The sequence below is a fragment of the Canis aureus genome, chromosome X, assembly GCF_053574225.1.
Source record: "Canis aureus isolate CA01 chromosome X, VMU_Caureus_v.1.0, whole genome shotgun sequence".
NCBI classification, from domain to species: domain Eukaryota; kingdom Metazoa; phylum Chordata; class Mammalia; order Carnivora; family Canidae; genus Canis; species Canis aureus.
In genome coordinates, this window is record NC_135649.1 from 54,786,634 (window position 1) to 55,912,533 (window position 1,125,900).

The following is a 1,125,900-nucleotide window of genomic DNA, read 5'->3' on the forward strand; positions in this document are numbered from 1 at the left end:
CCCCTTTGTATCCTCAGGCCCCTACCTCTCTCCTTAACTCATGGTACAAGCTTCATGTTACCTCATTATCTGTTGAATTTCACATCAATGTGGATTCTTCATAGATATGCCTATTAAATTGGTTTATCTCCTGTTAATTATATCGTGTCAGTTTGATTCTAAGTCTAGCTAGAAGGACCATAGGACAGAAGAAATTCTTCCTTCCCAACAAAGAAAACTTGGTAAAAAGATACTGAACTTTGGGCCTCTCCAGAAGTGAAAGTTGATGCTTATTTAACTAGACATAGATTAATCTTCCAAACTAAGAGAAGATGAAGACTGTCTCAGTGGTCAAAAGATATGCTTTAATGGCTGTCTTCAAATGCCATACCCATATTAGGCCTACTTTAGCACTAATACATTCACTGATGACTCTTGAAGTTTTTCCAGACAGACTCTATATTTTGGTTATTACCCTTTCCGTTAAAGTTTGAAAATAGGCAGAATATTTGACTTTTTTTTCTCCAAACAATCAATACTAGGTAACCCAGAATGTTTCCTGTTGTGCCATAGCTGCTAGAAAACAGAAAATTTCAGTCCTAAACCGTAGTAACTGGCATATTTCAGATACCTAAGAACATTTAGTTTCTCTATATCTCTTTAATGATCTCTATTTTCTTTTAGCTTTAATTATCATGAATTAAATCCTAGCTAGTCTTAGCTTAGGGTTGCCATAACAAAATACTATAGACTAGGTGGCTTAAATGATAGAAATATATTCATTACAGTTCTGGAGGCTGAGTAGTTCAAGATCAAGGTGCCAGCAAGGTAGATTTCATTTTGAGGTTTTTGACTTGTATGGGGCCACCACTCACTATGTACTCATATGAACTTTTCTTTGCCATAGTCACAGCATATGTGGTCATATGAACTTTTGTCTAGTCATAGCATGAGGGTGCCACTCTCATGACCTCATCAATCCTAGTAACTTCCCAAAGATCCTGTCTTCAAATATCATCACAGTGAGGGTTAGGACTTCAACATATGAATTTTGGAGAGACACATTCAGTCCATAACAAATAGTTCCTTCAAATCCTTTAGGAAAGAAATGGGCTTAACTATAAAATTATAAATATAACATGTATAAGACACTCCATTAAACATTGGAATGGGTAGAAATGTATTTAACAAAGTAAAATGTTCTACCTAATTCTACCTTTAAAGAGTTTTTGTTATTAAAGCAAATGCATATAAATATATTTCAATTTGCTTTGTGAATTAAATGTACTTTCCAAAATTAACATTTATAAATCATGTATCTATAATATTAAAATCAATGAAACATATTCAAACAAATTTTTTGTCTTCTGCTTACATAAAATGTGTTCAATTTAACATATTTAGATGTAGGGGATCCCTGGGTGGCGCAATGGTTTAGTGCCTGCCTTTGGCCCAGGGCGTGATCCTGGAGACCTGGGATCGAGTCCCACGTCTGGCTCCCTGCATGGAGCCTGCTTCTTCCTCTGCGTGTGTCTCTGCCTCTTTCTCTCTCTATGTGTATCATGAATAAATAAATAAATAAAATCTTTAAAAAACATATTTAGATGTAGAAAAGTTAATATTGTTACAGAAAACAATAAATTTAATTTTCTTTTGTACTTTGAAAATGATGCAAACTAGTTCCATTCATTATATTAATGTAGTTGTAACATATTGTTATATTTGATATACTTTGTGTGTAGACATAATGTGCTATATGATATGTCAAAGATAATGAATTTTTAGTCCTCTGGGAATGTACAAAATGATGGAAATTAGAAAGATTAAACTTATACTTCTCTTCAACTCATATATTTAATTAAATATAATAGTCCAAAGGAAACTGTCAGGGTTGAGAAAAAATATTTGAATTGTTTTTTTCTTAAATTTCTTGAAAATTCTTGTAATTTTTTCTGTTTACTTACTGAGTAGCCTACTTCAAAGCCTTTGTAAAAGTCTCTTTTACTGCTTACTAATGTATCATAAACAAAGAGAATGTCTCTCCTCCAAATAGGCTGGGATCCTAGGAGATATCACTGGTGAACCAAAAAAAAAAAAAATCAAGATCAAATCACATCCGGTAGTGAAGAACATGTGGCAAAGGCATATCATAGGCCAACATATGGATATATTTTGCCTGATTGAGTCCTCTCAGGTTTCAAAGAAAAAAATGATGTACCAGCAGAAACCAAATTTCCTTTTGCTTTTATCATATTTCTTCTTCTTGAGCTATCTCTTTTGCCACCTTTGAATAGAGATTTGTTGAGCCATAAAATACCTGCTTGGTATTGTTTCATTAGATGGATTCAGTACATTGTCAGTGACATACAAGATCCTCCTAACTCTAAACTAACTCCCACAACTGGCTTGGTCAAGCACCTGACTATAAAAAACCCTCTCTCTTTTTAAAGACTCTCTTTATTGAAATAGACTTAGCTGACCAATGAAAAATAAAATATAATTTTCTTCAATAGCCATTAATGCATTGAATTTTTCACACCTTCTATGCTTAATATTTTAAAAACACTTAGGTAATACAGTAAAAAATAGAGAACTGGAGAGAAAACTTTTACTAGTAAAGGATGACTACTTGATTCATAAAGGCTACATCTAGGAGGGTATTCTATTATAGAATTTCTTTTAGAAGTCAGGGTATGTTTGTGGGCCTAAGCTGTAGGTTAAGTGGCAAAGAAGGGAAGAGGCAGTTTTGAAAAATATCAACTAAACCTTTAAATTTTGCTTAAAGTCAGATCTGTTTTATAACTAATCAGTAAATCATTACAAAAGAACTAACTCCTGGAAAAATATAAGCAGAAAGGGAATAGCAGGGGATCAGGTATTATGGGAGTCCAGGACTACATTCTCAAATGGCTTGAAAGTTTTCAGATATATTCCCTTGCAGAGAATACTACCATGTGTGTGCTGAATTTGTCTAACCAATTATTTCTTCAAATATGCATATTTATGAGGTACAAATTACACTATGCTCTTTTGTTTTAAATTTTATTTTGGGGGGCATCTGGTGGCTCATTTGGTTAAGCATCTAACTCTTGGTTTTGGCACAGGTTATGATCTCAGGGTCATGAGATCGAACTCTATTTCCCTATGTCAGGCTCCACACTCAGCAGAGAATCTGAGATTCTTTTTCTCTGCCCATCTTCCTGCTTTCTCACTCAAATAAATAAATTTTAAAAAATTGTTTAAATTGTATTTTTCTTTGGTATTAATTAATGAACATGACAAGCACTATACTAATCAAAAAGTTATGTAGTGACAAATGAATCTCCCATACCTCTATCTCCATGCCTTCAGTCCCCTTCTCCCCAGTGAAAATCTATAATACTAATTTCTTCCAGAGATATTCTATAAATATACAATCATATCTGTGTATATCTTCATTTGTTTTAACAATAATGAAAGCATACTCTATAATCTGTCCTATATCTTCCTTATTTAATTAAAAATATATATTGACTATCATTGTATTTGTATATAAAGAGAGCTTTCTATTCCTTTTAGTAGTTACATGTTATTTCATCTTATGGATGTACCACAATTTATGTAATCTATCACCTATTAAAGAACATAAAGGTTGTTTTCAATCTTTCTGTACTATAGACGAATTTGCAATGAATATTCTTGCATGATCATCTTTGTGTACATATGCAAGCATATCTCTAGATAAATTCATAAATGGTTTTGCTGTTTCAAAGGGCATATGCATTTTAATTCAATAAATATAAATCACAATTAGGTTCTAATATTGTAAGTATCAGATAATATGGTGGGCATCTGGCACTGAAAGATGACTGAAAAAAACCTGTTGATGTGAGCTAAAATTTTTTTCATATTTATTAAGCAAACATTTGCAGAGCATCTACTATATGCCAGACACTAATCTAGGCACTAGAAAAACAGAAAAATCCTCCTCAATTATATTCTAGTAGACAGCTTGCATGGATGATATAGAGGGAGGTTTGAAGAGTTGCCCTTATTTATTCAGTCATAGTCCCTAGTAAAAGATAAATCAGGCCTACTGTATTGCTTCTATTTTGCATTTCCTTTTTCCTCAGTGTTACTATTATTGTAGGAATTAGTCTTGAAGCTAGAAAAGAATATCCAGAAAATCTTTTGTGATATCATCATAAATATCCCATTTTTTTCCAGCAAGCTAGACCCCCAGAGCAGTGGCAATAAAAATCAATTATAAACTATACCTTCCTATATAATTAAACATTTTTAAACTGAGCACTTTTTGCCAGTAGTTGACCTCCAAAAGTATTCATCCACCTTCCAAATTTTTCAGTTCTTGATATTTACTTCAATATCACAGATTCACATTTTGCGAGTAAGCTAACATGTTGTCCACACTGAATTCTCAGGGAGCATGGCTGCACCAGCCTGTGTACTCAGTAAATTGTTCGTTGGCTGTTGGCTCTATTCAGAAGTCGAGAATGGTAATTATGGCAGTAGCATATTTCAGCTAGTGATATAACAGGCAAGATGAGTACGGCATTTGTTTCAAGCAGCTAGTTCTTTGAATGGACAGAAACCCAGATGGAGTAGTTCTAAGTGACTGAGCATTAGTAAGGTTATGTTGTGTTCTGGCATATAGTCATCACTGCTTTGGCAAGATTTCAGTCAAGCCTTTTCAGTTAAGAATGTGGAACAAGAAGCTAGAACATAATGAAGATACATCGAGTGAAAAAAAAGTGATTTAAAAAATGAATGAAGATTCCATTTATAACTATCATGTCTTAACATTATTTTGGCACACTCTAGTCTTTAGAAAGTATAAGCAAAATTGTAAATTATGTTTACAGTGAAATTTATGAAATTAAAATACATTTCATTTTACTCTGCTATAAATGATAGAATACATTGAGTTTTAATTTTAATGAAATAAGGTGAAGACCAAATTGGAATTTATACAATATCTTAAATATGGAAATAGATTTGGGAAAAAAAAAAAGGAAGAGAGAGAATTGGCATAGCCTAGTGGTCTCGCTATCTGGTTTCTAGATATTCTTTTGCAAGAGTTTCTCTGAGGTGCCTAGAGGAGTCAGAAAACTTTTGTGTGTCAAGGGCTAGAGGTCACTAAAGATTTCACATAAAATAGGTTCTTTTTAATTTTTTTTTAAGGAGAGAGAATTGAAAAATTTTCCAGAAAATATATATTCCTACAAGGAGAAATCAATGGATATCATAATCTTGGATTCTCTTTGTGAAATATCATTTCCTGAATATGTTGAGGATTTTAATATATTTTTTTTTGTTTTATTTAGGTTTGTTGATGACTCAACTGTTTACCAACTAAGTGCTCTTAATATGGTTTCAGTAGCCAGAATAATTATGTTTCAGTTGTTTCCTTTTTTTTAAAGATTTTAATTTTTTATTCATGAGACACACCAAGAGAGAGACAGATACATAGGCAGAGGGAGAAGCAGGCTCCATGCAAGGAGCCCGACAGGAATCAATCTCGGGACTCCAGGATCACACCCCAGGCCGAAGGCAGGCACTAAACCACTGAGCCACCCAGGGGATTCCCTCTGTTATTTCTTAACAAGTAAATTTGAGCAACTATTTGACTATGCAGTCTAATCCTTGGTCCTGAATCCTTTCAATAGTTGAAACAATGTGCTTGAAATTCATTATCATGCATTCTGCATTCTACCCATGCGATCTCTTAAAAGATCAGGTATTTGCAAATGTCTATGTAAAGAAGCAATGTAAAAAGTGAATCCTTCATTTAATAAGCAGTTTACTTAGTTTGTGCTGCGAGATTGTATAAACAAAAGTATGAGATAAATTTGATTAGACTAAAAGGACAAAGGTTAAAATAAAATTCTTTCATAAGCACAAATTGTTGTTAACTTTTTCTTTTCCCTTTTTCATTATATTATACCTAGGTAAATCTAGAAATGCCACACTTATTCAAATATTTTCCTTTCTCTTATATATGCCCACTTTTGTATTTTTTTTCCACATAGCATCTATATTAAAGACAGTTTTGGTGACCATTATCATCTTTTCACAATTTCATAAATTCTTTATTTCTGGGGACCTTGGTGGCTTAGTGGGTGAAACATCTGCCTTCAGCTCAGGTCATGATCCCGAGCTCCTGAGTTTGAGCCCCATATGGGGCTCCCTGATCAGTGGGGAGGTCTGCTTCTATCTCTCCCTCTGCCCCCTCCCCCCCTTGTGCTCTCTCTCTGTGAAATAAATAAATAAATAAATAAATAAATAAATAAATAAATTTTAAAAAACATTCTGTATTTCTGAAGAATCTGGTAAAATACTATTTGATGTTTTTCTCTGCTCCATTTTTGAAGAGAGATGGTCTGCCTCTCCCAGGTTCCACACATAGTGTATTCACAACAATCAACACAGTACTACTCCTGTTCTGCTGGCTTTCTTGGCAATAGTTGTAATTTGTGTAATTGTTTTCTCCTATATTTCTCTAATGTTTTGGGAGGGAGTTTAAGATGTGGACAAATGGAGTGGTATGTGTGTGCATGCATATGCATGTACTTCTCGTGCTTTCTGTAAAGAACCAGGGAATAACTAACATTTGGACAGTTCTCCAAATTTCTGATTTTTCAGAGGACTTCTGACTCAGCAGCTTCTACTTCTCCTAAAGATATATCTGAAACTGACATAGCATCAGTTCCACTCTACTTTATTGGCCAAAGAAAACCTATTACACCCAGATTCAAGAGGAGAGGAAAATATGAGGAAATAGATCCCACATCTCAATGGGAAAAGTGCTAAAGAATTTGAAACAAAATTTAGTGTTATACAAATTGTCTCTAAAATTTTAATGTATAGGGTTTTATTATTGTTTAACCTAATATATTTTTAAAATTTTACCTATATTTTTTTCTTTGACCTAAAAGTTACTTAGAAGTATGTTTCTAAATTTTCTAAGGAATATTTTCTAGTATATTTTTATGTCACTGATATTTTCTAGTATATTTTTATGTCACTTATTTATAATTTAAATTGAGCAAATTTGCTGAAAATAATAGTGTATAGTATATATTATATAGTGCCAATATATATTATGTTTATTAATACATGGACTTTTACTGAGAATGTAATTTTTTTCTAAGGGTGATTTAAATGATTGGTACTCTACATGTTCTATACCTATCTGTTAGATCAGTTTTGCTAACTAAATTGTTCAAATAATTTATAGCCTTGCTCTTTGCCTTTTTACTTGTCCGAATAATGACAAAGACGTTAGATAAAAAAAAAAACAAAAACAAAAACAAAAACAAAAAACAAAAAAAACAAACTCCAACTATAATTGTGGACTTTAAATTTTCTATTGTAAGGCTATCAGGTTTTGCTTTATATAAATTGAGACTATGTTAGTGGGGCCTACATATTTAGAATTGTAATATTTTCTTGGTAAAATGCAATTTTATCATCATTTAGTTTCTTCTTTATTAGTTTACCATAAAGTATATTTTATTTGATATCAATGTAGGTAAACTAGTTTTATTAAAAATAGTACATACTACAATTTTTTCTCATAATTTTACTTTCACTCTTTTTCCCTTATGTTTTAATTTGTATCTTTTATGAACAGCAAATATATCTGTATATAAAAATTTCTGATGATCTTGTCTTTTTTAATTTTTCTCTTCAATTTAAAAAAATCCAGTTAGTTAACACACAGTGTAATATTAGTTTCAGGTGTAAAAGTTAGAGATTCATCACTTATATACAACACCCAGTGCTCATCACAAGTGTCTTCCTTAATAACAATCACCCATTTAACCAATCCCCTCATTGAACTCACCTCTAATAACCATCAGTTTGTTCTCTATTAATTAAGACTGTTTCTTGGTTTGCCTCTCATCCACCCTCCATGTTTGTTTTCTTTTTTAAATTCCATATATGAATGAAATCATATGGTATTTATTTTTCTGATCCCTTAACCTACTACTCTCCAGGTCCATCCGATTCACAGAAAAAGACAGAATATATATATATATATATATATATATATGCCACTTCTTCATTCATTCGTCCATTGATGGACATTTGGGAGCCTTCCATAATTTGACTATTGTTGATAATGCTGCTATAAACATCAAGGAGCATGTATCCCTTCAGATTAGTATTTCTGTATCCTTTGGATAAATAAATAGTAATGCAATTGCTGGATCATAAAGTGGTTCTATTTTTGTAATTTTAAGTTACCTCCATACTGTTTTCCAGAGTGGCCAAACCAGTTTGCACTTCACCAACAGTGTAAGAGGATTCTCCTTTCTTTGCATCCATGCCAGTACCTTTGGTGTCCTATGTTGTTAATTTCATTCATTCTGACTGGAGTGAGATGATATCTCATTGTAGTTTTGATTTGTATTTCCCTGATTATGACTGACATTGAGCATCTTTTCATGTGTCTGTTAGCCATCTTTACGTCTTCTTTGGAAAAATATCTACTCATGTCTTCTGCCCATTTTTTAAATGGGTTATATGTTTTTTTGGGTGTTAAGATTAAGTTATTTATATTTTTTGGATACTGACCCTTTATCAGATATTTGACTTGAAAATATCTTCTCCAATTCCAAAGTTTGCCTTTCAGTTTTGCTGTTTCCTTCGCTGTGCAGAAGCTTTTTATTTCAATGAAGTACCAATAGTTTGTTTTTGTTTCCTTTGCTTCAGGAGACATATATAGTAAGAAGTTGCTAAGGCCAAAGTCAAAGACGCCTGTGCTCTCCTTTAGGATTTTGATGATTTTCTTTTTCTTTTCTTTTTTTTTTTAAGATTTTATTTATTTATTTGTGAGAGACACAGAGAAAGAAGCAGAGACATAGGCAGAGGGACTCCATCCCAGGACCCTGGGATCACGATCTGAGCCAAAGGCAGCCACTCAACCACTGAGCCACCCAGGCATCTCAGATTTTGATGACTTTCAGTCTCACATTTAGATTTTACATCCATTTTGATTTATTTTTGTATTTTATGTGAGGAAGTGGTCTAATTTCATTCTTTGGCATGTGGCTGTCCAGTTTTCCCAATTCCATTCATTGAAGAGACTGTCTTTTTTTCCATTGAATATTCTTTCCTGCATTGTTGAAGATTAATTGACCTTAGTGTTGTGACTTCACTTCTCGGTTTTCTATTCTGCTGTATTGATCAATATGTCTGTCTTTGTGCCATTACCATACTATCTGGATCACTACAGCTTTATCATATAACATGAAGTCCAGAATTGTGTTTTCTCCAGATTTCCTTTTCATTTTCAAGAGTACGTTGACTATTTGCGGTCTTTTGTGGTTTCATACAAAATTTAGGATTGAAAAAAAAAACTAAACAAAATTTAGGATTGTTTGTTCTAGCTTCATGAAAAATGCTGTTGATATTTTGATAGGGATTGCATTATATGTGTAGATTGTTTTGGGTAATGTTGGCATTTTAACAGTATTTCAGTCTATGACCATAGAATGTATTTCCATTTCTTTGTGTCCTCTTTAAATTTCTTTCATCAGTGTTTTGTAGTTTTCAGAGTAGAGACCTTTTACAACTATGTTTAGGTTTATTCTTATGTATCTTATGGTTTTGGGTGCAATTAAAATGGGACTGATTCCTTGATTTCTCTTTCTGTTGCTTCATTATTGATGTATAGATACAAAACAGATTTCTGTCCATTGATTTTATATTCTGTGACATTACTGAATTCATGTATCAGTTCTAGCAATTTTTTTTTTGTGGATTCATTAGGGTTTCTATATGAAGCATCATGTCATCTGCAAATAGTGAAAGTTTTCTTCTCCCTTGCTAATTTGGATGCCTTTTTATTTCTATTTGTTGTTTAATTTTTGAGGCTAGGACTTCCAGTACTAGGTTAAACAACAGTGGTGAGAATGGGCATCCTTCTTTTGTTCCTGACCCTAAAGGAAAAGCTCTCAGTTTTCCCCCACTGATGATATTAGCTGTGGGTTTTTAATATATGGCCTTTCTTATTTTGAGGTATGTTCCATGTATTCCTATTTTGTTGAGGGATTTTATCTTGAAAGGAGTTTTTATTTTGTCAAGCCCTTTTTCTGCATCTACTGAAAGGATCATATGTTTCTTTTCCTTTCTTTTATTAAGGTGGCATATCATGTTGATTGTTTTGCAAATATTGAACCACCCCTGCATACCAGGAATAAATTCCACTTGATCATGGTGAATGAGTCTTTTAAATGTACTGTTGGATTCAATTTGCTAGTGTTTTGTTTAAAATTTTTGCATGTATGTTCATCAGAGATACTGGCCTATAGTTCTCTTTTATAGTAGAATTTTTGTCTGATTTTGGAATCAGCATAAGCTGGTCTTATAGAATGAATTTGGAAGTTTTCCCTCCAATTCTATTTTTTTTTGGAATAGTTTAAGAAGAATAGGTATTCATTCTTCTTTACATGTTTGATAGAATTCCCCTGGAAAGCCATCTGGCCCTGTACTTTTATTTATTGGGATATTTTTGATTTCTGATTATATCTTTTTGCTGGTTCTTGGTCTGTAAACGTTTTCTGTTTCTTCTTGTTTCAATTTTGGTAGTTTATTTGTTTCTAGGAATTTATCCATGTCTTTCAGGTTTTCCAATTTGTTGGCATATAATTTTCATAACAGTCTTTTCTAATTGTTTCCATTACTGTGGTGTTGGTTGCTATATCTCCTCTCTCATTTGTGATTTTATATACTTATACTTTCTCTTTTCATTTAGATAAGTCTGGCTAGGGGTTTATCCATTTTATGAATTTTTTTGAAGAACCATCTCCTGGTTTCATTAATATGTTCTTTTTTTTTTCAGTTTCTATATCATTGATCTGCTCCAAACTTTATTATTTTCCGGGACTCCTGGGTAGCTCAGCAGTTGAACTTCTACCTTCGGCTCAGGGTCTGATCCCAGAATGCTTACATCAAGTCCCACATTGGTTTCCCTGCAGGGAGTCCGCTTATCCCTCTGCCTACGTCTCTGCCTGTCTCTCTCTGTGTCTCTCATGAATGAATGAATACAATCTTTAAAAAAACAAAAATAAACTTTATTATTTCCCTCTTTCTGCAAATTTTAGGCTTTATTTGTTGTTCCTCTTCTATCTAATTTAAATGTAAGATTAGGTTCTTTATTTGGGATTTTTATTTTTTATGTAGTTCTGTATTGTTATATACTTGTCTTTTAGGGCCATTTCTGCTGTGTCTCAGAGGTTTTGGACTATTGCGTTTTCATTGTTCTTGTTTCCTTGTACTTTCTTATTCCTTTTTTGATTTCTTGTTAACCCATTTATTATTTAGCAGCATGTTCTTTAACCTCCATATATTTGTGGTCTTTCCAAATTTTTTCTTGTGAATGACTTGAAGTTTCATAGTGTTGTGGTTGGAAAAATATGTGTGGTATGATTTCAAACATTTTGTACTTGTTGAGGCCTGAATGGTGACCTAGTATGTGATATATTCTGGAGAATATCCCATGTGCACTTGAAAAGAACGGGTATTCTACTGCCTTAGGCTGGTATGTTCTGAATATATCTGTTAACCCCGTCTGGCCCAGAGTGTCATTCAAAGACATAATTTCCTTACTAACTTTCTATTTGATGATTTGTCCATTAATGTAAGTGGGGTGTTAAAATCACCTACTATTATTGTATTATTATCAATGTATTCCTTTATGTTTGTTTCTAGTTGTTCTCTATATTTGGGTGCTCCCATGTTGGTGCCATTAATATATACAATTGTTTGATCTTCTTATTGAATAGACCTCTTTCTAATGATATAGTGCCCTTCTCCATCTCTTATTGCAGTCTTTCTTTTAAAATCTAGTTTGTCTGATGTAAGTGGCTTTCTTTTGATCTCTACTTGCATCATAAATATTTTTCCATCACCTCACTTTCAATCTGAAGGTGTCTTTAGGTGCAAAATGAGTCTCTTTTAGGCTGTATATAAATGGGTATTTTTATTTTATCCATTCTGACATCCTATGTCTTTTGATTGGAGGGTTTAGTCCATTTATATGAGAAAAATTATTGACAGTTATATAGTTAGTGTCATTTTATTAGTTGTTTTGTCCTTGTTTCTAGAGATTTTCTTTGTTCCTTTGTAGTCTTTGTGACTTTTTCTTTCCTTCCTACTCAAAGAGTCCCCTTTAATATTTCTTTTTTTTTTAAGATTTTGTTTATTTATTGATGAGACACACACACACACACACACACAGAGAGAGAGAGAGAGAGAGAGAGGCAGAGACACAGGCAGAGGGAGAAGCTGGCTCCATGCAGGGAGCCCGATGTGGGACTCAATCCCGGGTCTCCAGGATCACACCCCGGGCTGCAGGTGGCGCTAAACTGCTGCGCCACCAGGGCTGCCTCCCTTTAGTATTTCTTGCTGGGTACATTTAGTGGTCACAAACTCCATTGGTTTTTGTTTGTCTGGGAAACTATTTCTTGTATTCAGAATGATAGCCTTGCTGGATATTCTTGGGTGCAGATTTTTCCTATTCAGCACTTGGATTATATTATGCCACTTTTTTCTGGCTTGCCAAGTTTCTGTGGAGAGATCAACTACCAGCCTATGGGTCTTGTAAGTTAGGGACTGCTTTTGTCTTGTTGCTTTTAAAATATTTTTCTTTATTACTGTGTTTTGCAAATTTAATTATAATATGTCTTGATGTTGGCCTGCTTTGATTTTGATGGAAGTTCACTCTGTGCCTCCTGAATTTGGATGTCTGTTTCCTTACCCAGATTGGGAAAGTTTTCAGCTATGATTTCTTCAAAGAAACTGTCTGATCCCCTTTCTCTCTCTTTTCCTGGGACTCCTATAATATGAATGCTATTATCTTTGATGGAGTCACTGATTCCCTAAGTCTATTTTCCTAATACATTATTCTTCCTCTCTTTTGTTCAGCATCATTATTTTCCATTATTCTATCTTCTACTATCACTTCTTTGTTCCTCTGCTTCTTCTGTTCTTGTTGTCATTAATCCAGTCTGTTTCAAGTCTCAGTTATTACATTTTACATTTATGACGGATAGTTTTTTTTTTAACTCTTTTATCTCTGCAGTAAGGGTTTCCCTAAAGTCTTATATTCTTTTCTCAAGCCCAGTGAGTATCCTTATGTTTGTTGCTTTAAATTCATCAACAGGGGGGGCAGCCCCAGTGGCGCAGCGGTTTAGCGCCGCCTGCAGCCCAGGGCATGATCCTGGAGACCCGGGATTGAGTCCCACATCGGGCTCCCTGCATGGAGCCTGCTTCTCCCTCTGCCTGTGTCTCTGCCTCTCTCTCTCTCTCTCTCTCTCTCTCTCTCTCTCTCTCTGTCTCTATGAATAAATAAATAAAATCTTAAAAAAATAAATTCATCAACAGGAATATTACTTATATCTGTTTCAGTAGGATCTCTTGCCATGACCTTTTCTTGCTCTGTCATTTGGTATGAATTCCTCCATCTTGGCGTTTTGTCTAAGTCTCTGTCTTCTTTTGTATGTTAGAAAATCCTGTTATATTTCCTGCTCCTGAGAGTAATGACTTTTTGAGAAAAAGGTCATATAGTGTCCAGAGCCTGGTGCTTCAGGGAATGTCTGTGTTGTGTGCTATGTGTACTCTGCTGGTGTTTTGGCTTCTCTAACCTTCAGGCCAGTCATCTTCAGAGGGTCTCCTTGCCTACAGTGGATAGTGTTTGTTCTTTGGCCCCTGTGTGGTGAGTTTTAACTAGGTGTTCTCAGATTAACATTTTAAATGAGACCTGATGCTACTTACATTAGAACTGAAACCTTGGGATAGCCTGGTGGCTCAGCAGTTTAGCGCTGCCTTTAGCCCAGGGCATGATCCTGGAGACCCAGGATTGGGTCCCATGTCGGGGTCCCTGCATGGAACCTGCTTCTCCCTCTGCCTCTCTCTCTGTCTTTCTCTCTCTGTCTCAAATAAATAAATAAATAAATAAATAAATAAATAAATAAATCTAAAAAAAAAAGAACTGAAACCTTGCAGAACTTTCTATTTGGGAGAAGTGGTGTGTGCAAAGGTTTATGCTGGTCTTCTGGGGAAGGGGCCTGCTGCACTAGGACTTAGGCATACTTACCCTAGAAATAAATAGTACTAGCAGAGTGCAGAGGGGAAGGACTTGATGTAAGCAGGTTAGGCAGCCAGTATTGGCACTCTGCTGTTTATTAAATGTTATGTTGATGGGTGGTGGAGAGACATGGTACCAACCAGCTCCTTTGTCCCCAGAGAGTGGTCTCTGTGTTTGTTGCTGTCATGGAAACACTCGCAGAAAAGCAAATAATTTCTTCTCCTGTGTCCCAGGCATTTTTCGGATTACTGTTTTTATGCTGTCTCTGGGTTGCTTGCCTTCCTGGAGCAGCACAGTGCACTTTGGACTCTATCCCAGTCAATTCTGCTGACTTTTAAACATCTAAACTTGAGGGATCTGCTGTGGTGAGACCCTTCACTGACCTTCTGGGGAAGACTCTCAGTGTGCCAGGATGGATGCATGTTTGACAGAGAAGGGCAGTTGCACCAAGGTACAGGGTGTGGGTTTTGGGGCAAGCAAACTAAACAGCCAGTGATGGGATTAAGAAGGCCTCAACAGATGTCTCTGTACCTATGCTGAGGGGCAACGGAGGGAAATTGTATCCACAGGCTCTTTTGTTCCCAGAGAGATGTTTCTATGAATGCCACCTTTCACAGTTGAGCTTCCAGAAGAGGAAACAGTTTTTTCTCCATGTGCCTTGGGTGATCCTCAGATTATGCAATCCGCCCCAGGTCTGTTTGTCTGCCTTCTCTTTAGGAGTAGGTCAGTCCCCCTAGAGCTCTAGCCCAGTCAAGCATGCTAACCTTTAAAACTCTAATCCTTGAACCCTGCTGTTTTCAAAAATTCATGAAAATCAGCTCCCTCTCTTTTACCTACCTATCCACTGGGTTTAGGAAAGTATTCCCTTTGTGTGTTTTCCTGTGCACTTCTATTTCTCTCTCCTTTTCTGCAACCAGAGCCCCCTCCCTTCACAGGGTGTGCTACCCATTTCTCCCTCAAACCAAATCTGCCCTTCCTACCTTCCTTGATGTGACTTATTTTCTCCCTCTAGTTTTACAGTTTGTTCTGACAGTCCTCAGATCAATTTCTTGGGTATTCAAAATGATTTGATAGTTATCTAGTGTGTTTGAGGGAGGGGACAGGCCCAGGGTACTCCTTCTACACTGCCATCATACCTTCCTCACCCCAGCATGTGATTGTCATCTTTTAATAGGACTATTTAGTCTATTTAAATTTATTATAAATATTGGTATATTTGCTTATTTCTCTAATATTTTATATTTTGACTTCTATTTGCCCCGATTTCCCTATATTTGTTTTTCTCTCCTTTATATTTATATTTGTTTTCCTTTCCTGGCTGCTTTTAATTTTTTTACATTACTCTTTTTTTCTTTACTATTTTAGAAGTATTTACTCTGCACCTATTTCTTAAATGAGAATCCCAAGAAATGAAGTATGACTACTTAATTTTTTAGTGCCTAAATGAATCAATATCTTTGAATTCTTCCAATAAATTTAAGGATCTTAAACTACATTGAGGACAGTCTTCCCTTCCTACTCAAATGTTATTGTTTTGTATTTTATTTTTATATTATAACTTCTTGAGATATTATTATATTAGTAGAGTCAATATTTACCACTGTTTTTGTTACTCGTCTTGCATTGCAGTCTTTCTATGTGAGATAATTTTTCTTCTGCCTGAAGTACTTCCTTTTATATTTGTTTTGCTGATAATATGTAGTATAAACCTTAATATATTTGGTTAGACTTAAATTGTCTTTATTTCATTCTTCTAAACCTCTGTCAATGTCTTCTTTTCCAAATTATATTAGCTGAGATATGACTTTGAGTGGTGTTCTGTAGAATATTATTTCCTTAAGATTTTAATATGTGTAGTATAAGAGAGGGATACATAATTCAGCAATTTTAGGAATATTTGGCTAGGCAAATAGAAACAGGATTATTTATTAATTTTCTCATTTATTTATCCAAAGAATATTTGTGCTCCAGGTACTGTTTAATCAATGTTGAACAAAGCAGAACAAGGCCTTGCCATCATGATGCTTAGACTTTAGGGAAGGACATAGATAAGCAGCAAATATTTAATGTTAATATGAGGTAGATGAAACTGCTATGAAGTATATTAAAGCAGGATAAGTGATGAAGAATGATAGGGGTGCAGTTTATTTTAGACAAGAGATAAAAGCAGACCTCTCAGAGAAGGTGTTATTTGAGCAGAGAACTGTAATGAAGGATATTATACTTCAATCTTAATTAAAATTAAGATGTAATCTCTCAATATTAGAGTTGTGAACCCTGAAACACAGTTTGAGGAATATTGGGCTAGTTGTTTATGAACCACTGTTTTAAATAGAATACATGAATTAGTATGATTGAATAAAGTTCAAAGTACAAAGGACTCAATTGAAATTTATATTTATATTCTACATTTCAGCATTAGTACGAGTTCCATTTCAGTCCACTTTTCAAACTTAATTCACTTTAAATTTTCTTTGAAACAAATAAGCCAATTCATTTTAATGAGTTTTTGGAGAAGAGAGACTTTGGGAAAGTAATCTGTTTAAATATTGAAAACTTGCTATTTTTATTGAAAGGTATTTTTCCAGGGCACTTGGGTGGCTTAGTCAGTTAAGCATCTGCCTTCAGCTTGGGTCATGATCACTGCACTTTGAATGAAGACTTTGCTGACATTAGGTTTGCCTTTGTGTTATAATATAAAGTACTCTTCTACCTCCTGGTGATTAAAGACCCAGTGGAATATAAAAAATAGTGTCCTGCACCAGGCTCCCTGATCAATGGAAAGCCCATTTCTCCCTCTCCTACTCCTCCTGCTTGTGCGCGCTCTCTCTCTCAAATAAATAAATAAAAATCTTTTAAAAAATGAAATGCATTTTTCCTTGCTGTTCCATAGGCATTTTAGGTTAAAGAACCTAAAATGTAATGTAATGTCCTGTTTTTGTTTCTAAGATTTTATTTATTTATTTATTCATGAAAGACACACATAGAAAAGGCAGAGACATAGGCAGAGGGAGAAACAGGCTCCCTTTAGGGACCCCAATGCAAGACTCAATCCCAGACCAGGGATCACACACTGAGCTAAAGGCAGAATTTCAGCTGCTGAGCCACCCAGGCATCCCATGTCCTGCTATTTTTGTATCTAAAAACTAAGGAGTCTCTTCAGGTTCTCTAGAACAACTTATATATCTTCTTACAAGTTCTTGTAAAGTACTTGTAATCATGGGAGAAATGAGATTTACACATTAAATTAATTATCTCCTTTAATCTTCCATATCTCTGAGCCACCTGTGCCTAAAGTCATGATTTGATATATTTATCTAGTCCTTTTAGTATGTGGTGCCGTATAAAACATTATAGAGTACTACTCAAAAAGTCATAGGTCCTTTATTTATGAATTTCTTGTTGAAGACAGGTTACAGTGAATATGAGCATGCATCATTTATTAATATGTGAAAGGCAGTCTCTTTTTCTGTATATTTTTATTGGGGTTCAATTTCTCAACATATAGCATAACACCCAGTGCTCATCCTGTCAAGTGCCCCCTCAGTGGCTGTCACCCAGTCACCCCATCGCCCTGTCCACCACCCTTTCCACCACCCTTTGTTCCTTTCCCAGAGTTAGGTGTCTCATGTTCTATCACCCTCACTGATATTTCCCACTCATTTTCTCTCCTTTCCCCTTTATTCCCTTTCACTATTTTTTTTATATTCCCTGAATGAATGAGACCATATAAAGTTTGTCCTTCTCCATTGACTTACTTCACTCAGCATAATACCCTCCAGTTCTATCCATGTTGAAGCAAATGGTGGGGGTATTTGTTGTTTATAATGACTGAGTAATATTCCATTGTGTGTGTATGTATATATATATATATCACATCTTCTTTATCCATCCATCTTATAGAAATATATTGTTATAGGAAAGAAATGCCAAAAGAAGTAAAGAGATTTTGGTACCTATATATTAGTTGTTTTTGATGAAAGATGTTAGCCTCCTCCATAGCTATATAAAAAAAAACTATCTATCTAGCTTTGGTAAAGCTAGTAGGGAGGTCAATTAATCAGTCTTACTTAAATCTATGTTCCCAGGACCCCCATAGAAACCAAGAATTCAAAGGATAAAGCCTATTACAGTTATTCTAGAAGTTTAGTCATTTAATATCAGTCATGTAAAGTCTGAGCACTGTAGGAAAAGCTGCAGTATTTGTGTTCTGGCCTGAGGCAGCCACCATTTCTGCATGAAATAAATGAAAACTGGTCTCCCTACTAGAAAAGGAAGTGGAAGAGTTCATCCAGGTGGTGATCTTGACCTCTTAGCTACACATGCATATACTGAGTTGAATGCTTAACATTGCCACTTGAATTGCTCAAAAACAGTGCCTCAAATTCAACATGCCCAAAATATAATACACAGAATCTCCTAAAAATGTCCAAAATATGGTCTTCATCACATTTTCCTAATTCTCTGCATAATGCCACCATACATAAACCAAAAAGATACTGCTACCCTTGATCCCATTATCACCTTTACCTCTACATCCAGTCCATCACCAAATCCTATTTACCTCTTCCTAAATATTTCTTGAAACTACTCATTTACTTCCTTATCTAGTTAAATAAACTGGATTAAAACTATTATAAAATTTCCCTCTTACTGAAAACAGTAACAACCTTCTAAAAGGATCCACCTTGAATTTCATGTTCTTCACTCAATAATCTAATCAACGTGAGAATGGATAAATAAATTGATTTGTACAACAACAGAGATGACATATAACAGAAATATGTTATTTTGAATGTGTTAACACACATGCACACACACAGAGAAAGCCTAACACAAATATGTTATGCTGAGTCAAATAAGTTAATTTGAAGCTGGCATATTGCATGATTCCACTTTTATGAAGTGCTAGAGTAGGTAAAACTAACCTAAGGTGATAGAAATCAGATCAATAGTTACGTCTGGGAGTTAGGGGTTGATTGGGAAGGGAAACAAGGGGATTTTCAGCATATGAAAATGTTCTGTGACTTGAAGCTTTCATCAGACCACTTAATATATGAGCATTTAATTATATGTAAATTATACTTCAATAAAAATAATGCATATCTGATCATTTAGCATCTTGGCCTCCACCCTCAAATTCGACGGTCTCTTATGTTATTAAGATATAACTAAAATCTTTAATATTCCTTAAAATCTTTGGCTCTTGCTTTCTTCTTCAAGCTCAATTCCACTATACTTCCTGTACTCCAGTCATTCTAATCTTTTTTTTTAGGATGTCAGAATGTATTTTTTTATTGGAGTTCAATTTGCCAACATATAGCATAACACTCAGTGCTCATCCCATCATCTAATCTTTTTTCAATTTACAAAATGTCTTTGTGTTTCCTGGCTCCGGGTCCTTGCATATCCTTTTATCTCTGCTTAGAATTTTCTCCTCCTTCTAGGCTTTGCTTAGTTAATTGATATTCATTCTTCATATTTCAGCTTAAGTATCACTTCTTCAGAGAAGACTTCCCTGACCTTCCCAACTTGGACAATCTCTTCTATGAAATGTTACCCAATGCTACTCAACCTCATAACATTAGTATTCTTAGCATTGCAGATTTTTGTCTAAATATTAACTTTTCTACAAATTCAGTACTGATAACAATATTGTAATCTTCATTCTAACAGAGTCTATGTCTATTTTTGTATACCATTCTGTCTTCACAGTCCAACATAGTGCCTGGAGCATGAGAGGCTCTCTATCTTTGTTTGGATGGATGGATTAACAAGCTTGAAGATTGAGTTCCTAATCTCTGATGTATTTGATAGGATAAATAAGCCCTATAGTGAATGAAATAATAATAAAGAAATAAATGATGAAAATTATCCTAAGGAGGTGGGAGCTGAAATTGGTATCAAGATATTGTAGTGAGTTAGGTATGACACAAAGGAGAAAGTGGAGCAAAAATTCAACAGCACTAGAACGATGCCACTGATCTGTGATTCAAAGTTTTGATGAAGCAGCAGTGTTCCCCATGACAGAAACAATAGCTAAAAAAGAGAAAACTTGGGAAACATAGACAACCAATTAGCAAAATAAGACTATGTAGAATTCATGGAGAAATCTGTTTTGTCTTACTAGCTGGAAGAACTTTTCCATCATTAAACTTTTCTGTCCGTTGGATAGACTGTCTCATAAGGCAAGATACTCTCTACAGATATTATTTAAGCATTGTCTAGATTGCTGTCTATAAATAATATGACAGGACAGCTGCCTAAATTAGATTGGAAATAGTACAAGGTGGGTTTTCTTCTATATAAAAAATTCTATGATTTTAAGACATAATGTTTTATCCTTCAGGCACTTATTATCTAGTGAGCACATAAAGTGAAAATATAGATATGTGTATGATGACCTAAAGAGATGAATGAAATACTCCTGGCCTGTGAAAAGCAAAGATCTCTTCTGGCTGGGGAGACCAAAGTATTTCTATTGGAGAAGGTAACATTTGAGCAAGGCCTTGAAAGTGGATAGTGTTCAATAGGCAGAAAAAGAGAGCTATGTATCTTAAAGTCTATAGTCATGACAAAGATATGGTAGCCAGAACACAAATTCAAGAAATAGTAATAGTTTAGAATGGTTGAAGTTCATGGTATATACTATGAGTTTCCTGAGAGATAAGCTTGGAAAACAGAACCACAGTGATACAGATTTAAAATTTGGAAGAATCTTTAGAAGTCTTCTAGCTCAAAATCATTCATTTTGTGTAAATAAACTGAGATCCCAAATCATTAATTTACTTGGTTAATACTATCTTGCTATTATGAGTATAGCTTTGAACCGAAGTCTCTTACACCAATAGTTTTCATTATACTCTATTCTCCACTATACTTCACTGCCAGACTTGGGATGATTGTAAGAATCAAAGATAGTTGACCTTTTATCTGACACATATGGGAAATTATGGAAAGATTTTGAGCAAGGAGTAAATAATATTACCTGTCTTTTAAAAATACGTATTTAATAGTTGGAGGAGAAAATAAAGACCAAATAAAGACCAAATCAAACTTAGATTAGGAAGGGAAGCTATGTTCACCATGACCTGCTATCAAAAATATATATTGTTAGAATTATAGAGTAGGCAATATGAAATGTGAGACTAGAGATCAGGAGAGTTCTTAGGTCTAGAGAAAGATACCTGACTCATCCAAATAAAAGTGATAAAAAGTTCAAGACATCTAGTAAATTGCCTTTAACTAGAAAGGTAAGATAAATAAAAAGTAAAAAAGCCAGGGCACTGGATGCCTGTGATTCTTTTTTTAATAATAAATTTACTTTTATTGGTGTTCAATTTGCCAACATACAGAATAACACCCAGTGCTCATCCCGTCAAGTGCCCCCCTCAGTGCCCGTCACCCATTCACCCCCACCCCCCGCCCTCCTCCCCTTCCACCACCCCTAGTTCGTTTCCCAGAGTTAGGAGTCTTTATGTTCTGTCTCCCTTTCTGATATTTCCTACCGATTTCTTCTCCCTTCCCTTATATTCCCTTTCACTATTATTTATATTCCCCAAATGAATGAGAACATATAATGTTTGTCCTTCTCCGATTGACTTCTTTCACTCAGCATAATACCCTCCAGTTCCATCCACATCGAAGCAAATGGTGGGTATTTGTCATTTCTAATGGCTGAGTAATATTCCATTGTATACATAAACCACATCTTCTTTATACATGCATCTTTCGATGGTGCCTGTGATTCTTGATCTCAGCTCAGGACTTGATCTCAGGGTCGTGAGATTAGGCCCCACTTTGGGCTCCATCCTGGGCATGGAGCATATTTTTAAAAAGAAGTTGAAAAGCCATAGAATAGAACCCTAAGTAGTTTTCACACTTTTGTGTGGGAGTAAGAAACCAGTGTTGGAGACAGAGAAAGTGTGGTTAAAGGAGAGAAAAGAGGAAGGAAAATAATTTGTCACACAAAACCAAGTTTTAAGAAAAATGGACCTGCAGGAATATGATCTATGGTGCAAAGAGTTGAAGGGAGATGAATGTTAGGTAAGGGCTGTTGATGAAATATTCACAAACACTTTTAAAAACACTTCTGTATTCACAGGTAATACTCTCACACAGGTAAAGAGAGAAACCCTTTTCTCTTTTCTGCACCAATGGGACTTAAGTGTTTAAGCAGAGAATTGCTCAGCTGTCATGAGGAGCGACCAGCTAACACGGGGTTCTAAGTATATCCAAAAGCTGTTTAGGGAACTGTCGTATCTGAAGCTTAGTGGCAGCTGCTGGATGTTTCACAAGGGAAAGTGTATGCTTCATTTTATTTCATTGCCTATACCAATCCCTATGTAGATTGCATTTGAATGATATGCTGCTGTGAGATACTATGACTTTCTGGATTGGATTTCTCTGACAACTATCTTACTTTTCGCTCAATTGTTTGAATTGTCAGGGTATAATCTGCAAAGGCCTCTTCTGCTATTTTCCTCTTTCATATATATATAGATAAAGGCAGAACTGGCATTTACACTGTAACTCACAGTATGATTAAGACTTAATATGATCATGACTGATCCTTTTATTTTATTTGGTTACCATTAAGCTTTCTTCCCACCCTCTGAATCATTATATTTTATATACCCCTCAGGAAAAATTTACACTTATTTAAGCTACATAATTATTATGATAGAAATAAAATATCTTCCTTTTATACTATAGTGGACCCACTTCTAGGTTTCTCCTTTAATTATCTTGTCTAGGTGAATCAAAATTCAACTTCTACAGGTTGTACACCTTGATTTTTTTTCAGATTAGGTTATATGTTTATAAATTTCCACCAAATCATCTATGAAATTGTATTTGTAAAACAGCTCTCCAGAATTTAAGAGTGTGGTGAATAGAGAAAAAAATAAAGTTGGGTGGCTTAGAATTACCACTATTTTTTTTAAGAATTAGGGGTTAATTTTCCAATTAAAAAGACACTTTATTACATTAACTATACTATTTAAAAATAATTTTGGAGTCATTAAATCATATGCACTCATAGGTATATGATTTAGTCCACTTGGTTAATCAATGGCATTCATTAGGTTGAAGTCTCTACCCCTATATTAGTTTAAGGCAGTAGCTTTAATTAAGGAGGTTTTTGCCCTGCAAGGGACATTTACCAGTGTCTGGAAACAATCTTGGTTGTCACATCTTGGGGGTAAATGGGTGATACTACTGGTGTCTAGTGGGTAGAGGCCAGAGATGCTGCAAACATCGTCCACAATGAAATTATCCACTCTAAAATGTCAATAGTACTAAGGGTCAAAAATCTTGGACAAAGCCCTGAGCTTCATATAGAACCTTCATTCTTTCACTGCAGTCAATCTTTTCACAGAAATACGGTATAAATTACTAAGAGGCCTGAAGATGTAAGTGCAAATATCTCCTTGTAAATCTTTCCCCATAAAGGATGGAGTGGGTTTGTGGAAGAGCAGTATTAGAAAACTTGGCACTTATATTGAGCTCCTACTCTATACCAGATGCTCTATTAGGTGTTTTGCATATATTATTTAACTTAATCCTTACACAGAAACCTAATAAGATAGACCATTTTTACAGATGCTCAAAGTGAGGCTCAGAGAAGTAAGAATAACTTTCCAAGGTCATACTGTGCATCAATAGAATTGCAATTTGCCACACCACAGTGAATGTTCTTTCATTAACTAGAAAAGCCATGGGAAATAGTTAATATAGATAGTGCAGCAGTGGCATAATATTTCTATATGAATGCCCTATCATTATTATTCAGCAAAAACAGTGAAACGCTGAGAATATTTTGCTTGCAAAAACTGATTCAGGAACATATCAAATTCTGTCCCATCTTTGGCAAAGAATAGAGGCTGACACTCTTGCCTTTATAATCGAAAATTCATTGTCCAGTGAAAATGAAGATTTTTCAAAGCATAATATGCTTCATCTTACTAGATGTTAACAAATTGGATGATTTCTATGGGTCTTTTCCTGTCTTAAGAGGATACTGTCACTAAAATTTTCTTTATTCTCTGTTTCTATTACTTAAATCCTATATTGATATTTCATAAATAAGCCAATATTCAGGAATAGGTACTAGAAGAGACACAGAGGGAGAAACACGGAGACAAAAAGAAAAAAATATGTATGTGTCTAAGAGAGTGCCTTTAGGATACTTTAGTACCAAGATATGGTTGTATCAGACATGTTATAGTGAAAATTAACTTACTTTTTAATGTTTTTGAAATAATGTTCAGAACCAATCTATATGATGAGGTCAGCTTAATTAAAATTTCTATATCCTACTATCTTGGAGACTGGTAACAAGAACAACAAAAACCTAGTAGGTAAAATAGTTTTTGTTATAATATGTCTAGATACCTAGCATTTAACAGCCATGCACATGACAACAGAAATATATCCCATATTTAATATGAACAATTTATTCTGAAAATGTATAAATACTGTTCTTATGATAAATATTTCACTAAATTGATTTGCTAACTATTGTGTGGGAGAATGGGCTTATTCATAACTGCTCTGAGCTGACATGAGGACACATTTTCTCTGCCTCTCTCAAGGATTCTACTCATATCTGTAAGATTAGTGACTAGTGACTGGTATGATGAATAGAAGTATTTTACCAGATTTATTATATACTGACCTTAATTTTTAAAACAAATTGTACACCCCTTACAGCATAATTAAAAATACTTAAATGGAAGCCTCTGACTGAAAAGTAAAGGGATTGAGGTGAGGGTATGCATACAATAGAACATTGTTTTCTCTATATATAGTTGCAGAGAACAAAAGACAGATGTAAGGTGGTAGTTTTTCTCTAATTCTTTATTGGAGACATTTGCAAGGAAGACATTGGAGGCAGAATTTTCTTATATTACAAATTTAAGTACACCGTAGATTCACATATAAAAAGTTTTAATCCCTAGAATGCTTTTAACTAAAATTCTCTAGGAAGCAAAGCACCCTTCATTGAAGAATGTTAGTAAGTCCAAAGAAAGGAATACTTGTATAATGCTGGCACTCTGGTTCTTGAAGTGATTTTTAAAAATCTAGCTCTAAATTCATGCTTTGATAAAAGAAAAATAAAAACAGTATTGGAATTGGAATGTAAGAGATTGCATACAGACTATGTTTATATTTTAATATTAATTAGACTCAGAAAAAGGAAAAGCAACTCTTTATCACTGAAATACTCTAAAGTCAAACAGAAAGTCAAATATTTTAATTCAATTTTTTAACAGAGACAGAGTCTGTAGATTAAAGAATAATAGTATTTCTCTATCTTGTGGGAAGCACTGCACAAATGCTTCTTTATAACCATAAGGTTGGCTATTTTAATGTGTAAGTGCAGGGCCTGTCAGGATCTTGTTTAAATCCTTTATGGTCTCTTTTCAATTTGCCCCCAGTTTTAGTTTTAAATTCACCAAATATATTGGTGAATTGAATTTGAAATGCAATAGAAGTACTCTAAATTTTATTTGAATGAGACTTCATTAAAAGTAGGCATTAGAATTTTGGTATTCTTCACATTTACATCTAAAATCTAGGTAAGTTTAAGTGAAGGAAAGATGTGAAAAAATTGACTAATCACAAATATTTGCAAGATGAAAAAAATTGTCATGAAATTTGCTGATACAAAATACAGAAATATCTTTGCACTTTGTATTAATTTTATTTCCTTCTACTTTCCAGTGTGTCTCTATTGCTCTCAAGAGACTCATCTTTAAGTAAGGCTACACCGTGTCTGCAGAGTGATCTATAGCAGACTGACAACCTATTGAGGATTTCCTACACAGTGAATGTTTATGACACCTCTGATTATTTAAAAATGTATTAAATTTTATTATGATCTATGAAATACAGGCTATGTGTGTGCATATGGATGGTATGGACATATACATGTTCTTGTATATCATGTCACTTGACTTGTTATAGAAAGAGAAAGTCTCATCTTTATTAGGAACAATGTAGTAGCTTATTTCTTGAAGCTCACCAGCAGTGTTTTTATGGAATGGAAATTATCCAAATGACTAAAACTGCCACAGAGATAATGTAAGCCATTTGTTACGCAGTTGACAGTTTAATTATAAAGATGGAGGATGACAATGGCCACTCAATTTGTCAATTTAAAACACATATATTAAACAAATAGCATATAATTAAAATTTGAAAAAAAAAGGCAGTTACTGACCACTAACTAATCAGAAAAGGTAGAAAGTTAAATGTTATGTCTAAAAAATTAGATTGATTTTTGAATGCCTTTTCTGATACTCAGTGTTCAATAACCTGCTCAAGCAAAAACAGGCACAAAGAGAATTCCTAAGGTCAAAATGCATAATATGCATACAGAACACTTGGCTAATAAAACTGAGCTTGCAAAGGACTTGAACATAAGAATTAAAATGGACTTTGAACAAATGCCTTAGCACATAATTATATGAGACCATGAGAAAAATTTGAGTTGTTCATGTTAACCATAAAAATATTAGAATATAGATATTTGAAAGTGTTCTTTTTTCCAGATGAGACTACTCTCAAAAGTCTGAATTCCCACACATCAAATTCACATCAAAGTAAATAAAGGTGTTTAAAGAAGTAGGTCTGCAGCCCCACTGGTGGAATAATTGTATGACAGAGAGTACAGCAATTCCAGCAGCAGCCGGACAACTGCAGAGTCCCAGTCTGCCTAATGATCCTAATGGTCTGCCAGTTCCCAGTGCTGCAAAGCTATGACATATTTTGGCATACAGCTTAGAAAGGCTCATCCAGGCTGGCTGTGTGACCACCAGGTCAATTCTGTGCTTTTTGGACCAAGGGAAATGAAATCTAAAACTGTAAAGAATATGTGCCTTATTTAAAAAGAAAGATTTTAAACTCATTCTGTTTTTGACTAGTTTGAGAATTTATCACAAGATTGCCTCTGAGCAGAGCACTTCAGCATTCTTGTAAGAAGGCTGAATATTAAAATATTCAGTGCTTCTCTCTTTATGGTTGTAAGTGCACTGGGGCACAATTCTCCATGGTTTGACATAGATGTGTATTTTGTAATGATAATTGTCAATCTTTGCTAAGGTAGAGAATATTGCCTTAAATACTGATGAACCACTTTAACTGATTCTGTGGTAGATTGTGGAATAAGTTGTGGAGTGTAGGAAGGAGGAGGAAAGAAGCCACAAAATATAAATCTAAATACTGAAAATGAAATATTCATTTTTGAAAACATGATATGTTTGTTACCATTACAGCATCAAGAAAACCTTAATGCTGAAGGTACTTGGCTAAAATGGGTAAGATTGACAGAAATGTTTTATCAATAGATTTGTGTTCAGTGGTTGTTTTATCCATAGTAACCAGGAAATGGACATAGTATGTCAATTTCAATAATAATCTATGTCCTTCCTAGGTTCAGGAAGCACCAGAATATATAAGACCTAAATCCATGCTACTAAGCCCCCCCAAAACATGAATGAACTACTCTAATAATTTAGCCCTTTGATCTGCTTTTATCTGAATAATCTATAAATTGACCTCCTCTTCCTTCAAACTTTGGCAGAAAAACTTGCAATAGGGAATATATATATAACCATGCCTGCTATAAGTGGCCAGCACTTGCAGCTGGCCCTTAGAAAATATGGAGATCTTTCCACTTCTAGATAAGGAGAGTTTCAAATAAAAATTGTATTTCCTGCAGTTAGGTAGGATTCTCTTAGTATTATAGCTATAACCATTCATTCTCTTTTCCATTTTCTAGTTGTAAGCTGCCTTCCTGGATTAGATACTGAATATGTTCTCAAGTGTTTTATATCCATGCCTCATTAAAGATGTCAATTTAGAAAATAAGTGCTTGCGGTATGGGAACCATGTTTACCCCTCTTTGAGTCTTTCTACAATTTTATATTTTATATTATTGAGTGCTTAATATTTGTAGATAGAGTCAATAACATGTATTGAATATTGATGAGCCCCTGCTAAAAGTCAGATACTATGCTAGAAACTGGGAAGAGATTGGTAAACACATAAGATCCCAGCTTTAAGATTTATATTACAGGATGGGGCGAGAAGACAATAAACTAGTAACACTTTGTGATAAGTGAAGTGAAGAAGGCAAAATAGGGCGATATAATCAAGAATGGCTGTGCCAGGACGTGGGAAGTCATTTTAGAAAGGTTTCCTTAATTAGGTGATGTTTGAACTAAGACCAATTTTTCTAACATGTTGCATTTTTCTGACTTGTATTTTTTAAAGATTTTATTTATTTATTCATGAGACACACACACACACACACAGAGGCAGAGACACAGGCAGAGAGGATCACACCCTGGGTCAAAGGCAGGCTGTAAACCGCTGAGCCACCCAGGGATCCCCCTGACTTGCATTTTGATAGTGTCCTTAAAACTAGATTTTTAAAGCAAAAACACATTTGCCTCTTTTGTTTCTTTGGCTGGAACATTAACCAAGGTCTGTAATTTTTTCTTTAGGTTGAATAGGAAATATGGAAATATGCTCTTTCTGGTGATTTGGAGAAGTTGCAAAAAATACAAAAGGAAAAATGATCACATTATTAAGGTAAGCAAACTTATATGAAGTACTTCTTATTGGGATCCCTGGGTGGCTCAGCGGTTTAGCGCCTGCCTTCAGCTCAGGGCATGATCCTGGACTCCCGGGATCGACTCCCACATCAGGCTTCCTGCATAGAACCTGCTTCTCCCTCTGCCTGTGTCTATGCCTCTCTGTCTCTGTGTGTCTCTCATAAATAAATAAATAAATAAATAAATAAATAAATAAAATATTTTTAAAAAGAAGTACTTCTTATTTATGAATAATAGTACTAAATTTCTGTAAGTTTATTAATTCTTGTTATTAAAGAATAGATTTGATACACTTAAAAAAAAGCCAACAGTGGAGATACCTTGAGAGATGTATAGGACATCATCAAAAGGTGCCAATATATCTATTACAGGATTCCCAGAAGAAAAGAGGAGGAGAAAGAAATAGAAAGTATCAAATCACAATGGAAGAGAGCAAGAAAAAAATAAAGGAACAGATGAATTATAAAATAGCTAGAAAACAGGGTAACCCCGGTGGCTTAGCAGTTTAGTGCTGCCTTCATCCCAGGGCATGATCCTGGAGACCCGGGATTGAGTCCCACGTCAGGCTCCCTGTATAGAGTCTGCTTCTCCCTCTGCCTGTGTCTCTGCCTCTCTCTCTCTCTCTCTAATAAATAAATAAAAAATATTTAAAAAATAGCTAGAAAACAATTTTTAAAATGACAATAAGTCTTAAAGGAAAAGCTGTCAGTTTTTCTCCATGGAGTATGATGTTAGCTGTGGGTTTTTCATATAACCTTTATTATGCTGAGGTGTGTTCTTCCTAAAATTACTTTGTTGAGAGTTTTAAACTACATTTCAAAAAATGCTTGGTTCAAGGCATGAATGAAGGTTCATGACAGGTATTTTATTTGAATAAGATTTCCACCTTTAATCACATCCCTACAATACTTGATGCATGCCAACAAAATATATTTAATAATCTTTCTGAAGGTTCTATAACCAGAGAGTACTATTTATCCCTTTCTGAAAAACCTTTTTTTTTTTTTTACCTAGAATGTGTAGCCAGCTTGGATTTGTTTCAAGAGTTTGCTAAATTTTACATTAAAATTGTATCTTCTAATGATCTTGAAAATTCTAAGTTCTAAAATAGTAATATGACTTTTCTAATTAAAATCCATCAATGAGGGCAGCCCGGGTGGCTCGGTGGTTTAGCGTTGCCTTCAGCCCAGGGCCTAATCCTGGAGACCTGGGATCGAGTCCCATGTTGGGCTTCCTGCATGGAGCCTACTTCTCCCTCTGCCTATGTCTCTCTCTCTCTCTCTCTCTCTCTCTCAATCTCATGAATAAATAAATAAAATATTTTTAAAAAATAAAATAAAATCCATCAATGAAGGGGCGCCTGGGTGGCTCAGTTGGTTCAGTGGCCAACTCTTGATTTTGGCTCAAGTTGTGATCTCAGAGTCCTGGGGTGGAGCTCCATGTTGGGCTTTGCACTCAGCAGGGAGTCTGCTCAAGGATTCTCTCTTCCTATCCCTCTGCCCCTCACTCCACTCACATGCTCTCTCTCTTTCTAAAATAAATAAATAAATATTTTTTTTAAAAAAAATCCATCAATGAATTCTCATTGTCATTAAAATTAAATCCTTACTGTGGTTATAAGATTTAAAAGTTGTGGTGCCTTTCTTCCTCATGTTCTTCATCTTTTATACTCATTTACTTTGTTAGAGCCACCATGGCATGTTTTCTGCTCCTTAAAAAGCTAAGCTTTTCCTTGCTTCATTGTATTTGCACATGCTACTTTTCAGTGTCAATGCAAATGTCATCTACTACCCTTCTATAAAGTTGTGTAGCCACAGTCACCTTCTATCAAATTGAAATATTTTAATTTCTTGTTAATATCTACCAGCATATGACATTATATATCTGTTTGCATACTGGTATTGAATTCTTCCAGATATAAGTATCACGAGGTAAGAACTTTGTCTTTCTTATTGACATGGTATCCTTTATACCCAGAACAGCGTCTTGCATATAGTAAGCAATCAACAAATGTTTCTTGAATGAATGCAAAGGTGAACAAATTTGTTGCTTTGGATCAGTGCATTGCTGCACCACCAAATTTCATTTGTCCTTGTTTTCAAAATGATAAAACCTATACAGTTGTTTTTTCTCCTTGAATTTCATGAAAATCTGCCATGAGAAATCAACTGTGGGAGCCAACAGATCTGTAAACCTCCTTTATAATGCCAGAATTATATTGAAAAATAGGTTTTAAGATAGATCATTATAGCAATTCAGATGGTCTTAAGTTTTCTCTTTATCAGTTTTTTATTTAAATTCTAGTTAGTTAATATATAGTGTAATATTAGTTTCAGAAATAGAATTTAATGATTTTTCACTTATGTATAACACCCAGTGTTCAACCCAAGTGCCTGCCTTAAATATCCCTCACCTATTTAGACCATCCCCTGCCTACTTCCCCTCCATCAACACTCAATTTATTCTTTATAGCCAAGAGACTCTAATTATTTCCTTCAGTCTCTTTTTTCCCTTCCCCTATGTTCATCTATTTAATTTCTCTTGATTTACTTCCTTATGAAAATGGCATTTTCAACATTGCATTTGCTTATTATTTGGTTGACTCAATGGCATTAATTCACCAGTACTTATGTGTCAAATATCTTCTTAGATCTGTGATTCAAAGATAATAAATATTTTTTACTCTTGAAGATCTGACAGTCTAGGTTAATAAGATTAGTGAAAAATAACATTTTGTTACCATAGTATTATATGGCACTTTCCTAATTAAAATCTTCAAATAACATGAAATTATTTTACTAGTAGTGAGAAACTGGTACTGTGTTGTCTCTGAAAAATCACTGCTGATATTTAAAATTTACCTCTGCTACTTGCTAGCTGTGACCTTGGGCACATTGCTGAACTTCCATGTGTTGTATTTTTCTCCTTTATAAAATTGGGGACAAAGAAAATGTTAGTTGAAAAAAATTGGGGATGATGATGAAGAAGAAGGAGGAGGAGGAGGAGGAGGAGGAGAAGAAGAAGAAGAAGAAGAAGAAGAAGAAGAAGAAGAAGAAGAAAATGGTTGCTATTTTTAAAAAGATTTTATCTATTTATTCATGAGAGACACAAAAAGAGGCAGAGACAGAGGGAGAAGCAGGCTCCTCACAGGGAGCCCTATGTGGGACTCCATCCCTGGACCTGGGATCAAGCCCTGAGCCAAAGGCAGATGCTCAACCACTAAGCCACCCAGGTTTCCTGAAAGTGGCTGCTATTTTAGAAGTTTTTTTTTTTTTATTTTTATTTTTATTTTAGAAGTTCTGTTACCTAGGCAGCATGATTCATTTGAAAGGAAAAGAAAAAGTTTTAAGAGTTAGGTTAGGTCCAACGGCAATATGGCGGAGGAGTAGGGTCCCCAAGTCACCTGTCCCCTCCAACTTACCCAGATAACTTTGAAATCATCCTGAAAACCTATGATTTCAAACTGAGATTTAAAGAGAGAACAGCTGGAATGCTACAGAGAGAAGGGTTTTTGCTCTTAACAAGGTAGGAAGGTGGAAAAAAAATTTAAAAAATCAAGTGGGGGAGGGGCCACGCAAGAAGCCGGGCTAAGGGGCGGCAGCGAGAGCCTCCTGGGACAGGAAAACCTAGTCCCGGAGAAGCAGGAACTTTAAAAATCCACACCGGATTCTTCCCAGATGGAAAGGCACTTAGCGGGGAACTCAGGCAGAACCCCAGGAGGGGAAGTGGAGCCCCCAGTCTCCAGGAGTCACTAACAGAGGAAGTGCACCCTGAGGGAGAGCACGGTGCAGACTGTGGGCTAATCTCAGTAAAGGGCTGCAGTGCGTGCTCAGCAGGGCCTTGGGAGAAGCTGAGGTGGTGGCTCTGGATGGAGCATCTGCACCCTGCTGCCTTAGGGAGCCACTGCCCTGGGAGTGCGATTCCAGCAGCACAGGCTCCAGATCCCAGAGTGCGAAGTGGACACAGCCCAGGATCCTGTGCTCACCCCGGGGACAGGCCGAGGCAGAGAGGGCACAGAACAGCAAGGACTCTCCTGCCACCGAGTGCCCCCACTGTGCAGGGGGTGATCTGTGATCTGTGAAGATCAGCACCCCCCGCCCCGGAGCGTCCAGGCCAGTGTGGACAGGGAGACTGCGGTAGTTACTGCAGGAGCTGACTCCAGAGATGGAGACTGGACTGCTGCCAGGGTTGTTGTTCCTACTAGTGTCACCATGTTCCTGGGATGGAGCGAGGCCCCAGGGAACAGGGGCCTCATGGGGTAAACAGCTCCCAATGAGCCCAGCACCTGATGGGGTGGGGAAGATTCTCCAGGTGCACACACCTGAGAATCAGCACAGCAGGCCCTTCCCCCAGGAGACCAGCTGAAAGGACAGGAGAAGAGCAAGTTCTTGACCCAGCAGCACTGGAAGGCTCCAGGAACCATCCAGGGTGAAATTTACGTAGGTCATGGTTGATAATCTTGAGGCATCCCATTCATACAGCCACTCTACACTGAGCAAAATGACTAGAAAGAAGAACTCACCACAAAAGAAAGAATAAGAAACAGTACTCTCTGCCACAGAGTTACAGAATTTGGATTACAATTGGATGTCAAACGGCCAATTCAGAAGCATGATTACAAAGCTACTGGTGGCTCTGGAAAAAAGCATAAAGGATTCAAGAGACGTCATGACTGCAGAATTTAGATCCAATCAGGCCAAAATAAAAATCAATTAAATGACATGCAATCCAGACTGAGGGTCTTAATGATGAGAGTTAATGAGGTAGAAGAACAAGTGAGTGACATAGGAGACAAGTTGATGGCAAGGAAGGAAGCTGAGGAAAAAAGAGAAACACAATTAAAAGACCATGAGGAAAGCTTAAGGGAAATAAATGACAGCCTCAGAAGGAAAATTCTACATTTAATTGGGGTTCCAGAGGGCGCTGAGAGGGACAGAGGACCAGGAAGCAGATTTGAACAAATCATAGCTGAGAACTTCCCTAATTTGGGGAGGAAAACAGGCCTACAGATCCAGGAGATAGAAAGGTCCACCCTAAAATTAATAAAAACCATTCAACAGCTCCACATTTAATACTGAAACTTGAAATTCCAAAGATAAAGAGAAAATCCTTAAAGCAGCAAGAGACAAGACATCCCTAAATTATATGGGGAAGAATATTAGATTAACAACAGACCTCTCCACAGAGAACTGGCAGGCCAGAAAGGGCTGGCAGGATATATTCAGGGTCCTCAGTGAGAAGAACATGCAGCCAAGAATACTTTATCCAGCAAGGCTCTCATTCAGAATAGGAGAAGAGATAAAGAGCTTCCAAGAAAGGCAGAAACTGGAAGAATATGTGATCACCAAACCACCTCTGCAAGAAATATTAAGGGGGACTCTGTAAAAGAGAGAGGAAGCCCAATGAAATAGTCGAAAAAAACAGGGATTGAATAGGTATTATGATGACACTAAATTCATATATTTCAATAATAACTCTGAACGTGAATGGGCTTAATGATCCCATCAAAAGGCACATGGTTTCAGACTGGATAAAAAAGCAAGACCCATCTATCTGCTGTCTAAAAGAGACTCATTTGAAACCTAAGACACCTCCAGCCTGAAAGTGAAAGGGTGGAGTACTGTTTGTCATTCAAAAGGTCCTCTGAAGAAAGCAGGGGTAGCAATCCTCATATCAGATAAATTAAAGCTTATCCCAAAGATTTTAGTAAGAGATAAAGAGGGACACTATATCATACTTAAAGCAACTATCCAACAGGAGGATCTAACAATCATGAATATTTATGCCCCGAATGTGGGAGCTGCCAAGTATATCAATCAATTAATAACCAAACGAAAGACATACTTAGATAATAATACATTAATACTGGGAGACTTTCGGCAAATGAGGATATTCTAAGCACAACATGTCCAAAGAAACAAGAGCTTAAATGATACACTGGACCAGATGGATTTCACAGATATTTACAGAACTTTATACCAAATGCAACTGAATACACTTTCTTTTCAAGTGCACATGAAACTTTCTCCAGAAGAGACCACATATTGGGTCACAAATCAGGTCTCAACCAACACCAAAAGATTGGGATTGACCCTTGCATATTTTCAGACTATACTGCTTTGAAACTTGAACTCAATCACAAGAAGAAATTTGGAAGATACTCAAACACATGGAGGTTAAAGACCATCCTGCTAAAAGATGAAAGGGTCTACCAGGAAAATAGAGAATTAAATAGATTGATAGAAAGATCTCTCAAAAAATTGGAAAAAAAACTCAAATAAACTAAATGAACTGGAGGAAGAACAGCAAATAAAACCTACACTAAGCAGAAGACAGTTAATAAAGATTCAAGCAGAATTTAATGAAATAGAGATGAAAAGAAGTGTAGAAAGATCAACAAAACCAGGAGTTGGTTTATCTATGAACCATTAGCTAGCCTTATTACAAAAAAATAGAAAAGACTCAAATTAATAAAACCATGAATGAAAAAGGAGATATCACCACCAATACCAAGGTATTGGAAATACAAGGAAATATAATTTTAAAAACATAATATGAGTAGCTATATGCCAATAAATTAGGCAATCTAGAATAAATGGATGCATTTCTGGAAAACCACAAACTACCAAAACTGGATCAAGAAGAAATAGAAAACCTGAACAGGCCAATGACCAGGGAAGACATTGAAGCAGTCATCAAAACCTTCCCAAGACACAAAAGTCCAGGGCCTGATGGCTTCCCAGGGGAATTCTATCAAACGTTCAAGAAGAAACAATACCTATTCTACTAAAGCTGTTCCAAAAAAATAGAAAAGATGGAATACTTTCAAACTCGTTCTATCAGGCCAGCATCACCTTAATACCAAAACCAGACAAAGACCCCACCAAAAGGGGAGAATTATAGGACAATATGCCTGATGAACACAGCTGCTAAAAATCTCACCAAGATACTAGATAATAGGATCCAACAGTACATTAAAACGATTATTCACCATGACCAATTGGGTTTTATCCCTGGGATGTAAGGCTGGTTCAACACTTGTAAAGCCATCTACATGATAGATCATATCAATAAGAGAAAAAAAAAAGAACCATATAATCCTCTGAATAGATGCAGAGAAAGCATTTGACAAAACACAGCATCCATTCCTGATCAAAACTGTTCAGAGAGTAGGGATAGAGGGGACATTCCTCAGCATCTTAAGAGCCATCTATGAAAAGCCCACAGCAAATATCATTCTCAATGGGGAAACACTGGGAGCCTTTCCCCTAAGATCAGGAACATGAAAGAAATGTCCACTCTCACCACTGCTATTCAACTTAGTACTAGAAGTCCTAGCCTTATCAATCAGAGAAAAAAAGAAATAAAGGCTTTCAAATTGGCATAGAAGAAGTTAAACTCTCCCTCTTTGCAGATGACATGATACTGTACATCGGAAACCCAAAAGACTCCTCCGCAAGATTGCTAGAACTCATACAGCAATTTGGTAGCGTGGCAAGATACAAAATCAATGCCCAGAAGTCAGTGGCACTTCTCTACACTAAGAGTGAGACTGAAGAAAGAGAAATTAAGGAGTCAATCTCATTGCCAGTCGCACCCAAAATCATAAGATATCTAGGAATAAGCCTAACCAAAGAGGTAAACAATCTATTCTCTGAAAACTACAGAACACTTCTGAAAGAAATTGAGGAAGACACAGAGATGGAAACATATTCCATGCTCATGGATTGGAAGAATTAATATTGTGAAAATGTCAATGCTACCCACGGCAATGTACACATTTAATGCAATCCCTATTAAAATACCATGGACTTTCTTCAGAGAGTTGGAACAAAGAACAAATCATCTTAAGATTTGTGTGCAATCAGAAAAGACCCCAAATATCCAGGGGGAACATTGAGAAGAAAACCAGAGCTGGGGGCATCAAAATGCTGGATTTCAAGTTGTACTGCAAAGCTGTGATCATCAGTATGGTACTGGCAGAAAAACAGACACATAGATCAACGGAACAGAATAGAGCATCCAGAAATGGGCCCTCAACTCTATGGTCAACTAATATTGTACAAGGCAGGAAAGACTATCCACTGGAAAAGGACAGTCTCTTCAATAAGTGGTGCTGGGAAAATTGGATAGCCACATGCAGAAGAATGAAACTAGACCATTCTTTAATAACACCATACACAAATAGAAATTCAAAATGGATGAAATATTGAAATGTGAGACAAGAATCCTTCAAAATCCTAGAGGAGAACACAGGCAACACCCTTTTGGAACTTGGCCACAGCAACTTCTTGCAAGATACATCTATGAAGGCAAGGGAAACAAAAGCAAAAATGAACTACTGAGACTTAATCTAGATAAAAAGCTTCTGCACAGCAAAAGAAACAGTCAACAAAACTAAAAGACCACCTATAGAATGGGGGAATATATTTGCAAATTACCTATCAGATAAAGGGCTAGTATCCAAGATCTATAAAGAACTTATGAAACTCAACAGCAAAGAAACAATCCAATCATGAAATGGTCAAAAGACATGAACAGAAATTTCACCAAAGAAGACTTAGACATGGCCAACAAGCACATGTGAAAATGCTCTGCATCACTTGCCATCAGGGAAATACAAATCAAAACCACAATGAGATACCCCATCACACCAGTGAGAATGGGGAAAATTAACAAGACAGGAAACAACGTTAGAGAGAATGTGTAGAAAGGGGAACCCTCTTGTACTGTTGGTGGCAATGTGAACTGGTACAGTCACTCTGGAAAACTGTGTGGAGGTTCTTCAGAGAATTAAAAATAGAATTACCCTATGACCCACCAATTGAACTTTTGGGGATTTACCGCAAACCTACAGATGTAGTGAAACTGCAGGACACCTGCACCCCGATGTTTCTAGCAGCAATGTCCAGAATAGCCAAACTGTGGAAGGAGCCTCAGTGTTCATAGAAGTATGTATGGATAAAGAGATTTGGTGTATATATATAATGGAATATACTCAGGCATTAGAAACGACAAATACCCACCATTTGCTTCCATGTGGAAGGTATTATGCTGAGCGAAATAAGTCAATCAGAGAAAGGCTAACACTATATTGTCTCATTAATTTGGGGAATATAAAAAATAGTGAAAGGGATTAAAGGGGAAAGTAGAGTAAATGAGTGGTAAATATCAGTGAGGGTTACAGAACATGAGTGACTCCTAACTCTGGGAACAAACAAGGGGTAGTGGAAAGGGAGGTTGGTGGGGGATGGGGTGAATGGGTGAATGGGTGACAGGCAATGAGGGGGACCCCTGATGGAATGAGCACTGGGTGTTATGGTGTATGTTGACAAATCAAACTCCAATTAAAAATATACCAAAAAAAAGAGTTAGGTTAAAACTTTTCAGTGTGTTAATTCAGCTTAGAAACTACTAAGCTGCTATAGGTGCACAGTTGAATTCCATCTTATTTAACTCTTAAAATTTTGTCATCTAAGTGTTACTGTGCCTACATTACACTTGATTAAATTGAGCTCAAGGTGACGATAGAGCTTAACTAAACTCACATTTAGTTAAGTTTTGGAATCTGAATTTCAACGTAGATATGTGTAAGTCTTAACAGAGTGTTTTTTCCATTATTAGCAGCTGGCATAATAGCAGAGAATATGAAAACAGAATATTTGCATAACACAGAAGAAAATATTATATGTATCATTAAGATGTATAAATAAAGTATTATGAGGATTCAGGTGAGGGCAAGGTAAAGAAAGATGGTGACCATAGTTTGGGTCATTTATTAATTTCACCTATATTTGTTGTACACTATTTCCTAAGCAATATGCTAGGGACAAAAGCAAAACCAATATACTATGCTCTAGATTTTAATATTGAGTATTTAGTTTTGAATTGTTAAAAACATTTTAATGTGGTGGTGTTGGTGTGTGTGTGTTAAGCTTGATTAGAAGGAAATGGGATCTAGTTTGAAGAATAAGTACCTGAGATTATGTATGATTACATATATGTAGATATATATGATTATATACGTAGGATTATGTATATAATGCGCTCACCTTTTAAACAAAACATACCAAGAAAGAAAATTTGCTCATCCTGAAGACTATTGACTATCGGCTGTGATCAGGAAAGGAAAATATTAGATGTAGGGGAGAACCAGCTAGACATCTATTGGAAGTGTTTATCCTGGAAATAAAAAGCCATGAAAAGAGAAATGGCCATCTTATATAAGAAATATTTTAAAAGTCTCTACGTTTGCCTTAAGCAAAGAGGACAATCATGAGTGGTATAGAGAATTTTGTAAGCTACGATAGAGACTTCTGTATGACAAAATAGTGCAAAAGTGGCTTATTATTTTTCAAAAATACAAATCTATGAACCTTACCAAAATCAAATATATTTATTGACTATTTAACATTCTTAAATGGTTGCTTAATCTTTCTGTAACACATACTCGAAACCATAGCCCTGTTCTTTCTGACACATCACTCAGTCAATATAATTTATAGGACAAGAGCAGCAACTGGCAGCTACTGTAGTGAGAGTGCTGTAGTGAGAGACATATTTTAGATGGAAATCTTTAAGAAAAGGGACTTTTAAAACTTGATCTCAAATTTGACTTGGGTTGAAACTTACAAATCTTATTAAACAAAATAAAAAATGATGAAGTCTTTCACTTAGCTACAGAGCATTTTAAGGACCATGCTGAATTTCTCTTTATTGATTTCTTAGCTACAGGCATTTTAATTTTATTTCTAATGAAAAATATAACCCTTTCTTGTTTACTTTTGCATTTTAACTCCTTGTCGATTCGTGAATATATATGAAGAGAAGACTATTTTCATATCAAAACTCCCCTTTGCCAGCAATCTTTTCATCATTGGAGAGAATTCTATGAGGTTTTTAATCACATTTTCCAGAAATAAAGCTACACCAGGAAATGTGAATTCCCAAAATTTATTAGGAAAACAATGTTATTTCATTTTTTAAAATCTTTTTTTTTGTTTTAGATTTTATTTATTTATTTATTCATGAGAGAGAGAGAGAGAGGCAGAGACATAGGCAGGGGGAGAAGCAGGCTCCCAGTGAAGAGTCTGATATGGGACCAGACCCTGGGATCGTGCTCTGAGCCAAAGCAGATAGATGCTCAACTGCTGAGCCACCCTGGCATCCCATATTTTTAATCTTTTGATGTAAACAGTAGTATATTTGATACCAATAATAATTTTACTATGATGACCTCTCTACTAACAGAACATATGTCATTAATAAAACTCCATGGACTATGATTTTTAGTGAGAATTATTAGTGAAGGCCTATTCTGTAATATCTAATTTTTGTATAATAATCTGTCATTTATAAAATGAGCATAATGAGGTTTTTTTTAGGATGGAATTAATTTATTTTTTTAAATAATAAATTTATTTTTTATTGGTGTTCAATTTGCCAACATACAGAATAACACCCAGTGCTCATCCTGTCAAGTGCCCCCCTCAGTGCCCGTCACCCATTCACCCCCAACCCCACCCTCCTCCCCTTCCACCACCCCTAGTTCGTTTCCCAGAGTTAGGAGTCTTTATGTTCTGTCTCCCTTTCTGATATTTCCTACCCATTTCTTCTCCCTTCCCTTATATTCGCTTTCACTATTATTTATATTCCCCAAATGAATGAGAACATATAATGTTTGTCCTTCTCCGATTGACTTCTTTCACTCAGCATAATACCCTCCAGTTCCATCCACGTTGAAGCAAATGGTGGGTATTTGTCGTTTCTAATGGCTGAGTAATATTCCATTCTATACAGAAACCACATCTTCTTTATCCATTCATCTTTCGATGGACACCAAGGCTCCTTCCACAGTTTGGCTATCGTGGCCATTGCTGCTAGAAACATCGGGGTGCAGGTGTCCTGGCATTTCATTGCATCTGCATCTTTGGGGTAAATCCCCAACAGTGCAATTGCTGGGTCCTAGGGCAGGTCTATTTTTTAACTTTTTGAGAAACCTCCACACAGTTTTCCAGAGTGGCTGCACCAGTTCACATTCCCACCAACAGTGTAAGAGGGTTCCCTTTTCTCCACATCCTCTCCAACATTTGTGGTTTCCTGCATTGTTAATGTTCCCCATTCTCACTGGTGTGAGGTGGTATCTCATTGTGGTTTTGATTTGTATTTCCCTGATGGCCAGTGATGCAGAGCATTTTCTCATGTGCATGTTGGCCATGTCTATGTCTTCCTCTGTGAGATTTCTGTTCATGTCTTTTGCCCATTTCATGATTGGATTGTTTGTTTCTTTGGTGTTGAGTTTAAGAAGTTCTTTATAGATCTTGGAAACTAGTCCTTTATCTGATAGGTCATTTGCAAATATCTTCTCCCATTCTGTGGGTTGTCTTTTAGTTTTGTTGACTGTATCCTTTGCTGTGCAAAGGCTTCTTATCTTGATGAAGTCCCAATAGTTCATTTTTGCTTTTGTTTCTTTTGCCTTCGTGGATGTATCTTGCAAGAAGTTACTGTGGCCAAGTTCAAAAAGGGTGTTGCCTGTGTTACCCTCTAGGATTTTGATGCAATCTTGTCTCAAGTTTAGATCTTTCATCCATTTTGAGTTTATCTTTGTGTATGGTGCAAGAGAGTGGTCTGGTTTCATTCTTCTGCATGTGGATGTCCAATTTTCCCAGCACCGTTTATTGAAGAGACTGTCTTTCTTCCAATGGATAGTCTTTCCTCCTTTATCGAATATTAGTTCACCATAAAGTTGAGGGTCCACTTCTGGATTCTCTATTCTGTTCCACTGATCTATGTGTCTGTTTTTGTGCCAGTACCACACTGTCTTGATGACCACAGCTTTGTAGTACAACCTGAAATCTGGCATTGTGATGCTCCCGGATATGGTTTTCTTTTTAAAATTCCCCTGGCTATTCGGGGTCTTTTCTGATTCCACACAAATCTTAAAATAATTTGTTCCAACTCTCTGAACAAAGTCCATGGTATTTTGATAGGGATTGCATTAAACGTGTAAATTGCCCTGGGTAACATTGACATTTTCACAATATTAATTCTGCCAATCCATGGGCATGGAATATTTTTCCATCTCTTTGTGTCTTCCTCAATTTCTTTCAGAAGTGTTCTATAGCTTTATTATATATTTCAAACTTGTTAATAATCACTAGTTTTTGTTGAAAATATAGTATATTAACCAAATATTTTAAATTTACATATGTTATCTTAAATAATAATTTCATTATTGTACATTTTACAATTATATGTGTTTTCTACATAGCTGCAATTATACTAAATATATCATTGCTTGTTTTCCTTTCCACTTTAAATATCATACCATGAATACCATGAATAGTGTTCAATATTTCCACAGTTTTTCAAAATTATTTTAATTTTAATGCATGCTTAGTTGTTTATAATGTTCCTATGCAATAATTTTTAAGCTGTTTTCTTAAATTTAGTAATATAGGTTGTATCATAATTTTTATTAATTTAAATACACTACAAAGGATTTTGATGTCTCTTTTTTGCTTTTAATAATATTTTATCTTTTGAGAAGAAACAATAGTGACTTGATAAGCTTTTCATCTGTAGGAAACTATGTTTAAATACATAAAAAATCTACAAAACATCTAATCAACAAAATAACAGACAATACCACTTAATAGTTTAAATTTTATAAAATGTGTCTCACTTTTTCCTTTTGCCAGCTTTTTTCCTTTTCCACTTTCCTGGAAGTGTCTGAAGTTAGACTACATCATCTTATACAAATATTTTCTATTTAAAAAGTTCAAAATTATTTTTTTTGTTTTTTAAAGCATAGTTTGTGTATAAACACAATGCATAGTACAGAATTTTATGGCAGCAGTAAAATTCCCCCTCCCCCCCAAATAATTCATCAGCACATCTAGTGCTACAAAAATTTACTTCCTTTGCATTCTGTACCAGTTAACTTGATTCCTTTTGGTTGACTCTTCTCTCTGACTCCAAGTCCTCTTCTGCTTCTTATAGCTCACATTCATATGCTTGTGTGTTCTCTTAAAAAAATGCACTATAGTTGTCTAAATTATCTTCACTTATTCTAACCAACAGGTTATTCAGGGGAGATATCATCATTTATGAAGGATTTGCTTTCTTTTTCATTTTCATTTGTGTCATCAATTCAGTTAACATCCCCTGATGTGTTTGGACACACTGGGCTCAAACTTTCAGGTCCTTTCTCTTTCTTCCTTTTTGTAATTCCATTATTTCCATCTTGAATGCCTCCTGATTGATTTTACATATATTTTAGAGCAAGACAGTTATCATGGCATTAGTCCATGATGAACTGTCTAATATTAAGCTCCCTGAAATCATTTTGGATAGTATCTTCTTTTTAATCATGGGGTCAAAAATCAGTAATTCTCATAACCAATCACTGCTAGAAATGCATTTCTTAAAGTTTGCTGGGATGTTCCATGTTTACTGCAGTATTATTCACAATACCCCAAATATGAAAACAACCCAAATGCCTATCAACAAATGAATGGATAAAAAAAGATGTGGTACTATACACAATGAAGTATTATTCAGCTATGAGAAAGGATGATATCCTTCCATTTGCAACAACATAGATGGACCTTAAGCATATTATAAGGTAGATAAGTCAGACAGAGAAAGACAAGTAGCATATGATATCGCATATGATATCATTTATATGTGAAATCTAACAAGTCAACCCTTAAAAAAACAAGAGTGAAATGGTGACTATCAGAGGATGGAGGACCAGACAAGACTGAATGGGTTTAAGGGTATAGACTTATAATGATAATAAATAAACCAAAGAGATTTAATGTACATTACAGTGAATGTGGATAATAGCATTATAATTATGTAATGTGATAAATATCACTACAATGGAAATCACATTGCAATATATAAATGTATCAAAGTAATATGGTCTATGCCTTAAATTTATACAATGTTGCATGTCAAGTTTTTAAAAGATTTTATTTGTTTATTTATGAGAGACACAAGAATGGCAGAGACATAGGCAGAGGGAGAGGCAGGCTCCCTGTGGGGAGCCCAATGTGGGTCTTGATCCCAGGACCCCAGGATCACGACCTGGGCCAAAGGCAGAGGCTCAACCACTGAGCTACCCAGGTGCCTCACATGTCAATTTTTTAAAAAGACACCTCATGTACAGTGAATTCCTATAACATGATTTTGCATGCTTTATCTGTTCATCAGAAAGTTATCCTTCAATATGCTCAGCGTACTGATTATTCTTGGAAAGCTCCATGTTCAGGTCATAGATCTATTAGTTCACTTCAAAGGTTCACAGCAAATTTGTCAGTGCTTTATAAAATAAGTCCGTTCAGTGCCCATAGATGCACAGAGATTTTCTTCTTGGTTTTCTTTCAGGCGTTCTTCATTAGGAATTCCAATTTACATGATTTGTAAGTAAAATGAGATCCCAAGGAGGATCTTTATACCATTTTCCCCCTGAGGCAAATTTCTTGAGGAAGTTCGTGTTGCTATGGGATACAGAGAAGTCCAGTTTTGCAGCCTTCTAGCAGTGCCTGGAATCCTGTTCAGGGTCCCCATTAGCATTATGAGTAGATGCTCACATGGTCACCTAGCATGCCACTTACTTGCTGCCATCTCCATGCCACGTGGACTAGGGCAGGAGTGCTAGAGATGTTTGTGGGAATGTGAGGCAGGTTGCAGGTGAGATGCACACAGATGCAGAGTAAATGAAACATAGGCAGAATTATTTCTTGAGAGTAGTCCTAGAAGTGGAATTATTAAGTCAATTTTAACATAATTATGGCACTCATTACAAAGATTTTACCAATAAAATTAGCCAACAGAAATAAATTGCTACATCAGTTTAATTTCATTCTTTCAAAATTGGGCATTGTAACTTTTTTAGCTGTTCCCACTTGAGTTTTTGTAATTCTCTGAATATAAATTGACTGAGCTTCTTTTATATGCCAGACACTATGCTAGGTGCTGGTAATAGAAATATGAATAAAACTGGATGTCTGCTCTGTACTAATTTATGGTCTTCTAAAAAAGACAGTTGTGAAAATGAAAATAGACTTACAAAAATTACTGTTATGAAACTATGAAGAAAGTACTATGTGACCACCATAGATAAAGCATTTTACTTCATTTATGGGAGTAGAGAGTATTTCATACTAAAGAAACATTCTTTGATTTGGGTCTTGAAAGTAGAATGATGCCAGCAAAGAAAAAGAACTTTCTAAAATAACCATTAGAAGAAATACTAAATCAAAGGCATACAATTGAAAGAAATAATATAACAGCAGTATAGGGTGCATATGGGAGAGTAGCAGTAGATTATTGAGCCTGTAGAAATTGTTTGAAGACAGATGGTGAAGGCCTCTGATAAATTAAAGAGATTTACTTCAATCTATTAAAATGGAGGAATTACAAAGTTTTTTTTTTATCAGGGATGTACAGATGATATTATTTTATTAGAAAGATGTAATGTTTTCAATGTAAAGGATGAGCTTTAGTGGGAAAAGACTGGTTTAAGGAAGATGATAAGTACTTCCAAACAAATAAAAATGAGGATTGAGAAGAAAGACCAGACTAGAGATATTGCTCATGTGAAATCAAAAAGATTTTGTGATAAAAATAAAAGATTTTTTGATCATTTGTATTTGGAAGTGGAAACCTATGGTAGTCTAGTTTCTGGCTTGGAAACCTGAGTGAATAGGGATGTCATTAACTGAGATCAACAGTAAAGTAGGCAGGAGACCTATAATTCTAAATATGATGGAGTACTCATAGCAGACTAATATTCTTGGTATGAAAAAAATAGAAAACTGGAATTTTTTTTTTTCTGGGAGAAAAAATATCACATTTAATGTCTTGGATAAAAAAAAACAAAACATAAACAAAACCAGGTGTGACCTCCATGGAGTACCTAAAGTGCCTTCAGAATTGGTGCAGTTAAAACAAAAATTGGTTATTCGGCTACCATTAGCGAACGCATACAGATAAGACATCAAACAGATCTCAGGTTTCCACAGTTTCAAATCAAGCAGTGCCAAGGTTCATTCATACCACAAACAGCAAAGAAGAAAAAAGTGATAAAAGAAGGACTGTACAGCATCAAGGAGGGGGAAGTCATATCTCTTCTGAGAGTCCAATCCTGTCTCAGATGTGCTCTGGCACACGAAGTTACTTCTAAGGAGTAATGGTGTGATTCCTTCAGGTCAATGCCAAATTTGTCATGCTATTGTTACAATTCTCTCGGCCTGCAGCTAGTATGCTAAATTTGTACAAAACAATGTAATATCCAGTTTGTATTCTGAGTATGGAGAAAATTATCATTATGCCTAATGGTTATATTTTAAATGCTTTCAAAGTCCTTATCTGTAGAAGGTTTTTGGACAAAAAATCAGTCTTCCAATGCTAATCAAGTAGGGAGTAGAGCGGGGGGCGGGGAGTGAAAGTATTTCAAAAATAAAAAAAGCCATATAAAACCATTAATTTAAAAGCATAACAGGCTTGCTGAGACAAATTCAGGAGAGAAAGAGAAACTCAGAGAGGTAAGCAAACAGTCTGAGAGTCACTTTTTCCTCAGGCTATTTTTCAAATCACACTGTAAAAAGAAAGACTGAAAATTTGAATAGGAGGATATAGCTAAGAAGTAGAGAAGCTAAATAGTTTCAGGCAATCTAACAAAGCTGGAGAGAAGTGTATTAGCATTCAGGGATGTCAAGTCAGTTTTAACTGAGGAGCCCAGCATCATGAGAGAAAAGTAAGACAAAAACAGTGAGTTTGACACTTTAGGATTTCTCTTGGAGGCATTTGTTGAATTCTTAAACTATGCAAGTTCAGAAGCTAAGAAACTAAATAGAAAGCCTCTGAAAAGCAGAGTGAAGTTTCTGGTATTCCTAGGGAACTAAAGTAACAAAAGTAGCTCAGGACTTGCCAAGGACAGAAGATCCTAGTTAACACTCCATACTTTCTCTTGGGACCCCCAGAGAACTATTCCCTAGGAAAGGAAGAAAACAGAGGTATTCTAAACTTAAAAACTGACACTCAATTTCAGGCCAACTTGGCCTTTAATTGATCGGCATGATTTACTGCCCTGTTATCTGCCTTCCAGTGTGTAACAATATATAATGTAAATTTTCTCCAGAAAAATAGAACAGGATCCAGGGCCTCTATACTTTTCCAGTCACAATATCTGGCATTTGACCCAAAAGTACTAGATTTGGGAAGAAACAAAATGAAGAGAAAAAAATAATAGAAACAGGTTCACAAAAGTCCCCATTTTTGGAGTTATCAGACATGGACATGAAAATAATGGTGGTTAATATTTAAGAATACAGATTACAAGCTGGAGATTTTTATCAGACAGGAGAATTATAAGAATAATAGAATGCTAATTATTGATCTGAAAATGTGACAATTAAAGTAAATAACTAAAAAGACAGGTTCAACAGACTAAAGACTTGATGAAATAGAGAGTGATATGATGTATCCAGCTAAAGCACAGAGAGAGAGAGAAAAAAGAAACATATAGGAATGAGTACAAAAGATGTATGGGACATGGTGAAAATGACAGATTCTTGGAGTTGGAATTCTAAAAGAAAGAACAGATCAGAAATAATATTTAAGGAAACAATGGCTAAGAATTTTCCAAAATCAGAAGACATCAAGATACAGATTTAATAGGCTCTACAAACCCCAAGCAGATGAATTAGAAATAAAACCACACATAGCCTTATATCACACTGAAATTGCTAAAAATAAAAGCAAAGAGGAAAGCATTAAAACACCTAGGAAGAAATTACTTTCAAATGAGAAATCATAACACTGACAAGTGACTTAAAAGAAATAATGGAAAACAGAATATAGTAAAATGACATAAGGTGTTACAATAATGGCCAAACTAGAATTTTATATTCAGCAAACATATCCTTAAAATATGAAAAAAAAAAAAACACATTTTTAGAAAAAAAAAACAGGTCAGATCATTCATTATCAAGGGGCTCTTACTAAAAGAAGTGTCAAAGAGACTTCTTCAGGTAAAATGAAATTGATCCCAGATTAAAATATGGAATGCAGTTTTTTTTTAAAAAAAGCATAACAGATATATAGGTAGGTGGGTAAAAATATAAATGAATTTTGGTTGTAGACAATAATAATAAGGTCTTAAAAATAATTCTCCATGCTTGCAGGGAACTAAAAACTGCTACTCAAGAAAAAGCAGAAATTGTACCTCATACATTTGACAAAAATAGATGTTCATGAGCCCGGTAAGGAGGAGAACTGGTGGACAGGTCAGTCAAAGCCCTCCCAGTCTTCCCCAGATACCAGGGCAGTACCTGATATGTTATGCTAGACATGCTATTGTTGACTTTATTGATGCCTTCATATCAATTTAAAGTTTGGAGATAAATAAGATTTTGGATTATAGGGTGTCTTCCTAAGTTAAGTAAGCACTCAATTAGGAAAGAAAGAGCCACAGTGTAATGGTGGTCATCAAAAAATGAACTTATGTTCAATAAAAGCAATTGAGGACCATGTGTGTGGCATTGGTATGAAGGAGTGCATTTCCCAAGTTCTGTAATTTTAGCTAATCAATAATGACACCCAACTTGGGGGTCCAAGTGAAACTTTGTAACTTTAATAGGAGTGCTATGAGGAGCCAGGTATGCCTTTCAATTAAACTAGCTGCTGGAGCCTATAGAAGATGTAGAATTTCCATTGGATGCCCTTTTTTTAAAGACCATAGCATTGTGTGCTCTGAGAATTGAAATAAGTGCCTTATTCTTTACAAGTACTCCCTGGAACTTTTTAGGGAATAAAGATTATCCTGGTGAGACCTTGTATTATGATTTTAGTATTTTAATGGCATCCAATTTTTATTTGAATGTGTTTAAGGCAAAAAAGTTTCAAGAGTTCTTTAGTCCAAACAGAATGTATCAGTTTCCTAGGGGTACTGTAACAAAGTATCACAAACTGGATGGCTTAAAACAGCAGGAATTTATTCACACTGCAGCTCTGGAGGACAGAAGTATGAAATTGAGGTGTTGGCCAGGATGGGCTCTCTCTGAAGCCTCCAAGTGAAGATCCATTTGTGCCTTCCAACTCGGGTAGCTCCAGATATTCCTTGGCTTGTGGCAACATAACTCCAGTCTCTGCCTCTATCTTCTCATGAAATTCTCCCTAGATCCTTGTATCTTTACTTATATGTATTCTTATAATGACATATTGGATAGAAACCCACTCTAATCTACTAGTATCTCACATTAATTTTATCTATAATGATTTTATTTCCAAATAAAATCACAGTCTGAAGGACTAAGACTTAGGATATCAAGATAGCTTTTCTAGGGGACACAATTCAACACAATTCAACTAATAACCCATAACTTCCTGAAGTTCAATCAAGTGAGGTAACCCTTGGGTCCCAACCTTTATCAGAAAACTACTGGTTAAAGAAATGAAAGCCAGTGATTTTACATTGAGCTCAATCATGTATAATGATGGTCATGCCATCTGTAAAGTATATTGATATTCACTCAGTTGATCACAGTTGATTCTCAGGTAGCCAAGGAGTCTGGAAGAGGAATTAGCTTCTCCAGCACCATAGCAAGAGAAAGAGGACAGGAGAAGCTACCCTCTCCTGCATTTGGGATATTCCAGAGGGCTCAAGTTTCCCTCCATCCTGTAGCAGAGGCCTCAAGAGCCATGCCAAACCTACAGGATGCTGTTTCCATGACCTAAGGAATAATGAATAGTGAAATATGGAGGGTCAAAGGAGCAGGGTCTATGAAATCCTCTATTTCCAGGAGAGCCAAGTATACAGCAAGTTATTGCTGCTGTAATAGAATATAGTGTAGGGCTGAGGGGAGCAGTTTCTTGAATCAGAAGCCCAGGGGCAACTCATGAAGACAGGAGAGGAGGTTGCTGAAGCCTCTGCACTGTCCCTTGAGGGCACAGATGGGAATGCCTATTACAAACATGCACCCCTATGTTTATAGCAGCATTATGTACAATTGCCAAATTATGGAAACAGACCAAGTGTCCATCAACTGATGAATGGCTAGTTTATACATACAATAGAATATTATTCAGCCAAAAAAGAAGGAAACCTGGCTATTTGCAAATGTAAGGATGGATGAAACTAGAGAGTATTATGTTAAGCATAATTAACATAATTACATATTATGTAAGTCATTCAGAGAAAGACAAATACAGTATGCTTTCTTTTTTTTTCTTTTTCTTTTTTTTTCAGTATGCTTTCAAACATATGCAGCATTTAAGAAAGAAAACAATTGAGCAAAGGGAAAGAAAGAGAGAGAAAGAGAGGAAGAAAGAGACTCTTAACGATAGAAAACAAACTGATGGTTACTGGAGGGGAGTTGGATGAGAGGGTGGATGAAATAGGTGATAGAGATAAAGGAATGCACTTGTGATGAGCACTGGGTGATGTACAGAATTGTTGAGTCACTCAATTTTACACTTGAAATTGATAGCTAGTACAATACTGTATGTTAACTGTATTGGAATTAAAATAAAATTTTAAAAAATATGTGTGTAAGCAAAAAAAAAAAAAAAGATGAGGCATACCTATCTGTTCTCTAGTTTATATACAGTTACTACAGATACTCCCCTAAGATTATGGGAGATACTGTGTTTAAATTTAGTGGAATCCCCAGGTATAATGTAGTTCAAGCCCAGGATTAATTAAAGATATATACTAAAGTTTCTAATTAGTACATTTCAGTGGATGTTAAAGTTAATTTGGAACCTATTTTGTGGAGACACAAAAGACATTTTGTGCCCTCATATCTTTTTTATTAATAAATTATTCTAGTAAATTTTACATTGACATTTGAGAAAAACCATGGATCTTTGTTTTAGGCTTTTTGTTACTTTCTCCCGTATCCAGGTTTCTTTATTTTCTTTTTTCGTCTTATGATACAATAAAAAATATATATTTGGTCTTTGTTCCTGGTTCCTAGTGCACAGCTTCTAAAATCCTTTGAATCTCCAGTTATAAGATGGTCTTTTGTATGCTAATAGACGACTGGTGGTTAGGGGCCCCTAGATAGCTTCAGGATAAGGGCTGGTTGCCAAAAAGACCAAAGCATTATTAGAGGGTTGAAATTTTGAGCCCCATCCCATGACTTCCAAGTCTAATAGGAGAGAGGTTGTAGGTTGACCTAATGACCAGTAATTTAATCAACCATACCTACTTAATAAAACTGCCACAAAAACCTCAAAATGATAGAGTTTAGAGAGTTTCTAGCTTGGTAAACATATGAAGGTGCTCAGAAGATGATGTGCCTAGTAAGGGTATGGAAGTTCTATGCCCTTTCTTTTCATACCTTGCCCTATGTATCTCATCCATTTTGCTGTTCTTCAGTTGTATTCTTTATTATAAAGTAATTATAAGAAGTAAAATATTTTCCTGTCTTGCCCACCATTCTAGAATATTATCTAACCTGAGGATGGGATCATGGGAACTCCAATGCACATCTGGTTGTTCAAAAGTACACGTTTTAGCCTAGGAATTGTGGCTGGCATCTGAAATAGAAGTCTTCTGGAAGTGAGACCTTAACCTGTGGTTTTGCACTAATTCTGGTTAGTTAATATCAGAGTTGAATTGTGAGACACCTAGTTCTCAAAATTGTTTAGTGTGTGGGTTAAAACTCACTCATTTGGTGTCAGAAGTGTTGTGAAGTAAAGACAGTTCCTTTTGCTCCCTCCCTTCCTCCATTCCTTCCTTCCTTCCTTTTTTTTCTTTCCCTTCCTCCTCTACCTTTCTTCCTTCCCTCCTCTCTCCCTCCCAGTTGTGGGAGTCCAATGGACTGCCTTGTAGATGGCTATTTCTTTCTCCAGGGAGTGCCAGTCAATCTCTCTAGAGTTGGGGTCCATATACAGTAAATTAATTTTGGCTATCAATGGAACCATTAAGCTCCATGATTGCAAGATTAGCCCTTTAGACTGCATGCAAATAGTAATGCTAAGCAAAGCTCAGCACATTGTCTAAGAGGTTACATAGGGAGAGTAATTAAGTGCCATATGTCCTTCTGCTCTTCTTTTCTCATCAGTGCCTGGACCATGGGCCACTATGGATGTGTATCTTGATACACTTGGGGATCAAAATGAATATGACAGCAGTAAGGGAAGCAGCGCCATAAGAAAAATTCTCAAAAGTCAACCAGGGTGTCATGCTTATTTCTCTCCAGGATGGTGTTCTCCTTTCTGGAAAACTCACAAAAGGCCTTTTCCAGGCCCATCCCAGAGATGTATAATCACAAATAATGTCTGTATAGCTTATGCAAACTGCCAGTGATGGTCACTAGGCTTAACAGTGACCAGAAAGCTGGATTATAGCAAAACCCTTGGTAAGGAAGATGCAAGCATTAACCAATCATGGCATTGTATTGTCATTAATTCTGTAGGCAGGAGTCTCAGAGACCACCTACTAAACACAGGCTAAAACTGACAGCATGACACATTGGTTTATAGCCAATTAAGAACCATTCTTGTTTTGGGAACAAGAGCATTTTAGAGTGGGAAGAGATGGAAACATCTGGAAAAGATAACATAATGCCACGTAGGCCCAAGCACAGACCCACTAGAAATCTGTGGTTCCACCCTAGGCAGCCTTCAGTATATCATGGCAGCATTTAGTTAGCCAAAAACAATTAGTTAAAGCTGACCAGGTGTCCTCAGTCATGGTTGGGCCACCTTGTTCCTAATGTCACTTGTTTGAATCATTTCTGATTCACCTTATTACTGCCCTAGGATTATGGGGATGATCAAATATATGACACTTATCATTGGAAAAGTGAGATTAATAATGGTCTATCAGTGACATATATTCACAGTCTGGGGGAAGAACACACCATACACATATAAGGCCAAAAGAGAGTTGCACTTAGGAAGTGAATGAACAAGAAAGGATGGTGGGAGACAGGCTTTGTAGTAACCACAAGGTGGGGTACCTTCTGGTCCTGTAGGAAAATGTAATTGGCTTGGTTGAATAATTCTGTAGGCTGGCAGGGAACTAAAATCCACTACTCAGGAATAAGTAAGAACTGTACCTGGTCTGTTTCATAGGGAACATTTTTTTGGTTTGGGGATTTTATCTGCAGGAACCTAGTAGAGAGAAGAACTTGCTTTTAGGCCACTTAAAGCTATACCAGTTTCCCACAGATGTCAAGGCAGGAAATGATATTGAGCTTTATTTTATTTTATTTATTTTTTTTTAAATTTATTTTTTATTGGTGTTCAATTTACTAACATACCGAATAATCCCCAGTGCCCGTCACCAATTCACTCCCACCCCCCGCCCTCCTCCCCTTCTACCACCCCTAGTTCGTTTCCCAGAGTTAGCAGTCTTTACGTTCTGTCTCCCTTTCTGATATTCCCCACACATTTCTTCTCCCTTCCCTTATATTCCCTTTCACTATTATTTATATTCCCCAAATGAATGAGAACATATAATGTTTGTCCTTCTCCGACTGACTTACTTCACTCAGCATAATACCCTCCAGTTCCATCCACGTTGAAGCAAATGGTGGGTATTTGTCATTTCTAATAGCTGAGTAATATTCCATTGTATACATAAACCACATCTTCTTTATCCATTCATCTTTCGTTGGACACCGAGGCTCCTTCCACAGTTTGGCTATCGTGGCCATTGCCGCTATAAACATCGGGGTGCAGGTGTCCCGGCATTTCATTGCATTTGTATCTTTGGGGTAAATCCCCAACAGTGCAATTGCTGGGTCATAGGGCAGGTCTATTTTTAACTCTTTGAGGAACCCCCACACAGTTTTCCAGAGTGGCTGCACCAGTTCACATTCCCACCAACAGTGTAAGAGGGTTCCCTTTTCTCCGCATCCTATAAGTCTTACCCTACATTGGACAGCATAGGACAACATAGCATAAGCTAGTTAATGTAGAATACTATAACTAACAACCAAATACAGTTTCCCCAATTATGTATAGAATAGTTGTCAAATTGATTGTATAATGAGTCATAAAGTGAATTTTGGCAAATTACAAACTATTAAATTACAAAGGTCTCTGCAATGGAATTAAAACTAAAAAAAAAACTAGAAAATTTTCCAAATGTTTGGAAATTAATCAGCGTGTTTAATACTCAATAGCTTTAATAAAAAATTATAAATGGCATATTTTGAACTGAATAATACAGAAAATAAACGTTTAAAACTGAGTTTAGATGGAAATTAGTGGAATTAAATTCCTAGTGTACAACAACAAAAAAATGATGAAATGTGAGTGTGCATCTCAAGAAGGTGGGAAAAAGCAAGTATTTCCAGATCACCGTGGCAGTGTAGGAGTATTCTGAATTTACCTTCTTTTGCAAACACATGGAGTCTACAGCTGCATATTGAAATTTTCCTCTTAAAAAACCTAAAGGTTGGGGGGCGGGGCAAGATGGCAGAGGAGTAGGATCCCCAAGGCTCCTCTCCCCACCAACTTATTTCAAATCATTCTAAAAACCTATGAATTAGGCCTGAGATTTATGGAGAGAAAAGCCAGAATGCTACAGAGAAAAGAGTTTGCGCTTCTAACAAGGTAGGAAGGCGGAAAAAAAATAAAATAAAAAGAATCCAGTGGGGGCAGGGAACCCGGGAGGAGCCGGGCTAAGGCCAGACAGCAAGAGCCTAGACGACAGGAAAGCCCAGTCCCAGAGAAGCAAGAACTTTGGAAATCTTCCCGGACAGAAAGGCGCTTGCAGGGAACTCGGGCGGGATCCCAGGAGGGTAGTGGAGCCGCCAGGTTTCCAGGGTCACTAACAGAGGAATTGCGCCCCAGGGGAGAGCACGCCACACACCACGGGACAAATAGAGTAAAGGGCTGAAGCCCGCGCCTGGCTTGGCTTTGGGAGAAACTCAGGCGGTGGCTCTGGGGGAGGGGGCTTCCCCCTGCTGCCTTCAGGAGCCGCAGCCCTGGGAGCGCGATTCCAGCAACCCAGGCCCGGGATCCCAGGGCGCGGGGACACAGCCCAGGATACTGCGCTCTCCCCAAGACAGGCAGAGGCGGGAGGGCACAGGACGGTGAAGACCCTCCTGCCGCTGGGTGCCCAGAGCTATGCAGATCAGTGCCCCCACCCAAGGGAGCCTCCAGGCCCATGGAGACTGGGAGCTGTGGTGGTTACTGACAGAGCTGACTCCAGACCTGGAAAGCTGGCTGACACTAGTATTGTTGTTCCTCCTGTATCACCCTGTTCCTGGGATGGAGTGAGCTGCCAGGGAACAGGGACCTCACAGGATAAACAGCTCCCCATGGACCCTACACCTGGCAGGGTGCGGGGCAGCTCTCCCAGGTGCACACACCTAAGAATCAGCACAACAGGCCCCTCCCCCAGAAGACCAGCTGGAAGGACAGGGGAGGAGCAAGTTCTTGACCAAGCAACGCTGGAAAGCTCCAGGGAAAGTCCAGGGATTTACAGTATATAGAACAAGAAGATAGCCTTCCTTGTTTTTTTTTTTTTTTTTGTTTCTGTTTTTGTTTTTATTTTTTGTTATTGCTTTTTTTGTTTGTTTTTTCCCCATTTTTCCTCTATTTTTATTCTTCCTTTTTCCAGTACAAGTTGTTTTTAGCCTCTCTGCACTGAGCAAAATGCCTAGGAAGAAGAACTCACAACAACAAAAAAAAAGGAATCAGAAATTGCACTCTCTCCTACAGACTTACAGAATTTCAATTACAATTCAATGTGAAAAAGCCAAAAGCACAATTATAAAGCTAATAGTGGCTCTGGAAAAAAGCATAAAGGATTCAAGGGACTTCATGACTGCAGAATTTAGATCTAATCAGGCCAAAATTAAAAATCAATTAAATGAGATGCCATCCAAACTGGAGGCCCTAACAACAAAGGTTAATGAGGTAGAAGAACAAGTGAATGACACAGAAGACATACTGATGGCAAGGAAGGAAGCTGAGGAAAAAAAGGAAAAAAAATTAAAAGATCATGATGAAAGGATAAGGGAAATAAATGACAGCCTCAGAAGGAAAATATACATATTTAATTGGGGTTCCAAAGGGCGCTGAGAGGGACAGAGGACCAGGAAGCATATTTGAACAAATCATAGCTGAGAACTTCCCTAACTTGGGAAGAGAAACAGACATTCAGATCCAGGAAATAGAAAAATCTGCCCCCACCCCCCGAAATCAATAAAAACCATTCAACACCTCGACATGTAACAGTGAAACTTGGAAATTCCAAAGATAAAGAGAAGATCCTTAAAGCAGCAAGAGACAAGACATCCCTAACTCATATGGGGAGAAATATCAGATTAAGAGCAGACCTCTTCACAGAGACCTGGCAGGCCAGAAAAGGCTGGCAGGTTATATTCAGGGTCCTAAATGAGAAGAAAATGCAGCCAAAAATACTCTATCCAGCAAAGCTCTCATTCAGAATAGAAGGAGAGATAAAGAGCTTCCAATAGAGCTTCAGCAGAACCTGAAAGAATATATGACCACCAAACCAGCTCTGCAAAAAATATTAAGGGGGACTCTGTAAAAGAAAGAGGAAGTCCAAAGAAACAATCCAAAAAACAGGGACTGGGCAGCCTGGGTGGCTCAGCAGTTAGCCCAGGGCCTGATCCTGGAGATTCGGGATCGAGTCCAACATGGGCTCCCTGGATGGAGCCTGTTTCTCTCTCCACCTGTGTCTCTTCCTCCCACTCTCTCTCTCTGGTCTCTAATGAATAAATAAATAAATAAAAATCTTTTAAAAAACAATCAAAACAAAAAAACAAAACCAAAACAAAACGGGGACTGAATAGGTATTATGAGGACACTAAATTCATATCTTTCAAAAGGAACTCTGAATGTGAATGGACTTAATGATCCCATCAAAAGACACATGGTTTCAGACTGGATAAAAAAGCAAGACCCATCTATTTGCTGTCTACATGAGATTTATTTTAGACCTAAGGACACCTCCAGCCTGAAAATTAAAGGATGGAGAACCATTTACCATTCAAATGGTCCTCAAAAGAAAGCAGGGATACCAATCCTCATATCAGATAAATTAAAGTTCATCTCAAAGATTGTAATAAGAGATGAAGAGCGACACTCTATCATACTTAAAGGATCTATCCAACAAGAGGACCTAACAATTATGAATATTTATGGCCCTCACGTGGGAGCTGCCAAGTATATCAATCAAGTAATAACCAAAGTTAAGACATACTTAGATAATAATACACATACTGGGAGACTTCAACATAACACTTTCTACAAATGACAGATATCTAAGCACAACATCACTAATAAAACAAGAGCATTAAATGATACACAGGACCAGAAGGATTTCACAGACATTTACAGAACTTTACGTCCAAACGCAACTGAATACACATTCTTCTCAAGTGCACATGGGACTTTCTCCAGAATAGACCACATACTGTGTCACAAATCAGGTCTCAACTGATACCAAAAGATTGGAATTGTTCCCTGCATATTTTCAGACCATAATGCTTTGAAACCTGAACTAAATCACAATAAAAAATTTGGAAGAAATTCAAACACGTCGAGGTTAAAGACCATCATGCTAAAAGATGAAAGAGTCAACCAGGAAATTAGAGAAGAATTAAAAAGATTCATGGAAGCTAATGGGAATGAAGATACAACCATTCAAAGTCTTTGGAATACAGCAAAAGCAGTCCTGAGAGGAAAATCCATTGCAATATAAACCTCCCTCAAAAAATTGGAAAAAGTGAAAACAAAAGCTAACATTGCTCCTAAAGGAACTAGAGAAACAACAGCAAATAAAACTTACACCCAGGAATCCCTGGGTGGCGCAGCGGTTTGCCGCCTGCCTTTGGCCCAGGGCGGGATCCTGGAGACCCGGGATCGAGTCCCGCCTTGGGCTCCCAGTGCATGGAGCCTGCTTCTCCCTCTGCCGGTGTCTCTGCCCCTCTCTCTCTCTTTGTGTCTCTCACGAATAAATAATAAAATCTTTGGGATCCCTGGGTGGGGCATCAGTTTGGCGCCTGCCTTTGGCCCAGGGCACGATCCTGGAGACCTGGGATAGAATCCCACGTCGGGCTCCTGGTGCATGGAGCCTGCTTCTCCCTCTGCATATGTCTCTGCCCCCCTCTCTCTCTCTCTGTGACTATCATAAATAAATAAAAATTAAAAAAAAACCTACACCCACCAGAAGAAGAGAGTTAAATAAAGATTCTAGCAGAACTCAATCAAATAAAGACCAGAAGAACTGTGGAACAGATCAACAAAATCAGGAGTTGGTTCTTTGAAAGAATTAATAAGATAGATAAACCATTAGCCAGCCTTATTAAATAGAAGAGAGAAAAGACTCAAAATAATAAAATCACGAATGAAAAAGGAGATATCACCTCCAATGCCAACGAAATACAAACAATTTTAAAAACATATTATGAACAGCTATACGCCAATAAATTAGGCAATGTAGAAGAAATTGATGCATTTCTGGAAAACCACAAACTACCAAAACTGGATCAAGAAGAAATAGAAAACCTGAACAGGGCAATAACCAGGGAGGAAATTGAAATAGTCATAAAAAACATCCCAAGACACAAAAGTCCAGTGCCAGATGGCTTCCCTGGGGAATTCTATCCAATGTTTAAAGAAGAAACAATACCTATTCTACTAAAGCTGTTCCGAAAGATAGAAAGAGGTGGAACACTTCCAAACTAATTCTATGAGGCCAGCATCACCTTAATTCCCAAACCAAAGACCCCACCACAAAGGAGAATTATAGACCAATCTCTGATGAACACAGATGCAAACTTTCTCAAAAAGATACTATCAGTAGGATCCACAGTACATAAAGAAGATTATTCACCATGACCAAGTGGGATTTATCCCTGGGATGCAAGGCTGGTTCAACACTCATAAAGCAATCAACATGATAGATCATATCAACAAGAGAAAAAGAAGAACCATATGATCCTCCGAATAGATGCAGAGAGAGCATTTGACAAAATAGAGCATCCATTCCTGATCAAAACTCTTTGGATCAGAGGGAACACTCCTCAGCATCTTAAAAGCCATCTACAAAAAGACCAGAGCAAATATCATTCTCAATCGAGAAACACTTGGAGCCTGTCCCCTAAGATTTGGAACATGACAGGGATGTCCACTCTCATCACTGCTATTCAACATAGTACAAGGAGTCCTAGCCTCAGCCATCAGGAAACAAAAAGAAAGAAAAGGCATTCAAATTGTCAAAGAAGAAGTCAAACTCTCCCTCTTCACAGATGACATTATACTCTACATAGAAAACCCAAAAGACTCCATCCAAAGATTGCTAGAACTCATACAGCAATTCAGCAATGTGGCAGGATACAAAATCAATGCCCAGAAATCAGTGGCATTTCTCTACACTGAGACTGAAGAAAGAGAAATTAAGGAGTCAATCCCATTTACAATTGCACCTAAAAGCAGAAGATACCTTGGAATAAACCTAATGAATGTGGTAAAGGATCTATACCCTAAAAACTACAGAACACCTCTGAAAGAAACTGAAGAAGACACAAAGAGATGGAAAAATGTTCCATGCTCATGGATTGGAGGCATTAATATTGTGGAAATGTCAATGCTATCCAGGGCAATGTACGCATTTAATGCAATCCCTATCAAAACACCATGGACTTTCTTCAGAGAGTTGGAACAAATCATCTTAAGATTTGTGTGGAATCAGAAAAGACCCCGAATAGCCAGGGGAATATTGAAAAAAAAAAAGAGCTGGGGTATCACTATGCCAGATTTCATGTCTGTAGTACAAATCTGTGATCATCAAGACAGTGTGGTACTGGCACAAAAACAGACACATAGATCAATGGAACAGAATAGAGAATCAAGAAATGGTCCCTCAACTCTATGTTCAACTAATATTCAACAAAGCAGGAATGACTATCCACTGGAAAAAGACAGTCTCTTCAATAATTGGTCCTGGGAAAATTGGAGAGCCATGTGCAGAAGAATGTACCTAGACCATTCTCTTACTGCATACACAAAGAGAAATTAAAATGGATAAAAGATCTAAATGTGAGACAAGAATCCATCAAAATCTTAGAGAAGAACACAGGCAGCACCGTTTTTGAACTTGGCCACAGCAACTTCTTGCAAGATATATCTATGAAGGCAAGGGAAACACAAACAAAAATGAACTATTGGGATTTCTTCAAGATAAAAAGCTTCTGCACAGCAAGAGAAACAGTCAACAAAACTAAAAGACAACCTATAGAATGGGAGAAGATATTTGCAAATGTCATATCAGATAAAGGGCTAGTTTCCAAGATCTATAAAGAACTTCTTAAATTCAACAGCAAAGAAACAAACAATCCAATCATGAAGTGGGCAAAAGACATGAAGAGAAATCTCACAGAGGAAGACATAGACATGGCCAACATGCACATGAGAAAATGCTCCACATCACTGGCCATCAGGGAAATACAAATCAAAACCACAATGAGATACCACCTCACACCAGTGAGAATGGGGAAAATTAGCAAAGCAGGAAACCACAAATGTTGGAGAGGATGCGGAGGAAAGGGAACCCTCTTACACTGTTGGTGGGAATGTGAACTGGTGCAGCCGCTCTGGAAAACTGTGTGGAGGTTCCTCAAAGAGTTAAAAATAGATATTCCCTACAACCCAGCAATTGCACTGCTGGGGATTTACCCCAAAGATTCAGATGCAGTGACATGCCAGGACACCTGCACCCGGATGTTTCTAGCAGCAATGACCACAATAGCTAAACTGTGGAAGGAGCCTCGGTGTCCATCAAAAGATGAATGGATAAAGAAGATGTGGTTTATGTATACAATGGAATATTTCTCAGCCATTAGAAATGGCAGATACCCACCATTTGCTTCGACCCGAATGGAACTGGAGGGTATTATGCTGAAGTGAAGTAAGCCAATCAGAAAAGGGCAAACATTTTATGTTCTCATTTGTTTGGGGAATATAAAGAATAGTGAAAGTGAATAAAGGGGAAAGGAGAGAAAATGAGTGGGAAATATGTGTGAGGATGACAACATGAGAGACTCCTAACTCTGGGAAAAATTTAAAAAATTAAAAATATGAATTCTGTGCCATTGTATTGCTTATAACATCTCCATTCCTCTGTATTCTTTGTTGCCTTTGGTCTCTAATTCTCACTCAAAGGGTCCCCTTTAATGTTTCTTGCAGAGCTGGTTTAGTGATCATGAACTCTTTTAGTTTTGGTTGTCTTGGAAACTCTTTATCTCCCCTTCTATTCTGATTAACAGTTTTGCTGGATATATTCTGACTGCATATTTTTCCCATTTAGCATGTTGCGTATATTATGCCAGTACTTTCTGGTCCTCCAGATTTCTATGGACAAGTCTGCTGCTAACCTTATGTGTGAACCCTTGTAGGTTAAGGACCTTTTGTCTCTAGGTGCTTTCAGAAGTATCTCTTTTTCTTCGTATTTTGCAATTTTCACTATTGATATATCATCATGTTGACCTGGTTTTGTTTATTTTGGTAGGAATTCTCTGTGCCTCTTGGACTTGAATTCCTTATTTATTCCCCAGATTAGGGAAATTCTCAGCTTTGTTCAGATAAACTTGCCCCTTTTTACTGCTCTTTTTCTGGGACTGATATGATATGGATATTATTGCATTTTATTGAATAGCTGGGTTCTCTAAGTCTATATTGGTGATCTAATAGTTTCCTTCCCTCTGCTTTTCAGCTTCATTATTTTCTATATTTTTAACTTCTATATCACCTGTTCATTCCCCTGGTTCTTCCACCCTTGGTGTAATCACACCCAATGAGTTATGCATATAAGTTTTAGCATTTTTTAATTTCAACCTTGACTGTTTTTTTGGTCTTTTATCTCTGCAACCAGGGTTTCTCTGTTGTCTTCTCTGTTTCTTTCAAACTCTAATGTATGACTGTTGTTCTAAATTATTTTTCAGATATATTGCTTTTATCTCTTTTGAGAAATCACTGGATATGATTTCTTCTTGATCTTTCTTTTGGGGAGAATTCTTCAGTCTTGTCTTGCCTAAATTTCTGCATTTTGTGTATTATGAAAGCTTCTTATGTTTCCCACTCCTGACCGTAGTACTTTATTAAGCAGTGGTCATACCCTGTTCAGAGCCTAATGATTCAGGGAGCATTCTGATGTATTCTATGTGCACTGTGTTGTGTTTTGGCTGCTCTTTCCCCACAGATAAGTCCTCTGCAGATTTCCTCTTTTCTTACAGCAGTGAATGTTTGGACCTTTAACTAGGTGTGCTTTGATCTGATTAAGATAAGCCTGATAAAAAGCCCAATCCAAGAAAATAGAAAAGGAAAATGAAAAAACAAAAAGCAAAGAGACAAGCAAACAAAAAAAAAAACTGTAAGTTTCATCCTAAAGGAAAAGAAAGAAGGAAAAAAGAAGAGTTTGCCAAAACCTGAGAAAAGCAAACAAATAGAACAACAAATGAACAAAAATCTGTAAATCTCATTCCAAAGTAAATGAAAAAATTAAAATAATTAAAATAAATAGAATAAAAATAAAATGAATTAAAATAATAAAAAGGAACTCATGGTCCTATTTCCACCAGAACTGAAGCTGATGCTTTGGAGCACTCTATGATTAGCAGACTTGGTATGTGTTGGGGGCTTGTGTTATGCTTCTCAGGGAGAGGCCGACTGCACTGGCTCACACTGACCCCTGCTGTAGTAAAGATGACCCTGCCATGAGTAGGGGTATGGGATTTGCTGTAAGAGACTCCAGCCTCTTCTTGAGGCACTGTGTTTCTCTCTGAAGTCTGACTGTGTTGTTGGACTGGGAGAGTGGGGAGAATGGTATCACCCCACCCTCTCGTCCCTGGGTACAGGAACTCATGACTCTGCTATTCAGGAGGCCCTCACAGAAAAGCAAACAATCTCCCCTCCAGTGTCCTACTCTTTTGTCAGATCCTTGTCCTCATCCTGTCTATGCTCAGGTTGTTGGCACACATCGTGCCAAAGTTATTCTGTTTTATCTCTTGGCAACAGCTAGGATTAAAAACTCCACATCATAAAGCACCAAGCAAGGCTTAGTCCCACTCCTCAACCCTGGAAGAGAGCTTCACAGTACTTTGCCTGGTACCATTCTGTCTCAGAAAAACATTCCATGCCTGCATGAGTGCCTAGAGGCTATGGTGAAGCACAGCAACTGCATTTAGGTTATCTGCCCTCTACCTGTCTTTCTGTTCCCTGCTGTTGAATGGCTACTAAATGGCACCCTGTGGGCCTTTTGTCCTTGGAATGGCAATATATCCTCTCCCAGAAGTTCTCTAAGAAGTACTCTAAGCACATTCTTTCACAGCCAGAGGATCCCCACACCATGGCATCTTGCACAAACCCTATGTGCTGCTCTCTCTCCTGCTGTCTGTCTCTCTTCCTGACTTCTCTCTACAAAAAGGGCTCCCTTCCTACACAGTACCATGACTTTTCTCTCCCCCAATCTTACCTCTAAGCCTTGCATCTATCACATTCTCTCCCTCCATTTGTGCAGATTGTTTTCTTAATCCTCAGATTGACTTCCTAGATGTCAAAAGGATTTGATGTTGATCTAGCTGTGTTCAAGTGATAAGGCAATCACAGGCTCGCCTTATTACTCTACTGCCTTAACTCCTCTCCCAAGATTAATATTTTTTTTATATATGTATATAATTTATTTAAGAGGGGGATTGAGTGAGAGAAAAGGGGCAGGAGGAGGGTCAGGAGAAGAGGGAGAGGCAGTCTCCCCACCCCGCAGGGAACACAATGTGGGGCATAATCCAAGACTCTGAGATCCTGACCTGAGCTGAAGGCAGATAGTTAACCAGCTAAGCCACCTAGGCACCCTGAGAAGTCTTAATTTTAATGAAGCTCAATTTATCTATTTTGTATACATCATTATCATATCTACAAAATGTTTACAAAATTCAATGACACATAGTTTCTCTATGCTTTTTCTATAAGTACTATAGTTTTAGGTTTTACATTTAGGTCTATGATATATTTTCGAGTTTATTTTGACATTTTGTTTGAGTTGCAAAGTGAAGGCTTTTTGTCTTGTTTTGCTTTTTCATGTGGATATCAAATCATTTCAGTTGTATTTGTTGAAACAACCATTTTCTCTCCATTATATTGTCTTTGAATTTTTGTCAAAAATCAGTTTTTAATGTGTTTATATGTCTACCGATGAAATTATTATTATGTTCAATTGATGTATTTTTTGTTGTTCCATCAATACCACATGGGTTTAATTAATATTCATAATAAGTCTTCAATACAAGCATATGTTACACCTCCTATGCTGTTCTCCGTTTTCAAAACTTTTGGCTATTCCAGATCCAGTGCATTTACATGTAAATTTGAAACCAGATTGCCAATTACACACACATACACATACACATACCCCAAAATCCTGCTGGGATTTTTATTGGGATTGTGTTGAACACATACATCAGTTTCAGGAGATTTTACATTCTGTATATATATTTTTTTAATTTTTTAATTTTTATTTATTTATGATAGTCACACACACAGAGAGAGAGAGAGGCAGAGACATAGGCAGAGGGATAAGCAGGCTCCATTCACTGGGAGCCCGATGTGGTATTCAATCCCGGGTCTCCAGGATCGCGCCCTGAGCCAAAGGCAGGCGCTAAACCGCTGCGCCACCCAGGGATCCCCATTCTGTATATATTTACTCCTCTTACTATGAACAAAATACAAAGCTCCCAGAAATGTTTCAAATTTTTCAATATAGAAGGTTTACAAATATTTATCATATTTATCCCTATTTCATTTTTTGATGCTATTAGAAATAATGTGAATTTAATTCTGATTATGTGTTGCTAATATATAGAAATACAACTGTGTTTTTTTTTAATTTATTTTTTATTGGTGTTCAATTTACTAACATACAGAATAACCCCCAGTGCCCGTCACCCATTCACCCCCACCCCCCGCCCTCCTCCCCTTCTACCACCCCTAGTTCGTTTCCCAGAGTTGGCAGTCTTTACGTTCTGTCTCCCTTTCTGATATTTCCCACACATTTCTTCTCCATTCCCTTATATTCCCTTTCACTATTATTTATATTCCCCAAATGAATGAGAACATATAATGTTTGTCCTTCTCCGACTGACTTACTTCACTCAGCATAATACCCTCCAGTTCCATCCACGTTGAAGCAAATGGTGGGTATTTGTCATTTCTAATAGCTGAGTAATATTCCATTGTATACATAAACCACATCTTCTTTATCCATTCATCTTTCGTTGGACACCGAGGCTCCTTCCACAGTTTGGCTATCGTGGACATTGCTGCTATAAACATCGGGGTGCAGGTGTCCCAGCGTTTCACTGCATCTGTATCTTTGGGGTAAATCCCCAACAGTGTAATTGCTGGGTCGTAGGGCAGGTCTATTTTTAACTCTTTGAGGAACCTCCACACAGTTTTCCAGAGTGGCTGCACCAGTTCACATTCCCACCAACAGTGTAAGAGGGTTCCCTTTTCTCCGCATCCTCTCCAACATTTGTTGTTTCCTGCCTTGTTAATTTGCCCCATTCTCACCGGTGTGAGGTGGTATCTCATTGTGGTTTTGATTTGTATTTCCCTGATGGCAAGCGATGCAGAGCATTTTCTCATATGCATGTTGGCCATGTCTATGTCTTCCTCTATGAGATTTCTGTTCATGTCTTTTGCCCATTTCATGATTGGATTGTTTGTTTCTTTGGTGTTGAGTTTAATAAGTTCTTTATAAATCTTGGAAACTAGCCCTTTATCTGATATGTCATTTGCAAATATCTTCTCCCATTCTGTAGGTTGTCTTTGAGTTTTGTTGACTGTATCCTTTGCTGTGCAAAAGCTTCTTATCTTGATGAAGTCCCAATAGTTCATTTTTGCTTTTGTTTCTTTTGCCTTCGTGGATGTATCTTGCAAGAAGTTACTGTGGCTAAGTTCAAAAAGGGTGTTGCCTGTGTTCTTCTCTAGGATTTTGATGGAATCTTGTCTCACATTTAGATCTTTCATCCATTTTGAGTTTATCTTTGTGTATGGTGAAAGAGAGTGGTCTAGTTTCATTCTTCTGCATGTGGATGTCCAATTTTCCCAGCACCATTTATTGAAGAGACTGTCTTTCTTCCAATGGATAGTCTTTCCTCCTTTATCGAATATTAGTTCACCATAAAGTTGAGGGTCCACTTCTGGGTTCTCTATTCTGTTCCACTGATCTATGTGTCTGTTTTTGTGCCAGTACCACACTGTCTTGATGACCACAGCTTTGTAGTACAACCTGAAATCTGGCATTGTGATGCCCCCAGATATGGTTTTCTTTTTTAAAATTCCCCTGGCTATTCGGGGTCTTTTCTGATTCCACACAAATCTTAAAATAATTTGTTCTAACTCTCTGAAGAAAGTCCATGGTATTTTGATACGGATTGCATTAAACGTGTATATTGCCCTGGGTAACATTGACATTTTCACAATATTAATTCTGCCAATCCAGGAGCATGGAATATTTTTCCATCTCTTTGTGTCTTCCTCAATTTCTTTCAAAAGTGTTCTATAGTTTTGAGGGTATAGATCCTTTACCTCTTTGGTTAGGTTTATTCCTAGGTATCTTATGCTTTTGGGTGCAATTATAAATGGGATTGACTCCTTAACTTCTCTTTCTTCAGTCTCATTGTTAGTGTATAGAAATGCCACTGATTTCTGGGCTTTGATTTTGTATCCTGCCAGGCTACCGAATTGCTGTATGAGTTCTAGCAATCTTGGGGTGGAGACTTTTGGGTTTTCTATGTAGAGTATCATGTCATCGGCGAAGAGGGAGAGTTTGACTTCTTCTTGGCCAATTTGAATGCCTTTAATATCTTTTTGTTGTCTGACTGCTGAGGCTAGGACTTCCAGTACTATGTTGAATAGCAGTGGTGAGAGTGGACATCCCTGTCTTGTTCCTGATCTTAGGGGAAAGGCTCCCAGTGCTTCCCCATTGAGAATGATATTTGCTGTGGGCTTTTCATAGATGGCTTTTAAGATGTCGAGGAATGTTCCCTCTATCCCTACACTCTGAAGAGTTTTGATCAGAAATGGATGCTGTATTTTGTCAAATGCTTTCTCTGCATCTAATGAGAGGATCATATGGTTCTTGGTTTTTCTCTTGCTGATATGATGAATCACATTGATTGTTTTACGGGTGTTGAACCAGCCTTGTGTCCCAGGGATAAATCCTACTTGGTCATGGTGAATAATTTTCTTAATGTACCGTTGGATCCTATTGGCCAGTATCTTGTTGAGAATTTTTGTATCCATGTTCATCAGGGATATTGGTCTGTAATTCTCCTTTTTGGTGGGGTCTTTGTCTGGTTTTGGAATTAAGGTGATGCTGTCCTCATAGAACGAATTTGGAAGTACTCATCTCTTTCTATCTTTCCAAACAGCTTTAGGAGAATAGGTGGTTTCTTCTTTAAACGTTTGATAAAATTCCCCTGGGAAGCCATCTGGCCCTGGACTCTTGTGTCTTGGGAGGTTTTTGATGACTGCTTCAATTTCCTCCCTGGTTATTGGCCTGTTCAGGTTTTCTATTTCTTCCTGTTCCAGTTTTGGTAGTTTGTGGCTTTCCAGGAATGCGTCCATTTCTCCTAGATTGCCTAATTTATTGGCGTATAGCTGTTCATAATATGTTTTTAAAATCGTTTGTATTTCCTTGGTGTTGGTAGTGATCTCTCCTTTCTCATTCATGATTTTATTAATTTGAGTCTTCTCTCTCTTCTTTTGAATAAGGCTGGCTAATGGTTTATCTATCTTATTAATTCTTTCAAAGAACCAACTCCTGGTTCTGTTGATCGGTTCCACAGTTCTTCTGGTCTCGATTTCGTTGAGTTCTGCTCGAATCTTTATTAACTCCCTTCTTCTCTTGGGTGTAGGATCTATTTGCTGTTTTTTCTCTAGCTCCTTTATGTGTAAGGTTAGCTTTTGTGTTTGAGTTCTTTCCAGTTTTTGGATGGATGCTTGTATTGTGATGTATTTCCCCCTTAGGACTGCTTTTGCTGCATCCCAAAGATGTTGAAGGGTTGTATCTTCATTCTCATTAGTTTCCATGAATCTTTTTAATTCTTCCTTAATTTCCTGGTTGACCCTTTTATCTTTTAGCAGGATGGTCCTTAACCTCCACGTGTTTGAGGTCCTTCCAAACTTCTTGTTGTGATTTAGTTCTAATTTCAAGGCATTATGGTCTGAGAATATGCAGGGGACAATCCCTATCTTTTGGTATCAGTTCAGACCCGATTTGTGACCCAATATGTGGTCTATTCTGGAGAAAGTTCCATGTGCGCTTGAGAAGAATGTGTATTCAGTTGAGTTTGGATGTAAAGTTCTGTAGATATCTGTGAAATCCATCTGGTCCAGTGTATCATTTAAAGCTCTCGTTTCTTTGGAGATGTTGTGCTTAGAAGACCTATTGAGTATAGAAAGAGCTAGATTGAAGTCACCAAGTATAAGTGTATTATTATCTAAGTATTTCTTCACTTTGGTTAATAATTGATTTATATATTTGGCAGCTCCCACATTCGGGGCATATCTATTGAGGATTGTTAAGTCCTCTTGTTGAATAGATCCTTTAAGTATGAGATAGTGTCCCTCTTCATCTCTCACTACAGTCTTTGGGGTAAATTTTAGTTTATCTGATATAAGGATGGCTACCACTGCTTTCTTTTGAGGACCATTCGAATGGTAAATGGTTCTCCAACCTTTTATTTTCAGGCTGTAGGTGTCCTTCTGTCTAAAATGAGTCTCTTGTAGACAGCAAATAGATGGGTCCTGCTTTTTTATCCAGTCTGAAACCCTGCGCCTTTTGATGGGGTCATTAAGCCCGTTCACATTCAGAGTTACTATTGAGAGATATGAGTTTAGTGTCATCATGATATCTATTCAGTCCTTGTTTTTGTGGAATGTTCCACTGAACTTCTTCTTAAAGGGGAATTTTAAGAGTCCCCCTTAAAATTTCTTGCAGAGCTGGTTTGGAGGTCACATATTCTTTTAGTTGCTGCCTGTCTTGGAAGCTCTTTATCTCTCCTTCCATTTTGAATGAGAGCCTTGCTGGATAAAGTATTCTTGGTTGCATGTTCTTCTCATTTAGGACCCTGAATATATCCTGCCAGCCCTTTCTGGCCTGCCAGGTCTCTGTGGAGAGGTCTGCTGTTACTCTAATACTCCTCCCCATAAAAGTCAGGGATTTCTTGTCTCTTGCTGCTTTAAGGATCTTCTCTTTATCTTTGGAATTTGCAAGCTTAACTATTAAATGTCGAGGTGTTGAACGGTTTTTATTGATTTTAGGGGGGGATCTCTCTATTTCCTGGATCTGAATGCCTCTTTCCCTTCCCAGATTAGGAAAGTTTTCAGCTAGAATTTGTTCAAATACATATTCTGGACATTGTCCCTTTCAGCGCCCTCAGGAACCCCAATTAAACGTAGGTTTTTCTTCCTCAGGCTGTCGTTTATTTCCCTTAATCTATCTTCATGGTCTTTTAATTGTTTGTCTCTTTTTTCCTCAGTTTCCCTCTTTGCTATCAACTTGTCTTCTATGTCACTCACTCGTTCTTCCACCTTTTTAACCCTCATCGTTAGGACTTCTAGTTTGGATTGCATCTCATTCAATTGATTTTTAATTTCTGCCTGATTAGCTCTAAATTCTGTACTCATGAAGTCTCTTGAGTCCTTTATGCTTTTTTCTAGAGCCACCAGGAGCTGTATAATAGTGCTTCTGAATTGGCTTTCTGACATTGAATTGTAATCCAGATTTTGTAACTCTGTGGGAGAGAGGACTGTTTCTGATTCTTTCTTTTGAGGTGAGGTTTTCCTTCTAGTCATTTTGCTCCCTGCAGAGTGGCCAAAAGCAAGTTGTATTGGGAAAAGGAGAAAAAGAGAGGAGGGAAAGAAGGAAAGAAAAGAGAAAGAAAAAAAAAGAAGAAAAAAAACGAAGAAAAAAAAGAAGAAAAAGAGAAAGGAAAGGAAAGGAGAAAGAAAGGGAGTTGGGGAAGGAAACAAATCAAAAAGCAAAACAAAACAAAACAAAACAAAACAAAACAAAACAAAAAAAAAAAAGAACCACGCGGGAGTATCTTCTGATTCTGTGTACTTTAAGTCCCTTGGCTTCTCCTGGAAGTTGTCAGTGAGTCTAGCTGGTCTTCTGGGGGAGGGGCCTACAGTGCTTATTTTCAGGTGTTAGCAGTTGGGGGAGCTGCTGTGCCCCTGCGTGGTGCAGGGCTCAGTGGGGGTTGTTTACCCCGTGAGGCCGCAGGAGGAACAACCCCAGTGGCGGGGCAGCTCTGGAAACCTGGATTCAGCTCCGGCAGGAACTCCGGAGCTCTCCTTCTGCGGGGCCTGGAGGCTCCGGGGCGGGGCCGCTGATCTGCTCAGCTGGGGCAGGAGCGTCCTCGCTGTCCTGGGCCCTCCCGGCCTCTGCCTGTCCCGGGGGAGGCCGGATCCTGGGCTGTGTCCCCGCGCCCTGTGCTCCGGAGCCTGCGCTGTTGGATTCGCGCTCCCGGGCCGCGCAGCCCCCTCCGCGGAGCCGCCGCCCGAGCCCCTCCGAGCTGCTCCGGGTCCCGCCGTGCGCGCTGCAGCCCTTAGGGAGCTCGGTGCACTCTCCCGGGGCGCAGGTGTCTGTTAGTGTCCCAGGGAACCCGAGGACATCCCCGCCCTCCTGGGTCCTGCTCCACCTCCCCGCGAGCCCCTTTCCGCCCGGGAAGGTCGGTGCAGCTCCTGCGTCTCCGGGACGGGGCTCTCCTGTCCTGGGGACACTCGCCCCGGCCTCAGCCCGGCTCTTCGCGGGGCCCCTCCCCCTCGGATGCCTTTTGTTTCTTTATTTCTTTTTTCCCGTCTTCCTACCTTGATAGAAGCGCAAACTCTTCTCACTGGAGCATTCCAGGTGTTCTCTCTTTAATTCTCAGGCCGAATTAATAGATTTTCAGGATAATTTAAAGGTTTTCTAGGTAATTTGGTCGAGACAGGTGATTTGGAGACCCTACTCTTCTGCCATCTTGCCCCTCCTCTACAAATATAGTAGATTAAAGCAGTACAAATTTATTAGCTCATAGTTCTATAGGCCAAAGGTCTGGGAAATCTCAATTATCTTCTCAGGGTCTTATGGGACTGATATCCAGGTGTCTTCTGGGTTGAGTTCTTATCTGGAGGTTCTGGGAAACCTGCTTCATTCAGATTGGTGGTCATATTCATTTCTTTGTGATTTTAAGACTGAGGTACCATTCTCTTTGTGGTTGTTTGTTAAGATCTTATTTTAGTTCTTGAATGCATCTTGTATTCCTTCTCCATAGTCCCCACCATCTTGAAGCTGACAACGGCCAAGGCCTTCTTGTGATTTGAATCTCTCATTTGCTTTACTCTTACTTTCCTGATATCAGTTGGAGAAAGTTTTTGGCTTTTAAGAATTCCTGTGATTACAATAGGCCTACCCAGATAATCTCAACTTTATAAAAAGTAAGGCCTTTATTAAGAGAACATATTGTTCTCTATGTTTTGAAGAGAATAGGAACTATTAAAATTCATGGGATATGAGTTGGTTCTCATACAGGGATGATGCTGAGGGATAGAGACTATTAAAAGGATAAAGTGTGGTTGTCAGGGAGAGGGAATGAAAGGTAGGGGAAGCATTTTGGAAGGTGTATAGGTGAGAACACATAAAAACTTTCCACTTTCTACTTCCTTATTTTGCCTTGAACTGGTCCAAAGGACAACATAAACCTGCCTCAAAACTACAGAGTATCTGATATAGGTGCTCTCTTCTTGAGACATGCAATTCAATTGCTGTGGAAAGAGTGGTACTAATTTTTCATATAGTATCTTACACTTCCTGATAACTACTGATAGGAAAAGGTGAAATAAATGTTTATTCTTCCAGCCTTATATAACAGTAGAGATATGTGCAGTGAAAATAATAATAGCAAATAAAAATTTGCTTATTAGGACACAGTCCCATTAGGCAAAAATTCATGTGACCTATAGAGGGCAGCAAAGATCACAAAGCAGTTTTGCTATAGAGAGCTTAGGGTAACAATGAGTACAGCAAAAAAAAAAAAAAAGTTTAAACATTAATTTATTTATTTTAGAGAGAGAGAGAGTGCATGAGCATGGGGATGGGCAGAGGGAAAGCAAGAGGAAGATAAAAAGAATCTCAAGCAGACTCTGTGCTGAACCTGGAGTTACATCTCATAATCCATGAAATCACAAACTAAACAGAAACCAAGCATATGACACTCAACTGACTGAGCCACCCAGGTGCCCCCAAAACTTCTTACCTATAAGTTCAAACTATTAGGGATATTTTCAGACATCAGGGAATCAACACTGGGCTGGTTGGCTTAGTAAACTTTAATCAAGGATGGGGAAGCCATCTTTAAAACAGAATTAGGATCCCCAAAATAGAGGCTTCAACTAGAAATCAAATAGCAAATTTATATGTATCTTCCAAAACGGACTGGGCATAATGCATTGGTTTCCTCAGCTCTATAAATTAATAGGAAGTAATGAAATTGCCTTTGAATTATAAAAGTTAATTTAAACAGTCAAGGAAAAAAGATTTTTTGTTTTGTCTTTTTTATTTTTATTTTTTAGTGGAAAGGGGTTATATTGTCCAAGATTAAATTGGACTGAGTCTGTGACTCTAGTATCCTCAATCTTCTCATTTACTAAATTCCTTCAGAGTTGTTAGAATCTATTGATGTACCTTCATTTGTTAAAGACATTGAAAGGACCCATCCACTATGCCACAAACAAAATCATTTAATCATAGTCCATATGTATGGTTTAAATTTATGCTTTTTCACTTTCTGTTTTTGGTTTTTGTTTTCCTCCAAATAACATCATTCGAGTGAATGTTAAGTTGTTTGTTTTTAGCAGCATTCTATTCTATTTTCTGTGGAGTTTCATTGCCTGTGGATATGAATAAATAATGTGTATAATAACTATCACAATGAAAATATCTTTCTGTGAATAAAGCAGAAATATAAATTTGAACTCTGGCCTTCAGATTTTTTTAAAAGATTTTATTTATTAATTCATTGAGAGACAGACAGAGAGAAAGAGAGAGAGAGGCAGAGACACAGGCAGAGGGAGAAGCAGGCTCCATGCAGGGAGCCTAACGTGGGACTCGATCCCGGGACCCTAGGATCACACCCTGGGCTGAAAGCGGCGCTACACCACTGAACCACCCGGGCTGCCCTGGCCTTCAGATTTTTAAACTTTTCTCTGATACCTTGCCAGATGAATTTTTGCTCTTAAAATAAGAAGGAAGGGGTTTAAGTTATCATAAAATGTTTTGCTATTTATACCATATTGAAGTGCATTTTATGATTTTTGGGAGTAGCAGTAAACCACATTTCACTGATCTTGTTTTATCAGTCACAATGCATTTTTAAATATGAGTCACCAATTCATTATGCTACATATAGTTGGTTCTACAGATGATAAATATCACATAGGAGAGAATAGGTTCTCTAACTATAAAACTGTTTTCACCTTGTTTCAGGAGAATTAAAGAATAAATAACTAATGGAAAAGAAGAACTAAAGGTGTGTATGTTTGTCTTCTGCATGAGAGTAAAGGCATCCAGCATCAGCTATAATATTGAAGTACCAAGCAATTTACTTATTACCTATTTTTCCATGGGCTCAAAATAAATTCCCTAAAATGTGCTCCCATTTCTGTATGCTTTATTTCTTTTTACTTTCTATATGACTAAGACTTCTTTGCTATAACTGCACAATGATTAAATAGTATATGAGCATATTTTATGGACAAGAAATGTGCCATATGACCCCTGGAGGAGGTCCAAATATCATTTAATCACTGTCAAGTAGAGCTTCAAAATATTATCTAAGCAATTATCCTGTTATCATGATGATCTTCTCCTATAATTTCTCAGACACATGATTGTCACCTTGATTTAAAATTTCCACCAGCAGGATGCCTGGGTAGGTCAGTGGTTGAGCATCTGGGCTCAGGGAATGATCCTGGAGTTCCGGGATCGTGTCCCATATCAGGCTCCCTGTGTGGAGCCTGCTTCTCCCTCTGCCTATGTCTCTTCCTCTCTGTGTGTCTCTCATGAATAAATAAAAATTAAAAAGTCTTTAAAATTATCTCCATCAAATCCTAGTCTTCTAAATTCCACACACAAAATCTTAATTGTGACAATTGAAATGCAACACCATTTGTCCATTTTACACACACTGGGCTTGATCCTTTATTCTGTCTTAATTAAGGGGAAGATGCCCTTAAATTTAGGCAGCTGAGCTTTCAGGACAGACAAGCTGTAGTTAATTGCATTTAACAACTGACAATAATGTTCAGGCTTGGCATATGTAAATTGTGTACAAATGTGCTTATTGAAAGTGTAGAGCTTGTTCATCCTTTTTCCCTAATCATATGAGGGCACCAAGCTGTCGGAACACACTTATATAACAACTTGTATTTATGTTATTAAGGATAAGATATTTATTTCCTTAAGGGAAGATTCCAGATGGAGATACCCTTTTTGATATACTACTTATATCACTAGCTCATGTTAAAATAAGTACTCATTTGGAACAGAGATGCAGTTTCTAACCCCATTAGAGTATGGGAAGACCCTCAAACTCTATCTTATAGGATGTAAGGAAGGTAAATATTACTAACATCAGAAGATTTGCCTTGCCAGTACACTAATTCCAATGTGCAAGAAAACAAAAATAATAATGTTAAATCACATAAGGGAATTATTTTTTTCACATAAGGGAATTAGCTGAAGTAAGGCATAGAGTTTTGTTTTACTGCCATCACATCAAATTTTCATAGATGGTTTTCAGAGAAACAGTGAAAATGAAGCCTGCCCATTTTAACATCTGTACATAAAAGGCATTAAAGTATTACATTTAGACAAACTAGGACTACAAATTAAGTTTGGGTAAAAAGCAACAAAATAGTTATGCATATACTGAGACTAATTTTTAGCCAATATAAACTAAGGTAAACAGAATGCAGTAGTAATTGGAAGTATGACAAGACTTCCATTAAACATAAGAAAAAAGGTAGAATATATATTTCTCATGGGCTATGCCATGTTTACTGATGGAGAATTTGCATGATAGATACTCATACTTCACAAATCTTAGATCTTACTTAATGTGTCATCTACTTTCCCCAGTGGTAACTGTCAGGAATCATCTCCAGGAAGTTACAAAGAACGTTGGATCCAGACTAGGACAGAGATAGTGTTTGACCTTAAACAAGTTAGTCATATCAAGTGTGGAATTAGAATGTTGCTATAAAGCAAACACGGCAGTTCAAGTGCAGGAGACTAGACTAGAATAAAAAGCTAAAGAAATTTATGAAACTTACAAAGCCTTGCCTCAATTACAGTAAGGAGTTAGTTTGCTTAGGTGAGTTTTTTTTTTTTTCAAGCAAAGATTAGGAACAAATTATTTGAAAACAGTGACAGGCATGATTGACACTTTAGCAGCAGCAAACTGTAATGAAAAGATTGGGAATTTGAGGACAAGCTATGCAGCTATGTGGAGTACATACCTAACCAGTTACTTAAATGTCAGTTTCCTTTTGGCCTAGTGCAATTAGTAGTTGCAGATCATGAGAATAAGTAAAAATATGAAAAAAAGAGAATAAAATGAGTCCTGTTATTTAGAAGTAAACTTTTTAGGAGAAAGAAAGGCATGATACACCAGGTAAAGTTTAATTTAAAATAAAATTTAAAAAAGAAAAAAACATCGAATATTATATACAATTTTATATTTACATAGATTTTATTTTTTACAAATTTACTTTTATTGGTGTTCAATTTGCCAACATATAGAATAACACCCAGTGCTCATCCCATCAAGTGTCCCCCTCAGTGACCCAGTATGTGGTCTATTCTGGAGAAAGTTCCATGTGCGCTTGAGAAGAATGTGTATTCAGTTGCGTTTGGACGTAAAGTTCTGTAATATCTGTGAAATCCATCTGGTCCAGTGTATCGCTTAAAGCTCTTGTTTCTTTGGAGATGTTGTGTTTAGAAGACCTATCGAGTGTAGAAAGCGCTAGATTGAAGTCACCAACTATAAGTGTATTATTATCTAAGTATGTCTTAACTTTGGTTATTAATTGATATATTTCGCAGCTCCCACATTCGGGGCATATATATTGAGGATTGTTAAGTCCTCTTGTTGGATACATCCTTTAAGTATGATAGAGTGTCCCTCTTCATCTCTCACTACAGTCTTCGGGGTAAATTTTAGTTTATCTGATATAAGGATGGCTACCCCTGCTTTCTTTTGAGAACCATTTGAATGGTACATGGCTCTCCAACCTTTTATTTTAAGGCTGTAGGTGTCCTTCTGTCTCAAATGAGTCTCTTGTAGACAGCAAATAGATGGGTCCTGCTTTTTTATCCAGTCTGACACCCTGTGCCTTTTGATGGGGTCATTAAGCCCGTTCACGTTCAGAGTTACTTTTGAAAGATACGAGTTTAGTGTCATCATGATATCTATTCAGTCCCTGTTTTGTGGATTGTTCCATTGGACTTCTTAAAGGGGAATTTTGAGAGTCCCCCTTAAAATTTCTTGCAGAGCTGGTTTGGAGGTCACATATTCTTTCAGTTCCTACCTGTCTTGGAAGCTCTTTATCTCTCCTTCCATTTTGAATGAGAGCCTTGCTGGATAAAGTATTCTTGGTTGCATGTTCTTCTCATTTAGGACCCTGAATATATCCTGCCAGCCCTTTCTGGCCTGCCAGGTCTCTGTGGAGAGGTCTGCTGTTACCCTAATACTCCTCCCCATAAAAGTCAGGGATTTCTTGTCTCTTGCTGCTTTACGGATCTTCTCTTTATCTTTGGAATTTGCAAGCTTAAGTATTAAATGTCGAGGTGTTGAATGGTTTTTATTTAATTGTTTGTCTCTTTTTTCCTTGGTTTCCTTCTTTGCCATTAACTTGCCTTCTATGTCACTCACTCGTTCTTCCACCTCGTTAACCCTCGTCATTAGGGCTTCTAGTTTGGATTGCATCTCATTCAATTGATTTTTAATTTCTGCCTGATTAGATCTAAATTCTGTAGTCATGAAGTCTCTTGAGTCCTTTATGTTTTTTTCTAGAGCCACCAGTAGTTTATAATAGTGCTTCTGAATTGGCTTTCTGACATTGAATTTTAATCCAAATTTTGTAACTCTGTGGGAGAGAGGACTGTTCCTGATTCTTTCTTTTGAGGTGAGGTTTTCCTTCTAGTCATTTTGCTCAGTGCAGAGTGGCCAAAAACACGTTGTATTAGGAAAAGGAGAAAAAGAAAGAAGAGGAAGAAGGAAAGAAAAAAAAAACAGAAGAAAAAAAGAGAAAAAAAGAAAAAAGAAGAGAAAAAAAGAGAAAATAAAAGAAAAAGAAAAAGAAAAAAAGGGGGGGGAAGCAAACGGAAATCAAAAAGCAAAAAAAAAAAAAAAGGGTGGGGGAGTATCCTCTGATTCTGTATACTGTAAATCCCTTGACTTCCCTTGGAACTTTCCAGTGCTGCTTGGTCAATAATTTGTTTTTCCCCTGTCCCTCTAGCTGGGCTTCTGGGGGAGGGGCCTGCTGTGCTGATTTTCAGGTGTTAGCACTTGGGGTTGCTGCTCAGCGAAAGATATTTAAGCTGTTTATCCTGTGAGGCCACTGTGAGGCTCAGTGGGGGTTGTTTACCCTGTGAGGCCCGAGGAGGAACAACCACAGTGGTGGCGGCCAGCTCTGGATCCCTGGATTCAGCTCCCGCAGTAACTATGGAGCTCTCAGTCTGCAGGGGCCTGGATGGTCTGGGGGCGGGGCCGCTGATCTGCTCAGCTTGGGGAGGAGCGTCCTTGCTGTCCTGTGCCCTCCTGGCCTCTGCCTGTCCCAGGGGGAGGTCGGATCCTGGGCTGTGTCCCCGGTGCCCTGTGCTACCGCACCTGCGCTGTTGGATTCGCGCTCCCTTAGCGGCTCAGCCCCCTCTCCGCGGAGCCGCCGCCTGAGCCCCTCCGAACTGCTCCAGGTCCAGCCGTGTGCGTGCTGCAGCCCTTTAGGGAGCTCAGACGCGGGGTGTGGCGCACTCTCCCCGGGGCGCAGGTGTCTGTTAGTGTCCCAGGGAACCTGAGGGCATCCCCGCCCTCCTGGGGTCCTGCTCTAACTCCCTGGGAGCGCCTTTCCACCCAGGAAGATTGGTGCAGCTCCTGCTTCTCCGGGACAGAGCTCTCCTGTCCTGGGGGCTCTCACTGCGGCCTTAGCCCGACTCCTCGTGGGGCTCCTCCCCCTCGGATGCCTTTTGTTTCTTTATTTCTTTTTTCCCCGTCTTCCTACCTTGATAGAAGCGTGAACTCTTCTCACTGTAGCATTCCAGCTGTTCTCTCTTTAAATCTCAGGCTAAATTCGTAGATTTTCAGGATGATTTGAAGGTTATCTAGGTAATTTGGTGGGGACAGGTGACTTGGGACCCTACTCTTCTGCCATCTTGCCCCTCCTTCAAGACCATTTATAAACATTGGGAATTTTTCTACCTGTCTTCCTGTTGTTTAAGAAAAGGTTTTTAGACATGAGATTTCACTAATTTAAAAAATGAGTTTCTTAGAAGTGAGAATTAAGTGACTGCATTAGTTTTCTATCACTGCTTAACAAATTACTACAAATCTAGTGGCTTAAAAACAGCATGTATTTATTCTTTCACAGTTTTAATTATCCAGGAATCTTGATATGGCCCTAACTGAGTCAGGAATACTCTGATCTTAGTCAAAGGTTCAGAGATCTCAAGATCTCTCACTGTAGATGTTGCCCAGGCTGTGTTCATTCCTGGAGGAATAAAAGCTGTGATGTGATTTATAATAAGAAATATCGGTGCACCTGGGTGGCTCAGGTGGTTAAGTGTCTGCCTTCAGCTCAGGCCATGATTCCGGGGTCATGGGATCAAGTCCTGCATCAGGGAATATATGCTAAATATATATATGTGTGTATATATATATATATATATATATATATATATATATATATATATACCATATAATACATATATATATATAAAACATGTAAAATGTTTACAGCTTTAAAGAATGCATTAAAAATAATAATGCTCTTCATTTGGGTTTGTCTCTTGTTTTCTGTCGATTAGAGTTAAGTTTTGCAACCTGGGATGGAATGCTACATAATGATGGAGACACACAATGTATATCTGTACCTTGTGGTGATGTAAATTTTATAATTTATACATGCTGTTGCTAATTTCTCAATGGCATACTTACTGTTTTTCTCTTGTAGGTATGAAGTAATTTGTGGGAAGACCATGAGAAATCATTCATTTTAAGACCATGAAAATATACTCCTGCCTGATCAAACTGGACATTCTAGAATTAGTGTCTGTTGATAATTTTTGCCTCTATTAATTTTAATTCTGATGGCTTCAGATGATGATTTTTATAACTGCAGGAATCTCTACAACTTTATCAGAGATTATCCTACTCTTCAACTGTTTTTATGTATTTATTTATGTATTTATTAATAGTATAATGGATATTTATATCTTCAATGTTTTGTAAACCAACAATGAATTCATTTTGGACATATTTTTGGGATGCCTGTGTGGTTGTGTTTTCTCTGCAGCTAAGCTGTAATCTTCCCAACAGTGGGAGCTGTACCGTGCTTCTGTTTTATTCCTATTAAATTTCTTTCTTCCTTCTCTCTCTCTCTCTCTCTCTCTCTCTCTCTCCCCCCTCTCTCTCCTAATCCAGAGCTCTGTTTATCACTTACTAAAGACTGAATAAATGACCAAAGGTCTTGAGGATGCTGACAATGACATTTGTAGCTTCAAGCCATAGATATCATGTGGTTGCCCTCTGTGGATCACTGTAGTCACTACCAAATAAAATATTGGAAGTTTAATATGGATCTTTGTGATAATTGTTTAAGATACTGTTAATAAAGTATACTTCAAAGGCTATCTTCATTAGGCACCCAAACTATAGTATGTAATTAATCATGCACATTTCACTAAAATCTCAAGCACTAATTTTGTTTATATTGTATATAAAAAGTCACATAGCTAAGTTTGGTTTCAATTTCTTTTACTACTCTATTGAGTCTGATGCTCCTTCTATTGCAATATCGTTTCTTTAATACAAAACACGTTCTGATTCTCATTTCCCATTTGAATTTCCTTGGCTTGTTTCTCCCATGATAGTCTAAGGCAACAGAAACAGATAATTATTTTCTTATAACTTCAAAAATCTATACAGGATATTGACTTTGGATATAGTGCATTATTAGTGGATTAAAAGTAAATTACCCTTTGCAGTTAATTTCGAAGAATATGAGTTTTTTATATCATACAAATTACTTGCAGGCTCTTAAGATTTCAGAATTTCTTTAGGAAAATTTGTGTTTGTATAACATATATATATATATAAACATATATCTTTCTATCCTCTGCCATATATCATTTCATGTAGGATACACACAAATATGTTGTTTTTCCTCTATATACTTCATTCATTATTTCCAAGGTGACTCAGTGGCAGGAATTTCAACTTCAACAAATTCCTTTTTTTCTTCAAGGACTTCCTCCCTTCTATCTTAGCACATTTTGTAGGCGAAGGTATTCTCTAAAGACATTAGATGTTGGTAGTTGATGTCTTAAGAGACTTCTGAGTCCCCGTTCAGGGATTTTAATGTACTGTCTCAAGCTTCTAAAACTAGCCTCTCCTGACATTTCTGTGTGTTCTGTATTTCACTGAAGAAACTTCATCTTAATCCAGTTTTTGCTGCAATCTTCAGGTTTGGACTAAAGCTTTTTATACACACATACACACATAGATGCCCATGCCCACAGGCACAAATGAAGGATTATTTTAAAGGAAATCATTGGCGAAAAAATTAATAATCCTAGTTTTGAGTCCATCTTAATATTAATACAGACTGGTGTGGCATTAGGGTCATTTCTTTATAAATAGATGAGGATATCTGTTAGGAGTAACAAGCTGGTATAGTTGGTGATAGCATTGTACTAGACATTTTTTAACAGCATTATTTAAAGTATATCCCCAAATTAAAGATAATTCAACAAAGAGGCTAACATATTAGAATTAGAAATGTTTCCTGAATGACATATTAGGGAAATTTATTTGCTTTCTATCTCCAGCTTTTCACAAATTTACTCCTCCATTTTTTATTTATATTCTGGGAATTTTAGAAAATGATATTTGAGAAAGCTTAAAGATAAAGCTCTTATCACAGGACAAAACAATTATTTTAGACCTTTTAAGGCTAATTTTGATATAATATCCGTTTTTTTGGTAGCAACACATTTTTCTATAGTATATTTTTATCAGTTGAATAATCAGAATCAAACATTAAAAGTATTGTATCATCTTTTTCTTGGAACCTAATTTTTTTCATAAAAAACTGAATGAAAAATATATCATTTATCTACATTTCAAAGTAGAGTCTTTTGTTCTCTGATTTATTTTTACTGTTTTTATTACATTTCTAGGTATTTTGAGTTCAATCTATATGTTTCTGAATTTTATTCTTATCTTTACTTGAATTTTTTCAGAAGATTGTGAAAATGTTAGTCTTCTTTTGCACATATGTTATGCCAAGAGTGACACTGTAATATAGTAAAAGCATGCAGGCCCCAGATGATTACAGCTGCATTCACAGCCTGAGTGTGCCACTGAGTAGCTGCTTTTTTTTTTTTTTTTTTTGAGAGAGAGAGAGAGGGAGGGAGGGAGAGAGTGGAGGGAAGGGCAAAGTGGAGAGAGAACCTTAAGAGGGCTCCATACCCAGCGTGGAGCCCAAAGCAGGGCTAGATCTCACAACCCTAAAATTATGACCTAAGCCAAACTCGAGAGTCTGATGCTTAACCAACTGAGCCACCCAGGTGACCCTGATAGTGTGATTTTATAGAAAAATAACTATGGCTTCCTTATTTATATGATATAAGCAATTGCCAATTTCTTCAAATAGTCATTATGAGGGTTAAATTATTTATTTATTTATTTATTTATTTATTTATTTATTTATTTATTTATTTATTTATTTTATTGGAGTTCAATTTGCCAACGTATGGCATAACACCCAGTGCTCATCCCATCAAGTGCCCCCCTCAGTGCCCATCACCCAGTCACCCCCACCCCCCGCCCACTTCCCTTTCTACCACCCTTTGTTTATTTCCCAGAGTTAGGAGTCTCTCATGTTCTGTCTCCCTTTCTGTTATTTCCCACTCATTTTTTCTCCTTTCTCCTTTATTCCCTTTCACTATTTTTTATATTCCCCAAATGAGTGAGACCATATAATGTTTGTCCTTCTCCGATTGACTTTTTTCACTCAGCATAATACCCTCCAGTTCCATCCACGTCGAAGCAAATGGTGGGTATTTGTCGTTTCTAATGGCTGAGTAATATTCCATTGTATACATAAACCATATCTTCTTTATCCATTTATCTTTCGATGGACACTAAGGCTTCTTCCACAGCTTGGCTATTGTGGACATTGCTGCTATAGACATTGGGGTGCAGGTGTCCTGGCGTTTTACTGCATCTGTATCTTTGGGGTAAATCCCCAGCAGTGCAATTGCTGGGTCATAGGGCAAATCTATTTTTAACTCTTTGAGGAACCTCCATACGGTTTTCCAGAGTGGCTGCACCAGTTCACATTCCCACCAACAGTGCAAGAGGGTTTGAGGGTTAAATTAAATAACATGTGTAAACATTTAGTTCAGGTCTGGCAAATAGGCAGTACTTGAAATATGGTGGCAGATAATGCTATTTGAGTGCACATGTCCCTTTGAATTATTTTTGTATCCTTTGGGTAAATACCTAGTAGAGCAATTGCTGGATCATAGGGTAGTTCTATTTTTAACTTCCTTATGAATCATATAAAGCAAGTCACTAATAACTCAAGTGCTTTTCACATAAGGGATAAATTATTTTGTTTTCAATCTGGAGCCTACATGTTAAATGTTCACCTAAATCTATTTAATCTATTGTCCTCTACATAGTTCCATATCACTTTATCATATCATCTATACTTATATGTAAGAAAAAAAGAATTCCTCTTCCTTATCAAATCCCCAAGAATGCTTTTAAAATTTCCTTCCTGAACTCTTTACTGGAATATTATTTTGGCTATAATCAGAGGAATAATGAAATAGTTTTACTTTCCAGATAGTCAGCATTGCTGATAAACATAAAATGTTATCCTAGACCACCCACTTCCTCAGTCATTACATAAAAGCTAGTGCAAATAAAATGACACTTCCTTCTACTATGGCAAAAATGATCACCTCTGAAACAATCTGAAGAAATATATGATAGAAGACACATGAATTATTTTATGTAAATAACAAAACAGACATTCTATAATGTTATGATATTAGATTAGGTTAAGTGATGCTGTGGTAATAAAAAAAGACCCAAAATCTCAGTGGATTAACATATAACAGTTTATTTCTTACTCTCAAAACGTACACTGCAAGTCCATAAGCTCTCCAGGGCAGGTCCCTTATAAACAGTAACTTAGAGATACAGGCTGCATCCATCTTATAAGTACGTCATTTAGAATACATTGCTTTCAGGTCACCATGGTAGGTAAAGAGAGAGCTTCATGGTCATGCAGGATATTTTGCTGCTCCAGTATTGAAATGACACCTCATTTCTGTTTACAACTTCTCTAAAAAATCTCTCTGCTAGAAGTATTAAAATGGCATTGCCTAACTAGAAAGGGCTAGGAAGTGAATAGGAGCACACAGATATTTGGTAAACTGTTAATGTCATTGCTATATTGTACAAATAATATACGATTATTTTTATATTTTAATGAAAAACAATTTTGGAAAACTATATGGATATAAAATATCCCTTAAATACAATATTTTTATCAGCATATATAGTTTTTTTGTTTTGTTTTGTTTTTTTTAGAAAACAACTTTATGAAGTTTTAAGGTGATCTAACAAGACATTACATTTATAATGTTTCAAGAGCCTTACTGAGAGATTCTGATATTTCAAATGCAAAAATTTGGGGAGCCAATATTTATTAACTTGATGTTTTCTATCTTTGTAACGACTTTACCTGTAATTCAACAGAGCTGATATGAAATCAGCTATTAAAAATAGCTATCAATTCTCCCATCATGCCAAAATACTCTGTAAATATGACATTACTATAGCACATCCTCTGTAACAGGTGGGTTTTTTTTTTGAGACATCAATTGATAACTTGTATTACTCCAATATATATATATAAAATAAAAATAATTCTCAACTTATTTCAGCATTACTGGTAAACATGAACCAGCAACAAACACGAGGCACCAAAACTTAGTAAAATATGACACAGGAAGATCAAAGATGTCATTATCTCCTAAATTGAACTCCTATTTTAATTCAATACTAATGTTTAACACATGGAACTTTTAAACAGCATACTTACTAAGATTTTGGCAGTAGTTTTATGTAACAAGACACATAGCATACTAGAGGTCTGGCATTTAACTTGCTTACAGTGAACAAGCTTCAATATGAAGGCATTAATTTTTTTAAAAAACCTTCTTTTTACATGCTATTTTATCAAGTGTGCAATTAAAACTAGTAATGAAATATAGTTAGATTAAGAAATTACAAACTTGTATCCTAAGCACAAATCATATAAAAAGGATTACTGGTTGTATAGAATATCCTTGTATAATCAAAAATCAATAGTATAAAACATGCAAAATATTTCAGAATCTTTATTAATCAAAAAATACCAGGGTTTATTTAAAATGATTCCCCTCAAAGGGTATCAAAGTTAATTCAAATAATGTAACACTCTAATGCTAAACATTATTCAGTACTGTTGAAGTGGAGGTAAATTTCATAGAACTGGGGGCTTACTTACACTTCCTGTCTTCTTGTTCACTTGAAACAGCATACAACATCCCAGAATTTCACTCAATAAGAAAAGAATGGTTGCTGCACTGGCAAAAATAGGATGTGTAAAGATCAAAGGCACACTATTCAGCTAGCCAGAGTGATATCAAACTTTCCCCCCCACAAGCCCTTTCCCCATGTAAACTAAAATTTATTAAGAAGTAAAATAATCTTCAAGAGTAAGGATTCTGATATTAATACATGTTTCAAAAATGTCAACTATAGTCATCTAGATATTTCTGATTATATTTTAAAGATTTATCTGAATTATATACTTTTAAATTAGATATATTTTGGGGGTCAAAATTATCTAAAACATTTAAGTCAATTCCAAATGTTTTAACCACTAATATGAACAACAGGATTTTAGCTCTCAGAAGAATCAACAATTGGAAGGAAAAACACAAAAACAAACAAAATTATATATTTATGCTGCAGGCAACGATTATGGCCCTTTCTGGCACAGTGGCATATGACTGGCACTCAGTCCAGGTATAATTCTACTAGCACAGGGAAATACATGCATTTTGGTAAATATGACTTAACATTCACAGTTGAAGTTTTTCTTAAATCCTTGCTTTTTAAAATAGGAAAATCTTAACTTTTTTCTTGTTATCCTGACTTGTGACTTGAACCCGACTTCTTTTTCTTCTTCTTACTATGTTTCTTGTGCTGTTTCTTCTTCCTCTTCTTCTTCTTCTTTGCTTTTTCTGTTGCTTTTTCTCGCTCTTCATGTCTTCTCTTCTTTTTTGCTTGCACTTCCTCTTCATAATCTGATTCTGATGAGGATTCTGAAGACAAAGGTTTATCTTCAGGATAAGTCTTCTTTCTTTTTTTGCTGAGACTTCTAATATACTTTTCTTTCTCTGTTTCATCTTTTGACTTCTTTTTCTTTTTTACAGATTCCTTGCTCTCTGATCCAGATTCATATGTAGAACTTTCTGATGATTTGTATGAATGGTTCTTCTTTTTCTTTCTCTTTTTTCCTTGTTTCTTTTCCTCATTCTCAGAATCTGAACTGCTTGAAGAATCAGAGCTTGATGAAGACGATGAAGATCGACAAGATTTCTTCTTTTTCTTTTTCTTTTTTCCCCTTTTCTTAGAAGACCTCTCATTTCCACTCAATAATTTCTCTCTGCTTTTTTCTAATTCTTTTTTCCAATTCTCATTCATTTTTTCTTCAAATTCAGCTAATGCCTTGGAGCCTTTCTTTTTATTTTCTAATTGTTTCTTCACTTCTTCCCAGGTAGGCCTTGGCCGATTCAGATAATCTTGTATTGTTGGGCCTGTAGACTGAGTTGGGCCCCTCCATCTGGCCATTGCTATAGGATTCATATAGGCCACTCGATTATCCCGCTTCCCCATTGTGCCTACTGGTTCCAAGAGAAGACTCTCAATGCTAAGAAGAATAAAGATAAACCCTTCTTTGGTTCTTCACCTGCTGATATATCAAGCAGGCCCCATTCTGTTAGGGAAGCAGAAGGAAATGGTTATAAAACACCTTTAATATATATACAGCAAAACACATTGGTTTAATTGTTCACTATCATATAGTACAGTAGAAATTTTTAAAATTTTAGACCTTGGGAACAAAGAATATAGACATTTAAGACTTTTGCATACTTTAGATATTGTGGTATGAATATAACAATGGATTTTATATACCCCATATAAGGTTCTGACTTATCTAAATTTTAAATAAATACTTCCTTTTATATTATATGATATTTTTCTTTCCTTCATTTGGCCTTATACAGTATAAAAAGATAAATTTCTATAGCTAAATTCTATGTGAGGCAGATCTCCTCCAATTTAAAAAAGTCCGCTCTGACAGAAACCTAGGAATCATACCTGAAAAATTCTCTCCCTCAATCTCACATCTAATCCATTAGTATAACTGCTTTTTAAGACTTCACAATAGGTTCCATACACATTCACTTCTCTCCAAATATATTGTCATCAATTTAGTCCAGGTACTATCATCTCTCACTTGGATTATTAATCTCTAGTATTGATTAAATGTTATTATCTGCCAGGGACTGCTTAGTGTTTTGCAGTGGATTATCTTATTCAATCTCTAGACTAATCCTATGAGGTTGATTCTATTATTATTTCTATTTCACAGTTGAATAAACTGGTCTTAGAGAATTTGACTAATTTGCATAAAGTAGCAGTTAATAAATGTCCAAATTAGGATTTAAACCAAAGCAGCCGGACTCCAAGCCCTGAACACCTAACATAACACTCTATTATCTCTTTACATCAGCCTCTTAATTGATAACCTTCTTTTTAAAAATTTTTTTTATTAATAATAAATTTACTTTTTATTGGTGTTCAATTTGCCAACATACAGAATAACACCCAGTGCTCATCCCGTCAAGTGCCCCCTCTCAGTGCCCATCACCGACTCACCCCCACTCCCCGCCCTCCTCCCCTTCCACCACCCCTAGGTCGTTTCCCAGAGTTAGGAGTCTTTATGTTCTGTCTCCCTTTCTGATATTTCCTACCCATTTCTTCTCCCTTCCCTTCTATTCCCTTTCACTATTATTTATATTCCCCAAACGAATGAGAACATATAATGTTTCTCCTTCTCCGATTGACTTATTTCACTTAGCATAATACCCTCCAGTTCCATCCACATTGAAGCAAATGGCGGGTATTTGTCATTTCTAATGATAACCTTGTTTCTACCCTTACTCTCTTTCATTCCAGCCCCACACTACCATCAGTAGGTCTTAAAACACTACAGTGGCCTTATATTTTAATGAAAATCAAATTCAAACTCCTATAAAAGTCCTATAAGATCTGTCCTGCTTCTCTCTCTTACTTTAATCACTCCTTTTCTCAATTCTATGTTCTCATATATTTCCTTGGTTTATGGAATATGAGAAGCTCCAAGCTTAGTCATCATGTCTAGTGCTACCCCATACTTCAGGTCTCAATTTATTTATATATTTATTTTTATTTATATATTTATTATTAGAAAGGGGGGAAGGTCAGAGGAAGAGAGAGAGGGAGAATCTTAAGCAGGCTCCATGCCAGCAGAGTCCAACGTGGGGCTTGAGGTCCCAACACTGAGATCATGACTTAACTAAAATTAAGAGTTGGATACTTAACCAACTGAGCCACCCAGGTGCCCAGGTCTTAGCTTAATGGTCAATTCCTCTGAAAGGAAACTATTAGTTTAGACGACATAAAATTGCCAATTATATGGACAGACACAGTCATATACCAGCAACTTCATATGTATCCACCTTATATTAAAGTATGTTGCCTTTGAATCTACCCTTCATATATATTATTCTGTATCACAGAGCCTTGTGTCTTTTATTCACATCACTTAGAAAACTGGTGATTATTTTATTTGATTGTGTGTGTGTGTGTGTGTGTATCCATTACTAATGACAAGGCTGAGAAAAATAAAGGTCATGTTTAATCTGTCTTATTCACCATGGTGTTTCTAGTATCTAGCATGCCCTGCGGCTCATATTAAATAGTCAATAAGTATTGGTTCAGTAGTAACAAACAAATGAATGGATAGATGGGTGTATGGCTCTGAGAGAAAGGAGGATTCAGGGCAGCTTCCTAGAGATGGTGATGTCTGCACAGGATTTTATTTTATTTTTTTAAATTTTTTATTGGAGTTCAATTTGCCAGCAGATAGCATAATCTCATCCCGCCAAGTGCTCATCCTGTGAAGTGCTGCCCTCAGTGTCCATCACCCAGTCACCAAAACCCCCAACGCACCTGCTCTTCCACTACCCCTTGTTCATTTCAGAGTTAGCTGTCTCTCATGTTTTGTCACCCTCACTGATATTTTCACTCGTTTGCTCTCCTTTCCCTTTATTCCCTTTCACGAACTTTTATATTTCCCAAATGAATGAGACCATATAATGTTTGTCTTTCTCCGACTGACTTACTTCACTCAGCATAATACTCTCCAGTTCCATCCACATCGAAGCAAATGGTGGGTATTTGTTGTTCCTAAAGGCTGAGTAATATTCCATTGTGTGTGTGTGTGTGTGTGTGTGTGTATATATATATATATACACACACACACATCTTCTTTACCCATTCATCTTTCGATGGACACATGGACACCAAGGCTCCTTCCACAGTTTGGCTATTGTGGACATTTTTGCTATAAACATTGGGATGCAGGTGTCCTGGCGTTTCACTGCATCTGTAACTTGGGGTAGGTAAATCCTCAGAAGTGCAATTAGTGGGTCATAGGGCAGTTCTATTTTTAACTCTTTGAGGAACCTCCACAAAGTTTTCCAGCATGGCTGTAACCAACTCACATTCCCACCAACAGTGCAAGAGGGTTCCCCTTTCTCCACATCCTCTCCAACATTTGTGGTTTCCTGCCTTGTTAATTTTCCCCATTCTCACTGGTGTGAGGTGGTATATCTCATTGTGGTTTTGATTTGTATTTCCCTGATGGCAAGTGATACGGAGCATTTTCTCATGTGCTTCTGGGCCATGTCTATGTCTTCCTCTGTGCAATTTCTGTTCATGTCTTTTTCCCATTTCATGATTGGATTGTTTTTTTCTTTGCTGTTGAATTTAAGAAGTTCTTTATAGATCTTGGATACTAGCCCTTTATCTGATATGATATTTGCAAATATCTTTCCCATTCTGAAGGTTGTCTTTTAGTCTTGTTGACTGTTTCTTTTGCTGTGCAAAAGCTTCTTATCTTGATGAAGTCCCAATAGTTCATTTTTGCTTTTGTTTCTCTTGCCTTCATGGATATACCTTGCAAGAAGTTGCTGTGGCCAAGTTCAAAAAGGGTGTTGCCTGTGTTCTCCTCTAGTATTTTGATGGAATTTTGTCTCACATTTAGATCTTTCATACATTTTGAGTTGATCTTTGTGTATGATGTAAGAGAATGGTCTAATTTCATTCTTCTGCACACAGATGTCCAATTTTCCCGGCACCATTTATTGAAATGGTTTTGGGGGATCCCTGGGTGGCGCAGTGGTTTAGCGCCTGCCTTTGGCCCAGGGCGCGATCCTGGAGACCCGGGATCGAGTCCCATGTCGGGCTCCCGGTGCATGGGGCCTGCTTCTCCCTCTGTCTGTGTCTCTGCCTCTCTCTCTCTCTCTCTCTATCATAAATAAATAAAAATTAAAAAAAAAAGAAATGGTTTTGGTGACTGTCTTTTTTCCAGTGGATAGTCTTTCTTGCTTTGTTGAATATTAGTTGATCATAAAGTTGAGGGTCCATGTCTGGATTCTCTGTTCAGTTCCATTGATATATCTGTCTTTGTGCCAGTACAACACTGTCTTGATGACCACAGCTTTGTAGTACAACCTGAAATCTAGCATTGTAATGCTCCCAGCTATGGTTTTCTTTTTTAATATTCACCTGGCTATTTGGGGTCTTTTCTGATTACACACAAATCTTAAGATAATTTGTTCCAACGCTCTGAAGAAAGTCCATGTTATTTTGATAGGGATTGCATTAAACGTGTATATTGCCCTAGGTAGCATTGACATTTTCACAATATTAATTCTGCCAATCCATGAGCATGGAATATTTTCCATCTCTTTGTGTCTTCCTCAATTTCTTTCAGAAGTGTTCTGTAGTTTTCAGGGTATAGATCCTTTACCTCTTTGGTTAGGTTTATTCCTAGGTATCTTCTGCTTTTGGGTGCAATTGTAAGTGGGATTGACTCTTTCTCTTTCTTCAGTCTCATTGTTAGCATGTAGAAATGCCACTGATTTGTGGGCATTGATTTTGTATCCTGCCACACTGCCGAATTGCCATATGAGTTGTAGCAATCTTGGGGTGGAGTCTTTTGGATTTTCTATATACAGTATGATGTCATCTGCAAAGAGGGAGAGTTTGATTTCTTCTTATCCCATTTGAATGCCTTGTATTTCTTTTTGTTGCCTGATTGCCGAGGCTAGGACTTCCAGTACTATGTTGAATAGCAGTGGTGAGAGTGGACATCCATGTCTTGTTCCTGATCTTAGGGGAAAGGCTCCCAGTGTTTCCCCATTGAGAATGATATTTGCTGTGGGCTTTTCATAGATGGCTTTTAAGATGCTGATGAATGTTCCCTCTATCCCTGCACTCTGAAGAGTTTTGATCAGGAATGGATGCTGTATTTTGTCAAATCCTTTCTCTACATCTAATGATAGGATCATATGGTTCTTGTTTTTTCTCTTGTTGATATGATCTATCACATTTATGGCTTACAAGTGTTGAGCCAACCTTGCATCTCAGGGATAAATCTCACTTGGTCGTGGTGAATAATCTCCTTTATTTATTTATTTATTCATAGACACAGAGAGAGAGAGAGAGAGAGAGAGAGAGAGAGAGAGAGGCAGAGTGAGAGGGAGAAGCAGGCTCCATGCAGGGAGCCCAATGCCGGACTCGATCCCAGGTCTCCTGGATCACTCCCCAGGCTGCAGGTGTCGCCAAATCGTTGCGCCACCAGGGCTGCCCGAATAATCTTCTTAATGTACTGTTAGATCCTATGGGCTAGTATCTTATTGAGAATTTTTGCATCTGTGTTCATCAGGGATATTGGCCTATAATTCTTCTTTTTGGTGGAGTAGTTGTCTGGTTTTGGAATTAAGGTGATGCTGGCCTCTTATAACGAGTTTGGAAACACTCCATCTCTTTCTATCTTTCCGAACAGCTTTAGTAGAATAGGTATGGTTTCTTCTTTAAACGTTTGATAGAATTCCCCAGGGAAGCCTTCTGGCCCTAGACTTTTGTGTCTTGGGAGGTTTTGGATGACTGCTTCAATTTCCTCCCTGGTTTTTGGCCTGTTCAGGTTTTCTATTTCTTCTTGTTACAGTTTTGGTAGTTTGTGGTTTTCCAGAAATGCCCCCATTTCTTCCAGATTGCTTAATTTATTGGCATATAGCTGCTCATAATAAGTTGTTAAAATCACTTTTATCTCCTTGGTATTGGTAGCGATCTGTCCATTCTCATTCATGATTTTATTAATTTGAGTCTTCTCTCTCTTCTTTTTAATAAGGTTGGCTAATGGTTTATCTATCTTATTCATTGTTTCAAAGAACCAACTCCTGGTTTTGTTGATCTGTTCCACAGTTCTTCTGGTCTCGATTTCATGGAGTTCTGCTAGAATCTTTATTAATTATCTTCTTCTGCTGGGTGTAGGATCTCTTTGCTGTTTTTCTCCAGTTCCTTTTGGTGCAAGGTTAGCTTTTGTATTTGAGTTCTTTCCAGTTTTTGGATGGATGCTTGTATTGCGATGTATTTCCCCCTCAGGAATGCTTTTGCTGTATCTCAAAGATTTTGAACAGTTTTGTCTTCATTCTCACTGGCTTACATGAATCTTTCTAAGTCTTCTCTAATTTCCTGGTTGACCCTTTCATCTTTTATCAGGATCCTCTTTAACCTCCACATATTTGAAATCCTTCCAAACTTCTTCTTGTGATTTAGTTCTAGTTTCAAAGCATTATGGTCTGAAAATATGCAGGGGATGATCCCAATTTTTGGTATCAGTTAAGACCTGATTTGTGACCCAGTATGTGGTCTATTCTGGAGAAAGTTCCATGTGCTTTAGAATGTGTATTCAGTGTGTTTGGATGTAAAGTTCTGTAAATATCTGTGAAATCCATGTGGTTCAGTGTATCATTAAAGCTCTTGTTTCTTTGGAGATGTTGTGCTTAGAAGATGTGTCGATTATAGAAAACCCTGTGTTCAAGTCACCAAGTATAAGTGTATTATTATCTAAGTATATCTTAGCTTTGGTTATTAATTGATTGATATATTTGGCAGCTCCCACATTCGGGGCATAAATATTCATGATTATTAGGTCCTCTTATTGGATAGATCCCTGAAGTATGATATAGTGTCCCTCTTCATCTCTCACTACAGACTTTGGGATAAACTTTAATTTATCTAATATAAGGATAGCTACCCTGCTTTCTTTTGAGGACCATTGAATGGTAAATGGTTCTCCAACCTTTCATTTTCAGGCCCAACGTGTCCTTAGGTCTCAAATGAGTCTCTTGTAGACAGCAAATAGATGGTCTTGCTTTTTTAATCAGTCTGAAACCCTGCACCCTTTGATGGGGTAATTAAGCCCATTCACCTTCAGAGTTACTATTGAAAGATACGAAATTAGTGTCATCATGATACCTATTCAGTCCCTGTTTTTGTGGATTGTTTCCTTGGACTTCCCCTTTCTTTTACAGAGTCCCTCTTAATATTTCTTGCAGAGCTGGTTTGGTGGTCACAGATTCTTTCAGTTCCTGCCTATCTTGGAAGCTCTTTATCTCTATTATTCTGAATGAGAGCCTTGCTGGGAAAAGTATTCTTGGTTGCAGGTTCTTGTCATTTAGGACCCTGAATATATCCTGCTAACCCTTTCTGGCCTGCCAGGTCTCTGTGGAGAGGTCTCCTATTACCCTAATACTTCTCTCCATAAAAGATAGGGATCTCTTGTCTCTTGCTGCTTTAAGGATCTTCTCTTTATCTTTGGAATTTTACGTTTCACTCTTAAATGTTAAGGTGTTGAGCTTTTTTTATTGATTTTAGGAGGGGGGATCTCTCTATCTTCTGGATCTGAATGCCTGTTTCCCTTACCAACTTAGGGAAGTTCTCAGCCATGATTTGTTCAAATACACTTTCTGGTCCTTTGTTTTTCGGCACCCTCTGGAACTCCAATTAAATGTAGATTTTTTCCTTCTGAGGCTGTCATTTATTTCCCTTAATCTTTCCTCATGATCTTTTAATTGTTTTTCCCTTTTTTCTTAGGCTTCCTTCCTTGCCATCAACTTGTCTTCTATGTTACTCCCTTGGTCTTCTACCTCATTAACCCTGGTCATTAAGACCTTCAGTTTGGATTGCATCTCATTTAATTGATTTTGAATTTCGGCCTGATGAGGTCTAAATTCTGCAGTCATGAAGTCTCTTGAATCTTTTATGCTTTTTTCTAGAGCCACCAGTAGCTTTATAATTGTGCTTTTGAATTGGTTTTCTGACATTGAGTTGTAATCCAAATTTTGTACCTCTGTGGGAGAAAGTACTGTTTCTGATTCTTTCTTTTGTGGTGAGTTTTTCCTTCCAGTCTTTTGCTCAGTGCAGTGTGGCCAAAAACAAGTTGTACTGGAAAAAATGAGAAAAGGAGAGGAAAAAAGAGGGGGAACAAACAGAAAACAAAAAACAAGGGGGAGTATCCTCTGATTCTATATACTGTAAATCCCTCGACTTCCCCTGGAACTTTTCAGCTCTGCTTGGTCAATAACTTGCTTTTCCCCTGTCCTTCGAGCTGGTCTTCTGGTGGAGGGGGACTCTGTGCTGATTCTCAGGTGTGTGCACCTTGGCGAGCTGCCCAGTCCCCTGCCAGGTGCGCGGCTCAGTGGGAACTATTTATCCTGTGAGGCCCCTGCTCAGTCCCAGGTACAAGGTGACACCAGGAGGAAGATCAACAGTGGTGGCGGCCAGCTCTCCAGCTCTGGAGTCAGCTCCCGTAGTTACTACCGCAGCTTCCAGTCCGCAGGGGCCTGGATGCTCCTGGGGTGTGGGGATACCGATCTGCACAGCTCGGGGCCTCCCAGCGGCAGGAGCTTCCTCACTGTATTGGGCCCTCCTGGCCTCTGCCTGTCCCAGGGGGAGTGCCGGATCTTGGGCTGTGTCCCCTGGCGCCCTTGCCTCCAGGGCCTGCGCCACTGGGACTGCGTTCCCAGGACTGCGCAGCCCCCTCCGCGTGGAGCCGCTGCCTGAGCCGCAGCTGGAGCTGCTCCTGGGGCCCAGCTGGGTGTGAGCTCCAGCCCCCTTTTTTTTTAACATATTTTTTTAAATTTTTTAAAATTTATTTATGATAGTCACAGAGAGAGAGAGAGAGGCAGAGACACAGGCAGAGGGAGAAGCAGGCTCCATGCACCGGGAGCCCGACGTGGGATTCGATCCCGGGTCTCCAGGATCGCGCCCTGGACCAAAGGCAGGCGCCAAACCGCTGCGCCACCCAGGGATCCCGAGCTCCAGCCCCTTAAGGGAGCTCGGGCCCTGCTGTGTGGCATGCTCTCCTCCAGGGTGGAGTTCTTCTATTAGTGCCCCTGGGAGCCTGAGGGCATCCCTGCCCCTCCTGGGATCCTGCCTGAATTCCCTGGGAGTGTCTTTCTGTCTGGGAAGCTTGGTATAGTTTCTGCTTCTCCAGGACTGGGCTTTCCTGTCCTGGGGGCACTTGCCACTCAGCCTTAGCCTGGCTCCTCGTGCGGGCCCTTCCCTCTTGGATGCTTTATTTATTTATTGTTTTCCATCTTCCTACCTTGATAGAAGCGCGAACTCTTCTCACTGTAGCATTCCATCTGTTCTCTCTTTAAATCTCAGGTCAAATTTGTAAGTTTTCAGGATGATTTGAAAGTTATCTAGGTAAGTTGGTGGGGACAGGTGACTTGGGGACCCTACTCTTCCACCACCTTTTTGTCGGTCCTGTACAGGATTTTAAAGAATAAAAGCACACCCTGGAAATGAAGACATGAAGAACATTCCAGGAAGAGAAAAAAAATGTGAAAATAAACACAAAGATATGAAAGAGCACAATGTGTTTATTTCTGATGGACCCTAAATGTCAAGAATGCAGTGGCTGGAGGTGAGGCTGCAAAGACAGGAAACAGCCTGATCACAGAGCCCCTCTAAAATATATAGTTGTTAGGAAGTTACCAAAGTCCTTTAAAAAAATAAAAAGATGATCAGGTATATCACAGATTTTCCTGTGAGTCTCCATCCTGACTATGACCCATTAAATCAACCTAACATATCTGTTTATCATAAGCTCAATGTCATAGATGTTACAGTGAATCTTGGTGATAGTTTCCTGCATTTTGATTTGTTGTGTTCTTGATTATTATTATCCTACTCTTTTAGATCTATCCAGCTCCTCTTAGGTCTTTCTGTCATTTTCATTCTGACTAATAATCTAAAGATCTATCAGATATTATTGTTTCTTTGACCTTATCATCAAAAGTCCTTAAAAACTTTAGTTCATATTCAACTTGCTGGTTATTTCTGCTACTGGACACTTTAGAATAGCATAATCCATTCTAACTTCAGTTCCTTGAGACCTAGTCCTGACATCATCTAGAGAGATAGGCAATGACCAGTTCATAAAAACTTTGGATGTGATGCTGAGAACGCTGAAATTAATTCTATGAGACTTAAAGTTAATTGGGAGATAATAACTATTTTATACAGGAGAATGATATGCTCATGTTTGAACGTTTAAGAAAAAAATCTTTTACACCATGGAAGTTAGATTACATGCAAGTAAGAATGAAGGCAATGAGATCACTTAAGTATTAATGCAGACAACAAATGAAGGGGTCTAAACTAAAATCAGCAGCATTTTGGATAAAAGAGGGGACTATATGTAAGAAATAGGCAATGCCAATGACTAGATAATATAGGAAATGCCACAGGTTATGGAAATATCTACATTCAGTATTGGGTTCATATAGTTTGAAGTGACTATGAGAATTCTGGATGTAGCTGCACGTATGTAAATTATATGTATGGGTGTTGGTGCTCTGGAATGTAACCTGAGTTAGATATATAGAATTGGCAGTCACTGAGTGAAGGATAAAGCCATGAGAGAAAATTAAACTACCTTGGGGAGGATTTCAAATGAAAAAATGCTTGAGCATTGGATCCAATTTAACAATATTCAAGAGATTGCCAGAGAGAGGGAAACCTATAAATAATACTTCGGAAAATTAGCTAGCATGGTAAGAGTTAGATTGTTATCAGAAAAAAAGTAAGAGTTACAGAAACACAAGAAAGGAGAATAAAGCTTCAGAGTGAGGACAACAATTCTCAAAGGTTTATGTTCATGAATTTAATTTGAGCAATTTTTATATATCGAAAGTTTGCGAAGAAAACTAAATGTCCATCAATAACGAATAAGTTTGGGGAGCTGGGTGGCTCAGTCATTTAAGCATCTAACTCTTGAATTTGGCTGAGGTCATGATCTCAGGATCAAGGGACTGAGTCCCATGTCGAGCTCTACATTGAATGTGGAGTCTGCTTGAGATTCTTTCTCCCTCTCCCTCAGCCCCTCCTTCTGCTCACATGCACTTTTTACATTAAAAACTTATGTAAATGAATACATAAAATCTTTTTAAAAATTCAAAAAACAGGGATGCCTGGGTGGCTCAGGGGTTGAGCACCTGCCTTGGGCTCAGGTCTTGATCCTGGGGTCCGGGATCAAGTCCCATGTCAGGCTCCTTGTGGGGAGCCTGCTTTTCCCTCTGCCTATGTCTCTGCCTCTCTCTCTGTCTCTCATGAATGAATAAAGTCTTTAAAATATAAAAATAAAAATTCAAAAAACATAACAAATAGGTTATATGAATTATACTATACATATATAATGGAATAGATATCCATAACATGTTGTTAAGTGAATAGTTCATCAAATGTAAATATTAGTTTTAGTTAACTCTGCATATTGGGGAGGTATTATTTCCTTTTGTATGTTTTTCTATAATGTTTACATTTTCTACAATGAGTAGGTGTCATCTTTACCTTTAAATAATCCAGAAAAAAAGAAGATATCATGGACAACAATATTAAATACAGCAAATGGGAGGCGCCTGGGTGGCTCAATAGTTGACCATCTGCCTTTGGCTCAGGTCATGATGCTGGGGTCCTGGGATCGAGTTCTGCATCAGGTTCCCTGTAGGGAGCCTGCTTCTCCCTCTACCTATGTCTCTGCCTCTCTCTGTGTGTATCTTATAATAAATAAATAAATGAAATCTTTAAAAAAATACAGCAGATGGATCAAGTAAGATAAAATCTTAAAATATCCATTACATCTGGCTATGAGGAAATCATTAGTAAACTTTGCTAATGCAAGTAACCTTTGCTAATTAAGTAGTGAGGGTAGAGGCCAGACCACCACAAGTTAAAGACTTTAAAAGCTAAATGGGAGGTGAGAAGATAGAGATACAGGGTATATGTGTACAGATTCATTTGAGAAGAAAAGTAAAGGGATAAGATGTTAACTATCATGAAGGATACAGAATTAAAGAAATGATTTTTTTGTTTTTGTTACTGAAGGAATTTAAACATATTCATAGGGAACAAGAAGAATGGAGGATAATGAAAGAGTTTTAAGAAGATATAAAAGAGGGGAATAACTAATGTGACAAAACCATTGAGAAAGCAGAGAGGACTCAAAGTCACAGGTAGGAGATGTCTCTTTTTGCAAGAACAAAAGCAAAGAATAAATAAATGGTATGAGTACAGGGCTTTTTTTGTTGAGGGAGAAATGAAAGAGAAAAAGTTGAAGTAGTTCTCACATACTGGCCTTCATTTTTACTCAGTGGTAGGTGCCAAGGTCATCTGTTAAAAGTAAGGCAGGTCCAGGTAAGTTTTGAGACCAATAGCTAAAGTTTTGAAAACTGCAGAAGGGAATAGGAGAGGGTGCTGACACCAGACAAGTTCAGGAAGCCTTCAAAACTGCACACTGAGTAAAAAGAAGAAGCAACACCAACACAGTCTCTTATGCAATCTTTGCTTTTGAATTTAAAATATTTTGTTTCTATTCCAGGAAAAAACTTGATTCTCTGTATCTCTATGAAAAGTATGCTAATTTTGTATAGAGATTAGATACAAGTTGTGACAGTCCTGCTGATAATCTGAGTTATTATAATAATTAAATGTTCAGTCATCCTCAAAATAATTCCCTTTTGACTTGGATAGGAGTTAAGATGGCAGAGTAGCAGGAGGACCATACACTTGCCTCATCCCTGGAACACAGAGAGACAAAAATCAAATCATTCTGAATACCTAGGGAATCAACCTGGGGGTGAAAGAGCAAAATTCACAACTAGAGGGAGGAAAAAGGCCACATCGTGGAAGATAGGTGGTGTGGAGATGGGATTTGGGGTAGAAAAGAATTGCTGGTGCTATAGAGGGGTGTGAGCCCTGATGAGGAAGAAAGAAGGGGAGGGGGAGTCAGGTGTGCACACAGGGCATTGCACAAGAAAACCATTTCCCCAAAACTACTGATGGGGAAAAAAGGATGAGGTACTGATAATCATAAGTTTTTACAAGCAGCAGAGCTCAAAGTCTGAAGTTTTAGAAGTCCTTGCCATTGCCAGAGTAGAGCCTGGCAGGTATAGAGGTGCTCCAGTGGAGGAGAACAGAAAGCTAGTAGTGGACAGCATGGTCTGAGGACCCCCACTGGGACCCACTGGGACAGACGGTTCCCCTTCTTGGAATGCATTTGGGATAGGTGGCACTGCTTCTCTGGCGACAAAAGCACTGATGGACACCACTGAGCTGCTCTATGTATTAGCATAGGTGCAGAGGCAGCTGATGAGGGCAGGTATTCTAGGCACCAGATTTTTGCTACACTTTAACATAAACTCCAAGGTCCTACATGTTCATGCAACTGCCCTTTTGGGACAAATCAGCACCAGCCACAATGCAGCAGGATCCTTCCCAAAAGGATCAGTACAGGCAGTGACACACAAGGTCCCTAAAGTTTGGAGTTTTGAAACACAGCTAGTATGCATCACATAAAAATACAGGAGTACTGTGGTACCATGTGGACAGATGGCTTGGACACACATAGGGTGAAAGCAGGGATCTGAGGGATGTTGGGACACACAAGGGGAAATTTTTCACTTTTCTGAAAGGGCTTCCTGAACAGTGGCAGGCATGAACTACTCCCCAATCTGGGAATGACAGACATGGCTGATAATATTTTTTCCCCTCCCCATCAGCACAGGACTTCAGTGAACAGAACAGTTCCCACAGTGGAGGCTTGAGCTGCTTACACCAAACTCCACCTCACTGCATTCTTCAGGTTCTTTTTTACTAGGGCAAATGTGCCTGAGAGTCAGAGTAGCAGCAGGATTCTCCCCCAGAAGAACAGCATAAGCCTCTGCACTCATCAAGTCTACTGACCAGAGTGCTGCAAAACTTCAGCTTTAGGGGAAGTATGATCTAGCCAATTTTAACAAGCCGACTAAAACATACCTAGTTAAAACTTGTCACGCAGTGGACAAGGTTCAAACACTGCCCACTGCAAGCAAGGAAAAACTCTGCAGAGGACAAACATGAGGAAAACAGCAGCCAAAACATAAGAGCATAGTGCACACCACATACACATCTGAATCTCCTAATAAATAAAAGTCCAGGGCCAGATGGCTTTCCAGGGGAATTTTACCAAACATTTAAAGAAGAATTAATACCTATTCTTCTGAAACTGCCCCCCCAAAAATAGAAATGGAAGGAAAACTTCCAGACTCCTTCTATGAGTCTAGCATTACCTTGATTCCAAAACCAGGCAAAAACCCCCTAAAAAAGAGAATTACAGGGCAATAACCATGATGAACATGGATACAAAAAGTCTCAACAAGATACTAGCAAATCGAACTCAACAGTACATTATAAGATTTATTCAACAAGATCAAGTGGGATTTACTCCTGGGCTGCAGCATTGGTTCAAGATTCACAAAACAACATGATACACCACATTGATATAAGAAAGGATACGAAACACATGATACTCTCAATAGTTGCAGAAAAAGCATATGACAAAATACAGCTTCCTTTCTGGATAAAAACCTCAACAAAGTAGGGACAGAGTGAACATACCTCAACATCATAAAGGCCATATAAAAAAGACCCACAACTAATACCATCTTCAATAGGGTAAAACTGAGAGCTTTTCCTCTAACATCAGGAACAAAACAAGGATGTTCACTCCCATCATCACTATTTAACATAGTACTAGAAGTCACAATTTCAGTAATCAGACAACAAAAAGAAGCAAAAGACATCCAAATGAGCAAGAAAGAAGTCAACTTTCACAATTTTCAGATGACATGATACTCTATGTGGAAAACTTGAAAGACTTCTCCCAAAAATTGCTAGAGCATACCAATTCAGCAAAGTTGCAGGATACAAAATCAATGTACAGAAATCTGTTGCCTTTCTATATGCCAATAATAAAGCAGCAGAAAGAGAGCTCAAGGAATTGATACCACTTCCAACTGCATGAAAAACATAAGACCACTAATAATAAACCTAACTAAACCAAGGAGATGAAGGATCTGTGTTCTGAAAACTATAGAACACTTATGAAAGAAATTTAAGAGGACACAAAAACTGGAAACATTCCATGCTAATGTATTAGAAGAACAAACATTATTAAAATAACTATACTATCCAAAGAAATCTACATATTTAATGCAATCTCTATCAAAATACCACTAGCATTTTTCACAGACCTAGAACAAACAATCCTAAAAGTTTGTATGGAAGCACAACAGACCCCAAACACCCAAAGCAATCTTGCAAAAGAAAAGCAAAGTTGGAGGCATCAAGAATCCAGATTTCAATCTATATTACAAAGCTGTAGTTATGACAGTACAGTACTGGCAGAAAACCAGACACATAGATAAATATAACTGAACAGAAAACCCATAAATGGACCCACAACTATATGGTCAACTGAACTTCAAAAAGCAGGAAAGAATACCAATGGAGAAAAGACAGTCTCTTCAACAAATGGTGTTGGAAAAACTAGACAGCAACATGAAAAAGAATGAACCTGAAACACTTTCTTACACCATACACTAAAATACATTCAAAATGGATTTTAAGACCTAAATATGAGACAGGAAACAATAAAAATCCTAGAGGAGAATTCAGCCAGCAACATTTTTGACATTGCCCATAGAAATTTCTTACTGGTCAGGTCTCCAGAGGCAAGGGAAAGAAAAGAAAAAAAAAATGAACTATTGGCACTTCATCAAGATAAAAAGCTTCTGCACAGCAAAGAAAAAAAATTGACAAAATTAAAAGGCAGCTTTCAGAATAGGAGAAGATATTTGCACATTACATATCTGATTAAAGGTTAGTAGCCAAAATGTATAAGAACTTATCAAACACAATACCCAAAAATCAAATAATCAAGTTAGGAAATGGGCAGAAGACATGAATAGACGTTTTTCCAAAGAAGACATCCAAATGGCTAACAGACAATGAAAAGATGCTCAACATCACTGATCCTCAGGGAAATAGAAATCAAAACTACAATGAATTACCAACTCACACTTATCAGAACGCTAAAATTAACAACTCAGGGAACCACACATGTTGGCAAGGATACAGAGAAAGGGGAAACCTCTTACACTGTTGGTGGGAATGTAAATTGGTGCAGCCACTCTGGAAAACAGTATGTAGGTTCCTCAAGAAGGTAAAAATAGAACTATCCTACATTCTGATAATTGCACTACTAGGTATTTACCCAAATGATACAAACATGATGATTAGAAAGGGCACATGCACCAGGATGTTTATAGCAGCATTATCAACAATAGTCAAATTATGGAAAGACCCCAAATTTCCATTAACTGAGGAATGAAGTCTGAGGGCAGCCCAGGTGGCTCAGCAGTTTAGCGCCACTTTCAGCCCAGGGCCTGATTCTGGAGACCCAGGATAGAGTCCCACGTCAGGCTCCCTGCATGGAGCCTACTTCTCCCTCTGCCTGTGTCTCTGCCTCTCTCTCTCTCTCTGTGTGTGTCTCTCATGAATAAATAAAATCTTTAAAAAAATGAAATCTGAAATTTACAATGACATGGAAGGAGCTATAGTATATTATGCTAAGTGAAATAGGTAGTTAGAGAAAGGAAATGCCATATAATTTCACTTATGTGGAATTTAAGAAACATAAACACAGGGAAGGGAAAAAGAGAGAGAGAAGCAAATCATAAGAGATTCAACTGTAGAAAACAAACAGGGTTGGTGGAGGGGAGTGAGTCGGGGATGGGTTAAATGGGTGACAGGTATTAAAGAACGCACTTGGGATGAGCAGTGGTATTATATGTAAGGGAAGAATCATTAAATTCTACATCTGAATTCAATTTTGCCATATATAGTAACTAACTAGAGTTTAAATAAAAACTTGAAATAAAAAAATAAAAAGTAAAATAATGAAATAAAAATGACCATCAATCAATTATTTTGCAACATAAACAATTCTCTTTTGATGTTCTATTATGTACCAGACACTATGTTATATGACATGGAGATTACGGTCTAGTAAAGTAATAACCATTACAGAAATATAAAAAAAGAGTATATAATTATAACCATGATTAGAATGATAAAAGAAAAGTACAGGATGCTAATGAAAGCTATAATGAGGGACATAATTCAGAATGGAAGGACAAACATTATATGTTCTCATTCATTTGGGGAATATAAATAATAGTGAAAGGGAGTATAAGGGAAGGGAGAAGAAATGTGTGGGAAATATCAGAAAGGGAGACAGAACGTAAAGACTGCTAACTCTGGGAAACGAACTAGGGGTGGTAGAAGGGGAGGAGGGCGGGGGGTGGGAGTGAATGGGTGACGGGCACTGGGGGTTATTCTGTATGTTAGTAAATTTAACACCAATAAAAAATAAATTAAAAAAAAAGAAAGGTCAATTCTGGAATCCTAACATATAATCTGAGACATGATGGATAAATCAGAGCTAGCCAGATGAAAGAGTTGAACAGGATATGAATAATAAGCCAAACTGACTGAATAGCAGAAGGAACAGCAGATGCTACGGCCCTTAGGTAAAAAGAAAAAGCCAAATACAATGCAAAATATTGGCATTATTACATTATTGAAGATCAGTCATCATATAATTTTCTCCTTCTTAAAAGTGATTGGATCTGTACTATTTTTCACTTAACATATTCTGGTAAAAGTCAGTATGAATTTTAGTTAATTAAAGGCATATTTTAATTTTTCACAATGTAGTCTATATTGTAAATATCACCAATGCTACTTATTTTAGAGACTTACTGTATTTTAAAATTCGTTTCATTGAATTTTCAGTGATATGTCTAACTGCAGAAGAATTCTCACAGACAAATGCACTTCAGTTGAAAAACCTTTTTAAGTTAGTTGGTAATCAATCTGAGACTTAATCTGAAGCAACCAACTCTTCTGCAAAGGTCCGGACATTTGGATGAGGTTTCTATAAAAACAAGCTTATTGTTCTTTGCTCACACTAGTTAAACTGAGTTCAAATAACATGCTTTTTATAAAGCTACCTAAAGGAATTAAGATAGTAATCAATTTACTAAATTATAAAAAAATAGTAAGTCTGCACGTATTTTCTAACAATACCTTAAATTATCACAGTATGTTTTGCCATTTCACACTGAATGATACACAGAACAACCACCCAACAATCTAATTCACAGGCAAATAAGACTCAGAGGGTTTATGGAGCAATTTAATGATGCTTCACAATTTCTTGAAAACATCTAACTCTAGCAAGTGTATGCAACATGATAGTCTTTCTTCTCAATAAAACTCAAGCATGAATGCATTATATTTTAATTATTAATATGACTATTTTGAGAGAGGAATTATTGCCTTATTTTAACTGGGATCAATCTGATAGAAAGCTCTGTTGAAACCATTCTCCTGTTGTGAATTCCCTCTAGCATACTTGTGTCATGAAATATTTTTTATTCTAAAGAAAAGGTGCAGTATTTGAAATACTGCCTCTTTATTCCCTTTATAGAACTGCCAAATAATAAAATATTGGTCTCTACCATGTTAAGGACTATACCAAAAAACTTACAGCAGCAACAAAATATTGCAAGAGATAAAATAGAAAAGAATGGTTATGAGAGGGTAGAATTTCTAAGCATAAATTTTAGCTGTTTAAAAAATGAATTTTACCCTCTTATTTATCTTAATATAGAAACATATTTTGTATTTTATATTTAGAAAAACAAATCATCATTACTGTTTAGCATTTACACCAATGAAGTAAATGCTTTTTAATACTTTAATTTAAAAATTCAATGTAATATAACATACCATAATATAGTTATATACTTTATGAATTCTGGTTTGGAAAGGATTTTTTTTTTAAGATTTTATTTATTTATCCATGAGACACACACACACACACACACAGAGAGAGAGAGAGAGAGAGAGAGAGAGAGAGAGAGAGAGAGGCAGAGATACAGGCAGAGGCAGAGGGAGAAGCAGGCTCCGTGCACCGGGAGCCCGACGTGGGACTCGATCCCGGGTCTCCAGGATCGCGCCCTGAGCCAAAGGCAGGCGCCAAACCGCTGTGCCACCCAGGGATCCCGGAAAGGATTTTTTTATTGAAGTATAGTTGACATACAATATTATATTAGTTTCAGATGATTCAACAATTAGTTTCAGTGATTCAACAATTCTATACATTATGCAATGCTCACCACAATAAGTGTAGATACCATTTATAATTATACAAAGTTATTCCAATTTTATTGACTATTTTCCTATGCTGTACTTTTCATCTCCATGACTTTTCATTTTACAAGTGGAAGTTTGTACCTCTTAGTCCCCCTTTTGCCCATCCCCCTATACTCTCTTCTCTGGCAACCATCAGCTTGTTCTCTGTATTTATGAATCGGTTTGGTTTTTCACTAATTTGTTTCTTTTTTTTTTTTTTTTTTTTGGATTCCACATGTAAGTGAAATCATACAGTATTTGTCTTTCTATGTCTCACTTAATTAACTTAAGATTAATAGCCTCTAAGTCCATCTATGTATGTTGTCATGAATGACAAGGTTTCAGTTTTATGGCTGAGTAATACTTCATTTTACAGATATACACACCTTGTTAATCCATTAATATATCAATGGACTCTTATGTTGCTTTCATATGTTGGTTTTTGTAAATAATGCTACAATAAACAGGGGTGCATGTATCTTTTCAAATTAGTATTTTTGTCTTCTTCTCTGGGTGAAACACCCAACAGTGTAATTATAGGATCATAGGGTATTTTTATTTTTAATTTTTTGTGGAACCTCCATACTGTTTTCCATAGTGGCTGCAATAATCTACATTCCCATCAACAGTGCACAAGGGTTCCTTTTTCTCTACGTCCTTGCCAACACTTGTTATTTCTTTGTTTTTTTAATAGTAGCCATTCTGACTGGTATGAAGTGATATCTTATTATGGCTTTGATTTACATTTTCCTGATGACTAGTGATGCCATGCATCCTTTCATGTGTCATTTGGTCATCTGTACATTTTCTTTGGAAAAAATGTCTATGCAGTTCTGCCTATTTTAAATCAGATTATTTGTTTTTATTTTTGTGTGAGTTGAGTTGTATAAATTCTTTATATATTTTGCAAATAAACCCCTTATTGGATATATCATTTTCAAATGTCTTCTCCCATTCAGTAGGTTGCCTTTTCATTTTGTAGATGGTTTTCTTCACTTTGAAAAATTATTTTTTATATAATTACAATAGTATATTTTTGCTTTTGTTTCCCTTGCCTGAGAAGACATCTTCAGAGAAATGTTGCTAAGGCCAATATTCAAAGGATTACTGCTCATGTTTTCCTTTAGGAGTTTTATGTTTACAGGTCTTACATTTAGGTCTTTAATAATCAATTTTGAGTGAAATGGTTTATTAAAACAAAATTTGTATCTTAGAATACTTTTATATTCACAGAAAAGTTGCAATCCCTGTGTCCTCTGTACCCAGTTTCCCTTATTTAACATCTTACATTAATATGGAACACTTGTCATAATTGATGAGCCAATACTGACATATTCATATCAACTAAAGTCTGTTATTTATTCAAATTTCCTTAGTTTTAAACTAATGTCTTTTTTCTATCCCAGGAATCCAACCAGGATATCATGCTACATTTAGAAATTCATGTCTCCCAGGTGCCACATGATTATGAAAGTTTCTCAGAATTTCCTTGGTTTTGATGACCTTGAATGTTTTGAAGAGTACTGATCAGAAATTTATTGAAATCCACTTCAATTTGTGTTTCTCTGATGTTTTTCTCATGTTGTAGTTAGGTTTAAGTTCTTAGAAGAAAGAACACAGGTAAGGTACCATTCTTATTACATCATATATCAAGGGTACATACATTGATCACCCGACTGAGGTAGTGTTTGTCATATTTCTCCACTTTAAGATTACCCTCCTTTTACACACTGTACTCTTTGGAAGGAAGTCACTTTGTGCAGTCCACACAAAAGGAATAGAGATGCTCTACCTCCTTGATGGAGAAGTATCTATCTACATAAGTTATTTGAAATTTATGTGTGTAGGAGATTTGTCCATTCATAACCACGGGTTTGTTTTTTCACTTATTTGTATCAGTATGGATCAAGAGTATTGATTTTACAGTTTAGGTAGTATTTCAGTGCCACTTTATTTTGTTGCTGAAATAGTTCTAGTTTTGGCCTTTGCGAGCTCTTTTAGTTTTCTCCAGTGTCCTTTTGACATACCCTCATCATTTTGTTTCTTTTTTGTTTGTTTCAAATTTTTATTTAAATTCTAGTTAGTTAATATAGTATAATATTGGTTTTAGGAGTGGTATTTAGTTATTCATCACTTACATATAATATCCAGTGCTCAACACAAGTGTCCTTCTTAATATCCATCATCGATTTGTCCCATCCCCTACTCATCACATTGTTTCTTAAGCAGTCCCTAATTTCTGACTAAGATTCTCAAGAATCATTTTGTATATCCCCTGCATTAGCCCTAGAATCCTATCAAGGTATCACTGCACTAGGCTCTCTTAGTAGACAGGGCTAGGAAATATATGAAGTGGTTAATTTATTCAATCACGTATGAGGTTTGAAATAAATATCTGGCACTTGTACAACGAATACAAGTTATTTATAGATGGTACACAGACCAGTTTGTTGACTATAATGGGGCATTTAGGTGATATGACTGAGTCCTAATCAAGAGTCCATGTTATGATTATTTCTTGATTAATAGGAAGGAGCTCTACTGCATTATTTCTGAAGTTGCTTGAAAAGTCTAATAGTCTAAAGAAAAGAGCAAAGGCCATAAGAAGAACTAGTTCTGCCCCGTTAGCACTTTGCCCTACTGAAGAAGCCATGAACAAAATAATGCTATTGTTTATAGTGCCAGTGTTAATGTTTTGAGAAACCCTATGTAGAAAACCATTATATTCAACTAAGCATTTTCTAGGAAAATACATTTGGTAAGTTTTGGATACTCACTAGCAACTTCCTTGAGTCATCCTTAACAATAAATTTTGCCCTATAATTATGTGATAAGATGTGGCTGTACGTGATGTAACCAAAATGTCCTAGGAGCACTGAAAATTCCAGTTCTTCTATTCAAGGAGTCCTCTTACATAAACCAAAGCTAATTTGGATAATAGTTTATTTCTATCTGTGTGATATGACTCCTATGAAAATATACCCCCAAAATAAGGTTTGTCACATATCTTCTCGCTACAGACCTAGTTTCTCTTTAACAAATGTCTCACAATATGAATTTTGTAGAAACCTTTGACAAGATCTCTTAAGTCAGTGTTTTTCAGCACTAAACATCTAAAATCAATATTGTTCATACCTGACCAGAGTGTAAATGGAATGTCATTCATATATTAGACTTTCAAAGTGAGATTGGACTGCACCTTTCACATATTCCTTATAATTTTAGCTATATTTCAGTGTTAAAGTGATATATTTTATATTAGAGAATCATAAGATGCTTCTTAAAGCAATGCACTGTGTATCCATTTGTAGTCTAAAACGTGTCATCTATCTAACAACTTATAAAAGATAAGGCCCTAAACATAGGAAGCAAAATACCAGCAGGAATTCCTTGTTTTTTTGTTTTTTGTTTTTTGTTTTTTGCCAGAGAACACAGTTAAAAAAACAACATCTATTTATGCATGGCTTTAAATAGCCTTAAATGGTTTTAAATGAATGAATGGTTCAATCACTACCTTCTGTACCCTGTCACCCTAACATAATTTTTAAAATGTATTTCAAAAAAACAGAACAGATAATTCGATGTAATGTGTATGTATGAATATACTGGCTATGAAATAGCTAAAAGCATCACAGTTATTTACTAAAGCTGGGTTCATTTACATGGGTCACATCTCTTTTCACATTAGAAACGACTATATACATATATTTCCTAAAAAATCAAATACCAGAGCATATAGACTTGTTACAATAACTAAATTATGATGCTTATTGCAAACAATAGTAAGCTGTGCTCAGAAGCATCACAGATTAAAAATTTGTATTAGCATTACTTTATTATGCCAGAATCAAAGGGGACTACATTTCCATGACTGGCCTAATTTGAACCACCATGTGAAAAAAATGACTCAGTATTCATCCTCAGGGAAAAACAAAACAGATTCCAATTCCAGGAAGAACACTGAAAAAGATATGGCTTAATGAAGGCAGGTAAAATATCTCAGAAAAATTCAATAGGCAGACTATATTAACTTCATACATGCAGCAAATCATCATTGGAATTCATTATCATTAGAGTTGAAGGCCTGGCCCATCCATTTACTTGCTGAATTCTCTCAACAAATAATATGACATCTCTGTATCTCAGTTCTCATTTCTGAAAGTTGAGTTTATATATGATCATTCTCTTATAATCTCATTCCTTGCCTCCAGGTTCAAATGGAATACTCTGGCTATCATTCACTGTTCATGGTGAGTATTGAACAGTAAATTGAGTATTCACCATAAACAGGTACTGTTCCAAGTAGTTTACATGGTTTATTTCATTTAATTCTCACTACTCCATGAAGTAGATACTACTAATTTCCCCATTTGATAGAAGAAGAAACTCAGTCTCAGGAAGGTTAAGTAAAATATCCAAGGTCTCATAGCTAGTAAGTGCTAGAACCAAGATTAGACTTGTAGCAGCCTGATTTAAAACCTGCATTATTAAAGAATATTATAGCATGAAAAGTGCCTGCAAATTCTCACTTAGAACTCTAATGAAAATATGATGGTTATTTGTAGCTGTACCTCTATCCCTCAAGTTCAGAAGGTCATAGGACAACTACTTACTTGAAAGGGCAGAAGAGAGTCTAATGTTAATAAAATTTAAATTGGTTGATATTATCAGTTTCTCTAAATTGGGACAACTTGAAGCAGGAGTTCCATTAGTTTGTCAAAGCAATCTAAAATTTTCAGATACATGAAACATAAATCTTTCTTGGGGTGGGGGTAGGAGTTTAGCCTAAGCCAGTCAATGTTTCTTTTCTGTATTACCATGTGGCTGGATACAACTAAATTTTGTGATAGCAATGATACCTTGAGAAAACGGGAATGTAAAGAAAACTCAACCATGTAAAAAACTCACCATGTGAGTTATTATTTTAAACTTCTTTCCTTACCCAACCTGATGATTACCAGAACAGTTAAAATGGACTAATTCAAGTTTTCCCTTCTCTTTTCACTTGCAAATGTGGGGATGCTTAAGGAACAGTATTAACTATAAGCAGTAAAAAAAGGAAATGGAAACTATCCAAATGAGCATGGATAATCTGTAAACTACTAAGAGTTTCTTTCTTTATAGTACAGGTTACTTAACACTTATCTCTATTTCTTTGCACATAGGTATACGTTTCTGCCATTTATATTTGTAGATTGTCTTTTCTAATTTCCTTTTCCCTCCCTGAACTGCAGATCCCTAAAGGATAAAGGCATAGCATTGCCTAGACTACCATGCTATATTTACTGCTTTGGCATATATTCTGAGCCACAGGATTTGCTAACTTGACACTTAACATTTCATATCATTTATTTTTACCTATTTATTATATTGTTGCCAGTTGTCATACAGTATTCAGAAACATAGTAAAGTTGATACTAGGAAGTCAGCTGTTTTTACCTAGACTCCCCTAAATCTTTTCACCATTTGACTGACACTGAAATAATATGCCTATATAATTGCCTAAATTAGAAATCTAAAGATTCAAGTAACTGCTTCACTCACTCCAAACTTAATAGTTCCAGATAATTTGTTCTCTATGGAAGAAGTCAATTCTAACCTGAAATTCTTTCAACAGCCTTGAATATAAGAATACAGATTGGGGGCAAGATGGCGAAAGAGTAGGGTCCCCAAGTCACCTGTCCCGACCAAGTTACCTAGATAATTTTCAAATCATCTTGAAAACCTACGAATTTGGCCTGAGATTTAAAGAGAGAACAGCTGGAACGCTACAGAGAGAAGAGTTCGGGCTTCTAACAAGGTAGGAAGATGGGAAAAAAAATTAAAAAGAACCCAGTGGGGGACGGGCCCCCGCAAGGGGCTAGGCTAAGGCCAGGCTGCGAAAGCCTCCAGGACAGGAAAGCCCAGCCCCGGAGAAGCAGGAACTTCAAAAATCTGCACTGGATTCTTCCCGGACTGAAAGGCGCTCACAGGGAACTCGTGCAGGATCCCAGGAGGGGCACTGGAACACCCAGGTTCCAATCTCACCAAGAGAGGAAGTGCGCCTCAGGGGACAGCGCACCACACCCGGTGGGGCGAGCTCCATAAAGGGCTGGGGCGCACACCCGGAAGGGCCTTGGGAACAGCTCAAGAGGCGGCCACAAGCGAAGGGGCCTGTGCGGCCCATGGAGAGCAATTCCAGCAGCACAGGCCCTGGATCCCAGGGCGCTGGAAGACAGAGATTCTGTGCTCCCCTTGGGACAGGCGGAGGCCGGGAGGCCACAAGACAGTGAGGACGCTCCTGCCGCCGGGTGCCCCCAAGCCATGCAGATCAGCACCCCCCGCCCCCCGGAGCATCCAGGCCACAGCGGACTGGAAGCAGCGGTGGTTACTGAGGGAGCTGGACTCCAGGGCTGGAGAGCTGGATGCCGCCAGTGTTGTTGTTCCTCCTGGTGTCACCCTGTCCCTGGGAGGGTCGGGATGCCAGGGAATGGAGGCTTCACCAGGATAAACAGCTCCCACTGAGCCATGCACCCGGCAGGGGGCTGGGCAGCTCCCCCAGGTGCACACACCTGACAATCAGCACAGCAGGCCCCTCCCCCAGAAGACCAGCTAGAAGGACAGGGGAAGATCTTCCCAAGTTCTTGACCAAGCAGAGATGGAAAGCTCCAGGGAAAGTTGAGGAACTTACATTATACAGAACCAGAGGATACCCCTCCTTGTTTTTTTAGCTTGTTTTTGGTTTTGGTTTTCATTCTTTTTGTTTCTTTGTTTTTGTTCTTGTTTTTTTTCCCTGTATTTTCTTTTTTTTCCTTCCTTTTCAAGTACAACTTGTTTTTAACCACTCTGCACTGAGCAAAATAACTAGAAAGAAGAACTAAACACAAAAGAAAGAATCAGAAATAGTACTCTGTCCCACAGAGTTAGAGAATTTGGATTAAAATTCGATGTCAGAAAGCGAATACAGAAGCACAATTATAAATTTATTGGTGGCTCTGGAAAAAAGCATAAAGGATTCAAGAGATGTCATGACTGCAGAATTTAGATCTAATCAGGCCGAAATTAAAAATAAATTAAATGAGATGCAATTCAACCTGGAGGTCCTAATGACGAGGGTTAATGAGGTAGAAGAAAGAGTGAGTGACATAGAAGACCAGTTGATAGCAAGGAAAGAAGCTGAGGACAAAAAGAGAAAAAAAAAATTAAAAAATCATGAGGAAAGGTTAAGAGCAATAAATGACAACCTCAGAAGGAAAAAAATCTACATCTAATTGGGGTTCCAGAGAGCACCAAAAGGGAAAGAGGAACAGAAAGCATATTTGAACAAACCATAGCTGAGAACTTCCCTAAGTTGGGGAGGGAAACAGGCATTCAGATCCAGGAGACAGAGAGATCCCTCCCTAAAATGAAAGAAAGAAAAAGTTCAACACCTTGACATTTAATAGTGAAATTTGCAAATTCCAAAGATAAAGAGAAAACTCTAAAGCAGCAAGAGACAAGAGATCCCTAACTTATACGGAGAGAAATATTAGATTAACAGGAAACCTCTCCACAGAGACCTGGCAGGCCAGAAAGGGCTGGCAGGATATATTCACGGTCCTAGATGAGAAGAACCTGCAGCCAAGAATACTTTATCTGGGAAGGCTCTCATTCAGAATAGGAGAGATAAAGAGCTTCCAAGATAGGCAGAAACTGAAAGAATATGTGACCATCAAACCAGCTCTACAAGAAACATTAAGGGGGACTCTGTAAAAGAAAGAGGAAGTCCAAAGAAACAATCCAAAAAACAGGGACTGAATAGGTATTATGATGACACTAAATTCATATCTTTCTTTCTTTGTTTTAAGATTTTGTTTATTTATTCATGACACACACACAGAGAGAGAGACAGAGAGAGAGAGAGAGAGAGAGAGAGAGGCAGAGACACAGGTAAAGGGACGAGCAGGCTCCATGCAGGGAGCCCGATGTAAGACTTGATCCAGGGACTACAGGATCATACCCTGGGCCAAAGGCAGGCGCTAAACTGCTGAGCTACTCAGGGATCCCCAAAATTCATATCTTTCAATAGTAACTCTGAACGTGAATGGGCTTTATGATCACATCAAGGTTCAGGGGTTAAGACTGGATAAAAAGGCAAGACTTAACTATTTGCTATCTACAAGAGACTCATTTTTGACCTAAGGACACCAACAGCCTGAAAATGAAAGGTTGGAGAACCATTTACCATTCAAATGGTTCTACAAAGAAAGCAGGGGTAGCAATTCTCATATCAGATAAATTAAAGTTGATCCCAAAGACTGTAGTAAGAGATGAAGAGGAACATTCTATCATACTTCAAGGATCTATCCAACAAGAGGACCTAACAATCTTCAATATTTATGCCCCTAATGTGGGAGCTGCCAAATTTATCAATTAATAACCAAAGTTAACACATACTTGGACAATAATACACTTATACTGAGAGACTTCAACACAGCGCTTTCTGTAAAAGACAGATATTCTAAGCACAACATCTCCAAAGAAACAAGAGCTTGAAATGATACACTGGACCAGATGGATTTCACAGATATTTACAGAACTTTACATTGAAATGCAACTGAATACACATTCTTCTCAAGTACATATGGAACTTTCTCCAGAATAGACAACATACTGGGTCAAAAATCAGGTCTCAACTGATACCAAAAGACTGGGGTTGTACCCTGCATATTTTCAGACCATAATGCATAAACTAGAACTCAATCACAAGAATAAATTTGAAAGAATTTCAAAAATGTGGAGGATAAAGAGCATCCTGCTAAAAGATGAAAGGATCAACCAGGAAATTAGAGAATTAAAAATACTCATGGAAACTAAAGAGAATGAAGATAGAACCGTTCAAAATCTTTGGGATCCAGCAAAAGCAGTCCTGAGAAGGAAATACATCACAATACAAGCATCTCTCAAAATAACTAGAAAGAACTCAAAACACAAGCTAACCGGGCACCTAAAGGAATTGGAGAAAGAACAGCAAATAAAACCTACTCCTAGCAGAAGAAGAGAGTTAATAAAGTGTCGAACAGAACTCAATGAAATAGAGACCAGAAGAACTGTGGAACAGATAAACAAAACCAGGATTTGGTTTTTGAAAGAATTAATAACATAGATAAATCATTGGCCAGCATTATTAAAAAAAAAAGAGAGAGAAACCCCAAATTAATAAAATCATGAATGAAAAAGGAGAGATCAACACCAATACCAAGGAAATACAAATGATTTTAAAAACGCATTATGAGCAGGTAGGTATACGCCAATAAATTAGGCAATCTAGAAGAAATGGAAACAGTTCTGGAAAACATCAAACTACCAAAACTGGAACAGGAAGAAACTGAAAACTTGAACAGAGCAATAACCAGGGAGGAAATTGAAGCAGTCGTCAAAAACCTCCCAAGACACAAAAGTCCAGGGCCAGATGGCTTCCCAGGGGAATTCTATCAAAGGTTTAAAGAAGAAACAATACATATTCTATTAAAGCTGTTCCGAAAGATAGGATGAAATACTTTCAAACTCGTTCTATGAGGCCAGCATGATCTTAATTCCAAAACCAGACCAAGATCCCACCAAAAAGGAGAATTATAGGCCAATATCCCTGATGAACACAGATGTAAAAATTCTCAATGAGATACTAGCCCATAGGATCCAACAGTACATTAAGAAGATTATTCACCATGACGAAGTGGGATTTATCCCTGAGATGCAAGGTTGGCTCAACACTCGTAAAGCCATCAACGTGACTGATCCTATCAACAAGAGAAAAAACAAGAACCATATGATCATCTCAATAGATGCAGAGAAAGCGTTTGACAAAATAGAGCAACCATTCCTGATCAAAACTCTTCAGAGTGCAGGGATAGAGGGAACATTCCTCAACATCTTAAAAGCCATCTAACAAAACCCCACAGCAAATATTATTCTCAAAGGGGAAACACTGGGAGCCTTTCCCCTAAGATCAGGAACACGACAGGGATGTCTACTCTCACCAATACTATTTGACATAGTACTAGAAGACCTAGCCTCAGCAATCAAGCAAAAAAAAAAAAAAAAGAAATACAAGGCATTCAAATTGGCAAAGAAGAAGTCAAACTCCCCCTCTCTGCAGGTGACATGATACTGTACATAGAACACCCAAAAGACTCCACCCCAAGATTGCTAGAACTCATACGGCAATTCGGCAGTGTGGCAGGATACAAATACATGCCCAGAAATCAGTGGCATTTCTACATACTAACAATGAAACTGAAGAAAGAAACGAAGGAGTTAATCCCATTTACAATTGCACTGAAAAGCATAAGATACCTAGGAATAAACCTAACCAAAGAGGTAAAGGATCTATACCCTAAAAACTACAGAACACTTCTGAAAGAAACTGAGGAAGACACAAAGAGATGGAAAAATATTCCACGTTCATGGACTGGAAGAATTAATATCGTGAAAATGTCAATGTTACCCAGGGCAATATACACGTTTAATGCAATCCCTATCAAAATAACATGACTTTCTTCACAGAGTTGGAACAAATTATCTTAAGATTTGTATGGAATCAGAAAAGACCCTGAATAGCCAGGGAAATATTGAAAAAGAAAACCATAGCTGGGGGCATCACAATGCCAGATTTCAGGTTGTACTACAAAGCTGTGGTCATCAAGACAGTGTGGTACTGGCACAAAAACAGACACATAGATCAATGGAACAGAATAGATAATCCAGAAGTGGACCCTCAAATTTATGGTCAACTAATTTGCGACAAAGCAGGAAAGACCATCCACTGGAAAAAAAGACAGTCGCTTCAATAAATGTTGCTGGGAAAATTGGACATCTACATGCAGAAGAATGAAACTGAATCATTCTCTTATACCATACACAAAGATAAACTCAAAATGGATGAAAGATCTTAATGTGAGACATTAAGATCCATCAAAATTCTAGAGGAGAACACAGGCAACACCCTTTTTGAACTGGGCCACAGTAACTTCTTGCAAGATACATCCATGAAGGCAAGAAAAACAAAAGCAAAAATGAACTATTGGGACTTCATCAAGATAAGAAGCTTTGCACAGCAAAAGAAACAGTCAACAAAACTAAAAGACGACCTACATAATGGGAGAAGATATTTGCAAATGACCTATCAGAAAAAGGACTAGTATCCAAGATCTATAAAGGACTTATTAAACTCAACAGCAAAGAAACAAACAATCCAAACATGAAATGGGCAAAAGACATGAACAGAAATCTCACAGAGGAAGACATAGACATGCCCAACAAAAACATGAGAAAATGCTCCACATCACTGGCCATCAGGGAAATACAAATCAAAACCACAATGAGATCCCACCTCACACCAGTGAGAATGGGGAAAATTAACAAGACAGGAAACCACAAATGTTGGAGAGGATGTGGAGAAAGGAGAACCTTCTTGTACTGTTGGTGGGAATGTGAACTGGTGCAGCCACTCTGGAAAATTGCGTGGAGGTTCCTCAAGGGGTTAAAAATAGATCTGCCCTATGACCCAGCAATTGCACTGCTGGGGATTTACCCCAAAGATACAGATGCAGTGAAACGCCGGGACACCTGCACCCCAATGTTTATAGTGGCAATGTCCACAATAGCCAAACTGTGGAAGGAGCCTCGGTGCACATCAAAAGATGAATGGATAAAGATGTGGTATATGTATAGAATGGAATATTACTCAGCTTTTAGAAACGACAAATACCCACCATTTGCTTCGATGTGGTGGAACTGGAGGGTATTATGCTGAGTGAAATAAGTCAATGGAGAAGGACAAACATTATATGGTCTCATTCATTTGGGGAATATAAAAAATAGTAAAAAAGAATAAAGGAGAAAGGAGAAAAATGAGTGGGAAATATCAGAAAGGGAGACAGAACATCAGAGACTCCTAACTCTGGGAAACGAACAAGGGGTGGTAGAAAGGGAGGTGGGCGGGGGGTGGAGGTGACTGGGTGACGGGCACTGAGGGGGGCACTTGATGGGATGAGCACTGGGTGTTATTCTATATGTTGGCAAACTGAACACCAATAAAAAATAAATTAATTAATTAAAAAACGTGTGTGGAATCAGAAAGACCCCGAATAGCCAGGGGAATATTAAAAAAGAAAACCTGAGCCAGGGGCATCACATTGCCAGATTGAAGGTTGTACTACAAAGCTGTGGTCATCAAGACCGTGTGGTACTAGCACAGAAACAGACACATAGATCAATGGAACAGAATAGAAAATCCAGAAATTGGCCCTCAACTTTATGATCAAGTAATATTTGACAAAACAATAAAGACTATCCCCTGGAAAAAAGACAGTCTCTTCAATAAATGGTGCATGGAAAATTGGGCAGCCATATACAGAAGAAGGAAACTAGACCATACACATAAACTAGACCATACACAAAGATAAACTCAAAATGTATGAAAGTCTAAACGTGAGACAAGATTCCATCAAAATCCTAGAATAGAACACGCGCAACCCCGTTTTCGAACTTCCTCATAGCAACTTTTTGCAAGATACATCTATGAAGGCCAGGGATTAAAAAAAAAGCAAAAATGAACTATTGGGACATAGTATCTTCATCAAGATAAAAAGCTTCTGCACAGCAAAAGTAACAGTCAACAAAATTCAAAGACAACCTTCAGAATGGGAGAAGATATTTGCAAATGACACATTAGGTAAAGGGCTAGTATCCAAGATTTATAAAGAACTTATTAAACTCAACTGCAAAGAAACAAACAATCCAATCATGAAATGGGCAGAAGACATGAATAGAAATTTCACAGAGGAAGACATACCCATGGCCAACAAGCACACGAGAAAATGCTCCGCATCACTGGCCATCAGGGAAATGCAAATCAAAACCACAATGAGATACCACCTCACACCAGTGAGAATGATAATAATTAACAAGACAGAAAACAACAAATGTTGTAGAGGATGTGGAGAAAGGGGAACCCTCTTGCACTGTTGGTGGGAATATGAACTGGTTCAGCCACTCTGAAAAACTGTGTGGAGGTTCCTCAAAGAGTTAAAAATAGAACTGCCGCATGACCCAGCAATTTCACTGCTGGGGATTTACTCCAAGTTAGAGATGCAGTGAAACACCAGGACACCTGCACCCCAATTTTTATAGCGGCAATGTCCACAATAGCCAAACTGGAAAGAGCCTCGGTGCCCATTGAAAGATGAATGGTTAAAGAAGCTGTGGCATATGTATACACTGGAATATTACTCAGCCATTAGAAATAACAAATACCCACCATTTGCTTCGAAGTGGATGGAACTGGAGGGTATTATGCTGAGTGAAATAAGTCAATTGGAGAAGGACAAACATTATATGGTCTGATACGTTTGGGGAATATAAAAAATAGTGAAAGGGAATAAAGGGTAAAGAAGAGAAAATGAGTGGGAAATATCAGAAATGGTGACAGAACATGAGAGACACCTAAGTCTGGGAAATGAACAAGGGGTGGTGGAAAGGGAGGTGAGCGGGGGGTTGGGGTGACTGGGTGATGGGCACTGAGGGGGGCACTTGGCAGATTGAGCACTGGGTGATATGCTATCTGTTGGCAAATTGAACGCCAATTAAAAAAAGGTGAGAAGATTAAAAAAATAATAAGCATACAGATTTTTTTAAAATTTTTATTTATGATAGGCACACACAGAGAGAGAGAGAGGCAGAGACTCAGGCAGAGGGAGAAACAGGCTCCATGCACTGGGAGCCCGATGCGGGATTCGATCCCGTGTCTCCAGGATCACACCCTGGGCCAAAGGCAGGCGCTAAACCGCTGCGCCACCCAGGGATTCCAGCATACAGATTATTTAATGCAGTCCCTTAAATCTTCTGATAAGCAGTGCTACCAAAACTTTGTAAGTTATGTAGCTTAATCTATTCCAAAATATTTGAGCAAAAGCAGAGAAACATCTAAATCATTTATCACATGCTGAAATGGAAGGAGACTTGCTTTTCATCAGTCTGAATCACTGGCTTAGAACATAAATCATGTTTCTACAACTTTATTCTGATTATACTAAATTTAAAATATCTTAAACTGGGTAGCCCAAGTGGCGCAGCAGTTTAGCGCCACCTGTAGCCTGGGGTGTGATCCTGGAGATCCGGGATGGAGTCCCATGTCAGGCTCCCTGCATGGTGCCTGCTTCTCTCTCTGCCTGCGTCTCTGTCTCTTTCTCTCTCTGTCTCTATGAATAAATAAATAAAATCTTAAAAAAATAATAAAATATCTTAAACTAAGGTTTATTCTCTATGTGGAAATACATAATCTAAATGTAGGTAATACAATTATTCACTTAACAAACATTTACTGAGATGTTACTATGAGACAGGCACTAATGTTAAACAAGACAGGTCAAGTCCATGATTTCATGGGGTATACATTTTAGAAGAGGAAGATAATTAAAAATTTGAACTTTATTCCAAATAAGTCATAAGGTATCTAATCGAGACTAACAGAAAATATTGACAGGTATATGAGAATATAAAGGAGCAAGTTAGGGATCCCTGGGTGGCGCAGTGGTTTGGCGCCTGCCTTTGGCCCAGGGCGTGATCCTGGAGACGCGGGATCGAATCCCACATCGGGCTCCCGGTGCATGGAGCCTGCTTCTCCTTCTGCCTATGTTTCTGCCTCTCTCTGTGACTATCATAAATAAATAAAAATTTATTAAAAAAATAAATAAAGGAGCAAGTTAAATGACATAATGAGGAAACACACAGATAAATCCAAAATGTGGGCCAGTCTATAAAACACACAGCTGGTCTTTTCTAGAAATTACATGGAACAAAATGAAGATATTCTAAAAAAAAAAAAAAAAAAAGATGATTTAAGGAGACACAATTAAATATTTTGTGTGAACTTTGTTATTATCCTGGTTCAATTAGAAAACAGGTATAAGAGGTTTCTTTTTGGAGTGATGGAAATGTTCTAAAATTAGATTGTGATATTAAAGAAATCTGCAGTAAATAATTAACTCTTACACTTAAAATGAATAATTTAATTATTCCCCAGGAAAACAGTTAAAAAAAGATTTTGAGGGGACACTGAAGGATATCTAAAAGTGGTGAATATTAGAAAATATGAGAAAATTATTTTTAGTTATCTTAAATATTATAACATTGATAATATAGAAGAAAATATCCTTATTTTTAGGTGATGCATGCTGAAAAATTTACATCTGAAGCATCATGAGGTCTGTAATTCAAATTGAACAGCAAAACAGAGAAAGCAAATACAACAAAATGACAAAAGTTCTTTACTCTAGGTTGTGGGTACATCGATATTCACTGCAAAAGTCTTTCGAGTTTTCTACATTTTTGAAAATTTCACAATAAGTTTTATATTAATTTTTAAGAGAAAAGAAAAAAGAACAATTGGAATATAATAAATAAGGAATGATATGATCGGTCATTTTGGGCATCTTAACAAATTGGACCTTCTTACTGTATGATTTGATAAGTTAAATAAAAATCCTTCAGTTGCTGAAAACCAAATAAATTGAATATATTGAGATATAACTGATTATGAAACTACAAATAGACTCAGCCTAATGTCCTGTCTATAGCAGTATAAATAGTGAACATGCATTTCACCTTTCTATTTTGCTTCCTATCTCTTCCACCTTTAACTTTTCAATTTTGGCTGGTTCACTTTTGTTGTGGCCAACACATAAAGTCAAGGATCCTTAATACCCTTGGCATAAAAACCAAAGACCTTAAGTAAGAATATAGCCTCCAATCTAAATAACCTCCTCACAGCTTATCTCTTCCTCTTTACCTTCTGTCTCACTCATCTTCTCTCTGTACCTCAAAATCAATGGCCTTTTTAAATATCTCAGATATGCCACATTCCCTCTACCCAGGGCCTTTCCATTTACTATTTCCTCTCCCTAAGTGCAACTTGAATATCATTTATTTAGAGAAGCTTGTCTTGATTTTCTTGAAGAAGCTAGGTCTGGCAATTATACTCTGATAAAACTTTGTACTGTTTCTTTTAATACTAATTGCAATGATAATTATCTAATTATTTATGCAATAATTTAATACCATTTTTCTCCACTAGATTATGAGTTCTATAAGGAAAGGATTCCATGTGTATTGTGATCACTAGTGAAGCTTTCTTTTTTTTTTTTTTTTTTTTACTAGTGAAGCTTTCAAGAAGACATTAGTGTATAACATGCTAAGTGTTCCATTTAAAAACTAACGGAAAAATCACCTTTTTCAACCCCATTTCTCCCATTATCTTGTTTCTTTTCTCTATTGCCTTTTTTTTTTATCAAAACCTCTGGAAAGGACTGTTTATGCATTATTTTCAACTCTTCTACTATTCTCTCTTGAATACACACCAATCTGGGGTTTTACTTCAACCACTCCATGAGGACTTTTGTTGTCCAGGTCACTAATAACCTCCATGTCATGAAATCTAATGATCAATTTTCATTCTTTATCTTAATTTCATCAATCAACATCAATTGACAGTGGATTTCTCCCTTTTCCTTGAAACATTTTAACCTCAATTGGCTTCCAGGATTACACACACTCTTGATTTTCCTCTCACTTTTCCAGCTGCTCCTTTCCAGTTTCCTTTTCAGGTTCTTTCACATTGACCAAAAGGAAATAAGAAATAATATTTGTAAAAGTTCTTGCACCAAACTGGTGGTAAGTTTTAGGTTAAAGAACTAAAACTTAAAAGTAACAAAAAATGTAATAATCTAATTTGAAAATGTATGCTAACCAGAACAAAATGTTCTTTTATTCAGGGAAAGTAATCATCCTCCATAAAAGGTTATTATTAGCACTTTCTCACCATTATAATTATTTAATCAACTGTAAATAACTACTGTAAATAACTATAGATTGCTCCTTGTTATCACACTTTTCCTACTTATAACTGGTCACCTAATGTATTCTTCCCTATTGTTGAAATTTCTCTACCTTCAATGGAATCATTGTTCTGAAACTCAATTTCTTTAAAGAAAATTCTGCTCCAACATCTGGACTCCTAACTTTATATTTCTATAGTGCTTTCAAATTGACAGAGTAAATTAATAAAAGAAATATGAGTAAATTTTATGAAATAATTTAACAAAATTAAAATAATCTTTGGAATACATTAACTTTCTACCTTCCTTGATATTTCTCAACATTTATAACCAAAATGGACTGCCCAACATAAACCTTCCTGACAGCAACAAACAGATATTACTCTAAAATTGTAACTCAAAATGTGGTGTCAGGACCCATGGGGTTCTCCAACATGCTCTCAGGGTGTCTGCAAGGTTCTCATTTTTCCAACTATGTTATTTATATGAGGCCTTTAATATACTTCAACCAAAACATCATGTCACAATAGATTAAATGTAGAAACATATATGAGAATTATTAAGTCAGCATTAAAGAGATTTAAAAATATAAAATAATACACTCTGTTCATTACATATTTTTAATTTGGAAGATATAATTACTTTTCCTAAAATGTTATCCAGTTAAAATGCAATGGTCTTATTAACTGGTATTTTCAATGAGTTAATAAATATTTTAAACACTTCTCAGTTTTCATTTTTAATACCATAAGTATCAATAGCTATTATTTATCCGATATTATTTACTGTTTACCACATAAGCAAATGCTCTTTGGGGTCCTCAGTAATTTGTAATGAAGTAAAGGAATCCTGAAACTAAAAGCTTCAAGAACCATTGCTCTGAGAAAATGTTTCTCAGAGTGTACACTGACCATTTGTATCACAGCCATCTAGGATACTTGTTAACAATATAGATTTCTGGACTTCAGAATTCCAGGGGTCATGGACTTATATTTTTAACACAAACTTCAGGTGACTCTTATGCATAATAATATTAGAAAATTCTAATAAAGAGGTAAAATGACTTTGGAATCTGATGGATTTAAACCCTAGTTGTGTTGCTTCCTTGTTACAACACTAGCCTATACCACTCTTCACTGATTACCTAAGTAAGAACTTTCCCCTCCCTCCATCTCCTGAATCATTTTTCCAACTGCACATCTTCAATTAAATAGTTCCTCATTTCCAGAGGGAACTCAAAAATTTCTACCTAATAGGAGTTTAGAAGCAGCAATCATCTGGATCTTAGAGAAAGACACGGGCCTAATGTTGAGTTCCACAGGAACCACGTCGCTTTTACATTGGTTGTTTTACTTGAGGTGACTAATGGAGAGATCTGGTAGTGGGAAAATATCCCCTAGGCTACTCATTGGCATAAACACTTACTTATTTGATTCTGTTCCTGAACAGCAAAGGCCTCCTCAACGGATTTTATTTTCTGTTTTGCACCTTGGAGCATATGGCACCGTGAAGCTGGCAGCCATTTTGTCTTCACGTAGCCCCACCCCAAATCAGTTATCCCCATAAAGCTGTTATCTTCTACTTCCTCAATGCTTGCTGTAATTTGCATACACAGTTCTGACCAATCAGAAGCCTGGAACTAGCTCCGATGTTATTGATTTAGCCAATTAACATAAACCTAATAGAAACCAATGAAATTTTGCCCAGTAGTGAAGAATGCTTTAAGCACCACAGGCTTATTTAGAGAGAGTAAAATTCTCTGTAGAACAGTGGTGCTAAGGTATAGTCCACTAACCTTCAAGATCAGAATCATATAGGATTTTTTTTAATGCAGATTCCTATGTTCCATCCTGGATTACGTGTATCAAAAATCTCTGGCAGTGGATGAAATTTAGGAATTTGTAATTTTAACAATTTCCTTAGGTTATTATGTTATAAATTAAAGTCTAAAAACCATTGCCATAAGGGAAATTTTAATAAAGAGTAGAAATAGGAAAAATAGGCATATTCTGTATCACTACCTAGTTGTTTTATTGATTACAAATGGATGTCACCCATGTGTCCTTCCACACAGACGTAATATTTGCTTCCTTTTGTGTAGATACTATTTAGTACTTGATCAGTGTTCTAGCAGTACTGGATTGGGGAGGTTAATTCAAACTGCAGTTACAAGACAACATATAAAACAGAATGCCCAACTATTAGTTTATAATGGGAAATACTGTAAACACAGGGATATTCAGTTTGATAACCAGCATATTCTGAATTTATCAGATAATACACATATAAAAATTATAATAATAAATTACCACGGTGAGCCAGGAATCATTAGAAAAGTAGTCAGTAGATATTCTCAATGACTACTGCTTCAAGATTTAATTTGATCTGCCTACCCATCTCCACCATTGGGTCAGGGACTAGACTATTCCAATTTGATAATTAGGAAATTTCCTTTCCTAGACATTGCTGGAAACTCACAGCTAGCTCTCCAATTTTTCCTAATATAGTAATTTTTTCTGGTAATTCAGTCTTCTGTTAAATGATTAGATTTTACCTTTCTAATTTATCATCACATTCTATGCATGCTTCCCTGAAACTCAACCAAAGCTTCTGGTGTTTCTGAATCAAATTACCTACTAACAAGCAATCTCACTGGTTAATTCTGCAAGTGGCTTATCTTACTGTGGCTTTTCATTTTTCTTAATGTCACCTGGAAATTCTAACACCACTTTACTGATTTTATAAGACACTTGGGGGATGCCTGGGTGGCTCAGCAGTTGAGTGTCTGTCCTCAGCTCAGGGCATGATCTCGGGTCCAGGGATGGAGTCCCACATCAGGCTCCTGTGGGGAGCATGCTTCTCCCTTTGCCTATATCTCTGCCTCTCTCTCCATGTCTCTCATAAATAAATAAAATCTTTAAAACAATAAGAAACTTGGAATTTTGAAAATATAAACAATAAATTTGTAAAGAATGCTTAAGAATATTCAATATGCTCATGTCTTTTGCCCATTTCAGGACTGGATTGTTTATTTCTTTGCTGTTGAGTTTAATAAGTTCTTTATAGATCTTGGAAACTAGCCCTTTATCTGATACGTCATTTGCAAATATCTTCTCCCATTCTGTAGGTTGTCTTTTAGTTTTGTTGACTGTTTCCTTTGCTGTGCAAAAGCTTCTTATCTCAATGAAGTCCCAATAGTTCATTTTTGCTTTTGTTTCTTTTGCCTTCGTGGATGTATCTTGCAAGAAGTTACTGTGGCCGAGTTCAAAAAGGGTGTTGCCTGTGTTCTCCTCTAGGATTTTGATGGAATCTTGTCTCACATTTAGCTCTTTCTTTTCTTTTTTTTTAATTTTTTTATTTATTTATGATAGTCACACAGAGAAAGAGAGAGAGAGAGAGAGAGGCAGAGACACAGAACTTGTTAAAGAAGTCCTTATAAAAAGCATTAGTTATAAAAAGTAATTACAGTTAAATTAGTGCTGAAATGCATGGATATGTGCTGAATTGAGAATGACCTTGGACTTAGGAAAAAAGATCTAATGCTCCATCTTGCATATACTAGTTATATAAACTTAGGATGGTCTTTTAGCCTCTGTGAGTCCAGTTTTCACTTTGATAAAATGAGAAAAGCTGTCTCTAGTTTATGAGTTTTGGTCAAAATCAAATAAGGTAATATATGTGAACATACTTCAAAAAGGTAAATATGTCAGGCTAATGTAATTTCATATTGTTAGAATTGTTAGTATTAAGAATTATAATATCATGAGGGCATAATGGGAGGACCTACAACCATATTTAACAAAAATTTCAATGAAAAATTTGAAATGAAATAATATGTATCAGAGTGACATTACATACACATAATTGTAACCTTTTAGGAGGGCCCTATGCATAATATAGCTTGTTATGCAAATGCTATGCACCAAGTATGTCCTACTTGTATACATATTCGTACTCTTTTCTATGTCTTGTATATCTTACACACTGCCAATTCTAGTTACCTTCCCTAAAAAATATTCTGATTCAGTCACTCCATATATCACTGAAATCCTTATGCTTTAGTTACAAAAGGTAGCTTACTATTCTTCAAATATTACAAGAACTTTCCTAACTCTTTGGCTTTAAACACACATTTCCTTTAATTCCTGATTTTCCAGATCCTCCTAGATGGAAATAATTTATTTTTCTCTTTTATTCTTGTGGCATGTTTATTCATCCTATATTTATTGAGTGCTTACTATTGCCCAGCATCGTCCTAGATAGTGCTGGTGACCTTACAATATGCCTATGGTCTCTAAACTCATAGATTTTAGAAATGCTCATATTAAATAAATAATCCACAAAGAGCTACATAATTAAAACTGTAATAGTTCTATAAAGAAAATGTATAGAGTTTGATGCATATAACTAATACTTAGTCTACAGGATCAGGGAAGATCTCTCTTTGAAAGTAGGACTTAAAATAAGACCCAAAAGATGAATAGTCTTTAGCCAGGTAAAGTGGATGGGGTCCTGTTCAAGACAGAGAGAAAAATATATATGAAGGTACTGAAATAGGAGTTAGCTTGGCTTCAAGAAACATTAGGACAATATAACTGAAGGATAATGATCAATGATTATGGTGGCATGGAATGATGCTGGAGAAATGGGCAGGAGCATGATCATAAAGGACCTTGTGGTCAATATTAAAGATTTTGAACTTTTTCCAAAAGGCCATGGGAAGAGTTTAGAATAAAGGAGAAAGAGATATATATTCAAATTTGTATTTTAGAAAAATAATTCTATCATATGGATAATAAATAGGAGGTAAGTAAGGTTATATGCAAAAGAAATGTTAATCTAGGTGAGAGAGATGATGTTTACTTGGACTAAGTTGGGGCTAGAGTGCCATAGCTCTTAAATTATACCCTTAATTGAGCACACTGTTTGCCAAGTGGGAAGCCACTGAAAATTTTAAGCAGGGAATTGATGTGATCATACTTTCATCTTTAAAAGATCATTGTGCCCTTGTATAGAGAAATAATATTAGTGGGCTAAGAAGGAATGCAGGGTGCTGAGTTAGGCAGTGTCCAATTATGAGAATTTAGAATACAGTAGTGGCAGTAGATGATAATGGTCTGGGCTAGGCTGCTGGAACTAGAGTAGGAGACAAATGGGAAGATACTATTTTGGAGGTAGAACTAAGAGCACTCAGAGAGTGATTGGAGATGAGGTAAGGGAGGAAAAGAAATCAAAGGTAACTACCAAGTATCTAAAATTTGGCAGAGAGAAGTACCATTTATTAAGATGGGGCTCACTAAAGAAAATAAGTGCAAAGGGTGGGTGAGCAAATTTGTTTTTGAACGTTAATTTTGAGATTTCTGCTAGATATCCAAGTAGAGTTTTCTTTTATTTTATTTTTTATTGGTGTTCAATTTGCCAACATATAGAATAACACCCAGTGCTCATCCCATCAAGTAGAGATTTTGAATAGACAGTTGACTATATGCACCCAGGGCTTAAAAGAGATGCACATTTAGATGTCTGCTTTATACTTCAATTAGTTTAGACCCTGACACTACATAGAGAATTTCAGTAGGGTAGCAATGATTTATTCATCTACTATTTCCTGTGGGATCAAACATATACAGAAGAGCTAAGATAGCAGCATAGTAGGAGGAACCTAGGCTCATCTTATCCCTTGAATACAAGTAGGTAACTATCAAATCACTCTAAATACCCAAGAAATTGACCTGAGGACTAACAGAACAAACTCCACAACTAGAGGGAGAGAAGAGGCCATATCAAAGAAGGCAAGATGTGCAAAGATGTGGTTTGGAGGAGAAATGGAATTGCAGCTGCTGTGGAGGGGAGGGAGCCCTGGTTGCAGAGAAAGGCAAGAGAGAAAGAGAGGAGCACAAAGGAAAACACACAAGGGGAAGGCTTCTCTAAAGCCATTCACTGGGAAAATAAGAGGGTCTGATTTTTCTAAGTTTTTGCAACCAGCAGGGCTCAAATACTGGAGTCTTAAAGGTCTATGGCCTTGGCTGGGAGATAGAACTGAGGGCACTGGAGAGAAGGTAGGCAAAAAATCCTGTGGCACATGGTGTGAAAGGAGGATCCTAAGGTGCACTGGGGAGAGACTGTTCCCTCCACTTGGAGAATGTCTGTGAAAGGTGGTGTTCCCTGAGATGCCTCTCCAGGGACAAAAGAGCCAGGGGGAGTTACTTCATTCCCCTGCCACTCAGCATAGGCAACAGAGACACCTGCTGAAGGCTTCTCACCCTGACACTGGTTGTTTAGTCTGATTGCTTCAAATCCTATGCCCCTGCATTCTGATGAAACTGCCTTTCTCTGTCAAACCCGCATTCATCTCAGTACAGCAAGACCCTCCCCTAGAAGGTCAGTGCAGGCCTCTGCCACAGCATGTCCCTGAAGTTTGGAGTTTTAAACGGCAGCAGCCTTGGCTGGGATAGAGCCCAAAGTACACTGCACTGCTCCAGGCAGACAAGCAACTTGGGAGACAGCTTAAAAACAGATATCTACAAAATGATTGGGTCATATAAGGGCAGATTATTTGCTCCTCTGGAAGTGTGTATCTGAGAGCAGTAGCCACAGAGATCACTCTCTGGGGACAAAGGAGCTTGCTGGCACCATTTTCATCCCCTGCCCCTCAGCATGAACCAGGTTCAGTAAATGGCACAGAGCCTACACTGGCAGCCTAACCTGCTTACATCAAGTCTGCACCCCTACACTTTGCTGATACTGCTGTTTTCAGGCAAGTATGCCTAAGTCTCAGGGCAGTGGGTCCCTTTCCCAGAAGAACAGGAGAAACTGTAGCATGCACTATATCTCCCAGAGAGAGAGTTCTGCGGGACATCAGTTCTAGTGAAAGTAGCATCAGATCTCACTTAACAAGCAGACCAGAGTACACCTAGTTAAAACTTGCCAAACTCTGGCTAAGGTCCAAATACTGCCCACTGCAGGCAAGGAGAAACTCTGCAGACAAATGACCCCAGGAACAGAGTAGCCAAACACAGCAGCAATGTGACCACAAGGATTTAAGAAGCAGAGGAACAAAGTAGTGATACAGAAGATAGAAAATTGGAAAATAATGAAGCTGAACAAAAGAGAGAAAGAAGAATTATGCAACATGAGAATAGATATAGGGAACTCAGTGCTTCAATCAAACACAATAACATTCCTATCATGGGAGTCCTAGAAGAAGAGAAAGAAAAGGGGGCAAAAGATTTATTTGAGGATATAATAGCTAAAAACTTCCCTAATTGGGGGAAGGAAACAGACATCCAAATCCAGGAGGCATATAGACGCCCATCAAAATCAACAAAAAGAGGCCAATGCCAATACATATTGTAGTTATTGGCAACATATAATGATAAAGAAAAAATCCTAAAGATAGGACAAAAGAAGTCCCTAAACTGCAAGGGAAAACCCATAAAAGGCTAGCTACAGATCTCTCCACAGAAACTTGGTATGACAGAAGAGAATGCCATGATATATCAAATCTGCTGAATGGAAAAAATCTGCAGTCAGGAATACTCTATCCAGCAAGGCTATCTTTGATAATACAAAAAGAGAAAAATTTTCCGAGTTAAACAAAAACTAAAGGAGGTTGTGATCACTAAACCAGCTATGCAAGGAATATTAAAGGGGATTCTTTGAGTGGGAAGATGAAAAGTAATAAACACTAGAAAGGAACAAAGAAAACCTCCAGAAACAATGACAAAACAAGCAATGACATGGCACAAGATACATATCCATCAATAATTACTCTGTATGTACATGGACTAAAAACTCCAATCAACAGACATAGGGTGTCAAAATAGATAAAAAACAAAGCCCATCTATATGAAGCCTACAAGACATTCATTTTAGACCCAAATATACCTGCAGCCTGAGAGTGAAAGGAAGGAGAACTATTTACCATGCAAATCGATGTCAAAAGAAAGCTGTAGTAGCAATACTTATATCTGACAAACTAGATTTTCAACCAAAAACTGTAACAAGAGACAAAGAAGGACATTATATAATAATAATAGGGTATATACAACAAGAAGATCTAACAACTGAAAATATTTATGCCTCCAGCTTGGGAGCACCCAAATATATAAACAATAGCAAGCATAAAGGAACTCATTCATAAGAGTACAATAATAGTAGTGGACTACAACATCATATTTATATCAATGGACAGATAATCTAATCAGAAAATCAACAAGGAAAGAATGGCTTTGAATGACACACTGGACCAGATGGATTTCACAGATCTATTCAGAACACTGCATCTTAAAGCAGAAGAATGCATATTTGTTTCAAGTGCACATGGGGCATTTTCCAGAATAGATCACATACTAGGTCACATATCAGGTCTCAACAAGTACAACAATTGAGATCATACCATGCATATTTCCTGACCACATATTTTCTGACCACAATACTATCAAACTTGAATTCAATCCCACGAAAAAAATTTGGAATGACCACAAATACACAGAGGCTAACAACTTGCTACCAAAAATTGAATAGGTCATCCAGGAAAATAAAGAATTAAAAAAATACATGGAAGCAAGTGAAAATTAAAACATGATGGTCCAAGACCTTTGTGATTCAGCAAAAGTGGTCATAAAAGGGAAGTAAATAGCAAAACAGGCACCTTTCAAGAAGTGAGAAAAATCCCATATAAACAACCTAAATTTACATCTGAAGGAGCTAGAAAAAGAACAACAAGTGAAGCCTAAAGCCAGCATAAAAAAAGGGAAATAATAAAATTAGAGGAAGAATAAATGATATAGAAACTAAAACAAAGAGTAACATATTAATGAGACCAGGACCTGGATCTTAAAAATAAAATTAATAAAATTGGGCAGCCCCGGTGGCACAGTGGTTTAGTGCCGCCTGCAGCCCGGGGTGTGATCCTGGAGACCTGGGATCGAGTCCCACATTGGGCTTCCTGCATGGAGCCTGCTTCTCCCTCTGCCTGTGTCTCTGCCTCTCTCTTCACTCTCTCTGAATGAATAAATAAATAAATCTTTAAAAAAATAAATAAAATTAATAAAATTGATAAAACCTGAGGCAGACTTAGCCAAAAGAAAAGAGAAAGGATCAAATTAATAAAAATCACAGATGAGAGAGGAGAAATCACAACCAACACCAAAGAAATACAAACAATTATAAGAGAATATTATGAAAAAATATATGCCAACAAATTGGAGAACCTGGAAGAAATGGATAAGTTCCTAGAAATACATAAACTACCAAAACTGAAAGAGGAAGAAATACAAACTTTGAATAGACTGATAACCAGCAAAGAAATTGAACTAGTAATCAAAAATCTCCCAACGAACAGAAGTCCAGGGCCAGATGGCTTCCTAAGGGAATTCTATCAGACATTTAGAAGGAGGAGGTTCTTCCACGGACTGGAAGAACATTTAGAGGAGAGTTCATACCTATTCTCAAACTGTTGCAAAAATGTAAATTGAAGGAAAACATCCAAACTCATTCTATGAGGCCAGTATTACCTTGATGCCAAAACCAGACAAGGACCCCATTAGAAAGGAGAATTTCAGGCCAATATCCCTGATGAATATGGATGCAAAAAGTCTCAAAAAGATACTAGCAAATCAAATTCAACAGTACATTAGAAGATTTATTCACCACAATCAAGTGGAATTTATGCCTCGGTTGCAGAGATGCTTCAATATTCATAAATCAATCAATGTGATACACCACATTAATGAAACGAACAATTAGAACTGTGTGGAGGTTCCTCAAAGAGTTAAAACTAGATCTTCCCTTTGACCCAGCAATTGCACTGCTGGGGATTTCCCCCAAAGATACAGATGCAATGAAACGCCGGGACACCTGCCCCCCGAATGTTTACAGCAGCAATGTCCACAATAGCCAAACTGTGGAAGGAGCCTCGGTGCCCATCGAAAGATGAATGGATAAAGAAGATGTGGTATATGTATACAATGGAATATTACTTAGTCATTAGAAACGACAAATACCCACCATTTGCTTTGAAGTGGATGGAACTGGAGGGTATTATGCTGAGTGAAATGAAATAAGTCAATCGGAGAAGGACAAACATTATATGGTCTCATTCATTTGGGGAATATAAAAAATAGTGAAAGGGAATAAAGGGGAAAGGAGAAAAAATGAGTGGGAAATATCAGAAAGGGAGACAGAATATGAAATACTCCTAACTCTGGGAAATGAACTGGGGGTGGTGGAAGGGGAGGTGGGCAGGGGGTGGGGGTGACTGGATGACGGGCACTGCGGTGGGCACTTAACGGGATGAGCACTGGGTGTTATTCTATATGTTGGCAAATTGAACACCAATAAAAAATAAATTTATTTAAAAAAGAACCATATGATCTTCTCAATAGATGCAGAAAAACCATTTGACAAAATACAGCATCCATTCATGATCAAAACCCTCAAAAAGATAAGGATAGATGGAACATAACTCAACATCATAAAGTCCATATACAAAAGGACCATAGCTAATATCCTCAAAAAGGAAAAACTGAGAGCCTTTCCCATGAAACCAGGAATAAGACAAGGATGTACACTCTTTCCATTATTATTTTTTAAAGATTTTATTTATTATTCATGAGAGACACAGAGATGAAACATAGACAGAGGGAGAAGCAGGCTCCTTGTAGGGAGCCCGTTGTAGGACTGGATCCCAGGACCCAGGATCACATCCTGAGCTGAAGGCTGATGCTCAACCACTGAGCCACCCAGGTGTCCCTCTTTCCATTATTATTTAACATAGTACTGGAAGTCTTAGCCTCAGCAGACAACAAAAAGAAATAAAATGCATCCAAATCAGCCAGGAAGAGGTCAAATTTTCACTATTTACAATGCTGTGATACTCTATGTAGAAAACCCAAGACTCCACCAAAAAATTGCTTTGCTAGAACTAATATATGAATTCAGCAAAGTTGCAGAATATAAAATCAACATACAGAAATCTGTTGCATTTCCATACACCAATAATGAAGCGGCAGAAAAGGAAATCAATTCCATTTGCACCAAAAACAGTAAGATACCTATAAATAAATCTAACCAAAGAGATAAAAGATCTGTACTCTGAAAACCAAGAAATCTTATGAAAGAAATTGAAGAGGACACAAAGAAATGGGAAAATGTTCCATGCTCACAGACTGGAAGATCAAGCATTGTTAAAACGCCTAGACCTATACTACTCAAAGCAATCTAGACATTTAATATAATCTCTATCAAAATATCACCAGCATTTTCCACAGAGCTATAACAAACAGTACTAAAATTTGTGTGGAACCATAAAAGACTCTTAATAGCCAAAGCCATTCCAAATAAAGAAAATCAAAGGTGGGGGTATCATGATTCCATACTTCAAGCTATAGTCATCAAGGCAGTACAGTACTGGCACAAAAATAGTCAAATAGAGTAATGGAACAGAATAGAAAACCCAGAAATTGACCCACAACAATTTGGCCCACTAATATTCAACAAAGCAGGAAAGAATATCCAATGGAAAAAATAGTCTCTTTAAAAATTGCTGTTGGGAAAACTAGGCAGCAACATGAAAAAGAATGAAACCGGACCACTTTCTTACATCATACACAAAAATACACTGAAAATGGATGAAATACCTAAATGTGAGATAGGAAAACATCAGAATACTAGAGGACAACACAGGCAGCAACCTCTTTGAATTTGGCCATAGCAATTTCTTTCTAGACATGTCTCTAGGCACAAGGGAAACAAAAGCAAAAATGAACTATTGGGACTTCATCAAAATATAAAGCTTCTGCACAGCAAAGGAAACAATAAACAAAACTAAAAGGAAATCTCCAAAATTGGAGAAAATATTTGCAAATGACACATCTGATAAAGGAATTAGTATCCAAAATCCCTAAAGAACATATCAAACTCAATGCCCCAAAAACAAATAATCCAGTTAGGAAATGGGCAGCATACATGAAGAGACATTTTCCCAAAGAAGACATACAGATAGTTAACAGACAAATAAAAAGACGTTCAACATCACTGGTTATCAAGGAGATACAAATCAAAACTACAATGAGATATTACCTCAAACAAGTCTGAAAGGCTAAAATTAACAACACAGGAAACAACAGGTGTTGTTGGGAAGGATGTGGAGAATAGGAACCCTCTTACACTGTTGGTAATGTAAACTGGTGCAGCCACTATGGAAAACAGTATGGAGGTTCCTCAAAAATTTTAAAATAGAACTATCCTACTAGCAATTGCACTAAAGGTATTTACCCAAAGTATACAAAAATACTGATTCTAAGGGATACATGCACCCAAATGTTTATAGCAGCATTATCAACAATAGCCAAATTATGGTAAGACCCCAAATTTCCATTGACTGATGAATGGATGAAAAAGATATGGTATATGGATACAATGGAATATTATTCAGCCATTAAAAGAAAACAATGAAACTATGCCATTTACAACAATGTAGATGGAGCTACGGAGTATTATATTAAGTGAAATAAGTCAGTCAAAGACAAATACCATGTGATTTCACTCATATGCAGAATTTAAGAAACAAAACAAATGAACATAGGGGTGCAATAGAGGCAAACTAAGAAATAGACTCTAATCTACAGAGAAGAAATTGATGGTTGCTGAAGGGGAGGTAGGCAAGGAGATGGGTTAAATAGGTAATGGGTATTAAGTAGGACACCTGTGTGGAGCACTGGGTATTGCATGTAAGTGATGAATCACTAACTTACACAAATTTTTGGAATCTTATATTCAGAAGCATATGGGAACAGATTTGTTTTAAACTCATTGAAAATGCACCATGTATATAAAAAACATACATATATGAATCTGTTCTATATATCTCTTCATTTGAATTAAATTATGTACTTAATCTCAGTCTTTTTATCACAATTTTAAACACACAATGCAATGCAAAAAATATTCACATGTTTTTTCTTTACAAGAGAAGTGGTAGTTTTACATATTTTCTGACTGAATTGGCATTGCTCAATAGATATCCTATCACTGGGCTTTTGGTGTTGAAAATGCTTGGGACACAAATTCTCATGGTACCTGGTACTATGCATGGTTCATGGTACTTGTTACATGATACATGATTCTCAAAGTACATGGTAATACTTTTGGCTATGGCTGGGTAAGGAAATCAGGAAATCATCTTCCCCCAAACCACTATAAATATGGTAAAAGTTAACAAAAGCAAACATTTCAACACTCTGAAAATTGACCAAAATTATATATCCATCTATCTGTGAAGCATTTATTCTTGAAAAATTGCTGACCTTAGTGGACAAAGAGTGGGAATCTGTGGCACTAGGCCCTGGACCTGATCCAATACTCCCAACCCCAGTTCATTCAGGTCAATAGTTCTGCCTATCAAAATACCAGTTCAGTTCTTTGAAGAAATTGATATTGACAAGCTGATCCTAAAATCTATATGGAAATACAAGGTATCAGAGTAACCAAAACATGCTTGAAAAAATGGAACAGAATTGGAGGATTCACACAATTTCAAAACTTAACACAAAGCCACAATTAATCAGATAGTGTGATACTGGTATAAAGATAGGCATTTAGATAAGTGGAACATAATTAGGAGTTCAAAAATAAATCCTTATATTTATAGTCAACTGATTTCCCACAAAGGTACCAAGACAATGGGAAAAAGGACAGTCCTTTCAACATATGGTGCTGGGACAATTAGATACCCACATTGAAAAAGTAGAGAAGAAAATTAGACTGTTCACACTATATATAAAAATTAATTCAAAATGCATCACAGACCCAAATTTAAGAGCTAAAACTACAAAATTTCTAGAAGGACATACAGAAGAAAAACTTTATTACCTTGGGTAGGGCAGAAAATTCTTATATACAATATTGAAAGCATGATCCATAGAAGAAAAAAGCTGATAAATTAATCTTTATCACCTTTTGCTCCTCAAAAGTCACTAGTAAGAAATAAAAATACAAGCCACAGACTAGAAGAAAATATTTGCAAATCACAGATCAGATAAAGGACTTACATACAGAATATCTGAATAACTCTTACAATTAAATAATTATTAGGAAGACAAAAAGCTCAATTTTAAAAATAGGCAAATGATTCAAATACACATTCCATCAAAGAAAATATATGGATGGCTAACATAGGATATAAGAAATATGTAATATCATTAGTCATTAGGGAAATGTAAATCAAAACTATAATAAGAAACTGGTACATATCCACTAAAATAACTATAATCAAAAAGACAAATGATACCAAGTGCTGAGGAGAATAGGAAGAAAGTGGACCACTTGTGTATTGCTGATGGGAATGTTATGGACACTTTGGAAAATATTTTGGCGGTTTCTTAGGAAGTTAAACACAATATTAGCGTATAACAGCAATTTTTCTCCTAGGAACATAACCATGAGAAATGAAAATATATGCCCACAAGGAGATGTATGTAAATATTCATAACATTACCAATAATAGCAAAAAACTTAAAAAAATCAAAATTTTTATCATCTAGTAAATTGATGAATGAAATATGATCTATCCATGCAATGTAATACTATTAATTAAATAGAACAAACTATTGATACATGCTACAACATGGATATACCTTAAGAACAATAAACTAGGGACAATGGACCAATATCATATGATTCCATTTATATGAAATGTACATAAAGCGCAAATGTACAGACAAAAAACAGAACAGTATTTGTTTATGTCTGGGCATGGAAGCAGGGATTAACTGTTAATGGGTCCTATAGAACTTTTGGGGATGAAGGAGAATTTTTAAAACTAAATAGTGGTGATGGTTGCACAACTCTATTAATTTACTAAAATCACTGAATTCAAAACTAATAAGAATGAATTGTATCATATATATATATATATATCACATTTCAATAAATATCTTTTTTTTAACCAATAAATGTCTTCTAAAAATACAGGAATATATTAAATTGAAAAGTTTGGTGAACTTCATTTAAAGCCTCCATTTGGCTTTCTTTAGGCCTACTGTATATACTAATTTTCATAATTTCTCCATGTAGACTAATACTCTTTACAAATCAACAAATCACAATCCAATATCTCCTATATTTAGGCCTTGACCACTAAGCCCTTTTTCAAGTCCTTTTTAAAAAGATTTTATTTATTTATTCATGAGAGAGAGAGGTGGGGTGGGCAGAGACATAGGCAGAGGGAGAAGCAGGCTCCTTGCAGGGAGCCCAATGTAGGACTCCATCCCAGAATCCCAGAATCAAGACCTGAGTCAAAGACAGACACTCAACCACCAAGCCACTCAGGTGCCCCTCTAAGCTCTAATCTCATATGTCCAGTTACCTTACATGCTACTTCCTACAAAAGTTTATGAACACTCTTTCCACCTTCTACCTCGATATTTTCCTTCTCAGTTTTCCCATAACTATTAGTGATACTTACATCTCTTCTGTATTTCTCACAACTTCAGTGCTGTTTTCAGTCTCACTACTTTAACCCCCAAATTAAATTGGAAATGTAGTCAAACTAATTCTCCAAAACATCTCTTAAATTTGCCATTTTCACTATCTAATCAACCGTCTTAGCATGTCTCATTGGTTTTAGATCCTTATATACAGATGCTGAAGCAATCTACCCCAATTACCTTTTTATATTATGTCCTTGAAACTTTTAGTACTTTTAAGTATACATATATTTTTTTTTCTGTCAACCAAATATATCTGCCAGATAATTTTTAAAAAGCAACCACGGAATGCACTGCCTACATCCAAGCATAGTTAATACCTTGTTGATTACGATTCCAGGTATTTTAATGTGTATTTATGCCCTTTATTTAAAAGAATAAATTCATGTACATAATACTTTGTAACCTGCTTTTGTGGCTGAATGCTATATTTGATTATCTTTGTCAGTCAATAAATATTCACCACTGTGGGTAGCAGATTAATGTTCTTTTGTATAAATAAATGAAACTATTGCTGTTCCTTATTATATTAAATCTAAATTTATAAAATTATTTTTCAAAGTCTCCCTCAATCCTGTGTTCTCTAATACCCTCTCTTATTATTTTCTTTCTTTTTTTAAGATTTTATTTATTTATTCATGAGAGACAGAGAGAGAGAGAGAGAGAGAGACAGAGAGAAAGAGCGAGAGAGAGACAGAGACACAAGCAGAGGGAGAAGCCGGCTCCATGCAGGGAGCCTGACGTGGGACTCGATCCTGGGTCTCCAGGATCACACCCTGGGCTGAAGGCGGCGCTAAACCAGAGTCACCCGGGCTGCCCCTCTCTTATTATTTTCTAATATGAACCCTTCAAGGCAATCTGCTTGTACCTCACATATATCTAGTTAATTCCCACTTTTAATATCTTCTTATATTTAGTACGGATATAATATTTTCACATGGTATTTTTTACTTATTAATATATTTGATCCTGGGCAGCTCGGGTATTTACCCTAAAGATACAACATAGAGATCTGAAAGGGCATGTGCTTTCCAATGTTTATAGCAACAATACTCACAATAGCCAAACTACGGAAACAGCCCAACTGCCCATAGACAGATGAATGGATAAAGAAGATGTATGTGTATATACCATTACCATTACCACATTACCTTTAACATATACCATTAACATATATATATATGTGTGTATATATTAATATATATATATATTACAGCATAATACTCAGCCATCAAAAAATGAAATCTTGCCATTTTCAGTTACATGTATGGAACTAGAGGGTATTATGCTAAGTGAAATAAGTCAATAAGAGAAAGAAAATTGCCATATGATTTTACTCATAGGTGGAAATTAAGAAACAAAACAAAGGAGCATAGAGGAAGGGAGGAAAAAATAAAACAAATGAAAACACAATGTTCTGAAAACTGTGGGACATAGCAAAAGTAGTTCTAGGAGGGAAATAATTAGGGATACAGCCATACCTCAATAAGTAAGATAAAGCTCAAATAATCTAAACTTAGGCCCATAGGAACTAGAAACAGAAGAACAAAGTCCAAGGTGAATATAAGAAAAGAAATATGTTAGTAAATTGAACACCAATAAAAAATAAATTAAAAAAAATAAAAAAAGAAAAGAAATAAAAAAAAGAATAAAATTAATGAAACCAAGAACTAGTTCTTTGAAAAGATAAACAAAATTGAAAAATCAATAAACCCTTAGCCAGACTCATCAACAAAAAAGAGAAAGAACCCTAATAAATGAAATCAGAAATGAGAGAAAAGAAGTAACAAATGACATCACAAACATACAAAGGATATAAGGAAATACTACAAAATATTTTATGCCAACAAATTGGAATACCTGGAAGAAATGTATAAATTCCTAGTAACATAAATTATCAAAACTGAAACAGGAAGAAATAGAAAACTTGAACATATTGATAACCAGCAAAGAAATTAAATCACTAATCAAAAATCTCCCAACAAACAAAAGTCCAGGACCATATGGCTTCACAGGTTAATTCTAACAAACATTTAAAGAGTTAATACCTATTCTCCTTAAACTATTCCAGAAAATGGAAAAGGAAGGAAAGCTTCCAAATACATTCTATAAGGCCAGCATTACTCTGATATCAAAAGATATCAAAACCAGGCATATAACACAAAAAAGAAAACTAAAGGTCAATATGTCTGATAAACATACATGCAAAAATCCTCAAAAAATACTAGCAAATCAAATCCAACAATACATCAAAAGGATTGTTCAACATGATTAAGCGAGATTTATTCTGGGAATACCAAGAATGGTTCAATATTCATAAATCAAACAACATGATATACCACCTCAACAAAACGAAGGATAAAATAATATGATCATCTAAATAAAGGGGAAAGGAGAAAAAATAAGTGGGAAATATCAGAAAGGGAGATGGAACATGAAAGACTCCTAACTCTGCGAAACGAACTAGGGGTGGTTGAAGGGGAGGTGGGCAGGGGGTGGGGGTGACTGGGTGACGAGCACTGAGGTGGGCACTTGGCGGGATGAGCACTGGGTGTTGTTCTATATGTTGGCAAATTGAACACCAATAAAAAATAAATTTATAAAAAATTAAAAAATAGATGCAGAAAAAGCATTTAACAAAATATCACAGCCATTCATGATAAAAACTCTCATCAAAGTGCATTCTGAGGGAATATACCTCACCATAATAAAGCTGTATATGAAAAATTCACAGCTAATACTTATGATGAAACTGAGAGCTTTTCCTTTAAGATCGGAACAAGAGAAGGATGTCCACTTTTGCCACTTTAATTCACCCTAGTACTGGAAGTTTTAGTCACAGCAATCATACAAGTTAAAGAAATAAGAAGCATTCATATCAGGAAAGAAGAAATTACGGAAACAATTCCATTTTCAACTGTGCCAAAAATAAAATCCCTAGGAATAAACTTGAGGAGATAAAAGAGCTATACTCTGAAAATTATAAATTATCAATGAAAGACATTAAGTACCATACATACAAAAAAAAGTACCATACAAACAAATGGAAAGATATCCCATGTTCATGGTTTGGAAACATTAATAATGTTAAAATGTTCCTACTACCAAAAGAATCTACAGTCTCAATGCAATTGCTATCAAAATACAAACAACATCTTTCACAAAACCAGAACAAATAACACTAAAATTTGTATGGAACTCCAAAAGACCTAAATTGACAAAGAAATCTTGAGAAATAACAAAGCTTGAGACAACACAATTTCAACTTCAAGAAAAGCTACAAAGCTCTAATAATCAAAACAATATGACATCGGTACAAAACTAGACACATAGATCAATGGAACAGTATGGAGAGCCCAGAAATAAACCCACACTTATATGGCCAATTAATGTATGACAAAGGAGTCAAGAATATACAATGAGGAAAAGACTGTATCTTCCATAAATTGTGTTGGGAAAACTGGACAGCTACATGTGAACGATTGAAACTGGATTACTTTCTTATACCACATACAAAAATAAACTCAACATGGATTAGAGACTTAAATTTGAGACCTGAAACCATAAAACACTGAAGAGAAAACATCAGAAGGAATCTCTTGAATGTCAGCCTTAGCAACATACTTATGGATATGTCTCCTCAGGCAAGGGAAACAAAAGCAAAAATAAACTATTTGGGCTACAACAAAATAAAAAGCTTTTGCACAAGGGCACCTGGGTAGCTCAGTCAGTTAAGTATCTGTCCTTGGCTCAGGTCTTGATCTCAGGTTCCTGGGATCAAGTCCCATGTCAAGCTCCCTGTTCAGCAGGGAGTCTGTTTCTCCCTCTCCATCTACCCCTCCCACTCACTTGTGCGTTCTCTCTCTCTCTCTCTCAAATAAATAATATCTTTAAAAACAAATAAAGCTTTTGCACAGCAAATTAAATCATACCCAAAACGAGAAGTAACCTACTGAATGGAGAACATTTTTTTTCAAATAATATATTTGATATGCAAAATATATAAAGAACTTACACAACTCAAAACCAAAAACATCGAGCAATTCCATTAAAAGAATGGACAGAAAACCTGAATAATTTTTTTCCAAAGAAGACATACATATGGCCGACAGACACATGAAATGATGCTCAACATAACTAATCATCAGGGAAATGAAAATCAAAGCCAAAATGAGATATCACCTCACATCTGTCAGAATTGCTAAAATAAGAAAGACAAGAAATAACAAGTATTGACAAGGCTGTGGAGCAAAAGGAACCTTCATACACTGTTGGTAGGAAAGCAAATTGGTACAGTCATTGTGGAAAACAGTATGGAGGTTCCTCAAAAAACTAAAAAGAGAAATACTATATAATCAAATAATTCTACTACTGGGTATTTACCCAAAGAGTACAAAAGCACTAAATTGAAAAGATATATGAACCCCTATGTTTATGGCAGCATTATTTATAATAGCCAAAATATAGAATCAACCTATATATACGCCCATCAACAGACACATGGATAAGAAAAATGTTATATGTATACAACACACACACACAATGGGATATACAACACAACAGCCATAAAATGATAAAATCCTGCCATTTGTGACAACAGGGATGGACCTGGAGGATAGTATGCTAAGTGAAATTAGACTGAGAATGACAAATAACATATGATTTATTCATTTGTGAAATCTAAAGAAACAAACTAGTAAACAAAAATCAGAATCAGACTTATAGACAACTGATGTTTTTCAGATGGATAAAAGGGAATAGAAGATACATACATGCTTCTAGTTATGTAATGAATTAGTCATGGCAATAAAAAGCATAGTGTAAGGAATACAGTTAATGATATTGTAATAGCATTTTATGGTGACTAATTGTAGCTACACTTGACGTGAGCATAAAATAATACATAAACTAGTTGAATCACTGTTGTACAACTAAAACTAATGTAATATTGTGGGCCAACTATACTTAAGTAAATAAAATACGGTAAAATAAGCTGTTTAGATTTTGAGCATAATGGAGAGGAGGGTAATTCTCTCTCTGATACTGTTATAGTTGTCCTAAAAAATACCATGTTTAGGAAAAAAAACAACTATGTACAAAAGCTTCAAATGCTAATCAGAATGAAGCACGAACTAGCTGACAAATTGTGCATCTTGTAAGGCATCTGCTTATGATGATACTTCAGATCAGGCTTTATAAGTACAAGTGCTGTTCAAGCAACTTTTGCAAAGTTCATACTTTGCAAAAGTGGTAATTAAGACAGTACTAGCTCTCTAAATAAATCCCACTTGAGTAAATAGCAACCCAATTTATTTTCAAAATATGCTAAGCCTTGGGGTGCCTGGGTGCCTCAATCAGTTAAGTGTCTGACTCTTGATTTCAGCTCATGTCATAATTTCAGGGTCGTGAGCTAGAGCCCCAGGTTTGGCTTTGCGCTCAGCGGGGAGTCTACTTGAAATTCTCTTTCCCCCTGCTTTCTGCCCTTCCCCACCTCTAAAATAAATAAATAAACCTTTAAAATTTTGTAAAACCTTGTTGCCTTAAACTTTTCCTTTTTAGTTACAAAAATAATATATTCTCATTGTTTAAAAATTCAAAAAGTGCTTAAAAATAAAAAATAGAAGGTAAAGTTTCCCTCCCACCAAATTGCATTTATTTGTTGTATATATTTTCAGACATTTTTCTATGAATATAAAATCACAGACACATGCACATCCCATATATACATCTTTTTATGTGTACTTTTTATATAGATGAGATCATACTGAAGATGTTGTTTTGCAGTTTGCCTTTTTTGACTCTCTACTGTAGACATCTTTTGTACATATTCAGAAGGAGCTATTTTGGCAGATTTGTTCTCAAGCTCTGGTTTCTGGCATTGTCCCAACCGTTAAATGCCTCAATAACTGTTTTTTTTTTTTCAATAACTGTTTTTTATGTAAAAAAGCCCAAACAAATAAAACAAAAACAAAACAAAGAGAAACCCAAAATAAAACAAAACAAATAAAAAACTTTACTTCCTAAAGAAAAGTGTCTTTCAAATAATAAAGAAATTAAGGAATTTATTTTTTAATATACTACATGAAAGATAAATTCAATGTGACATGTAGATGATACTCATTTCAGATAATAAATACTTGATAACAACAATAACAAAAAACTAATCTAGTTCTCTGAGTAGCCTTTTTAAGAATTCTTTTATTTTACTCTGGTAAAAACTCAACATGAGATATAGCCTTTTAAATTTTAAGTGCACAATACATTATTGTTGACTATAGGTACAACGTACAATGGATTGTTAGAACTTATTCATCTTAATTGAAATTTTTGAATTTTTATGATACTCACTATACAATTTATTGATACTTTGATATATTCACTTTTAAATGCCTATTATTTGTAAAGCAATTTTCAGACAATGATTTTCTAGAAATCTTGTTTTATGAAATAAAATGTTAATTAAAGGGTTAAATAAGCAATTTAATATTAAATATAGATCTTCATTAGCTTCTAGAATTTTTTTTCCTTTTTCAAGATTTTATTTATTTATTCATGAGAGACACACACAGAGAGAGAGGCAGAGACCTAGGCAGAGAGAGAAGCAGGCTCCCCATGGGGAGCCTGATGTGGGACTCAATCCCAGGACTCCAGGATCAAGACCTGAGCCAAAGGCAGACGCTCAACAATTGAGCCATCTAGGTGCCCCTAGAACGTTTCTTCTGAAGATTCGCAGTCTCCTAGCTATTAATAGCATATGTGATATAACTCCTATTTAAAAGTGGATTGCGAAAACAAAAATTCTTCAAATCCTGAAAATTTAGTAAACTAATGTGATTTGCTATATGGCAGTTATGCTAGTATATGAGGCACATTTAGGGGACAATTGTTAAATAAAAAAAGGATGCAATTAAAGGTTAAAAATTATTTTTATTTCAGCAGCAAGTGGAAACAGTTCTACTATTAGGATGCCAATTCATTAGTTCAAAAAACATATGAAATGTAAGGTAGGCTGAGTAAATAGCCCTAAAGGAAATGAAGAGTTAACGAACTATATTCCATTGTGTAAGCACTCCTGGAGAAGATAAGTTTAGTAAGAAAGTTAGAATTCACTGAGACTCACCATGGTCTAGCTGTATTATACTATTTAAAGCTGACCATGGCTCTAGGAGGTCGGTACTATTATCTTTATTTTATAGATGAGGAACCTCAGGCAAATGAAGTTCAGAACTTTGTCCAAGGTCACCAGAAGGGAAAAGATACAGCTTATAATTATATGCATAGTTCTGATTCAAAATACTGAAATATCACTAAAATTTGGATTATAGAAAGGATATGGTAAGTGTTTTCAAGAAGATTTTTCAAAGAACTATGTAAAGCTATATTAGAAGCTGGGAACAGCTTGGAAGTTGCTGCAAGCAGCCTGAGCATTTAGTCTAATAATTTATATAATTCTGTCTTTATGTCATTTTTAACCTTTCTTCCAGGGAAGGCTAGACACATTTTAATGACGTCAGATAAGGAGATTGTGTTAATTAGAGCATTAGGATAACTAAGAGAATGCTCAGTGTTTTAGATAGATAAACACTGGTTATAAAAGAAAACTCACAAACCTGCTCAATATTATGATTTTGAATTTTTGGTTACATCTGTTTTAAGAGAGTCACTAAGACAAAATAATAAATCTGGATAATTTACTCCATTTTTTCCTTACTCTGTATGAAACAGATTTTTGGATGATAACTACAAGCAACAAGAATTTAATTAGATATCCTGTTTGTTTCCTCACTTGTAGTCAGTCATAATGTAATTTTCTTGCTTCTCTTTCATTGCTGAGATAAAGAACAGTGAAGTGTTAGTTATCATCACCTTGAAAGTGAAGCATTAGGCTTTACTACATGCTTAGCATATAATTTTGAAAACTGCCAAAGTGGAAAATAACTAAACTAAGGATATTAATTTTCACCTTAACAATAAAATGAAACTTTATGTCACAAGGCAGATTTAACTTATTTTCTAAGTCGAAAGGAATGGTGTACATATAAAGCACAGCAACTCAAGCTGATAAAATTCATTAGCCTTGTACATGGATCATACTTATTTAACTGGGATAGAAATCCCTATGGGGCTCTGTGAATGGTATAATAGTAATAGAAACACTTACGGAGCCTTTATGCATCCACTAAACAGTTTATATAGATAAATTTCTTAATTCTTATATAACAATCAATGGTACAGTTCCTATCATTATCTTCTTTTTATAGATAATGAAACAGAATTGGAGATTCTGTTTGTCCAGGGTCATACAATCAGTAAGTGGAATTTAAACCTAGACAGTGAGGCCCCAGACCCTGTGCTGTTGCCTGAAACTCACAGGAAAATGGATTGGATCATCATAACACATCATCCTGGGTGTCAATTTTACTCAGGGACAGGAAATCTTATCTCACATAAAACTAATGTCAATAAATTATAGAATACAGATCAAATATTGAAAATAAATTTATACTTAAAATGCATAGATTTCAAGAGAGTTTCCTGCTTAAGGGTAGCTTCAGGTGATACTTTCAGGTCCTCAAAGTACAGGTTCCTTTGCCAAAAGGGATACTAAATGGAAAAATTCCTAGGGTGCTTTTCATTTAATTATAGATTGAATAGATTGGCATTTACTTTAAGCTCTAACCTCTTAGTGTTTAGTTGTTAATCAGTAAAGCTGTTAGGCATGTTAGAATTAATGAAAACCACCTTGTTCGTTAAATTAGCTTATTCTAGCATACTTTGTAAGCTCAAGCCAACAGTCTTGCATAAATCAGAGGAACTTGAGGACTACTGCCCCTAAAGGTATCACATCATAAAAACATAACTACTATCAGAGGAATGGAAGAGTAGCCATAGCTATCACTTAAATAAATCCAGATCCAGCACCTCTGTTCAAGAATTCATTAATTTTTTCTCACTAAAGATGGTAGAATAGAAGGAGAGATAAAGAGCTTCCAAGACAGGCAGCAACTAAAAGAATATGTGACCTCCAAACCAGCTCTGCAAGAAATTTTAAGGGGGACTCTTAAAATTCCCCTTTAAGAAGAAGTTCAGTGGAACATTCCACAAAAACAAGGACTGAATAGATATCATGATGACACTAAACTCATATCTCTCAATAGTAACTCTGAATGTGAACGGGCTTAATGACCCCATCAAAAGGCGCAGGGTTTCAGACTGGATAAAAAAGCAGGACCCATCTATTTGCTGTCTACAAGAGACTCATTTTAGACAGAAGGACACCTACAGCCTGAAAATAAAAGGTTGGAGAAACATTTACCATTCGAATGGTCCTCAAAAGAAAGCAGGGGTAGCCATCCTTATATCAGATAAACTAAAATTTACCCCAAAGACTGTAGTGAGAGATGAAGAGGGACACTATATCATACTTAAAGGATCTATTCAACAAGAGGACTTAACAATCCTCAATATATATGCTCCGAATGTGGGAGCTGCCAAATATATAAATCAATTATTAACCAAAGTGAAGAAATACTTAGATAATAATACACTTATACTTGGTGACTTCAATCTAGCTCTTTCTATACTCGATAGGTCTTCTAAGCAAAACATCTCCAAAGAAACGAGAGCTTTAAATGATACACTGGACCAGATGGATTTCACAGATATCTACAGAACTTTACATCCAAACTCAACTGAATACACATTCTTCTCAAGCGCACATGGAACTTTCTCCAGAATAGACCACATATTGGGTCACAAATCGGGTCTGAACCGATACCAAAAGATTGGGATTGTCCCCTGCATATTCTCAGACCATAATGCCTTGAAATTAGAACTAAATCACAACAAGAAGTTTGGAAGGACCTCAAACACGTGGAGGATAAGGACCATCCTGCTAAAAGATAAAAGGGTCAACCAGGAAATTAAGGAAGAATTAAAAAGATTCATGGAAACTAATGAGAATGAAGATACAACCGTTCAAAATCTTTGGGATGCAGCAAAAGCAGTCCTAAGGGGGAAATACATCGCAATACAAGCATCCATTCAAAAACAGGAAAGAACTCAAATACAAAAGCTCACCTTACACATAAAGGAGCTAGAGAAAAAACAGCAAATAGATCCTACACCCAAGAGAAGAAGGGAGTTAATAAAGATTCGAGCAGAACTCAACGAAATCGAGACCAGAAGAACTGTGGAACAGATCAACAAAACCAGGAGTTGGTTCTTTGAAAGAATTAACAAGATAGATAAACCATTAGCCAGCCTTATTAAAAAGAAGAGAGAGAAGACTCAAATTAATAAAATCATGAATGAGAAAGGAGAGATCACTACCAACACCAAGGAAATACAAACGATTTTAAAAACATATTATGAACAGCTATACGCCAATAAATTAGGCAATCTGGAAGAAATGGACGCATTCCTGGAAAGCCACAAACTACCAAAACTGGAACAGGAAGAAATAGAAAACCTGAACAGACCAATAACCAGGGAAGAAATTGAAGCAGTCATCAAAAACCTCCCAAGACACAAGAGTCCAGGGCCAGATGGCTTCCCAGGGGAATTTTATCAAACGTTTAAAGAAGAAACCATACCTATTCTCCTAAAGCTGTTTGGAAAGATAGAAAGAGATGGAGTACTTCCAAATTCGTTCTGTGAAGCCAGCATCACCTTAATTCCAAAGCCAGACAAAGACCCCGCCAAAAAGGAGAATTACAGACCAATATCCCTGATGAACATGGATGCAAAAATTCTCAACAAGATACTGGCCAATAGGATCCAACAGTACATTAAGAAAATTATTCACCATGACCAAGTAGGATTTATCCCTGGGACACAAGGCTGGTTCAACACCCGTAAAACAATCAATGTGATTCATCATATCAGCAAGAGAAAAACCAAGAACCATATGATCCTCTCATTGGATGCAGAGAAAGCATTTGACAAAATACAGCATCCATTCCTGATCAAAACTCTTCAGAGTGTAGGGATAGAGGGAACATTCCTCGACATCTTAAAAGCCATCTATGAAAAGCCCACAGCAAATATCATTCTCAATGGGGAAGCACTAGGAGCCTTTCCCCTAAGATCAGGAACAAGACAGGGATGTCCACTCTCACCACTGCTGTTCAACATAGTACTGGAAGTCCTAGCCTCAGCAATCAGACAACAAAAAGACATTAAAGGCATTCAAATTGGCCAAGAAGAAGTCAAACTCTCCCTCTTCGCCGATGACATGATACTCTACATAGAAAACCCAAAAGTCTCCACCCCAAGATTGCTAGAACTCATACAGCAATTCGGTAGCGTGGCAGGATACAAAATCAATGCCCAGAAGTCAGTGGCATTTCTATACACTAACAATGAGACTGAAGAAAGAGAAATTAAGGAGTCAATCCCATTTACAATTGCACCCAAAAGCATAAGATACCTAGGAATAAACCTCACCAAAGATGTAAAGGATCTATACCCTCAAAACTATAGAACACTTCTGAAAGAAATTGAGGAAGACACAAAGAGATGGAAAAATATTCCATGCTCATGGATTGGCAGAATTAATATTGTGAAAATGTCAATGTTACCCAGGGCAATATACACGTTTAATGCAATCCCTATCAAAATACCATGGACTTTCTTCAGAGAGTTAGAACAAATTATTTTAAGATTTGTGTGGAATCAGAAAAGACCCCGAATAGCCAGGGGAATTTTAAAAAAGAAAACCATATCTGGGGGCATCACAATGCCAGATTTCAGGTTGTACTACAAAGCTGTGGTCATCAAGACAGTGTGGTACTGGCACAAAAACAGACACATAGATCAGTGGAACAGAATAGAGAATCCAGAAGTGGACCCTGAACTTTTTGGGCAACTAATATTCGATAAAGGAGGAAAGACTATCCATTGGAAGAAAGACAGTCTCTTCAATAAATGGTGCTGGGAAAATTGGACATCCACATGCAGAAGAATGAAACTAGACCACTCTCTTTCACCATACACAAAGATAAACTCAAAATGGATGAAAGATCTAAATGTGAGACAAGAGTCCATCAAAATCCTAGAGAAGAACACAGGCAACACCCTTTTTGAACTCGGCCATAGTAACTTCTTGCAAGATACATCCACGAAGGCAAAAGAAACAAAAGCAAAAATGAACTATTGGGACTTCATCAGGATAAGAAGCTTTTGCACAGCAAAGGATACAGTCAACAAAACTCAAAGACAACCTACAGAATGGGAGAAGATATTTGCAAATGACATATCAGATAAAGGGCTAGTTTCCAAGATCTATAAAGAACTTATTAAACTCAACACCAAAGAAACAAACAATCCAATCATGAAATGGGCAAAAGACATAAACAGAAATCTCACAGAGGAAGACATAGACATGGCCAACATGCATATGAGAAAATGCTCTGCATCACTTGCCATCAGGGAAATACAAATGAAAACTACAATGAGATACCACCTCACACCAGTGAGAATGGGGAAAATTAACAAGGCAGGAAACAACAAATGTTGGAGAGGATGCGGAGAAAAGGGAACCCTCTTACACTGTTGGTGGGACTGTGAACTGGTGCAGCCACTCTGGAAAACTGTGTGGAGGTTCCTCAAACAGTTAAAAATAGACCTGCCCTACGACCCAGCAATTGCACTGTTGGGGATTTACCCCAAAGATACAAATGCAATGAAACGCCGGGACACCTGCACCCCGATGTTTCTAGCAGCAATGGCCACGATAGCCAAACTGTGGAAGGAGCCTCGGTGTCCAACGAAAGATGAATGGATAAAGAAGATGTGGTTTATGTATACAATGGAATATTACTCAGCTATTAGAAATGACAAATACCCACCATTTGCTTCAACGTGGATGGAACTGGAGGGTATTATGCTGAGTGAAGTAAGTCAGTCGGAGAAGGACAAACATTATATGTTCTCATTCATTTGGGGAATATAAATAATAGTGGAAGGGAGAAGAAATGTGTGGGAAATATCAGAAAGGGAGACAGAACGTAAAGACTGCTAACTCTGGGAAACGAACTAGGGGTGGTAGAAGGGGAGGAGGGCGGGGGGTGGGAGTGAATGGGTGACGGGCACTGGGTGTTATTCTGTATGTTAGTAAATTGAACACCAATAAAAAAAAAAAGAAAAAAAAAGATGGTAGAATAAGAATTTAAAACCTGGAATCAAACCATCTGGTTTTACATCTGGGGTCTTCTGATTATAAACTTCGTGACGTTGGGGAAGTTATTCCCTTAAAATCTTAGTGTTCTCATTGAGGACATCCCATTTTCAATTGAACCTAAAAGCATAAGATACCTAGGAATAAACCTAACCAAAGAGGTAAAGCATCTATACCCTAAAAATTATAGAACACTTCTGAAAGAAATTGAGGAAGACACAAAGAGATGGAAAAATATTCCATGCTCATGGATTGGCAGAATTAATATTGTGAAAATGTCAATGTTACCCAGGGCAATTTACACGTTCAATGCAATCCCTATCAAAATACCATGGACTTTCTTCAGAGAGTTGGAACAAATTATTTTAAGATTTGTGTGGAATCAGAAAAGACCCCGAATAGCCAGGGGAAATTTAAAAAAGAAAACCATACCTGGGGGCATCACAATGCCAGATTTCAGGTTGTACTACAAAGCTGTGGTCATCAAGACGGTGTGGTACTGGCACAAAAACAGACACATAGATCAATGGAACAGAATAGAGAACCCAGAAGTGGACCCTCAACTTTATGGTCAACTAATATTCGATAAAGGAGGAAAGACTATCCATTGGAAGAAAGACAGCCTCTTCAATAAATGGTGCTGGGAAAATTGGACATCCACATGCAGAAGAATGAAACTAGACCACTCTCTTTCACCATACACAAAGATAAACTCAAAATGGATGAAAGATCTAAATGTGAGACAAGATTCCATCAAAATCCTAGAGGAGAACACAGGCAACACCCTTTTTGAACTCGGCCACAGTAACTTCTTGCAAGATACATCCATGAAGGCAAAAGAAACGAAAGCAAAAATGAGCTATTGGGACTCCATCAAGATAAGAAGCTTTTGCACAGCAAAGGATACAGTCAACAAAACTAAAAGACAACCTGCAGAATGGGAGAAGATATTTGCAAATGACGTATCAGATAAAGGGCTAGTTTCCAAGATCTATAAAGAACTTCTTAAACTCAACAGCAAAGAAACAAACAATCCAATCATGAAATGGGCAAAAGACATGAAGAGAAATCTCACAGAGGAAGACATAGACATGGACAACACGCACATGAGAAAATGCTCTGCATCACTTGCCATCAGGGAAATCCAAATCAAAACCACAATGAGATACCACCTCACACCAGTCAGAATGGGGAAAATTAACAAGGCAGGCAACCACAAATGTTGGAGAGGATGCGGAGAAAAGGGAACCCTCTTACACTGTTGGTGGGAATGTGAAATGGTGCAGGCACTCTGGAAAACTGTGTGGAGGTTCCTGAAAGAGTTAAAAATAGACCTGCCCTAGGACCCAGCAATTGCTCTGTTGGGGATTTACCCCAAAGACACAGATGCAATGAAACGCCGGGACACCTGCACCCCGATGTTTATAGCAGCAATGTCCACAATAGCCAAACTGTGGAAGGAGCCTCGGTGTCCATCAAAAAATGAATGGATAAAGAAGATGTGGTTTATGTATACAATGGAATATTACTCAGCCATTAGAAATGGCCAATACCCACCATTTGCTTCAACGTAGATGGAAATGGAGGGTATTACCCTGAGTGAAATGAGTCAATCAGAGACGGACAAACATTATATGTTCTCATCATTTGGGGAATATAAATAATAGTGAAAGGGAATAGAAGGGAAGGGAGAAGAAATGGGTAGGAAATATCAGAAAGGGAGACAGAACATAAAGACTCCTAACTCTGGGAAATGAACTAGCGGTGGTGGAATGGGAGGAGGGCAGGGGTTGGGGGTGAATGGGTGATGGGCACTGACGGGGGCACTTGACGGTATGAGCACTGGGTGTTATTCTGTATGTTGGCAAATTGAACATCAATAAAAAATAAATTTAATATTAAAAATAGAAAATCAAATGCTAACACACTTGATAATTATTGGGATTCTCCTCTTTTATACTCTAAGAAAGGGTTTTGTGAATAGTATATATGTTGTTTGATACAAAAATGGCCATCATCTCTGAAGAGCTGTGGAACATGTATTTGTTCCCACCAGGAGGAGTATTTGCAGTACCACAAGATTATTTTTTTCACCAGAGAATGCATAAATCAAATTAATTAAACATACCTGGGTATTGTGGATAAAGTTTTGCAGAGAATGTTAATTTGGGCTTGTTCTGTATTGTCCAAATGTAATGCAAAATTTATAAATAGTTATTGCAGTAATATAAAAATGCATGGACATTGCTCACCATTTAAATCCTTCAAAATTTTCCTCCCTTTTTAGGAGAATTAAATAGAATGCTTCCACACTTGCAATATAAAATATTTGCTTTATTTGAGTTTTAATGTAAAAATTCTTCAAATGAGTACTACGGGCAAAAGATTTTTGAATCCTCTCATTAAAGTGTTCCTCTGCAATGTGGATTTACATTTTTGAACATGTATTCTATTTTGAAATTGAAAACTAGCATTAGAACAAATATTCAAATTAGTAACTGATTTTCCCACTCTGCCACTGCATTAATTGTAACTGCCCTTTGAAACTCTATGAAGTAAAGGCTATACTGTCAGAAATATAATTCACAAATATTTCCTTTAAAAATCAAATATTATAGCTACATACTATATTCTATCATTTATGTGTACCCTTATTTTAGGAATGAGCATGGAATGAGATAATTTTTGCTTTGAAACCCATAGTATGGGGATCCCTGGGTGGCGCAGCGGTTTGACGCCTGCCTTTGGCCCAGGGCGCGATCCTGGAAACCCGGGATCTAATCCCACATCGGGCTCCCCGTGCATGGAGCCTGCTTCTCCCTCTGCCTGTGTCTTTGCCTCTCTCTCTCTCTCTCTCTCTGTGTGTGACTATCATAAATAAATAAAAATTAAAAAAAAAGAAACCCATAATATGGGCAGCCCTGGTGGCTCAGTGGTTTAGCGCCGCTTTCCATCCAGGGCCTAATTTTGGAGACCCAGGATCGAGTCCCATGTTGGGCTCCCTGCATGGAGCCTGCTTCTCCCTCTACCTGTGTCTCTGCCTCTCTCTCTCTCTCTCTCTCTCTGTGTGTGTGTCATGAATAAATAAAATCTTTAAAAAATAAAAAAGAAACCCGTAGTATGAAATAATAAATTACTTATAAAAACTATGTATTTTAATAATAATTTATTAGCAGCTTGAAAATACTTTCTATTTAGATTTTAGGAAACTGGTCTCTCTTATCAAAGGTGAGAAAAACAAAAGCATTTTTTTGTGCTCCTGAATAAAGCTAGCTACTGTTCCTGTGGCTGGGCTGTAGACTGCCACACATTGGAAATTCCACAAAATAGAAAAGCATTTGTGTTTCTTGCTTTGATTTGTTTTCTAGGTTACCAGTGCTGTTACTTTGCTTTCCTCTCAGATACTTGAGAGCAGAAATGAAAGGCCAAGGATGAAGATCCAGCTATTGTAACTGTCTCCACTGTAATGAAATTCTGTTTTCCGACAATTTGTTTCTCATTCCTCCCCAAATATATCTAAGAAATGTTTACAAATCAGGCAATTAAAATAAGTACACAATGGAACAGAATAGAGAGGCCAACACACCCACACATATATGGACAACTGATTCTTGATGAAGTTACAAAGGCAATTCAGCAGAGAAAGGATAGTTTTTCAAAAATGATGCTGGGACAATTAGATACCCATATGAAAGAAAGCGAGAGAGAGAGAGAGAGAGAGAGAGAGAGAGAGAGAGAAAGAAAGAAAGAAAAAGAGAAAGAAAGAAAGAAAAGAAAAAAGAAAAAGAAAAAGAAAAAGAAAAAGAGGAAAGGAAAGGAAAGGAAAGGAAAGGAAAGGAAAGGAAAGGAAAGGAAAGGAAAGGAAAGGAAAGGAAAGGAAGAAAGGAAGAAAGAAAGAAAGAAAGAAAAGAAAGAAAAGAAAGAAAGAAAGAAAGAAAGAAAAGAAGAAAGAAAGAAAGAAAGAAAGAAAGAAAGAAAGAAAGAAAGAACTTCAATCTATATTTGGTACCACATACAAAAATTGGTCATATCTAAATGTGAACTCTCAAGGTATAAAACTTCTAAAAAAGCATAGAAGAATATCTTTGTGATCTTGCGCTAGTCAAAGATTTCTTAGAGATGACACCAAAAACATAGTTCATAAAAGGAATAAAGATAATAAATTGGACTGCATCAAAATTACAAATTTCTGTTCTCTGAAAAACTATGAAAGAACTGTGAAGAAGATTAAAAAAAATCCATGGATTTGTGGATGGTAAATCACTACAAAAAAGATGTTTAACATCCTTAGTCATTAGGGAAATGCAAAGTAAAACCACAATGAGATACTACTGCATATCTATCAAATGGCTAAATTTAAAAGAAATGACCCAAGTGTTGGCACTCCTGGTAAGAATGCAAAATTGTACAACTACTTTGGAACAGCTAATTCTGAAAAAGTTAAATATACACATAACATGTGATTCCTCAGTTTATTTATATAACATTCCAGAAAGTGCAAACTAGTCTGTAGAAACAGCACATCAGTAGTTGCCAAGGTAGTAACAAAGAAAAGCATGATGAAACTTTTGGGGGTGATACGAATTTTCATTATCTTGTCTATGGGTGATAACTCTGCAGATATATAGATTTATTAAAACATCATAATGTGTACTTTATGTACAGTTGTATATATTGTACTTTAATAAAATTGTTAAATTGGGGCACTTGGGTGGCTCAGTTGGTTAAGTGTCTGCATTCAGCTCAGGTCATGATCCTGGGATCCTGGAATTGAACCCCAGAGTCCAGAGTCTGGCTTCCTGCTCAGCAGGAAGCCTGCTTCTCCCTCTGCCCCTCCCCCTGCTCATGTGCACTCTCTCTCTCTCAAATAAACAAATTTTTTTTTAAAAAATTATCTTGTGTATTCAGATAAATCCCATCTAGGTGAATAACAACAAAAAAAGAAAAACACCACAAATAAATGAAATTGCAGTGCTTGGCTTAAATATCTACAACAAAGATAATACTGTAGCAATTATTGAGTTTTATGTACATGTGTTTGTGTGACCTGGTGGTAGTTGGGATTGTATATAGGTTCATAACAGGAAAGGTATAAACAGATGTCAAATAGCCATGGTCAGCCAGAATCTATCAATAGATTCTGTGTTTAGCATCATCTCATGTAGAAGTACGAACATTTGACCCCAAAAAAGAATATTATAAAATAATAAAACAGAGAACATATCACTATGCAAGTAATTTGAAGACAGCCTTTGAAGAAAAATAAGCATATTATATGCCAGAAATAATACTTATAAAAATATTCACAGTAGAAAATATAATATAGTGCATACATTAAATTAATTATATAAAGAAAATAATTATTTTCTTTTAGAAAACTGCCATAATAAAATTAAGTTAACTAATAGACCAAGAAAAGCTACAAAAATAAAAGTATGTTACAAGATACCTAAGGTAGTATATACACATCAAAAGTAGAGCACTGTAGTTAGAAGTCACCTATAATCTTTTTTTTAAAGATTTTATTTATTTATTCATGAGAAACACACACACACAGAGAAAGAGAGAGAGGCAGAGACACGGGCAGAGAGAGAAGCAGGCTCCATGTAAGGAGCCTGATGTGGGACTCGATCGATCCCAAGACCCCAGGATCACACCCTGGGCCCAAGGCAGGTGCTAAACCACTGAGCCATCCAGGGATCCCCCAAAGTCACCTATAATCTTTGGCTGGGAAAAAATATGAATTGAAAAATCAAAATAAGTCATTAATGTCTCTGCATGAGGGTTTGTTTTTTTTTTAAAATCTTCTTTTTATTCTCCCTGTTTCATTTCAAACTTTTTGTATCAGTGTGATTAAGTACTAATCCTTGAAAAGCATTGTTTTGATAACAATTTAAAATGAAATTAGGTAACTTAAAATAAAAGATGTAGTTAAGTTGCCTTTCGCCAGTATTATAAATCACAACAGATGTATTTTTTAAAGGAGTCACAGTTGTCTTAAAGCCAAAATTATTTTACCTGTAGGATTGCAATACCAATTAATTTCTTTCTAATTCAGTGGAAAAGTAAGCAAAAGGTATAAATAGGCAATTCTCAAATGAACAATAAAAATATGAAAAGACATTCACTCTTATTGCTAAGATAAGAAATACAAATATATAATGATAGGAAATTAATTTGGGGATGTTCATTAAAGATGTGAATATTGTGACATTACCTCTCACTGAGTTTTTAGTTATTTTCTTGTTTGGATTTCAATGTATTATCTAACCTTTTTTCAATGCATATCATTTTCACAAAATAAAACGTTATTTAAAAACTGCCATTACCCCATTTGTTGTTTGCAGAAAAATTAAGACCAACTGATCAGAAAACAGAATTCAGAACAGAGGGCAGCCCAGGTGGCTTAGCGGTTTAGCGCTGCCTTCAGCCCAGGGCGTGATCCTGGAGACCCGGAATCGAGTCTCACATCAGGCTCTCTGCATGGAGCCTGCTTCTCCCTCTGCCTGTATCTCTGCCTCTCTCTCTCTCTCTCTCTCTCTCTCTCTCCTCTCTCCCTCTCTCTGTGGGTGTCTCTCATGAATAAATGAATAGAATCTTAAAAAAAAAAGAATTCAGAACAGAACCAAGCAGTTTAATTAATATGATAAAGTGGTATTTCAAATAAGTGTGAGACAGAGAGACTATCAAATAAACAGTACAAAAAGCAGCTAGCTAATAAAAATATATTTTAAAAAATATCTGAATCAGTAAGTCATTGCTTACTTCAAAATACTATTTACTGATGGTACAAAATGAAACCACTATAGTACTATCAAAATATAAGAGCATTCATTACAAAAAAGTTTATCTATAATTTTAAATGAAAATAATAAAGTTGCAGAACAATATTTATGGCATAACCTCACTGATTTAAATTCTTGTTTCCATAGTACGTTTTGATTAAAATTATGAAATGAAAGAATACACACATAGTTAAGTTTTATTCACCATTATATTATCATCCTCTACCACATGTGCCTGGCACAAAAACATAACCAGTTGAATGACTAAATAAATGACTCTTAGGCATTGTTGGTAGGACTGTAAATTGTGATAACTTTTCTGGGGAGAAGTTTGGCAATATGTGTCAAAGAATAAAATGAACACACATTTTTTTCCAACACTCCCATTTCTAGGAATTCATCTTAGGTCTAATTTTCACAAATGCATATAGTAGGTATCCAGGGATAATTTTTTTATAATGGAAAAAAAGTATATGCTAGTGGAGAAATGGTGTGGAAAGGAGCTGCTCTACAACAGAAATCTGGTTAAATAAGTTACGCCAAATATTTCCATGGAATATGTATCTATTTTAAAATTAGATGTTGATCATTTACCATGAAAATATAGCTACAACTGATAAGTGAGCAGATTACAAAACATATGTTTTATTTAGAGAACAGTTTATATAAACAAGCCAGTGTGTAGATGCACAAAGAAATTTCTTGATGGAAATGTATCAAAATGCTAACAATGGTTATCATTTGGTTGTTAAGATTATGTTTTTTACCATCATTGTAATTTTCTATATTTTTTCTTTACAATGCTAATATATCTTGAAAATTAGAAATAAACAATAAAAGTAAATTTATTTACAAAATAGAAAAGTGTTCTCTAACTTTTTAAAAATATATGACTAAATGACAAAGCACAAATTCTATAAGAAGTAACACAAATGTTAATCAAACTTTAATATTTTTCTTCATTTGAAGTGATAATTCATCGTATTTTATATTTTAATTTATTGCTTGTATTCTATGAGTCGGTTTAGACACTGAATGTAATTAATCAGGCTATTTTATACATTAATATATCAAATCATCTCTATGGGTCTTTTTGCTTCCACAGAAATATCAAGATATCTCCTAACTAAATTTTTAAAAGACTGTAATAGAACCTATGAATTTTTATTCAAATAAAGATAGGTAATTCTTGTCATTCATAAAAATGGTCTAAATATGTTTCTTACCTTTAATGAAAAGTAAACACTGGTCTTTTGGGTTGTACCAAGGGAGGTGTTCCGTAGCAGAAAAGAATCCTGTAAATAAAAATAACAGATACCTGTTTTTAAACTTCGTTTTACAAAAGTTTATTGACATATTCCTGGACTTGCAAATCATACTTTAGTGTGGCTGGAATATTACAATGTTAGAAGGAAATTGGTGGCAGATGACATTGTAAAGTATAACCTGACAGAGGGTGCACTTTCATCAGCACAAATACCCCCTCCCAGCCTGCTGTTCATGGAATTGAAAACTGCAGCACAGAAGTATAGAGCAAGCCGTCTGCTTTTAAATAATACTACCTAACTTTTGAATGCCCTTGTACTTCACCTACAAGTTTGTTGCAAGCATTGAGAAAAGCTAGTGGCAAGTCAGCAGCAAGATTTAGGTATATATTATATGCCAGTTTAAAAAGAGAAATATAGCAAAAATGGTGTAACTGACTCACGGAAACATGAGTTCACAACCCCTGTCGATGGATATAAACCAGGCTTGCCAAACACGATAGCTAGTACTTATTAAAACTGACACGTGAATGCATTCTGCCTGCTTTCTAGCACCTTCCCCCTTTGCCAATAAACGACTCCCCTTTTTTCGCTAGTATAAAAATAAAGCTCAAGGATATTTAGATAAAGAGATTTTTTAAAAAATCACCCATAATCTACCCAATGATGCCATTTGGAGTATTTTCATCCAATTTTTTAGAAACAGATTTTTGTCAAGAGGCTCCTGACAAACCAAACGGGAATTCAGGATGAGATGATGGGAGAAAAATACTCCTCTTCCCTTGTTAGAAACCATGACTAATATTTTTACCTCATATTTAAGCTTGTTTTTGATTTATATAACTATAAAGATAGAATTTTCAGGGGAAATAAACGTTTTCCAACGGTGTGTGCCTCAGCTACCAAGGAGCGTCTGGGAAGGTGGGTGGAGCCTGGAGGGCGGCGGGTGCGTTCGGTCATTCATTAGGCTTAGAGCCTGTCAATCAAACTTGCCCAGCAAATGAGGCGCGATCTAAGGGCACACTGGGAACTAAATTAACGGCAGTTCTGACTGCAAGGGTGGGGGCTGGCGATCTAAACGCTGAAGAGATCTTGAAGTCTTACACTGTGCCATTAGGTGCAGCACGCCTCTGTCCGTCGCAGCTGCAGTGAGAGGCCTTGCCACCTCCACTCTCGCCCAGGCCTCTATTGTGGCTTCCACGTCTGCGCGATCACCGCAGCCCAACCCAGCCCCGCCCTGCGCTGTTACCTTCGCTGCTGCAACCTCCTCAGCCCCAGCCTCTGCCGCTACCCAAGCATACGTGAGTCATTTTCTGCCCATCTCTGAGCGCGCGGTCTCAGTGGTAGTCACCACATTAAGGGGTTTGCAGGTTTGCAAAATGGCAGAAGAGGATCTTAACATGGTCTCGGAACCTGCCGCCCAAAGGGTTACTGAAGAGAAGATGGCTAGCTCGTCTAGTGATTCTGGGGAAGAATCGGACAGCAATAGCTCTAGCAGCAGCACTAGTTGCAGCAGCAGCAGCGGCAGTGGCCGCAGCCGCTTATATAGAAAGAAGAGGGTATCTGGGCCTTCCAGAAGAGCACGGGGGGCTCCGCTGGGTAAAAGTTTTGTGGATCGGCTGCCTCAGGCAGTTAGAAATCGTGTGCAGGCTCTCAGAAATATTCAAGATGAATGTGACAAGGTTGACATCCTGTTCTTAAAGGCAATTCACGATCTCGAAAGAAAATATGCCGAACTCAATAAGCCTCTATACGATCGGCGATTTCAAATAATCAATGCAGAATATGAACCTACAGAAGAAGAATATGAATGGAATTCAGAGGATGAGGTGTTCAGCAGTGATGAGGAGGTGCAGGAAGACAGCCCTATTGAAATGCCTGCCTTAGAAAGTGAGCAGGAAGATGATAACCCTAAGGAAAAACCTCAGGTAAAGGCTGAAGAAAACGAGGTTCCAAAAGAAATTCCTGAGGCAAAGACTGAAGAAAACGCAGAATCTAAAGATTTTCTGGGTATAAAGCCTGAAGTGAAAGAAGAGCCTGAAGTAGTCCCCCAGCAAAATGCAGAAGATCAAAAACAGCCTAAAGCAGCAGAGGCTAAGGCAAAGGCTGCTGTAATAGAGGCTCCTAAAAGAATTTCTGAGGTCAGGCCTAAAGAAAGAGTAAATCTTAAAAGAGCTCATAAGGGAAAGCCTAAAAAAGAAGATCCTAAAGGCATTCCTGACTATTGGCTGACTGTTTTAAAGAATGTCGACAAGCTTGGGCCCATGATTCAGAAGTATGATGCCCCCATTTTGAAGTTCTTGTCAGATATTAGCCTAAAGTTCTCAAAACCTGGCCAGCCTATAAGCTACACGTTTGAATTTTATTTTCTACCTAATCCATACTTCAGAAATGAGATGCTGACCAAGACATATATAATAAAGTCAAAACCAGATCACAACGATCCCTTCTTCTCTTGGGGATGGGAAATCCAAGATTGCAAAGGCTGTAAAATCGATTGGAGAAGAGGAAAGGATGTTACCGTGACAACCACCCAGAGCCGTACAACTGCTAGTGGAGAAATTGAAATTCAGCCAAGAGTGGTTGCTAATGCATCATTCTTCAATTTCTTTAGCCCTCCTGAGATTCCTAAGATTGGAAAGCTAGAACCACGAGAAGATGCCATCCTGGATGAAGATTTTGAAATTGGTCAAATTTTACATGATAACGTCATCCTGAAATCAATCTATTACTATACAGGAGAAGTCAAAGGTACCTATGATGATGGTAAAGATTATGGAAACAGGAAGTATCGAAAATAAAAAAAGAGGCAGCCTGAAGAAATTTTCAAGCATCTCAAAACCTCAAGCAGAAGTAAAGCAGGTTTATATAGGCTCATGTGAGATGCGGGGGGGGCGGGGGGGGCCTTGGTGGTGGGAGGGCAGGGTGGCTTCTTTATAAACTCAACACAAGCATTCCTTATAGTCTTGTGTTTTCATATTTTCTTGGTATTCTAAAAAATGTCTTAACAGAGTCTAAGTATCAGTTTAGCTTATTGTAGTGTAATATTCTTCAAATATGTAAATTCTGCCAGTTATCTAAAGCATGCTAGTTTGGTGCTACAGAGTTTTGATTTTTGTGAAGTCCTTTTGTCATGTTCCTATTAGAATGTAGCTGTGAAAACTCATAATTGTCAATAGAGACAAATATTTGCTTGAAAAAAAGTTTCTGAAGTACCAATGCAAGTGGTTTTTCTTTTCCAGCCCAGAAAACTAAAGGTTTAAATTTGCTTGTACTAGCTGTGCCTTCATTACTTTGCCATAGAAATACAGTACTTAGATTAATTAGAACAGCTAAATAGTGAAATATGACTGCTTGAAAAAAGATTAGCATAAATTTAAGAATGTCCATCAAGACCACATATGATATGACTGAACTTATTTATGTGACATAGTGATCTATAAATTAATAATAATGAAATTATTGTTTACCACTGAAGTGTTAATATGACATAGTATTTTTTAAGTTTCCTCATCTTATACTGTGTAATTGTAAACTAAAGTTACTAACCACATTTTCTTTATAATATGTTCTATTTTGTCTTTCACTGAGATGATCACTTTATATCATTTGATATTTTTTCATGTTCTGTTGCATTCTAAAATAAATGTCAAAGTGTATCATGCTATAAAAATCTAACATTTTTTCCTAATTATAAAAAAAGTGGGTCTTCTAGAAAAAGTAAAAAATACTGAGGAAAATGAAAATTTAAAAGGAATTTAGAACTATTATTAACATTCTGATATGTTTCCCAGATCTTTTTCTTTAAAGATTTTATTTATTTATTCATGAGAGACACGAGAGAGAGAGGCAGGCTTCCTGCAAGGAGCCTAATATGGGACTCAATCCCAGATCCCGGATCACACTCTGAGCTGAAGGCAGCCGCTCAACCACTGAGCCACCCAGGTGTCCCTGTTTCCCAGATATTAGTTCTTCTTTGGAGGATACACATTCAAGTGGTTAGAGAGAAATGGAACAGGGCAGGAAGGCAAAGGGAGGAGAGAGAGGGAGGGAAAAGGAGAAGGAAGAGGGAAAGAAGGAGGGTGGGAGGGGGAAGGAAGGGAAAGGTAGGGGAGGAAGGGAAAGGGCAGGAGGGAAAAGGGAGGAGGGTGGGGAGGAGTAGAATGGATGTGGGGAGGAGTGGGGATGGGGCAGAAGGGGTAAGAGAGAAGGAATGCCTTACCAAAAAGGACATCTATATAAGCCGTTGCTTTCACTTCCAAGAGTAGGAGGGGTAAATGACCTAGGATGAGCAAGTGACTCAGGCCCTGACTTGGGAGGAGGTCACACTCCCAGATGTGGCATTTTTTTAATAAGTGGCATCAGACTTTCACCTCTTCAGCACCATGCAACTGGTTACAGGGTGATCCTTAGATTTTTGGGTTGAAATTTGTGTGAAGAGGAGGCCCCTTAAAACTCAGCTTACCAGGGATCCCTGGGTGGCGCAGCGGTTTGGCGCCTGCCTTTGGCCCAGGGCGCGATCCTGGAGACCCGGGATTGAATCCCACGTCGGGCTCTCGGTGCATGGAGCCTGCTTCTCCGTCTGCCTATGTCTCTGCCTCTCTCTCTCTCTCTCTCTGACTATCATAAATAAATAAAAAAATTAAAAAAAAAACTCAGCTTACCAGAGAGCTTTGCACAGGGCGCAGAGGCACAATAAATAGTAAGTAGTATTTTATTTTACATTTGCCATTTCTCCATCCACATATATTTTCCTTCAAAACCTGAAGGAAAAAGGTGTAGCAGGAGGATTTGGGGATTTCTGGGTTTCTAGGCATAAAATTAATCTAATAGTCTTTCCAAATACCATGATACATGGTTTGATATCTTGCTTTTATCCCTGTTTAGTGATAGCCCAGCCCCATATCTATGTGTCAAAATATTACAATCCATGACACTATAACCAATGATGTATGTTTGCATATTTAGGTTGTTAGGATTTATACAAAACCAGGAAGCAAATTACTGCTTTTAGCAACACCACTGCAATTTTGACAGTGCCTTTGTTTTATTCCTGAGATATTTGTATTCATCAAGAAAGGGTATGGGAGCAGATTTAATTATGTAGCAGGACCAAAGTGAAGACTACAGTAAATATGGTGTACATGGATCACTGCTGCAGACATTCCCAAATCAAATATATACTGTGCTTGCCAGACAACACAGCAGAGCCTGTAAAACTTCTACGTGGAGTGCCAAACCTTTATCGCATCTTAGAACACTTAGTGAAGTAATTTACCCCCTTCCCATTCTGTATTTTCCAATATTAAAGGAACGCATCTCAGAATATTTGCAAAAAAGAAGCAGAAATGCAAAATATAAAAATCATTAAGAAGCACACTACAGGAAGATATCCTGTTTGTAGATTGGTTTATTTCCTCCCAGTCGTCTCTTGAATAGGTTTTATCACAACTTCTTGGCTTAAATCTAAAGGTTAATTAGAGCTGGGTGGGTGTAAGAAGCAAAGCGGAAAGACAGTGTTTAGGTATTTTTACCTTTCCTGTTTAAGGCGTAGGTGGGAGGGTGGGAGAAAGGGAGGGGCAAAGAGGGTGTCAAAGATTTTTCCTTCAGTAAAGCAGGAATTCCGGAAATGCAGGCTGTTTGTGGTAGGTGCTTCTACCGCCTTGGCTTGTGAAGGTGGCTAGAGCAGAGAAACCTCTGGCACATTCGTTGGCTGCTGTTTTGTCCATCATACTTAGCCAGCCAATGACTAGTGCCAGAAGGAGGAGCCGACTGGGCTTGGAACTCAGGAGCAGGAGGCTGAGGCAAGAGAAGAGTTTTGCTCAGTCTTCTACTTCTGGCAAGCTCTTTTCCTTTGCTGTAATTCAAGGCTGAAGCCAGCTGCCTCCATTCCTGCTCCTAACCGGACTAAGGAGGACCCGCTCTCCCTCCACTCTCTTTCCTTCTCCTCCTAAGCATTAGCTGGAACCGCGGAAAAGGTAAGGAAGAAGCTCGATCTAAGTGGGCAAAGTGACAATACAGATCGTCAAATGATGCCAATTATCCGTTATGTCGGAGTCTAGAGGTACTGGTGCCCTTGGCCTCAAAAAACTTAAGGGATAATGTGATAAGATAGGAGCCAAATTTGAAAAGGAATTGCAGGTTCTTGAGAAAAAGTGTAAACCCTCCTTTGATGTAGGTGTTTGTGCCCACTAGTGCATGTATTAGGACAACCAGCAGTAAATAATTTCAGTACACTTGTGGATTACTTCACATGTTGTTTTGTGGTTTTTGAAGAGTATTTTTTTAAATTAAAATGAAATATTTAAGTATTAAAATACATAGCATTTAGAAGTATATTTTTCTTCAAGAGATGCAGAACAAAAATTCTCTAAAGCATCTTTGCTTATTGCTATGTAGTTTAGTCCTTATGATTTGTGTGTGTGTGAGAGATAGCTTTTAGAGAGTGGAAAAATTACTAGAACTCTTCACTGAAGCTAATATTTACTTGGGGGAAAAACATCCTTGGAGAACCAATCCAAGTGTGTGTTTTGCCTCCAGCTCAGAAGTAGGAGAGTTTACATCAACTTGTACCAGATGTGCCTTCATTATGGTGCTGTAAAAATGTGATTTGTTGTGGTATGGTACCTTACAAAATTTTATCATTTGAATAAAGTAGCCTAGAGTTAAGAATTTTCAAAAACACATTAATATGAAGTCTCCTGGATTACTTTTTAAAATTTTTGCGTGACACATGGATTTATAAAGAAAAAATTAAACATAATGAAGCTGTTTTTCTCTTGTAGTGCTGATAAAAGTTACTGTTTGCAAGTGGTTTACTCACTTGTGCTCATGAGTTATGTAAGCTAAGGTGATGAAGTATATTTTCTTTGCACTATGCTTCACTGAAAATTGTCACTTTATCACTGTTTTATTATATATTCTGATTATAAAATATATTCATTATAGAAAATTTGGAAAATATACTGAAAAGCCTAAAAATTATTTTAAAACAATTCTGCCTTCAAAGATAACCACACTTTACCTGAAAATGTCTATAGCTTTATTAATGTAACTACTATTCTATCACTATCACTTTTCATTTAGTATACTTTGTTTTAACATATATGAAATGGATATACCATAATTTTTGCATCAGCTTCTTATCATGGGCATTTAGGTTAGGAACATCTTTTTCTAATTGATTAGTAATGATAATCACTGTCTTTGAATTAAAGAAAAATGTTGTGTATGTTGAAACATTTTCTCTTTTGATTTTTTTTCATTTTTTGTCCCTGCAGAATTTTTATGTTAATACAGTCACATTTATCCTTTTTTTCTCCCATAATAGATTTTGGGTATTTGGCTTACAAAGACCTGTCCACATCAAGATCATTTTTGAAAATTGCTCATATTTTCTTACAGGACTCTTATAGTTTCATTTAATGCTTTAACCCTTCTGGAATAATTTTGATGAAAATATTGAGGTAGCTCTACCACTTTTTTTTTCTCTCAACACAACTCACCAGTTGTTTCAACACCATTTATTGAGGGATGTCTGGGTGGCTCAAATCAGTTAAGTGTCTGACTCTTGGTTTCTGCTCAGGTCATGAGCTCATGGGTATTGGGATTAAGCCCAGCCTCAGGCCCTGAGCCCAGGGCCTGGTGTGCTTGAAAGAGGTCTTTCCCTTTGCCCCTCTCCCTGCTTGCTTGTGCACCTCTCTCTCTCTCTCAAATAAATAATTTTTTTAAAAAAAACACCATTAATTGGATATTAAATATCCAATGTAATTATTTGCCACTTTTATTTTTTTTCACTTTTATTATATAATTCATTGCCTCATGTCTTTGGGCCTACTCCTTGCCTGTTTTGTTCAAAATGGTTATTCTTGTGCCAGCATAAATCTTTTCAAACAAATCTCTGATATACATTTTATTATCTGGTAAGAAAAGAACCTTAAAAAATTTATTTTTCAGATTTTTTTGGATATTTTCACCTATTTATTTTTCCAGATGTGCTGCAGTATTTTTTTTTTCAGGCTCCCTCCCCAAAGTCTACGGATATTTTGATTGGAGTTTGTTTGAATTTATAGATAAATTTATAGGGAATCAAGAATTGCATCTTATTCAGTCCTTTTATCTAGTGACAAGATGTGTCTTTCCATTTAATCAAGTCTTCTTATATCCTTCAGTAGAATTTTAAAGTTTCCCTGTTAAAATAGGCTTCTCGAAAATATTCCGAACTTGTTCCTTAGTTTCTCCTTCCTTAGTCTGCCTTTTGCGTATGCTTTTTTGCTTATTTTTAAATCATCTATGCTTAAGTGTTGTCCCTATCTTTAAGCTTTGAATGGAGGCAACTGTTTCCTAAAGTGTGATGTGTGAAAAGGTAAGAAGAAATGAGCTTGAGCATCTCAGAAGCTTCAATTCAGGTTTGTCTCCTATTCTTCTCTAAATTGCTATATCCTCTGCCTGAGGCCATTTTTCTCAATTTATGTTGTTCTGTTCATTGCCAGCTTTGGAATGAATGTAGATCAGTATGACTAAGTGAAATGTCTTGAGTTAGAGGTGTTCTGTGGTGATGTAGTAGTTAATTTCTGCTCAACTTACTGGCCAGCATCTGTATTTATTTGTTGCTTGTCTTTCTCATATTGAAGCAATCTCCAGAATATAAAGATGATACGATGGTATACTTTTCTTCTTTACTTCAGCTCCCCTTTTATTCTGTAGTATGGAGATGTTTCTAAAAAGGGTGTTTTTGCTACTTTCATTATCTGCCACAGGCCTAAATCAAATATTCAGGGCTTGAACTCTTTAAGGAAATCTGTACACTGCCCAAGACCTGTTAAAGCAAGCATTAACTCATAGTCCAGCATTTTTTTTTGTGTTAAAATTTCCTCAAACTAAAAGATATTCTTTCCCGTGTGCGTTGCTTGTGATTGTGACTGTTTCTTTGATCTGAAGATGATTTCTGCCTTTATCTTTTATTCTGATGATTCTGTTGCACATGCAGGATTGAGAACCATAGAGCAATGTAGAAAAGGATCTCTAAGAGGGGCATATATAATGTTCTCTAAATGTATTGACCTCAGAAAACTTTTTCTGCAACACAGCTATTAACAACTCCCCTAATTATTGTTCCTAAAATATCAGTTTGGTGAATTTGGCTTTGGCTAAATATGTAAATTAGCCCATCTTCATTAGTAAAAGCATCCCCTTACATTAAAAAAGAAACTTGTTAAAAAAACTTTTTTAAGACAATTAAAAACTCATAGAAAGTTGCAAATATAGTACAGGAAAGTCTTGTGTACCCTACCCTCAGCTGTCCCAAATGGTAATACCTTATATGACTATAGTACAATACCCAAACCAGGAAATTTTCATTGGTAAAATCTACAGACCTTATTCAGATTCTGCCACATTTTATGTGCATTCCTCTGTGGGCATGCATGGATGTGTGTATGTGTGTAGTTCTATGAAGTTTTACCACATGTACAGATTCATGTACAGATTCATACTACTGCAATCAAGATTCAGAACTGTTCCATGATCACAAACTAACTCCCTCAGACTAACGTCTTCCCTCTTGTCCCTAATGTCTGGCAATCATTAATTTGTTTTCAGTATTGAAATGAAAAAGTTATATAGATGGTTATGTAAATGGAATTTTACAGTATGTAACTTTTTGAGATTGACCTGTTTTCATTCAGCAAAATTATTTTAACATCCATTCAAGTTGTACCTGTATCAATAAATTGTTCTTTTTATTGCTGACTACTATTCCAGTATGTTAACAACTGATCTGTGACTATGCTATAGAAGAATAAAACTGGGAGAAAAGCAAACAGGACTGCCAGTGGACAGAACCTCCCATAGGGATGAAAGAAGGAATTACAAGGTCTTCATAAAATTTGAAAGTTTAATAGTATCAGTAGAAAATGCTTATGTGATGCTTACTATGTACCAGGAATATATAAATTATTATTTATGTAATTCTTGCTACAGTCTTAATTAGGTACAATTATTATCTCTATTTAACAAATGGAGAAACTGAGGTACAGAGAGGTTAAGTAGTTTTTCCAAGCTCACACAAATGGTTAAATGACAATGCCAGGCTTTAAACTTGGCTGTCTTATACCCACCATTTGCTTTGACATGGATGGAACTGGAGGGTATTATGCTGAGTGAAATAAGTCCATCGGAGAAGGACAAACATTATATGGTCTCGTTCATTTGGGGAATATAAAAAATAGTGAAAGGGAATAAAGGGGAAAGGAGAAAAAATGAGTGGGAAATATCAGAAAGGGAGACAGAACATGAGAGACTCCTAACTCTGAGAAACTAACAAGGGGTGGTAGAAAGGAAGGCGGGTGGGGGGTGGGGGTAACTGGGTGATGGGCACTGAGGGGGGCACTTGATGGGATGAGCACTGGGTGTTATGCTATATGTTGGCAAATTGAACTCCAATAAAAAAAATAAAATAAATAAAAATTAAAAAATACAAAAAAAAAAACTTGGCTGTGGCTTGAGTTTATGTTCTTAACTGCTCTACTGTACCACTTTCTACCATGCTATGCCAATTAGGAAAGCATCTTCCTTGTCCATTCTCAGGACTACACAAGGGCCCAAGGAAAGCTGTAAAGAAATAATAAGTACAACCTGGAGGCAAAGGGGTTGTCCATCTATAGAGGAAGACTAAGAATTTCATCTTATCTAACAGTGGTGTGCCCTCAATTCACTTGTAGATCATGTCTGAATAGCTTTTTCAATGTTTCTTGCTTAATTAGACCACTGGATAGGGTTTAGGATCTGGGTGGTATCCATCGTATTCAGGGGTATGATGAAAACTGGCTTAGTAAATGTATATTTTAATTAAATGCAGAATGATCTATTAAAGATTTCTTTTACCTTTCCAACTTCTTATATCTTCATCATTCCCTGTCTGTTTTCCTGTAGTCAACAACAATAAAGATTCTTTTAAGTCAGTAGATGTAAAAAGGGAAAAGAAGGTGTAAAGTGATTTACTCCTCAGCATCCTTGAGCAGAACCCAAAGGGATATTTATAGGATCTGGCATTGTAGAGGATGAAAGTAGGGATTAGAAGTCTGTAATGGGAGGGTGACTGGGTGACGGGCACTGAGGGGGGCACTTGATGGGATGAGCACTGGGTGTTATGCTATATGTTGGCAAATTGAACTCCAATAAAAAAAAAAAAAGGAAGTTTGTATTAGGCCTTGTTTTGACTTCCACATTTTTTTAAAGATTTTATTTATTCATGAGAAACACAGAGATGTGTGAGAGAGAGGCAGAAACACTGACAGAGGGAGAAGCAGGCTCCATGCAGGAAGCCCGATGTGGGACTTGATCCCGGGACTCCAGGATCACGCCCTGGGCCGAAGGCAGGGGCTAAACCGCTGAGCCACCCAGGGATCCCCTTGACTTCCACTTTTATCACTTATTGGCTCTGTGACCTTATATGGATTGCATAACCCCTCTCCTTTTTGTTTTTCATATCTATAAAATGAGGCTGTTATCTTCCTATTTCATGGAATTATTGTAAGGCTTCAATGAGATATTGTTTATCAAATACTTAGCATACCAATTGGCATGTAGTTACTATTTAAATAATATTATTGTTATTGTTATAATTAGGATAAGTGAGTTTTAGTTGGAATTCCAGGTAACGTATCACGATATTAAAGATTTTACAATCGGTATTCACTCTCCAAGTGTGTCCATCTTCAAGGAAAAAAAATCGTTTTTCATGGATATCATGTAACTACTCCTGTTCTTAGATTTTTCCTCCCTAAATAAGTTCCTGGTAAATAATTACCTGCCTGCATCATTACTATGTTTTCAGTCTTTCAAGATCATTTTTAATTTTTATCCATTTCTTTAGAGCCAGTCCTCTACCCAATTGTTTCCTTTTGAAAAGTCTATGACATAAACTCTTTCTTTAGTAATATTGAATGCAAATGGATCATTTCCAGACCCCAGTTGCCTATTTCTATGTAAAATATGGATTTCCAAACTATTTCCAGGTGAGATGCTTTCTATATAATCTCTTCTAGTTTTGCCATGGTTTCTAAAAATGTTCTTTTGGTCAGGAAGTTTATTTTTAAAAATTGCTTGCAAAAGTTTAAGAGAACATAAGAGGTGAGAAGTGAAAGGCAGTGAACATCATATCAGATGGCATCTACTTAAAATATCTGCACCACACCCCATAAAGAATGAAATTTGAGGAAAGTAAATATACTTCATGTAATATTTTCCTTTAACTATAACCACTATTTACAACTTCAGGTAAATATCATGATGTTAGATCCTAAGGCTGAAATTGGTATTAACTTACACCAGCCTATCTTGCTTTAGGGAAAAATGTTTCCTTAAATCCAGTAACAAAGGATTATGGGAATAAGATGCAATGCTTATAATTATTTTAGTAGAATTCAAGTTTTAATAGACTTCTTCAGTTTTGGGGTTGAAAAACAAAACGGAAAAGCACTAGGACAAATGAGTCACTTAAAATTTTTGTTGTTATTTTTGGCTGGGTTCATGGTGCAAGGAAAACATTTCAACAAATGTAGTATACTTTCAAATATTGGAAGAATTGGAGTTTCATAGCCTAATTACCATGTCAGCAGGTTGCCAATTAGTTGTTTGAAATTACTTTATGCAAAGCCTGCAGCTGTATTTAATTAAGCTGAAGGGTTAGAGAAAGAACGTAGCTATTTTTAAAAATCTGTATAGATGATGAGGCTTTAGGAAGATGAATCCTGACTTTTTGTAACTGACTCTATACTAAAGCAAGAATCCCTAAGCAGCACATAGTAATATATTAGAAATTTCTCTAGTTTGGGAAAATCCCTGGTTGATTTCTAGACAATGGTTTTAGAATTAAGTTAGGTCTTTTCAAATGTATTTAGATTTAAGTTGTGTTGTTAAATATTCTCACAATTCTAATAGTGGGGAAAAACAACTTTACAAGACCCAACAAAACAAATGCAATGTCTTAAACAACACTTTCAAAGAAGTATCATCTCAGTAATTTGATTTTCATTTTAAGATAATTTTATGAGGAAGCAAGAGATCACAAATGGTATTGGCATGCCTCAATTACCATAATATTTATATGTGAAAAGAGAATATTTAGTTGTTTTATTTGATGCAGAAATTTATTTGATGTTAAATATGCTTAAAGTTCTGTATTTTCTTAAAATTTTTAGTAAATAAAAGGTGTGTATAGTAAAATGCAGTTGAGTTAAAGTTTTGTTAGAGTAGATTAACAAAATCTCCATCTACCAAAAATGTATTATGTGATATTTTTTAAAATGCCAGAATTTGTTGATGTTTAAGATCCTTTAATTGGCCTGTCTTCTCTGTCCAGCAACCTGTTCTGTGATAGTTGTTTTATGGACACCTTGCATCTAAGAGAAGGTAGAAGAGAGAATACTGGGTGACATTCCTCATCTAATGTTGGGATCTGTCTTGATATTCTCAATTTAAAACCAAACACATTTATAAAACAATATATAAAATAAATGAACAAATTTAGGAGAAAACTACTTGTAAAAGAGTCAATTCAGAAAAATATTTTATACGTATATTAGCCTTTGGGCTAATAAATATGAAAAATCTTACCTGTACTACTAATAAAAAAGATGACAATTAAAATAACAGTGAGACACTGCTATTTGCCTATTTTGTTGACAAAATTTAAAATTTCCCATCGTTGTTCTATAATGTGAAGAAAATTCCTTGTCACATGCTGCAAGCGAAGAAGTTAGTACATATTTTCTGGAGTATCATTTGGCAGTACTTAATCAAAACCTTTAAAATGTACCTACACCTTGACCCAGAAAATCTTCAAGGAATTTATCTTAATTTGAAAATAATCGCAAAACCAATTATAAGAATGTTCAATTCAGTATTGCTTATAATACTGAAATGTCAGAAACAGGTGAAATATCCAAAAAGATGGGATTCAATTTATGTTATTATTTATTTATATAGTTGAATAATATAAAGGTATTTAAGGTAATAATGTAGATCTATACTGACATTGAAAGATAGCCAAGGTAAACTGTTTAATGAAAATGGTCCCAGAAATATGGAAATTTATGCATATATATGTAAATTATATATAGTACAAAAATGTTGATACTAGTTATCTCTAATGGGTTTTTCAGTAATTTCTTTTATAATTTTTTAAAATTTTATTTATTCATGAGAGAGAGAGAGAATGAGAGATCGAGGCAGAGGGAGAAGCAGGCTCCATGCAGGGAGCCCGACGTGGGACTCAGTCCCGGGTCTCCAGGAACACGTCCTGGGCTGAAGGCGGCACTAAACCGCTGAGCCCGGGCTGCCCGTTTTTCAGTAATTTATAGTCATTTTGGGATTCTAAATTTTATATAATGACCGAAACTTAACTGTTGTGATCAGAAAAAGTATAGTGGGGGAAACAGGAATAATTATAGACAATTATGTGCAGCTGTGGAGTCAGAAAACATAAAGAATTATGAAGGTGCTGTATGGGCGCATATTTGAACTACACACTATTGGAGGCTAATCTTTAAAATAATGTATTAATATTAAGATCATTTGTGCAGTGTTTGGCTCTTCACAGTGGTCTCCTTAAGAACAAACCTGAATTCCAGTAATGTTGACACTAGCAAAATATTAAGTCAAGATTAATACTTTCTCATTTCATAGATAAGAAATCTTGGGCTCATTGTATGTAAGCACTATCCAAGGTCACACGATAGGTCATAGTGGAAAGTTCACAAAACCATGCTGCTTTCCCTTTCGATTTTTTGGGTAATTAGCAATTACTATAAAACAGGATTTTCTAACCTCTCTTACCTTCAGTGGTTACCTTTCCCTTTAATACCCAAATAACCTAACCTCAGCCTTCATTCCCTCAAGTAACTTCAGTAGTCTCTGCTAGTTTCCTTTCCTAAGTATTACTGAGAAAACTAAAGAGTGCTCTGTTATTTGTTCCAAAAGTGTGCCTGCTTGTCACTTATCAGTGCTTTCTTAGGGCAAGTGCTTCAGACCTTTCCTCTGGTCATATTGTGCTGTCTCAAAACCACTTCTCTTTGTTGCTGCTACTTACACAAATCCACATTACATTAAAAATTAACATATCACACCAAAAAGTAAGCCCCTAAAACACAGCTAAGATCTGACTCATGCTTAACAAAATTTTACTGATGATTTGGGAATAGGAGAAGGAAATTATCAGATAGAAAAAGGAAATTTTGAAACTAGCTATCAGAGATCCATTGTCTATGTCTCTGCACAGGGATACCTTAATGACAGTCCTTCCTGATGCCACATATGTTGTGTCAACTTATTTCCCATTTGGAGAGTCCCCTTGACTCTTCCCTTCTTTATGGGTGACTAGAGTTTCCCATTTTTCTTGGAGATTAAAGAAAAAAAGAGTATCTTCTCTTCCTGTCAAAGGCCTATTGGAAGTCTCAGAAGGATTATTTTTAATTTTAAATTGGGTAAGATAAGTTTACCAATCAACCTAGTTCTAAAAATCCCTGCTGAGAAATGACTATCCCACAGAGATTACTGTTTTTATAGAGATACAAAATACATTAAGAGTAGCACCCACAGTGGCAGACGATGCCTGAAAAAATTCAAACATACCAAATATAGACATCAGAATAAATTTTATTATTATTTTTTATAAATTTATTTTTTATTGGTGTTCAATTTGCCAACATATAGAATAACACCCAGTGCTCATCCCGTCAAGTGCCCATTTTAATGTTGAACATACTTAATGCCTTTTTTACAATCTTCAAGATTTCAAGTTCTCATGTTAGTAATCAGCAAGATACGTTTTCTGTAGTTGTTAAATCCTTCAGACAAGTCTATAACATTCTATTTTAAATAATACTGAAATAAAAGGAACCCAGCATTTCTCCTGTCTACTCTCTCTCATTGCCCTCCACAAGATCCAATATGTCTTTACAGATTACAGCACACTTGACTATGCAACGACAAAAAAAAAAAAAAGGTAATAGAAAAGGAAAATTTTGTGTGATTTAGATTTCCACTGTTTTTTTTTTAAAGATTTTATTTATTTATTCATGAGACACACAGAGAGAGAGGCAGAGACACAGGCAGAGGGAGAAGCAGGCCCCATGCAGGGAGCCCGAGGTGGGACTGGATCCCGGGTCTCGAGCCAAGCCGAGCCATCAGGCCCTGGGCTGAAGGTGGTGCTAAACTGCTGAGCACTCCCCTCCCCCGCCCCCGCCCCCGCCCCCGCCGGGCTGCCCTGATAACTGTTTAGTCTCTTTAGAAAGTGCCAGATTGTTTTCTAAAGTGGCTGCTGAACCGTTTTATATTCCCACCAGCAAAATAGGAGGGCTCCATTTCTCTATATATTTGTGAGTACTTATTGTCTGTCTTCCTGATTCTAGCCATTCTAGAGATTGTGATTTTATATAATTAAAAGTTGGGTATAATCAAGAGTCTGCACTCAGGACAAGTCAAATAACATTTGTTTTATTTTCCTCTGCACCATGTTCCTTCTCTTTCTTCCTCTACTTTCTACACACCACTGGTGTGCAATAGGTTTTTCTTGCTGTGGTAACAAATCACTATACATTTAGCAGCTTAATATATCACAAATTTATTATCTTACATTTCTGTAGGTCAGAAGTCCAGTATGGGTCTCATTAGGCGTTAGCACAGCTGGGTTCCCTTCTGGAAGTGCTAGGAGAACATTGTTTCCTTGCCCATTGAAGTTGCAGGGTGATGTCTCCATTTCCTTGCCTGGCTGTCAGCTGAGGGCTGTTCCAGCTCCTAGAGCCACTCACATACCTTGGTTCATGAACCCCTTCTTCAAAGCTAGCAATTCTTCTGCCTTCCTTTTTCACTTTTGTTTTTATTTATTTTAAACCTTAGAATAGCCTTTATTTTTTAAAATTGTTTTAAAAAAATAATAATAAAATAAAATTGTTTTTAAATTCAATTTGCCAACATATAGTATAACACCCAGTGCTCATCCCATCAATGCCCTCCTTAGTGCCCATCACCCAGTCACCCCATCTCCCCCTATTCCCTTCCACAACCCTTTGTTTCCCAGAGTTAGGCATCCCTCATGGTTTTTTACTTTTATTTTACTTTTTAGCTTTATTGAAATATAATTGACAAAATATTCAAATGTTTAAAACGTACATCATCGTAACTTGATATATGTATATATTATGAAAGGATTCCCACTTCTAGTAATTTATATATCCATTACCTCACATAATTATTTACTTATTTATTGTTTGGGGAAAATATTTAGGTTCTCTACTCTCTTAGCGAATTTCAATTCTATAATACAGTGTTATCAACACTTTTCATTTTTCTTGAAATTGTTTTTTTCTCTTTTTGTATAGGTCCTCTATTTAAATCTATCTTTTGTTTCTCTACCTTCTATTATTCTGTAGGCTTTATGTCTTATTTAAGGATCTGTATTTTTCCCTTAAAAAGTTAATTGGACACTTACTTCCTCTTGGACAGTGGTAGAGAGGAGAATGGGCTAAGTGTTTGTATTGTGGTTAGCGATAATTCTTTCAATGAGAATTCCCATTTCTATACAGGCCTTTAATTTAGGGGAATCACAGAAATTTCTGACTTCTATGCTGCTTTAGATGACTTTTTTCCCTGTCAGTTGCTTAAGTAGTTCTGGACTATAGTAGAGGGAGGTCAGACACTTACTATTTTTTGGTTAGTATCTTTCTAATATACAGTGTGAGGGTAAGACTCATTCTTAGAAGCAATGTTTAAGAAGTATTTACTCATACAATTCTACTGAGTCTACTACTCAGTTGGTTACTATAAGGAGCTCTGCTTCAGCAGTTCTTTATGGGGAAATATGCAGTGAGGCCTTGCAGCCATTATATTACTGTTCTATCAATTAGCAGTTGCAATTTTTCCACATAACCATTTCCTACCTGGCCTAGGAGTGTTATGTTAGGAGGATTAGTTGTAGCAGCCACCACTTTAATGACTTAAAACCAGTGTGATGGTTAATTTTATGTATCAACTTTACTGGATCATCAAGTGCCCATATATTTGGTCAAACATTATTCTGGCTGTGCCAGTGAGAGTGTTAGGGGATGAGATTCACATTTTAATTGGTAGATTGAGCAAAATAGATTATCTTTTCTAATGTGGGTGGGCCTCACCCAATTAGTTAAAGGATGAAAATAAAACAAAAAGGCCAACTGTGCAAGTAAGAGGGAGCTCTTTCTGTCTTACTGCCTTGAAGCTGGGACATCATTTTTTTCTTGCCTTTGGGCTCAAACTAAAATATTGACTCTACCTAGGTCTCAAGACTGCTGGCCTTTGGACTCTATGATGGTATATATCAGTTCTTCAAGTTCTCAGACCATTGGACTTGGACTGAAACTATGCCATTGGCTCTTCTGGGTCTTCATCTTGCTGACTGTAGGCCTTGGGTCTTGTCAGCCTCTAAATTGTATAAGACAATTCCTTATAATGAATTTTTTGTATATATATGTGTTTATAATACACACATGCACATATACATGCATACACAAATATAAAATCTCCTATTGGTTCTATTTCTCTGGAGAGCACTGACTACTGCAGCCAGTATACTCATTTTTCTCTACAGTAACTCCTCTCCCCACCTCCACCTTGGGAAAAAATTTTTTTTTCCCTTTTATGACTCTTATGCAACCTGTAACCACCCTTCTGATAGAGGCAAATTTCAGTGACTCTTGGAGGTCCAATATCCCCCACCCTTTCTCCTTCTAAGGAAGGTTTTACTCTCTCTATACATAGACAACTAGGGGTGGTGGAAGGGAAGGAGGGCAGGGGGTGGGGGTGAATGGGTGACGGGCACTGAGGGGGGCACTTGACGGGATGAGCACTGGGTGTTATTCTGTATGTTGGCAAATTGAACAAAAATAAAAAATAAATTAATTATTTAAAAAAAATTAAAAAATTCTGTGCTGGGCTCTGTTCTGAATAAAGAGACTTTTCCTCTTCCATTAGAGAAGAACAGTGCAAAATCTTTGATGTAGCTTGGAAAGCCTGCATAAGCAAACAAAACATATGTCACCCTGCCTTACGTAGCCTATGTCATTATTTGTCTTAAAAAATAATACTCCAGTTCTAATATGCCCAGAATGTTTTGTGTTGAGCTAGTTGTTTCTGTCTTTCAATTGACCTGCTCACCTGATCACCAGAGCATTTTCATCTAAGTCCTATAGCTGACTCTCCCCAAAGTCCCTACTATCAGTTGATTAGCCTCTGGGGAGGATGAAAAACATAAATAGTATAAATTCCAGGGAGAGAAATTGGGTTTATCTCATGTACTGAGTAACTACTTTGATAGCTGTTACAACAGAAATATTGTTATGATAAAAGAGGTGGGCGGGGGGTGGGGATGACTGTGTGATGGGCACTGAGGGGAGCACTTGATGGGATGAGCACTGGGTGTTATGCTATATGTTGGCAAATTAAACTCCAATAAAAAGGAAAAAATATGTCCTAGCTAAGAATTTATTCATTTTATTTAATATCCCAGTGTGCCACAGATTTAAGATACATAGAATGCAATTTCTTTTTTTTTTCGTTTTTTTAAAATAATAAATTTATTTTTTACTGGTGTTCAATTTGTCAACACACAGAATAACACCCAGTGCTCATCCCATCAAGTGCCCACCTCGGTGCCCCCCATCCAGTCACCTCAACCCCCCGCCCTCCTCACATTCCACCACACCTAGGTCGTTTCCCAGAGTTACGAGTCTTCCATGTTCTGTCTCCCTTTCTGATATTACCCACTCTTTTTTTCTCCTTTCCCCTTTATGACCTTTCACTATTTTTTATATTCCCCAAATGAATGAGAACATATAATGTTTGTCCTTCTCCGAGTGACTTTTTTCACTCAGCATAACACCCTCCAGTTCCATCCACGTCGAAGCAAAAGGTGGGTATTTGTCATTTCTAATGGCTGACTAATATTCCATTGTATACATAAACCACATCTTCTTTATCCATTCATCTTTCGATGGACACCGAGGCTCCTTCCACAGTTTGGCTATTGTGGACATTGATGCTATAAACAATGGGGCGCACCTGTCTCGGCGATTCATTGCATCTGTATCTTTGGGGTAAATCCCCAGCAGTGCAATTGGTGGGTCTTAGGGCAGATCTATTTTTAACTCTTCAGGAACCTCCACACAGTTTCCCAGAGTGGCTGCACCAGTTCACATTCCCACCAACAGTGCAAGAGGGTTCCCCTTTCTCCACATCCTCTCCAACATTTGTGGTTTCTTGCCTTGTTAATGTCCCCCATTCTCACTGGTGTGAGCTGGTATCTCATTGTGGTTTTGATTTGTATTTCCCTGATGATAAGTGATGCAGAGCATTTTCTCATGTGCTTGTTGGCCATCTCTATGTCTTCCTCTGTGAGATTTCTCTTCATGTCTTTTGCCCATTTCATGATTGGATTGTTTGTTTCTTTGGTGTTGAGTTTAATAAGTTCTTTATAGATCTTGGAAACTAGCCCTTTATCTGATATGTCATTTGCAAATATCTTCTTCCATTCTGTAGGTTGTCTTTTAGTTTTGTTGACTGTATCCTTTGCTATACAAAAGCTTCTTATCTTGATGAAGTCCCAATAGTTCATTTTTGCTTTTGTTTCTTTTGCCTTCGTAGATGTATCTTGCAAGAAGTTACTGTGGCCAAGTTCAAAACGGGTGTTGCCTATGTTCTCCTCTAGAATTTTGATGGAATCTTGTCTCACGTTTAGATCTTTCATCCATTTTCAGTTTATCTTTGTGTATGGTGAAAGAGAGTGGTCTAGTTTCATTCTCCTGCATGTGGATGTCCAATTTTCCCAGCACCATTTATTGAAGAGACTTTCTTCCAGTAGATAGTCTTTCATCCTTTGTCAAATATTAGTTGACCATAAAGTTCAGGGTCCACTTCTGGATTCTCTATTCTGTTCCATTGATCTATGTGTCTGTTTTTGTGCCAGTACCACACTGCCTTGAGGACCACAGCTTTGTAGTACAACCTGAAATCTGGCATTGTGATGCCCCCAGCTATGGTTTTCTTTTTTAAAATTCCCCTGGCTATTCGGGGTCTTTTCTGATGCCACACAAATCTTAAAATAATTTGTTCTAACTCTGAAGAAAGTCCATGGTATTTTGATAGGGATTGCATTAAATGTGTACATTGCCCTGGGTAACGCTGACATTTTCACAATATTAATTCTTCCAATCCATGAGCATAGATTATTTTCCATCTCTTTGTGTCTTCCTCAATTTCTTTCAGAAGTGTTCTATAGTTTTTAGGGTAGAGATCCTTTACCTCTTTGGTTAGGTTTATTCCTAGGTATCTTATGCTTTTGGGTGCAATTGTCAATGGGATTGACTCTTCATTTCCCTTTCTTCAGTTTCATTGTTAGTGTATAGAAATGCCACTGACTTCTGGGCATTGATTTTGTATCCTGCCACACTGCCCACTTGCTGTTTGAATTCTAGCAATCTTGGGGTGGAGGCTTTTGGGTTTTCTATGTAGAGAATCATGTCATTGGCGAAGAGGGAGAGTTTGACTTCTTCTTTGCCAATTTGAATGCCTTTTATTTCTTTTTGCTGTCTGATTGCTGAGGCTAGTACTATGTTGAGGCTAGTACTAGTATTTCTAGTACTATGTTGAATAGCAGTGGTGAGAGTGGACATCTCTGTCTTGTTCCTGTCTTAGGGGAAAGGCTCCCAGTGCTTCCCCATTGAGAATGATATTTGCTGTGGGCTTTTCATAGATGGCTTTTAAGATGTCGAGGAATGTTCCCTCTATCCCTACACTCTGAAGAGTTTTGATCAGGAATGGATGCTGTATTTTCTCAAATGCTTTCTCTGCATCTATTGAAAGGATCATATGGTTCTTGTTTTACTCTTGCTGATATGATGAATCACATTGATTGTTTTACAACTGTTGAACCAGCCTTGCATCCCGGGGATAAATCCTACTTGGTCATGTTGAATAATCTTCTTAATGTACTGTTGGATCCTATTGGGTAGTATCTTGTTGAGACTTTTTGCATCCATGTTCATCAGGGATATTTGTCTATATTTCTCCATTTTGGTGGGGTTTTTGTCTAGTTTTGGAATTACGGTGATGCTGGCCTCGTAGAATGAGATTGGAAGTACTCCATCTCTTTCTATCTTTCCAAAACAGCTTTAGTAGAATACATATGGTTTCTTCTTTAAACATTTGATAGAATTCCCCTGGGAAGCCATCTGGGATGACTGCTACAATTTCCTCTGATGTTATTGGCCTGTTTAGGTTTTCTATTTCTTCCTGTTCCAGTTTTGTAGTTTGTGGTTATCCAGAAATGCGTCCATTTCTTCTAGATTGCCTAATTTACTGGTGTATAGCTGCTCATAATAAGTTTTTAAAATCGTATGTATTTCCTTGGTGTTGGTGGTGATCTCCTGTTTCTCATTCATGATTTTATTAATTTGAATCTTTTCTCTCTTCTTTTTAATAAGGCTGGCTCATGATTTATCTATCTTATTAGTTCTTTCAAAGAACCAACTCCTGGTTTTGTTGATCTGTTCCACAGTTTTTCTGGTCTCGATTTCGTTGAGTTCTGCTCGAATCTTTATTAACTCTCCTCTTCTGCTGGGTGTAGGATCTATTTGCTTTTTTTTCTCTAGCTCCTTTATGTGTAAGATTAGCTTTTGTATTTGAGTTCCTTCCAGTTTTTGGATGGATGCTTGTATTGCGATGTATTTCCCCGTCAGGACTGCTTTTGCTGTATCCCTAAGATTTTGAACGGTTGTATCTTCATTCTCATTAGTTTCCATGAATCTTTTTAATTCTTCCTTAATTTCCTGGTTGACCCTTTCATCTTTTAGCATGATGGTCCTTAACCTCCACGTGTTTGAAGTCCTTCCAAACTTCCTGTTTTGATTTAGTTCTAATTTCAAGGCATTATCGTCTGAGAATACACAGAGGAGGATCCCAATCTTTTGTTATCAGTTCAGACCTCATTTTTGACCCAGTATGTGGTCTTTTCTGGAGAAAGTTCCATGTGCACCTGAGAAGAATGTGCATTCAGTTGAGTTTGGATGTAAAGTTTTGTAGATATCTGTGAAAATATCTGGTCCAGTGTATCATTTAATGCTCTTGTTTCTTTGGAGATGTTGTGCTTAGAAGACCTATCGAGTGTAGAAAGCGCTAGGTTGAAAGCGCTAGGTTGAAGTCACCAAGTATGAGTATATTATTATCTAAGTATGTCTTAACTTTGGTTATTAATTGATGGATATATTTGGCAGCTCCCACATTCGGGGCATATATATTGATGGTTGTTAAGTCCTCTTGTTGGCTAGATCCTTTAAATATGATATAGTGTCCCTCTTCATCTCACTACAGTCTTTGGGGTAAATTTTAGTTTATCTGATAGAAGGATGGCCACCCCTGCTTTCTTTTGAGGACCATTTGAGTGGCAAATGGTTCTCCAACCTCTTATTTTCAGGCTGTAGGTGTCCTTCTGTCTAAAATGAGTCTCTTGTAGACAGCAAATACATGGGTTCTGCTTTTTTATCCAGTCTGACACCCTGCGCCTTTTGATGGGGTCATTAAGCTCATTCACATTCAGAGTTACTAGTGAATGATACGAGTTTAGTGTCATCTTGATACCTATTCAGTCCCTGTTTTTGTGGATTGTTCCATTGGACTTCCTCTTAATGAGGAATTTTAAAAGTCCCCCTTAAAATTTCTTGCAGAGCTGGTTTGGAGGTCACATATTCTTTCAGTTCCTGCCTGTCTTGGAAGCTCTTTATCTCTCCTTCTGTTTTGAATGACAGCCTTGCTGGATAAAGTATTCTTGGCTCCTTGTTCTTCTCATTTAGGACCCTGAATATATCCTGCCAGCCTTTTCTGGCCTGCCTTGTCTCTGTGGAGAGGTCTGCTGTCAATCTGATATTTCTCCCCATATAAGTTTGGAACTCTCGTCTCTTGCTGCTTTAAGGATCTTCTCTTTATCTTTGGAATTTGCAAGCTTCACTATTAAATGTTGGGGTGTTGAATAGTTTTTATTGATTTTAGGGCGGGATCTCTCTATTTCCTGGATCTGAATGCCTGTTTCCCTTCCCAGATTAGGAAAGTTTTCAGGTCTGATTTTTTGAAATGCATATTCTGGACCTCTGTCCCTTTTGGTGCCCTCAGGATCCCCAGTTAAAAGTAGGTTTTTCTTCCTCAGGCTGTCGTTTATTTCCCTTGATCTATCCTCATGGTCTTTTAATTGTTTGTCTCTTTTTTCCTCAGCTTCCCTCTTTGCCATCAACTTGTCTTCTATGTCACTCACTCGTTCTTCCACCTAGTTAACCCTCATCGTTAGGACCTCTAGTTTGGATTGCATCTCATTCAATTGATTTTTAATTTCTGCCTGATTGGATCTAAATTCTGCAGTCATGAAGTCTCTTGAGTCCTTTATGCTTTTTACTAGAGCCACCAGTAGCCTTATAATAGTGATTCTGAATTGGCTTCCTGACATTGAATTGTAATCCAAATTTTGTAACTCTGTGGGAGAGAGGACTGTTTCTGATTATTTCTTTTGAGGTGAGGTTTTCCTTCTAGTTATTTTGCTATGTGCAGAGTGGCCAAAATCAAGTTGTATTCGGAAAAGGAGAAAAAAGGAGGAGAGAAAGAAGAAAAGAAAAAAAAGAAAATAAGAAAATAGAAGAAAAGAAAAAAAGAGAAGAAAAGAAAAAAGAAAAAAAGGGTATGGGAAACAAACAGAAATCAAAAAATAAAAAAAACAAGTGGGAACATCCTCTGATTCTGTATACTGTAAATCCCTCGACTTCCCCTGGAACTTTTCAGTGTTGCTTGGTCAATAATTTGTTTTTCCCCTCATGGTCCAACTGGTCTTCTGGGGGAGGGGCCTGCTGTGCTGATTTTCAGGTGTTAGCACTTGGGGGAGCTGGTCAGCTCCTTGCCTGGTGCAGAGCTCAGTGAAAGTTGTTTAACCTGTTTATCCTGTGAGGCCACTGTGAGGTTCAGTGGGGGTTGTTTATCCTGTGGGGCCCCAGGAGGAACAACAACAGTGGCGGGGCCAGCTCTGGAGCCCTGCATTCAGCTCCTGCAGTAACTAGGGAGCTCTCAGTCTGCAGGGGCCTCGATGCTCCGGGGGCGGGGCCGCTGATCTGCTTGGAGCAGGAGTTCCTTGCTGTCCTGTGCCCTCCTGGCTTCTGCCTGTCCCGGGGGGAGCGCTGGATCTTGGGCTGTGTCCCCGGCGCCCTGTGCTCTCCGGCCTGCGCTGTTGGAGTCGTGCTCCCCGCGAAGCTCCTTCTTTGCGGAGCCTCTGCCGGAGCCCCGGCGGAGCTGCTCTCCGGCTGCGCAGCTCCCTCAGTGCGTAGCCTCCGCCCAAGTCACCGCCGAGCTGCTCCTGGGTCCAGCGGCGCGCACTGCAGCCCTTTAGGAAGCTCGGCCGTGGGGTGTGGCATGCTCTCCCCTGGGCACAGGTGCTCTGTTAGTGTCCCTGGAAGCCTGAGGGCATCCCCGCCCCTCCTGGGATCCTGCTCCAACTCCCTGCGAGTGCCTTTCTGTCCGGGAAGATTGGTGAAACTCCTGCTTCTCCAGGCGGGGCTTTCCTGTCCTGGGGGCACTTGCCCCGGCCTTAGCCCGGGTCCTCACGGGGCTCCTCCCCCTTGGATGCCTTTTGTTTATTTCTTTTTCCCCTGTCTTCCTACCTTGATAGAAGCGTGAACGCTTCTCACTGTAGCATTCCAGCTGTTCTCTCTTTAAATCTCAGGCCGAATTCGTAGATTTTCAGGATTATTTGAAGGTTATCTAGGTAATTTGGTGGGAACAGGTGACTTGGGGACCCTACTCTTCCACGCTCTTGCCCCGCCTCCCTTAAAATATTTTTTTCCAACTTTTGTTATTTGATTACCTCAGACTGTGCTTTTTAATCTCAGGAACTCCCTTAGGGGGAGCTAAGAGGGCAGCATCGTAGGTGGACCATAGGCTTGCCTTGACACTGGAACATAGCTGGATAGCTATCAAATTATTCCGAATACTCAAGGAATCGACCTGATGACTGATAGAACACATTGCCCAACTAGAAGAGAAAAGAGGTCACTTTGAGGAAGGTAGGAAGTACAGAGCCATGTTTTTGGAGAGAAATGGATCTCAGGTACTGCAGAGGAGAGGGAGCTCTGATCACAGAAAAGGATGAGGGAGAGTGGAGCGCACAAGGATAAGCACAAGGAGAGAACATTTTCCCAAAGCCATTGCTGGGAAGATGAGAGGGGCTGAATTTTGTGGTTTTGCAACCAGCAGAGCTCAAAGACTGGAGTTTTAGAGGTCCCAGGGCTTGGCTGTCCCTGAGGACATTGCCCTACTCCTAGAGCAGAGGCAGGCAATCAACCCCAGGACAGACCACGTGATCTGAGGATCACCTAAGGTACATGTGGAGAGACTGTTCATAATTTTGGAGTCCATCTAGAGGTGGCATGCCTCTCTAGGGACAAAAGAACTGGTGGGCACTAACTCCCTCCCCATCCCCACAGCCTAGGCACAGAGACACCTGTTGAGGCTAACTGGGACAGTGGCTGTTTAGCCTACTGGCTCCAAATCCCACACTCCTGCTCTCTGGAATGACTGCCCTTCTGGGTCAAATCTGTATCAGTCCCAGTGTAGTGAGATCATTTCCCAGAGGACTACTGCAGATCTCTGCCACACTAGGTTCCTGAAGATTGAAATTTTAAGTCAGCAGGCCTAGCTATGGTAGAGTCCAAACTGTGCTGTTTCTCCCCAGGCAGGCAAACAACCCAGAAACAATGTGAAATCAGTAACCTGTAAAACACCTGTGACATGCAAGAGGAAAATTTCATTCTTATGTAAGTGCTTCCCTAAGAGCAGCAAGCACAGAATCCCCTCTCCAGGGACAAAAGAGCATACTGACACCATTTCCCTTCCCCACTCCTCAGCATAAGCCAACTTCTGTAAATAGCACACCACCAACACTGGCTGCTTAACCTGCTTACACCAAGTACGAACCCTCTGTGCTCCTCTGGTACTGTTTTTCTCCCTCAAGTGTGACTTAGAGCCAGCAAAGTAGACTTGTCTTCCAGAAGACCAGCACAAACCCTGTACACACCACATATACTAGCCATAGAGTTCTGCAAAGCTTCAGCTATAGTGGAAATATCTTCAGGTTTTTTAACAAATAGGCCAAAGCACACCAAGTTAAAATTTACCACACTCTGGTCAAGGTCCAAGCACTCCCCATGACAGACAAGGAGTAACTCTGAAAGGACAAGGACAACTGATCTGAGGGATAAAGCAGCCAAAACAGCAGCAGAGGGCACACAGCACAAAACAGAGACCCTTCCTGAAGTGCCAGATATGGACATTCTATGACCTCTTCTTCATAATGCCGTTAATCCCAGGAGCAGGAAACAAAAGTCTTTCCTAACATACAAAAGAAGACAGAGACATAGACAAAATGCCAATATGGAAAATTCATCCCAAAAGAAAGCATAAGAAAAAGTTATGACCACAGATCTAATTGGCAGAGTAATAATATGCTTCCTCCAGAATTTAAAACAACAATCATAAAGATACTAGCTGGGCTTTAGAAAAGCACAGAAGACATTAGGGAGACCCTTATTGCAGAGATTAAAGAGCTAAAAACCAATCAGGCCAAAATGAAAAATATAATCACCAAGTTTCAAAATCAAGTGGATGTAATGACAAGGAAAGAAGAAGCAGAGGAACAAATAAGTGATATAGAAGACAGAATTACAGAAAATAATGAAGCTGAATGAAAGAGAGAAAGAAAAATCTTGGATCACAAAGAATAGACTTAGGGAACTTAGTTACTCCACCAAAGATAATAGCATTTGTAGCATAGGAGTCCCAAGAGAAGAAGAGAGGAGAAAAGGGTCAGAAGGTTTATTTGAAGAAATTACAGCTGAAAACCTTAATCTAGGAAAGAAACCAGACTTCCAAATCCAGGAGGCACAAAGAACTCCAATAAAAATCAATAAAATCAGATCAACACCAAGACATATTATACTTAAATTTGCAAAATACATAGAAAAGAAAAAATTCTAATGCCCAAAAGACAAAATAAGTCACTAAAATAAAAAAGATCAATAAGGTTAGCATCATATTTCTTCATAGAAAATTGGAAAGGCAGAAAGGGTGGCATGATATACTCAACATGATGAATGTGAAAAATCTGCAGCCAAGAGTATTCAATTCATCAAGTCTATCATTTAGAATGGAAGGAAAGAATGTTTCCCAGAGAAACATAAAATAAGAAGTTTGTGACCACTATACCAGCCCTGCAAGAAATACTAAAGGGGATTCTTTGAGTGGGAAAGACCAAAACCAACACAGACTAGAAGGGAATAGAGAAAATCTGCAGAAACAACAAAACAAGCAATAAAATGGCAATAAACATATACATGTCAATCATTAGTCTGAATGTAGATGGACTAAATGCTTTAATCAAAAGACATAGGATATCAGAACGCACACACACACACACACACACACACACACACACAGACCTATCTATATGCTGCCTACAAGAGACTCATTTTAGATCTGAAGACATTTGCAGATGCTAATGGACATGAAAACAAAGCCAAAATCCCTATATTTATAGTAGACATACTGAAGATTGTAATAAGAGATGACGAAGGGAATCATATGATAATAAATGGATTATACAAGATCTAATGATTGTAAATATTTATATCCCCAACTAGGAAACACCCAAATATATAATTCAATAATAACAAACATAAAAGAACTAATTGATAATACAATAATAGTAAGGGACATTTACAACCCATTTACATTGATGGACAGATCATCTAAGCAGAAAATCAAGAAGGAAACAGTGGCTTTGAATGGCACACTGGTCCAGATGGCTTAACAGATATGTTTAGAACATCTCATTCTGAGGCAGCCAAATAAACTTTCTTTTCATGTGTACATGGGACATTCTCCAGAATAGAACACATAGTAAGTCACAAACCAGGCCTCAACAAGAACAAAAAGATAGAGATCCTACCACGCATCATTTCTGACCACAAAACTATGAAATTTGAAGTCAACCACAAGAAAACGTTAGGAAAGACCACAAATACATGGAGGTTACCATACATTCTACTAAAGAATGAATGAGTAAACCAGGAAACAAAAGAAGAAATTCAAAAATGCATGGACAAATGAAAATGAAAACAAGAGGGTCTGAAACCTTTGAAATGTAGCAAAAGTGCTCATAAGAGGGGCATTTCTGGCAATATAGGCCTATGTCAAGAAACAAGAAAAATCTCAAATAACCTAACCTCAAGGCAATAGAAAAGTAACAACAAATGAAGCCTAAAGCTAGCAGTAAAACAAAATAATAAAAATTAGAAACAAAAAACCCATAGAACAGATCAATGAAGGCAGGAGCTTGCTTTTTGGAAAAAAAATAATAAAATCAACAAACCCTTGACAGACTTATCAAAAAGAAAAGAGAAAGGAAATAAAGAAATAAAATCACAAATGAGAGAGAAGAAATAGCAACCAACACCACAGAAATGCTATTAGAAGAACATATTATGAAAACCTATATACCAGCATATCAGACAATCTGGAAGAAATGGATAAATTGCTAGAAATATATCAATTACCAAAAATGAATCAGGAAGAAATAGAAAACTTGAACAGACTAATAATGATCAAAGAAATTCAATCAATAATCAAAAATTTCCCAACAAACAAAAGTCCAGGACCAGATGTCTTCCCAGGGGAATTATACCAAACATTTAAAAAAGAATTAATATCTGCTCTTCTCAAAACACACACACACATACACACACACACACACACACACACACACACACAGAGAGAGAGAGAGAGAGAGAGAGAAATGGAAGAAACTTCCCAACTCATTCTAAGAGGGTAGCATTACATTGATACCAAAACCATATAAAGACTTCACTAAAAAGGACTACAAAAAAAGAAGACTACAGGCCAAAATATCACTGATGAACATGGATGAGAATATTGGAAAATATTCTCAACAAAAACTAGCAAATCAAATCCAACAATATATTAAATGAATCATTCAACACAATCAAGTGGGATATATTTCTGGGCTGCAAGAGTGGTTCAATACTTGCAAATCAAACAATGTGATACAGCACATTAATAAAAGAAAGAATAAGAAATATATAATCTTCTCAATAGATGCAAAAGAAGCATTTGACAAGGTACAGCATCCATTCTGTATATAAACCCTCAACAAAGTAGGGATAGAGGGAACACACCTCAACATAGTAAAGGTCAAATATGAAAACCTGACAGCTAATACAATCTTCAATAGGGAAAATCTGAGATATTTTCCTCTAAGTTTAGGAAGAAGACAAGGATGTCCACCTTCACCACTTGCTTGACTAGTACTCCAAGTCCTAGCCTCAGCAATCAAACAACAAAAATAAATAAAAGACCTCCAAATCAGCAAGGAAGAAATCAAACTTTCACTATTTGCAGATGATATGATACTGTATGTAGAAAACCCAGAGGTCTGCACCAAAAATTGCTAGAACTGATACACAAATTCAGTAAAGTTGCAGGGTACTCAATCAACATACAGAAATCTCCTGCATTATTATAAACCAATAATAAAGCAGCAGAAAGAGAAATCAAGGAATCAATTCCATTTACAATTGAAGCAAAAACCATAGGATACCTAGAAATAAACCTAACCAAAAAGGTAAAATATCTGTACTCTGAAAACTGGAACATCTAAGAATGAAATTGAAGATGACACAAAGAAGTGGGAAAGCATTCCATGCTCATGGATTGGAACAACAAATATTGTTAAAATGTCTACACTACCCAAAGGAATCTACATACTTAATAATATGGTTATCAAAATACCACAAGCAGAGGCACCTGGGTGGCTCAGTCAGTTAAGGGTCGCCTTCCAGTCAGTCAGGTCATGGTTTCAGGGTCCTGAGATTGAGCCTCACATTGGGCTCCCTGCTAAGCAGGAAGCATACTTCTCCCTCTGCTCCTCACTCAGCTTGTGCTCACTCTCTTAAATAAATAAATGAATGAAATCCTTTAAAAAAAAAGAATTTGTTACAGATCTAGAACAAATAATCCCAGAATTTGTGTAGAACGACAAAGACCTGGAATAGCCAATGCAATCATTAAAATGAAAAGCCATACTGTAAGAATCACAATGCCAGTCTTCAAGCTATATTACAAAGCTGTAGTCATCAAGATAGTATGAGACTGGCATAAAAATAGTCACATAGATCAATGGAACAGAATAGAACCCTGAAATGGACCCACAACTATATGGTCAACTAATTTTTGACAAGGCAGGAAAGAATATCCAATGGAAAAAAAACTTCTTCAAAATTGGTGTTGGGAAAAATGGACAGCAACACACAGAAGAATAAAGTGGTACCATTTTCTGACAGCATACACAAAAATTAATTCAATACAGATGAAAGACCTAAATTTGATATAGGAAACCATCAAAATCCTGGAGGAGGACACAGGCAGTAACTTCTTTGGCATCAGCCATAGCAACTTCTTACTAGACACGTTGCCAGAGGCAAGGGAAACAAAAGAAAAACTATTCATCGAAATATAAAGCTTCTGCTCAGTGAAGGAGACAATGAATAAAACTAAAAGGCAACCTACAGAATGGGTCAAGATATTGGCAAATGACATATCTGATAAAGGGTTGCTATCCAAAATAAATAAGGAACTTATCAAACTCAACACCCCAAAAGAAATAATCCAGTTAAAAACGAGCAGAAGAAATGAATAGACATTTTTCCAAATAACACATTCAGATGGCTAACAGACAAATGAAAATATGCTCAACATCACTAATTTTCCGTGAGATACAAATCAAGACTACAATGAGATATCACTTCACATCTGTCAGAATGGCTGACATTAACAACATAGAAAATGACACGTGTTTGGCAAGGATGTGGAAAAATGGGAACCATCTTAAACTGTTGATGAGAAAGTAAACTGGTGCAGCCACTCTGGAAAACATTATAGAGGTTCCTCAAAAAGTTAAAAATAGAACTACCTAAAAAAAAAAAATAGAACTACCTTATGACTCAGTAATTGCACTACTAGTTACTTATCCAAAGGATAAAAAAAATTCTCATTCAAATGGGCACATGTACCCCCTTGTTTGTAATAGCACTATTAACAAAGCCAATTTATGGAGAAAGCCCAAATGTCCATTGACCAATGAATGGAAAAAGAAGAGGTGGTATATCTATATATCAATCTAGATATATATATAAAATGATATAGTACTCAGCCATAAAATAGGTCATCTGTGACCAACAAAGAATAACCAGATCCCAAAGAATAAATAAGCCATTAAAGATTTTATCACTAGTCCTTACTCAATAGTGATATCAATAGATATGTTGAAAGATTTAGGTTCCCTGGCTGGCTTTCAATAAAAGACCAACCCTACAAACCCTTGGTGGCAACCCACTCGGGACCCCTCTCACTTCTGAGGGCTTTCTCCTTATCCTCACTTAATAAACTTCTATCCCCCCCTTTTTTAAGCTCTTTATTTTTTTATTATTTTTTTAAATAATAAATTTATTTTTTATTGGTGTTCAATTTGCCAACATACAGAATAACACATAGTGCTCATCCTGTCAAGTGCCCCCCTCAGTGCCCGTCACCCATTCACCCCCACACCCGGCCCTCCTCCCCTTCCACCACCTCTAGTTCGTTTCCCAGAGTTAGGAGTCTTTATGTTCTGTCTCCCTTTCTGATATTTCCCATACATTTCTTCTCCCTTCCCTTCTATTCCCTTTCTCTATTATTTATATTCCCCAAATGAATGAGACCATACAATGTTTGTCCTTCTCCGATTGACTTACTTCACTCAGCGTAATACCCTCCAGTTCCATCCACGTTGAAGCAAATGGTGGGTATTTGTCATTTCTAATGGCTGAGTAATATTCCATTGTATACATAGACGACATCTTCTTTATCCATTCATCTTTCGATGGACACCGAGGCTCCTTCCACAGTTTGGCTATCGTGGACATTGCTGCTAGAAACATCGGGGTGCAGGTGTCCCGGCGTTTCATTGCATTTGTATCTTTGGGGTAAATCCCCAACAGTGCAATTGCTGGGTCGTAGGGCAGGTCTATTTTTAACTCTTTGAGAAACATCCACACAGTTCTCCTTGGCTATTGTGGACAGTGCTACCATAAACAATGCTAATTCTCAAACTCTTCTAAACTAAGTTAATTCTTTATATATTCTTCCCTTTCTCCTAATATAGAGTTGTTTTTGTTTGGCAGTTAGAGAATTATTAATGCTATTGCAGTTTTTTCCTTACCCTCTCCCATATCCACACCAACCCATACCTCCTCCAGGAAAATTTCTGTTTGCCTATATTGCTAAGTTTTGGAACAGCTTGCCCAAACAAGATAATGAGTGAAGTAAACAAATGAGTAAAGCCCACCAAGTACTACAGGTGCCGATAAAATAATAGGCTGAGGTACAATTGAGCAAAAGAGGAGTAGACTGGAATTTAAAAGTCTACTGTAGTTCTTAGAAAAGTTGAGATGATAGTGATCATAGAGTTTGAGAAATAGCATTGTGCAGAGTAAGACTTTGAGATGAGAGATGAGTAATTTTAGCACAATTAGATGTGTGATGCTCATGCATTCCTCTGATGATATATATGATGATTTAAATTGTTTCTCAGAACTTTGCAGTGGTTGACATTGGGTTTCTGTTAAATGTTACATTATAGGGCTGACCCCAGTGACTTAGACATATTTTAATTATAAATATTTTAATTTATTATTATTTTAAAATCTTTTTTCTAAGAATTAAGTCACACCTGAACATTGCACTACATGAAAATAATACGGAATTTAGAAAGTCAAAGTTAAAGGAAGTATATATATACCCATACAATTATGGTAGCAATATAAAATGTTAAAACTATATTAGTAAAACTTCCCAAAATGATGAAAATGGTTACATAAATTGTATTATACAATATTTGAAGTGATTAAATAATGTATTGACATTGATAAATCTATAAAACTTGATAACCAAAATATGTTGCAGAAAAATATGGCTTATAAGAACTATGGTGGCATCAGCCATTGAGATTGCCTCTAATGATTCCCACCTCCTGGTATTTATATCCTTGTATAATCCTCTCCCTATGAGTGTGGAATATACCTCGTAAATTCTTTATAATAAATAGAAAAATGGCAAAATTAATGAATTGTTACTTCTAGAGTAGATTACAAAAAGACCCTGGTTTTGGTCTTTCTTGTCCTCTCTAGCTTTTTCACTTGGCATCTCTGATGTCAGCTTTTATGTTGTGAGCTGCCCTTTGGGAGGCCCATGTGGCAAGAAACCTAGGGAGGTGTGATGGTTAGTTTTATGAGTGGGCTAAAGGAGGTCCTGATAGCTGGTAAAATGTTATTTCCAGTTGTGTTTGTGAGGATGTTTTCAGAAGAGTTAAGCATTTGAATTAGTAGAATCAGTAAATTAGATTGCCCTAACCAATGTAGGTGGGCATTATCTAATTTGTTGAGGGCCTAAATAGAACAAAAAAAGAAGAGGAAAATCCAATTTTCTCTCTTTGCCTCAGCTAGAACATTTTTTTTCTCTGGCCTTCAGACATCTGTACTTCTGGAAATCAGGCCTTTGGACTTGGACTGAAAAACACCACTGGGTTTGCTTGTTCTCTACCTTGTGACAGCAAATCATAGACTTCATGATTCATGATCATGTGAGATATATATCTATCTATATCTATATCTATATCTATATCTATATCTATATCTATATATCTATATCTATATCTATCTATATCTATATATATATCTATATCACATGTGATATCTCTTTGTTTTTCTGTTTTTCTAGATAACCTTAAAACAGTAGGCTTCTGGGCAACCAGCAATGAGGAACTGAAGCCCTTAGTTCAACAACTCACAAGGAATAAGATCCTACTAACAACTATGTGAATGAGCTTAGAAGCGTCTTTTCCCTCTGTTGAGCCTTCAGATGACACTGCAACCATGACCAATATCTTGATTACAGCCATATAAGAAGGCAGAAGCACTGGTCCTTCCATGCCCAGATTCATGACCCACAGAAACCATGAAATGACAAATATTTGTTCTTTTAAGTAACTAGGTTTTGAGGTAACCTGATATACAATAGAAAACTAACATAGCATTTATGTAAAATTTTAAAGCACATTAAATTACATTTGAGAAGCATATACTTATGTGTGATATGTAAAAGCACATGAATAGGAACAATAACACCAACTTATAAATAATGCATATTTCTTGGAATAGAGGAAGGGAAAGTGATGAGGGAGTTGTTAATGACAATATATAGTGAGTTTCAAATCTACCTGTAACTTTTCTTTCTTTTTTGGAAACATTTTATTTTTTTAAGATTTTATTTATTTATTCATGGAGATACACAGAGAGAGAGACAGAGACAGAGACAGAGGGAGAAATAGGCTCCGTGCAAGGAACCCTATGTGGGACTCAATCCCAGATCCTGGGATCACGCCCTGAGCCAAAGGCAGATGCTCAACCACTGAGCCACTCACGTGTCCCATAAACATTTTATTTCTTAGAAAGTGTTTTAGAAGGTAACTTATTAAATCTACATTGCAGGTAACTGGAGTGCTGTCTTTTTATTTAAAAAATTATTTTATTTTTATCTGCATTTTGAAAATATTTCATAGGTTAAATAACATAAATAACAATAATGCAAATATTATAGATATGTTTATAAAGACATACGGTTATTTTTTGTTATTTGATTTTATACTTACAAATATAAACTGGACAAATTATAATGACATTCTGACTTAAAGTTGTAGAGTGGATATTGCATAATTTAGGCATGGAAATTGATAGGCATTTTAAGTGCTTGTAATATTTGATTAAGGTGTTGTTTCTGAATATTTTTCACATTTGTACAAATGCTTTTTCATAAAAATGTTGAGAAATAAAATTAATCGTTTAATGGTTTTTCAGAATTTATATTTTAATAATTCCATTGGTCTTCTGAACATTCACCACAAATTTATGCTTGTAACAACATTATATGAATATGTTCTTGCTAGCACTAGAGTTTTTAATTTTTTATTTAAATTCAATTTGCCAGCATATAGTATAACACCTAATGTTCGTCTCATCATATGCCCTGCTTAATGCCTGACACCCAGTTACCCTATCCTCCCAAACCTCCCCTTTTACAATGATTGTTTCTTTCTCAGAGTTAGGAGTCTCTCATGGTTTGTCTTCCTCTCTAATTTTTTTGTCACTAAGTTTCCCTGCTTCCCTTATGATCCTTTTCACTATTTCTTATATTCCACATATGCATGACTGCTTTCACTCAGCATAATACCCTCCAGTTCAATTCATGTCAATGTAAATGGTACATATTGATCCTTTCTGATGGCTGAGTAATATTCATATATACCTAATATATATATTTTATATATATAAAGATTATATATACGATACATATATCATATATATTTTATATATATAAAGAAGATATATATATGATACATATATATAAGATATATATATATATATGTATATATATAATCTTCTTTATCCATGCATCTGTTATCTGTTGAAGGACACTATGGCTCCTTCCACAATTTGGACATTGCTGCTATGAACACTGGGGTGCAAGTGTCCCAGCATTTCACTACATCTGTATCTTTGGGGTAAATAGCCAGTGTGCAGTTGCTGGGTCAAAAGGTAGCTCTATTTTTCACTTCTTGAGGAATGTCTACACTGTTATCATGAGTGGCTGAAAAAGCATGCATTCCCATCATATTGCAAGAGGGTTCCCCCTTTTCCATATCCTCACCAACATTTGTTGTTTCCTGTCTTGTTAAGTTTAGGTATTCTTATGGGTGTAAAGTGGTATCTCGTTGTGGTTTGATTTTCCCTGATGTTAAGTGATGTGGAGCATTTTTTCATGTGCTTTTTGGCCATATATAGGTCTTCTTTGGGAAAAAATGTCTATTCATGTCTTCTACCCATTTTTTGACTGGATTGTTTGTTTCTTGGGTGTTGAGATTGATAAGTTCTTTATATATCTTGGATACTAACCCTTTCTATGACGTGTCATTTACAAATAATTTCTCCCATTCTGCAGGTTGTCTTTTAGTTTTATTGACTGTTTCATTTACTGTGTAGAAGATTTTTATCTTGATGAAGTCCCAATAGTTCATTTTTGCTTTTGTTTCCCTTGCCTTTAGAGATGTGTCTTGCAAGAAGTTACCATGGCAGAGGTCAAATAACTCTTGACTGTGTCTTCCTCTAGAATTTTAATGGATTCCTGTCTCACATGTAGGTCTTTCATCCATTTTGAGTTTACTTTTTGTATGGTATAAGAAAATGGTCTAATTTCATTAATCTAAATGTGACTATCCAATTTTCCCAATACCAGTTATTGATGAGATTGTCTTTTTTCCAGTGGATATCCTCTCCTGCTTTGTCAAAGAGAAAGTGTCCAGAGTTGAGGGTCAATTTCTGGGTTCTCTATTCTGCTCCATTGATCTATGTATCTGTTTTTGTACTAGTACCATGCTCTCTTGATTATCACAACTTTGTATTATGGCTTGAAGTCAGGCATTGTGATGCTCCCATTTTTGTTTTTATTTTTGTTTTTTTTCAATGTTCTTCTGGCTATTTGGGGCCTTTTCTGGTTCCACAAAAATCTTAGGATTATTTATTCCAAGTCTGTGAAAAATATCCATGTTATTTTATTAGAGATTGCATTGTATGTGGAGCTTGGTCTGGGCAGCATAGACACTTTAACAATACCTTGATAACAGTTCATCTGAAATTATGGCTCTGACACTTTGAGATACATCCTAGTAGTATAACTTTTTATTTTTTTCTCTTTATTTTTTTTTAATTTATTTTTTATTGGTGTTAAATTTACTAACATACAGAATAACCCCCAGTGCCCGTCACCCATTCACTCCCACCCCCCGCCCTCCTCCCCTTCTACCACCCCTAGTTCGTTTCCCAGAGTTAGCAGTCTTTACGTTCTGTCTCCCTTTCTGATATTTCCCACACATTTCTTCTCCCTTCCCTTATATTCCCTTTCACTATTATTTATATTCCCCAAATGAATGCGAACTAACTTTTTAAATATAAAGATAGCTACCATTTTAGTATTCATTAGATGCAAACTTTCCAATTTTTATGGCATTGTTTTCATTTTAATTTATAAAGAAAGTATTTTAAATGTTTCATGTAAGACCCTGACTAGTACTTAGTAAAACTATAGGTTAATATAAAGAATGATCTATTTTTTTTAATTCTGGAAAAAAATATTCAAAATATTTGAGTAAAATTTGTATATTTTCAGATTCTCTGAATAATTCAGGTGCATTAATTTACTCTTGATTATTGTGAATCAAGATCTGAAAAAGAGTATATTTTACTTTATGATATGTGCCATGAATAATTTATTACTTCACTCACCAGTTTTTCTTTTGGGAAATCAATAGGAAACATTCAGAGAAAGTAATTCTCAAAATTATAGATGAACAAATTCCAGGTAGCCTCAGCATGGTATGAAAATCAATCTGTATGTATTTAATAAGAGAATTTAATGTTCTGACAATCACTTTTCCTATGAATTTGGGGTTCAATTCTGGGATTATCTAGGAAACTTTATTTGGGTATAATTATTTTCTAGATTATGCTTTACCCTTATAGTACTCTCAGATTCAATTCAATGTTACTATGCTTTTCTAATAATTTTACACAGTTTTCATTTTATGACTCACCAGGTACACTAAATTAAAAATAAACAGTCAATTTTGTATTGTTAGGCATCTTAGTAAACAACCACAGGACATCTACAATAAACAAATTATGTTGAATTCCACCATGAGGATATGACTCTCAACCAGTCATGTGTAACATAAACCCTTCCTAATGTGTTGCTAAATATTCATCAATGAGGAGCTTTCATTTTTGTTATAATTAACAATATATACTTCATGGTAAACTCTGTCACAAGATATACTGAGCTGACAGTTGTGAGATGTAACATGAAAGGAAAGTGCTATAGCAGAACATCAAATAAATTTGGTGAAATAATTTTTTAATAATAAATTTATTTTTTATTGGTGTTCAATTTGCCAACATACAGAATAACATCCAGTGCTCATCCTGTCAAGTGCCCCCCTCAGTGCTCGTCACCCATTCACCCCCACCCCCGCCCTCCTCCCCTTCCACCACCCCTAGTTCCTTTCCCAGAGTTAGGAGTCTTTATGTTCTGTCTCCCTTTCTGATATTTCCTACCCATTTCTTCTCCCTTCCTTTCTATTCCCTTTCACTATTATTTATTTTCCCCAAATGAATGAGACCATATAATGTTTGTCCTTCTCCTATTGACTTATTTCTCTCAGAGTAATACCCTCCAGCTCCATCCACGTTGAAGCAAATGGTGGGTATTTGTCTTTTCTAATGGCTGAGTAATATTCCATTCCATATAATAAACCACATATTTTTTTAAATAATAAATTTATTTCTTATTGGTGTTCAATTTGCCAACATACAGAATAACACCCAGTGCTCATCCCGTCAAGTGCCCCCCTCAGTGCCCGTCACCCATTCACCCCCCCCTCCGCTCTTCTCCCCTTTCACCACCCCTAGTTCGTTTCCCAGAGTTAGCAGTCTTTACGTTCTGTCTCCCTTTCTGATATTTCCCACACATTTCTTCTCCCTTCCCTTATATTCCCTTTCTTTATCCATTCATCTTTCAATGGACACCGAGGTGAAATAATTTTTTATTCAATGAAACACTAGTGAAATTTGCCTCGTGAGTATATAAGAAAGAAATGTCAAGTAAGTAAGAACTTTAATGATTGAAATGAAGCATACAGAAAAGTAAATAGAGCAATAAATGATACTGTAGACTTAATGAGGTAATATACTCTAGTAATCATTGCCTTAAAACTACTATTAATCTATTCAGTGTTTATTTTGACACTTTGGATTTTTGTAAACATGTCACCCATTTTTAAATGCTTAAATGTATTCTGTAAAATTTCTTAATCAAAATTGAGCACATAAGTTTGAATACTTCTACTCAGCAATTTACAATTGAAGGAAACATAGTTTCCCAAACAAAAGTTAAAGGATTTCATCACTATTAAACCAGCCTAATAAGACATGTTAAAGGGACTTTCTTAAGTGTAAGAGAAAAGGCTATAAATAGAGATAAGAAAATTAAAAAAGGAAAAAATATGCATGTGTAAAGGCTAGTATAATGGTTAAAGATAAAAGTAGTAAAATCAATTACATCTAAAAAATTATGTGATTCTCAAAACAAAATAATATAAATTATCACATCATATACATGAAATATGGAGGGGGGCAAGTAAAAATGTAGAGCTTTGAGAATATATCTCAACTTAAGTCACCATCAATTGAATAAAGACTTCTGTATACTTAGTATGTTATATATGGACTACATGCTAAATGCAAACAAAACACTTATAATAAATACACAAAGAAAAAACAAAAAGAAAAAAAAACAGAAACTAGAAGAAAGCCATCAATCACAACAGAGAATAAGACAGAAAGTAACAGAGTAGAAATAAAAAAGAACAAGAAAATAATGAACAAAATGACAATAAGTATACACCTATTGATATTCCCTTTAAATGTAAATGGTCTAAGTGCTCCAATTAAAAGATATAAAGTGACAGAATGGATGAAAAACAAGACCCATCTATATGTTGCATGCAAGAGAGCCACTTCAGACCTAAAGACATATATACACTGAAAGTGAAGAAATGGGAAAAAACATTCCATGAAAATGAAAGTAAAAAAAAGGCTAGGGTTATAATACTTATATCCAACACAATAGACTTTGTAACAGGAGACAAACTCACATGTATGTGACCAATTAACCTATATTAAAGGAGGCAAAATTGCACAATGGGAAAGACTGTGAAGTAAACAGTGCTGGGAAATCTGGATAGCTACATGCAAAGGCTGAAACTGGACTTTTTTTTTTACACAAAATGCAATAATAAATTTACAGAGAACAAACTTATGGAGACGGGTGGAGGTTGGGCAAAGAGTAAAGGTAATGAAGCTCCTGTGTGGCTCAGTTGGTTAAGCACCTGACTCTTGGTTTCAGCTCAGGTCATGATCTCAGCATCATGGGATCAAGCCCGATGTTGGATTCCACACTCACTGGGGAGTCTGCTCCTCTGCTTCTCCCTCTCTCTCCATTCCTCCCCCAACTTGCACTCTTTCCCTGTCTCTCTCTCATATAAAAGGTAAAGAAAAAAGGTAAAAAGGAGTGGAAAATGCAGGCTTCCATTTATAGAACAAGTCATGAGAACAAAAGACACAGCATTGGAAATGAGTCCTTTTATTGCAATAGCCTTGTATGCTGAGAGATGTTAGCTACACTGGTGGTGAGCATAGAATAATGTATAAAGATGTTGAATCATTCTTGCACATCTAAAACCAATGTAACATTGTTTATCAACTATACTCAAAGAAAATATTTGTTTTTAATTTTAAGGTGAAATTTTAAAATAGTGTATATATCATTTTATTTAATTCTATTTCTTTTTATTTTTTTTTATTTTTTTATTTACTTATTTATTTTTTTTTATTGGTGTTCAATTTACTAACATACAGAATAACACCCAGTGCCCGTCACCCATTCACTCCCACCCCCCGCCCTCCTCCCCTTCTACCACCCCTAGTTCGTTTCCCAGAGTTAGCAGTCTTTATGTTCTGTCTCCCTTTCTGATATTTCTTTTTAAAATTATTATATTCTGGCTATAGCTACTTATAAATAAAAACAAAGATTATAAATTACAGACTAACTTCATTTTACTAGAAGTAGAAAGAAAATTTCAGATATCTATGCAATGAAGTAAAAATTTTAAAAAGGCAAAAAGTAAATTCAAATTGGATTAAAGCCTCCAAAGTAAAAACAACCAAAAATATATGTAGAAAAAAATACAGGCATTATCCTGTAGGATATTATCTTGAGGAATACTTTTCTTTTTTTTGCATTTCTTTTTATTTAAATTCAATTAGCCAACATATAATAACTCATTAGTTTATGATATAAAGTTTAATAATTATTCAGTTGGGTGTAAAACCCAGGGCTCATCACATCACATGCCCTCATTAATGCCCATCATTCAATTATTCCATCCCTTCACCTATCTCCTTCCAAGAACCCTCAGTTTATGACCTATAGTTAAGAGCCTCTTGTGATAGGGATGCTTGGGTGAATCAGTGGTTGGACATCTGCCTTTGGCTCAGGTCGGGATCGAGTCCCACATCAGGCTTCCTTCCAACAGGGATCCTGCTTCTCCCTCTGCCTATGTCTCTGCCTCTCTCTGTGTGTGTCTCTCATGAATAAATAAACAAAATCTTAAAAAAAAAGAACCTCTCATGGTTGTTCTCCCTCTCTGGTGAATTCAAATTCAGTTTTCCCTCCCTTCCCCTATGATCCTCTGTGGTGATTCTTATATTTTATATTCCATATTTTAGTGAAATCATATGATAATTATCTTCCTCTGATTGACTTATTTCCCTTATTCATCTTTTTGATGTCTGAATAATATTCCATGGTGTGTGTGTGTGTGTGTGATATATATATATATTACATATATATATATATATTGCATGTTCTTAATTCATTCATCTGTCATTGGGTCTCTCAGGTCTTTCCACATTTTGGCTCTTGTGGACATTGCTGCTACAAATATTGGGGTGTAGGTATCCCTTCACCCTTCAGTTTACAACATTTGTATCTTTGTGATAAATGCCTAGTAGTGCAATTTCTAGGTCTACTGGGTTATAAGGTAGCTCTATTTTTATCTTCTTGAGAAACCTCCATACTGTTTTCCAGAGTATTTGTACCAGTTTGCATTCCCACCAACAGTGTAAGAGTTCCCCTTTCTCTGCATCCTTGCCAACATTTTTTCCTGACCTGTTAATTTTTTAATTTTTTATTTTTATATTATATTTATTTATTCATGAGAAATAAAGAGAAACAGGCAGAGACAGAGGCAGAGGGAGAAGCAGGCTCCATACAGGGAGCCTGATCCGGGATTTGATCCTGGGCCACAGGACCACGACCAAAGCGGAAGGCAGATGATCAACCGCTGAGCCACATAGGCATTCCTGACCTGTTAATTTTAGTCATTCTGACTGGTGTGATATCCTATATCATTGTGGTTTTGATTTCTATTTTCCTGATGCCAAGTGATGTGGGACATTTTTTCATGTTTCTGTGGCACATTTTTTCAGGCTTTTAATGTTCAAACATTTAATTTCATATGTTCAAATCAATGAATCATTTTTAGATTATGTTTTCTTTACTTATTTTATTTTTTGTATATTTTTATTGGAGTTCAATTTGCCAACATATAGTATAACATCCATTTTAATTGGGGTTCCTGAGGGTGCCAAAAGGGACAGAGTTCCAGAATATGTATTTGAAAAATTCATAGCCGAAAACTTACCCAATGTGGGAAGGGAAACAGGCATTCAGATCCTGATCCCACGCTAAAATCAATAAAAACCGCTCAGCACCTCGACATTTAATAGTGAAGCTTGCAAATTCCAAATATAAAGAGAAGATCCTTAAACAAGCAAGAGACAAGAGATCCCTAACTTATATGGGGAGAAATATCAGATTGACAGCAGACCTCTCCACAGAGACATGGCAGGCCAGAAAGGGCTGGCAGGATATATTCAGGGTCCTAAATGACAAGAACAAGGAGCCAAGAATACTTTATCCAGCAAGGCTCTCATTCAGAATAGAAGGAGAGATAAAGAGCTTCCAAGAAGGGCAGAAACTGAATATGTGACCACGAAGCCAGTTATCCAAGAAATATTAAGGGGGACTCTGTAAAAGAAAGAGGAAGTCCAAGGGAAAAATCCACAAAAACAGGAACTGAATAAGTATCATGATGACACAAAATTCATATGTTTCAAAAGTAACCCTGAACGTGAATGGATTTGATGACCCCATCAAAAAGCGCAGGGTTTCAGATTGCAAAAAAAAAGCAGAACCCATCTTTTTGCTGTCTACAAGAGACACATTTTAGACATAAGGACACCTACAGCCTGAAAATAAAAGGATGGAGAAACATGTACCATTCAAATGGTCCTCAAAAGAAAGCAGGGGTAGCCATCCTTATATCAGATAAAGTACAGTTTATCCTGAAGACTGTAGTGAGAGATGAAGAGGGGCACGATATCATACTTAAAGGATCTATCCAAGAAGAGGAATTAATAATCATCAATATTTATGCTCCGAATGCGGGAGATGCCAAATATGTCAATCAGTTAACCAGAGTTAAGACATACTTAGATAATAATACACTTATACTTGGTGACTTCAATGTAGAGCTTTCTACATTTGGTATGCCTTATAAGCACAACATCTCTAAAAAAACAAGAGCTTTAAATGATACACTGGACCAGATGGATTTCACAGATATCTACAGAACTTTACGTCCAAACTCAAGTGAATACATATTCTTCTCAAGTGCACATGGAACTTTCTCCAGAATAGACCACATACAGGGTCACAAATCAGGTCTTAACTGATACCAAAAGATTGGGATCGTCCCCTGCATATTTTTCAGACCATAAAGCCTTGAAATTAGAACTAAATGACAAGAGGAAGTTTGGAAGGATTTCAAACACATGGAGGTTAAGGACCACCCTCCTGAAAGATGAGAAGGTTAACCCGGAAATTAAGGAAGAATTAAAAAGATTCATAGAAACTGATGAGAATGAAGATACATCTGTTCAAAATCTTTGGAATACAGCAAAACCAGTCCTGAGGGGGAAATACATCGCAATCCAAGAAGTCATCCAAAAACTGGAAAGAACTCAAACACAAAAGCTAACCATGCACTTAAGGAGCTAGAGAAAAAACAGCAAATAGATCCTACAAGCAGAAGAAAGGATTTAATAAAGATTCGAGCAGAACTCAATGAAATAGAGACCACAAGAACTGTGCAACAGATCAACAAAACCAGGAGTTGGTTCTTTGAAAGAATTAATAAGATAGATAAACCATTAGCCAGCCTTATTAAAAAGAAGAGAGAGAAGACTCAAATTAATAAAATCATGAATGAGAAAGGACAAACCACTACCAACACCAAGGAAATAGAAACAATTTTAAAAACATATTTTGAACAGCTATACGCCAATAAACTAGGCAATCTAGAATAAATGGACATATTTCTGGAAAGCCACATACTACCAAAACTGGAACAGGAAGAAATAGAAAACCTGAACAGGCCAATAACAAGGGAAGAAATTGAAGCAGTCATCCAAAACCTCCCAGACACAAAATCCAGGGCCAGATGGCTTCCCTGGGGGATTTTATCACACGTTTAAAGAAGAAACCATACCTATTCTACTGAAGCTGTTCAGAAATATAGAAAGAGATGGAGTACTTCCAAACTCATTCTATGAGGCCAACATCACCTTAATTCCAAAACCAGACAAAGACCGCACCAAAAAGGAGAATTATAATTCTTTTATTTTAAAGATTTATTTATTTATTTATGATAGAGAGAGAGAGAGAGAGAGAGAGGGGCAGAGACTCAGGAGCAGGCTCCATGCAAGGAGCCTGACTTGGGACTCGATACCAGGACTCCAGGATCGCGCCCTGGGCCAAAGGCAGGCGCCAAACTGCTGAGCCACCAAGGGATCCCCAAAAAGGAGAATTATAGACCAATATCCATGATGAACATGGATGCAAAAATTCTCAACAAGATACTATCCAATAGGATCCAACAATACATTTAGAAGATTATTTACCATGGCCAAGTAGGATGTATCCCCGGGATGCAAGGCTGGTTTCAACATTCGTAAAACAATCAATGTGATTGAATATATCAGCAAGAGAGAAAACAAGAACCAAATGATCCTCTCAATAGATGCAGAGAAAGCATTTGACAAAGTACAGCATCCATTTTTGATCAAAACTCTTCGAAGTGTAGGGATAGAGGGAACTTTCCTCAGCATCTTAAAAGCCATCTATGAAAAGCCCACAGCAAATATCATTCTCAATGGGGAAACACTGGGAGCCTTTCCCCTAAGATCAGGAACAATATAGGGATGTCCACTCTCACCACTGCTATTCCACATAGTACTAGAAATCCTAGCCTCAGCAATCAGGCAACAAAAAAGAAATAAAAGGCATTCAAATTGGAAAGAAGAAGTCAAACTCTCCCCCTTCGCTGATGATGTGATACTGTACACGGAAAACAAAAGATTCTACTCCAAGATGGCTAGAACTCATACAGCAATTTGGACTTGTGGCAGGATACAATATCAATGCCCAGAAGTCAGTGGCATTTCTATACACTAACAATGAGACTGAAGAAAGAGAAATGAAGGAGTCAAACCCATTTATAATTGCACCCAAAAGCATAAGATACCTAGGAATAAACCTAACCAAAGAGGTAAAGGATCTATACCTAAGAACTACATAACACTTCTGAAAGAAATTGAGGAAGACACAAAGAGATGGAAAAATATTCCATGCTCATGGGTTGGAAGAATTAATATTGTGAAAATGTCATGATACCCAGGGCAATTTACACATTTAATGCAATCCCTATCAAAATACCATGGACTTTCTTCAGAGAGTTGGAACAAATTATATTAAGATTTGTGTGGAATCAGGGATCCCTGGGTGGCGCAGCGGTTTGGCGCCTGCCTTTGGCCCAGGGCGCGATCCTGGAGACCCAGGATCGAATCCCACATCAGGCTCCCGGTGCATGGAGCCTGCTTCTCCCTCTGCCTGTGTCTCTGCCTCTCTCTCTCTCCCTCTGTGACTGTCATAAATAAAGAAAAAAAAAAAAAGATTTGTGTGGAATCAAAAAAGACCCCAAATATGCAGGGGAATATTTTTTCTTTTTTTTACTCTTATTTTTATTTTATTTATTTTATTTATTTTTTATTGGTGTTCAATTTGCCAACATAGAAGATAACACCCAGTGCTCCTCCCATCAAGTGCCCTCCTCAGTTCCCTTCACCCAGTCACCCCACCCCCCACCAACCTCCTTTTCTACCACCCTTGTTCGTTTCCCAGAGTTAGGAGTCTCTCATGTTCTGTCTCCCTTTCTGATATTTCCCACACATTTTCTCTCCTTTCTTTATTCCCTTTCACTATTTTTTATATTCTGCAAATGAAGGAGACCATATGTTTTTGTTTCTCCGATTGACTTATTTCACTCAGCATAATACCCTCCAGTTCCATCCACGTCAAAGCAAATGGTGGGTATTTGTCGTTTCTAATGCCTGAGTAATATTCCATTGTATGAATAGACCACATCTTCTTATCCATTCATCTTTCGATGGACACCGAAGCTCCTTCCACAGTTTGGCTATCGTGGCCATTGCTGCTATAAACATCGGGGTGCAGGTGTCCCGGCGTTTCATTGCATTTGTATCTTTGGGGTAAATCCCCAACAGTGCAATTGCTGGGTCGTAGGGCAGGTATATTTTTAACTGTTTGAGGAACCTCCACACTGTTCTCCAGAGTGGCTGCACCAGTTCACATTCCCACCAACAGTGCAAGAGGGTTCCCCTTTCTCCACATCCTCTCCAACATTTGTTGTTTCCTGCCTTGTTAATTTTCCCCATTCTCACTGGTGTGAGGTGGTATCTCATTGTGGTTTTGATTTGTATTTCCCTGATGGCAAGTGATGCAGAGCATTTTCTCATATGCATGTTGGCCATGTCTATGTCTTCCTCTGTGAGATTTCTGTTCATGTCTTTTGCCCATTTCACGATTGGATTGTTTGTTTCTTTGGTGTTGAGTTTAAGAAGTTCTTTATAGATCTTGGAAACTAGCCCTTTATCTGATACGTCATTTGCAAATATCTTCTCCCATTCTGTAGGTTGTCTTTTAGTTTTGTTGACTGTTTCTTTTGCTGTGCAAAAGCTTCTTATCTTGATGAAGTCCCAATAGTTCATTTTTGCTTTTGTTTCTTTTGCCTTCGTGGATGTATCTTGCAAGAAGTTACTATGGCCGAGTTCAAAAAGGGTGTTGCCTGTATTCTCCTCTAGGAGCCCGGGTGGCTCAGCGATTTAGCACTGCCTTCAGCTCAGGGCATGATCCTGGAGACCCAGGATTGAGTCCCACGTCGGGCTCCCTGCTTCTCCCTCTGCCTGCTGCTCCCTCTGCCTGCTGCTCCCTCTGACTGTGTCTCTGCCTCTCTCTCTCTCTCTCTCTCTCTCTCTGATGAATAAATGAATAAAATCTTTAAAAAAATGATTACAGGGATCCCTGGGTGGCGCAGCGGTTTGGCGCCTGCCTTTGGCCCAGGGCGCGATCCTGGAGACCCGGGATCGAATCCCACATCAGGCTCCCGGTGCATGGAGCCTGCTTCTCCCTCTGCCTGTGTCTCTGCCTCTCTCTCTCTCTCTGTCTCTCTCTGTGTGACTATCATAAATAAAATAAATAAATAAATAAATAAATAAATAAATAAATAAATAAATCATGTTTATTTCTCTCCTTCATCAGCTAATCCTTCATGAGAACGAGTAAATTAGAGGGAGGGGCAAGATGGCGGAAGAGTAGGGTCCCCAAGCCACCTGTCCCCACCAAATTACCTAGATAACCTTCAAATCATCCTTAAAATCTACGAATTCGGCCTGAGATTTAAAGAGAGAACAGCTGGAATGCTACAGTGAGAAGAGTTCGGGCTTCTATCAGGGTAGGAAGACGGAGAAAAAGAAATAAAGTAACAAAAGGCCTCCAAGGGGGAGGGGCCCCGCGAGGAGCCGGGCTGAGGCCGGGGCGAGTGTCCCCAGGACAGGAGAGCCCCGTCCCAGAGAAGCAGGAGCTGCACCAACCTTCCCAGGCGGAAAGGGGCTCGCAGGGAGGTGGAGCAGGACCACAGGAGGGCGGGGATGCCCTCGGGCTCCCGGGACAGTAACAGCAACTGCGCGCCCAGGAGAGTGCGCCGAGCTCCCTAAGGGCTGCAGCGCACGGCGGGACCCGGAGCAGCTCGGAGGGGCTCGGGCGGCGGCTCCACAGAGAGGGGGCTGCGCGGCTGGGAGCGCGAATTCAACAGCGCAGGCCGGGAGCACAGGGCGCTGGGACACAGCCCAGGATCCGGCCTCTCCTCGGGACAGGCAGAGGCCGGGAGGGCCCAGGACCGCAAGGACGCTCCTGCCCCAGCTGAGCAGATCAGCGGCCCCGCCCCGGAGCCTCCAGGCCCTGCAGACGGAGAGCTCCGGAGTTCCTTCGGGGGCTGTATCCAGGGCCACAGAGCTGGCCCCGCCAGTGCGGTTGTTCCTCCAGGGGCCTCACGGGGTAAACAACCCCCACTGAGCCCTGCACCAGGCAGGGGGCAGAGCAGCTCCCCCAAGTGCTAACACCTGAATATCAGCACAACATGCCCCTCCCCCAGAAGACCAGCTAGACGGACAAGTTCCAGGGGAAGTCAAGGGATTTAAAGTATAGAAAACAGAAGATACTCCCCCGTGGTTTTTTTTTTTTTTTTTGATTTCTGATTGCTTCCCCCACCCTTTTTTTCCCTTTCTTTTTCTTTCTCTTTTTCTTCTCTTTTTTCCTTTTTTTCTTCCTTTTTTCTTTTTCTCTTTTCTTTCCTTCTTTCTCTCCTCTCTTTTTCTCCTTTTCCCAATACAACTTGTTTTTGGCCACTCTGCACTGAGCAAAATAACTAGAAGGAAAACCTCACCTCAAAAGAAATAATCAGAAACAGTCCTCTCTCCCACAGAGTTACAAAATCTGGATTACAATTCAATGTCAGGAAGCCAATTCAGAAGCACTATTATACAGCTACTGGTGGCTCTAGAAAAAAGCATAAAGGACTCAAGAGACTTCATGACTGCAGAATGTAGATCCAATCAGGCAGAAAATAAAAATCAATTGAATGAGATGCAATCCAAACTAGAAGTCCTAACGAAGAGGGTTAACGAGGTGGAAGAAAGAGTGAGTGACACAGAAGACAAGTTGATGGCAAAGAGAGAAACTGAGGAAAAAAGAGACAGACAATTAAAAGACCATGAAGATAGATTAAGGGAAATAAACGACAGCCTGTGGAAGAAAAACTTACGTTTAATTGGGGTTCCCGAGGGCACCAAAAGGACCAGAGGGCCAGAATATGTATTTGAACAAATCATAGCTGAAAACTTTCCTAATCTGGGAAGGGAAACAGGCATTCAGATCCAGGAAACAGAGAGATCTCCCCCTAAAATCAATAAAAACCATTCAACACCTCGACATGTAATAGTGAAGCTTGCAAATTCCAAAGATAAAGAGAAGATCCTTAAAGCAGCAAGAGACAAGAAATCCCTGACTTTTATGGGGAGGAGTATTAGTGTAACAGAAGACCTCTCCACAGAGACCTGGCAGGCCAGAAAGGGCTGGCAAGATATATTCAGGGTCCTAAATGAGAAGAACATGCAACCAAGAATACGTTATCCAGCAAGGCTCTCATTCAAAATGGAAGGAGAGATAAAGAGCTTCCAAGACAGGCAGGAACTGAAAGAATATATGACCTCCATACTAGCTCTGCAAGAAATTTCAAGGGGGACTCTAAAAATTCCCCTTTAAGAAGAAGTTCAGTGGAACAGTCCACAAAAACAAGGACTGAATAGATATCATGATGACACTAAACTCATATCTTTCAACATTAACTCTGAACGTGAACGGGCTTAATGACCCCATTAAAAGGCGCAGGGTTTCAGACTGGATAAAAAAGCAGGACCCATCTATTTGCTGTCTACAGGAGACTCATTTTAGACAGAAGGACACCTACAGGCTGAAAATAAAAGGTTGGAGAACCATTTACCATTCAAATGGTCCTCAAAAGAAAGCAGGGGTAGCCATCAGATAAACTAAAATTTACCCCGAACAATGTAGTGTGAGATGAAGAGGGATACTATCTCATACTTAAAGGATGAATCCAACAAGAGGACTTAACATTCCTTAATATATATGCCCCGAATGTGGGAGCTGCCAAATATTTAAACCAATTAATAACAAAAGTGAAGAAATAGTTAGATAATAATACACTTATACTTGGTGACTTCAATCTAGCTCTTTCTACCCTAGATAGGTCTTCTAAGCACAACATCTCCAAAGAACCGAGAGCTTTAAATGATACACTGGACCAGATGGTTTTCACAGATCTCTAGAAAACTTTACATCCAAACTCAACTGAATATACATTCTTCTCAAGTGCACATGGAACTTTCTCCAGAATAGTCCACATACTGGGTCACAAATCAGGTCTGAACCGATACCAAAAGATTGGGATCGTCCCCTGCATATTCTCAGACCATAATGCCTTGAAATTAGAACTATATCACAACAAGAAATTTGGAAGGACCTCAAACACGTGGAGGTTAAGGACCATCCTGCTAAAAGATTTCCTTCCAGGAAATTAAGGAAGAATTAAAAAGATTCATGGAAACTAATGAGAATGAAGATGCAACCGTTCAAAATCTTTGGGATGCAGCAAAAGCAGTCCTAAGGGGGAAATACATCGCAATACAAGCATCCATTCAAAAACTGGAAAGAACTCAAATACAAAGCTAACCTTATTCATAAAGGAGCTAGAGAAAAAACAGAAGATAGATCCTACACCCAGCAGAAGAAGAGAGTTAATTAAAATTCAAGCAGAACTCAATGAAATCGAGACCAGAAGAACTGTGGAACAGATCAACAGAACCAGGAGTTGGTTCTTTGAAAGAATTAATAAGATAGATAAACCATTAGCCAGCCTTATTCAAAAGAAGAGAGAGAAGACTCAAATTAATAAAATCATGAATGAGAAAGGAGAGATCACTACCAACACCAAGGAAATACAAACGATTTTAAAAACATATTATGAACAGCTATACACCAATCAATTAGGCAATCTAGAAGAAATGGACTTATTTCTGGAAAGCCACAAACTACCAAAACTGGAACAGTAAGAAATACAAAATTTGAACAGGACAATAACCAGGGAGGAAATTGAAGCAGTCATCAAAGACCTCACAAGACACATGAGTCCAGGGCCAGATGGCTTCCCAGGGGAATTCTATCAAACGTTTAAAGAAGAAATCATACCTATTCTACTAAAGCTGTTTGGAAAGATAGAAAGAGATGGAGTACTTCCAAATTCGTTCTATGAGGCCAGAATCACCTTAATTCCAAAACCAGACAAAGACCCCACCAAAAAGGAGAATTACAGACCAATATCTCTGATTAACATGGATGCAAAAATTCTCAACAAGATACTAGCCAATAGGATCCAACAATACATTAAGAGAATTATTCACCATGACCAAGTAGGATTTATCCCCGGGACACAAGGCTGGTTCAACACTCGTAAAACAATCAGTGTGATTCATCATATCAGCAAGAGAAAAACCAAGAATGATATGATCCTCTCATTAGATGCAGAGAAAGCATTTGACAAAATACAGCATCCATTCCTGATCAAAACTCTTCAGAGCGTAGGATTAGAGGGAACATTTCTCAGATTCTTAAAAGCCATCTATAAAAAGCCCACAGCAAATATCATTCTCAATGGGGTAGCACTGGGAGCCTTTCCCCTAAGATCAGGAACAAGACAGGGATGTCCACTCTCACCACTGCTCTTCAACATAGTACTGGAAGTCCTAGCCTCAGTAATCAGACAACAAAAAGACATTAAAGGCATTCAAATTGGCAAAGAAGAAGTCAAACACTCCCTCTTCGCCGATGACATGATACTCTATGTAGAAAACCCAAAAGCCTCCACCCCAAGATTGCTAGAACTCATACAGCAATTTGACAGCGTGGTAGGATACAAAATCAATGACCAGAAGTCAGTGGCATTTCTCTACACTAATAATGAGACTGAAGAAAGAGAAATGAAGGAGTCAATCCCATTGACAATTGCACCCAAAAGCATAAGATACCTAGGAATAAACCTAACCAAAAAGGTAAAGGATCTATACCCTAAAAACTATATAGAACACTTCTGAAAGAAATTGAGGAAGACACAAAGAGATGGAAAAATATTCCATGCTCATGGATTGGCAGAATTAATATTGTGAAAATATCAATGTTACCCAGGGCAATATACACGTTTAATGCAATCCCTATCAAAATACCATGGACTTTCTTCAGAGAGTTAGAACAAATTATTTTAAGATTTGTGTGGAATCAGAAAAGACCCTGAATAGCCAGGGGAATTTTAAAAAAGAAAACCATATCTGGGGGCATCACAATGCCAGATTTCAGGTTGTACTACAAAGCTGTGGTCATCAAGACAGTGTGGTACTAGCACAAAAACAGACACATAGATCAATGGAACAGAATAGAGAACCCAGAAGTGGACCCTGAACTTTATGGTCCACTAATATTCGATAAAGGAGGAAAGACTATCCATTGGAACAAAGACAGTCTGTTCAATAAATGGTGCTGGGAAAATTGGACATCCACATGCAGAAGAATGAAACTAGACCACTCTCTTTCACCATACACAAAGATAAACTCAAAATGGATGAACGATCTAAATGTGAGAGAAAATTCCATCAAAATCCTAGAGGAGAACACAGGCAACACCCTTTTTGAACTTAGCCACAGTAACTTCTTGCAAGATACATCCCGGAAGCCAAAAGAAACAAAAGCAAAAATGAACTATTGGCATTTCATCTAGATAAGAAGCTTTTGCACAGCAAAGGATATAGTCAACAAAACTAAAAGACAACCTGCAGAATGGGAGAAGATATTTGCAAATTACTTATCAGATAAGGACTAGCATCCAAGATCTATAAAGAACTTATTAAATTCAACACCAAAGAAACAAACAATCCAATCATGAAATGGGCAAAAGAGGTGAAGAGAAATCTCACAGAGGAAAACAGACATGACCAACATGCATATGAGAAAATGCTCTGCATCACTTGCCATCAGGGAAATACAAATCAAAACCACAATGAGATACCACCTCACACCGGTGAGAATGGGGAAAATTAACAAGGCAGGAAACCACAAATCGTGGAGAGGATGCAGAGAAAAGGGAACCCTCTTACACTGTTGGTGGGAATGTGAACTGATGCAGCCACTCTGAAAAACTCTGTGGAGGTTCCTCAAAGAGTTAAAAATAGACCTGCCCTACGACCCAGCAATTGCACTGTTGGGGATTTACCCCAAAGATTCAGATGCAATGAAACGCCGGGACACCTGCACCCCGATGTTTTTAGCAGCAATATCCACAATAGCCAAAGTGTGGAAGGAGCCTCGGTGTCCATCGAAAGATGAGTGGATAAAGAAGATGTGGTTTATGTATACAATGGAATATTACTCAGCCATTAGAAACCAGAAATACCCACCATTTGCTTCAATGTGGATGGAACTGGAGGGTATTATGCTGAGTGAAATAAGTCAATCAGAGAAAGACAAACATTATATGTTCTCATTCATTTGGGGAATATAACGAATAGTGAAAGGGAATATAAGGGAAGGGAGAAGAAATGTGTGGGAAATATCAGAAAGGGAGACAGAACATAAAGACTCCTAACTCTGGGAAACGAACTAGTGGTGGTGGAAGGGGAGGAGGGTGGGGTGTGGGGATGAATGGGTGACGGGCACTGAGTGGGGCACTTGACGGGATGAGCACTGGGTGTTATTCTGTATGTTGGTAAATTGAACACCAATAAAAAAAATAAAAATAAAAAAATAAAAATTAACAAAAAAAAGAAAGATTAAATTAATTTTACAATAGTAGAAAGATAAGTGAGAAAAAAAGACAAAAATCACCAGGTTATGTGCTCTATAATTCTTAATCAAACTTCAAGACTAATAAAAATGCCGAATGCAATTACTTTCTGATCCTGTGCAACTTGACAGATTTTAGTGTACTAGGATTTTCTCCATTTAGCTAAGGTAAAAGTGAAGCCAAGAGTGAAGTTATGTTTTTAAATATTTAATTTATTTATTAGAGAGAAGGGCAACAGTGCACAAGGAGGAGGAGAAGAATGAGAATGAGAAGCAGGTTCCCTACTGATCAGGGAGCCTAATATAGGGCCTGATCCCACGACTGTAGGATCATGACCTGAGCTGAAGGTGGACACTTAACTGACTGAGCCAACCAGAGGTCCCAGAAGTGAAGTTATTTAATTACACAAAGATTATTGTCTTTCTCCAGAAATGTATTTCATTTGAATGCTCAAGGCTTGTACAAAAACATTCTTAGGTAGTTTTTTTCCATTAAATGAGACAATAAGCCTATCCAGGAGTAAATAAATATCTCTTATTTATCTTGGAAGATACAAAATAAATGTTCTAAAATATTACAATATCAATCACCAACTCTAAAAGGTGAATAAAGTGATATTTAATTCAAAGAAGTGTATTGTAGTATTAGAATCAACAAAATGTAAGCTAATTCACATAAATATTCCAACAAAAAGTATATTTTACTTTATGTGAATAAAAAGAATAAATGAAATTAAAACATGAATTTTGAATGAACACACACAATAAAATTTCACCTCTATTTCTCATAATTTTATTAATACCTATATCAATGAATAAGGAAACATGCAATACAGAACCTGAAATAGAACAATTAATATACATTTGCTGCTGGATTACATACTACCACCCTGGGCCACACGATATCCAATCTTTTCACTTCCAAAGCAGGGCTAGAGCTGTTTTGGGATACTATTCATGTTCAGATCATGTATGATGTCACATAGGAGAAATCTTCCCAAAATATAAAGATAAAAAACATATTTCATAAAATTCTAAGTATTTTAAGCAAGGGTAGCATAAATTTCACACATTTTATTCTATAAGTATCACATACAATTGCTAAACAATTGACTTCTTTTTTTTATTTTTGCACTTACATTTTTCTGAGTAGGTCTTTCATCACTAATTTTGCTATTATCAATTTACCATGATTTTAAAAATCACATTTATAGAAAGCACATGAATGGTTAGAATAAGAAAGCTACTATGGATAAATATTTTAAGGTTTCTGCTTAAAAATGCTCTATGTGGTAATTGGTATATAATATAAAAAAGGTTCCCATCCAAGTATAGTTCAATTTCTCTAGCTCTCATATTTTCCATGGCAATTTTGCAAGTTGTAAATAGCCAAAACAATGTCTAATGCTTGTGATAAAAATTTATCTGAGATGTGGAGAAAGGGAAGCACTCTTAAACTGTTGGTAGGAATGTAAACTTGTGTGACCACTCTGGAACACAGTATGGAAATTCCTCAAAAGATAAAAATAGAGCTACCCTATGACACAGCAATTGCACTGCCAAGTATTTTTTTTAAATTTTTAAAAATTTATTTATCAGAGACAGAGAGAGAGAGACAGAGACCCAGGCAGAGGGTGAAGCAGGCTCCATGGAGAAAGCCTGACATGGGACTCGATAGTGGGTCTCCAGGATCACGCCCTGGGCTGAAGGCAGGCGCTAAACCGCTGAGCCACACGGGCTGCCCACTACCAAGTATTTATCCAAAGGACACAAATAGTGATTCTAGGGGGCACATGCACCCCAATATTTATGGCAGCAATGTACATAGTAGCCAAAATATGGGAAGGGCCCAGATATCCATCAACAGATGAATAGATAAAGAAGTGGTATGTATATACTCAGCCATCAAAATGTCCATCCACTGATAAATGGATAAAGAAAAAGTGGTATACACATGTAATTCAATATTACTCAGCCGTCAAAATGAATGAAATCTTGCCATTTGAAATGATGTGAATGGAACTAGAGTGTATAATGCTAAGTGAAATAAGTCAGTCAGAGAAAGACAATTACCATATAATTTTATGTATATGTATATTTTAAGAAACAAAACAGATGCGCAAAGGGGAAGAGAAGGAAAAATAAAATAAGGTAAAAACAGAGAGGGAGGCAAACCATAAGATACTCTTAACTTAGAGAATGAACTGAGGGACCATAAGACACTCTTAACTTAGAGAATGAACTGAGGGTTGCTGGAGTGGAGGTGGGTAGGGAAAAGGGATAATTGGGTGATGGGCATTGAGGACACTTAATGTAATGTGCATTGGATGTTATATGTAACTGATAAGTCACTAAATTCTTCCTTTGAAACTAATAAAAAAATGAAAATTAAAAAAAAACATCTCATTAGCTTTAAAAAAAGTTGATCTAAATGTAAGTTTATCCAAATATAACTATAAAATTGGTTTAGAACAAATATAAAAGAAGAAAGACAAAAAATGATAACCATACTGGAAAATGTAAGTCAGAAGAGTGTAAAAGAAGAATATAACCAACTAGATGTTTATAAATGTATATTAAGAGATATATAAACATTCAGTCTAAATATAAACAAAAAAATAATGTTGAAATATACATGTGGAGGGCACCTGGGTAGCTCAGTGAACGTCTGCCTTCAGCTCAGGTTGTGATCCCAGGGTCCTGGAATTGAGTCCCATATCAGGCTTCCCACGGGGAGCCTACCTCTCTCTCTGCCTCTCCCTCTGCCTGTGTCCCTGCCTCTTGGCATCTCTCTGTGTGTCTCTCATGAATGAATGAATGAATGAATGAATAAATAAATAAATAAATAAATAAATAAATAAATAAATATTTGTTTAAAAAAGAAATATACATGTGAATAAAGTGTACTTAGTTTTCCATTGAATGAAAGGGTTTCTTATTTTTACTTTTAAAGATTTTGTTTATTTATTTGTGAGAAAGAGAGAGAGGAAAGAGAAAGAGAGAGAGATGAGACTCAATCTCAGGACCTGAGCTGGAACCAAGAGTCGGATGCTCAACCAACTAAGCCACCCAAGCACTCTGAATAAAAGGATTTTTTCTGGCCAGTGACATGATACATTTTTAGGATGGTACATTTTTAAATACTTTTTAAGTCTTTTTTTTTTATCCATTTACATGAAAGGGTGTGTGACAAATATTAGTGCAGGAAAGCAGAGACTCTTCATGACTGTCACCAGTACACAATAGCACTAGTCATTTAACAACCACATTTTCTAACCTATTTACATTAACAACAAAAAAGTTAAAAAACTAAATAGACTACACAAAATGTCATCTCTAAATTTATTACACTGCATAATATATGTTTGTTTTTAAAATACTGGCACTGTATTAGCTGAAACTTGATAATGTTCAAGAAAATAATATGTATGCACTAGCATATAGGATACATAGTGTTTAAGTACATACTTACAAATGTAGTATATTAACTCTATGGCTATTAAATTAATAATCGCATGTATTTGAACATGACCACAAAATAGAAAAACCAGTCTGGCTGAACATATTATCATACTTGTCATTCAATCTGAAACCATAATTTCAAACTAAAGCACATCTTTCTTTTTCCAAGGGAAATGTTTTTGACTGATGATAAGACTTTTTTGTAGTTCTGAGACTAAACATTTTGCACATGAAAAGAGCCATGCTCTTTGAGCTTTGTCAAGCTATAGCTCTGTCTCTCCATCCAAAGAAAGAATTTGCAATGTGATAAAAAAGATCTCATCAGATCTGAAGGCTTCAAGTTACAGGTTACCAAAGGCAGACCTATTGGAAGCTTAGAAAGAAAATGCATAGGAAAAAATAACTGGGCTCACACCCCTTGACTCTTTGACTACTCTAACCTGCTTCCATTCAAAGCCTCTCTAGTACAAACCCAGAGAAGGGTACCCAGTCATTTAATATTCTAAACAAAATCTAAGTCTGGGGCAGCCCTGGTGGCCCAACGGTTTAACACTGCCTTCGGCCTGGGATGTGATCCTGGAGACCAGGGATCGAGTCCCACGTCAGGCTCCCTGCATGGAGCCTGCTTCTCCCTCTGCCTGCGTCTCTGCCTCTCTCTCTCTCTCTCTCTTTCTCTGTGTCTGCCATTAATAAATAAATAAAATCTTTTAAAAAAATCTAAGTCCAACTATAATCAGAGTTAGAAAAAGAATAAAAGCATATCTGTTCATTCCCATATTTCTAAGAAACATATCATAACTTCATAAGTTTTTAGATATTATAATTTAAGGGCCACCCTTTATAACTCAATAAAACACACTATATAAAAATATCACCAAATATCTAACTTATGTTCTTATTCTGATTTTCATTAACATAGATGATAACCATTCATATTCTTGACATGGTATTTAATGATTTTTTTGTTTCTACAATTTATCTCCTTTTTTATTTATTGGTTTTTCTGTAGGTAGATCTTCCCAAAAATATGGAGAGAAAAATGTGGAAATAACTACAACAGAATACAACATTTTCATTTGTATTATTTTTACAAGTTTTTAGACAAAACTATTGGAAGCATTGATTTTGTCGTTCTGGATTTCTTTATCTTCCTCAAGTTTAAAATTGCCATCATCAATAGCAACAATATCAATAAAAATACACAGTCTTATTTCAATACAGTTTGAAAAATCACCAGTCCTTCAGGATTCACATGCATCTGGAATATATTATGTTCCAAATTCCTTTGAACATTAACAAACACAGAGGGCAAAAAAATCTATAATACTAATCAATATGAAATTTAACTAATTCAACTCTAATAGTTAAAAGTTAAGAAGCTATTCTACACACCAAATCAAGGATTATTTAAGAGCATCACAATGGGAACAATATACCCAAAGTACTACATAACCTGCTGGGCACATGAAAAGAAGCATTCTCAACATTCATTGGAAATCTTCACGAATTAAATTACACATTTACTACAGTTTATGCTACAACATTTAAACACAGTTTAAGCATAAATTAAATATCTTCAAGTTACACATTACAAACTCACCATCTAATTTAACCAAGAAGAAATATTCACTCCCCCAACTGAGCCATTAATTGTTTCTTGGCTTACTGTAATACTGAAATTAAACATTTTCCTGATTTTGCTATGGCAAAAAATTAAACTGGTGTTGTTTCTGTACATTGATGAAATATGCACATCATGGCCAAGTAAGAAGATGAAAATAGAGTACAGAAAATAGAAGCAAACAGATGTTCTCTAGGAATGCTACTATATCTTTCATTTAGAAGGATATATTTTGTTTCACATATGAGATTTTGTTGTGTTTTCTTTTCTTGAGTGTGTTATTGAGGCATTTCTTATCCACCCCAAAAAGCAGTCATGAATCTCATTTCTTCCTCTACACATCTCCTGAAAATTCTATACTGTAAAACATTTGATGTAGATTTATAATTACTTCCCTAACTTTATAGGGAATTTAAAATTCCTTCCTAACTTCCATCTTCTTACAGTGGTTTTCTTCAGTAAGTTGAACTAGAATGAAAAACATCCCTTAGTTTTACAGGCTTAGTATATAGTTTTATCTACAGTTATTATTTTTTTGTTTATTTTTTTTTACTAAAAATATTTCTGTATCAGCTTATGCCTCTGTCAACATTTAAATCTTCCTGATATTCTCTAAGAATAGCAGTTTATGATCATAGCTGTAAAATAATCATGCATTGAATGCATCTATATTCCTTGTGACTTTCTAGGCTGTTATATACAAACTCCAGAAGATAAAGATCCAATTAATAATGGAATCTAGGCTTAAAATGGCAGATATAATATGGTTTGTGATGCACTTTATCCTAAACTACAAAAGCAAATTAAAACTCATACATGGAATATAAGAAATAGTGGGGAAGGAGGGGAAACTGAATGGGGAAAAATCAGAGAGGAAGACAAGCCATGAGAGACTCAACTCTGGTAAACAACCTGAGGGTTGCTAAGGGAGAGATGGGGGAGGATGGGATAACTGGGTGATGGGCATTAAGGAGGGCATGTGATGTGATGAGCACTGGGTGTTATGAACAACTGGTGAATTATTGAAAACTACATCTGAAACTAATGATGTAATATATGTTGGAAATTGAATTTAAATTAAAAAAAGAATAAAAAGAAAAGTAAATTAAAATAAGAGGTCCTTTTTAGTGAATAGTTGCCATTTCAGGCACAGTTATTGCACTTCATTGTCTCGAACTCTACTAAAGAGTAGAGAAGTATGTTATAGACATAAATCTGCATAGTTCATATGTTCCTTATTGAAAATGTATATACATTTTATTAAAATGTACATATTTTCTTAAAGTAGAAAATATAAAAAACAGAAACAAAAATATCTAAGAAATATTTACACTCCCTACTATGAATTTCTGTAAAAACACTGGTAACAACAACAACAACAACAACAACAAAACTGGAGACAAATAACAAATATCAAACAAAAAGACAAGAATTCTACCATGCTAATACTTCCTAATGTTATCTGAATAAAGTTTTTTTTAAAGATTTTACTTATTTATTTGAGAGAGAGAGCAAGAGCAAGAGGGATCACAGAGAGAGGAAGAAGCAGACTCCCCACTAAGCAGAGAGTCCAATGTGGGGCTGGATCCCAGGATCCAGGGATCATGACCTGAGTTGAAGTCAAAGGCAAATGCTCAAACTGAGCCACCCAGGCACCCCTGAACAAAAGTTTAGATAAACTAAGTGTACTCTTGGAAAATAGGATATTTGCTATTTTTCTACTTGCTATGTACTTAGTCCACAAAAATAAAAATGGAAAAAACTCAATAATATTGCACATGGTAAAAATAAAATTTACAGTGCATCAGTAATAATATACACTACATGTTAATATCTGTCATGATAAGCCTTTCTGTGCAAGTGTGTGTGAATTTTTCAATTTCTTTTGTAATACACATTCTAAATGAAGAAAACTATAAATTTATTTTTAACTTCTGACTAAGGGACTAGCTCTAGACTTTATTCTGGTATCTATTTACATAGCTATTTACAAACCTAACAATTTGAAATATTCGTTGAAATTGGATCTTAAACTTTGATTATATACATCCTATTGGAAAATGTGAAGTAGCCATTTAGCTTTACAAAGGATGTTCTTCCATAATGGGACAATCACCCCTAGAGTCTGGCCTATTGGCATGATGTGAATATTGTCAAGGGAATGGGTTTACTTGACTAATCACTAGTATGAAGTCCTTCAGATATGGTGTAAAGCAGATTGTACACTACCTTGCACTCCCTGATCAATAGAAAGCAGTCTATCAGGTCCAGCTCCTTGCCCCCAATCTTGCTGCAAAGTCATTGGAGGCTTCATAGGGCTGTGATGGAAGGCAGCAGCCTGTGGCAAAGGAAGGCTGAAGTGGATTGCAGCAGCCTGTGCTGGGAGAGGGCTGTATTGGAGGACAGGCCTGAACTGGTGGAGGGCTGTGGAACAGTGTAATAACCTGAGTCACTGAAGGGCTTTGGCAGAGAGCAATGGTCTGTGCCACAGGAGGGCTACAGCAGCAAGCAGAGGTCTTTGACAGGGATGGGCTGTGGCATAGAGCAGAGATTTCTGCCTGTGAAGGGCTGGAAAGGATCAGAGAAGCTGGCATCCAGCAGGTATCAGAATGGCCCAAGATGAGACATTCTTGAGTGCAGTTGTCAGAGGCTTCTTCCATAGTTGGTTGAACAGTTATCTCTGTAGCTGTTGGAATGGAAAATAAATGATAAAATTTATATTTCCAAGGCATATTTTTATTGGCTACTTAAATCATATTGTTATAGGATAGTAAATTATATATAAATACATCAAAGACTTTCAATATTCTCAAAGTTGGTACTTGATTTGCCAAGATAATTCCTAGGGAAACATGAATAACCAGAAATGGGGTAGATGGGGTCTCATTTTTATAATTAGAACTATAGACTTTGATCTAGTCTCCCAAATGTAGGTATTTTTCATTGTATTTGAATGAATCCAGGGACATTGATCTATATACAAATCAGTTGAAATGTGGTTCCTAACTAACATGAAGAGACGACATAAAAATAAAATGAATGAGAAAAACAGTCATAGAAATACATAATAAATTAACCAATTATAGTTAACCATTTGGTTAAGAATATAATTAACATGAGAGCAAACCTAAGAATAATTTGAAAACATAGTTTATTTAACTGTAAGATATATATTTTAGTTTCAAGAAGGATATATAGCTATAATTATCTCAAAGATAATTGATTTCTGTATTTCTCATTTTCTGAAATCATGATAAACTACAGATCCATAGTACTTAAACTATACTACTTTCTAAAACTCTTTTATAAGGTTTCTGTAAAGTTTTCAGATACCAATAGGTAAGAAATATCAATAAGCATACCACAGAAAGACTAGCAAAATAAAGCTAGAATAGCTATATAAACATAAAATTTGACTTTGGAGTGAGGAATACCATCAGGTATAATGAAGGAAATTACATCATGACGAAAGGTCAATTTTCTAAGAAATAGAAATCCTAAAAGTTAGAAATAGAAATCCAATCTCCTACGAATCCTCAACAGGATAGAATCCAGATACTGTCATTTTCCCATCACATTTAAAATCAAAGAATATAGCATGAAATAGCAGAATCATTACAATTTACTCCATTAGATAATCACGGACTTTATTTATAGAAACTTAAAAACTGTCACTATCATATTGACATTTAAAATACCTTGTATTTTTGCACAATTATTTTTGAGAAGTAGTTGGAAAGATAGAGTTTTATGTATTTTGGGTGATATTCAATAGTGAAAGCAAGCATAGAGTATTTGAACACACATAACTATATAGTAAAACAAAATTTAAAGTCCTAGTCATCAGAAATCTACTCATCTGGTAGCCTTAAATTTTACAACAGAATAAGACATCATAGTTCCAGTAATATTTGCCTATATACGATTAGGAAATCGATACAAAGTCATTTTCACAGGAAGAAGCTATGATTTATGGACATTCTTTTTTTAAGTTTCAATTTATATTCCAGTTAGTTGACATACAGTGCAATGTTAATTTCAGGTGTATTTTATAGTGTTTTAACACTTTCATTCAACACCTGTTGCACATCACAAGGGCACTCCTTAATTCCCATCACTTATTTAACCGACACCCTACCCACTTCCCCTATGGTAACAGTTTGTAATCTACAATAAAGAGTATCTTTCTTGGTTTGCCTGCCTCTCTCTTTGCTTCACTTTCTTAAATTCCACATATGAGTGAAATCATATGGTATTTTTCTTACTCTGCCTGACTTATTTCATTTAGCATAATACTCTCTATCTCAATACATGTCATTATAAAAGGCAAGATTTCATTCTGTATAATGGCTGAGTAATATTCCATTATATATATATATATATATATATATATATATATATATATATATATCACCTCATTTTTATCCATTCATCAGTCCATGAACATTGGAGCTGTTTCCATAATTTGGCTATTGTAGATAATGCTGCTATAAACATCGGGATGCATGTGTAACTTTGAATTAGTATTTTTGAATTCTTTGGGTAATTACCTAGTATTTCAATTGCTGAATTGTGATGTAACTCAATTTTTAACTTTTTGAGGAACCTTCATACTGTTTTCCACAGTGGCTATGCCAGTTTGAATTCCCACCAAAGGTACAAGAGTGTTCCCCTTTCTCTACATCCTCACCAACACTTGTTTCCTGTATTGTTGATTTTAGCCACTAACAGATGTGAATTGATAGCTTGTAGTTTTGATTTGCATTTTCCTGATGATCAGTGATGTTTAACATCTCATGTGTCTTTTGGCCATTTTTTATCTTCTTAGGAAAAATGTATACTCATGTCTTCTGCCCATTTTTACAATTAGATTATTTGATTTGGGGGTGTTGAATTTTAAGTTTTTTATATATTTTGGTTAACCCTTTATCAGATATGTAATTTGCAAATATCTTCTCCCATTTTGCAGGTTGCCTTTTAGTTTTGATTGTTTACTTCACTGAAGTTTTTTTTTTATCATGATGACGTCCAATACTTTAATGTTGCTTTAGTTTCCCTTGCCTTAAGAGACATATATAGAAAGAAGTTGCTACAGCTGATGTCAAAGAGGTTACTTACTGTCTCTTTCTTCCTTTAGAATTTTATGGTTTCAGATCTCACATTTAGTTCTTTAATCCATTTGTAATTTACTTTTGTATATGGTGTAAAAAACTGGTGCAGTTTCATTGTTTGGAATGTAGCTAACAAGTTTTCCCAACACCATTTGTTGAAGAGGCTGTCTTTCCCCCCTTGGATATTCTTTTCTGATTTGTATATTAATTGATCATACAATTGTGGGTTCATTTCTGGGATTTCTCTCCTGTTCCACTGATCTATGTGTATATTTTTTTGCCATACCATATTATTTTGTTTGTACTACAGCATTGAAATACAACTTAAACTGTAAAATTGGTATGTCTCCAGCTTTGCTTTTCTTTTTCAAGGTTTCTTTGGGTATTACACAGTACTGGAATTCCTAGCCTTAGCAATAAGACAACAAAAAGAAATAAATATCATCCAAATTGGTAAGGAGGTAAAACTATTACTATTTGCAAACGACTTGATCCTCAAATTTCAGGATAGCTTGTTCTAGCTATGTGAAAAATGCTGTTGGTTTTTTGATAGAGATGGCACTACATGTGCAGACTGCTTTGGGTACTATAGGCATTTCAACAATATTTCTTTTTTTTTAATATTTCTTATTCCAATCCATAAACATGGGATTTTTTCCATTTATTTGATTCATCTTCAGTTTCTTTCATCAGTGTTTTATACTTTTCAATGAATAGATCTTTCACATCTTTTGTTAGGTTTATTCCTAGATATCTTATGGTTTTGGTGCAATTGTAAATGAGATTCACTGTTTGATTTCTCTTTCTGATACTTCATTATGGGTGTATAAAATGCACCAGATTTCTGCATGCTGATTTTGTATCCCATGATTTTACTGAATTCCTTTATCAATCTAGCAGCTTCTTGGTGGAGTATATGGGCTTTACTATGTCATGTGCAAATACTGATAGTTTGAATTCCTCCTTGCTAGGACTTCCATGAGTATGTTAACACTGGTAAAAGTAGATATCCCTATCTTTTTTCCTGACCATAGAGGAAAATCTCTCAGGTTTTCCCCACTGGGGATGATATTAGCTGTGAGGTTTTCATATATGGCCTTTATTAGGTTGAGATATGTTCCCTCTAATCTACTTTGTTGAGAGCTTTTTATCATAAATGAATATTGTACTTTGTCAAATTATTTTTCTGAATCTATTGAAACAATCATATGGTTCTTCACTGTTCTTTTATTAATGTCATATATCATGTTGATTGAGTCTGAATATTGAACCAACATGCAACCCAGGAATAAATCTCACTTGATCATGTGAATGATTTTTTCAATGTACAGTTGGATTCCATTTGCTAGTATTTTATTGAGAATTTTTTCATCAATGTCCATTAGATATTATGGCCTCTAGTTCTTTTTCTGGGAGGGTTTTGTCTGATTTTGGATAATATTGACCTCATAGAATGAATTTGAAGGTTTTCCTTAGGTTTGTATTTTTTTAACATTTAAAAAGTATAGATATTCACTTTTCCTTAAATGCTGGGTAGAAACCGCCTGTGAAGCCATCAGACCCTGGAGTTTTGTTTCTTGGGAGATCTTTTTTTTTAATTTATTTTTATTGGTGTTCAATTTGCCAACATATAGAATAACACCTAGTGCTCATCCCATCAAGTACCCCCTCAGTGCCCATCATCCAGTAAACCCCACCTCCCGCCCAACTCCCTTTCTACCACCCCTAGTTCGTTTCCCAGAGTTAGGAGTATCTCATGTTCTGGATAACTTTCTGATATTTCCCACTCATTTTTTCTCCTTTCCCCTTTATTCCCTTTCACTATTTTTTATATTCCCCAAATGAATGAGACCATCTAATGTTTGTCCTTCTCCGATTGACATATTTTACTCAGCATAATACCCTCCAGCTCCATCCACATCGAAGAAAATGGTGGGTATTTGTCATTTCAAATGGCTGAGCAATATTCCATTGTATACATAGACCACATCTTCATTACCCATTCATCTTTCAATGGACACCAGGCTCCTTCCACAGTTTGGCTATTGTGGACATTGCAGCTATAAACATCCGGATGCAGGTGTCCGGCGTATCACTGCATCGGTATCTTGGAGTAAGTCCCCAGCAGTGCCATTGCTGGGTCGTAGGGCAGATCTATTTTTAACTCTTTGAGGAACCCCCACACAGTTTTCCAGAGTGGCTACACCAGTTCACACTCCCACCAACAGTGCAAGAGGGTTCCCTTTTCTCCGTATCTTCTCCAACATTGGTTGCTTCCTGCCTTGTTAATTTTCCCCATTCTCACTGGTGTGAGGTGGTATCTCATTGTGGTTTTGATTTGTATTTCCCTGATGGCCAGTGATGTGGATCATTTTCTCATGTGCTTGCTGGCCAGGTCTATGTCTTCGTCTGTGAGATTTTTGTTCATGACTTTTGCCCATTTCAGGATTGGATTGTTTGTTTCTTTTCTATTGAGTTTAATAAGTTCTTTATAGATCTTGGAAACTAGCCCTTTATCTGATACGTCATTTGCAGATATCTTACCCCATTCTCTGGGTGCTTTTAGTTTTGTTGACTGTTTCTTTTGCTTAGCAGAAGCTTATCTTGATGAAGTCCCAATAGTTCATTTTTGCTTTTGTTTCTCTTGCCTTCCTGGATAGGCGGAGGCTGGGAGGACACAGGGCACAAGGATACTCCTACCACCAGGCGGCCCGAGCTGTGCAGATCGGTGCCCTGCGCCCCCGGAGCATCCAAGCTCCTGCAGACTGGAAGCTGCCATAGTCACTGTGGGAGCTGACTATAGAGCTGGAGAGCTAGCCGCTGCCACTGTTGCTGTTCCTCCTGGTGTCACCTTGTACCTGAGACTGAGGGGGGCCAAAAGGGAGCAGGGGCCTCACAGGATAAAGAGCTCCCACTGAGCCGTACACCTAGCAGGGGTCTGGGAAGCTCCCCCAGGTGCACATGCCTGAGAATCAGCACATCAGGCCCCTCCCCCAGAAGACCAGGTGGAAGGACAGGGGAAAAGCAAGTTCTTGACCAAGCAGTGCTGGAACGTTCTAGGGGAAGTCGAGGGAATTACAGTATATAGAATCAGAGGATACCGCTCTTGTTTTTTGTATTGTTTGTCCCCCCCCTTTTTTTCCTCTATCTTTTTCTCCTTGTTCCAGTACACTTGTTCTTGGCCACTCTGCACCGAACAAAAAGACTGGAAGGAAAAACTCACCACAAAATAAAGAATCAGAAACAGGACTCTCTCCCACAGAGTTACAGAATTTAGATTACAGTTCAATGTCAGAAAGCCAATTCAGATAATGATAAAAATACTGGTGGCTCTAGGAAAAAGCATAAAGGATTCAGGAGACTTCATAACAGCAGAATTTAGATCTAATCAGGCCTAAATTAAAAATCAATTGAATGAGATGCAATCCAAACTGGAGGTCCAAATGACGAGGGATAACAAGGTAGAAGAATGAGTGACTGACATAGAAGACAACTTGATGGCAAGGAAGGAAGCTGAGGAAAAAAAGGGGAAAAAATTAAAAGATCACGAGGAAAGATTAAGGGAAATAAATGACAGCCTCAGAAGGAAAAATCTACTTTTAATTGGGGTTCCAGAGGGTGCTGAAAGGGACAGAGAACTAGAAAGTGTATTTGAACAAATCATAGCTGAGAACTTCCCTAACTTGGGAAGAGAAAAAGGCATTCAGATCCAGGATATACAGAGATCCCCACTAAAATCAATAAGAAACATCAACACCTCAAAATTTAATAGCAAAACTTGCAAATTCCACAGATAAAGAGAAGATCATTAAAGCAGTAAGAGACAACAAATCCCCAACCCTTATGGGGCAAAGTATGAGGTAAACATCAGACATATCCACAGAGACCTGGCAGGCCAAAAAGGGCTGGTGGGATATATTCAGGGTCCTAAATGAGAAGACCCTGTAGCCAAGAATACTTTATCCCGCAAAGCTCCCATTCAGAATAGAAGGAGAGATAAAGAGCTTCCAAGATAGGCAGAAACTGAAAGATTATGTGATCACCAAACCAGCTCTGCAAGAAATATTAAGGGGGACTCTGTAAAAGAAAGAGGAAGTCCAAGTAAACAATCCACAAAGACAGGGACAGAATAGATATCATCATGACACTAAATTCATATCATTCAATAGTAACTCTGAATGTGAATGGGCTTAATGATCCTATCAAAAGGCACAGGGTTTCAGACTGGATAAAAAAGCAAGACCCATATCTTTGCTGTCTACAAGAGACTCATTTTAGACATAAGGACACCTACAGCCTGAAAATAAAAGGTTGGAGAACCATTTACCATTCAAATGGTCCTGAAAAGAAAGCAGGTGTAGCCATCCTCATGTCAGATAAATTAAACTTTATCCCAAAGAATGTATTAAGAGATGAACAGGGACACTATATCATACTTAACATACTAGCCAATAGGATCCAACAGACGTATCCAACAAGAGGACCTAACAATCATGAATATTTATGCCCCAAATGTGGGAGCTGCCAAGTATATCAATCAATTAATAACCAAAGTTAAGACACACTTAGTTAATAATACATTTGTACTCGAAGACTTGAATACGGTGCTTTCTACAATAGACAGATATTCTAAACACAACAACTCCAAAGAAACAAGAGCACTAAATGATACACTGGACCAGATGGATTTCACAGATATTTACAGACCTTTACATCCAAACGCAACTGAATACACATTCTTCTCCAGTGCACATGGAACTTTCTCCAGAATACACCACATACTGGATCACAAATCAGGTCTTAACCGATACCAAAAGATTAGGATCGTCCCTGGCATATTCTCAGACCATAATGCTTCGAAACTAGAACTAAATCAGAAGAAGAAGTTTGGAAGGATTTCAAACACGTGGAAGTTAAGGACCATCCTGCTAAAAGATGCAAGAGTCAACCAGGAAATTAGAGAACAATTAAAAAGATTCATGGAAACTAATTACAATAAAGATGCAACCATTCAAAATCTTTGGGATACATCAAAAGCAGTCTTGATGGGGAAATACATCGTAATACAAGCATCCATCCAAAAACTTGAAATAACTCGAATATAAAAGCTAACCTTGCACCTAAAGAATCTGGAGAAGGAACAGCAAATGAAACCCTCACCCAGAAGGATAAGACAGTTAATAAAGATTTGAGCAAAACTCAATGCAATAGAGACCAGAAGAACTGTGGAACAGATCAACAAAACCAGTTGTTTCTGTGAAAAAAAATAATGAGAGGTAAACCATTAGTTAGTCTTACAAAAAGAAAAAAGACTCAAATTCATAAAATCATGAATGAAAAAGAAGAGATCACCACCCATACCAGGGAAATACAAACGATTTTAAAAAGTCATCATGAGCAGCTATACGCCAATAAATTAGGCAATCTAAAAAAAAATGGACTCATTTCTGGAAAACCACAAACTATCAAAACTGGAAAAGGAAGAAATAGAAAACCTGAACAGGCCTATAACCAGGGGGAAATTGAAGCAGTCATCAAAAAATTCCCAAGACACAAAAGTCCAGGGCCAGATGGCTTCCCAGGGGAATTCTATCAAATGTTTAAAGACGAAACCATACCTATTCTACTAAAGCTATTAGGAAAGATAGAAAGAGATGGAATACTTCCAAACTCATTCTATGAGGCCAGCATCACCTTAATTCCAAAACCAAACACCCCATCAAAAAGGAGAATTATAGACCAATATCCCTGATGAACATGGATGCAAAAATTCTCAACAAGGTAGTAGCCAATAGGATCCAACAGTAGATTAAGATTATTCACCTTGACTAAGTGTGATTTATCCCTGGGATGCAAGGCTGGTTCAACATCAAAAAGCAATGTGATCGATCATATCAGCAAGAGAAAAATCAAGAACCATATGATCCTCTCAATAGATGCAGAGAAAGCATTTGACAAAATACAGCATCCATTCCTGATCAAAACTCTTCAGAGTGTAGGGATAGAGGAAACATTCCTCAGCATCCTAAAAGCCATCTACAAAAATCCCACAGCAAATATCATTCTCAATGGCGAAGCACTGGGAGCCTTTCCCCTAAGATCAGGAACAAGACAGGGATGTCCACTCTCATCATTGCTTTTCATCAAAGTACTAGAAGTCCTAGCTTCAGCATTCAGGCAACAAAAAGTTATAAAAGCCATTCAAATTGGCAAAGAAAAAGTCAAACTCTCCCTCTTCGCTGATGACATGATACTTTACATAGAAAACCCAAAAGACTCCACCCCAAGATTGCTAGAACTCATACAGCAATTCGGCAGTGTGGCAGGATACAAAATCAATGCCCAGAAATCAGTGGCATTTCTATACACTAAGAATGAGACTGAAGAAAGAGAAATTAAGGAGTCAATCCCATTTACAATTGCACCCAAAAGCATAAGATACGTAGGAATAAACCTAACCAAAGAGGTAAAGGATCTATACTCCAAAAACTACAGAACACTTCTGAAAGAAACTGAGGAAGACAAAAGAGATGGAAAAATAGTCCATGCTCATGAATTGGAAGAATTAATATTGTGAAAATGCCAGTGTTACCCAGAGCAATTTACACATTTAATGTAATCCCTATAAAAATACTATGAACTTTTGTCAGAGAATTGGAAGAAATCATCTTAAGATTTGTGTGGAATCAGAAAAGGCCCCAAAAAGCCAGGGGGAATTGAAAAAGAAAACCATAGCTGGGGGCATCACAATGCCAGACTTCAGGTTGTACTACAAAGCCGTGGTCATCAAGACAGTGTGGTACTGGCACAAAAACAGACACATAGATCAGTGGAACAGAATAGAGAATCCAGAAGTGGACCCTCAACTTTATGGTCAACTAATATTCGACAAAGGAGGAAAGACTATCCACTGGAAAAAAGACAGTCTGTTCAATAAATGGTGCTGGGAAAATTGGACATCCACATGCAGAAGAATGAAACTAGACCACTGTCTTTCACCATACACAAAGATAAACTCAAAATGGATGAAAGATCTAAATGTGATACAAGATTCCATCAAAATTCTAGAGAAGAACACAGGCAACACCCTTTTTGAACTTGGCCACAGCATCTTCTTGCAATATACATTCATGAAGGCAAAAGAAAAAAAAGCAAAAATGAATTATTGGGACTTCATCAAGATAAGAAGCTTCTGCTAAGCAAAAGAAATAGTCATCAAATCTGAAAATCAACCTACAGAATGGGAGAAGATATTTGCAAATGATGTATCAGATAAAGGGCTAGTATCCACGATCTATAAAGAACTTATTAAACTCAACAAAATGAAACAAACAATCCAATTCTGAAATGGGCAAAAGACATGAACAGAAATTTCACCGAGGAAGACATAATCATGGCAAGCACATGAGAAAATGCTCTGCATCACTTGCCATCAGGGAAATACAAATCAAAACCACAATGAGATACCACCTCACACCGGTGAGAATGGGGAAAATTAACAAGACAGGAAACCACAAATGTTGGAGAGGATGCGGAGAAAAGGGAACCCTCTTACACTGTTGGTGGGAATGTGAACTGGTGTAGCCACTCTGGAAAATTGTGTGGAGGTTCCTTAAAGAGTTAAAAATAGATCTCCCTATGACCCAGCAATTGCACTGCTGGGGATTTACCCCAAAGATACAGATGCAGTGAATCGCTGGGACACCTGCACCCCGATGTTTATAGCAGCAATGGCCACGATAGCCAAACTGTGGAAGGAGCCTCGGTGTCCCTCGAAAGATGAATGGATAAAGATGTGGTTTATGTATACAAGGGAATATTACTCAGCCATTAGAAATGACAAATGCCCACCATTTGCTTCAATGTGGATGGAACCGGTGGGTATTATCCTAAGTGAAATAAGTCAATCGGAAAAGGATAAATATTATATGGTCTCATTCATTTTGGGAATATAAAAATTAGTGAAAGGGATTACAGGGAAAGAAGAGAGGATGAGTGAACGTTTCAGTGAGGGTAACAAAACATGAGAGACCCCTAACCTTGGGCAACAAAAAAAGATTAGTGGAACGGGATGTGAGTGCGGGATTTGGGTGACTGCGTGATGGGCACTGAGGGAGGCACTTGGTGGGATGAACAATGAGTGTTATGCTAAATGCTGGCAAATTGAACTCCAATATAAAAATTTAAAAAAAATAAATTCAATAAGGAAAAGAAAAACAGTTGAGAGGTCCCTGGGTATTTCAGTGATTGAGCATCTGCCTTTGGCTCAGGTCCTGATCCCAATGTCCTGGGATGGAATCCTGCATCAGGCTCTCCTGCATGGAGCCTGATTCTCCCTCTTGGGTGTCTCTGCCTCTCTCATTAATCAAAAAAATAAAACCTTAAAAAATAGAACTAAAATGTAGTTAGGTCAAAATTAAAAATGCCGTTACCAAGATGCAGTCCCAAGTGAAGGCCATAAGAACAAGGATGAGTTAAGTAGAATAGCAAATCAGTGATATAGAAAATAAAATTATGGAAAACAATGAAGCTAAAAGAAAGGTAAAGAAAACTATTATGTCAGGAAGGTAGACCTAGGGAGTAGAGTGATTCCATAAAATGAAATAATATCCATATTATTGGAGTACCTTAAGAAAAAGAGTGGAAACCAGGGTCAGAAGGTTTATTGGAGCAAATTATTGATAACCTCTCTAATATGGGGAAGAAAACAAGACCAAGAGGCACAGAGAACTCCCCTCAACACCATGACATATTATAATGAAACTGGAATTTAGAAGAATAAAGACAAAAATCCTCAAAGCTGCTCAGGACACGTGGTCCTTAGCTAACAACAGGGGTAGATACACATAGTTATGACAGAAGATCTGTCCACAGAAATATGGCAGTCCAGAAAGGAGTGACATGATATATTCAATGTGCTAAATGGAAAAAATATACAGGCAAGAATACTTTATCCATTAAGACCATCATTCAGAATAGAAGGAGATAAAGAGTTTCAAAAACACAAAAACTATAGTTTATAACACTAAACCAGGCCTACAAAGAATATTAAAGGGGACTCTTTGCATGGAAAGAGGGACCAAAAGTAACAAAGACCAGAAAGGAAAAGAGGCATTCTATAGGAACAGAAAGTTCACAGGTAATACAATGGCACTAAATTCATATCTTTCAATGATCTCTGATTATAAAGGGACTAAAAGCTCCAATCAAAAGACATACAATATCAGAATGGATAAAAAAAATCTCATCGGTATGCTGCTTACAAGAGACTGATTTCAAACCCAAAGACACATTTACATTGAAAGTGAGGAGGTGGACAAACACCTATCATTCTAAAGGACATAGAGAAAGCTGAATCTTATATCAGACAAAGTATATATGAAATCAAAGACTGTAATAAGAGATGAAGGACACTATACCATAATAAAGGAATCTATCCAACAAGAATATTTAACAATGGAAATATTTTTAAAAAGATTTTATTTATTTATTCATGATAGACACACACAGAGAGAGGCAGAGGGAGAAGCAGGCCCCATGCAGGGAGCCTGATGTGGGACTCGATCCCGGGACTCCAGGATCATGCCTGGACTGAAGGCAGGCGCCAAACTGATGAGCCACCTAGGGATCCCCTACAATGGTAAATATTTATGGGAGCAGCCAAATATATAAATCAATTAAAAATAAAATTAAAGAAAATCATTTATAATATTATAATATATTATAATATAATTAATTATTAATATATTATAATATAATTATAAAATATATTATAATATAATATATTAATACTCCACTCACACTAATGTACAGATCATTGAAGCAGAAGATCAACAAGCAAACATGTGCATTGAATGATGCACTAAATCAGATGAACTTCACAGATATATTCAAAGAATTTTATCCTATAGCTGTAGAATACACATGTTTTTTGACTGCTCAAGGAACATTCTCCACAATAGATCACATACAGGGTAACATATCAGGACTCAAAATATACAAGAAAATTGAAATCATACCATGGATATTTTTAGACCACAATGCTATGAAACTTGAAGTCAATCACAAGAAATAAATTTGGAAGGACCACAAATACATGGAGGTTAAATAACATCTTACTAAAGAATGAATGGGTCAACCAGGAAATTAGAGAAGAAATAAAGAAAATACATGGAAGCAAATGAAAATGAAGCGATAACAGTTCAAAATCTTTGGAATGTGGCAATGGCAGTCCTAAGAAGGAAGCTTATAGCAATAGAAGCCTTCCTCAAGAAGAAAAATCTCAAAATACAACTTAAACTTACATCTAAAGGAGTTGGGGAAAGAACAGCAAATAAACCTAAAATCCAGCAGAAGAAAAATAATAAAGATAAAAACAGAAATCAACGATATAGAAATAGAGAAAAAAGTAGAACAGATCAATGAAACTAGGAGCTGGAAAAAAAAAACTAGGAGCTGATTGTCTCAAAAAATTAAAAAGACTGATAAACCCCTAGCTAGACTTATTAAAAAGAAAGGAGAAAGGACCAAATTAATAAAATCATGAATGAAAGAGGAGAGATCACAAGTAACACTAAGGAAATATGAACAATTATAAGAGAATATTATAAACAATTATATGCCAAAAAAATTAGAAGTGGTATTAAGTATATGTGCTCTGGTCTGTTTCTGAAATTAGACCTCATGCCACTTCTACCAGAACTGAGGCCCTACAAAACTCTGGTTGGGAGATGTGACTTGGAGAAGGTTTTGCACTTATCTATTTGGTATGGACCTGCAGTGCTGGGACCGAGGAAAGATTGACTAAGAAGGGCAGTCCTGCCAAAGCATGGGAGGTAGGGCTTGGTGTAAACAAGTTAGGCAGCCAGTGTTCATACGGAGTTACTTCCTGCATGTTCATCTGTATTTATACTGAGATGAGTGCATGTGTGTGTGTTGGGGGGGATGGAAATGGCGTCACCCAGCTCCTCTGTTGCAGGAGAGGTATTTCCTTGGACACTATCTGTCATGGTGAATATATGAGAAGAACAAATAATCTCTGCTTTCTGTGCCCCCCAACACTGTAAAGATTTTTATTTTCATGTTGTGTGAACTGGGGTTGTTTGCTTGCCTTCTCTTCAGGAGAAGGGCAATGCCCTCTGGACTCTATTCCAGCCAAGGCTCCCAAATTTAAGACTTCAACTCCACTTATTGCAAGAACTCAACAAATTCAGGTCCCCTCATTTCCCAAGCCAATGGCTCTGGGGTAGCATTCCTCTTGTATGTTCTACTGTGTGATTCCCTTTTTCTGGTATTTCTCCATGACAATGGCTCCCTACCCTATACAGCACCTATAATCCATTTCTCCCCTAAACCAGGTCTCCACACTTCCAAACCTTCTTTAATGAGAACTTCTCTCCCTTTATTTTTATTATTTTTTAAGATTGTGTTTATTTATTCATGAGAGACACAGAAGGAGAGACAGTCATAGACAGAGGGAGAGCAGACTCCCTGAAGCAGGACTCGATACCTGGGATCACGACCTGAGCTGAAGGCAGATGCTCAACCACTAGGCCACTTGGGCATCATGACCTTCTCTCCCTTTAGTTGTGGAGTTTGTTCTTCCAGTCAATAACTGGAGTATTTAGGATGATTTGCTATTTATCTAGTTGTGTTCAATGGGACGAAATGAGCCTGGGGTCCTCCTACTCCACCATCATCTTCCTCTCTCCTATGTCATTCATTTTATTTTAAATAGCTTTATTTCTTCCATAATTCACATACCCTAAAATTCACCAAAAGTGAACAGTTCAATAGTTTTTAGTATATTCGCAGAATTTTGCAACTATCACCACAGCCAATTTTGAGACATCCTTATCACACTAAATGAAAAACCTGATATATATTAGCAGTCACTGCCCATTTGTCACCCCAAATTTACATTCCTAAGCAACCATTAATCTATGTTTTTCTTCTATAAATTTGCCTATTCTGGACATGTAGTATAAATGGAATTCTTTAAATGAAGTATTTTGTGACTGACATTTTCCATTTAGCATAAGGTTTTTGAGTCTTATCTAGGTGGTAGCATCTATTAATACTTATTTTTTATTGCTAAAGATTATACTTTGTAGGTCTATAACACATTTTATTTCTTTATTCATTCATTGGTCAATGGACATTTGAGTTGTTTCCACATTTTGGTTAAATGCTATTATGAACATCTATGTAAACATTTTTGCCTTATTTGTCTGGGGGCCGTACATACACAATTGGAGTTGCTGGATCATATGACAACTCTATGTTTAACTTCTGAGGAACTGTCAAACTTTTTTAAAAATAGGCTGCACAATTTTCATTACCACCAGCGATATATGAATATTGCAATTTCTCTACTTTCTTCAAAATTTCAGCATGGATTTCAATAGGGATTGTGTCTAATTTGAAAATCAATTTGTGAATTACTGTACTTTAATAATATTAAGTCTTCCAATCTCTGAACATGGGATGTTTTTCAACTTATTTATATTTTAATTTTTAAAGAATTTTATTAATTTTTAAAATTGTCTTAGTATACTTAACATTAGTGTTGTATTCATTTCAGGTGTACAATATAGTGATTCAACGATTCCATACATTACTCAGTGCTCATCATGGTAAGTGTACTCCTATCATCAAATGTAATCAAACGTATCTCCATCACCTACTTCACCCATCCACTCATACACCTCCCCTCTGGTAATCATCAATTTGTTCTCTATAGCTAAGCGTCTGTTTCTTGCTTTGCTTCTCTCTCTTGTTCCTCCTTTGCTCATTTGTTTTGTTTCTTAAATTACACATGAGTGAAATCATATGGTATTTGTCTTCCTCTGACATTTTTCACTTAGCATTTTACTCTCTACCTCTGTCCATGTTGTTGTAAATGACAAGACTTCATTCTTTTTTAGAAAAGATTTATTTATTTGAGAGAGAGAGAGAGAGAACAGAGTGAGGGGCACAGGGAAAGGGAGAAAGAAAGAAGCAGACTCCACATTGAGCATGGAGACTGACACAGGGCTCAATCTCATGGCCCTGAGATCATGACCTGAGCCAAAATCAATAGACATTCAACCAACTAAGCCACCCAGGCACTCCAGGATTTCTTTCTGTATTATGTCTGAATAATATTCCATTATATATATGAAAATCACATTATACATATAAAATCACATCTTCCTTATCCAATGGACACGTGACCTGCTTCCATAGTTTGGCTATTGTAAATAATGCTTCTCTCAAACCCTTCATTAGGGTTTATACAATAAGATCCTATCAAATAAGTGTTTTTGTTTTCTTTGGTTAAATATCCAGTAGTGTGATTACTGGGTCATAGGTAGTTGTATTTTTACTTTTTTGAGGAAACTCCATACTGTTTTCCAATGTGGCTGCAAATGTGCATTTATACCAACAGTGCACAAGTCCACATCCTCACCAACATATGTTGTTTCTTTTGTTTTTTATTTTAGCCATTCTGATGGGTTGGAAGTGGTATTTCACTGTCTTTTTGATTTGCATTTCCCTGATGGTGAGTGATGTTGACCATCTGTATGTCTTCTTTGGAAAAAATGTCTGTTCAGGTCCTCTGCTCGTTTTCAAATCAGATCGTTATTTGCTGTTGATTTGTTTAAGTTCTTTATGTATTTTGGATATTAACCCCTTGTGGGATATACCATTTACAAATACCTTCCCCATTTTAGTAGGTTGCCCTTTGGTTTTGTTGATAGTTTCCTTTGTGGCACAAAAGCTGTGTATTTTACACATAGTCCCAAAAGTTTATTTTTGATTTTCTTTCCTTTGCCTTAGGAGACATATGTAGAAAAAATGTCACTAAGGTTGATGTCAGAGAAATTACTGCCTCTGTCCTTTTCTAGGGTTTTTATGGTTTTAGGTCTTGCATTTAGGTCTTTAACCACTTTTGAATATATTTTTATGTATGGTATTACTAAGTGGTTCTCTTCCATTCTTTCATGTGTAGGTGCCGTTTTCCCAGTACCATTTATTGAAGAGACTATCTTTTCTTCATTGTATATTTGCCCCTTTTTTTCATAGTTTAATTGACCATATAAATGTGGGTTTACTTCTGTGCTCTCTATTATGTTCCATTGATCTATGTTTCTGCTAGTACCATACTATTTTGATTACTACAGATTTGTGGTTTATCCTGAAATTTCAAATTGTGATATCTCTGGCTTTGATTTTCCTTTTTCCAGATTGCTTTGCCTCTTTGGGTTCTTTTGTGGTTCCATACTATTTTTAGGATTCTTTGTTTTAGCTATATGAAAAATGATGTCGTTATTTTGATAAGAGTTACAGTGAATTTGTACATGACTTTGGAGAATATGGACATTTTAACAATATTAATTCTTCTAATTCATGAGCATGGGATATCTTTGTATTTGCATTGCCTTCAGATAATTTCATCGATGTTTTATAGTGTTCAGAGTACATGTCTTCCACCTCTTTGGCTAAGTTTATTCCTAGGTAGGGGCAAATGCGTGGCTCCATTGGTTAAGTGTCTACCTTCAGCTCAGGTCGTGATTTCAGGGTCCTGAGATTTAGCCATGCGTTGGGCTCCCTGTTCAGTGGGGAGCCTGTTTCTCCCTCTACCTCTGTAGCTCCCCTTTCTTGTGCTCTCTCTCAAATAAATAATAAAAGAGTATCTTTAAAAATTATTCCTAGGTATTTCATCTTTTTGGTGTGCTTGTAAATGAAATAGTTTTCTTAATTTCGCTCTCTGCTAATGTCATTAGCATTTAGAAACACTACTGATTTTGTTTCCTGCAAATTTAGTCCATTTATTACTTCTATTAGGTTTTCAGTATGGAGTCTTTAGAAATTTCTATGTATAGTATCATGACATAATCATTTAGATGGACAGATAATATTTCACATAAAATACTTCCCCCAAAATCTGATAAAGCAATGTAATATTGTTACTTTAATGATATTTTACTATAAAATATAGGTAATTCAATACAACTTTAGAGCTTCTCTCAAAAATTCACCTAGACAATAGCCCACAATTTATTTTGCATTTTATCACTTAACTAATTGATTTGTGATGAATAAAAGACAACATTAATACTAATTGAATACAGCCTTTATCAAATTGGTCCAAAGTTTTAACAATAAATAACCAGAAATTCATTAATATTATTTGCCCTAAAATAACTTTTTTAAGTAAGGATTATTGCTATAGTTAGTAACAGTTATGATTTACAAAAACAACAACTACTTACCAGCTACAGTAAGATGAAATCATATATTCAGAGCTACTAAATGTGATTATTTTACCCAATTTGGTAGACAGCAGAGTGTCCACAATATGTGTGTTTGTGTACAATTTATGAATAAACAATGTGTTTAGCTAAATGTTTCTTTTTTATTATTTATTATTTTTTTTAGCTAAATGTTTCTTTTTTAAAAAAGGTTTTATTGGGATGCCTGGGTGGTTCAGCAGTTTAGCACTTTAAAATCTTTTAAAAAAAGGTTTTATTTATTTATTCATGACAGAGAGAGAGAGAGGCAGAGACACGGGCAGAGGAAGAAACAGGCTCCATGCAAGAAGCCTGATGCGGGACTCGTTTCCAGGACTCTGGGATCAGGCCCTGAACCAAAGGCAGACGCTCAACCGCTGAGCCACTTAGGCATCCCTAGCTAAATGTTTCTAAAGTTAGTAATTCAAAATAATTTGGTTAAAATCCTGGTTTTTTAATCCTAGTTTTAATTAAAATAATTTTTTCATAAACTTCATTGTTCTATATCTAGGTACATAAAAATCTACAGACTACTAGTGAATAGTAAATAATTTCACAGGAAACTGAATTGCCATTAATATTCTAAGTGCTTCTATTTAAAAGTTGGTCAAATATTGCTTTAATCATGTTTTCTTTAATGGACTATACAGTATCCCTTAATAGTATCAATGCCATTTAATTAGCTTAAACAACTATTTTCCAAAGAAATAGTATGAAATAAGCAGATTAACTCAGTGAAAGTTCATAATAACGTGTTATGAACTACTGGAGCCCAAATTAATTACAGTTAGATAACGTTCTCTGAAGGCTTCTATAAGGCATTAATGACATTCAACTTTGAAGAAATCAATATTCTTCTTGGGAAGTATATTATTTTTGCATAGCACCAAATAATGTTGTTGACATCACAGTAGTCTACCATAGGAAAAATGTTATGTAGTCATAGTGTTGATTAATTTATCAAGTTAAAAAGCAAATCAAAGTTATTATTTAAATGATGGCCAAAAATGTTGTAAATATGCACCATCAATCAAGTATGCTGGGAAAATGGAATATATAGCAAGGAAATAAAATTACCTACCCACAAATAAAATATTGCTGAGACAATTCCCTCCATATCTTTCTTTGGAAATCACTTACAAGAAAACTGTTGCTATCTGAAGTTGTTGGGGAGTGAGGAAAAACAACAGAATATTGAGACCTATTTTAAGTCAATGAAGTTAGAGTGCAATTTATCTATTTTTTTCTCAGAGAGAAAATGTGCTCTTATGAGGTTAAACGAGTTCATTTAAGCTTCTATTCCTCCATTCCAAATGCTTACAGTTTTTGACCTTTAAGTTGCTTCTAATAACTATTAAACTATTTATTAAATTGACTGATATAGAATATGTGTTTCAAGAAATTAAGGAGCAAATTCCAGTCATTTAAAATTCAGATGTCAAATTCACAGATGTGATTAAGTGTGCTTTGGTGATGCTCCCTATCATTCTTTAACCTTTCTCAATTTGAAGACAAATGCGTATTTCATAGACATTCCCCTTAGTGGCCTCCCAAAGCTGAATTGTTCGTTATACAAAAATCAGCAAACTACTCCTTTTAATATATCTGTTAATCTCTAACAGCAAATTCATATATAGAGATCTTATATAGATTTTTGATTAGTATTTAAAGAGGAACTTTGATGGAAAAAATGAGATATTACTGTCAATTTGTTTCGGTATTTCTTTTTCATTTTTTCTTTTTTTTTTTTTTTTGCCCCTTCAGTAGCTTTCTTTGTTGTTCTTGTTGTTGTTGTTTAATTTTTTTATTGAAGTTCAATTTGCCAAGATATAGCATAACACCCAATGCTCATCCCATCAAGTGCCCCCCTCAGTGCCCATCACCCAGTCACCCCAACCCCCCACCCATCTCCCTTTCCACCACCCCTAGTTCATTTCCCAGAGTTAGATGTCTCTCATGTTCTGTCTCCCTTTCTGATATTTCCCACTCATTTTTTCTCCTTTCCCCTTTATTCCCTTTCACAATTTTTTATATTCCCCAAATGAATGAGACCATATAATTTTTGTCCTTCTTCGATTGACTCACTTCACTCAGCATAATACCCTCCAGTTCCATCCACGTTGAAGCAAATGGTGGGTATTTGTCATTTCTAATGGCTGAGTAATATTCCGTTGTATACATAGATCACGTCTTCTTTATCCATTATCTTTCGATGGACACCGAGGCTCCTTCCACAGTTTGGCTCTTGTGGACATTGCTGCTATAAACATTGGGGCTAATTGCACCATTGAAGATATGCAATGTTTCATTTTAATGGAAATATCAGGTTGTAACTGATGCATTCATTTCAGAAGTTTTATTGTTTTGAATAATTTATCATTTAGTTTCTCCAAGCCAATAACTGAGAAATATACAACTTGCATAATGGGTTGACATTTTAAAGTTTGGTTTAATGTAGTCCAAATGAACAGTAAAATAATTTGAAATGTTTACTCTAGATCTTAACTTTTTATTTAGTGTTTTGTGTGACTTAAAGTTCTACTAATATTGTTAAATCTAATCTGTTGTAAATTGATAGCTTCAATTTAATCACTCTAGGCAATCTAGCTAGGGCAGCAAAACGATATACTAGAAACAGATGTCATGAATGATCCTATTTATAGTCAACATCTCTTCAATTTCTATTGGAAGTTTTTGAGAATAAATTGAGTGAACTAATCATTCCCCAAATATGAATTTGGGGCATAAATGGGTAGGCTAATATCTGGAGTTTGGTGGGGTGGTAGAGCTTACTGTGAAAATATCATTAGAGTTGGCTCTTTTATAGCTACAAATATAGCTGTACTTTTTGTTAATAAATCTTATTTATTCTACACCAGACCTTTAATTCATGGTTCCATAATCATATTTCAGTTTTAATTTTTAGCTTTTCAAAGTTTTGTTCTGCTATATATAGCAAAAATAACTAAATTACTTACCTTGCTTAACAAAAAAACAGGATTCAAATTTGGCAAATTCTTAATATTAACAACCTAGGATTGCATTTAGAATAAAATGATGGGAGAAGCAAGTTCTCATACAATGAAATAAACTTTCCATAGTTTTTCATATTTTAAGACACTGCATATACATGAACACATAGCTCATGATATCAACAAGCATCAAATAATGAAAAGCAACTTTTGTTTACTGTATCATTTCTGATTAATCAATAAGTGTAGCACTTTCTATGTTATCAAGTCTTTAGAACCTCAGGGAACTACAGTGACACAACTTTACACTGGTTCAGTTAACAATCTCCACTAAGAAAAATCTGTCTTTACCCTTTAAAAGTACTATTTATGAAAATAGCAATTCAGGCATGGTAAAAGAAAAAATAATCCTCTGAATTACCTCACAAGCTAAGGATAATGCAATGGATAATATTATCAAATAAATTTTGTTTTATATCTATTTGAAATAATTAAAACTGGTGTGTTAATATGAATTGATATGCTTTAATAAAATGAATTATGATAGCTTTAATTTCAAAATTCCATGACATATTATTCTGCACTGTGTAATTGTAAAATATATTTAAATAACCAAATCTATCCAAAATTAAAGAATGGACATACTTTTACTTATACTATCCTTTTATATTTTATAATTTTATGGGCATGGCTGAGATAAAGGACACACCTTTGATGAAGATATGATGGCAATTTGGTGCAAAACATTATCATGCTAGGAATGCTGGGATAGAAAGTATACTCCAAAAGCATTATTTGTATTTGGCTTTTGAAATTAGAAAGTCAATATTTTGTTGTATATTCGGGGAGCATTTTTTATTACCGTTTGAAAGTTTGAGAGACTGAACTTAGCATTTACCAAAGTTCACAGCAAAACAAGGTCACTGCCTTTAGTCTGACTTTCGACTTTTTTTTAGTTTAATGGAATATCTTTCAGGGTACAGATTCTCCTTTTGCAACATGGATAAAGTGCTTTTTGGTCTATGGCCATAGACACTATGAAAAACAAATAAATGTCACCAATGCTATTCATCTAATGATTTTGGCCCATTTGTGCTAATGAAGTGGGCTTGATAATAACTATAGATAGCTATTATATAAAGCGGGAGACCTGTATTTATTTAAATTAGGAAAACTGGAACATGGATGCCATGTGCTAGAACTCATTTGGCTAAATTTTTAGACATTAATTTTACCATATCCTGCTCTTTTGACTGTACCTCACAAGAAATATAAAAATGTTCTCTCCATTTAAAAATAATGCTACCATTATAAACTTCCCCTTTTATAAGTTCTGAATTTCTTGCCAGCATGTTAGACCCTCCAAATAATAAGTTGTTTTAGAATCCTGAATGATTAATAATTATCAATTTTATTTATTAGTAAAGGCCATTTTAGTTAAATATGTTAACACATGTTATTTCAGAAACATAAACGTGTCAATTGACACAAAATCATTCATGATATTCTAGTGATTCTTTTTGGAAAACATTAGTTCACAAATCACTATCAATTACTTATTGAATAATTGTATTTGGCCCAAACAAGTTATCATTGGTGAATAAAGAGATTTATAATCAATTAAGTATAATGTAATTTTAAAAATATGCTCTTTTAATAAGTCTTACAACACTTTCTACATTGTAGATATCCTTGGCTTTGACATACAGAATACAAAATATAATAATAAAATATATTCAAAGATCCTGAAAAAGGACAATTTCATGCTAATTAAAAAACAAACTTTGGGGCACCTTGTGTGGCTCAGTGGTTGAGATTCTGCCTTTGTAGACAATATTTATTTATTATTCCATGTGTCTTCTTCAATTTCTTTCATAAGTTTTTTATAGTTTTCAGCACACAGATCTTTTGTCTCTTTGGTTAGGTTTATTCCTAGGAATCTAATGGTTTTAGGTGCAGTTGTAAATAGGATCAATTCCTTGATTTCTCTATTTGACACATTGTTTCTGTAGAGAAATGCAAAAGATTTCTGTATCCTGATTCTATAATCTTTGTCTTTGTTGAATTCATGAATCAGTTCTAGCAATATTTTTGGTGGAGTCTTTAAGATTTTCTTGCTTAGAATATCATGTCATCTGTGAAGAGTGAAAGTTTGACTTCTTCCTTGCCAATTTGGTTGACATTTATTTCTTTTTGTTGTCTTTTTTTTTTTATGAGGCTAGGACTTCCAGTACTATATTGAACAACAGTGGTGAGAATGGACATCCCTGTCATGTTCCTGACCTTAGGGGAAAAGCTCTCAGTTTTTCCCCATTAAGGATATTAGCTGGGGGTCTTTCATATATGGCCTTTATGACATTGAGTTCTGTTCCATCTATCCCTACATGGTGGAGCACTTTTATCAAGAAAACATGCTGTATTTATTCAAATGCTTTTTTCTGCATTTTACTAATGTGGTGTATCACATTGATTGTTTTGTGGATAATGAACCATCCCTGAAGCCCAGGAATAAATCCCACTTGGTTTTTATATACTGTTCGTTGGATTCCATTAGCTAATATCTTGTTGAGAATTTTTTCATCTGTGTTCATCAGGGATATTGGTCTTAGTTTTCCTTTTAGTGAGGTCTTTTTCTGCTTTTGGAATTAAGGTAATGTTGAAAGTTTTCCTATTTCTGTTTTTTTTTTCCAATAGCTTCAGCAGAATAGGTATTAATTCTTCTTTAAATATTTGGTAGAATTCCCCTGGGAAGCCATCTGGCCCCAGATTCTTGTTTGCTGGGAGATTTTTGGTTGTTAATTCATTTTCTTTCCTGGTTAGGGGTCTGTTCAGGTTTTGCATTTCTTCCTGTTTCAGTTTTGGTGGTTTATATGTTTCTAGAATTTCATCCATTTCTTCCAGATTGTCCAATTTTCTGACATACAATTGCTCATAAAATTCGCTTATATTTGTATTTCTTCAAAAAACTGTTGCTTGTGATGTATCCTCTTTCATTAATGATTTTATTAATTTGGGTGTTTTTTCTTTTCCTTTTGATAAGTTTGGCTAAGGGATATAAATCTTAATTTTTCCAAAGAACCAGTTCCTAAATTCATTTATCTGTTCCTCCATTTTTAAAAATTTCCCTATCATTTATTTCTTCTTTGATCTTAATTATTTTCCCTCTGCTATATTTAGGCTTTATTTGCTTTTCTTTTTCCAGTTCCTTTAGGTATCAGCTTAAGTTGTTAACTTTAGACTTTTCCTGCTTCTTGAGGAAGCCCTATATTGCTATATACTTCTCTCTTTGGACTGCTTTCGCTGCATCCCAAAGGTTTGGGGCTAACATGTTTTCATTTTCATTAGCTTCCTTGTATTTTTAAATTTCTTCTTTAATTTCCTGGTTAACTCAAATCATTCTTTTGTTGGGTCTTCTTTTGCCTCCCTGTATTTGCAGTCTTTCCAAATTTCTTCTTGTGATTGACTTCTTGTTTCATGTCATTGTGATCTGAAAATATGCATGTTTTGATTTCTGTCTTTTCGTACTGGTTGAGACCTGATTTCTGACCCAGTATGTGATCTACTCTGGAGAATGTTTTATGTGCACTCAAGAAGAATATGTATTCTGCTGCTTTACGATGAAATGTTCTGAATATATCTTTTAAGCCCATCTGATCCCATGTGTCATTCAATGCACATGTTTCCTCATTGATCTTCTGCTTCAATAATCTGTGCACTGCTATGACTGGTGTGTTAAAGTCTCCTACTATTTTTCTACTGTAATTAATGAGTTTCTTTAGGTTTCTTAATTGATTTACATGTTTAGTTGCTCCTGAGTTGGTGGCATAAATATTTACAATGGTAGATTTGAAGAATGTATTATGAGCAACTATATGCCAACAAATTGGGCAATCTGGAAGAAATGGATGCATTCCTGGAAACCTATAAATTACCAAAACTGAAACAGGAATAAATAGAAAACCCGAGTAGACCAATAACCATCAAGGAAATTGAAGCAGCCTACAATTGTTAGATCTTGTTGGAAAACATCTTAATGATGAAAAAGTGCCTTTCTTCATCTCTTATTAGAGTCTTTGGTTTAAAATCTAGTTTTTGTGATACAAGTATGGTCCTCCAGTTTTCTTTTGATGTCCATTAACATGATGGTAGATCATTCTCTACCCCCTCCCTTTCTATCTAGATGTGTCTTTATTTCTAAAATTAGTCTCTTGTGAGCAGCATATCAATAGGTATTTTAAAAATTCATTCTAATACTGTATGTCTTTTGATTGGAGCATTTAGTCCATGTACATTCAGAGTAATTACTGAATAATATGAATTTAGTGCCATTGTATTACCTGTAAAGTTGCTCTTCCTGTATACTGTCTCTTTTCCTTTCTAGTCTTTCTTGCTTTGGTCTCTCTTTCCCATTCAAAGGGTCCCCTTTAATATTTCTTTCAGAGCTGGTTTAGTGTTCAAGAAGTCCTTTAATTTTTGCTTTTCTTTGAAACTCTCTCTCCCTTTCTATTCTGAATGACAGTCTTGCTGGATAAAGTATTCTTGGCTGCATATTTTTCCCTTTTAGCATGTTGAATATATTATAACACTTTTGTCTGACCTGTCTAGTTTCTGTGCACAGGTCTGCTACTAGCTTTTTGTGTCTACCTTTGTAGGTTAAGGACTCCCTCCCCCACAGCTGCCTTCAGAATTCTCTCTTTATCTTTGTATTTTCCAAGTTTCACAATGATATGTCTTGGTATTGACCTGTTTCTGTTGATATTGAAGGGGCTTCTCTGTGCTTCCTGGACTTGAATTCCTGTTTCTGTTCACAGATTAGGGAAGTTCTCAGCTATAATTTATTCAAATAGACCTTCTGCCCTTTTTTCCCCATCTCTTTTTTTTCTTCCAGGATTCCTATGATACAGCTATTACTTTGCCTTATTGAATTGCTGAGTTCCCTAGGTCTATATTCATGATTTAATGTTTTTTCTTCCCTCTTCTTTCAGCTTCATTATTTTCTATAACTTTATCTTATGTATCATCTATTCATTCCTCTGCTTCTTTTATTCTCATTGTGATTACAGTCCTCTCATTCTTCATTTCAATCTGACTAGTTTTTACATGTATTATCTCTCCAGCCAGGGTTTCTCTGCTGTTTCCTTTGCTTCTTTCAAGCCCAGCTAGTATTCTTATGACTATTGTTTTAAATTCTTCTACAGATATGTTACTTATATCTGTTTTGAGCAAATCCCTGGCTATGATTTCTTTTTCACTTTCCTTTATAGGAGAATTACTCCATCTGTCATTATGTCTACATTTCTGTCTTTTGCATGTTATGAAACTTGTTTTCTCCTCCTGAGAGTTATAGTATATGAAGGGGTCCTACACTGTCCAGGGCCTGGTGCTTCAAGAATATTGATGGTGTATTCCATGTGCACTCTGCTGTTGTGTTTTGGCTGCTCTTCACACAGGTTAGTCCTCTTCAGAGTTCCTCCTTCCATGTAGTGGGGAGTGTTTTGACTTTTAACCAGATGTGCTTGGATTTGTTTGCTATGCTAAGTTTTATTTAGAGAAAGAAAGCCTGATCCAAGAAAAGAGAAAATAAAATGAACAAGAAAGTAAACAAACAAAGAAGTATAAGCCTAATCCCAAAGAAAAAGAAAGAGCAAAAGAGAAAGAGGGAAAAAAAGCCTGATCCTAAAATTGAAAATAGGAAATAAGTCAATAAATGAACATAAAACTACTATAAATCTTTTTAAAAGATTTTATTTATTTATTCATGAGAGACACACAGAGAAAGAGAGAGGCAGAGACACAGGGAGAGAGAGAAGCAGGCTCCATGCAGGGAGCCCAATTTGAAACTTGATCCCTGGTCTCCAGGATCACGCCCTGGGCTGAAGGCAGCGCTAAACCGCTGAGCCACCCGGACTGCCCTATAAATCTGATACAAAAAAAAAAAAAAAAAAAACTAAAAACGATTTGAAAATTAAAAGTAAAATAAGGATGCCTGGGTAGCTCAGTGGTTGAGTGTCTGCCTTCGGCTCAGGGCATGATCCTGGGGTCCTGGGATTGAATCCTGCATAGGGCTCCCAGAGGGAGCCTGCTTCTCCCTCTTCCTGTCTCTGCCTCTTTCTCTGTGTGTGTCTCTCATGAAAGAAATGAAATCTTTAAAAATAAGTAAATAAAACGAACAAGGGGTAGTGGAAAGGGAGGTGGGCGGGGTTTGGGGTGACTGGGTGATGGGCACTGAGGGGGGCACTTGACGGGATGAGCACTGGGTGTTATGCTATATCTTGGCAAATTGAACTCCAGTAAAAAAAAAATTAAAAATTAAAAAAAATTAAAAAAAAGTTTAAAGAAATTCTTATTTATTAAATAAAGAGTTTTAACAAAATTAAAAGATAAAATAAAATAAATCTAAAACGGTTTTTTTTTTTTTAAGAAAAAAAGAAAGAAAGAAAGAAAAGAGAAGCCTGGTCTTATTTCCACCAGAACTAATGCTGGTGCTTTGAAGCACTCTATGATCAGTAGTCTTTTTTTTTTATTTTTAAACCTATTTTTCTAAAAGATTTATTTATTTATGCATTCAGAGAGAGCGAAGAGAGAGGCAGAGACACAGGCAGAGGGAGAAGCAGGCTCCCCGCAGGAAGCCCGATGTGGGACTGGATTCCGGGTCTCCAGGATCACACCCCGGGCTGCAGGCGGCGCTAAACCGCTGCGCCACCGGGGCTGCCCTTAAACCTATTTTTTTTAAAGATTTTATTTATTTATTTATGAGAGACACGGGGGAGGGCGGGGCAGAGACACAGGCAGAGGGAGAAGCAAGCTCCATGCAGAGAGCCCCACGAGGGCCTTGATTCCGGGTCTCCAGAATTACACCCTGGGCTGAAGGCAGCGCCAAACCCCTGAGCCACCTGGGCTGCCCTATGATCAGTAGTCTTGATGCATGCAAAGCCTTTGTGTTGGTTTTCTGAGGCTGGCTCACAGTCAGACTTGCCCTAACAAAGAATTCCCTTCCAGGTGCAGTTGGGCAGGGTTTGGTGTGTATAACTCTAGCCTCCCCTGCTGTGTTTCTCTCTGAAGTCTGACTGTGTTGGGGGGTGTAAGGAACAATGGAAGATGGCATCACTCCACCCTCTCATCTCCAGGGAGGGGAGCTCATGGCATCAGCTCTTCAAGAGAACCTCACAGAAAAGTTAACAATATTTTCCCCTGGGTCGCAGTCTTTCATCAGATTCCTGCCCTCAACCTGTCTGTGCTGAGCCTTCAGTACACCCTATGCCACAGTTCTCCTGTGTTTGATCTCTGGCTGGCAATATGGATTCAAAACAACAAATTTCAAAGTACCTGGCAGCACAAGGACCTGCCCCCCTTACCCTGGAGGGGAGCCTCACAGTACTGCATTAGGCATTTTTCTGTTCCGGAAAACCAGTTGCATGCCTGCGCAAGTGCCTGGAGTCTACAGCGAAACACAGCAAAAAGCTGCTACTAGTTTATCTGTCCCCCTGCTCACTCCTCTATCCCCTGCTGTTGAATGGCCTCTCAATACAGCCTGGTGGTTTTTTTGTCCTTGCAGAGACAAAATATGCTCTTGCAAATGCTCTTCAGGAAAGGGAATGTTGTCTTCTCTTGCAACCCAGGAGATCCCCACATGAAAGCACTGTGGTGAACCCTATGCACTGCTGTCTGTCCCACTCTCTCCCTCTATCCCTGACTTTGCTCTGTGAAAAGGGTTCCCACCCTTCTGCAGCACTCCTGCTTCTATATCTCCCAATACCTGTCTCCAAACCTCATATCTGCCAAATTCTTTCCCTCTAATTGTGCAGATTGTTCTGTTAATCCTCAGATCAATTTCCTAGTTGTTCAAAATTATTTGATATTTGGACACCTGAGTGGCTCAGTGGTTGAGCACCTGCCATTGGCTCAGGTCATGGTCACAGTGCCCTGGGATTGAGTCCTATATCAGGCTTCCTGCAGGGATCCTGCTTCTCCCTCTACCTCTGCCTCTCTCTGTGTGTCTCTAGTGAATAAATAAATAAAATTTAAACAATGATTTGATATTGATGTAGCTGTATCCGAAGGATAAGGCAAACCCAGGGTCACCTTACTACTCCACCATCTTGACTCCTCCTCCTTTATGCAATTTTTAAATGACAGCCAATTATTCCACTTAAGAGAAAGATAGTAAATAAAATATGGGATGTGTTAACAAAATAAAAGGTCTTATCTCTCTGTGTGTACATGTAAAGATAGGACGTAATTATAGTAGGCATGATGAAGCAAATACAGCATCCATAGAGGAGTAGGGATGACAGAAACACATAAAATAAATAGGTATGGAGAGATATTCAGTAAGCTAGTGGGAATAGTCCTTTGGGCAGTTAATTGTGACCTTAAGTGCAGAGAAAGTCTTTTTCAAAAAGTAGTACATTATTCAAATGAGGTAAATAAACCAAAAATGTTCCCTGATAAATGAACACTGAAATAGATGCAACAAACAAAAGAAATAAACAAATTTATGAATTGTATGTATGTAGGCTGGCAGATTAAGATAAAATATAAGGAAATATCCCCTAAATTAACTGGAACACTTACCTCAATGCTTTTCCCTTGAAATTATTTTTCCTCACTATTAACATGTATCCTCCTACTCAAAATGGATTTTATTGTATATGCATACGTACATATCTTAAGTGCAATTCAGTACATATGCATGTACTTTCTTTTACTAAGAAAGGGACATAGGAGTAATCTTAACGTTTTATTCTCTCATTAATTCATTAAGTTTCCTAGTGACTCAGTTAAATGTAGGCTATAAGAATGAACTTGCATTTTACAAAATATTGCAACAAAACTTTGGTTTCAAAATAATTATGTAGGAGCCAAGCCCATGACACTGCTTTTACTCTTACCACCATAAGTTAAGTACTATATTTACTATGCTACTTGGGTGAATTACCTGGTCAAATTTCTGAATATTAAACAAACCATAGATTACTGGGATATACCTTATTTCCTAATATATAATCTCACCATTTTAGATTGTTAGATTTGATTTGATAATATTTTAAAAGGGATTTTTGTTTTCATGAGGGATAGTGCCTGTAGGTCTTTTGATTCCTTTTTTTCTTTTATAATATATTTCCTGTTTTTTAGTGTCAAAATAATGCTGGTTCCTTAAATGAGTTGCAAAGCATTCCTCACTCATATTTCTTGAAAAAGTTTATGTAGGATTATTACTATTTATTTATTTATTTATTTATTAAATTATTACCCTTTTTTATTAAAACATTTGTTAACATTTACCTCAATACCATATGGGCTTTATGTTTTCCTTGTGGGAAGATTTGTAACAAAAATGTTAATTTCTATAATAGTTACAAAACTATTCAGATTGTGTATTATCTTCTCGATAGAGCTTTGACAGCTTGTGTCTTTCAAAGAATTTGTATATTTCTTCTAAATTGTCCAATTTGTTGGAAAAAAGTTGTGTATAATTATTCTAATTATTTTTTACTGTCTGTAGGATCTGAGGAAATGGATGCTCTTTTGTTCCTGATACTGATGATTTTTTGTTCCCTATATTTTTCTTGATAGGTCCACCTAAGGGTATATCAATTTTATTAGTGATTTCAAGGAACAAGTTTTGGGCTTGTTCATTTTCTTTATTGTTTGTTTACCAGTTTGTTGAGCTTTATTTCTTTCTTATTTCCTTCTACATGCTTCAGGTGTAATTTGCACTTATTTTATTAGCTTCTTAGAGTAGTATCTTTAAGATCATTAAGTGTAGTCCTCTCTTCTTTTCTAATACAATAATTTAAAGTTACGCCATTTCCTCTGAGTACAGTTTTAGTTAGTTGAATTTTCTTAACTTTGATATATTGTATTTTTACTACAATTCAGTTTAAAATACTTGCTGATTTACTTTTTTAAATTTCCACTTATTTTCTCCATATTGTGATTTTTCTACATCTCTTAATGCTATTTATATTTTAATTCCATTAACATCAGCAAAAATATTCTATGTGCTTTCATTATTTTAATTATATTAATATTTGCTATGGTCCCAAATGGGGAAGATGGTGGCAGTATAGTAGGACCTTAGGCTCAACTACTTCCATGAACACAACTAGATAACTATCTAATTGTTCTAAATATCTCAAAAATCAACCTGAACTCTGATAGTACAAACACCAAAACTAAAGGGAGAGAATAGACCACATCAAAAAAGGTAGGAAATACAGAGATATGGTTTAGGGGAGAAACACATCACAGATGCTGTGGAGGTGAGGGAGCTCTGGTCACAGAAAAAGGCAAGCAAGAGTACAGCAAACAGTGGAATGCATAAAGAGAATATTTCCCCCAAAGCCATTGGCTGGGAAAATAAGAGGGACTGATTTTTGTGAGTGCTTCCAAGAGTGGGCGGCTTACTTCCTGATGTTTTAAATGTAAGTAGTCTTGGCTGGGATAAAGCCCTGAGGCCACTGCCCTGCTCCTGACGGGAAGGCAGGCAAACAACCCAGAGGCATACAGTATGGAAATAGTGATCTGAAAAATGTCTAGGATAAACAGGGAGATTATTCATTCTTCTCGGATTGTTTCCATGAGAAGTAGCATTCATTGACAAAGGAGCCAGCCTGATCCATTTCCCTCCCCTCGCCCCCCGCACATAAACAGAGAACCACCTGCTGGAAACAGCACAGCACTCACACAGCCTACCGAACTTACTTACACTAAGTCCCACAAACTTGCATGCTGGTGGGATTGCCCTTCTCAGTCATGCTTGCCTCAGTCCCAGTGCAACAGATTCCTTCCCTAGAAGACCAACATATACCCATGCCCACACAATATCTCCCAATCAGAGTCTGGCAGGGCTTTCAGTTCCAGTGGAAATAGTACCAGGTAACACACAAGAGCACACCTAGTTAAAACTCCCACATCGTGGCCAAGGACCAAACATTGCCCACTGCAGGCAAGGAGAGTCTCTACACACAACTGACTTGGGAGATAGAGCAGCACAAGCACAATAGTAGAGTTCATGCAGCATATGCCAGAGACACTCCCTGAAGCACCAAGCCCTGGACATTATAAGACCTCTTCTTCATAAAACCATTATTCTCAGGAGCAAGAAGAGTAACTGGCTTTTCTAACACAGAGAAGGCAGAGAATTAGACAAAATGCTAAGACAGAAGAATCTATATTAAATGAAAGAATAAGATAAGTTCATGGCCAGAGACCTGAGCAAAACAGATTTAAGTAACACACCTGATGGAGAATTTAAATTTGAATCATAAAGATACTCACTGGGCTTGAGAAAATAATGGAAAACATCAGGGAGACCCGTACTGTAGACATTAAAGAGTTAAAAAAGTCAGAAATGAAAAATGCAAAAAATAAAAAAAGAACAAAGAACTAAATGAAGAATACAATAAATGAGATCAGAATCAGGCTTCATGAACTGAGCAGAAGGCAGAACGAAGTAGAGGAATGAATAAGTGAAAACAAAATAATGGGGAAAATGAAGCTAAATAAAAGAGAATAATTACAGAATATGAGAATATAATTAGGGAAATCAATGACTCCATCAAATGTAATAAAAAATCATACAGGAATCACAGAAATAAGAAGAGAGAAAAAAGGGAGGCAGAAAATGTATTTGAGGAAATTATAGCTGAAAACGTCCCAAATCTGGAGAAGAAAACAGACATCCAGATCCAGAAGGCACAGAAAACTCCCATGAAAACCAACAAAAGCAGTTCAACAAGAAGACATACTGTAATTAAATTTCCAAAATATAGTGATGAAGAAAAAAATCTTAAAAACAGCAAGACAAAATAAGTCCTTAACTTACAAGGTAAGAACCATAAGGCTGCCTGAAGTTTTCTCAACAGAAACTTGGCAAGCCAGAAGTGAGAATGATATATTCAAAGTGCTGAATGGGAAAAATCTGCAACCAAGAATACTCTATCCAGCAGGGCTTTCACTCAGAATATAAGGAAAGAAAAAGAGACTCCCAGACAAACAAAAACTAAAGGAGTTCATGACCACAAAAGCAACCTGCAAGGAATATTAAAGGGTACACTTTGAGTGGGAAAGAAAGACAGAAAGATACAAGGACTAGAAAGGAAAAGAGAAAATCTCCAGAAACAACAACAAATCAAGTAATAAAATGCTAATAAAGGCATGTTTATCAATGATTACTTTGAAAATGGACTAAACACTGCAGTCAAAAGACATAGGGTGCCACAACAAATTAAAAAAAAAAAACTGAGTCTTCTATATGCTGCCTATAAGAGACTCATTTTACTTCTAAAGACATGTACCAACTGAAAGTGAGAAGATGGAGAAACATCACACAGATTGATTCAAAACAAAGCTTGAGTATAAATATTATGTCAAACAAACCAGACTTTAAAGCAAAGACTGTAATATGAGAAAAAGAAGGGCATCATATCATAATAAAGGGGACAGTTCAACAAAAGGATTTAATAATATAAATAATTATGCACCCAAATTGGGAGCACCAAAACATATAAAACAATTAATAACAACATAAAAGAACTCATTTATAACAATGCAATAATAGTAGAGTATTTCAAGACCCCACTTATATCAATAGGCATATTATCTAAACAGAAAGTCAACAAGGAAACAATGGCTTTGAATGAGACACTGGACAAGATGGACTTGATAGATATATTCAGAACATTTCATTCTAAAGTAGCAGAATACACATTCTTTTTCTAAATAACATGGATCATTCTCTAGAAGAGATCACATAATAGGTCACAAAACAGGGCTCAACAAATACAAAAGAATGAAAATCATACCGTGCATATTTTCTGACAAAATAAAGGAGTAAACCAAAGAAAAAAATCTAGAAAGACTACAATTACATGGAAATTAAGTAACATGCTACAGAACAATGAATGGGTCAACCAGGAAATCAAAGACAAAAATTAAAAAAAATACATGGAGACAAATGAAAATTAAAACACAATGATCCAAAACCTTTGGGATATGACAAATGAGGGAAGTATATTGCAATACAGGCCTAACTCAAGAGGCAAGAAAATCTCAAAATGACTACCTAACATTGCACCCAAAGGAATTAGAAAAAGAGCAACAAACAAAGCTTAAATCCAACAGAATGAAGGAAATAATAAAGATTAGAGCAGAAATAAATTATATAGAAAATAAAAAGAAAAATAGATCACTGAAACCAGGAGCTGGTTCTTTGAAAAAAAAATAATGAAAACTGATAAATCTCTGGCCAAACTTAGCGAAAGAAAAAATAAAGGACCCAAATAAATGAAATCACAAATGAGAGAGGAGAAATAACAACCAACACTATAGAAATACAAACAGTTCTAAGAGAATATATGAATACTATAGGCCAAGAGATTGGATCACCCAGGAGAAATGGATAAATTCCTAGAAACATATAAACTACCAAAACTGAAACAGAAAGAAATAGAAGATTTGAACAGACCAATAACCAGCAAAAAAATTGAATTAGTTATTAAAAAATTCCCATTAAAAATATTCCAGTGGCAGATGGCTGGGCTGCAAGTGTGTTACAATATTTGCAAATCACTCAATGTGATACACTTCATTAATAAAAGAAAGTTTAAGAAGCATATGATCCTTTCAATAGATTCAGAAAAATCATTTGACAAAGTACAACATCCATCCATGATGATGACTCTCAACAATGTAGGGATAGAGGGAAAAAATCTCAACATAATAAAGGCCATATACTAAAAATCCACAGCTCATATAATCCTCCATGGGGGAAAAATGAGAGCTTCTCCCCTATGGTCAGGAACAAGACAGAGATGTCCACTTTCACCACTGTTATTTAACATAGTAGTCACTTAACATAGTCCTAGCCACAGCAATGACAAAACAAAAAGAAATAAAAGTCATACAAATTAAGCAAAGAAGAAGTAAAACTTTCACTGTTTTCAGATAACATGATACTCTATACAGAAAACCTGAAAGATTCCACCAAAATTTTGTAGAACTGATAAAGGAATTCAGTAATGTCACAGGATATAAAATCAACATACAAAAGTTAGTTCAATTTCTTTACACCAATAATGAAGCAGAGGAAAGAGAAATTAAGAAATCAATCTCTATAATTGCAGTCAAAACAATAAAATATTTAGGAATAAACCTGACCAAAGAGGTGAAAAGCCTGTACTCTGAAAGCTATAAAACACTGATGAAAGAAATTGAAGATGACACACAGAAATGGAAAGACATCACATGCTCATGGATTAGAGCATGGATTGGACATTGTAAAAATTTCTATACATTATGTACCAAATCATAATGTACCTAGAAATAAATCTAACCAAATATGTGAAAGGCCAATACTCTGAAAACTATAAAACATTGATGAAAGAAATTGAAGAAGACAAAGAAATGGAAAAGATATTCCATGCTAATGGATTAGAAAAACAAATATTGCTAAAATGTCTATGCAACCCAAAGCAATCTACATATTTAATGAACTATCAAAATACCACCATCATTTTTCACAGACATAGAACAAACAATTCTAAAATTTGTATGGAACCACAAGAGACCCTGAATAACCAAAGCAATCTTGAAAATAAAGTCAAAGCTGGAGGTATCACAATTCTGGGCTTCAAGTTATACTACAAAACTTTAGTATCAGAACAGTATGGTTTTGGCACAAAAACAAACATATATCAATGGAACATAACAGAAACCCTAGAATGGAACCAACAACTACATGGTCAATTAATGCTTGAAATACCAGAAAAGAATGTCCAATATGGGGGTGGGGGACCATCTTTTCAACAAATAGTGTTGGGAAAACTGGAAAACAACATGCAAAAGAATGAAACTGGACCATTTTCCCACAACATACAAAAAAATATATTCCAAATGTATTAAAAACATAAATGTGAGACCTGAAAGAAATAAAATCCTAGACAAGAACACAGGCAGGAATCTCTTTGATATTGGTTTTGGCAACTTCTTTCTAGATATGTCTTTTGAGACAAGGGAAAGCGAAGCAAAATTAAACTATTAGTACTTCATTAAAATAAAAAGCTTCTGCATATCAAAGGAAACAATCAACAAAACTAAAAGGTAACATGCAGAATGGGAGAAGACATTTGCAAATGATATATCTGATAATGGATTGGCATCCAAAATATATTGAAAAACTTATACAACTCAACAACCATAAAACAAATTATCAAATTCCAGACGGGTAGAAGACATGAATAGACATTTTTCCGAAGAAGATATACAAATGGCCAACAGGCACATGACAGCATGCTCACTCTCACTGATCATCAGGGAAATGCGAATCAATACTATAATGCGATATCATCTCACCCTTGCCAGAATGCCCAAATCAACAACACAAGAAACACCAACACAAGCATGGATACGGAGAAAGGGTAACACTCTTACACTGTTGGTAGGAATGGAAACTGTTGCAGCCACTCTGGAAAACAGTATGGAGATTCCTTAAGGTGTTAAAAAATAGAACTACCCTATGATCCAGCAAGTTCACTACTTGTTATTTACACAAAGAATATAAAAATAATACTTCAAAGGGGTACATGCACCTCAGTGTTTATAGTAGCATTATCTACAATAGCCAAGTTATGGAAACAGCCCAAGTATCTATCCACTGATGAATTGATAAAAAAGACATTTTATATATAATATATATAATGATATATATGATAAGTATATATATTATGATATATATGATAAATATATATTTATATATATTATATATATAGGAATATTACCATTAAAAAAGAATGAAATCTTGCCATTTGCAGTGATGTTGATGGGGTTAGTATTATGCTAAATGAAATAAGTCAATCATAGAAGGACAAATGCCATATGATTTCACCCATGTGTGGAATTTAAACTACAAAACCAATCAGCAAAGAGGGAAAAAGAGAGAGAGTGAGAGGCAAACCAAGAAACAGACTGTTAACTATAGAGAACTGATGGTTACCAGAAGACATGTGGGTGGGATTATTGTTTTATGTTATGGGGAATAGGGATGGCACTTGTGTTGAGCACCAACCGAGTGATGTATGGAACTGCTGAATCACTGTATTGTACAGAGGAAACTAATATTACACTATGTGTGAACTACCTGGAATTTAAATAAAAACATTTTTAAAAAGAGAAATAACTATCAACTAAATACTGGATAACACTATAATAATATTATGTACAGAAAATCTACTTATCAGTGTACCTAATATTTAAATACAAATTTCCAAAGTGTAAACTTTTGTAAATGTATAATTAGTCTCTGAAATCCTATAAGCAACTATTTAGTTCAGGAATTAGTAGATGTAATTACTTCATGCCTATGCACCAGGACTGGGGGAAGAACACCTAAGATGATTATTTCTATCAGGTGATGATATTAAAAGATTTCGGTATTTTAATAATTGAAAGCTAACTGCAGGGTTTACTATATTAGTTTAAGAGAATGAATTAATGACCTCCTATCTTCTATATACTCTATTCATGAGTTGAGAAGAATATAAAAGCACCTAAGGGCACCTGGGTGGCTCAGGGGTTGAGCATCTGCCTTTGGCTCAGCTCATGATCCTGGGATTTGGGGATAGAGTCCCTCATCAGGCTCCCAAGAGGAAGCCTGCTTCTCCCTCTGCCTATGTCTCTGCTTTTCTCTCTGTGTCTCTTATGAATAAATAACCTTTAAAAAATAAAATAAAAACATCCTAAAAGCATACTTTGAATTTTGGTTAAGGATTTTCATGAAACCCTATTATGTCCTTAATTATCTCAACATTTGGTTATTATCAGGCTGAGTTAATGCATCATGCTGAAGGCATTTCACACTTATTAGTCTTGATAAATTGTATATAAATCATCATAATGAACAGCTTCTACTCTTTCATAAATAATATGTAACTATTGCTCTCCAAAATAAGTTGGAGGTTAATTATATCACTACTTACTAATTTCATTTAAACTTTCAGTACTGAATTTAAGATAAAACACCCTCTCTATTTTGAGTATAACAGAACAGTTAATAGCATAGAAAATTTTCTTCTAGGAAATGGCAAGAGTGCTTTGCACTCAAAAGTGAACCTTTTTTCCAAAGAGGGGAGCTAACTACCTTAACTCTTCATACTATGATACAAATAATTCAGATGTTTTTCCTGACCTACAAAATTAGTATGATTGTATTTATGCATTCTAAATACTATCATTATTTTGGAAGGAAACAGTCTAAGTCTTAAATGAAACACTCGAATTATACCTACCAGCATTAAAAGCTACCTTACTTTTCATGAACATGGCTTAAATTATAGTTTTTTTCCCCCTTTGGAAATGAAATGCTCGATTTTAACTAAGATAATCTGTATATAAGAAGACTAATTTGTATCCTTGTGACAATTTTAATTATTCTCTTGTTAGCACATATTCATAATCATGGAAAGCCTACCCAGTTTTCTTTGTATTAGAATCATACAAAATTATGCCTTATTCCCTTATTACATCAATTGTTACTATTTTCAGGAAAATGACAAGGGTCCCTGGGTGGCTTAGTTGGTTAAGCACACAGCTCTTGGTTTAAGCTCAGGTCATGATCTCATGGGTCCTGGAGTCAAGCCCATGAGGCTCTACATACAGGAGGGAGCATGCTTGAAAATTCTCTTCTTTTGACCCTCTCTCTACTCACTCTGTCTCTCTAAATTAAATTTTAAAAATCTTTTAAAATAAAAATTGACAAAATTTAAAGATATAATGGATATGAATGGAAAAATATGTTGTATTGTATGTAACTGAACTTATTTAAATGATTTTGATGCAAATATCTTGACTTCTTCACAAACATTAATAAAAACCTCACTTCCATTTCAATTGGATTGTGGTAAAAATTTGTATCACCAGTATATCATAAATGCTGCATGAGATTCAGTGCATGTTGAATTGAATGCCATTACACAGCTCAAGGATAAGCTTGCCATTTTTTAGTAGACCCTAGCCAGGGAGAAAAAACTGAATAATAACTCTTTGTTGGTATTGTTTTATTTTATTATGGATTGTTCAATAAATGCCAGGACAATTCTCTTACTCCAATCCAATTCCCTTAAATGGAAAGGTTGTTTTTTCCCCCTTTTTTGTAAAAGAAGATACCTTGAAAAGAGAAATAGTTAAGAGTTTCTAGAAAAAGAAAGACTAGACAGAGCTTTGGAGACCTAAGTCATTTTAAGCCCCCAGCTATTTTCAGTGATCTATGCCTATCAGCTCTACTTTCCTTAGCACACATTACAAAGAAAGGCAAAAACCTCAGTAATTAAAGATTTCAAGGGAACAAAGGGAATGCAAAAACTAAGTCTCTACCAGGCCAAGAAACAACCTAACCATGCCAAAGAGGATAAATCAATGGTAAAATTCACAGTGCTGTTTCAAAAGTAAAGGTTGACCTAGTGCACATTCTTGAGTTACTTTTGCAAGATTTAAACCACGTTCCATAAGGGTTAATGAGGTCAAAACTAGCAGAAAATGTAAAACTTGTTTTTCAGAGAACTGTTTCTATTCAGTTATTGTTTCTTTTCAGATCCCACTAATAAATACATGGCTTTCTCTCCATAAGTCTCGACTCAGAACAACTAATATGGTTTTAGCCCATGAACAAGTAAGTCTCCGCATTTCCTACCTGACGTAAGGAGCTCAAGACCCCATCTAATTTTTTTTCTTAGTTGTCACTTTATTTAGTTTTTCTTTTTCTTTTTTTTAATAATTTTTTATTGGTATTCAATTTGTCAACAAACAGAATAACACCCAGTGCTCATCCCGTCAAGTGCCCCCCTCAGTGCCCATCACCCAGTCACCCCCACCTCTGCCCCCTCCCCTTCCACCACCCCTAGTTTGTTTCCCAGAGTTAGGAGTCTTTCATGTTCTGTCTCCCTTTCTGATATTTCCCACTTATTTTTTCTCCTTTCCCCTTTATTCCCTTTCACTATTTTTTATATTCTCCAAATGAATGAGACCATATAATGTTTGTCTTTCTCCGATTGACTTATTTCACTCAGCACAGGCAACACCCTTTTTGAACTCAGCCACAGGAACTTCTTGCAAGATACATTCACGAAGGCAAAAGAAACAAAAGCAAAAGTGAACTATTGGGACTTCATCAAGATAAGAAGCTTTTGCACAGCAAAGGATACAGTCAACAAAACTAAAAGACAACATACAGAATGGGAAAAGATATTTGCAAATGACATATAAGATAAAGGGCTAGTATCTACAATCTATAAATAACTTAGTAAATTCAACAGCAAAGAAACAAACAATCCAATCATGAAATGGGCAAAAGACATGAACAGAAATCTCACCGAGGAAGACATAGACATGGCCAACATGCACATGAGAAAATGCTCCGCATCACTGGCCATCAGGGAAATACAAATCAAAACCACAATGAGATACCACCTCACACCAGTGAGAATGGGGAAAATTACCAAGGTAGGAAACCACAAATGTGGAGAAAGGGGAACCCTCTTGCACTGTTGGTGGGAATGTGAACTGGTGGAGCCACTCTGGAGAACAGTGTGGAGGTTCCTCAGAGAGTTAAAAATAGACCTGCCCTAAGATCCAGCAATTGCACTGGGATTTACCCCACAGATACAGATGCAATGAAACGCCGGGACACCTGCACCCCGATGTTTCTAGCAGCAATGTCCACAATAGCCAAACTGTGGAAGGAGCCTCGGTGTCCATCAAAAGATGAATGGATAAAGAAGGTGTGGTATATGTATACAATGGAATATTACTCAGCCATTAGAAACGACAAAGACCCCATCTAATTTATACTGACTCTTGGAGTTTGTCCATAGCCCCTTCCTTCGGTCTGGCCGTTACTGATTGCTTCATTATAATTTTAAAATCTCTGCTGTAAGAGGAGCACAAGCTTTATTAACATAAAATACACATACAGGCATGTTTTCTAAGTAGGCCTGTGCAACTTATGTTCACCTTTCCCTGCAATGACAAAGCTCCACTTTCTGAATATTTGTCCTAAATCTAAAATAATAAGAATCTGCTTACCCCTGCTTGGAGAGTCGTGGCTTTGGAAATTGTACCCCATGATCTCCTTATTTGCTGTAAATAAAGTTTGTTTTGTGTGACAACTCCACCTGGTATAGTCTCTATCTATAACTCACCAACTACCAAACTCATGTTAGCTTGGCAACAATCTTAAAGATCATGTAGTCCTATTGAAGAATAAGAAACCAAGGGAAAAGAATCTAAGTGAAGTGCCCAAAGCCACAGAACTAGTTAGCAAGAGAGGCAAGCCTATAATTCAATTCTTCTTCCTCCCAATCACTTGTTTGTTTTTAATTACTCTTTGCTCTTGTGAGGTAAAGAGCAAAACCTGCAATGTGCTGTGTTCTCCATTCAAAAGCATTAGATTCACATCTGAAAAGATAGAATGATTTTTAGGACTCATATTAGTATACAATGTTACAGAAGTGCATCAAAGTTTGTGTTATGATTCTTCTCATAAATAAGACTCAGTCTTTTAATTCCTTTAGTTATTTTTTTAAAGATATTACATTCTGAGATAGGAGGCAAGATGGCAGAAGAGTAGCGGTCCTTCTTTCATCTGGTCCCCCAAACATACCTAGCTAACTTTCAAAACATCCTGAATACCTATGAATTCAACCTAAGATGTAAAGAGAGAACAACTGGAATGCTACAGAGAGAAATGTGATTATGGATAAGAGGAATGGATGGGACATATCAGAAGAAAAGCAAAAGGGGGAAGGAGACTTGGTAAGTTGCATCAGCAAAGTGGTACAGTGCACAATTAGGGACTTTAGAAATCTGCTCCTGAGAGAGTCTTCCCTGTCTGAAAAGTGCTCATTGGGGAAATAGGGCAGAATCACAAGAGGGACAGTGAAGTCTAAATATTCCCTGAGATTCGGTAAGAATAGGGGCACCCAGGAGAAAGCTCAACTTATGCCATAAACCACAAACCATGGTCGGATTGCAGAACTGATGCCATCCACCCTAGGTCCCAGTTAAGGAGGACTAGAACACAGGTACACTCCGGGGCATCTAGGAGAGGCAGACCAGATTTGCAGTCCAGCGGCTCAGCACTCTCTGTCCCAGGGCCCTGCAGCAGACAGAAGCGGGCTTTCCTTCATTCCCTCTGGAGAGAGGTGGAACCAGGGAGCACACAAGGCAGTGAAAACTCTCCAGTCACTAGGTGCCTTCCAATTTTTAAAAATCAGTGCCCCCTTGTCTGCCCCCAGGAACATCTAAATCATTGTGCACTGAGAGACTGCAGGTCCATACACAAGGGGAGCACTTGGCCCCAAGGCTGGAGATCAGGCCACGACCTTTTTTTTTTTCCCCTCACTTCACCTGGGAGAGGCACAGCCCTAGAGAACAAAGGCCTCACTGGACAAAGAGCTTTACACAGAGCCCCCACCACCTGGCAAGGGGTGGGGCATCTCCATACAGGCACAGACAACTGATAATCAGCATAGCAGGCCCTTCCCCCAGAAGACCAGCTGGAAGAATAGGGGGAAAGCAAGTTTGCTGACCAAGCAGCCCTGGAAAGCTCCAGGAGTGAGGGAAAATAGTATATAGTACTTGAGGTTTTTCCCTTATGATGCGTTTATCTTTCACGTTAAACTTTTCCAATAATTTTTCTTTTTTCCTGCCCTAACTACAATATATTATCAACTTCATTTTTAGTTTTTTTACCTTTGACTTTCATCTTTTTAAAATGACTTGCCATAAATATATTCTTCATTTTTGATTCTTTTCAATGTATACAATTTAAATTTTCTAAATATATAAGTTATGGGGGATTTTTGTCTTATTTTGGTTCATAATTTTGGAGTTTTGTACCTTCTAACATGAGGACCAAAATACATTCAGAACCAGGTGGAGCATCATGTTGGTCCACTCTTTGAAATTATATTCTCTATTCCTTCTCATTCTGCCCCCTCTTTTACCTTGTTTTGGTTTCTGTGGTTGCATTTGTGTGTCTATATAAGTTGTTGATTTATGTAAAACTGAAATTTAGCATCTTCTAACACAGAGAACAAAATACACAAAGAACCCAGGATCACCTTTATGGTCCACTCTGCAAGACTATATTCTGTCTCCCCAGTCATTTCCCCCCCTCCCCTTTAATTTTTTTTTACTTTTTAAAAAATTTGTTTTTCACTTTTTTGTGTTTTTTTTTTTTAATTTTCTGGTCTTTGACCTCTTCAGAATTGTCTAGGGTATATTTTACTTAGGTCATTGTTGACACTTTTGACTCTGCTCACTCATACATCCATTATGCACTGGACAAAATGAATAAGGAAGAATTCTCCACACACAAAAAAGAACCAAAAGTAATACTCTCTGCCACAGATCTAATGGATATGGATTTAAGTAACATGTCAGAGATAAAATTCAGGGGTACAATTATAACATTACTGGTTATAAAAATTACTGGTTGAAAAAATTATAAAGGACTCTAGAGATTCTCTTATGGCAGAATTTAGATCTAATCAGCCCAAAGTTAAAAACACTTTAACTGAGATACAGTCTAAATGGGATGCTCTAACTGCTGGAGTTAATGAGGTCAAAGAGAGAATGACATAGAAGACAAGTTGATGGAAAGGAACGAAGGTGTGGCAAAAAGAGAACACAATTAAGAACCCAAAAGGAGAGGCTCCAGGGAATAAGTGATAGATTGAGAGGGAATAATATTCATCTTATTGGGATTCCAGAAGATGTGTGTGTGTAGAGAGAGAGAGAGAGAGAGAGAGAACCACAAAGTATATTTGAACAAATCCTAGCTGAGAACTTCCCTAATCTGGGGAAGGAAACAGGTATTAATATCCTAGAGATATAGAGGACCCCCACCAAAAAGAACAAAAAGTCGATGAAGACCCTGACATAATAGTGAAAATTTCAAATTTCAGAAATAAAGAGAAAATCCTAAAGGCAGCTCAAGACAAGAGATTCCTAATTCATATGGGGAGATATCAGATTAACAGGAGACCTATTCTCAGAGACCAGGCAGGACAGAAAGGGCTAGCATGGTATATTCAGGGTACTAAATGAGAAAAACATGCAGCCAAGAATACTTTAACTAGCAAGGCTGTCATTCAGAATAGAAGGGGAGATTCAGAGCTTCCAGGATAGACATAACCTGAAAGAATATGTGACCACCAAACCAGCTCTGCAAGAAATATTAATTGGGACCCTATAAGTGAAGGAGGGAGCCCAACGAAACAATTCACAGAAACAGGGAATGTATAGATAATACTATGCCACTAAATTCATATCTTTCAACAGTTACTCTGAGCCTTAATGGGCTAAATGATCCAATCAAAAGACACAGGGTAGGGGGTCCCTGGGTGGCTCAGCGGTTTAGCGCCTGTCTTTGGCCCAGGGCATGATCCTGGAGTCCATGTCAGGCTCCCTGCATGGAGCCTGCTTCTCCCTCTGCCTATGTCTCTGCCTCTCTCTCTCTCTCTCTCTCTGTGTGTGTGTGTATGTGTGTGTATCTCATGAATAAACAAATAAAATATTTTTAAAAAGACGCAGGGTATCAGATTGAATAAAAAAGCAAGACCCATCTATATACTGTCTACAAGAGACTCATTTTAGACCTAGGGACACCATCCGACTGAAAATGGGAGAATGGAGAAACATTTACCATTCAAATGATCCTCAAAAGAAACCTGGGTTTGTAATCCTCATATCAGATCAAAATCTGTACAAGAGATCAAGAGGGACACTATATCATACTTAAAGGGTCTATCCAACAAGAAGGCCTAATAATTATGAATATTTATCCCCTAATGTGGGAGCAGCCAAATATATTAATCAATTAATAACCAAACTAAGAGATAGATATGTAATAATACATTCATAGAAGGAGACTTCAAGATGGGACTCTCAGCAAAAGAAATATATTCTAAGCAGAACATCACCAAAGAAACAAGGGCCTTGAATGACACACTGGACCAAATGAATTTCACAGATATATACAGAACATGCCATCCTAATGCAATTGAATCCACATTTCTCTCAAATCCACATGGAAAATTCCCCAGAACAGACCACATATCAGTTCTCAATGGATACCAAAAGATTAGGATTATCCCCTGTATATTTTCAGACCACAATGCTTTGAAACTGCAACTCAATCACAAGAAGAAATTTGGAAGGAACTCAAACCCTTGGAGGGTAAAATGCATCCTACTAAAAGATGAATTTGCCAACCAGGGAATGAGAGAAGAATTAAAAATTCACAAAAACTAATGAAAATGAAAATTCAACTGTTCAAAATCTTTTCTACCTCATTAACCCTCATTGTTAGGGCCTCCAGTTTGGATTGCATCTCATTTAATTGATTTTCAAATTTGGCCTGATTAGACTTAAAATCTGCAGTCATGAAGTCTCTTGAATCTTTTATGCTTTTTTCCAGAACCACCAGTAGCTTTATAATTGTGTTTCTGAATTGGCTTTCTGACATCGAATTGTAATCCAAATTCTGTAACTCTGTGGCAGAGAGTACTGTTTCTGATTCTTTCTTTTGTGGTGAGTTCTTCTTTCTAGTCAGTTTGCTCAGTGCAGCCTGGCTGTATGAGTGGGCTGAGTCAAGAATATCAATCACAACCCAAATAAATTTCACCCTAGATGATTCTGCTGAGGTCAGTGACCAGAAATTGAAAACAAAGATTAGAACGATATAAACAATGGGACCAATAAAGTGAAAAACAAATTTTAGAACAAAGTAGTAAAAAAATAAAAGGCCAAGAATCCAAAGAAGAGAAAAAAAAATAAAGGGAAAAGAAAAAAAAGGAGAAGAAAAAAAGGGGGATAACTGGGAGATGGTGGTGGTGATGAAGTTGTAGTGGAGGGAGAATGTAGTCTACCCGAGGGGTTCTAGAGGGTGATCCTTTCGGTTCTGAATATATTAAGTTCTGCAGATTAGATGTTCAGTCCCAAATTTATATAAACCAGAAATACTTGTAGAAGGCCCCAATATTGACCACGAAAACATAAATGAGATAAAAGAGGGGGGCAGAATGGGATTGAGGAATCTCACAGAATGAACCGGCACAGTATAACACTTGGTTCTGGGTGCATGCTGGTCATGTTAACTTCCACCATTGTAGAATAAAATGAGGCAGAGAAAACAAAAAGCACAAAATAAAAAAATATATATATCTTGTATATCTCGCAAAATTAAGTTGAGTATGTTGAAGGGAATCTAGAAGTGGAAAATATATCTAGGGCCTGTAATTGTAGAAATATGAAAGTCAACAAGGAGGAACCTTAAAAATGAACAGGTGGTAAAATATTGTAATAAAGGTGGGAAAATTTAAAAAAATGGAAATTTACAGTCTGATGTTAAAACGAGTTGTACTAGAAAAAGGAAAAGAGGAGGGGTGTCCTCTGGTTCTATATACTGTAAATCCCTTGACTTCCCCTGGAGCTTTCCAGCGCTGCTTGATCAAGAACTTGCTCTTCTCCTGTCCTTCTAGCTGGTCTTCTGGGGGAGGGGCCTGCTGTGCTGATTCTTAGGTGTGTGCACCTGGGAGAGCTGCCCCGCCCACTGCCAGGTGCTAGGCTCAGTGGGAGCTGTTTATCCCATCAGGCCCTCCTTCCCTGGCAGCCCACCTCTTCCAGGTACAAAGTGAAACAAGGAGGAACAACATCAATGGCGGTGGCCAGGTCTCCAGCCCTGGAGTCAGCTTCCCGCAGTTACTACTGCGGTCTCCCAGTCTGCACTGGCCTAGATGCTCCCAAGGTGTGTGTGGGGTTGGGGGGTGGCTGCTGATCTGCACAGCTTGGGGACGCCCAGCAGCAGGAGAGTCCTCGCTGTCCTGTGCCCTCCCGGCCTCTGCCTATCCCAGGGGTAGTGCAGGATTGTGGGCTGTATCCACTCAGCACCGTGGCATCTGGGGCCTGTGCTTCTGGAATCGTGCTCCACTGGCACAGCTCCTGAAGGCAACAGGGCGCAGACCCCTCCCTCCGGAGCCCCCACCTAACCGACTGACTTCTCCCCGATCCCCGTGAGGTGCTCCCTTGAGCCCCGTTACCGAGCTGGGCCAACAGTCTGTGGCATGCTCTCCCCGGGGTGCATTTAGTGACTCCGGGAAACTGGAGGCTCCACTGCCCCTCCTGAGATTCTGCTTGATTTCCCTGCTAAGCTCCTTTCCATCCGAGAATAATCTGGTGCGGATTTTTTTTTAAATTTTTATTTATTTACTTATGATAGTCACAGAGAGAGAGAGAGGCAGAGACACAGGCAGAGGGAGAAGCAGGCTCCATGCACTGGGAGCCCGATATGGGATTTGATCCCGGGTCTCCAGGATCGCGCCCTGGGCCAAAGGCAGGCGCCAAACCGCTGCGCCACCCAGGTATCCCTGGTGCGGATTTTTTAAAGCTCCTGCTTCTCTGGGGCTAGGCTTTCCTGTCTCTGAGGCTTTTGCCACCAGCCTTAGCCTGGCTCCTGCAGGCCCCCCCCCCCCACCACATGATTCTTTTTTATTTTTTTCTGCCTTCCTACCTTGTTAGAAGCAAAAACCCTTCTTCCGTAGCGTTCCGGCATTTCTCTCTTTAAATCTCAGGTCAAATTCGTAGGTTTCCAGGATGATTTGAAGGTAATCTAGGTAAGTTGGTGGGGCCAGGTGAGTTGAGGACCCTACTCCTCTGCCATCTTCTCCAGGTTCTCAAAATCTTTTGGATAAAAAATATTATATTCTACTTTCCTAATTGACCTGTCACTCTGATAAGAGATTATGTAATAAGGTACAAATAAAATAGTAATAATATTTAAGCTGCTGAATAAAAGCATTACTATATTTCAGACATAAATTCAGAAAATTTAAGTAGTCTTGAAGTTCGTAATCAGCATTCAAATAGAGAAGTAGTTCATCACTTCTCTTTCTTCTCTTTATAAAATGCAGTGAATTTTCAATTGACCTTGATAGTTCTCTGCTGATCAAATTTACGATATAATAAGTGCCTAGTGAGAACTGCTCTTTTTTTAATAATAAATTTATTTTTTATTGCTGTTCAATTTTCCAACATACAGAATAACACCCAGTGCTCATCCTGTCAAGTGCCCCCCTCAGTGCCCATCACCCATTCACCCCCACCCCCTGCCCTCCTCCCCTTCCACCACCCCTAGTTCATTTCCCAGAGTTAGGAGTCTTTATGTTCTGTCTCCCTTTCTGATATTTCCTACCCATTTCTTCTCCCTTCCCTTCTATTCCCTTTCATTATTATTTATATTCCCCAAATGAATGAGAACATATAATGTTTGTCCTTCTCCGATTGACTCATTTCACTCAGCATAATACCCTCCAGTTCAATCCACCTTGAAGCAAATGGTGGGCATTTGTCATTTCTAATGGCTGAGTAATATTCCATTGTATACATAAACCACATCTTCTTTATCCATTCATCTTTCAATGGACACTGAGGCTCCTTCCACAGTTTGGCTATTGTGGACATTGCTGCTATAAACATCGGGGCGCAGGGGTCCCAGCATTTCATTGCATCTGTATCTTTGGGGTAAATCCCCAACAGTGAAATTGCTGGGTCTAGGGCAGTTCTATTTTTAACTCTTTGAGGAACCTCCACACAGTTTTCCAGAGTGGCTACACCATTTCACATTCCCACCAACATGAGAACTGCTCTTAACCAAAAAAAGCAAACAAAATCTAACTATACTTCTGATTTATAATTTGCAATAGGGCGTTTAATCATGAGTAGAATTCATTTTCACGTTTTGTCTCTGCTACCAATACTCAGTGAATATAATCTACTTATTTCCAAGAGAATGGTGAAGATGACTTTTAAATCAAATTTCAAAGATATATTTATATATCAATTCTAAAATTTATCTACAATTGCATAGTTTTATTTATTTATTTATTTTCATAAAGATTTTATTGATTTATTCATAGAGACACACACACACACACAGAGAGAGAGAGAGAGAGAGAGAGGCAGAGACACAGGCAGAGGGAGAAGCAGGCTCCATGCAGGGAGCCCGACTGGGACCCGATCCCCTGTCCCCGAGATCACACCCTGGACTGAAGGTGGAGCTAAACCACTGAGCCACCTGGGGGGGCTGCAAAAATTGCATAGTTTTAATTTGAAGTTGTAATTTAGTTTATCTTATACAAGATATCAAATTCCATTTAACTGAGGATTTTATTATTTCAGATATTCATTTGGATGATATAGTAGTTTTTAAATATTAACTCAATCAATTAACCTTGATCCCATCCCATATTTTCTCCTTTCTTTCTGCTTAGCCTAGTGATAAAGATTTAAAACATAAAGTAGGTGGTGGTGGTGAATGAAAATTTAAGCCTGCAATGAATACAGATAATCTCTCAGTAGGAATTCTGCTTAAAACTTGCTATATATATATATATATATATATATAGCCATTGTTGTGATCTATCATCACAATTATTCTAGAATAGCCATTGTTGTGATCTATCATCACAATTATTACATCTTGATACTTTTGTAAACAAACAATATTTCTAATGCCAAGTAATAAATTAAGAACACAATTTACTTTATTTACATAAGATTTTGACTTATACTCCAGAGGATTCTAGGCAATTGTATTGCATCTTATTATAATACCAAATATCAGTTCCATGGGTTTCCATCAAATACTTTGCTTTAGCACTAATTTAATATTTAGTGACTACATTTTCCGCTTTTTATTTATTTTTTTGAGCTGTTTTTTTTTTAATTTTTTTATTGGTGTTCAATTTGCCAACATATAGCATAACTCCCAGTGCTCATCCTGCCAAGGGCCCCCCTCAGTGCCCATCACCCAGTCACCCCAACCCCCCGGCAGCCTCCCCTTCCACTACACCTTGTTCATTTCCCAGAGATAGGGGTCTCTAATGTTTTGTCACCCTCACTGATATTCTCACTCATTTTCTCTCCTTTTCCTTTATTCCCTTTCACTAATTTTTATATTCCCCAAATGAATGAGACCATATAAAGTTTCTCCTTCTTCGATTAACTTATTTCACTCAGCATAATACCCTCTAGGTCCCTTCATATCTAAGCAAATAGTGGGTGTTTGTCGTTTCTAATGGTTGAGTATATTCCATTGTATGCATATACATTTTCTTTATCCATTCATCTTTCGATGGACACCAAGGCTGCTTCCTCAGTTTGGCTATTGTGGACATTGCTGCTATAAACATCAGGGAGTAGGTATCCCGGCGTTTCATTGCATCTGTAACTTTGGGGTAAATCCCCAACAGTGCAATTGCTGGGTCGTAGGACAGATCTATTTTTAACTCTTTGAGGAACCCCCACACAATTTTCCAGAGTGCCTGTACCAGTTCACATTCCCACCAACAGTGCAAGAGGGCTCCCCTTTCTCCACATCCTCTCCAAAATATGTTGTTTGCTCTCTTGTTAATTTTCCCCATTCTCACTGGTGTGAAGTGGTATCTCATTGTGGTTTTGATTTGTATTTCCCTGATGGCAAGTGGTGCGGAGCATTTTCTCATGTGCTTGTTGACCATGTCTATGTCTTTCTCTGTGAAATTTCTGTTCATGTCTTTTCCCATTACATGATTGGATTGTTCGTTTCTTTGCTGTTGAGTTTAATAAGTTCTTTATAGATCTTGGATACTAGCCCTTTCTTTGTTAGGTCATTTACAAATATCTAATCCCATTCTGTAGGTTGTGTTTTAGTTTTGTTGACTGTTGAAGCTTCTTATCTTGATGAAGTCCCAATAATTCATTTTTCCTTTTGTTTCTCTTGCCTTCATGGATGAATCTTGCAAGAAGTTGCTGTGGCCAAGTTCAAAAAGGGTGTTGCCTGTGTTCTTCTCTAGGATTTTGATGGAATCTAGTCTCACATTTAGATCTTTCATCCATTTTAAGTTTATCTTTCTGTATGGTGTAAGAGAAGGGTCCCGTTTCATTCTTCTGCATGTGGATGTCCAATTTTCCCAGCACCATTTATTGAAGAGACTGTCTTTTTTCCAGAGGATAGTCTTTCCTGCTTTGTAAATATTAGTTGACCATAAAGTTGAGGGTCTACTTCTGGATTCTCTATTCTGTTCCAATGATCTATGTGTCTGTTGTTGTGCCAGTACCATGCTGTCTTAATGACCACAGCTTTGTAGTACAACGTGAAATCTGGCATTGTGATGCCACTAGCTCTGGTTTTCTTTTTAATATTCCCCTGGCTATTCGGGGTCTTTTCTGATTCCACACAAATCTTCAGGTGATTTCTTCCAAGTCGCTGAAGAAAGTCCATGGTATTTTGATAGGGATTGCATTAAATGTGTAAATTGCCCTGGGTAACATTGACATTTTCACAATATTAATTCTTCAAACCCATGAGCATGGAATATTTTTCCATCTCTTTGTGTCTTCCTCAATTTCTTTCAGAAGTGTTCTGTAGGAATCCCTGGGTGGCGCAGCGGTTTGGCGCCTGCCTTTGGCCCAGGGCGCGATCCTGGAGACCCGGGATCAAATCCCACGTGGGGCTCCCGGTGCATGGAGCCTGCTTCTCCCTCTGCCTGTGTCTCTGCCTCTCTCTCTCTCTCTCTCTCTCTCTGTGTGACTATCATAAATAAATAAAAATTTATATAAAAAAACAAGTGTTCTGTAGTTTTTAGGGTAGAGATCCTTTACCTCTTTGGTGAGGTTTATTTCTAGGTATCTTATTCTTTTAGGTTCAATTGTAAATGGGATGGAGTCCTTAATTTCTCTTTTTTCAGTCTCATTGTTAGTGTATAGAAATGCCAATGATTTCTGGGCATTGATTTTGTATCCTGCCACACTGCTGAATTGCTGTATGAGTTCTAGCAATCTTGGGGTGGAGTCTTTTGGGTTTTCTATGTAGAGTATCATGTCATCTGCGAAGAGGGAGAGTTTGACTTCTTCTTTGCCAATTTGAATGCCTTTTATTTCTTTTTGTTGTCTGATTGCTGAGGCTAGGACTTCCAGTACTATGTTGAATAGCAGTGGGGAGAGTGGACATCCCTGTCTTGTTCTGATCTTAGGGGAAAGGCTCCCAGTACTTCCCCATTGAGAATGATATTTGCTGTGGGCTTTTTGTAGATGGCTCTTAAGATGCTGAGGAATGTTCCCTCTATCCCTGCACTCTGAAGAGTTTTGATCAGGAATGGATGCTGTATTTTGTCAAATGCTTTCTCTTCATCTATTGAGTGAATAATATTGTTCTTGTTTCTTCTCTTGCTGATATATTCAATCACATTGATTGCTTTATGAGTGTTGACCCAGCCTTGCATCAGGAATAAATCCTACTTGGTCATGGTGAATAATCTTAATGTATTGCTGGATCCTATGTATAGTATCTTGTTGAGAATTTTTGCATCCATCTTCATCAGGGATATTGGTCTCTAATTCACCTTTTTGGTGGGGTCTTTGTCTGCTTTTGGAATTAAGGTGATGCTCTCCTCATAGAATGAGTTTGGAAGGATTCCATCTCTTTCTATCTTTCAGAACAGTTTTAGTAGAATAGGTATGGTTTCTTCTTTAAACCTTTCATAGAATTCCCCTGGGAAGCCATCTGGCCCTGGACTTTTGTATCTTGGGAGGTTTTTGATGACTGCTTCAAATTCCTCCCTGGTTATCAGCCTGTTCAGGTTTTCTATTTCTTCCTATTCCAGTTTTGGTAGTTTGTGATTTTCCAGAAATGCATCCATTTCTTCTAGATTGTCTAATTTATTGCCGTATAGCTGCTCATAGTATGTTTTTAAAATCCTTTGTATTTTCCTGATATTGGTTGTGATCTCTCCTTTCTCATTCATGATTTTAGTAATTTGAGCCTTTTCTCTCTTGTTTTTAATAAGGCTGGCTAATGGTTTATCTATCTTATTAATTTTTTTTGAAAGAACCAACTCCTGGTTTTGTTGATCTGTTCCACAGTTCTTCTGGTCTCTATTTCATTGAGTTCTGCTTGAATCTTTATTAACTCTCTTCTTCTGTTGGGTGTAGGATCTATTTGCTGTTTTTTCTCCAGCTCCCTTCTGTGCAAGGTTAGCTTTTGAATTTGAGTTCTTTCCAGTTTTTGGATGCATGCTTGAATTGTCATGTATTTCCCTCTCAGGACTGCTTTTGCTGTATCGCACAGATTTTGAATGGTTGTATCTTCATTCTTATTACTATCCATGAATCTTTTTAATTCTTCCTTAATTTCCTGGGTGACCCTTTCATCTTTTAGCAGGATGGTCCTTAACCTCCACGGGTTTGAAATCCTTTCAAACTTCTTCTGTTCTAGTTTCAAAGCATTATGGTCTTAAAATATGCAGGTGAGGATTCCAATCTTTTGGTATTGGTTAAGACCTGATTTGTGACCAGTATGTGGTCTATTCTGGAGAAAGTTCCATGTGCACTTGATAAGAATGTGTATTCAGTTGCGTTTGGATGTAAAGTTCTGTAAATATCTGTGAAATCTATCTGGTCCAGTGTATCATTTAAAGCTCTTGTTTTTTGGAGATGTTGAGGATTATAGAAAGCACTATGTTCATGTCGCCAAGTATAAGTGTATTATTATCTAAGTATGTCTTAACTTTGGTTATTAATTAATTGCTTTACTTGGCAGCTCCCACATTAGGGGCATAAATATTCATGACTGATATGTCCTCTTGTTGGATAGATTCTTTAAGTATGATATAGTTTCCCTCTTCATCTCTAACTACAGTGTTTGTGATAAACTTTAATTCATCTGATATAAGGATGGCTACCCCTGCTTTCTTTTGAGGACCATTTGAATGGTAAATGGTTCTCCAACCTCTTATTTTCAGGCTGGAGGTGTCCTTAGGTCTAAAATGAGTCTCTTGTAGACAGCAAATAGATGGGTCTTGTTTTTTATCCAGTCTGAAACTCCGCGCCTTTTGATGGGGTCATTAAGCCCATTCACGTTCTGAAGTACTATTGAAAGATATGAATTTAGTGTTATCATGATACCTATTCAGTCCCTGTTTTTGTGGATTGTTTCCTTGGACTTCCTCTTTCTTTTACAGAGTCCCCCTTAATATTTCTTGCAGATCCGATTTGGTGATCACATATTCTCTCAGTTTCTGCCTATCTTGGAAGCTCTTTATCTCTTCTTCTATTCTGAATGTGAACCTTGCTGGATAAAGTATTCTTGGCTGCATGTTATTCTCATTTAGGACCCTGAATATATCTTGCCAGCCCTTTCTGGCCTGTCAGGTCTCTGTGGAGCGGTCTGCTGTTATGTTAATACTTCCCCCCATAAAGTTTAGGGATTTCTTGCCTCTTGCTTCTTTAACGATCTTCTCTTTATCTTTGGAATATGCAAGTTTCACTATTAAATGTCGAGGTGTTGAGCATTTTTTTTAGGGGGGGATCTCTCTATCTCTTCGATCTGAATTCCTATTTCCCTCCCCCAAGTTAGGGAAGTTCTCAGGTATGATTTGTTCAAATACACTTTCTGGACCTCTGTCCCTTTCGGCGCCCTCAGGAACCCCAGTTAAATGTAGATCTTTCCTTCTGAGGCTGTCATTTGTTTCCTTTAACCTTTACTCATGATTTTTTTATTGTTTTTCCCTTTTTTCCTCCATTTCCTCCCTTGCCATCAACTTGTGTTCTATGTCCCTCACTCCTTCTTCTATCTCATTAACCCTTGTAGTTAGGACCTCCATTTTGGATTGCATCCCATTTAATTGATTTTTAATTTCTGCCTGATTAAACCTAAATTCTACAGTCATGAAGTCTCTTGAATCCTTTATGCTTTTTTTCTAGAGCCTTTAGTCACTTTATACTTTTGCTTCTGGATTAGTTTTCTGACATTGAATTGTAATCCAAATTTTGTAACTCTGTGTGAGAAAGGACTGTTTCTGATTCTTTCTTTTGTGGTGAGTTTTTCCTTCTAGTCATTTTGCTCAGTGCAGAGTGGCCAAAAACAAGTTGTACTGGAAAAAGGAGAAAGAGAGAGAAAAAAACGGGGGCGGGGGGACAAACAGAAAGCCAAAAACAAGGGGGAGTATCCTCTGATTCTATATACTATAAATCCCTTCATTTCCCCCTGGATCTTTCCAGCACTGCTTGGTCAATAAATTGCTTTTCCCCTGTCCTTCTAGCTGGTCTTCTGGGGGAGGGTCCTTCTGTGCTGATTCTCAGGTGTGTGCACCTGGGGGAGCTGCCCAGCCCCCTGCCAGGTGCAGGGCTTAGTGGGAGCTGTTTATCCTGTGAGGCCCCTGCTCAGTCCCAGGTACAAGGTGACATCAGGAGGAACAACAACAGTGGCGGTGGCCAGCTCTCCATCTCTAGAGTCAGCTCCCGCAGTAACTACCACAGCTCCTAGTCTGCAGGGGCCTGGTTGTGCCAGGGGTGGGGGCGCTGATCTGCACAGCTCCGGGCCGCCTGTCGGCACTAGCGTCCCTGCTGTTCTATGTCCTCCCGGCCTCTGCCTGTTCCAGGGGAGTGCCGGATCTTGGGCTGTGTCCCCCAGCGCCCTTGACTCCGGGGCCTGAGCCACTGGAATCACTCTCCCGGGCCACGCAGCCCTCTCTGCATGGAACTGCTGCCTGAGTCTCTGCCAGAGCTGCTCCTGGGGCCCGCTGGGTATGGGCTGCAGCCCTTTAGGGAGTTCGGCCAGCAGTGTGTGGCGCGCTCTCCCCAGGGGCGCAGGTCCTCTGTTAGTGCCTCTGGGAGCCTGAGGGCATCCCCGCCCCTCCTGGGATCCTGCTCCAACTCCCTGCCAGAGCCTTTCCATCAGGGAACTTTGGTAAACCTCCTGCTTCTCGGGTTCAGGGCTTTCGTGTCCTGGGGGCACTTGCCAAGCAGCCTTAACCCGGCTCCTCGCATGGCCCCTCCGTCTTGGATGTCTTTTTATTTATTTATTTTTCTGTCTTCCTACCTTGAAAGTGCAAACACTTCTCATTGTAGCATTCCAGCTGTCCTCTCTTTAAATCTCAGACCGAATTCTTATGTTTTTAAGATGATTTGAAAGTTATCTATGTAAGTTGGTTGGGACAGGTGACTTGGGGACACTACTCTTCCACCATCTTGCCGGTTTTCCCCTTTTTCCCATTTTTAAATTTAAATTCAATCATCATTAGTTTCATATGTAAATTTCAATAATTTACCAGTTGCTCATCTTATTTTTTAATTTTCATTTATTTTTAATTCATGAATTGAATTTTAATTTACTAAAATATTAAACAGTAATTAAATATTTAATCAAAAATAATAACTTTTTATATTCTAACCAGAATACTAAACAGACCAGCCACATATTGTTCAATCTTTTCCCAGAAAGATCAATCTCTTCCCAGAAAGAACAGTCATGGGAGTAGTGAAGCTGATGCACTTATTCTGTGTGCCACTCACCATATGTACCTGTGAATAAAGATTAAAGATGAGTTCTGGTTTTACAGAACCTGTATATTAACTCTGATATTAATTTGAAAAAATATATAAAGTCATCTATTTACTTTATGCAAATTTGCCAAAAAATATTATTTACTCTCAACTATTCAGTTGATATATGCAAATTAAGAGGCCTTATACAGAGTGTTAAATATCTACTTGCTTATTATTTGTTCTGTACTCTTGTTTATTTTCTAATCTGCCATCCCAAGAAAATGCCATTTATATTTCTATAGTTAATTTATTATAGCTCATTTCTTTTATTGAAGCTCATGTTAACAGAATATATTCATCAAAAATGATAAGACTCTAAAACAATTTAAATGTAGATTCTGAAAGAAAACCATATATTTTGGCTATGAATAAGCATCTTACCAACTGAGATGTTTGAGAGTTGGGAAAAAGGAATGTAATGTTGGAGGACTCTGTGGTAGGGGTGATTAGAAAATGGGGGGAAAGGAAGTTAAATTATGCAGGTTTCCTAATATTGAATTTGATTACATTTTAAAAATCTCCCCCTTTTCCCTGCTACCACAAGGCTATAATGATCAGTAAGGCCACTGAATTACTTTCACACACAGGGAAGAATTGTAGTTCTTTTTTTCTAAAAATTTTATTTATTTATCCATGAGAGACACAGAGAAAGAGGGAGAGACAGAGAGGCAGAGACACCGGCAGAGGGAGAAGCAGGCTCCATGCAGGGAGCCTGACGTGGAACTCGATCCCTGGTCTCCAGGATCAGGCCCTGGCCTGAAGGCGGTGCTAAACCACTGAGCCACCTGGGCTGCCCGAGAATTGTAGTTTTGTAGTAACATCTCAAAAGATTAGCTTGATTGACAATGAGTCATTTAGGTTTTCAGAAATACATTGATTCACAGAGAATTACAAGCCACTAATCCATAGACTAATGCAGTCAAGTGATTCAAGTTAGACAATACATTTTTACTTTTGATATACTATCTAATTGCATTTCATAAAATATGAATTAATACAGTTCTAAAATATGACAATACTATTACCTAAGATGTTTTAGCAAGGTATGCAGATAAGAATGAACCTGTGCACCTCAATAAAGAAAACATTTTTATTGAATATGGTAAAACTTAAACTGCATTATTTAAGAATAGCAGGTATGTAATACGATTTCACTGTTATACTATAGTTCTTTCAAAACTTAAATGATTACTACTAGGGTTAAATTGATGTTGAACATGTAAAAATAGCATAATATATTGTGATATACTTCAATGAATATATAATTTTAAATGTTAATTAACTCAAAAGTAATAAAATAAAATGCACCACTAAAAATGAAATTTTACACCATAATTAATGACATTGGAAAAGCTTATGGAATAATGCTGCTTAAAAAATGAAAAAAAATGTTTATGATCACAATGTTGTAAAACCAAACCATGAAAGCATATGTTCATTTTTTCTGTTAAGAAAGATAATTTATTTCCATTTTATTTGGTCTCCAAAAATAAAAAATTCAAGAGTCTTACACCAATTATCTCATGTGACACCATGCAAAGCAATTTATAATGTACACAACAATCATTCCCCCTTCAGTTTTGCTGCTTTATACAACTGTGATTGAGAGAAAATTCAATGGCATGTGTCTGGTTGGTAAATTTCACCTGTTTATAAAGACATACATACACACACACACACAACTTCCTAAAAATAAATATGGAGGATAATTCCTGCTTTATGGTCTCAAGTCAATTTATAGCATAATTGTTTCTTTTATTTAGGAAGCACATGGGATTGAAAAATTTAGCTGCCTAGTTTTATCCAAATGCCTCACAGAAAACACAAGTAAGTCCCAACAAAGAAATATTTGAAATAAATCATAGTATTATACCAATATTTTTAACCAATATTTTAACAGTAGTTATGCCTAAGATTTTTCTCTTAATGTTTTAATGTTTTCTACATTTTTAATATTCCTTACAAATTTAAATATACACTAATGCATGGACAAAATAAATATAATTTAAATATACACATATACTTTGTGTGTGTGAGTGTGTGTGCTTTGAGACATGCTACTCAAAATACAGTCTTATCTTTCAGTAAAAGATTAATAATATTTATTAAGAATTTACTACATACCAAACCTCAGTATCTGATATATTTTATGTGATATTTTATTTAATTATTACAGAAATCCTGGAAAGTATGTATTTTTTTCTAATGAAATGGATGAGGAAAATGAAAGTGAAGAGGTTAAATAAATAAATTCTGGGAGAAGCATAAAATCTGAAGCATTATAACTATACAAAATATTTTATAGTAAAAGTGAGGAAGGATAAAAAAATATTCAAAGAAAACTGGCCAGTTTTATGAATTGGTGAATTAAACAGCATTTAAAGCACATTGCTCTTGACTTAAGAGTCTTGCTCTTGACTTAAAGAGCATTGCTCTTGACTTAAGAGTCTTGTACTATTTCTGTTTCAGTACAATGCATCCCCAATAACTACTGAATAAATTGTTTTAGGACTATGTAACATTTCATCACTTCTTTCCTTTAAACTAAAGATCAATAATAAACCAGGAAGAGAACTTTAACTAGTGAATAATCCATAAACAAAAAGTTGAAGAAAGGCTTACACGCTCTATCTTCATTATCTTCTAATATGAGAAAAAGCGTAAGCAAATCACTGAAAATTGAATGCAATTTTAAAACTTTTCAATAATCTTATGTAGTCATTTAAATTGATAAAATGATTTATAAATTTTACTTAGCTTCATATTGGGAATTTAGAAATTGGTAATCAGCCAGCAATATATTTAAAAGACAAGTAAATAACCAGTCTTATAACACTCTAGGCTTCTTTGAATGAATCATTTTTATCCTTTCTCACTTTCATTATAAAATATTTTGTACTGTTATAATGCTTTAGGTTGTATCTCTCTTCCAGAATTCATAATAAAATGGTGCTATCCATGATGAAATTTCATTTTAAGATTCTGACAACAGGTCCTTAAACTACAGGGGTAGACACATAAGACTGGCAGCATATGTGTCCACAGAAACATGGCAGGGCAGAAAGGAGATGCATGATATATTCAACGTGATAAATGGGAAAAAATATGCAGTCAAGCATACTTTATTCAGCAAGGCTATCATTCAGAATAGAAGGAGCCATAAAGAGTTTCCAAGACAAACAAAAACTAAAGGAATTTGTTAACATTAAACCAGCCCTGCAAGAAATATTAAAGAGGACCCTTTGTTTTTTTGTTTTGTTTTGTTTTGTTTTAAAGGGGACCCTCTGAGTGGAGAGAGAGAAAGACCAAAAGAAACAAAGATCAGAAAGAAATAGAGACAATCCACAGGAAGAGTGATTTTACAGGTAATACAATGGCACTAAATTCATATCATTCAATAATTACTCTGAATGTAAATGATGTAAATGTTCTAATAAAAAGATATAAGGTGGGGATCCCTGGGAGGCTCAGTGGTTTAGCACCTGCCTTCAGTCCAGGGCCTGACCCTAGAGACCCGGGATCAAGTCCCATATTGGGCTCCCTGCATGGAGCCTGCTTCTCCCTCTGCCTGTGTCTCTGCCTCTTTCTGTGTGTGTCTCTCATAAATAAATAAATAAATAAATAAATAAATAAATAAATAAATAAATAAATAAAATATTTTTTAAAAAGACATAAGGTATCAGAATGGATAAAAAGCAAAACCCATCAATATGCTGCTTATAAGAGATACATTTTAGACACAAAGTGACCTCCAGATTAAAAGTGATGTAGTAGAGAACCATTTTTCATGTTAATAGACATCAAAAAGAAGCTGGAGTAGCCATTCTTATACCACAAAAACAAGATTTGAAAACAGAAATTATGGTAGAAGGTTAAGAAGGAAACTGTATCATATTAAAGGGGTCTATCCAAAAAGAAGAAGATCTAAAAATTGTAAGTATTTATGCCCCTAACTTGGGAGATGCCAAATATATAAATCAATTAATACAAACTTAAAGAAAGTCTTTGGTAATAATACAATAATAGTAGGGGATATTAGCACCCCACTCACAACAATGCACAGATCATAAAGGCAGATCAACTTTTCATGACCCAAGAATCAGATGAATTTCAGATATGTCCAAAGCATTTCATCCTAAAGCAGCAGAATATATATTCTTCTTGAGTTCACATGAAATATTCTCCAAAATAGACCACATACTAGGTCAAAAATTAAGTCTTACCTAAGTACAAAAAGATTGAGATCACACAATATGTATTTTCAAAACACAATGCTATGAAACTTGAATCACAAGAAGAAATTTGGAAGGACAGCAAATGCTTGGAGGTTAAAGACCATCCTACTAAATAATGAATGGGTCAAAGAGGAAATTACAAAAGGATTTTAAAGAGTACATGGAAGGAAATGAAAATAAAAATACAATGCAAAACCTTTGTGATACAGCAAAGGCAGTCCTAAGAGGGAAGTATAAAGCCATATAGACCTTCTTCAAGAAGCAAGAAAAGTCTCAAATATACAACCTAACCTTACATCTAAAGTAGTTGGAAAAAGAATAGTAAATAAAGCCTAAATACAGCAAGAGAAGAGAAATAATAATGATTACAGCATAAATAAATGATGTAGAAATTTAAAAAACAGTAGAACAGATTGACAAAAGTAGGAGCTGTTTCCCTGAAAGAATTAATAACATTAATAAGTTCTTAGAATTATCAAAAAGAAAAGAGAGAGAACTCAAATTAGTGAAATCATGAATGAAAGTAGATCATGGCCAAAACAAAATAAATACAAACAAATATAAGAGAATATTATAAGCAATCATGAGCCCAAAAATTTAGCAATCTAGAAGAAATGGATAAATTTCTAGAAATATATAACCTATGACAACAGAAACAGAAAGAAGTATAAAACCTAAACAGACCTATAACTAGCAAAGAAATTGAATCAGTAATACAAAATCTCTAGCAAACAAGAGTCCAGGGCCAGATGGCTTCCCAGGGGTATTCTACCAAACATTTAAAGAAGAATTAATACCTATTCTTCTGAAGCTATTGCAAAGAGCAGAAATGGAAGCAGAGCTTACAAACTCATACTATGAGGCCAGCATTACCTTTATTCCAAAAGCAGGCAAAGACCTCTCTAAAAGGAAAATTACAGACCAATATCCCTGATGAACATGGATGCAAAAATTCTCAACAAGATACTAGCTAATTGACTCCAACAGTGCATAAAAACAAAGTGCATTTTTTTCCCTGGGTTTCAGAGGTGGTACAATATCTGCAAAACTATTCATGTGATACATCACATTAGTAAAATAATGTATAAGGACCAAATCATCCTCTCAATAGATGCAGAAAAAAAACATTTGAAAATACATGTTTCCTTGATAAAAAATGCTCCACCATGTAGGGATAGATAGAACATAACTTAACATCATAAAGGCAGTATATTAAAGACACACAGCTAATATCCTCAATGGGTAAAAAAATGAGAGATTTCCCTCTAAGGTCAGGAACATGATAAGGATGTCCATTCTCATCACTGTTGTTTGATATAGTACTAGAAGTTCTGGCCTCATCAATTAGACACAAAAAGAAATAGATGACATTCAAATCCTTAAGCAAGAAGACAAACCTTCACTCTTCACATATGACATGAAAACTCAAAGGGCTACACAAAAAATTTGCCAGAACTGTTTCATGAATTCAGCAAAGTTACAGTTTATAAAATCAGGGTACAAAAATATTTTGCATTTCTCTACATAAATGATGAAGCAGCAGAGAGAAAAATCAAGGAATTGATCCTAAAACCATTTACATTTGCACCTAAAACCATTACATACCTAAGATTAAACCTAAGCAATGAGATAAAAGATCTGTATGCTAAAAATTACAGAAAACTATAAAAGAAATTGAAGAAGACACAAAGAAATGGAAAAATATCCCATGGTCAGGGATTGGAACAACAAATATTGTTATAATGTCCATACTACCCAAAACAATCTACACATTCAATGCCATCTCAATCAAAATAACAGCATTTTTCACAGCAGATGAACAATTTTAAAATTAGTGTGGAACCAGAAAAGACCCAGAATAGCCGAAGGACTGTTGAAAAAGAAGAGTAAAGTTGAATGCATCACAATCCCAAATTTAAAGCTGTATTACAAAGCTGTAATTACTAGACAGTATAGTACCGGTACAAAAACAGATACATATATCAGTGTAACAGAATAGAGAACCCAGAAATTGACCCTCAACTCTATGGTCAACTAATATTTGACAGAGCAGGAAAGAATATCCAATGAAAAAAAGACAGTTTATTCAACAAATGTATTGGGACTATTGGACAGTCACTTGTAGAAGAATGAAACTGGACCATTTTCTTACACCATACACAAAAATAAACTAAAAAATGGATGAAAGACCTAAATGTGAGATAGGAATCCATCAAAATACTAGAGAAGAAATCCAGCAGCAATCTCTTTGACGTCAGCCACAGCTACTTTTTGTAGACACATCTCCAGAGACAGGTGAAACAACAGCAAAAATGAACTATTGGAGCTTCATCAGGATAAAATGATTTTGCACAGCAATGGAAACCAACAAAACTAAAAGGCAACCCTATGCAATACATGAAGGTATTCATAAATGACGTACCAAATAAAGGGTTAGTATCCGAAATATATAAAAAACTTATCAGACTGAACACCCCCCCCAAAAGACCCCAGATAATCCAGTCAATAAATGGGCAGAAGACTTGGAACAGACATTCCTCCAAAGAAGACATACATATAGCCAACAGATACATGAAAAAGTGCTCAATATCACTTGGCATCAGGGAAATACAAATCAAAACCACCTCACACCAGTCAGAATGGCTAAAATTAACAACTCAGGAAACAAAAGTTGTTGGTGAAAATGCAGAGAAAGGGGAACCCTATTACACTGCTGTTGGGAATGCAAACTGGTTCAGCCACTGTGGAAAATAATATGGAGGATCCGCAAAAAGGTAAAAATACCTTCCAAGCCAGCAATTGCACTGCTAGGTATTTATCCAAAGGATACAAAAATAGTGATTTGAAGCATCTCATGAACTCCAATGTTTATAGCAACAGTATCCACAATAGCTCAAATATGAGAAGAACTCAGATGTACATCAATGGATGAATGGATAAGAAGATGTGATATATATTTATATTGGACTATTACTCAACCAACAAAAGAATGAAATCTTGTCATTTGCAATGAAGTGGTTGGAAGTAGTAGGTATCATGCTAAGCAAAATTAGAGAAAAACAAATACCATATGATTTCACTCATATATAGAATATAGGAAACAAAACAGATGAACATAGAGGAACAGAGCATAGCACCTGGCCAAAATGTGTTAGCCATTATAATGATGATGATGATGATGATAATGATGTTAAAGGGAAAATGGGTATAATATGTTTCAAAATATATATAATGTGATTAGATCAGGAATAAATGGTTAGCAGGAAACAACTTTACTTTGAAATAAAGACATTTAAAAAAAAGCCCAGATGTCCATCAACAGATACATGGATAAAGAGGATGTGGTATTTATGCAATGGAGTATTAATCAACCATCAAAAAGTGTGAAATCTTGCCATTTGCAAAGATGTGGATAGAACTAGAGGGTATTATGCTAAGTGAAATAAGTCAGAGAAAAACAAATACCATGATTTCACACATATATGAAATTTAAGAAACAAAACTGATACATAGGGGTAGGGAAGGAAAATTAAAATAAGATAAAAACAGAGAGGGAGGTAAACCATAAGAGACTCTTAACTATAGAGAACAAATTGAGGGTTGCTGGAAACGAGGTGGGAGGCTGGGTGGGGTATTTAGTTGAGGAGTATTAAGGACGGCACTTGATGTAATGAGTACTGGATATTATATGCAACTGATGAAACACTAAATTCTACCTCCAATACTAATAATACAGTATATGTTATCTAAATTGAATTTATTTTATTTATTTTTTAAAGATTTTATTTATTTCTTCATGGAAGGCACACACAGAGAGAGAGAGGAAGAGACATAAACAGAAGGAGAAGCAGGCTCCATCCAGAGAACACGATGTGGGGCTCAATCCCAGGACTTGAGGTTCATGCCCTGAGATGAAGGCAGGCACTCAACTGCTGAGCCACCCAGGCATCCCCCTAAATTGAATTTAAATGTAAAATAAATAAATGAAAGTGAATTCAAAGAAAGAAACAGAGTTGCAGAGATTTAAAAGCATTAATATATCATTGAAGAAAGACACAGTTCTTGGATCTGACCTATGTTTTAATAATACTTGTGGCTATTTCTTGGTTCTGGTTAAGGTTGATTTCTAAGTCTAGCTTAAATATAGAATAATTCGAATAATTTTTGAAACATCATTTAAATATACAAAATACATGCTATTTTGAGAAACACCATGAAACCCAATATCAATGAAGTATAGCAACTCAACAAAAAGTTGAACTCATTTTTAAAATGGTAAAATAAAATAGATGTTTAAAGTAAAATGTATATAATGCTCAGTTACCTAAAAATATGTAACAATAAAGTGAATTTCATTGTTTTAAATTTTTATACAGTTGAAATATAGGTACAGTTTGAAAGAAGTAAATAGGTATCATCAAGGATTAGTGTTACCCCATTCCTCTCAGTAAGAATATATATTTTAAAGTGTAGGGAAATATTCAATCAGATTGTTCTTCAGAGAGATGCCTGGGTGGCTCAGCGGTTAAGAGTCTGCCTTCAGCTCAGGTCATGAAAATGGAGCCCTGGAATCGAATCCCACATTGGGCTCCCTGAACGGAGCCTGCTTCTCCCTCTGCCTATGTCTCTGTCTCGTTGTTTCTGTGTCTCTCATGAATAAATAAATAAAATCATTGAAAAAAAACAAAACACATTGTTCTTTAAAGTCTGTATTTCCAAATTTGGTATTCATTATTCTAAATATGCTTAAACAGATGCATATGTATATGTTTGCTTAATAACAACATTTATTTGTAACTGTATTTCATATTTATTCTTTTATTGGTGTTCAATTTGCCAACATATAGCATAACACCCAGTGCTCATCCCATCAAGTACACCCCTCAGTGCCCATCACCCAGTCACCACCAACCCCCGCCCACGTCTCTTTCTACCACCTCTTATTCATTCCCAGAGTTAGGAGTCTCGCATGTTCTGTCTCCCTCTCTGATATTTCCCCCTCATTTTCTCTCCTTTCCCCTTTATTCCTTTTCACTATTTGTTATATTCCCCAAATAAATGAGATGATATAATGTTTGTCCTTCTCCAATTGACTTACTTCACTCAGCATAATACCCTCCAGGCCCATCCATGTCAAAGCAAATAGTGGGTATTTCTCATTTCTAATGGCTGAGTAATGTTCCATTGTATACATAAACCACATCTTATTCCATTCATTTTTGATGGACACCGACGCTCCTTCCACAATTTAGCTATTGTGGACATTGCTGCTATAAACATCGGGGTGCAGGTGTCCCAGCTTTTCACTGCATCTGTATCTTTGGGGTAAATCCCCAGCAGTGCAACTGATGGGTCGTAGGGCAGATCTATCTTTAACTCTTTGAGGAACCTCCACACAGTTTTCCAGAGTGGCTGCACCACTTCACATTCGCACCAACAGTGCAAGAGTGTTCCCCTTTCTCCACATCCCCTCCAACATTTGTTGTTTCCTGCCTTGTTAATTTTCCCCATTCTCACTGGTGTGAGGTGGTATCTCATTGTGGTTTCGATTTGTATTTTCCTGATGGCAAGTGATGTGGAGCCTTTTCTCATGTGCTTGTTGGCCATGTCTATGACTTCCTCTGTGAGATTTATGTTCATATCTTTTGCTCATTTCATGATTGGATTGTTTGTTTTTTTGCTGTTGAGTTTAATAAGTTCTTTATAGATCTTGGATACTAATCCTTTATCTGATGTGTCATTGGCAAATATCTTCTGCCATTCTGTAGGTTGTCTTTCAGTTTTGTTGACTGTTTCTTTTCCTTTGCAAAAGCTTCTTATCTTGAAGAAGTCCCAATAGTTCATTTTTGCTTTTGTTTCTCTTGCCTTCAAAGATGTATCTAGCAAGAAGTTACTGTGGCCAAGTTCAAAAAGGGTGCTGCCTGTGTTCTCCTCTGGGATTTTGATGGAATCTTGTCTCACATTTAGATCTTTCATACATTTTGAGTTTACCTTTGTGTATGGTGTAGGAGAATGGTCTAGTTATATTGTACTGCATGTGGATGTCCAGTTATCCTTTTTTTTAAATAATAAATTTATTTTTATTGGTGTTCAATTTGCCAACATACAGAATAACACCCAATGCTCATCCCATCAAGTGCCCCCCTCAATGCCCGTCACCCATTCATACCCCCCCCAACCTCCTCCCCTTCTACCATCCATAGTTCGTTTCCCAGAGTTTGGAGTCTTTATGTTCTGTCTCCCTTTCTGATATTTCCTACTCATTTCTTCTCCCTTCCCTTCTATTCCCTTTCACTATTATTTATATTCCCCAACTGAATGAGAACATATAATGTTTGTCCTTCTCCGATTGACTTACTTCACTGAGCATAATACCCTCCAGTTCCATCCACGTTGAAGGAAACCATGGGTATTTGTCATTTCTAATGGCTGAGTAATATTCCATTGTATAGTTAAACCACATCTTCTTTATCCATTCATGTTTTGATGGACACCGAGGCTCCTTCCACAGTTTGGCTATTGTGGACATTGCTGCTATAAACATTGGGGTGCAGGTGTCCCGGCATTTCATTGCATCTGTATCTTTGGGATAAATCACCAACAGTGCAATAGCTGGGTCGTAGGGCAGGTCTATTTTTAACTCTTTGAGGAACCTCCACACAGTTTTCCAGAGTGTTTGCACCAGTGGTTTTGGGATTAAGGTGATGCTGGCCTCATAGAACGAATTTGGAAGTATTCCAACTCTTTCTATCTTTCCAAACAGCTTTAGTAGAATAGGTATGGTTTCTTCTTTAAATGTTTGATAGAATTCCCCAGGGAAGCCTTCTGGTCTGGACTTTTGTGTCTTGGGAGGTTTTGGATGACTGCTTCAATTTCCTCCCTGGTTATTGGCCTGTTCAGGTTTTCTATTTCTTCCTGTTCCAGTTTTGGTAGTTTGTGACTTTCCAGAAATATGTCCATTTCTTCTAGATTGCCTAATTTATTGGCGTATAGCTGTTCATAATATGTTTTTTAAATCATTTGTATTTCCTTGGTGTTGGTGGTGATCTCTCCTTTCTCATTCATGATTTTATTAATTTGAGTCTTCTCTCTCTTCTTTTTAATAAGGCTGGCTAATGGTTTATCTATCTTATTAATTCTTTCAAAGAACCAACTCCTGGTTCTGTTGATCTGTTCCACAGTTCTTCTGGTCTCGATTTCATTGAGTTCTGCTCAAATCTTTATTAACTCTCTTCTTTTGCTGGGTGTAGGATCTATTTGCTGTTTTTTTCTCTAGCTACTTTATGTGTAAGGTTAGCTTTTGTATTTGAGCCCTTTCCAGTTTTTGAATGGATGCTTGTATTGTGATGTATTTCCCCCTCAGGACTGCTTTTGCTACATCCCAAAGATTTGAACGGTTGTATCTTCATTCTCATTAGTGTCTATGAATCTTTTTAATTCTTCCTTAATTTCCTGGTTAACCCTTTCATCTTTTAGTAGGATGGTCCTTAAACTCCACGTTTTTGAAGTCCTTCCAAACTTCTTGTTATGATTTAGTTCTAATTTCAAGGCATTATGGTCTGAGAATATGCAGGGGACAATCCCAATCTTTGGTGTCGGTTCAGACCCGATTTGTCACCCATTATGTGGTCTATTTGGAGAAAGTTCCATGTGCACTTGAGAAGAATGTGTATTCAGTTGAGTTTGGATGTAAAGTTCTGTAGATATCTGTGAAATCCATCTGGTCCAGTGTATCATTTAAAGCTCTCATTTCTTTGGTGATGTTGTGTTTAGAAGACCTATCGAGTGTAGAAAGTGCTAGATTGAAGTCACCAAGTATAAGTGTGTTATTATCTAAGTATGTCTTGACTTTGGTTATCAATTGATTGATATATTTGCCAGCTCCCACATCCAGGCATATATATTGAGGATTGTTAAGTCCTCTTGTTGGATAGATCCTTTAAGTATGATATAGTGTCCCTCTTCATCTCTCACTACAGTCTTTGGGGTAAATTTTAATTTATCTGATATAAGGATGGCTACCCCTGCTTTCTTTCGAGGACCATTTGAATGGTAAATGGTTCTCCAACCTTTTATTTTCAGGCTGTAGGTGTCCTTCTGTCTAAAATGAGTTTCTTGTAGACAGTAAATAGATGGGTCCTGCTTTTTAATCCAGTTTGACACCCTGCGCCTTTTGATGGGGTCATTAAGCCCGTTCACGTTCAGAGTTACTATTGACAGATATGAGTTTAGTGTCACCGTGATATCTATTCAGTCCTTGTTTTTGTGGATTATTCCACTGGACTTCTTCTTAAAAGGGAATTTTAAGAGTCCCCCTTAAAATTTCTTGCAGAGCTGGTTTGGAGGTCACATATTCTTTCAGTTCCTGCCTATTTTGGAAGCTCTTTATCTCTCCTTCCATTCTGAATGAGAGCCTTGCTGGGTAAAGTATTATTGGCTGCATGTTCTTCTCATTTAGGACCCTGAATATATCCTGGCAGCCCTTTCTGGCCTGCCAGGTCTCTGTGGAGAGGTCTGCTGTTACCCTAATACTCCTCCCCATAAAAGTCAGGGATTTCTTGTCTCTTGCTGCTTTAAGGATCTTCTCTTTCTTTATCTTTGGAATTTGCAAGCTTCACTATTAGATGTCGAGGTGTTGAACGGTTTTTATTGATTTTAGGGGGGATCTCTCTATTTCCTGGATCTGAATGCCTGTTTCCCTTCCCCGATTAGGAACGTTTTCAGCTATGATTTGTTCAAATACATATTCTGGCCCTCTGGCCCTTTAGGCACCCTCAGGAACCCCAATTAAACGTAGCTTTTCTTCCTCAGGCTGTTATTTATTTCCCTTAATCTATCCTCATGGTCTTTTAATTGTTTGTCTCTTTTTTCCACAGTTTCCCTCTTTGCCATCAACTTGTTTTCTATGCCATCTCGTTAACCCTGGTTGTTAGGATATCTAGTTTGGATTGCATCTCATTCAGTTGATTTTTAATTTTTAATTTCTGCCTGATTAGATCTAAATTCTGCAGTCATGAAGTCTCTTGAGTCCTTTATACTTTTTTCTAGAGCCACCAGTAGCTTTATAATAGTGCTTCTGAATTGGCTTTCTGACATTAAATAGTAATCAAATTTTGTAACTCTGTGGGAGAGGACTGTTTTTGTTTCTTTCTTTTGAGGTGAGGTGTTCCTTCTAGTCATTTCGCTCAGTGCAGAGTGGCCAAAAACAAGTTGTATTGGGAAAAGGAGAAAAAGAGAGGAGAGAAAGAAGGAAAGAAAAGAGAAAAAGAAAAGGGAAAAAAGGAAGAAAAAAAAGAAAAAAGAGAAAAGGAAAAGAAAGAAAGAAAAAAAAAGGGTGGGGAAGCAAACAAATCAAAAAGCAAAAACAAAAACAAAAACAAAAACAAAAACAAAACACAAAAAAAACCCAAAAAAAACAAAAGAAAACAAACAAACAAACAAAAAACACGGGGGAGTATCTTCTGATTCTGTATACTTTAAGTCCCCTGACTTCCCCTGGAAGTGGTCTGTCTAGCTTGTCTTCTGGGGGAGGGGCCTGTTGTGCTGATTTTCAGGTATTAGCCCCTGGGGGAGCTGCTCTGCCCCCTGCCTGGCGCTGGGCTCACTGGGGGTTGTTTACCTCCTGAGGCCCCAGGAGGAACAACCACAGTGGCAGCGGCCAGCTCTGGAGCCCTGGATTCAGCTCCCGCAGTAACTACAGAGCTGTCTGTCTGCAGTGGTGTCTGCATTTAAATCTCTCTTTAAATGCTCCAGGGGCGGGGGCCGCTGATCTGCACAGCTTGGTGCTCGCTGCGCGGCAGGAGTGTCCTTGCTGTCCTTTGCCGCCCCCCCCCCGGACTCTGCCTGTCCTGTGGGGAGTGCTGGATCCTGGGCTGTGTCCCCCGGCGCCCTGGGGTCTGGGGCCTGCTCTGCTGGATTCGAGCTCCTGGAGCCGCGCAGCCCCCTCTGTGCAGAGTCGCTGCTGGAGCTGTTCCCTGCCCCACCTGGCGGGAGCGGCAGCTCTTTAGGGAGCTTGGCCATGGGATGTGGCGCACTCTCCGCCAGGGTGCGACGGGGTGCAGGTCCTCTGTTAGTGTCCCAGGGAGCCTGAGGGCATCCCCACCTCTCCTGGGATCCTGCTCCAACTCCCTGGGAGCGCCTTTCCGACCGGGAAGATTGGTGCAGATCCTGCTTCTCTGGAACAGAGCTTTCCTGTCCTGGGGGCAGTCCCCGCAGCCTTAGCCCGGCTCCTCGCGGGGCCCCTCACCTTTGGATGCCTTTTGTTCCTTTATTTCTTTTCCCCCCGTCTTTCTACCTTGATAGAGGCTGGAACTCTTCTCACTGTAGCATTCCAGCTGTTCTCTCTTTAAATCTCAGGCTGAATCCATAGATTTTCAGGATGATTTGAAAGTTATCTAGGTAATTTGTTGGGTACAGGTGACTTGGGGACCCTACTCTTCCGCCATCTTGCCCCCTCCGCTCATTTCCACCTGTATTTTACATTTCTTTCTATATCAATTAAAATACTCAAAAAGGTCAAGTTAGGTCACACTTTTTAATGAAATATTCATAGAACAAATTCATTTGTTGTGTTTTAATATTGAATTTTGGCCCTTGCACATTCTCCAATATATTTCACTTCACTCTCTAATGCTTAAATGATATGAAGATACAGTAAATAACTCTATGTTCTACTTTGTTTTATCTCCTAGAGTTTTGAGAATTTTGTGGAAAATTTTTTTAGATTTTATTTATTTATTCATGAGAGACACAGAGCGAGAGAGGCAGAGACAGAGGCAGATGGAGAAGCAGGCTCCATGCAGGGAGCCTGATGTGGGACTTGTTCCCAGGACTCCAGGATAATGCCCTGGGCCCAAAGCAGGCGCCAAACTGCTGAGCCACCCAGGCTGCCCAGAGAATTTTGTCGAATTAATGTGACTTGTTGGATTAGTTTGTATTTTGTATAACTAATTACTTGGTAATACTTAGATCAAAACAACAAAAGCTAACTTATTTTGATTGAATATTTCCTGTTGATATCATTTGACTATAGATGTTGTATACAAAGTCACATTCACCAAAATAACTTTTCCAAAGATTTTTAGTACATCTTAAATGTAAATACATCCTTGGTTAATATGAACTAGCCATATTATTTGTATTTTTAAAAATGGCACATTTAACAAATAGCAATATTGGTTAGCCATAAACATTTAAGAACATATATCATAATGTATTATTTCAATTATTTTTTATTTAATCCTGAAAATGATTCTATTCTTATAGATTTTGCAAACCACTAATAACAAATATGAGTATAATTTTTGGAGGTTTTACTGACATCTCTTTTTTTCATGCAAAACCTCTGAAGTATTTGCAAAATATCCAATATCTTCACACACATCTCTAAGTGCTTGCTGGTTACCTTGGGTTACTGACAAGTAAAATTAACTGCTGCCAACTGGAAAATTCAGAAAGGACTATTCAATGTATGCATTTATTTGTTTGTTTATTGATTGATTGATTCATGAGAGAAACAGAGAAAGAGGCAGAGACACAGGCAGAGGGAGAAGCAATCTCCTTGTGGGGAGCCTGATACAGGACTTGATCCTAGGGCCCTGGGATCATGCCCCGAGCTAAAAGCAGATTATCAACCACTGAGCCACCCAGGCTTCCCAAGGACTATTCAATTTAGATCTTAGTGTTACCAATGACAATGTGTTTACATAGCATATACATATTTTTTTAAAAATATGACTCAATTTCTTAAAAATTTAATGCTAGAAATAAGCTTGTAAACCTAAAAAGGATAAGTATATTTGAACAGTATTTGACATGTCAATTAACTAAAAGTGAAAAGTGTGTCTGGATGACTAAGCATTAATTCATCAAGTTATGATACCACTGACTTTTCCTGAGGCTACCTATACTTTAATCATGAAACAAGTACATTTAAAACAGATCTAGGGGCAGCCCAGGTGTCTCAGCAGTTTAGCGCCACCTTCAGTCCAGGGCCTGATCCTGGAGACCCAGGATCCAGTCCCACATCAGTCTCCCTGCATGGAACCTGCTTCTCCCTCTGCCTGTGTCTTTGCCTCTCTCTCTCTCTCTCTCTCTCTCTCTCTCTCTACTCTCATGAATAAATTTAAAAAATCTTAAAAAAACACAGATCTATAGGATGGTAAACATATTTTGATAGGAAGTTAATTATTTCAAATCAGTTCTCATCTTTTCCACATTGCATTTAAAACAATACTTCATAAGTGTTAGTATGGTTTCTGATAATTTAAACGTGATTTATTTTATTCCCTCAAGTCCAGTAAAGCATGAAAAGTCACGTATAAGTTGAGTGCACTGGTAGATGGCTTTGTTTTCTTATTTCCCTATATTACTCACTTGCTTACTTAGGCTTTGATTCAATTTCTCCGTAACTAGCCCCTTTCCCATGAACTCTCTATTTTCAGATAGTTTAAAAAATATTTAAAAAAATATTGCCATATTCTCTTATGATATTAGTAACAGTGTACCGATTCATCTAAGACTTACTTAAATATTTTTAAAAGATATTTATTAACCTTTTCATTCAGCAAGTTGATTTATTTTCTACAAAATGTCTGAGGAACAGAACACTGAGTTCATGAGAAAATAGGTAAGTAAGAAAAGACAAAATGAATGTTGTGATAGAAATATATGTATAAGGAAAACATGTTCACAAGATCAAAGTGTGATATTTTGAATGGTGTATATTCAAATACTGAGTCACCTGGAAGCCATATAGGTATTTGTCAAAGGGGCTTTCTAGGACCTTTATCATAATAGTTTATGAATTAAGACTCCTTACTAACAATTATTTTAACTGTGACTAGGATAGAACCTTGCTAAAACTGATTAAAAGCTACAGTGATGCAAATGTTATACAAATAGTAAATGGCTATTTTGGAAGTAAAATTATGGCTATGGAAATGCAGTACTGCTATATATCCAAAGTATTAAGCATTCTAGTTAAAGAATTCAGACTTGTCCAAACATCAAGCACTGCCTAGAGTAAATTTTAAAATATTCTGTTGAAGTGTCTAGTCTTCATGATTTACATTCCTTTGGTTATATCAGAATCATAGTACCATCACATGCAAGAAAATATTGGGCATTCCACTGCCAAAATTTCAAGTCAATTTGGAAATAAGTAAGGTTAAAAAAACTCTTTCTCTTCATAATAAACCTAATGTTTTTATCTGAATGCTTAAGGATCATCATGATAGATCCTACATAAATATCTAAAACAGATGCTAATGGTCAAACATTTATTCTACTTTTTTATACTTTATGCATGAATTAAAGAATCCTTTCCACCTCAATGTCTCGTCTCGGCCTTATACATTTCTTTAAAAATGTAGTTGACCATAAAAAAAATGAAATCTTGCTATTTGCAATGACATGGATGGGGCTACAGTGTATCATGCTAAGTGAAATAAGTCAGTTAGAGAAAGCCAAGTAGCATATGATCTCACTCTTATGTGGAATTTAAGAAAGAAAGCAGATCAACATATGGGAATGGGTAAAGAAAAAAAGGGAGAGAGGGAAACAAACCAAAAGAGACTCTTAACCATAGAGAACAAACTGAGGCTTGATGGAGGAAGGTGGATGGGGGGTGGGATTGACGGATGATGGGTATGAAAGAGGGCATATGTTATAATGAGCACTGGGTGTTGTATGTAAGTGATGAGTCACTGAATTCTACTCCAGAAAACAATGTTGCACTGCATGTTCACTAACTAGTTGTAAAACTAGATAGTCTCTAAATTCCTCTCTGACGCTAATAGCATGGCTTTTTAAAAAAATAAGGCTTCTACCTTGTGTCAGGTATTATGCTAAGCATTGCAGAAACAAAGAAAAATGTCACAAGCACCCTGCCATTAAGGCTCTGATATTCAAATGGAGAATACACATATGTAAAAAAATAACTTCTACTAGAATGTGCTAATTCAAGAATAGATGTATTTTTGAGGGCCAAAGAAATGAAAGAAAGTCTTATACAGTATAGGAAGTTTGGTTGAAAGTGGGATATTGACAGTAAGAAGGGCTATCCTACAGAAAAGTGCTAAGGCAGGAAAGTAAGTATCCTTTGCAGGACTATCTGTAGTTTATACTTGGAGACTAAGACACACAAGAATAGAGAGATGACTCTCATAGAATGTATGCAGGGGCATATTATAAGACATATGAAGGTAGTTCTATCATTCTTTGTTGGCATTAAGGAATTATTGAAAAACTAATAACAGAGAAGTGCTTTAGGATAAAGAGTAGCTAGTTTATCTGAAATGGAGGATTATTGAACGGGCGGTAGTTGTATATTCATGTTTGAACTGTGTAACTGATATAGACACTTCTGATTCTAAATTTTATAGTTTTTAAGCTAGACTGAATCCAGATTCTAGAGCATATTGAATGCTAAGCTAAATTTGAGTATTTAGATATAGGTAATGCAAGGACTTTAGCTGATTCTAATTCAAGGGCAGTAACATAAATAAAATCATGACATAAAAATATTTTTATTTTTCTTAATATATACAAAACAGTGAAAAGTTGAATTCAAAATGCCCTTGTTTTTTAATAATTAAAGTGCAATACTTAAAAGTAATACTATATTTTGATGAATTCCCAGGCCATTTAAGTTTAACTAAATTTAATTTCTTTTGCTGCTGGGGGAACTTTGGTTGAAAATGTTGAGAAGAATTAGGATAGCTGATCTCTAAGGTATATTCCACCTTTAAAATAAATTGTTCTGAGGTAGGGAAGCTGAAGGGACTCCATTTTAGAAAAACTCCATTTCTGCTAGGACCCATTTAATCATGTTATATCATTTTGCATCCAAATAAAAACCAAATAATCTATGTTCCCACACCAAGGGGAAACAAGAAAATTAATCTTTCTCTGAGTTTTGTCCTAGGCCCTCCTGATAACATCTAAGAAGAACCAGATCCAAAACATGTCCCAGGACATTAACTTTGAACAAACCTTGGCTGACCCTGACATCAATACTCTTATCTTCAATGATATATAAAGTAAAATCTATTATTCACCTGTCACTTGCCTCTGATCAGACCCTATCCTGGACTTCTGAAGCAACATGTACCTTGGACCATTTTCCAATATAAACCCATAAACCTTTCACTATTATTTATATTCCCCAAATGAATGATAGTGAAAGGGAATATAAGGGAAGGGAGAAGAAATGTGTGGAAAATATCAGAAAGGGAGACAGAACATAAAGACTCCTAACTCTGGGAAACGAACTAGGGGCGGTGGAAGGGGAGGAGGCTGGGGGGTGGGGGTAAATGGGTGATGGGCACTGAGGGGGGCACTTGACGGGATGAGCACTGGGTATTATTCTGTATGTCGGTAAATTGAACACCAATAAAAAATAAATTTATTATAAAAAATAAAAATAAAAAATAAAAATAAATCCATAAACCTAAGCTATGGCAAGACCCATTCTCCTTTCCCTTCTGAGTCTCCCAAACATTCTGTCTGCTATTCAGTACCTATTTCTTACAGTATTCAATAAACTCTACTTTCACTTTCTCCAGCTTGTCTTTATTTTCTATAGTGTATGTAACCAAAAACCTTCTTGGCTGATCCTGCAGCATCCCCCCTCCTCCTCCACCAGGTCCTTTGACCTATTATGCCTGCATCAGTTCTCTGGTTGCAGGACTCTTTCTTGGTTGTCTAACAGTGAGGACCTAGTGCTTGAACACACTGGGATAAAATTGACTCTGGAACAAAAAAGAAATATTTCTAATAATGATAGAGATATTGAATTTATCAAACTCTTATTCTTCATTTTTTGTTACTTCTGCAACTCATACATATTCTCAATTCTGAGTAATGTAAAAGGTGGCTTTGGCTATTAATCTATAAATCTAGATAATTATACTAAATCGATCATACTTTTTAGGTAATGATGTGTTTGAAAAGGAATCTAGATATTTGAAGAAAATATTTAATGTATAACAACAGACAATATGTTAAACCTATACTTAGCACATTTAATTCTTTTAAAAACTATATGCTGCATTGTTAGTGCTATGCTTGCTTCTCTTTTCATTGATATTTTAATGACATGATTTTGTTTCATTTGTTCCAAAGCAAAGATGTTGTAAGGATTCAAAACATATTGTCTGGGGTGCCTGGGGGGCTTGGTCGGTTGAGTGTCTTCCTTTGACTCAGGTCACAAACCCAGAGTACTGGGATCGAGCCCGCATTGGGCTCCCTGCTCAGTAGGGAGCCTGTTCCTCCCCCTGCTCATGCTCTCTCTCTCTCTCTCCCTCTCTCACTCTCTTTCTCTCAAATGAATAAATAAAATCTTAAAAAAATATATTGTCCCAAGATATGCTAGCTTAGCATGCAGATTATTGTGAGCTGAAAACCATGAAGGCCCAGAAACCTCAGGAAGAGACTTTGACCTGTCCCTTAACTGCCAAAAAATTTAGATAGAAGACTGGTTCCAGGAGGGTAGCTATCATCGTAGATAACTACAGTATAATATGAACTAGGTATGGTAGACAGGGAGGAATCTAGCAAAGTCTGTTTATTGAAATCCCTCTTTGTGTCTCATTGTTTCTATATAATCCAGCAGATTTTTTTTTTACCAAATATTTAATTTTATTCATCTTCCTATGAATTTTTTTCCTTCCCTTTGGAGTCCCAGGCCCCTACTCCCTTCTCCTTCAGATGGCATATAAGTCTCAATTACCTGACTGCATGTTGGCCTCATATTTTTATGGGTCCTCCATGCATACATGGTTAAATTAGATTTTCTCCTATTAATTCAACTCATGTCAATTTAATTCTTAACCAGCCAAATGCATCTTGAAGGTAAAGAAAATTTCTTCCTTCCTAATACTGTCTTAGTAAGAAGAAGCAAATTAAATGAAATAAAAATCCACTTCATGCTCAAGATAAAATAAGATAATGCATATGAACATCTATATAAACTATAAATGACCACTCTAAGTAAGGCAATGTCAGTCATCAAACGAAATTTGAATTAGAAAAATAAAGTCAAAAAAAAAAAAAGAAAAATAAAGTCAAATACATGTGTGTATTTGTCTGTGTGTGTATATATGATTTCTGAATTGAATATTACTGTGAGATTTACTAATTACAGCTTTGCATTCCTCATTAAGTACTGAGGGCAGTATTGTGGATGTCTATGTCTTTGTACTTTGTAAGGACACACGAGTATTTTTAAATATTTAGTTCTATTGTCAAATATACGTGGTATGTGTTTTAAAATATTGAGTGGTACATTTTAACATTTTAATTAATTTAATCAATTACATTCTTTCCCTACACATTAAAGATATGGATTATGGAGTTTGGGGAAGATGGCAAAGGAGGATTCAAGCCCCACTTTGTACCATAAACACAACTAGATACCTATCAAATAATCCCAAATACCCAAAAGTAGACCTGAAGACAGACATAACAAATGCCACAATCAGCGGTAGAAAAGATGGCATGTCAAAGAAGGTAGTAAGTGCAGACACATTATTTGGGAGAGAAATGAATCATGGCCACTGAAGTTCGAGGAAGCTGCAGTCACAGAGATGGGTGAGAGACTGACTAACACAGAGGAATGCACAGGGGAAAAAAATCCCCATGATAACTGGCGTGGAAAGTAAAAGGGGCTGAATTTCATGAGTTCTGGCAATCAGCAGGGCTTAAAGTCTGGGGTTTTACAGTCAGCAGACTCGGCAGGGATGGAGCCCAGAGGCATTGTGCTGCTCTTGGAGAGAAGACAGGCAAACAGCCCACAAATATACAGCAAAGAAATAGCAATCTGAAGAGCATCTGGGGCACACAGTGGGGAGGTTATTTGCTTATCTAGGAACCTGTCCCAGAGACATATCATTAATGGAGAGATCCTTTTGGGAACACAGGGACTGACAGATGCCATTTCCCTCCCCAGCACCTCAGCATAGACACAGAGCTACCTGTGGGCATCAGGACAGCACCAACACTCTATACCAAACTTGACTCACCCCCTCATGGTCCACTTAAACTGCCTTTCCAAGTCACACTTGCCTTAGCCCCAGTGCACTAGGCCCTCTCCCCCAGAAGATCAGCCCAAAACCATGCCCACACTTTACCTTCCAAAGGGGAGCTTTGCAGGGCTTTGGTTCCAGTGGTGGCAACAGCACCCATTTCAGAAGTAGACCAGAGCACACATAGTTACCACAGGTCACATTCAGGGACCAACCACTTCCCATGACAGACAAAGAGAGCTTATTCAAGTGATTGCCATAAAGGTTAAAGTAGCCAGGAAAAAACATCATAGCACATACAACACACATTGGAGACACTCTTGGAAGTGCCAGAACCTGGGGAATAGGGAATATTACACACCAGGGCAGTATAGGTCCTCTTCTTCTTAAGACCATTACCCTCAAGAACAGGAAATGTGGGGATCCCTGGGTGGTGCAGCGGTTTAGCGCCTGCCTTTGGCCCAGGGCGCGATCCTGGAGACCCAGGATCTAATCCCACGTCAGGCTCCCGGTGCATGGAGCCTGCTTCTCCCTCTGCCTATGTCTCTGCCTCTCTCTCTCTCTCTCTCTGTGTGTGACTATCATAAATAAATGAAAAAAAAATTAAAAAAAAAAAGAACAGGAAATGTAGCTGACTTAACACACATGAACAGATATAGAAACTTAGAGGAAATGAGAAGAAAAAGGAATTTTCCCCAAATGAATTAACAGAACAAAGCCACAGCCAGAGGTTGAAGTGAAACAACTATAAGTAGATGCCTGATGAAGTATTTAAAGCAGTGATCATAAGGGTATTCACTAGTCTTCAGAAAAGAGAGGAAAACATCAGTGAGATAAAGCATAGAAACAACAAAAAAAATCAGAGATGAAGAGTGAAATAGTGATACAATAAACATCAATAAACATATACATACTGGTACAATAAACATCAGCCTGGAAGATTCAGAGGAATGAACTAACTACCCAGAAGACAGAGTAATGGAAAGTAATCAAGCTGAACAAAAGAGAGACAAGTATGCAAAATCAGAAGAGACATAGTTAAATCAGTGACAACATCATATGTAAAAACATTCATATTATAGGAGTCCCAGAAGGAGAGAGAGAAATGGAGGCAGAAAATTTATTTGATGAGATAATAGTTGAAAACTTCCCTGATCTGGGGAAAGAAACAGATATGCATATCCAGAAGCACAGAGAATCCCCAATAAAATCAACAAAAGCATAGCCACAAAACATATTGTAATTAAATTGGCAAAATACAGTGATAAAGAAAAATTAAAGGCAACAAGACAAAATATGAGAGTAGCATACACGGGAAATCCCATAAAGCTAAAAGGAGATTTTTCAGCACATACTTTGCAAGCCAGAAAGGAGTGGCATTATATAAACCTACTGCCACGAATATCCTACATAGCAAGGCTATCATTCAGAACAAAAGGAGAAATAAAGAATTTCCCAGAAAAACAAAAAAATAAAGTAGTTCATGACACTAAAGCAGCCCATCAAGAAATATTAAGGGCAATGTTTGAGTGGAAAGGAGAGAACAAAAGTGACAGTGTGTAGGTAAGAAAATAAAAACAGTAAAAATGAATGTTTTTGCAAAAAAATCAGCTAAGAAACTCATAAAATAAGGGAATGTAAAATATTACAGCATATATCTAAAGAGTGGGGAAGAGAGGAATGAAGAATAATTTCAAGCTTAAACAACCATCAACTTAATATAATATAGACTACTGTATGTATAATATGTTATATACAAGGCTAACTGTAACCACAAATCACAAACCACCAAAAAAAAGTATACAAAATATAAAGAGAAAGAAATAAAATATATCACTACAGAAAACCAACAAACCATAAGAAAGAGAAAGACGGGGCAGCCCGGGTGGCTCAGCGGTTTAGCACCTGCCTTCAGCCTGGGGCGTGATCCTGGAGTCCCAGGATCGAGTCCCACATCGGGCTCCCTGCATGGAGCCTGCTCCTTCCTCTGCCTGTGTCTCTGCCTCTGTCTCTCTCTGTCTCTATGTCTCAAGAATAAATAAATTAAATCTATAAAAAAAAGAAAGAGAAAGACAAGAAAGGATCAGTGAAAATATTCAGAAGTAACCACAAAACATAATAAAATGGCAATAAATCCATATTTGTCACTAATTACTGTAAATGTAAATGGATTAAATGCTTCCATTAAAAAACATAGAGTGAAAGAATGGATTAAAAACAAGCCCTATGTATATTCTACTTACAAAAGAATCATTTTAGCTCTAAATACACCTGCAGACTGAAAGTGAGAAGATAAATATCTATCATGCAAATGGATGTCAAAAGAAAGCCAAAGTAGCAATACCTATATCAGAAAAAATTGACATTAAAACAAAGATGGTAACAAGAGTCAAAGTAGAACCCTCTATAAATCATACGGGGGTACAAGCTCACAAGAATACATAACAATTGTAAAGATATATGCATCCAACATAGGAGCACCCAAATACATGAAACAGTAAATAAAAAATATAAAGGAACTAATCAATAAAAATACACCAATGGTAGAGGACTTTAACACCACACTTCCATAAGTGAACAAGTCATCTAAGCAGAAAACAAACAGAAGTCACACCATGCATCTTTTCTGACCACAATGCTAGGAAACTAGAAATCAACAAGAAGAAAAATTCTACAAGGACCACAAATACATAGAGGTTAATTAACATGCTATTGCTATTAAACATTGAAAAGATCAAAAGGAAATAAAAGAAGAAATTAAAAAGTACATGGAAACAAATGAAAATGAAAACACAATGTTCAAAATCTTTGAAATGCAGCAAAGGCAATTCTAAGGAAGTTTATACCAATACATCTGTATAACAAGAAGCAAGATGAGGCTCAAATAAACAACCTAAACTTACCCCAAACGTGTTGGAACAAAAACAGCAACAAAAACCTAAAACCAGCAGAAGGAAAGAAATAATAAATATGATAACAGAAATAAATGATATAGAAACTAAAAACAAAACAAAACAAGAAAAAAACCCAACCAACAACCAATAGAATAAATCAATGAAGCCATGAGCTGCTTCTTTGAAAGAATCAATAAGATAAACTTCTAGCCAGATGTCTCAAGAGAAAAAGTGAAAAGACTCAAATAAATAAAATAAAAAATGAAAGAGTGGAAATAACAATCAATATCACAGAAATACAGACGAGTATAAGAGAATAAATAAAATAAAAAAATGAAACCGTGAAAATAACTATCAACACCACAGAAATTGCAAATCAATACTATAATGGAATATCATCTCACACCTGTCAGAAAGGCTAAAATCAACACAATAAACAACGGGTTTTGGCAAGGATGTACAGAAAGCGAAACCCTCTTGCACTGTTGGTGAAAATGCAAACTGGTGCTGCCACTGTGGAAAACAGTATGGAATTTCCTCAAAAAGTTAAAAATAGACCTACCCTACAATCCAATGATTGCACTATTGTACTTACCCAAAGAATACAAAAACACCAATTCAAAGTCATATATACATTCTGACGTTTTAGCAGCATAATCAACAATAGCCAAATTATGGAAATAATCCAAGTAGTCATCAACTGATGAATGGATAAGGAAGATATATATATATATATATATATATATATATATATATATATATATATAAAATGGAAGAATTTAACTCTTAATGTCAGTGAAAGAAATGAAGAAATGCAGTTTTACAAATCTCCTTATCTGTTAGAGTAAATATATCTTATGTGGTAATATATTAGTTATCTTTGTAACCAATAATTGGTTCTGATAAAAGTGAAACAATGTACATATCAATATTCATATCATTATGACTTTTCTTTCCACTCTCTCCCTTGGAGTATATCAGAAGGTTAATGGCCTTTTTATTCTAGGCTACCACAACAAAGCATGCTTTTAGATAACAGAATGGCAAAGTATGCTGATACACACTTTATAGTATGCACTAAACTTTCTATCCACTTCTAGGAGTCATGAAATATGGGTACAGTTAGTAGAAAGAGGTGACAGTATACTCTGTCTGGGCTTTGAGGAGTATGAGTCTGGATATGGACATTATAGTAGTCTGGGCTATCAGTAAAGACACATCATTTAAATTGATTCTAAAAATGTCTTTAATACACATTTTCCTTACTTTTAAAAATTGTTAGCATTATTAACTCACACCAACAAATTTTCCTCATTAAAGGTATTTGTGGAACTTGATATTCAGGAAAGATTTGACTAAGGCCTTTAAAATGAGTTTCTGAAAATCTATTCTTTTTAACTGAATGTACCCAACCCTTTGAAATAAAATAAAATTATATGACTGGATTAAACGTTAAGATTTCTCCAATGGTAACTGTTCACATAAGACAATTGCAAAATGGGGAAGAAAACATAAAACAAAGGAAAAAATCAAAGCAAAATCCACATAGTGCTGAAATTTCAGTGTACTTTTTAGCTAACTAAATACAACATAGCTTAAACAGTTTTTCTAGACCACTATTTAGAGAAAATAAATCTAGGCAAAGTATTTTTCCGTACTTTTTGTTAAACATAGCCAATCATTTTTCTTCTGTTCTCCAAGACCTGTGTTCTTCATAGAACTCATTTTGGAGGAAATATAGTTTTATTTTCTCCAAGAGTAAATTATGCACCTAAAAAAAGCTAATATCTTAAATTAATACACTCCTTTAAGACATTTTGCTATCTTAACTAACCAGTTTATAGGAAAAAATGAAATTTATGGAATCATGCCAAAAAAGGAATTTATACCTGCTTGAAAATCAAGGTTTTATTCCAATTACTTATGGAGGCCATAGTGAAGAAGGTGGCCCTCCAAACCTACTAGCTTTATCCAAGAAATAAATAAAATTATCAGAAGACTGTTTCTTTTTAATTTTCCTTATTTATTTTCCTCTTTTATTCAATTTTCTGTTAACATGAAGACAGTGGGAGTTCTTGGAGGAATGACATACTCTGCCTGTCTCAGTATTTGTTATTAGGCTGCAAGTTGTAAGGAAATTTAATTTTATCTACATTTGTTTTTGCCTTTATTCTGCAGGTCATTCCCTCCTGAACAATTTTGACCCTTAAATCTTTAAGGTTGTTGAGGGTGGAAGTTCTTATCTTGTAATTTCTTCCTGCTGAATAGGGGCATAGAGATGTCTCTCCTTTAGAGGGTCAACATTGGTCAGTTTGGGAACTTATATAGAGGAATTAACAAAGGCAGAGGCAGCTGAATCCAAGATAGGCAATATAAATTAACTTATTTGAGGAGAAAAGATCATCCATCAGTTTGAAGTTATGGCAGGAAAGGAGTCTTGGCACCAGGCAGGGAGATACAAAAAAAAAAAAATCTAAAAGTTATTATTATGAGAAAAATAAGCCCAATAAAAAAGGCCTTTGATGACTAAAATTTTCTTCCAGACCCTTTTTGTCATTTGAAGATAAGTTTGAGGTCTTCCACAGGTTCACAGAAATAGGAAGTCACATTAGCTTCTATAATAGATTCTTGTGGGGAAAGTACAGGTTTAATTCTTGATATATGAATGATGCGCAATGTCCTAATTTTGTGGCAGTGGGAGTACATAATAGAACATGGTACTGGCCCTTCCATTTTGGAGTTGAATCCTCTGCTGTGTTAGACTTCCAATCCTTTAAATAAACCATATCTCCTGGGTTTATGTAAGTTCAGCAAGAATAGTGGTTGATCATACAGATCTTTCAAAATCTACTTTGCTGGAACTTTTTATAAGGAATATCTAGATTGAACTTTTAGTAGCCTCTCTAGGCCAGAAGCTAAGCCAAATACTTTCCATTAGACATTCCTGCAATACCTGTAGATTTTGGTGAATTCCTCTTCTTGAGGTCCCTAAAATATTTTGAGGTTCTTTCACCTTCCAGGAAGTGAAATTCTTCATTCATCTGGTAAGACTGCTGGGAACTCTGTAAGCAAGGCATCAGGCAAATATTTCCAAGGGACTCTATTGGCTTCATGCTTCATAAAGTCAACCTTAGTTCCTTAAAGCTGTCTGGTAATATCAGAGTCTATGCATGTCTGTCAAATATGACAAGTCAAAAGCCTTGGTAAAATAACCAATGTTTTCAATGGTGTCCTGCTACAAGAAAAATAGATTCTTACTAAACTCAAGCAAACAATTGTAATTGACATGGAAGAAAGAACACTGAGTTTTTGAATTTCAGAGGATTCAGGTAGAGAGAAAAAGTAAATGCTTCCATTTGTTCACAAAGGAATATTTTATCATATTTTTGTAAATCATGGATATCTTAAGGGCAAATTTCCTTAATCTAGAAGAGCAAATATTAGAGAAACAGCAATGTTTCAAACATGACTCCCCAAAACTATAATCATCTTCCTTAGTTCACTTAGTTTTATATTACTAATTCTTGTTTAGTTTAAATGCAGATGTTTTTAGTTATTTCTGGAAATTCTTACCAATTTAGTTTTTTTTATTTTAGAGATATCAAAACCCTGTATTTTTCAAAAGCCCTTTTTTATAAATCTCCTTGAAGATGAAATATGTTTTGTAAGACAATAAGAACAATAACTATAAAGGACAAAACACTCAAAAATGGACATGGTTAAAGATTTGATATGAGAGTTCATTATAATATACCTAGCAAGGAAATCTGGTTATTTCTGTGACATGTAATACTTCAATAATCAGAATATCAAGTGATGGCCTTATAACAAAACATAGCATACCAAGTAAACAGGCCTAATAAGTCAAAGAGACTTCATTTATAATTAAAATCTCGGAGAGGCTTGTTAAAAACCTCAAAACACCTTAGAAAGGACATGTCTAAATAGTATTACAGATCATTACAAAACTTAAAAGTTAATAATTTATTTAACCAAGGTGGCAGTAAGAGTTTCCAAAGGTAAACAGGTAGGGTTATACAGTTGTTAGCAAAATTTAGTTCCTTTAAAATTGAGTTTTACCTATCTTAAGTAATCAAAAACCCAATAAAGACAAAACATAAGTTTTGGTTTCCAGGCAGACAAAAGAGAGAAAAAAGATAACTCTGTTTACATTATATTAACAAGAGCAGACGAACAATCCAAGAAAATTTTGTCTTTTTTTTTAACAGAGAGAAAAAGCAGAATTAGCATCTTATACCAGTGTACTTCCAGAATCCATTCATTTCAATATTAGTCCTGACCACATATAGAAAATTCTGTTCCAAAGATCTCCATTTATAAACCTTCTACAACTTTTTCATTTCAGTTATTTCCATCAGTCTTAATTACATCTAACAGATGAATTTTAACTCTTAGAAACCTTAGTCTCCAGTGAAAACTAAGTATTAACCAATTGTGAACTGTTATACCAGAATTCTTTAGATTTGAAATTTATAAATACATTTCATAATTTAAGGAAAAATTTTTTCCTGTAGTACAATCTTGCAATAAAGCACAGAGCATGTTTACCAACAGAGCGAAGTATCCTCAGCTTCTCTGCAATATGAAGCCTAAAGCACAAACCTACATTCAGAAACCAATGTTCCAGTATCTCATCTAATTTAGAAAAGACTTAGATATCCAATCAATTAAACTCAATTTATTATCCAAGCAAAAATTTAAAGTTTCAGGTTACCAAAGTCTTTGAAAGCTATCTTAAAAACTACACATGATAACTTTGAGACATTTTTTTTTGTTTTTTGGGGTTTTTTAATATTTTTATTATTTTTTATTATTTTTTATTGGAGTTCAATTTGCCAACATATAGTGTAACACCCAGTGCTCATCCCATCAAGTGCCCCCCTCAGTGCCCATCACCCAGTCACTCCCACCCCCCGCCCACCTCCCTTTCCACCACCCCTTGTTCATTTCCCAGAGTTAGGAGTCTCTCATGTTCTGTCTCCCTCTCTGATATTTTCCACTCATTTTCTCTCCTTTATTCCCTTCCACTATTTTTTTATATTCTCCAAATGAATGAGACCATATAATGTTTGTCCTTCTCCGATTGACTTATTTCACTCAGCATAATGCCCTCCAGTTTCATATTTTTTTATTGGAGTTCAATGAGACAGACAAAATTAACCATCATTTTAAGTCATTTTGCTATCATATTGTAATAGAGATAACAGGAGCTTATTTGACCATTTAGTAAACCTTGGTAGAATAAAGTTTCATGTTTAATGCTGATAACTCTAAAGACATGTGTATCTAAAAGAAGCCAAAGAACTTATATCAATTTAAATATAGAATATGTTTCACCTGGGTCCACTTAAAAGTCATTCAATTTGTTCCCCATTGTTAATTTTTACCTGGAGAACTGATGGGGAAATCTGAAGTGAGTAGTATAAGTCCAAGGGAGTGCTCGTCACTTCGTGACAGCAAGGGTAGGAGGAGCCAATGGAGGAGCACCCAGGATGGTACAGGAGCCAGTTATGCAGGCCACACCTAAGGTTGTGCAGAAACAAGAGGAGGGGGAGGCAGAAGAGGTGAGGTGCTGCCAGCAAGGCTAGAAGTAGACAAAAGCCTAGAGGGCAGAGAAAGAGGATTCCCAGTCCTAAAGGTTGTCATCTCAGATGAGCAGACACACGTTTGTTTGTTTGTTTGTTTCCCACCAACAAATGAAAATAGGCAGTCCATGTTGAGACAGCGAAGACAGGGAACTTTCTCAAAACAAAAGGAATTTTGACAGCTGCTTGGAAATATTCCCTTAAGTCCCTGCCCCAAGGGAGACTAACCAGGGACAGTTAACTTCAATTATCACAGCTACTAAACATGAGGAATTATATCTATGAGGGAGAAGTCCTCACATACAACAAAAATAACCTGGGTTTATTAGGAGGAGGAGCAGTGAAAGTCAGCATCTCCTTTGTTAGGGATAGTCTGTGTTTCCTCTGGCAACCTAGGTTTATTAGAAGGAGGGCTATTTAGGCTGTTATCATCCAGTATACCAGGAGGGGATTTACTAGCCTGGTTAGCAGGCAAACACATTCTGCAACAAGCACTTAGGTTGGGGCCCTGATTTAGGGCCATGCAGAGCTGGACATGGGGTACTTCTGTCCATTTGTCAAGTTTACTGCAGAAGTGATCTGATATATCATATTGCAATTTAATGTTGCATTAATGAGACATTTCCCCCCATCTTATAAGGATTACTGAGGCCATGCAGTGTTATAGAAGATCAGTTGTCTTTTTAAATCTTGCAATCTGAATTGTTTCCAGTGGGTTAAAAGTCATCTCAAGGGAGAGTCATTAGGAACCAAAGAAGAAGCCTTAGAGAAACTCCATTTCCAAGAAAATCCACCCTCGACCCCACCCAAGCTTTGAAGTGGCATCCCACACAGGATATGCCAGAGGTTCCCGGTGTCAAAGCAACAGGAGGTGTCCCTCAAACAAAATCTCTATGATCATCACCCTTCCCTGTAGGAGGGATGCAAGTCTCCCCCAGCTTCCCCTTTGCATTCTAGACTATGAATGGGTACCAGTGAATGGAACAAAGTACCATGTTGTGCTGTGCTGTGCCATAAAGAACCACTGTTTTAACCCATGGATAACACTAGTAAAGTGTACATGTATAGGTTGTCTTCAAATCATTTCTTTTTTTCTTTTTTAAAAAAATATTTTATTAATTTATTCATGAGAGACACAGAGAGAGAGAGGCAGAGACACAGGCAGAGGTAGAGGCAGGCTCCATGAAGGAGCCTGATGTGGGACTTGATCCTGGGACTCCAAGATCACGCCCTGGGCCAAAGGCAGGCGCTAAACCACTGAGCCACCCAGGGATCCCCCAAAATCATTTCTTATAGATAATTTTTTTAATAAAACGTATGTGGAGACACAATTTTGGCTCTGATGAGTTCTTAAAATATATAAAAACAGTGTCTTTACTGTAATTTTATAATTCATTGGATACTTTCAAACATGCTTAAAATTTCTTTTTATCAAACAATGAAATATAGACTATGGTAGTACAGAATATTTTTAAAGACAAGTACCTTGGGAATCATTTGAATTAAGACTTATTTATAGCAGAATCACAAGCACCACAAAGAGCTTACATATCTCCTCATGAATCATTACTTATCAGGGTTGCCTAATATTAGTGTAAAAATATTTAATGAGTTCATTTCCTTTTGAAGTTTTTATTTAAACTCCAGTTAGTTAATATACAAAGTAATATTACTTTCAGGTGTACAACATAGTAATTCAACAATTATATACAACACGTAATGTTCACCATAAGTGAAATCCTTCATCCTTATTACCTATTTCACCCATCCACTCACCAACCTCTCCTCTGGTAGCCATTAGTTTGTTCTCTGTAGTTAAGTGTCTGTTTCTTAGACTGCCTCTCTCTTTTTTATTCACTTTGCTCATTTGTTTTCTTTATTAAATTCTACATACTGGTGAAAATATATGGTTTTTTACTTTTCTCAAGCTGACTTATTTCACTTAGCATAACACTTTAACTCCATCCACATACTTTCAAAAAGCATGATTTATTTTTTATGACTGAGTACTATTCAATTGTATATATACACCACTGTTTCTTATTCATTCATAAGTTGATTCACATTTGGGCTGTTTTGATCATTTGGGGATTGTAGATAATGCTGCCATAAACATGAGGATGTATGTATCACTTTGAATTAGTGTTTTTGTATTCTTTGGGTAAATACGTAATTGTGAAATTGCTAGATCATAGGGTACTTCTGTACTTACTTTTTAAAGAAACTTCCAAACTGTTTTCCACAATGGATGCACCAGTTTGCATTTTCACCAATAGTGAAAAAGCGTTCCCTTTACTCCACATCCTTGTCAACACCTGTTGTTTCCTGTGTTGTTGATTTTCACCATTCTGACAGGTGTGATGTCATATCTAACTGTAGTTCTGATTTGTATTTATTTGATGATGAATGATGTTGAGCATATTGGCATGTGTCTGTTGGTCATTGGGATGTCTTCTTTGGAAAAATATCTACTTATATCTTCTACCGATTTTGTTTTCTTATTCCATAGATTGCCTTTTAGTTTTGTTGATTTTTTTCCTTTGCTATGCAGAAGTTTTTGATTTGTATTTTATTGTATTTTTTTAAAGATTTATTTATTTATTTTAGGGAGTGAGAGTATGGGGGAGGGTAGAGGTAAAGAATCTCAAGCAGACTCCCCATGATTGTGGAGCCTGATTCAGGACTCTCTATCTCACAACACTGAAATCATGACCTGAGTCAAAATCAAGAGTCAGGCACTTAACCCAATGAGCCACCCAGGCATTCAAGACGTTTTTGTTTTGATGAAGTCCTAATAGTTTGTTTTTGCTTTCATTTCCCTTGCTTCTGAAGACATACCTAAAAGAAGTTGTTATGGCCAATGTCAAAGAGGTTACTTCCTGTGTTCTCCTTTAGGATTTTGATGGCTTCTTGTCTCATTTCCTTTAACCCATTGTGAATTTATTTTTGCATATGGTATAAGAAAGTGGTCCAGTTTTATTTTTTGCATGTTGCTGTTCAGTTTTCTTAACAACATTTGTTGAAAAGACTGTCTTTTTTCCCCATCGTATATTATTTCCTGCATGGTTGAAGATGAATTGATCATGTAATTGTGGGCTCCTTTCAAGGTTTTCTATTCTGTTCCATGGATCTCTGTGTCTATATTTGGGGCAGTACCATAGTCTCTTGATCACTACAGCTTTGTACTATAACTTGAAGTCTGGAATTGTGATGGCTCCAACTATGCTTTTCTTTTTCTTTTTTTTTTTTAATTTTTTTCTTTTTAAATTTATTTATTCATGATAGTCACACGGAGAGAGAGAGAGAGAGGCAGAGACACAGGCGGAGGGAGAAGCAGGCTCCAAGCACCGGGAGCCCGACGTGGGATTCGATCCCGGGTCTCCAGGATCGCGCCCTGGGCCAAAGGCAGGTGCCAAACCGCTGCGCCACCCAGGGATCCCTGCTTTTCTTTTTTCAAGATGGTTTGGCTAAATGGGGACTTTTGTGGTTCCATACAAATCTTAGGATTTTTTTTTTATAGCTCCATGAAAAATTCTGTTGGCATTTTCATAGAGATTGAATTAAATATATAGATTGTGTTGGGTAGCATAGACTTTTAAATTTTGGGTAGTATAGACATTTTAATAATATCTATCCTTCCAATCCATAAGCATGGAATATTTTTTTCCATTTCTTTGTATAATTTTCAAATTCCTTCATCTGAGTTTTATAGTTTTCAGAGTATAGGTTTTTCACCTCTTGGTTAGGTTTATTCTTAGGATATTATTTTTTGATATAATTGTAAATGGGATTGATATTTGCATTCCTCCTTCTCAATTATTGCTGTATAGTAATGCAATGGATTTCTGTACATTGATTTTGTATCCTGCCACATTACTGAAATCGTATATCACTTCTAGCAGTTTTTGGTGGAATCTTTCAGGTTTTCCTCTTTTTTAAAGATTTTATTTATTTGAGAGAGACAGATATAACAACAGAGATAGCAAGAGAATGTGAACAGGGAGGAGAAGGAGAATCAGGCTCCCCATTGAGCAGGGGGCCCAATGCGGGGCTTGATCTCAGGACCCCAGGATCATGACCTGAGCTAAAGCCAGATGTTTAATTGACTGAGACATCCAGGTACTGCAGGTTATTCATATAGAGTAACATGTCATCAGTAAGATGTCATCTGCAAATGGTAAAAATTTGACCTCTTCTTTGCTGATTTGTATGCCTTTTATTTCTTTTTGTTTTCTGATTGCTGAGTCTAGGACTATGTTCAAATAACTGTGGTGAGAGCATACTTCCCTGTCTTGTTCCTTACTGAGGAAAAAATGTCATAGTTTTTCCCCATGGTGGATAAATAATATTAGTTCTGAGTTGTTCATATATGGACTTTATTGAGACATGCATGTTCCTTCTAAAACTACTTGTTGAGGACTTTTATAATGAATGGATGCTATACTTTCTCCAATGCTTTTCTGCATCTATTGAAATGATTACATGGTTCTTATTTATTAATGTGGTGTATCACATTGATCGATTTGCAAATACTGAACCACACTTGCAGCCCAGAAATAAATACCACTTGATGTGGTGAATGGAATTTTTAATGCATTTTTTGAATTCATTTGCTAGTGTTTTTGTTTGTTTTTTTTTTTTTTTGAGAATTTTTCATCCATGCTTATCAGAGATATTGGCCTGTAGTTCACTTTTTTAGTGGAGTCATTATCTGGTTTTTGTGTCAGGGTAATGCTTGTCTCATAGAATGAATTTGGTAGATTTACAACCTCTTCTATGTTTTTGGAATGCCTACTTCCACAGGTAGAATTCACCTGTGAAGCCATATGGCCCGCACTTGTGTTTGTTGTGATTTTTTTGATTACTGATTCCATTTTTTTGCTGGTTATTAGTCTGTTCAAATTTCTATTTCTTTCTGCTTCAATTTTGGTAGTTTATATGTTTCTAGAAATCTATGCACTTCTACATTGTCCAAGTTGTTGGCATATAGTTTTTCATAATTAGTGAATGTATTTTTTTTTTTTTTAATTTATTTTTTTATTGGTGTTCAATTTACTAACATACAGAATAACACCCAGTGCCCGTCACCCATTCACTCCCACCCCCCACCCTCCTCCCCTTCTACCACCCCTAGTTCGTTTCCCAGAGTTAGCAGTCTTTATGTTCTGTCTCCCTTTCTGATATTTCCCACACATTACTTCTCCCGTCCCTTATTTTCCCTTTCACTATTATTTATATTCCCCAAATGAATGAGAACATATAATGTTTGTCCTTCTCTGACTGACTTACTTCACTCAGCATAATACCCTCCAGTTCCATCCACGTTGAAGCAAATGGTGGGTATTTGTCATTTCTAATAGCTGAGTAATATTCCATTGTATACATAAACCACATCTTCTTTATCCATTCATCTTTCGTTGGACACCGAGGCTCCTTCCACAGTTTGGCTATCGTGGCCATTGCTGCTAGAAACATCGGGGTGCAGGTGTCCCGGCGTTTCATTGCATTTGTATCTTTGGGGTAAATCCCCAACAGTGCAATTGCTGGGTCGTAGGGCAGGTATATTTTTAACTGTTTGAGGAACCTCCACACAGTTTTCCAGAGTGGCTGCACCAGTTCACATTCCCACCAACAGTGTAAGAGGGTTCCCTTTTCTCCGCATCCTCTCCAACATTTGTTGTTTCCTGCCTTGTTAATTTTCCCCATTCTCACTGGTGTGAGGTGGTATCTCATTGTAGTTTTCATTTGTATTTCCCTGATGGCAAGTGATGCAGAGCATTTTCTCATATGCATGTTGGCCATGTCTATGTCTTCCTCTGTGAGATTTCTGTTCATGTCTTTTGCCCATTTCATGATTGGATTGTTTGTTTCTTTGGTGTTGAGTTTAATAAGTTCTTTATAGATCTTGGAAACTAGCCCTTTATCTGATATGTCATTTGCAAATATCTTCTCCCATTCTGTAGGTTGTCTTTGAGTTTTGTTGACTGTATCCTTTGCTGTGCAAAAGCTTCTTATCCTGATGAAGTCCCAATAGTTCATTTTTGCTTTTGTTTCTTTTGCCTTCATGGATGTATCTTGCAAGAAGTTACTATGGCCGAGTTCAAAAAGGGTGTTGCCTGTGTTCTTCTCTAGGATTTTGATGGAATCTTGTCTCACATTTAGATCTTTCATCCATTTTGAGTTTATCTTTGTGTATGGTGAAAGAGAGTGGTCTAGTTTCATTCTTCTGCATGTGGATGTCCAATTTTCCCAGCACCATTTATTGAAGAGACTGTCTTTCTTCCAATGGATAGTCTTTCCTCCTTTATCGAATATTAGTTGCCCATAAAGTTCAGGGTCCACTTCTGGATTCTCTATTCTGTTCCACTGATCTATGTGTCTGTTTTTGTGCCAGTACCACACTGTCTTGATGACCACAGCTTTGTAGTACAACCTGAAATCTGGCATTGTGATGCCCCCAGATATGGTTTTCTTTTTTAAAATTCCCCTGGCTATTCGGGGTCTTTTCTGATTCCACACAAATCTTAAAATAATTTGTTCTAACTCTCTGAAGAAAGTCCATGGTATTTTGATAGGGATTGCATTAAACGTGTATATTGCCCTGGGTAACATTGACATTTTCACAATATTAATTCTGCCAATCCATGAGCATGGAATATTTTTCCATCTCTTTGTGTCTTCCTCAATTTCTTTCAGAAGTGTTCTATAGTTTTGAGGGTATAGATCCTTTACATCTTTGGTGAGGTTTATTCCTAGGTATCTTATGCTTTTGGGTGCAATTGTAAATGGGATTGATTCCTTAATTTCTCTTTCTTCAGTCTCATTGTTAGTGTATAGAAATGCCACTGACTTCTGGGCATTGATTTTGTATCCTGCCACGCTACCGAATTGCTGTATGAGTTCTAGCAATCTTGGGGTGGAGACTTTTGGGTTTTCTATGTACAGTATCATGTCATCGGCGAAGAGGGAGAGTTTGACTTCTTCTTTGCCAATTTGAATGCCTTTAATGTCTTTTTGTTGTCTGATTGCTGAGGCTAGGACTTCCAGTACTATGTTGAATAGCAGTGGTGAGAGTGGACATCCCTGTCTTGTTCCTGATCTTAGGGGAAAGGCTCCCAGTGCTTCCCCATTGAGAATGATATTTGCTGTGGGCTTTTCGTAGATGGCTTTTAAGATGTCGAGGAATGTTCCCTCTATCCCTACACTCTGAAGAGTTTTGATCAGGAATGGATGCTGTATTTTGTCAAATGCTTTCTCTGCATCCAATGAGAGGATCATATGGTTCTTGGTTTTTCTCTTGCTGATATGATGAATCACATTGATTGTTTTACGGGTGTTGAACCAGCCTTGTGTCCCAGGGATAAATCCTACTTGGTCATGGTGAATAATTTTCTTAATGTACTGTTGGATCCTATTGGCCAGTATCTTGTTGAGAATTTTTGCATCCATGTTCATCAGGGATATTGGTCTGTAATTCTCCTTTTTGGTGGGGTCTTTGCCTGGCTTTGGAATTAAGGTGATGCTGGCTTCATAGAACGAATTTGGAAGTACTCCATCTCTTTCTATCTTTCCAAACAGCTTTAGGAGAATAGGTATGATTTCTTCTTTAAACGTTTGATAAAATTCTCCTGGGAAGCCATCTGGCCCTGGACTCTTGTGTCTTGGGAGGTTTTTGATGACTGCTTCAATTTCCTCCCTGGTTATTGGCCTGTTCAGGTTTTCTATTTCTTCCTGTTCCAGTTTTGGTAGTTTGTGGCTTTCCAGGAATGCGTCCATTTCTTCTAGATTGCCTAATTTATTGGCGTATAGCTGTTCATAATATGTTTTTAAAATCGTTTGTATTTCCTTGGTGTTGGTAGTGATCTCTCCTTTCTCATTCATGATTTTATTAATTTGAGTCTTCTCTCTCTTCTTTTTAATAAGGCTGGCTAATGGTTTATCTATCTTATTAATTCTTTCAAAGAACCAACTCCTGGTTCTGTTGATCTGTTCCACAGTTCTTCTGGTCTCGATTTCGTTGAGTTCTGCTCGAATCTTTATTAACTCCCTTCTTCTCTTGGGTGTAGGATCTATTTGCTGTTTTTTCTCTAGCTCCTTTATGTGTAAGGTTAGCTTTTGTATTTGAGTTCTTTCCAGTTTTTGAATGGATGCTTGTATTGCGATGTATTTCCCCCTTAGGACTGCTTTTGCTGCATCCCAAAGATTTTGAACGGTTGTATCTTCATTCTCATTAGTTTCCATGAATCTTTTTAATTCTTCCTTAATTTCCTGGTTGACCCTTTTATCTTTTAGCAGGATGGTCCTTAACCTCCATGTGTTTGAGGTCCTTCCAAACTTCTTGTTGTGATTTAGTTCTAATTTCAAGGCATTATGGTCCGAGAATATGCAGGGGACAATCCCAATCTTTTGGTATCGGTTCAGACCCGATTTGTGACCCAATATGTGGTCTATTCTGGAGAAAGTTCCATGTGCGCTTGAGAAGAATGTGTATTCGGTTGAGTTTGGATGTAAAGTTCTGTAGATATCTGTGAAATCCATCTGGTCCAGTGTATCATTTAAAGCTCTCGTTTCTTTGGAGATGTTTTGCTTAGAAGACCTATCGAGTATAGAAAGAGCTAGATTGAAGTCACCAAGTATAAGTGTATTATTATCTAAGTATTTCTTCACTTTGGTTAATAATTGATTTATATATTTGGCAGCTCCCACATTCGGAGCATATATATTGAGGATTGTTAAGTCCTCTTGTTGAATGGATCCTTTAAGTATGATATAGTGTCCCTCTTCATCTCTCACTACAGTCTTTGGGGTAAATTTTAGTTTATCTGATATAAGGATGGCTACCCCTGCTTTCTTTTGAGGACCATTCGAATGGTAAATGGTTCTCCACCCTTTTATTTTCAGGCTGTAGGTGTCCTTCTGTCTAAAATGAGTCTCTTGTAGACAGCAAATAGATGGGTCCTGCTTTTTTATCCAGTCTGAAACCCTGCGCCTTTTGATGGGGTCATTAAGCCCGTTCACATTCAGAGTTACTATTGAGAGATATGAGTTTAGTGTCATCATGATATCTATTAGTCTTTGTTTTTGTGGACTGTTCCACTGAACTTCTTCTTAAAGGGGAATTTTAAGAGTCCCCCTTAAAATTTCTTGCAGAGCTGGTTTGGAGGTCACATATTCTTTTAGTTGCTGCCTGTCTTGGAAGCTCTTTATCTCTCCTTCCATTTTGAATGAGAGCCTTGCTGGATAAAGTATTCTTGGTTGCATGTTCTTCTCATTTAGGACCCTGAATATATCCTGCCAGCCCTTTCTGGCCTGCCAGGTCTCTGTGGAGAGGTCTGCTGTTACCCTAATACTCCTCCCCATAAAAGTCAGGGATTTCTTGTCTCTTGCTGCTTTAAGGATCTTCTCCTTATCTTTGGAATTTGCAAGCTTCACAATTAAATGTCGAGGTGTTGAACGGTTTTTATTGATTTTAGGGGGGGATCTCTCTATTTCCTGGATCTGAATGCCTGTTTCCCTTCCCAGATTAGGAAAGTTTTCAGCTAGAATTTGTTCAAATACATATTCTGGCCCTCTGTCCCTTTCGGCGCCCTCGGGAACCCCAATTAAACGTAGGTTTTTCTTCCTCAGGCTGTCGTTTATTTCCCTTAATCTATCTTCATGGTCTTTTAATTGTTTGTCTCTTTTTTCCTCAGTTTCCCTCTTTGCTATCAACTTGTCTTCTATGTCACTCACTCGTTCTTCCACCTCGTTAACCCTCGTCGTTAGGACTTCTAGTTTGGATTGCATCTCATTCAATTGATTTTTAATTTCTGCCTGATTAGCTCTAAATTCTGCAGTCATGAAGTCTCTTGAGTCCTTTATACTTTTTTCTAGAGCCACCAGTAGCTGTATAATAGTGCTTCTGAATTGGCTTTCTGACATTGAATTGTAATCCAGATTATGTAACTCTGTGGGAGAGAGGACTGTTTCTGATTCTTTCTTTTGAGGTGAGGTTTTCCTTCTAGTCATTTTGCTCAGTGCAGAGTGGCCAAAAGCAAATTGTATTGGGAAAAAGAGAAAAAGAGAGGAGAGAAAGAAGGAAAGAAAGTGAAAGAGAAAAAAAAAGGGAAGAAAAGAAAAAAAAACGAGAAAAAAAAAAAGAAGAAAAAGAGAAAGAAAAAGAAAGGAGAAAAAAAGGGGGTGGGGGAAGGAAACAAATCAAAAAGCCAAACACAACAAAAACAAAAAAAAAAAAAAAAAAAAAAAAGAACCACAGGGGAGTATCTTCTGATTCTGTGTTCTTTAGGTCCCTTGGCTTCTCCTGGAAGTTGTCAGTCTAGCTGATCTTCTGGGGGAGGGGCCTGTTGTGCTGATTTTCAGGTGTTAGCAGTTGGGGGAGCTGCTGTGCCCCTGCCTGGTGCAGGGCTCAGTGGGGGTTGTTTACCCCGTGAGGCCGCAGGAGGAACAGCCCCAGTGGCGGGGCAGCTCTGGAAACCTGGATTCAGCTCCGGAGCTCTCCGTCTGCAGGGCCTGGAGGCTCCGGGGCGGGGCCGCTGATCTGCTCAGCTGGGGCAGGAGCGTCCTCGCTGTCCTGGGCCCTCCCGGTCTCTGCCTGTCCCGGAGGAGGCCGGATCCTGGGCTGTGTCCCGGCGCCCTGTGCTCCGGAGCCTGCGCTGGTGGATTCGCGCTCCCGGGCCGCGCAGCCCCCTCCGCGGAGCCGCCGCCCGAGCCCCTCCGAGCTGCTCCTGGAACCGCGCAGCCCCCTCCGCACGGAGCCTCTTCCTCTGCCCGAGCCCCTCCGAGCTGCTCCCGGGGCCGCGCAACCCCCTCCGCGGAGCCACCGCCCGAGCCCCTCCTGGCTGCTCCGGTCCCGCCGGGTCCCGCCGTGCGCGCTGCAGCCCTTAGGGAGCTCGGCGCACTCTCCTGGGCGCGCAGTTGCTCTGTTACTGTCCCAGGGAGCCCGAGGGCATCCCCGCCCTCCTGGGTCCTGCTCCAACTCCCCGCGAGCCCCTTTCCGCCCGGGAAGGTCGGTGCAGCTCCTGCTCCTCCGGGACGGGGCTCTCCTGTCCTGGGGACACTCGCCCCGGCCTCAGCCCGGCTCCTCGCGGGGCCCCTCCCCCTTGGAGGCCTTTGTTTCTTTACTTCTTTTTCCCCGTCTTCCTACCTTGATAGAAGCGCGAACTCTTCTCACTGTTGCATTCCAGCTGGTCTCTCTTTAAATCTCAGGCCGAATTCATAGATTTTCAGGATAATTTGAAGGTTTTCTAGGTAGTTTGGTGGAGACAGGTGATTTGGGGACCCTACTCTTCCGCCATCTTGCTCCTCCCCCCAGTGAATGTATTTTTTTAAAAAAAGATTTTATTTATTTATTCAGGAGAGACACAGAGAGATAGGCAGAGGGAGAATCAGGCTCCATGCAGGGAACCCGATGTGGGACTCCATCCCAGGACCCCGGGATCATGCCCTGAGCCAAAGGCAGATGCTTTAACTGCTGAGCCACTCAGGCATCCCTGAATGTATTTCTTTTTTTTTCTTTTTTTTAATTTTTTATTTATTTATGATAGGCTGTGACACAGTGAGAGAGAGAGAGAGGCAGAGACACAGGCAGAGGGAGAAGCAGGCTCCATGCACTGGGAGCCCGATGTGGGATTCGATCCTGGGTCTCCAGGATCGCGCCCTGGGCCAAAGGCAGGCACTCAACCGCTGCGCCACCCAGGGATCCCCCTGAATGTATTTCTTGATTGTTATTTCTTTTCTCCCATTTTAAAATTTTATTTACTTGAGTCCTTCCCATTTTCTTTTTTATAGGTCTGGCTAGAGTTATGTTTTCATATTTCAATGCTATCAAATTTATTAGTTTTAAAAAAATCAACTCCTGGTTTCATTTATCTTTTCTAGTGTATTTTGTTTTGTTTCTATATCATTTATTTCTGCTGTACTTTTTATTATTTCCTTCATTCTGCATTTTTGGTTTAGTCTGTCCTTTTTTAAGGCTCTTTTAAGTGTAAGGATAGGATGTTTATTTGAAATCTTTCTTGCTTCTTGAGGACGGCCTATACTGCTATATACTGCCATCTTCGGACTGATCTTGCTACATCCCAAAGGTTTTGCACTGTCATTTGTCCATTTTCATTTAAAAAATATTTATTTATTTATTTAGGAAAATGCCTGGGTGGCTCAGCGGTTGAGCGCCTGCCTTCAGTTTGGGGCATGATCCCGGGGTCCAGGATGGAGTCCCACATCGGGCTCCACGGGAAGCCTGCTTCTCCTTCTGCCTGTGTCTCTGTCTCTCTCTCTTTGTGTCTCTCATGAATAAATAAATAAAATCTTTTAAAAAATTATTTATTTATTTGAGAGAGAGAGTGAGAGAAAGAACACAAGCAGCAGGGAGGGGCAGAGGGAGAGGGAACAGGGAGCCTGATGTGGGGCTCGCTCCCAGAACCCTGAGAAGGTGTATGATACAATTTCAATCTTTTTGTATTTGTTGAAGCTTGTTTTGTGACCTTATATGTGACCCCTTCTGGGGATGTCCCATTTTCAATTGAAAAGAATATGTATTCTTCTGTGTTAGAATTGAATGTTCTGAATATATCTGTTAAGTCCATCTGGTCCAATATGTCATTGAAAGCCATTGTTTCCTTGTTGATTTTCTGTTTAGCTGATTTGTCCCTTGACGTACATAGGTTGTTAAAGCCCACTACTATTATTGTTTTATTATCAATTAATTCCTTTATGTTTTTTATTGTTCCATATATTTAGGTTGTCCAGCGTGAGTTCATAACATTTACAATTGTTGTATCTTTTTCTTGAGTTGTCCCCTTCATGTTTATATAATACCCTTCTTTGTCTCTTTTAAAGTGTTTGTTTTAAAGTGTGGATTTTCTAATATGCAGGATAAAGCAGTGACAGAAAAAAATGCCAAAACAGAGTTATGTATCCTAAATGAAAGAACAGGATAAGAACACAGCCAGTGATGTACAAGAAACAGATATAACTAACATGCCTGGAGAATTCATTTTTAAGTTTTTATTTAAATTCTAGTTAGTTAACATATATTGTAGCATTGGCTTCAGGAATAGGTTTTAGTAATTCAACACTTACATATAATACCCAGTGCTCGGCAAAACAAGTGCCCTCCTTAAAACCCATCACCCATTTAGCTCCACACTTGCCCACCTCCCCTCCAGCAACTCTCAGTTTGTTCTCTATAGTTAAAAGTCTCTTATGGTGTTTCTCTCTTTTTTCTCCCTTCCACTATGTTTATCTGTTTTCTTTCTAAATTTCACACATGAGTGAAATCATATGGTATTTGTCTCTCTCTGACTTACTTATTTCACTTAGCATAATACACTCTAGCTCCATCCAGGTCATTGCAAATCACAAGATTTCACTTTGTGATGGCTGAGTAATATACTCCATTTTACATAATGGAGTGATATGAATATATCACTTCTTTATCCATTCATCTGTCCATGGACATCTCAGCTCTTGTCATAGTATTTCCATAATTTTTCAATTGTAGATAATGCTATTTAAACATCAGGGTACACATGTCCCCTCAAATCACTATTTTTGTATCCTTTGGGTAAGTATCTGGTAGTGCAATTGCTCAGTCATAGGGTATTTCTATTTTTAAATTCTTGAGGAAACTTCATACTATTTTACAAAGGGACTGCACCAGTTTGCATTTCCACCAAAGTGTAAGATGATTCCCCTTTCTCCACATCCTCACCTATACCTGTTGTTTCCTGTGTTGTTAATTTTAGCCATTCTGACAGATGTGAAGTGATATCACATTGTAATTTTGATTTGCATTTCCCTGATGATAAGTAATATTGAGCATCTTTTCCTATGTTGGTGAGACATCTGTAGGTCTTTGGGAAAATGTCTTTTCATATCTTCTGCTCATATCTTTTTTTTAATTTATTTTTTATTGGTGTTCAATTTACTAACATACAGAATAACCCCCAGTGCCCGTCACCCATTCACTCCCACCCCCCGCCCTTCTCCCCTTCCACCACCCCTAGTTCATTTCCCAGAGTTAGCAGTCTTTACGTTCTGTCTCCCTTTCTGATATTTCCCACACATTTCTTCCCCCTTCCCTTATATTCCCTTTCACTATTATTTATATTCCCCAAATGAATGAGAACATATGTTTGTCCTTCACCGACTGACTTACTTCACTCAGCATAATACCCTCCAGTTCCATCCACGTTGAAGCAAATGGTGGGTATTTGTCATTTCTAATTGCTGAGTAATATTCCATTGTATACATAAACCACATCTTCTTTATCCATTCATCTTTCGTTGGACACCGAGGCTCCTTCCACAGTTTGGCTATCGTGGCCATTGCTGCTATAAACATCGGGGTGCAGGTGTCCCGGAGTTTCATTGCATTTGTATCTTTGGGGTAAATCCCCAACAGTGCAATTGCTGGGTCGTAGGGCAGGTATATTTTTAACTGAGGAACCTCCACACAGTTTTCCAGAGTGGCTGCACCAGTTCACATTCCCACCAACAGTGTATGAGGGTTCCCTTTTCTCCGCATCCTCTCCAACATTTGTGGTTTCCTGCCTTGTTAATTTTCCCCATTCTCACTGGTGTGAGGTGGTATCTCATTGTGGTTATATATGCCAATAAATTAGGCAATCTAGGAGAAATGGACGCATTCCTGGAAAGCCACAAACTACCAAAACTGGAACAGGAAGAAATAGTAAACCTTAACAGGCCAATAACCAGGGAGGAAATTGAAGCAGTCATCAAAAACCTCCCAAGACACAAGAGTCCAGGGCCAGATGGCTTCCCTGGGGAATTTTATCAAACGTTTAAAGAAGAAACCATACCTATTCTCCTAAAGCTGTTTGGAAAGATAGAAAGAGATGGAGTACTTCCAAATTCGTTCTATGAGGCCAGCATCACCTTAATTCCAAAACCAGACAAAGACCTCACCAAAAAGGAGAATTACAGACCAATATCCCTGATGAACATGGATGCAAAAATTCTCAACAAGATACTGGCCAATAGGATCTAACAGTACATTAAGAAAATTATTCACCATGACCAAGTAGGATTTATCCCTGGGACACAATGGTGGTTCAACACCCGTAAAACAATCATGTGATTCATCATATCAGCAAGAGAAAAACCAAGAACCATATGATCCTCTCATTAGATGCAGAGAAAGCATTTGACAAAATTCTGCTCATATCTTAACTGGATTATAGGTTTTTAGGTGTTGAGTTTGATGAGTTCTTTATAGATCTTGAATACTAACCCTTTATCAGGTATGCCATTTGAAAATATATTTTCCCATTCCATAGGTTATCTTTTTGTGTTGTTGATTGTTTCCTTCACTGTGCAGAAAGTTTTATCTTGATGAAGTCCCAATAGTGTGTTTCCACTTTTGTTTCTCTTGCCTTAGATGTGTCTAGTAAGAACTTCCATTGGCTGATGTCAGAGAGGTTGCCTGTGTTTTCCTTTAGGATTTTGATGGCTTTGTGTCTTACTTTTCATTCATTTTTAGTTTATTTTGGTGTATAGTGTAAAAAATGTTCCACTTTAGTTCTTTTTCATCTAGCTGTACAGATTTCCCAACACCATTTGTTAAAGAGACTGTCTATTTTCCATTGGATATTCTTTCCTGCTTTTTTGGAGATAATTGACCATAGTTGTGGGTTCATTTCTGGATTTTTCCTTCCATTCCATTGATCTATGTGTCTGTTTTGTGCCAGTACCATCCCATCTTGATTAATAAAGCTTTGTGATATAGCATGAAGTCCAGAATTGTGATATATCCAGCTTTGCTTTTCCTTTTTAAGATTGCTTTTGCTATTCAGGGTCTTTTCTGGTTCCATAAAAATTTCAGGATTGTTTCTTCTAACTATGTGAAACATCCTGTTGGTGTTTTGATATTAATTGCATTATAGTCAATTGCTTTGGGTAGGATACACATTTTAACAATATTTGTTCATCCAATCAATGGCCATGGAATATTTTTCCAATTTTTTTTCATCTTGAATTTCTTTCAAAGTTCTTAAATATATTTCAAAGTACAGATCTTTTATCTCTTTGGTTAGGTTTATTCCTAGATATCTTATGATAATTTTTAGTGCAATTGTAAATGGGATCAATTCCTTGATTTCTTTTTCTGGTGTTTCATTATTGGTGTATAGAAATGCCACAGAATTTACTGAATTCGTATATTAGTTCTAACATTTTTTTTGTGGTAGTCTTTTGAGTTTTCAGCATGCAACATCACATTTCTGAGAATAGAGAAATGTGACTTTTTCCATGCCAATTTCTATGCATTTTATTTCTCTTTGTTGTCTGATTGCTGAGGCTAAGACTTCCAGTGCATTGTTAAATGACAGTGGTGTGAATGGACAACCCTGTCTTGTTTCTGATCTTAGAGGAAAATCTCTCAGTTTTTCCCCACTGAAGATGATATTCTCTGTGGGTCTTTCATCCATGGACTTTTTGATGTTGAGTTATGTTCCCTCTATCCCTACTTTGTTTAGGACATTTATCAAGAATGGATGTTATACTTTGTGAAAAGATTTTGTCTGCATCTATTGACAGGGCCATATAGTTCTTTTCTTTTATTATTGTGGTGTATCACAATGATTGATTTGTGAATACTGCACCAAAATTACAGCCCATAAATAAGTCTCAATTGATCATGTTGAATAATTCATTTAATGTACTGTTGGATTCAATTGGCTAGTATCTTGAAATTTTTTTGTATCCATGTTAACGAGGGATTTTGGCCTGTAATTCTTCTTTTTAGTGGGATTTTTGTAAGGTTTTGGAATCAAGGTAATTCTGACCTCAGATAATAAGTTTGGGAGTTTCCCTTCCATTTCTACTTTTTGGAACAGTTTGAGAATAATAGGCATTAATTTTTCTTTAAATATTTTATAGAATTCCACTGGGAAGCTTACTAGCCCTAGACTTTTTATGTTGTTGGGAGCTGAGATTTCTGATTACTGATTCGATTTCTTTACTGGCTATCAGTCTGTTCAATTTTTCTAATTCTTCCTGTTCTAGTTTTGGTAGATTGTATGTTTCTAGGAATGTATCAATTGCTTCCAGATTGCCCAATTTCTTTGCATATAATTTTTCATAATATTCTCTTATAATTTTTTGTATATCTGTAATATTGATTGTGATTTCTTTCTTTCTCATTTTCTCTCTTATTTCATTTATTTGGGTCCTTTCTGTTTTCCTTTTGATAAGTGTGGGTTAAGGGTTCTTCAGTTTTATTAAATCTTTCAAAGAACCAACTCCTAGTTTGTTTTTTAATCCATCCTACTGTTTGTTGTTGTTTTTTTAATTTATTTTTGCTCTAATATTTATTATTTCCCTTCTTCTGGCTTTACATTTAACTTGCTATTCTTTTTGTAGCTCCTTTAGGTATGGTTAGGGTCTGTATTTGAGACTGCTCTTGGTTCATGCAGCAGTCCTGTATTGCTATATACTTCCTCTTTGATCTCTTTTGCTGCATCCCAAAAGTTTTTGTTTTGTTTTGTTTTGGTTTGGTTTATTTGTTGTTTTTTTACTGCTGTGTGATCATTTTCATTGGCTTACATGCATGTTTTTATTTCTTCTTAAATTTCCTGTTTAACCAATTCATTCTTTAGAAGGATGTACTTTAACCCCCATGTATTTGTGATCTTTCCAAATTTTTGCTTATGATTGAACTCAATTTTCATGGCATTTTGGTCAGAAAATATGCATAGTTTGATCTCAAACTTTTTGTGTTTGTTGAGGCTTGACTTGTGATTCTCTATTCTAGAGAATGTTCAATATGCATTCAAAAAGAATGTTGTTGTTTTTTCTGATTTAGGATGAAATGCTCTGAATATGTATGTTAAGTCTATCTGGTCCACTGTCTCATTCAATGCCTTTGTTTTAAAAAAAAAAAAAAAACGCCTTTGTTTCCTTGTTCTTATTCTGTTTAGATGATTTGTCCCATTGATGTAAGTGGGTGTTAAAGACACTACTATTATTATATTATTATCAGTGAGTTTCATTGTGTTTGTTATTAATTGATTTATGTATCTGGGTGCTCCCAAGTTGGCAGCATAAATACATAAAATATTTAAATCTTCGTGATGGATAGATCACTTTATTATGATATAGTACCCTTCTTCATCTCTCGTTAAAGTCTTTGGTTTAAAATCTAGTTTGTCTGATATAAGTATGGCTACTTTGGCTTTGTTTTGAGGTCCAATAGCATGATTATGTCCACATCTTGTCACTTTCATTCTGCAGGTGACTTAAAGTCTAAAATCAGTCTCTTGGGGGGTGGGGCAAGTTGGCAAAGGAATAGGATCCCCAAGTCACCTGTCCCCACCAACTTACATAGATAACTTTGAAATCATCCTGAAAACTAATGAATTCGAACTGAGATTTAAAGAGGGAACAGCTGGGGAGGAGGGGCAAGATGGCGGAAGAGTAGGGTCCCCAAATCACCTGTCCCCATCAAACTACCTAGATAACCTTCAAATCATCCTGAAAATTTACGAATTTGGCCTGAGATTTAAAGAGAGAACAGCTGGAATGCTACAGTGAGAAGAGTTCGCGCTTCTACCAAGGAAGGAAGACGGGGAAAAAAGAAATAAAGAAACAAAAGGCATCCAAGGGAGACTGGCCCCGCGAGGAGCCGGGCTAAGGCCGGGGTGAGTGACCCCAGGACAGGAAAGCTCCGTCCCGGAGAAGCAGGAGCTTCACCAATCTTCCCGGGCGGAAAGGGGCTCGCAGGGAGTTAGAGCAGGACCCCAGGAGGGCGGGGATGCCCTCGGGCTCCCTGGGACACTAACAGACACCTGTGCGCCCAGGAGAGTGCGCCGAGCTCCCTAAAGGGCTGCAGCGCACACAGGCATTGACCCAGGAGCAGCTCCGAGGGGCTCGGGGGACGGCTCCGTGGAGGGGGCTGGGCGGCGGGAGCACGAATCCAACAGCGCCGGGCGGGGAGTACTGGGCGCCGGGGACACAGCCCAGGATGCGGACCCCTTCGGGACAGGCAAAGGCCAGGAGGGCCCAGGACCGCAAGGACGCTCCTGCCCCAAGCTGAGCAGATCAGCGGCCCCGCCCCTGAGCATCCAGGCCCTGTGGACGGAGAGCTCCTTAGTTTTCTTTTTTTTTTTTTTATGACAGTCACACACACAGAGAGAGAGAGAGAGAGAGAGAGAGAGGCAGAGACACAGGCAGAGGGAGAAGCAGGCTCTATGCACTGGGAGCCCGACGTGGGATTCGATCCGGAGTCCCCATGATCGCGCCCTGGGCCAAAGGCAGGCGCTAAACTGCTGCGCCACCCAGGGATCCCCGAAAGCTCTGTAGTTACTGCAGGGGCTGAATCCAGGGCTCCAGAGCTGACTGCCGCCACTGTGGCTGTTCCTCCTGGGGCCTCACGGGGTAAACAACCCCCACGGAGCCCTGACCCAGGCAGGGGCCAGAGCAGCTCCCCCAAGTGCTAACACCCGAAAATCAGCAACATGCACCTCCCCCAGAGACCAGCTAGACGGACAAGTTCCAGGGGAAGTCAAGGGACTTAAAGTATACAGAATCAGAAGAGACTCCCCTATGTTTTTTTGTTTGTTTGTTTCTTTTGTTTTTGATTTCTGTTTGCTTCCCCCACCCTTTTTTTCATTCTCTTTTTCATCTCTATTTTTTTCTTTTTTTCTTCATTTCTTCTTTTTTCTTTTTCTCTTTTCTTTCCTTCTTTCTCTCCTCTCTTTTTCTCCTTTTCCCAATACAACTTGTTTTTGGCCATTCTGCACTGAGCAAAATGACTAGAAGGAAAACCTCACCTCAAAAGAAAGAATCAGAAACAGTCCTCTCTCCCACAGAGTCACAAAATCTGGATTACAATTCAACGTTAGAAAGCCAATTCAGAAGCTCTATTGTAAAGCTACTGGTGGCTCTAGCAAAAAGCATAAAAGACTCAAGAGACTTCATGACTGCAGAATTTAGATCTAATCAGGCAGAAATAAAAAATCAATTGAATGAGATGCAGTCCAAACTAGAAGTCCTAACGAGGAGGGTTAACGAGGTGGAAGAACGAGTGAGTGACATAGAAGACAAGTTGATGGCAAAGAGGGAAACTGAGGAAAAAAGAGACAAACAATTAACAGACCATGAGGATAGATTAAGAGAAATAAACGACAGCCTGAGGAAGAAAAACCTACATTTAATTGGGGTTCCCGAGGGCGCCGAAAGGGCCAGAGGGCCAGAATATGTATTTGAACAAATCATAGCTGAAAACTTTCCTAATCGGGGAAGGGAAACAGGCATTCAGATCCAGGAAATAGAGAGATTCCCCCCCCCCAAAATCAATAAAAAACCGTTCAACACCTCGACATTTAATAGTGAAGCTTGCAAATTCCAAAGATAAAGAGAAGATCCTTAAAGCAGCAAGAGACACGAAATCCCTGACATTTATGGGGAGGAGTATTAGGGTAACAGCAAACCTCTCCACAGAGACCTGGCAGGCCATAAAGGGCTGGCATGATATATTCAGGGTCCTAAATGAGAAGAACATGCAACCAAGAATACTTTATCCAGCAAGGCTTTCATTCAGAATGGAGGGAGAGATAAAGAGCTTCCAAGACAGGCAGGAACTGAAAGAATATGTGACCTCCAAACCAGCTCTGCAAGACATTTTAAGGGGGACTCTTAAAATTCCCCTTTAAGAAGAAGTCCAGTGGAACAATCCACAAAAACAAGGACTGAATAGATATCATGATGACACTACACTCATATCTTACAATAGTAACTCTGAACGTGAACGGGCTTAATGACCCCATGAAAAGGCGCAGGGTTTCAGACTGGATAAAAAAGCAGGACCCATCTATTTGCTGTCTACAAGAGACTCATTTTAGACAGAAGGACACCTACAACCTGAAAATAAAAGGTTGGAGAACCATTTACCATTCAAATGGTCCTCAAAAGAAAGCAGGGGTAGCCATCCTTATATCAGAAAAACTAAAATTTACCCCGAAGACTGTAGTGAGAGATGAAGAGGGACACTATATCATACTTAAAGGATCTATCCAACAAGAGGACTTAACAATCCTCAATATAAATGCCTGAATGTGAGAGCTGCCAAATATATCAATCAATTAATAACCAAAGTGAAGAAATACTTAGATAATAATAAACTTATACTTGGTGAACTTCAATATAGCGCTTTCTATACTCGATAGGTCTTCTAAACACAACATCTCCAAAGAAACGAGAACTTTAAATGATACACTAGACCAGATGGATTTCACAGATACTTACAGAACTTTACATCCAAACCAAACTGAATACACATTCTTCTCAAGTGTACATGGAACTTTCTCCAGAATAGACCAAATACTGGGTCACAAATCAGGTCTGAATCGATACCAAAAATTGGGATCGTCCCCTACATATTCGCAGACCATAATGCCTTGAAATTAGAGCTAAATCACAACAAGAAGTTGGGAAGGACCTCAAACACGTGGAGGTTAAGGACCATCCTGCTAAAAGATGAATGGTTCAACGAGGAAATTAAGGAAAAATTGAAAAGATTTATGGAAACTAATGAGATTGAAGATACAAGTGTTCAAAACCTTTGGGATACAGCAAAAGCAGGCCTGAGGGGGAAGTACATCATGATGAAAGCATCCATTCAAAAACTGGAAAGAACTCAAATATAAAAGCTAACCTTACACCTAAAGGAGCTAGAGAAAAAACAGCAAATAGATCCTACACCCAGCAGAAGAAGAGAGTTAATAAAGATTTGTGGAGAACTCAACGAAATCGAGACCAGAAGAACTGTGGAATAGATCAATAAAACCAGGAGTTGGTTCTTTGAAAGAATTAATAAGAACATAAAACATTAGCCAGCCTTATTAAAAAGAAGAGAGAGTGAACTCAAATTAATAAAATCATGAATGAGAAAGGAGAGATCACCACCAACACCAAGGAAATACCAACGATTTAAAAAACATATTATGAACAGCTATATGCCAATAAATTAGGCAATCTAGAAGAAATGGACGTATTTCTGGAAAGCCACAAAATACCAAAACTGGAACAGGAAGAAATAGAAAACCTGAACAGGCCAATAACAAGGGAGGAAATTGAAGCAGTCATCAAAAACCTCCCAAGACACAAGAGTCCAGGGCCAGATGGCTTCCCAGGGGAATTTTATCAAACGTTTAAAGAAGAAACCATACCTATTCTACTAAAGCTGTTTGGAATTATAGAAAGAGATGGAGTACTTCCAAATTCGTTCTATGAGGCCAGCAACATCTTAATTCCAAAACCAGACAAAGACCCCACCAAAAAGGAGAATTACAGACCAATATCCCTGATGAACATGGATGCAAAAATTCTCAACAAGATACTAGCCAATAGGATCCAACAATACATTAAGAAGATTATTCACCATGACCAAGTAGGATTTATCCCCGGGACACAAGGCTGGTTTAACACTTGTAAAACAATCAATGTGATTCATCATATCAGCAAGAGAAAAACCAAGAACCATATGATCCTCTCATTAGATGCAGAGAAAGCATTTGACAAACTACAGCATCCATTCCTGATCAAAACTCTTCAGAGTGTGGGGATACAGGGAACATTCCTCAACATCTTAACAGCCATCTACGAAAACCCCACAGCAAATATAATTCTCAATGGGGAAGCACTGGGAGCCTTTCCCCTAAGATCAGGAACAAGACAGGGATGTCCCCTCTCACCACTGCTATTCAACATAGTACTGGAAGTCCTCGCCTCAGCAATCAGACAACAAAAAGACATTAAAGGCATTCAAATTGGCAAAGAAGAATCAAACTCTCCCTCTTTGCCGATGACATGATACTCTACATAGAAAACCCAAAAGCATCCAACCCAAATTGCTAGAACTCATACAGCAATTTGGTAGCGTGGCAAGATACAAAAGCAAGGCAGAGAAATCAGTAGCATTGTTATACACTAACAATGAGACTGAAGAAAGAGAAATTAAGGAATCCATGCTATTTTCAATTACACCCAAAAGCATAAGATACCTAGGAATAAACCTAACCAAACAGGTAAAGGATATATGCCCTAAAAACTAGAGAACACTTCTGAAAGAAATTGAGGAAGACACAAAGAGATGGAAAAATATTCCATGCTCAAGGATTGGCAGAATTAATATTGTGAAAATGTCAATGTTACCCAGGGCAATATACACGTTTAATGCAATCCCTATCAAAATACCATGGACTTTCTTCAGAGAGAACAAATTATTTTAAGATTTGTGTGGAATCAGAAAAGACCCCATATAGCCAGGGGAATTTTATAAATGAAAACCATATCTGGGGACATCACAATGCCAGATTTCAGGTTGTACTACAAAGCTGTGGTCATCAAGACAGTGTGGTGCTGGCACAAAAAAAGATACATAGATCAATGGAACAGAATAGAGAACCCAGAAGTGGACCCTGAACTTTATGGTCAACTAATATTCAATAAACGAGGAAAGACTATCCATTGGAAGAAAGACAGTCTCTTCAATAAATGGTGCTGGGAAAATTGGACATCCACCTGCAGCAGAAGAAAACTAGACCACTCTCTTGCACCATACATAAAGATAAAGTAAAAATGGATGAAAGATCTAAATATGAGACAAGATTCCATCAAAATCCTAGAGGAGAACACAGGCAACATCCTTTTTGAACTCAGACACAGTAACTTCTTGCAAGATGCATCCACGAAGGCAAAAGAAACAAAAGTAAAAATGAACTATTGGGATTTACTCAAGATAAGAAGCTTTTGCACAGCAAAGGAAACAGTCAACAAAACTAAAAGACAACCTACAGAATGGGAGAAGATATTTGCAAATGATATTTCAGATAAAGGGCTAGTTTCCAAGATTTATAAAGAACTTATTAAACTCAACACCAAAGAAACAAACAATCCAGTCATGAAATGGGCAAAAGTAATGAAGAGAAATCTCACAGAGGAAGACACATGGCCAACATGCACATGGGAAAATGCTCTGCATCACTTGCCATCAGGGATATACAAAACCACAATGAGATACCACCTCACACCAGTGAGAATGGGGAAAATTAACAAGGCAGGAAACCACAAATGTTGGAGAGGATGCTGAGAAAAGGGAACCCTCTTACACTGTTGGTGGGAATGTGAACTGGTGCAGCCACTCTGTAAAACTGTGGAGGTTCCTCAAATAGTTAAAAATAGACCTGCCCTATGACCCAGCAATTGCACTGTTGGCGATTTACCCCAAAGATACAGATGCAATGAAACGCCGGGACACCTGCACCCCGATGTTTCTAGCAGTTAAATCCACAATAGCCAAACTGTGGAAGGAGCCTCGGTGTCCATCAAAAGATGAATGGATAAAGAAGATGTGGTTTATGTATACAATGGAATATTACTCAGCGATTAGAAACGACAAATACCCACCATTTGCTTCAACGTGGATGGAACCGGAGGGTCTTATGCTGAGTGAGATAAGTCAATTGGAGAACGAGAAACATTATATGTTCTCATTCATTTGGGGAATATAAATAATAGTGAAAAGGAATATAAGGGAAGGGAGAAAAAGTGTGCGGGAAATATCAGAAAGGGAGACAGAACATAAGGACTCCTAACTCTGGAAAACAAACTAGGGGTGGTGGAAGGGGAGGAGGGCGGGGGGTGGGGGTGAATGGGTGACGGTCACTGAGGGGGGCACTTGACGGGATGAGCACCTGGTGTTATTCTGTATGTTGTCAAATTGAACACCAATAAAAAATAACTTTATTACATAAAAAAAGAGAGAACAGCTGGAAAGCTACAGAGAGAAGGGTTTTCACTTCTAACAAGGTGTAAAGGTGGGAAAAAAAATGAAAAATAACCAAGTAGGGGAGGGGCCCCTGTGAGGAGCCGGGCTAATACCTGGCGGTGAAAGCCTCCCGGGATAGGAAAGCCCAGCCCCAGAGAAGCAGGAGCTTTAAAAATCCGCACTGGATTCTTCCCAGAGACATTAAGGCATTTAGCAGAGAACTCGGGTAGAATGGCAGGAGGGGCAGTGGAGCCTCCAGTTTTCTGGAGTCACTAATAAAGTGCACCCCCGGGGAGAGTGCACCACAGACTTTGGGCCAAGCGTGGTAAAGGGATCAAGCGCGCGCCTGGCAGGACCTCCGAGGAAGCTCAGGGGTGGCTCCAGGAAGAGGGGGCTGCGTCCTGCTGCCTTCTGGAGCCCCCACCATGGGAGCTTGATTCCAGCAGTACAGGCCCTAGATTCCAGAGCGCCGATTGCACACAGCCCAGAATCCTGTGTTCCCCAAACCACCCCCGGACAGGCAGAGGCAGGGAGGGCACAGGACAGCGAAGACTCTCCTGCTGCCAGTCGCCCCAAGCTGAGCAGACAAGCACTCCCTGCCCCGGAGCATCTAGGCCAGTGAGGACTGGGAGCTGCGGTAGTTACAGTGGTTGCTGTCTCCAGAGCTGGGGACATGGCCACTGCCAGTGTTACTCCTCCTTGTGTCATCATGTGCCTGGGATGAGCAGGGTCGCCAGAAACAGGAGCCTCACAGGATAAACAGCTCCCACTGAGCCCAGCACCTGGCAGGGGAAGGGGCAGCTCCCCCAGGTGCACACACCTGAGAATCAGCACAACAGGCCCCTCCCCCAGAAGACCAGCTGGAAAAACAGGGGAAGAGCAAGTTCTTGACCAAGCACTGGTAGAAAGCTCCAGGGGAAGTGGAGGGATTTACACTATATAGATCAAGAGGATATCCCTCCTTTCCCCCCCTTTTTCCAGTACAACTCGTTTTAATATCAGATTGTAAATTTCCATTTTTCTCTTTTCCCTCCTTAATTACAATATTTTGCCACCTCTTCATTTTTAAGATTCTTCCTTTTTACTTTCATATTTCTACAATTAGAGGTCCTAGATATATTTTCCACTTCTAGATTCCCTTCAACATACTCAACTTAATTGGGGGAAATATACAAAATATGTTTTTGTTTGTTTGTTTGTTTTGTGCTTTTAGTTTTCTTTGCCTTGTTTTGTTCTACAATGGCAGAAGTTAATACCTTCTAAAACATAACCAGCATGCATCCAGAACCAAGTGGTATACTGTGCTGGTTCATTTTGTGAGATTCCGCATTCCCATTCTACCCCACTCTTTTATTTCATTTATGTTTTGGTGGTCAATGTTGGGGGATCTCTACTAGTATTTCTGGTTTATATAAATTTGGGACTGAGCATCTTCTAACATACAGAACTTAATACCCTCGGAAACAAGAGTTTCACCCTCTAGAACCCCTCAGGTAGACTACATTCTCCCTCCACTACAACATCTTTCCACAACCATCTCCCAGCACCCTCTTTTTTTCTTCTCCTTTCTTTTCTTTTTTCTTCCATTTTTAAATTCTCTCTTCCTCTTTAGGATTCCTCCACTTTAATTTTTTACTACTTTGTTTTAATGTTTTTCACTTTAGTGGTACTTTTATTTTGTTCTGATTTTGTTTTCGATTTCTGGTCTGTGAATTCGGCAGAATCATCTAAGTTGAAATTTACTTAAGTCCAGGTTGTTATTTTTGATGCAGCCTGCTAATACAGACACTCTACACTGAGCAAAATGACTAGAAAGAAGTCTCCACAAAAGAATGAATCAGATACAGTACTCTCTGCATAGAGTTACAGATTTGGATTAAAATTTGATGTCAAAAATCCAATTCAGAAGCACAATTATAAAGCTACTGGTAGCTCTAGAAAAAAGCATAAAGGATTCAAGAAACTTCATGACTGCAGAATTGAAATCTAATCCGGCTGAAATTAAAAATCAATTAAATGAGATTCAATCCAACCTGCAGGTTCTAATGATGTGGGTTAATGAGGTAGAAGAAAGAGTGAGTGATATAGAACACCAGTTGATGGCAAAGAAGGAAGCTGAGGAAAAAAAGAGAAAAACAATTAAAAGACCACGAGGAAAGGTTAAGGGAAATAAATGACAGGCTTAGAAGGAAAAATCTATGTTTAATTGGGGATCCACAGGGCACGAAGAGTAACAGAGGGCCAGAAAGCATATTTGAACAAATCATAGCTGAGAAATTTCCTAATTTGCGGAGAGAAACAGGCATTCAGATCCAGAAGATAGACAGATCCCCCCCTAAAATCAATAAAAACTGTTCAACACCTCGACATTTAATGGTGAAATTTTCAAATTCCAAGATGAAGAGAAAATCCTTAAAGCAGCAAGAGACAAGAGATCCCTAACTTATATGGGGAGAAATATTAGATTAACAGCAGACTTCTCCACAGACACCTGGCAGGCCAAAAAAGGCTGGCAGGACATATTCAGGGTCCAAAATGAGAAGATCATGCAGCTAAGAATACTTTATCCAGCAAGGCTCTCATTCAGAATAGGAGAGGTAAAGAGCTTCCAAGATAGGCAGAAACTGAAAGAATATGTGACCACCAAACCAGCTCTGCAAGAAATATTAAGGGAGACTCTGTGAAAGAAAGAGGAATCCCAAAGAAATAATCCACAAAAACAGAGGCTGAATAGGTATTATGATGACATTAAATTCATATCTTTCAATAATAAATAACTCTGAACATGAATGGGCTTAATGATCCCATCAAAAGGTGCATGGTTTAGACTGGATAAAAGAGCAAGACCCATCTATTTGCTGTCTACAAGAGGCTCACTTGAGACTTAAGGATACCTCCAGCCTAAAAAGGAAAGGTTGAGGAAACATTAACCATTCAAAGGGTCCTCCAAAGAAAGCAGGGGTAGCAATCCTCATATCAGATAAATTAAAGTTTATCCCAAAGACTTTTGTAAGAGAAGTAGAGAGACACTATATCATACTTCAATGATATATCCAACAAGAGGACCTAACATTCATGAATATTTATGCCCCTAATGTGGGAGCTGCCATGTATATCATACATCAATTAATTAAAAAACAAAATAAAGAAATACTTAGATAATAATACACTAATACCCAGAGACTTCAACACAGCACTTTCTCCAAATTACAGATATGCTAAGCACAACATCTCCAAAGATAAAGAGCTTTATTATTTTTTTTTTTAGATAAAGAGCTTTAAATGATACACTGGACCATATGGATTTCACAGATATTTACAGAACTTTACATCCAAACGCATCTGAATACACATTCTTCTCAAGTGTACATGGAACTTTCTACAGAAGAGACGACATACTGGGTCACAAATCAGGTCTTAACCGATACCAAAAGATTGGGATTGTCCCCTGCATATTTTCAGACCATAATGCTTTGAAATTAGAACTAATTCACAAGAAGAAGTTTGGAAGGATTTCAAACACGTAGAGGTTAAGGACCATCCTCCTAAAATATGAAAGGGTCAACCAGGAAATTAGAGAAAAATTAAAAAGATTCATGGAAACTAATGAGAATGAAGATACAACCATTCAAAATCTTTGGGATACATCAAAAGCAGTCCTGAGGGGGAAATACATTGCAATACAAGCATCCATCCAAAAACTGGAAATAACTCAAATGCAAAAGGTCACCTTGCACCTAAAAGAGCTGGAGAAAGAAAAACAGCAAATAGATCCTATACCCAGTAGAAGAAGAGAGTTAATAAAGATTTTAGCAGAACTCAATGAAATAGAGACCAGAGGAACTGTGGAACAGATTAACAAAACCAGGTTTTGATTCTTTGAAAGAATTAATAAGATAGAAAAACCATTAGCCAGGCTTATTAAAGAGAAGAGAGAAAAGACTCAAATTAATAATATCATGACTTACAAAGGAGAAATCACCAACAATACCAAGGAAATACAAATGATCTTAAAAACTTATTATGAGCTGCTTTACGCCAAAAAAAATTAGGCAATCTAGAAGAAAAGGACAAATTTCTGGAAAACCACAAACAACCAAAACGGGAACAGGAAGAAATAGAAAACCTGAACAGGCCAATAACCAGGGAGGAAATTTAAGCAGTCATCAAAAACTTCCCAAGACACGAAAATCCAGGGCCAGTTGGCCTCACAGGGGAATTCTATCAAACGTTTAAAGAAGCAATACCTATTCTACTAAAACTGTTCTGACGGATAGAAAGGGACAGAATACTTCCAAACTCATTCAATGAAGCCAGCATCACCTTAATTCCTAAAGCAGACAAAGACCCCACCAAAACAGAGAATTATAGACCAATATCCCTGATGAAAACAGATGCAAACCCTCAAAAGATACTAGCCAATAGGATCCAACAATACATTAAGATGATTATTCACCATGACCAAGTGGGATTTATCCCTGGGATACAAGGCTGGTTCAACACTCATAAAGCAATCAATGTGATTGATCATATCAGCAAGAGAAAAAATAAGAACCATATGATCCTCTCAAAAGATGCAGAGCAAGCATTTGACAAAATACAGCATCCATTCCTGATCAAAACTTTTCAAAGTGTAGGGGTTGAGGGACCATTCCTCAGCATCTTAGAAGCCATATACAAAAAGCCTGCTGCAAATATCATTCTCAATGGGGAAACACTGGGAGCCTTTCCCCTAAGATCATGAATGAGACAGGGATGTCCACTCTTACCGCTGCTATTCAACATATTACTGGAAGTCCTAACCTCAGCAATAAGGCAACAAAAAGAAATAAAAGGCATTCAAGTTGGCAAAGAAGCAGTCAAACTCTCCCTCTTCACAGATGACATGATACTGTACATAGAAAGCCTAAAAGAGTCCACCCCATGATTGCTAGAAGTCATACAGCAATTTGGCATTGTGGCAGGATACAAAATCAATGCCCAGAAGTCAGTGGCATTTCTATAAACTAACAATGAGACTGAAGAAAGAGAAATTAAGGAGTCCATCCCATTGACAATTGCACCCAAAAGCATAAGATACCTAGGAATAAACCTAACCAAAGAGTTAAAGGATCTATACCCTAAAAACTACAGAACACTTTTTAAAGAAATTAAGGAAGACACAAAGAGATGGAAAAATATTCCTTGATCATGGATGGGAAGAATTAATATTGTTAAAATGTCAATGCTACCCAGGACAATTTACACATTTAATGCAACCCCTATCAAAATACCATGGACTTTCTTCAGAGAGCTGGAACAAATTATTTTTAAAGATTTATTTATTTATGGTAGACATAGAGAGAGAGAGAGAGGCAGAGACACAGGAGGAGGGAGAAGCAGGCTCCATGCCAGGAGCCCCATGCGGGACTCGATCCCGGGACTCCAGGATCACGCCCTTGGCCAAAGGCAGGCGCTATACCACTGAGCCACCCAGGGATCCCCTGGAACAAATCATTTTAAGATTTGTGTGGAATCAGAAAAGACCCTGAATACCCAGGAGGATAGTGAAAAAGAAAACCTGAGACGGAGTATCTATCACAAGGCCAGATTTCAAGTTGAACTACAAAGCTGTGATCATCCCAACAGTGTGGTACTGGCACAAACATAGACACTTAGATCAATGGAACAGAAAGAGAACCCAGAAATGGGCCTTCAACTCTATGGTCATCTAATCTTCAACAAAGCAGGAAAGACTAGCCACTGGAAAAAGGACAGTCTCTTCAATAACTGTTGCTGGGAAAATTGGACATCCACATGCAGAAGAAGGAAACTAGACCATTACCTTACTCCATACACAAAGATAAACTCAAAATGGATGAAAGATCTAAATGTGAGGCAAGAATCCATCAAAGTCCTAGAGGAGAACCTAGGCAACACCATTTTTGAACTTGGCCACAGCAACTTCTTGCAAAATACAGCTATGAAGCCAAGGGAAACAAAAGCAGAAATGAGCTATTGGGACTTCATCAAGATAAAAAGCTCTGCACAGCAAAAGAAACAGTCAACAAAACTAAAAGACAACCTACAGAATGGAAGAAGGTATTTGCAAATGACATATCAGATAAAGGGCTAGTATCCAAGATCTATAAAGAATTTATTCAACCCAACATCAAAGAAACAAACAATCCAATCCTTAAATGGGCAAAAGACATGAACAGAAATTTCACCAAAGAAGACATAGACATGGACCACAAGCACATGTGAAAATGTTCCGCATCACTGGCCATCAGGGAAATACAAATCAAAACCACAATGAGATACCACCTCACACGAGTGAGAATGGTGAAAACTAACAAGGCAGGAAACAACAAATGTTGGAGAGGATGTGGAGAAAGGGGAACCCTCTTGCACTGTTGGTGGACATGTGAACTGGTACAGCTACTGTGGTAAACTATATGGAGGTTCCTCCAAGAGTTAAATATAGAGCTACCCTATGACCCAGCAATTGCACTGTTGGGGATTTACCCCAAAGATACAGATGTAGTGAAAAACCAAGACACCTCTACCCCCAATGTTTATAGCAGCAATGTCCAGAATACCCAAACTGTGGAAGGAGGCACGGTGTCCATAGAAAGTTGAATGGACAATGAAGATGTGGTCTACATATACAAAGGAATATTACTCAGCTATCAGAAGAGATGAATACCCACCATTTGCTTCAACGTAGATAGAACTGGAGGGTATTATGCTGAGTGAAATAAGTCAATGGGAGAAGGACATACAGTATATGGTTTCATTCATTCAGGGAATATAAAAAATAGTGAAAGGGATTATAGGTGAAAGGAGGGAAAATGAGTGGGAAATATCAGAATGGGTGACAGAACATGAGAGACTCCTAATTCTGGGAAACGAACAAGGGGTAGTGGAAGGGGGAGGTGGGCGGTGGATGGGGTTACTAGGTGACTGGCACTGAGGGGGGCACTCGATGGGATGAGCACTGGGTGTTATAGTTTATGTTGGCAGATCCAACTCCATTAAAAAATATACCAAAAAAATATGATATGCCAGATAGGATGATTTAATTTTCATATTTCTGCATATTTTAAAATATAAACAATATCTTGACGGACATTAATAGATATATGCATATAAATCTATGTTTATAGTTTATCTCATTCGCACATATGCTTCATTAAAATTATAGGGGCATTCTTTTACTCTTTTGTTTTATTGTTAATCTTCAAGTTTTTATGTGTTGGGTACTTATAAATAATCTCAACTTACAGTTAGTTATAAGAAGTGATATCGTTTTAAAAATCAGGCGGCAACATTTGCATTTTAAAATCCATGAGTGTGTTTTATTGTGTCTGAATTAAGTATCTGCTACTAAGTATTAAATATAGCATTTCCTTTCTTATCTCATCCTTTGATAATTTTTGGTGTATGAGATATTTCAAAGAAAGATGTGAAACATTTAAATTTATTATTTTGCCCTAACAATTAGAGTATTTACTAAATATCCAAATTAAGGCATTTATTAAATTCCTTGAAGTCATACACATGTAGCTAATTTCAAACTAAATTCTCTGAGTCTTGTAGGCTTTACATATGACATTATGATAATCCATCTTCTATTCCTTAAAAAGGACAAGGTGAACTCATAAATTAATACAGATGCATGATTATCATAATTTCATAAAGACAAAGAGAATACAATTTTGGCACATGGCTTGTTTGATATTTCCTGAAGCTGAACAATTTATTATATTTTACATAGACAAGTCAGAAGTAATGAATGTTAATGAAAAAATGACATTTCCTCAAAGTTTTGTAGTTTATTCCTCAAAGACACAGTTCCTACAGTGGAGAATGTGACTGTGTTGTCACTTTACCAACAGATTACACATTGGCATAAAAAAATGTCACAGCCCTTTTATAATATGATACAGGTATTGCTTTTTAATGATCAGAATACATATGAACAGTTTTGCATTGAGGGCAGAACGAGAGTACCTAAATAGGATAGTAAAATCATAATAACTTGGATCTACAGTAAGAATATGAAGGCTTAAAACACTAAGGTGCCAATAATGCACTCTGAATAAGCCTTATATTTTTTCAGTTACATAAATTTCCCATTTAATTTATGTAAAATATATTTTAATGTTGTACATTATACAGTTTATTTTATTCATAAGTACATATCCAACATAAAATGATAAAATTTATCATCCCCAATTATAACATACAGTGATATTGTCTCCTTTAGATTCTGTACCTTGATAATGCTACTCATTTAACATGATTATGTTTCATCATGGAAGGGGGAGAAATATAAGAAGAAAGCATTTATGTCATATATAATTTTATTTTAATATCAAGTGTTACATTTTACTATCCATAATTTTGCCACTGAAATCATCATTTTGTATTTGTTTTTGTTTAATTAAATGATTTTTAAATTGGAAGTGCAATAGTTACACATAATACGTATCTAATACTATTGTGAATTTTTATTATTTTGAATTTTTTTATTTAAAGAAAATCTGTGAAGTTAAAACAGAGAATTCCTGTGTCAGTGTCACCAAAGTTACCCTAATGTTAACACTTTACATAACTGGTACATTTATGAAAACTGAGACATCAACACTACTAAAACACAACTATAGATGCTATTCAAATTAAACCAGCTTTTGCAATAATTTTCTTTCTCAAAACCAGAACCCAATTAAGGATACTGCATTGCATTTAGTTGTCATATCTTCTTTGTGTTTTTTAATCTATGGCAATGTCTCATGAATTTGACACTTTTGAAGAGTACTAGTCAGAGGTATTTTCTAGAATGTCCTTTAATTTGTGTTTGTCTGGGTTTGTCTAGTGAATAGACTGTGGTTATTGTTTTTGTGAAAGAGTAATGGAAGGGTGAAGTGCTTTTCTTGTTACATTATATCAGAGGGTACATAATATCCATATGACATCACCAGGGATATTATCCTTGAACACTTCCTTAAGGTAATTTATACCAGGTTTCTTCACTGTAAAATTCCTCTTTTTCTCTTTTCATATTCTATCTTTTAGAGTCTAGTCTCTAAGTCTGATTTATTTGATAGAGATGATAGATAAATAGATAGATGATAGATAGATAGATGATAGATAAATAGACAGATAATAGATTTTATCCACTTTATTGGGACATAATTTACATACCATAAAATATAGCAGTTTAAATTACAATTTGGTAGGTTTCAGTGTATTCATAGAGTTGATGCAACCATCACCACAATACAACTTTGGAATATTTTTGTCACCCTAGAAACCTTATATCCATTAGCAGTCACCTCTGACTACTCCACCTCCCCTTGCTATAGGCAACCTTCAATTGAATATCTGTCCCTACTGGTTTGCCTATTCTGGACAGTTATTATAAATGGAATGATTTATTTAGAGTCTTCTGCAATTGTCACTTTTCACGTAGCATACTTTCAAGGTTTATTCCTATTATAGCATGTGTATCTGTACTTCAGTCTCTGTTTTTTTTCCAGTTGTGATTTAAAAAATGACATAAAACGTACCATCTTAACCGTGTTTAAAGTTACAGTTCAGTTTAGTAGTGTTTTATAGATCATTGTATGGGCAAACCACTTACTGTTTAGCCATTCATTGCTCAATGGCTATTTTTTATATTCCCAACTTTTGGCTATTATGAATAATGCTGTTACACACATTGTTGGAACACATTTTCAATTCTCTTTGGTGTATGCCTAGAATTACAATTGCTAGATTATGTGTTTGACTTCTGAGGAATGGCCAAACTGTTTTCCAAAGTAGCTGCATTATTTTACATTCCCATCAAACAGTAAGAAGTTTCCAGCTGCTCCACATCTGCCCAATACTTGTTATTATCTGTCTTTTTTGTATAGCAGTCAAGCAGGTGTGAGGTGATATTCTGTGTTTTTAATTTGCAGTTTTTAATGACTGATAATGTTGAGAATCTTTCTTTAAAGATTTCATTTATTTGAGGGAGAGAGAGAATGAGCAGGGGGAATGGCAGAGGGAGAGGGATAAGTAGATTCTGCTGAGCGCAGAGCCTGGCATGGGGCTCAATCTCACAACACCGAGGTAATGACCTGTGCTGAAATCGAGAGTCAGATGCTCAACTGGCTGAGCCATTCAGCTGCCTCTGCTGAGCATCCTTTTATCTTTCTATTGGTCATTTGTATATTTTTTTCACTTTATAAATGTCTAATGAAATTCTTTACCCATATTTGTGGGTTGCTTGTTTTTTATTGTTGAGTTGTAGGAGTTTTCTATACCTTATGGGTACATTGCCTTATCATATTTATGATTTGAAAATATTTTTACCCAGTATTTTACTTATTTTTGTCATTCTTTGAATAGAGCTTTACTCAAAGCAAAAAAATTTAAATTTGATAAAACCTAAATTTGTTGTTTGTACTTTTGTTAGCATTTCTATGAAAACATTGCCAAACACCAGATCACAATTTGTTCATTGTTTTAGATTTTGTGGTTTGGTCCCAACTGCAATAAAGTGAATATTACAGCTATAGACACTATTTGAATTTATTTGCTTTCCTACTACATATAAATGTAGTGTGTATACTATATTGTAGTTTATTAACTATTCAATAACATTATGTCTAAAAACAATGTACATACCTGAATTTAAAAATACTTTATTTCTAAAAAAATGTTAAACATTATCTCAGCATTCAGTGAGCTATATAATCTTTTCTGCTGGGTGCTTTTCCTCAATGTTTATGGCTGCTAACTGGTCAGGATAGTAGTTGCTGAAGATTAGGGTGGCTGTGGCAATTTCTTAAAAGCAGACAACAGTGAACTTTGCCACATTGATGGATTTTTTTCCCTTTCATAAGCCATTTATCTGTAACATGCAACGCTTTTTGATAGCATTTTACCCAAAGTAAAACTTCTTTCAAAATGGAAGTCAATCATCTCAAACTCTGCTTTTGCTTTATCAACTTTGTTAATATTAATGTAATATTCTAAATGGTTTGATACCATTTCAACAATATTCACAGCATTTTCACCAGGAGTAAGCTCCAACCCAAGAAGCCATTTGCTTTTCTAATCCATAAAAAGCAAATCCTCATCAATTAAAGTTTTTTTTGTTGGAGTTCAATTTGTCAACATATATCATAACACCCAGTGCTCATCCCGCCAAGGGCCCCCCTCAGTGCCCATCACCCAGTCACCCCAACCCCCCGCCCACCTCCTCTTCCACGACCCCTTGTTCATTTCCCAGAGTTAGGTGTCTCTCATGTTTTGTCACCCTCACTGATAGTTTCACTCATTTTCTCTCCTTTCCTTTTATTCCCTTTCAGGAATTTTTATATTCCCCAAATGAATGAGACCATATAATGTTTGTCCTTCTCCAATTCACTTATTTCACTCAGCAAAATATCCTCCAGTTCCATCCACGTCGAAGCAAATGGTGGGTATTTGTCGTTTCTAATAGCTGAGTAATATTTCATTGTATATATGCCACAGCTTATTTATCCATTCATCTTTCGATGGACACCGAGGCTCCTTCCACAATTTGGCTATTGTGGACATTGCTGCTGTAAACATCAGGGTGCAGGTGTTCTGGTGTTTCACTGCATCTGTATCTTTGGGGTAAATCCCCAACAGTGCAATTGCTGGGTCGTAGGACAGTTCTATTTTTAACTCTTTGAGGAACCTCCACACAGTTTTCCAGAGTGGCTGCACCAGTTCACATTCCCACCAACAGTGCTATTGAAACATATGAATTTAGTGTCATCATGATACCTATTCAGTCCCTGTTTTTGCAGATTGTTCCCTTAGACTTCCACTTTCTATTACAGAATCCCCCTTAGTATTTCTTGCAAAGCTGGCTTGGTGGTCACATATTCTTTCAGTTTCTGCCTATCTTGGAAGCTCTGTATCTCCTCCTATTCTGAATGAGAGCCTTGCTGGATAAAGTATTCTTGGCTGCATGTCCTTCTCATTTAGGACCCTGAATATATCCTGCCAGCCCTTTCTGTCCTGCCAGGTCCCTGTGGAGAGGTCTGCTGTTAACCTAATACTTCTTCACATAAAGTTAGGGGTTTCTTGTCTCTTGCTGCTTTAAGAATCTTCTCTTTATCTTTCGAATTTGCAAATTTCACTATTAAATGTCGAGGTGTTGAGCGGTTTTTATTGATTTGGGGGAGGGGATCTCTCTATCTCCTGGATCTGAATGCCTTTTTCCCTCCCCCAAGTTAGGGAAGTTCTCAGGTGTGATTTGTTCAAATACACTTTCTGGTCTTCTGTTCCTTTCGGCTCCCTCTGGGAGGGAGCCCAAATTAAACGTAGATTTTTTTCCTTCTGAGCCTGTCATTTATTTCCCTTAACCTTTCCTCATGATCTTTTGTTTTTCTCTTTTTTCCTCAGCTTCCTTCCTTGCCATCAACTTGTCTTCTATGTCACTCCCTCATTCTTCTACCTCATTAACCCTCGTCGTTAGGACCTCCAGTTTGGATTGCATCTCATTTAATTGATTTTGAATTTCTGCCTGATTAGATCTAAATTCTGCAGTCATGAAGTCTCTTGAATCCTTCATGCTTTTTTCCAGAGCCACCAGTAGCTTTATAATAGTGCTTCTGAATTAGCTTTCTGACATCGAATTGTAATCCAAATTTTGTAACTCTGTGGGAGAGAGTACTGTTTCTGATTCTTTCTTTTGTGGTGAGTTCTTCAGTTAAGTGATTTTGCTCAGTGCAGAGTGGCTAAAAACAAGTTGTACTGGAAAAAGGAAGGAAAAGGGGGGGAAGGGGGAAAGCAAAGAAACAAAAAACAAAAACAAAAAAAAACAAGGAGGGGTATCCTCTGATTCTATATACTGTAAGTCTCCTGACTTCCCCTGGAGCTATCCAGAACTGCTTGGTTAAGACCTTGCTATTCCTCTGTCCTTCCAGCTGGTCTGGGGAAGGGGCCTGCTATGCTGATTCCCAGGTGTGTGCACCTGGGGGAGCTGCCCCGCCCCCTTCCAGGTGCACAGTTCAGTGGGAGCTGTTCATCCTCTGAGGTCTCTGCTCCCTGGTGGCCCTGCTCAGTCCCAGGTACAAGGTGACACCAGGAGGAACAGCAATAGTGTCAGTGGCCAGCTCTCCAGCCCTGGAGTCAGCTCCAGCAGTAACTACCACAGCTCCCAGTCTGCAGGGGCCTGGATGCTCCAGGGGCTGGGGCGCTGATCTGCACAGCTATGGGCCGCCCAGGGGCAGGAGCATGCTTGCTGTCCTGTCTCCTCCCGGCTTCCGCCTGTCCCAAGGGGAGCGCTGCATCCTGCACTGTGTCCCCAGTGCCTTGGCGTCTGGGGCCTGTGCCACTGGAATCACACTCCCGGGGCTGCGTAGCCCCCTCCCCATAGAGCCACCGCCGGAGCTGCCGCCTGATCTGCTTCCGAGGCCCCACCGGGCGGGTGCTCCAGCCCTTTAGGGAGCTCCGCCCGCGGTGTGTGGTGCGCTCCCCCGCAGGGCGCAGTTCCTCTGTTAGTGACACCGGGAACCTGGGGGCTCCACTGCCCTTCCTGGGATCCTGCCCAAGTTCCCTACTAGTGCCTTTCCATCCAGGAAGATTGGTAAAGTCCTGCTTCTCTGGGACTGGGCTTTCCTGTCCTGGGGACACTCGCCACCCAGCCTTAGGCTGGCTCCTCACAGGGCCCTTCCCCTTTGGATGCTTTTTTATTCATTTATTTTTTTCCATCTTCCTACCTTGTTAGAAGCGTGAACTCTTCTCACTGTAGCATTCAGCTGTTCTCTCTTTAAATCTCAGGACAAATTTGTAGGTTTTCAGGCTGATTTGAAAGTTATCTAGGTAAGTTGGTGGGGACAGGTGACTTGAGGATCCTACTCTTCCTCCATCTTGCTCCCCCCTCTAAAAATTTTTTTAAAAAAATTAAAAAAGAATGCCTGGGGCACATACAGGGGAGTTATTCACTCTTCAAGTGCATCCCTGAAGGGTAGTTTTCACACAGAGGCTTCTTTGGGGACAAAGGGACCTGCTGGTGCCATTTCCACCCCCTGCCCCTCAAAATAAACACAAAACCACTTGCAGTAAGCAGCACAGTGCCAACACTGGCTCTCCAACCTGCTTAAACCAACTCCCACTACACTGCACTCTGGTAGGATTGCCCCTCACAGTCAAACTTGCATTAGTTCTAGTGTGGTTGGCCCCTTCCCCAGAAGAAATAGCAGAAAACCCTGCACAAACCATGTCTTCCAAATAGAGAGTTCTGCAGGGCTTCAGTTCTAATAGAAAGAGTATCAGGTCGCATTTAACAAGCAGGCCAGAACACACCTAGTTAAAACTCACCACATTCTAGTCAAAACCAAACACTGTCCACCTCAGGCAATGAAGACCTCTGCAGAGGCCTGGCTTGAAGAAAAATAAGCCAAAACACAACAGGAAAAAGCATGCAGTACATACTGCAGACACACTCTGAAGAACCAGGCCTTGGGTTCTCTGTGACCTCTTTTTCATAAGGCTATTACTTTCAGGAGCAGAAGGCATAACTGTATTTTCTAACACAGAGAAGGCAGAGAATTAGACAAAATGTAAATACAGAGGAATCCAGCCCACATGGAAGAACAAGAGAAAGCCAGAATTCTAAGAAAAACAGTTAAAAATAATATGCTTGATAGATAAAGTAATAATCATAAGGGACACTTGATGGGCTTGATAAGAATAAGATGGAGACTGCAGAGATATCCTTACTGTAGAGACAAAAGAGTTTGAAAAGTCAGAAATGAAAAATGGAATAGCTGAGATTGAAAACAGGCTTTATGAAATGGACACAAGGTTGGAAGAAGAGGATCAAATAAGTGCTGTAGAAAATAAAGTAATGGAAAAGAATGCAACTGAACAAAAGAGAGAAAGAATTATGGAACACAAGAGTAAATTTAGGGGGGATGCCTGGGTAGCTCAGTGGTAGGGCATCTGCCTATAGTTCAGATCGTGATCCTGGGGTCTTGGGATCAATTTCACATCCGCTTCCCCGCAGGGAGCCTGCTTCTCCCTCCGCCTATGTCTCTGCCTCTCTCTCTTTGTGTCTCTCATGAATCTTGTGTCTCTCACAATCTTAAAAAAAAGAATAAATTTCTGGAACTCAGTGATTCCATCAAATCTAATAACATTCATATTATAAGACTCCCAGAATAAAAGGACAGAGGAAAATGTTAGAAAATACAGATATCTGAGGACATAATAGCTGAAAACTTCCCTAATTTGGGGAAGGAAACAGACATTCAGATCCAGGAGGCATGAAGAACTCCCATCAAAATCAACAAAACCAGGCCAACATCTAGATATATTGTAATTAAATTTATAAAATTCAGTGATGAAGAAAAACGTCTGAAAAACAAGACAAAAGAAGTCCTTAAATTACAAGGGAAGACTCATAAGGCTAACTGCAGATTTCCCAACAGAAACTTGGCGGGCCACAAGAGAGAGGCATGATATATTCAAAATACAGAATGAGAAAATTCTTCAGGAATGAATACTCTATTCAGGAATGCTATCATCCAGAATAGGAGAAATAAAGAATTTCCCAAATACTAAGAGAGTTAGAGGCCAATAAACCAGTCCTGCAAGAATTAATAAAGGGAAGTCTTTGAGTGGAAAGGAAAGACCAAAAAGTGATAAAGATATGGAAGGTAAAGAGAAAATCTCCAGAAACAACAAAAAAACAAGTAATAAAATGGCAAAGAACACATATCTATCAATAATTTTTCTGAATATAAATGGACAAGGTGCTCCAATCAAGACATAGAGTGTCACCATGGATAAAAAACAAACAAACAAAACAAAACAAGAGCCATCTATACGCTGCTTACAGGAGACTCATTTTAGACCTAAAGCCACCAGGAGATTGAAAGTGAAGGGAGGGAGAAACATTTATAAAGTAAATGAATGTCAAAAGAAAGAGAGTGGCAATACTCATATGAGAAAAACTAGACTTTAAATCAAAAATATAATAAAAAATTAGAAAGGGACAATCTAACAAGAAGATCTAGCAATTCTCAATATTTATGCACTCAAAGTGGGAACACCCAAATATACAAAAACAATTAATGACAAATAAACAGTAATTTTTAATGAAAATACAATAATAGTAGGGGACTGACACATGAATTACATCAATGTACAGATCATCTAAAAAGACATTAAAAAGGAAACAATGACTTTGAATGGCACACTGGACCAGATGAACTTAACAGATGTATTCAGAAAAAATACATCTTAGGTATCAGAATACACATTCTTTTCGAGTGTACATGGAACAGTCTTCAGGATAGATACAGTACTAGGCCACAAATCAGGCCTCAACAAGTAAAAAAAGGCTTAAATAATGCTATGAATAAAATATGCATATGAGAAAATATGCATATTTTCTCATCACAAAACTACAAAACTTGAAGTCAACCACAAGAAAAAATTTGGAAAGACTACAAACACATGGTACTAAAAATGAATGGATCAACCAGGAAATCAAAGAAAAAATTTAAAAAAATATGTGGAAGCAACGGAAAATGAAAACACAATGGTACAAAACCTTTGGGATGCAGCAAAAGCAGTCATAAAGGAAGTATATAGCAATACATGCCTACTTTAGGAAGGAAGAAAAATCTCAAATAAACAACTTAAACATACACCTAAAGGAGTTAGAAAAAGAATAAGAAAAATGCCTAAAACAAACATTATATGGTCTCATTCATTTGGCGAATATAAAAAATAGTGAAAGGAAATAAAGGGGAAAGGAGAAAAAATGAGTGGGAAATATCAGAGAGGGAGACAGAACATGAGAGACTCCTAACTCTGGGAAACGAACTAGGGATGTTGTAAGGGGAGGTGGGCGGGGGGTGGGGGTGACTGGGTGACGGGCACTGAGGGGGGCACTTGATGGGATGAGCACTGGGTGTTATTCTATATGTTGGCAAATTGAACACCAATAAAAAATATACATATAAAAAACCCTCAAAAATAAATTGAAAATGGATGAAAGTTCTAAATGTGAGACAGAAAGTCATTAAAGTACTACAGAAGAACACAGGCAGTAAACTCTTTGACATTCGCCATAGCAACTTCTTTCCTGATATGTCTCCTGAAGCAAAGGAAACTGTAGCAAAAATATACTATTGGTAATTCATTAAAATAAAAAGTGTCTGCACATCAAAGGAACCAATCAACAAAAGTAACAGGCAATCTACAGAATGGGAGAAGATATTTGCAAATGACATATCTGATAAAGGGTTACTATTCAAAATCTATAAAGAACTTCTCAAATTCAACAACTTCAGAACACAATAATCCAATTGCAAATGGATGGAAGGCATGAATAGATATTTTTTACAAAAAGACATACAGATGGCCAATAGTGGCAGAAATAGATGTTCAATATCACTCATCATCAGTGAAATACAAATCAAAACAACGAGATATACCCTCACACCTGTCAGAATGGCTACAATTAGCAATACAAGAAACAATAAGTATTGGCAAGGATGTGGAGAAAGAGGAATTCTCTTACACTGTTGGTGGGAATCAAGCCACTCTGGAAAAACAATATGAAGATTTCTCAAAAAGTTAAAATACTACCTTACAATCCAGCAATTGAACTACTAGATGTTTATCCAAGCATACAAAAACACTGATTCAAAGGGATATATTCACCCCAATGTTTATAGCATCATTATGTACAGTAGTCAAATTACAGGAAAGGCCCAAATATTCATTCAACTTATAAATGGATAAAGAAGATGTGACATATGTGTATGTGTTTGTGTGTGTGTGTGTCATGTGTATAGTGTGTATGGCATGGAATATTATTCAATCATAAAAAAGAATGTAATTTCCTCATTTTCAATGACATGGATGAATCTAGAGTCAGAGAAAGTCAAATACCATATGATTTCACTCATATGTGGAATTTAAGAAACAAAAATGATCATAGGGGAAAAAAGAGGGAGGCAAAAAAAGAAACAGACCCTTAACTATGGAGAAGAAACTATTACAGGGGAGGTAGGTGGAAAATGGGTTAGAAAGTGATGGAGATTAAGGAGTACAATTGTGATGAGCACAGGGTGTTGTATATAAGTATTGAGTCACAAAGTTATTCACCTGAGACTAATATAAAACTGGAATTTAAATAAGCACTGGTTGTTGTATGTAAGAGATAATTAACTAAATTCTAAATTCTAAACCTGAAACCATTATTATTCTACATCTTAATAACTAAAATCTAATCTTTATTTTTTATTTTTTAAAGATTTTATTTATTTATTCAGGAGAGACACACAGAGAGAGAGAGAGAGAGAGAGGCAGACACGCAGGCAGAGGGTGAAGCAGGCTCCATGCAGGGAGCCTGACGTGGGACTTGATCCCGGGTCTCCAGGATCCGGGCCTGGGCTGAAGGTAGGGCTAAACCGCTAAGCCACCAGGGCTGCCCACTAACTAGAATTTAAATAAAAACTTGATCTCTTTGTGTCTTCCTCGATTTCTTTCAGAAGTGTTCTATAGTTTTTAGGGTATAGATGCTTTACCTCTTTGGTTAGGTTTATCCCTAGGTATCTTATGCTTTTGGGTGCAATTGTAAATGGGATTGACTCCTTAATTTCTCTTTCTTCAGGCTCATTGTTAGTGTATAGAAATGCCACTGATTTCTGGGCATTGATTTTGTATCCTGCCACACTACCAAATTGCTGTATGAGTTCTAGCAATCTTGGGGTGGAGGCTTTTGGGTTTTCTATGTAGAGTATCATGTCATCCGCGAAGAGGGAGAGTTTGACTTCTTCTTTGCCAATTTGAATGCCTTTAATCTCTTTTTGTTGTCTGATTGCTGAGACTACGACTTCCAGTAATATGTTGAATACCAGTGGTGAGAGGGGACATCCCTGTATTGTTCCGGATGTTAGGGGAAAAACTCCCAGTGCTTCCCCATTGAGAATGATATATTCCATGCTCATGGATTGGCATAATTAATATTGTGAAAATGTCAATGTTACCCAGGGCAATTTACACGTGTTAATGCAATCCCTATCAAAATACCATGGACTTTCTTCAGAGAGTTAGAACAAATTATTTTAAGATTTGTATGGAATCAGAAAAGACCCCGAATAGCCAGGGGAATTTTAAAAAAGAAAACCATAGCTGGGGGCATCACAATGCCAGATTTCAGGTTGTACTACAAAGCTGTGGTCATCAAGACAGTGTGGTCCTGGCACAAAAACAGACACATAGATCAATGGAACAGAATAGAGAACCCAGAAGTAGACCCTGAACTTTATGGTCAACTAATATTCGATAACGGAGGAAAGACTATCCACTGGAAGAAAGACAGTCTCTTCAATAAATGGTGCTGGGAAAATTGGACATCCACATGCAGAAGAATGAAACTAGACCACTCTCTTGCACCATACACAAAGATAAACTCAAAATGGATGAAAGATCTAAATGTGAGACAAGATTCCATCAAAATCCTAGAGGAGAACACAGGCAACACCCTTTTAGAACTCAGACACAGTAACTTCTTGCAAGATACATCCACGAAGGCAAAAGAAACAAAAGCAAAAATGAACTATTAGGATTTCATCAAAATAAGAAGCTTTTGCACAGAAAAGGACACAGTCAACAAAACTAAAAGACAACCTACAGAATGGGAGAAGATATTTGCAAATGATGTATCAGATAAAGGGCTAGTTTCCAAGATCTATAAAGAACTTATTAAACTCAACAGCAATGAAACAAACAATCCAATCATGAAATAGGCAAAAGACATGAAGATAAATCTCACAGAGGAAGACATAGACATGGCCAACATGCACATGAGAAAATGCTCTGCATCACTTGCCATCAGGGAAATACAAATCAAAACCACAATGAGATACCACCTCACACCAGTAAGAATGGGGAACATTAACAAGGCAGGAAACCACAAATGTTGGAGAGGATGTGGAGAAAAGGGAACCCTCTTACACTGTTGGTGGGAATGTGAACTGGTGCAGCCACTCTGGAAAACTGTGTGGAGGTTCCTCAAAGAGTTAAAAATAGACCTGCCCTACGACCCAGCAATTACACTGTTGGGGATTTACCCCAAAGATTCAGATGCAATGAAACGCCGGGACACCTGCACCCCGATGTTTATAGCAGCAATGTCCACAATAGCCAAACTGTGGAAGGAGCCTCATTGTCCATTGAAATATGAGTGGATAAAGAAGATGTGGTTTATATATACAATGGAATATTACTCAGCCATTAGAAACAACAAATACCCACCATTTGCTTCAACGTGAATGGAAATGGAGGGTATTATGCTGAGTGAAGTAAGTCAATCGGAGAAGGACAAACATTGTATGTTCTCATTCATTTGGGGAATATAAATAATAGTGAAAGGGAATATAAGGGAAGGGAGAAAAAATGTGTGGGAAATATCAGAAAGGGAAACATAACATGAAGACTCCTAACTCTGGGAAACGAACTGGGGGTGGTGGAGGGGGAGGGGGCGGGGGTGGGGGTGAGTGGGTGACGGGCACTGAGGGGGGCACTTGTCGGGATGAGCACTGGGTGTTATTCTGTATGTTGGTAAATTGAACACCAATAAAAAATAAACATATTATTTAAAAAATAAATAAATAAATAAATAAATAAATAAATACTTGAAAAACAGAAATACTTCATAAAAGAAATAAAAATATTTTACCATATTGAACACTTTTTCACCAGTGATATTCACTGCAATATTTAGGTACCATTGTTATGCAGCTATCTACAAGGCCTGTTAAAATTTCATTTTCATTAATTTAAAGCTGCATGTATCTAGTGCTTGTTTTCTTCTTTGACATAATTAATAATCTGCGCTGCATAATTATTTGTTTTGTTATGCTGTCCTGTACATTGTAGGATGTTAAGCAGCATCCCCAGGCTATATTCTCTATCAAGTGATGACAGAAGTAACCACTCCCACATCCTTAGTTTTGACAACCAAAAATGTATCTAGATATTAGATAGAGACCCACATGTCTCTTTAGGGGAGAAGTTACTTTCTGTTGAGATCACGGATTAAATGCCCTTTTCATCTTTTAGTTGAGGAAATACAAGTTAGAATGCAAATTTCAATACTTTTATAAAATATTAACTATTTCAATACTCATTTATGCATCATATCAGCATACAGAGAAAAATATTCGGGCAAAGTTAATATTTTCAAATATCTGTAGCTATAACTGGTATTTTAAGATCTTCATTATTAAAGAGTTTGATGTTTTTTCGGTAATAGTTCAGTTAGTAATTCTGAGTATGCTACATCTGCTATCGTGGTAGGAATTTGGGTACACAAAGAAGTATATTGCGCTCTCTGATTAAAGGAGGGATTATTTTTTATTTTTTTATTTTTTATTTTATTTATCAATTTATTTTTTATTGGTGTTCAATTTGACAACACATAGAATAGCACCCACCGCTCATCCCATCATATGCCCACCTCAGTGTCCATCACCCAGTCACCCCCACCCCTGCCCACCTCCCATTCCACCACTCCTAGTTGGTTTCCCAGACTTAGGAGTCTTTCATGCTCTGTCTCACTTTCTGATAGTTCCCAGTCATTTTTCCCCCATTCCCCTTTATTCCCTTCCACTATTTTTTATATTCCCCAAATGAATGAGACCATATCATGTTTGTCCTTCTCTGATTACCTTATTTCACTCAGCATAATACCCCCACTTCCATGCACATCGAAGCAAATGGTGGGTATTTGTCATTTCTAATGGCTGAGTAATATTCCATTGTATACATAGACCACATCTACTTTATCCATTCATCTTTCAATGGACACAGAGGCTCCTTCAACAGTTTGGCTATTGTGGACATTGCTGCTAGAAACATCGGAATGCAGGTACCCGGCATTTCATTGCATCTGCATTTTGGGGTAAATCCCCAGCAGTTAAATTGCTGGGTCACAGGGCAGATCTATTTTTAATTAGTTCAGTAACCTCCACACAGTTTTCCAGAGTGACTGTACCAGTTCACATTCCAACCAACAGTGCAGGAGGGTTCTCCTTTCTCCAATCATCTCCAACATTCATGGTGTCCTGCCTTGTTAATTTTCCCCATTCACTGGTGTGAGGTGGTATCTCATTGTGGTTTTGATTTCTATTTCCCTGATGGCAAGTGATGCAGAGCATTTTCTCATGTGCTTATTGGCCATGTCTATGTCTTCCTCTGTGAGATTTCTGTTCATGTCTTTTGCCCATTTCATGATTGGATTGTTTGTTTCTTTGGTGTTGAGTTTAATAAGTTCTTTATACATCTTGGAAACTAGCCCTTTATCTGATATGTCATTTGCAAATATCTTCTCCCATTCTGTAGTATGTCTTTGAGTTTTGTTGACTGTATCCTTTGCTGTGCAAAAGATTCTTATCTTCATGAAGTCCCAATAGTTCATTTTTGCTTTTGTTTCTCATGCTTTCATGGATGTATCTTGCAAGAAGTTACTGTGTCTGAGTTCAAAAAGGATGTTGCCTGTGTTCTCCTCTAGGATTTTGATGGAATCTTGTTTCACATTTAGATCTTTCACCCATTTTTAGTTTATCTTTGTGTATGGTGAAAGAGAGTGGTCTAGTTTCCTTCTTCTGCATGTGGATGTCCAATTTTCCCAGCAACAGTTATTGAAGAGACTGTCTTTCATCCAATGGATAGTCTTTCCTCCGTTATAGAATATTAGCTGACCATAAAGTTCAGGGTCCACTTCTGGGTCCTCTATTCTGTTCCATTGATCTATGTGTCTGTTTTCGTGCCAGGACCACACTGTCTTGATGACCACAGCTTTGTAGTACAACCTGAAATCTGGCATTGTGATGCCCCCAGGTATGGTTTTCTTTTTTAAATTTCCCCTGGCTATTCGGGGTCTTTTCTGATTCCACACAAATCTTAAAATAATTTATGCTAACTCTCTGAAGAAAGTCCATAGTATTTTGATAGGGATTGCATTAAACGTGTAAATGGCCCTGGGTAACATTGACATTTTCACAATATTAATTCTGCCAATACATGAGCATGGAATATTTTTTCCATCTCTTTGTGTCTTCCTCAATTTCTTTCAGAAGTGTTCTATAGTTTTTAGGGTATACATCCTTTACCTCAATGGTTAGGTTTATTCCTAGGTACCTTATGCGTTTGGGTGCAATTGTAAATGGGTTTGACTCCTTAATTTCTCTTTCTTCAGTCTCATTGTTAGTGTATAGATATGCCACTGACTTTTGGTCATTGATTTCTATCCTGCCACACTACCAAAGTGCTGGATGAGTTCTAGCAATGTTGGGGTGCAGACTTTTCTGTTTTCTATATATAGTATCATGTCGGCAAAGAGGGAGAGTTTGACAATTCTTTGCCAATTTGAATGCCTTTAATCTCATTTGTTATCTGATTGCTAAGGCTAGGACTTCCAGTACTATGTTGAAGAGCAGTGGTGAGAGTGGACATCCCTGTCTACTTCCTGATGTTAAGGGAAAGGCTCCCAGCGCTTCCCCTTTGAGAATTATATTTGCTGTGGGCTATTAGTAGATGGCTGTTAAGATGTTGAGGAATGTTCCCTCTATCCCTACACTCTGAAGAGTTTTGACCAGGAATGGATGCTGTATTTTGTCAAATGCTTTCTCTGCATCTAATGAGAGGGTCATATGGTTCTTGGTTTTTCTCTTGCTGATATGATGAATCACATTGATTGTTTTATGAGTGTTGAACCTGCCTTGTGTCCCAGGGATAAATCCTACTTGGTCATGGTGAATAATTTTCTTAATGCACTGTTGGATCCTATTGGCTAGTATCTTGTTGAGAATTTTTGCATCCATGTTCATCAGGGATATTGGTCTGTAATTCTCCTTTTTGGTGGGGTCTTTGTCTGGTTTTGGAATTAAGGTGAGGCTGGCCTCATAGAATGAATTTGAAGTATTCCATCTCTTTCTATCTTTCCAAACAGCTTTAGTAGAATAGGTATGGTTTGTTCTTTAAACGTTTGATAGGATTCCCCTGGGAAGCCATCTGGCCCTGGACTTTTGTGTCTTGGGAGGTTTTTGATGACTGCTTCAATTTCCTCCCTGGTTATTGGCCTGTTCAGGTTTCCTATTTCTTCCTGTTCCAGTTTTGGTATTTTGTGGCTTTCCAGAAATACGTCCATTTCTTCTAGATTGCCTAATTTATTGGCATATAGCTGTTCATAATATGTTTTTTTTAAATCGTTTGTATTTCCTTGGTGTTGGTGGTGATCTCTCCTTTCTCATTCATGATTTTATTAATTTGAGTCTTCTCTCTCTTCTTCTTAATAAGGCTGTCTAATGGTTATCTATCTTATTAATTCTTTCAAAGAACCGACTCCTGGTTTTGTTGATCTATTCCACAGTTCTTCTGGTCTCGATTTCGTTGAGTTCTGCTTGAAACTTAATTAACTCTCTTCTTCTGCTGGGTGTAGGATCTATCTGCTGTTTTTTCTCTAGCTCCTTTATGTGTAAGGTTATTAATTGATTGATATTTTTGGCAGCTCCCACATTCGGGGCATATATATTGAGGTTTCTTAATCCTCTTGTTGTATAGATCGTTAAGTATGATATAGTGTCCCTCTTCATCTCTCACTACAGTCTTTGGGGTAAATTTTATTTTATCTCATATAAGAATGGCGACCCCTGATTTCTTTTGAGGACGATTTGAGTGGTAAATCGTTCTCCAAACTTTTATTTTCAGGCTGTAGGTGTCCTTCTGTCTAAAATGAGTCTCTTGTAGACAGCAAATAGATGGGTCCTGCTTTTTTATCCTGTCTGAAACCCTGCGCCTTTTGATGGGGTCATTAAGCCTGTTCACATTCAGAGTTACTATTGAAAGATATGAGTTTAGTGACATCATGATTTCTATTCAGTCCTTGTTTTTGTGGATTTTCCACTGGACTTCTTCTTAAAAGGAATTTTAAGAGTCCCCCTTAAAATTTCTTGCAGAGCTGGTTTGGAGGTCACATATTCTTTCAGTTCTTGCCTGTCTTGGAAGCTCTTTATCTCTCCTTCCATTCTGAATGAGAGCCTTGCAGGATAAAGTATTTTTGGCTGCATGTTCCCTCATTTAGGACCCTGAATATATCCTGCCAGCCTTTTCTGGCCTGCCAGGTCTCTGTGGAGAGGTCTGCTGTTACCCTAATACTCCTCCCATAAAAGTCAGGGATTTCTTGTCTCTTGCTGCTTTAAGGATCTTCTCTTTATCTTTGGAATTTGCAAGCTTCACTATTAAATGTCGAGGTGTTGAATGGTTTTTATTGATTTTAGGGGGGGGATCTCTCTATTTCCTGGATCTGAATGCCTGTTTCCCTTCCCAGATTAGGACATTTTTCAGCTATGATTTGTTCAAATACTTATTCTGGCCCTCTGTCTCTTTCGGCGCCCTCGGGAACCCCAATTAAATGTAGGTTTTTCTTCCTCAGGCTGTCGTTTATTTCCCTTAATCTATCCTCATGGTCTTTTTTTGTATGTCTCTTGTTTCCTGAGTTTCCCTCTTTGGCATCAACTTGTCTTCTATGTCACTCACTCGTTCTTCCACCTCGTTAACCCTAGTCATTAGGACTTCTAGATTGGATTCCATCTCATTCAATTGATTTTTCATTTCTGCCTGATTAGATCTAAATTCTGCAGTCATGAAGTCTCTTGAGTCCTTTATGCTTTTTTTCTAGAGCCACCAGTAGCTTTATAACAGAGCTTCTGAATTGGCTTTCTGACACTGAATTGTAACCCACATTTTGTAACTTTGTGGGAGAGAGGACTGTTTCTGATTCTTTCGAGGTAAGGTTTTCCTTCTAGTCATTTTGCTCAGTGCAGAGTGGCCAAAAACAAGTTGTATTGGGAAAAGGAGAAAAAGAGAGGAGTGAAAGAAGGAAAGAAAAAAGAAAATGAAAAAAGAAAAAAGGAAGAAAAAAGAGAAGGAAAAAAAAGGTAAAGAAAGAAAGGAAAAAAGGGTGGGGGAAGAAAAGAGAAATAAAAGAAAAAAACACACGGGGGAGTATCTTTTGATTCTGTATACTTTAAGTCCCTTGACTTCCCCTGGAACTTGTCTATCTAGCTGGTCTTCTGGGGGAGGGCCCTGCTGTGCTGATTTTCAGGTGTTAGCACTTGGAACTGCTCAGCCCCCTGCCTGGTGCAGGGCTCAGTGGGGGTTGGTTAACCTGTGAGGCCCCAGGAAGAACATCCATAGTGGCAGCGGCCAGCTCTGGAGCCCTGGATTCAGCTCCCGCATTAACTACGGAGCTCTCAGGTGCAGGGGCCTGGATGCTCCAGGGGTGGGGCCGCTAATTTGCTCAGCTCCGGGCAGGAGCGCCCTTGCTGTCCTGGGCCCTCCTGGCCTCTGCCTGTCCCAGGGGGAGGCCGGATCCTGGGCTGTGTCCCCCACACCTTGTGCTCCCGGGCCTGCGCTGTTGGATTTGCGATACAGGCTGCGCAGCCCCACAACCGTGAAGCTGCTGTCCGAGCCCCTTTGAGCTGCTCCCGGGTCAATGCCTGCGCACGCTGCAGTCCTTTACAGAGCTCGGTGCACTCTACCCGGTGCGCAGATGCTCTGTTAGTGTCCCAGGGCGCCTGAGGGAATCCCCGCCCTTCCCGGGGTCCTGCTCTAACTCGTGCGAGCGCCTTTCCGCCTGCGAAGATTGGTGAAGCTCCTGTTTCTCTGGGAAGGGGCTTTCCTGTCCTGGGGGCACTTGCCACGGCCTTTGCCCGGCCCCTCGCGGGGCCCTTCCCCCTTGGATGCCTTTTGTTTAATTCTTTTTTCCCCCCCGCTTCCAACCTTGGTAGAAGCGCGAACTCTTCTCACAGTAGCATTCCAGATGTTTTCTCTTTAAATCTCAGGACGAATTCGTAGATTTTTGGGATGATTTGAAGGTTATCTAGGAAATTTGGTGGGGACAGGTGAATGGGGTCCCTACTCTTCCGCCATCTTGCCCCTCCTCAAGAAACTCATTTTAGATAGAAGAACACCTACAGCCTGATAATAAAAGGTTGGAGAACCATTTACCATTCAAATGGTCCTCAAAAGACAGCGGGGCTAGCCACACTTATATCTGATAAACTAAAATTTACCCCAAAGACTGTAGTGAGAGATGAAGAGGGACACTATATCATACTTAAAGGATCTATAAAACAAGAGGACTTAACAATCTTCAATATATATGCCCCGAATGTGGGAGCTGCCAAATATATCAATCAATTAATAACCAAAGTTAAGACATACTTGAATAATAATAAACTTATACTTGGTGACTTCAATCTAGTGCTTTCTACACTCGATAGGTCTTCTAAGCACAACATATCCAAAGAAACAAGAGTATTAAATGATACACTAGACCAGATGGATTTCACAGATATCTACAGAACATAACGTCCAAACTCAAATTAATACACATTCTTCTCAAGTGCACATTGAACTTTCTCCAGAATAGACCACATACTGGGTCACAAATCGGGTCTGAATTGATACCAAAAGATTGGGATCATCCCCTGCATATTCTGAGACCATAATGCCTTGACATTAGAACTAAATCACAACAAGAAGTTTGGAAGGACTTCAAACACGTGGAGGTTAAGGACCATCCTGCTAAAAGATGAAAGGGTCAACAAGGAAATTAAGGAAGAATTAAAAAGATTCATGGAAACTAATGAGAATGAAGATACAACCGTTCAAAATCTTTGGGATGCAGCAAAAGCAATCCTGAGGGGGTAATATATCGCAATACAAGCATCCATTCAAAAACTGGAAAGAACTCAAATACAAAAGCTAACCTTACACCTAAAGGAGCTAGAGAAAAAACAGCAAATAGATCCTACACCCAGCAGAAGAAGAGAGTTAATAAAGATTCGAGGAGAGCTCAACGAAATCGAGACCAGAAGAACTGTGGAACAGATCAACAAAACCAGGAGTTGGTTCTTTGAATTAATAAGATAGATAAACCATTAGCCAGCCTTATTAAAAAGAAGAGAGAGAAGACTCAAATTAATAATTCATGAATGAGAAAGGAGAGATCACCACCAACACCAAGGAAATACAAACGATTTAAAAAACATATTATGAACAGCTATACGCCAATAAATTAGGCAATCTAGAAGAAATGGACGTATTTCTGGAAAGCCACAAAATACCAAAACTGGAACAGGAAGAAATAGAAAACCTGAACAGGCCAATAACCAGGGAGGAAATTGAAGCAGTTATTAAAAATCTCCCAAGACACAAAAGTCCAGGGCCAGATGGCTTCCCAGGGGAATTCTATCAAACGTTTAAAGAACAAACCATACCTATTCTACTAAAGCTGTTTGGAAAGATAGAAAGAGATGGAGTACTTCCTAATTCGTTCTATGAGGCCAGCATCACCTTAATTCCAAAACCAGACAAAGACCCCACCAAAAAGGAGAATTACAGACCAATATCCCTGATGAACATGGATGCAAAAATTCTCAACAAGCTACTAGCCAATAGGATCCAACAATACATTAAGAAAATTATTCACCATGACCAAGTAGGATTTATCCCCGGGACACAAGGCTGGTTCAACACCCGTAAAACAATCAATGTGATTCATCATATCAGCAAGAGAAAAACCAAGAACCATAAGACCCTCTCATTATATGTTGAGAAAGCATTTGACAAAATACAGCATCTATTCCTGGTCAAAACTCTTCAGAGTGTAGGGATAGAGGGATCATTCCACAATATCATAAAAGCCATCTAAAAAAAGCCCACAACAAATATCATTCTCAATGGGAAAGCACTGGGAGCCTTTCCCCTAAAATCAGGAGCAAGACAGCAATGTCCACTCTCACCACTGCTATTCAACATAGTACTAGAAGTCCTAGCTTAAGCAATCAGACAAAAAAAAAGACATAAAAGGCATTCAAATTGGCAAAGAGGAAGTCAAACTCTCCCTCTTCACCGATGACATGATAATCTACTTAGTAAACCCAAAAGCCTCCACTCCAAGATTGCTAGAACTCATACAGCAATTTGTTAGCATGGCAGGATACAAAATCAATGCCCAGAAATCAGTGGCATTTCTATACACTATCAATGAGTCTGAAGAAAGAGAAATTAAGGAGTCAATCCCGTTTACAATTGCATCCAAATGCGTAAGATACCTAGGAATAAACCTAACCAAAGAGGTAAAGGATCTATACCCTAAAAACTATAGAACACTTCTGAAAGAAATTGAGGTAGACACAAAGAGATGGAAAAATATTCCATGCTCATGGAATGGCAGAATTAATATTGTGAAAATGTCAATGTTACCCACGGCAATTTACACGTTTACTGCAATCCCTATCAAAATACCATGGACTTTCTTCAGAGAGTTGGAACAAATTATTTTAAGATTTGTGTGGAATCAGAAGAGACCCCGAATAGCCAGGAGAATATTAGAGAAGAATACCATAGCTGGGGGCATCACAATGCCAGATTTCAGGTTGCACTACAAAGCTGTGGTCAACAAGACAGTGTGGTACTGGCACAAAAACAGACACATAGATCAATGGAACAGAATAGAGAATCCAGAAGTGGACCCTCAACTTTACGGCCAACTAATATTCGATAAAGGAGGAAAGACTATCCACTGGAAGAAAGACAGTCTCTTCAATAAATGGTGCTGGGAAAATTGGACATCCACATGCAGAAGAATGAAACTAGACCACTGTCTTGCACCATACACAAAGATAAATGCAAAATGGATGAAAGATCTAAATTTGAGTCGAGATTACATCAAAATCCTTACACCCTTTTTGAACTTGGCCACAGTAACTTCTTGTAAGATACATCCACGAAGGCAAGAGACACAAAAGCAAAAATGAACTATTGGGACTTAATCAAGATAAGAAGCTTCTGCACAGCAAAAGAAACAGTCAACAAAACTAAAAGACAACCTACAGAATGGGAGAAGATATTTGCAAATGACGTATCAGATAAAGGGCTAGTTTCCAAGATCTGTAAAGAACTTCTTAAACTCAACAGCAAAGAAACAAACAATCCAATCATGCAATGGGCAAAAGACATGAAGATAAATCTCACAGAGGAAGACATATACATGGCCAACACGCACCTGACAAAATGCTCTGCATCACTTGCCATCAGGGAAATAGAAATCAAAACCACAATGAGATACCACCTCACACCAGTGAGAATGGGGAAAATTAAGAAGGCAGGAAACCACAATTTTGGAGAGGATGCAGTGAAAGGGGAACCCTCCTACACTGTTGGTGGGAATGTGAACTGGTGCAAGCCCTCTGGAAAACTGTGTGGAGGTTCCTGAAAGAGTTAAAAATAGACCTGCCTTACGATCCAGCAATTGCACTGCTGGGGATTTATCTGAAAGATACAATGCAATGAAATGCCGGGACACAAGCACCCCCATGTTTCTAGCATCAATGTCCACAATAGCCAAACTTTGGAAGGAGCCTCGGTGTCCATCAAAAGATGAATGGATAAAGAAGATGTGGTTTATGTATACAATGGAATATTCATCATCCATTAGAAATGACAAATACCCACCATTTTCTTGGACGTGGATGGAACTGGGGGTATTATGCTGATAGAAATAAGTCAATCGGAGAAGGACAAACATTATATGGTCTCATTCATTTGGGGAATATAAAATATAGCGAAAGGGAATAAAGGGAAAAGGAAAAAAATAAGTGGGAAATATCAGAAAGGGAGACAGAACATGGAAGACTCCTCTAACTCTGGGAAACGAACTAGGGTTGGTGGAAGGTGAGGAGGGCGGGGGGTGGGGGTGACTGGGTGATGGTCACTGAGGTGGGCACTTTATGGATGAGCGCTGGTGTTTTTCTATATGTTGTCAAATTGAACACCAATAAAAAATAAATTTATTATTAAAAAAAGAAAAGTGAATTTTTAATTCATTAGCCATGGATATTTTGAAAATGCGTGTTAAAACAATATAATTCATATTTTAAAAATAAAATATTTTGTAATATATTTAACAAAAAATGCAGAATTTTTTCACTGAAACTAGAAAAAAAGACTATGTAAATCAAGAAATTCAAGAAAAATCTAAATAAATTTAAAGACATTCATGTTCATGGATTGGAACTGTTATTATCAAGATGACAATACTTTCCAAATTGTTCTACAGTTCAAAGATAGTTGTGATTAAAATCTGAGCTCATTCTTTTAAGAAATTGACTAATTGCTCCTAATATTCTTATGAAAATTTAAGAGATACAGATTAGCCAGAACTATCTTGAAAATGAGACAGAAATTTGGAGGAATCAGGATTTTGGATATCAAAACTTAGAGCAAATTTATAGTAACCAAGACTGTAGTACAATAATGAGGATAGACACAAATTAGTAGACCACAACTGATAGTCCAGAAAAAAACCTGTTCATTTTGCTCAACTTTTGACATGCATACCAAGATAGCTCAATAGATAGTCTTTAAACAAATTCTGTTCAAACAATTTCTTTTTCACATGCAGAAAAGTAGAGTTGTCTCTTCGTGTTACACCCTCTACAAACATTAGCTCAAAATTATTCCAAGACCTAAATCTAAAACTAAAACTATAAAATTTGTACAAGAAGACGTGGATATTGGACCCCTGGGTGGTTCAGCGGTTGAGCATCTGCCTTTGGATTAGCGTCTGATCCTGGAGTCCCAGGATCAAGTCCCACATCGGGCTCCCTGCATGGATCCTGCTTCTTCCTCTGCCTGTGTCTCTGCCTCTCTCTCTCTCTCTGTCTCTCTCTCTGTCTCTCATGAATAAATAAATAAAATCTTAAAAAAAAAAAGAAAATGTGGACGCAAATCCTAAAACCCATGTGTTGGACAGTTATTTCCTGATAAAAGGCATAAAGCATAGACAACAAGATTAAAAATACATAAATAAGACTTCATCAACATTAAAGATTGTATGCTTCAAAGGTTACTATCAAGAACATGAAAAGACAGCCTATGAAATGAAAGGAATTATTTGCAGATCAAACATTTCATATATAACTAGTATCCAGAAAAAAAAACAACCCTTAAAACTCAATAATAAAAAGACAAAAACAACAATGAAAAATGAGCAAAGTATTCAAAATTTTCTCCAAAGAAAATAAAAAATGGCCAATAGACACATGTAAAGCTTTTCAGCATCATTAATCATTAGAGAAATATAAATCAAAGATGCAATTAGATAATGCTTCATGCCCACTATTATGGTTACAATTAAAAAGATATTATCAAATGTCGCTGAAAATTTGAAAAACTGGAACACTCGATCAGAGAGGACCTAAGATGGTGGAGCAGGAGGAAGACCCTAGGCTTGACCCCTCCTTAGAAAACAACTAGATAAATATCAAATAATTCTGAATACCCAAGAAATCGATCTGAAGACAGACAGAACAAACTAATGAGAGAGAAGCCACATTGTGGAAAGCAGGAAGTGCAGAGATATAGTTTGGGGTAGAAACAGATCTCAGTTGCTGCCAGGGGGAGAGAGCCCTGGTCATAGAGAGAGGAAAGACAGAATAAGAGGTGCACAGGGGATCCCATAAGGAAAACACTTCCCTAAAGCTATTGACTGGGAAAATAAGAGGGGCTGAATTTTGTGAGATTTCACAACCAGTGAGGCTCAAAGACTGGAGTTTTAGAGGTCCACGGTGTGAGTGGTGTGGAGCCCTAAAGGTGCTTTCTCCTATAAAGAGGGCAGATAGATTAGGGGCAGTGGGCAAGTGATCTGAGGATCCATTGGGACACAGCGGGGGAGACAGTTCCTGCTTCTTAAAATGTATCTGGGAGAAGTGGCTTTTGCTTTGCTCTCTTGGGGCAAAAGAGCCAGTTGGCACCTTTTCCTTCCCTGATTCCACACGATAGCTTCAGGGATACCTGCTGAGGGTGGCTAACCTGGACACTGGCCTTCTGCTGTGCTTTACTCCGAACGCCACACTCTGATTTTTTTGTGTGACTACCCTTCTGGGACAAACCTGCACCATTCCAGTGTGGCAGGATCCTCACCCAGAAGACCAGAATGCGTACGCTCTACACCAAATCTCTGAAGTTTAGAGTTTTAAAACTCAGACATCCTGCCTGGGATAGAGCCCAAGGTCCATTGCACTGGTATACAGGCAGGTGATCAGAACATGGACAGGAAAGAAAAAAAGAACATGGACAGGGCAACGGCAGCAATCTGAGGGATGCCTGGGATGCAAAAGGGAAGATTTTTCACTCTTCTGGAAGGGCTTCCTGGACAGTGGCAGGCTCAAACTCTCCTATCCAAGGACTAAGGAGCAGGCTGGTGCCATTTCCCTTCCCTGTCCCTCAGTGCAGACTAACCTTTTAGTAAGCAGCACAGCACCAAAACTAGAGGCATAAACCACTTACACAAAGCCCTAACCCCCTGCGTTCTGCTGGTGCTGGTTTCCTCAGGCAAGTGTGCCTGAGAACCAGTACAATGTCCCCCCTACCACAGAAGACCAGCACAAATCTCTGCAGACACCATGTCCACTGACCATAGAGTTCTGCAAAACTTCAGCTTTAATGTAAATAGGATCTGACAAATTTAACAATTAGACTAGAGCACATGTAATTAAAACTCACATCACTTTGGCCACAATCCAAACAACTACCACTACAGGCAAGGAGAAACTCTGGAGACGACTGACCTGAGGAAAAGATCAGGCAAAACACAGCATCAGAGTGCACACAACATAACACGAAACACTTCCTGAAACATGAGATTCTGCATATTATATGATCTCTTCTTCATAAAGCCATTACTCTCAGGATCAGGAAGTATAACAGGGTTTCACAACACAGAGAAGAAAACAGACCTAGACAAAATACCAAGATGGAGTAATTCCTCCAAAAAGAAAGTGTGAGAAAATGCCACATCTAAGGATCTAATTAAAAAAGATTTAAAAAAAGATTTAAGTAATAAGCCTGATCCAGAATTTAAAGCAACAATAATGAGGACACTAGTGGGCTTGCAAAAAAAAAAAATCAGAGAAAACACCAGGAAGTTCCTTGCCACAGAGATAAAAGACTTAAAAACGAATCAGGTCAAAATGAAAAATGCAACAACCAGGATGTGAAACTGACTACATGTAATGACCACAAGGATGGAAGATGGAGAGTAATGAATCAGTGATACAGAAGAGAAAATTATGGAAAATAATGAAGCTGAAAAGAAGAGAGATTACGAATTATGAAGATAGACTTAGGGAACTCAATGATTCCATAAAACATAATAGCATTCATATCATGGAAGTCTCAGAAGAAGAAGAAAGGTGAAAAGGGGTAGAAAGTTTATTTGAGAAAATTATAGCTGAAAACTTCTCTAATCTGGGGAAAGAAACAAACATGAAAATCCAGGAGGCACAGAGAACACCCATCAAACTCAACAAAAGCAGGTCAACACTAAGATATAATACAGTTAAATTTACAAAATGTAGAGATAAAGAAAAAACATCCTTAAAAGACAAAAAGTAAAGAAATCCCTAACTTACAAGGGAAAGCCAATAAGAGAAGCAGCATATTTCTTCACAAAAATTTGGCAGGCAAGATGGCAGTGGCATGTTTATCCAATGTCCTTCATGGGGGAAAATATGATGTCAAGAATATTCAATCTAGCAAGACTATCATTCAGAATATAAGGAGAGATGAAATGTTTCCCAGAAAAACACAAACTAAAGGAGTTCATGATTCCCTAAACCAGCCCTGCAAGAAATATTAAGGGGGACTTATTGCATGAAAAAAAAAAGAACCAAAGCAACAAACACAAGAAAGGAACAGAGAAAGTCTCCAGAAACAACATAAAAACAAATAATAAAATGACAATAAATTCATATCTACCAATAATTATTCTGAATGTAAATGGACTAAATGCCCAATCAAAATATATAGGGTATCAGAATGTTTAAAACAAAACAAAACAAAACCAGACCTATCTATATGCTGTCTACAAGAGACTCATTTTAGACTTCAAGACACCTGCAGATTGAAAGAGAGGGGATGGAAAAACATTTATCATGCAAATGGAGGTCCAAAGAAACCTGGAGTAGCAATACATAAACCAGAGAAACTCGATTTCAAACCAAATATTGTAATACATCATAGTAAATGGGTCTATCCATTAGGAAGATATAACAATTAAAAATATGTCCCCAACATGGGAGCACCCCACTATATAAAACAATTAATATCAAACATAAATAAACTCATTGATAATAATACAATAATAGGAGGATACTTTTTAAAAAAATTTTTGTTTATTTATGATAGTCACACACACAGAGAGAGAGAGAGAGAGAGAGAGAGAGAGAGAGAGGCAGAGACACAGGCAGAGGGAGAAGCAAGCTCCATGCACCAGGAGCCCGACATGGGATTCAATCCCGGGTCTCCAGGATCGCGCCCTGGGCCAAAGGCAGGCGCTAAACTGCTGCACCACCCAGGGATCCCAATAGAAGGATACTTTAACAATCAATTTACATCAATGGAGAGATCATCTAAGCAGAAAATCATCAGGAGGCAAAGACTTTAAATGAAACACTGGGCCAGATAGACTTAACAGATATATTCAGAACATTTCATCCTAAATCAGCAGAATACACATTCTTTTCAAGTGTACATGGGCCATTCTCCAGGATACATAACATAGTAGGTCACAAATCAGGTCCCAAAAGTACAAAATGATGATTATACCATGCATATTTTCTAGTCACAATGCTATGCAATTTTAAGTCAATCCCACGCAAAAAAAGAAAAAAAAATTGCAGAAGACCACAAATAAATAGAGTTTAAAGAAGATCCCACTAGAAGCCCCTGGGTGGCTTTGTTGGTTAAGCATCTTTCTTTGACCCAGAATCCTGAGATCAAGCTCCCTGCTCAGAGGTTAATCTTCTCCCTCTCCCTCTGTGCCTTTTCCCTGCTCATGCTCACTCTCTTTCCCTCTCTCAAATAAATAAATAAATAAAATCTTTAAAAAGCAATTTCTAGTAATGAAAGAATGGTCAAACAGGAGGTCAAAGAAAAACAAAAAAAATACATGGAAACAAATAAAAATGAAAGCCAAATTATTCAAAACCTTTGGGATGCAATAAAAATGATCCTAAGAGAGAAGTATATAGCAATATAAGCCTATCTCAAGAAGCAAAAAAATTCTCAATACATAAACTTACCTTATACCTAAAGAAGCTAAAATAAGTATAACAAATGAAGTCTAAAGCCAGCAGAATAAGGGAAATAATAAGGATTAGAGTAGAAATAAATTATGAACCACAAAGAAACCCCCACTAGAATAGAACAATGAAACAACGAGCTTCTTCTTTGAAAGAACTAAATAAATTAATAAATGCCTAGCCAAACTCATCCAAAAGAGAGAGAGGGCAGCCCGGGTGGCTCAGTGGTTTAGCACTGCCATCAGCCCAGAGTGTGATCCTGGAGACCCAGATGGAGTCCCACATCGGGCTCCCCGCATGGAGCCTGCTTCTCCCTCTGCCTGTGTCTCTGCCTGTGTCTCCACCTCTCTCTCTCTCTCTCTTATCTCTCTCTCTCTCTGTCTCTCATAAATAAATAAATTTAAAAAAAAAAACCTCTATTTAAGAGACAGACAGACAGACAGACAGAGGCCCCAAATAAAATCACGGAGAGAGGAGAAATCACAACCAACACCACAGAAATACAAAAACAGTCACAAGAGATTATGAAAAATTACATGCCAATAAACTGGGCAATCTGGAAGAAATGGACAAATTCCTAGAATCACATAAACTACCAAAAGTGAAAAAGAAATAGGAAACATGGGCAGCCCGGGTGGCTCAGTGGTTTAACGCTGCCTTCAGCCTAGGGCATGATCCTGGAGACCCAGGATGGAGTCCACATCAGGCTCCCTGCATGGAGCCTGCTTCTCCCTCTGCCTGTGTCTCTGCCTCTTTCTCTCTCTCTCTGTGTCTCTCATGAATAAATAAATACAATCTTAAAAAAAAAAGAAAATATGAACAGATCAACAACCAGAAAAGAAATTGCATCAGTCAGTAATCAAAAATTTTCTGAAAAACAAAAGTTCAGATCCAGGTGGCTTCACAGGGGAATTCTGGCAGACATTGAAAAATATATTTTTCTCAATATATTCCAAAAAATCAAAATGGAAGGAAAACCTCCAAACTCATTCCACGGGGCCAACATTACCTTGATTCTAAAACTAGAAAAGGACCCCACCAAAAAAAAAAAAAAAAAAGACTATAGGCCAGTATCCCTGATGAACATGGATGCAAAAATTTTCAGCAAAATATCAGCAAATCAAATAGAACAGTACATTAAAAGAATTATTTACCACAATCAAGTGGGATTTTTTTCTTTGATTCGAATAGTAGTTTAATATTCACAAATCAATCAATGTGACACAACATATTAATTAAACAAAGAATAGGAACTATATGATTCTCTCAATAGATGCAGAGAAAGCATTTGGCAAAGTATAGCATCTATTCTTTTTTTAAGATTTTGTTTATTTATTCATGAGAGACACAGAGAGACAGGCAGAGACATAGGCAGAGGGAGAAGCAGGCTCCATGCAGGGAGCCTGATGTGGGACTCAATCCTGGGACCCCAGGATCATGCCCTGGGCTGAAGGCAGACGCTAAACTGCTGAGCCACCCAGGGATCCCACATCCATTCTTGATAAAAACCCTCAACAAAGTATGGAGAGATGGAATATTCCTCAACATCATAAAGGTCATCTATGAAAGACCCACAGCTAATATCATCCTCAGTGGGGAAAAACAATTGGGAGCTTCTCCTCTATGGTCAGGAACAAGAGAGATTTCCAGTCTCACCATTGTTATTTGACACAGTACTGGAAGTCCTATCCTCAGCAATCAGACAACAAAAAGATATAAAAGACATCCAAATTGGAAAGGAAGAAATCAAACAGTTACTATTTACAGATGACATGAGACTCTATGTACAAAACCTGTGAGAGTACACCAAAAAAATTTCTAGAACTGATCCATGAATGTAGTAAACTTTCAAATTACAAGATCAATGTTCAGTACATTTCTATACTCCAATAATGAAGTACTAGGAAGAGAAATCAAGGGCTTGATCTCATTTACATTTGCAACAAAACCCAGGAGATACTAAGAATAAACTTAACCAAAGAGGTAAAAGTTCTATACTCTGAAAGTTATAGAAGACTGATGAAAGAAATTGAATATAAGATAAGGAAATGGATAAACATGCCATGTTCGTGGGAAGAACAAATATTGTTCAAATTTTTACACTACCTAAAGCAATATACACTTTTAATGCAATGTCTATCAAAATATCACCAGCATTTTTCACAGAGCTGGAACAAACAATCCTAAAATTTCTATGGAACCAAAAAAGACCCTGAATTGCCAAAGCAATTGTGAAAAAGAAAAATAAAGTTGAAGGTCTCACAGTTCTGGATTTCTAGTTATATTACAAAGCTGTAGTGATCAAGACAGCATAATAGTGGCACAAAAATAGACATATAGATCATTACAACAGAATTGAAAAACTAGAAATAGATGCACAACTATATGGTCAACTAATCTTCAACAAAGCAGGAAAGAATATCCAATGGAAAAAAGAAAGTCTCTAACAAATGGTATTGGGAAAAATGAATAGCAACATGAAAACAATGAACCTGGACTAGTTTCTTACACCATACACAAAAATAAATTCAAAATGGATGAAAGAACTAAATATGAGGCAGGAAATAATCAAAATCCTAGAGGAGAATACAGGCAGAAACCTCTGTCCTCAGCCATAATAACTTATTACTAGACATGTCTTTGGAAGTAGGGGAAAACAAAGCAAACAATGAACTATTGGACTCATTAGGATAAAATCCTTCTGCAGAGTGAAGGAAACTATCAACAAAACTATAAGGCAGTCTTCAAAATGGGATACTGTATTTTCAAATGACTTATCTGATAAAGGGTTTATATGCAAAATATATAAAGAATTTATTAACTATAACACCCAAAAACCAAATAACCCAGTTAAAATATGGACAATACAATGAATAGATATTTTTCTGAAGAGGAAATACAGGTGGCTATCAGACCCATGAAAGTTGCTCAACATTACTCATCATCAGAGAAATAGAAATCAAAACTACAATGAAATATCACCTTGCACCGTCAGAATGGCTAAAACTAACAAAGAGCAAACAACAGATGTTGGCAAGGATGCAGAAATAAGGGAACCCTATTACACTGTGGGAGTGAAAGCTGGTGCAGCCACTCTGGAAAACAGTATGGGGGTTCCTCAAAGAGTTAAAAATAGATCTACCCTACAACTCAGCAATTGTACTACTAAATATTTACCTGAAGGATACAAAAGTCCTGATTCAATGGGATACATTTACCCCAATGTTTACAACAGTGTTATCAACAATGGCCAAGTTATGGAATTATCTGATATGTCCATTGGCTAATGCATAGATAAAGAAGAGGTGCTATATATTTACAATGGAATATTATTCAGCCATAAAAAAGAATGAAATCTTGCCATTTGCAATGACATGGATAAAACTAGAGAGTATTTTGCTAAGTGAAATAAGTCATTCAGAGAAAGACAAATACCATATGATTTCACTCATATGTGGAATTACAAATCAAAACAAATAAACATAGTTATTAAAAGAGAGTCAGAGAGGAGGCAAACCACAAAACAGACTCTTAACTGGTTGGCTGGTTGGGAGGCTGGTTGGGAGGAAGGTACAGGGTTGGTTTAAATGGGTAACGGGCATTAAGGAGGTCATTGCTTGTGATTAGCAGTGGGCTTTGTATGTAAATAATGAATCACCAAATTCTACACCTCTAACCAATATTACATTGTACGTTAACTAACTGGAATTTATATGAAACCTTGAAGTTAAAACAAATAAGAAAATGAATGCTACTGTCATCACCAGCACCCTCATATAGCACTGATGGGATTCCTAAATGGTATAGTTACTTAGAAAACAGTGTGACACTTTCTTAAAATATTAAACATATTGTTACCTTATGGACTAGCAATTCTACTCTTGAGTGTACACTCAAGAGAATTGAAAACTTATGGACACACAAAAATATATACACCAATGTTTATTGCAGCATTTTTTATAAGAGCTAAAAGTTGGAAACACCCAATGTCTGTCAACTGATAAACAAAACTTATGTCTATCAACTGATGAACAAAATGTGTCATAACGTACCATGCCATATTATTCAAACATAAAATTGAATGAAGTGTTGATATATTCTATAATATGGATGAATCTTGAAAACATTATGCCATGTAAAAGAAGCCAGATACAAAGGACCACATAGTAAAACTTTATGAAATTTCTTATATAGGCAAATCTATGAAGACAGAAGGGAGAATATTGGTTGACAGAATGGGAATATGGAAGATTAGGGAGTGACTGGTAAGGGATATGTTTGTTTTTGTGGGTGGTTAAAATATTGTGAATTTCAATAGTAATGAAGGTTGTACAAATGTATAAATATAATTAAAACTAGTGAATTTCACTCTAAAATAGTAAATTATATATTTATGTGAATTATATCTCTTTTTTTTATTTTTTATTTTTTATTGGTGTTCAATTTACTAACATACAGAATAACCCCCAGTGCCCGTCACCCATTCACTCCCACCCCCCGCCCTCCTCCCCTTCCAACACCCCTAGTTCATTTCCCAGAGTTAGCAGTCTTTACGTTCTGTCTCCCTTTCTGATATTTCCCACACATTTCTTCCCCCTTCCCTTATATTCCCTTTCACTATTATTTATATTCCCCAAATGAATGAGAACATATAATGTTTGTCCTTCTCCGACTGGCTTACTTCACTCAGCATAATACCCTCCAGTTCCATCCACATTGAAGCAAATGGTGGGTATTTGTCATTTCTAATAGCTGAGTAATATTCCATTGTATACATAAACCACATCTTCTTTATCCATTCATCTTTCGTTGGACACCGAGGCTCCTTCCACAGTTTGGCTATCGTGGCCATTGCTGCTATAAACATCGGGGTGCAGGTGTCCCGGCGTTTCATTGCATTTGTCTCTTTGGGGTAAATCCCCAGCAGTGCAATTGCTGGGTCGTAGGGCAGGTCTATTTTTAACTCTTTGAGGAACCTCCACACAGTTTTCCGGAGTGGCTGCACCAGTTCACATTCCCACCAACAGTGCAAGAGGGTTCCTCCTTTCTCCACATCCTCTCCAACATTTGTTGTTTCCTGCCTTGTTAATTTTCCCCATTCTCACTGGTGTGAGGTGGTATCTCATTGTGGTTTTGATTTGTATTTCCCTGATGGCAAGTGATGCAGAGCATTTTCTCATGTGCATGTTGGCCATGTCTATGTCTTCCTCTGTGAGATTTCTGTTCATGTCTTTTGCCCATTTCATGATTGGATTGTTTGTTTCTTTGGTGTTGAGTTTAATAAATTCTTTATAGATCTTGGAAACTAGCCCTTTATCTGATATGTCATTTGCAAATATCTTCTCCCATTCTGTAGGTTGTCTTTGAGTTTTGTTGACTGTATCCTTTGCTGTGCAAAAGCTTCTTATCTTGATGAAGTCCCAATAGTTCATTTTTGCTTTTGTTTCTTTTGCCTTCGTGGATGTATCTTGCAAGAAGTTACTATGGCCGAGTTCAAAAAGGGTGTTGCCTGTGTTCTTCTCTAGGATTTTGGTGGACTCTTGTCTCACATTTAGATCTTTCATCCATTTTGAGTTTATCTTTGTGTATGGTGAAAGAGAGTGGTCTAGTTTCATTTTTCTGCATGTGGATGTCCAATTTTCCCAGCACCATTTATTGAAGAGACTGTCTTTCTTCCAATGGATAGTCTTTCCTCCTTTATCGAATATTAGTTGCCCATAAAGTTCAGGGTCCACTTCTGGATTCTCTATTCTGTTCCACTGATCTATGTGTCTGTTTTTGTGCCAGTACCACACTGTCTTGATGACCACAGCTTTGTAGTACAACCTGAAATCTGGCATTGTGATGCCCCCAGATATGGTTTTCTTTTTTAAAATTCCCCTGGCTATTCGGGGTCTTTTCTGATTCCATACAAATCTTAAAATAATTTGTTCTAACTCTCTGAAGAAAGTCCATGGTATTTTGATTTGGATTGCATTACACGTGTATATTGCCCTGGGTAACATTGACATTTTCACAATATTAATTCTGCCAATCCATGAGCATGGAATATTTTCCCATCTCTTTGTGTCTTCCTCAATTTCTTTCAGAAGTGTTCTATAGTTTTGAGGGTATAGATCCTTTACATCTTTGGTTAGGTTTATTCCTAGGTATCTTATGCTTTTGGGTGCAATTGTAAATGGGATTGACTCCTTAATTTCTCTTTCTTCAGTCTCATTGTTAGTGTATAGAAATGCCACTGACTTCTGGGCATTGATTTTGTATCCTGCCATGCTACCGAAGTGCTGTATGAGTTCTAGCAATCTTGGGGTGGAGACTTTTGGGTTTTCTATGTAGAGTATCATGTCATCGGCGAAGAGGGAGAGTTTGACTTCTTCTTTGCCAATTTGAATGCCTTTAATGTCTTTTTGTTGTCTGATTGCTGAGGCTAGGACTTCCAGTACTATGTTGAACAGCAGTGGTGAGAGTGGACATCCCTGTCTTGTTCCTGATCTTAGGGGAAAGGCTCCCAGTGCTTCCCCATTGAGAATGATATTTGCTGTGGGCTTTTCATAGATGGCTTTTAAGATGTCGAGGAATGTTCCCTCTATCCCTACACTCTGAAGAGTTTTGATCAGGAATGGATGCTGTATTTTGTCAAATGCTTTCTCTGCATCCAATGAGAGGATCATATGTTTCTTGGTTTTTCTCTTGCTGATATGATGAATCACATTGATTGTTTTACGGGTGTTGAACCAGCCTTGTGTCCCAGGGATAAATCCTACTTGGTCATGGTGAATAATTTTTTTAATGTACTCTTGGATCCTATTGGCCAGTATCTTGTTGAGAATTTTTGCATCCATGTTCATCAGGGATATTGGTCTGTAATTCTCCTTTTTGGTGGGGTCTTTGTCTGGTTTTGGAATTAAGGTGATGCTGGCCTCATAGAACGAATTTGGAAGTACTCCATCTCTTTCTATCTTTCCAAACAGCTTTAGGAGAATAGGTATGATTTCTTCTTTAAACGTTTGATAGAATTCCCCTGGGAAGCCATCTGGCCCTGGACTCTTGTGTCTTGGGAGGTTTTTGATGACTGCTTCAATTTCCTCCCTGGTTATTGGCCTGTTCAGGTTTTCTATTTCTTCCTGTTCCAGTTTTGGTATTTTGTGGCTTTCCAGGAATGCGTCCATTTCTTCTAGATTGCCTAATTTATTGGCGTATAGCTGTTCATAATATGTTTTTAAAATCGTTTGTATTTCCTTGGTGTTGGTAGTGATCTCTCCTTTCTCATTCATGATTTTATTAATTTGAGTCTTCTCTCTCTTCTTTTTAATAAGGCTGGCTAATGGTTTATCTATCTTGTTAATTCTTTCAAAGAACCAACTCCTGGTTTTGTTGATCTGTTCCACAGTTCTTCTGGTCTCGATTTCGTTGAGTTCTGCTCGAATCTTTATTAACTCCCTTCTTCTCTTGGGTGTAGGATCTATTTGCTGTTTTTTCTCTAGCTCCTTTATGTGTAAGGTTAGCTTTTGTATTTGAGTTTTTTTTCCAGTTTTTGAATGGATGCTTGTATTGCGATGTATTTCCCCCTTAGGACTGCTTTTGCTGCATCCCAAAGATTTTGAACGGTTGTATCTTCATTCTCATTAGTTTCCATGAATCTTTTTAATTCTTCCTTAATTTCCTGGTTGACCCTTTTATCTTTTAGCAGGATGGTCCTTAACCTCCATGTGTTTGAGGTCCTTCCAAACTTCTTGTTGTGATTTAGTTCTAATTTCAAGGCATTATGGTCTGAGAATATGCAGGGGACAATCCCAATCTTTTGGTATCGGTTCAGACTCGATTTGTGACCCAATATGTGGTCTATTCTGGAGAAAGTTCCATGTGCGCTTGAGAAGAATGTGTATTCAGTTGAGTTTGGATGTAAAGTTCTGTAGATATTTGTGAAATCCATCTGGTCCAGTGTATCATTTAAAGCTCTCGTTTCTTTGGAGATGTTGTGCTTAGAAGACCTATCGAGGGTAGAAAGAGCTAGATTGAAGTCACCAAGTATAAGTGTATTATTATCTAAGTATTTCTTCACTTTGGTTAATAATTGATTTATATATTTGGCAGCTCCCACATTCGGGGCATATATATTGAGGATTGTTAAGTCCTCTTGTTGAATAGATCCTTTAAGTATGATATAGTGTCCCTCTTCATCTCTCACTACAGTCTTCGGGGTAAATTTTAGTTTATCTGATATAAGGATGGCTACCCCTGCTTTCTTTTGAGGACCATTCGAATGGTAAATGGTTCTCCAACCTTTTATTTTCAGGCTGTAGGTGTCCTTCTGTCTAAAATGAGTCTCTTGTAGACAGCAAATAGATGGGTCCTGCTTTTTTATCCAGTCTGAAACCCTGCGCCTTTTGATGGGGTCATTAAGCCCGTTCACATTCAGAGTTACTATTGAGAGATATGAGTTTAGTGTCATCATGTTATCTATTCAGTCCTTGTTTTTGTGGACTGTTCCACTGAACTTCTTCTTAAAGGGGAATTTTAAGAGTCCCCCTTAAAATTTCTTGCAGAGCTGGTTTGGAGGTCACATATTCTTTTAGTTGCTGTCTGTCTTGGAAGCTCTTTATCTCTCCTTCCATTTTGAATGAGAGCCTTGCTGGATAAAGTATTCTTGGTTGCATGTTCTTTTCATTTAGGACCCTGAATATATCCTGCCAGCCCTTTCTGGCCTGCCAGGTCTCTGTGGAGAGGTCTGCTGTTACCCTAATACTCCTCCCCATAAAAGTCAGGGATTTCTTGTCTCTTGGTGCTTTAAGGATCATCTCTTTATCTTTGGAATTTGCAAGCTTCACTATTACATGTCGAGGTGTTGAACGGTTTTTATTGATTTTAGGGGGGGATCTCTCTATTTCCTGGATCTGAATGCCTCTTTCCCTTCCCAGATTAGGAAAGTTTTCAGCTAGAATTTGTTCAAATACATATTCTGGCCCTCTGTCCCTTTCGGCGCCCTCGGGAACCCCAATTAAACGTAGGTTTTTCTTTCTCAGGCTGTCGTTTATTTCCCTTAATCTATCCTCATGGTCTTTTAATTGCTTGTCTCTTTTTTCCTCAGTTTCCCTCTTTGCTATCAACTTGTCTTCTATGTCACTCACTCGTTCTTCCACCTCGTTAACCCTCGTCGTTAGGACTTCTAGTTTGGATTGCATCTCATTCAATTGATTTTTAATTTCTGCCTGATTAGCTCTAAATTCTGCAGTCATGAAGTCTCTTGAGTCCTTTATACTTTTTTCTAGAGCCACCAGTAGCTGTATAATAGCGCTTCTGAATTGGCTTTCTGACATTGAATTGTAATCCAGATTTTGTAACTCTGTGGGAGAGAGGACTGTTTCTGATTCTTTCTTTTGAGGTGAGGTTTTCCTTCTAGTCATTTTGCTCAGTGCAGAGTGGCCAAAAGCAAGTTGTATTGGGAAAAAGAGAAAAAGAGAGGAGAGAAAGAAGGAAAGAAAAGAGAAAGAGGAAAAAAAAGGGGGAAGAAAAAAAAAACGAAAAGAAAAAAAAGAGAGAAGAAAAAGGGAAAGAAAAAGAAAGGAGAAAAAAAAGGGGGGGGGTGGTGGAAGGAAACAAATCAAAAAGCAAAACAAAACAAAACAAAACAAAACAAAACAAAAAAAAAAAAGAAGAACCACCGGGGAGTATCTTCTGATTCTGTGTACTTTAAGTCCCTTGGCTTCTCCTGGAAGTTGTCAGTCTAGCTGGTGTTCTGGGGGAGGGGCCTGCTGTGCTGATTTTCAGGTGTTAGCAGTTGGGGGAACTGCTGTGCCCCTGCCTGGTGCAGGGCTCAGTGGGGGTTGTTTACCCCGTGAGGCCGCAGGAGGAACAGCCCCAGTGGCGGGGCAGCTCTGGAAACCTGGATTCAGCTCCGGCAGGAACTCCGTCTGCAGGGCCTGGAGACTCCGGGGCGGGGCCGCTGATCTGCTCAGCTGGGGCAGGAGCTTCCTTGCTGTCCTGGGCCCTCCCGGCCTCTGCCTGTCCCGGGGGAGGCCGGATCCTGGGCTGTGTCCCGGCGCCCTGTGCTCCGGAGCCTGCGCTGGTGGATTCGCGCTCCTGCCCCGCAGCCCCCTCCGCGGAGCTGCCGCCCGAGCCCCTCCGAGCTGCTCCGGGTCCCGCCGTGCGCGCTGCAGCCCTTAGGGAGCTCGGCGCACTCTCCTGGCGCGCAGATGCTCTGTTACTGTCCCGGGGAACCCGAGGGCATCCTCGCCCTCCTGGTTCCTGCTCCCGCTCCCCACGAACCCCTTTCCGCCCGGGAAGGTCGGTGCAGCTCCTGCGTCTCCGGGACGGGGCTCTCCTGTCCTGGGGACACTCGCCCCGGCCTCAGCCCGGCTCCTCGCGGGGCCCCTCCCCCTTGGAGGCCTTTGTTCCTTTATTTCTTTTTCCCCGTCTTCCTACCTTGATAGAAGCACGAACTCTTCTCACTGTAGCATTCCAGCTGGTCTCTCTTTAATTCTCAGGCCGAATTCATAGATTTTCAGGATGATTGGAAGGTTTTCTAGGTAATTTGGTGGAGACAGGTGATTTGGGGACCCTACTCTTCCGCCATCTTGCTCCTCCCCCCCGTGAATTATATCTCAATAAAAGCACTAAATCACTAGATCATTTTTCTGCTATATAAGCTTTCAAAGTAAACATTTTACAACAGTTGTATTCAAGGGAAAACAGAAAATTGAAGAAATTGCAATTCACACTATAATTAAATTCCATAACAATGCAACAAATCCTGGAAAAATTGGATTTATAAATTATTTAGTAGAAAATATTTCATAATTTCTAGTAGAGTCTTTTAAAGAAAGTATCACTTAAATCAAATAGATATTTGTTAAGTCCTAAAAGTAAGCAAATATTGTATCATATAATGTTGATTTTGAATTGCCATTAGACTGTAAATAAAAATCATTATTATAATATTATTGTAGGAAAAAAAGGAAATTCAGATTTCAGACTTGAAAACCTAGGAGAACAGATGGAATAAATAAGACCCTACAATTTTTTCCTCATAGAAATGTTGTTTTGTTGAGCATCAAATAATTACAGTAAGATATTAAGTGTAGGTTATACCACTAACCTCAAAAACTAAATTAGATAAATTACTGATAGCCAAAAGAAGTAAATGCTTTTATACTTGTGTGATTAGATTGTCAAACTACATAGTTCTATTATATGACTCAAACAATCCTGATGATTTCAGGGGCTTTAAAAATGTGGAAGAATATGTGAGAGTATATATAATTTAAAAAGTAGTTTTGTTTATACAGTTTTAATTTTTTTATATATTTATCATTTACTTATTTGAGAGAGAGAAAGAGCATGAGTAGGGGGAGGAGAAGAGTAAGAGGGACAAGTAGATTCTAAGCTGAGCACAACACCTGACTTGGGGCTCAATCCCAGGACACAGAGATCATGACCCAAGCTGAGATCAAGAGTCATCTTGATTCTCAACCGACTGAGCCACCTAGGTGCCCATATACAGTTTTAAATGAAATTCCAATATTATTTTTAATTTTTTAAAATTTTTATTTATCTATTTTTAAAGTTTTTATTTAAATGACAGTTAACATACAGTGCACTATTAGTTTCAGGTGTATAAATTTAGTGATTCAACACTTACATACAACACCTGGTATTCATTACAACAGGTGTTGGAGCTCCTCATATACCATTTTGATTTTAAAACTGAAATGCAATCTGGGGCGCCTGGGTGGCATAGTTGGTTGTGTGTCTGACTGTTGGTTTTGGCTCAGGTCATAATCTCAGGGTCCTGAGATCAAGCCCCACATGGGACTCCATGATCAGTGCAGAGTCTGTGATTTTCTCACCCTCTCCCTCTGCCCCTCCCTCTCATGCCATCTCTCTCTCTCTCAAATAAATCAATAAATATTTTTTAAAAACCTGAAATGCAATTTTGTAGCCAGCATGCAAGAATACATTCTCAAGTGATCCACTCAGGCAGACTTCTTGGCTTATATTTTCTACTTCTGATTATTTTGGGAAAATGTTAAAAGTTATTGTAGTTTTTTTCTCCTAGAAATCCCAATTAAGGGATAAACGTACCTCTGTTTTCCTGAAACAAGGTTAGAGTATATCAAATCTTTTTACATAATATATCATGAAACATTAATAGTAAAAATATTATTTTCAGCTATTTATGAATAAATAACTTACTTCTACCTCTATCATATTTCCACCTATAACTATACATATACTACTAATTTTCCTTCCTGCTATCACTTGTTTATTGGACAGCGATTAGAGCATTAAGAAAGAGACCTTAGTATACTGGCTGGCATGTTCCATATAACAAACAAACATTGTTGAATAAAATGAAACTAAAGGTAAGGAGAGTTGTCAAAAGGTCTTTATAAGAAAGTGTTAGGGTCAAAAAGACAGGAAACTACACTCAAGGTATATTAGTTTTAAAGAAACAATAGGGCTACATGAACAAATGCAAGCCTACTTGAACAAATATTATTAGAAGAAATTATGCAACCACTATTTAAAAGTTGCCCATCGAATATAAATAATAGTGAAAGGGAATATAAGGGAAGGGAGAAGAGATGGGTAGGAAATATCAGAAAGGGAGACAGAACATGAAGACTCCTAACTCTGGGAAATGAACTAGGGGTGGTGGAAGGGGAGGAGGGTGGGGGTGTGGGGGTGAATGGGTGATGGGCACTGAGGGGGGCACTTGACGGGATGAGCACTGGGTGTTATTCTGTATGTTGGCAAATTGAACACCAATAAAAAATATATTTATTATTAAAAAAATAAAAATAAAAATTGCCCATCATTTCAAGGTGATTCGCTTCATTTGTTGTTGTTTTGAAATATAAATAATGAGTAATGTTTTACACCTACTCACCAATTATTCATGATTATTGTTATCATTATCATCAATATCAATACTAAAAAATAAAATAACTATTATTTAATTCTATATACTCTGCCTTCTAAAATGATCCTTCCTTTTTTTTTCTTAGATTTTTTTACTTATTCATGAGAGACACACAGAGAAAGAGAGAGAGGGGCAGAGACACAGGCAGAGGGAGAAACAGGCTCCATGCAGGGAGCCTGAGGTGGGACTCGATCTGGGGTCTCCAGGATCATGCCCTATGCTGAAGATGGCGCTAAACTGCTAGGCCACGCGGGCTGCCCTCTTCCTTCATTTCAAGAGCTGTATAAATTAATGACAATAGAACCATTCTAGAATTAAAGCTTTGGGCAAAACTAACTAGAATTAACAATTATTTCCATAGTGTACTATAAAGATTAATTTCAGTAATTCAATCCAAATAAATATTTTTACTAGAACTGTTTGGGGCTAGCTTTGCAACTAATTATACAGATATTTAAGAGTAAAAATGTAAATGAGGCATATTTCTCCAATTGGTTAATATTCACTTGTATCTTCTTCTAAATTGTATGATCTCAGGTTTATAGTCATATATTTGTTCTACTATAATTTTCTTGGATCTGTAGTTTGGAGGAATATCTTTTTCCCAGTACTTTGCAACATTTCCAGCACCATATCTTCATTTCTGGTTTTGATGTTTTTTGAACTATGTATTACCTTCAGATATGCATTATGTTCAGCTTCAATGCTATTTTACTACATTAATCTATCAATTTATACACAACTACCTTATTTTTTATTATTTAAGCTTTACATAGTCTGACATTTGCTGACAAGAATTTCTCTCCTTTCGTTACTTTCCAAAATACTTATTTTTTATATTATAGTTTATTTTTAAAATTTTATTTATTTGAGAGAAAGGGAGAGAGAGAATGGGGGAAGAAGCAGAGGGAGGGAATATCCAAGCAGACTTCTACGGACTGTGGAGATCAACACAGGGCTTGATCTCATGAACAATGAAATCAGACCTAAGCTAAAACCAAGAGTTATATGCTTAACCAACTAAGCTACTCAGGCATCCCCTTTATATTTCAAATACATTAGAAAAAGCTAAAGATGATCCCGGAAAATATATTTTACTGTTTAATGTCGGTTCTCTAAAGTTCCCTAATTTCTTCACTTATCTTTTAAGGATATTATTACTTTTGGGGAATAGCAATAAATAGTCACAGCAAAGAAAATATAACTTTGTTAACCTGGTATAAATTCAAACTAAATAAAGCATCTAATAGTCACTTTCCCCAAGCTGCAAACTGTTAAAATATATTTTCAAAATCTCATTTTGATTCTGAATAATAGCTAACTACTGCATTCCATATATTTACCAGTAACCAATGATATAATTCTATGTGATTTTATTTAAGAATATAAAACACTGGAGGCTGGTCAAGATGGTGGAAGAGTAGGATCCGCAAACCAATTCTCCCCACAAACTTACCTAGATAACCTTCAAATCATCCTGAAAATCTACGAATTTGGCCTGAGATTTAAAGAGAGAACAGCTGGAATGCTACACTGAGAAGAGTTCGCACTTCTATCAAGGTAGGAAGATGGAAAAATTAAATAAATAAGCCTCTAGCGGGGAAGGGACCCCCACGAGGAGTCGGGCTGAGGCCGGGCAACGAGACCCTCCAAGACAGGAAAGCCCAGTCCTGGAGAAGCAGGAACTTTACCAATCCTCCCAGAAGGAAAGACGCTTGCAGGGAACTCCACAGGATACCAGGAGGGGCAGGGGAGCCTCCAGGTTCCTGGGGTCACTAACAGAGGAAGTGCGCCCCAGGGTAGAGTGCTCCACACACCGTGGGATGAGATCCGTAAAAGGCTAGAGGGCACAGCCCGCGGGGGCCCAGGAGCAGCTCAGGCAGCGGCTCCCACGGTGGCTCCAAGCGGAGGGGGCTATGCAGTCCGGGAGCATGATTCCAGGGGCACAGGCCCCGGATCCCAAGGTGCCAGGGGACACAGCCCAGGATCCAGTGCTTCCCTTGGGACAGGCGGATGCCAGGAGGACACAGGACAGCAAGGATGCTCCTGTCGCCGGGTGACACGAGCTGTGCAAATCAGTGCCCCCTGCCCCTGCAGCATCCAGACCCCTGCAGACTGGTAGACTGTGGTAGTTACTGCGGGAGCTGACTCTAGGGCTGGAGAGCTGGCCACGGCCACTGTTGTTCCTCCTGGTGTCACCTTGTGCATAGGACTGAGCAGGGCCTTCAGGGAGCAGGGGCCTCACAGGATAAACAGCTCCCATTGAACTGTGCACCTAGCAGGGGGGTGGGGAAGCACCCCCAGGTGCACACAACTGAGAATCAACACAGCAGGCCCCTCCCCCAGAAAACCAGCTGGAAAGACAGGGAAAGAGCAGGTTCTTAACCAAGCAGCACTGGAAAGTTCCAGGGGAAGTCAAGGGACTTACAGTATACAGAATCAGAGGATATCCCTCCATGTTTTTTGTTTGTAACCCCTGGCCCATTCCTCTCGACCCCTTACCCTTCCTTTTTCCAGGAAAACTCATTTTTAGCACTCTGCACTGAACAAGATGACTAAAAGGAAGAACTCACTAAAAAAGAATCAGAAACAGTACTCTCTCCCACAGAGTTACATAATTTGGATTACAATTCGATGTCAGAAAGCAAATTCAGAAGCACAATTATAAAGCCACTGGTGGCTCTGTCAAAAAGCATAAAGGAGTTAAAAGACTTCCTGAATGCAGAATTTAGGTCTAATCAGGCCGAAATTAAAAATCAATTAAATGAGATGCAATCCAAACTGGAGGTCCTAACGACGAGGGTTAATGAGATAGAAGGAGTGAGGGACATAGAAGACAAGTTGAGAGCAAGGGAGGAAACTGAGGAAAAAAGAGAAAAACAACTAAAAGATCGTGAAGAAAAGTTAAGGGAAATACATGACAGCATCAGAAGGAAAAATCTACATTTAATTGGGGTTCCAGAGGGCGCCAAAAGGGACAGAGGATCAGAAAGTGTATTTGAACAAATCATAGCCAAGAACTTCTCTAACTTGGGGAAGGAAATAAGCATTCAGATCTAGGAGACAGAGAGATTCCCCCTAAAATCAACAAAGGCATTCAATACCTCGACATTCATAGTGAAACTTGCAAATTCCAAAGATAAATAGAAGATCTTTAAAGCAGCAAGAGACCAGAGATCCCTAAACTTTATGGGGAGAAGTAATAGGTTAACAGCAGACCTCCCCACAGAAACCTGGCAGGCCAGAAAGGGCTGGCAGGATATATTCAGGGTCCTAAATGAGAAGAACATGCAGTCAAGAAAATTCTATCTAGCAAAGCTCTCATTCAGAATAGAAGGAGAGATAAAGAGCTTCCAGGAACGGCAGGAACTGAAAGAACATGTGACCACCAAACCAGCTCTCCAAAATATATACACGGGGACTCTGTAAAAGAAAGAAGAAGTCCAAGGAAACAATCCACAAAAACAGGGACTGAATAGGTATCATGATGACACTAAATTCATATCTTTCAATAGTAACTCTGAATGTGAATGGGCTTAATGATCCCATCAAAAGACACAGGTTTTCAGACTGGATATAAAAGGAAGACCCATCTATTTGCTATCTACAAAAGACTCATTTTAGACCTAAGGACACCTACAGCCTGAAAATAAAAGGTTGGAGAAGCATTTACATTCAAATAGTCCTCAAAAGAAAGCAGGGGTAGCCATCCTCATATCAGATAAATAAAAGTTTATCCCAAAGATTGTATTAAGACATGAAGAGGGACACTATATCATACTTCAAGGATCTATCCAACAAGAAGACCTAATAATCATGAATATTTATGCCCCTAATGTGGGAGCTGCCAAGCATATCAATTAATAACCAAAGTTAAGACATACCTAGATAATAATAAATCTATGCTGGGAGACTTGAACACAGCACTTTCTGTAATTGACAGATATTCTAAGCACAACATCTACAAAGAAACAAGAGCTTTAAAAGATATACTGGAGCAGATGGATTTCACAGATATTTACAGAACTTTACATCCAAACGCAACCGAATACACATTCTTCTCAAGTGCACATGGAGCTTTCTCCAGAGTAGACCACATACTGGGTCACATATCAGGTCTCAACCGATACCAAAAGATTGGGATCGTCCCCTGCATATTTTCAGGCCATAATGCTTTGAAACTACAACTAAATCACAATAAGAAGTTTGGAAGAAATTCAAACATGTGGAGGTTAAAGACCATCCTGCTAAAAGATGAAAGGGTAAATCAGGAAATTAGATAAGAACTAAAAAGATTCATGGAAACTAATGAGAATGAAGACACAACAATACAAAAGCCCTGGGATACAGCAAATGCAGTCTTGAGGGGGAATACATTGCAATACAAGCACCCATCAAAACTGGAAAGAACTCAAATACAATACCTAACCTTGCAACTAAAGGAACTGGACAAAAAATGGCAAATAGATCCTACACCGAGGAGAAAAAGAGAGTTATTAAAGATTCGAGCAGAACTCAATGAAATAGAGACCAGAAGAATTGTGGGACAGCTCAACAAAACCATGAGTTGGTTCTTTGAAAGAATTAATGAGATAGATAAAACAATTAGCCATCCTTATAAAAGAGAAGAGAGAAAAGACTCAATAACATCACGAATGAGAAAGGAGAGATCACTACCAATACCAAGGAAATACAAATGATTTTAAAAAGTTATTATGATCAGATATATGCAAATAAATTAGGCAACATGGAAGAAATGGACACATTTCTGGAAAACTACAAACTACCAAAAGTGGAACAGGAAGAAATAGAAAACTTGAAGAGGCCAATAAAAAGGGAGGAATTTGAAGCAGTCATCAAAAACCTCCCAAACACAAAAGTCCAGGGCCAGATGGCTTCCCAGGGGAATTCTATCAAACGTTTAAAGAAGAAGCAATACCTATTCTACTAAAGCTGTTCCGAAGGATAGAAAGGGACAGAATACTTCCAAACTCATTCAATGAGGCCAGCATCACCTTAATTCCAAAACCAGACAAAGACCCCACCAAAAAGGAGAATTATAGACCAATACCCCTGATGAAAACAGATGCAAAATCCTCAACAAGATACTAGCCAATAGGATCCAACAGTACATTACGAAGATTGTTCACCGTGACCAAGTGGGATTTATCCCCGGGCTCCAAGGCTGGTTCATTATTCATAAAGCAATCAACGTGATAGATCATATCAACAAGAGAAAAAAGAAGAACCATATGATCCTCTCAATTGATGCAGAGAAAGCATTTGACAAAATACAGCATCCATTCTTGATCAAAACTCTTCAGATGTAGGAATAGAGGGACCATTCCTCTGCATCTTAAAAGCCATCTATGAAAAGCCCACAGCAAATATAATTCTCAATGGAGAAACACCGGGAGCCTTTCTCCTAAGATCAGGAACATGACAGGGATGTTCACTCTCACCACTTCTTTTTTTTTTTTTCTTTTTTTCTTTCTTTTTTTTTTTTTACTCTCACCACTTCTATTCAACATAGTACTAGAAGTCCTTGCCTCAGCAAGCAGGCAACAAAAAGAAATAAAAGGCATTCAAATTGGCAAATAGAAGTCACACCCTCCCTCTTTGCAGATTACATGATACCGTCCATAGAAAACCCAAAAGACTCCATCCCAAGATGGCTAGAACTCATACAGCAATTTGGAAGTGTGACAGGATACAAAATCAATGCCCAGAAATTAGTGGCATTTCTATACACTAACAATGATACTGAAGAAAGAGAAATAAAAGAGTCAGTCCCATTGACAATTGCACCTAAACACATAAGATACCTAGGAATAAACCTAACCAAAGAGGTAAAGGATCTATACCCTAAGAACTACATAACACTTCTGAAAGAAATTGAGGAAGACACAAACAGATTGAAAAATATTCCATGCTCATGGATTAGAAGAATTAATATTGTGAAAATATCGATGCTACCCAAGGCAATTTACACGTTTAATGAAATCCCTATCAAAATACAGTGGACTTTCTTCAGAGAGTTAGAACAAATTATTTTAAGATTTGTGTCGAATCAGAAAAGACCCCGAATAGCCAGGGGAATATTAAAGAAGAAAACCATAGCTGGGGGCATCACAATGCCAGATTTCAGGTTGTACTACAAAGCTGTGGTCCTCAAGACAGTGTGGTCCTGGCACAAAAACAGACACATAGATCAATGGAACAGAATAGAGAATCCAGAAGTGGACCCTCAACTCTATGGTCAACTAATATTTGACAAAGCAGGAAAGACTATCCACTGGAAAAAAGACAGTCTCTTCAATAAATGGTGCTGGGAATATTGGGCATCCTCATGCAAAAGAATGAAACTAGACCATTCTCTTACACCATACACAAAGATAAACTCAAAATGGATGACAGATCTAAATGTGAGACAAGAATCCCTCAGAATCCGGGAGGAGAACACAGGCAACACCCTTTTTGGACTTGGCCACAGCAACTTCTTGCAAAATACATCCATAAAAGCAAAAATGGATTATTGGGACTTATCAAGTTAAAAAGTTTCTGCACAGCAAATGAATCAATCAACAAAACTAAAAGCAACCTACAGAATGAGAGAAGTTAATTGCAAATGACCTACCAGATAAAGGGCTAGTTTCCAAGATATATAAATAACTTATTAAACTCAACAGCAGAGAAACAAACAATCCAATCATGAAATGGGCAAAAGACATGAAGAGAAGTCTCACAGAGGAAGACATAGACATGGCCAACAAGCACACGAGAGAATGCACCACAACACTGGCCATCAGAGAAATACAAATCAAAACCACAATGAGATACCACCTCACACCAGTGAGAATGGGGAAAATTAACAAGGCAGGAAGCCACAAATGTTGGAGAGGATGTGGAGAAAGGGGAACCCTCTTGCAGTTTTGGTGGGAATGTGAAGTGGTGCAGCCACTCTGGAAAACTGTGTGGAGGTTCCTCAAAGAGTTAGAAATAGATCTGCCTTACGACCCAGCAATTGCTATGCTGAGGATTTACCCCTAAGATATAGATGCAATGATACACCGGGACACCTGCATCCCAATGTTTCTAGCAGCAATGTCCACAATAGCCAAACTGTGGAAGGAGCCTCGGTGTCCATCGAAGGATGAATAAAGAAGATGTGGTCTATGTATACAATGGAATATTACTCAGCAATTAGAAACGACAAATACCCACCATTTGCTTCAACGTGGATGGAACTGGAGGGTATTATGCTGAGTGAAATACGTCTATCAGAGAAATACAAACATTATATGTCTCATTCATTTGAGGAATATAAAAATTAGTGAAAAGGAATAAAGGAGAAAGGAGAGAAAATGAGTGAAAATATCAGTGAGGGTGACAAAATATAGAGACACCTAACTCTAGGAAACAAACATGGGGTAGTGGAAAGGGAGGTCTGTAGTGGGTTGGGTTGCTTGGTGATGGAACCGAGGGGGCCACTTGGCAGGAATGAGCTCTGGGTGTCATGCTATATGTTGGGAAATTGAACTCCAATAAAAAAATATAAAACATTTATCAATTTAGTTGAATGTTGTCCTCTTAAATGAACATTGTACATCACTCTGTAAGATGGTTTCTATTTTTAGTTTGGCAATATTGTGCATCACTAATAAGTGACTATCAGGTGAAGAAATCAATGCTTTGAACTGTCTGTTATACACAATAGTATTTAAAATTATTTGTTATACTTGATAAGTCTAAGAAATACATCTTTTAAGAATTAACACCATGAATACCACATATTCACACCTTTATAAAAATATTTTAGATTCAAGATATTATATGCTTTTGAAAAATCACACTCTTACGTTTACATTAACATAATAAATTGTATTAATAATTTTTAATTGAAGTACTATAGTTTTTCAAAAGGAGGAAAGTACCTTCTGTTTTCTTTTTTTAAGATTTTATTTATTTATTCATGAGAGACACAGAGAGAGAGAGGCAGAGACTCAGGCAGAGGAAGAAGCAGGCTCCATGCAGGGAACCCAACTTGGGACTTGATCCCAAGTCTCCAGGATCACACCCTGAGCTGAAGGTGGTGCTAAACCGCTAAGCCTCCCGGGTTGCGTGAAGTACCATATTTTTTTTTTTCCTGAAGTACTATATTTTATATGAGCTGAAAGACAGGAACTTTTCAGCCTACTGTCTCCAACTCTGATAGTATTACATACTGACTAGAATAAAACACTGTACAATACACTCTCTCAAATAATCTAATTCTATAATAGCCTCTAGATTAACCTGTGTCAGTGAACGTTCTTTATTGGTGGGCACTTTTAAAGCTACTTAAGAATTTCAAAGAGATAAAACTGCAATGAGTTGTGGTTCTTAAAAGCCTCAAATATAGAACACAGTCTTCAATAAAAAATGTTGACTTTGAACTATACAGCCCTTTTCTGTTTCACATTTGACAATTTTCATTGCCAATGGCAGTAAAAATAAACCAGGGAATTTTTCCCAAATGTTTCCTTTTTTCTTTGAAGTTTGACCATCCAGAGAAAAAAAAATATTCTTAGACGAGCAAGTATATAAATTCAAGGGCTTCAGGGGATTTTTGTTCGTTTGTTTTCCTTCAGGGTTATAATATCAAACCAATGTAACACCAAAACTTTTTTTCTGTGAAGCCCAAACCCAGTAGTTAATCCTTCTTTGAGAGGGACCTAAAGCTGTCCTGGTACAATAGCTACTAGCCACACATAGGAATTGAACATATGAAATATGGCTAGTTAGAATTAAGAAGTACAGTAAGTACAGTACCCATAAAATAGACATCAAATTTCAAGGTTTTATATGATAAGAAATGCAAAATATATTACTTAAAATTTTATATTCATTACATGTTGGAATGATGATATTTTGGATACACTGCATAAAATATATCAATAAACTTAATCTCACCTATTCTGTTTTGCATTTTAAATATGTCCATTAGACAACTTATAATCACATATTTTATTATTTTTCCATTTGACAGTGCTGATGAAAATCAATTATAATAAATCACTTGAAATGTAAGACTTCTAGGCTATATTCTCAGATTAAAAATTTACTTAATGAGAAAATTACTGTTTCAATAATCACTTTTTCTGCATATCCTAAAATATTTTCAATAGCATATTTTCAAAGTATATTTCAGCCAAAAATTTTGATGTGGTATCTATAAATGGAAGTAAAGAAATATAATATTTTATTTTTGTCATGTCATTCAAATAGAATCAATTTCAAGACAAATATATTATTAATCATATTAACATACTTATGAAATAAAGATTACTATTCTAATTAATTATAACAGAAATAAGTATTCAGAACTTTTCAATGTCTATGACTCATTTAAACATGTAAGCCATATTTTACCAACAAGCATCTGACTAATATATAACTTAGTAATGCCATTTGTTTCACCTACATGGGTTTTTAAAAAGGCAAGTAGTATAAAACCAGAATATAAACTGAAAAGAACGTTTCCTTTTTAATTCACGGATTTTATGCCGTTTCAAATCTATGCCAATGGTTTTTATCACAATGAGAAAACTGCAGTGCCATAACCATTTTCTAACTTTAATAATACTGCATAGCCTCAGAGGGAAACAGAAAGATTTTTCTTTCCTAATCTAGTTTTATTGTGATAAAAAATATAAAATTTGTTTATTTTTCTCTACATTATGAAGGAAACAATACAATCTGATAATAAAGCACATTTTTCTAGTTCCATGTTTCAGTGTATAATACATAATGAATATTGTGACATGGAATTGTTACATTACCTAAGTAGGCAATTTTCAATGCTAAAATATTCAAATGCTCTAACAAAACTTAATTCGTTTCACAAATATTGTTCTATGTCATTCTAGAGTATACTGTCAGTAATATAAAACAGAAATAACAAAACTGAATTTGATTTTGTCCTTTGTCTTGAGAATTTAAGGAGCTGTTATATTAACATAAAGGGATAAATATTATCACATATATAATGAATTTGTCATTTGGGAAGTTATACGTGTATTTTCATTATCTCCTGCCCATGAAAAAAAAAAGTGCAAAAAGACATTATTTTTCCTACTATTTGACATATGAAAAGCTCCATATCTATCATGCATAAGAATGAATTATGTTTCATGTACACAAACTCTTATTAAATAAGTACTCAGATAAACATAGGTGATGTGATTAATTCTCCTTGAGAGATAATCCGTTTTTCTAGTTTCTCTTAGGAACTTCTACTTCACCCAGCTTCCCCATTCCCACATTCATCCCTAAACAGTTCCTGAATCAAATTCAGCATTTCAAGTCTAAAGTAATGGATTTTTAAGTACAATTGATTATCGAATATTAACAATAGATATGGAAAGCTAGCTGAAGAACAGATCCTTGAGAGTTATATGAGAGCCAGAAAGGCAAGGATTGTGTAATAAAACACTGTAATGGTACATAAAAAATCAGCTTAGATAGCTGAGCATTATTGTGGAAAGCAGACAAATGACTGAAGGTAAACAAACCAGTTTACATTCTATTTCTCAAGCGATAAACCTCAATGAAAATACAAAATGTAATTAATAAATTATATCTGAAACTCTGTCTTTTTTTAAAGATTTTATTTATTTATTCATGAGAGACACAGAGAGAGAGGCAGAGACACAGACAGAGGGAGAAGCATACTTCATGCAGGGAGCCCCATGCAGGACTAGATCCTGGGACTCCAGGAATCACTCCCCGGGCTGAAGGCAGGCATTAAATCACTGAGCCACCCAGGCATCCCTGAAACTCAATCTTGAATTAAAACATGTCCAAGAAAAAGGAAGATACTTGCAAAAAAATATAATAGAACAAATGAAATGACAAGTATATATTTGCAATTTCCTTCTTGAAGACAAGTAAAGCCTTCTCAGGAGTAGAAGGTTTTCTTTTGCTACTAAGAACTTGAATATAGGGATCCCTGGGTGGCGCAGGGGTTTGGTGCTTGCCTTTGGCCCAGGGCATGATCCTGGAGACCTGGGATCGAATCCCACTTCGGGCTCCTGGTGCATGGAGCCTGCTTCTCCCTCTGCCTGTGTCTCTGCCTCTCTCTCTCTGTGACTATCATAAATAAAAATTAAAAAAAAAGAACTTGATATATATATATATGAAAAAATACTTAAATATATATATAATTTACTATGAGGGAAAAAGCCTACATATTTTTTTTATTTAAGGAAATAACTCAATTTCATCTCTGGTAAACAGTCAGCCTACAGTAGACCAGTTGAATGAATAAAATAATCTTAGTCTCATAAATTTATGATTAGAGCCATAGAAGGCTTCTTCCTATTATGTGCTAGCATTTAGTTACACAAAACATGCTTAAGAAATTGTATTAAGTGATATAAATAATATCAAGTCTATTCAAATAAGCTGATAATGGAAAGAAGATATATAAATTATGATATGAAAATTATAAAATAAAACCACAAAAAGTACTATGGTGTTTCAGTGCAGCTTGGAGTAAGAACACAACTGCCTTATGAATATACTAAATAAATACACAATTAGAGCAAAATTTAAAATAAGTTTCTTTGCAATGATCAGGGCTCATTGGTGTACTAATGAAAGTTCACTCTGTGAGGGTTAAGTATAAACATGATTACTACAATTTTTTAAACATGAGAAAAAATAAAATATAGACTCAAGTTTAAGTAACTTGGTCAGATATACATATCTAGTCAGGTAGGACTGTCATTAGAACTCAAGATGATCTGGCTTAAATTCAAATGCTCTTTCCACCATTCCTCTGAATGTTATGATAAAAAACATCTGGACTTGAGAGGAAGGAAGATGACAAACTAAGAGGTTCCTGAGCTCACAGCATCCCAAGGGCACATCAATGAGAAGAGAGAGAAGGGGGCAGAAAATTTATTTCAAAAAATAATAACTGGAGGAGGGGCAAGATGGCGGAAGAGTAGGGTCCCCAAATCACCTGTCCCCACCAAATTACCTAGATAACCTTCAAATCATCCTGAAAAATCTACGAATTCGGCCTGAGATTTAAAGAGAGAACAGCTGAAACGCTACAGTGAGAAGAGTTCGTGCTTCTATCAAGGTAGGAAGACGGGAAAAAAGAAATAAAGAAACAAAAGGCCTCCAAGGGGGAGGGGCCCCCCGAGGAGCCGGGCTGAGGCCGGGGCGAGTGTCTCCAGGACAGGAGAGCCCCGTCCTGGAGAAGCAGGTGCTGCACCGACCTTCCCGGGCGGAAAGGCGCCCGCAGGGAGTTAGAGCAGGACCCCAGGAGGGCGGGGATGCCCTCGGGCTCCCTGGGACACTAACAGACACCTGCGTGCCCGGGAGAGTGCCCCGAGCTCCCTAAGGGCTGCAGCGCGCCTGGCGGGACCCGGAGCAGCTCGGAGGGGCTCGGGCGGCGGCTCCGCGGAGGGGGCTGCGCGGCCGGAGCGCGAATCCAACAGCGCAGCCCCAGAGCACAGGGCGCCTGGACACAGCCCAGGATCCGGCCTCCCCCCGGACAGGTAGAGGCCGGGAGAGCCCAGGACAGTAAGGACGATCCTGCCCTCCAGGCCCTGCAGAGAGCTCCGTAGTTACTGCGGGAGCTGAATCCAGGGCTCCAGAGATCGCCGCCGCCACTGTGGTTGTTCCTCCTGGGGCCTCACGGGGTAAAAAAAAAAAACAAAACCCAACTGAGCCCTGCACAGGCAGGGGGCAGAGCAGCTCCCCCAAGTGCTAACACCTGAAAATCAGCACAACAGGCCCCTCCCCCAGAAGACCAGCTAGAAGGACAAGTTCCAGGGGAAGTCAAGGGACTTAAAGTATACAGAATCAGAAGATACTCCCCCGTGTGTTTTTCTTGTTGTTGTTTTTTCTTTTTGATTTCTGATTGCTTCCCCCACCCTTTTGTTTTCCAATTCTTTCTTTTTCTTTCTCTTTTTCTTCTCTTTTTTTCCTTTTTTTCTTCCTTTTTTCTTTTTTCTTTTTTCTTTTTCTCTTTTCTTTCCTTCTTTCTCTCCTCTCTTTTTCTACTTTGCCCAATACAACTTGTTTTTGGCCACTCTGCACTGAGCAAAATGACTAGAAGGAAAGCCTCAGCTCAAAATAAAGAATCAGAAACAGTCCTCTCTCCCACAGAGTTACAAAATCTGGATTACAATTCAATGTCAGAAAGCCAATTCAGAAGCACTATTATACAGCTACTGGTGGCTCTAGAAAAAAGCATAAAGGACTCAAGAGACTTCATGACTGCAGAATTTAGATCCAAACAGGCAGAAATTAAAAATCAATTGAATGAGATGCAATCCAAACTAGAAGTCCTAACAACCAGGGTTAATGAGGTGGAAGAACGAGTGAGTGACATAGAAGACAAGTTGATAGCAAAGAGGGAAACTGAGGAAAAAAGAGACAAACAATTAAAAGACCATGAAGATAGATTAAGGGAAATAAACGACAGCCTGAGGAAGAAAAACCTACGTTTAATTGGGGTTCCCGAGGTCACCAAAAGGGACAGAGGGCCAGAATATGTATTTGAACAAATTCTAGCTGAAAACATTCCTAATCTGGGAAGGGAAACAGGCATTCATATCCAGGAAATAGAGAGATGCCCCCCTAAAATCAATAAAAAACATTCAACACCTCGACATTTAATACTTAAGCTTGCAAATTCCAAAGATAAAGAGAAGATCCTTAAAGCAGCAAGAGACACAAAATCCCTGACTTTTATGGGGAGGAGTATTAGTGTAACAGCAGACCTCTCCATTCAAAATCTTTGGGATGCAGCAAAAGCAGTCCTGAGGGGGAAATACATTGCAATACAAGCATCCATTCAAAAACTGGAAAGAACTCAAATACAAAAGCTAACCTTACACATAAAGGAGCTAGAGAAAAAACAGCAGATAGACCCTACACCCAGCAGAAGAAGAGAGTTAATTAAAATTCGAGCAGAACTCAACGAAATCGAGACTAGAAGAATTGTGAAACAGATCAACAAAACCAGGAGTTGGTTCTTTGAAGAATTAAGATAGATAAACCATTAGCCAGCCTTATTAAAAAGAAGAGAGAGAAGACTCAAATTAATAAAATCATGAATGAGAAAGGAGAGATCACTACAAAAACCAAGGAAATACAAACGATTTTAAAAACATATTATGAAAGCTATACACCAAAAAATTAGGCAATCTAGAAGAAATGGACTCATTCCTGGAAAGCCACAAACTACAAAAACTAGAACTGGAAGAAATAGAAAACCTGAACAGGCCAATAACCAGGGAGGAAATTGAAGCAGTCATCAAAAACCTCCCAAGACACAACAGTCCAGGGCCAGATGTCTTCCCAGGGGAATTCTATCAAATGTTTAAAGAACAAACCATACCTATTCTACTAAAGCTGTTTGGAAAGATAGAAAGAGATGGAGTACTTCCTAATTCGTTCTATGAGGCCAGCATCACCTTAATTCCAAAACCAGACAAAGACCCCACCAAAAAGGAGAATTACAGACCAATATTCCTGATAAACATGGATGCAAAAATTCTCAACAAGATACTAGCCAATAGGATCCAACAATACATTAAGAAAATTATTCACCATGACCAAGTAGGATTTATCCCCGGGACACAAGGCTGGTTCAACACCCGTAAAACAATCAATGTGATTCATCATATCAGCAAGAGAAAAACCAAGAACCATATGACCCTCTCATTATATGTTGAGAAAGCATTTGACAAAATACAGCATCTATTCCTGGTCAAAACTCTTCAGAGTGTAGGGATAGAGGGATCATTCCACAATATCATAAAAGCCATCTAAAAAAAGCCCACAACAAATATCATTCTCAATGGGAAAGCACTGGGAGCCTTTCCCCTAAGATCAGGAATAAGACAGGGATGTCCCCTCTCACCACTGCTATTCAACATAGTACTGGAAGTCCTAGCCTCAGCAATCAGACAACAAAAAGACATTAAAGGCATTCAAATTGGCAAAGAAAAAGTCAAACTCTCCCTCTTCGCCGATGACATGTTACTCTACATAGAAAACCCAAAAGCATCCACCCCAAGATTGCTAGAACTCATACAGCAATTTGGTAGCGTGGCAGGATACAAAATCAATGCCCAGAAGTCAGTGGCATTTCTATACACCAACAATGAGACTGAAGAAAGAAATTAAGGAGTCAATCCCATTGACAATTGCACCCAAAAGCATAAGATACCTAGGAATAAACCTAACCGAAGAGGTAAAGGATCTATACCCTAAAAACTATGGAACACTTCTGAAAGAAATTGAGAAAGACACAAAGAGATGGAAAAATATTCCATGCTCATGGATTGGCAGAATTAATAGTGTGAAAATGTCAATGTTACCCAGGGCAATATACACGTTTAATGCAATCCCTATCAAAATACCATGGACTTTCTTCAGAGAGTTAGAACAAATTATTTTAAGATTTGTGTGGAATCAGAAAAGACCCCGAATTGCCAGGGGAATTTTAAAAAAGAAAACCATATCTGGGGGCATCACAATGCCAGATTTCAGGTTGTACTACAAAGTTGTGGTCATCAAGACAGTGTGGTCTGGCACAAAAACAGACACATAGATCAAAGGAACAGAATAGAGAACCCAGAAGTGGACCCTCAACTTTATGGGCAACTAATATTCGATAAAGGAGGAAAGACTATCCATTGGAAGAAAGACAGTCTCTTCAATAAATGGTGCTGGGAAAATTGGACAACCACATGCAGAAGCATGAAACTAGACCACTCTCTTTCACCATACACAAAGATAAACTCAAAATGGATGAAAGATCTAAAGGTGAGACAAGATTCCATCAAAATCCTAGAGGAGAACAGAGGCAAAACCCTTTTTGAACTCAGCCACAGTAACTTGCTGCAAGATCCATGAAGGTAAAAGAAACAAAAGCAAAAATGAACTATTGGGACTTCATCAAGATAAGAAGCTTTTGCACAGCAAAGGATACAGTCAGCAAAACTAAAAGACAACCTACAGAATGGGAGAAGATTTTGCAAATGATGTATCAGATAAAGGGCTAGTTTCCAAGATCTATAAAGAACTTATGAAACTCAACAGCAGAGAAACAAACAATCCAATCTTGAAATGGGCAAAAGACATGAACAGAAATCTCACAGAGGAAGACATAGACATGGCCAACATGCACATGAGAAAATGCTCTGCATCACTTGCCATCAGGGAAATACAAATCAAAACCACAATGAGATACCACCTCACACCAGTGAGAATGGGGAACATTAACAAGGCAGGAAACCACAAATGTTGGAGAGGATGCGGAGAAAAGGGAACCCTCTTACACTTTTGGTGGGAATGTGAACTGGTGCAGCCACTCTGGAAAACTGTGTGGAGGTTCCTCAAAGAGTTAAAAATAGACCTGCCCTAGACCCAGCAATTGCACTCTTGGGGATTTACCCCCAAGATTCAGATGCAATGAAACGTCGGGACACCTGCACCCCGATGTTTCTAGCAGCAATGGCCACAATAGCCAAATTATATAGGGAGCCTCAGTGTCCATCGAAAGATGAGTGGATAAAGAAGATGTGGTTTACGTATACAATGGAATATTACTCAGCCATTAGAAACGACAAATACCCACCATTTGCTTCAACGTGGATGGAACTGGAGGGTATTATGCTGAGTGAAGTAAGTCAATCTTAGAAGGACAAACATTGTATGTTCTCATTCATTTGGGGAAAATAAATAATAATGAAAGGGAATATAAGGGAAGGGAAGAAATGTGTGGGAAATATCAGAAAGGGAGGCAGAACATAAAGACTCCTAACTGTGGGAAACAAACTAGGGGTGGTGAAAGGGAAGGAGGGCGGGGAGTGGCGGTGAATGGGTGATGGGCACTGAGGGGGGCACTTGACGGGATGAGCACTGGGTGTTATTCTGTATGTTGGTAAATTGAACACCAATAAAAAATAAATTTATTTTAAAAAATAATAATAATAATAACTGAAAACCTCTTTTTTATGATAGTCAGAGAGAGAGCGAGAGAGAGAGGCAGAGGCACAGGCAGAGGGAGAAGCAGGCTCCATGCACCTGGAGCCCGACGTGGTACTCGATCCTGGGTCTCCAGGATCATGCCCTCGGCCAAAAGCAGGCGCTAAACCGCTGTGCCACCCAGGAATCCCTGAAAATCTCTTTAAATTGAGTAAGAAAACAGACATCCAAGTCTAGGAAGCAAAGATTTACCTTAGCAATATAAACTGAAGGAAGACCACACCAAAACATATAGTAATTCAAATAGCAAAAAGTAAAGACAAGGAGAATTTTAAAAGCAGGAAAAGAAAAAAAAATCTTAAAAGAAAAACCCCATGAGGCTATCAGCTAATTTTTCAGAAGAAACTGCTGGCCAGAATATAGTGGCATGTAAGAAAAAAAAATGCAACCAAGAATGCTCCACCCAGCAATGTTAACATTTAGAATAGAAGAAGCAGAAAAGTTTCCCGAGCAAAAGTTACTTTTCACCTTTAAACAAGCCTCAGAAGAAATTTTAAAGTGGATTCTTTAAGTGTAAAGAAAAGGCCATAACTAGAAATAAGTTATAAAAGGGAAAAAATCAGAGGTAAAAGCAAATATATAGAAAATATAGTAGGTTAATCACTTGTAAAGCCAGTATAGAGGTTAACACAAAAAAGTAGTTAAAATAAATTACATCTACCAAAATTAGGCAAGGGATACATAAACTTTTTTAAAAAATGTAAAATAAGATATCACACACATAAAATATAGAGGGAAATAAAAGTTGAATGCTTTTAGATGGGTTTGAACTTAAGTGAACATACTTAATATGGACTGCTATATGCTTAAGATATTATATATGAACATGATGATAACCACAAATCAAAAACTTTTAATAGAACCAAAATCAATAAAGAAAAAGGAAACCAAGCATAACACTAAAGAAAATCATCAAACCACATCAAAGACAGCAAGAGAGGAAACAACAGAACTATGAAAAACAAATAGAAAACAACAAAATGGCAATGAGTACATACCTATCAATAATTAATTTAAATGTAAACGGACTAAAATCTCTAATCAAGAGACATAAGGTGACCGAATGGATAAAATATTAATTAATGAATTTTTATTAAAAAAAGACTTATCTAAATGTTGCCTACAAAAGACTAACTTCAACCCTAATCCATATATACTGAAAGTGAAGGGATAGAAAAATATGTACCATGCAAATGGAAGCAAAACAAACAAATAAAAACAAGAACAAAGCTGTGGTAGCAATACTTATATTAAACAAAACAGATGTTAAAACCAAGACTATAGCAAGAGATAAAGAAAAGTAGTACATAATAGTAAAAAAAAATCAATCTAGCAAGAGGATACAATTATAAATATCTATACAACCAAAATTGGAGCACCTGAACACATAAAGTAAATATTAGTAGACATAAAGAAGGAAATTGACAGTAATACAATCATAGTAGGAAACTTTAACACCCTACTTACATCAATGGATAGATTATCCAGATACAAAGTCAACAAGTAAATTAGCTTTGAATGACACATTAGACTAGATCAGCCTAATAGATATATATACAGAACATTCTGTGCAAAACCAGCAGACATTCTATTCAAGTTCTTATGGAACATTCTTCAGGATAGGTTACATGTTAGGTCACAAAACAAGTCTTCACACTTAAGATTTTTTTTAAAGATTTCATTTATTTATTAATGAGAGACACAGAGAGAGAGAGAGAGAGAGAGAGAGATGTAGAGACACAGGCAGAGGGAGAAGTGGGCTCCATGCAGGGAGCCCAACGCAGAACTCGATCCTGGGACTCCAGGATCACACCCTGGGCTGAAGGCGTGCTAAACTGCTGAGCCACCCGGGCTGCCCCACATTTAAGATTAAAATTATATCAAGCATTTTTTCTGACCACAACAGTATGAAACTAGAAATGAATTACAAAAAAAAAAAACAAGAAAAAAGTATACACATGAAGGCTAAACAAACAATGGGTCAATGAAAAAATCAGAGGAAATAAAAAAATACATGGACAAGTGAAAAGGGAAGCACAACAGTTCAAGATCTTTGGAATGCAGCAAATACAGTTCTAGGAAGGAAGTTTATAGCAATACATACCTAACTCAAGAAACAGGAAAAAATATCAAATAAACAATTTTACACCTAAAAGTGCTAGAAAAAGAACAAATCCCAAAGCTACTAAAAGTGAGAAAATAATAAAAATTATAGTGAAAATAAATGAAAGAAAGACTAAAAAACAATAGAAAAGATCAATGAAACCAAGAGCTGGCTCTTTGAAAAGATAAATGAACTGATAAATCTTTAGTCAGACTCATCAGGAAAAGGAGAGAAGGCTCAAATAAATCAATCAGAAATCAAGGAGGATAAATAACAAGTGAGATCACAGAAATATGAAGGATATAAGAGAATAAATTGGGCAACCTAGAAGCCATGGATAAATTCCTAGAAACATAAAATCTTCCAAAACTGAATCAGGAAGAAATTGAAAATTTGGACAGACTGATCATGAGTAATGAAATTGAATGATTAATCAAAAAAAACTCCCAACAAATAAGAGTTCAGGATGAGATGGCCTCACAGATAAATTCTACACAACATTTAAAGAAGAGTTAATATTTTTTTTCTTCTCAAACTATTCCAGAAATTAGAAGAGGAAGGAAAACTTCCAAATTATTCTACGAGGCCATTATCTGGATACCAAACGCAGATAAAGACACAATAGAAAAAGAGAACTATGGGCCAATATCTCTGATGAACATAGATGCAAAAAGCTCTTACCAAATATTAGGAAATCACATTTAACATGCATGAAAAGGCCCTTTTACCATAATCAAGTGGAATTGATTCCAGAGATGAAAAGTAATTCAATATTGACACATCAGTTAAGAGGATATATTACATTAAAAGGGGAAAGATAAAAACCATATGATCATCTCAATAATTGTGGAAAACACACATAACAAAATACATTTGTTCAACAAAGTAGATTCAGAGGGAGTACATATGAATATTAAAAAGGTCATATTTTAAAAACCCACAGGTAACATCATGCTCAATGGTGAAATACTGAAAGCTTTTATTCTAAGATCTGGAACAAGACAAAGATGCCACTCTCAGCACTCTATTCAATATAGTACTGGAAGTCATAGCTATAGTGATCAGACAAGAACAAGAAATTAAAAAGCATCCAAATTGGCAAGGAAAAAGTAAAACCACTGCTATTTGCAGATGACATGATACATGATATAGGATTTTATATATATAAGCCCAGATTCCACCAAAAAAAAAAAACTATTCAAACTGATTAATGAATTCAGTAAAGTTATAGGATATAAAATTTACATGCAGAAATATTTTGCATTTCCATACACTAATAATGAAGTAGCACAATGAGAAATTAAGAATATAATCACATTTGAAATTGCACCAAAAAATAGCTAGGAACAAATTTAACCAAGGAAGTTAAAGACTTATGCTCTGAAAACTGTTAAGATATTGATGAAAGTAATTGAAGACAACACAAAGAAATGAAAATTCACACCATACTCATGGGTTAGAAAAATCAGTATTGTCAAAATGGCCATACTACCCAGAGCAATCTACAGATTCATTGTAATCATTATCATATTACCGATAACATTTTTCACAAAACTAGTACAAATAATCCTAAATTTTGGGCAGCCCAGGTGGCTCAGCGGTTTAGCACCACCTTCAGCCCAGGGTGTGGTCCTGGAGACCCAGGATTGAGTCCCATGTTGGGCTCCCTGCATGGAGCCTGCTTCTCTCTCTGCCTGTGTCTCTGCCTCTCTCTCTTCTGTGTCTCTCATGAATAAATAAATAAAATCTTTAAAAAAAAAGATCCCCAACTTACTTTAAAAAAAAATCCTAAAATTTGTATAAAACACCAAAAACAATCTTGACAAAGAACAAGGCTGGAGTTATCACAATCCCATATTTCAAGACACACTTCAAAGCTACAGTAATCAAAACACTAGTACAAAAATAGGCACACAGATCAATAAAATAGGATAGAAATCCTAGAAATAAACCCACATATATATGACCATTCAATCTATGACAAAACAGGGAAGAAGATTCAATGGGGGAAAAGACAGTCTTGTCAATAAATTGCTCTGGGAAAACGGGACAACTACATGCAAAAGAATGAAACTGGAGCACTTATTACACCATATACAAAAAAATGCAAACTAGATTAAAAACCTAAATATGAGACTTGATACCATGAAAGTCCTAAAAGAAAATGTAGGCAACAATCTCTCAGAAATAGACCCCAGCAACATTTTTGTGGAGGTATCTCCTCAGGTTAAGAAAACAAAAGCAAATTAAAGTATTAGCACAACACCAAAACAAAAAGGTCTTGCAGAGTGAAGGAAACTGTCAACCAAATGAAAAGGCAAGCCACTGAATGGGAGAAGATATTTGTAAATGATGTATCTAATAAAGGGTTAACATCCAAAATATATAAAGAATCTATACAATTCAACACCAAAAACAACCAGATTAAAAAATGAGCAGAGGACCTGAATAGATATATTTTCAAAGAAGACATACAGTTTGCCAACAGACACATGAAAAGATGCTCCACATTGCTAATGATCAGGAAAATCCCAATCAAAATCACAATGAGATATTACCTCATGCCAGTCAGAATGACTAGTATTAAAAAGACCAAAAAAAATGATAAATGTTGATGAGGATGCAGGGAAAAGTGAACCCTTGTGCACTGTTGGTGGGAATGAAAATTGGTACACAGTAAGATACCGCTTTGCACCTTGTCACAGTGGATAAAATAAGAAAACACAAGAAACAACTAGTGCAGGTGAGGATGTAGATAAAAAGAAACACTTGTGCACTGTTGGTGAAAATGCAAACTGGTGCAGCCACTGTGGAAAACACTATGTATGTTCTTCAAAAAATTAAATGTAGAAATGCCATATGATCCAGTCATCCCACTACCGGGTATTTAACCAAAGAAAACAAAAACACTAATTTGAAAAGATATATGCACCCCTCTTTATTTTAGCATTATTTATAATAGGCATGATATGTTATCAACCTACGTGTCTCTCAATAAATAAAGAGATAAGGAAGATGTGGTATATGTATACAACCAAATATTACTTAGCCATGAAAAAGAATGAGATGTTGCAATCTGCAACAACATGGATGGACCTAGAAAGTATTATGCCAAGGGAACTAAGTCAGAGAATGAGAAATACTATATGATTTCACTTATATGTTAAATCTAAAAACAAAACAAAAAAAAATCACAAAAACATACTCTTAAATACAGAAGACAAACTGGTAGTTGCCAGAGGGAAGGTGAATGGGAGGATGGGAATAGTAGATAAATGGGATTAAGATATACAAACTTCCATTTGTAAAATTAATATGTCACAGAGATGAAAAGTACAACATAGAGAATATAATCAATAATATTGTAATGCCATTGTATAGGAAAAGGTAGTGACTATACTTACCATGGTAAGCACTGAGTATTATATATAATTATTGAATCACTCTCTTATATGCCTCAAAATAATATAGCATTGTATCCTAATTATACTTTCATACTAATAACACCTTCACTTTTTTCACAACCACAAACAAGTTCCCACAACTATTAGATAGTTATTATTCCTCAATAGCATTTATCAGAAGATTCCTAAAAACTAATGGGAAGGAAAGATACAAAATGAAAACACATGCAATTCATGCACTTTCACCTGAATGACCCTATAAACATTACGTACTCAACCTCACACAAGAAATGTTGACCACAATATAAAAAGGCTAAAGCATTAATAACATTTAAAACACACACACACACACACACACAAAGAGCATGCTGCTAGTATAGATGGTGTGTCAAAATTAAAGATCAGTGGTGAGGTTCTTTACATAACAATTGAGATTTTTCTGACTGATTTAAGGAAAATTTATTTTTTGAATATAATTTCTACTTGGCCAAAATATCAAAGGACTGTAAATTACATTTTGAGATAAAAGCATATGAAGTGAAATAAATTATTGTTTTAAATAACAATAGAACAACATGTCAGGTCCATCCTCAAATATGTAGATAATAAAGATATAGGTGTGTATACACAGACTGCAAATAGTTTTGGAGCATTCAAAATATTCTGGGGCATTTGAAAACTTTATTGGCACAATAAAACAATATGCATTTGAACTAATTGTATAAGCTCCATAATTAAAGAAATTTGTTTTCTGTTAACCTTAACTTATACAGATTCACATGTAATCAGACATTATAATTTGGCAAAGAAAATGCATATTATTTACAAGTTCACAAAGCATGTAAATGGATTATTTTGTTAGGTATGTAAACAATATATGCAATTTATAATCTAATTTGAATAAAAAATATAGAAAAGTAGAATTGTATCTTGAATGCCTCCTCAGACAAAATATTGAATATGCTTAAACTGTAAAAGAATAAAAATGAATAATTAAATCTGGAGGTAATTTAAAAGTAATTACATTAAGTCAAAAATGACTATAAGGTCATGTTAAGTTTTCTATCTAAATATTAATTACATATAACTTGGAAAAAACATCAAGTTTCAGTTATACAAGATACCAAACTGACTGAATACCTTTTTAAAATATCAGTTCATGTTAAACATACTAAAAATGTGTTTGAAACAGTTGAAATCGCAATGTTTATGAGAAATGAAAAGGCTAAGACTTCTTAAAACAAACACAAATCAGCAATTTGTTTTTAAAATGAAATATACATGATTATGGTTTATATTGTTTTATACTGTACCTTTCTTTAGTCCAGGAATGAAAGCTAGAAAAAGAGTTTAATAAAGTTAAAAACAATAAATTTATTTATTTATTTGTCTTATTTATTTATTTGTCTTATTCACAATATGTTATATTAATTTAACTAAACAAATATAAATTGTAATGTATTGCAATGTACTTTCAACTTCACTTGGTAAAGAATGTGACAACTGAGATAGATAAGGTAGAAAACGGATAACTCATAAAATCTGTCTCTTATAATGTTTTCTTTTCCTTAAAATCAGACCAAGCCTATGCTATTTGCTTGCCTCTTCAGTAGTGATTAGTCCATTCTCTAAAGGGAATATATTTTTGAACTCAAAATTTTGTAAGAACTCAGTGGATTTTCTAGTTTTATTGCCAGTGATAGCAAAGTAGAGTTCTCTATTGAAATTTTCTCATGGAACCTCCTACAGGAAATGGAATATAAAGAAGAACATTGGTTTTGACTTAACAGATTACTCTGCCTCCAAATGTGCTCCAATGCAGAAAAAAAAAGTAATAGGAAGAAACAAAAATCAACAGACACTAATATGAGGATGACCCAATAGATGTATTCTTAACTTGATTAAGACACTTTATCTATAATACAGCTATTTTCACAACTACAATTTATTTCTCACAATTAGAGTGCTAGGGATTAGAGATCATTATCATTATTTCCCAGGAAAATAAATTTAGGCTTTGCATTATGGACTTCCTTGAAAACGTTAAGATCATGCTTGATCTGGGGATAATTTTAAAAAGTCGATTTTTATTTTTTTTAATTTTTATCTATTTAAATTTTAAAAGACTTTATTTATTCATGATACACACACACAGAGGCACAAGAAGAGTGAGAAGCAGGCTCTACACAGGAAGCCTGACGTGGGACTCTATCCTGGGTCTCCAGAATCACGCCCTAGGCCAAAGACGCCGCTAAACCGCTGAGCCACCAGAGCTGCCCAAAAGTCAATTTTTATTTTTTATTTATTTATTTATTTATTTATTTATTTATTTATTTATTTATTTATTTCTTAATAAAATAATTTTTATTGGTGTTCAATTTACCAACATAGAGAATAACACCCAGTGCTCATCCCAAGTGTCCCCCTCAGTGCCCGTCACCCATTCACCCCCAACCCCCGCCCTACTCCCCTTCCACCACCCCTAATTCGTTTCCCAGAGTTAGGAGTCTTTATGTTCTGTCTCCCTTTCTGATATTTCCCACACATTTCTTCTCCCTTCCCTTATATTCCCTTCCACTATTATTTATATTCCCCAAATGAATGAGAACATACACTGTTTGTCCTTCTCCGATTCAAAAGTCAATTTTTATTTATTTTTTCTAATTTATTTTTTATTGGTGTTCAATTTACTAACATACAGAATAACCCCCAGTGCCCGTCACCCATTCACTCACACCCCCAACCCTCCTCCCATTCTACCACCCCTAGTTCGTTTCCCAGAGTTAGCAGTCTTTACGTTCTGTCTCCCTTTCTGATATTTCCCACACATTTCTTCCCCCTTCCCTTATATTCCCTTTCACTATTATTTATATTCCCCAAATGAATGAGAACATATAATGTTTGTCCTTCTCCGACTGACTTACTTCACTCAGCATAATACCCTCCAGTTCCATCCACATTGAAGCAAATGGTGGGTATTTGTCATTTCTAATAGCTGAGTAATATTCCATTGTATACATAAACCACATCTTCTTTATCCATTCATCTTTCGTTGGACACCGAGGCTCCTTCCACAGTTTGGCTATCGTGGCCATTACTGCTATAAACATCGGGGTGCAGGTGTCCCAGCGTTTCATTGCATTTGTCTCTTTGGGGTAAATCCCCAACAGTGCAATTGCTGGGTCGTAGGACAGGTATATTTTTAACTGTTTGAGGAACCTCCACACAGTTTTCCAGAGTGGCTGCACCAGTTCACATTCCCACCAACAGTGTATGAGGGTTCCCTTTTCTCCGCATCCTCTCCAACATTGGTTGTTTCCTGTCTTGTTAATTTTCCAAATTCTCACTGGTGTGAGGTGGTATCTCATTGTGGTTTTGATTTGTATTTCCCTGATGGCAAGTGATGCAGAGCATTTTCTCATGTGCATGTTGGCCATGTCTATGTCTTCCTCTGTGAGATTTCTGTTCATGTCTTTTGCCTATTTCATGATTGGATTGTTTGTTTCTTTCCTGTTGAGTTTCATAAGTTCTTTATAGATCTTGGAAACTAGCCCTTTATCTGATATGTCATTTGCGAATATCTTCTCCCATTCTGTAGGTTGTCTTTGAGTTTTGTTGACTGTATCCTTTGCTGTGCAAAAGCTTCTTATCTTGATGAAGTCCCAATAGTTCATTTTTGCTTTTGTTTCTTTTGCCTTCGTGGATGTATCTTGCAAGAAGTTACTATGGCCGAGTTCAAAAAGGGTGTTGCCTGTGTTCTTCTCTAGGATTTTGATGGAATCTTGTCTCACCTTTAGATCTTTCATCCATTTTGAGTTTATCTTTGTGTATGGTGAAAGAGAGTGGTCTAGTTTCATTCTTCTGCATGTGGATGTCCAATTTTCCCAGCACCATTTATTGAAGAGACTGTCTTTCTTCCAATGGATAGTCTTTCCTCCTTTATCGAATATTAGTTGCCCATAAAGTTCAGGGTCCACTTCTGGATTCTCTATTCTGTTCCACTGATCTATGTGTCTGTTTTTGTGCCAGTACCACACTGTCTTGATGACCACAGCTTTGTAGTACAACCTGAAATCTGGCATTGTGATGCCCCCAGATATGGTTTTCTTTTTTAAAATTCCCCTGGCTATTCGAGGTCTTTTCTGATTCCACACAAATCTTAAAATTATTTGTTCTAACTCTCTGAAGAAAGTCCATGGTATTTTGATAGGGATTGCATTAAACGTGTATATTGCCCGGGGTAACATTGACATTTTCACAATATTAATTCTTCCAATCCATGAGCATGGAATATTTTTCCATCTCTTTGTGTCTTCTTCAATTTCTTTCAGAAGTGTTCTATAGTTTTGAGGGTATAGATCCTTTACATCTTTGGTTAGGTTTATTCCTAGGTATCTTATGCTTTTGGGTGCAATTGTAAATGGGATTGACTCCTTAATTTCTCTTTCTTCAGTCTCATTGTTAGTGTATAGAAATGCCACTGACTTCTGGGCATTGATTTTGTATCCTGCCATGCTACCGAAGTGCTGTATGAGTTCCAGCAATCTTGGGGTGGAGACTTTTGGGTTTTCTATGTAGAGTATCATGTCATCGGCGAAGAGGGAGAGTTTGACTTTTTCTTTGCCAATTTGAATGCCTTTAATGTCTTTTTGTTGTTTGATTGCTGAGGCTAGGACTTCCAGTACTATGTTGAACAGCAGTGATGAGAGTGGACATCCCTGTCTTGTTCCTGATCTTAGGGGAAAGGCTCCCAGTGCTTCCCCATTGAGAATGATATTTGCTGTGGGCTTTTCATAGATGGCTTTTAAGATGTCGAGGAATGTTCCCTCTATCCCTACACTCTGAAGAGTTTTGATCAGGAATGGATGCTGTATTTTGTCAAATGCTTTCTCTGCATCCAATGAGAGGATCATATGGTTCTTGGTTTTTCTCTTGCTGATATGATGAATCACATTGATTGTTTTACGGGTGTTGAACCAGCCTTGTGTCCCAGGGATAAATCCTACTTGGTCATGGTAAATAATTTTTTTAATGTACTGTTGGATCCTATTAGCCAGTATCTTGATGAGAATTTTTGCATCCATGTTCATCAGGGATATTGGTCTGTAAATCTCCTTTTTGGTGCGGTCTTTGTCTGGTTTTGGAATTAAGGTGATGCTGGCCTCATAGAACGAATTTGGAAGTACTCCATCTCTTTCTATCTTTCCAAACAGCTTTAGGAGAATAGGTATGGTTTCTTCTTTAAACGTTTGATAAAATTCCCCTGGGAAGCCATCTGGCCCTGGACTCTTGTGTCTTGGGAGGTTTTTGATGACTGCTTCAATTTCCTCCCTGGTTATTGGCCTGTTCAGGTTTTCTATTTTTCCTGTTCCAGTTTTGGTAGTTTGTGGCTTTCCAGGAATGCGTCCATTTCTTCTAGATTGCCTAATTTATTGGCGTATAGCTGTTCATAATATGTTTTTAAAATCGTTTGTATTTCCTTGGTGTTGGTAGTGATCTCTCCTTTCTCATTCATGATTTTATTAATTTGAGTCTTCTCTCTTTTCTTTTTAATAAGGCTGGCTAATGGTTTATCTATCTTGTTAATTCTTTCAAAGAACCAACTCCTGGTTTTGTTGATCTGTTCCACAGTTCTTCTGGTCTCGATTTCGTTGAGTTCTGCTCGAATCTTTATTAACTCCCTTCTTCTCTTGGGTGTAGGATCTATTTGCTGTTTTTTCTCTAGCTCCTTTATGTGTAAGGTTAGCTTTTGTATTTGAGTTCTTTCCAGTTTTTGAATGGATGCTTGTATTGCGATGTATTTCCCCCTCAGGACTGCTTTTGCTGCATCCCAAAGATTTTGAACGGTTGTATCTTCATTCTCATTAGTTTCCAGGAATCTTTTAATTCTTCCTTAATTTCCTGGTTGGCCCTTTTATCTTTTAGCAGGATGGTCCTTAACCTCCACGTGTTTGAGGTCCTTCCAAACTTCTTGTTGTGATTTAGTTCTAAATTCAAGGCATTATGGTCTGAGAATATGCAGGGGACAATCCCAATCTTTTGGTATCGGTTCAGACCCGATTTGTGACCCAATATGTGGTCTATTCTGGAGAAAGTTCCATGTGCACTTGAGAAGAATGTGTATTCAGTTGAGTTTGGATGTAAAGTTCTGTAGATATCTGTGAAATCCATCTGGTCCAGTGTATCATTTAAAGCTCTCGTCTTTGGAGATCTTGTGCTTAGAAGACCTATCGAGTATAGAAAGAGCTAGATTGAAGTCACCAAGTATAAGTGTATTATTATCTAAGTATTTCTTCACTTTGGTTAATAATTGATTAATATATTTGGCAGCTCCCACATTTGGGGCATATATATTGAGGAGTGTTAAGTCCTCTTGTTGACTAGATCCTTTAAGTATGATATAGTGTCCCTCTTCATCTCTCACTACAGTCTTTGGGGTAAATTTTAGTTTATCTGATATAAGGATGGCTACCCCTGCTTTCTTTTGAGGACCATTTGGATGGTAAATGGTTCTCCAACCTTTTATTTTCAGGCTGTAGGTGTCCTTCTGTCTAAAATGAGTCTCTTGTAGACAGCAAATAGATGGGTCCTGCTTTTTTATCCAGTCTGAAACCCTGCGCCTTTTGATGGGGTCATTAAGCCCGTTCACATTCAGTTAGTATTGAGAGATATGAGTTTAGTGTCATCATGTTATCTATTCAGTCCTTGTTTTTGTGGACTGTTCCACTGAACTTCTTCTTAAAGGGGAATTTTAAGAGTCCCCCTTAAAATTTCTTGCAGAGCTGGTTTGGAGGTCACATATTCTTTTAGTTGCTGTCTGTCTTGGAAGCTCTTTATCTCTCCTTCCATTTTGAATGAGAGCCTTGCTGGATAAAGTATTCTTGGTTGCATGTTCTTCTCATTTAGGACCCTGAATATATCCTGTCAGCCCTTTCTGGCCTGCCAGGTCTCTGTGGAGAGGTCTTCTGTTACCCTAATACTCCTCCCCATAAAAGTCAGGGATTTCTTGTCTCTTGCTGCTTTAAGGATCTTCTCTTTATCTTTGGAATTTGCAAGCTTCACTATTAAATGTCGAGGTGTTGAACGGTTTTTATTGATTTTAGGGGGGGATCTCTCTATTTCCTGGATCTGAATGCCTGTTTCCCTTCCCAGGTTAGGAAAGTTTTCATCTATGATTTGTTCAAATACATATTCTGGCCCTCTGTCCCTTTCGGCGCCCTCGGGAACCCCAATTAAACGTAGGTTTTTCTTCCTCAGGCTGTCGTTTATTTCCCTTAATCTATCCTCATGGTCTTTTAATTGTTTATCTCTTTTTTCCTCAGTTTCCCTCTTTGCTATCAACTTGTCTTCTATGTCACTCACTCGTTCTTCCACCTCGTTAACCCTCGTCGTTAGGACTTCTAGTTGGATTGCATCTCATTCAATTGATTTTTAATTTCTGCCTGATTAGCTCTAAATTCTGCAGTCATGAAGTCTCTTGAGTCCTTTATACTTTTTTCTAGAGCCACCAGGAGCTGTATAATAGTGCTTCTGAATTGGCTTTCTGACATTGAATTGTAATCCAGATTTTGTAACTCTGTGGGAGAGAGGACTGTTTCTGATTCTTTCTTTTGAGGTGAGGTTTTCCTTCTAGTCATTTTGCTCAGTGCAGAGTGGCCAAAAGCAAGTTGTATTGGGAAAAAGAGAAAAAGAGAGGAGAGAAAGAAGGAAAGAAAAGAGAAAGAGAAAAAAAAGGGAAGAAAAAAAAAGGAAAAAAAAAAGAAGAAAAAGAGAAAGAAAAGGAAAGGAGAAAAAAAAAGGGGGTGGGGGAAGGAAACAAATCAAAAAGCAAAACAAAAAAAAAAAAGAAAAAAAAGAACCACCGGGGAGTATCTTCTGATTCTGTGTACTTTAAGTCCCTTGGCTTCCCCTGGAAGTTGTCCGTCTAGCTGGTGTTCTGGGGGAGGGGCCTGCTGTGCTGATTTTCAGGTGTTAGCAGTTGGGGGAGCTGCTGTGCCCCCGCCTGGTGCAGGGCTCAGTGGGGGTTGTTTACCCCGTGAGGCCGCAGGAGGAACAGCCCCAGTGGCGGGGCAGCTCTGGAAACCTGGATTCAGCTCCGGCAGGAACTCCGTCTGCAGGGCCTGGAGGCTCTGGGGCGGGGCCGCTGATCTGCTCAGCTGGGGCAGGAGCGTCCTCGCTGTCCTGGGCCCTCCCGGCCTCTGCCTGTCCCGGGGGAGGCCGGATCCTGGGCTGTGTCCCGGCGCCCTGTGCTCCGGAGCCTGCGCTGGTGGATTCGCGCTTCCGGGCCGCGCAGCCCCCTCCGCGGAGCCGCCGCCCGAGCCCCCGAGCTGCTCCTGGAACCGCGCAGCCCCCTCCGCACGGAGCCTCTTCCTCTGCCCGAGCCCCTCCGAGCTGCTCCCGGGGCCCCGCAGCCCCCTCCGCGGAGCCCCCGCCCGAGCCCCTCCGAGCTGCTCCCGCCCCGCAGCCCCCTCCGCGAAGCCGCCCCCGAGCCCCCCAAGCTGCTCCCGCCCCGCAGCCCCCTCCGCGGAGCCGCCGGCTGAGCCCCTCCGAGCTGCTCCGGGTCCCGCCGTGCGCGCTGCAGCCCTTAGGGAGCTCGGCGCACTCTCCTGGCGCGCAGGTGTCTGTTAGTGTCCCCGGGAGCCCGAGGGCATCCCCGCCCTCCTGGGGTCCTGCTCCACCTCCCCGTGAGACCCTTTCCGCCCGGGAAGGTCGGTGCAGCTCCTGCGTCTCCGGGACGGGGCTCTCCTGTCCTGGGGACACTCGCCCCGGCCTCAGCCCGGCTCCTCGCGGGCCCCTCCCCCTTGGAGGCCTTTGTTTCTTTATTTCTTTTTCCCCGTCTTCCTACCTTGATAGAAGCGCGAACTCTTCTCACTGTTGCATTCCAGCTGGTCTCTCTTTAATTCTCAGGCCGAATTCATAGATTTTCAGGATAATTTGAAGGTTTTCTAGGTAGTTTGGTGGAGACAGGTGATTTGGAGACCCTACTCTTCCGCCATCTTGCTCCTCCCCCCAAAAGTCAATTTTTAAATAAAATAATTATATGTTTATAGACACTTGGATATATGTTGACCTGGACAATTATCAAAATTATTCTTGTTAAAATTTTAAGATCAACAGTAAAAATGATTTCTTGATGTATTTAATAATATGTATATAAATATGAAAAACTTTTGGGCAGCCCGGGTGGCTCAGCGGTTTAGCGCCGCCTCTGGGTGATCCTGGAGACCCGGAATTGAGTCCCATGTCAGGCTCCCTGCATGGAGCCTGCTTCTCCCTCTGCCTGTGTCTGTGCCTATCTCTCTCTTTTTTCATGAATAAATAAATAAAATCTTTAAAATAAATAAATAAATATAAAAACTTTAAAGATCAATATTTTGAACCTCTTTAAAAATTGGTTTTGAATAAAATTAGAATATTATTGAGTAAGGAAAAGCTTAGGTTATAGGCAGGGAGAGATAGGAGGCCCCTGACTGTCCTGAATAAGCACAGAGAAGGCTACATGACCAGGTTCACAGAATTCCCTATTGTAGGGAAATGCTGAGGTGTGCAAAACTAGAGTTAAGGGAACAAACCAGATCACCTGGCCCTGAACGTTAAGGAGTATTTTTTTTTTTTGTCAGCTACATTGTAATCACAGAAAATGACCAGACCTCAAAGAAGAAGTAAGCCAATAAGGATATTATCAATAGTCCTATCCAAATCAAGATGGCACAAGAATCTCAAGGTCACAAGCTTCCTAGTCAGTTCTCAACAAAAGACTGCCACTAAAAGCCTACAGTGGCAACCCACTTAGGATCCCTCACTCTAAAGAGCTCTTTTCTCTCCTTTCTGTTCTCACTTTTGCTTAATAAACTTTCACTTCACTTCACTTCACCCTTTGTTGTTCATGAAATTCGTTCTTTGACACCATGAGACAAGATCCCTGCAATTCTGTAATATTATGAAACCCAAGATGAAATGCTTAGAGAGAAGGAATAGGTCAGAGATAGAAAAAGTGAAGGTGAAAGCAATATCTCTATACAAATATAATGATTAATGAAGAGCATTGCCTACTTTAAGTGCCATTGGCATATACATAGCACATTAATTTTTTTAATACAAAACATTTCATCCATAAGAAGTGCAACTGAATGATAACACTAGCTGAAGTATATGTATATTTAAAAAAAACAGTGCTTTCGCAAGACACTTTGGGTAGAATCAGTCTTTGAAATAAAATTCTATAACACTCCGCTCTTCAAAAAATGATTATACTTCAGTGATAATTATCACACAGACACAATATTCTAATTTATTGTTGGAATTAATAATCAACTCTGGTAATACATAAACATAGAATGTTCAAATAAAATAGTGTGAAAAAGAAAGGCAGCTTTAGGCAGAGAGGTAATGTGCTTGCTTTCATTTTTAAGACTGCAATTTTAATGTGGTCTAAATATTAGTTCTCAAAATATTTTCTAATTTGGTAATTAAAAAATCAGAAAAAAAATAAAATGGATCTTGACTTATTTCTAAGGGTCAAGAGGTATGAATGAAGGAAGCAAAACAGATGAGATGACAACAATGAAAAAGAAAACAAACACATTTTAAAAACATATCCTGGGAGTTGTTTAGCTCTTAAGCTGAAAAATAAAAATTGATTTACAAACCATTACAATCAAATATTGATAAAATTTTGTTTAAAATTCAGGGCCATAAGCAGACTCTGCATAAAATTTTCAATACTAATTCTGAAGAGGCACACACTCATGACATGAAATGATGAAAAACTGAAACCATTTCCCTCTCTAATATACAGAGGATGAGTTAAGATGGCAGAGATCTAAGAGGACCTTATGCTTTTGTTTCTCTAGAACATAACTAGATATCTACCAAATCATTCTAAACACCCATGAAATTGACCTGAAGACTGAGAGACCAAACTGCACAACTAAAGGGAGAAAAGAGGCAGCATCATTAAAGGTAGAAGGTGCAGTGATGTGATTTGGGGGAGAAAAGAATCCCACGTGCTGCAGAGGGGAGAGAGCCCTGATCAGGGAGAGAGGAGAGATAGGTAGGGAGAAAGAGAGAGAGAGACAGAGAGACAGAGAGAGACAGAGAGAGATGGGGGGAGATAAAGCATCATACAAGGTATTGCACAAGAAAAATACTTCACCAAAACCACTGACTGGGAAAAGAAGAAAGGATGATTATTGCAAAATTTTACAAACAGCAGAGCTGAAAATCTGAAGCTTTAAAAGTCAGCACCATCACCAGTGTCAAGCCTGACAAGTATAGTATTGCTTCTGTGGAGAAGAAGGGAAGAGGCAGAGGAACATGCTGGGAGAGATACAGTTCCCCTTCTTGAAGTGTATTTGGGAGAGGGAACACTGCCTTTCAGGGACAAAAGAGCCAGCAGGCACTATTAAGCTCCCCCATTCATTATCATACAAGTAGAGACACCTGCTGAGGACAGCTATCCTGGATAATGTTTTTTTCCTGTGCTTTGCCATAAACTCCAAACCCCTGTGCAGTCATGCAATTGCTTTTTTGGGACAAACCAGTATCAGCCACAGCCTGAGGAGGCCCTACCCCAGAGGATCAGTGTAGGTCCATGTCATGCTGGGTCCTTAAAATTTGGAGTTGTAAAACCCAGGCATGAGATACAACACAGGAGCATGGTACCACTGCCAGAAGGTAGATAGTGTTGACACAGAAAGGGTGAAGGCAGGGATCTGACAGAAGCCTGAGACATAAGAGAGGAGGGATTTTGCTCTTTTTTTGAAGGCTTCTTGAATAGCAGTGGGTGAAGACTCCCATCTCCAGGGAAGAGAGGGGGATGAAGCCATTTTCACCCCTCCTATCAGAATGAATGGGCTTTAGTGAGTAGCACAGAACACAGTGGAAGCTCTAGATGCTCGCATGCACTCTGCACGTGCCTTTTTTACTGAGGTAAGTGTGACTGAGAGCCAGATCAGCTGCAGGCCCCTCCATCAGAGAACGAGCACAAACCTTGCACACACAGGTCTACTGATCATAGAGTGCTACAGAGCTTCAGCTTTAGTGCATATAGGACCAGGCACAGGCTTTCTTTTTTTTTTTTTTTAAAGATTTATTTATTTATGATAGACACAGAGAGAGAGAGAGAGGCAGAGACACAGGAGGAGGGAGAAGCAGGCTCCATGCCGGGAGCCCGACGTGGGACTCGATCCCGGGACTCCAGGATCGCGCCCTGGGCCAAAGGCAGTCGCTAAACCGCTGAGCCACCCAGAGATCCCCAGGCACAGGCTTTCTTAACACACAAAAGACAGAAACCAAAATAAAATGACAAGATGGAGGAATTCATCCCAAAAGAGAGAATAAGAAGAGGTCATGGTCAGGGATCAAATCAAAATAGATATAATATGCTTGACTAGAACTTAAAACAAGAATTATAAGGATAATAGCTGGGTTTGAGAAAAGCATAGAAGAATCCAGAGATACTTTTTACTACAGAAATAAAAGACCTAAAACCTAGTAAGGTTGAAATAAAAAAGCTATAAATCAAGATGCAAAACCAAATGGATATAATTTGTACAGTATGGAAGAAGCAGAGAATGAGTAAGTGGTGTAGAAGATAAAATTAGGGAACATAATGAAGCTGAAAAGAAGAGGAAAAGAAAAATATTAGACCATGAATGTAAACATAGGGAACTCAGTGACTCCATAAAATATAATAACGTTAGTATCAAAGAAATCCAAGAAAAGACAGGGAAAAGCAGCAGATGGTTTATAGGATGAAATCATAGCTGAAAACTTCCCTAGTCTGCAGAAGGAAACAAACATCCAAATTCATAAGGCATGGAGTACTCCCATAAAAATTAACAAATGTCACCCAACACCAAGACATATCATAAATTTGCAAAATACAGAGATAATCCTGAAATCAGTAAGGGAAAAAAATCATCAACCTACAAGGGAAAGCAAAGAAAGGTTATAGCAGTTGTCTCCACAGAAATCTGTAAGGGCAGAAGAGATTGGCAATGATATGTTCAACATATTGACTGGGAAATATATGCAAATAAGAACATTTTATCCATCAAGGCTGCCACTCAGAAAAAAAAGGAGAGACAGTTTCCCAGAAAAGGAAAGATAAGGGAATTCATCACCACTAAACTACCTCTAAAAGAAATATTAAAGGGGACTCTTTCAGAGGGAAAAAAGGAGCAAAACAAGACTAAAAACGAAGAGAAAAATCTCCAGAAATGATTTTACAGGTAATACAATGCACTAAATTCATATCTATCAATAACCACTCTGTATGAAAATGGACTAATCAAAAGACATAGGCTATCAGAATTGATAATAAAAAAAAGATCCATCTACATGCTGTCCTCAAGAGACACATTTTAGACCTAAAGACACCTCCAGATTGAAAGTGAGTGGATGGAGAACCTTCTATCATATTAATGGACATGAAAAGAAAGCCAGAGAAGCCATACATATTTCAAACAAATTAGATTTTTAAACCAAAGACTGTAACAAGAGATGAAGAAAGGTACTATATCATAATTAAGGGGTCTATCCAACAACAACAACTAACAATTGTAAATCTTTGTACCCTCAATGCGGGAGCATGGAAAATATGAATTAATTAATTACAAACAGAAACAAACTCATTGCTAATGATAAAATCATGGTAGGGGACTTAACAACTCACAGCAATGGACAGATCATCTAAGTAGAAAATGAACAAGGAAACAATGGCTTTGAATGACACATTGGACCACATGGACTTAACAGGTATGTTCAGAATGTTTCATACTAAATCAGCAGAATACACAATGTTCTGAATGCACATGGAATATTCTCCAGAATAGATCACATGCTGGTTCACAAATCAGGCCTCAACAAGTACAAAAAGTTTGTGATCATACCACGCATACTTTCAGAGCACAATGCTATGATACTTGAATTCAACCACAAGAAAACATTTGGAAAGACCACAAATACATGGAGGTTAAAGAATATCCTAGAGGCATCTGGGTGGCTCAGTGGTTGAGCATCTGCTTTTGGCTCAGGCCATGATCCCAGGGTCCTGGGATCAAATCCCACATCAGCCTCCCTACATGGAGTCTGCTTCTCCCTCTGCCTATGTCTCTGCTTCTCTCCGTGTTTCTCATGAATAAATAAATAAAATCTTTAAAAAGAATATCCTAATGACTACTGAATAGGTTAACCAGGAAATTAAAGAAGAGATTAAAAATATATGGAAGCAAATGAAAATGAAGACATGATAGTCCAGAATTTCTGGGATGTGTCAAAGGCAGTCATTAGAGGGAAATATATAGCTGTAGGACTACCTCAAGAAGCAAGAAAAGTCTCAAATGCACAACCTAAACATACTCCTAAATGACTTAGAAAAGGAACAGCAAATAAAGCCTAAAGCAAGCAGAAGAAAGGAAATGATAAAGATCAGAGCAGAAACAAATTATATAGAAACAAACAAAAAACCCAGTAGAACAGATCAGGGAAACTAAGAGCTGATTCTTTGAAAGAATAAAATTTATAAATTTCTAGCCAGACATATCAAAATGAAAAGACAAAGACTCAAATAATTAAAATCAAGAATGAAAGGAGAGAGATTGCAACTCACAACAAAGAAATACAAATAATTGTAAGAAAATAGTATAAAAAATTATATGCCAACAAATTGGGCTATCTGGAAGAAATGGATAAATTCCTAGAACATACAAACTACCAAAATTGAAACAGGAAAAAATAGAAAATTTGAACAGATGAATAACCAGCAAAGAAATTGAATCAATAATCAAAAATGTCCCCCAAAAAACAAAAGTTCAAGGTCATATGGCCTCCCAGTGGAATTCTACCAGACATTTAAAGAAGAGGTAACACTTCTTCTTCTCAAACTGTTGCAAAAATTAGAAATTGAAGGAAAATTTCCAAACTCATCATATAAGGCCAGTATTGCCTTGATTCCAAACCCATACAAAGACCCCACTAAAAAGAAGAATTACTGGCCAACATCATGGATGAACATGGATGCAAAAATTCTCAACAAGATACAAAGCAAATCAAATCCAGCAGTACATTAAACAAACCATTCAACATGATCAAGTGGGATTTATTCCTGGGCTGCAGGGGTGGTTATATATTTGCAAATCAATCAATATGATATACAACATTAATAAACAAAAGTGTAAGAATTGTATGATCCCCTCAATTGAAGCAGAAAAAGCATTTGATGAAATACAGCAAGCATTCTTGATAAAAACTTCCAACAAAGTAGGAAAGGGATAACATACCTCAACATTATACAGGTCATATATGAAAAACTCACTGCTAACGTTATCCCCAATGGGGGAAAAACTGAGATTTCTTCCTCTACATTCAGGAAAAGATAGGGATGTCCTCCCTCACCGTTATTATTTAACATAGTACTGGAAGACTTAGTCACAGTAACAGAAAACAAATAGAAATAAAAGGCATCCAAATCAGTAAGAAAGAAGTCAAACTGTCAGTATTTACAGGCAACAAGATACTCTATAAAGAAAACTTGAAAGAGTCCACTAAAATATTGCTAAAATTTATAAATGAATTTAGCAGCCACAAGATACAAAATCAATGTACAAAAATCTATTGCATTTCTATACACAAATAATGAAGAAGGAAAGAGAAAACAAGGAATTGATCCCATTTGCAATTGCACCAAAAACCATTAGATACTTAGAAATAAGCCAAACCAAAGAGGTAAAAGATTAGATGATGGAATTCTCATGAAATAAATTGAAGAGGACACAAAGAAATGGAAAAGCATTACATAATCATGGATTGGAAGAACAAATAATGTTAAAATGTGTATACTACCCAAGCAATCTACACGTTTAATGTAATCCCTAAGAAAAGACCATGAAATTTTTTCACAGAGTTAGAACAAACCATCCTAAAATTTGTGTAGCACCACTAGAGACCCCAGATAGCCAAAGCAAACTTGAAACACAAATATGAATCATCACTCTGGACTTGAACCTAAATACAAAGCTGTAGTCTTGAAGATACTATGGTACTGGCACAAAAATAGACACATATATCAATGGGATTGAATAGAGAACCCAGAAATGGACCCACAACTATATGATCAACTAATCTTTGACAAAGCATGAAAGAATACCCAATGGAGAAAAGACAGCCTCTTCAATAAATGTTGTTGGGAAAACTGAAGAATGAAGCAGCCACAAGCAGAAGAATGAAACGACCAGATTCCTACACTATACACAAAAATAAATTCAAAATGGATGAAAGACCTAAATGTCAAACAGAAAACCTCAAAATTGGGGTGCCTGGGTCTCAGTCAGTTAAGCTCTGACTTTGGCTTGGGTCATGATCCCAGGGTCCTGGGATTGAACCTTATGTCAGCCAACCTGCTCAACAGGGGAATCTGCTTCTCCATTTCCCTCTGCCCCTGCTCATGTTTTCTCTCTTGCTCACTGTCTCTCTTTCAAATAAATAAATAAAATCATTTAAAAAAGAAAACTATCAAAATCCTAGAGGAGAACTCAGGCAGCAACCTCTTCATCTTCAGCTATCGCAACTTCTTACTAGAAATGTCTCTGTAGGCAATGGAAACAAAAACAAAAATGAACTATTGTGACTTTTTCAAGATAAAAACCTTCTGCACAGGAAACAACAAAACTAAAAGTCATCCTATGAAGTGGGAGATGATATTTGCAAATGACATATATGATAAAGTGTTAGTATCCAAATTAATAAAGAAATTATTAGGGATACCTTGGTGGCTCAGGGGTTGAGCATCTGCCTTTGGCTCAGGGTGTGATCCCAGGATCCTGGGATCAAGTCCCGTATGGGGCTCCCCATCAGGAGCCTGCTGCTCCCTCTGCCTGTGTTTCTGCTTCTGTCTCTGTGTCTCTATGAGTAAATAAATAAAATCCTTTCTTAAAAAGAAATTATCAAACTCAACACTCACCAAATAATCTGGTCAATAAATTGGCAGAGTGCATAAGTAGGCATTTTTCCTAAGAAGATATCCAGATGGCCACCAGGCACATGACAAGATACTCAAAAGCACTCATCATCAGGGAAATATAAATCCAAAGCACAATAAGATACCACCTCACACTGGTCAGAATGGTTAAAATTAACAACACAGGAAGCAACAAATATTAGTGACGATGTGGAGAAAGGGGAACCCTCTTATGCTGTGTTTGGGAATACAAACTGGTGCAGCTACTCTGGAAAAGAGTGTGGAATTTCCTCAAAAAGTTAAAAATAGAAATACCCTATGACCTATCGATTGCACTACAAGGTATTTACCTAAAGAATACAAAAATATTGACTCAAAGCAATTGCACTACTAGGTATTTACCCAAAGGTTACAAACATACTGATTTGAAGGGGCACATGCACCCCAATGTTTATAGCAGCATTATTAATAATAAACAAATTATGGATAGAGCCCAAACACCCACATACTGATGAATGGATAAAGACGTTGAGATATTTATACAATGGATTATTACTCAGCTATCAAAAAGAATGAAATCTTGCCATTTGCAAGGACATGGACAGAGCTAGTGTATTATACTAAATGAAACAAGTCAGTCAGTAAAAGACAGATGCCATATGATTTCACTCATGTGGAATTTAGAAACAATACAGATGAACATAGAGGAAGGGAAAAAAAGAGGGAAGCAAGTCATAAGAGGATTTTAACCATAGAGAACAAACTGAGGGTTAGTGGAGGGGAGGTGGGTGGGAGGATGGGCTAAATGGGTGATGGATATTAAGGATAGCACTTGTTTTGTTGAGCACTGGATAATATATGTAAGTGATGAATCACTATACTCTCTCCTGAAATCAATATTATATGTTAACTAACTAGAATTTAAATAAATGTTTGAAAAAAATAAAGTATTATATGTACTATTATATACTAATTCTGAATTTAATAGATACATTCATTATAATTACAAAGGTTTTGAGGAGGGCACAAAATAAGGTCCATCTCCAAATATGTCCCTAAATTTCAATTGCTTCTTAAAATTTAAAGGTTTTTATCATTGATATATTTTAAGCATGCACAATGCTTTAGATTTTTGCAATAAGGAGATAAGCCCATTACTTTTCCCTTGAGATCCTATAGTGGATGTTAATCGGTATGATTACTAATACAATCAAATATTGTTTTATAGATGACTACATATATCATTTATATGTAACATAATGTATTTTACTAATATATAACGTGAGTATATAATTAAAATTTGCTTTTACCAAGAAAATTGGCTTCACATTAAATATTCTGACATTAAATGTATTAGTTAATATATTTAAATACAATGATTTAAATGTCATTTGTATTTACACAAATTCAATAATGATATAAAAATCTAAATTTACATAAGTGCTTACTTTGAACTATAATTGAGTATTTAAATATATTTTTTATGTTTATGACCCAAACAAATCTTAATTAGTAATTTAGAACAATAGAAATTACAGGGATTCTTGAGGCACTTGCATGGCTCAGTCAGTTAATCATCTGACTATTGATTTCAGCTCAGGTCATGATCTTAGAGTCATGAGATTGGGCCCACATTGGGCTCTGTGCTGGGTGTAGAGCCTGCTTGGGATTCTCTCCCTCTGTCTATGCCCTTACCCCCTGCTTCACCTGCTCATGCATGCATGCTCTTTCTCTCTCTAAAAATATAAATAAATAAGAAATTACTGTGATTCTTATACTATAAAGTTTAAATTAAGGACATGTATCTTATAGCAAAAAAAGGAACTCCTATTTAAATCACATAAAAATTACTAAAGTTTTCCATAAAAACAATATCAAAATACGCCATATTATTTTATACAGGCACACTTTAATATTTCCTTTGTAATCCTCAACAAATATTCAAGAACTCAACATTCTCTAGAAACATTGGCTACATGTGAAAGAATAAATAGATAGTGTTCAAATAACTTAAATGTCAACAGAGCTCACTACAAAATTGATGGTGTTGGGGTAATGTTTGTTTATCAAGTATCATGCATAGACCTAGAATTGCCATTTACTTCTATAAAGTAGTAAAAATTGCAGTAGTTTTCTCACATAATTTTTATTAAAATTTTTAAAGATTTGATTTATTTGTCAGAGAGAGAGCATAAGCAGGGGGAGCTGTAGAGGGAGAGGGAAAAGCAGGCTCCGTACTGAGCAGGGAGCTCGTGGTGGAGCTAGATTCCAGGACCCTGGGATCATGACTTGAGCCAAAAGCAGATGCTTAACCAACTGAGCCACCCAGGCTCTCCTCATGTATAATTTTTAAATTCACATTAGTTTCTTTAATAAAATTATAAAAGGTCATTATTTGGAGGATAAATAAGATTTGAAAACAGTTTTAAAGATATTACATTGAAAATAAACATCTTTGCCACTAGAGTCAATTGAAGTATAACTCTTTGTATAACATTCATCTATGTCTCCTTCTTAACCCAGTGCATCATAATGTTTATTATGCTTTCTTTTTAAAAAGATTTTATTTATTTATTCATGAGAGACACAGAGAGAGAGGCAGAGACATAGGCAGAGAAGCAGGCTCCCTGGTGTATAGCACAGTGATTTGACAGTTCTATATATTATACTATGCTCATCACAAATGAAGCTACCATCTGTCACCATATATGATTATGATGTCACTGACCATATTTCCTATGTTCCGTCCTTTAATCCTGTGACTTATTCATCCCATAGCTGAAAGCCTTTATGTATGTCTTTTTAAATTTCTGAACTCATTTTTCTTATTCATCACAAAATCTTTCTAATCCATAAGCTATTGGCTACATTCTTTGCTCTTTTATTTGGGTGATATCTTTGGGGCCACTATAACACATAGTACTATGGTACTTCAAATTCACTTTTTTAAAAAAATGTTGACAGTATCTAAGCACTTTAAAGGGCATGAATATACAACTTATTTACCTAGAACAAAATAAATTCACAGGCTAAAAAACAGAGCCCTTAAAAAGTCAGCTGATTCAACATATTCCATATACATATGAGGAAATGAGGTCAAGAGAGATAAAATGACTCAAAAGGTATAGGAATTTGCAACTAGAAGATGGAGATCTGAGGCACAGCATGTGATTAGAGTTAACAATATTGCATTTTGTACTTTAAAACTGCTATGAGGCTAGATCTTATTGTTCTTACCTCAAGAAAGAAATAATTATGTGAGATGATACAGATATTAACTAAAGCTATGGTAGTAATCATATTGCAATATATAAATGTATCAAATCAACACATTGTACACAATAAACTTACATAGTGTTCTATTGTATGTCAGTAATAAATAAAATAAACTTTAAAAAATAAAAGGAAATTACTTCTCTAAGAACCACACAACTAATTAGAAAAACAAGTAGTATTAAAGCTCATGTTTTTTCTCTACCAAAGAACTCACACTATCAAATACTACTGTTTATTGATCATTTCCAATAGATGGAAACTATGTGTATCCAGAATTATTTGCCCAAAGCAAACATTTATTGCAAGGAGTATCAAAACATCAGTGCTTTTAGAATATATATATTTTGGGGGAAATTCCAACTTAGATAAACATAAATTGTAGTTTACATGTATATACCAGTCGACAAAGGCAGAACAAGAGAAAAGTATATCTTAAGAATGAAATGTTTACTTGGAAAATAAAAAAAATAATGTGTATTAAAACAGTAATTTATAATTTAGCTTGTGCCTGAAAAGAAATTAAATGTGATTCCTCCCTTTCCCTAAAGATTTAAGGCAGAAAGTTTTACCTCAAAATCTGATCTTAACGTTTCAAATCCTTCAAAAACATATGGAGTGAATCAAGTAAATCATAAAAACTCATAACTCAGAAGAAACATTATGTATAGGACTGGATACCCTAAAGAAAAAGATCCAATATGAACACATTATGTTTTCACCTATTTTCTCCCAGATTATTTGGCTTCACTAGTCACATTGTAAAAATGTCCTAAACAGCACAAATGTTAATTTTGAATCCTCCCGGTTTCTTTAGTTATTCAAGGTAAAAGAGCCTTCTTTTATTTTTATTTTTTTCTGTTTTATTTTTTCAGTATATATACATCTTCTTTATCCATTCATGCATGTAAGGATACCTGCTCTCTATCCATACTTTGCCTATTGTGGACGTTGCTTCTATAAATACTGGGGTATATGAGCCCCTTTGAATAACTATATTTGCATCATTTGGATAAATACCTAGTAGGACAATTTTTGAGTTGTAAGGTAGTTCTATTTTTAGCTTTTTGAGGAAACTCTATACTGTTTTCCAGAATGGCTGCACCAATTTGCATTCCCATCAACAGTGGAAGAGGAATGTTCTTTCTCCACGTCCTTGCCAACATCTATTGATTCCTGAGTTATTAATTTTAGCCATTCTGACCAGTGTGAGGTGGTATCTCACTCTGGTTTTTGTTTGTATTTCCCTGATGATGAGTGGTTTTGAGCATTTTTTCATGTGTCTACTAGCCATTACTATGTCTTCTTGGAAAAATGTCTGATAATGTCTTTAGCTCATTTCTTGACTGGATTTTTTGGGCTTTAGGGGTGTTGATTTTTTGTAAGTTCTTTTTTTAAGATTTTTTATTTATTTATTCATGAGAGACACAGAGAGTGAGAGAGAGACAGAGAGATTGAGAGAGAGAGGTAGAGACATAGGCAGAGGGAGAAGCAGGCTCCATGCAGGGAGCCTGATGTGGGACTTGATCCCGGGGCCCCAGGATCAAGCCCTGGGCTGAAGGTGGCGCTAAACCACTGAGCCACGTGGACTGCCCAATTTTTGTAAGTTCTTTATATATTTTAGATACCAGCAGTTTATCTGGTAAGTCATTTGCTAATACATTCTCCTATTCTGTAGGCTGACTTTTAGATTTGTTGACTATTTCCTTACCTGTTCAAAAGCTTTTTAATTTGATGAAGTGCCAAAAGTCCATTTTTGCCTTTCCCTTGCTTCTGGAAAAATGTCTAGTTAAGGAGTTGCTACAGCTGACATCAAAGAGGTTGTGAGTGTTCTCCTCTAGCATTTTGATTAATTCCTAACTCCCATTTTGGACTTCCTCCATTTTGAATTTACTTTTGTGTATGGTATAAGAGAGCGGCCCAGTTTCATTCTTCTTTATGTTGCTGTCCAGTTTTCCCAACACTATTTGTTGAAGAGACTGTCTTTTTACATTGGATATTCTTTCCCGCTTTGTTGAAGATTAGTTGACTGTAGATTTCGGGGTCCATTTCTGGGTTCTCTTATATGTTCCATTGATCTATGTGTCTGTTTTTATACCAGTACTATACTGTCTTGATGATTACAGCTTTGTAATACAGCTAGAAAATCTCAATTGTGATGACTCCAGCTTTTGTATTCATTTTCAACATTACTTTGGCCATTTGAGGTCTTTTCTGGTTCCATACAAATTTTAAAATTATTTATTCCAGCTCTGTAAAAATGCTGTTGTTATTTTGATAGGGATTGCATTGAGTGTGTAGCATAGATATTTTCATAAAGTTTATTTTTACAATCTATAAGCATGGAATATTTTTCCATCTCTTTTTATCTGCCTCAATTTCTTTCATAAGTGTTCCTTGGTTTTTAGAGTACAAACCGTCTACTTCTTTCATTAACTAATTCCTAGCTAATTGTAATGTGCAATTGTAATTGATTAATTCCTTTATTTCTCCTTCTGCTGCTTCGTTTTTGGTGTATAGATGTGCAACAGACACCTGTGTGCTTTGCTGAATTCCTGTATCAGTTCTAGTAATATTTTGGAGGGGTCTTTTGGGTTTTCCACATATAGTATCACATCATCTGTGAAGAGTGAGAGTTTGACTTCTTCTTTGCCAATGTGAATGCCTTTTATTTCTTTTTGTTGTCTGATTGCTGAGGCTAGGATTTTCAGTACTACATTGAACAACAGTGGTGAAAGTCTATATTCCTGTCATGTTCCTGATCTTAGCAGGAAAGCTCTGTTTTTCTGGATAATATTAGTTGCGTGCCTTTCATAATTGGCCTTATGATGTTGAGATATGCTTCTTCTATCCCTACATTTTTTAGTGTTTTAACAAGAAAGGATGCTGTATCTTGTTAAATTGTTTTTGCATCTATTTAGAGGATCACATGGTTATTATCCTCTTTTATTAATGCTCTGTATGACATTGATTTATTTGTGGACTTTGAACCATGCTTACAGCCCGGAAATAATTCCCACTTGGTCATGGTGAATAATCCATTTCATGCACTATTGGATCGCATTAGCTAGTATCTTGTTGAGAATTTTTACATCCATGTTCATCAGGGATATTGATCTGTAATTCTCCTTCTTAGTGGACCTTTGTCTGGTTTTGGGATCAAAGTAATGTTGGCTTCAGAGAATGAGTTTGGAAGTTTTTCTTCCATTTCTAGTTTTTGGAACAGTTCAGAATAGGTATTCTTCTTTAAATGATTGGTAGAATTCTCCCTGGGAAGCCATGTGACCCTGGACTCTTGTTTATTGGGAGATTTTGGATTGTGGATTCTGTTTTATTGTTGGTTGTGAGTCTGTCCAGATTTTCTAATTCTCCTGATTCAGTTTTGATAGTTTGCACGTTTCTAGGAACTTTTCCATTTCTTCCAGATAGCCTAATTTGTTTACATATAATTGCTCATACTATTCTCTTATAATTGCATTTCTGTGGTGTAATTGTGATCTATATATAAATTTTATATATATATATATTTACATAAATATAAATATATATATATATTTCTTTTTTGATTTCCTGGTTGACCTATTCATTATTCATTCTTTAGTAGTGTAATCTTCAAACTCCATGTATTTGTGGTCCTTCCAATATTTTCTTGTAGTTGGCTTCAGGCTTCCTAGCATTATAATCTGAAAATATGCATGGTTTGATCTTAATCTTTTTTGTACTTCTTGAGTCTTGATTTGTGACCCAGTATATGATTAATTCTGAAGAATTTTGCATGTGAACTCAAAAATAATTCATATTCTGCTGTTTAAGAATGAAATGCTCTGACTATATGTTAAGTCCATCTGTTCCAGTGTGTCTTTCAAAGCCCTTGTTTCTTTTTATCTTCTATTTAGATGATCTGTTCATTGCTGTAAGTGGGGTGTTAAAGTCCCCTATTATTATATTATTATTACAAATGAATTTCTTTAATTTTTTAATAATTGGTTTTTATATTTGGCTGTTCCCAAGTTAGGGACATAAATATTTACAATTGTTAGATTGTCTTGTTGGATAGACCCCTCTATTATGATAAAGTGTCCTTCTTCATCTCTTATTCTAGTCTTTGGTTTAAAATCTAATTTGTCTGCTATAAGTATGTCTATTCCAGCTTTCTTTTATGTTCATTAGCATGATAAATGGTTCTTTACCCCCTCACTTTCAGTCTGGAGGTGTTTTTAGGTCTAGCATGGCTTTGTGTCTAAAATGAGTCTCTTGTAGGGAACATATCTATGGACCTTGTTTTTATGCATTCAGATACCCTATGTCTTTTGATTGGATCTTTTAGTCTATTTACATTCAGAGTAATTATTGAACGATATTATTTAGTGCCATTTTATTACCAATAAAGTCACTGTTCCTGGAGATGGCCTGTTCTTTTTCTAGTCTTTGCTACTTTTAGTCTCTCCCTCTCAAAAGGTACCCTTCAATATTTTTGTAAGGCTGGTTTAGTGTTCACAAACTCCTTCAGTTTTTGCTAGTCTAGGAAATTCTTTATCTGTCCTTATGATCTGAATGATAGCCTTGCTGGGATAGTATTCCTGGATGCATATTTTTCCCATTTAGCACATTGAATATATCATGCCACTCCTTTCTGGCCTGCCAGGTCTCTGTGGACAGGTCTGCTACTAGCCTTATGTATCTACTCTTGTAGATTTAGGACCTTTTTTTTTTTCCTTTTGTGCCTTCAGAATTCTCTCCTTGTCTTTGTATTTTGTAAGATTCAGTATGAAATATTGTGGCACTTTCATTGATTATGAGGGGATTTCTTCATGCCTCTTGTACTGGAATATCTGTTTCCTTCCTCTGATCAGGGAAATTCTCAGCTATAGTTTATTCAAAAATCCTCTGCCCCCTTATCCTGGTCTTTATTTTCTTCTGAGACTCCTATGATATAAATATTACTTCAATTTTTGGAATCACCGAGTTCCCTATGTCTATTTTCATGATCTAATAGTTTTATTTCCTTCTTTTCAGGTTCACCATTTTCCATAATTTTATCTTCTGTATCACTCCTGATTCATCCCTCTGTTTTGTCCATCCTCATTTTTATAGCTTCCACTTGGGACTGCATGTCAGTTATAACATTTTTAATTTCAGCCTGACAACATTTTAGTTCTTTTATCTCTGAAGCAAGGCATTCTTTAGTCTCTTCTATGCTTTTTTCAAGCCCAGTTAGTATCCTTATAATTGTTGTTTTGAACTCTAGTTCAGACATTTTACTTAAATTTGTATTGATTAAAATCTCTGGCTATGAGTAATACCTCCTGTTCTATTTTAGGGGTGAAATTCCTTGTCTCATCATTTTGTTCAGAAAAGAAAATAAGAAAGGAAAAGAAAAGAAAGTTCAAAATGAAAAACCACAATAACAACAACAAAACAGGAGTAGATCCTGGTTATGCTTTGGTTTGCTTGTTAATAGAAACTAGATCCCAGAATAAGAAAGAATTCCTGTTGTGCTGATTATCATGTGGACTTCTCTAGTGGAAATGTGCCTCCAGGATGTGGAGCTGCAGGGCTCAGTGTAAGTAGCTCTAGCCTCCACGAGGTGGCACTGTTTTACTGCCCGAAGTCTTTCGGAGCTGATAGGTGTGATGAATATGATGGCCCCCAGCGATGTAGTCCCAGAGCTCAAAATTCACAACCCTCCACCCCCCTACCACCCACCAAGCTCTTCAGTGAGCCCTCACAGAAGAGAAATCAAACTCTTGTGGCCCTGATTTCTATCAGAACCATGTGTTCACCCTGCCTGTGTCCAAGCTTTTTATCTCAGATGTGTGACTAGGTTCCAAATTCCAAATTTTGGGGTGCCATTGTGCCAAGTCATGCTGTTCCTCCAAAAGAAGTTTTTTTTTAAGATTTTCTTTATTTATTCATGAGAGACACACAGACAGAGGCAGAGACAAGCAAAGGGAGAAGCTGGTTCTCTGCAGGGAGCCTGATGCCTGATTCAATCCCAGGACTGTGGAATCACTACCTGAGTCAAACAGACACTCAACCACTGAGCCACCCAGGTGCCCTACTCCCTGGGAGGGTTTCACCACACTTCTGCCAGTTGCTGAACCGGTCCCAGGGAAGCAGTTTCATGACCATACAGCAAATTAGTGGTTTATGGCAATACAGAGTAAAAAAGCCACACCTAGATTCACTACTCTCGGCTGGTCTCCACACTCCTATGCTTGGGTACACTGTAGCACTTAGATACCACCTATTCTTTGAACCCACGGGATCTTCAGACCACAGTGTCACACCTGGGATTCTGGCCCACTTCTCCACCTGAAGCACCTGTAAGCCAGGTATATCCCTCATTGTAGCAGACTTCTAAAAGTTCTAATTTTGTGCTCAGCTGCTTATAATACTTGGCAGTAACCCCCATAAGCAGTCCTTCCCCCCACCGTATCCACAGTTATATCACCTAGATTCATGTCTCCTTACTTCCTACCTTCCAAAACGTGGTTGCTTTTCTACTTGTAGACTTGAAGTTTCTGTTCTCTCAGTCTCTGAATTGATTTCTCAGGTGTTCAGAATGATTTGGTAACTATCTAGCTATTTTTGAAGTATGAGACAAATTTAGGTTCCCCCTATTCCTCCAGTATCTTAACTCTTTCTCTAGCATGCAACTTACTTTGTAGAAATTTCCATGTATAGTTGAGAATGTGCATGCAGCTGTTTTAGGATGGAATGTTCTGAATGTATTTGTTAGAACCATCCAATCCAATGTGTTATTAAAAACCATTGTTCCTTTGTTGATTTTCTGTCTGAATGACCTATCCATTGATATAAGTATGGTGATAAACTCCCTTACCATTATCGTATTACTATCAATTAGAGCTCCTTTCTGTTTGTTATTATAGCTTTATGTATCAGGGTGCTCTCTTGTTGGGTACATAAATAATTGCAGTTTTTATATCTTGCTGAATTGCTCTCTTATGATTATATAGTGTCCTGCATTCTTATTACAGTATTTCTTATAGTTTTTTGTCTGATACTTCCTTTTCACTTCTATTTGCATAAAAAATGCTTTTCAATCTCTTCACTTTCAATATGCATGTGTCTTAAGTCTGATATGAGTCACTTATGGGACCTGAGTGGCTCAGCCTTTGAGCACCTGTGTTTGGCTCAGGGCGTGATCATAGAGTTCCAAAATCGAGTCCCACATTGAGATCATTGCATGGAGGGAGCTGCTCCCTCTGCCTATGTCTCTGTCTCTCTCTTTCTGTGTCTCTCATGAATAAATAAATAAATTTTTAAAAAAATAATATTAGTCATTTTTTACACATTCTGTCACCTAATGTCTTTTGATTGAAGTTTTCAGTTCATTTACATTTAATATAATTTTGATAGGTATGTACTTACTGCTACTTTGTTATTTGTTTTATGTTTCTTTTTATTGGAGTTCAATGTGCCAACATATAACATAACACCCAGTGCTCAACCAGCCAAGTGCCCCCCTCAGCGTCCATCACCAAGTCACCCCAACTCCCTGTCCAACTCCCTTTCCACTACCTCTTGTTCGTTTCCCAGAGTTAGGTGTCTCACATGTTTTGTAACCCTCACTGATATTTTCACTCATGTTATCTCCTTTTCCCCTTTATTCCCTTTCACTAATTTTTATATTCCCCAAATGAATGAGATGACATAATGTTTGTCCTTCTCTGACTAACTTATTTCACTCAGCATAATACCCCCCCCAGTTCCCTCCACGTCAAAGCAAAAGATGGGGATTTGTCATTTCTAATGACTGAGTAAAATTCCTTTGTATACATATTCCACATCTTCCTTATCCTTCCTTATCCTTCCTTATTCTTTCGATGGACACTGAGGCTCCTTCAACAGTTTGCCTATTGTAGACATTGCTGCTATAAAAATTGGGGTGCAGGTGTTCCAGTGTTTCACTGCATCTGTATATTTGAGGTAAATCCCCAGCAGTGCAATTGCTGGGTTCAGAGACCAGATCTATTTTTAACTATTTGAGGAACCTCCACACAGTTTTCCAGAGTGGCTGTACCAATTCACATTCCCACCAGCAGTGCAAGAGGGTTCCCCTTTTTCCACATCCTCTCCAACATTTGTTTCCTGCCTTGATAATTTTCTCCATTCTCACTGGTGTGATGTGGTATCTCATTGTGGTTTTGATTTGTATTTCCCTGATATCCAGTGATGCGGACCATTTTCTCATGTGCTTGTTGGCCATGTGTTTGTCTTTATTGGTGAAATTTCTATTCATGTATTTGGCCTGTTGAATGATTGGATTTCCTTGCTGTTGAGTTTAACAACTTCTTTTTAGATCTTGGATACTAGTCCTTTATCTGACAGGTCATTTGCAAATATCCTCTGCCATTCTGTAGGTTGTCTTTGAGTTTTCTTGACTGTTTCTTTTGCTGTGCAGAGCGTTCTTATCTGGATGAAGTCCCAATAATTCATTTTTGCATTTGTTTCCCTTGCCTTCATAGATGTATCTTGCAAGAAGTTGCTGTGGGCAAGTTCAAAAAGGGTGTTGCCTGTGTTCTCCTCTATGATTCTGAGGGACTCTTGTCTCACATTTTGAACTTTCATCCATTTTGAGTTTATCTTTGTGTATGGTGTAAGAGAATGGACTAGTTTCATTCTTCTGCACATGGCTGTCCAATATTCCCACCACCATTTATTGAACAGACTGTCCTTTTTCCCGTGGATAGTCTTTCCCCTTTGCCAAATATTATTAGTTGACCATAGAGCTGAGAGCCCATTTCTGGATTCTGTATTCTGTTCCGTTGATCTAGGTGTCGGTTTTTGTGCCAGTACCACACTGTGTTGATGATCACAGCTTTCTAGTACAACCTGAAAAACGGCGTTGTGATGCCCCTCAGCTCTGGTTTTCTTTTTCACTATCCCCCTGGCTATTCAGGGTCTTTTATGAGTCCACACAAATCTTAAGATGATTTGTTCCAACTCTCTAAAGAAAGTCTATGGTATTTTGATAGGGATTGCATTGAACGTGTAACTTGCCCTGGGTAGCATTGACATTTACACAATATTAATTCTTCCAATCCATGAGCATGGAATATTTTTCCATCTCTTTGTGTCTTCCTCCATTTCTTTCAGAAGTGTTCTATAGTTTTTAAGATATAGATCCTTTACCTCTTTGGTTAGGTTTATTCCTAGGTATCTTATGCTTTTGGGTGCAATTGTAAATGGGATTGACTCCTTCATTTCTCTTTCTCCAGTCTCCTTGTTAGTCTACAGAAATGCCACTGATTTCTGAGCATTGATTTTGTACCCTGGTACACTACCGAATTGCTGTATGAGTTCTAGCAATCTTGGGAAGGAGTCTCCTGAGTTTTCTATGTACAGTATCATATCATCTGCAAACAGGGAGAGTTTGACTTCTTTGCCAATTTGAATGCCTTTAATTTCTTTTTTGTTGTGTGATTGCTGAGGCTAGGCCTCCTAGTACTTTGCAGAATAGCAGTGGTGAGAGTGGACATCCCTGTCGTGTTCCTGATCTTAGGGGAAAGACTCCCAGTACTTCCCCATTGAGAATGATATTTGCTGTGGGCTTTTCATAAATGGCTTTTAAGATGCTGAGGAATGTTCCCTCTATCCCTATACTCTGAAGAGTTTTGATCAGGAATGGGTGCTGTATTTTGTCAAATGCTTTCTCTGCATCTATTTAGCGGATTATATGGTTCTTGTTTTTTCTCTTGTTGATATGTTCTATCACATTGATTGCTTTACAAGTGTTGAACCAGCCTTGCATCCCGGGGATGCCACTTGGTCATGGTGAATAATCTTCTTAATTATTGGATCCTATTGGCTAGTATCTTGTTGAGAATTTTTGCATCTGTGTTCATCAGGGTTATTGGTCTATAATTCTCCTTTTAGGTGAGATCTTTGTCTGGTTCTGGAATTAAGGTGATGCTGGCCTCATAGAATGAGTTTGGAAGTGTTCCATGTCTTCTATCTTTTGGAACAGCTTTTGTAGAATAGGTATTGTTTCTTCCTTAAACGTTTGATAGATTCCCCTGGGAAGCCATCAGGCCCTGGACTTTTGTGTCTTGGGAGGTTTCTGATGACTGCTTCAATTTCCTCCCTGGTTATTGGCCTGTTCAGGTTTTCCATTTCTTCCTGTTCCAATTTTGGTAGTTTGTGGTTTTCCAGAAATGCGTCCATTTCTTCTAGATTGCCTAATTTATTGGCATATAGCTGCTCATAATAAGTTTTTAAAATCGTTTGTATTTCTTTGGTATTAGTGGTGATCTCTCCTTTTTTCATTCATGATTTTATTAATTTGAGTCTTTTCTCTCTTCTTTTTAATAAGGCTGGCTAATGGTTTATCTATCTTATTAATTCTTTCAAAGAACCAACTCCTGGTTTTGTTGATCTGTTCCACAGTTTTTCTGATCTCTATTTCATTGAGTTCTGCTCAAATGTTTATTAACTCTTCTTCTGCTGGGTGTAGGAGCTATTTACTGTTCTTTCTCCAGCTCCTTTAGATGCAAGGTCAGATTTTGTATTAGAATTCTTTTCAGTTTTTTGATGGATGCTGGTATTGTGATGTACCCCCCCCCCCCCAGCTCAGGACTGCTTTTGCTGTATCCCAAAGATTTTGAACGGTTGTATCTTCATTCTCTTTAGTTTCCATGAATCTTTTAATTCTTCCTTAATTTCCTGGTTGACCCTTTCATCTTTTAGCAGGATGGTCATTAACTTCCACGTGTTTGAAAACCTTCCAAATTTCTTCTTGTGATTTAGTTCTATTTTCAAAGCACTATGGTTTGAAAATATGCAGGGGGAAATCCCAATCTTGTGGTATTGGTTGAGACCTGATATGTGACCCAGTATGTGGTGTGTTCTGGAGAATGTTCCATGTGCACTTGAGAAGAATGTGTATTCAGTTGTGTTTGGATGTAAAGTTCTGTAAATATCTGTGAAATCCTCTGGTCCAATGTATCATTTAAAGCTCTGGTTTCTTTGGAGATGTTGTGCTTAAATATCAGTCAGTTACAAAAAGTGTCGTGTTCAAGTCTCCCAGCATAAGCATGTTATTATCTAAGGATGTCTTTACTTTCGTTATAAATTGATTGATATACTTGGCAGCTCCCACATTAGGGATAAAAGTATTCATGTTTGTAAGGTCCTCTTGTTGGATAGATCTTTGAAGCATGATATAGTGTCCCTCTTCATCTCTTACTACAGTCTTTGGGATAAACTTTAATTTATCTCATAAGAGAATTCCTACCCCTGCTTCCTTTTGAGGACCATTTGAATGGTGAATGGTTCTCCAACCTTTTATTTTCAGGGTGGAAGTCCTTAGGTCTAAAATGCATCTCTTGTAGACAGTAAATACATGGGTCTTGCTTTTTCATCCAGTCTGAAACCCTGCGCCTTTTGTTGGGATCATTAAGCCCATTCACCTTCAGAGTTACTATTGAAAGTTATGAATTTAGTGTCATCATAATACCTATTCAGTCCCTGCTTTTGTGGATTGTTTCCTCGGACTTCTTCTTTCTTTTACAGAGTCCCCCTTGATATTTCTTGCAGAGCTGGTTTGGTGGTCACATATTCTTTCAGTTTCTCCCTATCTTGGAAGCGCTTTATCTCTCCTTTTATTCTGACTGAGAGCCCTGCTGGATAGAGTATTCTTGGCTGCAGGTTCTTCTCATTTAGGACCCTGAATATATCCTGCCAGCCCTTTTTGGCCTGCCAGGTCTCTGTGGAGAGGTCTGCTGTTAACCTAATACTTCTCCCCATAATGGTTAGGGATTTCTTGTCTCTTGCTGCTTTAAGGATCTTCTCTTTATCTTTGGAATTTGCAAGTTTCACTATTAAATGTCGAGATGTTGAGTGGTTTTTCTTGATTTTTTTGGGGGGGGGGAATCTCTCTATCTCTTGGATGTGAATGCCTATTTCCCTTCCCAGGTTAGGGAAGTTCTTTTTTTTTTTTTTTTTTTTTTTTTTGGTTAGGGAAGTTCTTAGCTATGATTTGTTCAACTACACTTTCTGGTCCTCTGTCCCTTTCAGCGCTTTCTGGAACCCCAATTAAACGTAGATTTTTCCTTCTGAGGCTGTCATTTATTTCCCTTAACCTTTCCTCATGGTCTTTCAATTGTTTTTTCTTTTTTCCTCAGTTTCCTTCCTTGCCATCAACTTGTCTTCTATGTCATTCACTTGTTCTGCTACCACATTAACCCTCGTCATTAGCACCTCCAGTTTAGATTGCATCTCATTTAATTCATTTTTAATTTTGGCCTGATTAGATCTAAATTCTTCATTCATGAAGTCTTTTGATTCCTTTTATGCTTTTTTGTAGAGCCACCAGTAGCTTTATAATTGTGCTTCTGAATTGGTTTTCTGACATTGAATTGCGATCGAAATTCTGTAACTCTGTGGGAGGGAGTACTGTTTCTGATACTTTCTTTTGTGGTGAGTTCTTTCTTCAAGTCATTTTGCTCAGTGCAGAGTGGTAAAAACAAGTTGTACCATAAAAAGGAAGGAATAGCAGAAAAAAGGGGGGGGGGGAATAAACAAAAACCAAAAAAACAAGGAGAGGTATCCTCTGATTCTATATACTGTAAATCCCCCGACTTCCCCTGGAGCTATCCAGTGCTGCTTGGTTAAGAACTTGCTATTTCCTGTCCTTCCAGCTGGTCTGGGGGAGGGGCCTGCTGTGCTGATTCTCAGGTGTGTACACCTGGTGGCGCTGCCCCGACCCCTGCCTGGTGCATGGTTCAGTGGGAGGTGTTTATCCTGTGAGGCCCCTGCTCCCAGGTGGCCCCGCTCTGTCCCAGGCACAGGGTGACACAAGGAAGGACAACACTGGTGGCGGCCACCTCTCCAGCCCTGGAGTCAGCTCCAGCAGTAACTACCACCGTCTGCCAGTCTGCAGGGGCCTGGATGTTCTGGAAGCGGGTGGTGCTGATCTACACAGCTCGGGGCTGCTCAGTGGCAGGAGAGTCCTCGCTGTCTTGTGTCCTCCCAGCCTCTGCTTGTCCTGGGGGCAGCACCAGATCCTGGGCTGTGTCCCCCGTCGTCCTGGGCTCCGGGGCCTGCGCTGCTGGAATGGAGCTCCTGGAGAGGAGCAGCCCCATCCGAAGGGAGCCGATGCCGCCTAATCAGCTGCCTGAGCTGCTCCAGGGGCCCTGGAGTGCGCTGTAGCCCTTTAGGGAGCTCAGCCTGCAGTCTGTGGGGCGCTCTCCCTCAGGGCGCTGTTCCTCTGTTAGTGCCCCTGGGAGCCTGAGGGCATCCCTGCGGCTCCTGGGATCCTGCCCGAGCTCCCTGCAAGCACCTTTCTATTTGGATGATTGGTAAAGTTCCTGCTTCTCCAGGACGGGGCTTTCCTGTCCTGAGGGCACTCGCCCCGAGGCCTTAGCCTGGCTCCTCACAGGGGCCCCTCCCCCTTGGTTGCTTTTTTATTGATTTATTTTTTTCCGTCTTCCAACCTTGATAGAAGCGTGAACTCTTCTCACTGTAGCATTCCAGCTGTTCTCTCTTTAAATCTCAGGCCAAATTCGTCGGTTTTCAGGATGATTTGAAAGCTATCTAGATAAGTTGGTGGGGACAGGTGACTTGGGGATCCTAGTTTTCTGCCATCTTGCCCCGCCCACCTTTATTTTCTTTTAATTTTTCCAGTTCCTGTCTTCTCTCACTCTCTTCTCTAGTTATTAATTGGCTCTTTTAATGATATACTTGAATTTATTTTTCTTTGATTTTCCATATTTATTATTATTCATATATATTACTGGTTTTTGATTTGGGGTTAACATTAGGTTTATATATGACATCTTATGCATATTGCAGTCTATCTTAAGTTGATGGTTGCTTTAGTTTGAAACCATTCTAAAAGCATGAAATTTTACTCCCCTTAGTTTTAGGTATATCGTGTCATACTTTACGTCCTTTTTTTTGTGTGTGTGAATCCCTTGATTGATTTTTATAGATATACTTAATTTTGCTGCTTTTTTTGTTTCTTATTTTTGTTACTCCTGCTTATGGTCTTTCTTTTCTTTTTTTTTTATGGTCTTTCCTTTCCAGTTACAGAGTCTCCTTTAATATATGCAGAATGGTTTAGTGATCATGAATTCCTTTAACTTTTGTTTATCTGGGAAACTATCTCATCTTCTATTCTGACTTAAAGCATTGCTGTGTAGAGTATATTTGACTTCATGCTTCCCCCTTGCCTTACTGCTCTTTGAATATATCATGCCACTCTTTTCTGGCCTGCAAATTTGTGCTGAACAATCAGCTGATAGCCTTATGGGGTTTCCTTTGTATTTTTTTTTTATTTTGCTGTATTTAAAATTCTCTCTTTATTACTATTTTTGTCATTTTATTATTATGTGCCCTGGTGTGGAGATCCTTGGATTTATTTTTTGGAAATCAATTGTGCTGCCTGGATCTGAATTTCTGTTTTGTTTTCTTTTTTCACCAGATTTAGGAAGTTTTCAGATGTTATGTCTTCAAATACATTTTATCTTCCCTTTCTCTCTCTTCTCCTCCTGAGACCCCTATATTGCAAATGTTACTGTTTGTTAGTATCATTGAGTTCTATTAATAATTTTTCCCATTTTTTAAATTTGTTTTTCTCTCTCTTAGTGAGTTTGATTGCTTTCCATTACTCTGTCCTCCGCGTCTCTGATCCTCCTCCTTCTTCTAGTCTGTTATTTATTTCATCTAGTGTACTTTTAATTTCAGTTATTGAATTCTTCATCTCTGATTGTTTTTTTTTTCATATGCTCTATCTCTTTGTTGAGGGACTCACTGAAGTTCTTCACTCTTTTCTCAAGTCCAGTGACTATCATATGGCCATTACATTAAACTTTCTATCAGGTATATTGCTTATCTCCTTTTCATTTATCTGTCTTGCTGTGATTTTGTCCTGTTCTTTAGTTTGAGATGTATCCCTCTGTCTTTTCATTTTGACGCAATCTCTATGTCTATTTTTTGTGTTAGGAAAGTCAGCTACATCTTCTGCTCTTGAATGTAGTGGCCTTATGAAGAAGATGTTCTATAGTGTCTTGCACTGCCTATGCCCTCTGTTAATCAGAATCTTGTGATTCAGGGATATCTTATTGGTGTGTTCCATGTCCCCTACTGTTATTGTTGAGCCACATTTGCCTTCAGTCCAGTCATCTTCAGTGACTGTCTTTGCCTGTTGTGGGCAGGTTTTGTTCTTTGTGTTGTTAGTGAGACACTCTGGAGCCACCTTGGGCTTAAATCAAGTAATATAAGACATTTACCATAGCTGCAGTAGCACTAAACTTCAGAGTGCTCCTCCTGTGTTTTTCCCTGAAAAGTTTTTGTTGGTGGGTGAGGCCTGTAGTAAAACCAGATGTTTACCTCCAATCCACTGTTGGGGCCACAGTTGGACTGGTATGTATGATTCTTTTACATTTTTCCCAGGGCATAAGTCACTTTGAAGTAGTGTTGTCCCCTGTGGAGGCTTCTTGCACACTGCTATGCTTGTGATTCAACTTTAGATACAATCCTGTCCCCAGGCATGTCAATAGGAGAACATGGTGGGGGGAGGGCTTGCAGTGTTAGCAGTGTATTCCCTGATCTGCTATGGGAGGGGACATGTAGATGCCTTGGAAAATCCCTGCCCAGGCCAGTATGGAGGGAGCGAGTCCACAGAAGAGTGCAGGGGCAAGGCACACTATCAGCAAGCTAAGTAGAGAATGTTTTTGTTTTGCTGGTTCCTGAAGGTGTCTGTGCATCTAAGCAGGTAGGGAAATGGTGGCCACAAGCAATTTTGTTGTTGGAGAAGTGTCCAAAGATCCCTGTTCTTCCAGCACAAGCTATGAGATTACTAAGCACACTTTCCTCTTGTATACCCCAGGAATATCCCCAACAGCTGCTTCTTTGCTATATCTTAATGGGGCTATTTTTGTGCTGTCTCATTAAGGATGGGAACTTAGTTTCCTCTCATCCTTCCAAAGCTAAGCTGGAAGTGATTTTAAAGGTGCAGGTGTTAAGACTCACTAACTGCAAGAACTAGAGAAGTTTGGCCTCTTGGTTTTCAAAGTCAAATGTTATAGAGATTCACTCTCTCACTGTGGGCCCCTGGGGTGCCTAGTGTGGTAATTGCTATTCTCCTTTCTCAATGCTCTTGGTGTCTTTCTGTAGATAATTCGATGGGTTAATTTTGGCTCCTGACCATGTCTCCACCCTCCTACCCACTTGGATGTGGACCCTTTATATTTAGCTATGGAGAGTCTTCTCTGCTAGTCTTAAGGTTACTCTCTAGTTTATTTACACGGATGTAGGAGCTATCCAGCTGTATCTTCAGGACAAGGTAAGCTTAGGATACTCTCCTCCCCCATCTTCCCTGAAAGTCCCATACTCACATTTTAAATGGTGAATATTACTTGATTTAAATAAGATTTAAGGATAATGGGATTTTTCAAAGAATATAGATTATCCCATAAATTGACTAAGTTAAAAATAGAATTTCATATATGGTTTTAAATTAAATATACATAAGTTTCTAAAATTTTTCTTTAAAACTTTAAAATTTCCTATAAATAGCTAATTTAATAACATCAAAAATAGCCAAAGTGAGAGCAGCACTGTATTTTTTTCAACATAAAGCCACATACAAGTATTAAGAAACTTTGAATATCTATCACAAAACCCACTCATTTTGAAAAATGGGCTCTTTCAGAAATGTACACACAACATTCTTTACCTATCACTTTGCTCTTTGTTTCAAATAATTTAAATGAGCTACATTAGAAAGAACATATAATTCATAATTAATTATATAATCCTAATAATTTTGAAGTTATAAAAATATGTAGAATGTAGCACTGATACCAACAAATATTGCCACTAAAGATAATAATATTAATAAGTATGTATGAGTTCTTGACAAAAATCTCTCTAGCAAATCTTTTACACAGGTGAAACTATTATCAGCTCATATATAATAAAAATCCTCAGATCTGGGGAAGAAAATAAACACTACATGCAGGAGTATTTAATAATTTGCTAATATATTATCATAATACTTTTGGTCTAAATTTTTTTAAGGAGAATGTAGTGTGGTGTATTTAGGAAAAGATCACACAAAGAATAAACTGAAATAATCTGGCACTATTTAACATCTTGATGAATAATTATTAAAAGAACAAAAGCATGTTGAATGCTTGTCATTATGCCACAATTACTTTGTGTCTATCATTCCAGCTGTAAAAAAGAACAGAACTAAGAATGAAAGAAAAAAAGTCTTCATTGCTTTTCCATACTTAACCCATTTATCAGTCTTTTTAGGCAAATTTTCTAATCGGTCTTTTTCTTAGACTTTTGAATAACCAATTTCTGTTATAATGAATATCCTTCTGTATCAGTACCTTGGTTTCCCAAGTCATGAATTTTCCACCAATAAGAGCTTCTGAAACCCTGCATTCTTTATGATCTTTAATCTTAAGAAAAAAGGGATCCCTGGGTGGCGCAGCGGTTTGGCGCCTGCCTTTGGCCCAGGGCGCGATCCTGGAGACCCGGGATCGAATCCCACATCGGGCTCCCGGTGCATGGAGCCTGCTTCTCCCTCTGCCTGTGTCTCTGCCTCTCTCTCTCTCTCTGTGACTATCATAAATAAATAAATTAATTAATAAAAAAAAATCTTAAGAAAAAGTACTTTTTGACAACTCTACTTTGTTGGGACAGAATATCTAAATCTAAAATACCAAATAAAACATCTCTGACATTCATTGAACAGCAAAACAAAACAAAATAGAACAAAAAACACATTTATTATGTATTGTATGACACTTTAGGCCTTGCTATGTATTCAGTATACTTTGGAAAATAAAAGAACATGGTCCAAGACCACATGACCACTATATATATATATATATATATATATATATATATATATATATATATTGTGTGTGTGTGTGTGTGTATGGAAGACATGCTAATGTGCAGGCATCTGTTTAACATTTATTATTAGTTTTGTCATTTTGTAATTGCTATGCTAAATTATTTAACCTCAGTGAATCTCTTTAAAATGGGCAGATGAAGTGACATTTCCTACAGGTGATTAATCCAGGTTAGCTTTATATAAATTTAGATACAGATCATAGAACATCAGTTCAGTGGAACTCCCAATGACACTTTAAATTTTAGAACATGATACAATAGCTAATAACTCTCTCTCTTATTCTTTCTCCATGTATATGCTACAAGTGGTAAAATTATTATTAAGAAAGTAATTATTACAGAGGTCAAAGACAATAGTCCGTACAAGTTTCATCTGATACTCAGCTACTTGGAGTCACTTTACAAGCTTTAACTTTAAGACGTAAATATTTTAAACAGTATTTTAAATAAAAGCAATGTCTTTTTTGGTTTTCAAGAAACATTTAAATCATAGATTCCTTCATTAGAAACAATTATTCAAAAATAAGTTACTTAGACAACAGAGAAATGTCTAATGATGTTATATGTAATGCCACAAAATAGAAAAATAAATGTATCCTGTGGACTAAATACATGGGGTCGATTCCATTTTTATGACTTAAAATTGAGAGCATTTTTTAAAGACTTTTTTTGTAATTCATGAGAGACACAGGAAAGCAGCAGAGACATAGGCAGAGGGAGAAGCAGGCTCCCCGTGAGGAGCCTGATGCAGGACTCAATCCCAGGACTCTAGGATCACTACCTGAGCCAAAGGCAGATGCTCAACCACTTAGACACCCAGGTGCCCCTGATAGCAGTTTTTAAGTGTCTAAATTTGACTACTGAGCAGAAATAAAACCCTTTTTTCAAATATCTGCCATTATGTTGCTTACTTGGTATATAACCTCCACTAGCAATGTACTTTACAAGGTCAATACATGTTTATACTTCAAACAATTAATTCTTAATTTCATAGGTATATTGATTAAGATCAAATTCAGAATAAGTATTCATGAATGTAATTTTTACTATCATTTCTCCATACTCTAGCTCCGTGGGATGCAGGTACACAAATGAAATGCTTATCACACAGCAAGAAAACTAAGTCATTTTGCCAGTTTTCATTAAAATAGGAATCAAAGAAGTCAATGGTCTGTATCATTAATGTATAATCCCTAATTAACATTTGATATTGCATAAGATGAATCATTACCAGTCACATTTATAAAATAGTTTTAGGAAAGTAACTTGTGGAGAGGCAGGGCAAGATTGCAGAAGTGTAGGTGTCATCAACTCACCTGGTCCCACCAACTTACCTAGATAAATTTCAAAACATCCTGAACACCTACGAATTTGACCTAAGATTTAAAGAGAGATTGGCCAGAACACTACAGAGAGAAAAGTTTTCGCTTCCAACAAGATAGGAGAATGGGAAAAGAAAGAAAAAGAAAGAAAAAAGAAAGAAAGAAAGAAAGAAAGAAAGAAAGAAAGAAAGAAAGAAAGAAGAAAGAGAAGAAAAAGAAAGAAGAAAGAAAGAAAGAAAGAAAGAAAGAAAGAAAGAAAGAAAGAAAAGAAAGAAAGAAGTGGGGGAGTGGTACCACAAGTAGCCTGGCTAAAGTGAAGCAGCAAAAGCCTCTGGGACAGGAAAGTCCAGCCCTGGAGAAGTGGGAACTTTAAAAATTCGCTCTGGAGTTTTCCAAGATGGAAAAGTGCTTAGCAGGGAAATGGGGCAGAATTGCAGGAGGGGCAGTGAAGCCTCCAGATTCCTGGAGTCACTATAAGAGGAGGGGCGCCTGGGGGAAAGCTGGGCGCCTGGTGAGAGGACCTCGGTCCTCTATCGGTATAGGCCTGGAGCGCCACAACCCTCAGAGCATTTGGAAAAAGCCAGCCAGAGGGACTGGCTCCAGAAAGAAGTGGCTGTGCTCCATTCCCTTCAGGAGTCTCAGCTCTGGGCAGCACAATTCCAGCAACACAGTGCCCTGGATCCCAAGGCACCACAGCAGACAAAGCTGGCAATACTGTGTTCCCCCTGGGACAGGCAGAAGTGGGGAGGGCACAGGAGAGCAAGAACTGTCCTGCTACTAGGTGCCCCTAAGCTGTGCAGATCAGCGCACCAGCCCCAGCCCCCGGGAGAATCTAGGCCAGTGTGGAATGGAGACTGCATTAGTTACTGCAGGGAGCTGACTCCAGAGCTGGAAATCTGGCAGCTGCCAGTGTTGTTTTTCCTCCTTGTTTTACCTTGTGCCTAGGAGAGGCGAGGCCACCAGGGAACAAAGGCCTCATAGAATAAAGAGCTCACACTGAGCTGGGCACCTGGCAGGGGCGGGACATCACTGCCCAGGCACACATACCTGAGGATCAGAACCGCAGGCCCCACCCCCAGAAGACCAGCTGGAAGAACAGGGGAAGAGCAAGTTTTTGAAAAAGCAGCGCTGGAAAGCTCCATGACCAAGGGAAAATCAAAGGAATATAGCACATAGAACTAAGGGTTCTTTTTTAATTTTTTAATTAAATTTTTAATTTAAAAGCCCCCCCTTTTTAATTTTTTTCCTTTTTGCATTACAACTCATTTTTATATCAGACTACAAATTTCCAATATTTTTTCTCTCTTCCCACCTTGAATACAATATTTTACCAGCTCATCATTTTTAAGTTTCTTCCTTTTTGACTTTCATATTTCTATAATTACATGTCTTAGATATATTTTTCACTTCTGGATTCCCTTCAACATATACAGTTTAATTTTGGGAGATATATGATATATGGGTTTTTGTTCTGTTTTTTGCTTTTTTATGTTTTGGTGGTCAGTGATGGGGCTTTCTACAACTATTGCAGGTTTATATAAATTTTGGGTTATCTTCTAACATATAGAACTTAGTACACTAAGAAACAATAGGATCACCCTCTAGGAACCCTCAAGTAGACCACATTCTCTCTCCACTACCACTTCCTTTCCACCACTGTGCCCCAGCTGCCCCTTTTTTTCTTTTTTCTCTTGGTCCACTTTACTTTTTTTTCTTCTTTTTTTCTTTTTCTTCTTTCCTCTTTTTTTTATTGGAGTTCAATTTGCCAACATATAGCAAACCACCCAGTGCTCATCCCACCAAGTGCCCCCCTCAGTGCCCATCACCCAGTCACCCTAACCCCCTACCTACTTCCCCTTCCACTACCCCTTTTCATTTCCCAGAGTTAGGTGTCTCTCATGTTTTGTCACCCTCACAGATATTTTCACTCATTTTCTCTCCTTTCCCTTTGTTCCCTTTCACTAAATTTATATTCCCTTCTTTGGGTTTTTTGGCCTTTTGTTTTTTTAATGCTTTTTTAAAAAAATTGTTTTCCACTTTAGTGGTTCTTTTGTTTTATTTTGTCCTATTTTTTTTTTCATTTTTTGGTCTCTGACCTCATCAGAATCATATAGGGTGGAATTTACTTAGGTCATGGTTGATATTTTTGACTCAGCCCACTCATACAGCCACTCTGTACTGAACAAAATGACTAGAAGGAAGGACTCACCTCAAAAGAACGAATCAGAAACAGTACTCTCTGCAACAGAGTTACAGAATATGGATTTCAATTGCATGTCAGAAAACCAATTCAAAAGCACAATTATAAAGCTATTGATGGCTCTGGAAAAAAGCATAAAGGACTCTAGAGAATTCATTATTGGAGAATTTAGATCTAATCAGGATGAAATTTTAAAATGAATGAAATGGGATGTAATCCAAACTGGATGTCCTGACTGCTAGGGTTAATGAGGTGGAAAAAAAGAGTGAATGACATAGAAGACAAGTAACGAAGGAAGCTGAGGAAAAAGAGAAAAATGATTAAGAGACCATGAGGACAGTCTAAGTGAAATAAAAGATAAGCTGAGAAGGACGAGTCTAGTTATAATTGGGGTTCCAGAAGGCGCCAAAAGGGAGAGGGCCACAAAGACTATAAGAACAAATTATAGCTGAGAACTTCCTGATTTTGAGGAGAGAAGCAGACATTCAGATTCAGGAGGTGGAGAGGTATCCGCCAAAATCAATAAACACCATTCAACACCTGAACATTTAATAGTGAAACTTGCAAATTCCAAACATAACGAGAAAATCCTATTACAGTGAAAGACAAGAGACTCTAAGATTATAAGGGGAGAAATATGAGATTAACAGTAGACCTCTCCACAGAGACACAGCAGTCCAGAAAGGGATGGCAAGATATATTCAGGGTACTCAATGAGAAGAACATGCAGCCAAGAATACTTTATCCAGCAAGGCTCTCATTCAGAACAGAAGGAGAGATAAAGAGTTTCCAAGATAAGCAGAAACTGAAAGATTATGTGACCACCAGACCAGCTCTGCAAGATATTAAGGGGGACCCTGTGAAAGAAAGAGGAAGCTCAAAAAATAATCCACAAAAAAGGGATGAAAAAAGGGGGGCTGAATATGTATTATGATGACACTAAGTTCACACATTTCAGTAGTTACTCTGAACATGAATGGGCTAAAAGTTCCATCAAAAGACGCAGGGTTTTAGACTGGATAAAAAAAAAAAAAGCAACCCCATTTATTTGCTCTCTACAAGAGACACATTTTAGACCTAAGGACACTTCTAGCCTGAGAGTGAAAGTTGGGAGAACCATTTACCATATAAATGGTCCTGCAAAGAAAGCTGGGGAAGCTATCCTCATATCATAAAAATTAAAAGTTATCCAGACACCCGCGCCTCGGGGAGAGTGCGCCGAGCTCCCTAAAGGGCTGCAGCGTGCACACTGCTTGACCCGGGAGCAGCTTGGAGGGGCTCGGGCGGCGGCTAAGCAGAGAGGGGGCTGCCCGGCAGGAGCGCGAATCCAACAGAGCAGGCCCCAGAGCACAGGGCGCTGGGGACACAGCCCAGGATCCCACCGCCCCTGGGACAGGCAGAGGCCGAGGGGCCCAGGACAGCAAGGACGCTCCTGCCCCAAGCTGAGCAGACCAGCGGCCCCGCCCCCGGAGCATCCAGGCCCCTGCAGACGGAGAGCTCCATAGTTACTGCGGGAGCTGAATCCAGGGCTCCAGAGATGGCCACCGCCACTGTGGTTGTTCCTGCTGGGGCCTCACGGAGTGAACAACCCCCACTGAGTCCTGCACCAGGCAGGGGGCAGAGCAGCTACCCCAAATGCTAACACCTGAAAATCAGCAAGACAGGCCACTCTCCCAGAAGACCAGCTAGACAAGTTCCAGGGAACTCAAAGGACTTAAAGTATACAGAATCAGAAGATACTCACCTGTGGTTTTTTTTCTTTTTCCTTTTTTCTTTTTCTTTTTCTTTCTTTTGTTTTGTTGTTGTTGTTTTTTGTTTTTTTTGTTTTTTTTTTGCTTTTTGATTTCTGTTTGCTTCCCCTGCCCTTTTTTTCTTTCTCTTTTTCATCTCTTTTTTTCTATTTTTCATCCTTTTTTCTTTTTTCTTTTTCTCTTTTCTTTCCTTCTTTCTCTCCTCTCCTTTTCTACTTTGCCCAATACAACTTGTTTTTGGCCACTCTGCACTGAGCAAAATGACTAGAAGGAAAGCCTCAGCTCAAAATAAAGAATCAGAAACAGTCCTCTCTCCCACAGAGTTACAAAATCTGGATTACAATTCAATGTCAGAAAGCCAATTCAGAAGCACTATTATACAGCTACTGATGGCTCTAGAAAAAAGCATAAAAGACTCAAGAGACTTCATGACTGCAGAATTTAGATCTAATCAAGCAGAAATTAAAAATCAATTGAATGAGATGCAATCCAAACTAGAAGTCCTAACGACAAGGGTTAACAAGGTGGAAGAATGAGTGAGTGACATAGAAGACAAGTTGATGGCAAAGAGGGAAACTGAGGAAAAAAGAGACAAACAATTAAAAGACCATGAGGATAGATTAAGGGAAAAAAAATGACAGCCTGAGGAAGAAAAACCTATGTTTAATTGGGGTTCCTGAGGGAGCCGAAAGGGACAGAGGGCCAGAATATGTATTTAAACAAATCATAGCTGAAAACCTTCCTAATCTGGGAAGGGAAACAGGCATTCAGATCCAGGAAATAGAGAGATCCCCCCTAAAATCAATAAAAACCCTTCAACACCTCGACATCTAATAGTGAAGCTTGCAAATTCCAAAGATAAAGAGAAGATCCTTAAAGCAGCAAGAGACAAGAAATCCCTGACTTTTATGGGGAGGAGTATTAGGGTAACAGCAGACCTCTCCACAGAGACCTGGCAGGCCATAAAGGGCTGGCAGGATATATTCAGGGTCCTAAATGAGAAGAACATGCAACCAAGAAGACTTTATCCAGCAAGGCTCTCATTCAGAATGGAAGGAGAGATTAAGAGCTTCCAAGACAGGCAAGAACTGAAAGAATATGTGACCTCCAAACCAGCTCTGCAAGAAATTTTAAGGGGGACTCTTAAAATTCCCCTTTAAGAAGTCCAGTGGAACAATCCACAAAAACAAGGACTTAATAGATACCATGATGACACTAAACTCATATCTTTCAATATTAACTCTGAACGTGAACGGGCTTAATGACCCCATCAAAAGGCACAGGGTGTCAGACTGGATAAAAAAGCAAGACCCATCTATTTGCTGTCTACAAGAGACTCATTTTAGACAGAAGGACACCTACAGCCTGAAAATAAAAGGTTGGAGAACCATTTACCATTCAAATGGTCCTCAAAAGAGAGCAGGGGTCGCCATTCTTATATCAGATAAACTAAAATTTACCCCAAAGACTGTAGTGAGAGATGAAGAGGGACACTATATCATACTTAAAGGACCTATCCAACAAGAGGACTTAACAAGCCTCAATATATATGCCCCGAATGTGGGAGCTGCCAAATATATCAATCAATTAATAGCCAAAGTTAAGACATATTTAGCTAATAATACACTTATACTTGGTGACTTCAATCTAGCACTTTCTACACTCGATAGTTCTTTTAAACACAACATCTCCAAAGAAACGAGAGCTTTAAATGATACGCTGGACCAGATGGATTTCACAGATATCTACAGAACTTTACATCCAAACTAAACTGAACACACATTCTTCTCAAGAGCACATGGAACGTTCTCCAGAATAGACCACATACCGGGTCACAAATTGGGTCTGAACCGATACCAAAAGATTGGGATCGTCCCTTGCATATTCTCAGACCATAATGCCTTGAAATTAGAACTGAATCACAACAAGAAGTTTGGAAGGACCTCAAACACGTGGAGGATAAGGACCATCCTGCTAAAAGATGAAAGGGTCAACCAGGAAATTAAGGAAGAATTAAAAAGATTCATGGAAACTAATGAGAATGAAGATACAACCGTTCAAAATCTTTGGGATACAGCAAAAGCAGTCCTGAGGGGGAAATACATCGCAATACAATCATCCATCCAAAAACTGGAAAGTACTCAAATACAAAAGCTAACCTTACACCTAAAGGAGCTAGAGAAAAAACAGCAAATAATTCGTTCACCCAGCAGAAGAAGAGAGTTAATAAAGATTTGAGCAGAACTCAATGAAATCGAGACCAGAAGAACTGTGGAACAGATCAACAGAACCAGGAGTTGGTTCTTTGAAAGAATTAATAAGATAGATAAACCATTTAGCCAGCCTTATTAAAAAGAAAAGAGAGAAGACTCAAATTAATAAAATCATGAATGAGAAAGTTGAGATCACTACCAACACCAAGGAAATACAAACGATTTTATTTTAGTTTTTTTAATACAAATTATTTTAAAAACATATTCTGAACAGCTATATTCCAATAAATTAGGCAATCTAGAAGAAATGGACGCATTTCTGGAAATCCACAAACTACCAAAACTGGAACAGGAAGAAATAGAAAACCTGAACAGGCCAATAACCTGGCCTAGTCAAGGAAATTGAAGCAGTCATCGAAAACCCACCAAGACACAAAAGTCCAGGGCCAGATGGCTTCCCAGGGGAATTCTATCAAACGTTTAAAGAAACCATACCAATTCTACTAAAGCTGTTTGGAAAGATAGAAAGAGATGGAACGCTTCCAAACTCGTTCTATGAGGCCAGCATCACCTCAATTCCAAAACCAGACAAAGACCCCACCAAAAAGGAGAATTATAGACCAATATCCCTGATGAACATGGATGCAAAAATTCTCAACAAGATACTAGCCAATAGGATCCAAGAGTACATTAAGAAAATTATTCACCATGACCAAGTAGGATTTATCCCTGGGACACAAGGCTGGTTCAACACTCGTAAAACAATCAGTGTGCTTCATCATATCAGCAAGAGAAAAATCAAGAGCCATATGATCCTCTCAATAGATGCAGAGAAATCATTTGACAAAATACAGCATCCATTCCTGATCAAAACTCTTCAGAGTGTAGGGATCGAGGGAACATTCCACAACATCTTAAAAGCCATCTACGAAAAGCTCACAGCAAATATAATTCTCAATGGGGAAGCACTGGGAGTCTTTCCCCTAAAATCAGTGACATGACAGGGATGTCTACTCTCACCACTGCCAGTCAACATAGTACTAGAAGTCCTAGCCTCAGCAATCAGACAACAAAAAGAAATAAAAGGCATTCAAATTGGCAAAGAAGCAGCCAAACTCTCCCTCTTCGCCGATGACATGATACTCTACATAGAAAACCCAAAAGACTCCACCCCAAGATTGCTAGAACTCATACAGCAATTTGGCAGTGTGGCAGTATACAAAATCAATGCCCAGACATCAGTGGCATTTCTATACACTAACAATGAGACTGAAAAAGGAGAAATTAGGAGCCAATCCCATTTACAATTGCACCCAAAAGCATTAGATACCTAGGAATAAAACTAACCAAAGACGTAAAGGATCTACACCCTAAAGGTATAGAACTCTTCTGAAAGAAATTGAGGAGGATACAAAGAGATGGAAAAATATTCCATGCTCATGGATTGGCATAATTAATATTGTGAAAATGTCAATGTTACCCAGGGCCATTTACACGTTTAATGCAATCCCTATCCAAATACCATGGAGTTTCTTCAAAGAGTTGGAACAAATTATTTTAAGATGTGTGTGGAATAAGAAAAGACTCCGAATAGCCAGGGGAATTTTAAAAAAGAAAACCATAGCTGGGGTCATCACAATGCCAGACTTCAGTTGTACTACAAAGCTGTGGTCTTCAAAACAGTGTGGTACTGGCACAAAAACAGACACATAGATCAATGGAACAGAATAGAGAATCCATAAGGGGACCCTCAGCTTTATGTTCAACTAAAATTCGATAAAGGAGGAAAGTCTATACACTGGAAGAAAGATAGTCTCCTCAATAAATGGTGCTGGGAAAATTGGACATCCACATGCAGAAGAATGAAACTAGACCACGTTTTTTCAACATACATAAAGATAAACTCAAAATGGATGAAAGATCTAAATGTGCGACAAGATTCCATCAAAATCCTAGAGGAGAACACAGGCAACACCCTTTTTGAACTCGGCCACAGTAACTTCTTGCAAGATACATCCCTGAAGGCAAAAGAAACAAAAGCAAAAATGAACTATTGGGACCTCATCAAGTTAAGAAGCTATTGCACAGCAAAGGATACAGTCAACAAAACTAAAAGACAACCTACAGAATGGGACAAGATATTTGCAAATGATGTATCAGATAAAGGGTTAGTATGCAAGATCTATGTAGAACTTATAAAACTCAACAGCAAAGAAACAAACAATCCAATCATGAAATGGGCAAAAGACATGAAGAGAAATCTCACAGAGGAAGACATAGACATGGCCAACATGCACATGAAAAAATGCTTTGCATCACTTGCCATCAGGGAAATACAAATCAAAACCACAATGAGATACCACCTCACACCAGTGGGAATAGGGAAAACTAACAAGGAAGGAAACCACAAATGTTGGAGAGAATGCGGAGAAAAGGGAACCCTCTTGCAGTGTTGTTGGGAATGTGAACTGGTGCAGCCACTCTGGAAAACTGTGTGGAGGTTCCTCAAAGAGTTAAAAATAGAACTGCCCTATAGCCAGCAATTCCACAATTCCACTCCTGGGGATTTACCCCAAAGATACAGATGCAATGAAACGCCGGGACACCTGCACCCCGATGTTTCTAGCAGCAATGTCCATAATATCCAAACTGTGGAAGGAGACTCAGTGTCCATCGAAAGATGAATGGATAAAGAAGATGTGGTTTATGTATACAACGGAATATTTCTCAGCCTTTAGAAATGACAAATACCCACCATTTGCTTCAATGTGGATGGAACTGGTGGGTATTATGCTGAGTGAAATAAGTCAATCGGAGAAGGACAAACATTATGTGTTCTCATTCATTTGGGGAATATAAAAAATAGTGAAAGGGAATAAAGGGGAAAGGAGAAAATATGAGTGAGAAATATCTGAATGGGAGACAGAACATGAAAGACTCCTAACTCTGGGAAATGAACTAAGGGTGGTGGAAGAGGAGATGGGTGTGGGTGGGGGTGACTGGGTGACGGGCACTGAGGGGGGCACTTGATGAGCACTGGGTATTATGCTATATGTTGGCAAATTGAAATTCAATAAAAAAATTAAAGAAATAAACATGGGTTCATGTACCTCCTTGAATCTGCAATTTTGAAATCTCTCAGTAAATACCTACTAGTGCAATTGCTGGATCATATAGTAGGTCTTTTTTTAATGTTTGGGGAATCCAGATACTGTTTTCCAGAGTTGATGCACCAGTTTGCAGTCCCACCAACAGTGCAAGAGTGTCTGTTTCTCCACATCCTTGCCAACAACTGTTATTTCTTGTGTTGTTAATTTTAGCCATTCTCGTAGGTGTGAGGTGGTATCTCATTATGGTTTTGATTTGTACTTTCCTGATGTTAAGCATCTTTTCATGTGTCTATTAACCATCTGCATGTACTCCTTAGAAAAATGTTTATGGATTATTTGTTCCTTGGGTGTTTAGTTGGATAAGTTTTTTGTTGGTTTTGGACACAGCCCTTATCAGATATGTCATTTTCAAATATCTTCTCCCATCTGTAGGTTGCCTTTTAGTTTTGTTGATTGTTTCCTTTGCTGTACAGAAGCCTTTAACTTGATGAAATCCCAGCAGATCCTTTTTGTTTTTGTTTCCTTCACCCCTGGTGATGTGTCTACTAAGAAGTATCTATGGCTGAGATCAAAGTGGTTGCTGCCTGTGTACTCTAGGATTTTGATGGTTTCCTGAATTCCGAAAGGGATCTTTAGGTTTTTCATACATTTTGAATTCATTTTTATGTATGTTGTAGGAAATTGGTCCAGTTTCATTCTTCTGCATGTTGCTGTCCAGTTTCCCAACACCATTTGTTGAAGAGACTTTTTTCCATTCAATGCTTTTTCTTGCTTTGTCAAAGATTAGTTGACTATAGAGTTGTCAGTCAATTTTTTTTTTGGTCCGGTGAAAGGAATCCAAAAATGAACAGTTTATCTAACATGTAATTGTAAAAATATGAACGTCAAAAAAGAAAATAATACTTAAACATGAAGAGTTGATAAAAATTATTTTTAAGACAGGAATAAAGAAAGAGTATTGGAAATTTTTAACCTGAAAGATAAATTAATCATAAGGGGAAAACCTTGAGTTCTATAAACTATTTTCTTTCAGTCCTGTAGTTTTCCAGTACTGTTTGGTCAGTAAACCTACTGTTCTCATTTTCTTCCAGCTACTGTTCTGGGGGAGAGGACTGCTGCACTGATTCTCAGGTGTCTTTGGTTGGGTGGAGATGTCCCACCCCTTGCCAGGTGGCCAGGCTCAGTGTAAGCTGTTTTCCTTGCAAGGTCTTTGTTTTAGACCTTTTGTTTATAGCTTTGTAAGCTATATCAAGCAATGCTGTCATTCATAATAGAAAGAGGAATAAAGAGCTTCCAGGATAGATAGAAACTGAAATAATATGTGACCACCAAATCAGCCCTTCAAGAAATATAAAGGGGGATCCTGTAAGTGAAGAGGGAGTCCAAAGAAACAATTCGCAGAAACAGGGACTGTACAGGTAATACTATGACACTAAATTCATGTTTTCACTAGTTACTCTGACCATGAATCAGCTAAATGATCAAATCAAAAGACACAGGGTATCAGACTGGATATAAAAGCAAGACCCATCTATATGCTGTCTATTAGAGTCTCATTTTGGACCAAAGGACACCTTCAGACTGAAAATGAGGGGGTGAAGAACTGTTTACCATGCAAATAGACCTCAAAAGAAAGCTGAGGCAGCAATCTTCATATTAGATGAATTTTATTTTACACTAAAGATGGTGGTAAGAGATGAAGTGGAACACTATCTCATATTTAAAGGTTCTATCCAACAAGATCAAACCATTATGAATATTTATGCCTCTAATATAAGAGCAGTCAATTATGTCAACCAATTAATAATCAAAGTAAAGAGACACATAGGTAATAATACAGTAATAGTAGAAGAATTCAACACTCCACTCTCAGTCAAGGACAGATCTAGTAAGAAGAAGATTAGCTAATAAATAAGGGCTTTGAATGACAGACTGAACCCTATGGATTTCACAGTTATACACAGAACATTCCATCCTAATGCAAGTGAATACACATTCTTCTCAAGTGCACGTGGAACTTTCTCCATAGTAGACAATATAACGAGTCACAAATCAGGTCTCAACTGATACCAAAAGATTGGGATTACCCCCTGCATATTTTTAGATCACAATGCTTTGAAACTTGAACTCAAACACAGAAGAAATTTGGAAGGAGCTCAAAAACGTGGAGGTTAAAACTATCCTACTAAATAATTAATAGATCAACCAGGTAATTAGAGAAGAATTAAAGAGTCATGCAAACTAAAAAAAAAAAATGAACATACATCTGATCAAAATATTTGAAATACACCAAAGACAGTCCTAAGAGGGATGTACATTTCAATATAAGCTCTCTCAAAAAATTGGAAAGGGCTCAAATACACAAGCTAACATTACACCTAAAGGAACTGGATAAAGAACAGCAAATAAAGCCTAACCCAAGCAGAGAAGAGAAATAATAAAATTAGAGAATATTTTAATAAATTAGAGACCTGAAGAACTGTAGAACAGATCAACAAAACCAGGAGCTGGTTCTCTGAAAGAATTAAAAAGATAGATAAACCATTAGCCAGCCTTATTAAAAAGAAAAGAGAGAAGATTTAAATTAATAAAATCATGAATGAAAGAGGAGAGATCACAACCAAAACCAAGGAAATACATTACTGGTGTAGAGAGATGCAGCAGATTTTTGTACATTTATATATATATATATATTTTTATAAAGTTGTAACTTTATTGAATTCATGTATTAGCTCTAGAATTTTTTTTGGTGGAGTTTGTTGGGTTTTATATATTGAGTATCATGTCTGCAAATAGTGAACGTTTGACTTATTCTTTGCAGATTTAAATACCTTTTGTGTCTTTTTTATTGTCTGATTGCTTAGGTTAAGACATTCAATACTGGGATCCCTGGGTGGCGCAGCGGTTTGGCGCCTGCCTTTGGCCCAGGGCGCGATCCTGGAGTCCCGCAATCAAATCCCGTGTCGGGCTCCCGGTGCATGGAGCCTGCTTCTCTCTCTGCCTGTGTCTCTGCCTCTCTCTTTCTCTCTCTCTCTCTCTGTGTGACTATCATAAGTAAATAAAAATTTTAAAAAAAATTTAAAAAAAAAGACATTCAATACTACATTAAATAGTAATGGTGAGGGTGGACATCCCTGTTGTTCCTGGTTGTAGAGGAAAATCTGTTTTTTCCCATTGAAGATACTAGCTGTAGGTCTTTCATAAAAGACTTTTATGATTTTAAGGTATACTCCATCTATCTGTTCTTTGTTGAGATTTTTTTTATCAATAATGGATGCGGTACTTGGTCAAATGTTTTTTTCTACATTTTTTGAGAGGATCTTGTATTTCTCATCCTTTCTTTAATGTGGTGTATCACATTGTTTGATTTGCAAATATTAACATCTGCAGTCCAGAAATAAATCTCACTTGTGATGAATAATTCTTTTAGTATACTCTTGGATTCAATTTGCTACTATCCCCTTGAGATTTTCTGCACTCATGTTCAGAGTGGTTTTAGAATCAGGGTAATACTGGCCTCATAGAATGAGTTGTAGAAGTTGTCCTTCCATTTTATTTTTTGGAACAGTTTGAGAAGAATAGGGGTACTAAATCTTCTTTGAATGTTTTGTAGAATTCCCCTGGGAAGCTATATGGCACTAGACTTTTGTTTGTTTGGAGATTTTTGATTACAAATCCTTTTCCTTGCTGGGTATTGTTTTGTTCAAATTATCTATTTTTTCCTGTTTTAGTTTGGATGGTTTGTAGGTTTCTAGGAATTTTTTTATTTCATCCAGATTGCCCAGTGTTTTGGTTTATAATTTTTCATAATATTCTCATATAATTGGTTGTATTTCTGTAATGATGCTTGTGCTCTCTCCTCTTTCATTTCTGATTTTATTTATTTGAGTCCTTTCTCTTTTTTCTTCAATAAGTCTGGCTAGAAGATTATCAATTTTATAAATTCTTTCAAACAACCAGCTCTTTTGTTGACTTTTTTCCTACTGGGTTGTGTGTGTGTGTGTGTGTGTTTGTGTGTGTGTGAGAGAGAGAGAGAGAGAGAGGGTGTGTATCATTTATCTTCTCTAATCTTTATTATTTCCCTTCTGCTGAATTTAGGTTTTATTTTCTCTTCCTTTTCTACCTTCTTTAGCTATAATGTTAAGTTGTATATTTAAAATTTTTCCTGATTCTTTAGGTAGCACTGTATTGCAATATACTTCATTCGTAGAACTGCCTTTGCTGCATCCAAAAGGTTTTGAACTTTCATACTTTCATTTTCACTTGTTTCTGTGTACTTTTTAATTTCTTCTTTAATTTCTTGGTTAACCCAGTCATTATTTAGTAGAATGTTCCTTCTTCTCCATATGTTTGTGGTGTTTCCTAATTTTTTTGTTGTGGGTGACTTCAAGTTTCATAGCATTGTGATCTGAACATATGCATGGTATGATCTCAATCTTTTTACCTGTTGAGGGCTGATTTGTGACACAATATGTGATCTATTTTGAATGTTCAATATGTAATCAAGAAGATTGTGTATTCCATTGCTTTAGGATGAAATTTTCTGAATATGTCTTTTATATCCATCTGCTTCGGTGTGTCATTCAGTCATTTCCTTGTTAACTTTCTGCTTATATTCCCTGTCTGTTGCTGCAATTGGGGTATTAAAGTCCCCTACTATTATTGTATTGTTATCAATGAGTTTCTTATGTTTGTTATTAATTGATTTGTATATGTAGGCTCTCTCATGTTGGGAGAATAAATATTTACAGTTGTTAGATCTTCTTGATGATTAGACCTCTTAAGTATGAATTAATGCCCTTCTTCATCTCTTCTTACAATCTTTGATATAAAATCTACCTTATCTGATATGAATATGGCTACTCTGGCTTTCTTTTGTTGTCCATTAACATAGTAAATTATTCTCCATCCCCTCACTTTCAATCTACAGGTGTCTTTATGTGTAAAATGAGTCTCCTGTAGGCAGTATATAGATGAGTCTTGTTTTTTCTTTATTATTATTATTTATTCTGATACCCTATGGCTTTAGATTGGAGCATTTAGTCTATTTACATTTAGAGTGATTATTGATAGATACAAATTTAGTGCCTTTGTGTTACCTTTAAATTTGGTTTTATATTTGGTGATGTTCTTTCCCTTTCTAGTCTTTCTTGCTTGGTCCTTTTTTCCCCACTCAGAGTTCCCTTTAATAATTCTTGCAGGGCTGGTTTAGTGATCATGAAGTCTTTCAGTTTTTGTTTCTGGGAAACTTTTTATCTCTCCTTCTGTGAAAGACAGTTTTGCTGGATAAATTATTCTTTACTGCATATTTTTTTCCCTATTCAGCACATGAATATATCATACCACATTCTCTCGCCTGTTGAGTTTCTATAGACAGATCTGCTACAAACCTTAACTGTCTTTATTGTAGGTTAAGGGTTTATTTGCTGCTTTCAGGACTCTTTCCTTGTCTGTGTATTTTTTTTGTATATTTTTTATTGGAGTTCCTTGTCTATGTATTTTGTGAATTTTACTATGATATATCTTGGTGATGGCTGCCTTTTGTTGAATTTAATGGGAGCTCTCTGTGCATCAAAACAAGACTCATTTTGATGTCTGTTTCCTTCTGCCATTTAGGGAAGTTTGCATCTATAATTTGCTTAAATAAATAAAACTTAAATAAAATAAATAAATAAATAAAACTTCTGCCACATTTTCTGTCTCTATATTCTGGGACTCCTATGCTACAAATGTTATTATGCTTAAAAAGTCATTGAGTTCCCTAAGTCTGCATTTGTGATCCAATAACTTTCTTTCTCTCTTCTCTGCTTCATTGTTATCCATAATTTTATCTTCTATATCACTGATTCCTTCTTCTGCATCTTCAATCCTCATTGTCATGAGGATTATATATATATATATATATATATATATATATATATATACACACAAACATACACCAACACACACATAATTTTAAAGATTAAAAATTGCTTTTTCTGTGTTTTAAGGAAAAAAAATCTCAAAAGTAACCAGATCCTATTTCCTCTAAAGCTGAAGCTTTGTAGCACTCTATGATCAGTAGACTTGGTGCATGGAAGTGGTTTGTGCTGGTCTTCTGGGAGCGGGACCTGCTGAGCTGATTCTCAGACTGACATACCTTAGTGGAGATTCAACTGCAGGGCACAGGGGGGCACTACTTGGTGTAAGCAGCTCAGTTCCCCACTTGGTGGTGCTCTTTTGCTCATTGAAGTCTGTCAGTGCTAATGGGTGGTGTGGAAATGTTCTCGCCCAGTTCTCTAGTCCCTGGAATAGAGAGTTCATACCTGTTCCTCTTCAGAAAGCCCTCACTGAATTGCAGACTATCACCTCTCCTGTGTCACTGGCTTCTGTCACATCCCCACCTTCCTCCTGCCTGTGTCTCAACTGTGCACCTGCCAGGCAGCACAGCATTCCTTTGTTTTTTTTCTCACGCATGTGGCTGAGTTTCATATCTTCAAATATTAGAAACCCTGAGTGGTGTGCACCCAAACTGATCCTCTGACAGAGGGTCTTACTGCCCTGTGGCCTGTCAGCTTGTCCCAGAAATTGTTTGCATGACTGCACAGTGATTCAGAATTTATGGTAAAACATAGCAGAAAGACAACACCAAGACTTGCTGCTTTCAGCCAGCATCCTTTTTCCTAAGTTAGCCAAACAGGCAGCTTAATGTACCCACCATGCATTTTGCCCCCAGAGAGGTCATGCTACCTGTCCCATATTCACTCCAAAAAGGGGAACTGCTTCTCCCTGTGCAACCCAGGGGATCCTCAGACAACACTGTCTGCTCCTGGGTCTCTTCCCTCCTTCCCCATTAGAACACTGCTAAGTCCATCCACTACAACACTAGTGATGGCACAGATCTCTTAAATTTTAGACTCTGCTCTCCACTGTTTATAAAACTTTGCAGTATTTAGCCCCTTTCCTTTTTGAAGTCATTGGTTTTGGGGAAGAGTTTTCCTTTTGCAACTCCCTGCACTCATTTTCACTCCTTTCTCTCTCACTACTCTCTCCAGTTAGGGCTCCCTTCCCATAAGAGCACCTGCAGCCCTTTTCTCCCTCAAATCAACTCTCCACAGCTTGTACCTTCCACAATGTGACAGTTTTTTTCAACTGTAGTTGTGAGTTTTTTGTTCTCTCAGTCCTCAGAACTTTATTGGGTGTTCAAAATGATTTGATTTTTATCTAGGTATATTCAAGGGATAAGGCAAGCCTAGGGTCTCCTTACTCTGCCACCTTAACTCCTCTCTTCTGTGACATCCTGTGGAAGAGTAATGGCTATTTTGTCTCCTTTATATTTTATTTATTTATTCTTAAGGTTCTTACTTTAACTTGTTAGTTAACATGCAGTGTTATATTAGTTTTAGGTGTCCAATATATTGATTCAACAATTGCATACATTACCCAGTGCTCATCATGACAAGTACACTCCTTAATTCCCATTATCTATTTAATCTATCCACCCACTCCCCTTTGATAGCCATCAGTTTTTTCTGATTATAAAGAGTCTCTTTCTTGATTTATTTCTCTTTTTAATCCTTTTGTTTATTTGCTTTGTTTCTTAAATTCCACATATAAGTGAAATCATATGGTATTTATCTTTCTCCAAATGACTCCTTTACTTAACAATATATTATTCACTAGCACCATCCATATTATTTCAAATGGTAAGGTTTCATTCTTTCTTATGGATGCCTAATATTCCATTATATATATATATTCCATTATATATATGAATATATATATATTCCATTATATATATGAATATATATATATTCAAAGAATTGTGGGTTTTCTTCTAGGTTTTCTATTCTGTTCTATTAATCTATGTATCTTTTTTGTGCCAGTATCATATTATTTTGATTACTATACCTTTGCAATATAACTTGAAATCCAGACTTGTGATGCCTCCAGCTTTGCATTTTTTTTTTTCCAGAGATTGCTTTGGGTATTTCTGGGTCCATTGTGGTACAATACAAATTTAAGGATTTTTTTGTTCTAATTCTGTGAAAAATGTTGTTGGTACTTTGATAGAGATTGCATAAAATGTGTAGATTGCTTTGAATAGTATAGACATTTTAATAATTGTCCTTCCAATCCAAGGGCATGGAATATCTTTCCATTTCTTTGTGTCATCTTCAATTTCTTTCATCAATGTTTTATAGTTTTCAGAGGATAGTTCTTTCACATCTTCAGTTAGGTTTCCTCCTAGATATCTTACTATTTTTGGTGCAATTGGAAATGGGATTGTTTTCTTAATTTCTTTTCTACTGCTTCATTACTAGTATATAGAAATGCATCAACTTTCTGTATGTTGATTTTGTATCCTGCAACTTCACTGAATTTATGAGTTCTAAGCAGTTTTTTAGTGGAATCTCTTGGGTTTTCTATGTATAGCAGTCTATCATCTGCAGTACTCTTTCCTTACCTTTGGATGCCTTTTATTTCTTTGTGTTATCTGATTGCTAAGTCTAGCCCTTCCACTACTATGATGAATAAAAGGTATGAGGGTGGTCATCCTTCTCTTGTCATAACCTTACAGGGAAAACTCTCAGTTTTCCCCATTAAGGATAATGTTAGTTGTGGATTTTTCATATATGACCTTTATTATGTTGAGGTATGTTCACTCTATCACTAATCATGAATAGATGTTGAAATTTGTCACTTTTTTTGTATCTGTTGAAATAATGATATGATTCTCATCCTCTCTCTTAATTATGAGATGTATCATGTTGATTGATTTGTGAATATTGATCTACTCTTGAAAACCAGGAAAAATCCCCACTCAATCATGGTGAATAATTTTTTAAATGTATTTTTGGATTCGGTTTGTTCATCAGAGATATCAGCCTGTAGTTCTCCTTTTAATGGTGTCTTTATTTGCTTTTGGTATCAAGGTAATCCTGGCCTCAAAGAAAGAATTTGATAGTTTTCATTCTTTTTCTATTTTTTGTAATAGTTTGAGAATAATAGTATTAACTTTTGTTTAAATTTTTGGTGGAATTTCCCTGTGAATCCGTCTGGTCCTGTACTTTTGTTTGTTGGGAGTTTTAAAATTATGGATTCAATTTCTTTATGGTTATCAGTCTGTTCAAATTTTCTATTTCTTCCTGTTTCATTTATGGTAGTTTATATGTTTCTAGAAATTTATCAATTTCTTCTAGGTTGTCTAATTTATTGGTATATATTTTTATTAATATTCTTTTGTAATTACATATCTGTGGTGTTGGTTGTTATTTATCCTAATTTGTTATTTGATTTATTTCCATATTTTCTCTTTTTCTCTTGATATTCTATCTAGAGGTTTATCAACTTTATTAATCTTTTCAAAGAACCAGCTCCTTGTTTGATTTTTCTGTTCTATTATTTTTTTAGATTCCATATTATTTATTTTTGCTCGAATCTTTATTATATCCTTCCATCTTCTGGGTTAGGTTTTCTCTGTGGATCTTATTCTAGCTGTTACTTGTAAGGTTAGGTTGTTGATTTGAAACTTTTCTTGCTTATTGATATGAGCCTCTATTGTAAAAAAAAAAAAAAAAAAAAAAAAAAAAACTTCCTCTTAGAATTGCTTTTACTGTATCCCAAAGTTTTCAACTATTGTGTTTTCATTTTTATTTGTTTCTATATACTTTTTAAATTTTTCCTTTTATTTCCTGGTTGAATCAAATATTGTGTATTAGCATGTTATTTAACTTTCATGTATCTGTGGTCTTTCCAGCTTTTTCTTGGGGTCAACTCCTAGTTCCATAACATTGTGGTCACAGAAGATGCATGGTTTAACACTGATCTTCATTAATTTGTTGAGGATAATTTTGTGGCCTAATATGTGATCCATTCTGGAGAATATTCCATGTACAGATGAAAAAGAATGTGTATTTTGCTGTTTTAGGATGGAATGTTCTGAATATATTGGTTAGATACATGTGATCCAAAATGTCATTCAAAATCATTATTTTCTTTTTAAAGAGATTTTAATTTAAATTATAGTTAGTTAACATATACGTGATGGTTTTTCCAGGAGAAAAATTTAGTGATTCATCACTTACATATAATACTCAGTGCTTAACACAAGTGCTCTCCTTAATACCCATCATACATTTAGTCCATCTCCAACCCACCTCTCCTCCATCAACCCTCAGTTTGTTCTCTGTATTTAAGTGTTTGTTATGGTTTGCTTCCCTCTCTTTTTTTCCTTTCCTCTTGTTCATCTGTTTTCCTTCTTAAATTCCACATATGACTGAAGCATATGGTTGGTCTTTCTCTGACTTATTTCACTTAGGATAATACACTTTAATTCCATACACATCATTGCCAATGGCAAGATTTCATTCTTTTTGATGGCTGAGTAATATTCCAGTGTATACATATACCACATCTTCTTTATCCATTCATCAGTTGATGGACATTTGGGTTCTATCCATAATTTGACTATTGTTGATCATGCTGCTATGAACATTGAGGTACATGTATAAATATCTGGGAGTACAATTGCCGGGTTATAAGGTAGTTCTATTTTTAACTTTTTGAGGTTTCTTCATACTGTTTTGCAGAATGGAAAGCCATTATTTTCTTATTAATTTTCTGTTTGGATGATTGGCCAGTTTAGTGGTATAAAGCTCTTTTAACTTTTGTTTATCTGATAAACAATTAATCTCTCCTTGTATTCTGAATGATAGCCATTTTGGATAGAATATTCTTGGCAGGAGATTTTTCTCATTCAGTACTTTGACTATATCATGCCACTTTTCTCTGGCTTAGAAAATTTCTGCTGAAAAATCCTCTGCTAGCTATATGGATTTTCTCTTGTATGTTACCATGTTCTTTTGACAGCTGCTTTAAAAATTGTGTCTTTATCATTGTAGTTTGTTAATTTAATTGCAATATATTTTGGTGTGTGCCTGCTCTTACTGATTTTGTTGGAGGTTCTCTGTTCTTCCTGTGTATACACATTTCCTTCCTCACATTAGGGAAGTTTTCAGCTATTATCTCTTCAAATAAATTCTCTACCTCTTTCTGTCATTTCTTCTGGGACTCCTTTAATGCAATTGTTATTATGTTTGATGGAATCACTGAGTTCCCTAAGTCTATTCTCTTTCTGTATAGTTCTCTTTTTTGTTCAACTTAGTCACTTTGCATTGCTTTGTCTTTTAGGTCACTAATTTGTTCCTCTACTTCTTTTAGCCTATTGTTCAGTCCATCAAACAGATTTTTCATTTAGTTTATTGAGCCCTTTATCTCTGCTACTTTGCTCCTTATGTCTGTTAAAATTCTCACCCATGTCTTCCACTCTTTCCTCAAGTCCAGAAAGTATCCTCATGATTATTGCTTTAGATTCTCTATCAGGCATGTGACTAATATCCGTTTCAGTTATATCTCTGTCAATGCCTTTGTCCTATTCTTTCATTTGGGATATATTTTTTGTATGTCCTCATTTTGTCTTCCTCTCTGTGTCTGTTCCTATATGTTAGGAAAGTCAGCTATGTCTTCTGCTCTTAAAAGCAAGGACATCATGAAGAAGAGGTCCTGGACTTCCCTACAGTACAGTATCCCCTGTCCACCAGAATGGTCCTTTAGGAGAGTTTCCTAAATGTATTGCTTCTGCTCTACTATTTTGCATGAGTCAGTTTTCCTTTCAGTGTATTCATCTGCACTCTCTATCTGCTTATTGTGGGCTGTATTTGCTTTCTGTGCTGTTAGTAGGAATAAGTCAGGCTAGCTCTGAGGGGTTGTGTTCACTGAGGAATTTGGCAGCAGTGCAGCAGTATTAGCTAAATTTGTGCTAAGCCACCAGTCCTATGCTAGATCCCCTGAGGCATTGAGGCAGCTGTGGGCTGTGTGCCAGGGAAGCCAGAGTCACAAGGCTGGATGCAGCAGTTGGCAATGGCTGGACAAGGACAGACACACAATAGTGGCTATGAGCATATGGCTGGGCATAGTGCAGCAGATGGGTGCCTTACAATGGTTGGGTATAGTGCATGGCAGCAGAAGTACACCCGGTAGCTGGGTGTGGCATGTGGCAGCATATTTATTTCTATTTTAAATGTTTAACTTTTTTAGCTCTAAATGCTCTTTGAACTCTATTTTTTCCTTAGTATAACAGAAATGAGTAAAGTAAAAGATAAATTTTAACACTTTAAAATTTGATGAAATTTTAGACAAATTTTGTTATTTTAAGCTCAAATTTAGAAGTATTTATTTATCTTCTTAAATAATCTCTACATCCAATGTGGATCTTGAACTCACAACCTCAGTATCATGAGTTCCATGTTGTACTACTGACTAAGCCAGCCAGGCAACCCCTAAGCTCAAATTTTAGAACCTAAACCAGCTGTAACATTTTCAGATAGATTGACTACATACGTGAAGTGACTATATCCAATAAAGAGGTTTTAAAGAATGCAGAAGACATAACTATTTCAGTTGAATACAATTATAACACTGATTAAACTAAGTTCATTTCCCCCTTTGTTAGAGTTTTCTTTGAAAATGAATTGATTTATGGCTGGTAAACTGAAGATTGATTTGAATCTCTTTAGAAATATTCTATTTCACCATTTCTATTATAAAGAAACATGGATGTTATCTATGATCTGTCGAATTATAATATGCCAGCAGATTGCTGGAGATTTCATAGTTACTCTTTTCTCTCCAGCTTATACATAGTGTAAAAATAGTGATGCTTTCTTCTCTTTAAGGGAAAAAAACACAGAGACTTTCTAACTTTATAAGTTTGAACTATTCATAAATCTCTGAAGTTTAATATGGTAAAACTTTGATAATATTTCCATGTGTTTCAGAACATAGGCTGAATTATAATATCAGAGCAACATTTTACAATAGGAAGTTGAAAATAATTTTAACTCTCCACAAGTTATGTTTTACCTGATGCTACTTGTAAATAAGTAGATATGAACATAGGGTCATATATAGTTTACTGTACTTAGAATAATCCCAAGGGGATCACACACCATCTCCAGACATCTCAGTTAATATTGTATCTTGATATATAAAATACCAAGCAGTATGAAGTCACATTCTGTTCACTACTAGGTCTACATTCTTGTGCATCTCCACAAAATCCTTTGAGAAGTCAAAGATTTACCTGTACATTATCCACAGAAACTCAGCAGCAACGAATATTGCTGTTTATGATTCAGATTTCTGTTTATGCTTTTACTAAATTAGCTAGCTTCAAAGACCAGGGTCCATTGGAAATGGTACACATAATTTGTTGGGGTTATGATTAAGTAAAGCTCTGGGACATAGGCTTTGGCTCTCATACCAAAAGCTAAAGTCAGGAGATTGCAATTGTGAAATTTAAAAATTCAAAATGCTATCAAATGGAATGAGACAAGATGTTTTATTAAACTTCTTTTCTGAAAGAGAAATAAATGGATTCGGTTTGCTTGTTTCTTCTTTAACTTAGAAAAGAAATTTAGTATTCTTGGCAAAATACTCAAGAGTATACATATCGTAATTTTATTCTCCAATCAGCAAATTTTTATCAACCTACGAATTACATTTTAAAGGAGTATTAATAAATACCTCTAATGAATTTTGTGTAATCTTATACATAGATGTTGTATCTCTATCTTTTTTGGTGAACTTACAAGGGATTTTCAGAACTATACTCTTTGGGGCAATTCATTAGCAGAAAAGAAAGCATATTCAGGATGCAATGCATTTCAAAATATGAAATGGGAACTGTGTAAAATAATTTGATTGCTTAAGGAAAGCAGTTATTTCCACTAACTTCTTACATTCCTATTTGTGATGTTATTGACTAAAACTGCATAGTTTATTGGCATCTACTCCATATCATCAAACCCTCTTCAGAGCTGTGAGTTTTTTCTTGAACAATCAATGTGCCTTACCATCTGTGTTAGTCAAAAGAGATTATTTTGCTATAGCAAATTTATATCTACTATTTTTGTTTAGTGAAAGCACACACATGTGCTAGGTTAAAAATGCCATTAGTATGACAATATTAAGGTAATAAAGATTCATTTAAAATAAAAGAATGCAAAAAAATGAAATAGTATGCTTCTTGCACTTTAATAAGTTTCTTTGCTATATAACATAATAAAGGCCATATATGAAAAACCCACAGATATTATCATCCTTAATGGTCAAAAAATTAGTACAATTTTTTAAATGCCTATGATTATTATCTCTGTTAAAAATGAAAAATAAAATCTAGAAAATAATTCATATGAATTACCAAAATAATTTACATGTACTCAAATAAATAAAATAATGTGGCTGGTTATATACACATATATACATATCTATAAGTATATAAAAATCATAAACCCTGTCTATGCCTAAAGAAAATGACTATTTTAAATTTCATAACTTTTAAAGTAGATATGATTACATATTTCGTATATTATAAACTGCTGCATATATGCCTTCCACCTAATTCTTTATTTTTACCTTTTAAAATGTATTACTAGTAATATTAACATTAGATGTCCAGTGTTATTATAGCTAAAATTATTTTACTAACAAACACAATAAGCCCATTTATCCTGCTATACTAGACAGGTATCACTTACAGAATTCAGGATCAGAGTTGCCATCCCCTTCAGTGCGGTTATTAGGTGCAGTATGATCAAAGTGCTGCTCCTGGAAATAGTCAAGGTGCGGGGCATAGGATGTGCTGGGTATCCCCACATCATGGTTTCCCAGTGCACCATCACTGCTACTTTCCTGAGAGCCTTCTGGTAAGTTAAATGTCACATGCCGCTGAGACTGAAATGAAGAAGAAAATTACAGGGTTTCAGTCATGATTTGAATAATTGTCTTATTCATCCAATTTAGAAAATGTATTATTTCCGCTATCTAGTGAAATCACATTAATATGATCCTGAGTTGTGAAAACTGTCAGGCTTTTATGAACAGTCGTCTTTGTGTTCAAACCTGCTTCACCTGGCATTAGAGTTGCTTCTATTATTATTATTTTTAAAAAGAGTACAACTAGATGCAAAATAAAAGTTAACTTGTTATAAAGTAATAAGTTGTCAGGTTTTTTAGACATTTAAGCACATTGGAAATTCTGATCATCATTCAAATATTGACTTATTTAGCTATAATTTGATAGTAATTCATTTTTAAAAAAGAAGTATGGATAAACATAACAAAATTGTATTGCTATATATTATATTGTTATAATAATCTGGTGGTCTGAAACAGTAAATAATACCACAAATGTATTCAATCATGTAAGTTTAGATAACTAAAAATATAAATCATATTTTTCAAAAATTTTAAAGGAAAAATTCTGTATTGGGATAATTAATTTTGAATATTTATTTATTTTATTTCAGAGAGAGAATGAGCATGAACTAGAGGGTCAGAAGGAGAGAGAATCTCAAGCTGACTCAGTACTGATCATGAAGCTCAACATGGGGTACAATTACAGGACCCTGAGATCATTGCCTGAGCCAAAACCAAGAGCAGAGGGATGCCTGGGTGGCTCAGTGGTTGAGTGTCTGCTTTCAGCTCAGAGCATGATCCTGAAGTTCCAGGATCGAGTCCCACATCAGGCTCCCTACAAGAAACCTGCTTCTCCCTCTGCCTATGTCTCTGCCTCTCTCTCTCTCTCTCTCTCATGAATAAATAAATAAATAATCTTTTAAAAAGTTACAAGAGTTGGATGCTTAACTGACTGTGCCACCCATGTACCCCTGTATTGGAATTAATTTAAATATATTCTACACTCTACAAAATAAAATGGTTGTATGGATAACAGTTGATGGAAATTATAAAAGCAAACTGTAAGTATTTTAAATAGTAATTATAGCAGAATACAAAAAATATATATACATGCCAAAATATGAAGATGAAGCATTTGTTTCTAAAACAAGAGATTCATGATATCCAGTGAGGGTGTTAAATCTACCCTACCAGATGTAGTATTTTTGTTTGCAACATTGCTATATGAGGTAGCTACTCTCCAAAGATAGCCATCTTAATGGACCTCATCTCTTATGTATTTCTCTACTACACTGACTATGAGTAGACCCTAGGTAACCAAATCTTGTAGCTTCTACCTTGTTCAATTGGAACACTCACTCTGGAGAAAATATAATGCGTTTGAAAGATGTATGACTACTGGGAGACTCCCATACTGTGAGGAAGCTCAAGCTGGCAATGTGGGAAGACTGTATAGAAAAAATACAACCCATGGAGGCCTAATTGTTCCAACCACTCTAGTTCAGGTGCCAGATATGTATGTGAAGAATTCATTCCAGACACCACAGCTTATGGCCTTATTTGAGCCATCCCAGCCATCTCCAGACATTGAGCCACCCCAGAGGCACCAGTCATTGTGGAGCAGAGATAATCTCTGGTGTGAATGATCCAAATTCCTGACCTAAAAAAAGGTAAAACATAATTGTTTTATGCTCCAAAGATTAGGGGTAGTTTGCTATATAAAAATAGATCAACCCAAATAACTACTACTAGCAGTGTGGAAGATACAATTTAGAGATAATTAGTTAAGAAATGTATACATACCAGGGCACCTGGGTGGCTCAGTCTGTTAATTCTTTGCCTTTGGCTCAGGCCATGATCTCAGGGCCCTGGGATAAAGCCCCACATCAAGATCCCTGCTCAGTGGGGACCCCACTTCTCCCTCTCCTTATGCCCTCCCCCTGCTTGTGCTCTCTGTCAAATAAATAAAGTAAATGTTTTAAAAAATAAATTTCTACATACCAAAAATTACATGTACTTAGATACTAAGAATTTCATTGTAGATGAGTTTACTTTCATAAATTTAGTATTGGCCATCAGTTACTTTTTTCAGATGGAGATATGGAAACATTTGAAAACCATTACTATAGAATGAATGTTTATTGTTTATGTACCTTCAATACTTGTATGTTGAAATCCAATACCCAACACGATGGTATTTGGAAGTTGGGCTTTTAGGAGATGATTAGAACATGAGAGTGGGGCCCTCATAAATGAGGTTAGTGTCCTTAAAAAAGCAGCCCCAGGGGAGTTCAGAGATGGTGGAGTGGTAGGGCAACCCTGAACTTGCCTCTTCCTTTAAATACAACTAGATCAACTTTCAACTTTTTTGAAAAACTAGGAAAAAGATTGGAGAACAGAAACAATCTGCACAGCTAGAATGAGAGAATTTTGCAGAGGTGAGGTTGGGAGCCCTGAACTGGGGGATTGGGAAGCTGCTCAGCAGGGAAGGGAAGGAACCCTGGTTCCCAGAGCAAAGTCAGGAAGAGGGAGAATATTAGAAAGAGTACAGCGGGTTGTGACCACACAATAAGGCATGGTGAGATCTGCTGAGTCACTCAGGGAGAGATTGATCCTCTCCCTAAAGGGCATTTGGAGAAACATATTCATCCTCCTCAAAGACAAAAGGACAGCTGGGGAACTCAGCAGCAGGACCAGAGAGGTCTGCAGAGGACAGAAAACCTCTTAACTTTTCAGTGAGAGCTAGAATAAACTTAGACCTCTGTGTACTTGCTCATCAGCTGCTTTTCTGGAGTTAACTGAGCAGGGCACAGAGACTAGAGAAGAATGCAGATGATCTGTCCACTGCTTTTTGCCATCTGCCACAGTAGATTCAAGCCTCTGTGATGCTTTACTGGGACAAAGGGCAGTAGGGTACAGAGTTGAGTGCAGATGGCTAATAACCTAGCTCCAGTTTTTCACTGAGTGTTACAACAAACTCTAGTCTCTCAGCTAGCAATGCGCAATGGCTTTTTGGGATAGGATGGTTCTTGGCATGCCCCAAGCCTCTCTGCCAGGGGATGGGGTAGGTGCACACATTACCAGGTTCTTTAAAATTTTGGGTTTTGAATCCCAGCCACTGGCCAGAGATAAAATATGGGAGATCTGTGGCTCTTTTTTTTTTTTTTTTTGAGATCTGTGGCTCTTGGCATGTGAATGACCTGGGAACAGACAGGTTGGGGCAGGGAACTGATGAGGTTCTAATTGCTAGGATAAATGAGGCAGTAGAAAGAGTCAGTGTTATAGAAGACAAAATGATGGAAAGTAAGGAAGCTGAGAATAAGAGAAAAACAACTGGCTCATGAAGGAAGGCATCAAGAAATCAGTGATACCGTAAAGTGCCACAATGTTTGAATAATGAGTTTCAGAAGATGAAGAAAATAGAGAGGGGTAGCAGGTAGGTGTATTTGAACAAATTATAGCTGAGAATTTCCCTAATCTGGGGAAGAAAACAAGAATTCAAATCCAGGAAGCACAAAGAAACCCACTAAAAACAATAAACATAGGTCAACAACAGGACATATAATAGTGAAGTTTGCAAACTTCAGAGACAAAGAGTAAATCATGAAAGTAACTCAGGACAAGACGTCATTAACTTACAAGTGTAGAAATATAAGGCTGAAAGCCAACCTGTCCACAGAGACCTGGCAGCTCAGAGAAGAATGGAATGATATATTCAATGTGCTAAATGAGAAAAATATGCAGCCAAGAATACTATATCCAGCAAGACTGTCATTCAGGATACGAAGAGAGATAATGAGTTTCCAAGACAAACAAAAACTAAATTAATTTGTGAACACTAAACCAGCCCTGCAAAAAATATTAAAAGGAATCCTTTGAACAAAAAGAGAGCTGAAAAGTAATAAAGATCAGAAAGGAACAGAAACAATCTACAGAAACATGACTTTATAAGTAATACAAGGGCACTAAATTCATATCTTCAAATAATTACTGTGAATGTAAATGGACTAAATGTTCCAATAAGAGGAAATAGGGTATGAGAAGTTATAGGGAAAAAAGAACCCACCTAAATGCTGTTTATAAGAGGCTCATTTTAGATTCAAAGACATGTCAAGATTGAAGGTGAGGGGGTGGAGAGCCATTTATCATGCTAATTAACATAAAAAAAGGTTGGAGTAGTCATCCTTATCTCAGGTGAATTAAGATTTAAACCAAATACTGTAATAAGAGATGAGAAAAGGCAGTATATCATAAGGGCCTATTCAACAAGAAGATATAACCATTGCAAATATTTACACAACTAACTTAGGAGCAGCCAAATATATAAACCAATTCATTTCAAAGTTAAAGAAATTAATTGATAATAATAAAATAAGAGTAGGGAACTCTAACGCTCCACTCAAATCAATGGACAGATCATCTAAGCAGAAGATCAACAAGGAAGCAAGGGCTTTAAAAGACATACTGGATCACACGGACTTCACAGATGTATTCAGAGCATTTCATCCAAAACAACAGAATACACATTCTTCTTGAGTGCACATTGAACATTCTCCAGAATAGATCATATACTGGGTCACTAACCAGGTCAAAACCAGTACAAAAAGATTGATATTATTTCATGAATATTTTCAGGCCACAATGTTTTTTCTTTAAAGCATTTTATTTATTTGTCAGAGAGAGCACATGAGCACAAGCAGAGGGAGGGGCAGACAGAGGGAGAAGCAGACTCCACGTTGATCAAGGAACCCAATGCAGGACTCAATCCCAAGACCCTCAAATCATGACCTGGACTGAAGGGAGACTCTTATATGACTGAGCCACCCAGGCATTCCCAGACCACAATGCGTTAAAACTTTATAAGAAAAAATTGGGAAGGATCACAAATACATGATGGTTAAAGAACATTCTATTAACGAATGAATAAGTCAACCAGGAAATTAAAGAAGAGTTAAAAAATACATGGAAGTGAATAAAAATAAAAATGTGACAGCTCAGAACATTTGGGATGCAGCAAAGGTAGTCCTAAGAGGGAAGCATATATCAATACAGACCTTTCTCAAGAAACAAGAAATATCTCAAATACACAACCTAACCTAATACTTAAATAAACTGGAGAAAAAACAGCAAATAAAGCCTGAATCAAGTAAAAGACAAATAGTAAAGATGAGAACAAAAATCATTGATATAGAAATTTAAAAAACAACAATAGTAGAGCAGATTGACAAAACTAGCAACTGGTTCTTTGAAAGAATTAATGAGATCTATAAGCCCCTAGCCAGTTATATAAAAAGAAAAAAGAAAGGACCTAAGTAAATAAAATCACTAAAAAATTGGAGAGATCATAAGGAACACCAAAGAAATACAATTATGAGAATATTATTAGCAATTATATACCAACAAATTCAGCAATCTAGAAGAAATAGATGCATCTCTAGAAACATGTAAAATACCAAAACTGAAACAAGAGGAAAGAGAAAATCTTAACAGGCACAGAAGCAGCAAAGAATTGAAGCAGTAATCAAAAATCTCCCAACAAACACAAATCCAGAGCTGGATAGCCTCCCAGTGGAATTCTACCAAACATTACAAGAAGAATTAATATCTGTATTTCTGGAAGTGTTTCAAAATTAGTAATGGAGGGAAAACTTCCAAACCCATTCTATCAGGCCAGCATTACCTTGATCACAGAACCAGATAAAGACCTCGCTGAAAAGGAAAATTATAGGGACACCTGGGTATCTCAGTGGTTTAGTGTCGGTTTTTAGCTCAGAGCATGATCCCAGGGTCCTAGGATCAAGTCCTGCATCAGGTTCCCTACAGGGAGCCTGCTTCTCCCTCTGCCTGTGTCTCTGCCTCTCTCTGTGTGTCTCTCATGAATAAATAAATAAAATCTTTAAAAAGGGGGAAATTACAGACCAATATCCTTGATGGGTGTGAACGCCAAAATTCTTAACAAGATACTAGCTAACAGTATCCAACAGGACATTAAATAAATTATTCACCATGACCAAGTGGGATTTATTCCTGGGCTGCAAGTGGTTCAAACTCTGCAGATCAATCAATGTGATACACTACATTAATAAAAGAAAGGATGAGAACAATATGATCCTCAATTGATGCAGAAAAAAAAATTGACAAAATAAAGCATCCTTTTTTGATAAAACCTCTCCGCCATGTAGGGATAGAGGGAACATACCTCAAATTTATAAAAGGCATTAAAAAACACACAGTGAATATCATCCTCAATGTGCAAAAATAGCTATTCTCCTAAGATCAGGAACATGACATGCAGAATGTCTATTCTTACCACTGCTGTTCAACATATACCTGAAAGTCTTAGATGCAGTATTCAGACAATTTAAAAAAAGGCATTCGAATTAGCAAAGAATTCAAACTCTCACTCTTTGCAGAAGACATGATCCTCTATATAGAAAACCCAAAAGATTCCATCAAAATTTGCTAATACAGGAATTCAGTAAAGTGGAAGGATATAAAATCCGTGCACAGAAGTCAATTGCATTTCTAAACACCAACAGTGAGAAGGAAGAAAAGAAAATTAAGGAATCAATCCTATTTACAATTACACACACAAAAAAACCATAAGATACCTAAAAATAAACCTAACCAAAGAGGCAAATAATCCCTACTGAGAAGACTATAGAAATAAAGAATTGTGGACAATTGGAACAGTAGGGGACCTAAACTCATCTGGTCCCACAAACTTAACTAGATAACTTTCAAAACATCCTGAACACCTACAAATGCAACCTGAGATTTAAAGAGAGAGCAGCTGGAATGCTACAGAGAGAGAAGTTTTCACTTCTAACAAGGTAAGAAGGCAAAAAAAAAGAAAGAAAAAGAAAGAAAGAAAAAAGAAAGAAAAGAAAGAAAGAAAGGAAGGAAGGAAGGAAGGAAGGAAGGAAGGAAGAAAGGAAGAAAGGAAGGAGGAAAGAAAGAAAAAGAAAGAAAGAGAGAGAAAGAAAGAAAGAAAGAAAGAAAGAAAGAAAGAAAGAAAGAAAAGGGAGAGGAGAACTGTGACTAGCAGGGATAAAGAGGATCTGCAACAGCCTCCAGGACAGGACAGCCCTGACCTGGAGAAGCTGGAACTTTAAAACTCCGCCTGAGTTTCCCCTGACAGAAAATGCTTAGCAGGTATATTGGGGAGAATCGCATGAGGAGCAGTGAATCTTCAATTCCTGGGGTCACAATAAGAGGAGAGACACCCAGGGGAAAGCTCAATGAAAACTTTGGTAGGATCTCAGTAAAGGACTGGAGTGCCACAGCCCTTCAGGGCATTTGAGAGAAGCCCACTGGTTATGTGGGCTGGTTCCAGAGCTGCCTTTACCCTAGAGCCTGGCAGCAGATAGAGGTAGCTGTCATCAATTACCTTTGGGAGAGGCAGTTCTCAGGAGTGTGGGTACAGTTGAGCAGGGTCCTAGATCCAAGGGCACCAAAGCAGACAGAGTCAGCTATCCCCCCTTCCCCCTGGACAGGTGGAAGAAGGGAGGGCACAGGAAAGCAAGAACTCTCCTGCCACTGGGGGACCAGCAAGCTGTGAAGATCAGTGCACCCACACCTGTACCCAATATCATCTAGGCCAGGATGGACTGGGAGAATGTGGTTAGTTATTGGCAGGGAGCTTGACTCCAGAGCTGGACATCTGGCTGGTGCCAATTTTTTTCCTCTTTGTTTCAACTTGTGCCTGGGAGAGGTGGGGCCCCTAGGGAGCAAAGGCATCACAGAATAAACATCTTATACTGAGCCCAGCACCTGGAAAGGGGCAGGGCATCTCCAAGAAAGCACAGACCCCTGAGAATCCATACAGCAGACCCCTCACCCAGAAACGCTGGAAGAACAAGGCAAAAGCAAGTTTATAGAACAAGCAGCAGTGGAAAGCTCCAGGATTGAGGGAAAACAGTATATAGAACTAGAGTGTCCTTTTCTTTTTTCATTATGAATCATTTTTATATTTGACTAAAGATTTCCGATATCTTTTATCTTTTCCTACCTTAACTATAATATTTTAACAACTTCTCATTTTAATTTATTTTTTTTTCCTTTTGACTTTCATGTTTCTAAAATTACATGTCTTAGATGTATTTTTCACTTCTGGATTCCCTTCAACATATTCAATTTAATTTTGGTAAATATACAAGATATGGGTTTTTGCATATGTTTTCTGTTTTTTTCTGTCTCATTTTGTTTTACAATGGTGGAAGTTAGTACCTTCTAACACATAACCAAAATACACCAAGAACCAAGGGTAACACCAGGTCGCTTCATTCTGTGAGATTATATTCTCTCTTCCTTCCCATTCTGCCCCCCTCTTTTATCTTGTTTATGTTTTTGTGGTCCATGTAGGGGCTTTCTATAAGTATTGTTGGTTTATATAAATTTAGAATTGGGCATTTTCTAACATACAGAAAAAAAATAACTCAGAACCAACAGGATAACCCTCTAGGATCCCTCAAGGAGACTACATTCTCTCTCCACTACCACTTCCTCACCACCACCATACCTCTCCTTTTTTTTCCTTTCTTTTCTTTTTTCATTCTTCTTTGTTTTTGTTACTAGTTTATTATAAATTTGTTTCTCACTTCAGCAGTCTTTTTGTTTTCTTTTGTTCTGTTCCTTTTCTTTTATTTTCTGGTTTCTGACCTCTTCAGAATCATCTAGGGTATATTTTACTTAGGTAGTGTTGATATTTTTGACTCAGCCCACTGATACAGCCACAAAACAAAATGAACAAAATGACTAGAAGGAAGAATTAATACAAAAGGAAGAACTAGAAGCAATATTCTCTGCCACAGAGTTACAGAATTTGGATTTCAATATAAGGTCAGAAATTCAATTCAGAAGGAGAATTATAAAGCTACTGGTGGCTCTGGAAAAAAAAGTATAAATGACTCTAGAGACTTTGCTACTGCATAATTGAGGTCTAATCAGGACAAAATTAAAAATAGATTAAATAAGATGCAATCCAAACTGGATGCTCTAACTGCTAGAGTTAATGAGGTGAAAGAGAGAGTGAGTGAAATAGAAGACAACTTGATGGTATGGAAGGAAGCTGAGAAAAACAATTAAGAACCAATGAGGAAAGGCTTAGGGAAATAAATGATAGCTTGAGAAGGAAGAATATACAACTATTGGGATCCCAGAAGAGTCAGAGAGAGAGAGAGAGAGAGAGGACCACAAAGTATATTTGAACAAAAAATAGCTGATAGCTTCCTTAACCTGGGGAAGGAAACAGACACTAAGATTCAAGAGATAGAGGGGACTTGCCCAAAAAATTAATAAAATCTGTTCAACCCCTCAACATTTCATAGTAGAAATTGCAAATTTCAAAGATAAAGAGAAAATTCGTAAAGCAGTGTGGCACAAGAGATTCTTAACTTATATGGGGAGAAATATCAGATTAACAGCAGACCCCTCCACAGAGACCTGGCAGGGCAGAAAGGGCTGGCATGATATATTCAGTGTACTAAATGAGAAGAACATGCAGCCAAGAATACTTGATCTAGCAAGACTATCATTCACAATAGATGAAGACATAAAGAACATCCAGGATGGCCAGAAGTTCAAAGAATATGTGACTGCCAAACTGACTCTGCAAGAAATGATCCCATAAAAAGATGCAGAGTTTGGACTAGATAAAAAAAAGAGCAAGATCTGGGCAGCCCGGGTGGCTCAGCGGTTTAGTGCCACCTTTAGCTCAGGGTGCAATCCTGGAGACCCAGGATCAAGTCCCACATTAGGCTCCCTGCATGGAGCCTACTTCTCCTTCTGCCTGTGACTCTGCCTCTCTGTGTGTGTGTCTCTCATGAATAAATAAATAAAATCTTAAAAAAAAATGCAAGACCGATATATATGCTGTCTACAAGAGACTCATTTTATATCTAAGGACACTTCCAGCCTGAAAATGAAAGGGCAGAGAACAATTTATTGTTCAAATGGTCCTCAAAAGAAAGCTGGAGTAGCAATCCTCATATCAGATAAATTAAAGTTTTTTTTTTTATTGAGGAAATGTTAATTTATTTTAACTCCCAAGGGGAATTGGTAGTGGAAACATCTTGTAACAGACATATTCTATGAGGTGCTTTGGTACCCAGCATGCCTTGAAAACAGAACCTCCTAATTCTTCAGGAGGTGCCTATGGGTGTGAGACAGTAGGAAGAAGCGACAGTTTCAAGTTCTGTCTATTACAGGTTTTCCAAAGCAATATATCTCTGGTTATAAAATGTAAATCTATAAGGAAATAAGGATTCTATATACAAAATCTTAGCTTACATACGACTTTATTTTTCAATTTTTTTGGCATGGAAAGCAATATCTCCAGAAGACCGTGTTTCCTACCTTGAAAACTTGGATGAAACTATTGCTCTTCAGACTAAGAACAAGCTAGAAAAAAACGTTACTGACAATAAAAGCAAACTTTTCCCAGGGAAACCGAAGACTATTTGGAAGCCATCAGAAAAAAAATATTGAATGGTTGAAGAAACATAACAAAAAAGGAAATAAAGAAGCTTATGACCTCTCAAAGGTGAGGGACTTCATCAACCAACAAGCTGATGCTTATGTGGAGAAAGGCATCCTTGATAAAGAAGAAGCCAATGCCATCAAGCATATTTACAGCAGCTTGTAAAAATGGCAAAATATCCAGGATTCTTTAGACTGTTTCAGAAAACATAGCTTATAACTCTTCTTCTAATTCTGTGATTGGAGTTATTTTACCCAAGGATTATTACAAAATGATGAAATTGCAGTAGTTAACCTTTTAGAAGTGGTTAAACATAGCTTTCATGCCATAAATTAAAGTTTACAAAAATAAAGTAGTAAGATATGAAGAGGGACACTATATCATATGGAAAGGGTCTAAACAGCAAGAATCATGAATATTTATGTTCCTCATGTGGGAGCTGCCAATTATATCAATCAATTAATAATCAAAGAAAAGAGATGCTTAGATAATAATACAAGAACAATAGAAGACTTCAACATGGCACATTCAGCAAGTGAGAGATCTTCTAAGGTGAAATTCACCAAAGAAACAAGAGCTTTAAATGATACACTGGATGAAATAGATTTCAGAGATATATACAGAAGATTCTATCTGAACACAACTGAATACACATTCGTCTCAAGAGCACATGGAGCTTTCTCCAGAATAGACCACATACTGGGTCACAAATTAGATCTCAACAGATAGTGAAAGATTGGGATTGTCCCCTGCATATTTTCAGACCATAAAACTTTGAAACTAGAAATCAATCACAAGAAGAAATTTGGAAGAAACTCAATAACATGGAGGTTAAAGATCATCCTATTAAAAGATGAATGGGTCAATCAGGAAATTAGAGAAGAATTAAAAAGATTCATGGAAACTAACGAAAATGAAAATACAAATCTTTGGGATATAACAAAAGTGGTCCTAAGAGGGAAATACATTGCAATACAAACATCTCTCAAAAAATTAGAAAAAACTCAAATACACAAGCTAATCTCACACCTAAAGTAATTGGAGAAAGAGCAGCAAATAAAGCTTACACCAAGCAGAAGAAGAGAGATAATAAAGATTCCAATATAACTCAATGAAATAGAGACTAGAAGAACTGTAGAACAGATCAACAAAAACAGGAGCTGGTTCTTTGAAAGATTTAATAAAATAGATAAACTGTTAGCCAGCCTTATCAAAAAGAAAAAAGACTCAAATTAATAAAATCACAAACAAAAGAGAGATCACAACCAATACCAAGGAAATACAAACGATTTTAAAAATGTATTATGAGCTGCTATATGCCAACAAATTAGGCAATCTAGAAGAAATGGATGAACTTCTGGAAAACCACAAATTAACAAAAGTGGAACAGAAAGAAATACAAAGCCTGAATAGGCCAATAACCTGGGAGGAAGTTGAAGCAGGCATCAAAATCTTTCTAAAACACAAAAATCCAGAGCAAGATGGCTTCCCAAGAGAATTCTACCAAACGTTTAAAGAAGAAATAAAATGTATTCTAGTAAACCTATTTCAAAAGATAGAAATGCAGGGAATAATTCCAAACTTGTCTTATGATGTCAACATGACCTTGATTCCAAAACCAGACAAAGACCAAAAAGGAGAATTTTAGACCAAAATCCGTGATGAACATTGTTGCAAAAAATCTCACCAAGATACTAGCCAATACATTAAGAGGATTATTCATCATGACAAAATGAGATTTAGCCCCAGGATGCAAGGGTGATTCAACATTCATTAAAAAATCAACGTGATAGATCACATCACTAAAAGAAAAAACAAGAACCATATGATCCTCTCAATAGATGCAGAGAAAGCTTTTGACGAAATACAGCATCCATTCCTAATTAAAACTCTCCCAAGTGTGGAGATAGAGGGAACATTCCTCATTATCTTAAAACCCATCTATGAAAAGCCCACAACGAATATCATTCTTGATGATGAAAAACTGAGAGCTTTTCCCTATGATTAGGAACATGAAAGAGAAGTTCACTCTGACCACTGTTACTCAACAATGTACTAGAAGTCCTAGCCTCAACAATCAGGCAACAAAAAGAAATAAAGGGCATTCAAATGGGCAAAGAAGAAGTCAAACTCTCTTCGCAGATGACATGATACTGTACATAGAAAACCCAAAAGACACTACCCCAAGATTGCTAGAACTCATGCAGCAATTCAGCAATGTGGCAGGATACAAAATCAATGCCCATAAATCAGCGTCATTTATATCCGCTAACAATGAGACTGAAGAAAGTGAAATTAAGCAATAAATTCCAATTACAATTGGACCCCAAAGCATAAGATACCTAGGGAAAAACCTTACCAATAAGGTAAAGTACCTATACCCTAAAAACTACCGAACACTTCTGAAAGAAATGGAGGAAGACACAAAGAGATGGAAAAATATTCCATGCTCATGGATTGGATGAATTAATAATTTGAAAATGTCTATGCTACCCAGGGCAATTTACTAATTCAGGCAATCCCTATCAAAATATCAATGTTCTTCACAGAGTTGGAACAAATCATCTTAAGATTTGTATGGAATCATAAAAGACCCCAAATAGCCAGGGAAATATTGAAAAAGAAAACCAATGTTGGGGACATAACAATGCCAGATTTCAAGCTGTATTGCAAAGCTGTGATTATCAAGACAAGACAGTACTGGCACAAAAACAGACACATAGATCAATGGAACAGAATAGAGAACCCAGAAATGGGCACTAAACTCTATGGTCAACTAATATTCAACAAAGCAGGAAACAGTATCCACTAGAAAAAGAGAACAGTCTCTTCAATAAATGGTGATGGGAAAATAGGACAGCCACATGCAGAAGAATGAAACTAAACCATTCTCTTACACCACACACAAAGATAAACTCAGAATGCTTGAAAGATCTAAATGTGAGACAAGATTCCATCAAAATCCTAGAGGAGAACACAGGCAACACCCTTTTTGAACTTGGCCACAGCAACTTCTTGCAAGATACATCTATGAAGACAAGGGAAACAAAAGCAAAAATAAGCCATTGGGAATTCATCAAGATAAAGGCTCTGCACAGCAAAAGAAACATTCAACAAAACTAAAATCAACCTACATAATGGGAGAAGATATTTACAAATATCATATCAGATAAAGGGATAGTATCCATGATCTATAAAGAACATGTGAATTTAAACACCCAATAAACCAAAAATCTAATCATGAAATGAGCAGAATACAGGAACAGAAACTTCTCCAAAGAAGATATACAATGGCCAACAAGCATACCGTGAAATGCTCCGCATCACTTGCCATCAGGGAAATACAAATCAAAACCACAATGATATACCACCTCACACCAGTGAGAATGGGGAAAATTAACAATACAGAAAACAACAACTGTTGGAGAGGATGTGAAGACAGGGGAACCCTCTTGCACTGTTGGTGGGAATGAAAACTGGTGGAGCCACACTGGATAATAGCATGGAGGTTCCTCAAGAGGTTAAAAATAGAGCTACCCTACAACTCAGCAATTGCACTACTATGTATTTACCCCACTGATACAGATGCAATAAAAAAACCAGGACACCTGCACCCCACAATGTTCATAACAGCAATGCCCACAATAGCCAAACTGTGGAAGGAGCCACAATGTCCTTCAACAGACGAATGGATAAAGAAGATGTGGTATATATACAAAATGATATATTACTCGGCCATCAGAAGAGACAAATACCCACCATGTGCTTCAATGTGGATGGAACTAGATGGTATTATGCCGAGTGAAATAAATCCATTAGAGAAGGACAATCATGATATAGTTTCACTCATACGTGGAATATAGGAAATGGTGAAAGAGATTATAAGGGAAAGGAGGTGAGATGAGTGGGAAAAATTAGAGAGGGAGACAAACCATGAGAGCCTTCTAACTCTAGGAAACAAACAAAGGGTTGCAGAAGGGGAGTTTGGTGGGGGGGGGGTAATTGGTTGACGGGCACTGAGGAGGGCACTTGATGGGATGAGTACTGGGTGTTATACTATATGTTTGCAAATTAAATTTAATTTAAAAGATGTAAAAATAAAGAAAAGAAAACTATAGAACACTCATAAAAGAAATAGAGAAAGACAAAGTAATGGATAAACTTCCCATGCACATGGATTGGAAGTGAAATATTGTTAAAATGTATATGTTATGCAAAGCCATATACATGTTCAATGTTATCTCTATCAAAACAATCAGCATTTTTCACAGCGTTGGAACAAATAATCATAAAATTTGTATGGAACCAAATACACAATCCTTGAATAGCCAAAGGACTCTTGAAAAAGAATATCAAACATGGAGGCATCACAATTCCAGACTTCAAGCTGTATTACAAAGCAATAATCATCAGGGTTGTATGGTACTGTGACAAGAACAGGCATATAGATCAATGAAACAGAATAGAAAGCCCAGAAATTAACCCTTACCTCTATGGAAACCGAATCCTCAATAAAAGCAGGAAAGAATATTCAATTTAAAAATAACAGTCTCTTCAAGAAATGGTCTGGGACAATGGGATAGTTATATGCAGAAGAATGAAACTGGACTATTTTCTTATACTATACACAAAAATAAACTCAAAATGAAGGAAAGACCTAAATGTTAGAGAAGAATACATCAGAATCATAGAAGAGAAAATAGGCAGCCAACACTCTGACCAAGGTTGCATCAACTTCTTCCTGGACATGTCTTCACAGGCAAGGGAAACAAGTAAAAGTGAACTATTTGGACTTCATCAAGGTAAAACGCTTTTTGCACAGCAAAAGAAACAGTCCACAAAACTAAAAGGCAACCTACAGAATGGATGAAGATATTTTCAAATGACATATCTAATAAAGGGTTGGTATGCAATTTATCTAAAGAACTTATCAAACTCAACACCCAAAAAAGAAACAATCCAGTAAATAAATGGGCAAAAGCCCTGAACAGACATTTTTCCAAAGAAGACATACATGTGACCAACAGACACATGAAAAAATGCTCACAATCACTCAACATCAGGGAAATACAAATCAAAACTATAAAGATAACCACTCACAATTGTCAGAATGGCTAAAATGACCAACTCTAGAAAGAACAGATATTGGTGATGATGCAGAAATTGGGGAATGCCTTCTGCTCTTGGGAATGAAAATGGGTCCAGCCACTCTGGAAACCAGTATGGAGTTTCCTCAAAAAGTTAGAAGTAGACCTAATCTATGACCCAGCAATTACACTACTATGTTTATCGATATAAACATAGTGATTCGAAGGGACACATGCATCCCAATAATTATAGCAGCAATATCCACAATAGTCAAATATACTATGAGCTCAGATGTCCTTTGACAGATGAATGGATAAGGAATAGATATAGATAGATATATGTATTTCTCTATCGATATATCTATATATAGAAATAATAAAGAACATTTCTCCCTATGTATATACATATACTACTCTTTCTATATATATATATATAATAGAGATATATATCTAAATATCGATATATAGACATACTATATACCTATATCTATTTTTATATATAATAGAATATTACTCAGCCATCAAGAGGAATGAAATCTTGCCATTTGCATGGATGTGGATATAGCCTGAAGGTATTATGCTAAGCAAACTAAGTCAGTCAGAGAAAGACAAATATCATAGGATTTTACTGATATGTGGAATTTAAGAAATAAAACAGATTACCATAGGGGAAGGAAGGTAAATAAAATGAGATGAAAATAGAGAGACAGGAAAATCATAAGAGAGTCCTAAATCTAAGAAAACAACTGAGGTTTGATGGATGGGAGGTGAGTGGTAAGATGGGGTAATTGGGTGACTAGCATCAAGGATGGCACTTCAGGGACCCTGAGTAGTTCAGCGGTTGAGCATCTGCCTTTGGTTCTGGGATCAAGTTCCGCATCAGGCTCCCTGCATGGAGATTGCTTCTCCCTCTGCCTGTGTCTCTGCCTCTCTCTGTGTGTGTCTCTCATTAATAAATAAATAAATATTTTTTAAAAAGAATGACACTTTAAGTAATGAGCACTGGGTGTTGCATGTCTCTGATCAATCACTAAATTATATGTCTGAAACTAATAATACAGTCTATGTTAAATGAATTGAATTTAAATTAAAAATAATTTTTTAAACAAATATTCAATTGATGAGAAAAAAGAATTTTTTAGATTGAGAAGCAAAACATTAGTGAGAAAAGTAAAAGGAGCCTAAGTGGCTTGTAATGTACCCTCACACAGATAAATACATGCATTATTGGAGTCACAAAAGGAGAGAAAGAAAAAGGAAGAAAGCTTCATTTAAGAAATAATGGCTTAAAATATCCTAAGTTTGAGAGAAAACATGGGATAAAATATGCAGGAAGCTTACCAAACTACAAGCTGGAAAATCAAAAGTGACCCAGAGAAACCTTATCATCAAACTCTAGAAAGTCAAAGGTAAAGATGAAATATTGAAAACAGCAAAAGTTAGTTCTTACCTACACAGGATCCTTAATAAGATTATAAGCAGATTTTTCAGGAAAAACCTTGGAGGCCAGAAATAAATGAGATGATATATTTTAAGTATGGAAAGAAAAAAAAACTGTCAATTAAGAATTCTCTATCTGGCAAAACTGTCCTTCAAAAATGATGAAGAAATTTAGACATTCCTAGAAAAACAAAAGGTAAGAGGTTAATCATTGATAGATACACCCTGCAAGCCTACTAAATAGAGTGCATCAAATTGGAACAAAAGGATGTTAGAGAGTAACCTGAAGCCATATGAAAATTTAAAGTTCTCAAGTAAAGATAATTAATGGGCAAATATAAAAATCTGCATTATTGTATCTTCAGTTCATGATTCTACTTTTAACTCTTTCATAGAATTTAACAAAGAAAAGTATAAAAATAATTATAAATATAGATCAATGATACACAACATATAATGATGTAGCTTTGACATCAGTGCCATAAAGTAGGAAGTAGAGCTGTAAAGGTGTAGAGCATTTGTATACCCTTAAAGTTAATTTGTTACCAACTTAAAATAAATTGTTATATCATTAGGCTGTTATATGTAATCCCCATGATAATCACAAAGAAAATTTCTATAGAATATATAGAAAAATATTTGAAAAGCAAATAAAGGCATGCCACTACAAAAAAAATATGAAATGAACACAAAGGTAGGTAAGAGAAGAGATAAAATTAATAAGGCAGACAGAAAACTCACAATATAATGGTAATAGTAAGTCCCTATCAGTAATTTTTTTAAATTTAAACATATTAAACTCCCTAATCAAAAGACATATATCATGAGAGTAATGTCAGCATCTTCGGGGCCTGACTGGAGAATTCTACCAAACATTTAAAGAATTAATATCTTCAAATTCTTCCATAATAGTGAAGAAAATGGGACACTTCTAAAGTCATTCTACAAAGGCAGGATTATTTTGAAGCCAAAACCAGGTAACCATACCAAAAGAAAAAAAACTATAGACCAATATCCTTCATGAATATAGATGCAAAAATTCTTTTTTTTTAATTAATTTTTATTTATTTATGATAGTCACAGAGAGAGAGAGAGAGAGAGAGAGAGAGAGAGGCAGAGACATAGACAGAGGGAGAAGCAGGCTCTATGCACCGGGAGCCCGACGTGGGATTCGATCCCGGATCTCCAGGATCGCGCCCTGGGCCAAAGGCAGGCGCCAAACTGCTGCGCTACCCAGGGATCCCTAGATGCAAAAATTCTTAACAAGATATCAGAATATTACATTCAAGAATACATTAAAAGGATTATACACTATGAACAAGTGGGTTTTATAGGTCGGATGTAACAATCATTCAGCATACAAAAATAAGTCAATGTGATATACCACATAAACAAAATGAAAGGAAAACAAATATATGATTATCTCAATTGATTCAAAAAAAGCATTTAGAAAAACTAAACATCAATGTCTGATAAAACTACTCAACAAACTAAGAATGGAAGGAAACAATATCAGTGTTATAAAGACCATATATGAAAATCCAGCAACTGACATCATATTCAATGGTGAATGTCTGTAAGTTCTCCCTTTAAAAACAGGAATAAGACAAGTATGCCTGTTTTCACCACTTCTATTCAATATTATTGGAAAACCCCAATTAGAGCAATTAGGAAAAAAATAAGTGCATCCAAATTAGAAATAAAAGATAAGACTGTCTCTGTAGATGACATGAACTTAGACTGAAAAGCCATAAAAATTTCACACACACACACACACACACACACACACACAAACACACAATGTTAAAATAATAAATTAATCCAGCAAGGTTTCAGGATATAAAACCAACACATGAAAATCAGTTTAGTTTTTATACACTAACAATGAACAATCCAAAAAGGAAATTCAGAAAACAATTCCATTTCCAATAGTATCAAAAACAATAAAATACTTCTATATCAAGTTAACCAAGGAGGTGAAAACGTACACTAAAAACTACATAACTATACGAAACTAAAGACATAAAATAATGAAAAGACCTCCTGTACTCATGGATTAGAAGGTTTAATATCGTTTAGATGTCAATAATAGCAATGTGACCTACAGATTTAATGCAATCCCTATCAAAATCTTCATGGTGTTTTTTGTCAAAATAGGGAAATCCATCCGAAAAGTTATAGGGAATCTCATGACACCACGCAGTCAAAACAATCTCAAAAATGAACAAAGTTGGAAGTTTAGCACTTTCTGATCACAAAACTTATTACAAAACTAGTAATAAAAATGCTATTAAAATAAAGAAAGGTATAAGACCAGGAATCAAATCAATAAGATCAGAAATAAACCTCCAGGGATCCCTGGGTGGCAGAGCGGTTTGGTGTCTGCCTTTGGCCCAGGGCGCGATCCTGGAGACCTGGAACCGAATCCCACGTCGGGCTCCCGGTGCATGGGGCCTGCTTCTCCCTCTGCCTATGTCTCTGCCTCTCTCTCTCTCTGCGTGTGACTATCATAAACAAATAAAAATTTAAAAAAAATTAAAAAAATAAATAAACCTCCACATATATGGGACAAATGATTTTCAACAAGGGCATCAGGACAATTTAATGGGGAATGGACAACTTTTTCAACAAATCATCTTGGATGATATGATACAGTACATAGAAAACCCAAAAGACTCCACCCCAAGATTGCTAGAACTCCTACAGCAATTCAGCAGTGTGGAGGGATACAAAATCAATGCCCTGAAATCAGTGGCATTTCTATGCACTAACAGTGAGACTGAAGAAAGAGAAATTAAGGAGTCAATACCACTTACAATTGCACCCAAAAGAAAAAGATACCTAAGAATAAACCTAACCAAAGAGGTAAAGGATCTATACCCTAAAAACTACAGAACACTTCTTAAAGAAATTGAGGAAGACACAGAGAGATGGAAAAATATTCCATGCTCATGGATTGGCAGAATTAATAGTGAGAAAATATCAATGTTACCCAGGGCAATTTACATGTTTAATGCAATCCCTATCAAAATACCATGGACTTTCTTCAGAGAGTTGGAACAAATCATCTTAAGATTTGTCTGGAATCAGAAAAGACCCTGAATAGCCAGGGTAATATTGAAAAGGAAAACCATATCTGGGAGCATCACAATGCCAGATTTCAGGTTGTACTACAAAGCTGTGGTCATCAAGACAGTGTGGTACTGGCACTAAAACAGACACATAGATCATTGGAACAGAACAGAGAATCCAGAAGTGGACCCTGAACTTTATGGTCAACTAATATTTGACAAAGGAGGAAAGACTATCCATTGGAAGAAAGACAGTCTCTTCAATAAATGGTGCTGGGAAAATTGGACATCCACATGCAGAAGAATGAAACTAGACCACTCTTTTTCACCATACACAAAGATAAACTCAAAATGGATGAAAGATCTAAAGGTGAGTCAAGAGTCCATCAAAATCCTAGAGGAGAACACAGGCAACACCCTTTTTGAACTCAGCCACAGTAACTTCTTGCAAGATACATCCACGAAGACAAAAGAAACAAAAGCAAAAATGCACTATTGGGACTTCATCAAGATAAGAAGCTTTTGCACAGCAAAGGGTACAGTCAACAAAACTAAAAGACAACCTACAGAATGGGAGAAGATAGTTGCAATGACATATCAGATAAAGGGCTAGTTTCCAAGATCTATAAAGAACTTCTTAAACTCAACAGCAATGAAACAAACAATCCAATCATGAAATGGGCAAAAGACATGAAGAGAAATCTCACAGAGGAAGACATAGACATGGCCAACATGCACATGAGAAAATGCTCTGCATCACTTGCCATCAGGGAAATACAAATCAAAACCATAATGAGATACCACCTCACACCAGTGAGAATGGGGAAAATTAACAAGGCAGGAAACAACAAATGTTGGAGAGGATGTGGAGAAAAGGGAACCCTCTTGCACTGTTGGTGGGAATGTGAAACGGTGCAGCCACTTTGGAAAACTGTGTGGAGGTTCCTCAAAGAGTTAAAAATAGACCTGCCCTACGACCCAACAATTGCACTGTGGGGATTTACCCCAAAGATACAGATGCAATGAAACACCGGGACACCTGCACCCCAATGTTTATAGCAGCAATGTCCACAATAGCCAAACTGTGGAAGGAGCCTTGGTGTCCATTGAAAGATGAATGGATAAAGATCTGGTTTAAGTATACAATGGAATATTACTCAGCCATTAGAAATGACAAATACCCACGGTTTCCTTCAATGTGGATGGAACTGGAGGGTATTATGTTGAGTGAAGTAAGTCAATCGGAGAAGGACAAACATTATATGGTCTCATTCATTTGGGTAATATAAATAACAGTGAAAGGGAATAGAAGGGATGGGAGAAGAAATGGGTAGGAAATATCAGAAAGGGAGACAGAACATGAAGACTCCTAACTCTGGGAAACGAACAGGGGTGGTGGAAGGGGAGGAGGGCGGGGGGTGGGGCTGAATGGGTGCTGGACACTGAGGGGGGCACTTGATGGGATGAGCACTGGGTGTTATTCTGTATGTTGGCAAATTGAACACCAATAAAAAATAAATTTATTATTAAAAAAAAGAAATACCTAAAATAGTATTTTGAATTGAATGATGTCCAATTTTTTGTCAGCAATGTTTTTGAATAATTTCTATCTTAGAACTCTATGTGATTTATGAATGTCAAATTTAGATAAATTCAATTTCTAGAAAAAAATCTATTATATTCATTTATCTCATGTGTAATATGCCCCATAAATTGAAAATATTTTGATCATTAAAATGTTCCAGCCTTTCAAATGTTGTAGAAGTAGAAATGATGCTATTGTCTTAATTTCACTTCCACAAAATGATTAAAGCACTGTACAAGCAATTCTAAATACAAGAAACAATTAGAATCAATATATTTTTAATGAGATATATTTTAAGCTTTACAAACTTAAACTATAGATCTTATAAATTCAGGTAATTTGTAAAAAAAAAAAAAAAAAAAAAAAAAAACCCAAATCCTAAAGGAGTGAGAAAAATCAGTGTGCTAGCAATGACTTTTGACTGAGGGTTTTATTTTTCATGCTTAGACACATAGGATTGTTTGCTCTTACAAAAAATTCATTTAAAAAGATGTATTATGGGGATCCCTGGGTGGCTCAGTGGTTTGGTGTCTGCCTTCAGCCCACGTTGTAATCCTGGAGTCCCAGGATCGAGTCCCACATCAGGCTCCCTGCATGGAGCTTGCTTCTCTCTCTGTCTCTCTTTCTCTTTATCTCTGTCTTCAAAAAAAAAAATAAAATATTTTGAAAAAACTTAAAAAATAAAAAATGTATTAAGTGTGTGTTGGGTGCAAGGCACTGAGAAGGGTAACAGTGGCCTTTTTAAATGGATCAATGATGTTTTAAGAAACATTATAAAATGAACAGAAGCTTTAAATGATTCTACAATAGAACAGTCAATCTATAGTATTCTGTCTATTCTAGAATAATTCTGTTTACATGATGTTACTACGTAGTTGTTCTCCTTGGTTTTGCCAGTAAGACATAGTTACCATGCACATAGCCCAAAATGCAATCATGGAGAGATAGATGTTTTATACTTGAGGCCACTGAATTATACATATTCTAGTTCATTTTCTGGCTCTATTTATCCTAAATGACAGAGCCAATCAAATCTATTGTTTCAGAAAATGAATCTGATGTTAAGTTCCTGATCCACTGAACATTATGATAGAGAAATTGTTTCCTTTAAACTAAAGTTTTGCTTCAACTACTTTCCTTTTATTGTATCATATAAGAAATCAAACACAACAATCCACGATTCACTGTGCATATGTACCAAGGGATATATTTATCCTTAACTGTAGCAAGTAATCTATTTAGATATTTTAAGGTAATGTAGTATCTTATAGTATATCTTATATCTTATAGTATCTTATATATCTTAAAGTGCTTTCTTTAAATAAATAGCAAAAGGTTTCCTTTCTTTTTTTAAGTGAGAGAGAGAGAAAGAGAGAGAGAGAGAGAGAGAGAGAGAGAGAGACTGAATCTAGGACAGGCTCCACACTAAGCACATCCAGAAAATGAAATGGGGATCAATCCCATGACCCTGAGATAATGACCTGAACTGAAATCAAGAGTTGGACACTTAACTGACTAAGCTACCCAGGAGCCCCTAATTAGAAAAAGGTTTTATTGCCAGGTAGTTTTGTGATTACATCAAAATAGCAACCACTGTAGGGGGCAAGATAGCAGAAGAGTAGGGAGGGGTCCATAACTCACCTGACCCCACAAACTTACTTAGACAACTTTCAAAACATCCTGAACTCCTACAAATTCGACCTGAGATTTAAAGAGAGAACAGCTTCAATGCTACAGAGAGAAAAGTGTTTTTTTTTTCTAGCAAGGTAGGAAGGTGAAAAAAAATTTAAAAAGAAGAATAAAGTGGGGGAGGAAAGCCACAAATAGCCGGGCTAAAGCAGAGCAGTGAAAGACTTTAGGGCAGGAAAGCTCAGCCATGGAGAAACAGGAACTTTAAACCCACAATACTTTTAGAAAGCCCCAGCATTGACTACCAAATCGTAAACAAGATAAAAGTGGGGGGCAGAATGGGAAGGAAGAGAATATAATATCACAGAATGAACCAACATGGTGTTCTACTTGGTATTAGTTGTATGTTTGCCGTATTTTAGAAAGTACTAATTTCCACAATTGTAGAACAATATGAGGCAGGAAAAAGAAACAAACAAACAAAAAAGAAAATAAAAACCCATATGTCATATATCTACCAAAATTAAGTTGAATATGTTAAAGGGAATCTGGAAGTGGAAAAATATATCTAAGACATGTAGTTGTAGAAATATGAAAGTCAAAAAGAAAATAACTTAAAAATATAGAACTGGTAAAATATGGTAGTTAAGGTGAGAAAAGAGAAAAAAGATTGAAAGTTTTTATTCTGATAGAAAATCCAGTATTAATAGAAATATAAAATGAAAAAGGAAAAAAAAAACAGGACCCTCTAGTTCTATATACTATTTTCCCTGAGTCCTGGAGCTTTCCAGCGTTGCTTGGTCAATAAACTTGCTCTTCCCTTGTTTTTCCAGCAGTTCTTCTTGGGGAAGGGTCTGTTATGTTGATTCTCAGGTGAATGTGCCTGAGCAGAGATGCCCTGCTCTTTGTCAGGTGGAGGGTTCAGTGTAAGCTGTTTATCCTGTGAGGTCTTTTTCCCCTAGAGGCCCTGCTTCTCCCAGGCACAAGGTAAATAAAGAGGAAACACAACAATGGCGGTGGCCAGATTTCTTGCTCTGGAGTCTAGCACCCCATAAGTGAGCAACTGCAGTCTCCTAGTCTGCACTAGCCTAGATGCTCTAGTGGGCTGGCACAGGTGTACTGAGAAGCACATATTGTGGGGTGCCCAGTGGCAGGATAATTCTTGCTTTCTTATGCCCTCCCTGCTTCCACCTGTCCCAGGGGGAATACAGGATCACTGGCTTTTTCTGCTTGTGCACCCTGAGATCTAAGGCCATGTACCTCTGGACTCATGCTCCTTGGGAAAAAACAAGTAAAAGATCACGAGGATAGGTTAAGGGAAATAAATGATAGCCTCTAAAGGAAAAATCTACATTTAATGGGGGTTGCAGAGGGTTACAAAAGGGACAAATGTCCATAAAGTGTATTTGAACAAATCATAGCTGAGAACTTTCCTAACTTGGGAAGGGAAACAGGTGTTCAGATGCAGGAGATAGAGAGATCCCCCCCTAAAATCAATAAAAACCACTCAACACCTCGGCATTTGGTAGTGAAACTTGCAAATTCCAAAGATAAAGAGAAGATCCTTAAATTAGCAAGAGACAAGAAATCCCTAAACTTTATGGGGAGAACTATTACGTTAAGAGCAAACCTCTCCAAAGAGACCTGGCAGGCCAGAAAGTTCTGGCAAGATATATTCACGGTCCTAAATGAGAAGAACATGCAGCCAAGAATAAATTATCCAACAAGGCTCTCATTCGGAATGAAAGGAGAGAGAGAGAGTTTCCAAGATACGCAGAAACTGAAAGAATATGTGACCACCAAACCAGCTCTGCAAGAGATATTAAGGGGGTCGCTGTAAAAGAAAGAAGTCCAAGGAAACAATCCACAAAAACAGGGACTGAATAGGTATCATGATGACACTAAATTCATATCTTTCAATAGTAACTCTGAACGTGACAGGCTTAATGACCTCATCAAAAAGTGCAGGGTTTCAGACTGGATAAAAAAGCAGAACTCATCCATTTGCTGTCTACAAGACACTCATTTTAGACATAAAGACACCTACAGCCTGAAAATAAATGGTTGGAAAAGCATTTACCATTCAAATGGTCCTCATAAGGAAGCAGTAGTAAGTGATGAAGAGGGACACTATATCATATATAAAGGATCTATCCAACAAGAGGACCTAAGAATCATAAATGTTTATGCCCCGAATGTGGGAGCTGCCAAGTATATCAATCAATTAATAACCAAAGTTAAAACATACTTAGATAATAATACACTTATACTTAGTGACTTGAACACAGCACTTTCTATAATCAACAGATCTTCTAAGCAAAACTTCTCCAAAGAAACAATAGCTTTAAATGATACACTAGACCAGATGGATTTCACAGATATTTACAGAGCTTTACACCCAAACACAATAGAATACACATTCTTCTCAAATGTACATGGAACTTTCTCCAGAATACACCACAAACTGGATCACAAATCAGGTCTAAACCGATACCAAAAGATTGGGATCGTCCCCTGCATGTTTTTAGACCATAATGCTTTGAAACTAGAACTAAATTACAAGAAGAAGTTTGGAAGGATTTCAAATACGTAGAGGTTAAGGACGATCCTGCTAAAAGATAAAAGTGTCAACCAGGAAATCAGGGAAGAATTAAAAAGATTCATGGAAACTAATGAGAATGAAGATACAACCGTTCAAAATCTTTGTGATACAGCAAAAGCATTCCTGAGGGGGAAATACATCGCAATACAAGGATGCATCCAAAAACTGGAAAGAATTCAATAGGAAATCTAACTTTGCAGCTAAAGGAGCTGGAGAAAAAAACAGCAAAGAGATCATACACCCAGCAGAAAGGAGGTAATAAAGATTCGAGCAGAACTCAATGAAATAGAGACCAGAAGAACTGTGGAACAGATCAACAAAACCAGGAGTTGGTCCTTTAAAAGAATTAATAAGATAGATAAACCATCAGCCAGCTTTATTAAAAAGAAGAGAGAAAAGACTCTGTTAATAAAATCATGAACGAGGAAGGAGAGATCACCAACAAAACCAAGGAAATACAAACGATTTTAAAAACTTATTCTGAAAGGGAGACAGAACATGAGAGACTCCTAACTCTGGGAAACGAGCTAGGGGTGTTGTAAGGGGAGGTGGGTGAGGGGGTGATGGGGTGATGGGCACTGAGGGGGGCACTTGATGGGATGAGCACTGGGTGTTATTCTATATGTTGGCAAATTGAACACCAATAAAAAATAAATGTATATAAAAACACTTATTGTGAGTAGGTATACGCCAATAAATTAGGCAATCTAGAAGAAATGGACGCATTTCTGGAAAACCACAAACTACCAAAACTAGAACAGGAAGAAATAGAAAACTTGAACAGGCCGATAACCAGGGGGGAAATGGAAGCAGTCATCAAAAACCTCCCAGGACACAAAAGTCCAAGGCCAGATAGCTTCCCAGAGGAATTCTATCAAATGTTTAAAAAAGAAACCATACCTATTCTATTAAAACTGTTAAGAAAGATATAAAGAGATGGAGTACTTCCAACTCGTTCTATGAGGCCAGCCTCACCTTAATTCCGAAACCTGACAAAGACCCCACCAAAAAGGAGAATTGGAGTCTAATATCCCTGATTATCATAGATGCAAAAATTCTCAAAAAGATACTAGCCAATAGGATCCAACAATACATTTAGAAGATTATTCACCATGACCAAGTGGGATTTATCCCTGAGATACAAGGCTGGTTCAACACTCGTAAAGCAATCTATGTGATTGATCATATCAGCAAGAGAAAAACAAGAACCATATGATACTCTCAATAGATGCAGAGAAAGCGTTGGGCAAAATACAGCATCCATTCCTTATAAAAACTCTTCAGAGTGTAGCGATAAAGGGAACATTCCTCAACATCTTAAAAGCCATCTATGAAAAGGCCACAGCAAATATCATTCTAAATGGGGAAACACTGGGAGCCTTTCCCCTAAGACCAGGAACAAGACAGGGATGTCCACTCTCACCACTGCTATTCAACATAGTACTAGAAGTCCTAGCCTCAGCAATCAGACAACAAAAAGACATTAAAGGCATTCAAATTGGCAAAGAAGAAGTCAAACTCTCCCTCTTCACCGATGACATGATACTCTACATAGAAAACCCAAAAGACTACTCAGAGATTGCTAGAACTCATACAGCAATTTGGCAGTGTGGCAGGATACAAAATCAATGCCCAGAAATCAGTGGTATTTCTATACACGAAGAATGAGACTGAAGAAAGATAATTTAAGGAGTCCATCCCATTTACAATTGCACCCAAAAGCATAAGATACCTAGGAATAAACCTAGCCAAAGAGGTTAAAGATCTATACCCTAAAAACTACAGAACACTTCTGAAAGAAATGGAGGAAGACACAGAGAGATGGAAAAATATCCCATGCTCATGGATTGGAAGAATTAATATTGTGAAAATGTCAATGTTATCCAGGGCAATTTAGACGTTTAATGCAATCCCTATCAAAATACCATGGACTTTCTTCAGAGAGTTGGAACAAATCATCTTAAGATTTGTCTGGAATCATATAAAAAAACAAATAGCCAGTGGAATATTGAAAAAGAAGACCATATCTGGGAGCATCAGAATGCCAGATTTCAGGTTGTACTACAAAGCTGTGGTCATCAAGACAGTGTGGTACTGGCACAAAAACAGACATAGATCAGTGGAACAGTATAGAGAATCCAGAAGTGGACCCTCAACTTTATGGTCAACTAATATTCGATATGGAGGAAAGACTATCCACTGGAAAAAAGACAGTCTCTTCAATAAATGGTGCTGGGAAAATTGGACATCCATATGCAGAAGAATGAAACTTGTTCGTTCTCTTACACCGTACACAAAGATAAACTCAAAATGGATGAAAGATCTAAAGGTGAGTCAAGAGTCCATCAAAATCCTAGAGGAGAACACAGGCAACACCCTTTTTGAACTCAGCCACAGTAACATCTTGCAAGATACATCCATGAAGGCAAGAGAAACAAAAGCAAAAATGAATTATTGGGGACTTCATCAAGATAAGAAGCTTTTGCACAGCAAAAGAAACAGTCAACAAAACTAAAAGACAACCTACAGAATGGGAGAAGATATTTGCAAATAACATATCAGATAAAGGGCTAGTTTCCAAGATCTATAAAGAATTTATTCAACTCAACAGCAAGGAAACAGTCTAATGATGAGATGGGCAAAAGACATTAACAGAAATTTCACAGAAAAGACATAGTCATGGCCAACAAGCACATGAGAAAATGCTCTGCATCACCGACCATCAGGGAAATACAAATCAAATGCACAATGAGAAAGCACCTCATATCAGTGAGAATGGGGAAAATTAAGAAGACAGAAAACAACAAATGCTGGAGAGGATGTGAAGTAAAGGGAACCCTCTTGCACTGTTGGTGGGAATGTGGACTGCTACAGCCACTCTGGAAAACAGTGTGGATGTTCCTCAAATGTTAAAAATATATGTGCCCTATGACCCAGCAATTGCACTTCTGCGGATTTACCCCAAATATAAAGTTGCAGTGAAATGCTGGGATACCTGCATCCCGATGTTTCTAGCAGCAATGTCCACAATAGCCAAACTGTGGAAGGAGCCTCGGTGTCCATTGAAAGATGAATGGATAAAGAAAATGTGTTCTATGTATACAATGGAATTTTGCTCAGCCATTAGAAACGACAATTACCCACCATTTGCTTCGACGTGGAGGGACCTGGAGGGTATTATGCTGAGTGAAATAACTCAATCGGAAAAGGACAAACATTATATGGTTTCATTCATTTGGGGAATATAAAAATTAGTAAAAGGGAATAAAGGGAAAGGAGAGAAAATGAATGAAAATATCAGTTAGGGTGACAAAATATGAGAGACACCTAAGTCTGGGAAATGAACAAGGAGTAGTGGAAGGGGTGGTGGGTGGGGCTTGGGGTGACTGGGTGATGGGCATTGAGGGGGGCACTTGGCAGAATGAGTACTGGGTTTTATGCTACATGTTGGCAAATTGAACTCCAATAAAAAATAATTAAAAAACAAAAGAAATTATAAACATATTAGCTCTTATTTCTTAATTCATATTTGTTAAATTCTTCATTTTAAGTTTGACTTATTGCTTTTCTGCCTCCAACTTTTACAATCTAACTCTAATTATTGATTTATATATTCTACATATTTTTTATAATTATATATTTTAGATTTATACTTTGGATGTTTTTTGTGTTTCTTGTTCCATATTAATATTTCTTCATTTTTAAAATATTTTATTTTTTCTTATGTTTTAAAAACTTGATTACCTTTTTTCTGATATTAAAATTATCTAGGCTTTCCTTTAAAAAAAAATAGAAAACCCAAAAGGCTCCAACCCAAGATTGCTAAAATTTATACAGGAATTCGGCAATGTGGGAGGATACAAAATCAGTGCCTAGAAATCAGTGGAATTTTGATACGCTAACAATGATACTGAAGAAAGAAATTAAGTAATCAATCACATTTACAATTGCACCTAAAAGCATAAGATACCTAGGAATAAATCTAACCAAATAGGTAAAGAATCTATACCCTAAAAACTAGTAGCAGAACACTTCTGAAAGAAATTGAGGAAGACATAGAGAGATGGAAAAGCATTCCATGATCATGGATTGGAAGAATAAATATTTGAAAATGTCTGTGCTACTCAGGACAATTTACACCTTCAATGCAATCCCTCTAAAAATACCATGGACTGTCTTCAGAGAGTTGTCACAAATAATCTTAAGATTTGTGTGGATTCTGAAAATACCCCGAATAGCCAGGAGAATATTGTAAGAGAAAACCAGAGCTGTGGGCATCACAATGCCAGATTTCAAGCTGTATTACAAAGCTGTGATCAACAAGACAATATGGTACTAGCACAAAAAGAGACACATAGATCAGTGGAACAGAATAGAGGACCCATAAATGAGACCTCAGCTCTATGCTCAACTAATATTTGACAAAGCAGGAAAGACTATCCATTGGAAAAAGGACAGTCTCTTCAATAAATGGTGCTGAGAAAATTGGACAGCCACATGCAGAAGAATGAAAGTAGGCCATTGTCTTACACCATTCACAAAGATAAACTCAGAATGCTTGAAAGATCTAAATGTGAGACAAGAACCCATCAAAATCATGTAGGAGTACACAAGCAACAACTTTTTTTAACTTGGCCACAGCAACTTCTTTCAAGATACCTCTATGAAGCTAGGGGAAACAAAAGCAAAAATGAACTATTGAGACTAAATCAGGCTAAAGAGCTCTGGACAGCAAATGAAACAGTCAACAAAACTAAAAGGCAATGTAAAGAATGGGAGAAAATATTTGCAAAAGACACATCAGATAAAAGGTTAATATCCAAAATGTATAAAGAACTTAAACACCCACATAACAAAAAATTCAATCATGAAATGGGCAGAAGATATGAACAGATATTTCTCCAAAGAAGACATAGACATGGCCAACAAGCACATGAAAAAATGCTCTGCATCACTTGCCAGCAGGGAAATCCAAATCAAAACCACAATGAGATACCACCTAACACCTTTGAGAATGGCGAAAATTAACAAGACATGAAACAACAAATGTTGGCAAGGATGTGGAGAAGGGGGAACCCTCTTGCATTCTGTTTTTTTTTTATCTATTTATTTATTCATAGAGACAGAGAGAGAGAGAGATGCAGAGACACAGGCAGAGGGAGAAGCAGGCTCCATGCAGAGAGCCTGACGTGGGACTCCATCCAGGGTCTCCAGGATCACACACTGGGCTGCAAGCGGCGCTAAACCGCTGCACCACCGGGGCTGCCCCCCTCTTGCATTCTTGGTGAGAATGTTGCTGGTATAACCACTCTGGAAAACAATGTGGATGTTCCTCAAAGAGTTAAAAATAGATCTGCCCAACAACCCAGCAATTGCACTACTGGGAATTTATCCGAAAGATACAAATGCAGTGAAAAATCAGGACACCTGCACCCCAATGTTCATAGCAGCATGTCCACAATAGCCAAACTGGAATTAGCCATGATTTCTTTTGACAGATGAATAGATAAAGATGTGGTATATTATATACATATATATGAATATATATATATATATATATATATATATATGTATATACACATATATAAGAATATTACTCAGCCATCAGAAAGGATGGTAACTGGGTGCCTGGCACTGAGGAGGGTACTTGATGGGATGAGCACTGGGTGTTACACTATATGTGTCAAATCGAACTTCAATAATATATATATATTTATATTTATATATGTTAACATATGTTAACATATATATGTTATATTTAACATTGCATGCATGATATATATTATATATTCAATAAAATATATAGATATATTTATATATGTTAATATATATATATAAAAGAATAAATACTTTTTCAGGGTACCTGAGTGGCTCAGTTGGTTAAGCCCAGTTTCAGGCTCCCTGCTCAGCCAGGAGCCTGCTTCTCCCTCTCCTCCCCACTCATGATCTCTCTCACTATCTCTGTTGCTATCTCTGTCCCTGTCACTAAAATAAATAAATAAATCTTCTTTTTAAGAGAATAAATTGTTTATTTTTACTACATAATATGATTATTATAAAATATTTAACCAAGGTAATGTTTTATGACATCCTAATTTTATTTTATTTGTTTTCTTCGTAGGTTCAGATGTAGAATTTAGTGACTCATCACTTACATACAAACATCCAATGCTCATCACATGTGACTTCCCTAATACCCATCACCTATTTAACAGAGCTCCCTGCCCACCTCCCATCTAACAATCTTCAGTTGGTTCTCTATATTTAGGCATCTGTTTTATGGTTTGCCTCTCTCCTTTTTCCTCCCCTATATTCATCTGTTTAGTTTTGTAACTTACACATATGAATGAAATCATATGGTATTTATCTTTTTCTGACATATTTTCCATAGCATATTCTTTAGCTCTAAACATGTCATTGCAAGTGGCAATATTTGCTTCCTTTTTTGTCTAAGGAATACTCCATTGTATATACATACCACTTCTTTAACCATTTCTTAGTCGATAGATATTTGGTCTCTTTCCATAAGTTGGCTATTGTTGGTAAAACTGCTTATAAACAGTGGGGTGTATGTATCCCTTTAAATCTGTATTTTTGTATCCTTTGGGTAAATACCTTGTAGTTCAATTCCTGGATAATATGATAGTTCAATTTTTAACTTTTTGAGGAAACTCCATTCTGTTTTCCAGAATGGTTACACCAGTTTGCATTCCCATCCACAGTGTAAGAGTATACCCCTCCCTCCACATCCTCACCAATATCTGCTGTTTCCTGTGTTGTTAATTTTAGCCATTCTGGCAGGAGGGAAGGGATACTTGCTTATAGTTTTGATTTGGATTTCCCTGATAATGAGTGATATTGAGCCCCTTTTCATGTGTCCATTAGTTGTCTGGATGTCTTCTTTGGAAAAAATGTATATTCATGTCTTATCCCATTTCTTAACTGGGTTGTTTTTTGGGTGTGAATTGTGTAAGTTATTTATATATTTTGGATACTAACCCATTATCAGATGTTATTTGCAAATATCTTCTCCCTTTCATTAAGTGGCCTTTTAGTTTTGTTGATTGTTTCCTTAACTGTGCAGGTTTCTATCTTGATGAAATTCCAATAGTTCATTTTTGCTTTTGTTTCCCTTGTATCAGGAGACATATCTATTCAGAAGTTGCTATAGCCAATGTCAGAGAGGTCGTTGCCTGTGTTCTCCTCTAGGATTCTGATGGCTCTTGTCTCACATTTAGGCCTTTTATCTATTTTGAATTTATTTTTATGTGTGGTATAAGAAAGTGGTCCAGTTTCATTGTTTTGAATGTTGCTGTCCAGTTTTCCCAACACCATTTGTTGAAGAGACTATTTCCATTGGATACTCTTCCTCTTTTGTCAAAGATTAGTTAAACATAAAGTTGTGAATCCATTTTTGGGTTTTGTATTCTTTTTAAGGTTTATTTATTTATTCATGAGAGACACAGAGAGAGGCAGAGACAAAGGCAGAGGGAGAAGTAAACTCCCTGTGGGGACCCCGATATGGGACTCGGGCCCAGGACCCCAGGACTATGACCTAAGCCAATGGGAGATGCTCAACCACTGAGCAACCCAGCTATCTCTGGGTTTTCTATTCTATTCCATTGATCTGTGTATTTGTTTTTCTGCCAGTACCATACTGTCTTGATCACTACAGCTTTGTAAAATAACCTGAAACCCAGAATTGTGATGCCTCCAGCTTTCCTTTTCTTTTTCAAGGAAGCTTTGACTACTTGTGATCTTGTGTGGCTTCATACAAATATTAAGATTCTTTGTTCTAGTAAAATGCCTTTGGTATTTTGATATGGATTGCATTAAATGTGCATATTGCTTTGGCAAATATAGACATGTTAATAATATTTGATCTTATAATCCATGAGCATGGAATGTTTTTCCATTTTTCGGTCTCAACTTCAACATCTTCCATCAGTGTTTTACAGTTTTTAGAGTAGAGATCTTTTACCTCTTTGGTTAGGTTTATTTCTAAGTACCTTATTGTTTTGGTACATTTTTAAATGGGGTTGATTTCTTGATTTATCTTTTTGGTGCTTCATTATTGGTATATAGAAATACAACAGATTACTGTATATTGATTTTGTATCCTGAAACTTCATTGAATTTGTCTAACAGTTTTAGTGATTTTTGGTGGACCATTTCAGGTTTGTACAGAGAGTATCATGTCATCTGCAAATAGTGAAAGTTTTACTACTTCCTTGCCAATTTAGGTGCCTTTTAGCTTTGTTGATGTTGTAGTCTGACTGCTGAATCTAGGACTTCTAATACTATGCTAAATAACAGTGGTGAGAATGGACATCCCTGTCTTGGTCCTGACCATAGAGCAAAAGCTCTCAGTTTTTCCCCAAATAGAATGATATTCACTCTGGGTCTTTTGTATATGGCCTGTATGATGTTGAGGTTTATTCCTTCTATCTCTACTTTAGTTGAGGGTTTTAACAAGAATGAATGTTGTACACTGTCAAATACTTTTTCTATATCTATTGAGAAGATCATGTGGTTCATATCATTCTTTTTATTAATGTGCTCTATCATGCTGCTTGATTTGTGAATATTGAACCACCCTTGCAAAACCATGATTAAATATCACTTATCACTGTGAATGATTTTAATGTACCACTGAAGTCAACTTGCTAGAATTTTGTTGAGATTTTTCGTATCCATATTCCTCAGGGATATTGGCCTGTAGTTCTCTTTTTTAGTGGACTCCATGTCTGGTTTCAAAATCAGGGCAATGCTGGCCTAGAAGAATGAATCTGGAAGTCTTTCTTCCATTTCTGTTTTTGGAATAGTTTGAGAAGAATAATTATTAACTCTTCTTTCAATGTTTGTAGAATTCCCCTCAGAAGCCATTTGGCCCTAAACGTTTTCTTGTTGGGAGATTTTGATGACTGTTTCACTTTCTTTGCTGGTTATTATCTGTTTGAGTTTTCTATTTTTTCCAGTTTCAGTTTTGGTGGTTTATATGTTTCTAGGAATTTATCCATTTCTTCCAGATTACTCAAATTCTGGCATATAATTTTAATAATATTCTCATAATTGTTTGTATTTATGTGGCATTGGTTGTGATTTATCTTCTCTCATTTGTGATTTCATTTACTTGGGTCCTTTTTCTCTTCTTTTTGATACATCTGGTTAGGAGGTTATCAACTTTTTAAATTTTGTCAAAGAACCATCTCCTTGTTTCATTGATATTTTTGTTTCTGTTTCATTTACTTGTGCTCTGATCTTTACTATTTCCCTTCTCTGATGGCTTTAGGCTTCATTTGATGTTCTTTTTCTAGCACTTTTAGTTGTAAGGTTAGGTTGCATATTTGAGATTTTTTTACGTCTTGAGGTTGGCCTGTATTGCTATATTCTCCCCTCTGGTAACCATCTTTCCTTCATCCCAATGGTTTTGAACTGTCATGTTATTTTCATTTATTTCCATGAATATTTTCATGTATTTTTAAAATTTCTTCTTTCGTTTCCTAGCTGTCCCATTCATTCTTTATTAGGATGCTAAATAACCTCCATGTATTTGTGATTTTTCCTAATTGTTTCTTGTGGTTGATTTCAAGTTTCATAATGTTGTAGTTAGAAAATATGCATGGTGTGATCTAAGACTTTTTATACCTGTTGAGGCCTAATTTGTGACTTAATACGTGATCTGTTCTGGAGGATGCCCTATGTGCACTTGAGAAGAATGTGTAGTCTGTTACTTTAGGATGAAACATTCTGAATATCTTTTAAGTCCATGTGGCCCAGTATGTCATTCAAAATCATTGTTTCCTTGTGGACTTTCTGCTTCAATGATCTGTCCATTGCTATAAATGTGGTATTAAAGTATACTACAGTTATGTTATTATTATCAACAAGTTGCTTCAAGCTTGTTATAAATTGTTCTATATATTTGGATGCTCCCAAGTTGGAGGTAATTGTTTGCAATTTAGATCTTCTTGTGGGATAGACCCGTTACTTATGTTATAGTGCCTTTTCTATGTCTTGTTACAGTCTTTGTTTTAAAAATCTGGTTTATTTGATATAAGTATTGTTATTTTCTTTTGATGTCCATTTGCATGGTTGATTCTCCACCCCCTTACTCTCTATCTGCAAGTGTCATTAGGTCTAAAATGATTCTCCTATAGGCAGCATGTAGAGAAATCTTATTTGTTTTGTTTTTATCCCTTCTGAAATCCTATGGCTTTTGATTGGCTCATTTAGTCTATTTACATTCACTATAATAATTGATAGATATGGATTCAGTGCCATTATTATCTGGCTGCTGTTTCTGGAGTTCTAGTCTTTGTCACTTTTGTTCTTTCTTTTCCAGTTGAAGAATTCCCTTCAATATTTCTTACAGAGTTGTTTAGTGGTCAGGAACTGCTTTAGTTTTTGTTTGTCTGGGAAACTCTTTATCTCTCCTCTTTTCTGAATTATACCTTGTTGGACAGAGTATTCTTGGCTGCATATTTTTTCAGTTCAGTATGTTGAATATATCATGTCCCTTTCTCCTTGCCTGACAAGATTCTGTGAAGAGATCTGCTACTAACCTTATTTGTCTTCCCTTGTAAGTTAGGGACTTCTTTTGTCTTGCTGATTTTAGGATTTTTCTTTATCTCTCTATATTTTTTAAATTTAACTATATGTTTTGGTGTTGGCTGAATTTTGTTGATTTTTATGAAGTTCTCTGTGACACTTAGATTTGGATACCTTTTTCCTTCCCAAAATTAGGGAATTTTTCAGCTTTCCCAAATTAGGAAAGTTTTCAGCTCAAATAAACTTTCTACCCCCTTTTCTCTTCTCTCTTCTTCTGGAACTCCTATGGTATGGATGTTATTACATTTTATGAATCTACTGGGTTCCGTAAGTTTACTTTAATGAGGACAAATCTTTCTTCCCATCTTTTGATCAGCTTCATTATTTTCCATCATTCTATCTTCTATATCACTTATTCATTCTTCTGTTCCTTCCACCCTTATAGTCATTAAATCCAGCCAGTTTCAAATCTCAGTTATTGCATTTTTTTTTCATTTTAGCCTCACTAGTTTTTAGGTCTCCTATCTCTAAAGTAGTAAGTAACTCTCTAGTGTCTTCTATGCTTTTATGAAGCCCAGCTAGTATCCTTATGATTGTTGTTTTAAATTCTGGATCAGGCATATTATTTATGTCTGTTCTAAATTGTTCCCTGGCCATGACCCTTTCCTGTTCTTTCTTTTGGGATGAATCCCTCCATTTTGGCATTTTCCTCAGTCTCTGCCTGCTTTTGTGTACTAGGAAAGCCTATTATATTTCCTGCTCCTGAAATTAATCGCTTTCTGAAGAAAAAATAGTATAATGTCCAGACCCTGGTTTTTCAGGAAGTGTCTCTAATGTATGTTGTGTGCATTCTGATACTGTGTTATGGCTGCTCTATAATCAGTCCTCTGCAGAATCTCTCCTTGACTGTTGTGAGGTGTGTTTTGACCTTGGCTAATGAGATGAATTTTAACTGGGTGTGCTATGGTCTGCTTGTTCAAAGACACCTGATAGTATTTCCACTAGTACTGAAGCTTTGCAGAACTCTGTGGTCAGTAGACTTGGTGCTTGTCAGGGAGGGGCCCTCTGCACTGGTTCTCATGTACATTTTCCCACAAAAAGCAGTAGCAGCAGAGCTCAGGGGGATAGGGCTTGGTGTAAGTGTTTAGGCAGCCAATGTTGGCACTGTGCTATTTACTGAATTTAGTTTATGTTGAGGGTTAGGGTAGGGAGATTACTCCAGTCAGCTCCTTCATCCCTAGGGAGGCAATGCCACCTCTCAAATGTGCTCCAAGAAGGGGGAACTATCTCTCCCATGAATCTCAGGCTATCCTCAATGGCACTCTCTACTCCAGGGTTACTTTCTCACCTTCTCTGCAGGATCACTGCAGTGCCCTCATGGTTCTATACCAACAATGCCATGGAACTCTAAAATAGTCTTTGAGCCCTGCTGGCTGTAAAAACTCAGAAAATCAGCTCAGTCAGTGGCTTTAGGGAATTGTTTTCCTCATGTGATTTCCTGTTAAAAGGAAATCTTTCTCTCTTGCTTCCCTCAATTACCAGGGCTCTCGCTCTTCCATAGCACACAAGATCCATTTCTCTTCCAAATCATGTCTCTGTACCTCTTATCTTCCACAATGTGGCCTTCTCTCTCCTTCTAGTTGGGCAGTTGTTTGTTTTTTTCTGTCAGTCCTCAGATCAATTTCTTGGGTATTCAGAATTATTTGGTATTTATTTAGCTGTGTTCAAGAGATGAGGCAAGCCTAGGATCCTCATACTACTTTGCCATCTTAGCTCCTCCCCCTCTAGAATTTTAATTATAATTTGTTTTCACAGTATTATTTCTTCTTTGATGATCAACAAGCTTAAATAATGAAATACCAAATTTGACTTTATTTTTGTGATTACAAATACCCAATCCCTTCTGAACAACCCAAAAGGTCAAGATAATTTACACACACACACACACACACACACACACACACACAATGTATGTTTATCATCCTTCATTCCCAAACTAATCAATTGAATATATTTTTTCTTTTTAAAAATATTTTATTTATTTATTCATGAGAGATACAGAGAGAGAGAGAGAGGCAGAAACAGGCAGAAGGAGAAGCAGGCTCCATGCAGGGAGCCCGATGTGGGACTTGATCCCAGGACTCCAGGATCATGCCCTGGGCTGAAGGCAGGTGCTAAATCACTGCACCACCCAAGCATATATAGATAGGTAGATAAATAGATAGATAGATAGATAGATATCAATATATAGAAATATATATATATATTTCTTTTCTAACAAGGGCAGTTAGTATCAAATAATACAAAAGAAATTAAATGAGAAAATAGCTATCCCTGCTCCAGACATGAAGCACCACTACTGAGCAATATGTGACAATTAACTTCCAGGGAAAGTGTATACTTTAGTTATTACCTTCTGATGGTAGCTTTTCATAGGAATCAGACTATAAGGTTGAAAGATTGCAGGTTAGTGAGAATTGATGAAACCATAAATGTTCTTGCTTTTTAAAAGACTCCTTTTAAAGACCATAGAGCATGAAGTAGCAGTGCCTGGGTGGCTTAGTCGATTAAGGGTCCAACTCTTGATTTTGGCTCAGGTCAGGATCTCAGAGTTGTGGATCAAACCCTGTGTCAGGTTCCATGCTGGGTTTGGAGCCTGCTTGGGATGCTCTCTCTGCACTTCCCTTCTCTAAAAAAACAACCAACCAACCAACAATCAAACAAACAAAAACAACTCTACAGACTGAAATAAAAACTTCCTGTAAGAAGTTTTTTATGACTAGAATTTGAAATAAACAAATATAAGAACCTGTAGATCTCATATTCTAGATGCTAAAAGAAAAAAGGAAGAACTAGTGGAGGTGGGATAAAATGTTATTGTTTTCTCAAGATCACACTTTTGCCTCTTATCTGTGAGTGTACTAGATAAAAGATTTTTTCATGTCTGTCAGTCCCTAGATTGTCATTGACAACTTTAGATCTAGGAAGAATACGGAGTTTCTTGAATTCATAATATAAATCATGAATTATTATGGAGAAACCAAGAAATATCCAAATAATTAAATTCTGGTGTTAGTGTTCAGCAAACAAATATATATATATTAATATATAATATATATAAATATAAATATATATATATATATATATATAATTTAACAGAAATGTTTTTTTCATAAAAGCCTGAAAAGTATAAATCTAGGATCTAAAAGTATCTGGCAGGACAGCCCAGGTGGCTCAGCAGCTTAGTGCTGCCTTCAGCCCAGGGCCTGATCCTGGAGATCTGGAATTGAGTCCCATGTCAGGCTCCCTGCATGGAACCTGCTTATCCCCCTGCCTGTGTTTCACAGTGTCATTATTTTTTTGTTGTTTTTAATAAAATGAATTATTTCCTTCTCATCATTTTTTGTGTGGCATATAATAGGCACTTAAACTTATTTGCTGGGATCCCTGGGTGGTGCAGCGGTTTAGCGCCTGCCTTTGGTCGAGGGCGCAATCCTGGAGACCAGGGATGGAATCCCACGTCGGGCTTCCGGTGCATGGAGCCTGCTTCTCCCTCTGCCTGTGTCTCTGCCTCTCTCTCTCTCTCTGTGACTATCATAAATAAATAAAAATTTAAAAAAAATTTAAACTTATTTGCTAAATAAATGAATGAATATGTATACTGAGCCTCTGGTATCCTTTTCCACTGCACAACTTCAGTTATCATCTCTATCCAATAATTTTCAAATATTTAGCCAAGTCAAATGTCTCATCTGAGATTTACAGCTATTTTTTTCAACTACATCCTAAAGATCTCCAACTGACTCTTCATAGACATTTCAAAATCAATATATTCAAAAAAAGAATGTACTAAAAAACAAGCAGAAGACTGAAAAGCTACAAAATAAAATTAAAAGATATCTATAGTTCATGAGATTAATACAGGTAACACCGGTAACAGAAACATGAGAAAAATAAGATTTTTTTCCCCAAATTCGGTAGCTTAGATAAAGAATTACATCCTCAGTTGTAAGAGTTAATGACAAAGGAAAAGATAAGACATCAATAAGCTTTTTTTCAGTACTTCCTGATTTTCAATTTTGGTAATTACATTAGACTGCATTTTTAGAATGAAGGAAACACTAGGAATTCTAATTAATGGCTTACATTTTCTGTTTTTAGAAAAATCTAACAAATGATGCTTTTGGTGATTAATTCAGTAAAAAAAAAAGAGTATTCTTCACTGAGAATCAAAATGAGTTTTTCAAACTCTGCTCCATCCTGAGTCACCTACTTTTGGCACTCAGTACTTACTGCATTTTCACTCTTTCATGCAAAGGGAAGCATTTTCTGTTGTCTCTCACAGTGGCAATCTCCATTATGGTCCCTATATCATCTGGAGTGGGCATCTTTATGTAGACCATCTTTGAATAATAGCTATATCGCTGGAATTCACTTTAAGTAGATAATTAGGGGAACTGGCAAGGGCGACTTCCCCATTCTAAAGATCACAGAAATTCCCTTTTAAGATACCCTTGGCCACATTCTTTAATAGTTTGGCTACATTTATTCTCTTAGGGTTGAAAGATATGTTGCTTAAGCTACTTTTTTTTTCTTCCTCAGTAATTATGAAAACATTACCAAAATGGCAATACAAAAAACAAAACAAATGTAATTACCTAATTTATAAAAGGCAGCCCCCCAAAACAAGCTTGTTTTTTACTTTCATTATCCTATTATATTCTTGCCACATTTGCTGTTTACAATATCAAGAAGTGGGTACATTGATTTTTAATTTTATTATTACAAGGTGATTTTGGCCTAAATTATATTGTAGCTATAGGGAAAAATCTTTGAAGAATGAATCACTTAATAATTGCAAGCCTGGGATAGTTAACTTGGTGGAATACACATAACATAGAACCAAGCATATTAGAGCTAATTTTTAAAATTATTCATATTCTCTAAATAATTATTAGGTAATTACATATCATGTTTTTAGAGACATGAATATTTTAAAAATATTTTATCTATTATTTATTTTGAGAGAGAGTGTGCGTGTGCACAAGTAGGGGAGTGGAGGAGCAAAGGGAGAGGGAGAAGCAGACTCCTCATTGAGCAAGTAGTCCAATGTGGGGCTCAATTCCAGGACCCCAGGATCATGACCTGAGCTGAAGGCAGATGTTTAACCAATTGAGCCACTCAGGCACCCCTAAGACATGAACATTTTTAATGTTGCTAATGGATCTTTTTTTATAAAGCAATATAAATTGTAGCTTCTTGGGATACCTGGGTGGCTCAGCAGTTGAGCACCTGCCTTCAGCCCAGCGTGTGATCCTGGAGTCCTGGGATTGAGTCCCACATCAGGCCCCTTGCATGTAGCCTGCTTTTCCTTCTGCATAAGTCTCTGCCTCTCTCTCTCTCTCTGTCTCTCATGAATAAATAAATAAAATCTTTTAAAAAATTGTAGCTTCTTTGCTGGCAAAGCAAGGCCAGTCTGTGAATAAAGTAAATAAATTCTTAGTGCATCAACAAAGCAGAAAAAAATGCTACAACCTTTACTTTGCTTGCTAAATTATCTCTTAGGGTTTCCTCTGGAGAATAAAAATTGAATCATTTCTCAATGGAACAGAATAGGAAACCCAGGAATAAACGCACAATTATATGGTCAATTAATCTTTAACAAAGCAGGAAAGAATATTCAATGGGAAAAAGTTCCTTGAACAAATATTTTTGGGAAAACCAGACAGCTATCTAAAAAAGAATGAAACTGGACAACTTTATTTCACCATACAAAAAAAATTAAAATTGGATTAAAAACCTAAATGTGAGACCTGAAGCCATAAATATCCTAGAAGAGAGTACAGGAAGTAACTTCTCTGACATCAGTTGTAGCAACAATTTTCTAGATTAGTCTACTGAGGCAAGAGAAACAAAAGTAGAAATAAACTATCAGGACTACATCAGAATAAAAAGTTTCTGAACATCAAAAGAAATAACAAAACTAAAAGACAACCCACTGAATGGAGGGTGATACTTGCAAATGACACATTCAATAAAGGGTTACTGTCCAAAGTATACAAAAAAAAAATACAACTCAACATCCCCAAAAAACAAATAATCCAATTAAAAACTGGACAGAAGACACTAATAGATATTTTATCAAAAAAGACATTTAGATGGCCAGAAAATATATGAAAAAATGGTCAACATCACTCCTCATCAGGTAAATGCAAATCAAACTACAATGAGATATCACCTCACATTTGTCAGAATGGCTAAAATCAAAAACACAAGAAACAAGTGTTGGTGAAGATGTGTAGAAAAAGGAACCCTCTTTCACTGTTGGTGGTAATACAAACTGGTGCAGCCACTCTATAAAACTATATGGAGGTTCCTCAGAAAGTTAAAAATAGAAGTACACTATGATCCAGTAATTGCACTACTGGGTATGTACACCAAAAATACAAAAAGAAAAAAAAACAATTTAAAGGGATACATGCACCCTGATGTTTATTATCAGGGCATTATAATATATAATCTACAAGAGCCATATAATGGAAACAGCTCATGCATCCATCAACTGAAGAGTTGATAAAGAAGATTTGGTATTCATACACAATGGAATATTATTCATCCATAAACAGGAATGAAATCTTGCCATTTGCAATGATGTAGGTGGAGCTAGAATGTATAATACTAAGCAAAATAAGTCAGTCAGAGAAAGAAAAATACCATATGATCTCATTCATATACAGAATTTAACAAAACAAAACAAATGAGCAAAGGAAAGAGAGAGAAAGAGAGATCAAGAAATAGACTCTTAACTATAGAGAAAAATGTGATGGTTACCAGAGGGGAGGTGGGTAGGGGATGGGTGAGATAAGCAATGGGTATAAAGGAGGGTGCCCGGGTGGCGCAGTGGTTTAGCACCTGCCTTTGGCCCAGGGCGCGATCCTAGAGACCCAGGATCGAATCCCACATCGGGCTCCCGGTGCATGGAGCCTGCTTCTCCCTCTGCCTGTGTCTCTGCCTCTCTCTCTCTCTCTCTCTGACTATCATAAATAAATAAAAATTAAATTTTTTTTTAAAAAAGGAGGGTGCTTGTCATGATGTGCAATGGGTGATGTATGGAATTGTTGAATCACTATATTGTACATTTGAAACTAATATTACGCTGTATGTTAAGTATATTGGAAAATTAAAATGAAAAAATTTTTTAAATGTGAATCATTTACCAAAAGCACTGATATAGAAGGACTTCCTGATGGTCTAATCAAGAGACAAAGACAACAGGAGCAAAAAAAAAAAAAAAAAAGAGAGAGAGAGAGACAACAGGAGCTAGTCTTTCTACGTAAAAAATATAGTTGTATTACACTATAAATAACACTGATAACACCTAAGATGAAATTGTGTATAGCAGTTATAGATCTTAGAAATTACTCAAGTAGAATTTTAAAGATAGCAAAAGAAATAGAAGTTACTATTAAATGTACATTTTAGATGAAAGTGAAAGAAATTGTTTTTAATGAAATTGAGTATCATTATTCACATTAAGTTAAATTAGGTCATCCTGGAGTTGAACGTAATCTGAATTTTATTCTTGGGCAACTTTTTCTGAAGACAAGGAAATTTGAAATTATTTGTGCGCTAACATGAAAAAGTTTTGCAGGAGTAGAATTCAGTTGAAAAGATGGTTGAAAGAAAGCGAGTCCTGTAAAATAGAGAAAATTTTCGTTCTTAAAACAGATGTACCTGACTAGGAATTATTGTCTCTTAGGAATGAAAAAGAATGGGCCTGTGATTACAGTACATTACCATCATACTGAACAGAGGCTATTCAGAAGTTTGAAATCTATTTGCAAATTCTTTTTCCCCTTTGAATTGCATATAAGTTTAAACGTTACCAGCAGTGAAATATACCAATTTTTATTGTCTATCAGTACACAAACATTTCATGACAAAAGAGAATAATGAAAATATGAGTAGAATGTATATCTTTTGGAGTACACTAGCATAAAAATAACTAACAACAAAATAAATGTTCACAGGTCTACAATTTTTATGCACATACTTATAAGCTATTCTGCTTCATTTGTATTTAGGTTATAAATGTAGATCTAAAGAAATGTATGAAGTACAATTTTTTATGAATTTAGGAAAAACTATCAAATGTTTTTAAAGATTAACAAAATCATTATATAGACATAAATTATATTTGTCAAGCAAGATAGGTCATTGCTATATAATCTATTTTTGATTGCTATATAATCTATTTTTGAGTCAATTTTCAGATTTCTTTATACAATTAATCAACTAAAATTCTTTTAAAAATAATTCATATACATTCAATAAATATTCAACATCTGTGTGTTAGAAACTTTTGTATATAGTGAGGAGACATCAGTTAAAAGCAAAACAAAACAGGAAATGCTGGGTGGCTCAGAGGTTTAGCACCTGCCTTTGGCCCATGGAGTGATCCTGGAGTCCCGGGATCGAGTCCCGCCTCGGGCTCCCTGCGTGGAGCCTACTTCTCCCTCCGCCTGTGTCTCTGCCTCTCTCTCTATCTCTCTCTGTCTCTCATGAATAAATCAATAAAATCTTTAAAAAAATAGAGCAAGTATTCCTGATCTGATAGAAATAATATTCTGGTGGAGGAAGACAAATAATGAACATGGACATATAACTTCATATCAATATAAGTATCAAAATAGATGTAGATATACAATAGATAGTGGCATGTTCTATGGAAAAACTAGAGGGATGTCTGGGTGGCTCAGTGGTTGAGTGTCTGCCTTTAGCTCAAGGTGTGATCCTGGTGTCCTGGGATACAGTCCCCCCACTGGGAGCCTGCTTCTCACTCTGCCTATGTCTTTTCCTATCTCTCTGTATCTTTCATGAATAAATAAATAAAATCTTAAAAAAGAAAAACTAGAGAGGAGAACCATGTAAGGAACATCAGGAAATAAAAATTTAAAATAGGATCTATAGGATAGATCTTAGTGAAAATGTGTGATATTTTTGAATAAAGACTGGAAAGAGCTAAAGATAATATATCCATTTCCCATGGCTTCTGTAAAAAAGTGACCCCCAAAAAAATGCCTTAAAACAACACAAATGTATTACATTATAGTTCTATAGGTCATAATTTTAACAGGGTGATCAGTGGGCTAAAATCAAGGTATCAGCGGTAGGGCTGTGTTCCTTTCTGGAAGCTCTGTGGGAAAATCCTTTTCCATCTTTTACTTTTTAAAAGTTTTTATTTTAATTCCAGTTTGTTAACATACAGTGATATACTATTATTTTTTATTCAAAATTTCGTCTTTTTAAATAAGTATGGATAAACTAAATGGGCTTTGTATTTTAATCTTTTCTTCTTTCCTTTTTTCCCCAAATTTTAATTTAAATTTAATTTACTTATAGTGTAATATTGGTTTCAGGAGTAGAATTTAGTGATTTATCACTTACATATAACACCCAGTGCTCATCATAACAAATACACTCTTTAATCCCCATCACCTATTTATTTTTTTTCCAAGAGAATATTACATCGTTTATTGATTACACATGATAATGGACAATACACAAGCTTTAATCCCATCTATAATTTTATCTGATACCATAATTCAATTTAGATACATTGCATAGGATGTGCCAACAATCATAATAACTAAATAAACTCCAGAACTCTGCTTGGGTGACCCTTTTAACGGTGAACTCCAGGTCGCAACACATTAACTGTTAGTTCAACCACACCAAGGTTTGTGGAGACAATGGCTTCTGTGACCAAGCAGGTTGCAAATAAATTTCGAATGGAACCTGGCGTCACCCTGAAGGAATTCTAACTTCACACTGTTGGGGTAGTTTACCAAGATGGCTTCAGAGTAGACTAACTTTACACAGCACATTTAAAAAAAAGACACATTTATTCAGCGTCATGATCAGACTATTACATTTAGCAATCAACAGCATGGGTGCAAAAAAAAATCTACTTTAAAACCTTTTGTTGGAATGCTTTACACTTTCCACAGAACGGAAACTAAAATAACCTGTTATACAATTAGTCACAAATACAGTCCTCGTGTTTTTGCCCATACACATGAGTATTGTCTAAATCATGTCTTCTTTGTAGCAGCTAGGCCCTGCCACCACTGTGCTTGGCTGAGTTCACAAATCTGTTGTAACCTGGAACTTCCCTGTCACTTTTCTGGCTCTCCTCTCCTGCTAAGCTTTGTTTCCTGGCAGTAATTAAAACCTTCTGCCACTGCCATAGCTGCTGCTGCTGCTGGAACCACCATAGCCACCTTGGTTTCGTGGTTTGGCAAAGTATTGGCCTCCACCACCATAGGGGCCAGAGTTTCTGCCTCCAAAATTTCCTCCTTTCATGGATCCAAAATTTGAGGATTGATTGTTGTAATTGCCAAAATCGTTATAGCTTCCGCCACCTCCAAAGTTGCTTCCGTCATTACCAAATCCGTTATAACCATCCCCACTGCCACGGTATCCACCACCACCTCGACTGCCACAGAAGCCACCTCGACCACTGAAGTTCCCTCACGACCAAAGTTGTCATTCCCACCAAAACCACCTCCACGACCACCACCAAAGTTTCCAGAACCACTTCGGCCTCTTTGGCTGGATGAAGCACTAGCCATCTCTTGCTTCGATAGGGCTTTCCTTACTTCACAGTTGTGGCCATTCACAGTATGGTGTTTTTGAATGACAATCTTGTCTACAGAGTCATGGTCATCAAAGGTCACAAAAGCAAAACCTCTCTTTTTGCCTCGGTCAGTCATGATCTCAATCACTTCAATTTTCCCATACTGTTCAAAATAATCTTAGATGATGTTCTTCAGTCTTCTTTAATGCCACCAACAAAAATCTTTTTCACAGTTAAGTGGGCACCGGGTCTTTGAGAATCTTCTCGGGAGACAGCCCTCTGGTTCCACGACTCTTCCGTCCACCTTGTGCAACGAGCGTTCATGGCCGCGTCCACCTCCTCCACGGTGGAACCCAAAGCCTCTGGAGCGCTTGGTGTTGGGGTCTCTCATTACCACACAGTCCGTAAGCGTCCCCCATTGCTCAAAATGGCTCCTCAGACTCTCATCGGTTGTTTCGAAGCTCAAACCTCCTATGAAGAGCCTCCGCAGCTGCTCGGGCTCTTTGGGAGACTCTGACTTAGTTAGACATGATGGCAGTGGGACGGGAGACTTTAACGATGCTTACTCGTGGCATCCAGGGGCAGAAAGGCCCCATCACCTATTTAACACATCCCCCCCACACACCATCTTCTGATAATCATCAGTTTGTTCTCTATAATTTAAAAAAAAAAAGAGTGTTTCTTGGTTTATCTCTCTCTCTCTCTCTCTGTTTTTCCTTTGCTTAGAGGCTTCCTGAATTCCTTCGCTCATGGCTTCTCTTCCCATCTTCAAACCCAATAATATTTCTGAACTTTCACCTTTGCATCTCCTGAGGGCAGCAAGAAAAGGCTCTCTGCTTTTAAGAATTCCTGCAATGTTATTGAGCTTGTCCAGTTAATCCAGGGTAATTTCCCATTTTAAGCTTCATTGCCTTATTCACATCTGCAAAGTTCATTTGGCCATGTACAATAATAACATATTTACAGGTTGCAGAGATTAGGACAAAAACATTTTTGGAGTTCTGTTAATTTAACTACCACAGATATAGCTATGCATTTATCTGGTGCAAAACATTCTGGGGAGAGTGAATACAATGAAGAAAAACCCTGAAATTGTGGTGTGCTTATTTTTTTAAAGATTTTATTTATATATTCATGAGAGACACAGAAAGAGAGGCAAAGATATAGGCAGAGGGAGAAGCAGACTCCTTGCAGGGACCCCAATGTGGGACTCAATCCCAGGACCCCAGGATCACTTCCTTAGCCAAAGGCAGGCACTCAACCACTGAGCCACCCAGGTGTCCTGTGGTGTGCTTGTTTTAAGAATAGTAAGTGACTTAGTGTAGCTGGACCTGAAAGAGATCAGTAGAAAGTAGTAGAAAAGCAGGTTAAAAAAAATGGAAAGAGAGAGGGGCAAATTGTAGAGGGCCTTGTAGGTCCTGATCAAATATTCTAACTTTCTTGGAGAAGAATGGGAAACAATTGGTGGTTTGTGAGCAGAAGAGTGATGTAATTTGACTTTGTCTTTATAAGATGGTTTTGGAGGGTTTATTGAGAAATGACTAAAGAGGGCAAGTCTAGAATCCCTGAGATCAGTATATATATATTCCAAAATTTTTTACTTTTAGGTAAATACATGAACTTCAAGCAGGAGGTACATTTTTTTAAATGACCATTTCGAATTTTTTTTTAATTTGCCTTAGATTTCCTATTATATTCCCCAAAGTTAAGCATGACTTGTTAGATATATAAAACAACAAAAAGAATTATATCTTTTATCACAATTTAAAATTTTAAATATACGAACAAGAAACTGTCATTATTTAGGCTATATATTTTAGCTAAAGACTAATACATAAGTACACAATGGCTTTAATCATCTAAATGAATAAAATCTTTAAAAAAAAAAAGGCAGCCCGGGTAGCTCAGCAGTTTAGCGCTGCCTTTGGCCCAGGGCCTGATCCTGGGGACCCAGGATCAAGTCTCGCATTGGGTTCCCTGCATGGAGCCTGCTTCTCCCTCTGCCTGTGTCTCTGCCTCTCTCTCTCTCTCTCTCTCTCATGAATAAATAAATAAAATCTTAAAAAATCATCTAAATGTATATATTAATCTTCATTCCATAAAAGTTTAGGCAAAATGTTACCATATTTAAAATTCTATGAGCTATATCTGTGAGATTTTACCACCTATACCCACATGCACTGACCTGCAATTATGCATTCATTAATCCCCATATGTCAGATGCTTAGAGATCTTTTCAGAATGAATGATTCACTTTAGGAAAGCAACTCTACAGGAAATTTTGAGTATTGTCAAGAAGTCAATAATGCTGTCTATGATTAGTGTCTCATACTTTATTTGTCCATTATCATTTGGTGTACTTGATTTCTCTGAATTAAAACACCTCATAGATGAATAGTCTTAATCCCTAAACTCATATTTTTGAAAGTTACTGAAAAGTAATACAAAATATCGATTGAGTTCCTGGATTTGTGAAGTCAAATAGGTCAGAATTAGAATCATACTTCTGCTATGTACCAGTTTAGCACAAACCTTGGCTCAAAATATTTCATATTTAGTGTTGTATATTGTTTTAGTTTCCTTTTGAATTTGTGAACAAGCCAGAGCTGAATCACTGGTAGCCAACAGCTTTGCCAGCAGAGGTTGTCAGAGGTAAAAAGACAGGACTTTTCCAATTATTTATACAACCTCTTTGAGTTGAGAAATCCAGGTGAGAGTATTGCGCAAATGAACAAATATAAGAATGTGGTGGAAGAGAATGGATGCTATAAATTACCCTAACAAGAAAGCTCATGGCTCTGACTGACCTCAGCCATTGTTCTCTTTTTAAATCTCTCTCTTGCTCAGATGTATAATGTCTTTTTCTGTTTCATGTGATCTCTATGACTACAACCTAGTATAATATTTGGCTTCAAGGATAGCATTAAGCCCCAAAATGATGTCTCTTGAAGAAAATAAGAAAAAATATAATCTTGGATTTGCAAATAGATTAAAGATTCAAGTATTTATGTGAAAACTGCTACACATCTACTACAATATAGATAATGAACATAAATTATAAAGGACTTTACTTATATAAGAATATACACATTGCACAAAAGCAGATTATAAAATAAATAAGGATCTATGAATTCATAAAGGAGGATGTGGATTTGATCTCATGATATCTAGAAGTCCAGCATCCTCAGTTGCAAGCAATAGAAAATATATTGTGACACAAACCAGGTATTATAAACCTGGGTATAAAACATAAATGTAAATGGTTTAAGAGTGTTCCTGAGGGTCAGCTGCTTTCCTTAATACAGATGTACATAGGGAATCCATTTCTAACAAGATGCCTCTCATATTTTAGACTGATTTCAAATGCTCTTTATTTTTTCCATACCATTTTATTTTCACTCTATCAAAATTTTTTATTGCATTAGAAGACTGTAAAGGCATCTGAAGGGGAAAAAGAACCTCTTCTTTATTATTAACTATTTATTAACTATTAATGTCATGTTTAACATGAAACATTTCATTAAGTCAAACTATGTGAATGTATAATGACATCTAATGTTCTACAATTAAATTACTGAATGGATTACTTGTCTATGAATAAGTGATTTATATGATCTTTGATTAATTTGACATTTATCACTAGCAGTAAAAGGGTTGATGGCTGAGCTTGAGCACACACACACACACACACATATAGTCACATATCCAAATAACTAAAAAAAAAAAAAAAAATATATATATATATATATATATATATATATATATCTTTTATAACGCAGTTTGGCTGTAATTCAATATATACTTATATTAAAAATGTAAAAGAGAATTTTTAAAATATCTAAAGATAAAAAAGATTTTAGCACAAAAGACATGTATTAGAAGTAGATATTTCAAGTTAATACTTTCAAAGTGATTTAATAAAACATTCCTTTTTATCCCTCATTAACATAAAACTAGCACGAATCCAATTAGGAAGAATAATATCTTAATGGATGCTATAAAAAACATTTTACAGGGGAAGAATATGCTCTAGATCATCTTCTCTATGGTTTGAATACATATAGAAACAGACATCTTAAAAACGGAAACAACAGTGAATTAAAACCATTGTCTACGCATATAATAACTAAATATCTATGACTGCCACCATAAGGGTGGACTACTAAGGGCTCCTTGACTAAAATGAATTTTTGAACATCAAGTAAGTAAATCCCATTGAATTTGTTTGGATCATTGTTCTTGTTTTGTAAGAAGTCAAGATACATAAGCATTTATTATTAAATGTTGATTGTAGTCTACCATATATGCTTATGTTTTCACTTTAACATATAATTCTATGTGTAAGTCATAAAATTTTTAATTCAAAGTTTTACTTTTTCTGAAGACAGTCAGATAAACTATTGCTTCTTGGATCTTTGAAGATCATATTGACATTATGGGAGGAGGAGGAAGATTGGAAAGTTACATAATGTATCTTTTTTGGAGAATCCATCTAATAAACTATTTTATTATTGCAAATTTTAAAGGGTAATAAACCTTTACATGTAAAATGAGATAGAGATGCTTTGCTCCAACAGATAACCCATGAATCCCCACCTGAGTTGTTCACTGACATTAAACAGACATTTCTGTCTTATATGAAAATATGACTGATAAGATATCTATGACCTTTTCTTTTCCTCTCTCACAACAAAAATGGCCTGCTTCAAAATGTCAATAGAAGGTATAAGAACTTAATCTTGGAGATGCCTGGGTCACTCAGTGTTTGAGCCTCTGCCTTTGGCTCAGGTCATGAACCTTGGGTCCTGGGATCAAGTCCTACATCAGGCTCACTGCAGGGAGCCTGCTTCTCTCTCTGCCTATGTCCCTGCCTCTCTCTGTGTGTCTCTCATGAATAAATAAAATCTTAAAAAAAAGAACTTAATCTTGAATCTGTCATATCAGTTGATAGATTCAGTGCCAATAAAGCACTGGTAGTTTTTAACATACATGGAAGAAGCTCATTAATATTTGCTTTTCAAATATTATTTTATTTTGAAGAAGGGGTTTTTTGTATTTTGTTCTTGAGTTTCATATTTTAGGAATTTTTGACATGTTATTCACACATGATAAGTTAGTCATTTTATCAGGAAAAAAATACAGATACCGAACCTTTGATGTTATTCTGACATATGCTCAGGAATGATTAATTAACTCTCAATACCACATCTACTGTGCCCACTTATTGTGGGAAAAATAATGAATGAATTTATTTTTATGAGTTGCAGAATAACTCCAAAGAACAGATGCAGACGACAGAAATTACTTGTTGAATTTCTATAATGTGAGGAAGAAGATAAATATTTATTGACTATGAACTTATTTTATAAAGCAATTCTATTTTTATATTTCTTCTTCAGAGATTACTATACTTCAAATTAAAAATAATAAACTGACAAAATCCTGAGTTTAATAAAATCTCTTTGAGGCATCAATTAAAACATTTATTTACGATTAAAATTGGTGTTAGGAGGAGGCTGAGGCTGAGAGTATGTGTGTGGTATCCTGCATTTCAAAGACCTCTCCAGAAGGTTATGTTTAGGGTTAGTGTTAGGGTTACGGTTACAGGCTAGGTTTTATGGGTTAGGGGTAAAGCTAGGTTTAGAGTTAGGGTAAAGATATGTGCCTGATACCCTACAGTTCTGAGACCTCTCCTGAAAATGAAATCCCAGACTTCTGCTGGCATAAAAATAGACATGGTAGAAATCCACTGAGCTGAGGCAAAGAGAAGATTTGGGGCTTTAAATATTCTTTAAATAGACATTCAATTGTGTAAAAATATTAAGACATCCAATATTCTGATCGTGTGTATTGAGATATTTGCATTGCATAGTTGGGGATACTGGAAGAAAGGGTATAAAGCTTCATATCCCAAGTGATTTTTTCTGTGTTTTTCTCTTTGTAATCCCTCCAAATCTATTGCTTTCAAGCCGGTAAGAAGTTGTTTGTGAAAGGACTACATAGTTAGTTTCCCTGGATCCAACTCAAAGTGAATTCTGGTATTATGTCCATGTGCTTTGTCCATATGTGATAGTGTCTATAGTTGATTTTGGTCATGTTACTAAAAAGCAAGTAGCTAAATACAATAGGAAAATCATGCACCAAACTGAACAGATTTGTTTATTTCTGTTTTAGGTTTTTTACCAATAAAATTATGTAAGTTTACCTTCATATTTCCTACTGTTTGGTTAATAAGATGTATAAACTCCTTGCCCTTGAAAGAGCTCAAAAATCAAACTAAGTGGAACAGACTACTAAATATGCAGAGACATATGGAAAAATCAAAGGAAAGAGAGTGGAAAAGGAATAACAACATAAAAGAGAAGATAAAGGTCACTCATTTTTATCCCTACATTATATACATTGAGAACAATATGTGGGCAGAATTTGTCCTACTCCTACTTCCTGAAGAGAATAGTAGATAGCACTCTGTTATGTTCCTGGATTCTCTTCCCAGATTTATACCCATTATTTTATTCTTTTATTTCCATTTAACATTATTAATTTCAGTATTCTTTGCCGTTATTACTTCTGTCATTAATGCTCTTTTTCATTTCTTATTCAAAATTGAGTATATTATATAAACTTTGATGTTGAGAGATAATACAAGAGATTCTTAAAATTTCAATGTTCTTGACAAATACATTCATTTTATTTCCACATCAAGTGTCATTAGTTTTCTTTGCCCTGGTGACATATTTATAAAATATATAGAAGTTATGATCAATAACATTACCACAATACAATTATATAGTACAATTGTAGAAAATGTAAAGAATATGATTTTATTTTGTAAGTAGTTAGCACTACAAATAAATTTCTTTTGATATAATCTATACTCCACACATAAGGTGGAAGAGAATGGCAACCTATTATAAGAGAGAACTGAGACTGAGAAAAAAAGATACAAATTATGCTTCTCTATATGCCTTGACATGTTATATGTCCTTGACAAAATAATATAATAGCCATGTTGTTAATTGGTTTATAAAAATAGAAATTATAGTGCTGTCTTGCTTCTTACTGTCTCATCTTTAATTATATAACTTCAATTTGCTTCTTTTCTAATTTTTATTTTTTACTTATTATGTGTTTATTTATTTTAAAGAGAGATCGAGCACAGGGGTGAAAGGGCAGAGGGAGAGAGAGAATCTTAAGTAGACTCCATGCTCAGTGCAGAGACCAACACAAGGCTCAATCTTAGGACCCTGAGAGAGTGACCTAAACCAAAATCAAGAGTTGAATGCTTGACCAACTGAGTCACCCAGGTTCTCCCACCTAAAATTTGTTTCTAAAGTCAGGAGCAAAAGGCCATATGGATATGATCACCAGACATTTCTTAACTTCATTCTGCAACTAAGAAATTATTCATTTACTGAGTATCCTCTATGCACAGAATATTGTGCTAAAATGTGTGGACCCAAACAACTTGTAGGTTAGGGACAAAAAAAAAAAAAACAGTCATGTAACTAGCATTCAAGGAATTTATGATCTGATGTAGAGGTAGAATACACAATGTAAACCTTTCTCATGTAACTAAGTCCTTAAACAGTCAATTATATCTACATTGTTCTGACTCAACAAGATCCAACTTACTTTATGCATAATGCATAATTGAATGTCCGAAAAATAAAACGTATTGAATACTATTTAGTTAGATATTATATTTGGAGGCATTAGTTTCTTCATTAAAAATTCTATCTTAAAAAACATTCATTATTTTTCTTGATTAAAAAAACATTTAAAAATGCAATTGCTGAGAGGGAGAGGCAAAATGGTGGAAGAGTAGGAGTCCTCAACTCACCTGGCCCCACAAACTTACCTAGAAATATTTCAAAACACCCTGAACATCTAAGAATTCAACTTGAGATTTAAAGATAGAGCAGCTGGAATGTTACAGAGAGAAAAGTTTTTGCTTCTAACATGGTAGGAAGGAGAAAAGTAAAAATAAAAAAGAATAAAGTGGAGGAGAACCATGAGTAGCCAGGTTAAAGCAGAGTGGCAAGAGCCTCCTCCCGGGCAGGAAAGCCCAGCCCTGGAGAAACTTGAACTTTAAAAATCCATGCCAACACCGTCTCTCGGCTGATCCGCGGTGGACGTTTTGAGGGCAGCTGACCCGCAGCCTGCGCGCCCCGCACCGCCTCCCGTGGAAGCCTGAGCCGGCCGTGGAGCTTTCTCCCTTTGTCTCATAACCACGTCCGCCAACGAGAATGCTAATTCACCAGCTGCCCGCCTTAACAGATTCAAGAACAAGGGGAAAGACAGTACGGAAATGAGGCGGCGCCGAATAGAAGTTAATGTGGAGCTGAGGAAAGCGAAGAAGGATGACCAGATGCTGAAAAGGAGAAATGTAAGCTCATTTCCTGATGACACTACCTCTCCACTGCAGGAAAACCGGAACAACCAGGGCACTGTAAATTGGTCTGTTGGTGACATTGTCAAAGGCATAAATAGCAACAATTTGGAAAGCCAGCTCCAAGCTACTCAAGCTGCTAGGAAACTACTTTCTAGGGAAAAACAGCCCCGCATGGACAACATAATCCGGGCTGGTTTGATTCCAAAATTTGTGTCCTTCTTGGGCAGAACTGATTGTAGTCCTATTCAGTTTGAATCTGCTTGGGGCCTCACTAACATTGCTTCTGGGACATCAGAACAGACCAAGGCTGTGGTCGATGGAGGTGCTATCCCAGCATTCATTTCTCTGTTGGCATCTTCCCATGTCCACATCAGTGAACAAGCTGTATGGGCTCTAGGAAACATTGCAGGTGATGGTTCAGTGTTTCGAGACTTGGTTATCAAGTATGGTGCAGTTGACCCACTGTTGGCTCTCCTTGCAGTTCCTGATATGTCATCTTTAGCATGTGGTTACTTATGTAACCTTACTTGGACACTCTCAAACCTTTGTCGCGACAAGAATCCAGCACCCCCGTTAGATGCTGTTGAGCAGATTCTTCCTACCTTAGTTCGTCTCCTGCATCATGATGATCCAGAAGTATTAGCAGATACCTGCTGGGCCATTTCCTACCTTACTGATGGTCCAAATGAACGGATTGAAATGGTTGTGAAAACAGGAGTTGTGCCCCAACTTGTGAAGCTTTTAGGAGCTACTGAATTACCCATTGTGACTCCTGCACTAAGAGCCATAGGAAATATTGCCACTGGGACAGATGAACAGACTCAGGTTGTAATAGATGCAGGAACACTTGCTGTCTTTCCCAGCCTGCTAACGAACCCCAAAACTAATATTCAGAAGGAAGCTACATGGACAATGTCAAACATCACAGCTGGTCGCCAGGACCAGATACGGCAAGTTGTGAATCATGGATTAGTCCCATTCCTCGTTGGTGTTCTCTCTAAGGCAGACTTTAAGACACAAAAGGAAGCTGTATGGGCTGTGACCAACTATACAAGTGGTGGAACAGTTGAACAGATTGTATACCTCGTTCATTGTGGCATAATAGAACCATTGATGAACCTCTTAACTGCAAAAGATACTAAAATTATTCTGGTTATTCTAGATGCCATTTCAAACATCTTTCAGGCTGCTGAGAAACTAGGTGAAACTGAGAAACTTAGTATAATGATTGAAGAATGTGGGGGTTTGGACAAAATTGAAGCTCTACAAAACTATGAAAATGAGTCTGTGTACAAAGCTTCATTAAACTTGATTGAGAAGTATTTCTCTGTAGAGGAAGAGGAAGATCAGAATGTTGTGCCCGAAACTACCTCTGAAGGCTATACATTCCAAGTTCAGGATGGCACTCCTGGGACCTTTAACTTTTAGATTGTACAGCTGAGACAGAAAGTTGTTTGTTGTGTACTGTTTGGTAGAAGTTTGTCTTACTGTTTCTCTACTAAGAACTCTTTTTAAATGTGTTTTGTTATTGTAGCACTTTTTACAACGAAACTATACTTGACCAGTTCTGAACTGTACAAACTGTATGAAGCTCCTCCTCTCAGTGGGTTGCTTATTTCTATGTGGAATCTTCCATCTTACAGTGTCCTGTAAATAAAGATTAAATTCCACCTTTTTCTTTAAAAAAAAAAAATCCATGCCAGAGTTTTCACTGACAGAAAAGTGCTTAGCAGGGAAATCAGACAGATTCACATGAGGGTCAGTGAAGCTTCAACATTCCTGGAGTCACTAAAAGAAGAGGGATACCTGGGGGAAAGCCCACCACAAACCGCAGTTCAATCTCAGTAAAGGGCTCCAGAGCCACAGCCCTCCAAGGCATGTGGGAGAAGCCAATCAGTTAGGCGGGTTGGCTCTGGAACTCCCTTTACCCTAGAGCCTGGCTTCAGATAGAGGTGGCTGTGCCCGATTCCCTTCAGGAGAGGTGTTCCCCAGGAGTGCAGGTCCAGTGGCACAGACAAAGGCAATAATCCTCCATGCCCCATGGAACAGGCATAAACAGGGAGGGAACAGAACAGTGAGAACACTCCTGCTGCTGGGCATCCTGCAAACTGTGCAGATCAGCACAGCCTCGCCCACCCCTGGGAGCATCTAGGCCAGTGTAGACCGGGAGACAGTGGTTAGTTACTCACAGAGAGCTGGACTCCACAGCTGGAAATCTGGCCACCGCCATTGTTGTTTTTCCTCTTAGTTTTACCTTGTGTTGGAAGAGGCAGGGACTCTAGGGAACAAAGGCCTCACAAGATAAAAAGCTCACACTGAGCCCTGCACCTGGCAAGGGGTGGGTATCTCCACCCCAGAAAAGAAACCTGAGAATCAGCACAGAAGACTCCTCCCTCAGAAGACCAGCTGGAAGAACAAGGGAAGAGCAAATTTAGTGATCAAGAAGTGCAAGAAAGCTCCAGGACTGAGAGAAAATATAGAACTAGAGGGTCCTTTTTTGTTTTCTTTTGTTTTCATTTTTCTTTTCTTCTCTTTTCTTTTTTTTTCTTTTTCTTTTTCCATTATGACTCATTTTTGTATCAACTAAATATTTTCAATATTTTTTCTTTTTTCCTACCTTAACTACAATATATTACCAGCTCCTCATTATTAAGGGTTTTTTTTTCTACTTTTTGACTTTTATATTTCTACAAATGCATGACTTAGATATATTTTTCACTTATGGATTCCCTTCAGCATATTCAATTTAGTTTTGGTAGATATATGAGGTACAGATTTTTGTTTTTTGTGCCTTGTTTTGTTTTACAATGGTGGAAGTCAGTACCTTCTAAAACATGACCAACATACACCCAGAAGAAAGTAGAACACCATGTTGGTTCATTCTGTGAGATTATATTCTCTCTTCCTTCCCATTCTGTCCCCCTCTTTGGTCTTGTTTATGCTTTCATGGTCAATGTTGTGGCTTCCTATTAAGTATTGCTGGTTTATATAAATTTGGGATTGGGCTTCTTCTAACATACAGAAAAAAAATATACTCAGAACCAAGAAGATCAACCTCTAGGACCCCTCAGGTAGACTACATTCTCTCTCCACTGCCACTTCTTCATCACCTCCATCACCCTCTCCTTGTTTTTCCCTTCTTTCTCCACTTTGTTTTATTTTTTTTTCTCTTTTTCCTTTTCTTCTTTGTCTTTGGTTCTTGGTGTTTTATTTCTACTACTTTGGTTTAAATTTTGTTTTTTACTTTAGTGGTCCTTTTGTTTTATTTTGTTCTGTTCTTCTTTTTCTTTATTTTCTGATTGCTAACCATTTTGAAATCATCTATGGTATATTTTACATAGGTCGTAGTTGGTATTTTTGACTCAGTCCAGTCATATACCCACTCTGCACTGGACAAAATGACTAGAAGAAAGAATTCGCCTCAAAAGAAAGAACCAGAGGGAGTGTACTCTCTGCCACAGAGTTAATTAATCATCAATTAAATGAGATACAATCCAAACTGGATGCTCTAAATGATAGGATAATGAAGTGAAAGAGAAGAGTGAGTGACATAGAAGACATGTTGATGGTAGGGAAGGAAGCTGAGGAAAAAGGACAAAAACAATTAAGAGCCCATGAAGAAAGGTTTAGGGAAATAAATGATAGCTTGAGAAGGAAGAGTATATGTCTAATTGGGATCCCAGAAGAGACTGAAAGAGAGAGGACCACAAAGTATATTTGTACAAAATATAGCTGAGTACTTCCCTAATCTGATCCAAGAGATAGAAAGGGCCACCACCCCAAAATTAAGAAAAACTATTGAACACCTCAGCATTTAATAGAGAAAATTCCAAATTTCAAAGATAAAGAGAAAATTCTTAAAGCTGGGTGAAACAAGAGATGCCTAAACTATATGGGGAGAAATATCAAATTAACAGCAAACCTATTCCCAGAGATCTGGCAGGCCAGAAAGGGCTGCAATGATATATTCAGGGTACAAAATGAGAAGAACATGCAGCCAAGAATACTTTATCCAGCAAGGCTCTTACTCAGAATAGAAGGAGAGATAAGGAGCTTCCAAGATAGGCAGAAACTGAAAGAATATGTGACCACCAAACCAGCTCTGTAAGAAATATTAAGGGGGACTCTGTAAAAGAAAGAGGAAGTCTGAGGAAACAATCCACAAAAACAGGGACTGAATAGGTACAAGGATGACACTAAATTCATACCTTTCAATAGTTACTCTGAACGTGAATGGGCTAAATGATCCAATCAAAAGATGCAGGGTTTTAGACTGGATAAAAAAGCAAGACCCATCTATCTGCTCTCTACAAGAGACTCATTTTAGACCTAAGGAAACCTCCAGCCTGAAAATGAAAGGTTAGAGAACCAGTTACCATTCAAATGGTCCTCAAAAAGAAAACTGTGGTAACAATCCTCACATCATATAAATTAAAATTCATAACAAAGATTGTACTAAGAGATAAAGAGGGACACTATATCATACTTAAAGGCCCTATCCAACAAGACCTAACAATTATGAATGTTATGCCCTCAGTGTGGGAGATGCCAAGTATATCAATCAATTAATAACCAAAGTAAAGACATACTTTGATAATAATACACTAATAGTAGGAGACTTCAACATGGTACTTCCAGCAAATGACAGATCCAGGCAGAATGTCACCAAAGAAACAAGGTCCTTAAATGATACACTGGACCAAATGGATTTCAGAGATATATACAGAAGATTCCATCTGAACACAATTGAATACACATTCTTCTCAAGAGCGCATAGAATTCTTTTTCTAGAATAGACCATATACTGGATCACAAATCAGGTCTCAACCACTACCAAAGATTAGGATTGTCCCCTGCATATTTTCAGACCACAATGCTTTGAAACTAGAACTCAATCACAAGAAGAAATTTGGAAGAAACTCAAACACGTGGGGTTTAAAGAGCATCCTACTAAAAGATGAATGGGTCAACCAGGAAATTAGAGAAGAATTAAACAGATTCATGGAAACTAATGACAATGAAGATACAACCATTCAAAATCTTTGGGATACAGCAAAAGCCGTGCTAAGAAGGAAGTACATCACAATACAAACCTCCCTCAAAAAATTGAGAAAATCTCAAATACACAAGATGACCTTGCACCTAAAGGAATTGGAGAAAGAACAGCAAGTAAAACCTACACCAAATAGAAAAGGAGAGATAAGAGATTCAAGCAGAACTCAATGAAATATGCACTAGAAGAACTGTAGAACAGATCAACAAAACCAGGAGATGGTTCCTTGAAAGAATTAATAAGATAGATAAACCCCTAGCCAGCCTTATGAAAAAGAAAAAGGAATCAAATTAACAAAATAATTAATGAAAGAGGAGAGATCACAAACAATACCAGGGAAATACAAATGATTTTTAAAAATGTATTATGAATAGCTATACGTCAATAGGTTAGGTAATCTAGAAGAAATAGATGCATTTCTGGAAAAACACAAATTACCAAAACTGGAACAGGAAGAAATAGAAAGCCTGAACAGGCCAATAACCAGCAAGGAAATTGAAGCTGTCATCAAACACCTCCCAAAACACAAAAGTCCAGGTCCAAATGGCTTCCCAGTGGAATTCATTCTATCAGACATATAAAGAAGAAATAATACTTATTCTACTAAACTGTTTCAATGGATAGAAAGGGAGGGAATACTTCCAAACTCATTTTATGAGGCCAGCATTACCTTGATTCCAAAACCAAAGACCCCACCAAAAAGGAGAACTATAGACTAATATCCCTGATGAATGCAGATGGAAAAATTCTCAACAAGATACTAGCCAGTGTGATCCAATAATACATTAAGAAGATTATTCACCATGACCAAGTAGGATTTATCTCCAGGTTAAACATGGTCAACTAATAATTGACAAAGCAGGAAAGAATATTCACTGGAAAAAAGACCGTCTCTCTAATAAATGGTGTTGGGAAAAATGGACAACTATATACAGAAGAATGAAACTACATCATTCTCTTACACTATACACAAAATTTTAAAAAATGGTTGAAAGATTTAAATGTGAGACAAGAATCCATCAAAATCCTAGAGAACACAAGCAGCAACCTTTTTGAACTTGGCCACAGTAACTTCTTGTAAGATACATCTATGAAGGCAAGGGAAACAAATCAAAACTGAACTATTGGGACTTCATCAAGATATACAGCTTTTGTACAGCAAAAGAAACAGTCAACAAAACTCAAAGACAACCTACAGAATGGGAGAAGATATTTTAAATGACATATCAGATACAGTGCTAGTATCCAAGATCTATAAAGAACTTATTAAACTCAACACCCAATAAACCAAAAATCCTATCATGAAAGGGGCAGAAGACATGAACAGAAATTTCACCAAAGACATACACATGACCAACAAGTCCATGAAAAAATATTCTGCACCACTTGCCATTAGGGAAATACAAATTAAAACCATAATGAGATGCCACCTCACACCAGTGAGAATGGTGAAAATTAACAAGACAGGAAAAAACAAATGTCACAGAGGATGTGGAGAAAGGGGAACCCTCTTGCACTGTTGGTGGGAATGCAAACTGGTGCAGCCACTATGGAAAACAATGTGGAGGTTTCTCAAGGACTTAAAAAATAGAGCTACCGTATGACCCAGCAATTGCACTGCTGGATATTTACCCCCAAAGATATAGATGTAGTGAAATGGTAGGACACCTGCACCCCAATGTTCATAGCAGCAATGTCCACAATAGCCAAACTGTGGAAGGAGCCATGATGTCCTTCAACAGATGAATGTATAAAGAAGATGTGAGATTATATATATATATATCACGAAATATTACTCAGCCCTCAGAAAGGATGAATACCCACCATTTGCTTTGACGTGGATAGAACTGAAGGGTATTATACTGAGTGAAGTAAGTCATTTGGAGAAGGACAATATCATATGGTTTCACTCATATGGGGACTATAAAAAATGGTAAAAGGGATTATAATAGAAAGGAGGGAAAATGAGTGAGAAAAATTAGAGAGGGGGATAAACCACAAGAGAGTCCTAACTCTAGGAAATGAACAAAGGGTAGTGGAATGGCAGGTGGGCGGGGTGTTGATGTAACTGGGTGACCAGCAATGAGGAGGGTACTTGTTGGGATGAGACTGCATGGTATACTATATTTTTGCAAATTGAACTTCACTAAAAACAAATTTAAAAAATGACAAAATATAAGAGACAATAAAACTGTTTTAAGAGTCAAATAAAATAAAAAATAAAAGTGAGACTGTTAAAGGCATAAACAATGGATTTTTAAAATTATAGATTTACAAGATCCAGCAGATAACTCAAAACTATTTTGATAGCATTAAAAATAGTATTTAATGTGATTCCTTTTTTCCCCTAAAGACAAAGTATATTATTACATGAAGGATTTTACCTAGAGATATAGCCTTATATAAAATATTTCACATATGTTTCATAATTCCAAATTCAATACAAGTGATTCTGAAACAGAATTTAAAGTGTCACCACAGATTTAAAAAATATTTCTTTTTCCCCACTCTTCTCTATAATTTTACCTATGCTCCTAAATAGTGAGGTAGAACTATATTCTTTGGGACACCTGCGTAGCTCAGTCAATTTACCATCTGACTCTTGTTTTTGACTCAGGACATGATCTCAGGTTTCTGAGATCAAGCCCTGTATCAGGCTCTGTGCTGAGGGTGTAGCCTGTTTAATACTCTCTCTCTTCCTCTCTTTCTTTCCCTATCCCTCCCCACACAATCCCTCCACCACTTGCACTCTCTCTCTCTCTCTCTCAAAAAAAAAAAAAAATCTGAAAGGAAGTCTGAATTTTTAAATGCTTTCAGTTGATTTTTAAAGTAGTAGAACATTATAGATTTATATCATTAATGTTCAAGTTATTTGTGTTAAATTCTATTCTACATAGCCTTCAATAAGGCAGAACAAATTTCCAAAATGAATCCAATCTTACATCTTGGTCTTCCAACTGGCTTTGATGCAAAACCATCTCAAAATGGACTGTCTGAACTCTATCTTTTACATATTTATAATGGGACAGTTATTGGATTTCTTTTTTTTTTCAATCAACAACCATTTATTCAGCACATATGTGCCAGGAACATAGAAGACAACTAGGCTTATGAAGATGAATACAGGGTGTTCTCTGTGCCCAAGTTGCTCACAGTCTACCAATCAAGGGTAAGTCAACCATTAAGTCAAAGGCATCCTGGAGAAACTTGGCCAGTTGTCCTTTAGCATGTCCCACTTCATTCAGGAGTTTTCTGATTGCTTCCTTGGTGCCATTTGTTTTATGCCTGCCTTTCTCCCCTCTTCCCTTTTATTGTCTGAAAATTAGTAAGTTTAAGAAAACTTACAAAGTGGGTGGAACTAGAGTGTATCATGCTAAGTGAAATAAGTCAGTCAGAGAAAGACAAATACCCTATGATTTCTACTCATATGTGAAATTTAAGAAAACAGATGAACACTGGGGAAGGGAAGGAAAATCAGGACATACATACTTTTCCATTTGTTCAAGTCTAGAGGTTTTGCTCATTTCTTGTTCATTTTATTCCAAAGAATGTTATATTAATAGCTGCTACTATAAATGGTGTCTTCTAGGAAACTTTCTGATTGGATACTCTTTGCATATAGGAAGGCTGCTGATTTCTTAGGCTACCTTTTCACCCACTTAAAACAAATGGTCTTCTTTAGCCTGCTTGGTGTATTCATCTTTGGCCTTGGTGAGCATTCATAAGATGTCTACTTCCTTGCCCTCTCCTGAATTGAGGATCATTGGGGAGTTTCCTGCTCCAGCTCCCTGATAGGCTTTGAACTGTTCATATTGAGTTAGGTTTTTCATAAGCTCTGCAATTCTTTGGCATTCTTCTTTATCATAAAACCAAATCCCATAAATGGACAATCTGGCATTTCTGTAGAGAAGGAAAGAGTCTTGGAGCTGGAAATCTAGGGCTTTAGTAATGGGTTCTGTCCTGTTTTCCATGCTCAACCTATTCATAATGGTGAATCCATGCTTTGGAGAAGCTGACCTTGTGTAAATAAATAAGGTTCCTTCTACATCAGTCTTTTCCCACTCTTTTGCCCAATGGCCAAAAGTGTACAGAGCCACCTGGCTGGCCAGTACACAATGCGGTTGATATAGGGGTCGTGGCACTGCAGGGCTGCCAGGCTGATGTCATGCCCCTCTCCTACCAGGCCGCCAGCCGCCACGGTCGCCATCTTCCCTCCCTCAGTTATTGGATTTCAAACAAAAGTTTTTAGCTCCAAACCAGCTTCAGTGGAGGTGGGGCAAGATGGCAGAAGAGCAGGATCCCCAAGTCACCTGTCCCCACCAACTTACCTAGATAAATTTCAAATCATCCTGGAAACCTACAAATTTGGCCTGAGATTTAAAGAGAGAACAGCTGGAATGCTACAGTGAGAAGAGTTTGTGCTATCAAGGTAGGAAGCCTGAAAAATAAATAAATAAATAAATAAATAAATAAATAAATAAATAAGCATCCAAGGGGGAGGGGCCCTGGGAAGAACTGGGCTAAGGTGGGGCCGCGAGTGCCCCCAGGACAGGAGAGCCCAGCCCCTGAGAAGCAGTAACTTTACCAATCTTCCTGGATGGAAAGGCGCTCACAGAGAACTGGGGCAGGATCCCAGGAGGGGCAGGGATGCCCTCCGGTTCCCGGGGACACTAACAGAGGAACTGTGCCCCGGGGGAGAGCACACCACACACCGAAGGCCGAGCTCCCTAAAGAGCTGGAACCTCCCGCAGTCCGGGAGAATCTCAGTCGGCGGCTCAGGTGGCGGCTCCATGTGGAGGGGGCTGTGCGGCCTGGAAGCGGGATTTCAGCGGCGCTGGCCCCGGAACCCAGGGTGCCTAGGGACACAGTCCAGGATCCGGCGCTCCCCTTGGGACAGGCGGAGGACAGGAGGACACAGGACAGCAAGGACGCTCCTGCCACCGGGCGGCCCCAAGCTGTGCAGATCAGCATCCCCCGCCCCCGGAGCATCCAGGCCGCTGCAGACTGGGAGCTGCAGTAGTTACTGCTGGAACTGACTCCAGGGATAGAGAGCTGGCCACCCCCACTGTTGTTGTCCCTCCTGGTGTCACCTTGTGCCTGGGACTGAGCAGGGCCACCAGGGAGCAGGGGACTCACAGGATAAACAGCTCCCACTGAACTGTGCACCTGGCAGGGGGCAGCACAGCACCCCCAGGTGCACACACCTGAGAATCAGCACAGCAGGCCTCTCCCCCAGAAGACCAGCTAGAAGGACAGGGGAAGAGCAAGTAGTTGACCAAGCAGTGCTGGAAAGCTCCAGGGGAAGTCAAGGGACTTATAGTATATAGAATCAGAGGATACCTCTCCTTGGTTTTTTTGGTTTTTGTTTGTTCCCCCCCCCCTTTTCCCCCTTTTTCCTTCCTTTTTATGTTACAACTTGTTTTTAGCCACTCTGCATTGAGCAAAATGACTACAAGGAAGTACTCACCACAAAAGAAAGAATCTTTCAAATTTCAAATCATCCTGGAAACCTACAGGTTTCCCTATAGGGAAACCTGTACTCTCTCCCACAGAGTTACAGAATTTGGATTACAATTCAATGTCAGAAAGCCAATTCAGAAGCACAATTATAAAGCTACTGATGGCTCTGGAAAAAAGCATAAAGGAATCAAGAGACTTCATGACTGCAGAATTTAGATCTACTCAGGCCGAAATTCAAAATCAGTTAAATGAGATGTAATCCAAACTGGAGGTCCTAACGACGAGGGTTAACAAGGTAGAAGAACAAGTGAGTGACATAGAAGACAAGATGATGGAAAGGAAGGAAACTTAGGAAAAAAAAGAAAAACAATTAAATGAGGAAAGGTTAAGGGAAATAAATGACAGCCTCAGAAGGAAAAATCTGCATTTAACTGGGGTTCCAGAGGACGCTGAAACGGACAGAGGACCAGCAAGTGTATTTGAATAAATCATAGCTGAGAACTTCCCTAATTTGGGGAGGCAAACCAGCTTTAGCAAACAAAATCTTCATCCTGATTTTTATTAAATGAAACACTGACTCTTACAATTAGCCAGTTTTTTTATCTTGGAAAATGTTTAAGATTAGCTACTAAAGAGTGTGAGATAGAAATAATTCAATAATGAGATAAGATAAAGAGATTAATTGTCTTCAAATATTTTTATTCAGTTTATTTTTAATTTCTTATCAAGATAAAGAAATTCAAATTTGTAGCTTTTATCATCCCACTAGTGATTATGAGTAGAGAGAAGGAAAACCAGACACTAAAAGTCAGCAGTAAAACCTGGGCTACAGGACATCAACCAATATGGCCCAGCCATTTATATTGCAGAGAAACTGGTAGTAATACAAACTTAACAATTTGACCTGATTCACTGTGAGTTATTTATGAGCATTTCACATGCTTTTGTGTTTCTATACTTCTAAACTACTTGAAGACCAGTACAATGGGGTCTTGAACAATAATTCAAGGAAGAAGAATAATAGTATATGTGGTGGTATGCTTCCAATATTTGGTTAAAAAACCTAATTTTATTTATGTGAAATCTCATGAATTTGGTTATGGTAGAGAAAATTAACAACAGATTCTCAACTTGAAAGTGCTTGTAGTTATTTTTTTTAATACACATATTTTTGTTTCCATGCCTAAATTTCCATTTTTTAAAGTAATATTGTGGAAGTACTCCATAGCTTCATATTCCACTCTGTCATCCCAACTTGGTTTAACTATAGAGTCTAAATCCTTTAAAACAGTAGAAGGTAATTTACTAACTTTATCTAATTCAGAAGTGAGAAATTCATATAAGTTTAATTATGATAGTTACTTGAATAAAAAGCTTCAATGTGAAAATATTGGCAACCTGGTTTATTCTTTTATTTGAAAAAGTGATGTAATTTGAATAAAGGTCTGAGAAATTTAAATCATGCCTTCTTTGTGTGAATATAGGCTTTTCAATTAAGAACAGTTTTTATGCAAACTTCATTATACCTACATTCTTTAGTATAGTGCCTAGAACCCAATAAATACCATAAATGATGGATATAGATACATTCATTAATTATTTCCCATAGTAAACTACGCTTTTTACATTTAACCATACTTGATAACTAGCTAACTCTGGGAAACGAACTAGGGGTGGTAGAAGGGGAGGAGGGCGGGGGGTGGGAGTGAATGGGTGACGGGCACTGGGTGTTATTCTGTATGTTAGTAAATTGAACACCAATAAAAAATAAAAAATAAAAAAAACATACTTGACACCTTAAGAAAACTTTAAGATGATCTCTCTGGAATCAAGATCGGTTACATCAATTAATCTCTAGGAATCCAACCACTCAGACAGATTTACTTACTTCTTGCTCTATTATGGGGTAGGCTCTTATAGCAATCAATATCTCTATTACACAATTAACTCACATGGTGTTAGATCTTCAAGTTTTCACGTCTTTCTCACTGGAATGATTACAAACTTCACTCTAACTGGAAATTTGTCTTATTCAGTTCTGTATCTCCAGGACTGAGAACAATGAATGCAAGAAGAACATCCAATAGTTTGTTGAATGAACAACCTATAGATGTCAGTATTTCTTTCAGTGATGTAACAAGAACAAGGTAGTATTTCTCTGAAAATCTAATGACTGAAGCCGTAAGAAGTCTATTAATTTTCCAAAGGGAAAAAGAACTCAAGTTTATATATTATTTACTATGAGCAAGGCACAGGGTAAAGTCCTTCATAAAGAACTTAAGGAATTCATCAGGAGTTCAGAAAATCATATAAGGCATTGGGATCTTGAAGAGCACAGTGAGACCTTCCTGGTGAACAAAGGCAAATTTCTTACCTTAAAAGACAAAATGTAGAAATTGCATCATCCTGCCCACAGATGCAACTTCAGCGTTCCACATATACCTAGCCTTTTTTTTCAGCCATTTAAAGATAATCACAGATGGTTCTATGCACTGCGAAATATGGACAGTTTAAATAAGAGCAAACTCATTATTTGTGCAAGGGCTAAAGAATATCTTCACATCTCATTTATTTTTGGAGAAAACTACAGTCACCTGGGGCAAGATATCAAATATTTTGAGCCCATCAGCCTCCCTTGTAAAAAAAAAAAAAAAAAAAAAAACCTAAAAGATAGCATTGTAAGAAATGAATCCACAAGAGTGAATTATTTGGTAGAGTTGCACTGAGGTCTCAAACTCTCTATTTTCTTAAAACAACTTACAATGAACACTGCCAAAAATGAATTGGCTTGTAATTTTATTAGAAGAGACAGCTGTAAAAAGATAAGTACATTAATGAAATTGTTCATGCATCATGTATCTCGTAAGTATACTAATGTTTGTAAAATTTGAAAAGTTTGAATGAATTTAATATACAGCAGATAGTTTTAACTATAGTACACATGGTAAAAGTCAATGAATTTATAGCTGAACCAAGAAAGATCCTAATGAAAAACATATTGGAAATATATTCCTGAGTTCAAATGAAAAGTTTTCATATATTGTCAACAATTAGGTTTTGATATTTACAAGTTTGAGATAATGTGTACAATTAATCATTTATAAATTAAAGGGATTGGATATATTTTTCTTGTATATAAATAATCTTTTTGGTGCACCTTGGTGGCTCAATCAGTTAAGCGTCTGACTCTTTGTTAGCTCAGGTCATGATCTCAGGATCCTGGAATCAAGGCTCCCATCAGACTCCATGCTGAGTGGGGAATCTACTTGGGATTCTCTATCCTCCCTGCCTGTCCCCCTGCTCTCTCTCTCTTTCTCTAAAATAAATAAATCAATCTTAATAAATAACTTTTTTACATTTTTATTTTAAGAATTATGAGGTACTTATGGTTTGTTTTAATAAATGTTAACTATTTTAGCATTACAACTAAATATTCCAAATATCTCAAGATTCAATCTTAATATGACCTTGAAGACAACTTTGTTTCCAAATAATTTTGTGTGTGCATGTTTTTGACAGATTTAATTAGAAAATGGGCTTTCCTTGCATGTGATAGATAAAATAAGGGTAAATTAAATTATTTTTCTTATAACAATCAATCGTATAATTGTGAAATATTTAGATGACAGTTTCATTATAATTGTAATATAATGAACACAGCAAAATCACTAAGATAAATTCTGTGGTTGTAGTCTTATGACAAGTGTCACCTACAAGCATTTGAAATATAGCTCATTAGTTAATTTCCTAATCACAACATAGCTTTGCTAATATCACCAATATTGGCTTATATGAAGATTCTAGTCTTATTTTTATGCTACTCACTGTACAAGGATAGGTCTATTAAAATGAAACATAATGATATTAAATATAGAAATTAGATATTAACTATCAAATAATAAACATTTATTTGAATGTTTAATAAACACACTCTTACACTCAGTGTTTTATCTATCTACCCATCTAAACATTTATAAGATACTAGTGAGAAATAAATGATCTCATTGTGAAGCTTCAGAATAATCAGCAAAGGTACATTTAAAGAAACTTTTCAACACAATGTCCCTAGTAAATGGTTTCTGTTACTCATTTTTAAGTGTGATTTTCACAGTTTGGAAAACACAAGTTTGGCTTATTTCAATAATAGATGGAATGTTTTTGATCCAATACTTAGAGAGAACCTTATTGTCACTCTTAAGACTTGCTGTCATTTGGTTGCTTCTAGTCCAACAATGGCTTGGAAAAAAAATGCCTATGTAAGCAAAGCCTGTTTAAGATGAATACATTTAAAAAAAGATGAATACATTTTTATTTTCCACAAATGCCTTGATTTTCACTTATTTTGAGACAACGTTTAGGAATTAAAGCCTAGAGCACATTATATTTAGATTACTTATTATAGGTGCAAGTATGATTTAAGTATAAGAGGCTATTTACAAGTGGACCCAATAGAAAAGCAATCTCGTATGTTGTATGAATATTCACTCCAGGTCTAAAATTATGGATTTCAGTGCTCATCTGGAATTGAAAGTAGTTGTTTTTATGTTTTGGACTCTGCAAAATATTCATTTTACAGAGAATCAAAGTGGTTACATATATCCAATGATGGGAAAATAATATTTTGGCTTCAAAATGAAAAATAGGAGGGGGTTATAGGATGCTAGGAATAGACAGTGATTTTTTTTTTCTTCACTGAAATTGACCCTAACCCCTAACCCTGAAAGACAGTACAAAATAGTCTGAAAGCAAATGCTATTTGTAGAATCTGAAATGCTGGGGCAGCCCCAGTGGCCCAGTGGTTTAGCGCCGCCTTCAGCCCAGGGCATGATCCTGGAGACTCAGGATCGAGTCCCATGTTGGGTTCCCTGTGTGAGCCTGCTTCTCCCTCTGCCTGTGTCTCTGCCTCTCTCTCCCTCTCTCTGTGTCTCTCATGAATAAATAAATAAAATCTTAAAAAAAGAATCTGAAATGCTCACTGAAGCTTTACAATGCAATTGACTCTCAAAAGCACAAAGTTAAAATGGATTTCAAATCCAATTTTCAGTAATGATGGTAACTTGAATGTTTATGAAAGCAAATAACTTGGAGGCGGGGCAAGATGGTGGAGGAGTAGGGGGACCTCAACTCACCTGGCCCCACCAACTTAGGTGGATAACATTCAAATTATTCTGAACACTTACTAATCCGACCTGAGATTTAAAGAGAGATAAGGCAGAATGCTAGAGAGAGGGATTTTCACTTCTAGCAAGGTAGGAAGGTGGACAAAAATAAAACAAAAAAGAATCAAGTGGGGGAGAGCACCACAAGGAGCCAGGCTAAACCAGGTGACGCACGCCTCAGAGACAGGAAAGCCTAGCCCAAGAGAAGTGGAAAATTTAAAAATCTGGACAAGATTCTTCCCGGACAAAAAAGTGCTTAGCAAGGAAATCAGGCAGAATCACAGGAGAGCAGTGAAGCCTCCAGTTTCTCGGAGTCACTAACAGTGGAAGTGCACCCAGGGGAAAGCACAACACAAAACGTGAACCGGTCTCGGTGAAGGGCTGGAGCACACCCGGCGGGGAATCTGGGAAAAGCCAGTTGGTTAGGCAGGCGGCTCCAGACAGAAGGGTCTGTGCCCTGTTGCCTTCAGGAGCCGCACACCCCCGGCGTGCCATTCCAGAAACACAGGGCCCCGGATCCCAAGGCGCTGAGCGGAAAAGCCCACAATCCTGCACTCCCCCTGGGACAGGCAAAAGCAGGGAGGGCACAGGACAGCGAGGACTTTCCTGCCACCGGGCGCCCCAAAGCTGTGCAGATCAGCGCACCTACACCGGCCTGGGAGCATTAAGGCCAGTGCGGACTGGAAGACTGTGGTAGTTACTAGTGGGGAACTGACTCCAGGGATGAAAACCTGGCTGCCACCATTGTTCCTCCTTGATTCACCATGTGCCTGGGAGAGGTGGGCCTCCAGGGAACAGAGGCCTAACAGGAGAAACAGCTCCCACTGAGCCTGGCACCCAGCAGGGGGCGGGGCATCTCTGCCAGGTACACACACCTGAGAAACGGCACAACAGACCCCTCCCCCAGAAGACCAGCTGGAAGAACAGGGGAAGAGCAAGTTCTTGACCAAGCAGCGCTGGAAAGCTCCAGGGGAAGTCGAAGGATTTACAGTATATACAACTAGAAGATACCCCTCCTTTTTCCCACTTTTTCCAGTATCAGACTAAAAATTTCCAATATTTCTCTCTTTTCCCTCACTAACTACAATATTTTACTACCTCTTCATTTTTAAGTTTCTTCCTTTTTGACTTTCATTTTCCTACAATTACATGTCTTAGATATATTTTCCATTTCTAGGCTCCCTTCAACATGCTCAACTTAATTTTGGGAGATACACGAGATATGTTTTTTTGTTTGTTTGTTTTCGTTTATTTTTATCTCTCTGCCTCATTTTGTTCTATAACGGCAGAAGTTACTACCATCTAAAAAATAACCAGCATGCACCCAGAACCAAGTGATATACCAGACTGGTTCATTCAGTGAGATAATACTCTTGCTTCAATCCCATTCTGCCCCCCTCTTTTATATCATTTATGTTTTGGTGGCCAAAATTGGGGCACTCTACAAGCATTTTTGGTTTATATAAATTTGGGACTGAGCATCTTCTAACATACAGAACTCAATATACACAGAACCAAGAGGATCACCCTCTAAGACCGCTCAGGTAGACTACATTCTCCTGCCACTACAACTTTGTCACCACCACGATCTGCCAGTACCCCCCTTTTTTTCTATTTTTAAATTTTTTCTTGTTCTTCTTCCCCCCCCCTTTTTTTTTGGTCTTTTTTTTCTGCTTCCTTGGGATTCCTGGCCTTTTATTATTGACTACTTTGTTTTAAAATTTGTTTTGCACTTTAGTGGTCATTTTGTTTTATTTTTTCTGATCTTTATTTTCAATTTCTGGTCTCTGACCTCGTCAGAACCATCTAGGGTGAATTGTACTTAGGTTGTAGTTGATATTCTTGACTCAGCCCACTCATACAGCCACTCTGCACTGAGCAAAATGACTAGAAAGAAGAACTCACCACAAAAGAAAGAAACAGGAACAGTACTCTCTCCCACAGTTACAGAATTTGGATTACAATTTGATGTCTGAAAGCCAATACAGAAGCACAATTATAAAGCTACTGGTGGCTCTGGAAAAAAGCATAAAGGTTTCAAGAGACTTCATGACTGCAGAATTTAGATCTAATCAAGCCAAAGTTAAAAATCAATTAAATGAGATGCAATCCAAACTGGAGGTCCTAAGGACGAGAGTTAATGAGGTGGAAGAATGAGTGACATAGAAGACAGGTTGATGGCAAGGAGGTAGGTGAGGAAAAAGATAAAAACAATTAAAAGACCATGAGGAAAGGTCAAGGGAAATAAATGGCAGCCTCAGAAGGAAAAATCTACATTTAATTGGGGTTCCAGAGAACGCTGAGAGGAACAGAGGGCCAAAAAGCATATTTGAACAAATCATAGCTGAGAACTTCCCTACTTTGGGAAGGGAAACTTTGCATTCAGATCCAGGAGATAGAGAGGTTCTCCTCCAAAATAAATAAAAACCGTTCAACACCTCCACATTTAATAGTGAAATTTGCAAATTCAAAAGATAAAGAGAAAATCCTTAAAGCATTGAGAGACCAGAGATTCCTAACTTATACAGGGAGAAATATTAGATTAACAGCAGACATCTCCACAGACACCTGGCAGGACAAAAAGTGCTGGCAGGATATATTCAGGGTCCTAAATGAGAATAACATGCAGCAAGAATACGTTATCCAGCAAGGCTCTTATTCAGAAGAGAAGGGGATATAAAGAGCTTCCAAGATACCCAAAAACTGAAAGAATATGTGACCACCAAACCAGCTCTGCACTAACAATGAAACTGATAAAATAGAAATTAAGGAGCCGATCCCATTTACAATTCACCCAAAAGCATAAGATACCTAGGAATAAAGGAATAAACCTAACCAAAGAGGTAAAGGATCTATACCCTAAAAAGTTTAAAATGCTTCTGAAATAAATTGAGGAAGACACAAAGACATGGAAAAATATTCCATGCTCATGGGTTGGAAGAATTAATATTGTGAAAATGTCAATGCTACCCAGGGCAATTTACACATTAAATGCAATCCCTATCAAAATACCATGAACTTTCTTCAAAGGGTTGGACAAAATAATCCTAAGATATGTGTGGAATCAGAAAAGACCCTGAATAGCCAGGGGAATACTGAAAAAAAAAAAAAACAGAGCTGGAGGCATCACAATGCCATATTTCAGGTAGTACTACAAAGCTGTGATGATCAAGACAGTGTGGTACTGGCACAAAAACAGACACATAGATCAATGGAACAGAAAAGAGAACCCAGAAATGGGCCCTTAACTCTATGGTCAAATAATATTCGACAAAGCAGGAAAGACTATGCACTGGAAAAAGGACGGTCTCTTCAATAAATGGTGCTGGGAAAATTGGACAGCCAACGTGCAGAAATATAAAACTAGAACATTCTCTTACACCATACACAAAGATAAACTCAAAATGGATGAAAAGTCTAAATGTGAGACAAGAATCCATCAAAATCATAGGGGAGAACACAAAGAACACTCTTTTTGAACTTGGCCACAGCAACTTCTTGTAAGATACATCCATGAAGGCAAGGGAAACAAAAGCAAAACTGAACTATTGGGACTTCATCAAGATAAAAAGCTTCTGCACAGCAAAAGAAATGTCAAAAAAATTAAGACACCCTACAGAATGGGAGAAGATATTTGCAAATGACGTATCAGATAAAGAGCTAGTTTCCAAGATCTATAAAGAACTTATTAAACTCAACAGCAAAGAAACAAACAATCCAATCATGAAATGGGCAAAAGACATGAACAGAAATCTCACAGAGGAAGACATAGACATGGCCAACAAGCACATGAGAAAATGCTCCGCATCTCTGGCCATCAGGAAAATACAAATCAAAACCACAATGAGATACCACCTCACACCAGTGAGAATGGGGAAAATTAACAAGACAGGAAACAAATGTTGGAGAGAATGTGGAGAAAGGGGAACCCTCTTGCACTGTTGGTTGGAATGTGAACAGGTGCAGCCAAACTGGCAAACTGTGTGGAGGTTCCTCAAAGAGTTCAAAATAGAGCTACCCCATGACCCAGCAATTACAGTACTGGGGATTTACCCCAAAGATACAGATGCAGTGAAATGGCAGGACACCTGCACCCCAGTGTTTATAGCATCAATATCCATAATAGCCAAATTGTGGAAGGAGCCTTGGTGTCCATTGAAAGGTGCATGGATAAAGAAGATGTGGTCTATGTATACAATGTAATATTACTCAGCCATCAGAAGAGACTAATACCCACCATTTGCTTCAATGTGAATAGAACTGGATGGTATTATGCTGAGTGAAGTAAGTCAATCGGAGAAAGACAAACATATGGTTTCATTCATTTGGGAACATAAAAAATAGTGAAAGGGATTAAATGGGAGAGGAGAGAAAATGAGTGTGAAATATCAAAGAGGGTGACAGATCATGAGAGACTCCTAACTCTGGGCAATGAATAAGGGGTAGTGGAAGGGGAGGTGAGCGGGGGTATGGGGTGACTGGGTGACAAACACTGAGGGGGTACTTGTACTTGATGGTATGATCACTGGGTGTTATGCTATATGTTGGCAAATCGAACTCTAATAAAAAAGATACAAAAAATAAAAAAGATTAAAAAAATAACTATTTTTTGGGGAACAAAAGTGTTTATATTTGTAGACCCTAGAGTTTAGGCTCTTTAGAGAAATTAGTAGAATTTTAAAGTTATTTGAGGCAAGAATATGGAAATATCCTTTGTAGATTAAAATAGGATGAATAAGGAATCTTTAAAGATACATAAAACTACTTTGGTCTATCAGTATGTCTTCAACCAAATGCTACTCCGAGAGGACAGGGTTGGGGGATAATTTCAGAATAAGTGATAATAACATTTTTTCCAATTAACATTTCCTCACTCTTGTCTCTATCATATTTCCACTCTCCAATTCCAATGTTTAAAACATAGCAGTTTTACATTATATGGTCTCATTCATTTGGGGAATATAAAAAATAGTGAAAGGGAATAAAGGGGAAAGGAGAAAAAATGAGTGGGAAATATCAGAAAGGGAGACAGAACATGAAAGACTCCGAACTCTGGGAAACAAACTAGTGGTGGTGGAAAGGGAGGTGGGCAGGGGGTGGGGGTGACTGGATGACGGGCACCGAGGTGGGCACTTGACGGGATGAGCACTGGGTGTTATTCTATATGTTGGCAAATTGAACACCAATAAAAAAATAAATAAATTTGTAAGAAAAAAAAATAAAAAAATAAATAATAAATAAAATAAAACATAGAGTTTTACAGATGACTTTCTCCTCTTCTGTCCCTGAGTGCCATTTCCTCTGATAGTATATATTTGCTTATCTTTGAAGCTTTAACATTTTAATTCTGTTTTTGCACTGAAGACCTGAATTGAGCTTTTCAATGCAGGAGAACACTGAACAAACATCTATCAGAGTTGGTTCTTTGGTGACTATAGAGACTTTATGAGATTAAAAATTCAGAATGAAGTTTCCATGATTCAGCAGACCCAAAATAAGTTTATAAAATTTATCACTTCTAAATCCCTTAAAACTTGAAGTACAAAGTAAGCTCACTTTTCTCAAAATTCTTTCAGATATTGGTCTCAGAGCATTTTTGAACCCAGTAAATGTTTTGTAAAGTGTCCCAAATTAAACAAACTAATAATATCTGGTCACTAACAGAAAAATCTCTGTTTTCATGATTTCGTAATTTTGTTCTTGGCAATGACAATAAAAACCCTTAATAATGTTTAGCTAAATTTAGAAATTAACTATTGGGTACATAATCACAGATAATTTTTTAAAGATTTTTATTTATTTATTCATAGAGACACAGAGAGAGAGAGAGAGGCAGAGACACAGGCAGAGAGAGAGAGGCAGAGACACAGGCAGAGGGAGAAGCAGGCTCCATGCAGAGAGCCTGAGGTGGGACTCAATCCACAGTCTCCAGGATCACACCCTGGGCTGCAGGTGGCGCTAAACCGCTGCGCCACCGGAGCTGCCCATCACAAATAATTTTTTTTAAACTATTTTTTTTTTTTTTATTTATGATAGTCACAGAGAGAGAGAGAGGCAGAGACACAGGCAGAGGGAGAAGCAGGCTCCATGCACCGGGAGCCCGATGTGGGATTCGATCCCGGGTCTCCAGGATGGCGCCCTGGGCCAAAGGCAGGTGCCAAACCGCTGCGCCAGCCAGGGATCCCCAAAAATAATTTTTTATGTAAATATGTTTCACATGATTTTAGGAAAAATATTACATCATAGTTCAAATTGTTTTGGATATAAAGAAGAAGATAATCTGGAAACTTCTTTTGGAAAATAAGTTTTGACTGACTAATCAAATTCAGCATTTACTATTCTTTTTCAAGAGATGTCTAATTTCTCTGCATCCTAAGCAATTTTCTGATGGGATTATAGAAACTAGTTTCATTCAATGTGTCAGCATAGAAAAAGGATGATATATAATAAACATATCATTTCTTTGATTTATATGATATTTCTTTAAGTTAAAAATCGGAAGACACCGCTAGAAGTGAGTAGAAGTCTTTCAAGATAAGACCTAGGTGGGATCCCTGGGTGGCGCAGCAGTTAAGCGCCTGCCTTTGGCCCAGGGCGCGATCCTGGAGACCCGGGATCAAATCCCACGTCGGGCTCCCGGTGCATGGAGCCTGCTTCTCCCTCTGTCTATGTCTCTGCCTCTCTCTTTCTCTCTGTGTGACTATCATAAATAAATTTTAATAAAAATTTAAAAAAAGATGAGACCTAGGTGCACAATATTCAAATTATAATTCTGTAAAGATGGCATAGAAAAAAAATGTAATAATTAAAGAATAATTCAAAAGATCATTCCTCTGTGTGTGTTTGTATGTGTGTGTGTGTGTGTGTGTGTGTGTTTGTAGGGAGAAAGAGAGAGAGAGGAAGAGGACAGTGACAAAGATTTTGTTTCCATCTATTCTTTCTATTTACCTCAATATGCATCCAATGAGCAAATTGATTCACTTTTATTTAATGATTATTTGGCAAATGTAAAGCATTAACTCTCTTGAAGAGCTTTTAGTACTAGACATAACCTCTATCATCACTGTTCATCAATTGATAACCTATGCTATTCCATATAGTATAATTAAAGATTATTATATATTAATACCTTTATTTTTTTTCTTTCCTCTATCTATTCAAATATCTTTACTTTTACTTACCCTGGTTTCATCTACAATGTCACAAAGAGAGAATATTACCCTGTTCCTTACCTCCCTCATACCCCCTCATGCACATAACTATATTGACCTCAACTGATAACAAGGCAAAATTCTAGTTAATTACAGAGTATGCCATACACTCTTATATCTCTGTTACTTTTGCTTGTAATGTCCTTTCCTCTGCTTCTTTCCCTAGAAAATGCCTAATCGTTCTTCAAACTCAACTCAAATATGCATTCTTCCATGACTTTTTAGTCATTCTCACAGTATTATTTACCTAACATTTTGCAAATTTTATATAAAACATTTAAATATATTATTTTATGATTTATAGTTTGTCTTCCTCCTATACTACTGTGGTTTGTCTAAAGGAAGCCCTATGATCTTCAGCATCTAGCATAGTTCCAGTCACAAAAGATACTCAGAAATTTTGATGATTAAATCATATAGGGTTGGGATGCCTGGGTGGCTCAGTGGTTGAGCATCTACCTTTGGCTCAGGTCATGATCCTTGGGTCTTGGGATGGAGTTCCACATCAGGCTCCTTGCAAGGAGCCTATTTCTCCCTCTACCTATGTCTCTGCCTCTTTGTGTCTCTCATGAATAAATAAATAAAATCTTAAAAAAGATCATACAGGGTTCATGAATTCCATTGGGTACTAATATTTGGCCATTAATACTCCCCAGGATAGTAAAAATGTGTTCGACTAATAAAAGCAAAATTTCCATTACTTTCATTTGCCAAGTACATCTGAATTAAAAAAGTAGAACTGCAATCTTATTCTAGTTGATATACTTTCATTAATTGGGTTGTTTTCTCAACTCTCCATTTGTTTTTGTTTTAGAACATATAACAACAATAAGTGAAAAATAATGCCCCCAAATTAAAGGATTCTATTATATCCAACATGGATATTATGGCTCAAGGTCTCTTCTCTGAGACAAGTTCTATGGAACTAAAATTATTTAGTGACTACAGTCAATAATTAAACAAACAATCTAGCTAGCAAACAAAACAAACCAAAAAACAACTGATAAGAGTCTGAAATACCCAAGATGCTTCTTGTTGATTAAAATTTGTCATACAGATGCCAATCCTGCACTGCACTTCATGCTATATAGATCTGACATGAGTAAACGGTACATGCTGTAGAATATTTATTGCAAAGATTATATGCATAATATCACTGTACATCAATGTGCATATATAAAAGTTCAAAGATTTGAATGTATGCAGCAATTCAATATGCTCAGTGATTTCTGGAAGGTATATATATTGATTGTATCCTTTCTGTGGCATACATTTCCCAAGAGCATGTATAGAAATTCACAAAATTCATGCTGGTACTTGAATGGAAAATAAACTAAACATAAACCCAAATCATGGCATGTTATAAAGCATTCAAATTTAAACATATTGTGGACACCAGGGTGGCTCAGTGGTTGAGTGTCTGCCTTCAGCTCAGGTCGTGATCCTGAGGTCCTGGTATCAAGTCCCACATCAGGTTAACCACAGGGAGCATGCTTCTCCCTCTGCCTATGTCTCTGCCTCTCTCTTTGTGTCTATCATGAATAAATTATTGCAATCTTTAAACATTTTTGAAGGTATTAGAACCTGAACTTACAGAGGTTTGGTTTACATAGAAGGGTTAATTTTCCCTGGTCTCCAAGCACTGTACTTTTCATTTTTCATAGACTAGAAAATGGTCTTGTTCCATATTTATGTAATTAATCTTTATTGTGTATTTCAATGTTTTAGGTATTATAAAAAACAAACAAACAATCAAGTATTGAGTTGTATTTAAAAAGATTGTGCAAAGAACAGAATTGAGCATGTGTGAATCAGTATCATTTAAATGGAACTTATACAATTATAATTTGTTCAAGAAAAAATTACTTAGCAGGTATTCAAATATAAAGACCACAAGAAATTAGTCATATCTTTCTTTAAGGTAAAAGCAGTGTGTACTGATGGGAAACACATAGCTTTTGCCAGATAGATATAAGTGTGTCTTCTCCATCAGTCACTGACTGTGTGACTGATCTTAGCCAAGTTTCTCCATCACTCTGAGGCTCTGTTTCTTCATCTGCAAAGAGAACTAAAAGCACCTAAAACTAGGCAAAGTAGCATAAATCCAGCAGGAGAAGAAAAATAATAATAATGGGAGTAGAAATCAATTATACAGAAAAAAAAAGTAAAGCAGATGAATGAAACTAGGAGCTGGTTCTTTAAGAGAATTAATGATTGATAAGATCCTAGTGAAACTTATCAAAAAGAAAAGAGGAAGGCACCAAATTAATAAAACAATGAATGAAAAAGAGAGATCACAACCAACATTGAAGGAATACATACAATTATAAGAGAAGATGATGAGCAATTATATGCCAACAAATTAGAAATCTAAAAGAAATTAATTAATTCCTAAGAACCTATAAACTACCAAAAATGAAATAGGAAGAAATAGAAAAGCTGGACAGATCCATAACCATCAAAGAAATTGAATCAGTAATCAAAAATCTCCCAGAAGGGATGCCTGGGTGGCTCAGCAGTTCGGCGCCTATCTTTGGCCCAGGGCGTGATCCTGGAGTCCTGGGATCAAGTACCGCATCAGGCTCCCGGCAGTGAGTCTGCTTCTCCCTCTGCCTGTGTCTCTGCCTTTCTCTCTCTCCGTGTCTCTATGAATAAATAAATACAACCTTAAAAAAAATCTCCCAGAGGGGAGGGACAAGACGGCAGAAGAGTAGGGTCCCCAAATCACCTGTCCCCACCAAATTACCTAGATAACCTTCAAATCATCCTGAAAATCTACGAATTCGGCCTGAGATTTACAGAGAGACCAGCTGGAACACTACAGTGAGAAGAGTTTGCGCTTCTATCAAGATAGGAAGGAAGACGGGGGAAAAAAGAAATAAAGAAACAAAAGGCATCCAAGGGGGAGGGGCCACACGAGGAACCAGGCTAAGGCCGGGACGAGTGCCCCCAGGACAGGAAAGCCCTGTCCCAGAGAAGCAGGAGCTTCACCAATCTTCCCGGGCGGAAAGGGGCTCACAGGGATTTGGAGCAGGACCCCAGGAGGGCGGGGATGCCCTCGGGCTCCCAGGGACACTAACAGAGCAACTGCGCCCAAGCAGAGTGCGCTGAGCTCCCTAAAGGTCTACAGCACGCACGGCGGTACCCAGAGCAGCTCGGAGGGGCTCGGCGGAGGCTCCTCGGAGGGGGCTGCGCTGCTCTGGAAGCAGCTCCGAAGCGGCTCCGGCAGAGGAAGAGGCTCCTTGTGGAGGGGGCTGCGCAGCTCCGGGAGCAGCTTGGAGGGGTTCGAGCTCGGAGGGGTTCGAGTGGCAGTTCCGCGGAGGGGGCTGAGCGGCCGGGAGCACGAATCCAACAGTGCAGGCCCCGGAGCACAGGGCGCTGGGGACACAGGCAAGGATCCGGCCAACCCCCCGGGAGACGCAGAGGCCGAGGGGCCCAGGACAGCAAGGACGCTCCTGTCCCAAGCTGAGCAGATCAGCGGTCCCGCATGGAGTCTCCAGGACCTGCAGACGGAGTAGTTCCTGCGAGAGCTGAATCCAGGTTTCCAGAGCTGCAGCAACCACTGGGGTTGTTCCTCCTGGGGCCTCACGGGGTAAACAACGCCCACTGAGCCCTAAACCAGGCAGGGGGCAGAGCAGCTCCCCCAAGTGCTAACACCTGAAAATCAGCAAAACAGGCCCCACCCCCAGAAGACCAGGCAGACGGACAAGATCCAGGGGAAGTCAAGGGACTTAAAGTACAAAGAATCAGAAGATACTCCCCTGTGGTTTTTTGGTTTTTTTTTTTTTGTTTTTTTTGTTTTTTTTTTTTTATTTTTGATTGCTTCCCCCACCTTTTTTTCCCCATTTCTTCCTTTTTCTTTCTCTTTTTCTTCTATTTTTTCATTTTTTTCTTCCTTTTTTTTCTTTTTCTCTTTTCTTTCCTTCTTTCTCTCCTCTCTTTTTCTCCTTTTCCCAGTACAACTTGTTTTTGGCCACTCTGCACTGAGCAAAATGACTAGAAGGAAAACCTCATCTCAAAAGAAAGAATCAGAAACAGCCCTCTCTCCCACAGAGTTACAAAATCTGGATTACAATTCAATGTCAGAAAGGCAATTCAGAAGCACTATTATATAGCTACTGGTGGCTCTAGAAAAAAGCATAAAGGACTCAAGAGACTTCAGGACTGCAGAATTTAGATCGAATCAGGGAGAAATTAAAAATCAATTGAATGAGATGCAATCCAAACTAGAAGTCTTAATGACGAGGGTTAACGAGGCGGAAGAACGAGTGAGTGACATAGAGGACAAGTTGATGGCAAAGAGGGAAACTGCAGAAAAAAGAGGCAATTAAAAGACCATGAAGATAGATTAAGGGAAATAAACCACAGCCTAAGGAAGAAAAACCTACCTTTAATTGGGATTCCCGAGGGCGCCGAAAGGGACAGAGGCCAAGAATATGTATTTGAACAAATCATAGCTGAAAACTTTCCTAATCTGGGAAGGGAAACAGGCATTCAGATCCAGGAAATAGAGAGATACCCCCCTAAAATCAATAAAAACCGTTCAACACCTCGACATCTAATAGTGAAGCTTGCAAATTCCAAAGATAAAGAGAAGATCCTTAAAGCAGCAAGAGACAAGAAATCCCTGACCTTTATGGGGAGGAGTATTAGGGTAACAGCAGACTTCTCCACAGAGACCTGGCAGGCCATAAAGGGCTGGCAGGATATATTCAGGGTCCTAAATGAGAAGAACATGCAACCAAGAAGACTTTATCCAGCAAGGCTCTCATTCAGAATGGAAGGAGAGATAAAGAGCTTCCAAGATAGGCAGGAACTGAAAGAATATGTGACCTCCAATCCAGCTCTGCAAGAAATTTTAAGGGGGACTCTTAAAATTCCAATTTAAGAAGAAGTTCAGTGGAACAATCCACAAAAACAAGGACTGAATAGATATCAGGATGACACTAAACTCATATCTTTCAATAGTAACTCTGAACATGAACGGGCTTAATGACCCCATCAAAAGGCGCAGGGTTTCAGACTGGATAAAAAAGCAAGACCCATCTATTTGCTGTCTACAAGAGACTCGTTTTAGACAGAAGGACACTTACAGCCTGAAAATGAAAGATTGGAGAACCATTTACCATTCAAATGGTCCTCAAAAGAAAGCAGGGGTAGCCATCCTTATATCAGATAAACTAAAATTTACCCCGAAGACTGTAGTGAGAGATGAAGAGGGACACTATCTCATACTTAAAGGATCTATCCAACAAGAGGACTTAACAATCCTCAATATATATGCCCCGAAAGTAGGAGCTCTCAAATATTTAAATCAATTAATAACCAAAGTGAAGAAATAGTTAGATAATAATACACTTATACTTGGTGACTTCAATGACTTCTACCCTAGATAGGTCTTCTAAGCACAACATCTCCAAAGAACCGAGAGCTTTAAATGAACTACCCTGGAGCAGATGGATTTCACAGATATCTACAGAACTTTACATCCAAACTCAACTGAATACACATTCTTCTCAAGTGCACATGGAACTTTCTCCAAAAGAGACCACATACTCGGTCACAAATTGGGTCCGAACCGATACCAAAAGATTGGGATCATCCGCTGCATTTTCTCAGATCATAATGCCTTGAAATTAGAACTAAATCACAACAAGAAGTTTGGAAGGACCTCAAACACGTGGAGGTTAAGGACCATCCTGCTAAAAGATGAAAGGGTCAACCAGGAAATTAGAGAAGAATTGAAGATTAATGGAAACTAAATAGAATGAAGATACAACCATTCAAAATCTTTGGGATGCAGCAAAAGCAGTCCTAAGGGGGAAATACATCGCAATACAAGCATCCATTCAAAAACTGGAAAGAACTCAAATACAAAAGCTAACCTTACACAGAAAGGAGTTAGAGAAAAAACAGCAGATAGACTCTACACCCAGCAGAAGAAGAGAGTTAATTAAAATTTGAGCAGAACTCAACGAAATCGAGACCAGAAGAACTGTGGAACAGATCAACAAAACCAGGAGTTGGTTCTTTGAAAGAATTAATAAGATAGATAAACCATTAGCCAGCCTCATTAAATAGAAGAGAGAGAAGACTCAAATTAATAAAATCATGAATGAGAAAGGAGAGATCACTACCAACACCAAGGAAATACAAACGATTTTAAAAACATATTATGTTTTAACATACGCCAATAAATTAGGCAATCTGGAAGAAATGGACGCATTCCTGGGAAGCCACAAATTACCAAAACTGGATCAGGAAGAAATAGAAAACCTGAACAGGCCAATAACCAGGGAGGAAATTGAAGCAGTCACCAAAAACCTCCCAAGACACAAAAGTCCAGGGCCAGATGGCTTCCCAAGGGAATTCTATCAAACGTTTAAAGGAGAAACCATACTTATTCTCCTAAAGCTGTTTGGAAAGATAGAAAGAGATGGAGTACTTCCAAATTCGTTCTATGAGGCCAGCATCACCATAATTCCAAAACCAGACAAAGACCCCACCAAAAAGGAGAATTACAGACCAATATCCCTGATGAACATGGATGCAAAAATTCTCAACAAGATACTAGTCAATAGGATCCAACAGTATATTAAGAAAATTATTCACCATGACCAAGTAGAATTTATCCCCGGGACACAAGGCTGGTTCAACACTCGTAAAACAATCAATGTGATTCATCATATCAGCAAGAGAAAAACCAAGAACCATATGACCCTCTCATTAGATGCAGAGAAAGCATTTGAGAAAATACAGCATCCATTCCTGATCAAAACTCTTCAGAGTGTAAGGATCCAGGGAACATTCCTCAACATCTTAAAAGCCATCTACGAAAGCCCACAGCAAATATCATGCTCAATGGGGAAGCACTGAGAGCCCTTTCCCTAAGATCAGCAACAAGACAGGGATGTCCACTCTCACCACTGCTATTCAACATAGTTTGGAAGTCCTAACCTCAGCAATCAGGCAACAAAAAGATATTAAAGGCATTCAAATTGGCAAAGAAGAAGTCAAACTCCCCCTCTTCGCTGATGACATGATACTCTACATAGAAAACCCAAAAGCCTCCACCCCAAGATTGCTAGAACTCATACAGCAATTTGGTAGCGTGGCAGGATACAAAATCATTGCCCAGAAATCAGTGGCATTTCTATACAGTAAGAATGAGACTGAAGAAAGAGAAATTAAGAAGTCAATCCCATTTACAATTGCACCCAAAAGCATAAGATACCTAGAAATAAACCTAAGCAAAGAGGTAAAGGATCTATACCCTAATAACTATAGAACAGTACTGAATGAAATTGAGGAAGACACAAAGAGATGGAAAAATATTCCATGCTCACGGATTGGCAGAATTAATATTGTGAAAATGTCAATGTTACCCAGGGCAATATACACGTTTAATGCAATCCCTATCAAAATACCATGGACTTTCAGAGAGTTAGAACAAATTATTTTAAGATTTGTGTGGAATCAGAAAAGACCCCAAATAGTAAGGGGAATTTTAAAAAAGAAAACCATAGCTGGGGGCATCACAATGCCAGATTTCAGGTTGTACTACAAAGCTGTGGTCATCAAGACAGTGTGGTTCTGGCACAAAAACAGACACATAGATCAATGGAACAGAATAGAGAACCCAGAAGTGGACCCTGAACTTTATGGTCAACTAATATTCGATAAAGGAGGAAAGACTCTCCACTGGAAGAAAGACAGTCTCTTAAATAATGGTGCTGGGAAATTGGACATCCACATGCAGAAGAATGAAACTAGACCACTCTCTTTCACCATACACAAAGATAAACTCAAAATGGATGAAAGATCAAAATGAGAGACAAGAGTCCATCAAAATCCTAGAGGGGAACACAGGCAACACCCTTTTTGAACATGGCCACAGTAACTTCTTGCAAGATACATCCACGAAGGCAAAAGAAACAAAAGCAAAAATGAGCTACTGGGACTTCATCAAGATAAGAAGCTTTTTACAGTCAACAAATCTAAAAGGCAACCTACAGAATGGGAGAAGATATTTGCAAATGACGTATCAGATAAAGGACTAGTTTTCAAGATCTATAAAGAACTTATTAAACTCAACACCAAAGAAACAAACAATCCAATCATGAAATGGGCAAAATACATGAAGAGAAATCTCACAGAGGAAGACATAGACATGGCCAACAAGCACATGAGAAAATGCTCTGCATCACTTGCCATCAGGGAAATACAAATCAAAACCACAATGAGATACCACCTCACAGCAGTTCAGAATGGGGAAAATTAACAAGGTAGGAAGCCACAAATGTTGGAGAGGATGCGGAGAAAAGGGAACCCTCTCACACTGTTGGTGGGAATGTGAACTGGTGCAGCCACTCTGGAGAACTGTGTGGAGGTTCCTCAAAGAGTTAAAAATAGACCTGCCCTGTGACCCAGCAATTACACTGTTGGGGATTTACCCCAAAGATACAGATGCAATGAAACGCTGGGACACCTGCACCCCGATGTTTATAGCAGCAATGTCCACAATAGCCAAACTGTGGATGGAGCCTCGGTGTCCATCGAAAGATGAATGGATAAAGAAGATGTGGTTTATGTATACAGTGGAATATTACTCAGCCATTAGAAACGACAAATACCCACCATTTGCTTCAACGTGGATGGAACTGGAGGGTATTATGCTGAGTGAAGTAAGTCAATCGGAGAAGGACAGTGTATGTTCTCATTCATTTGGGGAATATAAATAATAGTGAAAGGGAATATAAGGGAAGGGAGAAGAAATGTGTGGGAAATATCAGGAAGGGAGACAGAACATAAAGACTCCTAACTCTGGGAAACGAACTAGGGGTGGTGGAAGGGAAGGAGGGCGGGGGGTGGGGGTGAATGGGTGACGGGCACTGAGGAGGGCACTTGATGGGATGAGCACTGGGTGTTATTCTGTATGTTGGCAAATTGAACACCAATGAAAAATACATTTATTAAAAAATAATTTTAAAAAATTTGTATGGCACCAGAAAAGACCTCAAATACCCAAAGGAATGCTGAAAATGTAAACCAAACTGGAGGCATCACATTTTGAGACTTCAAGCTGTTTTGCAAAGCTATAATCATCAACACTGTATGTTACTGGCATAAAAACAGACATATAGATCCATGAACAGAATAGAGAACCCAGAAATGCACCCTCAACTGTATTGTCAACTAATTTTTTACAAAACAGGAGAGAATATCCACTGGGAAAAAACACTTCTCTTCAACAAATGGTGTCTGAAAAATTGGACAGCTACATGCAGAAGAATTAACCTGGACCACTTTCTTACACCATACACAAAGATATATTCAAAATGGATGAAATAACTAAATGTGAGAAAGGAATTAATCAAAATCCTAGAGGAGAAACCAGGCAGCAATCTCTTTGATCTTGGCCACAGCAACATCTTTCTAGACATATCTCCAAAGGCAAGGGAAACTAAAGTAAAAATGAACTATTGGGATTTCATCAGGATAAAAAGCTTTTGTGAGGTAAAGGAAGCAGTCAGCAAAACTTAAAGGCAATCTATAGGATGGGAGAAGACATTTGAAAATGTCTTATCAGATAAAGGGCTAGTAGGAAAACCTATAAAGAACTTATCAAACTCAACACCCTCCCCCCAAAATCCAGTTAACAAATGGGCAGAAGACATGAACAGATATTTCTCTAAAGAATTCATGCAAAAAGGGTGCTTGGGTGACTCAGTCGGTTAAGCATCTTTCTTCAGCTCAGGTCATGATCCCAGGGCCCTGGGATTGATCCTATCTTGGCCTCCATGCTCAGTGGGGAGCCTCCTTCTCCCTCTCCTTCTGCTGCTCCTCCTGTTTGTGCTCTCTTTCTCTGTGCCAAATATATAAATACAATCTTTTTTATTTTATTTATTTATTTTTTTAAATACAATCTTTTTTAAAAGAGAATTCATACAAATGGCCAATGGCCACACGAAAATATGCTAAACATCTCTGTTTCAGGGAAATGCAAATCAAACCCATAATGTGATACTACTTCATACCAGTCAGAATGGCTAAAATTAACAAGTCAGGAAATAGGAGATGTTGGCCAGGATGCAGAGAAAGGAGAATACTCTTACACTGTTGGTGGGAATGTAAAGTGGTACAATCATTCTGAAAAGCATTATGGTGGTTCCTCCAAAAGTTAAAAATGGAACTATCCTATGACCCACAATTATACTACTAGATATTTATTCACAGGACACAAACATTGTGATTCCAAGAAGCACCTGCACTCCAATGTTTATAGCAACAATGTCCATAATAGCCACAATATGGGAAGAGATCCATAAATAGATGAGTTGTAAAGAATAGGTGGTAGGTGTGTGTATATATATATGTACATATATACTATACGTATGTATATATATGCACATATGTATACTATATGTAGACATATAAATATATATGTATACTATATTTAAGTATATACATATATACAGACACCTACCACCTATATGTATATACACATATGTATATGCATGCATATACATATATGTGTGTACATACATTATACATATATGTATATATACATAATACATCTGTATGTATATATTTACACATGTGTATGCATACATAATGGAATACTACTGAGTCATCAAAAAGAGTGAAGTCTTGCCATTGGCAATAACTTGAATGGAACTAGATGGTATGCTAAGCAAAATATATCAGAGAAAGAAGAATAGTATATAATTTCACTCATATGTGGTATTTAAGAAACAAAACAGATGAACATAGGGGAAGGGAAGAAAAAATAAAGTAAGTTGAAACAGAGAGAGAGGCAAAACATAAGAGACTCTTAACTCCAAGAAAGAAACTGAAGGGTGCTGGAGGGGAGGGGGGATGAGGTAACTGGGTGATGGGCATTAAGGAGGGCACTTGATGTAATGAGCACTGGGTATTATATGCAACCAATGAATCTCAAAATTCTATCCCTCAATCTAATAATAATATATAACTAAATTGAATTTAAATAAAAAATTTTAAAATAAGTCTCCATTGCATTCAAATCATTTTTGCTTTTAGTTTAGATATGCTTTGCCAGACAAATGTGAAAATCTAGGCTATTATTAGCCTAAAAGTAACATATGTAACACACACACACATCTATTTAGCTAACTATTGAGAAGTATCTAGATAGATAGATAGTTATAGATATAGAGATAGATAAAGATCTACCTGAAATTAATTTGGCCATGTCAAGTCATCTAAATTTGGAATTTGGTATATCTTTTAGAAATTACAGTGTCCTCGGGGAAATGACCCCATCCCTTAGCCTGCCACTTTCCAGATGTCCTTTGTCATGTTCACTGTTACTCTTTGGTCTGCAGAAAATACTCTGTCTTGGGATGCTTTTAGACTAAAGATCTAGGTTGTTTTGTTTTGTATTTTGTTTACATACACTTTGTATTTCCCTGAAAACTAAATAACATTTTCATTCTTTTTCCTGGAAAAAGTATTTTGTTTCCCTTTAATTATGAATTATTTCAGTCTTTTATTGACACATTGTTTGACATGAAATAACATATGAAAACTATAGATTCAATCTATTTAGTATTCTTATGTATAGTGAAATGATATGATAAAATAAACTTAACCAAGAGCACATTAAGCTATAAAAGAAAATGACTGCTTTCTCTCTACTGTGCTGATGAGAAGAAGCTGCACTAAATATTAACTTAAACATGGTTGGTTAGTGGTTGGTATAATGTGTCCCAGGTGAAGTTGAATTTCTGGTGTTTTGTATTAAAATGTCAACAGTGATCTTGAAATAGCAGTAATATTCTCTGTCAGAAAAAGTATTAATAATACAATACTGTAAGAACTCAATTTATAATGAATATATGAAAATATTAAATATTTTACTTAAAAACTAAATATTTTAGGATATTGTTATGTATCATGCAAAGGGGTATTATATATGAAAGTGTATGTGCTAGTCAGATAATGACACTCATTTAAAAAAGTTCTATAAGAAATTTCTTAAATCCTCAAATATACTGCAAAAAAAAACACAGCAAGGATTTCTGAGGTGTTGTTCATATTTAAACAGATTACTTGGTAACAGCCACTTGCATAATGGGTGAAAAGTAAAAGATCAAGGATTCACAGTTCACACTCATTAGTAAGAGCTATATAACCTTGGCTTTTTCCATATTTTGTAAGTGTATCAGAGTACTCACATATATCATCAGTCTATACAGATTTATCTCTTAAATGCCCAGCATTACCTTGAAATCCACTTCCTACATCCTTCTCTTGCTATCATTACCTTTAATTCACCCCCAATATCACTTTTTAGCTGGCTACCTCTTACTCATAGTTTTCCTGTAAACTTTCCTGTCTGACAAAACTTTTATCTAGCAGTACTATAATATAGTCATGGAAAGGATGAAAACTTTATTCAGCTATTATGTGTTTATAAATTTCAAGGTAATATTTTTAATACACTATTACCTTGAACTGAGAGAGTATCATAAAGCAATATTACCTCAATACTTCATTCAATAAAATCAAAATATGGAAAATTTTAGATATGGTTGTTATTTGAATCAATGTGAATGGGCATATTATTATTCTTACTTAATACCTAGACTTGAAATCAAATCTGTCAAAATTATCATAGAATCTTTCAAAGATTTCTGAATTGTAAGATTGGGAAAATAATCTAAATAGGCTATATTAATCAGGAATTGTATAAACATATTTAAAGCGTTTTTGGAAAGTTTTATATCATTCACAGTCACATATGCATATTTTCAATAGGACTGATCAACCTCATTGGCAAATGTGTTACTGATCATTGCTTGCCTTTTCGGGGTCTACTGGTCTTATATTGGCATGTGACCTGTATTTACATCATCACAATAAAATTATGGCATTATCTTAATAAAATTCATAAAAAGACCAACCAATCCATTTTTTCCAATGAAATTTTGGACTTTATATAGAGGCTTTGCCACAGACACAAATAAAATTTACCTTATCTAAATGAAAGCCAGTAAGAATTTAAAAAGTAATTCTCAAAAAAAAAAGTAATTCTCAAATTTGGCTATGAATTTGAAATATTTAGAGAGATTAAAAAGCTACCAATGTCTGGGTTCCATCCCAAAGATGCTGATGTAATTGGTCTGGGATGCATACTGGGTACTGCACGTTTTCAAAGGTCCCTAGGTGATTCTAACATTCAACCAGAGTTGAAATACTCTACAAAAACTTGAGAATCACTGTGCAGTGAACCACATTAACTGACAAGTATAAGGAAACAGGAAATGTGACTGGATGTTTGCCATCTACTTGTTTTCATGAAACCTAACAAAAGCCAGAAAACTTACCTGCTAGGAATTTTTGTTTACTAAATTTCTCGGTTCCTGCCATGAATTATGATTTTTTTCTTATTGCAGGTGGCTTATTTATCTGGTTTTCTAATGGAATTTCCTGTTTTCAATAGCATTGCAATTTTTATGGTTAATCCAAAACATAGTACTTTAAATTAATTTACACCCAGACAACTTTACACAGGCATTACAGAAATGTTATCTTATCATCAATAAAAACGATACACAATTTGTCCCAGAAATACATAACAAATAATTCCTACCAATCACTTTTATCACAGAATATGCAACAGATATCTCAGAGACAGTTCCATTAATACTAGAGATTTACAGCACTGCATTCACAACTGCTTACTATGGAAAAGACTGAAGGTCAGTATTTGAGATTTACTATGCTACATATCTTGCTTTCATGAAAATAAGGATGTCAGTCTGTCATGTTAACAAAGAGATGCACTATTTGAAGCATTATGTACCTCAAGGAGAAAAATCCAACTCTTAAATCAATGTTTGAAATGTTTTTGGATAACAATAGCTCTCGTTCATAAATAACAAAACAAGCTGTTAAAGAGTATCAAATAAATACTTTAGGCCAAGATGAGTCAGATATAATGGGAAGGGAGATGCAATTTGAACAAAATAAAAATAACTTATATCACTGACATAAGCCAAAAGAAGACTAAAATGTAGGTCTTCAAAACTTGAAGATAAGAATTTGTTGTATTTTAAAGAAAGGTGAATTTATTGATGTTCTTACCTGAATAAGCCTGATTGAAAACCTAAATACAGGGGCAGCCTGGGTGGCTCAGTGGTTTAGTGCCACCTTCAGCCCAGGGTATGATCCTGGAGACTCAGGATTGAGTCCCACGTCAGGCTCCATGCATGGAGCCTGCTTCTCCCTCTTCCTGTGTCTCTGCCTCTCTCTCTCTCTCTCTCTCTCTCTGCCTCTCATGAATTAATAAATAAAAATCTTTAAAAAGCTTAAAAAGAAAACCTAAATACATGTCTGTGGTTAGCTGTACTCAAGACAAATATTCCACAATAGGTTATTGTAAAAAAAATAAATAAATTCGATATAATTGAATTTTTGGTCTGCATATCTGTTATTATTATTACATAATGGAGTCCTTGAGACAGCTTCTCTCATTCTTTTAGGTATTTTCGTCAGCAAGCAGAGTCTGATACATATAACAATTCCACATATGAAATTATTATGGAATAGATGACAATTTTTCATTAAATATTTACTAGGTTTCAAGTTATATATTAGTCATAGGCTAAAGCAACTTATAAGACATTTTGAAAGATTAATTCTCCAATCTCAAAATTAGTATGAAAGTATGCCAAAGATAATGAATCTAAGCAAATGGTCACAAGATATGAGACGTTAAAATCTCAACTCTCATTTTTAAATATCTGAGTCAGCATAAATCTCTATTGGAGATTGTGTGTATTCAGAAGAAAACATCTTAACTTTCTAATATAGATGTTGCTTAATAGAAAAGATATGGTAATAATAAGAATATGCAATGGGAAACGACAGACTCTTCAGCAAATGATGTTGGGAAAACTGCACAGTGACATGCAAAAAATAAAGCTGGACTACTTTTTTTAAAGATTTTATTTATTTATTCATGATAGACACAGAGAGAGAGAGAGAGAGAGAGGCAGAGACACAGGCAGAGGGAGAAGCAGGCTCCATGCAGGGAGCCCGACATGGGACTCGATCTCGGGACCCCAGCATCATGCCCTGGGCCGAAGGCAGACACTTAAACCGCTGAGCCGCCCAGGCTGCCCTGGACTACTTCTTAAACTGTACACAAGATTAAACTCAAAATGTATTAAAGACGTAAATATGAGACCTGAAACCATAAAATTCCAAGAAGAAAGCAGGTAGTAATCTTTTTGAATCAGTTGTAGAAACATTTTTGTCTAGATATGTTTCTTAAGGCAAGGGAAACAAAAGCAATATTATATTATTCAGACTACGTCAAAATAAAAAGCTTTTGCATAGCAAAAGAAAATATCAACAAAGAAAAAAAAACCATTAAATGGGAGAAGATATTTGCAAAGGATATATGTAATAAAGGGTTAATACACAAAATACATAAAGAATTTATACAAATCAACACCACAAAAAACAACACAATTTAAAAATGGCAGAAGAGGGCATCTGTGGGTGGCTCAGCCATTTGGTGCCTGCTTTCAGTCCAGGGCATGATACTGAAATCCCAGGATCGAGTCCCACATCAGGGACTCTGATCTGTTACAGAGATCCCCCCCTAAAATCAATAAAAACCGTTCAGCACCTCGACATCTAATAGTGAAGCTTGCAAATTCCAAAGATAAAGAGAAGATCCTTAAAGCAGCAAGAGACAAGAAATCCCTGACTTTTATGGGGAGGAGTATTAGGGTGACAGAAGACGTCTCCACAGAGACCTGGCAGGCCAGAAAGGGCTGGCAGGATATATTCAGGGTCCTAAATGAGAAGAACATGCAACCAAAAATACTTTCCAGCAAGGCTCTCATTCAGAATGGAAGGAGAGATAAAGAGCTTCCAAGATAGGCAGGAACTGAAAGAATATGTGACCTCCAAACCAGCTCTGCAAGAAATTTTAAGGGGGACTCTTAAAATTCCAATTTAAGAAGAAGTACAGGGGAACAATTCACAAAAACAAGGATTGAATAGATATCAGGATGACACTAAACTCCTATCTGTCAATAGTAACTCTGAACGTGAACGGGCTTAATGACCCCATGAAAGGCGCAGGGTTTCAGACTGGATAAAAAAGCAGGACCCATCTATTTGCTGTCTACAAGAGACTCATTTTAGACAGAAGGACACCTACAGCCTGAAAATAAAAGGTTGGAGAACCATTTACCATTCGAATGGTCCTCAAAAGAAAGCAGGGGTAGCCATCCTTATATCAGATAAACTAAAATTTACCCTGAAGACTGTAGTGAGAGAAGAAGAGGGACACTATCTCATACTTAAAGGATCTATCCAACAAGAGGACTTAACAATCCTCAATATATATGCCCCGAATGTGGGAGCTGCCAAATATTTAAACCAATTATTAACCAAAGTGAAGAAATACTTAGATAATAATACACTTATACTTGGTGACTTCAATGACTTCTACCCTCGATAGGTCTTCTAAGCACAACATCTCCAAAGAACCGAGAGCTTTAAATGATACACTGGACCAGATGGATTTCACAGATATCTACAGAACTTTACATCCAAACTCAACTGAATACACATTCTTCTCAAGTGCACATGGAACTTTCTCCAGAATAGAGCACATACTGGGTCACAAATCGGGTCTGAACAGATACCAAAAGATTGGGATCGTCCCCTGCATATTCTCAGACCATAATGCCTTGAAATTAGAACTAAATCACAAGAAGTTTGGAAGGACCTCAAACACGTGGAGGTTAAGGACCATCCTGCTAAAAGATGAAAGGGTCAACCAGGAAATTAAGGAAGAATTAAAAATATTCATGTAAACTAGTGAGAATGAAGATACAACCATTCAAAATCTTTGGGATGCAGAAAAAGCAGTCCTGAGGGGGAGATACATCGCAATACAAGCATCCATTCAAAAACTGGAAAGAACTCAAATACAAAAGCTAACCTTACACATAAAGGAGCTAGTGACAAAAGAGCAGATGGACCCTACACTCAGCAGAAGAAGAGAGTTAATTAAAATTCGAGCAGAACTCAACTAAATCGAGACCAGAAGAACTGTGGAACAGATCAACAGAACCAGGAGTTGGTTCTTTGAAAGAATTAGTAAACCATTAGCCAACCTTATTAAAAAGAAGAGAAAGAAGACTCAAATTAATAAAATCATGAGTGAGAAAGGAAAGATCACTACCAACACCAAGGAAATACAAACGATTTTAAAAACATATTATGAACAGCTCTTCTCCAATAAATTAGGCAATCTAGAAGAAATGGACACATTCCTGGAAAGCCACAAAGTACCAAAACTGGAACAGGAAGAAATAGAACACCTGAACAGGCCAATAACCAGGGAGGAAATTGAAGCAATCATCAAAAACCTCCCAAGACACAAGAGTCCAGGGCCAGATGGCTTCCCAGGGGAATTCTATCAAATGTTTAAAGAAGAAATCTTACGTATTCTACTAAAGCTGTTTGGAAAGATAGAAAGAGATGGAGTACTTCCAAATTCGTTCTATTACGCCAGCATCACCTTAATTCCAAAACCAGACAAAGACCCCACCAAAAAGCAGAACTATAGACCAATATCCCTGATGAACATGGATGCAAAAATTCTCAACAAGATACTAGCCAATAAGATCCAACAGTATATTAAGAAAATTATTCACCAAGACCAAATAGGACTTATCCCCGGGACACAAGGCTGGTTCAACACCCGTAAAACAATCAATGTGATTCATCATATCAGCAAGAGAAAAACCAAGAACCATATTATCCTGTCATTAGATGCAGAGAAAGCATTTGACAAACTACAGCATCCATTCCTGATCAAAACTCTTCAGAGTGTAGGGATAGAGGGAACTTTCCTCGACATCTTAAAAGCCTTCTATGAAAAGCCCACAGAAAATATCATTCTCAATGGGGAAGCACTGGGAGCCTTTCCCCTAAGATCAGGAACAAGACAGGGATATCCACTCTCACCACTGCTATTCAACATAGTATTGGAAGTCCTAGCCTCAGCAATCAGGCAACAAAAAGACATTAAAGGCATTCAAATTGGCAAAGAAGAAGTCAAACTCTCCCTCTTCGCTGATGACATGATACTCTACATAGAAAACCCAAAAGTCGCCACCCCAAGATTGCTAGAACTCATACAGCAATTTGTCAGCGTGGCAGGATACAAAATCAATGCCCAGAAATCAATGGTATTTCTATACACTAACAATGAGACTGAAGAAAGATAAATTAAGGAGTCAATCCCATTAAAATTACACCCAAAAGCATAAGATACCTAGGAATAAACCTAAGCAAAGAGGTAAAGGATCTATACCCTAAAAACTATAGAACACTTCTGAAAGAAATTGAGGAAGACACAAAGAGATGGAAAAATATTCCATGCTCATGGATTGGCAGAATTAATATTGTGAAAATGTCAATGTTACCCAGAGCAATTTAGACGTTTAATGCAATGCCTATCAAAATACCATGGACTTTCTTCAGAGAGTTATAACAAATTATTTTAAGATTTGTGTGGAATCAGAAAAGACCCCGAATAGCCAGGGGAATTTTATAAAAGAAAACCATATCTGGGGGCATCACAATGCCAGATTTCAGGTTGTACTACAAAGCTGTGGTCATCAAGACAGTGTGGTACTGGCACAAAAACAGGCACATAGATCAATGGAACAGAATAGAGAATCCAGAAGTGGACCCTCAACTTTATGATCAACTAATATTCGACAAAGGAGGAAAGACTCTCCACTGGAAGAAAGACAGTCTCCTCAATAAATGGTGCTGGGAAAATTCGACATCCATATGCAGAAGAATGAAACTAGACCACTCTCTTTCACCATACAGAAAGATAAACTCAAAATGGGTGAACGATCTAAATGTGAGACAAGATTCCATCAAAATCCTAGAGGAGAACACAGGCAACACCCTTTTTGAACATGGCCACAGTAACTTCTTGCAAGATACATCCACGAAGGCAAAAGAAACAAAAGCAAAAATGAGCTATTGGGACTTCATCAAGATAAGAAGCTTTTGCACAGCAGGGGATACAGTCAACAAAAGTAAAAGTCAACCTACAGAATGGGAGAAGATATTTGCAAATGACCTATCAGATAAAGGGCTAGTTTCTAAAATCTATAAAGAACTTATTAAACTCACACCAAAGAAACAAACAATCCAATCATGAAATGGGCAAAAGACATGAAGAGAAATCTCACAGAGGAAGACATAAACATGGCCAACAAGCACATGAGAAAATGCTCTGCATCACTTACCATCAGGGAAATACAAATCAAAACCACAATGAGATCCTACCTCACACCAGTCAGAATGGGGAACATTAACAAGGCAGGAAACCACAAATTTTGGAGAGGATGTGGAGAAAAGGGAACCCTCTTACACTGTTGGTGGGAATGTGAACTGGTGCAGCCACTCTGGAAAACTGTGTGGAGGTTCCTCAAAGAGTTAAAAATAGACCTGCCCTACGACCCAGCAATTGCACTGTTGGGGATTTACCCCCAAAGATTCAGATGCAATGAAACGCCGAGACACCTGCACCCCGATGTTTATAACAGCAATGTCCACAATAGCCAAACTGTGGAAGGAGCCTCGGTGTCCAACGAAAGATGAATGGATAAAGAAGATGTGGTTTATGTATACAATGGAATATTACTCAGCCATTAGAAATGACAAATACCCACCATTTGCTTCAACGTGGATGGAACTGGAGGGTATTATGCTGAGTGAAGTAAGTCAATTCGAGAAGGACAAACATTGTATGTTCTCATTCATTTGGGGAAAATAAATAATAGTGAAAGGGAATATAAGGGAAGGGAGAAGAAATGTATGGGAAATATCAGAAAGGGAGACAGAACATAAAGACTCCTAACTCTGGGAAAGGAACTAGGGGTGGTGGGAGGGGAGGAGGGCAGGGGGTGGGGGTGAATGGGTGATGGGCACTGATGGGGAAACTTGACGGGATGAGCACTGGGTGTTATTCTGTATGTTGGCAAATTGAACACCAATAAAAAATTAATTTTTTAAAAAAATAAAAATAAAAAAGTAATAATAAAAAACCAGGTATTAGCAAGGATATAGAGAAAAAGGAACCTTTGTGCCCTGTTGGTGGGAGTAGAACCTGGCGCGGGATTATACGGAACTATTGAATCACTATATTCTATAACTGAAACTAATATACCACTGTATGGTAACTACATTTGAATTAATTACAGTAAATTAACCTAAAGAACGAACGGTGCCTGGGTGGCTCAGTCAGTTAAGTATCTGTCTTTGGGTCAGGTCATGATCCCAGGGTCCTGGGATTGAGTCCCACATCAGGTTGCCCCACTGAATGGGCAGCCTACTTCTCCCTCTCCTACTGCTCCTCCCCATTGCTTGTTCTTTCTCTTTCTCTCTCTAATCAATAAAATCTTTTTTTAAAAAAGAAGGAAGATAAAGAAAAAAACAAACAAAAAATTAAAAATAGAATTTACTATATAATTCAGTAATTATACTAGTATTTACCCAAAGAAAATGAAAACATTAGTTCAAAAAGATATATGTACCCTTATTCAGTGTGGAGCCAATTTCTCCCTCTGCCCTTCCCCCTACTTATGTACATCCTCTCTTACTCTCAAATAAATTTTAAAATCTAAAAAAAAGAATTGTAATAATTACAATTTTTTGGTTGAGATCAGAGATATAAATTCTAATCAGAGCTCTATAGCTTGGAGTATCAATTTCATTGTATCAGTTGTTGAGTTAGTCATAGACAGTACCAGTCAGAGCTTCTAAATTATGTAATAGCTCAAGTGGAATTAAGGGAACTGAAGCAAAAAAAAAAAAGGGGGGGGGGAACTGAAGCAATAACTTTCAACAGTTCCCAGAGGAAAAAAAAAAAGGAATGGAATGGAAAACTACTCAATCTGTGAAAATGCAAAGAGTACATATACAAAAAGTTGATTTTATAACTATACTTAGCACTATTATAAAGACCTAGAAATAGTGGATTTAATACACAAAAGAATGCTTTTCAAATAAAAACTGTAAAAAGGATTTCTTCTTTTAACTGCTTCAAATCAAATATACTTCAAAACCTTTTAAAATGTTGAATTATTTTTGTCACTGTCGTATTGTTTTGCACACATTCGGAATAGGGCATAGAGTTGAAAAGAATATGTATGATTTCATTTCAGAATATCCAATACTATGCTACACACAGCGTGAAAACATTTGTCCCTCAGAGATATAATGGGTGAATTTTGATGCTACAAGGTGAATCAATGGTAAGTATGAAGATTTAGAACATTTTCATGACATGATTCGTTTTTATTAAAGGATAAAAAAATACGCAGTGTGATCACTTAGCTCTCCCCTTCTTTTTATGCATATATGCAGAAAAAAATAACTTTAAGAAATAAGAAGTTGGAATTAGACAGTTCAGTCAATAAAGGCCTTACAAAACTCCTTGAAAAAATATTCAGAACATCAGAGTTTCATTTTTTAAAAGATTTTATTTATTCATTCATGAGAGAAACACAGAGAGAGGCAGAAACATAGGCAGAGGAAGAAGCAAGCTCCCTGCGGGAAGGCTGATGTGGGACACAATCCCAGGACCCCAGGATCTTTACCTGAGTCAAAGGCAGATGCTCAACCACTGAGCCACCCAGGTACCCCCAGAGTTTTAAATAGAAGTTACCTGTCAGCATTACTTTTCCCAGAATACTTCAAGACACATCAATAAAACAGAATTACAACTGACTGAATTAAGACTAAGGAGAGTTTCACCATTCATGACAGATATTTCTGCTTCACATGAAGCCAGAGGATCTTAAATAAAAGATTTTAAAATGCCTGTACAATACTTATATGCTATTAATTTGGTATAATATTTAACATTTTATTCTGGAAAATTAGAAATCGGTTTCCTTTAGATTAATTCAGTTCTGTTAAACTGTTATCAAAATTTGGGGGATCCCTGGGTGGCACAGGGGTTTGGCGCCTGCCTTTGGCCCAGGGCGCGATCCTGGAGACTCGGGATCGAATCCCACGTCGGGCTCCCGGTGCATGGAGCCTGCTTCTCCCTCTGCCTGTGTCTCTGCCTCTCTCTCTCTCTTTCTCTCTCTCTCTCTCTCTGTGACTATCATAAATAAATAAAAATTAAAAAAAAAATGGAAAATAAGGGCAGCCCGGGTGGCGCAGCGGTTTAGCACCGCCTGCAGCTCAGGGCGTGATCCTGGAGACCCTGGATTGAGTCCCACGTCGGGCTCTCTGCATAGAGCCTGCTTCTCCCTCTGCCTGTGTCTCTGCCTCTCATTCTCTCTCTGTGTCTCTATGAATGAATAAATAAATAATCTTTAAAAAAATTTGGAAATTAAAAATAAGAAAAATATACTAAGCATTTATAAAAGATGATATATGATATCCTGCTAGGAATTGAGGAGATACAGAAGAAATATGCACTTGACTAACACGAATTCACAATCCTGGTGTCAACATGCTTATGTGTAGAAATAGATGAAGAGATCACAAAAAGCTTTGTGGAACAAAGTCTTCCAGAAAGACTAAGAGGAGCAATGGTTAACATGTCAAATGTTACAGAAACTTCTGGAGGTGGTAGGTAGAAGATCTTGGACAAATGACAAAAGGGTTCTAGTTTAGTTGGCAGGTACAGATAATAGATTATGGCAAGAAATGTATAGGGAGAAAATGTAGTCAATACAAGGAGATAACTCCCTCAATTTAGAAGTGAATTACAGCAACATCTAAAGAGGATAGCCTACTTAAAAGGAGGGGACTTTTTATTTCATATTTATTCTCTTTGACAAATGGTACTTCTATATTTTTAGAGGAAAAAGGGAAGTTGCATGCAGAAAGAGATTGAAGAGCCAAGTATTTCAATAACTGAAAGGGAATAAACAAAAGACTAGAAAGGAACTGAGAAATATACTGGGGTTACAAAGATGGTTTCTATCTTATCTTCACTAAAGTTGCAAGATATAAAATTAATATACAGAATTCTCTTGTGTTTGTATAGACTAATAATGAAGTGGCAGAAAGAAAAATTAAGAAAACAATCCAATTTACAATTGCATTAAAAGGAATAAAATAACTAGGAATAATTTTAATCAAGGAAGTGAACAAAGAACAAAAAAATAAAAAAAAAAAGGAAGTGAAAGACCTGTGCTCTGAAGTACAAAACATTGATGAAAGAAATTAAAAATGACACAAACAAATGGAAAGATACACCAGGAGCACCTGAGTGGCTCAGTGGTTGAGCAGCTGCCTTTGGCTCAGGTCATGATCCTGGGGTCCTGGGATTGAGTACTGCATCAGGCTCCCTGCAGGGGAAGCCTGCTTCTCCCTCTGCCTATGTCTCTACCTCTCTCTGTGTCTCTCATGAATAAATAATGAAATCTTAAAAAAATAAAATAAAAAGGAAAGTTACACCATGTTCATGGATTGGAAGAATTAATATTTTCAAAATGTCAATAGGGTTCAAAGGAACCTAAAGAGACAGTGCAATTCCTATGAAAATAACAATACTGTTGTTCACAGAACTGGAACAAGTAAGTGATCCTAAACCATAACCATAAAATAGTGATCCTAAACCTGGAACCATAAAAGATCTCAAAGCAAGTTTTAGCTAGGTGTGCTCTTGTCTGCTTGTGAAATAAGAACTGTCACCCCTGCACCCGAGCTGAAGTCTTGCAAAACACTCTGGGTAGAAGAAGGGCTGTGTTTGGTGGTTTGTGCTGGTCTGGGTAAGGGGCCTGCTACACTGGGACAGAGGTAAGCTTGACTGAGAAGGACAATTCCAAGTGAGTGCAGGAGTGAGGGGCTTAGTGTAAACAAGTTCAGCAGCCAGTGTTGGCACTGTGCTGTCTACTGCAGGTGGACCAATGGAAGGGTGGGAAAGGGAAAAATGATGCCATCCAGCTTCTTTGTTCCCAGGGAGACATTCTGTGAATACTGCCTCTTAGGGTCATGCTCCTAAAAGAGCAAATACTGTCTCCACTCTGTGCCCAAGGCACTATTTCAGATTGCTGTTTACACGCTATCTTCCCCCAGGTTCTTTGCCTGCCTTTTCTCCAGGAGCAGCACAATGCCCCCTGGGATATATCTCAGCAAGTCCACTGACCTATAAAACTACAGTCTTCAGAATACCTGGCTGGCTCAGTGGAGCAAGTGACTCTTGATCTCCAGTTCCTGAGTTCAAGCCCCATGTTGGGGATAGAGCTTACTTTAAAAAAGTAATAATAAAGAAAAAAATCAATAAATATAGTTATAAATAAATTAATATAAATAAATAACTCACTCACTCACTCCAGGTGTTAAGCCCTGGATTGCATGAACTCAGAAATGCATCCCTCTCATTTTTAGAACCAATGGCTCTTGGGAGATGTTCTGCATTCCCCTGTGTGTTGCTCTCTCTCCTCTTTCTCTTTCTCTTTCTCTTTCTCTTTCTCTTTCTCTTTCTCTTTCTCTCTCTTTCTCTTTCTCTTTCTCTTTCTTTCTCTTTCTCTTCTCTCTCTCTTATGCTTTCTTTCTCTTTCTCTCTCTCTCTTTCTTTAATTTGTCTTTCTCTGTAAGCAGGGCTCCCTTCTCTCTACAGCAGCCTTGATCTGTTTCTCTCCTAAACCATGTCTTTGTACTACCTACCCTCTTCACTGTGACTTCTTCTCTTCTTTTATTTGTGGAATTTATTCTATCAGACTTCAGGTAAATTTCTGGGGTATTCAGGATAATTTGATAGTTATCTAGTTGAGTTTGAGGGATGAAGCAAAAATAGACTTCGCCTACTCTGCCACCACTTTCCTGGTTCCCCTCAAAAATTTTTAGTGTATTGTTGTACTTGCTTTGTTAATATTATGTTATGGACTTTTGCATCTATATTCATGTGAAATATTGCCCTGTATTTCTTTTTATCTGGTGTCTTTATCATTTTTGTGTTAGAGTGATACTGGTCCCACAGAATAAATTTGGAAATTTTTTCTTCCTCTTCCATTTTTTGGAATATTTTTAGAAGAATGGGTTTTAACTCTTCCTTAAATGTTTGGTAGAATTTGCCTCTACATCTGTAAGGCACTGGACTTATGTTTGTTGGGAGTTTTTATATTACTGATTCATTTTCTTTTTTTTTTTTTGTATATTTTTTATTGGAGTTAGATTTGCCAACATATAGTATAACACCCAGTGCTCATCCCGATAGTGCACACTCAATGCCAGTCACACAGTCACCCATCTGCCCACTTAACTTCCCTTCCACTGCCCTTGTTCATTTCCCAGAGTTAGGAGTCTCTCATGTTCTGTCACCCTCTCTGATTTTTCCCACTGATTTTCTCTCCTTTCCTCTTTATTCCCTTTCACTATTTATTATATTCCCCGCATGAGTGAAACCATATAATGTTTGTCCATCTTGGATTGACCTACTGAACTCAGCATAATACCCTCCAGTTCCATCCACATCAAAGCAAATGGTGGGTCTTCATCATTTCTAATGGCTGAGTAATATTTATATATATACCACATCTTCTTTATCCATTCATCTTTCAATGGACACCGAAGCTCCTTCCACAGTTTGGATATTGTGGACATTGGGGTGTAGGTATCTCGGTTTTTAACTGCATCTGTATCTTTGGAGTAAACCCCCAGCAGTGCAATTGCTGGGTCATAGGGTAGCTCTATTCTTAACTCTTTGAGGAACCTCCACACAGTTTTCCAGGGTGGCTGTACTAGTGCACATTCTGACCAAAAGTGCAATAGGGTTCCCTTTTCTCCACATCCTCTCCAACATTTTTTGTTTCCTGTCTTGTTAATTTTCCCCATTCTCACTGGTGTGAGGTGGTATCTCATTGTGGTTTTGATTTGTATTTCCCTGATGGCAAGTGATGCGAAGCATTTTCTCATGTCCTTGTTGGCCATGCCTATGTCTTCTTTGGTGAAATTTCTGTTCATGTCTTTTTCCCATTTTGTGATTGGATTGTTTGTTTCTTTGCTGTTGAGTTTAATAAGTTTTATAGATCTTAGATACTAGCCCTTTATCTGATAGGTCATTTGCAAATATCATCTCCCAATCTGCAGGGTGTCTTTTAGTTTTGCTGACTCTATCTTTTGCTGTGCAGAAGCTTCTTATCTTGATAAACTCTCAATAGTTTATTTTTGCTTTTGTTTCCCTTGCTTCCATGTATCTTGCAAGAAGTTGCTGTGGCCAAGTTCAAAAAGAGTGTTATTTGTGTTCTCCTCTAGGATTTTGAAGGATTCTTGTCTCACATTTAGATGTTTCATCCATTTTGAGTTTATCTTTGTGTATGGTGTAAGAGAATGGTCTAGTTTCATATTTCTGCACGTGGCCGTCCAGTTTTTCCAGCACCGTTTATTGAAGACACTGTCCTTTTTCCAGTGGATACTTTTCCAGTTTTGTCGAATATGAGTTGACAATAGAGTTGAAGGCCCATTTCTGTATAAATCCATCAAACATTTAAAGAAGAAATAACACCCATTCTGTGAAAGCTATTCCAAAAGATAGGGTTGGAGTACTTCCAAACTCGTTTTAAGAGGCCAGCATTACCTTGATTCCAAAACCAGACAAAGACCCCACCAAAAAGGAGAACTATAGACCAATATCCCCGATGAACACAGATGCAAAAATTCTCAACAAGATACTATCCATAGGATCCAGCAATACATTAAGAAATGTATTCACCATGACCAAGTGGGTTTATCCCCAGGATGCAAGGCTAGTTCAACACTCGTAAAACAATCAATGTGATAGATCATATCAGCAAGAGAAAAACCAAGAACCATATGATCCTCTCAATAGATGCAGAGAAAGCATTTGACAAAATACAGCATCCATTCCTGATCAAAATTCTTCAGAGTGTAGGAATAGAGGGAACTTTCCTCGACATCTTAAAAGCCACTACGATAAGCCCACAGCAAATATCATTCTCAATGCGGAAACACTAGGAGCCTTTCCCCTAAGATCAACAACACAACAGGGATATCCACTCTCCCCACTGCTATTCAACATAGTATTAGAAGTCCTAGCCTCAGCAATCAGGCAACAGGAATAAATAAAAGGCATTCAAATTGGCAAAGAAGAAGCCAAACTTTCCCTCTTTGAAGATGACATGATACTGAACAGAGAGAACCCAAAAGCCTCCACCCCAAGATTGCTAGAACTCATACAGCAACTTGACAATGTGGCAGGACTGATTCATTTTCATTGTTTGTAATCAGTCTGTTATTTTCTATTTCTTCCTGCTTCAGTTTTGGTAGGTTATATATTTCTCAGAATTTATCCATTTATAAATATAAATGTGGTTATCCGCATTTTTGACATATAAATTTTCTTAATATTCTGATACGAGTGTTTGTATTTCTGTGGTGTTGGTCATTTCTCCTATTTATTTAATGATTTTGTTTATGTCCTCTCTATTTCTCTGTCTCTATCTCTTTTGATGAATATGGGTAGAGATTTTTATTATTATTATTATTATTATTATTATTTTCAAGATCCTACTTCTACATTTCTGGATCTATTGTTTGTGGTTTTTTTCTGGTTGGGTTTTTGTTTGTTTTTTTTGTTTCATTTTAATTTTATTTTGTTTATATATCATTTATTTCTATTCAAGTCTATTTCCTTCCTTTTTGTGGGTTTGGGTTTTATTTCTTCTTCTTTTTCTCACTCCTTTATGTGCAAGATTAGTTTGTTTCTTTGAGATTTTTCTTGTTTCTTGAGTTAGGCTTCTATTCTCTAAACTTTCCTCTGAAGTCCTTGTGCTATCCCAAAGATTTTGGACTGCTGTGTCTTCATTTTCATTTATTTCCATGTAATTTTTAATTTTTTTCTTTGATTTCTTGACTGAGTAATGGATTGTTTTTTAGTATGTTATTTAACCTCCATTTAACAATGGTTGTTCCAGATTTTTTCTTTTGATATCTAGTTTATACTGTTATGGTCAGAAAAGATACTTGGTATGACTTCATCTTTTTTTTAAATTTGTTAAGATTTGTTTTATGACCTAATATTTGATCAGTCATGGAGAATGGTCCTGTGCATTTGAAAAAAAATGTATTCTGATGTTTTAAGATAGAAGGTTTGAGGATAGCCTGGTTTAGCGACGCCTTCAGCCCAGGGCATGATCCTGGAGTCCCGGGATCAAGTCCCACATCGGGCTGCCTGCATGGGGCCTGCTTCTCCCTCTGCCTGTGTCTCTGGCTCTCTCTCTCTCTCTCTCTCTCTGTGTGTGTGTGTGTGTCTCTCATGAATAAATAAATAAAATCTTTTTTAAAAAAAAGAATAGAATGTTTGAGTATATCAGATAAATCCACCTGATCCAGTATGTTATTTAAAAACATTATTTCCTTGTTACTTTTTTTGGTTCGATAGTCTACCCATTGATGTAAGTGAGCTGTTAAAGTCCCCTACCATCATTGTATTGCTGTCAATTACATGTTTTATATTTGTTATTAACTGTGTTATGTACTAACGTGTTTCCATATTGGGTGAATAAATACTTATAATTGTTATATTCTGTTCTTGGATTGTCCCCTTTATTATTGTTTAATATCCTTCTTTGTGTCTTGTTACAGTCTTTGTTTAATTTTTTTTATTTTTTTTTCTCCAGACTGCATGGTTTTTTTTATAATACATTTATTTTTTTATTGGTGTTCAATTTACCAACATACAGAATAACAAACAGTGCTCATCCCGTCAAGTGCCCCCCTCAGTGCCTGTCACCCATTCACCCCCACCACCCGCCCTCCTCCCCTTCCACCACCCCTAGTTCGTTTCCCAGAGTTAGGAGTCTTTATGTTCTGTCTCCCTTTCTGATATTTCCCACACATTTCTTCTCCCTTCCCTTATTCCTTTTCACTATTATTTATATTCCCCAAATGAATGAGAACATATAATGTTTGTCCTTCTCCGATTTACTCACTTCACTCAGCATAATACCCTCCAGTTCCATCCACGTTGAAGCAAATGGTGGGTATTTGTTGTTTCTAATGGCTAAGTAATATTCCATTGTATACATAGACCACATCTTCTTTATCCATTCATCTTTCGATGGACACCAGGGCTCCTTCCACAGTTTGGCTATTGTGGACATTGCTGCTATAAACATCGGGGTGCAGGTGTCTTGGCGTTTCATTGCATCTGAATCTTTGGGGTAAATCCCCAACAGTGCAATTGCTGGGTCGTAGGGCAGGTCTATTTTTAACACTTTGAGGAACCTCCACACAGTTTTCCAGAGTGGCTGCACCACTTCACATTCCCACCAACAGTGTAAGAGGGTTCCCTTTTCTCCGCATCCTCTCCAACATTTGTTAATGTTCCCCATTCTCACTGGTGTGAGGTGGTATCTCATTGTGGTTTTGATTTGTATTTCCCTGATGGCAAGTGATGCAGAGCATTTTCTCATGTGCATGTTGGCCATGTCTATGTCTTCCTCTGTGAGATTTCTCTTCATGTCTTTTGCCCATTTCATGATTGGATTGTTTGTTTCTTTGGTGTTGAGTTTAATAAGTTCTTTATAGATCTCGGAAACTAGCCCTTTATCTGATATGTCATTTGCAAATATCTTCTCCCATTCTGTTGGTTGTCTTTTAGTTTTGTTGACTGTATCCTTTGCTGTGCAAAAGCTTCTTATCTTGATGAAGTCCCAATAGCTCATTTTTGCTTTTGTTCCTTTTGCCTTCATGGATGTACCTTGCAAGAAGTTACTGTGGCCAAGTTCTAAAAGGGTGTTGCCTGTGTTCTCCTCTAGGATTTTGATGGAAACTTTTCTCACATTTAGATCTTTCATCCATTTTGAGTTTATCTTTGTGTATGGTGAAAGGGAGTGGTCTAGTTTCATTCTTCTGCATGTGGATGTCCAATTTTCCCAGCACCATTTATTGAAGAGACTGTCTTTCTTCCAATCGGTAGTCTTTCCTCCTTTATCAAATATTAGTTGATCATAAAGTTGAGGGTCCATTTCTGGATTCTCTATTGTGTTCCATTGATCTATGTATCTGTTTTTGTGCCAGTACCACACTGTCTTGAGGACCACAGCTTTGTAGTACAACCTGAAATCTGGCATTGTGATGCCCCCAGATATGGTTTTCTTTTTTAAAATTCCCCTTGCTATTCGGGGTCTTTTCTGATTCCACTCAAATCTTAAAATAATTTGTTCTCACTCTCTGAAGAAAGTCAATGGTATTTTGATAGGGATTGCATTAAACGTCTAAATTGCCCGGGGTAACATTGACATTTTCACAATATTAATTCTTCCAATCCATGAGCATGGAATATTTTTCCATCTCTTTGTGTCTTCCTCAATTTCTTTCAGAAGCATTTTAAACTTTTTAGGGTATGAAATGTTCTATAGTTTTTAAGGTATAGATCCTTTACCTCTTTGGTTAGGTTTATTCCTAGGTATCTTATGCTTTTGGGTGTAATTTTAATGGGATTGACTCTGTAATTTCTCTTTCTTCAGTCTCACTGTCAGTGTATAGAAATGCCACTGATTTCTGGGCATTGATTTTGTATCCTGCCACGCTACCAAATTGCTGTATGAGTTCTAGCAATCTTGGGGTGGAGGCTTTTGGGTTTTCTATGTAGAGTATCATGTCATCAGCGAAGAGGGAGAGTTTGACTTCTTCTTTGCCAATTTGAATGCCTTTAATGTCTTTTTGTTGTCTGATTGCTGAGGCTAGGACTTCCAGTACTATGTTGAATAGCAGTGGTGAGAGTGGACATCCCTGTCTTGTTCCTGATCTTAGGGGAAAGGCTCCCAGTGCTTCCCCATTGAGAATGATATTTGCTGTGGGCTTTTCATAGAAGGCTTTTAAGATGTCGAGGAAAGTTCCCTCTATCCCTACACTCTGAAGAGTTTTGATCAGGAATGGATGCTGTAGTTTGTCAAATGCTTTCTCTCCATCTAATGAGGGGATCATATGGTTCTTGGTTTTTCTCTTGCTGATATGATGAATCACATTGATTGTTTTACGAGTGTTGAACCAGCCTTGTGTCCCAGGAATAAGTCCTACTCGGTCATGGTGAATAATTTTCTTAATGTACTCTTGGATCCTATTGGCTAGTATCTTGTTGAGAATTTTTGCATCCATGTTCATCAAGGATATTGGTCTGTAATTCTCCTTTTTGGTGGGGTCTTTGTCTGGTTTTGGAATCAGTCTTTGTTTTAAAGTCTAATTTGTCCAATATAAGTATTGCTATCCTGGTTGTCTTTTCTCATCGTTACGTATCGTATAGATTTCTCCACCCACCTCACTTTAAATCTGCAGGTGTCTTTAGGTCTGACATGAGTCTTTTGTAGGCAACATATAGATGGGTCTTGTTTTTATTGTTGTTTTGTCTTTTAAGTCCACTCTGCCACTGTCTTTTGACTGTTGTATTTCGCCCATTTACATTCAAAGTTATTATCTCTACTTTCTTAGAATTAACTTTACAACAATATGATAATTAGCTTTGAGTGTTAAACTGCATACATGTGTATGTTGTTTACATGGAAGCATGTTTGTGAATGTGTATGGATGGATGCATATTATGTTTTCTTTGTAGCTACCATAGTTCATTGGTATTGGTAAGGGACTCAATGCAGAAACTGGATTACAGATGCTGTGTGCATATGCCTCAGGGTCTGCTAAAGAACAAGATGGTTGTTGAGATCAGGTGAGGTAAAGTCTATCCAATTGGACCAGGAAACTGACTGTAAGGACTAATGGTAGCCAACTGACAGTGTGATAGGAGCCATGGTGGGCAGTTATCCTTTGGGGTACTCAAAGTCAAAAATAAAAAGTTCCAGGCAAGCAGTCAGGCAGGTAGGCTCTGGAAATGGAAGTAAGACATCACTTCAATCAAAATCCAACTATGGTTTAAAAAGCTACCCTGAAGTAGTTTTAATACATTCAAGGGTCCCTGGAAGTCTCTTATCCTCAAAATTCCAGACATTTAAGGCTGTTTCTTCTAGACAGTAGAACTTCATTTAGCATTGCTGATTCAAACCCTTGTCCAATGCATACATTATCCCTTAGTCTATATAAACACATATCCATAATCTAAAGTTCTGTTGATATCCACCAAAGACAGAATTTTTTTTTCCTGCCCTGAGATGGGCTACTCAGAAATGTCTGACTGAAATGTTTGACAAGATGAGGAGGGGAAAATTTTACTCTCCATAAATACTGATACATTTTTCAAGGCTTCCAAAAAAAAAGAGCTGGATATTTCTGTAATTAAGAGGAAATAAACGGGAGACTATAAAGTAATATGGAAATGTATTGTAGTTGCAAAGATGATTTCTATTTTAGAAAGTAAAACATATGGTAATTTGCTTATAAATCGGAGGCAGGGCAAGATGGCAGAAGAGTAGGGCACCCAAGTCACCTTTCCCCGCAAACGTACCTAGATAACTTTCATATCATCCTGAAAACCTACGATTTCGGCCTGAGATTTAAAGAGAGAACAGCTGGAATGCTACAGGGAGATGAGTCGTGCTTCTATCAAGGTGGGAAGAAGGGAAAAAAAATAAATCAATAAAAAAATCATCCAAGGGGGAAGGACCCCGAAAAGGAGCTGGGCTAAGGCCAGGCAGTGAGAGCTTTCAGGAAAGGAAAGCCAAGTCCCAGAGAAGCAGGAACATTACCAATCTTCCCGAAGAAAAAGGCGCTCACAGGGAACTAGGGCAGGATCCCAGGAGGGACAGTGATGTCCCCAGGCTCCCAGGGTCATTAATAGAGGAAGTGCGCCAAGGGGGAAAGTACACCACACACTGCAGGCCGAGCTCCCTAAAGGGCTGGAGTGCCCGCCCAGTGGGGCCTCGGGAGCAGCTCAGGCAGCGGCTCCATGTGGAGGGGCCTGCACAGCACCAGGAACCCAATTCCAGCAGCGCAGGCCCCGGAGCCCAGGGCACCTGGGGACACAGCCCAGGATCCAGCGCTACCCCAGGACAGATGGAGGCTGGGAGAGCACAGGACAGTGAGGACGCTTCTGCCACTGGGAGGCCCTGAGCTGTACAGATCAGTGCCCCCTACCCCCGGAGATTCCAGGCCCCTGCAGACTGGGAGACTGCAGTAGTTACTGCTAGAGTTGACTCCAGGGCTGGAGAACTAGCTGCTGCCACTGTTGTTGTTCCCCCTGGTGTTACCTTGTGCCTGGGACTCAGCAGGGCCACCAGAGAGCAGGGGCCTCACAGAATAAACATCTCCCACTGAGCCATGCACTAAGGGGCAGGGCAGATGTCCCAGGTGCACACACTTGAGAATCAGCACAAGCAGGCTGCTTCCCCAGAAGACTAGCTGGAAGGACAGGGAAAGACCAAGGTATTGACCAAGCAGCCCTGGAAAGTACCAGGGAAAGACTAGGGACTTACACTATATAGAATCAGAGGATAACTCTCTTTTTTTTTGGATTTAATTTGTTCCCCTCCTTTTTTTCTCTCTCTTTTTCCTTCCTTTTTCCAGAACAACTTGTTTTTAGCCACTTTGCACTGAGCAAAATGACTTGAAGAAAGAACTCACCACAAAAGAAAGAATCAGAAAGAGTACTCTCTCCCACAGAGTTACAGAATTTGGATTACAATTCGATGTCAGAAAGCCAATTCAGAAGCACAATTATAAAGCTGCTGGTGGCTCTAGAAAAAAACAAAAATGATTCAAGAGACATCATGACTGCAGAATTTAGATCTACTGAGGCAGAAATTAAAAATCAATTGAATGAGATGCAATCCAAACTGGAGGTCCTAATGATGAGGGTTAATGAGGTAGAAGAACAAGTGAGTGACATAGAAGACAAGTAGATGGCAAGGAAGGAAGCTGAGATAAAAAGAGAAAAACAATTAAAAGATCCTGAGGAAAGGTTAAGGGAAATAAATGACAGCCTCAGAAGGAAAAAATCTACATTTAAATGGGTTCCAGGGGGCGGTGAAAGAGACAGAAGACCAGAAAATGTATTTGAACAAATCATAGCTGAGACTGTCCTTAACTTGGAAAGGGAAACAGGTATTCTGATCCAGGAGATAGAGAGATCCCCCACTAAAATCAATAAAAGCCGATCAACACCCTGACATTTAAGAGTGAAACTTGCAAATTCCAAAGATAAAGAGAAGATCCTTAAAGCAGCAAGAGACAAGAAATCCCAAAACTTTATGGGGAGAAGTATCAGGTTAATAGGAGACCTCTCCACAGGGACCTAGCAGGCCATAAACGGCTAGGAGGATATATTCAGGGTCGTAAATGAGAAGAACATGCAGCCAAGAATACTTTATCCAGCAAGGCTCTCATTCACAATAGAAGGAGAGATAAAGAGCTTCCAAGATAGGTGGAAACTGAAAGAATATGTGACCACTAAACCAGCTCTGCAAGAAATATTAAGGGGACTCTGTAAAAGAAAGAGGAAGTCGGAGGAAACAATCCACAAAAACGGGGATTGAAAAGGTATAAGGATGACACTAAATTCTTATCTATCAAGAGTAAGTCTGAATGTGAATGGGCTTAATGATCCCATCAAAAGATGCAAGGTTTCAGACTGGATAAAAAAGCAAGACCGATCTATTTGCTGTTTACAAGAGACTCATGTTAGACATAAGGACACCTACAGCCTGAAAATAAAAGGTTGAAGAACCTTTAACCATTCAAATTGTCCTCAAAAGAAAGCAGGGGTAGCAATCCTCATATGAGATAAATTAAAGTTTATCCCAAAGACTGTAGTAAGAGATGAAGAGAGACACTATATCATACTTAAAGGATCTATCCAAAAAGAGGACCTAACAACCACGAATATTTATGCCCTGAATGCGAAAGCTGCCAAGCATATCAATCAATTAACAGGCAAAGTTAAGACATACTTAGATAATAATACACTTATACGTGGAGACGTGAACACAGGGATTTCTGTAATTGATAGATCTTCTAAGCACAACATCTCAAAAGAAACAAGAGCTTTTTTTTAAATAATTTATTTATGATAGTCAGAGAGAGAGAGAGAGAGGCAGAGACACAGGCAGAGGGAGAAGCAGGCTCCATGCACCGGGAGCCCGACGTGGGATTCGATCCCGGGTCTCCAGGATCGCGCCCTGGGCCAAAGGCAGGCGCTAAACCGCTGCGCCACCCAGGGATCCCGACAAGAGCTTTAAATGACACGTTGGACCAGATGGATTTCTCTGATATTTACAGAACTTTACATCCAAACACAACTGAAAACACATTCTTCTCAAGTGGACATGGAACTTTCTCCAGAATAGACCACATACTGGGTCACAAATCAGGTCTCAACTGATACCAAAATACTGGGATTGTCCCCTGCATGTTTTCAGATCATACTGCTCTGAAAATAAAACTAAATCACAAGAAGTATAGAAGTATTTCAAAAACGTGGAGGTTAAAGACCATCCTGCTAAAAGATGAAAGGGTCAACCAGGAAATTAGAGAAGAATTAAAAATGTTCCTGGATACTAATTAGAATGAAGATACAGCTGTGCAAAATTTTGAGGATACAGCAAAAGCAGTCCTGAGGGGAAATACATCGCAATACAATCATCCATCAAAAAACTAGAAAAACGCAAATACAACGTCAACCTTGCACCTAATGGAGCTGCGGAAGGAACAGCAAATAAAGCCTTCACCCAGCAGAGGAAGAGAGTTAATAAAGATTTGAGCAGAACTCAATGAAATAGAGACCAGAAGAATTGTGGAACAGATGAACAAAACCAGAAGTTGGTTCTTTGAAAGAATTAATAAGATAGATAAACCATTAGCCAACCTTATTAAAAAGAAGAGAAAGAAGACTCAAATTAATAAAGTCATGAATGAAAAAGGAGAGATCACCACCAATACCAAGGAAATACAAATGATCTTACAAACTTATGAGCACCTTTACGCCAATAATTTAGGCAACCTAGAAGAAATGAATGCATTTCTGGAAAACCACAAACTACCAAAACTGGAACTGGAAGAAATAGAAAACTGGAACATGCTGATCACCTGGGAGGAAAATGAAGCAGTCATCAAAAACCTCCCAAGACCCAAATGTCCAGGGCCAGATGGCTTCCCAGGGGGAATCTAGGAAACGTTTAAAGAAGAAACCACACTTATTCTACTAAGCTGTTTGGAAAGATAGAAAGAAATGAATAACAACAAACTGATTCTATGAGGCCAGCATCACCTTAACTCCAAAACCAGACAAAGACCCCACCAAAAAGGAGAACTATAGACCAATATCACTGATGAACATGGATGAAAAAATCTCAACAAGATACTAGCCAATAGGATCCAACAATACATTAAGAAGTGTATTCACCATCACCAAGTGGGATGTATCCCCGGGATGCAAAGCTGGTTCAACACTTGTAAAGCAATCAATGTGATTCATCGTATCAGCAAGAGAAAAAACAAGAACCATATGATCCTCTCAATGGATGCAGAGAAAGCATTTGACAAAGTACAGCATCCATTCTTGATCAAAACTCTTCAGAGTATAGGGATAGAGGGAATATTCCTCAGCATCTTAAAAGCCATCTACGAAAAGCCCACAGCAAATATCATTCTCAATGGGGAAACACTGGGAGCCTTTCCCATAAGATAAGGAACAAGACAGGGATGTCCACTCTCCCCACTGCTATTCAACATAGTATTAGAAATCCTAGCCTCAGCAATCAGACAACAGAAATAAATAAAAGGCATTCAAATTGGCAAAGAAGTCAAACTCTCCCTCTTCACAGATGAGATGGTACTGTACGTAGAAAACCCAAAAGACTCCAGCCCAAGATTTCTAGAACTCCTACAGCAATTCGGCAGAGTGACAGGATAGAAAATCAATGTCCATAAATCAGTGGCATGTCTACACTAAGAGTGAGACTGAAGAAAGAGAAATTAAGGAGTCAATCCCATTTACAATTGCACCCAAAAGCATAAGATACCTAGGAAGAAACCTAACCAAAGAGGTAAAGGATCTATACCCTAAAAACTACAGAACACTTCTGAAAGAAATTGAGGAAGACACAAAGAGATGGAATAATGTTCCATGTTCATGGATTGGAAGAATTAATATTGTGAAAATGTCAATGGTACCCAGGGCAATGTACACATTTAATGCAATCCCTATCAAAATACCATGGACTTTCTTCAGAGAGTTGGAATAAATCATCCTAAGATTTGTGTGGAATCAGAAAAGACCCTGAATAGCCAAGGGAATAATAAAAGAAACCATATCTGGGGCATCAATGCCAGATTTCAGAATGTACTACAAAGCTGTGGTCATCAAGACAGTGTGGTACTGGCACAAAAACAGACATATAGATCAATGGAACAGACTAGAGAACCCAGAAGTGGACCCTCAACTTTATGGCCAACTAATATTCCACAAAGCTGGAAAGACTATCCTCTGGATAAAAGACAGTCTCTTCAATAAATGATGCTGGGAAAAGTGGACATCCACATGCAGAAGAACGAAACTAGACCACTCCCTTTCACCATACACAAAGATAAACTCAAAATGGATGAAACATCTAAATGTGAGACAAGATTCCATCAAAATCCTAGAGGAGGACACAGGCAACACCCTTTCTGAACTTGGCCACAGCAACATCTTGCAAGACATATGCATGAAAACAAGAGAAACAAAAGCAAAAATGAACTATTGGGACTTCATCAAGATAAGAAGCTTCTGCACAGCAAAAGAAACAGTCAGCAAAACTAAAAGACAACCGACAGAATGGGAGAAGATATTTGCAAAGGACCTATCAGATAAAAGGCTAGTTTCCAAGATCTATAAAGAACTTATTAAACTCAACAGCAAAGGAACAAAGAATCCAATCGTGAAATGGGCAAAAGACATGAACAGAAATTTCAGAGGAAGACATAGACATGGCCAACTTGCACATGAGAAAATGCTCTGCATCACTTGGCATCAGGGAAATACAAATCAAAACCACAATGAGATCCCACCTCACACCAGTGAGAATGGTGATAATTAACAAGACAAGAAACACAATTGTTGGAGAGGATGTGGAGAAAGGGGAACCCTCTTGCACTGTTGGTGGGATTGTGAACTGGTACAACCACTCTGGAAAACTGTGTGGAGTTTCCTCAAAGAGTTAAAAATAGATCTGCCCTTCGACCCTGCAATTGCACTGCTGGGGATTTACCCCAAAGATACAGATGCACTGAAACGCCGGGACACCTGCACCCCAATGTTTATAGCAGCCATATCAACAGTAGCCAAACTTTGGATGGAGCCTCAGTGTCCATCGAAAGATGAATGGATAAAGAAGATGTGGTTTATGTATACAATGGAATAATACTCAGCCATTAGAAAAAACAAATACCCACCATTTGTTTTGACGTGGATGAAACTGGAGGGTATTATGCTGAGTGAAATAAGTCAATCGGAGAAGGACATACATTATATGGTCTCATTCATTTGGGGAATATACAAATTATCGAAAGGGAATAAAGGGAAAGGAGAGAAAATGAGTGAAAATTAAATAGATGGGGATGTCACTGAGAAATTCTAGGTCCTTAAAAGGTTTAGAATCTAAAAGACATTAAAGCATTCATTTAGCAAAGATGATATTCATTCTTAGTTAAGATAATATTTTATGTATGTTTTTTCTTTTCTTTTTTTTTAGAAATGCAGTATCCTTATATTTTTCACTTACTCTGAATTAAGTTGAATATGAATGCCATATTTTATAATTTGTATTAAAGAAAAACTTAAACAGGTAAGGTTCAGGAGTTCAAGAGGTAAATTTAACTCTTATGTAAACATTTGCAATAAATCCAAAGTTGACAAATATTCTGACACTTAATATATTTAAGGTTTAAATCTTCTTGTATTTTGTATTCAAAATAACCTTCAAACATTTACATAATGCTATGAACCAAAAATAAAGGGCCTCAGAGGACAGACCTAATCTCCATGGTATATGTGAACCATATTATATCGGGCTAGGTATACAATATGTATATATGCTAGTGAAACTGCTTGATGATAGGTCTGAAGCACCATCATATTTGACAGAAGTATTTTTTTATTCTTCTAGACACATCTTATGACATTAAGAATGTTCAATGTAAGTATTAAAATAGAATAAGACAAGTATTTTGAGATAAAATAAGTATTTGTTCTGTGATTTAACATTTATCTTTTCCCTTCTTCTTTTTTCTTTTTTTTGATATCTTTTTTCTTTTTTAAAAGAGGTTTCCTGAACATGGTTGCTTGGGTCAAACCATGGGTCTTCTTCTCATGAGCTATGTAAGCCTAGGCAAGTCATGTAAGCTCTGTACTATGTTTTTTTGTTTTTGTTTTTTAACTGTAAAAGACCTTATAGCATTATTTTTAAGACTAAATATGTGCATAGATATACATATATACATATATATGTGTGTATGTACATATACACACATAATGCATATACACACAAGTGCTTGAAACAGAGTAAGCACAATATTAGTGACTTATTTTTATTGTACTTACCGTGGTATAGAAAGGTAATGTACTTACCGTGGTATAGAAAGAAAATAGAAAGGTAATGGAAAAAATAACCAAGTTTTCATAGTTGTCCCTTTCTTACTTTCTGCTTTGCTTTGACCAAACTTTAGACAGGTATCTCTGTTTCTTACAAGCCCCTGAGTCCTGTTTGCCCCTAAGCTATAAGCAAGCACTAATAAAGTAGAACATGTCTCCTTTTCAAGGTTTCCTGGGAATCATCTGTCTGCAGTGAGACACTTTTTTTTGGACCTCACTGTTCATTTATCTTGCTTGTCCAGTTTCTTAAAATATTCTGTTTTCCCTTAACAACAACAACAAAAACATTCATTTATCTGTTGAGTTTTAAGAACCTTGTAGATTTCTTAGATCAGAGTCTTCTCCCTATTCTGAGTAAAGTCTCTCCCTAAGTCCAGATTTGCTTTCATTTGACATATATATATATATAAAATTTTCATTTGACATTTATATATGTATATATATATATCTTTTAATAGAAATAATACATTCCATTGCTAATTATATTGTGATTATGTTTTTATATCTACTATTGCTGTGTTTTGTTTTAAAATTTAATGACCCAGTGTTTTCTGAACAGGAAAATGAGTTCACCCCCAGAGTTCTGTAAATAGAATCCTATTTTTTTTTAAACCAATACATTTTCCTATTTGTAGGATAGCTACATTAGATAAAAGTTGCCAATATTTCTGTTGTTCAAAATTCTCGGCTTTTAAATAACTGAACAGGCCCACTTCTAAAGTTATAGAATGGTTGAGAATGTTAGAATACTAAAATCTCTAGAACTTCTCTCCCTCTCTCTCCCTCTCTCTTATTCACTTTATATAGCTAGTAATATTTTACTACCCTTTTTTCCCTCCTTTTAATTTGAAATCTCTTTTATGATCTTTTGCTTCCTTGGAGTAGCTGACTCTCAAAAAGACATCACTCAAAAGCCACAGTGATAATTTAGACAGGCATTTGAAAACTGTCAGATATATATATTCATTGAAAATTCTCTAGTACATTATTTTAGTTTATTTCTCAAATATTAATAAGATTTATTTTGACATTCTAGACAGGATTTATTTTCAGGTAGTTCTCACCCTTGATAAAGACATTCAAGACTAACATTTCTGACATAACCGAGACCACCCTTTGGCAAGTTCCTTTTCAAACACAAAATTTGGTCTCTTAAACTAGACTAGGATACATCCATCTTAAAGATTATGCTCCCATTTAACCTAGCATAAAGTTATGGTAACATTATGGTTCTAATATCACAGCTTTTAACACTTGTTGAATTTAGTTTCCAAAATATCTTCCATCAGAAGCTCAAGGGAAAATTTCTTTCAACCCCACAACATGGTGAGGAAACCAATTCATAATTCTAGGAAAGATTAAATGCCAGTGAACAGTTCAAAAACTGTTTATTTTAGTGGTGTTGTAGTTTAACTAATGAGGTAACTAAAATTTAACAATATGTTTGAGATAGTTTATTTTTTAAACTGAGAAAACCAATTTTTTCTAGACAACTAGACTATCCATATATATAAGCAGAACTTAAAATTTTCACCTTGAAACATGACATCCTAAAACTTTGAATATCAATTTACTGATTAACTATGTTTGTTTAGTTTAGTTATCCTACTTTCCTTGTGATCCTATCAGATATCATCATGCTTCATATTCACGGATTTTTGCTGTGAAAGCCAAATTGTGAATTGACAACGAAATGGTCCCTTTTATTGCTAAAATTAATAATAAAATAACTATTCACAGAATATTCACAAAGTAATGCTTTAAGCAGAATGTTGTTTTGGCACAGTGGGAAAAGAAAAGTGTTGGTCAAAAATAAAATTAATTAAATTAAATTAAATTAAATTAGTTTGAAAATTGCATCCAGGACTGTGTAAATGATACAAAATGTGGATACAGTTCAGTTTGAAGATCTTTTAAGGTAGAATCACAACATATATCATCTTAAATACTTATAGTTTTAAGGCCATGGAGTAAATACTGTGGTTTCAAAATATTAAGAAAAAATAGTACAATATATTTTGAAATCAATTTTCTTTTAAATTTATAATCTTACCTTCCCTGCTGTTTTCCCCTCAGACTTCCACTGATTTAGGATAAAATGGAGGCAAAGGAAGCAAAGGAAAACAAAACAAAATTGAAAATCAGCTCTAATTTGTTATTGCAAATATATTTCTTAATGCCAATATTCTATGTCCAATAGTAAAAAATTCTGTTCTTCTGAAACTGTCTTCAACTTCTGCTTTCTTCAGTCATTTCATAAGGGGATATCACGACATTATAAATCTCATGTACCAGTATGAGAGCCATATAAGAAATCTTGGATCAGCATTACAAAACTCAGTTATATATTTAGCCCACATAGGCTTTTGTGAAGAAAAGACATGCCTCCAATTAGATATTCTCTTACTTATATTACTTATTTTTCATTAACTTTTAATGAATAAGCCTTTACCTGAAGCATGAATGCATTTCTTAAAAAAAGAACTAGGTTGGTTGGAATACATGAATTAGGAATAAACATAAGAAACATCTAAAAGACATTAAGTATTATCTCTAAGTGTTAATTTTGGTAGTTCTTAGGAACACCTTAATTAGATTCTGTTCAACTGAATTATGTTCTTTTTTTTTTTTTCTCATTGTAGCTGTGGTGTTTGGTTATTTTGTTCCTTTTTACTTAAAACTTCTTTTTTAAAATTCCCTTTCAACCTCAGGAGACAGGTTAAATTAATTTTCAAGACTCCAAAAACATTTAGGCCATTAGTCCCTTCTTCATTCTTCTTTGTAGACGATGAATATACCATATCATAAATGATCAAATTTCTACATTTCTAGATACTTTTGCTCCCAAAAGTCTTTTCTCCTAAAATTTTATCTCCATTTCTTGTCATTTTAACAGCTACACAAAATGTTCTCTGAGAGCCTCCTTGATTACAATGAATCACAAGAAAAAAAGGGGGGTAGAGCTGGGTTGATTTTGAAATAAGGGTAAATACAAATACAGATACAATTAACATAGCCAGAGATTGCTCTATATTTTTAATAACTTATTCTCAGAAAGTATGCATTTTTTCCTGTCATTTTAGCGTAACTTGTGTTCACAACATGGACATTTAAACAAGTATCTAGACATGGGCAAAAATCATTTATTCAAGAAATCAAAGTGTACTTTTTTTCACCCGTTCCATTTTGGGTATTGATGTTTACCCTAAGATATTCACACTTTTCTTGTGTTGAACAAATTCAGCCTTCAATGGCTCAGTATTAGAATTATATTCAGGAAGGGATACCCTTAGAATGATGACTTCCATAATCTCTTTCAAGAAAATATCCATGGTTTCAGTGCCTTTAAATAATAGATATCTACATCTCTTATCATTATGAATAATAATTCTTAAATAGTAGGTTAAGGGCAGCTGGGTGGCTCAGCAGTTTAGTGCCACCTTCAGCCAAGGGTATGATCCCAGAGACCCGGGATCCAGTCCCACAATGGGTTCCCTGCATGGAGCCTGCTTCTCTCTCTGCCTGTGTGTGTGTGTGTGTGTGTGTGTGTGTCTCATTACTAAATAAATAAAAAAAAACTTAAAAAAATAGGCTAAAATTTTCAACTTTCTAATAGAAATAAAGTCATAAACAAAAAAGTCTTTAAGGATATAATATTAAAATACTATTCTCTATTTTGCAGCAGCACAATAGATCTTTTTATGGTTGTTCCATTAAGATTTACTTGCAATAACAACAGATTTTATTTTTCTCTTTTAATTTTTTTTATTGGAGTTCAATTTGCCAAAATATAGCATAACACTCAGTGCTCCTCCTCACCACAGTAATGAAAAAAGACAAGTTCAGAATGTGTTTGTTTCCCTAAATTTTATATTTTAACTAAAAGCATTTCTTGTGCCGTGCTACTTTTGCTTTTATTTGAAAATTGTTATCGTGAAAAGGTTAAAATAGATCAAGTGTGAAATATCAAAAAGGATCGTCTTTGCATTAATCCACACCACAGATACAACACAATCTGCCACCATAAGTGGGTCCTATTTGGTAACATCTAGATGAGCATTAGAATTAAAAGTAAGCATAGAAATATATTGGCAGGCATGTAAATAGGATGACAAATTGATACCAGTTTTGATGATAGAAATATTAAAAAAATAATAAATGCTGGAAGAAAAAAAAACATGCCAAAAAGCAATTCCTACTTTGACAGAGACATGGATTTTTAATCCCCTTATTTAAAAATTGACCCCAAAATAATCAACACTAAATCAACAAAATCGTTGTCCAAACTAAATTATATATAGTGAGGGAGGGAAAAAAAAATAACAGGTCTGAATGTTATAAGCTCAGAATTTTCCAATAGTATATATTTGTCATGTAGTTTCATATGTTCTTATTAACCTCCTGATGTGAACAAGTTCTTACTACTGTTGTGGAGGGAGACCTTCCTCTGCTTTATGGTCCTTCTAGCTGGACATAAAATCGAATTGACAAGAGACAGATTAATGGAAGAAAATAAAATGTAGTAGGGATAAGGACAACCCACATAGACAATGAAATTCTAAAGACAATGAGGCAACATGAAGTTTATATGAACTAAGGAGAGGGGTAGGGTCTGGATATACAAAGGGGAGAGAGCCATTAGCAGGAAAAGGAAAGGACATATTTCAAAAACACAAATGTTTCCCTATAATGTAGGTACATTTCTTACATAAAAGGGAATCTCTGTTAAAAGTTCTCTTCTTGGTGCAGGCTTTCCTTTCCAAAGTAAATTTAGGCAGCTGAGAGGAGACAGAGAACTTTTCCTGCATCTGATGCATTTTGATTACTTTTAATTCAAAATAATCTTTATGCCAAAGTGGCCCATCTTGAAGCAGCCTGCCCTTGGCCCTTTCCCTACTAATAAATGAATATTTCTCATATTATATCAGATTTTCTAGATTGTTAGAGATGATTGAGTATAACTGATGAAAAGTAGGAAGAAGATATATTATACAAGAGAAGTAACAAAATTTGTTAATGTCAAGAATATGATCCAACTAGGAAAACATTCCATTTTTTTAGTCCATTCTCTTTTATGTAACACAGTATTAGTGGACAAAATGGAAAATGGTGGGAGATAAATTACAATGAAGAGTGATCCATGTATACACTGAGGTGGTAGCAGTATCAGTACAGTTGAAAGAAAGTCAAATTATTTGGGTATTCTTCAAATCTATGTGCTTTTGTGACTAGTGGAAACCAGATATTATAATTGTGTCCCTTTTAGGCATGTGCATTCAGAGTGAACACAATGAGCACAAAGGTTGAGGTTAATACAAGAAGAGATCTATGGCTCAAAAGGGTATTACTACATACAGTCAGTTTCTCTGGAAAATTCTACTTTTTTTTCCCATCTCCAGGTTTACTACTTCTGTTTTCCCTTCCCTTCCCTTCCCTTCCCTTCCCTTCCCTTCCCTTCCCTTCCCTTCTCTTCTCTTTTCTCTTCTTTTTCTTTCTTTCTTTTTCTTTCTTGTGTAAAGTATAGCTGTTATCTTCACTTATTTCATGTAGGGTTTCCTCTGTATTGTTACCACTAACAGAGTAACTGTCCTCTTAAATAAAACCATTAGGAATTTCTCATCACTTAGATTAATAATAAAAGGGAGCAAGACTAGAATCAGAAGTCAAGGAAGTCACATCCTTATGCACAGGTAACAAAGAGGCAGAGGCCTACTAGAGGATCAAACATTAGAGCTTATCCTAAAACACTACCTTGCCTGCTGATTATGAAAGAAATAGAACAAAACATGTATAAGAGACAATGCACTTGGTGAACACAGATTTATTTTAAAAGTTGATCTCAATTCTCACTCAAAACAGCACTAACTACCACTAAATTTTTTTCAGCTGGATTAAGTGCAAAATCAACTTGAGATGTCCAGTAATGGTCAAGATTTAACAAAAAGCACTTATCAGAATGACAGTGGTGGTATTATGATAGTACCTTTTCTAAAGGGCATGGGCAAGGGCAGCCCTGGTGGCGCAGCAGTTTGGCGCCACCCACAGCCTGGGGTGTGATCCTGGAGACCTCGGATCGAGTCCCACATCGGGCTCCCTGCATGGAGCCTGCTTCTTCCTCTACCTGTGGCTCTGCCTCCCTCTCTCTCTGTGTCTATGAATAAATAAATAAAATCTTAAAAAAAAACTGGGGGCAGGGTATGAGCAAAATGAAAATACTTCCCACTATGAACACATATTACATCCTGAATAAATATTTGCCTAAAAGATGAATGAAACTGCAGAAGATTTTTTTTTTATCCTTGTGTATGTGTGTGAGTATATTCATGTGTGTTTATAGCATAACAAACTGAAAGGCTATGGAGACTGTATCTACTAATACTCCACCAGTTGGAATGCCCCCCAATCTGCATTTTAAGAATATTACAACTTTAAGTATAATTTTTACTTGACTAATTCTCCATACAAATATCATGGCCAAGTTGTTTTTTGTCTTTTGTTTTGTTTTGTTTTAGTAAATTGACACATGTGACCTAGAATGCTATTGATTTTAAAGGGAAGACATTAGTGAATGTAATAATAATAATAATAATAATAATAATAAGCTTAAATGTCTTCCTCAACATATTTGTTTACTACTTATCTCCTTTCTAGGATATAAATAACTATTTCAAAAGAACACACTTACGAGAATGTATCTAGGTATTTTTGTGTCCTTATTATGCTCCTAAACTTAAGACTAGCATAAATGTTGTATAGATAATATTGATGCATCAGTAAATAAAACATGAAATTTGAAATGAGAAGACATATGTTTCAGTCTTTGGTCTACAAGTAGCTGAATGATCTTATTCAACCAAAATTTAGAAAACTGTATCTTCCTTCTACACTAACCCCAGGGCATTAACTACATTGATGATAATAATGCTGATAATGATTGTGACAATGACAGGAACACTATTGCTACAACTATCACTGCCACTATTATAATTGCCTATAATTTATTGAGTATGAATCAAATTTAGTAAATGCTTTACAACTATCATTTTATTTTATTCTTACAGAGGCACTTTGATGTGGGAAAATAATCATTCCCATTTTGAAGCTGCTTGATAAAAATATGGCATATCAGTTGAAACTATGTTTCATTTTTAATTGTTTGAATTTTGCATGAAAATATCTTTGCTGCTAAAGACATATGTAACGACTCTAATACAATTTTAAATTACAGATGGTAAGTGATGAATCACTAGATGCTACTCTTGGAACTAATACTACACTATATGTTAACTAACTAGATTTAAATAAAAAACTTGAACATAAAATAAATAAAATAGTTACAGATGATCTTAACATGTCATTCTTGTGAAATGTGAAAACAAATTGTTGCATTGAGTCTATTAAAGCTTATAGATGAAGACTTTTTTTTTTTCAGTGCAATAGCTACCAGACTGCTTAATCTGTGAATACTGGTTTTCATATTAGATGAAGCATAACAAAATAGATCTATCATAAAAATAAGAATTTTAAAGCTCCTTATATACTATCCTTTATATCATACTTACAGATGGACAAAGGGTATTTTAAAATACTGTTACTAGTTATTTGGATGGATCTCAAATGAAAGTTTAATGCTACTATAGTCATTTTACATAAATAGTACTTAAGCATGTAGCTTTCTTTTTTTTTTTTAAGATTTTATTTATTTATTCATGATAGAGAGAGAGAGGCAGAGACACAGGCAAGGGAGAAGCAGGCTCCACGCAGGGAGCCTGATGTGGGACTTGATCTCAGGTCTCCAGGATCACGCCCTGGGCCAAAGGCAGGCGCCAAACTGCTGCACCACCCAGGGATCCCCTAGCATGTAGCTTTCTGATAGAGATTTAAACCTTGGACTTAGTTGCATTTTTTTAATTTATCCTTAAGTTTTAGTTTTAATCTAATAATACCTACTTTACAACAAAGTTATAATAATTATCTGGTATCCGTTGTTATCATTTGCTTGTTTTCTAGGTGGAAAGTGATATTCTTTTCTGGGATTATCATAGTCTTCTTGAGCTCTTACTTGATTACTGATAAAGTGTGAGAACTAGGTTCTTGTCTCACAGAGTCAAAGAATGAATGTCACAGACAAAGGAGAGTGAGTAAAGCAATAGAAATTTATTAAGCAAGGAGACAGAGAAGGTTCTTAGGAGGCAGAGGGATCCTGACAGGGCTGGCTTGTAGTGTTGGTTGAAAGCCAACAAGGGAACCTAAAGCCTTTTAACATCTCTATTGATATCATGATTGAGTAAGGAATAGTGTTAACACCTTCAATGGCTTACTTCCTTTTTAGGGTCTGGTAATTCTTTGCAAGTCACAAGTAGCTGTTATAGACCCCACCTTTGATACCTAAGACAGGATGCCCTGGTTTGTATCTCAGGTTTCCTTTCCTCTCCACATTTTTGGGATTTTTGTGAGTCTGATTCCCTGGCCCCCTACATATCTCTCCCTACCTAGTCCTGCCACTCCCTTATGCATTGATATATAATCTCTATTTCAAACTCCTCTAGTAATTCCAAGCTGAAGTTCTACTTTCACTGCATTTTTTGGGTAGAATTTTCAACTTTATTTCAAATCATTTAAGAAAACTGAAACTGAAACCTCTTTGTTTTTCCCCAGTTGAACTCATTGTTTTTAGGTTTGTGAGGTTTCATTAAGCCTGTCTTGACACTATCAAATCAAATGAAGTATAATGCATATAGTGAGTAGAGAGCATTCTCCAAAAATTTATGTCCATTGGAATCTCAAAATTGTATCTTATTTGGAAGTAATATCTTTGCAGCTATAATTAGTTAAGGATCTTGGAATGAAATCATCCTGGATTTAGGGATTCCTTAAATTCAATGTCCAGTGTGTATATAGGAAAAAGACACGCACAAACAGGAAGAAGGTCATGTGATTATGAAGGCAGAGATTGGAGTGATGGCAGCTACAAGTTAAAGAATGCAGCAGAAGCTGGAAGATGGAAGGAATTAGAATTGCTAAATGCCAGCAGAAGCTGGAAGAAGCTAGGAATTAATCTTCCCTACAGCTTTTAGAGGGAGCATGGCACTAAGGACACTTTGATTTCAGAGTTCTGGACTGCAGAAGGACAAAAGACTAAGTTTCTGTTATTTTAAGCAACTGATGTTTGTGGTAATTTGTTATTGAAGTGCTATTAAAAATCCAATTAATCAAAAGTATATACTTTCATTTCAGGAAAAAAAGCACTAAAATATAAAATGGATTGTTTTATTCTATAATTTCTCAAACCAAAATACTTTCGAAGACTATTAACCACAAATCAATGCATTTTGTATATTTAAGTTTCTGGAGGACTGGAATGATTATAAGTAAATTTAGTACAATGGAAAGATTATCCGATTTTGAATAACCAGATATAGGTTCCAGTCCCAGATTATTCATTCAACTTTAAGACATTTAGCAAAAGCTTATTTGGTACTACATTCAAATTTTCTAAGTGGTAGAAAAATGAATGGAATAAGACCCTTGCCCTACAGGACTTCACAATTTAACAGGGAAGTCAGATGTAGCAAGTGATAATTATAATATTTTAGATGTTATAATGGCCAGATGAATAAAATGCTATCATACCACAAGGGAGCAAAGAACTGTGTGACAATGAGCAAGTCCTTTGACTTCTAAATCTCAGTTTGTTAATTCTTAAAATGGAAATAACAGTAACAAATCATATCCTTTCTATTTGTAGATACTTTTTTGAAAGTCAAATAAAATCTTTTTTCTTGATTATTCTTTTGGACTTTTTTCTCATCTCCCAAGTATTTTTAACAGTTACTATTTGTAAGAGTTCTGTAAATCAGACACCGGGGATCCCTGGGTGGCTCAGTGGTTTAGCGCCTGCCTTTGGTCCAGGGTGTGATCCTGGAGTCCTGGGATCAAGTCCCACATCAGGCTCCTTGCATGGAGCCTGCTTCTCCCTGTCTGTGTCTCTGCCTCTCTCTCTCTCTCTCTCTCTGTCTCTCATGAATAAATAAATAAAATCTTAAAAAATATCAGAAACTTTCAAGTATTTAACATATATTTTCTGAATTAATCCTTGAAATAGTCCATAATTCTAATACAATTATTCTAATTTTACATGTATAGAAATTTAGGTATAAAGACTTATACTATGTTTCAAAATTGTATAAGATTGTAAATCAGGATGTAAATATTCTTTTCACCAGGGATTGCTGTATATCTTAGATATAAATACACAAAAAGTAAATATACTATTATGAATTAATGACTATGTACCCTAATATCTAGCAATAATAAACTAGATAATGAATAATATTTCAATATGCATGAATAATTCTGAATAAATATTATATATCCCTTATAGTACTCATTTCCTAATGATTATCTATGCTGATGGGGGAACAGAGGACTAGCTGAGGACAAAGCACATTGACAAGTTCTTGAAACAGAGAGAGTGACTTTCTTCTACAGACTCAAATGTCTCACTGTTCATACTTTGCTAAGGGCAGAAGGCAATCTTAGCCTGTCCTCCAGGAATCTGTAAGTCTATTTTAACATATAAAAATTCCTTTAAATTTCCTTTATCTCTAAACCCCCAAGGTACATGTTGGTGATCATTTCCCAAGCACATGGCCCACTGATAAACATCTGAAGGGTCTTATGACTCAGGTTCTATTAGACGGTAATAAGTGATCTTTTCCCAACAATAGCTAGCTCCCTCAAGAACCTGGAAACCTTGTTTCTAAAAGTCCTTAGAGAGTATGCTATTCTCAAACCCCTCCCAACTTCCAGGTATATAATCATCCATCACTCACAGGCTCAGGACAGCAGCTCTTCCTGCCCATGGGTCCTGTCCCTGTGTTTTAATAAAACCACCATTTTGCACCAAAGATGTCTCAAGAATTATTTCTTGGTTGTCAGCTCCAGGCCTCACCTATATTCAGAAAACTTCATCATATGCTAGAGAAAAAGCATTCAGTTATGTTTCTACAAAGTAACCATTTGCATCAATTTTACTATTAGGTAATTACATTGATATTTACTAACTAGATCTAAGTTAAGTTTCTTTAAAAAATTTCCAACTACATGTATATTAACTATTAGAATATTCATTGTTTTCACATATGCAAGTAACACGACCAGCTCCAGAATCTGGAGCCTTTAGTATTAGTTTATTAATGTAAGCAACTACATGATTTCTTTAATGTAAGCAACTACTAAATTTAAATATTGAGCAATTTTCCAATTCAACCATTTTAGTTCCTAGCCCAGTTTCCATCTGGTTAATTCAGATGCATTGTATGTAAGGAAAGCATTTTATGTGTGGAGAAAAGACCAAGGATTCACAATCTATCTCCTATTCAGGGTAAGAAGGAGTATTCAATATGAACATTTCTAACTTTACATGAATTAATTCACCAGGCTAGTTACTAAAGATAAATTGATTGCCAAGATAGAAATAGCTATCTTTGCTCTTCATAAAGAACAAGAGTATAGATAATTACAGTACTTTTGATAACAGAATAGTTTGGAAGTTTTTCTTCATTAATAGAAGTAATATGGGCAACAAAAGCAGAAGGGAATGTAAATTAAATTAAATGTCCTCGCAGTCCATTGACAAATACTAGAAATAAGCAGAGTATAAAGTTTCCTCCAGGAAACTTCCAACTATCTTACTGTTAATGCTCTTTGTTAGAGGGAAAAACAACCTTAGCTTGACAATAGCAATGCCTCCAGTATCCTGTGAATCTTTAGCATATGAAAGTCCTTGTGAACCTCTCCCTCAGTCATTCCTCACAACCCCAGTGCAGCAGCTATTTCTGCCCACAGGTCCTGTCCCCATGCTTTAATAAAACCACCTTTTTGCACCAAAGACATCTCAAGAATTCCTTCTTGGCCATCAGCTCTAAACTCTAACAATAACACTGTTCCAAAACTACATCAGAAATATCCCTAGGGGTGCCTGGGTGGCTCACTCAGTTAAGCAACTGCCTTCTGCTCAGGTCATGATCCCAGAGTCCTGGAATTAAGCACTATGTGGGGCTCCCTGCTCAGCTAGGAACCTGCTTCTCCCTCTCACTCTACCTCTTTACCCTGCTTTAGTGCTTCCTAAGAAGTAAAAAACTAAAAAACTAAAAAAATAATAAATAAAAAAAGAAGTATCCTTGTAGAATTTTATCTCTCAGAGAATAATTTCAAATCATTTAGTTAGAGGTATAGCAGATAAATAGTGAACACTAATTAAAAGCACAATTTATTATTTACCATAGTTCAATTCCAATATCTATGATGCTGCTGGGTTTCTATAACAGAAATAAAAACACTCCTCTTGAGTGATCCATGGAGCCTTGAATTATCAAATACTCACATTAAAACTGCATAAGATAGGATGTGAGTTTTATTTTAAAAGGTCTATCATTCCCCAGAGGCTCATTCACCTCAGGAATCTTCCCAGTATTTAGCTCTTAAAGTCTCTAAAATATTTTAAGTGTGTACATTTTTTTTTTTACTACTTTGTGAATCTGGCATGTAGATTTTCATTTTTGCCCCAATTTCCCACATTAATGTTATTTTCAGCTTCTAATTCAACATAAAACAGCAGATGATTCCATTTAACCCCAACTGACTTTATTCTTAGCAGAGCTCTGTATTCATGGCATTTTTATTTTTATTATTGGCTATTTATCATTAGTATTTTTAGAAGAATGAGGGAGTTGTATTTCTTTGGGAGCTTTAACTATGGAATTCTATCCATCAACAAATGCTCATTGAATATCTATTGTGTGGCAGGCATAGTGTTTAAAATCATGGGCTCTGAAAATAGACTGCTTTGAGTTAGGGACAATGGGGCTAGGCAGAGCTAGGTAGGGGGCCAAGGAAGCAGGCTCACAAAAATCCCAAAAATGCTGAGATGTAAGAAAACCAGAGATAAGAGAACAAACCAGACCATCCTGCTCTAGGTGTGGACAGGGAGGGTGTCTTCTTTATATCAGTGATCTGTGACCAACAAATAACCAGATCCCAAAGAAGTAAACTATTAAACATGTTATCACTAGTACTTACTCAATGGTGATACAAGTAGGTAATGTTAAAAGGATTGCTTAACTATTCTAACTATTCTGTCTATTTGTAGAATACTGATTATTAAAACAACAGCTATATGATAAGGTGTCTGTGAGCTAATTGAGTTCATACTAAAGCACTTAATAGATGGTCATATAGTAAGCTGTCAACATACACTATTATTATCATTATTTTAATCACACACTGTGTGAAACATTGAGAACACTACGATAACCAGGAAGAATCTTCCTATCTATTGACAAAGTCAGTTACTAAAAAATATTTAGAGGGATCCCTGGGTGGATCAGGGGTTTAGCACCTGCCTTTGGTTCAGGGCGTGATCCTGGAGACCTGGGATCAAGTCCCACATCGGGCGACCTGCATGGAGCCTGCTTCTCCCTCTGCCTGTGTCTCTGCCTCTCTCTCTCTCTGTCTCTCATGAATAAATAAATAAAATCTTAAAAAAAAATTTAGAGATAATGAATGAATTAATTGCCAGTATATAACAAGAGTGCTTTGAGTGGTAGTAAAAGATTGTGAAAGGGAAAGCTTTTGCTTTGGGGTTCCATGTGAATTACTACCTCATGAAAATGAATTGAGGAGGGGAGGGGCAAGATGGTGGAAGCGTAGGGTCTCCAAATCATCTGTCTCCACCAAATTACCTAGAAAACCTTCAAATTATCCTGAAAATCTATGAAATCGGCCTGAAAATTAAAGAGAGAACACCTGGAATGCTTCAGTGAGAAGAATTCACGCTTCTGTCAAGGTACAAAGACGGGGAAAAAAGAAATAAAGAAACCAAAGGCCTCCGAGGGGGAGGGGCCCCGCGAGGAGCCGGGCTGAGGCCGGGGCGAGTGTCCCCAGGACAGGAGAGCCCTGTCCCAGAGAAGCAGGAGCTGCACCAATCTTCCGGGACGGAAAGGCCTCGCAGGGAGTTGGAGCAGGATCCCAGGAGGGCGGGGATGCCCTCAGGCTTCCAGGGACACTAACAGAGCACCTGTGCCCAGGGGAGAGCATGCCACACCCCACGGCCGAGCTTCCTAAAGGGCTGCAGTGCGCGCCGCTGGACCCAGGAGCAGCTCGGCGGTGACTCGGCGGAAAGGGGTTCCAGGGAGTTGGAGCAGGACCCCAGGAGGGCGAGGATGCCCTTGGGCTCCCTGGGACAGTAACAGCAGCTCGGAGGGGCTCCAGCGGCGGCTCTGTGGAGGGGGCTGCGCGGCCGGAGCGCGAATCCAACAGGGTGCCAGGACACAGCCCAGGATCCGGCCTCCCCCCGGGACAGGCAGAGGCCGGGAGGGCCCAGGACAGCAAGGACGCTCCTGCCCCAGCTGAGCAGATCAGCGGCCCCGCCCCAGAGCCTCCAGGCCCTGCAGACGGAGTTCCTGCCGGAGCTGAATCCAGGTTTCCAGAGCTGCCCCGCCACTGGGGCTGTTGCTCCTGGGGCCTCAAGGGGTAAACCACCCCCACTGAGGCCTGCACCAGGCAGGGGGCAGAGCAGCTCCCCCAAGTGCTAACACCTGAAAATCAACACAACATGCCCCTCCCCCAGAACACCAGCTAGACGGACAAGTTTCAGGGGAAATCAAGGGACTTAAAGTATACAGAATCAGAAGATACTCCCCCGTGGTTCTTTTTTGCTTTTCTTTTTTTTTGTTGTTGTTGTTTTGTTTTGTTTTGTTTTGCTTTTTGATTTGTTTTCTTCCCCCACCCTGTTGGGGCCAGGCGGGAAGGGAAACTCCTCAAGATGGCGGATACGCCAAAATGGCTGAGGTTCCTGTCACCACCTCCACTTGGGACGACAGCTTAAGCAGACCCTTACACCTCTCCTTTGGAATTCCCCAACCGAACCCAATGCCCTTCAAACCCCAGAGGAGGAAGTCACCTTTGACTGGTCGAATTGCAATCCTTCCTTTGCATAGTGAGGGTCACTCTGGTTGGATTGCAATCCTTCCTTTGCATATGAGCCAACCAATAGGAAACCGTTCTGCCTTACAACGTTATGTAAACCCCCTATCACCTTGTCTTGGCGCGACTTCCTCGACTCACTCTCTTTCCCCTGTGAGTCGTGGAACCTCGCCCGAGGGTGCCTGCAATAAAATCTGTTCTTGGACCCTCGCTTGCCTTGGCGGTCTCATTTCCAACTAGTTACTAAAAAACTTAACACACCCCTTTTTTCCCTTTCTTTCTTTTTTCTTTCTCTTTTTCTTCTTTTTTTTCTCTTTTTTTTCTCTTTCTCTATTCTTTCCTTCTCTCCTCTCTTTTTCTCCTTTTCCCAAAACAACTTGCTTTTGGCCACTCTGAACTGAGCAAAATGACTAGAAGGAAAACCTCACCTCAAAAGAATCAGAAACAGTCCTCTCTCCCACAGAGTTATAAAATCTGGATTACAATTCAATGTCAGAAAGCCAATTCAGAAGCACTATTATACAGCTACTGATGGCTCTAGAAAAAAGCATAAAGGACTCAAGAGACTTCATGACTGCAGAATTTAGAGCTAATCAGGCAGAAATTAAAAATCAATTGAATGAGATGCAATCCAAACTAGAAGTCCTAACGACGAGGGTTAACGAGGTGGAAGAACGAGTGAGTGACATAGAAGACAAGTTGATAGCAAAGAGGGAAACTGAGGAAAAAAGAGACAAACAATTAAAAGACCATGAAGATAGATTAAGGGAAATAAAAGACAGCCTGAGGAAGAAAAACCTACGTTTAATTGGGGTTCCCGAGGTCGCCAAAAGGGACAGAGGGCCAGAATATGTATTTGAACAAATTCTAGCTGAAAACATTCCTAATCTGGGAAGGGAAACAGGCATTCAGATCCAGGAAATAGAGAGATCCCACCCCCTAAAATCAATAAAAACCTTTCAACAACTTGATATTTAATAGTGAAGCTTGCAAATTCCAAAGATAAAGAGAAGATCCTTAAAGCAGCAAGAGACAAGAAATCCCTGACTTTTATGGGGAGGAGTATTAGGGTAACAGAAGACCTCTCCACAGAGACCTGGCAGGCCAGAAAGGGCTGGCAGGATATATTCAGGGTCTAAATGAGAAGAACATGCAACCAAGAATACTTTATCCAGCAAGGCTCTCATTCAAAATGGAAGGAGAGATAAAGAGCTTCCAAGACAGGCAGGAACTAAAAGAATATGTGACCTCCAAACCAGCTCTGCAAGAAATTTTAAAGGGGACTCTTAAAATTCCCCTTTAAGAAGAAGTTCAGTGGAACAATCCACAAAAACAAGGACTGAATAGATATCAGGATGACACTAAACTCATATCTGTCAATAGTAACTCTGAATGTGAATGGCCTTAAATGACGCCATCAAAAGGTGCAAGGTTTCAGACTGGATAAAAAAGCAGGACCCATCTATTTGCTGTCTACAAGAGACTCATTTGAGACAGAAGGACACCTACAGCCTGAAAATAAAAGGTTGGAGAACCATTTACCATTCAAATGGTCCTCAAAAGAAAGCAGGGATAGCCAACCTTATATCAGATAAACTAAAATTTACCCCAAAGACTGTAGTGAGAGATAAAGAGGGACACTATATCATACTTAAAGGATCTATCCAACAAGAGGACTTAACAATCCTCAATATATATGCCCCAAATGTGGGAGCTGCCAAATATTTAAATCAATTATTAACCAAAGTGAAGAAATACTTAGATAATAATACACTTATACTTGGTGACTTCAATCTAGCTCTTTCTATACTTGATAGGTCTTCTAAGCACAACATATCCAAAGAAAGAAGAGCTTTAAATGATACACTGGACCAGCTGGATTTCACAGATATCTACAGAACTTTACATCCAAATGCAACTGAATACACATTCTTCTCAAGAATGTGAACATGGAACTTTCTCCAGAATAGACCACATACTGGGTCACAAATCGGGTCTGAACAGATACCAAAAGATTGGGATTGTCCCCTGCATATTCTCAGACCATAATGCCTTGAAATTAGAACTAAATCACAACAAGAAGTTGGGAAGGACCTCAAACACGTGGAGGTTAAGGACCATCCTGCTAAAAGATGAAAGGGTCAACCAGGAAATTAAGGAAGAATTAAAAGGATTCATGGAAACTAATGAGAATGAAGATACAAGCATTCACAATCTTTGGGACACAGCAAAAGCAGTCCTGAGGGGGAAATACATCGCAATACAAGCATCCATTCAAAAACTGGAAAGAACTCAAATACAAAAGCTAACCATACACATAAAGGAGCTAGAGAAAAAAACAGCAGATAAATCCTACATCCAGGAGAAGATGAGAGTTAATAAAGATTCGAGCAGAACTCAACGAATCGAGACCAGAAAAACTGTGGAACAGATCAACAGAACCAGGAGTTGGTTCTTTGAAAGAATTAATAAGATACATAAACCATTAGCCAGCCTTATTCAAAAGAAGAGAGAGAAGACTCAAATTAATAAAATCATGAATGAGAAAGGAGAGATCACTACCAACACCAAGGAAATACAAATGATTTTAAAAACATATTATGTTTTAACATACGCCAATAAATTAGGCAATCTAGAAGAAATGGACGCATTACTGGAAAGCCACAAACTACCAAAACTGGAACAGGAAGAAATAGAAAACCTGAACAGGCCAATAACCAGGGAGGAAATTGAAGCAGTCATCCAAAACCTCCCAAGACACAAGAGTCCAGGGCCAGATGGCTTCCCAGGGGAATTCTATCAAACGTTTAAAGAAGAAATCATACCTATTCTCCTAAAGCTGTTTGGAAAGATAGAAAGAGATGGAGTACTTCCAAATTCATTCTATGAGACCAGCATCCCCTTAATTCCAAAACCAGACAAAGACCCCACCAAAAAGGAGAATTATAGACCAATATCTCTCATTAACACAGATGCAAGAATTCTCAACAAGATACTAGCCAATAGGACCAAACAGTACATTAAGATTATTCACCATGACCAAGTGGAATTTATCCCTGGGATGCAAGGCTGGTTCAACACTGGTAAAACAATCAATGAGATAGATCATATCAGCATGAGAAAAACCAAGAACTGTATGATCCTCTCATTAGATGCAGAGAAAGCATTTTATAAAATACAGCATCCATTCCTGATCAAAACTCTTCAGAGTGTAGGGATAGAGGGAACATTCCTCAACATCTTAAAAGCCATCTACGAAAATCCGACAGCAAATATCATTCTCAATGGGGAAGCACTGGGAGCCTTTCCCCTAAGATCAGGAACAAGACAGGTATGTCCACTCTCACCACTGCTATTCAACATAGTACTGGAAGTCCTAGCCTCAGCAATCAGACAACAAAAAGACATTAAAGACATTCAAAATGGCAAAGAAGAAGTGAAACTCTCCCTCTTTGCTGATGACATGATACTCTACATAGAAAACCCAAAAGTCTCCAACCCAAGATTGCTAGAACTCATACAGCCATTCAGTAGCGTGGCAGGATACAAAATCAATGCCCAGAAATCAGTGGCATTTCTATACACTAACAATGAGACTGAAGAAAGAGAAATTAAGGACTCAATCCCATTTACAATTGCACCCAAAAGCATAAGATACCTAGGAATAAACCTAACCAAAGATGTAAAGGATCCTCAAAACTATAGAACACTTCTGAAAGAAATTGAGGAAGACACAAAGAGATGGAAAAATATTCCATGCTCATGGATTGGCAGAATTAATATTGTGAAGATGTCAATGTTACCCAGGGCAATATACACGTTTAATGCAATCCCTATCAAAATACCATGGACTTTCTTCAGAGAGTTAGCATAAATTATTTTAAGATTTGTGTGGAATCAGAAAAGACCCCAAATAGCCAGGGGAATTTTAAAAAAGAAAACCATATCTGGGGGCATCACAATGCCAGATTTCAGGTTGTACTACAAAGCTGTGGTCATCAAGACAGTGTGGTCTGGCACAAAAACAGACACATAGATCAATGGAACAGAATAGAGAACCCAGAAGTGGACCCTCAACTTTATGGTCAACTAATATTCGATAAAGGAGGAAAGACTATCCTTTGGAAGAAAGACAGTCTCTTCAATAAATGGTGCTGGGAAAACTGGACATCCGCAGGCAGAAGAATGAAACTAGACCACTCTCTTGCACCATACAAAAAGGTAAACTCAAAATGGATGAAAGATCTAAATGTGAGACAAGATTCCATCAAAATCCTAGAGGGGAACACAGGCAACACCCTTTTTGAACTCGGCCACAGTAACTTCTCGCAAGATCCATCCACGAAGACAAAAGAAACAAAAGCAAAAATGCACTATTGGGACTTCATCAAGATAAGAAGCTTTTGCACAGCAAAGGATACAGTCAACAAAACTAAAAGACAACCTACAGAATGGGAGAAGATATTTGCAAATGACATATCAGATAAAGGGCTAGTTTCCAAGATCTATTAAGAACTTATTAAACTCAACACCGAAGAAACAAACCATCCAATCATGAAATGGGCAATAGACATGAACAGAAATCTCACAGAGGAAGACATAGACATGGCCAACATGCATATGAGAAAATGCTCTGCATCATTTGCCATCAGGGAAATACAAATCAAAACCACAATGAGATACCACCTCACGCCAGTGAGAATGGGGCAAATTAACAAGGCAGGAAACCACAGATGTTGGAGAGGATGCGGAGAAAAGGGAACCCTCTTACACTGTTGGTGGGAATGTGAACTGGTGCAGCCACTCTGGAAAACTGTGTGGAAGTTCTTCAAAGAGTTCAAAATAGACCTGCCCTACGACCCAGCAATTGCTCTGCTGGGGATTTACCCCAAAGATACAGATGCAGTGAAACGCCGGGACACCTGCACCCCGATGTTTATAGCAGCAATGGCCACAATAGCCAAACTGTGGAAGGAGCCTCGGTGTCCATTGAAAGATGAATGGATAAAGAAGATGTGGTTTATATATACAATGGAATAGTACTCAGCTATTAGAAATGACAAATACCCACCATTTGCTTCAACATGGATGGAACTGGAGGGTATTATGGTGAGTGAAGTACATCAATCGGAGAAGGACAAACATTATATGTTCTCATTCATCTGGGGAATATAAATAATAGTGAAAGAGAATATAAGGGAAGGGAGAAGAAATGTGTGGGAAATATCAGAAAGGGAGACTGAACGTAAAGACTGCTAACTCTGGGAAACGAACTAGGGGTGGTAGAAGGGGAGGAGGGCAGGGGGTGGGAGTGAATGGGTGACGGGCACTGGGGGTTATTCTGTATGTTGGTAAATTGAACACCTATAAAAAATAAAAAAAATTAAAAATTAAAAAAAATAAATTACTTGCTCTTAAAAAAAAAGAAAATGAATTGAAAGAAACTGTGTAATTCTGATCTAATTTGCCTGAATCATATGAAAATATGATTTTATAAAATAAATCCAACAATTTAATCTGCTAATGAGTAAGGTCCAAAAGTAAAAAGCTTAATTTTATTAAGGGCTTTACACATTTATAAATCTCCAGAGCCACATGATTTAATGTGTGACAATTTATGTTAAATCAGTAGTGAAACAGGTTTGTAACTTGGGCTCATAGGGTCAGAATCTTGGCCTAAATGATGAGCTTTTTATTATTATTATTATCTTTTTAAATGTTGAGCTCTTAATCATATTAATCAGCTTGTGGCTCATCTTAAAAATTATTAGATCTATTGTTAGAATTTATAAGCAATAAGGATGCAGTGATTAATAGAAAATTTGGTATAATTCTTTTAGATCTGTCTAAAGTCTCAATTGGGCCATGGACTCATATTGAGTCATTAAAAAATTGTAATTTCCATCTTTTTATTTTTTTTAAGATTTTATTTATTTATTTATGAAAGACACAGAGAGAGAGAGAGAGGCAGAGACACAGGCAGAGGGAGAAGCAGGCTCCATGCAGGGAGCCTGACATGGGACTCGATCCTGGGTCTCCAGGATCACACCCTGGGCCGAAGGCGGCACTAAACTACTGAGATACCAGGGCTGCCCATAATTGCCATCTTTTATTCACATTCATCATCTAGTTAGGAATTAATAATTAAAAGCAAAGAACAGAAAGTAAAATATTTAAAATATTTTGTAACTAGTATACTGTATAGATAAATAGCAAAATTTAAAGGTGGGCTACAAGAACAAAGCTTGATACAATAAACTGCGACAAAAATAAATCATTAGAAATACTCAAATAAGGGTCACTGGGTGGCTCAGTAGTGGAGTGCCTGCCTTCAGCTCAGGGCATGATCCTAGGATCCTGGGATCAAGTCCCACATCAAGCTCCCCACAGGGAGCCTGCTGCTCCCTCTGCCTATGTCTCTGTTTCTCTCTGTGTGTCTCTCATGAATAAATCTTTTTAAAAATGCTTAAATAAAATCTGTTTTAAATTCACATGAAGGTCAAATTTACCCTTGGAGGCAGCAAGACTCCCTCCCCCCTCCACTGTTATAGTAATTATAGTCATTTCCTTTTACTTCAAGAAAGGGCAAAAAATGAATTTCAGTCAGTCCTCTCTGCTAATCCTAAAAGTTTCATCTTAATGACTTGCTGTTCCTAGGTGAGTCATCATTCTGAGCTTTTTGTTCACCACAAAGATATATTTCCAAGTGGTAACATATCAATATTGAAAGATCAGAGCTATCCCACTGTTTTTTCTAAATAAGGTAATGGCTAAAATAAGCAGAATCTAATGTTTGAATGAGTGAATATATCAAAACAAGAGACAAGAGAAGGGGGAAAGCTCTGGTGGTTGAAAGTTACAGTAAAATTATTAGAATTCTAGAGAATTCTGCCAAACAAATAAGAGTTGGTTTCAATTATATGTCAAGAAAAAGAAGACTGATGCTTCCCAATTTATTTATAAAGTTATTATTAGGGATCCCTGGGTGGCGCAGCGGTTTAGCGCCTGTCTTTGGCCCAGGGCGCGATCCTGGAGACCCGGGATCGAATCCCACATCAGGCTCCCGGTGCATGGAGCCTGCTTCTCCCTCTGCCTATGTCTCTGCCTCTCTCTCTCTCTCTCTGTGTGTGTGTGACTATCATAAAAAAATAAATAAAAAAAATAAACCTTTAAAAAAAAATAAAAAAATAAAGTTATTATTACCCAGATACTAGCACTAGGCAAAGACAATATAAAAAAGAAAAATGGTGACTTTTATCTCCTCTGAATGTAGAAGCAAAAATTGTAAAGAAAATATTAGCAAATTAAATTTAGCAATGTGTAAAAATAATTATAAATCATGACCAAAAGCATTCCATGTATGCGGGACTAGTTCAACATTGGAGAAACAATGTAATCTACCATATAAACAGGCTAAAGAGTGAGATCATGTGGTCCTGTCACATGATACAGAAAAAGCATTTGACAGAAAAATCGACATTCAATCATAATAAAAAAAACTCACAGTAAAGTAAGAATGGGAGAGTACTATCTGTACAAGTTAAAGAGCATCTACCAAAAAAAAAAAAAAACTTAATATATTTCATTATGAAAAACTGAATGCTATTCTCCAATAACAGGGAATAAAATAAAGATGACCACTCTCAGTGTTCTCATTCCATAGTACTGGAAGTTCTAACTCTGTAATAAAGCAAGAATATAAAATAAAAGCATACTGATTAGAAATAAAGGAATAAAATTACCTTATTTGTAGATCATATGATTGTCTACCTAGAAATTCCCAAGGAATATGTTAAAAAAAGTAAACTCCCAGAACAAATAAGTGAATTTAGCAATATTATCAGTTATAAGGTGAGTACAGAAAATCAATTACATTTCTGTATACCCAAATGAACATGTGTAAACCAATATTAAAAATAAAATATCATAGTTCATCCAAAGATAATGAAATAATAATATATACACCAGCCAAAACACAACATCTATATGATTAAAAATACAAATGATTTGTGAAATAAATCAAAGATCTAAGTGGAGATGCATATTCTGCTCATCAATTAGCAGACTCAGCATAGTAAATCTGTGAACTCTCCCCTAAACTGATCTGAAGGTTTAATGAAATTCCCAGAAAGGATTTTGGAGACATAGATAAAATGGAATTAAATGGGAAGAATAATTCTACCTGATATAAGGCTTACCATATAGCTGTGGTAATCAAGATAGTGATGCATTGACAAAGGATTAGAAACAGATCACTGGAACAGAGTAGATAGCATAGAAATAGATTCACACGAATAAGATAAAAAAGTAATTCAATGAAGGCAGAGTAACTTTTTTGATAAATATTCCTGGAGCAGTTGGACATCTATTGTTAAAATAATAAACACTGAGGTGGCTCAGTGAGCCTGGGTGGCTCAGGTGGTTAAGCATCTGCCTTCAACTAAGGTCATGATCCAAGGATATTGGATCCAACCCTGCTTCAGGCTCCCTGCTCAGCAGGGAGTCTTCTTATCCCTCTCCGTCTGCCCCTTCCCCCACTCATACAGCCCCCCCAAATAAATAAATAAAATATTAAAAAATATTTACCTAAATTTCACATCTTATACAAAAGTTAATTCAAAATATATCATGAATATAAATGTCAGATATAAAATTATAAAACTTATACAAAAAATTCCTTTTAAAAATTCAAGATTTAGGGGCAGCCTGGGTGGCTCAGTGGTTTAGCACTGCCTTCAGCCCAGGGCTGATCCTGGAGACCCAGGATCAAGTCCCATGTCGGGGTCGCTGCATGGAGCCTGCTTCTCCCTCTGCCTGTGTCTCTGCCTCTCTTGCTCTCTCTCTCTGTGTCTCTCATAAATAAATAAATAAAATCTTTAAAATTAAAAAAAAATCAAGATTTAAGTATAGGCAAAGTACTCTTAAACTTCACACCAAAAACACAATCCTTAAGGGCAAACTTGAGGAATTGGATGTCATCAAAATTTAAAAACGGGGAGCGGGGCAAGAAGGTAGAGGTGTATGGTCCCCAAGTCACCTGTCCCCACCAATTTACCCACCAACTTACCTAGATAACTTTCAAATCACCCTGAAACCTACAAATTCAACATGAGATTTAAAGAGAGAACAGCTGGAATGCTACAAAGAGAAGAATTTGCACTTCTAACAAGGTAGGAGGGTGGGGGGGGGGAAGGATCAAGTGAGGGAGGGGCCCCTGCGAGGAGCCAGGCTAAGACAGGCAGCAAAAACCTCTAGGACACGAAAGCCCAGTCCCTGAGAAGCAGGAACTTTAAAAAATCCACACCAGATTCTTCCAGGATGGAAAGGTGCTTAGCAGGGAAACAGAGCAGAACCGTAGGAGGGGCACTGGAGCCTCCAGGTTTCCGGGGTCACTAACAGGAAGTGCGCCCTGGGGAGAGCGTGCCACAGAATGTGGGCTGAGTGTGGTAAATGGCTGGAGTGCACACCCAGTGGGGCCTCAGGAAAAGCTCAGGCTGTGGCTCCACGTGGAGGGGGCTGCACCCTGCTGTCTTCAGGAGCCATGGCCCCGGAAGCGCAATTTCAGCAGTGCAGGCACCAGATCCCAGGGCACCGAGCAGACATAGCCCATGATCCTATGCTCCCCCTGGGACAGGCGGAGGCAGGGAGGATCAGGACAGCATGGACTCTCCTGCCCCCCGGGCGCCCCTAAGCTGTTCAGATCAGCACCTCCCACCCCGGTAGCAACCAGGCCAGAACCTCCCACCCCGGTAGCAACCATGGACTAGGAGACTGTGGTAGTTACTGTGGGAGCTGAATCCAGAGCTGGAAGGCTGGCCATCACCAATGTTGTTCCTTCTAGTGTCACCCTGTGCCTAGAACGGAGCAGGGAAGCCAGGGAATGGCGGCTTCACAGGATGAACAGCTCCCATTGAGCCTTGTACACACCTGAGAATCAGCACAGCAGTCCCCTCCTCCAGAAGACTAGCTGGAAGGACAGGGGAAGAGCCAGGTCTTGGCTGAACAGCTCTAGAAAGCTCGAGGGGAAGTCGAGGGATTTACAGTATATAGAACCAAAGGATAAAGAATACTTTATCCAGCAAGGCTCTCATTCAGAATGGAAGGAGAAATAAAGAGCTTCCAAGATAGGCAGAAACTGAAAGAATATGTGACCACCAACCCGGCTCTCCAAGAAATACTAAGGGGGACTCTGTAATACAAAGAGGAAGTCCGGGATCCCCGGGTGGCGCAGCGGTTTGGCGCCTGCCTTTGGCCCAGGGAGCGATACTGCAGACCCGGGATCGAGTCCCACGTTGGGCTCCTGGTGCATGGAGCCTGCTTCTCCCTCTGCCTGTCTCTCTGCCTCTCTCTCTCTCTCTCTCTTTCTCTGTGTGTGACTATCATAAATAAATAAAAATTAAAAAAAAAATGGTCCATCTTTAAAAACAAAAACAAAGAGGAAGTCCAAGGAAACAATCCACAAAAAAAGGTAATGAATAGGTATCATGATGACACTAAATTTGTATCTGTCAATAGTAACTCTGAACGTGAATAGGCTTAATGACCCCATTAAAAGGCGCAGGGTTTCAGAGTAGATAAAAAAGCAAGACTCATCTATTTGCTGTCTGCAATTGAGTCATTTGAGATCTAAGGACACCTACAACCTGAAAATGAAAGGTTTGAGAACCATTTATCATTCAAATGGTCCTCAAATGAAAGCAGGGGAAACAATCTTTATATGAGGTAAAATAGATTTTAAAACAGACTGTAGTAAGAGATGAAGAGGGACACTATATGATACTTTAAGTTTCTATGCAATAAGAAGACCTAATAATCATGAATCTTTATGCCCCCTAATGTGGAAGATTCCAAGTATATCAGTCAATTGATAAACAAAGAGATACTTAATTATACAATAATACTAGGAGACTTCAACATGGCACTTTGTGCAAATGACATATCTTCTAAGCATAGCATCTCCAAAGAAACAAGAGCTTTAAATGACACACTGGACCAGATGGATTTCACGGATATTTACAGAACTTTACATCCAAACTCAACTGAATACACATTCATCTCAAGTGCACAAGGAACTTTCTCCAGAATAGACCACATACTGGGTCACAAATCAGGTCGAAACCGATACCAAAATATTGGGATTGTCCCCTGCATATTTTCAGACCATAATACTTTGAAACTAGAACTAAATCACAAGAAGTAGTTTGGAAGGATTTTGAAACACGTGGAAGTTAAAGACTATCCTGCTAAAAGATGAAAGGGTCAACCAGGAAATTAGAGAAGAATTAAAAATATTCATGGAAACTAATGAGAATGAAGATACAACTGTTCAAAATCTTTGGGATACAGCAAAAGCAGTCCTGAGGGGGAAATACATCACAATACAAGCCTCTCAGAAAATTGGGAAAAAAAATCAAATACACAAGCTAACCTTGCACCTAAAGGAACTGGAGAAAGAACAGCAAATAAAACCTACACCAAGCAGAAGAAGAGAGTTTATAAAGCAGAACTCAATGAAATAGAAACCAGAAGAACTACAGAACAGATAAACAAAAACAGTAGTTGGTTCTTTGAAAGAATTAATAAGATGGACAAGCAATTAGCTTAATCATGATTGTTAGGTCTTCTTGTTGCATAGAAGCTTAAAGTATCATATAGTGTCCTGCTTCATCTCTTACTACAGTCTGTTTTAAAATCTATTTTACCTGATACAAGGATTGCTACCCCAGATTTCTTTTTCTTTTTTTTTTTTTTAAAGGTTTCATTCAAGTTTTACCTACTCCAGATTTCTTTTGAGGACTATATGAAGGTAAATATTTCTCCACCCCCTCATTTTCAAGCTGGAGGTGTCCTCAGGTCTAAAATGAGTCTCTTGTAGACATAGAGGAGTCTTGCTTTTTTATCCAGTCTGATACCCTGCATATTTTGATGGGATCATTGAGCTCATTCATTTCAGAGTAAGTATTGAAAGATACAAATTTACTGTCTTCGTATTACCTATTCAGTCCTGTTTTTGTACATTGTTTCTTTGGGCTCTCTTTCTTTAGAGGATTCCCCTTAATATTTCTTGCTGAACCGGTTTGGTGGTCACATATTCTTTGAGCTGCTATCTGTCCTGGAAGCTCTTTATTGCTCCTTCTTTCTGAATGACAGCCTTGCTGGATAAAGTATTCTTGCTGCATGTTTTTCTCATTTAGTAACCCGTATATATCATGCCAGCCCTTTCTGGCTTGCTGAGTCTCTGTGGAGATGTTTGCTGTTAATCTGATATTTTTCCACATATAGGTTAAGAATATCTTGTCTCGAGCTGCTTTAAGAATTTTCTCTTTATCCTTGAAATTTGCGATTTTTACTACTACATGTTGATGTGATGAACAGTTATTTTTGTTGTTGTTTGTTTGTTTGTTTGTTTGAAGAGGTCCTCTCTATCTCTTGGATCTGAATGCCTGTTTCCTTCCCCTGATTAGGTAAGTTTTCAGCCAGGATTTGTTCAAATATACTTTGTCGTCCTCTGTCTCAGCCTCTTCTGGAATCCCAATAGATGTATAGTCTTCCTTCACAAGCTATCGTTTATTTCCCTAAGCCTGTCCTCATGCATTCTTAATTGTTTTTCTCCTGTATCCTCAGCTTCCTTTCTTAGCATCAATTTGTTTTCTATGTCATTCACTCTTTCTTCCACCTCATTAAACCTAGCAGTTAGGAGATCCAGTTTGGATTGCATCTCAGTTAAAATATTTTTAATTTTGGCCTGATTAGATCTAATTCTGCAGTAACAGGATCTCTAGAGTCCTTTATGCTTTTTTCCAGAGCCACCAGTAACTTTATAATTGTATTTCTGAATTGAATTTCTGACATCATATTTAAATACACATTCAGTATCATTGTGGCAGAGAATATTGCATCAGGTTCTTTCTTTTGTTGTGAATTATTCCTTCTAGTCATTTTGTCAAATGCAGAGTGGTTGTATGAGCGAGTTGAGTCAAAAATATCAACCACGACCTAAGTAAAGACACCCTAGACAATTCTGAAGAGGTCAGAGATCAGAAAATAAATGAAAAAGAAGAACAGATCAATATAAAACCAAAGGATCACTAAAGTGAAAAATAAATTTTAAAACAAAATAGTAAAATAAATAAAATAAAAAAAATAAAAAACAAAATAAAATAAACAAAAATAAAACAAAATAGTAAAATAAATAAAATAGTAAAAATAAAAAACCAAAACCAGAAAACAATGATGAAAAAGTATATAGGAGGGGGCTTGGTGGTGAGGAAGTGGTGGTGGAGAGAGAATATAGTCTCCCTGATGGGACAGAGAGGGTGATCCTCTTGTTTCTGAGTTTATTTTGTCTGTATGTTAGAACATGCTCAATTCCAAATTTGTATTAACAAGCAAAGTTATATAAAGACCCGACATCAACCTCAAAAACATAAACAAGACAGTGGGGGAGAATGGGAACAAAGAGAGTATATAGTCTTATAGAGAGAACCAACACAGTGTTTCCACTTGGATCTGGTTGTATTTTGCTCCATGTGTTAGAAGGTACTAGCTTCCTCCAGTGTAAAACAAAACGAGGAAGAAAAAACAAAAAACAAAAACCTGTATCTCATTTATCTACCAAAATTAAACTGAATACACTGAAGGGAATCCAGAAGTGAAAAATATATCTAAGACATGTAATTGTAGAAATATGAAAGTCAAAAAGGAAAAAGATTAAGAATAAGGAGTTGGTAATATATTGTAGTTATGGCAGTAAAAGAGAAAAAATCTTGGAGATTTTTGACCTGATATAAAAATGAGTCATAATGAAACAAAGCAACCCCTCTAGTTCTATATACTATTTTCCCTCATTCCTGGAGCTTTCTAGTGCTGCTTGTTCAGTATACTTGCTTTTCCCTTTTTCTTACAGCAATTCTTCTGTGGGAGGGGTGTGCTGTGCTGATTCCCCGATATCTGGGCCATGGCAGAGATGCCCCACCCCTTGCCAGGTGCTGGGCTTAGTATGAGCTGTTTATGAGTTCTCTGTTCCCTAGATGCTTCACCTCTGCCAGGTGAAGTGAGAAGAGAAGAGGAAAAAAAAATGGTGGTAGCCATATTTCCAGTTCAGGAGCCAAGAGCTCCTCGGAGTACCGAACAGCAGTCTCCTAGTCCACACTGGCCTTAATTTTGCTGGGAGCAGGCTCAGATGCATTGATCTGCACAGCTTTCAGGGCTCCCAGCAACAGGAGAGTTCTCAATTTCCTGTGTTCTCCCTACTTCTGCCTCCCCAGGGTGAACTGAGGATACCCAGCTTTGTCCACTCCACTGCCCTCAGATTGAGGGCCCTGCACTGCTGGACTCTCACTCCTGGGGGCCGTCCCTCCTGAACTGGATGGAGGACAGCCACCTCTGTACATTGCTGTGTTCTAGGGTCAAGAAAGCTCCAGAGCCGGCTTGCCTAACCAGCTGGCTTCTCTCAAATGCCCTGGAGAGTTGCAACACTCCAGCCCTTTGCTGAGATGAGACCTTGATTTGTGGTGAGCTTTCTCCTGGGTGACCCTCCTCTTAGTGTCTCTGGGAACCTTGATGCTTCACTGCCCCTCCTGCAATTCTGCCGTATTTCCCTGCTAAGCACTTTTCAGTCAGGGAAAACTCAGGTGCAGATTTTTAAAGTTCCCACTTGTCCATGGCTTAGGTTTTCATGCCCCAGAGGCTTTTGCAGCTGTGCTTTTGCCCGGCTTGTTGCAGTTCCTCTCCCACACTTTATTTATGCATTTATTTTCCACTTTCCTACCTTGTTAGAAGCGAAAACTTTTCTCTCTGAGCATTCCAGATCTTCTTTCTTTACCTCTCAGGTCAAATTCTCAGATGTTGAGGATGTTTTTTGAAAGCTATCTAGGTAACTTTGTGGGACCAGATAAGTTGAGGACCCCTACTCTTCCTCCATCTTGTGAGAGGAAAGCTTAACAAACATTCATTTCTCACAGTTCTGGAAGCTGGGGAGTCCAAAATTGAGGCCTGGCTGATTCAGTAAGTGGTGAAGGACTACTCCTTTGTCCACGGAAGGTGCCCTTTTGCTGTGTCCTCACATGATGAAAAGGAAAATTGTGCTTTCTTAGGACTCTTTTATAAGGACACTAATTCCATTTATGAGCACTCTACCCTTGTGACTTCTCACCTCCTGAAGGTCTCACCTTCTAATACCATCACCTTGAGGGGTAAGATTTTAGTATATGATTTTTGGGGGGACACCATTATTCAGATGATAGCAATTAACATTCAGGGAAATAGAAATTTATTTTATTTTTTTAATTCAATTAGCTAAGATAAAGTACATACTTAATTTCAGATGTAGTGTGCAATGATTTATTAGTTGTATATAACACCCAGTACTCATCACATCATGTGCCCTCCTTAAAGCCCATCAGCAAATTGCTCCATCCCCCCACCTCCCCTCCATCAACCCTCAGTTTATTTCCCATAGTTAACAGTCTCTCATAATTTTTCTCTGTATCTGATAACTAGGGAAATACAAATTTAAACCACAATGAGATATCAATATTCATCTGTCAGAATGGTTAAAATTAAAAAAAATAAGCATGACACCAAATATAGGAGAAATTACAGGAAAGCAAATCATTCATTCATTCATCCTGATAAGAATAAAAATAATATAGACACTGTGGAAAACATTATGGCAGTTTTTTCCTAAAACTAAACATGTGAACTTGCACTTGTGGACATTTTTGGATATTTATCTTAGAGAAGTTAAAATTCTTCCATGTCAAAACTTGAACATTAATGTTCATAGAAACTGTAATACCCTCAAACTGGAAATAACTCAGATGCACCTTCAACAGGTGAATAGTTAAAAAAAAAGTGGTATTAAATACAATGGAATACTATTTGGTAATAATAATAATGAATAATCAATTGATACATGTGATAACTTGGGTGAACCTACAGCAAATCCTGCTGAGTGAATAGCCAATTTCTAAAGGTTACAAACTGTAAGACTTGATTTATATATATTCTTAAAAATCACAAAATTATAAAAGTTGAGATAGATTAGTGGTTACCACTCATTAAGCATGGGGAGGAGTGGTGTGAGAGAGATGAGTGTGTTTATTAAAAAGCAAGAGGGTAGATTTTGCTGATGAAACTGTTCGGTATCTTGACTGTTGGTGGTTACATAAACATGCACATGATAAGGTTATACAGACCTAAAAACATGCCCTAATGAGTGTTATTTAAATCTTGTAGAATCTAAATGAAGTTGGGGGATTGTATCAATGTTGATATCCTGGTTTTAATATTATATTATAGTGTTGCAAGATTAGGAGAAAACAATAAAGGATATAAGAAATATCTCTGTATTATTCCTGAGAACTTCATACAAATCTAGAATTATCTCAGTAAAAATTGCAATTGAAAAAGCAAAGCCTTCTTAAGTTTAAAAGAAAGTAACAAAGGAAAAACAAATATTTTGGGAGCCAATGAGTTGCCATGTCTGGGACCAATATATTGGCTATAAACATTTTCCCTGGTGCAACAGACTTTCACCAACAAATATGTCCACTTTTTAGAGTTTTAACAAATTTTTAGTTCTTACTAACAGGATTTTTTTAATGCCTAATTGTTTTAGAGAAGTGATAAAAGAAAATAAGCGGAACATGAAATAAGATCTCACTAAGAAACTAGGAAGATCTCATCGTGGGAAGATGGTAGAAGAATATATTGTCTTTCATAAATCATTGTATGTAATTTCTTTGTTGATGCATTTGTTCTATTCTAATTTTATTTAGTACTTTGTTTAAAATATAATATGACTCTCCAATTGTTTTTTAGAGCTATACTCATTTGTGTTGTGCCTCAGTAAACATCAGAGCCAACACATCTTTATTACTTTTTGCAAAGTGACCCTAATTTATAACTGTTCAAAATATGGAATTTGTTTGACTTAGTATTTTCATTTATATTTAAATGCATACCATTAAAATCAGTGCAAGTTTATCATTAATATTTCAGTATCAGCTCCTGTGTATCATCACATGAATATATACAAAGAACATTCTTCCTACATAGAGAAATCTATATTAAAAATGTACACACAGGGGCACCTGGGTGGCTGTTTGTTGAGTGTCCAACTCTTGATTTAAGCTCAGGTCATGATCTTAGAATGGTGAGATTGAGCCCCATTTCTGGCTCTGTGTTGGCCATGGAGCCTACTTAAGATTGTCTCTCCTCTCTCTCATTGAAAAACAGAATCTTAAAAATATGACAATTTCAATCTAAAAAATGTACACACAAACTTTTTATTCATACTTTCAAGACTTTTTGCTGATATTAATAAAAAATGATAAGCCCTAGTCCAGTATTCAATTGGTTAGCTGACATGGAAACAGTTTTAGTATGCTTCTATTCTAGTCAAATGGCAAACTTTAAGTGAATGAAAAAATTTGACTGTAAAAAACAGTGATTAATTCTATAGCAACTTCTAAAATCAGACTTGTAAAATTTTCCATTAGTAGATTCACATATTATATCAACACTATGATCAGAAAAGTTATTATTAAAAATGTAAAAGTTTAATTTAAAATGTAAACTTTCAATTTAAGATAGAATGGGTGAATTTTATTCACTTCAATGAATTTACTTCAATGAAGCTGTAAAAAATGTTACTTACAGGTGATGGGTTGTAGTAGGCAAAATCTGAAGGTAACCTCCAATGATACTCAACTTTTTATAACTTTTTGTATTTTGTGGGTAGAACCTATGAATATGATGATATATTACACTCATTATTATGTTAAATTATATGACAAAAAAGGGGATTAACCTGGTGGGGTATCCTAATCATATGAGCCCTTTAAAAGCAGATAATTTTTCTCCAGATGGTCAAAGAAAAGAGGTCAGAGAGATACAGAGCAGATGTTCTGGATGAAAACAAGCATTCATATTGTGAACTGCCTATGTTGAAGACCACATATCAAGGAATTTGAGTGATTTCTAGAGTTGTCCCCAGCCAACAGCTAGAGGTAAACAGGAGCCTCAATCCTACAACTGAAAGCAAGGAATTTCGAAAATAACCAGTGTTTGTAGGAGGACTTTGAGCCCTGTATGGAAATTGTAACCCTGGTCGATATGTTTCAACCCGGTGAGAGCTTAAGCAGAAAATCTAGTCATACTGTACCTTGACTAATGACCTAAAGAAACTGTCAGATAATAAATTTGTGTGTTTATTTTTATGCCATTAAATAATGTGTTAGCTAGCAGTAGAAAACTAATAAATACTTACAGAAGTATTCATTGTAAAGTTATTTCAATTTTGTTGTATATATGGGCATTCTATTAATTAAATGTTGAGATAAAAAAATCTAAAAGGGCGGGGGGGGATGGGGTGACTGGGTGACAGGCACTGAGGGGGTCACTTGATAGGATGAGTACTGGGTGTTGGCAAATTGAACTCCAACAAAAAATATCCAAAAAAAATCTAAGGGTGAGCAATACTGGAGAAGTGGGGTCTTAATATTTCCACAATAAGCTTTGGCCTCAGTGAAGAAATAAAGTATACTACTTACTAGTCTTAGGTATAATTCAGTTGGGCATATGCCAGAGGGTGCAGAAATGGGTAATAAGGTATAATAAATAACTACAGTTATGGTACATAATGAAGTAGAAAAAAGTGCTCTGAGTTAAGTTACAATGTTCAATCAGACAGTTGGGTCAGTGAAGATATAAGCTAAAGGGGGGGCACATCAATCTCCCTAGTTTTCTGGAAAGAGAGTAATGTATACTTTCGGTAATTCAGAACTGCATGGGGACACCTGGGTGGCTCAGTCAGTTAAATGTCTGCTTTAAGCTCAGGTCATGATCTTAAGGTCCTTAGATCAAGCCCTTCATTGGGCTCACTACTCCTCAAAGGGTCTGCTTCTCCCTCTCCCTCTGCCTGTCACTCTGTCTACTTGTGTTCTATCAAATAAATTAAATAATCTTTTCAAAAACTTATTAAAATAAAAAGAACTGCATGATTCAGTGAAGATATTTTAAAGTCTCACAGACAGGGGCAATTATTCCTTAGATCTTCTGGTATAACGTACAAATATTATATACAATAATCATAATTTTTAAAATGACTGAAGATTTCTTCCAGTAGTTTATTTTTCAGTTACTAATCAATGAAAAAGATCTTATTTTTAATTCTCTTCTGGTACCTAAAAATGTGAATGTTTTGGAAAAAAATTAAAAACTAAAAGGCAATTTTTTATTAGGACATAATGAAGACAATTAGAATCCTCTTTTTATTTCTACTTGGGATGAAGTTGTCTGTGATACATACACATTCTCTACTAGAAGTATTTTTTGAAAACTGCTAAAAAAAAAGCTATCTTTGCTCTTCATACTTCCAGATGTCCATGAAGAATTGGAGTTATTTTACTGCTTATTCCTTGTTGCCACCTTCTGAACCTCCAAAGTATATTCTATAGTTGTGGCAGATTGAAAATAAATCTCTGAAAAAGTAACTAATGTATTTCAGACCTTTCTACATAGCCATACTCTTTAGTGATAAAACTAACAAAAAAGAATCACATTGGAATGTCCCTGCAGTGTATGGCTTCTCTGGAATATTTGCTGACAGAGGCAGAACATTTCTAAATATCTCAAGTAAATTTTACAGCAATTTCTTGTCTTTTCATTACTGAAAAGCAAAGGAACAAGTTCCTTGGACATGAACTCAATTGGTCACTCTAGCAACATCCATATTTTCCAAATCAAGAGGATTTGAGGGCAGAGAAATGCATTTTCATTACAACATAACATATATATATATATATATATATATATATATATATATATATATATCTCCATATGCATAGAATGAAATTCTTTAGAACAAAATTAAGATATACAAAACAATAATAAGACAATGAGAGAACAACTTGAATTCAAACAGTTTTAAGGTTATGTTTTTACTTCATCTGGTATAAAATTACAAGAAAAAAAGAGCTCATGTTTTCTGCACATAGATAATTTTCTAAAACAGTATCTATCCTTATACTTAAAAGTGGTTTTCAAATATTTTTAGTATATTTCAGAATATGGCCAGGATTTTTGCCATGCAAAGGTGGGATATTGTCTCATTTAAAATTATCCAAAAAATAAAAATAAAATAAAAATAAAAAATAAAATAAAATTATTCAAATCTCTAGTGATTGTCCTGCATTGGCTTTAATTACCCAGTATACTCCACAGTACATTGGTTCAAAGCAATAAAGTCATCAACATTTCTGGAGTTTTCAAAAGTATTTTATTTATTTATTTACTCATGAGAGACACAGAGAGAAAGAGAGGCAGAGACACAGGCAGAGGGAGAAGCAGGCTCCATGCAGGGACCCCGACATGGGACTTGATCCTGGGTCTCTAGGATCATGCTCTGGACTGAAGGCGGCACTAAACCACTGAGCCACCCGGGCTGCCCACATTTCTGGATTTTTAAATTTGAAAGTTGTTGGGTTTTTTTAAATACATATTTTTTTATTTATTTGAGAGAGGGGGCATAGGGGCAGAGAGAGAGAGAGTCTCAAACAGACACCAATGCAGGACTTGAACACATGACCCTGAGATTACAACCTGAGCCAAAACCAAGAGTTTGTTACTTAACCGACTGCACCACCCATGTGGGTGAACTTTAAAGTTGTTTCAGTGCATTTTATAAAGTATGATAAATTGTATCTAATTAGGTATTTTTTTAAAGTGTCCTTAGGGCGGCCAAAAAACTATTTTTCAACAAAGTGAGATTGTAAACCTAAAGCATAATTTCACTCAGTGACTGTATCAGGTCCTAGACTACATAGTAACAGAGGCCATGGTATAAATAAATAAGCTTACTTAAAAATGTCCTTCTTTTTAAATTCCAATTTATTCAGAATAAATATTAAAATTTTATTTTAGACATCAATGACCAGCTTAATAAAATTGGAAAAGTTATGCTATAATTATACCCAGAAAAAACTCATGATAACTCTGCTACTTCTTTGATATTAACAATTGATTTCAGGTTCTGTCACGAAAGTTTCAAGTCTAGAGTTTTTCTCCTTTCTAGGCTGTTAATGCATTCTGACATTATAATGGATCCCTCATGAAATCACACAGTAATTTGAAAACATAACTCTCTAGGCATTAGTATTTATATTTCAGAATCACTTAGCAGAAAAAAAAAAAACAAATTTAATTAACTCTTCTGTGCCAAGCAATCCTATCACTCAGTCATCTTTGGGAATTGTCTGAAAAGAAAAATGAGACCTTACTTACTTCATGAAGTAGCCTCATTTTGCCCTTATTATTTGATTGTTACTTCCATGCCTACAAGTATCATTTTTGTTGCTCCTGCTATGACTGATAACATTATTGACAATTCCTCCAGTTACAGCCTTATAACATATTTTCCTTATTCTTTTTCTTCTATCCAAATTGTACTCATTTCTGAAGGCACAGCTCAAATCTCATCTTTTCTAAAGATTCTAATACTCTAGTAGTTTACTGAGTACTACAGCAAACATCAGTTCCACCATCAGTTGTAGTCTTTAACTCATATAGTAATTAAGTCTGCAAAGCAAACTTCAGCATTTATTTAAAGTAAATTTGTGATTTTTTAAAAAGATTGTATTCATTTTTTTGAGAGAGAAAGAGGGAGGGAGAGAGAGAGATTGAGGATGAGATTGAGGATGAATGAGGGGAAAAGGGACACGCAGACTCCCCACTGAGTGGAGAGCCCAATGAGAGGCCCAATTCCAGGACCCTGAGATCATAACCTGAGCTGAAGTCAGATGTTTAACTGACTGAGCTATCCAGGCTCCCCAGATTTGTTATTTTTAAGTTACTCTTTTCTCCCCATCCAAAACATAGGTTTGTTGGAAGAAAGAATAAGTCACTAAGGTGAAAAATACAGCATGAGGAACATAGTCAATAATATTGTAATAACAATATTGTATATGGTGAAATTGTATATGGTGAAAGATGATGACTATATTTATGATGAGCATTGAATAATGTATAGAATTATTGAATCAATATGTTGTACCACTAAAACTAATATTCTGTCAATTACACTTAAATATTTTTATTTTATTTATTTATTTTTTAAAGATTTTATTCATTCATTCATGAGAGATACAGAGAGAGGCAGAGACACAGGAAGAGGGAGAAGTAAGTTCCCTGCAAGGAACCTGATGCCGGACTTGATCCTGGACCCCAGGATTACGCCCTGAGCCAAAGGCAGACACTCAACTGCTGAGCTACCCAGGCATCTCTATACTTAAATGTTTTTTGAAAGTGGTCTTTGAATATTGATACATGCCTTAACCTATGCAATGCATATCTAAAAATTATATTAATTTCCATGCTTGGGATGTCTATAAGGATTGATAAGGTCTCACATAGTGAAGGAGTTAATCACCATTTAAAAAAAATATTTATTTATTTATTTTAGAAAGACAGCTGAGTGTGAGCATGGATTGGGGAGGAGCAGAAAGAGAGGGAGAAAGAAAATCTGAAGCAAACTCCCTGCTGAGTGCAGACCCCAAAGGGGAGCTCCATCTCACAACCCTGAGATCTGGACCTGAGCCAAAAATCAAGAGTCAGATGTTTAACTGACTGAGCCACCCAAGTGCCCCTGTTTTGTTTGTTTGTCTTTTAGGTAGGCTGTATGCCCAGCATGGAGCCCAACTAAGAACTTGAACTCACAACCTGAGTTCAAGAAAGACCTGGGCTGATATTAAGGGTCAGATGCTTAACTGACTGAGCCACTCAGGCACCTCCATTTTTTCAGTGGGCCAAAAAAATGGGCTCTTGTCAGTTCTCAGAGTGCAAACAAATCCAGATAATGTTCTTCTTACATGTCAAAAAAAAAAAAAAAAAGAAGATTCAAGGAATAATAGTAGGTGCTGTTTTGGAGCTTTGCTAATATCCTAATATTGACCCAATTGTTTGACATACATTATTGAATTTAATCCTTCTAACAGCCATAAGCAGTAGGTACAGTAGTATCTCCATTTTACTCATAAGAAAACCAAAACATAGAGAAATTAAAAAGTTTGTGCATTATTATAGAATAATAAAAAGTGAACTAAGATTCAAACTTGGATGTGCACATTTACAAAGCCCATGTTTTTTAAGCACTGAGCAGGTTTACTGCTTCCTGAAAGTGAAGCTGAATTCAATAGAGAGGGAGCAAATGAAGAATTAATTCTATCAAATACGCATATAGATTGTATTAGATGGCCAAATTTTAGAGATACCCTGTAGTGTGGTCTTCCTGACTCAATCTCAGTTTTTTTTTTTTTTTTGTAGTTCAAAATCAGTCTCTGAATCTCCTAACTGAGTATGACTTAAAACATTGGCTTCTCATTTTGAAATATTTAAAAAGGAGGAAAAAGGAACTGAGGGAAATCCTTTCTGCTAAATCCTTGTCCCATACTTAAAATAATCTTCAAAATTACTTGTTCTCAGGCTTAGTTATGCAAAAGGTTAGCAAACTCTATTGAGGCTGAAGAAGCCCCAAAGAAACAAGTAGGTCCTCATACTTCTTGGGCATTGCGTAAGATGCCAAAGGAATGAAAAGTAGTATCAGTTATGGATGTTTTCATACATGTTCTAGATATAAAAGGTTTGGATTTATGTTATAAATTTTAGATTCTATGTCTACTTCTCTTGTTTTTGTATTGTCCTTTGAAGCTCTGTGCCTCTAGCAGTAAAGTGTGTGTGTGTGTGTGTGTGTGTGTGTGAGTGTGTGTGTGTATGTTACATTCTCAAAAGGTTATTTTGAATTTTGAGCTTGGGGTTCAACTATTTTTGGCACCTGAAAATCGAGAATGGTTCTTGAACTTCCATCCGTGTTTCTTATGTACTTATTCACTCAACTGGAAATTCTCAAGGTAGTCTAGTTCAATATAATTTTTTTTTCTGTTGATATTGAGACAACTCTGTAAAATGGGGCCTTATTAGCTTAGGGAGAGAAAAATGAAGAAAAAAACTGCTATGTAAAACAGGCAATCCAGGTATGCCTGAGTGGCTCAGTAGTTGAGCATCTGCCTTAGGTCCAAGGCATGGTCCCGAAGTCCCAGGTTTGAGTCCCATGTCAGGCTCCCTGTGGGGATCATGCTTCTCCCTCTGCCTGTGTCTCTGCCTCTCTCTGTGTGTCTCTCTTTAATAAATAAATAAATATTTAAAAAAACAGGCAATATGGTTTCCAACTCTACCACCTACTACCTGTATGAGATTAGGAAATAATAACTATTACTGCTGACTGAAGATCTGCTGGATACAAAAGTCTGTGCTATTTTTTATTTTAATTTATTTTATTTTTTTTATTCTTATATACTTAATTTTTTAAATTTTTTATTGGAGTTCAATTTGCCAACGTATAGCTTAATGCCCCATGCTCATCCCATTAAGTGCCCCCCTCAGGGCCCGTCACCCAGTCACCCCACACCCCTGGCCACCTCCCCTTCCACCACCCCTAGTTCGTTCCCAGAGTTAGGAGTCTTTCATGCTCTGTCACCCTTTCTGATATTTCCCATTCATTTTTTCTCCTTTCCCTTGTATTCCCTTTCACTATTTTTTATATTCCCATAATGAATGAGACCATATAATGTTTGTCCTTCTCCGATTGACTTATTTCACTCAGCATAATACCCTCCAGTTCCATCCACGTCGAAGCAAATGGTGGGTATTTGTCGTTTCTAATGGCTGAGTAATATTCCCTTGTATACATAAACCACATCATCTTTATCCATTCATCTTTCTATGGACACTGAGGCTCCTTCCACAGTTTGGCTACTGTGAACATTGCTGCTATAAACATCGGGGTGCAGGTGTCCCAGCATTTCACTGCATCTGTATCTTTGGGGTAAATCCCCAGTAGTGCAAATTGTAGGGTCCTACGGCAGATCTATTTTTAACTCTTTGAGGAACCTCCACACAGATTTCCAGACTAGTTGCACCAGTTCACATCCCACCAACAGTGCAAGAGGGTTCCCCTTTCTCCACATCTTCTCCAACATTTGTGGTTTCCTGCCTTGTTAATTTTCCCCATTCTCACAGGTGTGAGGTGGTATCTCATGGTAGTTTTGATTTGTATTTCTCTGATGGCAAGTGATGCGGAGCATTTACTCATGTGCGTGTTGGCCATGTCTATATCTTCCTCTGTGAGACTTCCGTTCATGGCTTTTGACCATTTCATGTTTGGATTGTTTGTTTCTTTGCTGTTGAGTTTAATAAGTACTTTAGAGATCTTGGATACTAGTCCTTTATCTGATACATCATTTGCAAATATCTTCTCCCATTCTGTAGGTTGTCTTTTAATTTTGTTGATGGTTTCTTTTGCTGTGCAGAAAGTTCTTATCTTGAAGAAGTCCCAATAGTTCATTTTTGCTTTTGTTTCTCTTGCCTTCATGGATGAATCTTGCAAAAAGTTAGTGTGGCCAAGTTCAAAAAGAGTGTTCTTTGTGTTCTCCCCTGGGATTTTGAGGGATTCTTGTCTCACATTTTGATGTTTCATCCATTTTGAGTTTATCTTTGTGTACAGTATAAGAGAATATTCTAATTTTATTATTCTGCATGTGGATTCCCAGTTTTCCCAGCACCATTTATTGAAGAGACTGTCTTTTTTCCAGTAGATAGTCTTTCCTCCTGTGTCGAATATTAGTTGAACATAAAGTTGAGGGTCCACTTCTGGATTCTCTGTTCTGTTCCATTGATCTAAGTGTCTGTTTTTGTGTCAGTACCACACAGTCTTGATGACCATAGCTTTGTAGTACTACCTGAAATCTGGCATTGTGATGCCCCCAGCTATGGTTTTCATTTTTAATATTCCCCTGGCTATTCAAGGTCTTTTCTGATTCCACACAAATCTTAGGATAATTTGTTCCAACTCTATGAAGAAAGTCCATGGTATTTTGATAAGGATTGCATTAAATGTGTACATTGCCCTGGGTAACATTGACATTTTCACAATATTAATTTTTCCAATCCATGAGCCTGTAATATTTTTTCCATCTCTTTGTCTCTCAGTCTCTTTCAGAAGTGTTCTGTAGTAATTAGGGTACAGATTCTTTACCTCCTTTGTTAGGTTTATTCCTAGGTATCTTATGCTTTTGGGTCCAATTGTAAATGGAATTGACTCCTTCATTTCTCTTTCTTTAGTCTCAGTGTAAGTGTATACACATGCTACTGATTTCTGGTCACTGATTTTGTATCCTGCCGCACTGCCAAATTCCTGTAGAAGTTCTAGAAATATTGGGGTTGAGTCCTTTGGGTTTTCTATGAACAATATCATGTCATCAGCAAAGAGGGAGAGTTTGACTTCTTCTTTGCCAATTGAATGCCTTTTATTTCTTTTTGTTACCTGATTGCTGAGGTTAGGACTTCTAGTACTATGTTGAATAGCAATGGTGAGATTGGACATTCCTGTCTTGCTCCTGATCTTAGGGGAAAGGCTCACAGTGCTTCCCCCTTGAGAATGACATTTGCTGTGGGCTTTTCATAGATGGTTTTTAAGATGTTGAGGACTATTCCCTCCATCCCTACACTCTGAAGAGTTTTGATCAGGAATGGATGCTGTATTTTATCAAATGCTTTCTTTGAATCTATTGAGAGGATCCTATGGTTCTCGTTTTTTTCTCTTGCTGATATGATCAATTACATTGATTGCTTTATGAGTGTTGAACCAGCCTTGCATCCCGGGGATAAATCCCACATGGTCATGGTGAATAAGCTTCTTAATGTATTGTTGGATCCTATTGGCTAGTATCTTTTTGAGAGTTTTTGCATCCATGTTCATCAGGGATATTGGTGTATAATTCTCCTTTTTGGTGGGGTCTTTGTCTGGTTTTGGAATTAAGGTGATGCTGGCCTCATGGAACGAGTTTGGAAGTACTCCATCTCTTTCTATCTTTCCAAACAGCTTTAGTAGAGTAGGTATGTTTTCTTCTTTAAACGTTTGATGGAATTCCCCGGGGAAGCCATCTGGCCCTGGACTTTTGTGTCTTGGGAGGTTTTTGATGATTGCTTCGATTTCCTCCCTGGTGATCGCCCTGTTCAGGCTCTCTATTTCTTCTTGTTCCAGTTTTGGTAGTTTGTGGTTTTCCAGAAATATGTCCATTTCTTCTAGATTGCCTAATTTATTGGCGTATAGGTGCTCGTAATAAGTTTTTAAAATCATTTGTATTTTTTTGGTTTTGGTGGTGATCTCTCCTTTCTTATTCATGATTTTATTAATTTGAATCTTCTCTCTCTTGTTTTTAATAAGGCTGGCTAATGGTTTATCTATCTTATTAATTCTTTCAAAGAACGAGCTCCTGATTTTGTTGATCTGTTCCACAGTTCTTCTGGTCTCTATTTCATTGAGTTCTTTTCGAATCTTTATTAATTCTCTTCTACTTCTGGGTGTAGGATCTATTTGCTGTTTTTTCTCCAGCTCCTTTAGGTGCAAGGTTAGCTTTTGTATTTGAGTTCTCTCCAGTTTTTGGATGGATGCTTGCATTGTGATGTATTTCCCCATCAGGACTGCTTTTGCTGCATCCCAAAGATTTTGAATGGTTGTATCTTCATTCTCATTAGTTTCCATGAATCTTTTTAATTCTTCCTTAATTTCCCAGTTGACCCTTTCATCTTTTTATTTTTTTGACCTTTTCATCTTTTATCAGGATGGTCCTTAACCTCCACGTGTTTGAAATCCTTCCATACTTTTTCTTGTGATTTAGTTCTAATTTAAAAGTATTTTGGTCTGAAAATATGCAGGGGTCGATCCCAATCTTTTGGTATGGGTTAAGACCTGATTTATGACCCAGTATGTGTTCTATTCTGGAGAAAGTTCCACGTGCAGTTGAGAAGAATGTGTATTCAGTTGCATTTGGATGTAAAGTTCTGTAAATATCTGTGAAATCTATCTGGTCCAATGTATCATTTAAAGTTCTTGTTTCTTTGGAGATGAAGACATGTCCATTTTAGAATGCGCTACATTCAAGTCAACAAGTATAAGTGTATTATTATCTAAGTGTGTCATAACTTTGGTTATTAATTGATTGATATCCTTGGCAGCTCCCACATTTGGGACAAGAATATTGATGATTGTTAAGTCCTCTTGTTGGATAGATCCTTTAAGTATGATATAGTGTCCCTCTTCATCAATCACTACAGTCTTCGGGATAAACTTTAGTTTATCTGATATAAGGATTGCTACCCCTGCTTTTTGTGAGGACCATTTGAATGGTATACGGTTCTCATACCTTTTATTTTCAGGCTGTAGGTGTCCTTCTGTCTAAAATGAGTCTCTTGTAGACAGGAAATAGATGGGTCTTGCTTTTTTATCCAGTCTGAAACCCTGTGCCTTTTGATGGGGTCATTGAGCCCATTCACGTTCAGAGTCACTATTGAAATATATGAGTTTAGTGTCATCATGATACCTATTCAGTCCCTGGTTTTGTGGATTGTTCCCTTGGAATTCATCTTTCTATTACAGAATCCCCCTTAAAATCTCTTGCCGAGCTGGTTTGGTGTCACTTATTCATCCAGTTTCTGCCTATCTTGGAAGCTCTTTATCTCTCCTTCCATTCTCAATGAGAGCCTTGCTGGATAAAGTATTCCTGGCTGCATGTTCTTCTCATTTAGGTCCCGGAATATATTCTGCCAGCCCTTTCTGGCCTGCCAGGTCTCTGTGGAGAGGTCTGCTGTTAATCTAATATTTCTCCCCATAAAAGTTAGAGATTTCTTGTCTCTTGCTACTTTAGGCATCTTCTATTCATTTTCGGAATTTGCAAGTTTCACTATTAAATGTCGAGGTGTTGAGCGGTTTTTAGTGATTTTAGGGGCAGATCTCTCTATCTCCTGGATCTGAATGCCTATTTCCCTTCCCAGACTAGGAAAGTTCTCAGCTATGATTTGTCCAAATACATATTCTGGCCCTCTGTGCCTTTCAGCCTCCTCGGGAACCCCAATTAAACGTAGATTTTTCCATCTGAGGCTGTCATTTATTTCCCTTAACCTAACCTTATGATCTTTTCATTGTTTTTCCTATTTTTTCCTCAGTTTCCCTCCTTGCCATCAACTTGTCTTCTATGTCACTCACTCGTTCTTCTACCTCATTAACCCTCGTCTCTAGGACCTCCAGTTTGGATTGCATCTCATTTAATTGATTTTTAATTTTGGCTTGATTAGATCTAAATTCTGCAGTCATGAAGTCTCTTGAATCCTTTGTGCTGTTTTGTAGAGACACTCGTAGCTTTATAATTGTGCTTCTAAATTGGCTTTCTGACATTGAATTGTAATCCAAATTTTGTAACTCTGTGGAGAGAAGACTGTTTCTGATTCTTTCTTTTGAAGTGAGTTTTTCCTTCTAGTCATTTTGCTCAGTGCATAGTGGCCAAAACAAGTTGTACTGGAAAAAGGAGGAAAAGAGAGAAGAGAAAAAAGAAAAACAGAAGAAGAAGAAAAAAAAAAGAAGAAAAAAAGGGGTGGGAAGAAAACAGAAAACAAAAAACATGGGGGAGCATCCTTTGATTCTGTGTACTATAAATCCCTCGACTTTCCTTTTCCAGTGGTGCTTGGTCAATACCTTGCTTTTCCCGTCCCTCTAGCTGGTCTTCTGGGGGAGGGGCCTGCTGTGCTGATTCTCAGGTGTGTGCACCTGGGGGAGCTTCTCAGCCCCCTGCCTGGTGATCTGTTCAGTGGGATTTGTTTATCCTGTGAGGCCCTAGGAAGAACAGTGGCAGCAGCCAGCTCTCCAGTTCTGGAGTCAGCTCCCATAGTCACTAGTCAGCTCCCAGTCTCCAGGGGCTTGGTTGCTCCGGGGGCGGGAGTGCTGATCTGCATAGCTCCGGGCACCCTGCGGCAGGAGCATCCTTGCTGTCCTGTGTTCTCCCAGCCTCTGCCTGTACCAGGGGAGCGCTGGATCTTGGTATGTGTCCCCCAGCACCCTGGGCTCCGGGGCCTGCACTGCTGGAATCGTATTCCCGGCGGCTGCGCAGTCCCCTCTGCGGAGCAGCCGCTGGAGGTGCCGCCCAAGCTGCTACTCGGCCCCACTGGGTGCCCGCTCCAGGCCTTTAGGGAGCTTGTCTGGTGTGTGCAGTGCACTCTCCCCCAGGGCACAGGTCCTCTGTTAATGCCCCTGGGAGCCTGGGGGCATCCCTGCTTCTCCTGGGATCCCGCTCCAACTCCCTACAAGGACCTTTCTGTCTGAGAAAATTGATGAAGCTCCTACTTCTCTGGAAGAGGCTTTCCTGTCCTGGTGGCTCTTGCCGCACAGCCTTAGCCCGACTCCTTGCTGGGGCCTCTCCCTCTTGGATGCCGTTTGTTTCTTTATTTCTTTTTTCCCCAGTCTTCTTACCTTGATAGCAGTGCGAACTCGTCTCACTGTAGCATTCCAGCTGTTCTCTCTTTAAATCTCAAGCCGAATTCGTAGGTTTTCAGGATGATTTGAAAGTTATCTAGGTCATTTGGTGGGGACAGGTGACTTGGGGACCCTAGTCTTCCGCCATTTTGCCCCCCTGTGCTTTTTTTTAAAAAAACAATTTTATTTATTTGATAGAGAGAGAGACCATGCACACAAGAAGAGAAGGAGGGTGAAGCTCACTCCTCGCTGAGCAGGGAGCCTGATGGAGGGTTCAATCCCAGGACCCTGAGATCATGACCTGAACTGAAGGCAGCTGCTTAACTGACTGAGCCACACAATCACTCCAAAGCCCTGTGCTTTTCTTTTTTCTTCTTTTTTTTTTTTGATATTTCAATTTTAACAAAGAAACCATTGATCATAACCTCACTCTCTCACTCTCATCATTCTAATATTTGAATTTCACCTCTAATGCCATGACCAACCAGAAATCTTTCCTGATTTCCATTTCCAGGTAAATTAGTGTTTTCCCTCATTTTTAAAATTTACACTTTTTAGTAAAATATTTTTAACTGTGGCAAAAAAAACACACAGCCTGAAGTTTAGTATTTAATTGTTTTAAATGTACAGCTTATAGTAATAAGTATCTTCATATTGCTATGCAACATCACCACAATCCAAACTCTTTATCTTGAAAAAAACAATCTTTTTATCTTACAAATCTCAGCTCTATACTCATTTAAAAAATAAATCTATATTCTTCCCTTTTCCTCAGTGCCTGTCAGGTATCATTCTACTTTCTGTCTCTAAATTTGAGAACTATTAATTATAAAAGTAGAATCATACAATATTTGTCTTTATGTAACTATTCTAATTTACATAAAGTAATATCCTTAAGTTTAATCTGTGTTGTAGCATATGTCAGAATTTTCTCCCATCTCAAAATTGAATAATATCCTATTGAATATGCATATCACATATTGCTGATCTATTTATCCAATGGATATGTGGGTTATTTACATGAGTTACCTATTTTGGATAGTGCTACTATAAACATGAGTATACAAGTAACATTTTGAGTGAATCCTGCTCCCAATTCTTTTGAGTATATACATAAAGTGGAATTGCTGGATGATATGGTGATTTTATTTTATTTTACTTTATCTTATTTTAAATATTTATTTATTTTAGAAGGGGGAAGGATCAAAGGGAGATGAAGAAAGTCTTCAGACTCCCCATTGAGCACAGAGCCTGACACTCTCTTCTGCCTTGTTTATACTCTCTTTTAGAGCCTCCATTTGGGATTGCATCTCAGTAATAGCATTTTTAACTTTAGTTTGGGTAGATTTTAGTTATTTTATTTCTATAGTTAAGGATTCTTTAGTGTCTTCTATAAAAATTTTCCTTATCCCTTCATGTATTTTTTATTTCAATTCAAATTGCCAACATATAACACCCACATGCCCTCCTTAGTACATAACACCCAGTTATCTCATTCCACCCCCTCTTTAGCAGACAATAATGTATATTTATGCCCCGATGTGGGAGCTGCCAAGTATATCAATCAATTAACAACCAAAGTTAACACATACTTAGATAATAATACATTTATACGTGGTGACTTGAATGTAGTGCTTTCTACAATGGACAGGTCTTCTAAGCACAACATCTCCAAAGAAAGAAGAACTTTAAATGATACACTGGACCAGATGGATTTCACAGATATTTACAGAACTTTACATCCAAACACAACTGAATACACATTCTTCTCAAGTGCACATGGAACTTTCTCCAGAATAGACCACATAACGGATCATAAATCAGGTCTTAACCGATACCAAAGACTGGGATCATCCCCTGCATATTTTCAGACCATAATGCTTTGAAATTAGAACCAAATCACAAGAGGAGTTTGGAAGGATTTCAAACACGTGGAGGTAAAGGACATTCCTGCTAAAAGATGAAAGGGTCAAGCAGGAAATTAGGGAAGAATTAAAAAGATTCATGGAAACTAATGAGAATGAAGATACAACCGTTCAAAATCTTTGGAATACAGCAAAAGCAGTCCTGAGGGGGACATACATCACAATACAAGCATCCATCCAAAAACTGGAAAGAACTCAAATACAAAAGCTAAACTTGCACCTAAAGAAGATGGAAAAAAAAAAAAAAACAGCAAATGGATCCGACACCCAGCAGAAGAAGAGAATTAATAAAGATTCGAGGAGAAATCAATTAAATAGAGACCAGAAGAACTGTGGAACAGATTACCAAATTCCGGAATTAGTTGTTTAAAAGAATTAATAAGATAGATAAACCATTAACCAGTCTTATTAAAAAGAAAAGAAAAAAACTCAAATTTATAAAATCATGAATAAGAAAGGAGAGATCACCACCAATACCAAGGAAATACAAATGATCTTAAAAACTTATTATGAGCAGCTTTACGCCAAAAGTTTAGGCAATCTGGAAGAAATGCACGCATTTCTGGAAAACCACGAACTACCAAAACTGGAACAAGAATAAATAGAAAACTGGAACAGGCCGATAACCAGGGAGGAAATTGAGGCAGTTATCAAAAACCTCCTAAGACACAAAAGTCCAGGGCCAGATGGCTTCCCAGGGGAATTCTATCAAAGCTTTAAAGAAGAAACCATACCTATTCTACTAAAGCTGTTAGGAAAGATAGAAAGTGATGGAATACTTCCAAACTCATTCTATGAGGCAGCATCACCTTCATTCCAAAACCAGACAAAGACCCCACTAAAAAGGAGAATTATAGACCAATATCCCCGATGAACATGGATGCAAAAATTCTCAATAAGATACTAGCAAATAGGATACAACAAGAAGATTATTCACCATGACCAAGTGAGATTTATCCCAGGGATGCAAGGCTGGTTCAACACTCATAAAGCAATCAATGTGATTGATCATATCAGCAAGAGAAAAAACAAGAACCATAGGATCCTCTCAATAGATGCAGAGAAAGCATTTGACAAAATACAGCATCCATTCTTGATCAAACCTCTTCAGAATGCAGGGATAGAGGGAACATTTCTCTGCATCTTAAAAGCCATCTACGAAAAGCCCACAGCAAATATCATTCTCAATGGGGAAGCACTGGGAGCCTTTCCCCTAAGATCAGGAACAAGACAGGGATTTCCACTCTCACCACTGGTGTTCAACATAGTACTAGAAGTCCTAGTCTCAGCAATCAGGTAACAGAAATAAATAAAAGGCATTCAAATTGGCAAAGAAGACGTCAAACTCTCCCTCTTGGCAGATGACATGATACTGTCCATAGAAAACCCGAAGACTCCACCCCAAGATTGCTAGAACTCATACAGCAATTTGGCAGTGTGGCAGGATACAAAATCAATGCCCAGAAGTCAGTGGCATTTCTATACACTAACAATGAGACTGAAGAAAGAGAAATTAAGGAGTCCATCCCATTTATAATTGCACACAAAAGCATAAGATACCTAGGAATAAACCTAAGCAAAGAGGTAAAGGATCTATATCCTAAAAACCATAGAACGCTTCTGAAAGAAATTTAGGAAGACAAAAAGAGATGGGAAAATATTCCATGCTCATGGCCTGGAAGAATTAATATTGTGAAAATGTCTATGCCACCTAGGGCAATTTACACATTTCATGCAATCCCTATCAAAATACCATGCACTTTCTTCAGAGAGTTGGAAGAAATCATCTTAATATTTGTGTGGAATCAGAGAAGCCCCGGAATAGCCAGGGAAATATTAAAAAAGAAAACCATAGCTGGGGGCATCACAATGCCAGATTTCAGCTGGTACTACAACGCTGTGGTCATCAAGACAGTGTGGTTCTGGCACAAAAACAGACTCATAGATCAATGGAAGAGAATAGAGAATCCAGAAGTGGACCCTCAACTTTATGGTCAACTAATATTCGACAAAGGAGGAAAGACTATCCACTGGAAAAAAGACAGTCTCTTCAATAAATGGTGCTGGGAAAATTGGTCATCCACATGCAGAAGAATGAAACTAGAACTCTCTTTCACCATACACAAAAATAAACTCAAAATGGATGAAAGATATAAATGTGAGACAAGAGTCCATCAAAATCCTAGAGAAGAACACAGGCAACACCTTCTTTGAACTTGGCCACAGTAGCTTCTTGCCAGATACATGAAGGCAAGAGAAACAAAAGCAAAAATGAATTATTGAGACTTCATCAAGATAAGAAGCTTCTGCACAGCTAAAGAAACCATCAACAAAACTAAAAGTCAACCTACAGAATGGGAGTACATATTTGCAAATGACATATCAGATAAAGGGCTAGTATCCAAGATCTATAAAGATCTTCTTAAACTCAACAGCAAGGAAACAAACAATCTAAACACGAAATGGGCAAAAGACATGAACAGAAATCTCACAGAGGATGACGTAGTCATGTCCAACAAGCACATGAGAAAGTGCTCTGCATCACTTGCCATCAGGGAAATACAAATCAAAACCACAATGAGATACCACCTCACACCAGTGAGAATGGGGAAAATTAACAAGGCAGGAAACCACAAATGTTGGAGAGGATGTAGAGAAAGGGGAACCCTCTTGCACTGTTGGTGGGAAAGTGAACTGGTGCAGCCACTCTGGAAAACTGTGTGGAGGTTCCTCAAAGAGTTAAAAATAGATGTGCCCTACGACCCAACAATAGCACTGCTGGGGATTTACCCCAAATGTACAGATGCAATGAGACCCCGGGACACCTACACCCGAATGTTTCTAGCAGCAATGTCCACAATATCCAAACTGTGGAAGGAGCCTCGGTGTCCATCGAAAGAGAAATGGATAAAGAAGATGTGGTATATGTATACAATGGAATATTACTCGGCCATTAGAAATGACAAATACCCACCATTTGCTTCAATGTGGATGGAACTGGAGGGTATTATGCTGAGTGAAATAAGTCAATCATAGGACAAACATTATATGGTCTCATTCATTTGGGGATATAAAAGATAGTGAAAGGGAATAAAGGGGAAAGGAGAGAACATGAGTGGCAATTATCAGCAGGGAGACAGAACATGAAAGACTCCTAACTGTGGGAAACGAATAAGGGGTGGTGGAAAGGGAGGTGGGCGGGGGTGGGGTTGACTGGGTGACGGGCTTTGAGGGGGCACTTGGTGGGATGAGCACTGGGTGTTATGCTATATGTTGGTAAATTGAACTCCAATAAATAAAAATAAAAAATAAAAAAATGAGTTTTAATGGAAAAAGGAAAAAAACGTGGGACCCTCTAGTTGTATATACTATTTTCCCTTGGTCCTGGATCTTTCCAGCCCTGCTTGGTCAAGAATTTACTCTTCCCCTGTCCTTCCAGCTGGTCTTCTGGGGGAGGGGCCTGCTGTGCTGATTCTGAGGTATGAGTACCTGAGGGAGATGTCCCGCCCCCTGCCGGGTGCTGGGCTCAATGGGAGCTGTTTGCCCTGTGAGGCATTTGCTCTGTAGATTCCCCGCCTTTTTCTGGCACATCGTGAAACAAGGAGGAAAACCATCAATGGTGCAGCCAGTATTCTAGCTCTGGACTCGAGCTCCCCATAAGTAACCAATGCAGTCTCCCTGTCCGCTCTGGCCTAGGTGCTTCAGCGGCTCATACTGGTGAACTAAAGTGCACAGCTTGTACTTCCGGGGGCGCCCAGCGACAGGAGAGTTCTTGCTTTCCTGTTCCCTCCCCACTTCTGCCTGTCCCAGGAGGAACACAGGATCTCCACTTGGACGCCCTGGGCTCTGTACCCCTGGACCCGCACTCCCCAATGCCATCTCTCCAGAAGGGAAAGGGGTACGGCCACCTCTGTCTGGAGCTGGCCCACCTAACTTAGTGGCTTATTCCAAATGCTCTGGAGGGTTGTGGTACTCCAGCCCTTTACCAATATCAGACTGCGGTTTGTGGTGAGCTTTCCCCTGGGCTCCCCTCCTCTAATAGTGACTCTGGGAATCACTGCCCCTTCTGCAATTCTGCCCAATTTCCCTGCTAAGCACTTTTCCACCTAGGAAAATCTGGCACATATTTATAAAGTTCCTGCTTCTCTAGGGCTGGGCTTTCCTGTCCCAGAGGCTTTCTCTGCCCTGCTTTAGCTGGGCTATTTGGGGTGCCCCTCCCCCACTTTATCCTTTTTTATTTATTTTTTTCCTTCCTACCTTGTTAGTAATGAAAACTTTTTTGTCTGTAGCATTCCAGCTGTTCTCTCTTTAAATCTCAGGTCGAATTCGTAGGGTGTTCAAGATTTTCTGAAAGTTACCTAGGTAAGTTGGTGGGACCAGGTGAGTTGAGGACCCCCTACTCTTCTGCCATCTTGCCCCTCCTCCATATAAATATATATACCCCTTCTTCTTTATCATCAGATAAAGATACTCACTTTATCATCAGTAAATGTAAGTATTATACCTTACTTTATCATCAGTAGATGGGTGTTTTGGTTCTTTCTACATCCTTCCCAACTCCTAATGTTTCCTGTGTTGCTAATTTTAGCCATTCTGACAGGTGTGAGATGGTATCTCATCATGGTTTTGATTTGTATTTTCCTGATTATAATTCATGTTGATCATCTTTCCATGTGTTTATTAGACATCTGTATGTTTCCTTTGGAATAATGTCTATTCATATATTCTGCCCATTTTTTAACCACTATTGTTTTCTGTGTCTTGAGTTTGATAAGTTCTTTACAGATTTTGGATACTAATCCTGCATTAGATATGTTATTTGAAAATATACTTTCCCATTCTAAAGGTTGCCTTTTTGTTTTGTTGACTGTTTCATTCACTGTGCAGATAATTTTTATCTTGATGAAGTCCCAATAGTTTAATTTTGCTTTAGGATTTCTTGCCTCAAGAGACATATTTAGTAAGAAGTTGCTAAGTCTGATGTTAAAGAGGTTATTGCCTGTGTTTTCCTCTAAGATTTTGAGGTATTCAGGTCTCCCATTTAGGGATTTCATCCATTTTGAATTTATTTTTTTGTGTATGGTTTAAGAAAGTGGTCTAGTTTCATTCTTTTGCAGGTTGCTGTGCAGTTTTCCCAACAACATTTGTTGAAAAGCCTGTCTTTTTTACCATTAGCTATTTTTCCCTTGACTATTGCTTTTTAAGTCTTGCAAATAAATATCTTGCCAAATGAAATACTTTAGAATGAGTCATAAATGATTATTTATAAAATAACATTCCTTCATATTTTCCAAGGCAAGCACAAAGTTTATAAAAAATAGCGTTGAAAAGTCCCTATCTGTATCAAATGCATAGTAATACTATACATTCTAATCCACCAGTGTATGACATATTTTAATTTTATTATATAAGAGTATAAGGACCCTTTTTTTTTTTTTTTTTTTTAGAGAACCATGTAGGTACGTATATATTTGCCAACGGTAGAGAACAGGAGGTTTCCACATCTTCCGCCACAACCAACAACACACGAATGCCCGTTCTTGGAAAACCACGCTTGTTTGTGTGGTTGGGTTCCCTCTCCAGAGGTTTCCCAAAATGAGAAGGCTGGTTTCAGGGGGAAGTCCTTAAATATGTGTATGTCTTTCTAAAGAAGAGAGAAAAAGGGAAGGGAGGAGGAGAAGCGTATTTTCATGTGGTGCACGGCAGAAAAGATGGGACTGGCTTTGGGCAGGGACGTGATCCCACTGGAAAGGTGTGAAGGGGAACTCCGGAAAGAACAGGGGTTTCGAGGTTGGGACATGAAAACACAACAGCCAGGAAGGTCACGCGTCCACAGTCCACTGAAATCCCTTGTAGCACATTACAATCAGTTAAGGGCAAAACAAATACTTAAAAACCTTACCTAACTTAAACAGCCTCAAGCAAAAAGCATGTACTATATAAAGAATAATTGTGTCTCTAACAAGATTTTAAGTTCCAAATGAAAACATCAGCAATTGGCCAGAAATTAGTACAGTTAGTTACATTGCACTCCATTTAGTAGAATGCAATAAAACATAATTGATTGATAAAAATACATATATATTGCTAACAGAGCATCTTCTTATTCATAGAGAAAGAGTGTTACATAATATCCAATTCCATCTGACTTCTATTCATCCCTGTCATACTCTGTGTCACGCTGGTTATTTAGTTTTTTGAAACTTAAAGTACATTTTTAAAAAATGTTGTCTTTTTCCTCAAAATAGCTATTCTAGGGGCATCTGGGTGGCTCAGTGCTTGAGCATCCGCCTTTGGCTGGGGTCATGATCCCAGAGTCCTGGGATTGAGTCCTGTGTCAGGCTCCCTGCAGGGAGCCTGCTTCTCCCTCTGCCTATGTCTTTGCCTTTTTCTCTGTGTCTCTCATGAATAAATAAATAAAATCTTCAAAAATCTCCAGGTATTCTGAAGACTGTAGTAGATACTTTTTTTTTTACCTTCCTGAAAACACTTTCAAATAAAGCAGAACAATTATATATAGCAAATACCTTCAAAATTTAAGAGACTTCAATAGATTCTTAATTGAGGGTACAAATATAGATCATATTACCTATATTTCACATCCTCATCCATTTTCTTTAGACTTAATCATAGGTACAAGGTTTGAAAATCAGTTTGAAAATTGGGAAAACTTCACTAATTCAGAATTGAGTAATTTAAAACTTACAACAATTTGGACAGCTCCCAGTTGTAATGTTCCTTTATTTCATTAATCATTTTCCCCCACATTTAATATGTTAACTTTGTAAGTCTTCCCCAAGAACATAAATTAACTCTGTAAAATATTGTAGAATGTTATTTTACAGAACACATGATTTTCATATATTTCAGAAACACACATGACATAATAAATAATAAACAAATGTTACTTTCATTTCATTATGATGAGGGGTAGAAGCAGAAAAATGTTCACCTTTAGCCCGGAAGGCTGATCTATAGCTTGCATAGTTTTGATAAGTATCAAATAAGTGCTAGTTGCTATATTCTTAAAGGGTTTCATGATGGCCTGTATATCTCACTGATAGTGAATATTGAACTGAATGATAAGCACCAGAAAAATCTTGGAAAAGTAGTTTTATGTGTAGAAATCTGAAGAGGACATTTATGATCTAATGCTCTTTGTGTGTCCCCTCCCAGTCAAGCACTAAACATACAACCACCAGTTTCGTACAGAATAAGGTCAGCTCTTTTGCCCATGAGACCTGTCCCTGTGTTCCTTGAATAAACTTACTAAGTTGCACTGTAAAAGATCTCAAGAATTCTTTCTTGACTGTCATAGTCAATGGTTCTGCAACAATTCCATTGGTTTTTTTAAACATTGTACTTAAGCATTATTTTTCTACATCTTCTAAATTTATATGCTTTGTAAAAATGAAAACATATGAAAATAACTTGCTAGAGATCAATTTATGGTTATTAATTTGGCACCCAAAGGGTCATATTCAGAATCCTTACTTTATTAAAAGTAGTAAGTTAACCGGTCACAAAATAACAAATAGTGTAAAAATATTTAGATATTGGTCTGCTTACTCCATTTTTGCAGTTCCCTTCAGGGTCTCTACTTAGGAAAAAAGTGTGATTGGATTTGTTAGTCAAATTTTGAGCTGTCATGATCGAAATGAGTAAAAGTGTTTTGTTTTGTTTTGTTTTCAAAGTATTTTATAACTTAATTTTAAAAAATCAAACTGGTTTCCACCTGAACTGATTTTAGTGAGATTTTACTAAAATTTGCTTAATGAGCATAAAAACAAATTTCCCTATATTATATCATATTATAAAACAGTAGTTGTCTTTTTTTTCAATTCATAATTTCAGAAGTAGACTTAACAATGAGTGGAATAGTCATTTAGAAGATACTTTTAAGGAATGCTTATATCTTATTCAACAAATAAACTAACTCCACTAATATTAGCAAACAACACTAGGGAGAAACATGTATTCACTGTCATATTTTTACACTAGAGTCTGGTACAAAACCATTAAAGAAACTTCATAGAACACACATTAAGAAACAGAACTTAAGAATATCTCTTACATTCATAAAACCAATTAAAGGGAATAGAAAGGAAATATGAAGTGTTTTTTTTCATACCTGTGGTTGGGGATGAATCCAGATCTCCACAGTTGTTGATTCTTTCATGGGAATGTGAGATCCTACAGCCTCCTTCATTGCCTTAGAAGGAAAAAATGTATATATATATATATATATATATATATATATGTATTTTTTCATTGGTTTGTTAAAAATGAAAAATGTAGTGGATTGCACACATGCCTGAAATATGGGTAAATAAGATAGTGCCTGTATAAATCTCTCTTTCTACATATCAGAATAATTGAAGAGTTGGAATATGACAGGAAAAACTGTAGGTACTAGGAATAGAAACAGGAAATTTTCTCATGGAGCTTAAATTTCACTGTTACTTAAGTGTTCCATTTAACATATGAATGGAAATGTGGAGGACAATTTATAATATTCAAATAGATGAAATTTAAGGTGGATATATTTTCATTCCAATGCTATTATAACTCATTGACTTCAACAGCTTGTATTTATGAATGATCTGAAATGAAAACCTGTCCTGTATTTGCCAGCATATCACAAATTTGCTGCCTACCATAAAAATATATTTATTAAGTGCCAAGAAATTTCTGAACCAGTACACAGATACTAATCTACCAACCCCACAAAACATGAGAGACTCCTAAATCTGGGAAACGAAGAAGAGGTAGTGGAAGGGGAAGCAGGTGGGGGAGGGGGTGACTGGGTGACAGGTGACTGAGGGGGACACTTGACAGGATGAGCACTGGGTGTTATACTAGGAAAATCAAAGTATTTCTTCACTTTGGTTATTAATTGATTTAAATATTTGGGAGCTCCCACATTTGGGGCATATATATTAAGGATTTTTAAGTCCTCTTGTTGGATAGATCCTTTAAGTATGATATAGTGTCCTTCTTCATCTCTCACTACAGTCTTCGGAGTAAATTTTAGTTTATCTGATATAAGGATGGCTACCCCTGCTTTCTTTTGAGGACCATTTGAATGGTAAATGGTTCTCCAACCTTTTCTTTTCAGGCTGTAGGTGTCCTTCTATCTATAATGAGTCTCTTGTAGACAGCAAATAGATGGGTCATGCTTTTTTATCCAGTCTGAAACCCTGCGCCTTTTGATGGGGTCATTAAGCCCGTTCACGTTCAGAGTTACTATTGACAGATAGGAGTTTAGTGTCATCCTGATATCTATTCAGTCTTTTTTTTTTTTTGTGGATTGTTCCACTGGACTTCTTCTTAAAGGGGTATTTTAAGATTCCCCCTTAAAATTTCTTGCAGAGCTGGTTTGGAGGTCACATATTCTTTCAGTTCCTGCCTATCTTGCAAGCTCTTTATCTCTCCTTCCATTCTGAATGAGAGCCTGCTGGATAAAGTCTTCTTGGTTGCATGTTCTTCTCATTTACAACCCTGAATATATCCTGTCAGCCCTTTCTGGCCTTCCAGGTCTCTGTGGAGAGGTCTCCTGTTACCCTAATACTCCTCCCCCTAAAAGTCAGGGATTTCTTGTCTCTTGCTGCTTTAAGGATCTTCTCTTTATCTTTGGAATTTGCAAGCTTAACTATTAAATCTCGAGGTGTTGAACGGTTTTTATTGATCTTAGGGGGGGATCTTTCTATTTACTGGATCTGAATGGCTGTTTCCCTTCCCAGATTAGGAAAGTTTTCAGCTAGGATTTGTTCAAATACATATTCTGGACCTCTGTCCCTTTTGTCGCCCTTGGGAACCCCAATTAAAAGTAGGTTTTTCTAAAAAAAAAAAAAAAAAAAGTAGGTTTTTCTTACTCTGGCTGTTGTTTATTTCTCTTAATCTAACCTCATGGTCTTTAAATTGTGTCTCTTTTTTCCTCAGTTTCCCTCTTTGCCATCAACTTGTCTTCTATATCACTCACTCATTCTTCCACCTCATTAACCCTGGTCGTTAGCACTTCTAGTTTTGATTGCATCTCATTCAATTGATTTTTAATTTCTGCCTGATTAGATCTAAACTCTGCAGTCATGAAGTCTCTTGAGTCCTTTATGCTTTTTTCTAGAGCCACCAGTAGCTGTATAATAGTGCTTCTGAACTGGCTTTCTGACATTGAATTGTAATCCAGATTTTGTAACTCTGTGGGAGAGAGGACTATTTCTGATTCTTTCTTTTGAGGTGAGGTTTTCCTTCTAGTCATTTTGCTCAGTGCAGAGTGGTGAAAAACAAGTTGTATTGGGAAAAGGAGAAAAAGAGAGGAGAGAAAGAAGGAAAGAAAAGAGAAGAAGAAAAAAGGAAGAAACAAAGAAAAAAGAAGAAAGAAAGAAAAAGAAAGAAAGGGGAAAAAAGGGTGGGTGAAGCAAAGAGAAACAAAAAGCAAAGAAAAAATAAAACACGGGGGAGTATCTTCTGATTCTGTATACTTTAATCTCTTGACTTTCCCTAGAACATGTCTGTCTAGTTGGTCTTCTAGGGGAGGGGTCTGTTGTGGTGATTTTCATGTGTTAGCACTTGGGGGAGCTGCTCTGCCCCCTGCCTGGTGCAGGAATCAATGGGGGTGGTTTACCCTGTGTTGTCCCAGAAGGAACAACTCCAGAGGTGGCAGCCAGCTCTGGAGCCCTGGATTCAGCTCCCGCAGTAACTACTGAGCTCTCCATCTGCAGGGCCTGGATGCTCCGGGGAGGGGCCGCTGATCTGCTCAGCTCCGGGCAGGAGTGTCCTTGCTGTCCTGGGCCCTCCAAGCTTGTGCGTGTCCCGGGGGAAGGCTGGATCCTGGGCTGTGTCCCCGGCGCCCAGTGCTCCCGGGCCTGGCTGTTGGATTTGACCTCCGGGTGGCTCAGCCGCCTCTCCGTGGAGCTGCTGCCCGAGCCCCTCCAGCTGCTCCCAGGTCAATGCCTGCGCGCACTGCAGTCCTTTAGGGAGCTCGGCACACTCTCCCTGGTGCGCAGGTGTCTGTTAGTGTCTCAGGGAGCCTGAGGGCATTCCCGCCCCTCCTGGGGTCCTGCTCTAACTCCCTGCAAGCACCTTTCTGTACGGGAAGATTGGTGAAGCTCTTGCTTCTGCAGGCAGGGCTCTCCTGTCCTGGGGACACTCACCCCGGCCTTAGCCCGGCTCCTCGCGGGGCCCCTCCCCCTTGGATGCCTGTTGATTCTTTAATTATTTTTCCCCCGTCTTCCTACCTTGATAGCAGTGCGAACTCTTCTCACTGTAGTATTCCAGCTGTTCTCTCTTTAAATCTCATGCCGAATTCATAGATTTTCAGGATGATTTGAAGGTTATCTAGGTAATTTGTTGGGGACAGGTGATTTGGGGATCCTACTCTTCTGCCATCTTGCCCCTCCTCCACGAGTTAATTTTTTTTTTAATTTTTATTTATTTATGATAGTCACAGAGAGAGAGAGAGAGAGAGAGAGAGAGGCAGAGACACAGGCAGAGGGAGAAGCAGCCTCCATGCACCAGGAGCCCGACGTGGGATTCGATCCCAGGTCTTCAGGATCGCGCCCTGGGCCAAAGGCAGGTGCTAAACCATTGCGCTACCCAGGGATCCCCTCCACGAGTTAATTTTAAGGAACGAATTATTTAAAGCAACAAATTCGATAATTTAATGCTAGAGAAATAAAATAGATGTGTCACTATTTAGATATGACTCTATAGCTTTATATAACTTCTTGCAAGATACATCCACTAAGGCAAAAGAAACAATACCAAGAATGAACTATTGGGGCTTCATCAAGATAAAAAGCTTTTGCACAGCAAAGGATACAGTCAACAAAACTAAAAGACAAATTACAGAATGGGAGAACATCTTTGCAAATGACATGCCAGATATAGGACTAGTATCCAAGATCTATAAAGAACTTATTCAACTCAACACCAAAGAAACAAACAATCCAATCATGAAGTGGGCAAAAGACATGAACAGAAATCTCACAGAGGAAGACATAGACATGGCCAACATGCACATGAGAAAATGCTCTGCATCACTTTCCATCAGGGAAATACAAATCAAAGCCACAATGAGATACCACCTCACACCAGTGAGAATGGGGAAAATTAACAAGGCAGGAAACCACAAATGATGGAGAGGATGCAGAGAAAAGGGAACCCTCTTACACTGTTGGTAGGAATGTGAACTGGTGCAGCCACTCTGGAAAACTGTGTGGAGGTTCCTCAAAGAGTTAAAAATATATCTGCCCTACACCCAGCAATTGCACTGTTGGGGATTTACCCCAAAGATACAGATGCAATGAAACACCGGGACACCTGCACCCCAATGTTTATAGCAGCAATGTCCACAATAGCCAAACTGTGGAGGGAGCCTCGGTGTCCATCGAAAGATGAATGGATAAAGAAGATGTGATTTATGTATACAGTGGAATATTACTCAGCCATTAGAAACTACAAATACCCACCATTTGCTTCAACGGGATGGAAGTGGAGGATATTATGCTGAGTGAAGTAAGTCAATGGGAGTAGGACAAACATTGTCTTTTCTCATTCATTTGGGGAATATAAATAATAGTGAAAGGGCATATAAGGGAAGAAATGTGTGGGAAATATCAGAAAGGGAGACAGAACATAAAGACTCCTAACTCGGGAAACAAACTAGCAGTGGTGGAAGGGGAGGAGGGCGGGGAGTGGGGGTGAATGGGTGACGGGCACTGAGGGGGGCACTTGACGGGATGAGCATTGGGTGTTATTCTGTATGTTGGTAAATTGAACACCAATAAAAAATAAATTTATTATAAAAAAAATAATTGGAAAAAAAAAGAATTCAGACTGCTCCTTTAAAAAATATAAATAAATAAATCCTTGTTTCTCCTCTCATATGATTCAAGCTATATCAGGGAGTATAAAGAACTTTAAATTCTCCTTTTAATAGATAAAAATAGAAAGAACTTCATTTTCAGTATTTTTAGGATAAGTAAATATGATTACAACAAAAATAATTTTTTAATAATTATGCAGAAGAACATGATTGCCATCTACATAAAAACCAATAAGAACATTTTATATTATCCAACTTTTAAGCATACTGGCAGGTACTTATAATTACTTTCCCAACAATGCCATATTAGTAAATCTTTTCAGAAAAAAAATAACTAAAGTGTTTCTTTGTGGTTGTTCTTTGTTTTTGGTCTTAAAAAAAAAATCTCTTACCCTGGATACCTTTCAGAGGGTAGCTAGGGTACTTCAGCTTCATTTTCAAACTCCCAGAGATGATGTTTAAATTCTTCAGCAATCTGAGATGGCAAGTAATTCTATGCTGGATGATTGATATATTAACTATAAGTTTGTACAAGACGGCATTGCATTATATTGCAATTGTTGGCATTTAGCGTAAGTAAATGGATAAAAAGCATGATGAAACTCTTTTATTACACTGCACTGTTTCTTCCACAAATTATAAATTTTTATGGCAAAATTATAGCTAAAAGAAGCATAAGGTTTATTGCAACATCATTTTTATCGTATTTCTTTGTTTTTGTTTTGTTTTGTTGCTTGCCTTTATAATGGGAAATTCAGGTTACAAAAGCAATGATCTAGGAGGTGGGGCAAGATGGAGGAAGAGTAGGTCCCCAAGTCACATGTTCCCACCAATTTACCTAGATAACTTTCAAATCATCCCGAAAACCTACGAATTCGGTCTGAGATATAAAGAGAGAACAGCTGGAATGCTAAAGTGAGAAGAGTTTGTGCTTCTATCAAGGTAGGTAGACAGAAGAAAATAAAGAAATAAAAACGCAACCAAGGGGGAGGGGCCGTGAGGAGCTGGAAGAAGACCCCACGGAGAGTGCCCCGTGGACAGGAAAGCGCAGTCCCAGAGAAGCAGAAACTTTACCAATCTTCCCCACGGAAAGGCGCTCACAAGGAACTCGGGCAGGAACCCAAGAGGGGCAGGGATGTCCTCAGGCTCCCAGGGACACTAACAGAGGACCTGTGCCCTGGGGTAGAGAGCACCACACACCTGGGTCGAGGTCCCTAAAGGGCTGTAGGGAGCCCCCTTTGGGGCTTCTGGAGCAGCTCAGGCAGCGGCTCGGCCAGTGGCTCCGGGTGGAGGGGGCTAGCGGCACCTGGAGCGTGATTCCAGGCATGCAGGCCCCAGATCCCAGCGCACCGGGGGACACAGCCCAAGATCTGGTGCTTCCCCCTGGACAGAGGGAGGCCAGGAGGACACAGTGAAGCAAGGAGGCTCCTACCGCGGGACCCGAGGTCTTCAGATCAGCACCCCTCCCCCCCAGCATCTAGACCCCTGCAGACTGGGAGCCTCAGTAGTTACTGCAGGGGCTGACTCAAGAGCTGGAGAGCTGGCTGCTACGACTGCTGTTGTTCCTTCTGGTGTCACCTTGTACCTGGGACTGAGCAGGGGCCTCACAGGATAAACAACTCCCACTGAGCCGTGCAACTGGCAGGGGGCTGGGCAACTCCCCCAGGTGCACACACCTGAGAATCAACACAGCAGGCCCCTCCCCTAAAGACCAGCTTGAAGGAGAGGGGAAAAGCAAGTTATTGACCAAGCAGCACTGGAAAGTTCCAGGGGAAGTCAAGGGATTTACAGTATATAGAATCAGAGGACACCCCCCCCCTTTTTTTTGTTTTCTGTTTGTTACCTGGCCCCCCATTTTTTCTCTTTTTCTCCTTTTTCCAGTACTTGTTTTTGGCCACTCTGCACTGAGCAAAATGACTAGAAGGAAAAACTCACGACAAAAGAAAGAATCAGAAACAGTACTCTTTCCCACAGAGTTACAAAATTTGGATTACAATTCTATGTCAGAAAACCAATTCAGAAGCACAATTATGAAGAAAAAATAAAAATAAAGAAAAAGTTAAAAAAATTGTGGCTCTAGAAAAAAGCATAAAGGATTCATGAAACTTCATTACTGCAGAACTTAAATCTAATCAGGACAAACTTAAAAATCAATTAAATGAGATGCAATCCAAACTGGAGGTCCTAACAATGAGGATTAACAAGGTAGAAGAACAAGTGAATGACATAGAAGACAAGTTGATGGCAAGGAAGGAAGCTGAGAAAAAAAAAGAGAAACAATTAAAAGACCATGAGGATAGGTTAAGGGAAATAAATGACAGCCTCAGAAGGAAAAAAATTAGAAAATGATAGCACCTTTATGAATTATTAAATATAAACAAAAACAAAACTTGAGGAAATGTTAGGCAACTATTTTGTTTGTCACTCATCTGAAATCCACCCAGATGGGGCTCACTTGAACTATAGAAGTAAATACTATGTTGTAAACTCATTCGAAGCATAACAGGACTCTGTACAGAGGATAGGGTTCTATTTTTACTGTCTGCAATAGCATAATTAAGGACCTATTGTAACAAAAGTGCACCCACAATAGGAGTAGTATCTTACCTTCACTGTGTGATTAAGAAAGGTTAATGTTTAAATAAGTTTTTTTTTAAATTTTTATTTATTTATGATAGTCACACACACACACAGAGAGAGAGAGAGGCAGAGACACAGGCAGAGGGAGAAGCAGGCTCCATGCACCGGGAGCCAGACGTGGGATTCGATTCCGGGTCTCCAGGATCGCGCCCTGGGCCAAAGGCAGGCGCCAAACCGCTGCACCACCCAGGGATCCCAGAAAGGTTAATGTTATTGTATAAATTAACTATGCATATTCTCAAATGACCTCAATTCTTTTTTTTTTATGACCTCAATTCTTAAAATCATTTCCTAAATTATGGTAAAATTTCATTGTTATTTTGAATTCTGACATACTTCTTTAATATCACTAACTTTGGTGAAAAGATACTCATTTTGACTTTCATATTACAACCATTTTATCAAGCCCAAGTAGGTTTTCTTTTTTTTTTTTTTATTTATTTATGATAGTCACAGAGAGAGAGAGAGAGAGGCAGAGATACAAGCAGAGGGAGAAGCAGGCTCCATGCACTGGGAGCCTGACGTGGGATTCGATCCCGGGTCTCCAGGATCGCGCCCTGCGCCAAAGACAGGCGCCAAACCGCTGCGCCACCCAGGGATCCCCCAAGTAGGTTTTCAAAAGTTTTTATTCACTGAAATTGAGATGAAGACCTTTTTAAAAAGTAACATAGACAAAATAATAAAATCAACATGCAATATGATTTCCAGAGACAAGATGTAGATAAATTTTATTGCCTGATTTTATTTAAGGAGTGATCTTACTTAACTCATTCAATTTACTTACGAATTTCTAGAGAAATTTGTGATAATTTCTCCACAGAATACAGATAAAAATCACTGTATAAGCTCTTCTTTTCATAAGTTTGTTGGGTTTTAAATTATTATACATAGATTTCTTGGGCTTAATATGCCCATAATTTCCTTCAGGCCCATTAAAGAAAATAAACATATTTCATTTTCCAAAACTCATTATCTTTTAAGAATGTCTCCTGGAGGGCTTTCAATACCTTGCACAAATATGCAAATACTTATATGGATGTCCAAAATAGAGATCTCATATATATTTCATGTTCTGGCTTGAAGATGAGAATGAGTAGCATACCTTTATTTTTCTAATCCTTGTTACATTGTGTAAATAAGGATTTTATGAAAAAAGAATAATGGTGGGTTCCTAATCTAAAAATAACATTCTCTTTTCATTGTGGGAGTTTGGGAGCATAGTGGGTAGGGAGGACATACTGATGCTATTTTATTTTGTTGACCAAACATAGATTTTTCCCAAGTGAAACTGGGAATCTCAACACCCTTAAGCATCAGGACCTTCTTTCAGATTCTAAAAAGCTTTACTGTGATGTATCTAGCCCTGACTGTTCTGATCTTCATGCACCTGGTGATACTAAGGACAGTGCCTGGACATTTATTTTAGTGTTTTTCTAGTATATTCTCTAGCAAGAAGTGTCATACTTCCATCTGCAGACAATATTTCCCTTATTATAATCATAACTTTGCACCCAATCTTCCTACCATCAGGAGTTGCCTTACTCTGATTTTCTACCAAACTCAAAATGAAACCATACACCTATTTGGATACTTCTGCAGAATATAATCATTTTGATTGTTGGAGTAAATACAATAGATTCTGTAAATTTCTACTTCAACTGAAAGTAATTTTTAAAAATAAATTAAAGTCACAAAGATTAGTTAGGAACTTGAATTACCTACCAGTCTTGTGTGTACAGACACAGGAGTTTTGAAAGTTGTCACTGAATAGCTGCAGTCAGAAACACTGTAAGGATCAGAACTGCTGGAGGAACACTTGGAGATGGAATCACAGGCCACAAAGGTGTTATCAAGAGGCAGTTCCTGGATGATGTGGTGTTTTGAATTCAGGGGAGTTTCAGGCTGGATCTGGAAGGCAGGCTGTGGAGAGGCTGACTTATAGTGCCTGGCCAAATCAGGGCTGTCAGGCTTGAAGGTAGTAGGTATAGTGCCCCAGTTGTACTTGCACATGGTTTGTTCTTCCAGCTCAATGGGAATGTCTAGTGTGACAGTGTTTCCATCATTGTCAGCATCATTTGCCTTAGTTTCTTCAATAGTGACAAAGTTAAGCAATAAGTTCTTAGGGGTATGCTTTTTCTTCTTCTTCTTTTTCGTCTTCTTTTTCTTCTTCTTCATCACCATCATTATCATCTGCCTGTTTTCTGGGTTTGGAGTAACCCATTCAGAATTTTGCTTGTTTTTCTGAGCAGCCTTAAGGTGCGGTGATTGGTGGCATCTTACTATAGCAGTAATGAAAATAACAAGGATGACAGTTATGGTGCCAGCAATAATAGCAACCATGATCTTGACATAGTCACTGGTTGATGAGGATGCATCAGTTGTCCCAATCTTTGGGGCCACTGGTGCTTCGATGTTTTTGTACACCAATTCATGAATCCATGTAGCATTGGTCACTGACTCATTCACAAATAGATTAACAGTTACAACATTGAAGAGAGATTCAGGTTGTCCTAAGTCCTTAGCTTTAATTATCAGTCTGTGTAATCCAAGGTCTGTAACAACACATTTCTCCTTCAGTGTAATGTTGCCTGTTGTTTGGTCAATTATAAACAGACTTTTTGTGTTTCCCCCTACAATGCTGTAATGAAGCTCTGCATTCATGCCAGTGTCGTTGTCAACAGCAAATACTGTAAAGACCACTGTGCCTGGATTAGTGGATGGTAGAACCAATTCATAGGAGTTGTTGGAAGAAGGGACAATGAAAACTGGTTTGTTGTCATTGACATCAACCACATTTATGGTCACTTTGGCAGTTGAAGAATGTGATATCTTACCACCATCTTCAGCCTTTACATAGAAAGTATAACGTTCTTGTTTTTCTCTGTCAAATGAGATATTTGGTTGGATGACACCAGTCTGTGGATCAATGGTGAATTCATCATTCAAATCTAAAATGGAGAGAGTGACTACAGAATTTTCTCCATAATCTGGATCAGTTACAGTGATTAGTCCTACTGTGCCATGTCTTGGAAGGTTTTCTGGGACATAGAAGTTGTACTCATTGTGAGTAAAAATTGGACTGTTGTCATTCTGATCAAGAATGGTTACTGAGACTGTGGCATTGGTTATTAAGGATGGCATCCCCTTATCTTTTGCCAGAACTGTGAAGGAATACTTTTCCTGTTTCTCTCTATCCAGTTTCTTCACTACAGTCAGAATGCCTGTATGATGATCCAGGTTGAATTCAGATGGAGCATCAACACCTAGCAGATAATTTATCTCCGCATTATGTCCACTGTCTGCATCCATTGCACTTATTTCTGTCAACTTGGTTCCAGGAGAGTTATTCTCAAGAAGAGAAAGACTTATGAGAGGCTGGGTGAAAACAGGAGCATTGTCATTTTCATCTTTCACTTTAACAAGGAGCACGGATGATTGATTCAGAGGAGGTTTGCCAACATCTGCAGCTAGTAATTTAATTGCATATTCTCTTGTGGACTCATAGTCAAGATATGCAGCAGTCTCCAGGAGAAACTGATTACTGAATACTGGCCTTAATCTGAAAGGGACTTCATGATCTGTGAAGCATGTCACCATGCCATTATGGTCAGCATCTTTATCTGTCACGGTTATGAGAGCAATTTTGGTGTTGAGTGGAGCATTTTCTGAAAGAACCACAGTGCCATTGATTGGATTAATGATGTATCTTATGTCAATTGACGGAGCATTATCATTGATATCTGTAACATTTACTAGAACCATTGCTTTTGCTGGTATCAATCCACCATCACTTGCCAAAATCAGTAACTTGTGGTTTGGTGATGCCTCCCTATCCAGTGGTTCTTGGATTGTGATAAGTCCAGTGGTGGTGTTGAGGTGAAATAGCCTCTTAGCGATGTTGGAGACTAGGTTGCTGAAATAGAATTGAATCTTGGCATTTTCACCTATGTCGGCATCTGTGGCATGAAGCTGTGTCACTGAAGTACCTACAGGAGCATTTTCTGGTATATTGACTTCAATCTCATCCTCTTTGAAGACTGGACAGTTGTCATTTGTGTCAGCAACACTTATTTGCAAAATAGCAGTACTGGATCTTTGAGGAAAACCACCATCTTCAACCTTTACTTTCATTACATATGTATCCTTTTCTTCCCTGTCTAACTCCTTTTGAACAATCAGCTGTGGCATCTTGTCTCCTTCTGGTGTTTCAATGACATCAAGCCCAAAAGTACTTTGACCCTAGAAAACATACAATGAAACATATTTTAACCTATGTAATAAGACCAATTTTCAATTTATTGAAGTCATGTAACATAGGATCAGCTCAGAAATAGGTGCCAGAAGACTTAAGTTCTAAGTCTCAATTCTGTCTGTAGTATTGTGACCACAAGCAAGTTGCTTAACATCTCCAAGCATTTGTAAAATTAGAGACTTGTGCTATAAGATGTTCTGAGAGCTTTTCAGTTCATAGCATTTTATGGTAATAAATGTAAGTCAGTTATGTAAAGTATTGAAGTCTACAAAAGGAAAAAGTATAAAAAGTTATTGGTATTTCACATAGTGAATGAAATTATATGTGAATTAACCATGGTTACTCCAAATGAATGGAAATATTTTACTGTAGATTTCAGTTGCCTAGGATGCTTTTTCACCACCAGAAGTAACAATCAAGTATAAAGATATCCATCCAAGACAAGAACATACATCTGAAAATATGAGTAAAGCCTCTGATGGTGGGAGAAAATACACAAACTGTGATAAGAATAAAACTTTGTGTAAAATACACAGAATTTCTATTTTTTATATAGAAACAGGTGTTAAAAATGAAATTTTCTTGGAAATTAACAATGCAATATTATTTAACTTTATTGTTATTTTTTAAAAATGAGCAAACACAATAGACTGAAAATCACATGTTAAAATGTCAAATCGGAAAATATAGCTTGGAAAAGTACCAATTTTCTTTTCATGTCCATGGAGTCAGATTGTGGGGATCTTTAAAAAAGTCTTCTTTGGTTCTAGCTTCCATTTAAATCTCCAAGGAGGAAGTGCAATTCATATAAAATTGTAAAATATTTAACATGCATGGGCTATCTTAAGTGCTGCTTATCAGCACACAAAGGGTCTCATATTACTTTTTAAAGATTTTACTTATTTATTTTGACAGAAAGAGAGAAAAAGAGAGCAGGGAAAGTGGCAGAGGCAAAGGGAGAAGATCTCAAGCAGACTCCATGCTGAGCATGGAACCCAAAATGGGACTCAATCTCATGACTCTGAGATCATGACCTGAGCCAAGATCAAGAGTCTCATGCTTAGTTGACTGAGCCACCTAGACACCCCAAGGGTCTCATAATTTTAACAAGTCTTTTAAATAGTCATATATCCTAATTTTGATAAAGTCCAATTTATCAAAAAAATTAAATCTCTTCCTTGAAGTACAATAGGATGAAACTTACACAGATAGTTGTTTTGCTGACTGATTGATTAGTATTGCTGATTGCCTCTCACAGGCAGTCTTATCCAGTTATCTGTAACCTTTTGACAGAAATGAATGAGATTAAAAGGTACTGGAGGATGTGAAAAAATTATCAGAAGAGTACCTTAAGATTCCTATTACATGGGTGATTTATAAATCTTTACACACACACCCCACTTTATTTATTTATTTATTTATTTATTTATTTATTTATTTATATTAAAGGTTTATTTATTTGAGAGGGATAGCACAGATGGAGAGTGAGGAGAAGCAGACTACCTGCTGAGCAGAGTCGAATGTGGGGCTCTCTCCCAGGACCCTGAGATTATGACCTGAGCCTAAGGTGGACACTTAACTGACTGAGCCACGCAGGTGCCCTAACCTGCTATATTTTTAAATTATTCATAGATTTGTTTAACACAAAAGTTACTGGCATGTGGCAGGGATCAGTTATTGGTCTCTCATTTATGTGCTCTGCATTTAAAAACAAGTTAACATCTGAGGGAGTATTTTTTTTCACAGTTTTATCATAGCAATTTCTAAAACATGATCCTAAATGTTAGAAACAAATAACTGATATTCAGTTAATAGGGGTCACTAAACTATATGGTGAGATTATATGGTTATATTATAGTTTTATTTACCAAAATGTTATAATTGTGTATATATGATCTTGTACAATATTCAAATACATCTATCTGGTACCTCTTGAAGTGTATTTCTGCAAATTTCAGGATTTTTTTTTGTGCTGATATTCACTTACATTTTTATTCAAATCTAGAACCATAATATATCTTGGTAGAAGAATTAGATGTTTATTATTAAATTTAAGGTGGCATTTCAGAAATAGTAAGAGTTTGGGTTCTCCTACTCTGCTGCCATCTTCCTCTCTCCTTGATCTGCTTCAATGTGAATTTTAAAAAATCATATGATGTAATCAATGTGTGTTGGGTATCTTGTTTTAAATCCATACAATAGAATGAATATTTTATTAATATTTAATTCATATATACCAATTAAAATTTGCCTTTCCTTTGAATAAAGTGCTTAGCAAGGGAAACATTTTTCAAGTCAGAACTATTTAAAAGTGCAAAAGTTATTTAAAATTTGATCTAAAGGGCAGCCCTGGTGGCTCAGTGGTTTGGCGCCACCTTTAGTCCAGGACGTGATCCTGGAGACCTGGGAATGAGTCCCATGTCAGGCTCCGTGCATGGAGCCTGCTTCTCCCTCTGCCTGTGTCTCTGCCTCTCTCTCTCTCTCTCTCTGTCTCTCTCTCTCTGTGTGTGTCTCATGAATGAATAAATAAAATCTTTTTTTTTTAAAGAGCTGTTTAAAAAATTTATCTAAATAAACTCAGATATATTTTTTAAAGATTTTATTTATTTATTCATGATAGACACAGAGAGAGAGGCAGAGACACAGGCAGAGGGAGAAGCAGGCTCCAGGCAGGGAGCCGGACACGGTACTCGATCCCAGGACTCCAGCATCACGCCCTGGGCTGAAGGCAGACACCAAACTGCTGAGCCACCCAGGGATCCCCTAAACTCAGATATTAATGATAATTTTATTTTTGTAACTTTTTTTTAAAGATTTTATTTATGAGAGACACACAGAGAGAGAGGCAGAGATATAGGCAGAGGGAGAAGTAGGCTCCCTGTGGGGAGCCTGATGTGGTGCTCAATACCAGGACCCTGAGATCCCTATCTGAGCCAATGACAGACGCTCAACCACTGAGCCACCCAGGTGCCCCTTTTTGTAAAGATATTTTATTTTATATATATTTTAAAGATTTTATTTATTTATTCATGAGAGACACACAGATAGAGAGAGGCAGAGACACAGGCAGAGGGAGAAGCAGGCTCCATGCAGGGAGCCCGATGTGAGATCAGGCCCTGGCTGAATGTGGCGCTAAACCACTGAGCCACCCAGGCTGCCCTGTAAAGATATTTTAAAAGGCTTTTACCAAGACCCTGAGATCATGACCTGATGCAAAATACAGAGTTGGATGATTAACCAACTGAGCTACATAGGCACCCCTAAAACAACTCTTTTTTCCTGTTAGTGATATAATAAGCTAAAGTGTCAATCTCTGGTAAAAATTTACAACTTCAGAAAAAAATGATGAAAAATAATTTTTTGTGTAAGTAAGCCAATGTGGTAAGTGGCCAGTACATTATTTATAAAATACAAAACTCTACATCTTTAAACATACATATGTACAAATAATGAAAATAGAAAACAAAATCTCACAGAAGAATACAACATATTATATGAATTGGATGAAATGCATTATATGTTGATTTTGGATTCTGATATCTTAAATGACATTGATCTCAAGTACAAGTTAAAATAAATTGTGGGGGCACCTGGGTGGCTCAGTTGATTAAGCAGCTAGATGTCGTTTTGGCTCATATCATGATAATGAGATCAAGCCCTGAGCCAGCCTCCCCGCTTAGTGGGGAGTCTGCTTAAGATTCTCTTTCTTCTTCTTCTCCCCTTGCCCATCTCCTTCACTGCCTCTTTCTCTCTAAAATAAATAAATAAATCAGAGAAAGACAAATACCATATAATTTCACTCATATGTGGAATTTAAGACACAAAACAAACATTATAGGGAAAAAGAGAGGGAGACAGGAGCAAATCAAGAAAAGACTTAAATGTAGAAAACATATTAGTGGTTACCAGAGGGGAGGTGAGTGGGGGGAGGGGTTAAATAGGTGATGGGGATTAGGGAGTGCACTTGTGATGAGCACTGGGTGTTGTATGCATTGAAACACTAAATTCTACATCTAAAACTAATATTACACTGTTATGTTAACTAACTGGAATTTAAATGAAAATTTAAAGAATAAATAAATAAATTTCCAAAGAGATTCTAAAACTGACTAACAAAGCTGTTTACTCTGTAGATCTAAGAATGTTGGGGAAAGACTAAAATTTTACTTCTGAGCTTTACTCCTACTAGACTTATTCAAACCAATCTATTTCTTTAATCAGCTTTTCTTACTCCTACTGATACATCTTTGAGCAAGATAAATGCAAAGACATGGTTTCCAATGGATAAAATCACAGAGATGTGATTTAATATTAGGGAAATAAATGTAATATTCTCAATATAAATATAATGGAAATTATAATAAATGTATTTTAATTTCATTATGCATGTCTTAGTTTGCTATAGGCTTCCAAGAACTACTGGAGAGAATAGTAACTATTTCCTAAATATTCAATATTGCAGTACCATTTAGATTTTATGTACTATTTCTAGAACATTTCTTTCAGGTTTCATTTGTAGCACTGTCAAGGGAAAGATGATAAAAAATGAATTCCATGTAAAGTGGCCTGAGCTGTTAGTCATATATTTCAAAATAATCTTGAAATCACCATGTTCCTCCTTACTTTGAAGTTATATTAGGGAAAGGAGAGTCATGTATTTAAGAAAATATCAGCTATCTTTGAAAGAAATAAACTTACATTAAAATATTAATAGCAGTGTTATTAATTTTGGCAAAGCCATGCACAGGGTTTAAGATATCACACACTTTTAATATTATCTATTGAAATTTAGCAAAGTCTCCTTATTAGAATAGTGATAGCTGTACCATAAGGTTCTTCTTCTTATTTAAATTTCTTTTTCTCTACTTCATTGAATTACAACACTAGGAACAATTTGTTTCTTTTTCCTCTTTGATAAAATGCAGGCAGTCAGTGAAAGGAAAAAAATAATAATTGACAGTATGAAAAATAAGAATATCTATAAAAATCACTCAAGGGTTTCACAAAATAAAAGGATGTAGAACATGACACTATATACCTAAAACATGGGGAGGAGAGGAGTAAAGAATGAGTTCAAACTTAAGCGATCACACCTTAGGCCACAAAACAAGTCTGAATGAATTAAAAGAGACCGAAGTCATACTATGCATCTTTAGTAACCACAATGCTATGAAACTAGAAATCAACCTCAAGAAAAAATATGAAGAAAACAAATATATGAGAACTAAATACCATGTTACTAAACACTGAATGTGTCAATGAGAAATGAAACAAGAAATAAAATAGTACATGGAAACAACTAAAAATAAAAACACAACCATCTAAGACCTCTGGGTCATAACAAAAGCAGTTCTAAGAGTGTAGTTTATGGTAATACAAGCCTATCTCCAGAATCAAGAAAAATCTCATATAAACAACCTAACTTTACACTTAAAGGAGCTAGAAAAATAACAATGAACAAAACACAAATCCAGCAGAAGGAAGGAAATAACAAAGGTTAAAGCAAAAATAGAGGGGAGAGGAATTGTGATGGCAGAGTAGTAGGAGGACCCTATGCTTGCCTCTTCCCTTGAACACAGCTAGACACATATAAAATCATTCTGAACATTCAGGAAATTGATCTGAGGACTGAGAGAACAAAAAGCCAAACTAAAGGGAGAAAGAGGCCACATTATTTAAAATAGGAGGTGCAGAGATGTGATTTGGGGGAGGAAAGAATCGCCAGTGCTGGTGGGGGAACATGAGGGAAAGAAGAGAGAGTGCAAGGCACAGGGAATTGCACAAGAAAAGCACTCCCCAAAACCATTGATGAGAAAATCAAAGAGGCTGGTAATTGCAAGATTTTACAAGCAGCAGAGCTCAAAGTAAAGAAGTTTTAGAAGTCTGCACCAAGGAGATCCCTAGCTGGCTCAGCAGTTTAGCGCTGCCTTTGGCCCAGGGTGTGGCCCTAGAGACCCAGGATCGAGTCCCACGTCAGGCTCCCTGCATGGGGCCTGCTTCTCGCTCTGCCTGTGTCTCTGCCTCTCTCTCTCTGTGTGTTTCTGATGAATAAATAAATAAAATCTTTAAAAAAAGAAGTCTGCACCAACACCAGGGTGGAGCCTGGTGGGCATAGACTGGGTGAGACAGTTTTCTTTCTTGGAGTGAATTTGGGAAAGGTGGCACTGCCTGTCAGGGTACAAAAGAGACAGCAGTCACCACTGAGCTGCCCTGTTTGCTAACATAGGACGAGAGGCAGCTGCATAGGGCACCTAACCTGGATGCCAGCTCGTTGCTGCACTTTACCATAAACTTCAAGCCCCTGTATGTATGTGCAGCTGTCCTTCTGGGACAAATCAGTACCAAACACAGCATGGCAAGACCTTCCCCCAGAGGATTAGCATGCATCCTTGCCATACTGCTTCCATAAAATTTGGAGTTTTGAAACCCAGCCAGCAAGCCTGAGATAAAACACAGGTGCACTGCTCAGGCAGATGGGCAGATGGTCCAGAGACAGACAGGATGAAGGCAGGGATCTGAGGAAAGCCTGGAATAAATGACAAGAGATTGTACAATCTTTTGGGAGAGCTTTCTATACAGCAGCAGCTTCCAACTTGCCTCTCCAGGTATAAGACAACAGGCTGACACCATTTTTACTCCTGCCCATCAGCACAGACATACTTCAGTGAGCAGGAGAGCACCCACAATGGAAGCTTGAGCTACTTACAGCAAACCCTACCCCAGTGCTCAGCAGGTTCTGTTTCACAAGGGCAAGTGTGCCTGAGAGTCAGAGCAGCAGTTGGCTGCTCCCCCAAGACCAGCAGAATCCACCTGCACTTTTATGTCTACTCACCATAGAGTACTGCAAAGCTTCAACTCTAGGGGAAATAAGATCTAGACTCTTTTACCAAGCAAACCAGAGCACACCCAGTTAAAACTCATGACACAGTGGACAAGGTCCAAACACTTCCCAGTGTAGGCAAAGAGAACCTCTGCTGAGGACTGACCTGAGGGAAAGAGCAGCCACACAACACCAGAGTGCACACAACATATACCAGAAACACTTCCTGAAGTTCCAGGCTGTTATGTCTTAAAATAATAGCCATTACACTCAAGAGCAGGAACATAACAGACTTTTTTTTTCATAACAGACTTTCTTAAGAGAAGACAGACACCTAGACAAAATACCAACAAGGAGTAATTAATCCCAAAAGAAAGAACAAGGAAAGGTCACAGCTAGGGATCCATATAAGTACGATGCCTGGATTAGAATTTAACACAATAATCATAAGGATAGTGCTTGGGCTTGAGAAAAGCATAGGAGACACCAGGGAGTTCCTTACCACAAAGACAAAATGCTTAAAACTAGGCCAGCCAAAATAAAAAAGGCTATAACCAAGATGCAAAACTGGCTGTAATGATCAAAAGGATGGAAAAAACAGAAGAACAAATAAGTGATATGGAAAATAATAAAAAGAAGAGGGAAAGGACAATATTGGAATAGAATATAGAATTAGGGAAATCAGTGACTACATGAAGTGTAATAATATTCATATCATAGGAGTCCCAGAATTATAAGGCAGGAAAAAGGGGGCAGAAGGTTTAGTTGAGGAAATTGTAGCTGAAAACTTCCCTAATCAGGGAAGGGAAACAACCATTCAAATCCAGGAGGCACAGAGAACTTCCATCAAAATCAACAACAGCAGACCAACACCAACACATATCTTAGTAAAATTTGCAAAATACAGAGATAAGTAAAGAATATTGAATAGAGCAAAGGAAAATAAATCCCCAACCTACAAAGGAAGACAAATAATGTTAGCAGCAGATATCTCCAAGGAAACTTTGTAGGCCAGAAGAAAGTAGCAAGATATATTCAACATGCTGAATGGAGGAAAAATGCAGCAGAGAATACTTTATAGAGAAAGGCTGTCATTAAGAATAGAAGGGAAGAGAACACATTTCCTAAACAAAAACTAAATGACTTCATGATCACTAAACCAGCCCTGCAAGAAATTTTAAGGGAGACTCTTGAGTGAGGAAGAAAAGACCAAAAGTAACAAAGAATAGAAGGGACCAGAGAACATCACCAGTAACACCAACTCTATAGGCAATACAATGGCACTAAATTAATATCTATCAAAAATCACCCTGAATGTAAATGAACTAAGTGTTCCAATCAAAAGATATAGGGTATCAGACTGGATAAAAAAAGAAGAATCTGTATACTGCATATAAAGACTTATTTTAGACATAAAGTTACCTGCAGATTGAAAGGGAGAGGCTGGAGAATCATCTAATATGTTAATGGACATTAAAAGAAAGCCAGATTAGCCATACTTATCAGAAAAACTAGAATTTGAACCTGACTGTAACAAGAGATGAAGAAGGACACTGTATCATAACAAAGAGGTACATCCAACAAGAAGATCTAATAATTGAATATATTTATACCTCCAATTTGGGAGCAATCAAATATATAAATCAGTTAATAGCTAACATAGAGAAAATCACTGATAAAAATACAATAGCAGTAGGGGCCTTTAACTCTCACTTACATAAATGGATAGATCATCTAAGTAGAAAATCAACAAGAAAACAGTGGCTTTGAATGAACCCTGGACCAGATGAATTTCATAGATATATTCAGAACATTTCTTCCTAAAGCAACAGAATATACAGTCTTTTCAAATGCAAATGGAGTGAGGCAGGGCAAGATGGCAGAAGAGTACAGTCCCCAAGTCACCTGTTCCCACCAAATTACCTAGATAACCTTTAAATAATCCTGAAAATCTACAAATTCGGCCTGAGATTTAAAGAGAGAACAGCTGGAACGCTATAGTGAGAAGAGTTCACGCTTCTATCACGGTAGGAAGACGAGGAAAAAAGAAATAAAGAAATCAAAGGCATCCAAGGGGGAGGGGCACCACGAGGAGCTGGGCTAAGACCTGTGATTGACCCTAGGACAGGAAAGCCCAGACTTGGAGAAGCAGGGGTTTCACCAATATTCCCGGAAGGAAAGGCGATCACAGGGAATGGGAGCAGGATCCCAGTAGAGGCAGGGAAGCCCTCAGGCTCCCTGGGACACTAACAGAGGAACTGCACTCCGAGGAGAGCGCGCCACACCCCACGGCCAAGCTCCCTAAAGGTCTGAAGCACGCCCGGCTGTACCGGGAACACCTCGGGGGGCAGCTCCCAGCGGAGGCTCTGCACAGAGGGGGCTGTGCGACCGGGAGCGCAATTCCAACAGCACAGGCCCGAGTGCCCAGGGTGCCAGGGACAGAGCCCAAGATCCGGCGCTCCCCCCCGGGACAGGCAGAGGCCGGGAAGGCACAGGACAGCAAGGACGCACCAGCCGCCAGGTGGCAAGAACTGAGCGGATCAGCGGCCCCCGCCCCCGGAGCATCCAGGCACCTGCACTGAAAGCTCCAGTAGTTACTGCAGGAGCTGACTCAAGGGCTGGAGAGCTGGCCACTGCCACTGTTGTTGTTCCTCCTGGGACCTCACAGGATAAACAACCTCCACTGAGCTTCACAGTGGCCTCACAGGAAAAACAGGTTAAACAACTTTCACTAAGCCTTGCACTAGGCAGGAGGCTGAGCAGCTCCCCCAAGTGCTGAAACCTGAGAATCAGCACAGCAGGCCCCTCCCCCACAAGACCAGCTAGATGGACAGGGGAAAAACAAATTATTGACCAAGCAGCACTGGAAAGTTCCAGGGGAAGTCGAGGGATTTACAGTATACAGAATCAGAGGATACTCCTCCTTATTTTTTGTTTTTTGTTTTGTTTGCTTCCCCCACCGTTTTTTTCTTTTCTTCTTTTTTTCTTCTTCCTTTTTTTCCTTTTTTCTTTCTTTTTCTTTTCTTCTTTCTCTTCTCTCTTTTTCTCCTTTTCCCAATACAACTTGTTTTTGGCCACTCTGCACTGAGCAAAATGACTAGAAGGAAAAACTCACCTCAAAAGAAAGAATCAAAAACAGTCCCCCGCCCACAGTTACAAAATTTGGATTACAATTCAATGTCAGAAAGCCAATTCAGAAGTACTATTATGAAGCTACTGGTGGCTCTAGAAAAAAGCATAAAGGACTCAAGAGACTTCATGACTGCAGAAATTAGATCTAATCAGGCAGAAATTAAAAATCAATTAAATGAGAGCCAATTCAAACTAGAGGTACTAACGACAAGGGTTAATGAGGTAGAAGAACGGGTGAGTGACATAGAAGACAAGTAGATGGCAAAGAGGGAAACTGAGGAAAAAAGAGACAAACAATTAAAAGATCATGAGGATAGATTACGGGAATTAAATGACAGCCTGAGGAAGAAAAACCTACATTTAATTGGGGTTCCCGAGGGCACCAAAAGGGACAGAGGTCCAGAATATGTATTTGAACAAATCATAGCTGAAAACTTTCCTAATCTGGGAAGGGAACAGGCATTCAGATCCAGGAAATAGAGCAATCACCCCCCTAAAATCAATAAAAACTATTCAACACCTCGACATTTAATAGTGAAGCTTGCAAATTCCAAAGATAAAGAGAAGATCCTTAAAGCAGCAAGAGACAAGAAATCTCTAACTTTTATGGGGAGAAATATTAGACTAACAGCAGACCTCTCCACAGAGGCTTGCCAGGCCATAAAGGGCTGGCAGGATATATTCAGGGTCCTAAATGAGAAGAACATGCGGCCAAAATCCTTTATCCAGCATGGCTCTCATTGAGAATAGAAGGAGAGATAAAGAGTTTCCAAGATAGGCAGGAACTGAAAGAATATGTGACCAGGAAGCCAGCTCTGCAAGAAATTGTAAGGGGGTACTCTGTAAAAGAAAGAGGAAGTCCAATGGAATAATCCACAAAAACAGGGACTGAATAGGTATCATGATGACACTAAACTCATATCTTTCAATAGTAACTCTGAACGTGAATGGGCTTAATGACCCCATCAAAAGGCGCAGGGTTGGGATCCCTGGGTGGCGCAGTGGTTTAGCACCTGCCTTTGGCCCAGGGCGTGATCCTGGAGACCCGGGATCGAATCCCACATCGGGCTCCCGGTGCATGGAGCCTGCTTCTCCCTCTGCCTATGTCTCTGCCTCTCTCTCTCTCTCTCTGTGACTATCATAAATAAATAATAATAATAAAAAAAATTTAAATAAAATAAAAAAACTGGTAATCTTTATAAAAAAAAAAGGCGCAGGGTTTAAGACTGGATAAAAGGAGGACCCATCTATTTGCTGTCTATAAGAGACTCATTTTAGACATATGGACACGTACAGCCTGAAAATAAAAGTTTTGAGAACCATGTACCATTCAAATGGTCTTAAAAAGGAAGGAGGGGTAGCCATCCTTATATCACATAAACTAAAGTTTATCCCGAAGACTGTAGTGAGAGATGAAGAGGGACACTATATCACACTTAAAGGATCTATCCAACAAGAGGACTTAACAATCATCAATATATATGCCCCAAATGTGGGAGCTGCCAAGTAGTATATCAATCAATTAATAACCAAAGTTAAGACATACTTAGATAATAATACACTTATGCTTGGTGACTTCAATGTAGCACTTTCTACAATCGATAGATCTGTTAAGCACAACATCTCCAAAGATATAAAAGCTTTAAATGATACACTGAACCAGATGGATTTCAGAGATATTTACAAAATTTTACATCCAAATGAAACTGAATACACATTCTTCTCAAGTTCACATGGAACTTTCTCCAGAATAGACCACATACTGGGTCACAAATCAGGTCTTAATCAATACCAAAAGATTGGGATTGTCCCCTGCGTATTCTCAGACTATAATGCTTTGAAATTAGAACTAAATCAGAAGAAGAAGTTAGGAAGGATTTCAAACAAGTGGGGGTTAAGGACCATCCTGCTAAAAGATGAAAGGGTCAACCAGGAAATTAGAGAAGAATTAAAAAGATTCATGGAAACTAATTAGAATGAAGATACAACCATTCAAAATCTTTGGGATGCAGCAAAAGCAGTCCTGAGGGGGAAATACATCACAATATACGCATGCATCCAAAAACTGGAAAGAACTCAAACACAAAAGCTAACCTGGCACCTAAAGGAGCTGGAGAAAAAATAGCAAATAGATCCTACACGTAACAGAAGAAGAGAGTTAATAAAGATTCAAGCATAACTCAATGAAATGGATATGAGAAGAACTGTGGAACAGATCAACAAAACCAGGAGTTGGTTCTTTGAAAGAATTAATAAGATAGATAAACCATCACCCAGCCTTATTAAAAAGAAGAGAGAAAAGACCCAAATTAATGAAATAATGAATGAGAAAGGAGAGATCACTACCAACACCAAGGAAATACAAACAATTTAAAAAATATATTACAAGCAGCTATACACCAATAAATTAGGCAATCTAGAATAAATGGACGCAATTCTGGAAAACCATAAACTACCAAAACGGGAACAGGAAGAAATAGAAAACCTGAACAGGCCAATAACCAGGGAGAAAATTGAAGCAGTCATCAAAAACCTCCCAAGATACAAAAGTCCAGGGCCAGAGGGCTTCCCTGGGGAATTCTATCAAACGTTTAAAGAAGAAAACATACATATTCTACTAAAGCTGTTCAGAAAGATAGAAAGAAATGGAATATTTCCAAACTAGTTTTGTGAGGCCAGCATCACCTTAATTCCAAAACCAGACAAAGACCCCACCAAAAAGGAGAATTATAGACCAATATCCTTGATGATCATGGATGCCAAAATTCTCAAAAGATACTAGCCAATAGGATCTAACAATACATTAAGATGATTCATCATGATCAAGTGGGATTTATCCCCAGGATGCAAGGCTGGTTCAACACCTGTAAAGCAATCAGAGTGTTTGGTCATATCAGGAAGAGAAAAAACAAGAACCATATGATCCTCTCAATAGATGGAGAGAAAGCATTTGACAAAATACAGCATCCATTCCTGATCAAAACTCTTCAGAATGCAGGGATAGAGGGAACATTCCTCTACATCTTAAAAGCCATCTATGAAAAGCCCACAGAAATATCATTCTCAATGGGGAAGCACTGGGAGCCTTTCCCCTAAGATCAGGAACAAGACAGGGATGTCCACTCTCACCACTGCCAGTCAACATAGTACTAGAAGTCCTAGCCTCTGCAATCAGAGAACTAAAAGAAATAAAAGGCATTCAAATTGGCAAAGAAGTCATCCTCTCCTTCTTCGCAAATCACATGATACTCTACTTAGAAAACCCAAAATCCTCCACCCTAAGACTGTGAGAACTCCTACAACAATTTGGCAGTGTGGCAGGATACAAAATCAATGCCCAGAAGTCAGTGGCATGTCTATACACTAACAATGAGACTGAAGAAAGAAATTAGGGAGTCCATCCCATTTATAATTGCACCCAAAAGCATAAGATACCTAGGAATAAACCTAACCAAAGAGGTAAAGGATTTATGCCCTAAAAACTAGAGAACACTTCTGAAAGAAATTGAGGAAGACACAAAGAGATGGAAAAATATTCCATGCTCATGGATTGGTAGAATTAATAGTGTGAAAATGTCAATGTTACCCAGGGCAATTTAGACGTTTAATGCAATCCCTATCAAAATACCATGGACTTTCTTCAGAGAGCTGGAACAAATTATCTTAAAATTTGTGTGGAATCAGAAAAGACCCCGAATAGCCAGGGGAATATTAAAAAAGAAAACTAGAGCTGGGGCTTCACAATGCCAGATTTCAGGTTGTACTACAAAGCTGTGGTCATCAAGACTGTGGTACTGGCACAAAAACAGACAAATAGATCAATGGAACAGAATAGAGAATCCAGAAGTGGACCCTCAAGCTTTATGGTCAACTAATATTTGACAAAGGAGGAAAGACTATCCACTGGAAAAAAGACAGTCTCTTCAATAAATGGTGCTGGGAAAATTGGACATCTACCTGCAGAAGAATGGAACTAGACCACTCTCTTGCATCATACACAAAGATAAACTCAAAATTGATTAAAGATCTAAATGTGAGTAAGATTCCATCAAAATGCTGGAGGCGAACACAGGCAACACCCGTTTTGAACTTGGCCACAGTAACTTCTTGCCAGATACATCCATGAAGGCAAGAGAAACAAAAGCAAAAGTGAACTATTGGGACTTCATCAAGATAGGAAGCTTTTGCACAGCAAAAGAAACAGTCAACAAAACTAAAAGACAACCTACAGAATGGGAGAAGATATTTGCAAATGACGTATCAGATATAGTACTAGTGTCCAAGATTTACAAAGAACTTATTAAACTCAACAGCAAAGAAACAAACAATCCAATCCTGAAATGGGCAAAAGACATGAACAGAAATCTCACAGTTAGACATAGACATGGCCAACATGCACATGAGAAAATGCTCTGCATCACTTGCCATCAGGCAAATACAAATCAAAACCACAGTGAGGTACCACCTCACACCAGTGAGAATGGGGAAAATTAGAAGGCAGGAAAGAACAAATGTTGGAGAAGATGTGGAGAAAGGGGAACCCTCTTGCACTGTTGGTGGCAATGTGAACTGGTGCAGCCACTCTGGAAAACTGTGTGGAGGTTCCTCAAAGAGTTAAAAATAGATGTGCCCTATGACCCAGCAATTGCACTGCTGGAGATTTACCCCAATGATACGGAGGCAATGAAATGCCGGGACACCTGCACCCCGATGTTTATAGCAGCAATGTCCACAATAGCCAAAGTGTGGAAGGAGCCTCGGTGTCCATTGAAAGATGAATGGATAAGGAAGATGTGGTCTATGTATACAAGGGAATATTACTCAGCCATTAGAAACGACAAATAGCCACCACGTGCTTCGACGTGGATGGAACTGGAGGATATATTTTTTTAATTTTTATTTATTTATGATAGTCACACAGAGAGAGAGAGGCAGAGACATAGGCAGAGGGAGAAGCAGGCTCCATGCACCGGGACCCCGACGTGGGATTCAATCCCGGGTCTCCAGGATCGCACCCCGGGCCAAAGGCCGGCGCTAAACCGCTGCGCCACCCAGGGACTCCCAGAACTGGAGGATATTATGCTGAGTGAAATAAGTCAATCGGAGAAGGACAAATATTATATGTTCTCATTCATTTGGGGAATATAAATAATAGTGAAAGGAAATAAAGGGGGAAAGGAGAAAAAATGAGTGGTAAATATCAGAAAGGGAGACAGAACATAAGAGACTCCTAAGTCTGGGAAACGAACTAGGGTGGTTGAAGGGGTGGTGGGCGGGGGTTGGGGGTGACTGAGTGATGGACACTGAGGGGGGCAACTGATGGGTTGAGCACTGGGTGTTATTTTGTATGTTGGTAAATTGAACACCAATAAAAAATGAATTTATTAAAAAATTAGGTAAAGAGTTACATGTAATTGGGGTGAGCCCATTCTGAATAAATGTTAATTGATCCCTGAAAAAAAAAATTCCAGTCAGTTAACATACACTGTAATATTTGTTTCAAGTGTACAATATGCTGATTCAATATTTCCATACAACAGCCAGTGCTCATCACAAGTGCACTCCTTAATCCTCATATCCTATTTCACCCATTTCCCTACCCACTCTTCTTCGGGAACCATCAGTTTGTTCTTTTTAGTTAAGGGTCTGTTTCGTGGTTTGGCTCTTTCTCTCCCTCTCTCTTTTTCTCTTTGATTGTTTATTAAACTCCACATATGAGTGAAATAAATGCAAATGGAACCTTCTCCAGAATCGATTACATATGGGTCACAAATCAGGCCTCAACAAGTATAAAAAGATTCAAATCATACCATGCATGTTTTCCAACAACAACATAATGAAACTTGAACCGATAACAAGAAAAAGATAGGAGACCACAAATACATGAAGGGTAAAGAACTGACGGAATAAATGGGTCAATCAGGAAATTAAAGAAGAAAAAAAATTAATGGAAGCAAATGCAAGTAAAAACATGACAGTCCAAAACCTTTGAGATACAGCAAGAAAAGTCATAAGAGGGAAATATATAGCAATATAGTCCTTCCTCAGGAAACAAGAAATGTCTTAAATACACAATCTATTCTTACACCTAAAGGAGCTAGAAAAGGACGAGCAAATAAAGCCTAAATCCAGTAGAAGAAGGTATGTAATAAAGATTAGAGTAGCAATGAATGATATAGAAACAAACAAAAGAAACAAAAATAAACGGTAGTACAGATCAATGAAACTAGGAGCTGGTTCTTTGAAAGAATAATACTGGGGGCACCTGGGTGGCTCAGTAATTGAGTGTCTGCCTTCAGCTCAGGTCGTTATCCCAGTGTCTTGGGATTGAGTCCCACATCAGGCTTCCTGCATGGATCCTGCTCTATGCCTCTGCCTCTGCCTCTTTCTCTGTGTCTTTCATGAATGCCTCTGCCTCTTTCTCTGTGTCTCTCATGAATGAATGAATAAAATCTTAAAAAAAAAAAGGTCTGAAAGGCGAGGTCTAAAGCTGAGTCTCCCACTTTAAAACAAAAAACAAAAACACCCCCAAAACCCAGTAAACCCCTAGTCAGACATATGAAAATAAAAAGAAAAAGGACCCAAATCAATAAAATCATGAATTAAAGAGGAGAGATTGCAACCAACAACACAGAAATACAAACACTTATAAGAGAATATTTTGAATACTTATATGCCTACAAATTGGGCAATCTGGAAGAAATGGATACATTCCCCAAAACATACAAACTATCAAAACTGCAACAGGAAGAAATAGAACATTTTAACAGAACCATAACCAGCAAAGAAATGGAATCACTAATCAGTGATCTCCCAACAAATAAAACTCAAGAGCTAGATGGCTTCCCAGGGGAATTCTACCAAATATTGGAAAAAGAGTTAATACCTGAAATGCCTGGATGGCTCAGGCAACTAAACGTCTGACTTTGGTCAGGTCATGATCTCAGGGTCTTGGAATCACCACCCCCCCCATGTCAGGCTCCATGCTCAGCAGGAAGTCTGCTTGTCTCCTCCCCCCAGCCTCATGCTTGCACTATCTCTCTCTGTTTCTCTCTCTCTCTCTCTCAAAAAAATAAAAATAAATAAATAAAAATAAAAATAAATAAAAATAAAATAAATAAATAAAGTGAAGTATTAAAAAATAGCTAATACCTATCCTTCTGAAACTGTTCCGAAATATAAAAATGGAAGGAAAACTTCCAAACTCATTCTGTGAGGCCAGCATTACTTTGTTTCCAAAACCAAAGACTCCAATAAAAAGGAGAAATAGGACAATATCCCTGATGAATGTGGATGCAAATATTCTCAACAAATTACTAGCAAATCAAATCCAATAGTACATTAAAATAATTATTAATCATGATCAAGTTGGATTTATTCATGGGCTGTAAGGGTGGTTCAATATTCATAAATCAATTCCATACACCACATTAAAAAATGAAAGTATAAGAACCATATGATCATCTCAATAGATGCAGAAATAGCATTTGATGAAGTAATGCATCCATTCTTGAAAAAAATCGTCAATAGAGTAGAGATAGAGGGAACATACCTCAACATCATAAAGGACATATTTGAATGACTCACAGTTAACATCATCCTCAGTGGGGAAAAACTGAGACCTCTTTCTCTAAGGTTAAGAACACAACAGGGATGCCCACTCTCACCATTGTTAACAAGGTACTGGAAGTCCTAGCTTCAGCAGTCAGACAACAAAAATAAATAAAAGGCACTCAAGTCAGCAATGAAGAAGTCAAACTTTCAGTACTTGCAGATGACACAATATTCTATGTAGAACACACAGAAGACTCCACCAAAAAAAATTGATAGAACCAATAGAGGATTTCAATAAAGTTGAAGGATACAAAATCAACATGCAGAAATCCATTGCATTTCTTTCTCTTTAAGATTTATTTTTATTTATTTATTTATTTATTTATTTATTTATTTATTTATTTTTATTTTAGAGGCAGAGAGAGAAAGAGTGTGTGTGTGCATCCAGAGGGGGGCAGACGGAGAGAAACAAAGCAGACTCCCCACTGAGCACAGACCCCCCCAACCAGGTCTCTATCCCATGTCCTGTGAGATCATGATCTGAGCCAAAACCAACAAGAGTTGGATGCTCAACTGACTTAGCCACACAGGTGCCCCTAGAAATCTGTTGAATTTCTATACACCAATAATGAAGTGGCAGAATGAAAAATGAAGGAATTTATCCCATTTACAATTGCACCCAAACCATAAGATGCCTAGAAATAAACCTAACCAAAGAAGTAAGAGACCTATATTCTGAAAACTATAGAATAGTTATGAAAAGAAAATTGAAGATGACATAAAGAATTGAAAAACAAAACATTCCATACTCATGGACTGCAAGAACAAATATTGTTAAAATGTCTATACTACTCAAAGTAATCTACACATCCAAAACAATCCCTATCAAGACTGCTCTTTCAATGGAGTCTTTCAGGTATTCTATGTAGAGTAGCATGTCATCTGTGAATAGTGAAAGTTTGACTTCTTCATTGCTGATTTGGATGACTATTTATTTTACCCCCAAAAGCCAAAGCAATCTTGAAAAATAAAAGTTGGAGGCATCACAATTCTGGACATTACAAAGCTGTATTGCTCAAGATTACCTCTGGTACTGGCAGAAAAACAAACACAGATCAAAAAACAGAAGAGAAAACCCAGAAATGGATTAGTTGACAACTATGTGGTCAACTAATCTTCAACAAAGTAGGAAAAATATCCAATAGAAAAAAGACAGTCTCTTCAACAAATTGTGTTGGGATGGACAGCAATATGCAGAAGAATGAAACTGGACCACTTCTTAAACCATTCATAAAAATAAATTCCAAATGGATGAAAGACCTGAATGTGAGACAGGACTTCATCAGAATCCTAGAGAATGCAGCCAGCAACCTCCTTCACCTCAGCCCTAGCTAGTTCCTACTAGAAATCTCACCACAGACAAGGGAAACAAAAGCAAAATGAACTATTTGGACTTCATCAAGATTAAAAGCTTCTACACAATGAAGGAAACAATCAACAAAACTAAAAGACAACCTCCAGAATGGGAGAAGATATTTGCAAATGACATATCTGATAAAGGGTTAGTATCCAAGATCTCTAAAAAACTTATTAAACTCAATACCCACTCCCCTAATAATCCATTTAAGAAATGGGCATAAGACATGAATAGTTCTCCACTCAGAGGGGAATCTGCTTGAGGTACCCCTGCCCCTCCCTCTGTTTGCACTCTCTCTGTCTCTTTTTTTCTCTCTCTTTCTAAAATAAACAAATCCTTCTTTTTAAGTTAAAAAAAGAGGATGCTGCCTATGTTCTTCTCTAGGATTTTGATGATTTCTTGTCTCACATTTAGGTCTTTCATCCATTTTGAGTTTGTTTTTCTGCATGGTGTAAGAAAGTGGTCCAATTTCATTCTTCCACTTCTTACTGTATAGTTTTCCCAATATCATTCATTGAAGAGACTGTCATTTTGCAATTGGATCTTCTTTCTTGCTTTGTTGAAGATTAGGTGACCATATAGTTGTGGGTTCATTTCTGGGTTTTCTATTCTTTTCCACTGATCTGTGTCTATGTGCCAACCCCATACTGTCTTGATTTATTACAGCTTTGTAATATAGCTTGAAGGACAGAATTGTGATGCCTCCAACTTTGCTTTTCTTTTTCAAGATTGCTTTGGCTATTTGGGATCTTTTGTATTCCATACAAATTCTTGGATTGTTTGTTCCAGCTCTGTGAAAAATTTTGATAGAGATTGAATTAAGTGAATAGATTGCTTTGGGTAATATAGACATTTTCACAATGTCTATATTGTCTATAATGTCTATTGATTTTGATGCAAATTCTCTATGGTTTCTGGATTTGGATGTTTGTTTTCTTCCCCAGATTAGGGAAGTTTTCAACTATAATCACTCTAATAAACCACCTGCTCCTTATTCCCTCTTTTTTTCATCTGGGACTTCCATGATATGAATGTTATTATGCTTTATGGAGTTGATGAATTCCCTAAGTTTACATTTGAAATCTCATATTTTTCTTTTCCTCATCTTTTCAGATTCGTTATTTTTCAAAATTTTATCTTCTGTATCACTTATTCATTCATCTGATTCTTCCATCCTTGTGGTCATAACTTCCAGTTAGTTCCGCACTCAGTTTTAGAAATTTTCATTTCAGCCTGACTAGTTTTTAAGTCATTTATCTCTTTGTTAAGGAACTGACTCCCTAGTACCTTCTATGTGCTTCTCAAGCCCAACTAGGATACTTATGGTTGTTGTTTTATATTCTGGATCAGCATATTACTTATATCTGCTTTGATTAGATTCCTGGCTGTGGCCTTGTTCTTTCCTTTGGGATGAATTATCCCATCTTGGTATTTTGTCTAGGTCTTTGTATTCTTCTCTTTGCTAGGAAAACTTATTATGTTTCCTGCTTCTGAGAGTAATGGGTTTATTGAGAAGAGGTTCTCTACTGTTCAGGGCCTGGAATTTCAGGGAGTATTTCTGGTGTATGACGTATGCCCTCTACTGCTGTGTTTTGGGGGCTCTTTCCTCAGTTCAGTCCTCTGCAGAGGTTCTCCTTGCCTGCAGTGGGGAGTGTTTGGATCTTGGCCATAGTGTGACAAATTTTAAAGAGGTGTGTTCTGGTCTGTTTGTTAAAAGAGGCTAGATCCTATTGCCACTAGAGCTGAAGCTTTGCAGCACTCTATGGTCAGTAAACTTGGTGTGTGTGGGGGTTTGTGTTGGTCATCTTAGGGAGGGGCCCATTCCTCTGGGTCTACGGCACACTTGCCCTAGGGAAGAAGTGCCTACAGATTACAGGGGTGTGAGGTTGATATAAGCTACTGAGGTCCCTACTGTTGCCACTATTCTGCCTATTGAAGGTGGTACATGCTGATGTACAGGAGAGAAAAATGGTGCCAGCCCTCTCCCTCATCCCCAAAGAGGGGAGTTTGTGACTGATGTTGTTCTGAGAGCCCTCACTGAAGCCTGAACAATATCCCTTCATGTGTCCCAGGCATCCCTCAGATCCCTGACTTTACCCCATCTGTGACCAGCTGTCTACCCAACCAGCAGTGCAGTGCACCTGAGTTTTATCTCAGACACACTGGCTGAGTTTCAAACCTCCCAACTTTAGGGATTGAGGGCAGCACAGACCCATGCTGGTCCTCTGGGGGGAGGAGGTCACCATGCTGGTGCTGGTGCTGGTTTTTCCCATCAATTGCACAGGAGGTTGAGAATTTAGAAAAATGGACAACAACAAACCAGCATTTGGTTAGTTGCCCTCTGCCCCATGCTAAAGAGTGGAGCAACACTATGCCACTCACTAGCTCTTCAGTTCTTTTGTCCCCTGAGAGGCATGCCACCTCCCCCAAATATAGTCCAAGATGAGGAAAATGTCCCCAATTGCTTCCCAGGGGATCCTCAGATGTTGCTATTGATTCCCTGGCTTCTGCCCTCCTTCCCCACAGGAACATCACTGCACCCACCATTCTCTAAACTAACTATGGTGCAGAGTTCTAAAACTCATGTTTGAGCACCACTGATTATGAAAATGCATGATAATCAGCACCTCTCTTTTTCAAGCTAATGGTTTTAAGAAAGAATTTTACTTGTAATCCATGTGTAATGCTACCCTCCACTCTCTATAATCATGGGCTCCTGCCATTTGAAGTACCCATGATCATTTTATCCCCTAAATCATGTCTCTGTACCTCCTACATTCCATGATGTGCCCTTTTATCTCCCTCTACTTGTTGCATTTGTTCCCTCAGTTGAAGATCAATTTCTGGGTGTTAAAAATTATTATTTTTTGTATATATTTTTTATTGGAGTTTGATATGCCAACATATAGCATAAAACCCAATGCTCAACCCGTCAAGTGCCCCCCTCAGTACCTATCACACAGTCACTCCAACCCCCCACCCACCTTCCTTTCCACCACCCCTTCCTTGTTCGTTTCCAAGAGTTAGGTGTCTCTCATGTACTGTCACCCTCACTGATATTTCCCACTGAATTTTTCTCCTTTTCCCTTTTTTCTTTCACTATTTTTTATATTCCCCAAATGAATGAGACCATATATTGTTTGTCCTTCTCTGATTGATTTACTTGACTCAGCATAATACTCTCCAGTTCCATCAATGTCGAAGCAAATGGTGTGTATTTGTCGTTTCTAATGGCTAATATTCCATTGCGTACATATACCACATATTCGTTAGCCATTCATCTTTCGATGGACAACGAGGCTTCTTCCACGGTTTGGCTATTGTGGACGTTGCTGCTATAAACATCGGGGTGCAGGTGTCCCAGCCTTTCATTGCATCTGAATCGTTGGGGTAAATCCCCAAGAGTGCAATTGCTGGGTCTAGGGCAGGTCTATTTTTAACTCTTTGAGGAACCTCCACACAGTTTTCCAGAGTGGCTGTACCAGTTCACATTCCCACCAACAGTGTAAGAGGGTTCCCTTTTCTCCGCATCCTCTCCAAAATTTGTGGTTTCCTGCCTTGTTAATATTCCCCATCGTCACTGGTGTGAGGTGGTATCTCATTGTGCTTTTGATTTGGATTTCCCTGATGGCAAGTGATGCAGAGCATTTTCTCGTGTGCATGTTGGCCATGTCTATGTCTTCCTCTGTGAGATTTCTCTTCATGTCTTTTGCCCATTTCATGATTGGATTGTTTGTTTCTTTGGTGTTGAGTTTAAGAAGTTCTTTATAGATCTTGGAAACTAGCCCTTTATCTGATACGTCATTTGCAAATATCTTCTCCCATTTTGCAGGGTGTCCTTCAGTTTTGTTGAATGTTTCTTTTGCTGTGCAGAAGCTTCTTATCTTGATGAAGTACCAATAATTCATTTTTGCTTTTGTTTCCCTTGCCTTCATAGATGTATCTTGCAAGGAGCTGCTTTGGCCAAGTTCAAAAAGGGTGTTGCCTGTGTTCTCCTCTAGGATTTTGATGAATGCTTGTCTCACATTTAGATCTTTCATCCATTTTGAGTTTACCTTTCTGTATGGTGTAAGAGAATGGTCTAGCTTCATTCTTCTGCACGTGGCTGTCCAATTCTCCCAGCACGATTTATTGAATAGACTGTCATTTCTGGATATTCTTTCCTACTGTGTCAAATATTAGTTGACCATAGAGTTGAGGGCCCATTTCTGGATTCTCTATTCTGTTCCTTTGACATATGGATCTGTTTTTGTGCCAGTACCACACTGTCTTGATGACCACAGCTTTGTAGTACAACTTGAAATCTGGCATTGTGATGCCCCCGGCTCTGGTTTTCGTATTCAATATTCCCCTGGCTATTCGGAGTCTTTTCTGATCCCACACAAATCTTAAGATAATATGTTCCAACTCTCTGAAGAAAGTCCATGGTATTTTGATAGAGATTGCATTCAATATGTACATTGGCCTGAGTTGCATTGACATTTTCACAATATTAATTCTTCCAATCCATGAGCATGGAATAATTTTCCATTTCTTTGTGTCTTCCTAAATTTCTTTCCGAAGTGGTCTGTAGTTTTTAGTGTATAGATCTTTACCTCTTTGGTTAGGTTTATTCCTAGGTATCTTATGCTTTTGGGTGCCATTGTAAATGGGATGGACTCCTTAATTTCTCTTTTTTCAGTCTCATTGTTAGTGTATAGAAATGCCACTGATTTCTGGGCATTGATTTTGTATCCTGCCACACTGCCAAATTGCTTTATGAGTTCTAGCAGTCTTGGGGTGGAGTCTTTTGGGTTTTCTATGTAAAGTATCATGTCATCTGCAAAGAGGGAGAGTTTCACTTCTTTGCCAATTTAAATGCCTCTTATTTATTTTGTTGCCTCATTGCTGAGGCTAGGACTTCTAGTACTAAGCTGAGTAACAGTGGTGAGAGTGGGCATCCCTGACGTGTTCCTGATCTTAGGGGAAAGGCTCTCAGTTTTTCCCCATTGAGAATAATATTTGCTGTAGGCAGTTCATAAATGGCTTTGAAGATATTGAGGAGTGTTGCCTCTATCCCTACACTCTGAAGAGTTTTGATCAGGAATGGATGCTGTATTTTGTAAATGCTTTCTCTGCATCTATTGAGAGGATCATATGGTTCTTGTTTTTGCTCTTATTGATAGGATCTATCACGTTGATTGCTTTAAGAGTGTTGAACCAGCCTTGAATCCCGGGGATAAATCCCACTTGGTCACGGTGAATAATCTTCTTAATGTACTGTTGAATCCTATTGGCTAGTATCTTGTTGAGAATTTTTGTATCTGTGTTCATCAGGGCTATCAGTCTATAATTCTCCTTTTTGGGGGGGTCCTTGTCTGGTTTTGGAATATAGGTGATGCTGGTCTCATAGAACGAGTTTGGAAGTACTCCATCCCTTTCTATCTTTCAGAACAGCTTTAGTAGAATAGGTTTTTTTTTTCTTTAAATGTTTGATAGAATTCCCCAGGGAAACCATCTGGCCCTGGACTTTTGTGTCTTGGGAGGTTTTTGATGACTGCTTCCTTTTCCTCCCTGGTTTTCAGCCTGTTCAGGGTTTCTATTTTTTTCTGTTCCAGTTTTGGTAATTTGTGGCTTTCCAGAAATGCGTTCATTTTTTCTTGATTGTCTATTTTATTGGCATATAACTGCTCATAATGTTTTTGAAATCTTTTTTATTTCCTTGGTATTGATTGTGATCCACTCTTTCATTCATGATTTTTTGATTTGAGTCTTTTCTCTTTTCTTTTTAATAAGGCTCACTAATTGTTTATCTATCTTATTAATTCTTTCAAAGAACCAACTCCTGGTTTTGTTGATCCCTTCTACAGTTCTTCTGGTCTCTGTTTCATTGAGTTCTGCTCAAATCTTTATTAAATCTCTTCTTCTTCTGGGTGTAGGTTTTATTTGCTGTTCTTTCTCCAATTCCTTTAGGTGCAAGGTTAGCTTTTGTATGTGAGTTTTTTTTCCAGTTTTTTGAGGGTTGCTTGTATTGCAATGTATTTCCCCCTCAGGACTGCTTTTGCTGTATCCAAAAGATTTTGAACATTTGTATCTTCATTCTCATTAGTTTCTATTAATCTTTTTAATTCTTCTCTAATTTCCTGGTTGACCCTTTCATCTTTTACCAGGATGGTCTTTAACTTCTACGTTTGAATTTCTTCCAAATTTCTTCTTGTGTTTGAGTTCAAATTTCAAAGCATTTGGTCTGAAAATATGCAGGGGACAATCCAAATCTTTTGGTATCCATTGAGACCTGATTTGTGACCCAGTATGTGGTCTATTCTGGAGGAAGTTTCATGTGCACTTGAGAGGATTGTGTATTCAGTTGAGTTTGGATGTAAAGTTCTGTAAATATCTGTGAAATCCATCAGGTCCAGGGTATCATTTAAAGCTCTTGTTTCTTTGGAAACATGCTTCTAAGCATGTTGAGCTTAGAAGACCTGTCATTTTAGAAAGTGCCCAGTTGAATTCTCCCACTTTGAGTGTATCTAAGTTAAGTACATATTATCTAAGTATGTCTTAACTTTGTTTATTAATTGATTGATGTTCTTGCAACTCCCACATTAAGGGCATACATATTCATGGTTGTTAAATCCTTTGTTGGATAGATCCTTGAAGTATGATATAGTGTCCCTCTTCATCTCTTACTACAGTCTTTGGGATAAACTTCAGTTTATCTGATATGAGGATGGATTTCAATGATAAATTGTTTTCCAACCTTTTATTTTCAGGCTGTAGGTGTCCTTAGGTCTAAAATGAGTCTTTTGTAGACAGCAAATAGATGAGTTTTGCCTTTTTGTCAAATCTGAAACCCTGCATCTTTTGATGAGATCATTTAGCCTAATTATGTTCAGAGTTACTGTTGAAAGATAGGAATTTAGTGTCGTCATAATACTTATTCAGTCCCTGTTTTGGGAGATTGTTTCCTCGGACTTCCTCTTTCTTTTACAGAGTCCCCCTTAATATTTCTTGCAGAGCTGGTTTGGTGGTCACATATTCTTTCAGTTTCTGCCTATCTTGGAAGCTTTTTTATTGCTCCTTCTATTCTGAATGAGGGCCTTGCTGGATAGTGTATTCTTGACTGAATGTTCTTCTCATTTGCGACCCTGAGTATGTCCTGCCAGCCCTTTCTGGCCTGCCAGTTCTCTGTGGAGAAGTCTGCTGTTAATCTAATATTTCTCCCCATATAAGTTAGGGATTTCTTGTATCTTGCTTCTTTAAGGGTTTTCTCTTTATCTTTGGAATTTGTAAGTTTCCCTATTAATTTTCAAGGTGTTCAATGGTTTTTATTGATTTTAGGAGGAGATCTCTCTATCTCCTGGATCTGAATGCCTTTTTCCCTTCCAAAGTTAGGGAATTTCTCAGCTATGATTGGTTCAAAGATGTTTCCTGGTCTTCTGTCCCTTTCAGCGCCTTCTGGAACCCCAATTACATGTGGATTTTTCCTTCTCAGGCTGTCATTTACTTCCCTTAACCTTTCCTCGTGGTCTTTTAATAGTTTTTCTCTTTTTTTCCTTAGCTTCCTTCCTTGCCATCAACTTGTCTTCTATGGCACTCACTCCTTCTTCTACTTCATTAACTGTCATGGTTAGGACCTCCAGTTTGGATTGCATCTCATTTGACTTTTAATTTTGGCCTGTTTCGATCTAAATTCTGTAGTCATGAAGTCTCTAGAATCTTTTATGCTTTTTTCCAGAGTCACCAGTGCTTCTGAATTGGCATTCTTCCATTGAATTGTAATCGAAATTCTGTAACTTTGTGGCAAAGAGTACTGTTTCTGATTCATTCTATTGTGGTGAGTTCTTCTTTCTAGTCATTTTGCTCAGTGCATAGTGGCTAAAAACAAGTTGTACTGGAAAAAGGAAGAAGAAAAGGCAAAAACAAAGAAACAAAAAAAACCAAGGAGGGGTATCCTCTGGTTCTATATATTGTAAATCCCTCGACTTCCCCTGGAGTTTTCTAGTGCTGCTTGGTCAAGAACTTGTTTTTCCCCTTTCTAGCTGGTCTTCTGCGGGAGGGGCCTGCTATGCTGATTCTCAGGTGTGTGCATGGCTTAGCGGGAGCTGTTTTATCCTGTGAGGCCCCTGTTCCCTGGCGGGACCCTCTGTCCAAGGCACAGGGTGACACCAGAAGGAACAACAACACTGGCGGTGGCCATCCTTTCATCTCTGGAGTCAGCTCCTGCTCTAACTACCACAGTCTCCCAGTCCACACAGGCCTGGAAGCTCTGGGGTGTGCGGTGCTGATATGCAAAGCTCAGGGGTGCCTGGCGGCAGAAGAGTCCTCGCTGTCCTGTCCCCTCCCCACCTTCACCTGTCCCGGGGGGGAGCACAGGATACTGGGCTGTGTCCCCTGGTGTCCTGAGATCTGGAGCCTGTGCTGCCGTAATCATGCTCCTAGGGCCATGGCTCCTGAAGGCAGCAGGGCGTAGCCCCCTCCGCCAGGAGGGAGCCTTTGCCTGAGCTTCCCTCAGGACCAGCTGCGCTTGGGCTCCAGCTCTTCACCAAGATCGGCCCACAGTCTGTTTCACACTCTCCCCTGAGGCGTCCTTCCTTTATTAGTTACTCCAGGAAACTGGAGGCTCCACTGCCCCTCCTGGGGTTCTGCCCGGTTTCCTTGCTAAGTGCCTTTCTGTCCGGGAAGAATCCAGTGCATCTGGTGTGGATTTTTAAAGTTCCTGGTGTTAAGAATTATTTAATATATTTTTAGTTGTGATCAAGGAACACAGCAAACATGGGGTACTCCTACTACTCCACCAGTCTCAATTCTAAGAACCTATACTTTGAAGTTATATTTTGATTGAATTATAATTGTAATAAAATCACAATTTCTCAAAAATTGTACAATTTTTATATTTTTGAAATATAGTAAAACCCTATCAATGATAGTAGACTGGTAAACATCCAGTAAGTACTGATTTTAACTTCTGAAAAAGATGAAAAAGACTTTTTTCTCTGATCCAAATGGTTTGTGATTTTGGCAATCTGCCAGGAATTGGAAGAACATAACTAATATTATAGTTAAGGATCCTAATAATAAGCAAGCTTTATATCATAACATCATTATTCTAAAATCAATCAATGGATTATTAAACTAACTGAATGCTCTACCACATTTTGTGATTAATTTGATTTGTATTATCACCAGAATTATTTAGGAATTGTAGCAGCAATTGCTATTAATGCTATTATTTAGATACCTTAATCTAATTCAATTATTTTTATTACGAATTATGTTAAAGTATTCAATCTATCTCTATGAATTCAAGGCAAATTTCAAAATAAACATTCCTAGGATTTGTTTACTGATTTATTGAATTGCTTCCCTTTTAAAAAATTATTTATTTATTTAGTTTTAAGTAATCTCTATACACAGTTTGGGGCTCAAACACACAACCCTGAGATCAAGAGTTGCATGCTTTTTCAACTGAACCAGCCAGATGCCTCTGCTTTGCTTTTCATGAATAATGTGACATAAAAATAAGACATCCTGATATGCACAATTGAGTTTTTTTTTTCACAATTGACTTTTAAAATAGAATTCGGCATCATATCTGGTTCAATGAATCAATCCATATAGAACATTTTGGGGAGAATCTTTAGAAAAATGATCAGCTCCTCTAGAATAAGACATAGGCACTTACGTCACCATTAGAATATACAATATTTGTATGCATATTAGAGATGTAGATATATATATGTAGACTTAAGTGTCCATATTTATACTTTAAAAATATATATGTATATATAGCCTACAAAACTGAGTGAAAAATTGAGGAAAATCCATTAAGAAAGTTAAAACATATGATGGCAAAACAATTAATTGATTATTAGAAACATCATAATTTTTAATGTTAGCAATGGAGAAACAACAGAGTACAAATTTGATAATGTATTGATGGTATCAATTATTCTTAAACCAGTATAATGAAGGAAAATATAAACCATTCTGTTAAAAGTATTTTTGAAGAATATTTCTATACAGATTGAGTTAGTATTCTTCTATAGAAACTACTGAAATCTCTTGATACAACCTAATTCTTTTTTTGGACAGAAGCTTAATAGGTTCTATAGTTCATCCTCCCTTTAGGCTATACTCAAGTGACTTCCAGATAGATAAATAGCTATTTAAAGAAAACTATAGAAAAGGAGAAACTGGGTAACACATTTAGCTTCTTGAAACTGTTGTTGTTTAGAACCTTAGCCAGAAGTCTAATCCCTCCTATTTTTTGTGAGTCAGTGCATGGAAGCAATGGATAGTTGGTCTTCACATATTTGAATAACAATTAAGGAAATGTTACATCCAAAATAAAATAATTTTAATGACATTAGATCTCTTTTCCATAGCATTATCTTGCACATTTATCCTTAATTGACACTGCATGAGATAAGCAGTGGGAGCTCAGAAAATGATTCATCCTATGTGAATTTGATGTTAGCATGTCTGCTGTTAGATAATTCTTCACAAATTAATCTTTTGCCAGTTGAGCTAACTCAACCTTAGAGTGGTTCAGCTAAAACAAACAGAGAATGCAGCTTGAGTTTCTGCAAACTCTGTGGCTCAAGATAGTCCAGACCTTTAGGAGGAAAAGAAAATGTAAAAAGGCAAAGAGAGAACAAGTTTAGATATTTTAGATTTTATAAATCGTGACTATATATTTTATTTTATATATATATATATATATATATATATATATATATATATATATATATACTTGTGACTGTATGCTTTTAATTGCCCCTGCTTAATTATTTAAAGGGGTATTTTTCACTTATTTTTCACTTTCAAAGTTGTCCTTATTTGGAGGACAAATTATGTGGTCACACTTATTTAATACAATATAAGTAGAAAACCACATGAAGATAAAGTAGAGGTAAAAATATACACACAGTTAATATAAGGCACACAAAGATAATTCTTTCTTTAATCTACAAATTTAATTCTTCAGGTCAAATCATTTGCCCACTGCTCCTGTGGAAATCATTACAGAAAGCAACATTTAAAATAACTACAAATACTGGCTAAGTAACCTTTAAAATAAGCAGTTATTTTTTAAAGAATTTATTTATTTATTTATTTGAGAGAGAGAGAGAGGGAGAGCAAGGAGGCATGAGGGGGAGAGAGTGGTAGAGGGAGAAACAGACTCCCCATTGAGCAGGGAGTCCAATACAGGGCTCTATCCCAGGACCCTGAGAGCCTGACCTGAGCTTAAGGCAGACGCTTACTGAGTGAGCTATTCAGGAACCCCATGGTTATCACTTTTTACAGTTTGTATTTAAATTCCAATTAGTTAACATACTGTGTAATATTAGTTTCAGGTGTAAAATATAGTGATTTAACAGTCCCATACAACACCCAGTGCTCATCACCAGTGCACTCCTTAATCTCCATCCCTGATAAAACCCATCCCATCTCTCACCTCTCCTCTGGTAATCATCACTTTGTTTTCTATACTTAAGATTCTGTTTCTCGGTTTAAGCAGTTATCTTTTATTTTCTTAAGCAGTTATCTTTTAAAGTAACAACGACAACTGAAACTAGGAAAGCAAATCCAGTTACTTGTGAAACAGAAATTTCTAAGTATGTGTGAAAGCATAGAGTCATGCATTCAGTTTATTTGTAATAAAAAAATTAAAAAATCTTTCAACATCCCAGTAGCACACAAAAGCTGTTGTCAGTAAAAAGAATCGCTAATAACTCATTGTGCCAATTCACTGCAAATATGAGTAAATCAGCTATCACTAACCCATTGAAGCACTTATAACTTTAAAAAAACCTAACAATTGCATCAGATGAAACAATTGTCAATGAACTGTGTAGCAAAACATGGAGATACTTTGGAATAACTCCTGAGGTTAAACAGAGAAACAGTTTATGTTTATTTACAGCTTTATCTAATCTAAGACATGATGCCTTAAGATGGGAAAAAATACATATACAAGTAATTTATTCACTAAATCCAGTTTTCTGGCAATATAAGTAGGTTTTTTGGTAAAATGCTATTTTTATAGCCATCAGTACCCAAATGATGGGTAAATGCTCTATATACCCCAGCCACTATTTTGTGGGTATATAGAACATTATCTCAGATAGGAGTCAGTTTTCTGCCTCAAACCTTTACTAATTTAGATTATAGAAGACCAAACATAGTTGAAATGATATTACTATTTATAAAACATCCACAAAAACAAGTGGAGAAAAATTATAAATCATTCTAATTTACTTAAATTGGCCATAGTATAATTATATATGTGTAGACTAACATAGCTCCAAAAATCATATATATTAGGTAAATTATAATAAATCAAATTAATAAGAGAGTAATTAAATCCTCAGTTTTATTAATCTGGTTATTTTGCATGTGAACTGGTTTTCTACATGCGATCTCCAGCTTAATAAAAATCCATACATTATATCACTTAGATATTTGACCATAAACATTGTTTCAAGGACTAAAGCAAAACTCTGGGCACCTGAATATGCCTGAAAATTTATGGTGTTATTTCTGGAAAAAATTGTCTTTGGAGAAATGGTTAGAATCATAAAACCTGCAGATGGATAAGCTAAGTCAGCTTATGTATAAGTCAGCCAACAATGTTCCAACTAAGTGCCATATATATATATATTATCTCCATTGAGGAAATTCTCATTTTTCCCAGTATATAAATACAACTAGTTTAAAAATCCATATCTATACCATTATAATTTTTAAAAGAAAAGCTTAAAATGATAGAATGGTCATCACTACTGTTTCAATTTAGAGAATTCTATACTGGGTTTGGAATTTAGAATAATGATGTATTTGAGAAGTGAAGGAAATGGTATGACTATCAGTAGATGATACATTAGGAATCACTTATTTCACAGTAAAATGAAAAGGTTCAAATGCCTACTGAAACAAGCAAAACATCTTAAACACTTAAATCTTCAGAGAAAAAGCAGTGTGACACCACTAAATGAGGTAGAGAGTGTAATAATCATCATCAGAATTTTTTTATTTTCTGTATATTCAATCAACATAAGTAGCCTTCATTTTATATTTATTTATTGAATGATATTTAAACTTATTTGAATGAGTTAATAATGATGGTGATGGATATTGAATATTTAGTAGTTTGTAACAATGATTGTATTTTTCCAACTTTTTGATAGCTATATGCAGTCTCATATTCATCTGTATAATCATTTAGTGATTAAAGTACTATGTTCAAATAAAAGTAATTTATACAGTTCTACACTTCTTAATTTATATATGATCTATTAAATTGCTTTCATTTTAAAAAATTTTTGCATCCCTGAATTGTTTAAAGCATCAATTTATTCCTCAGTTAATCATTTACTTAATTATTTTCATTACTGACAGCAAAGTTCTCCCTTTCTCTGACCAAGTTATTTTAAATGGATGCTTCTAACAACCTCTTATACTCAGAGAATATGTTGGCCTCCTCATAAGCTAGAAAAGCGTACTAACATCCATGAAAGGCTTGTTCTAGCAAATATTCTGTTTGAAAAATGATATTTAAAACCGATTTAATTTAGAAAAATTAAAAATAAAAAAATTCAAATTTGTTACTGCTTATCTCTCCAATAGAATCCATTGTAAAAAGAATCATGATTGGCTTACAAGAACAGAAATAAGAAAGTACAGGGCAGCCGGGGTGGCTCAGCAGCTTAGTGCTGCCTTTGGCCCAGGGTGTGATCCTGGAGACCTGGGATCAAGTCCCATGTCGGGCTACCTGCATGGAGCCTGCTTCTCCCTCTCCTTGTGTCTCTGCCTGTCTCTCTCTCTCTCTCTCTCTCTCTCTCTCTCTCTCTCTCTGTGTCTGTCAAGAATAAATATAAATAAAATCTTTAAAAAATAAAATAAAATCTTTAACAAAAAATAAATAAGAAAATACAAAAACTTTCACTATAAAAAAACAAAGGACAGGACTTTTTTATGGCATATGAATGCGATGTAAATAAACCAATTCCAGATGATAGAAGCCATATATAAGAAAATATTCACATTAGCAATATAATAGCCATCTGGAGAGCCAGGAGGAGTCCAAGATAAGTGAAGAAAGAAAGAGACATTTGATTCAAGAGATGAGCTAAAGAAGGTAAGTGGAAGTTTGTTTTAAATTGAGCTAGATCCAAATATAAATGTGAAGCCAATGGTATTGATTGAGGAGAATGATGCTATCATGTTTTTATCTGTATAAATTTATAAAATATATGTATTAAAAATAACTTCAGATTATAAAATAAGCTTTTTAAAAATGAGCCATAATTTCAGAAAAATTGGGGAAGACTACAATTAAACTATAGAGTAAAAACAATAACTACTGTTTATGGAATACTTTTTAAGGCACTCAACAAATTTTATATATTTTTCTTATTTCATTACTTTTATAATATTTCTGCTTGTTTGAAAAGGATAATTTTAATTTTCTCCTTTATGTAGGAGAGGAACTGAAGGAATAGATAAGTTTGAGAACCAAGGCAACAGACTTGTGTAATTATTACCACTAGCACAGGAATTACCATTTAACCACAAATTTTAGTTCCAGTCTCACAACTGTTTTGCAGATAAATGATGTCCAAAAGTATTACTGTCATAATTGCAGAAATACTAAAAAATAAAATATCATAAATTAATAAAAGTACTGAGTGGAAATCTACTGAAAGTGGATTTGGAAATTTTAATTATTTTGAAACTATGAAGACTTAAAATAATTCCATGTAAATAACAGAATGACCAATTCAAGGTAAAATATTTATAAGATAATGTTTTTTTTTTCCTCCTTACTATCATTAGTGTAAAAATATATTCCCTAAATGCCTGTTATTAAGCTTTTTGGGCATTTTGTCTATTTTTCAAACATATTTAATCTCTGCAGACTTTGTGCACAGGAAGTCATTAAGTGTATGTTAAACTTAGATGTCTGCAATTAGACTAAGTTATTAGTAGTCAGTTACTGTTATAACTAAGACAATATTCAGTAGAACAGCTTTCTGTTCCACAGAATTTTACTTTATTCCATTGGAGAAGCTTGAAATAATGGATTTTTGTATTCAAAGTGAGAAGAAGGATGAGAAATGTTCAGGAGAATATCCTCCATAAAATAAAGTTCCTGATTAAAGAGATGTCAAAGACAAAAGTAAATAGGTTAAAATAATCCAAAACATTTTATTGTATTCAAATTTTAAAACTCCTTCTTTTAATGAAACAAAGTTTAAAATTACTTTTTTTGCAGGGAGCCTGGATGGCTCAGTAAGTTTTAGCATCCAACTCTAGATTTTAGCTTCATGATCCCACTATCGTGATACTGAAACCTGCATCAGGCACTGTGCTGAGTTTGGAGCATGCTTGGGATTCTCTCTCTCCCTCTGCTTCTGCCATGTCCCCCCTGTTCCTGTTCCTATTCCTATTCCTATTCCTATTCCTATTCCTATTCCTATTCCTATTCCTATTCTCTCTCTCCAAAAAAAAGGTCTTTTATTTCTTTATTTAAATTTCAGTTAAAATACAGTACAATATTATTTTCTGGAGTATAATTCAGTGGTTCATCACTTACATACAACACACAGTCCTCATCACAAGTATCCTTTTTAATACCCATCAAACCTTCACATCACTCCATCAACCCTCAATTTGTTCTCTTTTGTTAAGAATCTCTTTATGGTTTGTTTTCCTCTCTCTCTCTTTTTTCTTTTTTCCTTTCCCTTATGTTCATCTGTTTTCTTTCTTAAATTCCACAGGTGAGTGAGACCATACGGTATTTGTGTTTCACTGACTGACTTATTTCACTTAACATGCTACATTCTGGTTGCATCCATGTCATTACAAATGGCAAGGTTTCTTTTTCCTTAGATTTTATTTATTTGAGAGAAAGATAGCATGTGAGTGAGAAAGCATGCACAAGTGGAGGGAAGGGCAGAGGGAGAAGGAAAAGCAGACTCCCCCACTCTGCAGGGATCCCAATGTGGGACTTGATCCTAGGACTCCGAAATCATTACTTAAGCCAAAGGCAGACACTCAACCAACTGAGCCATCCAGGTGTCCTACGATTTCATTTTGTGATAGTTGAGTAATATTACATTGTATATATACCACATCTTCTTTATCCATTCATCAGTCCATGGACATTTAGGCTATTGTTGATAATGCTGCTATAAACATCAAGGTATATGTATCTCTCAAATATATATTTTTGTGTCCTTTGGGTAAATACCTAGTAGTGTAATTGATGATCATTGGGTAGTCCTATTTTTAACTTCTTGAGGAACCTCCATACTGTTTTCCAGAGTGGCTGAACCAATTTGCATTCTCACAATAGTGCAAGAGGGTACTCCTTTCTCAGCACCCTTACCAACATCTGTTGTTTCTTAAATTCTTAGTTTTAGCCATTCTGACAGGTGTGAGGTGATAACTCATTGTGGTTTTGATTTGTAATTTTCTGGTGATGAGCAATGTTGAGCATCATTTCATGTGTCTGTCAGCCACCTGAATGTCTTCTTTGGAAAAGTGTTTATTCATGTCTTCTGCCAATTTCTTAATGGATTATTTGGGGTTTTGGGGGAGTTGAGTTTCATAAGTTTTTATAGATCTTGGATACTAATCCTTTATCAGATATATCATTTGCAAATATCTTCTCCCATTCTGTAGGTTGTCTTTTAGTTTTGATTGTTTCTTTCATTGTGCAGAATCTTTTAATCTTAATGAAGTCCAAATAATTCATTTTGCTTTTGTTTCCCTTGCCTCCAGTGACATGTTTCTTAAGAAGTTGCTATGGCCAAGATCAAAGAGGTTGCTGCCTGTCTTCTCTAGGAGATTGATGATTTCCTGCCTCATGTTTAGGTATTTCATCCATTTTGAATTTATTTTCTTGTATGGTCCAATTTCATTCTTCTGCATATTACTGTCCAGTTTTCCCAACATCATTTGTTGAGGAGACTGTCTTTTTTTTCCCCATTGGATATACTTTCCTGCTTTGCCGAAGATTAGTTGACCACATAGTTGTGCATCCATTTCTGGGTTCTCTATTCTTTTCTATTGTTCGATGTGTCTGTTTTTGTGCCAATATCATAGTGTCTTGATGATTACTGCTTTGTAATATAACTTGAAATCCAGAATCCTGATACCTCTAGTTTTGTTTTTCTTTTTCAGAATTGTTTTGGGTATTCAGGGTCTTTTGTGGTTCCATACTATTTTTAGAATTGTTTGTCCTGCTCTGTGAAAAATGCTGTTAATATTTTGACAGGGACAGCATTAATTATGTAGATTGCTTTGGGTAGTATAGACATTTTAACAATGTTTGTTCTTCAAACCATGAGCATGGGATGCTTTTCCTTTCTTTGTGTCCTCTTCAGTCTTTTCATAACTGTTCTGCAGTTTTCAAAGTACAGATATTTTATCTCTTTAGTTAAGTTTATTCCTAGGTATCTTATTGTTTTTGTTGCAATTGCAAATGGATTGAGTGCTTTGTTTGTTTTTCTGCTGCTTCATTATTGGTGAAGAGAAATGCAACAGAATTCTGCACATTGTTTTTATATCCTGCAACTTTTTTGAATACATGTATTCTACCAATTTTTTTTTTTTTGGTGAAATCTTTCAGGTTTTCTACATAGAATATCATGTCATTTGCAAACAGGGAAAGTTTGATTTCTTTCCCTACTTAGATGCTTTTTATTTATTTATTTGTTTTGCTTACTGATTGCTGAGGATAAGACTTCCAATATATGTTAAATAGTAATGGTGAGAGTAAACATCCTTGTCTTGTTCCTGATTGAAAGGCAAAGGCTTTCAGTTTTTCCCCATTGAAGATGACACTAACTGTGCATCCTTCAACATGGCTTTTATGGCGTTGAGTTATGTCCTATATAGCCCTACTTTGTCAGAGGCTTTTATCAAAAAAGGATGGTATATTTTGCAAATGCTTTTTCAGCATCTATTAAGAAATTGTATGATCCTTAACCTTTCTTTTATTAATGTGTTTTTTTACTTTCATCCATTAGCAAATATTGAACCACTCTTGTAGTTCTAGAATGAATCCTACTTGACTGCAGTGAATAATTCTTTTAATATACCGTTGAATTAGATTTTCTAGTATTTGAGAACTTTTACATCCATGTTAACCAGGGGTATTGGCTTGTAATTCTCCTTTTAAGTGTGGCCTTTGTCTGGTTTTGGAATCAAGATAATGCTGGCCTCATAGAATGAAATTGGAAGTTCTCCTTCCATTTCTCTTTTTTAGAACAAGTTGAGAATAGATATTAATTTTCCTTTAAGTGTATAGTAGAATTCCCCTGTTAAGCCGTGTGGTTCTGGACTTTTCTTTGTTGGGAGATTTTCGATCACTGATTCAACTTTGTGGGTGGCTATTGGTCTGTTTAAATTTTCTCTCTCTTCCTATTTCAGTTTTAGTAGTTTATATGTGTCTGGGAATTTTTCCATTTCTTCCATGTTGCCCAGCTTGTTGGCATACAATTTTTCACAGTATTATCTTATAATTGTTTGTATCTCTAAATCAATAATTCTTAATAATTGTGGTGTTGTTTGTGATCCTTCCTCTTCATTCTTGATTTTATCTATTTGGGTTTTTTTCTTTTTTTCTTTTTGATAAATCAGGCTAGGGGTTCATAAATTTTATTAATTCTTCCTATGAACCAGCAGTTACTTTCACTAATCTGCTCTCCTGGGAGTTTTTGTGTTTTTTTTAAAAGATTTTATTTATTTATTCATCAGACACACACACACACACAGAGAGAGAGAGAGAGAGAGAGGCAGAGACACAGGCAGAGGGAGAAGCAGGCTCCATGCAGGAAGCCCAATGCGGGACTTTATCCCAGGACCCTGGGATCATGCCCTGAGCCAAAGGCAGATGCTCAACCACTGAGCCACCCAGGCATCCCTCCTGGGAGTTTTTTGTTTGTTTGTTTCTATATGGTTTATTTCTGCTCTAATCTTCAATAATTTCCTTCTTCTTCTGGCTTTAGGCTTTATTTGCTGTTCCTTTTATAGCTCCTTTAAGTAAAGGTTACATTGTGTATTTGAGATTTATTTATTCTTTGCTTCTTGAGGTCAGCCTGTATTGCAATATACTTCCCTCTTAGGATTGCCTTTAATGCATCCTGAAGCTTTTGGACTGTGTGTTTTCATTTTCATTAGCTTCCATAAATTTCCCTTTATTCCTTCTTTCATTTTCAAGTTAGCTTATTCATTATTTAGTAGAATGTTCTTTACCTTCCATGTATTTGTGTTGTTTCCAAAATTTCTCTTGTGGTTGACTTCAAGTTTCATTGCATTGTAGTCTGAAAATATGCATGGTGTGATTTTAATCTTTTCATACTTGTTGAGTGCTAATTTGTGACCCAATATGTGATACTTTCTGGAGAATGTCCCATGTGCACTTGAAAAGAATGTGTATTATCCTGCTTTAGGATGAAATGTTCTGAATATATCTTTGAAATCCATCTGGTCCGGGATCCCTGGGTGGCGCAGTGGTTTGGCGCCTGCCTTTGGCCCAGGGCGCGATCCTGGAGACCCGGGATCGAATCCCACATCGGGCTTCCGGTGCATGGAGCCTGCTTCTCCCTCTGCCTGTGTCTCTGCCTCTCTCTCTCTCTCTCACTGTGTGCCTATCATAAATAAATAAAAAAAAAAAATTGAAATCCATCTGGTCCAGTGTGTCATTCAAAGCCATCATTTCCTTGTTGATCTTCTGTTTAAATGATCTGTCAATTGCCGTGATTTGGGTGTTAACGTCCCCTACTATTATTGCATTTTTATCAATGAGTTACTTCATATTTTTTTATTAATTGATTTATATGTGTGGGTGCTTCCAAGTTGGAGGCATATTTATAATTTTATATGTCCTTGATGAATAGACTCCTTCATTATGATATAGTACCCCTTTTCATTTCTTGTTATAGTCTTTGGTTTAAAATCTAATTTGTTGGGCACCCCGGGTGGCTTAGCAGTTTAGTGCCACCTTCACTCCAGGGCATCATCCTGGAGACCCAGGATCAAGTCCCACGTTGGGCTCCCTGCGTGGAGCCTGCTTCTCCCTCTGCCTGTGTCTCTGCCTTTCTCTCTCTCTCTCTGTTTCTCATGCATAAATAAATAAAATCTTAAAAAAAATAAAATCTAATTCTTCTAAGTATGGCTACTCCAGCTTTCTTTTGACATCCATCAGCATAATAGTAAATGGTTCTTAATCTCGTCACTTTCAATCTGCATGGGACTTTAGGTCTAAAATAAGTCTCTTACTCCTAACTCTGGGAAACGAACAAGGGGTGGTAGAAAGGGAGGTGAGCAGGGGGTGGGGGTGACTGGGTGATGGGCACTGAGCGGGGCACTTGATGGAATAGGCACTGGGTGTTATTCTATATGTTGGCAAATTGAACACCAATAAAAAATAAATAAAAATAAATAAAATTAAATAAATAAATAAAAATACCAAAAAAAAAATAAACCCAGAGATTTTTATATAGAATTAAAAAAAATAAGTAAATGAATAAAATGTCTCTTGTAGTCAGCATACAGATGTTTCTTATTCATTATTATAGTTATTCATTTTATACTCTATACTTTTTGATTAGAGTACTTAGTCCATTTACATTTGGAATGATTATTAAAAGATATGAATTTAGTATCATTGTGTTACCTGTAGAGTTGGTGTTTCTGGTGGTATTCTCTAGTCCTTTCTAGTTTTTCTTCTTTTGGTCTTTTTTCTCCACTCAACAAGTCTCCCTTAAAATTTCTTGCAGGGCTGGTTTAGTGGTCATGAAGTCCTTCAGTTTCTGTCTGTCTGGGAAACTCTTAATCTCTCCTTCTCTTCTGAATGACAGACTTGCTGAATAAAGATTTCTTGGCTGTATATTTTTCCAAATCAATACATTGGATATTTTTTTGCCACCCTCTTCTGGCCTGCCATTTTTCTATGGACACATCTGCTGCAAACATGATAGGTCTTCCCTTGTAGGTCAAGGCTTTTTATTTGTTTGTTTTTTTTTCCTCTTGCTGTCTTCAGGATTTTTTCCGTCTCTGCATTTTGTGTATTTGACTACCATATGCCTTGGGAATGGTCAGCTTTTGTTGAATTTAATGGAAGTCCTTTGTGCTTCTTGGGGTTTGGTGTCTATTTCCTTCCTTAGATTAAGGAATTTTTCATCTCTAATTAGTGCAAATAAACCTTCTGCCCCCTTGTCTCTTTTCATCTTCTGAGACTCCTATGATACAAATGTTATTATGTTTTAATAAATCACTGAATTCCATAAGTCTACCTTCCTGATTCATGACCTATTTCTCTTCTTTTCAACTACATTATTTTCCATAATTTTACGTGTCCTATCACTGATTCACTCCTCTGCTCCATCTATCCTTGTTTTTATGGCCTCCATTTGTGATTGCATGTAGGTGATAGCATTTTTAATTTCAGCCTCACTAGATTTTAGTTCTTTATCTCTACAGTAAGGGATTTGCTAGTGTCCTCTATGCTTTTATTTCAAGCACACCTAGTATCCTTATAATCATTGTTTAAAATCTAGTTCTCACATCTTATTTTTATCTGTATTGATTATATCCCTAGAAGTGAATTTTACTTCCCATTTTTCTTTCGGGGTAAAATTCTCCATCTCACCATTTTGCCCAGAAAAGAAAAGGAAAAAAAAGAAAAAAAAAAGAAAAAAAAAAAGAAAAGCAAGAAAAATAACAACACAAAAACCTAGATTCTGGGTTTGTTTTGGTCTGCCTGTTAAAAGAATCTAGATCCAAAATAAAATGAAAAATAAATAAAATAAAAATAAACTAAAATATCGTATATATAAAATAAAATTTGTATTTTTATTTTTTAAAAAGATTTTATTAATTTATTCATGAGAGACAGAGAGAGAGAGAGAGATAGAGAGAGAGAGAGAAGCAGAGACACAGGCAGAGGGAAGCAGGTTCCATGCAGGGAGCCCGAAGAGGGACTTGATCTCGGGTCTCCAGGATCCCGCCCTGGGCTAAAGGTGGTGCTAAACTGCTGAGCCACCCGGGTTGCCCTAAAATAATTTTTTTACAAAGAAATTGAAAAAATAAGAAAATAAATGAAAAATAATAATACAATATAAAGAAAGTAAAAAGGAAGGTAGATCCTATTTCCCCATTGTAGCTTTGTAGCACTGTCTGATCAATAGACTTGGTACAAGGCAGTTTTTGTGCTGGTCTTCTGGGGGAAGGGCCTATTGTGCAAATTCTCTGGCAAACTTGTTTGGGTGGGAATGTGCTTCAGGGGGCGCAGGGTCGGGGGGGCTTGGTGTAAACAGCTTTGGCCTCCACTAAGTGGTGCTGTTTTGCTCTCTGAAGCCTCAGCACTGATGTGCCAAAAGAATATGGTGGTACCTTGTTCTCTCTCTAGTCCTGGAACTGAAAGTCTGCACTCCCCACTCTTCAGTGAACCCTCACAGAAGAGTAATTAATCACCCTCTTTTGTCCCTGATTTCCATCTGAAAACTATATTCACCCTGACTGTGTCTGAGGATTTTTGGTTTCTTTGTTTCTATCTCAGGTGCATGATTGAGTTTCAAAACTCCAAATTTCAGGGACTCCTATGCCAAAGATCTGCATTGTTCTTCCAGGGGAGCGTCTTACCATACTTTTGCAATTTCCTGGCCAGTCACAGGAAAGCAGTTGCACAACCATACAGCAGTTTTCAGTTTATGGCAAAATAGAGCATAAAGCCAGCACCAAGACCCGCTATTCTCATCCAGCTTCCTCGCTCCTATGCCTGGGAACACTGAATGAATTAGCACCATCCATTCTTCTTGTGACCCAGGGGATTCTCAGACCAGACCACACTGTCACTCCTGGGTTTCTACCCTGCTCCACTACTTGAGCACCTTTAAACCAGCCACATCCCCCATCCTAGCAGACTTTAGAAAGTTCAGACTGTGTACTCTGCTCCTTATTAATACTTTTCAGTAGTTTCCATAAACAAGCTCCCTCCCTGCCACTCTATTCACAGCTATATCTCCCCCATGTCAATACTCTGCACCTCCTACTTTCTAAAAGGTGGTTGCTTTTGTACTTGTACACTTGCAGTTTTTGTTGTCTCAGACCTCTGATTAATTTTTTGACTATTCAGTGTGATTTGATAACTATCTAGTTCTGTTCAAAAGATGAGACAAGCTTAAGGTCTTCCTACTCTCTGCCATCTTAACTCCTCCCTTGTGTTTCCTATTATATTACTTTTTACTATTTTTCTAGTTTACCTGCAAGTATAGATGTCTACATGTAGCATTTAAAATATACCACTAAAAATTATTTCAATGTACTGAAAAAAAGCAATAGATTTCTTATAATTTGTGACCTAGAATTACATCTTATATTTCACAGCAAATAAAAAATATATGGGTGGCTATAGTTTTAGTTTCTAAAGGGCACATATTTGTATGTGAACACATGTGGATATTCTACTGTGATGCACTGAGCTTTCTGTTAATGAATATTTAACATTTTAGAGATAAACACATTAACATATATAATATTGGTGGAGATGTAATAATTTCTGCAAAGAAAGGAACAGTGTACAAAGAAAATTTCAAAAATAGTTAAGAAAATTAGGCTTCTGTAATTTATAACTAAATTGAAGTTAATATTTTCCTTCCTGTGGTGACTTCTACCTGCATTCAAAAACTAAAAGATTCTTCAATAAAGATATACTAAAATTTATTTTGTGATCAAAGCAAAGTATTTAATCCATTATGCTACTGTATAATTTAATTATTCACAGTTTTTAATTAATTTTATGAAGATAACTATAAACTGATGAATGCAAAGGGAAAATTAATTTCTTTACTATTTGATTTATTTGTAAATTTATTTATTATTGGTGTTCAATTTGCCAACATATAGAATAACACCCAGTGATCATCCCATCAAGTACCCCCCTCAGTGCCCATCACACAGTCACCCCCACCCCCCGCCCACCTCCCTTTCTACCACCCCTTGTTCGTTTCCCAGAGTACTATTTGATTTTTGAAGTGAGAAATTTTGCAAATGCCTTTTATATTTTTTGCTAAAGAATAATTTCCTCAATAACTGGTCAAAATTCACTTAAAAGAATAAAGGTTAATAGAAGCATAAAACTATAATAAACTATTATAAAATCATAAAACTAAAAACAGGAATTTTCCCACAAAATGACCTTATTCCTTTTATCATCATTTCTAATACAAAAACTTCATCAATCCATCATTTTTCTTTTTTTTGGTCTAAGATTGAATGAAAGCTCATACTACAGTTCACAAAGATAAAGACCTCATTTCACAAAAAGTTGTTATAAAGTCAATATACAGCAGTATAGAAAAAAATAATAATTTATGCCAAAGAAACTACCCACACTGGTATATTTATTATCTTAGAATATTAGTACTAATTAGAAGAATACAAGCCGATCAGGAACAAGACAGGGATGTCCACTATCACCACTGCTATTCAACATAGTATTGGAAGTCCTAGCCTCAGCAATCAGACAACAAAAAGACATTAAAGGCATTCAAATTGGCAAAGAAGAAGTCAAACTCTCCCTCTTCACAGATGACATGATACTCTACATAGAAAACCCAAAAGACTCCACCCCAAGATTGCTAGAACTCATACAGCAATTTGGTAGTGTGGCAGGATACAAAATCAATGCCCAGAAATCAATAGCATTTCTATACACTAACAATGAGACTGAAGAAAGAGAAATTAAGGAGTCAATCCCATTGACAATCGCACCCAAAAGCATAAGATACCTAGGAATAAACCTAAGCAAAGAGGTAAAGGATCTATACCCTAAAAACTATAGAACACTTCTGAAAGAAATTGAGGAAGACACAAAGAGATGGAAAAATATTCCATGTTCATGGATTGGCAGAATTAATATTGTGAAAATGTCAATGTTACCCAGGGCAATTTACATGTTTAATGCAATCCCTATCAAAATACCATGGACTTTCTTCAGAGAGTTAGAACAAGTTATTTTAAGATTTGTGTGGAATCAGAAAAGACCCCTAATAGCCAGGGGAATTGAAAAAAAAAAAAAACATATCTGGGGGCATCACAATGCCAGATTTCAGGTTGTACTACAAAGCTGTGGTCATCAAGACAGTGTGGTACAAAAACAGACACATAGATCAATGGAACAGAATAGAGAACCCAGAAGTGGACCCTGAGCTTTATGTTCAACTAATATTCAACAAAGGAGGAAAGATTATCCACTGGAAGAAAGACAGCCTCTTCAATAAATGGTGCTGGGAAAATTGGACATCCACATGCAGAAGAATGAAACTAGACCATTCTCTTACACCATACACAAAGATAAACTCAAAATGGATGAAAGATCTAAATGTGAGACAAGATTCCATCAAAATCCTAGAGGAGAACACAGACAACACCCTTTTTGAACTCGGCCACAGTAACTTCTTGCAAGATACATCCACGAAGGCAAAAGAAACAAAAGCAAAAATGAACTATTGGGACTTCATCAAGATAAGAAGCTTTTGCACAGCAAAATAAACAGTCAACAAAACTAAAAGACAACCTACAGAATGGGAGAAGATACTTGCAAATGACATATCAGATAAAGGGCTAGTTTCCAAGATCTATAAAGAACTTCTTAAACTCAACACCAAAGAAACAAACAATCCAATCATGAAATGGGCAAAAGACATGAAGAGAAATCTCACAGAGGAAGACATAGACATGGCCAACATGCACATGAGAAAATGCTCTGCATCACTTGCCATCAGGGAAATCCAAATCAAAACCACAATGAGATATCACCTCACACCAGTCAGAATGGGGAACATTAACAAGGCAGGAAACCACAGATGTTGGAGAGGATGCGGAGAAAAGGGAACCCTCTTACACTGTTGGTGGGAATGTGAACTGGTGCAGCCACTCTGGAGAACTGTGTGGAGGTTCCTCAAAGAGTTAAAAATAGACCTGCCCTACGACCCAGCAATTGCACTGTTGGGGATTTACCCCAAAGATTCAGATGCAATGAAAGGCTGGGACACCTGCACCCCGATGTTTATAGCAGCAATGTCCACAATAGTCAAACTGTGGAAGGAGCCTCGGTGTCCATCGAAAGATGAATGAATAAAGAAGATGTGGTTTATGTATACAATGGAATATTACTCAGCCATTAGAAACGACATATACCCACCATTTGCTTCAACGTGGATGGACCTGGAGGGTATTATGCTGAGTGAAGTAAGTCAATCAGAGAAGTACAAACAGTGTATGTTCTCATTCATTTGGGGAATATAAATAATAGTGAAAGGGAATATAAGGGAAGGGAGAAGAAATGTGTGGGAAATATCAGAAAGGGAGACAGAACATAAAGACTCCTAACTCTGGGAAACAAACTAGGGGTGGTGGAAGGGGAGGTGGGCAGGAGGTGGGAGTGAGTGGGTGACCGGCACTGAGGGGGACACTTGAGGGGATGAGCACAGGGTGTTATTCTGTATGTTGGTAAATTGAACACCAATAAAAAATTATTTTATTTAAAAAAAAAGAAGAATACAAGCCAAGCATATCTGTGTAGCCAAAGCTTGTGTTTCCATTAAAGAGTTATATATCACAACATTTTAGCTTGTATAAATATATATTTATGTTACTTTTCAAGTCATTACCTTTGGAAGGAATAGAATTAACTATCAAGTTGGATTTTATTTAGATATACCAAAAAATTAAATAACTGATCAATATATAGGTACCTAATAATAATCAACATAAAATTTAGCAGTATTTCTTCAGTTAGTTGGTATTAAAAAGTGAAGGGCCATGACGCGAGTAAATTAATCAGACTTGGAAACATATTTGCTCTTTAGTCTCAATTTATAAATTATAGAATTGAACTATCTCAAATATCCTACATGTATGTGTTTCATTCTGTACTATCAATAACAAGAGTATTTAATGAAAGACATTAGTGGACTATGAATATTAACCAGGACTCTGATAACAGTAAATAAGTCCAAAGTTACTAAATCCTTGGTGAAACAGAAAATAATGCAGCTAGGAATATTTTCCATCCAGCCAGACTATGCCTGGGCCCGTCACCAGCTGCTCGGCGGGGCCGCCTGTGAGGCCAAAGCTCTAGGAAGCGGTTCTCCGGCCCTGTCCCATTGTGCTCAGCAAGTGACTTTTTTACTAGGAGAAGTGTGATTAAGAGCCAGAGCAGCAGGCACCTCACCCAGAAGACCAGAACAAACCCCCACATACAAAAGGTTTGCTGATAAGAGTGTTGCAAAACTTCAGCTCTAAAGAAATAAGACCAGACACAGGCTTTCATAGATTACAAAAGGTAGAGTCCTAGATAAAATGTCAAGATGGTGGAATTCATCCCAAAAGAAAGAACAAGAAAGGGTCATGGTCAGGGAGCTAATTAAAATACATATAAGTAATATCCCTGAACTAGAATTTAAAACAACAACCGTAAGGATACTAGCTGGGCTTAAGAAAAGCATAGAAGAACCAGAGACATCCTACCACAGAGATAAAAGACCTAAAAACCAATCAGGCCAAAATTTAAAAATGCTATAACCAAAATGCAAAACTGACTGGATGTAATGATCACAAGGATGGAAGCAGCAGGGGAATAAATAAGTGATATAGAGAATAAAATTATGGAAAATAATGAAACAAAAGAAGAAGAAAGAAAAAATATTGGATCATGAAAGTAGAATTAGGAAACTCAGCAACCCCACAAAGTGTAATAATAACACTAATATCATAGGAGTTCCAGAAGTAGAAAAGAGGGGGAAGGGGACAGAAGGTTTATTTGAGGCAATTATAGCTGAACACTTCCCTAATCTGGGGAAAGAAACAGACATCTAAATACAGGAGGCATAAAGAATTCCCATCAAAATCAACAAAAGCAGGCCAACATCAAGACGTATTATAGTAAAATTTGGAAAATGCAGACATAAGGAAATAATCCTGGAAGAAGCAAGGGAAAATAAAACCCTAATCTACAAGAGAAGACAAATAAAGTTAACAGCAGATCTGTCCACAATTACCTGGCAAGCCAGAATAGAGTGACATGATAAATTCAAAGTCCCGTATGGGAAAAATAGGCAGCCAAGAATATTTCATCCAGCAAAGCTGTCATTCAGAAGAGAAGAAGAGATAAAGAGTTCTCCAGACAAAGCTAAAGGAGTTTATGACCACTAAACTAGCCCTACAGGAAATAATAAAGGGGACTATTTGAGTGGTAAAGTAGAACTAAAATCAACAAAGACTATAAAAGAATAGAGAATATCTCCAGAAATAGCAATTTTACAGGTAACACAATGGCACTAAATTCATATCTGTCAATAAACACTCTGAATGTAAATACTCCAATCAAAAGACAGATGGTATCGGAATGGAGAAATAAAAAGAACAAGAAGTATCTCTATGCTGCCTACAAGGGACTCATTTTAGACCTATAGACACTTGCAGATTGAAAGTGAGGGTATGGAGAACCATAGATCATGCTAAAAGACATCAAAATAAAGTTGGAATAGCTATACTTATATCAAACTAAATTGTAACCAAATACTGTAACAAGAGATGAAGAAAGACACTATATCATAATAAAGGGGTCTATCCAACAAGAAGATCTAACAATTGCAAATACTTGTGCCCCCACGTGGCAGCACTCCATATATAAAACATTTCATAACAAACATAAAGAAACTCACTGATAACAATACACTAATATGATACTTTTAACACTCCACTTACATCAATGGGCAGATTATCTAAGCAGAAAATCAACAAGGAAACAATGGCTTTGAATGACATATTGAACTAAATGGACTTCACAGATAGATTCAGAACATCTCATCCTAAAACAGTAGGATACACTTCCATTTTGAGTGCACATTGACATTCTTCAGAATAGATCACGTACTAGGTCACAAATCATGCCTCAACAAGAACAAAAAGCTTTTTGTTTGTTTGTTTTGCTTCTTTTCTGACCACAATGGTATGAAACTTGAGGTCAATTACAAGGAAAAAAAATGGAAAGTCCCCAAATACACGGAGCATAAAACAATATCCAACTAAAGAATGAATGGATCAATGAGGAAATTAAAGAAGAAATTAAAAACTACAGGGAAACAAATTAAGATAAAAACACAAAAGTCCCAAACCCTTGGGATGCAGTAAAAGCGGACATACGAGGGAAGTATACAGCAATACAAATCTACCTCAGGAAGCAAGAAAAATCTCAAATACACAAGATAATCATACATCTAAAGGAGCCAGAAAAATAACAACAAATGAAACCTGCAGGAATTTACTATTTCTTAGTCTCACTGCAGTGGGAAGATCCTGTAGTTTTGCAATTGCACTGTTGGGGATTTACCCCAAAGATTCAGATGCAATGAAACTCTGGGACACCTGCACCCCGATGTTTATAGCAGCAATGTCCACAATAGCCAAACTGTGGAAGGAGCCTCGGTGTCCATCGAAAGATGAATGGATAAAGAAGATGTGGTTTATGTATACAATGGAATATTACTCAGCCATTAGAAACGACATATACCCACCATTTGCTTCAACGTGGATGGACCTGGAGGGTATTATGCTGAGTGAAGTAAGTCAATCAGAGAAGTACAAACAGTGTATGTTCTCATTCATTTGGGGAATATAAATAATAGTGAAAGGGAATATAAAGGAAGGGAGAAGAAATGTGTGGGAAATATCAGAAAGGGAGACAGAACATAAAGACTCCTAACTCTGGGAAACGAACTAGGGGTGATAGAAGGGGAGGAGGGCGGGGGGTGGGGGTGAATGGGTGACGGGCATTGAGGGGGGCACTTGATGGGATGAGCACTGGGTGTTATTCTGTATGTTGGTAAATGGAACACCAATAAAAAATAAATTTATTATTTAAAAAAATAATTAAAAAATAAAGGGTTAAAAAATGAAAAAAAAATCAGTATTTATTAAGTTTGAATATTAAGAAAATAACTAAATCAAATTTTTGGCAGAGACTCAGAAAAGTAGAAAACATTCATCACGACCTTACTTTTCTGCTGCACTGAGTTTTACAATCTATATTTTAATGTGATTCATAGATAATGTCATCCATCCTCAATGGAGAATAATTGAGAGCTTTTCCTCTGAGGTCAGGAACAAGACAGGGATGTCCACTCTCATCATTGTTATTTACAATAGTAGTGGAAGTCATAGCCTGAGCAATAAGACAACAAAAAGAAATAGAAAGTATCCAAATTAGCAAAGAAGAAATTAAACTTTCAGTTTTTGCAGATGACATGATACTTTAGGTAGAAAACCTGATAGATTCCACCAAAAAATTGGTATAACTGATACATGAAAACATGATTTAAAGTTGCAAGATAAAAAACAATGTACAGAAATCTGTTTCATTTCTATAAGACAGTAAAGAAGGAGGAGAAAGAGAAATCAAAGATTCAATCCCATTTTATAATTGTACCGACAACAATAAGATACATAGGAACAAACCTAACAAAATAAAGTGAAAGATCTGGCTCTGGAAAGTGTAGAATAGTTATGAAAAGATTGAAGAAGACACAAAGAAATGGAAACACATTTCATGTTCATGGAGTGGAAGAACAAATATTGCTAAAATGTCTACACTACCCAAAGCAATCTACATGTTTAATACAATACCATTAAAATACCATCAGCATTTTTCACAGAACTAGAAAAAACAATTCTAAAATTATTATGGAGTAACAGAATACCACAAACAGCCAAAGCAATCTTGAAAAAGTAAAATAAAGCTGAAATCATCACAATTCTGGACTTCAAGATCTATTACAAAAGCTGTAGTCATCAAATATGGTAGTGTCATGAAAAGAGACACAAAGATCAATGGAACAGAAGTGAAAACTCAGAAATGGAACCACTACTATATGGTCAACTAATCTTCAATAAACAAGAAAGAAAATCAAATGAAAAAAAGACCATCTCTTCAACAAGTGGTCTTGGAAAAACTGGACAGCTAGATGAAGAAAAAAGGAAATGGACCACTTACTTACACCAGATGTAAATATAAATTAAAAATGGATAAAAGATCTCAATGTGAGACAGGAATCTGTCAAAATCCTAGAGGAGAAGACAGGCAGCAACTTCTTTTACCTCAGCCATAGCAATTTCTTATTAGACACATTGCTTGAGGTTAGGGAGTCCAAACCAAAAATGAACTATTGAGACCTGATCAAGATAAAAAGCTTCTGTGCAGCAAAGGAAACAATCAACAAAACTAAAAGGAAGTGTATGGAATGGGAATAGATATTTGCAAATGATATATCTAATAAAGGGTTAGTATTGAAATCTATAAAGAACTTATCCAACTCAACACCCCCAAAACAGATAACCCAGTTAACAAAATGGGCAGAAGATATGAATAGACACTTTTCCAAAAAAGATATCCCGATCCTACTAGACACATGAAAAGATGCTCAGCATCACTCATCATCAGGGAAGTACAAATCAAAACCATGATGAGACACCACTTGAAACCTGTCAGTATGACTAAAATTAACAACATAGGAAACCACAGAAGTTGGTGAGGATGTGGAGAAAAGGAAACCTTACACTGTTGGTGTGAATGCAAAGTGGTATAGCCACTCTGGAAAACAATATGGAGTATCCTCAGAAATTTAAAAATAAAGCCCCCCTGTGACCCAGCAATGCATTACTAGGATTTAAAGGATACAAAAATACTGATTTCAAGGGGCACATGCACCCCAATGTTTATGGTAGCATTATCAACAATAGTCAAATTATGAAAAGAGCCCAAATATATCCACTCAGTGATCAATGGATAAAGATGTGGTGTGCATGCGTGTATAATATTACTCAGCCATCAAAAAGAATGAAATCTTGTCATTTGAATGATATGGATGTAGCTATACTGTATTGTCCTGAGCGAAACAAGTAAGTAGGAGAAAGTCAAATGCTGTGTGATTTCATACATATGTGGACTTTGAGAAACAAAACAGATTAACAGGGAAAAGGGGAAAAAAGAAAGTAAACCATAAAAGAATCTTAACTATACAGAACAAACTGAGTATCGATGGAAGGGAGGTGGGAAGCGGATGGGATAAATGGGTGATAGATATTAAGGAAGGCACTTGTGTTAAGTATTGGCTGGTATAATTAAGTGATGAATCACTAAATTTCACTTCTAAAACCAATATTAAACTATATTTACTATCTAGAATTAAAAAAAAACTTCAAAAAAATAAATGGACATATAATGAAGTAATAAAATAAAATAAAATTACTGTAAGTAAAAATAAAAGCAATAGACATTATAAAGAGAATAAAACATAAAAGCACTATTAACAAAATTACATATAAATGAAAAATTGGAAAAAATAATAAATAAAACAAAGCCAGAGTAGCATTCCTTATACGGGGCAAAATATACTTTAAAATAGAGAATGTAAAAGGGGCACCTGCGTGGCACAGTTGGTTAAGTGTCCAAATCTTGGTGTTGGCTCAAGTCAATATCTCAGGGTTGTGAGATCCAGTCATGTGCTGAGCATGGAATCTGTTTTAGATTCTGCCCCTCTCCCTCTTCCTTTCCCCCCACTTGTGTGTCCCTCTCAAATAAATAAATAAATAAATAAATAAATAAATAAATAAATCTTTAAAAAACCCCACAAAAATGTAAAAAGGGCACTATATAATAAGTAAGAGGGCAATACAACAAGAGAATATAAAAATTGTAAACATTTATGCATCCAACACAGGAGTACCCACATACATAAAACAGTTAATGACAAACATAAAGGAATTAATATTTAACAATATAATAACAGTAGGGGACTTTAATACCCCAGTTACAACAAAGGACAGATCACCCAAACAAATAATAAAAAATCAACAGAGACTTTGAATTACACACTGGACCAGATGTATTTAACAGATATATTCAGAACATTCCATCCTAAAACAGCATACACATTCTTTGCAAGTACTCATGGAACTTTCTCCAGAATAAATCACATATTGAACCGTAAAACCAGCCCCAACAAATTCAAAATGATCAAAATCATACCATCTATCTTTTCTGACCACAATACTATGAAACTTGAAGTTAACTACAATAAAATATCTGGAAAGACCATAAATACATGGAGATTAAATATCATGCTACATAACAGTAAATGGGTACACCAAGAAATCAAAGAAGAAGTAAAAAAGTACATGGAAATAATAAAAAAATGAAAACACAAAGGACCAAAACCTTTGGGATGCAGCAAAAAAGGTTCTAAGAGGGATGCAACTAGAAATAGGAGCCTATCTCAAGATGTAAGAAAAATCTCAAATAAACAACCTAATCTAATAACTAAAGGAACTAGAAAAAGAACAAACAAAAATAAAACCAGCAGAAGGAAGGAAATAATAAAAATGAGAGCAGAAATAAATGAGATAGAACCTAAAAACAAAACAAAATAAAAAACACAATGGAACACATCAAAGAAATCAGGAGCTGGTTCTCTGAAAACACTAATAAAATTCTACCCAGACTCCTCATAAAGAAAAGAGAGGGACATCTGGATGACCCAGTGGTTCATCAATTGCCTTTGGCTCAGGTCGTGATCCTGGCGTCCTGGGATTGAGTCCCCCACATGGAGCCTGCTTCTTCCTCTGCCTATGTCTCTGTCTTCTCTCCCTCTCTGTGTCTCTCATGAATAAGTAAATAGAATTAAACAAAAAAGAAAGGACCCAATTAAAGAAAATCACAAACAGGAGAGGAGGAACAACAAGCAATACCATAGAAATGCAAGCAGTTGTAAGAGAATATTATGAAAAATTATATGTCAACAAATTAGACAAACTAGAATAAATGGATAAATTCCTTGAAGCATATAACCTTCCAAAACGGAAGTTGGAAGAAATAGAAAATTTGAACAGACTAATTACCAGGAAGGAAATTGAATCAGTAATAAAAAAATAAAACCCTAAAAAGTAAAGCCCAGGACCAGACTGCTTCACAGGTGAATTCTACCAAAACATTTAAATACCTTTATTCTCAAAGTAGTCCAAAAGTAGAAGAAGGAAAACTTCCAAATTCGTTTTATGAATACAGTATCACCCGGACAACAAAACCAGATAAAGACACCACACAAAAAGAGAAGCACATGCTAATATCTCTCATGAAGAAAAATGCAAAAATCCTCAACAAAATATTAGTAAAAGAAATTCAACAATATATTTAAACAACGATCCACCATGATCAAGTGGGATTTATCTCAGGATGCAAGAGTGACTCAATATTTTCAAATTAATCAATGTAATACATCACATCAATAAAAGAAAGGATAAAAACCAAATGATAATTCAATAGACACAAAAACATTTAAAAATTACAACATCTGTTCAGGATAAAATCTTCGACAAAGTAGTTTTAGAGGAAACATATCTCAACATAATAAAAGCCATATATGAAAAACCTACAGCCAATGTCATACTTAATGGGGAAAAACAGAGCTTTCCCCTTAAGGTCAGGAACATGACAAGAAAGTGCACCCACACTACTTTTGTTCAACATAGTACTGGAAGTACTTAGCCACATTGATTAGACAACAAAAAGAAGCAAAAGGCATCAAAATCGGTAAGAATGGACTGAAACTTTCACTTTTGCCGATGACATGGTACTATATGTAGAAAACCCAAGATCACGGAAAAACTACTACAAGTGATAAATGAATTAGGTAAAATCATACAATATAAAATCAACGTCAGAAATCTGTTGATTTCTATATACAAATAATGAAACAGCAGAGAGAGAAATTAAGAAGACATCTCCATTTGCAATTGCACAAAAAATAATAAGACACCTAGGAATTAAACTAACCAAAGAAGTGAAAGACTTGTTCTCTGAAAACTATAGGATACTGATTAAAGAAATTCAAGACAACAAAAAGAATTGGAAAGATATTCCATGATCATGTATTGGAAGAACAAGTGTTGTTGAAATGCCTATACTACCTAAAGCAATCTATAGATTAAATGCAGTCCCTATGTAGAGTTTAAGAAACAAAACAAAGGAATATGGGGTGGGGAGAGGAAAACCAAGAAACAACCTCTTAACTACAGAGAACAAACTGATGGTTACCAGATGGGAGGAAAGTGGGGGGATGGGTTAAATAGGTGATGCAGATTAAGGAGGGCATTTGTTGTGATGAGCACCAGGTTTTCTATGTAAGTGTAGAATCACTCTATTTTATACCTGAAACAATATTACACAGTATGTTAACTAACTGGAATTTAAATAAAAATATAGCATAGTTGTAGTAATCAAAACTGTTAGGTAGTGACACAAAAGAACAGTATAGAAAACCCTGAAATAAACCCACAGTTAAATGCTCAATTCATCATTGACAAAGCTGGAAATAATATACAATTGGGAAAAATCTGTTTAAAAAATGGTCTTGGGAAAACTGGTCAGCTACATGCAAAAGAATGAAACTGGACCATTTTCTTATGCCATACACAAAAATAAATTCAAAATGGATTAGATACCTAAATGTGAGACCTGAAACCATAAAAATTATTGAAGAAAGCACAGGCAGTACTGTCTCTGACATCAGCTGTAGCAACATTTTTCCAGATATATCTCCTGAGGCAAGGGGAAAGAAACCCAAAAAATTAACTATTGGGACTACATCAAAATAAAAAGCTTCTGCACTGCAGAGGAAGCAATAAAAAAAAACTAGAAGGCAATCTACTGAGTGGGAGAAGATATTTTGTAAATGACATATCCAATAAAGTATTAGTATCCAAAATATACAAAGAACTTCTAAAACTCAACACCAACCCCCCCCCAAATAATCCAACTAAAAAATGAGCAGAATACATGAACAGACATTTATCCACAGAAGGCACACAGATTGCCAACAGACACATGAAAAGAAGCTAAACATCACTTATCATAGGGAAATTAAATGAAAATTACAAGATATCACTTCACACTTATCAGTATGGCTAAAATGAAAAGCACAAGAAACAAGTATTGCAAGGATGTGGAGAAAAAGGAATTCCCTTGCACTGTTGGTGGGAATGGAAACTGGTGCAGGGACTGTGGAAAACAGTGATATATATATATCCTTTTATAGCTGAATAGTGTTCCATCATATATATATGTGATCATCACATCATTTATATATGTGATGGAATACTATTCAGCCATAAAAAGATGAAATTGTGCCATTTGTAACAACATGGGTGGAGCTAGAGAGTAGAATGCTAGGTGAAATATGCCAGAGAAAGACAAATACTTTATGATTTCAGTCATGTGTGTAATTTAAGAAAAAAAAACAGGCAAAGGAGAGAGAGAGAGACCAAGAAACAGACTCTTAACTATAGAGAACAAACTCATGGTTACCAGAGGGGTTGTGGGTGTGAATATAAGTAAAATAGGTGGTAGGGATTAATGAGTATACTTATCATGATGAGCACCAAGTGATATATAGAATTGTTGAATCACTACATTGTACACCTGAAATTAATATACCACTGAATGTTAACTATGCTGGAATCAAAATGAAATGTAAAAAATTTTTTAGAAGATTTAGTAAATGTTACTTAATCCTATTAGTGCCAAACTCTCATTTTAATTAGAACTGAGAACATTAATAAAGATCCACTTATGAAGAAAAGAGTTTTATGTTTTCACTTTTCCCCACTGGAGGTGCAATTAAAAAAAAAAGATTTTATTTTTTTATTCATTTGAGAGAGAGAGAGAGAGAGAGAGGGAGAGCGCTTGAGCAAGGGGAAAGGAAAAGGGAGGAGGAGTAGATTCTCCACTAAGCTAGGAGATGATCCCAGGACCTGGAGATTACAAACTGAGCTGAAAGTAGACGCTTAACCATCTGAGCCACGCAGGCACCCCTGGAGGTGCATTTTGACAATGACTCTCAGTTATCAGGAACTTAATAATCATTAGCATTTGATTTGTCATCTCTTTTTCTATTTAGTACATACCAAAAATTTGAATCCGCACACCATATAAATCAGAGAATATAAAATTGAGTTATTTTAACTTTGAAAGGATAAACTTCTAGTTAAAACTAATCTCACAGTTGAAAAAATGAGGGAATCACTATATTCAAACTCCTTTCATTCTCTTAGAAGCAACTATGCTAAGACAAACACATTGTTATAGTCTGCATGTTGTGCTTGCAATAAAATCAGTGAATCACTTCTGATAGCTTACTGCACACAACTTTGAGCTATGGTTACCAAAGAAAAAGTAGTTCCTTTCAGAAAAATAAGTTTGTTTGTTCTTTATCCCCAGTATATATTCTTGGGTGCCTCATTATTGGTGATTTACTTCAAGATTACTAAATCTATAGTAGATGAGATTTTCACAATTTGGATTTTCTTTCTTTTTTTATAAATTTATTTTTTATTGGTGTTCAATTTGCCAACATATAGAATAACACCCAGTGCTCATCCCATCAAGTGCCCCCCACAGTGCCCGTCACCCAGTCACCCCCACCCCCGCCCACCTCCATTTCTACTACCCCTAGTTCGTTTCCCAGAGTTAGGAGTCTCTCATGTTCTGTCTCCCTTTCTGATATTTCCCACTTATTTTTTCTCCTTTCCCCATTATTCCCTTTCACTATTTTTTATATTCCCCAAATTAATGAGACCATATATTGTTTGTCCTTCTCGGATTGACTTCTTTCACTCAGCATAATACCCTCCAGTTCCATCCATGTCGAAGGAAATGGTGTGTATTTGTCGTTTCTAATGGCTAATATTCCATTGCGTACATATACCACATATTCGTTAGCCATTCATCTTTCGATGGACAACGAGGCTTCTTCCACAGTTTGGTTATTGTGGACGTTGCTGCTATAAACATCAGGGTGCAGGTGTCCCAGCCTTTCATTGCATCTGAATCGTTGGGGTAAATCCCCAACAGTGCAATTGCTGGGTCGTAGGGCAGGTCTATTTTTAACTCTTTGAGGAACCTCCACACAGTTTTCCAGAGTGGCTCCACCAGTTCACATTCCCACCAACAGTGTAAGAGGGTTCCCTTTTCTCCGCATCCTCTCCAACATCTGTGGTTTCCTGCCTTGTTAATATTCCCCATCGTAACTGGTGTGAGGGGGTATCTCATTGTGCTTTTGATTTGGATTTCCCTGATGGCAAGTGATGCAGAGCATTTTCTCATGTGCATGTTGGCCATGTCTATGTCTTCCTCTGTGAGATTTCTCTTCATGTCTTTTGCCCATTTCATGATTGGATTGTTTGTTTCTTTGGTGTTGAGTTTAAGAAGTTCTTTATAGATCTTGGAAACTAGCCCTTTATCTGATATGTCATTTGCAAGTATCTTCTCCCATTCTGTAGGTTGTCTTTTAGTTTTGTTGACTGTTTATTTTGCTGTGCAAAAGCTTCTTATCTTGATGAAGTCCCAATAGTTCATTTTTGCTTTTGTTTCTTTTGCCTTCGTGGATGTATCTTGCAAGAAGTTACTGTGGCTGAGTTCAAAAAGGGTGTTGCCTGTGTTCTCCTCTAGGATTTTGATGGACTCTTGTCTCACATTTAGATCTTTCATCCACTTTGAGTTTATCTTTGTGCATGGTGAAAGGGAGTGGTCTAGTTTCATTCTTCTGCATGTGGATGTTCAATTTTCCGAGCACCATTTATTGAAGAGACTGTCTTTCTTCCAGTGGATAGTCTTTCCTCCTTTATCGAATATTAGTTGACCATAAAGTTCAGGGTCTACTTCTGGGTTCTCTACTCTGTTCCATTGATCTATGTGTCTGTTTCTGTGCCAGTACTACACTGTCTTGATGACCACAGCTTTGTAGTACAACCTGAAATCTGGCATTGTGATGCCCCCAGATATGGTTTTCTTTTTTAAAATTCCCCTTTTCTGATTCCACACAAATCTTAAGATAATTTGTTCTAACTCTCTGAAGAAAGTCCATGGTATTTTGATAGGCATTGCATTAAACGTGAAAATTGCCCTGGGTAACATTGACATTTTCACAATATTAATTCTGCCAATCCATGAGCATGGAATATTTTTCCATCTCTTTGTGTCTTCCTCAATTTCTTTCAGAAGTGTTCTCTAGTTTTTAGGGTATAGATCCTTTACCACTTTGCTTAGGTTTATTCCTAGGTATCTTATGCTTTTGGGTGCAATTGTAAATGGGATTGACTCCTTAATTTCTCTTTCTTCAGTCTCATTGTTAGTGTATAGAAATGCCATTGATTTCTGGGCATTGATTTGGTATCCTGCCACGCTGACAAATTGCTGTATGAGTTCTAGCAATATTGGGGTGGAGGCTTTTGGGTTTTCTATGTAGAGTATCATGTCATCAGCGAAGAGGGAGAGTTTGATTTTTCTTTGCCAATTTGAATGCCTTTAATGTCTTTTTGTTGTCTGATTGCTGAGGCTAGGACTTCCAGTACTATGTTGAATAGCAGTGATGAGAGTGGACATCCCTGTCTTGCTCCTGATCTTAGGGGAAAGGCTCCCAGTGCTTCCCCATTGAGAATGATATTTGCTGTGGGCTTTTCGTAGATGGCTTTTAAGATGTTAAGGAATGTTCCCTCTATCCCTCCACTCTGAAGAGTTTTGATCAGGTATGGATGCTCTATTTTGTCAAATGCTTTCTCTGCATCTAATGAGAGGATCATATGGTTTTTGGTTTTTCTCTTGCGGATATGATGAATCACATTGATTGTTTTGCGAGTGTTGAACCAGCCTTGTGTCCCAGGGATAAATCCTACTTGGTCATGGTGAATAATTTTCTTAATGTACTGTTGTATCCTATTGGCTGGTATCTTGTTGAGAATTTTTGCATCTATGTTCATCAGGGATATTGGTCTGTAATTCTCCTTTTTGGTGGGGTCTTTGTCTGGTTTTGGAATTAAGGTGATGCTAGCCTCATAGAAAGATTTTGGAAGTACTCCATCTCTTTCTATCTTTCCAAACAGCTTTAGTAGAATAGGTACGGTTTTTTTTTAAAGATTTTATTTATTTATTTATTTATTCATGAGAAACACACACACACACACAGAGAGAGAGAGAGAGAGAAAGAGAGAGAGGCAGAGGGAGAAGCAGGCTCCATGCAAGGAGCCTGATGTGGGACTTGATCCCAGGTCCCCAGGATCACACCCCGGGCCGCAGGCGGCGCCAAACTGCTGCGCCACCAAGGCTGCCCCCCGTTTCTTCTTTAAACGTTTGATAGAATTCCCCTGGGAAGCCATCCTGCCCTGGACTTCTGTGCCTTGGGAGGTTTTTGATGACTGCTTCAATTTCCTCCCTGGTTATTGGTCTGTTCAGGTTTTCTATTTCTTCCTGTTCCATTTTGGTAGCTTGCGGCTTTCCTTAAATGCATCCGTTTCTTCTTGATTGCCTAATTTATTGGCGTTTAGCTGTTCATAATATGTTTTTAAAATCCTTTGTATTTCCTTGGTGTTGGTAGTGATCTTTCCTTTCTCATTCATGATTTTATTAATTTGAGTCTTCTCTCTCTTCTTTTTAATAAGGTTGGCTAATGGTTTGTCTATCTTATTAATTCTTTCAAAGAACCAACTCCTGGTTTTGTTGATCTGTTCCACAGTTCTTCTGGTCTCGATTTCGTTGAGTTCTGCTCGAATCTTAATTAACTCCCTTCTTCTGCTGTGTGTAGGATCTGTCTGCTGTTTTTTTCTGTAGCTCCTTTATGTGTAAGGTTACATTTTGTATTTGAGTTCTTTCCAGTTTTTGAATGGATGCTTGTATTGCAATGTATTTCCCCCTCAGGACTGCTTTTGCTGCATCCCAAAGATTTTGAACGGTTGTATCTTCATTCTCATTAGTTTCCATGAATCCTTTTAATTCTTCCTTAATTTCCTGGTTGACCCTTTCATCTTTTAGCAGGATGGTCCTTAACCTCCACGTGTTTGAGGTCCGTCCCAACTTCTTGTTGTGATTTAGTTCTAATTTCAAGGCATTATGGTCTAAGAATATGCAGGGGACGATCCCAATCTTTTGGTATCAGTTCAGACCTGATTTGTGACCCAGTATGTGGTCTATTCTGGAGAAAGTTCCATGTGCACTTGAGAAGAATGTGAATTCAGTTGAGTTTGGATGTAAAGTTCTGTAGATATCTGTGAAATCCATCTGGTCCAGTGTATCATTTAAAGCTCTCGTTTCTTTGGAGATGTTGTGCTTAGAAGACCTACCGAGTATAGAGAGAGCTACATTAAAGTCACCAAGTATAAGTGTATTATTATCTAAGTATTTCTTCATTTTGGTTATTAATTCATTTAAATATTTGGGAGTTCCCACATTCGGGGCATATGTATTGAGGATTGTTAAGTCCTCTTGTTGGATAGATCCTTTAAGTATGAGATAGTGTCCCTCTTCATCTCTCACTACAGTCTTCAGGGTAAATTTTAGTTTATCTGATATAAGGATGGCGACCCCTGCTTTCTTTTGAAGACCATTTGAATGGTACATGGTTCTCCAACCTTTTATTTTCAGGCTGTAGGTGTCCTTCTGTCTAAAATGAGTCTCTTGTAGACAGCAAATAGATGGGTCCTGCTTTTTTATCCAGTCTGAAACCCTGTGCCTTTTGATGGGGTCATTAAGCCCATTCATGTTCAGAGTTACTATTGACAGATATGAGTTTAGTGTCATCATGATATCTATTCAGTCCTTGTTTTTGTGGATTGTTCCACTGAACTTCTTCTTAAAGGGAAATTTTAAGAGTCCCCCTTAAAATTTCTTGCAGAGCTGGTTTGGAGGTCACATATTCTTTCAGTTGCTGCCTGTCTTGGAAGCTCTTTATCTCTCCTTCCATTCTGAATGAGCGCCTTGCTGGATAAAGTATTCTTGGTTGCATGTTCTTCTCATTTAGGACCCTGAATATATCCTGCCAGCCCTTTCTGGCCTGCCACGTCTCTGTGGAGAGGTCTGCTGTTACCCTAATACTCCTCCCATAAAAGTCAGGTTTTTGTTGTCTCTTGCTGCTTTAAGGATCTTCTCTTTATCTTTATCTTTGGAATTTGCAAGCTTCACTATTAGATGTCGAGGTGTTGAACAGTTTTTATTGATTTTTTCGGGGGGGGTCTCTCTATTTCCTGGATCAGAATGCCTGTTTCCCTTCCCAGATTAGGAAAGTTTTCAGCTATGATTTGTTCACATACATATTCTGGCCCTCTGTCCCTTTCGGCGCCCTCGGGAACCCCAATTAAACGTAGGTTTTTCTTCCTCAGGCTGTCGATTATTTTCTTGATCTAACCCTATGGTTTTAAATTGTTTGTCTCTTTTTTCCTCAGTTTCCCTCTTTGCTATCACCTTGTCTTCTATGTCACTCACTCGTTCTTCCACCTCATTAACCCTTGTTGTTAGGACTTCTAGTTTGGATTGCATCTCATTCAATTGATTTTTAATTTCTGCCTGATTGGATCTAAATTCTGCAGTGATGAAGTCTCTTGAGTCCTTTATGCTTTTGTCTAGATCCACCAGTAGGTGTATAATTGTGCTTCTGAATTGGTTTTCTGACATTGGATTGTAATCCAGATTTTGTAACTGTGTGGGAGGGAGAATTGTTTCTGATTCTTTCTTTTGAGGTGAGGTTTTCCTTCTAGTCATTTTGCTCAGTGCAGAATGGCCAAAAACAAGTTGTATTGGAAAAAGGAGAAAAAGAGAGAAAAAGAAGGAAAGAAAAGAGAAAAAGAAAAAAGAAAAAAGGAAGAAAAAAAGAAAAAAGAGAAGAAAAAGAGAAAGAAAAAGTAACAAAGGGAAAAAAGGGTGGGGGAAGCAAAGAGAAATCAAAAAGCAAAAAAAAAAAAAAAAAAAACAAACACGGGGGATAGCTTCTGATTCTGTATACTTTAAGTCCCTTGACTTCCCCTGGAACTTGTCAGTCTAGCTGGTCTTCTGGGGGAGGGGCCTGTTGTGCTGATTTTCAGGTGTTAGCACTTGGGGGAGCTGCTCTGCCCCCTGCCTGGTGCAGGGCTCAGGGGGGGTTGTTCACCCCGTGAGGCCCCAGGAGGAACAACCGCAGTGGTGGAGGACAGCTCTGGAGCCCTGGATTCAGCCCCCGCAGGAACTCTGGAGCTCTCCATCCGCAGGGCCTGGAGGCTCCGGGGCGGGGCCGCTGATCTGTTCAGCTACGGGCAGGAGTCTCCTTACTGTCCTGTGCCCTCCCGGCCTCTGCCTGTCCTGGGGGGAGGTCAGATCCTGGGCTGTGTCCCGGCGCCCAGTGCTTCTGGTCTGCGCTGTTGGATTCGGGCTCCAGGTGGCGCAGCCCCCTCCGCATGGAGCCTCTTCCTCTGCCCGAGCCCCTCCGAGCTGCTCCGGGTCCTGCTGTCGCGCTGCAGTCTTTTAGGGAGCTCGGCCGTGGAGTATGGTGCAATCTCCTGGGCGTGCAGGTGTCTGTTAGTGTCCCAGGAAGCCCGAGGGCATCCCCGCCCTCCTGGGGTCCTGCTCTAACTCCCTGCGGGCGCCTTCCCCCCCACCCCAGGGAAGATTGGTGAAGCTCCTGCTTCTCCGGGACGGGGCTCTCCTGTCCTGGGGACACTCGCCCCGGCCTCAGCCCGGCTCCTCGCGGGGCCGTCCCCCTTGGATGCCTTTTGTTTCCTTTTTTCTTTTTCCCCATCTTCCTACCTTGATATTAGCACGAACTCTTGGGATCCCTGGGTGGCGCAGCGGTTCAGCGCCTGCCTTTAGCACAGGGCGCCATCCTGGAGACCCGAGATCAAATCCCACGTCAAGCTTCCGGTGCATGGAGCCTACTTCTCCCTCTGCCTATGTCTCTGCCTCTCTCTCTGTGACTATCATAAATAAATAAAAAATTTTTAAAAAAGATTAAGCACCTACTCTTCTCACTGTAGCATTCCAGCTGGTCTCTCTTTAAACCTCAGGCCGAATTCGTAGATTTTCAGGATGATTTGAAGGTTATCTAGGTAATTTGGTGGAGACAGGTGATTTGGGGACCCTACTCTTCAGCCATCTTGCCCCTCCTCCTCCAAGGTTAGCTTTTGTATTTGAGTTATTTCCAGTTTTTGGATCGATGCTTGTATTGCGATGTATTTCCCCCTCAAGACTGCTTTTGCTGTATCCGAAGGATTTTGAATGGTTGTATCTTCATTCTCATTAGTTTCCATGAATCTTTTTAATTCTTCCTTAATTTCCTGGGTGACCCTTTCATCTTTTAGCAGGATGGTCCTTAACCTCCACGTGTTTGAAGTCCTTCCCAACTTCTTGTGATTTAGTTCTAATTTCAAGGCATTATGATCTGAGAATATGCAGGGCACAATCCCAATCTTTTGGTATTGGTTCAGACCCGATTTGTGACCCAGTATGTGGTCTATTCTGGAGAAAGTTCCATGTGCACTTGAGAAGAATGTGTGTTCAGTTGCATTTGGATGTAAAGTCCTGTACATATCTGTGAAATCCATCCGGTCCAGGGTATCATTTAAAGCTCTTGTTTCATTGGAGATGTTGTGCCTAGAAGACCTATCGAGTGTAGAAAGCAGTAGATTGCATTCACCAAGTATAAGTGTATTACTATCTAAGTATGTCTTAACTTTGGTTATTAATTGATTGATATACTTGGCAGCTCCCACATTCGGGGCATATATATTGAGGATTGTTAAGTCCTCTTGTTGGATAGATCCTTTAAGTGTGATGTAGTGTCCCTCTTCGTCTCTCACTACAGTCTTCAGGATAAACTTCAGTTTATGTGATATAAGGATGGCTACCCCTCCTTCCTTTTGAAGACCATTTGAATGGTACATGGTTCTCCAGCCTTTTATTTTCAGGCTGTAGGTGTCCTTATATCTAAAATGAGTCTCTTGTAGACATCAAATAGATGGGTCTTGCTTTTTTATCCAGTCTGAAACCCTGTGCTTTTTGATGGGGTCATTAAGCCCATTCACGTTCAGAGTTACTTTTGAAAGATAAGAGTTTAGTGTCATCATGTACCTATTCAGTCCCTGTTTTTGTGGATTATTTCATTGGACTTCCTCTTTCTTTTACAGAGTCCTCCTTAAAATTTCTTGCAGAGCTGGTTTGGAGGTCACATATTCTTTCAGTTCCTGCCTATCTTGGAAGCTCTTTATCTCTCCTTCTATTCTGAATGAGAGTCTTTCTGGATAAAATATTCTTGGCTGCATGTTCTTCTCATTTAGGACCCTGAATATATCCTGCCAGCCCTTTCTGGCCTGCCAGGTCTCTGTGGAGAGGTTTGCTGTTAATCTAATATTTCTCCCCATAAAAGTTAGAGATTTCCTGTCTCTTGCTGCTTTAAGGATCTTTTCTTTATCTTTGGAATTTGCAAGCTCCACTATTAAATGTTGAGGTGTTGAATGGTTTTTATTGATTTTAGGGAGAGGATCTCTCTAGTTCCTGGATCTGAATGCCTGTTTCCCTTCCCAGACTAGGAAATTTTTCAGCTATGATTTGTTCAAATACATATTCTGGCCCTCTGTGCCTTTCAGCGCCCTCGAGAACCCCAATTAAACGTAGGTTTTTCTTCCTCAGGCAGTCATTTAATTCCCTTAATGTATCCTCATGATCTTTTAATTGTTTTTCTTTTTCCTCAGCTTCCCTCTTTGCCATCACCTTGTCTTCTATGTCACTGACTCGTGTTCTTCTACCTCATTAAACCTCGTCATTAGGACCTCTAATTTGGATTGCATCTCATTTAATTTATTTTTAATTTCTGCTTGATTAGTTCTAAATTCTGCAGTCATGAAATGCCTTGAGTTCTTTATGGTTTTTTCTAGAGCCACCAGTAGCTTTATAATAGTGCTTTTCAATTGGCTTTCTGATATTGAATGGTAATCCAAAATTTTTAACTCTGTGGTTGAGAGGACTGTTTCTGATTCTTTCTTTTGAGGTGAGTTTTTCCTTCTAGTCATTTTGCTCAGTGCAGAGTGGCCAAAAACAAGTTGTATTGGGAAAAGGAGAAAAAGAGAGAAGAGAAAGAAGAAAAGAAAAAGAAAAAAGGACAAAAAAGAAGAAGAAAAAAAGAGAAGAGAAGAGAAGAGAAGAGAAGAGAAGAGAAGAGAAGAGAAAAGAAAGAAAAGAAAAGAAAAGAAAAGAAAGAAAAGAAAAGAAAAGAAAAGAAAGAAAAGAAAAGAAAAGAAAAGAAAAGAAAAGAAAAGAAAAGAAAAGAAAAGAAAAGAAAAAAGGGTGGAAGCAAACAGCAAACAGAAAACAAATGGAAGTATCCTCTGATTCTGTATACTGTAAATCCCTTGACTTCTCCTGGAACCTTCCAGTGCTGCTTGGTCAATAATTTGTTTTTCCCCTTTCGGTCTAGCTGGTCTTCTGATGGAGGGGACTGCTGTGCTGATTCTCAGGTGTGAGCACTTGGGGGAGCTGCTCAGCGCTCCTGCCTGCTGCAGGGCTCAGTGAAAGTTGTGTAACCTGTTCATCCTCTGAAGCAACTGTGAAGTTCAGTGGGGTTGTTTATCCTGTGAGGCCCCAGGAGGAACAACAACAGTGGCGGCCAGCTCTCCAGCCCTGGAGTCAGCTCCTCCAGTGACTACTGGAGCTCTCAGTCTGCAGGGGCCTGGATGCCCCGGGGCAGGGGCCGCTCATCTGCACAGCTTGGGGCCGCCCAGCAGCAGGAGTGTCCTTGCTGTACTGTGCCCTCCTGGCTTCTGCCTGTCACAGGGGAGCGCCAGATATTAGGCTGTGTCCCCGGCGCCCTGTGCTCCTGGGCCTGCACTTTTGGAATCCCACTCTCTGTTGGGAAGCTCCCTTTGCACGGAGCCTCCACCTGGAGCCTCTGCTGGAGCCGCCTCCGATCTGCTCCCGGGTCTAGCTGTGCCCCCGCTGCAGCCCTTTAGGGAGCCTGGCCGCCGGGGTGTGGCCCCCTCTCCCGGGGAGGGGGGTCAGGTCCTGTGTTAGTGTCCCAGGGAGCCTGAGGGCATCCCCGCCCCTCCTGGGATCCTGCTGCAACTGCCTGTGAGTGCCTCTCCCTAGGGGAAGGTTGGTGAAGCTCCTGCTTCTCCAGGACGGGGCTTTCCTGTCCTGGGGGCACTCGCCATGGTGCCTGAGCCCGGCTTCTTGTAGGGCCCCTCCCCCTTGGATGCCTTTTGTTTCTTTATTTCTTTTTTCTCCCATCTTCCTACCTTGATAGAAGCGCGAACTCTTCTCACTGTAGCATTCCAGCTGTTCTCTCTTTAAATCTCAAGTCGATTTTGTCGGTTTTCAGGTTGATTTGAAAGTTATCTAGGTAATTTGTGGGGACAGGTGAATTGGAGACCCTACTCTTATGCCATCTTGCCCCCCAATTTGGATTTTCTAGTCCCAGACTTCAAGACAAATCTAACTGTAACCTTAGTTACAGAATTCTGAACTCTTGATCAAGAGGAAAGATATTGGGACGCCTGAGTGTCTCAGCGGTTGAGGACCTGCCTATGGCCCAGGGTATGATCCTGGAGTCCCGGGTTTAAGTCCCACATCAGGCTCCTTGCATGGAGCCTGCTTCTCCCTCTGCCTGTGTCTCTGCCTCTCTCTCTGTCTCTCTCATGAATAAATAAATAAAAATATTTTTTTTTAAATAGGAAAGATATTTAGTTCTCATTTAGCTTTAAACATAAAGGCCAAATTTTTATATCTGGTTTTAAAGAAAATAGAAATAAGTGCCCAAGTCTTGATTATGTGAAAAGACTGCCCAAGATTAAATTTTCTTTTATGGTAGTTTAAAATATAAAGATGGTTTATGGAATGGGCAATACAGGTGAAAGCTTCAAGTAGGATCACTAATCTGAGAAAAATGTGATCATTATGCTCTGTCAGCACAAATTGACAACCTTTGAAACACTGTTATGCCTGCCTCAAGGGAACCAATCAACATATGTCACTGGACTAGTATAGAAATATTATTAATATATATGAGGGAAGATGAAATCCTGAAGCAGAAAATGAAGACATATGTAGTATCATTACACAAATGAATTTACCCTGAGTCCCAGCCATAGGAAGAAGTAGGTCTTTGAGGTTTTTATCCTTGTCCTGAATCAGATTGGGTACTTGAAGTTTATTTTAACATAATTTTCTTTGTACTAAGCAGAATCATTTGGTAATCACTTCATTCTTTCATTTCTCACTTTCTCCTTTTTCTTCCTTTTCTCTTTTTTCTTCTTCTTTCTTCTTAGATCATGAACTTGTTGTGATCCCCATCTTCAAGGTTACCAATCTGTCTGTCAATTAAATCTAAGAGAAGACCTTATTCTGGTCTGCAGCTTTATCACTAACTTGTCATATAATCATAAGCAAATTAAATTATTACTCTGAAATGCATTTTCAAAGAATTCAAAAGGTGGAATAAAAATGCTTTCCTTGTTTATACCAAAGCATATGTAATATTCAAAATTTAAAAATTAAGATTAAATATTTATATATTAATTTTTGAAAATAAATATTCTAAGTTTTATGTTACTTATATACATTTTTGATACATTTAATAAGTCTTTTCCACCACTGCCTTTATTTTCAATCAATTAATATAGAATTATCAGGAGCACGTCTATATTGCCTTCATGTGTAATTTGACCTACTTTTCCCTAAAAATTTTCCCTATATCTTTCCCTTCTCTCCCTTTGCTATCTGAACGTTACATACACATTTTATATATCCCTATTTGGGATAATCTGTGATTTTGCTAGTCTAGTCTATTCAACAGAAATAGAAAAAATTAATATTAATTAAATTTTCATCCTATTCTGCAGGACAGAGGTTATTTTTTAGGTTGGTTTACTTAACTTTCAAATTATAACACATTAAAGTTTATGGATAAATCATAACATGTTTCTTTTCTTTCTTTTTATTTAGTCTCCCTATCCTTTCAGCATAAATGCCACTTTCATGACAAGACCTTTTTGTAAGTCAAAGTATATTTAGTTAATGTCATCCATGTCATAGCCCTGGAGCTATGTTTTATGTTCCATGCTCATTATTTTTTGTTGTCATGCTCATTATTTTTAACAAGCAATCAGGAGTGTTATTTGTCCATGGTAACAAACAAATGCCTCAATATTCTAAGTACATCATGTAGTTCACTTTTGCCTTATCACACATTCTACAGCGGAATGAAATTTTAGAGTATGTTTATTCTAAGACTCATCTAATAACCTCTAGTGAGCCTGTATTTTTATTATTTACTGATAATATTTCAAATAAATTCAAATGAAAACAGATTTTAACAAAGCTAAAATAATGTCAATAGGTTTGTTTTATTTAAATTTCTTAAGCAGCTTTCAAGACAAATCAGAAATGTATCATAAATTTGTTATGCTATCCTGAGGGAGATATGAAAAAATATTCTTGGAAATAATTTCTTTAAATAATAAAGCATTGCACTGCAAAACAACACATTTGTCTTGATGGTTGGTGGAGAGACCTTATTACTAATACCTGATTTAAATTTGATAAGGTCCCATTTTTATTTTATCTGTTATTTTTTATTTTCCAAATGACCTTACTTCATTTTGACTCTGTAATATGGTAGTCATTAACCACTTGTGGCTACTAAAATTAAGACTAAATAGAATTTAAAAATTCAATTCCTTGGTACCATTAACCCCATCCTAAGTACTCAATAGCCACATATTGCCAATAGCTACCATATTGGCTATCACAGATTATAGGATTTATGTCACTGCAGAAAGTTCCATTGGACAGTGTTGTTTTAGAGATAGTATCTACTCTGCTATACAACTTACAATTTAAAGTGATAAATCTCACATTTCTATAACAGTCAAATGTTTTAGAGTATCTCCAAAAATCATCTGCATGTCTATCTACTTTCTACTGTGTGCTTATTCTCCCAATTCTGCCTATATGACATATACATCATCATCCTCATATTATGGTTGAAGAAACTAAAGGTCAGAAAAATTAAGCTGCAGGTGACATATCTAGTCAGCTGTAAGCACAAAATTATAATCCATATCTTTCTGACTCCTGTATATTTTCTTATTTCATCATATAAGGAAATACCATAGCAGAGGTCTTACCTAAAAATGCTAATTTCTAAATCTTCTATCCTTTCTATTTCTGTTTTTACTTCTTATACTCAAATGCTAGTGTGCATTTCACCTGAGTTCTTTCAAGAGATCTATAGCCTTCTATCCCTGAATGTATTTATAAACAAATATATCTTTACAATATATCAGCATTAGGTGAGCAGTTTTCCAATATTATACATCGTCCAGCCAAAACCTCAGATGATAAACATCAAAATACTTATGTGTTCTTAGAATATTTTGTAACATTGCCATTATGTTCATCATAATCTGGTAGTGAATAGTCAGAAAATGTTTATAAAAATTTAAAAATTCCTTAACCCATCTATATTAAGTTTGCACATATGTTCTTTTACACACTTACCAGGCTCATTCAAGTACAGTGATTGAACTATTTCACATATACAAATCTGAGTTTCTTACTACCCTATATACTATATAGGTTATTAAAGGGAATTACCCATTTGCTTGATGAACAAGATCCTTCTGCACATATTTCAAATACAATTATTCCACCTATTTTTCCTTCTGCCTCTCCTACCCCAAGACCCAAGTCAGGCCAGAAGTGGCTCTTCAGATAAATTGAAACTTTTTGGGTGGAGAACTCACCCTTTATAACAAATGAGTGTTCTGTGTTTTCAAAGAATTAGAAAAAAAATGAAAATATTTAACATTAGCAGCACATTGGCTAAAATTTAACCTCATTCTGATGACTCAAGAGATGCTTAAAGATCTTCCCTTGACTTGAAACCACCATGAAAAATATTATTCTCTATATATGTAGAAATATTAATAATAAAAATGCTCTATTCACCCCTCAAATAAATTTATTTGACATCTTTTCAAATGGCGAGAGAAAACTTCCTATCTAAAATGATCACTGAGTAAACTGATAGATATGTATATTCATTCTTAATGTTTACATTTTACTTGTTTAGGTCCACTCTGTGGCAGAGTCATGACTAGACAAATTAAAAGTAAGGTATTGGGTAGGTTATTGTTTGTAAGTGTCAGGGCTGAGCTCCTTATCTGACCCCATAATAGATTGTTAAGGGAAACATAAGCAGCTGCTTGGAAATAAATATACATAAAATAAAAAATCATAAACTCCCTGCAATTGCAAGAATTGCAATGATTACTTTCCTTTACGATATCTAAACTTTTCAAAATTGGGGTAATGGCTTACTCAAAATTTGAGTACACAAAGATGCTTTTATATTTTTGCCTTTTAAAAAGGAACTATCTTAAACGAAGTGATTTTAAAACGCACCTTAATTAGTTGGTAGTTTTGAACTCCATTTATTCCTATATCAGGATCAATGGCTGCTGGGAGAGCATATCGAGAGTTTATAGCTGAGTTCTCCGGAATTGATATGTTGATAACTGTTGCTGGAAATAATGGTGCATTATCATTTATGTCTTCTATCAGAAAACGTATCTTAACAAGTCTAAATATTTCATCTGGCAAAACGGCAACCTCCACTTCATAAAAGCAACGGGTTTCCACCAAGATACCAGCACATAATTTCTCACGATCAATGCGAGATCCAGCAGTGAAGATCTCACCAGTACTTTCTTCAATTCGAATCAGTGGCACATCTCCTGTCTTGTACACAAGCTTAAACTGCATGGAAGATGTTAAGGACTTGTCTGGGATCAGTGACAAGTTGAGGTCTTTCATCAAGTCGCCTATAAGAACATTTTCTGGCATTTCTTCTCGGACTGTGTAGTTTTTCTCCTGGGCGCCAGACTGAAACACGACACATGCTAGAAGAACTGCAAATATATATGTTCCAGACAACAAGTCCATACCAGGCACAATTGTGATGATTCTCCGTATCAACCCACAGAAAACTGTCAAAGAAAAACGGGGGAGGGGGGAAGGAGAGAAAGAGAAGAGGAAGAAGAAGAAGAAATTATTAAAGCCAATCATCAAAGGTATGTTAACTAAAGGCTTTGTTGTAAAATCAGTAAATTAAAATAATAGTACAATTGACTCAAAAATATTATGCATTTTTTCATTAAGATAAAAGTTAAATTATACAATGTATCTACAGTATTTATACAACTGGTCACCATTGATAAAATATATAAAAGATATACCAATATAGATAAAGTTTTAAAAATAATTAAAAATACTTAATTCAATACTTAAGGAAAGGTAAGATGTATTTGTTACTGATCACAAAAATATAATTATTATTCATTATTACAATACAGCTTTCAAATGTAATCCTTCTGTTGGTAATAAATGTTTTATACAATGTTTCATATGTTCAGTTCCGTACCTCAAATGAGACAAAGAATCATGACACATGAGGGATTTGGGAAGTTTGGATTAAAGAAAAAAGTCCCTTGAGAAAGGCAGGGGTTGATATGACACACGCCTAAACATGAGGACTACCATGTAAAAAGGAAGTTAAAGTTTCCTTTCTTTGGGTGAGAGGAATAAGGATAGGTAAAAATTACAGGGAGGAACTTTCAGATCAACATAAACAACTGCATATTGACACATTCTGGGAAAAAAAACAGTTTTCAGGAGATAGTAAGAAATTAGATAACCAGTTTAGATCTATATATTCATGATTTGGTAGCTAACACCCAAACTTTCAGTGGGAAAGCAGAAGTAGAAGACATTCCAACTTTGACAATTTGTGTTTATAGATTGAAAGTAGATCATATTAAAATGGGCTTTCACATCTACAAACTGACACCCAAAAAACAAATACTCCAGTTAAGAAATGGGCAGAAGACAAGAATAGATACTTTCCCAAAGAAGATATCCAGATGGCTAACAGACACATGAAAGGTGCTCAACATCATTCATCAGGGAAATACAAATCAAAATCAGAATGAAATACCACCTCACACCAGTCAGAATGGCTAGAATTTGCAACTCAGGAAACAATAGATGTTCACAAGGATGCAGAGAAAAGGAAACCCTTTTGCACTATTGCTGGAAATGCAAACTGGTATAGCCACTCTGGAGAACAGTATGGTGGTTTTTCAAAATGTTAAAAATATAATGATCCTATCACCCAGAAATTGCAGTACCAGGTATTTATCTAACAGGTACAGGGACTCCTGGGTGGCTCAGTGGTTGAGCATCTACCTTTGGCTCAGGTTGTGATCCTGAGGTCCTGGGATTGAGTCTTGCATCAGGCTCACCACAGGAAACCAGCTTCTCCCTTTGCCTATATCTCTCTCTTTGTGTCTCTCATGAATAAATAAATAAAATCTTTAAAAAATAAAGGATACAAAAATAGTGATTTGAAGGAGCACATGCACCCTGAAGTTTATAACTGCATTATCAACAATAGCCAAATTATGGAAAGAGCCCAAATGTCCATTGACTAATGAATGGATAAAGAAGACGGGGTGTAAATATATATATATATATATATATATATATATATATATATATATATATAAAATCTGTTTTGCTTCTTAAATTCCACATATGAGTGAAATAATATGGTATTTGTCTTTCTCTGGCTGACATATTTCACTTACTCTATACACTCTAGTTCCATCCATGTTGTTGCAAATGCAAGATTGCATTCTTTTTGGTGGCTGAGAAATATTCAATTATATATTGTGCCTCTCTCTCTGTCCTTCTCATGAATAAATAAATAAAATCTTTAAAAATATGCATACAGACAGATCAGAAGACACAAAAGTGAGGAAAAAACTTTCCTATTTGCAATAGTGATAGAATAACTTTATTTGTAACAATAATTGAAATTGTTTATGTCATGAATAGAACCAAGAAATGAACCAGATAAGCTTGAAAAGTCTCACTTTAAAGAATTATTATCATAGAAGTAAAAATATAGAGAGGAGGGGCAAGATGGCAAAAGAGTAGGGTCCCCAAGTCACCTGTTCCCACCAAATTACCTAGATAACCTTCAAATCATCCTGAAAATCTACAAATTCGGCCTGAGATTTAAAGAGAGAACAGCTGGAATGCTACAGTGAGAAAAGTTCGCGCTTCTATCAAGGTAGGAAGACGGGAAAAAAGAAATAAAGAACAAAAGGCATCCAAGGGGAAGGGGCCCCGCGAGGCGCCGGGCTAAGGCCGGAGCCAGTGCCCCAGGATAGGAAAGACCCTTCGCAGAGAAGCAAGAGCTGCACCAAAATCCCCGGGCTGAAAGGCACTCGCAGGGAGTTAGAGCAGGACCCCAGGAGGGGCGGGGATGCCCTCAGGCTCCCGGGGACACTAACAGACACCTGCGCCCCAGGAAGAGTGCGCCAAGCTCACTAAAGGGCTGCAGCGCGCCCACGGCTGGAGCTGGGAGCAGCACGGAGGGGCTCGGGCGGAGGCTCCGCGGAGAGGGGACTGCCCAGCCGGGAGCCCGAATCCAACAGTGCAGGCCCCGGAGCACAGGGCGCCTGGACACAGCCCAGGATCTGACCTCTCCCCGGGACAGGCTGAGGCCAGGAGGGCCCAGGACAGCAAGGACGCTCCTGCCCCGGGATGAGCAGATCAGCGGCTCCGCCCCGGAGCCTCCAGGCCCTGCAGACGGAGAGCTCTGGAGTTACTGCGGGAGCTGAATCCAGGGCTCCAGGGCTGCCTCAGCCACTGGGGTTGTTCCTCCTGGGGCCTCACGGGGTAAACAACCCCCCCTGAGCCCTGCACCAGGCAGGGGGCTGAGCAGCTTCCCCAAGTGCTAACACCTGAAAATCAGCACAACAGGCCCCTCCCCCAGAAGACCAGATTGACAGACAAGTTACAGGGGAAGTCAAGGGAAGTAAAGTATACAGAATCAGAAGATACTCCCCCATGTTTTTTTTTTCTTTTTGATTTCTGATTGCTTCCCCCACCCTTTTTTTCATTTCATTCTTTTTCTTCTCTTTTTTTCCTCTTTTCTCCCTTTTTTCTTTTTTCTTTTTCTCTTTTCTTTCCTTCTTTCTCTCCTCTCTTTTTCTCTTTTTCCCAATACAACTTGTATTTGGACACTCTGCACTGGGCAAAATGACTAGAAGGAAAATCTCAGCTCAAAATAAAGAAACAGAAACAGTCCTCTCTCCCACAGAGTTACAAAATTTGGATTACAATTCAATGCCAGAAAGCCAATTCAGAAGCATTATTATAAAGCTACCGGTAGCTCTAGAAAAAAGCATAAAGGACTCAAGAGACTCCATGACTGCAGATTTTAGATCTAATCAGGCAGAAATTAAAAATCAATTGAATGAGATGCAATCCAAACTAGAAGTCCTAACAACCAGGGTTAATGAGGTGGAAGAATGAGTGAGTGACATAGAAGACAAGTTGATGGCAAAGAGGGAAACTGAGGAAAAAAGAGACAAACAATTAAAAGACCATGAAGATTAAGGGAAATACATGAGAGCCTGAGGAAGAAAATCCTACGTTTAATTGGGGTGCCTGAGGGCGCCGAAAGGGACAGAGTTCGAGAGTATGTATTTGAACAAATCATAGCTGAAAACGTTCCTAATCTGGCAAGTGAAACAGGCATTCAGATCCAGGAAATAGAGAGATCCCCCCCAAATTCAATAAAAACTGTTCAACACCCTGACATTTAATAGTTAAGCTTGCAAATTCCAAAGATAAAGAGAAAATCCTTAAAGCAGCAAGAGACAAGAAATCCCTGACTTTTATGGGGAGGAGTATTAGGGTAACAGCAGACCTCTCCACAGAGACCTGCAGGACAGAAAGGGCTGGCAGGATATAGTCAGGGTCCTAAATGAGAAAAACATACAACCAAGAATGCTTTATCCAGCAAGGCTCTCGTTCAGAATGGAAGGAGAGATAAAGAGCCTCCAAGACAGGCAGGAACTGAAAGAATATGTGACCTCCAAACCAGCTCTGCAAGAAATTTTAAGGGGGACTCTTAAAATTTCCCTTTAAGAAGAAGTTCAGTGGAACAATCCACAAAAACAAGGACTGAATAGATATCAGGATGACACTAAACTCATATCTTTCAATAAACTCTGAACGTGAACAGGCTTAATGACCCCATCAAAAGGCGCAGGGTTTCAGATTGGATAAAAAAGCAACACCCATCCATTTGCTGTCTACAGGAGACTCATTTTAAACAGAAGGACACCTACAGCCTGAAAATATAAGGTTGGAGAACCATTTACCATTCAAATGGTCCTCAAAAGAAAGCAGGGGTCGCCATCCTAATATCAGATAAACTAAACTTTACCCCAAAGACTGTAGTGAGAGATCAAGAGGGACACTCTATCATACTTAAAGGATCTATCCAACAAGAGGACTTAGCAAGCCTCAATATATATGCCCCGAATGTGGGAGCTGCCAAATATATGAATCAATTAATAACCAAAGTTAAGGCAATTTAGATAATAATACACTTATACTTAATGACTTCAATCTAGCGCTTTGTACACTCGATAGGTCTTCTAAACACAACATCTCCAAAGAAACGAGAGCTTTAAATGATACACTGGACCAGATGGATTTCACAGATATCTACAGAACTTTACATCCAAACTCAACTGAATACACATTCTTCTCAAGTACACATGGAACTTTCTCCAGAATAGACCACATACTGGGTCACAAATCGGGTCTGAACCAATACCAAAAGATTGGGATCGTCCCCTGCATATTCTCAGATCATAATGCCTTGAAATTAGAACAAAATCACAACAAGAAGTTTGGAAGGACCTCAAACACGTGGAGTTTAAGGACCATCCTGCAAAAAGATGAAAGGGTCACCCAGGAAATTAAGGAAGAATTAAAAAGATTCATGGAAACTAATGAGAATGAAGATACAATCGTTCAAAATCTTTGGGATGCAGCAAAAGCAGTCCTGAGGGGGAAATACATTGCAATACAAGCATCCATTCAAAAACTGGAAAGAACTCAAATACAAAAGCTAACCTTGCACATAAAGGAGCTAGAGAAAAACAGAAAATAGATCCTACACCCAGCCAAAGAAGAGAGTTAATAAAGATTCAAGCAGAACTCAACGAAATCGAGACCAGAAAACTGTGGAACAGATCAACAAAACCAGGAGTTGGTTCTTTGAAAGAATTAATAAGATAGATAAATCATTAGCCAGCCTTATTAGAAAGAAGAGAGAGAAGACTCAAATTAATAAAATCACAAATGAGAAAGGAGAGATCACCACCAACACCAAGGAAATACAAACGATTTTAAAAACATATTAAGAAAATAAAAAAAAAATAAAATAAAAAATAAAAACATATTAAGAACAGCTATACGCCAACAAATTAGGCAATCTAGAAGAAATGGACACATTTCTGGAAAACCAAAACTTACCAAAACTGGAACAGGAAGAAATAGAAAAACTGAACAGACCAATAACCAGGGAGGAAGTTGAAGCAGTCATCAAAAACCTACCAAGACACAAAAGTCCAGGGCCGGATGGCTTCCCAGGGGAATTCTATCAAACGTTTAAAGAAGAAACCATACCTATTCTACTAAAGCTGTTTGGAAACATAGAAAGAGATGGAGTACTTCCAAACTCATTTTATGAGGCCAGCATCCCCTTAATTCCAAAACCAAAGACCCTACCAAAAAGGAGAATTATATGTCAATATCCCTGATGAACATGGATGCAAGAATTCTGAAGAAGATACTAGCCAATCGGATCCACAGTACATTAAGAAAATTATTCACCATGACCAAGTAGGATTTATCCTTGGGATGCAAGGCTGGTTCAACACTCTTAAACCAATCAATGTGATTCATCATATCAGCAAGGAAAAACCAAGAACCATATGATCCTCTCATTGTATGCAGAGAAAGCATTTGACAAAATACAGCATCCGTTCCTGATCAAAACTCTTCAGAGTGTAGGGATAGAGGAAACATTCCTCAACATCTTAAAAGCCATTTACAAAAAGCCCACAGCAAATATTATTCTCAATGGGGAAGCACTGGGAGCCTTTCCCCTAAGATCAGGAACAAGACAGGGATGTCCACTCTCACCACTGCTATTCAACATAGTACTAGATGACCTAGCCTCAGCAGTCGGACAACAAAAAGACATTAAAGGCATTCAAACTGGCAAAGAGGAAGTCAAACTCTCCCTCTTCACAGATGACATGTTACTCTACATAGAAAACCCAAAAGACTCCACCCCAAGATTGCTAGAACTCATACAGCAATTTGGTAGCGTGGCAGGATACAAAATCAATGCCCAGAAATCAATAGCATTTCTATACACTAACAATGAGACTGAAGAAAGAGAAATTAAGGAGTCAATCCCATTGACAATTGCACCCAAAAGCATAAGATACCTTGGAATAAACCTAAGCAAAGAGGTAAAGGATATATACCCTAAAAACTATAGAACACTTCTGAAAGAAATTGAGGAAGACACAAACAGATGGCAAAATATTCCATGTTCATGGATTGGCAGAATTAATATTGTGAAGATGTCAATGTTACCCAGGGCAATTTACACGTTTAATGCAATCCCTATCAAAATACCATGGACTTTCTTCAGAGAGTTAGAACAAATTATTTTAAGATTTGTGTGGAATCAGAAAAGACCCCGAATAGCCAGGGGAATTTTATAAAAGAAAACCATAGCTGGGGGCATCACAATGCCAGATTTCAGGTTGTACTACAAAGCTGTGGTCATCAAAACAGTGTGGTACTGGCACAAAAACAGACACAGAGATCAATGGAACAGAATAGAGAACCCTGAAGTGGACCCTCAACTTTATGGTCAACTAATATTCGATAAAGGAGGAAAGACTATCCACTGGAAGAAAGACAGTCTCTTCAATAAATGGTGCTGGGAAAATTGGACATCCACATGCAGAAGAATGAAACTAGACCACTCCCTTGCACCATACACAAAGATAAACTCAACATGGATGAAAGATCTAAATGTGAGACAAGATTCCATCAAAATCCTAGAGGAGAACACAGGCAACACCCTTTTTGAACTTGGTATAGTAACTTCTTGCAAGATACATCCACTAAGGCAAAAGAAACAAAAGCGATATTGAACTATTGGGACTTCATCAAGATACGAACCTTTTGCACAGCAAAGGATATAGTCAACAAAACTGAAACACAACCTACAGAATGGGAGACGATATTTGCAAATGACGTGTCAGATAAAGGACTAGTTTCCAAGATCTATAAAGAACTTCTTAAACTGAACACCAAAGAAACAAACAATCCAATCATGAAATGGGCAAAAGACATGAGCAGAAATCTCACAGAGGAAGACATAAACATGGCCAAATCGCACTGAGAAAATGCTCTGCTTCACTTGCCATCAGGGAAATACAAATCAAAACCACAATGAGATACCACCTCACACCATTGAGAATGGGGAAAATTAAGAAGGCCGGAAACCACAAATGTTGGAGAGGATGTGCAGAAAAGGGAACCCTCTTACACTGTTGGTGGGAATGTGAACTGGTGCAGCCACTCTGGAAAACTCTGTGGAGGTTCCTCAAAGAGTTAAAAATAGACCTGCCCTACGATCCAGCAATTGCACTGCTGGGCATTTACCCCAAATATGCAGATGCAATAAAACGCTGGGACACCTGCACCCCGATGTTTCTAGCAGCAATGTCCACAATAGCCAAACTGTGGCAGGAGCCTCGGTGTCCATCAAAAGATGAATGGATAAAGAAGATGTGGTATATGTATACAATGGAATATTACTCAGCCATTAGAAATGACAAATACCCACCATTTGCTTCAACGTGGATGGAACTGGAGGGTATTATGCTGAGTGAAATTTGTCAATTGGAGAAGGACAAACATCATATGCTCTCATTCTTTTGGGGAATATAAATAATAGTGAAAGGGAATAGAAGGGAAGGGAGTAGAAATGGGTAGGAAATATCAGAGAGGGAGACAGAACGTAAAGACTCCTAACTCTCCGAAACAAACTAAGGGTGGTGGAAGGGGAGGAGGGCGGGGGGTGTGGGTGAATCGGTGACGGGCACTGAGGGGAGCACTTGACGGGCTGAGCACTGGGTGTTATTCTACATGTTGGCAAATTGAAAAGCAATAAAAAATAAATTTATTATTTTTAAAAAAGAATAAAAATATATTTATTATTAGTCCATTTTCCTGTGTTGATCATTGCATGCCATTTATGAAACATTTTAATAGTGATTCTAATACTGAAGACATTCTCCCTTCTAGTAATCAACACAAAAAATACTATTGCCTATGGTATTTTTAGCCCATTTGTTCAATGATGAACATTGGAATTACATAATACGAAACTTTTCTCAAGATTTATTCTCTAACATATTATTTGCTCTATATAAAAATACCCATTTAAATAGTGAAAGGGAATAACGGGGAAGGGAGAAGAAATGGTAGGAAATATCAGAAAGGGAGACAGAACATGGAAGACTCCTAACTCTGGGAAACGAACTTGGGGTGATTGAAGTGGAGGAGGGCGGGGTGTGGGGGTGACTGGGTGGCGGGCACTGAGGGGTCACTTGACGGGGCGAGCACTGGGTGTTATTCTGTATGTTGGCAAATTGAACACCAATAAAAAATAAATTTATTATTAAATAATACCCTTTATACTTACTGTGTTAATATGTACAAATATACTTGTGTCTTATACAATATGAATCTAGTATATCCAAAATAATTTACTGTGTGATTTTGTAAGTAGCATGCAAACATAAGCATAAATAAAAATGGGATAATGACAACTGGAATTAAAACTACTACTCTTTTTCTTATCTTACCATTGAGCTTATACACATTATTACAACTGGCAGAAGGATACTACAGACCACTTTTTGAATAGTACATGAATGTTGCAATATCTCTACACAAGAGGAAGAATTAAGAAAGTGACCTGATTCCAAGTAGTCCCCCTCTGCCAACCCATTCTAAATCTGTTCTACTCTTTCTTTCATAACACCATCAAATAAAACATTTTAAAATGTATTTTATCATTTAAAATTTTTTCAGAGGTTTTAAAAACTAGAAAGTATTGGAAAAAAAAGGACAATGACATTTCTAAAACTTAAGCAAGTATCCATATTGCAAACCTAGAAGGAATATTTAACCTCTAGTTAGTAATTAGTTTCATAAAGATTTAGTCACTTAGTCAACAAATATTTATTAATCTTTTTAAAAATATGCCAGACATTGTTCTGGGGACTGAGAATAAATTAGGAACAAAATAGACAAAAATCACTGTCCTCACAGAGTTTATATTTCATAATATAAATATTCCAGAATGTCTTTAACTCAGGGTTCAATCAACGAATAACAAACTTAACTTTGCCTCTATCAGAGTGTAAACAACGTCCATCTCCAGATTTTGATTCCAACCCCTTACATTTTTCACTTGAAGATGTATTATAATCTTTACAATTTAAAAGGTTTTCCTTTAAAATGCTGTTTGCTTCTTTGTCTGACCAATCCAAAAATTTAGTTGCCAAAAATGGATATAAAAAAAAAATCACTGCTTAGTTCTATGGAAGCATGAATTTAACTCAGATATTTAGGGAAGATATTCCTATACACATACTTTTACCTGGGTCTAATTTTCTCTTTCATGAACAAATGATAAGATAACCTTAAATTTCTTTACCATTCTTCCACATCCCACTCCTACCACAGTCTAAGGTCAGTTTGGAAACTTACTGGTGAACCACAATGAAAACAGATACAGAGATTTACATTTTTCTAAAACTTTCATCAGTGCCAGTGCCAATGCTATTTAAGTGATGTTTTTTGTAGGGAATACCTAATGGTTGCATAGGCAACAAGCATAGAGGGATAGAACCATGACAATCGAAGAAAGCAAAAACAGAAACAAAATAACCAACTCTGAAATTTTAGATGAAAAACAAAAATGCAAACTCATTTTATAGTCTATGGAATTTCATTCTCAAAAGGTAAGTAGGTAGAGGAACTAAGTCTCTACTCAATTCTAGAGGTTTCAAACTAGAGAAGCAATGTTCAACTGGTTTGTCAGAAGAATTCCAAGACATAATTTCTCTCACATATTTATTACATTTTCCTTTATTATACTGCTATGTTTAATTTCTGAAAATTTCTTTTTTTCTTTTTGAGAGAGAAAGAGAAAGAGCATGTGCTCAAGTGGGGTGGGGGGACAGAAGGAAAAGCAGACTCCTTGCTGAACAGGGAGCCCACTGTGGGGCTCCATTCCAAGACCTTGAGATCATGACCTGAGCTGAAGTCAGATGTTTAACCAACTGAGCCACCCAGGCACCCTATGAAAAACTAATTCTAAATGAATGAGTGGCTTACAGTCTACAATAGCAAATTGCTTTAAATAGTACAAATTTAGGTATTACATGAAAATATGAAATTTTGCCTGTGATCTTAACTTTATTTGGCTCCTGTCACTCTAATTACTTTAATGTGTCATGAAGTAAAAAATACACCTTTGAACAACCATGAGGTATTATACAGTCACTTATAGGTTTTTGCTTTCATGCAGTCAAAGCTTCTTTCACAGACTGGAGAAATAATAATGTGGTTTTTAAAGATTACAGGAAGCAAGCTAAGACATTGCAAAAGAAGTAACCACATCTGGAGAAAGAAACTGGAGCAAGGTGGTATATGTATACAATGGAATATTACTCAGCCATTAGAAACGACAAATACCCACCATTTGCTTCAACGTGGATGGAACTGGAGGGTATTGTGTTGAGTGAAGTAAATCAATCGGAGAAGGACAAATATTATATGGTTTCATTCACTGAGAAATATAAGAATAGTGAAAGGGAATAAAGGCAAAAGGAGAGAAAATGAGTCGGAAATACCAGAGAGGGTGACAGAACATGAGAGACTCCCAACTCTGGGAAATGAACAAGGGGTAGTAGAAAAGGAGGTGGGCAGGGGGTTGGGGTGACTGGGTGATGGGCACTGAAGAGGGCACTTGATGGGATGAGTACTGGGTGTTATGCTATATGTTGGCAAATCAAACTCCAATAAAAAATTAAAAAAGAAATAAAATAAAAAATAAATAAAATAAAATAATAAAAAAGAAAAAAAAAGAAACTGGAGAAACTGATACACTCAGCACTTTCAAAGAGACTGACCACAAGTAGAGTGGAATAGGTACATTGGTTGTCCTGCTTGATATGATTATTTTCTATGTATTCTGAAACTTGAAATGCCAAAAAAAAAGATTTAATAAGGTATAGTAAATATATGAAATTAATATTTTTATTAAATTTTATTCCAGAAAGGACTCATTTATTTTATTTCTTTTTGTACTGGTCTAATTTTCACATTTGTGTCTGATCTTCTCCAAGGAGTGGATTCCATCAATATTGCTTTCTTCTTTACAATGTTTATGTTTTGTTGATTCATTCTAACTCTTCACAGCAGTTGTTGCAGTATTCTCTTTCAGGGTTTCAAATCTGTTAATACTCAATGCTTAAACATTGCTTATAAGAAAATTTGATGGTTGCTTTTCCATATTAATCTGTCTGTATTTTTGATACATGATTTAAGGAGTGAAAGGGTTAAATTCAAAGCCTCCCCACCCCAACCAAGCTTACAGACAAAATTTACAGGTGTCTGTACTTTGCCCTAACTTTTTGTTTTTCCAGGTCATGGTGTCTCTCATTCTCAGAAAATAGACCACAACTACAAAACATATGCTTCTCTAGCTGGACCACAACCCACATCTCAGAGGAATTCTGAACAGAGCCCCGCAAGAAACTGACACCTCCTGCCCTAACTGGCCAAGAGTCGACTCCTTCCTTACACACCCTCCCTCATGAGCACAGCTACAACCCTCTTACATCTTTTAAACCCCTTAAAAGACCCAGCTTAACAGAAACTTGGGGCAATATTTCTCTTAGTCTGGCCTCTCTCTTCCCTTGGAGAGTGAATAAACTCTATCTTGATTGTTGCTCTACTATGTGCAATTCTTTGCCATCTGTGTAACTGGCCACCTTAACAGGGAGCATTCAGAAAATGACTTTACAGATTAATCAAGTAAAAGACACATTCTATAAGGCATATACTCAAATAATGCTCATCCATCATCACATATCCTTTTATCACCTTGGGGTGAATTTAATCATAAATATTTCAATACCTATTATTTTAATATATTTTGTCTGTAAGTATCATTTAATCATAATAAATAAATCTTAGATTCACCAAGGTTAAGAGGACAATTTACATGTATTGTAACATTTTAATTGCTCTGATTTCAAATCAGTTATTTTATTCAATTTTCATAACAACTAAGTGGTATATATAAATATTTATAAGCATCCATTTATATGTTAGGGATACCTGGGTGACTCAGCCGTTGATCATCTGCCTTTGGCTCAGGGTATGATCCTGGAGTCAGGGGATCGAGTCCCACATCGGGCCTCCTGCACGGAGTCTGCTTCTCCCTCTGCCTGTGTCTTTGCCTCTCTCTCTCTCTCTCTCTCATGAATAAATACAATCTTTAAAAAATAATTTATAAGTTAAATGTTTAAAAGGGGAACCCTCTTGCAGTGTTGGTGGGAATGTGAACTGGTACAGCCACTCTGGAAAACTGTGTGGAGGTTCCTCAAAGAGTTTAAAATAGAACTGCCCTAATAGAACTGCCCTACAACCCAGCAATTGCACTGCTGGGCATTTACCCCAAAGATGCAGATGCAGTGAAAAACTGAGACACCTGCACCCCAATGTTTATAACAGCAATGTCCACAATAGCCAAACTGTGGAAGAAGCCTTGGTGTCCATCGAAAGATGAATGGATAAAGAAGATGTGATATATGTATACAATGGAATATTATTCAGCTATTAGAAACAACAAATACCCACCATTTGCTTCAACGTGGATGGAACTGGAGGGTATCATGCTGAGTGAAGTAAGTCAATCGGAGAAGGACAATCATCATATGGTTTCACTCATACATGGAATATAAGAAATAGTGAAAGGGAATAAAGGGGAAAGGAGAGAAAATGAGTGGGAAAAATTAGAGAGGTTGACAAAACATGAGAGACTAACTCTGGGAAATGAACAAGGGGTAGTGGAAAGGGAGGTGGGGAGGGGGATTAGGGTGACTGGGTAATGGACATTGAAGGGGGCACTTGATGGAACAAGCACTGGGTGATATGCTATATGTTGGCAAATCGAACTTCAATAAAAAATTATAAAAAATTTAAAAATTAAAAAATAAAAAGGTGTTAATTTCACACTCTTTAAATATTCTAGAGGACCACGTCTTAAGATGGCAAATAGGATAAATTTGTAACTTCACAGGGAATTTGTTGAATTGCCTATTTTGATTTTTAGATATGTAAGGATAAGTGATTATTTTTATTAATTGTTCTTATGAATTAATAAAACAGTATAGGTCTAACCAGAAAGAAAAATAAGTGATGGCTTAGTATATTTTTTGTGTCAGCTATTAATATATCAAAATCAAGATGCTATAAAATCAACTATTCAAAGCAAATGGACTATACCACCAGAATTTTTGAAATGGTGGTTGAAAAAAAAGATCATGATTATAGTTTGTAAAATGAATCAAGGTAAGATATTAGTTATCAAAAAAATGAATAGTAACTATCAATCTATATGTTCCATAGAACAGAGATATAACATTCATTCTTTTTTTTATGACATTCATTCTTAATAGCTTCATTCATTCACCCAAGGAGAAAAAGAAGTTCTGGTAAGATGACTTTAGGGTAATTTGAATCCACAAATAGTAGCTACATATTATAGACCACCAAGCAAAAATGACATACAGCTTTTTAAAAATCAATCTTCCTGGGACACCTGAGTGGCTCAATTGGTTGAGCATCTGACACTTGATTTTGGCACAGGTTTATGATCTCAGGATCATGAGGTCAAGCCCTGCTGAAGCCCTCATGGAGCCCTATGTCAGCCTCTTTCAACAGTGTTCTTTCAAAGATCATATTACTGTAAAGACTGGCAAAGGCTCCAAGAAACAGTAGAAGTGCTATAAAACAACTTGGAGTGTTCGTTATTTCATGCATTCTGTTTACTAAAAAATCTACATTTTTCTGATTAAGGATATATTCTACTTCTTTATTTTTTAAAAGATTCATTTATTTACTTGGGGGAGAGAAAGAACACATGTGCAAGCAGGGAGGAGGGGCAGAGGGAGAGAGAAAAATCTCAAGCAGACTCCTGGATGAATGTGGAGCCAGATGCAGAGCTTGATCCCACAAACCTGAGATCATGACCTGAGCTGAAATCAAGAGTATTTAACTTTACTGACTGAGTCACCCACATGCCCTGATAAGAGTATTTTGTAGGCACAGTCTTGCTACAGGTATTTTCATTACAAATTGCAGTAAGTTGTTCTTAGGCAAACATTTTTCCCAAGTATAAACACAAAATTTACATTAATTAACTAATCTTGTACCTTTACAATTTTTTTGTAGATCCCTCTTATTTGAAATTGATTTTTTCTTTTTATTGTATTTCCCATATTTTATTACCACAAATCTTACTCAGTATCATAAAAGAATTAAAAATGATTCTTTTCATTATTAGCCTTGATCCACTATATTCTGTGCTTTCTCACCACAAGCAGAGTCTTCTCTCTACACAATAATAAACAAGCATATTAGAAGAAGAAATGTATGGTACTATTTCACAAATCAAGCAGTATATTTACCTCAAAATGACTTTCAGTAACTGTCAGATGAAAAATCAAGAATATACAAGCTCCATCTAGACAGGGTTGGATACAATTTTGTTTTTTGGACTAGCAAACACTAGCCAAAGCACTAGACAATCTTAATTGTGGAATATTCATGAGATTTATTTATTTATTTATTTATTTATTTATTTATTTATTTGACACACACAGAAAGAGAGCACAAGTAGAAAAAGTAGCAGGCATTGGGAGAGGGAGAAGCAGGCTTCTGTCTGAGCAGAGAGCCTGATATGAGGCTCCATCCCAGAATGCTGGGATCATGACCTGAGCCACCTAGGTGCCCCTATTTTGTGTTTTAAATAATAGTCTTTGTTTCACTGTGAGTGTATATCCTGGTGTGTGTGCATGTGTGTGTGCACATGCAGACAGATAATTTCAATGAGTGTTGCCAGCTAAAATTCCATTACATCAAACAATGATTGAAATGGAAGTGATGTGGTCAGGGTTACTCTCATATTAAGATAGTACCAAAAGGCACTACTTTCACTATGTCCCCACAGTAATGCATATGGAGACCAAATAGATATTTTTATTTAGGCATTTATTGTCAAGTTATTTTTGGTAATTTGGTTATTTCACTGCTTATAGAAAATATAACTTGATTTTTTTAATTTATGAAAGTTTGCAAAAAAAAAAACCCTTAAATTTATCTTCTGAAAATTAGATTTCACACTGGTTTTGAAAAATAGTTTGTTAAAGAAAAAGAATAGGCATTCTTCCTACCCACTACTAGAAGCACAAATTACATTCTTACTTTACCTCCCAAAATGTTTTTGGTTTTCAGAATACCAAATTGTGATGATTTCAACTTGAAATAGGATATGAAATAGGTGAAAAATTGTCATTGTCTCATTTTAGGCAACTTACATTTTCTATATGGGTGATGAATGTGTAACATTGTCCTCAAATGTTCTTGTTATCCCAAGAAATATCAGAAATACTGAAAGATTCTATTTTTTTTTCCTTTTCAAAGATATCATTTAATGGAGATCATAGAATAAGCTGTCACAACTAGAACTATTTCACATTTGTTATAACTGGCACTCTAAGAAATTATGCTCACATGCTGCATTAATTCTTCTTATAAATTGAAAACCCTGAAAACTTAAGCCCTAAAAAATAAAGTACTATTCATGATAAAAATTACTTTGTATCAGGAGTTAATATTAAGATGGCATAAGAACAAAAATTTAGAAGCAAAGATGAGGGAACCCTGGGTGGCGCAGCGGTTTAGCGCCTGCCTTTGGCCCGGGGCGCGATCCTGGAGACCCGGGATCGAATCCCGCGTCGGGCTCCCGGTGCATGGAGCCTGCTTCTCCCTCTGCCTGTGTCTCTGCCTCTCTCTCTCTCTGTGTGACTATCATAAATAAATAAAAATTAAAAAAAAAAAAATAGAAGCAAAGATGATTATGTCCTGGAGGATTGTTCGGCAAAATGGATTAAAGTTTTCCATTGTGGAATGAACAAATCAGGAGAATAAAAGGCACAACATAAGGAATATAGTCAGTAATAGTTTAATAGCAATGTAATGGGACAGATGGTAGTTATACTTGTGGTGAACATAGCATAATCTATAAAGTTGTTGAATCACTAAGTTGTATACCTGAAACTAAAGTAACATTGTAAAAAAATAAAAAATAAAAAAGTAAAGTAACATTGTGTGTAGACTATACTCAAAAAAAAGAAAAAACATTTTTTTTTTATTTTTTACTGGTGCATAGGCTTTTATTTTTTATTTATTTATTTTTTGGTACATTTTTTATTGGAGTTCGATTTGCCAACATATAGTATAACACCTATGCTCATCCTGTCAATTGCTCCCCTCAGTGCCCATCATCCAGTCACCCCATTCCCCCCCACACCTCTCCTTCCACTACTCCTCGTTCATTTCCCAGAGTTAGGAGTCTCTCATGTTCTGTCACCCTCTCTGATATTTATTCAAGATTTTGTAGCATGAGCTATGGAGACATTGCTTGGTTTTGAATCCATGATCCACCACTTATTAGCTGTGTAACTTTTTCCAAGTTTTCAAAATTCTCTGTCTCAGTATAGAGATAATAATAGTATCTACCTCATAGTGTTATTGTGAAGATTAAATGAATTAACACATGTAAATCACTTGGAACAGTTCCTGGAGCCACAATAAGTGTCCTATGTGTTTGTAGTTGTTGCTGTTGTTACTATTAAACTAAAGAAAATAAACAAAAGTGCCTATATATCCTGCAATCACAAAGACAAGTAAGTCTAATCTTGTAAGAGAATAAACTTGGACTTGAACTGTAGTATTAACTGTCTTTAAATAGAAATGACTCTGGATAAGTATGTTAATCATTCTGTGTTTTATTTTCCTCTTTCAGGTGAGTATGGTTGGAGTTTTTCTCTAAGATCCTTTCTTGTTCTAGCATTCTATGATTCTAATAATAAGCTTTAATCATAAATTTATAATCATTTGTATAATGGATCTCAATTACGTGCAATGCTACAGCTTTAAGGAATTTTACATCACAACTCCATATGTAAAGGCAAACTATTGTCAACTGTGTATTTTATATAATTTTAATTGAGTTAAAATTATGTTTAAAGATTGTATGCTTTTTAAAATTTTTATTTAAATTCTAGTTAGTTAACATACAGTATAATATTAATTTCAGGTGATCCTGAATTTAGTGATCCAACACTTTCATACAACACAGGGCTTATCACAAATGCACTCCTTCCTCCTCATCACTTACTGTTTTTGGTGGAAAGGGATTTCACGGTTGTCTCTAGTTTGGCAACAAATATTTTTTCCATGTAACTTAGAATGGAAACTTTGTTTTAAGAGAGTATTTTAATGATTACTTCCAATTTCAAGGTTTTATTTAATAATAAATTTCTCAACATTTTATAACTCTTCATAACATTTTCAAGAAAGATATATTCCAATGACATTCATCTCTAGATTTTTAAAAAGATTTTGTTTATTCATGAGAGACACAGAGAAATGCAGAAACATAGGCAGAGGGAGAAGCAGGGTCCCTCAGGGATCCTGATTCAGGACTTGATCCCAGGACCCCAGAATCATGACCTGAGCCGAAGACAGACGCTCTACCACTGAGCTATGCAGGCATTCCTCATCTTTAGATATTATTATGATTAATTTTAAAATGTTTAACTTAAAAAAATAAAATGTTTAACTTGATCAATTTATTCCTTTGATGAAGTAGGAAACATATTGACTCATTGGTTTATTTTAATTGATATTTGAATTTTTAAGAACCATTAAATTAGAAAAAAGATGGAATTAAATGGATCACTATAATACATCTTTAAGTCCTGTAATCCAGGACTGTGTTAAAATTATTGAAGCAAACACATCTTACAAAATCAAGCAGTTTTGAAAATAGTGTCTCCAACTAAAATACATCATCAAAATTTTGTACTGAAAATAAAAAATTAATTTCTGTAAAGTTTATCATTTTAAAATTAACAAGATAATTAAAACCTATGATAGCTGACAACTACAAATTACACCTTCAAAATTTTCCACTAATTATAGCTGCTAATTTTCTAAAGGAAAATCTGTCCATATTTGACATAAGGACAGCTTTTCCACCTCTTTATTCAGAAGAAATGTTTTTTAATAAAAAATAATTTCCAAATATGTTGTCTATTTAATCGGACATCTTATGGACTTTTGCTTTTTTATTTTATAAAATAAATATAAATTATTATATAAGCACATTATATACAACAATAACAAAAACTGAAAACAAAAATAGATGTGTCACCTACATCTAAACTCTGAAACCTAGCATTCAAGTTCCTTAACTAGTTACTTACAACATAGTTCTTTTTCATTAATTTATAACTCATGATCTCCCTTCTTCAGCCAAGCCAACACCCACTCTCTAGCCACAAAATTTTCAACATGTTCTCTGGTCATCCAAGGTCATCATCTGCTTTAAGTTATTTCACAACTCATTTCCTCTAAGAAACTTTCACAGATTAACATCACATGGGATAACAGTAAGAATAATGTTAAATGTAAATGCTTAAGGGACTCAGTTAAAATATGACAACTATGGAAAAGGCAGCAGAGTCATGAAGCAAAAAGTTTTGATTTTTAACTTTAATTTGGAAAACAATATCATCAGTAGTAATGTGTCATATGCATATAGCCCATTTCCTTATTCATTTATTTTTTCTCCTTTACTCCTTAAAGGGTGTACAGAGTATTGCTTTGAACTGCATATTTTTGTTTAATAAAATTGTTTACCTTGATTTAATTTTTATTTGCTACTTTAATGGTAAATACCACTAAGAAAACAGGGATTGTGCCTCCTTTTTAATTTAATTTAATTTAATTTAATTTTGCTCTACTATCTCAAGTTCTTTTGAAACCTAGCTTGGTACAAATATCAGGTCCTTAAAATACTGTGTGCATGTTAAGGTGCAAAAAAGAATAAGATGAAATTAACCTTCCAATGATTAAACTACAAAAAAGAATAAGATGAAATTAACCTTCCAATGATTAAACTACAAACCTTCCAATGATTAAACTACAAACTGTCTTATTTATGACAATGTGTAAACTCAAGCTGTTTGTTAGTGTCATATTATTGTGATGGGTTATGCTCCGACTGTGTGTAAAGGATTTGAATAATTTGGAAGAACTGTTAGGCAGTAGGGAAACTGGGAGGATCACAGGATTTTGATGGGGTTTCAGAATAAACTTGAAAAGAATGAGAGTAGTAAAGAGAGTAAAGGAATGATTTTGACTATTGGGATGGGCTAGGGGAATAAGAAGCATCCCATAGAATCTTACCAGGACAAAAATAGAAGAAAACTAACTTGGAGAAAGGTGATTAAGAGAGAAACTTAAGGAGTGGGGAGAGACTTGGAAGAATTGTAGAAACTCAAAAGTAGAGCGAAAAATTTGACAAAACTGCAATGGAACTGAGGAAGACTTCAATGAATAGGAGGACTGAAAAGTACAGGGAAGACATGGGGAGATTTGATGGGTCTGGGAGGTCTTGGGTAGCATTGGCAGCAGATTTGAGTATCTGAAGAAAATGATGGGAAGAGGTAGAAGAGTAATGGTGATGATAAAAAGGAACAATGAAAATAATGACTTAAAAAGTAAAAACAAGTAAAACAAGTTTCTTAAATCTTTTCTTCACTAAGATTAAAATGCCTGAGAACTTTTGCAATGACTAGAATTCTTTTAAAGATTTTGTTTATTTATTTGAGAGAGAGAGAGTGAGAGAGAGAGTATGAGCTAGAGAGAGGGGCAGAGGGAGAAGAACAAACAGACTCTCCACTGAGCAAGAACCCCAAATGAGGGCTAGATACCAGGACTTTGGGATCAAGACCTGAACTGAAGGCAGAGCTTAATCAACTGAACCACCCAAGCACCCCTCCAATAACTAGAACTTTTAAGATATTTCCTCTTTTAGCAATGCCAGAGCTGGGGAGCATATTTCACTCTTTTGTCACGGAGAAGAGAGAGGCTGAGAAAGGAAATTTGTGACTCTTTGAGGAACTCCACAAAGTTTTCCAGAGTGGCTGTATCAGTTCATATTCCCTTCAACAGTGAAAGACGGTTCCCTAAGGGGAATTTCTAATTCTGTAAGGATAGCAAAATGTTGTGTCACCTAAGCTTGTCAGCTTATTCACAAGACTACCAAGTTGAGAGCAGCCAAGGCAAGACATCTCTGGCATGTGATGTGTGGAATCTTTCTAACTCATGAGTTTTCCTATGGTAGGTCAACTATAGGAAATGGAACACTTTGAGTTCCATTTCAACAATTAGACAATAGACGACAAAGGTCTATCACTTTATGGAAGATCCCACAATTTGCTGTAATGGCTACAGTTCAAGGAAAAAGTTATTTTTTGTATAAATTTAGATTTTGGAAAGGGGAAGTAAGGCATATAAACTTTGTGTTTCCAGTATGATCTTATGGATTTCTCTTGTATTATCATTCCTATTATTTTTAAAATATTTTATTTATTTATTCATGAGACACAGAGAGAAAGGCAGAGACACAGGCAGAGGGAGAAGCAGGCTCTCCAGGATCACGCGCTGGGCCTAAGGCAGATGCTCAACCGCTGAGCCACCCAAGTGCCCCTTTCTTTTGGATTAAAGGACAAAAGTCCACAATACTTTTAGAGGCAGGGTATGTTGGAAAGGTATTTCTAGACTTTACAACAGAAGAAGTTTTAAAATTTTGAAAAGCCAACCTACATGTTGCAATCTTAATTCTAATTAAGTCAGATCTCTTAAAACATCTAATTCATATTTATGTAGAAACTACAGCAACTTAGTGCCTATTTATATTATATTTTAGTTTCATATTGCTGTTGCAAAAACTATAGATTAAATGAAAATGTGATTAAAATGATACTTATAGAAGTGTTCCTCTTTGGGGAAAAGTCATTTACTTTGTAAATGGCTGTAAGTTAGATTTTTAATATGGGAAATGAAAATCCTATGCTTTATTACTTTATGATTATGACTTCCTTAGAATTCCAGAGATGTGTTTCTCACAGCATTTCTCCAACATAACTTTCTAGAGCAGTGCTATCCAACAGAGCTTTCTGTGATGGCAGAAATAATCTATATCTGAACAGTCCACTATGCCAGCCTTGTGTGGCTATTAGCTACTTGAAATGTGTCTACTGTATCTGAGAAAATAATTCTTAATTTTATTTAATTATAACTGATTTTCATTTAAATAGCCACATGTAGCTAGTAGCTACGATACTGGACAGCACAGTTCAGAGGTACTTCATATTCTACATTTATTAAAGTATGCATGAATTTACTTAAGGAAAATGTGTTTTGTTAGGATACTATATCTTCTTCCATCCATCCATCTATCCATCCAGTTGATCTTTAACTTTTAAGCAGCCTATGTGTATAAAGCACTATGTTCAGTTTATATAATAGAAACTTGTATAAGATAGATAACAATTGAATAGGCTAACTGACAGAGGAAAGAGGAAAGTACTATGGGAGTGCCAAAGAATAAGAACACTTTTGTATGGAATTAGGAAAAGGCTCATGAATGTAGCAGTTCTTTAAAAGATTTTGGTTAATAGTGGCAAAGTGAAAGAAGATAGACTATAGGGAAAGAGTTTGCAAGATAGAAAAGTCTGAAGTGTAGACTGGAATTTGCAGATAGGGAAGAAGGAATACTCCAAGGCTTTTTTGTCAGAATGACTAAAAAGGTTACCAAGAACAGATAAGGTAATGTCAGGAAAATGAGCAAGTTTTGTAAGAAAAGGTTAAGGGTAAATCAGGGAACATATTTTAACCTAAGGTCTCCATAACAGTTCCTTGATTATAAAAAAAAGTTACTTGCTATAAAACGTAATTAAAAGGAGTTAAAATTTTAGCCATCAAACAAAATTTTTATGTTAATTTTACTAATAATAAACAAAATAAATGTAAATGTCAGATATTCGTTTTTTTAATAATAAATTTATTTTTTATTGGTGTTCAATTTGCCAACATACAGAATAACATCCAGTGCTCATCCTGTCAAGTGCCCTCTTCAGTGCCCATCACACATTGACCCCCAACCCTCACCCTCCTCCCATTCCACCACCCCTAGTTCGTTTCCCAGAGTTAGGAGTCTTTATGTTCTGTCCCCCATTCTGATATTTCCTACCCATTTCTTCTCCCTTCCTTTCTACTCCCTTTCACTATTATTTATACTCCCCAAATGAATGAGAACATATAATGTTTGTCCTTCTCCGACTGACTCATTTCACTCAGCATAATACCCTCCAGTTCCATCCACGTTGAAGCAAATGGTGGGTATTTGTATTTCTAATGGGTGAGTAATATTCCATTGTATACATAAACCACATCTTCTTTATCCATTCATCTTTCGATGGACACCGAGGCTCCTTCCACAGTTTGGCTATTGTGGCCATTGCTGCTAGAAACATCGAGGTGCAGGTGTCCTGGCGTTTCGTTCCACCTGTATCTTTGGGGTAAATCCCCAACAGTGCAATTGCTGGGTCCTAGGGCAGGTCTATTTTTAACTCTTTGAGGAACCTCCACACAGTTCTCCAGAGTGGCTCCACCAGTTCACATTCCCACCAACAGTGTAAGAGGGTTCCCTTTTCTCCACATCCTCTCCAACATTTGTGGTTTCCTGCCTTGTTAATTTTCCCCATCCTCACTGGTGTGAGGTGGTATCTCATTGTGCTTTTGATTTAGATTTCCCTGATGGCAAGTGATGCAGAGCATTTTCTCATGTGCATGTTGGCCATGTCTATGTCTTCCTCTGTGAGATTTCTCTTCATGTCTTTTGCCCATTTCATGATTGGATGGTTTGTTTCTTTGGTGTTGAGTTTAAGAAGTTCTTTATAGATCTTGGAAACTAGCCCTTTATCTGATACGTCATTTGCAAATATCTTCTCCCATTCTGTAGGTTGTCTTTTAGTTTTGTTGACTGTATTATTTGCTGTGCAAAAGCTTCTTATCTTGATTAAGTCCCAATAGTTCATTTTTGCTTTTGTTTCTTTTGCCTTCGTGGATGTATCTTGCAAGAAGTTACTGTGGCCGAGTTCAAAAAATGGTGTTGCCTGTGTTCTCCTCTAGGATTTTCATGGAATCTTGTCTCACATTTAGATCTTTCATCCATTTTGAGTTTATCTTTGTGCATGGTGCAAGAGAGTGGTCTAGTTTCATTCTTCAGCATGTGGATGTCCAATTTTCCCAGCACCATTTATTGAAGAGGCTGTCTTTCTTCCAGTGGATAGTCTTTCCTCCTTTATCGAATATTAGTTGACCATAAAGTTTGAGGGTCCACTTCTGGGTTCTCTATTCTGTTCCATTCATCTATGTGTCTGTGTTTGTGCCAGAACCACACTGTCTTTATGACCACAGCTTTGTAGTACAACCTGAAATCTGGCATTGTGATGCCCCCAGCTATGGTTTTCTTTTTTAAAATTCCCCTGGCTATTCGGAGTCTTTTCTGATTCCACACAAATCTTAAAATAATTTGTTCTAACTCTCTGAAGAAAGTCCATGGTATTTTGATAGGGATTGCATTAAACGTGTAAATTGCCCTGGGTAACATTGACATCTTCACAATATTAATTCTGCCAATCCAAGAACATGGAATATTTTTCCATCTCTTCGTGTCTTCCTCAAATTCATTCAGAAGTGTTCTATAGTTTTTAGGGCATAGATCCTTTACCTCTTTGCTTAGGTTTATTCCTAGGTATCATGCTTTTGGGTGCAATTGTAAATGGGATTGACTCCTTAATTTCTCTTTCTTCAGTCTCATTGTTAGTGTATAGAAATGCCACTGACTTCTGGGCATTGATTTTGTATCCTGCCATGCTGCCAAATTGCTGTATGACTTCTAGCAATCTTGGGGTGGTGGCTTTTGGGTTTTCTAAGTAGAGTATCATGTCATCGGAGAAGAGGGAGAGTTTGACTTCTTCTTTGCCAATTTGAATGCCTTTAATGTCTTTTTGTTGTCTGATTGCTGAGGCTAGGACTTCCAGTACTATGTTGAATAGCAGTGGTGAGAGTGGACATCCCTGTCTTGTTCCTGATCTTAGGGGAAAGGCTCCCAGTGCTTCCCCATTGAGAATGATATTTGCTGTGGGCTTTTCGTAGATGGCTTTTAAGATGTTGAGGAATGCTCCCTCTATCCTTATACTCTGAAGAGTTTTGATCAGGAATGGATGCTGTATTTTGTCAAATGCTTTCTCTGCATCTAATGATAGGATCCTATGGTTCTTGGTTTTTCTCTTGCTGATATGATGAATCACATTGATTGGTTTACCAGTGTTGAACCAGCCTTGTGTCCCGGGAATAAATCCTACTTGGTCATGGTGAATAATTTTCTTAATGTGTTGTTGGATCCTATTGGCTAGTATCTTGTTGAGAATTTTTGCATCCATGTTCATCAGGGATATTGGTCTATAATTCTTCTTTTTGGTGGGGTCTTTGTCTGGTTTTGGAATTATGGTGATTCTGGCCTCATAGAACAAATTTGGAAGTACTCCATCTCTTTCTATCTTTCCAAACAGCTTTAGTAGAATAGGTATGGTTTCTTCTTAAACGTTTGATGGAATTCCCCTGGGAAGCCATCTGGCCCTGGACTTTTGTGTCTTGAGATGTTTTTGAAGATTGCTTCAATTTAAGATCAGATATTCTTAAAGAGACCTCTAGTGTAGTGTGACCATCAATCATCTATCTAAGCTTCCAATTTGGCCTCTATATTTAAAGACTAAAGATTTGAATAGCTACCATAAGAGTAGCTAAACATAAACATATGTGTATTGTCTCATAATTCCCATATAGAATTCTTGTTGAATAATGCCAGATAACTTAAGATATATCAAATACTTTTCATGTCCTAGGAGATTGCCTTAAATTCCCAAGCAAATATTGCATTCTATATTAATCTAAAAACATAAATCAAAACATTTTGGGGAAGTAGACATCCTTATAATGCAATATAGGTAGCAAATCAAGCTCCATAAATATAGAACCTGAGTGATGGATTTACTGATGCTGAGATTCATCACATGTTCCTTTTGAACACAAATTTAACGTATATTAAATTTGAATAAAGTTAACATTTATCTATGGAGATTATTGTTCTTTTTGTTTTGACCGAAAATACATTTGCTTTCTTTGCAAATAGAGAATTGATGATTTCCATAGTTTAGTATGATTTTAAATAATAAATTATTTAATATAAATACCCAATTAGGTTGAATGTATGTGGAAGTGTGGCAGATATTCACTTCAGGGTTGTATCCTTGCCTTTAATAAAGACCAGGCCTATAACAGGCTTAAGTTATTTTCATAGCTGAATTTCATATCTGGATTCATAGTGCTACAGATATAGGTGTTATTTCTTTTGAGGCCAATATGATTTCTAGGAATCTAATTAACATGAGTGTTCATATTTTCCATTAATAAATTTGGAAGTTGAGAAGTTGTAGCCCTTTATGCTTAATATTTTTTTGAATTTGTCTGGTGCACTTTCTGACTTAAGGGCTATGCCTGCATAGGTAATTTTCTTTCTATAGAAAGATATATAAGAATCAGGATGTGGGGCAGCCCGGATTGCTCAGTGGTTTAGTGCCGCCTTTGGCCCAGGGCGTGATCCTGGAGACCCGGGATCGAGTCCCACGTCGGGCTCCCTGCATGGAGACTGCTTCTCCCTCTGCTTGTGTCTCTGTCTCTCTCTCTGTCTCTCGTGAATAAGTAAATGAAAATCTTAAAAAAAAAAAGAATCAAGAGTTTGTGACTCTACAGTTTGACAACACATGGATTCTTAACTTCTGTAATTCCTGCCCCATAATAAAAAATGTCTCTATTAGCTGTCTAACTGATCATGTTAGTGGCTGAATTAGAATACCTCTTTTCTCATCTCTCCCCCCCCCTCTCTCTCACACACACACACATACACAAACACATGCACACACACATTTACAAAAATAAGTAAACTCTACCCCAAATATGGAGCTCAAACTCAAGATATCAAGATCAAGAATCGCATGCTCTACTGAGCCAGCCAAGTGCCCTCAAATAGTTTTTATTATTAAGAGCATAAATGGCAAATATCAGAAGATTAAATCACATTTATCTCCTAAAAATTACTTTTGGTTCTTGGCAATGCAACATGTCAATGTGCTTTGCCAATCAAAATGCTGAAGATATAATTGTCTAAAATAATAACTTTAATTAGTAATAAGCTTGATGGTGAATTTAGGATATGTGTATTTTAAAGGTAGTTGCTCTGAAATGCAAAGTGAAGTTGCTCTACACCATGGAAGCCAAAATATAGCTAACTATAATTACAATCATTCCAGATAATCACTTCCTCCTTGATAATACTCTTGCAGTAAAGCTGAGATGGCCAATATTTAATGCTTTGGGTTCTTCTAGTCTAACCCTGCTGCTGGATGACTTATTAGTAATTCATATAATTGCAAAGTGAGACAAAAATTATTTTAAAGCTTGCGATGCCTGAATGGTACAGTTGGTTAAGTGGCTGACTCTCGGTTTCAACTCAGGTCGTGATCTCAGGGACCCGGGATTGAGCCCCACAGGTCCACATTCAGTGTGGTGTCTGCTTGAGATTTTCTCTCTCCTGCTCCCTCTGCCCCTCCCGCTCATGCTCTCACTCTTTCTCTCTCTTAAATAATAAAATCTTTAAAAAACTATTTGAAAGCCTAATCACATTTATTATAGGAAAATTGATACTGGGTAAAATACCAAATTTCAGGTATAGCATTAATATGATGAACTATCTGCCAAGTTTTGGGACTAGAAATACTAACCTTAGTGTGCATTATACAAAATGGCAAGAGATTATTCAAATGTCCAGGTGTAGAAAATAAAACAGACTGCAGTAGAATGTTTGAAAGGTTAATAGAGAGCAATATGTAACTTTCATAAGCTACTTTTTTCTGTTTAGCCAACAGATTTTCACCAGTTCAGATAATGAAACTCCATGATTTTTGTCCATAAAACTCTGAGAACATACTAAAGAATGTCTTAAGCTGTCAAAAAATAATATTTTTGTGCTAACTATATTACCAGCATTGCTGCCAATTGAAGAAGTGTATAATTTTCACTATTTAGCAAACAGTAGGCTTTACAGTAACCTCACTATCAATATGTGATTGAAGGAAATCTAGGAAATTGGATAGTTCTGCACTCAGGCTATTTGAATTCCTGCTTCCAAGATTATCTATGCCTTGTTAAATTCCTGCAAGTCATAATCCTATTAAAATATAAAAGAAATAAAGATCCACAATTCTGCAAATTACTATGGTAACAAATACCTTGAGACAATCAGCACTTAGATTCATCCTAATACAACTTTTAAAATATATAATCAATTACTAAAATAATAGTAGTTACCACTTTATTGAGTTCTTATTTTTTTAAGATTTTATTTATTTATTCATGAGAGACACAGAAAGAGAGAGGCAGAGACATAGGCAGAGGGAGAAGTAGGCTCCATGCAGGAAGCCCAATGCGGGACTCAATCCCAGTACTCCAGGATCACACCCTGAGCCAAAAGCAGATGTCCTTAACCTCTGAGCCACCCAAGCATCCCTATTGAGTTCTTATTATATGCCAAACACTGTACTAAGTATATTTAATACTACAGCCCTATATGTACTATTATTGTCACTTCCATTTAAATATGAGGACATGAGGCTCTAAGAGTTTAAGAAATTTGCTCAAGGTCTCAGAGCTATTAAAGTATGCAGCTAGAATTTTGAAAGCAGATTTATCTGGCTCCAAAGCTTAAGCTCTTAAGCACTGCACAGACTTTATATAAGACAAAATATATTTATGTGTTCATTTACAATAAGACAAAACCTAGGAATGCCTTGGAATTAAAACATAGATCAAGATTATTATCAAGGGGATCATCCAGTAAAAAGTCGATCTGTAGGAAAAATGGGCAAGGTACTTGATGGCAAATCTGTTAATTTAACTTTTACTTAGGAGTCAAATTTTCTCAATTTCCTGATAATGAGACAAACATTATATGGAGGCTCATTCCATATGTTTCTATAACTTGTATTAAATACAAACTATATATATTCTGTAGAAAGAAATAAATACTACATTTTGATCCAAATGTCTATCTTCTTATTAGAAAATGTCTTCTAATTCAATAATCAATTCAATTGAAAAATAGATTTGCTTGATGCTACATCTTATTGAAATTGATGTTGCACAATTAGGTAATTTGCACTAAGAACATTTAATGGAACTAGAATTATGTTTCATTTTCAGGAAGTCATGTGAAAATTAGATCAGAAGTCTCTACTTTACAAATCTCACTTTCTCTTGAAAATATGCATTCTTCATAAAGGTTTCTCCAATATTAATTTTTACTTAAGCCTATGTAATGATCTTGACAAACTGCATAGGTGAGGAGTATATTTAGGTAATATCTCCATGAATAACATTATAATTTGGAAGTTATTAACAATAAAGCTATGTCATCTCCCTTTCAGTAAATCTTCTCATCCTAGACTTTTGATTATTAACTTGAACCAAATGAAGTTGCTGATACTCAACAAATTTTGACTTGAAAAGTAGCAATTTCATATGATTCTACTTTATATATTCTGCCTAGGTATTTAGTTAGATTTTCCACTAATATTCATTTTTATATATAGATTACTATACCAATAAGAAAAAACTAACTCCAAATATCTGGGGAATTTGTAAACTAGGTTGCAGAAGAACTTATTTCATGCAGGTCGGCATTATTAAATAAGTGGAAATTATCAAAATTTATGGGGTTCTTAATGTGACTTTGATGTGAAATGAGCAGCAAGATGCTTAAATAAGTAAAGAGAAAGTACTTATTTGAGAGATGATAAAGGCACAGCAGACAATATAAAAGGTGTTGTAGAGAAAAGCAGGAAATAAAGGTGATGAAAATAGATGAGCTTTAGTCAACAGAATTAACTGTATCTTAACTATGTGCAGTACACTGTACTTGTACTAATATAGGTAACTGTAAGGAAAGAACAACTAAAGCAATACAAAGGCAAGCTGAAAGAAAATAAAGAAAATCACTTCTATTTAATCTGAGGGGGAATACAGACTGTCAATAACAACTTGGATAGACATGCCAGTCCCATTTCTTCTAATTCATACATGTATAACATTGCATTTGTATGATTGTCTTTAATCATTAGAACAATATAAAGGACAGAAAGAGTATCTTTCTCCCCTTGAATGAAGACCAGATCCCCTCAGTTAAATATTTTCTCTAGTAACCACTTCTTCAAGAAAGCACACTATTAATGTGTCAATGTTTTCAGATTAGTCAGAATCTTATTGTTTCACTTAAGTAGAATTCTTTACATATTTTGGCCTCCCAGATTATTGAATCTGCTAAAAATCTTTCATAAATATTGCAGTCTAAACATAACTGTACTTATTTTTTTCATTTTTTAAATTTAAATCCAATTTGCCAACATATAGTATAACACACAGTGCTCATCTCATCAACTGCACTCCTATAAGTGTCCATCACCCAGTAACCCCATTCCCACACTCTCCACCCCTTCCACAGCCTTTTGTTTGTATCCTGTAGTTAGGAGTCTCTCATAGTTTGTCTCCCTTTCTAATTTTTCTCATTCAGTTCCCCTTCTTTCCCCTATAATTCCTTTCACTATTTTTTATATTCCATTCTAAACTTAACTGTAAATCATATGTGACACCTGGAGAACTGGTAACAATTGTCATGGTCTGAAGTTGATACTTAAAGAGTCTTCAATAAATCTATTTACATAATGAACATATTTTTTCTAAACAATTATGTTAATATCATGTATAATTTTAGCCTTTTAGCCTTCTTTTTTTAAAATTTTTATTTATTTATGATAGTCAGAGAGAGAGAGAGAGAGGCAGAGACATAGGCAGAGGGAGAAGCAGGCTCCATGCACCAAGAGCCCGATGTGGGATTCGATCCCGGGTCTCCAGGATCGCGCCCTGGTCCAAAGGCAGGCACCAAAGCGCTGCACCACCCAGGGATCCCTTAGCCTTCTTTAATGTCAAAACATTTCTAGTTTTTATTTTTATTTGTTTATTTTTAGGATTTTATTCACTTATTCTTGAGAGACACAGAGAGAGAGAGGCAGAGACACAGGCAGAGGGAGAAGCAGGCTCCATGCAGGGAGCCTGATGCACAGACTCAGTCCCGGATCCCAGGATCACTCCCTGAGCCAAAGGCAGATGCTCAACCGCTGAGCCATCCAGGCATCCCAAAACAGTTCTAGTTTTTTTTTAAGATTTTATTTATTTATTCATGAGAGACACACACAGAGAGAGGCAGAGACACAGGCAGAGAGAGAAGCAGGCTCCATGCAGGGAGCCCAATGTGGGACTCAACCCTGGGTCCCCAGGACCATGCCCTGGGCCAAAGGCAGGCACTAAACCACTGAGCCATTCCAGGGATCCCCACATTTCTAGTTTTTAAATATATACCTTTTTCTATATGAATTTACTTTGTATATAAAGTTTTAATGTATTTATGTCACCTCAAATAAAAATAAAATGTGATTTCCACTAGTGAAAGGGAAGTTCATTAATTCTACTCTGCACAATCATACCTGGCTAGTTCCTTCCCTTTGAAAATAATTAAGATAAATCTACCATTTCCATGCAAATGTTTTTAATCTGTTTATATTGAAGAAATTTCTGTTATTTTGTTACAATATGCAGCCCATCTTACCTTTTCTTAATAATTTAAAAATGAAGAAGCTGTCATTGCAATCCAAGAGCCTCTTCTATAGACTAATATAAAATACGTTTCTTTTTTTTAAGAAATTAATTTTTTATTGGTGTTCAATTTGCCAACATACAGAATAACACCCAGTGCTCATCCCGTAAAGTGCCCCCCTCAGTGCCCCTCACCCATTCACCCCCACCCCGCCCTCCTCCCCTTCCACCACCCCTAGTTCGTTTCCAAGAGTTAGGAGTCTTTACGTTCTATCTCCCTTTCTGATATTTCCCACACATTTCTTCTCCCTTCCCTTATATTCCCTTTCACTATTATTTATATTCCCCAAATGAATGAGAACATACACTGTTTGTCCTTCTCCGACTGACTTACTTCACTCCGCATAATACCCTCCAGTTCTATCCACGTTGAAGCAAATGGTGGGTATTTGTCGTTTCTAATGGCTAATATTCCATTGTATACATAAACCACATCTTCTTTATCCATTCATGTTTCGATGGACACCGAGGCTCCTTCCACAGTTTGGCTATTGTGGACATTGCTGCTAGAAACATTGGGGTGCAGGTGTCCCGACGTTTCATTGCATCTGAATCTTTGGGGTAAATCCCCAACAGTGCAATTGCTGGGTCCTAGGGCAGGTCTATTTTTAACTCTTTGAGGAACCTCCACACAGTTTTCCAGAATGGCTGCACCAGTTCACATTCCCACCAACAGTGTAAGAGGGTTCCCTTTTCTGCGCATCCTCTCCAACATTTGTGGTTTCCTGCCTTGTTAATTTTCCCCATTCTCACTGGTGTGAGGTGGTATCTCATTGTGCTTTTGATTTAGATTTCCCTGATGGCAAGTGATGCAGAGCATTTTCTCATGTGCATGTTGGCCATGTCTATGTCTTCCTCTGTGAGATTTCTCTTCATGTCTTTTGCCCATTTCATGATTGGATGGTTTGTTTCTTTGGTGTTGAGTTTAAGAAGTTCTTTATAGATCTTGGAAACTAGCCCTTTATCTGATACGTCATTTGCAAATATCTTCTCCCATTCTGTAGGTTGTCTTTTAGTTTTGTTGACTGTATCCTTTGCTGTGCAAAAGCTTCTTATCTTGATGAAGTCCCAATAGTTCATTTTTGCTTTCACCATACACAAAGATAAACTCAAAATGGATGAAATATCTAAATGTGAGACAAGATTCCATCAAGATCCTAGAGGAGAACACAGGCAACACCCTTTTTGAACTTGGCCACAGTAACTTCTTACAAGATACATCCACGAAGGCAAAAATACATGTTTCTATGTTAAATTTTGAGTTGAATAAGTAAGCACCCTACTTATTAAATCCACTTTAATTGAAACCCAGACAAGATAATAAACTTTTTAAAAAGATTTTATTTATTTATTCACGATAGACAGAGAGAGAGAGAGAGAGAGAGAGAGAGAGAGAGAGGCAGAGAAACATACAGAGGCAGAAGCAGGCTCCCAGCAAGGAGCCAGATGTGGGAGTGGATCCCAACCCCAAGATCACACCCTGAGCCAAAAGCAGAAGCTCAACTGCTGAGCCACCCAGGCGATCTGATAATAAACTTTTAAATGAGAACTTCTGTTTTTTAAATAAAAATTTAAGTTTAAACTGAATATTTCTAAAAGTTAAATATATGCTATCACATGATTTCAATTTAATAATCAATTTAATGATCCTAAATCACATAAATAGATGGTTTTGCATTTTTCAAATCAATGATTTTTTATAAGATTCTATTTATTTATTTTAGATAGAAAGTGTCGTGAACAGAGAGATAGGCAAGTGGGAGAGAGGCAGAGGGAGAGAGACAAACAGATTCCTTACTGAGCTGAGCCAGGTGCCCAATTTGGGACTTGATCTCAGGGTCCTGAGGTCATGACCTGAACCAAAATCAAGAGTCAGATGATCAACAAATTGAACCACCCAGGCATCCCTGGTCTTAGAATTTTTTTAAAAGGTATTGCTCACTCATATGCAAGATGAAAAACAAATGAGGACAGAAACACAATGTTACACAGAGAATCATTTTAATTACAATAAAATTATATATCTCTTATCACATTTATACAAAATGCTGGTCAAAAACCCTATGTTAATTTGTTTGTTTTATCAGGCAATACTTAGATATATAAATAAAAGCCTGAGCATATACTGTCTTAGTGTCAAGACAACCAAAAGGAAGCAAGGGGTCAAAATCATAGTACAGGGCAAACAATTGCCTTCAAGAGACCAAGAATATATTCCTAATTGTATATTTTGCTTTTATTTTTAGGAAAAAATAGATAATTTAAAAACAATAATAAAAGGGAAGTTCAAGCATTTTTTTGTATATTACACATATATGTGGAACTGAAATAGAAAACTGAGTGACTTGTAGTAATATGTTTAATTTTTCAACAATTCACTTTTTGAAGAAAGAAGGGTTAAAATTCAATGAAAGAAGAAAAAGTACAGAAGAAAGAAGGATAAGGGATGGAAAGTGGAAAAATGTTGGGCAAAAATGCTAATGAGATATCAGGTCAAACCCCTATTTTGTGAATTTGGCAATTTTCTCTGACCTGGAATGTGGTGGTACCTGTTACTAAAGGGTCAACGTGCTGCTAGTGTGTGGGCAATAAGATACTTGGAATTGCTTATAAATGAAAACATAAAAGAACTAGTTTGATTTTTCATGACTAGTATATATGATAATTTCAAGTTTTTATTTAGGAACATGTGTCTAATCATTATACTGCCATTTATCTATGCAGGAGTATATGGGCATATGTATTCACATATACCTCTCCATAAATACTAAGGTCTAATATATGAATATACTTATATCATACTTCTACAAATACACTTGAAATAATGTTTAGAAAAATACACAACTTAGTTAAGTACCATTTCACCAGGCTTTATAATGTTACATGTAACATCTAATTTTAAAAACTTATTTTTATGAAATTTTTTTAAAAACTTGTTTATGAACATATTACTTCTCAGCATTTATAATCATTTATGAATCTAAATGTATAACATTTAAAATATTTAAGGCTTTCTATTTTTCAATTCTATTCTTCTGAGTAATATCTTCTTCATGTCTCATGTTTTATTTGCTTAGTGTCTCAGAAAAAAATAATGGCCATTATTATTTTACAATCAGGAAATTGTTTGGATAATTATGCAAAAATTCATAGTAAATCATAAGTGTTTAATTCCTGATAACACATAGTCTCTTAGCACCTATTTTACACTCACTTTTGTCAGCCTAGAACAATGCTTCTGTAGAAATGGAGTCACTTACTCAACAGAATTATCTATATTCATGACTGCTTAACTGAAGGATAATAGAAATTTATGTTGCAGATATGCCCTTTTAAAATCAGTCAGAAGATATAATAAGTTGTGTTTAATAGGTCATGAATGTAGTTTAAACCTCTGTTCAACTCTGTGGAACATCCTTCTAAAATTTCTATTTTAGGTTCTCATGGATGCAAGACTTTTTTCAAAAGAAAAGAGTTCAGGAAAAAAATTACAAATATGGAGCAAGTCATAAATAAGTTAATCAAACTCTCTGGAAAAAGGGTAATGTTTGATTTAGTATTAATTAGATATATATGATAAGGAAAGTAAAATATAATGTTTGCCTGAAATATTTTAAAAAATGCTTTTAATACATAAATAATTATGATTCATTATACAATTTCAGATATTAAATATTTACTAAAAGAAGAAATAATCCATGTCTGAGTAAAACACACACCAACAGAATTGAATTCTTACAGTACCATTGCTATCTGGTTGTAATATATCCTAAAAACAGAGTTTTTAGGAAAAACTAAGCTTTTAAAATAGTTTTATAAAATAGGTTCTTTTCTCTGAACACTAGAATTCTCCAGTAACAAAGTGGCATTGCATTTTAGCAAGAGAAATACAATTCTTAAGTGTTATAAAACATAAATTTATATTTGTCTACGTCTAATTTGAAGGCTAGGATATACCATAAATTCTACCATGTGTGTGTACACTTGTATTTTAGAAAAGTAGTTATATTTTCTCAAGATTTTAAGTTATCACTATAATTTTTTTAAAAATGCATACCATTTACTTACTAGAATGAGAGTCTACTGGGGCAAAATTCTATCATGCTAAGCTTCCCTGTTTGTACTTATCAAGCAGTGGCATCTATGTTCATCTGTGTTCTATATTTGTACTGTATTTGTATGATTATTGAATGATAATTTTAATTAAAGAATTCAAGAGAAGATATTTAAAGTTTTTGGTTTTTTAAAAGATTTTATTTATTTATTCATGAGACACACACACACACATACACACACAGAAAGAGAGGCAGACACATAAGGCAGAGGGAGAAGCAGGCTCCAAGTAGGGAGCCTGACATGGGACTCGACCCCGGGTCTCCAGGTTCACACCTTGGGCTGAAGGCAGCGCTAAACCGCTGAGCCACCCGGGCTGCCCATATTTAAAGTTTTGAATGAACCTTGATCAATATCCTGGTCTCACAGTTTTCTATCCGGGCTGATAAGCCCTAAAGATATGATGAAAGAATAAGGAATTACCAAATTTTATTTGTTTGAAGTAGAAATGCAAACAGTTATTTGGACACTATGAATAACGTCCACATAAAAATAAACCAGAAGTTAATTTAAAGAATCAGTTAAAATAATTATTGATTAAAGTACCTGTGATATTATGTAGATGAATTCTATTTAATATTTATTTTTTTTAATTTATTTTTTATTGGTGTTCAATTTACTAACATACAGAATAACCCCCAGTGCCCGTCACCCATTCACTCCCACCCCCCACCCTTCTCCCCTTCTACCACCCCTAGTTCGTTTCCCAGAGTTAGCAGTCTTTACGTTCTGTCTCCCTTTCTGATATTTCCCACACATTTCTTCTCCCTTCCCTTATATTCCCTTTCACTATTATTTATATTCCCCAAATGAATGAGAACATATAATGTTTGTCCTTCTCCGACTGACTTACTTCACTCAGCATAATACCCTCCAGTTCCATCCACGTTGAAGCAAATGGTGGGTATTTGTCATTTCTAATAGCTGAGGAATATTCCATTGTATACATAAACCACATCTTCTTTATCCATTCATCTTTCGTTGGACACCGAGGCTCCTTCCACAGTTTGGCTATCGTGGCCATTGCTGCTATAAACATCGGGGTGCAGGTGTCCCGGCGTTTCATTGGATTTGTATCTTTGGGGTAAATATTTAAATTAAATTCCCTTTGTAGTTCAAGAGAATGTTAATGATTTAGGTGCTTAATACTGTGAGACATTTTATCCTCTAGTATTTATCCCAGCATTAGGTATCAGGATTTCTAAACAGAGACTAGAATTGAGAATTATTATTTTTAATGGAGACTGTCCAAGAAAATCCATTAAAAATCAAAATTTCTACATGCCTCCAGACAAAACTTATCAAATTTTGAATACAAATGAAATAATGTAACAATCTTTGATGAGAAGGTTCATAAGCCATCTATAACTTTAGTTTGCTCAAACTTATTATATAAAATATAATGAAAAATGAGATTATCCAAGAAGAAAGTCTAGGTTTTAAATTAGAACTGCAAAGTCTATGTGTTCACATTTTTCTGGCTGTAACTGAATTATTAATAACAGATGATTTTATAGCTTTAATATTTCTCGTACAGTTAAGATGTCTACAAGGAAAAAAAATCCTTAATATTTAGTTTAACTGATGTTTTGTTTTTTTTTTTTCCTCAAGGCATAGTGTTCTACAGCTCTAACACATTTATTGTGGGTAAATGTGCATTTTAATTTCATATATTTTATCTTTGGTTAAATAATTGACTCTGGATATCTTAGATTAAAATAAAGTCTTTTCCAGAAAAATATCTAAGAAAATGCTTTTGACAATTGTCCCATTTTAGTCATTTATCAGCTTCCAGTTTTACCTGTTTGTCTTCAGTACCTTCTGAATAGAGGAGATTCTATGTTGACTTTTTCACCACACAGCTAACATTTCAAAATTTATCTGTATAATAGTTCCAAAATACTAATGTTATAAAACTAAAAGAAACAAACAAACAAAAAAAACCCCTTACACATCGAAATTTTCTCTGTAAACCAAATTAAAGACATTCAAATTATTTCTTAAAAAGATTTAAGAAAAAAAAAGATTTAAGAATTCATGCAATGCAGAAGGGATGTATGGTTCTGGTAAAAAAAGAAGAGAAATTGCAGACCAATAACTATGGAAGACAAAATGCTGTTCATAAGGAAAACTCTTTAAATTAAATAAAAAGATACAACCTTAAGTAAAATAAATTTTCATTCAGAAAAATACAATCAGAGCAAAATATAACTGATGTCACTGACTTTTACACTATTTCCTTGCATTTAACCAAAAGTTGTTGATTTATATTTTGAAAAACAGCAGAACATTTGAGGATGTGAAGCTAAGCAGAAGTTGGCAACTCCATTCTATTAATCTATAAAAAGCCTAATGTGTTAGACATTTTTAGCAGGAGAGAAAACATCTTTAAAATAAAAGGGAAGGGATCCCTGGGTGGCACAGCAGTTTAGCGCCTGCCTTTGGTCCAGGGCATGATCCTGGAGACTCGGGATCGAGTCCCACATCGGGCTCCTGGTGCATGGAGCCTGCTTCTCCCTCTGCTTGTGTCTTTGTCTCTCTCTCTCTCTCTCTCTGTGACTATCATAAATAAATAAAAATTTTTAAAAAGTATAAAATAAAAGGGAAGATATTTAATTTTCTGGAAGTAAGCAAAACATAAATTTCATAAATTGAATCATTTATAGTGTTCATGAAATATTAAATCTTTTCATTAACATATCTTGGAGTCCTAAGTTACAGGGGAAAGCTATTAAAGTAAAAATGAGTATAACACTGTTCTTAGAGTATTTCTTCAAAACGAAGTTCTAGGAAGGGAGGAATTAAGATGGCAGAGTCTATGGGAGCCCTGGGCTTGCCTTCTCCCTGAAATACAGCTAGGTCAACATCAAAGCATTTTAAACAATAGGAAATCAATCTGAAGATTAAGAAAACAATCTGCACAATTGAGGGAGTGAATGTGGCATATGTGAGGTTCTGAGGCATGAACTGGGAGAGAGAAAGCAGCAGTGCTGTGGAGGGGTGGGAGCCCTTTCTATGGAATGAAGTCAGGAATAGATGGAGAGAGGGTGGCACATGGAGTTCATGCAAGGTGCCTTGGTGTGGTGATCTCCTGGGTCTCATGGGAAGAGAACATTCCCCTTCCTGGAGTGCATTTGGAAGAGGATATTTTGCCTCTCCAAGGACAGAAGTGCCATCAGGAGAAATTGAGCAAACCTTCAAACAGCAGGGGACAGAGGCATGCACAGAAGGTGGAAATGGTCCCAGTTTTTTGCTGTGTCTCAACTTAGACTCCAGGCACTCACACAGGTATGTAAACTTTTCTGGGACAGAAAGGTGTCAGGCACAGCGCTGTGAGGCTCACTCCAGGGGAAACAAGTAGGTTTGCTGGCTGCTATGTACTTTAATATTTGTTGTTTGCTTTCTTTTTCTTTTTTTAATTTAAATTCAATTAGCAAACATATAATACATCTTTAGTTTCATATATATAGAGTTCAATAATTCATCAATTGCATGTAAAACCCAGTGCTCATCACATCATGTGTGCTACTTAATGCCCATCACCCTTACCCAATCACCCCACCCACTTCCCCTCCAGGAACCCTCAGTTTGTTTCCTATAGTTAAGAATCTCTCATGCTTTGTCTTCCTCTGTGAATTCTTTCTATTTCATTTTCTTTTTTTTTAATTTATTTTATTTTTTATTTTTTTACTTATGATAGTCACAGAGAGAGAGAGAGAGAGAGAGAGAGAGGCAGAGACACAGGCAGAGGGAGAAGCAGGCTCCATGCACCGGGAGCCCGACGTGGGATTAGATCCCGGGTCTCCAGGATCACGCCCTGGGCCAAAGGCAGGCGCCAAACCACTGGGCCACCCAGGGATCCCTCTATTTCATTTTCTATCTCTTCCCTTACAATCCTCTATACTGTTTCTTATATTGTACATATGAGTGAAACCATATGATAATTTTCATTTTCTGATTGCTTATTTCACTCAGTATAATACCATCTAGATCCATCCACAATGATGTAAATGGTAAGTATTCATCATTTCTGATGGCTGAATAATACTCCATTATATATTTATGATCTATCTTCTTTATTCATTCATCTGTTTATGGGCATATCAACACATTCCATAATTTGGTTATTGTCAACATTGCTGCTATAAACACTGGTATGCATGTTCCTCTTTGGATCTTTATAGAATCTTTGGGGTAATGACATAGTAGTGCAATTGCTGGGTCATAGGGTAGATCTATTTTAAACTTCTTGAGGAACCTCTCTACTGTTTCCCAGAATGGTGCTTTCCCACCAACAATGTGAGAGGGTTCCGCTATCTTAGCATCCTCAGAAACATTTGCTGTTTCTTGTTATTTTAGCCATTCTGACTGGTGTCATGTGGTATGTCATTGTGCTTTTAATTTGTACTTCAAGGGACACCTGGGTGACTGAGTGGTTGAGCGTCTGCTTTTTGCTCAGAGTGTGATCCCGGGATCCATGGTCAAGTCCCACATCAGGCTCCTTGCAGGAAGCCTGCTTCTCCCTCTGCCTGTGTCCCTGCCACTCTCATTCTCTGTGTATCTCATGAATAAATAAATAAAAATCTTAAAAAAAAATAATTTGTATTTCCCTGATAACAAGTGAGGTGGAACATTTTTTTCATGTGCCTGCTGGCCATGTGTATGTCTTCTTTACAGAAATGTCTGTTCATATCTTCTGCCCATTTCTTGACTGGATGATTTGTTCTTTGGGCATTGAGTTTGTAAGTTCTTTATAGATCTTGGATATTAGCCTTTTATCTGATATGTCATTTGCAAGTATCTTCTCCCATTTTGTATGCTGCCTTTTAGTTTAGTTGACCATTTCCTTTGCTGTGTAGGAGGTTTTATCTTGATGAAGTCCCAATAATTCATTTTTATTTTAGTTTCCTCTGGCTCCAGAGACCTGTCTAGTAAGAACTTGCTTAAGCCAAGGTCAGAAAGGTTGCTATCTTTGTTCTTCTCTAGGATATTGATAGATTCGTATTTCACATATAGGTCTTTCATCCATTTGATTTTATCTTTGTGTATGGTGTAAGAAAATGGTCTAGTTACATTTTTCTACATGTGGCAGTCCAATTTTCACAAAACCATTTGCTGAAGAGACTGTCTTTTATCCATTGAACTCTTCTGTTTTTGTCAAGGATTGGTTGATTATAGAGTTGAGAGTCCATTTCTAGTTCTCTGTTATGTTCTACTGATCAATGTATGTTTTTGTACCAGTACCATCCTGTCTTGATGATTACAGCTTTGCGTATAACTTTGAGGTCTGGCTTTGTGATGCCACCAGCTTTGAGTTTCTTTTTCAACATTCCTCTAGTTCTTTGAGGTTTATTCTAGTTCCATACAAATTTTAGGAATATTTGTTCCAGCTATGTGAAAACTGTCAATAGTATTTTAATCCACATTGCATTGAATGTGTAGATTGCTTTGGTCAGCATAGACATTTTAAAAATATTTATTCTTCCATTCCATGAGTATGGAATGCTTTTCCAACTCTTCATGTCTTCCTCAATTTCTTTCATTAGTGTTCTGCTCTTTTTAGAGTACAGATCGTTTACCTTTTTGGTTAGGTTTATTCCTAGGTATCTTATGATTTTTGGTGCAATCGTAAAAAGTATGAAATCCTTAATTTCTTTCTTCTGTCTCATTGTTAGTGTATAGAAATGCAAATGATTTCTGGGCATTGATTTTGGATCCTGCCATGTTGCTGAACTGGTGTATGAGTTCTAGCAATTTCAGGGTGGAGTCTTTTGGGTTTTCCATATAAGGTATTATGCCATCTGCAAAGAGTGAGAGTTTGACTGCTTCCTTGCCATTTCAGAGGCCTTTTATTTCTTTTTTCTCTGATTGCTGAGGCTAGGACTTTGAGTACTAGGTTGAACAACAGTGGTGAGTGGACATCTGGTCATATACTTTATCTTAGGGGAAAAGTTCTCAGTTTTTCCCCATTGAGAATGATATCCGCTGTTGGCTTTTCATAAATGGCTTTTATGATATTGAAGTATGTTACCTCTATCCCTACAGTGTGGAGGGTTTTATCAAAAAATGATGCTCTATTTTGTTCAAATGCTTTTTTTGCATCAATTGAAAGCATCACATGGTTCTTGTTTTTTTCTTTTATCTGAATGTGTGTTTCCTTCCCCAGATTAGGGAGGTCAACAAAACTCAAAGACAACCTACAGAATGGCAGAAGATATTTGCTAATGACATACCAGATAAAGGGCTAGTACCCCAGATTTATAAAGATCAAATCAAACTCAACATCCAAGAGACAAAAATAAAATCATGAAATGGGCAGAAGACATGAACAGACATCTCTCAAAAAAGACATACATATGGCCAACAAGCACATGAGAAAATGCTCCACATCACTTGCCCTCAGGGAAATACATATCAAAACCACAATGAGATACCTCCTCACACCACTGAGAATGGCAAACATTAACAAGACAGGAAACAACAAATGTTGGAGAGGATGTGGAGAAAGGGGAACCCTCTTGCACTGTTGGTGGGAATGTGAACTGGTATAGCCACTCTGGAAAACAATGTGGAGGTTCCTCAAGAAGTTAAAAATAGAGCTACCCTACAATCCAGCAATTGCACTACTAGGTATTTACCCCAAAGGTACATATGTAGTGAAACGCCAGGACGACTACACCCCAATGTTTATAGCAGTAATGTCCACAATAGACAAACTGTGGTAGGAGCATTGATGTCCTTTGACAGATGAATGGATAAAGATAAGATATATATAGAATATATATATATACACACACACAATGGAATATTATCCAGCCATTAGAAAGGACCAATACCCGCCATCTGCTTCAACATAGATGGAACTGGAGGGTATTATGCTGAGTGAAGTAAGTCATTTGGAGAAGGACAATCATCATATGGTTTCACTCATACATGGGATATAAGAAATAGTTAAAGGGATTATAAGGGAGAGGAAGGAAAATGAGTGGGAAAAAATTAGAGAGGGAGACAAACTATGAGAGACTCTTAACTCTGGGAAAGGAACAAAGGGTTGTGGAAAGGGAAGTGGGCAGGGGGATGGGGTAGCTGGGTGATGGGCACTGAGGAGGGCACTTGATAGGATGAACTTGGGTGTTATAATATATGCTGGCAAATTGGACTTCAATTTAAAAAGAAAAAAAAAACTTATGTGTATATAAAAATAAATTTGAATACAGTGAAAGGAAGCCAAAAGTGAAGAATGTATGTATAAAATGTAAATGTAAAAGTGAAAATTAAAGGAGAATTTTTTTAAAGTTTATAAAATAATAAACTAGTTGAAAAGGAAAAAAATAAAAATTTTAACTGGAAGATTATAGAATCCTGAGAAAAATGTCAATTTCTACATACTACTTTCACCTAGAAGTGAAGTTTTTCATTTCTGTGTGATCTGTAAAGTTGTTATTAGCCTGCTATTTCTTCTGGTCCTCTGGGGGAGGAGCCTTTTGCACTGATTCCCAGGTATCTTTGCCTGAGTGGAAATGCGCCTCCCTGGCCAGGATGCCTAGTTTGGTGTAAGCTGCTTGGGCTGCTCTATGTGGCTTTTGTTCCCTGAATGCTTTCCTTGTGGCTTTAGTTTATGAAAATAAAAATGGCAGTGCTCCAATCTCCAGCTGTATAGCTGAAAGGTCATGGTCCCCACTCTTCTGTGAACCCTCAGGGAAAAGTAGTCAATCACTTTTGTTTGCGCCAAACTCTGCAGACTACTATGGTGTGCACCGGCACCACTCCTCCTGGGGTGAGGATGAGGGTCATCATGTTTCTTCAGCTTGCAGGGCCTCTGCTCAGAAAGTGTTCACCTGATCATGTCATGGTTAGTGGTTTATGACAAGCATAGCTTTGATCTGACTCCTAGGCTCACTGATTGTAGTCAGTTTCCCCACTCCAATGCTTAGGAATTCTGCTGACTCAGGCACCACTGTTCTTTCTGTGACTCTGGGGATCTTGAGACTACAGTATCCTAACTAGGATTCTGCCCTTCTTTGCCACCTGGGCACCTTTCAGGCAGGGACATCCCTCACATGAATAGACTTCTAAAAGTTCTGATTTTGTGTTCCATGTCTATATCACTCTCTGGTAGCCAGCTTATGGAGGCTTCCTCCCCCAGAGGACCAGGAGAAATAGCAGGCTAATAACAACTTTACAGATCACACTGAGGCACTTCCAAACTCATGTTTGACCCATAGACACCTCCAGATTGAAAATGAGAGGATGGAGAACAATTTATCATGCTAATGGACATAAAAAAAAGGCTGGAGTGGCCATCCTTATATCAGACAAACTAGATTTTAAAACATAGATTGTAATAAGAGATGAAGAAGTATACTATACATAATATATATGTATATTTTCATATGTATATATGTATACTATACACTATATATATTTTCTTCCAATATATCCCCTCAGATGCACTACTCTGCACCTCCTACCTTGCAAAATGTGGTTGCCTTTCTATTTATAGAATTCCCACAATTCTTTTCTTAGATTTACAGTTGAATTCATAGGTGTTCAGAATAATTGGGTAGATATCTAGCTGAATTTAAGGGACCAGATTAATTGAAGTCCCTTAATCTTCCTCCCCTTATGATTTGTTGTTTTGAATTATAGCTGCCAACCAGAGATAAAACACAAAACTGTGGCACTGAGTGTGCTGAAGGCCAAGCACAGACAAGTTGAGAGTGCTCGCTTCGGCAGCACATACACAGACAAGTTGAGGGCAAGAATATCACAAAAGTCTGGGACATAGAAGAGAAGATTGTTCACTCCTCTGTGAAGGCCTTCTGAACAGCAGATGCCTGGAATGCCCCCTCCCTGGGGGACAAGAGGGCTGGGTGACATCATCTTCCACCCTTCCAGCAGTCTCACCAGCTTCCAAGGTGAGGTTGGAGTCACATACACCAAACTCTGCCTCCCTGCACTCAGGAAAGAACATCTTTATTAGGGTAGGTCTGACTGAAAGCCAGCACAGCAAGCCTCTCCCTAAGGACCAACATGGGCCCTGCACATGCATCAGAGCTACTGATCATGACGTGCTCCAAAGTATCAGCTTCAATTCCAATGGAAATAAGACCGGGTTTTATTTTTCTCTTTAAAAATAAGTCATTATAGTTTATTCAGAAATTTTTAACATATTTTTTATTTTATTTTTTATATTTTTAATGAACTTTTTCTTTTTTCTTTGGCATCAGTTTTATACTTTTTGTTCATTGGTTGGCTTACTTGTTTCCTTTTCTCATTTTTTGAATCAGACTTTTTTTCCCTTTATTTTTTCTTTCTTTTTCTTTAGAAACAGTCTTGTATTTGTTTGTTTGCTTTCTTGTTCATTTTCCTTTTCTCTTTCTCAGATCAGGCATTTTTTTTTAAATCAGGCTTATCTTAACAAACAAAGTTAAAGTTCCAAACTTTAGTTAAAGTTCCAAACACTACTAACTACAAGCAAGGAGGTACTTTGCAGAGGACTGACCTGTAGGAAAGAACAGCCAAAACACAACAGCAGAGTGCAAACAGCATATAACAGTAACACTTCCCAAAGCCCCAGGCCCTGGACAGTGTAGGACTGCTTCTTAATAAAGTATTACTCCCAGGAGTAGGAAATATAACAAGCTTTCTTATATGCAAAATACAGGAACCTAGACATAATGACAAGATGGAAGAATTCTCCCCAAAAGAAAGATCAAGAAAAGATCACCACAAGGGATTTGCTCAAAAAAGATAAAAGTAATATATCTGAACAAAAATTTAGAACAATAGTTATAATACTAGCTGCACTTCAAAGAAGCATAGAAGACAACAAAAGAACCCTTGCTACAGAGATAAAAGACCTTAAAACTTTTCAGGCTGAAATAAAAAATTCTATAACTGAGATGCAAAATCACTGGATGTAATTACAATGAGAATTGAAGAAGCAGAGGAATGAATAAGTGAAATATAAGATAAAATAATGGAAAATAATGAATCTGGAAATAAGAGGGAAAGAAAATGATTAGATCACGAATATAGACTCAGGGAACTCGATGATTCTAGAAAACATAATAATATCCATATCACAGGAGTCCCAGAAGAAGAGCAGGGAATAGGGGCAGAATGTCTATTTAAACAAATTATACCTGAGAACTTCCCTAATCTGGCGAGGAAACAGGCATTCGTGTCCAAGAGGCACAAAGAACTGTCCTCAAAATCAACAAAAACAGTCACTATAAAGACATATTATAGGGAATTTTGCAAAATATAAAGAAAAAGAGAATCTTGAAAGCAGCTAGGTAAAAAAAGGTCCTTAACCTACAAGTGTAGACACATGCGGTTAGCATCAGCACTATCCATAGAAACATGACAGCTCAGAAGAAAGTGACATGATGCACTGAAAGTGCTGAATGGGAAAAATTTACAGACAAGAATACTATATCCAGTAAGGATGTCCTTCAAAATAAGAGAGATAAGGAGTTTTTAAGACAAGCACAAACTAAAGGAACAATAAATTAGCTCAGCAAGAAATATTAAAGGGAACCCTCTGAGCCCAAAGAGAGACCAAAGATAATGAGGTCTAGGAAAAATGAGAGACAATCTATAAGAACAAAGACATTACAGATAACACAATAGCACTAAATTCATATCTTTCAATAATTACTCTGAATAAAAATAGACTCAATGCTCCAGTCAAAAGACATAACGTATTAGAATGGATTAAAAAACCAAGACCAATTAATATGTTGCCTACAAGAAACTCATGTTAGACCCATAGACACCTCCAGATTGAAAATGAGAGGATGGAGAACAATTTATCATGCTAATGGACATAAAAAAAAAGGCTGGAGTGACCATCCTTATATCAGACAAACTAGATTTTAAAACATAGATTGTAATAAGAGATGAAGAAGTATACTATACATAATAAAGGGGTCTATCCAACAAGAAGATCTAAAAATTGTAAATACTTATGCCCCCAACTTGGGATTAGCTACATATATAAAAAAACTAATAACAAACTTAAAGAAATGCATTGATAATACAATAATAGTAGGGGATTTCCACATCCCACTCACAGCAATGGACAGATCATCTAAGCAGAAGACCAACAAGGAAACATGGGCTTTGAATGGTACATTGGACCAGATAGTTTTAACAGATATATTCAGAGAATTTCATCCTAAAGCAGTTGAATACACATCATTTTCGAGCGCACATGGGACAATCTCCAGAATAGATCACATATTAGTTCACAAGTCAGGCCTCAACTGGAGCACCTAGATGGCTCAGTTAGTTAAGTGTCTGGCTAACTGTCTGCCTTCAGCTCAGGTCATGATCCCAGGGTCCTGGGTTTGAGTCTCACAGCAGACTCTCTGCCCAGCGAGGAGCTTGCTTCTCTCTCCCTGTACCCCCTCCCTATCCCCTACTGCCTGCCATTGGCTCAGGGCGTGATCCTGGAGTCCCAGGATCAAGTCCCACATCAGGATCCCTGCATGGAGCCTGCTTCTTCCTCTGCCTGTATCTCTGCCTCTCTCTCGCTCTTGCTCTCATTTTCACTCTTCTCTGTTTGTCTCAAATAAATAAATAAAATCTTAAAACAACAACAAAAACAATTCAAGTCTCAATCAGTACAAACAGATATACCATGAATATTTTCAGATCACAATGCTATCAGACTTGAAGTGGATTACAAGACATGACACAAGTAAAAGTAGCAAAAAAAAAAAAAAAAAACCTGGTAAATAACAGTTAAGGTATTCTACATATATAATATTAGAAGTGGGAGAGAGAAGCCAGCCTAGGCAGTTTCAAAGAGGTTGCATGTTTCACACTAAACTGAAAAACAGTCCCTAGCCTTCTGTGTGCCACAAAGTAAAAAAAATAAGTCTAAGTTTATTCAGGGAAGAAATCAAAGCTTTGCTTTGCCATATTTTGCCAGACTACCTTTACCTGAATTGTATTCCCTAACAGACATACACCCCAGCATGGAAAATAAGATCATGTAGAAAACAGACCAAAGTTAAAATCATTCCCAAATTATATTTAAAACTTCAGAAAATGTACTTCTAAGTATTTAGGTAAATACACATTTATAAAAATAAAACCATCCTTTGAGGAATGTATATTGCTTGCCATTTTAAGTAAATGGGTTTTCAAGTTTTTTAAACAGTTAAAATATTTATAAACTTTAATACATTGATACTTTATTTATTTAGCCTTCATGTCAAAACCTCATTTTTCATGTTTTATAACATGAACAACAAAGACATTTTAAATCTAATTGAAAAAGAAAATATGGAAAACATAGTATTTTCCTTCTCTGAGTCAAATTGGGAACTTATTGAGCCTAATAAAGCCAAAGAATTAAACAAGTCTTGGATATATTTAACTTTCTGATAAGGTACAAAACTATTATTGCATTCAAGCAAAGCAGGGAACAGGTAAGGTTGTGGAGTATTAATGCTATCACCCAATGCCTTACATGAACTCCTATACCCTGAGTTTACTTACTGTAAAATGAAGGAGTTGGACCAAATGATCTTTCTGGTCTCCTCTACTTCCAGAGTTTATAAAACCTGGACCATATTTGGCATACTGTAATATACCACCTGGCACTCAATGTATGTTGAATTTAATTTGATGTGACTACATATTACTTTGCTATTTTTGTTGTTCACTGGTTTTGCCCAATCAGAATGTAAGCAGGTACTACTTTAAACTCTTTAATGGTCATCCTTCACAACCCAGTCCAAACCCCACATCTAAAGTAGTATAATGTTTGGCAAGCAATACTTTTTTAGTTGTTAATGGATCAATGCAGTAAAACTGGTAATCCCTGCAGTACCATGGGACAAAGAAAGAATGCTTTATACGACTATTGATTTTTGTAAAACATACTTTTTTCATTGAAAAAGGACTTGAAATAATTTACATTTTCTTTTTTTACTTTTCATTTTACTTTTGGGAAAATTGTACTCCAGGGAGATTAAGTTATTTGCCCAAGGTCACTCTATAGGTACTAAAGATATATAAATCAATAAATCACAAAATATATTTAGTTCACACAATTTAAATAAAACTGCTCTCATTTTCCATACCAAAAACCATAGGATAAAGATTAGAAGCCTGAAGATAACAATGATTTGCATATTGGAAGCTTAATGTCCTTTTGCTTGATGTGATCCAAACCTATACAAAGTTAATTCCCAAACACATGTTGCTTCACAGATGGCATGTCAGAAGAAAACCACTACTTAAAAATCATTGAAGAATATTCCCTAAAATAGATACTATATAACAATATAGATATTCTAAAAACTGAATTTTTTTTGTTGTTTTTTACATTCAAAACTTCCAAAAAATATACTCAAAGAAATGATAAGCAATGTGGGATGCTGGATAAAGCCCAAGTCTAGAGACTGAAAACCACCAATCCTGTATAAGATTCCCCTCTTACCATCTGGAAAGCCTATTTGATTTCACTTCAGTTGAAAACCTTCAGTTTTCTCACTGGAAAAAAAATAGGTATAACCATTCTTTCTTTTTCTATTCAAAATCTTTTGAGACTACATTAATATATATACTTTCAAAATGATATGATATAAATATAAAAATGATTTAAACATAGGATACTATAAAATTAATGGTATTAGCTAGGAGAATGGATTAAAACAAAGTGTGGTAGAAAACTTAATGTTTTATTTTCATTTCATATAACAGTAAATAAATTCTAAAATCAGTACAAATCTCAACTTGTATTCTAATCACTTAAATATTTTAAAAATAAATTAATTTTATATAGTTTAATTAAATTCATCAACAAATTGCTTTTATTATTTTCAGGCTAAAAGATATATTAATTAAATTAGTTTTATTAAAGAGAGAAAAATTATCTGAGGATTTAGTCTATTCTTTCTTTTTCCTTTCCTTTTCTTATTTTCCTAAATCTACACATTTGAGTTGAGAAGAGTAGCTAGGAAAAAGAATTATCCTTTCAGATCTGGGCTGGAAATGACAATTATAGCCATCATTATTTATTTTTCCTAAATGTGGGAGATCCAAGTATATCAATCAATTAATAACCAAAGTAAAGAGATACTTAGATAATAACTTACTGAAAGTAGAAGAATTCAACACCACACTTTCTGCAAATGACAGATATTCTAAGCACAACATTACAAAGAAACAAGGGCCTTAAATGATACATTGTACCAAATAGATTTCACAGATATATATACTGAACATTCCATCCTTATGCAAGCAGGCACAGGGCTGAGCAGCTCCCCCAAGTGCTAACACGTGAAAATCAGCATAGCAGGCCCCTCCCCCAAAGACCAGCTAGAGGGACAGGGGAGAAACAAATTATTGACCAAACAGCACTGGAAAGTTCCAGGGGAAGTAGAGGGACTTACAGAATACAGAATCAGAGGATACACCCCCTTGTTTTTTTTGTTTGTTTGTTTGTTTTTTGATTTCAGTTTGCTTCAGCAGTCCCCCCCTTTTTTCCTCCTTTTTTCTTCTTTCTTTTTTTCTTTTTCTTTCCTTCTTTCTCTTCTCTCTTTTTCTCCTTTTCCCAAACAACTTGTTTTTGGCCACTCTGCACTGAGTAAAATGACTAGAAGGAAAACCTCACCTCAAAAGAAAGAATCAGAAACAGTCCTCTCTCCCACAGAGTTACAAAATCTGGATTACAACTCAATGTCAGAAAGCCAATTCAGAAGCACTATTATAAAGCTACTGGTAGCTCTAGAAAAAAGCATAAAGGACTCAAAAAATACTGCATAATTTAGATCTAATCAGGCAGAAATTAAAACTCAATTGAATGAGATGCAACCCAAAATAGAGGTCCTAAAAACGAGGATTAACGAGGTGGAAAAACGAGTAACTGACATAAAAGACAAGTTGATGGCAAAGAGGGAAACTGACAAAAAAAGACACAATTAAAAGAACATGAGGATAGATTAAGGGAAATAAGTGACAGCCTGAGGAAAAAAATCTACGTTTAATTGGGGTTCCCGAGAGCGCCCAAAGGGACAGACGTCCAGAATATGTATTTGAACAAATCATAGCTGAAACCTTTCCTAATCTGGGAAGGGAAACAGGCATTCTGATCCAGGACATAGAGAGATCCCCCCTAAAATCAATAAAAACCATTCAACACCTCCACATTTAATAGGGAAGCTTGCAAATTCCAAAGACAAAGAGAAGATCCTTAAAGCACAAAGAGACAAGAAATCCCTAACTTATATGGGGAGGAGTATTAGGGTAACAGCAGACCTCATACAGAGACCTGGCAGGCCAGAAAGTGCTGGCAGGATATATTCAGGATCCTAAATGAGAAAAACATGCAACCAAGAATACTTTATCCAGCAAGGCTCTCATTCAGAATACAAGGAGAAATAAAGAGCTTCCAAGACAGGCAAGAACTGAAAGAATATGTGACCTCCAAACCAGCTCTGCAAGAAATTTTAAGGGGGACTCTTAAAATTCCCCTTTAAGAAGAAGTTCAGTGGAACAATCCACAAAAACAAGGACTGAATAGATATCATGATGACACTAAACTCATATCTCTCAATACTAACTGAATGTGAACGGGCTTAATGACCGCATTAAGGCGCAGGGTTTTAGACTGGATAGAAAAGCAGGAACCATCTATTTGCTGTCTACAGGAGACACATTTGAGACATAAGGACACCTACAGCCTGAAAATAAAAGGTTGGAGAACCATGTACCATTCAAATGGCCCTCAAAAGAAAGCAGGGGTAGCCATCCTTATATCAGATAAACTAAAATTTACCCCAAGGACTGTAGTGAGAGATGAAGAGGGACACTATATCATACTTAAAGGATCTATACAACAAGAGGACTTAACAATCATCAATATATATGCCCAGAATGTGGGAGCTGCCAAATATATCAATCAATTAATAACCAAAATTAAGACATACTTGAATAATAATAAACTTATACTTGGTGACTTCAATCTAGCACTTTCTACACTCGATAGGTCTTCTAAGCACAACATCTCCAAAGAAACGAGAGCTTTAAATGATACAATGGACCAGATGGATTTCACAGATATCTACAGAACTTTATATCCAAACTCAACTGAATTCACATTCTTCTCAAGTGCACATGGAACTTTCTCCAGAATAGACCACATACTGGGTCACAAATCAGGTCTGAACCAATACCAAAAGATTGGGATCGTCCCCTGCATATTCTCAGACCATAATGCCTTGAAATTAGAACTAAATCACAACAAGAAGTTTGGAAGTACTTCAAACACGTGGAGGTTAAGGACCATCTTGCTAAAAGATGAAAGGGTCAACCAGGAAATTAAGGAAGAATTAAAAAGATTCATGGAAACTAATGAGAATGAAGACACAATCGTTCAAAATCTTTGGGATGCAGCAAAAGCAGTCCTGAAGGGGAAATACATCGCAACACAAGCATCCATCCAACAACTGGAAAGAACTCAAATACAAAAGCTAACCTTACACATAAAGGAGCTAGAGAAAAAACAGCAAATAGATCCCACACCCAGCAGAAGAGTTAATAAAGATTCGAGGAGAGCTCAACGAAATCGAGACCAGAAGAACTGTGGAACAGATCAACAAAACCAGGAGTTGGTTCTTTGAAAGAACTAATAAGATAGATAATCCATTACCCAGCCTTATTAAAAAGAAGAGAGAGAAGACTCAAATTAATAAAATCATGAATGAGAAAGGAGAGATCACTACCAGCACCAGGGAAATACAAATGATTTTAAAAACATATTATGAGCAGCTATACGCCAATAAATTAGGCAATCTAGAAGAAATGGACGCATTTCTGGAAAGCCACAAATTACCAAAACTGGATCAGGAAGAAATAGAAAACCTGAACAGGCCAATAACCAGGGAGGAAATTGAAGCAGTCATCCAAAACCTCCCAGGACATAAAAGTCCAGGGCCAGATGGCTTCCCTGGGGAATTCTATGATTTAAAGAAGAAACCATACCTATTCTACTAAAGCTGTTTGGAAAGATAGAAAGAGATGGAGTACATCCAAATTCATTCTATGAGGCCAGCATCCCCTTAATTCCAAAACCAGACAAAGATCCCACCAGAAAGGAGAATTATAGACCAATATCCCTGATGAACATGGATGCAAAAATTCTCAACAATATACTAGCCAATAGGATACAACAGTACTTTAAGAAGATTATTCACCATGACCAAGTAGGATTTATTCCCGGGACACAAGGCTGGTTCAACACTCATAAAACAATCAATGTGACTCATCATATCAGCAAGAGAAAAACCAAGAACCATAGGATCCTCTCATTAGATGTAGAGAAAGCATTTGACAAACGACAGCATCCATTCCTGATCAAAACTCTTCAGAGTGTTGGATAGATGGAACATTCCTCAACATCTTAAAAGCCATCTACGAAAAGCCCACAGCAAATATCATTCTCAATGCGGAAGCACTGGGAGCCTTTCCCCAAAGATCAGGAACAAGACAGGGATGTCCACTCTCACCACTGCTATTCAACATAGTGCTGGAAGTCCTAGCCTCAGCAATCAGTTAACAAAAAGACATTAAACGCATTCAAATTGGCAAAGAAGTCAAACTCTCCCTCTTCGCTGATGACATGATACTCTACATAGAAAACCCAAAAGTCTCCACCCCAAGATTGCTAGAACTCATACAGCAATTTGGTAGCGTGGCAGGATACAAAATCAATGCCCAGAAATCAATGGCATTTCTATACACTAACGATGAGACTGAAGAAAGAGAAATTAAGGAGTCAATCCCATTGACAATTGCACCCGAAAGGATAAGATACCTAGGAATAAACCTAAGTAAAGAGGTAAAGGATCTATACCCTAAAAACTATAGAACACTTCTGAAAGAAATTGAGGAAGACACAAACAGATGGCAAAATATTCCATGCTCATGGATTAGCAGAATTAATATTGTGAAGATGTCAATGTTACCCAGGGCAATTTACACGTTTAATGCAATCCCTATCAAAATACCATGGACTTTTTTCAGAGAGTTAGAACAAACTATTTTAAGATTTGTGTGAAATCAGAAAGGACCCCGAATAGCCAGGGGAATTTTAAAAAAGAAAACCATAGCTGGGGGCATCACAATGCCAGATTTCAGGGTGTAATACAAAGCTGTGGTCATCAGGACAGTGTGGTTCTGGCACAAAAACAGACACACAGATCAAGGAACAGAATAGAGAATCCAGAAGTGGACCCTCAAACTTTATGGTCGACTAATATTCGATAAAGAAGGAAAGACTATCCACTGGAAGAACGACAGCCTCTTCAATAAATGGTGCTGGGAAAACTGGACATCCACATGCAGAAGAATGAAACTAGACCACTCTCTTTCACCATACACAAAAATAAACTCAAAATGGATGAAAGATCTAAATGTGAGACAAGAGTCCATCAAAATCCTAGAGGAGAACACAGGCAACACCGTTTTTTGAACTCGGCCACAGTAACTTCTTGCAAGATACATCCACGAAGGCAAAAGAAGCAAAAGCAAAAATGAACTATTGGGACTTCATCAAGATAAGAAGCTTTTGCACAGCAAAATAAACAGTCAACAAAACTAAAAGACAACCTACAGAATGGAAGAAGATATTTGCAAATGACATATCAGATAAAGGGCTAGTTTCCAAGATCTATAAAGATCTTATTAAACTCAACACCAAAGAAACAAACAATCCAATCATGAAATGGGCAAAAGACATGAAGAGAAATCTCACAGTGGAAGACCTAGACATGGCCAATAAGCACATGAGAAAATGCTCTGCATCACTTGTCATCAGGGAAATCCAAATCAAAACCACAATGAGATACCACCTCACACCAGTGGGAATGGGGCAAATTAACAAGGCAGGAAACCACAAATGTTGGAGAAGATGCAGAGAAAAGGGAACCCTCTTACACTGTTGGTGGGAATGTGAACTGGTGCAGCCACGCTATAGAACTGTGTGGACGTTCCTCAAAGAGTTAAAAATAGAACTGCCCTATGGCCTAGCAATTGCATTGCTGCGGATTTACCCCAAAGATGCAGATGCAATGAAACACCGGGACACCTGCACCCCGATGTTTATAGCAGCAATGTCCACAATAACCAAACTGTGGAAGGTACCTTGGTGTCCTTTGAAAGATGAATGGATAAAGAAGATGTGGTTTATGTATACAATGGAATATTACTCAGCCATTAGAAATGAGAAATACCCACCATTTGCTTCAATGTGGATGGAATTGGAGGGTATTATGCTGAGTGAAATAAGTCAATTGGAGAAGGACAAACATTATATGGTCTCATTCTTTTGGGGAATATAAATAATAGTGAAAGGGAATAGAAGGGAAGGGAGAAGAAATGGGTAGGAAATATCAGAAAGGGAGACAGAACATCAGAGACTCCTAACTCTGGGAAAGGAACTAGAACTAGGGGTGGTGGAAGGGGAGAAGGGCGGGGGTTGGGTGAATGGATGACAGGCACTGAGGGGAGCACTTGACGGGATGAGCACTGGGTGTTATTTTGTATGTTGGCAAATCGAACACCAATAAAAAATAAATTTATTATATTAAAAAAAGGAACCTTATAAATTGGCTAAAGGCTGTTGTGGACTGATTGCATAGAGAAAAGGGGAAATTTCTGCTTTCTAAGGCTCTTACCAGATTTTTTCCTGCCACCAACATTCTGGAAGCTATCAGGAATTTCTCTCTTGGAAAAACAATAAAAATTTGGATACCAGGAGAATAAATAGTGTGAAATTTGGAATCCATTCTGCCAGGAATTCCATCTGCCAAAACCAGCACTACTTGCAGGTCCATCAGAATTGCAATCCAGAGATTAAAACAAAAACAAACAAAAAAAAACCAAAAAGGACTCCTTTCAACCTTCAGCAAATAATTGAACTCTAGAAAACGAGTGTTTTTATGCTTGGTCTGTGTTTCCTTCCCATTTCTGTATTTCAAACGCAAATCAAGTTTAAATTTGCTGCCTTTTCTAATATACCACATAAGGGAAGCCTTCTAGCAAAGGTTAGAAGAAAACAAAAAATCCTAGATTTACAAAACGTAACAATTATTTCCTCCTGCTCCCTTCCCTCAAAATTTCCCACCTGCCTCCAAACCAACATACAGTCAGTAAGTAGTTTGTTGTGATCCTCTCTGAATGTAATTCCCTTGGGAAGGTTAACAGTTCTGAGATCCAGTTGCCTACATCTTGCCTAGTTCCCCTCCCTCTTGCCCTATGCAACCTTCTCAGCTGCCTGCTGGGGTCCTTCTCCCAAAGTAAAGAAAAGATTGTCAGCAATCCTTTTGGGAAAAGGATTAGCCTCAAATACGGGAAAGCAGCTGGGTTGTCCTTAAAAGGAGAAAAGTAAACACAGAGGAAGCCTATAGAGGCTTGTGACTTGAAAAATCCCATTCCTGAATCTTCCCAATTTGGCGCGCTGGTCTCCAAAAAGCGACTGTGCATCCTTATCACAAAGAGCACGGTGGCCTCTCCTCTGCAGCAGCAGCAACTAGAACCTTTCTTTTCACAACTCCCAATTTCCAGGCCCCTCTTTCAGTGAAGGGGACTCCTCACAAGGCGCCACCGCCTTCAGTTGACCCCCTCCCCCACCGCACCGTTTCTTTGCCAAGAAGATGCTCTTGGCTTTCTAGAGAGCTTGCTCTGTTGCTAGAGAAAAGAGGCCTGTCCACGGGATTTTAGAGACACCAGTCTTCACACCCCCCTTTATCATTCAGGAAGGAGAGAAAACAGCGGAAATTTAACAGTGGTAACTATTATTATTTTATCCGAAGAACTTGCCCTCTACAATGCCTAAATAAGTAAATTCACAGTTAATAGTGAAGGTGTAAACTGAAAGGGGGAGAGGCCGGGGAGAGGGGAAGGCAAAGGAGAAAAGGAGTGAGAGGAGATCTTAAATTTGTGTTTGATCCCGAGGTTCAACGCGCTGGCTGCAGCCCAGCCCGCAGTAGTCTCTCCCGCCTCCCAGGTCTCTGCGCGCCTCGGAGGAGCTGGTAAACTGGAAGGAGGGGCTGAGAGCTAGAGTAGGGATGGAGGCCGAAAGGAAGCAATGCGGCTGCGCACGGGGAGCGCGCGGAGCAGGGCTGCTAGCACTGGTGAACCCACCACGCGCCTGGCTTCTTCTTGGCCTTGCCCCTCCAGGGCTGACATCATTGCCAGAAGGAGGGGCTGCCCAGAAGACGACTGGAGAAAAAGGTTCTCGGGCTTCGCCGACGGAGACGCTCCCTTGCCGCTTGGCAGAAGCAGCGCGATGGCAGCGGTGGCTGGACTTAGCCCGTGCGAGCTGCGCGAGGCAATTCTTAATTTAGTAGAGGGAGAAAGATATCTTTAGACCTTAGCGCTTCTATCTCTTGGCTCATTCGTCAAAACCGCCCGCACAGCGTCCTCACTTCCTCGGATGAACCAGACAAAGGGAGAAAGGGGAGGGGATCTACACATAATGTCACTTCTACTTGCTGTCAAACCCCCACCTCCTGCAACATACACAGGCTGAAGGACAGCCCTGAGGCTTAGATTTCCAGCTGTGATTGTGCGAGTTTGTTTCAAATAAGATTAAGAGTGGAATTCCATTTAGTCTTTACCAAGTTCAAAAGGGTGCCCCGCAAGTAACCTTTTTTTTTTTTTTTTTTTTTTTTTTTTTTTTTTTTTTTTTTTTTTTACCTTTTATGGGAGGAGGAAGAGTCGCTTTGGTCCTAAGGCTCCACTACCTTCTCAGGTGTTAGGCTGTGTTCAGAATTCTCTGCACTCTCCTCAGGTTGTTTCCCTGTTGCAGCGCTTAACAGCACGCAAGCAGCCCCTCCAACACCATCGCCTCCTTCCGATATTTTTGGCCCCCTTCCCAGCCTATCCCGGTTTTTAATCACTTTCTTCCCCATACCTTCCTTGGTACAAAAACAGTTCCTGTGCTAGGTTTAAATGCCATCATGATTGTCATTTTCCGATTGACTTACTTCGAACATGAGAGACCCCTAACTCTGGGAAACGAACAAGAGGGGGTGGAAAGGGAGGTGGGCCGGGGTTGGGGTGATTGGGTGATGGGCACTGAGGGGGGCACTTGACAGGATGAGCACCGGGTGTTTCGCTATATGTTGGCAAATCAAACTCCAATAAAAAAATATACAAAATAAATAAATAAATGTCATTATGAGATATTTGCACACAAGGACTTGCTTTCGTTTTGTTCTTGCTATTTAATTTATTCTTTTGTGCTAGCCCCTCTCTTCTTCTTAGGTCTTTGTTTTGTGGGTGTGCGCCGCAGTGGCGCAAGTTTCGATTCCCCGCCCCCAGCCAATATTTTGGAAGGGCACCCCACTCGGAGATGGGAGACCCCTCCTACAGAAGCCTGGGAACACTCATTCTATACATGCAGCCGGGCGCCTCGCACCCAAAATCGCAAAGGCGGCCAAAGTGGCAAAACCTGGAATTAATTCATATGGAAACGATGAGGCCATTTTCAGTTGAACTCTAAGTATTTCTTTGGGGGAAGAAAGGAAGTGGTTCCCGTCGTACACTCTAGAAAAGGGACCTCGCCGGTTTTTTTTTTTTTCCAAAGGAAGTTAATTAGTGGCTAAGCACTCATGTAAATCGTGTGTCTCCAACCGAAGGCAGACTGCCTCTGCTCTTCTAAAGTCTCTAAGGAAAAGCACCCATTTGCGGTTACATGCTTTTAAAAAGTCACCTTTTCTGATGATGTCTTTATTTAGGCATTCATTTTCGAGAAATGGGGCTGTTTATGGCTACGCCGCTTAAATAATTCCTTTGTGGAGAGATGAACTGTTTTTAGGTTCTATCTTAATAAATGCCATTCATTTATGGGCTAGGTAAGCGGTTTTGTTTTTGTCGCTGTTGTTATTTTGTGGGTTTTTTGTTTTATGGGGTTTTTTTTGGCTAAAAGATTAAAAGTCATTTCTTTAGTGAAAGAGGGACAATTTTAGGTTCAGCTACGCTCTTAGAAAAAAATATATATGTTTTAAAGTGAGGAATGTATGTTGTTTTTCAGCTACGCGATTATAAGAAATTTCTTTTTTAAAGCTAGGCAGAATTTTCCACACCTACCACCTCCATATTCAGCAAGTGCTGCTGGCTGACCACAGCTCCTTAAGTAGGGCGGGAAGGAAAGGCGGGGAGGCCAGCACCAGGCAGAATGGCCTGGGGGACTCTGCGCACTCTGTGTCGCCCTGCACTCTCCTTCACTCTGCGCCAAAGGTCGAGCCCCCAAGAGTTAGAGTCAGTCTGGCTGGGATCCAAACCCAAAGCCCTCAGAGATTACAAACGCACAGCTCCCTCAGCTCCGCTGGGCTAGCCAGAGTCCGGGGTGTGATCTTTTCTCAGCACCTGCTCAGATATTAGAGTTTCCCTCAGCCTCACTGAAGCTGGCTATATCTGTTAAAGTGAAAGACCTTTTTCTGCAGGGCCAATGTCGGGGAAATTCACAAGTAGACACTTTTCTGACAGAAGTGAGAGTTTTCGCAAAGTAACCAAGTCAAGCCAAAAGATATTCTACCTGCTCTCACCCCTGGGGTTTGCTTTATCTTACCTCCAGGGAACAGATGGGGCCAGGGGGTTGGGAGGACTCCAGAAGCGTCTCCAAAACCATTCTTGTTGTAGTCAAGCCCCCAGGAATGTGCAGCAGGAAGCCTCAGCGTACTAAGTACGGTACTCACGCCTCACGGGCCGCGCTTTGTTCTGGCACCTGGACCCGATACTTACCCAGTGAATGAAGCCTCTACAGTAGTAAAAAAGAGAAAAGGCTTCCGCCAGCTCCACCAAGACTGCGATTGCTGTAGCTAGCTCTACCGCCACAGCTCACAGTTCCTGTAGCAGCTGGAGTTGTGGAGGCTGCCTCTGGGGCTGTTCAGAATGCCGGGACTTCCTGATCTGCCTGTGTCGCCGCTGCTAATGTCACTCGGCGCATTCAGTTCAGCTTGCTTTCCGCTTTGCCACGAGGGCGGCCGCAAGAACTCAGGCTCACTGCACCTCCCTCCCGGACGGTTCGCCGACTGCAAGGATCCAGTGGCCAGCCAGCCCTTTTCAAAGGCAAGGGGGAGGGATTAAAGAGTGGGGAAGAAGGGGGAAAAGAGGGGGGTTGAATGAGTGGAGGGCGAGGGTGAGGGGAAAAGTAAACGAAGGCCCGGGCCGCCTGCTGGGAGGGGATGGCGCAGCACCTACTGCTGGGTACCCCCCTCACGTCCCCACTTCCTGCACCCCACATCTCCTACCACTCCGGGAGCAGACCCTCCCGGCTGACCGGGAATTGGGAGAGAAGGGCGAGAGCGAGAAGGAGGTAAGCTTAGGAAGTACTGTTTGCTGCTTCGCGAAGGCTGCAGAATGTGTGCTGGCTGCTAGCTCCCAGGTCGGACCCGCTGCTGGGGAAAATGCACTGCTTTCAGGCTGCGGGTTTTGCAGGATAAAAACTAGGGCACTCGTTGCTCCTCTCGGTCCTCCACTCGCTGCTGTCTTAACTTCCTTTTAAGTTTAATTCATTTATATTATCTTACAGAAGTTTTATTTCATTTTTGTTCTGTGTGCTTTTCTCCTGATCCCCATGAGGGCCCTGATTGCAGCTAGAGGACAAGCATTCAGAAGCACCGTTTCTCATACAAAGGGTACTTAAAGGCAAATTAGTGGAAGTAGGAACATGAGCCAGGTAAAACCGTAGTTGTAACCAAGAGACTGTCTGCACATACCACACTCAATGGTGAGCCAGTTCTGGTACCTCGCTTGCTTTTCAGATTGATGTCCTGAGGGTGGCAGAGAGGGGGATGGGAGGGAGATCTAGCATTTGGCTACCCCAGACAATAAGTACATGGGAGAGTTAGCAGGTCGGTGGCTCCGAGTGGCTTTAGTGAGGTCCAGCGCTTTGATGCTTGGAACTATGCAGCATTGTGGGCGTGGACAGCACCATTTCTAAGGTAGGAAAGATGCAAGAGAGGGAGGAACCCAGCCCTGAGCCCGCAAGACTGACGCTTGCAGGCGCGCTCCCGCTACCTAGTCAGTGACGCCAGGACAGGCTAAGGTGTAGCAGTTCTCTCAAAAACGCTAAAGCAAGGAGGGGCAATATGGCTGGCTAAGGGCTCTGGGGTCGTGGGTATCTCCAAACAGAGCTAATTTCCCCGTCCCAGTCATGGGATTAAAAGCAGAGCAACAATTAAAACCTTCCCAGCCGGTCTACTCTGATTTTTACTTCAAAGTGTGAGTCCTTAAATTTACCCAGAGGCCAGAGAATGAATGAACCAGGTGAATTTTCTAAGTTCCTCCTCAGAAAGGTATAGGTTTTTAGGGAAAAAAATCCATTTTCCATACCTAACCAAGAGAGAAAAATTATCTTTCTAGTGCTCTGTTTTGTTTTGAAGCAGAGACTCTTTCCTGAAATAAAAAGAGAAAAAGTAGATAATGTTTTTGGATGCCAAGAGCACAGTATTCGTTTTAATTTTTGTCTACTGAATGAACGAAGGAGTGCATCCGCATAGGGTAGAACATCAAGAAAGGGAAAAATGCTAATTATCATGAGTTGATTTTCTCTAATAGCTTCTTCATGAAAAGTTTTTGGTGGTTGTTTTTGTTTTGCTTTTTTTTTTTTTTCAATTGAAGGGCAGATCTTTATTACTTTTTTTCCCTAGTATGTCCATTTCCATCTTCATAACTGCCTTATTTCCAATTTCTGATATTATTTAAAGGTAAAAACCTTGGTTCAAATAATCCTCACATCACTTTCCTTTTGCTTTTTATTTATCTTTTTATTTTTACTTGTGACGCCACAACTGAGAGTGTCATGAGCACCGTAGTTCAGTGTGATCTTCATGAAAGAGGACATACTGAAGTATTTACTATTACATTTTACTCCTCCTGTCACTCTGACTTCATTATTCACAGTATCCAGTACATACATTGTCCTCTTCTTGGTAATTAGGAAAATGTCTTGAAGGTTAAATCAGAAGCTGTTAAATGGTTGCAGTTCTGACCCCTTGGGGTTTGCATTTCTGGATAATACTCTGCCTTAGAGGATGGCAGGAACTCAATGAAAATAAAATTGCTTACTGATTCAGGACAGTGTGGAGACAATGCCATGGAGGCACTCTGGGAGCACTAATAATCATTTATAACATCCACTTTATTTTTATATTTTACAACTCAACTCATTTTTATTTTTTATTACAGTCCCTTATTTAGAAAAATAAATTAATAGCAGTTATGAACATGGAATACTGAGACCTTAGATATAAAATATAACATCCACTTTTGGTACCAACTAATTGATTTCTTAAAATTTCCATCTAAATTCAATGCAGGAGGAGAGAACTATTCAGATTGTTACAAAGCATTTGGTTATCATCCTGACAGAATCAAGAGATTAATAGTTATACACATTTTACAGTTCCTGAAACTGAAATTCATAGAGGGCAGATACTTTGTGCAAGACCATGGAGCTGAAGAGTAACAGACTCTGGATGTCCACTGAGAGTATATTAATTCCTAAATTCAGCTACATGATTGCTTTACAGTTAATCTATACTATGCTACAATATATAGCACAATATTTAGTTTTAAATGTCAGTCCAATAGAAAATTATCTCTGTAGAGGAGAAATATTACTTACAGACCAAGGAGACTACCAGTTGAACTAAGTGAATCAGAAAATGGTCTGAGAAATGCAGTTTGTTGTTTAGACTGAAATCCACACCTGAAAATAATGAAAATGTTTCCCATTTTCTCTTCTCCTGTGTTCTATCAGATGATGGCATCAGATGAAATAGCCAAAAGCCAGGGCACGTGGCCAAAGTTTTCCTCTTGGTGCTTTAACTCTAAAAGGATTGATGGGGACTCAACTCTGTAGTACAAAGAAAAGGACTCCTTGATTGTGAATGAATGTCTTTTTTGCACCATCAGTATTACATACATTGTCCTATTAATCCTCAAAACATTCTGTGAAATAGCTATTATTAGTTTCATTTTCTTTTTTTATTAACAAATGAGGAAACAGAGACTCACAGAGACCAGATAAAATGTCCAAGGTTCTATAAGTATAAAGTATGGAAAGTTGGGAAATTCAAACCCATGTCATTTTCAGTTCAATGCTGACCTTCAGCATATGGTCCTCCAATTGTGTGGCTACACATTTTCAGAATTTGTTTTACATTAAAAACTATGTAATTAACAAAAGCCCTCAAAAGCTAAAAAGATACTGTAGAAATTTCGATTTTGGAGCAAATGCCATGAAAGAGTGGTGACATTTATTGCATTTTGTTCGTTCAGTGTTCCAATTTGGAACTTGATCTGGAGTTCTGCTAAAATCAGAAAAGGGAAATTATGGCAATGTGTACTCTATAAACATGGAAATCTGTATAATTTGTGAAGATTAAACTATGAAGCCATTATATAATTATAGAATGATCAGAGAAGAGTTTTAAAATACTTCAATGAATAAGGATGTTTCTCAGGCTGGTAAGAATTGAGTAAAACTGAGAAATAAGGTGTTAATGTGAAAAAGGGGTTGATCAGCCATGGAGACCTAGTTTAAAAAGAGTCAAAGAGGTGAGCATTGTGGTAGCCCCTACTCATGTTCATTTTCATCTCCTAACAAAACCACCATTGATATGAAATTGATAATATTTGATATTAATTGACGATATTGATATGAATATTGATGAAAATATTCTGAGATTTCAGTCACCCTGCATTGAAATATCTCTTACCAAGCAATGTGACTGTAATTTGAATTCTCATGTACTCTGTCTTCAGAAAGAATGCACAGGTCACGCAGATATATGAGAATGGATATTTTGTTTCATGTAATAGTTATTTTGCATAAAATCCCAGTCATCTTTGTGTTGTCCATAACAACTTGCATTGTACGTTTTACATAAATGTTACAATAAACAAATAATCATTGTTATTGAGAAAGTAGGTGGGCTTGTGGCCATCAAACTGTAATACTGGATGAATTACATTCTGTATATTTTTCATATTTAATATTAATGATCTTCAACAATTGCAATTAGTAGGAGGCAGTGATGCCCAGTGATTCAGAAAAGAACTGTGGTTTTAGACCAAATTTGGAGTTCTGGCTCTGGAAATTTTTAGCTCTGTGACTGTGGGCAAATTAATATCTGGACCTATATTGTATAAAAGATAGAGACTAGCCATGAGACTATTGGGAACTTGCAATGTGACTATCCATATTGGGATGCATTGTAAGTAATAAAATACACACTCTATTTTGAAGATTTAGTGTATGTGCATACACACATATATATGTGAAATACATCACTAATATTTTATATAAATTGTAAGATGAAATAATAGTTTGACTAATTGGTTAATTGTGTTATTAAAATAATTTCACCTGTTTGCTTTTAATATTTTTAATGTAGCTGCTAGAAAATTTTAAATTACATATGTAGCTTGAATTACACGTTTTCCTTTTTTTAAGACTTATTTTTATTTTTATTTTTTGAGAGACAGGGAGAGAGTGTGCACATGGGAGAGAGACAGAGGGAGAAAGAGAATGAAACTTAAGCAGACTCCATGCTGAGTGCAGAGCCCAACACAGGGTGCAGTCTTAAGACCCTGAGATCAGGATCTGAGTGGAAACCAAAAGTTGGATGCTTACCCGATTGTGCCACCTCGGTGTCCCTATACATATTTCTGAATGAGCCATCCTAAAACAATTCAGTTTTATTACCTAAAAGATGTAGATAATGACCTTATTTACCTCAAATTATTATAGTGATATTTAAATAAGATAATGCACCTAAAATTCATAGCACAGTGCCTCACATTAAGTTAAAAAGTTGTCACTCTCTAAATGTTTGGAAATAAAGATGTTAAGTACTTTAAAAAAAAAAGAAACTTAGGGGCTCCTGGGTGGTGCAGTTGGTTAAGCCTCTGACTCTTGGTATTGGCTCAGGTTGTGATCTCAATGTTGTGATCTCAGGATTATGAGACTGAGCCCCGTGTTGGGCTCCCTGCTCAGTGTGGAGTCTGCTTAAGACTCTCTCTCTCTTTGCTCCTTTCCATTTCTCCTTCTAAAATAAATAAATAAATATTTAAAAAATAAAAGAAACTTAAACTCTAGTGGATTAGACACTACCTAAGGAGAAAATTTAGTTAAGAATTAATTTTTTATTAATTTATTTTAAAGTTATTATTTGAATTTCAGTTAGTTAACATATAGTGTTATTATATTAGTTTCTGGTGTAAAATATAGTGATTATACACTCCCATACAAGACCTGATATTCATCACAGCAAGTATTTTTATTTATTTTTATCCCAAGTGAATCATTCCACTTATCTCTCTCTAAAAGCAACAAACATACATGTGTGCTGCTGGGAGGAGGAACAATATTGTGACATATAAAAATGATAATGTGTATGAAAAGTGCTTTGAAGAGTTAAAAGTACTTTCTCAATTCCAAGCCTTTTTACTATCATAATTTACACACTTTTATATTTAATTGGTGTATACTTCTAGTGTTGAGGCCTTCAAGTCACAAATGAAAATAAGGCTGAAACTGGTGCAGGTATACAGAGGGTGAATGAATTTCTGCCAAAGCTAAAGATACAGGAATGGGAGAAAACCTGATAGTTCTAGAACTCTAATGTACACTAGGTACACCTAGCTGATTACAAAAAGCATTGCTCAACTTAGAGACACTAGAGGGTGGTGTTACTGAGAATTTAAGAGGATGAATAGGGCACCTGGGTGGCTCAGTGGTTGAGCATCTGCCTTTGGCTCAGGTCCGGATCCGAGGTCCTGGAATCGAGTTCCACATCAGGAACCTGGAATCGAGTTCCGCATCAGTTCCTACCTGCAGGAAGCCAGCTTCTCCCTCTGCATGTCTCTGCCTCTCTCTCTCTCTCTCTCTCTCTGTGTCTCTCATGAATAAATAAATAAAATCTTAAAAAAAAAGAGGATGAATAAAGTCTCTCCATCAATATAGATGATAAGAATTTGTAAAGGTCATACCTGTGAAATGAAACTAACATTTCTCCATTCCCTCCTGGACATGATTTGGAAGGGTTTTTTTTTTTTTTTTTTTAAGTTCTGGGACTAGCTTTACAACATTGCCAGAATAGTAAAATATTAGAAGCTTGCTATAATGTTTGGGCAAGTAATTGGGAAAAGTTTGAAATGATTCCCTACTCTGAGAAAAAATTATCAAAGCCCAAAGAGGGGATGATAAGAAATAAAAGTACCCAAGTAACGGCTTTCAATGAAGGAAAGATTTCAATAGGAATTCCTAACTACTACAACAACCTCTGTAATTAAACGCAGGTGGGGCAATTGCTTGGTAATAATCATGCCATATGAATTTTTTTTCTCTCTCTAGGCTTGAATAGCTATACACACATGCTGTGGACGAACTGCAGCTGATTTCTCTCATAGGAGCCTTGGAATTTGGCCTCATGTGTATAGCTGAACTTTGGCTGAAGCACTGAGCTGTGATTAATGCAATTAAATGAGTAAAGGTATGTGGTGCTGTCCTCAAGTTGCTGTTCCTAGTGAAGAACCCATTTCTTCTACCATACTTTCATTTCTCAACAGATGAGTAGTTGCAAACTGTACTGGATGTGGCTTTTCATCTCTGTGTTATTTGCCTATGTTGTGATGGAAGCACAGGATCAGGGAAAAATGTGCCTTCTTTAATTTTTTAAATGTGTCTTTTAAAGCACAGAAGGATCATAATGCTATTAATGGTCTTTGTCCTTGTTTCCCTAGGACAGGCTTTAGCTTCAGTTATTCAGTTGTTGCTTGTGAGATAAAAGAGTCAAAGAGGTTTTGGTTGCTGAAGAAAGCAGATTTGTTGTTGTTGTTGTTGTTGTTTCTTTTAACATGGAGATTGGGTTTATTTTTTTTCCTATTCTACCAAAACTCCTATGTGGTCATCTCCTCAGGAAATAGTTGTCAGCTACTGCTCTAAATTTAGGAAATACACACACATAAGAAACTAACCATGTAATTTCTCCAAAGCACTATACTGGGATTGATAAAAATATATTTTTTTAAAGAGTCCTGGGCTAATATCATACCACTCTGAGCCTTCTTTATTTTTAAGCTTCTTTATTTCTGTTGTAAGGTATGATGACTACCAGCTAAGTAGATCGAAATTTTGTATAGTTTGTGAAATCAATTATATTTTTGGATGCATGATAATAAATATACTGTGTATTTCATTGAATAATGTAGAAAACTGCTTTACTTTTTTTTTAACAACTGTGACTGTGGTTTAATCAACATAGTGTTTAGTAGATGGCTAATTTGTGCCAGTTTTTATTGAGTAGGGGGCTGCAGATATCCCATTTTAAATGATTAGACATGTGTTTAGATAATCACCGTAGAGTTTCTGTTTTAAGATCGGACATTTTCATTTTATCATTACTGAAACTTAGCTGAATGTCAGTTTCTGTCTTTGGATAAAATGTAAAAACCAAGGCTTCTTCTCATTTGTCAAAACACAGCTGATCTCCACTATTTCTTTTAGATTTTCTTATTTTTTTTTTTTTTTAGAAATTTAATTTTTTTTTTTTTTATGATAGTCACACAGAGAGAGAGAGAGAGGCAGAGACACAGGCAGAGGGAGAAGCAGGCTCCATGCACCGGGAGCCCGACGTGGGATTCGATCCCGGGTCTCCAGGATCGCGCCCTGGGTCAAAGGCAGGCGCCAAACCGCTCCGCCACCCAGGGATCCCTAGATTTTCTTTTACACAAGGTGAAGACCAGTGATTCATTTTACTTTCATGCAAAAAAAAAGTCTTAAATTTTTCAATTAATTGTTTTTTGTTGACTAAGTTCTAAAGAAAGGGAAACCACAGATGCAATCTGGCACACTACTGTTGTATTATGCTTGTCTTTTTTGAGAGGCTACATAGCAGAGGAAAAGTGTTTGGAGCATAGAGTGTTTTCATTTTAAGGAAAAACAGTGTAACAACATTGGCAGTGAAAATAAAATATTATTCCTGGATTTTTCTGGATTCCTTCTACTGTGAATGTTGTTATTATAGGTAGGCTACATCTTCTCTAGTACTGTTACTGAAGTTCAAAACACTAAAGGAACTTTACCTTCAGACTGATCCTAATCCTGTCATATCAAAGAATCCTTTATTAACCTAAAGGAAGGGGCACCTGGGTGGCTCAGTAGTTGAGCATCTGCCTTTGGCTCAGGTGGTGATCTCAGGGTCCTGGGACCAAGTCCTGCGTTGGGCTTCCTGCAGGGAACCTACTTCTCCCTCTGCCTATGTCTTTGCCTCTCTCTCTATGCCTCTCATGAATAAAAGAACAAAATCTTAAAAAAATAAAAGTCTAATGAATTTTCAAAGTCAATGTCTTTTCAGACCGAGTATTCAGTGTTTTGAGAAGAATAGAGCAAATACAAGTTTTACTGCAATTCCAATTCTACTGATCTGATTTATACAGTTAGCCATCTACCTCCTTATTCTTTTTTTTAAGATTTTATTTATTTATTCATGAGAGACACAGAGAGAGAGAGGCAGAGACACAGGCAGAGAGAGAAGCAGACTCCAGGCAGGGAGCCTGATGTGGGATTCGATCTTGGGACTCCAGAATCACGCCCTGGACTGAAGCCAGACGCTCAACTGCTGAGCCACCCAGGCGTCCCTACCTCATATTCTGAGTGGCACTCTAGTACTCACTACAAGTACCAGTGTAAAGGCTCTGATACTTAATTGGAGCATTGACTTGTTTACAATGGTCCATTTCTCTGGTGCCCTAGGTTCATTGTCAATGAAATATTACCTGATTTGCTGAGCATCATGATCCCAACAGGACAGCCTTTTTAGAACTGTCCTATAAATACCAAAATAACTTATGATTCTACCTTCACATTTTATGTATTACATTCTTGGACCATTTATTCTATGGAAAATGCTGAAGTGGGTAGGGTTTGTTGGTAAGGCTTTTGTAATTCATCATAACAAGTGATGATATGTTATTCAAAATGTTTATATTTTTTGGACAGTGCAACTGAATTACTTAAAACCCATACTTCCTCTCCCATAAATTATTAATTATTCTCCAAGAGTAAATGTAGGGATGTAACAATCATAGAAGAATTTCAATAAAATATCAAAAAATGTGAAATTAACTTTATCATAAACTTGTTAAATGACAGAGGTTTCCAAATGTTCTATAAATTATTAAAATTGCCCCTTTTTAATTAGGATCACTTGGGGTGGGGAGCTTAAATGGATTTCTGAAAAGGCAGTAATATTTTAAAAATGCATTTATAAGGGGATGCCTGGGTGGCTCAGTGGTGGAGTGTCTGCCTTCAGTTCAGGGCATAACCCTGGAGTCTTGGGATCGAGTCCCACATCAGTCTCCTCGCAGGGAACCTGCATCTCCCTCTACCTATGTCTTTGCCTCTCTCTGTGTGTCTCATGATTAAACAAAGTCTTTAAAAATGCATTGATATGAAATGTTGTGTGAGGGCAGCCCCGGTGGCCCAGCGGTTTAGTGCTGCCTTCCGCCTGGGGTGTGATCCTGGAGACCTGGGATCGAGTCCTGCGTCGGGCTTCCTGCATGGGGCCTGCTTTTCCCTCTGCCTCTCTCTCTCTCTCTCTCTCTCTCTGTCATGAATAAATAAATAAAATATTTTAAAAAAATGTTGTGTGGTATTCAAAATGTATATCAATTAGTGACATAAACAATGAAATATATATCTTCAAAGTAAGTCAAGGACCTCAAGAATTTTATACTTATATTAAAAGTATTAAACTGTATTTGTCAGTTATTTTTATAAACTAACATTTATGGAGAATTAAATGCTACTATAGTTTGTACTAAACTCATTTTTAACTCTGTGTCATTCTAGTCTCTTTTTCTTCAAAAGTCTTTCTGGGTTAACAATGCATAGAAATTATATAAATTAAAATTTTCTCTGAGGTGTAATGCCTACTTTTTATGCTTTACAGAACAACAATGGCATGACATGCAGTCTAGACTGGTAAAATCGTCAGATAAACAATACCTTTATTCTTACACTAGATTTGTTTTACCACAAAGCTCTAAATTATAGCTCAATTAACTCTTAAAAATTAACTTGGCATACTCGACTAATAATAAATTAAAAGAAATCCAAAAACTAGAAGATAAGTCTTTTGTCTCCAAGGCATGCATGGGAACTAGTAACCTGGATTGGGCCTCTAGGAGGAGAAGGTGAAGGGGTATGAAGAAGGGGCAACCTGAGGATCCTGAGGGAGCAAAGGCAGTACTGTGGAAAATCAACTTGGAGGGGAGAGGACAGAGATAGTGTGTGTGCTGAGACTGAGGCACTCTAGGGGGTAGTAGAGGAACATGGTGGAGTTGGGGGAAGTAGGAGTGCTGTCAGAGGGAAAACCGGTTGATTTAGAGAAGGACCACCTGTGTTTTCAATATGTCATATGTATGGTTAGTCTCCAGCAGCGGCTCATGGAGAGTTTACTCAACCAAGGAACCTTTTTTATATAGTATAAAAAATTACGTTAAGCACTTTTAAGAGCACCTCTTTGGACTCTTCAAACCTCTCTGTTCATAATGAATGATGAGGTTAATCCTACTGCATATAGCTATGTTATGCTCTTAGCATTCATGTTACTTTTGATGTGCTGCTGCCCAAAGCGAACTAGACTCCACTTCAAAACTGTAGATAGGAAGAGCAGTTTATGGATATAAGAATGAAAGACAAACAGTCATTGAGGGAAAAAGATTGGAGGTAGCATTAGCTGTATTATTTATCCACATATTTGTTAGTTCGTTTACTCACTAATAAACACATATTTAATGAAGAACTATATATTCAAGGCACATTTTAGGTAAATTCATTCCTTAAATAGCTTTTCCATCTCACCTGTATTTTACAGATTTAGATAGTGAATTATATAATGTACTCAGCATTATATTTGTAATCTCAATTTATTTGCAGAATATAAATAAAACCCACCTCCTACCACATAACTTACACTTTCCCTGAGGAACCATTTGCCCTCACATATATTCCAAAATTAAAATGAATGTCATATTTATATGTATATATATAATATGTGTGAGTATATATACATACATTGATAAAATGATAGATTTATAGATATTTTATTTTTATTTTTAAAAATTCTTTTTTTAAGATTTTATTTATTTATTCATGAGAGACACACACAGAGAGAGAAGCAGAGACACAGGCAGAGGGAGAAGCAGGCTCCCTGCGTGGGACTCCGTCCGGGGACTCCAGGATCATGCCCCGGGCGGAAGGTGGCGCTAAACCGCTGAGCCACTGGGGCTGCCCCTAGATTTATAGATATTGATGTACTTAGATATGGAGTTTTGAAACAGCATGTTATTACTAGTTTAGATCATTTGAACAGCCACAGTGATCAAATGACTGATACAAATAGAGGCAGATTTACTATGAAGCTGATGACGTTTTAGCTTAAGGCCCCTCACTTGTATAGACCTCAGAAGGGGACTGATATTTAGAAAATCATTGTCATATGAAGGGATAATCAAATGACATGCAGCCAAAAATGTTGGCAAAAATCATTCTAGACATATGTGAAGCAGTTTGTTGACACACATATGCTATTTTCTTGGATTTTTCAATGTTTGTGATGTCAGCTTTCATAAATTTGTCCTTTGTTGTGATTGCTTTTTCTCTATAAATTAATATTTTGTTTAAATCAAATCTTATACTAGTAATTTTGTATCCTTTTGGGTTTTTTTGTATCCTTTTGTTAAAGAGAGCCTGTGCATTTAAGCTTCAGACTCTTCAATACCATGATTCACCTCCTGTTTATCCATGTCAAAAGACTTCCCTTTTATTTTTCCAGAGCAAATTAAAAATATCCTTAAAAGTGGAATATAAGTTATAAGCTTGAGTCTTTCCTGAGTGCATTAATATAGGTTTACAAAATAACTTCAAATTTTAATTTTGAAAAAAAAAATCATTTCTGTTGCCTTCTAGAATATTATTCTTTTTTTTAAGATTTTATTTATTTATTCATGAGAGATACAGAGAGAGAGAGAGAGGCAGAGACACAGGCAGAGGGAGAAGCAGGCTCCATACAGGGACCCCGATGTGGGACTCAATCCCAGGTCTCCAGGATCAGGCCCTGGGCTGACAGCGGCGCTAAACCGCTGAGCCACCCGGGCTACCCTAGAATATTATTCTTGACCACATATGCAAATCAGTGAAAAATTAAAACATTTATACACACGAGGAGGAGATTTTAATCTTTTAAGGGACAAAAAGCATGCAAACTGTACAATACGGAGCTCAGTAAAGTAGGAGTGGCCCTTATCTTGGAAATTATAGAAGTTTTTCAAGTTTCAGGTTTTTGGTCATATAAAGCATCTTTCTTCTCACATAATCATCTTTCATGTTTAAGGATGTATGAAATTCCTGAGAAATCAAATGAAATGGAATTTTGTACTGAACATAAAATAGGAAACTATCAAATAAATCTTTCTTTGAAGTTCTATGATGACAATCCTCCCTAGGATTAGATTTTTTTCCACTTTGAACTGATAAGTATATTTCACACAAAAGGAGCATTAGTCAAACTTTAAAACTTTTCTCAGACAAGTTGTCATTTTGTTATTTTTAAATGGCAGAAGATAGGAAGAAATGCCACAATTTTATCTTCTCCAATTGAAATTTTGTGCTGTTATGTACAGTCTGCTCTGAGAAGAAAAATTGAATCATAATTTAAATTCACTTAATTAAAGTGAAGAGATTTTATGCAATAAAGAGTAATTAGATTTTAGTAGATAATAATGTGTGAATCTCTGAATTGTTTTTGTTTGTTGTAATATTTCGCCTAGTAATTTTCAATTAAAAAATGTTGATACTTGTATAAGAGAAAGAGCAACTTGAAATCACTTTGTTAAAATGGAGCATTTGTTAGATAAAATGTTATTATATATTGAGTTTTCCCTCTGGGGAGGATCTTTCAAGTAAATTATGTGCTTAGAAGTATGGCTAAAGATGTTAGTTAATAATGATGAATGAGCATGCTGCCCACATATGCATATGATCCTGCTTGATTCTTTTTTTAAAAAAATGGCAAAAAAATAAACATTCGTTGGTTAATGACAAAGCGTGAAGCATGGGTGGAAACAAAATATACTTTCTGTACAAAATTAACTGGCCTATATGTGACTCAAATCCATGGCCTTGGACTCATTAGGTGTTTTCTAAATTGACAATGCTCTAACTAATTATACTAATGAATCTCAAAATAATGACAAATCTTAAGTTTAAAAGAATAAGGTTCTTCTTCAACTTCACTTGTTAAAATAGATGCAGGCTATTACACAAGGTTGTCAAAAATGTACTAACACTGCCTGGAATCCCAATGACAACAGAGAGGAAAGATAGTTTTTCTTTCTTTTCATCCTGGTATTTGTTCATAGATGTAGCGAATGCCATAATTATCATTTGATAGTCTAATGGCCAAGTGTTGATAATACTAATAAGTGTAAAACATGATAGAAGGAACTCAAAAAAATAAAGAAGACAGATCAGAAATGCTGGATATTGCTAAAATACTATGTATACATGTTCATACACACACAAAAATGAAAACATAAGAAGTCTAATGTTTCCTATTCTGAAACATTTGGTGCTGAATCAGAGGCCATGCACCACCAAATCTGGTATTGGGGAATCAACAACTCTAAACTGGGGAATTAATTTGGGTCATTTATCATTTCAATGATCTTAAGACCCAGTGAAAGAGGACTAAGAAGATCCATCAGTTTACTTATTAAGCTGCCTTAAAGATTCATTCAGACAACTGTATGACCCTTGTCATATACTTAATTGCTAACTGATACTTTTACTTCCGATGATATTTTCTAAATTTTGTTCCTTGGATTTGTAATTAATATTAGTTTCAAGGCTCTGAGATGTATTGCAGCAAAAAAAATATATTCAATGTATTATAACCAGAATTTTCTCAAATTAATTCCGTGTGGAGTCTTTTTTCTTTTCTATCAGTGACATCTATTATTGTTCAGTTGAGCCTACTTTGAGAAATGGTGACTTATAAGGTACTTATATTTTTACTGAGAAAGCATATGAAAGAACAAATGAAAATTACTTGTATATTGAAGAAATATTACGAGAGAAACTAAAGCCCAAGTTTAGAATTACTTCTTTATGTCTCTAAATATTACATTTTTATATTTTAATGTATAAAATTATACAGTATTACATTTGAAATTGTTAAAATAAAATTAATAGATTTAAGTAGCAATTCTTACAGTTCTATACATTTGGACTAGAATGGCTTTACTATACATCAAAGCATGAATACAAGAGAAGCAATATCAGTTATTTGGCCAAAGTACAATTTCTGCTACATTACATCCGCTTAATTAAAAGTCTCCTTATAGCATCCATTACATGTAGTTTTCTTTCACTTCCTGCCTCAAATCTCTGTTATATTATCTTATGTGATTTTGTTGCTAAACAGCACACTTAATGATGTTTTTAATGATGTTTTAAATGAAAAATTAATCTTTAATCTCTAACCAATGAAGTAGAAATAGTAAATACATTTTATGACAGCAAGCTTCATTTCATAATTGGGAAGACATTGTGGACTTTTAAAGAATGAAAATCAAAGGACAAATAACACAAAAAATCTGCCATAGAAGGATTATACATATTTCCTATTCTTTTCTTAGATAATAAAAATTTTTCTATATAAAAACCAGTGAATAGATATTTTCAGTTGTCATATTTTTAAAAAATATTTTATTTTATTTATTTGTAAATATATATTTATATATTTTATTTATATATATTTATACATTTTAAATACATATATTTATATATTATAAATATATATTTATATATAAAACATATTCTTTATAAATAAATTGAGTGAGAGAGAGAGCACAGAGGGAAAATGAGAGGTAGAAACAGACTCCCAGCTGAGCAGAGAACTCAATATGGTGCTCCATCTCAGAATCCTGAGATCATGACCTGAATTGAAGGCAGACACTTAATTGACTGCGGCACACAGGCACCCCTCAGTTGTCATAATTTTTAAACATATATTTATAACTGGAAGACATACTAAAGACCATCTGGTCCAGATGTTTTCACATTTTATTCCTCAGAGTCCTAGGGTTTCATGGAGATGCCTTAGAAGCTAAGGTATAGGGTGCAATGAAAAGGAGCAGGGTGGGCAAGTCCCTGGGTCATTCTCAGGATTGCTGCTTTGTTTTTCCTGCTATATACGTGAGGTTCCACTTAACATTTTGTATGAAGTTAGAGTTATTTTGCTAAAATAATGAAAAATACCTTTAAAAAAATCGTTGATGTAGGCCATCATCCTCATTTTAATGTTGAAAAAAATGAGTCCCCTGTAGATTTAAATAACTTATTCATGAGTGTACCCATTTACTGAGTGGGAGAATGAATTGTTCATCAAAATAACTTGCCAGGATATATTTATTATTCCTTATATTTATATATGATTTTGACCTTTTCAAAGCAGCTTCGTATCTGTTATTTGATTTGGTCCTCAGGAAAATAGCACTATTAAGTGGTTATAGAAAGTCTTAGCTCAATTTTAGAGATGAAGAGATGAAGTTGAAAGAGATAAAGCCACCAGGGTTATTCCACATTATTGTTAGAGTCTGGATAAAACCGAAGTTCTCTTGGCTCTCAACAGCTTGCTCTGGATCATAATTTGTTCTAATAACAGCTAGTCTAGAAAGTAGCAGTTTACACATATGCTTCACATGCACTTGTCAAAATGCTTTTCATTTTTTAAAAAGATTTTATTTATTTATGAGGGAGAGAGAGAAAGAGAGAGAGAGAGAAACAGACACAGGGACACAGGCAGAGGGAGAAGCAGGCTCCATGCAGGGAGCCCGACATGGGACTCAATCCCAGGTCTCCAGGATCACACCCTAGGCTGAAGGCAGCGCTAAACCGCTAAGCCACCTGGGCTGCCCTCAAAATGCTTTTCAGAAGTCTGTGATGCTGTCACTGTAGACTCTCAGAACCCAGTGAAATTTTAAGAAACATTAAGGCCTGCATTTCCATTTTGTTGATGAAGAAACTGAAATTCAGGCTAAATAAAAGGACTTATAGAGGGAGGACTCAAATTAAAATCTACATATCCTAAATTTAAGTCAGTATTTTTCCTAACAGCATTTCATTTTAATTTGCAAATATATGCTAACTCGTGAAAATACACATTCCTTTTTTTAAGATTTTATTTATTTATTCAGGAGAGACACAAAGTGAGGCAGAGACACAGGCAGAGGGAGAAGCAGGCTCCATGCAGGGAGCCCAATGTGGGACTCGATCCCGGGACTCCAGGATCATGCCCCAGGCCAAAGGCAGGAGCTAAACTGCTGAGCCACCCAGGCATCCAAAAAAATACACATTCCTGCTAGAGTTCCAGCACTGCTTTTACTCATCTAGAGATTCTGTCTTAGAATGCCAACAAACCTTGCTGAGGTAGACTTACAAACTGCTTAAGATGGCTATGATAAACTCTTTTGTGATTTGCAATGACCCTAAGGAATAAATTAGGAGAGATTATGGACACCTCACATTTTGATGGAAATAGAAGGGTTTTTTTGTGGATTACTGTGAGAGTTTGCAAGTGGAGAAGTTCATACTCACTTTTCTGTAGAGTAGAGAAGAGATTCAATCTCTATTTCCTGAATAGGGTCTCAATCTACTAAAAGTTTAACACCCCTTGAAAGATAAATAGAATTCTTTTTAGTTGCCAGACAATTGAGACTCAAAGTCTATGCTTATTATTTTTCTAAATATCTACTACATCTATTAAAAAGCATTTTTTCATAGTTACTTTTCTGTATGCATTTCACTTCTACTATTGTCACCTCAGATGCCTTCTCAATGGTAGAACTTCTTTCCTAAATAACACTTGCTTAATGAAATGTGATTTAGTGTATCTCAGGTAATAAACTTAGCAGCACAATTATATACTTCCCAATTGACCATTGTCTATACTATATTTTAGCAACTACCATTTTGCCAGTAAAAATTGAAGATGAAAAAGAGTAACTTCCATTTAGTGAAATTAAAATAATTATTGGGGTGCCTAGGTGGCTCGATCAGTTAAGCATCTGACTCTTGATTTCAGCTCAAGTCTTGATCTCAGGGTCATGAGTTCAAGCCCTGTGTTGGGCTCCATACTGGGCATGGAGCCTACTTTAAAAAAATTATTGAAGGAGATCCATTTGAATGAGTTCATTGGGAAAAATATGTCCCCAGTGATAGAAATAAATTAGGCATAGAAATGTATGCCAGATCAACAAATATGTATAAGTTATTATCAAATACACAAAAATTTCAAATACAGGAAAACAAAGATCAGAGTTCAGGAGAAGGTGAGAAGGAGATATATTATGAAGATAAAATATCTTGAAACAATAGGAAAGGTTCTAAGACTAGAAAGAAGTCAAAAGATAAGGACAAGAAAATCTGACCTCTAGAAGCTATAGCTCAGGACTGTTATGTGTGGTAGTGCAATTGTTCACAACACAAGGGATTTGCATGTGGGACAAGTGGTGGTTTAGATCCAAGCTGTGCATCCTAGAAGTTTTTCTCTTAGAGGAAGGGCCGAATTTTAAAGAGAATTTTAAAGAGAATTTTAAAGATGCCTCCATCCCTGAACTCCACTTAAGATTTTCATGCCCCAGTTCCTCAAACATTTATCTAGGCACTATTATGAAAGGACTTTGCAGTTGTAATTAACACCTCATGTTAGCTTGCCATAACATTCAGGTATTATCTAAGTGGGCCTGACTTAATCATATGACTCCTTTAAGAATGAAAGGTCTTTTCCTGCAGGTCACAGAAGGGAAAGTGGCAAAAAGAACATGAGGGATTCAACATGCCTTTGCTGAATTTGAATATGTAGGGGATCATGTGAGAAGGGATGTGGATAGCCATTTGGAGCTAAGAGCAGCCACCAGACATTAGCCAGCAAAGGAGCAGAAACTTCAGTCTTACAACATAAGGAACTGGATTCTGCCAACAACATAAATGAGCTTGGAAGCAGATTATTCTCTAAAACCTACATTAAAGGAACACAGATCTGCCAACACTTTGATTTCAGTCTTGTGACACCCTGAGTAGAGAATCTAGTGAAGTTTACCTGGACTTCTGACTTATAGAACTATGAGATAGAAATGGGTTTTGTTTTCAGCCTCTACATTTGTGGCAATTTATTGTGATAGCATGGAAAATCTATACAAGCACCTTTAAAAAGTCATAGGAAGATTGTCTATGGGCTAATGTCAGCTCCCCCTATAATTTTCTATGCCCAAGTTCTTCAGGAAAACAGAGGAAAGTTTTAGGGGTGACCAATCATATGTTTTCCCTTTTGATTTTCAAAGTATCATTGTTTTCAAGGGCAATTGTGACAACTGTCAGTGCAAATACCTGAAAAAAATCAAAGGTAGAAGGTTGTTCTTATGCTTATTTTCTTTTCCTTTTTTTATTTTTAAATATTTTATCTATTTATTCATGAGAGACACACAGAGAGGCAAAGACATAGGCAGAGGGAGAAGCAGGCTCCCTGCAGAGAGCCCAATGCAGGACTCAATCCCAGGACCCTGGGATCACCACCTGAACCAAAGGCAGACACTCAACCACTGAGCCATCCAGGTGCCCCTTCTTTTTCAGTTATACTTCTGTTTTTCAGTTTTAATTTCTGATTTTATTTTTAAGTAATCTCTACAGCCGATGTGGGGCTTCAACTCATAATCCTGAGATCAAGAGTCATACACTTTCCTGACTGAGCCAACCAGGCATCCTTCTCTTCCCACAGAAAATTTTTTAGAGTCACTTTGTGGCAAACCTGTGATGAGGCTAATTTTTCCATAAACAGAATTTTAAGTAAGACTTAATTGTGAATACCATTAAGTGCTTCTTAGAACTAGCATCCTGTTTATCAAAAAGAGGTGGTAATTTATTAAGGTTTTGGTTGGGCAGTGCAGTGTGCTTAAAGTGTTCAGAGGGAGTAAGATTTGATACCTATCCCTATAAACTAAAAGTCCAAGCTTTGTAACTAAATAACCCCTTTGAAAGAAGAGAGGGCAGAACTTTTGTGACTCATCCAACAGATGTTTCTAAAAAGAGAAAAAGAAAGAAGAAAGAAAGAAAGAAGAAAGAAGAAAGAAAGAAAGAAAAGAAAGAAAGAAAGAAAGAAAGAAAGAAAGAAAGAGAGAAAACATGGCAGAGAGAATGAGAGAACATGGCTGAAATGTTTTCAATTATAATAAAAATGCAACTTTTCATCCTACTATAGATTTAATTAATGGGCAACGTTTTCCAGTTTTCCTAATCAAAGTGACACAGTAGTTCAAAATGTAAGAAGAAATTTTAGTGTTTCAATTAACTTTATGAATTGTAAAATTAACTAAAAGTTCTAGTTATCTCTTAGCATCATTTTGGATGCAAAACAAAAATCAAACTAAATAAAAAGCAGTAATAAAAACAGGATTTGTTTCTTTAGTATACTTTATTGTATTTATAAGAAGCAGTAATAAAAACAGGATTTGTTTCTTTAGTATACTTTATTGTATTTATAATTTATCAGATTAAGAGATTTCAAATTTTCTGAGAAAAATGCCACCACAGGGGCACCTGGGTGGTGCAGTCAGGTAAGTGTCTGACTTAGGCTCAGGTCCTGATCTCAGGGTGCTTGGATGAAGCCCAAATCAGGATCTGTCCTTGGTGGGGTGTCTGTCCCTCTTCCTCTTACTCTGCCCTTCCCTTTGCCCCTCCCTCATTCATGTATTCTTTCAAATACATGAAGAAAATATTTTTTAAAATGCCACTACAATATAAGCCACTAAAATATGAATTTCTGTGACTGTAAATATGTTAAACTTATGAACAATCTGTTTATTATTTTAGAATAAAATAGAGTGGGGGAGGGGCAAGATGGCGGAAGAGTAGGGTCCCCAAATCACCTGTCCCCACCAAATTACCTAGATAACCTTTAAATCATCCTGAAAAATCTATGAATTCTGCCTGAGATTTAAAGAGAGAACAGCTGGAATGCTACAGTGAGAAGAGTTCGCGCTTCTATCAAGGTAGGAAGACGAGAGTAAAAAAGAAATAAAGAAACAAAAGGCATCCAAGGGGGAGGGGGCCCCGCGAGGAGCCGGGCTAAGGCCGGAGCCAGTGCCCCAGGACAGGAAAGACCCGTCCTGGAGAAGCAGGAGCTGCACCAACCTTCCCGGGCAAACAGGCGCCCTCAGGGAGTTAGAGCAGGACCCCAGGAGGGCGGGGATGCCCTCAGGCTCCCTGGGACAGTAACAGACACCTGCGTGCCCAGGAGAATGCGCCGAGCTCCCTAAGGGCTGCAGCGCGTGCACGGCTGGACCTGGGAGCAGCTGGAGGGACGCGGGCAGCGAGAATTATCGTGATCCCAAAACCAGAAAAAGATCCTTTGAAAAAGAAGAATTACAGACCAATATCCCTGATGAACATGGATGCAAAAATTCTCAACAAGATACTATCCAATAGGATTCAACAGTACATTAAGAAAATTATTCACCATGAGCAAGTAGGATTTATTCCCAGGACACAAGGCTGGTTCAACACTCGTAAAACACTCAGTGTGATTCATCATATCAGCAAGAGAAAAACCAAGAACCATATGATCCTCTCATTAGATGCAGAGAAAGCATTTGACAAAATACAGCATCCATTCCTGATCAAAACTCTTCAGAGTGTAGGGATAGAGGGATCATTCCTCAACATCTTAAAAGCCATCTATGAAAAGCCCATAGCAACTATCATTCTCATTGGGGAAGCACTGGGAGCCTTTCCCCTAAGATCAGGAACAAGACAGGGATGTCCACTCTCACCACTGCTGTTCAACATAGTACTGGAAGTCCTAGCCTCAGCAATCAGACAACAAAAAGACATTAAAGGCATTCAAATTGGCAAAGAAGAAGTCAAACTCTCCCTCTTCGCCGATGACATGATACTCTACATAGAAAACCCAAAAGCCTCCACCCCAAGATTGCTAGAACTCATACAGTAATTTGGTAGCGTGGCAGGATACAAAATCAATGCCCAGAAGTCAGTGGCATTTCTATACACTAACAATGAGACTGAAGAAAGAGAAATTAAGGAGTCAATCCCATTGACAATTGCACCCAAAAGCATAAGATACATAGGAATAAACCTAACCAAAGAGGTAAAGGATCTATGCCCTAAAAACTATAGAACACTTCTGAAAGAAATTGAGGAAGGCACAGAGAGATGAAAAAATATTCCATGCTCATGGATTGGCAGAATTAATAGTGTGAAAATGTCAATGTTACCCAGGGCAATTTACACGTTTAATGCAATCCCTATCAAAATACCATGGACTTTCTTCAGAGAGTTAGAACAAATTATTTTAAGATTTGTGTGGAATCAGAAAAGACCCCGAATAGCCAGGGGAATTTTAAAAAAGAAAACCATATCTGGGGGCATCACACTGCCAGATTTCAGGTTGTACTACAAAGCTGTGGTCATCAAGACAGTGTGGTCCTGGCACAAAAACAGACACATAGATCAATGGAACAGAATAGAGAACCCAGAAGTAGACCCTTAACTTTATGGTAAACTAATATTCAATAAAGGAGGAAAGACTATCCACTGGAAAAAAGACAGTCTCTTCAATAAATGGTGCTGGGAAAATTGGACATCCACATGCAGAAGAATGAAACTAGACCACTCTCTTGCACCATACACAAAAATAAACTCAAAATGGATGAAAGATCTAAATGTGAGACAAGAGTCCGTCAAAATCCTAGAGGAAAACACAGGCAACACCCTTTTTGAACTCAGCCACAGTAACTTGTTGCAAGATACATCCACGAAGGCAAAAGAAACAAAAGCAAAAATGAACTATTGGGACTTCATCAAGCTAAGAAGCTTTTGCACAGCAAAGGATACAGTCAACAAAACTAAAAGACAACCTACAGAATGGGAGAAGATATTTGCAAATGACGTATCAGATAAAGGGCTAGTTTCCAAGATCTATAAAGAACGTCTTAAACTCAACACCAAAGAAACAAACAATCCAATCATGAATTGGGCAAAAGACATGAAGAGAAATCTCACAGAGGAAGACATAGACATGGCCAACACGCACATGAGAAAATGCTCTGCATCACTTGCCATCAGGGAAATACAAATCAAAACCACAATGAGATACCACCTCACACCAGTCAGAATGGGGAAAATTAATAAGGCAGGACACCACAAATGTTGGAGAGGATGTGGAGAAAAGGGAACCCTCTTACACTGTTGGTGGGAATGTGAACTGGTGCAGCCACTCTGGAGAACTGTGTGGAGGTTCCTCAAAGAGTTAAAAATAGACCTGCCCTAGGACCCAGCAATTGCACTGTTGGGGATTTACCCCAAAGATACAGATGCAATGAAACGCCGGGACACCTGCACCCCGATGTTTATAGCAGCAATGTCCACAATAGCCAAACTGTGGAAGGAGCCTCGGTGTCCATCGAAAGACGGATAAAGAAGATGTGGTCTATATATACAATGGAATATTACTCAGCCATTAGAAACGACAAATACACACCATTTGCTTCAACGTGGATGGAACTGGAGGGTATTATGCTGAGTGAAAGAAGTGAATCGGAGAAGGACAAACATTATATGTTCTCATTCATTTGGGGAATATAAATAATATTTAAAGGGAATATAAGGGAAGGGAGAAGAAATGTGTGGGAAATATCAGAAAGGGAGACAGAATATAAAGACTCCTAATTCTGGGAAACGAACTAGGGGTGGTGGAAGGGGAGGAGGGTTTGGTTGGGGTGAATGGGTGACGGGCACTGAGGGGGGCACTTGACGGGATGAGCACTGGGTGTTATTCTGTATGTTGGCAAATTGAACACCAATAAAAAATAAATTTATTATAAAAAAAGAATAAAATAGAGTGGAGGTCTAGCAGTAGTCTGCAGAGTTTTATAACCTAAGGCACGCTAAAGAGAAAAAAAAACAATTTTGTCACATAAGGCTATAATCTCTAATGAAATGGATGGAAATGAAAGTTTCATATGCTACAACTTGAAGAAGATAAATTTTATCATAAAGTATTATTATTGAAAAAGCAACAGTAGTTCCGTTATGTCGTGATCACCAGTCACTCTATCTAAAATATAATTTATCCTAAAATAGTAGTGACGATACATTAAATATTGTACTCGAGCTGGATGGAGTCAAGCAGGGTTTAAAATAACACATTCATATATACTGACATGTAAAGGGCTTGCCCTGAAACTTCTACCATTTATGAATTCCTGTTTAAACGTCATTCCTTATGACTAGCCATTTTCTGAATCAGTCTCATTTATCTACTACATGTCTCCATTGCATTTCATTCATTTAATCTAAACTACTGTTTAGACATGGAAATGTAACAATGTTTATGAGAAGATGCTTTATCTTTTTAATAAGAGCTCTAAAATGGATTTTGAATTATGGTTCGTCTTTAAATATTGATTTTTAATATATATGCCATGGTTAAGAAAATAATAATAATTCTTCTTTGTCTCTATGAACAAAAATAATGAAAAATTCTGAAGTCTTATTCTTTTATGTTTGGATATACCACTGATGGACAGTCACAACAGCTAAAATAGTAAACTGCTTTAAACAAGCTATTTGTGACTTCCAAACAGAGCCATACATGCCTGAATTTAAAGAAAATCTATATATAATTTTTTCTGAGATTGTGAGGTTTTTTTTTGTTTTTGTTTTTGTTTTTGAGATTGTTTTATAGCTCTTCTAGCTGATGGATTTTTAGGGGATTGATTTACTACCCTTTGGGTTATTTTTTTATTTTGTTTATAATTTCTTCTTCTAAAATCATCCTTCAGTTACACAACTGAATTTAAAAGCCAAAGTATGCTTTTTTTTTCTTTTTTAAACTGAAATGGTGGTCCTGAAAATTTCAGATAGTAAATGGAAACCAATCTACATTTTCTAAGTGCTGTATTTACTTTCTTCTGCATCATTTAAGAAAGAAGCTGAGATGTTAAAAAAGATGCTACCATTATTGTCATCAAATATATATATGGGCTAAAGAGGATTTGTAATATTATGTTACCACAGTATTTATGTCAGACAATTATTCCCAGGAGTAGAGGTGGCAGAATTTTTATGATGAATGCTTACTTTGAATGGATTTTCCAATACAATTATCACCTCAAACCCAGGGTAAGCAGATAACTCTACAGAAAAATGGAGAATAATTGGAAAATCCAGAAGCAGGCAATAGTAAGGGAAGTTTTATAGCTTATATAGAGTCCAGTCATGGAATATTAGGTAGTAAGACTTTTTATTAGGAAGACAAACTAGCAAAAGTAACATAAGCTCTAGCCCTTAAATTACTGGAATATTCATGAATACAAGACAAAATATAGAGCCATTTATCAAAATCATATTAGCTTCAATTTTCAAAATAAAGTAAAAACTCACTTATCAGGGCATCAAGTCAAGCATTGAATCCCTCCTAGTTAAATATGAGATTTATTTAGTAACTAGGGTACAGGTGGGGCACCTGAGTAGCTCAGTGGCTGAGGATTTGCCTTTGGCTCAGGCCCTGATCCCAGGATCCTGGGATTGAGTCCACATTGGGCTCTTCACAGGGAGCCTGCTTCTCCCTCTGCCTATGTCTCTGCCTCTCTCTGCGTATCCCTCAGGAATGAATAAATAGAATCTTTAAAAAATAACTAGGGTACAGGTAATCCAGCAAGTAGAATGCAAATAGCTGAATCTGAGGAAGAAAAACGACAGATAAAGGTTTAGGAATAAAGGACTAAATTTCAGGTTAAATGGGTCTAGACAAGAAACCTTGAGAAACCTTGGTACTATTGAAATTTTGGACTGGATAATTTTTTGTTGATGTTGTAGGGGACTGTCCTGGGCAGAGTAGGATATTTAGCAGTATCCCTGACCTTTATTCCATTACAGTAACATTTTCAATGTTATTTACATATGAATGTATTCTTTCATCCTAAAATATCATGTGCACCTCTACTATATTCTACACAAGATGAGGATACAGCCTAGCATGGGAAGTAGGCAAATAAATAGGCATTTCAATGTGTCACTAATGATATACTGGATGATATACTGTGGGGGGAAAATGATACACTGTGGAGAATGGAATGTGTCCAGGAAGCACATTAAAAGCCACCTATCCTGTGGATGTATGCATATGGGTGAGAAGAGGATTGAAATGTGGGATTGGTTAAGCATAATGAATATAAGATAATGACTCAAAGAAGGTTTCTCAGATAAAATTTTTTTGGTTTGAAAAGAAGAAAGTATGAATAAGAGGATGGGGTGAGATGGATGGTAGGAAGAGAGAATTCAAGAGTAAAGAGAGTCTAGGAAAAGCAAAGTAAAATAAAAATAAATGAAATATTTTCAGAATGGCTAGGACAGAGTGTGTGGTGAAAATTGAAGATGAATGAGACTGGAGTACTAGATAAAGATGGGATCAGATGACAACAAGGCCCCCAAAACAATGATAATTTTTGAGGGGAGAGATTAGAAAGTTAACTGTTTTAAGGAGAAGAGTGAAATGATAGGGTTTATATTTTTAATTTATCACTTTTCAACGTATAAAATATAATTAACTCGAGTAAGGCTGGAGATGCACTTATAATGCAGTTGTTGTAGTTAAGGTGAGAGGTGATGATAGCCTATAAAAAGAAGAAATAAGATTGGATTTGGGATTAAGCAGAGTTAGAGATGACTCAAATTATTGGTTTGGGCAACTGGACAGGTGGTTGTACCATCTAATGACATAAGGAAGGCAAAAATTTCAGTATATGTGCTGCCAAAGCTAGCACTACTTAATCTGCAGAAGGTAGTCAAGTACTTCTCAGCAACAACAATACATTCACTTCGGAAATGATGGACATTTTTTTTACACTTAGAAAAAAAAAGATGTTCCTTCAAAACCTAGATGACTAGGACATCACTCAGCCATGATGAAGGGTTATGTCCTTGAGTCTTTTTATAAGAGTATATTCTTCTAAATTGAAGAATACTGGGGAAAAGCATTCTAAAACTCAAATCAGTTTAAAAGTTACTTGGTTGTCAAAGAATACAAAATACATTTAGCCTGATATTTTATTTTATTTAAGTTTTATTTTAATTCCAATTAGTTAACATAGAGTGCCATATTAGTTTCAGCAGTGTAATATAGTAATTCTACAGTTCCATACTTCACCCTGTGCTCATCACAAGTGCACTCCCTAATTTTCATCTCCCCAAAACCTCTACCGTCTTGTAAGCATCAGTTTGTTCTTTATAATTAAAAGTCTGTATCTTGATTTGCTTCTCTCTCTCTCTCTCGTCTCTCTGTCTCTCTCTTTCATATTTCCTTTTGCTTGTTTGTTATAACTAGTTCTTCTTTATCCATTCATCTGTTGATGGAGATCAGGGAACTTTCCATATTTTGCAATTGGGGACATTTCTGCTATAAACCTTGGAGTGCACATGCCCTTTTGAATCAAAACTTTTGTATCCTTTGGATAAATACCTAAGAGAACAATTATTGGGTCATAGAGTAGTTCTAATTTTAACTTTTTGAGGAACCTCCATGCTGTTATCTAGAGTGGCAGCACCAGTTTGCATTCCCACCAACAATGTAAGAGATTTCACCTTTCTCCACATCCTCCCCAACATCCTTCCACAACGGTGTTTCCTGAGCTGTTAATTTTAGCCATTCTGAATGGTGTGAGGTGATATCCCTATTGTGGTTTTGATTTGAATTTCCCTGACGCCCAGAGATGTTGAGCATTTTTTCATATTAGCCATTTGTATATCTTTGAGGAAATATTTGTTCATGTCTTCTTCTCATTTATTGACTGGATTATTTGTTTTGGGGGTGTTGAATTGGATAAGTTTTCTATAGATTTTGGATACTAGCCCTTTATCTGATAAGAAATTTGCAAATATCTTCTCCCATTCTGTATGTTGTCTTTTGGATTTGTTGACTGTTTCCTTTGCTATGCTAAAGCTTTTTATCCTGAGGAAGTCCCAATAGTACATTTTTGCTTTTGCTTCCCTTGCCTTTGGGGAGGTGTCTAGCAAGAAGTTGCCATGACTGAGGTCAAACAGGTTGCTGTCTGTCCTTTCCTAGGATTTTGATAGATTTCTGTCCATCAGTGCTCGCTTCGGCAACGCATATACTAAGATTTCTATCCATCAAATTTAGGTCTTTCATCCATTTTGAGTTTATTCTTGTGTATAGTGTAGAAAAGTGGTCCAGTTTCATTCTTTTACATGTGGCTGTCCAGTTTTCCCAACACCATTTATTAAAGAGACTGTCCTTTTTCCATCAGATAGTCTTTCCTGCTTTGTCAAAGATTAGTTGACCATAGAGTTGAGAGCCCATTTCTGGGTTCTCTATTCTGTTCCATTGATATGTGTGTATGTTTTTGTGCCAGTTGTATACTGTCTTGAGGATTACAGCTTTGTAATACAGCTTGAAGTTGAGAATTTTGATGCCTCCAGGTTTGTTTTTCTTTTTCAACATACCTTTGGCTATCTGGCATCTTTTCTGGTGCCATACAAATTTTAGAATTGTTTGTTCCAGCTCTCTGAAAAAAAATGTTGGCGGCATTTTGATAGGGATTGCATTGACTCTGTAGATTGCTTTGGATAATATATCTATATTATCATGGAATGTTTTTCGATTTCGTTGTGTTTCCCTCAACTTTTTTCATAGGTGTTGTATAGTTTTCAGAGTATATATTTTTTACCTCTTTGGTTAGATCTATTCCTAAGTATCTTACGGTTTTGGTGCAATTGTAAATGGGATTGATTTTTTTTATTTCTCTTTCTGCTGCTTGACTGTTGGTGTATAGAAATATGACAGACTTCTGCAAGTTGTATTTCTATTTTGCAGCTTTACTGACTTCCTCTGTCAGTTCTAGCAATTTTTTGGTGGAGTTTGTCAGATGTTCTATATAGGACATCATGCCACCTTGTCGAAGAATGAAAGTTTGACTTCTTTACCAATTTGGATGTCTTTGATTGCTTTTCACTCTCTGATTGCTAAGGTTAAGACTCTGGGAATATTGAACAACAGTGGTGAGTGTGGCTATCCCTATTGTGCTCTTGACCTTAGGAGAAAAGCTCTCAGTTTTTCCCCATTAAGGGTGATATAGCTGTGGGGGTTTTGTATATGGCCTTTATGATACTGAGATATGTTCCTACTATCCCTACATTGTGAATGAATTTTATCTAGAAAGAAAGCTATATTTTGTCAAAACTTTTTCTGCATCTATTGATAAAATCATATCCTTTATTAATGTGATGTATCATGTTGATTGATTTATGGATATGGAAGCAGCTCTGCAGCCCAGAAAGAATTCCCACTTAATCATGGTAAATGATGGTAAATCATGGTAAATCATTGAACCTTTTAATGTATTTTTGCATCTGATTAGCCAGGATCATGTTGAGAATTTTTGCATCCAGTTTCTTCAGGAATATTGGTCTGTAGTTCTCCTTTTAAGTGGAGTCTTTGCTTAATTTCAGGTTCAAGGTAACGCTGGCCTCATAGAATGAGTTTTGAAGAATTCCTTCCATTTCTATTTTTTAGCACAGTTTGAGAAGAATGGGTACTCATTCTTTCAGGGTTTGGTAGAATTCATCAGGAAAGCCGTCCCAACCTGAACTCTTATTTGTTGGGAGTTTGTTGATTATTGATTTAATTTCCTTGCTGGTTATGAGACTGTTCAGATTTTGTATTTCTTCATGTATCAGCTTTGGTAGTTTATATTTCTCCTTTTTGTTGTTTGTTTGTTGTTGTATAATTTTTTATTGCAGTTCAATTTGCCAACAAATAGCATAACACCCACTGCTCATCCCGTCAAGTGCCCCCCTCACTGCCCATCAGCCCAACTCCCTGCCAACAGCCATTTCCACAGACCGCTGTTTGTTTCTCAGAGTTAAGAGTCTCTCATGCCCTGCCACCCTCACTGATACATCCCACACATTTTTCTCATTTCCCCTTTATTCCCTTTCATTATTTTTTATATTCCCCAAAAGAATGAGACCTTATACTGTTTGTCCTTCTCCGATTGACTTACTTCACTCGGCATAATACCTTCCACTTCCATCCATGTTGAAGCAAATGGTGGGTATTTGTCATTTCTAGTGGCTGAGTAATATTCCATTGTATACATAAACCACATCTTCTTTATCCGTTCATCTGTGGATGGACACCGAGGCTCCTTCCACAGTTTGGCTATTGTGGACATTGCTGCTAGAAACATTGAAGTAGGTGTCCTGGTGTTTCACTGCATCTGTCTATATCTTCGGGGTAAATCGCCAGCAGTGCAGTTGCTGAGTCATAGGTCAGTTCTATTATAACTCTTTGAGGAACCTCAACACAATTTTCCAGAGTGGCTGCACAAGTTCACATTCCCATCAACAGTGAAGAGGGTTCCCCTTTCACCACATCCTCTCCAACGTTTGTTGTTAATTTCCCCATTCTCACTGGTGTGAGGTGGTATCTCATTGTAGTCTTGATTTGTATTTCCCTGATGGCAGGAGATGTGGAGCATTTTCTCATGTGCTTGTTGGCCGGGTCTATGTCTTCCTCTGTGAAATTTCTTTTTTTTTTTATTTATTTATTTATTTTTTTTTATTGGTGTTCAATTTACTAACATACAGAATAACACCCAGTGCCCGTCACCCATTCACTCCCACCCCCCGCCCTCCTCCCCTTCTACCACGCCTAGTTCGTTTCCCAGAGTTAGCAGTCTTTATGTTCTGTCTCCCTTTCTGATATTTCCCACACATTTCTTCTCCCTTCCCTTATTTTCCCTTTCACTATTATTTATATTCCCCAAATGAATGAGAACATATAATGTTTGTCCTTCTCCGACTGACTTACTTCACTCAGCATAATACCCTCCAGTTCCATCCACGTTGAAGCAAATGGTGGGTATTTGTCATTTCTAATAGCTGAGTAATATTCCATTGTATACATAAACCACATCTTCTTTATCCATTCATCTTTCGTTGGACACCGAGGCTCCTTCCACAGTTTGGCTATCGTGGCCATTGCTGCTAGAAACATCGGGGTGCAGGTGTCCCGGCGTTTCATTGCATTTGTATCTTTGGGGTAAATCCCCAACAGTGCAATTGCTGGGTCGTAGGGCAGGTATATTTTTAACTGTTTGAGGAACCTCCACACAGTTTTCCAGAGTGGCTGCACCAGTTCACATTCCCACCAACAGTGTAAGAGGGTTCCCTTTTCTCCACATCCTCTCCAACATTTGTTGTTTCCTGCCTTGTTAATTTTTCCCATTCTCACTGGTGTGAGGTGGTATCTCATTGTGGTTTTGATTTGTATTTCCCTGATGGCAAGTGATGCAGAGCATTTTCTCATGTGCATGTTGGCCATGTCTATGTCTTCTTCTGTGAGATTTCTGTTCATGTCTTTTGCCCATTTCATGATTGGATTGTTTGTTTCTTTGGTGTTGAGTTTAATAAGTTCTTTATAGATCTTGGAAACTAGCCCTTTATCTGATATGTCATTTGCAAATATCTTCTCCCATTCTGTAGGTTGTCTTTGAGTTTTGTTGACTGTATCCTTTGCTGTGCAAAAGCTTCTTATCTTGATGAAGTCCCAATAGTTCATTTTTGCTTTTGTTTCTTTTGCCTTCGTGGATGTATCTTGCAAGAAGTTACTATGGCCGAGTTCAAAAAGGGTGTTGCCTGTGTTCTTCTCTAGGATTTTGATGGAATCTTGTCTCACATTTAGATCTTTCATCCATTTTGAGTTTATCTTTGTGTATGGTGAAAGAGAGTGGTCTAGTTTCATTCTTCTGCATGTGGATGTCCAATTTTCCCAGCACCATTTATTGAAGAGACTGTCTTTCTTCCAATGGATAGTCTTTCCTCCTTTATCGAATATTAGTTGCCCATAAAGTTCAGGGTCCACTTCTGGATTCTCTATTCTGTTCCGCTGATCTATGTGTCTGTTTTTGTGCCAGTACCACACTGTCTTGATGACCACAGCTTTGTAGTACAACCTGAAATCTGGCATTGTGATGCCCCCAGATATGGTTTTCTTTTTTAAAATTCCCCTGGCTATTCGGGGTCTTTTCTGATTCCACAAAAATCTTAAAATAATTTGTTCTAACTCTCTGAAGAAAGTCCATGGTATTTTGATAGGGATTGCATTAAACGTGTATATTGCCCTGGGTAACATTGACATTTTCACAATATTAATTCTGCCAATCCATGAGCATGGAATATTTTTCCATCTCTTTGTGCCTTCCTCAATTTCTTTCAGAAGTGTTCTATAGTTTTGAGGGTACAGATCCTTTACATCTTTGGTGAGGTTTATTCCTAGGTATCTTATGCTTTTGGGTGCAATTGTCAATGGGATTGACTCCTTAATTTCTCTTTCTTCAGTCTCATTGTTAGTGTATAGAAATGCCACTGACTTCTGGGCATTGATTTTGTATCCTGCCACGCTACCGAATTGCTGTATGAGTTCTAGCAATCTTGGGGTGGAGACTTTTGGGTTTTCTATGTAGAGTATCATGTCATCGGCGAAGAGGGAGAGTTTGACTTCTTCTTTGCCAATTTGAATGCCTTTAATGTCTTTTTGTTGTCTGATTGCTGAGGCTAGGACTTCCAGTACTATGTTGAATAGCAGTGGTGAGAGGGGACATCCCTGTCTTGTTCCTGATCTTAGGGGAAAGGCTCCCAGTGCTTCCCCATTGATAATGATATTTGCTGTGGGCTTTTCATAGATGGCTTTTAAGATGTCGAGGAATGTTCCCTCTATCCCTACACTCTGAAGAGTTTTGATAAGGAATGGATGCTGTATTTTGTCAAATGCTTTCTCTGCATCCAATGAGAGGATCATATGGTTCTTGGTTTTTCTCTTGCTGATATGATGAATCACATTGATTGTTTTACGGGTGTTGAACCAGCCTTGTGTCCCAGGGATAAATCCTACTTGGTCATGGTGAATAATTTTCTTAATGTACTATTGGATCCTATTGGCCAGTATCTTGTTGAGAATTTTTGCATCCATGTTCATCAGGGATATTGGTCTGTAATTCTCTGTTTTGGCGGGGTCTTTCTCTGGCTTTGGAATTAAGGTGATGCTGGCTTCATAGAACGAATTTGGAAGTACTCCATCTCTTTCTATCTTTCCAAACAGCTTTAGGAGAATAGGTATGATTTCTTCTTTAAACGTTTGATAAAATTCTCCTGGGAAGCCATCTGGCCCTGGACTCTTGTGTCTTGGGAGGTTTTTGATGACTGCTTCAATTTCCTCCCTGGTTATTGGCCTGTTCAGGTTTTCTATTTCTTCCTGTTCCAGTTTTGGTAGTTTGTGGCTTTCCAGGAATGCGTCCATTTCTTCTAGATTGCCTAATTTATTGGCGTATAGCTGTTCATAATAGGTTTTTAAAATCGTTTGTATTTCCTTGGTGTTGGTAGTGATCTCTCCTTTCTCATTCATGATTTTATTAATTTGAGTCTTCTCTCTCTTCTTTTTAATAAGGCTGGCTAATGGTTTATCTATCTTATTAATTCTTTCAAAGAACCAACTCCTGGTTCTGTTGATCTGTTCCACAGTTCTTCTGGTCTCGATTTCGTTGAGTTCTGCTCGAATCTTTATTAGCTCCCTTCTTCTCTTGGGTGTAGGATCTATTTGCTGTTTTTTCTCTAGCTCCTTTATGTGTAAGGTTAGCTTTTGTATTTGAGTTCTTTCCAGTTTTTGAATGGATGCTTGTATTGCGATGTATTTCCCCCTTAGGACTGCTTTTGCTGCATCCCAAAGATTTTGAACGGTTGTATCTTCATTCTCATTAGTTTCCATGAATCTTTTTAATTCTTCCTTAATTTCCTGGTTGACCCTTTTATCTTTTAGCAGGATGGTCCTTAACCTCCATGTGTTTGAGGTCCTTCCAAACTTCTTGTTGTGATTTAGTTCTAATTTCAAGGCATTATGGTCCGAGAATATGCAGGGGACAATCCCAATCTTTTGGTATCGGTACAGACCCGATTTGTGACCCAATATGTGGTCTATTCTGGAGAAAGTTCCATGTGCGCTTGAGAAGAATGTGTATTCAGTTGAGTTTGGATGTAAAGTTCTGTAGATATCTGTGAAATCCATCTGGTCCAGTGTATCATTTAAAGCTCTCGTTCTTTGGAGATGTTGTGCTTAGAAGACCTATCGAGTATAGAAAGAGCTAGATTGAAGTCACCAAGTATAAGTGTATTATTATCTAAGTATTTCTTCACTTTGGTTAATAATTGATTTATATATTTGGCAACTCCCACATTTGGAGCATATATATTGAGGATTGTTAAGTCCTCTTGTTGAATGGATCCTTTAAGTATGATATAGTGTCCCTCTTCATCTCTCACTACAGTCTTTGGGGTAAATTTTAGTTTATCTGATATAAGGATGGCTACCCCTGCTTTCTTTTGAGGACCATTCGAATGGTAAATGGTTCTCCAACCTTTTATTTTCAGGCTGTAGGTGTCCTTCTGTCTAAAATGAGTCTCTTGTAGACAGCAAATAGATGGGTCCTGCTTTTTTATCCAGTCTGAAACCCTGCGCCTTTTGATGGGGTCATTAAGCCCGTTCACATTCAGAGTTACTATTGAGAGATATGAGTTTAGTGTCATCATGATATCTATTCAGTCTTTGTTTTTGTGGACTGTTCCACTGAACTTCTTCTTAAAGGGGAATTTTAAGAGGCCCCCTTAAAATTTCTTGCAGAGGTGGTTTGGAGGTCACATATTCTTTTAGTTGCTGCCTGTCTTGGAAGCTCTTTATCTCTCCTTCCATTTTGAATGAGAGCCTTGCTGGATAAAGTATTCTTGGTTGCATGTTCTTTTCATTTAGGACCCTGAATATATCCTGCCAGCCCTTTCTGGCCTGCCAGGTCTCTGTGGAGAGGTCTGCTGTTACCCTAATACTCCTCCCCATAAAAGTCAGGGATTTCTTGTCTCTTGCTGCTTTAAGGATCTTCTCTTTATCTTTGGAATTTGCAAGCTTCACAATTAAATGTCGAGGTGTTGGACGGTTTTTATTGATTTTAGGGGGGGATCTCTCTATTTCCTGGATCTGAATGCCTGTTTCCCTTCCCAGATTAGGAAAGTTTTCAGCTAGAATTTGTTCAAATACATATTTTGGCCCTCTGTCCCTTTCGGCGCCCTCGGGAACCCCAATTAAACGTAGGTTTTTCTTCCTCAGGCTGTCGTTTATTTCCCTTAATCTATCTTCATGGTCTTTTAATTGTTTGTCTCTTTTTTCCTCAGTTTCCCTCTTTGCTGTCAACTTGTCTTCTAGGTCACTCACTCGTTCTTCCACCTCGTTAACCCTCGTCGTTAGGACTTCTAGTTTGGATTGCATCTCATTCAATTGGTTTTTAATTTCTGCCTGATTAGCTCTAAATTCTGCAGTCATGAAGTCTCTTGAGTCCTTTATACTTTTTTCTAGAGCCACCAGTAGGTGTATAATAGTGCTTCTGAATTGGCTTTCTGACATTGAATTGTAATCCAGATTTTGTAACTCTGTGGGAGAGAGGACTGTTTCTGATTCTTTCTTTTGAGGTGAGGTTTTCCTTCTAGTCATTTTGCTCAGTGCAGAGTGGCCAAAAGCAAGTTGTATTGGGAAAAAGAGAAAAAGAGAGGAGAGAAAGAAGGAAAGAAAAGAGAAAGAGAAAAAAAAAGGGAAGAAAAAGAAAAAAAACGAAAAAAAAAAAAGAAGAAAAAGAGAAAGAAAAAGAAAGGAGAAAAAAAGGGGGTGGGGGAAGGAAACAAATCAAAAAGCAAAACAAAACAAAAACAAAAACAAAAACAAAAACAAAAACAAACAAACAAAAAAAGAACCACCGGGGAGTATCTTCTGATTCTGTGTTCTTTAAGTCCCTTGGCTTCTCCTGGAAGTTGTCCGTCTAGCTGGTGTTCTGGGGGAGGGGCCTGTTGTGCTGATTTTCAGGTGTTAGCAGTTGGGGGAGCTGCTCTGCCCCCTGCCTGGTGCAGGGCTCAGTAGGGGTTGTTTACCCCGTGAGGCCGCAGGAGGAACAGCCCCAGTGGCGGGGCAGCTCTGGAAACCTGGATTCAGCTCCCGCAGTAACTCCAGAGCTCTCCGTCTGCAGGGCCTGGAGGCTCCGGGGCGGGGCCGCTGATGTGCTCAGCTGGGGCAGGAGCGTCTTTGCTGTCCTGGGCCCTCCCGGCCTCTGCCTGTCCCGGGGGAGGCGGGATCCTGGGCTGTGTCCCGGCGCCCTGTGCTCCGGGGCCTGGGCTGTTGGATTCACGCTCCCGGGCCGCGCAGCCCCCTCCGCGGAGCCGCCGCCCGAGCCCCTCCGAGCTGCTCCTGGAACCGCGCAGCCCCCTCCGCACGGAGCCTCTTCCTCTGCCCGAGCCCGGCGGAGCTGCTCCCGGGGCCGCGCAGCCCCCTCCGCGGAGCCGCCGCCCGAGCCCCTCCAGCTGCTCCGGGTCCCGCCGGGTCCCCCGTGCGCGCTGCAGCCCTTAGGGAGCTCGGCGCACTCTCCTGGGCGCGCAGTTGCTGTTACTGTCCCCGGGAGCCCGAGGGCATCCTCGCCCTCCTGGGTCCTGCTCCAACTCCCCGCGAGCCCCTTTCCGCCCGGGAAGGTCGGTGCAGCTCCTGCGTCTCCGGGACGGGGCTCTCCTGTCCTGGGGACACTCGCCCCGGCCTCAGCCCGGCTCCTCGCGGGCCCCTCCCCCTTGGAGGCCTTTGTTTCTTTACTTCTTTTTCTCCGTCTTCCTACCTTGATAGAAGCGCGAACTCTTCTCACTGTAGCATTCCAGCTGGTCTCTCTTTAAATCTCAGGCCGAATTCATAGATTTTCAGGATAATTTGAAGGTTTTCTAGGTAGTTTGGTGGAGACAGGTGATTTGGAGACCCTACTCTTCCGCCATCTTGCTCCTCCTTCCTCTGTGAAATTTCTGTTCATAACTTTGACCCATTTCATGATTGGATAGTTTGCTTCTTTGCTGTTGAGTTTCATAAGTTCTTTAAGATCTTGGATACTAGCCCTTTATCTGATATGTCATTTGCAAATACCTTCTCCCATTATGTAGGTTGTCTTTGAGCTTTATTGAGTGTTTCTTTTGCTGTTCATAAGGTTTTTATCTTAAGTCACAGTAATTCATTTTTGCTTTTGTTTCCCTTGCCTTCATAGATGTGTCTTGCAAGAAGTTACTGTGGCCAAGTTCAAAAAGGGTGTGGCCTGTGTTCTCCTCTAGGATTTTGATGGAATCTTGTGTCACATTTAGATCTTTCATCCATTTTGAGTTTATCTTTGTGTATGGTGTAAGAGAATGGTCTAGTTTCATTCTTCTACACGTGGCTATCCAATTTTCGAAACATCATTTACTGATAGACTGTCCTTTTTCCAATGGATAGTCTTTCTTGCTTTGTCGAATATTAGTTGACCATAAAGTTGAGGACCCATTTCTGAGTTCTCTATTCGGTTCCATTGAACCATGTGTCTGTTTTGAACCGGTACCACACTGTCTTGATAATCACAATTTGAAGTCTGGCATTGTGATGCTCCCGGCTCTGGATTTCTTTTTCAATATTCCCCTGGCTATTCAGGGTCTTTTCTGATTCCACAAAAATCTTAAGATGATTTGTTCCAACTCTCTGTAGAAAGTCCATGGTATTTTGATAGGGATTGCATTAAATGTGTAAATTGCCCTGGGTAACATTGACATTTTCACCATATTAATTCTTCCAATCCATGAGCATGGACTATTTTTCCATCTCTTTGTGTCTTCGGCAATTTCTTTCAGAAGTGTTCTGTAGTTTTTAGGGTATAGATCCTTTACCACTTTGATTAGGTTTATTCCTAGGTATCTTATGCTTTTGAGTGCAATTGCAACTGGGATTTATTCCTTAATTTCTGTTTCTTCAGTTTCATTGTTAGTGTATAGAAATGCCACTGACTTCTGGGCATTCATTTTGTATCCTGCCGCACTGCCGAAATGCTGTATGAGTTCTGGCAATATTGAGGTGGAGTCTTTGGGTTTTCTACGTATAGTACCATGTCATCTGTGAAGACGGGGAGTTTGACTTCTTTTTTGCCAATTTGAATGCCTTTAATGTCTTTTTATTGCCTGATTGCTGAGGCTAGGACTTCTAGTACCATGTTGAATAGCAGTGGTGGAGTGGACATCCCTGTCTAGTTCTTGATCTTAGTGAAAAGGCTCCCAGTGTTTTTCCATTGAGAATGATATTTGCTGTGGGCTTTTCGTAGATGGCTTTTAAGATGTTGAGGAATGATCCCTGTATTCCTATACGCTCAAGAGTTTTGAGCAGGAATGGATGCTGTATTTTGTCAAATGCTTTCTTTGCATCTATTGAGTATCATATGGTTCTTGTTTTTTCTCTTGCTGATATGATCTATCACATTGATTGATTTACAAGTTTTGAACCAGCCTTGCATCCCGGGGATAAATCCCACTGGGTCATGCTGAATAATCTTCTTAATGTATTGGTGGATCCTATTGGCTAGTATCTTGTTGAGAATTTTTGCATCCATGTTCATCAGGGATATTGGTACATAATTCTCCTTTTTGGTGGGGTCTTTGTCTGGTTTTGGAATTAAGAGGATGCTGGACTCAAAGAATCAGTTTGGAAGTATTCCATCTCTTTCTACCTTTCCAAACAGCTTTACTAGAATAGGTATGGTTTCTTCTTTAAACGTTTGATAGAAATCCCCTTGGAAGCCATCTGGCCCTGGAATTTTGTGTCTTGGGAAGTTTTTGATGACTGCTTCCATTTACTCCCTGGTTATTGGCTGGTTCAGGTTTTCTATTTCTTCCTGTTCCAGTTTTGGTAGATTTTGGTTTCCCAGAAATGCGCCCATTTCTTTTAGATTGCCTAATTTATTGGCATATAGCTGTTCATAATATGCTTTTAAAATCTTTTGTATTTCCTTGGTGTTGGTGTTGTTTTCCCCTTTTCATTCATGATTTTATTAATTTGAGTCTTTTCTCTCTTCTTTTTAATAAGGCTGGCTAATAGTTTATCTATCTTTTTAATTCTTTCAGAGATCCAACTCCTGGTTTCCTTGATCTGTTTCACAGTTCTGCTCTCGATTTCCTTGAGTTCTGCTTGAATCTTTATTAACTCCCTTCTTCTGCTGGGTGTAGGATCTATCTGCTGTTTTTTCTCCAGCTCCTATAGGTGCAAGATTAGCTTTTGTATTTGAGTTCTTTCCAGTTTTTGTATGGATGCTTGTATTGCGATGTATTGCCTCCCAGGACTGCTTTTGCTGTCCAAAAGTTTTTAAAGGGTTCTATCTTCATTCTCACTAGATTCCATGAATCTTTTTAATTCTTCCCTAATTTCCTGGCTTACCCTTTCATCTTTTAGCAGGATAGTCCTTAACCTCCACGTGTTTGAAATCCTTCCAAACTTCTTCTTGTGATTTAGTTCTAATTTCAAAGCATTATGGTCTGAAAATATGCAAGGGACGATCCCAATGTTTTGGTATCAGTTGAGACCTGATTTGTGACCCAGTATGTGGTCTATTCTGGAGAACGTTCCATGTGCACTTGAGAAGAATGTGTATTCAGGTGCGTTTGGATGTAAAGTTCTGTAAATATCTGTGAAATCCATCTGGTACAGTGTATCATTTAAAGCTCTTTTTTCTTTGGAGATGTTGTGCTTACAACAACTCTCGATTGTAGAAAGTGCTACATTCAAATCACCAAATATAAGTGTATTATTATCTAAGTATGTCTTAACTTTGGTTATTAATTGATTGGTATACTTGGCAGCTACCACATTCAGGGCATAAATATTGATGATTGTTAAGTCCTCTTGTTGGATAGATCCTTGAAGTATGATATAGAGTCCCTCTTCATCCTTCACTACAGTCTTCGGGATAAAATTTAGTTAATCTGATATAAGGATGGCGACCCCTGCTTTCTTTTGAGGACCATTTGAATGGTACAGGTTTCTCCAACCTTTTATTCTCAGGCTGTAGGTATCCTTATGTCTAAAATGAGTCTCTTGTAGACAGCAAATAGATGGATCATCCTTTTTTTCCAGTCTGAATCCCTGTGCCTTTTGATGGGATCATTGAGCCCATTCACGTTCAGAGTTACTATTGAAAGATATGAGTTTAGTGTCACCATGATACCTATTCAGTCCCTGTTTTTGCAGATTATTTCTTTGGGCATCCTCTTCCTTTTACAGAGTCGCCTTAACATTTCTTGCAGAGCTGGCTTCGTGGTCACATATTCTTTCAGTTTCTGCCTATCTTGGAAGCTCTTTTTCTCTCCTTCTTTTCTGAATGAGAGCCTTGCTGGATAAAGTATTCTTGGCTGTATGTTCTTCTCATTTAGAACCCTGAATATATCCTGCCAGCCCTTCCTGTCCTGCCAGGTCTCTGTGGAGAGGTCTGCTGTTAATCTAATGTTTCTCCCCATAAAAGTTAGAGATTTCTTGTCTCTTTCTGCCTTAAGGATCTTCTCTTTATCTTTGGAATTTGGAAGCTTCACTATTAAATGTCGAGGTGTTGAGCGGTTTTTACTGATTTTAGGAGGGGATCTCTATTTCCTGGATCCGAATGCCTGTTTCCCTTCCCAGATTAGGATTTTTTTCCCCTATGATTTGTTCCAATAGGTATTCTGGACTTCTGTCCCTTTCGGCGCCCTCTAGATCCCCAATTAAATGTAGGTTTTTCTTCCTCAGGCTGTCATTTATTTCCCTTAATCTATCCTCATGATCTTTTGTTTTTTCTCTTTTTTCCTCAGTTTCCCTCTTTGCCATCAACTTGTCTTCTATGTCACCAACTCGTTCTTCTACCTCGTTAACCTTTGTCATTAGGACCTCTAGTTTGGATTGCATCTCATTTAATTGATTTTTAATTTCTGCCTAGTTAGATCTAAATTTGCAGTGATGAAGTCTCTTGAGTCCTTTATGCTTTTTTCTAGAGCCACCAGTAGCATTAAAATTGTGCTTCTGAATTGGCTTTCTGATATTGATTTGTCATCCATATATTGTAACTTTTTGAGAGAGAGGACTGTTTCTGATTCTTTCTTTTGAGGTGAGTTTTTCCTCCTAGTCACTTTGCTCAGTGCAGAGTTGCCAAAAACAAGTTGTATTGGGAATAGGAGAAAAAAAGAGAAGACAAAGAAGAAAAGAAAAAAAAAGAAGATAAAAAAAAGAGAAGAAAAGAAAAAAAGGGGGAAGCAAACAGAAAACAAAAAGAAGGGGGAGTATCCTCTGATTCTATATACTGTAAATCCCTCGACTTCCCCTGGAACTTTGGAGTGCTGCTTGGTCAATAACTTGCTTTTCCCCTGTCTATCTGGTCTTCTGGGAGAGGGGCCTGCTCTGTAAATTCTCAGGTGTGAGCACGTGGGGGAGCTGCTCAGCCCCCTGCCTGGTGCAGAGCTCAGTGGAAGTTTTTTATCCTAAACAGGATAGGATAGGATCCTAAACAGGATAGGCCTGTTAGGCCACTGTGAAGCCCTGTGGGTGTTGTTTATCCTGTGAGGCCCCAGGAGGAACAACAACAGTGGGGGGCTGCTCTCCAGCCCTGGAGTCAGCTCCTGCAGTAACTACCTCAGCTCCCAGTCCATAGGGGCCTGGATGCTCCAGGGCATGGGCCGCTGATCTGGACAGCTGGGGCCGCCCAGCAGCAGGAGTGTCCTTGCTCTCCTGTGCCCTCCCGGCCTCTGCATGTCCCAGGTGGAGCGCCAGATCCTGGATTTTTCCCCCTGCGCCCTGGGCTCCCGGGCCTGCGCTGTTGGAATCCAGCTCCCGGGCGCGCAGCTCCCCCCGCCGGTGCCTCTGCCCATGCTTCCCAGAAGCTGTTCCCGGGCCCTGTGTGAGTACATGCTGCAGCCGTCTAGGGAGCTTAGGAGCAGTGTGTGGCACTCTCCCCTGGGCACAGGTCCTTTGTTAGTGCTCCTGGGAGCCTGAAGTCATTCCTGCCCCTCCTGGGATCTTGCTCCAACTCCCTAGGAGCGCCTTTCCATCTGGGAAGATTGGTGAATCTCCTGCTTCTCCGGGATGGAGCTTTCCTGTCCTGGGGGCCCTGGGGGCCCTGAACGTGCGGTCTTAACCCGGCTTTTCACAGGGCTCCCCCCGCCTTGGATGCCTTTTATTTCTTTATTTCTTTTTTCCCCTCTTCTTACCTTTTTTAATTTTTCTTGTTTTTAATAAATTCATTTTTATTGGTGTTCAATTTGTCAACATACAGAATAACACCCAGTGCTCATCCCATCAAGTGCCCACCTCAGTGCCCCGCCCACCTCCCCTTCCACCACCCTTAGTTCGTTTCCCAGAATTAGGGGTCTCTCATGTTCTGTCTCCCTTTCTGATATTTCCCACACATTTTTCTCCTTTCCCCTTTATTCCCTTTCACTATTTTTTATATTCTCCAAATGAATGAGACCATATAATGTTTGTCCTTCTCTGGTTGACTTCTTTCACTCAGCATAATACCCTCCAGTTCCATCCACGTTGAAGCAAATGGTGGGTATTTGTCGTTTCTAATGGCTGAGTAATATTGCATTGTATACATAAACCACATCTTCTTTATCCATTCATCTTTCGATGGACACCAGGCTCCTTCCACAGTTTGGCTATTGTGGACATTGCTGCTATAAACATCAGGGTGCAAGTGTCCCGGCATTTCATTGCATCTGTATCTTTGGAGTAAATCCCCAGCAGTGCAATTGCTGGGTCGTCCCCTCTTCCTACCTTGATAGAAGCATGAACTCTTCTCACTTTAGCATTCCAGCTGTTTTCTCTTTAAATCTCAAGCCAAATTCATAGGTTTTCAGGATGATTTGAATGTTATCTAGGTAATTTGGTGGGGATAGGTGACTTGGAGACCCTACTCTTCCGCCATCTTGTCCCCTCCCGCTCCCCTCCTTTCTTTTGAGGACTATTCGAATGGCAAATGGTTCTCCATCCTTTTATTTTCAGGCTGGAGGTGTCCTTAGGTCTAAAATGCCTCTCTTGTAGACAGCAAATAGATGGGTCTTGCTTTTTTATCCAATCTGAAACCCTTTGCCTTTTGATGGGATCATTAAGCCCATTCACGTTCATAGTTACTATTGAAAGCTCTGAATTTAGTGTCATCCTAATACCTATTCATTCCCTGTTTTGGGAGATTGTTTCTTTGGACTTCCTCTTTTACAGAGTCCCCCTTAATATTTCTTGCAGAGCTCTTTTGGTGGTCACATATTCTTTCAGTTTCTGCCTATCTTGGAAGGTCTCTATCTCTCCTTCTATTCTGAAGGGGAGCCTTGCTGGATAAAGTATTCTTGGCTGCCTGTTCTTCTCATTTACGACCTTGAATATATCCTACCAGCCCTTTCTGGCCTGCCAGGTCTCTGAGGAGAGGTCTGCTGTTAATCTAATATTTCTCCCCATATAAGTTTGGGATCTCTTGTTTCTTGCTGCTTTAAAGATTTTTTCTTTATCTTTGGAATTTGCAAGTTTCAGTATGAAAAGTCAGGGAGTTGAACGGTTTTTATTGATTTTAGCGGGGGGAATAACTCTATCTCCTGGATCTGTATCCATGTTTCCCTCCCAAGGTAGGTAAGGTCTCTGCTGTTTTATTCAAATACACTTTCTGGTCCTCTGTCCTTTTTGGTGCCCTCTGGAACCTCAATTAAACATATATTCTCCCTTCTGATGCTGTCATTTATTTTCCTTAACATTTCCTCATAGTCTTTTAATTGTTTTTCTCTTTTTTCCTCAGCTTCCTTGCTTGCCATCAAATTGTCTTGTATGTCCCTCACTCATTCTTCTACCTCATTAACCCTCGTCGTTAGGACCTGCAGTTTGGATTGCATGTCATTTAATTGATTTTTAATTTTGGCTTTTTGAGAATAATTCTGCAGTCATGAAGTTCTTGAATCTTTTATGCTCTTTTTCAGAGCTACCAGTAGCTTTATAATTGTGCTTCTGAATTGGATTTCTGACAACGAATTGTACTCCAAATTCTGTAACTCGGTGGCAGAGAGTAGTATTTCTGATTCTTTCTTTTGTGGTGAGTTCTTATTTCTAGTCATTTTGCTCAGTGTAGAGTGGCTAAAAACAAGATGTACTGGAGAAAAGTAGGAAAAAAAAGAGAAAAAAGGAAAAAAACAAACAGAATACAAAGGACAAAAAACAAAAACAAAGAAATAAATAAAACAAGGAAGGGTATCCTCTCGTTCTATGTACTGTATATCCCTCGACTTCTCCTGGAGTTTTCCAGTGCTGCTTGGTCAAGAACTTGCTCTTTTCCTGTCTATTTTCTATCTCTTTATGGAAAAGCCACCTGAGTTATTTTGTACTTTTCTCCAGTCTGGTATTTTTACAATCACTACTTCAAATTCTTTATCAGGCATATTGGTTATGTCTGTTTTGCTTAGTTCTCTTTTTTTGAGAGTTTTCCTTTTTTTTCTTTTGAAACATCTCTTTTGCTTGACTTTGTGTTTTTTGTGTGTGTGTGTTAGGCAAAATAGTTACTGGTTGTAAACTTCAAGAAATATCCTTATGTATGGTGTCCCATATGGACACGGTATGTGCTTGATGAATTTTGTTGGCTGGCTGGAGCTGTGGCTGCATATGCTAGATATTCTTTTAAAACATGGCTTTTAATGGTACATATATATATTCACATATATGTTAATTTTACATATAGATATATATGAATTTTACTCAGCCATTAGAAATGACGAATACCCACCATTTGCTTCAACATGGATGGAACTGGACGTTATTATGCTGAGTGAAGTAAGTCAATCAGAGAAGGACAAACATTATATGGTCTCATTCATTCGGGGAATATAAAAAATAGTAAAAGACATTATACCAGAAAGGAGAGAAAATGAATGGGAAATATTGGAGAGGGTGACAGAACATGAGAGACTCCTAACTCTTGGAATTGAGCAAGGGGTAATGGAAGGGGAGGTGGGCAGGGGGATGGGATGACTGTGTGACGGGTACTGAGGGGGGCACTTGACAGGATGAGCACTGGGTGTTATGCTATATGTTGGCAAAGCGAACTCCAATAAAAAATGTACAAAAAATCCCATGGCTTTTTACAGAAAGAATAAAAAAATAATAAATGAGGAAAGAAAAAAAGAGAACAAGGAAGTACAAAACCAAAAAGATAAAGAGAGAAAAAATAAGAAAAATTTTAAAGAGTAAAAAAAAAAAATTGAAAATTTGAATTAAAAAAATAACTATGAAACCATGGCATCTTTTCTGTGCCCAGCACCACAGGCTGTCTGGTATGGGCTTGTGGACCCTGGAGTTGCTGAGGTTGTAAGCTTTCTGTGATGATCTGACCTGCCAGTTATGACATCATTTCACGCTAATTATGGCATCCAAATCCACCCTTTATGGTGTTCAGACACTGCTGATGTATGTACTTTTTTGGTGGAAAGGGGTCCTTGGCCCTTTTAAAGATTTTACTTATGTATTTTTGTGAGAGAGAGGGATAGAATAGGGAAGACAGAAAGGGGGGAAGAGGGACAAACAACTCCCACTGAGCATGGAGTCTGATGTGGGGCTTGATCTCATGACCCCCGAGATCAGGACATGAGCCAAAATCAAGATTCTGACACTCAACCAACTGTGCCACCTCGGAACTCCCTTGTCCCTTTTAAACCCAAGCTTCTTTTTGTGTCCCTGTGGAACTAGTGCTGGTATGGGCTTATGGAACCTGGGCTTGCTAAAGTGGCAAGCTCACTAAGACAACCAGATCCATGCAACTTTTCCAGACTCTGCTCCTACTTAGGCTTCTAAGGTAGGTTAAGAACATAACTGTGTAGTTTTCCAGTCCCTCTGACATAGAAAACTTTCCTGCATTCTTCTGCCTCTTGGAAGAGTTCTAGTGTTTTTTTTAAACTGCAGTTTTTTTTTTTTTCTGTGACCAAGGGCTAAGAGATTTATTCTTGGTCCATTTGTATTATCCCTCCCCAGTAGCACTCACAGAATTGGGGGTAGGTTTCCTGTCATTACCATGTCTCAATCTCTCTTGTAGTTCTCTTGCCATTAACTATCTTTGTTCAGTATATGTTCAATCAGTCCTCAGTTCTTCAGGAGAAATTGTTCTATTAATGTATGTAATTTACTGTGTTCCATAGAGGAGGTGAGTTCAGAAACTTCCTATATTGCCATCTTGAACCAAAACTAAGAACTCGGAATTCTTACAGCCATCTTGCAAAGTGAATATCTTGCTTTCTTTTTACCCTATAGTTGGTAGCATTTGTAGATTTGAATTTAATTGAAACATTCTGGGCTTTTTTTACCTATAATTTTTGGAGTTTACAGATGAATCTGATGATTTTATTCCTATTTATGTTTAAGAACTAGGCTAAGGATACCACCAGTGCTGAGTAACCATCAAACTTGTTTTTAGAGTTATGGCTGGACTGTGATGTTATAATAATTAAAAATACAAAGTTTACAAGCTGCTTTAGGAAACATTATAATATTCTTCACTTTTCCCACCAACTAAAGGGATTCATTTTTGTGTATGAAAAAGATTAACTTCTAGGATAGAAACTGGAGAAAAATAACAAAGTCTATTATATCTACAGTGGTTAAGAATGTCTACCAGACCAGGCATGAATTTAAATAACCCACATTTTTTTCTGATATTCAATGTACATTGAGATTTTTAAAAACAAGAGTGATGTTGCCATATCATTTTGGGATTTGGGGACCAGTTTTCTCATTGGATTCCAGTTGTTCAGACTCTTCAATCCAGTAAGTAGTATCCCTCCCAATGAATGTTCATGAATTTGCTCTTACAAACTGGAAATTCACATTTGGAACAGAGTAATATTTTCCCTCCAATTCCTTGTATTTCTGATTATTAAATATACTATAATGCTCTACATGGAAATTATTTCCATTTTAGCTATAATTAAAATGGAAGTTTCAAAGTAAACCAAAGTTGGATTCAAGTAACCTATGTTAATTTATCTCTTGTCAAGAGATGGAGGAAAAGAAAAAAAATGCATTTGAAAAAAACTTTAAAATTGATGTGTAAAGGAAAGTTGTAAGAAGGACATGTCTAAATATGAGATTTAAGGAAAAACTGAGTGCCTCTTTAAAATAAATGAATAAATAAATATTTTTTGGAATTTGCACATTAAGAAAACCTGTTACTGTATGTAAATGGAAGAAACAATCCATTTGTCCAACATATCTTAATATGGAAAGAGAAAGAACTATTTTGTCCACTTTTATTGCTTTGACTCTGTTTCAGAACCTGAGGACAAAAGACCAAATGTTATAGCAAAAGATGCTTTTTATGGCTCTTTAATAGGAAATTACAAGGATTTTAGTAGCTCTGTGCCATGAAAGGTGGATGAAGAACACATATAAATAAATAAATATATATATATATATATTCATATATATATTCATATATATTTCAAATATATACATATATTTCATATTATAAATCATAATATCACACATTTCTTATCTCACATATGGTTTCTGAGGTTTGAATTCAGGATTGATTTCATTGTATGGTTCTACATCAGGACCTTTCATGAGGTTGCAGTCAAGATTGCAGATGGGGGCTGTAGTCATCTGAAGGGATGGCTGGTGCCAAATATTCTACCTCCAAGATGACCCACTCATAGGATACCTTATCTCCTCACCACATGGAACGCCTCAAAAGGCCACTGAATAGCCCTATAACATGACAGCTGGATTTCCCCATAGCAAAATCTAAGAGAGCAAGGCAGAAGCTCCAATATCTTCTGTGATCTGACCTCAAAAGTCATATTCCATTATTGTCATAATATCATATTGGTTACACAGATCATTTGTATTCAGTGTGGAAGAGTACTATAACAGGGCATGAAAACTAAGAGATGGAACTCATTGGGGGTCATTTTGGAGGCTGGCCACCACATGCTTTTGAGAGAGAGAGTAGGTAGACCTTTCCCATATTTTCTTCTTTTGACTGAAAACTAGATAGGAAGCTCCATTCTAGAACATAAAGATGGTGCAATGCCCCATGAATTTCAGAGCCAAAATATGGAATGATTATGTATCCCTGAATTAGATCCCTATAATCAAATTAGAAGAGGAGGCTTGGACATCCCCTAGGTAACAGTGGTCTCATGAATTTTGATATAATCACTGAATGGATTTGGGGATGGCTGCCTTCTGCAAACAGTGTATGTATGTGACATATATGGTATAGACAGTTCTCTATAAATATTTTCATGTGTCTGCATCATTCAGGTCTTGTAACCAAGGGGACAAGTTTGAATAACCAAGACCTTGGAAGCCAGAGATTTAGAAACTTGTCTCCTCTGGAGACATTTGCTTATATGCTACAATAATAAAGATAAAGAGCCTCCCTCTCTTCTTTGGATGGGATTTATTTGCATTTCAGAATAAAAGCTCTCCTTTTCTCTCCAAAGGAGAGAATGGTCATATATGCCAGCAGCACCTATATAAACTCCAAGTTTCATAATTTCTCATTCCTGTTGCTACATTGATATAGAGTCTGGGGGAACTGGTACTAAAATACTGATCTTGCTGTTTTGCTGTAAGCAATGAATGGTTTCTTGTCCTAAAAATCAAGATGCATATCTATATCACTATCTAATCTCTAGCTATCAACATTGTTGCAGTGTTGTTAACTTGTTAGCTTGTTAACCTGTGAGTAGGGTAAGCTCTCTGAACTTTGACAGTCTTTGATTGTACAAGTAAGAACAACATTATGCCAAAAAAATCAGAAAAATTAGGTGAAATGAACAAATTCCTTCAAAGACACAAACTACCAAACTCAGTAAGGAAGTAATAAATAGAATTGGATTTTTATCCATAAAATAATGAATTTAGAGTTAGCAACCATCCTACAATGAAAACTCCATCTCAGACAGCCTCACTGAAACTCCTTTAAGTGTTCAAGGAAGAAACATCAATCCTCTGCAAACACCTTCAGAAATCTAAAAGGAAAGGATAGCTTCCCAACTCACTCTACAAGGCAAAAGTAACTCCAATACCAAGACATTACAAAAAAAAAAAGAAAAACAGAAAGAAAGAAAGAAAGAAAGAAAGAAAGAAAGAAAGAGAAAGAAAAAAGAAAGAAAGAAAGAAAGAAAGAAAGAAAGAAAAAAGAAAACTAAAGATAACTAGTGCTTATAAATGTAGATAAAAAGCTTTAAACAAATTTTTGTGAATATAATAAAAAATGTGTTAAAAGGATTATACATCATGATCAAATGGAGTTCATTCCAGAAATATAAAATTGATTTGACACTTTAAAATCAATCAATATAATTCAGCAGATTAAAAAAAAAAACTAAACAAGAAAAACCATGTGATTATCTCAAAAGATGCAGAAAGCCGTAGAATAAAACTTTAGGTTACCTGATACTTTCTTGATATGACATCAAAAGCACCATCTATTAACAAATTGGAAAACTAGACTTCATCAAAATTAACCCATTTTGCCCTGCAAGAGACATTGCTTGGAAAATGAAAGACCAGGTATGAACTGGATAGAAAATATTTGCAAATTTAACATATTGGATAAATGATGTGTAGACAGAATATACATGAATTTTCAAAACTTAATAGTACAAAACAGGCCACAAAAATGATCTAAAACATTTGAACAGATACTTCATCAAAGAAGATCCAAAAATGGTGAACAAGCACATGAAAAATGCCCAACATCATCAGAAACCAGGGAAATTCAAATCAAAATTACTGCATACCCACTAGAATGGCTAAAATTAAAATACATGTTGGGGAAAGTGGGAAATGGAAATATCTCACACTGTTCATTGCGAATACAGGATGGTACAACCAGTTGTGACAACAGCTTGATAAGGATTCCTATTTTTTAATTTGATTCGAGAAGAATGTTTTTTTCCAAAGGCATGTTCATTAAGAACTATTATATTTGTGCGTGTACCTATATGTGTGTGCATCTTTATTTTCATTAAAGAAAAAACTGTTTCATTGCCACCTCAGCCAAGGCATATTTACAAATTTTTAAAAATAAAAATTTCCAGTTGAATACACTCAAGAAAAGATTGAGGAAATAAAATTTTTTAAATTCTAATTTTCTTTAAAAGAAAATAACATGCAGTGTTATGTTAGTTTTAGGTGTTCAATGTAATGATTAAACAATTCTATACATTACTTACTGGTCTTTGTGAAAAGTATACTTCTAATTCCCTTTATGTATTTCATCCATCCCTCCACCCAACTCTCATCCGGCAACCAACATTTTGTTCTCTGTATTTAAAAGTCTGTTTTTTTTGTTTGTTTCTTTTTTTCTTTGTTTGTTTTGTTCCTTAAATTCCACATATTAGTGAAATAATATGGTATTTGTCTTTCTCTAATTTATTTGACTTAGCATTGTACCCTCTAGGTCCATTTATGTTGTCACAGATGGCAAGATCTCATCCTTTACTTATGGCTAAGTAGTATTCGTGTGTGTGTGTGTGTGTGTGTGTGTGTGTGTGTGTATGGCATTTTTAAAATCTATTTATCTATGGATGACCACTTGGTTTGGTGTTAAATAATGCTGCAGTAAACATAAGGGGTGCATAGATCTTTTCAAATTAGTGTTGTTGTTTTCTTTGAGTAAATACCTAGTAGTGAAACTGTTGAATCATATGGTAGTTCTATTTTTAATTTTTGGGGACATCCACATACTGTTTTCCCCAGTGGCTTCACCAATTTGCCTTCTGAGCAACATTTATAAAGGTTCCTTTTATCCACATTTCCTAGGTATTTCTTGTGTTCTTGATTATATCCATTTTGACATGTGTATGGTGATATCACTTTAAGGTTTTAAATTCCATTTTTTTGATGATTAGTAATGTTGAGAATGTGTCTTTTCATGTGCCAATTAGCCCTCTGTATATCTTTGGAAAAATGTCTATTATGGTTTTCTGTTCATGCTTTAATTGTATCATTTGCTTTCTTTGGTGTTAAATTGTGTGAGTATATATTTTAGATAGCAAACCCATTATCATATATATCATTTACAAATATCTTTTCCCACTTAGTAGGTTGCCTTTTTGTTTTGTTGAGATTTCCTTTACTGTGCAAAAGCATTTTATTTTGTGTAGTATCAATACTTTAATTTTGTTTTTATTTCCTTGGCCAAAGGAGACATATCTAAAAAAATACTTCTAGGCTTATGTCAAAGAAATTACTACATATGTTTTGTAATAGGAACTTCGTGGTTGCAAGTCTCATATTTAGGTCTTTAATTCATTTTGACTTTATTTTCGTGCATGGTGTAAGAAAGTGGCTCAGATTCATTTTTTTGCTTATAGCTGTTCAGTTTTTCCAAAACCATTTGTTGGAGACACCATCTTTTAACGATTGTATAATTGTACCTACTTTGTTGTACACTCATTGAACGTGTAAACACAGATTAATATCTGGACTCTTTAATCTGTTTCAATGTTCTAGGTGTCTATTTATACAGCCAAGGCTGTATTGTTCTGATTAATACAGCTTTGTGGTGTATCTTAAAATTTGGGTAGTGATACCTTCAAGCTTTGTCCTTTTTAAGATTGCTTTGGCTATTAGGGGCTTTTGTATTTCCATACACATTTTAGTACTGTTTGTTTTAATTCTGTGAGAAATGTTGGCATTTTGATGAGCATTACATTGAATCTGTAGATTGCTTCAGATAGTATGAACATTTAAAAATTACTGTTTCTTCCAATCCATGATCAAGGAATATCTTTCTTTCCATTTGTTTGTGTCTTCTTCAATTTTTCGCATGAATGTTTTATAGTTTTCAGATTACAGGTCTTTCCTCTCCTTTGTTAAGTTTACTTTTAGGTATTTTATTGTTTTGCAGAAATTGAAAATGGATTGTCTTCATAATTTCTCTTTCTGCTACTTCATTATTAGTGTATAGAAATGTTTTTTTCTTTCTTTCTTTCCTTTTATGATTGCTGCAGCTACATCTTCCAGTACTATGTCAAATCAATGTGGAGATTGCACATCCTAGTCTCGTTCCTGACCTTAGAGGAAAAACTCTAAGTATTTTACCATCGAGCATGATGTTACCTGTGAGCTTTTCACTTATGGACTTCACTATGTTGAGATGCGTTCCCTCTAAATTTATTTTATTGAGAGATTTTCTCCTAAACAAGTGTATTTTACCAAATAAATTCTCTTTACCTCTTCAGGTTACTAAGGTTTTATCCCTTCTCTTATTAATGGGATGTGTGTCATGTTGATTGATTTGTAAATATCGAAACACCTTTGGATCCCTAAGATATATCCCAATTGATCCCAATGAGTGATCTTTTTTAATGTACTGTTCGATTCAGTATACTGATAATTTTTTAGGATTTTTACATGTATGTACATCAGAGATATGGTCTGTAGTTTTCTCCCTCTGTAATGACTTTGTTTTTTGTATCAATATATTGCTGACCTCATAGAATGATTTTTTAGAAGTTTTCCTTTCTCTCCTATTTTTTGGAATAGTTTCAGAATAATTATTAACCCTTCTTTAGACGTTTGGCAGAATTCACCTTGTGAAGTCACTGGTCCTAGACTTTTGTTTGTCAGATGTTTTTGATTTCTGATTCAATTTCATTTTTAGTACTCAACCTGTTCAATTTTTCAATTTCTTTTTTATTTAGTTTTAGAAGCTAATATGTTTCTAGGAATTTATCCATTCCTTCTAGGTTGTCCAATTTTTTGCACATCACTTTTCATAGTATTTTCTTCTGATTCTTTGTATATTTATAGTGTCAGTTGTTTTTCTTGTGATTGCTTTCTAGTTTCAAACTGTTCTGGCCATAAAATGTGTATGATATGATTTCAATCTTTTTGCTTATTGAGACTTATCTTATGGCCTAACATGGGATCTATTCAGAAGAATGTTCTATGTGCAGTTATTCCGTTAGATCCATCAGACACCATGTGCCATTGAAAGGTAGTTTCCTTGTTGCTTTCCTGTCTAGATTATCTATCCATTAATGTAAATGAGGTGTTAATGTTCCCTACTATTATTGTATCACTGTCAATTTCTTCCTCCCATCTGTTAATAGTTGGTATTTGTACGTGTTCCCATGTTGGGCATGTGGGTCATTACAATGGTTATATCTTTTTTAATACTAACATTATCATTTAGTTATAACATTATAATTGTTATACTAACTTTATCATTACGGAGTGCCCTTCTTTGTCTCCTGGTACACTCTTTTTTTATTTTATTATTTTATTTTATTTATTTTATTATTTTATTTTATTTTATTTTATTTTATATTTTATTTTATTTTATTTTATTTTTAATTTTTATTTATTGGAGTTCAATTTGCCAACATATAGCATAACACCCAGTGCTCATCCCATCAAGTGCCCCCCTCAGTGCCCATAACCCAGTCACCCCAAGTCCCGCCCACCTCCCCTTCCACTACCCCTTGTTCATTTCCCAGAGTTAGGAGTCTCTCATGTTCTGTCACCCTCACTGATATTTTCACTCATTTTCTCTCCTTTCCCTTTATTACCTTTCGCTAATTTTTATATTCCCCAAATGAATGGGACCATATAATGTTTGTCCCTTTTCGATTGACATTTTACTCAGCATAATACCCTCCAGGTCCATCCACGTTGAAGCAAATGGTGGGTATTTGTCGTTTCTAATGGCTGAGTAATATTCCATTGTATACATATACCACATCTTCTTTATCCATTCATCTTTCGATGGACACGGAGGCTCCTTCCACAGTTTGGCTATTGTGGACATTGCTGCTAGAAACATCCGGGTGCAGGTGTCCCAGCGTTTCACTGCATCTGTATCTTTGGGGTAAATCCCCAGCAGTGCGATTGCTGGGTCGTAGGACAGATCTATTTTTAACTCTTTGAGGAACCTCCACACGGTTTTCCAGAGTGGCTGTACTAGTTCACATTCCCACCAACAGTGCAAGAGGGTTCCCTTTTCTCCACATCCTCTCCAACATTTGTTGTTTCCTGTCTTGTTAATTTTCTGAAAAAATTGAGGAAGACACAAAGCGATGGAAAAATATTCCACGCTCATGGATTGGAAGAATTAATATTGTGAAAACGTCAATGTTACCCAGGGCAATTTACACATTTAATGCCATCCCTATCAAAATACATGGACTTTCTTCAGAGAATTGGAACAAATCATCTTAAGATTTGTGTGGAATCAGAAAAGACTGCGAATAGCCAGGGGAATATTAAAAAAGAAAACCATAGCTGGGGGCATCACAATGCCAGATTTCAGGTTGTACTACAAAGCTGTGGTCATCAATACACTCTTTATTTTAAAGTCTATTTTGTCCAATATAAGCACTGCTACCCTAGATTGCATTGGCTATTCAGAGTCTTTTGTGGTTCCATACAAATTTTAAGATTGTTTTTCTAATTTTGTGAAAAATGTGTTGGTATTTTGATAGGAATTGCATTAAATGTGTAGATTGCTTTGGGTAATTTAGACATTTTAACAGTATTTATTCTTCTAATCTACAAGCATGAGATGTTTTTCCATTTCATTGTGTCCTCTTCAATTCTTTCATTCGTCTTTTATAGTTTTCAAAATATAGGTCTTTCACCTCTTTGGTTAGGTTTATTCCTATGTATCTTATTAAATTTGATACAATTGTGAATGACTTTGTTTTCTCAATTACTCTTTATGCTGCTTCATTATTAGTGTATAGAAATGCTAAAGATTTCTGAACACTGATTTTGTATACTTTGACTTTACTAAATTCATTTATTAGATTTAGCAGTTTTTTTGGTGGAGTCTTTATGGTTTTCTATAAAATATCATATCATCTACAAATAGTGAAAATTATACTTCATTAACAATTTAAATGCATTTTATATATTTCTGTTTTCCAAGTATTGTGGCTAGGATTTCTAGTACTATGCTGAATAAAAGTGGGGAGAATAGACATCCTTGTCTCTTTCCTGAACTTAGAGGAAAAGTTCTCAGATTTTCCAATTGAAGATTATGTTTTCTGTGGGCTTTTCACATAAGGCCTTTAGTATACTGAGGTATGTTCCCTCTAAACCTGCTTTATTGAGTTTTTTTTATTTTATCATGAGTGGATATTGCATTTTGTCAAATGATTTTTCTTCATATATTGAAATAAGCATATGGTTCCTATCCTTTGTCTTATTGATGTGATGTTGATTTGTGGATATTGAACCACACTTGCAACCCAGGAAGAAATCACACTTGATCGTGCTGAATGTTTTTTTAATGTTTTTTTCTTTTTTGTATATTTAATGTATTGCTAAAATCAGTTTGCCAGCATTTTGTTGAGGATTTTTGCATCTATGTTCATCAGGGATATTGGCCTATCCTTCTCTTTTTTAGTGATGTCTTTAATCTGGTTTTGGTATCAAGATAGTGCATGCTTCACAGAAATAATTTGGAAGTTATCTCTTCTTTTTATTTCTTGGAAAAGTTTGAGAATAGGTATTAGCTTTCTTTAAATGTTAGGTAGAATTCACCTGTGAAATCTGGTCCTGGAATTTTGTTGTTGTTGCTGTTGGGACGTTTTTGATCACTGATTCAATTTTTTCACTGGTTACCAGTGAAATATTTCTGCTCTAATATTTGTTATTCGCTTCCTTCTGATGGTTTTGGTTTTGATTGTTTTTCTTTTTTCTAGCTCCTTTACATGCAAGGTTAGGTTGTTCAATTGATATTTATCTTGCTTCTTGAGGTATGCTTGTCTTACTCTAAACTTCCCTCTTAGAACTGCTTTTGCTACATCCCAGAGGTTGTGGAATATTTTGTTTTCATTTTCTTTCTTTTTCTTTCTTTTTCTTTCTTTCTTTCTTTCTTTCTTTCTTTCTTTCTTTCTTTCTTTCTTTCTTCTTTTTTCTTCTTTCTTTCTTTCTTTCTTTCTTTCTTTCTTTCTTTCTTTTTCTTTCATGTCTTCCAGTTTCATAGTGTTGTAGTCAGAAATGATGCATGATATGCTTTCAATATTGATTTGTGTCTAAAAAGTATTCTATTCTGGAGAATGTTCCATCTGCACTTGAAAAGAATGTGTGTTCTGATGTTTTAGGATGGAGTCTTCTGAATATATCTGTTAAATCTGTCTCTCTAGTGTGTCATTCAAAGCCATTGTTTGTTTATTTTCTTTGTAGATGATATGTATTTTGATATAAGTGGGGTGTTAATATCCCCTACTATTGTTGTATTATTGTCAATTAGTTCCTTTATGTCTGTTATCAAATGTTTTATGTATTTGAGAGCTTTTTGTTATTCGCATCAATATTTACAATTCCCTCACTTTCATTCTGCAGGTGTCTTTAAGTCTCAAATGAGTCTCTCGAAGGGAGTATAAAGATGAGTCCTTTTTTTCTTTTTTTTTTTTTTCTTTTTTTTTTAATTTTTATTCATGATAGGCACACAGTGAGAGAGAGAGAGGCAGAGACACAGGCAGAGGGAGAAGCAGGCTCCATGCACCGGGAGCCTGATGTGGGATTCGATCCCGGATCTCCAGGATCGCGCCCTGGGCCAAAGGCAGGCGCCAAACCGCTGCGCCACCCAGGGATCCCAGATGAGTCCTTTTTTAAAAAAATCTATTCTGTCATTCTATGTTTTGTTAATAGAACATTTAGTCCCTTTACATTAGTTTTTGTTTGTTTGGGAAACTTTTTGTGTTTCCTTCTATACTGAATGATAGCATTGCTGGATAGAGTATTCTTGGCTCCTGATTTTTCCCATTCAGCACTTTGAATGTATCATCCCACTTTCTTCTTGCTTGCAATGTTTCTGTTGTAAAATCACTAGCTAGCCTTATGGATTTTCCCTTGTAAGTTACTATCTTATTTTGTCTTGCCTCTTTATCATTATTTTTTGCCAACTTAATTATAATATGTGTTAGTACTGACCTCCTTTTGTTGATTTTGATGAGAATTCTCTGTGCTTCCTGGATCTGGATATCTGGTTCCTGTTTCCCTAGTTTAGGAAAGTTTTTAACTATTATTTCTTATTCCCTTTTATTCTCTTCTTCCTCTGATACTACTATAATACCAATGTTATTACATTTGTTGGAGTCACTGAGTTCTCAAAGTCTATCTCATTTTCCATAATTCTTTTTTTCTCTTTTTTTCAGCTTGATTGCTTTCTATTACTCTGTATTCTAGGTCACAAATTTGTTCCTCTGACTCTTTCATCCTGCTGTTCATCCCATCAACTGTATTTCCTGTTTCATTTATTTATCCCTTTATTTCTGCTTTTTTATTCCTTACTTGTGTTTTAGGGTCTCACTTACATCTTCCACTCTTTTCTCAAGTGTAGTGATTATCCTTATGATCATTACTTTAAATTCTTTATTAGGCATGCAACTTATATTAGTTTTGCTGAGGTATCTGGACATGGTCTTTTCTTGATCTTTCATTTAGGATAAATTTTTCTGGCTCCTTATTGTGTCTTCCTCTGTGTGTGTGTTTCTGTGTGTCAATAAAATCAACTATATCTTTTAGTTTTAAAAGTAGTGACTTTATGGAAGACATCTTGAAATGCCCCCACAGTGCATTGTCCCCTCTTTGCTATAACCTGGCACTCCTGGAGAGTATCCCAAGTGTGTCATTTCCACTCTGCTGTTGTGTCTGAATCACTTTTTCTTTCAGTTCATTGTCTGCACCAACTTTCTTCCTGTTGTGAGCTGTGATTTCTGTCTGTGGTGTTAATGGGACTCAGGCAAGCCAGCTCTGATAAGGCATGCCAGCCATGGAACTTGGGAATGGGACAACAGTGTTAGAAAAATTTTTGCTGGACCACTAATCCTATGCCAGATCCCCCAAAGCACCTCATCTATTGGAGGCTGTACACTGAGTCAGCAGAGGGCAGGGTATGTGGCTAGGTTTGGCACCTGGTTATGACTAGGCATGGCTGGGCCCTGCATTTGAGGGTGGCTGATTGTGCACATTCAGTGCTGAATGGTGATTGGATGCTGCATGCGGCAACAGCTGTGCACATGGCAGCTTGGCAGGGCTTGTGTGTGGCTCTAAGAAAATTTGCCCTGAGTCTAAAGTGGAGGCTAGCAAGCTTGGAGTGGGTGATTGCTCAGAAGAACTCGTGGGCATGGTGCCCTGTTGGCAGGTTATATATGATGTCTCTGTGCAACCCCACATCCAACAGATAGTCTTATTTTTATGCTGCATGGCAGGGGAGAAAAGTGGCACTTTTCAGCTCCCTTGTGTTTGGAGAAGTCCCTTTAGAAGTCAGCATGAATATCTCTATCTCCAATTTTCCCCAGTGTTATGTACATGGCCATTTTAATGTTGCATTTCCCTGTAAGCTACTATCTCATTTAAGGGCAATGACTCAGCTATTACTCACCCACTCAGCTGACCCAGTGCTGAGTCAGGTGACTTTTAAAACTCCAGGTTCCAAGTCTCACTGGTTATACACTGTCACAGAATTCAGCCCCTGTAGTTTTCAAAGCCAAATATGTGGATTAGTCTTTTCCATGTGAGTTCCCAGGTGTGAAGGTGCTTTTCCCTACCCTCTCTGTGTATGTAGCTCCCTTTAACCTGTGGACAACATCACTCCACCTTTCTGACCTTCCTAACTTCACATATGAGGCTTCTTCTCTCTAATTAGGTGTACAGCTTGTTTTGCCATTTTTCGGATCACTCTTTGGTTTATTTACTTGGATGTTGATGATATCTAGTAAACATGGAGTGGGTTGAACTCAGGGCCCACCTACTCTGCCATATTCCTAAGCTCCCCAACCGCTAGAGCCATTAATGAAATTATTAGTGCTGCTTTGTTAAGTGAAGCAAGTTTCACTACCAGTGGGACTACTTCAAGTGCTATATCTCTGAACTATTTTTTTTAAATTCATTGATTTTAGTAAACTTATTTATTTAGGCAATTATTAACAAGTAATTCAACAAATTGCCCTGCAAAATATCCATAACAGTGTTGGCTCTTCTGGCTTAAATAGATTTGAGGTGCAATCAGAGAACTTATTTTTATTGCTTTAATCAACTTGTGTATTCTGGATTATCTCAAAATTATCCAATTATCTATATATGCCACATTATATTACCTTAAATCAGACACAGGATGGATGCCTGGGTGGCTCAGTTGGTTAAGCATCTCCCTTTGGTTCAGGTCATGATCTCAGGGTCCTGAAATCAAGCCCTGTATGAGGCTTCCCACTCAGCAGAGAGTCTGCATCTCCCTTTCCCTCTGCCCCTCCTTTTCCCTCTGACCCTGCTCATGGTCTCTCTCTCTCTCTCTCTCTCTCTCTCTCTCCCTTTCTCTAAATAATAAACAAAATCTGAAAAAAATAAAAACAGACACTGAAATGTGCAGAAGATATGAATAGACATTTCTTTAAAGAAGACATACACATGGCCAACAGGCACAAGAAAAAATGTTCCACCTCACTTGTCATCAGGGAACTACAAACTAAAACCACAATGAGATACCACATCACACTGGTCAGAATGGCTAAAATAAGAAGAAACAGCAAATGTTGCCTAGTATGCTCAGAAAGGGGAACCCTCTTACATTGAATATATATAGATATATACCCTATAGTGCCCTCCCACTCAGATCTTCCCTGAAGGCAGGCAGAGGGACACTGATTTGTGCACTTTATATGGTTCTGCCTGAGAGAGCCTCTTCCCACTCATGCATGCACCCTCTCTGCCTTTCTCCTATGAATGGAAGTCACGCGGTTTCTGTCCATCGCAGGGCCCTGGCACAGGGACTGTTTTCCCCAATGAGTGTGTAGCCACTTCAACTCTCTTGGAGAAAGGTAGAGGATTGCTGGGTTCCAGTCCTTTGCAGGGACCCAACACAGAAAGCAGTCAGCTAATCTGGCAGCAGTTTGAGGTTTATGGCAAAAGAAGGTGAGAGCACCCTCCCAGGCTAGCTGACCTAAACGCTATTCTCTGCTCCAATGTTTGGGAGCTCTGTTGGCTCAGTTACCCCTGTTCTTTCTGTGCTTCTAGAAATATTGAGACCCCACTGTCCCACCAGGAATTCTGCCTTGCTTCAGCACTCAGCACCTTCCAGACAAGGAAGTCTCTCACAGGAGCAGATTTTTTTTTTAAAAAAAGATTTTATTTATTTATTCATGAGACACAAACACAGAGGCAGAGACATAGGCAGAGGGAGAAGCAGGCTCCTCACAGGGAATCCAATGTGGGACTGGATCCATAGACCTGGGATCATGCTCTGAGCTGAAGGCAGACCCTCAACTGCTGAACTACCCACATGTTCCAAGGAAGAGATTTCTAAAGGTCCTGATTTTGAACTCCAGGGCTGTATCACTTTCCCTTAGCCAGCTGACAAAGGTTCCTTCCCCCCACTGTTTATCTTCTGATTTATTCCCTATATGTCTCTTCTCTGCACTCCTACCTTGCAAGAAAAAGGGGGGGGGGTCTCTTTTCTATGTGTACAGTTCCAGCTGTTCTTTCCTTATATATTAGGTTGAATTCATAGGTGTTTAAGAAAGTTTGATAGTTGTCTAGCTAAATTAAGAAGACCAGATGAAACGAGGACCCCTACTCTTCCACCATCTTGCCTCCTCCTCTAGATGTGTTTCCCTGTTTTTGTGTTTCGACATGATAATAACCTTATCTGCTACAATGAAGTTTGAATAGAAACTGGCACCAAACCGGCCAAACAATTCAGAAATTGACTGGCCATCTTATTGGGCCTCAGTCATTTTGTTTAAAAATTCACTTGTTCAAGATTTGGTTATGTATTTATTTGAGAGAGAGAGAGAGAGGACATAAATGGGGGGAAGGGCAGGGGGAGAGGGAGACAAGCAGATTCACCACTGATCAGGGAACCTGATTCAGGGCTTTATCCCAGGATCCCAAGATCATGACTTGAGCTGAAACCAAGAGTTGTATTCTTAACAAACGGAGCTACCCAGGTGCCCCTATGGTGCCAAGGCTTTTAATGAGCTCTTTCTGTGTTATTCCTACACCAGTGTCTGTTCTATGTAGCCAGTTCTTATACTTGTCACACTTAATTTTGACAGTTTTCTTCATTTCCAGAAAGAGCATTTTCATCAGTCAGTGATATTAACCTTACCTATGTAAAGCTTCAGAAGCATTTAAAATCAGTTCTTTCAAGAAAATTTCTTACTTTTTATACAATTAATTGATGATAAGTTTCATCATTCTCTTCACTTCAGCTTATAAGGTAAACTTTTTTATTTCTAAGTTTTTTTCATTTGGGATCTTTTTTATCCATCCAACTGAATAGCTTCTTCTGCTCTCTGTACTACTTCATCATCTGTCCTTGAGCTTTCTCTGCTTTTACCCAGATCCTCTTCCACTGACCATCCTCATCAACTTCATCATCAGCTCAGACTGACCCAAAGGTCTGCAGGACACAGCAGAGGCCCAGCACCACAGGGCCCTCCAATAATCTGTTTTCAAAAGCACTAGAGATGCATACATTTCAAAGAAAATGCTAACCAGCTTAGATTTCATGCTATAATTGGAGTTTGAAACCTTTTTCTTTCTATTTTCATATAAATTAATAATAGTTTACCATTTTCTTCAGGTAATCATCTTTAATTTGCTCATGATGATCAATATTATGGTTTCTTTTTCATCTCCAATCTGAATAATTGCAAATTTTAAAAATGCTGTATTTTCCTGATTTTTCCACTTTTTCTCCTCAGATATGTGACTGTCCTCTGAACTATTTTCAAATCCTCTAATTCTTAAAGAACCTTAGTGAGTGCTCACTTGTCTTTTCAGTGTTTGCCAAGGGATGAATAAAATTCAGGGTTAGCTAATATCAATTTTTTAATTCATCAGATGGATACATAATATCTACTGTATGCTAGGAACTATTCCAGGAGCTGGGGATACAGTAGTGAATAAGACAAACACATGGAATTTATAGTAGACTGGAACTTACACATGTAAGCCTTAAAAAATCTGTATCAAAAAGGCAAAGCTTGTGATTACAATCCAGTTTGTTATCCATGTGATTTCCTCTTGCTCTTTCCTACCTTGAATCTGTGATTATACTTAATAAAGGGAGAGAATGGTGACACCACTGACTTTACTATACAAAAAAATGGTTGAGAATGAACAGTAGTAATAGAAAATTAGTGTGATAGAAAGCCCGAGGGGGCAGCCCGGGTGGCTCAGCGGTTTAGCACCGCGTTCAGCCCAGGGTGTGATCCTGGAGACCCGGGATCGAGTCCCACATCAGGCTCCCTGCATGGAGCCTGTTTCTCCCTCTGCCTGTGTCTGTGCTTCTCTCTCTCTGTGTGTCTCTCATGAATAAATAAATAAAATATTTTGGGCAGCCCGGGTGGCTCAGCGGTTTAGCATTGCCTTTGGCCCAGGGTGTGATCCTGGAGACCCCGGATCGAGACTCTTGTCGGGCTCCCTGCATGGGGCCTGCTTCTCCCTCTGCCTGTGTCTCTGCCCCCCACCCTTCTGTGTGTGTCTCTAATAAATAAATAAAATCTTAAAAAAAAGAAAGCCCGAGGGTCATATTTTTTTTTTTTCTGTTTGTCAGCCATTACCAACCCTTTTTCATTAACTGAACATAAATAATGATGTGAGGTCTCTGAAACCATGGCCAATATAGTCAGGGAAGAAAACTTTTTTTTTTCCAAAGAGGAAAAAAGTATCATTGCAGACACTTTTTATAGGTGGTTTTAAAACTGTTGCATAAATTCCAATCTACTCGAAGACACCATTCTGAGCATCCCAGAAAAAGATAGTATAAGGCATCATGTATTTTTAAAAATTGCTATTTTATGAATATCTTTTAATATATTTATAAAATAGAAGGACTGAGAATAATGTTGCTTTTAGAGGCTTTTCAGTATAAAACTTGAACTTTCAAGCACCTTCAGATAGCAAACACTCAATTTTAAAACTTTATTTCTTTATTACTGAAAAATGAATAAAAGAGAATATGAATTGTATAAAAGAAATATGGTTCATATATAATGTATAAATCCAGCTTCCTCATATTCTCTATTATAGGCTGGTGGGATTTTAGAAGATGAGAATGTGAAGTAAATAACTTAATCAATTAATTACCAAACCAATAGTTTTTATTTAAAATTATGAATAATATGTTACCAAGTTTAAATAACTGTGAAAGAAAACTACCTGTATTGAAAGGTTTATGTAAAAAGTTTGTTTTCTCTATATATTTCTTATATATTTATGTCACAATAAAATTGATATGTTTAAATAAAATGCATGTAACATTCTCAAAGGTACCATCAAGCATAAAGAATAATAAAAAAAAGAATAATAAATTTTAACTATTAGGGAGAAGGAAACATAACCATTATAAACATAAACCATTATAAAAATAATCACAATAATTTTAGTTATAAATTCTTTCAAGAAAATACATAAAATGAGGCAAGGGATAATGTTAAATAAATAAGGTGAATATAGAGCAAAGACCATAATCATATGAGATATTGAATCATGCCAATACCTGAAGGATATTGTTCTTGTGCACAGGAAATTTTGATATAGTTGACTTGATAACATATGGCAAGTCAAATAACAGTGCAAACCATTAATTCATAAGACTGCCAATACCTGGTCAATTATACATTTCAGTTTTTATAGCAATCATCTGGAAAAGAAGAATTCCCTGAAATAAGAAAAATATCATTATGGGCAGTCTAGTTTTTAAAATTCTGGTCCAAACTTCAAAACATAATAGACTCTGCTTGAAGTAGTTACCTCAGAAATATGTAATCCACACCCAACATTGACACTTATTCATTGTTTTATTTCTGTTAATACTTTTAGTATTTATCTAGGTCCTCTATCGTCAAGAGCCCTGATCTTAGTGTCTCGGTTTCAAAATTTTCAGCATCAATTTTTAGCTGAAGTCCTATTAATTTAAAACTCTTTCATTCTTTTTTTTAAGATTTTATTTATTTACTCATGAGAGACAGAGACACAGGCAGAGGGAGAAACAGGCTCCATGCAGGGAGCCCGACATGGGACTCGATCCTGGGTCTCCAGGATCACGTCCTGGGCCGAAGGCAGCACCAAACCACTGAGCCACCCGGGCTGCCCTCTTTTATTCTTTTTAATGCTAATTCTAATAATAATAGCAGCTATAGACATTTACTAGATGGTTATTATATATTAAGGTCTGTACTATGCACATTTACCTATGTTATTTCATTTAATCCTCACAAATTTAATGTGAAGGCAGGTATTATTACCATCCCAATTTTGTAGTTGATGAAGCTGAGAGTCTGAGAGATTAGATCATTTACCAAAAGCCAAACAGCTAGTAAGTGAAAGTGTCCAAATCTCCCTGACTCCAAATGCATGTTCCTTCTATATCACTCATTTGTCTTTTGTCAGCTCAGGTAAACTCCAAAATTGTACCACCTCATTAACAAATAGATATGCTCAATACTCATGGATTTATCTGAGAAACATACAAGATACATATTCTTTAAGGGTGGGTATGATTTGGAGAAAGAGGAACGTGAAGATGCTGAATAATGAAGGGTGAGGGAAAGTAAAAGCAGAGGATAAATTGGGACAAATTATGGAGGAACTGGAATAAGGGACTAGAGCGCTTACATGTTTTCTAAAAGACAACAGGAAGTAACAGATGGGTTTAAATGCAAGTGGCAAATGAAATTTTATTTATGTTGGTATTCTATAGAAAATAGGGTAGAAGGAAGTTAGGATAAGGAAAAAATAGTTGGGCCGTTAAGAAAATGTAGTAAAGAAAGATCTGATCTAAAGCAATACTTGTGGAATAACAATGAAAAAAAAACACAAAAGATACTTTGAGAAAAGAATTAGGAGAGCTTGAAGAGTGGGTAATATTTTTATAATTCTCTTTAAAAAATTTTTTTATGGGAGTTCAATTTGCTAACATAGAGCATAACACCCAGTGCTCATCCCGCCAAGTGCCCCCCTCAGTGCCCATCACCCAGTTACACCCCCCGCCCACTTCCCCTTCCACTGCCCCTTGTTTATTTCCGAGAGTTAGGTATCTTTCATGTTTTGTCACCCTCACTGATATTTCCCACTCATTTTCTCTCCTTTCCCTTTATTACCTTTCACTAATTTTTATATTCCCCAAATGAATGAGGCCATATAATGTTTGTCCTTCTCCTATTGACTTATTCCACTCAGCATAATACCCTCCAGGTCCCTCCACATTGAAGCAAATGGTGGGTATTTGTCGTTTCTAATGGCTATATATATATATATATATATATATATATATATATATATATAAACCAGGATCCCAGAGAGGCACTGAGAGCCCAAGAATCAGCTGGGGAGATCCTGGGGTGGGAGTGGAGCTGGAGGAAGCTTCTAGGATAAATGGGGGTGAGCAGGATCTTGAAGGGAGGAAAGTAGGCAAAACTGCTGTGTGTTGATCTCTCCATTGCCCTTTGCAGACCTCCAAGAAACTGACAATGTGAAGTGCCCCCTCCTCTTCAACCCCCTTCCCCATCTCCCAGCCCCATCCTCATTCCCATCCCCAACCCCTACCCACTTGGAGGTGGAGGGGTAAGCTCACCTGGGCCCCTTAGCCAATTAACACTCTTTGCATCTGAAAAGCTCAAATCAGCTCCTCAGAGGTGTTAGAGATCAGAGTAATTAAGGTCTCTTTCTCATGCAAATCTAAACCAGAAATTGAATGTTTGTCTCCTTGGAAAATTAGGGCCCTAAGTTGTATAAGGTGGTCAAGAAATTCAGCACTGGGAGGTGATGGTTCCAAGAACTAGAAGCCAATTTGTTGGGACCCTCTCCAGAAATATTTGATTCAATTAAATAAAAATGTACTCACACAAAAAAATTATTAACATCAAAAAGAATAAAATGCTTAGCAATAAATATAACAAAATAAATGTAAAACTCATACTCTAAAACTGTAAAACATTGTTGAAAGATATTAAAGGAGATCTAAATAAATGGAAAACATCTTATGTTCATTGATCAGAACACTCAACATTATTAAGGGGGCAATACTCACCAAAATAACTTACATATTCAAAGCAATCTATATCCCAGCTGGCTTTTTTTTTTAATTTTTGATAGTCACAGAGAGAGAGAGAGAGGCAGAGACACAGGCAGAGGGAGAAGCAGGCTCCATGCGCCAGGAGCCCGACGTGGGATTCAATCCTGGGTCTCCAGGATCGCGCCCTGGGCCAAAGGCAGGCGCCAAACCGCTGCGTCACCCAAGGATCCCCCAGCTGGCTTTTTTTGTAGAAACTGACAACCTGCTTCTAAAATTCACATGTAGTTGCAAGGGACTTGGAATGGCCAAACCAATCGTGAAGAAGAAAAACAAAGTAGGAGGACTCACTCATCTTATTTCTAAACATGCCATAAGTCAATGGTAATCAAGAGAGTGTCACAATGGCATAAAGAAAAACATGGAGATTAATGGAATAAGATTTAGCATCCAAGAATAAACCCATACATCTGTGATTTTTAATGAGGGTCAAGATCACTCAATAGGTAAAGAATAACCTTTTCAACTAACAGCGGTGGTAAGACTGAATAGCCACATGCAGAAGAATAAAACTAGACCCTTACCTTACACCACACACACAGAAAATAAATTCAAAATTTATCAAGCCACAAATGGAAGAGAAAACATAAAATTCTTAGCAGAAAACACAGGGGGTAGGGATCCCTGGGTGGCGCAGCGGTTTGGTGCCTGCCTTTGGCCCAGGGCGCGATCCTGGAGACCTGGGATCCAATCCCACGTCGGGCTCCCGGTGCATGGAGCCTGCTTCTCCCTCTGCCTGTGTCTCTGCCTCTCTCTCTCTCACTGTGTGCCTATCATAAAAAAAAAAGAAAAGAAAACACAGGGGGTAAATTTATGTTGTTTTTGTTTGGTAGAGTGTTCTAAAGATATCTGTTAAGGCTCATTGATTTTTAGTGTTGTCCAAGTCTTATATATCCTTGTTGATATTCTGTCTAGTTCTATCCATTATTGAAGATGAAATAGAGATGACTTCAACTCTTATTAAATTGCCAATTTCTACCTTCATTTTTGTCATTTTGTTTATGCACTTTGGAGCTCTGCTACTAGGTAAGCATGTTTATAGTTGTTACATCATCTTGATGTGTTGACTCTTTTGTCATTATAAATGTTCCTCTATACCTTTAGTAACATTTTGTGCTTTAAGTTCTATTTTGTCTCATATCAGTACTACCATTACAGCTTTCTTGTGTTAGCAATTTGCATGATAGCTTTTTTCATCTTTTTACTTTCAGTTAATTTTATCATTGAATATGAAATGTGTCTCCTATATGGCTAGTACATATTTTTATTTATCTTAGAGTCTCTTCTTTTGTTGAATTGTTTATCATATTCAGATGTAATGTTATTATTGATACAGTTGGATTTACAACTGTTATTTTACTTATTGTTTACTATGTGATTCATGGTTCTTTTTGCTCCCCTATTTCTCCTTTCTTGAATTCCTTTTCACTGATTGATTATTTACTGAATTTTCTACTCCAGGATTCACATTTTTGTTGTTGGGGTTTTTTTGGTAATCTCTTTTTAATTTTAAATTTTTATTGTTTAAAGTTTTTATTTAAATTCCAATTAGTCAACATAAAATGTAATATTGATGTCAGGTATAGAAATGTAGTCATTCAACACTTCCACACACCTAGTGTTCATCACAAGTTCACTCCCTAGTCCCCACAACTTATTTAATCCATCCCCCAACTACCTTTTCTGTGATAGCCATCAGTTTGTTCTCTAAAGTTAAGAGTCTGTTTATTGGTTTGACTCTCCATCTCTTTTTTCCCCCCTAGGTTCCTTTGTTTTCTTCTTATATACATGAGTGGAATCATATGGTTTGTCTTTTTCTGACTTACTTACCATAATACTCTCTAGCTCCATCTATGCCATTGCAAATGGCAATATTTCATTCTTTCTTATGGTTGAGTAATATTTATTATGGACACTAAAATATTCCATAGTTTTGGTATTGTAGATAATGCTTTTATAAACATCAAAATGCATGTATCCCTTTCAATTAATATTTTTGTATTCTTTGGGTAAATACCAAGTAGTGCAATTGGTGGATCATAAGATACTTCTCTTTTTAACTTTTTGAGGAACCTCCATGGTATTTTCCAGTCATTGCACCAGTTTACATTTCCACCAATAGAGCAAGACAGCTTTTCCTCTATAGTCAGGAACAAGACAGGGATGTCCACTCTCACCACTGTCTTCTAAAATGGTATTCAAAGTCTTAGCCACAGAGATCAGAAAACAAAAATAATTAAAAGGCATCCAAATTTGCAAGGAAGAAGTCAAACTTTCACTATTTGCAGATGACAGAATAATCTATACAGAAAAACCAAAAACAAAAAATTGCTAGAACTGATATATGAATTCAGTAAAGTCACAGGATACAAAATCAACCTACAGAAATCTGTTGCATTTCTATACACCAAAAAAGCAGCAGAAAGGGAAATTGAAGAATCCGTCCCATTTACAATTGCACCAAAAATCATAAGATACCTAGGAATAAACCTAACAACAAGATGAAAAACTTGTACTCTGAAAACTATAAAGAACATTTACAAAATGAATTGAAGATAAAAACAAAGAAATGGAAAGACATTCCATGGCATGGATCATAAAAACAAATATTGTTAAAATGTCTCTACTTCCCAAAGGAAGTTAATGAAATCCCTATATACCACCAGCATTTTTCACAGAACTAGAACATATAATCCCAAAATTTGTATGAAACCACAAAAGAACCCTATTAGCCAAAGCAACCTTGAAATACAGAAACAAAGCTGAAAGCATCACAATTCTGGACTTCAAGTCATATTGCAAAGCTATAGTGATCAAGACAGTATGGTTCTGACACAAAAATAGACACATAGGAAAATAGAACAGATTAGAATGTGCAGAAATAAACCCACAATATGATCAATTTCCACAAAGCAAGAAATAATATCCAGTAGAAAAAAGGATGGTCTCTTCAACAAATGGTGTTGGGAAAACTGGACAACATGGGAAAGAATGAAAAAGTGGAACACTTTCTTACAACATAGACAAAAATAAATTCAAAATGGATTAAATATCTAAATATGAGACAGGAAACAAAAAAATCCTAGAGGAAAACACAGACAGTAACCTCTTTGACATTGGCCATAGCAACGTCTTCCTAGATATGTCTCCTGAAGAAAGGAAACAAAAACAAAAATAAACTATTGGGACTTGATCCCAAACAAAAAGTATAGGAAACAATAAAACTAAAAGGTAACACACAGAATGAGAGAAGATGCAAATATCATATATCTGATAAAGGGTTGGTATAAAAAATATATAAAGATCTTATAAAACTCAACACCTTTCAAAACCAAATAATACAATTTAAAAATGAGCAGAAGACATGAATATATATTTTTCCAAATTTATATCTCTTTACTGATATTCTCTATTTGATGCAATATTATCATCATATCTTCCTTTATTTCTTTGGTTCTGTGAACATATCTGTAATGGCTACTTTGAAATCTGCTTCTGTTAAATCTGACAGCTGGTCACTCACAGGCAGATTCCGTTGCCTGCTTCTTTTCTAGGGTATGGGTAGACACTCTTAGTTCTTTGCCTAATCCAGTGTGTGTGTGCATTCAGAATATAGACATTATATATGATATATTGTAGCAACTATGGGTACTGGTATCACCCTCTACCTCTGAGCTTACTATTTTTATTTGTTTGTTTAATGACTATCTGGAATATTTTGGATTGTTTTAGTGAAGGTTCTCCCTCACCCTCTGCCCCTACCTACACACACACACAAATGCACAGTGTTAATTCCCTTATGGTGCTTCTCAGGAAAGTACATTTCTGGGTATTCTCACAGTTACACTGTGATGACGGTGACATGTGATAGGGCTCTCTTATAAGATTCCTCACCACACATTGCTTGTTATACTGCATTAATTTCTGACTGCTCTACTCTCTGCAATAGGTTCCTGAGGGAAAAATAAATCTACAAACCAACCTAATCAAAAAGTGGCTTCTAGGATAGATTACATTTTGAGGTCTATGTCTGCTATTTGTCCTCAGCACAAGAGTGCTCCTCTCAGTCATTTATTCCCTTGTTCTCTATAGGTCTACATTCTAGTCTTTATCTTTATTAACTATATGAATCTCCCCCCAGTGCCTTTCCCTAAAACCTCTACCGTTCTTGAGAATACCTTTAAGCATAAACATCTCCCAGTTCTGTTGCAAAGGAGACTACTTTTTTTAGAAAACAGGTTAGAGGGAGGGGCCAGATGGCAGAAGAGTAGGGTCCCCAAGTCACCTGTCCCCACCAAATTACCTAGATAACTTTCAAATCATCCTGAAACCCTAGGAATTCCGCATGAGATGTAAAGAGAGAACAGCTGGAATGCTACAGTGAAAAGAGTTTGTGCTTCTATCAAGGTAGGAAGAAGGAAAAAAGTAAATAAATAAAAAGCATCCAAGGGGGAGGGACCATGCGAGGAGCCGGGCTCAGACGACACAAGCGAGAGCCCCCAGGACAGGAAAGCCCCGTCTGTGAGAAGCAGGAGCTGCACCAACCTTCCCGGATGGAAAGGCGCTCACAGGGAGTTAGAGCAGGATTTCAGGAGGGCGGGAATGCCCTCAGGCTCCCTGGGACACTAACAGAGGTCCTGCGCCCCGGGGGAGAGTGTGCGACACCCCACAGCCAAGCTCCCTAAAGGTCTGCAGTGCACGCCTGGCTGGGCCCGGGAGGTGCTCGAGGGGGATCGGATAGAGGCTCCATGCAGAGGGGGCTGCAGGGCCTGGGAGCAGGATTCCATCTGCGCAGGCCTGGAGCCCAGGGCACTGGGGTACACAGCCCTGGATCCGGGACACCCCCACCCCGACATGGGGAAGCAGGAGGACACAGGACAGCCAGGACGCTCCTGCCGCTGGGCAGCCCGAGCTGTGCAGAGCCCACGCCCCCAAGCATGCAGGCCCCTGCAGACTGGGAGCTGCAGTACTTACTGTGGGAGCTGACTCTAGGGCTGGAGAGCTGACCACTGCCACTGTTGTTGTTCCTGCTGGGGCCTCACAGGATAAACAGGATAAAATACTCCCACTGAGCAGTGCACCAGGCGGGGGGGGGGGGGGGGGCTGAGCAGCTCTCCCAGGTGCTCACACCTGAGAATCAGCGCAGTAGGCCCTTCCCCTAGAAGACCAGCTAGATGAACAAGGGAAAAGCAAGTTATTGACCAAGCAGCACTGGAAGGTTCCAGGGGAGGTCGAGGGATTTACAGTATATAGAATCAGATGATACTCTCTCGGGATCCCTGGGTGGCGCAGCGGTTTTGCCCCTGCCTTTGGCCCAGGGCGCGAACCTAGATACTCGGGATCAAATCCCACATCGGGCTCCCGGTGCATGGAGCCTGCTTCTCCCTCTGACTGTGTCTCTGCCTCTCTCTCTCTCTGTGTGTGACAATCATAAATAAATTTTAAAAAATTTTAAAAAAAGAAGATACTCCCTCTTGTTTTTTGTTTTCTGTTTGCTCCCCCCACTTTTTTCTTCATTTTTTTTTATTTCTTTTTTCTCTTCTGTATTTTTCTCCTTTTCCCAGGACAACTTGTTTTTGGCCACTCTGCACTGAGCAAAATAACTAGAAGGAAAAACTCACCTCAAAAGAAAGAATCAGAAACAGTCCTCTCTCCCACAGAGTTACAAAATTTGGATTACAATTCAATGTCAGAAAGCCAAATCAGAAGCACAATTATAAAGCTACTGGTGGCTGTAGAAAAAAAGCATAAAGGATTCAAGAGACATCATGACTACAGAATTTAGATCTAATCAGGCAGAAATTAAAAATCAATTAAATGAGATGCAATCCAAACTAGAGGTCCTAACGACAGGGTTAATGAGGTAGAAGAACAAGTGAGTGACATAGAAGACAAGTTGATGGCAAGGAGGGAAACAGAGGAAAAAAGAGAAAAACAATTAAAAGATAATGAGGATAGATTAAGGGAATTAAATGACAGCCTCAAAAGGAAAAATCTATGTTTATTTGGGGTCCACGAGGGGGCCGAAAGGGACAGATGTCGAGAATATGTATTTGAACAAATTATAGCTGAGATCTTCCCTAATTTGGTGAGGGAAACAGGCATCCATATCCAGGAAATAGAGAGATCCCCCCCCACCGCTAAAATCAGTAAAAACCACTCAACACCTTGACATTTAAGAGTGAAACTTGCAAATTCCAAAGATAAAGAGAAGATCCTTAAAGCAGCAAGACACAAGAAATCTCTAACTTTTACGGGTGGAAATATTAGATCAACAGCAGACCTCTCCACAGAGACCTGGCAGGCCAGAAAGGGCTGGCAGGATATATTCAGGGTCCTAAATGAGAAGAACCTGAAGCCAAGAATACTTTATCCAGAAAGGCTCTCATTCACATAAAAGGAGAGATAAATAGCTTCCAAGATAGGCAGAAACTGAAAGAATATGTGACCACCAACCCGGCTTTCCAAAAAATACTAAGGGGGACTCTGTAATACAAAGAGGAAGATCAAGGAAACAATCCACAAAAAAAGGAAATGAATAGGTATCATGATGACACTAAATTCATATCTGTCAATTGTAACTGTGAACGTGAATGGGGTTAATGACCCCATCAAAAGGCGCAGGGTTTCAGACTAGATAAAAAAGCAAGATCCATCTATTTGCTGTCTACAGGAGACTCATTTTAGACATAAGGACACCTCCAGCCCGAAAATGAAAGGTTGGATAACCCTGTACCATTCAAATGGTCCTCAAAAGAAAGCAGGGATAGCCATCCTTATATCAGATGAACTAAAGTTTATCCCGAAGACTGTAGTAAGAGATGAAGAGGGACACTATATCATACTTAAAGAATCTATCCAATAAGAGGACCTAACAATCATCAATATTTATGCCCTGAATGTGGGAGCTGCCAAGTATATCAATCAATTAATAACCAAAATTAAGACATACTTAGATAAAAAAACACTTATACTTGGTGAATTGAATGTAGCACTTTCTACAATCGACAGGTTTTCTAAGCACAACATTTCCAAAGAAACAAGAGCTTTAAATGATACACTGGACCAGATGGATTTCACAGATATTTACAGAACTTTACATCCAAACGCAACTGAATACACATTATTATCAAGTACACATGGAGCTTTCTCCAGAATAGACCACATACTGGGTCACAAATCAGGTCTGAACGAATACCAAAACATTGGGATCGTCCCCTGCATATTTTCAGACCATAGTGCTTTGAAATTAGAACTAAATCACAAGAAGAAAAAATAAATAAATAAATAAATAAATAAATAAATAAATAAATAAAAATAAATCACAAGAAGTTTGTAAGGATTTCAAACACATGGAGGTTAAGGACCATCCTGCTTAAAGATGAAAGGGTCAGCCAGGAAATTAGAGAAGAACTAGAAACATTCATGGAAACTAATGAGAATGAAGATAGACCCCTTCAAAACCTTTGGGATACAGCAAAAGCAGTCCTGGGGGGGGGGGGGAATACATCGCATTACAAGCATCCATCCAAAAACTGAAATGAACTCTAATACAAAAGCTAACCTTGCACCTAAAGGAGCTGGAGAAAAAACAACAAATAGATCCTACACGCAGCAGAAGAGAGTTAATAAAGATTCGAGCAGAAATCCATGAAATAGAGACCAGAAGAACTGTAGAACAGATTAACAAAACCAGGAGTTGGTTCTTTGAAAGAATTAATAAGATAGATAACCCATTAGCTTGCCTTATGAAAAAGAAGAGAAAAGACTCAAACGAATAAAATCATGAATGAGAAAGGAGAAAACATCACCAACATCAAGGAAATACAAAGGATTTTAAAAACATATTATGAGCAGCCATATGCCAATAAATTAGGCAATCTAGAAGAAATGGATGCATTTCTGGAAAGCCACAAACCACCAAAACTGGAACTGGAAGAAATATAAAACCTGAACAGGCCAATAATCAGGGAGGAAATTGAAGTAGTCATCAAAAACCTCCCAAGACACAAGAGTCCAGGGCCAGATGGCTTCCCTGGGGAATTCTATCAAACGTTTAAAGAAGAAACCATGCCTATTCTACTAAAGCTGTTTGGAAACATAGAAAGAGATGGAGTACTTCCAAACTTGTTCTATGAGGCTCGCATCACCTTAATTCCAATACCAGACAAAGACCCCACCAAAAAGGAGAAATATAGACCAATATCCCTGATGAACATGGATGCAAAAATTCTAAGCAAGATACTAGCCAATAGCATCCAATAATACATTAAGATTATTCACCATGACAAAGTGGGATTTATCCCTGGGATGCAAGGCTGGCTCAACACTCATAAAACAATATGATTGATCATATCATCAAGAGAAAAAACAAGAACCATAAGATCATCTCATTAGATGCAAAGAAAGCATTTGACAAAATACAGCATCCATTCCTGATCAAAACTCTTCAGAGTGTACGGATAGAGGGAACATTCCTAAGCATCTTAAAAGCAATCTATGAAAAGCCCACAGCAAATATCATTCTCATTGGGGAAACACTGAGAGCCTTTCCCCTAAGATCAGGAACTAGATAGGGATGTCCACTCTCACCACTGCTATTCCACATACTACTAGAAATCCTAGTCTCAGCAATCAGACAACAAAAAAGAAATAAAAGGCATTCAAATTGGCAAAAAATAAGTCAAACTCCCCCTCTTTGCAGATGACATGATACTATACATAGAAAACCCAAAGACTCCACCCCAAGATTCCTAGAACTCATATAGCAATTTGGCAGTGTGGCAGGATGCAAAATCAATGCCCAGAAGTCAGTGGCATTTCTATACACTAACAATGAGACTGAAGAAAAAGAAATTAAGGAGTCCATCCCATTTCCAATTGCACCCAAAAGCATAACATACCTAGGAATAAACCTAACTAAAGAGGTAAAGGATCTATACCCTAAAAACTATAGAACACTTCTGAATGAAATTGAGGAAGACACAAAGCGATGGAAAAATATTCCATGCTCATGGATTGGCAGAATTAATATTGTGAAGATGTCAATGTTACCCAGGGCAATTTGCACGTTTAATGCAATCCCTATCAAAATACCATGGACTTTCTTCAGAGAGTTAGAACAAATTATTTTAAGATTTGTGTGGAATCAGAAAGACCCCGAATAGCCAGGGGAATTTTATAAAAGAAAACCATATCTCGGGGCATCACAATGCCTGATTTCAGGTTGTACTACAAAGCTGTGGTCATCAAGACAGTGTGGTACTGGCACAAAAACAGACACATAGATCAATAGAACAGAATAGAGAACCCAGAAGTGGACCCTGAACTTTATGGTCAACTAATATTTCATAAAGGGGGAAAGACTATCCACTGGAAGAAAGACAGCCTCTTCAATAAATGGTGCTGGGAAAATTGGACATCCACATGCAGAAGAATGAAACTAGACCACTCTCTTTCACCATACACAAAGATAAACTCAACATGGATGAAAGATCTAAATGTGAGACAAGATTCCATCAAAATCCTAGAGGAGAACACAGGCAACACCCTTTTTGAACTCAGCCACAGTAACTTGTTGCAAGATACATCCACGAAGGCAAAATAAACAAAAGCAAAAATGAACTATTGGGACTTCACCAAGATAAGAAGCTTTTGCACAGCAAAGGATACAGTCAACAAAACTCAAAGACAACCTACAGAATGGGAGAAGATATTTGCAAATGACCTATCAAATAAAGGGCTAGTTTCCAAGATCTATAAAGAACTTCTTAAACTCAACACCAAAGAAATAAACAATCCAATCATGAAATGGGCAAAAGACATGAAGAGAAATCTCACAGAGGAAGACATAGACATGGCCAACATGCACATGAGAAAATGCTCTGCATCACTTGCCATCAGGGAAATACAAATCAAAACCACAATGAGATACCACCTCACACCAGTGAGAATGGGGAACATTAACAAGGCAGGAAACCACAGATGTTGGAGAGGATGCGGAGAAAAGGGAACCCTCTTACAGTGTTGGTGGGAATGTGAACTGGTGCAGCCACTCTGGATAACTGTGTGGAGGTTCCTCAAACAGTTAAAAATAGATCTACCCTACGACCCAGCAATGTACTGTTGGGGATTTACCCCAATGATTCAGATGTAATGAAACGCCGGGACACCTGCACCCTGATGTTTCTAGCAGCAATGTCCATAATAGCCAAACTGGGGAAGGAGCCTTGGTGTCCATCGAAAGATGAATGGATAAAGATGTGGTTTATGTATACAATGGAATATTACTCAGCCATTAGAAATGACAGATACCCACCATTTGCTTCGACGTGGGTGGAACTGGAGGGTATTACGCTTAGTGAAGTAAGTCAATCGGAGTAGGACAAACATTGTCTTTTCTCATTCATTTGGTGAATATAAATAATAGTGAAAGGGAATATAAGGGAAGGGAGAAGAAATGTGTGGTAAATATCAGAAAGGGGACAGAACATAAAGACTCCTAATTCTGGGAAACGAACTAGGGGTGATGGAAGGGGAGGAGGGCAGGGGTTGGGGGTGAATGGGTGACAGGCACTGAGGGGGGCACTTGACAGGATGAGCACTGGGTGTTATTCTGTATGTTGGTAAATTGAACACCAATAAAAAATAAATTTATTATTAAAAAAAGAAAAAGAAAATAATTGCTACCCCTAAAAAAAAGAAAAAAAATGCAAGCTTGATAAACAATGTAAAAACAATCAATTGTTCTAAAAAATGATTTTTACATGAATTTAATTATTAGAATAATTTACATGATTTTAATTATTAGGATTATTTAATTATTAGAAGAGTTGGAGACTTTCAGGTATCACAATATTTCTGTTCAAGTAGTTCATTTCTTTATAGGAATGTTTCTTCATAAGATAGGCAGCATTACAGTAGAAAAATAAAAATTTTTATCACATAGAAAAAATCACAAACAAAAAGCATATAACCAAGTATACATTTCTAACCTGGAATCTAGAATATTCCTTTTTGTGTGGTATCATCTAATCTTTCTAGTAGTAACATTTATATTACTATTGGAAATATTTCTGTTGTACATACATGTGTTGAGAAAGGTCCTCTTCACAAGATCCTGAAATAGAAACCTTTTTTTTTTCCTTCAGGTATACTACTTAAGGAGAAATATTGTAAGATCAGTGTTGGTGAATGCTGCAGATGTCTTCAACAGTCAAGTCTACAGGTGTCCATAGTGATAGCAAGGGCTGTTGGAGTCCTTGTTAGTGATAGCTACTGTGGTCTTTCTGCTCTTTTTTCCTGTGAAGAGAATTTATCGCTGAAATGCATGTAGGCACATACATAGCAGCAGTAGTGGGATCTGAGGCACATGAGCACTTGCAGCAGCAGTAGCATTGGAATATAAGGTGTGAGGGTCATGGAGCTGGGACAGGCACAGGAATAGTCTTGGAAGTGGATATTATCTCCAACCCCAGAGGAGGTGGGGGCAAAGTTCAGCTCCAGCTCTGGGGGCAATATGCTGCATCTTTATCACTGTTATTTTTTATAGGCAGGAGAAAACAAGGCTAGAGGAAATTTGGTGTGAAGGAGTAGAACAGACATATGGCTTGTTCAATTGGTTCTTAAGGTTATTTTTTTCCCCAAGGTTAGTCTATTCTTGGGAGACAAACAGTTCAGCTAATCATTTATGAGACAGATAATGGGAATTTGGAGTATCTGTATCTGGCCTTGTCATATAAACCCAAAGAATTCATCTACTAGTCTTTATCTAAATAATATGGGGAGGGGAAATTCTTTGTGATAAACCATTTAAACCATTTTCTAGAACACAAAAGGCTGGGGGTAATTTCTTTCTTGTTTTCTAGGAGCATAGTACTCTTGTAAACTTTAACATTGCCAATCATTTTCAAGCTGTTATTAATATACAGTAAAAAGGGCCCAGATTTGGAGATAGATTGTTGTAAAGGAATGTTTAGAGTAATTTATCCCTGTAATATTTTGGTTAGTTTCACTGAATGCCAAACTGACAAATATATTGTCCATTGTTTCCCTGATGGGAACAGTGTTCCATCTTCAAAATCAACAATAAAATATTCTAGAAGTTCTCTCTATAGAAGGCAGAATCTTTCACTGTAATCATATACAAATGTTTTGAGGAAATTTTAAATATAGGATTAAAATGATTATTTTGCTGAGAACAACAAATCCCTATAGAAGAACATAATACTATGGACTTAAATAACAATATCAAGAAATCTTGGGGTTCATTACTCATGTTATGAGACTTAGTGAAGGTGAGAATCTGGAGTAACAATCCTTGGTTTGATTTTTACTATAGTATATAACTTTGGAGAAATGAAAAAGAATGAAAATCCCTATTGTTTAACAGTTATTTCCTCTATGCATGGTCACCCAATAATTTGAGCATAATCTTAGGTTGGAAAACAAGTACACAGTCCCTATATTAATTTGAATTTACTGCTTGCCCTAGTAATTCAGACTCTATCATGTCTTTATTGTAAACCATGGGGAATATATATGTAGCAAGATTTGTGTTGTGTTAACCTTGTCTTGGCAGTAAATGCTTGTGTTGGAAGCTTGCTTATTTTAGCAGAGACAGGCCTAAGTCTGAGATGCATATTTTCTGAACACATGGTATTTATGATACTGTGAGTTTTTCCTTTTCCAAATGTGCTCTCATACATGTGTTGGTTTAAATTTTGCACAGTTCTGTACTGATTGCTGTCACCCATATAAGAGTGTATTTTCTTTTATAAATGACTTAGACTGTCTAGGTCTACTGGTCTCCTTTATTAACTTTTTGCTAAATACTTTGCTTATCAAAAAATTGATAATGAGAAAAAAATTATTCCTTTTTTTATACCTTAAATGTACTGAATAGCTCCATAGATTAGATTCCATATGGTTTTGTTTTTCTCTAGTCTGCCCTACAAACATGGTTATGTTGGTTAAGATGGTATTTTCTATTGAGTTGGGAATTTTAACATAGTAGACAATGTATATCATAATAAAGAATCTTAAATAATATATCAGGCAGTGTTTTGGTGTGTGTTGAATAGTTTTATTTATCTCATTTTCTCATAAAAATATTTAGGGATAAAATTCTGGTACAAGTAAGCCCCAAATAATCACTCTTTTTTTACTTTATCAGTGACTATAACATTTGGAAAAACAGCTTATTAAGTAGAGAGTTATTTTTTAAAAACCTGGAAAATAGGAACATTATCAACTGTTTAAAAAGATTTGCATATCTTATTTCATTGATATTTTTCTTGTTTATAAGTGCTTTCATGTATTATTTAATTGCTGATTATTCTGTAATCATATTTTACCTCACCCCAGAATGAAATCTATTTATTTGACTATAAAAACAGCCCAGTGGCATGATCACAATCTGTAACTATCAGAGTTAAAAGTTCAATTGTTTTATATATCTTAAACACTAAAATCTGAAATTAACATAATTTATGAATTTATCCTTCTCCAGAACAAAAATTATCATCTGTATTTTCTTGAATCTTTATATATCAACATTTTTTAAAACCACAAAATTTATGTTAGGTCATGTAAAATATGACTTGGTTGGAAAGAGTGTTACAATGAAATCAAATTCACTATAATTCACTTTAATGCAATATAGATGTTATTTTGCCACATTTTAAAATCATGTATATTCTCCAAAAATCTAATAGAGAAATATTTTAACACAAGCATATTGAATAACACTTTATTAACTGTAGTATTGCTTTTCTAAATTTGTAAACCATTAATTACTACAGAAATTTCACTCTAATTTTTAAAGCCTATATCTATGATGTTCCTTTTTTTAAAGATTTATTTATTTATTTATTCATGGGAGACACAGAAAGACAGAGGCAGAGACATAGGCAGAGGGAGAAGCAGGCTCCCTACAGGGAGCCCGATGTGGGACTCTATCCTGGATCCTGGGATCACACCCTGAGCTGAAGGCAGATGCTTAACAACTGAGCCACCCAGGTGTCCCATATCTTTAATGTTGTAATAATGGGAACATTTTACTTACTAAACTGAGGACTGATATCTGATTTTGTTATTAATAAGTAATCTTGAATGATTTAGATTGTAAGTACAGCCTGTAGTATACTTTCTTCTTCTCCTTTCCACAGGAGAAATTGCTTATAAAAATTTATTTCTTCCCACTAGAGTATGGGATAAAGAAGTAACTTGAATTTCTTTCTGATACATACACAATAAGCATTTAGGAAAGTTTTAAAAATTATTAAAGTATAACTCCTGCCTTTTTTCCTTCTCTTATAAATCTTACACCAAGTGAAGTGGAGAGCACTAAGGAAGCAAAGGCTGAAAAATATAAAATTAAAAAATAACTGGTCAAATAGTTGTATGATTGCTAACTTATTCAGGCATAATAGGATTTCTTGTTCAACTACAATGCATCCTTGCAAAAAAAGATAAGACATAGAGAAGGACCCCAACTATGTGATTCTTTTTCTTCCTGTGGGCGTTAAAGTTTGTGAAGGTCTTTTTAAAAATATTTCCTCAAGACTTTCAGAAAAGTAGAGACAAATAGCTTGAATCCTTTGGGAAAATACATTGCTAAATTCCAAAATAATAATATGGAATCCCAGAACTGAAACTGATCTTTGTTTCAAGAAAGTAGAATTATTTTATTATATCAGAGTATAATTTATTTTAAAGACAACAAAGGAAGAAAGATTGCATATCATTTTACATGTGTTGGTGCTCTTGTAGTTTTTTACCAAAATATTTTATCTATCACATTAGTGTTGTTATCAAAGTCCCCTCTCTGTGACTAATTAAAGCCTTGTAGTTACTGGAGAAACATAATAATATTTCAAGATGTTTAAGATCAGTGAAAGTCTTTATAATCTTATAGACTCCTTCCCTGATTATGTAGTAAGCCATTCACAGTCCTATCTTACAATATCAACTACATATTTACAAACATTCTCAACTGTCTCATAATATCCTGAAGCAACATTAAAGACCATGAAGAAAAGCTTCCTAAATAAGTAGACTAAAATAATTGCAGTGACTCTCATATAAATTTAGATGTTTAATTTACTAATACTTTCTGCTCATTTATTGCCTGTTCTTTCTTATCATTTACTCTGATCAAAATAAATAAATAATAATTAAATAATGTTTTAAAATAATAATTCAGATATTTTTATCTTATCTGTACAGATATTGGCTCTTTTCCTTTGCCTAGTACAAATTATTAACCCCATAGACTAGCCATCAACACTTTGAGCTGTACCACATCCCAGGGAAATGAGAAGCCAATAATGCTATTTTTACTGATGAGACTATTGAAACACAAAGGTTTGATTATGTGCCTGTGGTCACAGAACTAGTTAGTGGCAAAGGAGAAACAAAACAAAAACTCTTAATCTCAACTTCTAGCCCATTAATTGATGCTATCTCCTCACTTTATTTACTATCAGAAAGTATGACTCAAACTTTAGAATATTTATTCTGTCATTTAAGCCTCCAATTTTTTTATTTTCTTGAATAGAGATCAGGATAAATGATAGTAAAAGAATTAAGTACGATAAAAACAATATTAAATGTCATTTCTGACTCAGGTATTGAAGGGAGCAAAAACACAGAAAGTGAATAGATCAGAAAGTGCATAAATGCATGGTAATTTAAAACATTAAATTGAGAAAACTTAAATGATAATGTTGTGAATTCGCATTTGAAGAGCTATTGTCTATTCTTATTTTCTGAAATAGCTTGTTCTGACTTCAGTATATACATATTTTTTTCAGATAAAATATAAACAGTAGTAAGATGATTGATAAATGATTAACAACTGCTGTACTAATTACTAATTACTAATACATGTGATTCTCACTTGCATTTATGGGATGCACTGTTAAAAGCTTAGAATGTATAAGATTGTTGCACATCAATATCTTAAGATGTACAGATATTATCTTTATTTTACATAATTGAAAATATAACATTGAAAGGATTTCTTTTTTGGGAGGATTAATAGTGAATGACTGATAATAATGGCAACATGAACAATCTAGAAGCCTTAGGTTTTTAGAAATCTTAAAAGTGAATAATCTTTTTCCAAGAAGTATCTCATAAGCCCAGCTGTAAGATTATTACATTTATATGCATGACAGAAATTATATGGCATTTAGCCTAAGTTCAGAAAGTGCTTTTCCTTAAAAAAAAAAGGCAAATTTCCTCACTGACCCATTTACTGAGGTGTGGGAGGCCCATGAAGTTGGTAAAGCATGGCAGAAATTTATGTAAAAGACATATGTGACCACTAAGAGCCATTGGGGGAATAGTTGAGTGTGGATATTGTGAGCAATTTATTAAAAACCTTGTTCTATTCATACAAGACTGCTCAACAGGACACCTTTCATTCTCTGGAATCAAAAGGTGAGTAGCATGTAATGGCATTTAGTGCTTAGGCATTCTGTTCCCTTGAAATCTCCTATAGCTTAATATTTGATTAATATGGGGGAAAGGCCATAAAAAGCTTATGCACAAGCAAGGAATACTTTTAAAGAGTGGAGGAAACGGAGTCATTCTTGACCTATATTAACTCATTCATTTTACAAATTATTTTTCTTCAATTCTAAGTTTTTTTTCTTCAATTCTAAGTTTTTTTAATATTATATTTATCCACTTGATAGAGAAAGAGAGCACAAACAAGGGGAGCAATAGGCAGAGGGAGAGAGAGAAGTAGGCTCCCCACTGAGCAGAAACCCTCATGTGGGGCTTGAGCCCAGGACCTTGGGATTATGACCTGAGCTGAAGGCATATGCATAACCAGCTGAGCCACTCAGGCATCCCTATTTTTAAGTTTTTGATAAAGCCATTAGTGGTTTATATTTTTTTTAAATATATATTTTTTATTTATTTATGATAGTCACAGAGAGAGAGAGAGAGAGAGAGGCAGAGACATAGGCAGAGGGAGAAGCAGGCTCCATGCACTGGGAGCCCGACGTGGGATTCGATCCCGGGTCTCCAGGATCTCGCCCTGGGCCAAAGGCAGGCGCCAAACCGCTGCGCCACCCAGGGATCCCTATATTTTAAAGATACTAAAGGTCAAACTACAAAATAATAAATTTTTTAATGGAAAGAAATAGGCTTTTGGATTGCTTAATTGTATGCTTCTGTATTGTTATAGGCTACACTGTTCTTTGGCAACCTTTTGTTAACTAATCATAGCCATGTTCCCAAGATCTGAATCTTAATCTTATCCGAGTAAGTAGTAAGAAAGTAGTACTCTGCCTTGAGCTCATGTTCATTTTTGTTGTTACCTGCTTACTTGTAATTATATGAATAATCATAATTTTACTTTACAAAAATTTAATATGCACATACACATGGCCACTCTACTATGAACTGCAGTTCTTAGGCGGAATCAGGTATAATCATTGCTTTCAAAATTCTCAAAGTCTAATAGGAGCAAAACACATAGAAAATTTAAATACAGGGGCGGGGCAAGATGGTGGAAGAGTAGGGTCTCCAAGTCACCTGTCCCCACCACATTACCTAGATAACTTTCAAATCATGCTGAAAACCTACGAATTTGGCGTGAGATTTAAAGAGAGAATAAAAAAATAAATAAATAAAGAGAGAACAGCTGGAATGCTACAGTGAGAAGAGTTCGCGCTTCTATCAAGGTAGGAAGATGGGGAAAAAGAAATAAAGAAACAAAAGGCATCCAAGGGGGAGGGGCCCCGCAAGGAGCCAGGCTAAGGCCACGGCGAGCACCCTCAGGACACGAAAGCCCGTCCCGGTGAAGCAGGAGCTTCACCAATATTCCCGGATGGAAAGGCGCTCACAGTGAGTTGGAGCAGGATCCCAGGAGGGCGGGGATGCCCTCAGGCTCCCTGGGACACTAACAGACACCTGCGCCACGGGAGAGAGCGCGCCACACCCCGCGTCAGAGCTAGCTAAAGGGCTGCAGGTCGTGCACTGCTGGACCCCGGAGAAGCTCGGAGGCAGCTCCGGCTGCGCTCTGCATGGAGGGGGCTGCGCGGCCGGGAGGGCAATTCCGACAGAACAGGCCGGGAGCACAGGGTGCCGGGGACACAGCCCAAGATCCGGCACTCCCCCCGGGACAGGCAGAGGCCAGGAGGGTGCAGGACAGCAAGGACGCTCCAGCCTCCGGGTGGCCCCGAGCTGAGCAGATCAGCGGCCCCGCCCCCGGGGCATCCAGGCCCCTGCAGACTGAGAGCTCCATAGCTACTGCAGGAGCTGAATCCAGGGCTGGAGAGCTGGCCGGCCACTGCTACTGTTGTTGTTCCTCCTGGAGACTCACAGGATAAACAACCCCCACTGAGCTTCACAGTGGCCTCATTGGATAAACAGGTTAAACAACCTTCACCGAGCCATGCACCAGGTTGGGGGCTGAGCAGCTCCCCCAAGTGCTAACACCTGAAAATCAACACAGCAAGCCACTCCCCCGGAATACCAGCTAGACCGACAGGGGAAAAACAAATTATTGACCAAGCAGTACTGGAAAGTTCCAGGGGAAGTCAAGGGATTTACAGGATACAGAATCAAAGGATACTTGTTTTCTATTTTTTGATTTGTTTGCTTCCCCCCCTTTTTATCCTCTTCTCTTTTTTGTTTCCTTCCTTTCCTTTTTTTTGTCTTTTTCTTTTCTTCTTTCTCTTCTCTCTTTTTCTCCTTTTCCCAATACAACTTGTTTTTGGCCAGTCTGCACTGAGCAAAATGACTAGAAGAAAAAACTCACCTCAAAAGAAAAACTCAGAAACAGCCTTTCTACCACAGAGTTACAAAATTTGGATTACAAGTCAATGTCAGAAAGCCAATTCAGAAACACTGAAAAAATATTTAATAAAAAAATATTAGATAATATTATATATATATTATATCTATATGTGGCAAAGAGGGAAACTGAGGAAAAAAGAGACAAACAATTAAAAGATCATGAGGATAGATTAAGGGAAATAAGTGACAGCCTAAGGAAGAAAAATCTACATTTAATTGGGATAACCGAGGCCACTGAAAGAGACAGAGGTCTAGAATATGTATTTGAACAAATCATAGCTGAAAACTTTCCTAATCTGGGAAGGCAAACAGGCATTCAGATCCAGGAAATAGAGAGACCCCCCCTAAAATCAATAAAAACCATTCAACACCTCGACATTTAATAGTGAAGCTTGCAAATTCCAAAGATACAGAGAAGATCCTTAAAGCAGCAAGAGACAAGAGATCCCTAAATTATATGGGGAGAAGTATCAGATTAACAGCAGACCTGTCCACAGAGACCTGGCAGGCCAGAAAGTGCTGGCAGGATATATTCAGGGTCCTAAATGAGAAGAACATGCAGCCAAGAATACTTTATCCAGCAAGGCTCTCATTCAGAATGGAAGGAGAGATAAAGAGCTTCCAAGATAGGCAGGAACTGAAAGAATATGTGACCACCAAACCAGCTCTGCAAGAAATTTTAAGGGGGTCTCTTGAAATTCCTCTTAAAGAGGAAGTCTAATGTAACAATCCACAAAAACAGGGACTGAATAGGTATCATGATGACACTAACCTCATGTCTTTTGATAGTAACTCTGAATGTGAATGGGCTTAATGACCCCATCAAAAGGCACAGGGTTTCACACTGGATAAAAAAGCAGGACCCATCTATTTGCTGTCTACAAGACACTCATTTTAGACAGAAAGACATTTACAGCCTGAAAATAAAAGGTTGGAGAACCATTTACCATTCAAATGGTACTCAAAAGAAAGCAGGAGTCGCCATCCTTATATCAGATAAACTAAAGTTTATCCCTAAGACTGTAGTCAGAGATGAAAAGGGACACTATATCATACTTAAGGGATCTATCCAAGAAGAGGACTTAACAATCTTCAATATACATGCCCCGAATGTGGGAGCTTCCAAGTATCTCAATTAATAACCAGAGTTAAGACATACTTAGATTATAGTGCACTGATACTTCGTGATTTCAATGTAGCGCTTCCTACAATCGATAGGTCTTCTAACCATAACATCTCCAAAAAGAAGAGCTTTAAATTACACACTAGACCAGATGAATTTCACAGATATCTACAGAACTTTACATCCAAACGCAACTGAATACACATTCTTCTCAAGTGCATATGGAACTTTCTCCAGAATAGACCACATACTGGGTCACAAATTGGGTCTGAAACAATAACAAAAGATTGGGATCATCCCTTGCATATTCTCAGACCATAATGCCTTGAAATTAGAGCTAAATCACAAGAAGAAGTTTGTAAGGATTTCCAACACGTGGAGGTTAAGGACCATCTTGCTAAAAGATGAAAGGGTCAACCAGGAAATTAAGGAAGAATTAAAAAGATTCATGGAAACTAATGAGAATGAAGACACAACCGTTCAAAATCTTTGGGATGCAGCAAAAGCAGTCCTGAGGGAGAAATACATCGTAATACAAGCATCCATCCAAAAACTGGAAAGAACTCAAATACAAAAGCTAACCTTACACCTAAAGGAGCTAGAGGAAAAACAGCAACTAGATCCTAGACCCAGCAGAAGAAGAGAGGTAAAGATTCCAGCAGAACTCAATGAAATAGAGACGAGAAGAACTGGGGAACAGATTAACAAAACCAGGAGTTGGTTCTTTGAAGGAATTAATAAGATAGATAAACCATTAGCCAGCCTTATTTAAAAGAAGAAAGAAAAGACTCAAATTAATAAAATCATGAATGAGAAAGGAGAGATAAAAAAAAAAAGAGAAAGGAGAGATCACTACCAACATCAAGGAAATACAAACGATTTTAAAAACATATTATGAAAAGCTATACACTAATAAATTAGGCAATCTAGAAGAAATGGACACATTTCAGGAAAACCACAAACTACCAAAACTGGAACTGGAAGAAATAGAAAACCTGAACAGGCCAATAATCAGGGAGGAAATTGAAGCAGTCATCAAAAACATCCCAAGACACAGAAGTCCAGGGCCAGATGGCTTCCCTGGGGAATTCTATCAAACTTTTAAAGAAGAAACCATACCTATTCTACTAAAGCTGTTTGGAAAGATAGAAAGAGATGGAATACTCCAAACTGACTCTATGAGACCCGCATCACCTTAATTCCAAAATTGGACAAAGATCCCATCAAAAGGAGGATTATAGACCAATATCCCTGATGAACATGGATGCAAAAATTCTCAACAAGATACTAGCCGATAGGATACAACAATACATTAAGAAGATTATTCACCATGACCAAGTAGGATTTATCCCCAGGATGCAAGCCTGGTTCAACACTCGTAAAGCAATCAATGTGTTTCATCATATCGGCAAGAGAAAAAACAAGAACCATGGGATCCTCTCAATAAATCCAGAGAAAGCTTTTGACAAAATACAGCATCCATTCTTGATCAAAACTCTTCAGAGCGTAGGGATAGAGGGAAAATGCCTCAACATCTTAAAAGACATCTACAAAAAGCCCACGCAAATATCATTCTCAATGGGGAAGCACTGGGAGACTTTCCCCTAAGATAGGAACAAGACAGGGATGTCCACTCTCACCACTGCTATTCAGCATAGTACTGGAATTCCTAGCCTCAGCAATCAGACAACAAAAAGAAATAAAAGGCATTCAAATTGGCAAAGAAGAAGTCAAACTCTCCCTCTTCGCCGATGACATGATACTCTACATAGAAAACCCAAAAGCCTCCACCCCAAGATTGCTAGAACTCATACAGCAATTTGGTAGCGTGGCAGGATACGAAATTAATGCCCAGATATCAGTGGCATTACTATACACTAACAATGAGACTGAAGAAAGAGAAATTACAGAGTCAATCCCATTTACAATTGCACCCAAAAGCATAAGATACCTAGGAATAAACCTAACCAAAGAGGTAAAGGATCTCTACCCTAAAAACTATAGAACACTTCTGAAAGAAATTGAGGAAGACACAAAGAGATGGAAAAAGATTCCATGCTCATAGATTGGAAGAATTAATATTGTGAAAATGTCAATGTTACACAAGGCAGTTTACACATTTAATGCAATCCCTATCAAAATACCATGGACTTTCTTCAGAGACTTGGAACAAATTATCTTAAGATTTGTGTGAAATCAGAAAAGACCCCAAATAGTGAGAAGAATTTTAAAACAGAAAACCATAGCTGGGGGCATCACACTGCCAGATTTCATGTTGTACTACAAAGCTGTGGTCATCAAGACAGTGTGGTACTGGCACAAAAACAGACACATAGGTCAATGGAACAGAATAGAGAATCCAGAAGCGGACCCTCAATGTAATGATCAACTAATATTCAACAAAGCAGGAAAGACTTTCCACTGGATAAAAGACAGTCTCTTCAATAAATGGTGCTGGCTGTTGGGGATTTATCCCAAAGATTCAGATGCAAGGAAATGCCGGGACACCTGCACCCCGATGTTTACAGCAGCAATGTCCACAATAGCCAAACTGTGGAAGGAGCCTCGGTGTCCATCGAAAGATGAATGGATAAAGAAGATGTGGTTTATGTATACAATGGAATATTACTCAGCCATTAGAAACGACAAATACCCACCATTTGCTTCAACGTGGATGGAACTGGAGGGTATTATGCTGAGTAAAGTAAGTAAATCGGAGAAGGACAAACAGTGTATGTTCTCATTCATTTGGGGAATATAAATAATAGTGAAAGGGAATATAAGAGAAGGGAGAAGAAATGTGTGGGAACGAACTCTAGGAAACGAAGTAGGGGTGGTGGACGGGGAGGAGGGCGGGGGGTGGGCATTAGTGGGTGATGCCACTGAAGGGGGCACTTGATGGGATGAGCACTGGGTGTTATTCTGGATGTTGGTAAATTGAAAACCAATAAAAAATTATTTTATTAAAAAAATATAAAAAATCATAAGGAAGATAAAAAAATAAAATAAAATAAATGGTGCTGGGAAAATTGGACATCCACATGCAGAAGAATGAAACTAGACCACTCTCTTGCACCATACACAAAGATAAACTCAAAATGGATGAAAGATCTAAATGTGAGACAAGATTCCATTAAAATCCTAGAGGAGAACACAGGCAACACCCTTTTTGAACTCGGCCACAGTAACTTCTTGCAAGATAGATCCACAAAGGCAAAAGAAACAAAAGCAAAAATGAAATATTAGGACTTCATCAAGCTAAGAAGCTTTTGCACAGCAAAGGATACAGTCAACAAAACTCAAAGACAACCTACAGAATGGGAGTAGATATTTGCAAATGACATATCAGATAAAGGGCTAGTATCCAAGATCTATAAAAATCTTATGAAACTCAACAGCAAAGAAACAAACAATCCAATCATGAAATGGGCAAAAGACATGAAGAGAAATCTCACAGAGGAAGACATAGACATGGCCAACAAGCACATGAGAAAATGCTCCACATCACTTGCCATCAGGGAAATACAAATCAAAACCACAATGAGATACCACCTCACACCAGTGAGAATGGGGAAGATTAACAAGGCAGGAAACCACAAATGTGGAGACGATGTGGAAAAAGGGGAACCCTCTTGCACTGTTGGTGGGAATGTGAACTGGTGCAGCCACTCTGGAAAACTGTGTGGAGGTTTCTCAAAGAGTTAAAAATAGACCTGCCCTATGACCCAGCAATTGCACTGCTGGGGATTTACCCCAAAGATACAGATGCAATGAATCCCGGGCACCTCCACCCCAATGTTCATAACAGCAATGTCCACAATTGCCAAACTGTTGAAGGAGCCTTGGTGTCCATCGAAAGATGAATGGATAAAGAAGATGTGGTTTATGTATACAATGGAATATTACTCAGCCATTAGAAACGACAAATGCTTTTGCTCCATTTGCTTCGACATGGATGGAACTGGAGGGTATTATGCTGAGTGAAATAAGTCAATTGGAGAAGGAAAAACATTCTATGGTCTCATTCATTTGGAGAGAGAAAAATAGTAAGGGGAATAAAGGGGAAAGGAGAAAAAATGAGTGGAATATATCAGGGATGGAGACAGAAAATGTGAGTCTCCTAACTCTGGAAAACGAACTTGGGGTGGTGGAAGGGGAGGTGGGCAGGGGGTGGGGGTGACGGGGTGATTGGCACTAAGGGGGGTACTTGATGTGATGAACACTGGGTGTTATTGTATATGTTGGCAAATTGAACACCAATAAAAAATAAATTTATAAAAAAAATTGAAATACATTGCAATAAAGTTGATATACAAAATGCTTAGATAGCACAGAAGATAAAATCTGTATATATACTTGAGTAAAAGCAGTACCTGGATAACATCTATATAGAAGTCAACGCTTAAGCCTTGAAATAAAGGACAATTAGTAGTCATGAGAATAAAGGGAAAATCATTCTTGGTCGGGATAATAGTGTACATGAGCACACAGAGATATAAAATATGGTTTCAGACAACAGCTAACATTTCAGTACAGGATTCATGAGATGTGGTATAAAAGGACATTAAAAATTAGTCAGCTTCTTGTCTGTTTTTCTAAGTGACTTTGTATACTACTCTTACTATTTATCCTATAGGCGATATGTTGAATAATTTTATTTATTTTTTAAAGTTTTTGTTTCATTTATTCTGACGTTTCCAAATGCCATACTCCGTTAAAACATACTGTTTCTCAAAGTGGATGAGTTGACAGCATCTAATCAGAACTAAACTTGGAAATAGCAACTACTATGTTCTACTTGCCACAGCACATTGATTCATTCCATAGTCCTCTAAATTGCCTAGCTGTTTCTGAATGTAACCATCCTTAAACAAGAAGAAATACTGGTCAGTAGTAGATTTTCATCTAATTTGTAGCACCAGCCTCAGAGTTTGTAATATACTTGTTTTTGTTTTTGTTTTTATTGTACTAGCTATGACCAATATTCTTTTAATTTAAATTCAATTAATTAACATATAATGTAATATTACTTTCAGAGGTAGAAGTCATGATTCATCAGTCTTATATAATACCCAGTGTTCATTATATTGCATGCCCTCCTTAATGTCCATCACCCCGTTACCCCGTCCTGGCACTTTCTCTCCCCTCCAGCAACACTCCGTTTGTTTCCTATGATTAAGAGTCTCTCTCTCTTTTTTAAGATTTTATTTATTTATTCATGACAGACACACACAGAGAGAGAGAGAGAGAGAGAGAGGCAGAGGGAGAAGCAGGCTCCATGCAGGAAACCCGACGTAGGACTCTATCTCAGGTCTCCAGGATCACACCCTGGCCCGAAGGCGGCACTAAACCGCTGAGCCACTGGGGCTGCCTGACTAAGAGTCTCTTATGGTTTATCTCCCCATCTGGTTTCATCTTGTTTTACCTTTTCCTCTCTTCTCCTATGATCCTCTGTTTTGTTTCTTGAATTCCACGTGTGAATGAGATCATATGATGTCTTTCTCTGATTGACTTATTTCACTTAGCATATAATACCCTCTAGTTCCAACCATGTTGTTGCAAATGGCAAGATTTCATTTTGTTTAATTACTAAGTAGTCAAAATCGTAGAGAAGAAGAAAGGAATCTATCAAAGTTGAATAATTTTAAACAGAGAATTGACATAAGCATCTGAATTTTAAAAAGTTTTTTGTTGGCAATGAGCAGGGTAGATGCATGGGGAGGTGAGTGTTGGAGGGATGTATAGGAAGGCAGTAAAACTGGTTTAGGATGCTGTTGACAGTATTCAGTAGATACATATCAGTGCAGAGGCGCTGGATTAAAAAGAAGACAAAACTGAAAATTATTATTATTAAATTAAATATAATTAAATTATGATTATCATTAACCTATTTTTTATTTATTTTGCATGATAGAGTCTGGCCTAAGGTGATTCAAAAATATCTTGTTAAAAAAGATTTTATTTATTAGCGAGAGAAAGAGAGCAGGAGCAGGGGCATAAGAGAGGGAAAAGCAGACAACCTACTGAGCAGGGAGCCTGATACAGGGTTCAATCCCAGGACTCTGGGATCACAACCTGAGGAAAAGGCAGATACTTAACTGATTGAACCACCCAAGTGCCCTAAACGTATCTTTTGATAGGAATTCTAGAATTTCAAGTGATAGGTACTTGTTCACATTCCTGTTTTACAGCTGTCTCTTACTGCCAACCAATGCCAGTATATCAGTATGGTTGCAAATGTTAAATATTTTTTTCCATTACTGTCGCTAGGACAATGGACTAATATTAAGTAAATTCATTTGCTGTTCCTGCTTAACTCCATTATGATGTCAAATATTTTAAACTTGTTTACAAATATAAACATGAAATATTCCTTTCATATCTTTCTTTTCTACCAATTCATGCACATCACCTTGTTTTTTTGTTTTTTTTTAATATTTTTTTTCAATTTTTTTTTATTTATTTATGATAGTCACAGAGAGAGAGAGAGAGAGAGGCAGAGACACAGGCCGAGGGAGAAGCAGGCTCCATGCACCGGGAGCCCGACGTGGGATTCGATTCCGGGTCCCCAGGATCGCGCCCTGGGCCAAAGGCAGGCGCCAAACCGCTGCGCCACCCAGGGATCCCGCACATCACCTTGTTAAACATTAGCTTAAGATCCCATTCTGGGATAAATTTATCTTTTCTTTTGGATGTTCTTTACCTTGCATTTCTCAATATTGTAGTATCAAAGAGAAATCATTTGTAAGATTATTGATTTGTTCTTTTTTGTTTCATACTACCCTTAAGACCACAGAATCTAAAAATTTACTCATCACTAACCATCATTTAGGAGACCCCACACGCAATGAAATGTATAATCATCTAGATTAAGCTAAACTTATTTGTAATTCCTCTCAATTTTTTTTTCTAATACTGGATTTTAGCTTTCCTAAGCTTAAGGACTAAGCCATCTGTTTCTTTGGAATCCACTATAATACATGGTTCTAGATTTTAATTATTTTGATTTAAAAAATAGAGTTTAAGATTATTATTTTTTTTACTTCTTTGGATTGATGCAGAGACAAAGTCTTCTTTGTATACCTTCATGGTATGGAAAGAACTCCGAGAGTTCTGCCTTATGAAGATCTTGAAGTTATTTTTGCTTGCAAATTGGAAAATTCTTTATTAAGCTTATCACTTTTAATAATTCTTTAAAGAAGAAAATTTTAAAAAGGTATACAATGATTCTGATTCAAACTCTTTAGAACAAAGACTCAGTGGCAGATGGTTTGCTTTCCAAGTTATAGCAGGCAACAGATTCAGCAAATTTTATCCCACTGCATAACAGTATTCTTCATCTTTTCATTCTTCAAATCAGTTACATTATTGCTCACTGTCTAACTCTTAAACTAATGTAGTTTTGGATTTGTTGTGGCAGTTCCCAACTTCAAATAAATAATTTTTTGCTAAATAAGACTAAGATAGCTGTGGTAACAGATAAACCATCAACTATGTGGCTTAAGAGCTACATAAAGTGAAAAATATTTTAGATGAGCTGACAGCTTTCATCTAAGTGTTGATTCAGGCATAATGTTCCTTGAATCTTGTGGTTTCTCTGCCTTCAACACACAACATCTGAAATCACTGCAGTAAACAGCATGGGTGATCACAGTAGAAGGTTTTTATATGATAGGGTTGGAATTAGTGTTCAACACTCCTACTCCTATTCTACTACATAGAAATCAGATATGATAACATTTAGCAAAAGCCATTAATGCTAAGAAATTTAGTTGAGATGTGTGATAGAAGGTAATGAGTTTGGTCAGCATATATCAGAATCTGTTACATTGGGAGAATTGTTTTTTATCACTTAAAAATGTCAAATTTGAGGGGACCTAAAATGGCAGTGTAGTAAGAGGACCCTAGGTTTGCCTTATTTATTTAAGCACAGTGAGATAACTATCAAAGCATTCTGAATTCCCAAGAAATCAACCTGAGAACTGACAGAACAACCAGGACAAATAGAAGGAGAGAAGAGGCCATATCAAGGAAGGTAAGAAGTGCCGAGAAATGATTTGGAGGAGAAATGGATCATAGAAGCTGCAGAGAGGAGGGAATCCTCGTTGCAGAGAAGAGCAAAAGAGAGTGGATTGTACAGGGACATGTGCAAGGAGAACACTTCCCCAAAGTCATTGGCTAGGAAAAAGAGAGGGGCTGAAATTCCTGAGTTTTTGCAATGAGTGGGGCTCAAAGTGTGGGGTTTTAAAGGTGCCAGACTTGTCTGGGATAGAGCCCTAAGGGTGTTGCTCTACTCCTAGAAAGAAGGCAGCAAGCAACCCTAGGGCAGGGATAATGATTTGAGGATTGCCTAAGGTGCACAGGGAGAGAATGTCAGAATGTTTGCTCTTCTTGGAGCACATCAGTGAAAAGTGACATTTGCAGAAACACCTTTCAGGGGACAAAAAAAAAAATGGTGGGCACCATTTCCCTCTCCTGCCCTTCAGCATAGGCACAGAGAAACCTGCTAAGGGCGGCTAACCAGGACCTACTGGCTGCCTAGCCTGCTTTACTGTGAATTCCATGCCTTTATGCTCTGACAAAACTGCCCTTCCTTGTCAAACATGCATTTGTTCCAGTGCAGCAACACCCTTCCCTAGAAAAGTGCAGACCCCAGCCACAGCATAGCCTTAAACTTTGGAGTTTTAAATATCAGCAGGCTTGGCTGAGATAGGGCATGAAGTACACTGTGCTGCTCCAGGCAGACAAGCAACCCAGTGATAGACAGCATGAAAACAGTGATCTGAAAACTGTCTGGGACACAAAAGGGGAAATTATTTATTCTTCTGGGAGTGCTTCCCTGAGAACAGCAAGAATGAAGAACCCTCTCCTGGGACAAAGGAGTTGGCTGGCACCATTTCCCTCCCCCATCCCTCAGCAACAACCAACTTCAGTAACCAGCACAATACTGGCTGCCTAATCCACTTACATCAATTCTCACCTCCTTGTGTTCTGTTGTTAGGTCTTTACTTGGGTAAGTGTGCCTAAGGACCAGGATAGCAGACCCTTTCCCCAGAAGACCAGCAGAAAGCCCATATGCATCACATCCACCAACCAGAGTTAAGCAAGGCATCAGTTTTAGTGGAAGTAGCATCAGGTCTCATTTAAAAAGCAGTAAAGAGCGCACCAAGTTAAAATTCACTATACTCTGGCTAAAGTCCAAACACTGCCACTTCAGGTAATGAAAGCTTCTGCAGACAACTGATCTGAAGGATAGAGCAGCCAAAACACAGCAACAGAGTGCACACAGCACACACTAGAGATATCCCCTGAAGCCACAGTCTCTGGATACTATTTGACCTCTTCTTCACAAAGCCATTACTTTCAGGAGTTTTCGCTTTTCTAACACAGAGTAGAAGGCAGAGACATAGATAAAGTGCCAAGAGAAAGGAATTCAATCCCCCCAAAATAGAACAAGAAAAAGTCATGACCAGAGATCTAATCAAAACAGATATAAGTAACATGCCTGGTGAACAATTTAATGATACTAGCTGGGCTTGAAAAAAGCATGGGAGACATCAAGGAACCAAGGAACCCTTAATGCAGAGATAAAAGAGTTTAAAAGCAAACATTCAGAAATTTTAAAATGCAGTAACAGATTAGAAACCATCTGGATCTAATGACCACAATGATGCAAGAATTAGAAGAATAAGTGATATAGAAGATAGAATTATGGAAAATAATGAAGCTGAACAAAAGAGAGAAAGAAAAGTGATGAATCATGAGAGTAGATGTAGGGATAATCAGTGATTCCATCAAGCATAATAATGTTTGTATCACAGGAGTCCCATAAGAAGAAGAGAGAGAAAATAATGGAGGTTTATTTGAGAAAATAATAGCTGAAAACTTCCCTAATCTGAGGAAGGAAACAGAAATCCAAATCTAGGAGGCATAGAGAAGTCCCGTCAATATCAACAAAAGCAGGCCAATTTGAAGGCCTATTCTAGTTAAATTTGCAAAATACAGTGATAAAGAAAAAAATGGTAAAAGCAGCCAGACAAAAGTAGTCACCAATTTACAATGAAAGACCCATAAAGTTAGCAGCAGATCTCTCCACAGAAAGTGGGCAAGTCAGGAGATAGTGGCATGATATATTCAATGTGCTGCATGGGAAAAATCTGCAGCAAGATTACTTTACCCACCAAGGCTATCATTCGAAACAGAAGGAAAGATAAATATTTTCCCAAACAAAAACTAATGCAATTCATGACCACTGAACCAGTCCTGCAAGAAATATTAAAGAAGACCCTTTGAGTGAGAAGGACTGACCAAAAGTGACAAAGACTAGAAAAGAACAGAAAGTCTCCAGAAACCATGGCAAAAACAAGTAATGCAATGGCACTAGTAACATATCTATCAACTGTGAATGTAAATGGACTAAATGCTTCAATCAGAAGACAGAGTGTCAAAGTGGATAATAAAACAAGATTCATCTATATGCTACCTACAAGAAAATCATTTTTGACTTGAAGACACCTCCAGATTGAAAGTGAGGGGATGAAGAATCATCTATCATGCTAATGGACATAAAAAGAAAGCCAGAGTAGCCATAATTATATCAAACTAGATTTTAAACCAAAGACTGTAACAAGAGATGAAAAAAGGGTACTATATCATAATAAGGAGGATTATTGAACAAGAAGATACTAACAATTGTAAATATGTATGCCTCCAACATGGGAACATAGTTAATAAAAAACATAAATGAATTCATTGATTATAATGCAAAAATAATAGGGGACTTTAAAACACCCCACCTATATCAATAGAAAGATCATCTAAACATAAAATCAACAGAGAAACAATGACACAATAGACTAGATGGACTTAATAAATATATTCAGAATGTTTCATCCTAAAGCAGAAGAATACAACTTCTTCTCAACTGCACATTGGACATTCTCCAAAATAGATCATATAGTAGGCCACAAATCAAGTCTCAACAAGTATAGAGATTGAGATCATATCATATTTCAGACCACAAAACATAATGCCCACAGCAGTTTTCACAGAGCTAAAACAAACAGTCCCAAAATTTATATGAAAGCACAAAAGACCTCAAATAGCCAAATCAGTCATGAAAAAGCAAATCAAAGTTGGAGGCATCACAATTTACACTTCAAGTTATATTACAAAGCTGTAGTGATCAATACAGTATTGTGCTGGCAGAAAAACAGAAACATTTACCAATGAAACAGAACAGAAAATCTAGAAATGGACGCACAACTATATGGTCAATTAATCTTTGACAAAACAGGAAAGAATATCCAACAAAAAAAGAAAGTCTGTCAACACATGGTGCTGGGAACACTGAACAACAACATGCAAAAGAATGAAACTGGACCACTTTCTTACTCCATACAAAAAATAAATTCAAAATGTATAAAAGTTCTAAACGTAAGACAGGAACCCATCAAAATCTGAAAGGACAACACAGGCTGTAACCTCTTTGACATCACCTGTAGCAACATCTTACTACATACATCTGTGAAGGCAAGGTAACTAAAACAAAAATAAACTATTGGGATTTTATCAAAATAAAAATATTCTGCACAGTGAAGGAAACAATCAACAAAACTAAAAGGTAACCTTTGGAATAATGGAAAATATTTGTAAATAACATATAAAATAGAGAATAGTATCATAATTATATAAAAATCTTATAAAACCTAACACCCCTGAAAAGAAATAATCCAGATAGAATGTAAGCAGAAGACATAAATAGTCATTTTTCCAAAGATGACATACAGCTGGCTAACAAATACATGAAAGCGTGCTCAACATGACTCTTCATCAGGGAAATAAAATTCAAAACTACAATAACATATCACTTTATACCAGTCAGAATGGTTAAAATGAACACAAGAAACAACAGATATTGGCAAGGATGCAGAGACAGAGGAAGCATCTTACATTGTTGGTGGGAATGCAAACTGGTGCAACCACTCTGTAAAATAGTATGGAGGTTCTTCAAAGAGTTAAAAATAGGAATTGCTCTATGATCCAGCCATGCAATACTAGGTTTTCATCAAAGGATACAAAAACTAGTGATTTGAAGTGATACATGCAACCCAAAGTTTATAGCCCCATTATCAACAACAGTCAAATTATGGAAAGAGCCCAATGTTCATCAACTGATGAATGGATAAAGAAATGATATATTTACAATGGGATATTACTCAGCCATAAAAGGAATGAAAATGTGTCATTTGCAAGGATATGGTTGGAGCTAGAGAACATTATGCTAAGTGAAATAAGTTAGAGAAAGACAAATCTCACATGATTTCACTCATATGTGAAATTTAAATAAATTAAGCAGATGAACATGGGGAAAAGAAAACAGAAAGGCAAACCAGTAAACACACTCTTAAATAAAGAACAAACTGGAGGGGAAGTGGGCTGGGGGATGTGTTAAATAGTTGATGGGTATTAAGGCATGCAGTTGTGATGAGCACTTGTATTTAAGTGATGAATCACTAACCTCTAAACCCAAAACAAATATTACACTGTATCTTAACTAACTGAATTTAAACAAAAACTTGGGAAAAAAAATGAGAAGTGTTTGTCAGGAATGCGTAGAAGCATATGTGTTTGGTCCTGTGCTTAACTCTTTGAACTTAGACTGTATATAAACCTTCTTTCAAGTAACATATTCTTCTGTTGTAATATAAGTTTTTGTAAATGTGGTGGTAGAAGCAAATGGACATAGCTTCACATTTAAGTCATTGAAAAATAAATGTATATTTGAGACTTTTGTTTCTTGAGAAAAGCCTGTATTGCAATATATTTACCTCTTAAGACGATCTTTGCTTCATCCCAAAAGTTTTGAACTCTTTTGTTTTCATTTTAATTTGCTTCCATATATTTTATAATTCTTTTCTTAATTTCCTGGTTGACCCATTCATTCTTTAGTAGGATGCCTTTAATCTCCATGTATTTGTTGTGATTCCAAAATTTTTTTTGCCATTAAATTCAAGTTTTAAAGTGCTGTGATATGAAAATATGCATAGTAAAACATTTCACTGAAAGGACCTGGAAAAAAACAGCAAATAAAGCATATATCAAGCAGGAGAAGAGAAATCATAAAGATTAGAGCAGAAATCGATGGCATAGAAATTTTTTAAAAAAATGGTAGAACAGACCGATGAAACTAGGAACTGGTTGTTTGAAATAATTAATAAGATTGACAAACCCCTAGCCAGACTTCAGGAAAAAAAGACTCAAATAAATAAAATCCTCAATGAAAGAGGAGAGGTCATAAGCAACACTGAAGAAAAACAATTATAAGAGAATACTATGAACAATTATATGCCAACAAATTAGGCAGTCTGGAAGAAATAGATACATTCTTAGAAATATATAAATTACCAAAACTGAAAGATGAAGTAATAGAAAACCTGAACAGACATATGGTCACCAAGGAAATTGAAGCAATAATCAGAAACCTCCCAAAATACAAGAGTCCGGGGCTGGGTGGCCTCTCAGCAGAATTCTATTGGGCACTTAAAGAATTAATACCAAAAAAAAAAAGAATTAATACCTATTCTTCTGAAACAGTTTTAAAAAATAGAAGTGGAAGGAAAAATTCCAAACTCATTGTATGAGGCCAGCAGTACCTTGATATCAAAACCAAACACCCCACCAAAAAGGAAAATTATAGATTAATATCCCCAATGAATATGGATGAAAAATTCTCACCAAGATACTACCTAATAATATCCAATAGTATATTAAAAGGATTACTCAACATGACCAACTAAGATTTCTTCCTAGTTTGTAGGGGTGGTTCAACATCTGCAAATCAATCAATGTGATACACCATATTAATAAAAGATAGGAAATATGACACCATATGACACTCTCAATAGGTATAGAAAAAGCATTTTATAAAATTCAGTTTCCTTTATTTTTTAAAAATATTTTTTTGTAATAAACCAAAATTGTTTAAATTTTTTTATTGGAGTTCAATTTGCCAACATATAGCATAACACCCAGTGCTCATCCCATCAAATGCCCCCCTCAGTACCCGTCACCCAGTCACCCCAACCCCCCGCCCACCTCCCCTTCCACCACCCCCTGTTCATTTCCCAGAGTTAGGTGTCTCTCATGATTTGTCACCCTCACTGACATTTTCACTAATTTTCTCTCCTTTCCCTTTATTCCCTTTCACTAATTTTTATATTCCCCAAATGAATGAGACTATATAATGTTTGTTCTTTTCTGATTGCCTTATTTCACTCAGCACAATACCCTCTAGGTCCTTCCACGTTAGAAAAATATTTTATATATGTATTTGAGATAGCATGAGCAGAGGGCAAAGAGAGAGGGAGAAGTAGGCTCCCAACTGAGCAGGAAGCCCAAAGTGGGACTGGATCCCAGAACTCTGGGATTATGACCTGAGCCAAAGGCAGACACTAAACCAACTGAGCCACCCAGGTGCCCCAAGATACAGTATTCTTTTTTTGATAAAAACTCTGTAGTATGAGGATAGAAGGAACATACATCAATATCATAAAAGCCGTACACAAAAACCCCACAGCAAATATCCTCAAGAGGGAAAAACTGAGAGTTTTCCTCCTAAAGTCAGGAACTTAACAGGGGCATCCAGTCTCACCACTGTTATTTAACATAGTACTAGAAGACCTAGTCTCAATGAGACAACAAAAATAAATAAAAAGCAAAAAAAAAAAAATAATAAAATAAAATAAAAAATAAAAAAAAATAAATAAATAAAAAGCAATCAAATTGGCAAAGAAAAAATTAAAATGTCACTCTTTGGAGACAACATGATACTTTATGTAGAAAACCCAAAAGATTCCAGCTGAGAGTTTCTAGAAATGAGACAGAAATTCAGCAATGGGAGGCGGGGCAAGATGGCGGAAGAGTAGGGTCCCCAAGTCACCTGTCCCCACCAAATTACCTAGATAATCTTCAAATCATCCTGAAAACCTACGAATTCGGCTGGATCCAGCTCTGGATCCAGGCTGGATCCAGGCCTGGATACTCCGGGGGCGGGGCCGCTGATCTGCTCAGCTCGGGGCCACCCGTAGGCTGGATCGTCCTTGCTGTCCTGGGGCCTCCTGGCTTCTGCCTGTCCCGAGGGGAGCGCGGGATCTTGGGCTGTGTCCCTGGCGCCCTGGGCTCTCGGGCCTTTGCTGTTGGAATCGCGCTCCGGACCATTCAGCCCCTTCTGCGTAGCCTCCGCGGGATCCGCCACCGAGCTGCTCCTGGGTCCAGTCCTGTGCGCGCTGCAGCCCTTTAGGGAGCTCCGCTGCGGGGAGCTATCCAGCTCTCTGCAGACTGAGAGCTCTGTAGTTACTGCAGGAGCTGAATCCAGGGCTGGAGAGCTGGCCGCTGCTACTGTTGTTGTTCCTCCTGGGGCCTCACAGGGTAAACAACCCCCACTGAGCTCACAGTGGCCTCATAAGATAAACAGGTTAACAACTTTCACTGAGCCCTGCACCAGGCAGGGGGCTGAGCAGCTCCCCCAAGTGCTAACACCTGAAAATCAGCAAATCAGGCCCATCCCCCAGAAGACCAGCTAGAGGGACAGGGGAGAAACAAATTATTGACCAAGCAGCACTGGAAAGTTCCAGGGGAAGTCGAGTGATTTATAGTATATAGAATCAGAGGATACTCCCCTTTGTTTTTTGTTTTCTGTTTGCTTCCCCCCTTTATAGATATATCCTTCATTTGCAAATGGAAGATTGTTAATTTACATTTTCTACAACTAAAAAATGAAAAATTGTAATAGTTATGGAAACAAAAAATTGAAATGTACAAGTATAATTAATGTTGGAATTGCTAATTTAAAAGGTTGAAATAGGGGAAGAGGGGCAAGATGGTGGAAGAGTAGGGTCCTCAAGTCACCTGTCCCCACCAAATTACCTAGATAACCTTCAAATCATCCTGAAAATCTACGAATTCGGCCTGAAATTTAAGGAGAGAACAGCTGGAATGCTACAGTGAGAAGAGTTCACGCTTCTATCAAGGTAGGAAGACAGGGAAAAAGAAATAAAGAAACAAAAGGCATCCAAGGGGGAGGGGCCCCCCTAGGAGTCGGGCTAAGGTCAGGGCGAGTGCCCCAGGACAGGAAAGCTCCGCCCCGAGAAGCAGGAGCTTCACCAATCTTCCCAGACAGAAAGGTGCTCTCAGGGAGTTGGAGATCCTCCCAGGAGGGGCAGGGATTCCCTCATTCTCCCAGGGGCACTAACAGAGGACCTGCGCCCCAGGGGAGAGCACACCACACACCCCAGCCAAACTCCCTAAAGGGCCCGGGAGCAGCTCCAGCAGCGACTCAGCAGTGGCTCCGGCAAAGGGCGCCCGGGGAGTACAATGGTGCAGGCCTTGGAGGCCAGAGCACTGGGGACACAGCCCAAGAACCGGCGCTCCCCACAGGACAGGCAGAGGCCGGGAGGACACAGGACAGCAAGGACACTCTTGCCGCAGGGGGGCCTCAACCTGTGCAGATCCGCAGCCCTGCCCCCGGAGCATCCAGGCTCCTGCGGACTGGGAGCTGTGGTAGGTACTAGGGAGCTGACCCAGGGATGGGGAGCTGGCCACCGCCACTGTTGTTGTTCCTCCTGGGGCCTCACAGGATAAACAACTCCGACTGAGCCTCACAGTGCCCAGAGGATAAACAGGATAAACAACTCCCACTGAGCCCTGCACCAGGCAGGGGGCTGAGCAGCTTCCCCAGGGACACACACCAGAGAATCAGCACAGCTGGGCCCTCCCCCAGAAGACCTGCTAGAAACACAGGGGAAAAGCAATTTATTGAGCAAGCTGCACTGAAAGTTCCAGGGGAAGTCGAGGATTTACAGTATATAGAATTAGAGGATACTCACCATTGTTTTTTGTTTTCTATTTGCTCCCCCCCTTTATTTTTTTCTTCTTTTTTTTCTATTTTCTCTTTTTCTCCTTTTACCAGTACAACTTATTTTGACCACTCTGCACTGAGCAAAATGATTAGAAGGAAAAAGTCACCTCAAAAGAAAGAATCAGAAACAATCCTCTCTCCCACACAGTTACAAAATTTGGATTATAATTCAATGTCAGAAAGCCAATTCAGAAGCACTATTATACAGCTATTGGTGGCTCTAGAAAAAAGCATAAAGGACTCAAGAGACTTCATGACTGCAGAATTTAGGTCTAATCAGGCAGAAATGAAAAATCAGTTGAATCAATTGATACAATCAAGATACAATCCAAAATAGAGGTCCTAATGACAAGGGTTAACGAGATAGAACGAGTGAGTGACACAGAAGACAAGTTGATGGCAAAGAGGGAAACTGAGGAAAAAAGAGACAAACAATTAAAAGACCATGAAGATAGATTAAGGGAAATAAACGACAGCCTGAGGAAGAAAAACCTACGTTTAATTGGGGTTCCCGAGGGCGCCCAAAGGGACAGAGGTCCAGAATATGTGTTTGAACAAATCATAGCTGAAAACATTCCTAACTTGGGAAGGGAAACAGGCATTCAGATCCAGGACATAGAGAGATCCCCCTCTAAAATCAATAAAAACCGCTCAACAACTCGACATTTACTAGTGAAGCTTGCAAATTCCAAAGATAAACAGAGGATCCTTAAAGCAGCAAGAGACAAGAGATCTCTATCTTTTATGGGGAGGAGTATTAGGGTAACAGCAGACCTCTCCACAGAGACCTGGCACTCCAGAAAGGGCTGGCAGGATATACTCAGGGTGCTAAATCAGAAGAAAATGCAGCCAAGAATATTTTATCCAGAAAGACTCTCATTCAGAATAGAAGGAGAGATAAAGAGCTTCCAAAATAGGCAGGAACTGAAAATATGTGACCACCAAACCAGCTCTGCAAGAAATTTTAAGGGGGACTCTGTAAAAGAAAGAAGAAGTCCAATGGAACAATCCACAAAAACAGGGACTGAATAGATATCATGATGACACTAAACTCATATCTTTCAAATAGTAACTCTGAACATGAATGGGTTTAACGATCCCATCAAAAGGCACAGGGTTTAAGCCTGTATAAAAAAGCAGGACCCACACCTATTTGCTGTCTACAAGAGACTCATTTTAGACATAAGGACACCTCTAGCCTGAAAATGAAAGGTTGGAGAACCATGTACCATTCAAATGGTCCTCAAAAGAAAGCAGGGGTAGCCATCCTTATATCAGATAAACTAAAGTTTATCCCGAAGACTGTAGTGAGAGATGAAGAAGGACACTATATCATACTTAAATGATGTATCCGAGAAGAGGACTTAATAATAATCAATATATATGCCCCCAATGTGGGAGATGCCAAATATATCAATCAATAACCAAAATTAAGACATACTTAGATAATAATACACTTATACTTGGTGACTTGAACATAGAGCTTTCTACAATCGATAGTTCTTCTAAGCACAACATCTCCAAAGAAACAAGAGCTTTAAATGAGACACTGGACTAGATGGATTTCACAGATATTTACAGAGCTTTACATCCATATGCAGCTGACTACACATTCTTCTCAAGTGCACATGGAACTTTCTCCAAAATAGACCGCATAATCTGTCACAAATTAGGTGTTAACCAATACCAAAATATTGGGGTCGTCCCCTGCATATTTTCAGACAATAATGCTATGAAATTAGAACTAAATCACAAGAAGAATTTTGGAAGGATTTAAAGCACGTGGAGGTTAAGTACTGTCCTGCTAAAAGATGAAATAGTCAACCAAAAATTAAAGAAGAATTAAAAAGATTCATAGAAACTAATGAGTATGAAGACTCAAACATTCAGTATCTTTGGGATACAGCAAAAGCAGTGCTGAGGGGGAAATACATCGTAATACAAGCATCCATCCAAAAACTGGAAAGAACTCAAACACAAAAGCCAAACTTGCACCTAAAGGAGCTGGAGAAAAAAACAGCAAATACATACTACACCCAACAGAAGAAGAGAGTTAATAAAGATTCGAGTAGAACTCAATGAACTAGAGACCAGAAGAACTGTGGAACAGATTAACAAAACCAGGACTTGGTTCTTTGAAAGAATTAATAAGATAGATAAACCATTAACCAGCCTTATTAAAAAGAAGAGAGAGAAAACTCAAATTAATAAAATCATGAATGAGAAAGGAGAGATCACTACCAACACCAAGGAAATACAAACGATTTTAAAAACATATTATGAGCAGCTATATGCCAATAAATTAGGCAATCTAGAAGAAATGGACGCATCTGGAAAACCACAAACTACCAAAACAGGAACTGGAAGAAATAGAAAACCTGAACAGGCTGATAACCAGGGAGGAAATTGAAGAAGTCATCAAAAACCTCCCACGACACAAAAGTCCAGGGCTAGATGGCTTGCCAGTGGATTTCTATCAAACGTTTAAAGAAGAAACCATACTTATTCTACTAAAGATGTTTGGAAAGATAGAAAGAGATGGAATACTTCCAAACTCGTTTTATGAGGCCTGCATCCCCTTAATTCCAAAGCCAAAGACCCCACCAAAAAGGAGAATTAAACACCAATATCCCTGATGAACATGGATGCAAAAATTCTCAACAAGATACTCTCCAGAGGATCCAACAATACATTAAGAAGATTATTTACCATGACCAAGTAGGATTTATCCCCGGGATGCAAGGCTGGTTCAACACTCATAAAACAATCAATGTGATTCATCATATCAGCAAGAGAAAAACCAAGAACCATATGATCCTCTCATTAGATGCAGAGAAAGCATTTGACAAAATACAGCATCCATTCCTGATCAAAACTCTTCAGAGTGTAGGGATAGAGGGAACATTCCTCAACATCTTAAAAGCCATCCACAAAAAGCCCACAGCAAATATCATTCTCAATGGGGAAGCCCTGGGAGGCTTTTCCCTAAGATCAGGAACAAGACAGGGATGTCCACTCTCACCTCTGCTATTCACCATAGTACTAGAAGTGCTAGCCCCAGCAATTAGGCAACAGAAAGAAATGAAAGGCATTCAAATTGGCAAAGAAGAAGTCAAACTCTCCCTCTTAGCAGATGACATGATACTCTACTTAGAAAACCCAAAAGACTCCACCTGAAGATTGCTAGAACTCATACAGCAATTCGGCAGTGTGGCAGGATGCAAAATCAATGCCCAGTAGTCAGTGGCATTTCTATACACTAACAATGAGACTGAAGAAAGAGAAATGAAGGAATCAATCCCATTTACAATTGCACCCAAAAGCATAAGACACCTAGGAATAAACCTAACCAAAGAGGTAAATGACCTATGCCCTAAAAACTACAGAACACCTCTGACAGAAATTGAGGAAGACAAAAAGAGATGGAAAAATATTCCATGTACATGGATCGGCAGAATTAATATTGTGAAAATGTCAATGTTACCCAGGGCAATTTACATGTTTAATGCAATGCCTATCAAAATACCATGGACTTTCTTCAGAGAGTTAGAACAAATTATTTTAAGATTTGTGTGGAATCAGAAAAGACTCGAATAGCCAGGGGAATATTAAAAAAGAAAACCACAGCTGGGGCATCACAATGCCAGATTTCATGTTGTACTACAAAGCTGTGGTCATCAAGAAAGACAGTGTGATACTTGCTCAGAAACAGACACAAAGATCAATGGAACAGAATAGAGAATCCAGAAGTGGACCCTCAACTTTATGGTCAACTAATATTCAACAAAGGAGGAAAGACTATCCACTGGAAAAAAGGCAGTCTCTTCAGTAAATGGTGATGGGAAAATTGGACATCCACATGCATCCACATGCATCCACATGCAGAAGAATGAAACTAGACCACTCTTTTGCACCATACACAAAGGTAAACTCAAAATGAATGAAAAATCTTAATGTTAGACAATATTCCATCAAAATCCTATAGGAGAACACAGGCAACACTCTACTTGAACTTGGCCACAGTAACTTCTTGCGAAATACATCCTTTTTTTAATAAATTAATTTTTTATTGGTGTTCAATTTGCCAACATACAGAATAACACCCAGTGCTCATCCCTTCAAGTGCCCCCCTCAGTGCCCGTCACCCATTCACCCCCACCCCCCGCCCTCCTCCCCTTCCACCACCCCTAGTTCGTTTCCCAGAGTTAGGAGTCTTTATGTTCTGTCTCCCTTTCTGATATTTCCCACACAATTCTTCTCCCTTCCCTTATATTCCCTTTCACTATTAGCGAAATACTTCCTTGAAGGCAAGAGAAAGAATAGCAAAAATGAATTTTTGGGACTTCATTAAGATAAGAAGCCTTTGCACAGCAAAAGAAACAGTCAACAAAACTAAAAGACAATCTACAGAATGAGAGAGGATATTTGCACATGACCTATCAGATAAAGGGCTAGTATCCAGGACCTATAAAGAACTTATTCAACTCAACAGCAATGAAACAAACAATCCAATCATGAGATGAGCAAAAGACATGAACAGAAATTTCACAGAGGAAGACATAAACATGGCCCCAGCACATGAGAAAATCCTCCACATCACTGTCCATCAGGGAAATACAGATCAAAGCCACAATGAGGTACCACCTCACACCAATGAGAATGGTGAAAATTAACAAGACAGGAAACAACAAATGTTGGAGAGGATGTGGAGAAAGGGGAACCCTCTTGCGCGTTCGTGGTAATGTGAACTGGTACAGCTACTCTGGAAAACCACCTGTAAGTTCCTCCAAGGGTTAAAAATAGATCTGCCCTATGACCCAGCAATTACACTGCTGGGGATTTACCCCAAAGATACAGATGCAGTGAAACGCCAGGACACCTGCACCCCGATGTTTATAGCAGCAATGTCTCCAATAGCCAAACTGTGGTAGGGGCCTTGGTGTCCATCGAAAGATGAATGGATAATGATGTGGTTTATGTATACAATGGAATATTACTCAGCCATTAGAAACGACAAATACCCACCATTTGCTTCGACGTGGCTGGAACTGGAGAGTATTATGCTGAGTGAAATAAGTCAATCCGAGAAGGACAAACATATGGTCTCATTCATTTGGGGAATATAAATAATAGTGAAAGGGAATAAAGGGGAAAGGAGATTTAAAAAAAGTGGGAAATATCAGAAAAGGAGACAGAATATGAAAGACTGCTAACTCTGGGAAACGAACTAGGGTTGGTGGAAGGGGAGGTGGGTGGGTGGTGGTGGTCACTGTGTGATGGGCACTGTGGTGGGCACTGATGGGATGAGCACTGGGTGTTATTCTATATGTTGGCAAATTGAACACAAATAAAAAATAAATTTATAAAAAAAAGAAAAGAATAGAAAAGAAAAGAAAAAAAAAGAATATTACTCAGCCATTAGAGACAACAAATACCCACCATTTGCTTTGACATGGATGGAACTAGATGGTATTATGCTGAATGAAGTAAGTCAATCGGAATAGGACAAACATTATATGGTCTCATTCATTTGGGGAATATAAAAATCAGTGAAAGGAAATAACGGGAAAGGAGAGAAAATGAGTGAAAATATCAGTGAGGGTGACAAAACATGAGAGACACCTAACTCTGGGAAATGAAGAAGGGGTCGTGTAAGGGGAGGTGGGCTGGTGAGTGGGCGTGAGTGCGTAATGGGCCCTGAGGGGGGCACTTGATGGGATGAGCACTGGTGTTATGCTATATGTTTGCAAATTGAATGCCAATAAAAAATTTTAAAAAAATAATTAAAAAATAAATAAAAACCAATGCCACAGAAATACAAAGGATTATAAGAGAATGTTATAAAAATTATATGTGACCAATTTGGACAACTTAGTACAAATGGATAAATTCTTACAAAGATATAAACTATTAATATTGAATCAGGAAGAAAAGGATAGAATTGGGCAGATTGATTACCAGCAACAAAATTGAATCAGTGATAAAAAAAATCCCAGTTTGTCAATACTTTTTTGAGGAGAGTTACCTCTATGTTTATGAGAAATATTGGCCTCTAGTTCTGTTTTTCTCGTTGTTTTGTTTTGTTTTGTTTTGTTTTGTTTTCTTTTCTTTTCTTTTCTTTTCTTTTCTGTGTGTGCGTGGTGTGTATATCTGGTTTTCGTATCAAGGTGTTACTCTTAACTCTTCTTTAAATGTTTCATAGAGTTTGCCTGTGAATCCATATGGTTGAGGACTTTTCCTTGATAGGATTTCTACCACACATTTAAAGAAGAGTAAATGGGGTCCCTGGGGGCTCAGTTGGTTAAGCAACTGCAGTTAGCTTGAGTCGTGATCCCAGGGTCCTGGGATGGAGTCTCACATCGGCCTTCTTGTTTAGTGGGGAGCCTGTTTCTTCCTCTCCCTCTCCCTACTTGTGCTCTCTCTCTCTCTGTGTCTCTCTCTCTCTGCCAAATAAACAAATAAAATCTTTTTTTAAAAAAGAAGAGTAAATACCTACTCTTCTCCAACTGTTCCAAAAAAATAGAAATGGAAGAAAAACTCCTAAGGTCATTCTGTGAGGCCAGCATTACCTTGACTCCAAAACCAAAGACGCCACCAAAATGTAGTATTACAGGGCAATATCCCTGAAGAAGATGGATGCAGAAATTTTCAGTAAAATACTAGCAAATTGAATCCCAGAGTATATTAAAATAATTATTTAACACAATCAAGTAGGATACTTTCCTGGGCTGCAATAATGTTTCAATATTCGCAAATCAATCATTTAATAAAAGAAAGGATAAGAAACATATGATCCTCTGAATAGATGCAAAAAAAAAGCATTTGACAAAGTTATGTATCCATTCATGATAGCAAGCCTCAACAAAGTAGTGATAGAGGAAACATATCTCAACCTCATAAAAGGCCATACACAGGGATCCCTGGGTGGCACAGCAGTTTGGCGCCTGCCTTTAGCCCAGGGCGCGATCCCGGAGACCCAGGATCGAATCCCACATCGGGCTCCCGGTGCATGGAGCCTGCTTCTCCCTCTGCCTGTGTCTCTGCCTCTCTCTCTCTCTGTAACTATCATAAATAAATAAAAATAAAAAAATTTTTTTTAAAAAATAAAAAAAATAAAAGGCCATACACAAAAGACCCAGAGATAATATAATCTCAAATAGGGAAAAACTGAGGAACAAGACAGGGGTGACCACTCTCACCATTGTTATTTAACATAGTACTTGAAGTTCTAGCCTCAATAATCAGCAAAAAGAAGTAAAGGATATCCAAATTGACAAGGAAGAAGTCAAACTTTATTCACATATGGCATAATATTCTATGTAGAAAATCCAAAAGACTCAGTTATAGTTATTGCTATAACTTATACATGAATTCAGTAAAGTCATAGGATAGAAAATCAGCATATAAAAATCATTTGAGTTTCTATACACCAATAATGAAGCAGCAGAAAGAGCAATCGAGGAATTGATCCCATTTACAATTATACCAAAATCCATAAAATACCTAGGAATAAACATAACCAAAGTAGTAAAAGATCTGTACTCTGAAACTATAGAACACTTAAGAAAGAAATTGAAAATGACACAAATAAATGGAAAAATATTCCATGCTCACGGATTGGAAGAAAAAATATTGTTAAAATGTCTATACTGCCCAAAGTAGTGTACACTTGTAATGTGATCTCTATCAAAATACCATCAGAATTTTTCACAGAGCTGGAACAATCCTAAAATATGTATGCAACTACAAAATACCCCAAACAGCTAAAGGAATCTTGAAAAAAAAAAGCAGGTCTAGAGGCATCACAATTCCACTCTTCAGGCTATATTACAAATGTGTAGCTATCAATATAGTATGGTGCTGGCACAAAAAGAGACAAATAGATCAGTGAAACAAATTGGAAGTCCCATAAATGGGCACACAACTATATGGTCAATTATTCTTTAACATCGTAGGAAAGAATATCCAATAGAAAAAGTCCTGTCAACAAATAGTTTTGAGAAAACTGGACAGCAACATGGGGGAGGATGAAAGTGGACCAATTCCTTATACCATATACAAAAATAAATTCAAAATGGATGAAAGATTAGAAAGATTTCCAACAATTTTTATAAGAATTTTCTAATTTTGCTAAATTGTTTTATACAAATCCAATATGGTGTTTGGATATATATATATATATATATATGTATATGTATATATATATATATATATAAAATAATCGGTCATATTATTTGAATGCTTACACTGTGTGCAAGGTTCTAGTTTTAAGACTTTAAATACATTAATTCAATATTTCCAACAAATTTATGAAGATGCTATTTTCACATTTTATATATGAAAAACCTGTGACATAAAAGGAATAAATAATTTGTTCAAATCTATGTAGCTAGTAAATAATAGAACTGGGATTTATGCCAGAATCAGGCTTCAGAATCTGTGTTCTTAACCACTTTGTTTTACCATCTCCCATACTCCTAAAGCATTTCTTATAGCTACGTAAAATTCATTCAGAATGGCAAAGCACTCTTTTAAGAGTATTTAGAGTATCTGATATAAATACTTTTAAAATATGTAATGTTTTTTAAGATTTTATTTATTTATTTATTTATTTATTTATTTATTTATTTATTTGTAGAGACACAGCTAAAGAGAGAGAGGCAGAGACACAGGCAGAGGGAGAAGCAGGCACCATGCAAGGAGCCTGATGTGGGACTCGATCCGGGGTCTCCAGGATCACACCCCGGGCTGCAGGCGGCGCTAAACCGCTGCGCCACCAGGGCTGCCCTAAAATATGTAATGTTTTAATTAGTAAACTTTGTTTTTAGAGTATGTCTAGGTTCACAGGAAAACTGAGCAGAGGGATCCCTGGGTGGCGCAGCGCTTTGGCGCCTGCCTTTGGCCCAGTGCGCGATCCTGGAGACCCGGGATCGAATCCCACATCAGGCTCCCGGTGCATGGAGCCTGCTTCTCCCTCTGCCTATATCTCTGCCTCTCTCTCTCTCTCTCTGTGACTATCATAAATAAATTAAAAAAAAAGAAAACTGAGCAGAATGTACAGTGTATCAATATACTTCTCCTCCCCTAATAAACCTCCCCACTGTCAACATCTCACAGCACAGTAGTACATTTATTTAAATTGATGAGACTACATTAACACATCAGCACCAATGGTCCAAAGTGTACATCAGGGTTCACTCATGGCATTATACAGCCTACATATTTTTACAAATGTATAATGACAGCTATCCACTATAAGAGTATCATACAGAATAATTTTACTGCCCTAAAAATTCTGTGCGTTTCACCTATTCATCGCTGTATCTTCCCTATTTTACTGATCTTGTTGTCTCCATATTTTTGCTTTTTCTATATTGTCATATATTTGGAATCATATAATATAGGGCTTTGTCACACTCTTATTTCACTTACTAATATGAATTTAAGGTTTCTCCTTGTCTTTGCATATCTTGACAGCTCATTTCTCTGTAGCATTGAATAATATCCCATTATCTGAATGTATAATTTGTCTATTCATCTACTGGACATATTGTTTACCTCCATGTTTTGGCACTTTTGAATACAACTGCTATAAACATCCATATCTTTTTTGGACATTAGTTTTCACTTCATTTGAATAAATGCAGAACAGTGCAATTGCTTGATCGTTTGGTAAGGGTGTACTTAGTTTTATAAGAAACTGCCAAAATGTCTTCTAAAAGTGGCTTTACTTGTTTTTATTCCTACCAGGAATGGATGAGGAAATCTGTTTCCTCTGTGGCCAGTAATGGTGGTGTTAGTGTTTTGGATTTTTGCAATTATAATAGGTATGTAGTGGTATCACATTGTTATTTCAATTTGCAATTCCCTTTTGACACACGACATTGAACATCTTTTCATATGTTCACTTGCTTCCTGAATATCTTCTTTGGTGAGGTGACTGTTCAGTTTTTTGCCCACATTTTGATCATATTTATTTTCTTATTATTAAGTTTTAAGATTTCTTTGTATATTTTGGACACAAGTCCTTTATCAGATATGTCCTTTGCAAATATTTTCTTCTGGTCTTTGACTTTTCTTCTGATTCTCTTGGTATTGTTTTGCAGAGTAGAAAAATTTTAATTTTAGTGAAGACTAAAGCCATCGTCATACCCAAGGTCATCTAGATTTTCTGTTATGTTCTAGGAGTTTTATAGTTTCATGTTTTACATTTAGGTCTATGATCCACTTTGATTTAATTTTTGTGAAGTGTGTATAGCTTGTGTCTAGATTTATTTTTTTGCTTGTGAATGTCCAGTTGTTTTAGCACATTTGTTGAAAAGACTATCTGTGCTCCTTTGTATTGCCTTTACTTCGTTCTTTAAGGTCAGTTGACTGTATTTATGTGGTGCTATTTCTACGCTATCTATTCTGTTCTATTGATCTATCTATTCTTTGACCTGTATCATACTGTCCTGATTATTAAAACTTCATATTGAAGTATTGAAATCATGTAGTATCAGTCCTCAAACTTTGTTCTTATCCTTCAATATCTAGTTGGCTATTCTGCGTAATTTCACTTATAAATTTTATTATTAATTTGTCAAAATCTACAAAATATCTTGCTGAGATTTTTATTTTTATTGGAATTGTATTTAATCTATGTCAAATTGTGAAGAAATTACATCTTGATAATATTGAGTCTTCCTATCCATGACCATGAAATGTCTCACCATTCGTTTACTTTTTGATTTCTTTTACCAGAGTTTTGCAGTTATCATATAGATCTGATTCATATTTTGTTAGGTTTATATCTATATAACTAATTTATATTTGTAGTGCTAATATAAATGATAGTGTGATTTTGATTTAAAATGCTTGTTAATTGCTAGCATATAGAAAAGTAATTTACTTTAGTATTCTAATTTTGCATCCTGCAACCTTGTTAGAATTGTTTTATCATATATATGATATATATGTTTATTCATATATATATATGATATATGACATTTAACATCTATTCCTATGCTCACTTATATTTGAAATTTGAAAAAAAAATATATATATCAATTCTTTCAAATTTTCTATATAAACAACCTTCTGCAAACAGGGCCAGTTTGATTTCTTACTTCCCAATCTATATACCTTTTCACCTCTCCTTCCATTTTGAATGAGAGCCTTGCTGGATAAAGTATTCTTGGTTGCATGTTCTTCTCATTTAGGACCCTGAATATATCCTGCCAGCCCTTTCTGGCCTGCCAGGTCTCTGTGGAGAGGTCTGCTGTTACCCTAATACTCCTCCCCAAAAAAGTCAGGGATTTCTTGTCTCTTGCTGCTTTAAGGATCTTCTCTTTATCTTTGGAATTTGCAAGCTTCACTATTAAATGTCGAGGTGTTGAACGGTTTTTATTGATTTTAGGGGGGGATCTCTCTATTTCCTGGATCTGAATGCCTGTTTCCCTTTCCAGATTAGGAAAATTTTCAGCTAGAATTTGTTCAAATACATATTCTGGCCCTCTGGCCCTTTCGGCACCCTCGGGAAAACCAATTAAACGTAGGTTTTTCTTCGTCAGGCTGTCATTTATTTCCCTTAATCTATCTTCATGGTCTTTTAATTGTTTGTCTCTTTTTTCCTCAGTTTCCCTCTTTGCTATCAACTTGTCTTCTATGTCACTCACTCGTTCTTCCACCTCGTTAACCCTCGTCGTTAGGACTTCTAGTTTGGATTGCATCTCATTCAATTGATTTTTAATTTCTGCCTGATTAGCTCTAAATTCTGCAGTCATGAAGTCTCTTGAGTCCTTTATGCTTTTTTCTGGAGCCACCAGTAGCTGTATAATAGTGCTTCTGAATTGGCTTTCTGACATTGAATTGTAATCCAGATTTTGTAACTCTGTGGGAGAGAGGACTGTTTCTGATTCTTTCTTTTGAGGTGAGGTTTTCCTTGTAGTCATTTTGCTCAGTGCAGAGTGGCTAAAAGCAAGTTGTATGGGGAAAAGGAGAAAAAGAGAGGAGAAAGAAGGAAAGAAAAGAGAAAGAAAAAAAAGGGGAAAAAAACGAAAAAAAAGAAGAAAAAGAAAGAAAGGAGAAAAAAAGGGGGTGGGGGAAGGAAACAAATCAAAAAGCAAAACAAACAAACAAAAAAAGAACCACGGGGGAGTATCTTCTGATTCTGTGTACTTTAAGTCCCTTGGCTTCCCCTGGAAGTTGTCAGTCTAGCTGGTCTTCTGGGGGAGGGGCCTGCTGTGCTGATTTTCAGGTGTTAGCAGTTGGGGGAGCTGCTGTGCCCCTGCCTGGTGCAGGGCTCAGTGGGGGTTGTTTACCCCGTGAGGCCCCAGGAGCAACAGCCCTAGTGGCGGGGCCAGCTCTGGAGCCCTGGATTCAGCCCCGGCAGGAACTCCGGAGCTCTCTGTCTGCAGGGCCTGGAGGCTGCGGGGTGGGGCCGCTGATCTGCTCAGCTCGGGGCAGGAGCGTCCTTGCTGTCCTGGGCCCTCCCGGCCTCTGCCTGTCCCGGGGGGAGGCCGGATCCTGGGCTGTGTCCCGGCGCCCTGTGCTCCGGGGCCTGCGCTGTTGGATTCGCGCTCCCGGGCCGCGCAACCCCCTCCGCAGAGCCACCGCCCGAGCCCCCCCCCCGAGCTGCTCCTGGAACCGCGCAGCCCCCTCCGCGGAGCCGCCGCCGGAGCCCCTCGGAGCTGCTCTGGGTCCCACCGGGTCCCGCCGTGCGCGCTGCAGCCCTTAGGGAGCTCGGCGCACTCTCCCGGGGCGCAGGTGTCTGTTAGTGTCCCCGGGAGCCCGAGGGCATCCCCGCCCTCCTGGGGTCCTGCTCTAACTCCCTGGGAGCCCCTTTCCCCCGGGAAGGTTGGTGCAGCTCCTGCTTCTCCGGGACGGGGCTCTCCTGTCCTGGGGACTCTCGCCCCGGCCTCAGCCCGGCTCTTCGTGGGGCCCCTCCCCCTTGGATGCCTTCTCCCCCCCCCCCCCCACCTTGATAGAAGCGGCAAACTCTTCTCACTGTAGCATTCCAGGTATTCTTTCTTTAATTCTCAGGCCGAATTCATAGATTTTCAGGATAATTTGAAGGTTTTCTAGGTAATTTGGTGGAGACAGGTGATTTGGAGACCCTACTCTTCCGCCATCTCGCCCCTCCCCCCTTGGGTGCAAGTGTCTGGCCTTTCATTGCATCTGTATCTTTGGGGTTTAATGTCATTTTAAATTCTAAATCTACCAAAAATGTACAGTGAGTATTGCTGGTAAAATGAAAAAAGGGAGCCAATATTTGCAAAGTCAGGACAGTCTAATCTGATTACACAAGAATGGAGTAAAATTCCTTTTTTTTTTTTTTTTTTTTTTTTTACTTTTCCCTACGTGTATAGCTCCCATCTTATCTTTTACAATCAGCAGATAAATTTATCGAGCTTAGAGGAAAAATAATACTGTTTAAAAGATTCCATAACATTCATTCATAAATGACCTTTGCTATTATATGTATTACACCTTCTCAGTAGTTTTCTAAGTTAATTAACAATAAAAGCAAATAATAGCTACATTTATGTAATATCTATCATGTGATAGATTATCTTACATTTTTTACATAAAATAGTAAAAATTCTAGCCCCATCTGATATCCACTCTATTCATCACTAAGCTTACTGGCAATGGTGGTGGTAATTCTTTTTTCCTCAAATACAAGACTCTGTCTGCTTCTCTGCCTGAGAGCTGTCTCCTATAGGTCAGAAGCTTGCTCAGCAGGAGGGGAGAGCAAAACCAAGGGCAGGGAATTTAATTCTCACAAAATAATCCTCAACAATGAGGGATAGGAATAGGTAAATAAATGCCCCCATTTTTCTGTCCCTCAGCGGGATATTTCAGAAGGATATTCTGCACAATGTCTGAGAATTACCAACAGGACTAAGCAACAGTTGCTCACATTAGCATCCTTCACATCAACACACCATTAATTGATTTTTCTTTCTTCCCTCTCTCACTTTTTCCACTCTCTTTTGTGCTTTCTGAATCACCATCTTCTAAATGAATATCTATACTTCAGACTTCATATTTCTATATATTTGTCTATTTAGACATATAAAATCTAGAGAATAGAAAGTACATGTATAGTGTGTTAGAAAACAATGTCATTGTCATTTTAGTGCATGATTTGTATGCTATTATAAAAACACAGTGTAGAAATATTTAACTCTAAGTATTCTGTATGTTTAAACTGTTTGTTGCTAATAAATTTATATCTTATTACTGTTATGGTAAAAAATTGAAATATATTAACAAAAATTTCCTGTTTAATTACTTCAGTATTTAATGCTAAGCATAGAGCTTCAATTATAGAAAACAGAAAAAAAATAAGAATTAACGTTGAATTCATTTGTATTCCTCCAGTTTCTTAAATATAATACTTATTGATTACTTTTAGAATATTAATAGTACTACTATCAACTAAAAATAGCATTCAGAGAAAGTAAAACTGGTTTCCATTTTTTCTTTATAAGGATCTTAAAACTATTTACTCTGGGGATGTCTGAGTGGCTCAGCGGTTGAGCATCTGCCTTTGGATCAGGGCGTGATCCTGGAGTCCCGGGAACTAGTCCCACATCGGGCTCCCTTCATGGAGCCTACTCTCCGTCTGCCTCAGTCTCTGCCTCTGTCTCTGTGTCACTCATGAATAAATACATAAAATCTTAAGAAAAGTATTCACTATATCCTAACAAGTAAAAACCTGAACAAACTGAAAAATCAACAGCTTTTCTTAGGTCTGTCAGAAAAGTGAAGTTATAGGGCAAACTACTGCCCCCAAATTGTAGACAGACAAGTAAATAAAGGGAATCACAACTTATCTGAACAGAGATCCACAAGCAAAAATACCTGCAGGAACCAGTACCAAGATAAGAAGACCTAAATTAAAATTGATAAATTGCTGTAGGCTCAGTGTGGATGATCCTAAGAGATAAAAACCTTTCCACTACATTAATGAAGGCTATTAATCCAATACATCGTGTTTCCCTTTAAAAGAAAAAAAAAATGGACACCTGGTTGGCTCTGTGGTTGAGTGTCTGCCTTTGGCTCAGGGTGTGATCCCGGGATCCAGGACCAAGTTCCACATTAGGCTCCTTGTGGGGAGTCTGCTTCTCCCTCTGCCTGTGTCTCTGCCTCTCTCTCTATGTCTCTCATGAATAAATAAATCAAATCTTTTTAAGAAAAGGGAAAAAAGCAACGTATATTGAATTATAAAAAACAAAGACTGAAGTGACTGAAAAAGCACCAGAACCAGAATCAAATATAACAGAAATGTAAGAATTGTCAGACCAGGATTTTTAAAAATATATATGATTAACAGGTTTAAGAGCTGAATGAATGAATGAATGAATAAATACATAAAGAAATAAATAATGAGACAAATAAAAATTGAGAAAATATGTTGTGATATACATGCATTGCAGGAAAAATTAAAAGAAGGTCTTCAGAGAAGTAAAATGATATGTTAGAAACTTGAATCTAGATTAAAAAAAAACAGAAAAATCATTGGGCAGTGAATAATTGAAATACAATATTTTTCTTAATCTAACAGGAAACAGTTTATCCAAAATAATGACAGCAACAATGTATTCAATTATATCAAGTATATATAAATGATAACAGCAGTAAAAGGAACAGTAAAGAAGAATTAAGAATATTTTGCTGCTATAAAGTACTTGCACTACCTGTAAAGTGCTATAGTGTTATTTGAAAGTGGACATGGATTAGTTGTAAATATACATTGTAAATTTTAAGAGAAATTACTAAAAAATAAAATTAGTATGGCTCAAAAGCCAAGAAAGGAGAAAAAACAAAATCATAGGAAATGCCCAATTAAAACCACAAAAGTGTGGATGACAAAAAGAGGGACAAGAAAAAGGGCATCAAGTAGAAAACAGTGACACATATGGTAGATACTAGTCTAAATATATCAATAATAAAAGATCTAAATACATCAATTAAAGCACCAAAGATGTCAGAGTGGATCATAAGGCAAGACCTAACTATAAACTGGCTGCAAAAAAAAAATTAAATATAAAGACATATACATGTTTCTAAATGAATAAAATGAAGGATAAAGATAATATGATCATTTCAGTAGATGCAGAAAAAGCATTAAACAAAATTAAACATCTTTTCATGATTAAAACTCTTAACAAAATGAGTTTAGAGAGAACATACTTCAACATAATAGGGACCACGGGGGCCTGGGTGCCTCAATGAGTTAAGCATCTGACTTTTGGTTTCAGGTCAGGTCATGATCTCTTGGGTCATGAAATCAAGCTCAATGCAATGTCAGGCTCTGCACACATTGGGGATTCTGCTTGAAAAGTCTTTCCCTCTCCCCTTTCCAAAATTCATGCTTGTTTTCTCTCTCTGTCTCTCATAAATAAATAAAACTTTTTAAAAATAATAAAGGCCAGGTAAACATAATAAAGGCCATATATATGAAAAACCCATAACTAAGAACATAGTGATGAGAAACTGAGAACTTCTCCTCTATGGTTAGGAATAAGAAAGGGATGTCCACTCTCGCCACTTTTATTCAATATAGCATGGCAAGTCCTACCAGAGCAATAAGAAAAGATGCAGAGAAAGCATTTGACAAAATACAGCATCCATTCCTGATTAAAACTCTTCAAAGTGTAGGGATAGCAGGAACATATCTCAATATTATAAAAGTCATCTATGAAAAACCCACATCAAATACCATTCTCAATGGGGAAAAACTGAGAGCCCTTCCCCAAAGATCAGGAATGTGACTGGGATGCTTACTCTCACCACTTTTGTTTCTCTAGCCTCAGCAATCATACAGCAAAAAGAAATTAAAAAAATAAACAATCATATTGGCAAAGAAGAAGTCAAACTCCATCTTTATAGATGGCATAATATTATATATAGAGAACCTAAAGGACTCCATCCTAAAATTGCTAGAATTCATACAGCAATTCACCAGTGTGGCAGGATACAAAATCAATGCACAGAAATAATTTGCATTTTATACACTAACAATGAGGCAGAAGAAAGATAAATCAAGGAATCTATGCCATTTGCAATTGCACCCAAAATCATAAAATACCTAGGAATAAATCTAACCAAATATGTAAAGGATCTGTACTCTAAAAACTGTAGAATATATATTAAATAAATTGAAGAAGACACAAAGAAATGGGAAAAAATCATGCTCATGGATTGGAAGAACAAATATTGTAAAAATGTCTATGTTACCCAAAGCAACCTACACATTCAATGAATCCTTAACAAAACACCATCAGCACTTTCCATAGAGCTGGAACAAGCAATCCTAAAATTTCTATGGAATCAGAAAGGAACCCAAATAGCCAGAGTAACACTGAAAAATAAAACCAGAGATGGTGGCATCACAATTCTGGATTTCAAGCTGTATTACAAGGCTCTAATCATCAAGATAGCATGATACTGGCACACAAACAGACACATAGATCAATGGAACAAAATAGAGAACCCAGAAATGGGCTCTCAATTCTATGGCCAACTAATCTTTGACAAACCTGGAAAGAATAAGCAATCCAAAAAAAAAAAAAAGTCTCTTCAACAAATGGTGTTGGGATAATGGGACAGCCACATGCAGAAGAATGAAAGGGAACAGTCTAGTCTTCTTACAACATACACAAAAATAAACTCAAAATGGATGAAAGATCTAAATAGGAATACATCAAAATCCTAGAGAACACAGCACATTTTTTGACCTTGGCCACAGCAACTTCTTGCTAGACACATCTCTAAAGGCAAGAGAAACTAAAGGCCAAGTCAACTATTAGAACCTGATCAAGATAAAAAGTTTTTCTATGGCAAAGGAAACAGTCAACAAAACTAGAAGGTAACTTATGGAATGGGAGAAGATATTTATAGAAGTTATATCAGATAAATGTCTAATATCCAAAACCTCTAAAGAATTTATCAAATTCAACCCCAAAAGCAAAAAGTCCAGTCAAGAAATGGGCAGAAGACATAAACAGAAATTTCTCCAAAGAATACATACAAATGGTACAGAAGGCCAACAGACACATGAAAAAGTACTCAAAATCACTGAGTATCAGGGAAATACAAATCCAAACCACAATGAGATACCACCTCACAGCATTCAGAATGGCTAAAATTAACAACTCAGGAAACAACAGATGTTGGTGAGGATGCAGAGAAGGGGGAATCCTCTTACACTGTTGGTGTGAATGCAAACTGATGCAGCCACTCTGAACCAGTGTGGAGGTTCTTCAAAAAGTCAAAACTAGAGCTAACTTAAGGCACAGTAATTGCATTACCAGACAATTATCCAAAGGATACAAACATAGTGATTTGAAGGGGCACATACACCCCAATGTTTATAGCAGCAATGAAAACATTAGCCAAAATATGGAGAGACCCCAGATGTCCATCAAGAGATAATTGGATAAAGATGTGGTATTTATATGCAATGGAATATTATTCAGTCATCAAAAATAATGAAATATTGCCATTTGTGACTATGCGGATAGAACTAGAGGGTATTATGCTAAGTGCAGTAAGTCAGAAAGAGAAGACAAATACCATACAATTTCACTTATATGTGGAACTTAATAAAACAGATGAACATAGAGGAAGGGAAGGAAAATAAAATAAGATGAAAATTGAGAAGGAGGCAAACCATGAGAGACACGGAACTCTAGAAAACAAACTGAGGGTTCCTGGAAGGGAGGTAGGTGGGGGGAGGGATAGTTGGGTGATGGGGATTAAGGCAGATATTGTATCTAATGGGCACTGAGTGTTATATGCAACTAATAAATCACTAAATTCTATCTCTGAAACTAATTTTTAAAAAGATGGAGGTAGCACAATCTCAGATTTCAAAATATACTACAAAGCTATAATAATGAAAACAGGATAGTATTGTCACAAAAAAAGATTAATGGAACAGAATGAAAAGCCCAGAAATAAACCAATGCTTATATGGCCAATTAATCTATGGCAAAGCAGGCAAGGATATACAATGGGGGAAAGACAGTCTCTTCAGTAAATCATTCTGGGAAAACTAGAATTTTACAGGGAAATAAATGAAACTAGACCACATTCTTACACCATACACAAAAATAGATCCAAAATGGATTAAAGACCTAAATGTGAGGCCTGAAACCATAAAACTCCTAGAAGAAAACATAGGCAATACTTTATTTTATAATGGCTTACAAATATTTTTCTGGATGTCTCCTTAATCCAGCAAAACAAAGCAGAAATAAACTATTCTACAACAAAACTTACCATCAACAAAACAAAGAGTCAACCTACTGAATGGATAAAGAAGATGTGGTTTATGTATACAATGGAATATTACTCAGCTATTAGAAATGACAAATACCCACCATTTGCTTCAACGTGGATGGAACTGGAGGGTATTATGCTGAGTGAAGTAAGTTAGTCGGAGAAGGACAAACATTATATGTTCTCATTCATTTGGGGAATATAAATAATAGTGAAAGGGAAAATAAGGGAAGGGAGAAGAAATGTGTGGGAAATATCAGAAAGGGAGACAGAACGTAAAGACTGCTAACTCTGGGAAACGAACTAGGGGTGGTAGAAGGGGAGGAGGGCGGGGGGTGGGAGTGAATGGGTGACGGGCACTGGGTATTATTCTGTACGTTAGTAAACTGAACACCAATAAAAAAAAAAAAGGAAGAAGATATTCACAGATGATATATCTGGTAAGGGGTTAATATTCAAAGTAGATAAAGAACTTATAAAACTCAACACCAAAATTATTATGATGATGATGATTAAAAAATGGCAGAGAACCTGAATAGACATTTTTTTCTAAAAGAGATATAGAGATTGTTAACAGGCACATAAGAAGATGATCAACATCAGTAATCATCAGGGAAATGTAAATCAAAACCACAAAAAAATACATTACCTTACAGCTAGCTGTCAGAATGGCTAGAATAAAAAAGACAGGAAATATTAAGTGTTAGAGAGGATGTGGATAAAAGGGAACATTCATGCACTGTTGGTGGAAATGTATACCAGTGAAGTTACTGTAGAAAACAGCTCTGAGGCTTCTAAAATATATATAATAACTATATATATATATATATATATTATATTATGATCCAGTAATTCCACTACTGGGTGTTTATGGAAAAAATTAGAGGAGGTAACAAAACACAAACTTTTAACTTTGGGAAAAGAACAAAGGGTAGTGGAAGGGGAGGAGGGCAGGGGTATGGGGTAACTGGGTTATGGGCACTAAGGAGGGCACTTGATGGGATGAGCACTGGGTGTTATACTATATGTTGGCAAATGGAACTTCAATTAAAAAAATAAAAGTAAAAAAAAAAGAAAACAAAAACACTAATTCAAAACATATATACTCTCTGTGACTGGGTGATGGGCACTGAGGTGGGCACTTGACAGGATGAGCACTGGGTGTTATTCTATATGTTGGCAAATTGACCACCAATAAAAAATAAATTTATAAAAATAAAAAAGATATATATTCTCCTATGTTTATTGCATCGTTTTTTAGAATAGCCAAGATATGGAAACAACCCATGTGTCCATCAATAGATGAATGGATAAAGAAGACATGATACACACACACACACACACACACACACACACACACACACTGGAATTTTACTAAGCTATATAAAAGAATGAGATGTTGCCACTTGCAACAACATGAATCAACCTAGAGTGTATTATGCTAATAAAGCAGATAGTGAATGACAAATGCCATATGATTTCACTTATATGTGGAATGTAAAAAAAACATGAAAAGATGAACAACCAACCAAAGAGCAGAAACAGACCCACCCATAAATACAGAAATTGAACTGTTGGCTCCCAAAGGAAAGGGAGCGTGAGCAAGATGGGTAGAGAAGAATGAGAGATACATACAGGCTTCCAGGTATGGAATTAAGAAGTCATGGGGATAAAAAGTACAGTATAGGGAATATAGTCAATGTTATTGTAATAGCATTGTATAGTGGCAGAGTGTAGTATACTTGTGATAAGCATTTTATAACATAAAGACTTTTCAAATAAGTGCTCATGTAAAAAAAAAACATGAATAAATGAACAAACAACCAAAGAGCAGAAACAGACCCACCCATAAATACAGAAAATGAACTGTTAAGGAGGCAGGGCAAGATGGGGAAAGAGTAGGGTCCCCAAGTCACCTGTCCACAACAAATTACCTAAATAACCTTCAAATCATCCTGAAAACGTATGAATTTGGCTTGAGAGTTGTAGCTGGAATGCTACAGTGAGAAGAGTTCACGATTCTATCAAGGTAGGAAGACGGAGTGGGGGAGAAATAAAGAAACAAAAGGCATCCAAGGGGGAGGGACCCCACGAGGAGCCAGAATAAGGCCAGAGCGAGTGCCCCCAGGACAGAAAAGCCCCGACCCAGAGAAGCAGAAGCTGCACCAATCTTCCCGGATGGAAAGGCGCTCACAGGAAGTTGGAGCAGGATCCCAGGAGGGGCGGGGATGCCCTCAGGCTCCCTGGGACACTAACAGAGCACCTGCGCCCCAGGGAGAGTGCACCACACCCCGCGGCTGAGCTCGCTAAAGGACTGCAGCACGGCGCACGGCCGGACCCGGAGCAGCTCGGGGGCGGCTTAGGGAGAGGCTCCATGCAGAGGGAGCTGCGCAGCTGGGAGGGCTATTCCAACAGCACAAGCCTGGGAGCAAAGGGCACCAGGGACACAGCCCAAGATCCGACGCTCCTCCAGGGACAGGCAGAAGACAGGAGGGCACAAGACAACAAGGACGCTCCAGCCTCCAGATGGCCCTGAGCTGAGAAGATCAGCGGTCCCGCCAACTGAGCTTCCAGGCCCCTGCAGATTGAGAGCTCCATAGTTACTGCAGGAGATGACTCTAGGGCTAGAGAGCTGGCCCCTGCTACTGATGTTGTTCCTCCTGGGGCCTCACAGGATAAATAACCCCCACCAAGATTCACAGTAGCCTCACAGGATAAACAGGTTAAACAACTTGCACTGAGCTCTGCACCAGGCAGGGGACTGAGCAGCTCCCCCAAGTGCTAACACCTGAGAATCAGCACAGCAGGACCCTCCCCAGAAGACCAGCTAGACGGATAGGGGAACAACAAATTATTGACCAAGGAGCACTGGAAAGTTCCAGGGGAAGTTGAGGGATTTACAGTATAGAGAATCAGAGGATACGCCCCCTGGTTGTTTGTTTTTTGTTTTCTTTTTGCTTCCCCCCCCCCCACACTTTTTTTTTCTTTCCTTCTCTTCTCTTTTTTTTTCCTTCTTTTTTTTCTTTATCCTTTCTTCTTTCTCTTCTCTCTTTTTCTCCATTTCCCAATACAAATTGTTTTTGGCCACTCTGCACTGAGCAAAATGACTAGAAGGAAAAACTCATCCCAACAGACAGAATCAGAAACAGTCCTCTCTCCCACAGAGTTACAAAATTTGGATTACAATTCAATGTCAGAAAGCCAATTCAGAAGCACTATTATAAAGATACTGGTGGCTCTAGAAAAAAGCATAAAGGACTCAAGAGACTTCATGACTGCAGAATTTAGATCTACTCAGGCAGAAATTAAAAATCAATTGAATGAGATGCAATCCAAACTAGAAGTCCTAATGACAAGGGTTAACGAGGTGGAAGAACGAGTGAGTGACATAGAAGACAAGTTGATGGCAAAGAGGGAAACTGAGGAAAAAAGAGACAAACAAAAGACCATGAGGATACATTAAGGGAAATAAATGACAGCCTGAGGAAGAAAAACCTACGTTTAATTGGGGTTCCTGAGGGCGCCGAAAGGGCCAGAGGTCCAGAATATGTATTTGATCAAATCATAGCTGAAAACCTTCCTAGTCTGGGAAGGGAAGCAGGCATTCAGATCCAGGAAATAGAGAGATCCCCCCTAAAATCGCTCAACACATCGACATTTAATAGTGAAGCTTGCAAATTCCAAAGACAAAGAGAATATACTTAAAGCAGCAGGAGACAAGAAATCTCTAAATTTATGGGGAGAAATATTAGATTAACATCAGACCTCTCCACAGAGACCTGGCAGGCCAGAAAGGGCTGGCAGGATATACTCGGGTCCTAAATGAGAAGAAACTGCAGCCAAGAATACTTTATCCAGCAAGGCTCTCACTCAGAATAGAAGGAGAGATAAAGAGCTTCCAAGATAGACAGGGACTGAAAGAATATATGACCACCACACCAAACCAGCTCTGCAAGAAATTTTAAGGGGAAATATGTAAAAGAAAGAGGAAGTCCAATGGAACAATCCACAAAAACAGGGACTGAATAGGTATCAAGATGACACAAAACTCATATCTTTCAATACTAATTCTGAAAGTGAATGGGCTTCATGACCCCATTAAAGGCGCAGGGCTTCAGACAAGATAAAAAAGCAGGACCCATCTATTTGCTGTCTACAGGAGACTTATTTTAGACAGAAGGACACCTCCAGCCTGAAAATGAAAGGTTGGAGAACCATATACCATTCAAATGGTCCTCAAAAGAAAGCAGGGGTAGCCATCCTTATATCAGTTAAACTATGGTTTATCCCAAGGACTGTAGTGAGAGATGAAGAGGGACACTATATCATACTTAAAGGATCTATCCAACAAGAGGACTTAACAATCATCAATATATATGCACCGAATGTGGCAGCTGCCAAACATATCAATCAATTAATAACTATTAATAACCAAAGTTAAGACACAATTAGATAATAATATACTTATACTTGGTGACTTCACTCTAGCACTCTCTACAATCGATAGGTTTTTTAAGCACAACATCTCCAAAGAAACAAGACCTTTAAATGATACACTGGACCAGATGGATTTCACAGACATCAACAGAATTTTACATCCAAGCTCAACTCAATACATATTCTTCTCAAGGGCACATGGAACTTTCTTCAGAATAGACCACATACTTGGTCACAAATCAGGTCTTAACCGATACCAAAGATTGGAATCATCCCCTGCATATTTTCCAACCATAATGCTTTGAAATTAGAACTAAATCACAACAAGAAGTTTGGAAGGACTTAAAACACATGCAGGTTAAGGAACATCCTGCTAAAAGGTGAAAGGGTCAACAAGGAAATTAGAGAAGAATTAAAGACTCATGGAAACTAATAAGAATGAAGATTCAACCTTTCAGAATTTTTGGGATACAGCAAAGCAGTCCTGAGGGGGAAATACATCCTAATACAAGCATCCATCCAAACACTGGAAAGAACTCAAATACAAAAGCTAACCTTACACCTAAAGGAACTAGAGAAAAAACAGCAAGTAGATCCTACACGCAGCAGAAGAAGAGAGTCAATAAAGATTCAAGCAGAACTCAGTGAAATAGAGACCAGAAGAAATGTGGAACAGATCAACAAAACCAGGAGTTGGTTCTTTGAAAGAATTAATAACATAGATAAACCATTAGCCAGCATTAATAAAAAGAAGAGAGAGAAGACTCAAATTAATAAAATCATGAATGAGAAAAGAGAGATCGCTACCAACATCAAGGAAATATAAACCATTTTAAAAACATATTATGAGCAGCTATATGCTAATAAATTAGGCAATCTAGAAGAAATGGACTCATTTCTGGAAAACCACAAACTACCAAAACTTGAACTGGAAGAAATATAAAACCTGAACAGGCCAATAACCAGGGAGGAAATTGAAGCAGTCATCCAAAACCTCCCAAGACACAAAAGTCCAGGGCCAGATGGCTTCCCTGGGGAGTTCTATCAAAAGTTTAAAGAAAAAACCATACCTATTCTACTAAAGTTGCTCGGAAAGACAAAAAGAGATGGAATACTTCCAAACTCGTTCTATGAGGCCAGCATCACCTTAATTCCAAAACCAGACAAAGACCCCCACCAAAAAGGAGAATTACAGACCAATATCCCTGATGAACATGGATGCAAAAATTCTCAACAAGATACTAGCCAATAGGATACAACAGTACTTTAAGAAGATTATTCACCATGACCAAGTAGGATTTATTCCCGGGATGCAAGGCTGGTTCACCACTCGTAAAACAATCAATGTGATTGATCATATCAGCAAGAGAAAAAACAAGAAACATAGGATCCTCTCAATAGATGCAGAGAAAGCATTTGACAAAGTACAGCATACAACCCAGATCAAAACTGTTGAGAGTGTAGGGATAGAGGGAACATTCCGCAACATCTTAAAAGCCATCTACAAAAAGCCCACAGCAAGTATCATTTTCAATGGGGAAGCACTGGGAGCCATTCTTCTAAGTTCAGGAACAAGACAGGGATGTCCACACTCACCACTGCTATTCAACATAATACTGGAAGTCCTAGCCTCAGCAATCAGACAACAAAAAGAAATAAAAGGCGTTTAAATTAGCAAAGAAGAAGTCAAACTCTCCCTCTTTGCAGATGACATGATACTGTACATGGAAAACCCCAAAACTCCACCCCAAGATTGCTAGAACTCATACAGCAATTCGGCAGTGTGGCAGGACACAAAATCAATGCCCAGAAATCAGTGGCATTTCTATACACTAACAATGAGCCTGAAAAAAATAGAAATGAAGGAGTCAATCCCATTTATATTTGGACCCAAAAGCATATGATACCTAGGAATAAACCTAACCAAAGAGGTAAATGATGTATCCCATAAAAACTACAGAACACTTCTGAAAGAAATTGAGGAAGACACAAAGAGATGGAAAAATATTCCATGCTCATGGGTTGGCAGAATTAATATTGTGAAAATGTCAATGTTACCCAGGGCAATTTACATGTTTAATGCAATCCCTATCACAATACCATGGACTTTCCTCAGAGAGTTGGAACAAATCATCTGAAGATTTTTTTGGAATCAGAAAAGATCTTGAATAGCCAGGTGAATTTTAAAAAAGAAAACCATATCTGGGGGCATCACAATGCCAGATTTCAGGTTGTACTACAAAGCTGTGGTCATCAAGACAGTGTGGTACTGGCACAAAAACAGACACATAGATGAATGGAACAGAATAGAGAACCCAGAAGTGGACCCTCAACTTTATGGTCAACTAACATTCGACAAAGGAGGAAAGACTATCCACTGGAATAAAGACAGTCTCTTCAATAAATGGTGCTGGGAATATTGTACATCCACATACAAAAGAATGAAACTAGACCGCTCTCTTGCACCATACACAAAAATAAACTCAAAATGGATGAAAGATCTACATGTGAGACAAGATTCCATCAAAATTCTAGAGGAGAACACAGGCAACACCTTTTTTGAACTTGGCCATGGTAACTTCTTGCAAAATACATCCATGAAGGCAAGAGAAACAAAAGCAAAAATGAACTATTAGGACTTCATCAAGATAAGAAGCTTTTGCACAGCAAAGGAAACAGTCAAAGACTGTTGTCAAAGACAACCTACAGAATGGGAGAAGATATATGCAAATGACCTTTCAGATAACGGCCTAGTATCCAAGATCTATAAAGAACTTATTAAACTCAACAGCAAAGAAACAAACAATCCAATCGTGAAATGGGCAAAAGGCATGAACATAAATCTCACAGAGGAAGACATAGACTTGGCCAACAAGCACATGAGAAAATGCTTCGTATCACTTGCCATCAGGGAAATACAAATCAAAACCACAATGAGATACCACCTCACACCAGTGAGAATGGGAAAAATTAACAAGGCAGGAAACTACAAATGTTGGAGAGGATGTGGAAAAAGGGGAACCCTCTTGCACTGTTGGTGGGAATGTGAACTGGTGCAGCCACTCTGGAAAACTGTGTGGAGGTTCCTCAAAGAGTTAAAAATAGATCTGCCCTACGACCCAGCAATTGCACAGCTGGGGATTTACCCCAAAGATACAGATGCAATGAAACACCAGGACACCTGCACCCCGATGTTTGTAGCAACAATGTCCACAATAGCCAAACTGTGGAAGGAGCCTCGGTGTCCATCTAAAGGTGAATGGATAGGGAAGATGTGGTCTATGTATACAATGGAATATTACTCAGCCATTAGAAATGACAAATACCCACCATTTGCTTCAACGTGGATAGAACTGGAGGGTATTATGCTGAGTGAAGTAAGTCAATCGGAGAAGGACAAACATTGTATGTTCTCATTCATTTGGGGAATATAAATAATAGTGAAAGGGAATATAAGGGAAGGGAGAAGAAATGTGTGGGAAATATCAGAAAGGGAGACAAAACATAAAGACTCCTAACTCTGGGAAACGAACTAGGGGTGGTGGAAGGGGAGGAGGGTGGGGGGTGGGGGTGAATGGGTGAGGGGCATTGAGGGGGGCACTTGACGGGATGAGCACTGGGTGTTATTCTGTATGTTGGTAAATTTTTTTTGTATGTTGGTAAATTGAACACCAATAAAAAATTAATTTATTAAAAAAAAGAAAGATGAATGGGTAAAGAAGATGTGGTCTATGTATACAATGGAATATTACTCAGCCATTAGAAATGACAAATACCCACCATTTGCTTCGACGTGGATGGAACTGTAGGGTATTATGCTGAGTGAAATAAGTCAATTGGAAAAGGACAAACATTATATGGTCTCATTAATTTGGGGAATATAGAAAATAGTGAAAAGGAATAAGGGAAGGGAGAAGAAATGTGTGGGAAATATCAGAAAGGGAGACAGAACATGAAAGACTCCTAACTCTGGGAAACGAACTAAGGGTGGTGGAAGGGGAGGTGGGCGGGGGGTGGTGGTGACTGGGTGGCGGGCACTGAGGTGGGCACTTGACGGGATGAGCACTGGGTGTTATTCTATATGTTGACAAATTGAACACCAAAAAAATAAATTTATTAAAAAATAATAAAATGACATTAAAAACATATCCTGTCTTTATTTTACTCAGGTCCAATAGAGGAAAAATCTAATCTGATAGTAACATTAAGATTACTATCACGAGCATAAGAAATTACAGCTAAATGCTCAGCCTCCTTAACAGTACAGTGTACTTTGCAGAATTCTAGATATGATCCTTTTTTATCTATTTTTAAGTGAATTAGGCACTCTGTTGACGTTAGCAGAAATTGAAAATTCACTGTGCCGTTCCAGATATCATGAATTCTGCCATGTAAATTTTTCAAAGGTATCTTAAAACCTTAATCTGAATAGATCTTTTCTGACACTGATGCTACCTTTCTAACAATAAGCATCTGTTTTTTAAAACTGATGACTAGACAATCGGAGAAGGACAAACATTATATGGTCTCATTCATTTGGGGAATATAAAAAACAGTGAAAGGGAATAAAGGGGAAAGGAGAAAAATGAGTGGGAAATACCAGAAAGGGAGACAGAACATGAGAGACTCCTAACTATGGGAAATGAACAAGGGGTGGTGGAAGAGGAGGTGGGTGGTGGGTGGGGGTAACTGGGTGATGGGCACTGAGGGGGGCACTTGATGGGATGAGCACTGGGTGTTATTCTATATGTTGGCAAATTGAACACCAATAAAAAAATAAAAATGAATAAAAATAAAAACTGATGACTAGACAAAGATATATTGCCAGTTATTCAAGGCCTCTGTGAGTTTAAGGAAAATATATGCTAATAATTTAAGCTAAAGCATAGAGGTTAAAATGTGCTACATACATTCAAATTTTTTAATGTTACCCTTATCTAATTGCTTTTAATTTGAACATAAATATAAACTATTGGCTTCCATATTACTATGGGAAACTCAGATTACTTCATTAGGAAATAAAAAAAGTGAAGCAATGTTCTCTGAGTGCTAGGCATCTGATTTTCCTTTATTCTATAAAGATATTCTCTGACATTTTTTTTTTGAGAATGAGAGAGAGAGCACAAGTATGGGGGGAGGGGAAGAAGGATGAGTTAAGAAAATCTTAAGCAGGCTCCACACCCAGCACAGACCACAACATGGGGCTCAATCTCACAACCCTAAGATCATGACCTGAGATCATGATCTGAGCAGAAACCAAGAATGGGACTCTTAACCGCCTGAGCCACTCAGGAGCCCCTGATATTTTCTTTTAAAAGGCTTTTCTGGGTGTGCCTGGGTGGCTCAGTTAGTTAAGTGTCCACCTTCAGGTTAGGTCTTGATTCCAAGGTCCTAGAATCTAGCCCCTGCTCAGCAGGGAGCCTACTTCTTCTCCCACTCTTCCTGCTTGTATGCTCTCTCTTTCTCTCTGTCAACTAAATAAATATTTAAAAATAAATTAAAAAATAAAAGGCCTTGCTGTTTTGCCTTACAAATAGGTATTTCATTTACGTGGAATTGATGTTTGGGTATGCTGTATGGTGGCTAATTATTTTTTCACATGTATACTTTTCCAGCAACACTTGTTTAATAAACATAAATGATAAATAAGAAAAGAGGTCTTATATATTATCATCAGTGCAACCTCTGTTCATAAATCAAGTGTCATTCTGTAACTATGTGAAAGTAATAGTCTGAATTTCTGTTCTATTAATCTATTAGGCTCAATACTTAACTCACTGTATTTTTTATACATTTATTTTTTATTGTTGTTCAATTTGCCAACATACAGAATAACACCCAGTGCTCATCCCATCAAGTTCCCCCCTCAGTGCCCGTCAACCAGTCACTCCCACCCACCGACCACTTCCCCTTCTACCACCCCTAGTTCGTTTACCAGAGTTAGGAGTCTCTCATGTTCTGTTTCCCTTTCTGACATTTCTCATTCATTTTTCTCCTTTTCCCATTATTCCCTTTCACTATTTTTATTTTCCTCAAATGAATGAGACCATATAATGTTTGTCCTTCTCCGATTGACTTATTTCACTCAGCATAATACCCTACAGTTCCATCCACGTCGAAGCAAATGGTGGGTATTTGTCGTTTCAAATGGCTGAGTAATATTCCATTGTATACATAAACCACATCTTCTTTATCCATTCATCTTTCGATGGACATTGAGGCTCCTTCCACAGTTTGGCTATTGTGGACATTGCTGCTACAAACACCGGTGTCCCGGTGTTTCATTGCATCTGTATCTTTGGGGTAAATCCCCAGCTGTGCAATTGCTGGGTCGTAGGGCAGATCTATTTTAATTCTGAGGAACCACCACACAGTTTTCCAGAGTGGCTGCACCAGTTCATATTCCCACCAACAGTGCAGGAGGGTTCCCCTTTCTCCACATCCTCTCCAACATTTGTAGTTTCCTGCCTTGTTAATTTTCCCCATTCTCACTGGTGTGAGGTGGTATCTCATTGTGGTTTTGATTTGTATTTCTCTGATTGCAAGTGATACGAAGCATTTTCTCATGTGCTTCTTGGCCATTGCTAGGTCTTCCTCTGTGAAATTTTTCTTCATGTCTTTTGCACATTTCAGGATTGGATTGTTTGTTTCTTTGCTGTTGAGTTTAATGAGTTCTTTATAGATCTTCGATACTAGCCCTTTATCTGATACGTGATTTGCAAATATCTTCTCCCATTCTGTAGGTTGTCTTTGAGTTTTGTTGACTGTTTCTTTTGCTGTGCAAAAACTTAAAGCTTATCTTGATGAAGTCCCAATAGTTCATTTTTGCTTTTGTTTCTCTTGCTTTCAGGGATGTATCTTGCAAGAAGTTACTGTGGCCAAGTTCAAAAAGGGTGTTGCCTGTGATCTCCTCTAGGATTTTGATGGAATATTGTCTCACACTTAGATCTTTCATACATTTTGAGTTTATTTTTGTGTATGGTGCAAGAGAGTGGTCTAGTTTCATTCTTCTGCAGGTGGATGTCCAATTTTCCCAGCACCATTTATTGAAGAGACTGTCTTTTTTCCAGTGGATAGTCTTTCCTCCTTTGTTGAATATTAGTTCACCATAAAGTTGAGGGTCCACTTCTGGATTCTCTATTCTGTTCCATTGATCTATGTGTCTGTTTTTGTGCCAGTACCACACTGTCTTGATGACCACAGCTTTGTACGACAACCTGAAATCTGGCATTGTGATGCCCCCAGATATGGTTTTCTTTTTTAAAATTCACCTGGCTATTCAGGGTCTTTTATGATTCCAAACAAATCTTCAGATAATTTGTTCTAACTCTCTGAAGAAAGTCCATGGTATTTTGATAGGGATTGCATTAAACGTGTAAATTTCCCTGGGTACAATTGACATTTTCACAATATTAATTCTTCCAATCCATGAGCATAGACTATTTTTCCATCTCTTTGTGTCTTCCTCAATTTCTTTCAGAAGTGTTCTATAGTTTTTAGTGTATAGATCCTTTACCTCTTTGGTGAGGTTTATTCCTAGGTATCTTATGCTTCTGGGTGCAATTGTCAATGGGATTGACTCCTTAATTTCTCTTTCTTCAGTCTCATTGTTAGTGTATAGAAATTCCACTGACTTCTGGGCATTGATTTTGTATCCTGCCACACTGCCAAATTGCTGTATGAGTTCTAGCAATCTTGGGGTGGAGTTTTGGGGTTTTCCATGTACAGTATCATGTAATCTGCGAAGAGGGAGAGTTTGACTTCTTTGCCAATTTGAATGCCTTTGTTTTCTTTTTGTTGTCTGATTGCTGAGGCTAGGACTTCCAGTATTATGTTGAATAGCAGTGGTGAGTGTGGACATCCCTGTCTTGTTCCTCAACTTAGATGAATGGCTCCCAGTGCTTCCCCATTGAAAATGATACTTGCTGTGGGCTTTTCATAGATGGCTTTTAATATGTTGAGGAATGTTCCCTCTATCCCTACACTCTGAAGGGTTTTGATCAGGAATGGATGCTGTATTTTGTCAAATGCTTTCTCTGCATCTATTGAAAGGATCCTATGTTTCTTGTTTTTTCTCTTGCTGATATGATCAATCACATTGATTGTTTTACGAGTGGTGAACCAGCCTTGCATCCCGGGAATAAATCCTACTTGGTCATGGTGAATAATCTTCTTAAAGTACTGTTGTATCCTATTGGCTAGTATCTTGTTGAGAATTTTTGCATCCATGTTCATCAGGGATATTGGTCTGTAATTCTCCTTTTTGGTGAGGTCTTTGTCTGGTTTTGGAATTAAGGTGATGCTGGCCTCATAGAACGAGTTTGGAAGTATTCCATCTCTTTTTGTCTTTCCGAGCAGCTTTAGTAGAATAGGTATGGTTTTTTCTTTAAACTTTTGATAGAACTCCCCAGGGAAGCCATCTGGCCCTGGACTTTTGTGTCTTGGGAGGTTTTGGATGACTGCTTCAATTTCCTCCCTGATTATTGGCCTGTTCAGGTTTTATATTTCTTCCAGTTCAAGTTTTGGTAGTTTGTGGTTTTCCAGAAATGAGTCCATTTCTTCTAGATTGCCTAATTTATTGGCATATAGCTGCTCATAATATGTTTTTAAAATGGTTTATATTTCCTTGGTGTTGGTAGTGATCTCTCCTTTCTCATTCACAATTTTATTAATGTGAGTCTTCTCTCTCTTCTTTTAATAAGGCTGGCTAATGGTTTATCTATGTTATTAATTCTTTCAAAGAACCAACTCCTGGTTTTGTTGATCCGTTCCACGTTTCTTCTGGTCTCTATTTCATTGAGTTCTGCTCGAATCTTTATTAACTCTCTTCTTCTGCTGGGTTAGGATTTATTTGCTGTTTTTTCTCTAGTTCCTTTAGGTGTAAGGTTAGCTTTTGTATTTGAGTTCTTTCCAGTTTTTGGATGGCTGCTTGTAGTACGATGTCTTTCCCTCTCAGGACTGCTTTTGCTGTATTCCAAAGATTTTGAATGGTTGTATCTTCATTCTCATTAGTTTCCATGAATTAACTCAGTGTTTTTAATTATTACAAATTTATTTTAGTCTTGATTTCCACTTCATGATGTTTTGGCATCTGACAAAGCTATTTCTCCCATCATATTCTTTTTTCCACTTTATCATGACTATCCTTGACCCTTTGAATGTCTATAAAAATTTTTGTTGTTGTTCTTGTTAGAATTTTTTTATTATTATTCTAAGAAAGAACCCCCAAAACAAAAAAAAATTTCCAGCCACACACATGAGTGGTATGGGTAGGGGCATGTGTCCAGCCAGCCAGTCCCAACCCCTAGTCCATGTGGTTTGGGCATTTATAAGGGGTGTGGGGAATGACCCCCTAAAAATGGTGTGTGTGTGTGTGTATAGGAAGGAGAGGGGTGCAAAAGCAGTGGGGAGGGGTGGGGGGAAGGAAGTGATGACGTCAGTACTGGGAATGTTGCATGTGGAAAGACATTCCATAACATTTCTCATTGTACATACCACCAGGGACACTTTCTTTGCCCATTAGCAGGACTAGCATCTTGATAGTCATGGTGACAGCGATGCTGATGGTGGAAGCTCTACCGGTACTCTTGATATGAAGATCTATGGTAAATACACCATCCTGTAGTAGTGAGACCTGGATAACAAAACACTTTTAGGCTCTAAGTGTTAGCCTATTCATTAAAAAACTTGCCTGGTCTTTGCCAACCAGGACACCAACCGCTGCTGGTGTGATGTTGGTGAAGGTTTTCTCAGGGACTATGGCCCAGATCGAGGTCCAGTTCTTATAGCTCACAATGGCCATGTTCTGACAGGTCCTGACTGCTGTGAGGTTGGCCGTGTAGGCTTTCTACCAGCCATGGCACTGATACTGAGGCTGCTCTCAGTGTTATTTCTGAGGCTGACACAGGCTGGGCTGGGGGCCTCAGACTGGTGGGCAAGGTAAGGGAGAGAGCTCGGAGCATGTTGTGCTGCCTTCAGGACCACAGCTCTGCTAGCTGTGCAGCAGCCCTTGCATGACCACTTTTCCCATACAAATTTTAAAATCCTCTCACACCCAGTTCTACTTAAGAAAAATTTGTGGAGGTCACCTGGGTAGCTCAGTGGTTGAGTGCCTGCCTCTGGCTCAGGTCCTGATCCTAGGGCCATGGGATCAGGTCCCCACCCAGCTCCCTGCAGGAGACCCTGCTTCTCCTCCCTGTGCCTATGTCTCTGCCTCTCTCTGTGTGTCTCTCATGAGTAAAGAAACAAAATCTAAAAGAAATATATTGGGAATTTGACTGTGATCATATTTAACCTATAAATCAAATTTGTATAAATAATTTCTTTGAATATTAGGCCTTCTAATCTGTGAATATTGTACATCTCTCATTTATTTATATCTTCTTTAATAATGCATGTTGAATTATTCTAATTTTTCTAATTTTCTGTTGGTTGTTTTCTACTTAGATGTTTTTGGACTATATAAAATGATACACTTTTAAGTTCATATTTTTGTTTGCATATAGAAAAGACAATAATTTTATATTAAACTTGTATCCAGTACATATCAGAAATCTAGTTTTTATCCTAATAGTTTTCAGATTTTATTTATTTGAGAGAGAAAAAGCACAAGAAGGGGTAGGGGGAGATGGAAGAGAAGGAGAAGCAGACACTCCACTGATCAGGGAGCCAGAAGTGGGACTCATCCCAGGAACCTGGGATCATGACCCAAGGAGAAGGCAGATATGGACCCAACTGAACCACCCAGGTGCCCCTTACTAAGTTTTTTTTTAAGATTTTATTTATTTGAGAAAGAGAGAATAAGCAGGAGTGAGGGGCAGTGGGAGAGGGAGAGAGAATCTCAAGCAGTCTCCCCAATGAGCGCAAGCCCCATGAGGGGCTCAGTCTCAGACCCTGAGATCATGACCTGAGCCAAAATGAGGAATTCTGCACTTAACTGACTGAGCCACACAGGTACCCTTATCTTAATAGTTTATTTGAAGATTTACTTGAATTTAGAGTCCGCAAAATTATATCTTCTGTACATAATAGTAGTTTTATTTATTTCTAGTCATTTTAGCTATTATTTATTATATATAATAATATATGTATTGATTTATGCTTTACTAAACTATCTAAAACAAATGGTACACTGTCAGATATAAATGGTTATAATAGCATTCTTGACTTCTGAGAAAATTGACTTAGAATTAAAAAACTAAAAACAACTAAAACAACAACTAAACAACTAAAAACAATTAAAGACATCTTTAAAAAGATTAATATTAACTGGGAAAATAGTGAGTTCCAAAATAAGTAGGTTATGGAAATAGTTTGTGTGATAGCATCAAGTCCATGGCTTGTTTCATTACTTTCTTTAAGAAAAGATTTTATTTATTCATGAGAGACACACAGAGAGAGGGGCAAAGACATAGGCAAAGGTAGAAGCAAGCTCCTCGAGGGGAGCCCGATGTGGGACTGGAACCCAGGACCCAGGGATCACACCCTGAGCCAAAGCCAGACGCTCAACCACTGAGCCACCCAGACGTTCCCATGACTTGTTTCATTATTGATGGACTCTTTACTAACTCTGAAGTATTTTTACTACTAACTTTATTTTTACTGATTTGAATTAGCCTCAGTTTTACTTGTGTATGTTAAATTTTCTTAATTTTATATAGTACTGAATCTTTTCAAAAAGAATTTGGCTTCTTTTTTATATGAATTTATTTTTTATTGGTGTTCAATTTGCCAACATATAGAATAACACCCAGTGCTCATCCCATCAAGTGCCCCCCTCAGTGCCCATCACCCAGTCACCCCCACCCCCTGCCCACCTCCCCTTCCACCACCCTTAGTTCGTTTCCCAGAGTTAGGAGTCTCTCATGTTCTGTCTCCCTCCCTGATATTTCCCACTCATTTTTTCTCCTTTCCCCTTTATTCCCTTTCACTGTCTTTTATATTCCCCAGACGAATGAGACCATATAATGTTTGTCCTTTATATTGGTGCATTTTCATAGAATACACTAATGTGGTCTATGTAGATATTCTTGGATGTACATAGGTATATAGCAACATAGTAACAACAGGCTACCTTAGGTAGGCTTACTTAGTCATCAAGAATGATTTAATGTTCTGGAGGAAGGCAGGGATATATATAAGTATTCAGAAGAGCAGGGCTTGGAAAGTCCTTCAGGCTGAAATTGTAGTCACAGGTGCATTTCTGTTCTGATCATCTGTCCAACACTAATACTGTAAGATAGGGGAAAGAAAAGAAAAACCTCACTGTATAAAGTTTTAATTTCTGAAAGTATGACAATTTTGAGAAGGGCATATAGACTTAGCATTTGATTTGAGTACATATGCAAATTATTTAGATAGTTCCTTATCTTTCTTTTTTTTTTTCTTTCTTTCTTTTCTTTCTTTCTATGAGAGTAATTTTATAGTGGGACTTTCTAGCCCATACTTAATATTGGGACAGTGAAGATGATTTGGCATGTACCAAAGACAAAAATACATAGATTCAAGTTTACTGGTGTAGGTTTAAACTTGAGAAAAAAATATACATGCATTATTGGTCATACTCACATTTTTGTGAATACTATTCCTCAGTTGCTAAAGGATAATTATCTCCATCCTCTAAATGACCCAAGGTTTTTGCTAATAGATAAGAGAAACTATATCATAGCTTTAAATGGTTCAAGGAGCTAAAAGCACTGTGATTGATTTACCCTAGGCTACAACTCAACAAAAAATCTGAATTTAATTATACACTGTGTTTGTTGTCAAACACACTATCAAGAGAGAATGAATGATCTACAGGGCAAGACTACATACATGCTATCATGGTTAGTGATAAAAAATGCATTATATTTAAATTTTTTTACATATAAGAGGAAACTTGGAGATGTGCTTTTCAAAAAAAAAATTAAGACTTTATTCACAAGAGATACAGAGAGAGAGAGGCAGAGACATAGACAGAGGCAGGAGAAGTAGGCTCTATGCAGGGAACCCGATGTGGGACTCCATCCCAGGACTCTGGGATCATGCCCTGAGCTGAAAGCATCCTAATGCTTTTCAAAATTAAAGGGGAAAAAGATTGCCAGTAGTTTACATTTACTGAAGTGATTTTCCCTATCACTAATAAAAATTTGAGAATAGGGAATACATAAATAAAATCTTTAAAAATTTTGAGAGTAGAATATAGTTTAGAAATAGACATCTACAGATGAAAGAAAAGAAAAATGATGTGTCCTGTTACTTAACTACTAAACTTTCCTTTAGATATATTAAAAGTAATTGCCAAAGTATTTCACTTAATTTGAAGCAAATATAACTTTTGTCTCAGTTTTTGCCATTCCTATAAATAGATTCAGTACATGCTTGTACTATGAGTAGTTGCTCTGTTGGTTAAACAATTCATTTTAGAAGTAACTGTACATACCTATTGAGACTAACATCTACATTAGCATTATTCTCAAGTGTATTTATGCTATTTGACTTTTGAGACAGATTATATAAAATATGTTTCCTTTCATATTGTGTGAAAACAAACTATTTCTTTCAATAATGGTTTTTCTGTGACACTTCTATTCTGTTCCAAATACATTTAATTTGGTAAAGCCTTTAATTTTTCACTTCTTTTCACTTGTGGATATAAGTTGGTAAATGCTGAAGCTATATAAGGAAGTCAGAAAATATTGGTGATTATCCCTATTCCTATAACTGGTTCAAGTGTTGCACTAACTTTCACTAGACAACTGTGATAATCCTCCCTCTTCCCAAACACAAACACATATAAATATACACACACCCACACAGCCATACACACACCCACTGCATGTGTGCACAAACATGATTATTTGGCCTAAATAAACTAATAGATATTTGGTATAATTTGGTTGCCAACATAGAAGAAAGTTTAAGATCAAAGTAAAGCTATGAATTCTAGGTTGGTGGATGATAATTTCATTTGAGTCTCTCCCTCTTTTCTGGATATTATCCTCCATTCTTTTTTTTTTTAGATTTTATTTATTTATTCATGACAGACACACACAAAGAGAGAGAGAGAGAGAGAGGCAGAGACAGGTAGAGAGAGAAGCAGGCTCCGTGCAGGAAGCCCGACGTGGGACTCTATCCCGGGTCCCTAAGATCACACCCCGGGCTGAAGGCGGCACTAAACTAAACCGCTGGGCCACAGGGGCTGCCCCCTCCATTTCTAATAATAATAATAATAATAATAATAATAATAATAATAATAGAAACAGTATGTGTGTTTTCAATAGCTCAGTTAACAAATAGGTACTGCACACCTTCTATGATCTCACCTCTGTAGTAGATGTAGCTATGTGAGAAAAGCAAATAAGAGAAGGCCATATTCGAAGAAAAGTGAGCTTTTGTAGCATACAATAGTTAAACTTGCTAACATAAAGGAAATTTTTTTCTTGGAGATTTTGTTGTGGTATAAAATTGAGGTGTTCTCATTGCCCTAGGAGAATGATGAGACATGGAAATTACGCCAGAGATCTTTAATGAGGGATTGAAAATGAAATTTTCCAGCCTAAAGGGGGAACTGTACATATAGGAGTTTTAGAATGGTAATCACTTGCTCAAAAGCAAATTTCCAAAATAGTTTTTAAAAAGCTTGATAAAATTGAACCTTGATTAGCAATAATTGAGAATGCTTGCTTTAACTGTAACCTCACTAACATTGACTTATTTTTTTCAGTGTTACTAATTTGATATGTGAAAATGTTATCTCGGTAAATTTGCATTTCTTAATAGTTACCTTGTATATTGTCATCTTTGCTGTACAATTGTTAGTTGCCTTTTTCTTTTAAAATGATCTGTATATTTTCTCCAAAACTACTTTTGCCCACGTGCTTTTGTATTGATTTGTGTGATTTCCTTACACAGAATCAAAAATTATAACCGTTGATCTATCATAATTGGTGTGGATATTTCCATTTCTAGTTGCTTTTCAATTTTCACTTGGTTAAAAGAAATATAAGAATAAAATATTAATCTAGACAAAGTTATTGAGCTTTTTTATTTATTCCATTATATTTAAAGAATTTTTAAAGTTCACCAATTTTATCCACTATAGAACCATATCTACTCATTAAATAAAATTTGTAATATCCAAAAAAAAAAAAAAGTTAAAAAAAGACCACATTGTTCCAATTTTCAGATAGCCTCAAGTGTACTATAAATACTTTGTTGAATTTCTTTCCATTACTTTTTTGAACTCTGGGGAAAGGTTTTCATGTTGCTGTTGCTTGGTTATTAGCAAAATGCATTCTTCTTTAGGATATAATCATCACTATTTCTTGTCATGTTGCATTCTATCAAGTCATGCAGTTCATTTATTAAACAAATATTTGTTTACTGTCATTACATATCAGTCACTCTTTTAGGCATTGTAATGCCTTTAGTGGAAGTAGGGTGAGAAACAACAATGGAATAAACATATTACATATTTTTCCATGCTGTGAAGAAAAAATAAAGTAGGTTAAGCAAGAGGAATAAAGACTTAAGGAAGGAGGTGGATTTCACAATTATATACAGAGGGGTGAGAAAAGGCCTTTCTTATAGTGCTTTTTATTTGTGCTATTTTAATTGATACTTGAATAAATTGATAGAATAAGCTTTGCAAATATCTGGATAGAGAGCTCCAGGTGAAGGGACAGAGCAAGAACAAATGAACTGACATAGGAATGAGCTTGATATTTCTAAGAATACTGAAGTGACGGTGAGTGGTAGAGATGTGAGAGAGGGGAAGAAGAATAAGACATTTCAACAGCAAGGTAAGGTCTTGGTAAGAAGTTTGAACTTCACTGAGTGTAAGAGGGATGGCCATTGGACATTGAGAGCAAGGAAGTTACACAATCCAACTTATATTTATAAGGAATCACTCAATCAGTTTTTTTTAATATTTTATTTATTTATTCATGAAAGACATACAGAGAGAGAGGCAGAGGCACAGGCAGAGGGAGAAGCTGGCTCCATGCAGGGAGGTCGATGTGGGACTCGATTCCAGGACCCCAGAATCATGCCCTGAGCCAAAGGCAGATGCTCAATCACTGAGCCACCCAGGCATCCCTCACTCAATCAGTTTTGTGGAGAATATAGTAAGAAATGGATAAGAGCAGGAAGATCTGTTAGGAGATTGATGAAATAATCTATGTGAGAGATGATGGTTATTCAGACTAAGCCATTGGCAATAAAAAGTGTTAAGGCATAAGATTTTGAGTATATTTTCAAGACTTAGCCATCATAATTTCCTGACATATTGAATGTGGGATGTGAGAAAAAGAAGAGAGTTAAGAATTACTCCAAGGTATTTGGCCAAAAAACACCAAGGAAGGAGCTGCTACTTACTGAGATGAAGAAGATACAAGGAGGAGCAGAGTTAGAGGGTAAGGAGATTAAGAGTTTAGTTATTATAAAATTTTTGTAATAATAGTTTAAATAGTTTTCCTTTATTAAAGATATTCTACTTTAGTTATAAACTATTTAGAAAATATAAATAATGAAAAGTTCCACAAAAATCACTTCTAATTTTATTAACCAAGAAAATTGCTTCTTTTCTTTTTTTTTAAGATTTTATTTATTTATTCATGAGGGGAGCAGAAAGAGAGGCAAGGACATAGGCAGAGGGAGAAGCAGGCTCCCTGTAGGGAGCCTGATGCAGGACTAGACCCTAAGACACAGGGATCACGCCCTGAGCCAAAGGCAGACACTCAAACACTGAGCAACCCAGGTGTCCCAGAAAATGTTTTGATGTAACTGTATAGTCTTTACCCACCCACACACACGCACACACACATACACACACACACAAATATAAATACAATATATACATTCACACATTGTTTATGTATATAACATTTTTCTTACTAAAATGGGATGCTTTTCATGGGCTGATCATTTCAGATACTTAACATCTAGCATTTGTTTAGATTTTTTTTTTCCTATCCAGACATTTGGGGAAAAGATGAGCCACTTGTTCTATGTTCTAGCACTTGTTTGATTTGACTATTGTCATTACTGTTTACTTCTTTAAGTTAATTTGTAACTTATTTTACTGAATTATATCAATTAATAAGTTTTTATATCTTGCTTATTCCAAGTAGCTAACCTTGGGAAATACTTTCTAAGCCAAATTATCTAGATGAGTGTTTCTAGTTCAAGAATTGAAAAACTATAACTCACAGGACAAATCTGGGATGCTACCTTTTTTTATATGGCCTGCAAGCTAAAAAAGGCTTTTAATAGATGAACATACTTACAATTGATTTGATGATTGAAAAACACAACTTTGAACCTTAATTAGGCTCAATATAATCCCCTAAATTCTTTTCATTAGAATTATATTACCAAAAAAATGCTCTTTGAATATTTTCGTCATTATATTTTGAATTGTGTCCATTTTAAAATGTGTGGGAATTTGTTTTTTTTCCTTTTTATATAAGTATGCACATGATATCCTTGATGTTACTTCTTTTTGTCCCCCAAAGGCTCGAATAATTACTATCCATCTGGCCTTAACAGAAAAAAATGTTTGCTGGCTCCTGCTCTAGATTTTTAATAAGAGTGCATAAGAATAAACCAGAGGCTATGAGAAAAATGCAGATTTTTGTTTTTCACCCTATCTTCACCCTACCTTTCACCACACTGCTACAACTATTTTAATTCAGTAAGCCAAAGGTGAGTGCTAGGAATCTCAATTTTAACAAACATCCCAGGTAATTCTTATACACTCTGAAACAAATTTTTAAAAACACAGAATTCCAATTTGCACTGAGCAAATTTCAATATGCCTTTGAGCTACATTTCGGCCTATACTTCACCACTGTCATGCTGGTAAAAATCAGTCCATTGTAAAGATCTCATTGGAATGGCTTGCCACAGGAACTATATCTGCCTATAATTCTCTCCACCTATCATCATTTGTGCAGTCATCTTTCCTTGGAATACAGCACTGCTAGGGAATCAAAACATTGTTTGTGGTCTAGGAGGTCTGTAACTTTTAATTTGAACCCCTATGATAGGGATAGATAGATGCGTCATTATTCCTGGGTTCCATACAACTGTTATTATCTCCTTTTTTATTCCCTCTTTATTATTGTTTACGTATGTATGTATTCATAAATCCATCCATCCATCCATCCAATTTTCCTATAAACACAAGATTTTAAAAAGAATTAAAAATAAACACAAGATTTTAATTTTGCTGGAATTAGTGGCACTTCCCACCCCAAAACCATGCAAACCTTGAATTTTTGATAAGAATGACATACAAAAAAAAAAAAAAAAAGAATGACATACAATTTGTTTCATAGTAAATTTAGAAATCTATCAATGCACCTGGGAAAGACCAAATGTTGTGACATTTGAGTACAAACAACAAAATATAAAGATCTTTAAAAAAAAAACAGTACAGAACATTCCGGAGTCATTGTTAGAATTTATTGCTGGAATATCTTAATACGAATTCTGAGAAGTCCTGAAGCTTTTAGGTAGTACATGTGAAAATCAGAAAGGAAGAAATAATTTATCTTCTGAGACAAATTTAAGCATTAAGCCTTGACTCCTCTTAATGACGTTTATGCAGTTTGCCTCAAGTTCCCATTTCTAAGAACCAAACCTTTCCTCTTTTCTCTACATTCTCAATATTTTCATTGCTTTTTCTTGTTTATACTAATGGTGCATCAGAGAAATGATCTACTCATCTACTCATCTCTCTGAGTAGATGTGAAGGATTTTCATGTCTTTTTTGCCTTTTTGAGTCCAATATTTTTGCATATTTTTTTACGAAATTCTCTCTCTGGAGACAATGTATTAATTAGTATTAATTTATTGCTTGTGTATCAAAATATGTGTATTCAATTTATCTGAAATTATTCTCTTTTAATTCACGAATTCCTAATACTGACTAAAATTATTTAATATAGTGTTCTTAGTTATTCAGTGAGCTTTAAATTTGTTTTTTAAGGACAAATTCTATATTGTTCCAAGTACTTAACATTTTCAACTTCATTCAGAAACCTGATAGATTGCCTTTACACATTAAGCAAGATAAACAGTTCTACCAGATAATATTCTAAAAATGTATGATCCCATGGGGTGCCTGGCTGCCTCAGTTGGTGGAGTGTGAGACTCTTGATCTCAAGGTTGTGAGTTCAAGCCCCATAGTTGGGGGGAAAAAATCTAAAAAAAATTAAAAAAGGAAAAGAAAAATTATGATCCCAGTGAATTAAAACACAATTCTTATAGCCCTAAATTCTTGGCCCCAGATTAGAGATACAATTTGAAACACTCAATTACTTATAGGAAAATGCAACCTAAATGATTTCTATGATGAAACTTGCTGTTAAGGAAAAGTTGTGATACTGTTTTCCAGTTTATATTTCACCTCAGAATATTTTAGGAGACATATTTATCCTTGAGCATTAAAATAGATTACATAATATGCATCTCTCATATCCTAAAAATTAAAAAAATAGTGCAAATGAGCCAATGGCCTAAGAAAATAATTTTGTCTGAATAAAACTGTTTTTTTAAGAATTTTTTATTTTATTTATTTATGATAGTCACACAGAGAGAGAGAGAGAGAGAGAGGCAGAGACATAGGCAGAAGGAGAAGCAGGCTCCATGCACTGGGAGCCCGACGTGGGATTCGATGCCGGGTCTCCAGGATCGCGCCCTGGGCCAAAGGCAGGTGCCAAACCGCTGTGCCACCCAGGGATCCCTAAAATTGTTGTTTTTTTTTTTTTTTTTTTGAGACTAAAGTAGGAGAAATAGTTAGTCCATACTTGTTTTTCAATCATCACAGTTTATTTCACTTATATTAAAATATAATAGAAGTTTCAGAAAACTTTATCTTCCTATATACTTTTTGCTCTTTGAGAGTTTACGTTATTGTCATATGTCTCCATAAAACAACTAAGGGCTTCATATAGTTCATGTTCATTTCCTAAACTGCCACTTCAGAAAAGTTGGTTTGTGTCCCTTAGCATTATTTCTTGTTATGCTTGGAATTTTGCTTTCACATCTCAAAATTTTTACCACATTAGCAATGTATAGTTCTAGTTGTATTACCCAGTCTTTGGTACTCAGATGATCTAGAGCATGTATACATTATGAAATGACAATTCCAAACAGAGCCCATAGCTTTGATATTGGTTTAATTAGGATCATTTTGATATTTACATTTCTTTAAAAAAGAATATCTTCAGCTAGATACATTAATCCATATATAAACAGTACATGTCCTTCCATCTACTGTGGCTTACATTCAAGTCCTGAAATTTTGTTTCAATCAAGTGGTACAATATCACATGCACACACATCTATTAGACATTTTTGAGGTAATGTTTAGACAAAGTATGTAAACTAAAAATGCCTTATAAAATCTTCTGTGTTCCGTAAAGGATGAAGTTAAGAGTAGGTGATGGAGGTGAGAGAATAGAGAGAAGCCAATTAGCACTGATGATTTTTTTTAAAGATATTCACTTACAAATGAAAGGTTCCTAAGGGTTATTATTACTTTAGTAGTCAATCAATGTTAAGAATAATCATACAGGGACACTTGGGTGGCACTGTTGATTAAGCATCTAACTCTTGGTTTTGACTCAGGTCATGATCTCAGGGTCATGAGACTGAGTCCCCATGGGGCTCCATACTCAGCTCAGAGTCTGATTGAGATTCTCTTCCTCTCCTTCTGCCCTTCCCAATTGTGTTCTCTCTGTCTCTCTCTCTAAAATAAACAAATAAACAAATCTTTAAAAAAAGGAACCATAGAAACTAAATGAAAACTATTCATGATGCTTTACCTTAAAATAGATATCAAGCTAGGCAGATATTTCCTACCTTTACTCTTAAATGTTTATAACATTTAAATTACTCTTTATTTATGTATGTCCCTATTTAAATTGTTCTTTGTTAAATTTACAAGCCTCATATATTAAAAAATCTTTAATGAATAGAGAAATGTATTCATCATCTTGACTTTCATTACTTTGTCATGATTCCTACCATAATGTAATAAATCTTTCCTTCATCACAAAAAGTATCTATTTACTCCTTTATTTAGGGAAACTAACATATGATATTTCTCTGCAATAAAATCAATTAGGGATATATTTTCTATTTCCTAAAGCACTGGAGAAGAAAGCTTGCAAATTCTGTTTGTCCTATTCAGGGACGTAGTCTGCCCCAAATCCTCAGAAAGGTGATTTAAAACAAAGGAAATAACAGATGTTGGCAAGAATGTGGAGAAGGGGAACCCTCTTACACTTTAGTAGGAATGCAAACTTGTGCAGACACTAGAAAACAGTATGGAGTTTCCTCAAAAAGTTAAAAATGGAACTACTCTATGATCTAGCAATTGCACTAGTAGGTATTTACCCAAGGATACAAAAATACTGATTCGAAGGGACACATGTACGTAATGTGTAATGTTTATAGCAGCATTATCAACAATAACCAAGTTATGGAAAGAGCCCAAATGTCCATCAAGTAATGAATGGATAAAGAAGAAGTGTTATATATACATACAATGGAATATTACTCAGCCATCAAAATCAATGAAGTCTTGCCATTTTCAATGATGTAGGTGGTGCTAGAAAGTATTATGCTAAGTGAAATAAGCCAGAGAAAGACAAATACCATATGATTTAACTCACATGTGGAACTTAAGAAACAAAACAGATGAACATAAAGGGAAAAAAGAGAAGCAAACCACACAACAGACTCTTAACTATAGAGAACAAACTGCGGGTAGCTGGAAGGGAGGTGAGCAGTGAGATGCGTTAAATGGGTGTTGGGTATTAAGGAGAGCACTTGTTTTGATGAGCACTGGGTATTATATGTGTGTGATGAATAACTAAATTCTCTCTGAAACTAAAATTACACTATATGTTAACTAACTGGAATTTAAATAAAAACTTGAAACAAAAAAATAAGAGTTATTTGCACCCAAAGAAAATGAAAATGCTAGTTCCAAAAGATAAATGCACTCTATATTTATTTCAGCATTATTTATAATACCCAAGATACGGAAGCAACCCAGGTGTCCATCAATATATGAATGGATAAAGATGTGGTATATATACACAACAGAATATTAGTCATAAAAATAATGAGACCTTGCCTTTTGCAACAAAAGGCATGGACCTAGAGTGTATTACACTAAGTGAAGTAAATCAGACAAATACCATATGATTTCACTTATCTGTGGAATCTATAAAAAAAAAAACCCAAACAAATAAATAAACAAGTGCACTATTAAATACAGAGAACTAACTGGTGGTTGCCAGAGGGGATATGGGTAAATAGATGAAGGGGATTAAGAGCTACAAACTGCCAGTTATAAAGTAAGTCCTGGAGATGAAAACTACAGCATAGGGAATATAGTCAATAATATTGTAATAACATTGTTCCATGACAGATGGTGACTGCACTTACCATGGTGAGCACTGAGTAATGTACAAAATTGTTGAATCAATGTTGTGCACCTGAAACTAATATAATTAGTATGTCAATTTTACTTAAAAAAGGAGTCATTTGCCATCTTGTTTAAATTTGCTTAAAATTAATTTTTAAATGATCCTAAATATTGATTTAAAAAGCTCTTGATTTTCCAAAAATGTAATTTACACTTTTGGATGTTTTAAATCAATCTCAAAACTTGTAAAATTATTTATTTTACATTATAGAAGGCTTATTTTTATGCAAAAGATGCCAGCATCTGATATTCCTCTTACTGGTTCTAAAACAAAGAAACTAATTTACTCTGAGACAGCCGTGACATATAATATCATCACTCATCTCTTTTCTTGCAAGTCTCTCTAAAGAACTATTTTTTAAAATTAAATAAAATAAAAAGACTGCAAACTTTTGTTGAAAAATTGAATGAGAGCACTGATCATTTTTGATTGCCAAATGGGAAATCTTTTTTTTAAATTTATTTTTTATTGGTGTTCAATTTACTAACATACAGAATAACCCCCAGTGCCCGTCACCCATTCACTCCCACCCCCCGCCCTCCTCCCCTTCTACCACCCCTAGTTCGTTTCCCAGAGTTAGCAGTCTTTACGTTCTGTCTCCCTTTCTGATATTTCCCACACATTTCTTCTCCCTTCCCTTATATTCCCTTTCACTATTATTTATATTCCCCAAATGAATGAGAACATATAATGTTTGTCCTTCTCCGACTGACTTACTTCACTCAGCATAATACCCTCCAGTTCCATCCACGTTGAAGCAAATGGGGGGTATTTGTCATTTCTAATGGCTGAGTAATATTCCATTGTATACATAAACCACATCTTCTTTATCCATTCATCTTTCGTTGGACACCGAGGCTCCTTCCACAGTTTGGCTATCGTGGTAAATGGGAAATCTTTTAAATTAGACTGACTTTTGAGGGTGAAAGTACTTGAGGTTAGCTTTTTTTTTTTAAGTTTCATAGTAATTATATTTTCAACATTTGTACATTGAGTTAGGTCTTTCTCAGATTTCCAATGGTAGCTAGATTGTTTCTAACTACTGACCCTGATCCTTTGGAGCCAAGTGGAATACATTAACTCTCTTGAAGCTCCAAGGAACCATTTGTTAAGTCATACTTCATGGAAAGTAACATCCTAAAATATATAAGAAAGAATTAATTTCACATACATATGCATTAGTCTTTCAGGGATTATTGTGATCAATTGATTTAATATAGGAGCAAGGCTTTGTGGAATAGTTTTGGTCTTGAAGCAACATCCCATTAATTTATTCAAAAACTGTTTCTCTACCAATAGATTTTCATTTGAGTTATGCCGATTACTGGAAGCTATAAGATAAACTCATCAATCAATTGTTGACAATAATGAAAAAGAAATGATAAGTAAAAAAGTATTGATAACAACTTAATGGTATAAACACTAGTCTATGTCACCAGTAACACTATATTAGAAGTCCCAATCTATGTAACGAATCAGATCTCAATTGTTTCTTCATGGGATGAAATTCAATAAAAACAGTTTATTCTATAATAACTCATTTCTCTTGTGAAATTCTGAGAAGATAATTGAAACCCAAACAAATGGAAGGATAATTCAACAGGTAATCATGGGATGCCAATTGTATTTTTGTTATTACTGTAGGTGCTGGGAATGCATGTATCATCTATACTCAGTCATTTATTCATACATTTCTAAATATTCCCTTAAGTTCATCCATCTCTTTATAGGTAGGATGGTATTCACACCATTCTTGAATATTCCCTTAAAGACATAGTTATTATTAGTTATTTTTCTCTTGTTCTGAAAATATCTTGCACATGTAACATTTTACTTTCCCCCTTAACCACAGATACAACCCAAAAGGCATCAGTATGTATGAAGTTTTCTGTACAGAAAAGTCTCACCAAAACAACCTTTAATATGATGGTTTACAATAGCAAAGAAACATTCTTTTTTTTAAGATGTATTTATTTTAAAGGAGAAAGAAAGAGAGAGAGCAGGGGGGAAATGAAGAGGGAGAGAGAAAGTTAAGCAGACTCTGCCCTGAGCACAGAGCCCAGGGCAGGGCTCTATCCCAGGATCCTGAGATCATGACCTGAGCCAAAACCAGGAGTTGGATATTCAACCTACTGCTCCACCCAGGCAACCCACAAAGCAATATCCTTAATTTTCTTCTCCCTGGGCATATTTGAAGTTTGTACAGTGACTTTTTTTGAAAAGCTAGAAAAAAAAAGGAAGAAAAACAAACAAAACTTGTGTTAAACAGTCCATTCTTAAGTTTACCATAACCATTGATAGTATTGTTTTATTAATTTTTACTAATTATTTTGTTCTAGGGACGCCTGGGTAGCTCAGCAGTAGAGCACCTGCCTTTGGCCCACGGTGTGATCCTGGAGTCCCGAGATCGAGTCCCACATCGGGCTCCCTGCATGGAGCCTGCTTCTCTCTCTGCCTATGTCTGCCTCTCTCTTTCTGTGTGTCTCATGAATAAATAAATAAAATCTAAAAAAAATTATTATCTTGTGCTAGGAAATGAGCAATATCCTATTTTTAATGCCTTTTCACCAATTTAAGCTGTTTAGTTGTCTTGTTCACCCTTGGAAGCTTTAATTTAGTCTATTAAATGTAGTTAAAAACAAAAAGAATGAGATTGGAAAACTGCCTAAGTGTTTGTGTTCAAATAGAGATTATCTTTCCTTTATCTTTTTCTCCTTTTTACCAACTAAATTTAGAGTTTTTAAACTATTTTTCAGTGTCCTAACATGTATGTTTTATCTGTACCTGGGCATATTTTAATTACTTATTTATACTGGCTAACTTTTTGAAAATAGTAATTATTTAAATACTTAAATAATTTCCCAAAATATATTGAATGATTATACTTGAAGATTTTACCTTCTAGTAATTTTCATGATTTATACTGAATCAAAACATTTGTAAATGGTTTAACACTAACACTTCAAGTTTATAAATTTAAATAAAAACTGGTAATGTGTAAAAAGGAATAGAAAGTACATATAGTAAATAGTTACCAAAGTAACTATTTCACATTGATTTCAGTTTGCATTGTTTTCATATATTTTAATGATAATGATATAAAACAAGTGAGATCAGAAAATACGAAAAAATAGTTTTTACTTTTACTTTTGTGAGTTTAAGTAAAGGATATATCTTGAATGATTTTTTCAGAATTTTGACACATATATCAATATAATGTGCATTTTAATTTTTCTAGTAGACTTAAGCTTTTACATGCTGTAGATACTTTTTCTCAAGCTCCTATAACTCATACTGTTTTAAGCCATCACAGCATTGTTTACAGATGTAGAAAACATTGTAAATCATATAAGTCTTATTCAATAATGCATTACTTATATAATCTATAGTACATCCACACAATAGAATACTGTGCAGTCACTAAAATGATGATACAGATTGATATTTATTGACATAAATACAAAACATTATTATGTTTTAGTTTAAAATTTAACAAAACACAGTACATAAATGTTTTATTTGTTTGTAAAATAGTGTGTGTATACATAGGAGAAAAGGCATGGGAGTATATGTACACACAGAAAACATTAATAGTGATGATCTCTGAACTGTGGGAATTTTGCTTTTTTATAAATGTCTGCATTGTGTACATTTTTTTAAAGCAATGAGCATGTATTATGTATATGATCAATAAAAACAGTGATTTCCATTTGAAAATATTTTATAATGAATATAAGTGTAATTTGTAGGTACACAATTACACCAAAACAGCTTTTTCTCATTATTTTATGGGCAAATAGCTAACAAAAGCATTAACAAAATTATTTATTTATATTGAATTATGTGTGTAATCTAAAATTTCTATATAACATAATAAAAGCCAATTAAGAATAGAGACAATACATTTTCTATGATTGGATCTGTGATATGAATAAATCCTATTTTAAAAAGTAATTATTGACATTTTACATAAATTAAATAATTATTTCTCTACTTCCAAAAAGGATTTGAACAAACACATATTAAATGAGAGGCAACCTAAAGAAAACAAAACTAAGTATAGTACGGATGGAAGGTAGATGGTGGGGAAAAGAGGGGATTAGAAGTAAAATATGGAAAATCTGTAATCTAGAAATTACAGGCTAAATAATGTAACTGCAATATAGAACAGAACATTTTGTCACAACTTCCAAGCAGCCAGACATAAAGAGAACCATACTGAATTAATAGCTTTCATATAATAGATGGAAGCATGTGATTTAATCAAGAGGGACAAGCTTTTCCTTAATTTTGATACAGATGTGAATATTATCACATGGATGTATTAAAAATTTACAAGAGATAATGACAAGCTTAGTAGAAGATATTCTTCAAATTAGTTTTCCAACATCACTATATGGATGATTTATCCTTTATATTGACAGTTTATGGAGACTGAGGTAAGATTTTAAAATTATCTATAAGTAAAGACAATTCACTGCAGTTATTCATCTTTTTCATTAATTTAACATGACCCATCTCTACTACTAAGGAGTTAGAAAAATGAGTGGCAAGAATGCTCCTTGGACTGTCCTAATATATTAAATCTCTCAGGAAATATCTTTAAGATGAAACTCATATTTTTAATAATGCTTAAAGTGTTAATTTCCTAAGGTACTGATTGAGAAAACACCAATATGTTTATTTCTCTGGGCATGAAGTTAAGAAAACTTCCAACACTTAGTCAAAGCCACTGTCAACTCTGTGGTATGCCCACAATATGTTAGTAAAGGGGAAAAATGTATAAATAAAGAAACTCACATTTCCTTAAAATAACATTCATTTTAAATAATAAAGTAAAATTATGCACAAATGTTAATTGGATCGCATACATTTTCCCCTGCTATATTGATTTCTCACAAAGCAAATTAGTTTTCTGCGTGATACATTCAGAAATCAGGTCCATTTTGAGAATATTTTCACTGAAGCAATTACATTTAGTATTATAATTGAAATAAGGAACTCTACTCAATTACCTTACCTGGACTGATTTGAAGGGGGGGGGGTATGTGGAGGGATGAATTTTAATCTACATATTCCTAAGGATATTTTATCAAAAAATAGTACAAAATGACAGTTTCACAATTAGAAATTATGTTCTTCACTAAAATGAACAAAGTTTTCTAGTTTGTTTTCTCAAAAGAAATTATTCACTTAAAAAAAAAACCTGGCATAAAATAACCTCTTATCACAAAATAGCCCAAACTAAGTAGGCACCAGCTTAAGGATGAAACAAATTGAGCATTCTTATTCTCACCACCTGCACCTGGCCTGGCCCAGGGTGACGTGCAGGGGCTTGGAGCCCACTGTGCGACCATTCATCTCATCCACTGCTTTTGTAGCATCTTCAAAAGAGGAGAAGCAGACAACACCAAACCCTTTGCCTTGCCCTACTTCCACCATCACTTTGGCCCGGCTAATTGATCCAAAGGAAGAAAATTCCTCCTTCAGTTTTTCATCATCGATGGTCTCATCCAGGTTCTTAATATAAATAGGCACCCCAGGAGGCCGACTTTTTTCTTTTAATCTCAGCCGTTCAAATCTTCGTCTTAACTCAGCCAATCGTTCAATTTTCTTCTGTGCTCGCCCTACATATAGAACTTTCCCATTGATGGACTTTCCATGCAGGTCTAACACAGCCTTTTGGGCAGCCTCGTGTGTCTCATACCTCACAAAGCCAAAGCCCTTAGATTTCCCACTGGCATCTCTTATTACCTTAACACTCTCAGTTGGCCCATATCCACTAAATATTTCCTTCAGTTTTTCATCATCCATGTCATCTCCAAAGTTTTTAACAAAAACATTGGTGAAAGTTGCTCTATCCCTGGTTCTGACTTCAGCTGCTCGCTCTTCTGGGAATTTGAATCTGCCAACATACACCTGGCGGTTGTTAAGCCGCACTCCATTCATGTGCCAGATGGCTCTATTGGCAGCAGCCAGGCTGTCAAAGTGCACATAGGCATAACCCTTAGAGCCATTGTCATCGCATACGACTTTGCAGGAGAGAATGTTCCCAAAAGCAGAAAATAAATAAAAAAGGGCCCTATTGTCTATGGATTTGTCCAGGTTTTTAATGAATATATTTCCAACTCCAGACTTTCTTAAGCGGTCATCTGGCTGAGACCACATGAGGCGGAAAGGTTTGCCATTAATCAAATCAAAATTCATGGTATTCAGGGCCCACTCAGCATCTGCAGGAAAGCGAAAGTTAACATAGCCATAGCCCAGGGGACTGCGGGTCACTGGGTCACGGCAGATTCGGGTGAAGCGCAGAGGGCCAGCAGGCCTGAACTTTTTATATAGCATGTCCTCCGTGACATCTGGGTCCAAGTCACCCACGTACAGGGCAGCCTTTAGGTACTTCTTTTTCTTGCCAGCAGGGTTAGGCTCTCCACTTCCCATCTTTCTGAGTACAGGGAGGTGGCTCTCTTGGGAGAGAAAAAAGGCCGATTTCTCTAAGCTATGGGCCAAGCAGCTGTTCACAAACAGAAGAAAGCCAAGGAGAAGGAAGCTCTGAGAAAATGAAGTTCAGAAACAGCTGGTCAGCAGGCTCAGAACAAACACATCAGACAAAAATGCATCCCAATAACAAATCTGTTCTACCTAAGGGAACTTCTAATTTAAGATTTAAAATCTGTTTCAAAAGCCAGTAGTAAAGCAATTTCCTGTTCCCCATTTAATTGTAGGAAATCATCAAGCAGCTGGCTGGCACCCCACATCCAGCATTGCCGACAGAGGCCTGGAGACCTGTTTTCTGCATTAACATAGGCCTCGACCTCCTGTTGGCTTAAAATTCTATTAACATGGGCAGGGGCCAACCGTGTATTCCTCCGCCGGCTGCTCGGCCGGTCTCAGGCGGGCTCGCAGCTAACTAAGGCCGCTAAACACACTCAGCGTCAGCGAAAGGGCAGACTAAACACTTGGTGCGCTGGGGCCGGAAGGCAGGCTGCAGACGGCGGATCAGACAGAGAAACAGACAGACAGACACACGCGCTGGGGACGGGAGACCGCCCAGATACCCCAGATGCCCACCGGGTACGGACCGAGAGACGCGCGGTAATTTCGGCAGTCTGAGACTCGCGGCAGGTCCGGAGGGACTGACTGGCAGACACGCACTGGGTCAGCTCCGGCGGGAGGCGGTTCCGGACAGATGCGGGGCGGAGTCAGAGGAGAAGGGCAGATGCGCAGCGGGCGGGCAGAGCGGGGACCGGGGACGTGGATTGCTCTCCGCAGGACAAACCGACCCAAGGACGAAAACCATTTAGCCTGTGGTTGGGCGGGCGGGGCGTGAGGAAACCCGGAACCCTGATAAGTAACTTCCCACTTCCCGCTCCCTCTGTGCCAAGATTCTTTTAAAAAAATGTTGTTCATATTTTTATTTTAAAATTTTGTTTCATTATCTTAACATTATATGTTCTCATACATTTGGGGAATATAAATAATAGTGAAAGGGAATATAAGGGAAGGGAGAAGAAATGTGTGGGAAATATCAGAAAGGGAGACAGAACATAAAGACTCCTAACTCTGGGAAACGAACTAGGGGTGGTGGGAGGGGAGGAGGGCGGGGGGTGGGGGTGACTGGGTGACGGGCACTGAGGGGGGCACTTGCCGGGATGAGCACTGGGTGTTATTCTGTATGTTGGCAAATTGAACACCAATAAAAAATAAATTTATTATAAAAAATATTAATTTTAGACTGCTGATCCCAAAATCAAAGCAGGAGGTAATCAGAAAGGCAGAAAGAACTCATACTTTTTTTTAATATAAAAAATAATTCGCTATACCATTTCTGCTTAGGAAATAAGATATAGGGTTGCATACTTTCCTGAGTTAATTATAAAAAGTGAGAATTGACAGCTGTACTGGATTCCCATTACAGTACTAAAAGATCACAGAGTCGAATAAAACGCAGGACTATGTTGTGTTTGGCCTCTATCCTTACTCCATTAAACTCCAACATAAAGATCACATTATCTCCAGGTAGTAGGCAGAATTCTTTTCATTGCTCCAGTAATAATTAAGATTTTAATGACCAGGGAGTCATAAAACGGCTTTTTGTGATACGTTGTGCCACAAAACATTGAAAATGTGCTGTCTCCATAATCACAAATTACAGAATCTTACTGGAAGTGATAAAAGCCGCAGAATCAATACAAAATATATGATTAATATTCACAGATGAAATAAACATGTAAAGATATAGGCACTTTGTGCTTTAATTACTCATTATTTTATTTTATTCTTTAAGTTTTTATTTAAATTCCAGTTGGTTAGCACAGTGTAATATGAGTTTCAGGTGTATAATATAGTGATTCAATACTTCCATACAACACTTGGTGCTCATCACAAATGCATGCCTTAATTCCCGTTACCAATTCAACCCATCCCCCACTCTGCCTCTGGTAACCATCAGTTTGCTCCCTATAGTTAAGAATCTGTTTCTTGGTTTGCCTCCCACACTTTTTTTATTCCCCATTTGCTTATTTGTTTTATTTCTTATATCCCACATGAGTGAAATCATATGGTATTTGTCTTTTTCTGACTTATTTCCCTTAGCATAATATTCTCTAGCACAATCCATGTCTTTGCATATATATACACATATATGTATATATATATATGCAAGTTCACAAGTTCACATTTGTGAACACCTGCTTAGCTTATTGTATATATATGTGTGCATATGTATATGTACACACATATATATGTGTATGTACACACACACATATACACACACACACACACCACCTCTTCTTTTTCCATTCATCAATCAATGGACACTTGGACCTTCTCCATAATTTGACTGTTGTAGATAATGCTGCTATACATATTGGGGTGCATGTAACCATTTGAATTACTAGAAGACTGTATGTCTTCTTTGGAAAAATTTCTATTCATGTATTCTGCTCATTTTTAAATTGGATTATTCATTTTTGGGGTATTGAGTAGTATAAGGTCTTTACATATTTTTGATACTGACTCTTTATCAGATATGTCATTTGCAAATATCTTCTCCTATTCTAAAGGTTGTCTTTTAGTTTTGTTGATTGTTTCCTTCACTGTACAGGATCTTTTTATCTTGATGAAGTCCCAATAGTTTATTTTGCTTTATTTTCCTTAAGAGACATATCTAAAGAGAGGTTACTGCCTGTTTTCTCCTTTAGGATTTTTATGATTTCATGTCTCACATTTAGTCTTTAATCAATTTGAATTTATTTTTGTGTATGGTATAAGAAAGTGCTTCAGTTTCACTCTTTTGGGTGTTGCTGTCCAGTTTTCCCACTGACATTTGTTGAATAGACTTTTTTCTATTGGCTATTCTTTCCTGCTTTGTTGAAGATTAACTGACTATAGAGTTGTAGTTCATTTCTGGGTTTTCTATTCTGTTCCATTGATCTATGTGCCTCTTTTTGTGCCAGTACCATACTGTTTTGATCACTATAGCTTTGTAACATGACTAGAAGTCCAGAATTGTGATGCCTCCAGAATTGCTTTTCTTTTGCAAGATTGCTTTGGCTATTTGGAGTCTTTGTGGTTCCATACAAAATTGGGGATTGCTTATTCTAGCACTGTGAAAAATGCTGATGGTATATTGATAGGATTTCATTAAATATGTAGATTGCTTTTGCTGGTATAGACATTTTAACAATATTTGTGCTTTAAATCCATGAGCATGGAATGTCTTTAATTATGAATTTAAACATGAGTTTTCAACTTTAAACCATGGCAAAAAACTGTTATAAGTTTAGATTCAACTCAGGTTTCCCATTATTTCTCTCCTTAAGATTTGTGAGAAACTGTTTTGAAGAGGAGTGTCTCCATCTCTTTGGAAAATCAACAATTTCTATAACACACAGCTTCAGTCCCTTCCACAACCCTTCCCCTCTAAAAGAAAATCCAAACAAAACACATCAGTAATTTTATGCTGGAAAAGATCCTAGCAATAACAAAGAATTCAAGTGAAGGACATCATCCCAAAAGATGTTAAGAAGAGTTTATTAGAATAACAGGCTCAGTTCTCATGGTGCTTACCTTTTTACATCTTACATTTTCTATTAGGCTGTATAGTTGACTAAAGATAACAATTTACCCTTATTATTTACTCAAATATTTAGTAATTTTCTTTATTGTGCTCTTGTGTTTGCTTTATAGGATTCTTGCTTAGGACATGGAGACCATGTGAGAAAAGGCAAATAATAACAAAAACATCATAGAGATAGACTAATAAAAGCTAGTGTTACAATATAACACACAATGACCAATACGTAAGAACACTCATGAACACCCACTTAGCTTATTGTATCTTGAAAAAAATTAAGCATCTTTCCTTATAACTTTAATTAACAATGAGCTAGAATTTTGGGTTGTTTTTATTTTTCTTATTTAAAAATATTACTTTACTGAAAATATTATAATAACACAAATCCAAGAGAAGAATTCCCACAATATTATCACTGAGTCAAGTGGATATTTTATTTTTTATGTAGCTATCTAAATATTTTCCATATTCCAATTCATTTTGCATATTTTCTCTAAGATTATAGCTATTACTGTGTTATTCAAAACAATTATTTCAACAACTCCTTTCTACACTTATTTGCTATTTTGGGGTCATTGAAGTATGAACATTCTAATTATAGTGAACTTTTGATCGGATCAAAAATCAGATATTTAGAACGTCTTTGAAATAAGTGAATTTTAGTAGAGTTCACTCTGCTATGCTGAAGTTTATGGGGAAAAAAGCATTTTTACCTATAATCTGTTTAATCCTTTTAAAATTTGAATTGAGAGGAATCTATAGAACAAAAATCAGATTTAGAACATTTCTCTGTCATTATTACATATTAAAGGCAAGTTTATAGCCAATGTAAATATGACTCATGTATTAAATCCATTAAAAATCCCCACCCAGATTCCTGAGGCAATTGGTTGAAGCACATCTGAGTCTTTCTAAATTTGAGAAATGTTTTGCATGAGGAAACAGTCATGAACAACTGGCATTCTACTTGCATCCCATCACATGTTGTTATTTACAGTTAATAGCAATGAATCAGCATGAGTGGAAGAGGAGGAAGAGTTGGGAATTTATTTTTCAGCTTTGTCTTAGGCACTTGATCCTGTTTCCAATTAAAAGTATCAGCAGTACAAATTGCTGAGACTTCACAATGAAACTAAATTTTCTGCTTTCTTGAGTGAAGTCTGGGTTAACTAAACAAAATATTATAAAGTTAAAACTCCATTACCTAGTACCCGACTCATATCTTTTTTTTTTTTTTTTTTAGATACAGGAAAGTTGCAAAAAAACAATTTGATGTTGAGAATGTGGTATAACACAGAATAAGATATTCTGATTTATTAAAAATTTAGCATTAATTCCTTTTTCCAGTACGTTGCATTTTTTATTAAATAAAATATTCAAGAAAACTTTCTATTCAGCACATACAAATATGTATTTATATATGTCGGTATAAACAGACATTTTTATACTAGGTTTTGGAACCAGTAACGATTCTTTTTTTCTATTTCCAAAAATTTTATCCTGAACCATGAGTACTTATGCTGTGAATGATAATCTTGAAGGCAACTTGATAGAATTAATTATTAAATAATTATTAATTTGTGTTTATTAGAATATACTTACTAAAGTGAAAAAGTGGCCCAAACTAGAAATGTTTCAAGAGAGTTTACAATGGAACAGAATTAATTATGCAGTCATCAAAAATAATGAAATTTTGGCCTTTGCAATGATGTGGATGGAGCTAGAATATATTGTGTTAATTGAAATATATCAGAGAAAGACAAATACTATGTGATTTCACTCATATGTGGAATTTAAGAATCAAAGCAGATGAACATATGAGAGGGAGGAAAAAGAGAGTTTAGCAAACCGTAAAAGACTCTTAAAGATAGAGAACAAATTCAGGGTTGATGAAGGGAAGTGGATGGAGAATGGACTAGATGGATGATGGGTATTAAGGAGGGCACCTGTTATGATGAGCACTGGGGGTTGTACTTAAGTAACGAATCACTGAATTCTACTCCTCAAACCAATATTGCACTGTATCTTAATTAACTGGAAATTAAATAAAAATTCAAAAAAAAGAATGAGAAATATTTGTATGTGCTGAATAGAAAGTTTTCTTGAATATTTTATTTAATAAAAAATGCAACGTACTGGAAAAAAGAATTAATGCTAAATTTTTAATAAATCAGAATAACTTATTCTTCAACATTGAACCAACAGTTCAGTATTTTTAAATTGTAGAACTGCATTTTAGATATTCAAGGCAGTAACTATAATTCATACATTTATAACCCTAGGGAATTTATTTAAAATTAAGGCAAATATGCTAGTTTAATATATTTTCTTTTTTATCATGAATTAAATCTCTGTTGAATAAAAAGTCAGTCATGTCCCTGTGATTCTAGACATTTTGAAGAGTGTGAGATAATATCTCATTGTGCTTTTGCTTTGCATTTTCCTAATGATCAGTGAAGCTAAGCATTTTTGCATGTGCCTGTTGGCTATCTATAGTATTCTTGGGAAAAATGTCTATTCAGGGAGCTACCCATTTTTTTGTATATTTTTATTGGAGTTCAATTTGCCAACATATATCATAACACCCAGTGCTCATCCTGTCAAGTGCCTCCCTCAGTGCCCATCACCCAGTCACCCCAAACCCCCTCCCACCTCCCTTTCCACCACCCCTTGTTCATTTCCCAGAGTTAGAAGTCTGTCATCTTCTGTCACCCTCACTGATATTTCCCACTCATTTTCTCTCTTTCCCCTTTATTCCCTTTCACTATTTTTTATATTTCCCCAAATGAATGAGACCATATAATGTTTGTCCTTCTCCAATTGACTTCACTCCACATAATACCCTCCAGTTCCATCCATGTTGAAGCAAATGGTGGGTATTTGTCATTTCTAATAGCTGAGTAATATCCTATTGTATATATATATATATACCACATTTTCTTTATTCATTCATCTTTCGATGGACACCGAGGCTCCTTCCACAGTTTGGCTATTGTGGACATTGCTTCTATAAACATTGGGGTGCAGGTGTCCTGCCGTTTCACTGCATCTGTATCTTTGGGGTAAATCAACTCAAAATGGATGAAAGATCTACATGTGAGACAAGAATCCATCAAAATCCTAGAGGAGAACACAGGCAACACCCTTTTTGAACTTGGCCACAGCAACTTCTTGCAAGATACATCTATGAAGGCAAGGGAAACAAAAGCAAAAATGAACCATTGGGATTTCATCAAGATAAAAAGCTTCTGCACAGCAAAAGGAACAGTCAACAAAACTAAAAGGAACTACCCATTTCTAACTGTATTATTTGTATTTTTTAGTATTGAGTTGTGTTTTTTATGTATTTTGAATATTAATATCTTAGCAGATATATCATTTTCAAATATCTTCTCCTATTTAGTAGGTTGCCCTTTTATTTTGTTGATGATTTCCTTTATAGTGCAAAAGCTTTTTGTTTTGGTGTAGTCCTATTAGTTTATTTTTGCTTTTGTTTCCTTTGCCTGAAGAAACATATAAAGAATAATGTTGCTAAGGCCAACATTAAAGAAATTACTGCTCATGTTTTCTTCTAAGACTTTTATGGTTTACATGTCACATTTACGTTTTTAATCTATTTTGACTTTATTTTTGTGTTTGGTGTAAGAACGTGTCCAGTTTCTTTCTTTTGCATGCTATCCAGTTTTTCCAAAAATATTTATTGAGGAGACTGTTTTCCCCACTGTATATTATTATCTTTGTTAAAGATTATTTTGACCATATAAGTGTGGATTTATTTATGAGACTTCTATTCTGTTCCATTGATCTATGTGTCTATTTTTGTACCAGTACCATACTGTTTAGATTACTATAGCTCTGCATTATATCTGGAAATATGGGATTGAAATAACAAGTGTTGACAAAAATATGGAGGAAAAGGAGCCCTTGTACACTGTTGATGGGAATGTAAATTGGCGCAGCCAATGTAGAATACTGTATGGGGGTTCCTCAAAAACAATTAAAAATAGAAATAGCATATGATCCAATAATTCTTCTCCTGAGTATTTGCCCAAAGGAAACAAAAACACTAATTCCAAAAGACATATGTGCCCTGTTTTTTGGCAGCATGATTTACAATAGCCGAGATATGGAAGGAACCCAAATGTCCATCAGTAGAATGAATAAAGAAGTTGTGGTATTTATACCCAAGGAATATTTCTCAGTCATAAAAGTGAATGAGATCTTGCCACTTGCAGTAATATAAATGGACTTAGAGGTTACACTGATAAGTGAAATAAATCAGACAGAGGCAGATACCATATGATTTCACTTATATGTACAGTCTAAAAAACAAAACAAGCAAACACTTTACAATACAGAGAACAAAAGAGAGGTGAGTGGATGTATGGGTGAAATAGATAAGGGAGATTAAGAAGTACAAACTTCCAGTTATAAAATAAATAAGCCATGTAGGTGAAAAGCATATCATAGAGAATATAGTCAATAATATTTTTTATAATAGCATTTGTTGACAGATGGCGACTACAGTTATTGTGGTGAGCACTGTATAATATATAGAATTGTTTAATCAATACATTGTACACTTGAAACTAATATAAAGTATGTGTATTATACTTAAGTAAAATAATAAAAATTCAATTGAAAAGACAAAAAACTGCTGCAAAAAGTCATGCATTCTACTGTGAAGAAATCTGAGTATTAATAAACAGAATAAAACATAATGTAACAACTTTATATATATTTAGGTTTTATTAGGTGTCTCCTTCGGGTGCTCTTTTAATTAGATCCTCTAATTTTTAGATAAATGTATAGAATACTGCTTATGAATTTATGCAATTGCTATGTAGTCAACAATCTAGCCCGTCTAAAAGCTTATAAAGTGTATACGATGTAGAATAAAAATATTTGGGACACCTGGGTGGCTCAGCGGTTTGGCGCCTGCCTTCGGCTCAGGACGTGATCCTGGAGACCCGGGATCGAGTCCCACGTTGGGTTCCCTGCATGGAGCCTGCTTCTCTCTCTCTCTGCCTGTGTCTCTGCCTCTCTCTCTATATCTCTCATTAATAAATAAATAAAATCTTTTTAAAAAAGAATCAAAATATTTTCTGTTATGATGCATTAAAATAGGGCAGGAGTATCACCCAGTTGGCACATAGTCTCAAACAAATATCTTTCTCCTCACTAGGGTCTGTTTACTAAAAATGTGTCTCATACAGGAAAACACACACACACACACACACACACACACACACCACATACCCTGATTAAAAATCTTGAGTTATTTTACTTGACTTAAAACACGAAATAATTTTATTTCTATTTTTTATTTTTATTTTTTATTTTTAAATTTATTTTTTATTGGTGTTCAATTTGCCAACATACAGAATAACACCCAGTGTTCATCCCGTCAAGTGCCCCCCTCAGTGCCCGTCACCCATTCACCCCCACCCCCCGACCTCCTCCCCTTCCATCACCCCTAGTTCGTTTCCCAGAGTTAGGAGACTTTATGTTCTGTCTCCCTTTCTGATATTTCCCACACATTTCTTCTCCCTTCCCTTATATTCCCTTTCACTATTATTTATATTCCCCAAATGAATGAGAACATACAATGTTTGATGTTTGTCCTTCTCTGATTGACTTACTTCACTCAGCATAATACCCTCCAGTTCCATCCACGTTGAAGCAAAAGGTGGGTATTTGTCTTTTCTAATGGCTGAGTAATATTCCATTGTATACATAAACCACATCTTTTTTATCCATTCATCTTTCGATAGACACCGAGGCTCCTTCCACAGTTTGGCTATTGTGGACATTGCTGCTATAAACATTGGGGTGCAGGTGTCCTGGCGTTTCATTGCATCTGAATCTTTGGGATAAATCCCCAACAGTGCAATTGCTGGGTCGTAGGCAGATCTATTTTTAACTCTTTGAGGAACCTCCACACAGTTTTCCAGAGTGGCTGCACCAGTTCACATTCCCACCAACAGTGTAAGAGGGTTCCCTTTTCTCCGCATCCTCTCCAACATTTGTGGTTTCCTGCCTTGTTAATTTTCCCCATTCTCACTGGTGTGAGGTGGTATCTTATTGTGGTTTTGATTTGGATTTCCCTGATGGCCAGTGAAGCGGAGCATTTTCTCATGTTCATGTTGGCCATGTCTATGTCTTCCTCTGTGAGATTTCTCTTCATGTCTTTTGCCCATTTCATGATTGGATTGTTTGTGTCTTTGGTGTTGAGTTTAATACGTTCTTTATAGATCTTGGAAACTAGCCCTTTATCTGATACGTCATTTGCAAATATCTTCTCCCATTCTGTAGGTTGTCTTTTAGTTTTGTTGACTGTTTATTTTGCTGTGCAAAACTTCTTATCTTGATGAAGTCCCAATAGTTCATTTTTGATTTTGTTTCTCTTGCCTTCATGGATGTATCTTGCAACAAGTTGCTCTGGCCAAGTTCAAAAAGGGTGTTGCCTGTGTTCTCCTCTGGGATTTTGATGGAATCTTGTCTCACATTTAGATCTTTCATCCATTTTGAGTTTATCTTTGTGTATGGTGTAAGAAATAATTTTAAATGTAAACTTTGTGCTATATTTTTAAATTGTGGTTAAAATGCACAAAGCTTACCATCTTAATGATCTTAATCATCTTAATGATTTTAAGTGTACATTCAGTGGCAGTAACTATATTCACATTGTTGTGTTACCAACACCACGATCTATCTCCAGAACAGTTTTAATCTTGATGAACTGAAATTCTCTATTAATCTATGCTTTAAATGACACCTAACATATGTTAAGCCATGTCTTTATTGGTTGTTAAAGCTTTTAATTATTTTATTATTATGATACACAATGCTTTAATAAACATCCTTATTCACATCGCATACAATATATTCACATAGGAATATATTATTGTTCCTATTTCTATTAGCTAGATTTTCAGAAGCGGAGATTGTACAATTACATGGTATATTGTAAACCCAGATCCTCTTTTCAAACCAGAATAAAGTTATAGACTGATGGTCAGGCATATTTACTGACAGAACTTGGATACATATTGACTTGGTTGTGCATTATGCGTGAATATGTTAATAGGGAGATTGCTGGAGCAGGGTTGCGTTACATAATAAGGATTTAGACAGGTATATGTGATGGGAAGGTAATTAAAGACTTCTAGTTTAAAATGTCAAAACAAAATAAAACATTCCACATATTGACCATCAAATCTTACACTTTTCCCCTTCCTTCAGGACTATCTGTTCAGAATGTAAAACATGGGAAACAGCTCTCCAAAGATAAGGAAAATTGAACATTTAAATAAGTATGTGATTAAGAAAAATTCTCTGCTTGTCTTTTCTGACACAAAAGTTAAGGTGTAACACAATACATTATTGTTTATCAATGAGAGGATCATTCTTCCTATTAAGACATCCATATCTCATGACTATAAGAACACTAAGTACTCAGAAAATTCCTGTGAAAGCTGTCGGGACTCTTTTTGTATACTCCTTGGTCATCTATATTAATCCTCATAACAGATGACAGGAATTGTATGCCCATTTTGTTCTGAAATAATATTGTAATAATTATCTTCATGCTTTCATACATACAGCAGTAGTTATATTAAGTGGACATTAGATCACAGGGTGAAAATCCTACATTTTTTATTGGCTTCTGAATTCCTTAGTAATTTTCCTTTGCCATGATTCTAAATACACTTAAAAACATCTTGAATTATCTGTATTTTTCCATAAAATACTTTTTTGGGGTGGATTGGCACAATAGAAATATTAATACCATATTAATATTTATTAATATTAATAGAAATATAAAGAGTTATGATAACTTCTACAATTATTTTGTTAAAATTATAATTTAATTTATTACTTAAAGATTTAGTTTCTGTGCTATATCAGAGAGCCCTAAATGGCAAACTAGATTTTGACAACAGAAGGGCAACTGGGTGGCTTAGTGGTTGAGCATCTGCCTTTGGCTCAGGTGGTGATCTGGGATTCTGGGTTTGAGTCCTGCATCAGGCTCCCCAAAGGGAGCCTGCTTCTCTCTGTGCCTCTCTATGTCTCTCATCAATAAATAAAATCTTTTTAAAAAAGATTTTGACAACATAAAAACTTGAAGAAACTGAAAAGTTTAAAGTTAACTAATTTATCTAATCTGTAAAGGAGATACAAATTCTGATTACTTAGATGTTCCTCAATAAAGAGTCATCAGTAATGCTTATTTTTGATTTACAGTATAATCAAAATAATTATTTATTGACTTGAAGCAATACCTAAGCTTTAGCACATTTCCATTAGAAATGCAGTCATCTTGAGGCGCCTGGGTGGCTCAGTGGTTGAGGATCTGCCTTTTGCTCAGGTCATGATCATGAGGTCCTGGGATCCAGTCTCACATCAGGATCCCTACAGAAAGCCTGCTTCTCCCTCTGCGCATGTCTCTGCCTCTTTCTGTGTCTCTCTTGAATAAATAAATAAAATCTTTAAAAACCCCAGAAATGCAGTCCTCTTGTAAATATTTAAATAAATATAGGTAGAAGGGGTAAATCTACCACAAGATTTCAAAAGCTATAAGGAGTACTGAGATTGTTACTATTAATTAATATATTCTGCTTGTGCATAAGTATTTAATCTTATTTTTTCATAACATTTAAGATTTACTACTAGGTTTTGACTGCTGAAACATTCTTTTTGTTTGTTTACTTCAAGTATAATTAACAGTGACATATTAGTGTCAGGTGTACAATGTAATGATTTAGCAATTCTACACATTTCAGTGCCCATTAAAATATCAAGATAAATGTACTCTTAATCCCCTCTATTTTACCCATTGCCTCAAGAACTTCCCCTCTGGTAACCACCAGTTTGTTCACTGTATTTAAAGAGTCTGTTTTCCTGGTTGTATCTTTTTTTTTTTAATTTTTGCTCATTTGTTTTGCTTCATAAATTACACATATGAGTGAAGTTATATGGTGTTTTTTTTTCTCTAACTTATTTAACTTAGCATTATACCCTCTATGTCCATTCATGTTGTTGCAAATGGCAAGACTTCATTCTTTTTATGGTTAAGTGATATTCCAAAAATATATATATCTCTTCTTTATCCATTCATCTATCAATGGACACTTGGGTTGTTTCCATATTTGGCTATTGTAAATAATGCTGCAATAAAAATAAGGTGCATAACATTTCAGAATTAGTGTTTTTGTTTTCTTTTGGTAAATACCCAGTAGTGGAATGGATGGATCCTATGGTAATTGTTTTAATTATTTAAGGAACCTCCAACTATTTTCCATAGTGGATGCATTAATTTTCATTCCCACCAACAGTGCATGAGAGTTCCTTTTTCTCCACAATCTTGCCAACATTTGTTACTTCTTGTATTTTATTTTAACCTTTCTAACAGATGTAAAATGATTCTCCTTATGATTATAAGGATGTTGAGCATCTTTTCATGTGTCTATTGACTATCTGTATGTCTTCTTTGGAAAAATGTCTATTTGGGTCCTTTGCTCATTTTTAATTGGATATTTTTTCCTATTGAGTTGTGTAAGTTCTTTATACATTTTAGATGTTAACCTCTTATCATATATATCGTTTCCAAATATCTTGCTCCATTCTATAGGTTTCATATTTTTTTTCTTTATGGCTTTATTTATTTTTTTAAATTTATTTTTTATTGGTGTTCAATTTACTAACATACAGAATAACCCCCAGTGCCCGTCACCCATTCACTCCCACCCCCCGCCCTCCTCCCCTTCTACCACCCCTAGTTCGTTTCCCAGAGTTAGCAGTCTTTACGTTCTGTCTCCCTTTCTGATATTTCCCACACATTTCTTATATTCCCTTTCACTATTATTTATATTCCCCAAATGAATGAGAACATATAATGTTTGTCCTTCTCCGACTGACTTACTTCACTCAGCATAATACCCTCCAGTTCCATCCACGTTGAAGCAAATGGGGGGTATTTGTCATTTCTAATGGCTGAGTAATATTCCATTGTATACATAAACCACATCTTCTTTATCCATTCATCTTTCGTTGGACACCGAGGCTCCTTCCACAGTTTGGCTATCGTGGCCATTGCTGCTATAAACATCGGGGTGCAGGTGTCCCGGCGTTTCATTGCATTTGTATCTTTGGGGTAAATCCCCATCAGTGCAATTGCTGGGTCGTAGGGCAGATCTATTTTTAACTCTTTGAGGAACCTCCACACAGTTTCCAGAGTGGCTGCACCAGTTCACATTCCCACCAACAGTGTAAGAGGGTTCCCTTTTCTCTGCATCCTCTCCAACATTTGTGGTTTCCTGCCTTGTTAATGTTCCCCATTCTCACTGGTGTGAGGTGGTATCTCATTGTGGTTTTGATTTGTATTTCCCTGATGGCAAGTGATGCAGAGCATTTTCTCATATGTATGTTGGCCATGTTTATGTCTTCCTCTGTGAGATTTCTCTTCATGTCTTTTGCCCATTTCACGATTGGATTGTTTGTGTCTTTGGTGTTGAGTTTAATAAGTTCTTTATAGATCTTGGAAACTAGCCCTTTATCTGATATGTCATTTGCAAATATCTTCTCCCATTCTGTAGGTTGTCTTTTAGTTTTGTTGACTGTGTCCTTTGTGGTGCAAAAACTTCTTATCTTGATGAAGTCCCAATAGTTCATTTTTGCTTTTGTTTCTTTTGCCTTCGTGGATGTATCTTGCAAGAAGTTACTGTGGCCGAGTTCAAAAAGGGTGTTGCCTGTGTTCTTCTCTAGGATTTTGATGGAATCTTGTCTCACATTTAGATCTTTCATCCATTTTGAGTTTATCTTTGTGTATGGTGAAAGAGAGTGGTCTAGTTTCATTCTTCTGCATGTGGATGTCCAATTTTCCCAGCACCATTTATTGAAGAGACTTTATTCCAGTGGATAGTCTTTCCTCCTTTATCGAATATCAGTTGACCATAAAGTTCAGGGTCCACTTCTGGGTTCTCTATTCTGTTCCATTGATCTATGTGTCTGTTTTTGTGCCAGTACCACAAGAGAAAAACCAAGAACCATATGATCCTCTCATTAGATGCAGAGAAAGCATTTGACAAAATACAGCATCCATTCCTGATCAAAAGTCTTCAGAGTGTAGGGATAGAGGGAACATTCCTCAACATCTTAAAAGCCATCTATGAAAAGCCCACAGCAAATATCATTCTCAATGGGGAAGCACTGGGAGCCTTTCCCCTAAGATCAGGAACAAGACAGGGATGTCCACTCTCACCACTGCTATTCAACATAGTACTAGAAGTCCTAGCCTCAGCAATAAGACAACAAAAAGACATTAAAGGCATTCAAATTGGCAAAAAAGAATCAAACTCTCCCTCTTCGCCGATGACATGATACTCTACATAGAAAACCCAAAAGTCTCCACCCCAAGATTGCTAGAACTCATACAGCAGTTCGGTAGCGTGGCAGGATACAAAATCAATGCCCAGAAGTCAGTGGCATTTCTATACACTAACAATGAGACTGAAGAAAGAGAAATTAAGGAGTCAATCCCATTTACAATTGCACCCAAAAGCATAAGATACCTAGGAATAAACCTAACCGAAGAGGTAAAGGATTTATACCCTCAAAACTATAGAACACTTCTGAAAGAAATTGAGGAAGACACAAAGAGATGGCAAAATATTCCATGCTCATGGATTGGCAGAATTAATATTGTGAAAATGTCAATGTTACCCAGGGCAATATACACATTTAATGCAATCCCTATCAAAATACCATCGTGCTCTCTTCAGAGAGTTAGCACAAATTATTTTAAGATTTGTGTGGAATCAGAAAAGACCCCGAATAGCCAGGGGAATTTTAAAAAAAGAAAACCATATCTGGGGGCATCACAATGCCAGATTTCAGGTTGTACTACAAAGCTGTGGTAATCAAGGTTTCATATTTTTGATAATGGTTTCACTCACTCTGCAAAACCTTTTTATTTTGGTGTAGTCCCAGTAGTTTATTTTTGCATTTGTTTCCCTTGCCAGAAAAGACATATCTAGAAAAAATGTTTTTACATTTGATGCCACAGAAATCACTGCCTATGTTTTCTATGCATTTTATGGTTTCATGTTTCATATTTCGGTATTTAATCCAGTTTGGGTTTATTTTTGTATATGGTATAATAAGGTGGTCCAGTTTCATTCTTCTTGTACATATTTGCCCCGTTTTTGAACACCGTTAAATAGAATGTCTTTCCCCGATTGTATATTCTTGCCTCTTTTGTTAAAGATTAAAAGCTTGTGAAAATATGGACTTATTTCTCTCTTTTCCACTCTGTTCTTTTGATCTAGTCTATTTTTGTGGCAGCGCCATACTGTTTGGATTACTACAGATTTTTACTGTATCTTGAAATCTGGGATGGTGATACCTCCAACTTTACTCTTCTTTTTCAAGATTGCCTTGAATATTCAGGGTCTTTTTTGGCTCCATACAAATTTTATTATTATTCTAGTTCTTTAAAAAATGTTGTTGGGGGGCAGCCTGGAAGCTCAGTGGTTTAGCGCTGCCTTCGGCCCAGCGCCTGATCCCCGGAGACCCGGGATCGAGTCCCTCATCGGGCTCTCTGCATGGAGCCTGCTTCTCCCTCTGTCTGTGTCTCTGCCTCTCTCTCTGTATCTCTCTCTCTCTGTGTGTCTCATAAATAAATAAATAAAATCTTTTAAAAAACATTGTTGGTATTTTGATAGGGATGACATTAAATGTATAGAGCACTTTGGATAGCATAGGCATTTTAACAATATTGGTTCCTCAAATCCATGAGAATGGGATATACATTTGTTTGTGGCTTCTTCAATTTCTTTCATCAGTATTTTAGAGTTTTTCAAGTACAGATCTTTTACCTCCTTGCTTAAGTTTATTCTTAGGTATCTTCTTGTTTGGGGGGAAATTGTAAATGAGGTTGCTTTCTTTTTTTTAAATATATATATATTTTTTAATTTTTATTTATTTATGATAGTCACAGAGAGAGAAGGAGAGGCAGAGACACAGGCAGAGGGAGAAGCAGGCTCCATGCACCGGGAGCCCGATGTGGGAATCGATCCTGGGTCTCCAGGATCGCGCCCTAGGCCAAAGGCAGGCGCCAAACCGCTGCGCCACCCAGGGATCCCTGAGGTTGCTTTCTTAATTTCTCTTTCTCCTACTTCATTAGTAGTGTATAGAGATGGAACAGGCTCCTGTATATTAATTTTGTATCCTCCAACTTTCATTTATCAATTATAGTAGTTTTTTGTGGATTCTTTAGGTTTTTCTATATAAGTATTATGTCATCTGCAAATAGTGACAGTTTGACTTCTTTTTTTAAACCAATATAGATAGCTTTCATTTCATTTTTTCTTGTCTAATTGCTGTTACTAAGACATTAGTATTATGTTTAATAAAAGTGAGAGTGGACATACCTGTCTTCTTGTTCCTCACCTTAGAGGAAAAGCTCTCAAATTTTCACCATTGAGTATGTTTGTTGTGGATTTTTCCAAGGCCTTATTCCAAGGCCTTTATTATATTGAGGTAAGTTTCCCTAAATTTACTTTGTCAAGAGTTTTTATAATAAATAGAACTTGCACTTTGTCTAATCCTTTTTCTGCATCTATTGAGATGATCATGTTTTGTATCCTTTCTCTAGTTTATATGATATATCACGTTTACTGATTTGCAAATATTTTCACTCCTGGACTAAACCTCATTTGATAGTAGCAAATAATTTTTTCTTGTATGTAATATTGAGTTGGTTTGTTAAAATTTTGTTGAAGATTTTTGCATGGGGGATCCCTGGGTGGTGCAGCGGTTTGGCACCTGCCTTTGGCCCAGGGCGCAATCCTGGAGACCCCTGATCGAATCCCACGTCGGGCTCCCGGTGCATGGAGCCTGCTTCTCCCTCTGCCTGTGTCTCTGCCTCTCTCTCTCTGTGTGACTATCATAAATAATAAATAAAAAAATAAAAATAAATAAAAATAAATATTTTTGCATGTATGCTCATCAGAGATATTGGCCATAGTTTTCTTTTTGTTGTTGTTGTTCTTGTTGTTGAGCATCATCATCATGATGTTGTGTCATCTGGTATGGTATACGGTAATGCCCATCTGGTAGAATAAATTTGGAAGCTTTTCTTCCTCTTCTATTTTTTTGGGGGAATACTTTATGTAAAACAGACATTAACTTTTCTTTAAATGTTTTGTATAATTCACCTGTTATGACATGTGGTGCTACAATTTTATTTGTTGAAAATTTTTTGATTACTGATTCAATATCATTGCTAGTAATTGGTCTGTTCAAATTTTCTATTTCTTTCTGATTCAGTTTTTGAAGGCTATATGTTTCTAGAAATGTATCAATTTCTTCTAGGTCATCCAATTTATTGTGATACAACTTTTCATAATATTCTTTCATAATCCTTTATATTTCTCTGGTGTTGTTTTTTTCCCCTCCTTAATTTCTGATTTCATTTATTTGAGTCCTCTTTCTCTCTGTTTCATGACCCTGGCTAAACTTTGATCAATTTTGATATCTTTTCAAAGAACTGCCTTATGTTTTCATCTATCTGTTCTGGTATTTTAGTCTCTATTTTATTTATTTTTGCTTTAATCTTTATTATTTTCTCCTTTCTACTGGCTTTAGACTTTGTTCTCTTTTTTCTAAGTTCTTTAGGTGTAAGGTTAAGCTGTTTGAGATTTTTCTTGTTTCTTGAGGTAGGTCTATATTGCTATAATCTCCCCTCTTAAAATAGCATTTGATGTATCCCAAAAACTTTGAACCATTGTACTTTAATTTGTCTCCATGTATTTTTTAATTAATTTATTTTTTATTTCTTGGTTGATCAAATTATTTAGTAAGCATGTTATTTGGCCTCCGTGTATTTGTGTCCTTTCTGGATCTTTTCTCGTTACTAATTTCTAGTTTCACACTTTTGTGGTAGGGAAAAGATGCATGATATGACCAGTCTTTTTTTTTTTTAATTTATTGAGGCTTGTTTTCTGACATGACCTCTTTTGGAAAATGTTTCATATGTACTTGAAACTAATGTGTATTCTGCTTATTTTGGATGAAACACTCTTTTTTGGATTTATTTATGAGAGAGAGCGAGAGAAGCAGAGATATAAGCAGAAGAAGAAGCAGGCTCCCTGCAGGGAACCCCATGTGGTACTCAATCCCTGATACCAGGGTCACGCCCTGAGTCCAAGGTAGACACCCAACCACTGAACCACCCAGGTGTCCCTGGGTGAAACATTGTTAATATATCTGTTAGGTCTAACTGGTCCAATGTGTCATTCAAAGGCACTGTTCCCTTGTTGATTTTCTGTCTGGGTAATCTATCTATTGATTTAAATGGGGTGTTAAAGTTCCCTACTATTATTATACCACTGTCATTTTCTTTTTCCCTTATATCTGTTAATAGGTGCTTTATATATTTAGGAGTCTCATGTTGGGTGCATAAATATTTACAATTGCTATATCCTCTTGTTGGATTTTTCCCTTTATCATTATGTAGTGCTTTTGTTGTTGCTGTTTTGTCTCTTATCTCAGTCTTTTTTTTTTAAGTTTTTATTCATTCATGAGAGACACAGAGAGAAGGCAGAGACACAGGAAGAGGGAGAAGCAGGTTCCTCGCAGGGAGCCCAATTTGGGACTCCATCCTGGAACTCCAGGATCACATCATGAGCATTAGGCAGCCGCTCAAATGCTGAGCCACCCAGGCATCCCATCTCAGTCTTTATTTTAAAGTCCATTTTGTCTGATATAAGTACTGTTACTCCAGCTTTCTTTTTGCTTCCATTTGCATGGTGAATGTTTTTCCATCTCTTCACTTTCAATCTGGATGTAAAATTAGGTCTGAAGTGAATCTCCTGCAGGTAGCCTGTAGATGTGTCTTGCATGTTTTATCCATTCAGTCACCCTATGTCTTTTGATTAGATCACTTAGTCTATTTTTATTTGAAATAATTATTGATAGGCATGGGCTTATTGACATTTTGTTACCTATTTTATGGTTTTGTTTGTTTTTTGTTTGTTTGTTTGTTTTTAATTTTTCTCTGTTCTTTTCTTCTCTTGCTCTCTTTCCTTGTGGTTTGCTGGCTTTCTTTAGTGATATGTGCAGATTACCTTCTCCATATTTTTTTCTGTATCTATTACACGTTTTACTTGTGGTTACCATTAGGTTTACATATAACATACATATAGCAGTCTATATTGAGTTAATGGTCACTTAAGTTTGAACACATTCTAAAAGCAGTAGTTTTTACCTTTCCACCATATTTATGTATTTATTTATATATATGATGTCGTATTTTACATTGTTTTATTTTGTGAATGCCTTGACTGGTTTTTAAAAATATAATTGGTTTGAATGTGTTTGTGTTTTGACCCCTGTGCTAGTGTTATAAATGATTAATCTACTTATATTTGTATTGCTGAAACATTCTTGAAATTGATTTACTACTAAAACTGAAAAACAATAATTAATAATGAAGGGACATTTCTCTTGGTGAATTTATCTATTTCTGGCTTCCATTATATTGAAATGGGCTTCAGAATGCTTAGATACATTATTTATCAACTTAAGTGATATCTCTGCTTCATTTTGAGTGCTAGACACTTTATGTTTGCTTCAACTATACTCTTTCCCCATTACGACTTTCATTTTTCTTCACATGTTTTAAGAAGTTATTTAATTTTTGTGACATTTGACAAATGATGGTATTGAAGATACATTTTAAGGTCTATTTGTGGTTCATCCATTTACTTACATAAGATGCATTTATCAAGAATCCCTTACATATCAGGCACTTTGCTTGGCACTGGAGATAGAATGTTAAACAAGACAGACATGGCCCCTACTATACATAATTGTTCTCACATTCTAAGGGGGGAAATATCATAAATAAATAAATATAATGAATAAAAAACTTAAAAAAAACCTTAATTTGTGACAAGATCCACATAGGAAACCAATTGGGCAATCTAATAGCAGTTAATAGTGCAGATAGAATGGTCTATCTTAAAATAATATGGATAATTATAAACATTTTCCAATGACATATATTTTACAAACTTATAAAAGATTAAATGAAATTTATATTGATTGATATAATAAAAATATTACACTGACATCTATATGTCCCAGAAAAGAAGTCATTTCCACTTATCAGAATATCAGTTGAGTGACAAAGAATATGGTCATATTGAAAGCATGTTCAGAATTTTTTATGTTGGTGTAGTTTACCAGCCTTGGGAAATATAAGTCAAACCCTAAAAATAGTATTTATACTAGGCTTCTCCACAAACTGAGTCCTTCAAAATGTCATAGAGAAAATATTGTGAATTATTGCCGAAAAAAATATGAAAAAATGTTAAAAATAATTTTATCATGTCTACTTATATTTATAGATGCTCTTTTTGTAAAATATTTTCTATATATTATGTATAGGACCCCTGTTGCTCTCACTGCCCCCCCTTCTCCCTCCCTCTCTCCTTTCTCTTCTCCTTTCCCTCTCTCTCACTTTGTTGGTCATATTAGAGTATTGATTTTGTGTGTGTGTGTGTGTGTGTGTGTGTGTGTGTGTGTGATTCCTCCTTTATTTTTATTTATTTTTAGTTTTTAATTTTTTCTTTTCCTAATTTTTATTTTAAATTCTAGTTGATTAATATATACTGCAATATTGATTTCATGAGTAGAATTTAGTTATCGATCACTTACATATAATACCCAGTGTTCATCATAAGTGCCTTCCTTAATACCTATCATACATTTATACTATCCCTTGCCCACCAACCATCTATCAGCACTGTTTGTTCTTTCTAGTTAAAAGCCTCTTATGGCTTGACTCCCTCTATTTTTACCCTCTTCCCTTATATTCATGTTTTGTTTCTTAAATTCCACATGAGTGAAATCATGATATTTATCATTCTCTGACTTCTTTTACTTAGCATACATAATACATTCTAGCTCCATCCACATCATTACAAATGGCAAGATTTCATTTTTTATGGCTGAGTAATATTACATTGTATATAATTACCACCTCTTCTTTACCTATTAATGAGTTGATGGTCTTGTGTGCTCTTTCAATAATTTGACTATGGTTCATAATGCTTCTATAAATATTGGGGTATATATGTTCCATTGAATCAGTATTTTTGTATCCCTTGTGTATATAACTAGTAGTAAAATTGATGCGTCATAGGGTAGTTTTATTTTTAACCTTTTGAGGAAATCTATGCTTGTTCTCCAGACAATCTGTACCAGTTCGCGTTCCCACCAATGGTGTAGCAAGCTTCCCTTTTCTCTGTACCCTCACCAATATCTATTGTTTCCTTTGTTGTTAAGTTTAGCCACTCTGACAGGGGTGAGATAATATCTTAAGGTATATTTGATTTGTATTTCCCAGATGATGACTGAAGTTGAGCATCTTTTCATATGTCTGTTAGCCATTTAGATGTCTTCATTGGAAAAATGTCTATTCATGGCTTCTGGATATTATTTAACTGGATTATTTGGTTTTTGGGTGTTAAGATGGATAAGTTCTTTATAGATGTTGTATAATAACCTTTTATCAGATATGCTATTTGCAAATATTTTCTCCCATTCTATAGGTTGCCTTTTAGTTTAGTTTAGTTTTTTTTTCACTGCGCAGAAGCTTTTTATCTTGATGAAGTCCCAATGATTCATTCTTGCTTTTGTTTCCCTTACCTTGGGAGACATTTCTAGTAAGAAGATACTACAGCCAATGTGATATCCTCTAGGATTTTGATGGTTTCCTGTCTCATATTTAGGTCTTTAATCTATTTTGAATTTATTTTTGTGTATGGTGTAAAAAAGTGCTCTGGTTTCATTCCTCTACATGTTTCTATCCAGTTTCCCCAACACCATTTGTTGAAGAGACTCATTTTTCCATTGAATATTCTTTCCTGCTTTGTCAAATATTAGTTGACCATTTCTGGTTTTTCTATTCTCCCTAATTGATCCATATATCTGTTTTTGTGCCAGTACCATACTATCTTGATGACTATGGCACTGTAATGTCATAATGTCATAATGTCCAGAATTGTGATGCCTCCAGCTTTGCTTTTCTTTTTCAGAATTGGTTTGGCTATTCAGGGTCTATTGTGTTTCCATACAAATTTTAGGCTACTTTGTTCTAACTCCATGAAAAACGATGGTGGTATTGTGATAAGGACTTCATTAAATGTGTAGATTGCTTTTGGTACTATAGACATTTTTTAACAAAATTTTTCTTCCAATCCATAAGCATGAAGTGTTTCTATTTCTTTGTATTGTCTATAATTTCTTTCATAACTGTTCTATATTTCTCAGTATACAGGTCTTTTATGTCTTTGGTTAAGTTCATTTCTAGGTATCTTATGCTTTTTGGTATAATTGTAAATGGGGTTGATTTCTTGATTTCTCTTTCTGCTGCTTCATTGTTAGTATATAGAAATTCAACAGACATCTGTGCATTGATTTTATATCCTGTTACTTTGCTGAATTCCTGTATAAGTTTTAATTTTTTGATGGAGTCTTTTGGGTTTTTTTTTTTTACATACAGTATCATGTCCTCTGTGAAGAGTAAAAGTTTGACTTCCTCTTTGATGATTTGGATACCCTTTATTTCTTTTTGTTGTCTGATTGCTGAGGATAAGATTTCCAGTACTATGTTGAACAACAGTGAAGAGAGTGGACATCCCTATTACATTCCTGACCTTAGGGGAAAAACTGATAGTTTTGAGGATAGTATTATTAGCTGTGGGTCTTTCAGATGTGGTGTTTATGTTATTGAGGTATCTATCCCTACAGTATGCAGAGTTTTTACCAAGAAATCATGCTGTATTTTGTCAAATGATTTTTCTACATCTATTGAAAGGATCATATAGTTCTTATCCTTTCTTTTTATTAATGTGGTGTAATGTTGATTGATTTGTGGATATTGAACCACCCTTACAGCCCAGGAATAAATCCCACTTCGTAGTGGTAAATAATCCTTGTAATGTACTGTTGGATTCAATTATCTAGTATCTTGTTAAGAATTTTTGCATCCATTTACATCAGGGATGTTGGTCTGTAATTGTCCTTTTCAGTGGGTTCTTTGCTCGGTTGTCAGATCAGGTTAATGCTGACCTCATATAATGGGTTTGGTAGAATTCTACTGGGAAGCCATTTGGCCCTGGACTCTTGTTCGTTGGGAGATTTTTGATTACAGATTCTGTTTGATTGCTGGTTATGGGTCTGTTCAGATTTTATATTTCTTCCTGTTTCCATTTTGGTAATTTATGTGTTTGTAGTAATTTATCTATTTCTTCCAGATTGACTAATTTGTTAGCATACAATTGTTTATAATATTCTTCCTTTATTTCTTGAACCTGAGCATAAAATTTATTAGAAATGATTATAGATAAATAAGATAAATCTGTGAAAGGATACCTATAATATGGTAGGAACTCAATCTATTCAGGGTGATTGAAACTGAAAACTGCTACTCTATATACTCTTTATAATTCATATATTTGCATAATATAATACTACTATGTAAGACATACTATTAATGAGAAACATTTTTCCATATAGTATTTATGTCTAAAATAATTGTGTACACCTCTTCGTGGGTCACATATTGTATCTCAAGTTTAGAGACTGTGCTTGGACTTGGGGTGAGTTATAGGTTTAGAAACAAAGAAGGGGGATTTGAGGGTAGGTCCTGAGGAGAATCAGTGGTGTCTTCCAAGGCAACTACCTCAGGGGAAGTCATTACCATATCCTCAGTCACAGCAAGGTTAATCTGCTCAGATAGAGTTAGAGAAAGTGCTTGTTCTGGCAAAAAAAGACTAATCAGAATTTAGAGGTTCGACATCCTCAGCATCATCAATACCTTCCTATATATACTCATTTTAATTTTCAAGATCTCATTTCTTTTTAATCAATACCCTTAAAGCAGCAGATACCCTGAAATTTGGGAATTTGATTTGTATCATAATTTGTCCACACACAGGAGGATTCTGGGTATGGTTTCTTTCAGGCAGACATTAAAACTTCCAGATCATTTGTGCAGAATTTGAGTTGGAATTTATAATCCTTGAGCTCATCCTATTCTTTGTCTACTTGGTCCATCTCAATTAGAAGCAACCAAGAAATTTCATTATACAAATTATTTTGTAAATGTATATCCAAAAGTATCATATATGAGGTCACTTAGAACCTTGTGTCTTATAGTTATTTTATTAGGAATAATCTAAGATTGTATTTTGAATTCTCAATAGATATTCGACTCTCAATATAGATTCAATTGAATCTCTATTGCGATATCACACCAAATTATCAGTGCTCTCTTTCCTACTGGAAATAGAATCATTAGTGCTTTTAAATCAAATCACATACAAAACCACTTCCAGAAACCCAAGAATCAATTCAAAAGATTCATCCTTAAGATTCTGTTCCTCCAGAACCACTCGTGGTACCAAAATCTGTATTAATCAGTGTTCTCTAAGGAAACAGAACAAATAGGATGTGTCTGTGAGTGTGTGTGTGTGTGCGTGTGTGTGTGTGTGTGTGTGTGTACAGAGAGAGGGAGAGAGAGAGATTTAAGGATTTGGTTCATACAATTCTGGAAGCTTAAATTCTGAAATCTACAAGATGCGATGGCAGACTGGAAACCCAGAGAAGAGTTGTTGATTTTTCATCTCAAGTCCAAAGACAGTATGGAGGGAGAATTCTCTTTTCCTTAGGAGATTCAATTTATTTCCCCATAAGGCCTTAACTGATTAAATGAAGTGTACCTACTTTATGGAGGGAAATCTGCTTAATATAATTCTATGATTTAAATATTAATCTCATCTAGAAAATGCCCTCACAATATCTACATTGATCCTCATCTAGAAATGCCCTCAAGATACCTAGACTGGTATTTTTTTTAAGATTTTATTTATTTATTCATAGAGACAGAGAGAGAGAGAGGCAGAGGGAGAAGCAGGCTCCATGCAGGGACCCCGATGTGGGACCCGATACCCGGTCTCCAGGATCACACCCCAGGCTGCAGGCGGCGCCAAACCACTGCGCCCCCGGGGTGCCCCCTAGACTGGTATTTGACCTAATTGTAAGTACTGTGGGCTAGTCAAATTGACACACATAATTAAACATCACAGAGGAAAAAGACAATCTTTTATAAATTCTAATTCTGATCCTATTTATTTGTTTAGTTTGAAGTATACAAATTTTTAAGAAATATTTTTAATATCAAATCAACAGATATTTATTACACATCTACTGATAAAACTTATTTAATTTTTTAAAGATTTTATTTATTTATTCATGAGAGACAGAGAAAGAGAGAGAGAGAGAGAGAGAGAGAGAGGCAGAGACACAGGCAGAGGGAGAAGCAGGCTCCATGCAGGGAGCCTGATGTGGGACTCAATCCCAGGCCTCCAGGATCACACCCTGGGCTGAAGGCAGGTGCTAAACCACTGAGGCACCCAGGAATCCCCTGTCTACTGGTAAAATTTAAACCACATGTTGATTCTCCATTGTAGTTTAGGAACATTTTGCTGCTAAGTGAATAGGTAGCAATAAAAACTAATGTTCAAAATGTTGAAATATGCTATAAAATGGATTTTAGACATCACTTAACAGATAGCCTTAATTTATTCTATATTTCCTGTTTCTAGATTTTCTTCTGTTTCTAGATTTTCTTCTCTTTAGAAGGATTCTTTTTTTTTTAAATTTCAAAATTAAGATTTTAATTAATGGAAATCCCATGCACTGTTCCTCTCACTGAAGTTGTATTTAACTCTACTCTTTGTAAAATAACACTGGTACCCTACACACAGTCACACCCGCCACCCGCCCACCTCCCCTTCCACCACTCCTAGTTCATTTCCCAGAATTAGGACTCTTTCATGTTCTGTCCCCATTTCTGATATTTCCACTCATTTTTCTCCTTTCCCCTTTATTCCCTTTCACTATTTTTTATATTCCCCAAATGATAGAGACCATATAACGTTAGTCCTTCACCGATTGACTTATTTTACTCAGCAAATTACCCTCCAGTTCCATCCACGTGGAAGCAAAGGGTGGGTATCTGTCGTTTCTAATGGCTGAGTAATATTCCATTGTATACATAAACCACATCTTCTTTATCCATTCATCTTTCGATGGACACCGAGGATCCTTCCACAGTTTGGCTATTGTGGACATTGCTGCTATAAACATCGGGGTGCAGGTGTCCCGGCGATTCACTGCATCTGTATCTTTGGGGAAAATCCCCAGCAGTGCAATTGCTGGGTCATAGGGCAGATCGATGTTTAACTCTTTGAGGAACCTCCACACGGTTTTCAAGAGTGGCTGCACCAGTTCACATTGCCAACAAGAGTGCAAGAGGATTCCCCTTTCTCCACATCCTCTCAAAAATTTGTGGTTTCCTGCCTTGTTAATTTGCCCCATTCTCACTGGTGTGAGGCGGGATCTCATTGTGGTTTTGATTTGGATTTCCCTGATGGCAAGTGATGCGGAGCACTTCCTCATGTATTGTTGGCCATGTCTCTGTCTTCCTCTGTGAGATTTCTGTTCATGTCTTTTGCTCATTTCATGATTGGATTGTTTGTTTCTTTGCTGTTGAGTTTAATGAGTTCTTTATAGATCTTGGAAACTAGCCCTTTATCTGATATGTCATTTGCAAATATCTTCTCCCATTCTGTAGGTTGTCTTTGAGTTTTGTTGATGGTATCTTTTGCTTTGCAAAAGCTACTTATCTTGATGAAGTCCCAATAGTTCATTTTTGCTTTTGTTTCTCTTGTCTTCATGGATGAATCTTGCAAGAAGTTACTGTGGCCAAGTTCAAAAAGGGTGTTGCCTGTGTTTTCCTCTAGGATTTTGATGGAATCTTGACTCACATTGAGATCTTTCATCCATTTTGAGTTTATCTTTGTGTATGGTGCAAGAGAGCAGTCTAGTTTCATTCTTCTGCATGTGGATGTCCAATTTTCCCAGCACCATTTTTTGAAGAGACTGTCTTTTTTCCAGGGAATAGTCTTTCCTCCTTTGTTGAATATTAGTTCACCATAAAGTTGAGGGTCCACTACTGGATCCACTTTTATGTTCCATTGATCTATGTGTTTTTGTGCCAGTACCACACTGTCTTGATGACCACAGCTTTGTAGTACAACTTGAAATCTGGCATTGTGATGCCCCCAGCTATGGTTTTCTTTTTTAATATTCCCCTGGCTATTCAGGGTCTTTTCTGCTTCCACACAAATCTTAAGATGATTTGTTCCAACTCTCTGAAGAAAGTCCATGGTATTGTGATAGGGATTGCATTAAACATGTAAATTGCCCTGGGTGACTTTGACATTTCCACAATATTAAATCTTCCAATCCATGAGCATGGAATATTTTTCCATCTCTTTGTGGAGATTCCTCAATTTCTTTCAGAAGTGTTCTGTAGTTTTTAGGGTATAGATTCTTTACTTCTTTGGTTAGGTTTATTCCTAGGTATCTTATGCTTTTGGGTGCAGTTGTAAATGGGATGGACATCTTAATTTCTCTTTCTTCAGTCTCATTGTTAGTGTATAGAAATGCCACTGACTTCTGGGTATTGATTTTATATCCTGCCACACTGCCAAATTGCTGTATAAGTTCTAGCAATCTTGGGGTGGAGGCTATTGGGTTTTCTAAGTAGAGTATCATGTAACCGGTGAAGAGGGAGAGTTTGACTTCTTCTTTGCCAATTTGAATGCCTTTTATTTCTTTTTGTTGCCTGAATGCTAAGGCTAGGACTTCCAGTACTATGTTGACTGGCAGTGGTGAGAGTGGACATCCCTATCTTGTTCCTGATCTTAGGGGAAAGGCTCCCAGTGTTTCCCCATTGAGAATGATAGTTGCTGTGGGCTTTTCATAGATGGCTTTTAAGATGTTGAGGAATGTTCCCTCTTTGCCTACATTCTGAAGAGTTTTGATCAGGAATGGATGCTGCACTGGGTGTTATTCTATATGTTGGCAAATTGCACACCAATAAAAAATAAATTTATAAAAATAATAACAATGTTAGTGAGAAAAGTTTCAGATTTCTCCAACAGTAATAATATTATGAAGGGATCATTTTCTCTAGAGATTTGTTTTTTATTTTTTTAATAATAAATATTTTTATTGGTGTTCAATTTGCCAACAAATTGCCAACATACAGAATAACACCCAGTGCTCATACCGTCAAGTGCCCCCTCAGTGCCTGTCACCCATTCACCCCCACCCCCCGCCCTCCTCCCCTTCCTCCTCGTTTCCCAGAGTTAGGAGTCTTTATGTTCTGTCTCCCTTTGTGATATTTCCACCCATTTCTTCTCCCTTCCCTTCTATTCCCTTTCACTATTATCTATATTCCCCAAATGAATGAGACCATATAATGTTTGTCCTTCTCCGATTTACTTATTTCACTCAGCATAATACCCTCCAGTTCCAAATATCGAAGCAAATGGTGGGTATTTGTCGTTTCTTATGGCTGAGTAATATTCCATTGTATACATGGACCACATCTTCTTTATCCATTCATCTTTCGATGGACACTGAGGCTCCTTCCACAGTTTGGCTATTGTGGACATTGCTGCTATAAACATTGGGGTGCAGGTGTCCCGGCGTTTCACTGCATCTGTATTATTGGGGTAAATCCCCAGCAGTGCAATTGCTGGATGGTACGGCAGATCTATTTTTAACTCTTTCAAGAACCTCCACACAGTTTTCCAGAGTGGCTGCACCAGTTCACATTGCCACCAACAGTGCAGGAAGGTTCCCTTTTCTCCACATCCTTTCCGATATTTGTGGTTTCCTGCCTTGTTAATTTTCCCCATTCTCACTGGTGAGGTGGTATCTTATTGTGGTTTTGATTTGTATTTCCCTAATGGCCCACTTATTATACAAATAACCTCTGCATGCTGGAATTTTTGAATTATAATATAGCTAGTAAAAATTTATTCTGACGCTGACGGGGCAAGATTGTGGAAGAGTAGGTTCCCCAAGTCACCTGTCCCCACGAAATTACTTAGATAACCTTCAAAAAATCCTGAAAATCTACGAATTCGGCCTGAGATTTAAAGAGAGAACAGCTGGAATGCTGGAGTAGGAAGAGTTCACGCTTCTATCAAGGTAGGAAGACAGGGAAAAAAGAAATAAAGAAACAAAAGGCATCCAAGCGGGAGGGGCTCTGCGAGGAGCCAGGCTAAGGCTGGGGCCAGTGTCCCCAGGACAGGAAAGCAACTCCCTCCCAGAGAAGCAAGAGATTCACCAATCTTCCCGGATAGAAAGGCGCTCGCAGGGTGATGGAGCATGATCCCAGGAGCGGTGGGGATGCACTCAGCTCTCAGGGACTCTAACAGAGCACCTGTGCCCTGGGGAGAGCGTGCCACACCCCGGCAGCCGAGCTCCCTAAAGGGCTGAAGTAGACGCCCGGATGGAACCGGGAGCAGCTTGGAGGCGGCTCTGACAGAGGCTCTGCGTGGAGGGGGCTGCGCACCCGGGAGCAGAATCCAACAGTGCTGGCCCGGGAGGACAAGGCGCCGGGGACACAGCCCAAGATCCGGTGCTCCCCCCGGGACAGGCGGAAGCCAGGAGGGCCCAGGACAGCAAGGACACTCCTGCCCCGAGCTGAGCAGATCAGCGGCCCCGCCCCGGAGCATCCAAGCACCTGCAGACTAAGAGCCCCGTAGTTACTGCAGGAGCTTAATCCAGGCCTCCAGACCTGGCCGTTGCCACTGTTCTTGTTCCTCCTGGGGCCTCACAGGATAAATAACCCCCACTGAGCCTTACAGTGGCCTCACTGGATAAACAGCTTAAACATCTTTCACTGAGCCCTGCACCAGGCAGGGGGCTGAGCAGCGTCCCCAAGTGCTAACACCTGAAAATCAGCACAGAAGGCCCCTCCCCCAGAAGACCACTAGACGGACATGGGAAAAACAAATTATTGACCAAGCAGCACTGGAAAGTTCCAGGGGAAGTTGAGGGACTTACAGTATACAGAATCAGAGGATATTCAGCCCTTGTTTTTTTTTTTTTTGTTTTTTGATTTCTGTTTGCTTCCGCCCCTCCCCGCCGTTTTTTTTCTTTTCTTCTCTTTTTTTTCTTTGTTTTCTTCTTTTTTTCTTTTTTTTCCTTCTTTCTCTTCTCTCTTTTTCTTCTTTTCCCAATACAACTTGTTTTTGGCCACTCAGCACTGAGCAAAATGACTAGAAGGAAAAACTCACCTCAAAAGAAAGAATCAGAAACAGTCCTCTCTCCCACAGGGTTACAAAATTTGGATTACAATTCAATGTCAGAAAGCCAATTCAGAAACACTATTATAAAGCTACTGTTGGCTCTAGAAAAAAGCAGAAAGGACTCGAGACTTCATGACTGCAGAATTTAGATGCAATCAGGCAAAAATTAAAAACCAATTAAAGGAGATGCAATCCAAACTAGAGGCCCTAACAACGAGGGTTAACGAAGTGGAAGAACCAGTGAGTGACATAGAAGACAAGTTGATGGCAAAGAGGGAAACTGAGAAAAAAAAGAGACAAACAATTAAAAGACCATGAGGATAAATTAAGGGAATTCAATGACAGCCTGAGGAAGAAAAAATCTACATTTAATTGGGGTTTCCAAGGGCACCGAAAGGGCCAGAGGGCCAGAATATGTATTTCAACAAATCATATCTGAAAACTTTCCTAATCTGGGAAAGGAAACAGGCATTAAGATCCAGGAAATATAGAGATACCCCCCTAAAATCAATAAAAACCACTCAACACATCGACATTTAAGAGTGAAGCTTGCAAATTCCAAAGATAAATAGAAGATCCTTAAAGCACCAAGAGACAAGAGATCCCTAATTTATATGGGGAGAAATATCAGATTAACAGCAGACCTCTCCACAGAGACCTGGCAGGCCAGAAAGGGCTGGCAGGATATATTCAGGGTCCTAAATGAGAAGAACATGCAGCCAAGAATACTTTATCCAGCAAGGCTCTCATTTAGAATAGAAGGAGAGATAAAGAGCTTCCAAGACAGGCAGGAACTGAAAGAATATGTGACCTCCAAACCAGCTCTGCAAAAAATTTTAAGGGGGTCTCTTAAAATTCTTCTTTAAGAAGAAGTCCAATGGAACAATCCACAAAAACAGGGACTGAATAGGTGTCATGATGACACTAAAGTTATATCTTTCAATAGTAACTCTGAATGTGAATGGGCTTAATGACCCCATCAAAAGGCGCAGGGTTTCAGACTAGGTAAAAAAGGAGGACCCATCTATTTGCTGCTTACAAGAGACTCATTTTAGACATAGGGACCCCTGCAGCCTGAAAATAAAAGCTTGGAGGACCATTTACCACTCAAATGGTTCTCAAAAGAAAGCAGGGGTTGCCATCCTTATATCAGATAAACTAAAGTTTATCCCGAAGACTATAGTGAGAGATGAAGAGGAACACTATATCATACTTAAAGGATCTATCCAACAAGAGGACTTAACAATCCTCAATATATATGCCCCGAATGTGGGAACTGCCAAAAATATCAATCATTTAATAAGCAAAGTTAAGATATACTTAGATAATAATACACTTATACTTGGTGACTTCAATCTAGCACTTTCTATACTTGATAGGTCTTCTAAGCACATCTCCAAAGAAACAAGAGCTTTAAATGAGACACTGGACCAGATGGATTTCACAGATATATACAGAACTTTACTTCGAAACGCAACTGAATACACATTCTTCTCAAGTGCACATGTAATTTTCTCCAGAAATGACCACATACTGGTCACAGATCGGGTCTGAACTGATACCAAAAGATTGGGATAATCCCTTGTGTATTCTCAGACCATAATGCCTTGAAATTAGAACTAAATCACAAGAAGAAGTTTGGAAGGACCTCAAACACATGGAGGTTAAGGACCATCCTGCTAAAAGATGAAAGAGTCAACCAGGAAATTAAAGAAGAATTAAAAAGATTCATGGAAACTAATTAGAATGAAGATACAACCATTCAAAACCTTTGGGATACAGCAAAAGCAGTCCTGGGGGGGAAATACATCGCAATACAAGCATCCATCCAAAAACTGGAAAGAACTCAAATACAAAAGCTAACCATACATCTAAAGGAGCTAGAGAAAAAACAGCAAATAGATCCTATACCCAGCAGAAGAAGAGAGTTAATAAAGATTCGTGCAGAACTCCATGACATCAAGACCAGAAGAACAGTGGAATAGATCAAGAAAACCAGGAGTTGGTTCTTTGAAAGAATTAATAAGATAGATAAACCATTAGCCAGCCTTATTAAAAAGAGGAGAGAGAGGACTCAAATTAATAAAATCATGAATGAGAAAGGAGAGATCACTACCAACACCAAGGAAATACAAACGATTTTAAAAACATATGACCAGCTATACGCCAGCAAATTAGGCAATCTAGAAGAAATGGATGCATTTATGGAAAACCACAAACTACCAAAACTTGTACTGGAAGAAATAGAAATCTTAACAGGCCAGTAACCAGGGAGGAAATTGAAGCAGTCATCAGAAACCTCCCAAGACACAAAAGTCCAGGGCCAGATGGCTTCCCAGGGGAATCCTATCAAACTTTTAAAGAAGAAAGCATACCTATTCTACGAAAGCTGTTTGGAAAGATAGAAAGAGATGGAGTACTTCCAAATTCGTTCTATGAGGCCAGCATCACCTTAGTTCCAAAACCGGACAAAGACCCCTCCAAAAAGGAGAATTACAGATCAATATCCCTGATGAACATGGATGCAAAAACTCTCAACAAGATACTAGCCAATAGGATACAACAATACATTAAGAAGATTATTCACCATGACCAAGTGGGATTTATCCCCGTGGTGCAAAGCTGGTTCAACACTCATAAAACAGTCAATATGATTCATTATATTAGCAAGAGAAAAAACAAGTACCATAGGATCCTCTCAATAGATGCCGAGAAAGCATTTAACAAAATACAGAATCCATTCCTGATCAAAACTCTTCAGAATGTAGGCATAGAGGGAACATTCCTCAGCATGTTAAAAGCCATCTAAGAAAAGCCCACAGCAAATATAATTCTCAATGGAGAAGCACTGGGAGCCTTTCCCCTAAGATCATGAACAAGACAGGGATGTCCACTCTCACCACTGCTATTCATTTTTTTAAATAATAAATATATTTTTCATTGGTGTTAATTTGCCAACATACAGAATAACACCCAGTGCTCTTCTCATCAAGTGCCCCCTTCAGTGCTCGTCACCCATTCACCCCCACCCTCCACCCTCCTCCCTTTCCACCACCCCTAGTTTGTTTCCCCGAGTTCGGAGTCTTTACGTTCTGTCTCCCTTTCTGATATTTCCTACCCATTTCTTCTCCCTTCCCTTCTATTCCCTTTCACTATTATTTATATTCCCCAAATGAACGAGAACATATAATGTTTGTCCTTCTCCGATTGACTTATTTCACTCAGCATAATACCCTCCAGTTCCATCCACGTTGAAGCAAATGGTGGGTATTTGTCATTTCTAATGGCTGAGAAATATTCCATTGTATAAATAAACCACATCTTCTTTATCCATTCATCTTCGATGGACACCAATGCTCCTTTCACAGTTTGGCTATTGTTCACCACTGCTATTCAACATACTACTAGAAGTCCTAGCCTCAGCAATCAGACAACAAAAAGAAATAAAAGGCTTTCAAATTGGCAATGAGGTCAAACTCTCCCTCTTCGCCAATGACATGATACTCTACTTAGAAAACCCGAAAGACTCCACCCCAAGATTGCTAGAACTCATACAGCAATTTGGCAGTGTGGCAGGATACAAAATTTATGCCCAGAAGTCAGTGGCGTTTCTTTACACTAACAATGAGACTGAAGAAAGAGAAATTAATGAGTCCATCCCATTTACAACTGCACCCTAAAGCATAAGATACCTAGGAATAGGGCAGCCCCGGTGGCGCAGCGGTTTAGCGCAGCCTGAAGCCTGGGGTGTGATCCTGGAGACCTGGGATCGAGTCCCACATCGGGCTCCCTGCATGGAGCCTGCTTCTCCCTCTGCCTGTGTCCTACTGTGTCTCTGCCTCTCCCTCTCTCTCTCTCTCTCTCTCTCTCTCTCTGTGTCTCTCTCTCTGTGTCTCTCATAAATAAATAAAATTCTTTAAAAAAAAAAAAAAAAAAAAAAAGATACCTCGGAATAAACCTAACCAAAGAGGTGAAGGATCTATACCCTAAAAACTACAGAACACAATTGTTCTGTAGTTTTTATTGTGAAATTGAGGAAGACACAAAGAGATGGAAAAATATTCCATGCTCTTGGATTGGAAGAATTAATATTGTGAAAATGTCAATGTTACCCAGGGAAATTTACACGTTTAATGCAATCCCTATCACAATGCCATGGACTTTCTTCAGAGAGTTTGAACAAATTATTTTAAGATTTGTGTGGAATCAGAAAAGACCCCGAAGAGACAAGGTAATTTTAAAAAAGAAATCCATAGCTGGGGTTATCACAATGCCAGATTTCAGGTTGTACTACAAAGCTGTGGTCATCAAGACAGTGTGGTACTGGCACAAAAACAGACCCATAGATCAATGGAACAGAATAGAGAATCCAGAAGTGGACCCTCAACTTTATGGTGAACTAATATTCAACAAAGGAGGAAAGACTTTCCACTGGAAAAAAGACAGTCTCTTCAATCAATGGTGCTGGGAGAATTGGCCATCCACATACAGAAGATTGAATCTAGACCACTGTTTTGCACCATCCACAAAATAAACTGAAAATGGATGATCTAAATGTGAGACAAGACTCCATCAAAATCCTAGAGGAGAACACAGGCAACACCCTTTTTGAACTTGGCCACAGTGACTTCTTGCAAGATACATCCACAATGGCAAGAGAAACAAAAGCAAAAAGGAACTATTGGGACTTCATCAAGATAAGAAGCTTCTGCACAGCAAAAGAAACAGTCCAAAACTAAAAGACAACCCACAGAATGGGGGAAGATATTTGCAAATGATGTATCAGATAAATGGCTAGTACCTAGATCTATAAAGAACTTATTAAACTCAATGGCAAAGAAACAATCTAATCATGAAATGGGCCGAAGACATGGACAGAAATCTCACAGAGGAAGACATAGACATGGACAGCAAGCACATGAGAAAATGCTCTGCATCACTTGCCATCAGGGAAATCCAAATCAAAACCACAATGAGTTACCACCTCACACCAGTGAGAATGGGGAAAAGTAACAAGGCAGGAAATCACAAGTGTTGGAGAGGATGTGGAGAAAAGGGTACCCTCTTGCACTGTTGGTGGGAATGTGAACTGGTGCAGCCACTCTGGAAAACTGTGTGGAGGTTCCTCAAAGAGTTAAAAATAGATCTGCCCTACGACCTGGCAATTGCACTGCTGGGGATTTACTCCAAAGATACAGATGCAGTGAATCTCCGGGACACCTGCACCCCGATGTTTATAGCAGCAATGTCCACAATAGTCGAACTGTGGATGGAGCCTCAGTGTCCATCAAAAGATGAATGAATAAAGAAGATGTGGTCTATGTATACAATGGAATATTACTCAGCCATTAAAAACGATAAATACCCTCCATTTGCTTCGATGTGGATGGAACTGGAGGGTATTATGCTGAGTGAAATAAGTCACTCAGAGAAAGACAAACATTATATGGTCTCATTCATTTGGGGAAATTAAAAAAAGGTGAAAGGGAATAAAGGGGAAAGGAGAACATAAGTGGGAAATATCAGAAAGGGAGACCGAACATGGAAGACTCCTAACTTTGGGAAATGAACCTGGGGTGGTGGAAGGGTAAGTGGGTGGGGGATGGCGGTGACTGGGTGGCGGGCACTGAAATGGCACTTGACGGGATGAGCACTGGGTTTATTTTGTATGTTGACAAATTGAACACCAATAAAAAATAAATTTATTAAAAAATTATTCTAAAGCACCACAGGAATCTAGTTTTTATGACTTATGTGGCTGATAATTTTTATATTATGTGTTCACTTTAAAGCATTTTTATAAGACAATTTTTCAATGTAATTAACATTACCATGAAATATATAACAATTTCTAGGGTGTTTGACCTCAATCCACTTTGGCCTCTCTGTGAGGAGCCTGCTTCTCCCTCTGCCTATGTCTGCCTCTCTCTCTGTATGTCTGTCATGAATAAATAACCAATATCTTTGAATAAAAATATAAATAACACTAAAAACGTAGGTATGCACACATTAATGTGGCTATATTGTTAACCTAGATTTTAAAGCTGACTTGAACTAGATCTGAAGAAATAAAACTGATGGTTATAATGAATGGTATCTAGGCTCAGGGAAATATAAATGTGTAATAATTGTTTACAAATTTCCATAAAAAGTTTACAGACCTTTACTACCAAATTGCTTTATAACTATGGATTTCATCAGTCTTAAAATTGTTGCTGCAAACACGACTGGTTGACTCTATCATTCCCACAGTTAGAAAATAAATTTCAAAGATAGAAACATCACTTTATTATTATCTCACAGGTTCCATCCATGGTTCAGGAGTCTGAACAGGGCTTAGCTGGGTTCTTGGCTTAGAGTCTCTCAAGACTGCCATCAAGGTGTTGGCTAAGCTGTATTTCTTTCTGGAGTTTGTCATCATCTTCCAAACCCACCTAGCTGTCCCTCATGGTTGTAGGACTAAGATTCTTATTAATTATCTGTGAAACAGTAAACTAAATTCATAGACATCAATTTGATTATAGCTATCTTTCATTATCTGCTTTCAACTCAAAAAATATTTTCTCTCATGCATATTCCTATCACCTACTATCATGTAAAATAAGGAGTTTTGATCCATAATAGTCATTTAGCTTTAAGCAACAGGAAAGAGAAGTGTAAACTACTCTGAAATATAGAAAGTATTTGGTTTATAAGATAACCTTCCTCATAAAATAGTGCAATATCAGTCACAGAAACTTTGAGGTGGAAGGAACACGAATGGACAACACAGCAGAAACCATTTATTAGCAGGGTGAAAAACTATACCTTGAGGTTTTCCTTGTCAGATTTCCTGACAGGCTCTTTATAGAGTTTAAAGATGTTTGTTTTTTCACATACCAAATTAAGAAAATAATCCTATGTACAATTGCAGCAAAAAGAATAAAATACTGAGGAGTAAATTTAATCAATGAGGTGAATGACTGTACTCTGAAAATTAGAGATATTAAAGGAATTGAAATAAATGGAAATAAATGGAAAGATTCACTTTGCTCATATATTGGAGAAATTAGTATTTTTAAAATGTCTGTATTACCAATGCAATCTGCAGATTTAATGCGATCCTTTTCAAAATATCAAAGGCATTCACAGAACTAGAACAAATAATACTAAAATTTATATGCAGCCATAAAAGACCTCAGCCAAAGCAATCTTGAGAAACAGAGAAAAGCTGGAGGTATCATGCTCCCTGATTTCAAACTATATTATAAAGCCAAAATAATAACAATACTATGGTACTGGCACAAAAATGGACATATAGATCAAGGGAACAGAATAGAAATCCCAGAAATAAACCCATACTAATATGGTCAATTGATTTTAATTGAAGGATGAAAGGACATACAAGAGAAAAAAAAAAACTTCAATAAATAGTATTGAGGAAACTGGACAATTATAGTTAAGCCTTGAACAATGCAGGGGTTAAGGACATTGAATCACCCCCCACCAGTCAATAAGTTGTGTATAACTTTGACTCCCAAAAAACTTAATTACTAACAGTCTACATATATACACAATGGAATATTGTTTAGCCATAAAACTAATGAAATATTGTCATTTGTGACATCATGGATGGTCCTTGAGGGTATTATTCTAAATTAAATAGATCCAAATGAAAGATACATATCATATGATTTCACTTATATGTGGAATCTAAAAACAAGACAAAACAAATGAATAAGCAAAACAAAACAGAAACAGGATCATGGATATAAGAATAATCTGGTGGCTCTCAAAGGAGAAGGGGTGGGGCATGGGCAAAATAGGACAAAGGATTAAAAGATGGGAAACTTCCAGTTATAAAAAGATAAGACACAGGGATACAATGTACAGCATAGAGAATATAGTTAATAGTAAGTAACAACTTTATATGGTGACAGATGGTAAGCTAGAATTATTGTGATGACCATATCATAATGTATATAAATATTAAATCACTTAGTTTTACACCTGAAACTAATATTTTATCTTAACTACTCTTCAATTAAAAAAATGGAAGAAGGAGGAGCAAGATGGCGGAAGAGTAGGGTCTCCAAATCCCCTGTCTCCACCAAACTACCTAGAAAACCTTCAAATTATCCTGAAAATCTATGAATTCGGCCTGAGAATTAAAGAGAGAACACCTGGAATGCAACAGTGAGAAGAGTTCGCGCTTTTATCAAGGTAGGAAGACGGGGAAAAAGAAATAAAGAAACAAAGGCCTCCAAGGGGGAGGGGCCCCGCGAGGAGCCGGGCTGAGGCCGGGGCGAGTGTCCCCAGGACAGGAGAGCCCCGTCCCGGAGGAGCAGGAGCTGCACCGACCTTCCCGGGCAGAAAGGGGCTCCAGGGAGTTGGAGCAGGACCCCAGGAGGGAGCAGATGCCCTCGGGCTCCCCGGGACAGTAACAGCAACTCCGCGCCCAGGAGAGTGCGCCGAGCTCCTAAGGGCTGCAGCGCGCACGGCGTGACCCGGAGCAGCTCTGGGGGCTCGGGAGGCGGCTCCGCGGAGGGGGCTGCGCGGCCCCGGGAGCAGCTCGGAGGGGCTCGGGCAGAGGAAGAGGCTCCGTGCAGAGGGGGCTGCGCGGTTCCAGGAGCAGCTCCGAGGGGCTCGGGCGGCGGCTCCGCAGAGGGGGCTGCGGGGCAGGAGCGCGAATCCACCAGCGCAGGCTCCGGAGCACAGGGCGCCGGGACACAGCCCAGGATCCGGCCTCCCCCGGGACAGGCAGAGGCCGGGAGGGCCCAGGACAGCGAGGACGCTCCTGCCCCAGCTGAGCAGATCAGCGGCCCCACACCGGAGCCTCCAGGCCCTGCAGACGGAGTTCCTGCCGGAGCTGAATCCAGGTTTCCAGAGCTGCCCCGCCACTGGGGCTGTTCCTCCTGCGGCCTCACGGGGCAAACAACCCCCACCGAGCCCTGCACCAGGCAGGGGCACAGCAGCTCCCCCAACTGCTAACACCTGAAAATCAGCACAACAGGCCCCTCCCCCAGAACACCAGCTAGACTGACAACTTCCAGGAGAAGCCAAGGGACTTAAAGAACACAGAATCAGAAGATACTCCCCTGTGGTTCTTTTTTGTTGTTGTTGTTGTTGTTGTTTTTTTTTTTTTGTTTTTTTGTTTTGTTTTGCTTTTTGATTTGTTTTCTCCCCCACCCCCCCTTTTTTTCTCCTTTCTTTTTCTTTCTCTTTTTCTTCTTTTATTTCTTTCGTTTTTTTTCTCTTCCCTTTTTTTTCTCTTTCTCTTTTCTTTCCTTCTTTCTCTCCTCTCTTTTTCTCTTTTTCCCAATACAACTTGCCTTTGGCCACTCTGCACTGAGCAAAATGACTAGAAGGAAAACCTCACCTCAAAAGAAAGAATCAGAAACAGTCCTCTCTCCCACAGAGTTACAAAATCTGGATTACAATTCAATGTCAGAAAGCCAATTCAGAAGCACTATTATACAGCTACTGGTGGCTCTAGAAAAAAGTATAAAGGACTCAAGAGACTTCATGACTGCAGAATTTAGAGCTAATCAGGCAGAAATTAAAAATCAATTGAATGAGATGCAATCCAAACTAGAAGTACTAACGACGAGGGTTAACGAGGTGGAAGAACGAGTGAGTGACCTAGAAGACAAGTTGATAGCAAAGAGGGAAACTGAGGAAAAAAGAGACAAACAATTAAAAGACCATGAAGATAGATTAAGGGAAATAAACGACAGCCTGAGGAAGAAAAACCTACGTTTAATTGGGGTTCCCGAGGGCGCCGAAAGGGATAGAGGGCCAGAATATGTATTTGAACAAATTCTAGCTGAAAACTTTCCTAATCTGGGAAGGGAAACAGGCATTCAGATCCAGGAAATAGAGAGATCCCCCCCTAAAATCAATAAAAACCGTTCAACACCTCGACATTTAATTGTGAAGCTTGCAAATTCCAAAGATAAGGAGAAGATCCTTAAAGCAGCAAGAGACAAGAAATCCCTGACTTTTATGGGGAGGAGTATTAGGGTAACAGCAGACCTCTCCACAGAGACCTGGCAGGCCAGAAAGGGCTGGCAGGATATATTCAGGGTCCTAAAGGAGAAGAACATGCAACCAAGAATACTTTATCCAGCAAGGCTCTCATTCAAAATGGAAGGAGAGATAAAGAGCTTCCAAGACAGGCAGCAACTAAAAGAATATGTGACCTCCAAACCAGCTCTGCAAGAAATTTTAAGGGGGACTCTTAAAATTCCCCTTTAAGAAGAAGTTCAGTGGAATAGTCCACAAAAACAAAGACTGAATAGATATCATGATGACACTAAACTCATATCTCTCAATAGTAACTCTGAATGTGAACGGGCTTAATGACCCCATCAAAAGGCGCAGGGTTTCAGACTGGATAAAAAAGCAGGACCCATCTATTTGCTGTCTACAAGAGACTCATTTTAGATAGAAGGACACCTACAGCCTGAAAATAAAAGGTTGGAGAACCATTTACCATTCGAATGGTCCTCAAAAGAAAGCAGGGGTAGCCATCCTTATATCAGATAAACTAAAATTTACCCCAAAGACTGTAGTGAGAGATGAAGAGGGACACTATATCATACTTAAAGGATCTATTCAACAAGAGGACTTAATAATCCTCAATATATATGCTCTGAATGTGGGAGCTGCCAAATATATAAATCAATTATTAACCAAAGTGAAGAAATACTTAGATAATAATACACTTATACTTGGTGACTTCAATCTAGTTCTTTCTATACTCGATAGGTCTTCTAAGCAAAACATCTCCAAAGAAACGAGAGCTTTAAATGATACACTGGACCAGATGGAGTTCACAGATATCTACAGAACTTTACATCCAAACTCAACTGAATACACATTCTTCTCCAGCGCACATGGAACTTTCTCCAGAATAGACCACATATTGGGTCACAAATCGGGTCTGAACCGATACCAAAAGATTGGGATTGTCCCCTGCATATTCTCAGACCATAATGCCTTGAAATTAGAACTAAATCACAACAAGAAGTTTGGAAGGACCTCAAACACGTGGAGGTTAAGGACCATCCTGCTAAAAGATAAAAGGGTCAACCAGGAAATTAAGGAAGAATTAAAAAGATTCATGGAAACTAATGAGAATGAAGATACAACCGTTCAAAATCTTTGGGATGCAGCAAAAGCAGTCCTAAGGGGGAAATACATCGCAATACAAGCATCCATTCAAAAACTGGAAAGAACTCAAATACAAAGGCTCACCTTACACATAAAGGAGCTAGAGAAAAAACAGCAAATAGATCCTACACCCAAGAGAAGAAGGGAGTTAATAAAGATTCGAGCAGAACTCAACGAAATCGAGACCAGAAGAACTGTGGAACAGATCAACAAAACCAGGAGTTGGTTCTTTGAAAGAATTAACAAGATAGATAAACCATTAGCCAGCCTTATTAAAAAGAAGAGAGAGAAGACTCAAATTAATAAAATCATGAATGAGAAAGGAGAGATCACTACCAACACCAAGGAAATACAAACGATTTTAAAAACATATTATGAACAGCTATACGCCAATAAATTAGGCAATCTGGAAGAAATGGACGCATTCCTGGAAAGCCACAAACTACCAAAACTGGAACAGGAAGAAATAGAAAACCTGAACAGGCCAATAACCAGGGAGGAAATTGAAGCAGTCATCAAAAACCTCCCAAGACACAAGAGTCCAGGGCCAGATGGCTTCCCAGGGGAATTTTATCAAACGTTTAAAGAAGAAATCATACCTATTCTCCTAAAGCTGTTTGGAAAGATAGAAAGAGATGGAGTACTTCCAAATTCGTTCTATGAAGCCAGCATCACCTTAATTCCAAAGCCAGACAAAGACCCCACCAAAAAGGAGAATTACAGACCAATATCCCTGATGAACATGGATGCAAAAATTCTCAACAAGATACTGGCCAATAGGATCCAACAGTACATTAAGAAAATTATTCACCATGACCAAGTAGGATTTATCCCTGGGACACAAGGCTGGTTCAACACCCGTAAAACAATCAATGTGATTCATCATATCAGCAAGAGAAAAACCAAGAACCATATGATCCTCTCATTGGATGCAGAGAAAGCATTTGACAAAATACAGCATCCATTCCTGATCAAAACTCTTCAGAGTGTAGGGATAGAGGGAACATTCCTCGACATCTTAAAAGCCATCTATGAAAAGCCCACAGCAAATATCATTCTCAATGCGGAAGCACTAGGAGCCTTTCCCCTAAGATCAGGAGCAAGACAGGGATGTCCACTCTCACCACTGCTGTTCAACATAGTACTGGAAGTCCTAGCCTCAGCAATCAGACAACAAAAAGACATTAAAGGCATTCAAATTGGCAAAGAAGAAGTCAAACTCTCCCTCTTCGCCGATGACATGATACTCTACATAGAAAACCCAAAAGTCTCCACCCCAAGATTGCTAGAACTCATACAGCAATTCGGTAGCGTGGCAGGATACAAAATCAATGTCCAGAAATCAGTGGCATTTCTATACACTAACAATGAGACTGAAGAAAGAGAAATTAAGGAGTCAATCCCATTTACAATTGCACCCAAAAGCATAAGATACCTAGGAATAAACCTAACCAAAGATGTAAAGGATCTATACCCTCAAAACTATAGAACACTTCTGAAAGAAATTGAGGAAGACACAAAGAGATGGAAAAATATTCCATGCTCATGGATTGGCAGAATTAATATTGTGAAAATGTCAATGTTACCCAGGGCAATATACACGTTTAATGCAATCCCTATCAAAATACCATGGACTTTCTTCAGAGAGTTAGAACAAATTATTTTAAGATTTGTGTGGAATCAGAAAAGACCCCGAATAGCCAGGGGAATTTTAAAAAAGAAAACCATATCTGGAGGCATCACAATGCCAGATTTCAGGTTGTACTACAAAGCTGTGGTCATCAAGACAGTGTGGTATTGGCACAAAAACAGACACATAGATCAGTGGAACAGAAGAGAGAATCCAGAAGTGGACCCTGAACTTTATGGGCAACTAATATTCGATAAAGGAGGAAAGACTATCCATTGGAAGAAAGACAGTCTCTTCAATAAATGGTGCTGGGAAAATTGGACATCCACATGCAGAAGAATGAAACTAGACCACTGTCTTTCACCATACAGCAAGATAAACTCAAAATGGATGAAAGATCTAAATGTGAGACAAGATTCCATCAAAATCCTAGAGAAGAACACAGGCAACACCCTTTTTGAACTCGGCCATAGTAACTTCTTGCAAGATACATCCACGAAGGCAAAAGAAACAAAAGCAAAAATGAACTATTGGGACTTCATCAAGATAAAAAGCTTTTGCACAGCAAAGGATACAGTCAACAAAACTCAAAGACAACCTACAGAATGGGAGAAGATATTTGCAAATGACATATCAGATAAAGGGCTAGTTTCCAAGATCTATAAAGAACTTATTAAACTCAACACCAAAGAAACAAACAATCCAATCATGAAATGGGCAAAAGACATGAACAGAAATCTCACAGAGGAAGACATAGACATGGCCAACATGCATATGAGAAAATGCTCTGCATCACTTGCCATCAGGGAAATACAAATCAAAACTACAATGAGATACCACCTCACACCAGTGAGAATGGGGAAAATTAACAAGGCAGGAAACAACAAATGTTGGAGAGGATGCGGAGAAAAGGGAACCCTCTTACACTGTTGGTGGGAATGTGAACTGGTGCAGCCACTCTGGAAAACTGTGTGGAGGTTCCTCAAACAGTTAAAAATATACCTGCCCTGCGACCCAGCAATTGCACTGTTGGGGATTTACCCCAAAGATACAAATGCAATGAAACGCCGGGACACCTGCACCCCGATGTTTCTAGCAGCAATGGCCACGATAGCCAAACTGTGGAAGGAGCCTCGGTGTCCAACGAAAGATGAATGGATAAAGAAGATGTGGTTTATGTATACAATGGAATATTACTCAGCTATTAGAAATGACAAATACCCACCATTTGCTTCAACGTGGATGGAACTGGAGGGTATTATGCTGAGTGAAGTAAGTCAGTCGGAGAAGGACAAACATTATATGTTCTCATTCATTTGGGGAATATAAATAATAGTGAAAGGGAAAATAATGGAAGGGAGAAGAAATGTGTGGGAAATATCAGAAAGGGAGACAGAACGTAAAGACTGCTAACTCTGGGAAACGAACTAGGGGTGGTAGAAGGGGAGGAGGGCGGGGGGTGGGAGTGAATGGGTGACGGGCACTGGGTGTTATTCTGTATGTTAGTAAATTGAACACCAATAAAAAATAAAAAAAAATAAAATAGAAACAAACAAACACACAAACATAAAAAAAAATGGAAGAATGGGCAAAATGGCAAAGAGTTATCAAGTGAATAAAGAAACAAAGATAGGAAAACACTGACTATATTAGTCCTAAGTCCCCCCCCTCTAGTCTAGCAAAATTTAATAGATTTTGATAGTCTTGAACGGTTTGAAGAACTGCAAACAGAAATCTGGGTATCCCTAAGATGGGTTGTCAAGAAGGAGATACCTTCCCCACAATACTGGGACCCCCAAAACCTATACCATCAGGGTAAATTTCACATAGAAATAAACTGTATACATGTCCTTCTATCACTTTGGCCCCACAAACTACAGGGAAATTTGATGAAATAACAGACATTTCAGGACTAAAATAAAGGATACCTAAAAATCATCAATACAAACTAGTTCTCATAGTATTTTTCACCCCAAAACCATACTATTCAGATAACATTTTAAAATTCAAACCTTCCATTAGAACATAGTAATCTCATGTTACTGCTGCCCCAAAGCATCTGGTAGATGAAACGCAAACTTTATCTGGAGAATTTTACCTTCATTCCATGTCTTAAATAATCCCAGCAGTTATTTTTTTCCAAGAAGTAAGCAGTCAAAATAAAATTCACAGAAAATAAAAAGCAAAACAGGTTACCATTTATGAGAAATATCGAGAAATCAGACTGCAAAAATAGATCTACAAAGATTTCATATACTTAAATTATTAGATTCAAATTTTAAGTAGCTGGATTTATAATCTTAGGAAATCTATGACAAGCATGAAAATATTTACAAAGAAATGGAAACCATAAAAATGATATAACAGATGTGAAAAAGTACAAAATATATCCTATAAAAATGAAAAATATAAATAATATAAATAATAAAAATAATGTAAAATAATGTAAAGTACAAAATATATCTTATAAAAATGAAAAATAAAAATAATGTAAATAATTATTAAAATAATAATAATGTAAATAATGATTAGAAAGTAATGTCAATAGGATGTCAAGCAACAAAGTTGCTGGACCTTGTTTCCCCATGGAAACATCAAATAAACAACTATAGACTAACTTTATAGGAACTCTAGAATGAAGCCAAAGATTTACAGCAACCACATGAATGTCAAACAAAAGCCACATTCAAAGTGGTAGGAGATTTCATGGCATTTTTATTCATTCTTACTCCACTCTCTCCTCAATGTGAGATGGCAGAGATCTAGAGGAAGTGATCCAGTTTCTGGTTCCCTTTCTTGGGCCAGAAATTAAAACAACCACAACATTGTTTGCAATGTTCTGCTATATGTGTGGATTAATAGGCTAACTGGTATCTGTTTTGCTTGAGTTGGAGCTCAGATATAAATTTCCAGACACTTTAGATCTCAGGATGGAAGCTTCAGAGGCAGTGGCAGTTTCTGTGATGAATGAAAACTGCAGGGGCACTGCAAACCTGTAGATTTCTGGGGCAAAATACAACAGGTAAGAAAAGCATTGATGAAGATAGAGGAATAGGAAGTCCCAATTCTCATTCTCCCACAGAACCACCAATTTAACAATGATAGATAGACCAAAATAACCTTTATGAGAAGTTCAGCACCCAGTTAGGAATTTGCAGTACTCCAGATGAATAAAGGATTGAGAAAGGAAGAATAATTTCACTTTACCCACATCAATGCTTCCCTCCAAACTGGCATAGCCGAGCACCAACAGATATCACCCCTCACCATTACTTTTCTTTCAAGTAATAGAGAGAATGGAGCATGACTTCATTCCTGGCCTTTCAGTGCACTTCCAGAGGGGGTTAGTTTCAGTTTTACCTTACAAGGAATGCTAGTAGAAACAATATATTTAGATACCTGGGGGCAGTTGAAAACAGAGAGGGTGTAAACAGCTTACTGCCACTGGCACAGCTCTGCTGATTCAGAGAATCTGAGTCATCTCTTTCAGAAAGGAGGGAGATGGGTGAAGTGCTCCTCTAGCTTTCAGGGTGTTGCCTGAGGGGCTACTTTCTGTCTCCTCTCACATAATAATGATGGAACTACCATAGTTCAGACACCTAGTGGCAGTTAGGAGAAAAAAAAAAGAAAAGAAAAGAAAAGGCTAGGGGACTGCTGCAGCCAGAACAGCCCTCTGAGTTTGAGAGAAGATACAGAATTCAAGATTTCTCCACAGAGAATGAGGAACCTGAATGAAGGGTATCTCCAACATCCTGGCCCATGGTACAACAGTTAGTATGTGACAGGCATATTAAAGTATAATACTACTAGTAAATGTAAAATTATAGACTAATACATAATACTGTAATACTGTAATGGTGAAGTGTAAATCACTTTAAAAAATGATTTTGGGGGATCCCTGAGTGGCTCAGTGGTTTGGCGCCTGCCTTCGACCCAGGGTGTGATCCTGGAGTCCCGGGATTGAGTCCCACATCGGGCTTCCTGCATGGAGCCTGCTTCTCCCTCTGCCTGTCTCTCTCTCTCTCTCTCTCATGAATAAATAAATAAAATCTAAAATAAAAAATAAAAATAAAAAATGATTTTGTTTATTTATTTGAGAGAGAGAGCAGAGTCAGAGAGAGAGAACATAAATAGGAGAAAGGGGCAGAGGGAGAGGGAAAAACAGCAGGAAGCCCAATGCGGGGCTAGATCCCAGGACCTTGAGATTAGGACCTAAGCCTAAGGAAGATATTTAACTGACTGAGCCACCCAGGCACCCCCACTTTTTAATTCTAGTATAAAATTTAAAATACATAAGTATAAAGAATAACAGCTGTAAGTTGTTAATAAAAACATAATATAAAAAAATTGATAAATTGTGACATAAACAACATAAAAATGTGTTAGGGAGATAATTGTCGAATTTTTTAATGTGATTAAAGTTGTGATTAAAGTTGTGATTAAAGTTATTCCTGGGTGGTTCAGTTGGTTGGGTGTCCAGTTCTTGCTTTTGGCTCAGGGCATGATCTCAGGGTCATGAGATTGAGTGTCTTGCCCAGCTCTGCACTCAGTCCAGAGTCTGCTTGTCTCTCCTCTTCTCTCTCTCTCTCTCTCTCTCAATTAAATGAATAAGTTTTTTAGAAACAGTTAAGTTATTGTCAGCTATACCTATAACTAGAATAGAGATTGAATCAGTAGTCAAAGTCTCCAAACAGAGGAATACACAGGACCAGAGGGTTTCACTGGTAAATTCTACTAAAGTCATAGAAAGGAATTAGCACTCATCCTTCTCATATGCTCCTAAAAAACGATGAAAAGGTAATATTTCTAAACTCATTTCATGAGACAAGCATTACCTTGCTACCAAAGACTGAAAAGGACACAAGAAAAGAAAGCAATAGGCCAATACCCTGAAGAACATAAATGTGAAAAATCCTTACAAAATACTAACAGAATACAACACTTAAAAGCATTATACATGACTGAGTATGATTCATCGCTGGGAAGCAAGGGTCTTTCAATATATTCAAATCAAATAATGTGACAGATGAATAAACAGAATAAAGGATGCAAATCACATGATCATCTCAACAGATTTAAAAAGTGCATTTGACAGAATTCACCATCCTTTTATAATACAGTCAATCCATATATGAAATTCTACAGATAATGTCATAATTGTGAACAATTGAAAGATTTTCCTCTAAGATCGGAAAAAGATACAAAAATGCCCAGTGTTGACACTTCTATTCAAGATAGTACTAGAAATTTGCTAGAGTTATTTGACAAAAAAAGAAAGGAAGAAGAAGAAGAAGAAAGAAAGAAAGAAAGAAAGAAAGAAAGAAAGAAAGAAAGAAAGAAAGAACTTGCATCTGAATCAGAAAGAAAGAAGTAAATTATCTGTTTGCAGATGACATCATCTTGCATATGGAAAGTCTTTTTTGTTTGTTTTGTTTTGTTTGTTTTGTTTTGATTGCAGTTCGATTTGCCAATATATAGTATAACACTCAGTGCTCAACCCATCAAGTGCCCTCCTCAGTTCCCATCACCCAGTTACCCCAACCCCTTGCCCATCTCCCCTTCTGCAACCCTTTGTTCATTTCCCAGAGTTAGGAGTCTCCATAGTTTGTCTCCCTCTCTATTTTTTCCCACTCATCTGCTCTCCTTTCCCTACATATGGAAAGTCTTAAAGTCTTTACACAAAAAGAACTGCTTAGACCAATAAGCAATATCAGTGAAGTTGCAACATAAAAAAAACAGAATATAAAAATTATTTATGTTTTTATACACGAATAACAAACTACTCAAAAAGTAAATTAAGTGAACAATGCTATTTACAGTAATATCAAAAGGAATAAAATACTTAGGAATAAAAATAACCAAGGAGATGAAAGACTTGTACCCTGACAACTACAAAACATTGATGAAAGATAGTAAACAGGACATAAATAAGTGGAAGGACATCCCATGTTATGGATTGAAATATGTAATATTGTTAAAGTGTTCATACTACTCAAAGTGATCTACACATTCTCTATATCATCAAAATTCCAATGACAGTATTTTACAGAGATAGAAAAAAATTCTAAAATGTATATGGAACCACAAAAAATCCTGAATAACCAAAGTAATCTTCAGAAAGAAGAACAAAACAGGAGCCATAATACTTCCTGATATAAAAATATATTACTAAGTTATGGTAAATAAAAGATTATGGTACTGGCATAAAGAGAGAAATATAGATAAATGAAACAAAATAGAAAGCCTCAAAATAAACCCACATATATATGGTCAACTGATCTTTGACCAGTTAGTCAAGGAAATACAATGGAGGAAAGGATAAGGATGTTACATACACAAAGAAAAATTATTCAGCTTTTTAAAAAATAAAGGAATGCTTCCATTTGTGACAAGATGGATGGACCTGGAGGACATTATGTTACATGAAATAAATCAGTGCAGAAGACAAATACTGCATGAGTCAAGTAATTAAACTCATAGAAATAAGAGGAAAATAGTGGTTTCTACGAACTGGGGAAAGGAGAAAATGGAAAATTGGTGTTCAATGAGTATAAAGTTTCAGTTATACAAGACAAATTCTAGAAATCTGCAATAGATTATTGTGCCTGCTGTTATCAAATACTCTATTGTGCACTTAGAATTTAAGAAGGTAGAAATTATGTTGTGTTCTTACTACCATTAAAAGAAAATGAATTAACAGCAAAGAAATATAGCACAACACATAAAGTCCTCCAGAAAAATTGGGGTGAGACCACTTGGGAAATTAAATATATATTAATTTATATAATTAATTAATTTTAATTAATTAAATAAATTAAAATTAAGTTAATTCAACCCAATTCAATTCAATTAATTATTAATTAAATTGTTAATTAATTTATATTTATTATATATATTTTTATTTCCCTTTCCTCAGGTATACATAAGCATACATATACATATACATTTATATATATAAATGTGGAACAAAGGAAACAAACAGGCCCAGTTAAAAATGGATGTCCCGAACAGAGCTGAGAATGTGTTGTTAATGGTGACATCATGGGGTTCATTAATTTGTAAAGATCTTCTGAACCAATCTGAAAAAACAGAAAGAAGTGGCTCTTTCTTCAAATACCAAAATTTCAATTAAAGTTTACAAGCATACAAAAAACAAGAGGAAAACACGGCCAATTCAAAAGATGAAAAAATTAAATCTCCAGAAATTGTTCCTGAAGAAATATACTCTAAGATTTGATAGATAAAGACTTCATAAAAACTGTCTAACATATGCTCAAAGAACATTAGGAAAATACAGAAAAGTAAATAAAGGATATTGGGAAAATAACATATGAACAAAAGAATATCAACACAGAACCCCCCCAAAAAAAACCTCAAAAATTCTGGTGCTGAAATAAATAAGAACTGAATTGAAAAATTCACTAGAAACATTCATCATCCAGCTCAAACAGATACAAAAGAGAAACAACAAACTTGGAGACAGGTCATTTGAATGATAGAGTCTGAAAAGCAATAAAGAAAAATGAGAATAAAGAAAAGTTAATAGATTAAGGGGATAAAGAAAAGCAGCAATTGGACAAATACACTCTTTATTGAGAGTATAAAGATTTCAGAGTGTAATTGAAGTAATAATACCTGAATATTTCCAGAAAGTGAGTAAAGATATGGATTTAAAAACAATACCCCTCTTCTTAAGTGTTTATAATTTTTAGTTTCAGGTGTAGAATTTTGTAACTTATCCTTTACACACAACACTCAGTGCTCATCAAAAGTGCCTTCTTAATACCCATCATCCATTTAACCCATTCCCTTGCACATCTCCCCTCCAGCAACCTTCAGTTTGTTCTCTGTAGTTAAGAGCCTGTTTCTTGGTTTGCCTCTCTCTTTTTTGTTTCCTCTATGAACATTGTTTTGTTTCTTAAATTCCATATAAGTGAAATCATATGCTATTTGTATTTCTATGACTTATTTTGCTTAGCCTAATAATACTAACTCTACCCATGCTGTTACAAATGGCAAGATTTCATTTATTTTTATGGCTGAGTAATATTCCATTATATATATATTCATATATATTCATATTCACCTCTTCTTTATCCACTCATCAGTCAGTGGGAATTTGGGCTCTTTTTATAATTTGACTATTGTTGATAATGCTGCTATAAGCATTGAGGTGCATATATCCCTTCAAATCAGTATTTTTGTATCTTTTGGGTAAATACCTAGTAGTGCAATTATTGGATCATAGGTTAGTTCCCTTCCTAACTTCTTGAGGAACCTCCATACTGTTTTCCAGAGTAGTTGTATGGGTGATATCTCATTGTAGTTTTTATTTGTATTTCCCTGATGATAGAGTGTTGTTGAGCATCTTTTCATGTGTCTGTTAGACATTTGTATGTCTTCTTTGGAAAAATGCCTATTCAACTTTTTCTGCCTATTGTATAACTGGATTATTTTGTTTTTTGGGTGAGTTTGATAAGTGCTTTATAGTTTTTGGGTACTAACCCTTTATCAGATATGTTATTTGTAAATACCTTCTCCGAATCTGAAGTTTGCCTTTTACTGTTGTTGTTTCCTTCACTTATGCAGAAGGTTTTTATTATGATAAATTCCCAAATGTTTAGTTTTCCTTTTTTATTTCCCTTTCTTCAGGTGAACTATCTAGTAAAAAGTGCTATGACCAATGTCAAAGAGGTTACTGCATGTGTAGTTCTCTAGGAGTTTGATGGTTTCCTGTCTTACATTTAGTTCTTTCATCCATTTTGAATTTATTTTTGTGCATGGTGTAAGAAAATGGCCCAGTTTCATTCTTTTCCAGATCACTGTCCAGTTTTTCCAACACCATTTTTTGAAAAGACTGTCTTTTTTCCATTGGATATTCTTTCCTGATTTAGCAAAGATTAGGTGAGATAAATTTGGTTAGGGGGTTATTAATTCCATTAATTTTGCAAAGAACCAGCTCCAGATTTCATTGCCTTGTTCTACCATCTTCTAGTTTCTATTGCATGTATTTCTTCTCTAATCTTTATTATTTATCTTATTCTGCTGTGTTTAGGCTTTCTTTGTTTTACCTTTTCTAGCTCTCTTAAGTGTAAGGTTCGATTGCTTGAGATTTTTCTTGCTTCTTAAGGTAGGCTTCTTTTGCTATATACTTGACTCATGACTTACTATGTGATATGTTCTGGAGAATGTCCCATGAGTACTCAAATATCATTTTATTTTACACATTTAATTACAATATGCTTGGTGTTGGCCTTTTGTTGATTTTGAAGGAAGTTCTAGGTGACTCCTGAATCTGGATATCTATTTCCTTCCCCAGATTAGAGGAGTTTTCACTATTATTTCCTGAAATAAATTATCTGCCCTTTTTCCTCTCTCTTCTTCTGGGACTCCTATTATATGAAATCTATTATGTTTGATGGCCTCATTGAGTTCCCTATGTCTACCCTCATGATCCATAATTGTTCTTTCTCTATTTTGTTCAGTTTCATTATTTTCAATAATTTTATTTTTTATATCACTTATTCATTCTTCTGCTTTTTCCATCCTTGTGGCCATTACATCCAGTTGGTTTCAAGTCTCAGATACTGCTTTTTTCATTTCTGATTGTTTTTTAGTTCTTCTATGTCTGTTGTCAAGGGTCTCCCTGATACCTTTCATGCTTTTCTGAAGCATATTGAGTATCCTTATGACTGTTGCTTTAAATTTTACATCAGGCATATTATTTACATCTGTTTCAATTAGATGTGACTTTTTCTTGTTCTTTCTTTTGAGATGAATTCCTCTGTCTTGGCATTTTTTTTCTAGGTCTCTGTTTTGTTCTCTGTGATAAAGAATCCTATTATATTTCGTGTTCCTGAGAGTAGTGGCTTTATGAAGAAGAGGTCATATAGTGTCCAATGCACTCTGCTGCTGTGTTTTTGCCTGCTATATGCCTCAAGTCAGTCATCTATAGAGGTTCTTGCCTGAATTGGACCTTGACCAGTGTGTGGCAAATTTTAACTAGGTGCATTCTGGTCTGCTTGTTAAATGAGACCTGGTGCTATTTCCACTAGAACTGAAGTTTTGCAGAAATCCATGGCCAGTAGATGTCATATGTGCAGGTGTTTGTGCTTGTCATCTGGTTTGGGGCCAGGTGTGCCAGGCCTTAGGCACACTTTCTCAAGGAGAGCAGCACCAACAGAGTGCAGGGGGCAGAGCTTGGTGTAAATAGTTCAGGCAGCCAGTGTTGGCACTCTGCTGTTTACTGAAGTTGATTTATGCTGAGAGGTGGGGGAGGGAAATAGTACCAGCCAGCTCCTTTGTCCCAGGAGATGGGAGTCATTGTCTGGTGTTCTATGAGAAACCCTCCCAGAAGATTGAGTAATTTGCTTAGTCTTTTCTAGGCCTTTTTCAGTTAGTTGTTATCACACTATCTCCAGGTTGCTTGCCTGCCTGGAGAAGTGCAGTGCAATTTGGCCTCTATCCAAGACAAGCTGGATGATTTTAAAACTCTAAGTTTTAAGGACATGGTGTCTCAGGGACCTACACTGGTCTTCTGTGGGAGGGTCTAGCAATGCTAAGACTTATGCAGCTTTGACCCAGAAAGGCAGTCACATCAGATTCAGGGGCTTGGGATTTGGAACAAAGCAGGTTGAACTGCCAGTGTCCAGGTTAGCTGCTCTCATCAGATGTCTCTGCACCTATGTTGGGGAGCAAATGATTGAAGAGGCTCTTTCTAGCTCTTTCATCCCCGGAGAGACAATGCCACCCCTCACAGATGCACTCTGAGAAGAGGGAACAGTTTCTTCCCATGCATTTTAGGTGATCCTCAGATTATGTCACCTTCTCCCTCAGGTTACCTGCCAGCCTTCTTTCCAGCAGTAGGGCAGTGCCCTCAGAGTTCTATCCCAGCCATGCCAAAGATCTCTAAAACTCCAGTCTTCGAGCCCTGCCCTTCCAAAAACCCATGAAAATCAGCCATCTCATTTTCCCAGTCAATGTCTTTTGGGGAAATGTTCTTGTGTAATCCCCTGTTCAGTTCTCTCTCTCTCTCTCTCTCTCTCTCTCTCTCTCTCCATGACCAGGGCTCCCTCCCCTCCACAGCACCTGAAATATGTTTCTCCCCTAGGCCATGTCTCAGCACTTCCTACCTTCCTCACTGTGGCCTCTTCTCTTCCTCTAACAGTTGTGCAGTATGTTCTGTCAGTCCCTAGGTCTATTTCTTGAGTACTCAGAACGATTTAATTATCTAGCTCTGTTTGAGGGATGAAACAAGCCTAGGGTTCTCATACTAGGCCACTATCTTAGCTGTCCACTACAGTACAAGCTCATTTAACTATATCCCAAAGAGACCCACAGAGTGGCACATTATAATTAAACCATTAAAAGCCAAATACATGCAGAATCTTGAAAGCAACAAGAAAAATAGTGACTCATCTTATATAAGGAGTCTAAAAAATATTAACGTTGGATTTCTCAGCAGAACCCTTGCAGATCAGATGCAGTAGGATGATATTTTTGACATGCTGAAAGAAAAATTAGAAAAACAACAGAAACAGCTTATCAACCAAAAACATATTATTCATCAAAACTATTCTTCAAAAGTGAGAGTGAAATTAAGATATTTCTACACAGAAGCTAAGAGAGGTAGTTAATACCAGATCTGCCCTACAAGACATGATAAAGGATGTCCTTCAGGTTGAAATAAAATGATGCTAGACAATAAGACAAAGCCATACAAAACCCTAGATCTCTCTGGTAAAAATGGGTACATTAAAAACATAAAATCACTATTGTTATCATTTTAATTTGTAACTCCACTGTTTATTTTCTATTTGATTTAAAAGATAAAAGCATAAACACTTAGAATAAATATATGTTATTAGGTAAACATTTTGTAAAGATATAATTTTTGGTATAAATAAGAAATATGATTTGGGGTGGAACTATATAAGAACACATTTTTATGTGATAGAGGTTAATTTGTTATAAATTAAAGATAGGTTTTCATAACATTAAGATTTTATATATAATCCCTCTGAAAACTGCAAAGAAAATGCCAAAGGAATACACACAAAAGGAAATAAGAAAGATATCAAAATATAGTAAAACAGAAAAAAACAGCTAAACTGAATGGAAGACAGTAAGTAAAAAGAAAAAAAAACTATAAGATGTACAGAAAACAAATAACAAAATGGAATAAGTGTTTTCCTATCACTATTTTAAATGTGAATGAATCAAACTCTCCAATCAAAATGCATAAACTGAAAGAATGGATAAAAAACAGGATCAAACTATATTCTGTCTACAAGAGGCACTATAGATCTAAGGAGAGCTCTCTTTCTCTATAGAGAATCAAATCTATAATCTATCTATCTATCTATCTATCTATCTATCTATCTATCTATCTATATCAAAAGATATTCCATGCAAATAAAAACCAAAAGAACTGGCTATATCAATATCAGACAAAATATGCTTTGTCCAAAACTGTTATGAGAAGCAAGACAATATATAAGACCAATTCACCAGAATAGCCATTATAAACATATGCACCAAACATCAGATATATATATATATATATATAAAACAGACATTGAAAGAAATGAAGGGGGAAATTAATAGCTTTACATTAATAATAGGAAACTTCAATACTGCTCTTAACAGTGGATCTAACAACCATACAGATGACCAATAAGGAAATAAAAGGCATATACATCAGTACAGACTAATTGTACCTGAAAGACTCATATAGATCATCTCAAGCACACAAATAACATAACCAAGGATAGACCATATATGAGATCACAAAACAAGTATTTATGAACTTAAGATATTGAAATCATACAAAGTATATTTTCTGATCATAATGGAATAAAACTTTAAATCAAAAGCAGAAATACCCTGGAAAATTCACAATTATGTGGAAATTAAAAAGCACTCTTAAATAACAATGTGTCAAAAAAGAATCACAAAGGAGATTTATGCTTAGATATTTATCTAAGCATAAAATGAAGCATAAATGAAAATTAGTGCACAAAGTACCAAAACTTATGGGATGCAGCAGAAATAATCCTATGAAGGATATTTATACCTTGTAAATACTTATATTTAAAAAAAGGAAAGGATAAGATGCAACTCAACAACTTAACTTTACACCTTAAGTAACTAGCAAGGGAAGGAAATAAAGATTATAACAGAGATAAACAAAATACAAAAATTTTAAAAATCAATATAAAAGTCAGCAAAATCAAAAGATGGTTCTTCTAAAAGGGTAACATATTTAATAAGGCTTTAGCTATATCAGTTATTTTGACTAGGGAAAAAGAAGAATCAAATTTCTAAAATCTGAAGTGAAAAGAGAACATTGGAGCAAGATGGCGGAAGAGCAGGGTCTCCAAATCACCTGTCTCCACCAAACTACCTAGAAAACCTTCAAATTATCCTGAAAATCTATGAATTCGGCCTGAGATTTAAAGAGAGACCAGCTGGAATGCAACAGTGAGAAGAGTTCGCGCTTCTATCAAGGTAGGAAGACGGGGAAAAAGAAATAAAGGAACAAAGGCCTCCAAGGGGGAGGGGCCCCGCGAGGAGCCGGGCTGAGGCCGGGGCGAGTGTCCCCAGGACAGGAGAGCCCCGTCCCGGAGACGCAGGAGCTGCACCGACCTTCCCGGGCGGAAAGGGGCTCGCAGGGAGGTGGAGCAGGACCCAGGAGGGCGGGGATGGCCTCGGGCTCCCTGGGACAGTAACAGGCACCTGCGCCCAGGAGAGTGCGCCGAGCTCCCTAAGGGCTGCAGCGCGCACGGCGGGACCCGGCGGGACCCGGAGCAGCAGAAGGGGCTCGGGCGGCGGCTCCGCGGAGGGGGCTGCGCGGCCCCGGGAGCAGCTCGGAGGGGCTCGGGCAGAGGAAGAGGCTCCGTGCGGAGGGGGCTGCGCGGTTCCAGGAGCAGCTCGGAAGGGCTCGGGTGGCGGCTCCGCGGAGGGGGCTGCGCGGCCCCGGGAGCAGCTCGGAGGGGCTCGGGCAGAGGAAGAGGCTCCGTGCGGAGGGGGCTGCGCGGTTCCAGGAGCAGCTCGGAGGGGCTCGGGCGGCAGCTCCGCGGAGGGGGCTGCGCGGCCCGGGAGCGCGAATCTAACAGCGCAGGCTCCGGAGCACAGGGCGCCGGGACACAGCCCAGGATCCCGCCTCCCCCGGGACAGGCAGAGGCCGGGAGGGCCCAGGACAGCGAGGACGCTCCTGCCCCAGCTGAGCAGATCAGCGGCCCCGCCCCGGAGCCTCCAGGCCCTGCAGACGGAGTTCCTGCCGGAGCTGAATCCAGGTTTCCAGAGCTGCCCCGCCACTGGGGCTGTTCCTCCTGCGGCCTCACGGGGTAAACAACCCCCACTGAGCCCTGCACCAGGCAGGGGCACAGCAGCTCCCCCAACTGCTAACACCTGAAAATCAGCACAACAGGCCCCTCCCCCAGAACACCAGCTAGACTGACAACTTCCAGGAGAAGCCAAGGGACTTAAAGTACACAGAATCAGAAGATACTCCCCGGTGGTTCTTTTTTTGTTTGTTTTGTTTTTGTTTTTGTTTTTGTTTTTGTTTTTGTTTTGTTTTGCTTTTTGATTTGTTTCCTTCCCCCACCCCCTTTTTTTCTCCTTTCTTTTTCTTTCTCTTTTTCTTCTTTTTTTTTTCGTTTTTTTTTCTTTTTCTTCCCTTTTTTTTCTCTTTCTCTTTTCTTTCCTTCTTTCTCTCCTCTCTTTTTCTCTTTTTCCCAATACAACTTGCTTTTGGCCACTCTGCACTGAGCAAAATGACTAGAAGGAAAACCTCACCTCAAAAGAAAGAATCAGAAACAGTCGTCTCTCCCACAGAGTTACAAAATCTGGATTACAATTCAATGTCAGAAAGCCAATTCAGAAGCACTATTATACAGCTACTGGTGGCTCTAGAAAAAAGTATAAAGGACTCAAGAGACTTCATGACTGCAGAATTTAGAGCTAATCAGGCAGAAATTAAAAATCAATTGAATGAGATGCAATCCAAACTAGAAGTCCTAACGACGAGGGTTAACGAGGTGGAAGAACCAGTGAGTGACCTAGAAGACAAGTTGATAGCAAAGAGGGAAACTGAGGAAAAAAGAGACAAACAATTAAAAGACCATGAAGATAGATTAAGGGAAATAAACGACAGCCTGAGGAAGAAAAACCTACGTTTAATTGGGGTTCCCGAGGGCGCCGAAAGGGACAGAGGGCCAGAATATGTATTTGAACAAATTCTAGCTGAAAACTTTCCTAATCTGGGAAGGGAAACAGGCATTCAGATCCAGGAAATAGAGAGATCCCCCCCTAAAATCAATAAAAACCGTTCAACACCTCGACATTTAATAGTGAAGCTTGCAAATTCCAAAGATAAAGAGAAGATCCTTAAAGCAGCAAGAGACAAGAAATCCCTGACTTTTATGGGGAGGAGTATTAGGGTAACAGCAGACCTCTCCACAGAGACCTGGCAGGCCAGAAAGGGCTGGCAGGATATATTCAGGGTCCTAAATGAGAAGAACATGCAACCAAGAATACTTTATCCAGCAAGGCTCTCATTCAAAATGGAAGGAGAGATAAAGAGCTTCCAAGACAGGCAGCAACTAAAAGAATATGTGACCTCCAAACCAACTCTGCAAGAAATTTTAAGGGGGCCTCTTAAAATTCCCCTTTAAGAAGAAGTTCAGTGGAACAGTCCACAAAAACAAGGACTGAATAGATATCATGGTGACACTAAACTCATATCTCTCAATAGTAACTCTGAATGTGAACGGGCTTAATGACCCCATCAAAAGGTGCAGGGTTTCAGACTGGATAAAAAAGCAGGACCCATCTATTTGCTGTCTACAAGATACTCATTTGAGACAGAAGGACACCTACAGCCTGAAAATAAAAGGTTGGAGAACCATTTACCATTCGAATGGTCCTCAAAAGAAAGCAGGGGTAGCCATCCTTATATCAGATAAACTAAAATTTACCCCAAAGACTGTAGTGAGAGATGAAGAGGGACACTATATCATACTTAAAGGATCTATTCAACAAGAGGACTTAACAATCCTCAATATATATGCTCCGAATGTGGGAGCTGCCAAATATATAAATCAATTATTAACCAAAGTGAAGAAATACTTAGATAATAATACACTTATACTTGGTGACTTCAATCTAGCTCTTTCTATACTCGATAGGTCTTCTAAGCAAAACATCTCCAAAGAAACGAGAGCTTTAAATGATACACTGGACCAGATGGATTTCACAGATATCTACAGAACTTTACATCCAAACTCAACTGAATACACATTCTTCTCAAGCGCACATGGAACTTTCTCCAGAATAGACCACATATTGGGTCACAAATCGGGTCTGAACCGATACCAAAAGATTGGGATTGTCCCCTGCATATTCTCGGACCATAATGCCTTGAAATTAGAACTAAATCACAACAAGAGTTTGGAAGGACCTCAAACACGTGGAGGTTAAGGACCATCCTGCTAAAAGATAAAAGGGTCAACCAGGAAATTAAGGAAGAATTAAAAAGATTCATGGAAACTAATGAGAATGAAGATACAACCGTTCAAAATCTTTGGGATGCAGCAAAAGCAGTCCTAAGGGGGAAATACATCGCAATACAAGCATCCATTCAAAAACTGGAAAGAACTCAAATACAAAAGCTAACCTTACACATAAAGGAGCTAGAGAAAAAACAGCAAATAGATCCTACACCCAAGAGAAGAAGGGAGTTAATAAAGATTCGAGCAGAACTCAACGAAATCGAGACCAGAAGAACTGTGGAACAGATCAACAGAACCAGGAGTTGGTTCTTTGAAAGAATTAATAAGATAGATAAACCATTAGCCAGCCTTATTAAAAAGAAGAGAGAGAAGACTCAAATTAATAAAATCATGAATGAGAAAGGAGAGATCACTACCAACACCAAGGAAATACAAACGATTTTAAAAACATATTATGAACAGCTATACGCCAATAAATTAGGCAATCTAGAAGAAATGGACGCATTCCTGGAAAGCCACAAACTACCAAAACTGGAACAGGAACAAATAGAAAACCTGAACAGGCCAATAACCAGGGAGGAAATTGAAGCAGTCATCAAAAACCTCCCAAGACACAAGAGTCCAGGGCCAGATGGCTTCCCAGGAGAATTTTATCAAACGTTTAAAGAAGAAATCATACCTATTCTCCTAAAGCTGTTTGGAAAGATAGAAAGAGATGGAGTACTTCCAAATTCGTTCTATGAGGCCAGCATCACCTTAATTCCAAAGCCAGACAAAGACCCCGCCAAAAAGGAGAATTACAGACCAATATCCCTGATGAACATGGATGCAAAAATTCTCAACAAGATACTGGCCAATAGGATCCAACAGTACATTAAGAAAATTATTCACCATGACCAAGTAGGATTTATCCCTGGGACACAAGGCTGGTTCAACACCCGTAAAACAATCAATGTGATTCATCATATCAGCAAGAGAAAAACCAAGAACCATATGATCCTCTCATTGGATGCAGAGAAAGCATTTGACAAAATACAGCATCCATTCCTGATCAAAACTCTTCAGAGTGTAGGGATAGAGGGAACATTCCTCGACATCTTAAAAGCCATCTATGAAAAGCCCACAGCAAATATCATTCTCAATGGGGAAGCACTGGGAGCCTTTCCCCTAAGATCAGGAACAAGACAGGGATGTCCACTCTCACCACTGCTATTCAACATAGTACTGGAAGTCCTAGCCTCAGGAATCAGACAACAAAAAGACATTAAAGGCATTCAAATTGGCAAAGAAGAAGTCAAACTCTCCCTCTTCGCCGATGACATGATACTCTACATAGAAAACACAAAAGTCTCCACCCCAAGATTGCTAGAACTCATACAGCAATTCGGTAGCATGGCAGTATACAAAATCAATGCCCAGAAGTCAGTGGCATTTCTATACACTAACAATGAGACTGAAGAAAGAGAAATTAAGGAGTCAATCCCATTTACAATTGCACCCAAAAGCATAAGATACCTAGGAATAAACCTAACCAAAGATGTAAAGGATCTATACCCTCAAAACTATAGAACACTTCTGAAAGAAATTGAGGAAGACACAAAGAGATGGCAAAATATTCCATGCTCATGGATTGGCAGAATTAATATTGTGAAAATGTCAATGTTACCCAGGGCAATATACATGTTTAATGCAATCCCTATCAAAATACCATGGACTTTCTTCAGAGAGTTAGAACAAATTATTTTAAGATTTGTGTGGAATCAGAAAAGACCCCGAATAGCCAGGGGAATTTTAAAAAAGAAAACCATAGCTGGGGGCATCACAATGCCAGATTTCAGGTTGTACTACAAAGCTGTGGTCATCAAGACAGTGTGGTACTGGCACAAAAACAGACACATAGATCAGTGGAACAGAATAGAGAATCCAGAAGTGGACCCTGAACTTTATGGGCAACTAATATTCGATAAAGGAGGAAAGACTATCCACTGGAAGAAAGACAGTCTCTTCAATAAATGGTGCTGGGAAAATTGGACATCCACATGCAGAAGAATGAAACTAGACCACTCTCTTTCACCATACACAAAGATAAACTCAAAATGGATGAAAGATCTAAATGTGAGACAAGATTCCATTAAAATCCTAGAGAAGAACACTGGCAACACCCTTTTTGAACTTGGCCATAGTAACTTCTTGCAAGATACATCCACGAAGGCAAAAGAAACAAAAGCAAAAATGAACTATTGGGACTTCATCAAGATAAGAAGCTTTTGCACAGCAAAGGATACAGTCAACAAAACTCAAAGACAACCTACAGAATGGGAGAAGATATTTGCAAATGACATATCAGATAAAGGGCTAGTTTCCAAGATCTATAAAGAACTTATTAAACTCAACACCAAAGAAACAAACAATCCAATCATGAAATGGGCAAAAGACATGAACAGAAATCTCACAGAGGAAGACATAGACATGGCCAACATGCATATGAGAAAATGCTCTGCATCACTTGCCATCAGGGAAATACAAATCAAAACTACAATGAGATACCACCTCACACCAGTGAGAATGGGGAAAATTAACAAGGCAGGAAACAACAAATGTTGGAGAGGATGCGGAGAAAAGGGAACCCTCTTACACTGTTGGTGGGAATGTGAACTGGTGCAGCCACTCTGGAAAACTGTGTGGAGGTTCCTCAAACAGTTAAAAATATACCTGCCCTACGACCCAGCAATTGCACTGTTGGGGATTTACCCCAAAGATACAAATGCAATGAAAGGCCGGGACACCTGCACCCCGATGTTTCTAGCAGCAATGGCCACGATAGCCAAACTGTGGAAGGAGCCTCGGTGTCCAACGAAAGATGAATGGATAAAGAAGATGTGGTTTATGTATACAATGGAATATTACTCAGCTATTAGAAATGACAAATACCCACCATTTGCTTCAACGTGGATGGAACTGGAGGGTATTATGCTGAGTGAAGTAAGTCAGTCGGAGAAGGACAAACATTATATGTTCTCATTCATTTGGGGAATATAAATAATAGTGAAAGGGAAAATAATGGAAGGGAGAAGAAATGTGTGGGAAATATCAGAAAGGGAGACAGAACGTAAAGACTGCTAACTCTGGGAAACGAACTAGGGGTGGTAGAAGGGGAGGAGGGCGGGGGGTGGGAGTGAATGGGTGACGGGCACTGGGTGTTATTCTGTATGTTAGCAAATTGAACACCAATAAAAAAATAAATAAATAAAATAAAATAAAATTAAAAAAAAAAAAAGAAAGAAAAGAGAACATTACTTCAGTGTCACAAAAATGAAAGCAATTATGAGAGTTCAATGAAAAATATCAATAAACATGTCAATCAAATAGATAATGTACATGAAGTTTACAAATTCCTAGAAATACACAACTTACCAAGACTGAATCATTATGAAAAATGAAAATTTAAAAATTTATATAACTTTTAAGGAATTTGAATAAAAAACCTCCCCCACAAAAACACTCCGGTAGGAACCTTCACTGATGACTTTGACCAAACATTAAAGAATTAAAATAAATTATTCTCAAAGTCTCTCAAAAAATTGAAGAGGAGGGAACACTTCTTAACTCATTGTATGATGCCAGCATTATTTTAATACCAAATACCACACATGACACACACACACACACAGAGGCAGAGACACAGGCAGAGGGAGAAGCAGGCTTCCTGCGAGGAACCCAATATGGGACTTGATCCTGGATCCCAGGATCATGCCCTGAGCTGCAGGCAGATACTCAACAGCTGAGCCACCCAGCATCCCAATGCAAAAATCTTGAATAAAATACCAGTAAACTGAATTCAACAGTATATTAAACAGGTTGTGCACCGTGGCAAAATATAATTATCTTTTGGAATGCAATAATGGTTGAATATCCAAAAATCATTCAACTTAATATACCATATTAACAGAATGAAGGGAAAAAAGTTATCATCTCAATTGATGCTGAAAAAACATTTGAAAAAATCCTTTAATGATAAAAACACCCAACAGAAAAAAAAAACTGAATGAAACTGCAATATAATAAAGGCTATATATTTCATAAACAGATAACTTTATAATGGTGAAAAAACGAAAGTTTTTCCTCTAAGATCAGGAAAAAGACCAGGATGCACATTCTCACCATTTCATTCCTGATGGGTGTGCCTTTCATGTACATTTATTGGCCTCAGGATTCAGATACCAGATAAGTAGTGTAAAATTGAATATACATGCTCATTTGGAGTCTTAAAAATCACTTTTTATTGATGATTTTTTTCACCTAGAAATTTTAGGTAGAGGAACCAATTCATTATAGCTTCCTTGAGCCAGTGGGCAGAATTTTTCCAATTTCCTTTCCTTGAAGGGCCAGTATTTCCAAGGTCCCAATTTTATACTATTTTGAATATAATTCTCTGCTTTACCTTGATCCAAGACCAGGTTTTTCATCTCCATATGGATATTACCTCTCATTGCCTAGGTCTATAACTAATTTCTGTAAAGTATCACTAGTCCACCAGATTTTTCTGGAAACTTCTGATAGCCTTTATTCTCAAAGTCTCTCAAAAAGTTGAAGAGGAGGAACACTTCTTAACTCATTGTATGAAGCCAGCATTATTCCAATACCAAAGCCAGGCAATTATATAATACAATTAGAAAACTAATTGTAAAACTAATTGGCTGTCTAGCTTACAGATTTTTCTGGAAACTCTTCTGATAGCCTTTCATTTTAGCACAGATACCTATTTAAACATTTTTCTCATATTGAATGTAACATTTATACACAGTTTTTCTAACATGCATCAGTGTCCACATTAGCTCTGTCTACTGTATTTTCTGAAACAAAGTATCCAAAATCCTTCCATGTTAAAATGATAGGTCAACTATTCTTCCTTGTTGCTAATACAGCCATGCAGACAATTTAACTGTATATTTAGAGGTACAACATAAAGTTTACAAAATCAGTTCGTTATCTTACGTTTTAAATTAATTTTGAAAGTTTTTGTAGACAGAGTCAAACTTCTTAACTAAATATAGCAATATATTTGTATGTAATAAGTTAAATTATCGAGATGATGTTAAGGAAGTTGGTTGACTTGGGTCAATAAAAAGAACAATTATATGCACCACAGTAAAAAAATATTTTAAAGACTCCATACTAGGACAATATCTGATAAATAATATATATATATATATATATATATATATATATATATATATATATTTAGTAATAGAAAATATATTTTATTTTATTTTTTAAAGATTTTATTTATTTATTCATAACAGAGAGAGAGAGAGAGAGGCAGAGAGAAAAGCAGGCTCCATGTAGGGAGCCTGACATGGGACTCAATCCCTGGTCTCCAGGATCACACTCCAGGCTGAGGGCAGCGCTAAACCACTGGGCCACCGGAGCTGCCCTAGAAAATATATTTTAGTTATACATTTTTTCTCCATTGAGAAATGGATTTATCTATTTTTCCTTTTCCATTTTTTTAAGTTCTACCAAGTTAAATTTCAGTGCAGTATGTTTCAGTTGTAGGATTTAGTGATTCATCACTTAGATACAACACACTGTGCTCATCACAAGTGTCCTTCTCAATACCCATCACCTATTTAATTTGTCGCTATAATCCCCCTACCCACCCACCTTGCCTACATCATTTTGTTCTCTATAGTTAAGAGTCTGTTTCTTGGTTTTCCTTTCCTTTCCCTCCCTGTGTTCATCTGTTTTGTTTCTTAAATCCTACATATGAGTGTTTGACTTCCTCTGACTTATTTATTTCACCTAACATAATAACCTCTAGCTCCATCCATGCTGCTACAGATGACAAGATCTCATTCATTTTTATGACTCATATTCCATCATATATATGATATATGGTATGATATATATGATATATATCATATATATACATATATATATATATATATATATACACATTTATATATACATCTTCTTTATCCATTCATCAGTTGATCTAAATTTGGGTTCTCTCCATAGTTTGGCTATTGTTGATAATGATGCTATAAACATCGATGTGCATGTATCCCTTCAAATCAGTATCTTTGTATCCATTAGGTTAAAACCTAGTAGTGCAATTTCTGGGTCATAGGGTAGTTCATTTTTTTTTCAATTTTTAAGGAATCTCTATAATGTTTTCCAGAGTGAATAAACCAGTTTGCATTCCCACCAAGAGGGTAAGAGGGTTTTCCTTTCTCCACATTCTTGCCAACACCTGTTGTTTCTTATGTTGCTAATTGTAGCCATTTTGACAGATGTGAGGTGATATTGCAGTTTTGATTTGTATTTCCCTAATAATAAGTGATGTTGAGCATCTTTTCATTTGTCTGTTAGACATCTGTAGGTCTTCCTTGAGGAAAAAAAGCGTCTATTCATGTCTTCTACCCTCGTTTAATGGATTGTTTGATTTTGAGGTGTTTAGTTTTACAAGGAGAGAAACTGAGTGGGAAAAATTAGAGACAGAGACAAACCATGAGAGACTCCTAACTCTGGGAAACAAAAAGTTGCAGAAGGGGAAGTGGGTGGGGGAATGGGGTAACTGGGTGATGGACACTAAGGAGGGCACTTGATGGGATGAGCACTGGATGTTATACTATACGTTGGCAAATTGAATTTAAATAAAAATAATTTAAAAAACATGTTCTTCATATATATATATATATATATATATATATATATATTTAAGGATTTTATTTATTTATTCATGAAAGACACACACACAGAGAGAGAGGCAGAGACACAGGCAGAGGGAGAAGCAGGATCCATGCAGGGAGCCTGATGTGGGACTCGATCCTGGGTCTCCAGGATCAGGCCCTGGGAGGAAGGCAGGCGCTAAACCGCTGAGCCACCCGGGTTGCCCCTTTTTATATATTTTGGATTCTAACCCTTTATCAGATATGACATTTGCAAATATGTTCTCCCATTTCATAGGTTGCCTTTTAGTTTTGTTGATTTTTTTTCTTTGCTGAACAGAAGCTTTTGATTTTAATAAAGTCTCAATAGTTTATCTTTGCTTTTGTTTCCCTTGCCCTAGGAGACATATCTAACTGAAAGCTGCTACTGCCAAAGTCCCCAATAAATTACTGTTTGTGCTCTCCTTCTAGGATTTTGATGACTTCTTTTTTAAGATTTTATTTATTTATGTGATAGAAAGAGAGCTCAAGCAGGGGCAGTAGCATGGGGAGAAGGAGAAGCAGGCTCTCCACTGAGCAGGGAGACATATTCAGGGCTTGATTCCTGGACCCCGGGATCATGGCCAGATCATGAGAAGTTTAACCAACTGAGCCACACAGGAATCCGGGATTTTGATGATTTCCTGTCTCATATTTAGATCTTTCATTCATTTCTAATTTTTGTGTGTGTATAATTTAAGAAAATAGTCCAGTTTCAGTCTTTTGCATGTTGCTGGCTGGTTTTCTCAACACCATTTGTTGAAGAGCTTGTCCCTCCCTCCCTCCCCACTGGATACTCTTTTCTGCTTTCATTGAAGATTAATTGACCATATAGTTGTGTGTCTATTTCTGAGTTTTCTATTATATTCCATTGATCTATGTGTTTGTTTTTGTGCCACTACCATACTGTCTTGATGACTGCAACTTTGTAATATAATTTGAAGTCTGGAAATGTGTTGCTCCCAAGTTTTCTTTTCTTTTTTTTAAATTTATTTTTTATTGGTGTTCAATTTGCCAACATATAGAATAACACCCAATGCTCATCCCATCAAGTTCCCCCCTCAGTGCCCATCGCCCAGTCACCCCCACCCCCCGCCCACCTCCCTTTCTACCAGCCCTTGTTCGTTTCCCAGAGTTAGGAGTCGCTCATGTTCTGGATCCCTTTCTGATATTTCCCACTCATTTTTCTCCTTTCCTCTTTATTCCCTTTCACTATTTTTTATATTCCCCAAATGAATGAGACCATATAATGTTTGTCCTTCTCCGATTGACTTATGCTGAGTGAAATAAGCCAACTTTGCTTTTCTTTTTCAAGATTGCTTTGGCTTTTCAAGATCTTTTGTGTTTCCATACAAATTTTGGGATTGTTTGTTCTAGCTTCCTGAAAAATGCTGTTGGTATTTTAATAGGGATTGTATTAAATGTCTAGGTTGCTTTTGGTTGTATAGATATATTTTTTAATGATTTTATTTATTTATTCATGGGATACATACAGAGAGAGAGGCAGAGACACAGGCAGAGGGAGAAGCAGACTCCATGCAGGGAGCCCAATGTGGGACTCGATCCTGGGACTCTGGGACCATGCCCTGAGCTGAAGGCAGACGCTCAACCTCTGAGCCACCCAGGCATCCCAGTTGTATAGATATTATAACAATTTTTATTCTTCCAATTCATGAGCATGGGATGTTCGTCCATTTCTTTATGTCTTCTTCAACTTCTTTCATAAGTGCTTTATAGTTTTCATGATACAGATCTTTTACCTCTTTGGTTAGGTGTATTTTTAGGTATCTTATGTGTTTTAGTACAATTGAGAATGGAATTGATTCCTTGATTCATATTTCTGCTGCTTCAATATTGATGTAAAAATAGAGTACAGAATAGATTTCTGTATATTGATTTTGTATCTGGATACTTTACTAAATTCGTGTATCAATTCTAGCAATTTTTGTGGCATCTTTTGTGTTCTATATATATAGAAAGTATCATGTCATTTGCAAACAGCGAATGTTTGACTTCTCCCTGGCCAATTGGATGCCTTTTATTTCTTTTTATTGTCTTATTGCTGAGGCTATGACTCTCAGTACCATGTTAAACATTAATGGAGAGACTGGACATCCCTGTCTTGTTCCCAACTCTAGAAGAAAATCTCTCAGTTTTTACCCTGTTGAGGATCATTTTTTTAATAGTTTGAGAAGAATACGTATTGAGTCTTCTTTCAATGTTTGGTAGAATTCCCCTGGGAAGACATCTGGTCCTGGACTTTTGTTTGTTGCTTGATTTTTGACAACAAATTCAGTGTCTTAGCTGGTTATCAGTCTGTTCAAGTTTTCTATTTCTTCTTTTTTCAGTTTTGGTAGTTTATATGTTTCTAGGAATTTATCCATTTCTTTGAAGACACCCCTTTTTTGGCATATAGTTTTTCATAATATTCTCTTTTTAAAAACATATTTCATTTATTTTAGAGAAAGAGAGAGAGCACCAGCAGGTGAAGGGGCAGAGTGAGAGAGAGGAGGACAAGCAAACTCCCTGACAAGCCTGGAGCCTGACATGGGGGCTTGATGCTAGGACACTGAGATCATGACCTGAGACGAAGTCAGACACTTTTCTAAAATTCATTTATTCATGAGAGACACAGAGGGAGAGTCAGAGACATAGGCAGAGGGAGATGCAGGCTTCCTGCAGGGAGCCTGATGTGGGAGTTGATCCCAGGACCCCAGGATCACCACCTGAGCTAAAGGCTCAACCACTGAGTCAGAAACGTAAATGACTGATCCACCCAAGTGCCCCCATAATATTCTGTTACAGTTGTTTGTATTTCTGTAGTGTTTATTATTCCTCCTTTCATTTGAGATTTTAATTTGGTCCTTTTTCTTTTGATAAGTCTGGCTAGGGGTCTATCAATTTTGTTAACTTGTCCAAAGAACCAGCTCCTGGTTTAATTGATGTGTTCTTTTTTTTTGGGGGGGGGGCGTTTTTTCTTTTGTTTGTTTTTTTGTATTTGTGTATATGTGTTTGTTATTGTTTTGTTTTTAGTTTCTCTATAATTTATTTCTGCTCTCATCTTTATTATTCCCTTTCTTCTGCTGTGTTTAGGTTTCACTTTTTGTTCTTTATATAATTTCTTTAGGTGTAGGGTGAGCTTGTTTATTTGAGATTTTTCTTGTTTCTTGATGTAGGCCTATATTGTTACATACTTCCCTCTTATAACAGCTTTTGTTACATCCCAAAAGTTCTGACCATCACGTTTTGGTTTTCATTTTTTTCCATGTGTTTTTTTTTAAACCTTCATTGATTTCCTATTCATTCTTTAGTTGGCTGTTTCTTTCCATGTGTTTTTTTTTTTTTTTTTTTTTTTACCTTCCTTGATTTCCTATTCATTCTTTGGTAGGCTGTTCTTTAACTTCCATGGATTTGTGGTTTCTATTTTTTTTTCTCTTGTGGTTAACTTCAAGTTTCAAAGCATTGTAATTAGAAAATATGCCTGGGTAACACAGCTGGTTAAAGATTTGAATCTTAGTTTCAGCTCAAATGGTGATCTCAGAGTTGTGAGATTGAGCCCCTTGTCAGGCTCCATCCTGAGTCTGCTTAAGACTCCCTTTCCCTCTCCCCTTATCCTTCCCTTCTCTGTAGAATATTAAAAAAAAAGATGCGTGGCATGATCTCAATTTTTTTGTACTTCTTCAGGTCTGATCTGTGACCTAGTATGTGATTTATTCTGGAGAGTGTCCCATATACACTTGAAAAGAATGTGTATTTTGCTGCTTTAGTATGAAATGTTCTCATTATACCTGTTATTCCATCTGGTCCACTACATCATACAAAGCCATTGTTTCCTTGTTGAGATTTTGCTAAGATGTACTGTCCATTTATGCAGGAGAAGTGTTAAAGTACCCTTGTTTTATTATATTATTTTCAATGAGTTCCTTTATGTATATAATTAGTTGCTATATATATACACTTCAATGAGTTCCTTTATGTATGTAATTAGTTGCTATACATATGTGTGTGTATACACATGCACACACACACACACACACACATATATATATATACACACATTAATTATAAATGTCTTCCCATTTTAATCTGAAGAAACAGGTTCAAAAAAGCTAATTAGACTGTGCTAATTTATGGTGAATATAAATATTTTTATTAATTCTGTTATAGCTTGGAGTTTCTTCTATTTTCTTTTATATACAGGGATGGTTTTCTTTATATATGATCATTAGTATTTATGAAAGCTTGTTTAAGGTTTAAAATTGATCTATTTATAGTAATACCATTTAAAATTATTATTTTTTTGTATATTTTTTATTGGAGTTCGATTTGCCAACATATAGTATAACACTCAGTGCTCATTCCGTCAAGTGCCCCCCTCAGTGCCTCTCACCAAGTCACCCCATCCCTCCACCCACCTCCCCTTCCACTACTCCTTGTTCATTTCCCAGAGTTAGGAGTTTCTCATGTTCTGTCACCCTCTCGGATATTTCCCACTCATTTTCTCTCCTTTCCCCTTTAACCCCTTTCACTATTTTTTATATTCCCTGTATGAAAGAAACCATACAATGTTACTTCAAACTTAAAGGAAGGCTTTGGTTGTAACTTACTGAGATCCATATAGCAATACTTATGAGAAAAATAAAACATTAATGTTATTTGTGTAAATACATGCTGAAGAATATGGTGCTACCACAAATTGCTTTAACCCTCCACAGCTTTTTTTAAAAATTTTATTTATTTTTTCATGAGAGAAACAGAGAGGCAGAGACATAGACAGAGGGAGAAGCAGGCTCCATGCAGGGAACCCAATGCAGGACTCCATCCTGGAACTCCGCAATCACACATCCTGAGCTGTAGGCAGACACTCAACCACTGAGCCACCCAGGCATCCCTCTCCACAGGTTATTAAGGCATCTTTATAAATGGGCTATTAAAGATGTGCAACAAATTGAAAGATTCATACTGGACACATGAGGCAGAACTCAAGTTGTTAAATTAATAAAGGGAAAACTCACTATCATTTAAAGGTTCTGGACTGGCTTGATGGGCATCACATCCAGGAGGGTAAGAGCAATCCTGTACTTGGTTCAATGCTCTGTTGTTACCATCCTCAAATTTTTAATAAGTTTTGAAGATAAGCTCTACATTTCCCATTTTGTACTGGACCCCACAAAATATGTAACCAATTTTGTACATATTCTAATGTTTGAAGGCCAGAAGACTGAGCCAGAATAACTATCCAAGCCAACCTACAGTGTAAACTACATAAAGAAATTCTGAGTATATCAAGGTAATGTGAAAAGCAAGAAAAAAACAGTAAGCTAGGAGAAAAATCAGAAAGATATTTCAGAAATTGTAGGAGATATGACTTCTTGAAAGAATAAAGTAAATTTAGCCCCCACGTGAATCATAATATTAATATATTTAAAACTGAAATGAGTTTCTCCTTAGGGAAGCCTGAGTGGCTCAGAGGTTGAGCATCTACCTTCAGCTCAGGGCGTGATCCCGGGGTCCAGGATCAAGTCCTGCTTCGGGCTTCCTGTGAGGAGCCTACTTCTTTCTCCCTCTGCCTATGTCTCTGCATCTCTCTCTAAGTGTCTCCCATGAAAAAATAAATAAAATATTTAAAAAAGAATGGAGTTCCCCTCACTTTAATGGTCTTTTTTTTTTTTTTTTTATGATAGTCGCAGAGAGAGAGAGAGAGAGGCAGAGACACAGGCAGAGGGAGAAAGCAAGCTCCATGCACCAGGAGCCCGACGTGGGATTCAATCCCGGGTCTCCAGGATCGCGCCCTGGGCCAAAGGCAGGCGCCAAACCGCTGCGCCACCCAGGGATCCCTTCCCCTCACTTTAAATGGTGCTACTTTTAGTTTCCATTGTATTAAAATTTCCTTCACTAGTTAAATCACCTTGTGCATCATGCTACTTCCCAACAGAAAAAAGAAAGTAGGTAGTTTAAAAGAGAGAAAAAAAGGAAGGCCTCAATATGATGTAGAAAAATGTTCAAAATTCAAACAAAAAAGAACCTATATATTTATCATGACAACTAATGGGTTTTTTCTCAACTTTTTGGAAAAATTAATAACCTAGTCAAGTTACCCAAATGTAAAACCTATTTCAAACTAACTAAATCTTAGAAAACAAAGAACAGTTTATTTCTTCTAGTTGAAAAACTAAAATAATCACTAAAAGTAATTTTTGTTTTTGTATCATTTACCTGACTGCTTGAGATTACAGTGTATATATATACATACACTGTAATATTCATGTATAGTACATAAAATATGCAAAATATATAATATGTAATTATATGTATTTACATATATAATATGTAATTATATATGATATGTATATAATATGTAATATATATAATATGTAATTATATATAATTAAAATAGAAAACAAATATTGGTGAGTTCAATAAAACTTGACAAAAGGATAATTTTGCATTGGGGATTTTTGTTTTAAAAAATACAGCATATATTTACTATAATAGCCTATGCCAATATAAATGGGATTATGGTTTAAAAGTTTATGTTTCCACAGTAAAAATGATTCCACCTTGGAAAACATTGAGAAAAAGGGAAAGCAATATTTTAACAGTTCAATTTGGCATGTAAATCTGGACATAGTCTTGAGTAAGTCATCTTTATATGAAGCAAACTTGAATAGAAATATTACTTAAAAAACAAAAAAAACAACAAAAAAAGAAATATTACTTAACACATTGACTGATATGGATGGATAATAAAAGCTAAAAATAACAGTAAGTTTACTACAAGCCATGTCTACTCACTTATTTCATATCCTGTCGTGTTTCTTGAGCTACAGATTCTGTAAATCATCACCAATTCACTAATAGTATTGAAAATAAGGATAAAACTTGAATCAATGTAGAAATCAATAAATATAGAATAAGACTGTGTCTCAAAAAGTATAAAACAATGGGGGATCCCTGGGTGGCTCAGCGGTTTGGCGCCGCCTTCGGCCCAGGGCATGATCCTGGATTCCTGGGATCAAGTCCCATGTTGGGCTCCCTGCATGGAGCCTGCTTCTCCCTCTGCCTGTCTCTCTCTCTCTCTCTCTCTCTCTCTCTGTATGTGTCTCTCATGAATAAATAAATAAAATCTTTTTTAAAAAGTATAAAACAACAATTTTCCCAGCTTTTTGTAGAAATAATTGATATATAACATTGTGTAAACTTAAAGTGTATAAAATATTGATATATTTTGCTATTGACACAAAAATGGACACACAGATCAATGGAAAAGAAGAGAAAATCAAGAAATGAACCCAAAATTATATGGTCAATTAATCTTTGACAAAGCAGAAAAGAATATCCAATGGCAAAAAGACAGTCTTCAACGAATAGTGTTGGGAAAACTGGATAGCAACCTACAAAAAGGATGAAATTGGAACATCTTCTTACACCATATCAAAAAAAAATAAAAGAGCCCAAGTGTCCATTGATTGATGAATGGATAAAAGACATATATATCAGCAAAGAAGAATGAAACCTTGCCATTTGCATCAGCCTGAATGAAGCTAAAGGGTATTATGCTAAGTGAAATAATACAGTCAGGGAAACACAAATACCTTATGCTTTCAATTATATGTGGAATTTAAGAAATAAAAAAACAAGCAAAGGGGAAAAAAGAGAGATGCAAACTAAAAAACAGACTCTTAATTATAGAGAACAAAATGATGGTTACCAGAGTTAAGGTGGGGGGTGGATGGAGTTAAATTGGTGATGGGGATTAAAGAATGCACTTGTGATGAGTGCACTTATACTGGGTGATGTATAGGAGTGTTGAATCACTAGATTGTACACCTTAAAATTAATATTACACTGTATGTTACCTAAGTGGATTTAAATAAGAGCTTAAAATATTTTTATAATTATATATTGTAAATGATTACCACAGTAGTGGTAGTTAATACCCCAGTCATGTCACATAATTACCATTTCTTTTTTTTGTGGTGATAACATTTACGATCTACTTTTTTAGGAACTCTCAACTTTGTAAGTCAGTACTGATAAATCTAATCACCATAATACACATTAAATCCACAGAGCTTACATCTTGTCAGTGGAAATTTTTACCCTTTGGCCAGCATCTCCACATTTCCCCCACTCTCAAGCCCCTGCCAACTACCATTGTACTCTCTGTTACCATGACTTGAGCATTTTTAGATTTCATATATAAGTAATATTTTTCCTTCTCTATCTTATTTCACATTGTATAATGCTTTCAAAGTCTATGTTGTTGCAAATAAGAGAAATTCCTTCTTTCTTATAATGAATAATTATATAACTATATGAAGGATCCCTGGGTGCACAGCGGTTTAGCACCTGCCTTTGGCCCAGGGCGCAATCTTGGAGACCCGGGATTGAATCCCACATCGGGCTCCCGGTGCATGGAGCCTGCTTCTCCCTCTGCCTGTGTCTCTGCCTCTCTCTCTCTCTCGCTGTGTGACTATCATAAAAAAAAATGTTTATATAACTATATGAATTATAGTAAATGTGTATATATAAATTTATATATAAATAAACTTATAAAATTATTTATAGTATTTACAAATATTAAAAATATGTATATTTGTATATATTTAAAGGCAATCATTCTATGGCTAAAATAAAAAAGACAGGAAGAAACAAGTGTTCCTCAGGATGTAGAGAAAAGAAACAGTTGTGCACTGTTGGTGAAAGTTTATATTGGTACAGCCACTGTGTAAAACAGTATAGAAGTTCCTCAAAAAGTTAAAAATGGCAATTCCATATGATTCAATAATTCCACTTCTCAGTATTTACCCAAATAAAAAAAACACTAATCTTAAAAGGTATATGGAACCCTATATTTATTGCACCATTATTTACAATAGCCAAGATATGGAAACAACCTGTGTCCATCAATTCATTATAGAATTGTAATTATATATATAATTCATTCATTATAGAATTATAATTATATATATATATAATTCATTCATTAAAAGGATATTTACTCTGATCTAATGGATGGACCTAGGGGATATTATGCGAAGTGAAATAAGTCAGTGTAATAAGACTGAAAAAGACAAATATCATAAGATTTTGCTCATATTTGGAATCTAAAAATAATAATAATAAAGAAAACCTGAGTCAGATCTATAAATACAGAGAACAAATTGATGGTTATCAGAGGAAAGGATGGTTGGCAGAAGGAAAAAATGGGTGAAGGGAAGTGGGAGATGCAAGCTTCCAGTTATGGAGAATAAGTCATCAGAGTAATAGGCACAGCATAGGGAGTAGAGTGAATAATATTGTAATAGCATTGCATGATTAACAGATAGTAGCTACACTCAAGATGAGCATACCATGAGTTATACAGAAGTTGAATCACTATGTTGTACATCTGAAGCTAATATAACATTTATTCTAGCTCACTGAAAAATGCTGGTGGTATTTTGATAGGGATTTAATATCATTTAAATACATTTAAATGCATATATTGCTTTGAGAGTATAAACATTTTAACAATATTTATTCTTCCAATCCATGAACATGGGATATTTTTCCATATCTTTGTGTCATCTTCAATTTCCTTCATAAGTGTTCTATACTTTTAAGATTATAGATCATATCCTTCTTTGGTTATGCTGATTCCTAAGTATCTTATGGTTTTTGTTACAATTGTAAATGGGATGGTTTACATGACTTCTCTTTTTGCTGCTTCATTATTGGTGTATAGAAATATAACATATCTGTTCATTGATATTGTATCCTGTGACTGCTGAAATTATGTATCAGTTCAGCTCTAGTAATTTTTTGATAGAGTCTTTCAGCTCTTCTACATCATGTCATCTATGACAAGTGAAAATTGGACTACTTCCTTGCTGATTTAGATATCTTTTATTTCTTTCCGTTTGTCTAATTGCTGAGGCTAGGAATTCCAGTAGTATCTTAAATCATAATGGTGAGAGTGAACATCTCTGTCTTGTCCTGACCTTAGAGGAAAAGCTCTCAGTTCACTATTGAGGATGATATTCGCTGTGGGTCTTTCATATATGGCCTTTATGACATTGAGGTATGTTCCATCTCTACCTATGTTCTTGAGAGTTTTAGTTAAGAATAGATGCTGTACTTTGTCAAATGCTTCTTCTGCACCTATTGAGATAATCATATGGTTCTTATCCTTTCTTTTATTAATGTGGTGTGTGACACTGATTTGTAAATATGGAACAGCCCTTGCAGCCCAGGATTAAATACCAATTGATTGTGGTGAAGAATTTTTTCAATGTACTGTTGGATTCAATTTGCTAGTATTTTGTGAGAATTTTTGCATCCATGTTCATCAGGGGTATTGGCCTGTAATTCTCTTTTCTAGTGGGGTCTTTGTCTGGTTTTGGAATCAAGGTAATGGTGGCTTCATTGAATGAGTTTGGGAGTTTCCCTTCCATTTTAATTTTTGGAACATTTTGAGAATATGTATTAACTTTTCCTTAAATATCTGGTAGAATCCCCTGGGAAGCCATCTGGCCCTGGACTTTTGTTTCTTGGGATATATATATATATTTATATATATATATAATATATATAAATATATATATATATATATTTTTTTTTACTATTGATTCCATTTCTTTGCTGGCTAAGGTCTGTTTAAACTTTCTATTTCTTCTTGTTTCAGTTTTTGTAGTTTATATGTTTCCAGGAATTTATCTTTTCTTCCAAATTGCCCAATTTGTTGGCATATAATTTTTCATAATATTCCCTTAAAATTATTTGTATTCCTGTAGTATTGGTTATTAACTCTTCTCTTTAATTGGTGATTTTATTTATTTTGATTCTTCTCTTTTCTTTTTGATAAGTCTGGCTAGGGGTTTGCCAATTTTGTTAATTCTTTCAAAGAACCAGCTCTTAGTTTCATTGATCTCGTCTACTGGTTTTTGCTTCCTTGTTTGTTTCTATATCATTTATTTTCTCTAATCTTTATTATTTCCCTTCTGCTGGATTTAGGCTTTATTTGCTATTCCTTTTCTATCTCCTTTAGGTGTAAGGTTAGGTTGTGTATTTGAGACTTTTTTTGCTTCTTGAGGTAGGCCTGTTTTGCTTTGTGCTTCCTTCTTATGACCACTTTTGCTGCATCCAAAATGATTGAACCGTAGTGTTTACATTTTTCTTTGCCCCATGTATTTTTTGTATTTTTTTTAATTTCCTGGTTAGCCCACTCATTTATTAGCAGGATGTTCTTTGCATGCCATCCTTATGCAGGTGCCATGCTAATCTTCTTTGCTTCATTCCAATTTTAGTTTATGTGCTGCTGAAGTGAGCACATAGCAGGATGTTCTTTAACCTCCGTTTTTTGTATTCTTTCCATTTTTTTTCTCGTGGTTGACATTACATTTCATAGCATTGTGGTAGAAAAATATGCATGATATTACCTCAGTAGTTAGTGAGGTCTGATTTGTGACCCAATATGTGATCTAATCTGGAGAATGTTCATGTCCAACTGAAAAGAATTTGTATTCTTGCTGCTTTCTTTATTTTTTTTTCTTGCTGCTTTAGGAGAGAAAGTTCTGAATATATCTTCTAAGTCCATCTGGTCCAATGTGTTTTTTTGTATATTTTTTTATTGGAGTTCGATTTGCAAACATATAGTATAACATCCAGTGCTCATCCCATCAAGTGCCCCCCTCAGTGCCTGTCACCCAGTCACCCCATCCCCCTGCCCACCTCCCCTTCCACTACCTCTTGTTTCCCAGAGTTAGGAGTCTCTCATGTTCTGTCACCCTCTCTGATTTTTCCCACTCATTTTTTCTCCTTTTCCTTATAATCTCTTTCACTATTTTTTATATTCCCCATATGAGTGAAACCATATAATGATTGTCCTTCTTCAATTAACTTACTGCAGTCAGCATAATACCCGCCAGGTCCAGTGTTTCATTCAAAGTCATTATTTTCTTATTGATTTTCTGCTTAGATGGTCTGTCCATTGATATGAGCAGGATGTTAAAATCCCCTACTGATACTGTTATCAATTTTCTTATGTTTGTTATTATTTATATGTTTGGGTACTCCCAATTTGGGGGACTGAATATTTAAAATTTTCAGAACTTCTTGTTTGATAGACCCCTTAATTAGGATAGCATGTCTTTCTTCAACTCTTGTTACATGTAGTCTTTGGTTTAAAATCTAGTTTGTCTGATATAAGTATGGCTTTCTTTTCACATCAGGTAGCAAGATAAAAGGTTCTCTATTCCGTCATTTTTCAACCTGCATGTGTCTTTAGGTCTAACATGAGTCACTTGTATGTAGCCTTTTTTTTAATCCATTCTGATACTCCATGTCCTTTGATTGGGCATTAATCCTTTGACATTCAAAGTGATTATTGATGGATATGAATTTAGTGCCATTTTGTTACATACAAAGTCTGTGTTTCTGGAGATTTTCTCTGTTTCTTTCTATTCTTTGTTGCTTTTGGTCTTCCTTCCTCCTCAAAGAGTTCCCCTTAATATTTATTACAAGGGTCATTTAGTGATCACACATTCTTTTTGTTTTTATTTGTCTGGGAAACTCTTTATCCTCCTTCAATTTTGAATGATATATCCCTGATGGATAGAGTATTCTTGGCTGCATCTTTTTTTTATGATAGTCACAGACAGAGAGAGAGAGAGAGGCAGAGACACAGGCAGAGGGAGAAGCAGGCTCCATGCACCGGGAGCCCAATGTGGGACTCGATCCCGGGTCTCCAGGATCGCACCCTGGTCCAAAGGCAGGCGCCAAACCGCTGCGCCACCCAGGGATCCCTCTTGGCTGCATCTTACTCCCATTCATCATTTTGAACATATCTTGCCACTTACTTCTGGCCTATCACGTTTCTGTGGATGTATCTGCTGCTAACTTTGTCTTCCCTTGTAGGTTAGGGTTTTGCAAATTTATTATGATATGCTGTGGTGTTGGCCTGCTTTTGTAGATTTTGATAAATGTTCTCTGTGTCTTCTGGATTTTTGTCAACTATAGTCAAAATTTTAAAGATGTAATTAAAAATTAATAATGTTAGTCATTCTAAAATGTGTTCATGTCTCTGTGGGTTTGATTTGCTTTTTAGTTTGATGTAATCCAAGTTACTTATTTTGTTTGTTTGTTTGTACTTTTAGTGTCACATCAAAAAATATATTGCCAAAGTCAATGTCAAGGAGCTCTTCCCTATATTTTTTAGGGGTTTTATAATTTAAGGACTTATGTTTAAGTCTTTAATTAACTTCAAGTTACTAACATAGAGTTCTGATTTTATTTTTTCTTCTTGTGTTTATCCACTTTTCCCAGCACTGTTTACTGAGGGGACTATCATTTCTCAATTCAATAGTTTTGAATTTTTTATGAAATATTGGCTCACCATATATACAGCAATTTATATCTGCATTATTAATTCTATTCTATTGTTCTTTGTGTTTATTTTAATGCCAGTATACTATTTTAATTATCATAACTTTGTATAGAACAACTTTAAAGCAGACCATAAAAATCCCACAAAATCAGATATTTCAGTAAGATTTTTTGAGGTAATATGGATATTTTAACAATGTTAATTCTTCTAATTCATGAGCATGGGGAACTTATCCATTTCTTTTTGTCATCTTCAATTTCCTTAATCAGTGTTTTATAGTGTTCAGAGAACAGATCTTCTACTTCTTTGGTTAATTTCTATGTATCTTATTCTTTTTGCTGTCATTGTAAATGTTGTTGAATTTAAATTTCTCTTTATGTGACTTCGATATGTATAGAAATGTTACCAGTTTCTGGGTATTAATTTTGCATCCTGCTATAAACATCGGGGTGCAGGTGTCCCAGTGTTTCACTGCATCTGTATCTTTGGGGTAAATCCCCAGCAGTGTAATTGCTGGGTCATAGGGAAGATCTATTTTTAACTCTTTGAGGAACCTCCACACAGTTTTCCAGAGTGGCTGCACCAGTTCACACTCCCACCAACAGTGCAAGAGGGTTCCTCTTTCTCTACATCCTCTCCAACATTTGTTCTTTACTGCCTTGTTAATTTTCCCCATTCTCACTGGTGTGAGGTGGTATCTCATTGTGGTTTTGATTTGTGTTTCCCTGATGACCAGTGATGCGGAGCATTTTCTCATGTGATTATTGGCCATATCTATGTTTTCCTATGTGAAATTTCTGTTACTGTCTTTTGCCCATTTCATGATTGGATTGTTTCTTTGCTGTTGAGTTTAATAAGTTCTTTATAGATCTTGGATACTAGCCCTTTATCTGATACTAGGGCTTGCAGTGAGAGATTGGTGAGTGTAACTCAGAGGGATAGGGGGTAGCTAAAGTATCTAGGGACAGAATCAGAATTCAGAAAGGCCATGGAAAACTGGAACACTGGGTTGAGATAAACCACATGTAACATAAAAAAGACAAACAGCTGTATTTGATGGCTTAGTATGAATTACAAAATATTGGAATCCCTTGACTCTGTAGCCCCACATATGTAAATCTATCCTGAGTTAATAAAAGTATGGAAAGAGAAAAAAAATAATTTTGCATCCTGTCACATCACTGCATTTTTAAAAATTTGTAGTAGTTTTTTGTTGAGTCTTCAGGATTTTCTGTGTATAGTACGTAATCTCTAAATAGTGACAGTTTAATTCTTCTTCACCAATATGGATTCTTCTTTTAAAAAAAGAGATTTATTTATTTATTTATTTATTTATTTATTTATTCATGAAAGACATAGAGAGAGACACAGAGACATAAGCAGAGGGAGAAGCGGGCTCCCCGCAGGGATCCTGATGCGGGACTTGATCTCAGATCCTGGGATCACACCCTGAGCAAAGGCAGCCCCTCAACCTCTGAGTTACCCAGGTGTCCCATGGATGCTTCTTATTTCTTTTTCTTCTCTCATTTCTGTGACTAAGACTTCCAGTGCTATGTTGAATAAAAGTGGTGAGTTGATGCTGCATTTTGCTACCCGAAGCAATCTATACCTTCAATGTCATCCTGATCAAAATACCATCACCATTTTTCATAGAGCTGGAACAACAATCCTACAATGTGTGTGGAACCAGGAAACCAGGAATAGTTAAAGTAGTATTGAAAAATAAAAGTGAAAAAAAAAAAAAAAAAAAAAGAAAAATAAAAGTGAGCCTGGAGGCTTCACAATTCCAGACTTCAAGCTGTATTACAAGGCTATAATCATCAAGAAAGTATGGTACTGGCACAAAAATAGACACATAGATCAGTGTAACAGAATAGAGAACCCAGACATATACTCTCAATTCTATGGTCAACTAATCTTTGACAAACCCGGAAAGCATATCCGTTGGAAAAAAATGTAGTCTCTTCAATAGATGCTGTTGGGAAAATTGGAGAGCCAAATGCTGAAGAATGAAGCTAGACTGTTTTCTTACACCATACACAAAAATAAACTCAAAATAGATGAAAGACCTAAATGTGAAACAGGAATCCATCAAAATCCTAGAGGAGAACACAGGCAGTATCCTTTTTTATCTCAGTTACAGCAACTGCTTGTAAGACACATTTCTAAAGGCAGGGGAAACAAAAGCAAAAGTGAACTATTGGGATTTCCTCCAGATAAAAAGCTTTTGCACAGTAAAGAAAACAGTCAACAAAACCAAAAGGCAACCTATGGAATGGGAGAATATATTTGCATATGACATAACAGATAAAGGGCTAGTATTCAAGATCTATAAAGAACTTATCAAACTCAACACCCAAAAAGTAAGCAATCCAGTCAAGAAATGGGCACAAGACATTAACAAACATATCTCCAAAGTAGACATATCAATGGCCAACAGACATATTAAAAGGTGAAGTTCTCAACATCTCAGCATCAGGAAATACAAATCAAAAGCACAATGAGATACTACCTCACACAGCTCAGAATGGCTCAAATGAACAACTCAAAGAACAACAATTGTTGGTGAGGATGAAGAGAAAGGAGCACCTTCTTACACTGTTTGTGGGAATGCAAATTGGTGCAGCAACTGGAAAACTGTCTGAAAGTTCCTCAAAAAGTTAAAAATAGAGCTACCCTATGACACAGCTATTGCACTTGCATGTATTTATCCAAAGGATACAAGCATAGTGATTCAAAGGGCACATGCACCCCCATTGTTTATAGCAGCAATATCCACAACAGCCAAAATATGGAAGGAGCTCAGATGTCCATTGACAGATGAATGGATAAAGAAGATGTGAGATTATATATATATAATCGAATATTACTCAACCATCAAAAAGAATGAAATCTTGCCATTTGCAATGACATGGATGGATCTAGAATGTATTATGCTGAGTGAAATAAGTCAGTCAGAGAATCACAAATACTATTTTATTTCACTCATATGTGGAATTTAAGAAATAGAACAGAGAACATAGGAGAAGGGAAGGAAAAAAAAAAATAAGATGACAATTGAGAGGGAGGCAAATCATAAGAGACCCTGAACTCTAAGAAACAAACTGAGGTTTGCTAGAGGTCAGGTGAGTGGGGAGAATTGATAATTGGCTGATGTGCATTAAAGAGGGCACTTGATGTAATGAGTACTGGGTATTATATGCAACTGATGAATCGCTAAATTCTACCTCTGAAACTAATTTTTCAAAAATAGTGAGTGGGCATCCTTCTCTTATTTTTGACCTTAGAAGGAATGTTTTAAATTTTTCACCACTTAGTATGATGTTAGGTGTATGTTTTTCACATATGACCTTTATTATTGTGAAGTATGTCCCACCACAACCTGTTTTGTTGAGTTTTTATCATGAATAGATGGTTAATTTCTTCAAATGTGTTTTCTTCTTCTATTGAGGTAATCACGATTTTTATCTTTCATTTTTTGAGTGGCTTATGATATTGCTTGATTCACAGATATTGAACCATCCTTCATGTGGGCAATGAATCACACCTGATCATAGTGAATGATCTTTTTAACGTATTGTTTTATATCATTTGCTAATCTTTTGTTAAGGATTTTTTGCATCTATGATCATCAGGGGTATTAGCCTGTAATTTTCTTTTCTGTAGTGTCTTTCTGGTAGTAGGTTAATTCTAGCTTCATAGTATTTGGAAGCTCTTCTTCCTTTATTTTTTGGAATAGTTTGAAAAAATAGGTTTTAATTCTCTAAATATCTGGCAGAATTCATCTGTGAATCCATCTGGTCTTAGACTTCTATTTTTTGGTAATTTTTTGATTACCTATTCAATTTTGTTACTTATAATTGGTGTGTTCAGATTTTCTACTTTTTTTTGGTTCAGATTTGTAAGATTTTATATTTCTTGGAATTTATCATTTCTTTTCTAAATTGTTCAGAATTTTGGCATATAATTTCTCATATCTATTCACTTATAATACTTTGTGTTTATTTCTGTGATATCAATTGTTACTTCCCTGTCATTTCTGATTTTATATATTTGGGCCCTTTCTATTTTTTCCTTAATGAGTCTAGCTGATGGTTAGTCAATTTTGTTTGTCTTTTCAAGGAAAAAAACTCTAAGTTTAATTCTCCCCACCCCATTTTTTTTTTTTTTAGTCTCTGCATCATTTATTTCCACTCTGATCTTTATTGTGATTTTTTTTCTCCTTTTTCTAGTTCCTTTAGGTATTAGGTTAGATTTTTCATTTGAGTTTTTTCTTATTTTAAGGGTCAGGCCTGTATAGCTATATGCTTTCCTCTTAAAACTGCCTTTGCTTATTTCTATAGATTTTCAACCTTTGTGTTATTATATTTTCTCCATTTTTAAAATATTCCTCTTTGCTTCATTGACCCATTGGTTGTTTAGTATCATGTTGTTTTGTCTTTACATGTTTGTATTTTTCCCATCTTTTTTGTGATTTATACCTAGTTTAATACCATTCTGGTTGGAAAAGATGCATGGTATGATTTCAGTTTTCTTAAGCTTATTGAGACTTGTTTTAAGGCCTAATATGTGATCTATTCTGGAGAATGCTCCATGTGAACTTGAAAAGAATGTGTATTCTATTGGGTTTTCTATGATGGAATATTCTATGTATATCTGTTATGTCCTTTTGGTCCAATGTGTAACTCAAAGACATTGTTCCCTTATTGAATTTCTGTCTAGATTATCTATCTATTGATGCATATGGCATGTTAAAGTCCCCTATCATTATTATATTACCATCAGTTTCTCTATTTATGTCCATTAATATTTGATTTTTGTATTTAGGTGTTCCAGTGTTGATTGAATAGATATTTATGATTATTACATCATTTGTTGGATTGATTCCTAAATCATTACGTAGTGCCCTTCAATGTCTCTTGTCTTTCTTTTACAGTCGATTGTGTCCAATATATGTGGTTCTCACCTAGCTTTTGGGATTATATTCTGCTTCATTTGCATGGTGAATGTTTTTCTATCCCTTCATTTCAATCTGTACATTTCTTTAGAGTTGAGGTGAATTCAGATGGATAAGGAGCATATAGGTGTTTTTTTTTCTCTTTTAATCTATTCTACCATCATATTTTTATTGGGGAATTCGAGCATTTATATTTAAAATAATTATAAATAGCTAAGTACTTATTGTCATTTTTGTTAATTATTTTCTGGTTGCTTTGTAGATAGTCTCTGTTCATTTCTTCTCCTCTTGTTCCCTTTCTTTGTAGTTAAAACATTTACACATTTTTGGCATGGTTTCTCTATTTTTTGTGTATCTCTCAAGGGTTTTGGGTTCATTGTTACCCAGATGTTCATACATACCATCCTAAGTAAGTAGCAGTTTATATTAATCTCATAGTCTTTTAAGTTCAAAATACATTCTAAATGAATAAATAAATAGTTTTATGAACTTTTTTTTCTTTTTTCTCTTTATCTTCTCTTTTTAGTTCATTCTCCACCCAAGCTGAATAGCAAAAAGAAAAGAATGTGCTTTTTAAGTGAGACTACATTAGGGGATTTCTTGGACAACATCAAGAGAACAAACACTCACATTTTAGGAGTTCCAGAAGAAGAAGAGATAGAGAAAGGAGTAGAAAATTTATTTGATGAAATAATAGCTAAAACTTCCCTAACCTAGGAAAGGAAATAGACATCCAGGTTCAATAATCACAGAGAATTTCAAAAAAGATGAGCCAAGGAGATCCACACCATAGCACATAACTATTTATAGATCAAAAGTTAAAGAAAAAAAAAGAAAAAATTAAAAGCAGCAAGAGAGAAGTAAAAATTTACCTATAAGGGAAAGCTATAAGGATATCAACTAATTTTTCAGTAGACACTTTGCAGGTGAGAATAGAAAGGAATGATATATTTAATGTGCCTAGAGGAAAAACAAAAACAAAAACAAAAACAAAACAAACAAACAAAAAAGAAGTATAACCTACCTGACAAAGTTGTCATTCAGCTTTGAAGGAGAGTTAAAAATTTTCCCAGAGAAATAAAATTTAAAGGGGTTCATCACCACTAAATGGCCTTACAAGAAATGCTAAAGGGATTTTTTTAACTGAAAAATAAATGGCCATAATTAGACATAAGAAAACCTGAGCCAAAGTCAGACGCTTAACCAAGTGAGCCACCCAGACACCCCCATACCTATCTATAATTTCTTTAAATATAAATGGCCTGAATGCTCTAATAAAAAAACATAGAGTGGTGGAAAAGAGAAAAAAAGACAAAACAGGACCAATAAATACGCTCCCAACAAAAGATTCACTTCAATTCTAAGGACACAGACTGAAAGTGACAAGATGAAAAAATATTTACCATTCAAAAGGAAGCAGAAAAATGCAAAACCAAAACCAAAACACAGGTTAGCAATATTTAGACACAATAGACTTTAAAACAAAGACTATAAAAAGAGACAGGGGAGACATTTCATAATGATAGAGATCAATCTTACATGAGAATATACCAATTATAATTGTATATGCACTCAATATTGGAGCACCTAAATAAATAAGGCAAATATTAATGGACATGGATAGAGAATTGGATGATAATACAATAACAGTAGGAGACTTTAACAACCCACTTGTATCAATGAGTAGATCATCAAAACAGAAAATCAATAAAAAGACAATATATTTCAAGATGCTCAAAGCTTCTTGAATATTCAATTTTTCCAAAAAAATTACTCATCTTTTTTTAATAATAAATTTATTTTTTATTGGTGTTCAATTTGACAACATACAGAATAACACCCAGTGCTCATCCCATCAAGGGCCCCATTCAGTGCCCATCAAACATTCACCCCCACCCTTCGCCCTCCTCCACTTCTACCACCCCTAGTTCGTTACCCAGAGTTAGGAGTCTTTAGGTTCTGTCTCCATTTCTGTTATTTCCTAACCAATTCTTCGCCCTTCCCTTCTATTCCCTTTCACCATTATTTATCTTCCCCAAATGAATGAGAACATATAATGTTTGTCCTTCTCCAATTGACTTACTTCACTCACCATAATACCCTCCAGTTCCATCTACGTTGAAACAAATGGTGGGTATTTGTCATTTCTAATGGCTGAGTAATATTCCATGGTATGCATAAACCACATCTTCTTTATCCATTCATCTTTCCATGGACACCGAGGCTCCTTCCACAGTTTGGCTATTGTGGACATTGCTGCTAGAAACATCGGGATGCAGGTGTCCCGGCATATCACTGCATCTGTATCTTTGGGGTATATCCCCAACACTGCAATTGCTGGGTCGTAGGGCAGGTCTATTTTTAACTCTTTAGGGATCTCCACACAGTTTTCCAGAGTGACTGCACCAGTTCACATTCCCACCAACAGTGTAAGAGGGGTCCCTTTTCTCCGCATCCTCTCCAACATTTGTGGTTTCCTGCCTTGTTAATTTTCCCCATTCTCACTGGTGTGAGGTGGTAACTCATTGTGGTTTTGATTTGTATTTCTCTGATGGCAAGTGATGCAGAGCATTTTCTCATGTGCATGATGGCCATTTCTAAGTCTTCCTCTGTGAGATTTCTGTTTATGTCTTTTGCCCATTTCATGATTGGATTGTTTGTTTCTTTGCTGTTGAGTTTAATAAGTTCTTTATAGATCTTGGAAACTAGCCCTGTACCTGATATGTCATTTGCAAATATCTTCTCCCATTCTGTAAGTTGTCTTTTAGTTTTGTTGACTATATCCTTTGCTGTGCAAAAGCTTCTTATCTTGATGAAGTCCCAATAGTTCATTTTTGCTTTTGTTTCTTTTGTCTTCATGGATGTATCTTGCAAGCAGTTACTGTGGCCGAGTTCAAACAGGGTGTTGCCTGTGTTCTCCTCTAGGATTTTGATGGAATCTTGTCTCACATTTAGATCTTTCATCCATTTTGAGTTTATCTTTGTGTATGGTGCAAGAGAGTGGTCTAGTTTCATTCTTCTGCATGTGGATATCAAATTTTCCAGCACCATTTATTGAGGAGACTGTCTTTCTTCCAGTGGATAGTCTTTCCTCCTTTATCGAATATTAGTTGAGCATAAAGTTGAGGGTACACTTCTGGTTCCTCTATTCTGTTCCATTGATCTATGTGTCTGTTTTTGTGCCAGTACCACAGTGTCTTGATGACCACAGCTTTGTAGTACAACCTGAAATCTCACATTGTGATGCTGCCAGCTATGGTTTTCTTTTTTAAAATTCCTCTGGCTATTCGGGGTCTTTTTCTGATTCCACACAAGTCTTAAAATAATTTGTTCTAACTCTCTGAAAAAGGCCATGGTATTCTGAAAGGGATTGCATTAAACGTGGAAATTTCCCTGGGTAACATTGACATTTTCACAATATTAATTCTTCCAATCCAAGAGCATGGAATATTTTTCCATCTCTTTGTGTCTTCCTCAATTTCTTTCAGAAGTGTTATATAGTTTTTTAGGGTATAGATCCTTTACCTCTTTGGTTAGGTTTATTCCTAGGTATCTTGTGCTTCTGGGTGCAATTGTCAATGGGATGGACTCCTTAATTTATCTTTCTTCAGTCTCATTGTTAGTGTATAGAAATGCCACTGACTTCTGGGCATTGATTTTGTATCCCGCCACACTGTTGAATTGCTGTATAAGTTCTAGCAATCTTGGGGTGGAGTCTTTTGGGTTTTCTATGTAGAGTATCATGTAATTGGTGAAGAGGGAGAGTTTGACTTCTTCTTTGCCATTTTGAATGCCTTTAATGTCTTTTTGTTGTCTGATTGCTGAGGCTAGGACTTCCAGTACTATGTTGAATAGCAGTAGTGAGAGTAGACATCCTTGTCTTGTTCCTGATCTTAGGGGAAAGGCTCCCAGTGCTTCCCCAATGAGAATGACAGTTGCTGTGGGCTTTTCATAGATGGTTTTTAAGATGTTGAGGAATGTTCCCTCTATCCCTCCACTCTGAAGAGTTTTGATCAGGAATGGATGCTGTATTTTGTCAAATGCTTTCTTTGCATCTAATGAGAGGATCATATGGTTCTTGTTTTTTCTCTTGCAGACATGATGAATCACATTGATTGTTTTACCAGTGTTGAACCAGCCTTGTGTCCCGGGAACAAATCCTACTTGGTCATGGTGAATAATTTTCTTAATGTACTGTTGGATCCTATTGGCTAGTATCTTGTTGAGAATTTTTGCATCCATGTTCATCAGGGATATTGGTCTGTAATTCTCCTTTTTGGTGGGGTCTTTGTCTGGTTTTGGAATTAAGGTGTTGCTGGCCTCATAGAACGAGTTTGGAAGTACTCCATTTCTTTCTATCTTTCCAAACAGCTTTAGGAGAATAGGTATGGTTTCTTCTTTAAACGTTTGATAAAATTCCCCTGGGAAGCCATCTGGCCCTGGACCCTTGTGCCTTGGGAGTTTTTTGATGACTGCTTCAATTTCCTCCCTGGTTATTGGCCTGTTTGGGTTTTCTCTTTCTTCCTGTTCCAGTTTTGGTAGTTTGTGGCTTTCCAGAAATAAGTCCATTTCTTGTAGATCACTTAATTTACTGTCGTATAGCTGTTCATAATATGTTTTTAAAATCGTTTGTATTTCCTTGGTGTTGGTAGTGATCTCTCCTTTCTCATGCATTATTTTATTAATTTAAGTTTTCTCCCTCTTCTTTTTAATAAGGCTGCTAATGGTTTATGTATCTTATTAATTCGTTCAAAGAACCAACTCCTGGTTTTGTTGATCTGTTCCACAGTTCTTCTGGTCTCGATTTCGTTGAGTTCTGCTCGAATTTTTATTAACTCTTTTCTTCTGCTGGGTGTAGGATCTATCTGCTGTTTTTTCTCTAGCTCCTTTAAGTTTAAGGTTAGCTTTTGTATTTGAGTTCTTTCCAGTTTTTGAATGGATGCTTGTATTGCGATGTATTTCCCCCTCAGGACTGCTTTTGCTGCATCCTAAAGATATCTAACGGTTGTATCTTCATTCTCATTAGTTTCCATGAATCTTTTTAATTCTTCCTTAATTTCCTGGTTGACCCTTTCATCTTTTAGCACGATGGTCCTTAACCTCCACGGGTTTGAAGTCCTTCCAAACTTCTTGTTGTAATTTAGTTCTAATTTCAAGGCATTATGGTCTGAGAATATGCAGGGGACAATCCCAATCTTTTGGTGTAGGTTCAGACCCAATTTGTGACCCAATATGTGGTCTATTCTGGAGAAAGTTCCATGTGCACTTGAGAAGAATGTGTATTCAGTTGAGTTTGGATGTAAAGTTCTGTAGATATCTGTGAAATCCATCTGGTTCAGTGTATCATTTAAAGCTCTCGTTTCTTTTTTTTTTTCTTTTTTAAATTTATTTTTTATTGGTGTTCAATTTACTAACATACAGAATAACACCCAGTGCCCGTCACCCATTCACTCCCACCCCCCGCCCTCCTCCCCTTCTACCACCCCTAGTTCGTTTCCCAGAGTTAGCAGTCTTTACGTTCTGTCTCCCTTTCTGATATTTCCCACACATTTCTTCTCCCTTCCCTTATATTCCTTGGAGATGTTGTGCTTAGAAGACCTATCGAGTATAGAAAGAGCTAGATTGAAGTCACCAAGTATAAGTATATTATTGTCTAAGTATTTCTTCACTTTGGTTATTAATTGATTGATATATTTGGCAGCTCCCACATTCAGGACATATATATTGAGGATTGTTAAGTCCTCTTGTCGGATAGATCCTTTAAGTATGAGATAGTGTCCCTCTTCATCTCTCACTACAGTCTTCAGGGTAAATTTTAGTTTATCTGATATAAGGATAGCTACCCCTGCTTTCTTTTCAGGACCATTTGAATGGTAAATGGTTCTCCAACCTTTTATTTTCAGGCTGTAGGTGTCCTTCTGTCTAAAATGAGTCTCTTGTAGACAGCAAATAGATGGGTCCTGCTTTTTTATCCAGTCTGAAACCCTGAGCCTTTTGATGGGGTCATTAAGCCCTTTCACGTTCAGAGTTACTATTGAAAGATATGAGTTTAGTGTCATCATGATATCTATTCAGTCCTTGTTTTGGTGGATTGTACCACTGAACTTCTTCTTAAAGGGGAATTTGAAGAGTCCCATTTAAAATTTCTTGCAGAGCTGGTTTGGAGGTCACATATTCTTTCAGTTGCTGCCTGTCTTGGAAGCTCTTTATCTCTCTTTCCATTTTGAATGAGAGCCTTGCTGTCTAAAGTATTCTTGGTTGCATGTTCTTCTCATTTAGGACCCTGAATATATCCTGCCAGCCCTTTCTGGCCTGCCAGGTCTCTGTGGAGAGGTCTGCTGTTACCCTAATACTCCTCCCCATAAAAGTCAGGGATTTCTTGTCTCTCGCTGCTTTAAGGATCTTCTATCTTTGGAATTTGCAAGCTTAACTATTAAATGTCAAAGTATTGAATGTTTTTTTTTTTTTTAATTTTAGGCGGGATCTCTCTATTTCCTGGATCTGAGTGCCTGTTTCCCTTCCCAGATTAGGAAAGTTTTCAGCTATGATTTGTTCAAATACATATTCTGGCCCTCTGTCCCTTTCGGTGCTGTTGGGAACCCCAATTAAATGTAGGTTTTTCTTCCTCAGGCTGTCGTTTGTTTCCCTTAATCTATCTTCATGGTCTTTTAATTTTTTGTCTCTTTATTTTCCTCAGTTTCCCTCTTTGTTATTAAATTCTTTATGTTGCTTTCTGTACTTGTACATAAATTATAGTGTCTTATGCACACTATTCTGCATCTTTCTTTTTCACATAATAGTATAATGGGCATATTTCCATATAAGTTCATTAAAACCATCCTTATAATGTTAAAATAATCATGAGCATAAAATTCAATTAATTTTTACGAAGTTAACATACCTTTGCAATCAGGTACTCATTTCAAAATGTAGAACAATGGGATGCCTGGGTGGCTCAGTGGTTGAGTGTCTGCCTTTGGCTCAAGTCATGATCCTGGGATCCAGAATCGAGTCCCACATCAGGCTCCCTGCAGGGAGCCTGCTATTCTTCTGCCTCTCTCTCTCTCTCTCTCTCTCAATCTCTCTCATGAAAAAATTAATAAATCTTAAAAAAATGTAGAACACTACTAGAACCCTGGAAATCCTCTATGTTCCATCTTCCAGTCACCACCGATTCAATGGTAGCACTGAAAATAAGTTGTTTTACCATTTGAATAACTTTAAAAAATTGTAATGGCATTACTAATAAAAATGTCCCAATAACAGTGTGAATTGATATAGCATAGTTAATCAGAACACCAAAAGTTGCTGGAGATCTAAATGTTTAGAGTTTATAGCTTATTGTTTGGAATTAATGATTAATAGAATCCAAATTACATTTTAAAATTTCGTAAATGTAACAAATGTTCAAGTTACAAATGTTTTAGTGTTTATAAATAGGTACTTAGCTTCATTAAAATTATAGCTTATTCATTATCTATTTGCCAAAGGCTTTAATTACTGTTAGTGTAAGCTTCTGGGTCTTCACTGCACACACCATTAGAATTTATAAACCAGAATGCAAATAAAAATTTGCTGGTGTTTTTATTATTTGACTCCAGGTTTTTCTTGGTAATATAGTTAATGCATTGGAAGGGGAAATGGGGAGAAAGAGTTGCAGAAATATATGGGAAGTGAGAAACATGACTCTAAGATAGTATAGAGGAAGTCTACAAATACAGAGTAAATGTCTACTTGTATAATCAGCTTTTACGTACTCCAAAAAAAATTTTCCATTACAACCTGCTATATATACTGAAACCCTCAATGTTATAATCTAGTCAGTGTGTAAAAGAACACAGACTCTTATCCTGGCATAGGTAAATATAATGACCCATTGACATCAGTCAATATTACAGATTTCACAATGGATGTGTCAGTTTGAGGAGCTATAAAGATCAGGATTCAAAGAGACAAGATGGATACATTTTTATTGTTATTTTAAAAGTAATAAACAACTCAACTATGGACAACAAACTGATGGTTACAGAGGGGAGTTGGGTGGGGGGATGGGTTAAATAGATGATTACAAATTGCAGCTGTGATGAGCACTGAGTGTTGTATGTGTGTTGAATCGCTAAATTGTATACCTGAAACTAATATTACAGTGTATATTAACTAACGGAAATTTAAATTTTAAAAAAGTAATGTATGATTCTTGTTGAAAATCCAAGCATTTCAAAACATATAGAAATCTAATGATTGAAACTCGTTCATCTCTATCCTATTACACAGAGATGAAAACTTAATATTTTTAAATATATATCCTTCCAAATCCTGTTCTCTACAAATACATACATATACACACAATGATTTAACAGAAATATTTTTTATATAAATACTAAACTTTTCTATTACAAGCAATATCATGTATATTTCTGTACTCAAATATATGGATTTTTTTCATTTTTGACAGGAAGTTATTTATTGTTTATTAATATATACTTGAACAAATAAACTGTAGAACCCTTTTTTACCTTTAACCAACTAATGTGCACTAATGAGCACATTGTATAAAATTAATTGTCAAAATTGTGATTGCTAGGTCAGGTTATGTACATTTAAAATGTCAATTTGCATTATTAAATGACACTCTAACAAAGATGACAAATTAAATGCTCCCATAAAAAGTACATGGAAGTGCCCTTTTATTCACATACTCAGTAATGCTGATTATTCTTTATTTATAAATTTTTGGTCTTCCTAATAATGAAAAGTGTCATCATGTCATTTTGATATGCAGTCTTGAATAACTAGTGAGATTGAGGACCTTGTCATGTTTACTAGCCATTTGCATTTACTCCACTCTGAATTGTCCTTGTAAAGCTTTGCTCATTTTTCTTTAGGCAATACATATTTTCCTTCATATGTTGTAAGTGATCTCTATATAGAGTTGATTCTTTTACATATGTTGTGAAATATTACTCCCATTAACTAATTAACTTTTGGCTTTTTGAAACTTTTTATTTTAAAATATTTTTAGATATGTAAAAGCTATCAAAATAGGACAGAGAATTTTCATACACTCTTCACCTAGTTTCTGCTACTGTTAACATCTTATATAATGATGATACAATAAGGAAACCAGAAAATTAATATTGAAACACACTATTAACAAATCTATGAACCTTATTCAAATTCCACTATTTTTCACATGAATTTTCTTTCAAAAAATATCTTTTTGTTGTAATGGTTCTAGGATCCAATCCATTATTCCACATTGTATTTAGTTGTCATGTCTCCTTAATTTCCTCTGGTTTATGAGAGTTATTCAGTCATTCCTTGACTTTTATGATCTTGACATTTTTGAAGAATTATGATCCGGTGTTTTCTTTAAATTTTTGTATACATTTCTTTAATTTAGGCTTCCTCAATATTCACTCATGATTAGACTAACGTTAGTTTTTGCAAGAACACTACAGAGGTGATGTTTCTTTCTTAGTGAATCCGGTCAGGGGATACTTGATGTTAATATGCCTTATTACTATCCATATTGATTTTAATCATTTGGTAAAGAAAATGTCAGATATCCTTTCGTAATCTATGTTGTGGGAGAGGCCTTTGAGAGTATGCACATATGCTGTTATCATAATTTCACCAATTACAGCATCTATTGATAATTCTTGCATGCAATATTTATGACTTTGGTGTTCTAATGGTGAAATTTTATTTTTCTTTTTTCTTTATTTTTCTCTTTTATTGCTTCCTTTCCTTCCTTTCTTTCTTCCATTTCCTTTTCTTTCTTTCTTGCTTGCTTGCTTTCTCGCTTTCTTGTTTTCCTTCCCTTTCTTCCTTTGTCCCACTAGCAGACTGACATTTGCCATTTCTATCAGTCAAATGCAATACATATAAATAATATTGAGATCAGAGAATCATAATAAAATGTAGCAAAATAATTATGAAGCGATGAGTTTTGAGTAACTGTGCTTTAAATATCATAGTTTAGTTAATTGTAAGTATATATTTAATTTTTGCAAGTATAATTTAAATTTTGCAAGTATAATTTAAATTTTGGCTGTATTTAACAAGTGTCTCATAAAGTTTTTGAAAACTTTACCATCAGCTTCAGCACCTAAGCATGATGTACTCTGGTACACTCATGTCTGCATCCCAAAAATTCTCTTACTTTACTGTGAATATATATATAATATATAATAATATAATATTAACATATATTAATAATATAAATATATATTAATAATATAATATATTACATTATATATAATACATAATGTATATACATATATAATTTATATATGTGTATATATAATTTTATTCTGTATTTTTATTTCAAGTTTTTATATAAATTCTAGTTAGTATATCTGGTAAAATTGGTTTCAGATACAGAATTTAGTTATTCATTATTTGCTTGTAACACCCAGTGCTCATCACAGCAAGTACCCTCCTTAATACATGTCACTCATTTAGCCCATACCCCACCCTTCCTTCCAGCATCCCTCAGTTTGTTCTCTATAGTTAAGAATATCATATGGTTTGTTCCCTCTCTTTTTCTCCCCTTCCCCTATGTTCCTATGTTTTGTTTCTTAAAGTCTGCATGAGTAAAATCATGTAGTATTTGTCTTTCTCTCAATGATTTATTTTGTTTAGCATAATATATTCTAATTCCATTCACATTGTTGAAATGGCAACATTATTTTTGATGGCTGAGTAAAATTCACACATATATAAAATTCACATCTTCTGTTCTCTTCATCAGTCCGTGGACATTTGGGCTCATAATTTAGCTATTGTTGATAATATTACCAGAAACATCCAGGTGCACGTTCCCCTTCAAATCAGTATTTTTGTATCCTTTGGGTAAATACCTAGTAATGCATTTGCTGGATCATAGGGTAGTTCTATTTCAAACATTTTGAGGAACATTCATACTCTTTTCCAGAGTGGGTGTACGACCGTTCATTCTCTCCAATACTGTAAGAGGGACTTTCTTTCTCTGCATCCTTGCCAACATCTAGTGTTTCCTGTGTTAATTTTAGCCTTTCTGACAGATGTGAAGTAGTATCTCATTGTAGTTTTGACTTGTTTTTCCATGATAATGAGTGATGTTGCGCATCTTTTCATGTGTCTATTCACCCTCTGAATGTGTTCCTTGGGAAAATGTCTATCCATGTGTTCTGCTCATTTTTAACTGGATTATTTGTTTTGGGGTGTGGAATTTATTAAGTTCTATGTAGATAATGCATATTAACCCTTTATCAGATATTGCATTTGCAAATATCTTCTTCCATTTGTGCAGAAGGATTTTATCTTGATAAAGTCCCAATAGTTCATTTTTGCTTTTGTTTCTCTTGCCTCCAGAGATGTGTCTAGGAAGAATTTGCTACAGCGGATGACAAAGAGGTTGCTGCTTATGTTCTTCTCTAGGATTTTTATGGTTTCCTGTCTCACATTTAGGTCTTTCATCCATTTTGAGTTCATCTTTGTGTATGGTGTAAGAAAGTGGTCCAGTTTCATTCTTCTGCATATTAATGTCCAGTTTTCCCAATACCATTTGTTGAAGAGAATTTTTTTCTTCCACTGAATATGCTTTCCTTCTTTGTCAAAGATTAGTTGATCATATGGTTGTGGATCTATTTCTGGATCATATGGTTGTGGATATATTTCTATTACCAGAATAGACTGTATTCTGTTCCACTGATTTATGTGTCTTTTTGTCTTCATGATTATAGCTTTGTAATTCAGTTCGAAGTCTAGAATTGTGATGCCTCCAGCATTGCTTTTCTTTTCCAAGTTTGTTTTGGCTTTTTTAATTCCATACAGATTTTAGGATCTGTTCTAGCTCTGTGAAAAATGCAGGTGGTAATTTGATAGAGATTTCATTAAATGTTTAGATTGGTTTGCATAGTATAAAGATTTTAACAATATTTGTTCTTTCAATCTGTGAGCATGGTACATTTTTCCAGTCGTTTGTGTCCTCTTCAATTTCTTTCATTGGTTTTTGAAAATTTTCAGAATATAGATTTTTTTTTCCTTTTTCATTAAGTTCAGTCCGAGGTATTTTATGGTTTTTGGTGCAATTGTAAATGAGATTGATTCCCTGATTTCTCTTTCTTCTGCTTCATTTTTTTTTGGTGTATATAAATGCACAGATATCTGTACATTAATTGCTGAATTTATGTATCAGTTGTATCAATTCTTTGGTGAAGTCTTTTGGGTTTTCTTCATAAGGTATCATGTCTGTGACTTGTGAAAGCTTGACTTCTTCCTTGCTGATTTGGATGCCTTTTATTTCTTTTTGTTGTCTGGTTGTTAAGGCTAAGACTTCCAAAACTATGTTAAATAACAACAGTGAGAGTGGACATCCCTGAGTTATTCCTGACCATAGAGGAAAATTTCTCAGGTGTTCCCCATTAAGAATGTTATTAGGTGTGGGTCTTTTATATATGTCCTTTATGGTGTTGAGGTATGTTCCCTGTATCCCTTCTTTGTTGAGGGTTTTTTCAAGAATGGAAGGTATACTTTATCAAATGCTTTTTCTGCATGTATTAAGAGGATCATAAGGTTATCCTTTGTTTTATTAATGTGGTATGTCATGCTGATTGATTTACTAATATGGAACCATCCCCATAGCCCAGGAATAACTCACACTTGATCATGGTGAATTATTCTTTTAATACACAATTGAATTTGGTTTGTTAGTATCTTGTTGAGAATTTTGAATCCACATGCATTAGGGATATTAGCCTGTAATCCTCCTTTTTTTTTAAATGGGATCTCTGCCTGGTTTTGGAACCAAGGTAATGCTGCCCTTGTACAATGAGTTTTGAGTTTGTCCTTATCTTTCTATTTTTTGGAACAGTTTGAAAAGAATAAGTATTAACCCTTCTTTAAATGACTGGTAGAGCTCTCTTCAGAAGCCATCTGGCCATGAACTTTTCTTTGCTGGCAGATATTTATTGACTGGATTTTTTGCTGGTTATGGGTCTGTTCAAATTTTCTAATTCTTATTGTTTCAGTTTTGTTTGTCTGGATGTTTCTAGAAATTTATCCATTTTTCCAGATTGCTCAGTTTTTGGCATATAATTTTTCATAATATGCTTTTAGTATTTTTTGTGTTTCTGTGGTTTTGTCTGTTATCTGTCCTCTTTCATTCTAGATTTTATTTATCTGGACCCTTTCTCTCTCTCTTTTTTAAAAATAAATCTGTCTAGAGGCTTATCAATTTTATTAATTCTTTCAAAGAACCATCTCCTAGTTTCATTGACCTGTTCTACTATTTTATTTTGTTTCTCTATCATTTATTTCTGCTCTAATCTTTATCACTTCCCTTCTTCTGCTGGTGTTAGGCTTGACTTAATGTTCCTTTTATAGCTTCTCTAGGTTTTTTTTTAAGATTTTATTTATTTATTCATGAGACACAAAGTGAGAGGCAGAGTCATAGGCAGAGGGAGAAGCAGGTGCTGGGAGCCCAATGTGGGACTCGGTCCCAGGACCCCGGGATCACGACCTGACCCAAAGGCAGACGCTCAACCACTGAGCCACCCTGGAATCCCTATAGCTCCTTTAGTTTTAAGGTTAGGTTGTGTATTTGTGACTTTGCTTGCTTCTTCATGTAGGCTCATATTGCTTATGTATTCTGTCTTAGAATCACCTTTGCTGTATCTCAAAGGTTTTGAACGTCAGGTTTTCATTTTCATTTGCTTCTATGTGTATGTTTATTTCTCTAATTTCCTGGTTAACTCATTCATTCTTTAGTAGCATGTCCTTTAAGCTCCATGTATTTGTGGTCCTTCCAAATTCTTTCTTTTTTTCCCAAATTATTTCTTGTGGTTGAATTCAAGTTTCACAGTGTTGGGTCTGAACTTATGCATTACATAATCTCAGTCTTTTTGTACTTGTTGAGGCCTGGTATGTGACCTAGTGTGTGATCTATTCTGGAGAATGTTCATTGTGCATTGGAAAGAATGTGTATTCTGCTGCATTAGGATGAAATTTTCTGAATATACAAGTATATGGTCAAATGTGTCATTCAAAGCCATTTTTTACCTGTTGATGTTTTGCTTATATGATATGTCTATTGCTGTGAGTGAAGTGTTAAAGAACCCTATTATTGCATTGTTTTTAATGTTCTTTTAATATTTTTTATTAATTGATTTATATATTTGGTTCGCCACAGCTGGGGGCATAAATATTTACAATTGTTGGATCTTCTTGTTGGATAGACCTCTTCATTATGATACAGTGCCCTTCTTCATCTCTTGTTCATCTTTAGTTTAAAATCTAGCTTGTCTGATATAAGTATGGCTACTCAAGCTTTCTTTTGATGTCCATTAGCATGTTCTGCATTCCCTCACTTTCAATCTGAAGGTGTCTTTAAGTAAAAAATGTGCCTCTTGTAGATAGCATATAAGTGAGTCTTGGTCATTCCATATTTATTTATTGGAATTCTACTATAAAGGAAAGTTGCCTATTTCCTCTATTTAATTATTATTTAATTTATTATTTATATCAGTATGGACTCATGAATTTCTATTCTATTCAAAAGATTGAAATTCAAGGCTATCATTATATATTTTGTTACTTGAATTTTTACAGCTTTGGCCATGGGGACTCTTCAGGTTGACTCTTCTTTTTTTTAAAGATTTTAATTATTTATTCATGAGAGACACAGAGAAAGAGAAAGAGAAAGAGAGAGAGAGAGAGAGAGAGAGAGAGAGAGAGGCAGAAACACAGGCAGAGGGAGAAGCAGGCTCCATTCCATGCAGGGAGCCCAACGTGGAACTCGATCCTGGGTCTCCAGGATCACACCCTGGACTAAAGGCGGTACTAAACTGCTGAGCCACCAAGGCTGCCCTTCAGGTTGACTCTTGCATTTTTTTTTAATTTTTTTTTTGTTGACTCTTATATTGTTTCAATTAGCTTTCATCATTTTCTGAGTTCTTCCATATTCTCTGGCACCACTGGATTTTACATATATATATATATATATATATATATATATATATACACACACACATACACACATATACACACACATATATAATATTATAATAATATGTATTAATATATATTTTAATACTATAAACTATTATATATATATATATATATATATATATATATATATTTATCCCCAGCTCTTGAATGAAATAGTTCAATAAAATACACTGGTTTCTTTTATTTTTTTATTTTTTATTATTTATTATTTATTTATTTATTTGTTTGTTTGTTTATTTATTTATTTGTTTTCTATTTTTATTGAAGTTCAATTTGACAACATATAGCATAACATCCAGGGCTCCTCCCATCAAGTGGCCCCCTCAGTGCCTGTCACCCATTCCCCTATCCACCTGCCTTTCCACTACCCTTGTTTGTTTCCCAGAGTTAGGAGTCTCTCATGTTGATATTTCCCACTCATTTTCTCTCCTTTCCCCCTTATTCCCTTTCACTAATTTTTATTTTCCCCAAATGAATGAGACTATATAATGTTTATCCTTCTCCAATTGACTTACTTCACTCAGCATGATGCCCTCCTGTTCTGTCCACGTTGAAGCAAATGGTGGGTAATTGTCATTTCTAATGGCTGAGTAATATTCCATTATATACATATACTACATCTTCTTTATCCATTCATCTTTCGATGGACACCGAGGCTCCTTCCACAGTTTGGCTGTTGTGTACATTGCTGCTATTAACATAGGGATGCAGGGATCCTGCCATTTCATTGCATCTGTATCTTTGGGGTAAATCCCCAGCAGTGCAATTGCTGGGTCATAGGGTAGTTTTATATTTAACTCTTTGAGGAACCTCCACACAGGTTTCCAGACTGTAACAGGTCATATTCCCACCAACAGTACAAGAGGGTTCCCCTTTCTCCACATCATCTCCAACATTTGTTGTTTCCTGCCTTGTTAATTTTCCTCATTCTCACTGGTGTGGTTTTGATTTGTATTTCCCTGATGGCAAGTGATGCGGGGCATTTTCTCATGTGCTTGTTGGACATGTCTCTGTCTTCTTTGGTGAAACTTCTGTTCATGTCTTTTGCCAATTTCATGATTAGATTGTTTATTGGGTGTTGAGTTTCATAAGATCTTTATAGATCTTGGATATTAGCCCTTTATCGGATAGGTCATTTGCAAATATCATCTCCCATTCTGTAGGTTGTCTTCTAGTTTTGTTGACTGTTTCTTTTGCTATGTAGAAGTTCTTTATCTTGATCAACTCACAATAGTTCATTTATGCATTTGTATCCTTTTCCTTCATAGATGTATCTTGCAAGAAGTTACTGTGGCGAAGATCAAAAAGGGTGCTGCCTCTCTTCTCCTCTAGGATTTTGATGCATCCTTGTATCATATTTAGATCTTTCATCTATTTTGAGTTTATCTTTGGGTATGGTGTAAGAGAATGGTCTAATTTCAATCTTCTGCATGTGGCTGTCTACTTTTCCCAGCACCATTTACTGAAGAGACTGTCTTTTTTCCAGTGGATAGTCTTTTCCTGATTTGTCAAATATTAGTTGACCACAGATTTGCAAGCCGATTTCTGCGTCTTGTATTCTGTTCCATTGATCTATGTGTCTGTTTTTGTGCCAATACCATACTGTCTTGATGATCACAGCTTTGTAGTACAACTTAAAATCCAGCATGGTGATGCCCCCAGATATGGTTTTCTTTTTAATACTCCCCTGGATATTTGGGATCTTTTCTGATTCCACACAAATCTTAAGATGATTTGTTCCAACTCTCTGAAGAAAGTCCATGGTATTTTGATAGGGATTGCATTAAATGTGTACATTGCCCTGGGTAACATTGACATTTCCACAATATTAATTCTGCCAATCCATGAGCATGGAATATTTTTCCATTTCTTTGTGTCTTCCTCAATTTCTTTCAGAAGTGTTCTGTAGTTTTTAGGGTATAGATCCTTTACCTCTTTGGTTAGGCTTATTCCTAGGTATCTTATGATTTTGGGTGCAATCGTAAATGGCATTGACTCCTTAATTTATCTTTCTCCAGTTTCATTGTTAGTGTATCAAAATACCACTGATTTCTGGGCATTGATTTTATATACTGCCACACTTCCGAATTGCTGTATGAGTTCTAGCAATCTTGGGGTGGAGTCTTTTGGGTTTTCTAAGTACAGTATCCTGTCTTCTGCAAAGAGGAAGTGTTTGATTTCTTCTTTGTCAATTTGAATGCCTTTTATTTCTTTTTGTTGTGTTATTGCTGAGGCTAGGTCTTCTAGTACTATGTTGAATAGCAGTGGGAGAGTGGACATCCCTTTCATGTTCCTCATCTTAGAGGAAAGTCTCCCAGTGTTTTCCTATTCAAAATAATATTTGCTGTGGGCTTTTCATAGATGGCTTTTAAGAGGCTGAGGAATGTCCCCTCTATCCCTACAGTCTGAAGAGTTTTTATTGGGAATGAATGCTGTATTTTGATGCTTTCTCTGCATCATTTGAGAGGATCATATGATTCCTGTTTTTTCTCTTGTTGATATGATCAATCGCGTTGATTGCTTTACGAGTGTTGAATCAGTCTTGCATCCCGGGGATAAATCCCACTTGGTCATGGTGAAAAATCTTAACATACTGTTGGATTCTATTGGCTATTATCTTATTGAGAATTTTTGCATCTGCGTTCATCAGGGATATTGGTCTATAATTCTTTATTTTGGTGGGGTCTTTGGCTTTGGAATTAAGGTGATGCTGTCCTCATAAAATGAGTTTAGAAGTATTCCATCTCTTTCTATCATTCAGAACAGCTTTAGAAGAATAGTATTGTTTCTTCTTTAAAGGTTTGATAGAATTCCCCCGGGAAGCCATCTGGCCCTGGACTTTTGTGTCTTGGGAGGTATTTATGACTGTTTCAATTTCCTCCCTGATTATTGACCTGTTCAGGTTTTCTATTTCTTTCCGTTCCAATTTTGGAAGTTTGTGGTTTTCCAGAAATGCCTCCATTTCTTCTAGATTGCCTAATTTATTGGCATATAGATTCTAAGATTATGTTTTTAAAATCGTTTGTATTTCCTTGGTATTGGTTGTGATCTCTCCTTTTTCATTCCTGATTTTATTGAGTCTTTTCTCCTTTCTTTTGAATAAAGCTGGCTAATGGTTTATCTATGTTATTAATTCTTTCAAAGAACCAACTCCTGGTTTTGTTGATCTGTTCTACAGTTCTACTGGTCTCTATTTCATTGAGTTTTACTGCAATCCTTATTAACTCTCTTCGTCTGCTTGGTGTGGGATTTATTTGCTGTTCTTTCTCCAGTTCCTTTAGGTGCAGGTTATGGTCTGAAAACATGCATGGGACAATCCCAATCTTTTGGTATCTGTTGAGACCTGATTTGGGACACCGTACGTGGTCTATTCTGGAGAAAGTTCCATATACACTTGAGACGAATGTGTATTCAGTGGCATTTAGATGTAAAGTTCTGTAAATATCTGGGAAATCCATCTGGTTCAGTGTATCATTTGAAGCTCTTCTTTCTTTGGTGATGTTGTGCTTAGAAACTCTGTCATTTGCAGAAAATGCCTTGTTGAAGTTTCCCAGTATTAGTGTATTATTATCTAAATATGTATTAACTTTGGTTATTAATTGATTGATATACTTGGCAGCTCCCACATTAGGGGAATACATATTCATGACTGTTAAGCCCTCTTGTTGGATAGATCCTTTAAGTATGATATAGTGACCCTCTTCTTCTCTTACTACAGTCTTTGGGATAAAATTTAATTATCTGATATGAGGATTGCTACTTTTGCTTTCTTTGAGGATCTTTTGAAAGGTAAATTGTTCTTCTACCTTTCACCTTTCATTTTCAGGCTGTTGGTGTCCTTACATCTAAAATGAGTCTCTTATAGACAGCAAATATTTGGGTCTTGCTTTTTTGCCCAGTCTGAAACCCTGTGCCTTTTGATGCAGTCATTAAGCCCGTTCACGTTCAGAGTTACTATTGAAAGATATGAGTTTAGTGTCATCATGATATCTATTCAGTCCTTGTTTTTGTGGATTGTTCCACTGGACTTCTTCTTAAAGGGGAATTTTGAGAGTCCCCCTTAAAATTTCTTGCAGAGCTGGTTTGGAAGTCACATATTCTTTCAGTTCCTGCCTGTCTTGGAAGCTCTTTATCTCTCCTTCTATTCTGAATGAGAGCCGTGCTGGATAAAGTATTCTTGGCTGCAAGTTCTTCTCATTTAGGACCCTGACTATATCCAGCCAGCCCTTTCTGGCCTGCCAGGTCTCTGTGGAGAGGTCTGTTGTTAACCTTATACTTCTCCACATGTAATTTAGGGATATGTTTTCTCTTGTTGCTTTAAGTATCTTCTCTTTATCTTTGGAATTTACACGTTTCACTATTAAATGCCGGGGTGTTGACCACTTTTAATTGATTTAAGGGGGTGATCTCTCTATCTCCTGGATATGAAAGCCTGTTTCCCTCTCCAAGTTATGGAAGTTCTCACCTATGATTTGTTCAAATACACTTTCTGGACCTCTGTCCCTTTCAGCGCCCTTTGGAACCCCAGGTAAACGTAGATTTTTTTCCTTCTGAGGCTGTCATTTATTTCCCTTAATATTTTCTTCATGGTCTTTTGTTTTTCTATTTTTTTCTCAGCTTGCTTCCTTGCCATCAACTTGTCTTTTATGTCACTCACTCTTTCTTCTACCTAATTACGGCCTCCAATTTGGATTGCATCTCATTGAATTGATTTTTATTTGGTCTGATTAGATATAAATTCTTTAGTCATGAAGTCTTTTGATTCCTTTATGCTTTTTTTCAGAGCCACCAGTAGCTTTATAATTGTGCTTCTGAATTAGCTTTCTGACATTGAATTGTAATCCAAATTCTGTAACTCTGCAGCAGAGAGTACAGTTTCTCATTCTTTCCTTTGTGGTGAGTTCTTCATCTAGTTATTTTGCTCAGTGCAAAGTGGCTGTATGAGTGGTCTGCATCAGGAATATCAACCGCAACCTACGTAAATTTCACCATAGATTATTCAGCCAAGGTAAGAGACCAGAAATTGAAAACAAAGATCAGAACAAAAGAAAAAAAAGGACCACTAATGTGAAAAACAAATTTTAAAACAAAGTAGTAAAAATTAGAAGGCTAGGAGTCCTAAAGAAGAAGAGAGAGAGGAAAAAAACAGAAACTAAAAGAACAAGAAATTAAAAGAAGAAAAAAGGGGGGGGGGCTGGGAGATGGTGTTGGTGAAGAAGTTGTAGTGGAGGGAGAATGTATTCTATCTTAGGGGTTCTACAGGGTGATCCTCTTGTTTCTAAGTATATTAAGTTCTGTATATTAGAAGATGCTCAGTCCCAAATTATATAAATCAGAAATACTTGTAGACAGCCCCGACATTGACCACCAAAACATAAATGAGATAAAAGAGGGGTGCAGAATGGGAAAAAGAATCTCAAAGAATAAACCATCATGGTATACCACTTGGTTCTGGGTGCATACTGGTAATGTTTTAGAAGGTATTAACTTCCACAATTTTAGAAAAAAATGAGGCAGAGTAAACAAAAAACACAAACCAAACAAAGCAAACAAACAAAAATATCTTGTATATCTCCCAAAATTGAGTATGTTGAAGGGAATTTAAGAGTGGAAAATAGATCTAGGACTTGTAATTATATAAATATGAAAGTCAAAAAGGAAGAATCTTAAAAATGAAAAGGTGGTAAAATATTGTAGTTAAGGAGAGAAAAGAGAAAAAAAGGAAAATTTTCAGTTTGATATGAAAACGATTTGTACTAGAAAAAGGAAGAAAAAATGAGGGGTATCCTCTGGTTCTATATACTGTAAATCCCTTGACTTCCCCTGGAGCTTTCTAGCGCTGCTTGCTCAAGAACTTGCTCTTCCCCTGTCCTTCCAGGTGGTCTTCTGGGGGAGGGGCCTGCTGTGCTGGTTCTCAGATGTGTGCACCTGGGGGAGCTGCCCTGCACCCCACTGGGTGCCGGGCTCAGCGGGAGCTGTTTATCCTGTGAGGCCTCTGTTCCCTGGAAGACCCGTTCCATCCTAGGCACAGGGTGACACAAGGAGGAACAACAACACTGGCAGTGGCCAGCTCTCCAACTCTGGAGTCAGCTCCCTGTAGTAACTACCACCATCTCCCAGTGACAGTGGCTTTGATGCTCCGGGGGTGGGGGGTGGCTGGTCTGCACAGCTTGGGGGCACCTCACATCAGGATAGTCCTCGCTGTCCTTGCTCTCCCTGTTCCAGCCTGTCCCTGGGGGGAATGCAGGATCCTGGGCTGTGTCACCCAGCTTCCTGGTATCGGGGCCTGTGCTACTGGAATCGTGCTCCTGGGGCAGCAGCTCCCGAAGGCAGCAGGGCGAAGCCCTCTCTGTCTGGAGCTGCTGCCTGAGCTGCTCCGAGGCCCCGCCGGGCGCGCGCTCGAGCCCTTTACCGCACTCGGCCGGCGGTATGTGGCACGCTCTCCCCCAGGGCACACTTCCTCTGTTAGTGACTCTGGGAGACTGGAGGCTCCACTGCTCCTCCTGGGATCCTGTCTGAGTTCCCTGTGAGCGCCTTTCCATCTGGGAAGAGGGGAAGAATCAGGTGCGGATTTTTAAATTTCCTGCTTCTCCAGGACTGGGCTTTCCTGTCCCCGGAGGCTTTCGCTGCCTGGCCTTAGCCCAGCTCCTCACGGGGGCCCCTACCCGACTTGATTGTTTTTTATTTTTTTTCCATCTTCCTACCTTGTTAGAAGCAAAAACCCTTTTCTCTGTAGTGTTCCATGTGTTCTCTCTTTAAATCTCAGGTCGAATTCATAGGTTTTCAGGATGATTTGAAAGTTATCTAGGTAAGTTGGTGGGGCCAGATGAGTTAGGGACACTACTCCTCCGCCATCTTGCCCCGCCCCATACACTGGTTTCTTTTATTGGATAATGGTATTTAGAAATCAAGTTCTGAGTGCTATATGTGTTCACTGCTATGTGAGTGTATTTGCTTCTGGGCTACATAAGCATATTGCTGGTAAAAACACTTGCATATCCTAACATAAAGTGCATTATAATCACTTTGATGTGCGCATATAAATCTATATTAAAAACCATGAATTAATCCTTATATTTCTGATGCCAGTCTAATACTATAGGGTTTATTCTAGCTTCTCTCTGTTCTTATTTGTAAATTATTTTTGTGACAGTGAGAAATTTGGCTCTCATTCATTATATGTGTGTATATATGTATATATATACATTTATATATTCAAAATCCAATTTTAGTATAAACATAACTTTTAATTGGTAATATATATTTTTCATAAACTCATTTACTATGTAGAATTCAATAATTGCATATAGTTCTTCTTGCCTTTACTATCACAATATATAGTTTAAAAACTGTTTAAATTAGTTCTTCTCTACCCTGTCTAGTGTGGTTATGTTATTTGTTTTAATACAGTTAGGTTTATTTGCTATTGTACATTCCATTTTTTATTGCTTCCCTGAAATTTGTTTTTCTGTTATTAATTTTTGGAGACTTCATAAAACATGACCATGATTTAAATAATCCAAGAGATAAATGAGAGAGAGTAATGTCACTATTATTTATCCCTAAAATCTATTCCTATTCTCCATTCTCTCCACTCTGTTCCCAATCTCACTGATTTCTAGTTAAGCTTTTCTGTATGGATTTTCCAAATCTGAAAGAAAACTTGTTTTTCTTTTTTATACGTCTATTGTTTTTATACCAAGGATAGCACTATTTAAAATATCCTTAGCACCTTGTTTTTCTGCTTAAAAATATATATTAGAAATCAGTCCACATCACTAAATATCTTTTTCTCTATTTTAAATAATTGTAGATTAATTGGAAGGTTCAAAACAAGTACACAGAATTCCTGTGCATCCATCACACAATCTGTCCTAATGTTAATAACTTACATAATTATAATTTAATACAAAAGCTGGAAACATAAATTGGTACAATTCATAGAACTTATTTAGATTTAACAATGTATACCTGAATCCATTTGTGTGTTTATATGTTTAAAATTACACATATGCAGCTTCATGAAGCAATCACCAGAAACATACTTGTGCCATAACCACAAGATTTCTTTGTACTCCCCTCATAGCCACACTCATTTTTTTGCCCATCCCTAACACTTGGGAACCATTTTTATAATCTCCATTTTCCCCCAATTGAAACTGATGTAAAATGATACATTAGTTTTATGTGCACAATATAGGAATTCAATATTTCCATATGTCACCCTGTGCTCATCACAAGTGAACTCCTTCATTTTCATCACCTACTGAACACATTCCCCCACACCTCTCCCTTCTTGTAACTGTCAGATTATTCTCTATTATTAAATAATGTTTCTTGCTTTGATACACTATCTCTTTTTTTTTGCTTATTTGTTTTGATATGAAATTCCACACATGTGTGAAAACATGTTATTTGTCTTTCTCCACCTGATGGAAACGGGTTGATTCAATATTTTGGCTACTGTAAATAATGTTATAAACACAGAGTTGCATGTATCCCTTTGAATTAGTGCTTTTGTATTCTTTGGCTAAACTACCAGTAGTGCAGTTTCTGGATCTTAAGGTAGTCTTATTTTTAACTTTTTGCAGAAACTCCACACTGATTTTCATAGAAGCTGCACCAGTTATGATAAAAGCCCTTTACAAAATAAGTTTAGAGGGAACGTACCTCAACAAAATAAATATAATAAAGACCATCTATAGAAATCCCACAGCTAACATTATCCTGAATGGAGAAAAACAATTTTTATGCCAAGGTCAAGAATAGTTCAAGGATGGGGCACCTGGGTGGCTCAGTGGTTGAGTATCTGCCTTCGGCTCGGGTCATGATCCTGGAGTCCTGGGATCGAGTCCCACATCAGGCTCCCTACAGGGATCCTGCTTCTCCCTCTGCCTATGTCTCTGCCTCTCTCTGTGTGTCTTTCATGAATGAATTTAAAAAAATCTTTAAAAAAGAGAATAGTACAAGGATATTCCCCCGTCACTTTTATTCAACTTAATACTGTAAATCCAAGACACAGCAATCAAACAACAAAAATAAATAAAAAAGAGTTTGAATCCATAGGAAGAAGAAAATATCCCTCTATTTTCAAATGACATGATACTATATACAGAAAACCCTTAAAAATGAAAAGAAAATCCTAAGGACTCCAATAAAAATTGCTAGAACTGATAAACAGATTCAGTAAAATCACAGAATACAACATAAATGCAGAGAAATCTGATGCATTTCTCTCCAACAGTAGTGAGACAGCAGAAAGAGAAATTAAGAAAACAATCCCATTTACAAATGTACCAAAAATAATAAGATTCCAAGGAATAAACCTAACCAAAGAGGTGAAAGATCTGTACTTTGAAAACTATAAAAAATTTATGAAAGTAATTAAGACAAATGAAAAGACATTCTATGCTCATGGACTGGAAGAAGAAATGTTGTTAAAATCTCTAACCTACCCAAACCAATCTACACATTTAATGTAATTCCTATAAAAACACTACCTGTATTTTTCACAAAGCTGGAACAAATAATCCTAAAATCTGTATGGAACCATGATAAACCCCAAATAGCCAAAGCAATTTTCAAAAGAGAAGCAAAGTTGGAGGGATCACATTTCTGGACTTCAGGGTGAATTACAAAGCTATAAGCAAAACAGTATAGTATTGGCACACAAAAAAAGATGCATAGACCAGTGGAACAAAGTAGAGAACCTAGAAATGGATCCACAACTGTATGGTCACCTAATCCTAATCTAAGGCAAAGGAGGAAAGCATATCCAGGGTGTGTGGGGGAACCATCTCTTCAACAAATGGTGTTGGCAAAACTGGACAGCAACATACAGAAGAATGAAACTGGACAACTCTCTTACACCATACACAAAGATAAACTCAAAATGGATGAAAGACCTAATATGAGATAGTAATGCATTAAAATCTTAGATGAGAACACAAGCATCAACCTCTTTGACATCTGCTGTAGCAGCTTCTTCCTAGATACATCTCTGGAGGCAAGGGAAGCAAAAGCAAAAATGAACTATTGGGACTTTATCAAGATAAAATCCTTCTGCACAAAGATGGAAACAATCAACAGAACTAAAAGGCAACCTATGGAATGGAAAAAGATATTTGCAAATGCAATATCTGATAAAGGGTTAATATGAATTATCTACATAGAACTTAATAAACTCCACACCCCAAAACAAATAATCCAGTTGAAAAAATGGGCAGAAGACATGGATAGACATGTTTCTAAGAAACACATTCGGAGGGTGAATAGACACATGAAAAGATGCTCAACATCACTCATCATGAGGGAAAAAGAAATCAAAACCACAATGAAATGCCTCTTCATACTTATCAGAATGACTAAAATTGACAATAATGGAAACCACAGATGTTAGGAGCTTGTGGTGAAAGAAGACCCTTCTTATTCTGTTGGTGGGAATGCAAACCTGTGAACTCACTCTGGAAAGCAATATGGATGTTGCTAAAAAAAGTTTGAAATAGAACTACACTAGGATCTAGCAAGTGCATTACTAGGTATTTTCTGAAAGGATACAAACATACTGATTTGAAGGGGTACATGCACCCTGATGTTTATAACAGCATTATAAACAATAGCAAAACAATGGAAAGAGCATACATACATATGGATATGTTCATAGACTGACATTTAGGAAGAATGTAGAAGGACCTGCACCCTCATAATTCACAATGTGTAGGGCAATGAATTATAGGAGATCTATGCAACAAGTTGAACACATCTTGAATATTACACTCACAATATCTTCCAAATCTGATTTTCTTTCTTTTTTTGTATCAATTCAAATATTCTTTTTCTTAAATTTTTGTAAATTGCAAAGGTTTTCTCCCTTTCCATTATTTGAATCTCTATGGCTTTCTTCTCCTTTTAGAAACAACTTCTAATGGTCTTGAATTTTAAAAATAAATGGAACAACCATTCAAAAATAATAGTGCACCCTAAATTGGAATCTCATATCTGAAGAAATATTTGCGTAATTTGTTTCATTCATATGCTGTACACATCAGTTTCATACTTGGCTTTGTTAGGGTTGGGGAAGTAGTTTTAAAAGTGTCATTCTCTTTTCTTTTAAGGGAGAGTACTATTGAATGATTTGTTCCTCAAGATCAATGCTGCTAGGGATCCTCTTTGGTATTTCTATTAATGTTTTCTATCTGTTTGTAATATGTTTTGGTCTTGCCCACAAGACATGGAACACAATTAGAGAAACAATTATTATGCTTGTGTGGAAAACCACAAATTTCAAATAATTTACAAAGTCTTTAAAAGTAGTAGAATAAAAGGTATAAGTCATAGGGCATATCCATCATGAAGATTTCAGTGTTTAAAATTTTTATAGTTAAAGATAATTGAATTTTTAATGTTAATTCCAGTATTGAAATATTGATGTCATTTAAAGGATTGACACTTCATATTTTCTTTTTTTGATACTTCATATTTTCATATTATTTTCAAGATTAAAAGGTTAATAAAAAACAAATAGAATGGACCTCAAATCTATGGTCAACTAAACTTCAACAAAGTAGGACAGAATACCCAATGGATAAAGATAGTCTCTTCAATAAATGGTGCTGGGAAAACTGGACAGGCACATGCAGAAGAATGAAACTGGATCACTTTCTTAAACCATACACAAAAATAAAATCAAAATGGATGAAAGACCTAAATGTGAAATAGGAATCCATCAGAATCCTAGAGGAGAACACAGACAGCAGTCTCTTTGATCTTAGCTATAGCACCTTCTTTCTATACACATCTTCAAAGGCAAGGGGAAAAAAGGCAAAAAATAAACTATTGAAACTTCATCAAAATAAAAAACTTTTGCACAACAAAGGAAAGGAAACAGCTGACAAAACTGAAACAGAATGGGAGAACTTATTTGCAAATGTTTTATCAGATAAAGGGCTAGCATCCAAAATCTATTAAGAACTTATCAAACTCAACTCTCAAGACACAAAAAATCCAGTCAAGCAATGGGCAGAAGAAATGAACAGACATTTCACCAAAGAAGACATACAAATGGCCAACAGACACATGAAAAAAAATGCTCAACATTGGGCCTCCTGGGTGGCTCAGAGGTTTGGCGCATGACTTCTGCCCAGGGCATGATCCTGGGGTCCAGGGATCGAGTCCCACATTGGGCTCCCTGCATGGAGCCTGCGTCTCCCTCTGCCTATGTCTCTGCCACTGTCTCGTTCTCTCTGTGTGTCTCTCATGAATAAATTAATAAAATATTTTTTATTTTTTTATTTATTTTTTTTTTATTGGTGTTCAATTTACTAACATACAGAATAACACCCAGTGCCCGTCACCCATTCACTCCCACCCCCCGCCCTCCTCCCCTTCTACCACCCCTAGTTCGTTTCCCAGAGTTAGCATTCTTTATGTTCTGTCTCCCTTTCTGATATTTCCCACACATTTCTTCTCCCTTCCCTTATTTTCCCTTTCACTATTATTTATATTCCCCAAATGAATGAGAACATATAATGTTTGTCCTTCTCCAATTGACTTACTTCACTCAGCATAATACCCTCCAGTTCCATCCACGTTGAAGCAAATGGTGGGTATTTGTCATTTCTAATAGCTGAGTAATATTCCATTGTATACATAAACCACATCTTCTTTATCCATTCATCTTTCGTTGGACACCGAGGCTCCTTCCACAGTTTGGCTATCGTGGCCATTGCTGCTAGAAACATCGGGGTGCAGGTGTCCCGGCGTTTCATTGCATTTGTATCTTTGGGGTAAATCCCCAACAGTGCAATTGCTGGGTCGTAGGGCAGGTATATTTTTAACTGTTTGAGGAACCTCCACACAGTTTTCCAGAGTGGCTGCACCAGTTCACATTCCCACCAACAGTGTAAGAGGGTTCCCTTTTCTCCACATCCTCTCCAACATTTGTTGTTTCCTGCCTTGTTAATTTTTCCCATTCTCACTGGTGTGAGGTGGTATCTCATTGTGGTTTTGATTTGTATTTCCCTGGTGGCAAGTGATGCAGAGCATTTTCTCATGTGCATGTTGGCCATGTCTATGTCTTCTTCTGTGAGATTTCTGTTCATGTCTTTTGCCCATTTCATGATTGGATTGTTTGTTTCTTTGGTGTTGAGTTTAATAAGTTCTTTATAGATCTTGGAAACTAGCCCTTTATCTGATATGTCATTTGCAAATATCTTCTCCCATTCTGTAGGTTGTCTTTGAGTTTTGTTGACTGTATCCTTTGCTGTGCAAAAGCTTCTTATCTTGATGAAGTCCCAATAGTTCATTTTTGCTTTTGTTTCTTTTGCCTTCGTGGATGTATCTTGCAAGAAGTTACTATGGCCGAGTTCAAAAAGGGTGTTGCCTGTGCTCTTCTCTAGGATTTTGATGGAATCTTGTCTCACATTTAGATCTTTCATCCATTTTGAGTTTATCTTTGTGTATGGTGAAAGAGAGTGGTCTAGTTTCATTCTTCTGCATGTGGATGTCCAATTTTCCCAGCACCATTTATTGAAGAGACTGTCTTTCTTCCAATGGATAGTCTTTCCTCCTTTATCGAATATTAGTTGCCCATAAAGTTCAGGGTCCACTTCTGGATTCTCTATTCTGTTCCACTGATCTATGTGTCTGTTTTTGTGCCAGTACCACACTGTCTTGATGACCACAGCTTTGTAGTACAACCTGAAATCTGGCATTGTGATGCCCCCAGATATGGTTTTCTTTTTTAAAATTCCCCTGGCTATTCGGGGTCTTTTCTGATTCCACACAAATCTTAAAATAATTTGTTCTAACTCTCTGAAGAAAGTCCATGGTATTTTGATAGGGATTGCATTAAACGTGTATATTGCCCTGGGTAACATTGACATTTTCACAATATTGATTCTGCCAATCCATGAGCATGGAATATTTTTCCATCTCTTTGTGTCTTCCTCAATTTCTTTCAGAAGTGTTCTATAGTTTTGAGGGTATAGATCCTTTACATCTTTGGTGAGGTTTATTCCTAGGTATCTTATGCTTTTGGGTGCAATTGTAAATGGGATTGACTCCTTAATTTCTCTTTCTTCAGTCTCATTGTTAGTGTATAGAAATGCCACTGACTTCTGGGCATTGATTTTGTATCCTGCCACGCTACCGAATTGCTGTATGAGTTCTAGCAATCTTGGGGTGGAGACTTTTGGGTTTTCTATGTAGAGTATCATGTCATCGGCGAAGAGGGAGAGTTTGACTTCTTCTTTGCCAATTTGAATGCCTTTAATGTCTTTTTGTTGTCTGATTGCTGAGGCTAGGACTTCCAGTACTATGTTGAATAGCAGTGGTGAGAGTGGACATCCCTGTCTTGTTCCTGATCTTAGGGGAAAGGCTCCCAGTGCTTCCCCATTGAGAATGATATTTGCTGTGGGCTTTTCATAGATGGCTTTTAAGATGTCAAGGAATGTTCCCTCTATCCCTACACTCTGAAGAGTTTTGATCAGGAATGGATGCTGTATTTTGTCAAATGCTTTCTCTGCATCCAATGAGAGGATCATATGGTTCTTGGTTTTTCTCTTGCTGATATGATGAATCACATTGATTGTTTTACGGGTGTTGAACCAGCCTTGTGTCCCAGGGATAAATCCTACTTGGTCATGGTGAATAATTTTCTTAATGTACTGTTGGATCCTATTGGCCAGTATCTTGTTGAGAATTTTTGCATCCATGTTCATCAGGGATATTGGTCTGTAATTCTCCTTTTTGGCGGGGTCTTTGTCTGGCTTTGGAATTAAGGTGATGCTGGCTTCATAGAACGAATTTGGAAGTACTCCATCTCTTTCTATCTTTCCAAACAGCTTTAGGAGAATAGGTATGATTTCTTCTTTAAACGTTTGATAAAATTCTCCTGGGAAGCCATCTGGCCCTGGACTCTTGTGTCTTGGGAGGTTTTTGATGACTGCTTCAATTTCCTCCCTGGTTATTGGCCTGTTCAGGTTTTCTATTTCTTCCTGTTCCAGTTTTGGTAGTTTGTGGCTTTCCAGGAATGCGTCCATTTCTTCTAGATTGCCTAATTTATTGGCGTATAGCTGTTCATAATAGGTTTTTAAAATCGTTTGTATTTCCTTGGTGTTGGTAGTGATCTCTCCTTTCTCATTCATGATTTTATTAATTTGAGTCTTCTCTCTCTTCTTTTTAATAAGGCTGGCTAATGGTTTATCTATCTTATTAATTCTTTCAAAGAACCAACTCCTGGTTCTGTTGATCTGTTCCACAGTTCTTCTGGTCTCGATTTCGTTGAGTTCTGCTCGAATCTTTATTAGCTCCCTTCTTCTCTTGGGTGTAGGATCTATTTGCTGTTTTTTCTCTAGCTCCTTTATGTGTAAGGTTAGCTTTTGTATTTGAGTTCTTTCCAGTTTTTGAATGGATGCTTGTATTGCGATGTATTTCCCCCTTAGGACTGCTTTTGCTGCATCCCAAAGATTTTGAACGGTTGTATCTTCATTCTCATTAGTTTCCATGAATCTTTTTAATTCTTCCTTAATTTCCTGGTTGACCCTTTTATCTTTTAGCAGGATGGTCCTTAACCTCCATGTGTTTGAGGTCCTTCCAAACTTCTTGTTGTGATTTAGTTCTAATTTCAAGGCATTATGGTCCGAGAATATGCAGGGGACAATCCCAATCTTTTGGTATCGGTTCAGACCCGATTTGTGACCCAATATGTGGTCTATTCTGGAGAAAGTTCCATGTGCGCTTGAGAAGAATGTGTATTCAGTTGAGTTTGGATGTAAAGTTCTGTAGATATCTGTGAAATCCATCTGGTCCAGTGTATCATTTAAAGCTCTCGTTTCTTTGGAGATGTTTTGCTTAGAAGACCTATCGAGTATAGAAAGAGCTAGATTGAAGTCACCAAGTATAAGTGTATTATTATCTAAGTATTTCTTCACTTTGGTTAATAATCGATTTATATATTTGGCAGCTCCCACATTTGGAGCATATATATTGAAGATTGTTAAGTCCTCTTGTTGAATAGATCCTTTAAGTATGATATAGTGTCCCTCTTCATCTCTCACTACAGTCTTTGGGGTAAATTTTAGTTTATCTGATATAAGGATGGCTACCCCTGCTTTCTTTTGAGGACCATTCGAATGGTAAATGGTTCTCCAACCTTTTATTTTCAGGCTGTAGGTGTCCTTCTGTCTAAAATGAGTCTCTTGTAGACAGCAAATAGATGGGTCCTGCTTTTTTATCCAGTCTGAAACCCTGCGCCTTTTGATGGGGTCATTAAGCCCGTTCACATTCAGAGTTACTATTGAGAGATATGAGTTTAGTGTCATCATGATATCTATTCAGTCTTTGTTTTTGTGGACTGTTCCACTGAACTTCTTCTTAAAGGGGAATTTTAAGAGGCCCCCTTAAAATTTCTTGCAGAGCTGGTTTGGAGGTCACATATTCTTTTAGTTGCTGCCTGTCTTGGAAGCTCTTTATCTCTCCTTCCATTTTGAATGAGAGCCTTGCTGGATAAAGTATTCTTGGTTGCATGTTCTTTTCATTTAGGACCCTGAATATATCCTGCCAGCCCTTTCTGGCCTGCCAGGTCTCTGTGGAGAGGTCTGCTGTTACCCTAATACTCCTCCCCATAAAAGTCAGGGATTTCTTGTCTCTTGCTGCTTTAAGGATCTTCTCCTTATCTTTGGAATTTGCAAGCTTCACAATTAAATGTCGAGGTGTTGAACGGTTTTTATTGATTTTAGGGGGGGATCTCTCTATTTCCTGGATCTGAATGCCTGTTTCCCTTCCCAGATTAGGGAAGTTTTCAGCTAGAATTTGTTCAAATACATATTCTGGCCCTCTGTCCCTTTCGGCGCCCTCGGGAACCCCAATTAAACGTAGGTTTTTCTTCCTCAGGCTGTCGTTTATTTCCCTTAATCTATCTTCATGGTCTTTTAATTGTTTGTCTCTTTTTTCCTCAGTTTCCCTCTTTGCTGTCAACTTGTCTTCTAGGTCACTCACTCGTTCTTCCACCTCGTTAACCCTCGTCGTTAGGACTTCTAGTTTGGATTGCATCTCATTCAATTGGTTTTTAATTTCTGCCTGATTAGCTCTAAATTCTGCAGTCATGAAGTCTCTTGAGTCCTTTATACTTTTTTCTAGAGCCACCAGTAGCTGTATAATAGTGCTTCTGAATTGGCTTTCTGACATTGAATTGTAATCCAGATTTTGTAACTCTGTGGGAGAGAGGACTGTTTCTGATTCTTTCTTTTGAGGTGAGGTTTTCCTTCTAGTCATTTTGCTCAGTGCAGAGTGGCCAAAAGCAATAAAATATTTTTTAAAATATGTTTAACATCACACAACGTCACTGAAATACAAAGCCACAATGAGATGCCACCTCATACCAGTCATAATAGATAATACTAACTCAGGAAACAACAGATGTTGGTAAAGATGTAAAGAAAGGGGAGCCCTCTTACACTATTGATGGGAATGCAGACTGGTATGGCCACTCTGGACAACAGTACAGAAGCTCCTTAAGAACTAAAAATAGATGGGATGCCTGGGTAACTCAGCTGTTGAGCATCTGCCTTCGGCTCAGGGCATGATCCCAGAGTTCCAGGATCAAGTCCCACATCAGGCTCCCTGCGGGGAGTCTGCTTCTCCCTCTGTCTATGTCTCTGCCTTTTCTCTGTGTCTCTCATGAATAAATAAATAAAATGAGTGCTCTATATGTACAAGTGTACATATATTTTATATCTATATGTATATACATAGATATAGATATATATAGGTCAGCTGAAATCTTTAAAAGGAAAGGCAGCTGAAATTGCACTGCTATACCAAAAGAGCTATTTTTTTCTTCAAAGATTTGATATTTAAATTATGCTCTACACACAACATCGTGTTGAAACTTACAATTCCAAGATCAAGGGTTACATGGTCTACCAACTGAGTCAGCCAGGCACCCCAAAGGAGCAATTTTGATTTGTATACTTTTCCTTTAAATTGGTATTCCTGGCATTCAATGTAAAAGATTCTGTCAAGTAAATGCAATATAGCTTCTAATAATGTTTTGGTTAATAACTTGTTTTTTTCTCAACTAATGCCAGAATTTTTACTAAGTTCAAGGAAATATTTTGAAAACCAGTGCTCTGGAAAACTTGATTTACTTAACAGTGAGCATGTTATAAATATGGGGTGTCCTATTCTATAATGAATAACTTAGAAAGGAGGCAGTGTAGTGAAATAACTAAAAGCTGAAGCTTGCAGTAAAAAGACACAGATTGAAATATAGGTTCTACCACTACTAGGTATTTAATATTAGAGAATTTACTTAAAATTTTCAAGTCTTAGATTTTCATCTGTAAAATAAGGAAATAATATCTCATGGAATTGTTGTCAGGATTGAATGCAGTATTTTTATGAGGCACTTAATAGAGCCTTACACAAAATAAACATTTAAAAATGGTAGCTATGCTGCAGCAATTTCTTGCTAGACACATCTTCAAATGCAAGGGAAACAAAAGCAAAAATGAACTATTGGAACTTCATCAAGATAAAAAGCTTCTGCACTGCAAAAGAAACAGTCAACAAAACTAAAAGTCAACTTGCAGAATGGGCGAAGATATTTTCAAGTGACATATCAGATAAGGGACTAGTATCAAAGATCTATAAAAAAAACTTATCAAACTCAACACCCAAAACACACACACACAAAATCCAGTCAAGAAATGGAGAGAAGACATGGGCAGACATTTCTCCAAAGAAGATGGACCAATGGCCATCAGATACATGAAAAAATGCTCTACATCATTTGTCTTCAGGAAAAGACAAATCAAAACCACAACAAGATATCACTTCACACTGTCAGAGTGGTTACATTTAACAAGACAGGAAATGACATATGTTGGCAAGGATGTGGAGAAAGGGGAACCCTCTTACACTGTTGGTGGAAATGCAAGCTGGTACAGCCACTCTGGAAAACACTGGATATTCTTCAAGATGTTAAAAATAAAGCTACCTTATGACCTAGCTGTCAACAATACTGGGTATTTACCTCAAAGATACAGATGTAGTGAAACAAAGGGGGTACCTGCACCCCAGTGCTCATAACAACAAAGTGAACAATAGCCAAACTGTGGAAGAAGCCAAGATGTCTTTTGACAGATAAATGGATAAGGAAGATGTGATTTTATATATATCTATAAAATGGTATATTGCTCAGCCATCAGAAAGGACAAATATATACCATTTACATCAACGTGTATGGAACTTGAGGGTATTATGCTGAGTGCAATAAGTCAATTGAAGAAATACAATTGTCATATGGTTTCATTCATATGTGGAATACAAGAAATAGTGCAAGGGACCATAAGGGAAGGGAGGAGGAACTGAATGGGGAAAAGTCAGAGAGGAAGACAAACCATGGGAGGCTCTTAACTCTGGGAAACAAACTGAGGGTTGCTGTAGGGGATGTGGGGTAACTGAGTGTTGGGCAATAAGGTAGGCACTTGATGTGATGAGCACTGGATGTTATACTGTATGTTGGCATACTGAATTTTAAAAAATCGGTAGCTATGATTACCAATGGTATGAATGTTCTATAGCTTATTCTATTGCATGCTTTATGTGAGGTATAGTTTTAGAATAAGACTACAAAAAGTCTATTAGGGCCTACAAAAGAGTGAGATAGTAGGAGAACAGTACTTCTGTTCGGGACCAGGGCAGGAACTCTGTTATCCCAGACAAGTATAGAATAGGAGAACAAAGCTTTAAAGGAACAAGCCAAGATATGAGTGTGGAAACCTGTGGCAGTAATGGCTGGTAGCAGCAGTTATAGTTCATGGTTCAAGTCTATTGTCATTGTGTGAGTAGTGGATATGGGAAAGATGCCTACATTAGATGAAAACATCCTAGTCCTAGTGCACCTGGATTTTGCTCTGGCGCTCAAAAATTTTCAGACTAATTATGGAAAATTTATTTTATCTCCAAATTTTATTTTGATATGAACTTGGTCTTCTGTTAAAGAGCTATCTCCTCCATGTGCTCTTTCTCCTGCACAAAAATATGAAATAAAGAACTTTTACAGATTTTAATTTTAATTGTTTTAATTAGATCACAAAGTATAGGATTAAGAAATTTAGTATTATATTCCTTTTTGATATTGAATAAGCTTCTGCATCTTGGAATGCTATGTAATGCATATCCTTTCTCTATTTTTCTTTTAATAAGATGGTATAATGGCCAAATGAACATAATGTGGATTCTGGATATTTTGGTCAAATTGTTTTATAGTGTTGAAATTATTGTATCAACCCTATCAAAATTATATTATTTTACACACTGAAGTACACATTTAAAATATGATAGGTTTAATTTAGATAAATTTAGGGCCATTGGGAAAACGGAAAATATAAAATCCCATTAGAAACCTTATATGGATGAGCACCTGAATATCACAGTTGGTTAAGCATCCGAATTTTTATTTTGGCTTAGGTTACACTATAAGGATCATGAGATTGAGCCTCTCATCAGGCTCCATGCTCAGTGAGAAGTCTGCTTGGAATTATCTCTCCCTCTCTAATAAAATCTTTTAAAAAAAGAAACCTCATATGTAGAAATTTATCATAATAAAGATAAACATGACAAAATTTGAGTCCCTTTTGATTGTCAACATATTAAATGTTTCAACATGTTTAATTATCCTATATATTAAACACCTTAATATCTTTAAGGAAATATAAACATTCAAGAGAAAGAAAAGACTAATTTGATAGAAGTAAATAATTTCTGGAAAATATACATGGACCACAAAAATATATGACTGATGTAGTGTCCGATTATTTTTTCTCTAAGAAATCTAATAAAAACAAATGAAAATTACACCTAGGCTTAACTTTATTAAGAAGCATTTAAAAGTCATAGTGGTCCTGCCTATGGTGATCTAGGTCATGAGAGACAATGAGATGTGTAATGAAGAAAAGTGATTGTGGAGTCATTTGTACCATTATAGTCATGCTACTTAATCACTGTGCCCCTCCCATTCCCTGTATATAAAAAAAACAGGAAATAAATATCACACAATAAATTTGTTTTCAAGCCTATGTTATATCATTTACATAAGTGTCTAGCACGTACTTGATGTTTATTAATATTTGTTTTTTTCTCTTCCCTGTTTGTGAGAAGATTAGATCGTTAATCAAAAAATCATTTTTATCATGGCTAAATTTACCTGGAGAATTGAAAAATATTCAAATATCAGGCTTTGCATTTGTCAATCAATCAAACTAAACAAAAAAATCTGTGTGCCTCAGTCTCATCCATTTATCAATTGAAAATTAATGGTAGGGCCTCCAGGGAAGATGGCAGAGTGGTAGGACCCTAGACTCACTTCCTTCCTCCAGATACAACTAGATAACACTCACACCAGAGTGAACAACCTAGAAAAGGAACAAAAGACTGATTCAACAAACTCCACAACTAAGTGTAGAGAAGCCACATAAAAAATGGTAGGAAGGGCAAGGACTCACTAGGAAACTAAACCCCTTAGGTCTAACTGCCAGAAAGAAATGATTAACAAAACTAAAAGGCAACATACCAAATGAGAGACTTTTACAAATAATATCTCCCCCCAAAAAAGTGTTACTATACAAAATACATAAATAACTTCTATAACTCAACATTCAAAAAATAAATAATGTGATTAAAAATGGGTAGAAAACATGAATAGACATTTATCCAAAGAAGACATCCAGATGGCTAACAGACACATTAAAAGATGCTCAACACCACTCATCATCAGGTAAATGCAAACCAAAACTATAATGAATACCAACTTATATCTCAGATTGACTAAAATAAAAAAATGAATCAAGTGTTTTCAAGAATGTGGAGAAGAAGGAACTCTCATGCATTGTTGGTGGGAATGTAAACTGGTGCATTCACCATGGAAAACAGTATGGAGGTTCCTCAAAATTTAAAAATAGAACTACCCTACAATCCATCAATTGTACTACTGGGTATTTAACCAAAGAATACAAAAACATTAATTCAAAAGGATACATTCACCCCTATATTTAGAGCAGCATTATTTATAATAGTATTTGAAATATGGAAGCAGCCAAAGTGTCCATCGATTGATGGATATAAATATATGGATATATTTATCCATAAAAAAGATTACAATATTGTCACTTGCAATGGATTATGATGGAACTAGAGAGTACAACGCTAAGCAAAATAAATTGGTTACAGAAAGACAAATAACATATGATTTCACTCATGTGGAATTTAAGCAACAACACACATAAGCAAAGGAAAAAAGAGGGAGATACAAACCAAAAACAGACTCTTAACTATAGAAAACAAACTGATGGTTACTATAGAGGAAATGAGGAGGATGGGTGAAATAGATGATGGGAATTAGGGAATGCATTGGGTTGGGATGAACACTGGGTGATGTATGGAATTGTTGAGTCACTGGAATGTACACTTAAAAAAAGGTTTTATTTATTTATTTATTTTAATTGGAGTTCAATTTGCTAACATATAGTATAACACTCAGTCCTCATCCTATCAAGTGCCCCCTCAGTGCCTGTCACCCAGTCCCCCCGTCTCATTGCCCACCTCCCCTTCCACCACCCCTTGTTCGTTTCCCAGAGTTAGGTGTCTCTCATGTTCTGTAACATTCACTGATATTTCCCACTCATTTTCTATCCTTTCCCCTTTCAGCCCTTTCATTATTTTTTATATTCCCCATATGAATGAAACCGCATAATGTCTGTCCCTCTCCGATTGACTTACTTCACTCAGCATAATACCTTTCAGTTCCATCCATGTTGAAGCAAATGGTGGGTACTCGTCATTTCTAATGGCTGAATAATATTCCGCTGTAAACATATACCACATCTTCTGTATCCATTTATCTTTCGATGGACACCGAGGCTCCTTCCACAGTTTGGCTATTGTGGACATTGCTGCTATAAACATTGGGGTGCAGGTGTCTCGGTCTTTCACTGCTTCTGTATCTTTGAAGTAAATCCCCAGCAGTGCTATTGCTGGGTCATAAGGCAGATCTATTTTTAACTCCTTGAGGAACCTCCACACGATTTTCCAGATTGGCTATACCAGTTCACATTCCCACCAACAGTGCAAGACGGTTCCCCTTTCTCCACATCCTCTCCAACATTTGTTGTTTCCTGTCTTGTCAATTTTCACCATTCTCACTGGTGTGAGGTGGTATCTCATTGTGGCTTTGATTTGGGTTTCCCTGATGGCAAGGGATGTGGATCATTGTCTCATGTGTTTGTTGGCCATGTGTATGTCTTCTTCAGTGAAATTTCTGTTCATGTTTTTGGCCCATTTCATGACTGGATTGTTTGTTTCTTTTCTGCTGAGTTTAACAAGTTATTTATAGATCTTGGATACTAGCCCTTTATCTGGTATGTCATTTGCAAATATCTTCTCCCATTCTGTAGGTTGTCTTTTAGTTTTGTATCTTTTAAATGTTTTGTTGGATTTAGTTATCTAATATTTTTTAAAACATTTCTATCTATGTTCATCAGAAATATTGGCCTGTAATTATCTTTTTAAAAAAATTATTAATGAGAGACACAAACAGAGAGAGAGAGAGAGAGAGAGAGAGAGAGAGGCAGAGATACAGGCAGAGACAGAGGCAGGCTCCATTCAGGGAGCCCAATGTGGGACTAGATTCTGAGACTCCAGGACCACGCCCTGGGCTGAAGGGAGGCACTCAACCACTGAGCCACCCAGGCATCCCTGTAATTTTTTTTGTAGTGTCTTCATTTGGTTTTGTTGGCTGTCCTCATAGAATGAATTTGGAAGCTTTTCCTTCTCTTCTATTTTTGGAAGTAGTTTGATAAGAATACGTAGTCACTCTTCCTTATTAAAAAAAAAGATTTCTTTATTTAAATGAAAGAGAGAAGGCACAAGCAGGGGAAGGGCAGAAAGAGAGAGAGAGAGAGAGAAGCAGACTTCCCACTAAGTGTGGAGCGTGATGCACGGGCCAATCCCTTGAGCCTGAGACCAACACCTGAGCCAAAATCAAGAGTTGGACCCTCTTGGTTGGCTCAACCAACTGAGCCACCTAGGCACCCCAATATTAACTTTTCTTTAATTGGTAGAATTCACCTAGGAAGCCATCTGGTTTTGGACTTTTGTTTCCTGGGAGTTTTTTTTGGTTGATTCAGTTTCATTGCTAATAATTAGGTTATTCAAATTTTCTAATTCTTCCTGATTCAGTTTTGTGAGGTTATATGTTTCTAAGAATTCACCCAATTTTTCTAGGTTGTCCAGTTTATTGGCACATAATCTTCCACAATATTCTCTTATCATCCTTTGTACTTCCGTGTTATTGATTATTCTCCTCTTTAATTCTGATTTTGCTTATTTGATTTCTTTCCTTTTTTTATGCGTCTGTATAAAATTTTATCATTCATTTGATCTTTTAAAAGGAACAATTACGGGCAGCCCAAGTGGCTCAACGGTTTAGTGCCACCTTCAGCCCAGGGCCTGATCCTGGAGACCCAGGATCGAGTCCCGCGTTGGGCTCCCTGCATGGAGCCCACTTCTCCCTCTGCCTGTGTCTCTGCTTCTCTCTCTCTCTCTCTCTCTCTTCTCTGTGTGTGTGTGTGTCTCTCATGAATTAATAAAGAAAATATTTTTTTAAAGGAACAATTCCTGGTTTCATTGATCTGTTTTACCTTTTTTTCTTAGTTTCTATTTCACCTATTTCTGGTCTAATCCTTGTTGTTTCCTTTTTTTACTGGTTTTGGGTTTTTTGTTCTTTTCCTATCTCCTTGAATTGAAGGCTATGTTGTTTATTTCAGATTTTTCTTGCTTCTTGAGATAGGCCTGTATCATTTTAAACATCCCTCTTAAAACAGCTTTTGCTACATTCCAAAGATTTTTGGTTGTGTTTTCATTTTCATTTGTCTCCATGGATTTTTTAAAGTTCTTCTTTGATTTTTTGGTTGACCCATTCTGTGCTTGGTAGCATGTCATTTAACCTCCACATGTATATGGAATTTTTTATACAAGATTTTTGTGGCTGATTTCTAGTTACATGGCATAGTATTGTGGTCAGAAGAGATGTGTGTATGACTTCAGTATTTTTGGATTTGTTGAGACTGGTTTTATGGTCTAATATGTGATATATTCTGAAAATGTTCCATGTGCACTTGAAAAGAATGTGTTTTATGCTATTTTAGAATGGAATATTCTTTATATATCTGTTAGATCCATCAGGTTCAACTTATGATTCAGTACCACTGTTTCCTTTTTGATTTTTTCTTTGTATGACCTATCCATTCTTGTAAGTGAGGTATTAAATTTCCTTACTATTATTGTATTACTACTGATTACTTCCTTTATGTTTGTTATTAGTTGATTTATGAATTTGGATGCCCCCATTTGGGGTACATAAACATTTACAAGTGTTGTATTTGTTTGTTGTATTGTCTTGTTAGATTGTTCTGCTTATGATTATATAGTGTCCTTTGTCTCTTTTTACAGATTTTGTTTTAAAATGTCTTTTGTCCAATATAGGTATTACTACCCTGACTTTATTTTCACTTTCTTTTTCAAGATAATTGCTTTTCCATCCATTCACTTTCAATCTGCATCTGCCTTTAAGTCTGAATTGAGTCTCTTGTAAGCAGCACAGAGATGAGTACTGCTTTTTTATCCATTCTGTCACCTTATGTCTTTTGATTGGAGAATGTAGACCAATTGCTTTAAAAGTAATTATTGATAGGTATGTGCTTATCACCATTTTGTTACTTTATTATGGTTGTTTTTGTAGTTCTCTGTTCCCCTCTTCTTTCATTCTCTTCTCTCATGGCTTGTTGGTTTTCTTTGGTGACATACTTGGGTTAATTTTTCTTTATTTTTTGTATATATATAATTATTGGCTTTTTAATTGTTATTCTAATTAGGTTTCTATATAACTTCTTATGCATTTAGTGGTCTATATTAAGTTCATTATCAGGATTCCTGGGGTCGCTCAGTGGTTGAGCATCTACCTTCGGTTCAGGACGTGATCCCGGAGTTTCAGGATTGAGTCCTGCATCAGGCTTCTGCATGTAGCCTGCTTCTCCTCCCTCTGCCTGTGTTTCTGTCTCTCTCTGTGTCTCTCATGAACAAATAAGTAAAATCTTAAAAAAAGTTCATGGTTACTTAAGTTTGATCCATTTTTACTCCTTTCCCCCGACACACATTTTAGGTATATGTACCATCCCTTTTTTTTTCTTTCTTTCTAAAACCCTTGATCAATTTTAAAGACTTTTTATTCCTTTTGTTTTCTACATTTTTTTATCCTAGTTATGATCCTTTATTTCCACTCAGAGTTCCCTTTAACATTTTTTGTAGGGGTGATTTAGTGGTCATGAATTCCTTTAACTTTTGTTTCTCTGGTAAACTCTTTATCTCTCCTTCCATTTTGAATTATATCCTTGTTGGATAGTGTATTCATGATGCAAATCTTTTTTTCATTCAGTACTTGGAATATATCATGACAATCCCTTTTAGCCTGCAAAGTTTCTGCTCAAAAAACAGCTGATATTCATAAGGGGTTTCCTTTGCATGCAACTATCTTCTTTCTCTTGCTGCTTTCAAAAGTCCCACTTATCATTACTTTTTGGCATTTTAATAACTATGTTTTGTTGTGGATCTCCTTTTGTTTTTTTGGGATCTCTGTGCCTTCTAGCCCTGGATATCTTTTTTCTTACCCAGATTAGGGACATTTTCAGCTATTATTTCCTCAATTAGTATTATTTTGAGGCATGATTCAAAACTGTGTCCATCTGAGTTTAAATAAAGTTTTTTTCTTATAATTCTTTCTGGGTTCGTAAGATACAGTGGATAATATTTTATACTTTTAAAAATATTTTTGGGTGCAACTACTTGGTTAGACAAGCCCATTTGTGTATGGTAGTAAATCTTGGTGTGGTGTCTAAATCATAGGTCAATCATACTGAAAATAATCAAATGGTGAAATAAGATAGTAGGCTAATATTCAGATTTATACTTTTGTTATCCCAAATATTCTAATAAATGGATCAGTTTTATAATAAATAAGGTAATTTTTAAAAAGGAAGGAGGGCACAGTGAGAAGATTAAAATATGTTTGATATCTTGGAAACAAAATTCATAATGTAATATGGGAAAAAAACTTAGCTACTAATTCTGGAAATTTGGTTTTGGAAGGTGATTTTATAAATGCATTCTTGAAGATGGCAGCATAGTATGAAGAACTTAGGTTTGACATATCTTTCCAACAAAATTAGATAACTGATCAAATCATTACATTTTAAATTTTTAATTAAAAATATTCTATTCTTTTATTTCAGATAGAGAAAGTCAGGTGAGGAGCAGGGCAAGATGGGCAAATAGATTCTCATTGAGCACAGAGCCCCGCACAAGGCTCAATCCCACAACCCTGAGATCACAACCTGAGCTGAAATCATGAGCCACATACTTAACTGAAGGAACCACCCAAGTGTCCCTCAAATCATTATAAATATACTAGAAATCCATCTGAAGATTAACAGAAAAATTCCACAACTAGAGGGAGAGAATAATCTACATGAAAGAAAGTAAAAATGTGGAGATGTGATTTGGTAGAGAAACAGATTGTGGGTGTTGTGGAGGGGAGAGATCCATGGTTGCAGAGAAAGGTAAGAGAGAGAGGAGCACATAGTGGAATAGATAAGAAGAACGTTTCTCCAAAAGCATTGGCTGGAAAAATCAAAGGGGCTGATTTTCATGAGCTCTTGCAATCGTGGGGCTTAAAGCCTAGAGTTGTAAAATCAACAAGTTTAGCTGTGATAGAGCTCTGAGGGTGCTGCTGTACTCCTGGAGACAAGGCAAACAAACAACTCAAGGACAGAGAGCATGGAAACAGCAATCTGAAGTATCTCGGGTACACAGAGGGGAGATTACTTACTCTTCTTGGAAGACACCCCTGAGAGGTAACATTCACAGATATACCTCTCCTGGGACAAAGGACAAATGGTTTGTGCCTTTTGCCTCCCTGCCCCTCAGTATAAACAAATATCCACCTGCATAAACAGCTCAATCCCTACACTGGTTGTTTAACTTGCTTACACTAAATCCTATACCTCTGTGCTGTCCTTCCTCAGTCCCAGCATGGGGAAACCCTCCCCCAGAAGACCAGTGAAGGCCCTTGCCCATTGTATGCAAGTAAAGTCTATGCAGAATACTGACCTGAAGGATACAGCAGCCAAAACACAATGGCAGTGTACACAAAGCACAAACCAGAAGCTTTCTCTGAAGTGTCAGGCTCTGAACACTACATAAATGATCTGCTCTTTATAAAGCCATTCTTCTCAGGAGCAGGAAATATAATGGGCTTTTATAACACAGAGAAGACAGATACTTAGACAACATGTGAAAATGGACAAATCCATCTCAAATGAAAGAACAAGGTAAGTTCATGGCCAGAGTTCTAGGCAAAGCAGATATAAGTAACATGCCTGATGGGAAATTTAAAGCAACAAGTATAAAGATAACCACTGTGCTTGGGAAAAGAATGGAAGACTTCAAGGAGACCCTTATCACAAAGATAAAAAATGTTTAAAATAATTCATCAGAAATGAAAAATGCAATAACTGAGATTCTTTTTTTTTTTATGATAGGCACACAGTGAGAGAGAGAGAGAGGCAGAGACACAGGCAGAGGGAGAAGCAGGCTCCATGCACCGGGAGCCTGACGTGGGATTCGATCCTGGGTCTCCAGGATCGTGCCCTGGGCCAAAGGCAGGCGCCAAACCGCTGCGCCACCCAGGGATCCCAATAACTGAGATTCTAAAGAGGCTTGATGCAATGAACTCAAGAATGGAAGAAGCAGAGAAATACATAATGATATAGAAGATAAAATAATGTAAAATAATGAAACTGAACAAAAGAGGGAAAGAATTATCGAACATGAAAATAGACTCAGGAAAATCACCGACTCCATCACATGTCATATCTGTATTATAGGAGTCCAAGAAAATGAAGAAAGAAAAGGGAGGAGAAGTTTTCTTTGAGGAAATAATAGCTGAATGCATCTTTAAACTGGGGAAGGAAACAATATCCCAGTGGCACAAAGAATGCCCATTAAAAATTAACAAAAGCAGGCTAACATCATGACATACTATAATTAAATTTGCAAAATATACTTATAAAGAAAAAAATCTTAAAGGAGCAAGACAAAATAAATTCCTAACTTACAAGAGAAGACCCATAAGGCTAGCTATAACCTCTCAACAGAAAGGTGGCTAGCCAGAAGTTAGTGTTATGATATATTTCATGTGATTAATGGGAATCTCCAGTCAAGATTATGAAATCTAGCAAGGCTGTCATTCAGAATGGAAGAAATAAGGAGTTTCCCAGACAAAAACTAAAGGAATTTTTTACCACAAAACCAGCCCTACAAGAAATATGAAAGGGGACTCTGAGTGCAAAGGACCAACCAAAAGTGTCAAAGGCAAGAAAGGAAGAGAGAAAATCTCAGAAACAATGACAAAACAAGTAATCAAATGAAACTAAATACATAACTATCAATAATCAGTCTGGGGGTGCCTTGGTGGCTCAGTTGGTTAAGCATCTGCCTCTGGCTCAGGTCATGATCTCAATGTCCTGGGATTTAGCCCTACATCAGGCTCCCTATTCAGCAGGGATTCTGCTTCTCCCTCTCTTTCTGCTCCTTCCTCGCACTCATTCTCTCTTCTCTCTCTCTCTCCCTCCCTCTATCTCCAATAACTAAAAAAATTACAAAGCATTAAATAATCACTCTGAATATAAATGGACTAAATACTCCATGAAAGACAGAGGGTGTAAGAATAGATAATAAAAGAAGACCCATCAATGTGCTGCCTACAAGAGACTCATTTCAGATTTAAAGACACATGCAGATTGAAATTAAGAGGATGGAGGTCTAGGTATCATGCAAAAGGATGACAAAAGAAAGTTGGAGTAGCAATACTTATATTAGACACTACATTTTGAACCAAAGTCTGTAACAAGACATGAAGAAAGTCAATATATCATAATGAAGGGGACAATACAACAGAAAGATAGAACAATTGTAAATATTTATGCCCCAAACATGGGCCAAATATATAACACAATTAATAACAAACACAAAGTAACTCATTGATAATAATACATTAATAGTCAGGGACTTTAACAACCCATTTACATCAACGGTCAGATCATATAAGTAGATAACCAAAAAAGAAACGATGTCTTTGAATGACACAATGGATCAAATGGACTTAGAAGATATATTCAGAACGTTCTACCACAAAGTAGCAGATTACACATTGTTTTCAGTACACATAGCATGTTCTCTAAAATAGATCATGTACTAAGTCACAAATCAAGCATCAACAGCTACAGAAAGTTGGAGATCATACCATGCATATTTTGTGACCACAACACTATGAAACTTGAAGTCAACTGTTAGAAAGACTTTGGAAAGATGAGAAATGCATGAAGGCTAAATGACATGCAACTAAATAATGAATGAGCCAACGGGGAAATTCAAAAGAAATAAAAACATACACAGTAACAAAAAGATGAAAACACACTAGTGTATAACCCTTGAGATGCAGCAAATTGGTTTTAAGAGGGAAATATATAGCAACACATGCCTACATTAAGAAGCAAGAAAATTCTCAAATAAACAACCTAACCATACACCTAAAGGAGCTAGAAAAATAACAACAAATGAAACTGAAAACTAGCAGAAGAAAGCATATAATAAACATTAGAGCATAAATAAATTATATAGAAATAAAACAAATAAAAAACATTAGAATAGATCCATAAAACTAGGAACTGATTTCTTGAAAAAATTAATAAAAAATTGATGAACCTCTATCAAGACTTATAAAAAAGAAAAGAAAAAGGACACAAATAAATGAAACCACAAAATGCCGGGAAAAATCAAAACCAACACCATAAAAATACAATTATAGTAGAATATTATGAAAGACTATATGCCAACAAATTGGACAACCTGAAAGAAGATAAATTCCTAGGAACATATAAAATACCAAAACTGTAACAGGAAGTAATAGAAAATCTGAATAGACCAATAACCAGAAAGGAAATTAAATGATTAACTAAAACAAAACAAAACAAAACAAAACAAAAAACCAACAAACAAAAGTCCAGAGGCAGATGGCTTCAGAGACAAGTTCTACTAAATATTTAAAGAAAAGTTGATACCTATTGTTTTAAATTATTGCAAAATACACAAGGAAGGAAAATTCCAAATTCATTCTTTCAGAAGAGCATTATCTTGATACCAAAATCAGATAAAGACACTACAGAAGAAAAAAAAAAAAAGGAACTACAGGTCAATGTCCCTGATGAATACAGAGTCAAACAAAATACTGACACAGTTGATTTAATGATACATTAAAAACATCATTCACTATGACCCAATTGGATTTATTTCTGGTTTGCAAGGTAGTTCAATATTTGCAAATCAATTACCACATTAATAAAAGAAAAGGTAAGAACAATATGGTCATTTCAACTGATGCAGAAAAAGAATATGACAGAGTACAACATCCACTCATGATAAAAAAAAAAAAATCTTAACAAGTATGGCTAGAGGGAAGCTACATCAATATAACAAAAGCCACACATAAATAATTTTTCTGCCATGGCCAGGAACAAGACAGGGGAGAGGTGGGGCAAGATGGAGGAAGAGTAGGATTCCCAAGTCACCTGTCCCCACCAACTTACCTAGATAACTTTCAAATCATCCTGAAAACCTATGAATTCAGCCTAAGATTTATTTATTTATTTTTTAAATTTTTACTTATTTATGATAGTCACACACAGAGAGAGAGAGGCAGAGACACAGGCAGAGGGAGAAGCAGGCTCAATGCACCAGGAGCCCGACGTGGGATTCGATCCCAGGTCTCCAGGATTGTGCTCTGGGCCAAAAGCAGGTGCCAAACCGCTGCACCACCCAAGGATCCCTCAGCCTGAGATTTAAAGAGAGAACAGCTTGAATGATACACTGAGAAGATTTCGCCTTTCTATCAAGGTAGGAAGATGGAAACAAATAAATAAATAAAAAAGCATCCAAGGGGGAGGGGCCAGGCTAAGGCCAGGCGGCGACTGCCCCCAGGACAGGAAAGCCCAGTCCCAGAGAAGCAGAAACTTTACCAATCTTCCAAATGGAAAGGTGCTCGCAGGGAGCTCGGGCAGGATCCCAGGAGCCACAAGGATGCCCTAAGGCTCCCAGGGGCGCTAACAGAGGAACAGTGCCGTGAGGGAGAGTGTGCCACACACCGCAGGCTGAGCTCCCTAAAGGGCTGGAGCACACTCCCCCCAGGGCCCCTGGAGCAGCTCAAGTGGCAGTGGCGGCTCCCTGTGGATGGGGCTGCTCGGCTCCAGGAGCTCCATTCCAGCGGGTGCAGGCCCCACAGCCAAGGGCGCCGGGGGGACACAACCCAAGATCTGGCCTTCGCCCTGGGACAGGCAGAGGCCGGGAAGGCCCAGGACAGCAAGGACGCTCCTGCCACCAGGTGGCCCCGAGCTGTGCAGATTGGAGCCCCGGACCCCAGAGCATTCAGGACCCTGCTGACTAGGAGCTGTGGTAGTTACAGTGGCAGCTGACTCCAGAGCTGGAGAGCTGACCGCCACCACTGTTGTGTTCCTCCTGGTGTCACCTTGTACCTGGAACTGAGCAGAGGCCTCACAGGGTAAACAGCTCCCACTGAGCCATGCACCTGGCAGGGGGCTGGGCAGCTCACCAAGGTGCACAAACCTGAGAATCAGCACAGCAGGCTCTCTCCCAGAAGACCAGCTGGAAGGACAGGGGGAAAGCAAGTTATTGACAAGCAGCGCTGGAGAGTTCTAGGGGAAGTAGAGGGATTTACAGTGTATAGAATCAGAGGATACTCTCCCTTGTTTTTTGCTTTCTGTTTGTCCCCCCCCCTTTTTTCTTTTCTCTCTTTTTCTCCTTTTTCCTGTACAACTTGTTTTTGGACTCTGCACTGAACAATATGACTAGAAGGAAAATCTCACCACAAAAGAAAGAACCAGGAATAGTCTTCTCTCCCACAGAGTTACAAAATTCGGATTATAATTCAATGTCAGAAAGCCATTTCAGAAGCACAATTATAAAGCTACTGGTGGCTCTAGAAAAAAGCATAAAGGATTCAAGGGAGTTTATGACTGCAGAATTTAGATCTAATCAGGCTGAAATTAAAAATCGATTAAATGAGATGCAATCCAAACTGGAGGTTCTAAGGAAGAGGGTTAACGAGGTAAAAGAACGACTGAGTGACATAGAAGACAAGTTGATGGCAAGGAAGGAAGATGAGGAAAAAAGAGAAAAACAATTACATGATCATGAGGATAGGTTCAGGGAAATAAATGACAGCATCAGAGGGAAAAATCTACCTTTAATTGGGATTACCCAGGGCACCGAAAAGGACAGAGGTGCAGAATATGTGTTTGAACAAATCATAGCTGAGAACTTTCCTAACTTCAGAAGAGAAACAAGCATTAAGATCCAGGAGATAGACAGATACCCCCCCTAAAATCAATAAAAACCGCTCAGCACCTTGACACTTAATAGTGAAACTTGCAAATTCCAAAGATAAAGAGAAGATCCTTAAAGCAGCAAGAGACAAGAGATCCCGAACATTTACGGAGAGAAGTATTAGGGTAAAAGCAGATCTCTCCACAGACCCCTGGCAGGCCAGAAAGGGCTGGCAGGATATAGTCAGGGTCCTAAATGAGAAAAATCTGCAGCCAATACTTTATCCAGCAAGGCTCTCATTCAGAATAGCAGGAGAGATAAAGAGCTTCCAAGATAGGCAGAAGCTAAAAGAATATGTGTCCACCAAACCAGCTCTGCCAGAAATATTGATGGGACTCTCTAAAAGAAAGAGGAAGTCCAAGGAAACAATCCACAAAAACAGGGACTGAATAGGTATCATGATGACAAAAATTCATCTTTTGATAGTAACTCTGAACGTGAATGGACTTAATGATCCCCCAAAAAAGGTGCAGGATTTCAGACTGGATAAAAAAGCGGGACCCATCTATTTGCTGTCTACAAAATACTCATTTGAGACACAAGGACACCTACAGCCTGAATATAAAAGGTTGGAGAACCATTTACCATTCAAATGGTCCTCAAAAGAAAGCAGGGGTAGGCATCCTTATATCAGATAAATTAAAGTTTACCCAAAGACTGTAGTAAGAAATGAAGAGGGACACTATATCATACTTAAAGGATCTATCCAACCAAAGGACTTAACAATCATCAGTATATATGCCCCGAATGTGGGAGCTGCCAAGTATATCAGTTAATAACCAAAGTTAAGACATACTTAGACAACAATACACTTATACTTGGTGACTTCAACACAGCGCATTCTATAATCGACAGGTCTTCTAAGCACAAAATCTCCAAAGAAACAAGAGCTTTAAATGATACATCGGACCAGATGGATTTCACAGATATTTACAGAACTTTACATGCAAATGCAACTGAATACACATTCTTCTCAAGTGCGCATGGAACTTTCCCCAGAATAGACTAAATAGTGGGTCACAAATCAGGTTTTAACAGATACGAAAAGATTGGGATCCTCCACTGCATATTTTCAGACCATAATGCTTTGAAATTAGAACTAAATCACAAGAAGAAGTTGAAAGGATTTCAACCACGTGGAGGTTAAGAACTGTCCTGATAAAAGATGAAAGTGTCAACCAGGAAATTAGAGAAGAATTAAAAAGATTCATGGAAACTAATGAGAATGAAGATACAACTGTTCAAAATCTTTGGGATACAGCAAAAGCAGTCCTAAGGGGGAAATACATTGCAAAACAAGCTTCCATCCAAAAGCTGAAAAAAAATAAAATACGAAAGCTAACCTTGCACCTAAAGGAGCTGGAGAAAAAACAGCAAATACATCCTACACCCAGCAGAAGAAGAGAATTATTAAACATTCAAGCAGAACTCAATGAAAGAGAGACCAGAAGAACCGTGGAACAGATCAACAAAACCAAGAGTTGGTCCTTTGAAAGAATTAATATGATAGATAAATCATTAGCCAGCATTATTAAAAAGTAGATTGAAAACACTCAAATGAATAAAATTATGATGAGAAAGGAGAGATCACCACCAATACCAAGGAAATACAAATGATTTTAAAAACTTCTTATGAGCAACTATATGCCAATAAATTAGGAAATCTAAAAGAATTAGACACATCTGAAAACCACAAACTACCAAAAATGGAACAGGAAGAAATAGAAAACCTGAACAGGGTGATAACCAGGGAGGAAATTGAAGCAGTCATCAAAAACCTCCCAAGACACAAAAGTCCAGAGCTATATGGCTTCCCAGGGGAATTCTATCAAACGTTTAAGGAAGAAACCATACCTATTCTACTAAAGCTGTTTGGAAAGATAGAAAGAGATGGGGTCCAAACAAACTTGTCCTATGAAGCCAGCATCACCTTAATTCCAAAATCGGACAAAGAACCCACCAAAAAGGAGAACTACAGACCAATATCCCTGATGAACATGGATGCAAAAATTCTCAACAAGATACTAGCCGATAGGATCCAGCAATACATTAAGAAGATTATTCGCCATAACCAAGTGGGATTTATCACCATGGTGCAAAGCTGGTTCAACACTCGTAAAACAATCAATGTGGTTCATCACATCAGCAAGAGAAAAAACAAGAAACATAGGATCCTCTCAATAGATGCAGAGAAAGCATTTGACAAAATACAGCATCCATTCCTGATCAAAAGTCCTCAGAGTGTAGGGTTAGAGGGACCATTCCTCAGCATCTTAAAAGCCATTGATGAAAAGCCCACAGCAAATATCATTCTCAATGGGGAAACACTGGGAGCCTTTTCCCTAAGATCGGGAACAAGACAGGGATGTCCACTCTCACCACTGCTATTCAACATAGGACTACAAGTCCTAGCCTCAGCAATCAGGCAACAAAAAGACATTGAAGGCATTCAAATTGGCAAAGAAGAAGTCAAACTCTCCCTCTTCGCCGATGACATGATACTCTACATAGAAAACCCAAAAGCCTCCACCCCAAGATGACTAGAACTCATACAGCAATTTGGCAGTGTGGCAGGATACAAAATCAATGCCCAAAATCAGTGGCATATCAGGGAAATACAAATCAAAACTACAATGAGATACCACCTCACACCAGTGAGAATGGGGAAAATTAACAAGGCAGGAAACAACAAATGTTGGAGAGGATGCGGAGAAAAGGGAACCCTCTTACACTGTTGGTGGGAATGTGAACTGGTGCAGCCACTCTGGAAAACTGTGTGGAGGTTCCTCAAACAGTTAAAAATAGACCTGCCCTACGACCCAGCAATTGCACTGTTGGGGATTTACCCCAAAGATACAAATGCAATGAAACGCTGGGACACCTGCACCCCGATGTTTATAGCAGCAATGGCCACGATAGCCAAACTGTGGAAGGAGCCTCGGTGTCCAACGAAAGATGAATGGATAAAGAAGATGTGGTTTATGTATACAATGGAATATTACTCAGCTATTAGAAATGACAAATACCCACCATTTGCTTCAACGTGGATGGAACTGGAGGGTATTATGCTGAGTGAAGTAAGTCAGTCGGAGAAGGACAAACATTATATGTTCTCATTCATTTGGGGAATATAAATAATAGTGAAAGGGAATATAAGGGAAGGGAGAAGAAATGTGTGGGGAATATCAGAAAGGGAGACAGAACGTAAAGACTGCTAACTCTGGGAAACGAACTAGGGGTGGTGGAAGGGGAGGAGGGCGGGGGGTGGGAGTGAATGGGTGACGGGCACTGGGTGTTATTCTGTATGTTAGTAAATTGAACACCAATAAAAAATAAATTAAAAAAAAAAGAATAAAATGCATCCTGGAGAGAGAGATCACAAAAAACAAAAAAACAAAAAACAAAATCAGTGGCATTTTTATACACTAACAATGAGACTGAAGAAAGAGAAATTAAGGAGTCAGTCCCATTGACAATTGCACCCAAAAGCATAAGATAGCTAAGAATAAACCTAACCAAAGAGGTAAAGGATCTATACCCTAAAAACTATAGAACACTTCTGAAAGAAATTGAGGAAGACACAAAGAGATGGAAAAATATTCCATGCTCATAGATTGGAAGAATTAATATTGTAAAAATGTCAATTGTACACAGGGAAATTTACACGTTTAATGCGATCCCTATCAAAATACCATGGACTTTCTTCAGAGAGTTAGAACAAATTATTTTAAGATTTGTGTGGAATCAGAAAAGACCCCGAATAGCCAGGGGAATTTTAAAAAGGAAACCATAGGTGGGGGCATCACAATGCCATATTTCAGGTTGTACTACAAAGCTGTGCTCATCAAGACAGTGTGGTACTGGCACAAAAACAGACACATAGATCAATGGAACAGAATAGAGATTCCAGAAATGTACCCTCAACTTTATGTTCAACTGATATTCAACAAAGTAGGAAACACTATCCACTGGAAAAAAAAGACAGTCTCTTCCATAAATTGTGATGGGAAAATTGGACATCCACGTGCAGAAGAATGAAACTGGACCATTGTCTTACAGCATACACAAAGATAAACTCAAAATTGATGAAATATCTAAATGTGAGACAAGATTCCATCAATATTCTAGAGAACACGGGCAACACCCTTTTTGAACTTGGCCACAGTAACTTCTTGCAAGATACATCTTGAAGGCAAGAGAAACAAAAGCAAAACTGAACTATTTGGACTACATCAAGATAAGAAGCTTCTGCACAGCAAAGGAAACAGTCAACAAAACTCAAAGACAACCTACAGAATGGGAGAAGATATTTGCAAATGACATTTCAGATAAAGGGCTAGTATCCAAGATCTATAAAGAACTTATGAAACTCAACAGCAAAGAAACAAACAATCCAGTCATGAAATGGGCATGTTGGAGAGGATGTGGAGAATGGGGAACCCTCTTGCACTGTTGGTGGAATGTGAACTGCTACAGCCACTCTGGAAAACTGTGTGGAGGTTCCTCAGAGTCAAATAGATCTGCCCCATGACCCAGCAATTGCACTGCTGGGGATTTACCCCAAAGATATAGATGCAGTGAAATGCCAGGACACCTGCACCCCAATGTTTATAGCAGCAATGTCCACAATAACCACACTGTGGAAGGAGCCTCAGTGTCCGTCAAAAGAGAATGGATAAAGAAGATGTGGTTTATGTATACAATGGAATATTACTCAGCCATTAGAAGCGACAAATACCCACCATTTGCTTCGAGGTGGATGGAACTGGAGGGTATTATGCTGAGTGAAATAAGTCAATCAGAAAAGGACAAACATTATATAGTCTCAATCATTTGGGGAATATAAAAAACAGTGAAAGGGAATAAAGGGGAAAGGAGAAAAAAAAAGTGGGAAATATCAGAAAGGGAGACAGAACATGAGAGACTCCTAACTCTGGGAAACGAACAATGGCTGGTAGAAAGGGAGGTGGACGAGGCGTGGGGGTGACTGGGTGATGGGCACTGAGGGGGGCACTTGATGGTATGAGCACTGGGTGTTATGCTATTTGTTGGCAAATTGAACTCCTATAAAAAATAAATACATAAATAAATAAATAAATAAATAAATAAATAACAGAAACTCACAACTTCATTTAAATATTCCTTTAATAAAAATATAATTACCAAAAAAATAAAAAAGAAAAAGTGCAGAGAATATTTAAATAATGATTAGCATTCCAACTCTGGGAGTAAATTATATATATTTATATTTATATAAATATTTAATATTAATATATATTGATATTTTATTCCATACATATGTAATAAGTTCTAATAAGATTTATTCATTTCTTAACACTATGGAGATTACTGAAATAGTTAAAAATAGACGTTTAAGCCAGCAATTGCACTGCTAGGTATTTACCCAATGAATGAAAAATCGTAATTCAAAGAGATAAATATTTATCGCAGCATTATCAATATCAGCCAAATTACAGGAAGAGCCCAAATGTGCATCAGCTGATGAGTGGATACAGAAGATAGATGTTATTTTATTATATATATATATATAATATATATACTCAGACCAAAAGAATGAAATCTTGATATTTGCAATGATAAGGATGGAATTCTAAAGTATTGTGTTATGTGTAATAAGTCAGTTGGAGAAAGAGGAATACCATATAATTTTACTCATATATGGAATTTAAGAAATAAAAGAAACAAACATGGGAGAAATAGAGGCAAACCTAGAAACAGACTTAACTATAGAGAGTAGACTGATGGTTACCAGAGGAGAGGAGGTTGGGAAATGGGCTAAATAGGTAAAGGAGGGCACTTACTGTGATGAGCAGTGGCTGTTGTATAGAAGTCTTGAATCACCAAATTCTAAACCTGAAATTAATATTACACAATATGTTAACTAACTAGAATTTAAATAAAAAATAAATTTTAAAAAACAAGCAGTCTCACAGGTCTCTGATATTTTGAGAAAGTTTTATTAGCAGAACTGATTTTTCTGTTTTCTTTTTTTTTTAAAGGATTTTATTTATTTATTCATGAGAGAACACAGAGAGAGGCAGAGACATAGGCAGAGAGAGAAGCAGGCTACCTGCAGGGAGCCCGGTGTGAGACTTGATCCCAGGATTCTAGGACTATGGCCTAAGCGGAAAGCAGATGCTCAACCACTGAGCCACCCAGGCATCCCTGATTTTTCTGTTTTCAGTCAATTTTTTTCTTTTTAAAACTTTGAACTTTTAGTAAGGAAAAATTGTTCAATTTTCATAAAATATATCCCCAGTGGAAGAATTATTTTAGAAAGTCAATCCAATATGTTACATTCTGAAAATCTGGCAGTACTTCTGGATTTTCATTTATGCTCATTACAATAAGCAAATGACATAGAGGAAAGAATTATGCAAGAGTAATTTAAACATCTTTACTTGTAAAGCTACATCTTTATTAAACACTGTCTTTAAAAATTAAAGCATTGATATCATAAAGATTTATTCTTCTCTTTAATAAGAATTAAAGATGTTAGCAAAACTACATAGTGCATTTGAGAAATAACCAGCTAAAGCCTAAGTTAATGGAGAAAAACATACCATAATATTAAAAGCACAGCTTATACTGTTTTTCTAATGCAGCTTAAGATTTTATAAGGTCTTTCAATCTTTTCTCCCACGAATTAAATTAAGTGATAAATAAAAGGTATATTGTAACAGAAGTGCTTGGTTAGGAATGAGTATGTAACATTTGCTTTGTTTTGTTTTGCTTGTGGTGGTGTAATATAGATATTTTTGTAAATCAACATTGGTCTTAAATCCATAGATGCTATTTTAGCAAGTGAGGAAAATGTTTAACTCTTTATAAAATAGCAGCATGGAGCTGCTCAGTAGTTTTCCAAAAGCCAACATTATTGAATTATTTATTTATCTTATTTTAGTTTTATATTGTTTCAGAACAAATAACCACATATTTAGGAGCAAAAAAACAATGCATATTTATTAAACTCATAATTTCTTGTAGATCAGAAATCTGAGCACGGATTAGTAGGCTCTCTTCTTAGGGTCTCACAAGGGTACAATCAAGGTATAAGTACAGTTTTGTTTGTATCTGGAGGCCTGAATAGACAGAGATATCCACTTCCATTTTATTCAGATTCTTGTCAGGGACACCTGGGTAGCTCAGTGGTTGAGCATCTGACTTTGGCTCTGGGTGTGATCCCAGGGTCCTGGGATCAAGTCCTGCATCAGGGTCCTTGAAAGGAGCCTGCTTCTCCCTATATCTATGTCTCTGCCTCTCCCTGTGTCTCTTGTGAATATATAAATAAAATCTTAAAAAAATTCTTATCAGAATTTATTGTCTTGTTTTTGTAGGACTGATGACCCTGCATTCTGCTTGTCATTAACCAGAAGCTGCCCACAATTCCTTGGCAGACGGGCTTTCCCAATTTGACGATTTTATTCAATAAGCCAGCAAGTGTGCAAGCAAGATAGAGTATAAAATGTAGTCTAAGAAGTGACAACCCATCACTTTTGCCATATCCTTTTGGTTAGAAAGAAATCACAGGTCCTACCCACACTTAAAGAAGAGTGGATCACACTATGACTTGAACATCATTTAGCATATATCATGGGGGACACATAACAGTATGTTATCCACCAAGTGTATTCTTTATTTGCAGTATGTATACATAAGGAAATGTATTAGGAATTGGAAATATAATTGAATATCACCTTAGTTTTGTTAAACATGCTACTTTCTTAGATTAATAGTTTTAGGGAAACTAGGGTCAGTTATAGACAAATTTGATCCACTGGGATTCTTCTTTGATTTCAACTGTTTCAACACAAAAATTAATAAATTTTCTTTTAGGTTAACCAAAATTACTATGGCATTTCAGTGTTTAGTGCTTAGTTCTAGTCAAGTTTCTGATATGTTAGCATCACTAAACTACTCTAGCATATTTTTATTTTATAGAACAATTGTGAATAAATATAATAATTTTCTCTTTCATAAACTCCTGTTTTGGTACAAAATTCAGATTTTTTATGGCATTTATTTTAAGGAAGCAGTGTTTTCTTGTATGAACTCAAGGACATTAATTTAAAACTTTACTGGAAGGGAATCCCTGGGTGGCTCAGTGGTTTAGCACCTGCCTTTGGCCCAGGGCATGATCCTGGAGTCCTGGGATCGAGGTCCGTGTCAGCTCCCGGCATGGAGCCTACTTCTCCCTCCTCCTGTGTCTCTGCACCTCTCTCTGTGTGTGTGTCTATCATGAATAAGTAAATAAATAAATCTTTAAAAAAAACTTTACTGGAAAATGTATCAATTTCTTCTATTCTGATGAATGCCAAATGCTGTAATTTGATATTTCCAATACTGTTTTACAGTTTATTTTTGTTTTAAAGCCAGAGGCAAAAAAAGGGGGCAGGGGTGGAAATGATCAGATCCAAAGAAAAAAAAAAGATACAGAGAGAAAGAGAGAAAGAGAGATCTTTTCCTAAACAGAATAGTCTCATTGTGTCATTTGGAAGGCCATCTAACCAAACAAAACCAATTTGTACTACATTTTCTCTAAAAATGTGAAACTTTAAGTCCTAAAAAAATATTTAAAGGGATACTCCTAGTTTACCAGTTATTGATTGAATGTCTACAAAGAAAATATAACTTTTCATTATAGTTTTATCATTGGACAAATTTGTGTAATATTTAATAGTGTAATTTTGAAACAGGAAAATGATAAAAGTATTTTCTCAATGTCTTACCATTCCAAAAGGTCACAAGAATATGAAAGATCAAAATGCATTCCATTTCTGTGAAAACATAATTGTATATTTCTCTGCCCAATTGTTTTAATGTCTTTTATCTTTTCCTTCCTTGTTCAACACTGTATTTGATATCCATTAATTATGTAGTAATTATTTGTGGTAGGTAGAGAAGAGAGAAGTGCAGTACTACATAATAAAATTACTTTTTGTGTGCATCTATTGAGTTAGTGGTTTGGGCAATTGGTTGATTTTCTTTGATATTTTCTGATTTTTTAAAATAGATTTTATTCATTTATTCATGAGAGACACACACGCAGAGAGAGAGACAGAGAGAGAGGCAGAGACACAGGCAGAGGGAGAAGCAGGCTCTATGCAGGGAGCCCGATGTGGGACTCGATCCCGGGTCTCCAGGATCATGCCCTGGACTGAAGGAGGCGCTAAACCACTGAGCCACCTGGGCTGCCCTGATGTTTTTGATTTAAATAAATTTCAAATAAAAACGGGATCATCTGATAGATGTTATAATCTGCCTGAGTTATTTAAACTATATCTACTTAATATTGTTAAGTTTTTAAATTTTGCCCTTATTTGGAAAATCGGTATAGTAAAATAACATTAGTTATTAGTGCATGATTCTTTTATACAGTTACTTGGGAAACCCAGGTGAAAATAAAATTCAAGAGTTAATAAAATCTCAGTTACTTTTAAAGATGATTAAAGCTAATCTCTGGTTGATTAAGTTTTTGGTTAAGTGACACACAAGCTTCAGTCATTTTTAAACTTATCTCTTACTGCTGAAAATCTCTGTAAATAATATGTAATATTTTTCTCTGATAATTACACAATCAGTAGCAGAATCCAGGAACAATTATTTCAGTAGAGTTTATTGGTAGGTTCTGCCATCAGCTTTCTTACATGCTGTATTTTAATTGAGTTAATCCTTACATCACTCTAGCAAAGTGTCAGTAGTTAACTATTATTGCATAGATTAAAACAAATAAAATAAAACTTGGAGAATAGGTATTTAACCAGTCTGAAGTTTGATAGGTCCCCAGTTGGCTGATTACAAATCAGAAAGAAAGACTTTTGGTGTAAAAGCCATCAAGAGAACATTTAAATAAATTTTGTGAAACCTCATTTAATATCTATATTTTTTCTAACAAAACCACTTTTTAAATTACTATTCTCATTTATTTCTTTTTTTCCTATATAATAACTTAGTAATTTATTTTCTTTATACTTAAGTTCAAAGGAGACTAAACAAATAATTCTCTGTTGTCAAAATTAACAAATTAAAATGATTTATTTATTTTTTATAAATTTATTTTTATTGGTGTTCAATTTACCAACATATAGAATAACACCCAGTGCTCATCCCATCAAGTGCCCCCCTCAGTGCCCATCACCCAGTCACCCCCACCCACCGCCCACCTCCTTTCTACCACCCCTAGTTCGTTTCCAAGAGTTAGGAGTCTCTCATGTTCTGTCTCCCTTTCTGATATTTCCCACTCATTTTTTCTCCTTTCCCCTTTATTCCCTTTCACTATTTTTTATATTCTCCAAATGAATGACACCATATAATGTCTGTCCTTCTCCGATTGACTTACTTCACTCAGCAAAATACCTTCCAGTTCAATCCACGTGGAAGTAAATGGTGCGTATTTGTCGTTTCTAATGGCTGAAAAATATTCCATTGTATACATAGACCACATATTCGTCACCCATTCATCTTTCGACGGACACTGAGGCTCCATCCACAGTGTGGCTATGTGGACATGGCTGCTATAAACATCGGGGTGCAGGTGTCCCGGAGTTTCACAGCATCTGTATCTTTGGGGTAAATTCCCAGCAGTGCAATTGCTGGGTCATAGGGCAGGTCTATTTTTAACTCTTTGAGGAACCTCCACACAGCTTTCCAGAGTGGCTGCAGCAGTTCACATTCCCACCAACAGTGCAAGAGGGTTCCCCTTTCTCCACATCTTCTTTAACATGTATTGTTTCCTGTCTTCTTAATTTTCCCCATTCTCACTGGTGTGCGGTGGTATCTCATTGTGGTATTGATTTGTATTTCCCTAATGGCAAGTGATGCAGAACATTTTCTCATGTGCTTGTTAGCTATGTCGATGTCTTCCTCTGTGAGATTTCTGTTCATGTCTTTTGCCCATTTCCTGATTGGATTGTTTGTTTCTTTGCTGTTGAGTTTCATAAGTTCTTTATAGATCTTGGATACTAGCCCTTTATCTGAAATGTCATTTGCAAATATCTTCTCCCATTCTGTAGGTTGTCTTTTAGTTTTGTGGACTGTTTGTTTTGCTGTGCAAAACTTCTTATCTTGATGAAGTCCCAATAGTTCATTTTTGCTTTTGTTTCTCTTGCCTTCATGGATGTATCTTGCAAGAAGTTACTGTGGCCAAGTTCAAAAAGGGAGTTGCCTGTGTTCTCCACTAGGATATTGATGTAATCTTGTCTCACATTTAGATATTTCATCCATTTTGAGTTTATCTTTGTGTATGGTGCAAGAGAGTGGTCTAGTTTTATTCTTCTGCAGGTGGATGTCCAATTTTCCCATCACCATTTACTGAAGAGACTGTCTTTTTTCCAGTGGATTGTTTCCTCCTTTGTCGAATATTAGTTGACCATAAAGTTGAGGGTCCACTTCTGGATTCTCCATTCTGCTCCATTGATCTATGTGTCTGTTTCTGTGCCAGTACCACACTGTTTTGATGACCACAGCTTTGTAGTACAACCTGAAATCTGGCATTGTGATGCCCCCAGCTATGGTTTTCTTTTTTAAAATTATCCTGGCTATTCAGGGTCTTTTCTGATTCTATAGAAATCTTAAGATGATTTGTTCCAACTCTCTGAAGAAACCCCATGGTATTTTGATAGGGATTGCATTAAACGTGTATATTGCCCTGGGTAGCATTGACATTTTCACAATATTAATTATTCCAATCCATGAGAATGGAATATTTTTCCATCTCTTTGTGTCTTCCTCAATTTCTTTCAGAAGTGTTTTGTGGTTTTAAGGGTATACATCCTTTACCTCTCTGGTTAGGTTTATTCCTAGGTATCTTATGCTTTTGGGTGCAATTGTAAATGGGATTGACTCCTTAATTTCTCTTTCTTCAGTCTCATTGTTAGTGTATAGAAATACCACTGATTTCTGGGCCTTCATTTTGTATCCTGCCACATTCACGAATTGCTGTATGAGTTCTCACAATCTTGAGAAGGAGTTTTTTGGGTTTTCTATGTACAGTATCATGTCATCTGTGAAGGGAGAGTTTGACTTCTTCTTTGCCAATTTGAATGCCTTTCATTTCTTTTTGTTGCCTGATTGCTGAGGCTAGGACTTCTAGTACTATGTTGAATAGCAGAGGTGAGAGTGGATATCTCCATTGTGTTCAGCATCTTAGGGTAAAGGCTTCCAGTGTTTTCCCATTGAGAATGATATTTGCTGTGGGTGGGCAGCCCTGGTGGCACAGCGGTTTAGCGCTGCCTGCAGCCCAAGGCGTGATCCTGGAGACCCTGGATCAAGTCCCACATCAGGCTCTCTCTGTATGATGCCTGCTTCTCCTCTGCCTGTGTCTCTGCCTCTCTCTCTCTGTCTCTATGAATAGATAAATAAAATCTTTATTTTTTTTAAGATTTTATTTATTTATTCATGAGAATGCGCAGAGAGGAGAGAGAGAGAGGCAGAGATGCAGGCAGAGGGAGAAGCAGGCTCCATGCACCGGGAGCCCGACGTGGGATTTGATCCCGGGTCTCCAGGATCGTGCCCTGGGCCAAAAGCAGGCGCCAAACCGCTGCGCCACCCAGGGATCCCAAATAAAATCTTTAAAAATAAAATAAGATATTTGCTGTGGGCTTTTCGTAGATGGCTTTTAAGATGCTGAAGCATGTTCCCTCTATCCATACACTCTGAAGAGTTTTGTTCAGGAATGGATGCTGTATTTTGTCAAATGCTTTCTCTGCATTTAATGAGAGGATCATAGGGTTCTTGTTTTTTCTTTTGTTTATGTGATCTATCACATTGACTGCTTTACGAGTGTTGAACCAGCCTTGCATCCCGGTGATTAATCCCACTTGGTCATGGTGGATAATCTTCTTAATGTTCTGTTCGATCCCACTGGCTAGTATCTTGTTGAGAATTTTTGCATCTGTGTTCATCAGGGATACTGGTCTAGACTTCTCCTTTTTGGTGGGGTCTTTGTCTGGTTTTGGAATTAAGGTGAGGCTGGCCTCATTAAATGAGTTCAGAAGTATTTCATCCCTTTCTACGTTTTGGAACAGCTTTAATAGAATAGATATTGTTTCTTCTTTAAGCGCTTTGTAAAATTCCCCTGGGAAGCCATCTGGCCCTGGACTTCTGTGTCTTGGGAGGTTTTTGATGACTGCTTCAATTTTCTCTCTGGTTTTCAGCCCATTCAGGTTTTCTATTTCTTCCTGTTCCAGTTTGGTGTTTTATGGTTTTCCAGAAATGCATCTATTTCTTCTAGATTGCTTAATTTGTTGGCGTATATCTGCTTATAAGACACTTTGAAAACTATGTTTATATTCTTGGTATTGGTTGTGATCTCTCCTTTTCCATTTGTGATTTTATTAATTTGAGTCTTTTTTCTTTTGTTTTTAATAAGGCTGGCTAATGATTTATCTATCTTATTAATTCTTTCAAAGAACCAAATCCAGGATTTGTTGATCTGTTCTACAGTTCTTCTGGTCCCTTTTTCATTGAGTTCTGCTTGAATCTTTATTAACTCTTCTCTGCTTGGTGTAGTTTTTATTTGCTGTTCTTTCTTCACTTCCTTTAGGTGTAAGGTTAGCTTCTGTACTTGAGTTTTTTTCTATTTTTTTGAGGGAGTCTTGTAATTCAATGTATTTCCCTCCTTGTTTGCTTTTGCTATATCCCAAAGATTTTGAACAGTTGTATCTTCATATTCATTAGTTTCAATGAATATTTTTAATTTTTCTTTAATTTCCTAGTTGACCCTTTTATCTTTTAGCAGGATGCTTTTTAAACTCCACGTGTTTGAGTTTCTTCCAAATTTCTTCTTGTGATTTACTTCTAGTTTCAAAGCATTATGGTCAGGGACAATCCAAGTCTTTTGATCTTAGTTAATACCTGATTTGTGACTCAGTATGTGGTCTATTCTGGAGAAAGTTCCATGTGCACTTGAGAAGAATGTGTATTCAGTTGCGTTTGGGTGTAAAGTTTTGTAAATATCTTTGAAATCCATGTGGTCCGGTGTATCTTGTGGTCCAAGAGCTTTAAATGCTCTTGTTTCTTTGGTGATGTTGTGCTTAGAAACTCTGTCATTTGTAGAAAGTGCCATATTGAAGTCTAGAATTAGTGTATTATTACCTAAGTATGTCTTTACTTTGGTTATTAATTTATTCATATACTTGGCAGCTCCCACATTAGGGGCATAAATATTCATGTTGGTTACGTCTTCTTGTTGGATAAACCATTTAAATGTGATCTACTGTCTCTCTTTATCTTTTACTACAGTCTTTGGAATACATTTTAATTTATCTGATATGAGGATTGCTACCCCTGTTTTCTTTTGAGGATCATTTGAATGGTAAATGGTTCTCCAACCTTTCATTTTCAGGCAGGAGGTGTCCTTATGTCTCAAATGAGTCTCTTTCAGACAGCAAATAGATGGTTCTTGATTTTTTATCCAGTCTGAAACCCTGCGCCTTTTGATGGGATCATTAAGCCCATTCACTTTCAGAGTTACTGTTGAAAGATATGAATTTAGTGTCATCATAATACCTGTCAGTCCCTCTTTTTGTGGATTATTTCTTTGGGCTTCCTCTTTCTTATATATGGTCCCTCATAATATTTCTTGCAGAGCTCGTTTGTTGGTCACATATTCTTTCAGTTTCTGCCTATCTTGGAAAGTCTTTATTTCTCTTTCTATTCTTAATGATCCTTGCCGGATATAGTATTCTTGGCTGCAAGTTCTTCTCATTTGTGACCCTGAATATATCCTGCAAGCCTTTTCTGGCCTGCCAGGTCTCTGTGGAGAGGTCTGCTGTTAATCTAATATTTTTTCCCCATATAAGTTAGGGATCTCTTGTCTCTCACTGCTTTAAAAATCTTCTCTTTATCTTTGAATTTGCAAGTTTACTATTAAATGCTGAAGTGTTGAATGTTTTTTATTGATTTTGAGGGGGACCTCTCCATCTCTTTTATCTGAATGCCATTTCACTTCCCAAATTAGGGATGTTCTCAGCTATGATTTGTTCAAATATATTTTCTGGCCCTTTGTCCCTCTCTGCGCCCTCTGGAACCCCAATTAAACATAGATTTTTCTTTCTGAGGCTGTAATTTATTTTCCTTAACCTTTCCTCATGGTCTTTTAATTGTTTTTCGTTTTTCTCATTTTCCTTCCTTACCATCTACTTGTCTTCTAAATCACTCACTCATTCTTCTACATCATTAATCCTCGTCATTAGGACTTCCAGTTTGGATTGCATCTCATTTAATCGTTTTTAATTTCGGCCTGAGTAGATCTAAATTCTGCAGTCATGAAGTCTCTTGATTCCATTATGCTTTTTTTTTCCAGAGCCACCAGTAGCTTTATAATTGTGCTTCTGAATTCGCTTTCTGACATCAAATTGTAATCCTAATTCTGTAACTCTCTGGCAGAGAGTACTGTTTCTGATTCTTTCTTTTCTGGTGAGTTCTTCTTTCTAGTCATTTTGCTCAGGGCAGAGTGGCTGTATGAGTGGCCTGCATCAGGAATATCAACTATGTCCTAAGTAAATTTCACCCCAGATGATTCTGCTGAGGTCAGAGACCAGAAATTGAGATCAAAGATCAGAATGAAAGAAAACAGAAGGAACAGTATATTGAAAAGCAAATTTTATTTATTTTTTATTTTTTATTTTTTTATTTATTTTTTTTTTGAAAAGCAAATTTTAAAACAAAGTAGTAAAAAATAAAAGGTCAAGAAACCTGATGAAGAATAGGAAAAATTAGGGATCCCTGGGTGGTGCAGCGGTTTAGCGCCTGCCTTTGGCCCAGGGCGCGATCCTGGAGACCCGGGATTGAATCCCATGTCGGGCTCCCAGTGCATGGAGCCTGCTTCTCCCTCTGCCTGTGTCTCTGCCTCTCTCTCTCTCACTGTGTGCCTATCATAAATAAAAATAAAAATTAAAAAAAAAGAATAGGAAAAATTAAGAAAAAAGACAAAAAGGGGAAGAAAAAGAAAGCGGGTACTGGGAGATGGTGGTGGTGAAGAAGTTGTAGTGAAGGGAGTATGTAGTCTACCTGAGGGGTTCTAGAGGGTGATCCTCTTGTTTATGTGTGTATTAAGTTTTGTATGTTAGAAGATGCTCAGTCCCAAATTTATATAAACCAGAAATACTTGTGGAGGACCCCAACATTGACCACCAAAACATGAATGAGATAAAAGAGGGTGGCAGAATGGGAATGAGGAATCTCACAGAATGAACCAGCACGGAATATCACTTGGTTCTGGGTGCATGCTAGTCATGTTTTAGAAGGTATTTATTTCTGCCATTGTAGAACAAAATGAGGCAGCAAAAACAAAAAACACAAAACACAATTTATATATATATATATATATATATATATATATATATATATATATAGTGTCTCCTCAAATTAATTCGAGTATATTGAAGGGAATCTAGAAGTGGAAAATATATTTAGGGCCTCTAATTGTAGAAATATGAAAGTCAAAAAGGAAGAAACTTAAAAATGAAGAGATGCTAAAATATTGTATTTAAGGTGGGATAAGAGAAAAAAATGGAAATTTATAGTCTGATATAAAAACGAGTTGCATTGGAAAAAGGAAGAAAGGACAAAGGAGGGGTACCCTCTGGTTCTATATATTGCAAATCCCTTTCTTTCCCTGGTGCTGCTCAGTCAAGAACTTGCTCTTCCCCTGCCCTTCCAGCTGGTCTTCTGGGGGAGGGGCCTGCTGTGCTGATTCTCAGGTGTGTGCAATTAGGGGAGCTGCCCCACCCCCAGCTGCGTGCTGGTCTCAGTGGGAGCTGTTTACCCAATGAGGCCCCTGTTCCCTGGTGGCCCCTCCCCTCCCATGCACACAGGGATACAAGGAGGAACAGGAGGAACAACCACACTGGTGGCAGTCAGCTATTCAGCTCTGGAGTCAGTTCCTGCAGTAACTACCACAGTCTCCCAGTTTGCACTGTTCTGGATGCTCCTGGGGTGGTGGGGGATGCTGACTTGCACAGCTTGGGGGCGCCCGGCGGTGGAGAGTCCTCACTGTCCTGTGCCCTCTGCTTGTCTAGGCAGAAGTGCAGGATTGGGGGCTGTGTCTGCTTGGTGCCCTGGGATCTGGGCCTTGTGCTCCTGGAATCATGCTCCCAGGGCTCCCTCCTAGGGCTCTGGAGAGCATCATGGCATAGCCCCCTCCACTCGGAGACCCCGCCTGAGTTTCTCCTGTGATCGCCACGTGTGTGCTCCATCCCTTTACCAAGATCAGCCAGGAGTCTGTGGCGCACTTTCCCCCAGGCACTCTTCCTCTATTAGTGACTCCAGGAAACTGGAGGTTCCACTGCCCTTCCTGGGATCCTGCCCAATTTCCTTGCTCAGTGCCTTTCCATCTGGGAAGAATCTGGTGCGGATTTTTAAAGTTCCTCTTCTCTGGGGCTGGGCTTTCCTGTCCTGGAGGCTTTCACCGCCCATCCTTAGCCAGGCTCTTCGTGGGGCTCCTCCCCGACTTGATTCTTTTTTATTTTTTTTCCACCTTCCTATCTTGTTAGACGTGAAAACCCTTCTCTCTGTAGGGTTCCAGCTGTTCTTTCTTTAAATCTCAGGTCAAATTCTTAGGTTTTCAGGTTGATTTGAAAATTATCTAGGTAAGTTGGTGGGGCCAGGTGACTTGGGGACCCTACTCCTCGCAATCTTGCCCTGCCCCCAGGCTGGATAATATTTTAATGTGTGTGTGTGTGTGTGTGTGTGTGTATGTGATTATTTTTATCCATTCATCCATTGATGGACACTTGAGTTGAGTTGATTCCTTACCTTGGTTATTGTGAATGATGCTGTTATGAATATGATAGCACAGTTATCTTTTCAAGATAATGATTTAATTTTCTTTGGATACATTCCTGGAAGTGGGATTGATAGATCATATGGTAGTTCTATTTTAAATTTTTTGAGGGGCTTCTATACTTTGTTCCCTAGTGGATGTAATAGCTTACTTTCCCACCTACAGCATATAATAGTTTCATTCTCTTCACATTTTCACCAACATTTATCACCTTTTGTCTTTTTGATAATACAAATTCTAATAGGGATCAGGTGAAAGCTTTTGTGCTTTTGATTTTATTTCCATGATGATTAGTGATATTGAACACCTTTTCATACACCTGTTGGCCAATTACATGGATTCTTCAGAACAATGTAAATTCAGGTCTTTTGCCCATTTTAAATTGAGTTATTTATTTTCATGGTATTGAGTTGTATAAGTTCCTTGTATATTGGGTATTTACTCTATTGGATTTGTGGTTTGAACATATTTTCTCCCATTCCATATGTTCCTTTTTCATTTTATTAATGGCTTTCCTTATTGTCTAGAAACATTTTATTTTGATGTAATCCCACTTGTTTATTTTTGCTTTTACTGTCTATACTTTTGGTATCAAAACCAAAAAATTCTCTCTCTCTGAATGAATAAATTAAAAAATATTTAAAAAAATATTGCCAAAACTAATGTCGAGGAGAGATTACCCCTATATTTTCTCCTAGGAGTTTTATAGTTTTAGGTCTGATGCTTAAATCTTTGATTCATTTTGGATTGATTTTTGTTTATTTTCATTCTTTTGCATGTGGCTATCCACCGTTTATTAAAGATACTGCATTACTTTAGTGGATATTCTTGGCTAGGGTTTATTTCTACCTTTCAATCTTGTCCCATTCATCTATGTCTGTTTTTGTTCTAATACCATGCTGTTTCGATTACTATAGCTTTGTAATATAGTTTGAAATCAGTAAATGTGTTGCTTCCAGCTTTGATCTTTCTCAAGATTTCTTTAGCAATTTGGGATATTTTGTGGTTGTATATGAATTTTAGGACTATTTTCTCTATTTCTTTGAAAAATGTCAATGGAATGCTGATAGGGATTTGATGTTGACTTTACTAAAATTGTTAGTTTTAACAGGATTTTTTTCTGGAATCTTTAGGGTTTTCTATTTATAATATCATGTCTTCTTCAAATAGAGATAATTTTCCTTCTTCCTTTCCAATTTGTACTTCCTTTCAATAGGACTTCTTGTGATATGTTGAATAAAAATGGTGAGATTGGGTATCCTTGTCTTGCTCCTGATCTTAAAGAAAAAGCTTTCAGTGTTTCACTACTTTGAATCATGTTAGCTGTGGGCTTGTTATATATTATCTTTAATATATTGAGATACATTCCCTCTATACCCAGTTTGTTGAGAATCCAAACTCTGGGAAACGAACTAGGGGTGGTGGAAGGGGAAGAAGGCAGGGGGTGGGGGTGAATGGGTGACGGGCACTGGGGGGGCACTAGATGGGATGAGCACTGGGTGTTATTCTGTATGTTGGTAAATTGAACACCAATACAAAATAAATTTATTAAAAATAATAATAATAAAAATAAAAAAAATAAAAAATAAAGAATGTTGAAATTTTCAGATACTCTTTCTACATCTATTGTGATAATAAGATTTTTTACCCTTTATTCTTCTAATGTAGTTATTACATTTATTGTTTTAGCCATTTTTTCCCATCCTTTCATCCCTGGGATAAATCTTACTTCATCATGGTATATGATCCTTTTAAATTATTATTGAATTTGATTTGCAAATATTTTTGTTGTGGATATTTTTGCATCTGTGTTCTTTAGGAATATTGACCTATAATTTTCTTTTATTGTATTTTCTTTCTCTGATTTGATATTGAGATAATGCTGGACCTGTAAAATAAATTTGAAAATTTCTTTTATCTATTTTTTAAGACTCTGAGAAGGAATAATTTTAGTTATTCTTTAAATATTTGGTAGAATTCACTAGTAAAGTCATCTGGACCTGTGCTTTTCTTTGCTTATAGATTTTAAACTACTGATTCAATCCCTTTTGCAGTAATTGATCTGTTTATATTTTCTATTTCTTCATGATTCATCTCTGGTATGTTGTATGTTTCTAAGAATATATCCATTTCTTGTAGATAGTACATTTTGAGCATATAATTGCTCATAGTATTCTCTTATGATGATTGTATATCTATGGTATTAGTATGTGTTCTTTCATTTATAATTACATTTATTTGAATCCTCTCTTATGAATTCTAGTTGTTTGTCATATATATATATATATATATATATATATATATATATATACATGCATATATCTCCACCTCTAATTGATTTTTAGTGTGATTCATGAGTTCATTATATATTCTAGTTTAGAAGTATTTTGTCAGATTTTGTATTACAAATATTTATTAAAGTGTAAATTTTGCTGTAACTTGCTATTTGAAGGTTATACTTTTTTAATTTTAATGAAGCATAATTTGTTATTATATTTTTATTTAATTGTTAACATTTTTCCTCTTGTTTATTCTTTGATAACTTGAAATTAGCAAAATATTTTTAAAAATTTTCTAGGAGTTTTACACTTTCAGTTATGATATATCTCAAATTAGCTTTTCTATATAGCATGAGTTCATCTTCATGTGCATAGTTTTGTATATCAACAACCAGATATTTCAAAACATTTATAAAAAGATATTCTTTCCCCCAGGAAATTATTCTAAAACCATTTATTGACCATTTAATTACCTAGGCACCACTATTAAAAATCAAAAACCAAATATCTATGAATTTATATTTGGACAGTGTTCTGTCCCATTGCAGTTGCGAAATAAAATACTGTAGCTTTATAGTAAATATTAAAATCAGTACTATAAATACTCCAACTATATTATTGTTCAATAATTTTTGTCTCTTGGATTTCCATATAAAATTTCAAGTAAGTTTATCAATTCCATTTACCATTTCCACTCATTTCCTATATTTATCATATGTGCTACTTCCACACATGTTATAAATCCCAAAATCCATTGATTTTACTTACTTTTTTTAAATTTGTATTCTCTCAGATAACATATAGTGCAATATGGGTTTCTGGAGTAAAATTAATTGATTCATCACTTACATATAACACCCAGTGCTCATCACAAGAAGTGCCCACCTTAATACATATCACCAATTTAGCCCATCCTTCACCTTTATCCCTCCATGAATCCCCAGTTTATTTTCTATCATTAAGAGTCACTTATGTCTTATTTCTGTCTCTCTCTTTTTTCTTTTCCTCCATCCCGTATGTTCATCTGTTTGCTTTCTTAAATTCCACATATGAGTGAGATCATATGGTATTTGTCTATCTCTGAGTGACTTATTTCAGTTCGCATAATACACTCTACCTCCATCCACATCATTGCAAATGGCAACATTTCATTCATTTTAATGGCTGAATAATATTCCATTATATGAATACATATATATGTATCTAATATATATATATTAGATAAACATTGGGTTGCATGTACCCCTCCAAATCTATATTTTTGTATCCTTTGGGTAAATGCCTAATAGTTCAATTGCAGGATCATAGGGTAATTCTATTTTTAACTTGATGAAGAACCTCCAAACTTTTCTCCAGAGTGGCTACACAAGTTTGCATTCCTACCAATAATAGAAGAGGACTCCCCTTTCACTACATCTTCACTAATACCTACTGTTTCTGAGTTGTTAATTTTATCTATTCTGACAGGCATCATGTGGTATCTCATAATGCTTTGGATTTAATATTTCCCTGGTGATGAGTGATATGGAGCATCTTTTCATTTGTCTGTTAGCCATTTGGATGTCTTCTTTGGAAAAGTGTCTATCCATGTCTTCAGCCCATTTCTTAACTGGATTATTTGTTTTTGGGGTGTTGAGTTTGATAAACTATTTATAGATTTTGGATACTAAATCTATACTGGATACTAACCTTTTATTAGATATTTCATTTGCAAATATCTTCTCCCATTCAATAGTCTGTCATTTAGTTTTATTGATTGTTTCCTTCATTATTCAGGAGCTTTATATCTTGATGAAGTCCCAATAGTTCATTTTTTCTTTTTTCCCTTACCTCTGGGAACATGTCTAATATAGAATAGAATATTACTCAGCCATCAAAAAGAATGAAATCTTGTGGATCTCCAGTGGCAAAAATGATTGTATCTACTTCTGGTCCCTTTGCCATTGGGACTGTCCATGGTCTGTTTCTGTGTTAGGCTAAATACAAGTTAGGCTAATTTAAGAATACATAGCCTGATTAAATTTATTGGGCAGACTTCCAAGGACTCCCACTCTGTGTAGGGAATACAGCTAGTTCGTGGGCCACATCAAGGTCTAGAGCCAGTATTTAGGTCTATAGATGCTTATCACTCAAGCCACAGGTGGACATGATTTTTCTGCGTCCTTGGTCTGTGGTGCTACTGATAAGAGGAAGACATACTGAAGGAATAACCACTGTACCTGGATGTAAGACTACCTTCTTAATCAACTTTGCTTAATCTTGGACTGCTCCAAGATTTAATAAACTCTTTTTAAAAAATATTTTATTTATTTATTCAGGAGAGACACACACACAGAGAGAGGCAGAGACACAGGAAGAGGGAGAGAGGCATGCTCCATGCAGGGATCCCGATGTGGGACTCGATCCTGGGACTCCATGATCATGCCCTGGGCTGAAGGCAGGCACTAAACCACTGAGCCATTCAGGGATCTCCGAATTTAATAAACCCTTAACTGGATTCACAAGCTCCCACATAGATATTCTGTCCATGGAAGGATTTCAAACTGGTCATGGAAATGACTAACAGGGAACATTTTATTTAGCTTCTTTGTTAATGTCTATGCAGAATTTTTAACTGAGAAAAGTTTCTAGGTTCCTTATAACCAGGCACTCGAAAAATTTAAAAAAATCATGATGAGTTTTGACACTTCAACTGGACTAAATAAGAATTCTATCACACAGAGGTGTCTGGATGGCTCAGTTAGTTAAATGTCTGACTCTTGATTTCAGCTCAGTTCATGATCTCAGGGTCATGAGATTGAGCCCTGCATCAGGCTCTATGCTAAGTACAGTCTGCTTGTCCCTCTCCCTCTCCTCCTTATCTCTCTATCAATAAAAAGAGTTGTATCACACAGTTAAGGATTAATAGCCAAAATATCATATAGTAAAGAGGTCTTTCAATTTCTTTAATTATTGCTCTAAATTTTATATTGCCTTTTAATCTCTAAAGGTCACAGTTTCAGCTTCATACTTTGCACTTTTAATATAGAGATTTATTTATATATAAAGATATATAATTGATTGGAATTCTGACACTGTGTCACAAGCTCTGTGTATATATGCGTACTTGTACATATCTTGAACAATGAAAAGATGATCAGAAATCTCTATGTTGTATCCTTTAAAAATCTGTATGAAAGGCCTTAATTAAGACTTTGACAGAGTACATTTACATATTCAGAACAATTATGTGTAGGTTGGCTCAAGTAATGAATCTGGTTATGTTAAGCAGTTAACTGTCAACAAATTTGCTGGTCGAAATAAACATTTTGTTGCTTGAAGTTATATGACAGCATTTTTTGGGGGTCCATTTTTAACCTACTTATGACTTCATCATTTAATTTGATAGCTAATCATGATACAAAATTTCCATGGAAACTTTATGATATCACCCTACTAGTATTTTTTACAGCATGATGATCTACTCTTATTTCTAATTTATTGAGAAATATGCTGTTTTAAAAATATACAATATGGGAATACTCCTTCTTTCTCCCCTTCCTTATACATAGAAATCTTTTATTGGAAAGACATACACTTATAATTACTACTATTCAGTGACTCATGTTTTTATTTTCTTTCTCAGAAAGAAAATGACACTTTTTAAATTGTAGAAATTGCAAAGTAAAAAAAAAGTGAATTGATACAGGCTGTTTTTCACATGAAAGGACAGAGTACAAGGTCAGAGCAAAAAGCCAATGGAAGCAAGGCAAGGGAATAGTATGAGTAGACTAAACTAGTTAAAAAGGGGCACTAGAGAGCAGAATTTTGAATATCAGCTTGTTCAAATAATGAAATGATTGTAAAAGGTGAACAACATTGAGAAGACTTCTAGTAATGATTGAATGAAGCCATATCAATTAAAAATAAAACTATAGAAATAGTTCAAACATAATTCATAAAACAAACATGAGAGAGTAAATTATTAAGAATGACACTGACAAATGATATATTACAAGTCTTTGTTGTACTATGAAATATTCACCTTGTTAACCTAATTTAATAAAAATAACAGAAATGCTTTTGATATCCCATTACCTTTTTGATTACAACAGGAAAATATATTTTTATAAAAGTGGTTTTAATGAGATAAAAATAAGAGCAACTAGGCAAGAATTTAGGTTACTAAAATCCTAATTAATGGAGTGTTGATGTCTTAATAATCATTGTGGTGATAATAAATCACTATAGCTCAAAGGGGAAAATAACTCATTATTTTAACCTGCTGGGATTCAACTTTACACTTTACTTTAAGCAAAAGTCTATTCCTCCTGAATTTACATGGAATTATTTTGCAAGTGCAAAGTATTTCAAAATTTATTATATAGGTCTAAGTAAAGAGACCAAATTATTTTTTAAATATTTTATGTATTCAGGAGAGAGACACACACACACACACTGAGAGAGAGAGAGAGAGAGAGACACAGAGAGAGAGAGAGAGAGGCAGAGAGAGAAGCAAGCTCCATGCAGGGAGCCTGACGCGGGACTTGATCCTGGGTCTCCAGGATCACACCCTGGGCCGAAGGCAGGCACTAAGCCACTTAGCCACCCAGGGACCCCCTATTATTTAACTAATAATACAGAGAAAAACAACAGAATACTAAAATAAAAAATAGAGTACAGACCTTGATTCCATAATCTGGTGATATGAATATCTATGTATCATGTGTGTGACAGATAAAAATGTTTTAGAAGTACTCAATGCTTTACTATCCATATTTTAAAGATTGTCAGTAGACTTTATAAATAAGCAATACATAGATTAATATAGAGAGATACAGATAGAGTCATCCTTATCTAAACACAATGTATTTGGGAAATGTTATTTTTTCTTCTTTTTTAAAAAAGATTTCATCTAATTATTCATGAGAGACACAGAGAGAGAGGTGGCAGAGACACAGGCAGAGGGAGAAGCAGGGTCCATGCAGGGAACCTGATGTGGGACTAAATCCCAGGTCTCCAGGATCATGCCCTGGGCCAAAGGCAGGTGCTAAACTGCTGAGCCACCCGGGGATCCCCTATTTTTTTCTTCTTCTATCACTTTTTACCCATAGGAAAAAAAATAAAGAAGAAACTTAATTGAAATCACAGATTAGATACTCTCTGGAATATGCTAGAAGTACTATCTTGTACTGTGTATTTTGCATCCTTTAATTTTCACATTCTGAGTAAATCAGAAAGGAAGATTTCTGTATTTCTTCTCTGAGCTATAGATAAATTAAAGGGAGAGTGTTGTTTCCCGTTATCTCCTGATTTAGATGTTTTGGTGAGAACAAAAATAATTCCCATTTCTTCTAAAACAATATGACCGGGGGAGGAAGGGAAAGATGGCGGAAGAGTAGGGTCCCCAAATCACCTGTCCCCACCAAATTACCTAGATAACCTTCAAATTATCCTGAAAATCTACGAATTCAGCCTGAGATTTAAAGAGAGAACAGCTGGAATGCTACAGTGAGAAGAGTTCACGCTTCCATCAAGGTAGGAAGACGGGAAAAATAAAGAAACAAAAGGCATCCAAGGGGGAGGGGCCCCGCAAGGAGCAGGGCTGAGGCTGGGGCGAGTGCCCCAGGACAGGAGAGCTCCGTCCAGGAGAAGCAGGAGCTTCACCAATCTTCCCGGGCGGAAAGGGGCTCGCAGGGATTTGGAGCAGGACCCCAGGAGGGCGGGGATGCCCTCAGGCTCCCTGGGACAGTAACAGAGCAACTGCGCCCTGGGGAGAGTGCGCGGAGCTCCATGAAGGGCTGCAGCCCGCGTGGCTGGCCCCCGGAGCAACTCGGAGGGGCTCGGGCGGCAGCTCTGCGGAGAGGGGGCTGCACGGCCAGGAGCGCGAATCCAACAGCACAGGCCCGGGAGCACTGGGCACCGGGACACAGCCCAGGATCCAGCCTCCCCCTGGGACAAGCAGAGGCCAGGAGGGCCCAGGAAAACAAGGACGCTCCTGCCCTGAGCTGAGCAGATCAGCGGCCCCGCCCCGGAGCATACAGGCCCCTGCAGACCCAGAGCTCTGTAGTTACTGCAGGGGCTGAATCCAGGGCTCCAGAGCTGGCCGCCTCCACTGTGGTTGTTCCTCCTGGGGCCGCACGGGGTAAACAACCCCCACTGAACCCAGCACCAGGCAGGGGCTGAGCAGCTCCCCCAAGTGCTAACGCCTGAAAATCAGCACAAAAGGCTCTTCCCCAAGAAGACCAACTAGACGGACAAGTTCCAGGGGAAGTCAAGGGACTTAAAGTATACAGAATCAGAAGATACTCCCCCGTGTTTTTTTTTTTTTTTTTTTTTGCTTTTTGATTTGTTTGCTTCCCCCACCCCTTTTTTTCCTTACTTTCTCTTTCTCTTTTTCTTCTCTTTTTTTCTTTTTTCCTTCTTTTTTCCTTTGTTCCTTTTCTCTTTTCTTTCCTTCTTTCTCTCCTCTCTTTTTCTCCTTTTCCCAAAACAACTTGTTTTTGGCCACTCTGCACTGAGCAAAATGACTAGAAGGAAAACCTCAACTCAAAAGAAATAATCAGAAACGGTCCTCTCTCTCACAGAGTTACAAAATTTGGATACCAATTCAATGTCAGAAAGCCAATTCAAAAGCACTATTATAAAGCTACTGGTGGCTCTCGAAAAAAGCATAAAGGACTCAAGAGACTTCATGACTGCAGAATTTACATCAAATCAGACAGAAGTTAAAAAACAATTGAATGAGATGCAATCCAAAGTTGAGGTTTTCCTTCTAGTCATTTTGCTCAGTGCAAATAGAAGTCCTAACGACCAGGGTTAACGAGGTGGAAGAACGAGTGAGGGACATAGAAGAGAAGTTGATGGCAAAGAAGGAAACAGAGGAAAAAAGAGACAAACAATTAAAAGACCATGAAGATAGATTAAGGGAAATAAACGACAGCCTGAGGAAGAAAAACCTGCTTTTAATTGGGGTTCCCGAGGGCGCTGAAAGGGACAGAGGCCAGAATATGTATGTGAACAAATCATACCTGAAAACTTTCCTAATCTGGGAGGGAAACAGCCATTCATATCCAGGAAATAGAGAGATCCCCCCTAAAATCAATAAAAACCATTCAACACCTTGACATTTAGTAGTGAAGCTTGCAAATTCCAAAGGTAAAGAGAAGATCCTTAAAGCAGCAAGAGACAAGAAAGCCCTTACTCTTATGGGGAGGAGTACTAGGGTAACAGCAGACCTCTCCACAGAGACCTGGCAGGCCAGAAAGGGCTGGCAGGATATATTCAGGGTCCTAAATGAGAAGAACATGCAACCAAGAATACTTTATCCAGCAAGGCTCTCATTCAAAATGGAAGGAGAGATAAAGAGCTTCCAAGACAAGCAGGAACTGAAAGAATATGTGACCTCCAAACCAGCTCTGCAAGAGATTTTAAGGGGGACTCTTAAAATACCCCTTTAAAAGAAGTCCAGTGGAACAATCCACAAAAACAATGACTGAATAGATATCGTGATAATGTTAAACTCATACCTTTCAATAGTAACTCTGAACGTGAACGGCTTAATGACCCCATCAAGAGGCACAGGGTTTCAGACTGGATAAAAAAGCAGGACCCATCTATTTGCTGTCTACAAGAGACTCATTTTAGACAGAAGGACACCTACAGGCTGAAAATAAAAGGTTGGAGAACCATTTACCATTCAAATGATCCTCAAAAGAAAGCAGGGGTAGCCATCCTTATATCAGATAAACTAAAATTTACCCCGAAGACTATAGTGAGAGGTGAAGAGGGACACTATATCGTACTTAAATGATCTATCTAACAAGAGGACTTAATAATCCTCAATATATATGTCCTGAATGTGGGAGCTGCCAAATATTTAAATCAATTAATAACCAAAGTGAAGAAATACTTAGATAATAATACAGTTATGCTTTGTGACTTCATTCTAGCTCTTTCTATACTCGATAGGTCTTCTAAGCACAACATCTCCAAAGAAACAAGAGCTTTAAATGATACACTGGACCAGATGGATTTCACAGATATCTACAGAACTTTACATCCAAACTCAACTGAATGCACATTCTTCTTAAGTGCACATGGAACTTTCTCCAGAATAGACCACATACTGGGTCACAAATCGGGTCTGAACCATACCAAAAGATTGGGATCGTCCCCTGCATATTCTCAGACCATAATGCCTTGAAATTAGAACTAAATCACAACAAGAAGTTTGGAAGGACTTCAAACCCGTGGAGGTTAAGGACCATCCTGCTAAAAATGAAAGGGTCAACCAGGAAATTAAGGAAGAATTAAAAAGATTCATGGAAACTAATGAGAATGAAGATACAACCGTTCAAAATCTTTGCGATGCAGCAAAAGCAGTCCTAAGGGGGAAATACATCGCAATACAAGCATCCATTCAAAAACTGGAAAGAACTCCAATACAAAAGCTAATCTTACACATAAAGGATCTAGAGAAAAAACAGCAGATAGATCCTACACTCAGCAGAAGAAGAGAGTTAATAAGATTCGAGCAGAACTCAACGAAATCGAGACCAGAAGAACCGTGGAACAGATGAACAGAACCAGGAGATGGTTCTTTGAAAGAATTAATAATATAGATAAACCATTAGCCAACCTTATTAAAAAGAAGAGAGAGAAGACTCAAATTAATAAAATCATGAATGAGAAAGGAGAGATCACCACCAACACCAAGGAAATACCAACGATTTAAAAAACATATTATGAACAGCTATACGCCAATAAATTAGGCCATCTAGAAGAAATGGATGCATTCCTGGAAAGCCACAAACTACCAAAACTGGAACAGGAAGAAATAGAAAACCTGAACAGGCCAATAACCAGGGAGGAAATTCAATCATCTTAAGATTTGTGTGGAATCAGAAAAGACCCCGAATAGCCAGGGGTATTTTAAAAAAGAAAACCATAGTTGGGGGCATCACAATGCCAGATTTCAGGTTGTACTACAAAGCTGTGGTCATCAAGACAGTGTGGTACTGGCACAAAAACAGACACATAGATCAATGGAACAGACTAGAGAACCCAGAAGTGGACTCTGAACGTTTTGGTCAACTAATATTCGATAAAGGAGGAAAGACTATCCATTGAAAGAAAGTCAGTCTCTTTAATAAATGGTGCTCGGAAAACTGTACATCCACATGCAGAAGAATGAAACTAGACCACTCTCTTGCACCATACACAAAGATAAACTCAAAATGGATGAAATATCTAAATGTGAGACAAGATTCCATCAAAATCCTAGAGGGCAACACAGGCAACTCCCTTTTTGAACTTGGCCACAGTAACTTCTTGCAAGATACATCCACGAAGGCAAAAGAAACAAAAGCAAAAATGAACTATTGGGACTTCATCAAGATAAGAAGCTTTTGCACAGCAAAGGATACAGTCAACAAAACTCAAAGACAACCTACAGAATGGGAGAAGATATTTGCAAATGACGTATCAGATAAAGGGCTAGTTTCCAAGATCTATAAAGAACTTCTTAAACTCAACACTAAAGAAACAAACAACCCAATCATGAATTGGGCAAAAGATATGAACAGAAATCTCGCAGAGGAAGACATAGACAAGGCCAACACGCACATGAGAAAATGTTCTGCATCACTTGCCATCAGGGAAATACAAATCAAAACCACAATGAGATACCACCTCACACCAGTGAGAATGGGGAAAATTAACAAGGCAGATTACCACACATATTGGAGAGGATGTGGAGAAAAGGGAAGCCTCTTACACTGTTGGTGGGAATGTGAACTGGTGCAGCCACTCTGGAAAACTATGTGGAGGTTCCTCAAAGAGTTAAAAATAGACCTGCCCTACGACCCAGCAATTGCACTGTTGGGGATTTACCCCAAAGATTCAGATGCAATGAAACGCCGGGACACCTGCACCCCGATGTTTACAGCAGCAATGTCCACAATAGCCAAACTGAGGAAGGAGCCTCGGTGTCCATCAAAAGATGAATGGATAAAGAAGATGTGGTTTATGTATATAATGGAATTTTACTCCGCCATTAGATACGACAAATACCCACCATTTGCTTCAACGTGGATGGAACTGGAGGGTATTATGGTGAGTGAAGTAAGTCAATCGGAGAAGGACAAGCATTATATGTTCTCATTCATTTGGGGAATATAAATAATAGTGAAAGGGAATATAAGGGAAGGGAGAAGAAATGTGTGGGAAATATCATAAAGGGATACAGAACATAAAGACTCCTAACTCTGGGAAATGAACTAGGGGTGGTGGAAGGGGAGAGGCGCAAAGGGTGGGGGTGACTGGGTGATGGGCACTGAGGGGAGCACTTGATGGGATGAGCACTGGGTCTTATCCTGTATGTTGGTAAATTGAACACCAATTAAAGAATTAATTTATTAAATTAATTTATTAAAAGAATAAATAAAACAATATGACCTACTGCTTATATTTCCCAGGTAAAAACTATAGAAAATTATATTATTATTTTTTAAATTCTATCTGTTTTTTATTTATTTGCCAATTTTCTTCAAATATCCACCAATTTAGTTTTACTCCATTTCCAATGAATATCAGATTTCTCATGTACAGCATTTAGTGTGTTCATGAATATTGAATTACAGAAATGTGTATGAAATACAAATATAGAGTAAAAATATCTGATAATGCCATGGAAATGAAGTAAGAATTGAAATAGTTAACTGGCTATTCTGTCAAAAATAGATCTTTGTTAATGTTGGCTATTATATAATTAAATATCAATCGTTTACTTACTGATGAGTAACAACTATAAAGATGGAGAAAACTATTCATTAACATTTAGAATTAAACTGAATCACTAATGGGCAGCCTTTTTTTCAGATATTTTGATTTGACATGCAAAATGTTTTGTGATATGCAATACATTCTCAGGCCCTACTATATCCCTTTATGAGAACAGCAATAGCAAATCTCTGTGTTTCATACAACTTTTTAATCTATTCACAGATCCCCTAGATGGTCACATATTTTGTTCACCTCTCTTTCCTCAAGTTAGCGGTTTTTTTTTTAATTGTTGTTTTTGATGTTGAAAAAGTATATTTGGATAATTTCCATCATTTGTAAAAAGTGATTAATTAGGTTATGACAGCATTTATTGCCTATTTTACCTATATCTTAATCTTACAGATTTTACCATCTCAAATCCCTGATGACTAGACAACAATTTTCATTATCATTTGAAATTGTTATTTCAGCAGCAGCTAAAAGTACTCAAGGTTGGATCATGTATAGGTTGACCAGAAAGTGATGACATACCTTGTACAAGGAGCTGCTGCTATAGAGACATGATATTTATAAAAAAAAAATAAATAAGTCCCTTAGGATTAGAACTAGAAGAACAGGAAGTTTTAGTATTCTATAGTAGAGCTGAAGGAAGCAAATATACATAATTTCAGTAATAAAGAACTTACCAAGTAGTAACTCAATCATGAAAATAATTTACCAGCACAAATAATTTCATTTAATCTTCATACTATCTCTATGAGTTGGTTCTTATCATTTTTGGATTTTTGAAAACGAAACAAAAAATAAAATTGAGGCTTTAAATAATTTGCCTAAAATCAAACTCCTGACAGAGTTTAGAATTAGCTCTAAGCAGTTTTGATCATGAACCTTTATTTGTAACAACAGTGCTGTTTATAGAAGTCTCTTAAGAAAACCTTAAAACCAGATTGTCTTTTTTGAATTCTTGCATATGTATGATATTTTGTCAATATTTTTGTTCTTCAAGCTATTCAAGAGATTATCCTTATCTGAACTAGCTTGAATATATCTCATTCTTGCAACTAAATGAGTCTCTCTTAGAAACAAAAGAAGAGGGGGCTGTATATATGCTTATTCAATAAAACTAAAGACAAGTTTTCTGGTTTTAGAATTCAAGTATTCATATCATAAAGTCCACAACTTCTAAACAGTTATCCTTTTTTTTAGCTATCCTTTTAAAAATTTAATTAATTTATTCATTTTACCACCTGAGTAGACCAGACTTAACACTGGACAAAATGGTTTATTTTTCATGTGCACATTAGATAAAGAGTTCAAATTTGTAATATTATAAAAAAGTGGATTTCATTGAAATTGAAAGAAATCAAATAAAAAAACCCACCAAATATTTGAAAAGGTAGAAAAGAGCAATTATGTGATATACAGAAAGTATAAGAAAAGATAAATCTTTTTATCATTCTGTGACATTTTAGAGAAATGAAGAAAATCATTTTTTTGACAATATCAAAGGCTCATGTTTAACCTGAGAATTTCATCTCTGAAAGCTGTATCATACACAAATATAATTTTCAGAGGAAGAACATACAATGTTTACTAAGCAGTCACAAGACTATTTCCATCTTTTGATTAAACCAGATCCATATGTTAAGCAATTACTATTTTACAACCATTATTATTATTTCAATTCATAGCACTGCAAAAACCAAAAACCAAAACATATAAAGCTGGTGGGTTTATTTTAACAAGAACTGTTAATGTAATAATTAAGACTAGTCTAAAGATGTGCTGGGATATGTAAAAGAAAAATAAAACTTCCAAATTACTGCAGTTATGAATGCTGATGAAACATCAGAATAAAACTAATTTACCAACTGTAAAATTCAATCATTACCAAGTTGTCAAAATTTAGCAGCATATACCTGTATCACTATTACATTTCCTAAGGTTATTGATTTGTATATATTTATTTCTATATATGTTTCAAATATTTATGAATAAATGAAATAAATATGTCATATCTTATTTATTTATTTATTTATTTATTTATTTATTTATTTATTTATTTCAAAGTTTTACCATGCAGGCTTAAGAAGTATAGATACAGATATGGAGGGGTAAAAATCATTAAACACCTTTACACAATAAACACATTTAATGACTTACTAAAGTTATTGATTTATATTTATATGTTATATTTATTATATACATTTATGTATCAATACATATATATTGATTTATATATTTCTATATTTATGAATAAATTAATATAATATAAATATATATGTATCAAAGTATATATATGATATATATGTATCAATAATATAACTATATGATATATATTATATGTATATCTCAAAGTTTTACCTTGCAGGCTTAAGAAGTATAGTTAGGGATATACAGGGGAATAAAATAAACACATTTAAAACAGGACTATGGATAGAGAGAGAGATCCACTCACTTGCATTAATCATAGTAAAAACATGAGCATGGGGATGCCTGGGTGGCTCAGTGGTTGAGCATTTGCCTTCCACCTGGGGGGTGATCCCCGAGTTCCAGGATTGAGTCCTGCATTGGGCTCCCTACAGGGAGCCTGCTTCTCCCTTTGCCTATGTCTCTGCTTGTCTCTCTATCTCTCATGAATAAATAAGTAAAATCTTTTGAAAAATGAGCATAGAAACAACAAATACTCACCATTTGCTTCGACGTGGAGGGACCTGGAGGTATTGTGCTGAGTGAAATAAGTCAATAGGAAAAGGACAAACATTATATGGTCTCATTCATTTGGGGAATATAAAAATTAGTGAAAGGGAATAAAGGGAAAGGAGAGAAAATGAGCGAAAACATCAGTGAGGGTGACAAAACATGAGAGACACCTAACTCTGGGAAATGAACAAGGAGTAGTGGAAGGGGAAGTGGGGGGGAGCTGGAGTGACTGGGTGATGGGCACTGAGGGGGTAGTAGGCAGGATGAGCACTGGGTGCTATGCTCTATGTTGGCAAATTGAACTCCAATAAAAAAAACTAAAAGGAAAAAAAATGAGCATAGATTTTAAAAAGGCTAAGCATCAATGTGAACTGTTAGTAATATTAAAAATTAAAGGAAAATAAAGCTTCACATAAATTAGGAAAAAATAATTACAATATAACTCAACTGCAGAAATTAGACATTATTTCATAAATAGATAAATAAATAAATAGATAAATAAATACACACACAATGTTACATTAATTTCAGGAGTACAACATAGAGATTGAACTTCTCTATAGCTTATGCAATGCTCACCATAACTACCATATGTCATCATATAATGCTATTATAATATTATATATGTATAATATTATAATATCATTGACTATATTGCTTATTCTGTGCCTTTTATTCCTGTGACTTATTCATTACAAAATTGGAAACTTGTATCTTCCACTCCTCTTCACCTATTTTGCTCATCCTCCCACCCATTTCCTTCCTGGGGACTGTTTGTTCTCTGTATTTATAGATCTGATTCCACTTTTTGTTTGCTTATTATTTGTTTTGCTTTGTTTTCTTTTTTAAGATTTTACATATGAGTGAAATTATATGGTATTTGTCATTCTCAGTCTGACTTATTTTATTTAGCATAATACCCTTAAGGTCCACTCATATTGTCACAAATGACATAATTTTAATTCATCTTGATGAAATATTCTTTTTTTAGATTTTACTTATTTATTCATGAGACACACACACACAGATTGAGAGAGAGAGAGAGAGAGGCAGAGACAGAGGGAGAGGGAGAGGGCAGGCTCTGTGCAGGGAGCCCGACTTGGGACTCAATCCTGGGTCTCCAGGATCAGGCCCTGGGCTGAAGGTGGCACTAAACCGCTGAGCCACCTGGGCTGCCCTTCATGAAATATTCTTAAGTCAATATAGTGTCACAGGATTAAAATTGTCAACCAAGTTTATTCAATTAAAAATAATATGCATATATTTTAATGTATATCTACTGAGTCTTTTTTCTAAAAAAGCATTTATATTTGAATTGTATTAAATTGACCAGTTGTAGTTTCTACAATCTGCATTTGAATACTCTTGTATTAATTTTATGTAAATAATGAGTAGAAACAATGTCAGGTGAAAATGATTATTAACAAACAGGATAAGATCTCTGTATTATAATGACACTGGGTCATGTGTGGGGTTAAGGAAATTATCAGATCTAAAATAATCTAATGAAATTTTGTTTTTGCCTTTTATTTCTATAGGAATATCTTTTCCTGAACTAAAATATTTAGTTCACTATATAGACAAAATAAAATACTGAAAGAAGGTAATTACTTAAAATTGAAACAAACAAAAATAACTAGTTTCTTTTTTCTAAATAATCAACTAATTTGCCAGCAAATATAGTTGTCCTTATTCTGTGATTTGCTGAGAGGAGTATGTGGAGATTATGACGATTTGCCTCAATTGCATTTATAATCATCTCAAGAATTATTACTAAAGAAGAATTTTGTTTGCCGATTTTTAGTTGGAAGAGGAGCATAGATCATGTCCTCACTCCTTCCTTCCCAGAGAGCATTCCAATAGCTCCCTTGCCATTTTGTGGAGTTCTAAAACTAGATCTTCTATATGCTAGTTGTTCTTTTAAATGGGGGCTTTTTATCCTGTGCTGGAGCATGTCTGGGCCTGTGTGGGTTAGGAGACCTGGGGCTTGCTGAAATGGCAAGGTGGATATGACACTGGACCTTTCTCTGGTCTGCACTTTCAAGGTTGAAGGGAAGTATAAGTCATATGGCTTCCCATTCCCTCTGACCCAGAGAGAGTTCCAGCAGCTTTTCCACCATTTGGTAAAGTTCTAAGGCTGCCTATTTTATAAACTAGTTGCTCTTTTAAATGATGGCCTTGAGGGAGGAAGCAAGATGATGGAAGAGTAGGGGGTCCTCATTTCATCTGGTCCCCCATTTAGCTATATAACTTTCAAACCATCCTTAATATCTATGAATTAAACCTGAGATGTAAAGAGAGAACAGCTAGAATACTAGAGAGAAAAATGATTGCTTCTTACAAGGTAGGAGTGCAGAGAAGAGAAACGGAAGGGGTATATTAGAAGATAAAAGGCAAGGGGAGGAATTCTTTGGAAGCTGGCACCAGGAAAATAGTACAGCACTAGGGGATACAATTGGATCATTTAGAAATCTGTTCCTGAGACAGTCTTCCCTGCCTGAAAAGTACTCAGTGGTGAAATAGGGCAAAATCACAGAAGGGCAGTGAAGTCTCAGTATTCCCGAAGAAACAGAAAGAATAGGGGTGTCCGAGAGAGAGCTCAGCTTCTGCCATAAACTGCAAGCCAAGGTGGGATCAGGGGACCACTGCTTTCCTATGTTCCAGTAAAGGACTGGAATGCAGCAACCCTTCAGTGAGCATCTGGGAGAGGCAGATCAGGTGTGAACACATCCAGCAGGTGAACGCCCCAGGACCTGGCTGCAGAGAGAAGGGGGCTATCCTCCCCTCCCTCTAGGAGAGGCAAATCTGGTGAGCTCAAAAGACTGTGAGCCCTCCCACAAATCAGCACTCTTCATATTATATGAGTCAGTGCCCTAGCTCCTGCACCTTGGAGGATATGAGGCAGTGCCCGCTAAGAGACTGCAGTTCAGTACACACTTGGAGCTCTTGGCTCCGTGGCTGGAGATCTGATTGCTGCCATTTTTCTGTTGTTTTGTTTTTTTTCTACTTTCACCCTGGAGAAGCAAAGCCTGCAGGGAACAAAGGCCTCACAGAGCAAACATCTTACATTGAGCACAGCCACCTGGTGAGGGGCTGAACATCCCCATCCAGGCACAGACACCTGAGAATCAGAGCAGCAGGCCCCTCTCCCAGAAGAACAAGTTTACTGACCAAGCAGCACTGGAAAACTCGAGGACTGAGAGAAAATATTATATAGAACTGAGGTGTTTTCTTTATAATTCATTTATCTTTCAGGTTGAAAATTTCCAATATTCTTTTTTTTCCTGTCTTAACTACAATATTTTATCAACTAATCATTTTTAAGTTTTTTTTCCTTTTTGACTTTCATATCTTTATAATTATAGCTCATAGATATATTCATTATTTTTTACTTCCTTTAAACATATTCAATTTAATTTTAGTAGCTATATAAGTTGTGACAGATTTTTGTTGTTTTTTGTTTTGTTTTGTTTTAGTTTGTTTTATAATTTTGGAGTTGCATACCTTCTAACAGATGGACCAAAATACACTCAGAACCGATATTTCCTTGGTGTTGGTCGTGATCACTCCTCTTTCATCTGTGATTTTACTAATTTGGATCTTTTCCCTTTTATTTTAATTGAGTCTGGCTAGGGTTTTATCTATCTTTTTAATTATTTTAAAGAACTAGGTCTTAGATTCATTGATCTGTTCTACGGTTCTTCTGTTTTCTATTTCATTCATTTCTGCTCTAATCTTTATTATTTTTCTCCTCCTGAGTAGTTTAAGTTTTAATTGCTGTTCTTTCTCCAGATACTTTAGATGTAAGGTTACAATGGTGTATCTGAGATTTACCTAATTTTTAGAAGCTTATTTTGAAATATACTTCCTTTTTGGGACCACCTTTGCTGTATCCCAAAAGTTTTGAACAGATGTGATTTCATTTTCATTAGTTTGCAAGAAACTTTTAAATTATTCTCTAATTTTGTGGTTGACCCATTAATTTTTTAATAAAATGTTCATTATCTTCCTAGTGTTTGGGCTCCTTTCAAATTTCCTCTTGTGATTGAGCTCCAGTTTCAAAACACTGTGGTCTGAAAATATGCAGGGGATAATCTACATCTTTTCATATCAGTTGAGACCTGAATTGTGACCCAGTATATGGTCTATTCTGGAGAAAGTTCTATATGCAGTTCATAATAATGTGTATTCTGTTGCATTAGGATGGAAAGCCCAGCTGGGCCAGTGTGTCATTCAAAGCCCTTGTTACTTGTTGATCTTCTGTTTAGATAATCTGTCCATTGCTGTGAGTAGGGTGTTGAAGTCTCCTACTATTAACTTATTATTATCTACATTTTTCTTTACTTTGGTTATTAATTGGTTGATATAATTGAATGCTACCAAGTTGTGTAATAGTTATATCTTCTTGTTGGATAGACCCTTAATTATGATATAGTGTTCCTCTTCATCTCTTACTACTGTATTTGGTTTAAAAAATAATTTGCCTGATACAAATATTGCTACCTCTTCTTTCCTTGAGCTCAATTTGGTGGTAAATATTTCTGTACCCCCTCATTTTCAGTCTGAAGTATTTTTAGGTCTCAACTGAGTGTCAAAAAAAAAAAAACTGAGTGTCTTGTAGACAGCATATGGATGGGTCTTTTTTTTTTTATCCAACATGATACCCTTTGTCTTTTGACTGGGGCATTTATCCTATTCATGTTCACAGTAACTATTGATAGATATGTATCTAGTGCCATTATATTACTTGTACCGTTACTGTTTCTGCAGATTGTCTTTGTTTCTTTGGGTTCCCTTTTTGCTTATAGGATACCCTTTAATATTTCTTGCAGGTATATTAAAGATATTAACATATTCTTTCAGTTTCTGTCTGTCCTAAAACCTCTTTATCTCTCCTACCATTCTGAATGACAGCATTTTTTAATAAAATAACCTTGACCGCATGCTTTTTTTTTTAATTATTTTTATTTAGTAACCTGAATATTTCATGCCAGCTCTTTCTGGCCTGCCAGGTCTCCGTGAATGTCTGCTGTTAATCTAATATTTCTCTCTCTACATGTTAGGAATCTCTTGTCTCAAGCTCTTTTCTGCATTTTGTCTTTATTTCTGAAATTTGCAAGCTTCACTATTATATATCAGGTTGTTGGTGTATTTTTATTGACTTTGGGAGGGGTTCTCTCTACTCCTTGGATATGAATGCCTGTTTCCTTCCCCAGATTAGGGAAGTTCTCAGCTATGATTTGCTCAAATATACCTTCTCCCCCCCCCCCCGCCCCTCAGGAATTCCAATAATATAGATGTTATATTTTTTTTCAATTATCACTTAACTCATGAAGCCACTCTTCATAGGCTCTTAGCTGTTTTTCCTTCTTTTCCTCTGTTTCTTTCCTTGCCATCAGCTCATTTTCTATGTCACTTATTCCCTCTTCTGCCTCATTTACCCTAGCTCTTAGAGTATCCAGTTTTTAGTGTATCTCAGTTAGAGTATTTTTAGCTTCGGCCTGATTATATCTCATTCTGCACTAAGGGATTCTCTAGTCTTTTATGCATTTTTCAAGCCCAAATAGTAAATTTATAATTGTTTTCCTGAATTCCATCTCTGATATTTTACTTACATCCATATAAATTAGGTAAATGGCAGAGAGTATTACCTCTAGTTCTTTCTTTTGTTGTTAATTGTTCATTCTAGTCATTTTGTTCAGTGAAGAATGGTTGTTTGAATGAGCAGAGTCAAAAATATCAACCATGACCTAAACAAAATACACACTAGACAATTCCAAAGAGCTCAAGAAACAAAAAAGAAAAGAAAAAAGACAACAAAAAAGAAAGGCAAAAACGAAAAAGGGAGAGAGAGAGAAGGAAAAAGAGTGGATGGGGGAAGGGGAGAGAACATAATCTCACAGACTGGACAAAACAGAATGATCCACTGGGTCCTGAGTATATTTTGGTTTGTGTGTTTGAAGATACTAAATTCCAAAATTATAATGAAAGAAAAAACATTCATATATAGATAAAATAAAATTGAATGCAGTGAAATGAAAGCAAAAATGAAAAATACATCTATAACATCTAATTGTAAAATATGAAAGTTAAAACATTAAAGACCTAAAAACAAATGGTAAAATTAGAAACTAGTTTAAAAGGTTAGAAAGATAAAAATAATTGGAAAAATTTTAACTAAAAAATAAATGAATCATAAGAAAAAACCTTGAGTTCTATACACTATTTTCTCCTAGGTCTGAAGTGTTCCAGTTCTGTTTGGCCAGTAAACTTGTTGTTCACCTGTTCTTCCAGCTAGTCTTCTTGGGGAGGGTCATCTTGTGCTGATTCTCAGCTGTTGGGTCTGGGCAGAGTTTCACTGCCTCTAGCCAGGGGGCTGGGCTCAGTTTAAGCTTTTTCTGTGTGATGCATTTTTGCCTGAAACATTAGGTGCCTCTTTAGAGGGTGAAAATAAAAATGGCCATGCCCTAATCTCCAACCCTGGATCTGAGAAACCCCAGCATCTGCCAAACTCTGCAGACTTCCATGGTGCCTGCCAACTCTAATCTTCCCTGGGAGCAGGCAGCGGGTCACTCATTTGTGCAATTTTTAGGGATTTAGCAGGGAGAGCTTTTGCCTGTTCATGCATGCACTCCCTTTGCCCTTCTCGGAGGAAGCTGAGGGTTGCCCTGTTTCTGTCTTTTGCAGGGCCCTGGCACAGAGAGTGTTCACCAGGTGGAGTTTACACCCCCTCCTCCTCTCCCAGAGGAAGGCAGATAGTTATTGTGTTCCAGTCCTTTGAAGGGACCCAACATGGTGTACAGTCACCTGATCCAGCTGCAGTTACAGCCACAGTTTGTAGTTTATGGCACAACAAGCTGAGCCTCCTCCCAGGCTCACTAACCTAAACCCATTACCCTGCTCCAGTGCTTGGGAACTCTGTCAGCTCAGGCATTCATGTTCTTTCTGTCCTCCAGGAATATTGAGATTCCACTGTCCCACTTGTGATTCTGCCCTGTTTTGCCACTGAGCACCCTTCAGGCAGGGAACTCTGTTGCAAAAACAGATTTCTAAAGGTCCCGATTTCGAGGTCCAAGGCCATTTCACTTTCCTGTATCCAGTTTAAAAAGACTACATCCCCTTGCTACTCATTTTCTGACTTATCCCTTCCAATCCTCATTTCTGAACTCCTGTCTTGCAAAAAGTGGTCACTTTTCTATTAGTAGGGTTCTAGCCATTCTTTCCTTACATCTCAGGTTGAATTCATACATGTTCAGGATGGTTTGATAGTTATCTATATAAAATGAAGGGGACCAGATTAAACGAAGACCCCTACTCTTCCACCATCTTGCCTCCTCTCTGTGGTTTCAGTTCTTTATCCTCTTTCATTTGTGATTTCATTTATTTGAGTCCTGTCTCTCTTTTTGTTTTCCTTGATGAGTCTGGATATTGGTTTATCAATTTTATTGATCTTTTCAAAGAACCAGCTCATAATTTAATTGATCTGTTGTACTGTTGTATTAGTTTCCATATCATTTATTTCTGATATAATTTGTATTTTTTAGTTCCTTCTGCTATTCTTTGTGCTTTGGTTGTTGGTGTTTTTTTCTAGCTCTTTAGATATAAGGTTAAGTTGTTTATTTGAGGTTTCTCTTGCTTCTTGAATTAGATCCACATTGCTACAAACTTCTCTCTATGCACCACTTTTGCTGTATAACATAGATATTGGGACATTATGCATTAATTTTCATTTTTATCTGTGTACTTTTTATTTCTTCTTTGATTCCTTGGTTGAGGATTCATTTTTTATTAGCATGTCATTTAACTCCCATGTATTTGTGCTCTTCCCAGATTTTTTTCTTGTGGTTGATTTCTATTTTATAACATTGTGGTCAGAAAAGATACATGGTATTCAATCTTTTTTTAATTCATTGAGATTTATTTTGTGGCCTAATATGTGATCTATTTGTAAATTGATCCATATGTACTTGAAAAGAATATGTATTCTGCTCTTTTAGGATGGGGTGGAGTATTCTGAATATATTTGTTAAATTCCTCTGCTCCAGTTTGTCCTTCAAAACTTTTGTTTCCTTGTAGACTTTCTGTTTAATCTCTCCATTCATATAAGCAGGGTATTAAATTCCCCTACTATCACTGTATTACTATCAATTTCTTCTTTAATGTCTTTTAAGAGTTGCTTTATGTATTTGGGGTTTACTATGCTGGATGCATAAATATTTATAATTGTTATATCTTCCTGTTTATAGTGTCTCCTTTATATGATTTCCCTCTTTCTCTCTTGGCATAATGTCTGTCTTATTTTTTTTTAGCTTTTTATTTTTTTAATAATAAATTTATTTTTTATTGGTGTTCAATTTGCCAACATACAGAATAACACCCAGTGCTCATCCTGTCAAGTGCCCCCCTCAGTGCCCGTCACCCATTCAGCCCCACCCCCCGCCCTCCTCCCCTTCCACCACCCCTAGTTCGTTTCCCAGAGTTAGGAGTCTTCATGTTCTGTCTCCCTTTCTGATATTTCCTACTCATTTCTTCTCCCTTCCCTTCTATTCCCTTTCACTATTATTTATATTCCCCAAATGAATGAGACCATATAATGTCTGTTTTAAAGTTTATTTTGCCTGATATATGTCTCTTTCTTTTGACATCCATTGGTATGATAAATATCTCTCCATCCCTTCACTTTCAACCTGCAGGTGTCTTTAATTATGAAATGAATCTCTTCTAAGCAGCTTATAGATGATTCTTGGTTTTGTTTTGTATTTTTTTATCCAATTAGTCATCCTATGTCTTTTTATTTGAGTGTGTAGTACATTTACATTCAAAATAATTGTTGATAGATGTATACTTATTGCCATTTTGTTACTTGTTTGGTGTTTGTTTTTGTAGTTCCTATCTGATCCTTTATTCTCTTTTAGTCTTCTCTCATGGTTTGCTGGCTTTCTTTAGTGATATGCTTAGATTTATGTCTCTTTTTTTTGCATTTGTGATTTATGGTAACCATTAAGTTTGTATATAATATATTCTTCATATAGCATCCCACATATAGTTGATGGTTGCTTACATTTTAACACATTCTTTAATCCTCTTCCCCATCCCCCACCATCCACCCCTGTTTTAAGGACATGATGTCATATTTTACATCCTTTTTTAATGTCTCTTTACTGATTCTACAAATATACATATTTTTCAGCTTTTGTGCTTTCTTCTTTTTTATTGTTAATTATGATCTTTCTTTTCCACTCAGAAATTCCTCCTTTAACATTTCTTATAGGGCTTATTTTATAGTTATGAACTTGTTTAGCTTTTGTTTGGGAAAATATCTCTCCTTGTATTGTGAAGATAGCCTTCCTGGATATATTATTGGCTACAATACTTTTTTTCTTCTTTTAAGCACTATTAATATATCATATCACTCATTTCCAGCTTGCAGAGTTTCTGTTGAAACATCTGCTGAAAGCCTTATGGGGCTCTCCTTGTATGTAACTGTCTTCTTTTCTCTTGGTAATTTTAACATTCTCTCTTTATCACTAGTTTGCGTCATTTTAATTACAATGTGTCTTTGTGTGACCTCCTTTAGTTGATTTTGTTGGGGGATCTCTATGCTTCCTGGACCTGGATATTTGTTTCCTTATTTAGATCAGGGAAATTTTATTTTTATTTTTTTAAGATTTTATTTATTTATTCATGAAAGACAGAGAGAGGCAGAGACATAGGCAGAGGGAGAAGCAGGTCCCATGCAGGAAGCCTGATGCAGAACTCAATTCCAGGACCCTGGGATCACACTCTGAGCCAAAGGCAGACAGTCAACTGCTAAGCCACCCAGGCATCCCAATCAGGGAAATTTTAAGCAATTGTTTCTTGAAATAAATTTTCTGCCCACTTTTCACTCTCTTCTTTTTCTGGGATACATATTATGCAAATATTATTAAGCTTGATAGACTTGCTAAGTTCCCTAAATCTAACCTCATTTTCGATTATTATTTTTCTCTCACATTCTAAACTTGATTTTCTAATAATCATTTTTCAGGTCAATAATTTGTTCCTCTGCTTCCTTTGCGGGTTACTTATTCCATCTAGTGTAGTTTTAATTTCAGGTATATGTTCCTCATCTGTGATTTATTCTTTCTTATCTTCTTGTTAAGGATCTCACTGATGCCCTCCACTCTTTTCTATGTCAGGTGAGCATCTTTATGATCATTAATTTAATTTCTCTATTAGGCATATTATATCTGTTTCATTCAGGTCTATTTTTTTTTTTTTTGTTCTGTTCCTTCATTTAGGACATATTCCTCTGTTTTCTTATTCTGGATAATTCTCTGGGTCTGTTTCTCTGTGTTAAAAATGTCAGCTATATATCCTGTTCTTGAAGTTGATGACCTTATAAAGAAGAGATCCTATTGCCCTACACTGCTGAGTCCCTGTTCATCAAAATCTGGCACTTGAAGTGTGTCTCCTATGTTCGTTGTGTGCACACTGATGTTTTATTCTGACCACTATTTCCTTCAGTTTATTCATCTTAAGTATCTTAGTCTGCCTGTAATAGGCAGTATTAGGTCCCTAGCTGTGCTGTGGTACACAGTTTTACCAAGGTGCAAAGGGATCTCCTTGTGAAATGAGACATGCTATTATTGCTGTTGGGACTGGGCTGGCCTAAGAGGATTCACAAAGCATGCAGATGGAATGTACAATTTTAACCACCTGCCGACTGGAATTTCGCAGGGACCACTGCAGCCACCACACCCACATGCAAGGCCCCACAAAACACAGGAGTAAGAGGATGATGCATTGGCAATGTTTGCATTGGTTTTCCATGGGAGGGGAATCACAGGGCCAGGAGTGAGGTAAGCATGACTTGAAAGAGCTGATTCACCAAAGCTGGGGGTAGTGCTTGGTGTAAGCTAAGTAGATAGTTAATATGAACACTGTGCTGGTTCCCACCAATGACTGTTTAGCTGAAGGATGTGAAAGGGAAAAAGAATTTTCTAGCTCATTGTTCCTAAAGGGGATGTACTGGGAATCCTGCCCATCCAGGATATGCTTTGAGATGAGTAAATAACTGCCCCTGGCATTTTTTAAATTTTTATTTTAATTTATTTTTTTAAAATTTCATACTATTGGAGTTCAACTTACCAACATATAGCATCACACCCAGTGCTCATCCCATCAAGTTCCCCCCTCAGTGCCTGTCACCCAGTCACCCCACCCCAGACCTCCTCCTTTTCCACCACGCCTTGTTTATTTCCCAGAGACAGGAGTCTCACATGTTCTGTCACCCTCTCTGATATTTCCCACTCATTTTCTCTCCTTTCCCCTTTATTCCCTTTCACTATATTTTATATTCCCCCAATGAATGAGACCAATAATATTTCCCCTCTGATTGACTTATTTCACTCAGCATATAAACCTCCAATTCCGTCCAGGTTGAAGCAAATGGTGGGTATTTGTCATCTCTAATGGCTGAGTAATATTCCATGGTATACATAGATCACAACTTCTTTATCCATTCATCTTATGATGGACACCAAGGCTCCATCCAAGGTTTAGCTATTGTGGACATTGTTGCTATAATCACTGGGGTGAAGGTGTCCTGGCGTTTCATTGAATCTGTATCTTTGGTGTAAATCCCCAGCAGTGCAATTGCTGGGTCGTAGGGCAGGTCTATTTTTAACTTTTGGAGGAACTTCCACACAGTTTTCCAGAGTGGCTGCACCAGTTCACATTCCCACCAACAGTGCAAGAGGGTTCCCCTTTCTCCACATCCTCTCCAACATTTGTTGTTTCCTGCCTTGTTAATTTTCCCCATTCTCACTGGTGTGAGGTGGTATCTCATTGTGGTTTTGATTTGTATTTCCCTGATGGCAAGTGATGCAGAGCATTTTCTCATGTGCTTGCTGGCCATGTCTGTCTTCCTCTGTGAAATTTCTGTTCATGTCTTTCACCCATTTCATGATTAAATTGTTTGTTTTTCTTTGCTGTTGAGTTTAATAAGTTCTTTATAGATCTTGCATACTAGCCCTTCGTCTGAAAGGTCATTTGCAAATGTCTTCTACCATTCTGTAGGTTGTCTTTTAGTTTTGTTGACAAACTTTTGCTGTGCAAAAGCTTCTTATCTTGATGAAGTCCCAATAGTTCATTTTTGCTTTTGTTTCTCTTGCCTTCAGGGATGTATCTTGCAAGAAGTTACTGTGGCCAAGTTCAAAAAGGGTGTTGCCTGTGTTCTCCCCTAGGATTTTGATGGACTCTTGTCTCACATTTAGATCTTTCATCCATTTTGAGTTTATCTTTGTGTATGGTGTAAGATTATGGTCCAGATTCATTTTTCTGCATGTGGATGTCCAACTTTCCCAGCACCATTTACGGAAGGACTCCATCTCTTTCTATCTGTCTTTTTTCTGGTGGATAGTATGTCCTCCTTTGTCAAATATTAGTTGACCGTAAAGTTGAGGGTCCACTTCTGGATTCTCCATTCTGTTCCATTGATCTATGTGTCTGTTTTGGTGCCAGTACAACACTGTCTTGATGACCACAGCTTTGTAGTACAACCTGAAATCTGGCATTGTGATACCCCCAGCTATGGATTTCTTTTTTAATATTCTCCTGGCTATTCGGGGCGTTTTCTGATTCCACACAAATCTTAAGATGATTTGTTCCAACTCTCTGAAGAAAGTCCAGGATATTTAGATAGTAATTGCATTAAAGGTGTAAATTACCCTGGGTAGCATTGACATTTTCACAATATTAATTCTTCTAATCCATGAGCATGGAATATTTTTCCATCTCTTTGTGTCTTCCTCAATTTATTTTAGAAGTGTTCTCTAGTTTTTAGGGTATAGATCCTTTACCACTTTGCTTAGTTTTATTCCTAGGTATCTTATGCTTTTGGGTGCAATTGTCAATGGGATTGACTCCTTAATTTCTCTTTCTTCAGTCACATTGTTAGTGTATAGAAATGCCACTGACTTAGGGGCATTAATTTTGTATCCTGCCACTCTGCTGAATTGCTGTATGAGGTCTAGCATTCTTGGGGTGGAGTCTTTTGGGTTTTCTATGTATAGTATCATGTCATCTGCGAAGAGGGAGAGTTTTACTTCTTATTTGCCGTTTTGAATGCCTTTTATTACTTTTTGTTGCCTGATTGCTGAGGCTAGGACCCCTAGTACTATGTTGAATAGCAGTGGTGAGAGTGGATATTCCTGCCTCGTTCCTCATCTTAGGGGGGGAAAGGCTCCCAGTGTTTCCCATTGAGAATGATATTTGGTGTGGGCTTTTCATAGATGGCTTTTAAGATGTCGAGGAATGTTCCCTCTATCCCTACACTCTGAAGAGTTTTAATCAGGAATGGATGCTGTATTTTGTCAAATGCTTTCTCTGCATCTAATGAGAGGATCATATGGTTCTTGGTTTTTCTCTTGTTGATATGATCCATCACGATGATTGTTTTACAAGTGTTGAACCAACCTTGCAACCCAGAAATAAATAAAACACAGCATTCATTCCTGACCAAAACTCTTCAGAGAGTGTAGGGATAGAGGGACCATTCCTCAGCATCTAAAAAGCCATCTACGAAAAGCTCACACCAAATATCCTTCACAAGGAAACACTAGGAGCCTTTCCCCTAAGATCAGGAACACGACAGGGATGTCCACTCTCACCACTGCTATTCAACATAGTACTAGAAATCGTAGCCTCAGCAATAAGGTAACAAAAAAGAAATAAAAGGCATTCAATGTGTAAAGAAGAAGTCAAACTCTCCCTCTTTGCAGATGACATGATACTGTATGTAGAATACCAAAAGACTCCATTCCAAGATTGCTAGAACTCATACAGCAATTCTGGAGTGTGGCAGGATACAAAATCAATGCCCAGAAATCAGTGGCATATCTATACACTAACAATGAGACTGAAGAAAGTGAAATTAAGGGGTCAATCCCATTGACAATTGCACCCAAAAGCATAAGATACCTAGGAATAAATCTAACCAAAGACGTAAAGGATCTATACCCTAAAAACTACAGAAAACTTCTGAAAGAAATTGAAGAAGACACAAAGAGATGGAAAAATATTCCATGCTCATGGATTGGCAGAATTAATATTGTGAAAATCTCAATGTTACCCAGGGCAATTTACATGTTTAATGCAATCCCTATCAAAATACCATGGACTTTCCTCAGAAAGTTGGAACAAATTATTTTAATATTTGTGTGGAATCAGAAGAGAACCCAAATAGCCAGTTGAATATTAAAAAAAGAAAACCATATCTGGGGGCATCACAATGCCTGATTTCAGGTTGTACTACAAAGCTGTGGTCATCAAGACAGTGTGGTTCTGGCACAAAAACAGACACATAGATCAATGGAACAGAAGAGAGAATCTAGAAGTGGACCCTCAACTTTATGGTCAACTAATATTCGACAAAGCGGGAACGACTATCCACTGGAAAAAAGACTGTCTCTTCAATAAATGGTGCTGGGAAAATTGGACATCCACATGCAGAAGAATGAAACTAGACTACTCTCTTTCACCATACACAAAGATAAACTCAAAATCGATGAAAGATCTAAATGTGAGACAAGATTCCATCAAAATCCTAGAGGACAACACAGGCAATACCCTTTTTGAACTCGGCTACAGTAACTTCTTGCAAGATACATCCATGAAGGCAAAAGAAACAAAAGCAAAAATGAACTATTGGGACTTCATCAAGATAAGAGGCCTTTGCACAACAAAGGATACAGTCAACAAAACTAAAAGACAACCTACAGAATGGGAGAAGATATTTGCAAATGAGGTATCAGATAAAGGGCTATTTTCCAAGATGTATAAAAAACTTATTAAACTCAACAGCAAAGAAACAAACAATCCAATCCTGAAATGGGCAAAAGACATGAACAGAAATCTCACAGAGGAAGACATAGACATGGCCAGCAAGCACATGAGAAAATGCTCCGCATCACTAGCCATCAGGGACATACAAATCAAAACCACAATGAGATACCACCTGACACCAGTGAGAATAGGGAAAATTAACAAGGCAGGAAACCACAAATTTTGGAGAGGATGTGGAGAAAGGGAAACCCTCTTGCACTGTTGGTGGGAATGTGAACTGGTGCAGCCACTCTGGAAAACTGTGGAGTTTCCTCAAAGAGTTAAATTAGATGTGCCCTTCGGCCTAGCATTTGCACTGCTGGGGATTTACCCCAAAGATACAGATGCAGTGATATGCCGGGACACCTGCACCCCGATGTTTATAGCAGCAATGTCCACAATAGCCAAACTGTGGAAGGAGCCTCAATGTCCATTGAAAGATGAATGGATAAAGAAGATGTGGTTTATGTATACAATGGAATATTACTCTGCCATTAGAAACGACAAATACCCACCATTTACTTTGACGTGGATGGAATTGTAGGGTATTATGCTGATTGAAATAAGTCAATCGGAGAAGGACAAACATTATATAGTCTCATTCATTTGGGGAATATAAAGTATATTGAAAGAGAATAACGGGGAAAGGAGAAAAAATGAGTGGGAATTATCAGAAAGGGGGACAGAACATGAAAGACCACTAACTCTGGGAAACGAACTAGGGGTGGTCGAAGGGGAGGTGGGCAGGGGGTGGGGGTGACTGGGTGATGGCCGCTGAGGTGGGCACTTGATGGAATGAGCACTGGGTGATATTCTATATGTTGACAAATTGAACACCAATAAAAAAATAAATTCATTAAAAAATAAATCTCAGACCTAAATTGTAGGTTTTCAGGATGATTTGAAAGTTATCTCGGTAAGTTGGTGGGGACAGGTGACTTGAGGACCCTACTCTTCAGCCATCTTTCCTGCTCTATTTACTTCATTAATGTGCTTTAATAAGAAAAAAGTTGAATGCTGGCTGAAGGCCAATGCTCTCAGGCAACAAACATGTGCATTCATTCATTCTGTATCTGTGTCATGGTCCATTTTTCCAGATGATCCGTGCTGGGCTGGGAGAACCTGAGGCTGTCGGACCCAACCCTGAGTTTAGGATCCAGTGATTTCTTCTAAAGTGATGATCAGGAGCATGGCCATAGAGCAGGAAGGGCAAAAGCCACAAGAAGTGTGCCCCCTGGAATTTTTCAATTTGCTTCTTCTAAGTTGTTTCTCTGCCAACTATTTGCTGTGCTGTCTCTTTAAGGTTGGGGACTCAGCTTCCTATCATTCTTCAGGTTCTCTCAGAAGCAAGCGTGCTGATTTTTAAAATTCTAGACTAAAAGTCCTGCTGGTTGTAAGAACTCATAAAATTGGCCTCTCTGGCTTTCAAAGCCAAATATTACAAGGGTTAGTCTTCCCGGTGCAGGCTCTCTTATCTTTTTGTCTGATTCTCTCCCTTCCCAGCACCAGAAAGAAGCTCCCTTCCTCCAGTGGATGGCTATGGTCTGTTTAATTCCCAATAGCATCTCCAACCCTGTCTATAGAACTTCTTTACCCTTTCCTTCCTTCTATGTGGCATTTTCTCCACTTTTAGTTGTGTATTTTCTTCTGCCATGATTTGGGTCGTTTTCTGGTTTATTTACACTGATGTTAGTACTATCTAGTTTTATTTGTGTGATGAGGTGATCTTATGATCCTCTTACTCTGTCACCTTCTAGCCTCTTTTTCTGTTGTTCTAAAATATTTTCATACACGTAATATGTGAAAATTCAAATCTAGATTTGAGCTTATGATTTGTATGTGTAGACTTTATTTTATACCTAAGTATATGTCTAAAAAGAAAGCCAGTCATATTAAATAGATTTATTAGCTTCAAATTTCCAATTCCATGGGATCCCCAGGTGGCTCAGTGGTTTAGTGCCTGCCTTCGGCCCAGGGACTGATCCTGGAGTCCCAGGATTGAATCCCACATGAGGCTTCCTGCATGGGGCCTGTTTCTCCCTCTGCTTCTCTCTCTCATTCTGTGTCTCCCATGAATAAATAAATAAAAATCTTTTTAAAAAATTCCAATTCGGGATCCCTGGGTGGCTCAGCGGTTTAGCGCTTGCCTTCGGTCCAGGGCGTGATCCCGGAGACGCGGGATCGAGTCCCACATCGGGCTCCCTGCATGGAGCCTGCTTCTCCCTCTGCCTGTGTCTCTGCCTCTCTCTCTCTCTCTCTGTCTGTGCCTCTCATGAATAAAAAAAAAACATTCCAATTCCTTTTAACTTAAAAGCACAGACTGGGGAACAGTCCTGGTGCCCTAACTGGCATACCACCTCAGTGACCCCTGGGCCTCTAGCCCACACCAGCCCCCATGATCTCACCAGGGTAGCCATAGTGTGGTACACACTCAGACACCCCTGGTTAGCATTCAGTTTATTTCCAAACTTTATATCTGACACATGTAAAAAGTACCACAAAACATTCCTTGCCTGTACCCCTTTGGCTTCAGGCAGGTTACTAGAGTATCCTAGTACTAAATGGCCTTGTACATTCCAAGTTGATGTTTGCTTCAGATCCAACTACCCCACCAGGGTTCTCTCTATGTAGAACACCCCAAAATCACAGAACAATAGCTTCAGTTACCCAGCCAGGGCACCCACAAAACTGAACACCCTGGGAGACCCTGGTTTGAACCCAGTTCAGCTTCAGCTGTCTTGCCAAGACACATTTGCACAGAGAGCCCAGAGATCACAGTGGCCCATGCCCACTTTATATTTAGATGTCTTGCCAGGATGCCCCTAGCACAGAGTGCCTCATCACCTCCTGGTCTAGACCCCACCTTGGCTATAGCCATTCCTTTAGAGTATCTTCTGTGTGGAGACTCTTCAAACACCCCAGTTTATACCCACTTCAGTTTCAGCTATTCTGCTCAGATGCCTTCTGTGTGTAGACCTCTGGGACACTTCAGCTTACACTCATTTCAGTTTCAGTTATCCTGCTAGGGCACTCTCTGCTTAGAGTGCCCAGGGACCTCCTGGCTGATGCACTAGCTCAGTTCCAGCTACCCTACAGGGAGCATCCCTCCATAGAATGTTCTGGAGTCCCCTGCCTTGTACCTACCTCAGCTTCAGCTGTCCTGTCAGGGTGGCCTCAGCACATAGAAGCCCAGGACACCCAAGCCTGCATCCACTTCAGCTTTAGCTGTCCTACCACGATGTTCAGTTTGCTAAAAGCCACAGGATCCTCCCACTTATATCCATGTTAGCTTCAGCTGTCCTGCTAGGGTGCATTCTGTGTGGAGAGCCCCAGAACCTCCCAATCTGCAGACCATCTTAGCTTCAACTACTCTGCTAGAACATCCCTATCAGGGAGTATCCCAAAGATCCCCCAGTTTTCACTAAGTTCAGATTCAGCTATCCTGTCAGGGTACCCTCAGAATGAAGAACCACAGGACCTTCTAGACTTCACCCACTTTAAATGTCCTGTCAGAATGCCTTCTGCATGGAAAACACTGAGACTTCCCAACCTACTTGCTGCCTCAGCTCTGGCTGCTCTGCCAGGGCAATCTAATTATAGCCTCTGGATAACCCAGCTTATACCCACTTCAGCTTTAAATGTCCCATCAGGCCACCTAATGTGTGAAGAGCCCAGGGACTACATCAACCCATGATCATTTAAGTTTTAGCACTATTTCCAGGGTACCCACTGTGTGGATTAGCCACAGGATAACCAGCTCATGCCAGCCACAGCTCCAGCAAGCCAGCAAAATTTATCAAGCACACATCCTAGGGGAAGACCATACAGAAAATCATTCATTCAAGCTTAGGAGAAGTAGCTGTTCCACCTAATCCATAGAAACAAACACAGAAAGTCAAGTAAAATGGAGAGACAAAAGAATACATACCAAAAAAGGGACAAAACCTCCATAAAACCTAAATGAAATAGAGATAAACAATATGCCTGGTAAAGAATTTGAATTAATGATTGTAATTATGCCCACCAGGCTGGAGAAAAGACAGGAATTCAGTGAGATATTCAATAAAGAGATAGGGAATATATTGGTAGTGTTTCTATACATTAATAATAAAGAAGAAGAAAATGAATTTAAGAAAACATTTTTTTTACAATTGCACCAAAAGAAATAGAATACCTAGGAATAAACTTTATCAGGAAGGTGAAAGACTTGTATTCTTAAAACTATAAAACATTAATGAAAGGAACTGAAGACAGCACAACCAAATGAAAGATATTCAGTGCTTATGGATTGGAAGAATAATGTTAAAATGTCCATACACTACTTAAAGAAATCTACAGATTCTAAGTGATCCCTATTAAATACCAAGAGCAGTTTTCACAGAACTAGCTCAAGTAATACTAAAATTTGTATGGGAACACAAAAGACCTTAAATCACCGGAATAATTGTGGAGAAGTAGGACAAAGCTGAAGGTATCATAGTTCCAGCTTTCAAGATATACCACAAAACTGTAGTAATCAAAACAGTATGGTACTGGCACAAAAATAGAAAGATCAATATAACAGAATAGAGAGTCCATAAATAAACCCACACATATATGTTTAATTAATCTATGATAAAAGACATAAGATCAAACAATATGGAAAAGATACTCTCTTCAAAAAATGGTGCTGGGGAGATTGGAGTGCTACATGCAAAATAATGAAACTGGAACACATTGTAACACCATAGACTCTCCAAATGGAATAAAGACCTAAATTTGGGACCTTAAACCATGAAAATCCTAGAAAAGAACACAAGTAGTGATTTAATTTGACATTAGCCATAGCAACATTTTTTTTCTTTTTTTTAGGTGTGTCTCCTAAGGCAAGAGAAGCAAAAGCAAAAATAAAGTATAGAGACTACATAAAAATAAAAGTATTCTGTACTGTGGAGGAAACCATCAACAAAACAAAAAAGCAATCTACTGAGAGAAGATATTTGTGAATGATATATTTAGTAAAGAATTACTATCCAAAATATATCAAGAACATACACAACTCAAAAACAAACTACCTGATTAAAAGATGGGCAGAGGACCTGAATAGACATTTTTCTAAAGAATACCAATAGATGGCTAACAAAAACATGAAAAGATGCTCAATATTGCTAATTATCATGGAAATGCAGATGAAAACTACATGAAACATCACATTACATCTGTCAGAATGACAAAAAAGAAAAAGCAAAAAACAAATAACAAGTGTTGGTGAGGATATAAAGAAAAAGGAATCCTCTTGCACTATTGGTGGGAGTGTAAATGAGTACAACCACTGTAAAAAACATTATGGAGTTTCCTCAAAAAATTATGAATACAAATACCATGCAATCCAGTATTTCACTACTGTTTATGTACCCAACATGAGAACACTAATTCAAAAAGATCTGTGTGCATCTATGTTTATTTCAGCATTATTTATAATAGCCAAGATATGGCAGCAACCTAAGTGTCCTTCAATAGGCAAATTGACACTGTAAAAAAGAATAAGATCTTGTGACTTGTAACATTGATGAACATAGATGGTATTGTGTTAAGTAAAGTAAAACTGAGAAAGATAGGTACCACATGATTCAGTCATATATGGACTCTAAAAAACAAAACAAATGAATAAACAAAAAGCAGAATCAAGCCTATAAATACAGAAAACAAAATGATGGCTACCAGACGTAGAAGGGGCAGTGGGCAAAAGGAATGAGGGAAGGTGGAAGTACAGAATTCCGGTTATGAAATAAATAAGTCATGAAATAAAATGCACCATATAGGGAATGTAATCAATTATGTTGTAATAGTATTGCATTGTGATAGTTGGTAACCATGCTTGTGGTGAACATAACATAAAGAGAAATTGAAGCACTGTATTGTGCTTACCCTGAAAGTAATGCAACATTGTGTGTCAATTGCATTCAAATTTTAAAAAAGTGTTTAAAAATAAATTATATTTTATCCTAAGGACAATAAGCAGCAACTGAAATGTTAAATACATATATAGATATTTAACACTTAACATATTTAAATGGTAATATATTTTTATATTTAGCACGTACACATTACTACTATTTCTTGTTATGTTTGTGTCCCCCCCAATTCATATGTTAAAATTCATGTGTTGAAAACACCCCAAAAATGATTATATTTGAGCTAAGGCTTTGGGAGGGGCTTAGGTCATAATGGTAGACCTCTCATGAATGGGGTGAATGCCTTTATAAAAGATGCTCCCGGGAGAGCCAGTTTCTTTCAT

The 1,125,900-nt window shown here is 37.2% G+C and overlaps 4 protein-coding genes, 2 long non-coding RNA genes, 1 other non-coding gene and 1 pseudogene across 13 annotated transcripts; 4 read left to right on the plus strand and 4 right to left on the minus strand.

Moving 5' to 3' along the window:
* Nucleotides 1–83,130: 83,130 nt before the first annotated feature.
* On the minus strand, nucleotides 83,131–159,370 carry FAM133A (family with sequence similarity 133 member A). 2 transcript variants are annotated; one of them, XM_077889915.1, is made up of 3 exons: nucleotides 159,241–159,370; nucleotides 158,391–158,459; nucleotides 83,131–86,085 (listed from the first exon to the last, which is right to left on the minus strand). In XM_077889915.1, exon 3 carries the CDS (start codon nucleotides 85,983–85,985, stop codon nucleotides 85,233–85,235), a length of 753 nt encoding a protein of 250 aa, XP_077746041.1. In that variant the 5' UTR covers nucleotides 85,986–86,085; nucleotides 158,391–158,459; nucleotides 159,241–159,370; the 3' UTR covers nucleotides 83,131–85,232. The 2 variants fall into 2 exon arrangements, with proteins under 2 accessions (XP_077746041.1, XP_077746043.1); XM_077889917.1 differs by lacking the exons at nucleotides 158,391–158,459; nucleotides 159,241–159,370 and adding an exon at nucleotides 123,134–123,268.
* A 72-nt stretch (nucleotides 159,371–159,442) lies between these two features.
* NAP1L3 (nucleosome assembly protein 1 like 3) lies at nucleotides 159,443–162,480 on the plus strand. Its single transcript, XM_077889914.1, has one exon. It carries the CDS (start codon nucleotides 159,809–159,811, stop codon nucleotides 161,228–161,230), a length of 1,422 nt encoding a protein of 473 aa, XP_077746040.1. The 5' UTR covers nucleotides 159,443–159,808; the 3' UTR covers nucleotides 161,231–162,480.
* Nucleotides 162,481–162,555: 75 nt separating this feature from the next.
* LOC144308973 (uncharacterized) lies at nucleotides 162,556–261,869 on the plus strand. Its single transcript, XR_013375140.1, has 4 exons — nucleotides 162,556–164,407; nucleotides 236,044–236,095; nucleotides 260,297–260,374; nucleotides 260,772–261,869. It is a non-coding gene; the product is annotated as an uncharacterized LOC144308973 (long non-coding RNA).
* A 45,393-nt stretch (nucleotides 261,870–307,262) lies between these two features.
* On the minus strand, nucleotides 307,263–782,889 carry PCDH11X (protocadherin 11 X-linked). Of its 3 annotated transcripts, none has more exons than XM_077890191.1 (7): nucleotides 782,554–782,889; nucleotides 723,004–723,587; nucleotides 650,250–652,766; nucleotides 641,193–641,273; nucleotides 587,841–587,870; nucleotides 467,665–467,860; nucleotides 307,263–307,827 (listed from the first exon to the last, which is right to left on the minus strand). In XM_077890191.1, exons 2-7 carry the CDS (start codon nucleotides 723,541–723,543, stop codon nucleotides 307,748–307,750), a joined length of 3,444 nt encoding a protein of 1,147 aa, XP_077746317.1. In that variant the 5' UTR covers nucleotides 723,544–723,587; nucleotides 782,554–782,889; the 3' UTR covers nucleotides 307,263–307,747. The 3 variants fall into 3 exon arrangements, with proteins under 3 accessions (XP_077746317.1, XP_077746319.1, XP_077746320.1); XM_077890194.1 differs by lacking the exon at nucleotides 307,263–307,827 and adding an exon at nucleotides 405,579–405,692; XM_077890193.1 differs by lacking the exon at nucleotides 587,841–587,870.
* LOC144307635 (importin subunit alpha-1 pseudogene) lies at nucleotides 523,022–524,973 on the plus strand (annotated as a pseudogene).
* LOC144309077 (uncharacterized) lies at nucleotides 782,503–934,869 on the plus strand. Of its 2 annotated transcripts, none has more exons than XR_013375201.1 (3): nucleotides 782,503–782,880; nucleotides 789,176–789,314; nucleotides 933,319–934,868. It is a non-coding gene; the product is annotated as an uncharacterized LOC144309077 (long non-coding RNA). The 2 variants fall into 2 exon arrangements; XR_013375202.1 differs by lacking the exon at nucleotides 782,503–782,880 and adding an exon at nucleotides 782,943–783,127 and having other exon boundaries at nucleotides 933,319–934,869.
* On the minus strand, nucleotides 918,004–938,295 carry PABPC5 (poly(A) binding protein cytoplasmic 5). Of its 3 annotated transcripts, XR_013375200.1 has the most exons (3): nucleotides 938,062–938,295; nucleotides 920,563–920,720; nucleotides 918,004–918,123 (listed from the first exon to the last, which is right to left on the minus strand). XR_013375200.1 is itself a non-coding variant. In XM_077890196.1 (2 exons), exon 2 carries the CDS (start codon nucleotides 937,418–937,420, stop codon nucleotides 936,272–936,274), a length of 1,149 nt encoding a protein of 382 aa, XP_077746322.1. In that variant the 5' UTR covers nucleotides 937,421–937,446; nucleotides 938,062–938,287; the 3' UTR covers nucleotides 934,101–936,271. The 3 variants fall into 3 exon arrangements, 2 of the variants coding, with proteins under 2 accessions (XP_077746322.1, XP_077746321.1); XM_077890196.1 differs by lacking the exons at nucleotides 918,004–918,123; nucleotides 920,563–920,720 and adding an exon at nucleotides 934,101–937,446 and having other exon boundaries at nucleotides 938,062–938,287; XM_077890195.1 differs by lacking the exons at nucleotides 918,004–918,123; nucleotides 920,563–920,720 and adding an exon at nucleotides 934,101–937,531 and having other exon boundaries at nucleotides 938,062–938,285.
* Nucleotides 938,296–1,015,525: 77,230 nt separating this feature from the next.
* Nucleotides 1,015,526–1,015,628, minus strand: LOC144309284 (U6 spliceosomal RNA). Its single transcript, XR_013375338.1, has one exon. It is a non-coding gene; the product is annotated as a U6 spliceosomal RNA (small nuclear RNA).
* Nucleotides 1,015,629–1,125,900: the final 110,272 nt, after the last annotated feature.

Bases quoted from the DNA above. Each gene is read 5' to 3' on its own strand.
- FAM133A (XM_077889915.1), bottom strand. From the start codon at position 85,985: ATGGGGAAGCGGGATAATCGAGTGGCCTATATGAATCCTATAGCAATG.
- NAP1L3 (XM_077889914.1), top strand. From the start codon at position 159,809: ATGGCAGAAGAGGATCTTAACATGGTCTCGGAACCTGCCGCCCAAAGG.
- PCDH11X (XM_077890191.1), bottom strand. From the start codon at position 723,543: ATGGACTTGTTGTCTGGAACATATATATTTGCAGTTCTTCTAGCATGT. The intron at 652,767-723,003 runs GTGCGTTTTAAA...TATGTTTTCTAG, and splicing joins AAAACTACCAACTAATTAAG to GGTCAAAGTACTTTTGGGCT. The intron at 467,861-587,840 runs GTAAGATTATAA...TCTTCATTTCAG, and splicing joins AGGGGAAAACAGCAGGGAAG to TCTCAGCGGCATGTGACATT.
- PABPC5 (XM_077890196.1), bottom strand. From the start codon at position 937,420: ATGGGAAGTGGAGAGCCTAACCCTGCTGGCAAGAAAAAGAAGTACCTA.